This window comes from Tubulanus polymorphus, chromosome 1, assembly GCF_964204645.1.
Source record: "Tubulanus polymorphus chromosome 1, tnTubPoly1.2, whole genome shotgun sequence".
In the NCBI taxonomy this organism is placed as follows: Eukaryota; Metazoa; Nemertea; class Palaeonemertea; order Tubulaniformes; family Tubulanidae; genus Tubulanus; species Tubulanus polymorphus.
In genome coordinates, this window is record NC_134025.1 from 26,863,628 (window position 1) to 27,771,399 (window position 907,772).

A 907,772-nucleotide genomic window follows, 5' to 3' on the forward strand; every position below is an offset into this window, starting at 1 on the left:
ATAGTCATAATTCTGCTTTGAAAGACAAAAAACACGATATAGCGCGCGCACTTCCTTCGCGTATGGAAAGTTTAAGGTAGTGTTTGGTACATATACATCACTTTCAAGAGAATCTTTTGAATAATCGATGAAGTGATTCTGATAAATTTGGCGATAAGCTGTGGTCAATGGATTGGAAAAAAATATAATACACAAACAAGACGAACGATGGATCCCACTCATCGGCCCTTTTCAGCAGGACGGCACGGCCAATAAGGCACCGGCGGCCCGGATCCAACACATGTGTTGATTCTATCCTATATTCTATACTTTTTCTTCATCTGTCATCAGATGTATCAGTTGCGCTGGTCAAGCGCTAACTGAACTAAACCATATTCGCTTTTTCTCTTTTCTGCCCACTCTTACTCTCAATCATTCCTGGGGCCAAGTAATTCCGCACATATTTATAGCCAAGCTGAGTTTATTCACATGTACGCCCGACGGGGTATCACAGATCAGCCGTGTTTAGCTTGGACGAGTTATTTAAAAAGACATCTTCAATCCCTCTCTGGATTCGCGTCTAGCTATAAAATATGTTGTGGTGGCGATGGTGTGATTTACCTGTATCCTTTCTTTCTTGGCACAAATGGTAAAATTTAACCAAATTCTGAAATCATGAATCGTTCAGAGAAATACGAATTTCAGAGCTATTAACTTGAAATACACGAGTACTATATTCAGAGCGGTTTATCACTGCACATTCTACACATCAAATAACCACACAGCCTCCTTTGAGTTTAAGACATCGCTATCATCGATATATTGATTAAAAGCAAAGACGGCAATTATATTGTATTGAGAGCTAGTCTACGTCTGTGACATGAATTTCATCGAATGATAGAAATACATTTAATATGACGTTGTATGTTTAACTAGAGGCAACTATATATTTCATAATATAATGATAACAGTGCGATGTTATATTTAAATGGTCGTACGTGTGACGTATATTTACAAACGAACAGAAAGACGAAATAAATTGTTAAACCAAAACAGTCACAATACTTGTGTTGATAAACTCGAGATGATGACATGTTATCAGAGATTGGAGATTTGACACTGAAGAAAGCATGTTGTTAGTGTTTATTCAGCAACGATAAGTTAGTTAATCTCGTTAGAATATCTCGATCCTCTATGATACAACTGGGCTCTCAAATATGGCATGCGTGGCATGGAGGGGAACCGTGCTCATTCGCCGTGCAGACATCTCCTTTGATCTCGCCAGCCATTCCTTTTTCTTTTCAAGAAACTCCTAGAAAAGCAAACAAAAGCGCGCGTCATGGAAGGGAGTATAGTACAAAATGACAGGGTTTTAAGCAATTTCGTAAGACAGTGTGTTTAGTGTTGTTCGTGTGTCGTGCAGGGTTTGTATATATTTTTTGTCGAGTACGAAGCCTCCAAGTTTTGATGCAGCAAGCAATCTCACAATCAACCTCAGAGAGCTTTAAACAGGCAATAAATAGAACGAAACAGAGACAGAAGCCAGGCTAGCGAGAAGTCAAGGCAATAACTGGGTAACCCGCGCACATGCGCATTCCAGTTTACCTCGCTACGTCAATTTACTATGATTGTGTTTTTCTTGCTCGGCATTTTCCTTTTTTTCAGCCATTTGCTTCTTCTTCAGGCGCCGAAGCATATGCTGAAAAATGCAATCCATCACGACCTTGTTATGTCAGATCAAGTTATCACGCATTAGTTTAAATTGAGTAATTTAGATTAGGTTTTATAATCGTTACCATTCGAATTTAATAAATTTATCAGGTGGGGATGCGGGTGCAAAAAACGTAAGATCTTTTAAATCTATTGAGTCATTGTGTGCTTGTATTATCGGTGAACTTAATTCATAAAAATATTCGTTCGCACCAAGCTGTTATACTAGATAATTAATTATTTAGATGTGTTTAAAGACTTGATCATTTCACAGAAACTGGGTTGAAATAAAGTTTCTTTCATTTATAAACCATGCAGAATTGAATGAAGTAATACTGCACTATATTCATATATTATTGTTGAAGAAAACCACAGAAATAGATATTGTTTAAGATAGAAATGAAAGGACCATGCTGAGAGAAAAGTATTCATGCTGCAGAAATATATGTTGTAGAATGTTTACTGTGACGTTAGTGGTTCTGATAACTTTTAAACAGTGGATATGACAATGTATCATTTTCTTTCTGGTGATGGATCTAGATTTACTTTTTGTGTTTAAATCATCGGTTTCGTCTTTTGTTTCGCCGGCGAATTATAATTATTTTTTATTTTTGTGCTAGTGCTCAGGCAAAATCAGCAAAAAGTCACCTCATTCACACTTCAACTAATACCAACATAGCATGGAAATCACATTTAGACTACCGTATGCTGTACCGGTATATAGTTTTATTAGTTCGATCATTCCTAATTTTGTAAGTTGACACACACTCTCGTCTGAGTTTAGAAAATGTATCAAATTTCTTTATTAACATTCGGTTTACAATTGCAGCCATGCAATCCGGAAACCTCTCATGCAATCAATGAGCAGAATGTATCATTATTCTACAATAAATTTCCTTAAATGTATATAATTTCTAATGCCGATAAGTAGCAACTGTCTTATGTCATTGTCGCTTGTTATTGCATTTTTATTAGATGATCCACTAAGATACACTTCAAAATATATCATTATCTTATCGGGTAGTTTTGGACTCAATCGATTTTGCGACTGTCACGAAATTGCTCAAAATTCTGTTTTCATCTCTCGACGACCTTCCATGACGTCACGTATATATAAGTTCTTGATTAACCGTCATGCAGTTATTCTTAGATTATGAATTATCGGTAAAAGAAATAATAGAGCGAAGCAGCTTCACGATGAGTTAATGATGCGATGAACATGCGTTTGTTAATACGGGCATTTAAGGAAACGAAGTTTTCTTCGAGCACATGCTACATATAAACGTCGAGCTTCACGAGCATATTGAACTCGGACAAACAGAATTAAACGTGGCGATAACGCAGGCTTTCTACTGCCTTGCATCTACGTGAATGAGTAAAATACATTCACCAGTCAGGATGTCTTCAAATTACTAAGACTCTTTTTCTTTTTTCAATTTTATCAAATGAAGGTCGACAAGATCCTGACAAGCGATCGAAGCGGGATCTATTATGATATCTGGATGCGAAATATATCAATCTATTCAATCCTATATCCGGATAAACGCTGTTATTTTTAACGAATGGCAACTCATTCGTCAATAGCAAGTCTAACACTAATTATGATAAGCGGGATGTGAAAATCATATTTGTGAATCTATGCGTATCAGGAAAGCACTGTCTTACGAAATTACTTAAAAGAGAAACAATTGGATGCTATAAAGTGACGGAACAAAATAATCTTGTCGGTTTGTAGTGTCACTATTTTGACAAGTTTTCAAGATGAATGAAATTGCAATAATTCATATATAAACGATGAAGTAAATAGCAACTCAATGAAAGCAATATGATAAATAATATAAGGCTTATTCAATTAATGAAAGGAGATCAATAATAACAATATAATAATAATGATAATATATATATACATAACAGTTATTACCCTGAACATGGTGGACTCCGAGAAGTTGGCGATAAGTCTTAGATCAAAAAAGATATACGTATAGAGAGCACTAACATTTTTGGATTGCTTTCATTGAATTGAATACGTAATAATACAACACATAAACTACATACAGGCAATCGAGACATCGCTGTAACAAGACTGGATGGCTCCGAGAGGTACGAAGCCAAAACCACCACCGTGATAAATAGTGAGGCATCGCTTTTGCATATCCCTCCACATACTCCGAATATTTCGAATTACTTACCCTAAATTCTTTGTCCTTTTGCTTCATTTCTCTTCTTCTTTTGCATGCCTGAATTGCAGTAATTGAAATTCACTTGTAAACGATAAATGAATAAATAAAATGGTTACTTTCCGCGATTTCATGTGTTATACTCACATCGAAATACAGCCAAAATATGAATATGATGTGGCAAACTATGTACATGACAGCAAACGATATAAATACATTTCGTTCTAACTGCAGTAACGGCCCATCATCCCAGTGGAAAAACAACATGACAACAGCGTGCCAGATACAAACAATGCATAGGATGACCAGTGACAGCAAAACGTACTTGTCCTGAATCAAAAATCGTTTTCTAGTTATATACTAATCTCATGTTGTAAATACATTCTATTCTCTTTGTATTGATTTATTTACGTACCATGTATGTTAGGTATGATATTTTTGGAAGACTTTGGTTGATAACAAACTTAAAAGCAACCGACGTTAAAAGCAGTGTGAAGGACAATTGTAATCGATTCTGTGGTAATCTCGGCTCGACGGCAAACGTGGCAAAAGACAAACCACTGATGAAAAACTGAAAGAAAGATGATACGAATTAGAAAAGAAACAATTCTCAGAAGATTCGTATATTCATGAATAACACATAGAAGATCCGCCTTGCGCGTTTTGAAAGTGTATTTCACAGAAGACATGTCTTTTCGTCTATTCACGGGTGATAAGGAGAACACTTAAGGGAAGGTGGTGTATTCTGAGAATGGTAAAGGAGCACACTCAAGTCCATGCAAATATCACAAAATATCAGTCATTATATTTAATTATATTTGGGTAAAGTGGATAAAATAAGGTACACGTATGCTGTGGGTCTAGCGGTAACATTTATGTGGATTTATGTCTGTTATTCAATAGCGCTTGGCTTTCGACAAACGATAAGCTATTAACAACATTTTAAGCCATATGTAGGCCGTGTAGAAAATCTACCCATGAGTGCAACCAAAATCTGATTAAGGAAATGGTATAAAAACGTCAGCGCTGCTAATCGAATTTAGCAGTGTACACTTTCCTATGATTTGCTTCACCACAATCACTTCATTTGGTCATATTTTTGTCGATAATCAAATCGGCTCGACTCAACAGGGTAAAACTTCAAACGGCGGCCGCAAACGTATTCCAAACGAAATACCATTTGAAATACAAAATAAACAAACAGCAACTTTTCTATCGGAATGTGTATAGATATGTATCAATTATATTGCATGCTTTTTAATTCCGCCGTGCATATAGCATGACAATTATTTCATAACTGACTGGAACCGCGTGAATTTGAACTGTTGTTAGAATATTTGTGGTGTATCTAATGTGATGATTTTCGTTCAGTTCTTATATTCTGTTCAGAGAATGGCATCAACAAGAGGTTTGATCATCTGAACTTATCGACGAAGTATAGGCGAAAATTAACGAGAATGTATCTATAGCCAAGCGTTTTAACAGTCAATAAACATCAAAATAATAAATGCATAAAATATATACATATATAAAGATAAAGGCTATATCGACGAAGTCATGGCTCACATCCAGTAAGCGATTAATAGTAGTTTCAGCTTTTGACTTCGGTCCAGAATTTTAAGCAGAATAAAAACGTGGCATTCTATAAAACCGATGAACTAAACATATCGATCTCATCAAATCTGGACTTGCCATAACAAGAAAAACGTTCCAGTAGAAATAACCGGGTCTTCTAGCTGCACGGCACATCACGGCTAGAGCGGGGTGGTTTTTGGTGCTGCTACTAAACTCGTTAGACATGGTTCTGCGTGTAACTTCAATGTGCTCATGGAGTTTCCACTCCTGGAATCATGTATTGATACAAGACGTTACTAAAATAAGTTCTACTATATCTAGTCACAAACATTAATGAACGGGGATCGAATGAAACCGAAGAGCATAGATCTACCTGTTAGATCTGAATGCCAAAAAGAAGGACGGTAGGAAAACAGTCTCGTCCGGTTGGTAAAATCAATTCATCAATGCAACTCCTGATATAATCATTCAGGATAATATTAAATGGTATGACTTAAAATTTTTCATTTCTTATTGCCCTCAGTTTCACGCAACGCCGTTCATTTATAGTTATAATAAATACCATGATTAAAAAGACATTCCAGTAGAAATAGCCAGGTCTGCGCGCGGCTCTGCATGTCACCGATAAGGCAGGGTGATTACGACTGGATGTCGAAAACTCGTGTGTCATGACTCGCCGTGTGACTTCGATATGTTCATGAAGTCTCCATTCCTGAAATATTCACATCTCTTAACACAAAAACGGCCGACTCCGGGTGCATCGAACTACTTCGGTACACCGCTTTGACCTGGAATGCTTGGACCTATTGCAAAGAAAACTGGCTTCAGCCACGGATATGTGCGGCATGACTATTCAAATAAGCAATATTTTGAATAAAGTCTAAAATCCCTGTAAGAGAAGTTACATTTCGATATTCAGCACAATAAATTGCAATATATATTTCCCACGGTGCGTGGAGGATTTGGCAATGAAGTACTTGTGGCTTTAGCCGAATACGAGTCTAAAGTTATTGATATGCATGCATATCTCGTGTGGTTTTTTAGTAATATAGAATTGAAGACTATGTCCAACAGCTTATCATAAATGTATAACTCGCTACCAAGTTGCTTAAGCTGTCAAAACGAACGCGACTGAAGAGTTGTATTCTTTACATAAACATAAACGGCATTTTTTCGGACATCGAAGACTGAAGTTTTCTGATATTATTCTGATTATATCGTAATTCAAAGAAGTTTCAAGAATGCAAAACTTTAGAACATGAATGGTACGAAAGATCACGTATATCCGTCCATTTCGTACTGGGAATTCCGATGTTTAATGAACTGGTGAGTGTTAATGAATTTTCCCGCAGCTGCTTTGTATCAGTACATTTACACAAATTCACAATATGAACGCTAATACCGATATACCAACACTAACGATCCGTTATTTATAGAGTTCGTTAATGCCTTGGTGCATCTCACGTGTACTTTGAAATCAAGACACTAATAAAATAAATTCTCCCGACACTTTTAAAATAAACTGGTTCTATATGGTATATTTACCTGCTGGTCTACAAAGGTCTGTACGTTGATTCCGCTCATTTCGTTTTCATCTGGAATGATGTCGATTTCTGTATCCGGTCTCTCAGTAGTCATGGTTAAAGTGAGATCCTACGAAACATTCAGATAAATGCTTTAAGTTTGTCATTCGTAGGTTCCGTTACATTTATTAGAATTATCCAAATGTTTGACTGACAATAATAATTTGATTACATCCAGCAATGATACAAAGTGTTTGAACGCTTTTGTTCTCGAAATAGAGAATTGCCCCTCTTATATTATTTGATTGATTGATTTGATTTACTTTGATCTGAATGTTGTGTCCCTCACAAACCCACCACGTCTGCCGAAGCAGGGGTTTGGTTTTGAAATCCAAGTACAGATATATTCGGATTTATATCTCACGTTATAGGCTGATTCTCGAACAAACAAATACGAGTTCGTTGGACAAATGGGTTGGCAAACTCTCACAAAATTATGAACTATCGGTATAGTATACTTTTCTTATAGTATACTTACTTGCAAATTTTTCCTAGGATATATAGAATATGCATAAGCTGAGTAATTACGTCAATCAAGGGAAGTGCAATGCGACGCCATAATAGCCGTATATTTTCCCCATGGCATTGAATGGGAAATAATGTAAAATGATGCTGACAAAAGTCAGAAACATGTTTGAGACATCAAACTTAGGAACAACAATTTCATTTTCATCGTTTTTAGTTGTTTCGGTACGCCGACTTCTATCTACTAATATTTTCTCTTCGGGCACACTTCAAGTCAGTGTTTAGAATTTCAGAATGGTTTCATTTCTAGTTTCACCAGATGTGCAGATGAAATACCCTTGAAGCAATAGAGTTTGTTAATAAATATGGTTTTGAATTTCAGATCTTCAACCACAAAGCTTGACATTTTCGATTCTAACTTGTAGAACAGGTACGTAACTAGCGGTACTCATTGTCTAACCAGTCCGATGTTTCGATGAGAGAAGTTGTATCTATATATCAAACCTCAGAGTCGTTTGTTTATCTCCAGATCGCATATAGGATCCTAAGATCTGAAAACAGCCGTATTGGTTTTCTATGTTTTTGTAATTTCAGGAGAAGCGAATTGTAGCGTGTAATTCGGCTTGCTTCAGAGCGGTATTACCACCTAATTAACGTAATGATGTACTAAAGCGCGCTCTTTGTGGTTTCCTTCCAATTAGGATGCAACGAAGAATTATGACAACAAAGATTGTGGCTCAAGGGGAGGGCCGAATCTGATTCTTTCCTCGGTACGATGTACCGGTGAATGCGAGCGCAATTTTCTATATGGCATTTACGAGCAAAACAAGGGCTGAAATCAGCCAGTAGTATCTTCACAAAATTCAATCTGCCCATAGCTGTTGATCTAGTAACTATTTCCAATCAAACCTATTCAACTAACCTGGACGTCTAAGGGAAAATCGTTCAGTTCTAGATTCTCCAGGAATATTCCTTTTAACCGGCGCCTCTCCATTATATAGGCTTCATTCCTGTGATTCACAGTGGCAGTTAACCACGTGCTATCCTTTGTTTCGGTAATAACATTGTCTATATACAGCATTGGATTCCAATACTTGTCTAATTCTATATTTTTCAATTCCTGAAAAATAATGGGTTTTTTCAGTTTATTTAAATCAAAGAGAATATCTATTTTTCAAAATTTTCCCTCCCTGGGACGATATTTTCCTAAAAAATGATGGATTGAGTGGTATACGTACCTCTGGGTTTTTTCCGTCTAATTTCGGTTCTCGCCATTTCGCTTGAACGAATACGTCGGCGTTATACTGTTCTTTCAATGTGTCGATTTCTCCAATTTTCAAAAATACTACCCGTAGTTCAACTATAACCTGAGTGGAAAGAACGATACATATGTATATTTTTATTAGTTTTGTTCAAAGCGTCAAAGCAATGCATTCGATGACGTCATCCATGATTTCGATGCGAACTTTATTATTAATGCTGTTGGAATTGATGGTAGTTCACGGGGTACAAGGAAAATCTGCGAAGCTGAATGACTACAAAGCACATTAACATGCGTAATATCCGTAATAATACTGCGATCGTAATTATACAATTCCGAGCAAGAAATCATAAAAAATACCTTTGCGACGGAAGACATCGTCTCCATTCATTAAACTCTATGGGGAATGAAAGTTAAATGTGGATGATTAGACGGGAATATTATGAATAATCAAAGGGTAAACTTGTCCCAATTTCCGGCCGACATTAGGTGAACACACTTATTCTACGATAACAGGCTTTACTTGCCCATCCGATAAAGAGGATTTACTCGCTACATCGACAACGTGTTTCATCAACGAAACATCTCGATGTGGTCGATTGTCGAAATGAAGTTGATGGATAAACCCCCTCATTCGATGGGAGCAACAGAGCGACCGTATTTCTTTGAGTTGTCAGTTGTTTTATTCTGCTTGTCAGCGCATTCTTCTACAGTTCTAATCTACTTGTCAGAACCGAAGTGCAGATATAATAATGTTTGGATTAAGGTCGACGTCCAGTCATTCAACGGCTGATTTTTTTCTTATACGTGTCATCTAACGCACAATCCATAATATGAAAGATTTCTTGTGGTTCGGAAAAAATCGACTCGAGGAGCTGGCCATATACCTTCACTCTTATTAGTATTCAAGCGGTGGACGGCTCTAGCTAATGAAAGCGCATTTGACCATCACAGATGACAGCTAATAATCTATATTTCTTGAGTTGGCTTGTTCGACTTTGATCCGACGAGTAACAACCGTGAATTCCATAATCTGATTGAATATCGTTTTGTAGCCAAAATATACAGTAGCGGGTTGCCCGAAATGTATGTAATACTGATACATGAGATATATATGTCGCTGTGGAGGGGATCCATGCCGTGACACTTGTAGTAAGAACTGTAATTTAGGTAATGAAATGATTTACCAAGCTAATGACAGACGTTTTTTCCGATACTGTCACTAGAGCTGTTAGCACGCTAGGCTATCGTTCGCATTTACTTTTCATCGTATTACACCTAATAATGATTGATGAAAATGACTGCGAAATATTGCCTTTGATATTGCCACCCACCGTCGTATCTGTGTTTTCTTTATTCGATGACTTGATTAAGGTGTTTACCTTCAAGCTATAAATCGGAAAGCTTCACACATTAAGAATATCTTCTTCAAACGTGCGTGGAGCCTTTTCAACTATAGTTTCAGGCGTATCATTTATAGACAGATATCGACTCGTGCGTGAAGCTAAAGTAAATTAACTATACGAGAATGAAGTACTGAACAAACATTTACCATTAAGTTTTCTAGTTGATTATATAAGGTGTATCCACTAAAACGTAGTTACAACGAAGGCTTGATGGAGACCCTCAATCTTACTTATCGTAATCTTACTCCTCTCATTAATCTATTCCGTGGAACCTTTCCGAAATTACACATGCAGTTTGTCAACATCATTCCAGTCACGGTGTACGGTTTTGTTGAAATTGCTCATAAAGCGGCTTCTGAAATCTCGATTGAACGGTTTACGGAGCTGTTGCGCGGGGATTTCTCTGGTTCCTGTGGTGATCCGGTGTATTTACTTTCAGATAAGTAATCGCAGGCGATTTGGAGACGTTGCTAGTTGCGATAAATACCCGTAATGCCTTCGGAGGATATTTGTGTGTAACAACCGATGCAAACATTATATCTATCATTACTGAAAAAAATGCCTTTTCCACATTCATCACGCGCTTTCCGTATCTTATCTTGGGAATACGCGAGATCTGGGAAAATAAGATCTCTCCGAAATCATGCAAATAGAGTTGTGCGTTAGCGCTTGTAAAATCTGTTATCTCGTGAACTCCATGCATTTCATTTTTAAAGTTGTATCGCTACTTACGCACGAGGGAAACTTTGGCTTACACGAGAATTCAACCCCTTGTAGTTACGTCATACAAACTGAACATATCTTAAAGATAAATTGAATTTCTAGGGCATTCTACGCAAGATCATACCCTCCCCCACGAATACAACGTCATTGCTACGATAAACAACAATCGTGGAACATTAATGAAACATCGATGCGTATAACGGAAATCCGGGTTGGGAGTGAATTCTATTCTGAAAATCGACGACCGCTAAATAATTCCACGACAAAACCAAGTGAACGGTCGCAAAGTAAAGATCTATCATCTAACTATTTTCTGCAAGACGACCACATCTTTCTCCCCGAATGCTTCTGCTAATTGGAAACAAAAACATTGTAACACAGTTCCACAGTTGACATAAGATTATTCATTGCAATTATTTTTAATCAACTTGTGGAGCTGGCTCAATAGCCAGTGGTATATTCACGACATATATCTTAGCATTCCTTTTTTGTTAGCCTATCTAATGGATTAAGACTTCATGTTTAGGTCGATTTAGCGTTACCCTACATCTGTGGAACTGGAGCACCATGTGTAATGGAGACGTGGTCGTCTTGGTGGTTATCTACTAATGGCTTACTTGGTGACTAGGGGCTTGTTTGTTGCAATGGTCTGGATCAAGCATCCGAAATATCTATAAAAAAACAACGTCATTATAACGGATTCTTCTGAATCTAAAGCAATAGAAACGTGCACATTATTTCTATTCCAATGAACTTTTAGTAGCGTTTGCAATTATTTCCAGCTTTGTGACGAATCTAACCTTACAGTTAATCATTTGATACCATAGATGAAAACTATTACTATCTGCAGGTTCAATTATTGAAAAGAATGGTTAAATGTTATTGATGGTTGTAGGGTGTATCTATCTATATAGGGTTAATGGTGAATGGGGAGAAAATCAGATTCAAAATTCGGCTATCTTTGTATTATTAGTTACTATATAAACTAACTGACTAAATTAGGAGAAATTAAAAGGTCGAAATAAAATGATTGCCAAAAGTTTTATCCGACTTTTTAGCTTACAATCCAACCACGGCTTATGTTACGATACTTCGACGATATCCTCGTGGAGTCACTGTTTAGAAGATGATTGCCATTTGCCTTTGAAAGATATATGCTTTAGTAATGATATTGGCTATTTGAGTTGGCTCAAAGATGCCAGACCACAAGCATGATCGGTCAAAAGCAATACAGTGTCACGTATATTTAGATATGATAAATTCAGTTATTCGCCAAATCGTGATTTATCATATGAGACACGAGAAATGATCGCACCTGAAGGGAGTGTGTTAACGAGGAAGTACCCGGTGTCCTGCGTGGTTTGTGACGTCCACGCGATTGAGTTGATGTAATTGTCAATTCCCCCTAATTAATGTCTATTTGAGGAAAGTTTTGCGCGGCGCGATGGGATTCGGATAGCCTGAATAGTTTCTGATTGTTTTATCGATCACGTCGACGACAATTTGATTGGTAACCACATATCTGGACAAGCTGCCAATCGGAAACCAACGGTAGACAATAGATCGCGCAGGAACGGCCACGCCCGATAATGACTTGAGCTTCTCGATGAAACGAACATGAATCAGACACGAGATCAAGTATGATCACAACAATACGCCCTTCTCAGCTGCTGATGAATTTCATGTCTCATTTTTGAATATAGGTAAGGGTAAAATGTTTCGATTAAGCGTTTAATCGTTTTTGATGTATGGGCAAATCTATACAAACACTAAAGTGTATTTATTTTCTGTCTGGCAAAAATAAAGAATGTAAATGTCACAGATGAGATGAGTATTGTTCAATGTTTCTAATGTTTACTCGCATACGTCTGTCAACATAAAAACATCCCCACCCCCGAGGTAACCCAACTCCCTGAGTGGGAAATAAGACAAACGTTGTGTCTATCTTTACGTATATCACCGTAGGCAATGGAGACACGAAAAATGGAAAGTTATCAAAACCCAGGACTCGTAAAATACCCCGAATCATTAAACAGTTAGGTAGTGCATGGTGCCTGAATTTGTGGTTTTTATAACTCAACACCAGAGTGATCGTATTTTTCAGTCGAATTAGGTGATTGATTGCAACAAAAATAATTCGGTAGCAATAAGTCGCATGGGATCTGACCTTTTAGCAAAGAATCCACACGGAGAGCAGAATTGATTAATATACGATTTTTTATGCAACGAGAATCCATTTATTCGTGAACCAAAAAGCATGAATTCGGTTTTATTTAGTTTACTTGTCATTCATTTCAAAAGAGGTTCTTTATTATAGTATTGTTAAATGGATATATTACATCGAGCTGCCTGAAAAATAAAAAAAATATCGGCTATCGCTCGCTCCGGAAATATCGAACTGGGCTTTGTGTTCGGTAGAACAGAAAATTGAGTCAAAGGTTTTTCAGACTGAACACTTTTTTCCGGTCCATTTACGGCACCATAGCTAGATAGGTCGTTGATCACGCTGATCCCTGGACACTAATACGAAATGTAGATCGATTGTCGAAGACTTGATAAATTGTACCACAACCAGAAACTACTCTCTCGGGACAACTTTTCGCTGATTACGCATCTTTAGTATCACCCATGAGGGGAAGAATCCTAAAAACTGTCACCAACTTAATGCAAGTAATTGGATTTTGGCGAACAAAATTGAGTAAGGGCTTTTCTAATGTCGGGATAACCTCGGCCTGTGTTCACTCTGATTGCTCGAAGGATATTGTTCTCACTGTATTCAACTGACATTCTGTCAAGGAACAGTATTTACCGGTGACATTTACGGTGTACGGAGGTGTTTCTAGAACGACCAGTCACCAGACCCAGAGGGTAGCTCGATACTTTCGTCCTTGTAGCACCGTTTACAATGTCTGTATAAACTGAGATGCAACTCCAGCAACCCTCCCTATCTAGCATTTAGGCATTATCCTGCTTGAATCCGAGGGGATAAGAATTTAGAGAACTATGACGGATGTTTCGATATGATCTTGTACATAGTCCCTATGGTCATGATGTAAATCACGACATATTTCAACCACGGCTATATAGCAAACTGGGCGAAGTTATTACCATATTTTCAGTAAGAGAAAATATAATCACCGGTTGCTCAATGCGCCAGGGAAGTGAAATTGAGTGGTGCTTGACAATGATGACATTCTATAGTCTTTGCGGAGTCTTGATCAGCGTAGAAACGATGAAGATTGCAGAATTCAATTCAATCATGATCCGTGTGACATTTACCGCCTACAACTCAAAACGCGCTTAATCTTCTTGAATCTTTTGATCCGGTATATTCTATATTTTCCCATCCTATACATACAGTAATTAGACTTCACTTGATTCTATCAGGTTTTATGTGTACGCCTGATGACGGTGGCTGTGGGCGTATTAATTTGACAATCAGATTATCATCCCGCATGACTGTTTATTAGAAACAAAGCTTAAATCTGTTTTAGCTTTAAAAATACTGATACACATCAACTAATTTTGACTCCTGAGGCCATTCCCATAGTAACGAGTTGAAATTTCATTTACAATATATCATACAACCCTTATTTCAAATTCTAACCAACAACTGAGGATATGAATCTGGTTCAAACAGGTTCATAATAACGACTGAGCAACCGATATTTACTAGACATTCTTGACTTGCTGTATGACGATCCTATAGACCGCAAGACAAACTTATTCATAAATTCCCGAAACGTTCCATCGGCGGAATATTTTATCAAACGTGTCGATTATGTGATACGTCGGTGTGCGATCGTTCGTAATTTTCCGATAATATTAGAAATCGGTCACGTAGAACATATCCATCGTGATGTGTACAATAATTGACAATTTCCGACATGGAAAGTGTTCTCTTGTTACACAGCAAAATACGCCCAAATGAACAGTTGAATATTCACTCGTTGTGCCTTTTTGGTCAGTAGACTAGACGGTATAGCTGGCTAAACAGCAGAATATCGGGAAGAGATTTAGATAATCCGAGCAGAAACTATCTTAATTCGTGGTACAAGATAGCTGCTTAACATCTGCAGCGCTATACTGGAAATATCGCACAATCATAAAACCGTTAACTAGTGACCATTCAAGAGATCAAAATCTATCTTCATCAATCAAGGCTGTAGTACTAACGTTTAAAGTAAAACTAAGAACCGTATTACGTGAATATAAGTGAATAATGCATACATAAGTATGTGCGTAACGTATTTTTCTGGATGGTTTTACGTAAACCAACTCTCAGTAGCCATCGTCAATTGCATTACCAGTTCTATGGTCGTATCCCACGAGAGTGCGGAAAACCGCAAGTAAATTCGCGAAATTAAAAAGTTGATTACGGAAACGAAGCTTAGAAGAGAGCTATATGCGAGTGTGTGAAACATTGCAATGAATATGAAATCAACGCTCCGTATCTTATGAAAAATTCACACAAATAGCTTTTTATAACCACGGTGTATCAGGCATTTGCTTATTGTTCGCATTCATTTTGTTCGATTATATTTGACAGCTTAGCTGTCAGTGACGCAAAAATCGCATTCTACGTGCCCATGGAATCTATGGCATGCTTTGCCATCACTCCGGGATGTCCGGTCGCGCTCTATTATTGGTCACGTGATCTTCTGGAGACTCTAAAACGATTAGTTTGGATTTGTTCATCTCGATATTTCAACTTCAGAATCAAATTTTATCTAGATGAGCCCAGTTGGAGATTTCGGAGGCACCACGCCCTAGTCGAACAAAAATCACGCCCAATCAAGAAAAAATACAGAATAGAAAAAGCGTTAAATCCTTTTGATATGTCGACATTAGTTGCGACACGCCGAGCTAAAAGGCGCCTAGCAATTGATTGACCGACGCTTATTTCAGAAATCTTTGACATTTAGGTGAAAATTAAACCCGCGGTGTTTATCGATATGCAAATATGGCAATCGAACGATGAGAATGAGTAAAGATGTTTTGAATTGTTCCCGCATTCCGCGGCATGTACCTCGTTTACTATACGACGACATTACGCGATTCTGTGGCTCCGGTGACTTTATCGTGTTAACGTTGCACGGTTAAATGAATAAAGACGCTCGAATTCAGAACAATTCATCATCATCAGCTTAAATTTCAATAAAGCTAATAACATCGGTCGTTGCCGGATTGATTGAAAATTAATCATTACGTCGCATGTTTATTGCGGAAGCATGTGCGCTTGTGCGCTTTCCAAACGACGTCAAAGATAAAAAGTCGACGATATTCTCGTTACTGGGTCACTGGGCCGTAACTCAATAAGTCATGTACTATATTTCGTGCTTTCTGTTAATAGTTAATTGATAACTACTAGGGCTATGTGTGCACGGCAATTTTCTTACAAGGTCGGTGGCCAGCATCACCATTAACCCCCTCTAAGTAACAATAATATTTTATGCCCTCGTATCCGGTACGTACATGGACTAGGAAACCTTGTTCCGGCTGAGACCGTGTTACTTTTGTTTCAATGTTTTGCGTGACTTGGAATGACGATCAGAAAATCATGACAGTGATTACTGCGACTTAATGGGACAAAGATAGACATTAATTAGGCGATTTACTGCTCTGAAGACATGGAACAACCATTTCGCTATCAGTTCGAGGGTATTTTATCACTAGATCACACTAGTTAAAACACCAGGCTCCCTTAATGTTGACAATCTGATGCGATCGAACAGCGGATGATCGCCGAGTTTATTATTTGAACCCCTCAACGCAACGCTGTTATGTCTATAGTTTTCTGAGAGTAAATTGGACTAAATCGATGTAACAGGGTGCTCTGATCACAAAATGAAAAAGTGGCAAATTGAGAGAGAGCGTGCGTTAACCGATTGAATACAATATGAAATGAAATATCAGGTGTATATCAAGTTTAATAATGCACTATATTTCAAGGTCCATCAGGTGAGTGTAAGGATCGGCAGTCTAGAGAATATTGAACATCGTAGAAATTATAACCACTAAAAAGCTCGAAAATGCAAGTGTGAACTAAGTATACCAATCTACAAAGTGTCACAGGTTGTAGGCGAAAGCTATTCGTACTGTTTTGTTATTCAATCGGGGTCCTGCGATCTCACAGTAATTCACGGCGTTGATGGCTGTCTTATGTAAATCCTACAAGATATTTTACTGTTCTCACCTGAATCTGAAATGAGCTTTTTACGACTTCCCTCATTTCTCGCACCGTCTCCACTCGTTCTCACGCCGTTTCGTGTGATGTCACGATGTTCAATTCAGGATGACGTGCGATGAAAATACGGTGACATTTACTACCGGCGCTTGGAAACTAGAATGTTTCTCAAAGGTGCGAATGTAATTTTTAATCATCTACGTAGAGGGTATTTGTTTAAGCTTTATTGATAATGCTTTTTTTCAAATATCGTATTCATATCACGAAGTTCCGGATCGATGACGCGTCCTTGCAATAAAATAATCATTGATCTCAAGGTCTCAACCGCGTGACAATTTATTAAAGTGAAGTGACGCGTGTCACGCGTTTCGTGCGAAACTGCCTATGATTTTATCAATTCCGTGCAAATTCTGAAATTGGATACGAAACATGATCGATGCTGCTAGTAATTTTTCAGTTCGTCGTCAGAACTATAGGCGGAGCGGGGCTCATCGTGTCTGGTACGATATAGTTGATGAGTCTTTAGATTATTGAGCGCACCCCCGACAAGATCGAGTTCATCGAGTAACCAAATATTCAAGACGTAAAAAATGTAGAGATAATTTTTCAATTTGTAACCTGTCAACTGTGTTCTACAAGGAAACGCGATTGGATTTCCAGTTAGGATGTTCGTACGGATGGCCAATCGCGTACTATCATCAATCATTATTGTGAATTTTGTCTCCAGGTCAGTGAGACAATAATTCCACCAACAATGGTAACATTTTTCGGGATCAGGACATATTATTTTCGATTCTCAAGGTTTGATGAGTTCATGTTTCACGCACGTGCTATTATTAGAAATATCCGCCAGCGCGTGAAAACCTATACCCCAACCAATTCATCTTCTTAGATTTTTTAAAGGTCATGATCGCGAAGCAATTCCATTTTTACTTTTCATTATCCACTGCTGTCACGCCTGATGATCGATTCACAAGAAACAAGGCGGGATTAATGTGAACATTTGTTGTGGGTGTTTGTGGTCGACAAGCAAAGAAATTACATAATCCTGTTCCATTAACGATCAGCCGATGTAGATTCAGGAAACAGATTAGAAGAAATGCCCGAACGACTTAAAATAACCGTCATTTTCGCATTATTTTCTCACGGTTGATGGCCGTCGACCGTTTCGTGAATTAATTCGTTGTCGCTTTTACAATAAGTCTCATTTATTTGAATTAGGTTGAAGCCGTATTCAGCACGTTTCGAGCGCTCGCATTTTCTGATATAAGCAATGAACCATGGATGATCAAAACCTCATTTCATTAGTGAAATTTGAGATGCCGCGACTGCTACAACGGTATTCGGTCCAGTTGAATACGCTGATGTTATCCGAAAAAGTTGAGCGAAGACTTTAAGGGTCAACGTGTTTTTTTCTGATATGAGTGATAAACCACGTTGGCCTGAATGCTGTTATCACTAAAGGTCTTCACGTGAATGACTGGAGATGTTCGTGCTCCGACTGTCAAACTCCCATAGGGGTAATAGCTCGCCTTTTATCGAAGTTGCAGTCGGAGTGCGATTAGGCATTTGTCCAGTTGAGGTGTTTTACATAACGTGTCGGCCACGATTAACGCTAACGCGTTTCTGCATATCGTGCTGGGAATTCTTTAATTAAAGTTGAATAAATCAACATCTGTAATGTGAAAGATTATGTAGTAATCATCAAATGTACTGTTCCCTGTGCTCCTTTGCTCTTAAATTGACTCCCTATAGTTGAAAGCACATCATTTTTACAACACTTTTGGGAATCGGTTGCATTGCCTTTTGAAAGGCATTTCAATGCATTCACCATAAAATTTCGTTTTCAAAGGTGATTGAAAAATATCTCCTTTCCGTCGTGGCTTTCAGGTGAGCGAATCGTTATGGCGTTATTTAAAATGAATGGGAGCTCATTGAAAGTACTAGTAAATCTAAATTTGAAACAAATCTAATGTAGGTTTTGTTATGAACTTTAAGCCTATACGGACTACTTCAAAAACATTATGCGTTCACAAATGAAGTTCCGCTTAATTTCTAAAAGCCATTTTTCTTTGAGGCATTTTTCTTGATACGTGTCAAAAGACACATAAGTTTATCTTCACTATGGTTATCTATAACACCCCTAAATCAACTTCAAATCTTAATCCCATGGATCCTTGCGCACTGTACCGATAAATACGATTGCCACAACTGAGATGTTCAAGAGGAACGGAGTTGCTTTTTGAGCGGAATATCTTAACTGAGATAAAGTCCTGTATCATATACGGGACTCAGTAATATCCCTGATCTGTGAAAGTTCGCCTTTTTGATCCGAATAAGCCTTTATTTCAGCTCGCGTATGACCGTAAACCAGAGAAAACTTCATGAGTTTCTGTGATAACAACTCGGCTCACTTGTCAATCAGAGACAGCCTATCGATTGGCTCATGCTTCAAGTTTCTCATACAGCTGCTGAATGATTCATTAAATGTCATATATATTGGACATTACCTGCTTGCCTGATCCGTAACTGATACACATCGATCACCACCTGATGAATCTAGTTATTTTCAAGCTGAGCAATCACAATTTTATGATTCATATATATCGGAAAGAAATCTCACTGTCACTCATGACATACCATTTTGTAACTATTCTGGCATACTGAAAACTTGCCTCTGAACATTTGTTTCCAGTAAGTCTGCTAGGCCTATTTGTGTTCGTGAACTGTGATTTCGAAAATTAAAGGTACAACAAACCTTCAGCACCATCCAGATGACCCTTCAGTAATTGTTATTGGAGGTATCTAACGTAGGTGAGAGGCAACGTCATTTCTTTCATCATCTCTGTTACTAACGACCTCATCCCTGAACAATAGCCTTTATAATTACCTTTTCATTAGATGCAATCATTTTTGGCTTTCGAAGCGGAGACTCGGATCTTAGAGATAATGCTTCTACTTACTTAACGACGGAACCAAAAAGATCTTCACGTCCACAAAATTGGTATTGGTCATTTCTGAACGCACCATCAACTTCCTCATTCCCGAAGCGCGTTCGGGTGAAAATGATGAAGCCATTCGACGACTACTTGACGTTCAAGGGTCAAAGAAGGTTTATGGGCAAATAATGGTTCGTAACTCTGAGGCTTATAGCGTCACGAAAATGCATGTTGCCTTTAAAGAAAACAATGGCTGAAATTTAGCGATCATTCGAAAGCGGAAAATCATTGTGGTGAATTATTTCTTAAGGACGGTGTGTGAATTGAGAAAACCTGCTCAGTGGCAATAGATTAGAAAACACGTTAAGTAACACCGACTCGTATTCCTTCTAATCATGAAAAGTATCTTGCATAATTCTTACGTATCCGGGCTCCGTTTCTTGACGGTGGTTATAATAACCTTGGAGAATAGCTTAGTGATTGATTTAACAGTTTGGCTGTATCGGTTGGTTATAAATAATTCAGTCTCAACAAACCTCTTGCAAGTGGATGTTAGATCGAATTTCAGGTGTTGGCATAAGCAGAATCTATCAGATTTACTTGCATTCGTTCAGCGACCCTTTATCGGATAAAATGTACATATATGCATATCGAATGTAGAGTCAACTTGGCTAAATGGCTCGCTTAGTAGCTCAATAGTTTCTTCGATAAAATCGCCTCTAATTTCCGATGCATTTGTAAAAGTTCTACTGTATTGATGTTTATCTTCGTGAGAATTTCGTAGCTTTGACGCAGTTTATACGGTTTTCAAAGATTCTCGCTAAATCGATGGTGGATTTTTCAGTCACGCTTGAGGAATAAGTGGAATTCCGTATCTATATGTCAGGAATTCTGTCTGATTGATTGAGCGGTGGTTGGCTTACGGTGCCGTCATTTTTGATTATTGCAACATACGTGTTCGACTGTATTCAAGTTATTCTATTTGACTGAACTGCTATTTGTAGAACGCACAAGATATATAATGTATTACAAGTTTGCTCTAAATCATTCGCAAAAAGGTTAAAAGGCCTATTTATAAGGGTATCTATAAATTGTGTAAATTTGATACATTTTCCAAGTATCCATATTTCGAAGAATTGAATGCAATCCCAGAAACTAATACCAAAAGCGCGAAATGAAAAGAATATGAAGTATCCAAACAGATGCATTTTCTGATCCCACTTAATTGTAAAAAATGTAGACGCCAGATCGAGTTGTCGGACAGAATAATTTTCTGACGTTGACAGCAGTAGAGTAGAAGCAGTTAGACATATCTAGCTGCAGAGATCATCATTCATCAAATTAACATCTGTCAACATTAGAAAGAAAACATGAACGTTCAGGATTGATGTCGTCTTGATGAGCGTTTAGTTTGTAATATCATATATTTTGTCGTGTAAAACTTTTATTAGTTTTAGGGATTAGATTTCGACCTTGGCTAACTTTAGACCGAAGGCTCCGTTACTCCACGCTGTTTTGCGTAAGTTAAAGTAAGGGGTCAGTTTAGGATTAATTACTGCGCTCATGTTAGCTCAAGCTTTTCGGACATTCGCTTCCAACCAAAGGTCTAATCAGACTAACGTTTTGCCGCAACTGATGCCAAATTAACAGAATTGCGCCGTGGGTTTATTAACATGCCTGGAACACCTGGCTTTCCTTCTATATCCCCTAGTTTCAACAGCTTAAATCGTGTTTGTACGCGAGCTACGAGTAAATTAATTAAAACATTTTGCCAACGAAGCAGATAAGCATGCTCTCAAATAGAACTGCAATCCTGTTACTATATCCATGCTATATAACATACATGCACCTTATTTCGTATGATTTGGCAAAAATACGGAGATACAAATTGATAATGATTTCTGAGTTCGTCATGAAGACGCTGTGTGTAGTAAACACGAAGAGTCCACATAATTTGATATTGGCAAACAATCTTTTTATGAATAAAAGTATTCTTGCCATCAATTACGGCCCAGTGACATAAAAATGGGTAAACAACCAGGAAATTAATCGAAAAGTCATTGAATCGAGGCTATTTTCTGAACGAGGCAACGGCAATCGCCATCACGATACAATATTCATAATTAAACTTGAGCAACATTGTCGAGCTTTCTCCAAAGAGGATATAAATTGAATTTTCGTGTCGACTACTTCACTCGCATTTAGCAAGGCAATGCCATCAGAAAGCTTTAGTTGTAGTTTTCATCGGTGAACAGTTTCCTGGTACAGGATATATTCGGCACGTACTGAGGTGAAACACCGCCTTTCCAGATACCAGAAACAAATTCATTTTAATCCAATGTCGCAGATTCAGAATAATGCGCATCATCATATAGCTGTTCGTACATAAGTGTAATACGTACGGTAAGATGCGGAACATGTTCAATTTGTCAATGTAAGCATGTAGCTACAGTCTGACTTACTTCTGTAATTCAACATTTCTAGCCTGATTTAAAGATGCGTGTATAGTCAGGTACGTATAATCTACCCAACATTGCATAACAGATGATTTATATGCGATAACTATGGTATAAATATTGATAATGTATGCCATTGTTCTGGTGTACATCAGCATATACATATAAATGTTGTATGTTACTTCTTACAAACAGCGAAATAAGTTTTTTGCTTATCCGACAAGTTCTAGTAACAGCACTGTTCCAAGGTCGAAGACTAAAACCTACCGATGCTGCTTTATAATCATGTCTTTAGCCCGATGAAAAATCTTTGTGTCAAAAAGCTTTTCTCTTTTCTCCTTTCGTCTGTCTCTTTGATACGATTTTCATATACATATATAGACCACGCTATCAGATCGTTCATCCAATCAAACATTCTTATCACGAATCACGACATCTGAAGCATTTTCTTCAATTGGATTGCTGTTAATCTTGAAAAGAAACTTAATAACATACCGTCACTGGAAAGCTGAGTATTCGGTATTTAATCATCCTAACACGATAGAATAAAGACGAACGAACATGAAAGGCTTTCTCCGATCCTATCGGGTATAGTCGGGCGAACAAGTTAATTTCGTAATATAGCGTTTAGAGTCAAATGTCACATATTGCAATTATTCACGATAGTTAAAATGGAAATTTTATGTACGTGTCTCATCGACAGTTAAAGTGAATGATAGCGAATGCGCGTGTGTGGTGATGCGACGATTCATTGTGTGTTTAAACAGTCGCTGCTTTACTGCCGTTTTCAGTGATACGGCAAGAAATATCATATCGTAAACGTTATGTGTTGATTTATTGAAGAGCAAAACCGCAAAGGCGACGTTATTGCCGCCGAAACTAATCCATCAGAAAATCGCCAAGTCGGATGGACAGAAGGAAATCGACTATCATTCATCAGGTTTGGGTGCAGATCAGTTGGCCGCTAGCTGTAATAGTGTGGCAAAAATGAATGAGCTATGGTAATTATGTCAACGACGTTTATGCCGGGGCCATTAGCGGTGAATAAACGGCAAAAATGACTTTAAAAAAGGACGAGAGACTCTCATCATTGATAAATACTGGATATATGCCTTGTAACGAGAACCTATTTTGTCTGACACCACATATATCGTTGAGTTGGAATGAATTCTTGAGCCACTTTTATAAATTGAAACGTTTCTTCCTTCGCAATGGAGATGGTTCATTCTGTTTTATCATGCCATACTTCACCAAACGAAGAAATTCTTTATTCGAGTAGAGCATTGTTCCATTAGTTTGTAATCGGATACCCGAGATGTCTCACTATAACATTACACAACTGTAACTAATAGGATGATGTCCTTTTTGTACTGTTGTTTTCGTCGGGGGAAATCATTGTAATATGTAGAAATGAGTGAGGATTCTCGGCATTGCAACAGTATCGATAGATTATCAAGGAGCAATAGCGCCGTTACGAACACACAAATTGCCGATGTCGAGAACTTCGATGGTTTGAGAGCTAATTAGATGAGAACGAATGAAAACAAAAAGGCTTTTCATCTTAGTAGACATTTTACTTTCCTCTTCGTATCTTGTACGATTATTCATTTATGTGGATCTTAATTTCCGGTCGTGTTGAAAGCGACTCGACACAAATGTTGCAATTAGTTTTTCTGGGAATTATGCAGGGAGGGGGTAATGAAATGGTTTTTAGAACGAAGCACTGTAATCAGATAATTGAATAAATTCGAAAACAACGGGGGAACTGCTGTCCCGTTAGATGAATTATCAGCATACCCTTCAAAATCCTATTTACCTCATCGGGAATTAATTTGTAAATCGTCTAGTATTCTATCTTGCCATTTATAAAAGATTTTGGTGATAGGTATTGATTTTGTACAAAATGAATTATGAAATCAGCAAGATACAAATCTATCTTACTTTCTGTTTGTTCCCTGCAGTGGTCTTTAATAGTTTTCTCGGAAAATATTTTCAAAAACCCGTTTCTTGGGCATGTTGGTTCTTTCGTGCGATGTTATCGTCACTTTCATTGAAATGCCACAACAGTGTGGTAGAAAGCCATTACGGCGTTTTGAATTTGAGACACCGAGGTGGGCGAAATCTGTTAGTTAAATGCATCGACACAAGTTTGCATGTACTGTGACCATAGTTACAAGTTATTAGATTGAATGGATATTCATCAAAATTTCCGGTTCGAAATAGGTGTTAGCGCGTAAACCCAATGGAGTTTATCGAGTATGTGCACAATCCGCTTATGAATGCATTCACGGTATAATTATCTTTATATGCCCTAAAAATGCCATTAACTTTACTTAATCTCAATCCATCCTAATCGATACGTTGAATCGTGTTACAATTAGGATTTATTAGTCCGTAAATTTCTTGAAGCAAATACAAAAATGCATTATTCCCATGAAAGTCAAAATTTCTATAACACGTGCATTCTTGATATACCTACACTACCTATTACACCACCTACTCTTTTTAAAACCTGATCATCAGGCTGTAAACGAGTATACTATATCGAATAAGCGAGGTCGCATTCTCGTTATTATAAAAACATTTCGATGCGTATCTTTTTTGCTTGCATCATGTGTACGTGGGTATATCGACGCAACGAAGGAAGAATAGCATTATGAGGTAGCGTTACCGAGTCAGAAAATGTGCTGCTAAGGTGAAATAATGTTGAAATGAATCGCTACTATTTCAAGATACATAAATAAATTGACAATAAAACGTATTTTCCGAGCGAACGAAATGAGAATTACCACTACACAAGCCGTCGTATTGGAACAATATTTCAAAGAGGTATAAACAGCGTTGAAAATAAACTATTAATAGATTTTGGTTCTTCATTAATTCTAGATTATCTAACTAGTTCCAGATAAGACTTGGTATTTGCGCTATCATTAACCTTTGCTGTAGGCGGCAATTACTACTCAGACAGCACTTCAAAGACATCACGTATAAGTCGTAAAACCCGTGTATCACGTCGAAATGGCGACCGATACCCTAACGTCCGGTACTTAAACCTGTTTGCGTATTTATGTCCAAGGGTGAGAGGTGAACGCAGCCATTAGTATCGGGGACTAGACATATTAAGGCCAGAGTAATATAATAAATCCGTGGATGAAGAGATGTCAGTTTCGAAGATGAAATCAATAGAAATCTTATTCATTTATCATTCAAGAGTCTACGAACTGACTTCTACTGACTTCCATTTCTGGTAATAGATAGAGGACCAAGAATCATTATCTGGTTTCCTGTATAATATTAATTGAGGTTTCATCTGCCCTCGAATTTCTATTGATTGTTGTCTAATCATCTCAAATTTAAGTCACAGTGATGTCTCTTCATCGTGGTGTTTCATTACGAAGTGACGTCACACTGGCTAATATTGCACATAGAAAATAGTGGAGACGAATGAGTTAATTTTTTTCGTGGTGACGATTCCGTCTATTTTGCAGGGGCAGATACAAGGTGAGGGACCTGTTTTATACAAACTATTCCTTAGTTTCTACAGACCCCTCCAGGTCTAATTTACTGTATTTTGTATTACGCTTTGTACACTATGCTGTAAATCATCTTTGAAAAATAAAGTGTTCAAAGTTCAAAGGGGGTGTATACCCCCTAAAATGTCAAGTTGCCCTGAAATTTGACGGGAAAATGAAATATCAAACTGAGCCTAAAAAGCTTAAATTCATAAGCTTGTTTTTCTGTATTTCTAAAAAAAAATGAGTTCATGTTTTCCGATGACCTTTCTTTTAGAGTGTCCTTTTAATTAGTATGATATGCTCTATTTTGGAGGTGCATCCCTCCTTGAATCAGACCCTAGGTCCGCCCTTACTTTGTCGTATTGTCAGACAAACCGCCATTGCATCGTTGTCAATATTGCATGGCCATGAAACGGTGTAAAGCACTAAAAAGTGTACCGATTCCATTAACTAAAGCTCAAATGAATAACGAATTCCATATCGTCGTTTCAATTGAATGAATGCCTGCAACGCATAGTGTTATTAACGACCAAATGCCGTTGTGATAATTTTGGTAAACATAGAGCCGCTATGCGGGCAAATATTAGAGAACTTTATTGGATGAAATCTTCCTGCTCGAAGTTAATTTACGTTTTGTTTGCAGAAATCCAGAAAATCCACTGTTGCCTAGAGCGGAAGTAACGTTGTTTTCAATGGACATGGCCACCGGAAGGGGTACCGATTGCAGGAAATTGAAAAAAACACATGATACGATAATAACCAAAAACTCCAAACGTTAATTCGCGAATGTGTGTTTACTTTCTCCTCATCAGCAAGCTGACAACGACCATTATCGGATTATTCAGGAATTGATAAGCACAAAGAACACTCGCCATGATTCACTTTAACAACCTGTATCGCTGTTGTGATTCTGTGCGTAAAATGAATGAACGGCGAATGTTCTGATTAGAGCACATTTTCTATCATCGGGGAACCCATCGACGAAGAAACAGCTGTTATACTAACCATGTTAACCATGGACTCTAAAACGAATTCATTCTAGAGTCCATGTGTTAATGAATTTAAAATCGGCCACAATGTCTTGTAAACGGAAAACATATCCAAGTTGAATACCCGAGATTAAGTGTTCTTCATGGATGTATTTTTCAATATCCATTTTCAATATCCTTATAACGCTATCGAACGTCCATCAAGTAGTGCGTGATAATGAAGACGATTATCTGATGAAATGAATGTTTAACGCTTGGAATGTTCATAAAATCATAGCCGTAATTTCATTAACTAACGTCATCACCAATTTCCACCGAAAGGTATTCGTGTCGCAGACACCATGAATCCCTCGCAGATTATTGGATGGTATAAGTAAGATGCAACTCACTAAATACGTAGGTAATTATTTCAAAGAAAAACTCGTATCAACACCAATACTAGAGGTACAAGTTCCTGATGGATCTTTGATCGAATAAATAGCAAATTTGCAATCTATTTGATCGGTGGTAAATCAACCATCTTTATTGTGAAAGCACCTCGGGTGTCTGTTTTTCAGATGCTGCATCGAACGATGTTTGTTCTCAGTGATTGCGATGAAAATTGAATAACAAATCCACGTGAAAGTTATTCTCACGAGGTTAATATTCGACAGGGCATCCTACATTATCTGTAAAATTTCAGCTCGCCCAATCCGATGCGATAGGATTACCGCTACCGGTTAAGGAAGTGCAAGTCTATTGAGGTTTCGCGTGGGTAAGTATACGTTTTTAAATTTCAGTCGATTTACAGCTAGCGAGAAAACCCGCGAATGCAATCACTATCAATTATTCAGGCTAATAGAACTTGTATTGAATCTTCGAATAAGGAATTAACTGTGCAAACCACATCGGTGAATACAAATATACGCACAAAATAGGACTACGTTGTAAACCGATATAGATAGACTATGATGGATTACTGAAATTGCCGGCCATTTGGCATCAAGATAACTATTCACCTGTGCGTTACATGGCTGACCCGTAAAATGAGAGGATAAGCATTAATTAACGTTAGGAGAATAATTATCAGGGAGAAATGTATATAAATATATAGTATAAATATATATATATATATATATATATATATACTGACGAGCAATTTTCTCCCTGGTTGGCTGCACACCTTCCGTATCAAAACTATCAGAAGCCAACTTATTATTCCCAAGGTTTTAGGCAAATGGTCTCTCAAGTGCTCCGCTAAATGGCATCATTTGTATAAAATGCCTCAGCCGCATTTGTGCGCACACGTTTAACTGCATTGATCTTTACGTGAAGTATTTTACAACATTTTGAGCAATTTTGTTCATGCCCTTCGGAATCGGAAAAGTAGTGACTAGATATTTCAAGATTGATCAATTAGTCAAGTCCTTTCATGCAACCGAAAGGGAGCTGACGATAAATCAAAGGAAGTAGTCTGGAGTCTTTCGAAATATCGTCTAAGTCCATTATTGCCTGCGTGATCCATATGTCTACAAGAAGAAATAGATTTCTGCAAAGAATCTATATAGCAAAGCATTTAAGCTGTGGAAATAATGTCGCACCAGTACTGTGTATCGGGTACTTTCGTGGACGAAATCTGCCTCCACAAATATATTAATGGCAAAGTTTTAATGAAAAATGCCATGGCTTTTTTTTCGAGTCGGAGTGGCGCATCAATTTGACGGCAATATATTTGAGATACTTGAATCTCTCGTAAATCACATTCGTGTGAACGAATTTTTGAAGTGCCATAAGAACCGCTGTGGATATTGTGGAGCCAATCAAATAAACGGAATACTGATGGATTCGTGATTGCGTAAAAGAATATAAAACTTTGAAAACCGTATTATCAGAATTCGGTGCCTCGCGTAACATATCGGGAGAAAATCTACAATCTACAAGATTCGTTGTCGTTCTGAAAATTATGACTTCAGGCTTTTGATGAATCGCGCGTGATTCACATTCAAGCGCTCAGAAAATTGATGAATAGTCCAAGAGTCGTTAAAACGTAATTCTACTACGAAGAATAGGATAATTACGTCGTGCAAGTCGTAAACCTCACTCAAATATTTCGAAATCACGAGATAATTCGATGAAAATTAATTGTGCTTGGCGAGGCTGGCTTTCTTTATTCGTTTTGCTTGTTTGACTTTTTTTTATTTTCGCTCGAGCCATTTTTCAACGTCTTTGAAATCGAGTTTTATCAATGAATACTGTGGCAAACACTTAATATAATTGTACCCGTTCCCATAACGTCAACTCATAAATCTCTTGTGGATACTTTACAAATCATCTTTTAAAAAATCCCGACTTTGACATCACAGATTATGTAGTTTATTCGGTTACTTATCCTATCCTGGGTCTATATCCAATAACACTTTGGACCGTAGAACTCATATTTCCATAAAATTATACCAAATGAACTGCGATGAAATTATATATGCCGCAACACTCTCTCAGCCGCACATCATTAATCAAATTCAGAGAATACCCATTTCATCTATTTTATCCAGGGAATTGGAAATACACTTCTACAACATACATATTTCAGATAGAGCTTTAGCACAATGGCAATTAATAAGCTTCGATAATAAAAACATTTGATTGTTTGTTACATTATTTATAAATATGGAAAATACGAGCATTTCTGAAATGAAGATATGAACATCCTATGTTCATTCATCGAACGACTTTCACATGAACAATGGCAAACTAGTGATCATTTATCTAACCCGAAAGAGACGTGAGGTCTTCTTCAGAAAATCGAATTTATCGCAATCCTGTCAGCCAGATCTTGTTAGCAGCTTTGTGTCAAGTAAAGCAGCTAGTGCTGAGCATATTTGCAGTCTAGCAGGCAATGACATTTCATTCAATTTGCAAAATAATATTTGCCGTGGCTTTATTGGGAACTTCTTGGCGAGAAAGTCTACAGATATAGTTTTTTCGAGCAATAATCTTTGGCGTTATTTCGGTATGAAGTAATACGCATTGGTAACGAAACAATAGGTCACAACGACTATTAGTTTGTCTCTCCCAATACAATACTTTAAAGAACATTTATTATTAGATGCCTTCGTGTTTACTGGTTGAATACATCAAGGGTATCTATCAAATCGTCTGATACGTGACATTTCCGTCCATAGCCAGTGGTATTAATTTCCTCCCGTTCAGATCCCATTTATTTGTTTTCGTTGACATGTGAACATAATGCGAATACAGGTAGAAACACGCCCAAAACATGTCAGTTTCACTATTCTGTCAATTAAACCACCGTTCGGTTTCTTACCGCAAGGACTTCGATGGATAACCCAGGCTATTTTTTAAATTTTCTTCTTCAAAACGGTACACATTAGGCCCTATAGCATACCCAACGTTTCTTATTTTTTGTTTTTTTTGCCACTCGTGGCCGTCTAAGAAGAAAATAAGATTGTCATCATATTGAATATCATTCCTAGTAGTGTTCTTATCTTTTATCTGATATCGAATTTTCCTCAAAGGGCCATTCAGACTGGTAACCGAATTGTCAGGACTTTTGACGTGAACGAGGCAAACAGAATGATGTCGTTGTAGAGCAACTGTGTCTGTCATCATCTGTTTTCTTGGAGATTATTGATGATAATGTCGCAATATGGCCGAATCCGTCGGAAACACGACTAAAACATTCCAATTAATTGCATCAAATCATTGATTAAATTTCCTGACAAAAAAGACACCGAGCACAATCAATCATTTCTAAGAAACTATCAGACGTAGAAAATACCAAGATAAATGGGCACTGATGTTTCAAATTTGAAAAGGAATTGCAGCGTTGAATTCCACAAGTTAAAAAGTATACCGTTGAAATTTAGTTTTGTCGATAGGATGCCTAAGATAAATGCTAAATGCGAGTGACCTTGACCTCAGGTCATTATACGAGGACCTCGTGGCAAATAGGAAATCGTTCGATCGAGTGGAAGATCTGAAAAGAAAAGTTCCAAGCGTAAAGAGATATGAGAAATGCAAATCAATCATGAACTTCATCGAAGATATCTGCATTCTGGAATGACACGCAAATGAGAGTACATGCTTCTCTTGTTTGTCCGTCCCTTAAACCGCACAGAAATCTATCGTCAAGAAAAAAGAAATTGCACGCATAAATTATTCATGTCCCTCGTCATTTGCAACGCAAAGTCGTTACACAGCGGTTTCAGGGGAGACGGTACCTCCCAAAAGCAGTTGTCAATAAAGATAATTAAAGATTATAGTTCACAAGATTTGGAAAATTGTCTCGCATAAATAACAGAGCGTTTCAATTTGTCTTTGCCCATTGAGTATATATCTATTCGTGAATGAATTCAGTTACTTCAGTTTTGTTTTTTTCAGCGTGAACAACGCGTGGGAGTTTAGCCGTCCATTATACACGCATTTTTAAACTCTCCGATTGACTGGACTAAAAATAATGTCTGGAATTTTCACCTACAAACTGCTGAACGGAGTAGACGTATGAACGTGCTGTAATGAATCCACGTATAAGCGTGCATAAATTCTCAACTCAGCGAGAAAGCCAATCGAATGAATCAAGCAAAATTCACTTAATTCCTGGGTGAAATCACTTCAGGACACGCATAGAAACACATCCTAATTGACTTGCGTGGAGTTAAATGCCTTAAATTTGAGTCAAATAGACCAAAGGGTGTAATCAGTTTCAACTGAACAATGTACGCTATACCAATCAAACTAATGGACAAGAGCGATCCATTTCCAATATTGTCCTGACCTTTGAATGATGTTACTATGGCCACGTACACAACTGGATCGTAACCGATGCGAGTTTTTTCAGCTTTTCTAATTATCGAGATGCAGAGTGATGATGATGCATTTTCAACGGAAAAACCAAATAGATTGACCTTCTCTGTTCCTTCGATTAAGAGACGGATTTCCATTACATATGGATTTAGCGAAAGCGTCTGCCCGGATGATAATAGCGTATAGATTGAGTCTATGTCTGAGCTTTATATGAAAATGCCCACGGAAATGGATATTGGCTTCTAAATATATATCCGACAACTTGTAAATACCCAAAATCATATTAATGACAAGCGATAAAGAATGTTTTTCGACCGTCCTCTTATCTGGAATATGACAAAAACGTTTTTTACGTATGCAAGTAATTGGTAGACGTCGTAAGGAATTTATAGTTCCATTAGCGGTTTCACGACACAGCTCGTTAATTGATCGTCATACTTCTAGACGGTTGATGGAAATAACCGGGAAAAAGAGGGCAAGAATTCCCTTCGTGACTGTTGACAGAAATACAAATGATAGAAAGTAGTTGTTCTATTCATCGGCATTTGGTTAAATCAGAAGATTCAGTGTCAGACTAGTGGCTTTAACCTCATTTCCGGTGTATAGCGTGTTGCATACCAATACTCGATACAAATGTCACCCCTATAAAGTAAGTGACTTAAATCCTAGCTGCGTCATGCATAAAATGATTAAGATTGCCTGACACTTTATCGAGGAATCGTTGCATTGCGTGTTGGATTTCTGTAAATTCGTTCCCATGACACAGTCTTCGATTTGAATGTTTCCACAATACTATCAAGTCGAATGTTATCATCGGCATTCATAAATTCTAAATTTAGGTAAGACAAAGGTGATATTAGATGGAAAAATGAACATGTTATTTCTTTCGAAATTACTCTGCACATTTGCCATGTACCCGGGAGGTGAAGGAAAACGTTTTGATCCTTTCGAATTTCATTCACGGGTAAATAACCTGAGACAATTAGTTTTTCTTTGTTCGCTGATTTGCCACAAATCGTTTTATCTTCGCCATATCGATTTCCTTTCTTTATACCCTAATAAAAAGATTGATGCCAACAATTGGTTTCGGGTAACCAATAAAATGAAGCTCGCGTTTTCCTGTTGATTCGGTGCATTTGCATTGATCATACGTTTTAGGCTCCGATAATCCGAAAAGTAACCGGCAACACGAATATTGACTAGCATATACACGAGATATTCTATCTATTTTCCAATTCTTGTCTATCGGCATAAGTGTACCAGCACCGTGCAGTTCTACATGCAATCTGCCCGATTCTCACAACCAAACCGAAAGTTATGATTATTCGGTCGCTGTCATCATCAGATGTAGTCCCAGATAATCGGTTCACCTATTTCGCTTTGCTACGATATTATAGAAACAACCGATTGCTGAACACTAGTTGTGCGAAAACCACATATCCAAAAATATTCTAAGATACTTATGATTCTTTGAAATAGTCAGTTTAGTAACATGATTCTTCAGAAACCTTGCGCACATTTATAAAGGATATTTTACTTCTACATTTCAAAGGCGTTACGGAAATTACGAAAATAAAATATCTGAATAAAAGTTTTTAGGGTTTCGAGTACTAGATAATGATGCGGTTACTAAGTGCTCGGTTAGAGGAGGGAGGCGTCCATTTTTAATCGAGTGTGAGTAGTTGATTCCTGAAATCTTATCTTCCCAAGAATCCGATAAACTACGAAAATGATGCTTTCGACATTAAGATAGAGCTACGATGCTGTGATAAAAAAATAGCCGAAAAAACATAAACCGTTTGTTGGCTGATCAAGACGAAAATGGCGGATATAGATAAACTCCCTTAAGAAATATCCAAAATTGATGACGATTCAAATTAAAATCTAATCATAAACTCTATACAATCAATGAAGCTTTTAACTTTTCTTCTCTCAAAAACAGGTGGTATACCTATATACCACTGACGTGTTACGAATTATTTTTAATTTCATATTCAAATCCACTCCGGTAAATAACCTCAAGTGTGAATGGTAGGAGTTTGAGTATCAGAGAACATTTACTAAACTAACAGGTGCAGAAAGTATATTTTTAGTAGTATGAAGCTTCTTAATGAATATCTGTATGTAAATGTGCCGGGTAAATGCATACGAAGATACAATCGCTGAGGCAACGCATAAAACCTGGACGTTATATATTAGAAAATGACCACAACGGAAATGAACTTGTTTTTTATTCCTAACATATATGTGTGAGTCAACATTGATATGCATAGCTATTCGATCTTGAGCGATAAACATGGAATTACTGGTTCTTATCAAAATACGACGAATAAGTTACATTTTGATGGTGTTTGTTGAAGATAGCATTCACGTACTGATTATGGATTGTTTCGAAGGTCCATTACTGCTCTCCCCTTTTTCCCCGAAAGAAATAATTCAGTCCGTAGAAAGCTAGGTTATCAAATGCCTTTAGGTTAGAAGGATCCGATGTTGTTATGTGATAATAAAGTCTGGGAGAACAGAATCTGCTCCTTAACTAATTAATAGACAGAACCTTGGGAATTCTACTACGATTGAAGCACCTCTGGCTGGACGAAGCTTAGCATATTCAGTCCACGTTCAATTATTACAGATGATAACAGGATTTATCATCACACGATCGTCTTGAATAAGTTTCGATATTCATTTCATGCGATGTGTTGATCGAATGAAAATCTCCATCAATCACCCCGGAATAAAAACAAACAAGATCTTGCTCTTTGATGATGTAATCGTACTGGTGCGCGTTAGTTCACCCGTCACAAAATTAAAAACAAACAGAAATAGACAAGAACAAAACGTGTACATGTTCGGGGGAAATGGGAGAGCAGTTCAATTTCCTATTAATGATTCCCCGGACGGTTGGCCGGTTGTGAATACGCATTTCGATGTAAACTAACCATCAAGGTCGTCAGTAGTTCAAAACAACACGATTCGTTACGTACCCGATGATGATTGCACGTACTTTCTGGCCGTACTCATATATATCTCATTGAAAATTAGTACGAATGGAAGCAGAAAAGTACAGGGGTTATTCTTTTACACGTTCCTTTCCCAAACGAGTGACCTTTATACCCCACGATATACACGCGGCTTCCCGTGTCTATCAATTTACTAAATTTCAAACCCAGGGAAATCTCTGTTGCGTGACCTCATCTCTCAATTCGCTTCGAAATAGAAATGATTGCGATCCCCAGAGGAATCATAATGCATCAATTATTGATAAAGCCAGTTTAATATGGAGTGATATCGCGTGTAGTTTCGGTTACCTCTCCTTACGGGTTTAGTATATAAGGATGTTTAATGCATGTGATATGTTACACATGAGAGTTTTATAATGCGCAGAACAGTAACTTTACTATTTTACATACTGATAGGCCGCTACTCTTGTTTCTTCGACAATTCAACTCAGCTAATGAGTGATTGCGTGTCACTTATCCCTGTTTTCCCATTATGAAAGTATAGATAAGGCGACAGACGAATATAGAGTTGATACAATAGAAACAACATATCGCATCGCAAACGTGCCCACAATCTGCGTGTCCTCGGAGCATGCTGATGGTAATGTTTCGTCTCATGGAAATATACGGTTGTTTTTTTTACTGATCTATTATTATGACGCTGATCAATCTCTCACTCCGCATCTGGCAATAACGTGTTGCTGTAATGGAACTACTTTTCCTGGGCAAAGCTAGCTATTATTATTGACCGATGACCGATTACCCGTTAATCGCTTCCGGTAATGGGTCCTGCAATCGATTTATAGACTACAAAAAACCGCATTGAAGTTATTACGACTTATCATACACACCCATCCGAAACGAAAAAGATACCTCAAGGAACACTTAATGCCGAATAAACGTGTTGAGGATTTTGAGCACAATAAAGATGCTTTATTGGCAAAATAACGATATTTTCTCATGAATAAATTATCGAGGTGATTGTTCGTACTACAAGCAAAAGCGTTAGAAATAGGAAGACCTTTCAGATGGGGGTTGTTGTTGGTATATAAGCCTCGTCTTTGGTTTCGTCAACAGGAAACTGTGCAAGTAAATTATGTCTTGGTGTATACCCTGTTTTTACATGTTCATAATTACCGAACTAAACGAAATTGATACCACAGTAATGCAATCATGTACATAGCGTAAATATACACATTCTAGATTATTTGGGATCTACCATGCTAAGCATTATAAATATTTCACATAGCAAAAAAAGCTTTAAGGCAAATTAATGAAGAAAACTGCAAACATACTAAGTGGGGGAGATAATAAGACTAGCAGCTATAGGATGCAACGAAGGAAATGTTTCTGCTATGCATAAAATGGTACACTAGATGTGTATATAGTACTGTACGGTAAGTAGGTAGCATGCTATCTGTTTAAAGCTTGCTAAGAAAACACATCGTCCTACCTTTTCTTTACGAATTTTAAGTCTTTCATCGGAACGTATTAAGCCTCCGGTACCCAATTTAGTCTGGACAGCATTTGGTCTATGTCTTCGGACGCGGTTTTGTGCATTCGTATTTTCCACAATAACTTCCCGAAGATTGTCGATTGCGTCTATCAACCGTTCTGTTGGATCGAGATTCACTTTCACCTCGGGACAAATGTTGAGCTGTGCACTATCCCGATTTTGGCTATTGGACTCACGGGTAGATTCCGCGTCGAAAAAGTTATCGTACGGCAAATCCACAGATCCGCAGTCCTCTTCCTCATCGTGTCCAGCATAGTTGGGAGGATTCGTGGCATCGTGTAAAACAGCATTCATGAACTCGCCAGTCAGCTGGAATCGACTGAGCAACATTTATATCCAGGAACAGACTACATTTGAAACAGAATTCTCCGTAAGTATTGCGGTCGAGTTTCGCGTATTGCTCCCCTCGGGATTGCCGAAATGTTCCGACAAACGACGAAACCTAGTCACGTGACGAACAAACCGCCAGTTATTAGAGGTTTTAAGTTCCTGTCTGAATTCGTTGGGCTGTTGGCCTCAGTAGCCAGGTGAGTTGTTATCAATGCACCAAGTAATTTGCTGTAATAAAATTACGTTAGATGAATCGACCATAGCAACCTAGCCAACTGTTTGCTCTGGCAGTTGAGTGAAATCTCCAGCTCGAATACGAACGAATCAAGCAGCGAAACGTTCCATGCAACATCAGCTAAAATTTTTGTATCGGCGCTAGTTTCGCTCGATGGCTGTGGCTGGCTGGCTGGCTGGTGGTACGGAGAACGCAGAGCAGCGATCACTGCAAATGTTGGAAATACCAAATAGCTACCTGACTCAGACTGACATTTGTATACTTCGCGTAGTAGAACTGCGTATCTTTGATCGATTCGATTGCTTCTCAACGCCTCATCACCTTTAGTAATAGTAAGAAAAATATGTATGAAAAAATATATTTGTGTTGGTTGAAAGCAGTTGTGCCATCTGGCTTTCGAGATAGCTATGCACACTAATTTCTTAATAAAAATCGTTGACCATGACCTTGAAGCACGTGTTTAGGCACCCAAATACCTTCAAGAATTAGTTTGCCAGCTAATTAAAAGCCATTTAAGTCCTCAAGTATGTTATGAGTGATGAAATATTCGTCTCATTTGCCAATAAATTCGATCGGTAACTGAAGTGAAAATATAATGATGTAAGTATAAGTTACGTGAAGATAGCGTGCAACTGAGTTCATATCGTAAAGTGCAATTTTTATTTGATCGACAAAGCATTCGGTATTCAACACCCAGAGGGGTTTATGTCATTCCACGAGCTTACCGAACGGCACGGGTCTTCGCCATAAGACGGTTTTTTTTCGTCTAGAACACCTTTATACAGAAAATAGCTACGGATTTAGAAGCTCTATACGTTATGGTGCTAGATCCATCATCGATGACAATTTTGCCTGTAAGCCTATCTCAAATGTAATGAATAATATTTGACAAGTTGTTTTGCTTGGATCCCCTTATCAAGATAAATGTGTAACCATAATTTCAACTTTACTCGTGTGAATAAATAGCCTCACTAACTCACAAAAAGCCGTGGCACTGAAAATAAATTATTTAGCCGCGGTTTTTTTTCCCAGTATTTTGTCACACGCCAATTTACGGTTGAGTTACGTGATACAATCTTATGTATGGATTTATCGGACAAATCAAGAAGTGATCAATACTTAATTATGCGGATTAACGTTCTACAAAGCCAGCTCAATATATATTAATCATAACTTGACGTCAGTAGGTATAAATATATTATATGTATGTATATGCGCACATGCAGTTATGTTGTTGTCTATACACAGCCCATGTGATGAATGCATCGTCTTTTTATCTTCCACGTAATGAGCCACATTTAATAATAGAACGTATGTATATATATAGATGAACTACCGTGGGGGGACTTTCTAAATAATGTGTCCTGTTTTAGAATATTTCTAAGAATATAAATAGAAACAAAAATCTCAATCATGAATGAATTAAACACGACAGTTCGATTATCGCCGACCCATCCCCCGAAGGCTTAAATAGCCTTGTTATATGTAATGCCTAATTCGAGATGAAGCGGTTATTTTCGTCAATATATGAAACGGATAGAACCCGAATATTGACGCAGCCCGTGAGACCAATAAAGGTGCAACTGCTCGAAGAATTCACATTGATTGAGAAGGCTAGACCACAAACAAGCTAAATTTACTGATATATGAATAATTCAGAAGTCGTGGACTCGATATACAGGTCCTGCAAATTTGACACAAAAGCATGATCCACGACGTACATTATATTCATTAGGATGATAATCCCGTCCTCTGATTACACACATTCAATATGTACATCATCGTTTTGAACGGCTATTTTCATCAGTACACAGTTTTCATTTCATTATCTGCATGAAAACCTATAATACAATTTCATTACGAAATTACTTACGTATTCATGATATTAGTTTTCTCGGCCTGACATTAAACTAGATACTAATATTCACCCATTAAATTATTAATTAATTCATCTTCATTATCTATTTTATACTTCGAATTGGTATTCGACAAATTTTATGCCGATTCCCTAGGTATATCTATGTAGTAGGTATCAAAATCGAGATTTTCGACTTGAGAATCAAGACCTGATGATGAACTCAATGGAATTCTAAGGCATTTTTAAGAGATGAAACAACGCATACATAACGCATATATTGGGTACGTTGGAAAGTGATTAGACTAAGAAGCCTTCATTTGATACGAAGTTGTCATTTCCATTCATAAACCGTCTATTAGTTGATTAAAGAACAAGACAAATTTAGACATGAATACCTGCTGTTGCGGGTTTCTCTTATACGTCGATCTCTCATCACGTTTTTTCACGCGTGGAAATACGATAGCGAAACGTGACGGTTTCGTGGCAGAAAGTGAAACCAGTCTTTTCTAGGTTTTCAAATTAGCGTCAGAGACGAGAGTTAAATTTGTCGTCTCTCTACGTACAATGAACCGAAACACCTAATCAAATTCAGATCGTGGAGAATTGAATTTTTACGTCCTTCCTGTTCAACTATTATCAAGATTCTTGTAGCACCTGTGCCAACTTATACGTCGTGGAATTATTTCCCATCGACTGTGGTCGATATTGTCATTGGATAAAAGCTCCTAACTGCTTTAGAATTGATCAAGTTATTTATTAAAAGGTATAATGCTTGAAATACGATACATATGAATGTCAAGTGTCCAGGTAGTGCAGCAGGGATATTGATAGGAAGGCTGCAGCGAGGGGCAGAACTTATCTTACAGTCGTTGTTCCTGTCTCTCCATCTATTCGAAATATCTTTCATTTCGGTACGTCTCTCCAATGTCTAAACCTTCAACGAAATAGCGATCATTTGCTTGAAAAATCAATTCACAAAATTCATTTGGTCATTTCACTTTTACGGGCCCTAATAATGTTTATGGCACTTATTCCTTATATTGGTGGCAAAGAAATGTTTTACGATTACACAGTTATCAAGTATAGAAAACAATTTGGCTTGTTTCATGTTAACTTCAAGTTTCGTAATATATCTTCCATGATCTTCAGCATTTTTTTCGTTTTGGGGGAGTTGAAACGGTTGTATTTTTAATACAACGAGTGGATTAGGCAAAACCGCGGTTCTCGGCGCAACGTTACGTTTAGTTTACTTGGTAGCATTTAACAGAGGATCGTTTGTCATGTAACGTAACGTGAGAATGCAAGGAAAGCTGCGTTGAAACGCTAACGCTGCTACTAGCACTGAAATAGCCGATCTCGCTGCATTTCATGCTGGATTGACTGTAAGTTGTTAATACGCGTATGGATCCGTCAGCTGTGGAGGAGATGGTATCCCTCGGCGTACAGTGAATATATTAAAATAATGCATGTGTTCAGCAAGTAGCGCCAGAAAGCAGAACGCCGGCAACGATTGGTTGCTACCAAGCGTTGGTTCCGCATAAAATTAGCCATATATGATGGTTGCCTATGTGTAACTGTCTGTCGAAAGATTCGTATAATGATGCCATAATTTGGCCATATTTTGGCCCGGTTTGGAGGAAGTGCCGTTTGGAAAACCTTGAAATTACACACGGATTGTTTATTGGAAGGATTTGTGTTGTGTGGTAGCGGTACGTCATGCGAAATGTGCTCGACAGTTCTGCTTTCCTGCGGACAACATTGATACAACTCGCAACTCAGACGCTCGATTCCCTCGATGGGATCGTGATATGGACCAACATGACCCTCGATCAACAAACGGATTATCGCTATTGCGAACTGGTTAATTTCAGAGTAGGAGTAAAAAAGGATTACTTGTTTGGTAGGAAAATCGTTCAGTGGTAGTGGATTGTAAACTGGAATATATTCATCATGGAGCCGTATGATTTAAGTTTGATGTTAAGTGTATTGGTTGCGCTGAGTGCACAGCTTCTGGCGGCTGTAGATGAAGGTCTCACGACAGGACACTTGGCCAGAAGTATTCGTTACTCTGTTGATTCGGGGAGGTCAATCCAACCTCTGACATCTTTGAGTAGGAGAGACCTGCCGAAAAATGAGCTTCCGTCTCGTGAAGATATACAAAATCTTATCAAAAAGGATGCGGTTTTCGCAGCTCTGGAACTGATTGAAGAGACGAAAGATTTAAACAATGAGAAGAATTGTACTCGCACAAGTTTAAATCATTTCATTAATGATCATCATTATAAATTCCCTAGTAGTTCGCAAGTCAAGCAATTCACCCGTCAAATGGAAAATGCTGTAAAAACTGCCAATCTGTTAGGTAGTGTATTTCAATCCGTGAAATCTGTAAAAAGTAATAATAACGTATATAATAATGGATTTTATTATTCTATCGTGCGCAGTAACTGTGAAAGTGATAGTACACTTTTTGGGTGTAGCATAGCATTTGCCCTTCATAAATACAATGGCATGAAGTCATTTTGCCCGTACGCCTACAGAGACAAGGGTTCTGGGCAAATCATTGTCAAAGACCTATCTAGGAATCTATACTACGCCCACAATAGAACCACAGGATGTGACTGGTTCACCAAGCAGCGAGAAAAAGATTTCTCATACTTGTACAAAAAACATAACGTATCATTCCCGGTTCTGGAAGATGATGCTAGGAAAAGAATAAATAACGTGTCATTGATCATGGCAAGCAAGGATGAGGGTTATTGGTCACTACCCTACTTCGACTGTCGCCATGGAAGCACGTGGCTGATAACGTATTCTGTACCATTCTTTGGGACGAACAAGGAATTCATGTAAGCAATATTTATTTTCTGATTTGCATATCACTTTTTTATGGTATATATCGTATTTATACACTACGGTAATAGTCAGGAGCAGTAACTTTATAGAAGTCTCGAAAGCAGCTGTCGCAACTAATATAACACATTTCTATGATAACATCGAATGTCGTTATTAAATTGACATTTCAATCGAGAATCGATTTCAGCACAGCCCTTAAATATTATGAAAAAAACTTTGACCTAGCTAATTGAATTTCAATGCGTTTTCACGACATCGAATTTCAATATGTGCAAATAACATTTGGAGTGCAGCATTTCTGCTGAATTAATTCGGTTATGTCCGATTAAGAGTTCATAGAAAGTGGAAGGCAAAGCTTTGCCAAATGTATATTTACAGCATTCGTGGACATTATATCAACGTGGCCCATCCATTAACAGTCCTAATGCCTGTTGGCTAATAGACTCGATCAGGGTCGAACCATTGACTAACATCATACATAATCAAGACATGGCCGATATCAAGTACTTTAATCCGAGATATGCCTTCCTAGTGTTATTTTCCTGTTTTCTCCAAAAGCTACTTTGTCTGTAAGGTTAATTCTACTACTCGATCTAACCAGCTCCTGGACTACTCCTCGTGGTCGTACTATTTCCTTGCCTTCAGATTCTTTCATTACGATGTTTATTTTGTTTGGTAGTTTCTGTTTGCGAGTTTCTATCTTAAACAGTGTGAAAATGAACAGAAACAGTGTGAAAATGTGTACTGTGTAAATTGTAAGTGCGGTCGTTCGCTTTCAGGTGTTTTATGAATATCAATACGTGCATGTAGTTGTGGATAGTATGAAATGAAATGACTGTACCTTGTTTTGCTGTACAGATGGTTCTTTGTATATATTCATATATGATTTGTGTTGTAAGCTGAGAGAGCGATTATGTGAGTGTGTGTGTGTGTGTGTGTGAATGTTATCCACTGTTTGCAGATGAGCAAGAAGTCGTAGAAGAACTGAATGAACGAAACGAAATGAATTCGACGGGTTGTTCCTCGGGTATATCACGGATGTTATGCATTCTGATATCGATTCTGATCGAGCCAAGAATAAATCAATTTAACCATAACTGTTACAAATATAATGAGAAGGGCGTTCTCCCTAGTTGTCAGAATTGGAACCTCACATCGATAGCCAATTATACAAACACGAACGGATCAAGTTTCGAAGATTGCGCTTGAACTATTAGAAGATATGGTAAACCTGAAAAAACAAAAATAAACAGGCGGGGCAGACAACCAGCCAGACTGGTGGAAAACAGGAATGTGGATGGATGATAACTCGCTGCCAGCTACAATCACATCACCCGTGTGACGCTGTGTTGCTTATAGGGATACCTCAGTTGAACCCAACATTTTCATACGTGTCGTAACTTAATGTTATATATCATCATAATTATCATCAGTACGAAACAGCAACAGATTATAATCGTCATCTTGTACAACTGGCACGTGCATCACGTGGCATAATTTATGAAATTATACTTATACTGAACTCTTGCTCGTAGATAAGTGAATTCGCACTAATCTCGACGCAGAGCGGCATTAACATTAATTGCAATTGTGTCCTTTTTGTTATGAATAAGAGATCTTTCGTTTTTCGAAGGAATAATCTGCCAAATCCGATTCGTGGCATAGAATAAGATAGTGCACGCCTACGTCACTATTATCTTATAAAAGAATAATCTGACCAAATCAGATCGTCATTGAATTACGTGAATCACCGTGATGCATTTGATCCAGCGTCCCAAGACATCTCGCGCAGTATCTGACCAAGAGTGCAATTCCATACATGAGATATTAAGGTAATCAACCAAATTCTCGTGGACAGACCTACGGACACATACTATAATTTGTTCGCAAGGTGAACCACTGGTTGATGCGGTGGCAATCCATAATTAGGAAACACGGCCGCTTGTCCCGACGATGCATCAGCTGCCTTCGCTCGATGTTCCGTATGCAAATTAATATTTGCTCCTGTATGAACGTGACTGTCTACGAACAGAGGCAGAGTTTAAGGGAATTATACCGTCCGATCGCTTGAAGCGTACGCCGTAAATCATAGCGATGCGTCAGTTCGACGAGATGCCGTTACATAGACGGTCTTGTATCAGTGTCCACTAATTGACTATGCCTCATTACCTCTTTCAGCAACTCGTCGTCCTCGCTGAAGAATCCTATCGCTTACTTAATTTCCGTGAACACATTTGCCGTGTTATATAGCAGCTTTTATTGACGTATTATTTTCCAATAATCCAAATCTGATCGACGCGAAAATATTTGAACTACAAAAAGGCAATTTGTCATCATAGACAACCTTGCTTGCCACAGGATAAATTGCTTTGCCAAATTTCTAACATACTCGTCATACCCGTTTGTGTAATGGCTATTTTAAGCTGAATTATTATATATTTGGATACCGGAAGTAATTGGTCAGTCCTTTTTGGCGTGAATCGTGACTTGATCATGTAACGTGACCGCAGTTTTCTTTCTTTCAGTGCAAAACTTCACTTTATGTCCGAATGTTTGAAGGGTATTCGCTGATTCTTTCAAGGTCGTCGTAAAACAGTGGTTATGGGTATTAAATTGAATGTAGCCTGTATACGCCTAATAGGAACGACTAGCACTATCTGAAGTTAATAGCGTTCAAATTCGATTAATTGTGCTAAACATGATTCAACTTTGGAAATTGAAAAATATTACTGAACAATAAGAACAGCTGTTTCACCGCTCGTTATGCATCGTCTAACCCTAGTTTCAGGCAGAAATCTATTTGCTTTGACAACGACGTAAAAGGCATATGTTGCGCGACACATGTGCGTATATTATCAGCACGTCTCAAAAATACAAAGAATCAGTTGAAATAACTTAAAAAATCTGATTGACTTTTCTTCTCAGCATAGAGAATGATTATTATCATTTCACGGCTGGAATTATTATCAGTTGTGCTAAGCGACCTCTCTGGATGGTTCGGTGTTATCTGCCACCACAATCATCTACGGTTTTAGTACGATGACGTTGTAAGCGTAATCTCTTACTTATTGTCACTTTCACAAATCTTAAGTACAAGGCACGTGCAACTGTACTTAAATATTGACGGACAAACCGTAGATTTTATTAATAGATTTTAGACGATTATTGTCGTAGGGATATGATATGACGGCAGCGCTTCTTATATAAGAAACGTCTTATGCGCATTAGCTGAATCAGTAGTAGCGGTAACTATATATAGTTTGTTCTTCGTTAAAGCATGTGGTCATTACACAACGACTTATTCTCAAACATGCCGCATGAAATCAATTTCCAAAATCAGAGACCTCTCTCAATTAACTACTATGGACCGTTCATAAAGGACGTAGGCAAAATATGCTGATTCTCCCCATCCACCACCACATGGGGGCGTTCGCACAAATTTTCTATGCATGATGAACACGAAAGTTATAAGTTGGTTTCGGTATTTCCTACAAAACTCTACAATTTTGTAATTTTCGCTAGACACTTTGATGTATATGTATTTATGTGTAGAAGGCCAAATTGCTGTTAGAACGAAAATCTGTTTAAATCTGTCTACAAACTCGTTAACTGTTGTTACTTCTAAAACCACACCGCGTTAGGCACTGATTAATAATGATATAATAATAATGCCTCGGTGGCATCAAATGCAATTCGTGATATTGAAAATGTGGTAATTTCAACGGTTCAGTTGGTGAAAACTACTGAAATATTTATCGTTGCCATTCATTTACGTCTCCCTTGGTACAAATCCATTTTTGCCATGTTTGCGCGGATTAATTATCGATTATTGGTTATCGGTTGATTGACAATAAATCGCCTATTAGTTACTGATTGACATCAATTCGTCAAGTTGATTCATAATGAAAAATTGCTACATTAAACAGAGTCGGTGTAATTACTGAAATAGTCAGAATCATCGTTCCCACTGGATATTGCAGTCAATGACGAGAGACCGTTGCTTTTCCATTCATTAGCGAAGTTATGGATTTGATTATTCGAATATTAAACGTATGTATAGACGAGATTTCATCATTATTTTTTTCTAATTACTCAGCCCCGTACGCAGCCTCTCTGTTGGGGAACATACGTGTTTAAGTTTAGGGGGAACTCATTTGCTTTCGTCGGGGAATTGGACGTCCTCCCTCCTTTCAAAATTTTGAAAATGTGAAGCGTTTTTAGATCGGTGGAAAAACAAACGAGAATCAAACGCCGTGCAGGAAAATCAGTGATGGGAAAACAGTTTCTAGAAATTTTCTTTGACACAAAGTAACGGAACTCAGGATTTCGTGGGGGTTCGTTCGCACCCAACGCGACTCGTAGGTCATCCTCTATTCATACCGTCAAAATGGTTGACTAATTCGTTGGTCATTCGTAATCCTATGATATCAAAGAAAAGAAAAGAAAGAAAAATGATTTTTTCGGCACTTATTTGATGAACGCTCATTTTCGGATGAGAATATTCGTAACGGATAAGTGCAGTTTTGTACATTTGAAGATGTTTCGTTTATCTCGTTACCGTGGTAGTATAGCCCATCGTTATGGCATCTTTCGCGATCTTGATGGTTGTATCACTTTCCTATACATCCGTGCAGACGATGTCTGCAGTACTCCTCCACCGAGATTATAGGTTTTCGTTTCCATGGCAACTATTAAGCTTGGGTAGAAATGGGTCGAAAAAATTCAGGTTGTGGCGCATGTTTGCACGGCCATACAAGGAATATTCAAACCAAGGTCAATTTAGAAGCAAGATCAACTTGAAAATAGAATCCCGCGGTAAATCTTGTTTTTCTCTTTCGATCAGAATGATGGTTCAATTCGATATCGACATTTTTCTTAGGTTTTCATTGTACCCCTAGAATTAAAATTAAGAATTTATTTCCAGTTAGTTTCGTGCTGACTTCGCTCGAATATCGACAACGCATTGCTAATTCTGACGTATTGATGAATGTACACTGTCATCATTTATACCTTCGGGTGAAACTTATGATTTTATCACTTTAGTAGAATAGTTTGCGGTTAATTTTGCCTTAGAGATTTTCTGCTAATATAATGAAGTGCCAAAGAGCATAAAATCATCGCGTGGATTATAAGTGCATGGTAGTACGTCGCGTATATACTGATTCCATATGCATGAGTCCTTTTGCTACGTGCTCGTATTACGAGTCATATACGATGACAGCCAGTGATATTTTTACAACGACAATTTCAGTTAAACAGATGTCCAAATACTCCTTCTCCCGCCTCAAATAGTAAAGCTACAATGCCACATGGCAAATTCGAATTCTGTCAGGTATTTTCGTCATAGTCCTAACTTGCGCACACGAAGATTCAAGATTGTTCCACAGACGAACTATGTTTCTATTATTACATCTATACAATTATATTTTATATCTACACAATATCAATATCTTCTCTGAAATTAATAACAGTTTTTGTTTGATATAAGTAGAAGGCTAATAATATATAGTAAAATTCATTCATTTTTCATGCTTGTACACCCGGCAACGTGACACTTCACTTTCCTCAGCGATAACTTCGAAATAATCGACTTTAACATCTGCAAATGCGTTATATTGAAGAGTCAATCCATACAGACTTATATTTGCATTGCAGCAAATTCAGAATACTACAAGTTTTCCCATGTACAAGAACACTTATACAACGCAGTGTTTCGTCACCTGAAACAGCATTTTGCGTCAATAATTGATGTACTGATGTAGTATGATATTGGAATATCTAGAGGCAGTAGTTGGAAATGTACGCTTAAGAATGTACATAACATCTACAAATTTCATTACATTTAACCGTATATCAAAATCATTATTTTATACATGATCACGTACGGTACGTCGTCAAAGGTCTGACAACTGTTCCCGCATGTACGTCACCGTTCAGATTCAGCCTCATGTTCCGACATCGATTCCACGTTCATCATAATCAGTTCTCTACCATATACCACATACGAATTAGATGGTAATAATGCGGCAACCAGTAGTGAGCAAGAGTGACAACATCAATTTGTATCTCTCATTGTATTTATCAGCATATCCTTCACGTTAATCATAGAATTGCAATTAACTTTAGAACGTGTCAAATATATTGTTTATTGCGGAAGGGTTTTCGGCTTATTGACACCGTTTGAATGGGCATGGTACGGTATATGTGAACCTAAAGACGATGCGTATTACAGAATCGATAGGAACTGAGTCATTAACAGATGAAGAATACGATATGGAATAACATCAGTATCAGCAATATTACAAATGAAGTTCTTGTATTTCACATTTAATGTTCACCAGCCATTCGTCTTTAAACCTACGCTAATTGACAGTGCGCTAGCTAGTGACAAACCCGAGTGTAGTTTTCTTCACTAATGCAACTTATCCAGAATATATCTTCATTCTTCTTACTGGCGATATTTCGTCGCGATTGAACTCCACCCAGGTTATCAGTTCCGTCGTAAATTTGTCTAGTCGGAGAAAGATGCGAGACGAAACAATCTGTATATTTTTCTTACCATCGTGTCTCTTTCTGCTGTTCGCATGCGCAAAATAAGCGCCATCGCCATCTTATTGTTCCTGGGAACTGGCGCTATCGTTACCATGCCAACATGAGCATCGATCTTACTGCAAGGAATTAATTAGGCTTAAGCAGTGCATTTAGTTGCGTATTTGATTGCCGTGAATCGCCGTTGTCGGCTGGTATACTTGATGGTTATACATGGTGCTATAATCTTCACCCCCGTCTATATGATCGCCGTATTTACGATTATTGGTTAATATAACTGAAAGTTCGCGCATCGACAAAAAAACATCGTACGTCGGCATCGCTAAAGAAAACACTAGTCCCTTATCTTACGTCTTTTCCACACACAAAAGAGAAACTCATCGCGAGTCCGTATCGGCGTACGCTTTGTTATTGTTGCAACTCCACTGGTATTTTTCCCAGTTCGAAGCGAATCCTAGTGGGTTACCTAATTTTTCAAACGCTGGGTTCAATACCCGGGATAGTGCTACTCGACGTGGTTTTTAGATTTTGATATCGGAATAAAACTTTAATGCAAATGCACCGCGGAACTAGGAGCCACGAAATGCGCGTCCAGGCTGAGAGCAAAATGTAAAACATGATCCAGTCTCATCTTCACCTTCAGTTTATTATTGTACGCCACATAATGTATTAATCTTTAGATGTAAAATCGTTGCAAAACCAGGAGAAATTCAGCATCAAATACTTCTTAAGATGAATTAATACGCAACATATAAATGTATGTTTAGGTTATTTAGACTTCGAAAATAGGACCAATAACTTCTTACAGGCAGACAAAAGCCACCTCTAAATCCTGGGTTGATTAGTCAGAGAAGAAATGCGACAAATATAGCATCAAGTCGTCTATTTATTACCAAGATTCCGGTTTCTTCCTATTTAGACAGGGATTGCTGACGTCAGCAAACCCACGCATTTGGCTAAACGTCAACGTTGATCAAAGCACTAAAATAACCAATTGATAAAAAGCCATGTTCACCAGCCGCTGAAAGGATCCTGCCTCATGTGCAAGTCTTTCGATCGATGTCATTAGATGCAATAGAAATAACCTTACTTTTTAGTAAAGTTGATTTCAGTATTTGCAATCAAAACCAAATTTTTACAAAATCCCCATTGTCCCAATGCCTTGGGCTTAACTCAAAATGATTATGGTAGTGTTACTTTGTAAGTTAGATCGATTAGAGGTATTTTGATCGAAATGGGCTTATCAGATATATATTGCCATATTAATTCAAGCTGTGGAACCGGCGGTGAGTTCCATGCATACGTTCTCATGGGAATATGGAAATATTTTGGTTAGTTGGTTATGACCACTATCTAGGGTTATTTATGAGTTAGGAAAGCCATCTTGTCTTTGATGTCTGATAAAGCATCAGGAAGTTGCATCTTGTTCGTTGTTAACGCGTTACGGCAATGCTGTAATGTTAGTAAGAATCTCGTCAGCTAAACTAACGATCAATATATATCGCGTCAGCTATAGCAACCATTCTTCAAGTACAAACCAAATACAGGAAATCGGTTTCATTCCCGCGATAAATGCTTCTGTGGTCCTGAAATGGCATTCTCTACTGAGCGACGCCAATTTCAGTGTTATACTAACGGTTCCGAATCATATGTCGAATATACGGTTGCCGAGAAACGATCGTCACTTAGCCAATCATTTTCACCAAATGCTTATCACATGATACCTTATCGCACTATTTTTGTCAAGTTTGACAAGTTGTTTTTTGCAATTTCTGATAATCGAAAGTGTTCTGGTTTACTTCATGGATATATAAGAAATTTCTCGACAAAATTCGTCGTTGCATTGAACAATGTATAACGGTACAACCAATTTTATGTCACAATTTTATAAACCATAAACTAGGGAATACGTTTCTTGTTTCAAACGATATAGCTATCATATCAAAATGGATTTACTGAAGTATTAATTCCTGCTTGCACGCCATATTGTATCATTTGTGAGTAGCTGTTAATTCCGAGACTGTCGTCAAAATCGCAAATTAATTCTGGTAACTTCGTACGAAGCATGCAATGTGATTTGAAAACCCACACATGCATGAAATGGTGTTTTCTAAATTAAATCATTTCACAAGATGATAATCAATGGCACCTCGCGTTGCCGTTCGGAATATTCAAAAATCCGTGAAGTTTTGGGGGATTGTCGCGTCGATTCAACGCTTAAAGACTAATATGACCGTGACGGACAGACACTAATTTAATTTTCTCAACGGATTTTCAATAAGTTTACATTTCAATCGGCTAGGATTAAATCAAAACCATCCTCATTTTTCAGACGGGAGGTTAAATAACTATTTTGCGCGTAATTGATTGATCGTATAGCTAATTACGATGTCTAATTATCATGTCTGGGTGGCGGAGAAAATCGAATTATCATTCAAGTTCGATGTAGTGCATTAATTACAAAACGATGTTGAGCACTGCAGAGTCATAAACAATCGTTCCTGGAATGAATCTGTAAACACAGAATCTCGTCACGGAAACTATGAAACCGGTTTAATCGGGTGTAGATACTGTGCACTGACTTCCGCCGCATCACGAGCGAAAATTGCGTACGCAAAATAGCGCTGCGCGTTTTGCGCGGAATCGAGTCCACACACCGCACAGCTGGCAAAAATGCACAGAAGAAGCTGCGGCAAGTGTGTATGCACATCATAACATGTAAAATAATTCTAAAACAAATTTTGACTCAACCGAAACAGGGTGGTTTCCGAGGGTTCGAACCAACCCTTGTTTCAGCTCGTGCCCTTCCGAAAATCTCACGAAACAAACGGGTTCAATGCTGCCATTTTTAGAGAACCCACCGACTTAGATCCTAGATTTGCCCCTGGAAAATTGCAGCATTCACTATATACATTTTGTAAACTTCCCATTATTCACCCCAGCCGACATGACGTCATGAGTAACTGGTCATATCGTTATGCTTGGTCGTAAGTCAGCTTGGGGTTTGGCCAAGCGGTTAGGGTCTTTTTTCCTTTAATCTTTTTTCCTTTGATTTTATTTTTCTCAGTTATTAAAGAGGTTACTTCGAAGAATGAAGTAATCATTTGATAAACTGAATTGGATTCATGTATTTGGCCTAGGTTACACCGATAACAAAAACCTTTTTGAATAAAAGCATTCAACATTCACTTTATTTGGAAGGTCCCCGATCAATGGCGAAAAAGACGCGTCGATTGAAAGCATACTTATACAACTACAAAAAATATAATAATTACTGAAAACCATGTATGTTTATCAGGGGATGAAAATTCAAATCAGAATCACATGCCTCTTCTCATCACGTAGGCAATCGGCTGTGGTAATCCAATTTACGATTCAGTAATTTGATCAACAGCGCCGGGTCCAAAAAGATCCGTTGCTTTCCAATCATTGAGTCTATATAACACCGCTAAAAAGAACCAATACCGAATAAGAAATGTAAAAGACTTGAATGGAGAGCTGTAGTTTTTTAATATCTCATCCTCGACATTATTTATTATGTACTTACACATTGTATAGTAAATATAGCATATCATACGCAGGCGCGATGCACCTGTCAAGCTGAAATCTAGTAAAATAGTGCAGGAATCCACACTTTCATCCAACATGTATACATGATATCCCATATTGTCCTTATGCTACTGTTATATACATGCAAGATTTATATTTTACAACAGCAGTAGCAGGAAATATGTCACCAGAAAGAAAGGGTGAATGTGTAGTATGAATGCTTCTAGTTGATGGCAAGATCTGAAAATTGATTGCTATTTGCTAAACAATATTGTCGTTTTTAGAATTCTATCGATCGCGATCAATATCGACGACATGTTCTTGAACGGGATTTCATTTATCTCCGAGAAGCAGAAAATGTAGCGACATTAAGTGAATACAATTCATTTTCGATATTAGAATAATACTGTCTCGGTCGACCGCGTGTTTTAACTGATAATTCAATAAACTGAATTACTTTTATGATCAGCGACTGCTATTTCTACATCTAATCCGCCATCTTTCTAAACAGATATAAAAGAACGAAAACAACGATCCGATTCTTATATCTAAGGCGTTATGCAAACAGTAACGCAACGAGTACCGTAAATCGGGTAAACCAGACGGGTGTGGCTTGAGACAATATGGCTGACGAATAATTGGTGCGTTGTTGATTCGAAGAAGCTCATATCCAAAGATTCACAAGTGAAATTGGTTTTGTTGTCAAGATAAGGTATTGAAACAACCAATACCAATGAACGTATCGAGATATATGTGTATGATTTTTCGTTCAAATCGGGCTAGTATCAATTGCATCAATCACGCTCAGTTTTGTATCTTGTTTTAAGTTTCAAATACATACAAAGACTCGTATCTTGTATCACAGTAAATATTCAGATAATACTTCGTCGTTTGTAGCATATCGTAACACGTTCAGTAACGAGTATCGCGAACACGTTCATCTTGAGATGGAGCGAAACTTACCATCCAAGTTGCATGCAATATCAATCATCATAATTATGCAGATTCTCGGCGTTTTGTCAGCAGCTTTTAATGTTACACCAGATAACCTTCAGACGTATGTTCTGGAATTTACAATTGCATACCTGTATATCTGTATCGATACAACATGCCTGACTAACTCGATATATGTAAACTATGGGAAACGGAAGATGGTTATTCGAATAGTGAGGTACACTCGAACGAGTATGAAGTTGCAGAATAAAAAGCAGACAACCGTTGCCGTACCATTCATATTACTGGAAATGTGCGAAGCATATTTCAACGCAGCCGATATACTAAATTATTCACGAGCGTTACGAAATGTGTTGGACAATTGATGCGAAGCGCGCACCAAAGGTTAATTTGATTTAAGCCGCAAGCCGGGGACGAAACGGACAAAAGTGTTCTCACATACCGGTGCTGATGCAGCACTGTGAATTCAATGAAATAAAGCAATAATGTTTAGATATGGACATATCAAGCCTAGACTGCCTGTCAATAAATATCTACAGTTCCAGATCTCCACACATTTCACATTTTGGTCGACAAACCATCAAGAAGCAAAAGATACGCCGAGCTATCTCGCTCGATGGTCAGTTCGAATAAGACATGCCACAACAACGTTCGTAATATACGAGCTGTTATACTGTCACATCAACCGCCATAACCGACTTGATAGCGAGAGGAAATGAATTATCCTTGAATATTGTAGCAGGTTATGCGTTCAGGAATATTGGCCTGTCTTGCGCTACTCTCGTTTTATTAATAAGATAAGTGCATGCAAGTATAGAATCACTGGGGTCTGCAGGTTTAACCATACTTACCACGACAGCAAATAACTGTTTGCACAATGATACAAATACAGTTCCATTAGGCTCACGATGTTTGGCAACGTGATGCTCTTGGGAGTCCTGACAGATCTTAGGACAACTCTTCTTTTGAAGAATTATTAGTTTTAAGAATTCCATTGAGAGACGAAAACGACGATATAACTGTGTGCGCGTGTTCGCGTCTTTTCCTGGTTCTATACCCAATGTTTTTCGTTTGATTTCGCTTCTGTTTTTCATGCTCTGTTTTGTTTGGTCGTTACAGGGGCGTTGTCGGTGTGGATATAGACCTGAAAAAACTCGACATCAACCAATGCGCCAATGACGGTGGTCTGTTTGCTAACACACACCGCTGCCGCGAGGAAACAACTCAGGTAATATCATCTCCATACGAAATTATCCAAAACACGACATAATGAAACATTTACTGAGGCCGATTTTTGCTTTTTGAAGATGCTAATTGCAAATCTATTTTTTCAGTGTGTTCCAATTCCTGGCCAGGGCTTTCATCGAGGCTCATATCGTTGTGAATGTAAAAAGGGCTTCTACTTCCCTCCTGCAGCTCCCGTCAACAAATACTTCAACGGTTCACAAGTGGAAGCGGCATATATCTTGACAATTCTAACTAACAAAAAACACGACGAACTTGAATATAATACGGAATTTCAGTGTCTTCCATGTAATGGCTGTGAAAGTTGTACGGATGGTACCCCATGTTATGTACAATATGACGTTATGTTGCGAGGTATTCCGCTCGGAATTCAAAGCTTCTGTATGACCATCACGTTAGTTTTGGGAATAATCATCGTCCGTTTACGGAAAACTCGGGTAAGTAGTGCAGACAGAAGGCTTTGTAATGATGGGAGAGAAAACCTAACAAAAGATTGGTTCAATAGATCCTATAAACAATTTTCACTTGCGCCATATTTTTTTTTAAATTCAACTATCCAAGTAAACTCCAAAAACACATTCACTGAGAACCACAAGACATTTTTTTTGCTGATATTTAAGAATCTATTATCAAAATCATCATTTTGCTAGATTTCAGTTAAGTCGTTTTTCTCACGGCAACACCTTAATAGTATTATTGCATATATATCTTAATACAAAGCACGGTAATAATGAAATGGTTTTTGGGAAAACAAAACAAACAAAAAACATTATTAAAGTACAATATCGATTTCTAATGCTAATGATTATTGACTAAAGACAAATAACCTCTCATTTGAAAATGCAAAATGAACAACGCACTGAACAAGGTCGTCGGTTTTGCGTCCCTGGTAATTTCATAAATTGAATGAAAGAGAGAGTATAGGGGCTGCTTTTGAGCACGTTTTCTCATCAAAAGATACGTACAACCGAATTTATCAGCCATTAGCTCCGTGAAATAAGATGCATATTTACTTAATTGAAGATATGTAGCTGGGTGTATATTTGAAGAAGCCGAATGAGAAAGCGTTGTTATGTTAGACGGTACGGCTGAATATACGTCGAACATTCTTGATAGCGGTTTATCTATCGGCCACGTATTATATGAATCGCTTTCGTAAACCAGCGAACAGGAGCGGCATGTTGGCAGATATCTGTCGATATTACGACACCTATACTACATCTTAGATTCATTCTCGTCTGCTTGACGAACGACGGTGAAACGGTTGCCATGGGAAACCGTATCACTGAACTCCGAAACGCTTGAGGGTTTAGTTTCTGAGGTAGCGAGACTCACTCTCCAATGGATGCTGACAGAAAGGCGATGGATAATATATCTCTCTTCGATGCTGTTATACAAACTAGTTTTGATGTTGACCTAGATTATTAGGATCAAAATGACACTCGGATTCGTTTGACATCGAATATATCGTCTATATACTTCTTATATTCTGTGGTTGGCAATTAATCAGTACACGTCGTTGACAAGATAATACCACAATGACTTTCCATATTAGTTATACACCGTTAGTTAATATGCAAAGCGTGAAACGGTCAGCGACTCGTGGGATTGCGGTCGTCTCTAATAGCTATGATGATGAGCATTTTCGATGATCTATAACGTCGAGTCTACAATGAAAATTGCCAACCCTTAGAAAATAAATCTAATCGTTCAACAAGCCGTAAACGAACACCATAAATTTGGTTCATTTCATTTTATCCCAATAATTGATTCCTTAAATTTCTTTGATGGGTCTTCTATACTCCACTATATCAGTTTTGTTACTTCGTATCTCGAAATTATTTGCAAATCCACACATTCAAAGCTGATTTACGTATGAAATGATTCGAATATGAAGAAATATATAATTCTAAGAAACTTTTCTTTCACAATAGGTGATGAAGTCCAGTATGTGGATCCTACTAGAAATCATCCTTATTGGGGCATTACTGCTGTACTCAACGGTAAGTTAGATATAGTCCCCAAAATACAATCCGGATCTTTGAAATGAAAGGCTTTCATTGGAATCAGATTTATAGAATACGAACTTTTCGTTTAATCGCCTCTCGATTGCTCGGCTATTTCAAGAAACGAATTCTCCGTTTGGAAAAACGATACCGTGAATCTGTACTCAATGAAATTGGCTCGATCTTGCAGTCCGAGTGTCTTTCATTCAATGAGAATTAACTATTTTTTCAACAAGAAAGTATTTGTTTACATAAGATTGCGTTTCCCTCAGCACTATTTATTCAACCCAGTAGCGAAGTGTGAGAAGAAGCGCTGTCGGTAAAAATTCGAGAAAATAACGACTAACATGGAATGAAACAAATGCTCTCTAACCTAATAGAACAACGATCTGCATTATAGATTGTTATCTGAAACGGCAGAAAGATATCTGTAATTCGTCGTTTGCCTAACGATTCTTCTTAACGTCTTCTTCAGGTGGTTATCCAGTATTTTGAGCCAAATACCCAGACCTGCCTCCTAATACCCTGGTTCCGAGAATGTGGCTTTGCCGTGGTTTATGGTGCTCTTATTCTTAAAGTGTACAGGTAAAAATGCTTCGTATTTCAATCGATCTATGCATTAGACGCAACCTTATATTAACCCACCCCCGTTTTCCAGGAAGAGATTTTCACGATTCTCAGAGAGAGAATTAAGACGCTGTTGACGACAAGCAGTCTGTCTAAAGGGCATAAGCGTCGTATTGACTAAGTTCTGTATTTTCCCTCTATCATTGTTTCGTGTTGCATTCTTTGAAAATCTAAAAATACGGCTCTATTCTCGATGCAGCTTCTTATCGATAGAAAACAACATAACCGGATATTTTTAGAATTATTTTGCGAACTATTTCGACCTCATCTTAAAATGGAAATTACGTCGATGACGTGGATTATAAGTATTTTTGTTTCCCGATACCCAATGTCGAATTTCTTTAGTAAATAGGAAAATGTGCTATTCAAGTAAAATGAATTATCGTTAACATTATTGCAGAAATATTCGCACAAAAGGTTGTGTATTTTGTGTGTTCATACAATGACAATAATATAAAAAAAGTTTCTTCTGAATCTCTGTGGATTCGAGTAAAAGGTAAATATTTTTGCTTTTCAGAGTTTTAGCTGAATTTCAGTCTCGAAAAGCACATCGAGTCCATGTGCGAGACCGCGATCTCCTAAAATACCTTCTTGGCATAGTTTTGATAGTGATTGGATACATGTCAGCATGGACGGCGGTGAACATGGACCATGTGAGAGAAGGAGTGAACCTGCTTACTACCGGTGAAACTTCAGATAAGATCAAATTTCGAATATGTAAATCCCATTGGTGGGATTATGTTATTGAATTTGGTATGTATCCGAATATCCTACCTGTTTTAGATGCTAAAGACAATTTTCATTAGCTATTTTCTAAAATTATCTCGATTTCCATTTATATCTAAATGTAAAATGTCAACAAAATCTAATCTATTTTATCATCATTTTAGGGGAGTTTTTGTTCCTGGTTCTTGGTATATATCTTTGCTATTGTGTCCGGTCCGCCCCTTCAGAATACTTGGAGACTAAATTCATCTCTTGGGCTATATATAACGAAACCGTAATATCAGGACTCTTACACATTATAAGGTAGAATTTACGAAGATTTTGTACTCAAATCTCGCCTATAGATCGTTGACTTTTGATAATAATTTGGAATAATTTTCAGACATTTTGTATGGCTACACGTGAATCCAGATTTTACTTTCCTCATGTATTTCATCCGCTGTCAACTTACCGTGTCCACAACTTTAATTCTTGTTCTGGGACCCAAGGTAAAACAAAAACGAAAAATACATTCAATAATACGAAGACGAAAACCCTCAATCATGGAAAAACTGTAAGAGGATTTCGATGCTTCAACTCAAATGCATTGAGTGATTTACGAAAACAGAAACATCAAAATCCTTTTACAGTTTTTCTCTGATTGTGGGTTTTATTCTTCAACTGAATAAGACATTTCACTTGAAAACAAACTCCGTATCAATGTTTAAAATTTGCATAGATATGCATATTTTTTTAAGTGAATGGTTTTCTATTCTAGTTATGGTTCGCTCACCGACCACCAAGCGAGGACCAAATAAGAAATAGAGCATATTCGACATCAGATGTTCATGATACTATACTACCGGAATCTATGAAACTTCACGTTGGCGTGTCTTCCAACGGGGACGTTGATGTGGGAGAAATAAACCTATCCGAAATGGATCCTGAAGATATACGAGTATGTCCATATAATCGTAAGCAACACGCTGATTGATTAAAGGGTATTCATTCATCGTGATGTTTTATTTTGTTTTGCAGGCCGAATTGAAGAGGTTATACACCCAGCTTCAAATTTATAAAACTAAAACTATGCGAAAGGACAATCCGCATATATCGAAGCGGAGAGGAGGACGGAAACAAACGCACCGTCGTTTCTCATTACAACCATTCCACAAACATCGTCATCATCATCACGAGGAACATGAGCACGAACTGTCAAAAACTCCCGAGGAGTCGACGAACAGTGCCGAAGGAGTAGCGATAACGTTAGATAGTGCAAATAAGGCAGACGAAGTACATAATTTACCCAGTGTGACTTTCAAATCAGGTCATAAATAAACTAGTTATAGGTTATTACATTATACGCATTATATATATAAAAATAGTTATAAACCGTCGAATATGTTGAATCTTTTTTGTTACGTGGAAAAAAAACAAACTTTCGGTGTGTGACAGGTGATGATAATCTGTCATTTGTGCTCATAGGATACCGCAAGCTGATTATCTGTCTGGATTTATATTCACAGAAATTGGTGCTAGGGAGTTCTTCTGTCGAAACTTGCGTTTGGTCGTGTTTTACAGAATCGATGCTGTAAACTGTTAATGCAGCATTTGTCGACTCGCTCGTGACCAGACGCATTCATTATTATTCTTCGTTGTGTATTTTATATAAAATTGATACGTCTTTGTCAGTGAATGATGATCGTTTTGGCTTGTGCATTATGAATTTAAAGATTCATGAAGTTGTATGTCGCGGAATTCGTAGCAATTTAATGTTTATCATATATGCCACGAAGAAGCCATGTGTTGCTACTATTTTTACAACATATCATCGGTGATATTCTGATGCGCTGTGGTGTCAGTCTAACTTCGGAGTAGTCTGTTGGTCAGCGTGTATGATTGCAAACGGCTCAAGAGGTGTTTTAGCGACGGCGGCTATAATTGGTGACTACTACGGTCCTTTGGTGGTGTTTATGAAGGCTTTGGTACATTCTCCTCTATTTTGGACGAGATTATATATTTACCAATTCGTGATTAGGATAGGTGTTCATACTGATATACGTGGTGGTGCATGAACGTACATATACGTCATCAGAATTTGCGGACTACGTGTACAAGCATTCATTCGGCCACGTGGCGCGGTTGATTGGTGGATTTGAAAATCAGATTCAGGTTATAATAATACGTATACATACACTTTTCACAGTTATTGTCATCATGCATCTTTGGTGGACTTATCATGTGAATTTAGCTGCTTTGACATTAAGTGCTTTGTACATTATGCTTTGTACATAAAGATATTTCTCAAATTCGTATCTTAGAAAATAATACGTCGAATCCCTTAACGCATTGGGATTATACATATACATAGATAAACTTACATACAGAAAGGCAAAATATCTATATATCATTTAAACTAATTGTACATATTATCTCCTTCATTCATGTTATGCATATTTTCTCATTCATCAAGTCATTTTAGGTATTTTGCCGGACATATTATTTGTTGGTTATTAGATGTCAAACATCTTTCTATGTTGTAGTTTAAGAAACGTTGATAATGTGACGATCAAATAATACATGAAACCTAAGGAAATGATGACGATATTTTAGATACTCATGTTGACGACTTGAAAATCGGGAGTAATGCCTTTTCCTCTGTCATGTAGTCGAGAATTATCATTTTGTCAATTACAGCCGTGAAGTATCATGCTGAGCTATATCCTGAAAAAGCATCGGACATTGGACTTCCATGAATTCAATAACTCTACTACCAATCAATATCTTTTTCAAATTAATTTCAAAATCGAAACCAAACTTGCTGATAATCTTCACAATTCTAGACAACTTATCGTCCGTGTGTCTACCTCTTTATTAGGCAAGCACGATGAATATTTTCGGTGGGTCAATCTATAGTTTGAGATACACTATAAAAGAAAGCATGCTTTTTATTGTACATACTGCTATTTCTCATCACGTTAAATATCTTCCGTTTATTATGACTGCTAACATATGTTGGTGGTTGATTGTGATATGAATATATTCCAATCTAGGTTTTTATTTCCTTAGTAAATGTGTCATTCCAGTGAGTTGCCAATAATGATTCATTTATTAAACTTACTGTTTTCTGAATACGTGTAGTTGATTCTTTTTTGAAAAAGTGCATCCTTTTAAAGATGAAATTACGCGTACCAGCATACCCGTGCATGTTATATATATAGATATACATATAGATGTATGGTTCGGGCTAGTAGATCACATTTTCTTGGAATTTGATTAAAAGTTGATATAAATTCTTCCATTTTAGTGTCACGTTGGTATGTATCAGTTGTTGATAAATTTCGTCACTGCGGCTTATGTAGGTGATTTTTATTTACGTGTTAAGTGATTTTTTTTAATCTCGGGTAGGGGTCTTTCGTCGATTCGATTCGATTCGACAAGAGACCATCACTATATCTTTCTCACTCTTTACGGTGATAACTACATCAATCTTTCTGCGCACAAAATAAGCTTCTGTGGGATTTATTGTTCTTTTATAACGTAACTATAACGAAAGATTTTGTCGGTTTTTTAGATTTCTTCCGATTTGTGTTCTCTAGCTAGCTAGCTGAAAGTAGATCCGTGACGATCATCTCGGGTTGACCAGTTGCACAATTCTTGAATCAGCGGGAAATATTCGCATTGAAATCTCAAATTCTTCTAATTCCCGGTGTGCAGATGTAAAGCTAATGGGTTTGTTTGGTGGTGGACGTACTGGTGCTGTAAACTGAATCGAGATGTTATATACAGAATCCGTGCCATGGCCACCTATTTATCAGACCCTGTTCATAATAAGTATTTTGGGGGAACATATGAGCTGCTTGATTGTGATAATGTGCCATTACACTATTTCAACAAATCACATGGCAGGTATAATGATATAATACAAAATTATTTTGTTACTTTTTTATTTACATTTTAATTTAATCAACCGGTTTGATACTGGTAATCTGTCTTGTTTTTATCGTTTATCGTAGCGTAAAATATATTGCTATTGGTTACATATCTTCCAATCTTGGGGAGACCGATGCTATTTCAAAAGTTTGCTATTTCAAACAATTTTTCATACTTTCAATACATTATTAATACGATATGATATGGAGTATTCCTATTTTCATTTATGAATTCAAATATAGTATATATTTACAATTTAAAAATTCTACATTGTTTTCCTTTTAGGAATATCGGTAAGATTATATTTAAAAAATCGTATTTCTTTTTTGAAAAAGTATAAAAAATAATATAAACGTTTTCACAACCATCAAAGTACTATTTATCCATGAAATGAGGAAATCGAGGTCACTAATCGAAAACTTGTTCAATCATCGCTATCAATAACGGCGAAATCAAATATATTATTGCATGGTCCTAAATTTCAGAGGAACGCTGCTTTAGCGTCAGAATCAGATTTCCATCGTCATAGAATAAATATGACCAATTTAAATGTATATTTTTTACGAATACGGGTATATGTGTATATAGATACTAATGCATCATTAAGGTTACATTTGTGCGAATATAAGATGGTTTAACAATATATTGATAGTAAAACAGATGGATTTTGGAAGCATCGTGTGCTAATTTAATGTAGAAATCAAGTTGTACATATACAGTGCTTCGATACCATTTTGTCATGTAAACTTCAATCTCTGCTTATAATAAAGACCTTCCTAGAAGTGTTACGATACTTCATTTAAAAAGCTGATTACTTTTATGAGTTTTCTTTCTGTGGTTTTCCTGAAGAACTTCTCCTTGTGTATGGTGTATATTAGGAACTCGCGAATTTAAAAGTTTTAGGCTAGTTGAAATCGAACCAAAAGACACCAAAGAACGATCGCGCATACTGAGATCATCATACAATGACTATTGTCCAACAGACTGACGCCCGAACTTGGAGTTGGTCTTGGAGGAGCACTGAAATTATTGGGCGCCATGACAATTGTTGTTTTCACGCATCCAGCTGCTGTGGTATTTGTTACTGGATCCAACTTACATCCACTATAGTCATCAACAACCCACCAATTGCGAGGTGTAGGGATCGATTGTACAAAGTCCAGCCCTATATAATATAGATAACAAATATTAGAAGTGATAGGCTGATGGAACCCCGCATGGAAAAGTATTTTCTCGATAAAATTGTTAGGGGAAGATTCGAAAAACAGTACGAAGATTCCTACCTAATTTCCAATACACAAGTCCAGCTATAAGTCCAGCAAGTAATAGGCCCAATATCAAAGATGTGATACAACAGCAACAGCATCGACGTCTTCCGTCATATTCCAAATAACGACTATTTCGTGTACTGTACAGTTGTCCTCGTACTGGCCGATTTTTTACTAGAACATTTCTCTGAGAATGAGTAGAAGACGAACACCTATGTATGTGGCGTGTATTTGAGACAAATAAAACGAAAATAATGCTTACCCTTGAAACTCACCTTTGATGATGAAACAGTACGTACTGTGTTGGTTCTGGTGACGGATTGAGAGTTATCCGCCCTAATCGTAGTTGGAGTCATAGGCCTTGCACTGCGTGGCCGTTCCACGATCAACACTTCTGGTTTCTGTGGTTTGGGCTTTGACTTCATTTTCCTAGTCGGTGCAGATCTAGGGCGCTCCCTCGGAACTTCAACGACGAGAACATCGGGAGATTTTTGTGGTATCGGTGATGCTGGTGGCGGCGATGGTTTGCGTACTTCTTTTTCCACGATGATAACCTGTGGTTGAGGTTGTACCGGTGTTGGAGGCGGTGGTGGTGTTGGCGTCTTCTGAACAACTACTGTCGGTGGAGGTGGATTTGGTGGTGGTTCTGATTTTGAAGGAGACGGCTGTCCAATCTGTATATAAATCGGTGAAGCCGCCTGAGCATTAGGCGATGAAGCTCGTCTATCTGTTCCTTCGTAGTCTGGTTCAATGAATTGGCTTTCCGTTCGTAAATTAGAAATACTGCTACTCCGACTCGGCATTGCGGGTCTTTCCGGTTGCTTTGATGGCTTTTTTCTTCTACGATCCATTTCGTTCGCAGCTTCTAGAGTATGAAAGTAGGTTTTCCAGTCTTTCGTCCCAGCCTTTGACGGTGGAAGAGGTTTGCCTAATTTCCTGGCATGTTCAGCCTCATAGCCTCTGATTTTCCGCTTATCACACTGATGACACCGTCCAGTGACGGGATCGCGGTCATGAAAATGATTACTACCTTCCATTTCTTGGATGAATGCGAATATTATCGAGGTAAATATTTGTACTCTGTAGTTTATTTACACTTACCACGTACATGTACGTCGTTGACTAGAGTTCCTAACCGATAAATCCAATAAACAATCACCTCACCGACAAAATTCCTTCACAACAACATTGGTACCGTTACTAACTGCGTTATGGATATTTCTTGACATGACTGGTTCCACGATTATGTGAGGGCCTTTTCGAGCCATGAGATAGAACGTTATTCTGACTATTTGTTTGTGAACTGATCACAACTGTCAGATTCGAGTCCATAAACAGCGTTTACGTGTTAATATTTGTTTAAAGCTAGGGATTTCTTGTTATGCTTAAAGGTTGCATCGATTGGTGGATTACGAGGTTTTCTTATACCTTTTACCTTTTTTACTGCAAATAAAACATCAGCGCATTGCTTTCCGACAGTTTTTGCGTGGCACCGAAAAAAGCACAGGCAAACTGTCAATTATCAAAATAATCGAGTTACGCTCAAATGAATAATATTCAATGAGTAGGGAAGAAACATGATTCCAAAAATTAAGGATTGACGGCTCGACAATATAATACAGGCGACCGCTTTTGAAGTTTAACAAATATTTGCAAATATCATTTACCATGTATGTGTGTCAAACTGCTATAGGAACCGAACGTAAACATAACGGTAGTACGAATAAATTTTGTTAATAAGCAAATCAACAGCCAAGCGCTACTGAACATAAAACACCCACACTCTCGAACTTCTTGTAGGCAGATTGGGGTGTAAGTAAATTTGACCAGCTCATTGTCATTTTGTTGCACTGTCGGGTTAAACAAGTGTATTAAAACTGGACGAAGAAACAAACAGTTGACTCCAACAAGTTTACAAACGTGACGGAATTTGATTGAATTGAGTTTAACATAAGAGAAAATCGACGAGATCTTTTGGAAAACATTTCATTCCTTACAGTGAAAATGCCAATATCAAGTGGAGCCGGAGCCTGGCCAGCTAGCTACTGGCGGGAACCAACGAAGGTTGAACCGATGAATGGAGCTTTTGACCACAGCTCCTCTTACAGTCAGAGACCTCCAATGCAGATATTACAGCAGCAAAAACAACCAGTTACAACATATCGGGTAGTAGAGCCACGTTCTAGAGGCTGCTGCGGTCGAATGCTAAACAATAACGTTTGGCACGCAGGGCACAAGGTAGGTCGCTTACATTCTATAATTCAGATTGCAAATGATTGATGTTTTTACTTCATAAAGACTAATTTACAATTTTAGGGTTTGACTTCTGGGGTAATGACATCAGGGCAATTGTCCATGCATGGCTGTTGTACATTTCTATTGGGATTGTTCATGCTAGCTTTACTGGCCGGAATTGCTGCAGCACTGTATTACGGAATAACAGGTATGGTACATTTTACTTCGATAGTTTAACTCCGATAAATGGTAAATAAATGAAATAAGAACTGTTTTACGATATATTTAAGCCGCCATTGCTGCTGAGAACGCACGACGTTTAGCGATGCTGAGTCCTGGAGGAATGCCAAATGATCGATTCTTTAGAGTCCATGGACTCGGTGTACCTTGCGTGTCGCGTCCCCCGGGTGGGGGTAATGTGCCCCCGGTTTCAGCCAGGCTTAAAATAGCAACTACGTTATCTGCAACAACTAAAGGGATCACAACTACTCTGAAAACAACGACTCCTCTTCGTACTACAACTACCACTCCTATCACGACCACTCCACCTACCACGAAACCAGCAATTCCCGTTAAGACAACGTTACCAACAACTATTTATACGGGGAAATATTGTGACGAATTATCAACAGCGATTAATGAAATCATCACAACCCCTGCATCAAAATCATCGCGTTCAATAAATGCTTCACTTGGACTTATTTCGCTGATGTCCATTGTCGTATCAGTTCTTCGTTACGGACTGCAGTGAGATGGAGTAGTTGACCTGGATGGTGGACTTAACTGGTAGAACATCTAATGAATCGAGACCATAACATAGTTATTACCATTTCAGGATAATATGACAAGTCGTTTTCAAATATTTGTATTGAACCATGTTTTAGAAAATAAAATTGCATATTTTCATACTGATGTATTGGTATTTTACTATTAGATTATCTGTTCAATGATTTTGTCCAACGATATTCCTGTATTGATAATGTTGTGATTACGGTAAACCAAATTATGGATTGGCAAGCAATCAATGGTAATGTATAACTAATTTTTCTATTGATTGGAAATATTTTCTACTGATTTTATTGATAAAGCCTGCCAACAATTTGAAAGTAGTTAGGTGTACGAATCGAAGGGAATGAAAATCGACCAATTGTATTGATGACTTTCAAAAACTCGTTTCATGATGATTCAATAGATGAATGGATTTTCAATGTTAAAATTCATCTAGAGAATTGATTAAGTAAACAGATATAGAATTTACTGAATCTTCAAAAGCATGCGTGACTTATTGACGACAAATGAACGCACTTCCTTCCCCAATAGCAAATAAATGTAAAAATTCAAAGCGTAATTACAACTTTCAAGAAATGACAGGTACGTCGAGAATATCATTGCGTGTTGTTTCACCGGAATGTAAACGTTGATTGTTGCCGGTAACGTAGTTGCCATGAAAAACCCCGAAACGGTTACCAGCATGATCGTAGTGTGTCTGGCATTGGTCGCCTTGACATCGCTGTAACCAAAATCTACATATTTATAGAGATTATATATTACCAGCAAATTTGAAATAATGATAATCATTTGTGGTATGACAAAGAGGTAAGCAACGATAAACTGATAAGCTATCCGTTGGTCAGCCGGGTCGTAATAGCACCCGTTTTCGTCAGAATATCTCATTATAACTATCCCATAACTGGCAGCAAGCGTGTTCGGCATTAGTGTCGAAACTATCACTACTCGAGCTACATTAGCCGTACATATTTGACGAGCTTTCAAAGGGAATAAAACTAAAACCAATCGTTCGACGGCTATTATTACAATCAGCCACGAACTTGTACATGAACACGTGTAAACTACGAATTCGTATAAGCTGCATAGGAACTTCGTTCTGATGCTTATTTGGAAAAAGTATCCGACGACTGGGAGAAAAGATAAGTGAAGACTAGTTCCGAGATCTGAAACAGCCAATGCTGCCAGATAATTTGCGTACGAAAAACATTTGAAATTTGCATGTGTCATGACAATAAAACTGGCCACATTTCCGACGAAGCCGATGCCGAATACTACTGATAAGATTATCAACAAAATGAAACGCAAAGTCCCTGGTATGCTGTTCATTCCATTTAGAACTACGAATGAATAATATGGTCGACCTATGTTGTAAGTTAGTGACGCGTTCATATTCCTCAACTAAAACGTAAAAATGTTAACGACGCAGCCCACTTAAAAACAACACAATGATATTTCAGCAAAAAGTGAGCCAATCAATGCTCCGCAATGATGTATATATCAGTACGCATGATATCCGCGGACTGAGATCGATTCACTAAGCTTGGACATTTCTTGGATTTTTTTTTATATTCCACATCGGCACACATCGATATCATATACAAGATTTCGTTTAAATCAACCGGCTTAAAAGATACGGATAGTGATACGTATCACTGAATAAGAGGGGAGTAAGATATACGAAGGGTTTGAAACGGTGAAACAACTCCGAATGTGTTAACTGTTCGATATGTGCTGCCGCGAAATATATTCTGGCATGTGAGTATGATTCGTTATACTACTTTATTACTGTCGCCATCTACAAAAGGAACGGGAATCCCTCGGAAATGCCCGTAGTAATAGTGTTGTTATGGAAACGTATATCACCCAACGTAATAATGGGTTTGTAGAATAAAAATGAGATTTTATTATTCTCTATGCATAACGATCATATGTTATCTCATGACAAGAGTTCATGTTTGTGACAAAAAGCCAACGTGTCTAGACAGTGCTGTGGTAATAGTCAAGTCAAGTGCCAAATTGGGTTCGAACCCCATTGTATTTAATGCAAAGCAGGCTCAAATGAAGAATACTAAATGATATGCGTAATCGGTAGTTTTTGTACAATCTATTATCAAGGAATTCTGGATTCCGCGAGATCCTTCCCTGCCTCTGTCGAATGCAGGTGAAGGAATGTACGACTAACGAATGTGACGGTTTAGCGTTAGGCATCCAGTATTCTGCCGTACCGGGGCCCGACATACGTGTCAGGTACTACATTGTCACAGATGTCAAACAGGTAGACAACATTCGAACACGACGCTGAACCTGTATTTCCATACCAATAGTTATATATACTACGTTATAATGGATATCTGGACTGGTGTCTTTACTGATAATTGTCAAACTGTGGAATTTCTAAAAGAAACGAAATGTATGTTCATTATGAGAGGTCTACCTGGATCGGGGAAATCGACTCTTGCACATCAATTAATGGAGACGTATACTGATTCCATAATTTGCTCGGCTGATGACCATTTCAAACAAGCTGATGGATCATATAATTTTTACGAAGCTGAGCTCAAAAATGCTCATGAATCCTGTCAATGGCGTGCGAAATCTGCCTGCTGTAAGAATAGAAATGTCGTTATAATTGATAACACTAACGTGAAAGCCTGGGAAATGAAAGCGTATCTAGAAATCGCAAACTCTCATGGTTATTTAGTTTACACAGTTCAACCAAATACCCCTTGGAGACGAAATGTGAATGAGCTGGCAAAGCGCAACAAGCATCACGTCGCCGTATCAATATTGCAGCGAAAGTTGTCGGCATTTGAAAATGTTTTGCCTATATACTACGCTTGGATTCTGACTGGGAAGGAATCTGAAAATTTGATCACCACGGCTCAACAGTTTCTTAAAATGTGCCTCGAAGTACGTCGAGTAGTAGACGAACTTCGTGACCACATCCCACAAACTGCCTTAAAAGAGATGAGTAAGTTTGTTTGAATCATGGATAAAATATAGATAATTGCAATTAAGAATAATTAAGAATAATTAAGAATAATTGCAATGTATGATTATGAATAATTAAATTGCAGAAGATCATCTATACTTTACAAGACAACATTTTTCTAGTTCAATACACAATATGCATTGCACCGCTATGTTTGACCATGATACGTCCCGTTACCAGCCGTCCGGAAGAGCATTGAGCTACTCGACACTCGTCAAAGATGTCATGGGAACTGTAGATAAATTGAACGTCACCGGGTTCGTTATAACGACGAATTCATTTTGCGCGAAAGTGAAACTGAATGAGCAACAGTTGAAAATTTTCTATCGAGATTCCGATGACGGCGGTGGAAATTCGGCATCGGCGTCGGGTGCTACGAATTGCGGCGGACGCGCGGTTAATTCTTGGAGAACAAGACATGATTCTTATCCAGCCGGCTTTAGACAAACTAGGCATGCAAGTGATATTTCGGATTTGAATTCTCGATTTACGTCGCTTAATTTATCGTCATTGGAGGCGCCATTACCCAAAGGTACCCGAGCTCATATAACTCTAGGCTGCCGTGTCGGTGTCCCGCCCGTTACGGCCGGAAATGAACTTCTCATGATCAGTAAGCTGTGGGCTGCCTCGTCCTATAAGTGGAAACAGAAATGCGATTGTTTTGAGGTTACGTACTACGGAAATGGGATGTTTTTCGTAGATCTTAACAAGCCAATACAGGTGACCACAATTTTTGCCGGTCAGTTTGCTCGAAAGTAGAAAACTCTGATTCTAACAGTTACAAGAAAGGCATTAAGAAGTGTCTATTTGCAAAGTTGCGTTACAATTCTTCTTTGTTGTTTATGCCTTGCAGAATATACGCACGCGGTTGATTAGAATTTAAATACATTGGAATTAATTTGACGTTTTCAGCAATTTTTTTTCTTCTGATATTTTTTTTCAATCACAGGAACCGAGGTTAAAATACCATACATGATTAGTTACAATGTACGTAAACAGAATTGATGTATTTCGGATGTACGATTTGACATATAAGATCAAGATGACTGCAATGATCTGTCTCCTACTTTGTACTTGTTGGTTTAAAAACCGTTATTTTTAATTCTATCATAGTGCATCTTGTTCACTGGCAGAGCAATGAATTGTAATTCCATTGGATGTTTTAACCCAAGGCGATCATTCAATAAATTCTAAAGTGAATTTTTTTAGGAAAAAACTTTATTTTATCATCCTGTTCACTGGCACAGCAATAAATAATCTAACATCTCACAGCTTTTGATGTTTGTGATTATAGTTTTAATATTTAACTAAAAGTTAACAACGGTCTATATTAATTGTACATGTAATTTTATATTTTTATAGATTAACGTATGTATTTTACATTTATCAATTTAGTTCCCGGTCACACAGCAATAAATTGTAATTTTAGAGAATTAAGATTTGAAGAATCTTTTGTGGTAATGCTTATATGCTTTTTGTGTGCTTGGTAAAGAAAACTTTTGAGTTTGTAATTTTCTTCGAAATGGAAACTATCGATTCGAAACGCCATCGATTCGATATGGAGAAGTGAGCTCGTCTCGGTCGGTTTCCAGCAGATAAATTTGAGAAAATATAGGATTCGAACCGTAATTTGTGACCAATCTAATCTCTATCTAATAATCTAAAATACAGCTTTTGCGTTTTTAATTATGTTTTTAAAGATGTTTAACCAATGGTTAATTGTAAGTGTAATTTTACGTTTTGAAGAATAGCATTGATCTGAAGCAGTAGCACTCATTGAATTATTGTTCACGGTACCGCAATAAAATAAGAGAATAAGATTTTAAATCCTTTGTGATAATGCTTTTTGTGAACGAAATAAAAAAAAGATCAAATAGCTTGTGTGTTTGTAATTTGCTTCGAAATGATAACTTTGACATCGCCATCGAAACGGGTGTGGTGCTCGTCTACGGTCTCAGTCGGTCTCGCAAATGATTTATGAAAGTAAGGAGCCGCGAAAAGCCACTGCACGAATTTGCTGATGCTGCGGACTGAATACATGTGCAGACATCGCCAAATCGTCAATCGCTTTTCGTTAATCACGGTGCTATTGCACTTTCGTACCTTCCTGAAAATGTATTTCTCCATATAAGGCCTTTTCTTTATTAGTCTACTAAAGTTCAGATTTTTCAAGAAAATAGTCGGAGGGCGAAAAAGATAAAAATTATAATAGGCATTTTGAAATGGAAGGGAACAGGAAAAAACATCATAACAAAAAATTATTTTTATTGTTTGAGTATTTTCTACATAAAACCTCGGAAGGACTGCAGAAAAAGATAAAAGTGGAGTGAAAATTGTGAGGAATTTTATTCAAACGATGGATGAAATGGAAAAAAATTCTAAACTTGCAAATCATGAGATTGAAAATTGAGATGAACATAACTTTTACATGGTACTAAAATTAGAAATTAATCAGAAATCAACACTAGATTGAAAATCAAGACGAACTATCCAAAAAAACGAAAAGTTTTTTTGAAAAATTGTGATGAAATTACGAAGGAAGACTAAAGAAATTTTCTTTTTATTTGATGATTTTTGCATTCTGGGAGGCGGTCCCGTACTCTAAAAATACTCGTCCAGCTCTTTGGCCGGCTTGTGAGGACAACATTGGCCGAACATCGGTTAGGGTACCGTACGGGTTACTAGTGGACTCTGGACGGCAAACCGAGCGCTATGGTTGTGGCTGATCAGCACATGCTAGTATAAACAACAACTCAAATGCTTCAAGGATACCAGGTACTTGATGTTATTTCACACTCGTACAAAATAATGTATTAATATAATTCAATTCAATTCAATTAATTCTTTATTGTTCCGTAACGTAGTTAAACATTATAAGATTAAGTACAATAAAGACAGGGGGATAAAATATAACATTTTAAAGATAGAGATAACAAAAACAATAACAGTTTAATATACATATATACACGATGTAGACAGGTTTTCAGTAAGTGAATCAGTGATAGTTTAATTAATGGATACTGCGACGTAACACTCAGATTTCAGATTGTTTTTTTTTCATGAGTTAGACCCTTTCTCGATGTATTTCCCTAAATATTTGGCCATTTCTATAGAGGACATTATAGTTACAAATTTGACTTTATCATTTACATTCGACATGCTAGGATATTGATTATAAAATTCAACAGATCTGTTCTTAAATTATCAAATTTTGCACACTCCATTACAAAGTGGAACTCATCTTCTACTACTTCGCATCTGCTACATAAGCGTTCTTCCCTAGGGATACCTAGGTAGCGCCCTTTCTCAATCATAAGTTTGTGTGCACTGAGTCTTAATTTGGTTAGAGCTGTCTTAGAGGAAATTGGAATGTTCAGTAGTAAATAGGGTTCCAAACTGAATTCTGTTTTGAAGATCTTATATGAGTCAAGTTTGTTAAAGCTTTGAATTTTTGTTTTCCAGAATATTTTATATCGCTCTTGGAGTATGTGTTTGAACCTTTTAATATGCTGATAGGTCTGGCCAACTTCTAACAGGTTGAGACTATTTGTAGCAGACAGAATGGCTTTTAGGAAAATAGTCCAGTCATTTGTCTGGTTTTTCATAGAACTCAAATCTTTCACCGTTATATTTACAATACTATTTACATTTGTACACATGTGGTTATAAAAGTTAATTATACGGGAAAATGCATCTATATAAATCGGTAGTCTTCCTAATTCACCGAGTACTGCTAAATTGGTAGTTTTTTTTTGTTTACATGCAATATGAATTTGCAGAATTTGACAGTTAATTTATTGAGTAGGTCATCCTTTTCCACTACTTCCTCAATTGGGAATGTACCCTTGTTTTTGAATATTTTCTTAGCAGTGCTCGTTTTTGGTAACCAAATCTCACAACCATATAATAGGATGGGTGTTACCAAAGTGTCAAACAGCTTTAACGATACATTGGGTGGACAATCTTGAATACCAATCATTTTTTGAATACTGAACATGGCTCGGTTAGCCGATTTGAATAGATCTTCTCTAGCTTTGTTAAAACACCCTGATGCTGTAAATATAAGTCCTAGATATTTGTACTCTTTTACTAATTCAACATTAATTCCATTTATATAAAAATGTGTGTTAATTGGTATATGGCCATTCTTATTAAAAATTATTGCCTTACTCTTTTCAATGTTTATTTCTAAATTCCATTTTTGACAGTATTCTGCAATTTTGTCAAGGCAGTTTTGAAGACTATGTTTAGAATTCGACACTAATACAAGATCGTCGGCATATAATAGATAATTTATCAGCATGTCGCCCAGTGGAACTGGGTCACAAGACTCATCGAATATAGACATAATATCGTTAATAAAAATGTTGAAAAGCATCGGACTCAGAGTGTTTCCTTGTTGTAACCCAATATTTGAGCTGAATTTGCTGGATGTTTGGTACGTGTTAAGTTTCACTCTACAGGTGATATTCCGATACATACTTTCAATGATGCGAATGAAGTGATCTCCTAATTCTAATTGTTTCAATTTGTATATTAGACCCTGGTGCCAGACTGAGTCAAATGCTTTTCGGAAATCAATGAAACAGGTATAGATTTTATTGGATGAGGATAATTTCTTATCGACAAGTCTCTTTAGTGTGAACATATGATCTGTGGTCCTACATTTAGGCATGAAACCAATCTGCTGAGGTACAATCAAATTGTTTGATTTCAGTTGTTTTTCTGACATTCAGGATATGACAAAACACTTTACCGAGACAACTGCTTAAGGTAATTCCCCTATAGTTATCGGGCAATGATTTATCGCCCTTTTTATAGAGAGGAGCAATCAGACCTTCAGCCCATGAATCTGGATAGATAAGCCGCTAGAATAAACGTAGTTAAATAATTTTGAAAGGGGCTTGACAAGATAGTCTTTCCCGTACTTTAAAATTTCGTTGGTTAATCCATCAGGCCCTGGTGACTTGTTGTTCTTCAGGGCTGATAGAGCTTCCGAGATTTCTCTTTCCGTGATAAGAATGTCCAATTCAGTAAAAGTAGGTAAATCATTTGGTAAATATATTAAACTTATGTAGTCTAGCTGTCGTTGTAGGGAACCCGTAACAACGACTGGTATTCAGAACTATTGATGATGATACCAGTTTCAATGGTGTCTGGACTCTGTTTGTAACAAAAAATAAATGAAGCTTGTTCTTTGTTGTTTGTTTTCAATCAGTGCTAGGGGTTCCGTATTTAGCAGGGAATACCGGGCACTTGGTAGAGACGGTCGCTCAGCACTGGGAGACAACAACAATATTTCTAACCTGTGGGTTCAAACAACTCTCGACACCCCTGGGTAAAAAATTACACCCGGAACCGCCAAGATCGTCGACCGTCAGTAACTTTTGCCGATCTTTTAATAGCACACTGGACAACTTGTGCGAAGTAGAACTGTTGTGGCTAAATTTTCAATGTGGCAAGTCGTAACGTACGAGTTATGCAAATAAATGCGACTTTTATTGTTTTATTGACTTCAGTCATTCGCTACTTTTTTCTTATTTCAATTCAATTTTATCAACCGAGTGCTTAGTTGCACCATCGGTTCTCGATCATTTTACAAAAGTAGCGTTTGTATATATAAATATATGCGCATTTAACGTTAGCGATTGACGAAAAGCAATTGACGATTGACGATTAGCGAATGACGATTGACGACGGTACCGGTATTCCGTAACTGCGCATGCGTGAATTACGGCGATATTATCGGCCAAGGTCGTGAGGCGCGGAAATGAGAAATAGCCATTTCGGGGTTTCTCACAATTTTAATATTCAAACATTCCTTTAGGTGAAGAAACGCCTCGTCGACTATCGGAGTAAGTATTTAGTTAATTAGTATAGATCATGGAGCAACTGCAGTAGGCCTCTAATGGTTATGTACCTTATGAAATGCGGCTCTGACTGGGAAAAGGTGACTTCCTGAAACGAAAGAGGAGTCCTTTTTTTACTTTTTTACGTTTACAAAAAATTGACCAGGTCACCATCTTGATAATCCATGATGCAACTGTTTTACCAACATGATCCAACGCGCGCCCCTCGTCTATCTCAATCATACAAAAAGGCAGGAAACGATCATATCTCCGTAAATGCTTAGTCAATCCGCAAAACTTGGTTGGGACAGCTGACATCTTAAGCCTAGCGCACATCGACACTGCGATTGGAGACAACTAGTTGCAAGGCAGTTTTCGGCGCATGAGAGGAACTGGCTGGATACGATCAGTTGCTTGAATGTGTCGATGTGAGCGAGCTTACGATTGGTAAGCGTCGATCTATCTCCAGTTCCAGCCAGTTGCCCATGTTCTACTTTTGAGCAACTGGTTGTACTCAATTGCAGTCATATCCGTCGATGTGCGCGCTCTGGATCTCGACGATCGACACGCGCCATGCAGTTGCTGCAACTGACCGGTTTTAACTAGATTTCGATGTGCGCGGATTAACCGTTCGGTAGCAACTAGTTGTCTCCAATCGCAGTGTCGATGTGCACTAGGCTTTAGTTACCATATCATTGATGGTAAGCTTTTATAATCGGATTTGGCTTGTGAAAATATCCGATCGTGAAACTAAACCGCAGACAGGTTTCTGACTTCTGACATCTCAGCAATCCCAACGAGGTATTCGGTTATTTCCGATAAAGCATTCATGCTACGCCATCTGGTGGCTGCACTTTTCACTGTTAAGTCTTGTGGTGTTGTCTCAGTCTGACCTGCTGAGTCAGAGTGTCGCATTTATTGTCACCGATATTCCAAGAACAATGATTAACTTAAAATACAATTGTTTTACTTCATAGTCTGTGAATTAAAGGGTCATCTTCCTCATCATGACTCACTACAAAGGAGCAGCCAAAGAGGCTGGAAGGGCCATGATTCTGATGAAAAAACGACAAAAAGAACAAGAAGAGTTGGAATTGAGGAAGAAGAAAATCGAAGAGGAAATGAAAATTGGCAGCATCACCAATAAATTTGCTGCACATTACGATGCTATAGAACAACAATTAAAATCTGATACTATTGGTCAGTGTCGTTTACACCCCATTAACCTTATTCATGCTTCAATCGATCGTGTTTGAATCACTGTAAATTTTTCATATAGGTCTAGTAACACTCGATGAAATGAAGGCCAAACAAGAGGTAGCTATCAAAGAGAGGGAAAAACAACTCGCTCAGAAAGATTACGAAGCTAAACTGATCATACAAAAACAAGAGTATGAGAGACAACAAAGAGAAAGGAAACAGGTAAAATGGCTACGCATTATGGTGGGCTCGTCCCTGCCTGGTAGGATTATTCATTACTGTAAGTGAATTTCAGAAATCTGCATTGTCTTTTGATATGGAAGAGGAAGATGATGATGATGATGATGACAGTAATGAAGAGGAGAAATACGACTTTAAGGAACCTAAACAACCTGTTTTCAAGAAAAGACGACTCGGTAAGTCATATTCAAATTATACTTCTTTGACAAATTGATTTTAACTCTTCGTGGAAATACAATTGTCTTTCTTTTTCTATATAACCATTTACGAAGGAAAAAACCCGGATGTTGACACAAGTTTTTTGCCGGATGTCGATCGCGAAGAAGAGGAAAACCAACTTCGGTAGGATCAATAATACGAACAACTACAGGTGGTGCAATGTTTGGCATTTTTACGGTATAAATCGTTATTCTTTCATTTCAGGGCTAAGTTACAAATGGATTGGGCAGAAAAACAAGAAACGCTGAAAAATGAGGAGATAGAGATCGTGTATAGTTACTGGGACGGTTCGGGACATAGGCGTCAGTTGAAGATGAAGAAAGGAAATAGCATGCAACAGTTTCTACAGCGGTGTTTAGAGCAATTACGTAAAGAATTTCACGAACTGAAAACAATCAGCGTTGATCAGTTAATGTACGTGAAAGAGGACTTAATCATACCGCAACATTATACGTTTTACGACTTTATCGTGACGAAAGCTCGAGGAAAATCAGGACCTTTATTTAGTTTCGACGTACATGAGGATGTACGTATTATGAACGATGCTCGATTCGAAAAGAACGAATCTCACGCCGGGAAGGTCGTGCTGCGTAGTTGGTACGAAAGAAATAAGCATATATTTCCAGCTTGTCGATGGGAACCTTACGACCCTGAAAAAAGCTGGGATAAATACACAGTTCTGGACAAAGAACAGGCTAAAATTATTGTGAAGTAATTTATTTGTAATATTGTAGCATTTTAATCAATTGAACTTGTACACATAAGATATACAACATTCAAGTTGATAAAAAATTAAATGATGTATATGTTCAACTGATTCTTTGAGCTTTTTCTTCTTCAAAATTAAAAAATTTGTTTGATGAACTGTCATGGAGAAAGATGAACCTTAGCAACAAAAATTTACTGGAGATTGGACTTTGCTTTTAAGTTTGGGGGTGAATAAAAATGTAGTAGCTTGGATGATCTAAGCAAAACTTCTATTCCCCCAAACTTCAAATATGAGCCTGTGTGCTTTTATGAAAGGTTTTGAACATGGTGGTGTATGGGTTCCTGGTTTTTAGCAAAGTCTTCTAAAAACTTTGTTAGAATCTTTGGCGGTAAGCTTCGATTATCACCTAGGTTTGTTCTTGATGAATAGGTGTTTCTGTAGCTTATTGACATTGAGAGGACAACCTAACACTTTGAATCCCAATTGTTGTCGGACCTGGTACATCCCTTTATTTCATCCTGTATACAGACTCGGGTTCTACCAAAGCCAAATTTTGTTGATAGAAGTGATAAAACAATTATTATCTTCACAAATATTTGGCATGGCTACATTCTTTATTGACTGCCAGGGCTCACTACTTTTAACAGCAGCATTACGATAGTTAACTAAAATTCCAATTCAGTCTCACTTTATTCAGTGCCAGGGACGGATCTAAGAAAAAAGCATATTACATTACTGGCAGTTCCCTGAAATTCCACTAGGGGACCGCATAGTGCTGCCACCTGAGCTGGCGGGACATCAGTAACAAACTAAATACTTTAGAACCTTGAATTTAGAATGCCAAGAAATAGAAAACCCCAAATAAAACAATTATTGGCAGTTTTATTTCTAAGAGAAGATACATGTACTTGAATCAATTTAGATAATAAATTCATTACATGAAATAGCAAAACAATGGTCCACACTAGTTGTATTCAATGGAAAGTAACTTGTATCTAGACATAAATTTGCCATCAAAATTTTACAGCTAGTTATTCTATAGCAGACAACATTTTCTATGGTAGCCACCACTGATTGGGACAAAATAAACTCAACACCTCTTATTTTACAGTAGCTCCAATTGCACAAAATTAACATCTTTAATGAGTTAAGCAGTTGATGAAGCGAACTACCAATACTCACTTTTATCACAAATGACACATTGTTATTCATGGCATTAAAAAGGGTTCAATCGGAAATTTGACAGAGAATTTTGTACTATAGTTGACGACTACAATTAGAGACTTAAGATAGCAACTGATTCTAAGCACAGGATGGTAGCGTTAAGCACTTAACACACAAATGCGGTAGCAAAATGCATCGTATATAAATCTATTTGTGAGACTATATAACCAGTTCAGGGAAAAGATATGAAACACGATGTAGACATTGTTCATAAACTTCATATCTTCAAACAAAAATGCTGTTTGGCATAATAAGGCACAAAATATCGGCATTTAGCTTTATAAATAACTGAGTAAACTGATATACCAATACTTTTACTAATAGTTAATACAAATGCAACGAAAAGGTTGCTAACGCTTTCCAAGTTTCGTTCATATGATGTTAGTTTTCTTAATATTTTAAATTCCCAATACAGCTTAATTTCTCTATTAATGTAGCTAAGACCTGGAGAAATATATATATATATATATATATATATTGCACATAAATGCAAGTATACAAATAGATCCGACATATTGATAGAACAATGAAGTACTGTAACTTACTATTTAATCATTCAGTTCTCCTTAATCGAAGTTTGATATTTACCAATTTTTTCATGAATGCCTAATATCTGAAGCCACAACCAGCATGGCTTTACAACTCAAGGATACAATCTAATACTAAAACAGAAATAATAATACATCAGTTCACAGTATAAATACTGATCATTTCATTGACTCTCACTTCTCAAGCGAATAGAAACGCAAAGTTTGGATCCAGTCCAAATCATAATACTACATACATTTAGATAAAACTTATATAGAGTAAGCATAACGTAGAAATATTCACAATGGCACGAGCTAAAAACTTCTATATCAGCCAAATAAATTCATGTTGTCATGTGTCCTTCACGTACGGTAGGTGCGAATATTAACACAAATCAAAGGAGTCATAGAAAAGTTGAAAAAAGTCAGAATAACAATATCGTTTGATCATGTAAGAGAAAGATTACATCATTTGAGCTTAAAAAAACTTTACGTAAATTAGTTTAAACTCATGGAAATAGCTACAGTATATTGATTTGCTAGGATCAAAACAAAGGGAATGAAACAGATATGAACATGTTATGTGTATATACTACAATTCCTTGATAATCTACAATAAGAGCCATGATACTAGTATAATTTAATACATAGAGAATGATGATTAACCCTTTTTTTGTTGTCAATTCACAAAAAAAATTTTCCTATATACATATTAACAATTGACTAGTATACAACAATATTTGAGCATTACATGCACAGTTATTACACCCACTATATTATGTACTACATGAATTTTTCACAACTTTAACCATTATCATTTAATCCATCGTGTCTATATTCACATATTACTCAATCCAGCATCATTGTCTCACATTAAGCCACTATTCCAATTCATTTCAAAATAATACTTCGAACATAAATGCACAACATAGGATAATATACGTGTCTCTCTCTCGTGAGTAATTACAATTGAAACGAAGTGAAATTCATTGATAATTATTTCGCTCCCAATGTTCTACCTTCGCTTTGAATCTACGAAAGATTCTTCTTGCATTGCACAATAAAATAACAAACGTGTTGGTAATTTACCTTAATCAAAACTTAAAATTAATGAACAGAAATAGTGTCTTTGATCACGTCTTCAATCACGTGTTATAGTGATAAAATATCCACCATCCAATGTATTTTGAGATCAAAGCGTTTTTTTTTCCGGAGCAATCTTTACATGACGCTTATTTTTTACATTGGGAGTGGAATAAATTCTAGAAAATGTCTGACCAATCTAAAAAGGTCATTATAATTACAAATGATGTAGCATAGTCAGATATTATGGCACATAATAATCAATCAGAGAATGGGATACATTCACTAAATCTCTGAATGACTGAATATTGCTACTGGGAAATGTTTGATGTGAGTTTGCCATTGAGATGATAGCTGAAAAAACTTGACACCTGCCCAGTCAATACCATCTATTTTCACTGCAAAAGAAGAGGAAAAAATATCCATGAATGTTTGCGCACAGAACTATTACAACATTCAAAGGACAAAATTCCTAATAGAATTGATGAAATATCTGTTACCTTTCAGTGGGTTACTTTGAGACTTTGAAGTACATATAAGTCGGTTAATACCATCAATCACCTGACTCTTAGATTCACTTTCTTTTGATTTTTTGCCAATGCGCATAACTGAAAATACGAACATCGAAGCATACAATAAATACACATTTATCGATTTATCTGGTTGAATCCTGAAATTCGATATCCTGGAATATGTTATGTGAAAAAGATTGTAAACGAAATGTAATGTGAGCTGAGAAATAAGTCTCAGGCATTATGCGATATCCGTTGAAATATGGATCAAATGGCCATTGACTGCCACCAAATTGTTTACATTCTAATCTGCCTCCTGAAAATATCCCAGGCTTTTATGTGTTTTTGCATAACTTCATTAACTTTCAAAGTTATGCTGGTTCAGCAAGCAAACAAAACTACCCATTTGACAACCATGCATATTTCACTGAAATCAATTAAAACCCCTGAAGACTTTTCATTCAAATGAGACAAAATTTCCCATTACCAATACACAGCAGTCTCCTATTATTGTGTCTGAATAACCTCATCAAAATTGGGATGCTGATAAAAGTAGCTTCATTCTGCCCCTCCTAACTGAATCAAGCAAGACTATCTCAATCGAGTTTACCTTCTGGAGAAATATCTATGTAGGGTTTACACATATTCCCAATCAAACAGGTTGCTGAAGTTATCACAGAAAATAAAACTTTTCACGATTAGGAAAATCTTTCATACAAATAGCTTTTGCAAAAACGAATATTCTGTACAAATAACTGGATTTTTCCTGAAATAAATAGGGCATATCAATGACACCATAACCAATTCCTAATGCACGGTTCCCCTGGTTAAAATTCAACTTTAATAACCTCACTACTTAATGAACACTGAAATAATTTGGATGACCTTAACCATGAAAATAGGGAAGGTTCCAGGCACAAGTAGTAAGGGTTTTTTAATGGATTAAGTGAGAATAACGTCCAACATGACACACATACCACTGAATGGTATAATGTAGGTAAATATGTTAGCAAGCTATAAGTGCATTGAGCATATATGTGCCTTAAATGGACGGTTATGAGGAAGAATAATGTACCATTAATATAATATACAAATATGTACCTGCTGGAAGTGGTCCTTTTCCAAATTGCACTGTGGGGAAAATGTATAATATGTTTAAGCCTAAATGTATCGTATTCATTGATGCATTTTTGTTAATGATTATAAGCAGGCTAGCAGTTTTGAGTGAGCTCTGTAAACATATCGTCAACTGCTTTGGGGATCGAATGACATATCCATAGTTAATCAAATCATACTACGCTAAAAACAATACGAGAAAAGGTCATCGTTTCTAACACAGGCTGATATACTTACTTTTCTGCTTTTTCTCTTTTGCGATGACCATCATGACCATGCTTGAGCTAGATAAATCTGATCCAGCTTGAGGTAAACGGAACACTTGCACACACTTGAACGCGGTTTTCAACGATGATTTTGAGCTGTCTTTCTTACTCTTATCTTTGTCTTTTTCTTTTTCGCTTTGGTCATATTTCGGTGTGACAGACCAATAGTCTAGCTGTAGATCCATATACTCATGACTTCCGGTAGGAGTACTGGGTGAACCTTGACTGAAATTTGAGATATCCAGTTCAATTGATGCCAACCAAACATGCACCGTAAACATTTCAATGAACATATAAATAATAAACTCTTATTTATTGATACCTTGTAGATGCAACCACATTATTGATACTCGGGGAATTTGGAGGTGTATGCTCCTTTGTATCCTTTGCTTTTTCCATATAACTTGTATTCGGTGGTGATCCAGATGGCCCCGGTGAAGTGACTGTTGCCTCATCAAAATCCACTAAAAATAGATAAAATTATCTTAGCCGAAGTTGTAATTTTACCAAACAAAACTTTATTGAAAATAGATAAAACCTACCAGAAGTTGACTGGCTAAGATCAGTAGGTCCTATTCTTACTTCCTGGAATGTAAGATTATTTCAAATTCAAGCCTATAATTGATATTGTACTGTCATATCATAGATTACTTTGATCCAACTTACATTAAGGAATGGTATGAATATCTGGGAAGACTCATCATCCGTGCTGAAATTAACAATACACATTCAATACTCAATTCTACATCATAATGTATAAGTATTGCACCGATGAGAGAAACGTACCTCTTTTCTTTATATGTTACCATTGCTTCGGCAATAGGGAGCTGTAGAAGGGTACCAGCACTCGATAGGTAGCGTTTTATTCTGTTCACTATCTCAAACATTTCTATACATGAGCATAACATATAATTACTGGAATGATGTCTTGAGTACATTGTAGTAAGAACTAAAAGATCTTTGGTTATTTCACCTGTTTTCTGATTGTCCGACTTGTCAAACGCATCTTTCCATAAAGCATCGCCGAATAGTGTGTGATATTGGTTGTCAAAGGCCGAGATAAACTTTCCTATTAAACTAGCACCTATATATCAGACGGATATACAAAACCACACGATCATAAATTCTGTACGTGTAAGACATAAAAATCAATGAACAGCAGTAAAATATATGCCAAACTCACCAACAGGGACAATATAGAATCGAATGTAACTTTGCCAATCTGGTGATTTGGATGAAAACTGCTCCACATAGGGTCGTAATACTGAATTGATGAATCCATCTCCACCTATTATACAGATCTTTACAGGAGCTGGAGTTTTGGAATTAGTATTACAACTGAAATGTACACGAACAGTGAACAGTATAAAATCAAGACTTTTACTGAACGTTGAATTCACCAATGAGTCGAGGGGTCGCTTACTATTTTTGTAACTTGGTAACGAAATGCGAGACAGTAGCTTTTACATCGGCTTTTGAGCAAGCGCAAATAACTTTGAACTGTGCCTCTTGTAATTTCTGGGCAAGCAGCTGAAATTATGAGAAAAGGCGTTGCATATACCGAATGCATTTATTCTAAACTCGTCTGATTATCAGTCCGAGTCTGAGCGTGTTAATAGAACCATAGAAAGAGAGTCTTCATCTTCAATAGTTGATGAAATAGGTGATTTAAATGACCGAGACGATTCATACATATTAATACATGCAATATTTCACTGCATACGAGACCTCGCTGACACATCTGATGAAATCTATTCGATGCATCTAACACCTATTCTTCAGGACTTGATGCGCGAATAGAACTTTCTAAATAACTAATACGGTACCCTGGAGAAGTATCAAGCAGATCATAAATCATTAACCGTTTACTGTCTGCACTTTACGAACCTGTCCTACACCGTCTGCTGTGCTGACTAGAATGAAACTATCTGGAAGCTCATCGTCGTTCCCTAATACTGACTGTAACTGTTCCAGTAACACTTTCCGTGGCTGAAATATACAAACATACTCGCCACATTTACAAAAAAAAAAACTCTGATGAATTATTGAAATTTAATTAGTCTATCGTACAGCGCAATATTTTTGTAACTGATGCAAGCAGAATTGTTTGAAATTATCCACGGTGAATTCGTAAGGATCCTTTTAAAAACGTATCTTCAATATTCAAGGCTTCAAAGTATAGACAAGATATACATCGTAGACTGCATACGCACAACTGTTCCCTCACCAAGCATCCATCACCCAATCCAATCAATCCAAATCAAATCAAAATCAATAGTGAAGTGATGGATATTCTCAAATAAAATTACGGACAGTTGTTATCAAGTCACCCTAAGGGTAATCAGATAAACATATTGCACCTTCTACATTCTAAAATTGCAGATCCATTTCATCGACGTTCGGTAAGCATTTATAAGCAATAGTTTAAGCAATAGTTTACAAGATACCAACCCATATAATCCCGACTAATAAATATATGTACTATTTCATTATTTAGCAATATAGGCCTAACTATTAACTATTTTTCTCTTCTAGGAAATTATAGACTCGATTCAATGTTACTGGAAGAGAGAAATAGGATAATGATCACATTAGGCAACGTTATTGCGTTTGGGTAGGTTTACTAAGAGAAAGGTTATCAGCTCGCTTGGTCGTTATTCGTCTATACGCATTGATGATGCCGCCCGATTCCCATCAAATTAATATTCATTGATTTCGCAATCTGGAAACTGAGTATCATGCATGAACAAAGATCATGCCTGTGATAAAATATCTACAGACGACAATTCCGATAAATCGATACCGTATTCTAATCAGTGGTCAATTGGAGAAAACCACACGTCCCTCCCAGATCGTTCGCTTTCTATTAATTCAGCAACAAAAATCAATTTCATTACAGGTCCATCTTAGTCGGGAAAATTCAGTGTAAAACTTATATTCAAAATCACATAGAAAGCTAGGACTGGAATGGATATTCAATCAACTTAGCTCGTACGCCTTGTGGCTGATCATTTTTTTTTCGAATAATTCGGTTACATTAGGCTAGTGTAGGGCAGTAATGAAATTAGATGGGTAGGTAGTAGAAGCCCACTAAAGCCGGAAGCTAATCAAAAGGATTTCTCGCTTTAAATAAGGATATCAATATTTTTTACCTGCAGCAGATCATGCAGTACCGGGTTTAAGCTTAATTTGCGACGTTGCTCCGGCATATGCCACAATTTACGAGATCTCTACACAGACAACATAGATAGCAGATTTTAAAATCAAGCCGATCAATGAAATTAATGAATTAGGAAAAATGCTTCAAAATCATCATCAGCGACGATATGGAAAAATCATCCTTGTCAAAAAGTAATTCGTATAAACTCCCGAAAAAAGTAAATCTGAAGCAAAATTGAATGCGAAACACTATATTTCTTGTTTCCAGACTTTTGATGTACTTCCATAACAATTCACACTGGACATACGACTGTGTTGTCGACAGAAGAAGAATATGCATATTTTTCAAATTTGTATACTAGGAAACAAAAAGATATGTCTCAATTTAGATATATGTAGCTTATTCTTCAAAAAGTACCTCCTGACTGACAGTTCTTTGAACAGTTGCTTTCTTTGCGTTCTTATATCCTATCTCCATAAGCAAGGCTTTGCATATGGATTTCGGAAAGGCCTGCATGCAAAATCCTTAGAGTAAGTTATTCATAAAACTAAAATTTACATATACAATAAACTGGAGGTGGTAATCAACTGAAGACACTAATCATAAGATTTCTGTGGACCATTCGCTAGAGAAAGGTGCAACCTTTTATTAGCCATAGTAGGACATGTCTAAAAGAGCAACCAGTTCCCAACAGCAGTTTATTACTTACTTCAATACCTATAGATGTCTGAAGATTAGTCAAACATTGTATCATCATAACAGCTCAATAAATAATGTTTTATGCATACTAGAGTTGATTTACCACGTAAAATTATTTAGACTAACATAAAATACCATCATGAATACACAGTATATGATAGAATCAACAATATCAATTTATGGCCAAATGGAAACATTTCAACTGATAAAATGCTACTATGCACATATATTGATATGTATAATGTTACAGTTTAAAGAGGGAAGGCTCTGCTTTGTACCAGTTAGCTTCACTATTTTAGCAAACATTATCATATGCCACACAATAACCCCAAGGCACGAGTGCTTAAAAAAACCAAAAATCTCTTTGTTCCTTTGTGTGTTAGGCTCAGAACCCGGTGAAAACCTGAAGGAAATAAAACAATGAAATGCGCTTCCAGAAATCAATAACTCGCAACTCTCTTGCGCACATCGCCTAAATCCAATATTGCGGAAACATCCATGATGGTTAATATGAAAAGAAAGAGACCATTGCGCCATCCAAAACAATGCCAGTTACTGGAAAGTATGAATATAAAGTGCAATCATGACTAGTTTGTTGAAGCCATATCTTTTTAGTGTCAGCAAAATACTGCCATTTTTCACTATAGAAAGTCAGCTATGCAAACATCATTAGAGACCACAATTAATTTGTATTTGCTTAATGACCGTTTTTCTACGTAAGTGAAAAATGACTATAAAGTAGCATGAAAAAAGAGTAATGAATTAATGAATTCGGAGGTTAGGTGTGTTATTTTGTTTTGCTAATTATTTCAAAAGGGTTCTCACTCGTTCATTTTCAGTATTGTTGGTAGTCACTTGAGCTGGACCCCGCAGACATGCAATCTAAACATATACGTAGAACACACTTAAAAATAAACAGCAACGAAACATCAAAGCAAACATAAAACGTATAATACAAAGACATAGGCCTACCAGGTTTTTGACAGATTTGGTGAATGGAAACAAGTGAGCAATTCATAGCATAAAGTGTATTATTCAAGATGACACAGTCATTTCAAAAACTCATTTCTCAGAACTGCTGTCACAACATAAAATGTCTAGATATTTTTATTTTCTCGTGAACTTTCAGGTGATGTGATTATTGAGTAATCGACCAGTGATCATGAAATGAATTTCTCCTACGTAGTGGAATAGAGAAATCATTAAGACAAACTGAACTAGCGAGGTATTAAGGAAGTTCTCTCCTTTTTGGTTCAAAAACATCCATCAGCTTTCTGAAGATAGGCACAATCAATTAATTAAAGAACGGACAAAATCAAAATGAAGAATAGAAGTAAGATGAGTAATAAATCTCTTTAGGGAAACCCTAACAAATGCAAAATGCTTCCAAAGAAATTTTCAATTGGTAAAATAGAATTTGATGAATGATCAGTAAGACATCAGACACATTAAAGTTATTGTTTAGTCTATATTTAGCTCTATCTAACTTTGAGTTATAAATACTTGTTCAAATGTTGATTCAATGTGAGTAATGAGTGAGCTAATTCTCCAGATCAGAATGTGGTCTTACAAACAGGACATATAAAAAGCATTATTAGGAAATAAAGATTTCAAGCCGCCGCTTTCGAGAATTCTAGGATATTAATAGAGCCTGACAAAAATCGAAACGACACTAGATCAAACTACAGCTTAAAAAGCAGAATAGAGAAAGCTTTCTAGCCGAGGCTCTTCAAAGACAACAACGATAGTAATGTAATAATACTAACCATTCCTTCCACATTACCAAAACTGTTTCTTCTTTCTTTCGTTTCCTTTTTCACTTTTTTCTCCTTCAGAGAAATACTGCGATCCCTCGTGAATAACGGCACCGCCGTGGTTTTATTGTTATCGGGTTTTTTCGATTCGTCTTGCGGGGGACTCCCCGGCATCGCTTGTTGTTGCGGGTCCGAATGCTCGTGATCGGTCAGATTTTCCGGATGACTGTCAGAGTCATTGCGTTTTGAGCTTTCGTCGCTATACCGCGATGATTCCTGAAAAAACGCACACGTATGATAAATATCAATAAACACATTCATCTATTAAATGAAAAAGAAAGAACTGGGTACTGTAAGAATAAATTTCGTACATTACTCACTCTTGATGGTATGTCATGGACATCTAAACCACTCGTTTGTGTGGTGAAAAAAGGTCTGAAAAGTAATTTTATTCGATACGTGACCAGAAATCTTTTTCAGTTAATGACATGTAAATTATTAATGTATATTCAAACCTGAGACTAGGTTTAGGTGTGGATAGAACACTCATTGTGTCCATTTCAGTTGTACTTCCTCCACTATCGCTGAGACCTTCGAGTTCGGCAAACAAAAGATCTTCGATTGCTTGCTGATTTTGCACCGAATCGGCCAGGTCCTGATCTTGTTCCGAGTCCAATACCTAAAATAGCAAGCGACGCAATTCGAAAATCAAAACTCAGACATTATCGACATTATTGCACTTTAATTTCTCCATGAAATCAATAGACCTAGTTCGCAATCTAATTTGCTTCGAATGAACAGCAATCAAGTTTATTGATGGAGAATTTAGAAGTTTTAATCATATCGAGTTGCGATGCACTCGACTTGCTCGAGAGTAGGAAGAGATATACTAGAAACACGTAGGCCTACCTCTTCAGAAAACTTCAATTTCCGCAATAAAGCCACGAATCTCTCCTTGATATTTCGTTGCTGGAAGAAAATATTGAAAAGTTAGGTGAAAAATTGATTACCGGATATAAAAAACATCGTTGTTTTTAGAATCCAATATTTATCAAACCGCCAACTGTTCAAATATTTCTCTTTTCTACAACACGCGCAAACACGGTATTCGAAACGTTCCAAATATCGATTGATTTCGCGCAACTCTTGCGGGAGAAGTGATCGTAATCAACAACTTTACACATGACAAATTCTTAAATGAATGGTATGATTAAAAGTTGTTTACAAATGGGGGAAGCATTAATAGTTCAGCAGACATAGATTAGACAAGAGGCGATCAATAGCATACCTTCCGTATCAAAACCCATACAATATCATACATGATGATTGAATCAAATATCACTCATCAATACTGTTAAGTAGTTCAATTAACCGATTCAAAAGCAATTGAGTTAAACTCAAAATGCTGTACATTACATGTGCCCTTCATTAACTAGTATTCAAGGAAATACTTTTGATTAGAGCAGCGCTTGACAATCGGAAATTTGTGCATCATAGACAGGGTGAATGTCGAAAAAATTCCAATTAAATATATCTGATTAATGCTCGCTTCATTGATTATTGCTTATTGCTAATTTGGTGTATGTTATTTAAAGAAGATGACAGAGCTTATTATCTTCTCACTACGGTTAAATAAACTCTCTCCGTCTCTCTCTCTCTCTCTCTCTCTCTCTCTCTCTTGAGCCGAGCGGACAGAAAATGATTCACGATTGGTCACACTGAGATTTTTTCAAATGGAAACGGGATAGAATCGATGAATCACAGCAATCTGTCGCGGTTAGAAAAAAGACTGACTGACGAGATTGACGAAGACGAGACATCCCTCACAAAACGTCGTCGTCGCGTTCGTTTAATACAATCACAACGCTTCTGAATAATGATTTTTTTTTCCTCGAGAGCAGGAACAGAATTAGAGTGCGCAAAGATCGATAACATCACGAAGGAGAAGGGACTGAAATACGCGTGTAAATGTAAAAACTTCACCAACGTTAAATGATCGAAACAAGATTCTTTGAAAAGCTATGAATAATGACAAAGGATATAAATATATATATATATATATATATATATATATATATATATATATATATATATATATATATATATATATATATATATATATATATATATATATATATATATATATATATATATATATATATATATATATATATATATATATATATATATATATATATATATATATATATATATATATATATATATATATATATATATATATATATATATATATATATATATATATATATATATATATATATATATATATATATATATATATATATATATATATATATATATATATATATATATATATATATATATATATACATCGGTATCTAACATTAGAAAGTCTGTAAAGTTAATGCCATTGTTGAATCGGTAAGATCACGATATCCGTGATGAAACAAATGTAAAATCCCACAATTGTTTAAAGACTGAAAAGTTTAACTAGACTATAGAAATATTTTGGATGGTTGCTACCCCCATTCTTCAGTCATTATAGACTACAGAAGCATGGTAGCAACCACCCAAAATATTTCTTGTATTCTAAATAAACTTTTTTGTCCTTCAACAATTGTGGGATTTTACATTTAAAGCCATTAGTGTTTCATTCGTCAATCGAAGGGTGCTGGGTTGAAACCTTATGACGATCTTTCTCCCCAACCTGCGAAAAATTCCTCCAGTAGGCGCGGGGACCGAATTACATTATACCATATTAGACTAATAAGGATTAAAGATATTACCCCACGTGATATGACGGCACGGGGTGGCCCACGCGACGGCTTGCGAGGTCGAGCCCTCGTGTCGTCGTCCTCCAGGTCGCTGTCGTCGTTCGATGAATTATCATCGTCGTTATAGTCGTGAGCGTCATCGTCGTCGCTGTACTGATCAGGAGACCGATCTGAAACAGAGAGAGAGAGAGAGACAATTACAGGGGTTACTTGTATTACTTCCTGCGTTCAGGTCGTAAGGATTAACAACGGGATTAACGTTAGCTGTAGAGCAGCTCGCGACCTGATAAACATCGCCCGGCGTCGCCGACAGACATTTCTTTTGTTCACGGAAAAAGAGCAAGATCCCGAAGACGTCGTCGGTAGCTAGGTAATATCATCACCGATACTGATTTGCATGATTTGCGTTCACTACCCGCGGGTGAGTTGAGGACACGCAAAAATAAATTGTCGCTGTGTCACGAGAGCATGAAATATTCAAGAAATACACGGCGAACCCACGTAGAACCGAATTACTGATCAAAGAAACAGTCGCAAAAAAATATGCCCCCAGCTGACAGCGATAATTGGGCTCATGCACTATTAGCAGCTTGTATGTATCTTTAACAAATGATAGACAAGATGACAAACTAATGAGAGGGGACTTTTTAAATGAGTTTTTCTTGTAGTTTTTACGCCGCTACGACATACGTTAAGAATATGTCACTCGAATTCATGGGACAATGCACATACTCCCTATGAGCGGAAAAATATGAGAATTTATCGAAGGAAATGGTGCAATTTGCCAATATTCTTGGTAACACGGTGATTCTCGCCGAGCATGATTAACAAGCTCGTTATATCGTTAATTACTATATTGTTGTGAGAATATGTTGATGCGAAATAGTCAGCCTCGTAGATTCTGAACTCATCGTCGCTTTGCACCATGACATTTTCTACTGAATCTGCGAGCGCTTACAGACTATCCTTGGACTACTTTCAGAACATCTCTACAGCTATTTTCACCGATTGATGTTCGTCGATCAATCAACGTCACCAAAAATCAGAACCGAATCCTAGAAAACCTGTCGGCGTCAGTGGATGCAGGTGCATTCCGAAAATAACGCGCACCGCAGTAGAAAACATACGCGCGAACAGGCACAACTATCGGCCAGAGAAATTTTACATTCTATATCATCAATTCATATCTAATCAGGAAATAAAAATCTTGTCAAATGATAATGACTATTTAGTACGTATTGTACTTTAGACCCGGACCTTGGAATAGCAATACGGGTGAATACATGTATTATATACGCCAACAGCGAGGAAACTGGTTTGTTAACTACACAGATACATTTGGGAATCAGCGAAGCTTGAGCCGAACAGCTGTACAACAATTTAAACAGCTTTTCGCCGTAACATCACTGTTGTTACCGCTATTATTGACGTAACTAACTACAGCCCCGAAATTAAATTTGTCCCGAGGTGAAAACAATCAGTAGAATCGACTGCCTGAACGAAAAATGAACTGCAGTCTCTTGCGGGAGCGTGATTTATCGCGTAGCGGCCTCGTGCGCGAATAGATATCAACACTTTCCGACGGGAAATAATTCACGTAAATCGAGGCAATTTAAATGATCATCCTCCTAACACGACGAGCATTACAATTTACAGCAAATAGGGATCGACTGAATAATCTGTTACCACCTAGAGGAAGAGCACGAGCCCATTATCGGCGTAATGACAGTAATTCACCCCATAAACTTGTTCAAGACTCTTCAAGATTTCTGCTGCCTGATATTCGTTTTTTTTTTCGTTCGATACACGCTTCCTAGTTCGTCGCTTATTTAAGGCTACGTTACGAAATAACGAATCTATTAAAAGGTTTCGACGAATACCTGCGTCAGTATTTCGCAATCTTTTGCGCCCATTATCGACGGGATCTACCGGTTGACTCGTGACGGACAGCATTTTCAATTGTGCCACTAGCGCTGACCGTTCTTTTAAGTCGCTATACAGATTCAGCTCGGGGTCGACCGATTGTTGTAGCACCTGAAAAAAATAGAATTCCCTGACAATAAACGCTGTGTAAATAGTGCATGCGGTTATGGCATGTATTATGTATTGGTTAATCTATGATTTGCACAGTTAATAACACAAGTTCCAATTATCATTTTCCCGGTATATACAACTAAATACGGTATATAAACAGCACAGCAGGGATAATGAAGAATCGTGCTTTTTTAGGCAATGAACAAGAAAACTTTACTGATGCCTTGAAAAATGACACATACATTGCGTAATATTATCAATAATGAATAATATAATATAATCTTTATACCGGTAATATTAACGATCAATGAAGTTATTTTGGATTTTAATATATCGATAATTGAATTGATCAGCAACCAGTCTAGCCTCTATATATTGATGACGTAGGGCACATCCTCGTAAAAAATTATTATAAAAATTCATCAAAAATTAAATAAGAGTTATGAAATATATCGAATAACTTAATAAACGCAGAAATTCACAATTGTAATTGTTATTTGAAACACCGATATTGATGATGTAATGCACATCAATTCACACAGAACCCCTCAAATAACGTATCAATGCATTAACATTATTGATACGGTTTTCACCGCATCAAAAAACATACTGTCTAACGCGGTGCCTGAAGGAATGTCAATACACGAGACGCGATCATGCAAAACCAAGGTGCAGGAATATGAACCGCTATCTGGAAGAAAACATTTCTAAAAACAGTTTCAATATTCAACACGCAACGATCATAAACGAATTCGAATATCGATGATTTATACGACAAATGAATTCCTGAAGCGATCGATCGAAGCAGAATGTAAATATTGAACTTTCCGAAATGGATTCAGCTAACAGCTCGTTTAAAACGATTCCGGGTAAACTGGCAACCTATAAATATCGCTATGGTGACTAACCAAAGTTCACGCTTAATACCCATAAATTAGGTTTGAATTTTTGATCTCGTCGCTAACTATGACGAGCAGGATATAAGCTCGTGTCATGGTTATTTCTTTTATGACACATGGTTATTTCTTTTAAATATATTTCATAACTATTATTTTATTTTTGATAAATATCAAATAAACATGTTTGAGAGGATGTGCCCTACATTATCAATCGGGGCTAGTCTGGTTGTTGGTCAATTCGATTCAATTCAATTATCAATACATTCTAATTCAAAATAAAACTTAATCCTTCATTATGTAATCTTTTATTATGTTATTCATTGTCGAAAATATTAAGCAATATTAGACGAGAAGATACACAATATCCGTGTATGATGATGAGCGACGTTTCGGCTAACAACTGTTAACCACCATCAGGCGTGGGTATTAATCCTGATGATGGCTAACCGTTGTTAGCCGAAACGTCGCTCCTCAAATACAATCATTCTGATATAGAATTTTTCAATCTTGGCTTCGTTATTGTGGGATTTCTCTCGTTATTAAGCAATATATATATATTTTTTTTCAAGGCATCAATAAACTTTCAAGTTGGTTTTCTTGTTTTCGTACAGTGACGACTTCCACATTCAAACGTCGTCGGATTACGACTAAATGGTGTTTATACAATAACAGAAAGCAGAATTTCCGATTCCGTGCAATCAGTATAAATCAAGACGATTTCCATCGAATGAACGGAAAGAGCACCGCGAGACGATGCACAGAAATGCTCATCAAACCGATCAATCTTCAGCGTTGACTGCAAAGCTCTATAAAGGTCTGCGATGGCATTTTATGCCCCGACAAAGGCAAATATTCCGAACAAGAATTCATAAAAACCTCACAATCGTAATGCATTTGGCCTTTCTCTCTGATGTTGTTATATATTCAACTCGTTATATTTTTCACTGTACCTATTTGAAGGCGAGAACTGTGTCTCAACAGGAGATTTCACAAGAAACCAAACCTTTTAAAATACTAATAACTAATGTAAATAGGAATAGAGCCGAACAACGCTAAGTATTTTTGCTCGCAAAATAGTGAAGCTTTTCAACTGATACCATGTAAATTCTGTGTTTTAACCCTTTCTCTGCTGACTAATTAATACCCTATGGTGTTGAAGATTATTTGAAAATTTTTGAAAAAATTCACTCCAGTGCATTAAATAACAGGCATACTACTATAATGCGTCTACACCACTGTGCGGTGTATTGTTAGTTAGGCCAACTTATATTCAACTGTGTTTGACAGGTGCTGCCATCTTTCAGATGATAAAAACTAACAAGATAAAAACTAATTACCAATTATATCAATACACCGCAATGCGGTGTACTAGCAAAGTCCATCACCGATTTATACACAACATGTTAACCCTTTCAGTGCATCTACACCGAGTGCGGTGTAGATGCACTGAAAGGGTTAACATGCCAATATTCATCTCTGTTTATGTATACAACTACGTATTATAGGGTTTACATGTATTCATGTTTTGTACTGTATCCATATTGTCTTTCGTAAGACTAAGTTTGTCAATAAAGTAAAAGCAAACTCGGTTAAGTCAAAAACAGTTGGTCGCTATTTATAAGAAAATGCTAACGATCAATAATGAGGCCATGATTTACCGGTAGCCTCGCCTCGCTGCCTCGTCAAGGAGATATAAAATGGCTGCTTTAGCCTTAACTGTTTATTCAATCGAGCGATGAAGCGTATAATGCGAAAAAACACCAGCAATGTAATTCTGATTATATTATATCTTCACGTAAGGAATATCAGTGAACCTACATTCATCGCTATCAAATCTCACGAGGAATAGATTCCGACATATGAAAGAATACTCATTACTAAACTATTCAGGAAAAATTCCTCGTCGTCGTCGTCGTTGCGTTCTACTGACCAAAACCAGAATATAGCGCCGCGTGATCTATATTCATCGAGCTCGTAGTCATTTCATTGACTGCGTTTATCCGGTCACTTGGGGGTCGGAAACATTTCATCATCGAGTATGTGAGCCATTAGTCGCACGCGAGTTAATACAGCCAAAAATGACCGACCACTTCTACTCCGTACTGGAGTGACAAAATGCATTAACGGCAAGCCGAATACCGTGATAATGATAATCATATGAAAATTAAATGCAACCAGAACAAGTTCGGCAATTAGCTGACCACAAATGTCAACACGAATTACAGTAGTTAGTATGTGGCACACGCTGTATCAAGAGATAGCTAAATATTTGAACATTATCCCGAGTGAACGTATATTATATACTTATGTAATGTCGAGCTCAAATGACGCAACGTGAATCAAAATGCAAGAAATAGAAAAAGTTCCAAGAGTGCGCATGATATTAAATACCTAATGACTACCCCTGATAGCTTTACGATGATAAACGCGATGGCCTATCATAAACCATCGCTAGAGGCTTCAAGAGACTTAGCCTACATGGAAATTGCATAAAATTCGTCTGGCATAAGATAAAATCTGCTTTCTGCCATACGCTCGATGATCAATAATTTTCAGACACCGAATAACCAGTGCAACAAGACAAGAATCATAATGAACTATTTGCGTTATTCCCACGTTGGCCTTGGAAGGAACCTATCAGCATATCGGAGCGACGAAAGTGGGTTAGCAAACAATTTTTTATGATAAACCCTGCGCTGTTCAATGAGTGAAGTGCAATTACATGTTTGCAAGATGAAATGACATACCTGAGACATGTTGATTTGTCCAACAGCTAGCGTTTTATAGCCTAATATTGTCCGATTTTTGTAACGCTTCCGTCTTTGTAACATGATGTGTAATTTGTTGCCATCGCGTTTCAGGAAATGCGGGTACTGTAAGAAGAGAACAGAAGCCATTACTTACAACACAATACCGGATATTACGTATCAAAAGAGTTAATTTGTGAACGCGGCGATTTCCTGCGAGGATATCGTCATCCGACTCGGGCTGGATTTGAAAACAGGACGCCCACCTATTGAAAATTTAATCATTCATAAACCATGCTTTTTAAACAAAATATTTCGCAATGAAACATGGAATTTCTGCAATAATAAACACCGTGCAGAGCGTTATGCGGAGATAATGAAGTGAGCCTTCTGGGGTTGATCATTCACCTGATTGTCATGGATAAAAATGCAATTACAGCATCGCGCTGTTCTGAATTACGACCACAGTTGTACAGCTCAGCACCGGATTATAAGCTCGCGCGAGCAATCCTAGTTCAGTCACCCATGACCCTTGTTTACCGGGCTGACCGGAATACAAGCAATACCAGTCGGGGCCTTAGGCTGTATAGAAATTCGGCAAATTCATCTCTATCCATTCGCAAATGACAAGCGGACAAATTTCTAGTTCTTTATGTCAAATCGATGTATCGGGCTATCAGACGTCAGCTAGTTACTGATAACCATCGAGCCGTTTTAACTCTGGTCTAATGAACGGCGATTTGAAGATCGCTGTATAGCTTTAACCAGACATTCCATCATCATGAGCAATAACACTGTGTCACAGGCATCTCTAGAGATCGTGTCCAGTTCATTCATATGTGAACAGCACATGTTAATGGACGCCTAGTTTATACACACCACTAGTCTCGCCGAATAATGATAAATGAACGGTAATCTTCTTAAGAATACGAAACGTCGAAAACACTCTACTCTCAATAACTAGGGGTAAATTTATCAACCCGTATCGAATAGACCTGAAAGACTGTATTGACACGCAATTACTAACCTGCAATGAAAATGAGAGATCCAGCTCTGTATCCAAGAAACCATTTGGTGGTATCACAATCTCGTTGGAGCGCAATGTTCTTTTCGAACTCTGAAAATATACGATATAAACAAAATGAAATGATGGAGCGAAAATGGTTCCTCATCGCCCATAATTCTAAAGGTAGAAGGCATTAGCTCGACGCTGTTATTTTCTTTTGAATGTATCTATTTTTGGAACAGCTTTTGTTTTTGTATATCAATGACTTATAAAACAAACTACGATATACACAACACGAAATAATGGAGTGAAAAATGGTTTCTTAAATTGCCGCCCATAATAAGACATTTCTATTCCTGTAACAAATCAGGAAGTTACACGACTGACAAATTGCGAACAGATTCTTTTGAAAACAAGACAGAATTAACTTAAATACTGTGCATATAAAAAGTGAAGCTAATATTCGAGCCGTGTATTAATAAACTCATACAGCAGCTACTGGTTTATTAGCATACCTATGCAAAAAGCATACCAGCACTTAATACGTTATAAGAGATCATAAACGGGAACATTTGGATGAAGAATTACTGGCTGAAATAAACTTCTCTTTATTGGAAATCGTTAGACGGGCAGGCTTTCTAACCGTTAATAGAAAAAGCAGATTATTATCGTCATCGTGAACCGCAGAGAATCTCCTGAGGCAATGTTTATCGTCAAATGTCCTTCATTTTATATGTACTAGCAAGAATCTTCTTTACGACTTCATGCCGGTGCCATTATCAAACGTTAATGTCATCAATTTTGAGCCGTTCTAATATAATATGGGAACATGCGCATCTCGTACTGTTTATATAAGACTAACACGGTAAAAGCCAAGCCATGTGGAAACAAATGCACGCATCTCATCTCGCGGCGAGGAATGCCTACTAACGGCAAGGACAAATTATCAAAATGAATCGACTAGCAGCCCGGAAATTCCGAGACATTTACAACTATAACTTCCCTCAAGTTCACTAGAGAATCGTAACAACACTTCATATTAGTTTATCTTTGTGGAAGGTGTGATGAATTAAATGAATGGTTCGTGCCGATTGATGTATATATGTTCGCTAAGTATCCGTACTTCAAGCAGTAGCAGCTGGATTCTTGTATTGTATATCATATGAATTATCACTCGGTAATAATCAACTTCGTTGTTGAACAACAAGATATAAAACAAAAGTATTTATCAGTCATAAGTATGCTCACTATGTGTACCGGAGTAGGTACTTTCTCGAGACAAGATATATCGGTATCTCCTATTTCGATATGAGAATTTCAGATAAAGTCTGATCTACCTACATATTTTCAAAATGCCTTGCTATTCTGTTTCTATATTAAGCCCCAAAGGGCCGATTTGTGGTGACACAGCTGATAAGATCATGTAAATGCATTTAAAATGCGGTTTAAAATCACGTTCACGTTCACAACAGACAACACGAATATTGTCATTCCACACACTCGCTCGAACTCAATTCTCAAAGATTTCCTCTTGGTTTAATCAGGAAATCAAATATTGTATTACACAACTTTCATTGCGAGCAACTAACAACGATCGAATCCCCAAAGCCAGAAACTTTCCTGCCGGGCTCCTCTGGAGAAAAACAGTATATCTGTGTGTAGAACGATGACTTCAGTTGATCAATCAATCAATTTGGAAGCGAGAAATCCGACATCAATTACATTTATAATCAAATTCCTTCGAAGACAACAACGTTTCAATGTGAACGACTTATTAGCAGCAGTACGCTTCAAACGATTGAAACTTCATCAATTAACTTCGACAAAGAATACTTCTATTCCAGCAACATACAAATACAATTAAAACTCTCAAATCCAGCTGACTACATTTTCAACCCATTCAACAATATATATGTCATACATTCACAATGACAAGTAGACCAACATTCTGAAACAGTCTGTACTGAATGATACTATTTGTATATGATACTTAACGAAGTTGTGACAAATAGTATTAAATCTACTGGTCATGGTTTACGTTCTAACCAAAACAGAGAATTTGTTGGGGAACAGCGTGTCAATTTCAAAAAGTCTATTGCACATTGCACGTTGGGTAGAATACTGTTTGGTTACCGGGGTCCGTTTCACGAACCGGGAATTGAACTAACAACCAGCATCAGAAATCTATCTGCTAGGTATAAAATACCACAGTGACAATAAGAAGCAATGGTAATCATTGATATTGAAAATTTTGAAATATATCTTCGGAATAAATTGTCATTTCAATAGTGAATTTCGGTCGAGCCTTTGTATCATAACCTCAATGATCAAGGCAGCAAATATCCAATAACTGTCGATATAAATAAAATCCAATGGGCTAGATAGAAAACTGAGGTATTCAGCAGCATTGTTTGTAAACATTTGAACGGTAACTGACGTCATAAACAAGAAAAAATATGATCGGCAGCACACACCTGTTACTAAACACCAATATACAACATTTCTAAACTAAATTCTCAATACACAGAACAAAGCAAATCGGTAATAGAAGCAGAACTTGACGTTTGATCATTATTTATGTGTATACGGTTATACTTGCCTGCATTTTAACTGCCAGTGTGACTGATGTTAAATCGCTATCCAAAGGCTTAAGGACGATCAAACGCGTTAAAGTCAAACTGCATAATCTGAAAATATATAAATCAGTGTTATCAAATAGGCTTGTCATTTAAGATATTGAATGGATTTGCGACCAAAGTTAGTATTGGGTGAGGGTTCAGTTTCATGAAAAAGTTTAAGCCTAAAACAGTTAAGTTCGAATCATTGTTATCGAAAATATGAAATAACCGATAGCGATTAACATCAATTTCAATTAAACTTGTTCGTGAAACCAGCGCAGGTATTCATTCCAATCTACCCCTCCAGGGTTCATAACACTGTAGGTCTAGGCGGCCTATATGGTAAGTTGAATGAATTCAAACATTTCCATCATTTTAATCTGGTCCGATTCAGTACCATACAAATTTGAAATATCGAACACTGCGACCGGGATCTTTCGAACTGTTAAAATAACAGTTGATTTCATTCTGGCATCCACATGCATTTCTGCTTGATCTACATTCTAGGTTTCTTGTGTCTGCACTGCAATCGCTAGTCCAAACAAGCGTGCATTAAGATAGGTTTCCATAGCAACGAAAACTACACGTGAATGGATGAAAAATCTGGTCAAATTATGTTTACATTTCTTTTTCAGATAAAATCAATATTTCCCAATGACCTTCTCGGCATGATGCCTGTTCCACATATTTGTGTAAGGGTTAGAAAATCATTTTGTTATTAGCCAAAGCTTAGATTCTATTACTTTAATATTATCATTAGTAAAATTAGAATAACTGACAAAAACTGACAAATCCTGGAATGATCAAAGCTTCAGTATACATTGATATTTCAAATGATCAACTCCCACATAACATACAACTGTGAATGTAATGTAGTAGGCGCCTTGAGACAAAAGGCCCCACCCAACCACCAGGCCCAACAAACAATGGAAGTATATCCACTTACTACAAGCACACAGGAAGCAATTTATTTATGAAGAATTTGCATGTAGCGACAAAAGTAAGGATCAATGACACTTCAACTTTGGATTCATAAAGTTTATTATCAGTCAACGTTTCATAGCTAGAATAATAGGGGGCGCGTGTGTACACCCACAATTTCTAACCAAAATACCCAGTTATATTCGCATTTAAAATCTATACCAAGTTAATGATTAATGGGATACGAGGATTAAGACGCGACATACCTCGGGATACAACTCGGGGATGACTTTTCGACTTCCCAAGTGGCGAATAATTTCATAGGGACGGGTTTTTGAGCCGTCCCCGCTGACGGCTGACGCACAGTCCTGTCCGCCATCTTTCCTTTCCTTCCTTCGTCATTGCGCATGTGCGACTTCATTGACATTTCGAGGTAAACAAACGCACGTGGTTATCTGTTATCTTCTTATCGCGCTGGGTGAGCCGGGTGTACACCTCTGTCCTATCTAAATATCCTTGTTTGCCCTGTGAAGTCACGGATATGATAATTTCACATCTGTAACAAAATCAACTACACCAATCTGTGAAAATATTATCCGTATTTTATTTTTCTATAAATACATTTCATTATTATCCACCGGCATTAAACATTAATCAAATTCCTAACTAATCCATTTTATTCGTATGGGCAGACAGTTTTAACATGCTGCCTACATTATTCGAATGTATATCCTCAAAACAGACGGCGATAATCTCACAAGTCGACCCACGCATCCTGACCAGCTCGCGTCTTACAGCCGAATGACGAACTGCTGTACTGTGACTGGGTTCGAGAGATGGCAGCACCGGGGTAAGGCAACATATGGCCAGATCAGCGTTATGGCAAAGTTTCCAGGTAGAAATACGATTCAGAATAGTAACAGATCTTCTTTCAGCATTTTCTGGTGAATTAAATAAATATTGCTCATCCCTGTTGATGATTTTACTAAAAATTACTTAAAAGTTAATGTTCTGGGGTTCGACCCTAAGGATAGATAAAGGCCACCCTGGCATGTGGGTTATTTCGTGGCATTGACTACGTTCGAGGCTGGCCAATTGAGATCCCTTCTTCCGTTTTCAAAAAGTTTTGATCGCCGTTTATTGAAAATTTTCAATTAAAATTAATCAATGGACGCTCCATCGGGCTTCAGACAGCGTAAGTGTACGTCATTTTTTATACTTTTGGGTGAGGTGGTGAGTTTACCAGTTATCAGAAGCAAAGAACTATGTTAAGATTCAAGATATTGAACTCGTAAAAAAGTCGCAAATTCCAATTCAATTAACAAATTGAAATAATCGATGTGTCAAATATTTGGAGAAATTGCAAGCTTGCCAGAAGTGTAACAGCAAGGCAGCTGCTGCTGGATGTCACTCAAGTTTTTGTAACAAATCTTTTGCCTTGAGTGTTAAAATTTCAAATTCAAAACTTTTGAATGGTTACTTATCGTACACTACAGCCAGAAAAATTAATAAGCAGACCAATCTCTGAGCCGCGAGGGATCCTCGATCTGAACCACCAGTCCAGAGTATTGGTTGCCCAAAGAAGATGGGAAATGCAGTATTACAAATCATGGAATTAGTGGAAAAAAATATTTGGTTGTTAGTTCTTTCTTAAGTCTCTTTCAATAACCTGAAGTTCAAATCAATGATTTCTTATATCATTGAAATTTTCAATTATTGAATTAAGTGGGATTTGAACCCAAATAAATGTGTGAATTTTTGTGGGATTCAAATACACTTGAGGCTTCCCTCGGACGAATTGAATCAATTGTTATTTACTTAATAAAATCATAACCAGTCATTCTGAATTCACTAGATACAGACGCAATGTATAGATCAAAATGGTTTTTCATTTATTTTTTTAAGATGTTGGTGTTAATTGTAAAGATATTTTTTCCTTAAAAACCTGCCAGGTACAAAGCAAGTAATATATGTCTGGTAGGCCTAAGTCTGGTACATATATACTAAAAATCTACCAATTTAATATCTGAAACTCGCCATTCATTCAAAAGTAAGGTGGTGGACAACTTGGTGAAGGGGTGATGGTAAATCTTATCTTATCTATCGAAGTAGAATCTATATCTTGACTAACAACCTTCTGCATTTATAATCATGGTATGGTAATACATTGCTTACTTACTTGCACTAATGGTCTTTCATACATGATCTTGTAAACTGTAGCAACACACTACTTAGATTGACTACTTCCTCTCACTGATACTTTCACAGCCTAACTCAGGTTTAAAATATATGAGTTTGCATTATATAAATCCTCGCATATACCAGCATGTATTCATATCAATAGTATATACTATTTTCGACTTGTCTGCCCAAATCACTTCTCAAGATTTGAGGTAAGTTTGTATTGGCTGGTATTTATCAGAATCCTCATTGTATTTATCTGCTGATTATGATAGTATGCTTGAATTATACAGTAATAAATCGGAAATAAACAACATACACCTTATTATTTTATCATATAGCTGGCCAAAGAAGAGCCAAAGCACCCAGACAGCCGAGAAACCAACCGCAGAATCCACAGTTATTTGATGACACCAGTAGTTATCCTCCACAATATGGCACCCCAGGACAGGGAGGTTAGTATCAATATTTACTGTTCATTATCGTTATCGTTGTGTCTTATTGTCTATTACATATTATCTTTACCTTTGTTATGTTCGAGATTAATTTCAGTGTTTATTTTTCCAATTCTTTAAAAGTGTTTACCATTTTATATCACATGTGCCTGGATGCATGTAGTACACGTGTATGAATTATTTTCAGATGCCATAGTCCGTTTTATGCCAGGTACCGTTTCCTCTATGGGTTGCTTTGATTCCCATACTTCATTAGGACAAAATGCAATAGCTTTGCAAATACACAAATTGATATTTGCTTAAATTTCATTGTCATTATCTATTCTATTATGAAAGTTGCAATTCTGCATGAAAATGTTATACACTATCACAGCCTGTATATTAGTAGTTTTCTTGATATTTGATTAATATTCTTTCAGACAATAGCTTTCCCGTTGCATCTGAAGGTAGCAGTATTTGAAATACATTTGCTAACTTTGCGAGGTTTTTATTGTGCTGCAAGTTTGTGTAGATTAATCAAATTAATCAAATCTATGTTCTATCACAGTGGAAGAACTGACAACAGAAAATATAGAATTTATACAACAGTTTTTTTGTGGCTAATTATATAGTGTTTGTTTTATCCAACCCTGCACGACGGAATATCGGGTAACTTTATCAACCCATGGCTGTTTTTAAACTTTTTGCTTCTTTTGAATTCAACACTGACACAGTGGTAATATTGTATAGTAATTAGCAAATATGCTGAAAAAGGTTTCATACGTGGGTTTTTCAGGTGTTCCTAAGTCTATGAATCCAGCTATGTTCAGATCGATCCGTAGGCTAAGTTCAATTGCATGCATTCCTGTTTATCAATTTTGTAGTTTATCAATTGTGCGGTTAATCTCTTACATTATTTAATTTCTATGTGAATTAAGTTTTCTTAACAATGATTTTGTTACAGGTTGTTCTTTTCTAACAAATTATTAAATTTCTAACAAATTACAAAATACTTTATGAAAATAAATTCATTGAATTATCAAAAAATCTTACGAAACTTTTCCTTAAACATTATATGAACATTTTTCACAGGATATGGCATGCCACCCGGGCAGCAGTATGGACAGCAACAGCCCTACCCTGGACAACAAATCTTTAATGATCCAATGGCAAATATGGCCATGCAGTATGGTACTTCTTTAGCCGACCAAGGAAAAGAATATGTACACAAAAATGTAAGATTTTGTGTTTGCTCACTAAATCACACTCAGATTTCTAATCATTTCATAATCCTATGATTTGAATTTGTTTTCTAGTTGGAGAAATATGTTGCTACGAGCAAATTAAAGTACTACTTTGCTGTAGATACCACATATGTTGCCAAAAAATTAGGATTGGTCCTCTTTCCTTACTCACACACGGTACGTACTATATTCAACAACTATATGCTTTGGTGGTTTGAAATAACATACACATGAAAATCTATGAAATTGTACATTACAGGATTGGTCTATGAGGTACAATCAAGATGAACCTGTGGCTCCACGCTATGAAGTGAATGCTCCAGATCTCTATATTCCTGGTAAGGGAGGCTGTAAATAGTAGAATTAGCCTTTATCCATCTCTGTTTTCTAATTTAAGCCTTTATCATTTCAAGTGATGGCATTTGTGACATATTTACTGGTTGCTGGTTTGGTGCTCGGAACGCAGTCAAGGTATAACGCCGATTCGACTGATGGTTATTGAATGTTTTGAGGGGTGCAAATAGAATACTATGTATGGTATGCAGTGCTGTTTAATATTATTTGCAGGTTCACACCGGAGCAATTAGGAATTCAAGCTAGTTCATCATTAGTGTGGGTTGTCATTGAAATAATTGCGTTTCTATTCACCTTGTACGTAATGAATATAAAAACGGACCTGAAATATCTGGATCTTATTGCATTTTCTGGATATAAGTTTGTCGGGTATGTTTAGACCATTTGAATAAGAAGATGTTTCTGATCAATGAATGCCGGTTATTCATTGATAAATGTTCTGATATATCTTTAGGATGATATTTAGTCTTCTGTGTGGTCTTATCTTCCAAGGAAGTGGATATTACATAGTTCTGCTATACACTAGCATTTCTGTTGCTTTCTTTTTGGTAAGTTTCTCTTTTCAGAAGTAACTTCTCATCATGTGATTGATAAATGATTGATTCTAACTAACTGAAAGAACAGGGGAGTTCTGATTTATCGTATTATTCTATTGCAACAGGTTAGGACACTGAAAGTTCAAGTTCTACCCCACGCAGACCCGGACAGCTTCAGTCACGGAAATAAACGACGAATGTACCTATTGCTGTTCATCGCTGGTGTTCAACCTATTCTCATGTGGTGGTTATCCAGTCATATCATGTTTTATACACCGAAACCTCAGTTATAAACTGGCTACATGTACAACGCGATAAGATTTCTATGACAATGACTAGGAAAATTTCTATGACAATGACTAGGAAAGTTGAATATTTTGCGCAGATAAAGCACAGTGTATTGTATATACACATGTATCATCTATATGTACTTTCCGTCAGAGTTTTTTGATGTTCATTTTGATTATTTATAGAACTAGTATTATACAGATATGAACATGTGTATTCGAGGGTATATCATTGTCAGGGAATACCATGAATTTTCAACTGATAATCTGACTAAACCGATGTTGATTTCCCTGATTACCTGTCTATTCAATGTGGCATAGTTTTTCTTTTCTCAATGTGGACCATATTTCGTGATTCTTGTAATCCATTAAATGCATTTGATAAAACGCATTCCGATCCGCTAGTTTCACCATGGTCACCTCTCTACCCAACTGGTTTAAGTTTTTTGTGTTACCAATGTTTTGTGCTTCATTTTGTTAGTCAATCATGTGTTATTGTAAAGTACCACTTGTTAAATTTTCTCTAGAAACGCTCTTACTATTGAATGTACAGTTATCTTTGCATGATGATACATACGATCTATATTTTGTACATGATTGTATAAAGCTACCCTGAATTAGTGCAATAAATGCTTCTAGAATTGGAAAAATTTTGAATATTAAAAGATGAAATCTTCCTCTATCATTTACCGTTAGGCGAAGGGGCAAATGTTCAAATGGATGATTCTGGTCTTTGGATACACAACTCCTTATAATCCATCAATTGATATTGTGCTTGAACTAAAATATGTAAATAGTAAATAAAAACAGTATTGTTTTTAATTTGTGGTTTTGTTTTTGTCTTAGGACGGTTAAGACAAATTATACTCAGTAAAGGCTGGTATGATTCGTCAGTTGGCTAGCCAAGATTTAAGAAATTCAGTAACATCGAGGATTATCAAGTTTTGTCGTTACAGAGCATGCTCCCTCTATTGGATTAGTGAATAGACTTCACCGCTGAAGTGTGTCAACTTCCTCACGAGGGGTATGACTTATTTGCATCCATGATTATGTCTCCATCAATCAGTTTCCACGCATCCTCAATACATTAAAGAAATCTTCTGTTTTGTTAAGGCACATCCAAACTCCAAAGAAAAAACTTAATACATAGTTGTAGTGTGTAATGTTCAATAACATTTATTTCTGATATTCACATTTTTTTACAGACATACATATATCTACTCCCTCAGTGTGCATGGTTACATAATATATTAATTAGCTGACACGTGACTAGCAGAACGAAGTACTTTTAGCACCGAGATATTTCTGTCAGCAACAATGGGCGAAGGAAAAAACAACTAGGAAATTAATAGTTTTCGAATTTTCATTATCCAATATCAAAGGCAATAAAGTGTAGCATAGACGATCTTTCCAATAAAATAGAACACATATCATTTCCCTTCATAAATTGACAGCATTTATATTTACAAAGGTGTTATACAGAAAAAAAGGTGTCCCATCTTGCCATGGCAAAAGAAAAGAAAAGAAGAAAGCGATTTGGTGGTAGATCCATTCATCGGTCATTTGTTGTATATATATACTATGTTCTTTCGTTGAGATTTCAAATTCTTTTTTTCATTTAAGAACATTGTTGTATGTTGATTACTACCTCAGTAATATATATTCATACACATATGTCACAAGATACAACATCACAATATGATAATCTGTACACAATCAAAACTATGAGACGGCAAAAACCTGTTTGATATTCACTAACTTATCTCTATAGAGAGGAGAAAACTGGTGAAGCAAATCCTTGAGCAATTCAATTGAAAAAATCCAATCGATTTTTTCGAGGCAGAGTTGCTACACTTGCAGTACCTCGGAGTAATTCTGGGTATATTCGCCCATATTTAGGGTTACCTATATAGGCAAAGTGTGTGTATGTATTGCTTTCGAAGTTATACCCAAATTAACCCTCAGGAATTGCATATATTCATTTATCAATCTATCTCCATAGTCCTATAGTAGTTGTTTTTCAAATGATACATAGTTCTTCGAAGTCCGTTAGAAATACATGCATTTCCTCATTCATTATTACATTGTCTGGTGTCAGGAAAACAAACATTTTATCACATGCTCTTGAAAATCCATTTTCATTAAATATACATAATTCAATAATATTTCATCACAACAAAATGACTAACACCAGTGAGTCGCTAGTGTATGTGGACAAACGTCATTCAGTGTGAGAGAATTATGATGAAAGTATTCAACATAGACAACATGTAATATGAGTCATACAAAAATCTCACATGAAATTATTCATTATTTTCGCAATATTTAACATTAACAATACATATAACTCGCAAATCTGTTTCAATAACAATCAATTACAGATTTTAAGCGTTCATGCATTTGGCAAGATGACATATTCAAAAAAAATACAGATCTCTCATTTCGCCAATACGCCCATTTAGAACAAAAGAGACTCACTTTTATTTTAGCCGGTTACCAGAATTTATAATTTAATAATTGCTTTAAAAATTGATTACATAAAAAATTACCATGAATAATAAGTAATTTATCATTTAGAATAAACAGCACTTCAATTAAAAGTGATGAAAACTGAACTATGTGAATGTATTCGGGACAGACAGTGGCGACAGCGTCATTAAATGACTTCTCGATCACTTTCGACACGCATCATCATGATACCTCCTTTTCAATGATTTACGATAAAAGATATGCAAAATATAAAGATTTCATTTTACACCGTTCATCTTGTATAATAAACTCTATAGTATAGCTGTTTTGACCGCCACAACGAATACGAATTGTCAAATTTAAGTAAATAAACACCCTGGCCGGGATACATATGACTCCCACAGTAAACTTCCTCATGGCAGTCTCGTCGATATATGGGAATGATTTCATCAGTCGGTGGGCGGTTGTCCTTTTTCTTTGATCCCTTCTCTACATCCCCCTTTCCAGCCTCGGCGTTAGCTCCTGAAACATATCAAATGACATTCCAAGTAGCAGTTCTTTAAGCCGGGCATACTCAAAAATTCCAATCGATGGTGACAGTTTGATGTTGTGACAGAGAACACTACAAACTAAAGTAATATGTAAGAATACACTTCACTCTAGAGTGAACACCTTAAAACTGAAACATTATTAATGAGCGAAACATAAGAATCCTCGAAGAGACATAATGACCCATGAATCAAAACATGAACGAAATGTCGAAATCTCATTTAGAAGCCGGTACACTTGCTGTCACACATGATCTATTAGCCTAATTCACAGTTATTGGCGAATGTGTAAGGTTCAAATGGTTGTGGCGTGACATTCTTGCCTCAGGCGAGTCTGATGGGGAAATCAAAGGATTACCGAGCAAATTGCCGAGGATGTATTTTTCACGTATGAGTTAGCTTTGAGGTCTGGCGGACTGGTAACAACATTTTCAAAGTGTGGTTTCTTGAAGAGAAATAACCAGACTTGGTTATTGCTTCCGGGTGGTTCAAAAAAGCATCTAGCATCATCAAAATACAACACCAGGGCAGCAAATTTTAGATATATGAAACATTAAGAATGGTGACTATCTAAAACTTCATAAATTTCAAACACTGCTGTAAAAGGAGACATCATTTTTATAGACCAGCTTTAATTCTACCTCTGCAACCATTTACTTAACCTAAAAAAAGTCAATTGAGTTTACTGAAGGGATTAAAGTCTAAACTTGTCTGAAATACCAGCCTCAAGGTGGTTGGAAGCATCTCAGATAATCCAGTGAGGTGTGGGAGAGGGGGCTTCAATAGAATACTCACCACCGCTTTCTTCCTCTTCATCTTCCTCATCACTGGACTCGCTAACGTGTACACTAACAGCATTACTGGGAGCTATTGTCCACTCGAAGTAGACACCGAAACCTATATCATAGTTATCAGTAGCGAATTCCCAAAATAAACACGTACCATCTTCATGTGTCGGAACTCTTACCTGCGAAAAATATGAAAAAAATGTCCTGAAACTTGAACCTATAATCAAATACTAATCATCTTGTGTATGCATAGATTTATTCTTAAAAATCATGATATCTGTAAGTCGTAGAAGCAATTGCAAGGAATTTGTTTTTCTTTTCAACATTTTTTAGAAGAGGTGTATTAAAAAACCCATAATAGGAATGAAAAAATAACTATCAATTCTGTTTTCTTGACGTCAGGAAGATTAATTCTTACCTTCAGAGTTTATTCAAAATGTTTATCTAAAATAAGGCTGAAGATAGAAGAAAGAAGTAATCTTCCAGAAATGTCAGGATAACAGAATTTATAGTTATTGTTTCATCACTATAGTGGGTTTCCTAAATATAACTGATCAGGGGACATGTACTAGGAATAAACACACTAAACACAAGATATTGACAACATAGACAGACCTGTGACATCAATAAAACGTTTTACACCCCATGGATAAACATAATATAGATGATAAATATGACAATAAAATAGCGTAATTTCATGCAAGCGAAATGGGTAAGATGTCGTGGGGCCAGGAGAACTATCTACCGTATTCTATCACAGGAATGATCTAAGCGTATAATTTACGACAACGTAAAAAGGGAAATGAACGGAACTGGTATGGTAATAAGGCAGAAGACTTTGATCACCAGGTTACACAGATTCAAAGCTCTATTCATGTTGAAGATTGCGGCTGCAGCCTGTTTAAGTAGGAGTATCACGTGTAGCTGGTTTTATTGAGTAAATTCAAAATGCACATTTCAAAAGCCATTACATTACTTAGGTTGTCAACGTACGGTATATTAGTCCATAACCATTTTCACGATGAAAATTCATATAATTTTTTATGTTTTCATAACGAATTCATTTGATTCGGGTATGATTGAAATGTAAATCAGAGCACTCGAGTTCAAACTAGTGACTTCAATGAGTGATCTGTTTTTGATAATAATGAACCTGAGGCTGTCACGTTTTATAGTGGAAATCAGAGCGGAAGACATGAACACATTTTAACACGTTATCGCTAATGAAGACACATCGAACGGGGAAATCTACTGGAGACACATTGCTTGATGGATCGAAAAAGGTGCCAAAGAAAAGATAGTAAGGAAACATTAAAAGATTATTGGGTCTGATATCTAAAATAATATACTATTTTCTGGGATTAAAGCATGCAAATGATATTGCATATGGAATGAAAGAAACGCCAAGCAAAGATAACTAAATCATTAAGAATAGATAAACAAATGAAAACTTTTAAATCTAAGATCAACATCTGACTCAACCAGATCATCACTTCATAACTGCTCAAATAACTGATGAAAATTAAAAGGATTTGAATTTGTAGATAGTTCATTAATGCCACATAGTATCAATATTTACATTTCAAATGCAATGATAGCAATTCAGATGTCTGTATATGAATATCAGATCAGGATAGATTAGTAATAAGATCTATAATGAACTGTCCATCAAAATCAGGTTCATTTTAACTTCCTGCCTGATTCTGGGACCATATAGAAAGGACCAGAGGGACATCATAATTATTAGTTAGAATCATTGATGTACATACTATCAAAAATACATGAAGAGGATGTATTTTTGATCCTATCCTAGTCATAGGGGTTTCACATACATCATCAATTTTTTTTCATCTGTTATGATGTTGGAAATCTAAGCGACTGCTGCTATGAATTTCATGTTTCAACTCGCTGATAATAGATAGCCCTGTATCTTCTGTTCAACGCAATTTCATCCAACTTCGCAGTAATTATTACTGAGAGCCGCATAGTAATGTCAAACGCAATGGGAATATGTGGTAGCATAGATAAGTGCCCACGTCTGATATATGACAAGGAATAGATGTTCAATATGAAATGAACTGATATCGCAGAAATCTGGGTCTGGTTGTTCATAGGTCATCACAAGTTATTACAAGTTAATCCTGCAGATGATTGGAATTTTGTCTCCCTTACTTAACAGACACGGTTTTAGATGAAAACTACTTCAATCTCGGCCCACTAAAAAGAGTTTAGACATAACAACTTCTAAAAGCAATCTCCCATACCGTATATCACATAAGGCTAAACTATAAGGCTAGGAATATAACACGTTAGGGTCAACCTAAATACCCATCTACAAAACCAGCAGCCTATATACACAATCTAGTGGTGTTGAAGAAAAGCGAAGTTAATCGGTAGTTAATGATCTGTAGGTTGAGAAGTTGTTAATCAGCATCGGTCACAGTTTATCCTGTTGCTGCGTGCGGACAGGCTTTACTTACAGTGACCGTTTCTCCGGACCCCACTTTTATCACAGCGTCCTTATCCTTTTTCAAGGACTCTTTGAATTCCTTTATGTCCTTCCTCGTCCACATGGAGGCTGCAGCTACAGGTGGAAGATCATCTACAACAACATGACAACATCAACAATCAGTGAATCGTTTTAGAAATCACCAGAGAGCTGCCAGCAAGCTGCCGCTCACGTCTACAAGCGTGGTGTGTAACCATCATATTGCAACTGGCAACTCGGCACCCTATTACAAGGTGGACCCGATTGATTAGTGAAAGCGTAAGAACAGTGAAAACTTTTACACAACAAATAAACACATATCGAAATATTACGAGATACAAGTGGATGACAGAGAAATTCGAAGTGACATTTTCAGAAGGTTGTAAAGATTTCGCTGAGCTTTATAAAATGAAATCAATTATAGATCGCTGATATATTGAAATAATTAGAATTCTGACGCCTGCGCAGGATTAGCATTTTAGCGCATGAGACAGCGCTTGTCATATCTCGCAGTTACACTCCCACCTTGGCTGTGAAACGATGGGATTTAATGATAAAATTCTATGAATAATTCATTTAATTTGATGCGTTACGGTTGGATTGATATTGAATGCATTTCAAAACCCGGTGTCTATTCAAGATAATGTTTCCAAGACTGAGGAATGTCGATTTATGATAAATAGTACTGCGGAGGGGGGATTCAACAAAAAAGACAATTGAGAAACCTGAATGATATTTGGTGAGATTAAAGCTTACACGATCGGACATATTTACAACACCAGAGAGAGACATGTGAAATGAGACGGGTCCACCTTGTTCATAGAACAGTCAACTAACTCACCGTCGCTGTAGATAGAGACCCAACTTTGATAACCGAATCACCTGTCTTTCGACATTTGGCTTTAAAATCGACTAATTCTTTATACTGCCAAGTCGAAGCAGGCATTAAAGATGGCCTGGGACTCCCATCAGCGAACAATCTCAATGTTTCTGGAAGTTTTTCACATCAATATTTAAACATGAAATTTGCATTTGCATCAAAAATCTTCTTTTTACTGAAAGTAGTGTTTATTGGATAAAATTTCGCCACTAATCAGCTTAACTGTTTTCTGAGGTATTCATTAAACAATTGAAAGATTAGGAGAATAATTAAGATGTATTTAATGTATATAGTACCAGCTGTTTAAATGTCGCTGTAATTACAGATTTCAAGTGACGTTTTGAGAGAGAGCAGATACGCTCCACAAGACATATGAGAGAGTGCTTAAAATACTATTTGGATCAGTCAAGTTGTACTTAATGCAACTGGAAACAATTTAGTGTCAACTTTTTTACGTTGACAGATTAAATACATTATGAGCTGAATAAATGAAAATGAACCAGCAGTAATTCAGCTATAGAAGAAGAATTGGCTCTATGAATGATTACTTACTATCAGATTCATTAGAACTTTCAGAATCAACGCCGTTGTTTTGAGGAGTATTTTCGGCATCACCGTTTGTCTGATCGAGGCTGTGTTTTTTGAGACTCGGACTTCCTTCTTCAGCTGTCACTGTCATCGTTGTTTCAGTGATAGTGTGGGGTTTTTCGTCAGTGACCGTGTTCTCCTGATCAGCAGGTGTTTGTGAAGCCATGTTGTTATGATTCAGATAGTGTTGTTGTTGCTGTTGTATCAATTGTTGTTGGTAGACTTGTTGCATATACTGCTGGAAGTGCTGTTCTTGAAGTTGCTTGATTAATGTTTGTTGCTGCAATAAACAAGAAAAGATATCACCTTATAGAATTTTTGATAATTACCTTACTGAACCTGCAATGTATTCACACATTTATTATTAGTACAAAACAATGGGACAATATTTAGAAGAGGGCAAATATGAGATCTGAAAGTTCAAATGCTATTCAGTACAAATTCTAAAACCTTTTCAGCCATTTCTGATCTAAGCCTATGAACAGCCTGCCTAATATTCCAAATATGAGAAATGCAGAGAAAAACCAGCGACATATATATCACAATTGCGTCCAACAAGCCATCTGCAGGTAAATGTATCAAGTTGCTTGTTTTCCAATTAGCTGTCTCTACTCTCTAAAGACGACCACCAAACACTTGTCTCCCTTGAGATTTAAGATGATCAAAAACACTTCCGAAAAAAGATTTTAAAACACAGTTCCCCGAGGAAAGCGGAAATTTTGTCTGGTATAATAAGTCAGCGACACGTAGAAACGCATCAACAAGGAAGTGACATTAACAGCGAGTTTTATTCGAGTTAATGCTACGTTCCCCATTAAGATCAAAATTGCTTTCTTATACACCGATACCGGACTTCAGATATAATGCAAGCGAGGAAAAAATCTTACCGAGTGACGGAGGTTAATTGGTTGCAGAACGAAATTACCTCAACGCGCAATGACTATCAATGCCAGCTACATGACAGCTTTAACCTTCCTGACTCGAGAATAAAATCACATGATGAACGTTTCCCATGACTGTATCAATAACAGGGAGGCTTATGAATTACATCAAACACCATCGAGTAAATTGATTGGTTATTTCCTTTTCAATATAGTGTTTATATCCCGGTACCGGGCAATACTAATACCTCGACTAATGCAAGTACAATCCATTCTATGATACAAAAAAAACCTCATATTTTCAGTGAAACGTGTACCCGGCCACAATGAGAACAGTATCGACTTCCACGACTGAGCTTAATCAGATTATGAAGCCGTATGATTGAATCTCTCGTTTTCACTAGCTTTACCGATTCATATGAGATCAACACGTATTTGTAGAATTACTCACTCGCCATTAATCATAGTCAAATTTTAATTAACAGTTATCAGTGTAGAAGCCACTCTGCAAAACAAACCACTTCGCGAAATCGAAATAAAAACCGCTGTTTTTTCTACGCGTTCTGCAACAACCACCTCATCAAGGCGAATAGAATTACCGGTTAAACAAGCGAGGCGTAATTTCTTTAATAATCTAAAGCAAGTTGACACAAACTTCTGTTGAAATTTTCCTGCTGAGAACTCAATTTACCGTCGGCATCAGAGCTATCGCTTTTCCATTGAATATTTGATTGATGAGCCAATTGGAAATTGATTGGTATTTCACAATCTCCGTTACATTGTGTGATGGAAAGCAACTGCGCGAGTTCGGTATTCGCCGTTTACGCCGAAAGAAAAATCCCAAAACGTAAGATGGTCGTAATCCAGCGATGCCTAGCGAGTGAAAATAGAACACAGACCGCAGAATTAGCCTCTGATGAGTTTCCGATGACAGCCAAGTTAATACAACTATCTGCGAAAGATATAAGTGAACAGCACTCCTGACGTTGCTGTTAAGGATAATCGTAAATGATGAATGTAGTCGCAGGAGGGTTATTTGCCGGCTGACAAAATCTCTTTGAATGATTTATCTCTGTTTTCGAGCAACGAACTGAAACCAGTAGGCCTATACCGAGCAATGGTTAAGATGCACGAATGGCTTCGCACATCATTAATGCCGTAATTATTGATACAAATCATATTAAGATACAGCGAACTGTGCTTCCCTGAATAAATAATGCGACATGATACAATCTTGAATAAGAAATTAACTACGCCGTAAGTTTCTCATTCAGAATCAACATTACTCAGCCCTACAGCTGTGGACTGCCGAGTATTTCAGCGAAAATAGTTAATTTTTTAAATTTCATCACTTAATTTGACTATTTCTGTTGACGCAAATGATACCTAAGCAATTGTGCACTAACTTCAATGCATCAAATGTATATCTTTAAAGCCTAGCACACATCGACGTTACGATTGGAGACAACTAGTTGCAAGGCAGTTTTCGGCGCATGAGAGGAACTGGCTGGATACGATCAGTTGCTTGAATGTGTCGATGTGAGCGAGCTTACGATTGGTAAGCGTCGATCTATCTCCAGTTCCAGCCAGTTGCCCATGTTCTACTTTTGAGCAACTGGTTGTACTCAATCGCAGTCATATCCGTCGATGTGAGCGCTCTGGATCTCGACGATCGACACGCGCCATGCAGTTGCTGCAACTGACCGGTTGTAACTAGATTTCGATGTGCGCGGGGTAATCGTTCGGTAGCAACTAGTTGTCTCCAATCGCAGTGTCGATGTGCGCTAGGCTTTAGATCGCCAAGGAGGTCCATCATTTAATTTTACTGTTACTGAATTCATTTTGTAAACAAATCAATGCGTATCTAGCGATCATTATCCGGTAACATATAAATCTCATAGTGATCATTCCGACGGATTGGTTACAGATAGGTAAAATGAACTTATCGTTGACCAGATAAATGGTGACAAGTATCGCCATTCGAGTGGTACGGATAATGGCTCCGAACTAATAAGCTAGAGTAGTTGACGGAGAAAGAGATGAGAATGGCGTGTGAAGAGACTAGATAGGAATCTCTTGTACAAATCAACTTCACAGAATGCACAATTACAGAATTCCATGTGGATTTCCATCAAAATGGATATAAGCTTATTGTGGTGACAGCGTGAATCTTTCAGCACGCTTTATTGTGGTGATAGCTTGAATCTTTCAGCACTCTTATAATAGTGATAGAATGAATCTTTCAGCATGTTTCTGCTAAATATTCTAATGAATTTTCTTAACAAATCTATACGTGATCATCATGAAATTTTAAAATATTTTTGGTCTTCACAACCCGCAGAACAATTATCCTTTGTACAATCTTACAAACCATGAAAAACATAACAGAAGATGGATTACCTGCAATAACCTGCTTGAGTTATAGGTAACTAAATAACAACTAGTCCTTGAAATCTCTTCAATCATAAACAGATCACAGACACGCCAATTCAAATAACAGCGTGATACGTAAAAGCGATTAGCTCAGCAAATCTATACCTATAACCTGATGATACCTGCTTCCTGGGAGACTATATGGACGTGTAACTCGCAATGTTAATGCGTACACAGATGAACTTCAGTTGGTGGTTAATGAGCGATGGTCTGATTCACCTTGTGCTATTAAATACACGTGTATCAGAGCATACCACCTAGCTACAGCTGATGACATTAGGGTTCTCCCTGACCAATAGGGGTTCTCCCCGAGCAAGGCAGCGCTATTAGCGCGCAACAACGCTATTCAACAAACATTCAACATTATCTACTTTCCTTCGAACCACACCCAAATTTGATGTCGTTGAATAAGACTGCACTATATTGATTCCGTGCTGCATTTGAAATATGAAAGCACAAAATCGATTTGTAAATTCATTCAATTCAGTACCTGAGCTTACAATACGACTAACTGACTATCTAGTTAATATGTGAAGACAAAATGTCCGTTTCAAAAAACCAAGACTTTTTGCAAATAAATATCGCTCTGTTTTGTAACTGTGAGATTATCAACATGATTACTAGTAACCTTAGTACTGGTCTCTAACTGACAAGACCTATCAGAAACTGATTGCAATTCACAGTCATGAGCCGTCATGACAATCAGAATTTGACCAGATATGAGCATATTATGATAAGCGTTTATAATGTAACTGATCCTCAAAAAACCAATAAGCAAAACGTCATATGATCCGTGACTGTCACATATTCTGACAACTCATCAAGAATTGGGTTCCTCAAAAATCTGTAACATACCTTTATAACTAATATAAATATATAACTGGTGGTACTCCTGATTAACTCTGTCAACATCAAGACAACCAGCGTTTATGAAGATCTATGGTTATGTATATTTTGTCTCATGCTGCAGTTATATATTGTTTGGTCACACCCCTTCCTTTGTCTGATGATGTGGTAATTATAATACAAACCCAAGTATTGGTTGATGATTAGCACCTATATATAAAGTGTCATAATCATGAATACAAAGATATGTTCAAACATTAAAACGGTCTGATTTATGTCGCACCCTGTATTTGTCTAAGTAAACGTTAATTTCATCTCCAATCAATTCTGAAATAGTTCAAAAACGTTCGCATTCTAAACACAACCGGAAGCAAAATATAGCGAAGCTACACTTAAAGAATTCATTTTAGAATAAACCGCACACAGTTAAAATTACATACTTCAAAATGACATCGAAACTTATTTCTACTTACCACGATATTCAAATTGATTGCTTTATGAATAACTAACTATTTCCCTGGATGCAAGAACAGATATAAAACTCCGGCGTTAATTAAGGACTGCGTTAACACAAATTCATCTGCCTACAGTAATTCCACGCGTGCTAATTCGTCAGCGCGATCATCATCGAATGGTTACTGTTACTTCGAGTGAAAAATGTGAAGCCTCAGGAGAAGCCGGCGAAGTGCAGTCACTTTACCGCGATATTTGATGATGTGGCAATTCAGTACCATGTGATAAGTAACGGCCAGCTCCTATAGGCTGTTACCGCATCGCGACTTTCAACGATTTCGAATGTCTATCTTACCTTAACAATCGATATCCTGCCTTTGATCGAATTACGACGGCATACCTATGAACAGTACCAGCGCCACGCCGCGTCTATATCCAGGAAGTTTAATAATGTTTGCGATAACATCAAATACTGGTGACACATTGTCGCATACATCATCTGACAACTCAAGGCAGGTTCCGCGTACTAATATTTATTTATTACCCGAAGTGATCCATCAACTTTAAGGATCTGAATATACAATTTGGACTCATTTGGAAATAACGGAACCTTAGTGATTAAACTATTTATGATCCAACTTCCAGCCAATGAAGTTACGGCACCGTCGTCGCCGCTGACCGCAGCAACAATCGTTGATTTATTTGCGAGGATATTTCAGTTGCTAAGCGACATATCACGATATGTCACGGAGACGGGAAAAAGCTGGAAACATTTCCTTCCACTTCTACGACACACATGACACTATTTCTACCTAATCTAATGACACTTTGATGACGGAGAGACAGGTCGATATAGAAATGTATGGCGGACCTTGTTGCTTTGATCTGTTCGCTGTGAATAACTCATGCTTTTCCATATATCATACAGACAAACCGTACACAATCAATACCGATGTCATATTCCAGAATTTTCCGCAATTTAAAATACATATCTGTAACCGCTGGTAACGAAAATCCCATAAAAAGTAGGATACCCTATACTGTTGGAATTCAATACGATAATGTATCCAATTACAGCACTTGTTCAATATTTGTTTAAGCAGTATCAAAAAAGAACACTCACGCTTGAGCAATAAATATATATTACTAGTATGGATGACTTTTATTTAAGAAATAATGGGCGCCACTCCCAGATACAAGCCATCAAATGACTGCAGTGTTTTGATTTATAATTAATGGAATTTCCAAGTCGATGTAATAACAACATTATAGCCTCTGCTAGTGATGACGGTTTTTATCACCCGCAATTATGTTTTATTTCTTTTGCGATCGACGCAGAGACTGTCTTAGAAAAATCATCAATCAAACTCAACTGGGAAATATGGAGCAACCCGGTGGTAATAGAAAAATCTACTACCATGTAGATTATTTTGACTACGGTGGTTCCCCTGACCGAGGAACAAGGAAGATTTGAAATCTTATCAATCAACGATCGCTTATCAACTGATCAATGATATCGTTGATCAAGAATTCAATACATGGGTTTTTGGACTGTTGGAATCAGGCGATGCATATTGGCAAATATAAACAGGTCCAAGCTGTTAACTATAAGACAATATGAACAGGGAGTACGACAAACATCTTAATCCAATAACGCTGACACTGAATTCAGAATAAGTGGAAATTCTTAAATTGAAATTCGATATACATGTAGATCATAACACAGATGCACTTCAATATTCCAGCAGCAATATTCAATACTTCACATTGCACCTTTCAAAGTTTCAAGGTTAAATCCCAGTGGAAGTGATTATATCTATCTATCAAATTCAAGCCCAGTCAGACGAGTTATTTACAGTAGAACAAGTCATTCGGAAATCCCCGTAAATCCTTCTTAGTCTGGATATACTTCAATAAAGTGTTCGTCAACACTTAAGCATCTCGTCGTAGCTACGGAAAAATTTGTCGCAATTGTCAGAAATCGATGAACTAGTAAACGGCAAGGTACCCGAGATTAGCGAGCGGCACAAGTCTCGTGACACGTGACTTAATAATCACAGCAATAATCTACGTATGAAGACAGTAACGCTTAATCCATGCAGGTCGCCGATCATCAATAATTCCAGAACTTTGGAACGGAGTCAGAGTCCACGCACCGATACCTCATACATAAATACTGTACTTCACGCGATGAGCCTATTTGTCCAATCATGATTTATTCAAAAACAATCAGTTTCCGCGTTAACCTCCTTTTATGATAAGCATATAAATCGTAGGATTAAATGTTGACCGAGAATTATGCGCCGACATGAAAAATGACGAGCACTTAAGGATTGAATGCGAGTAGCTGATGTTTGATCAAGTCAAATATTAGATAATGCTTATGCCTTCTCTTGGCTTTCGTGGGTTACCATCGCCGCATTCAATCTTGTATTATCAGTACGATTCACATGCCTGAAAGCTACCCGATGAATATACAAGTTCTGCATTTGTGTGCGAATAATCTCTGGTGGTTTTATCAGCTGAATAGATTTCAGTATCTCGCTTATCGATGATAAGAGGGTCATTAGACAAAGATTCAGAAATAGAATTTTTTTTTACTAACGCGCGCAAAGAATATGACGATCCGGAAAATGAATCCATCCGTGAAATCCCGCATTATGAACTACATGAGCGTAGGATATATCGAAATGGATCAGTGGGTAACCAATTTCCTTTACCAGTCGTCCAAACTAGATTATACGGTCAAACTCATCAATCTAATCACAACATGCAATTTTTGCGACGCAAACGCCGCACAATTGCCATATGTTGACTCGTATTCGGCCGAATACGTTCCCTCAAGCAACAGACTGAATGACATTAGAGCCACGCATGAAGGTGACGCTTAAAAAATTCATGACAGCCGAAATAAAATTCTTATCGCAATCGAGATCGGTTTCTACGCACTTGTCTGCAAGACGTATAAAGTTCGAAATAGTCGACTTGGGAAAACGCGAAGACTAAGGTGAGGATGAAAGGTGGTGCGCGTTATTGGCAATCGGTGATTTTACGAATCCCTAGTGATATATTATCCGGAGAAGATGGTTATATTGCTGGCGGCAGTGGAACCAGCTATGTAAAGTAACAGCATCGACGTATAAGACTGACAATACAATTTCCCCTTTTCAATTCTTCTTCCTCTTCTTATTCTTCTTTGAGCGAGAAGAGAGAGAGAGGAGACACTCGAGACCTAGCTAGCTATCATTATGCACGACCATACAAGAGACAATTAACTGCCTTCAACATACTTAAGTAGAAAACATTACAGATATTGAACTGTCTAAATAGTCAGGGGCGGAAAATTGGAAAGCGGGGTAGGAAAGGGCAATCCTCGGATGAAGCAGTTTCCAAAGGTTGTGAGTGAGGGACATCAAGGGAATATCAAAAAATGTTGAAAATAAGAAGGAAGGGATGATTGTTATTTTCCCACTTATTATGCAAAGGCATCTCCATCATAGAACGATAACCACACTCAAACGTGGTGAACGGATAATAAGATAAAACCCACTATCTACAAATTAAAAGAACTTCAAAACAAGAAATTTATTTATTCCAACAATCTAAAATATATAAAATACACGACGTTTCGATCTCACCCTAGAGATCATCGTCAGGTGTGACCTGATATGAAGACGAATAAATATCTAAAAATCTATGTCATCAGTGTTTACAAAAACAATGTTTCAATTCAAATGAATGGAAAATCTGATTTTAGTTTTTGACTATTAGATCAATGACACTGATACATTTTTTAGGAACTAGGTGACTCCCATGGCAACAGTGTGCTGTATCGCTGAACATGAGCCGCTGCAGTGAGCGATAATAAACCGCTTGTATGCAATGTGTGCATTCACACACACAAGCATTAAACCGCGTATAGCTGCAGTTTATATCTCCACTGTATAGACTGCGAGAGAATATCGCTTAGCCGGGGCCTGTATGCAATACAGCTATGCCTCGCCCACGGAGTAAGGGCAATGGTCAGGTATGGAATCGCGAGGCTCGTCAACTTCTCGCAGAATGTCTACGAAACTACACGTGTCTGTGGAATATGAAAGATTTCTATTCGGCCGAATTGAAGAGAGACGCATACAATAACCTGTTGAAACAGATAGCGCCGAGCGTTCCTAATTTAGACCTCAGAGACCTGAAACGTAAGTATGAGTTACAAACTCAGCTATTCAGATTTCGGACCTATGATCAAGTAGCTCTTAAAACCTAGTCAGTAGCCTAGTCAGTAGCGTATCACCATTGGTTATTTCCACAAACTACATAAGCCCATCTGAAAAGCGTACCACCAATGATTAGGGTATTAACCAGCCTACCTAACTACAAGTGCTTCTTTTTGTTTACAGGAATGAGACAAATATCTATAAAATTCTCTTAAAAGGAGAATCAGATAAATCTGCCTTTATCAATGACACTCTAAACAGATTCCAAATGTCTATTTCAGGACAAATCAAGAATGAGCGTGATTACTTCAGGGTACAGAAATGCATGGTCGAAAGGTCGAAGCAAATGGGTGATGAACCCGTCGAACCGGGATGGTTTCTATGGGAAACATATCAGTATCTCGCCGACGGAATGCAACACCGCGACCGAACATTCATTCCAGCCTTATCATCGCATCAACGCGTGACTGGTGAAAATGACGACGACGATGTCGATGAGGATGATTATACTGTCGAACATTCAGATAGTCAAGACGACACGTTATTCCTCAAACAAAAGGATCAGTATATGGTAAGTATATATAATCTCGACGAACGCTCCGCTGTTGAAACGACAATAGTAACAATCCCACAGTTAAAGAGGAAAAACGAGTCCAAGAGGCTCTTCTTGACCTAATAGCTTATTTCAACTATCGGTATCCTCATCTTCAGGATTTCGACTGAATTGTAATAAAATGATATCATTAAGCGAGTTTGCCTGTGCCATTTATGTATGAATTGATTCAGTATATAAATAAATAAATATCTTTGAAATAAGCTATAGCTATAGCTCAATAAACTATTGTTCTGTGGGATTTTACCATATATGGTGTGTACATGTACATCTATATTGGTTCAATCTGAAACCTCTTCAGTTTTATATAAATACCGGCATTCAACGCAAAGAGGTTATCAAAGTTTTTCTATTATCTGTACAGACTAATGACCAACCCAAAACTCTAGCATGCAAAAGATCAAAGATTGATGATGAGGGAATTCCAGAGGATGACACTTCTATAGGTAATTACCGACACAACATAAATTTCATTCTTCTATTCCTATTATTTCTGTTTGATGAATCTTGTACTTTACAGATATCAACCACCAAACTGAGTTCAGACCAGCTATGTATAAAGACGAGTGGGATATATTCGCGATGGACATCGCCAACGATATTCGTCGGTTACCCGAGCATTTCAGGTGGCAAGCGAAATGTTCGATACGACGTTTAGTCGAGGATCTCGTCGTAAAAACAATGCCGACAACGCAACATGTTCTCATTTACGATCATAATTATTCAAGCGAACAAGAACCGGTCGATACTAAACCGGTTATAGCTGATATGATATCCTACAGCGAGGCGGATGCTCAAGGATCCAAGGAAAAATAATCAACAAATAAAATCAACAGTAAACCTCACCTTACTCGGATAAGGCCAACTCAGACTTCTGACTACTAACTTCGATAAAAATCAAATCATTTTTCCAGCTTCCTAACGTATTTTCCTCAGGCTTAGCTTACCTCGACCTATTTCGCCGGTCTAAATAAGGCGAGGTTTACCTGGCTAGGTATAATGATACCGGTGTATAGAGTTACTCAGCGGTTTATCTTACCTTGTCAGTGTCACCGGGATGTTGTTGCTCTGCGTACTGTTTAAATTGTACAGCAGTTTGCTGGTTTAACGCGGCTCGGATCTGCATTCTGTAAAGTAAATGAAGTTAGCGACTTCGATCAATACTGATAACTTACGAATAAAGCAACTATGTAATAAGACCTGGCAGGTATAATAGTACTGCATTGGATGGTTAAAATCAAATATACAATGGACACAAGATCATATAATTCATTTCGCGCGCTATGTATATTTACTTGGCAATAAATTGTCGTTGCTTCTTGTTGATATATGACATTCATGATTTCTAATTCTGTAGACATCGCACACTACAGAAAAGTATCAGTCTATTTTGAAAGTAGCTGGTATCAGAGTCGCTGATCATATCTTCACAAAACGCAAATATTTGAAATAAAATCTTCGACAAAGTTTTTCAATCATTTACTTAAAGATTTGAATTAAACTTCCAGCGTTACCGAGGGTATTTATTCAATGTCATGGGCAAACATCAAAGTCATTTCGAATTGGAAGAACTGAATCATTTTACGGCGCCAAGGGGGATGAAATTCGAAATAAAATAGAGCAGCAACGTGGCAGTCATTCGTAACATTTCATTTACTATCGGATAATTCGAATTTTTCAAAGATTTATAATCACGCTCGGCACAAGATAGAAATCTAATTTCATGCAAGTTTCAAATCTCTGGACAACGAAGATTAATCTTCCTCATAACAGAACCAGAGAGTAAACCAATGTCGAGTCGGGTTTTAAGTTTCAAATAAGGTTTTACATAGAAATCGATGGCGTCTGCCGCGGGCTTTCGGAAAACTTGCCAATAAATTTCGCGTGCCACGTAGCGATATAAATGCAGCTTTCGTCGCTGGAGGCCATAACAACATAAGCCACCTCTGCTATAAATCATAAAAAAATTCATGGAAACGTGACATCAATTTTTTTGCCTCATCAACATATATACATATCCTGTATAAATCTTTCGATGGAATTATATTGAGCTTTCTTCCTCGTTCCATGTAAATCTAATTACATACACTCGACATACTAATTAATGCAGAACATCTTTTTGATTAAATGCCTTCAAGCATGTCACGTAAAATCAATACTTTGTTCACTCAAACTGAATAAACAATGAAACGCCTGCAGTACGCTCACTACATATCATGTGTATTCTACTGCCGTCTATCAATATTCGGTGCATTTGCGCGACGATCGCCGGATACTCCATCTTTCCGCATTCAACAGCAAAATCTGAATGAATAGTATCAGATTTAATCTGACGATGGCGCCACAGTGCAAGAATTTAGATTGTCTGAGGGCGAGGTGCCTCCAGAATTCATAATCATCGCGAAACTCTTCCATGGCAACATTGATCGAACAAGAATGTCTTTATACTAGAATCTATGCCCTGACTGGAAGCGTAAGAAGCTCAACCATCTTTTTACAGGATGCATAGGTTAATATGATAGCCTAATCGTTGCTTTTTTAACTTAAGTTACTATGCAAATTCGCTGTAAAACGGATCTGGGTTAAGCAGAGATGTCCGCTACATCGAATCCCTAATCCATTCATGCTCAGTCTTTTCTCAACTTGAATTTGAATACGAGGAAAGAGAAGGCTTCGTATAGGAAATAAGGGATTAAAGCCATGTTAAACTATTTCTAAGTTTAGTGCGTTCTAATTTGGCCCGTACCTGAAACAAACCAATTTAGAATGGAACAACACAGGCATATCCAAATCCACTGTTATCACTGGTCCCGTTGCAAGATGCTAAACTGTTTCACTGGCAATTAGAGCAAAGTTTCTAATAACACACTAGAGAAATGGTCCATTATAGTATTCAAAACGGACCTGGATCAGTCTTTTTGGTCAGTCTAAGTTGGTCCATTCTAACATGTAATGCCGAACGGAACATATTATTACCACAGACTTTTTGCTAGTGTGATGTGGCTTACGATTCATACGAATACTCACTCTTGTTGTAGTCGCCTTTGATGGTCCTCTAACTGTAACCTCTGTGCCTCTTCTTCTAACTGTATACGTTCTTTTTCCTCTTCTTCACGACGTTTCAATTCGTCTTCCTCGACTCTACAAAACCAACATTGACAAGTTAGTCTAAACAGCCGCGTCATCACGTAAATCTCCATTTCTATAATTGCAATGCGATGCGTCTGATTAATCCATGTCCGACCTTTGTAGGGGAACCACATGTGTGTATGAAATTACAGATAAAAATCATTTGATGTTGATGAAAACAACCGCACCTACTAAAACAGATGACAGCAAAATTAGGCGAACAGAAAAATTCTTATGAAAGCTGTTTCAAAATGGAAAGGAACAGGAAAAAAATTAAAATATATTTTTTATTCATTATTTGAGATTGAAAATTAAGATGGACATGACAAAATTTATCTTTCTTCCCATTTGATGATTTTTGGAGATAGGCGGATCTGTACTCCAGTAATCGTGAAATAAGGGCTAAGATTCAGATCTTAGATGAGTTAAAGCCTTGTTCACTCTGTATGATGAATATTTTGTTACGAGAGACTAACATCAATTCAACAACAAAAAGCGGTTCTATTTAAAAATAGAAAAATTGATTATCGCAAGCAATAAAATCCTAGCGTCGTCGGTCTCAAAAGAGCCATCATGTCACGTAAATATCAGTTTCAAATGACATGTCAGGTTTATTCACTTATTTGATAAGAGGGACCCAGCCGTAGATCATATCATATAAATCGAAATAAATGAGATATCCATATCTCTACTTCACAGCAATAAACCATCGATGAGGTTACTCAATCTTCAAAAGACGATAATGAAATTTAGATATGAGTAGGCTGGGAAGTAATTTCGCCAGACATATCATTTACCCGCATGACAATTCGGTCTATACAGCTAGAAACACTAGTCGGTTCGCTATATGATTTATAAGTGGATACTGATGTTTGCACTGATATATCATCCTGAGACTCGTAGACTTATAATACGTAACTTCGCGAAAAGAATGATTGCACTTATTTTTTAGGACTGGGCTCAATCCTACTCTTCTTCTTTAGACCTACTAGAAAATCTTTCAAACTCAATTTTGTTCAATCTTGTGTCTAATATTTTGTCAAAAGCAATTCGTATCGTGGATAGACATCTCTCATTTCATCAACTAACTGCATTACCGCTATAAAAGGCTACTACATAATCGTAAAAGCCTATTACACGATCAAGGGATATCTGCCATCGTCAGCTTTCAGTTTAACACAGAATTTATGTACTTGCCGTTGATTGGAAAACAGACATTTTATGGGGCGAGGAAATTGAAAATCGTTAAATTGCCTGAATTCGCCATGATATACACCAACAGTAGCAGCAAATAACAAAAAGGCCTGCTTCGCAATGATATTATCATTGCGAAGCAGGCCTTTTTGTCATTTGCTGCTAAATGCCAGACTGCAGCAGAATGGGAAACTGGAACTACATTTTCCATCAGATGGCACCACTGAGCTATCAGTACATAATTCAATCTCGTACTTGCTTTGTCTGTAAATAGTTTTACCGAAAATTAGATTTTAAATTTTGTTATGGAATGATTTCCCTATTTTGTTAAGTCTGTATGTATATATGTATATAATTCTGTTCATGTTTTGTAAATCTTTATATTTCATATTTTGTATTCAATCTTGCCTCCACGTACCATTCTTATGTTTGGAGTGAAATAAATATCTTATCTTATCTTATCTTATGTATTCTTAGATCAATCAGATGTACTCAATGATCAAAATAAGTTCATTTTTCAATTTTCAGTCATCCAATAAAAAAATCCTGCATCTAGAATTTGGATTAATCTTTAGTGTTCATACCGGTATCTGGCACAATTTGAGTACTCATACTTAGAATATGAGAAATTATCATTAGATTTTAATTGGGTTAAAGAAGAAATCTATTGTTGATCCATACTGTACACTAGTAAGCATATTCTGGTGAAATTTCGCTTGTCGCAATAGTGTTGTCAGAACCTTATCCTATGACTTGAACTTTGATAAATAGAATTTTGAATGAACATAAACTCGCTATTCTAAAACAAAGTTTTTAAATCTATGAAAACAAAGTTTTAAAATCTAATATCAAAAGGTTAAACTGTCTATTCTAATTTTGCTCATGATATTGCGGTATCCATTTGGAAATTACCAACAATTCCCGGCTGATGGCTGTAGATTGCCTGAACCTATTCCTCAGAATACAGAGAGTACTGATCTGTAAAACAATTATGTCCATACCGATGAGAATAAATTCCCATCCTTTTATCACATATTCCACAATTACCCTCAGTGTCTCTGAACTGCATAGATGTTTTCATGATAAAGATTAATGAAGTACAGAATATCGTAATATATAAAGCATGACCCTGCATAATATCATGCGATGATGATCATTAAGTTACAATGATAATGGTCAAGAGACTATCAGTAATACTTTTGACGTCAGAATTTCATAGCCGCTACAAAGCTAATACTATATCGAATCACTCTTCCAGATATAACTTCATATATCAGTAACATAGAATGGTCGTGACAGCTTTCCTTTTACGCTATCACACTTTCCACTGCTATTCCACAATACTGCATTTGTAAGAGGAATACCCTGACAGAAATGCAAAAAACTGGCTGTTTACAACATTTTAAAGTCAGATCAAACATTGATTAATCCAGCTTTTTGCCTGCGCGTCAGTAAACCGAATTCTAGAAATTGGAAAGTCAAGTCGATCAATTAATCACCTCGTATTGACATTCTATCAGAGAATAGTCTGTGATTTAATCTCAAAAGACAAATGTACGATGTCATCAACCAACAGCCCAATAGTTTCGGTTTAAAACTGCTCTATTTCACAGAATGTATGAGAGCAGAATTGCCGGCATTTATTTGTAGCTTAATCACAAAAGCAATACTTCATCAACGCGACTATCACCGATCCGTAGGTAAAAACAACAGTAAATTTTTAGAATGGCCCTTAATTAACCTCACTTCTCATTCATATCATTAAGACGCGAGTCTACGGAATCCAATTATCGAAGGGCTCAGTAACCCTGGTGGGGCGGCGGTGTTAACAAACTCATCAGTATACCTACTACGCTCGCCCGAGTCTCTCCTGTCCAGAACGTCATTAGTCGAGGGTCTGTGCTGATTACAAACAACTTGGCAAACAAATCAAAATCAGTGGCACTAGAAACATGTCATTGCATGGACCAAACTATTCACTAAGTGGTCAAGAAGGAGAGGCTTATGATGAATAGCTTCCAGCAATAATGGGTGGCACCATCACTGGTACTACATGTCTAAATGTTTTCAGAACATATATTCTGGGTTCATATCGCAGTACGGCTAAGGCAAAAATAAGCATTTTAAGCACTTTTTGATAGTAAACGGTGAGGCTTATAATTTAAGACTGTGTCATCGTTAAAAGTAATTACTCAGTAAGCACATTTCAAAATTTTAGGCCTTAGTGAATTTTTGCAACATTTAGGCATTTTGGAGACTCGATATGAACCCTGTATTACTCAGTCAAGACTCAACAAAACGCTGAAAATAAATGGAGAAAAACAAGAAAAGATCACGATGCACTGATGAGGAAACAGACATGTGACCGAGCATAGAAACAACAGATAAATGGCAATCAATGAAAAATAAATCGCTGTTTGGACAAGTAATGATCGTTATCCTGTTCACATTGATGGCGCACGTTGAAATAATTTCTGGTCCGTGTCCGGGAATCTTTTATACGCGACTCAAAAAGCGTCACTGAATCTGTGTTGAATTATACATCAAGTCGAGCTGAATTAGTTGATATTCCGGTTATGTTCACGCGGCGCCTGTAGTTGACAACTTCAAATGTGTTCATGACAAGATGGAAAATGTGATACATACATAAACTAGTCTCGACAGCGTGAATGAGGTGAATAAGCCGCGATTGCCAGAGACGATTCATTCCATGCCAAATTTGGCCAAGTCAAATCAGAGAGCACTTTCACAGGTAAACCACTCACTCAATACTAATCTATATTGTGACAAAACTAAGTGAGCAAGTTCCAGATCGACAATTCACGCGCAATGGTATGACCTGCACTAGGATTTGGCTCAGACCTGGTCCAATGTTTTTGGTCGGGTCAAACAGGCATGTAAATCGTTGGTCGGGACCAAAAATGCTCGTATTATCGCCGCTTATGAGAATCGGTGATATAATGAAAAATAGAAGAACAAAATGCCCTCACAATATCCTTATTTTCTGAAATATCAAATCACATTTAACAAAAAATCTAATCACATTTAATAACCAAAAACCAAAATTGATACAGGCGCTGATTGCCCCCAACTGAGACGAGAAAATTTGATTACTCGCGCAGCCCAACGCAGTCTCCGAAATGCAATTTGGAATACGCTGTCCCATTTCATATTATGACAATCAGTCTTACGCTGACATCTAATTCAGTAACCGATCACGATAAATCATGCACCATTACGGTCTATTAACGCCATGCATGGAATACTGATTCTCTACAGGTGTACTTCCGGCATTGTACGTATGAACCTATTCTCGTGACAATATTCGTCATCTCGAAGACATTGTTAGCTTCGATATACCGCGCGGAATCAATCTTAATACGCAGAAAATCGATGTACCCTTTCGGGATGAATTTGGGACGTTGCGAGCTTACTTATAGCATCTGCAAAAAAATCCAGAGGAAATGAAGCACCGGCTCGGGAGACCTCATCCTTCGTATCATAGAGTCCATCGGATTAAATTAATTATTCCGGATAATCAAAGAATGGCCAGTTTTTCACCCTGACAAAGAACTTGATGGTTACTCGAGAATAAAAAAGAATGTAAATCATGCAGTTCAATTCCAACAGCCACAGTCTGTGATAAACTTCAAATTGTAAGAGGTACCTTAACAAAATTTTTCCGTGCTACTCCTGAGGGAAATCATGATGCGAATTGACTTGACTATTTCTCAGAGCCTGATGAGCCTTTTTACTAGTAGATGCAGAGTTGAACAAGCTGAACGTGTATAGTACGCATAAATCGGATCACATGAGACCGTCATTTTTGGTCCCACTTACATGCGTATTCCGAGTCACACATTTCCAAAAAATTTGTTACTTTTCATTTGAGAAGTTATGTGTAAAGGAATGCATACCGGGTACTCATATTAATTTTTTCAGGATAGATATAACATTTTCTCCCATAATTGACATAAAATATCCATTCAAACGATGTCTGTGTGCCAAAATGGCAAGTCGGCTTCAATTCAAGCCAATAAGTGTATACTTGGAGTAACTCCAAGGCTCCAAGATGTAAGCAGCGTGTCAAACCATGTGAACGCTTGGTCTATTCTAAAATTTACACCCCTCAACGTAACATAATGTGAACGCGGCTTAAGATCTTTCTTAAGTATCCTCCGCTCCAGCACCGCTTCCAGGAAGTTGATACATTGGGAACATTGGTCACGGGAAAGACGGTTAATTGCCACGCTTAACCCAATCATAAACCCAATAGCGCAGCATACATAAAGTGCCAGCCGCAGATGGTAATTAGAAGATTGGTCCCCCGAGAAACTGTTGCTTGAAATTAGTCGGCTATGAGTTGGTCATGATTTTTTTCTGATTGCAGATCTGTGATGATCATTCTGAGAAACAGCACTTGAATATAAATGTAGAAATGACATACACGGATAGATTTCAATTAACCCACACAGCAAAACAGTGACTTCATCTTTGACTTCGTATTTGGGAAAAATTGTTTTGTTTATCTACAGTTATTCAAATTATGACTACTGGTATAAGTATAAAATACAAATAGGACAGGTGCGACTTGCACAAGACCAGTAAACCTTAAATATGTCATAAGACCTTCACGAGTCGGCCTTGGATCCACCCCTAAATGCTTATGGTTATTGATAAGTTGAATCCAAGTCGAAGTTTTTCAACTCACCTTCGTTTTTCTTGTTCTTCTTGTTCAGTTTTATGAGCTTCGATATACGGTTTAAACAGCGGACAAAGAGCGTCGATCAATTTCACAAATTCTGCCATCGCTACTTCTTTAGTCATATCACCGAGCGTCAACCAAGCTTGTCTGGAAAATATTCAAATGGAAACGGACATAAAAAACTGATCGAAATATGAACTCGAGCAGCGCGCAGATCGGCGCGCAATTATTCTTACTACGACGCACGAATCAGAAAAATGCCAGAGGCGGTTGTAAGTAAATAAATGATGATAACCATGCGATCATCCCCTAAAACAATGGCAGAAATGATGAATTATTCATACGAAATCCAGTAACAAATCTACGCAGGATAAAACTAAAAGCGAATTTTGACGCATATATGCGACAACTCTGTAAAAATGACCGGTGAAATATAACGCCATTCGCCGTCATCAAATATATCTTACGCAAGATTTATATCAATAGGAAATTGACAGGATTTCTACACATCTAATAACATCTACGCATCGCGATCTGCCATTAAATAGCATTCTATCAGTGTTGACTTGTTTATGCCAGAGATATTTCTGAGTTGGTCGAATAAATCTCAGTAAAATCCTTTTAACTTCACGAACAGATTCGCTAATTTTATAAATAGCGATGCTGTCTAATAGCGTGCTTCGTATCGGGTACATTTCGCCGAAAAACTTTTACGAGTTTAATGCAGCTTAATTAAATGAAGAGTTACAGAAGCACGAGGGAAATCATTAAGGGGTTGGAATCCTGCTTCGTGAACTGATTAACTGAGAACGTCGGGCTGATAACGTGGAAGTCAGAAAAACATCGTCCCTCAATGCTGCAGACAGAAACTAATCAAAGAAAGGCATCACAGCAAGTCTCCCTCAAACATTTCACTCAAAAACCTTGGTGAAAGAACTCTCTCTTTCATTAAAGCAATATCTCTACATCTTATTGAAAAAGAATTTCATTTTCTTCGTCAAGCAGGGGATAAGTCTTTCAGGAGTGCCGCTCGCTGAAAATCATATCAGAGATCGAAGAACATTCTGCCTCAGTTTCAGTAGGCATCTTGTGTAAATGGTAACTATGTTTGTCTCGGACAAATACCAGCGCAGACAGTCTACCTGATGAAATTCGCGTTGAAAATGTTACCAAGTCCCCGGGGGCAAAGATAAATGCAAATTTTGAAGTTTTCAAAACACGCCGCGTCCTGTCCCGCAATATGATCGGTGAACTGATCACCATAACTTACAGGGAAATCCAACCGAAAAGTCTCCATTTTGTACGACAGATTTCAAATTTGATCTCATCAACTTCAACAAGGTATTTAATGTAATCAGTAGCGTTTGTTGAATCCAGAGAACGCAAACCGATGAAAAAATATATCAGTCTCTCAGAAGTCGTATAGGAGGGTTACATTGATTAGAATATTTATCGACACCGACGTTTGATGGGAGGCAACGCGTTTGACGATTTAAACTATTTGAGAATTTCAGATTAGTTCCGACGCTTTGAAATGAAATCGATACTACTGAGTGATACGAACTCGACCTATGACTAAGAACTGTCTTTAGTGTGAGAACGGATTCTCTTGATAATCGGACCTTAGTAGAATCACGCATGAGATTATCGGTTAAGCTCGATATTATCTGAATAAATCATGAGTCGATTTTGTCTTCGCTGACACAGAATTTCACGGCATAATTTGCACGAGTTGATGAAAAGTTCACGATACTCTAGAAATATAAGTGTGGCTGTTATGAAATATGAAGTCGTTGACAAGCAGATCGAAAGAAGTATCATATTACACAGATTGCCTGCCCGAGTATTGGCAAAAACGGCATCGTCTACGCACTTCTTTCAAGCGCAATAAGAAATGAAATATGAAAATCTTGCAGGTCAGCACCTCTGAAATCTACGCAGGATTAGATTCCGTTAGAACTATGCTCTAAAATTGGTAAACCTTCAAAATGTCAAAACAGTGGATCTATGAGTGGTATATTGAAAAAACACAATACGCATGAATAATTACGCGATGTCTGATATTCAATCAGGCAAAAAACATTCCACAGACATCAATAAGATACGATGGTCATAGCTATGGGTGTTCATATCAACCTAATCATCCAGACATACATACTGAATACAGCAGACAGTATTATTACTGGACTGACCACATAATTATCTAAATGGAATTATAGGCAATAACCTCCCAATTGATTATAACCGAGATAACAAGAATCTATTATTTCATAGCGTTAGAATTGTTAGAATATGTTTCAATTAGATTATATACATCATGATGAACGATGAATGCTTACTTCATTTAGAATTACACGCGAATATTCGTGAATGCCATCAGAACTACTGAGAAATACAATAAACTACTGGCTAATCAAGATCTATATGAAAAGTTAAGGTTCAGCTCAGTATATTGTACAATTATCTCTTGAGAAAAATTTCGTAACCAATAGAAACGGAAGAATGAAACCTTTAATGCAGCTGAATCATCAAAAGCTGTGACGGAGTTAATCAGCGACAATGTTCTATTCAGGTAAATACGAAAAATGCCAATTTTCTAATAACTTTCAAGCAATTCTATAATGACAATCTTTTACCCGCATGATAGCTGCTTTCATTAAATGAAATCAAGTTTTAGTACGAAAATAACTGAAATTGTTCAAAATTTTACACAGTTTTTCTTATTTGCTATGTTTTCATTAAGTATATTCAAGATGACTTTAGCGACTAATCCCTTTAAATAAACACTCTTTCTCAAGTAGGCCTTGTGACAAATGACAAAAAGAGAAAAGTTTGAATTAAAATAAATATTTTACAACATTGAAAGTTCTGGAAATACAATTAGATTCTACCCCTACCTGAGTTTTGGTTAGATTATTATCCGTGGAGCGATAATGAGAAGGATTGTTGCTGACGAGAGCCACATCACAACTGATAGACCAGTGACTGCAGCGCGTGATGAAGAGTCACACACAGCATAGAGAAAGGGGGTAGTGGTGCTAGCCTTAAAACAACTAGTCGGGTAAACAGTAAAACTTTCTAAGCAGCCGCATTTATCAAACAGCCTTAAAATCGTAATTTTCAATAAACTCTTTATCTTCCTGCCAGCAATACTCGAATATTGTCTTCTTTCGTTTTGATCTTTATTTTTCAATAAGGATTTCGCCGACCAGCGTCGCAGTCATAGCAATCCTTTCACACACAAATCTATTCGTTTATTCCGAATGAGGACAACTCACAACGAAAACTTGATAATTTTCTCGAAATCCCGGATTGTTATTACAAAAGATTCGCGCCGATGCTATAGTTTTTAGCACGAGAATTTCTCATATTTCGTTCAATGAGCCGTGAAATGATATGAGTTCCCCGAGGGCAAGCAATCATAGCTAATCTCTTGTGGGACGAAAAACCGATAAAAACAAAAACACTCCGATTACTCTGTATCGGTAAAACCTTTTCATTGTATCATATAGCTATGTTACATGTTTATGCTGAAAACTCATTAATACTTCCACTTCCAGGTATAATTCCCCCCCCCCCCCCAAAAAAAACAGGGAAGAGATCAAGATCAAAAACAGACTTAATTAAAGAAGTGACAACCTGAAAATGAATAAAATGACTGGAGTCCTAACGTCACATGCACAGTTTTGCAGGCATTTCAAAATGCACCATTTAATAGATAAAAAGGCACTGTTTGGAACCTTTTAAACATTTGAACTTCATCATAATGATGTATCAGATAAAGCACAATTAAATTTTGTCCCAAATAGTGAAATTAGCTTTTTGATATTGCAAGTAACAAATAGATTTGGGGATTCCATCATGCAAATTGTAACGAGGTTCCAACGTATCTGACACCATTATTATTATCACATAAGTTGATGTCAATGTCCTTAACAGTGGACCAATGATTAACCGACATCATAGTTGACATGAAGTGCTCCGCGTCTTCTCGATTACAGACCAATAATCATAGGCCGCAAATCGAGAGAAAACATTTCCACCGTAAAGCATGATTTCCTCATTCATAAAAAGTACAAATCGTTTAAATTATCAACCGGTTAGGGAAATACTGCTTAGTGAAAGTGACTGACGCAGCTGTTGAAATAAACATATGTGACCAATACTATATATGTCAGACATGTAAGTCAGATATGAACAGGATCAGGCTTTGACAGTGAAGCCTTCCACAATACAAACCTAATCGCTCAGAATTGGGAAAAAATATAACCAAAAGCAGCTTATCAACTCCACCTGTGTATAATCAACACATCTGTGAGCTCTAATAGATACCCACCAGAATAAAATGACTATGACAGATATCACCCACTAATCACAGATCTCTATTGAAGTCTACAGATGACAATCAACGAAAACACAACGAAAATTGAAATTATTGGACAGAACATTATTTGACACTGTATCCAAACAACAATTACTAGCAGTGTATCGATCATATATTCCATCACCATTCAGTCAACAGGGAGCACAATATCTATATTGCGTAAGCCGTGTTCAAAATATCACAATTCAGTCCGTCCGCCCTAATATGGCCTGTACCTCGAATGGACAAATATAGAATGGACCAAACGAATGATGCGTAATCACCCATGTTTTTTAACATGCTGTTAACTCTGATCCAGCTTAACAGACAATCAGACAAAAGTTTCTCTTCTCAGGTGATAGCTGGTGTCTGGATCTTTATGTTCCATCTAAATTGGATTGGTCCAATCTAAAATAGGACCAATTCCAAACAGACTTTTTGCTGGTGTGAATGCTTGGCCCATTCTAAATTGTAACGGACTAGATTAAGAAGGTTCTAAATAATGAAGTGAGAACGCGGCTTTAAACTGCTCGTACTCACATAACACTAATTTTGCAACATCGGAAAAAACAAGGATAGAAAAATGAGAAATAAATTCGAAGACTTTTCACATATTCAACATCAATCTTGAGCAATCATATTCAATATTCATAAAATCTCGGCAAAACGCGAAGCAACCTGAACAGAACATCGATTGCGTAATGATCAACTTACCTTCTATCATTTCCTACAACATCGAGAAAGCCAACTTCCGGCAAAACATCTGCAGAATATTTGCCGTGCGTCACTTGTTTGGTTAAAGCGACGAGTCTTATCTTATCTTTGTATGACAAGTGAACAGCTTTGCCTTCTTTTTCTGAAGAGGATCAGTAAAATGCGGGGTATTAACGATTATCGAATAGGGGCTTTAGGATACTGAAAAAAAGGATGGCTACGAAAACTCCTTTTCATAATTCAAGTTGTTGGCTAATAGTCAGATTTTTTACTTCTTTAGCAGACGTTAATTAGGGCTACCTAATCATTGGTGAGAAGCTTTTATTTTCACATGAGTTTTCGCCAAGGGTTTTTGAAAATGTCCGATCATGAAACTAAACCACAGACAGGTTACTGACTATTTTAAGAGCTGCTTGATACAATAAGGAATGGAGTGTGATTTTAATTGTCTAATTCAAATTGATTGAATTTTAACATTCTTCATTCATAGCAATGAATTTTGCAAAATTAAAAAGTTGAAGGAAAAAAAGATTAGTTAGTAAATGCATTGCATCAATAATGGGCAAGTTATTGAATAGATGATATAACTCGAGAAGTCTAAACACTATGGGACAGGTTTTGACATGTTAGGAATTGTGCACAAATATAATTTGAATTGAATTGAAAATTGTTAGCGATACCTTTGTAGAAAATCAACGCTAATTTGTACAACTCATCGAGTGAGAACCCCCAATCTTCTTTAAAATCATGGTCTACGCCGTTGACATTAGTTTCTGGGCTATTTATTTCGTTTTCGACAGTAATTTCGGTCATTTTGACAGATTTCCTCTAGCAGAAATCTAAGAACCCGGAAGTAAGCCACGTAACAAGCACTTGCACCATCTAGCGGTCATTCTCAGGGTTCTCCTACAACATGGATATTTAATAACGTAGGCGTAAAACCATTATCCTCGGATCGCCGGATTGAATCCCGGCAGCCCGCCAGCATCAGCTGTCAGACGTCTCGTAACCGCACAGAGCGAGTTCTGCCGACCGTGTGGAGGCACCCGGTAAAAATAAACATTCAATCTGTGTGATTACTTTTGATGAAATCTTTAGCCATTTGAGGTGGAATCCATGGTTTTTTGAATTAAAGATGTTTGGTGAGAAAGGACTAGAGTTGATTCGTGATTTACAAAGAAGTCTTGAAGCTTCTTTACCGCCATACAATGTAAGTAGCAAGAGAAAAACAACCGAGTTGGCACTGGCAGTTGAGTAACTGACGTACTAAATATCAATAATAACATTTCTTATACATTGTTTCCTAATAATTAGGAGGATGGGGTACGTCAAGTTTTAGAAGAAATGAAAGCGCTGTTTGAACAAAACCAAAAAGATGTGTAAGTATCAAGTCGCTTTCATTTCTAACAGTTGTCCAATTATGTATATATATATATATGTATCTGCAGCCGACAGATGATGATGATGATGATGATATATGATAATTAAATTTTTGTCCAATTCATGGATGCCTGTATTTTTCGTTAACCCGCAGGTCGTCAACAGTTGCTGGTGAAAGTGGTTTGTTCGCAGGTATTCAGCTACGCCATGCAGCATTAGAAAGAAACAAAAGATGTTTGTTGGCTTACTTGTAAGTATGAACCGAGTCTAAAAGGGTATATCATCTATTTGAGAGATTTCTGTCGTATTAATTTGTGTTGTAAATCGGTTAATCATTTCAGTTACAATCGTCTGATACAGATTAGACAAATGAGATGGGAATTTGGAAGCGTTCTTCCAGCTGATATCAAATATAACCTCAACGATCAAGAGGTCATCTAGATTCTTTATTTTCTCCAGTCACCGAAACGTTCTAGAAGAAATTGCTAATTTTTCTCATATTTACAGATCCAATGGTTTAATAAGTATAATAAATCATTAGCCAACTACATGCGGTCAATTGGAACTGAAGGGTTGGACCTGACTCAGGATATAAAACCACCAAAAGCTCTGTATATAGAGGTAAATAGGGGATTGATTTCGGTTTGAATACCATGTATAAACACACTTATTTCAAATGTTTTCTTTATAATTAGGTTCGTTGTTTAGTCGACCACGGAGAGTTTGAAACTCAAGATGGAAATGTTGTTTTACTGAAGAAAAACAGTCAGGTATATTCAATATATTACACTCATGAGTGCGATTCATGTAATGTCGGTGGAATTTAACTCTTCTGTGTAATTTTCGTGTATTGTAGCATTTTCTGTTGAGATCTGAATGCGAACAGCTTGTAAGACAAGGAATACTGGAGCATATCGTTCATTAGACATATGGTGCTAAATCAATGCATAACCTCGCCGCCTGTAATGGATTTAACGTGTACATATAATATTTAATAAACTGTCATTTCGCTGAATATATAGAATTTTTCACCCCTTTTTCATAAATCATAAGGACAGGCAATAGATATGTCATACAAAGGTACATTTTTATTTCCGAAACAAAATATATTTACAAAAGAAGAATAAGTTATGCAGGGTTGATTTGATGGTTACATGATAAATACACTCGCTTCAATACACAATGTTGGTTAATATTGAAAGACTAGAGGCCAAAAGTAAACACGATTTTCATGATTCGATGATTCGCGTTTCGACTTCAGTTTCAACCCCTTATTCACACAGCCAATACCGATGTCACTAGGGTATACATGACGCTGTTATCGATACACAATAGTTAATTAGCCTCAAGCTTTCAGTTATTTTAGATTATTCACCGAGTAGACAAATAGCAAGGTTAAGCTGCATATTCATGTAATTAATATAAACGAGCTACACGGTAGCTACTAAGAGGCCAACTAAATATTTATCATTTCGACAAATGCAAACTTTGTTTTTACATTCACTAGGCTTGTTGATAATCTGAAGTAAGCTCTCATTAAGCACCAGAATGATCCGCAATTTTTTTACCGTCATAACGTAAACGTTAAGTCCCTAAATGCTATTATTCTCACTTCACAAAATTTGCCCTCAACAATGCTAGTACTACAGATTAGAAATAAAACTACAAAGGCGGTTCAAATCAAAACTTTGTTTTTATGGACACAAATTGATTAAGCTACCGATTATCACTGATTTTGCATAGCTAATTACATGGAAGAATAAATCAGAATTTTGTGCAGCAGTTTCTCAAACAAAAACGAGATTCTTTCACCACTCGAAGAACATCTTTACGAGATCACAGACTGCTTGGTAATAAATGCCAATGCCGAAGTCAGTTGTTAAACGATAAACATTCTAAAACTTATGATAAATGGGCTGACACTTACAACATACATATTGTCGTTACTAGATTTATTTCGGACCAGCAAACCTGCCCAATTTTTCAAGATTGCTAATGGGAAAGACCTCAGAAATTACACAATAGGTATGTGTACACGCAGAACTCAGAATGACTATTTCTATGCATGCATAGTTCATAACGAGAAGAATAAAACATCAGCAGTCTGTTTCTAAAGTTGGTCCGATTGATTCCGTACTCTCGCTCATAATCCTCTCTTGTACGATAGATATGACTTTGTCCGATATCTTATTAGAGTATTGTTCTAGTAAAGGAGTGAACAGCGCTAGCATACTGTCGCTTAGACCATCCGTTAATTCGGCTAGATCCTCGGTAGTTTGACACATACTATCTCTGCGATCAATTAGACGAGTGTCTTCAATTGAATTGTCATCGACCGAGGCAATCATCGTTCTCACTTCGCTGAATGCATTCCTCAATGTTTCCAATACATGAGTCGCTTTATCGCTGGGCATTTTTGTGTTGACAGTTTGTACCTTGAATATTAAAAATATTCACATATACTGCATGAACAATTACGAATTTCATTTATCAACACCTATGTAAGCATGATTTTCACACTACATATACACTGGTATTAGATTTCAATAGGTGTGAAAAGTGAGTTAAGAAATTGCTTCCTGGTATCGAACAGCGTAAGAGAAATCCGAACTTACCTTTTGATACATATTAGTAGCTTTAAGCACTGATCGCTTGAGATCTGTAACAGTTTGGGTGCAGGATTCCATGATAGCTGAAGAACAGAATATACCACATCAATGTATCAATTAAACCAAATCTAAATTCACAAAATCTGTAAAATAGCATGAGTTTTGACTTATGATACGCTATGAAATAGCCTATCAAAATACGATCAATTACTGCATAAATTTTGCCCTCTAGTTACCTCTTTCAGTAACAGAGATTGAAATATCCTGTGAATTACTGCAGGTACTGTTACCCACGTTGAAGAATGTCAACTGGTGGATTGAACACACTACACAGGTAACTACTGCTAAAACATGTATGTGTCTGACGATGGTTAATTGAGCATGAATTACTAATTCACTTACAGAGTGGGGACAGTAATTGGATTGAAAAGAATTATGTAATATATACTGTCCTGTGGTTCAATGAATAGGTCAAGTCTAGTGATATAGTATAACTTGGACTCTTTGCTTTAAGAGTCCAGGACTATATTCAAAATGTTGTGATACTAACTTTTTATGTGCCTACAACAACTATCGTGATAATTGAAGGCATTCCTATGACAGTGACTTATGTTAATCAAGCAGAACTGATTTACATTACCAGTACATATCAAACAATGCTTACCTGTATCCTCTGCACTCATTGACAATCGTCTGGTCGTTAATGGTAGGTTTAGACGCCCTCTGTCAGGAGAATTTCCACCGCCAATACTGTAATAAGAGGCAAGACCGGGATATGAACCAAACCATCTGTAATACATAACGGTGCAAACACGGTCTACACTCTAAAGACAGGAAAGCTAGCAACAAATGGGTTATAAGCCAGATCCAAAGCCAGAGTAATCTACTTTTCTAAGATTTTAGAGTTTTCCAAATACCTGAAATATGGCTCATTTACCCTGACTCTAGATTTGTAAGATTAAATCATGCTAGGCAAAGTTCCTCTCTGCATCGATATGCCAAGATAAAATCAGTAAATTGCATCTAAATCAACCAGTATTATAAAAGGACACCAGTCCTACTGATGCGATCTGTTAAGTGTGAAATGATGCTAAATGGTGAATTATAGTCATTAAACAAATATTCTCAAGAAATGCCAGCATCCACAAGCAGTTAATTATCTACATTAAGTAATCTATGACAGAGACGTCATGAAGCAAGCATTGATAGGATATGAAAGTTTTTTTTTATCTGGATAGTTATTATGGCATCATCATTATGGGATTCATTCATTAAATTTCAGCCGATCCAATCGTATCGTATGTACCTACATCACAAACATGCAACAACAGATTAACTAGACAGAATACATGACATACATTTTGATAGCTTCATACTAGAAGAAAATCATACATAATGTAACTTAGATTCACACCGATTACATGTAAAAAGCTTACACAAGCCTACAGCTTACATGAAACATAAGTCTTAAGCTTACATGAATTGACTACCGATTTATAGGCTATATGCTCGGGTATAAAACACAACAGAATTTTAAATAGAATATTTCGACCTTACCTGGGAAACTTTCTTGGAGAAGTCTGTTGTTCAGACGACACCGGACTGGCAGACATAACGGGCGTGGCCGTAACTGTCGTTATTGTTGTATTACTGGAACTGGTAGCGGTTGTCATGGTGACCAACGGTGCAGATTGAGAGGTAGATGATTTGGCTAAGTGGTTCAAGAATGCAGTCGACGTACAACAAACAGGACTCGTTTTCGGAGCGGTGACCATCGAAACTGTTATAGGTGTTGTCAATGTGACTTTAGCTGTAGTTCCTGATGTCGGTGGCTTCAGTTCGTCTGTCATTGTCGATGTCGTGGAATGTACTGTATTTTGCTGCACAGTCGAAGGTGACTTACTGGTGGTCCCATTAAATTCAAACTTATTTATCTTCGCGCTGACCGGTGAACTATCGAACCTGCGAATCATCCGCGGTGAATTCGTGCGTTTTGGCGAAACGTCACGCGGACTCGAATTGAATTTTCTCCTCTGAGAAGGCGAGCTCGGAGGGTTTCTCCGTGTCGGTGACGATTCTCGACGGGGTCGCGTCGGAGACGTATCGCGATTTCTATCCGACACCGTCTCTCCGGAGATCGCTGTGGTTGTCGTTACTTTATGAATCAAAAAAGACGACGACGATGTTGACTGATGACTAGTAGTGATGTTATTCGTACCAGTTTGTACACTATTATACGAAGAAGAATACGAACTATGCTGCGTTAGATTAGAATTAATATTACTGACGACTATAGTAGCAGAAGAGATCATTTTCTCTTCAGATTTCGAAGAGAGAATAATGTTACTGATTGCAGATGTGACGGGAACATTCTGTGATATGATGCCTATTCGTCGCGAGCGTTCTAGATATGGTTCTTTCACCGGTGACTGATCCTTTACGGGTAAGTCCATCGGACTAGCATCTCCGATATCGGCGACCGATACCGGAGTAGCCGGCGGCGAGGGTTCGTTATTACCCCTCGTGTGAGGAGTATCCGATACGGTCGATAACGCGTCGCTGATCGTATCTGAAAATGACACTCGACGCATTTCGGAATCGGAGTTTTTAGCGTCATCGTTGTCGGAATTTTGCGACGACTCCGATCGAAAGTCTTTCGAATACTGGTTCGACTTCATTGCACGTTTCATGAAAGCTTCTTTTCGACTGCGACTTAAAGCGGCGATCGGTAACATCGTGGGTGGTGGCATCGCTATACGATCTGCTTCCTCGTTACACGAACAATCGCATTTATTATCAGTATCAACCGATGATATCGAGTCGGCGCTTTTGCTCATTTCATTCGAAGTATCGGCTTTTGGTTTTTGGTACGCCCGGAAACTGTCCGATACGTTGCGACGAATGTTCCTCGGCGAAGGAGGTAAATCTTTAACCATCGATTGAACGTCGAGACTTCGCGGATCAGGGTGCGGAAGATTTCGCCTCGTTTTCGGAAGAGGACTTCCCGGTTTGCCACTTTCACAACTCACATCCGTTGAATTAGTCTCCTCGCTCTCTTCGTCGACTCCAGATGAAAGGTTAGGCGAAGATACAAAATTAGGAGGCATCGATAATCGTTCTTTTCTCCACTTTCTCGGTGATGATGACGGACCTGTTATTGAAGTTACTGAACTTGATTTAGTCGACAGGACAGTGGACTCTTCACGACTGACCAACGATGTCGAAGAGGCGGTCTTCGAAAAGATGCCTCTTGTTTTCGACTTTTTCTTCTCTTCGCCAACTTTGGTAAGATTCTTTTCTGACTTGCTGCGACTTGACGATATAGTTTCTCTAGCGTACGACCGAGATTTCAGTGAACTCGAATACGTATCACGAGCTGAAGAGAAAATCAATAGAGCACATGAAAATCAAAACATAAAATTTGTAAGTATTTTATGATTATTAGATTTCTTTCAAGCATTCTAAGATTATCTGGATCAATTTCCAAGTGTAATTAAGACACTTAAACGTTGATTAGGGAAAATACAAATGATTCTAGGAAATCAAGAGAGTGCCTTCATGCAGCTTTACGTGGAGTCAAATTCTAATGAACTGGAACATGTGCTGCATCACTATCAAAACAGATAATCAAGAATATGTATAAATCTGAGGATGTTATCAATTAAATTTCGCGATCAATCTCATCAAGATTGCTATTTCTGAAAGATACAGGTTTTAAGATGAGCTGATACTGTATTGCTATGATAAAATTACTGAATCTTAAAGACAAATAACTTAGAATAACATCTCAACACTTTGATATTTCTAGAACAATGGTTCTACCTATGCTAAGTTGTAAACTGAGTTCTGGGCAATTTCGAATGATTTGTGCTTTGCTTAAGCAAGTTGAGGATCACATGTGTTCTGGTACAGATCTTTCACACATCACACTACCAGATTAGAATTAAACATGATGTACATATAGGACATGCAGTTCATAATGATATATTCTTGCAACAGCAAACAGAATGCAATGTGATAGGAAGAGATACATTGCATCAAAATAGAGCAAATAAGAGTGATTTCACCATGTTTCATCATGTTGTTAAAATGTACTTAAAAACAAAGCCTTCTGTAGTAAAAACAATGCCTATGAACAGCCTCATTTAAGGACATTTGATAATTCTAACGTGGCTAAATAAACAAAAGGCTTTGCTACAGATTAAAGTATAGAATGTTAGCGTAATTTGATAACAGTAACTATTAATGTCAAAAGCCAATTTCATCAAAACTTAAAAAAATGGTGAGAAAGGAAATCATTGATGTAGAATATTGAACAGAGTGCTAATAATCACAGTCTAAGCAGCGCCCCTAGTAAGACTAGGCAGCATTACCATAACGTTGCATAGAGCCCCTTCTGCCTCCCGATTGGGCCTGAGATCGAGAGAGGTCAGAAATTGACCAACTCTTTCGCAGATTTTGCGGTTGTTGCCACATTAGCCCGAGTTTCAAGCCACCTAAAAATTAATATTTGCAATGAATGAAAAAAGCGATTAACTACGCCTAAATAAATCAAGCTCACTTCAGTTTTCGTTTCAGCAGAAACTTAAAATGGTCAACGAATGTTTATCTTTAGCTATTCAAAGCAAGTTTTATACAAGGTTAAGAATAAGTTACAAAACCGTATTCAAGCAAAAATTTGTGAATGAGTAAAAAATGAATAATGAAGCGAATATTGATTTCAGTGAAGTGTTCAATCCCTCTAATGTATTTCGGTGTATTTACAACTGTGACTTTTAACATCTCCCGGGCAAATGCCAGTCTTTTCATGCGCGGTTACTTCACAAACATGCGAAAGACAAAGATGATGAAGAGAATCTAAAACTAAATGGAAAAAACTTCGATCGATAGAATAGAAAATGAATCAGAATCTATCAACTATAACCTTAGAGAACTACTGGTATCTATCATAGAACTAATATCGACATTATCCACCGTATCAGGCTCCATAACCCCTGACACTATAGCAATTTCAAAAAACATAAATCACAAATAAATGATGATGACAACTTTAATAGGGTTGATGAGAAACTAAATGGGAAATCAATGCTAGGTTAAAACATCGCAGACACAGCACTCGAGTCAGGAATGAATGGATGAGTGTACGATGATGACATTATTGTTGGATTAAAGCTAGTAGCGATCGATGACATTTTGTAAATGACAACACCGTGGGTTTTTACGCTTACCAGATTCTTCAACATCTTCACCTGTTGTTGATGTACCGGTAATGAAAATATGTCATGCTTATACTGTTCTGATTAACATAACGTGTATTCAATTTGTGCATGCTAGAATCAAGCATATCATGCCTTCTGTTGTCTATTTGATGTTAATAGTTCATCTAGTTACTGTGAGACAGGCAGTATCTTTATTGATGTTTTTAGAAGAGGATGAAATTGTCCCGAATGCATATTTATCATAGGACTAAGCACATATTCATCTGGCATCAAAAACCTGACTCATCAATGTGTCCATTATCACTAATGAATTATTGAAGCAGCATCCAGATGTGAGTAACTACACTCTAGCCAAAATGCTTCAACTGCACGTGCTATCAAAACTCTCAAAATATCAAGCGTCTGTGTTGAATGTGTACGTACCAGTAGTCTTGGGTTCAATGCTGACTCGTTTTTGAGCTCTTGGAAGAGTTCGACTGCCTTCGGTAACAACGGGTTTCTTCGCTGGTTCTATTTCAACAGCAATGTCCTAAAATATTCAGCAAAACGGCATAATAAACTATAGGATACAAGATCGTGATCCTGAATACAGATACCGGTAAATATAATCTGCATAACTAACCTTATTGTTTAACTTAGTTGGTGGTGAATGGAGATCAGGGCTCGGTTGACTATTATCACTTGTTGATTCCTGAAATCGAGAGAAATCAAATCTCATCTAATATCCAGCATAATAGCTGTGCAGAAAGAGAATATCTACTGTACTTACAGCTGATGACTTGTCATTTTGGTTCGCCATTGCTTGAGCGGCAAGATTTCTAAGAAAACAAAAACAGATTATCTACATATGTCTACGTTCATCATTTCATAAGAATTATGGTAAGACCTGGAAAAAATTCATAGAAACCTGAAGTTAACAGCAAATACCGAGGCGAATTAGCAATAAATAAACCATCATCAAACATAAAGGAGAAGGATAATGATTGTATAAATACATGGTGTAATTATGTAACCTTTAATCTAGCCTTCAGTTAACTGCAGAAACTAAAATCATACATCTAACATGTGTGTGCAATATTTATGATAATCATCTCTGGACTTCTGTATGGTACACATATACCATCTACCAGTACAAAAAACCTTCCATGCGCCTATGCAGAAATTCAAATGCAATAATGGTATAAAGAGATAAAGATTTCCTCAGAAGGTTCAAATTCCTGCATAGGGTAATGAATGATTTCTGGCGAAGCCGTATAATAGTAACACCTACCGATACCTAGAGACAAACCATCTTCTAAAATGAACATAATTAATATTTGATTAAACCGCACAGCCAACTAAGTAGATAATTGATCGTTACAAATAATGATCTAATAAGTAATCGGTACTATAAGATTCATTTAGCTCTAAGAGAAAAGAACTATTAACTACTATTACTAAGTAATAGAAATCCAAACCAAAAGGATGCGTTTTCAAACACACAAGTAAAATAAAATACATAAGTTCAAACCCTAGTATATTAGAAGTCAAGGAAAGTGGTTATGTACAAACTGTGCTTACAATATTTTCAAATCGTCCAAGTAAAATGTACCTCATAAATCATTCACAAAAATCAATTCCAATTTATCAAACTGGTGTTTACATGTACTGTTATTGTATGTGTTATAGTTAGAATTTGTGTATTTGAATGACTGTAAAAATCATCAATTCAAAATCAAAGCAGGAAAAATTACAAATGAATGATTTGTTAGCGGTCGTATGGTTTTGATAAAATACCATGTGTTAATGATTGCTTACCTGGCTTCATTAAAACTAAAAGTTTGGACAAAAACAAGCAAAATTAGTCTTAATAAATAAACTCACAAAAAGGAAAATGAATTCATTGAAAAACAGTGAAATGAATATAACACATAAGGATGCCTTACATCTGTTTAAAATAGCACTCGTACTGAAAACTAAAATCAGAACCTTTTATGAAGTCTGAAAATTCCACTGAATCTTATTCATTTTTGGGAAAAGTGAAAATGAAAATATTCAAACAAAGACTAAAGCTATTGTGACATACACAGGCTGTCGTCACAGCAACATACCAGTATATGAGGGAAACTAAATGAGCTAAAGCTTAGAATAAATGGATGAATCATGCATTGATGGGTATCGCAGGTCTAAGCTCACTGAAAACATATTATGGGTCACTCTGCTCTGAGCAGGCGGTAGAGTGCTGTGTGGCTTATGCACTGATTGCACACACCATGCCAGAGGCTAGTGACATGCGCTGTATCACAATTTACCTGCAAACAACCAGCTTTTTGAACAAGTTCAGATATCTCGGGGTACACATAGCGATTCTTCTGTGATCATAAAATAATGCAGGGTTCGGATTCAATGGGGTTAGAATGAAACTCGATAACAGTCGGTTGTAAAAAGGGGGGATAAATGAATGGTGGTGATAAATTGGTCTCATATTGGTATTTGAACAATTTCGAAAAAACAAAATGAAGCAAAATGAGTTGAAAATTGAATGTATTATGTTCGGGCATATTCTATATTGTACTGAACTGTATTGTTTATTGAGATATAGCTGTCGAAATGAATTTTACAACATGCTCATTGCAGAAGTTTGAGAATTGATTCTACTCGACTAAGTTAGTTAACTTAGTTTAGTAGAGAACACCTCCCTAGTTTAGTTCAACATAAATCGATGAGGCTCTAATAGGCCTATTCTAAATCACGAAAAGCCTTTCATAATCTCTCCTTCTAAATTGTCTGTTCACCAAAAACTAATTGATTCCATACCTTAGATGATTTTGCTGAGCCCTTGACAGAAACTTTGATGAAATGCTAAGTCTGTGAGAAGGTCCCGTTGCGCTAGTCAATGCGCTTTCTTCCGGTTGAGATAAAAACATCGAGGAGGCTCCCAGATTATCGAAGGTTTGTTTCAGATACTCTTCCTACAAAAAATGAAAGAATGTGTTAGTATCAGTGAGTTTAGTAATTGACAATTAGTCAGTTTTTTACGCGAAATGATTCAAAGATTCACAAATAAATGGATTATGAGACTGAAGGAAAATCTATAAAGATATTGGCCATGAATTTTCATAAAGCTAGGATTATCAAATAAAGGTATGAGAAAAAGTTGCTATAAGGAGCTGAGGAATGAGGGCTGAAAAATCGAGCCATACACCAACAAGTGAAACAGCATATTTATTAGAAAGAATCTATCCTCCACAAATACAAACTCATTTACCCAAACTTTAATTCTTGAAGGATTGCTCTAGAATCATAACGATTACATGTTACTCAGTAAGTTCGTATTGCTATTTATACCATTTTCTAGTTACACATTATTTAACTCACCTTAGCAATTGGATCTGAGATAAACTCTTTATTGGGATCGAGAGGAGTTGTGGGACTGGATTCAATTTCTTCGTCGCTTGCATCGTCGATTGTATTCTCGGTCATCTCTGAATCGAGGTCCCTGCTCGATGCCGGATCTGAAGTTGTGCTGTCACTGTGTCGTAGGTTATTGCGACCACGTTTTAATTCCTCGGGCGACAAAGCGAAAACGTGAAACGAGCTGTAAAGAAATACAGACAAATATATCAGTATTCAAACAGCCGTAGATCAAAGATTGGGTTTACCGGTACTCAATATATCACATTCTAATCCCTCAACCTACTGACTAGCTGCTACTACGGAGCTCAAGGAAATATTTTCAATTCTTCATTCTGAGGCTGGGATTTAAAATCATTGTTAGAACATGAACCACGTGTTTTATCAATGGTTATCACTGACAAGCACTTAGGGTATCATAGCCAGTCAGGGTTTCTATAAAATAACTATTTATTTTCAATAGCACCTGGCAACTGTGTTTCACATTGGGTTGATTCAATGATAAATTTCACTTTACTTTTCAGTTTCTTCTTTCGTTTCTTCATCATCACTAGTCGGGTAATAAATCACTTGTTCATCGCTGTCGTCTGTGGCATTATCATCATCATCCTCATCATCGATTCCGGGGCTGTCGAGAAATCGTCTTCTACGAACTTCAGGATCACTGGCTCTATGAACCATCGACGGATTACCCTGAAATTCAACAATTTCGTTATACAAACATATGATGGATCGATACCTTGGATTTAGGTCCGAGTGTACTACAGCAGTTTCATATTAACCTCTTCATTTGTCGTTCGATCATCTTTTTTAGCTCCCAAAGAAAAGAATTCCTCGTCGTCGTCATCTTCGTCTTCTAGTTGAATAATGGGAACATTTTTCTGCAAAAGGAGAGTTCAGACATGTATTAACTTACTCCCTAGAAGAGATTTTCCACCAAGTGAGTCTATTATTTCATACTTACTGGAGGTTGCTTGTTGGACGATAGAACCATAGTTTCTCTACGCATGACGTCGAGTTGACGACACTGATCTTGAAGCACTTCTGGTTCGACTGTAAATCTTCTTCTATCTGCAATCACAATTGACATATTTGGTTACACCCTGTAAAGATTGAGATGGATTATTGTGACATACCCAGTACCAACCTTGTGCAGCAGAAAGCGTTAACGCGACTGAATTGTTTTCGTCGATAGCGGACTTGATAACGATGCCTTCATTATCGACTCTTTGAGCCCAACGACCTTTCGGGGCTTGAGGACAGCTCATCGGTCCGTTCAGATCGATCTCTTCATGAAGTACCTGTAAATGAAATTACAATGTTCATTACATATTCAGGAATATGAGAGACCACTGGATAAGACATGTATCGTGCGAACTGGAATGAGGGTCATGCAGATCGGGGCCACAAAACATATATCATTTCTTGGAAATTATAATATTATGACAATGTATTACTTTTAGTACATGTACATTAATGTCATCGCATGCGTTCCGACATGTTTAAGCCATACATGCAATGATTGTTGTTAAATTTATATTTTACACGTAACTTTGACTTGATTATCAACTTTAAAATGTATCGAATATAACCACTACATCCCTAATCCATAGCTATCGGAGACAAATTAAGACGTGTCCAATGAAATCATGATCGAAGCAATAGATTGAGTTGTTTTTCTAATCATATGAAATACCATCATTCTATCCCGTAAATTATCAGCGATATCATTGATTGAAAAGTGCAGTTATCAAATAAATAATCTGAGCCAAAGGTAAACAAAAGGTTGAGAACAAGCATTCAGTATTGTGTACTTCAGACTCAGATGATGAGTTAAATCAACAAATTAATACCCATAACACATCCCGTCTCTGAAAGCACAACAAACATATATTAGACAAACCATCAACCTGAGCAATAATCCCTGTTCCAGTAATTTATTAACATGCAAACTGTGTACGAATTTATGAACCATTCTATCATCAATAAGCTAAAGCTTGACAAAGTGTTTTTTGTTATAAGCAACGTTTCATAACTGACCCTCAATTATTCACTTGTTCAACCAAATCCTTTATAGTCATTAGGTACTTAGAGTGAGATATTTCGAATATGTAATAATTGAGAGTTGATTGGGCACAAACCTTATTCCACACAGATGTTGACTCGATACTAGATTGCGGTATTGATGCCTGGTGGGGTGAAGAAAGTAAACTTCAGTGTATAAACATGCTTAAAAAGCTAGCAATATTAATATGACATATCATAAACAGTTTTTTTAAGTGCTTCATCGTTTTGAGTGAATATTTCTCAAACCAAAGCAGAAATATATTCCAAGCTTTTAAGCAAGCACTTGTGTGACATTTTACTGTTTGTTATTTCTTTTTTTTTCCCAATTTACAAAATGACAAATATACATTTTTACATCTTACGAGTTGAACAAAGAATTTTAATGAATGAAACTACTCTAAAAGCGTACTTGAAGCTACATGAACAGAGGTGTAAATTATTTACAGGAGCAGATTCTGAAAACAGATGAAATGATAAAATTCATGCGGAATTTCATATTCACCGGAATATTCCTCTTACTCCTACTACTTAGTAATACAGATAAGTTGGATTTATTTGGAAATCTCTCTTCAAAAAGCTCAAACTTATCATATATTACTTTATTTCATTTACCAAAAGATATCCTAAGATGGGGACTTTGCGTGGAAAATACCAAAACCATTGTGTGAAAGGAAATAATGACGATTTCATTGCAAAAACCTGCATCTTAAATAATGAATGATGTAAAAATTTGAAATTTTCGTAAGATAAGTGAAAAAGATTTAAAATCCTGCACCATCGGAATGAACAAGCCCACCCATCATTTCTACGGTCACAGTTGAATGAACTACCTTAGTCAGACCTACGAGAACTTATTCTAAATGAAATAGCTGTAGGGGACTAATCCATCAGGAAAACCCACCTCAACTCACAGTTACAGACATGAGGCAACCATGATGGGAGAAAACATGTGCATCAATAATATTTGTAGAACGGTGGTTGGTGTTAAAGAACTAGTATGGTACAAATGGTAGGTTAGGGAAACTATTATCATTATGTTGTGTATTTCATGGTTGCCCCAGTCCTAATAGGATCAGGATATGAATACAATGATTGAACAGAAGCGACGTATCTGACGATGAATGTCAGAATAAGGGAATATTTGCAATATACATGAATGATATCTTACTCTGCGCTGGGCATAATCTGGTGATGAAATATGTCCTTTTAGTAACTGTAAATGAATATAAACATGCATTCAGGTTAGTTGCCTGCAGAACTTTCGAAGCATTTCATTTCAATTCTCTTCAACTGAAAACAGCGAGAATTATGAAATCTTTTTTTAGTGGCAGCAGTGTTCTGTTAGTTACAAAGCGTTCACCACTATTCCAATAGTTTTAGAAGTTCCGTATGTAAATAGGCAATATACAGAAATATACATAAAAAGCTGATAAGCCCCAGCAGTAGAGAACAACGCTATTCAAATTCTTTTTCAGTATTATGAAAATCTATATCACATGCTTCTAGTTCAGTTTTAAGACATACACCAAATGGCTTACACAAATTGGATTTATATTTAGTGGTTTAAATTGTGCTGCATGGCACCTTCCTAGTAGTCAAACCAGTAGTAAGCTATCAGAAGTAGAAAATAAAGAAATTTTATCCTGAAATCAAATCAGGGAAGGTTTTGCTGAAACTAAAAAATATAAAATAGCGCAACCAAAGATTTACTAAAAATATGTAACTTATATAATATAAAATATCATTAAGTCAGTCAGAATACTCAGTGTAGGATACAAAGTTATTGTTAATCAAGTCAACCCATTGAAATCTACAACTGAAAAATTATTTCAAATCCTAGATGATTTCAAATAGTTGTTCACGCACAGATCCTCGTTGAAATACAACCACAAAGGACAAACTTTCAATGGGTCAACGTAATGCTAAACACACAGACACACGCATGTGTGGGGAACTTACTGATCTAAAAGATGCCCTTCGCGGGGTACTATCAAGAGATTTTATCTGTAAGTCAAGGTTTTAAATGAGCGTAAACGGGAGAATAGAAAAACAGTGTGCGGCATCTCGAAAAACCGAACTCGGTGAAAAGGTCGTCACCATGCTATTATATATCAGAGAAATACATATAAAACATCATTACGTAATAAATTGATCATCAATCAATCAATGAAATAAACAATATTCTCATCGACGTAACAAACAATATCGCAGTTTTTGCAGATTGTTAGTGCATTATTGCTGCGATGCCGAGGCAAGTAAAGCAGGCTTCAGCAAGGCAAGTAATATTGTTCATTCTGTAGTTGATAAATGATGGCTCTGTTTAATCTACACCTAATACCTTGATGTGGCACTACAGAATACAACATCCAAATATCCCTAAACGTGTCAAATATATAATAAACTCAGTCTATCCTGAATACAGCACCTGTTTTTTAGCCCAAGCTGGAAGCTGAGTCACATTGAAACTGTATTCCACATCTTCACCTTCGAGGGGAGTACGAGTAGGTGTATTTGTGCTATTTGAAGGACGTTCGTAATGTTGAATCGGTATATCTACTTTCCTGAAAGAGATGAATTAGATTAACCATAATGCTGATAATTTTTTGTATGAATTTGTGATTATTATTTCAGTTTTCAGTTCATTTACTTTTCTTCCATTTTCTGTTGCAATTTCTGTCCATCAGTTATATCCTGTTGTTTCAGAGCTTCTCTGCGCATTTTCATCTGTTCAGTGAATTCCGGATGTAACTTCCATATATAAATACAACTATAAAGAGACAGAGACAGAGTTGTTAGAGAATAAAATCATACGCAAAACCTCATGAAATGTCTCGGTCGGGAAGATGTAAAGATCTTGAATGAACGTACCTATCACCCGCTACAGTAATCAGATGTTTCAGATCATTAGTAAACTGAAGACCGGGTGCGATCTCAGAATGGGCGTACATCGACGCCACGCAATCCCCGGACATGAAATCTATGATCGATAGATTCTTATCGGAGCTGCTCGTAGCTGCGTATCTACCAGTCGGATCTAACTGTACTTTTACCAATGTACCGTCATCTCCCAGTGTACCTTTATAACATTTACGCTGTTTACCAGTGCGTACGTTGTATATCCTTGAGAACGGGAAAAAATATGTCAAGACTTCCAATTATGGTGTCAAATACTACTCATTCTTTGAGAATTGAAAACTACTTGAATCCTAATATCAGTAAATAAATAATGCAATATTGTATGAAGAAATGTAGGAACAAGGAGCTAAGGGTTGATTGATTACCTGATGTTTCGATCTTGGCAAGCAGTGGCAACAAATCTATTTGTAGGATCTACACCCATGTCATACAGAGTTGTTTTTTCAGCTAGGTTGTGATTTAGTGAAAACTGTAATGTATCCGTCTCAGGATTCTGAAAAGAATACATTTAGATCATCAGTGCAACCAAAGAAGAAATCAAAACGCAAGCGAAGTAGTATTGATTTGCGAGTACGTGGACTTACAATCTGAGCTGTACGAAACAGAAGAGATTTGTCAGCTCCGCAGCTGAGCATCCTCAATTGGTTGTCATTACTAGCGAATCTCACAGCGGTAATACTGGCCGAATGATCATCTATAGTCTGCAGGAGCGTATAATCTTTCTTCACATCGAACACGTGAATCAAACGATCTCTACTGGCAGTAGCGAGCAATTGCATCGGATCTTCTAAAATTATCCGAGAAATGAACGAAACTATAACATTTTACATTACTTAAGAATTGACTAGTTCTAGGAATTGTGGGCTGCTTACTCTGCTTCGAAACATTGTATTCTAAACATAGTACTTCACTATCGTGAGCTTCGATCAGGCACATCTCATTCATAAAGTGTAAACTGTGAATTCTTCAAGTAAAAACAGAATTTTAAGATTAAAATCATTTTAAAATTAAGGCTGTAACGGTTTATAGCGTAAAACAAATGACATTTTTCAAACCTGATATTTCCGGTTCGGTCTCCTGATGCTAAATGACTTCCATCAGGACTGATTTTTATTGTGCGAATACCATTTTTACCGTCATACGAAGTGTCAGTTTTATCAGTTCCACCAGCTGAAAGAAATGAAGTTATCAATAGTTATTACCCGAACTAATTCATTCACTGACTGCGTATGTAATGATGAAATTAGAGGGACATACATACCTGGATTATAATCTACATCACAGATAAAGTTCAAATCTTCATCAGTATAAATCACTTTTAATAAATCCTAGAAATCATTGAAATGCAGGCAATTAAAACTATTCATTCTACTGCTTAAAGTAATCAAATAAAAAAAGGCGAGTGGATGTTTAACTTACATTGCTATATATATTTCGTTTGAGCCCGGACTCAGCGTTCATGTGAGGATCGAGGTTCCAGATTCTGATCGTATCATCACTAGAACAGGTCATGAATGTACCAGGAGGTAGCGCCGCCTTGCTCTCATCAGCCAGCTCAGGGTACGTCTAAAATTAGAACGAATCATTCTATGTATACGTCTTGCTATCGCTTGATCAGTTGTAATTGAGCAGAGAATAGTACAAACAATTACAGCGTAAGATTGAGAATAGAATTACTTCACGGAGAACCAGGAACTGGCTTATCTCGAACGGATTTCTATTTCTCGTTACACTAAACAAAAGATAGTGTATTTTCTTTGAAACTGTTTTCTTACCTCGACGTTCCAAACGCAATGACTATGATAAAGATAGGACTGAAATTTGCCGATCTTTTTCACATCTTTGATGTCCCATACGTATAAACTGTGGTCGGTATAAACGCAGGTCAATTTTTTATTCGTGTTGTCATAACAGCAGGCAATCACATCGGGAAACTTAGCTGAATTACCGTGGGTCGTCATATGGCTGAAAAATCAACAGAATAGACATTGATTTTTGTTCTATTTCTAATAATAGACTATAGACTAATATGTCTGTCTGTTGAGGCATGTATTTTACCTGGGATCAAGGCCTGCAGCAATGTCTACTCCTATATAGTGAGGACGTGGCAACGTAGCTAAGAAATGCAAAGTGTAAGGACTGAAAATGCGAACTATACCCTCAGCGCATCCGATGAATATGTGATTTTCACCGGTTGTAATACAATTGGCGCTTTTCGTCTGAAAATATAAGAACGAGAACCTATCAACCTTACTTAACAAACTAAACAAGAAATAGGTTAAATGTTACCAATAGATTTCCTATACATCCTCCTATTGACATTAACAGATGCACTTCATCATTTTTATCACCGATATAAAAATAGGATTCATAGTCAGGAGTTCAAATTACAGTGAAACAGTCATTAAACATGACGGTAGGGAGCTTTAATATTTAAACAATCATCTTCACTTTGGAAATAGAAATCATGCCAGCAGTTCTTGAAAATGAATTGATATGAAGTAACCACAAGATGAGCGGAGAGTTTTTCAATTAAACGAGAAAATGATACTTTATGACTCACCCGTAATTCAACCCATTTATCGAGTAGCCGTTTGTCATTGAATTCGCACAATAATCCCGACTGCGTTATACAGTATGTACTTTCACTATTTTCACCCTTTCCACAAGCCACATCCGTGAAGTAGTTGTTTCTCTGTTCGCCCAATATTCCCGAGCGTCCATTAAGCACCGCAGTTTCTTTTATCTAAAATATTACGATTAACATCAAAATTAACTTACGATAATCCTTTTTGATAAAAAAAATAAAAAAATATCTGCATAACATGCATACTTATATTGATTCCTGTTAGTGTTGAGCGATGTGAATTTGATAGCGAGTGAATGAATTTGATATTTTTAATTCAAACTTAATTAGTGTTAAATTACAAATTCCACGAACTAGAGCATCAAATATACAGTTGTAATTGATTTGAATGTCCGTGCTGTATTCGCTATTAGAGCTATGATGAGTTATGATAGCCGAATAATGTCTGTTTTTGATAAAATCGTTACTCACCCTAGACTTTGTTGCAACTAAGTACCAAAATTTAACATGCCGATTGCCTACTGTGACGAAATAACTACCATCTTGAGAAAATGCAACATTATTGACCTGTAAGATAATTCATAATTCTAGATCAGTCATTTTCTCATTGAGTTAAGAATTTTTTTCTTTTTTTGAAGGGTACAATTTTTTTCATATAGGAAAAAATGGGGTATCATATGTTTGGTAAAAAGAAAGCCTTTTTTCACTCGAATAAAGCTTGTGGGTAAATAAACCACACATCTAGATCGCGTTCACAAAATTTTCTAAAACTTTCGCTCCTCAATTAGCTCTTATATTTGCACAGCGCTCAGAGGCTAAGAACTCTATTTCCTCGAGTTGAATGAGAGCTTCTTATTCAATAAGACCTGGTTTTTTTCAGTGTTATTCGAACACTTGTTTCTACGAAGCAAACGTACAATCAGTAACACACAGACAGGAAGCTGTTGCACGGATGACATTATATTTCTGGTGGATGTGGTATAATAAAGGAGCGGTCAAATATGACATAGAAATTTGTCAAATTATGAATACCCAAAGCGACCAAACCCTACAACATAAAGATTTTAGCGGCATATGATTTTTTTGCTGTGTGTCGGTATTAATCGGTTCCCATGATCGTGACATTAATGTGTGGCGCTTCGGAAGGTTCTAAAATACATATCTGTCAAGTACTGACGACAACATTTTGTTCGTTTGTTACAAATTTCCTCATAAATCATTTCAAAAGAAAAGCGTACACACACAATACGAATACATAGTTTACAATACGTAGTATTGACTTCAACGGAGTTAAGCAGTACTTCTAACAGGTAGACGGGAAATATATCTCAACAACCTCATAAAACCTCGATGAACGCAAACATCAAATGAAAACTTCCGTCAATTGAACTGTTTCCGATGAGTAATCATGTCGAACGTGCAATAACAAAATCGTCAAAGTAGCGCGTGAAGGATATCAATTAATCTAAACCTAAAACTGTCTTTTCATAAGGATCGGCTCCCGGATTATCAAAACTGTCAACACATCCGATCAAAAATCTTTTGGCCGTAACACGTCGGATTTCATGCCTACTCTATAAACTTTCATGTATTTTAGGCAATAAGTTGATATTGGCAGCGAGATACCATCTGCCACCGCGTTAACTAAAATTGATTTTATTTTTACAGATACATACATAGGATATAGATATTCGTTGTAACGTTATAACGTCATTAATTCACGTCGTGGTATTAGCGATTAAATTGATCGCATCGAGAAGATTAACACACAAATTTTCAGGTCCATTAAGCTTTAGAATGAAAGGCGCAAACACTAAAACTGTTGATAGCGTTCTTAGTTAAAATTTATGGAAAACTTATGAAACGTATTTCGAAGCGCAGTTACTGAGGGCTTAAAGCGTTACAACAGGGTGGCCACTTTCTACCATTTTACAAATTCCCCCCAGTTTTCCCTGATTTTTCCATGTAACAACACAAAATTCCCCCTGAGTGAATGCAAGAAATTTCTAGGTTTAAAACGCCACAGTAGAATCTATTCATTTCTAATGAATTGCGTATTGATAAAGAAACCAGTGGATAATAACATCCAAATTCTCTGAGTTTTCCCTGATTTTTTTTTTTCTGATTCCCTGAGTTTTGCAGGTCAGTGGCCAACCCCTGCACTAGTCAGACGCCAAATGAGCCACAACTGGAGCTCATTTGTGTCTCAAAATGGTAACTAGCCTAATATTGCACCAATGTCATTACAAATCATTGAATTCTGAAATTCGGTACTCAAGACATAGTTCGGTTGTATTTTTTCAGTGAATGATTATAGTACATTAATGACGCAAGTCATAAAAGGAAGGAACATAGACGCGAGTCATAATAATACTGCGCGAAACATAACCTGAGGGTAAAATTGAAGTCGATAATATCAGTGAACTATTTATTATCTAGCCGCGTATTAGTCGACACTTTTTGAAAACTGTATTAGTTTCAAGCTGTGAAAATGGTCGCGTTTCACAATGAATATCGGCTTTGAAAACATGACTGAACTATAATGTCTGCAAATTTGATACAGAATACACTTTTTAAACGACTCACAAATACGGTAATTACCGGTCCCCAACGATTGTTAATCATTCTCCTATATAAACATTCGTCGACGAGACTTAAGAAACGTTTTTCAATCGCTAAAAAGGATAAGGCAATTTAGTTCAATAAGTACTTTGGCAATAAGCCAATATTACCAATACGTCGCTTGGTATTCTGCTTGGTATTCTTCTTATGGGTTGGGATGAATTTTTTCTACTTTCACTCAATGGTGTGTAACAAACCCTCCTAATTCTTTTAGGTTTGTTTCTAATCCGGCTGCCTCGGGAGAAAGTTTAAGATTTCTAGGAAATTAGTCGAAATAAGACGCGTTGACAGAACTATCGCGTTGAAAGGTTTAATAGACGTCCTGTGAATCCATGTTTGAGGACTCAAAGAATCACCATGCTGTTCGCGTGTACACTTGAGTTTTTTTTATATATTTAGAACAACTTCTACTACGTATACAACTCTGCTTGACAGAATTCCACGGCGAAAAAAATTTTCCTTCAAATCCTAAATCGAAGCCTGACATTACCATACCACATGTAAGACCAATAACATAATGAAATCACAACAAACAGCCACTCCAACTTATTATACCAGCTACAAAATGCTTTCAGAAGTTTAACAAATGGCTAATAAAAGGTTATCGAAATCACGAGGCATTTACTGCTAATGAGAAATAATAAACTATGCTTCAACTGAACAGGGTCACAATTAATTACTATAATAACATTAACCTTATAATAATCGTCTTACGGAACTGTACTTCTTCTGAATGACCACTGGCCAAAGTAAAACGAGCACCATAACAGCGGACACGAGCCCTGGGAAATTCAGTTATCTGAATTGCAATCTTTTTGAGTTCAGTTCCAATTTCTTTTTTGAAGTTACCCACATACTTTGATTCGCGTTGATTTACACGACAAGGTGACAATGTCGCTCATTAAGGATTAACGAGAATCAAAAGCACTGATTGAACAGATATAGGTCGAGGCTATAAAGAAAATCTATCAGCGAAACTATGTTAATTATAACGTTTACTAATCAAAAAAAAAATAATGCACCGGTCATTTATCAACATATGCCTGGATTCAACAGGAATTTCTTCTACAGTCTTTGATTAAAATCACAGAAATATAAATCTCGACTAAGCCTCAATGCCACTAAAATATGTGACAAAAAGTGTTTTTCAATTCACCATTGTCCAAGTATACAAACATACGCATTAAACACTGCCTATTAAAACGTAAAGTATGTGACAGAATAGCCCGGTATATCAGAGAGATTGTCTGATGTCTAGAGATAATTTTTGCTGAATAGCCGATAAATTACCGTTCGTACACTGTATTGATCGGGATAGGAGGTTACGTTTTGAGGACGATACTTACTTTCGCTGACACTTTATTCGAAGCGAATTTAGTATTGGCTCTCCAGTTCCATACATTCACCATCATATCATGTTGGGATCCGATGGAAACGATGTGTTTCATGTTGGGTGAAAATGCCTGAAATTCGGATTTAAACGATGTACAATCGATAGACAGTGGTGGGGAAAACAACCTGAAAGGGAATTCGTGTTAACGTCTGTAAACAAGGCAAATTGATTTGCATCAGTGTAGGCTAATACAGGAACGGATCCAGGCCGAAAAAAGGGGTTCACCTAACATGAAAAGAGCAATCTTAGTCATGGTGCAAGTGTCTTGCAGGAGGGTAATGTCTTGGAGTCCTCCCTCAGTAAAATTATAAAAATTTAGGTACAGTTTTATTTTATCTTAATGCATATTAGATCAAGATCAGCACAGGAGATTAGCCTGTATCAAGTGGATTTTCAAAAGGGCATCACATAGTGAACCAGCATCAACATGCAACGTGTTCCTTACCACGCAATTAATACCGAACTTATGTCCAGCAAATTCCGCGACAACATTCTTCTCTTCCATATCCCAAACACGGACATGTGGCTGGTGTCCACACTGAAATAAAACAAAATATATGATGTCATCTTCAAATTAACATTACATCACTAGGAAAAAAACCATTGTTTTGGTTACTTAATTCACGATAGTTTCCAATTAACCGGATTTTTATATTCGAAACAATTGTCATACACAATTTAGACATCCAGGTTAGGTTACAATTACACATCATTAGGTCAGAATTAATAGTCTCACATATTAACAAATGACGAAGAAGTGATAGAAATATATTCTATAATTTCGAAGTAAATATCGGTAGGTTTTTTGTTAGTAATTTGCCAAAAAAAATACAACAATTTTTTCATATAAGGAGATTACTCTGTGTACACGTACAGATCGTATTTTGTTTTACTGCAATGAAATGATAACCGACATATCTAGATGATAACAGGTCCAGGGTCGGATAGAATCAGACAACATAATAACGTTAACCATGCAAAAACATCAGCTTCAGTTACGCATTCTGAATACAGTATTTCATAGTTCATCGAAACTTAAAAAGTGATCAGTGAAAAAAGTGATGAAAACAATGTCTAGTTTTAAATCACGTGAAGCTTATCATTCGCGGAACGCTTTAATGCATTCAAAAGAAATGATTGAAAGATATGAATGTTTCTTCTTCGCAAAAACAAATCAGTCTCAGAAACACGGATCAAATGTTCAAGGTGAGATTATTTTGCACTGAGAACGAGCTGAGAATATGTACAATTTTATAACTGTTTGCAATACCAGTAGATGAAGCATGCTATTTATACAGAATGGACCGTCTGGGAAATCTATGCCTGACCTTTCAGTTCAAATGTTTCAGTACATATCGGTTTAATCTTAAAACGCTTTAAGCAAGAACATATTCAGAGCATGATTGAGACATGACTGGTGACAATAAAGAAAACTCTGTAGTAAAATTTACCTAAAATTTCTGCCGAGTTTGTTTTGTTAATAGTTACTGATATGCATTTCAATGTCTTGAACTTTCAAAAGCAAAGCCAAGAATTCAGTGAGTATTTGTGTTCATTTCGGGCGAGATCACGGAACAAAAGACAGCTCAATACAAGTATAAACAGTATTCGCGTGAGATGAAAGTGAAACAATGTTAGGTTATTTCAACAGTTGGTAGATTTCCCTGGTAAACAGCACCTATTTTAGAAGGTGATTTTGCCGAGAATACCCGTATACCGACACAATTAGCAATGTTGGCAAAACAGGGGACCTCGTAAACTGTATCATAAAACGATACAGTTTAGTAATAACATTTGTTTCGCTTCTTGAGATAAATGCGGAAGAAATAGATAATTTTGTTTCTTTCGAGCAGTGGAAAGATCGAATTCCCAGGGAAATCTAGCCAGTTGCGCTCAGTCAGTTGCGGCGTGTAATATATACAAACCTTTAAACTCCTGCAATTTTTCTACGAAAAACATATCGCGGATGAACATGTTAAATTTGAAACGTTTCTAACACTGAAATTCGTAAATTTAACCATGCTGCTGCGGATATCAACGGAACTCCTTACCTCTCCAGTGACAACATATTTGCCATCAGGTGATATACACACTGCCGATATTGACTTTTTAACTGTGTTTATGATATGACTTTGTCGATTTTTCCTCGCGTTCAGAAAAATGAGTACACATCTGAAAATAGAACGATAACGATAAATGAATAGATCACTTCGGAAATAATTCAAGAGATGATAAATTCAAGTACATGTAGTAGGAATGATAGCGATTACGGGATACTACTCCAATCTACGGACTGATTGACAGGGTACTGACCTAGCCTGGGTAATGGTTTTAATTCAAGTTTTGAATCTAACATGAAAACTATTTCAGGTTAAGAGGGTTTGATAAATGTGTCCTGCTTGAGAAATTCGCTGAAATATTCACAAGATAAAGTGAGCCGGTAAAAATGATATAACAAACATCTTTATTCTATTCTGATGGCGAGACTGAAATTCTGTCTGAGACGCATGAGACAAGAATTGCAGTAAATGGATTTTAAAAAGTTGCCAGACACAATATTTCTTGACGATCTTAAAAAGAGACTTTCGGCCTGCCAAGACAAATTCATGGATTGTTCCGTTTCAATGAAAAACCGCACGATTACAACGAAAAACTTTCTAAGAAATAACAAAGAAAATATTATTGAAAGAAACAGGATTTTAATGTTAAACGTTTCTTTTAAAAAGAGAAAATTCAAATAATTGCGTCACTGAAATCAGGCGGGGATTAGTGTGTACGGTAGGTAGTGTATTCACTGCTAGAATGCCGAAGAAATGTGAATTTCAGAGACAAGTTACAAAGAACCGATAACTTTATAAACACGCCTCAAATATAGAATACAATGTTCGTTTTAAATTCAAACCTCACGGAATAAAACGTCTCCATTATAACCATTAAACACCTTGCATTGTGCGCCAGGAAAAAAGTGTCGTCTTTCTAGGAAATTTCCACGCAAAAAAGTCCGCCATATCGCCGACTGTTGTATAGAATTTAGCGCTAGAAAAACATCGGAATAATAAACCGTGTCTGAGGCGTTTCGAAATTTATCAAATAAACCAAATCATCCGGAATAATACGCGAACTTAGAAGAACTTCATTAAACCAACAACTTTCTAAAGTCTACAGTCGATTCAGACGATTATACTTCACAGACCCATTATCGTATTTCTTCTACTTCTTTACTTTACAGCGAAAAATCAAAAATCTATTATTGATTCACCCAATAAGCGTTGTGAGGTAAGATTCATCAACAAGCCCGGTGAAGAACAGCGGTTTCCGATTAGCCTGCTAAGAAAACTAAACCCCAAGTTTTCAACCCAACTCAGCAAAAAAATACTGAGATATAAGAGTTGAAAGGGAACCAACCATAGAGCTTTTTCGTAAAAACAAAAGACTTGCACATTCTGGAAAACAGTTTTAGCCGACGAATATTCTTGGAGTCAAATGAGATAACATGTGAAATAAGTTGCTCAATTGTTGACATCGATTAAGCATTGAATTTCGTAATTATTCAGTAAATAAAACAGTGGGAAACAATACTGGAAATCATTAATCTAACACATACAACAATACCAGCTTCATAATATCCGAGGAGAGAACTGCACTGCCATATACTGCTGTAAACCCAGACATACAAGTATCGACCCAACCACTTGTCAGAGTGAAAACATCTGATATGTCGAATGATTTTACTGTGAAATTTGCGCCTACGTGAATCAAGATCAGATATAAACATGCTTATATAGGTAATACACAGGATTTATGAATGACATGAAAAATATCTGGGTGCCCCTATACTAATAGTGTAACTCACATCGGGTAACTTTCAGCGACAGGTGCTAACTGAGTCAGTATGAATCAGCTGTGCTCATCGTACACAGGAAGGTGGTAGATCTCTACTCTACCATCATGGGTGGAGTTTAGGCCGACTAGTCATTTGTGGATTAACTAGTCAGCCACATAGAAACGGAGGAACCCATAAGCTTGGCAAGGTTAATCTTGAAACTAAGCTATATAGGAACTAAACCCAATGTCAACCGCAAGAAGGGGGTCTGATTTTCTTAATTCGATATGACAGGAAAACCGAAACATCGAATACAATGTATAGAACTTAATTTGTCTGGTGGGAAAAGTTGATTTTTTGTACTTTTACAAATCAATCAACACATATTTTCAATGACTTAAATTCAAACACACTTGCACACACACAGACGCTACTGAATAACCTCGATTCCCTTATCTATCAAACGTATAGAATATCATTGACTCTTCGCGCAAGTCTATTTTTTTGTCGAATCTTACAAAAGATTTCGCCTACGACAATCGCGCCCGACCAAAAACTAATTATCGTCACGTAAAATCAACGACTGAATGATAAATTACAGCTATAGGAGACGTTATGACTAACTCACAGACAGTCGCGGTATGGCAAAAACTTCGTTGAATTCAAAATATTTGAAACGGTCTTAGTCACAGCATCAGATCTCCGCTAGGCAGCAGTTTATAGTTGTTGTTTTTATGGAAACCCGAGCAGAGAGAAACACCTGAATAATTATCATATAATCACTATCAGGTGGTGAAATGGGTTGATCGTTTCGGGGCGGCCTTTCAATAATTATATAGTCATACATCCTGGAATAACTTTCTGACTCCCAATTTGAGTTATCGAAGGAATTGTGCAGTAATTCATCGAAATAGATGAATTATTTCAGTGTGTTAATGATCACATATGCCAACCTCAATCAATTACCACATCGGGGACAAAAAAAGAAAATTTTTTAGGGGTATTCATAAGGATAACTGATTGTCAATAGCACAAAAAACACTATCAGGGACAGTGAGGTGTTTTCGGGGACTGTCCCTGACAATTGGGGACAAGTAGCTCTGAATATTGTGTACTGCAGGATGAATGAACATGAAAGGGTCAACAATAACTACTAATGCCTGACCGCTTGACCACGAACCAACCAATCACAACTCAGTTATAGGGTGTAGTTCTCCATGCAGAGAAGGGTCAGTAGGGAGTTAGCCACCGTCAGTGACAGGATGGAAAAATCAGAATACGACGACATTCTGTACGATTTGTTTCAAATCAAAACCGAAAACTTCGAAGAACGCGAGATTAAAATAGAGAACGTCGAAGAGGATGATCCGTACGCGGTGATGACGAGTACACCTGAAAATGTGGCTGAAAACGACGACGATTTCGTCATTCAAACGACTCCTCAAACTCAACCCGAAAACGACAGCGGATTTTGTTCCCCTTGCGAAACGACGCAGCCGAAAACGATCACGTCGGATATAATGTTCGGACTCGCGATGAAACCGGAATTCCGCGAACTACAAATGACGCTGCTATCGGAATGCATGACGACCGCCGCCGAAGAACCGGTGCATCTTATGCGGACGATCGGCGAACACGATCCCGACGTTCCCGTGCATCGGCGACAGAGCGCGCTCGAAATGAAATTCGAAGCGTTGAAATCGCGTCCGTCGCAACAACTAGCCGACTTGCATAATTTCTACAAGTACCAGTGCGCTACTATCGAGGCCGATCATTACGGCGATTTAATGATCGACGGTACGAATAAACCGGCCGTCGACTCGTACTACGATAGTCTCATGCATAAACTGATCAATCGAGTCAGTAAGAGTTTGGATCTACTCGAGAAATCGATCAATCTGTCTCGACTCGCGAGTACGAAGGGGGTAAAACGTAAAGCCGTCGATGTCGATAGTTACGACGCCGCCGACGCGAACTGCACGAAAACGCGGAGACTTTTTACGAAAATGTCGATTCAGATTCTCGAAACGTGGTATCAGCAACACGAACATTACCCGTATCCGACGAACGATGAGATACTGATACTCAGCGACGCCGCCGGGATAGCTACCGAACAGGTTCGCAAATGGTTTGCCAATAAGAGAAATAGAAACCAAAACAGCAGAATAGCCCGAGGACGTATCAGCAGAACCGCTTATCAGTTCCCGAACTTAGCTGATTTTCTATGAATTGAAATGACTTACTGCGAGAAACAGAATTGGTGCTTAAAAACCTGTGCTTTATAATAACTAGATATTTTACTATGCCGCTATTTCTATACATATTTTACTGTTTTATGAAGAAAAATATATTTGTTTTATTTCTTAAGTTAAGTCTTATCTCTACTCTTTAAAGGTCGATGTCGGTGTAAACGGGCGATCATCTCTGTCAGACATAGCAGTCAAAGAGTACTTCCCTTCTATTATATCTGTCTACATTAGGACTATACGTTGTTGTTTCCAACTGAAGAACATGTAATTCTAAAAAAACTAATAGATGAACAATAACAGACCTAGTTCAACACAAATTACCGTTTGATTATCGTCGCTTATTAGATGAATTTGTTTCGTAAAATCATTGACACCATAACTTATTCAGTTAATTGAGGCAAACCAGTTGTCTACATAGCAGTACATTCAAAAATCAGATTTGTCTGAACTCGTGCTCGCTAAACCTACTCATTTCACAGAGCCTGGAAGACTTCTACTCGAGACACAGTGGATCTGATTCATGTAAATCTTCATCTAACTAAACCAACAACCGATTCATCTTAAGTGCGAGTCAAGTAGGGGCGAAGTATTTTACGAGAAAAAGTTTTCATTCGCTCTTATTTCCTTCCAATTTTTATTAGTTACTTCGAAAGCTATAAGTGCTCTTGTTGAAGTGTTCAACAAAAAAAAAAAACAATTACAACCTTCTTTAATCCAGTGACAAGCGAACTTACGCTTCAAATTACCCGCATTACTCAGCCTTCGCTGAGTCAAAACGTTAACATCGGTAATCTAACTAATCCGAGCTAAAATCTTCAAGCGTAAGAATCTGGCATTCTCGTTTTGTTAGCGTGGATATTGAATGTGTTTTCTGAGCCAATAACACGTGTTGTGTGAAACCACAGCCCATCTGTAGCATTTTATAACAAATAAAAGAGAAATCGATGACGATACCCCCCTCCCTGTATGTCTACTCGAATAAAAATATCCCCAACAAACTCGATCACCCTATTGAAACAAAAACATCTTAATACCAATTCAACATACATATCGATCAATTTATCCCAGAACAGACAATTAGATAATTGTGTTTAATTGGATTATCATAGATTAGCATATGTTGCATAATCAGCTATATATATATGTCATATTACTAGATATATGACTCGCATATGCTGGCAACCAGACATGTTGTGGTCAGTGTAGCTACTACTCAACATCATCCATCAGCAGGGGAATTTCTCTGTTTACGCATAATCAACTGTTGCTACTTTTTACGACATTTCTGCAGACTATTGTTTTATCACTTCATGAATTGATTCACTTCATCTTATTCATTCATTTTTATTTCAGACCAGGTTTATATGCAATGACATGAACAGGATATATAGTTATGTTGATACACCAATCTCTTTCTATGAATTAGGAGGCATTAGTTTTGATCACATCCATTCACCAGAAAATGCTTGGTACAACTCACCGGATTAGAAATATATAATGCATTTAATGGGGTATAGTATAGAAATAAGCCTATCGATTTTATTATCACAAGAGATTAATAGTCTGCGGAATATATAGATTATTAATCTGTAGTCAAAATATGACGGCTAAATGACTTTAACTCTCAGGACAGGTCAGTTATCCAACATAAACCACAATCCTTATAGATCTACAGTAAAGTCTGCGTAATTTGTATCACTTTGGGTCCAGCAGTTTTTGTACGTATTAGGTGAAATATGGAATTGAATTAGTATGGGATGTGTAAAAACGGACTGAAATACTAACGAATTTAGTGAAGGAACGAAATAATTACTATGAATTAAGCAGAATTAACTGTACTAATCGTAAACTCAATGTATCAGCCGGAGACTTACCCTGCAGGATATATGATCGTTCCGGTATTTTGACATACTGTCAAACTCGAATTTCCAGAAACAGTTACCCCCAAAACACGCTCTAATGTCACCTGTAAAACAATGAATTACAATGTTTTATGCTCATTCAAAAAAAAAGGTTGAAAGTTGAGAATATTTCGTGGTGATGCATTGACGACTAATCATAAACAGTGTACACCTGAGGCGATTCTGAATTGCTTCGATTGGCTTAAATTATTCAATTATGAGTTCTCTTGGCTGAAAGGACAGCGCTAAATTATGATTTGAAAAGATCTTATCGAAAAGACTGAAAAAATTAAACTGCTGTCCACCAGACCGTGGACAAATAAACGGTTAACATATCACAGAGCGTAATCATATACATTACAAGGCTACAATGAGGGCAATTATCTCAAAGATTGTGTAGAGATTGTTCGGACTTTAAAAGCATGGAAGTGTCGGCTGTCAATAGCTTCAAAAACACGCACATATGATATACTTCTTTCATATTCAAACACATCATGAACTAGTTAATAACAGGTCAACTTGAAATGCTTTCAGACACTAGACCGGCATAAGTCACCTAAAGCCTAATACAGTCTACCATATAAATCCAATTCTAGATCAGATTGCAACTTACCCTTTCTGATAGAGGAACAGGCCTATTCTTTCTTTTCAGAGATGGTGAGCGCAATATTTTCCTCGGTCCCTGAGGCCTATCCATTAGGAGGCTGTTGAATTATGCCCTGAATAAAACCGTATCATTTAAATATGGGTGTCAATGTAGGATTCATTCATATGGTTATAGGGCAGGCGTAATAAGTAGACCCAGGCTAAAGGTACTTACTACATGAAGCATTTTGTCAAATAAGATAAACCATGTTTTACATTTGAATTTCATAGATATTGACATTGTGACTATCTAAGATGAAAGATGACAAATGATTGGAAGTTATTCATTGTAACTTGTTTTTATCTAAATAAAATTTGTTAATTATGCTGATTGATGGTGATAACAAACAGGTGTAGGCTACTAAAGGCTTTCCAACATTGACTTGCTGTTGTCTTAATAATCGCCAAATGCCCTAATCCTTCTCCTTTTTATGCTGGTGTTTACAATCTCCCATGTGTTAGTGTAGTTTAGACAAAATTCATCAAATAAGGAATAAATTCAATTGACATTTTCTGAATTTAATTTACTGGAAGGATGAGTGATAGCCAGTTTAAATGATTGTCAGTAGTAAAAAACGATACCTACATCTTATCAGATAAAGTCCGTAAACATATAAATCCACAGTTTACACCACGAAAATAATCAACTGTTCGGTTACTCATACAACAACATACTGAATTTCATTATGTAGAAGCCAGTGAACTGAGGTTCGTGTACAATGAATGGTTTGGCTCAAGGTCGCTAGATGTCACCATTTGCCGGTAACGCCGTTTCCGCGCTGGCAAGCGAGTAATCGGACATAGAGACGGACTCGGGTACAACGAAATATTGATTTACATATTTAGCTCATAGGATATATGCATTTTAATCATTAATAACTCATAATTATAGACTGGTATCTTAAATAAAAATTTAACCAGTATAGAAAAATTATAATTTTCAATAATTTTGGGGATTTTTGCCTTCCATATTGGTCGGGTCCCGTCAGTAGTCATTGGGGTCCGGACCAGTAGTTATTAGTTTATTTCATTTAGGTCTGTCTGCAGAGTTTCTAGAACCTGTCATGTCAGGGCCCAAGACCTGACATGACAGGTGGGACCTCAGGTGACAGGTCGATTCGCTAAAATGAAAATCGTTATGACTGAACCGATGATAGGCGATTAGAAGATATGATAGGCGCGGATTTAGAACAAATGATAGCCGATAAGAACACAAAGAACATATCGTAGTGCTTTCTGAATATATTATTCAAAAACAAAAAACAAACAATGATGTGTTATGAATTCATTTAAGAATTTATGTTTGTCCGTTTATAAAAAGTTGTTGAACTATATCGCCTTATAATAATAAAGATGGAATGATTGTGAATTATTGGAGAACATTGAACGAATTGTTTACAATTAATTTATTTTTTTGTAACACGAAACATAAAAATATCAAGATCAGGCAAAATGATACCAGTAGTGCCTTATGTAATCATAATCAGTATTAATAACAATCATTATACTCATTAAGATTAGGCCCTATATTATTATATATTATGGTAATTTTATTATATATAATTTTTATGGTCTCTTTATAGCAATGAATATAATATAAATTGCTAACCATGGATAGAATTAATCTTAAGTTACTATAAAACAATAATTTTGAAGCGAGACCTCACACGGCAGCTCGCGCCATATTGCAGAGCTTCTCGGGACCTGTGGTGACAGGTCTGCATTAAAACTGATGAAATGAAGGAAAACTTTAATTTTTATGGTCTCTTTATAGTAAAGAGTATAATATAGATTGCTAACCATAGATAGAGTTAATCTTAAGTTACTATAAAACAATAATTATGAAGCGAGACCTCACACGGCAACGCGCGCCATTTTGCAGAGCTTCTCGGGACCTGTGGTGACAGGTCTGCACTAAAACTGATGAAATGGAAAAAACTTTACTTTTTATAAGCTTTATATAGTAATAAGTATAATATAAATTGCTAACCATAGATAGAGTTAATCTAAAGTTACCATAAAACAATAATTTTGAAGCGAGACCTCACACGGCAGCTCGCGCCATTTTGCAGAGTCTTCGGGACCTGTGGTGACAGGTCTGCATTAAAACTGATGAAATGGAAAAAACTTCACTTTTTATGGTATCTTTATAGCAATGAATATAATATAAATTGCTAACCATGGATATAGGTAATAAGTTACTATAAAACAATGATTTTGAAGCGAGACCTCACACGGCAACGCGCGCCATTTTGCAGAGCTTCTCGGGACCTGTGGTGACAGGTCTGCACTAAAACTGATGAAATGGAAAAAACTTTACTTTTTATAACCTTTATACAGTAATAAGTATAATATAAATTGCTAACCATAGATAGAGTTAATCTTAAGTTACCATAAAACAATAATTTTGAAGCGAGACCTCACACGGCAGCTCGCGCCATTTTGCAGAGCTTCTCGGGACCTGTGGTGACAGGTCTGCATTAAAACTGATGAAATGAAGGAAAACTTTAATTTTTATGGTCTCTTTATAGTAAAGAGTATAATATAGATTGCTAACCATAGATAGAGTTAATCTTAAGTTACTATAAAACAATAATTTTGAAGCGAGACCTCACACGGCAGCTCGCGCCATTTTGCAGAGCTTCTCGAGACCTGTGGTGACAGGTCTGCATTTAAAATGATGAAATGAAGGAAAACTTTAATTTTTATGGTCTCTTTATAGCAATGAATATAATATAAATTGCTAACCATGGATATAGGTAATCTTAAGTTACTATAAAACAATAATTTTGAAGCGAGACCTCACACGGCAGCTCGCGCCATTTTGCAGAGCTTCTCGGGACCTGTGGTGACAGGTCTGCACTAAAACTGATGAAATGGAAAAAACTTTACTTTTTATGGTATCTTTATATAGTAATAAGTATAATATATATTGCTAACCATTGATAGAGTTAATCTTAAGTTGCTATAAAACAATAATTATGAAGTGAGACCTCACACGGCAGCTCGCGCCATTTTGCAGAGCTTCTCGGGACCTGAGGTGACAGGTCTGCATTAAAACTGGTATAAATTGAAAAAAAACTTCATGCTTTAAATTGATGAGTAGATTTAAAATCAGTCTCAATAAAATCAGTTTCTATATTGCATTCGGCTCTTTTACATGTACATCATAAAGACAATGAATATAAATAGTGATACTTCATGACTGATGACAGTGAGGAGTGTTGCCGAACTGTGATAGTGAGCAGATAATTTTCAGTGTCTTATTGCGGAAACGAAATATCAAGACCTCGATTCATCTAGCGAAAATTTTCTCTTAGACTTATAATGTGCTCTTACTTCTACATTAATAAATTCATCTACTAAATTAAAACTTATAAACTTATTTTTTTCCCTTTAATACAGAAATAAGTCATAGTTTACACATAAATATTTTCATCTTATAAATCAACCTTTCAAATGAATTATTTGTCAGAACAATTTCCTTATCGTTATTGTTGAATCATTTTCGATATTAACGACGGGTCAGAATATTCATTCAACTCAAAATGTTCTTCCATTCGTCTAGCACATGTCTAGATATTTCGCCGTTTCGTCAAATATTGTCATGAGTTTGGGTTTTTTCGGGACCTGACATGACAGGTCAGACCTGTCATGTCAGGTCTTAAGACCTGACATGACAGGTTCTGGAAACTCTGCAGACAGACATCAATCGTTTATTTCCGGGTTCGATTTTTACGCTGTGATTTTGTGAATTATCGTAAATAAAATGTCATCAAAAGACAGAATTAACGTTTTTCCATCACGGATGTAAGTAACTTCGATCAATATTCACCCGAATCACCAATCTATGATTTTGAACGCATGGAGTTGTGTTAAATCTGTTGATAAAAGGCTGAACAATTTTGTGGTTGGACACTTGTCAGTCAATCATGTGACCTTGTTTGACAGATCAACTACTAAAATTTACATTTGTATTTTTCATAATTTTTGCAGGGCTCTGACCATAATGAAAGCGCGTCTTAAAGGTGCTGAAAAAGGGCATAGTCTATTAAAGAAAAAAGCCGATGCGTTGACTCTCCGATTTAGACAAATCTTGAAGAAAATCATTGAGGTAGGCCTATTGTCAAAATTAGCCTTTTTCTTTTCTGATTTGTTGTGTAGTTTTTGATAATTGAAGCTCATTATTTCTGGGCTTTTATCATAAAATTTCTATCGTTTATAGACGAAACAATTAATGGGTGAAGTAATGAAGGAGGCTTCATTTTCACTTGCCGAAGCTAAATTTGCCACTGGTGATTTTAATCATATGGTACTGCAAAATGTTAATAAAGCTCAAATCAAAGTTAGAACAAAGAGAGACAATGTCGCAGGTTGGTTAATTTAGAAACATTCCTCGAGCAGGTTTTTTTATGAGAACAATTTCTTCGAATGACTGAAGTATTTTGGCTTGAATTTCAGGTGTTGTATTACCAGTATTTGAACATTATGCAGATGGAACTGATAGTAAGTTTTTGCTCTAATATAGCCATGCGTGTTCTGTAGTGATTGTAGCGCAATGAATTAATTTTGAATGTTTCATTTAGACTATGAGTTAGCAGGGTTGTCTAAAGGTGGTCAAGCTATCGACCGATTGAAGAAAAACTACGCGAAAGCTGTTGTGTTACTCGTTCAACTTGCTTCTCTACAGACATCTTTTATAACATTAGACGAAGTGATCAAGATCACTAATAGACGAGTTAATGCTATCGAATATGGTAAATGAGGTTTTAAAGCCGCAATCACAATACGTTAATTAGAAGGTTCTAAGTTTAGTCCACTTCAGAAATCTAGAATTTACAATTGACCATTTCTCTGAGTGTGAATAGAAACATTGCTTTAATTGTGTCTAGCTGGAACAGAGATAACATCTGATTTAAGAACATTTAACATTAAATTGGTCCATTCTAGGTATGGGCCAGATTAAAATATGGATTGATTAGCAATATTGTGAATGCGTGTTTATTTTGTTTGATAAACTGGAACGAGACAATGTATTTTACCCGTATCATTCTATGTCCTTCTTTTTCAGTAATTATTCCGAAAATAGAAAGAACATTGTCATATATTACAGCAGAATTAGACGAACGAGAACGTGAAGAATTTTACAGGTAAAAACTGAGAATTGGTGACTTGAATCGCATTAATTATGTATAATCTTGGGTATTGGTAGCTTGCTATCTTCCCGCGAAATCTATTTGTTAAATTATACGTTTTTGCTTTTGATAAATCATACAATGTATCTTGGTTTATGTTACGATTGACTACACTATATACAATCTTTGATTTGGTACTTAATGTTTGAAAAAAGTTCATAAGATGAAATAGTCAGTAACAGGTGAGTATTCCTTGTATTATCAAGTTTCTGCTCAAAAATTCAGACTAAAGAAAATCCAGGAAAAGAAAAAGATTATCAGAAAAAAAGCAGAGGCTCATAGGCTTGCTTATGAAGCAAAGATGGACTATCAAGATGGTCCTTCAAGTCTTTTAGATGACCGCGATGAGGATCTACTCTTCAATTAAAACAATAAGGTTTTTTAGGGGTGCAGAAAACTTAAAGTGGCTTTGTGTATATACGCTCTCAATGTAATTACCAATGTGTTCGTTTATCATTGCAGATTAAAGAAAATTCAGGAAAAAAAGAAAATATTAAGAGCAAAGGCAGAAAAACTACTAAAGATGTATGAAATAGAAGTGGAAATGCCAGTAAGCTTATTAGAAGAGAGAGATGAGGATTTGTTGTTTGGAGACTAAAACGACTCGCAAATAGTGATATTTATTTAAATTACTGGCATACTTTATAAGATGGTGAAATGTGCATAACTTTTGAAATATAACATAAGTATGGAATTGGTGCCATGCTACTGCCTTAGTTTGAAATTTTGCCTATAAAGTTATGAACCTAGACATTGGTGGATTATTAAGATGTACATTCCAGCAAAGATGCATTAAATGAACAGTGCAAGGCTCGCTTGTGTGTGATTATTGTTCAATTTAAGATATTTTCAGACTATGCATGGATTTATCAACTACATCTTTGTCTTGAAAAAGCCAGTCATAGGATCATCTATACCTAACCCTTGTTGATAAAAACAGGCTTGAAAATCAAAGCGTTTTTCAAATCTCTTTCTCGAAGAATATTCTATACATAGAAGGTAAAGTGGACCTTAGATTGTAGAATGTCTTCTTCCATTGTGCTGTGTGTTTACTGGGCTGAGAATAGAATTTAGTGTACACGTATTGATCATCTAGTCACATCAAAAACACTTCTACTAGTAGTTACCTTTGGTGTTTTTGGTTTTATCTGTAATAATGATACCATATTCATGTAAGTCCTGAATAAGGTGTCATTTTGCAGTATATCTAAGCCTCGTCTACACCAGGATATTTTAACTCCATTAGAATACCTCGTATAGACGATGCTTTATTTGAAGCAAGCATCCCGAAAAGCTGGCTTCGTTTAATATAAGAAGGTGCATCATGTATTCCAACATGTCATAAATAGATTGTAAAATATGTACATGTGTGTAATAGCTATTATTATGTATTTAGAGTTAAATATCACCAAATAAATAAACTATTAAAATATGATGAATGGCATGTAGTCTGATTTTCATTTGATATCACTGCATCACGCAACTAGTCTGAGTTCCAATTGGAGCGGAAGGAAAGGACCAAGGATTCTTGAAGCACTTCCACAAATTTTGACGATACGATGTATGCAATTGAAAGAGGAATAACACGAAAAATGAATATCTATTTAAATACTTATAAACAATAAAGAAATTCAGGAAAAACTGGCAAACGATTTCTACAGAAACAAAAACTGGAACAATTGTTTACGTCAGAATTTAAGACATACATGTATAATGATTTATCATGTATCGAAGATTTTCACAAGAGCCAACACGGCAAACTTTAAAAGTTCCTGTCGTTCGAAGATATTTTCCTGAAGCGCTTCCATCATTTGCAGGTAGTGAAACAGCGTATCTCTGGGCCAGGCAGTCTCCACCGGATTCTTAGCAATCAGTTCCAAATTATCCTGAAAAATAAATCGGATGACACCGAGTCTTGTTACTCTGAACGAGCAAGGCTTATATCTAACGGTAATTACCTGGACAGTTTTTTGCCAGTTATGTCCGCTGTATGTGGTTTGGATCACATGCGTACTCATTGCTGTATCCAGATCCTCTTGCAACATTTGTCGAGACTGACCAGAAAGTCGCGATTTTGAAAATGCATTCCCAGGAACTAACGTCGCTTTGCGTCCAGTGGTAGTTGTTGTAGGCGGTGCAGCTGGTGCAACATTTGGCGGCGATGCCTCTTTGTCCGACGAGTCACTTTCTACTTTCTTATCAGATTCATCAGCGTCCCAAACGTTGCCTGTTTCTATTTCGTCTTCGTCCTCATCTTGAACTTCGATGTCACTGGTTCTACGAACAGCTTTTAACATGTTCTCTTGCCGTTGGAGTTCTTCGTTGAGTTTTTCAATTTTGATAGTTTGCTGTCGGAAATCTTCCATTTCTTTGACTTCGTTGAAAAGATCGTTGCGGATGCTTTGGAAATTGTTCACCATGATGCCGACGAAAATGTTCCGAAAAATGAACGACGCAATACAAATCCATGACAAAATGTATATACTGGCGAAGTAAGGATTAACCACTTTTATCAGTTCCACTAACATGTCGTGCCAATGATCTAGTGTGAACAGCTGAAACAAAGTCATCAGTGTTTCAACGATACCGCTGAAACTGTTCTTGTAAACTAAATCTTTGCGCTGGGATTTAGAGAAGTTATCGAATATGATGACACCGACGATCGAAAATATGTACGCGAACGAAAATAGTAACATCGTAATTGAAACCATGGCCTGGAAAGCTTTTGCGACTGCTAAGGTAATCAAGCGAATTTGTCGAAATCGTGTCACCATCTTCAACGATCTGAGCACCCTAAAAACTCGCATATTATCAGCTAGAATACTGAGTTGCGACGTAGCTGATTTCGTAGATTTTCCGAAGTCACCTGTGGAGAAGTTTATTATCTCTGGAACGAACGAAAGAAAGGTAACGAGAAAGTCGAAGATGTTCCATCCATTTCGCCAAAAATTCTTGAAATCGTCCATCCATTTCAAAATTATTTCCAACACGAACATGAATAACGTACAGTAGTCAAATATGTCAAGAACAGTTCGGAAAAGCAACATATTGGGCGTTGTTTGCATTCCATATTCAGCTTGAAGTCCCAAAACAACGCAATTACTGAGAATCAAACTCAACATGATGTACTGGAACAGTGAACTTTCAACGACCCAGTGGGCCCATAGATCCAAAGGCGGGTTGTGGGTGTTCTTATTCTTTAATCTATTTCTTCTTCGGTCGGCACTAGTAACTGGTAGTTTACCTCTTTTAGAATTGTATATCTGGAACCGCACCAAGGAATTAGGAGCTTCGAGCATTATTTGCTGCATAGTGTTGCCTTCCATAACATCTTTCGAATTGTATTTAGGTGCTTCGATGTGTCCCTTTTCATCAATACTGTCGAGCAAATGGAAGTCTTGGATAAGCTTGTGACGAAACAATTCTGCCCGCCGTGATAGTAAACCTTCGGTTTGCTCATTTTCAGATTTTCTCTTCATGTCATTCATCGTGAGTGATGGCATTTGGAGACCGGAATGCATATGACTGAATTCACTTCGAAATTGTTGCTGTCCAATTAAAATGCAACAATGCAGCAACAATGAAGTGATTGCGATAACCGTTGCATCGTGCTTATGTGCAAAATCATTTAAATTCATTGATTAAGAGTGTGAGTTCAAGAAAGGTGTTTCAAAATTCTAGAACGTTGCTTTTCTCCTAGGAGAGAATTTACACAGCTGAGGGATAGAGATTTTTGTGGTTTTTGCCATCCATAAATCTGCCTATTAGACCGAATCTATTCTAAAAACGCCTTGAAATATTCACTTTTTTCTATCTTAATCTTCCGATATTGATTTCAAATCAATTTAGGGTGTAAAAATTGACCACAGTAACGACACTTTTATCGGGGTTCGAATCTAACGAAGAAAGTCACGCATTCTAATGATAAACCAATTAGCGACGTGTTAACGGATCTGGCGCGGGTAATTGACCAATCAGCGACTGGCTTCTAAAATCTTATCAGAAAGCACCAATTTTTGAAGTGAGGCTCATTACTCGAGTGAAGATCGTGGGACGCAGTCCATCAACGTATTATTTGTGAGTACAGTTTCGCGCGCTTTTTGCTTTAATATGTCGTGGTTTGTAAAATGTGCAATGCCTGATCATGCTGCAAGTGCTGCTGGGACTGGACCGAGTCATGAAAAGGCATTATTCTGTCTACTATACACACAGAAATTCATCGTAAAAGCTGTCCCACCCCGCCCGGGCGATTGACGCTATTAATTAAGAAAATGTACGAGAATGTAGCATCTAACCCAATCTGACACATGTCTGGATCACCTCACTTCATTTTTTTGCGGCTACTTCAACTTATTAATTCATAGAAATGACAAGAAGTGGCTGCAGGATTTGGCAATGATTGAATGCCTTATAATGATATCATTAAATATTTCAGAATTAGAAATAGTTCAACATTTGAAAAACCATAGATAAAAAGCTGTTAAAACATCATGCCTTCTACCGACAAGACAGAGAACAGGCTATCTGCCTACAAAAATAAAGGCAAAGATTTACAGGTAAAGACAAATGACGGGTATCAAAATTCTGCTATGTTAGGCCTACACGAATGAATCAAATGGTTTCGATTTTGAATGTTATGTTTTCGCAGGATTTAAGACGAAAGAGAGCCGATGTATCGGTTGATTTGAGGAAAGCGAGAAAAGATGAACAGATGCTTAAAAGACGTAATGTCGATGAAATGGTTACCAGCCCGCTGAAAGAAAATAAGGTGCGCTAACCTAAGGGTCAAACTTGTTTTCATTTCGCTCTTTAGGCCCATTGGGACTGTTGAGGTTATTTATTTCGACTGAAATTCTTATAGTTCTCGACGTAATAATTATTTTCGCAGACTTGCCTCAATCAAGCAACAAGTGGAATGGCGATGGTAGAAATCATTCAAGGTGTTCAGGCACCTGATGCTCATACTCAGTTCTTGGCGACTCAAGCGGCTCGTAAACTACTATCGAAAGAGGCCAGTCCGCCGATTAATGAGATTATCGATTCCGGTATTGTGCCTACACTGGTAGAATTTCTCAAAACAGATGACAAGTAAGTCATTCGAAGTGACGAATTGAAAGCATTTTCTAAAAAAAAATGTTTTTAATTTTTTCTGTAAAAGTGATTGAACAGTATCAAGCAAGGAGTCTATCGAATATGATGTTGGGTACTTAAATAATTTTTTCAGGCCTGAATTACAGTTTGAAGCAGCGTGGGCTTTGACAAATATAGCATCAGGTTCATCACATCAGACGCGCACCGTAGTAAAAGCTGGAGGTGTCGAGCCTTTCATTCGTCTGTTATCGTCTAATCATAATAACGTCTGTGAACAAGCCGTGTGGGCTCTCGGAAATATTGCAGGTAATTAATTGATATATGTTGCTTTAATCAGTCATATCACAGACCATTATACTTCTCGAAACATAGCCAAAATACCATATACTGTAAGAGGTTGTGAACTTAGTAAGGTTTTGATGTTTCTGGAACTTACCAAGACTGAGAAAACTGAAACAAAAAAGACCCATGATATTGAAGATCATGAAAGAAAGATCTGTTACACTGACATTTCAGGCAGAATGCTTCTACCCATCTTCGCAAGAAGCATTCTACCCAAAAAGTCATTACTTTGTCGTTAATTCTTTAATATTGTGAGACTTTCTTATACCCCTCTTAGACTGCAACTAATCTAAATTGATTTCATAAGGGTGAATACTGTCAACCCCTCGTTTAATGTTGTCACCTTTAAAGTTGAACTAGTTGTAGTAAAAAGATTGTATTTTCATCAACAGGTGATGGACCTGATCTTCGAGATCTCGTGATCAAGTGTGGCATAGTTCGTCCGTTACTCCATTTAGTCGAAAAGGGTCCACCTGAAAAAGGCGGACAGGTAAAATCTTATTAATCAATTGAGTTAAAATTCGTGATCTTACCGTTCCCGATGAAATTACTGGTAGTTCATTGTTGTCTCCGGTTTACTTGTAGCAAGCACAATTCTTGAGAAATGTCACATGGACTCTGTCAAACTTATGTCGAAACAAGAACCCGCCTCCGCCATTTGCAACGGTTAAAGAATGTTTGCCGACCATTGCTAGATTGATCCATCACACTGATAATGAAGTGTTAGCCGATGCGTGTTGGGCTCTGTCATATTTGACCGATGGAACTAATGAGAAAATACAAGAAGTTATCAATCACGGTTAGTGTTTTATAACAATAGTTCAATGAATGTGATAGAGTTCCGAGTTGCCTCGGGTAATCTCTGGAAATTTTAATAATTTGTTTTAATTATGCTAGTACATACTTCAATTGGTTATAAAAGAGTGTATTCAACTGTGGAAAAGAAATTCCAAATATGCCAATTACCATCTAAAGATCATTTTCAGCTATAATAGCAAAGACTATTTCAATGTGTTGATCTACCACGATATTGGGACTATGGAATTCCTCAGAGATCGAACTATTTGTCCCTGAGTTATGAACGATTGCTGTACTCTGAATTAATCTGAATGTAAATGAATTTATCGTTATTTTTCTTCCACGAATTATAGAAGTTGTGCCACAACTAGTCAAACTGTTGAACATTGCTGAAATACCCGTTTTGACTCCTGTACTACGATCCATTGGTAATATTGTTACTGGCGACGATACCCAAACACAAGTAAGTGACTCGTATATATCCGGTTGCATATTTTGTCAAACTCATCTGTTTCATCCAATGATTTTGACTTTATTTTCAGCATGTGATTGATCATAATGCATTACCCGCGTTCCACCGCTTGCTTTCACATCCGAAATCCAGTATTCAAAAAGAAGCAGCCTGGACGATATCTAACATAACTGCTGGCAACCAGTCACAAATACAAGCTGTTCTTGAGGCTGGCTTGATGCCACAGATCATCAAATTACTGGAGAAAGTGAGTGTTCCGAGTGATTTTGTCTTTATCAGATATGCCAAGTTTATTATCTTATCTACCCTCGGTGATGTGAAGGACAAGGTATTATTGGAAATGCTGATTTATTTCTGCATTTTCTTGTTTCAGGGAGATTTCCGAACTCAGAAGGAAGCAATTTGGGTGATAACTAATTTAACGTCCGGTGGTACGATCGAACATTTAGTCTACCTGGTGAAAATCGGCGTTCTCGGTCCGTTATGCGATCTGCTGGTCGCTAAAGAACCGAAGATCATTCTGGTGATAATCGACGCGTTGAACAACATCCTGCGTGCGGCGGACAGTCGCGGTGAAGTGGCAACGGTCACGCTGATGATCGAAGAATGCAACGGTCTCGATAAGATCGAAGCTCTTCAAAATCACGAGAACGAATTGGTTTACAAAGCCGCCCTCGATTTGATCTCGCAATATTTCGTCGATGAGGTAAATTTGCGAATTTTTAATTCATGACCAACCCGTCGTGTATACAGAAAACACGGTAAACTAATTTCTCTTGGGGCGAAACGCAGGAACTTTGATAAAATTTGCTGAAACTCTGGAATCGCATTTATGTTCTTGGTATATTTGTTACCTTGTTAACACTAAAAGTACTGGTAGTAATTAGGATGAGAATGAAATTAAATACAATGTATTGTCAAAGAATTGAATAAGGTTTTGAAGTGATACATACAGTAGACTCTTTAATGCTTTCAAATCGAATTATCTCTTAAATCGCATACAAATCTTGAATCCGCTGCATCAGAATGTGAAATTAAAATCCATTGTCTAACATGAATTATCGCCTAAATTTAACGATCCTGTTTGATTTGAGTTACAAAGAGTAAGTATACTGGATATAGTTTAAGAACAACTATAGAGATAATCATTAGAAAAAAAAAGAAGGAAAAATCAGCTGATAATTAAGAAGTTTTGACGTTTCATATTCGATGCCAATACAAGTCACCAGATTAAGATTACTCCTTCCATAAAAGTATTAACTGAAGCTAATGTCATGTGTTGATTATTTTCTAGGATGAGGAAGATTCTACGGTCGCTCCTGAGGCCAATGAAGAGGGATTTGCGTTTTCTGAACAGGAAGTTCCCTCAGCTGGATTTGCGATTCAATGAGTGGGATTTATTGCGAAGTTCATATCACGTGATTACAGATATAGATCTTTGATAATATTTATGCCTGCTCTATTATTGCCTGTTATTCCAACTCTTATTCCTCAAAATATTTTTCTTGTGATGTCTCTAAGATTGAAACTTCCATTTCTTACAAATCATGTATTGTTTACAATGGTGAAATAAGTGAATGAATGATGATAGTGGTTATGAGTTCTGGAACTATGAATGTGCTTTTCTTTCAAAAACAAAAACAAACTGTGATGCCTTTCTCATGTGGCATAATTTTCTATACTAGCATTTAACTTTTTCATTTTCGTATGATATATGTCTTAGGATTTTTTGTAAACCTCTATTTTCTAAATAAAAAATCCTATGACCTTAGCATGAAGTGTTAGTTTTGATTGAATGTTTCGACTGACATTTTATGATTATTGATTGATTTGTGGTTAAAGTGTATGTCAATAAAGGATCGATACTACCAATAATTGTTAGTAATATGATCGGCGATCAAACTGATTGATCGATTTACCCGAAGGCTATTTATTCAATACGGCACTGGCAGGTGCTGCCACCTGTCAAAAATCGGCCATTTTCAGTGTTTGACAGTTGGACGATGATGGAATCGCGGATTTACCTCGAAATAAAGTGATTTGCAGACGTTGACAAGCATGGGAGGCTTGTCGAAAGGCCACGACTCTAATGGCTACAGCCAAAGCTACAAGCTAGTGGTCGTTGGAGGCGGGGCTGTGGGAAAAAGTGCCTTAACTATTCAATTTATTCAGGTATGTGGATTGTTGTTGCCAATGTTGGTTGAAAAAGGAAAAAGAGTCTGACTGAGAGTAATTGGGTTTTTTACCTGTTTATTATCTTGTATGATACCTTCCGCTTACCAACACCATTTTCATTCCTTGTCTTGGTCGTACTCTCATAAAAAACATTGTTATATTTTTGAATATTGTAAACTAAAAATGTAACGCCATAGTTCTAATTGACTATAAGTACTTTAACTTCATGATTATCATTGACTATTATAAAACCAGGGGTTTTTGTCTGTTGATTATGATAACTTTCGTTTCGATTCTCTTTCGATTTTAATTCCTGGTTCAGTAAAATTAGTGTAAGGTTATTTGATGGTACTCCACTCTAGGGTTATTGAGGGTAATGTGAAGTGTCATGAGCCTGTGAGTGTGAGATGTCTGAATTTTGTCCAAATGTGTAAATTTTAACTTATGAATCCAACTTTGTAGTTAGTAAATTATGGGAACAGTGTTCTGTGTGATGTTGTGTGTGTTCCAACCCTAAATTGTTTTAAAAACAGATTAGACCTATAGCCTACTAGGTTATCGCCGAGGACATCTTTGTTAAATTTGTGTTCGTCGAGCCTGAGTTTTAAGGATGCATAATTCATTGTCTTACTATAATTTTCGTGACAATGACATTACGTGGTTCTGCAATAATGTATTTGAATTAGCCTATAAACTTGATCGACATTTACTAACATGATAGGCCTAATTTAATTTTGCTTAAGACCTGAGGATTACCTTGTAACATTTAGACGTACTTTTTTTGAACGCTTTTTTTTGCACTGATTTCAGTCTTATTTTGTAACTGATTACGACCCCACCATAGAGGACTCTTATACGAAGCAATGTGTGATAGATGATGTAGCCGCTAAACTGGACAGTAAGTTGTTTTATTTTCTATTCTTTGGCTGTTATCTCAATATTATTAATGAGTATTATGCAAATTTTTGTTTTTAGTTTTGGATACTGCCGGTCAGGAAGAGTTCAGTGCTATGAGAGAACAATACATGAGATCTGGCGAAGGCTTCTTGTTGGTATTTTCAATCATTGATAGGAGCAGGTTCGTATCCAGACCCCTGCAATTATTCCAGCACTTACAGATATTACACCTCAATAACGTAAATGTCTTGAAGTCCCTGGTATTCAAATTAATTCCTCATTGTCCTTGTATGTAAGGTGATCAACTGTTGCCTATTCTACCATTGCGTTGAGAACAACCAAATCTCAAACGTGTCGAGCCAATTGTTCAGTTTATTGGATACACTGTCAGTGTTATAGATTGAGCAAAATGAATGTGCACAAGAGTTGACATTTACTTGTGTTACAACTGACATTTCTTACCACGGGTGGAGCTTTTCTTCAATCACAGATCTTATGCAGCTCTATAACAGGGATGACCTTTCAAATGAATAGCCATTTAGTTAATGGTCCTATGTTTGGTTTACTGATATCATTGTATATGAAAATGGTGTGATCTCTTGTGGATATCACACAAATGCTCCTGGATTTGAACTTTGATGTAATCCATTAATTCAAGAAATAGCTGATGAAATTTAGCTGAATTTATAGCAACATTTTGAAAGCGATTCTAAATGATTTACCGGTATATAACTGGGGAATTGCTTTGAAAGATGTCTAAATCTTAGCGATCATAGTTCATCTGTTATATCTGTGATTTACCTGGTTTTTGGATGTATAAAAGGATCTAGATGGAAGTTAATTGAAAATAGCTAATTTTCATCATAAATCCTACTGTCTGGCGCAAGTCAAGTAACAGGATACGTAGTTTTATGGCATCCACATTTATAATGTTGTCAGTTATATTTGAAATATGAGTTGAAATATGAGTTATTAGTTGTCCTGATATTGAAGATAAGATTACTCTTTGAATTCTGACAACTTTTAGATATACTGTTGACAGTAAAACTGATGTTTAACTGCTGTATTTACTGAATATTTGAATATCATTGAATATTAGAATATCATTACTTAGATGATTTATGATGAAATAAACTGCACGTGTCAACCATTTCCCACTGTATCAAATGGAATCTTGTGATGTCTTAACTTTTGGCCCAAGGCAGAGGTGTTGTCTTTTTTCCCTCACCTATTTATGGAACATTAATTTGTCTTTTCATAAATTGCATATTCTGTATTCTGTTACAATGCCAACTATAGAAATAGTATCATATGTTAAGGATATTTCACTTTTTTGGAGTGTTGTATTTTATTTTCGTTTATTTTAGTTTTGACATTATATACAAGTTTCACAGACAGATCTTAAGAGTTAAAGATCGCGATGAGTTCCCTATGATTCTCGTCGCTAACAAATGCGACTTGGAACACCAACGCATGGTGAGTAAAGATTTAAATGGCTTTACGGGGTACAGCTGGTGACGAGCGAACATCTGCCGGGTTCTCCAGTTGTAGGATTCAGGAATCTAAAATTCCAAGCCACAGTTGATTGAAAATGAAATAAGTTCGACGACTACAAAAGCCTGACTGTTAGTTATGTCACTTGCATTTTCAGGGAGCTCATTATTATGTCTATGAACGAAATGAATCTAAACTCCTTTACAGTAATAGGTATTTATTGTTTACTATAGGTGGCGTCTGATGAGGGACAGGAATTAGCGAGGCAATTGAATATCAGATATATTGAAACCAGTGCAAAACTGAAAGTAAATGTAGACCTGGCATTTCATGATTTGGTGCGCTCTATCAGGTATGTCAAATGAACGTATTTCTTGTGTCCATTTTCACCATCGGTTTGAATGGTTTTGTCCTTTTCGAGAAGTAAATGTTTTCGCAGTATTTTGATAAAGACTAAAATACAATTTATCATTTTAGGAAATTCAAAGCTGAGGAACGTTCATTGATTAAGACGACAAAACCGACGTCTAAGAGAAAGTGCATCATATTATAAAACAAGCATTTCTTTGTTGTAGTTAACAAAAACAATTTGTAAGCCGTAAAAAACTGATCCGTTTGGTGAAAAAAATTAATTCAACGTCCTGCACCTATCATTGAAATTACATTATGTGGCTATTTATGAATTATGTAGGCATCCATGGAAATATAGGGATTTAAGATCAGCGGAATTTTGCGTATATAATTTATGAACAAAGGAAATAATAGATACTTTTCATTTTGAAGTAGAGTATGTCAATATACGCAACAAAACTGGCAAAAATCAGTGGACAATTTTTGGCCATGTGTATATTTCTAATACTGTTTATCATTCTATAAAACTGTCTCTATTGTATTTGGTTGTTGTTCGGAATGCACGCAAAATCAAATCAAAACGTTAATTATATTGTTGGTTGTGTTAATTATAACTTGACTAAGGATACTGTAGATACATTATCGCTTAATTAAAGTTCATTGTCGTAATTAAGTGAATCAGTACGTACCATAATTACTTCTAGGGGATTATCGACGAAATTTTCTCCACTATAGCCATATATGTTACAGTGTAAGATTTATTTTTAGCTAGTCAATGAAAACAGTCCGATTTCTTCTTTTGCGTATTATATCATGTATTGTATATAGTAGCTTATATATAAACAAATCTATGTATTCGATAAAGATATATATTTATTTGATACGCTATCTGGAGAATGGTAGTAGTTTATCGCATTGAGCAAATTAGTCGAGGATTTTCTTGCTACATGCTTCATATTCGATGATTTGATACAAATCGAGAAATGATTAGCTACCGTCATATATATTTACATACAAATAAATTTGTGCGATGAATATCTTTTTGATTGTTATCATAAGGATTGTGCCTAAAAATGTGTATTTTATTCTTGGAAATGTTCGAGACTCTTTCACTGTGTAATGAACTAAAAAGAACATTGATATAACGATGTTTCTATCGGGTTTATCATATATCAAATGTACTACTGTCTCCTCTGGGCCGTCCTCGATCATATGTACATTTCATTCACGCTGCTCTATATATATGTTCCGCCGAGGCCTTAAGAAATAGATCTCCTTCTGAAGGAAATATAAGTTTGCATTGAAAATTGTAATATTATGAATTGATTCAATTGGTGTTGGTGGGTGGGTTGTTAGATAGAAGCAAGTGTTGATATATTTTAGATACTACAGTATATCATGTAGAATTTCTTTGCATTTTTTGCGCTCTCATAAACTTTATAATTCCAATGGATTCAAGATGGTCAGATTTTCGTTTTTTTCTCAACAGGTGATATATAAATGAGCGCATTCTATTGATATCTAATCTGATAGGTTCTTTTGCATTTTGTGTTGTGTTCATTGTGCTTATAAAATTCAATTCAAGTCATTTGCTAACTATGGGTGACTATCATTACAATTAATGAATTGTGAATTTTATCACTATAAGTAGACATTTTACCATTTGCTTATTATAAAAACATCATATATGAATGACTTCAGGTATACAACTATATTGAAAATCCCAAATTTGAAATGTATCACTTATGTGAAATGCATTCTTGCTTCCTACAATGAGGCCTCGTTACAACTAAACTTTGATGACTTACTTGATTACAAAATCGTAACCAAATACTGGGGTTAGATTGATGTGAAAAGTTCATGAAATTTCTGTGAAAACATGTGAGAATTTCCAAAAATGTGCGGAATTATGCTGAAAAGTTTTGATATTCTTACCACTGCAAATATGAAAATTTGATAACTCTCAATTAGAAATCAGTTTTATGGTCCCTGAGGTTTGTAACGAGGCTCCACTTGATAAAGTAAGAAGAATATGGTTTATAGTAGTTAATTGTATGATGCTGATTTTTTTCGGTACTCGGTGTTCTTTTAAATGTACGTTTCAGCCTCTATTAATGTGTCAATGATGTATTTCGTCTTCCCGTGTTCGTATTGGTGCTCAATCAACATCAATTCAAAAAGGTGCAAACTCACGTTTTACAAGAAGGTGTAAAAAAGAAAACAAATTTCTTATGATATTATCGCGATGATGTATGTTATATGTATCATCGCTTTGTACAGTCAAGTGCAGTTTCAAAAATAGGAAGTAGGTAGGTGTTAAAAAGACTCCGTTCGTGCCTTTTGATAGTTATCTCCGAATGCTGCCATGTTTTCATTTGATAGTGTAAGAGAGAGAGAGAGAGAGATAGAAAGAGGATATGTCTGAGGGAAACATACACAACTATCACCAGTAATGGCGAAAAGAATTCATTGTTTATATCGTTCAGTATATAGATTTCTGGTATATTATTTGGCCAGGATAATGTTTTATAGCCACCTATATCACCGGGACTTCTCTGGTCAGTACATTGAGGCGTGAATTGAAAATGTTTAGATTTTCCTCTAGATGGCGAATCCGTCGATTGCAGTAATTCGAATAATCGCGCATATATTTTTTCGATCTATTCTGTATAAGTTGAAGATTCTTAGATTTCACTGTATAACATAGAACTCAATGCAAATCAAATGTAAAACCTTTTGAAATGGCACGAAAGAGCGTTGAAATTGTGTATTGTTTTGTAAAAGAAAAAAAAACACTTTTTATGAATCTATATTGTGGAATGTTCTTTGCTATGTAATGATAATAAAAGTTAAGTAAAGTGTTATGTACAATACGGTAGACATGTCTGTTTATTTGGATTCATGATTGGTGTGTTTAATAGCAACTAGCTTTTTCCCTTCCAAATGCCCTTTTTTATGCTGCCTTCATATCAGGAAGGTCGTGAAGCTTCTTCCTCGGAACCCGATTGTGAGTTGACGTCGAATTGGTTAGATGAATGAAATTTTACTCGCAGGTTTGGAACTGGGAGGATGTTCCCGTACCATCCAAAACTTATGTTTCGTCTAGAGTCTGTTAATACGTGTACAAACTGCTATTTGCTGTCGAGGATATTGTACTGATATCGAATTGGCTTCGTTCTAACATCGCTTCCTTGTTGTGGTCATCGAGATTTTATTCTTATAATCTTTTTCTGTTCATTTTGCACTTTTTCGTGTATCTCCCTGAGTTCTTGACCTTTCAATTTATGGTTTTGTACCAAACCGGACGAAATTACGCTTTAAACATTCGAAAACATCCAGGTCCCCGTGTATTGTCTTTCAAAATCATAAAATACCGACCTGTGGTAAATCCAATGAAATAAACGATATAACCTCGTCGGCAAACTTTGAAGTTGAGATTTTATTGCGGGTTTTATTAGGCTAATCCTGCACGCGACATTATTGGCTCGACGTTTGTCAAATGCGCTTGCGTATATTTAAGTTGTCTGCTAGTGTTCGCAATGGCAGTCATTTAGCAGAATGGATCGTTGTGCGGTGGCCGCGAGTTTGCTCGCTTGCCTACTCTACATGAATACATTGACAGCGGATTTCGCTTACGATGATAGGTAAGTGTTTTATCCTTCACGATGCGGTTGAAATAAACGTTTTCAGTTCAGAATTTTAGAGTTTTCAAAGGAATTGCATGCCAGTTCTTGCATACGTACGCTGGGTGGAAGGAGTGTGTCGAGTATAGTGTCAATGCATTACACACACATTGACTAGCTCTTTAGTTTTCTGTTGTAAGCTTTAGACCAAGCGGGGAGTCTTTTCGTTCCTAGAAATTTCTAATTCCTGAAATATACATTCACAGCCTTGAAATATTCAGAAATTCTCATAGATTGAATTCGTATACATAAAATTGCTTCACTCGGGTTTTCATAAAAGCAATGTGTAATCACAGAAACTTAGAATCACTTTATCTTAGAAACAACTCTCCGTTTTGGTCATCAGATTAATTTCAGATTTGTACCCGAATTTAGTCTAATGGGTAATGAATATTATTTCGCATAATCTACTTCACATATAAAGTCAACCCGATTGCAGATTTTCTGAAATAAGAACCGAACGGATTTGAGTCTTAAACGTAGTCTTAAGAAATTCCAATTATAGAAATGGTCAAATTCGTGTTTTATTTTCAACCTTTTGTTCCTCGGGGGCGCCCATATACAGGTGGACTACACTACAATATCTGCAGTCATATAGATCTAATGCTAGGGGGTTATTTACGTGGCTAATGGTCATTTGACCACTTCTTTTCTTACTTGATTGAACAGTTATAGATCCTCGAGGTCCCAATAGCTATTCTATTTATCACTTTGATAAAAGAATGACACTTCGACTCTAATGGATGTTAGAGAGAGAGAGAGATGGAGCATCTTTAGAGACTGAAGAGATGTAAATATTTGCTTGTGTGTGGGTACCCGCTATCGTAATTGCGATGCTTGTAATGAGTAATAAAAAGCGCGTTCCGTTCAAAAAGCAAAATGCAGAATATTACTTTGTGATGCAACTTAGATCAAAGAGAAATCCATTAACAACTAAACAAATGTTATGTCATGGATCAAATCCGTTTAAACAGTCGTCTTAACTAAAATACTATTTTGTTGGTTTTTCAATTTCATCCTCGCAATGAGTATGGTCCTTTTCATAATTTACACTAATACCTTAGTCAAATCTATTTCATACACAGCCAATATTGGACAAAAGCAAATATTCGTGTAAACAAAAATGGAAAGTACTCCATCGCGAGTCCATGTGATGTAGTGTTTAGAGAGTAATCACCCTTGTTAGCACACTGGTCTACATCTCCTAGGTCTGAGTGGTTCAAAACATGAAATTTTCGGCTGTAGTACGCACTTGACTGGCTTTCCGAAGGTATCGATCAATCTTTCTTCTATAGAATCAAAGACTAGGTAAATGTTTTCCTGTATATGGTCAATATAGACATATTAGAATGACAGATGGCGATTTCCAATCCTCTATGTCTCTGTACAAGTTTACTATGCACTGGACAACCTGACTTTTAGAGCCATTCCATTTTTTCACGTATGAAATGTCCGACCTTTCAAAACCGATTAAAACTATACCTTTTGTTCATAAGATATGATTGCCTTTTGCAGAATATGAAATGTTCAATATTTTTTCTTGCGAAAAAGAAATATTTGCGAATGTTATCAGACAGTCTGACAGCTTCTATTGTTTATTCATCAAAGCGACTTAAATCGTGGGGCGTGGAAATTGAATTTTTCTCCATTTGTTAAGAATTAGAAAAAAATACTATTGAACGATCTCTGGTAACTTGAGTAGGTCCTCAAAGTTCGGTATTATACAGCGCCTCATTCAGCTATTGTTCGACTATTGTTAATATTATATAATGCAACGAAATCCTGACTAATGTGTTTTTTATCGAGAGCAAAAATGAAGTTTTTACTCGTGATTATTGAAATAAGGGAATCCTTTGGGCGTCGATAATTCGAAGCTATTAAGTTACAGGTTATTGACAGAAACATTTTATTCATAACTCTGATAATTTTTGTAAACTTGGAATCAAACAATCTTATGACAGAGAAAGCTTTGTATTTGCACTTACTGTCGCATTGGTGTGGTATTCCATAAAACCGAAGGTACTATTTCAAAGATCTTGCTTGATTTGGTAAAGTATCGATGACCCGATATGAACGCTGCTGACGGTGACAGATTTATTTGAAAAATCTTATAAATAATTCTTAAACCGGTACAAAATGCTTAGCAACTGTAATCTTCTGGGCAAATTATATCGTCCAGTCTGGTCAATTCAGTGCAATTGTCTATTATAAATGCCAATAGGACAAAGCCTTGGTTGATATATGGTTGCATTAAATGGCCATGCGGCATGGTTTTGACTTTTGCAAGTAATAAACAAAAACCTTTGTCATTATCTCACCCTAAAGCTAATGATCCTTCATATATGGCTCAGTACAAGATAAAAACTTAGTATTAGCTTGAGTAATTCTGCGTGTCCACTTTAGTCAAAATTTATAGTTATGGTTTCTTTAATGGCATTTTAACCGTACATATATGCTAGGAACTTTGGAAACTTATAGCAATTCAAATAATTTCTGCCTTTGTTCGGACATACATACATACGTGTATAAGAAATATTTCAAGCAGCATATTGTGACCCTCTCCCATCCCGACCTTCCTATCTCATCCGTCACAATCACAATTGTCACTTTGACAGTTGATTAAAGTATGTGTGATGAACAATAAACAATCTTATTAATCATTTATAACCGAGTGTATTGTATCTAATATATAAATCATATATTGATATAATGATAAGGAGTTTGGAAAATGAGTAATATTTATAAATTGTGACGGCACGCCGTGTTAGTAGTCAATATCACAATCGTATACATACAATTCGTTTTTAACGAATTCGGATAAAACGATGTATTGATATTGATACAACAAAGACACAATTCTTTTCAAAATACGAATGTTTCATTTTTCTATTACTGCACTAAGAAATAGGTTGAAAGGGAAACAGATTTTCTTGTGCCTGAGGTTACTTCCTCTTCTATAGTCGGTGGTTGTATCCAGGTAACCCCATACACCGCTGAAAATGTTTAGGCATTTTTTCGACCGCTGTTTCAAAAGTAGAAATGTATAATTAATTTTCCTTTCCTTGGGGTATTCTTGTTATAAAAAGATGTTTGGATTATATCGGATATCGGCGAGACAGACACGGATAAGCATCGTTCTAATACATATAAACATGTTTCACCTATCTGCGCAGAAATACGCTTCGAAGACGGAAAAATATTTTTTATTCCCCCAGTGTTGATGATGTAAGTAGATTTCCATCCCTGTGGTATGCACCACGCGGCCCACTTTTAAAAAAGGAATGCTTTGCCATTTGCTCCGATATGCGAACCTTTCCGTGAATCTTTTTTTCACAAACAATCGAAAACTTCTAATTGTGCAACGCACTTCTCAGTCTGTATGGTACTTCATATACATTAGAGATGATAACAACAGGAAAACAACTGATGTAATCTATCATTTCTGTGAAATAGTAGTAGCCAAAGGTAACATAGGTCTCGCATAACATCGGGATCCCCTTTTAAAAACAGGTGGGACTGAAATATTGGAATGTTCATCATCGCCTGGAAAAGAGAGGATTAATATTACAATTTGCTTGAGTGAATGTTCGACAGGATTGTTTGTTTTACGTCATTCATAGATAGAAACAACGTAACACAATAGACTAAATATTCAGATTTTTTAAGCGGCGTTTCTTGATATTCTCTTTCAAGTAGCATCGGTAGTTGTTTCTCCTTTGTTACGATCATGGTTTTTCTTGAGTAGTGTGTCTACCACTTCATATTTGAATATGTTAGCTGCGTATCAAATTGCTCATGTTACAAGAACCGTCAAAAACTAACTACGACATCAAATAACCTCCACCAGCCGCTGATAAAATTCGGAGTTCAATATCGGGGTAGACGGGTGCAATTTCTGGTGATCAAGCCCTCACAAGAAATAAAGTTCATGACCGCTGTGTCAGGCGCAAAATGCTCATAAAATGGCTATAAAATCTATTTCAATATAATTGAAAAGTCTACGATTGCTCGGTCTCCAAGTTTAATAAATAACGTAAAAACAAAGTAATAAAATTTATGTGATCTGTCGCGTATTAGTGGTGTGTGAAAGCCGGTTAAAAGTCACTATTTTTGATTATATTATTGCTATACATGTCAGTATATGTAAATCAAATGGTGATTTATTTCATTTAATTTACGCATATCCTTTCGTATGCTTCCAGTACATATAAAGTGCATTACATCGATCTCTAAGGCATGGGCTATTTTACATTGATTGATTCCTCTGTCCAAAAATACGATGGTTCGTTATATTGTCCAGTTAAGTGGTCACATTTAATCTACCAAATTCTAATTAAACACAGGAAAATTCCCCATATGTGTAAACAAGTTTTACCGTTCATTTTGTAGCCCATACAATATAAAGCCTTGATGAATTGACAAATTTTACATATGAAAGCGCGGTTTCCTAGTGGGCCGTATAATGGCATAAACATGCTGGGTGAAAATGGTAGCGTTGTGATATCATTCCACGCGATTTGACCCTGGATTCTTATAGTAAACTATTGTTCCATGACATGTGTCCATAGGAGTTATACGTATAGAAATCGGTGTAGATTTTAGCTAAATGAACATTCACCTTAAACAAATTAAACCAGACTAGTCGTGTGGAGGAATAACATCGCGTTCGGTTAGGACTTCCTATCTACCAGTAAAAATTCACATTCATTGGAATCTCTTATTCATCATATTCTCTGATTCTGATTTTTCCGTATTTTGTCCCTGGTATCAGACAAGATATATAACTATATTGCATATTTCTGTCATGCGGCATTTTTCCGAAAGTTCCCGTATGGAGTAACTGTTCATTTTGATGTCGTGATTGTTGTTCGCTTTCGGCGCTTGATGACATTTCGCCATAACTAGTGATGAGTCTGATCTTCTAATAACAAGAGACTTGGGGTGTTTTAACACAATGGGCTTATTATGGGGAAAAACTTTCTAACGTTTTCTATGGCAACGGGTCGCCGAAGAGATAGCGACTTACCTTATAATGTTCTGAGCTGTTAGCCATTTTTACTGAGTATCACGAGAGTTGTCATAGCAACCTAATTTGAAGCAAATTGACGAAAACAAGAACTTTGTCCAAAATGTCTCTATAATTGCCCAAAGTTGAAGCATGCATTTTTTACTCGCCTTTCCGGAAGACTTAACTTTATTGGAACGATACTGGCGTTTTTGCTTAAGAACGAAAGTTTCTTTGAAGACGTTTTCGACTTAGGTTTTAGTAAATAGAGCACGTACTAGACAACGCTTGATCATTCTGTATTTTTGTCGCCAGAAAGCATTCTCGAAAGATCGTTGTTGTATCCTCTCTAGTTTGTTCGATGAGCAGCATTTTCTTCCTCATTAATTTTATGTACGTGTTCAGAATTAGATCTCTTAGAGTTTCATTACACATCACTGATATCTGCGACCATCACCGACTGCTCGCGCGCTTTCCTCCCTCGATTGACACCAAGATTAAAAATATTTCATGCCCATTTATGATTTTCTTCTACCCTAAATCTAATGAACTCTTACTTAATCCTATTTCACGTTTCCATCACCTGCCGTTTTCAATATATCATCGGTCCATTGGCTGACCCGTTGTCATGGAGATTTTATACGTTTCATCGACGATAGCGTTTCGATCATTGATACAAAAATCATTTTGTGAGATTGAATTTCTATTAAGATATAAAAAGCATTTTAAGCAATAAAACTTTATTGGGAAGATTATCGGGGCCTTGAAATAAAAACATTTATTGCTTGATATTATTGCCGATGAATATATATATATTATTTCATAGATGATGGGATCAATAAACTTAATTTGAACTTAAATATATTCATTTGAATTGACTCGCAACTAGTCTAACCCCAATATTGATGACGCAGTGCACATCCACTCACACAACATTCTAATTCATTATAAAAAATGCATACAACTTCATTAAATAGAAAGTTGAAGTTCAATCAATATCAAAATAATCGCCAATTCTCGTAATTAGTTATTTTGACACGCCAATATTGATGACGTGGTGCACATCTTTCACACTCCACCCCTTGAATAACGTACAGTAGTTTTCAACGTTTAAAAACATTTTTACGGCGTCAAAAAGATTACATAATAGCTCATGAGTTGACGTGAGAATTCCGCTGTCTTTGTTGATGTGGGCTAAATTTATCATTTTCGGCAGCTTTGCCTTGGGGAGATAATATTAATGGATCGATTATTATCTTAAGGTTCTGAAATGTCTTGACTAGCTCTCAAGTGAATTATAGATTAGATTTTCAGGAGCTGGCGTTTTACGGAAATTGGGAGTAATCAAATACTCGTTATTCAGGACGTAGAACCCTCGTGTTTTCGGGGATTTGATTCCAACGGGAATGAAATCTGCTTGAGACACTTTTTAGTCTTCATTCGTAGAACTAACACGATGAAACTCCGTTCTGCTTCTGAATAATTAGATAAGAACAAACGCGCTCGCGAAATCGGTGTTCTCGTGTTGTGTCTCTTAATTCGATGAACCAGTTTTTCCGATTTTGTAATTGTACGGGTGTAGGCTACGAACCTAGCGGCTCTTCATGCTAAATCAATAATGAAAAACAGCTAACAAACCGAATTCCTTTCTTAAAACTTCCAACTAACTGAAACTTCTAACTGCCTTAACTCTTTATAGCTCACTGGGTGCGTATTCAAAGTTCAATTATACTTTTAAGAATTGACCACCGAGTTCTCGGGATGATTTATACGTAAATATGGCGCCAGGCCCTGCAAAACTTTGTGCAAGGAATGGTAAAGTCATTATCTTCCCATTTCTAACTCTATGATACATGCCTAGCTGTTGTATCCTCATAATTACTACCAACCATTTAAAAATAACTCGTTCTAAGTGTGAGAAGGCTTCTTACATATGCTTATTCAAGTGAAGGAATTCTAATGAATTTTTTATCTGTTGTCTCTCGACCATTCACCCGATAAGTTATAGTTGCTGGGAAAAAATGATATTCGGTACGATTGGCTTTCCTTTTTCCTCCTTTTTCTTTTCGATATCGATAGTTTCATCTGTCTGGAGATGATTGAATATTTTTATCATCGCGACTACTGATCAATCTGTGATTCATGACTCTGATATACCAGCAAATAGCATGATAACAATTTACTTGATTGCTGCCGACAAATTTCTGCAAGTCAATTATCCATAAACAGCAACGTTTATTTGCCTAGATGCTGCTGGGTTCGATAATCATATAAAAATTATTCCAGCTGCTTGTGTGTGCTGGGGGTTGGGGTGGGGGTGGGTGTGCCTACCGAACGATGAAATTAGGGGGACAGCAAACCACCAACTGTCTATATCTTAATGACAGGCCATTATCTCATCATCTCATCATCATACTAGTGTTTCAATATGGAACACACGGTTTATCTGATAACACGCCATTTCTTCATGACATTGATATTTAGGGTGATATCTACGGTACATTTCAATTTATTATGTTCACAATCCAATCTGCGAAGTGTCATTTTCGATATGATATATTAGGTTTTTCATAAATTCTACACCATTTCTTGTCACGCGATTCTTACATTTAAGCAGATATCTCCAACAAACAGAATTGCAGAAACTTAAAAAAGAATGATTTGCTGAATAATTACAAGAGCTAGCAAATGGCTTTTATTACGAAATCCTGCTAGATATAAACCACCACAAATGTGCGAATGAAAACTTTTATACACAATGTTTTGATGGGAAATGCGAAGAGATTTCTTTTTGGATCTGATGTATGTGATCGTATAGTTTCTGCAAATCCAGAATACATACTGTGTGGAAATACTACTCGTGGCGGCGTTTCATTTCTGAAAATGATTGATGAAATATTATTTCGACCATCATCAAGAATGAATATGAACTGAACGAATTTCTAACAACGCTGACAGTATTTATAGAAAATGCGTTTGATATACATTTTAACCATAAATGGTGTGTACATAGTCTTTGACGTAGTCACGATTCAAATTCTAATTGTTTGCCGTGAGTGACATAATTATTAATAGATGGACGTATAATGTCTGTGACTAGAGCTATGAGTTGACGAGATCGGGTTTCGCCACTTATCTGATCTGCTATTATTTCTCAAACTGAAGCGAAGTTAATATTTCTCCGTACTTGGAAACCTGTTGACCCAGTCGGCTAGTATTTTGTATTTTAATCTTTCTTGTCTATTATATCGGGAGACATATTTTTAGTTTAGTTAAGCCACTTTATCTGAGTGCCACGCTTTAATGAAAAAGTGAATACCGCCCGTGTTGAATGCCGTATTCAATGAATTTTTGTTTTTTGGTCGTTCTGCGAAAATTGTGACCCAATTATTCAACACAGCTCACTCGCAAACATTTCAAAAGTCACGATTCTCATGAGAAGATATAAAGATAAAGTCAAAAATTTAAAGATCTAAGATTAATGAAGTCTTTTCTTGAAATTGTCTGCATATATTTTTAATACATGCCACCCAGAAGCCCGATTTATTATATACATGTATAGATAAATGCTCATATATTGTCTGCTAATTGCCGAATGCCAACATGAAATGGGACTTATTGGCATATTCTTGTCATTTGATCCATGGAAAATATTTGATCAAACAATCTTCACGTCATCTTTAATTTCCTCTTTTGTACTTTCGCTTTTGCAGATTATTGCGGTAAACAACTAATTGTTTTATTTAAAAATCGTCATATTTGGCTTGAAGATCTTATTACTGAATCGAACCAGAGCGATATCCTTAAGTTAGAAGCGATTGAGCGAACAAGCATTTTTTGCAGTCTAGTCTTTTTAATGATAATAAGAAGTCAAATGTTAGAAGTTAGATGGCTGATCACATGCAGATAGCTATCAAATATTATGATATCTTTTCTTTAATCACTAAATCGTAACAGCAGGCAAACTGGTGTCTGAACTGAATAAAACGTTGTCTATCCTTATGGCGTCTTACTCAAACGAAAACAATGATTCAATGGCGTCCTATACAGGTTTCGCAACAAAACGCGATTGTCTGTTTTTTGTGTGTATTGTTCAATAGTAAATTATACACATGTACCACCATTAAAAATAACCGGTAATGACATGTCGATCAAGAACGATTTTTCGTCATCGAGGTGACAAATTCGTCTAATGTAAAATAACTAGTTCTACAGCACAGTTCTCAGTTTCGATTTGACTCTAGAGCAGAAATTCTGAAAATGAACTAATTTCTACTCAATATCCACCAATCTATAACCAATATCTGGGTCCTGGAAGCAACCGTTATGAAAAATGTTTTGTATATATATGCCGCCTCTATTTAAATGTTTTGCCACCATATAATAATATCACTCTTCACTTGTACATGAAATCGTCAATTTATAATCAATATATAATTCTACACAAAGGATATATGTATGTATTTGGATTTATATTTAGTTTTACCGATGTAATGGTATATTCTGTTAACTATATTGTCAACGCGACTACATTGTCTGTCTGTACCATGATCAATGGTTTTCCCGTAGTGCAGTAACAGTGCTTACTGCCGTGCTGGTATAGAATGTGTATAAGGTTGAGACTGATCACTTTTGATCATCCTCGCAGTACCACCGTGGAGACTCAATTTACCTGACAATATCATCAATCATCAGCTAGAATTAAGCTTCGAGCACGGCATGTTCTCAAGTTTTATTATGAATTATGTATCTAGGTTGCGATCTTAGATGGGATTTCAAAGTGTGAAGGGACCCGTACGGACATTTATTACAGTGATTCGAATAGCCACTTTTTAATCTAGCTATTGTTTAATCAAAAGGAATTTACCGAGTTCCAATTCCAGCTAGAGACTGCACTATACGCCGTTAGTATGCAACTATAGAAATTGTCAAATTATCTTGCACACGATTTACTCCATTCACAGAAAAAAGACCGAGAATTTAATGTCTTTGATGTTTTCCTCAGACAATTTTCAACCTCTATTGTGGCTCATTAAGTGTCATTTTGAAGGAACAGAACACAATAAAATACGTTTATTACTGTAATTTCCTGACGATAAAATTGTGCTCTGTTGGGAACCTGCATGCAAGCGTCTTTACTTGTTCAGAATTCAGACCAATGCACAAAAATGTTTTTCTGCGAGGAAATTTTTCGAGCAGAAAATTCAATTCCCTTCGATAATAAGCGAATGTATTTATATGTAATTGGATGATGAATTACAAGCAGGTGTTACCAGTGATGCATTTTCTATTTCTATTTATCAAAATTCTTCGTCTTAAGATTAATAAACCTAAAGAACTTCAACTACAGAATGCCAGAAGGCGAGTGCCATATATGGAAAATGTACGTCCGAAATGGCACTATTCTTCAACCATATTCTGGCATTAGGCCCCAGAGGATTAAAGATTCTAATATGCCACCACTTTCAAACCTAATGATATTTAGAAATTTGATTGAACTCTTTATGATAAATTTCTGTATCTCATCACGTATTTTCTTTCTATTTTTATAGTCGAGCAATATTAAAGAACCAAGACTTGCTGCCAGAGACAGCCATCACCAGTATATTCTACAATGATTTTTGGGGTACACCATTGACCCACAGCGGATCTCACAAATCATATCGCCCACTATGTGTGCTGACATTTCGACTGAACTATTACCTACATGGACTCAATGCTATGGGATTCCATCTCGGTAATGTCATCCTACATAGCATCGTTACTGGTCTCTTCACTTACGTAGCCAAAATTTTAATGAGACGAACATTTGCTAGTTTCGTAGCCGGGTTACTATTTGCCGTGCATCCGATTCATACAGAAGCCGTAGCTGGAATCGTCGGTCGGGCAGATATTGGTGCTTGTTTATTTTTTCTGTTGACGCTGCTAAATTACATCAACTACTGCAACTACAGAGACAGATACATCCTCAACAAATCAACTGTTAAAACGACAGAAAAAGATAATTCGTATTTTCGCGAGAGACATAAGAAATGGTTGTACATGTTGCTTGTCGCTGTGTTCACCGGGGCTGGTATGGTAACTAAAGAACAAGGGGTGACTGTCATCGCTGTATGTGCTGTCTACGATGTCTTTATCCATAGAAAAATATCTCCAAAACAGTTTCATCATATTTTTACCAAGGTAAGATACGTTTATATATCGCCCTTCAGGGTGCAGTACCACAGTGGGGTGAATTCGACCGGAGAGCACATTTTCAAATATCGCACTCCGTGAAATTGGGTGGATGCGTACTGGTCAATTTTTCGTGACTTTTGCTAAATGGTTTCCCGGCAACGTTCTTCGAAAATCAGATACAAATCGATATAACGATACTGAAATAGCAGGGATGAGGTCTCGGCTTAAACCTGTAACTCATTTTCTATCAACCCCTCGTGTTTGCTTCGGAAAAAAGTGACATAAAACCGCAGGCTTGTGAAGGCTTAGATAGTGCCTGACGGCTTTGTTAGTCATCCATAACAGGAAATTGATATCAGTCAAGATGTTTTTCAAACTACTCTCGACCAAATAAGGCCAGCATCATTAGCTTCTTTGTTGTAGGTGGTGGCAATTTAATCCAATGAATTTCAGTCTTCAATGATATGAGTTAACGTATGATCCTTTTTTCAAGGTCGAAATGGTACAAAATTAGACATCAATAGGCTTCAAATGTTGAAATCTCCATGTTGGATAAATTATGAATATGCGACTGAGTGTATATATGGTTAGGGTGTAAACCCTGCAGGTGAAACGTGGCATTAATGCGCACTGCTTAATATACATACTATTAATCGTGTTTAGTTATAATATTAAGCAGATGGTTCTTCTATTGTGTACTTTGCATGAAGCGAATTTTGCTTCTAGCAAGAGAACTGTAACATTATATTGCTTAATTTTTTCAAGTACACATACTTGAAAGAAATGCTGCACACAGCTGGGTATTATTTCTACATAAAAGCATTTAGAATATTTTTGGAGCATGTAATTAGTCACACTTAAAATAACTTCTCGTGTTTAGTTTTAGTGAATCGTCCCAAAGAGATATCGTTAGTCCGCGCCTGGGGTAAGGGGGATATGCATTATCTCAGTACAAATAGTAAGTTGGTAAACATTTCATATACTGCGAAACGTACTTCAGGGGGTAAAATAGACACAACCGTCACAGTGAGAACCCTGTGGAAGAAACACGTTTTTTATGTGGTTTATCTCCCTCATTTTATTGGAAATTATGAAGCTTACCAAACCCCCTACTGAACGAATACACGCTCAAGGTTGTTTGTTTTCATATCTAATCATTTTTCCATCGTTCATTGTGTTTCGGTGATGCTTAGCGTGGTATAATTCTCGTACGAAATAACACTTTATTCAAAAAAATCTATCCACGCTATTGTCTAACAAAATTTAACGGGACCAAAACTTGCACAGAAGCGCACTTGAATATTGAATATTTCATTGTAATGAAATACACATCATGTATGGAAAACCTTTCAGGGCTATGTCTCTTGGCATAGAGTGAGAACCTAGCTAAATAAACCTACAAATACATACTCAACAACAGTTTTTTAAAACAGCTGTCACCGGCGCCAAAGATCTGCTCTTGTTTATAGATTCGATCTTAAAAAATTAATTCAATGCATAGGTAGACACATGCACGATTGAAATTCAAGTTTAACTACAGACCATCTTATGCTAGACATATCGCAGTTGAATACATCTGTTATATATACTAGCCCATTGAATTTCATTACCGTCAGTTAAATTATACTTCATCAATACCCCGCCCTCCACTCATTAAAGTGTGATTGAAAGCTGTTTTATTATTTCATAACTGATTTGTACTGTCACTCCCCGAGCTGCATTCATTATAGTATGATACATACAATGTAGAACATACAGTATATTATCGTTGATATGTCAGACTAATATCCTCATTACAATTATCGTCCTATAAGTTATGCGATAATACCGCTCAAAATTATTCGATATTGAATGATTTCATCTAAATGTATACTGCCTACATTTCTATAAAGGGCAAATAAGATATGATTTGCTCATTTTTCGAGCTGAGTGCTAAGACAATCTTCATGAGTTATTGGGGAAAATGTGTAAAAAGATGTTTTACGTATCGGATCATTCATACTCTGACACAGAACTGTATTTGTTGTATTAGTCACATTACTTATGAATCAAGGGTCATTAATTTCGTGCCTGTCTGGGCTAATATTTGCAGTGCTTTGTTGTGTAATTAACTGTTACTGGATTGTGAGGATAATTTCAGGATGGAATTCCTGATTTCCGATGATAAGCATATATTTGTTGGTGACACAGAAAATGTGTTCATATATCAGATAACGAATGCAAAATTTCGTTGAAGTGACGTGAAATATTCCAATCCGGTAAAGTTTAAACACCTCGCTATTAGTTTTGACGTGGGCTGTAATTTCTATCAGATTGTCGGTGACACGAAATTACTGCGCGAACTATTTCCTGTATAATAGAGACCCACAATTATTGGAGAATTGTTTTCCACGTATTACTAATGATTGTGCACCATATTTGTAATTATTTGTGTGCAAGTTATTCATATTAGCGTGTCTCGTTTTATTGCTTTTTCTTTCGCAGGAAAGTCTTACCCAGTTTCTGTATACATGAAGCCAGAGCTTCTTTGCTATGGATTTATTCAGATTATCATTAAAATGCGAACAGGTTTTTGTCATATTATATTCAGTGACATGAAAGACTTGGATTTTAGTCGAATATCTAGAACACCAATTCTCCAGGGAATTGTTGGGATCAAGAAACCTGCCAAAGCATTGATCTTCATCTTTACATCTTTTGCCAATTTGTATTTCGAGCGGTTCTTAGAAGATTTTTCTCGACATTTGGTTTCACCATTTCATTTATTACATCATTTTATGTGCACATGTGAGACGTCATCAATCTAGTCATCGGATATTTCGCGTTGAACGATCATGTACCGCGCACCCTTGGGCCGTTTTTCTTTCAAGTTGGATTACGGATTTGATGGACTTGCAATTTGCAATTATTGGGGGGGGGGATCTTTTTATTCAAATCATTTATTTCTTAAAACATTGAACTCTATACTAATGAAGTGATCAGGGAGGGGAATTTTTAAAAAATTGCTTTATTTTGGAGGTTGGATAATGATACCCGTATATTGTCTATTGGCTCCACACATAACTGACGCCGCCATTTTTGCAAGTCACGTTATTTACTGAACGAACCAGACAAATATATCCATTAGAACACCTGTCCACCGCGATTTTTCTGTATGTAATGTGATGTAAGATGATGTGGCAGTGGAAACAGCTATAAATGTTTATTTCCATATTTATGTATAAAAATAAAGGACGCCGGGAAAAAATGAAAAACGAAATTTTCTTATACCTAGAAATCGGAAAATTCGTCGGTGGACCCGTAATCCGAGTATTAAAAAAGACTGCCCGAGGCAGACATTTTTATTTGACCATTCAATCAACCTTAGCACTTGACATCTCGTTTCATTTCACCAGCGAAGTTTACCAAATCATAAATCATTAGGCTTAATTGCTTGAGTAAATTCTCGAGAGCAAATTCAACTGATAAATCTGTTTATTCAGTAGCAGATCAGTTATCGCTTTTTAATATCGCGTGAATGTTTATACCACGCGCGGAGAAGATGCCGCTTGTCAAATATTCTCTTCTATCATTCAAATCTAGAAATATCAACAGTGAAACTAGAATTTTTCGATGAATTCATAAGAATTTAATCATCAGCGAATACTCATACCACTAGGTCTTGAATTATACCCGTGAATTGTCAAACCTTTGAACGGCATCAATGTATATTTTCATCTACGATCTATTTGGTAGAAACCCTTTATTCAACACAGTTGTTTCTACACGCCTAACCTTTTTCGCTATTCAATACCACGCAGAATTCTTTTTGTCTCATGAGTTATTTTTGGAAAACATCGTGAAAGTCCGCTTTCGGTATGTGTTTTTTAGCCTGTTGGCCTTATAGATCTTTGAACCGAATTTTCTTTGAATATTGGCTGGTCACACATGTACTCTTGTGGTGAGACAGATGGGCTGGTCACTCGTGTGCATATCCGCACTTGTTACCGGTTATGTCAGCGTTAAGCTCCAGCGGCTCTCATTAACCAACATCAAAGACACCGCCGATTAATTTTGACAATAAATTTGAGATCAGCTGGTACAACTTTTATGGTCAATTCATTGTCTGAACTCATACAATATGTAATCTATAGCGACGGAAATTTCAGCAATCTACCACACGCACCTCTGCTGGTCAGAGAAAAGTTCAAGCGATATTATTGCCATTTTATGACTCCGTCGGACTTTATCTAGTAGCCGTTGGTCGTAATCGTATTCATTTATATTTGGAGACTAATGAAAAAATCAGGTTTATTGAGTTCATTTGCAGCAATAAACATATTAAAAACGCACCAAATAACCGATTAATTCAATTCAAGGTGGCTCTTTTTTCATAAATCTTAATGCGATGGCTATTTTTGGTTTTCTCACACATTCCTGTTGATTTCAGTTCAACGTCGAGAGTGCCGTCGTCTAGACAATGAGTAGCGATTGAAAAGTGTTTCTGGCAATTCTAACGAAAATCTGTCGCCGAAAATAAATTCAAACTTTTTTTAACTAGAACAAGCATAGCATTCATTGACCACACAAGTGGTAACTATTCGTCAGTTTTTGATAGTTGATTTTGCAAGAATTTAACATAGTTACGTGATTACCTGAATGGCGGCTTGTAACTGAGATAGATATTCATCTACAGACACTGACAGGTCTCTTTGCACGTGATGGATGATATATTATTATGATATTCCCATGTTAAAGAAAACCAGTTTTTCAAATATTTTCCATTCAAAGAGATCGCGTATATTGACTAACTGTGCTTTGATCTGATTAGATGTCAAATGTAATAGTCTACCAAAATGCACCATGACCGTAACCCGTAGCAACAATTTTTTTCATTTATTTGTCAAACACGACCATGACGGGATGTGATATAATATTGGATATATCATTGCTTGATGTTCTTGGCAGATAACTTCAAAGAATTCGTCCTTAATTGTAATCTGTTGTTATACCAGTTCCCATGTTAGAGATGTAAAAAGAATATCCGGATTTTCGTTCTCTGAATTTGCAATTGTTCTCACAGCATATTTTTGAAATATCCCTCTATTTCTGTCTGTGTAGACCACGCATATAATCATGCATATCCTAGATTCTACAACTTATTTGTTAAGATAAGTGGCTTCTGATGGATATATGGTCAACAATTCCGTAGGGCTTTACGGAGAACGGTGTAAGTCAATTTGCTTAGATTGGGTTTGAACTATCACGTAGGAAACCCAGGATCGCCTGTTGTCACGGTGATTGCTGCAATGGTACATTACGTGAGATTATGGGCTTCCGAACCGCAATTTCATAAATGCTTGGTTACTCAACTAGAAAAAAGACATTTTCCACGTGAATCTTCAGTTCTCTTTGAGGCCGTTTTTATCATGAATTGAAATGTCGTCGTCACTAGATGTTAGATTTTAGCTTTTTTTGTCTCGCGCTGCGGGAAATATGGAGAAAGATCTATCATTTTACATCTTCCATTCTCTCACGTGGATGTAGAAGCCATCCGCTTCTTCTATTCTACGAGATAAAAAGTCATCATATTGCATCTCATCCCAGAAGGCATAACTAATAATTGGCGCTTGTTTGTGTAGTTTCGGCCATCACGTCTCCCTAAGGGTCTCCCGAGTAGTTTGCATATGCGCTGCTTCGATGTGAACATTTTTAGGCCGATGCCGAAGAGAAAACACGATAACGGTCTTGATCGCGTCTGCTGTGTTATTGATTTCTTGTCAATGATGTTGCTCGTGATTGGATTCCTCTCATACTGTATCAGATCTTTAATTCACTAACACTTCTAATTAAATCGCCGATACGGACACATCTTGTGAAGATGTTGTCCGAATTAATCTACTACAGCCCGTATTGTAAACTGACCGGAATGTCTTTACGTGTCGGTGAAATGACTCTATGAAATTAATCAACTGTAACCTTCTCAGCCCGGGAATCTATCAGATTTCATATCAACACTTTGCTCGCACGAGGGACATGTCTCTTGATCAACTTTGAATTGATTTCATCTTAATTCGTGTTGTGGTTATCGACATTTGTTGTATCTTAGTCAATATAACACCACAATATTTACTGAATGATGAACCTGTTGCTCAGTAGTGTAGTATCATCTTTTTTCAGTTTGATGTTCTTATTTTAAAGCAAAGTATTATTAATTTTCGTATCATTTCAGAATGAAAACCGAGGAACAGTGGAAGGAATGTTATGTCTAACTGTAATCGGACTAGTCCTCATCGCTGTCAGGGTGATGTTCATGGGTCTGCATCCTCCCGAGTTCGCTCCAGCAGATAATCCCGCATCCGATTCAGCATCCGTATTAACGCGAACTTTGACTTACTGGTATCTTCCAGTCTTAAACTTCTGGTTATTATTGTGTCCTTACGTACTGAGTTTTGATTGGTCGATGGAGGCAGTGCCGCTGCTAGAAACATTAACAGATTTGCGCAATTTGTGGACGTTAGCTTTTTACAGTTTACTCGGATATTTCGCATTTTATGTAATTCAAACATTCCCAAATGCACATGACGCATGCGTTGCAACAAAAACTTTATACGTGAACGGAAACGGTTGTTCAAATGTCCACAGCAACAGCCAACCAACTAACAATTTGACCAGTCATAAAGAAAGACAGTATTCGTTGTTAAAACGCCGTAGAAGAGGATCATCAAGTAGCACGGAAAGTGTCGATGACTCGACGCCACAGACGTCAACGAACTTCCAACATCTACGTGTTTTGATTTTATCACTGTCTCTGATGGTCTTCCCGTTTATTCCTGCTACGAACTTATTTTTCTACGTCGGATTCGTGATAGCCGAACGTGTATTATATATTCCCAGTATGGGCTTCTGTTTACTAGTCGCTGAAGGTGCTCACATTTTGTATGTACGTCATAAATCTGATCCACGCCAAAAAAGGCTGATTGTAGCTGCTGTAACAATACTGCTGACGATGTTTAGCATTCGAACTGTTTGTAGAAATCGTGATTGGGCGAATGAAGAGAACCTATATCATTCCGGAATCGCAGTCAATCCTGCTAAAGGTATGTATAGACAGTGGTTCCAGTTTCACTAAGAAATTTAGCTTAGAATATCATGATCAACTTTTTAAAGAAGTCGATGAAGCTACTTAGAAGAATGCTTATAGACTCTAGTCCATGGCTTTAGGCTTTAACTTTTTTTTAAATATATCCAAACCCTAGTACGCAATCCTCTTGTAGGTTTCTGATGCGGGGGATTTAGGTCTTAAAAGTTACATGTACGATCCGACGCAGAAAAGAATAGATGGTATCTTAATATTCTTACCTTACTGCAGATAATATTTATCTGCAGCACACGTTCGTTCGAAAAAAAAAATGTCAGTTGTTTTGTTGTGGGTAAGCTAGCTGATGATCAGTCATTCAGCAGATGACGGGAGTTTCGGGCATTTACTTACCCCAGACTCGATTTGCATGATTGCCAGCTTCGTCGGGGAACATTTACGACTCCTGGATTCCATGAATACACAACGAGCACAATTACCTGATAATCGTATACCATTCTTTTGATGGCTAGTGGACTGATGTTGTTAGCAGTATAAAAACTATGTCCGCTGTCATTTCCATCGGTATCGTGATACTGATGTCTGGACATTACTGCGACGCACCACAGTACGTGACCTAAAGAGATTTCCTCCGTCATGTATGTCGAGAGACGTTAAACAACTTGTTGCTATTGATAAAAAGCCATCTATCCGTTTTCTAGTAGCATTGCCGATACAAGATCCAACACTTTTACAATCATCTGTATGAGACTGAAATGAAAAAGATATATTTCGTCTTTTTCAGCCTGGGGAAACCTCGCTAATATATACAATTCACAAGGCCGAGTAGAGGAGGCTGAATCCGCCTATAAAGCTGCACTCAGTTATAGGTCGAACATGGCTGATGTTCACTATAACCTGTAAGTACAGACAATCCAGTGACAGGAATCAGAAATCAGTGCAATGACAGTACTTGAGCTAAAAGAAGGAGGCACCGTGTTCTTCCCTTGTATAAGAAAGACAATACTCTCAATACCATTTTGGCGATCGTTATCGGAGAGGAATGTTGAGTCACTAATCCATAGCGTAGCTAGTGCAGCAGCAGCTCCATGGAAATGGGATGTGTCTCTTGACAATAATAAGACTTGCTATTACATTTATGGATATTAACCTTGAATGAGTTGAACTATGTATTTCGCAAATGATTAGTCAACTTGAGTGTCTAGTCACATAAAATTGTATTTCTATATTTTGTGCTAATAGAGGGATCCTGCTGCAGGAAAGAAAGCGTTATCAGGAGGCTGTGGAAAGTTACAAGCGTGCGATCCATTGTCGACCGAGATTAACCAGTAAGTGTTAAACCGAAAAGCTTATAAAACTCACTTATAACTTGGAAAATTCACATCAGTTTATGTATTTTTATTTCTAGTGGCTCATTTGAATCTTGGTATTGTGTACGGTATACTGGGTAAACTTGAAGAAGCCGAAGATGTTTACCGTCACTGCAGTACGATTGATACAACCGGATTGAAAGATCCCCGACTTCATGAAAGTACCAAGATCTCCGCTCTCTACAACCTAGCACGATTATTGACCGATAAGAATAGAAACGAGGTATACACTTCAAGTCTAGCTAAATGCCAAAACGATAAAATAATCCCTCGTTCTTTATTCAACTTTGCCCTTGCTAGTCACAGTTTTGAGTGGCAGCGTTGATTACCAACTTCGTCGCTGCTGTGTACAAGTATTATCAAACGAGATTTGTTATCACAAAATGAAAAACGCGAATGTGATTGATGGATCATTACTGTGGACATCTCCGTTCATGGCGCAGGAAAATAGAATTTCTACGTCTGAATGGGCGGCGACAAAACTCGAGGAAATTAACTGGAGACACGAAAGATTACATTCCTCATTGCTTGCAGTTTATTGGCTATTATGATAAAGAGTCCCATTCAATAAAAGCGGGCAGCGATTTCCAAAGATTTCATTGGATTTCTATTGGAAATCCTTCAAGTCACTATGAATTTATTAGGTTTCGTCTCCAATTTTCAGGATGCGATTGAGATCTACCAAGATGCCATTAAACGAAGACCTAGTCATTACCAGCCGCAGAGTCTTTACAACATGTTAGGTATGCTAATTTTCCGAATAAAAAAGTCAATGGATTTTATTGTAGGAAAAGAAAATCTTGATTTTGCTTGATACCAAGATTTGTTCTTGATTTTCTACTAAACTAATTGAACGTTTATCTGTATCAACAGGAGAAGCATATATGAAATTGAATAGGTTTGAAGAAGCGCGGCATTGGTATAAGGAAGCTCTAACCTCAAAACCCGATCACGTTCCAGCACATTTAACCATGGGAAAACTCATGCAGAAAATGGTAAATCTCGAATGATATATTCATTGAAATTGATACATTCTAGTCATTGCTACATGACTCATTTTTATCACATTTTAGGGAAAAACGGCTGAGGCGAAAGCTTGGTTTGATAAAGCCTTGATACTCTCCCCTAACGACAGTAGCGTCTTTCAGCATTATGGTACGTTTCAGTTCCGTTGAACTTGTCATCCTTGACTGCTTTATTTGGCACAGATATCTGCTGAACTCCGGTTATTAATAGCTAACCATTGATTTTTTGCTTGCATTTTAGCTCAGTATCTTGGAGAAACCGGTAAATTACAACAAGCTGCCATCTATTACCTCAAAGCTGCTAAACTCACTCCTGATGACTTTGAACTTGTTTGCAACACGGCAAACGCGTTAAGGTTCTTTTCGCATAATAGTGACTGATTTAATTACATATAAACAATGATCGATAGTAAAAGATATTTTTGTTTATCAACCATCAGGCAAATTGGTAGAAATAAAGAAGCAGAAGAACATTATAGGAGAGCAGTTAGATTAAAACCTGAGGTTTGTTTTTTTTCTAATCATATCATGTAGGCCTACTTACGCTATACCAAACTGTTTATTACAATAATAGAACGGTAAACATGATGAACAAAACGTTTTCATTTTCATTTGAAATTACAGGTTGCGACAGCTCACATGAATCTCGGAGCAATGCTTCACCTAAATCAAAAATATACCGAAGCTGAACAGAGCTACATCGCCGCTTTGAAATTAAAACCCGACGATACTATGACACAAACAAACCTTCGGAAACTTCGGAATCTCAGCAGATCTTTCGGGAAAAAATGAATCTCTCTCGAAGTATTATTGTTTTTTTATACATAACTGTCTCAAAATATCTCGCCAAAAGTCAACTGAAGTGGAAGAGGAACGTGGTGCGTGCAAAATGAATGCTCAACATTGGGGTGTCAATTATGAATCTGCGAAATGCTTTGTGATCATTAAGATTTAAACACTGTACAATTATTTGTACTTTTCATGATGGAATCTCAATAAAGCATTGACAACTTTAAATGGTTAAGATGTTTTTTCATCAGCTGTTAAAACAACGGAGTTCGATAAATTTATTCACTTGTTATTTTTTTCACGTCTGGAAAACATTCCATTGGTTTAAGTTGTATTGTTGTTTTGTTTGGTTTAGTGAAGGTAGAACATTTCAATTTGATAGAAATGTGAATTCTTTAAAATCATATAACAGCTAGAATTTTCAAGAATTTTGATTCATTGCAATACCTAAAATTCACGTTCGATAAATGCGCTTATTTGTAGATTAAATTTTTAGAAAATTACAAGGAAATATTTTTCCTTGCAGATTTTGTAGCAACGTTTTTAGGCTTAAATAGGCTGTGTTCATGTTATGAAAAAATGCGTATAGAATCAAAATGACATATTGTGATTAAAGCTGTAATGAAATACAATAAATGTTATATATTTATCTAGAAATAATGTCTTAGTCGTTTTTTTGTGTTTGATATAGACGATTTGACTACATGAGGACTCGTGGTAGGGTCTCGATGTCATCGATGTCGAATCCTTGGCGGGCGTTTGGCGAAGTATAGACTCGCATCGTTGTCATCAATCCATTTATGGACTTGCGTCTCAAAAGTGGCAACAGGTTTCAGGAGAAATAATTCAACCCAACTACAGAAACCCCGGGGACTTATTCAAGCGCGAGTCTGACCCTTCGAAAGAGCAATTTCAGACAGGAAATAGCATTCACAAGGGGTTCATAGGAATCTTAATCACAACCAGGAAATTGAGTGAATTAAAACGATGTAAATTTCTACACTTCTCACCAGCCCACCGGTTTGACGCCACGAGAAACTGTTACATGCTTGGCAAAAAACCCGAGCTGGACGTTTGGCCTAAAGTGAAGGTCTTCGGTTTATAAAGCTAGGTCTGATCCCATATCGCAGAGGATTTCGCCGAGGATTTTTCCTTTTCTTTTGCTTCTGTTTCCTCGATAAGAATTGATTTATACTTTTTTTAAAATAATAATCCCGGCCCTGAAAGGCCCGGCGAATTTGGAAGCAGGAGAAAAATGCATTCAACAAAGGAACTGAAGCAAGCGCGTATGCAGCTGTTCGTCATCATATTTAAGGAAATCTGCCGGTCCTTTATCCGTCGATGCCATTCCATGAGTCTGTTTGCGAGGCCTAGACTTTCCGTCCCGTTTGGTGTGAAAATCTTTGGGAGGAAAAATTTTTGGGAAGAAATATTGACCCTGCATAGCGGACCAATATTGTCCACCCAAGCACCCCTATACAGGATAAAACCAGAGGCCAATCTCCGCCGTGTGCAGATCCGTGAATTAAAACGTCAGTCCGGTCCATTAGCCGGCAATATAGTCCGATCCATTAGTCCAAGAATCGCCAGGTGGCACTTTGGTCGATTCCGGAGCACAAAAACTAAAAAAAATTGAAAATTTGACACTTTCCCCCTTTGAAAATAATTAATTCAGGATTATCCGACAACAAATATAACTGCAATGTTAATCAGACATATCTAGAATAGACAGATATTCTGTTTATAACGTGGTAAATATTGTAATGAAGGTTTGAGGTGGGTTTAAAGGCTTTTTAAATTAAAGGCTGTTGAAGAGTTGTAAGTTGTGGTGAAAATAAATGGTGTACAGCCGTTCCACTTCCAGTACAGTAGGGGAACCCGTAACCACGACTGGTATTCAAACTACTAGTAGGCTGAAAGAAGCTCAAAGCTTCATCCCTGATCGCGATCAGTGACAGTGATCGTATTTAGAGAATGAACCTGATATGTGCACTTTTTTGCCCTGTGAATTGGATGGTGGTTGGGAACGTCCACTTGACGAATTAGATAGGGTACAAGACTTAGAAGAGGTAGGGGTACTAAGCTGCCACTAGAACAGGCGGAACAAGTTGTTTCAGCAAGAACACCATAGGTTTACCTAGTATCAGACTGGGGTTGATATAGTAAGGGTTTTGATGTTGAAAGAAGGTTAGAGAGGGAGGTAGGCCTAGGATTAGGGTATGAACCCACCGGTAGGGATCGTACCAGTTCATGTTGAATTATGTTTTAAATTGTTTTTTAGAGCACTAGGGATATATTATGGCCCCGGTTGATAATCAACAGCAGCAGATAATGGCGGCATCAGCAGCTCCACATCCTCAAGCAGGTGGTGGCACTATTTCATTAGCGACACTCATAGATTTCATCGTTCAAAGAACATATCATGAAATTACAGTACTTTCAGAATTGTAAGTGCAAACTATTCACCAGCGGATAGATTAGAGTTTAGTGTAATAATGATAATAGAAATATAATTGACTGGGTTTTTTTTAAATTAATTTCTAGATTGCCCAGGAAAACTGATATGGAAAGGTATGTATTTATTATTTTTCTCATATTTTTTTGAATTCTTAGAACGTTCGTCAATTTCTTTGTTTTCCTGCTTTTCATCATCATTATGCATGGAATACCAATGAGCTTCAAAATGTTTTATAGGAAAATTGAGATTGTACAATTTGCGAGTAGAACACGCCAGTTATTTGTCAGACTGCTGGCACTGGTTAAATGGGCTAACAGCGCTGGAAAAGTGGATAGATGTGGGGTATGTATGGTACTTCGTTTTATGCCAATAATCATTTTCACATATTTGAATGATTTGAAAGAAAAACTTGTTTGTCGCTATTTTAGCTCATATCGAACTTTCTCGACCAACAAGCGATGTTGTTTGTTGACACAGCTGACATGCTCGCCAAATTATCACGGGAAACCCTTGTCCATGGCAGGTAATAATAAATATCATAAAGTAATATCTAAGAGTTTTCAAGATAATTTTCTGTATATGAGATTAGCTGATAAACTATGAATACAAATTCATTCATTTCTAGATTGCCAAACTTTTCCCTTCCATGCGCTATCGATGTATTAGTAACTGGATCATATCCTAGGCTACCAACGTGTATCAGGGTAAGTTTTGATTTGTTAATTACCCGAGGTTGAATAACTATAAAGGCTTTCATGTTTCAAGAATCATGCGGAATATATTGTATTTCGATGTTTCAATAATGAAATTGGTGATTCATGTTTCATTGTAAATGAAAATACATGTACTACTGCTTCATCGTATTAGAAATATTTTGAATTTATAGATAATTGGGATTATGAAATTTTGTAGGAAAAGATAGTGCCACCAGATCCTATAACAGCCGTACAGAAACATACTACATTGAAACGTCTGGGGCAGATCATTCAGCATCGACTGGTTACGTGCGATTTACCGCCGCAATTACATAAACTCAAAATCGGTAATGATTCGAGCATTATTTAAAATGAATACAATTCAGTCATTGCTGCATCTTTTAATCGGAATTGAATCTTATTGTGAATTTGTGCAGAAAATGGTCGCGTAAAGTTTCATGTTGATCATGAATTCGAAGTTACTCTGACTATAATGGGAGATGGTGTCATTATTCCGTGGCGATTGTTAGATATTGATATTTTGGTCGAAGACCATGAGACCGGTGGTAAGTATGACACAAATCTCTTCAATATACCCTAGCAAGCAATAAGAATTTGAACCCACTCTTGTGGTCATTATCCACTACAGATGTACTACACTGTCTAATTAATTTATTCAATCTGGTTAATGATTAAATCTTGTATCCGGTATGTTGATTCGTGGTGCTAATTTTTTCAGATGGAAAGGCGCTTGTTCATTCAATGCAGATTCACTACATACATCAGTTAATACAATCTCGTTTACTGGAGAATGATCGACCATTACACGATCTGTATAATCTACTACGTATCCTTTGAAAATTTCATTTACATCTCATAAAAACTACTACTTTATATTGTTCAATGATAGAATTCTATCATCAAAGATTCATATCCTTAATTATGAATCTTTACTGTATTGTTCAATTGAATATTTGTTTCTTTAACCAATAAACAGATAGTTTCTGTCAATCCTTACAGCTAGAGGTTTTACATTCTCAGGTGCGTGTTGATTTATCATTTAATCAACTTTTAAGTTTTATCACACATTTATCGGTATACCTGTATATAATTTGATTTGAACTGTGTTTTTAGACTCAGAGATTGCTCGGTGAAAGGCTCGGTGAATATGCACGGATTGATGAATACCTGGCTGGTAAATGTTTACTGCTTTCTTACTGGAGGGATGCGAATAAAAAACACTACGAAGCTTCTCAAAAAGGTGAACTATTTGAATTTTATGCTCATCGAGGTATCCTTAGTATCGATGCTTTACTAAATGATTGTCAACTTAAAATATTTATTGTTTTAGTGTTTAAGTTAAGCGTCCACATTGATGAACAAGATGTCAGTAAACCACTGCAGGTTACTCATGTGCCTAGTCTTCTTGAACAAGATAGCATTAAAGTTGGACAAGCTATCAGGGTATGTCTTTATGAAAGTGTTTGCATAATTGAATGAAATGAATAAGAAAATAGATGTTCATCGTTATATTTCATTTCAGAGTGATCATTTGTCCATAGAAAAATTGCTTGTTCAGAGCATCGGAGTCAGAAGCCAAGCAAAATTGAAGGTAATACGTACAGTTGTAATACATTGTTTTCAAGTTAAAGTTTTCTATTATACATTGGATTAAAAATGTACGTAAAGAGGAATTATGTGATTGAAATGTTGAAAAAGGGAATCAAATGAACTTCAAGGCTTTGATATTAAATGAGGTACAAGCTACGTGGTAACATATCGATCTTTGTTTCGAAATCACTAGGCAGTTTACTGTTGGTTGGTGTCTAGAATCTTTTGATTCAATGTTTTCTTAAAACATGTTTGTTTATTTCAGGAATTGCAAAAGGAACTGCAGGAATTCGTTAACGGACCGTGTAAGTATTACCATTCATTCCGAAGTGTTGGACGTAGATTTCATGATGAAACTCTTCACTCAATATTTCATGAATCGGATATTTTTGCAGGTGATATCGGTGAAATCCCGCCAGTTATGTATATACCATTACTTGAGCCACATATAACTTCGGAGATGTTAAGAATTAGTGTCGATATGCAACGGGGGACATTCCTTGCTTCTGTAGCGCAATATCCAGGTATAATTTCGCCATAAACAATCTGATCTCTGACTTTTCATGTATTTCTTTCTGCGTCTGACGATACTTTTTTTCATGTTGGCAGGCTGCGAAATGGCAACGGATATTGAAGATTGTTTGAACAATGAGAAAACGTCGGTGGTTCCATTATTGACAAGTCTCAAGTGAGTTGAAAGTTTTCTGTAATATGAGTATCTCTGCAGACAAAAACTGTGCAGTTTGATGATATTTTTACAGATTGTGGTTAGCGATGAAACGCTGTGAGAAATCAATACAGCATCTTTCAGCTTTGGCGTGTCATCACCTTCCGATAGTCAATTTGTCAGATCATCCTTTAGCGCAGCTCGGACCTCACAAACTATTCATCAGAGTTGCGAAACAAAGCAATAGTTATGTTGTAAGTTAAAAATCTGGGTCTGAGTCCTGGGTTTAAGTCTATGCTGGTTCTGTAGCCAAACTATGAACTCTAGAAGACCAATCATTATTTAAGACCACTTTTGGAAATTACATTAAGCAGGGTTCCCACCGGTTTTGAAAAGTCTTGGAAAGTTTTGGAAAATGGAAATTTTTTTTCCAGGCCCTGGAAAAGCTATGGAAATTTTGTTTTTCTCTATGGCTATGGAAAAAGTATGGAAAATCAGAAAATTACCTCTAGATAAAAATTTCCTTCAATTTTGAATTATAGGCTATAGGCCTAAGCAAATTGTCTCTATTAAGAATTTTGATATCAAAAGGGAGTTGTCATTTTCCAGATAACAGGTTATATACAGCCACTACACATTTTAGAACAATCTTTATGAAAACACTGTGTGGATGGTATTGCTAATTGACACTAATTTACTTTGAATGAATGGTTAGGCCTTATAGCATTGTAATTCAGTGCAAATGAAAAGTGTGCAAGTTAGGCCTAGACTTTATAGCCGCGATCACAGGGCGATGATATGACCGGGATAAGTCTCAAGCCAAATTTGAGCCGTGCCTAATTAGAGAACGCCTTCACAGGCAAACCACTCACCCGATACTCAAAACAGTGCTTAAACTAAGTGAAGTGGGTCATTTCTGGAACCAGTTGCAATTCAAACGCAATCATTTTTCACGTTCTAAAATTTGGCGCAATTTACTGCTATGTATGAAGAAATGAAATTTTCTACACAGGTGGTTGATACAGTAGAGAATCCAGATCATTCTGTGAAATACAGATACTATTTCTTGGAAGTTCTACCAGACACGTATAAACCAATGGATGGTGAAAACATGGATGGTGTGCCCCAGTTATACCTCACGGCTGGTCATTTGACTGAATTAGATACCTTTGTCATTACTCATGGGCCCTGTACTAACATTAAAGGTACCTTGTTTTCTGTGTTGATTAAGAAGTAAATATGTCCAATGTGATAGACATAGAATTAGAAGCACATGTGGCTTACCAAGTCATGTTGTTGATTAAGAAAATTTGAAACAAAAAAGTGTGTTCTTAGCAGGTGCATTATGATTGATAAAGCCGTTTGAATGTTTGGTATCTTACACTTTCAACATGTTCTTATTTCAGTTGAATCTGAATCTCCTGAGAAAAGTCTTGTTACCAAGAAAAGAAAGGTAAAGCTTACATAAACGTGCTTGAAAATATCTCTACATGAAATACAAAATAAAGAAGAGAAAGTAAAATCTTTTCTTCAATTTCATTTCAGTTATATATGGAAGAATCTACAGAACCAGTGCAGAAAAAATCAAAATTACCGCCTTATTTTGTGCCAGAGTTGACTCATATGTTAGCTCTTTGTGAAGAAGAAGTTCCATTCATCAGTCTGAGTCAAAGGGTGAGATGTATAAGATACCTAAAAGACTTGGTCAAATGACGCTTTGAAATTGGCTGTTTAATGATCTTATTATTTTATATATTCAGTTGATGAAGAGGGATTTGTCGCATCAAGGAATTCAAGTGGATGGAAATGGATCTTGTTTGTGTCTCACATTGCTCGAGTAAGTCTCTCCTAATGGTCATTCATATAATGTTGTTGTATGACGCTCACAGATGGAGCTTAAGTTCTCGCTTTGTATACTAGTGGACTACCACAAATATGAGAAAATTAAAGAGATAATTTCTATATGTTTGAGAACTCCCACCATTGCTTTGTGAAACTCAAGACAAAGAAAATTTTTTGTTTCAGTTTGCCGTTCAGCAGTGAAATATCACCGGCCGTTATAAAATCGCTGAAGTCAAATATCCTTTCGTGTAAATTTAGAATGCAGAAAAAGGTTGTCAGGATATGGCTCGTTGAGGTAATTTCTTCTCTAATTTCGTCATATAAAGCAATTGGATACCAAGGGAAAGAACAATTCAGATTTCATTGAATTACTTTTCCCTTAACAGAAAATGCGCCACTAATGGAGAGAGTTTAGGCAATTCTGTTGCGATAAGTTAGCCTATGGCTCTTTACGTCCTTCTACTTGTTTTCTAGTCAGTAAATTGATTGTGTTAATGTGATTATCTCCTGTATTTTTAGTTGATGTTCACATCCTCTCCGATACAGAGTACAAACCCCAAAGAATGCGGTAAGAGACTCTTTATTGAACAACTGTAGACTGCTCCTAACTCGAATCAATTCGGACAAGTTTTTGTTTGAGTTAGAAAATGGAAATTGAATTGACATTCTTTTGTAATGGTTCTATGGTTTGTGTTTGAGTTGACTGATAATTCAATTCATAAGGTTTTTAATGAAGAGCAGTCTACTGTTTATTTCTGTTTCGATATTGATTTTGTTTTATGATTTCTTAAAGTCATCTTATATCTTTAGATATAAGATTACTTTTATTCAACCGGTTTATCAAATTAAGTTATTCACACCACCCTTGGGTCTTAGACTTCTGTAAGGCCCTTAAGATTCAGAATGCTCCATCAATTTAAATTTATATGTGAAAAAGAGTAAAGTATTTGAAAAAAATCTGAAAAGGCCACTTTCTGTCAAACAAAGTAAAAACTTCAAAAAAGAAAGTCCATGGGTACCGTCGTGCTAATGAATGCCCTTTCCTAGTTGATTTGCCCTTAAAGAATATTTGCTAAGACCCTCAGATCTTTCCCCTAGATTCACCCCTGCCATTGTAAGATGAGCTGTCAAAGAAAAAGCTTTAAATTTGTTAGAAATACGTGTTGGTCGCGATTGTATTATTCTTTATATACCGTTTAAAACAGAATTTAATTATTCAGGTCCAGTACACAGGGTATACCTTCAATATGACTTGATGGGTCCGGACAATATGAGTAAACTAGTCACCGACCTGCAGGATGATCTGAACGCGATCGCTCGCTTGTACGGCGCTGTCGTAGACTTCGCTGAGACATTAAACGGTAAGATTGAATGATAGGAAAAGATGGAGGTTAAACAATAACAACAACGCAACTTTTAAAATTTTTATTTCGATTATATTCGAAGATGAAACTCATCAAATAAATACATAACTCTGTTCTCCTAAAAAAAGAATCATTTGCACGATAACCTAAGTTTATCTTGTTCTTTAACCCTTTCAGTGCGCCTACACTGCAGTGCGGTGTATAAATCAGTGATAGATTTTGCTAGTACACCGCAATGCGGTGTATTGATGTAATTAGTAATTATCTCTCTTGAAAAATGGCAGCACCTGTCAAACATAGTGAAATACTAGTAATTAACGATACACTGCACCGCGGTGTAGACGCACTATAGTGGTATTCCTGTTATTCAACACAATAGGGTGAAATTTTTAAAAATTTTCAAATTATCTCCAGCACTATAGGGTATTGATTAGTCAGCACTGAAAGGGTTAAGGAAAGAATTAATGGATTTAGCCAGTGTCTTTTGAATTTATTGATAATTGGCTATTGAAGTCACTAAACGTAGTAGCGCTTGACATATTCTTCCAATATAATGGAGTTACGTGTCTTAGGTCTTGTACTCTTTGTTCGGGGAAATGTAGCGACAGTTCCTCTGACTGACAATCTCAACCGACCGATCAAACCATCAGCCAGTAATTCGACCTTGCACTATATTGACACAAACCAGTTTTACGATGTAGCTTCCGCTTTCATGCGGATTAATGCCTCGTGCTGTGACTATCGCACACCTTTAAAACGGCTTCCGTACCGGCAAATAAATGAAAGATGACTAAGAGATACACATTACAAATTCGAATTTGCAATAAAACAGCCCTTCGCCATTTTTGGGATGGACTTGCTATTTCCAGCTGCTATTTTCATCTCACAAAAAAAATATACCCCTCAATTACCCTGAAAGTGTATTGAATTAAAGTTGCAGTTTGTGTCATAGAATATGAAATATATACAGAATGTAGTTGTATTGTATAGTGTATATGATATAGACAGTAATGTGAATTCTCCGAGGTGTTGTTTCTGTAACTTCACTGCCCACATTCATGGATACGATTCTGAAAACACGACACCAATTTTATGTAACTTCTTTTAGCCGGTATATATATTCCTGTACATGACATCGATGCTTCACAGCACACTAATGACTATCAGCCCACTCGGGAGTGGTTTTTTTTTGGAGAGTTGTTGATTGTCGACTGAGCAATCGAGTCGTCTGAGTTGTGTTGTTTGATTTCGTGTTTTATAGTACTCTTTATCAGAATGAAGTGTATTTGGTGAACCGTCAATGAAGTGCCACTCCAGCTCGGCGTAAAAAATGTTTGATAATCATAATGAAAAGTATGAACAAATCATTATATTTTTCTAATTGATCAGTTTTAGCTGCTTTCCATGGATTTGTTTCTACTCAGAGTTTCAGTTTTATGTTGTATTTCTTAAATGATTGATATCGAATCTATGATATGTCGTGGGTTCATTGTGTTTATCTTGGCCAATATGTTTGTTTGTCACTCAACGTCATATAATCCTGTCTCGTATAAGGCTTTAAATCTTCATGAAACGCTGATGTTTGTTATGACTGACTCCAAGAGCACATTTTCTACAAGGCTCAACTAGTTGATGTAGGCTATTGCAGACCTGCCCCTATTTGAGCGTAGTATCTACTCTTTTCAAGAGCTCAACAACTACCAAAAACATTAAGATACTCTCAAAATCAGAATGATTTCTATTTCATTTTCGATCAAAACTTCCATTTTTTATGTCAAATTACTTGAATTTTTTGGTAAAAAGTATTACAATTTGAGATGGGCAGGTAGTCTGGTCTGCTATTATAGCTTCCCTATGGAAACAGTAATTGTAGCAGTTGAAACAGTTTCTCTCAAATCAAGTCAATTAATCAATTTATGAATTTCATTTCTCAGGAAAACTAAGAATCGTAAAGCTGCATTGTTTGGCACAAGTACACTATCATGGACACAGTTTACTAAGTTTACATTTAGGACAAGAAAAGTGTCGACACCAGGTCCATATTACACTTGTCTTCATTATATCAAGGTTCTTTCATCTTCTGACATTAGTTTAACATATCAGAGGGTTTGACTAGAGCTAAGTTATGAGTGTCAGATAGATGGTCGGTTAGATGGATATCGAGACCTAACGAAAGTGAGTCAACTCGCAATCATTCATCGGATTTTGTTTCACGGCGCTTTTATTTCCTGTAACGGGTAGCGTTGGTGTGTGAAGTACCAACAGACTTTTTACAAATTCATGACACATTTTTTGTAAATGCTGATGGCGGAACCTTTTTATCTAAACCCGAGAAATCTGATATATCGCTTCATCGTTGTCCGTTCCGACAATGTGATTATTTCTCGATGTATTACTTTATTTTGAGGGTTATTTTGACAGCTAATCTGCGGTAATACTACACGTTTAATGGCTGGTTGACACTGGTGGATTCAATGTTTACTTGAAAATAGCGCATGAGCCTATTTCAGCCCTTTCAAAGTCAGCTGCAGAGTCCCTAAACCCATTAACCGATGATAATATGGTTTTATCATTATACTGACAAAAGCTTTTGCGTAGGTTAGTTTCTATAGAATTCTGTATTCGAAGGGTCGATTCAGTTTTTAGCGTGGATTCGCTATTCGTGGAGAGGAGTTATAACACAACAGTCGGAAACCATTTGGGAATGGATGACAAGCGGTAAGACACACAATGAGAAAAGCTTTATGACCGTGATCTGAAAATAGTATCTAAACCTTAACCGGAATTGCCTAGAAGGAGAATTGGATTGCTCGGCGCCGTAATAAAGATGCCATTGACATGTTTGTTTAATGCCAGTTTTTACCTCCTGCCCCCTGTACTGCCTTAATTTGATTACGGAACCAGTTCGACTAAAAGCAATTCTTTTGAGGTACATTTCAAGTTGTTACAATCGCGGCATCGATGCGTTTTCTTGGATGGCGGTCGGCCGGAGTCTGCTTTTATCTCACGAATAGTGATTACACACGTTCAATGACATCCTCCGCGGCCGCACCACCCCGAACCCATTAGATAAATACGGGCGGAAATAGAAATTGGCTTGAAATGTATCAGAAGAACCTATCTATCAATTTATTAATGAAAATTAACTTGACATTTTGACTATTGGATTTTGTACGGATTGATAGTCCGCTTCCATCTCCTTCCATTTCCTGCATGTGCCGTGTAAAACTGTTGCACTCACGTTTAATGGTTTTTTCTCATCGAATCCGCGGCGTAATCGCTTTTTTGTTTTTCCTGATATGGATTTTCCCCTGGTAACACTTCGTCTAATTCCATGGCGTCGACTGATCGATGACAATGGCCCGAGAAAACGGTGCGTTTTCGGTCGGAGACATTATTGGCTTAAGATAAAACGCTGCGAAATTTAAAGTTGTGATCTTTGTGATTCTATCCACACGGCCACTTTCCTTTCAATTATCTATTTCCTACTTCGATGCTTTTTCTTTGATAAAAATTGTTTTTGAAATTCAAGAACATGTTTGAATTAGGAAACATTGAGCTGTTCCGTGAAACGGACTAATGAATTGTCTTCGAATAGCTCACGTTGCAAAAGGTACGGAGAAGATTGTTAAAACTAGTTGAACGTACTTATTGGTTCGTTGATCGTTCGTATATTGGAATTACTTGTAACGATGAAATAATGCATTCCCTTGCAGAATGAATATATATGTGTGCAATAAATCCGTGACCGCGAATGTCATCTATTCATTACGATCCTCCGATGGATATAATGATGGATTTTAGTGCACTGACGGTTGTTGTTGGTCATTTATCCTTAGCATTATAGTTACTACCTCATCTTAGTCGAACAACTCTCATTAAATGTTACTCGCTCGTGTGGTTGCACTAATTGCATGACGCGATGACATTATATCACATTTCGGACGACGTTCCGAAACTAGAATGTATCAAACTATCGCTATAAAAACTCGTATCTCTATGATAGTATTCCCGATATGGATGGATGTTAAAAATAGCTTAACATTGTAGCCGCGATCACACACGCATTTTTGGCCTGTTCCAAATTAGGCCCGGAACAACTGTTCACACGGGTTCCAAATGGGCCCATGCCTTACTGGTTCCGGATCTGATTCACTGCACTTTGTTGAACCATTGTTTATTATTGGTTAATGTGTGAACGCACTCTCAAATTGGGCATGGGCTAAATTTGACACTGGTCTGATTCGGGCCAAATTGTCTCCTTGCGATAGCACACAGCTATATTCTGATGTCGAAATGCGGTAGGACGGTGGGATATCAATATGTAGATGATAAATTTGAAATTATCTTTGATAGTCAACATTTCCAAACTGCTCACTGCCGAACAAAGATTATTTGAACAACTCCCGAGCACACTTTTCTTTTTTGATAATGATAATTTTTGTTGTCCATTAGTAAGAGTTTCTATCCGGATATTTGGTATGGAATCCCAGGTCACGCCATCAGATTTCCCTCGTTCAAAATCTCCTTTAGGTTTTATGGTGAATTAGTTTTGGCTAGCCGGTTATTCAAGCTTGATTAAATGTTCTCGTGCATCTAACCGGTGAAAAAAGTGATGTACATACAAAGTGGCTGGAAATCTGCCTTTTGACGGATCATGCAGATCGCCTCTCAAATCTGTGGTTCTCTGCAAGAAAAGCAATATGTCGTGCAGGCAAGTAATCATGATGTAAGGATTCATCCGTTAGAAGGCTTCAGAGCTAAACGAAAATAATACCACAACTGCAACCACTTGTGAACAGCTAAGCCGGCCATTCACCATAGTAGGGTTAAATAAGGGAAGTCTGATATCTAATCTCAATCTAAGTCTAATGGATAGTGGTTTTGGGTAGAAGGACTACAATTTGCTTAAGTATCTTTGATAGCATGACTGAAGCTTCAATACGCTATTATCAAAATTCCAGAAGTAATTCTGGATTTTGTGTTATCTCATTTTTATGTATGTCCGTTTTTTGTTTTTCCAAAGTTATGAAGGCGGCGACTTCGTCTGCAGTGTCTGAAGTAAATCTCGGACTCCCGTCAAGGGCTTTGAAATCTGTCAGACAACGTTTGATGTTGAAATGTAGGATTAAAGACTTTATTTATTGGTCGTGATTAATGTCATCGACTTCTTTTTGCTCCATTCTCATCCATCATCCATCATAGGATTAATCAGGTTTATTAATGCTTTACTGATAGATCAAGGGGCTATTCTGGCTTCAATTCAAACCCGATGGCCAAGCTTATTAAAGTTACCTGCTAAATGGAATGAAGGCTTGCTGGTATTCTTAATCTGCTAAACTGTCTTTGACTTTCACTGTGACTTGTATCTTATTATCACTACCTGTATCGGTACATTTATTTGATTAATGCTGACATACATCACGTACTGATATTGACGAAAAGTTTCTCTAGTACTAGAGGATACAAGGACTATAAGATGTCTTTACCAGTGATTAAGTCATTAGATTGTTAACTACGTGGAGCCTTGATCAATCAGAAGACCTCATAATCGCTGTCTGTTCAACAATACCAGTACCAAGGTCGCACTTTACCGAATAAGTTAAAAACAAAGCGTAACCAAACCTAGGAAAAGTAATTTAAACTTTTTAATCAAAATAGGCCCTGATAGTCGATTGCAGATCGGATTCTAAAGCTGTGTTGACACTATCGCTGGTTCGGCCGTCCTACTAGCACAGACCAAAACTAGCGCTGTGCGTTCTAACAGCTGTTATCACAGGTCCAGCTAGACGCAACAATAGTTTCTATTCACACACTGAGAAATGGTCCATTCTAAATTTAGTGTAAATGAAGCTCTAGTGTATTGAGAGTCCATGATTGAATATTCAGACTCTTAGTAGATATTTTCAAAAGAACTACTTTAAGCTCGGAGATAACTGAAAACTTATTTTTTGCTAGTTTCGTGATTATTCCGAATTCATGTTGTTTCATATTATCATACATCATGTTCACTGTCAATCGAGCTCATCAGTATGAATGCGATCGTGCCGCGATGTATTGTATGTTTTGATGATGTTTTATGGACATGTGAGGTTTACCCTGAAACGCAAGTTCAACCGATGGACAATCCGATCCGTACCGGTGAATTGTTATGAATATTTAGCTATAGATGTTTTTTTATTGCTTGGCGATTTTCCGACGTGATGGGTTTCTGAGACGGAGATAAGAACGATGAAATGGTCGCGATCATGGCGTCCTTTATTACTTTAATGTTGTGCGAGCTTTAGATCGTTTGACACGGCGCAAATTTCCTCAAATAAACAACTGCTTTTATAGCGAGTTCTTCCAGATTCCTCTCATGCTTCTCGATACTCGCAGTGTTACTAGCCGTGTAGACCTACCCAGTATCGTGTTATGTCATAGACCTACCAAGAGAATTGCAGAACAAGAAAACTAATTTGAAAGTTTATCGACACCTCGAAAGATAACACATACATTGCTTATTATTGTTGACTATAGATTATACAATATTAACAATTAGTGAAGTTATTTTGGATTTTAATATTGATCATTAAATTGAATTGACCGGCAACCAGTCTAGCCCCGATATATTGATAATGTGCACATCCTCTCAAAAATAATCATTAGAATTCAATTTCATTAAGATGAAATTTTTGAGATTTTTGAAATGGGTCAGTGTTTAATCAGTCCAATCTTATTGGCACACATTTTACCATTTGCAAATTTATGCATGAATACCCCAGGTTGTGAATTATGCGAATTTTTTGAATACGGATAATGATTTTTCAGTCAATTAGTCCTAATGGTGTTGATATAGATTTCCTGAGAATTTTTACAAACAGACGTCATTTATTATGCCTGAACTTCCGAGAACGTCTTCTTCGCGCCGAAAATCCAATTTTCGTGCTGTCTGATTTAGAAAGATTTACTGCTATTTCTTTTGATTCGGATTGCGTGTCGCAAATTTACAGTATACAACAACATCTCGGTGGAATATGAAATTCCGATTTCCCTTACTCTGACCCTGCAGGGAGCTTCATTTCTGATCTAATCAGTCCAATCTCATCTCGGTGATCTCTCTCATTCTGATTTCATCGTTGCACAGTTCCAATAAAAATGTCAGCATTATTTGCCGCGTCATTTAACTGTAAGGGGTGCTGCTGCGTAAGTGCGAAATTCTTGAACCAATAAAAATCCAGATGATCAATATTGTAGTCAGGTAGGGGAATTACCTCGCTCAGGGATTTGCCGCTTTGATAATTTCGTTCGTGATCCAGCAACCAACCAATAATTCAGAACTATTTCTATTGTTTTTGTTAGTAAGGCTTCATATTTCTTAAATTTCCACGATGTGAAATGTAGAAAGTGATTGAGGTTCTTCAGCTGAAATATCAGACTTCTATGATGATGATAATTTTCATTTTCATTGTTATAGATTGTTAGCTTCGATCAATAAAGAGTTTGGTTTTTTATGTTCAGGATGACTAGATTTGCTGGTTTGAATTTTTTATTTTTCTCGTGACATCCTATATGGATAGCGTTGTTATCGAATACAAATTCAGCTTCCAGCAAAAATTACTGCGATTGTCTCCATCAGGTGGAAAGATGTGGATATCCCTTTGACTCTTGAGGTATTATTTCCATGTATTTGACGGCAAAATCGAATTCCTGGTGTTAAAAGGACTGCTTTTTTAAAAATCATATACATTCTGACTTGGAATTAAAGAAAGTACTTCGTTTGATTTGGTCCAAGAAGATTTTAACCTGGCCCTCTGATGTTGGAACTGTTTCCTTTACTGAACTCATTATGCTCCATGTACCAACCTTATTAAATGAGTTGTAAGATGTTTGGTCTCTAATAACCACGTTCTTGATGGATTTAAACAGTTAGGAGATTTCAACCTGGCTGTTCACATTGGAACAGTTTTCTTTGCTGAATTCCTTGTATAATTATCTTGTTAAATGATTGGTGGCATGTTGAGCGTCTGATAAGCATATTTCAGAACTGTTTCCTCCAGCCGACTGAATTTTATCGTCGAGACTGTTTTCATTTCTATTCAATCCGCGCTATTTCCAATGAATATTGATAATATGGCTTGTGACATTTTGTCGAAATGGAAAATCCTACGCAGAATTCAAATGTAGACGATGCTTTCTGTCGCTAGGCATCGTATTTCGAGCTGCAAAGAATTTCCATTTCATCGTGAAAATAAACTTGCTCGTGTTTCATCAGTGTTGGTGATGAAATTAAATCACGTTTCAGGTTCTCAGCACCATGTTTCAAAAAACATTTGTAGGTAGAAAAAGGTTTTTGAAATTAACATTTTTTGTCTGGATATCGTCAAAAAATCCTTCCCATTCATTATTCATATGCTATTGATTTTTGCTATTGATATCCATCATTTTATTTACCACCATTCATTTTACCATTGAAAACATCGATTTATGATATTTTACATATGACAATACTATTTTCCATTTAGTTGAACAAGGTTTGTTTTTACATAGAATATTTGACCAGTATATTACATGAAATAGTATTCATTAGTCGGTTATGACTTGAATTTGAATCTGAAATTTGAACGTTTAGTGTTCATACTGTCACTAGTTAGTTCGTTCCAATTCTCTTACCTGGAACAGACAAGATCAATGTTGCACATTCACACGTGTTCTTGAATCCACTATTATCACTGGTCCAGCTTAACGCAACACTACTGTCAAGTAAGTAAAGCAAAGTTTCTATTCACACACAGAGAAATGGTGCATTTTGAAATCAAGAGTGGATCTGGATCTGTAAAACTCCAAATGGGTCCGTTCTAAAAGCTAAAGAATTGACTTTTTGCTAATGTGAACGCTTGGTCCAAATGGACTAAGAAATAGAGAATATTCTAAAGAATGACATGTGAATATGGCTTATGCTTCCGTTCGTGCACAAAGAAATTGCCTCTTTTGAAATATAGACCAGGGCCTGGATTGGTCTAAACTGGTCCATATTACAATGGTACTGACCAGTGCTGAGTAAAGCGCAGACGTTTTGCAAGTGTGAGTACTTTGTTCATTCTTAAATAGAATTGACTAGATTCAAAGACATTCTAAATGACACAGTTTAAATGCAGCTTCAGATGGTTGTTTGTACAGTTTGCGAGTTGTAATTACATAGTTTTCTATTCCTTCGTTGATCGCTACAGCTCAGCATCGATTTCAAGAGTCTTCTGAACTTTTTGCCTTTTAGACAGTAAATAAAGAAGTTCACTGAACTGTTGCAGGCAAACAGTAATTCCGTAATCATTTTGTAAATGTTTAAACTTATATCGGCTTGTTTAGAGAGTTTCTTTCCGCTATAGACTATTTCCAGCATGGAGAATACGAAGGCCGGCATTTCGCAAAGGATGAAACACGTAATTATCAAGATAAGAATTTGGGTGATATTGTGAGTGTTGCTTTGAGAAGGTGTTGGAGCGTTGGAGGCCGTCGTAATGAGCATCGTAGCTCGCTCGCGATCCGATTTCCTGATATTCGAAATCAGTATCAAATTGCTTATCATTAACGCTAAGAGCGGAATTACGAAGTAGATGATGATGTAGAGCACGATCATGTAAGCGAGTCTGTACGTGCGGTTTTTGTAGGTCGTATATTCGGATTTGATGAACCGCGGCGAGTTGTAAACGACGCACACGATGACCATCGAGGTGAAGATGATCTTCGTGCGCCGAACGGTCACCCATACGGTGGCGTACAACGGCAAACAAACGGCGATGCACCGGTCGACCGCGATGATGATCATCGTGTAAATTGCCATGAATTTCGTAATCCAGAATAAGTTGTTCATGTATTTGAACGCGGGATTCTTGATGTTGTTGTAGCTGAGGAGGTATGATAGCGACTGGTAACAAAAGTAATTCAGTAGAAATAGACCATCCACCGCTGACAATGCTAATAAAAGAAAATTGGTCGACGTCTTGCCGCCTTCTCTCCACCAAACAGTAAATGATAACATATTCCCAATTAATCCGATGAGGCAAACAAGCGGAAGAACAATACACATAACGTAAAGTCTGATTATTTTATGGAGCTCGATGTCATCTTCGCGATTAGCCAGAGTTCCGTTGAGAACTTCCATTTGCGTGCTGCTGTTTTCACCATCCATGTCTCGAAAGTAGATTCGCTGGAAATAAAATGAAAAAAAAAGATATTTACCGCGCGTTGACCAGTTGCGATTGTGGTTGATTCAGTCGAAAAAAGCAATGATGAATGATTTTGGCTGAAAAGTCAGAATAAAAGAAAGCTCTAGGCTTTGCGCAATGTTAACTACCCTGGTAACTCTGTATGGCTGTATTTTTTAAAATTGTGACTGATTGACCCAAGTACGGATGGAAAACTATTCATTGAAATAAGAACCTGGACTGTTGAATGAATATTTTATAAGACTAGGGAGGCAGTTGCGAGATTAGAATTAGTAAAAGACTTTGGTTACCTCGGATAGATTCGACAATACACAAAGGTCTTAGGAGTAATAGTAGGCCTGAAACTTTTAATGCTAAACCAGAATCAATAGTTCAACCTCATCGTATACCATTCAAAGCTACATAAAGTCGCCTGTCTCCTCTCTACCCCTGATGGCACTAACTCTCCGGGGACGATTAATACCTCATCCCTGTAATAACTCTTCACGGCTTCAGTAATCTATACATTACCTCCGTTGAATACCAATGATGATTTAACTGATATGCGCATAACCTTCGATATTAACGTGATCACTCGAATGCTTTTACACTAGAGCTGACCGTAACTGATCCACTATGCTGATAATAATTAACTTTCACATCACGGAGTTAATAGCAGGTGATTTAAATCGTTTTAATCGAATAGAAGGGGGTCAGTCGGTTTCATCGACTATTGACTAGGTTGGAAATTTATTATATAATTCATATGAACTTGTTACGAATACGTATTTAGTTATTTAGTAATTGTCTGACGTGGCCATACAAATTGCATTACGTTGTCAGAATAGCAATTGTATTATGTTCGCGTGTTCTTGATCAAGAATTCTGGTTACAAAATGAATTATTCGCTTCGTTTTATAATTGAACGGAAATAGTCCAGACATTCGCGTAACAAATGGGCATCGTTATAGAAAAAAATCAACAGTTTGTATTCAAATGAATTTCTGCATAGGCCTATATATATATATATATATATATACACACACACAGTGTTGTGTATATATATATATATATATATATATATATACAACTAATTAAATGAGCGATTGAAACAGCTTTTAATTTCAGTCGTTCAGTGAAACAAGAAATTTTATTTGTATCTAATAAATAAGCGATTAAAAGAGCATTTGCTATCAGTCCTTCTGTGACTAGAATAGGATATGCTTCAAATGAGCTAGTAAACTGGGATAGATTATGTTATTACAGCCTAGGATTAGAAATCATCTTTCTAATTATACAACAACGTTGATGATGGTGTTGGTTGTGGTCATCAGTTTCCTTCATTACTGTCTAATCGAATCTAAAATTTTGCATATCAATTGCACAGCATCAGTTGAACAATTAATGATACAACATAATTTCCACTGTATATTACTATTGATAGTTGTCATTCCTGGACAAGATCATGGACTCAAGGGTTCTGGACTGGATAATGAATAGAATATACCATATTTCTGACAAGTTGTCAAGTTTAATGAAACAGAAAATTACTTCTAATTGATTAACACAGCAGGCAAAAAGCTCATGTATGTGTACCATTAAATTTGCAAAAATCTTATTTGAGCTCAGTAGTAATACCCAATTAAACATCATTTCACCTAACTGAATATGAGATGTTATTGCGTGTCACAATATTTTCAAAAACATGAACTAACTCATGGATTGTGAGTAGTAATTAATCGGGCCATTTTGATCAAGAATCTTAAGAAATACCGTTATCAGTGAAATCTATGTGTTGGAAGATGACATCAGTCACACTAGTCACATCATCAATAGCTATTTCCTCGAAGGTGTTTCATTTCCTTCACCATTGCCCATGCCGTAGATAACAGAATTTATGTCACTATCTCGGCTGTTTAACTTCTGTCAAACTTCCTTCGGTTAATCTTCGTCTCCGATTTTGATGAATAAGGTACAGGTAATTAGCTGGAACTGATCCAGTAGCTCAGGGTTCGCGAGTTTGAAACAACCACTTTCATACCTAAAGGGATGTGCTGTGTCACCTGGGGCCTTTTTGTTGAATTTCAGAAAAAATTATCAAAGGAAATTTTGGTTGCGATTTCGTCGACTTCAGTTGTCCTGGATCTGTCTTTTCAACGTCATTGAATCGACAAAAGATACAGACATATTACAGCTAGATAAATGTATCAATGGTAATGACCGAGGAGGTGGTATGCTATACGTGGCATATTAATCATTTTCACAGTGGACATATTACTGCAGGTGGCTAGTTCTTCTAAGGCGCTAATTCTGGTTTACCCAGTAGGACTGCAATCTGCTCGCAGTGAAAAGTATATCATTATTCGCATCACACGACAATACGTTGACTTTAACCCCAAAAGAGTTTGTTGATGCTATCGACTTTGTTATGAGTAAAAATACGGAGATGTCCATCATAAATAAAGGTTAGCGACTATGTTTGAATATAAATCCAATCTGACACTGTCTGAGGTGATAAAACAACCGACCATGTGACAGCACAAGTGGAACATGGAGGACGTCTCCCTAGTCTGTATTTGCTCATAAACAAACGGATCAAAATGAATGTCCTTGTTATAAACCGGTAAAGCATAATTGTAAAAATTGTTGCAGAGCTCATTGACAATTGGAACAATCTAGATTATGAACTTGTTGAAAAATATCTTTTTATCTATTCTTACATGATATAATATTATATGTTTACTGTTGATCCGCAATCATAATCTGTCATCATCTAAATAGTTATTACCCAATCTGATTGTCAATGATAAAAAGGCTTTCAGGCTAAACATAGATAGTTTGTGGTCTGAATTGTTAATAAAGTTTCGACCGATGCAGAAATGAAGAAAGCTGCTGACACTAGAGAACGGTTAGTCAACGGACAATGATACATTGATAAAACTGTCATGACAGTGCGCTACATCAAATATTGTTCTAGTGATGGGTTTCTCTGTAGACATAAACATACATTACACCCATTTCCACGAGAAAATAAAAACATTGATGTATGAACAAAAACATCCATGGCAAAAAGCGGAATAAGTACAGTAATTCGACACCTTAAAGGTGTGGTGAAGGGCATTGATGTCTCATTAGTGTCACCTCGACTTTTTGTTATTTAGAAAAAATCGACGTTGATATAATCATTGTAGGTGCGTAGGAGTTGGGAATATTTGAAGAAAGCAGTTTACAACCGGGGTTTAAGATTGAAATCTGATAAGCATATTTACCTTGTTGCCGTTAAGTTGTTTCGTTGACACAGAGTTGTTGTGACACGGGTTAGATATCCTTGTAATACGCACTGAAGTCAACAGTTACCATGGTGGTTGTTGATTAACATCGGTCCTACTGAACGACCATCAGTTCTCCTCCCTGACAAATTATCTATTCCGTAACTTAATCGTTGCTAATTTGAAAGAAATACTTACTGGTCGTGTCTAGGTTTTACTTGTACGGTCACCGCTGAAGTGTTCACGTAACGAACTGCAGTGTGTGCCGGCACAATATCCGTACGGAAACGCCTGCCCTGTTGCATATGAATAATTGTTATAGATGCAAAGCTAAATTTCATCAACATAATTCATCATGCTTCGTGGTTACGACGGAGAACTGGGTACCAAGATCATTACCGATACGTTCGCAAATATATTCTCGGAATAAGTTATAACACACAGAGGTATCTGTTGATTTTGGTATTGTTAAGCTTCAGGTATCTGTTCCGTTAAAAGGTCACGTAGAAGAATACTGATGCAATGTTTTTTGTATGAACATGTGGTAGATTAGGCTGAAGAGAAAACGCTTCTTTAGCAACTATCCACAGGTTGTAAATTATGTTAGATATTCTGGCTGAGTGTATATGGTGGATTACTGATCCATCAATATCGTAGTGAAATAAGTAAAAGTTTAGAAATATCTGTGAATAGCTGAAAAAATGGAAGAAAATACTGCTATCCTGAAAATTAGATTTCAATATTTCAACTACCTTATTTTGAAGGCAATTACATTAGAATTACACTGATGGATGCAATTCCACTCATTGTACTCAGTATAGGATAGAGGAATGAAACTTGAGGAATAGCTTAGAAAAGTAAGAACATTTTATGTCGTTTTACGGCCCATAAACAAGTCAAGAGAAAAATTTGAATGCCATTGTGATGAGCCATAGAATACAAATGTATAGCTAATGTATAACTGGGGATCTATTTAAGGCTTCACGTCAGCATCGTTTTTATATCAAACAACATAGTTATACTCGGTTTCAACTTAATTTTTCTCAGTATTTTTAAAGTGTCATATTTTGAAAAACCAACTACGACCTGAACGCAATGTTAAAGATAAGGATTGACGTCTGCAAAGATTGTAGCGATGGAAGTTTAAGTGACGGCTCTCTTGATCGAATCAATTAATATCAAATTTATGATGATTTAGTACATCTATTTAGCCGTCATACTGTCATTGGAGAAATGGGTAAATCTTATGTCATACGTTGAAATACGAAATGACTTCATTAACTTCTGGAGAAACTTTTTTCACTCCTGTAGCAGCTGTCATTGAGTCATTGAAAGTTTAAACACGATTCGAAAAACACATGATAGAATGCTCATTTGCGTTAGTTTAAACACAGATAGAATCGACCACCACCGAAACCCTTTCAGTCATCTATCGTGTAAATTATTTTTTCCGTCTAGTGATTCGTTACTTGCCGTTGCGTAAACGCTTTTTTGATGGGATGAATAACTTTTCATTTCCCGCGCTGTCGTCGAGATTTTCCTTGTCGAGCTTAATCCGAATTCCCCGATGTCTCGTTCTCCATTCATGAAGAAGTGTCTAAGAATGTTATCAGTAGTTCAACGCATCAAAAATCGCTTGAAGGATTTTTAAAAAATTCGAAGAGCAGAATTTCTACCTCATTTTTCCGTAGTGTCATTCGGTTTAATTACAAGCGAGATTTTCCACCTCTCAGACATGAATAAGATTCCTCCGTCTTGGAGTTGAAATAGCACAAAATCACGCTGAAGTTATTATAAAGTCGCCAGATCTGTACGGAATTATCGACTGTAATGTTAGGTAATTGCTGATGATTTATCATCTGCCGGCAACCAGTGTTACCCGATGTTTTATACATGAGAGTCATTCCCAGAGCTTGTTGACTTCAATTATTCGCTACGGAAGACATCTCAATTGTGTTCTCGTTAATGTTGATAAGGATTCTCAAAGGAAACATAATCAGCTTCAAGCCGGGTTCCATCCTTTCTGTTCTCTGAAGGCATATCATAATTCTTTTTGTCGCCTATATATCTAGAATCACGGAATCGATTAGTCACCTGCGATTCACGACAGATGAGGTAACCGGCAGATTTTTTGCAATGCGCTTCAAGTTGTTACAATTATTGACCACCATCTTCTTCCCTTCGATAATAAGCTTTTACAGCTTAGGTTTCGTTACTTGAGATCTGAAGGATTGAGCCACTTAAGAGATCCTAGCTGGATATATAGAAGTGTTATTGACTTGCATCTTGTCTTTTTCCGATCATATCTTCCTAAGACATAGCTCACACGTTTGTGGTGTATGCAAGATGGACAACCAAAATCACTGCTTAATTCACCAAAAACCGTGAAATACTGCTGCACTTGAATCTATGCTTGAACTTCTGATACAGAAAGCAACATCTTTCTGCTTAAAATGCTCATTTGAAATCTAATTATACAGTCGTTGGTATTAGTTAGACCCACAAGCAATTATAGACTTTTGACTTGAATTGTGACTCAAATATTTTTTTCGGAGATGTTAGATTTCGAACTAAAGGGTGCCGTTTATCAGGAACTTATATTACTTTATTAAGACATTATCCATTAAATCGTAGATAACAATTTCTTACCACAAAATTACACATTCAATAAACCCAGTGCATTATTAACTTTAGGTGACCTCTACCGCAAAACTAGTGTTTTATCACCAATTACCAGTAGGGTCATATAGAGTTGGGAGCAGTTTATGGTTTGAGACTTTTCCTCCGAAAATAGAATTTTAATGGAAAGCTTTTTTGCCAGGTTCGCCGACATTGCGACAACGGAGTTTCCGGTAGTTTCTAAAGCACGAAGCCGCCTTATCCAATTTGTCATGATTGATTTTGTGCTGTAAATCAAGTTGTAAGAATTTGAACAAAACTAAACAGAAAATCCTATTTGCTGAAATGGATCGTAGTGAATTGTGTTTCGGTTTGGGGCGAAAGTATCTATAACAAACTTTCCGGTTTTTTTTCGACGTACTTAAACATTGATGGAAATGTCGTTCGGTGTTGACAATATTATCATCCACAAGAAAAAATCATAAATAACATGTATTCCGTGCATGCGTAGATTGAACCCCAGATGAAATTGACAGACTATTGTGAACATCATTGCAGGATTTGTGATGACCATTACTCAGTTTAGCGAGTAAGGTATCTAATAAATCGCCAGGCACATTATTACCCTGTAGCGTTTATTTCACGATCGACTCTTCTTCAATATTTGTCAATTTTCTGGTTATAGCCATAGTTACTAACGAGTGAGTGGGAGCACTGTCTCATATCGTGTACTGTGACGCTTAATCCAAAAGAATAGTAAATCTATCTGCCAATATTTTCCATTATTGGTGAGATATAACGTAAAAAGTAACAGTACGACTTGTGCAATGGAAGTTATTAATTAGCTGAATACAGTTTGATGAGTATGTTTTCACGGTATGAACACAATCTCAATGATAGATCAATGCTCGGCTTGAATTTACACCGCGAAGCAACGATGGTCCAAATTAGTTGCGACATGTTGTCTCGCGTCTAAATTAAGCGACTGTGGCTTCGTTAATTATTATGCCTCTATTCATGGTCACATTTAAGCGTTCGGAAACCTTTTTCTGTTTCCTATTCTTTCGAGCTTTTAACTGACGCGAAATCATTATAACGTATGATGTTGATTATTGACACGTACATATCATGGGTATCGATGATGGAATGTAATGAATTCCCTGAACCTGGCCTATAGCGATGTCGATTTTTCGTCGCTCACCAGAAGGTTAGTTATTTCGCAGTTTTTATGCGAAATACTCGTCCGTTGTATGCGATTTTTCGTTTCCGTCGACAGACTAGACTTACGACTCGAGTTGAAACCTGAATTATAACTGGAGTCTTTTTTATAGACACGGCATTCAGTCGCGGCGTACGTGGAGTCCGTGTTGCCTAGTAATGAATCACTCGGACGCAACGGATGTGAATTACATTTAAGTACACGTCTAAGTAGTTTACGGAACTTCTTTCCTTTGAGACAATATATGAAGAAGTTGATGGAGCTGTTGCATGCGAACAATACTTCCGTGATGATTTTGAAAATTTTTATCGGCATTTCGGCTTCGTCTGATAGTTTCTTACCGCTGTAGACGATAATTAGTATCGAATAGACAAACGCGGGCAGTTCGCACAATATGAAACACGTGATTACGGCTATTAGAATTTGCGTGATGTTCTGCGTGTTGCTGTGAGTTTGACTGACTATATGAGTCGAAGCCGACGATATAGCCGCCCGTCTACGATCGGCTCGTTTAATATTCGAAATCAGGATGAGATTGCTGATCATCAACGCCAACAACGGCACGATGAAATAGACAACGATATAAAGTCCGACCATGTAGACCATGACGTAGGTAGAGTTGCGATAACTCGTGTAATCCGATTTGATGAATCGAGGTAGATTGTACAGCACGCTGGCGACGACCATCGCTGAAAAAACAATCTTAGTTCGCCGAATCGTGGCCCAGACATTGGCTTGTAACGGCAAACAGACGGCGATGCATCTGTCCACAGCAATAATGACGATTGTGTAGACTGCGGTGAATTTAGTAATCCAAAACAAATTGTTCACATAAGTCGATGTCGGGTCTCGAATACTGTTGTATTGCAGTAGGTACCCGAGGGATTGGTAACAGAAATAATTAATCAGAAATAAGCTGTCCACCGCTGAGAGCGCCAACAGTAGGAAATTTGTGGACGTTTTGCTGCCCTCTTTCCACCAGACAATGAACGATAATAAATTTCCGATAACCCCGATTAAACAAACTAACGGCAAAACTGAACACATTACGTAAAATCGAACAACTTTGTACGTTTTGATAGCAGTAGGTGGCGCTGTAGTAGTTATATTCCATTGTTCTATAGCTTCTATAGTTGTGTTTGTGTAATCCATTGTAAATCCTCAGGATGTGTGCGCGCGTATCTTCTGAAAAGACAGACAAATATATCACTTAAATGATTAGGAATTATTGTTAAATCTATGAAATCGATCTGAATGCTTTTACTTCCTACTCGCTTTATCAGCAATACTGAAATTGGTTCCTAATGTTTATATTGAAATGATTATTTGTCAGTTGTGATTTCTTGGTGCACAACGAATATGTAGAAATTCAATAAATTCTCATCATTTGAGTATGAACATACAGACATTATGATTCTTATATAATGAGAATTCATTTTGTAATGATAAATTTTCTTCTCGTTAAGGTACGCTCAAATGTGAGCATTGCGTCTTAGTTAACTTATGAAACTTGTAGCGTGTGATAGTGTGATAGTGTTTAACTCATCGGGGAGCCGTTTTCAATTTACTTTATTCAGGGTTTGAGACGATTATATGACACAGAAAAGACGTTAGAAAAATTGAGGTAGCTTCATTAATGAATCCTTAATAGATTTACTACATTACTTTTGATATAATTTTCTGGAAGCATTTACAACGTGTTTATAACTTCATCAATTTTATGAATTGTTCCATTATGGAAGTCTACGCGTAGGTTTCAACATAATTTTCTCATTAAGTTTATGCATCCGATCCCTCATAAAGCGATGTGTCACTTTAAAAAAAGATTTCATTGCAAACTATGGTTTATGTTGTAAATGATCATAAAAGATAACATTTGGCGGTTTTGAATTTGTAATTTAATTGATTTGCTCTGGTATTAAATTCCGTGATGCTATTAACAGGTATTTGCATATAAATGTTTTATTCAAAGGATGACATTTTTGTTGTTTTGTTTATTAGTTGATAACATATATTAAGTATTAGATATTCTGTTCTAGAATAGGTAACATAATAAAAAGTTAGAATATATTGAATATATTGTTAAGTACAGAATCTGCCATTTTTAGACAGGGCTTTGAAATGTGCTTTGTAATTCAAATAGATTGTGTTTAGTGCTGTATGCATATAGCGAAATAGCTTCATCTGAAAATGGCAGATTTCTTACCACGTTATGTATTCGATTCTGTCACTGCTGTCAACTAATGAAACTCTATGTTCACGGCATGTTCAGGATAAATTGAATATGAAACATGCTAACTGAAGTTAAAAGATGTCTTATTTCACTCATGAAACTAATCAGTATCGCTTACAATCCACTTATCCACACAAATACATTACAATGCTCTCTCTCTCTCTCTCTCTCTCCCGTGACTAGTTGGCTAAAGCTGCGATAGCTTGTCACAGTGTGTACCTTTTTCGAAAAGGTAACAGCCCAGTGGGGTAGGATGACATCAGCTGATACTGTGATTCACAAAGGATATGTATTCACCATGTTACATTGGCATATGGTATATAGAACTGATCATGAACTTCATGAACAGACCAAATGTTCACATCGGCAAAAAAAGTCTGCGTTATGCTGATCTGGTCCATTGGAGAAAGGACTAATTTAGACTGACTAAAAAGACTGATCAGGCTCCGTTGTCAATTTAAGAATGATATGATCTGATTTGAATTGGTTCGTTCCAGGTACACGCCAAATTGGAACAGAATAACTAACATCGGCGTGAAAGTGGCTTTCATATCAAACGTAACCACTTGATGATCATCCACATTATTGACAATGCTTTAATGTAGACTTTAGTTCTAACTGAAACTTCAGGGACTATATATTGCTGCATCCAGATATTTTGCATATGTCTAATACATCTCGAGTGAACCCAGATTTTGAAGGAAAGATTTTCTACTTATTCCAGAATGCAATCGATATTTTTTTTGTTTCTTGATAATGCAGCTCAAGTCGAGGAGCAGCTGGTGTAACACAAAACATTTCCACTGTTTTCTGGAATAAAACCCGCTTCAACATTTAATACTGAGTTGCAATTCTACTGTGAAGCCACATATGCGTGAGCTGTTGAGTGGCCAGTACTCATCCAGACTGGTCCCTGAAGTGAATATTGAATGTTTTGAATGTTTCGGTAAACATTGGACTCAATATTTGTTCAAATATCCGTTATGTAAACAGTTAGTGTCACTCGTTTGTTCTCCAATTTCTTCTATCGATTGCTACAAAAAACCAGACATTCTTAACGAATATCATACCTGTTTCATCAATTAACACGTGCATAACAAAACGAACGTCATATCTTTGTAGCGTGCTGTGCTAGTAATTTATGACTATGCGGTATTAGTTGTTAAATGGGAATTATGATTTACTCAATATTTCTCGCTGCGAAAATCCTTCGCTCAAATCAAGCAGTGGTTTTTATTGTGAAAGACTTTTTTCTTCTGTGTGGCATTTCGGTTTTGATTTCCCCGCGCAGGGCAAAAACGAGACACGTCAAAAAACCTTTTTCCTTGCCATGTGCATTTGGCTTTAGAGAATGATGGAATTATCTACCTTGCTCGTTCTCTCTAAATCTCTTTTCATCGTAATCTCCTCTTTCTATAAACGAGTGTCTGAATGAATGTAAAGTAATAGTTGCGCAACTGGACAGAATTACTCTAGTTGAATTTACTATGCATGCGTGTATGGTGTGGGAGAAGACAAATATATCGGCAAGTCCTTAAAAAGGATTCACCAAAAGGTTTTGGCTGCCAAATCATTTTCATCTTTGATCGCAGCTTTAGAGACCTTGTTATAGTATATGGAATTATGTAGAAAGGTTTAACAACTGGATGTAAAAGAGGCTTAAATCGTTTTGAATTTATTTAGAAATTTTGAGTTTGAACTGAATTTGAACTTTTTGAAAAAACGCTTCTCAATTGGGAGAATTCTATCGATTTAAATGCAAATCTATGTAGTAATAATGCCTTCATAGTATTTCAGTGCAGTTCATCGAGTATGATGGCTCTGTTATCCATTTTAACTCATGCTTCCATCTATTGCATATTACAACTACAACTGCTTAAAAAATATTTTCACATACCCTAGTACACTGTGCAGAGAAAAAGCGATTTTATTGGGCTAGTTGTTTCTTTTTGTATGGGACGATATGTATTTTGTATGGAGGTACTGTCTTCAATTCCTATGGCTTCAGGCGTCATTCTTTCAGTAGTTATAATCAAGCGACAGGTTTTATAATAAAGCCTTTGAAGTGGATACATATGTTTAAATATACATGCTGCTATTTCAAGTATTTGCGTTTCTTCAGCCCTTATTCAGTGCATTTCTAATAAAATCAAACACTTTACATCAAACCGGTACATCACACTCGATAAATTGTATAAAGGTATGAATGCCGAGCGCAATATTCATAGCCAGCAATCATTCTCAGCTAATTAAACGAACAACGTTGGTAATAAAACATCGGTAAAAATCTTTGCTTTCATTAAATTCAAAACATTGTACGGGTTTCATTTCAACTTCGAATCAATTTTCTATCCGTCAATGCTTCAATCGTAAATCACTTTGAAATCGCTACTTACCCCTGATTGAGTGAATTGCCAATTAAAAATTCCAATTATCTATATCCGCGAATGCGCCGATTAGTAAATCCTTCGATTATTCGATGGTTATTAATGTGCGGAATTAGTTCAATCTTTGCGTCGTCGGTTGCTGCACCAGTTTAAAGGTTTATTAATGACACACGCGGCAACTCGGGCTGCATGAAAAGTTGTCGGCAGTATTGACAACAAGTTGTCTGTGATTGGATTGTGATATAACTAACGTCATCACACTGTGTATGATTTCCCCCCTCAGTACTGGATCGTTTATCACCCGCTACTGAACATTATTGAGCTTTGGCTTGTAATCATACTAACTTATGCACCTGGTTAAGTAGGCTCTAGTCGAGACCACCTGTTTTTGCGCAAATCGTCGGCAAATAGCTTGTCATAAATTGCTAAATGCGGTTTTGAAATCCTCTGTCTGTATTGAACAATATCGAATTATTGATATCTACTTTTAATGTTTCACTGGTGTTAGTCGTCATGAAATACACCAGCGATAGATTGATTGAATTACCTATATTAGTGTATACAAATTGAGTTAACTGCATGGATTATTTATTTGTACTTGTATATTTACTAGTGGTATCTGCCATTCTGCCATTTTGATAGATGACTGTTAAATCTCTGGTTGTTTGTTGACTAATAATTTGCCCGTAAGTAATTTGCCACTAATTTCAATCAGGCTTCAGAAATCATTGCGCTTGACAAATACAATTATCAAATGTTCAAGCCTAATCATTAACATTAAGACCAGCTTGGAAAGCAGATGCATATGTATATAACTTAATAAGCATGCACTCACTAGATTGGTACCAGAGGCCATTATGGAAGTAATTCTATTCACACCTGATCACCATCTTCATCCACCTGCCCGAGAAATTAACATTCACCCACTCTTTGTGAAATAAGATTGTTAGCATCTCGTTGTTCTTTGCGAAGGAAACTTCCGATGACATCGATGTACAATGCTGCTATCTCTGATGAACTTGTGGCCGACTGCGAATTAGCAGATGGAATACCGTAAATTGGTTATTTCGGGTATAGACATGTGACTTGATTTGTATGCGCTGGACATGGTTTTCGTATAGGCTAATTTCATTAAGGGTAGAAATGCTAAGAGCGTCTCACCTGCACGTACATACTAAACAAGTTGATCACACTGAGACTATTTGATTGAATTGATTCACTCAACCATGTGTGTGTAATACGCACGAAGTTTTTACAGTACTGACCTCAGTACGATGCAAATCATTACGCTTACAGCTGGAAATAAACAAGATAAGATCCATTTTGGATCAAATATTCTTGACTCTAAACCCCAATTTCAAATGTTATGGGACTTACCGATGATTTACTTCGAGGGCAGAGGTGTTTCTAATGTATATCATAATCATCCGTCTCATTTGTTTGAATTTGCCAAGTGTTGAGTAAACATGCAATAATTTATTCAAGCATCACCTGTTTTTTTTAGATGATATGATTTGTTCAGAAAATAATGGCTCAATGAGGTATCATTGTATGGAGTTAATCCTAGTAGATCCATACACCTGCTCCTAGTCAACATAGCCAATCCAGGGACTATGCATACATATAACCCTCAACAGACCCGGGACTAATCCTTTATCACCTCGACTTTTTCCAAAGTGCTCACGACATCAGAATAATTTTGAATTCATTTTCAAGTAAACCACTATTTTTGATGTTGAATTACTCTCAATTTTGGTGTAAATTACTACGATCAAAAATGTCAGCTACCCAGGTCTGCCTGGAGTACTGAGTGATGGAATGCTGGACGAGCTATTTGAAAAAGGCTTTTAGTTTGGTCTCGAAAATTTTATATCTTATTGATTTATCGATAAGAAATGATTGAAGCTGGAAATAGCAATTGATTTTGATCGCATTATCAATGAATTTCCTGCTTGATCAATCGAGAACCTTCTACGATTCATCGTATTTTCAATCTAACAGGGTCAATAGTAATTTGCTAAGCTGAATCTATCTTTAAGTGAAATCAAACTAACCAGTAGAATTATTCAACGAGAAATAATACCTTGCGAAAAATAGATAATTTAATTAAAATTGAAATCTTAATGTCGTTATCATTATTGCCAGTACTTTCACTTCCAATTCTAATAACTTTTCCCTTGTCATTTTTTCCGGGCCACTTTTTCCTACATCATTGTACTACCTACAAAAAAGACGCAACATTGTCCTGAGAATTCCCGATATAGGGAAATTGCTGCAGTTGTTTGAGAAGTGAACTAACTGATTTCCTCGGGTTATAAGAGTTGTTTTTGGTGGTTATACGATTGATCTTTTCCAGTGACATGACACATCAATAACCTACAGAATCGACTTATTTTAGTTTCTATCTCAATTGTATGTTACATAAAACCAAACTATCTGATATTCACTGGGTTTTTTCTCTCTGAGACTGAAAATTGTGATGCCTGTTAATAGCCACAATCGCATAAGCGTTTTTACCCTGGCTAACTATTCGCACTGGTGCTTAATTGGTCCGAGCCTGTTTAACATGCGCCAAACTTGTCCTGACTGAAAACATCCGACCATCCAACCAGGCGCGGGTTCAATCAAATTATTTCGTGTGAATGATAATTGATGAGTCACCTCGCTTGTCACAGCATCTTTTTGATATCATTTTAGTATCTAATGAGTAATTTACAAGGGAACAAACTCTTTGATAACACCCTGGCCAAATTTGATTCAGGTCTGGGCCTGTTTGACTCGGGCTAAATGTCCTATGCGTGATCGCGGGATTGAATTGAAATACAGGCTAGCGGTGAAATAGTGAAGAGCAATTTCATGTATCTTACTGATTGATGTCTGATCAGCTGTAGATTTCATTCTGTGCATCAATCGTCACATGCAGGCAGCTGGTTCCATACAAAAAAATACTTTATTATTTAAGTCGGTTTAAAAAATGGAGTCTCTATTGTTCTTGCTGATTCAGATAACAGTGGATGTATAAACTGGTTTATACCTCCTTGAGATAACCAACTCTGTCATTTTCAGCATGCAGGACAGTGACAGATCTATCATGGTGTATGGTATTGACATTTTATCGTAAAAAAAAAGTCCCAGTTGTTTTCTTTTCATCTCATGCTATGCCAGCCCTTTTAAAAGAGTAATCACTCAAAATCTTTTTAAATCAGATGCCTTGCGACTGTTAACAACTCGATGCAACATGATTTTCTGGCGTTCTAATGATCTATGCACCTTGCAAAGTCGCAATGAGTTGCACATGATTTACTTCCTACTACACATGTCAATGTCACTGTCACCCGCCATACACTGCTCTTATGACTGGTCCTTGCTGATGATCATATCATAGATTTACAGTAACATCCAAAATCATCTAAAATTATGATTAGACACCCTGAATGTCAACCAGATCTCTGCGGTCAACTATCTCTGTATTATATTACTAGGACTGAATTTGAAACTGATTCTGAGAAACTTTGATGTATCTCTTTTTTCACTTTATCACTTACTATTCTTATTTCTATTCCGCTGTGGGCTGTACGCATAAATGATTATTGTGAAAACTGTCAGAAAAAATCTAATATTGTTTATAGATTTGTGGCAGCTGTGGATTAAATAGCATACAAACATGAAAAGCTTTACAGCGAATTTCAATAGGGTAAAATTATTAGGTTTACATTGGACTATTGTTTTAATTCAATGCAGTAAATTTATTCAATTGATTGATATTTCAAATATTCTTTCCATGTCGTTTCAGGTAAGTTGCGGTTAACGTCATCTGATGGTATAAGGCTTTTTTCAGGTAACATACGAGCCTTCTTAAAATCTCCGGTAATACACAATAGTTAAGTGCATGGCAATTATCAGTTTTTGCGTGTAAAAAACTAAAAAGTCTAAAAATATCCCGGTAAATGTCATGAACAGGAGTATTCAATTGGCATTGCAATGAGATATTTGAGTTCGTGTACTGGTTGATTAATGAGGCGTTCACTGGTTTAATGATACCTTTTTCCATCGTGATTTATTCCTCTTTTATGAGATTATCACACTTATCATCGGCGGTGACATTTGTATTGAATATTATTTATCGGTCATTTTGTCGTAAAAAGGATGTGATATCCTCCCGTAGTTGTGGTACATCCGCGATAGGGGTAAATTAACAAAACCTTGGAATTAAGATCACTGCAATCACCCATAACATTTTATTTCTCTTCATGGGTTTGTTGCGCGTCTACCCCTCGGGGCTTGATTGATTTTGGCACTATCCTAGTATCCCGATGGTGCTAGATGTTTTGTTGGGATACTAAAGAAACTATCACGACAGGATACAAGAAACTTTTTATATCACCATTGTAGATGTTCAATTTATTTCTTTCCCGTGTTTTCTTGATTAGAATCTTGAATCAAGGGCAAACCGGGTTACCACCAAACTTTGACACTGACAATTGAAGATGCTGTATCTCACACGCCCTTACTCCGCCATTTTGTACTACAATTCGGTATCACTGCCTTTGACATTTACTTACAAGGCCAAGATGTCTTCTGATCTTAAGTGTGAAGGACTGAATTGCCAGACACTTTTATTTGCATAAAGTGTGGTGGAATCTGATCAACAGTCGGTGGTTGTAATGGATCAGTATTGCTGACACAGTTAATGGACTTCGTCGATTGTGAAAACCCGAGCTGTTTTCAGTTGATTTAAAACATTAGTCGAAGGTATAGCAACATTGACTGTACAATCAATTAAAGTGACAGTATTCTCCTATATTGTGAAAGAATGAATTGGGTTTTTCATTCTCTAAATGTATCATATCACGACGAACATATGCACGTAATGTCACTTGACAATGGCAACAACTGTAGGTTTGACTTTCTACTCTTCTACTGATTTATCAGTGTTTGTCCTATTTCATTACATACGTGGCGTGGGCATTTTATCGGCAATTTTTTAATGGAAAAAGAACAGATGCTCCCAATTGGGTTCCATCAATGTTTTATGTCTTGTTACGATTTGTAGTGACTGTTTACCCAGTTCATGAGGGAATCTAGTTCTTCAGAGTAATACATCGTCTGAATTGACACTACTATCTTTCTCTGTTGGTGTTAGTTCTCGCTGAGTATCATGGACATTTTGAGTGATATGTAGCATTCAATCTGTATCTGTATCTGTATATTACATCTAAACCTACCTATTTGAGGAAATTGTGTAGAAACGACTGCTGGAGCACATTACCATGAAATCCGACCACAAGAATGAAATTGAAGTTGATAATGATTGTATAGATGGAGCATCGATCCGAACGCATCATAGGAACTGCCATTTCAAGCTATACATGATAGTGAAGCTGGTCATGTTCTACCATAGATGGAGTCTTCATACAACTTTGTTTTCTTTTTGATACCTTAAATGATTATGTGGCTTTCAAAAGTGCTTCTCCTAATCAATCAGTTTTCTTCTGAGTTTCCGAATCTTATGCGTTCTTCAGAAGAATGATATATCTATCATTCACAATTTTTCATGAATGCATGTGGATATAAATATGCCATTGATGTCAAAATCCGTTGACGATCTTTCTTTCTTTTATTCACGACCGATATTTAGGTAACGCGGGAGAATGTGTGTGTATTTTTAGCGTGTCTGATGGCAATTATTTATCACAGGATATTAATGCACGCAACTTATAAGGAAGCTGTGAGGATCCTGCCATTTACAGATTGATGTGAGTCTGATGTCTTCTGGCGGAAATGTTTTTAACGCTAATCAGCTTATTTTTGGCAATTCTTCTTAAAAGCGAACAACCTAACTGCGAAGACCTTGAACATCCTCTAAAACAATTAAGTTTGTAGATGAGTAGCTTTTACTCTCTTATATTCGTTGAGAGGACATATTCTGAAGTAGGACGATAGGATATTGATATGTAGATGATAATTCCGGATTTGAATCTGCATTAGCCGTCCATTGATCTAGAGATTATTATTGGTTTAAAAGAAAGCGTGCGCGTTCTGGCAAAATGCAGCGCTTATTTACATCATAAAACATCGATTGAAATTCTACGCTGAAATGTTCGCGAAACCCTAGGAAAATTCTTTTCTTTCATCGTTCGGTTTCTAAATTCAGAAGCCATGCTAGACAATCAAGCCAAAGGAATCTGTCTGGGGAAAACGCGAAGCTCAATCAATTTATCAGAGTGATTGGCTCAGCTGGCATATCTTCAGTTCTCGACATCAGTTTACCGACGTTTCTCTATGCTACGTATATGTATAGTGTGATCTTCAATGCATCTATAATTCATAAACAGCGATGAAAATACTTATCCATACTTCATGAACATATTGATACTAAATCTACTGTATTTGATGAATATTTTTGTCCAGTCAATGCCACGAGCCGAGACAGTCGGTATTCACTCTGGTAATGGAAGCGTGTTTTTAATGATGACAATCAGTTGAGTAAATGATGAACAGCGCAAAATGTGACGTTTAGATTTATCATCATCTGGTCATATCGAGGGGGGATATATGATCAGTAATGCTGCCGGTGTAAATGTCAAAACAGACAGATGAATGAAATATTACCACGATCACACAGAAACAGTTTGGCCCTGATCAAACTGGTCCTGATCAGAGCAGAGTCAAATTTGGCCTGCGTCTAATTAGAGAGCGTGTTCACATGTTAACTACTCACTTGATACTAAACAATGCTTAAGCTTAAACAAAGCGAAATCAAGTCACTTCTGGAATCAGTAAGCATTCACATGCAATGATTTGACCCATGCTAAAATTAAGCACAGGCCTGGTGGTCCGATGTTTTTGGCTGACCAAATTTTGCCCAGGCCATGTTTAAATGGTTGGCCTGGACCAAAAAAGTCTGTGTAATAGCGGCTTAAAAAATGCTTTTTTAGGGCGGATTCGATGATGCTTTAAAGACAACATTTAAGTCTTCCTTTTTTACCTAATTGAAAATATTGTCACAAAAACTGGAATGAAAATGTTTGGACAATGAATGAGGCGAATGAACGGCTGTGTTTCCCGTCGCGGACGGCTACTGCTTTTGTTTCGTCATCGTCTCCAAGACAACTTTGCCTGTGATCTTTCGCAATCAGCGCTGAATGCGTCTCCACTGAAGGATGAAATGAGGCAATATTATTCGTTACAATCTGCTGGAATAATTGGCTTTTCGTCGCAGGTCCCAAAATCCAAGCATCACGATAATGTGAAAAACATAATTCTACTCACGTCAAGTATTTTATAATGATTAAATCAGTAATTGGCACCGCGTTCATTAGAATGTTCAATTTTACTCTGGTTTGGAATTTCTCATATTTTGCCCAACCTAAGAACTGAGCATTGTTATCGCCTGTTCAACTGAACTGGGCTTCATAGAGATGTGGGGCAATATAATACCTGGGAATATTTTGAAAGCACTCTGTTACTTTGGTAGATGTCACTCAGGTTGAGGATTTAGCTCTAGGGATAACTTTCATACCCGGTCTATGAAACTCAGCCCAGAATTTTTCAATTTTGCTGTATTTCTAAATATGGACAAAAAACCCTAGAATATGTCAGGAAATAGAATGAAATCAATTTTGACGTAAAACCACTTTGTGCATGTTATAAGAAATTTGTGCATTTGGTTGCACAATTATGTGCACGCTTTACTCACTGTCTGTGGCATCGGTCTACTACTTGTCATTGCTTTCCTTATTGATTCGTTTTTGATAAGTATCAATTATATTAGCGGGGTGTATTTCAGGATTTCTATGTAGAATGCAGACCGCCATTAATCATCCATTGTTATTGACATTACATGTAGTATCTGTGACTTGATTTTATGTTGTTCAATGTTATCATTCAACGAAGTTCAATGTTATCATTTGTCATCAGCCTCGCCTGCATCTGCATTAACTTGATCCTTTTCCTTATAGTTTACTAATGAATTTTGATGGGAGATTAAGTTTTCAGTTGTATGTTGAGACTTCAATTTTGAAATTCATGTTAATCAGATCATTCCCGGGACCTTGTAGAACTAGCGATGAATTATTCCTTAACTGATCATACGTCCAGCCTTTCAATATTAATATTGTTTTTGTGTCTGATCCGGAACTTTCCGCGAAATCAGTTTCAAGTTTCTTCGTAGCGTGGGCACCGATCGATGCGGTGTTTGATACCGCGAAAACAAACATCAAACTTGGTCTTTAACATATTGTTACTGACGCTAGGTTTACTTTGCGTCGTCCGATTCATCTCTAGCCATCATACTAAAAAATGAAAAAATTGGTCGGATTCATGTCGTTAAATATCACGTAGAAGTGGCAATTCCCGAGAGTAACTTAATCATCGGCGATTACCACTTGTCAAGACAGACTTCTACACCTACAATCATCACTGCTTACTTCCAGCTAAAAAGCCAATCTCGGCCGCAGCACGTTGAGTATTCGATAGAATATTGATCAGCTCCAGATTCCAGATGAACAGTTTTAGCCACTAGTTCTCTTGATTGCTTGACCTTTGTCCGCGAATGATTAAATGAATCATATAAATGTGACCCGACTTTGTGATTGAATTGATTTTTCTTCATATCCTCAGAAATCGTTTTGTTATTTACGATTTAAAGGTTGACGATTGATCATTACCGGTCGTTCTTTCATGGTTGTCATTTGAGTTCACAATAACCTTTTTAGTCATTTTCCGTTTATTTTTCACTACAGAAAGTCTGTAGAGGAAATGGAAAGCAAACACATTGATAAAGCAGGCTTCATGGTACTTATGGATATCTAATATTTCGCTTTAAGGCTAGAAATGTAGTTCATTATCCAGACCTAACCCTAGTTTTGCAGCAGGTAATTTCTATTTTTCATCGGTATCTGATCATGTTATTAGAGATCCATGAAAGGTCATTTTATTGGCATCATTTTTTCGTTTATCCGATCGAACGTTGGTTAGAACTGGGCGAATATTTCAGCGCTGGTTCGTATATCATCCGGAGCTGCAGGGGTGATTGCCCATCGCAAAATGGATGTCTGCGCTTCCCACCTACTCGTTTGACAAGACATCCTTAATCAATAGTGCGAAATACCTTTTTGTCTTAATGTCAGAATGCCACTCACATTTCACATTATGAAACACCCGATGGTGAAAAAGTTGCTGCAAATATTTCATGACACACTGTCGGCTTGTTTTAATGCCATACGCAGAAACCCGAAACCCCTTTATTGAAACATATCTGTAACTAGTCATACAATCCGTTCACATCTATATCTGTCCTCGTATGAATCGCAAAGAAAAAATTTAATCATATGGTGTTAAATTTGTCCGCACTGAAATATATCATTTTTGAAATGGGATTTGATCAATTTTCCTATTCGCGCTCATGTGGGAAGCCATTGTTCTCGAGTTAAGTTACGATATCTCATCCGGAAAAAAGAATTTTGCCTTTTATAAACCATTATGGCTTAATGTCACCGGTAATCGCAGTACAGTGTATAAATCACTGTTGCGGTAAGCTGTTGCTTGACAGATATTAGCGCATTAAAACTGTATCCGCCGATCGAAATTCACAATCATCGGCAGTAAAACTTTTGATTTGCGACAGATTTCTCGTCGAAAACTTGATTTTCACGTTGAATAGTTTGTAGCTGAGTAGAAGTCAATTAATGCGATTCCCGCATAGCAGCAGCCTCGAGCCTTGGACTTTTAAAAGCTTCATCTCGCCAGATGCCTTATCTTGCCTTTCTCCAACTAGGAGAAACAAGAATGTGTGGAAGACCACTATCTCTATACCAGGTCACCAAGCACACCTAGAACATTCTTGATTGCTGTTTCAATATTTCAGTAGGCGGTCGGTGGAAGTACTGACCGGTGTCTTAGTCCCAGTATTACAGATGAATTAATGGTGACGCACTTTCTCTTCAGGCAATATTCATTGCTTTGGTCTTTACCCTTGCTTGACTTATCGTGTTTCCTTTAGCTATGAGCACATATACATGTGTGTTTGACAGCTATGTAGTGTAGGAGACACTGGATTTAAGCAGATTATTGGTGGCTCTAAAAACATGCCGCCAGCATAATTGATGACTGTATCTGCTTGAGATTAAGATCGGGAATGTTTTTCCTCGTGGAACTGCTTCGGATGAAAGCCGTATCTTCATTACACACGGCGTTTTCGATTTTGATCCGAAAATCAAAGTTGAGGTTGAAAAGATTATTGTGAAACACGGCGTAATGATTTATCACAGTCTGTTGCTAGTGAAGGATCGATACTGAAGACTGATGCTAATCTGACGTCTGAGGAGTCATCAGATATTGATGTGACAATTCAAGGACTATAGCCACATTCACACTATCGATAGATAGTCCGTTCTAGTTTGGTCTAAAACAGACTAGATCAATGCTGTGCATTCACAGACATTATTAAATCCATCATTATCACTGGTCCAGCTAAACACAACACTGTGATTGACAAGCAACTAAGGCAAAGTTTCTATTCACACTCAGAGAAGTGGTCTGTTCTAAAATTTGGAATGGACCTGGATCGCTCTTTACAGTCTTTCAAAATTGGTTTGCTCTAAATGGAATGGACCTATTCAGAACAGATTTTTTGCTGGTGTGAACGCTTAGTCGTTCTTAGCCTGTCCTAAATAATGAACTGTGAACTTGACTATATCTGGTTGATTTCATATCTTTACATAAAGCAACAGTCGCGACAAAAATGATTGATAATTGATGTTCATTTTTGGGGAACTGTTGGTTTCAGTTGGTTTGGTGGTGTTGGTAATATTGCCGAGATAAGCCTGATAGTTCATCGTTCAGTTTCATGTTCATCTTTCCCTTGTGATTTCTGTCTTATCTCTACTTGCTTCACTCATTATGTATTCTGTTGTTCGACCACCAGCAGCACTTGAGCTTTGGTCTCATGTATCAAGTGTCACAAACTCTAATCCACAGTTGCCGGTAAATCTGGCTTGCCGGCCTTTTTTCTTGTTCTGTCTCGGTCAAAACGATGAACTACTTAATCACTTCACTGCAGCGAGAAAGAAAGCATTTCGAAGAAAGTCTCATGTTTTTTTTTACTGATATGCCAATACGTAACTCCTCCATTACAACCACAATCCCTATGGTATAAGTAGAATTCTCTCTATGCCATGTATCCAGATCAGTCTTTCAGCACATTCATAATTTTAATTTTAAGATTGTTAGATAGATTATTTTCCTTCGGGACTGGGTGTTCTTTGCGCAATCTATGTTTAATCAATCCAGTTTGTCACGCCTCAACATCGGTATTTTTAGTTCATTTTTCTACAATGTCGGTCTGTTATAGTTTGTATGCTGTCATTGTGTGACTCTCTCGAGATACGAAGATTCACAATTTACATTTTTTATTATAGCCTTATTTAATTGATTCGGGATATTTATAGACTTTTATGTGGGAGTTCAATGTTTTATGCTTGGCAATAATGTCGGAATGTGTGGCAGTTCCCGAGGATCTGTCTGATGTCCTAAAGCGATAATCGTCGACAATCTCTCAAGTCAGTATTATCTTCCACTCAGCTCATAGTCGTTAGATCTTATCACGAGGATTTTCATGTGGACAGGAAGGAATGAAGTGTTAGGTCGTTCCGATGAATATTTCTCAAAATATCCTCTTCGTAGTTGTAAAAGAATAGCCACATTCAGACGTGAAGAATAGATTAAAACCCACTATATACACATTTAGAATCAAAACGAAATGATCGAAATAGAATTAGAATTAAAGTCATAAGACACAACGTTCCAACAACACTACATTTAGGTGTGAAAATTCCTCGAGTTTATCGAGTGAAAATTGAGTTTCTTGTGTATGTTTTAAACAGAAAATTCACGGTTGCAAAATTGTAAAAACTGTCATTTCATAGTTCGAACCTATAACCTACTTAGAAACATTAGAATCTTTCAATCCAGATCAAGCAAAACGAAAACATCAATTATCGATGTCGGGCTGTATTTAGATTTTTTGATGAATCAGAACTGGCGATGGTATTTACTGCGTACAGCGACCATTAGGGTAATCGACTATAAGGGTTGCCTGTGATTACTCGTAGTAACCCTAGTGGAAACTCATTCTTCATTCCGACGTGAAATATCTCTCTCATTGTTAGCCGTATTTACTGTGCATTTTGTCAGGAAATTACACCGGATTTTTTATCGATGTTGGTTCAGCACTCCGATGACTTCGCAGCCGCGGCGTCGGTCGGGAAAAATTTGCCCGCGCTCGTCGCGCACGGGGCTACGCCGCTGGTCTACCGTCGGGTATATATCGCGTTATTAGGTTACGTATGCATAAGGTCAGGAAAATGGCAAGAATACTAATATCATATCTAGTTCATATGAAGCAGAGCAGTCTTCTTCCGAGCCGTCGTATATTCGAATCAAAATACCGTTCATGGTGATTTTTATCTTCAGTTTATTCGACGTCTAATTTCGTACAATTTACATATTTTCAGGAGTTTTCACATCGATTAGACCAAAATGCGTATATAGAAATATAATAATATTATATACATTTTTAGTGCCAGTGAAAGGGACTTATGATACAGTGTGCTATCGTGGTCGTAGCCTGACGTATAGCTCACGTATAGCTCACGTTTTGAGAATATTCACCATGCAAAATACATATATACATACATATATAAGGTGAAAACACTGAAATTGTTTACGTTCATTTTGGCAAAAAATACATTTTTTCCCATTTTATATCAATTTATGAAGAGTATTTATGCGTCTATGAGAATTGATTAATAATCAATTTCGATGTTGTCGTCACAATACTCCAAACTGATCGATTCCATTTAGCTATTGATACTTGTAATTATCTATGAAATCAAGGCACTTGATGATTAAAGAAGTGATTCTACGATTGAAGATTTCGAGAAAAAATAATTGATTCCTGTTTGGATTATATAGATTGATTATTCATTTTTTGGAATTATTTGTCGGTAAGATTTATGGATTTGATTAAGAATAGAGAGATTAGTTTTCGTAAAACGCAGGTGTCGATATTGAATAGAGTAACATAAATATAGAATTATAGGATTAACACGATGTGCATTGATATATACGACAACAGTGAATTCTAAAAGCAGCTTCATGTGGAATATAGAAACAAACTCTCAAAGAGCGAACCCGTAGCGTGGAGCCACAAAGATCTAGTTCCGCTCATCTTTAATCCAAAAGGAAATTTTTAGTAGACATGTTACATTTACAACTAGTACAACGTGATACATACGTGTATTAAAAAGTGTAAAGTCCCACAATTGATGAATGCCTTTTTAAGTTTATAGTTTATTTAGAATAGAAATATTTCAGGTGGTTCCTACCACCCATCTTCAGTCTAAAAAGTACAAAATTGTGGGATTTTACATTTATTGTTTTGTTGTGGAAATCGTGAACTTACTGGTTCAACAATACATACGCGGAAATGGAAATTGCTGTATCTGAGCATCAAATTGTCAAAATTTTCTAGGGGACGACCCTTTTAGTTCAAACCAAGTTAATAAGACGAACCCGCCCGCATATTCCTCACGCTATGAGCCCGCAAAGAAATCTTCATTGATTTTGGCGTATTAGCATTTTTTGCTCGGTTACTCCGAACATAACCGATGAAAAATGTTTTGAAATTTCGAGCATCGTTTGAACGCATTATCGTCTTCCAGTTTGTTAAACCGTCCGCGATCGTCTTGAATCATGAGCTGCTTTTATAATTGGCCGTAATTTTTTTTTTTCGTCTACCGTTCGACACACAACATCGAGTATCACAGTTTTACAGATGAGCTCGTAAAGTCTCTCGCACCAACACGAATATGATATACATAGAAAAAAACATTTATGTTCAGAATTCTCGTCGGTTGTCGAAATCGCGTCTCCGGAGAAAAGTCTCCAATTTCAATCGAACGTCTTTGAATACTTTGAAATACATCGCTCGAGTTTAATCCAACGATTGTCTTCGAAGTCTGTACGATATCACCGGGTTTTCAGTTTCAATTTCGTATGAACCATCGCAGTATTTCAAGTATCTGAGTTTACCGCAGAAGGATTTCGACAACCTGGCGCGAATTCGAATTCACGTTAATGACCTTTACTGCAGATTTACTAGGCTAAATATTCTATCGTAATCAACAGAGTTAGAAATATGCTAATTATGTTGACTAAGATGAATATCGATGATCCAGGCCTTTTCATATTACATCGAGGGTCCTTATTGTATTCTACCCCTCAGTCATAATTATTCCTGAGATCTCTAACCGATCACATGTATCGATACGCTTTTTGTCGCCGTTTAACAGTCAGCGAATGATAGAATTGACGCGAGCCTCATTAATCCATTTAAGGTTTCGGTCGTTGATGCTGACTTCATCAATTCATGTGATCGCTCATTGCCTAATGAATCTACCGTAAAGGTCTTAATTCCTATACATCAGACGTCGTACCCTGCGTCGGCATCAAAGGACTTTCATCTCTTTTACAAGTGACGATGTTCATCAAGACACAACGAAATTTACGCACCATTAGACAGTAAACGAAGAAATTAATCGCCGAATTTGTGTTCAGCATTATATCGGATATCGGCTTGAAGATGTAGAGGTTTTCGCTAAAGTGAGTGTCGATCACGGACGTGATGTCGCTGCAAGGACCGCCGATAACCGTTATAAGATAGATGAGCCCGATGACGGCTCCGGGCGTTTCCAAAACGAGAAACAATACGACGATCATGATCAATGTCCTCGTAACGGTGACCGACGTACGGCTACAAATGGTCACTTTGGTCGAGACGAGATTCGCTCGGATTTGGTCGCCGATTTTGATGGCTTGACAAAGTTTCACGTTACAAATCAACAAAACGAACAACGGAATGACGAAATGGACCAACTCGAAACAAGTCTGCTGGATTATGACCTTCAAGCGATCGGTGTGGTTCTTGTCGGCGTCTTCGGTATCGTTGGCGCAGGTCGTGGCTATCGGTCGCGCCGATATCGACATAATCCAGAAGGCGGCGTTGTAAACGACAGAACAGGCGACTAAAACGATGACACCGATTTTACTATACCTGATGCGGCACCAGCGTGTAGCTCGCAGCGGATGACACACGCCTATATACCGGTCGATCGACACGAACACCACCATCCAGACGGTCATCGTTTTCGAAACCAACACCAGCCGGTATATTTGTATGATGACGTGTTTGTATTTTTCGGTTTGCGTTACGTCGAGACGAAAGTATTCCATTTGCATCGGAATGACCGTGTACGCTAAAAGCGTAATGAGGTAAACGGAGTCGACGACGGCCAGCGCCTGAAGCAGGAACGCAGTCGAACCGTGTCCGCTTTCCCGTTTCCAAACTAACAGCGACAAAGCGTTTCCGACTAACCCTACAATCGCGATGATTCCCAGTAAACATCCGTATATAGCGTATAGAGCCGTCGTGTACGGCGTCGTCGGAAACCAATCGTCCGGATCGGTTGGATCGGTCGAATTGTTTAAATCATCCATTTCGATCGGCGGTACGCAAGAACGGTCGCTCGACTACTATCCGATATAGTTCATCGTAACAAGACCAGAAAGAAATCTATAAACCTATTCAAATCATCATCCCTTATAAACACCTGTTTGTATGTTTGCCTTCCGCACTTTCTATTGCAATATCTAGTATACTTGTTTGACAATCAGCAGTTTTAATCCATATATGGATGTCCCAGTTAAACAGTTTCAGTAATCACGGGTAAACTTCCAGTGAATTTGCGAGTTAATCCGTTTCGTGAATATTATTGTTTATCTATCACTACTCACTATGAATACGATGTCGAAGCTGTGGACGAAAAAAATGCGATTGCTAATGAAGCTCTTTGTTTTTCGTCGACGAAATTTACTCGGTCATTTATTCTGTTTGATCGGGTCGATTTCTGTTATCATAACCGGGCTATTACTGAATGATTAATTAGCCGCAGTCGATGGTCTGTCTATTCAAGCGGCAACGATTCTCTAAGCTCCTATTTCACGATGTGCTCAATCTTTTCGTTCAATTACGCCAACCATTTCTGTAGATATCTGCAAAGAAAAACATACGGTCAGATCATCATTAGAAGACCTCTTATTGATATGTCAGACCTGGAGCAGAGGGAACCGCAAATTTTGATTTATTAGATATACGAACATCTACGACTTCCTTTACATCTCGATACCTGACCTTATATATTCCTCAGTCATATTTCCATTAGATTAATGACTTATTAGATAAGAATCAGTAACAGACGTGTTGTGTGAATCCTTAAAAAAACTATTATACCTTTATAACGAGTCGCTTGATCTTATGAAAATTAAAACATTAGCAACACAAATAGCAGTTAGAGGTCGTAAGTACATTCCTCTCGTATTGCACCATAATTTTGGTCTCATTTACTGAATTCATTGGATGCTTTAATTTGTTTGCCGATCGTTTTTATGAGTGAAGAAGTCAATATACGAGAACGGGCTCAATTTACAAGATTTGGCAAGACGCCACTCAAATTAGACTTTGAGATCAATTTTGTTACCGTCTCTTGATTCAATTTTCAACCTATGGAATGATTTTACCTGTAGAAAAAATGGACAATATCGCTATTGGAATTCAGTTTCATTTCAATCTGATTAGGTAAATGCGACATTCACTATGGCAATATCATCAGGTTCTCGATGACAGGAACATGATTAAATTGAAACGCCGTAGTGAAATTGTAGTCGTTCCCTCAATGATTTATGGATGCGAATGATTTCGATACAATAGAAATTGAGCAGCACGTGAAGCCTGTATTGAATATCCATCGATGTTTCATTTTCTGCTTCACCTTAGAAAGCATTGAACATATTGGAAAGATAATTGGATTCGATGGTCACAGTCGCTTCATTGCTAGTTAGTCCGTTCTAATTTGGCCCATACCTGCAACAATAGAATTGTAAGCGAAAGTTCCATGCTGGAATGCACCAATAAAAATGCACCAAATCAATGCTGTGCATTCAGACAGGTTTTCGAATTGGTATCTCTAGTCCAGCTATGGACTCTAAAATGAAGGAACGTGATTACTGTTCCATCTATGGACTCTAAAACATTGACTCTTCATTTTTAAGTCCATGGTCCAGCTAAACACTAAGCTGTGGTTGATAAGCAATTAAAGGAACGTTTCTATTCATACACGGAGAAATGGTCCATTCTAAAATCCAGAATATAGAAGCTGTTTGGTTGGTCTAATTTTATTTTGCCTGTTCTAAAATGGAACTGACCACGCTATTTACTAGTGTGCATGCTTGGTAAGTTCTAACTTGGAACCGACTAAGTTAAGAGCGTTCTAAATTATTAAGTGTGAAGGCGGCTTATGGTACATTATTATACTCGAAACCTGCAGAATTGCTCGTTATAAACCATCTTACTGTGTCGTAGAAAAACTGGAGTTGAGAATCAGAGAAACGAAGTCTTACCAAAGAAAGGTTTTCCAAGTTGACCATAAGTCGAGTCTATCGTATAACCGATTTATTACACACAGGCCTAATAGGAACGCATTGATATCCCTTCTTGTGCCAACTCCTCATCTATATACTACATGTAATTATACAATTGTTTAGTGGATATTTTTACACTTATCTGCAGCTGACTAGTATTCATCATTATACTCTTATTTGAACCGCGAACATTTTTGTATGCTGCTCTAGCGATGCGGAAACAATACCTTCAGGAATAGAAAACTGAGGAATTTTTGCATTCATTGATATTCTAATTAATCGTGTGCTCGAGCTATAAAATGAATTTTTTCTTCTCTACTTTCATAATTGCCGATGAATATCATTTCATTCGTTGTGAAATAAGGCGACGTTTGTTCAGTTATCGAGATGTTCCTTGGCACGAATTGCAACGACTGTAAATGCATCTCAATGCAATCATATTCCTTTAATGTATTCCATAAATTCCGCCGAGAGTCTCAATTCACTACGTCGTAATTGATCATCAATTCAAATTTGATTTCGTAGTGGCAAGGTGCAACTCAGAAAGCTCAAATAACTTCGAGATATTAGTCTTAGTTTGAAATGTAAGACATGAACTGCTTTGACTGTAGTATTGTGTGTCAGTAATGATAGTTCATTCATTAATTGGCAAAGTTTTAAATTTCACTTTTGAGGTTTGAACTGATTTGCTGTTCTACCTGATCCATCTTCGAAATTAAACCGATAATCATGAAGCGGCATGTGCAAGACTGACAATCATGAAGCTGGGTGGTGTCAGTACACCCCGGAAACTCTGTTAGCAACTATATTTATGGGGCAATTATCGATGTTCAGTGGCTTATCATTATCATCATAACTTTCTTAGAACTAGTGTTATACCATCCAAAGATCCAAAGATTGTCACGCTGAGTGGACTGGGCGTTGGTCGTTTATTTGGTATTATGATTTAATGCCTATGACCCCTGTTTTGCCGAGTACAAAATTGTATAGTAATACGATGATCAATGAAATAATGAAGCGATTTTGTGAGTAAGAAATGACCTGTCTTTAGATAGTTTAGCTGGTATTCAGAGATACTCTGTACAGATAGCTTTATATCTTACAGCAAATCCACAGCAATGAACTGAAGTAACCTTTATGCATGGATTACTGCTTTGCATTTTCTATGGAATCTCATTAAGTTCATTAGCTATGAAGAATGTGTCATTATAATGAGTTATTAGCTATATGCACTTGTGGAGAATGAGTCGAAATGACCACATATGGGAGCAATTATTGTGGCATGATGCTTTTACATTTTTGAGTGAAAATGTTTCATAGAATTTGTTTTTTCAAACAGACGACCTGGCTCATATTCCAAAAATTTTGTTGACGCTTTAGAATCGATCCATAAATTTAAGCGACGTTATGAATCGTTATCTACATTTTCATCATATTTTTGGTCTTTTAAACTATTCATCAAACTCTTGATAGAATATTCACTTTTTATCATTGTGCATATTAGTTATTTCATGATTTACAACTTCATTTTGAATTCCATCTACACTCGTAGTTACTACCACATTCATCGCAGCGCATTTCAATGATGGCGGAAAAAAAACGGTTTGAACCTAATAATGAAGCCATTAAATCCACCTGCGGATACTAAATAAGTAGGCTGATGGGAATTAGAAAATTTGTGAAGTGTCAAATTTATGTCTTCATAGTAAACACACCGTGACCAACACAGCGATAAAACCACATCTTTAATGAGTATTTTTGATAGCGTTAGGTTTAGAGCAATGATGATTACGTTCACATTGAAATTACAAACACGTTCCATATTTGTCTGAATGGACGACAACGACCGCGACTAGTCACCGTTTTATCAAACAACACGAGAACACGCAAGAAATTATTGAAGAAAATGCTCTCGAAGGGCGTTCCGAAAAGTGTAAAGGTTAGGTTCGCTTTTCCATGTTTCCGTAAAGAAAGACATTAATTCAGCAAAGACTGGTTTTACACTTCGTCATTTGATGCGTCATTAAGCTCATTGGCTCATTTATCTACGTTATTTGTTTCCGGCACACTATTCTCATTCTACATGACCCACCGTAAGCACGTATGATGATTTGCTGGCGACCGAAAAAACGCCGCCGTTGACAGGTTCGTGAAATATACGATCACCGGTCATACTATCACAAACGTGTTCATCTAATCTTCACATAATTCATCGATTCCAATTTTGATCACGCAATCGTTGCAATTGTTGCGGATTCCTTTTTTTAAACATGTTTAATGTAGGACATTTTGTGTGAGAAAACATATTCTTTCGATGATGAATGGATGGTGGAAACTCCTGTCATCTGTTACCACGAATAAATACATAATAAAACAGTTGAAATTGTAGACAATTACTGACGTTGTTGTTTACAGATGTTCGTGTTGTTGGGAGCTTGTTAACACATCACTGAAATGATTGTTGAGCATGAAGATGTAGAAGACACTGTTGGTGGTAGTATAACCTCAGAATTCCTCAGATGTGATTGAAGTGAAACATGATTTAATACATCTGCTATCAGAAAATCCATCGTTTCTCGAAACATGATTTGTGATTAATTTGAACAACGGCAGTGGTTGATTTCTCAAGGGTTCATCGTCTATAGTACCGATTAATTACTCGCTGCTTCATTGACTAGGCCAACATATCATCAGCAACACCACCAGCAGCAGCAGCAGTGCTGCATCTTTATCTACTATATGGAAAATCAAGTTATTTTTGTGAATGGGTGTTTTATGAAGGCTTGTGAATTTTTTTCACTGTACAGTTAAGCGCAGACACTATTGTTCGTGCGAATGCACTGGAGACTGAACTAGTCAAAGAGTCTGGTGAATCCATCATTACGATCTGATCGGATGAAGTCGCTCCTGATGAAGGGGCTCCAGTGCTTTCAGAAATACAAAACTTTATCGCAATTACTATCTGTTGACGGCCAAAGCATTCATTTGTTAGCACAACTTCGTATTTTACAATACTTTTATCGACACTTGCACTTATTCCTGATGAGGTCATTCAGAGTCTTCCCGCCGTTTGTGAAATGTGATGAAATTCCCTGAGAGCGTGTGTGCATTTCGCTCATTAATTAAATGCAGATTTTGTCGCTATTCATGAACGCGCACTTTCAATTTCGAGCTACTTTCGTGCAAGTTTTCATTAACTGATGATTTATTGAGTCTGGTGCCACCGACCCCTTATAAAACATATATAAAACAACATGCTATAAAATAATGGCACGTAGTGTTTATCAATCTTGTGCAATTCAATTTGTTATTCATCACTTATGAGTTTAGGTTTTAGGTGCTGTATATTTCCTAATAAAAGTAATATTTCAGGCAGAAAACCGGGTTACTTAGTATATTACAAGCACATGGCCCATCAATCCCACCCTCATTGCCTTTCTCTATGACTCCAGTACGATGAACCAAGTTTTATTTTGAAATACCGTCCTGAATTGCTGCTCAATCTCTGTTTTAGACGTGCGTCAGATCCAGGCAATTAAAACACATTTTAATTGTTCCCTAACGATCAAAAGTAATCGAACCGTTTCAATGATGGGAAATGTGAATTTAAAGATGTTTAAATACAGATCAATACGGCTTTGATTACTCAATGATAAATGCTATTTCGTACACTTCTGGAAGTACGTACAGCCTGATTTTGTCAATGACTTTATCTTACTATTATGCTGAACCTCATCTTGCGAGGCCCAATTCTCAATTTCTTAAGGATAGTGAAATTTTATCAGCAACTGGTTTTATTTCTTCATCAAATTGACCGTGTCGACTTTGAGTTGCCAGAAATTGCCAAGTTTATCAAACCGACATTGAATTGTAGAAAAAATCTCTAGTTTTACCTCTCAGTTCGGCCCGGTGATAACCTCCACTTTCCTTCATCTGTTCCAACTTCTCCTAAAATTAGTTTGAACTTGTTTCAGTTCCCGACATGTGAAGTCGAGATGTAAGATTTCTTGCACACGTGAGTGTGGTTACATTGAAGGGGATCATTAAATTCATTTGGGCGTTGAGGATGCGTGATTTCCCTCACTACTCGTCAGCGATGACATTCACTTTTAACAAAAGTAACTAATTAGTCAGTATCGCATATAGTCAGGGAAATCGTAGTGATAAATATCAAGAGGCAACACTGATTGGATAGATTACTATCAGCCCGAAGCAGTAGCTAGAAAACAAGATGGGAATAATGAAGTTTCCGCTGTGGATAATGCCTACAGTTAGGTGTTTAGGGTTTGCTTGTGAAGTGTACGCAGAAGAATGATAAAAAATGCTGTCATCAAATGACACGAAACATCTATTTTCACCATCAAAGATAAGCGGAATCTAATGTTTTCATTCTGCACTGCAAACTATGATATTTCGTTCTGGTATCTAGATCTCATTCAAAAATGAGAAACGAATGCCTCCGACATCGCGGCTGCTACAAGATCTTCGGTTGTAATAACATCAGTGACTCTTACTTCATCATATATTTCACAGGTTTTTTTTTTATTTTTTCGTAATTGATCATGTAATGTTATGATTAATATAATGCTGGGTATGGTATTTCTCGAAAACTAGCGCTGGAACAGATGTTTTTTCTTGTATTGCTAGTGTCATGTTAGATTGAGTACTCTTATAACATGATCTTCCTGTTTGAGCTGTGAATATACGCGGCGTGGTGGAAATTTTCTACCCAACAAAAAACACCTGGCTAGTGTTCGGTATGAAATAAGCTAGTTATCTCGATCCCCGCTAAGCCAGTGGTTGAAACCTTTTTGTTCCGAATCAGTTTGAAGACATGCGCGTAGGGTTTCTTTCCATTCCCCAGTTACAAACCTCTACACAAACTCGGCTTAGAGGTTTCAATGTTATAAAGTATTCCGATAGTTTTGTATGAAAGTAACGGATATCATTAATCAAGGCTGTTATCAAAGTAATAAAGCGTTCATTAACAATTAAACCTCAGCGATCAGTCATTTCAGTATGTTTTTTTATCACGCTCGTTTGACCATGATTTTCTAAGCCTGTGGAATACTCCAGTTGTTACAATTACGCCCGTATTAGAAGATTGATGTTACAAGAACTAGGTGATTTCCGCTGTTCTGGCTATTTTCTTGCTAGTCATCGCTTCTATTGCATAATTCATCAGCAAAATACATAAATTGTCCTTTTCTACTGCAAAATAATGAAAATAGATTCCGATTCAGATGTTTCATTGTCATACATTATTCAACCGTATGGGACTATATTTTTTTCCGCGTTCAGATTCGAGGTCCAACTCGACGCATCAGTAGTCTCAACTATTGCGATATGTATCCCATTAAAAGATGAATAATTTACGTGATAATTCTCGGGAGAAATATTATATACAGATAATTATGTTGTCCTTTCCCCGGGCATCGTGAATAGACACTCGTTAAATTTACTACACCTGCATCGATTCAACAAGCAATAATATGCTGAAAGGTGCTGTTAAACCCATCACAATTTATGACATCAATTATCAATTCAACTAATCATTTTGTGTCATTTACACCTTTTAATACATACAGTTGTTGTATAACCGTCCTTATTTGTCTATTTTCAGGTAAGTCGAAAGTTCTGGAAGTATATATCTGTTACGTCCTGAAGGTTTTCTTCACAGCCCTTCTTTTGAGAAAGGATATTATATAGGTATTGTTTTTACTGATACAGGCTAAATATTTACAGTGGTCACACAAAGATTTCAGTACATTACTAGGCATTTACATGGTTAGATTATTCATGGCTTATTCAGTACTGAAATACCGGGCTCGGAAAGTTATTCCGCACCAGAAAGCTGATTTAAGTACGGTACTGAGATGGCCGCATATTTTCTGTATCATGAATGCAGATTCGTTGCTTAGCAAGCTGCATATTGTAGTGCAACCAGACATGGGCCCATTTGGCACTCATGTGAACAGTTGTTTCGGGCCAAAAATGCAGCTGACATAATCTTAAAAAATCTGTTGTTTTGTTTGTCGCTTGTTTTTAAAGTACAAACCTGTCAGATACCTAATCAGTGATGCAGTGGATCGGCTTAGATATTTCAAGGACTACTGTAAATAGGTATATTTTGTACTCCCTGTTGACTCTATTATGACCTACGCAGATGATGAATTCAATCTAAATTGAATCGAAACATCTGCAGTTGTATTTGATTTAAACTCTTCTCTCCCTCTCTCTCTTCCCCGATAGCAGTAATTCACAACTCCGATGCTGCCGATGAAGTTAAACTGAATATCCTGTGTCAGCGATACCAGAGATCTGGTGAAATGAAATATCCTTAACAGATAGAGATATCAAATCCAGTGCTACCCTTAACAGTTAGTGATCGGCATTTCATCATCTTAAAATCAACTTTTGACATTCAAAATATCGATGTACGTCATGTTATCAGTAATTAGATTCAAAGTGACGTGTTTATTGAGTTTGATAAATTAGGTTTTGATCGGTGAAATGATGTTTACAAGAATCAATGCTGGCAGCGTTAATCTAAACATCGCCGGATGGGTCTATTTCCAAACGTTGCCAATCACGATGATCAAATGACGTCGCGCTATGTTTTGCGAATATCTATCGGGTTGATAAGATGTGATATTTATTTCTCCTTGATTCAGAATAATACAAAAGATAATTCTGATACAAATCTCGGAGGGCACCACAGAGCAGCCTTTAATCTATGGAGGGCACCACAGAGCAGCCTGTAATCTATGAGACCCTGTGGGCCGTGTGGTTTCTGTATTGGTTTCTATACCCTGATCACATAAATCTATAATTGTCAGCGCATTGTCGCGAGTATGTTGAGGAGCTAGGAAAAAGAACTGAGTTATTTGGTGAGTGAAATGTGAGGGTTATTATCTGCGTAAGAGTAGATGTTGCGACTAATAGGGTCTATGAATAAGATCGAACGCTCGAGGTTCTGATGGAATCTTCACATTATCTGTTTTACATATTCATATATGTATAAAAGGATAAAGAGGATAAATCTTCCCCTGTTACTGAGTCTAAATTTCAGCAAGCGATGATAATTTGAATGTTTATGTTAATGATTCGATCTTGATTACATTCGCGTCACTTGAAAAAAGTGAAATTCAATTTGAATATCATCCAAATTTCCCTCGTCAGTTATAAGTGCTATACCTGAGTCTGGCTTTTCCATTATTAAATATTCAATACCTGGTGTCATTTTCAATATTGGAATGAGAATTTTCCAATTTCAACGCGATACGCTTTCATCGACAGGCTCACAATACATATAGCACCTCAGCTTGTTCTGATGCACTTCGTTTTGTTGAATATGTTCATTCAATTGATTCATCTCTCAACCGTAAACTTAATAGTTCTGATCATCGACGTAACAATTTTTTTTGTAATTTGAATAATTTAGTACATCTGTTTACATCACACAACAGCTAGTTTTCCAATCAAGTCAATGATGCTGATGATGTGTGTGTCAGCCTTCATACATTAAGGTGACAGGTTCGTGATAAAAATGAAATTGGTCATAATAACGATGCCTGGATTGAAATGTTAAACTCTATATGAACCTGAGTGATTTTCCAGGAGCGAAAATTGATATCGATTACGATCAAAAACACAAATATGTTGATCGGTTGGGGCCTTTTTGCTTATTTTTAATGAACCGCTGCAGGGTTGCCACATTAGTTTAAAGGATGAATACAGTTACCCTTACGAGCTTGTTTTGTTACTGAGATCTAATATAATGGAAACACATGACACTTTTGGTGACAGCTTGTGTTTTCCATGTCATGCTGCAAGTTATGCGGATTTTTGGATATTTAACCAATTTGATGAAAGCGCATACATTAAGTAGAACAGAACAGCCTTGTTCTAATGTTTTTCTAAACCATAAAAACGCAATCAAGCTAACATTAACAAGAGCAACTTGATTTGATTATTGAAGTATGAAAAAGCGTCGATATCAGACTTAAAGAGGAGCAGCGGCCGGTGGTTAAGATTAGGCTCAGTGATGATTGCGTTTTATAATGAGCTGCTGTAATTTTGGATACAGTGAAAATGAAAATACCTCAATATCTCGAGTGATGCTTGAAAACGTCGCGACCGAAATTCTAGATGCTGTCAAAATTAGGTTGATTGCAATAGGGGATCGAAAAAATCCACTTGAATCACGAAAGTTCGCGATTGAAGGCGAAATATGATGAAAATGAACTTGAAAAACTGGTAGAATCAGTCTTACCTTAGTATACCTCATTTATCTATCCGCGCACAAGTTTTTACAGGTTGTTTACTTTTAATCTACAGCTGGTTTTTACGTCAAAACCTTCACGCGCTCGCGCGGATCAATTTATAATCAATCGATATATATGTATATATATATTCCATATACTATTTCTTTATTGCTTCGATGTCGTTAGAAGAAATCGCGGTTATAAAACTAATTCACATTATCGGAACGTAGTTGTTGTTGCCCGTGCACGCGCTGTGAGAACTACGATGTTGTAGAATGAGTGGCAGATTTTCGTTTTGTTGATGACGTAGCTCCTGTTGCACAGTCGCTACTAAAGCCGCTTCACTTGACACGTTAACTCACTGGAAATTGATCCGTTAGATCGCTATGAAACTTCAAGTTGATTTATGACTGTCCGATACAATTAATACGCGAGTTTTTGAGTGACGGTGACACTGTGACTACGACAACGACAACGTTTGAACTTGAAATGTAAGAAATAGAAACTGAAATGTCTATTTGGAAGGAAGACATGGTAGGATTCATCCTTTCCACAAAATCTACTATACAAATTTGTGCCCTATCCATTTAGCTGCTATTATTACTCTTCTAAGCTTGTCTTTATTCATTTCATCTGTCATTTTATTTTCTGGATCACCGTCATAAGAGTGAAGACAGTGTCATAAAATGACGTAGACTTTTCTATTCATAGTGTGTGGATGGGCCTGAAGCGGGGAAAGACTGAAAAGGGAAATCGTCGCTCGTCTGTTCAAGAATAGGGAGAGGAAATCATCCCTTGTCCTTTCAGGAATAAGCCTCTCTCTGACTTAATCTGAATTGTTAATCTGCGAATCCCTGCGGTTATGATTAAACATGTTTTTTCCTGAAATCGAATTTACATTGAAATGCCGGAAATGCATCGTTCCATAGAAAAACCGGAGGTATAATTTCGTTGTCGGTTTTCATTCCTGACAGAGGAAGCACGTTTCATACGGTGTCTCTGGGAGTTGATTTGTTAATCGATAGCTACTGGCTGTGACTCCATAAGCTTTCACCTGTAAACAGTAAAATGATCAATGATCTACGCGTAATTTTCAATTAACGATTTAGACTGGTAACCTCTACTGATAGGCAGTGATGCGTTTGAGATAATACTGCATTGCAGAGAGCATCAATAACACAATTTTGTTTTCAGGCACTCGGATCCTCAACTTCATTCGCCAGAAAACACCTATATTCAATTATCTTACTCTCCTTATATACCCGATTACCTTTATCAGATCATGGGAAGAGAGATTTACATTGAGAAATGGTTTCTCATCACAAGAAATCTACTTGCATCTCTTTGAAAGCGGCGACGTTCACCCAAATTACTGTTCATTTATCATCAAACGATTTCAAATTGTAATGTGGCGAGGTCCACGTTCGAAGGCGTTATAATTCTATTCCGATTTGTTACTGATGTTGCACTATTCCCGACATCTCTCGTATAGATTGTCGCATTATTTTGAACGAGAAAAAAACTGTATAATCTCTTTCAGAGAACGCATGCTATTCTATCATCTCGGCTGAATTATGATTCCGTATAAATCACTAACAAGGATTTGCATGCATATTGTAGTTCTTCAATTCCCTGCAGAAACAATTTCAGCTGCATAATTCTTTTTGGATTGAATAGTGAAATGTCCTACACTCGACCTTATTCGTGCCGTGTACAGACCCTGCTGGGGGTGATGATGGTTATTTACTGGCTGTAATTGTGATTGTAGGAAACAATTTGACGATGTTCTCCTCGACACAATTTTTCTAGCGAAGTCAACGCCTAAGATGTTGCTGCTGACCGAGTCAACACTCATTAGTTTCAACATGTCGCGATCACCATTTTTACGAAGACAACTAAATTACCCGATAATGTAGCTTCACAAATTCATCGCTCTTGTCTGATAGCTGACTGCCTTCGTCATTAAAAGCTGCGATTTAAGTGCATATGTATATGCAAGTAACATAAAGATGATGGTCGTCTTGCGTGGTTCGTTCTCATTTGTGTCATACATCCGAGAGGGAAAGTATCGTTGTTTCAAATACTATATCGTGTGAACAGTTTGTGGGATGATTGATTGATCGCTTCTAATCTCGTTAGCCTTCATTTCCATCGATTTAACGTCACAGCTGCCATTTTCAGCATTGTTCTATTCACCTTAGAAACAGTTTTCTTCAGTCGAGTTTCAATTGAACATTGCTATTCGGATTATGCTTATGTTTTGCGGATACTTGTTGACATCATTGCTGTCGCATGATTGAGCGACAATCTGATAGCTGATATTAGCCGCGATCACACGGAGACGATTTGGCCCAGGTCAAATTGGTACGGATCATGCCTGAGTCGAATTCGGTTCATGTCTAATGACAGAGTGTATTCAGGTATAAACCATTCACTTGATACTAAAAGATGCCGTGACAAAGCAAGGGAGTCACTTGTGGAACCAGTTACAATAATTTGACCCATGCTAAAATTTGGCTTGTGCCTGGTGCGTCATTTTTGGGGATACTCAATTTGGCCCATGTCAAACAAGCACCAAAAATGCTTGTATGATCTTGGCTATTGACTTTCACATTTTCCGAAACTAAGTTCATCCCAGTCGTAAACAGCATACATCAGTATCCTGTCCTGTGGATTAAACAATGTGGCGTTAGCAAATATCTCTTGGGTGCCATTTTCGTTGTTGATGGATGTCTCGACGATACCATTATGTTTTTGTCTCAGGGGTGACGTTGTTGATTGTTTATCATTATTCGCCACGACGGAATGACCGCACTAATCAGCCTGATTACTTCAATAATCTCTTTCTTAATCATGCAAATTTCCATTTGCTCGCGGTTATACGGAAACAGCGTCTGAAATTACATGAGAAAATGTCTTTACTTCAGATCCAACTACCCGGTACTTGTCTTTTATCGCACCTAAAGCAGTGTTTTTAATATCCTTCATACTTCTTTACATACTGTCTTCATTCAAATGTCAAACGTTGAACTTCTGTTCACAATTAGCGGAGAACAGAAAGAAAAGATATGAAGAATGTCTTCAAAGGAATTTTGCCTCACGACTCAGGGCAAGACATGCTTCTTATCATCGTATGGATTAAAACTTTTTGTGATTTATACGAACTAATAACAACTGCTGAGGGGCTGATCAGTACAACTTATTTCTGACGTTAGTTCTTTCTCTAAATATGATATGTTTAGAAACGGATGCCATGATAGAAAATCGAGTTGTGATCTCTTCCACGTATGCCAGTCCATTAAGTAACTGTCCAATTTTAGTAGCCAGATTTCACGAAGCAAATGTCAACAGCCACCCCAAGGTTAACAGTATTATCAAGCTCCTGATTGAATAGCTTGTAATTCGCATCAACTTTAAGCCTTCTTGCACCGCAATAGCAGTTCAGTCGTCCCAGTTGAGTCATTGCTATTAGATTGTTTACAGCTGTATAGATGAACACCCCGCAGTTGTGTCACCAACAGTTGTGTGGTATACATAGAAAAATGAAGACACTTCCATCGCCAACTTTGGTCCAGTGTCATGAAGAACCGTACCATTGTACCGTTTTGTTAAGCAAATCTCTGGATGACGCGTGAATTTCTCCCAGAGACTGTTTTGTTCTTGCCCATCGATATGTGACATAAAAATATCTTGTCTCTGATGAGTGAAATAACAAGATTATTTGTGCGTGAAATTCATCGGACGGTATTCGAGATGGTTAAGCTCTACGCAAAAGCTTTCATAAGCAGGAGATCTAAATAGCCTTAGCGGAAATAATCAATATCAGCTATAAGCTGATTGATTATTTTAGAAGCGAATGTGTGGTAGGACGCAGTGGTAGTCGCAGTGGTCAGTCGTGTTTTCAATTAGAACTAATACGACTGGATCCCGTGTTGAGCTCATTAGAACTAGGAAATTAGTTTGACGCTAATCATTGCTGATTTTGGTATCGCTTTGACATTGTAAACTACGACTGCTGATTATTGAACTTCGAAACTTCTTATGCTATTGAAAAAAGTTGTTACGTATTCTGTTGTTATCTGCAAAAACAATGAGCGCAAACGTGGAATACGTGACGGTTGTGGTGATGGTGTTGTTGTGTTTTGTAAACAATGAGAAATCCGAGAAAAAGGCTACGTTGTTTTGATCTATCTGTTGATGGCGTGTGCCGAGAATTTCTCTCATTATTGAACATCAAAAGACAATTATTAACGCAGTAACATGTAAGAAGCAGCGTATCTTGCATGCTATTTCTAGCTTCTGATTAACGTTATGATTGTCCAACTGCTCGACTTGATGATGAACTTCTAACTTTTCGAAGAAGACACTTGGCACTGTGATGAAAAAGTCATTAAGAAATAATTCTTGCTCCAGCTGGTGAAATCTCGTATAAAACCTGTTTATGGGTCTTTGATGTACGTCATCATCATCGTGACTTTTCTTAAAACCACATTGACGTAAGCCACTGCTGCCTTCAGTGTGCTGTTTATTTACCTATGAATTGATGGTAAAAGTTAATAGACACCTGTCATCGATATTCGCTCCATAATTTCGGCCATAATTTTTGCGGGCGAAAGGAAATTGTTTTCTTCCGTCTGAAAGATCTCTGAAACGCCAATCATGACTCTATTCAAATATGCTACCGTATACTATCGTGACATGTATGAAGTATTTCGTTAATGCGTCGTTCGCGGTTGTAGAAACAGATCCATCAGGCGTACATTAACGTAACTTCAATCGTTAAAGCAACGTTAAAGTGGAAATTACTTCTTAAAAAAAGAAGAATAATCACCGAATAAAAGAAGTCATTAGGGTCTAATTCTTGGCTAATTTCAGTTTCAGGGGAACTTCTATATAATTGTTCATCATGATGATCTAAACGAGAAACTCCGAATAGAACCAAACTGAATGAAAAAAAATAACTACCGTATTCTTAAATTTCCATGGTTTGAATAATTAGTATTTCAATAATTATGGAAATATCTGATGAGCCAGGACTATGTGAAATTTTGCTTGGCAATTTCTGAATATATATCGGATTAAAACCATTGGATTTGATTTGATAAATCAATATTACAATGCTGATTATTAATCAGCCATGACTATGGTTTAAAAATCATGTTGCATCAGCTGAATGGTCTGCTGGTCAGGACGTAATGTGCATGCGTTCCCTTTTACTTTGGATCAAAACCAGGGCCAGCTATGTATAAAAAGATATTGCTCTGAAGATTTCACAGTTTAAGATTTATCTGATGTAATCCAGCTGTTAGCTCGAAAGATTTTTCAGCATTCATTAAAACTTGCTCAATAAGATGAAAATCAGAGTTGTGATTTGAAAGCGTTTCAAATCACATTGAAGATGTGTTGAAAATGTAATTTGATTTGATTTCTAAGAAGTTTTGTCAGCTGCCTGTGGTTATTATTTCAAGGCGCTATTTCTTCAAGGTTATTTCGGTGAAAAACATTCAAAGGCCGATTGGATTTTACCATCCTGTCTTGTGTTGTCACGGCTTAAGGGGGTTTACAAATTGACGATATGTTTCGTCGTAATATTCGTCATTCGGCATATTCATCCGTTGTCTCTAGAAAATATTCAATTCATATCGACAAGGAAAGAATTCTGTTGATATGAGACATGCCTCAGTTATTTGCGATGGCACTTTTTGTCTGGCCTCCATCGCTTGGGCTGTAGAGCGTAATTGATACTCGAGAAGATTTTTACACCCCATACTTAGTACTTTATTTACAATGTTGTCTTTAGTTAGATTTATAGCTGCAATGAAACAGTCTCGTGAGCTCCTTGTTAATTCAATCTCCAATGGAAAATAAGCCTTAACTAAACTACTACCCAGGAGGCAAATGATTTCAACAAATTACAGTGGCTTACCGTATGGAGGGTACTTGTACCGAAGCCTTGACGAAATGTAACTTTTTCGAGTGCTCTAGAGAGACTGTGCATTAGATACATGAGACTGTTCAGTAACTGCGATACTGATACCGAAGTCTTGATCATCTACCAGAAAAATAGCTGTTCGGATGATGCTGCATTGGCTACTGATTGTCCAGGGGGTTAGTCCCAGTTTAGAGTAATCATTCTGTCAGGATGATTACCCTAAATTCCCGGTGGTATGTTTTCTTTATTCAGTGTGCGTTAAGTATTGTCAGAATGAATGACGGTTATGGACTCCTTCCTCGTTCGAGACTAGGTATAAAAAAAACATTTTTGTGACTTAGTATTTTCTGAGTGTACGAGGCGTTCGCGGTTGACATTGAAAGCTCTCCATCATTTTTTCCAACGTTTAAGAACAGAATTAAACAAAAACAATAATCATAACGATATCGCGGTACTTATTCCTTCACAATACCTGATATCAAACCCTCTTTATGTATTTTTGCCGATATATGAAATGATGACATTCGTATTATTATTATTATTATTATTATTGGTACGCTTTCATTCTGCGAAGTCCCGCGAGCAATCTTACAAATAACACTCATTACTATCTATTACTGTGGCTATCCGTGTTTTATTTCATCTAAAACAGTACCAGCAGACAGCGAACTATCCCCCTGGATATGAAACACATAAATTGCTCCACCACATATCTATGTGCATGATATTCTTAATCTTTATGGATCACGAAGTAATTTTGGAGTCTTTGAACGCTGTGGATTATGATTACTGAAATTATATTTTCTTAGAACTATCAATTTTTTATGCTGCGCTGAAGTTTCGTAGATGCATGCTTTTAGAATGCATGCACTTCATTCAGATTCTGAGAAATGGCAATATTTTCGGAAACAAATATCGCGCTTGCCGCTAACATTTTCCGTGAAGATTAATATGTAATATTGATTGGTCATGTACTGATGATAATATACATCTTTTTTCGCACGTAATTGGTAAATATCACCCGATGGGTACACATCTTATCATAAATCTTTGATCTCCGCGCATCTTGTTAAAAGGTCCCCAGAGCAAATATGTCGTACAAGAATCAGTGGCAGTTTCTCGAGCAGAATGACAATAGCCTTCAACTGCATAACATACACAGTAAATACGCGATCATATGATATCGGGCAACTTATTTTATCATAGGAACCTAATTGACATAAGTAACGTCAGATTCAAGTAGTTTTCAACGAATTGGCTTGAATCATGTTCCGCTAATTTCACCAAAGTTTTCTTGTGAAATTATACGCTGTGTTTCTAGGAAATTAAGGATTTTGGATGACTTTTCTCCCTGCTTCATTCCTCTCATCAATATATCAGAGGCAGAGGCAGAGATCAAATATTATGGACTCGACATTCAATGAAGCCCATCTCATTATTTCAAAAATTGGCTAATTTTTAAAACCTTGGCCAGTATCAGTGGAATCAATGACCTCTTATTTTTTAGTTTTGCCTCACTATAGTTTTTCTTATATATCGTGATGTCTGAGATGTGCCTTCATTTTGTCTGTGGTGTTTGCTGATATATGAGGGGTGCTGTTAGCCTGCCAAAAAGTCACTATCCGACATTCACTAATTACTTATTTAGTTGATAGAATTGCTGTGAAAGGCATTAGTAGTTTTTTCAGACGTATAATTGTGGAGTAATTACTGGTGCTGAGGTTCTGATGCCTGAAAGTGTCATGATTGGTTATTGTAGACACTTAGTACACGTTCTTACCAAGCCTGACTGATCTTGACATGTGCTAGACGTTAAGATTGCTGTGGTACATGTAGAAAATATACCACACAGGCTAGTTGAAGAGCTGGGTAACTTTGTGGTATGGTAGAGAAGAGGTTCATGCTTAAAATAACTAACCAGGACCCTGTGCAACAGTTGCAGTTGTGAGATCCACAGTAGGTGAGCCATATCTAACCCACAAACATCCGTCAAGTGATTTCCATACATTTGCAGCTATTGACTATCACAAAATTAGAAGATGATGTATCAAATTTGACAGATACAACAGTAAGATAAATTGTTTAAGAGCTCGTTGTGGACTGGCGATTTATTGGTCATCGTAACAACTTTTGCCACTTTCTATAACTGGCGTTGTGCATATTATCCGAGATCAATCATTTTGCAGATGGATGTCTTGTCGAAAAGGTCAAGGTCGTTAAGATATTGGCGACAACTATTCATAGCAGAAATTCCTATCTATTACCGGCCTAATATAGGATGAGACTAACCCGGTTATTTAATAAGGGATTGGTTCGTTGTTCCTTTAGCGGAATCAAAACGCTATTGATGAATTATACATATATATTGCTAAGGCAGGAAGGTTCTCCCACACTCGCGTATCAATATTACCCTTATCCACCGTTGTTCTTTTTCTGGCATTTAATAGTTTATTTATTTTTCAAACACAGGTAAAATCACTGTCCCCAGTATGAACTGGATATATTGTCTGCAATCATGTTTAATCAGTTTCAATCCGATTTGCTCTTGGTCCTGTCGCTTGATTGCAGAAATGGTTAATTACATGCAATTACGTGAGGGTCAGAATGATTAGATCTTGCATTTTCTGATCACCACAACATGTGGGTTGAATGATTTGTTGGACCATGCTTGGGCCGAAGAGGGATAGATATTTAGTGAAATGATGCGTTGTAATTGATGTGACATGACTGTCTGATGGATTAGCACTTTCTCAGCCGATCAACAGACAATTCCTCAAGTTGCGAAATGTCATCGACCGAGGTTCCAAATTGCTTCTACTGTCTTTTTCAACCATCTTAAATCAGTAATGATGCTCTGGACAGAGAACTGAGCTCCAGACTCGTGAAGCTCTACCAGTGCCCCTGGATGCTTCCGAATTTAAATCATTTCGAAGGATGCTTCGAATCTTCAGTGACAGAAGGTTCCACAATTTCATTCAGTGATTATACATGAAAGATGTAGATCAAAAATAGATTTGCGAAAAATTCAACAACGCATTATAGACAACTGATTTCAGGAAATCACGAACTTGTCCATGGGGAAATCAAAAGTCTGGAAGTCAAATAAAGCTTGTCACAAAAGTACTAGGTAAGCGAGCTGTGAAGTCATTAATTTTCACGCATTTCCCATGACAAGACAAGCGTATGAACTATCGCACACATTTACCACTCACCTAGTCGGGTTGCCATAGGCTACAGATGTCCACGTCTGAGGATAATTCTATCATTTAGTCAACGAAGATGGTAATTTGTTTGAGCACAGACGCATTAGAGCAATCACAATGTCTGGTATATAAACATTAATAATGCTTCAAAAGAGGACAGCAGTAATATGCACATATGGTACACTTCTGGTCAGCAAACTTGTGGACGGTAAATTGCTTGTAATCAACATAATTTCTAGATTGGGTGCCTAAAAAAGAAGCAACGTGTGAATCAAAACTTTTTTACCATGACTTAATAATAATGAATAATGAGGCTTATGCAGCGCTAAATCCAGAAAAACTGCTCAGAGCGCTTTACAGATGATGAAATGCTTCTTTTAAGACAGGAACATTTCAGATGACATAATTTTCTCGGTCTGATAATTCTCACCTGTTCGAATATAAAAGATAATCTAATGATAAGCCGTTTGATGGTATTTATTGCGTTTTGTTGTTTGGAATTAACTTACATCGCGGCATGCAATCAACAGGTTTCAGCATTTATTTTACTGTAAATGTGCGTGCTGTATCACGTTGTGTTGAGACAGTGGTCGCCGGCAGTCGCTTTGATTGCTTTAACCATTAACGAGAAATAACCTTAGTTACACGTTTCGTAGTTCAGTCTTATTGTTGACGAAGGGAACTTTGTTAATGGTATTTTCTGTGAATCTACTCAATTTGTCCCTAATATCGAAATGTACATTACTAGTTCTGAATGCGAAACTCTCAAGATCTCGGTTAAAGAGAGCGTGGTCAAGAATTCATTAACGAATAACGCAGGTTTTCTATCGGCTTTGAAGTTTCGTTCGATCAATTTCCTAATGTCACGAATGGTCTTCGTAAATATAAGCTGCGTTCACACTAGGATTTCAGTACGGTACTGAGCGTTCACACTAGGAAATTATTCGAGGCCTATTCGCGGCTTATTCAGTTCCGTACTGAAATACGTGGCTTATTAAGCACGGAATGCGATTCCGCGCCAAAAACCCGATCTCAGTACAGCACTGAGCTGGCCGCGTATTTTATGTAGTGTGAACGCAGATTCGGCGCTTAGCTAGCCGCGTATTAAGATCCTTGTAGTACAAAACACTAAACACTAATTACACTCCCCTCTATTGGCACACTGGGTGACTGCTTTACTAAGTGCTGAATTGCCGACTCGTAGTGTGAACGTAACTGGCTGTGTAAGCGCCGTATTTTGGTGAATTCGGTACCAGCGAAGTACGGTACTTCGTAAGCGCCGAATCTAGTGTGAACACGGCTATTCACGCGGTACAGCAAAGATTTCACCAGTTTATGACAACAAAAATCCCTCATCATTTTGCCACTGAAATGGCCACATTTTTGTTGCAGATTATCATCCGTTGTCAAATTGGGTCTTAGGGCGTTGTTGGCGGCAGGTGAAGATTATCGCGTCGCAACAAGCCCGACTAATGCCTGGCTTGATACCCAATTTTAACTGATGCTCAAAGCTACATAACAGACATAAACTGTATTCTTTGTTTTTTTATCTATTTTCAGTTCATAGATCCAATCCCGCACTGTGAGATTTTCGCTTATAGATGTTTCATGCTTTTTTCAGATTGCAAAACCAACCTACACAGTCTGATTGAGGTGAAAACCTACTCGTTCAAAAGACTTGTAATCGCATACGGACCAGGAAAAAACCATAATGTGAGATCACTTTCATATCTATATATAATCTTTATATCCAATTCTAGTTTTTATTATCCATGATGAATGAACGATTTTTTACTTATCTTAGAAGTAGAGTTTTTAAGCACATTGAAACGTTTTATTTCATCCATTATCTATGAATGTAGGATACGTTTTTTTTCAGAATCAGCTTTCTAAATTAACTCTCAATTTAGTTCGACTTGTATTTTGGTCTGTAATTGTCATTGCTGGTTGCGTTTTTGTTGACGAGTGTAATACACTAACTCCTCAGTCTTTCTCGAAAAAAAAGTCAGCCTAATGGAGTGCAAATTAATTCCTGCCTATTTGTCAGTAGTTGTTAATTTCTGGAGTCAGATTTAATTAACGCCGTCGGGAAAAGAACGAAGAGACTTTTACGGCGATTGCTTTAATCGTGTCCTCTCTCGACATCGAGAAATCGATATTCTAACGCAGATTTCGAACCGCCGCCCAAACGTTTGTTACTAAGCAATTAGTAAAATTTTCTCTTCGCCAAACCAAATCATGATCTTATCTTCTAATACCCCTTGATTTCGCGTGAAGAGATTAAATTGTATTGGATTCAAATTTTTTTCTGATCGATTTGAATCGTCATTCGCTTTCATCGACTGCGGTTTTATTTTGTTATTCGCAAATTCTACAAAATGTTTTCGTACTATGACCTTAAATCAAGCATACTCTAGCTACCTATAACTAGGTATACTTGATTTCACAATTTTGGTTAAGAAATTCAGGCAATAATCAATTTCTCAATTTGTCGCGCTCTACTGCTTTTATATCGATGCCTGCTGGCAATGGCGAAACAATCTTTTTATTCCATGTTTTCGTGTGGACAGGAATCTGCGTCACGCCGTTCATTAATATAGCCATGAAACGACAATATCCGCACCACATGCGACAAAAATAATCGCGTATATTACCAGAAATAGTCGACGCGAATTTCTTTTTCCCTTCGTGTAATAAATAGATGCTTCTGGTTACTGAAAATTGCAATTACGATGCCATATATACGCACCTTATAAAGCATCACTTGTATTTATGTGCGCGCAATTATCGTTTTAGTCGTAACATATCCTATGTTTTATGAAGTAATTGCTGACGATATTCACGACGATTAATTTTCTAATTAGTGCCAAAAATGCTGAAAAACATCACTCTCTACAATCAATTAGATTAGTGAGCTCGGCTCGGTGCTAATTGATATGCCACTAACTTTGTATCGAATTACACATATATAATAAACCACTGTCAGTATTTTTTGTAGTATTTACATTATCGTTTTTTTGTTTGCGGTTCAATATGTCAATGCTTTTTTTCTTGAGTTCAGGTATCGATTCAGTGGAAGTCTCCGCCTAATGAAGGATTTTCGCTATCATTCGGTACCCACGGCCCGACGTCGACGAGCTGTAATCCGCACGCCCTCGTCGCGGCTCAGCTACAGAAAGAATTCAACATACACAAGTCTGTGACGCAGCTCGTTCAGGTATTGAACGATACTGTCCTCCCATTGACCGCTATCTCGCGTCTCAACACGACTCCAATACTAGGACTACAAAGCGTAAGTACAGCCGGTGACTGGACATTAATCATCGAGTACTTATCAGTGCACTATCAAACATTTATCATCCACTCTTATATATTCACGACAAAAATTCCATGCTGGACAAATGCAGCATTTCTAAACGTCACTGGCGAATGAAATGATACAGTGCACAAAAAATCCCACAATAATAGAACGACACAAAGTTTATTAGAATATAGAAATATTTCGGGTGGTTCCTACCACCCATCTGCAGTCTAAAAACTGATTGAAGTATCTGACAAAATACTTCTAGTATTCTAAGTAAACTTTTTTGTCTTTCAACAATTGTGAGATTTTACATTTATTGTGCCATCATGGATATGGTGATCTACTGATTTACTGATTTATGATACAATGCACAGTTTTTCTCTACAGTTAGGTGGCAACAATTATGGACTTAATCTTTGATAACCGTAATAATGTTTATTAATAATAATGAATAATGGACATACTCTGGCATATAAGCAAAGACTATAAGTGGGTTAAGAACTGATAATTATTGAGAAGGCTTATGAAGCCTGCAACACTGATACATCTTCAACAACGCCTACTGCTGCTGCTGCTGCTGCTGCTGCTGCTGCTGCTACTGCTGTCCTACCGCTGCCATTACTGCTGCCCTACCGCTGCCACTACCACTACCACAAGTACTCTACCCTTGTTGTTGTCTACTATTCAATTTATTTCTAGTGGTCTTGGCTTATATGCCAGTATGCAGTGTTGCTAATGTTTATATCCCTTACCTGATATGGCTAAACTGAAGTCAGCGAAAACGATAGTGATTATTGTAAATAAACTTTATTAATCAAATATGAATTTTCTAATCATTGCCCTCTTACTGTGGTCCTAGGAATCGTTTGACTCTTTACTGAAAGTTTTCTCATGTATACTAGATATTTCATATATATTTTCAGAGAATGAATCAACCAGTGCCTAGTTTTATGGTAATTCCGCAGTCACCGGTTCACTACCGTATCGCATTTAGAAATGTGTATCCTTTACCAGCTACATATACCACCATCAGTCTGAAATGATTAGTCTCTGTCTTACCGTTGGCTCTGGGACATGTTACATCTTTGATTTCCTTTTGTAGTGGAAACCTGTGAAACAGTGTGATCCTAGCCTTTCAATTGTGTAGATGTCTTGACATTTCAAAGGCTTTTGTAAATGTGAGGATAAATATGGAGTAAATTCGTGTACCCCCGGCAGACCCCAGCAGAACTGTAGCTCTCTGACACATTATATCCTGTTATTACGGTTTTCAGAAGTCGAAGTTAAGCAAAGGTTATGATTGCTGCTTTCATTTCCTGACTCGGCGTTTGAGGCCAGAAATTACGAGTCCTTGATCATAAATATTTATGAAGTACTGGTATATGCGTTAGTAATTGTCTAAAACGTTTTTCCTTGAGTAGTGTGAATTTAGATACTGCATTGATGTTCACTGTCGAGATTGTAAGCTATTAGCAATAAGAGATGGTGCATATAGTTTGTTCGATACTAGTAAGGCCGTTGATGGATTCAATCCTATTCCGGGCTTGAAGGTATGGTTTAATTATTTCTGTCAAATCTGTCAGATTTTCTTCTTACAACGGAACCTAACGACGTGTTCTATTATTGTAATCTATTTCGCAGGCATTCTTGAATATATATGTAGATGAAACGGTGACAGCCGCATTATCAAGACGTCGTTCAGTCACTGAAGATGACAACCCACCGTCGCCAGTCGGTATGGATATGGACTCGTTCATGGTACAGCCGCAGTCACATACCGGTTCCCCTCGTCAGAAACAGGATGGGCTACGATTCCATAGTCCGATGACTCCTCCGTCAAATCCGCACACCCCTGCATCTCCTACTGCAAACCAGAGAATGCAGGTATTCTATGCAAAACCGATACAACAATTTTTTTTTCTTGAAAAGCAGACCCAGATTTATTATCATCTTTTAATCTTTATGCTCATACTTATGCTTATAACTAAGACGTACGACCTATTGAGTATATATCCCTTTAGCGATCGTATTGATTTTGTGACATCAATATACGATTCCAATCTGTATATTTCAACCAGAAGTCATATTTTCTGTTTATTGCTCATTTGCTGGCAGATCTAATGTCCTTCAGCAGCTAATGGCTGTTTCCTGAAATGTTTCATCGATGAATCAATCGATGTGTTTAATCAACTACCGGCGCACGTTACTAGTCTCAACTGTCAAATCGCGTGAATCGCCATGAAATATCACCTCACATCGACTTACTTCTTGCTAAATTTTCTATTAATAACAAAAGTGTTTGTCCATTTCTTGCAAACATAGCAGCAATGTAAATGCGGAAGATTTGTCACAAGAAGAGGGAGTTTTAATTCAGAAAATCAATGACATGCGCTTTCAATATTTATTTCTTGCTTATTCAATTTCAGATGAGTTATTCGCCAGCTGCTGCATTTCCACTGGCATCTCCACCATCGTTACACGCTCCAACTCCTTCTCCGATGATGGGTACTCCATCACCGGGGAATATCCTCACATCCGGATCTCCGGGTACTGCCAATCTGCATGTGCCATCACCGAGCTCATTTGTACCCACTCCCTCGCCGCAGATGGTTCCCAGTCATATGATGCCATCACCTGCAAATCCATTCTTGAATCCACAGTCACATGGTATGTATTATAAGATATTTAGGTTAAGAACTAAATATTCATGAGAAAATATTTTGATCTTTGGTGATGGTGTGTTTTCAGGTTCTGTTGGCTTACCAGAAGTTGGTTCTCCGTACCCAAATCCGAGCTCTCAGAATATAAGTATGCCTAGTCCAGGAGGAAGATGGCCAGCCTCTCCATCTATGCCTGGTCCATCTCCAGTTTCCAGACACAGTAACGTCATGTCGCCTGGAAATCCTGCATTGCATAGTCCACAAAATCAAAATAAACTACCAGGTAGGCCTATTACAAAAACCAGTCTATTCTTAATAACCTGAAAATGATAGATATTTCAACAACTGTAAGACATATCACAGAGTAACTGTATGCCTCTTTATTTCTCATCAGTGAGTTCTCATCCATCAAGAACGTTACCGCAGAGATCGTGGGCGGCATCTATACCTACAGTTCTGTCTCATGAAGCATTGAATAAGCTTCTCATGCCCGCTCCTACACCTCAGGGACAACAGGGAACTGGTTTCCTGAACTATTGTCCACTGGAGAAGTTCCTCGGATGTGTGTTCATGAGACGACACCTTCAGAGACTAGTTCAGGCCGAAGAAGGGGTAAGCTTCTCCTAAACCTCATGATTATTTTTGCCACCCTATTATCTTTTACTTTTGAAATCTTTCATATTTCATTTTTAGTTACATCCGCTACCATGCACTGAGCCTGGTGTTATACTTTTCAAAGGAGAAAGTCTCCAATTCCGTGCTAATCTCAACATGAACACATTCCAAATGTTACACCTAAAATCAAGTCCATTACCCGGTAAGCATAAGGTCAATCTGTAATGGGTAAGAATTTGATTCAGTAGAATTTATAATTGTTAATGCCGTTTTCCAGAATTTAAAGAGAAATGGACGAGTGAAGAGCTACAAATCATTGAGAAGTTTTTCGAAATAAGAGTAAGTGTAAGCCACAGACTTAATTCATAACTCACAGACATGTATCTTGTATAAATGAATGTGTATATATTTCAGGTTGCCGGTCCTCCATACAAACCGAATTCATTAACAGCATTTGGACGATTACTCGGTGCACCCTTCAGGATATTGAAAGATTGTGTCCAGTTACTGAGACTTGAATTGGTAAGCAATCTGCCACTTGTTCACTTGTTGCTACAAAATGATTGACAATTTAATGACAATCTGCTCCTCAATTATAGGTGTCTGATCACAGTTTGAAATGGTCTCTTCAGTGGTGTTTAACAATCTCACCGGCAACTCCGATTACAGCCATGGCCGGTACTTCAGCAATAATTATCAAATCAAACAAAATACTTATAATGGTATGTAGAATAAACATGTTTCATTGGAAGAAATTTCTAGGGCCAGAATATTTTAGTTCATCTTCCAATTTAAATCTCTCACTAATTTTATATGTCAGACAAGAATTTTATCCCAAAAAGTCTAAAAGAAAAGAAATTATGTTTGCTAGGGTTACCTGGTTTTCCCCCTGGAAGGTAATCTTCGGAAGCTAAGCATCCTTCAGTCAAAGTTAGTCCAATTTGGAGTCAAACATATTCAGTAAATTTCCTTAATAAATCCAACTTATTCTAATTTTCCAAGATAAAGGCAAGTTTTACGGTTCTTGTATATTAAAGGATGAAAATGTTTTAACAGGCGCATTTTATTCATTTCAGTTACAATTAACGCGAATGGGAGGTCCTCCAGTGACGCAATCAGGAGATGCTCAGACTGTTATAGTTCCCTTACTCTACGATACAAACACAAATATTACTTCACTGGCTGAACAGAGAAACCCACAAGCACCGGCACCACCTGCCAATATTGCTATTAGCAATATGCTGAAAAGATTTGCTGAATTCAATCCAAAAATGAACGAATGCTCTTTGTATCCGGCAGTCAGAGAATTGCTAGCTAATCTGGTTATACCGATGTAACTGTGTAGCTTTTGAAATGAAATTATGTGAAATTGAATGAATATCTATGTTTTCTTTGTGAATAATGTGAACAAAAGTTTGATGTAAATCAGTAGATTTCTAAGTAGTAATTCCTATTACTAAGTGTAACTTAGTTTCCTTTCTTTCATTGATTATTGTGACCAGCATTTTCCAGAGGGATCATTCAGGATCTGCCCATCTTTTAAATTAACGTGTAGACTGGTTCAAGTATTAATCTATGACAACCATTTTTTTCAAAATTTCATTGATAACAATAGTTTTGATACCAACTGCTATTTTACATATTTGACCATAAATGTATTAATTACTCAATCATAATTGAATTTAAGGATGAAAAGCAGGCATAATTGATGTATGTGACATTTTCTGAATTGCAGATTTTATGAATAAACAATGGATTTAACATTTTGCAATCCTTGCCTGCTACTAGGAATTTTGGATCAATCATTAAATTTAGTCTATATTCTTGATTTATTGAATGCTACTTGATGAATTTACTCATCATCATTGCAAATGTGTTGCCGTGGGAGGCATTCAACCCCTGTTAAGGGCAAGACTGTTCAAAATGCATAAATAAAGTTAGATCAATCAAAATTATTTATGTTGGAATATTTTCTTTGGTCAGGGTGAAGCTTGGAATTTAAAAACAGTGATTGTTTATTTTGACTGTGTATGCCGGTAGCCTAGAAATTATCAGAACTATTTTAAATTTCGCGGGCAACCGCTCGATTTGGTGCTAGCACCATACGGTACCCTTGTGGGATTTCTGTGAACTAAGCCAAGGAGCCTTATACTGACTGAGCCATTTCATTCGAAAAAGTCAAACGCGCCGTTGTCCCTAATAATCCGAATCCGGGTTTTAGCCGATTGTCCAAATCCATAATTTACCCGTGACGGACAGACACGACGATACCGCGCGCTCAAGGACGTTGAGAGCTACAGTGCTGTTCTCTACCGGAGATTTACAGGGTTACTAAAATTACCCCAGCTTTTACATCGTTAAAATGGCAGCGTCCACAACTTTACCCGTGTACCAGCGTTATAACGTACATGGAGTTCCAGTGAACACTTCCCGTAAAACGTTGAGGATTATGGAGAAATATGTGCTCATTTTAGTGTTATTGACGTTTGGCCTGTTTTGCTTCGGAGCGTTTTTCTTTCTGCCGGACCTTCGAAGTTCCGGGGTGAAAAAACAAATCGTCGACGCTGGCCAGCAAATGTTCATCCCGAAAGCGGATGGTAAATTAAGATTCAAACACGATCCTAACGAACAAATCGATCATCACGTTATCGAGGATAAAAATAAGTTACTAATCAAAATCGAAGAAGCCGAAAAGGATAAATCGGCGGCAGTAGAGGACCGAAAAAAAAGTGACACTGAAACTGAAAGTGACAAAACCAACACCGTTGATGTTAAGCAAAAAGGAAATGAGAATACTGCTGCAGATCAGCAGAAGGATGCAAAGTCTCATCTGCCTGATGAGAAAAAGCAAGTCGAACCGAGCGTTGTTAAACAACCGATCGGTAAATTAGTATATAAACGTATCGGGACGCAAGGTGGAGAACCGACTGATCCGGAAATGAAACAGCGCAGAGATACTGTCCGACAGGTGTGTATACACAATGTCCGTATGCTTTTGCGCGGTGTGGATTTTTCAGTATTTGAAGCCACAGGGGTTCGTTGTTGAAGAGGCGAATTGTAGTTTAGATTATCCATTTTAGTTGCTGGGATATTGCATATACCTGGATATTGGATCTAAGCTACTGTTCGCCTCCAACTACAACTACAATACAGGAAGCCCCTGTGATTGATTCAAACAAACAAAATGACAATAAAAACCAGTTCATTCATTTCATAGTGAAAGGAAATATCTTCATGAACAAATAAAAGTGGAAACATTGATATAATGGAGAGTGACTTGTTAATAAGTGACCTTGTCCTTATTATGATTTGCATTCATTAGTCAGAAAAGGCTTAAGCTTGTAGGCCTTAGCCTTTCATAGAAGCCACTGTCCGATTACTGACTAAAACCATAGTCGTTAGTGTTAGCTGACCTGGTCGTGTTACTGACTAACATTGTGGTCCAGTTATTGACGAAATCACGGTCCAGTTACTGGTTACACTGCAGTTGCTTTACTGGCTAAACCACAGTCGGGTTACTGGCTAAACCGCGGTCTGGTTATTGGCTATACCATCGTCCAGTTAATGACTAAATCACAGTCCAGTTACTGAAAACTGTAGTCCTTTTATTGCCTAAACCACAGTCCTGTCATACTTTTTGATTGGGTGATAGATAATCCATATTAAAATTGTTCGTTCTAACTTTCAGATGATGAAATTTGCCTGGGATGGTTATGCTAAATTTGCTTGGGGATCGAATGAGTTGCGTTCGGTTACGAAGCGTGGACATTCGGCCAGTGTTTTCGGTGCTACCGCATTCGGTGCGACTATCGTCGACGCCTTAGACACGTTGTATATAATGGGTTTAATGGATGAATATGAAAAAGGCAAAGAATGGGTTAAAACATCATTCCACTTTAAATCGGTATGTAAGTCAGTTCAGAGTCATTGACATTATTTACTCTCCTGCAGGTCCTGGCTCGCATAGTTTTGATTATGCAATTCTATGTAATGATGAAATCATTTCAGTTATTTTCACTAATAAATTATCTCAGTTATTCAGATGTTTTAAAACGGCTTTAGATGTATTTTGAGCATATACATTCGTATGTAGTCATAAAGTTGAGTCGTTTTTTCTGCAACTGGTGCATGAATATATTGCTCTATTTCATATCATCAATATTTCATATCGCGCGATCCATTTTTAATTGACGGAAAACCATCTATGATACTGGCTACATTAGCGTAGAATACATTCGTTTCAAATGCTGCGCAATTATATTGGAGTGATACAAAATCAACATATGAATTGAAAGCAAATGGGATTTTTTAGTCTGAATAGCCAATTACCTCCCTTCATCGGAGTGAAGTAATTGGCTATTCAGCCTGAAGCAACTATGATCTATTGATATCATTATAAGTTATTCAATAACATTTTCTTTTCAATTATACAAATATCGTCCAGTAGATCCTGGCCTTAGATCCTGTCATGATTTATTTTTTAATTACTGAAAACAGATATGTTTTTAGCTACAATAATGTAATTGATTTCATGATTTGTACTATTTCAGGGTTCTGAAGTATCTGTGTTTGAAGTAAACATTCGTTTCCTTGGTGGAATGTTGTCAATGTATGCCTTGACAGGAGATGAGGTATAGTTATTCTATATGCACCACGTATGCTTGTTGATAGTCACGTATATTTGAAGTCGCAACTCTTATGTTAATGGATTTATGTAAAGCTTTTTCCAATGTGCGATTTCCTGTTTCAATAAATGAAGCTATTCAGGACTGGTGTCTTGTGTGTTATGTTTTGAAATAAGAATAAAAATCGTTAATTCAGCAGCTGTACACTAGTGAGATTTATAGTGAGAGGTACCAGTAATTCCCATATATCATATGTACATGTACGCGCAAGCATTGAACTATCAAGTATTAACAGTACTTTTCCAGTTCTTATATACAATACATTGGCCTGCCCAACTACTAATCAAATGTGGCAAGTTCTGTGATGTTTAATTTTTAGGTTGCAGGGCTGTTAAAAAACTACAGTAATTGATCTCAATTCAGTTGGTACTGGCTTTTTAACCCTCTTCTGGCTGCATATTTAAAAATTGAAATATCTCTTTTTGCAGAGTTTTTTTTTCTATGGCCTTTTGTCCTTATCTTTAAATGTCTTTGATATAATTTCAGATTTATAAAGGAAAAGCAATAGAAGTTGCCGATAAACTGTTGCCTGCGTTCAATACGCCAACTGGAATTCCATACTCTACAATCAATTTACAAAGGTATAGGTTGAGTTATTATGATATGACTTTTGCACCTGTGAAATATGATTTATTACTTAATCTGGGTTATGAATGACTCTTTACTTCCAGTGGAAATGGCAGAAACTGGGGATGGGCATCAGGGGGTTGTTCAATATTGGCAGAATTTGGAACTTTACATCTAGAGTTTGCGTACTTGACAGAAATCACTGGAAATCCAATTTATCTGCAAAAGGTATGAATGTTTTCAGTAGATTACTAAAACTATAGGTGAAGGTATAATCAGTAGTAAGCAATTTCCAGATTATTGCCTTTCGACCAACGCGAATTTGACATCCAACCATGCAGGAAATGGATGTCTTGATTATCTGGTGTTAAGTGACAGTCAGAACTAATAACCTATGAAATACAAGCATATATACACGTAATAGGCTTTTATGCGGCACGTTCAAAACTCTTTATAACGCCAGCATCAGAACCTGAGAAAATATGGAGGTATAATGAATTGACGGGTATTCATAATTTGACCCTCGCACAAAAAGTTAAAAATGAATGTTTTTTCTATGTATTTGTATTAACTTGTACATGTAATGGTGCCAAAATGAGTGTTAATCACATACATATTTAGAAACAGGAGAGATCTGTTCTTGGGCGAATATCAGGCATTAAGACAAGTGGCCTTATAACGAGCTTCGACTGTATTTCTAGATGAATGAGGTTTCATAATCGGCTTAAAATGAGATCTATTATCATTTTGAACTGCAGATTACAAATCTATAAATTTAATTTCAGGTAATGCGTATAAGAGAAGTACTGAAACAACTGGATAAACCATATGGATTGTATCCTAATTATCTTAACCCCAAAACTGGTAGATGGGGACAACGTGAGTTCAATTGACCTATGATAGATGTTTTGTCACCTTTTCCTTCTAATAAATACCGCTGATTTTTCTTGTTTCAGACTTTTTCTCAATCGGTGCGCTAGGAGACAGCTTCTACGAATATTTACTGAAAACTTGGATTCAGTCGGGCAAACAGGACAAAGAAGCAAGGGAGATGTACGATGCAGCTGTACAGGTCTGTGTATATACGCAGTAAGTGTAATAATATATGTCTCTTCCTGTATGAATATTGCATTATTCTGATCGATTTTTCAGGGAATTGAGTCAAAACTATTACATACATCAAGGGGAGGGTTACGTTACTTGGCGGAACAGAAATCAGGACGCGTAGAACATAAGATGGATCATCTCGCCTGTTTCGCCGGTGGAATGTTCGCCCTCGGTGCACAAGGCTCGTCTAATCCAGAAAAATATATGAATATGGGCAGAGATATTACGAACACTTGCCATGAGAGCTATATAAAGACAGGTTAGAAAGATCGATGGCAGTTCCAGTAGTAATTTTCAGTTATTAGCACATCTGTTCATATTTACGTAGATGATGCACATATTAAGAGTCTGTTTGATAATTGAGCATGTGTTGTTTGTTTTGATTGCAGAAACCCACTTGGGTCCTGAAGCATTTAATTTCAACGCTAATTCAGAAGCGGTAGCAACGCGAGGAAATCAGAAATATTACATTCTGAGACCTGAAACTGTTGAGGCTTATTACTACATGTATCGCCTGACGAAAGATAAAAAATATCAAGATTGGGGTTGGGATGTCGTGCAGGTGCGTTTTACATATTTGTAACTTGAATTTAGGTGCAAGTCTTTTTATAACCGTTGAGATTATGTCTACATTATATTTGTTTCATATATTTCGCAGGCTCTGGAGAAACATTGTCGAACTGATGTAGGATACAGCGGAATCCGTGACGTCTACAATCCACATCCCCCGAAAGACGACGTTCAACAAAGTTTCTTTTTAGCTGAAACCCTAAAATATTTATATCTGTTATTTTCCGAGGACGATTTATTACCTTTAACTCACTGGGTGTTTAACACAGAAGCTCACCCACTACCCGTTAAAGTACCAGACTCGCTATGATGAGAATTGATGTTTGTATATAGATAGAAATTTGTAAAGCAAAAATTGTTTGATTATTAGACATATGATCATCATAATTTAAGTAAACTTATTCTGATTCTTTACTAGTCGTTAATCTCAGATCTGTACGCTGCGTTTACTCTTGTTGAGTTCTTTTCTGAAAAGGTAACGAAATGCGCTGGTTTTAGTGTGTCATATGACTCAAATGCGTTTACAATACAAGATCGGCATTTGTTTGGTTTTCTAAACAGCCAGCAGCTAGTACCAGTATTACATGCAATTGTAAAAATAGGTTACATGCATTTCATACAAATCACTGATTTTTGGTAAGCTATCTTTCATACATGTGTAATTGTTCACTTATCTGTCATAATGATACTATTATCGGGTAGTCTATCTTATATCTACTGAGGCATTTGGCAACGTGTAGTTTTCTGAAGATATGCAGAAGATCAATCGGTGGTTGTGCGAACATCTCCAGAAAATGGAACAAATTTTAACTGATGGTCTTTTTAGGAAATAACTTGTGTAATTTATTATTTCTGCTATTCACGTATTAGTGATGGTGCTATTATTATGTTTTATTTATTTATTTCCTATAAATGCTTTTATAAATCTATGTTGAGTTAATGATCTATGTTATGATATGTCTGTTATGAAGCGTTGCTCGCTTCATCTTAAATATGTAGTTAGCATTCACTAAACTAAGGTACATATGGTAACCAAAAGGTACAGCTATGTAACTAGATGTGGATATACTATAGGTTTGATTAACTTAGTTATTTTTTCTCCGTAAAGGCGTCTATACAGTGTCCTTTTTGATAAGGGGCAATCAATATGTATAGATTAAGCAGCCAGCATTATAGGGCGTTCCAATACAGGGGAATCCAATTACAGCAGATATTAAAGCATCAATTATTGTATCACGGAATTAATTACTTTTTCTCTTATTTGAATCCCCAACTTGATATTCAGTTTGTGACATCATTAGTTGACTATAAATGCTTTATCCAACTGTAGTTCCATTTCAATTCTTACATCACTCAAATTGAACCAAAAATATATAGTTAACTTCGAATGTTTTTGATTATGCCACATATCACCTGCTGTACGTACATACATAACTGTGGTATCATACTGGTCGAAGATTTGTATTCTATGTGACCATTTTATGGTCTGTCCGTATTTATGTTAGCATGAGGGTTTAATTAAGCTGTCAGTTGTACAACATCGTACGTGAATGCATTCCTTTTATGTTGTAAAATGATGAATTGATGATTTTTGTTCGCTGATTTTTCATATCATTTTGTATTTTTAATGCATTGTGAGTGAAAGCAAAAATTCATATGAATTTTTGGTGAAAGGCATTGATATCGTTTCTCGCAAATACGGATAAAGAAACCTTTGCGTTGGCTTACTACTCGATGTATAATGTATGTATGTTTCATTGGATTGGGATCAAGGGGTCGGTTGAAACATGATGGTTAAGCATATTGACTTCCTATGCATTTGCATACTTTTTTTGCGTATTGATTGTGAGTTCAAAAAATGCCTGCGTTAATATACCGTAACACTACTGGAATTTAAATCCATCTGCTAACTATTTTTACATGCCTTGTGTATATTGTTCGCGTTTGAAAGAGAAAAGTCTGCCCCAATATTTTCCTAACGAAAGAGAAACTTCAATTTTAAACTGTTTGATAAACGTGTAGATCGGTGAATGTTTTTAGATTTTATAACCAGTTGTCGAATTTTACATCTATATGAGCATCACCTTGGACAGCAACACCATTTTATATTCATGTTGTTGTAAAATTGATGTTGTGTAGAAAATACTATTCATAAGACTTAAATTTGTCGGAAGTAATGACACCAAAATGAATAGACTGTTACAAGCATACATTATATACTTCTTATGACGTACAATGTCAGCTATAACTTGTAAGATAAACTATTCTTTAAATTGACGTGAACAATGATAGTTTTAATCTTGATATTTTCGTGCTTGATAATCTCATATTTTTATTTAGGTTGAATTCTACTTCTTTATATCTATACATCGAGCGCATTAGGACAAAACATTGAGTCTACATAGGTTCATTCAGAATAATCTGATTTCTTAATCATTTCAACGACGGTTTCCCGATTATTACCATACAACATAAACGTTAACTAAAACCAAGAATTGCTGGTTTGAATATTTCAAAAACATATCTGATGTAAAAATTTGCTGATTAGTGATTATTCCCGAGTGATTGTGTTTTGTCTTCTCGCTCTGTTTGTTCAATTGCCTGATTATATTTTTTTTCTATTTAACTTGTGTTTTGGGATTATGTGATATTGTCTTGAATAAATAAGATTATTTCTTTATATGCCCCGAGTTTTAATTCGTCATTTCTACGCCTGCCTCAGAAACGACTGTGAGACAAGTTAGTGTTACGCATCTTAATTGACGCGAACCCGCATACATCACCCGGAAAAATGATTTCAAAGTAAATTCTGATCCTCGTAAACGATGACTCACCACTTAATTACTGCGATTTTCGCTTTGAACTGGTTATCAATCGGTACTAAATGAATCGTTGCCAATTAAATATGGATTTTTCATGCTGAATTTGGCACTTCAACATATCGTGCACATTTAATGAACCAATATTTTCGGTCTTTGATGTCAAAGTGATAAGACGATCATATACACTGATAAGCCGACATCTATTCGATATAGATATATAGATATAATACGGAAATTCAAGACGTTGGATTCTCGGTTCTATCGATCGGGTGGTTCGTCTGCATTTCCTAGATTGTCAGATAAGGTTATTAGTGAAAATGGATCATTGTTGAAAGATGAAATCTGAGATCTAATAACGGGTAGGTAGGATTTAGATTCTATTTTATGTTCGAGGAAAAAGATCATTTCAAATTATTTTGAAAACCTCGAATGGTTTGGTTGTCTCCTAAACCCCCACGATACCATGTAGCAATTGCCTAGTACTGGTCGGATCCATAGGCTCTTCCAGAAAATATGACTTCCAAAAAATATAGCTTTTAGAAGGTCCAATCGCAGTAAGCCATTTCAGAGTGGGTTTTGGGTGCAGACATCTTTTGTGGAATACGTACCATGTAATGCAGTTGATTTATGAATGATAAAGCATGCATCTGATGACGTACTTTCTCAAAGGAATATGAAGCGAGGTCTTAGGAGATCATGTTATTTGTTGAATTGATGTAATCTATCATTATCAGGGTTAATATCAGTATGCCACAATACATACGTAGATATCTGCTGGTGTACACTACCAGACTGTCCTGTCGGGCAAAAAACAATTTAATTTAGCTTAATTGATTGAATTAATGGACGAGTAATGCCTGCGGAGAATTTACAGTATAGAGTTGAGAATATCCATGGGGTAAACTGAAAAAAATGTGTATTTGTGAAATTGCTGAAACCCTTCTTAAATGCTACAGTCATCCCGAATTCATCATTAGTGCGTATGCGCCGTTGGTACTGTAGGAATTAATTAAAGACGTGAATGAAATTGCCCTGACGGGGAATAAACATAGCTAACCCATCATTAACATTTGCACGAAGATAACGAGAAGGAATTGTAGCAAATAATAATATCGCACGCTCGGTTTAGCGACAATGTATGATTGCATGCACGCGGCCGAGAAAACGCTGCCTCCAGATAAGCTAAAAATTCCACTCGACTCAGTTTGGTTTACGCGTATGTACCATATTTGCAAAATGCCTAAGTATATTGACAGTGTCACTGGACGATGTGTATTTTCTGGACCTAGGATAAATACGATATGTTGTAAAAGTCAACGCGAAGTGAATAATTGACATATAGGATACAGAACCGTTTCCGATGAAAAACTTGGGAGTATATCGAGACATTTAACTATGCTTAGCTATATCAAGTGGGTAAAAACGGAGATTTCAGATAACGTAAATCTGCAGAGTTTCAAGATGCCGCGACAGAATTTCTAATGTTTGTTTAACGGTAAGACAATATTGAGTTTAATCTCGACTAAGAAAACCTTGCGTATTTTCAAGTGGATCTTGGGAATCTGATACGTTGTTTACTCGGGAAGCGAGGCTAATTTACTGACGCTTTTGAAAGTCATCATGTTTTATGACTTTTATCAAAATTATCTCTGTTGACATTTTTTTTAAATCAGAACGTTACTGTAGTTGTATCACGGTTTGCGTAGTTTATTTTCCTTGTGCAAAAAAGACAAATTTCCATGTATTTCAACGTCAAAACATATACTATAGCGACAGCAACATATTTCATATCAACGAAAAGAGAATATTCATTAATCAGTTTGATGAATGGTGACATTCTTGGCATCGCGGAATTCTCTAGTAGTATGATTTATCGCTCTCTTTAAGTCAAGATCCGTATGTTTGATTGTAAAACGAGTTTATATCTCAATTCTAATAAATTGCTTCTCATACCGATGGATGCTGGTGCCATCTTCATTTCGTTTCGTTTATGTTTTAGTGAAGTAAGATTACACGTCAATATGGATATCCTCACAGCCACTTATACCGGTAACATTGAAAACCTGGTCATATTACTCTCAAGTGACCGTGGGGTCAGTCAAATAGATACTCGGGATCCAGTAAGGAAGTTTCCATCGAATCATCCGGCTAAATATTTCATATATATTTCGAACAATTTCAGAAGTAATGTTTTGTTGTTGTTATCTTATTATTCAAGGCCGGGCGCACAGCATTACACCTCGCGTGTAGAAAAGGACATAGGGACATCGGAGCGCTTCTTTTGCACAATGGGGCCAATACAGATGCGAGGGATTTGGTAGGCTTCTGCGTTACACGGAATAAGATATATGGCAGCAATGCATTTCTTAAGCCATAAATAATACGAGTTATGTTGTCTTCGCAAACAGTTTGGATTACAAATAAGCACACACAAATATAATTGAAGATTTAGTCGCAGTTACATCTCGTTTCATCTGCAGTCTCGTTTGTGCCCCAGTCTTTTTAATTATACCCAGAATAATGACACTCACGTATGTCTATTTTTCCTTCTGCGTATAGTTTGGTATCACACCACTACAAGAGGCAGTTAAAGCAAGCAATAAAACCATGGTAAAAATGTTAATACGAGCTGGAGCAACTGTTCTCGAAAATAAAAAGGTTAGTTTATCGTAGAATGCGAGATGAACGTACGGGGAAAATCTCTGAAAAGATGATTCTTTCGGAAAAATCATTACTAGAACGTTGAAGATATTTGGCGTTACGATATGATGTTAAGAAATGAACACGTAGCGATGAAATACCACGCTTTTGGGTGGAGGCGTTAATCTAAAGCTTTATTTTATCATAGCCAGCCATGAATAAATGTAATATTCATTTCAAATTTATTCAATAATATGCGCTTCACTTTTGAAAAACCGACTCGTCTGATCATTTTTCTTTTTGATGTTCTAAGATTGCGTAACAATTCAAACGAAAGCAATGTCGTGTGCGATCTTATTTCTGCTTTCAGAACGTCAGAACTGTATTACACGACGCGTCTGAGAAAGGCGATACATCTATTTTAAGATATATTCTATCCGCCGGAATAAGCACGGATGTCCAAGATGAGGTAGTTTCCCAATCTATAACTGGCTGAATTAACTAGCTATGCGCTATTCACATGAACATAATGGTACTGAAGATACAGGAAACGTAAAGATAATGATTATAGTTTCATTAATCATATATACATAGTGCCCTCTTTCTAGCCATATACATGCTATATCGAGCTAGGAGCTAAGGTTCAGACATTTCGGCCAACAAGTCCGTAGACGTGGGCTTTGCATATCGGAGTGATACAGTATTTCCCACAATCTTATTTCCGATGTACTTCCTCTGACGTGAATCTAATTTCATAAAGCGTTAATAGGATGCAATTAGGATTTCCTCCGAGAATTTCACTGAATTTTCGTTATTTCAGAATAACAGAGGTCCTATTCACGAAGCGACTTTGCAGTCACATGGGCGTGTTATTAAAGTTTTATTGCAAAACAACGCGGACGTAAACCTAAAAGATACGGTATTTAATCTAGACACTTAAAGATAACCAAAACAACCTGATCTGCTATGACAGAGAACATTTAAAGATTACTTCTTACATATTCAGTATAGAACCAATTACTTGAACTAAACACTTACGGGGTATGATATCTTATATGCAGTGAAATGAATATTGTTTTTCAGGAAGGAAACACGGCCATGCATTTAGCTGCGATGGAAGATTCTGATGCGATCGTTAAACTGTTGCTGCTGTTCAAAGCCGATATTAATTCACAGAACAAAGTATAAATTCTATATCAAGCAATCACTTTGCTAAATATCAGAATTGCTCAGACATTATTCTGCTTTCACACATGAAACATATATAGTTCTGTGTTGTATTTACACCGGCCTGAGGGTAATATGAATATTTGCCACGCCTTGTTATCCTGGAAATATCAGGAAGCGAGGCTTAATTAGTATTGTTTGTTTCCAAGATTCTCGTGAATAATCAACTGCTTGGATCATCTTTCTTAGGATGGAGACTGTCCGCTTCATTTATCGACTGCAAAAAGCCACTTTCTCACTACGGAGGTTCTACTTACTAATCACGGAGCAGTCGATATTAAAAATAAGGTATGCGATCCCTTCCTCTCCGCATTGCTTTGATGCAACCGACACCAAAGCAATTATTCTCAATAGCCACAGAAGATGGTTCCAAGTGGTACAAGCACGCTAGCAGAAAACGAATACGGGGCGAAATTAACATCTCTCTTAAAAACATCGCATTCAAGCCATCAGGCGTTCGTCATTGCCGTTTATTGAGAATTTTAAGTGCCATCTCTGCTGATCATTTATGTCTCAGATTTCATGTCTCATATGACCTAAAATGCGCTAAAAAATTCATGTCCGCAGGTTGGCGAAAGTGCATTCGACATCGCTGTTGGAACTGGGAAATTGAATATGGTTAAACTATATTTGAATATTCGTGCAGATATCAGACTACAAAACCAGGTAGAATTTCAATAAAAATTGCCGAAATCAACTCTGCTCATTTGGCCCATGTTCCAGACATGAACCCATTAATAATTCATGTACTATTTCGTGATAGGAATATGAGTCAGTTTTGTGTCGAGCTGCTATCAACGGACATCTTGATCTTCTTTCCCAGTTGCTGAAACATGGGGCGAATATTGATGGTCGAGACTCGGTAAGGACTTACATGATTCCAACTTCTTAAATCTTGATTTCATTTTCGACGGACAATGAGCAAATTTTTCGGGAATACCTGTTGATAAAAATGCTGGCGTGGTTCGAAAATAATCATTATTTTCATCCGTGCGACACGAAAAACACATTTTCTATTCCCGTCGACAGTTTTGCGGAGTATTCCATCGCTTTCGTAAGTCAATTATATTTCTTCAATAACAGACTGGAGAGACTATTCTACACAAAGTAACTCGCAACGGAAACATCGATCAGTTGAAAATGCTGCTCAATCACGGAATTAATGTCGACATGGCGAATTACGTAAGCTAATTTCAAATTTCGGAGAGTAGAGGTATCCCTTCATCCTATCTGGCTCTCCGATCGCCGGAAACGGCTGCTTACTAAAACGTAATCTATCAATTTATCCAATTCTATTCGTCTGGATCAAGTCGTGCTAAACCACGTAGGTGGGAAGTGAAGAAATACAAGGACGTATAGTTATTAGCCATATTATAACCCTTCAACACACATCATGTTTGAAATTTATTTTTACAGGATGGTAAAACTGCTTTAATGGTTGCGGCGCGACAAAACAGCATCGATTCGGCTGAGATTTTACTGAGTCATGGGGCGAATTCTTCCGTTCAAGATACAGTAAGCAGAATTTGATATCGGAATATTTAGATTCGAAGCATCATGCACTTTCTTTAAAACTAAACCCACGTGTAATATTTGAAAACCGTTCGCTTTGTAGACTGGCGAGACGGTTTGGCACATTGCCGTAAAATGGAGACATTTCAAATTTGTTGACTTGTTGGTGGATAAAATGCAAGATGTAACTGTAACAGATAAGGTGAGTCGGTGTAGAAGGTAATCTAGTTTTCATGCTTGGTATAACTTTTTGTATTACGCTGGAAATGAAATGCATTTTAGGAAGGCCGAACTGCTCTACATATGATGGCATACCTCGGATACGAGAAATGTTTGAATTCGGTGCTGCATGGACGAATCGACATAGAACTGAAGGATCATGTGAGAATTCAGATTTCGAATATTTCATTAATCAAGAACATGTACCATATGAACTTGAATACCTCATTGCATTAGTTAAATCGTTTCAGGCCGGTTTGTCAGTTCTTGCGACGGCCGCGACAAAAGGCCACGTAGATACTTGTAAACTACTAATTAGATACGGCGCGAATATCAACTCTCAAGACAAGGTATTTACTGAAGTTAAATATATGAGCCTATTCTATCTAATTTCGAATTTAAAATTTGGTTTGAATATTCTAGGATGGCAGCACTCCTCTCAAAATTGCTGGCTGTGGCGGCTACACGGATGTTGTCGATTTGTTGCTTCAATGCGGAGCCGATGCTAATATCGTTGATGAGGTGGATTTCTTTTGAATTGTTATATGTAAGAATCAATCATTGATGTCTAGCTATTCTTCTCTATGTTTCAGGAATCCTACGCGCCGCTGCATTACGCAACACTTAAAGGTTACTCTGATATAGTGAAATTGTTGGTAGAATATGGAGCTGACATCCACGTCACTGATAAAGTTGGTATTCCCAACTAAAATTTCTCTTTCAGGCGCTAAGTTCATGATAGGTTTTTATTACCATCATTATAATTGTTTATCTAAAAGGAAGGTAAAACGGCTCTCCGATTTGCCACAATTGAAGGGAGAACTTCACAAGCGGCTCTTCTGCTAGACCATAATGCCGATGTTAATGCGGTAGACAAGGTAGCGCATGATAATCAATGTCACTTCAAAAAGAAATGAATTACTGATAAAAATAGTCTCCACGATGTCTTTGATGAACCTCCAATGATCAGTTAGTTGTTTGATCGTCGTTACAGGATGGAAGAACAGCCTTGCACGAAGCAGCCAAGGACAATTTGCACGATCTACTCCGTTTTCTGTTAAAGAAAGGATCTGAAATCAACGCCTCTGATAATGTAAGTGTAATAGCTTACTAATCTATATCAAAATATTTTAACCTTATTTTATATATCCTCCGCATATGTTTGCAGGAAGGAAGAACGAGTTTACACGAGGCGACTCTAAATAGCTCCTACGAGTGTTTGCAAATACTGTTGAATAATGGAGCTACTGTAAATGCCTTGGATCTTGTAAGTTATATAACATCTGAAATGCTTTAGATTTAGAAATGGCTTCTCAATTAATAATTTCTGTTTGAAGTGTGGCCGAAGTGCATTACACGAAGCAAGTCGACGTAATAGAGAAATTGCCGTACAAATGCTTATTAACCACGATGCGACTGTAAATGTAAAAGACAAGGTATTTACATAGATACAGATCTTCCAACTCCAACAACATGTTTTTAATGCAAATATTTCATCTTGATATTTTTCACCTTTTAAGAACGGCTTGACGCCGCTCCACGAGGCGTCGATATCCTGTAAGGGCAGTTTAGACGTGATTGATGCTCTTCTATCAGCCGGGGCAAAACCAAATACCAAAGACAACGTAAATTAGAAAAAAATAATATCCAAAATACGAGATAACTGTAGTGTGGATTGAATTCATATCAATTACTAATTATTTGTATTTCAGGTAGGACGAACGGCACTGATGGACGCTGCTTCGAGTAATAGTAAAAATAATGTGGTAATTCAAATGATGATCAAAGCCGGAGCGGATGTAAATCTGACAGATCAGGTAATGTATTCCAATGTCTAAGTTAGCTTCTAAGTTACACTATAACCTCTTACCAGTTTGGTTAGTATGACGCGTGTGTTTTTAGAACGGAAGGACGGCCTTGATGGACGCCTGCTCTAAAAGATTTTATGAGATTGCTCAAATTCTGCTAACCTTCGATTGCAAAATCAATATGACTGATTTGGTGAGTCCTGAGTGAACATCGATATCATTTTCTCAACGAATAAATTTCCAATTTCATGGCAATCTAATCCACTTTCAGAATGGCAGAACGACGTTGCACGAGGCCGCGCGTAATGGTGATTTACACCTTGTAGAATTATTGATACAACAAGGCGCTGATATGAATATACAAGATAAGGTTAATTTAAGAACTTTGCTTACGATTCTTTTTTTAGAGGTCACACGTAGATTATTCGGATATGTATCATTCCTCTGTATTATCTCTTAGTCAAATCAGACGGTTTTACACAAAGTCATCAAATCCCAGGACCTCGAAGCGATAGTATGCGTGCTTAAAGCATGTCCCGATATCAACGTACAAGATGAGGTAGACTTTAATACGTACGGTAGCATCAGAATGATTTTGACAATTTAGTATTGTTGTTGGTTTCTATTTGATGTTAATAGGATGGACGGACAGCATTAAGTTTAGCTATATTTCAAGGAGATCGAGAAGCAGTGGAACTACTGTTAGGAATTCCCGAAATTGATGTCAATATCCAGAATAAGAGTGGACACACGGCCTTACACGAGGCAGCGAGACGTGAACAAGGCGTGATAAATCTGATAGATTTATTACTGAGAACAAACATTGATGTTAATGCATACGATAAGGTATATGATAGAAATATTACGATAAAGAATATTGAGAAATAATATTCGCATCAAACATTTTACTTCGTTTTAGTTTGGCAAAACCGCACTCAACTTTGCCACAGCGAGGGGCCATAAGAATGCCGTTTTACTTTTGGTACAAGGAGGGGCTCAAATTGTACCAGAAGACCTCAAATTTATCAAGGTATGAATACCTGTTCATGCTACCGAATAGTGTTTCTGAGGTTTATATTATGTTTTACATTGAAGGATGGTTTGGACGATGTGTGTGCAGTTGCTAGATTCTGTGACGTTGAAGATGAAATATGGACAATAAATACAGCGTCTTGTGAAGAACTCTACCGTGAATTACGAAGCTCGAAATGCGTTGAAATTGACCGTCTAACCATACAATCAGACGAATCTGAAGATTTAACTTTATTAATGGAAAATCTAGCTGCGAATGGAATTCACGCACATCAAATATGCCTGGTAAACATACAAGGCTTTGTAAATGGTAGTCAACTCGCAAGATGTCAACCGCTTGTTGAAAGGTTAACATTAGTGAACTCAAGTATACGGCATCCGGAAGCTTTGCGACACTTGGAATCTTTGTCAACTCTACGAATCATCGATTGTGGACTCCTAAAAATGATTGAAACAATTGAAATGCGCAGTCTTGAAGTTCTTGATATTAGCCATAACCGCGTACAAGTGTTGCCGAGGTCACTGTCCCAATCGAAGATGTTGAAAGTGCTAAGATGTAACCACAACTCTTTATTACACCTCCCCATGGATATTGGTCACTTGGCAGAGAGTTTGATCGAACTTCGGGTGCATACAAACAAGCTATCATCTCTTCCAGCTTCAATAGCAATGCTTTCAAAATTGGAATCATTTACATATCACAACAACAGGCTGCATAACATTCCCAGCGATTTACAAAATGCACCGTTTTCTGAAATCAAGAAGTACCTGAAAGCGTTATTAACCGATCCGGTTCCGAACACTACTGTTAAAATGCTGTTAGTTGGACAAGAAGGCGTCGGAAAAACAACCATGGTAAAAGCTTTAAAACGGCAGTCGTGGTTTTATGATGATCCAATGGAAGTTGGTAAAACAGATGGCATCGATATAAGCAGTTTCAAAATTGGAGATGTTACTTTACGATGTTTCGATTGTGGCGGCGATGCCGATTTCAATGAAACTCATAATTTCTTCATGACTTCCCAAACTATTTACCTAGCGTGTTTTAATCTGAGTGAATACTCGCTGACAACATTCGAAAGAAATAATCACATGCTCGGAAGACTTCAGTTATGGTTGCAGTATATATTCAGTAAAGCTCCCGAGAGTCGGGTGATAGTGGTTGGAACCCACGCCGATCATCCATCGTTGAATCCAATTCTTCTTAACAAAATCTGGGAGCAAGTGCAGCATTTGTTAAATAGTTCACGTTCCGAGCACAACCGTATCTTCCGACGAAACGCTTGCCTTTCGGAATGTTTGATTTGCCAACCACCAAAACTCCTCAGTAGACAAGCAAAGAATTCTAGAACTGCTGGATTTGTTACACTGACAAACCCACCTCCGATCGATACAGATGATGATGATGACGAGGAAGAGGTAGTTGATGATGACGTATTTCTGCAGTCGGAAAGTGAAGATTCTGAATATGAAGCAGAGACTATGTCCCGGCACGGTATATCAACATTTCCTCATGTTGTCGGTTACGTCGAAGTGAGCAGTATGAGAAAAGTTGGCAACCGTTTTTATAATTTCACCACCAATGAAAGCATGGAAAACCTGAAACAGATTATAGAGCGACATGCTAGTGCGATCATCGAAGAAAATCCCACCATTCCAAAGCTATGGTTTACTATTAAGAATATCTTACACCGTGAAATAGGACAAGTGAACAGGGAACAATGTTACGTCAGTGTTGACAGGGTACGAGATGTTTATAGACAGTTCAACGGTCTGGATGATGAGGATTTCAAGAATATGCTTCTTTTCTTCAAAAGCCAAGGAGATATCCTTTACTTTCCCAAAATTGAAGAAATAGCCAATTTGATAATTCTTGATCCGATGTGGCTGGCAAAGAGGTTCTGTTCATTGGTTTCGTTCAAAGATACCGGATTAGAAGATGGATTTCTGGATCGTGAAAAACTCAATGAAACTTGGCCTGATATGATTCCTAAAGACCGAGATAAACTGCTTATATTGTTTCGTCAATTCGGTGTTTGTATTCCAATTGAAGGCTCAAATACTGAGATGTTTCCTTGTAAGTTACCACTTGGTGAACCGGACGATAGTCTGTGGCCACAAATTCCTAGTCCGGTAAGACTTCAGCTAACCTACGTGTTTCGTTTGGCGTTTGTACCGCCATCATTTTTCAGCACTTTGATTTACATGAACTTTAAAACCCGACACGCTTTTCCCGACTCTAATCCTCACACTTTTTCGCGATATCTATCGAATCACATCGTTGATATACTGTCCCTTACCGATGTTGGGTGTCAAGACTGCGAACATATGACCAAAGAAAATTGTGAAGAGGGACAAATTCATCGTGTCCACTACGAAATCCTGCCTCATCGCCGAGAATTTCACATAAGCGTAAGAGGACCACGACCATGTTGTATGATGAGAAACGTGAATGAAACTATAAACAAAGCCATATCTTGGTTTGAAGGGATGCAACCAGTTACGCTTGACGACTTAGCTTGCCCCATGTGTATATTTCAACATCGAGACGATATGCACATATTCTCAGCGCGTCAGCTGCGAGAGAATTCACCACACGTGGCTATTTGCTGTAACGGGCACGAGCTGTCTTCCGCCGCGGGTCTATTAACCGGAAAAATCCTCGACAGTTACCTTCCCCGGTTAGATCTTACTAAACATATGGAAGCGATGGATGATCGAGAATGTCCAAAACTATTCGTCGTTCTTCCCGTAAATCGCGATGGACTCTCGCTTGGAGAGAAAATCAAACTTTGGGCGTCTTCGTTACTGTTCGATGGATTTGCCGTCCATCTACTCTGTGAATTTCCCGGTGGCTTTCACTTCACGAAATCTCCGGGATATCGTCTGAATAGAGCGGGCGAATTCATGCAGTTCTACGGTAACCACGTGGTTTCTATACTGTACATGATTGGTTTATTCGCGAGAGCTTCGGGAAACTACACGACAATTGTCGAAGACGCTACTGAAATGTCGGATACTATTGATGAACTTATCGAAGATTATCGTATACGATTCCCAACTGATGTGAATACTACAGATATAACCGATCCTGATATTGCTATGCGTATCGTTAATGAAAACGCACGTAGTTTCAGCAGGTCGAGACTGCGCCATTTTCTGAATGTTATTGATAAACCTGGTTCGTTCGGCTCCCTATGGAGACTTCCTTACAAAAACCAAATCCTTTGGCTGTGTCCTGAACATTACAAAAGACTTAAGAAAGTGGTGATTAAAAGGTAGAAATGGTCACAACACGTGATGAGACATATATGAGAATGTGATAAGTTAATGAATATAATACCTATATATTTTAATTTTTTCTGCCGACTTTAGTTTAGTCTTTAGAATGAGCCTTTAACTCAAGTGTTTCTTAGAGGAACAACGTTTGTACACACAGAAGTAATATAAATAACTTATTCAAATATATAAAAAACCTATCGAAGTTTATTCTTCATAAGATACAACATAAAGATAAAGATTCGCAATCAGGTCGCAAATGCAGATTTTGGACGGATAGTGGCGGATACTTTACGAGATCTTTGACCGGCAGGTAAAGACCGCGTCGATTTAGCGCTACGAGCACGTTCTCTTTCTTCTGCTATTGCCGAAATCGCGTTCTTTGGTAGCATGAAATGTCGAACATGTTTGTGACTGTCTTCACTGAGAACAGATCCTCTTGGATATCGACATTGTTTTTGTCTGACGAACACTGTCCCACCAGCAATTGGCACATCCATAGCAGACTAAAAAATAATTTCAAATTCATCTGATCAATCTAGAATATTTAATCCTTTTGTCATCGAATTTTATTTCTTACCTTCAACTCAAAACGGCGCATTTCCTGCACTGGAACATTATCGCTTTTATTACCGATCGGAGTAACTGATTTTGCCAGAAACCGTTTAACCTTTCCTTCGAGCTGGCGAAGAGCTATGTCACTCGTTTCCCTATCGAAATAGTCATCAATGTCTACTTCATCGCTAGCATAACTGCTTACACTACCGAGTCGGCCACGAAGTCCCACAGGAGCCGACCGTGGCCGAGTCAACTTCCACATCTCTTCGTGTTGAGAAAGCTTATCTTTATCCAATAACCCCGATACTATCTTCATCCTAGAGTCCATTTGGTCTTGCTGGTGATTGCCCATCTCGTTCAAAACATTGATCAGAGATTCCCGTGTAATGAGTCCATCAGGATTTTGGATTCCGAGTTTTTTGAGTTGATAATCGTCCTCTTGTTGCTTAGCAACTGCATTCAACTCTTCTAGCATTTCGTCGATGAGGTGATCATCAGCCGGAAGTGAACAAGCTATACTCGGACGTCGTTCGTGAAGGAAGTTTGATTTGCTTGTCGACAGATTTTGACCGAAACTGTACGGAGACTTTGTAGCTAGATTTTCTAATTCTCGTCGACTACGTGGCCGTCGCTCCTTCGTCGTTTGATAGAAAAATCGCCATCCCTTCGAGCGTCCAGTTGCCATTTTCTCCATGGCGTTAATGCGCGCTTGTTCTTTTTTAAAGGACATTGTTTTGTAATACAGAGACCCGGGAACGCACGAATCGACTAATGCGGTTATTTTATCGTTTAAGTAAAGTTTAACTAAATCCTGTATCTCGTTGTCCTTAGTCTTGTAATTTTTCGTTTTCGCTGCTGGCGGTATTTCTGTTGGTTTGGCAATTTCATTAAGCATTCTCAGTAAATTGTTTAAAAGCGGTATTTTCCTTCCGTAAACTGTTTGACTTCGGCATCGTAGTTTCTCCTTGGCCTTTTCATTCAGTTGTTCTACAGTCGTGTGATAACGCTTAACGAGCCGATCGTAGTTCTTCAGATCAAGGATGTACACTTCTGTATTGGCAGTGCAAATTATTGTTTGTATGTAAGTATCCAATCTAAGAATTGTCTCGATGTCACCTTGAACAGAACGAAACAAAATATGAACCGTTAAGAGCTCCTTTTTAAATTGCTAAGCAACTATTGTCCCTATCTAAAGGCACTTACCAAAGATTTCATTTTCTCCGATTGAACAAATATCTAAAGCATTACGTTGATAGTTTTGTTCGGCTGCTACATATCCTTCTTTACGACGTATTCTTATATTCTCTTGCGTCAGACCTCTCTTTTTATGTTCCATCTCCCTTACAATGTTTGGCCTGTAGTATAAAAACGTTTTCTTGCAATTGTACCTGGCGATGATTTTTTTAAACACGTAAATGATCTGGAAAGAACGGAAATAAATCCTTACTTAACTCGTCGTATTTTGTCGGCCTCCGACTGGCTGTCCTGAATATTCATCAAATTCTGAAACTGTTTTTTGTGATTCGCCGGTTCGATGGTAACTTTAGCCTGACCTCTGTAACAGATTGATTAACAGATTGATGTCGAAACCGTCCACACGTAACTGAATGAATTACCTCGATAAAATTATCTTACTTGATGATGAAATGAAGACCAATAACAGGAGTTCCTTGTTTAACGATTGTGGACTCGAACGAATAACATTCTTTTCGTAGACTCATTTCAAGAAGTCTTTGGAATTTCGGATGCCACTGACCAAACAGCGGTGATTCTTTGATAAACCGCTTTCTTTCTTCGTATTCCTGAATCTGTTTGGCCTGGAATATATTTTCAAAGCACACATTATAGTACTTAGCTCATTTAGATGTAACGTGATTTTAATCTCTATGGCAAAAATGAATGAAATTTGGTTTAACATCAACACAACTTTATTCACCGAAAAACCGATTAAAGGATAAATAATTAGTAATATTACATGAACTACTTACCTTTAAAGAACGGTTGAATAACTCCCTGCTGACTGACATCAAATCAGTTTCTTCATCAGCAATAATTGACGCATTTCGCACATTATCGGGACTCATCAACGCTATCTCGCCAAAACTTTTACCAGGTTCTAAAAATATCAACGACATGTATTCTAAGGCAATTTGTGATATACATATATACTATCGCTGAGTTAAATTGCTCGTTATGACAACCCCAGTGAAATTTCACCCATAACAAAACACCAATTTCGAGGTTCGCATCTTATTTTCATATCCAATAACTGACCATCTAATTTTCTAGCAACGGCTTTCCATAATAATCCAGCATATGCGACGTCGTCCGGGTCCATATCGAATTCGTTCTTCGCAACGATTCTATTAAACATTTTGTTTATTGTTGTTCCTGATTCGTTCAACTATCGATTCCCACGGGCGTCATCAACGATAAATAATTCAGAATTTTTCGGGGTCGTACACTTTATATATATATATATATGTATGGTATTGTCGACAGGCGACATTCAGGCGTGATAGTAACAAATATAGTAGATTCATGTATGATAATTCCCAACAAATCACATTGAAATCCTAGCAAATTCCTTTATCAAATATCCTTTTTATCAGATTTAGTTTTATCCAATCCAAAAAACACAAAATTAGTAACTTCCATAGTATCGAAAATTATCACAGATTGAAGCTAGTGATTTTCATAAGCCCGACTACAGTGTCAACACAACACGAACCCGAAATGTGTTTGTGCTCACAGCGCGCCGTCGTTACTTATTAATTCGAGGGCAGAACCAATTTCTTTACCGACGACTTTCTATAGAAAGTTATTTTCGACTATAAGTCGTAGAAATGACAAGTGAATTAAGCGATTGTATACGTATGATATCGATTGCTTCGTTTCGAAATGCGCATGAAAGAATATGCTATTAAACACTAGTGAAATGAATAATTACATTTCATCGTGAACTCTTTTGTGCTATTTAACTGCCAAACACTCGTGAAAATTCTCCATTTATTTTAATCTGTTTATTTAACAAACCTTCGTGCGTCGAGTAAAATGTAATTCTCTTGTTATGTGTACGTTGGCCATAAGGGGATTAGAGAAATGTGAAACGAGTCGAAATTTATGACTATTATCATTTCCATCTTGAAAAATACGTTATTATTCGATTATGAATGGCACGAAATTAAAAGAAATGAAAAAATACCCGCGGCTTTAGACCGCATAATCAATAGGGTTAATGGATAGACTTTCCATTGACGCGAGAATTCTAAATTACTGCCGTAAGAATGTTACAATTGAACTGAATTAGTTTATTTCCATACGAATGTACTGATTGAATTCAACGGAACGGTTTTAACGGTGACATTTTCAATCCAATTAAAGATTTTACGCGTGAGTTAGGTAATTGTACTTCTTTATAGGCATTCTTTCAAAATCTATAAGGTCGAATGCGAAAACGTTCGAAAAAATGGATTCCAAATCAGCGGACTACTTTATTTCATATATAAGTAATGAGGTATTCGAATGTAATGACTACTACACTTGTTGCACGGAATTCAAATGTTAGCGACAGAATAGACCACTAAAAGCCGAATGAAAACTTGCGTGAATAAATGCCGTTAAGAATAAAGTCTTGTTGTTAATAAGTAATAATATGAAAAGCGTTTTGAAAAGATTGCAGATATAAAAAAAACTGGACGACCTGAATTTTCACTTGTCACACTGGCATAATCAAACCAAACTACTTCGAGTGAACTAATCGTGCTTGAATTCAATACGAAAATTAAGAACCTTTTATTTAATCCATAGCCGTCAGGGGCCTAATAATGACCGCCATTACCCAAAATCCAAGTCATTAAGCATCGCAGATGAAAGATATATATCATTTGGGTTATCTGGATAAGTTTGACCTTACCGTAGCACAAAATGAATTTTCCAAATTTATCCCGGTCCAGTTGGTTAGTTTTGTCGATTTCTTTGATTAATTCCGAAGCATCAGGTGTCAAACTGCTCGACCGCGACCAGCCAGTTATCAAGCGGTCGAGGACAACTGTTTCTGTCGCTAAAACCGGTTCGTCTGTCGCTGATGCATCCGATATTTCCCCATTTGCCGGTGCCGAATCGCCATCCGATTTTACGGTGTCGATATATACCGAGGTCCGCCCGCTCAACATAATGTAGAACCTGAAACGTCAAATGAATCAGTAACCGAGTTGAGAATGTGTTCGTGAGAATGACGCAGTCGGCAGAGTGTGATAAACACTGATTTCAGAAAGCTTCATTTCCACGGTAACCGCACCAGACGAAAACAACAAGTAAAAAACCCCGTCATACGATGCCTATTCATAATCACGATGTCTTTTCATCTATGACATCGTTTTTACATTTTACCGATGGTAAAACGATGAGAACCGGGTATTACAAACAAAGCGGTTCGTACAATCATGCATTAGATCCGACACTGCGTGTTTCGATGATAAGTGATTAATGTTGGTGGAAACGCACGGCGTTACGAACCTACATCATCGTGTAACCGGTAAATCAACCGCGAATATACGAATATTTTATTGTCTCATAAATTTCGCATCGTACGATAATGAAGAATACAGAACATGTTACACTACAATACGTGGGATAGCTGGGATACATTTACGTTAAAGGTGTAATAAAGCGTTTGTAGATTATAACGTTACACTAAACACTAATACGTCGGACCTTCACACCGTATACATAACCGAATAACTAAACATTTTCGGAGACTCAAGTTTCATGGTAATTGAAGTTTTTCTGGATATACAAGTATCAAATGATCCATAAACAAAGATTTTGGACAAGACAATTGGGATTTGTTTTTCATGAGTGTTGTGAGAAATTTATGATTTTATTTGGTCAGAGATTGACGAAGTTTCGCTTCCCATACCGGTATACATTTCATTTGCTCACGGAAAACCTAGGGATAATGACCGATTTTACCCTGGTCCAAGTCGTATAATATCATGCTTATCACAACTACGGAGCGATCACAAATTGGATTTTAGTCCGAGAAATCACCTTTATACAGCGCCCAGTTACAATAGTTATAATATTAGTGATATTTACCTGTCCCCTTGTTCGCCTTGTTTAATGATAACATCATCTTTCCTACAGCGAACCAACTCGCAATATCGAACTATATCAATAAGCACATCTGAAATAATGAAGATTCCGAGTTCTTAGAAACGACTGTACACGTAACACAAAGTAAAATGCCTTTATCTCTGCTTTATTCAATCCCGCTGAGCAGTAAATTACTCTTTTTTGTAGAAAAAAACTATTATATGTACAGAATTCAGTAATTGTCACGCAATTTAAAGTATTTCTAATTGATCTCGATGTTAATGATAACTTACAGTTTTCGAGATTTTTGAGGACGTCGCTGGTTTTCTGAAGCCAAATCAGAACTCGTTCAATAGTGCGAGTATCACGATCTTCCGGTTTCCGCGATATCAGATCAATTAGAATCTTCTTAGCCGAAGTCTCAGCCATTGTGACGCATACTTTGAAAAAAGAAATGGAAAATTGTTTGATTGAGCTTTGCAAGCAAACCTTTTTACCTGATTTCACTTGTTTTAAATGAATTTTCGTCATGCTATAGTTTATTATCGGAAGGCTGTATTTAAATGCCGCTTACCGCTACGTGATAATCCGAATAAAGCCTAACGCATTGTTTGTATCTTTAGTAGCTGTTTATTTTCCAGCGAATGCCAAGATTACAAAAATCACCAGTGGTAAAACAAGCGAGATATCTATATCTCTAAGTCTGTGTTTCCATTTGAGATGTAGCTGTGATACCGAACAGTACCACCGACAACGCAAAGTAAATATGAACAATATTTGCCAATATTTTCAAACATTTCCGACTGAAGTACCGTTATAGGAATAATAAAAGGCTTGTTGACACAGGCTTCTGTCATTTACCGGGGCTGCTAATGGTTTACCGTGTATTACAAAACTATTATTTGTCTTCATATTCATTCGAATCTCAGATATTTTTATATACGCAAGCGTAATTACAACGAAGACATTCTGTCATTGGAACGTGCTTTGAAGTTCGTTACGAATCCATCTTAGTATATCAGTCGTATTTCGAAATGATTGATCGGCGCAATAAAAAGCACTAGATTCATTCGAAAATACTGAGAAAGTATCGCAGCTGGAAATATCTTTCTCCGGGCGGTAGTGGGTTGAATATCTTGGAAATAGATCATCCAAAAATAAGTTGTATGTTATTGGCAGTAACTTACCACGTAATAAACCTTTAAAAATTCCTCTTTTGAATAATAAATGTCTATTAATCCTAGTTATAGTATATAACGACTATCGGGCACAGTCTTCGTGAAACAAAATGGACGAGTTTTGACAGGATATAATAAAATATTGTCGACGAGTTGCGTGATGATTCGTTCTGTCGATCAGAGACTGAATTGAATCGATAAATTGAAAGGAAATTGATTAGTTGATTCCGATAAGCGAGCTGATTGCTTCCGTCACGTGATCGCGATTTAAAACTATCAATTGGCAGAAACAGCGGGAGTTTCACAGTGGAATTAGTGAATGGGAAAAGGGGTTAATTAGGAGGAAGAAGAATCTTTTTTGTAAATTTTGTAAAACTGTTCTCATTTCTTATCATTTGTTGATTTGTTTTTCTACAAATTAGTTAGGTTATGTTACCTAGCCTACCTAGCGCAGCATAATCGCTATCGTGCATTTTTTAACGTTTTTTTTCGAAGGCAAGCTTTGCATAAAATGGCAGTTTTTGTTTGTCGTGCAATTTTCTACTGTCATCTATGTGCACCTGGTGCAAAAATTGGCTTTAAAGAGCACTCGTCTGACGCGAGTAACCTTATCTTCGGTAATCCGTTTCGTGTGGCGCGTATACTGAAAACTGATACTACATACTGCATGCTTTTGATGATGCATCGCATGAATTTTTTCGAAAGTTTTCTTAAAATCGACGCACAAAAACGACACGAGATCTTCCCCCAGTTATCCTTTAAAATAGTTTTGAATTTCACGTGCATCACGTCAATGACTTTACTATTTCTTATAGACTGTACCGCGCCACATGCGGATGTCGTATAGATCAAGGAGAACAAAAAGAGATATCTTAATGATTTTACGTCGTCTTGTGAATAACACGTATAAGCCGTGAACTGGCAAGTCATTATCACTGACCGACTTCGCTTGTCTCCCGAGTTTAGACTGAGTCACAACCTCGGTATTAATTACCCGTCATTTAGTGAGTCTCAATAAACACAACGTACTCAGAAAACAAGAAGTGCTCGATCATCAACGTCTTCACGTCATTGAATCACCATCCAGGCAGGAGCGTCCGTAAAAACATGTACACATCAGCCGAACCAATATCACACACAACGTGAGAAAATAAGAACCAATGCACACACGGCGCGCGTGACCAAGTCACAGAAAGGGATTTAATTCGAATGGAAAAATGAATATCCAGAAATCATATTTTGGAAGTTTCGATAAGATTATCTACGACGAGATCTGTACGTAAAAGTAGATATTCATGACGATTGAAGGTTTCGCTCTTAACAAAAATGTCGTTTTCTGTCGCCATTTTATCGTCATGAAAATCCATTCATTTCCAGAGGATTAATCAAGTGGATTATCTGAAAACTTTGATGTGAGGAAATTAGTCGCGGGTTCAAGTATCTGTCCGTACATGATTTAAACGAGTTGTACATCGTATGTGCGTATAAATAGTGTGTGATTCGGGAGATATTAAAGACGACACGCCATGAAGTCCCGCTGGTTCAATTCATCATCATCCGTAGATCCAGAGTTTTACTTCAGACGAACGTCGCTTGCTAGTCTTATAGAGATCATTCATTTGCAACCGGATAAGTTCTTGAAATGCAACGCTTGATTTTTAGAAGATTTGGCACGAGTAAGACTTTTCTTTTCGCTTAAGGATTTGGCTAGATATAAAAATCGACGATGCGCGTGATTGCAGCTGTTTTCTAAGGTATGTAGTAACATTTGAACAGTTTATTGATACTATATAACAATGATACACGAACAGTGATTTATCAAAGGACTTTGTCCAAATGAAGTGCTCAATCCTTTTCGTTAACAGACTGACGACGATGATTACTTTTTAGAGTTAGTTCCGTCAGGTGTAATTTCCATTGATGTAAATTGATGTTATGCCTATAAAAATGGTATTGCACAACGGTTCTATTCGGAAACTGAAAAACAGACTTTTCGTCTACTGTTGGATCTGTGTAAAATACCGACGTGCCTATCTTAACGAGACAGACCACTTCGTAATAAATTTCATGCATTTATTCCTCTGTATTTTGGTTGATCCACTCAGCTACGCGGTGTATTTGCCTTCGACAAATGTCATTCAATCCTTTTTACCCCAAGTAAGCTTGCATCTTAGTTAAGCCTCTTCAAAGCAATGCATGTTCATCGGATTTCAAATTTGACAGGACTAATATTGCATCGGCAGCAGCATCGATCGATCAAGTGAAAAAGAGGGCGATGGACAAAGAGCTGCATTCACCACGTCGCTATCTATAAAAAATACCAAGTTAGTTTGAAAACTGCAGATTTATATCAGACTTCATTCACTCTATTGATTGATCGATATAGCATTTACCGGATTCTTTTCATTGTCAGCCGTGACGTCATACCGATAAGCCCACCTATCGCAAATTAACGTAACTACTATTTCTCAAGCGCACCATAGCTCGTCTCAAGCGCACCCTAGCTCCAAGCATTACTGCGTTTGCTAGTTTCGATGAACGAGGTCACATTTATATCACATCGTATGCATCGGATAGCTGGGAGACATCAAATTCACGTCATTTCCTGTTAGCATTATTTTCCAGCTCCGCAGCGCATGCGCATTTGTTCTTGTCGTTAGAATCAAAAATTGGTGTGATATGCATTAGCAACATAAAGCTTATCGGGGACTTAGTGAACGAGCTTTCAGACATGCATTAATCAGTTAACAAACATTTTAGAAACTTTTGATAGATGTGCTTTACGTCGGTTCTCCATTTTCTGTTTTGATAGAAATATTTGGAATTTTCTTGATCTCCGCAAATAGATCACATCGAAAAAGTGCAGCAAGCGATAGGTTTGATCAAGAAACAAATACCCGTAACGATCTTTTCGAAACAACGTTTACACGCCTCATTTTCAACGTTTCTTTATAAACACCTGTTAGAGAAAGCATCACTGGCAGTACATGTTGGCCACCCCAGATACCCCATAGATTCCTGTTCGACTCCATCCACAATTTACTGTTTGTAGAATTATTCGTGTGTTTGTACCGCTGGGGGATAGAGAGTGCGGTATGTAAGAGATTCTGAGTGCGGGACTTGTATTCTATATCTGCCGAGCACGTTACAGGTGAGTTTCCGATTTTTCTATGGGTCCTAAATCTATTCCAGCCATATATCACTAAACTGTTGTATAGCTAGAGTTTAGCTGTATCGCTCTAAATCGTGTACATCTAATTGATGGCCTTGTCGTTATTGTAAAAGAACAACTTGATTGAGGTTATTTACTATTTGATAAGCGCATGTCAAAATACAAGTATTCGAATCGGAATACGAGCTTCTACCGTTCGTGATAATTCCAGTTTTGAATTCACATTCTGGCGACAGGTCTTCGCGCGCTGCTATATTCCACGGGTAATGATAGGTTAATTACTTTCCTGCCAACAGCTGAGACCTGTGAAATTAGTGTGTTGACTTTCCAAAACCTGACATTAATCAAATCTGATGTCGCAAATAAACATAATCGACGAATTGATGACACGGTAGGTATACATGTATATCACGGCGGTGATTCAGTAGCGCGACTATGGCGGTAGACGATTAACTAGTGTTTAATTGATATACTCCGCAATCGCTCGATTTCTTTGCGCAAATGCGTCAAGATGGCGCAACTGTGATTTTGGAGAAGTCGGAGGAAGAGAAAGCGAGGAATATTTGTTCAAAATCATCATGCGTTTACAGAAAAAATAGAGGAACTTAAACGCCCACGCTCATGAGGTGAAAAATGCGTACTCAAAGTGCGCCGCATCAAATTCGCCCTCGTGTGCGGGTGATTTTTGCTGTTCGTCAGGTGTGCATAGGTGTGCGATAGACTCAATTTCGGGTTAAATGCGTACGGACTTACCCTTAGGGCCAAAGGGTTGGCATAAATAAAAAGGATTAATCAATTCTTATCGAGGAAACATCCTGATTTAATGAGAGAAAAAAATTAAAAACTCCAAAGTAAAATCGGCGAAATCCTCTGCCACCTGACCTAACTTTATAAACCGAAGACTCTAACCTGCAGATTTCTTATCTGTAGATTTACGATCAAACATAACGACATAATGTGACCAGTTACTCGTGAAGTCACACCGGATCGAGTGAATGGTGGGAAGCAAGGAAATGTACATTGACCAGAGACACACAACTTTCTTGATGTATCTTAGATTCTACATATTTTTGAGACGGACAAATTGTGTTTATAATCATTTTACATAATGATGTACACACACGCTTCCAATTTTCGGTCCTTCGGTGGACGTACCAGTAACTATTTCTTTACAAGTTTCAGTTCATCCTCGTCGGGGTGTAGTTGTTTTGCGAAAATCGAGTATTTTCGTGTAGTCATTTTTAATATTAATATACACGACCGAATGATACGTGTTATTCCGTCGGTTAAGCAGGTTTTTAGCCGCGGAACGTTGGCGCTGTACCTGTTCACCCCGAGCGTTTTAATTCACTACAGGTGGAATAAAAATTCTTTTGAAGATGATCGTATTACTAGATTTACTTCTGATGGTAAAAAGATAACAATGATTATTGTCTAAATACAGCTGCGAAACATCATTGTGGAGTACGCTTCTGCACTAGACAACATCAACAGCATTTATCCGTCTAGATTTATCGTAAAACGAGTTGGGTATTAATTCATTCAGTTAGGAATTTTGTTTAGCAAATGAGTTTTTCCGCTTCGAATGTAGTGAAAGTAGTCTAGTAGGTTTACACGAATAGTTTGAATAATATATCTTCATTCTTTAGGTATATGATCCACTTTATCTAAGGAGCCATCCACATGACATTTCCTCGTATTATTTCCACTTTATCTTTCGAAAATAATTCTTCATCATTCTATATACATTCATTTTTTTCTTTTCCATTTGAATGAATATCATTTCTTTCATCATTGATATATTGATCATCAATATCTAAAGAATAGTTTTCAAAATTACTTGCCGACCAATGATATTCGTCCATTGATATCGTATGCATTTTTATTTTCTATATCATTATTTGAGTTGTGTGATTTGCAGCAAATGAAGCCATTAACACGTAATTGAGACTTGCATTAATCTCAATTTCTATTCTAATAACGCGACAAATATTAAGTGTTAATCAGTTCGTTCATTAAGTACTTGGTATACATTCGTCGCTTTTGTTCTTGTATTTAAACACGAAGCTACTTTTTATTGACTCGGACTCAAGTCAAATATAACTCATCGTCTTATTTCATATGAATTCCATCGATTTTTCGAGTATTTCGGCTGTATTCTAATTGAAATGAAATTGAACGTTCCGGATGCTTTGCGACATATTTTCTTGGTCGTTTCTTCGTGAATTTGCCCAATAGCGTCTAGATTGTTTCGGTCGACATCCCTGTGTATCGCCGAAGAACGTTCTAGGACTGACAATTAAAGAAACTCGGAAACTTTGCTCACTACAACAGATACATTGCCAAAAATGATTTATGAAAATACGCTTAAAATCTCATAATTCAGATGCTGCTACTAAAATGCATTCGATCAAAAGCTTGCGTATATGAAGTTTCATCATCGCGCTGGCTGAAAGAACAAAGTAAACATTTTGGCATTGTGAAATGTACTTGATAAAAAGCGGAGCAGAGCGCGTCAAATAATCCAACTACGGTTGAATTCAGAGCAGTCGATAATATCATAATTATTACAAAAGCTCGATTTTTATCGGAGAAAGAAGTCGGCTGATAGAAAATGCTATGATTCAGTAGCGTCTCGTGTGTCGACTCGAGGGGATCTGTATTAAATGTGGTCGATGTATATTAGCCTTTATTCGTTAATTCGGTTACAGTAAAATCGGAGCTGTCAGATGCACACGAGAGACTCGTATCGTATAGTAGTAGATTGCAGACCACGCGAATCATTTATTCATTCGCATCTACTACTGTCAACTTTTAAAAAGTAATCCGTTGTTCCTCTCGTCTGAAAATATTTCCGGTTTTTGTCGTCACTTTTGGATATTTATGTACTTTAAAGCGAATTCTGAGAAGTAAAACGATCTTTGCAACAGACTGCAAAACCCCATTCTAGACCAAACAGCGTTTTGTACGTGTTAGACTTAAGCGCCTTTGTTCGTTTCGGCGTTTCATTGTGAAAAGGAGAATGTGTCCTTCTTTAAGGATAAACGTGAAACGTAACGGACGAAAAGAAAGCGGAATAACGTATTTGCATTAATTCATAAATAACAGCGCAATCGGAATCTACTTGCAGGTTGGTTTGGTTCATGGACTGTAGGATGTTACTCGAGATGTGAGTATCGTGACGTCACGGGAGACGATGGACGAATGAATCAAGCAACCACGCGTGTAATCATACTCTTCCGCCACGCTCATATAGTTCCAAACAGCAAGCATCTGGTTTTCTATATACTCCTACTGCGACCCCTGAGTCATTGTGACTATTTTTAATTGTTTAAATGTTTTTCTGCTTCTCCGCGTAATCAACATGTGGGGAACTCGCATCTAGCGTCAAGTAGCGGTCGGAGATTTTTATGATACGCGATCCGGGAATTATTTCGAATCTGAAACAAAAACTAGCAGTTGGAATAGATGATGTACGAATAACTAAACCAAACAGAACCGTAAGTATTTGAATAGGCTGAAATTCAAACTGCGTGAAATGCTTACAATTCTCAAGAATAAGATAGTACATCGATATTTATTGCTGTTACAACTAAATTTCTAGATTCTACTGAATGAACAGTTTTAAATTCTTAATGCATGTTTCAAAGAATGCGCGACTAATATAAGCATTTGAACGAACGAAAATGCAATATCAAAGATACTTCGTTTCATAGACACTTCAAACATTTTTGGACTAATTCTAAAAACATTATCTTAATCGATTAGGATATATTTCAGTATTAATCTGTGGAAACTTTTCTCTGTTGAATTCGACTACAAAGCTGAACAAAATATTCAGGTGTTCATATGGTTTTTAGTAACAGGCCTGTTTTTTTTTATGTCGAGCTTGCAGGGAGCGAACAAAAGGAATTACTACCTATATTTTGTAATAATAACAGCTGTCTTTCCGTCGTTCGTCAATTCCGTGAAATAGATTTACAACCAATTAGCCGAATAAACACACAAATAAATATGGGTGAAGAATTTCATTAGCTCTATATAGTAAATAGGTTGGTAACTTGAGCTAATCAAATGAAAGTCATTATAACTGACGTATAATACAAAGATTGGTTCATTATGGCAGCGCAATATGTAATTTAGTAAGGTTATTTAATGAGTGTAATTTTGTTCCGGGTTCTACGAAGAATTGGCCAATTATGCACGATATTTGGCACCGTGTAGGGTAACATTGAAAGTGGCACAAGGCGTCTTAAAAATAATTACTGTATTTTATCATATATATATAAAGGATACCTAATACGGTGAAATTGGAGTCTGACATAAGATGCCCTACAGCAACAGGGTTCTGAAGCATTTCATCTCCAGTCTAAAAACCATAAGCTCTATTTTACGATACCCGTTTCGTAAGTTTTTTTTTAATGAATTATTTCATAATATTCAGGTAAAAGTTCTATTTTGAAACGCAAATTTCTGAGCTTTGTACTTTGCTGATATTTCATGCCTCGGTTGATCTACTCTTAGGCAGCGAGAAACCTCAAAAGATCTCAACAACTCGTGCGCTTCATTTCCCTCCCGTTTTCTGAAAATGTACTCTTTTTCTCAAATCCCAATTTAGTTCCGATTGAAACTCGTCGTCAGCCGTTTTTGCCTCGAACAAACACTCCATTTATATCCAATTTGAAATATAATGCACTTGAAACAAAATGGTACTTAAAATGTGAGACAGTTAATGCGTTGCGGAAGATATGCCGCTATTACGTATGTGAACGCGGCAATTAAAATTTGGCCAATAAGTTGCTAAAAAGCCCTTTCATTATTGCCATTCATGCATCAGAGGAATATTGCACCAGTATCTCACCAACTCCTTGATTTGATGCTGTGTGAATATGGTCCATTTTAAAGCGAAAATGCATCAAACGTCCCTGTTTGGTGGTGTTACATTTTTTTCGGTACTCGGATCGCCTTAAATTGCACACTTTCTATAAACACGGAATGATGTAAAAGTGTTGCACGATCTAAATGAAGCCAGAGAAGTAACTTCAATCTTCACTTTCGGTTAGGTCGAAAAATATGCACACACATTCTTGCTGGTGTTGGGATTGGATACTTGATCTGTTAAATGGAATTAAACCTTTCGTTTTGTGCGAAATAATCAGATACTATCTCAGTACAACAAAACTGTGATTCATCGCTTTAATTTGAATCTGAATTGCTTTTCTAGCCAGTTACCGTTTGTCTTAACTTATCGACGCAAGATTGCTTTCGTTGCATTGATTTCAATTCGAGTACGAGTGTCGAGTGAAGCTCGGTTTGATACTGGCACAGATCTGGCTGCATTCGTCGAGCGATTTTCGGCTTGTTCGACTAAAGAAAGTCTTTGGCACAAAATTAGTCCGCGTATCTAAACGATTCATCTACTTCGTGATAGGAAAAGACTTCCTTTGGCGTTGCCTTTCTTTGGCATCATCGATCAGCTAATCAAACTCAAATTGTCTTTCTTATTTCTTTCTGTTTCTCGTCACGGTGGAGGTTCTTTGGAAAAAAAAAGTTGGAGATCTTTCTTAGGTTTCCTTGCAGTGATATATATTTATTGTACAATCTCGACATGAGAAGCCATGTGTACCTCGGTAATAATTCTCACAGAAATAGACTCAGAAGCCTAGATGTTTCAGAGATAATGAAGATGAACACGGATATTGGGAGATGTGGGATGTTCCTTCGTTTCATTTTTATCTCTAACATCCAGCTCAGCTTGTTTATGGACACTTGCTCTAGAAGCTGATAAATCTCGATTCTGCCGGAGAACTCAACCTCGTCTTCTTGCCGCAAATATCTTCATTCGGAAACAGACATACATACATAAATATATAGTGTTTCTGTTATTTATTTTCAAGTAGGCTTCAAGTAGGACTATACGTTAGTCCGATGTTTATACATTAAGTGATTGATTGTATAAACCAACAATTGATTAACGTATCATTCATATTTGTAGTATTGAGGTACCTTGATGCGGTAGTTTCTTTGAGAGTTTATTTGCCGAAAATTGTAAGCATATTATTTTGCTGAGTTGAAAAAAGTTTCGTTTCCTAAGAGTTTCAAAAATCTTCGAGAAGAGGTAACGTGTGTTTGACTCATTTCTAGTAGATAGGAATCCTCTGATTCTGCAATATAGTGGTGGTTAAAACGTGAAGGAATGATCGGTCAACGGCTTGACCAGTGGAGTGAACGTTGCAGTTGGTCAGCTGACAGGAGCTGCTAATTACTGATGTAATTAATCGGTATCACCTGTGTTTGTACTTCTTACTCACAACATTAAAACAAACATTTTCTTCAAGTCTTGACTCATCAATAACCCCCACCCGGTCATTAAAGGATGTACCATTTCTAGAGGCTACTCACAGATTGGCCATTGGAATATATATGTTTACAGAGAATACAGAGAATATAAGAAGGTTACTAAAATCTTGATAGAAAATATAAATTCCCAATTAAAAAAAAAGTTCCTAGCGTGCAACATTCAGGGAAACGGCCGAACGTTGCTTTCAGAGAGCGAGCAGATGTGCAACCACGAAACACAATCCCATACAATCGTCTAATAGGTGCACCTTGTGTATTTTACACGATTTCTGCCCGATACACCTGCGAAACATTTTACGATCCAACTTACGAATGTTTGCTTAGCGTTAATTTGAGGGTGATATCGGCGGAATTCTGCGAGAAACCACTGCGAAAATCTCTGGTGCATTCTGGCGAATTCGTTCCAGGTGAACACTGCATACGAATTCCATACCAATCTGTCCTCGCTATGTAAATCGTATAGAGACCACGGGGACTCTTGAATCACGTAGCAGACATGCAAAAATGAAAAAGCCGTGTACATAATTATGAAAGGCGATAAAGAACGAAGCAATTTGGGAATCACCTTCAACAGATGCATCTGAAAAACGACTGGGTAATTTCTAATTTCCGGTCAGAAGATGATCCGAGCTGAGCCCGAATTAAAGGTTTCGTGCGTCGACGTGTTAGAGACAATTTTTTGCTTGCCAATCAAACGATTAGCAACCTGTACGATACATGTTTATTTCGGTGAACTCTCGTATAATGAAAGAGCGCTCGACCGTGCAGTGAGTCAGCGTTTTCCTGCGCGTATACGGCAACTTTGGAAAGCAGCACGGCGTCTGATGCGCGAGTTTTGGATAGAAAAAATGATCGATTACTCATAATAAATCTAAATCAATTGCCCTAATCAAACCTGGAGGGACTTATAGAAAACCCACCACAGCGTACACACATTTTGTTTGAATCAGCATCATTCTGCGCTTACAAGTCGTATCTGATGGGTCTTTAGCTCCTATTTGATACGAGAAGTGGATACGTCTCAACAGCAGGACCATCCCTCGGGATATGATGCATGTTTTACACAGTAATGGATGAAACGCTACGACACGTAGGCCTATTAGTTTCGCGGATAATTCCGTTGCAATTTTGGTCATTGAAATGAATCGAAAATCATATCACGAACATCCGAAGTGACTGTATGCTCGCCAGATCAAAGCATCGGTCTTGATAGATAGATTCTCAGTCAGGGCCTCAAGTTTAACTATTTATTTCTCGTTTCCTTCTTACCCGAGGTTTACACCATATTAGGAAGCTATAATCGTATACACATGTAATTAATGTCTTCGGCAAATTTTTAGGTGCATTAATTACAATCATAAATCATGTTTCTGGTTTCCATCGAACGCAGATATAGATTTGGGTGACTAATGGTTGGATTTACGTTTAAGGTTTGCTTGTCGAAGGTAGCGGACTGCGGTGACTTGTTCATCTCACCAGGGATTAGTTCGGCAAAAGATGGATGAACTTGGAGATGGAAGCAACAGTCTGAGCGGTTTCTGAGGATGGTGATTTGTCACGCTTTTCTGACATATTGATACCAGGTCGACTTCTCCGAATAGAAATTCAGGGTCTCGCAATTCTAAAAACTTCAAATGATAATCTCGTAGAAAACGATACTGTTCTGACAGAATTATTTCTTAGCTATGAACAGCCTTGTATTCGGTAGTACCAGAATATTCCAAAACTGGAGATGCTACGAATAGTCGATAGTTGTAATCAATTTCCAGGAAGTGAGTTTTCGATCTCAAATGGCGCAAATCGGCAGAATTAATCGAAATTGATTAGCTGTGTTAAAACTCATGTAACCCGTGTTGGTTCGTCGCATTTAGCCCAACAGTCAACGATCTTTACTTTACAAAGCTGACTCAAAGCTCTGAAAACATGCACGTGAATCCGTCCAATCCATCATACTCACAGCTTATTCCCACTGCCAACTACGGCTGCTACACAAGTATTCTTACAACTGTGTGAGAAAGCGGAATAATTTGGATCAGGTTGTTGTTCAGAAAACATTTATCTCAAGTATTTCTACATGTATTTCACTCGCTTATTTTTAGAATGTATACGCAATATCCAAATATTCGTAGAAGACTTTAGCAGTCTGAACTAAGAACAGTACTAAAAGTTGTCACATTTTCGAAAATTTCCAAGATATTTGATTCAATTATGAGATAGTAAACTGCCTCGTTCTTCAATGGATATCTCATTTATTGAATCCCCAATATAGACCGAATCGATTAGAATGCACAAGAATCGGTGCCAATATTGTCCGCTTGGTGTGAATTCATGCATTTGTTGTTTAAACTCACGCGATTTCATTCGTCGCGATGATTTATATGTTCGTGTTGCACGTTTTTGATAAATAACCAGTTTGTGAATATTTTAGCTGAATGCAAATTGGTAAAAAGAGAAATTAGTTTTTTGTGGTTTTTGTTCAGCAAATTCCATATAGTCCTTTTTACGCATGACCCGTCTTAAGGATGTGGTGTGAGCTTTAAAAGCGCATGTCACGCAGACTTTCAGACTTCTCGACTTCCCCCATCCATTATACAAAAATGGTATGGCCGTCACAAACAGGCTGACACGACAATACTACAGATCCCCGAGGCCAGAAATTTCACCGATCCTTTGGCAAAAAGACAGCTCAGATCAACTACATCTTGGTCGTCGCGAGATCTTTACGGGAGATGGTTCCTTTGTTAGTGCTCTTACCAAACACAAGTAATCAACATAATCACCATTAATGACAATTTGTCCGTTTTCTGCTACATGGCCATCTCATTTTCAACATCTAACGTCAAAAGTGATGAATCCTTTTGGTGCTCCTCGATGGTAAACCTCGGCTTACAGCAATGACGTGCGGAGAAGACGCGTTTTGTCTTTTTCTGTCGATCAGCAGTCATAGGGGGAAAATAGCAAATTACTAGTATACGGTATAAAGACCTTCACTGGAACTACGAATAGCCTATATGTGTTGAAATTCTTGATTTACAGTCCCTTTAAGAAGCCTGAGTCTGACTCAGGTAAGGTTTTGACGTGAATGCCAGCTGGATTTCTTGATGGGTTGCGTTTATAGAATACCCACCTTTGCTCCGCTTTCTTCACTATCCGGTATACAATTGTTTTGTAAACAGTAGATTATTTTACTGAGATTCTTGTAGCACGTCTTTATCTCAGTCGGGAGGCCGTTCCAGACGATCCGAGAATACCGAATCTCACTGGGATACCGACTACTACAGGTCCGTTTATCCGTGATCAGACGATCAGTTGCAAAAAAATTTCACGCTCCAGTAAAGTTTTGATATTTTCATGCCTTTCATGTATAGTAGCTGTTGCGCCCCATTTGTTCTGTGGCGTTATTGGTTTACCGTTTACCTTTTACCTTGGTCATCTCGCGTATGTCCGATGTTGCTTACATCAAATAAACTAATACCCACAGCTTATAAGCATACGATGCAGTAGCCCGGGGCAGAAATCTGTCTTATTTCTCTCGCTGCCCCGTTATTTTCAGCCCCAATAGCCTGTTATACTTCGCCATTAACGACGCTGATACCGCCAAATGACCAAAACGAGATTTTCGAATTGGATTTCGGTGCGTTGAATCCGCTAATGTAGGAAATGTTTACACTGTAACTAAAATAGATATAATTCATGCCATGTCGCACTGCAGTAACATAACAGATATCACATCAATCAATCAATATTTGTTGAACTGCTTCCATTAAAGATGAGAGCAGAAAATTATCCTGAATATTGACTGACTAATACCTTCGATTTTAGCAGCGAGAGAAATGTAGTGTTCTTTAGTAGCGTTTTTTTTAACGTAATGTTATCTCAGATTAATCTTCACCGGTTTGTGATTTTGAGAAGGCTTGTGTGCATTTTTAAAAACAATGCCACTGAGAGTCATCCATCTTTGATGAGGAGAAACTGTCATAATGTTAATTGGTACCCAAGACGTCTAGGATTTACACGTACAACTCTGCACAATTCACTCGTGACAATTGTTGCATTTCCACTCATTTCAGACACTTCATATTCTCGATGTTCTATGCGCTTATCTGTTGGATCTTTTCATCCGAGTGAGGTCCCAGTCGAGGACTCGGAGGTCACGTATACGGCGCCATCTCTCTGCTTTAATTACTCCCAGGAGTGTCATGCGAGATTTATAATTTCTCAATCCTTCTAATAAAGTAATTTCTCTAGTGTCACCATTAAAAGTATTGGATGAAGAATTCACGATTGCGGTCGATCTTATTTGCAATTAATCTGGGATATAATTCCTATCCTGAGAGTTGAGTGATATATATCTACCATCCCTTCCCATAATGATTGTCTGAAATCCTATACTGCATAGAGAAGTAATATCAACACCCCGGTAGCGATTGAAAACATCGTTTTTTTTAGTTTCAATAGGTGGACAGCGTATACTCATCAGTTACTCGAGGTACTAAGTTCATTACGTGAACTTAAGTAAATTCGAGTTTACCAGCTGGTTGATGCCCGTGGGTAAACGTTGAAACCTTACTATCGGTCGGATTATTTTTATTTATTTTCACTTGTTAAACGTTGTTTCTGACGTTTCCCGACAGTTTACACGTGTTAACACCTGAAGCGTAACTTCGGTACGGTGCCCATGATTCAGTCAAATACAACACGTTGGTGTTTTTATGGAGAACTTGTATAGTTCGAACATAATTCGACCGTAACGTATATTTTTACCTTTGAAAACGCCTAGACAAAAACATGAAGCGCCAGAACTCGATGAAATCATTGCGAGAAAAATTGTCGATCGACTTTTTAACCTCAGCATTCATGTGGCGCGATTTATGTTAACGACATTCGGTTAGTTCAGTGATTCCTGGAATAAAAATGCAATTAGTCAGATCCCCAACTACCGGCTAACTATAAACGAGCTAATGGCGCGAATAATAAGTAATGGCACATGTCCATATTAGAAATTCATCTTAGTTACACCAGTTTCTACACGATATTGAGTGGAGAAAAAAAATCAGGGGCCGTTACCATCAAATTTACAACTGTTTCTATGACATTGAACAAATTAAAGAGGAGTCCTCACAAGGCCATACATCTGGTTCCCTACATATCCAGCAAATCTGAATTTCCATATTCTCTGTGGACCTGAAGATTTGATGGCGGGATTGTATATTTTTTATCTGATGCGGCCATCTCTCGTCGTATCGGTACATCTCCACTCAAGCCCTGTGACTCAATCGGGCGACTATCGGAATTTCTATCTCGTCCAATATGCTGCTATACCATAGCGGCGTCAGCAAAATTCCGCCTTTCGTTTCAAACTCAAGCATTCGAAATTGTACCCGGTACACGCATATTAGATTTAAAGGATTCGACAATGCACTTCTAACTGAATAAAAGTGCAGAGATAACCTAGCTTCAGAAGAATATCAATCAGACATTTCTAAAAAAAATTAACAACACCATCATATTGAAAGGAAGTAGAGCAGTATTGGAGCTAAGTTTTGCGGTTACAACACCGTGCGGTAGCTTTTAAACTCTCAAAATGTCAGGTTTTATCGATTCATTCTGATATCTTCGATTCTGAGAATCTCCGCGAGAGATGAATAGTGAACTAAACGCGTGAATGAGAAATGCTCGACTACATGTCGAGTAGTGTAACATCATTATTACTGCATTTTATGCGTTCAACATCTGGAAAAGATGAAATTCGTGTAACTCTGGCCAGTGGTCAGAGAATCTGTTTGATTGATTATTGCCGATCGCTGATAACTACATATATATCGAAGTCTTTGCACGCGCTTGGCTTTAGTTTAGAGCACAGCGTTCCACCAGACGTAGGTTACTACTTTTACCCGATTGTCTGCGCGATATCGTGCGATGAAACATTCTGAAAATCTCACAAACTTCTAAGTGAACTTGTAGCCAGCTTGTAATTCAAACCTTGTTTTTTTCTAACCGCGGCACTAAAAATTTCATCGGCGAAATATAATCTTTTCGATAAAGTGTAAAAGGTTCGTGGTATAAGATTTTTATCGGACGCCACAAGTGGTGATAAAAAACCTATCAATCAAAATACATTTCATCCACTTACGTCGAACTTATTTTGCCTTTCCGAAAACTATTCAACCATCAATGATTTATCAGTGTTGATAAACGTGGATTCCAGGGTTACTCAAAAATGTATTATATAAAGTCTTGTAAACGATTTGGCATTGCCTATCGGGACTAGGATAATTCAAAATTGCAAATTGGAAGCAGGCGTTACCTTCTGATCAGAACTAAGACCCACCCCGAGTAGAATTTATTTAGCATTTTCATTCCACGTTTGCTTGTAGTTCAAGGGGAGGCTGTGGGCGAGGAATGGATAACAAGAGAAACAATCCCACTTGAGAGAAACACTCGAGGGTCGGGAACCGCCTTTATCAATACAACCGTATGTAGTTTCAAGGTTCGATGAGATAAAATACCTTCCTCATCCACTTCAAGTTACCAGATGAACGTTTGGCCCAAAATAAATGTGAAGCTCTTTTTGTCGGGGCCGTTTTCATAATGATTTAACAATGATCGTTCTCACAGCGCAATTTGCCAAGCTCTTTATACCTTATATTATATATTAAAGGATATACATTTTCCAATCCTCTAAAGCATCAATTAACAAATAGCTGAAAGAAGAAAGTACAAAACCAGCCGTGCCGAACTGGAACCAATCAACAAGCGAGTAGGCCTAAAACCAAAATTAAGAATTGAAATATAATGATGTATATTCATATCGCTTTAAATTCGAAGTAACCATAGTTGTTTTGATCGGGCAAAAACGCTTCCTGTGATCTTCCTGGCCTGGTCCGCGTCCCGGTCCGAGACCCCATCCATCACTGGCATGCGAGGGATGCGGCTGCGGCATGCAAGAGATGCTTATAGCGACTGTAGCGCCATTGACGTTCAAATCTCGACTCAAAAAAGATTCGACTTTTTTAAATCTTTAGAAAATCAGGTTGGCCTTTGTTTAGAAAGGAAACCTTGCTACTTTTAGCGTGGTGCTCATGGATATGCATGGTATCGTGTTGATTGACACCGTATCGAGTTTTTTCGTCGACTGTGACATCAGTTTCGACTACATCCACTTTTTTGCGGTTGTCCCCCTGGCCCTGCTGGCCTGCGCTGTCCGCTTCACTTTCAGTTCTCCCTCCTGCTTGCATTAAATCTATCTCGAGTATGAAATATTAATATCCAATCCTTTTCAGGAACATTATCGGTATTGAACATTATCCAATTAATAAAAAGAATCTACTTTACAGGGCAATACCATGGGTTTGGTCATTGATACCAGTTTTATCTCATTTTCAAAATGTGACCCACCAATGTGAACAGGTGAAATGGAAACTAAAAAGAGCACTTTAAAGTAAAACCCCCATAACCTGATAACATTAGAATGAACAATAAATGATAATTGTATAAGTGCATATCAGATTCTCATAATCATCAACATTTGTATTAATTAGCTGTTTGCATTAGAATGGGTCATTCATTAGCTGATGAAAATTAAGAGATTTTAATTAGGTACCAGCTCCATTAACATAGGCTTTGCTATTATAGTTTGCCGAGTTGAGATAGAATATTCAGTTTATTATTGAAGCTGGTTGAATGGTAGCCTAACCGACCTAATACACACATGCCATCTATACTAAGAAGTTGACATTATCATTTCAGCATGTCTGGCACAGCGGAGATTCGTAGCCTGCTGCTCTCCATCGGCCAAACAAGGGTTCTCAAATCCCGAAATAAAGTTCGGAAGAGGAAATCAAGACTTTAATTCATCGACAACGTATTTTAGCTTGAACTTTTTATTTGGATTTATTTTGCTGAATTTTAAGGAAAAATCTGAAAAACAACTGCTGGTAAGAATTTATGTTTTTTTATGGATGGAATAAGACATAGTTCTACATAAAAAGTCTAACAATGAAAGGTCACGATAAGAATCTTTTTTTGATTATTTTTTATTCCATAATTTAGCCTACTTGCAAACTTACTTGAATATTTTTGATTTGATCATTTTAATCAATATCGTATTGAAAGAAATGTTTGATGATTGAAAATATAATGGAAATGAAAATATCAATGATTGTATTAATGAGTTATTTATTCATGGTACAATATTATATCTCAGTTTAATATGTATTATATAATTCATTCCCTATCGATTGATTTCACTTGAAGATAGAAAAATAAAATACTTCAAGGGCTAACAATAAAAAATGTTGTTTCAGAAATGGAATCTCGACAAATTCACGGAACGATCATCACTCATATGGCATCCGGGGTTACTTTCAAAGAGCGTGTACCGGGCGTCCCTCTTGGTCCTAGAGGGCCAATTGAAGGCAGGCGATATATGGTAAATCATCAAATTTTGATATTTGATTTTAGAAATTGTTTCATTTAGGTTTATCTATTTATAATCTATAGTTATTTATAGATTTATTTATGAATTATAAATCGATATATATGTAGTGATTGGTATTGAATTTCTATGACTTCAATCTTTCATTAGTGCTGCCACATAGACGTTTGTTGTGGAAACTAACTCCGATGTTAGAATGAATCCTGACTCAGTCACTAGATGGTGCATGAATAGAACATAATATTCCATCATCCAAGAGATATTCCTCCATCCTAGAAATATTTCTTTATCCTAGATATATTTCTTTAAATCAAACCCAAATACACCTATGTCCGTGCTGGAAGGCTATAGCTTGTTTCCAGATTTTCTTTTTTTAAGAAACATTGAAGAAAAAAGGAAGCTGTCAATTTATTTTGTTAATATTGCTGCAATGTATGAAAATATTTGAGTAGAAATTGTTTGAAAGTTTGAATAGTTGAAACCTGGGCTGAGTAATAATAATCCTTGTACACTATACCTTTAATGAGTTTTAAGTATGATTTCGCATTAATGGGTCGAAAGGCCAAAACTGGTTTTCAATAGGCATAAGTGTTGCTTGGTAATTGGCCTGTTTTAGCGGTGCTGTAGTAGTGCACTTCAAAATGTAAAATATGTCATTGTTTTACATCAAAGGGAATATTCAAGCTAAAAGTTAAAATACATTAGTTGATTACCATTGAGGCTACATGTAGCTTGCCAGTTAGTCATTGTTTGTGCTCAGTAGCTGGGATAGTATTATTTGCGAATGAATTATTTTGCCCGGAGTGTAAGTTTTTGAAGTTTTACTGATTTTTCTCGTATCAAATTTCATCGACACGTATTTGATTACCGATAGCTTTGAACTATACATTTTCTATTTCAATTATAATTAGTAATTATAGATTTCTATTGAAATTGATTTATCTTTGAGCTATGTGAAGCTTTTTATCATTTCATTTGATTATTTTATCTATTTCTAGATGGAAAGAGGTGCATTCAGTATGACGCACTTTGACAGTTTAGGTCGCCTGAAACCAGTGCCTTATCCGGGAATACCTACCGGGGCAGGACCGACTTACGCGACTTTGGGCTATGAATTTAATCGTCCTCAAATGTATGCGGCGCGCAATCGAGGTTCTGGAATCATGTGTGAAATGTGCAACACGAGACTTGTCGACTTGAAACGACAAGCGTTGAAACATCTAGTACCAAATCCTAAAAACAAAGCTATATTACTCGGGGTGAGTTACGCTAAAACTTTGAACATAGAATGATACCTTGTTTCTCCTAATTGGCCGAGTCACTTCTTGAACTGCAATGAAATTTGTGATCAGTTCATTTCTTTTACTGCCGTGTCTGTTATGGTTAGCTTGATCATGATTTAGAAAAAAGTAATGTACAGGGTAACTTTTATCAGCTTTGTTGAAATGAGAAACAAGGTATTGATTTTTTTAGCTTTAGTAGAATCTAGAAATAGAAGATGAGGAAACTGGGGCCAAATTTTGACGGTTGAAATCTTGCTTATCATAGTGGGATGCTAGTGTTGAGCATTATGAAGCAGTTTATCAATCAACTGATCATTACAGTGAAGAACAAAAAAAATTCATTTCTGATAGATGAATAATGAATAAGTTTTCTTTCCGCATGAACAAAAAATTATTTATTTACCTGATCTCACCTCTGTTTTGCTATCATTATATTTTGCCGCCGATGTTCTGAGTAAAATCGACATCATAAATGCAGTTCATGACCACGCTCTCTCTTGACAATAAGTGATTTTGCCGGTGTTGGTACGAGTTCATCGCGATCGCTGGTTTCTCCCGGGGACACAGCGGCGACAGTGTTATTTATGGGGTGTAGTATACTTCCGTTTAAGAACCATCGCAGGACTTCGAGAGTCTTCCGTGCGAATCTCGCCGCGATCGTAAGTCAGAACGCGGTACGCCGGTTCTCTCGATCTCGTACGATAGTTTATGTTTTTCCGTTATTTTTTGGCACGTTATAAACAAACATATGGCCGAGGGTGTAGCATTAACTGGTGAATGTATGTAAATGGCCATTCCCGGTCCCTAGAGTTCTTTGCTTTATGATCTATGAAATTGTGCGGCACATATTCCCCTCATTCTTATACCATGTATAGTAATATTAACAGTCATTTCTAAGGTCAAATCTCAGACCAAAAACATCTCGCGAAAATCACCGAACCTCTTAAGGAATTCGAATGGAAGTGGTAAGTAATGAATAGGTTGCATGGACGGTATTTTTTTCATGTAACGCACACTATCCAATTCTTTCTTTTTTCTCGCTGAATGTAACTAATGCAGATTTCACTCACTTTTCTTCAATTATTCGTAGTATTTCATGTTACGTCGTCGGAAAGAAATAGTTACAGGAAATGATATAACGATTCGATGGACTGAGTGCCTTGTCACATCCGTCTGTTCGTCAAATTTCTCTGACAGCCGATGAATGGATTTTTTTCTCTAGATTTTCGCAGGTGAATCGGCGTCATCGATATTGCTTTATTGTTGTATTAAATAGTTTCATGCTTGCGTCTCATTTTTCGAGACATTTCGCGATTGTTATGATAATTGTGTCATGCCGGAGCACATTAATTGGAAATTGTTTCCGAAAAAAAAATGTTAATGGTTGATATACGGCTATCATATTCTTATTTCATATCAGGCGATTATGATGTAGAGAACTCTAGACGTATAGAATATTTAACCCTATGCAAATAATTCAGAACCTAGTTCAATGATTGTTAGGTAGATTTGACCAAATGAGAAGCAGTAAGAAATCTTCATTCTTCAGAACCTAGGTTGTGTCACTATTACATAAGTAATAGAGTTAGTGAGAGAAATATTTTGGTAAAACGAATTAAAAATTCTATACAAGTTAAACAAGGAATTAGGATTTAGCTGCTGAGGAACAACTTCAATTTAAATATGCAAAATCATACAAACTAAATTGTTTGAAGCTGAAACATTAAAAAATGGACTTGGTTTGTAAAAAGTACTGGAACTGTTGGTTTCTGTTGATAGAGTAATAGTTGAAAAATAACTGTCCAATTCAATTGAAGACATGCCCACAATATGAAGAAAAAATAGTATTTGACGTTACACTCAATTCAAAGCCATTTTCAAAACTGATGTTATTATGCAAGATATTTATTAATCTACATCAACTACTTTAAAGGTGGTTTAAGTTTTGCACACATATTTCCACGTGGTAATTATGTTTGAGTTGATTATCGGATGAATACTTGAAATCAATGAATCGATTGATTACGGCTCGTCATCCACCGGCGGCCATTTTTTGTACGTAGTTACCCGACGTCGTCGCGTTGTCAGCTACCCGATGATGACGATGACTTTTCGAAAAAGCATTTTTCCGCACGTTCACGTCAATGTCAGGTGTTCGGGTGGGATAGCATCGACCGCGTCTAAACCTTCAAACAGTCTGTCACTGACTGCCGGGCATGGATGACTAACGTATACGCTGTGTACAGGTACAAAAACATCACGTTTAATTGGTGAAGACTTCGGTCGGCGCAGCTTCGCGGTGGTGACATTTATCGGAGGAGAGTCATGTCGATCGGGGAAATCTGGAATCTGTTCCCTGAGAAAAATATGCTAATAATCGCCGTGGTCGTCGGTCTGCAGTTCATAGACCTGAGTTATTCTACTAATTCAGCCATGTGAAATTAGCAAAAATTACATTTTCCCACCGGGGTCCCAATTCCATCGATCAAAGATACTAGGACTAAGACTGAAAAATGTCTTGTTTGGGTTTTGCTAGCTATAAATGAATTGTAGAATCGTTTATTCAGACTTCGCCGGGTTTTGCTCCGTTTTCTGACTAAAGTCTTGCCGGGGCAGTTTTAATTTAAGAAGCGAGATGAGTAATAGAACTCTTTTCTATACGTTTCATGACTGTTTCGGTTTTTAATTAATAAAAACTTTCTTTTGTCGAACTCGAATCAACTCCCGACGGTATCGAAATGATTCGTTTCTCCCGTTTTTGACGTTCACTCGACGAAAATTAAAAAACGTTGTTTGCACGAGATTTGCTATAAATTACATTAGGAATCCGTCTATTGTTGTGTAGGAAATAGTTTTCGACGAGATCATTATTCAATTATGCACCTTATTGTCTGCGTAAAGTTGCGTCGGAACGGTAGGTGAATTCGTTCGGCAGATTGGATTGCCGTCGACTTAAACGAGTGTTAGTTTTATCGGAAAACCGGTCGGAACTGGTATTTTTCTTTCCTAACAAGAAAATATAGTATTCCGATACGGAATGATATCGTATAAATGATTGCTGACGATTTCGTTGCTGGGTTATTGTCGTCTTTCGCAAACATATTATTATGGATTTATGAAATATGGGTGTAGCCCATGGGAGCGGCCGAATTGGTCTCCGGTGAAGTATAAGTATCTCTTGATAATAAACCATTTTACAGTTGCTAGCCGCCATTTTGTTAGGGTACTTTTGTCCCGTATTGTTGGGTCATTTTTTTCTCTTTTTTAAAAACTATCCGTGACGTGTATTGTATCATATTTCATCTGTCCATGGATGGATTTTGACAACTTCAACAACATTCAAACCGCATAAATCTCTAGTTTTCAGTTATGTAAAAATCATTTCTCAAATTTACAACAATGCGACATGAGAGCGATATAAAAATCGGTGGTCAGTTTTTGCCGTGCGCATAGAAATCCAGGGTACTGAACTTTGAAGTTCGTTATTTTCAGAAATAATTTTCTAAAAAATCCAAACATATCAAGCACTGTGCGCATAAACACCCCCTTTTAGGTGAACTTTGAAATTTTAAGATATCTTGCCTAGTTTTTTTCCTATGGCTCTTTAACTGCAGCGCGTGTATTGTCATTCCGAGATTTGGCGCTGTTTTCTTTGCGTGTATTTCAGTATATGGGTGTTATTCCTTCATTTTCACTACACTTGTCTCTACGGAAAATGGTTTTAATTGTTGGTACGAGTATCAGGTTTAAATATTACGGCATTAACACTGTATTCCGTTCTCCGGCGCTAGTTCGTAATGGCTGTAATGGTAGCCGCTTTTACGGCAGGCAGAGGCTTACGTCCATGCACCCAAGAAAACCCAAAATATCACTCTTTTGTTGTAAATGCAATCCACACACTTCTTGCGTTTTTTGTGATGGTAGATGTCACTTTTTACTTTTTATCATCTGCGTCTGACATTCGAACTTGATACTTGATATTTCACCACCATAACAAGAAAACGTTTTCCTATATTTTCTTCCCAATCTAATCAATCTTGAGTGTACTTAATAGAAAGTATTCATAGAAAGTAGCTTAATATTTGCCCCACCCCATTTGTCCTGCTTTTTGACCACTTCTCCATCCATCTAATTTCAGTAGATTATGTAAATTTATTGATAGACTACTGATTTAAATGGTCATCATACTCGATTTTGAGTGTTATATTTCTTTTCTTCTTCCATCTCAATATAGGCCCATATATTCTCTTCCCGCGCGCAACTTCGAATGCGTGATCAAAATGCCGCTCAGTCTCGCTGCTAAAACTGGTCAGAAAAATCCCTTAAACCCCAACATCTCTAATGTCTTCGATCTATTATATTGCATAAACGACGTGATATTTAAACCTGATACTCGTACCAACAATTAAAACCATTTTCCGTAGAGACAAGTGTAGTGAAAATGAAGGAATAACACCCATATACTGAAATACACGCAAAGAAAACAGCGCCAAATCTCGGAATGACAATACACGCGCTGCAGTTAAAGAGCCATAGGAAAAAAACTAGGCAAGATATCTTAAAATTTCAAAGTTCACCTAAAAGGGGGTGTTTATGCGCACAGTGCTTGATATGTTTGGATTTTTTAGAAAATTATTCCTGAAAATAACGAACTTCAAAGTTCAGTACCCTGGATTTCTATGCGCACGGCAAAATCTGACCACCGATTTTTATATCGCTCTCATGTCGCATTGTTGTAAATTTGAGAAATGATTTTTACATAACTGAAAACTAGAGATTTATGCGGTTTGAATGTTGCTGAAGTTGTCAAAATCCATCCATGGACAGATGAAATATGATACAATACACATCACGGATAGTTTTTAAAAAAGAGAAAAAAATGACCCAACAATACGGGACAAAAGTACCCTAACAAAATGGCGGCTAGCAACTGTAAAATGGTTTATTGTTGAAACTGAAGCTCGGAACCGTTGGAAATTCCTCTTGCTTTGAGCCGATGGGAACTATGGACAATGTGACGCGTGTTCGAATCTATCGGATCAATTCCACTATGTGTCTTATTATTGTGTCGGCACGTGACTAACACTTCGGTCCGTTTGACCACTAGAATCGGTCAGTGTCAGTCAGTTGCCGTCGGCCCGAGGCTCGAGCCAGGGGATGGTTAATGACAAGATAGACTAAGTAGGGGGTTAATTATTGTGCCCTGAAGGTATCATTATACTAGACTTCCCAGTACCCACCCTTCTTCCTTTTGGCTGATATGGTTACTTTGTGTTGACCATACTGACCAGTCACATAGATTATGAAGAATTGTCTTTTCTCTCATTCGAGTTGATCATTTATATTTAATTTCGCGTGACCTGGTTAATCAAGACCCTATTGTCAAAACAACGTAAACCCAAGTCTCGCCCGGAGCAGGTACTTTGTTGCATCTGTTCCTCTGTTGAGTCTAGAAGCGGATATTGAACTGTTAAATCCTATGATATCTCGGAGTTTGATGAATCTTACGTGATTGATGTCTCTCGATCGATACGATATAAAACTTGTTTGAATTGTGGCAGATGATGTTTTTCCATTAGTTGAATCAATGCCTACAAGAGATGCCTTATTAACTGGATGAATTGTGCTTTGACTCCGGTAGAAATGGTCTATTTTTCCAACAAGATAATTCGCTACAAATGGATGTTCGGTACTCGATAATGAAGTCCACTGCGGGGGACTGTGTGCCACGTTAGCTTCAGATTGTTTGCCACCTGGGTATAAATGAATGAAAAGTCCACCACGCCGTCGATGAAATGGTCCGGCACAGAACGATGGCGTTGATGTGACTTACGCCGCGAGCGAGTTTGTGAGGACACGCGACCTGCTGACTTAATGACGAGTGTCCTACTGAGAAAATACATCTACGAGTCCTTATGGCTTCAGCTTTCCACAAAACTCATTCTAGAATCATCCTTTTTCCGGTCGCTCCCTTGGTTCTCTTATTTTCTATAAAAAGAAAGAGTTGTTGCTGTTCAGGGTTCCGTCAAATGGAACCAATTTCCCGATTATCGCGATACGTTACTTAATTTTGTACGGAAAACTTACCGAGCCTTGAACTTTTTCATTTATGGGGGATCGATGAAGCTAATATGTTGGGCATTACTGAAGTACTAACAGGCATTCTAAATGAGATGATTTTCTATATATTCAAGTTGATGTTATCGTTTGAGAACATACATGAAACATTGAGATTAATTTGTTAGTTTATCTGATTTGCTGACTCACTGTATTTCCTATTAAGGTTCAAATCCTGGCCGCAAATTTAACGGCTATGGTTCGGTAGATATTACGCAGTAAGATTGATGATCAACTGTTTGGACCGAATGTAGCTTAGATATTTAGTAGCCCCTCTGGAGTAATTAATAGACAATCGCTTAGTCAGTTATTCATAATGTTAGCATTTCACTTATAGAGAGCGCCGTGTTTGTTTTACTATCCCGTCATATGACCACGTTACCCAAAACCTGCGACGTACTTAACATTTATAAAGATTAACGACAAATTTATTGAGTTGTTAAAGCCACGGTTTCCTGCTTTATGAAGTGCTGCACTTCTTGCGTAAGCGTCAATTTCTAAGTCATTGCGCATCGATCCTGATGTCAGACGATGATTTAAGGCATTTTAAGCACTACTTTGCTTTTGTTGTGGTCGAGTAACATTGTTATGTTGCCGCGAAGTCAGACCACTCTGATGGATGCCCGCGAAGTCAAGTGTTAAAATTCATTTCAATGAGTCACAGTTTTTGCTTCGCCTTTTGAAACAGTCTTCATCGTGTCTATAAAACGTGTTGTGCTTCAATTTTTCCTAGATATTGAAGTAGTTTGGACTAAATCAATTTTTGCGCTCATTTATGCGCGTTTTACCGTAAAGTTTTACGCGATGGCAAAGATTGCGGGTTTTTTTTCGTATCAGTCAGGCTTATTGTCCCCCGAGGACCTATCGCGACTGTTTTTGCCAGCGTAATGCGCGTTGAATAAAACATCAATACTCGCTAGAAAGTAAGAAAATGTGTTTCTCGTTTGCGTCGTTGTGACAGCACCACCTCGCCGACGATGCCGCCTCATATGCAGCATGTTTCTGTTCATCCAGAAAATTAGTAAATGTCTCATGTTGTATTTTCTCTGATAATTTTCCCTTTGAACATGAATAACAGTGAGTTAGAGCGACTCGATAATTATAATCGCTTCACCGCGTTCTTCCTCCTGGTCACTTTTTTCACTTCGCACTTTTCATATATTCAATATTTTCTCCTCGAGGTGAATGATTTTTTATCTGTTCGGTTCTTCAGTATTTTACATTGATGTGAATATTTCACGTACGTTCTTTGTAACTTGTAATGAGTTCCTGAAACAGCTATTCAGTGAAATTGATGAACTTTTTGTGATTAAAGCGACGCTGAGATGTGGCGTTGGCAGATATTAGTTGAAACTGAATGATTTTGATTATTCAACGCAATAGTTCCACTATAATGTACTACTTGTAAAACTGGTTTCGGTTCAATGGTCTGAACTGTCCAGTTGTCTTCTCATCACTTGCCATGTATGCTTAGCGGTTGGGAATTTACAGAAGCGATTTACAGTGAATCAGTGTTGAGAGGTTTGGAGTAAGCCGATCAAGGATAGGATTTATGGGAGGCAAAATAGTTTCACATTACTACTTAAGCGTCGACTTTGGGAAGGATTTAGTAATTGCGTGCCTGTTGGCCACATCATCAAGTCTACAACAAAAATTCGCTCGCAGCTTCCAAAAGATTTTAGTCTGATATATCAGGTGATTTTTTATGGAAACTTTTGCTTATTACGGTGGGCAGATTCGATGTTTTTGAAAATTTCTAGTCACGCCTTAATTGAGTTGTATTTTACCCCGTAGCGTTTTAGCTCTGGCAGGAATCGCGCTTTTCGAGGCCACGTTTTTTGGCCGAACGTCTCAGTAATTATGTTATTAGCGAAAAAGCTGAAGATGCTGACGATTGACCAGAGCTGCACGGGACAATGATTCAGCGTTGCCCCGCGTCGTTTCCCCAGGTTACGATACAACAAAGGAAACGCGAGTAATTCGATTGTAAAAACAATTATTGCTGGTAATTGTTGTCCAGAAGTAAATTACCGAAGCACAGGTCCTGAATACGCGACTGAGTCAAACGGGGGCGTTTTCATATTGAAACCGCGTACGTACGCACGCGCGCGCGCGCTTTCTTGACAGCGAGTATTTTCTAAGGCGGGGGTCGAAACTTAAGTGAAGATAAGGCAAAACGACAAATCACTATTTCATTAGCTAAAACTAGCCCTCGTCTTCAAGATAATCTAATTATTAATGCAGATGACGCATTACTAATTAGTTCATTAGGTGTCTTTTGTTTTATCATCAATGGCGACGGTTTCATTGTTCTAACCATCTGTCAATATGTAAAAAACTGTATTATTCATGAAAGCGTACGATCGTCCAGTTTTGATATTCTGGATCATCTAAACATTTTTGTCGATATCGATGATTACGTTGTAATATGATATGACCAACTGGTTACTGATCGAAGTGGTAAAAAATAGAGAATCTCTGCAAGTTACAATGATAGTGTATGACTAAGCTCTGTGTACGATCTTCCAATTAAAAGCATTTCTAAATTATTTACAATTGTGTCCTAAAACAGCGCGACTATCGTCACATTTCACATGATTTATCGCGCTATTATTACGATTTTCGACGATGTCGAATAAATTTCGTCGTGCGTAAGTTTAATTCAGATTTACGATAATTTAATCGCGCGATGATAATCGAGTGCGTAAATCATCGTCGGCGTGTCGACAAAGTTGAGTAATCGCAAAAAATGTAATTTCGTTCCCGAATTCAACCCACCGGACGCAATTTCATCCATTTACAGGTGTGTTGATAAAGTTAGCTACCCTTAGGGAGGTTGAAAACCGGGAACGTGTTGATTTCCGAAGTTAGATGAACTCGGAAATGATTCATCATCGTTGCTTGTTCAGTTACAGGTGTTTTTTTCGTGCTCCGCGATTGTCAAAATATTTGTTCAAGATGCGGATGCACGTAACGCCGCGTACCTGCCGGGGTGTTATGTAAGCCGAGACGTGTTTTAGTCATGTCTCCCCGATGTCCCCAGGCGGTGATCGGTAATGCGTACTGTAACCTTACCCACAGGTTTTGTCACGCGAACCGTGTCCGAAATTATCAGTTATGTCTCTCTCTAACTCTCTCTCTCTCTTGACTAGATCTGCGTTGATAACGAGAAGAAGAGAAAAATGATTCACTGAAACGATAGATAGTTGGTTTGCCTCTATCTCTTACACTAATTACTAAATCTCCTCTTTACCTCGTTGATCAATAGTTTTCTCTCTTTCTACGGTTCTTTTAGAAACAGATTTTTCTCCCGCGTCGTCTTCGTCGTCGTCGTTCTTCTTCGTCGATGATGATGACTAATATATGACGAAAACATCGCGGTAATACTGCAGCAATTTTTACGGTTTCGTCGCTCAATACTTGATCGCCTTTTGGATGTTAATTTCGCCGTCGGGATTTCATCCGAAATCGGCCTAAAACCTTTTTTTTAGACGCGTTACGCGTTCGGTAACACGAAGAATAGCCACGCGTTTCGTAATCATTTCGTCGGTCGATGATTCGCACGAATCGTTTTCTTTTCGTCTGAAATCCGATGAAAATTTGCAGCTTGAAAACTGCGTGCATGCAGCGGTGATTTGTCTGAGATGAGACACAGGTAGATGATCGGGCTTTTAAAGGATAAATGGTGATTTTGTGAAGACTGACAGGTGGCTTGTGATGTAAATGGAATGTTGTCATTAGGGGCTCGACTCGTCCATAGAAAGAACAGTTTAAATGTCAATCAGTTTTATGGTTCCTTAGTGGCCATTTATTATGTATTAATCATCGATAGATTTTTTCGCGTAAGAAAAAATTGTTTCTTTGAACTGAGCGAGGTTTTGCTGGATAAAAACATTCGCATTTTGCTAATATAAGAAATTGATCTGAAAGTAATCAGTCATGTTATTTGTTTCATCTTTGTAATCGTTCTAATTTTTCAGAATTGGTGATTAATAATTCGAGATTGAGATAAGCTTCGAAGCGTCCAATTTCTGTTTTCATTCAGCAAAATTAATTAACCATTGATAAAAAATACATCTACGCAGCCTGTCTTATTGATGTTTGAAATATATTCCGGGTGAATTCGATCTGGATAAGATTTGTTTACCTGCTGCAGAAATGATTTGTTAAGGTATAGTCTGATTGAGTGACAAGTATTGGATATCAACTTCATAATGAGTATTCAGTGTATGATGAATCATTGGTAATTATGTCCTACGAAAAGAATGATAATCAAACCGAGATGAAATCCAAACGAACGTTCGGCGAACGCGACTTTTGTGCGGTTTCCTGTTCAAAAACGAAGCCCGTCGTTGGCGCGGCGATGTAATGTGGTCGTTCTGTTGCGCCGAAATGCGTTGATAGCCACCTGAAAAATATCGGAAATTAATTGTTTCGAGTGAAGGTGCTGGTTAAGTATGAATCATGATGCTGAAAGAACAAGTTATTGAACTCCGATGTTCTTTCATTACGTGCTGACACCTGATATGACAAGTTAGTGGTGTATTGCATGAGGTATATCCACTTTTTACATCATCGCCGTCTCCTCACTTACCAGGGTTTTGTTGCTGTTATTATACGAAGCCTTGTAACTGTGACTATGACTACTACAAAATGGTGGCTGGCCACTTACCTGGAAATCATGCAATAGTCAGGGAAATTCGATTGCGTGTAAAATCAAACAGTTTTTTCTATGTTTTATGTATTTGACTGTGTTAATTGAATTTGAATTTTTATCGAATTCTTAGCAGATCGAGTCAGGGAAAATTATCGAAGTCAAATTATTCTCATTGTTGGTGAAAACAAGGTGGTTAGGTCGACTAGTGACTGTGTGACGTAGAAAATAGGCGAGTAGGTTGAATATGAATATGAGAGCTGCAACCATGAGAGACAGTCGCGTCTCTTCACAGTAAAAAGAATATGTGTGACTTATTGCAACTGGGTTCACTGGCAGTCACAAAGTGTCGCTTAGCAAGGGTTGACGGGCCATTGCGAAACAGTCGTCACTGGAGCTGGTCGCAGAGAATCATGTTTCAATGAGTTGCATGCAGTCGCAAGGCCGACGTACACCTGGCTTTAGAGATACCAGATAGTCTGATCTGCTGATGTTGGTGAACGAGTTATCTTCAAGAATCTTAAAAAGTTTCTGTAAGAAATCAGTCTAGCCAATCTCTGGACCGTTTAAGATAAACTCTACCAGGAATTACCCGACAAGATTTCAACCATCTGGTCAAAATCATCTCGTGCCGTGCATCAGTGATTTTTCCACTGTTCCTTTGCTTATTACCACCGAAATTCTGCCGAGTGGAAAGATTACGGTGTATGATTAGATTTCGACAGAAAAGAAATCAGTGTGTAGTGCGAAGTCTGTTGTAAGGCATTGTGACATCTGATTGACAAGGTATCCTCCCGGATTAGCAGTCCGGTAAGAATTGAACAGCGAACAATACCGGGCGAGGATTTTTGTAATGATCGCTCGAATGATTGGATCATCCCGCTGGTCAAAGCGAACACAATAGTTCGGCCGATGGAAATTGGCTGCAATATGACGGCGTAATTTCTTCATAAGTTTCGACGACTATTTTGACAGGTCTTTGTGATTTGTTTGACTGTTAACGGACGATTCTGTTTGTCGGGCCGAAACTGAACAAATACGACACAATACGCGGAGATGAGCTGCCATCAAAGTCAGACTGCAGTACATTTATTTGACCATTGTCTGCCAGATTTAGCCCATAAAAACTAATCAATTTCCTTATTTCCTGCGACATGTACCAGGATTTCGGGATATTTCTGACTTTTCTTACTGAAATGACTCTCGTATTGTGCTCGAAGGCTTATGACTATTTCCGAACAATTCCCGATAATCTGAAACCGAATGTTTTTCTTCTAATGAATCGGACCGTTTTACCTAATCAGCTTTACATAAATCGAGCAGTCGTTTCTGGTCCGTCTTTTGAAACACCCACTGGCCGATTTATCGAAGTCAATCGCCAAATAAAGTGTAATTATCTTTATAGAAAGTTTGCCGGGTTACGCAGAAAAAACAGTAACATACGCCGTGCGTCCATTCTTGAAGAACCCGAGGTGATGAAAAATGAGTAACTCAAGCTACAACAATATCTAGATGTAATTCCATCTATACGTGCTGAGCTGTACGCCTGACACCAGTAATAACAGATTATACCTTTACAGATATATAATAATAACATCTCTAGATTGGCATTTATTTTTTAGTGGTTTCATTTTTTCGGCGTTATCGCGATATCGGATATACAGTTTGTGAAAGTATACGTCGATAAACGCGAATTTGAAACGGGGGTTGACTCACCCGAGTCACCGGTTGTAAATTATTTAAGATGATGGACACAAGTTCGATTGTTCGCCGGGATTAAACCAGGCGCGTTGTCTAATCAATCTACCCGAATCTCCTTTTGTCGTCGTTTTTCTAGTCGAAAGTATTCGGCGTCGTCTACGTTTCGATGTAATTTCGCGTCGTCCTCAACGGAATTTGAAACCGACGGAGATTCGGTCAGCATATGCGCGTCGAAGCGAATGTTTTTGCCAGTAGACACGGACGGACGGCGTGCGATGCTGATTATAGAATGACTGGATGAACTCGTCGTCGGGTACTGCACGCACACACGCGAAGCCCTGTTCTTCCGTCTCTTCGTCTCGTTACGTTGTTGACAATCGCCGCAATGCATCACGGGTAACGGTAGTCAGTACTCGGGGTTACACACACGCGCACAGTAACAATGACTGTGATTAATGGAGACAACGTTCGTCGTCAAATGTGATCTTATTCTTCATCTTATACGAGAGAGACACGACAATCTTCTGAATACACCATGTAATAGCGAGAATTTATATATCACGGGACATTGTTACTCAATATTGTTGTATATATCTGATTTGATCGTAGGTAAGCTTGTGCTTTTTATTCTCAAATAACTTTTTGCACTTATATCTCGAGTAGCCGGTAACATTTGTCTGTAACGCACGCAAATCGACGTTTTCTCCGTGCTGTCGGGTCAGATATTTTTCTCTCTGGTTAGAAATGAATGTTCAGTCGAAAAAATGATTCCATTCATAAAGAAATGAAGGTATTCCAGCCACGTGGTGCCACATTTTTTGATTCAGAAGTTCTTTTGAATCGCGCATTTTTGTAAAAGACGGTCCATTCAAATGTAAGTGCGATGCTGGTATATACATGGTTTCTCATGTAATGCTACAAGGATAAGTAGCAAGTTTGAGAATGAAAATATTGCCACTCTATTTACTTATCAACTCGGTTCATTGTTATAAAATCACTGAATTAGCTTGAATAGCCCACAGCGAGGGGTCTAAACAAATAGGAGCCTACAGCCGCCCGGGCTTAGTTTCTGGTGAATCAGAGCACAAAAAAGAAGATTTTTACCTGGGGGTGGATTTAATCTACCCACACGTAACGTACCTAGTGAGAGATTATTTCGGATTAAATTTCATGAAAGCTTTTAGAAAATTCAACGCCGCAATAGCCCCCTGTGAAGAAGACCTTTTAATACTTCATTAGTTCCTGCGATGACGACCATATCCAAAAACGGCATTTGTGAAATACCCTTAGCAGGTTCATAAGAATTAACCTTCAAATAACCCCTAATATAATAGATATCTTACTGCAGTCAGTGTTTTACATTGTAAGTCTTTTTCAAGTGTTTTCTTGATGAAAGTTTCTTTTGGATGAAACCGTAGATATTCAAACTATTGTTTGTTCCTGTGAACTTTAACTAATGTTTCGTCGAGGTTGATGTTAATGGTTTCAAACCGATGTCATATGTTTCTTACGTAAATGATGTTGTCAAATTTGTTTTAGGTCTAACAGCGACCTGAGAGCCCTTGTCAAATCCCATAAGGAAAGGTAAATGCAGAATCTGTTTAGCTCTGAGGTACGGTTTAGTCTGAAAATCAAATAATTGAGTTTGATGTGAGTGCTGTACCCGACCGAGTTCAATCTCGCTGACGGCCATTTTAAGTTGTCACATGTCATCAGCAGAGCGGTTTGAATTTCCCCGCTAGTTTAAACATGTCTTGGCCAGTTGAAAGAAAAGATATCGCTGCGGGCAATTTTGAAATGTTACCTGAAGTGGATTGGGGAACTTAAGACGAAAATAATGGTTGAAATATCATAGCTGTTCATTTTAATTTCCTGTATTTTATGGCTCCATTATCAATTTTGGTTTGAAGTATGTCTTTGTTCTTCATTCAGCTTGTGATGAGATGATGCATCTATGTTTTAATGACTTGATCAGGTCGTTTCTGTGTTTTTTTCGAGGTGTCCAGGAGTTTGCCACACTTTTCGTGTAAGATCTGGCTCTGGTCAAACTGGCCCAGACCAGATCTAAATTTGGCGCGTGTCTAATTAAAGAGCGCATTCGCACAGAAATCACTCACTCATCCCTAAAATACCGTATGATTTAACATGTGCTAGAATTTGGCATAGGCTTGATCCAACGTTTCTAGTTCGGTAAGTTTGGCCCTGTTTGGCCTGTGTCGAACAGCCACTGACTCATTTGGTAACAGCAGGAGCAGTTGGTCTGCACCTAATCCGGCATAAGTGAAATTTTGCGCAGGTCAAAATCACTGCTTAAAAACATGTGTGATTATTTGGCATTTTTGTTACTTGTTATTTTACACGTGAGTTGATATCATCATTGGAACCCGTGAATCACTTCGTTACGTGTAGACGCTGGCGCTCGGAGGTCTAGTTGAAATTTAAATTGTCTTTAATACAATTGATGCCAATAATCAATAAATGCGTACCGTCACGTCATCGGTGGTGGAGGAGGAGGAGGAAAAGGAGGAATATCACGTGTATTCGTATACGCGTATTGTCAATGTAACGACACATTGTCAGCATCAATCAATTCATAGAGTCGTGGCTACCTGCGGTAACTCAGTGCACCCGATGATGATGATGATGAAAATATAATTGCTGGTTCACATCGATTTTGTAGTCGTCAATATTTTTATACTCGTGTCTATACAGAAGAAAGTGGTTGAGATCATCTTTTTTGAAATACTGTCACTGCTTCGGTGTAACGAGCACGCAGGTCGGCATCTCCCTGATGGAACCATGTTTAGGTTCATAAACTTCAGTCGCTTGCCGGTTCAGACTCAATGAGAGGCTGTTTACCTGAAACCGGAACCAAAATTTCCAATCATGTGCTTCAATTTGAATATTATGCACTCTGATATCTGATAAGTCTAAGCCCCTGCTCTGTTCCCACAGAGAAGTATGGTGGGGTTAGTAAGGAACAGATGACAGACTGAGTAAATACTATAAAAGCTTGGGTGCTAGAAAATCTGTTCATTGATGTGGTGAATCCAGGAATTTAGAAAAGGTGCTGCCCTAAAGTTTATAGGCCTAGTTAGTCGTATATTCGATGAAAACCTGAATCATTTTCTGAGCATCGAGACTGTCACTGTCTGTGTTACTTTCTTAAGTAGTTTATACAACTGATTTTATCTTGGCAAAAAATCTAAAATCCATCCGTGCGTTGAAACCATCAAGAAATTGATCACATTTTCCAATTTGCTTCGAAATATTCAATAAATCGTTGTATTCTCCGCGTTATAACGAGGTTCTTGTATACGAATAATCTTATCTCTTTTCTGTGGTTTTTCACATCAGTGCGATTAAAAGTTTTCTAAAAAAAAAAGAACTGCTCACGCCGATAATGGTTATTCATATTTCGTCGGAAATAATCTTAAAAGGCAGAAAGTCTCGGCTGATATCTTGCATCGGCGCCTTTTCCGGTTTTATTCTGTCGAGCTTCGGCGCAATATGATAAGAATTATTTTTCATTTCATTTGAAACTTTTCAACTGGAAAATGCCAAATGGCGCCAGTGTTAGCGCCTTAACCAGTGCTGTCAATGTAAAACGTGATGATACGAGGTCGGATATTACCTGTATATGGTAGCTGATTCTAGTCCTGTCATATTATCATTGCCTGCGGGTATCATCTTCTGCCATTGTTATGTTAATTCTTGTGATTTCCTACTTTTTCTTGGCGTCTTTGTCTTTCAGGGTCACGCGGGTTATTTGCATGAAATAGAGTTGGCAATTCCTGCTGCAATCATAAGTAACTAAGTTATGGTATAAGTTGGTGATTGCGAGCCGTAATCGCTAGTACGGTAAACGCAATCAGCTTTTTACGATTCATTATCTGAAATAATTTCTTGCAGGTTTTGAGCTGAAAATTATCAGCCTTAGCCGCGATCACGCGGATAGGATTGGCCTGAATCGAACTGGTCGGACCAGACCCCGAGTCAAATTTGTCCCATGCTTCATTAGTTATAAATTACTCGCTCATTACTAAAGATGTTGTCAAAATGATGCTCTGGCAAGTGAGTGAGTCATTTACAGAACCAGGTAGCATTTACATGATGTAATTCGACCCCTGCTTAAATTTGGCTGGGTCAGATTTGGCCTGTGCCAATCAGGCTCGCATTAGCATCAGTGTGAAAGTTTGGCCTGGACCTCATCTTGAACACGCCCCATTTCAGGCCCAGGTGAAAAATGCTAGTGCGATCTGGACATTTGAGTTACCCTATTTCGTTTAAGTAGTTGTTTCTCAAGGTGGTGACACTAGACGTCCCTGGTTCAACCCATTAAGACTCGTCAAACTTTTCTTCATTTTCCTCAAACTTTCCTCAATATCGACCGATGAATCGTTCGTGAACTCTTAAGAGATTCCGATAATGGTCAATAAAACGAAATTTCACGGGACGTGATCAAAAGTATGCGTTTGTTTAGCCACATCTGGCGGGAGTATCGGAGCTTACCGTCACGTCATAATTGGTGGTAACTGAGTGGTGGTAGGAAGTACACCCAACAATGGTAACACGTATCCATTAGCGATGCTTCTTTAATCATTATAAGCTTTTTGCGTCCGTGACTCATAAAAAGCTACGCTTACGACAAAAAAAAGTAGTTGGCCCTATACGAACGATTGTTTTCGTTCTGATAATTATTTTGAAATTAACCAATAGGCGAGCTTTTTAAAAGTGGAATTAGCAAAGTCAACACTTTGCGTCTGTGAGCTGTTTTTATATCGTGTTGTTCGGGTTGAGGTCTCTGCGCGACAACATCAGTCCGCAATTCCGTTGGGCTTTTCCATAAAGGAAAACTTACCATGAAATTAAAGCCACGATTGACAGGAGATGTTTAGGTTGTCATTTTGCACGAGTTTAATGAACTTCTGTCATGTAGATGTTGAGGTCCTTTGTTCTTCTGACAACTGATTTCCATCTCGGCAATATCTACTAATTAAAAAACGTGAAATGAAATTTCCGACAAACCCTTCTCTAAGTCGGACTTTTTAAATATCAATTTTGTACGTGGTTTGTTAGGACGAGCAAAAAAAGAATTTCTTTATACGCTCCTGTCGTTAGCACAGTTATACAATTGCGTTTGATGGTCTTCGACACTTCGCCGGATTCTCTCTTAAAGTTCTGAGAAAATTCAGATTTCTCCAGTTAAACGTAATGTTCTTGAGTCCAGGCGCATTGTGTCCCTTCAGCTTGAATAGTAATTGATAACAATTCATGTACAAACAATTGAATAAAACCATCCCGGGAGATGTGGAAACCTTTGAAGATTTCCTATTCGAATTTACAAATTTATGAATATCGTTTTTGTGATAATCTTTTCGGGAATAATTTTGTCACAATACACAACAATTGAATTAATGATTCATATTTCAAGTGTCGTCGAGTTACAATTTTGCTAGCCATCCGCATTCGCTGCCTGAAGCTTTAATTTCTGTAAAGACTCATTCATCGAGCTTATATCGCCTTTGTTTTACCGATAGTTATAATAGTATGCCTAATTTAACTTGAATTTTCAATAATTTTTGAAGTTTCGTTGCTCACAGTTGTCATATGATGCACTTTCAGTCCTTCAGGGTTCGCTGTGTAATTTACGATTACATGCCTGACCTGGACCTTTGTAGTCACGGCATTTTCCAAATTGCCAATTTTCCTTTGTTCTTGTTTAAATGAAACGGTCCCCCTTTTGATTCTTCTTTTTGGACCCTTTGATGTCCACGAATTGCTGAAAATTCATTTTGCCTTAAAAGTTTTTTTTTGAGCGGGGGTTCACGTGTCTCATTTCTAAAACAAAGACTTCAAAGTGAGATGTCTCGTGTATTTGAACTCGTTCTATCAGCGCGATTCCGTACCACTTACTGTTTTCCAGTTTTTCGACTACAATGGATAGTGAAATTAATCTTTTGTCGGATTTCGCCGCGGATTAAAACTCTCGGGATTAAAGCGAAACCCGCGCGTATCGATCGTTCGCTATTTGTGACAAAAATTTGATCTAAAAATGGATAACTAGTAATCAGTATTTAATTCCCGGCGTCGAAGAATTATTTCCCAATGGTGTTCAAGAGTCGCTGCTATTTTTACTTCGGGCAAAAACCGGCGCTACTTTATTGCTTTCATTCAAATATTTGCATCCTCAGCATTTTGACGTTAGTGCACCTTCTTCATCTCGGCGGATGAATTTTTATCGTAGAACCATCGAGTATTTTGCGTAAGACATAAGATAGATATATTTAGCCAGTGAATACTTCCATCGAGTGTGGAATTGATTTCGTATGATAAACTCGCGAGACAGTTAATGTACTCGTGTCTGCGCGCAGGAAATAGTCTTCTTTTATTGTGTCTATATTTAATGGCGCGAATCGAAATTTCATCGATATTCCGGCGTTTCTGGGATGATATTTCGAATACGGTACGTACGATATCAACGGACTGACACGTGACCCCAGATGCGGGTTCAAACTCGGAGGGGAAAATACGAGCGCGACGACGTAAAGTCTTTGTAGATTTATTACTTCTAGGCAAATATTTCGGATTAGAGATGATCAAATAGAAAGGATGAAATGAGGCATAAATGCCGTGCACGCCGCGTAGTACGTGCCGGAGACTGGATGCCCGCGGGGACATGTAACGTACAGGGGACTGGGTTAGCACGTTGTTGTGTGCGCGCGTGTAATAAACGAATTTTCTCTGATAATTCTAGTTATTTCTTGCGTTTTTCACTTGCGCATGCATTATTCTTGTATTATACTCTCTCGTGCGCGCGTGCGTCGTCTCCATTTCTTATTCATAAAAACGCTGGAAACCTCAGAAAATTGCGGATCAAAAAGATGGTGTTCGATATCGTTTTAATTTCAGTCGACACGCAAATATTTCTCTATCTTTTAACTGAAGAAACTGAACTGAATCTATGCATTGACATTCGGATTATTTAGTTTTTAGTCTTGACAGCTTAATTGATAGAAATCTGAGGCGCGACTTAAAGTTTCATTCGACATGATACCGCTGAAACTTTAATGAAATGTTTAATCATTCTGTGAACTGGCCAGGCCCCCCTCTTGTTCTTTGAACCCATGAATGAACTACTTATTAAAGATATCTTGATACAACTGGACGCTGTCGCTGAAAGAATAGGGATCTCATGTTTGTGGTGATTTACCGTCCTCTCCGGATGAGGGACATGGATTACCACTTGCATTCAGCATTATTTTCCTGTCCCCGATAACAATAGCATAATTAACTCAGCTGTTTTGAATTGTCTGTGACCTGCTGGTGACCATGATCCCCTGTGATAAACCATAACTGCATCGGAAGCGCGTTATAATGAGACAATTACGTTTTATGAATCTGAAAAAATCTTTGAATATCCTATTGACCTCGAGTCGTAATGCGGAACAACTTCCACCGTGGATTACCAACAATTCCTTTAGCCTTTTTCTTAAAAATCATTGTTTTCATAAGATAACCTACCGGGTACCTTTGTTTTTGAACATCTGGCTTTTTTTAATACGAAGACATGACCGAGAAGATCGTCGAAAAATGACGTGTACACAATATTTTCATAGTTAGCTCGATTTAAAGAGTTATTAGGAGTTTATTATTAAGTGATTATCATTAGAGGTGGTTTGATGGTGAGCTTTAAATGGTCAAAACAGTGATTGATGACGACCGATGGGACTTGTAGATCCATTGACAAGATTGATGACCATCGCGGACACCGAGTAAATTGATTTACAGATAATCCCTTGTCACATAGAAACAGAAAGTTAAGAGTTGTCCATTCATCTGTCAAGAGGTTCTGACTTTAAAGGATAGATGATTGAAACACTAATTAGGTGAAGTATTTTGTGGCTGATTATATCTTCTTTGTAGACTAGAAATGTAACTAGCTCGTGTGAAAGTTTGAATTCCAATATTGGACAACCTATGTCATCCTAGTCGGATGTGTTAGTCCGATGTCTTCAGATAGATATCATTTTGTCGTTCAGATTTTCAAGCTTCAACTGTTTTGTGTGTATTGAAGCGAAATTCTGAAAGATTGTCGTCAGTTGCTGAGAAACGGTCAGTCCTTTGTGTCCCCGAAAGGACGGACGGGTTGACGGCAGTTTTACGGGAGTTGACAGCAAGTCTAACCCGTCAACATAAACGACATACACGCCGCGACCCCAATTAGAATCCAATCGCGTGGAAGTTGATCGGAAGTACGTGAAAAGAACACCTTTGGGCAAAAAACATGGCGAAACAATGGCGTATCGGTTCGGACACGATTACGTTGTTAATCGGCCACATTTCGAGCGTCGACCGTCGTCGGCGAGTAGACACAGATCTGATTATGAGTCTATTGTCTCAGATTCGCGATCGTAACATCTGCTCACAAATCCAATTATACACGTTTTTTGAACAAGTAGATCTTCAAAGCAGGTGATGCTACGTTACCAGGCAACTGAATCAGTTACAGACCCCGGTCATTACTGGTCTATTTAGTTAATGACAAATGACTGCCCAGTAATAAGACTCTCGCCGATCTTCAGTCGAAAGGCTTTTGAACTCGGCCATTGAACCTTCATCTGTTCGCTTAGTGGGAGGATAAAAATACCAGTCTTTATATTCGCGATGTACAGCGGTCATTCTATTCTAGACCATAATACACACGTTGTACATTAACTTTTTTATTGAGTTATGTCACTAGATGATTAGATATGATATGATCAGATTATGATCCATAAATCACGAGGTCTAGTGTGTCAAAAATCGCTATCTTTCGACGAAGATAAATACTACAGATTGTTTAAGAACTCTAGTAGCGGTTCTTCAAATGTGGATCAGTTTTCACCGATCATCGACGTATTTATACTTGATGCTTTCATCAGAGATCGAATTATATCGAAACCGAGTCGTTTTTTAAGTGGCAATTTCCTAAATAGTTTTTCAAGCAAACATATTTCTCACATCGACGTGGTTTTTAGGAAGCTTTTATCAGCGCTTTCTGTCAGAACGGCATGTTTGATGCTTTGTCGCGGAACGCGGTAGACAATGGAAATTAAGATGTACAGTTGTATGCCGAGTCATGCTCTGATGTTTTGCCATCTCGGAACCGGCTCTGTTCCTGCGCGCGACGGGACAAATCAGATGATGTCAATCATTATTACTGCTGAAAACGGCTGATAACATTTTCAGACGAGATACTGAGAAATTCCTTATTCAACGGTTCGCGTGATCGTTCAACAGAATCATTATTCAATCATTTTAATGGATATACATGAATTCACTGAAATTTTAGAATCTCACCCAATCTTCAATTATTCGACAAAGTCATGGAAATATGGCGCGAGGCAGGGTTATTTATTCACGGTACCTCGCATGATTTAGACGAGCAATCACGACTGCGGAGATAATGGTTCGAGGCGGGTCACGTGATGTGAAACTTCCGTGCTGGTTTTACGTGTAATGACGACGAGGCCGAGATTAGTATCATTATTTCGTACGTCTTTTTCTAACCATAATCGTAAACAGGCCCCTAAAGACGGCTATTTCTACGGTAATACGAATTTCGTTCTTGACATCGGTGTCAAAAAAAGAAACCCGATAAGCGGCGTGCTCGACAAACGGCTGGAGAAATTGATTCGTTTGAATTGTCGCCGGAACAATGTGTTTCGTTAATTGTCGATTCCTATTTAAACGCGATTTTCTGAAATTATTTCGCTGTTTAAACTGGTTACCGTGGAAACTTATGAGTCATAATGATGCTCAGGTGAAGACTGGCATCAAGGCGTCACTGGCGACTCGGTGGCACCACCCAAGGCTAGCAGCGATGATGCAACTTCAACTCTTCTCTCTCTCTCTCTCTCTTTCTCTGAGTGATGGGATTAAAAAAGTGATGCTGCATTTGATGCGTTAGTTGACAAGATGGTGCATCTAGCACGATGCTCGGATAAATGTATCATTACCAAGGAAACGAAAGTGAAAAATGAGAATCTCTGATGTCTGTCACAGAGAGAGCGGGATTAGATTGGAACACTCTGTTTGATCTTTCAGCAATTATGATAAATGTTTCTGGTCTAATCAATGTTTATTCATCTGCCGCGCACGAATAAGAAAATCACTTCGTCGAAAAATAAATTTCGAAAGTATTTTCGGGGTTTGAAATGCATCTTGACTTTTTGTTTTTTCAAAGCGCGCCGAATGTTTGATGAATTTTTTCGTTCATTAAAGCAGCGCTCGTGGTTGAATCATTCGCGGTTGAATTATTATCATTTAATTCCACCTGCTGGAACAAAGTGTGACTGGTTAAGTTTGGAAAGCTCACGGGATTCACTTGTCAGCGGTAACAATGCCCGATCGAAAGTAGGCAATTAACATGTAAATTTGACCTCGCGAAGCTGTTCCTTTTCCTCCGCTTCTTTTCTGCACTTTTCACGACCTTCCCGAGAAGTTTTAACGATTATCTTTAAAATGACAATGCCTGTTATTTTTTAATCCACGCAACTATTCGCTGTTGAAACACGCGCATTTCTGGATGGATTTTCGTGCTTTCAGTTTCAAGGACAACCGCGGCGCCTGAGAACATATTGCGGGCATACTCATTTAACGGTTCAGTAAAAAGTTCAACGAGGTCTCGTTCTGTCATCACGAATTGAGAATGCATGGACTCTTTCGTTTTAGAGTCCATGTTTAAACAATCGATGAAATTCCAACTCGGCCACTCTGTAAAATCTTGTAACTTCCATTATGAGTTTCATTTCAAGAATGAAATCGTTTTCTATAGCGGCTGAATTGAATTCATTCTGTATCCCGTCTCATCTTCTTTGCATCGTGGCTTATAGATGATCTGTCAACATTGCGCTGTTTTGAATTATCAGTCTTTCGAGGGCAATTATCTGAAAGTTGAATCTATAAATCTAACGTTTCTTTTCAATAAAATATTCTCATGTTACGTGCGGCACCGAAAATTTCATCGGATAATCTGTGAATTAATGGCCCCGGGGTGGTCGGGCCGGTCATAAATGACAATTTTCTCATGTAATTTACTATTATCAGTCGACTAATGATATTTGTATGTGCTGAAAGGTTGCCCAGTGCTTTTAAATACTTCACTGAATTTTGTCGTCCAATGATTGATAAAGTTCATCCCTGTACGGCCATTGATGAAATAAAAGTGTAGTTAGGGTACTCCACGTGGCTGTAGCCTTAATTACCACTCCCTAAATATGTTTAGTTCAATGTTTATGATAGTGTATGAGAGTGTTCCAGTTTTCTGTATGGCGGTGCTCTTTGTTGTTTAAACGCTATATCAGTTGTGTGTCGGTTGTCTTCATATCGAAACACCGCCGGAGAGGGACTCTCTCATGTTTTTTGGGATTAAGCCTAGATAAGCGACAAATCTCTTCCAAGGTTAGTCTTTTTGCCGATTTCAAACTATTTAAATTAAGTTTACTACATAGAATTGTTAAAATCAAAAAGAAAAAACTTATGAAGTGAAATGAAGTATGATGAACATCTTGTTTATGGGTATTATTATTTTGTTCAATGGTCATGTATATTTATAGTTGTAATGAGAGACTAAATGCTTAAATAAGTTCGTCAAATCAAAGAAACCGATGCGACTATAATGAAGTCTTATCAACGCGCAGAATTTCCTTTAGGAAATGAATCATATATTAATGAATCATGGACGAAATAGATTTATTAAATCGTATCATAAATATCATAGAAATGTCCGGCAAATGGGTGTATAATGAGCTTTACCATATCAGTGTTGATCATGTTTTTCCCTGGAGTGTGGGTCTGGTCTATTGTAGTTCATGATTATCAGACAATCATAAATGAACATCAGCGCTGCAGTGTCCTTCAGGTTTTTTGGACAATGTTTTTTCGAGCTTATTCGACTCAGTAATTAGAGCGTCGACTATCGTCAATAATTCAACAAGATAAATCAGCTTTAAATTCACATCTGTGGCGTTGTCGAAGGTAACGTTATTTACAGTCCACAGATAGCTCAGTTCTGAAGAGCCCTTGTTTGGTGGAAACTGACAGATGGCTATGTCTTGCTCATATATTATTTATGACGGATAATTAGTACTGAAAGATAAACTGTTCCAGTAATCCCCGGGTTAATTAGTTGTCACTCGATGTTTCTGCGACATGTTTTGTGCTGCAGCAATTTATTTTTCAAAGCCTGTCACTGTCATTCCTGATGTGGAAAAAGGACTTGTTGACTAGACAGACTCTTTAGATCTCCCTTACTTTGACCAAAGTTTGAACTCATCAGTTCTCATCAAACACCGTTGAAATGATACATATATATCACCTAGCATCAGACTACACCAAGCGACGACGATGACGTGTGCATTGACAGCATTCAATGAGAAAAAGTGAAAGTGGAATATTAAAACTGCTGAAGAACTGAGTGAATCTCATCTCACATCAAAGCCGCTCTAAAACCATTGATGTTCAACAGAGTTTACTTTATTACTGCTTGAAGTTTAGTTAATATTTGCATAATGATGGCGCAACAGTGAACCATTTGACGTTTTAAAAATTATTCAACTTCATAAAATCTCTGCACTTCAAAGGTTTTGCCAAATGGGAGGGTGGAGGTTTATGGCTTAGACTTTTTTAGAGAATAGATTACGGTTGAGTCTTTCTCTAAAAACGCTTTATAACTCGCTGCTTACCCACGTGAGACGCCGTTACATTTATCAATGTTTATTAATATCACCTGTTAATAAGAGCTGTAATTAAAATAATTAAAACTAATGGAAGTAATGACGTTATATCAAGCAGTGTCTTTCTAACGGTCAATAATACAACATGCATTATATAGTATTCTATTTCATATTTAGCGCAATTTGGTCGGGCTTTTGTGGGAGGTTATTTCATAGTGCTGCAGGTGACTCAGTCCTCACAGCGGGTAGCCCGTGAACTCACCTGTACTCCTAATTGATGCCTTTATCGATTCCATCCAGAGTCATCGCTCCTCGCTGAGTGACCATTCAGCCCCGATTCAGACGGTGTCGCCATCTGTCATAAACCTTTTTATCATCGAGGAGTTGTTGAGCTGAAAAACTTGTAGCAAAGACTATACATTACTTTATTGATAAGATACGATATCCGCGTTGTGACGATGACATAAGGAGAATCCCGCAATAATAACAAAAAATGAAGTCTGTAAATGTTTCCCGGACCTACTAGTTTGTTCAATATATCCTAACAGTCATCTTGAATATATCCTTATAGTCATCAGCTTCAAGAATACTGAATAAACTCAAGGAAAAATTTTTGGGACATGATTTTGTTTTTCGTTATTTTGACACATTACCGGAACATAATGGAAGTTGCTGTTGATGCTAAATTATTAATTAGTTAAGCCGATGTTATCATTCATGATTTTCGTAATAGCTGACATTACCTAATCTTGAAAAATCAAATTTGTCTCATTACGTATTGAAAATGCTTGATAGTATTTGATATATGACTCAGTAGTATTTGGGTAGTATCCTTATTAAGAGACTCTACCTAATAACAACAGTTTGCTACCGGCATCATCGCTGTTAAATGATTGATTGATTTTCTGTATACCAGGTAACTTATCCGCCGTACGCGATTGAGTAAGTTCAGTTTACTCGGTCTCTTAGATTACGGCAGGTTGGTGAAATCTATATTTGCGAATAACTTCAAATGAAACCAGTCTGTCTGCTGTTCAGCTGCGGAGCTAGGATTTACTATTTAGTCGGCGTTATCGGCATTATTTAGACTCAATCGCTCGATTGAGGATTGTATCCTCTTTTCTCGCGATGAATTGTATGTTTACAGTTGATTTTATGGAAAATACCGACAAATTCTTGAATATTGATGACACTTCATAGGGATCGTATTATTCTAAGACATTGAAATATGGTCGGAAAATTCGAATTCAGTATTGGATTTGTGGTAAGATTGATTGTTGTACATTGGTTAATCTTAAAAAATTACATGCCTGTTATGGTAAAACATTTTGTTAGTTCAATACTGGGCAATTTCATTTATTGTTTTGAAGGACAATATCTTTAAATAGATTATCCCACTACATCTACATAACCTTTAAGAATGAATTAATAGCGTATTGTACTCATCAGTATAATTAATAGATACTCTATCATCTATAATCTGGATAGAAATACAGCTATTAATTATTTCTGATCAAGACGTCTTTTATTTCAAACCCACAGCTGTAGAAAAGTTAATTTTAAGAACGGCTGAGTATTAGCATATACGACATTGCTATATTGAACAATGAAAGAAATACAGCGTCATTAATCATTTCCAATTCATGCAGTCATCGAAATTATAAATGTTTTTTGTATAGTTTTTGATTAAAGTCTTTGTGTCTGTTCTGTGTATAGTTTAAATCATATTTGTCACTCGGGGCTGCACAGTTGAGTTCAAGGGTTGGTCGCTTTTTGTAAAGCGAACAAAACCGGCCAGAGTTTTTGTTTTGGATGAAAAATGTAAAATGACAGTATATGCCACGAATACATTTATATCGGGAGTTTGTTTAAGACATTAAGTCCGTACGCCCATTTATTTCAATGAAACATATCTGTATGTACTTTTTAAGCTTCTTTGTGTTGGTAGTATTTATCTTATGAGGCAAAATCCATCATACGTATCTGCAGAATAGAAGCTCGAAAAATTTTTAGGTCAAATTTAAGAGATTCGAAAATGATGATGGCTTTTTGTCGCTGGGTTCCCCGTTGTGAAGAAAACAGATAAAAAATGTTCTGAAAAATAAATCACGAAGGCTTTTATGAAGGATTTTGACAGTTTAATGCTTCATTTAGATAATAATGATAGGTGGAATCTTAGGTAAGTGTTGAAAGTCAGATGCAGTGGAGATATGATGTGCAATATGTTATGATTTCATATCCTGATGTCTCGATAAGACGATCGTAAATCTTCATAGCTCACCCTGTAAGCTCATTATGCTGTAGTTTTCATTAAAGTTTCACTTAAAAATCTGTGAACAAATATTCACTTTTAAGTCTAGTTATTAGTTGACCTCAACTGTATAACCATGGTGATAATATAATCTGCATTCTACCCTTGGGGCCTGTTCTTGCTTTACCCTCGGGTAATTTGGCCTCCGGGGTTGATCTCATATATGGGTAATGTTTTTGGTTTAATTTTGTCGCTTTTTTAGCTCGAGGCCTGGCTCGCCCGCTGGATATTGGCCCGAAGGCGTACCTAAACATAGCCCTAGGTCAGAGGAATTTGACTGGGACATCTGCTCTAGGAAGATCTTATTGCGATGTCACCGAATTTTGACCTTGTGGAAAAATGCGTGACGAAAATGGGAATCTGACTGGAAGTCAATGCTTCGTGGTTATCTGTAGTTTGTAGATAACTGATCTGAGAACGATAATTAACCTCACAAATGAAGTTGCTGCATGATTTAAAGTTACAGCTGAAACTGCCATTGATAAGAACATGTTTTCATCAGGTAGTAATTGTTCCACCTGTTTGTTTGTCTATAACAGTAATAAGGTTTGTTCTCATAATTACTGAACTGTATTTTAGGTTATGGAACTAATGAACTAAAGGCCTTATTGTATCTGAACGGTGGACTTCAAACATTTAGGTACAGATTATTTTGCCTAAACAATTACATAATTAAGACTAAGAGACTTTTCTTAGACTTTCTAGGGGCTGATATTACGAAATATCTCACTCCAATATCATAATCCGATAGCAGGTTCGATATATCTGATACTCAGGCGATTTCTGTGTGTTCCGCGTTACATCTCAAAATGGAGCCACTTCGCATCAGCAGCGATCACTCGAGGAAGCTGCACGTTGAGCGAGCTTCACACAGCGATTGAAACTAGTCAAAAGTGGCTGTTCAAATTCCCAGTTAATGAATTACGTACATCGAGCATCAGTTTCTGATTTTAGTGGCAGGGCGCGTTTTAACCGGTGAAGTCAGGTTTTCGCGTTTTTAAAGCTTTTAACCTACGATTGCGGAAGAGCCCGCAGCAGGAAACATTGAATTTTGTATTTATCGGATCACGTAACTGAAAGTTCATTAGCGTTTGAAAATGTACCGATACCCCCTAGACTGCAGAGTTCAACTGCGCTAAATCCGTCTTTCAAAAATGGATGAATGGCGCTGTTCTATTTTTAGAAACGACAAAATCGTCATCATCGGTTTTGTTTTTCATCTGTTTTGTCGTCAAAAGATACGGTATTCTTTTCATGGCCGGAATCTTCCAATTCACTGTCTGTTTTCGTGTAACGCTTCTAAGATATTTCGTGATACGACGAAGAAACCGCACATCAGCGACGTTTGAAGTACGTTTGCCTCGAAAAGAGTAACGAAGACAGTTCAAGAGTCGCGTAATAGAATCGTACTTTGAAGTCGTTGACATTTGTGTAATTAGTAAGTGAATCTTGCGGGTGGAATTAGTGATCCTGTACGGGCCACCTGTGTTCTCGAAGCATCAATGAGGAATACCACACGTCATTAAAAACCGAAGACGCTAATTTCTATGAACGTCGATTCTGGTCGGCGTAAATTCCGCCGCGAGGTGACGCAAAAAGTTAAAAAGTCTCATCCTACCACACGACGAGGATTAAAACTTCTAAACGGGCCATTAGGGGTTTATAATTATTCACTCAAGCTTACAAGGGATAAACTAGCCTTAGGGACAAGGCCGATATTGTTCTTTAAGCTTAAGGCAACGGTTGCTGGAAGCTATACGCCCCTAGTCATATGGGGAAGGTTACCCAACTTCCCCGCTCAGAATCCTTCCACAATACATTACAATACAATAAACTTTATTCGCATAGACAATATTATGTCCAATACAATATTCAAGTATAAACATCATACAGGCCTGTAGCTGAAGCTGAAGCCTGAAGGCTGCATAACACTGGCACCTTACACAAACGAAATAACCAAACAAAAAAATATTACAGACTGGAGCACTTGAAAATTACAGTTTGATGAGTTCATGAATTTAACAAAATGTGGGAATTGAGGTAAAGCACCATTAAGACAACATTAATCAACGTTGAATCACTCTTAGGATACATCATCTTCTACTGTCTTATTGCTTATTATTGAAAATCCATCAACGCTTTCACAAAAAGCCTTTCTCTCGCTGAAAGGTATGTTATATCATTTGTTGTGACACAAAAACATACCGCAATGTCGGCTTAGTGGCTGCGATGACTCTTGGAGTAATCATTTACTCCAAGGATGGCTGTAGATAAAAAAATCTGAAGAGAGTCTCTAATCAATTTTATGATTCTTTCCTCGGGCGGATCATCATAATTGATGATATCATCATCAAAGACTTTGATAGTAGTGGACATTAGTACCACATGTCACTAGCAGTGAACCATTTTTTTGATGTTGATTAACAAGATTAATGCATTTTCATTTCCACTGTTACGCAATGAATAACTTATCTTTCCGTAATATCTCACTTTCGTGTTCTTTCCAAAATTCGATCTGTCACTGTTTATTTGACGAGACGTTGGCCATTTTGAGGGGTTCGGTCCGAGCACACAGCTGGCCTGGCATCAATGAAATCCTACCTAGCCTCCTAGCATTCTTTCAGTCAAATAGTTCTTTTGCTGCCGGATTTCGTACTTTCTACATGGAGTGATAAAATCTGAATTATTCGACTTTTAACAAATATGAACTCGGTAGGATTTGTCATACCAATTATTTCATGCGCCGAAAAACACCCAGCATGAACAAGAGATAATACAACTTCTAGTCTTTGACAAATTGCAACTTAGCGTTTTCATTGACTTGATGACTGCGAGGCATTTTCTACATCCGGCTACTTATCGTTATAATGTTTAATCCTATCTTCAATGCTTTACTGACTATCTAAACATCTACCTAGTGGTTGTCCTTATTGAAATATGGAACTTTCGCTGTGAATCTGTGTTTGTATCGGTGTTAATCCGGTTAAGTATGGCACTCTTTAGCGTTTTTCTTCAGACGCTTTTGTCTCGCTAAACCCCTCGAAAGTTTTGTTCTTGTAGACGAGCTGTCTGTGAAAGGGCTCCTAAACTTAGGGTAGAGTTTCTGTTTGGAACAATAATATTAACGCACGGATCGTGAGGTTTAGATAAATTTGGATCCAGTGCGCCTCCCTCGGAGAGGACTCTTGAGGTACAATATGGCTCCCTGTCATTCTATTTGATGTATCTCATGGGACCTTTACTTTTCAAATCAGCTGTTCTGTTATGTATATTTGGTAATCAAGTCTGGCACACTAAATGTACTGAAAAACGTCTCTCTGAAGTCAGCTCTTCATAACTGTCATAATACTGTCAAAATGGACCAGTTTATTGTTTGACATCTGTTATAGCCGCTTTAGTTTACCGAACATGAGAAATCTAAAGTTTGTGTCATGTCTCTGAATTCGAGCGTCTATATTTGTTCTATGCACACGCATAGGTTCAATGCAGTGCATCAGAGTCTGCGCTTCTGTCAAAAAAATAATCATTCTAAGTTGCTTTAGTATTCAGTCTCTTTCCTAGTATAAGTTTGAAATGCAAATTGAAACCTTGGTGCCTAGATGTCCTTGAAATTGATTCTTTTGAAAATAACTGATAAATCCACTTTATTTGTGATATCTGTACCTGGAAAACACCTCAGAAAGAGTTGGGATAGAAGGATGTTTTAGAAAAATGCATCACTTTGAGACAGCTGCTTTTAATGTGTTAAATGTGTCAGATATTGATGTGTTTCGTTGTGAACGCTAGAATTTTGGCCTGATTTCGGTTGATCGTTATGAATAGTCTCTTCTCTATAATTGATGGGGTTGTAATTTCGATGGCCATTAAGATTATGCGTTTCAATTGTTTCCAGTTTATCAGCTGCCCGGATTCAACATTTTATAAATCGCTTGTTATCGAAATGGATGCGTTTGAAAGAGCGAACGGATTGTCACTACGTAGAGATATCTGGTCCATGTTGATAGGTTTTCACACGAACTGCCAAACTTATTTTGTCTCCCATAGCCGAGCAGTGAGTCAGCGGTAAAAAACGTTGCATCGATTTATCTTGAAATTTTTAAACATGCGACCGACTTTGCGTCTGATTTTTTTGTACAGTTACATTAATCTTCTTTTTCATTTTCGGATCTAAAAAAAAATCAAAGCTTAAAAATCCAAATCTAACGAGTAAGAAGGCAGTCTTTGACTCACAATCATCATAAACAATGAGACCTTGCCAATTCTGTTTTGCTCTCGGGCATTATTTACTTCAGAAAACTTGAAAGAAGCATTGTTTTCTTGCTTCGCCGTCGACTTTTCTTTTAATCATTACGCTTTGCATTGTTCTTCAAATATGGAGAAGAAAAAAGTTGGTGAAAGATTAGTGAGCTTCCGACTGAAAAGTGACTCAGGTTTTATGATATTACAACAGTGACCGCATTGCTTTCTCAGTCTCTTCCGGAGTTTACTAGTTAATAACTTCTTCATTGTTAACAGAAATTTAAATCTGATGGCTGTTCATGATAAATCGAATATAAATTGATGCATATATATTCGATCGAGCTATGATTATTCTCTTAAGCCCTTTCTTGAGTTCGATTTTGTTTTGTGCCTCCGATTCTAATGACACTCATCAATCACACGGAAGAAGTGAACCCTGCTGATTTTATGCTGATTTTGGTCACTTTGCTGAAAGGTGAACGATTAAGATCGCGGATTAGTCAATAATATGGTGAAACTCGTAAAACTTATTATGGATAATTTTGGCAAGAATTAGATGAACTTAATGACAATGATAAACTGATTAAGAAGTGTAAAGCCTGTGCACACAGTAAGACATGAACCCAAAGTACAAAATGAGAGCTTAAAAATACTGGCTTGTTTCATCATAACTTGTGTGCCTTCTTCCTGGTTTCTGGTTCATTTCTCGCTCCATATTTTGATAATGTTGTGCGAGTGTTGAGACCGAATTTTTACTTTTTCTTGGTTGCCCGTGACTAGAATGAGATCTATTTCATTTCTGATTTACTTTTTTTGTTGATAGCTTGTCAAGACTTCAATCACGAGCGCGAGAAGCTATTTGTTTTACCACAATGTGCTCTTTAATGAACTAGATGAGAGGTAGTTAGTCGGGTGACAAGTCTTTGATCGCGTGGCAGTGATTAATGATTGTGAAAACTATTTCTTAAGATCATTTATCATCGGTGAGTGAATATTGATATTCAAGCGATTTCGAGTATCAAGGAAATTTGCAAAAATTCTGAATATTCCTATACCTTTCATCAGCGAAAAGTCATCAAAATATGAGGACTAATCTTTTTCTTATTTGTTGAATTTTTCTTAATTTTGTTAAAAAAATATGTTTGCCCAATTCCTAGAAATTTCTCAGTTGCCGGGAGTCGAGTCATTGACCTTGAACTTATTAACGATGGTGTTGATTCGGTAGGTATCATTTATCTCGGGGTGTCATTCATTTCCTCCCTCTCAGACTCTCAACGGACTCTGCTCGAGTCCTCAGCATATTTGGGTAAACAATGGAAGACATTGCTGTAATTCATCATTTTTCCAAAACACAGGTGCTGGGCAACAATCATTACTAAGTAAACTACGCCCGTAATCCACGAGGCTGTCACAGAAACCGGGGCCATCATTGTTGTACGCGGTGATGGATCACCGCCGGTGACAAAATCCTGGTCGGATTGCACTCGCCGATAAGACGGTCCTGAACGCGGGATCCTGATGTTTCTACATCGGACAGATGGATTTTGTTTATGTTTAATAAGTTGGTCATCTTTATCGGCCCGTTCGAGTGACAGGTTTGAGAATTTCAATTTCGACGAATTGATTTGTCGTAAGATAGACAGATTCGATTGTTCCTCAGAGACGAGGATCTACGTCCATCTCCGGGTCTTCCTCATTTGTAGATTCATTGACCACAGGAATTATCATTTTCTATTAGTAACAAGTCAAACTGCTGTGCATCAATTTCTTTTTTTTTCATTGTGTTGTTCAGGAAACCACATCTAACATCTCGTTGGACCTAGTTTTTGTTGCATGAGTTAATGACCTGAATATGGTTAAAATCTGTTATTTCTAGCGAAACAGGAACGTTCTTGAGGTTAATTTACTTTGAGAACTTTGGGTTATATGACGTTATTTTTCAAAGAATCCTCGTTTGATAATAGTTTAAAAGCCACTTTAATGTTTAAAGCTTTTGATCTCGGGGAAACTCGCGGAATATACACTTCAAATTGTAGGAAATTACAATTTTTTTCTGAATATATACTTATAAAGATATACTTTTTATGCCTTGCTATTGATCTAAAGTTCTGAAGGCTTTTCAGTTTAGTTAAGCAGATGATGATATTTTGTGCTTATTACTTCGGGGTGACTGAAATGTACTTATTTCAGTTTTGAAATGCTTTGTCATCACTTACGTGTGAATGGAAATGTCAGGTCAACATATGGCTGATTTTAACGAATCAAATATCTTTTGTAATTACAATCAATGTATGACAGAATGAATGTATATAATTACAGAAGATATCCGATTTGATGAAATTTGACAAGTTACTCGGAGTTCTTCATTATTTCCTTACAACCATGTAAGCATGTGTAAACCTCATATTCCACAATTGACTAAATAATTGGTTCAATTAGTCTCACACCTCGCTGGACTGTTATAATTTTACCCTTGGATACAAGTTGACCAGCATCGTAATTTCTGGACAGCTTATGATGATGGATGTTCAGCAGTGACAAAGGAACCAGTGCCCCATCAGTCATAATTGATCACCTAATTTGTCAATGGATCAAATTCCTTATTGTTGAACCGGTGAATTGGGTGAAGTTCCGGATTTTAGGTTTTGACGCTTTCGCACATATTGAAATGAATCATGAATCGGACCCTGGAAGCAATAAAAAACGTGAAAAGAATATGAAAAACAAAAGTTCTACTTTTTGACATAATTGGATTGAGGAATAGAACTAAAAGAATCTGACCCTATAAGGGTCCCTAAAAATAATCTGCTTGTTCCGAGGCTATTCTTATCAACGATACTTCATTACGTCATCCTCATCATTAAGCAAACTTGTCATTGTCTTTAGGATTATCCTTCACAGTACACTTCAATCTTGTAACTTAATAAGTGAGATTTACAACAATTGACCATCTCTGCAGTAATCAATAGCCATTTCATTGACAAATGATTCATTCTATTCACTAGTCAGCCTCTCAATCCGATCAATGCAAACCACTCAGAAGAACAAGTAGATTTTCGTAAAAATTTCAAAATGTAAAGATTGAAGCGCCTATTAAGAAATAATCAGTCTACGATGACGACGACGACGGGTTTTTGATTTGAAATCCGGATGGAACTCGGGAGGAAAATTTCGCTGCTAGCTAGAGTGCGTTATATAACGTTAAATTGGCTTCATTTCGGTATGATTGATGCTCGGAGAAATACTCGAGTTCGCACACGGTTCATACATTCACAGTACGCGGCGATGTTGCTGATATTGTCAATGATAAAATGGTGCCAGTTTTATGGTGAATCGATCCCGTTATTTAAGTCCGATTTTATTAGCTTCCTGGGTTTCATTGCTGGCATTTTGCGAGCGGCGAATTCGATACGAGAGATGTTTATTTCGAGTAACCGCGTGTAGATTTCGTCTGGAGATTTTTCATAAAAATGTCACGCAGACCAAGCATGGCGGGTGATAGCTAGTCGAGAGAGAGAGAGAGTCCTGCTGATGATAGCTGACAATACGGAGGCGTCTGCAAGTCGGAGACTGTGTCACACATGTCATATCAATATTAACATTGATCAACGAACATTGTTCCATCTTCGGCATCTACAGGGGGTGAAAATCACATCGGCAATTTGGTTGAGTCACTTTCTCGGCGAGATTCCGCTACTTAACCGCGATATCAAGCTGGTTACCTGTATAACAGTCAATCCGGGTGTAATCAGTGTCAATTCTGTCATATCGTCTAAAAAACGCTATTTCATATAAATGATAACACGCGGGGAAGAATCTTGGGTAATTATCGATAGAGCCTTTAAAAACAGCTAAGACCGAAAGTAATATGATTTTGGCAGGAAACAATTTTCGTTACTTAGTGAGCTTCATTCGACGAAGATGAAATCTATCAATATTGGTGCAAATTGTTTTCACAATTTTTTGCCGCTTTTTGAGTTTGACTCGTCCTGAGTACAATTTCAAAACCGGGTGCTCGCTCAACTGTGAAGAGGCTTCGCATGATTCCGTTCACCGGCTGGGTGGTAAATACCTAATTAACGGTGTAATTGCTAGAGGTAACGTCTCCCGTACTTGAAAGGTGTTCAAGAACGTCGTTCAGGAAAATCAATTCAGGATTGAAAAAGTTTTCGAATGAATCATAGGATTACGAGCTGAAAAAGGAGTGACGTCGATGTTGGATGTTGATGAGGCCGGATAAGTTACGGTAATCACTTAAGCAGGATTACACAGCAGAAACATGTTAGAGTTGCTTAATTAGCAGGAAAAAAGTTTGATTACTAAGGATGTCGATAGCGGAATTCGGGCTCGTTCCGCCGCAAATGAATCATACTGTTGCATTGTGTTTGTGAAGGTATTACAACTTGTGGACCAGGTTTTAGTGATTCCACGTCTTCTCGATGACTAATACGGGATCCGCGGATTTCCGTCGCGTGCTTTTGAAAAAGTTCATGCATCGCTCGGCAGTTGCTGATCATGAGATTGTCACCGATGTTTTTATCAGTGCTGCGTTGAATAGGTGCATCTGCTTCTCGAGGATGTCGTCCCCCTTCTCCGATTTCCCGTTGCTTAAGATGCCAATGATTCTCGATATTAGTCATATTTTCCTTTTGTGCCGCATACGGAAGACGATGATACAAACTTTCGTTTTCGCCATTAGTTTCGTAATGATCGTCTCGCGCGCGACAATGCAACTGCTTGATGTTTAGAGAGAGTAAAAAACGATGAACTTTTACCTCGATGGATTCCTGTACAGCAGTCATCAGTTGAATCGTAGTCTTTCTTATATTGTTCGTTTATATGAGATCGTCGGATGGATCGGCTCCCCGCTCGAGACAACCCCCGAAGCGTTGTAACTTCTCCTTTGAAAATAGTGCTGATTCATGGTTTGTTGGTGATAATGGAGTTTCTCGGATTCATTTTCCGATACAATGACAACTGCAAAGATCAATCTAGTTTTATCGGGCTAACTTCATCGGTAAAAGTGGGTAATTCTTCGATTAGCGCTCTCCTTTGAAGATTTATACCGAGGATCTTTCACAGAAAATAAATGATTTTCCTTCGGGCTGGAATTTGCCCTTCTTGCATGAAATGATACTTGTTTTCTCGTTCATGCTCTCGTACTTGTTCGTTCTTTACTATTTCAATTCTGTGAGGAGTTCATTTATTAAAAGTCTTAATCCATTATAATCTCTTTTGGAGTTTGAATTACTTTCTAGCTTTTGAATCTCAGATTTTACTGATGTTCGTTTTGAAATCTGCGGCTGAGAGGAATAGTGTGGTGAATAATTAAACAGCGGTAGATCAAGCAGGAATATGAGATCTCTGCAACATGTATCACTACCTTCTAAATAATGCATTTTCTCCGAGTTCTTTATTCGAAAATGTGAGCTATAATTAGATGGATTGGCGATTCATATTTCACCAAGATCCTTTTGTGTCCAATGTAGCTTTTTCATCAGTAACGTAAAAGTTATTTCAGTTTCGACTAAATCATTTGGTTATTGTTTCTATTTTGAATTCGTATCATCAATAATAAATGAACGCTGTTTTGATGAGAGCTTTATCGTGTCTGCCCCCCCCCCCCTTTCACGCGATCAATGATTTACTGTGAACTTGTTGACAATTTACCCAATATCCAGTTGACTATGTCTTCTTCATTCACGAGAGAAATCTATTGGCGATTCGTGAATTCGTCAGAAAGGAATCCGATTAAACCTGATAATTGGCTTATTAATAAGTGTTCATCGTATGAGGCAGTGGTGATTTCACTTGCAAAGCTGATTATGTATGTGACAATCGAGGTAAAGCTATAGAGGATGGTGAAGTGTGCGCAGTTTGATGGACAGATGGAGGTGTCCGGTGCACAACAATGAGACACATAGTCGGTCATACTAGTGCAACAATTGTAGTCATGTGTGTAAGTTCGTGTTTCTCCGAGGGGTAGTTGTTTATGGGCAAGATTTTATGCCGTATTAGTAACACAACACCTCCAAAGATGAATTGTATCCATTGTCACGGGCAGGTGGTTGAAAGATCCGTACTTCATGAGCCTTGTCTACCACTAATAACCCTTGATTAGCAGCAGGCTGCAGCCAGGTTTGGTCAGTGACTCTGACTGCAGTGTCATCAGTACTTCACTCCTACACTCGAAGAAAATGCACTTATTTATAAAACATTCATCAAAACAAAAATTCCTTCATTCGCTCATTAATCTCGCAGCTTCAAATCTCACGGATTTGGTCACGTACAGATTCCCAACCTGGCCGGTTCCCAAAGTCAGTTTCATTGTAAGCACGACTCCGACTCCGTATCATCCTAATTATCAATATCCACATCGATCTGGTGAACAATAAACACAATGGCTGATATCAGAAACAGTAGGATCTAGTAGTCCCAATTGTATCTTTACACATGTGATGTTCTTATGGCACATGCTGGCGTACTCTTATTAGCCCAAATAGTGAATAAAATGGAGCCTAATGTGTCCGGTCATTCACTGGGTTTAACTAAATTTCCAGGGGTTTAAGTGATTTTATATTGTTGAAAATGAATGGCCCCTTTGTGGTTTGTCTAGACGCCTCTGATTACGTAGCGTTAGAGCATCTGCAAATGCAATCATTTCTGCGAAATCTATTTCAACAAGAGAATTAATTAAAGTGAAGTTCTGTTGGCTGCTTCTGTCAGGCAGTTTCTGGAGTTAATTCATAAGAAACTTCATTTCAGACGTTATGGAATATCATTGATATAGCAATTTTGCATCCATATTCCAGAATACAGTTGCGTACTCGCCTTTTCCACATAAGTATCCTGGCTCAGTCTGAACCGGCATGGGCACACGCCAAAGATGCTTTAGTGTGATCATGGCTATTGTCCAAAAATGCATCTGGCAGCACATAAACTCTGATTTGCCTTTGTTACAATCGCCATAGACCTGTGCCTCAATTTCTTGTCCAATGCCTTATGACCGTGTGTATCACTGCTATATCCCTAAAAGATGGTGATAATGAAGAATTCATTTATAGCTGTCTATTAAAAGTTGATGAAATTATGCTCGAGTTATTAATGTTGCACTAGCTACTACAAATGTGAACCTGACAGGATAGATCCCACAGGGTTATCCCACGGGGCTATCCCATTGTTATCAGTCCATTATTCAGTACTTAAGAGAACCGGGTGATGAAATTTAATTGTTCCGCCAAGAAGTGCTCTCTCTGTGGGGGTAAGTTTGCGAAAACTGAACAGGTTTTTGCCAAACACAACAGCTTTTGTGGAACGGGGTAGAATTGAATATAATAGTGTTGCATGTGCGGCTGGTAAGAACCAGAGAACTGACGCACTGGTATTTCAGCAGAAGGGTTTCGTTAAACCGATAATCGATGAAATTTTTACAAACAGATGTATTGATAGTGGATGCAGATCTATTGTTAGACATTAATTGTTCTGACTAACAACGCAAACGTTTAATACATCCACCTGGAGTTTAAGCTATAATTTACTCCACGTCAAATATTTGAGCCCATTTTGTTCTTTTGCTAGGTGTACGGTCTTAGGTTACTGACGCAGTTATTGATAATGCTCCTGACATGGCTCATTATAGTGTTAGCCTACCAGATTTACAATTCTCAACGACTTGCGCGTTCGGGCTTCAGAATTTGATAATTATCAATTATTTATGATATTCCTGTTAGCTTTGCTGATGACTTTCGAAAAAGTTTTGAAATCGTGGCCAACTGTAGAATTACGCGCGTTTATAACTAGTTGGATATCGAGTGATTCAGCTATGACCTCACTGCTGCTGAAGACAATGTGAAATGAAACAAGTGTTTCAGATTACCAGCGATGAGCGAATACCATCGATGATGACAATTTCTGTATCATTAATTTGACAAGATCGACACTGACTTAGACAGGGGCGTCTTAGTTCCAGCAGGTGTACTTCGGTATATTGTGACTCAACTCGGTCTCATCTTCCCTGCGTTTCCCTGTGCTCTATTTCTCAAAGCATCAGTTCGAATTTCCATAACATTTTACATCGACGATGCTACACGAGAATTGCATGTTCGAATTTATTGCCGTATCAAGTTTTGAAGATGAATTATTCAAATCAAAGCGATAACGCTCCTCGGCTCATGACGTGTGTGCGTGTAAAACAATGGACCACTAAATAGAGAACACTTCTTTAATCATCATTTTTTCTTAAACACTTTTCGACAAATAACAAATTTTTTGGTTGCATATCTGGATTTAGAATTTAGCTGACATCATAGTCAGGAGCTCAATTATTTTGCAAGTTGCACCTTCGGATAGGTAAAGTTCTAGACATAACATCTAATGATTTTGGTCAAAATCAATGGCGACTTCTTTTTTATTTGGCTGAAAATTAGGAAACATTAAGTGAGTCATTGATATAAGTAGCAGTTCAGGTTCACTGGTTCATCAAGATACTCAAAACTCCATAACTTTCACAGTTTATAGCTTTCTGACAGTAACTGACTCATCTTCCATCCATATAAGACCGCATGACCAGCGTAATTACTCTCATAATTACTGAAATTTGACAGCTCCGTTACGTAAAATGTGTTATGCACGTGAACAAGAATAGAAAAATTTAAAAGTTATTGCTATTTATAAGAAAAAATTAATCTAAAATTGAAATAGGTGCAGTTTGGTTCTAGAATGATCATAACACCTTCAAATTATACGAGCTTTGATCTAGTTATGTCGGTATCGTTCTTGAAGCTCGTCGGATTGCCTTCATGTTTTTTGGCGATTCCTTGATCCAAGCCGCGCGGAGACCCATTCAGTAACAGTCTTGTGTCGTTTCTCTATTTTCGGATACCGGTTTCGACCGCATTCATCGTCCCTTGTCATCTACGCATTACTTCCAGTCGACGAGTTTCATTCATGTGTCTGCTAGACGAATTGATTGGTCTCGGTATCAACCAATAAGACGCGACGCGATAACGCGTGTAGTACACACACCGGGGTAGATATACAGCATCATAATTTTGTGTACAGACTTAAGTCGAAAAAGATGGACTCGAAACTGTCGTCCATGGTTTAATGGAATCTTGTGTAAATAGTGATAAACCGTTGATCATTTCTGAGATTTCGACTGCCGCTAATTTGACTAATTCGGGAGTTTAACTCTGATGATAAGTTTCTCGCGGAATTCTTATAAATAATGGATGGATAGATCTTCAATTATCTTCGCGTATGTGTTTGAATAATGGAATATTCTCCCGTTGCGCTTTATCTGTGGATTGATAATTAATTAAATCAGACTTCGATTACACGATTAATTTTCGACGCGACTGTTTTCATGAACGTGTGTTATCGATGTAATCGCCGATTAATGGATTTATGTAAACCAGGATTTCAGCGTTAGAATCATGCTCACTCACGTACTGTGCATCCGATGATAACATACTTACAACAGACTGTTTCTAATCGTTTGAAACGTGCGGATAGTTTTAATTCGAATACAGATTACTTATCGATAAAGTTTTCAATCAATCGAGGTAAGTTTGGTAATTGACTTTCTACGGGGTCACTCGGTGCTGATGTAAAGCATGAAGCTCGGTTTGATGTAGTAAATGCTATTACTGATGCATTCTCCGAGGACAATGTTTTCTGCGTGGCCTCATCACGCCAGTGAATGGCTCGTCAATTGGAAACTTGATATGATTTGATGTTTGTCCACACTGGCAGCGACATTACAAAAAAGCATCTTCTTCCATTCGACGAAGTCCCGATCACTTTTTTGCCCATCTCTGCATCGTTTATTGGTGTTGATTTTTTCGAGTCGAATCGGTGAGATCCAGCACGCGCGCTGCTGCGACACAAAACGTGCTCCTCTCATTCGTGTCCTGTTAAAATCATTTGTAAATTGAATTAATTATCTCACTGTCACCAGGCAACACATTTCGACAATAATCTCTCGTTATCGATCGGCGAGATGCTATTTTTAGGTATCCCGGAATAGTTGTTTTCATTTCACATATGTAGCACGTTCAGAGTTTGTGACACTATTAATCGATTATCATACGCGCAACGCGTGCAGCGTCTGTCTCTGTCTTCTCGGATATTTGATTGACACATGTATTCACATGCTGCTGCAGCTATTCTAGTTTATTGAATCAGATGGATTGGGAGCCACATATAGCTGCGTGTATTTGCATTGTTACCCATATTGTATAGGCAGCTTAAGTAATGAAGTTTGAAAAAAAAATTACGTTCCATTCGAAGGGACACTCGTTCGTAGCTGCTGGATGTAAGTCTCGGTGACTGACGCCAACATCTCCGAGCATCATGTGATTTCCTTCGTTCGAGTGAGATTGTCTCGAGAATGAGATTGTCTCAGGAGTGAGATTGTCTCGGACCTTTTCAATTTAAAAGCGGTAAATCGATTGTAGATTTACTGAATGAAGTGGTGAAATCCTGTAGAGTACATCTCTCGGTCCTACCGTTCATTCATAGAAGCCGCACACTTCATTTTACACAAAAAAAACTACACGGTCATTTTGCTCCGCGCGTATTTTGTTGTTACTCTTTTTTCATTCGACAACAACAGACTGGACAACAATAGTAATAGCATTCTGTACACGCGGTCACTACTGTAACAGCGTTTATTGGTGAGGTGTGGCCGCTGCACAATCATCGCGAAATAAAACTGTCCACCGTCTTTTATACAGCCACAATGGCTCCATCATTCATTGTCGATATGGCACTTGCAGAAAGGCAAGCGTATGCCCGTCTTGAGTCAGAAAAAAAGCTTCTCTTTCGAAGGTCATCGGTTATTGTTCTGTCAAAGAATAGGTTGGGAAGCATTATTAAATGAAGCTGATGAGTGCATTGTCGAAAAAAGCTGAAGCCCCTGAAGTAATGTCCAGTAGGAGATTGTCTTATCTCATTTTACTGATTCGGAAATAGATTTTTAAAGAATTTTGGCAGACATCTGAATAAACACTCAAAGGCTCCATAGATGTCATGTATCTAGAGCTTTAGTTTATAAACAAACTTTAAGTGGCCCAGTTGTCACAAGAAGATGTTCAGATAAAAACAACTTATAGATATTTAGCTTCGGGTTGACACAATTGAATTGTGTGTATTTAACAAAACTTGTCAGGAGATATCTGACAGATTATGTTTTAGCCGTGACAAGCTTTCAAATATTTAAACTGGTTGACGGCGATTAAATAGTGAGCAACGTTTTGGGCGGGGGATATCGCCGACCGATCTGAAAAGATCAGTTTTATCACGCGAGCGCAAACCTGTCATTCTAGAAATGAGTGCGTTCAGACATTATTGTCTGCGGTACATATTTATCAATGGGGAAAAAACTGAACAATGCCTCCGCGGGATGAAAACAGGCTTATTTACGAAGAAGACTTTCCGAAAATATGAAAAAACATCGCGCAGATCGACGTCCAAAACGGCAATGAGAATTGGGAATTTCGGCGTCGCAGGTGCGCGGAGAGAAAACCATTGAAAATGCTCGTAAGAATAAAAACAATACAGTAATTATGAATAAGTAAATAGGTATTGATGAATCCATACATCGTAGACTAATCCATCTATTTGAATGTTATATCACGGAGACACATTTCCACATTCCGCGTTATATAGTTCATGAATAAATGAAGAAACAGCCGACTGTCGTCATTATCATCTCTCATATTTCATTAACTATGCCGTAATTTGCCAATCAATTTGTTATTTTGTTCCCAGAAGAAAACAGCGTATTTGTTCTCTAGGCAATAATGGGTCCATAGCCCTATATCGCTACAATGACGATGTCAGTCAAGTTGTAGTTCATAGAGTACAATCTCGCACTCAACCCTCTCAGAGTCCGTTCATTTAGTCCCAGATTCTGCTATAGGAGTTTGCAATGACAATAGACTAGACTAGTGTAGAGTTTAGGATTAATGATCATTAAAGTTGATGCTATATTTAAACATAAGACGCAGCCATTCACAATTCAATCTTAATTCTGAGTTGAACGACATATCCGCAATAATTCATACAAGAATATTCCAGGTGTTTTAGTTAGTTATGACTGTCGATGGTATAACTTGATTAGCCGTTTCACCTGAGGTGATCCAATTGAAACAACGGTAAGATGAAAGTCTCATCTATCGACGACGAGTCGCGTGACTCGATTTCATTCGGTTTCATAATTCAATCAACTTTCATTAGTATATAATATTTCGAGCTGAACAACGTTTGATTCGTCGCGTTATAGCTAATAAATGGTGGAATACCTCGGATTCAAAGGTTTTTCTAACCCTCGGTTAAACAGCGACGATGACTGAACGAAACGCATTCGGATTATTGATCGTTGAGCGATGATAAAAGAGATGGATTTACGAAACATATTGAAATGACTTGTTTCGAAGCCTCTCGTCGGTCGATCTGTATTGTTTCAGTCTAACTACTCGTATCGTTATTTCAAAAGTCTGAGTCATCATTTTGTCCAATCGGGCGTGAAAATGTTTTTTCCACTTGATTTTCATGTAATGGAAATAAGGAGAAAAACGTGTGTCGTTTCGCTTTCTAGTGAAGTTTTGTATGAAGCAGGTGACGGCTACGTAGTCGACCTCGTCTACCTGCATTCGATATCTCGTTCGACGGAATGGTTTCGTATGAAGTATCCGCACGAATGATGGTAGTTCGCTTGTGTCAATCTCGTGGCATCAAAATGATCCGATTCTTCTGGTAGTTCGGTCATGCTTTGCCGTAGGTGGTCACTAAGTTGTTTACACTTCGATGGCGTCTGCCGATTCAGTGCTCAGTTAGTCGCCCATATGTCCATATAATTCATGCAGCTACATCGCCTTCCAGTCGAAAGATTAAATAAATCGACCATCTCGCGATGCCTTGTGCCCTCGGACCAGGATGCCTATAACATTGTCCTATATGGTTCAATCTGGTCGCGGACTCCTCGTTGTTTTATGTGAACTCGCGAGACCCCCATCGTGACAATCGTATAAGTTTTCTCGCTTGTTTTCGTAGAAATAAATCTGTGGTTTTGTGAGATATATCACACCGGGAATAGTATTATACAATCTCGATGGGGTTTAGTTTTTCGTATTGATAGCACTTTCACCTCGCCGCGGGCGTCCGACGCCGATTCCTCGTACAATTCTCACATTTTCCGTACATATTTATCGATTTATGGAAAATGTGTATTAGATAAAAAATATAATTCCAAAACGAGAACAAAAGTGATTTATCATCTGTTTATCACGAATATGATATTCAGCGGCTACAAACTATTACGAGACTTATTTCGCTATTTGTTTTACTGATTTCGGCGTATTCGAGTGTATAAGCCTTTTTGGTAACATTTTTGTCATCTCGGCTAAGTGAAAATTGTCGTATTCTGTCTAGGCCATTAGAGATTTTAGCTCGGGAGAACTTGCGTCATTGCCAAAAGGGTAAACATAACAGGCTGCAAGAGAGGTACTTGTTCAGATTAAGTCCAGTGATGTCAGATTCTTCATTATTCTTCTTTTAAAGAGTATTACCCCCAAAGGCAGAGAATTTCATCCATTGTGTTCCGCCTTTCACTACTTTAATCCCCTATAATGCTCTACCCGGAGGCTTTTCTCTGCCTTTACTCCATCACAAACAAAGTTCCTGATATTTTTCCAACCCATGTCCAGCTTTTCAGATCCGTGTTTTCTTAAAATTCACCGATTTGCCTATTTGTAAAGAGATTCCTTGTTATTTTAATCGCAAAATATTCATTCAAAATTTAGCCCACAGGAAAACGATTGTATCCTCTTAAGAAATGTATTGGCTTTTTGTTCTGTTGTATATTTTTAATGCCACTTTCTAGATATACTACACTTCCACTTGAGCACACTCAGAAATATGAAAATCTCCACATGAATAAAGCTTTGAATTTCTGGTATCCCTTCATGAAATACATGGGTTTTAATAGATATTTCTATAGGGGACACGATGTCAGGTTTTCGAATATAAAAATTCCTTTTATTTCCGATTTTATCGATTGAATGGTTGTGTGTTGAACCAGGCTAGATCGACGCGGGTTTTCGAAGTTTTCATATCGCGTGTAATTTCCAGCCACCAACGTTTCATATTTCGTGATATCATCAGATGTCGTAACATCTGTGTTATATGCGTTCATTGTTCCTGCGTGGTACACGTGTCTGGACGAATAACTGAAATACTATAGTAAAAATACCACCGAGCCTCTTACTTATATCAAAACACTTGTATAACGTGCAGAGTATTGAATGAAATATCATAATGACTGGATTAAACAATATGATATACAACTTGTGCCTTACAGCTGTAGCCAGCGTTTTGTTGTAGATGACTCTCGAAGTTTCTGCAAGTTGTTTTTCCGTTGTTTGTAGCTTGTACTTCACGTAAAACATCATATTTGTCTCTCGGGTTTTTTTTTTTATTCGTTCAACGCAGATGTGATTACTGTATAAGGAGGTTATATGTAAAACTTGTGATATTCAGAAAAAGAAACTGTCACATCGATACGTTGGCTTAAACATATCCAAAAAAAGGAAAGAGTTTGAATTTGATCTGATTTATTGATCGGAATGATGTATTTTAGTTCAACATTTTATAGCCAGGTGTCAGTATCATCTAGCAGTTGCAGCATCCCGCGTTAATGACGCGCTGACTGCTAATGGAAGCGTCGATAATTCAATGTCATAGAAGGTTGAAAATTCAGCTTATGATATAATATATCATTAGAAATATCCCTTCTGGCGTTTAAGTCGTAATGAAAATCTTCCGCCTAAGAACTTTTAAAAAAGGAAATGAAAATTTGTCGATAATTAGGAATTGTTTCATCGTTGTGCCGGAATTTATTCAACTGGAAGAAAAGCATTTATTTTATTTTACAGCATTTTCCGGTAGCTCTCTCTAACAACGGTGACTAACATCGTCGTCGTGAAATTGTTTCACATTTGTTTTATTGCCGATTGAAACTAGTGTCGTTTGGTGTATGTCGTTCCATGCGGACGGCCATTAATTCCGTTTGATCCGCGTGTATCTCCGTAATTTATCTGCGTCGGACACTTTTCAACAATGCTCGCTGCGTAATTCTGCGGTAATTCTACTGAACAGACAACGAACATACATCACTATTCTCTACGGCGTCGCAATCTTTTGATGTTCCCTCCATCGATTTGGAAATGAATTATAGTTTCAGATGCGATGATGTCACCTTTTTATCCAGGGCTGGTATGCTTACAATGACAGAGATATTAAAATACCCTGTATCAAAGTAAGCTAATATTGTGGTTAAGAACATTTAGTATAAGGAGACTTCTTGTTTTTCAAATTTAATACAATAGCCATGTCATTGAGACCTATTTGTTAAAATGATATTTTGGAAGAATCTTTTTTAAGAAATGATTAAATGAAAGCTTTTCATTGCATTCATTGGCAATTCATGTTTAAAACTTTTGAATTTTTCAGTTTTGGAGAAAATCTTATTCAATCAACGAAAATTTGTTATTCAAATCAAAATCAAGAATCCAAAAAAGCAATGGCTTCTTAACAAAACCAACAATACTGCATATTGTGAAAAAAAAAATATCGCGGTATTTGTAATTGGAGACGAGAGCGTATTATTTTAGATCCATTAGGACATTCGAATTGTATGGCTTGAGAAACTTGAATTACAATGATTCATGGGATTTTATTGATTGGATACATTTGATGAAAAGAAGATCTCTCGAATATGGAAAGTTTCTGATTTCTTTTTGCAGCCGATAGTAAATCATTGTCGTTTCAATTGGATGTAAAGTTTATGACAAAAACAAACGCGTGGGAATCTTGTTTCTGGAGTGGATTTATAATCCGTGTATAAAGGATTTATTGAGATGATAAACAGATTTGTGGTATTTGATCAGTATCGAATCTTCCACGTGATGAGCAGTTTGAATTTGCCTCTTCTGCAACTTTGAGTCATATGGTCGACTGTTGGAACGTGCTGCCATCTACGAATAAGTTGTTGAACTAGTGCATTGATTTTTACTCGCATCCCTGCTATTCATATACAGTAACCTCACCATTGTTCCTCACATCCACTGTCTATCTGATTTTACCTGAACAGTTTCTATTATATTTTAGAATATCAGTCAGTGCGAACGGTTGATCTGAATTTTGAAATTGAGTGATTCAGTTAGTAACAAAAGGACTCGATTGATCAAATATTACCGGGATAAGGTTTGCTTTGACAGGGTAGTCGGTGACCTGGAAAATCTGGAAAAACTCAGAAAAGCTAGGAACAAATCAGGGAAAACTCATGGAATTTGACAGATTTTGGAAAGGACCTGGAAAATATAAGGAATGGGGGAAAGTGGCCATCCTGTTTGAATCATGTTTATAGAAGTTTCTCATCTTCTGGTTCTAGCTCATAGGTTTTTTTAATAAACTACAGCGCCGATCGTGAGGGTGCGGTCGCTAGGCAACGGGTAAACAGTTAATTCAGGACAGCGAACAAAAACAATATCGTGCTGATTAGCTTCATTCTATCACTGATCAAAGATTTAATTTCTTATGAAAAGAAAGAGTGAGAAATGATGTCGATAAATTTCTGTGCACGCAGATTACGGTGGAAAATCGCGCCTTCAGGAATGTAATAATCTTCGAGATGTTGAAAGATGCCGTTAAAAGAGAAAAAAAAACAACATCAGTCAGTTCAGAATAAGCTTTCATAAAGCGAGTAAAAGTTTCACTTGATGTTTTGATGAGTTTGAATTTGCTGTACATACCGCGATAACTACAGAAATTGTCTGCCATTTCACGCAAGCTGTAAAGACGTTCCGGGTTTTTCGATTACGCGATAGTTATCTCTGAAGTTGACGATGACTTTTGAAAGAGGCAAATGTGAAAATAAAGACATAGTTTCGACGCGTAGATGTCTTAGTTATCAGTAAAGTTTACGAAGCATGTTTCGTTATTTCATTGACGACACGTCTATCGACGTTTCGCTCATTGAAATTCATGAAATGAAAATCCTACCAATTTGAATTGAATTTCGCCGATTTGATTAAATTTAATCGTATAGCGAATTCGCTGCCGTATTTGCGAGGGGTATCTTAACGCGGTCATAAGTCGAAATATTCTAACCGGTTCCGTGACCTGGCATCGGCGCCGCGTATGGCTGTAACTCGATTATGACAGGATGACTAAATACTTAAAATTCTAAATGCGACGCTGTTGCAGAATTCGAGATGTAGATTATTCTCCTTGAGCCGCATGTTTGAATGTTTGATTGGCTATAATGAAATTAGACTGTTGCATAGGTGAGGAATGCGACTAATGACGAGGGTTGTTTGATGTTGCCCCTCACTGCCTCCTATACCCCACTGCTGGGAGATGAGAATCATGCAAGTCATGTCATGGTTTACTTTGAAGTCTAAGATTTTAAAGTGATCGATTTGAATATATCTAAATAACATGAAGAAGGTGATGCGTTAACGGTATTTTGAATTACCGCGGTGAATTTACTGGGAAATTTTCATGAATTTTTAGCTAATGAAACGTTGTTTGTCGTATATTTCAGGAATCGCCGGATCTCGCCGCTCAGATCGCCGATAAACTCGTTATACCGGAGAATTTTCGTAAGTCTATGAACAATGACCGCTGTGATGTATGCGATACAACAGTAACCCAGCTAAAACAGGAAGCAGTCGCGATGGTGCAGTCTTTAGAACGCGCGCAGGGAGATTCTTCCACTACGACTAATATCCCTGCCCTTGTTGGCTCGCGTAACCTGCCCAAATCTACAGCCCCCCACCGGTAAGTTCTATACATTGCGCTCTTTTATATCATTGTTACACTGCTTCCTACGTACCTGGGTAATGATGGTGCTTCCTACAGGTACCCCGGTAATGATGATGCTTGCGGAGGTTTTCTTATCGACGATTTCAGGAATGGTTTTCGTTCCTGAATCAATTCGATATGAACTGAATCGATGAAAGATCTAAATCAATTTAAATTTAAAAGTTTTTGAAACTTTTCCGAGAAAGTGCTTACTATGATTTAGATCGACGCGAACCTTTGACCTGTTCACTTTTCTCTGCCTTGTTTCTCCTGGTGATGAAACCAGAATGGAAGATAATAATTCATGATTGTGACGGTCTTTTACCTAAATGCACTCATTCTGCTATCATTAATGATTCAATTCAATGGTTCATTAATGTTAAAATGCTTCTGGCTTCTGGGTCCTCCTTACTCTATACAAGTCTAAGAGAGCTGTTGACAAAGTTGATCACCTGAAGGTACAAATAAACAAATGACAGTATATTTCATTTCCATACTTCAATTAGATTTCATACTTCAGTGACTGGTAATGTTTTAGCTTCTAGCGCTAAGTGTTCATTGTTTTCTCGGAGGCAGAAAACGAACTCAAAATCCGAAGTTTATATTACATTACTGCGTAGATATAGATACATGAATCATTATTGACAACGGAATAAGTTAGCCGGAGGGCTGTTAGAGAGGGAGGCATTAGTGATATATGTATATAAAACGTGAAAATAACTTATTGATATAAAACGCAGTGTTACGCAGACGGACGCGTGTGTGCATCTCTGTGTGCATGTGTCTGTTACGTGTGTCCCAAATCACAGCTGACAATTCAATGAATCGCAGTTTTTCGATTGCTGCGTCATTTTGATTATCGAAATTCGTGAAGTTGAGAATAGTCTTTCGACTGACGGATTTACGCAGCGAATCATCCAGACAATTTCAACTGAGACCCGGTGTGAACTACATCAAGAATTCAGTGCAACTTGTCAACTTCATAGTTTCAAACTTTCTACTATCGTGCATTCATTAACATTATATACTTAGTCAGCTGTGTGCTATACACTCATTTAAAAAGTCTCATCGCAAATCACATGGATTATTCAACTTTTTTTTCAAGACAGGTGAGATAGACTTATTGTCAATTTTTGTTTCTTGGTATCTTTTTAATATATGTTAATAATCTTCAGATTCTTGAAATTCTGATATTTAACATTTTCCGATTGGTCAACACTTCTAGTCTTGAGAACTGTTTCTGAACAAGATGTGATAGTAAGATTATCAGGGGTCAATGGTATCATGCATTCGAAGTCAACTTTTCACATTCTTGAAAATTCTGAAATTGATTATATCGATCACTACTAAAGTCTAGAGATATTCCTTTCATAGACTGCTCAAATTGCATAGTATTGTCGGCGTCGGTGCACGGTGAAAATGTAGAAATGTAATATACCTGGGTGGTTCTCGGTTGAAGTAAAATGTAGCGTAAAAATGTCGGATTGATTTCTGTCTATGAGAGTAAGGTCTGTAACATCACCGGCTCATCGATTATACATGCTACGTCAACTCAAGTCGATGCTAGGTTAATTTACGTTGCTTTGATCTTTTCTATTTTTGTGTTTCAAGAAATGAGTAGCCAATACTCGGATGCCTCTGAAATATGTTTTTTATGTAACAGATAGGAAAACGCTAAAAATGCCAGTTTCAATTTTCTCGCTTAACCACTTCTGGTCATAATCATGATTCAGATGAATTTTGAGTATTTAATGGGTGGAACGGAATTCACTTGCCTCCTAATTTCTTTCATGTCTAGATATGACTAGCTGCGAGCCACCTTCCTTCAGGTATGGGAGAAAAAAAAATTTTGTTAGAACAATGCCATTGATAAATAAACCTACACAGCTATTTAATGAATACACTTTTCTGAAACAAAGGTCGTTACGTGATTCATGTTCTTTTATTTTATCGATGTCATCATCTTAACAAAAGACATCAATAGAGTCACGTATTGATTTCAAGCTTTGCCCTTTGATCAAACTGAAGCAGCCTATTATGATGTTCTCTTTTCCTGCACAAAAAATCTGAACAAAATATTTCCCATTACCGCCAGGTTTCGTTAACCACCGCAACTGCTTTTGAAAATATCAGAGTTTCTGTTCGTGAAACGATATTTCAATTTCACATTGGAATTTATTCTAGGTGTCGTTGTCGTTGTTGCGCTAGAGTTAAGGATACCGTATAAAAATAGCTGTTCAGTTCGCTGTTCTTGGTCTGACTGCCCGAGAGTTAATTGACTTTAGAGGACGAATCTTTTGTTTCATTATTTACTCTTGCCTGTCCAGACTGCATGTCCAATTCAGCTGACTCAATTTCCTGTTGTAACCTGGCGTTTCCGCTGAGATGTCTCCATGGTTTTGATTGTGGTACTGAAGGAACACTGAGATCGTTCCATCGTTCAACAGGTGCTTTTACCAGTTAAATGCAGCATCTCTGTAATTTCATGCTTCAATATGTTCCATCTTCAGTCGCCCTAAGTGATAAAAAGAACATTCTTTTGTAGTTTCGATCATTTTTTTGCGGGGACATTATTTTCTAAATTTAGCCACACGGATAATGGGTATAGCTAACTCTTTCTAGCAAGAAATAGAAAAGGTAAACGCTGCCATTGTTAACGAAGAAGCTCCAATGAGAGAGACAATCCAGTCATTGAGCCGATCATAGTCTTGACTTTTCCGTGACCTTGGTTGCTGCACGAAATAATGGACGAATGATGATGAAAAATCGTCACGTCTGTCGAAGGGTTAAACATAGATTTATGCAAAGACTGACCATGAACTATATGTATACATATATGTATATATGATAGATATTGATAAAACATATGATAGGTAATTCTTCAGTGTTCTGTAAGAGGCTTATTACTGAATAGTAGCACCCTGCGTTAGACTAATACCGGCATCATTTAATTAACGACTCGGGTTCTCCTTTCCTTTGTATCGTTATTATCTGATCAATACGTTCTGATTATCCGCCGAACCTATGCAACTCATGCGAGACAAAAAAAAAACCGTCGAATCGATCGATCGATTGATGAATTCTTTGTTTTTTGTTTTTTTTTAGTTATAGATACCTGATTCTTTACGAATACACTGTCATTATTGTTACACAAATAAAGTTTAAAGATTTCAGCTCTGATTTCAAACACAGTTATAAAGTATCAGTTTTTCAGTATAGAAATATTTAACTCAAAATGATGAATGTCTTCTATTCTTTAAAACCCTTTGAGTGCTGACTAATTATTACCCTGAGTGCTGACTAATTAATACCCTGAGCGCTGACTAATTAATGCCCTGAGTGCTGGAGATTATTAAAAAATTTTCGAAAAAATTCAACCTGATAACAGGCATATTGCTATAGTGCGTCTAACTGAGGCGTAGTACATTGTTAGTTACTAATATTAAACTGTTTGACAGGTGCTGCCATCTTTCATTAGAGATAAAAACTAATTTCATCAATACACCGCAGTGCAGTGTGAAAATCCAACACGGATTTATACACCGCACTGAAAGGGTTGAATTCATGATACATAAAGCCTACTGTAGCCCGTGGAAAAAGTTTAGAAAACTTTTTTCTATCAATACGCGTATCAAAGATTATCACGTTGTGGATTTCACCGATATGGAACGTATTATCATCGATCAATCTGTAAAACATTTTGTTCGCATTTCTCACCGGAGGAAGAATAATTGATCGAAAATTCATGCCCGTTAATCTACGGCGGTAAGATCAAAGAACTGAATACAGAGTCCCTTAATGAGCCGTATCTATAATTAACACACATATATATATATATATATATATATATATATATATATATATATATATATATATATATATATATATATATATATATATATATGATGCGAGGTATCTTTGAATATCCCTTGTGTCACGATTGCACGGATGGAAAGAAGATCAGTTCAGTTTTCTTTATATACATCTATCTGAAGAATATATTTCGTCTCGAGTTTCTGTCTGGTATTTTCTGCTAAATTAATTCATTGATTTGTTTTCTTCCAAGACGAAATTCCGAGAATACGTATACGTACGACTGTCTCGAATATAAGTTTCTTGTAAGTTTGTCTCTAAGTTCATGCTATCGCGTTGTAATATCAGTTAAGAGATTCCCGCCTTGTCGTTGTACTTGATCCGTAGTCGTGTTCACACTGTCAGTAGTTCGTTCGTTCTAATTTGGGCCGTACCTGAAATGGACCAATTTAGAACTGACCAGACCGACGCTGTACGTTGATGTATTAGTTTTGAATCACATGTTTATGACTGCTCCAGCTTGACGCAAGTTTCTATTCACACACATAGAGAAATGGTCTGTTATAAAATTCAGAACGCATTTGTCTTTTTGGTCAAAATGGTTCCAGACTTTTCGCTAGTGCGGATGCTTTAGAATGTTCTAGATAATGTAGTGCGAACGAACGGGCGGCTTGTGGAAATTGAACATTAATGACGCAATAATGAGTATAGAAGTTGTCAACTAGGTCCGCTACAGACTGCTATTAGATACGAGATTGTGTCGTATAATTTGATTGGTCATTATTTATGGCTGTAGATTGAGATGTTCGGCCACGATAGCGGCTGAAAGATTAATTGTTAAATGATCGGTCTCATCCCGACAGGGTGAGTAAATTACATCGTACTCTTCACGAACTACTGATTAACTATGATGAAGTTATCAACTGCACACCCCTTGCAGTCATTATTATTATTTGCCATCTTTTTTAAACTTGTTCAACAGGTTGCATCTTTAAGATGATAATGTGGCATCTAAAGTTCATAAATAAGCATGTACAGACTCGGGGGCGGATCCAGGCTGGAAGAAAGGGGGTTCACCTCATATGAAAAGGACACTTTTTAGTTGTGGCCGTTATCCGAGCGAGCGCTGCAGGCATAAAGTGCTTGCAGGCGGTCTTGGTGCCCTCCCCCAGAAAAATTTTGAAAATTGGGTATAAATTTAGTGCATATTACATGTAGATCAAGATCAGTAAAGGAGATAAGAACCCTGTATGAAGTGGATTTTCAAAAGGGCAATTGGTAAGCAAGGGGGGTTCGAACTCAGTAAAATCCAGTGAATCCAGTAAAGAAAAACAAATAGCTAGATATTAATCAATATTTTTCAAATACCGATGCAACCATGTTTTAAAACAAAGATCAGTCTGCCTTTTCAGTGCCTGGATTCTGGAAAATGAATTCCCGCACATTATAGGAAACATTGCAATGTTCCAATACGCTGTCATAAAAGCAGTCATCAGGGTTTGATATCTATCTCTATGAGACCGAGTGAATCACAAACCAGGCCCTGAAATATAGCGTGACTCAAGACTAGTGACTGTATGATGAAATCTATCCAAATCCAAGGATGAAATGGATGACCATATAGGTTTGTTTTATGCATCTGGCTTGTGTTGAAACTGAACTGTAATCAATATCGGAGGATTTCTTCTGCATTTACGATAGACACCGAGGCTTAGTCGACTGACAATGATAAATCCGCCCGTAATACACAGTGTTTTCTGCACTTCCATCACCAAATCCCTGATTATATACATTGTCTCTCTGCATTACCACCAAACATTCCATTTCAAAAATAGAATTTCATTACTTCACTCAGGGTGCTAGGATTTTTTTCAAAAATCTGCGATCAATCGAGAATGTTGTATTTGAAACATTGAAATCTTCAAAGTCATAACAGCTACGCACACACAATCAATAGCTTTGTTATACAGGGGGAAACAAATGATAATGAAAATGGCCTATCTATCACTGCAGAAATCAATGATTGATATTTATGTTTCACGACTGATTCTAATGTTAATCTATCGCAGCTAGGTGAAATGTAAACAATTAATGTTGAATTTACGTTTGCAAAAATGCATTTATGATCTGACTGCGGTGATTAGTAACAGAGAATCGTCATCGCCGTTAACAACTGTATTTCATTAATTGATAATGTAATATTAATGAGATCCGAGCAAAAAATGATTGATGATCATTCATTGAGTCTGAATCACATTTTGTTCTAATGCAATCGGTAAAAATTGTAATGCGTCATTAAAACAGATTCACCGTATCGTTTGTTGTTTGCGGAAGTTAGCTTTCTATTTTTTTCCCAGTTTTTGTCGAATGATCGAAAAGCTTTAAAGATTAGGTAAACCGGTAGGTCTACGGATTAGGGTATAACCCTGGTTAGCGAGGGTATTCGTGGTAATCAGTCATTATGATTTCCGTTGTGTAGTCGAAGAGGGATCAGCCGCGAGACGTTTATTGATGTCACCGATTTAAAGCCCTAATCCGAGTCTCGATTTGTCACTTGTTGATTGACCCGATACAGCAGTAGACGATGAGCAATCTCTAGTGACTTTATCAGAAGAACTCGATACATCGCTAACTGAATTTATCTACATAGCTAATTGAGAAATGGGGGCTAAAAAATTCCCGACGATGAAGCTGCCCTATGCCGCGTTTTGTACACTCGATATCAATGCTGATGAAACAAATATATCGTAGCGACGAAAGCTTCTATTTCTCTATGAAAGTTTGAAATGCCTTTAGTCTTGCTGCGACTAGAACGCTTTGAATGAAATACGTTGTTGCATGATAAATCAGCAGTAACGTGTTGATGTGAGCATTTTCCGCCGACGGCGAAATAAAAGCCACATTGAATAATGTACATACAAGAGTTAGGGTGTGTCTATGAGCATTCGTGATTTTTAGCTAGTATACCGTGCTATACTAGGGCTTCTGTTTGTCTTGTTTTGCTGCCCGTAATTTCGTTAAGACGTTTGCACCGCGCTGCTGCGTACGAGAACCGATGTCCCCTTCGCGTGCCATCGGGAAATTCTTCTCGAAAATTCATCGAATTATTTCGGCCAAAGGATCCATAACTATGTTTGCCGATGACTTCTTGTCCCGCTATCGGCGTACAACTATTTTGCCGTGGACGCGGGCGCGCGCGGGGATGAGATCAACGATATTGATCGGTGAATGGGGGAAAATAGATTAATTTTCTTGCCCGTATCAACGTAAAATTGTCACGTAGAGCAGTACCTATCCGGGGCTCGTGGTTAAATTAATATCACCGTATCTCCGGTGCGGCGGCTGTTGAAGCAAGGGTCGCCGACAATCAATGCCCGATTGTATTTTTTACCAGAACGTTGTCAGCCTCCGGGGATTTCTCACTTCTGACTTCTGATGAGATGAGAATCAACAAGCTTCTACGAAGATGTCACTTTTCAGTTTCGCGATCGCGCAGGGCCGAGAATAGCTATTCACGATATAATCCGCAAACACACGAGGGACTCGGCGTTACCGCGTCGCGCATTCCGCAACCGGTTTTTACAGAGATCTGTAACATGATTTTCACTTACTGAAAAATGTGCGCGTACCATTTCTAAATCTCTGCATGATAAACTAACCGTGGACTATTCGAGTTCATCTAGAATAGAAATAGACTTTAAATCGTTATATCATTTTCGCGTTGCCATTAGAAAGATTGATGCATCTGCATCTGATATTCAGTTGATATAGCGAATGTTATTCCTCAAGGCCATAAACGGGTATCGCGCAGTTATTACTGTTGAATCGGGTGAAATAATGCTGAATTCCGAGATTAATGCGAACGTAATCTAATTCGATCATCGGCGCAAATGTTATTTTTATGAACACCGATATTATCTGACAGAATTTCTCGCGTAAAACACTTCGCTTTTCGAATTCGAATTCTCGAAAAACGAAATTGATATTGAACTGAAAATTAATGCCAAAGAAATCGATCGACACGTAAGAGAGAGACAGAGAGGGAGAGAGAGAGAGGGAGAGAGGGAGAGAGGGAGAGAGGGAGAGAGGGAGAGAGGGAGAGGGAGTAATGCAGCACTATCTCAGAGTTAAGAAGAGACCGGATGATCTGAAAAGTCAAGTTTCACCTTACTGAAAAGGAAACGGTTTAATTGTAGGAAATGCTATCGATTCTTATGAAATCTAAATCTACTTCAAATATATTTTGATTAACCGTAATTTCTTGCTGCGAATGTTGTTTACCGCTTCGATTACTATTGATGTTTTTCAGTTCCATGACCCCGGGAAAGACTGTGATGAATAAAATGTTATACCTGCATAGTTCACAACTTAAGTCTCGTCGTAATCAATCCCTTTATGGAACATTAGTGGTTAAAAGCCTTTTTTTAAATTTCCATGTTCTATTTTTTTGATAATGTAAAGAGCTTCTAGTCGTTGCATTTATAGAAGTTGATCCTACATTCAATGCGTTCACCGGGGAATAGTCCTGGAAAAAACTATTTCAATTTCAGTAGATATTCGGGATTTGTCACTATTACTGCGACAATGTTCAACAGTTTAACTGCAGTTTCTATGATAGAGAGCGGGCGGGAAGAGAGAATTGTGGATTCAACGATGGTTTACTCGGATGGTAATTCAATGATCGCCTGGCAGATAGTATTGCCAAAGTCGAGGCAATGCTTTTGATTAGGCGCATATAGAATGGGGGAAAATCAAATCAAAGCAATTGTGAGATGACTTCGAAATGAGTTCGTATTTTCACTTACGGTCACATAGGAGCAGAATCCTAGTACGGCAGCTTTACTGCCTAAAAGCGACGATCTACTGACCACTTATATAATCATATAGATTGAATATAAACGTTTCATTAATAAGATTTTGTTAAATTTGGTAAGTGCTTATTGAAGTTATTGAAGCTAGTATGCGAGAACTTTGTGAAGATTATAGAATACCCATTTGATGTGGAAAGTGAATGTTTTGTTTTTCACTGCGTAGTTCTGATAAGTTTAGTATTCATGGGATTTTAGTCACGTCTCTCGGTCGCCAACTGTTGCTGGCACCGCGTTAGAAGCCTGTTGCAGGTTCGGTGCGTCATCCATCCAGACAGGGAACCACTGTGTGTGCATAAGAAATTTGTCCCTTCAATTACCATAGCTTTAGAGCAACAGATAAAATAATGCATACTGATGATTCGTGGTATTCCCACGTGAGTATTGAGATGAAAGATTCTCGTTGATGGATGTAGAGATGAAGAGAAAAGGTTACGTCGACAGTTGACATCTGTATCTAGCGAACTATTCTTTCTCGTATTCATACAAGAATCTGTGCATTTTCGACCAGTGGCGGGCACTGGAAAACCCTGTTAGCCCAACCGTGGTTAGTGGTTTATCTGGCGTCAGCTAACAGCGTTTTCCTGCGTCCATTTACGCCTAACCACACTTTGCTAACCATGGTAAGCTCTATCTGGGTTTCCCTGCGCCTGGCCCAGTTGTTTAGTGTAGCAGAAAAAATTGCTGCTACATCAATACAATCCATTGCAAGCTCATAAATATCCAATTATTATTGATATTAGCTGCCTTCATACAACCTTGTCATTGTTATTAGTGCCTTAGATTGGACGATGATGAATTTAAAATCGTGCTTTGATTATTCCCTTCTTAAATGAAGTGGCATCTTATGAAAGTCGTGTCACAATTGATTTATCAGCCATATTATGAACAGCGCCTCACGTCATCAGGTGGTTGCTGTTACTGCTCGAAACAATAAAAACAGCTTAGGAATCTATTTTGGCATCTCGCAGTTCCCTGCAGCGACTAGCGCTCAGAAATTATTCCTTTCCTCCTCCGCTCTATATTATATAGATATAGATAAGTTGATAAAAAAAATTCAGATGATTTCAGAATTGACATAATTTTTGCGTGGAATCCTAAAATACAGAATCGATAACAACAATGCTTTACTTCTTCGCTATATTTAAAGATTGATTTCAATATTTGCTCCATTGGTCTGATTCATCTAAATGTTGTCTGGATGAAACATCAGACATCATCACATTGCTTCGAATTCAAAAATATTTTACCAACATTTTTATTATTGGTATTATTATTTTATTGGTAAATATATCAATGGCAAACGTTTATAGACCTCACCGCTTATGAAGGCCCGACATCAAAGTGGTATAATTAGATTGTTTAAATACTAGCCTTCATAACCCGTCATGTTATATGTAGTAAGTGAAATTATATTTGCTTCATTAAAAATTTCCCGGCTTTATTCGCACATCAAAGTATCTAAATTTGGACAGCATTTCTTTCATCTTCAGTTTTATGTATCAATTGCCCTCGTAGCAGTTTTCTGCGCCGTTATGAAGAGTTTTTCTCGTACTCACTGGGAATATCGTCGTATCAGTGGCTCTCGCGGCTGTTACCTGTTGCAGGAGCACTGTATCATGATTTTCAGCCTCCACCGGTGTCGAGGCAATTTAATCAAAGACCCGGCTATATTGACCATGAGAGTTTACATGTCCGTACACGGCCATATTACCTGGTAGCTTCTGTCATAATTACATAATAACTCAATTTGGCCCAAGACGCTTATACGCGGTCTTATAACTAATACTTGTTGCATCATTTGCTGCCATATCGATTATCATCCAGTCATATTACTGCAATGTGATACCATCAATTTCACTTGACTAATTCCCATCTCTATAAGGACCTGTATCAAACCTTCCATCGGTCTTGTTACTGATGTGCCGTCTCTTCTTATGCCCAGAAATGTTCGAAATCTTTACGATTAATGAGATATTTGAATTATAGTGACATACTGAAGACAAAGGTTTCATGTAGGTATTTAAATAGTATTGTAAGGGAAGTCATGATGTAAAACTTCAAACATTTCTCGTCTAAATTGGAATTATACATAGTTTTCATTATAAACCTGAGGTCATTGAATTTCAAGCTTTATGGTTTCATGACATTAAACATAAAACGTTTCTCGTCTTTATGGATGAAACATTTGGATTGAAAACATAGTTTTCATTGTATTGAAGTCATCGAGTTTGAAGCTGAACCTCTATCAGTGCAGGTCGTTGAGGCATTTGCCTGTGCGTGAATACAAAATAGATGCTTCTGTCACTCGATGAACGTTGAGTACACTATTTTGCCTCATCGACATGCCGCATCCCTACCGGCCTTTTCAAGCTACGATTCTAATCAAGACTTTTCGCGCAAGTACTTCACAAATCTCGTCAATCTTGCTGTATTGCTCTCGAAGTCAATGTGGCCAAAACAGTCGTCGGTAGACTCATCATTGATTAATTCCGTTTCACGTAATGTCGATGAACTCAAACATGATGGGAAATGTGTACAGAAACATGAAATGAATAAAAGAAAAAACGAGCTGTTCTATTTACCGTTTATATAAATAGGTTGTTTCTACAAACAACATTTTTTACCTTTTGATAAACGGTTTGCTTTTAGATTTTGAAATGAACTACGATGAACATAGATTGATTTGATGCTGTATTACGTTGCTGCTGAACAAAGAAAGACAAATAATGTCTTTGTGCGTAATATCCGATATTTCTGTTTGAGTCATTTAAAAATATATAGACAAGCATGTACACGTATCCCGGAGGTTGATGTCGTATAAATCTATGCGATATATTGTTATGGCTCGCGTATCGATTACAGTTATATCTGTTTTGTTCGGATGGTTTTTCAGAATTCGAGAGCTGATAGTGGGTGTGTCCCTGTCAGATCGATTCTCGTAGACAGAATCTCCGTGCAGCTGATACAATGGCATTTACCACTTCGACGGTTGCTTCGCTAAGCATGACTCTTTTCAGAATAAATGCTATTTGACCAATTTCCCTTTTTAATCGCGTAATCAAAATTCGCCAATCAAAGTTCATGCCAACAAATTTTCACCGTAGGTATTGAATTAGGAAAAGTATCATAAGGCGGGCAGTGGGTAGCATTCCGACTGTTGAAATGTATATTGCGAGATCGGCATTTCAAAAATGAGTGCAGTTGAATAGTTCATTGAAATTGATGAAGATGTCAGCACTGTAGCCTATGTCGCGTTGTAATGTCACCCAACACGTTTCATTCATGGATACAGCGTTTACTATCACTCGCTGTGATGTGATATTGCGGGATTTTTGTAAATCCAACACTGACATTAGTTCGATCTCTTGAAGCAGCAGGAATAATCTCTTACTAAATCAGGTATTATTACGTTTTACTTTAAAAAAATTACTTTAGAACAGTTAATTTTTCAACTCGATCGTTTATTGATTTATGAACCCCGGTGTTAATTGATTTAAACTAACACTAGTCGCTGTTGAATAGTAAATTTGCTGTGAAGTTCGTGTGTGGAATATTCAGATATTGTCATCGTATGACCGCCACATGACAAGATGAAAATTGAACATTTTGTTTTGAATAATTTATCATTGAACATACAGCAGATAAATTGAAATTTATGAAATAGTTTTGGTTTTCGATATCGTATAGAGCAGGTATCTAGTGGTATATAGTAATCATTTTAATAGTCCATTGGGAGTCAGCTATTCCCTATGTCAGTGTGATATATCAATTTGATGGATATTCAGGTTTACTTATTGTTCCTGTTAGGGAGCTACATTATCTTCATTAAAGACAAATAAAAATGCGGCATATAGAAAATGATGAATCCATTTACTGATTGTCAATGTTTAGAAGTGTGTATTATGTAGTGGTATATAAGAGAATGGTTGATACGGCAGTTTTTTGTCCCTTTGTCATTTATCATCTTTTATTAGTCGCTATTTTCCCTTTTGGGGTTTCGGCAATTGGACACCTTTTAAATTCCCGACGAAAGTGCAATGTACTTACATCAATTCATAATATAAACTTACGTCAGCTGCCGGAAGGATGGGTGCATCTTTTTCAAAAAACTGTTTCGTAATAAGATTATGAGGCAGGTTAAAAATAAATGTGCCTTCGGTGCAAAGGCAGAAATCTATATTATATTCAATACGTGTATGTTTTGTTTATTTGATATATCATGAAATACCGCGACTGTGTTTGTATACATTAGATAACTTTTGATCTTATCCTATTGTTTTATATGATCTGTCGTATCGCCATATTTTCTTTCATGATATAAAAACATCGCGAAGATTATGACGATATCGATCAGTAGAGACCGTAAGCAGAACGTTTCAAGAATGCCTTGATCTTCAGGTTTTTTGCCGAACATGATTCGATATGGAAATCCTAGTATAACTGATTTAGTATGTTGTGGTATGTTATTTCGAAAATTGTTTTAATGACATATTGTATAGATGTATAGATTGTTAGTGCATCAGTGGTTGTTACAGATGTTCTGTCGCTGACAACATGTGGTCCTCACCTTCATAAAGATCTTGTATATTGGTGATTTGTTTCACCATATGTAGTGAAACTGATACTGTTGTGTACGTGACATGCTCAGACGATCCTCCTCCATAACTAGTTTATGTCACATGGTCTCCGCATTCCTGAACATTTCTTCAAGTGGTTGCTGATTGAATTTATTCTTGTCTTGTACGCCGAGTATTGAAGGATTTCTCATCGCTCTCTCTCCTCTCACTCACCCCTCTCACTCTCTCTCTCACCCCTCTCGCTCTCTCTCCTCTCATTCACCCCTCTTTGTCGCTGTCCATCTCCGTTATCGTCGTACGCAAACACGGGCAAAAACGCCGATCAACACGTAAGCAGAGATGATGTTTTAGGCTCGCTGTTCAAACAAGCCTTCAGGTGATATTACACGCGCTGTCCCACTGTTGCTGATTCGTTATAACTGCTCCGCGCCAGTAATACTCGTAATACTCGTTAGCGCCGAGATATAAATTGATACCTAACATAACCGGGGACCTGTTAGAGAGCCCCGGGAATTGTCCAGCTTAGTGGATGGATTAGTTGTCGCTTAACGGTCATTGACACAATCAGACAGACATTACCGGACGATAGTAAACTGTTATACAGCTGTACAACTAATCCCGAATAAAATACCGAGTGACAATCAGTGTGGTGTTTGGTAGAGTAAATGATACAGATTGGTATCAGGTTTCATCTATATGAAGTAATCAGTAGCCAGTTGTACTGCTGTGTTGTTAGGTTACTTTTTTATTCATTCCCTATCGATTGAAACATAATCGGCAAACTATGTAGTTACATGTTGCCAATAACAGTTCTCGACATGAAGATTGACGGGCAGCTGCAAAAATGAAGTTGGTCACTTCAATTCGCATGGTTGTAATTGTCATCGATTTTAGGTCAATACGCCAGATGTAACCGATATATTATAGATTTAATAACTATTGATATATAACTCTGTATAAAAAATACAATCAATATATGCTTAAGAGAAATGTTACTCTTTAACTGAAAAAGGAAACCGTGATAGTTGATACGTCGAAATATGAATAACGTTAGACTCAGTAGTGGTGGTTAGAGTGCTGAGGGACCACCCTAGCATTGTTTTTGCAACGCGCTGTAAGTCATATTGACTCGTTCCTTTCGAAACATTTCCCCTGCCGTGAAGATGTTATAAAAAACATGACTTATCTAACATCACAGCAGCAAGGGGGATTCGGATCGGACTAGCCACTGTTTTCAGGGATCAATGCTCGCGAGTTGGTTTACGCGTCTTCATGCATTGACTCTATGCACTGCCTACATCAAAAAAAAAGATCATAGGCTTTTTATAATTTACCAAAAATATCCAGAATATAAATTTCTTTCCAACATCAAACGTTTTCTATTAATCAGGTAAAAGTTTCTTTTGCAATTTAGAAGTTCAACCTTATCCGGATTGTTACATATTGTTTTGAATTGGGCATATCTCGAAAAGGGCAGATCTAGAAAACGATATCGATAGTTGAACTTCACTAACATTCCGACGACAATTAAACAATGTTCGGTTAAATCTCGAAACAAATAATTCAATCAAGTGATTTTATCTGAAGTACGTTGAACAGTAGACATTCGTTTAATTATCCCGTACTAGTTGTTAGTGAGACTCGAGTCGCTTGGTTTATGTGTACTGGAAATGCCGACAGACCGACCGCTGTAAAAATCTGGAAAAAAAACCTGATAAAACCAAACCCTGTCTGTTGTCGAGGAGCGATATTTCGTTTACGGCCACCCGTAAACTCGGATATTTCAGTTATTTGAATAGAATTTTCACGATACGATCTCGGAATAGCTATTTTTTTTTGTTTCGTAATGTGGAAAAAAGTCAGTCAGTGACTCAGTTTTGCCGCGAACAATGGATTCGAATATATTTCTAGAATGGTTTGTAGGGTCATCAAATTTCGTAACATCTTTTTTTCCTATGTCGTAAATGTGAAAATATCGAGATCACTCGTTCGGCTTGATCTTCGTTTAAATGGGATTTTTTTCGGGGGGGGGGGGGGGGGAATATGACCGGAGGCAGCGCTGAAATTAATCTCTGACAGCGATGAAGCCGTATATATGATCGGGTATAAGTGAAGTGAAGTGTATTGCGTTGATGCGAATGAGCATTTTTTTTATGAAGAAGCAATTGTTTGAAACAACACGTATCGCATTACACGCTCGAATCGGCCGAAATCTCACAAATGCTAAATAGGTGGAAGGATCAATTCTTTACGGAATAACGGTTCACGTACGTTTAGTTCATATTTTCATGTCGTTTTTCTTTCGTTTTATTTTTATAGGTTGACGACGAGGCAAGGTAAAGGAGGAGGAGGAGGATACACGACGACCGGTTCGACCACCTCTCCTATTGCCGGCCAAACTCAAGCTTATCTCGATCAGAACGTGCTCGCATGGATCAATCCAAAGAAGTATAACCAGGTAATTTTCGTTTTTGTATTTCAGCTTCTGCGAGCTAATCATATTTCCATATTGAATAAATAGATCTTGGAGCCAGTTACACGGGAAGCATTTTAAGATTTTGATTTGAGCTAACGATGAAAATGAACAAATTTTGAGTTTGTAGAACCAGCTTCAAGATTGGATTATCCGATGGTCTTTGTTGTAATCTTAAGATCCATATTCAACAGATCTTGGAGCCAGTTCCGCAGAAACATTTTTAAATTTTGATTTGAGCTAACGATTGAAAATAAACACATGCACTGTCATGTCTCTTAGATTTTAAACCAGTCTTAGACCATATTGGTTCCTATATAGCTAATCTAACAAATAAGACTTAAGACCACTTTTGTACTTCACAAACTGTGCAACTGACCCCCTGGCTTTAAGATTGGATTATTTGCTCGTTCCTTGTATTAACTTAGAAGTAGAGTTCTTGATGATAGAATTGGAATTTTCATCTGGTTATTACCATAGATGTAGTATATATGCGGGCTGTTTGATTTTGAAGCACTCATTTTACTGAAGCACTCTTCGCGAAGCTCGTTGAAAACTATATATTGATCATTGACTTCTGATTCTCACTTATGACGCAAAAAGGTTTCAATAGCGTCTCAAAGAAATGACGGTTTTGGTCTTTCAGAAAAACATGTATGAAAACGTATAGTCGTCACTCGATATAGAAGGAGTAGTGTTACTGTAACTATTACTAATCTTTACCTGCGTATGGTACCGTGTTTTATCAATAAAAGTTTTGCTCATACAAGAGCAATATTTCTCACACGCTGGGCATAACTCATTATTAATAAAGTACAAACCTTCCGTTGAATTATTGCTTTTTCGCGCTTTGTCGTTGCACAGTTTGCCCCGTGCGCGGATTAGCAATTAATGGGCAAAATAGCGAATTTCAATAATTTCCTGCGACAACTTCAAAAGCTACGCGCGCAGGACAAGTTGCGAAGGGTTTATATTGATGAGGTGTGAATATGGTGCAGATTTTTGCATGACTATCGAGTATTGATTGATCGATCGATTTATAAATAAGTCGTCGTTCGCCGTTCGTCGTGCTTCTCTCACGCCCTACACGCCGCGCAGCGCTGCGTTTTCAAACGTTTCATGCGCGAATTCGCGTTATTACGAATGATCTTTTCTCGACGGAATTTGTGTTATTACGAACCGATCTTTTCTTGACGGATCTTATTTCGTATCATGAAAAAAAGTCCATCCATTCAACCACCTCCGCCGCGCGAGGCTCACGTTTCTCGATTCTCGTATTTCTGAATAACTTTCAAGAGTTCAAGCGCTTTATAACTATTTAGAGTAGCTCGGCAGGGGATGTAAGTGCTAAATGCCAACTAGATATGATTCCTCTCTACATTGACGACGATGATGATGATGATGACGATGATGACTAACTTGTCAATATCCATAAATAAAAGCTACGTTTTACCTCATTCATCGACGGCCGAGTTTATATTGGTGTAACACCAAACTTGATTGGATAAGAGAATTAAACATTATTCAGGGAATAATGGCGAGGATGTTGCAGCAATAACCGCAGCGCGCGAGTCTCACCCGCGTCTCGTACATCAGTTGATTTATCTAATAAATTTCATGCGATTCCGTGCGAATGAATGGGAAGAGATTTTGTGAACGGATTTCCAGAAACATGATTTGCGCGACGAACGCTAACGCCGCGTGAGCGAGAGGTTACCTGTAAGTGGGCTGCGACAACTTCGACGCTTCCAGTTTCATTGACTTTTTTTATTGACTCGCCGAACTGTTTATCGATTACTGAAAATCGAAAACGGAACTTTATTTCAGAACTTTCTCGATTGAAATAAACTCCGCACAAACTTCGAAATGTCACAATCGAAGCGGTATTTGCCGCGATTGTGTAGTCTTGTGATAAATGATGACAAATCTGACAGGTTTTTCCGATTTGTTGCGAAGGGCGTCTTATGATAATATTTGCTTACAAACTAAAGCGGTTTTGATTATGTTTGCTAATTACTTAATCAATAAAAGCAGAAAAAAAGCGATGTCTGCGTAGAAATCGAAGGAAAAAGTCGCTTCAGAAAATGCTGGAATGATTATTTCCTTCTTAAAACCGAACCTGGCTGTAGGTCCCCCAATTGAATATCGCGTTTCTAGTAGTATACTTAGTATACATACCTGGAATACCTGTGTATAGCGACGCTGTACATTTCATGCGGATATTCGAAACAAAAATTAATTTCCTGGACATTTCCGTGATAGCAGCCAATCAGTTGGATTGTCGGACAGGGTGACTCAAGCAGCTGTCGAATTTTGATGGATTTCATTTTCCGCTATATTAAACACAGTAGTGCAGAAATACGCCTGCATCGGAATCTTTCCGTCTCTGGAATTCTTTGACATGAATTTATTTCAGAAGTCAATTGGTTAAATGGGTTGAGCATGTACGGAGCGCTGTACCAGATATATCATATAGGAAATGACTGCTGATTTCATATTAGGCTTCATTTATCAATGACAAAGTTTATATCCCTACATCTCGGCTGGTTTCTTCGTTACAATTTAAAATACATATATTCAGAATTAGATTATATTTCATGAGAGATCGTTAAACATTCCCCGTATCCTATAAAAGCTTTCAACTGGGACCCGGGTTAATGATGTAAAGGGCGAAGCCGAGCAACTTATGGCGCATCCGTGAAATAACTCGGACAATCCATTCACAGAAGCGCGCATAATCAGTTATGTCAGTAATCCACGCTTCCTAGCTCCGACCATGGTTACTTGAAGAGACACAAGACTTCAGAGTCTCTGGGTAACAATGAGATGCTAGTGGTCACAGATTGGTTTAACCAATTGTAGTTATGAAAACGATTATTTATTTTTGGTCACTTGTCCGACATAAAAGGAGGGGGCTCGTGTTTGCTTAATTTTCATTCATTTCTCGTAGGCAATTATCATTAGATTTGCTCACGTTTGAATGGATTTCAAATGAGAGTGATAAACGTAAGATAATTCAAAGGCGAGATGGATTAAAACGAAGTGACATCAGGCCCTTGGAGACTGCCCACAATAATAGTCCCTGTATGCAAAACATTGTTAGGAAGATTATTAACAAAACATGTGTGACCATTGAGTAAAGCATTGGCGTATACTGTAGAAATTATTAAAATGATAATTCATATTTCGCTGGCTGTAGCAGAGTTTCGACACCAGATGTGTCGACAATTTATTCAATTATGATACAATAACGACAAAATTGAAAAAAGTATCTTCGCTATAGTGTGTCTAAACACGTTCAGACGACCGAACATGAAAAAAGAAACTTAAGATTCCGAAACCGAAGATGTAAATACTGAAGTTTCCGAAGGTCCAACAATGGAAAACGTAACCATGAACTTTCACCATGAAGTAACTTCGTATGTCAAGAAATGAACAGTATTTCCGCAGTAATGAACTGTCCATAGAACGAAGTACTTGGATAATGCATTAAGTAAGTCTTTGATGTGTGTCAGCAACTCTTCGACAGATAAAGAATTATTTCCTCTCATAAACATCCGTTCCTCCGGGGGTTATATTCAAGATTAATGTAAAGCCGTTGAACGACTCGTCGTCAGAATTTCACCTCAGATAAGTAGAGAAATAAATGAGAGAAAAAAATGAACGCGTAAATCATTTAAAAACCGTGTTAAGATTGACTCATCGGTTCGATCCGATGTTGAATCATTTGACGATTGATTTCATAATTGTTTCGTTCGGTTAAAACGCGGCGATACTGGATTTAAACAATAAATCGACTGGCATTTTTTTCCTCTACGCCGCCGCGAACATTGTCGCGTCTGAATATTCAATCACGACATGCAATCGCACGAAACCTGGCTTTACACATCATCATACACACAGTAGAATATATTCATTAGTCGATCGCTACTGCAGCGGCGGCAGCGACGAATAAAAACCTATGTGAAGTGTTTCACTCGATTCATTGCGTGATTTTTCCGTCGATCACTCAGCCAACAATGAATGACCCCCCCGCCGAGACAATGTCATAAAATAATGAACGCCAAGCGACGTCGATGATGACAATATTTGCATTGGTTTCATAAAACGGTGATTTTCAGCTGAACGTCGCTGCTGAGTTAATAACGAATTCGACGCTTATCCAAAAAGTGTCGACGTTTCATTTACGGTAACTAAGGCGGTATTTCCCTAAAAGACGAATTTTTGACAGCTTTCCTGTAAAACTAGTAGATGAAACTTTTCTGTTTGATTAGACAAATGACACCCCCTCCTCCCTATGACATTTGTCCGTGAAGACTCTATAAAACTCTCACTAAGCTCAATAGTTTTGATGAGTAATGGCTTCAGTTTTTCCATCTCCTCAATTCACTGAATTGTTTAAACTGTTGTTTTATTTGCGCCTGGAGAATCATCTTTGGTTTCACGCCCACAACTTGAAAACCATCTAATTCAGACGAATATGATAACTGTTTATCGTTGACAATCTGATTGACTCCAGTGGTTGCGAGGTGAATTACGCAATGTTAACTGTGTCCTTAGTTTGCTTCGGCCTCCGGGCAGTTCTTCTCCTAGAATAACGTATTTACCCCTGAGCATTGGCACGGGTGGATCTTCATGCGATACTACTCCCCCATAAATGCAAGGTTAAAATTTCAAACAGCTCTGTCATTCATTTGATATTTGGAAATAGAAAAATGGGCCCAAATTCTATAGTGTTGATGATGAATCAGCATCGAAATCTATCTTCAATAGAAATATGGCAAAACTTTCAAGGATTTATCAACTTATATACTTTTTATATGGGAAAGAGTTTAGATAGGGGTTTGTCCATAGAAGCCATTTTGAATCGAGTTCAAATCCCCACAAGGAATGTATGTATTGACAAAGTATGAAGTGACTTTCTTATTCATTATTGTAAGTAAAATGATTTTGTCTACTGAAAATAAGATACAGGAATGATATATTGTACTTGGGAACATGGATGTAGATGAAGATATATTTAGTGACAGGCATTAAGGTGGCAATGTGATAGCTGATTAATGGAATCAATGACTCAAGTTAATCAGCCAGAAGAATACATTCACATGTGTGGAATAAATGATGGCTAGTTGCTCAGGTCACAGTCTTACCATAGATGAAACCATATAATTAAAAAAGGCTAGTTTAAGTATAGTATTATAATTCATCAGCTCAACGTTTTAGTTATTCAAAAATTGGAAGATTACCTCGATCATTCAGTTAGGTTCTGTATTTCACAGCCAGTATGAAAGAACCGGATGAAATTAGACCCTGATAGTCATTAATTTCAAAAGTTTGAGTTTTAAAAGCTTCGGCCCCTGGATGAAATTACATCTAGTATTGTTCCATGGTCAACAACAGATTAACAATATAGCATGTAATTATTGCTCACTTCACAAGTAGTTTTGACCATTACCGGTTTGTATTTGACCAATGATGCCCTCATCTTCACAATGATACCCCCATATTGGCTTTATTTAACTTTACTCAGGGTGTATGTATGATTAAGTGACAAACACCCAAAAGTGGGTCAATGTGCAAGTATGACCTAGTTAACAGGTGTAATTACACAGTTGAAAACTGAAATCCCCAGAACTAACAATTCTAGGCTTTCAATTTGTTGGTGTCCCTCCTTTATCATGAATTAGTCAGAATTACACATTTTACCAAAGTCGGAAATATGAGCCATCATGTAAATATTTGCTGGATGTGGTACTCTTTCATTTCACAGTTTGGACCATCCAGCATCATTTATTCCTATCATCGTCAGAAATCCATCAATTTTCATTATTAGTTTCATTTGTTACCGACAATAAATGTTGTACACACAAATTTTTTCGAAAGTTTCATCTGAAAAAACTATTATCTCGACAGCTTGATGTATTTAACTGGCGGTTAAAAAGTTCCATTTATTTAATGACATCACACGCGATCTCTGTATAGAGAAACAATAGAATCTACACTCACTGCAGGGTCTTTATCCATTCTATTGTTTTCACTCTTACTAGTAACAAAAGGTGTAATTTATCAATTTAAACAGTTGAGTGTCTCATCTATTCAAAAATACCCCTAGATTTATTACACTTAAACTGAAACCATTTATCTGTCCACTGTGATTTATCTATACATAAATCTTTCTTTCGGGATCGCTGTTCTAAAGCATTGAGAGCATTCGATTGGAAATCATTTCATTAAAAATATATTAGTTTTCGACAGTCAAAAATGGGAGAAGTGCGTTTTCATTCCTACATTTCAGAAAAGCTTGTTGAATAGCTCAGTTTTTATGAATGGCTGACGTAACTTCAATCAAATCAATCCAATGCGATAAAGAAAAAAGTGGCATTTCATTTGATATTCAGATTCTGTTACTAGAATAACTTCTAATTAGAAGAAATGAAATTGATTTCACCCTCCTTCGCTACTCGCCATCTGCTTAGGGCAGCACGAGTCTCCAAAACACAGCTCTCAGGCAATTCTAACCATGAACAAATACTGAGGGTAATTTGATACTTTAATCATTGAAGCGTTTGATTAATGTTTGGTTGAATGGATTATTTTTTAGCCTGAGAATGTTGCATTTTTCAATAAAATCTGTTGATATGAAATAATTTTCCCAGCTTCAATGACCGACGAATATTTCGTAGGAATAAATTTTATCGTCGCTAATTGAATAGAGACGATCAAACTATCAAAATTTACTGCAAGTTTAAGAGTAAAAGATTAATCTGAAAAGTTGTTTATTTATGGACCAGCTGAACTTTTATATACGAACTTTGTATGAGAAAGTTCCATTCTACATACATGTCTCCTTATCTCTAATGATATTAACAATTGTAAAAGGTTGCTGGGGAATTTCAATGCTAACAAGTCTCTCACTTAATTATCATTCATCCAACTGATAAACAATCAGTGTTAATAGTTAATAATCAGGTGACAGCAGTCTGAGAACTACAGCAGTATTTACTGTACTCGACAACCTGTAATGTGATAATCAGTGATGATACTATATGGATCCAGGGACTTCCTAGATGAGTCCAAGCAATCAGAATCAAATTACAAGTTCGAATTCTTTTGTCAAAGGATAGAAAAATCTCGGTCAACGAAAGCTTTCACTTTTGAAACCAATTTAAAATTGTGTTTTCTGAAACGCTTTTTGACTTTGTGTCATAAAGCACACCCGAAAATCATGTCAACAAAGTTTTCGACAAAGTAAATAAGATTTTCAGGGGAAGGTGCTCACTGGGTCTCCGGAATAAATTACTCCCTTGGGCAATAAAACAAATAACTTTCACAAACACAATGCCCAACCTCAGTGAAGAATGGAAAGTAAATATTAACTGAAGGCTTAGCCCTGTCAGTCAGATTATCACCCATGTGGAAGGCCTGTAATGCTACCATTGGCAATAATATTTTGTCAATTAGTAGGTGAACAATAGAGGAGGCTGGGTCTATTCTATAGTCATAGAATGGTAACCTGTTGATGTAGGAACATGGCTACTTCTGACAGCTGTCCCTTCACAGTCTCCTCCGCTCCAGTCTATGAACCACCAGGACGTTATACTAGTTAACTATATGGATTATCATTAGAGATTGTTGAATACTGTGTTACTGTCATTGAACTCAAGTTCTACTTCTCACATGTTCTTTATGGATTTAAGTGTTTGACGCTGAGACGACTGACTCCAATTCGAAGAATTGTTTTCTCGTTGAATATTCAAATGAACAGGAATTTTCTTACATTTTTGTGGCTGTACTATTTGTGAGTTGACACTTCAATCCATTTTGTATTTCAATGGTATGTCTCAAAACAAGCGTGCTTGGCAGACAATATAACAGTTATGAAAGTGCTTAAACGAGGATATGAACTAAAAAAAAGGAAAGGAAACCTCAAACATGGAAAGGAATATGCTATGCCCGGTAATGTAGACAATTGTAGATAAAAAGGTGAAGTTAATTTTTAAGAAAACATGGAAGATCAGGACGACACGGAGCATTCGTTAGCTTTGTTCTACAGGAATGTCTTAATGTCGAAATCAGCCATTTTTGGAAAGAAATACATTTATGCGAAATATCGCAAGCAACAAGCAACAAAACCATACGTGGTAAGTTACGTCGTCTTCATAGTAATAGCTCAAAGATTCCAATGAATTCGAGATTTAGCGGCGAATTTTGAATCCGAAATTTAGAGCGTTCCCAAGAAATTTTATAAGAAAAAAGGGTTGACCTTCTTGAAAGATGTGGTCTCTTCGTTCTGTTGTTCTGCTATATTTTTATATCATTGTTAGCAGTTTTCATTGTGTCGTTTGAAAGGATATTGTAAATTTCCGGTGAACTATATAACAATCCTTTGGGCCTCTAGCTATCGGGGGCCCCAATCATTATTCTCCCGACTTAAGTCGCCAGACTGCTCTAAGGCAGCCTTCCGAGATTCTCTGTTGTTTTTTGCCTGACTGAGCTGCGAGAGTTTGTGAAATTCAGTCCGTTTAACGGGCCGCGGGCGCTGAGCATGTGCGTGGACATCGGACAGTGGAGGAAAATGTACCCGATTCGAAGTGTGTCATCATTAATGAATCGTTCACCGAATGATGTTGTAGCCAGGAGGAAATGAGCATTGAAAAAAACCTATGACTTTTAAAGAAACTGATTAGGGAAACCAGTGAAGGGTGCTTTAATAACTATGTAACAGAATACTGTTCACTCAGCCAAACGTACATCAGATTTTCATGGTCAAATTGAAACAGTGATAGAATTCCTGTGATTATTTTTACTTCCGCCTGTGAAGCGAACAATGTGTTGCTTTGTTACGATTTTGACATGCCTGCAAAACTTGAACATCGACTAACAGCCCGTGAAACAATTAGCGACTCCGGTGTAGAAACGCATGTTTCACTGGAGGTTTAATTGCGTTTGCTTCGGATTAAAAACGACATCGCCCGAACAATAAAAGCTACATCGCTATTTCTCGGGGGTCAGAAAATGTAATGGTCTCAATGAGTTTCCCGCCCAGCATCTGCCCAGCTGTAAAGCCCGATGTTCGGAATCTTATCCACGTCGCCATTGATGGAGGAAAACAACTTTTGTTATCGACAATGCCCGATACTACAATATGTTATAATTGAGTTCGTGGATGACTCCTCCTTCATACTCACGAGATGAGTGCATGCCTTTCGATAAATTTCGCAGCTTCCTGACCGGTCCAATCAACACGTGATGTATCAGTTCAACGATGTTTGACTAATCTCCAGAATCATGAACAACAATGAACGCGCTATAAAAGTGGCATTTTCAGTCTGTTAACTGTCTCTCTTTTGGTTATTTTTTCATCGTCAAATTCTAATCCATCAAACTAGCCATTGGTCACTACACTCATTCTATAGAAGGGATTGCTAGATAAACTCACCTGCAATTCACAAAAAAATTGGGTAAACATCACCTAAAATGAACAGTTGTTTGCGAAAAGGCACCGGGGTTGTTTTCGATTGTGACATTTTGATTGTTGGCGTGGTGGACATGTTTTCAAGTTGAAGTCGGGATTGTTGTCATCGAGTGACACGTCTATTGTTGACCGGTGGTCATCTTTTCAGCCATCGTGATTCTTGATACAAGATATTCCCAGGTAAGAAAAGATCAACAGATAATGCTAATAGCAATTGAATATCAGGTTTCAGTATCTAGGGTCCATTATTCCGGGTTATTTACTTGACCAAAATCAAGCCTTTATGGATATAAGCAGTTATCTAGCCTGAATCTGTTCCACTGGTGCTTTATTTGGAATACATCTTACATTGGACCATAAATCATTCTGTTGTTTGAAATGGATTTTAGTTTGATCATAGAACTTTTGATAAAAGTCTGGGAAAACAAATACATAAATTCCATTGTACAATCTTATCTAAATCCTATGTTTATGCCTTTTGATTGTTTTCTGGTCAAGTCAAGTTGATAAACGTGATCTCGTGCTATCGGCAATCTGGTAAAAACAAAGAATTCAGGGTACGAAAACTTTGGTTAAACCTAGCTGGAATAGCAACAATTCTTTGATGATGTTTAAGAGTGAGAAGCAGATTGCTGTTGCCAAATTTCAGCTGTTTGGAACTATAGTAAGTAATGTCTACTGCAGACATCCTTCTATAGACAATGTCAATTGGAGGTCATCTGTTACTAGGCGATGTCACTGGGCTTTGAATTTTTTGACTGATTAGTTAAAACGTCTTGATGAGTTTTGACATTATCTTTCATTAGCATCAGTAGTTTGTCTGGATGCACACTGATCAGTAGCCTACTGGATGCTGAGTGGTAGTTGATAAAATTATTGTAAAAAATATCCCACGATACTGTTATATTTGATAAGGCAAATTATCTCTGTTGGATTTTATCTCCAAGCTTCCTCTCGTGGTTCACTATTTTCACGATGAGACAGATCTTTTGTTTTTGTTATTTACCGGTCATACATCGTGGCTCTACGACCTAAAACTTTCCAATCAGGATAATTGTGTAAGTGTATTTTAAGTTACAAAATCTCATAAAATAACTCTCCTCCTAGTTAATGTACATTGCTTCTATGAAAGTATTCCATTATTGCCATCCTCAAACAATGGAAGTTATTTACGAACCTTAGGAAATGATGAACTGGCTGCGAAAGTAAGTGCCATTGGTAATATACTAAAAGACCTTGAATTGTGTTTTCTTTATATAGACCTGATTGAGTGTCTACCCTTGTATATATGGAAAGGATGCTAATATGATAGTCTGTATAGAAAGCAATAACCAATGATAAAATTGGATATTGATGGGGATATCGTAGGGAGATTTTCTCGAACAAAGTAATTCAGTATCACTAGTTCTCGATAGTATGATAGGGACTGCGATTGATTGTCGCGGCCAGATGTAGCCCTATTGTCAACAGCGGGCTGTATTGACAGTGTTGCTGATGGTTACTGCACGGAGTAATCCATCGCGAAAGAACTGTCGAAGCAATCAATTAAAAACCTTATTAAATTTGATTAAATCGAAAATGTGGGCTACAATATCAATTTTATAGTTGCTGGTGTAATATAATACTGCGCTGGCAGGCGGATATATCCCAGTCTGTGGAACGTCATCCTCAGTTGATCTCGTTCAGCCTTGGCAAATTTTTTTCCAATTCATTGAAATAGCTACGCTATATCATAACCATATGACATGAGGTATCTTCCTTCAAGATCTCAAATATAATCAAGTATTATCATGGAAATAATGAAAATTTGAGAAGTATACCAATCAATTGGCTGGAATTAGTTTGATGAGTCATTTGGATCATATTTTAGTTCTGTTCTTCACTACACTAAATCTCTTGGCCCTGTTCTGGTAATGTGGCACATTGGTCCTTGAATCTGTCGTGTACAGATGTTGTCTTCCCCGAGAGTCGCAGCTCCAGTAACACTGAAAGTCAATCACAGTCTCACATTGATTCCGTTAAATATTCATACTGTTTTACATTCTGTCATCTAAACGTCGTGTCACTGCAATTCCTTATGTCTACACTATTCCTAGTCGCTACAATATCTGCATAACCCTCTATCGAACTAACTGACCTTACGAAGCATCTCTATCTACGATGAATTTATACCTCTGAGCGTAAACAGTAATGGGGCAATGGGCTTCTAGGTTTGTTTTGTAGCTTCGGGTGGTTCCAGGTCATATTTGGAAGCTCGTATTCGCCATAGGCTACTAAATCTACATGGTTGCCCGTGGGCCTCGAATTCCATCAGGCTTCTACCAGGCGAATGGGGTTAGTTAGGTGCTTTTGCTGAATGCCTCGGAGCGAAGTGTATCAGTGGGAAGCTTCACCGCCAGCGGCATTCCCGGGGTGAATCTTTCACTATTGTCTGACCTGGGAATTGGGCATCAGGATTCATGGGTAATTTGACACTTTCATTGGTAAGAACTATTGAACTTATGTATGACAAAATAACTGTTGGTCCTGTGACAATAGAATTCCTCGCACCATTATTAGTTATATAGCAACATACTCGAGTACCTGGAATTTCCAATAGAAAATATGACTTGACCCACAGGGTTTTGGCCTTTTACTTGTTAGAAAACCCTCGGGCAGTAATGCAGGAATGTACTGGTAACATAGCACTTTGTTATACTATGTTGCTTAAGTCGTTGGACCATGACTGATTTTATACTGCAAAGCCTTAGGCGAATAAACAGTAAAACTAGTCATAGACTTAAGTGAAGTACTTAATAGACAATTGAGAATCTATTGTCATATTTTGTCATCGTTTAACAAATAAAGTAGCGTCGAAGATGTCCGGTCATTTATGGAATTCCAGTTTTATGGTATGAGCCTAGAATTTTAGTTTCCATCACGAGATATGTGACAAGAGGACTTATCTTAAATATCCGCAGATGTTCTAACCCTAATTCCTCGAGGCTATCTCGATAGATTCATTCTGATCTATTTTATTGCCAGCCTACGGGTAAAAGGAAACCTTCAGATATTTGGAGTACCTTAAGCTTATTGTCTGGGTGAGTGAAGCCTACGGCCATCCTCAAAGTTACCTTCCCCCCACGCTACCATTCTAAGTTATTGTCCAGTTCAAAGCCACGAGCAAAAATGCGTAAAAATATCTTCGTTGACATAGCCTTTGGGGTACGTGTGCATTAAATCTCAGGCTCAACTATGAATGGACGCTCTGATAGTAGCCCTGAGTAATGTGTGGCAAAAATTTCTTTTCTATGTGAAAAACCACCCAGAGGTGCTGTTATCTCGGAGCATATTTAAGGGGATTTGTGTTTGATATCATTGCCCCATGGAGACATAGTCACAAAAAAATGCTGATATTGGCGATTTCTGGTCTGTTTGTGAGTAGGCGAAAATGCTCAACGATGGGAACGTGTAGATTCATTATGGATAAAGTTGCTAAGAAAAGCCTGAGTATTATTTTCGACGTATTCCGTTTCATTGTATAACACATGTTGAGTTATCATTTTCCGCTTTTGCTTTCTATTTTACTTCATTTCCTAAAAAACTTCCAGCTAATTTCCTTTCTAACGATACACGCGTCATCTATCAGGTGGATTTTAGTTAATTATGGTTTCAAATTCGTTTTGGTACGCCAGTATAAACCATAGTCGCCTTCCCCTCTGTATTGTTTTACTAATTGGCTCTTCAGCTAGGCTGCATTTCTAAATGGCTACAACTTCGTAACTTTGATGATAAATTTTTCAAGTGAGGGCTGGTAGAAACATCACAGCTGTGCTCGATGTGATGCCAATCGAATACAGCTATCCAGTAAATTACAGGCAAAATATTCGAATAATATCTAAAAAAATTGAAACAAAGAACCTTTGAATCTTGGCCCACGTTTGATTCATTGAATGTACTGATTATGAGGCAGTCAGTTGTCAGTCGAAATTATTTCTGCCTCTGGTTTTAATGAACTAGTTCTCGATGGCCAAAACAATGAACCTGTTGTCATGACAATAGAAAACATGGACAAAAGATGCATCCATCATATCACATCATGTGCCAGCCATCAAGTGGGACCACATTCTGGTTTCCAGCCTCCGGGATGGGGGGAACTCTTTCTTCTTAAATCTATAATTAATTGTTTTTGCAGACATCTATTTTTCCGCTGTATCAGGGCGATGGTCTCAATCAAATGACAAAGAAAAACTTGCACTCAAAGTCTGATGGCCTTTTTGTGTAAAATAATCTTCATGGTTTTAATCCGTAATAGAGAAGAATAACGTTTTCAATAAAAATAGGTTTATAACGTTAGCAAAAAGTTTCAGGTCACGAGAGTAAAGAAATGCTTAGATATTTGAGATGTAAGTTATGTACAGTGAACTATATCAAAATGTCAGTGAATTCCACTTAAACATGTTTTGCTGTGTTTATTTCGTATTGACTTGTATTAACTCAGGTACAATCATAGTCCAATCAGGGCAGTGCAGGGCAGTGCTGGTCTTTTCACGGAAAAGTATTTCAATTTGTGAAATCAATTGATCCTTTAACGTAAAGTAAACATGAACTTAGTTTTCTGATTAATAGAAATCTATTTATACTTGTAATATGTGCTCAATGTAAAGCCTTTAAGCGCTAAATCCGTGAAGGATGGCCCTCTTCACCTATTCAAGTAGGGAATAATATGTTTATTTGTTTCGCAAACGTGATTAACTTTTTCATTACAAGATCTTTTCATTACAATACAGCTTCAGAAAGCGTTATCATTGAAAGCAATGATTAGAATGGTTTTAGTTCGTTCAAGCTCGGAATAATCATTAATCATTCTAGCATCATTTTCCTAACAGTGTATTTTCTGCAGATATATTCTTTTAGAATTCACTTTTGAGCAACCCTTCGATTAAGCAGTAAAGATCATTTTTCATTATTAGCATTTACACTTTTTGGAAGCATATCTGTCAATGAATGAGATGAAGGTTACTTTTCATAAGAAAATTAGTGCTATGTCATGTTGCTTTTTAGTTTGAACTTCAACCGGACTAATTGTGTTGTGAATATAAGTCAATTTTCTTTGACATATTGGGTCATCGATCACTTTTAGGAAACCCAGGATCCAGTGTAGGCGGAGCAATGTATGTGTCAATCACCGAGACCCGGCGTTGGCCAGTGCGTAGTATTGTCAGCAGGTGGCTGTGTGTGTGTACTACTACACATTGACATCCCGACTCTTGAAGAAGTAATCGCGAGACATCGCCATATCGGATTTTACTTTCAAAGTTCTAGAAAAAAGTTTTTTCTTTCGTTTCAATCGGCTGTTTTTTGACTAGGATATCATCGTGAGAGTAATAAACATATCCGTTTTCAAAAATCGAAACATGAAATTCATGTTCGTCCGACTATCAACAGATTATCACTATTCGAGAAGATATAGCGTTTATGGATTAAGGATTTTAAAACTTTTTCTCTGTACGCGTGAAGGATTAATGCGTTATTAGCAGATTAAGAAATTGTTGTATTCAAGTTTGGATAGGTTTAAAGAAGAGTAAGTTTGGATAGGTTCAGAGGATTGTAATGCAATATGGACAGATTATATGTCATGAAAGGTGGTGGAGAATGCGCATATCAGGTAAAAAAAAAAAACTTGAAATGTGTTTATTATTTTGCTCTCTTAATTTTTTCTTTTTTTTATTGCTATCTATTTATGGACCGAAATATTTGTGATTTTCTTTCATCTGAAAATGATGAAAAATAATAGAATGAGTAATAATAGAATGAGTATTTGGAATAGCTCATATCAGGACCAAGCTCTACACTTTTATAAGTTTTAACAATAGGGATAGAATATTGGAAAATGAACTAATTCTAACTCTAGAACTGTGGAACTGGACCCCGTATATTATATTATCACTTGATCTATGAAGGGGATAAAATGAGGAACATAACCCATTATTTTGCTGATCGTTTTCCCGCTGTCTTGTTTACGAAAAGTATTAATTTCAGTAATCATTTAATTCAGTTGCTATGAGCGTAGATAAAAACATTTTATCAATTTCTCGACTAGGATGTCAGGTAAAACAAACTACACGGGTGATTCTGTTTATTCAATTCGATCTGATATCAGTTTGTATTAACTGGAGACCTGTCACTGGGGCATAGCCGAACATTATATGGCTGAAATGCATACTCCTTCAAGTCAGCAACGAAAAACCTGTGCATAAAACATGTTCGGTTCCTTTGTGAAGTACTACATATGTTTCAGCCCTTGTACTGGTCTTCGGTTTCCATGTGATGCTGCTGGTAATTGTGTTATCCAAAAACCAAGTCTTCATTGTGAGGCCCTTAGTGATAAGGCAGCTTTTGTTTGACCTTGAGATATCATGGAGTGGTGTAATATTTGTTAATGAATAATATCAGTTTGGTGACTGAATTTCAGTAAATAACCCAGATGTCGATTATGTAATATTGAAATTAGTCAGTTGAGTTGATTGGCTTTTTCAGCTAACTATGCTGAGGTGCTGTGGAATTTTCAATCAACTCCAACCACCGCACAATTATCACAAAAGTGAGAAATGATATCGCATAAATTGTTAAAATCAAACAGGATGTGAGACTAGTTTATCACCTGTGCATGTTGTAATAGACTGGTTACCTGTCCAATAAAATAAACATTAAAACACCATAAAATGAGAGTAACGTTAGGGGAATTTAGAGTCTGTTAGTTCTAGTCATGATTCTCAATTATTCCCAGTTCTGCCATGAAATCTGTTTTATTGCTTTCATTATGTTAACAGTGGGTGGTTAAATCATCTGACTTTAAAAACACTTCAAATGAAGACGATTTCAGTTTTGAAAATTTTATCTAAATTCACTTTTGCAGTTTACTTTGAATTGATGATTCGACTTGAAATCCCCGGGGATGACAGATTCATGTTGGGAATTGTAAATTTCTTATCAACGAAGCATTAATGTCTCTTGAGAAAAGTATTTAAAAAATGTCCAGTTCATTGATAAAAGACATCAAAAGAGTTCAAACGCCATAAAAGCGTCGTAGGATGAGCGTTTATGACGGTATACTCCGTGGTCCTAGTCAATGAACAACCTCTGATCTCTTTTTATACATCAAAAGATATATAGATGTTGCTATATTTTGATATCTTGTTTATCTTCGAGCAAATATGTAAAAAACAAAAAAGCTATGGAACAAAAGCATGTTATAAATAACTCGTCAAAAGAACTTGTATTTTTGACCTTTTTGAATATTTTTTGGTGATTCCTCAAATAAGTGACTGTCATATTGTTGTCACCCTGATATGTCTAGAATTCTATTTCGCCAATTTACTTCATCTCAACTAGTTTAAACATGTCTCGGAGATAAAATCGAGACCTTTAAAGATAGGTTACAGTTTTATGACTTCCTTCTGCATAATTGAGTACGTTTTAAGATTTTATGGTGCCAGTAGATTTGTAAAGCTCTTATTATGTAGGTGGGATAGACTTCTCAGAATTAAGGTGGATATGCTCGAATAGATTCGAAGTTCGGCATTAGCCTAATTAGTAACACTTTTCCCCATAAAAACCCTGCACTTAAGTATTTTTCAGATTGTGATTACCAAACTTCTAGCCATCGGGACCCAGTTCCACAGTTGTGAGTTTGTGAGTTAGAGTTAACTCTGAGTTAAAATTAGTTCATTTTCGATGAGTTAACTCAGGGTCAAATTTTAACTCGGAACTGTGGAACTGAACCCGGAAGTTTTTGTCTGCCACTTGCATGAGCGATGATTTGAATAATGTATGAAACTTTTCGGCAGGTATCAATAATTTAACGAAAGGTAACATATGGTCTGAAAGTTAATGACACCTATGTGTGATGCGCATTTTGGAGTCATATAATGACTAAGTTGGTGATGTTTTGCGAACAATGGGCCAGCATGTGACCACCCCCTTAGGTATCATTAAGTATTTCATGTTTCATGTTGAAGGCAGCTTCCTATTTGGTCACTAGTCGTGTTAATAGAAAACCCTGTAAGTGATTCGTTAGTTTTAAGATATTTCGGGGGGGGGGGGGCAATTTCTTTTATTTTTTCCACGTGAGAGGGTGCAGTGGTCAGAATCTCAGCCGTTGCGAGCAGTGTTTAGTGATAAGTGCGGCGGAATCTTCTTTTAATTTCCGGAGCTATCCATTTCGCTAATGTGTTAGGCAGGACGAATGCCTAAACCGCTTTAATCCCCGACCATTCAAACACAGGTAAAAAGCCGGTAGCCGACCAGAATGTTGAAAAGCGTCGTGAATCATCGGCGCTTTCGTTCGCCGCTCGTAGAAAAAACATCTCGAAGACGAAACCCGTAGAATTCTTATGCATAATGCATCAGATTGTTGTCGGCGCGATCCACTCGGGCGACATGGTCCCCGAGATTGCTCGGGTATTCAATAATGAAAAACGAGTCTCAGCGAATTCAGTTTGATATGCATCGGCATCGGTACATCCTTGTTAGAATCGGGGCTTCGTCTCACGTATATTGCAGCACTGAATATTAATTACGTTTTCATCAGCGCCAATTTCTAACCAACTGGTGCTAGCCCTAAATTCCGATAATTCAATTAATACCGATGTGACCTCCCGTGAATTGAGGTGGCTTAGGCGTGTTACGTTGTCGGACTAACAATTAATCGTGGACGAAAACTGCCACGATCTGTACATCAAAAACAATGCTTTTCGCTCTACATGAATTCGTATTGATTGTCCATATCGCAGTCGAAGTTATTTATACAGTTGCATTGAATTTTAACACTTCAAATGTCTGTACGTATGGTATAACTAGTTGTAATCAATAGCATGAGCAACTGTTTGGTATTGGTGATATACCGTGTGATAAATGCAATCGCATGAGCATTTTTGGCTCCGGCCGAATTCATCCCATGCTAGATTAGGGCTGGAACAACTTTCACAAGTTTGTCTGTTCAGCCCTGGTTAGTCTCCATGTGATAGTGACTATAGTTAAATCGCTATGGCTTCATCTGTCATTGTAAAGATATTAATGATTTGTATTGTATTTTTGTTTTATAGATGCTTGCTGGTCCACCAGAGAACCAGATGAACAGAACAGCAGATGTGACATCACAACACTCGCCGGTGAGAGGTCCGCCTCACCATGGCCAGCATCACAATCCAGTCGTACAGCTGCAACATCAGCTCAATCATCATCACCATCATCCTCATCGCTCGCATTCGCCCGGTCCTAACCGGCCGCTGTCACCCCCGCAAATGATGTATTCACCCCAGTACCAACAACCAGGATTACCTCTGCAATATCATCACCAAGGGCAACAACAGCAGCAGCAGCAACAACAATTCCATCACGGTAACCAAGGATACCACCCTGGTTACTACGCGGGAGGAGTACAGCAGTTCGGATATCATCAGCAGTTCGGTAGTCCGATACACGGAAGTCCGATTCATGGTAGTCCGGTCCATAGTCCACACAGTCCACATTCACCGTCTGCTGCGGCATCTTTCTTCGCAAGGTAAGAGATACAAATATATATCATCTATTGTAGAATGGCCACATTTAGACGTGGACAATAGATTATACCACTACATTCATAAGAGTTAGAAAATAGATAAATGAATTTTACTTTTAAACTTTAAAGTTTGTAAATAATGGGTTTTAATCTTAGAAAGTAATCTATACCGGTACTAGTTTGGACATCTTCCAATACGCGCAATTATGAAGTTATATCCTATGGATTTCCCTAGGTAACGACCCGTCTACAACACAGTCATCATAAAATGGCACGCAATATTTTTTGTCATTTTATTACCGTTTTATTGCTACTAAACTGGATGACACTAAAACACTCCCTCAGTCTGATTACTGGGTTAGTGTTTTATGGAAGACTAAATCTATTGACACACTTATAAGCAAAAAACATCAATGCATGATTTTAGTTGCATTCTCACCATAAAATAGCTACAAAAACTAGAGTTTTATATTCAGTGAAAATCAGTCAGTTTTTAAGTTAGTCTTTCACGATTGAAGGGGTTTAGATGAGGATTTACTGCGTTCTTTTCAACCAACCACAGAGTTCAACGTGCAATCATTTATCACCGAATCACATCATGTTCGATAATCTTTTTGAAAAATTGTCGAATCTAATCCCTTCGCCGCTATTAATCTAGCTTAATTTGACTTCTAATTAAAGCATTGTCAGACAACTGTCATCAGGGCTGTAAAAATTCTTCACTTTTTAAAAAATATCCGATTTCACTTCAAGTTATTGAGAAACTTATTTCCTGTAATGAAATATCATTGTGAATTCTTGCAATAGCCAGAAAAGCTATAAGCATGCATGTATACACGAGACATTTGGGGGCTTTATCAGTTTTTTGTCTGCAATGAGTATTTACAATTCTCTAGAATAGTTGATTCAGGCCAGAATGTCTGAATGCTGTTGAGGTCCGCGAACGGTCAGTAGGATAGTGTTTCAAGGACCCTCTTTTGTCTCTGTGGTTTTATCTCTTGTGACAGCTTTTGGAGAGTTGTAGAATTTCTCAATATATGTCATACAAGAATCAACAAATCAATTTAACGAGCAAATATTAGCTTATGCGACACTCGTTCCTGGTACTACATCCCTAGATAGGGAAACTGTAGATAAAAGACTGTGCTGTATATCTATTAACTTCTGTACTGTTCAAATATGAATAAATAGGTAATTGAAGAAAATTAGGTAACTGAAGTGTTCGACAAAAATGTTTTCGTCCACGAGTATTTGCATCCTCGTACAAACGAATTGTTTCCATATCCGGTATCTTCGGAAAAATGCTCGTATTAAAATTCTTTCGAAGAGCATCGCATAATAGAGACTTAAATGTTGATGCACTGAAAGAAAAGGTGTGACTGTTTTGTACCGGTTGACCTGAAGGGTAATTAGTCACGATCTTCTGTAAACCTGACAAATCAACATTGCTGTATTAGCCATTAGTTTGCCAGCAGGGGGCAGCTCGAGTCTTAGCCTATTAGCTAGGGGTAATAAATATACCCAGCATCAGTACCGATTGGATTCAGCCAGCTGACCATCTGGATGTATTGAAGCGAAAGGTAATCGATGTTTTCCCCTCATCGGAGGTGAAAACTGGTGTTATGTTTACGTGGACAATCTCGTTGAACCTCCTCTGGAAGGACAATGTTTTATGTAAGAAACCGTTATTGTCTCAAACTTGATAAATCTGTTAAGCAGCGTGTGGAACTGTTATGTAAATCCAGATGGACATTATTGGAAAATCAGTTACTCACCTGTGATCATATCCAATCGAGCTAATCGGATTCTAAAGAGATTGTGATATCGTCAGCCTCGGGGCAATGCTCACGGAATGTATATAAATATCAAATCTCGTACAAAGGATACATAATACGGGCACTGATGTTGCCTCCATCTGCCCGGAGTTTGTTCCAACTGGACTGGTAAATGCTAATGACCCGTTAATAACGGACTTCTCATTATGTTTACGTTTATGGATTCTAAATGTTCTAGAATTCTCTATAACGATGGATGAAAATCGTGGCTGCAATATGTCCCAGGAATTGCGTTGACTGAGGGTTTGAAGCTGTATACCTGTTCACGAAGGCCAATTAGTAAAGGTTATAGGTTCACAGTATTCATTATTAATATGCAGTATATAAGATTTTGGGTGACTCCAGTCAGCCATGTTTTATGACAGTCTGAATTAATAGACTCAGTCTGGACACTTATGTCTAGAAATGCACTGCATGCACCAGGCCGCTAGTGTTTCTTGAGGAATTGAGACAGATTTCGTGTTGGTTTTGCCTTTTTTCTGGGTTATCTCGGTTTACCTAACTCACTCTCGAGATCTCGCTGTTCTTCGTTATTGAGTGCAGCATCCTTCGTATACCCCAGTTGTAGTGGCTCAGAGAGGCAGCGATCTCTTAAGAATGGATAATGCTCATCAAAGGTATGTTGAGACAGTTACACTTTTTTCTTCAAGATCTCGTTGACTAATAGGAGTTTAGAGTGAACATGAAATAGAGCTTTGAAAAATCTTCAGGTGAATATTTGCAGAAAATCAATTTCAAGGCCGCGTCATATTATGTCCTTTCGGAACTCAGTAGGACGGAATGGTATTCAAAAGGAGATTTTGTTAAGATAAATTTGAATAATTTCTGAATTTATTTCTCATTTAATTCAGTAAGGTATCAGCCTAGCAGTATATTACAGGGATAATAAGAATTAAATAGTTAATTATTTTAGTAACCCGATTTTTTAAAGACGTGATAATTATCAAGGTGTAATTACTTAGTGCAGTTCCACATGGGAGGTGGTAGTTAGTTTATTCAATAGTAATTAGCACCAAAACACCCCAGATAGTATTTTAATGTTTGATTGACAAGTATTTGTGGTATGGAACTGTAAGAATGTTGATGCAGATATTCTTCAGGTAAACAGGCTACCAATACTACTCAACTGATCCGGCAGTATCTCTCTGGCTAACTACAAACTTCTCTTCATTTCTACAATAAAAACCTCAAAATGATCAACCGATTTTATCTGCCTCTTGTAATCTGGAAATATTAAACAGGTGTACGAGCATCAATACTCGCGTTTTGAAATTATGTTGAAAGAACGAATATAGGGGCACATTTTAGTTCTTTGATTCGTCGAGTTTATAAAGCGAATAAAGGAATGCCCAGATTCTGTAAGTCATCGCAGAAGACATTTCTATGATAATGTTGACATTATCGTCTATTCAGGCGTTTCCTCGATGTTTTACTTTTCTCGTCACGTTTCGATTAAAAGTCGAAAAATTCAATGACGCATTATTTAACGAATTTTTGACGTATGCGGGCGCCGTGGCAACATACTCTTCTAAGTTCTTCAAAGATAGCGCTACGATTTGAGGCCAGATCGGGCAGTGAAGTGTCATTGATATCGGGCGAGAATTGACGAACAATTCGAAATCATTATTCAATTAAATCTCAACTTAAGCCGTTATGTGAAAGCTTTATGGATCTAGCGCACTTAATTCCTTGCACGGTCCTGATTTATTTCTATGATTTTTGAAAATGGCTTGGTCATTTCCCAGGGTGAACGTCAAGAAAATGGCTTGATCATTTCCCAGGGTGAACGTCAATTAACATAGCAGGAATTTTTAAATAGATAATTGCGCACAGCTATAATTTCCGCGAGGAAGTTTTAGACCTCGGGATCGAGAGACAGGGGTCATCGTTCTTGAATAAGGAATTTTTATAACTCATAGTTATTAAAGGAATTCTCTGAAACTTGATTCAAACTGTGAGTATTTTCTATCAAAGTGTATTACGTACTTAAAGGTATAAGTTATTCTCATTAAGAGGTATATACTGTGATTATGTAACTGATTCCCTGATATAACGGACAGGTGTTGGGGATTAAGCAGATCTGGGCCAGTAAAACTTAACACCATATGGTCAGTTGGCTTGGTTTACTGAACACAATGAAGAAGAAACAAGCAAACACTAATTTCAAATCCTATCTAATCTGTCAGTAGGATAATCCTTATTGAGTAATCCAGCTGTAAGCTGTAAAACAACTAGGACCCCATATCACTACAACAAACGGTCATCATTTTCACCTGTGACCACACAATTGCATCTAGAATGTTTAAGCTTGACAGTCAAGTTATTAATGGGTATTTCATTTGATATTCATATGAGGACTTTGAATATAAGTGTGACTGAAAATTAGTTTGCAAACAAAGTTAAGCTCCCGCACAACAGCATGGCTTCATTTTCCAAGTAGGGGGCTCTTATTAAACGCAAATGGTCATTAAGTCCATATAGTTACTTTATGGGCTATGATTTTGAACCCTGCTGCTTAATCTGCAATTATAACTAATTGTCAATCGAGTAATGTTGTCAAAGTTGTCGGTTTCATTCATGGTCATGTAACATTTTAGAATATTTCTAAACCGTGCAACCTTCCATTATCATTACCAACATTCGAGCTATTTCTGAAATTAATACAAAACTCTTAAACTCGAACTTATTGAAATATTAGCTTTTGCGATGCTCTGTTTAAGTAGGTGTCGTGGAAAATTAAATTTCAACGTTGTCACCTACTAATGTACACAGTATGATATGGCTGCAAATCTAATAAGCTTTAACCTTGTCAAAAGTTGTGTACATGAAATTTAGAATTTGACCAAAACGTGACGTTTTCGCGATATTGCAGTTTATTTGGTGGCACGTGTTATTGTCAGATGTCACGATATCGCACATGGGTTCTCTGTAAAAAAACAATACATCATCTTTCATATTTCTTTATCTCATTACGATTGACAGGTGTCAATGCCCGTGTTCGTAGTTTCCTCGATTTTGCAATAGTTGCAAAATCTCGTACTGAATCGACGTCTCTCCGGTTAACTGAATTAACGTGCTGAAGTGCTGCCACCTGCAATATTAATGTTCAACTATCGATGATGTTAGTTTTGTTTTTTTCAAAGGGAATTGATCGACAGTACTTCGTTCAATCATTCGCACTTACTGCACGATCGCAACGATAATTATATTGCCCTTTGATATTTTATTGGAAAATGAATTCGAAATTTGATGGAATCGTCCATTTCTGCTCACTATTTAGTGTCGAATTTGAGAACGATGATTTTGAGTAAATGATGCCATTGATTCATCCGGATGAAGAATGTCGGTTTGTGAATTCGGTGTAGGTTACATTATTTTAGGTATCAAGATAGTTAGTCCATTAGCGATCAGAAATCTATAAATCAATTAATTCGGATCGATATCGAGTGAAACTACGCCGCTGTAGCAGTTGCAGCCTATCGATACTCCGGCGCGATACTTCTCATGGCAACTAGTCAATCAGAGGATGCTTCGTGTTCCTCACTGTTTCCTAATCCTCCCCAACAAACAAGACTTCTCTTAATGAGTCGACTAATAAGATGTTTATTGAAGCAGGATTTACATTGTGGCTGCTTCAGATACGTGAGAAATGACTAGCGCCTTTTTTGATGATCTGTCTATGATTAGATGTAATACAGTTACTTTTCATATGAATCTGCGTCTTAACTGCTAAAAATCAAACCGCGCCAGCCGACTCGTTACCTAATTTGGCACCTTTGGTCGTAGTAGGCAATTATTTTCCGTTAGTTCGACATTAACTTCATAGATCAAGCTTCGATACTGCGATTCATTTCCTGAACTGACTGATAAAGTGGCTTTATCGAATGATGTTTTTCTGTTGTACGGAAAACATGAATGGATTTTCACGTTCTTAGAATTTTACCTGACGTTCGTGACGACTATGATGATGATGATGATGATCAAAGCGCGTATGATATTCAGGGTTTATAGCGTTCGATGCATCGGTGTTGATTTTGTGGAATAACAGGATTATCTGTTCCCGCCTCAGCAGCCAGCAAGCCGAGCTCCATAGCTCGCGCGCTGTGTATGTTCAATCACAGTACGCGCCGTCATTGAAAGACGTGGTCACATGATCAGCACAACAAGTCGTCTGCGGTGTTGTCGTTGTCAGCGATCAGCTGCAATACTGTATGAATATAATATATGCACATGGTCTCGCGTACGTACATCGCTGTTGACATTGAATTTCATCGTGTGTTGCCGGGAATATTTCGAGCGATGTTATAATGATTGTAAATTGGTAGGATTTAATTGATATGGCTAGTAAACAACCCAGGTATGTATTCGTTATACATCCGTCTTGTTGCTGCACGTTGTAAGATGCATCCATCCGTCCTCTTCACCGGCTTACGGTGTAGAGTCTCGAACAGCCTTTTCCGAGAAAGGTAATTTTCAATGTGTTGAATCGGGTTTAGGTGAAGTTTAATTAGGTTCGGAAAATTGATACGCGCGTTTAATGACACAGCAGATGCTTCCATCCCAGCAATGCGTTGATTCGAGCTAACAAGACCAATTCTCTAGGTTCGAAATATTTGAAAAGATGCGCTACTGTTACATCGGCAGCGACCACAGTTCCTCTCGAACCTAACCAGCTGTATAATGTATTAGATGCGTGTAATCCTAGGAAACTGACTGATTGATGTCAGCGGTTGTCCAGACTCCAATCTTACTTGACAGTATAGGCTTTCAGTGCTCGCGCAGTTTCACAGTATCCAGTTTATCGATTGACTATGATTATGTACGATTATATTGTTAATTACGGTTAATTGAAGACTAATAGATTTCGTGAATATTGAATGTCAATAACTATGGGAGTTCGCGTATCATACTGACAGGATACCGGTTATAATATTGTCACCTTTCCCTCGCTGACAGACTGCCCTTGAACCTACAATCATTATCGGATTCATCAAATCATAGCCTGCTGATTATTATTATACATATATATATATATATATATATATATATATATATATGCGCCTAAAGTTTCTCATTTCTGATTAGAAATAAGGAATGCGTTAATTATTAATAATGTTCCGACTACGAACTGTATTTTTTCGTGCAGAGATTACGCGGATGTTTCGTGGCAACTATCTACTTTAATCCAGACTGGATTATCTAAGCAACCTGTAGGCACTGTAAGCTGTTTACATGTTAAACAACAGACCCCTCTGTTTGTACTTCAGGTGCTATCAGTATCTCTTTATATAGAGCTGACTCGAAATGCACTTTTTCAGATGCGGCTTGATCTGTCAATCAATTTGTGAAATTACCTCATGTCCTCATGATCTATTTGGGAGTTGTCTTTGATTCTAAAAATATATCAGCGAAGGTTGAAGAAATTTTTTTATAAACTCGAACGCCGTACACATGCCATTTTGTTATTGGTTGATGATGAATCTAGAACTGAATGGAAAATTCTGAATGGATGATTAGATATGTTTACGAGAAACGTCAGATGACTGAGGTAGAAACAACCTTAAGATTATTGAAAAAGGAGTCTATAATTGGAGTGATGCCAAGCTTACTATCATCCGATCTTTAGTATCCCCAGCAGCATTTACATGGTAAAAGTAGAATTCTCTTTGATTGGCATTAATTTCAGCCGCTGGAGCCAATTAAACATTCTAACTAATCAATAATTCCTGTAAGTTAAAACAAGGATACGAAATCTTTCATGTCACATTGTCAAAAGTGCTATCTCGCTTTGAATACCATTGAAAGTTAGGTTTAGATTTTTTTCTTCAGCTACAGTTAAAAAATAGTCCATGATTCCATTTTTCCTCAAGCTTTTTTGCTAGCATTGCAATGTTCCCAAGTTGGGGGCTGTTAATGAGAGAACGGCTGACATCTTGAACTCTCTCCTCTCTCTTTCTCTCTCTCTCTCTCTCTCTCTCTCTCTCCTCTCTCTCATTCGGTGTGTGTTGTGTTGCACCAAACATCAATAACAACCAATGATTAACTTTCAATGATGTTGACGTAGAATGTAATTGGTAAACAACGAACACAAGCAAACAATCAACATTAGTTCATATAAAACCGGTAATCGTAGTTCGATACGAGACTTCGACATCAAATCGACACATACTATTTTCGCATTTCAAAAAACTGAAACAAGTTTTGGATCGATATCTTCGCTTAATCAACTGATCGAACTTGCAAATAGAATTCTGGAAATTTCCGCCCAAAGAATATTCTCATTTTTAAACTTCAAATATGTATTACTGTTCATTTTTCCAAAATCCATACATGTATGTATTTATAAGTATATACGTGTATATAAGTATTCTCATGCATTATTTTTCCTCTGCTTCAGTATGAATAATTTTTTGCTTAAAAAAAACATTTATGCGCAATTGAGGTGAAGTGGCTGATATATTAAAGTACCTGAAAAACTCAAGAATGAAAATTCTATTTCATTTTATTGTGTTATGTATATACGCGAAATGGTAATTTTTTTCCATCGCGTCTATATTTTGATTGGATATTGGTAATAAGGCCGATGATCCTGTGTAAATGTCGTCCATCGCCGCGATTGGCTTTCATCTCTTTACACTGGGTCTTGTCTCTATCCGTCGTATAAGTCAATATTGAACTACACCCGGCGAGAAGTGGCTCCTCCGACGACGACGTCGTCCCTGCTTTAGACGTATAGTGTCTGGTAACTCATCGATATCCTAGAAAAGTTCAATTCAACAGTCGTCAAAGGTGGATTCATCATCCGTATTTATCCGCTCAATTTAGTTACTACCGACGTAAGACGTTTCGATTTTTTCGTTAATGAATTCCTCATCTATAATGACCGTACGATGATATACTGAAACTCATTCTCAGCGATACGCCGTCATACGATTTCAGATTTAGATATTATCCAGAAAGGCAAGTTGGCTTATTTTATTGCCATCGCTACGCGGCGGCGGTTTTTTGCGCATCTCATGCGGAGCGTTTTGAAATGACTCGGCGAATATCGCCTGACAATTATTGGCTGCCATAGAGGCTTGTTAGGAGATTGTTACAGATTCAATAAAGTAGACTCGATGTGCACACGATTCCAGCCTGTTGCTCAGTTTAATATGCCATTCTGAGAGAATGATTTTTAATATCACGCACGCAGATTCCTGCCGTTCATCTTCCGAAAACCTTTAATCGCGAGATGTTCTCAATCGGTTTTGCCGAGACCGGATATCTCGAAGTTGTCTCTCTCTCTGGAATCTGATTCTTCTAACTACATGTAGAATGTTTTTAGGAGGACTCTGACCATAACTGCTATAGAATAAGTTTGTCCCCGATAATAAGAGCAACTCGTCTTAATTTTTGTCGTAAACAATACGTGAAGTGCCTGAAAAGCCGTATCTTCAGTCAGTAGAAAACAAGTACGTGGGCAAAGGATCCCGTTTCTATAGAAACCTATTTCATCATCTATCATAATCGTATAGAATACTATTATTTCAGAACTGATACCTGTGAGTGCCCTGTATCCAGTAGAACTGGTAGATTACGCGATTTCCTCTAAGTGGGGGATTCTTGAGATTTATGAACAGTATTACAATGTAAAAAGACTGACTATGTGGGAGGCGTTAGTAAATACTTTTTGTCTGTTAAATGGTTCTTGTGATAAATTGATATCGTGGAAAGAAATATATCATCTGATGTGCATGTCTTAAATGGAATCATCTTGTGAAAGCGCCCAACTGTTCGTTCCCTAAAAACCAACTCCGCCTAATAAGAGCAATTTGCCCGCGAAGGGATAATACTAAAAGCACATTAAATCCTATGTCAGAACGGCATAACGGAGTTTATGGTCATTAAAGCTAGCGCTGTTTAATTTATAGGCATTATTTTGATATATCGCAGCAACAAGTAGCGTATAATGGGCTCTTGAGTTCCACCCCATCAATACATTATTAATCGATTCTATCAAGGGCTAAGATTTATATCCTTCCGAAAATTCTCTCGCTGAATGGCACTTTTGACGGGGTTTAATTGGGTTATGAGGTTGAAGTGTGAATGAATGAAGTCCGATCTTTCATGGTGGTTTTTTTTGTGGCGATTCTCGTAATTTTTCATTCTCGAGTTTGACTTCACTTCGCTCGATGTAGATTTACGATACGCCGATAGAACGATGAGGTATGTACGAAATTAACCATCTATATGAAATACTAAAAACACCTCCGTAGAGGTCAGACCCTAGGGATAGAATCGATCTATTATTTGCTAGGTTCGCGTGGGTATAGAGGTGTTGATTTGGGTGGTAATAAGTACAAGCTGGCTAAAGGTTTAGTGAAATGTTTACAAATGAGAGGCAAGGTGGGCTTTACCTGTGAGGAATGACTTGATTGTTGACAGTTGCGAATATTAGAATGGGGATCAAGTAAAACCCAAACTCAGGTGCGTAAACAGCGGAACAGTAATCCAACCTGACAGTTCTTAACATCTCGGCTGAAAATAGCTCCCACATTTCTACTCAACTCATTCGGATAAGTTGAACATTTCGTTTGGACCTGCGAGTTGGATCGCTCTGGTTTTCGTGTCTGATCACGTTTCTAATGACGATTTCGTTGCCCTCCCCTTCTCTGCGTTTTGCTGATGGAATATTTGCCTGACAATTATCGAAATGATTGTCATATTTCAAAACTTTTCTCATGTTCGAGAATGAATATTCTCAATGGAGTTATTCGAATTTGAGAAACCAGATATACTGAACTATTAAGGATACGGATAATTCTCATTTCTCGGTGAATTCCTCACTATTTCAAACATGAACTTTCATGATTTCGAAAGGATTATCGGCGCTCTAACCTGATTAGAATCGTTTAAAAATCGAAATTAAGTATCGAAATGGTTTTGATACAGATATGTCCGTTAGTGTTTTCTGAACAAGATTTCAAGTGAGTTTCACCCTACGTTTGAAATGCATAAATGTTTGGCGTTATTATATCAAAGAAGAATACTTTTAATTACCGTTCGTCTTCTTCGTTCGAATGCTTGATATCCATTTTTATCGCGCCGATCAATAAGCAGATTGGTGCCGAGAATTAGAGTCTGCAATTAAAACCAATTAAATGCAGCCATTAGCTACCGTTACTGCCTTACCGCCTATTATCACCATAGCAAGAAATGATTAACTAATTGCCGGGAATTTAATGATATGATTTACATTTGAAAACGGTGATGAAAAAAGTATCCATTATCGCTTTAAATGAAAATAAGAATTCACTAAGCGATGAATTCGGATACTGTTCATCAAATTCAGCTATCATTATCTAACCACTAGAATAGTTTGCGAGGTGAATATGGCTGGAATTTTTTGTAATAAGAGTTTTTAGTGAATGCTGGTTTTTTTCCTATTTTGCATATTTGTAATCGACACACATTCATTATGCTACGTATATACTTCATATTAAAACTATTATTACTTTTTTCTCATTGCAGGGCTGCCCAAAAATTAAACATTTCTTCTAAGAAGAAAAAGCGTCATCAACCAGAGCCTGAACCACCTCCGTTTCCAACGCAGTTTAGCGATGTGATACGTTTGACACCTCCCCCTGCACCGCCGGGACTGGTCAGGGGAGCTGGACGCGTGCAAGCAGCAGCAGTTGGCAAGGTATGTCTTATTTTTTTTCATTCTCTTTCAAGCCACAATCACACAGACATTTTGGCCTGTGTCAAAATGGGACGGACAAGACCTCGGTCAAATTTGGCCCATGCTTATTGTAGAGTCCCGTTTACGCGCATATCACTTTTTAGTTACAATAATGCTATCAAAACCACAATGTGCCGAGCAGAACCAATTAACATTCACCTGTGCTAGAATTACGCAAGGCAATGGTCCAAATATTGCACCAGTGTGAAAGGTATATGGAATTGCCGGAAGTTTAACGGCGACGTTTAAAACACTTCAGCGACCATTTATCCACTGAGGATGTTACCAGTAGAAACTCACGAGGCGTGTTTAATAATAAATATTCAAAAATGCAATTCATGACAATTTTCCGGTGAGCGTCGTTCCTCGAGGGAGACGAAACGCGGAAAATGAACAGGATGCAGAAATCAGTCGCTTCCAAAATATCCTGTCGATTCTCTCTCGCTCTCCCCTCTCTCTCTCCGTCTCTCTCTCTCTCTCTCTCCGTCTCTCTCTCTCTCTCTCTCCTCTCTCTCTCTCTCTCTCTCTCTCTCTCTCTCACTCTCTCTCTCTCTCTCTCTCTCTCTCTCTCTCTCTCTCTCTCTCTCTCTCTCTCCCTCTCTCTCTCTCTCTCTCTCTCTTTCTCTCTCGTCGGCGCCGCCAAATCATTGGTATAACACCAGTAATAGTATTTGCGCATCCTCTTCGTCGGGAAATTGTCAACGCCTGAAGGGATTTGTCACAGTCCTATACGGATGCACTGGCAATCAGCTGCACTGGCGAGGACCTATTCTTATGGCGGCGTAATTGTATAAAATTCTGATGAAGCAAGCAGTGGTTGTTCGACGACGACGATGACGGAAAGAAGAACGCTCGGCCGGCGCCGCTGACTAGCAATAAAATTGCTGCCAATTGAAATCGCGGGTGAATAAAATGTCCGCGGAAATCGGTAACGTAATCATAATTCGATATAGACTTTGAGAAATGTGTCTATTCTCCGTTCATCTCGACGATCCGAGTTCGTCGTAGCTCCGTAATGAATCTTAATACGCAAAAATCATTTCCTTTCCTGATTCGGCTGAGGAAAAAAAAAACCAGTTGTTGCTAGAATACGATGACGTATCAGCGATGAATTATTTAATACGCCGAGGCTAAAAGATTAGCGTTTCATTTCGTCTCATCTGGGTATTAAATATTAATGCTGTACAGTTATGCCTCTAATGTGGCCTTTTCATTTATGTCATGAATTATTCAATATGATATTTACTGATTCTTACTCCTGTTATCGCTTTTTAGTTCATCTCTAGACAGTTCAGTCAGGTCACTTTTTCACTATGTTATAGGCACAGATTCTTGGGCCTGCTGTCGCATAGTTCGGTTAGGTCATAGGGTATTTGATGGGATAATTTTTTGAATTGAAAATAAGACCTATTTCTCAGGTCGATCATGTATACGTTTCGAAGATCAGTTTTCGAAGACAGTTTTCGTATGAAGTATCGCCTTGTTCATCCATGCTAGTACGCGCTGCTAGTAAACTCGAGCTCGGCTCGTCGAGGACGAGGGTTAAAGTAAATTCAATCTGAGAATGTTATGAAGATGAATTGCACTTCTTCGTGTAATGTAAAGGTCTGAGATTATCTATACTAATCTTATTACGGCTACGATCTTTCCATCAACCTGGTTTACCATCATCTGATTCATACGTAGTACGTTCTATCAAAATCATTCGCCTCATCATCTACCTTCACTCCAATTACCGTAGAGATGATGCCGGTGGTTTTGTATTCTGAATCGAAGATGTTTACGAAATTTTCATTAAAAAACTCACGCTTTAACAATAAACAATCTGACAACATTTTCACTCCACTCTAAATCCACCATTGTTATTTCTGGCATCTCAGAAAATACATTTACAGCTTTGGCATAATGACTTGTTGCTTCGCCGTGTGTAAGTTAAGCTTCCCCTGTGCCTTCAGTAAACATGAGCAGACCCATGATTAAACCGGCTTACCGTGGCTCTAAGTTCCCTTAGTAATCTGATAAGCACTATGAACGATGTTGAACGAGAATATTAAAAAATCTAACAGCCACGGATCGTATTCGTCATAGTTTGCTCGACAAAACAGCCCGGTATCAAATTTTTTTAATCCGAAAAATTCTGAATGAAATCGGATACGATATTGTTCGGGAAGAATTCAAAATGAAATGCATCATAACGAGGAAACTGTGAGAGTGAACTGTTAAACTCGTGAATGCTGTAATTGTTGCGTCGTTCGTTGAAACGCGGATGCTTGTTTTATGTGTAAGTCGATGGTGGATAAATGGAGTCGGTTCCCTATGGAATCATTAATGAATCGCTAGCTGTTAAATCCTGCTACCATTCTTTTCCTGCGTCTTCTCGTTAAACTTTGATTGCTCCGAGTAATAGCTTCGTTAAAACACTTCATCGTGTCCCTAACGAACTTCCCAAACATACCCTGCACGCGTACCCTGACCAATCAGATTCCGCTATGTTTCGACTTAGATCTTAGCATTAATTAATCTACTGGTATTCACCGACTCTACTAAGTGGTTCTACTATTTCCATCATTGAAAGCCTACTCTTTCGTTCATCCGAAATAATTGCACTAATTAATGGCGAAATATTCCGGTTTACGCCATGTATTGCCCGAGACATCAGTCTATGGTTACTGTAACTGGTGAAGATTCTCTGCTGGTTCAGTTGTCATTCCTGGCTCTTATTTCATCCATTACGGTAGAATTTCTGCAGTAGTTTTTTTTCATTCACACGTTATATTTTTAAATGCTACGCCGATGTCTTCGAAGCATTCGCATCACTTCGAAGCTGTCAATTCTAGTTGGCTGTCTTTGAAATCTTCCGGTCAATAAAATGACCTATTATTCTATCGAATTAATCAAATATTCAAATATTGTTTAAAAAACCTATGATTTTTCATACACCGTGTACTTAGATTATTGTAAGGGACACGTTGATTCCTTGTAAACATTTCCATAGGATGAATGTGAGTGTATTCACTGTTCTGATACTGTAACTGGCGTAGGAGACGCTGATTTTTCTACCCGGCTGGAGATGTATTCCATTAGCTACCTGGGATATGATTGTAATATAATACACAACAGCAGGAAAACACACGGCTATTGTTAAATCGATCTGCTGAATGACCATGACATTATTATGTATCCAGTCGTGCTATGCATACTGAAAGATGTCACTATCTTTTTTGACGTCGTAAAAACCGTTACAATAATTTTTATATACATTGATGCCTAGTATGCGTTATATGTGAGTCGATGTGCACTGCGTTATCAAAATTGGCTTTTCAAAATAACTTATTATTGTGAATTTTTTGCCATTTATTTTATAATTGAATATATTTCATGACTCGTTCATATTACTTGCGAAAGAAAGTCCCTGGATTCGATACTCCCGGCTATAATCAGGATTTTTAATTCATCACCTGTTTTTAGTTATCGATCAATGTTGGCTTCATTGATATTCATTCTGACCGGCAGCCTCTAACCACATCATTCTTAACCTAATATCCATTAACCTTTGCTCCGTCTAGAGATGGCTTTCATTTTGGTTACAGGCTCCGGGGAGGCGGGATTGAGCCTGGTTGATGGAACGATCGGCTAGATTCGCCTGACAAGTTGCTGGTGAAGCAGTAAGGTGTTAAGATCAGGGCTAATCTGCAGCACGGTTCCGCCCTACTGCAGGTTATCAACGAGCTAACCAAACCAGCGAACAGTAAGGGTTATACATAGGATGGTCTTCGGTGAAAATCTGATCTATTCAATAATCACATCATGGCTGAATAGGTTGCTTATTTACATATCCTAGAAACACGTGTATCTAACATTTTTTGAGCAGTTGATTACAAAAACAGTTGAAACTGGAGTCTGATCCGATGCGCGAACAGATGTAAGAATCAGTTTGTTGACAACAGTTAGTAAGTAGTGGTCGGGTCGGAGAATTCCTTTCTTATGATGTTTTCACTGATGGATATTTTACTGTGAATTTACTGAATATCGAGTTCCGACGTAGATGACCCCGGAAGATAGATTCCACGTATACACATGCAATATCTGATATAGTTACGTCATTAAATACGTTAGTTGTATAATGAAATGATGATGACCGTAGTCCAACCGACCGATGGGGAAGTTACTGTATATCATACACATAGTGATGTCAGAGTTTGGAGATCTGAATTAAGATAAGACGGTATTGACAGTCATTAATGACATTAACTCCTCTGTCGGAATGACTACGGTTCACTGATCCATATTCAAGCCCGGTGCCTCATTATAGCTAGATTGCAAACATGAAAAGGGCGGCAGTTTGCTCGCTGGAGATGGATGTTTTATGCACAGAATCAGACTTCTGGTATTTCTTGTCAGCATTTTACTGCTTTGTAATCTACTTAATGTTGCCGAATTAAATGTCGGATTCATTCTACGAGCATCATTCCCCTAATCCTTACATAATAAAAAAAAACTGCGTCTAGATTGAATAGGTTTTATGAGTACTCCGGCTTCAATTGTGTCTCACGAATGAAACGCGTCGATGTACGGATGACTTGAGTTGGTGTTTTCAGTAGCGCCCGCAGCATTTGAAGATTTCAAATCTGGAATATTAATAAAACTAAAATGTGGCCCCTATGGTGGTTGGTTTTGATTGTTGCTCACGCCTGTGAAGCGTGCAACAAGGTTTATATTAAACATGCATCAGAAGTTCAGATGAAGTACGTGCCTAAGAGATGTAACAACTTCCATGTAATATTTATATATAATCAGAATTAATGAAGTAGTTGTAAATATCTCTGGTTGATCGGCTGTGTGAGATTGATGCGTGGAGGAGTTCAACTGATCTAGCTCTCCGTTCTCTCCCTCGCTGCTCTCTCTCTCTCTCCTCTCTGTCTCCCCCACGTACAAAATTTTCATTCGATATATATTGATTTGTACATGTTGCCGGCACTGGAAGAATCTACGTGCTGTGACTGTTGTGTAGCTGGAAAGTCACGTCGATTGATAATCAAGATGACAAATATTTAAAGCATTTAATTGCGAGCGACATAGGGTTGGCCTGAAAGCAATTACAGAACTGCAATTGGATGATACTACGTACAAATGTCGCCTGATAAGATTCTAGTTGATGGAAAAGGCAGTTATTGGCAGCAATACTGCTCTATCTATGTACTGCTAAATAGTTATTAACTGCCTCCGTTCTTGTGGCCATTAAAATTTCTGGTTTCCGCAAGAATCTTCATTTTCACTAATTGTGTTTTGTAATGGCATCGATCGCGCGGTACAAATTCACCTAAACATTTTAATAAATTGCCATCATCGGCAGACGCTGTTCTGGCGATGCCATTTGATATTATTTGTTTTCGTTGGAATACGGTTATTCCGCAGTTCGTGTTGATATGCGGAAGATTTACATTGCGTTGTGGAGAGGAGTCCCCGGAGGTTTCTAGTCACTGCAGTTTGATTTGTACTCCGGTTTCTCATAAAATCACTACAGCGATGGAAGCCGCGTCGAAAAATTTCAACCGAAATTTCGTAGTTAACGCGCGTTTAGGCGAGGAATTAGATTTTTGAATGAAATGGATCCCGTTTCGAACTTGACGTGTTTCAGCGGAATATTGGTAAAAAGATCGGGACGAATTTGTTAGCTCTTTCCATGTTCGCTAGTTAGTAATCAATATGCTCGCGAATGTGACTTTTTTCACGGCAGAAATCGAACTTCAGTTTATACCGAACGGCTTTATAGCGCGGCGAGAGGAGAGAATATTTGCTCACCTTCGCCAGATAAGCTCATAACGGCGCACGCAGTCAGATCGACTAGCCTAACCATTCCCTAACCTCAGCGGAGGGAGGATATTGGTCGCCCGTGACTAGTAACTAAGTTGTAACCGGTCACTACAATGACCAATAGGATAATTAGATCAGTATAAATAGTATAACGTAATTAGAGAATTGTGACTGATTGATGAAAGCATCGTCCCGGGCTTGTGGACATAACTGATCATGGCGGTGAATTGTACGGATGTAATGGCACGCGTTCCCTCACCCCGATTCATCGACAAACAACGCATAATCCGGTTATATACGATATGTCATCACTGATTCCACGACTGGTGCCTGGGTACATTCTAGATCAACATCATCAACTCTAGGCCCCGGCAATATCACGAATTGCCTACAGACCGTGTATAACCATCTGATGAATTCAGAGAATCGGTCGTCATCGATTCTTACATTTCCTAAGGAAACGTCGCCGCGTTTAAAGGGAGGAGTACGCGTAACGACGAAATGAGCTCATGTTTATAAATGGTTAATTATAATCTCTAAAAATGAAAACCATCAAAGATTTCGTTGTAATAGTAGCCGAATGCGATCAATACTTACGAAGATGAATATTCTTCTGGCGTTAGAAACAGATGAAAAAGCGATATTTCTGGCGTGTATCGACTATACTTCGTTCATCTTCATTTTAGCGTCATTGTCTACTTTTACTAAAATCATAGTCATAAACGGTCTCACCGTCCCTATGATCGTCTTACGCTCAATATATTATGGAAGCTCCACATTACAGAAAAGGTTAACTGTCACTGGAATAGAAAGTGTTCAATCTGGCTTATCTATAAGATTAATAGGCATTAGAACATTAGTATGCTAAGAGTGCGTGCTGGCCGATCAGATTACACTATGCATTCCCGCATGTACACGACAGCTGAATCAAGCCTGTCGTTCGCGAAAAAAAGTGTAGGGATTTCGGTCGTTGGATGTTGATGTGACATGATTGTATTAACTGGACCTTATGCAACAAAAATGACCAGAGGTTGAGTCAGAGGTTCATTGTGGGCGTATTGGGTGTTTTGATGAAAGATTTTCATGTCTGTATTCGTTAATGGTTAGCCGCATGGTACGACGTGTCTCGGAATTTGTAAAATCATTTGTCGGGCGAAAAAGCGTTCATTTTTCAAGCTCGGAATACTAAACAGTCACCATCCGACCATCGAGAATAAGACTCCTTTATACGCCTCTTCTCCGACAGAACCATACTTCTGATTGGATTTTGGAAAATAATCAGTACTTTTACAATTAGCAAGATTAGTTTGTTAGAGACATTAAATATTTTTAAGGCTTTTATGCCGATATTTAGTGACTCAGACAAGGAATGTGTCTCGAATTGTCTTTTATCGCTTTGCACTTGATTTCTGTAATTAACATTATCAATCACTTCTCCCTGGTAAAATATTCAGCGGTCTGATAGGCTGATACCTCATCACAGACCTGACTATGACTAGTACAACTGACAATAGTTTTTACTCTCTTTTACTGCTCAACTCCTACTACCAAATAACTAAGTACTCTCAATATCAGAACTCATTTCTAGTTCATTTTCAATTAAACTTCTATTTTCGATGTCTGACGACTCTCATCGTTTCTGAAAACTATAGCGATATCAAGAAGTCTGTGATCTGGACACGATGTAGAACCATGGAATGAAAACGAAGAGAGTCCTAGGTAGTTTGTTCTAGAGTCCATGGTAGAACTCAGGCCCTACTGGCTCGCGGTCGGTAATACCGAGCTTCCTGATACATCTCTGTATTCAGTATTGATCATCCCTCCGATGTGTGTCTTAAATCGAAGCCGTATATCAGTTCAAGTTTTTTGCAATAATCGACATCAGATTCGACTGAAATCCTGCTTGAAACACGTGAAATCTTTATGACTTTTGAAAGTTTTTCAAAAAAGTATCGATCTCTGTGAACGATATAAGTGTGTGAATCAGTATAGCGTACGTACAGATGTAGAGGAAGTGCATGTCGTATTTGAAGATGAAGATGAAGGCATCGGAACTAACCAAGTTATCGCGACTTTCGTTCGTATTGAGAGCTCTTGTTATATTGACGCAGGAGGAAATATAATTTCTCTATGTATACAATGACAGCCTGTGACAAACACTTAGCCGCGGATTCCCACATCTTTATATCAATAACACTTGCTCATCATTCAATCAGAAATTCGGCTCCACTTTCTTCGGGATGGAAGAAAATTTTTTCGCGTCCCGATCCATCGTCGGAAAGAGCATCGAGATGACCGGCGGGAAATCTACAACTGAAATTTGATACTAGATATATTATTAACAACACTAGAGGGATGGTATTGTGATATAAACAAGAAATATCAATATTTTTGCATATATCACGGAAAGACAAATTATTATAGATATTGCTTATATGGCTACATAAAACACGATACAACAAGAGCTGGAGATATAAAGTGAATGAACAATAACCATGTATTACCCACTCTACTGACACTCAATGTGTGCTAAGTATTCTTACAGTTAGCAATGATAAGTTGACACTGTTAGATGAAACATATCCCATAAATCATTCCAGCCTCATCCATCATTGATGTGGTCGAATTTGCTGCCAAACAAGCGGCAAAGAGTTGTCTAATATATTAGTTCGGTAATTCGGCATTATTCACCGAGTCCTGCGAAGGGGTCTGGATGAAGTTCTGATGAAGATTCGTTAATATTAGAAGGAATCACTATCGTGGTCGTGTTAGTTAGATGATCTCGGTGATCAATTTACTCTATTTTCTTTATTCGACGTTCATCTAGCTGGGAAAATATCCTCATTAGTAACGCGGGCATTAAATCACTATCCTCAGTATGTAATTAGTCAGTTGTGGTGTGTTTGAGGTCCTTGACAGTGTTTTATGACAAGGTTTAATTAATACATTCTCAAGGTCTATGTGTTTAAGTGACGAGAGAACCGTGGTTTCTCTAGTGTCGCAGTTTATGGAGCTGTTTGTGAGATTTACGACGAGAACCTTCTTTTATCATACGTACGCATAAAATCAGTTCTTACTCACCGTCTACCAGCAGTAAATTCACGAATTAAGTAGAAAATCTGCGAGCACAATTTTGGTTATCAGAAAGGAAAGTCATTATGCGGAAAGCATGTAAATCTCAATTATTTGACTGGTTTATGACCTGTGCCATTGCTATGAACTCTGGTCTGCCTCAGGAGCTGGTGTGATAATGGCTTTCCATAAAATATATAAGATAATATTTGAATGCCATTTATGACATGAATATACATATAGACCAAGCGAGATATTTTTATTGGTATAGATCTCAAAGAATATGTGACTATGGAGCGGAAGGGAGTTATGAAAAATACAAGAAGAAGACATCGGGGACTGTTCGGTGTCAGTACCAATTACCAGCATTTCATATTCTCGACAATATACGACAAATGAACTGAAAAATGGAAAACTTGAAAAAGATGTACAAAAAGCAATCGAACGCTCTGTTACTGCTCAATTCTGCCGTGAGCAACGAGGTCGTATTGTTGTTTAGTGGAAAACTGTGTAACAACGATCCTCTGATTGATCGCGATTGTTTGAAATGGGTTTCGCAAAGACATCGTACATCGCTCTTTAATCATCAACTCACTTTTGACCCGCAATCGATGCTGGAGTTCGTCTACACGTTTCCTATAACCGGTGGTGGTCATCGTCGATATCTTAAGAGACGAATCTTTAATGAAAGTATTTTCCTTCGTTATATATTTTCAGGTAAAAGTGCTGCTGCGTATTTGCCAGGACCCGAACGTTCCATCCGAAGGTCACTCGTTTATGAACATCGACCCACGAAAGAAACAAGTTACGCTTCATGATCCGTCTACATTCGATGCTTATACAGCACCCTCGCAGAGAAGGGGAGGGGTTTCAGCGCCGAAGATGTTTGCGTTCGACGCCGTTTTCTCACCGGATGATTCTCTTGTAAGTATTAACGTCAACAATACCGTGTATATTTACTCTCTATGTTGCCATCGTTACCCGGATTCCCCTGAATGTTTGTGAAAAATATTTCCTCCGGGTCCGGTCGGGGAAAACGTATCCACCTGGTGAATTCATTCCATTTTTTACATCCCTATCCGAGTATTGTGGAACTGAAAATGTTATACAGTCAACGACTTATGTACCACCCACATCTGATGACTTAGGATCTAGTGGTATAAAGAGAATATGGCAGTATGTCGGAAGCGATTTTCAAAAGGCAAAATAAAGATGTTCCGTCTTAGAAAAAACCTGGCAATAGGTGGGGCGGTGATTTATCAGGTGGTGGTATATCACGGGTTGACTTAAATAGAGTCTGGATAGAATCTTGAAATGGCAAAACCAGTGCAGAAAGACCACTGGTTTTTAACGCTCCCTTTTCATTTCAAATAATCCCACGTCCGATATCATTATATTCGGCGTTGTTAATCCGTGATGAAACTGGCCACCGATTCATTTATTACTGATTCGTTTTCATATCTACCTCTCGTACAATACGAACGAGCTCTTGTAATCCTAAAGAAACATCAAAAGAGACGTAATCATTCTTAGGTAGCTTCCCTTATGAGTCTGACCTTTAGAAGTTCGCCGTACAATGATGGAAATGAAAGTATATGCTCTAAAAAAAGACGATACCATACGTGGGTTGACACGGTTAGAGACAGTTGATGTGAAGCCGGAGTAAAATGCACTAGTGATGTAAATAATCTGCCTCCTTCCATGAATTTCCTGTTACCTCGAATACCACTCACTTAGGCATTCAATCGACGTGAAGAAAATCACCGATTTGCGGCTTTCATCAGCTTTCTATTTTACAGCGTTCGTAATCTACGCGATGGACAGGAGGACGTCTATTTTCTGGCACATCGCGAGCTGATGAAAAAATCGCGTTAATTTCACCGAAATTTGAATCCATCTTTACATAAACAACATCATGATATCGGTATATATTTCCCGAATCAGTTATCGCCGGATGAAAGGGAAAAAAAACCTGGTTGGGAATGATTTTCATCGCGGACAATCCTCTCTATTTATCACTCATTCATCTCTAAACCTCCAGCAGCCATTGATGATTTTATCGGACTATGGTCATATTAAAGACAGCCAGGCAATCATCTTCCAGCTTTCTCCAAATCAGATAAAAGTCTCACGGCGCACTTGAATTATTCATCTGTGACCTATGAATAGTATTCGAATGCCTGGCATACTTTTTATGGCCATCATTACCGTTTACCCTTAGTATCTTTCCCCGCACCCATCAGTGCCATGTGCCGTCTATAAAACATCGGCATCGGGTGAGATTTTATTCTTCACGGAATGAATAATAAACATTATTTATTATAGAATCGGACATAGCTCTCTAACAAAGTAAGCCATCAAACATTAAGATTACGGCGTCACCATATTGCCGCGTCACCTCGAAACACTCATAAAGCCCCGGTCATATATCATGACCAATCTGGCTGCGGACATTTAGATGCGATGAGGGATTATATTTATGGCTGCATTGGTGTGTAAATATATTGCCATCTTAGCTGGTTAGCTGGTGATTGAACTGATTGAACACCGGGCGCATATCGTTTATTGCTTCACGTTCAATTACGATATGAAACTTTCACGGCAAAACATGACTGAATATGAACGTACATATTTGCGAATATGAATTATAAAATAAATTTTCTGATTTTCCAGACTGAATTATGTGCCAGTGGTGTGACTGATATTATTCAAGCTGTTGTGAATGGTTCTGATGGCTGTCTATTCTGTTATGGCCATGCCAAACTTGGTAAGTCTTCAAAATCATCACCCGCTATGCATATTTGAAGCATTTTACAATGTCTCGCCATTAATTCTGTTGATTTATTGACTTCATTCGTATTTGCTAAACCACACATTTCGGATGTCTACCGTTTAACCTTTTAATGAAGTCGTAATTGGAAATGAACTTATCAGTGTTAAGCTTCATCCGAAGCTTACCACTTAAAAGCTAAAAGCATAATTATACATTCTTTCATCTTCTATAGTAATCAGTGATTATTGCGTTTATCTAGCCGTGCAGATGCTAGATTATCCTGCCCTCTATTGACGAATGTGACAATGCATCAATTAACCTACCGATGTCTGGTATTAGCGATAGATGCGAAATTTGTGATTAATTCTTTCTAAATGGTTTATCACAAACCCCATAGGCAGTAGTTTCATTACTGGCAGCTATAAAAAGACGGTTCGTCGAGATAGAACTATAATAACTTGAAATAGTTAATTTTGATAAGTGATATTTTGTACACAAAAAGTTAGGTACATTCTAATATTCATGAAATGAAAATGTTCACTTCAGTAACTAAGCAACGTCGATGTTAAGATCGTTGATTGAAAGGTTTTTTGCACCTATGGATGCGCAAAACACGAAAGACCGATCTATCATTCAGAATATTCTTGAACGACGACGTTAAAAACCTGATTATGAAAGTAATATATAGCTTATCACACGTACGGCGAAGTCTTTACATAAAAACACCATCTATCCATCGACGAGCGAGCTGTTAGTGTAAATTTCCCTACGGTACCGAAGCCAAGAATGCCGGCATGAACGCTACTAATTTTCTCAAGTGACGATCTAGATGTAAAATGTACCCGAGGGCTGGCAAATTATACACAACGGATGCCCGGTCGCCGTCTATATGTTTTTATATAACACCTGAATATGTGGCTGATTGGGGACATTGCTACTTCAGTTTACCTTGCAATGATCGTAGCACAACATGCCTGGAATAAATAACCTTGACGAGCGGCTTAGAATAAAACGCTGTAGATTGTGACAATCTTCGAAAGAAGAAGTATTTCTTAATTGCTAATAGATAAGACTCATAAGATTTTCTTTTTCTGTCTCGCTTCTTGTCATCGTTGACTGACGACAGTTTGACAAGTAATATTTTGTCGTGTTTTTTCCCTTTTTCATTATTCAACCGAGAATGAGAAAAAATTTCCTGACAAAACGTAATGTGTTGAAAATGATAGATCGCTTTGAGAAAGAATCATACATCATAAATTGGAAACATTGAAGAATTACTTTACTTAAAAATCCTTAATTTCCGACGATTCCATTCGAAATACCTCCCGAGAAGTTCAACAATCACGAAACTTAGGCATTTTGTAATAAATGTCGACATTTGTTCATGTATTTCTTCAAAATAGACCTGTTACAATTTCCATGCATCATTAGCCAAACAAATAAAAAAACATGTGCTGTGCCTTTCTGAATTAATGGCTGTAATTTTTCATTTCCTCATTTTGATGCCTACGTTCAATAGTAGAAACTAGACTCCACAGCAACCATAAACTATCAATTGTATTGGCGAGACGTAACCATGCGAGTCTAATTACCAAATGTATGGACGCTTTATGCTATATTTCAAAGAAATGGAGAAATTCCATTATCGACGACTTTTTTCCTAAGATTGCGAATTCAAAAACTGGGAAATAAAGGTGAAAGAAGATTTTCAATTTGTTGATGAAAAAGAAAATAAAAAAATTGCGATGATGATTATGGTTGCCATAGGAAGTGACGGCCGAACCATGTAAAAAAATTATAAAAAACCTATCTATATATATACGAAATTCGCATGGAATTAATAAGTTCTTATTGGCAGCAGAGCCTTGTGATAATATTTGATATGTTTTAGTGCAATGTTTGCGGTAGGAAAGTGTTTGCCAGACATGCTCCGAGATTAATCCATCTCTGTAATGAAATTACCTGTGATGAAGCGATGGAGATATCGTATTTGTTACTGACGATGTGATGATCCAAAAGTTGCTGATACCGAATCGTGTCACAACCGCTTTGATGGATTTGAGGTCGTGTGATTTCATTATAACTTCCACGACATAATAACGAAATGGCAGTATTCAATTTTCTTTGAAATTACGTCTAAGGAAGTACAGTACGATATGATGATGGATGTATATAAATGAGGCGAACCGTCAGACTGTCTGTGCGCGTTTATCATCTTTAATGAATTCATGTGAATGATACAGTCAAGACATTTATCTAAAGTCTGCTTTCCATTGAAGTTGTATGATTGCTTCTTTGATCTTTAAATCACGTTTGACTCTTCAAATCACTCTGAAAATAGTTCTTCGAAGATACAGACGATGTATGTTTCCCGTACCGATTGTCTTGAGTTGAATATTAGGTATTACTGAAATTCCTCAATGTCTTGCGAACTCCTTGTTGCTTCGATGCTTGAACTACTAGATGAGTCAAACAACGATTTCCAAATAGTTCTTGAGAATTTCAATCAATCCGTCCAAACAAATGAAACGGAATTATTTTCCCAGTTTCTGCGGCATTCCTTACTTCCACTGACTCATGAACCTCTTCAGCAGTAAGATTATCTGTTAGTGCTTCAGCGAAATGTATAACTTTTCCTCAAAAGCTTCCTCATCATCCATGTCAAATTCACATACTCGAAAAACAGTTCAGATCGCGTAGCGGCAGAATGTGATGAACTCTTGAAGATTCTGAACCTCAGGTTATTAAAAAAACTCATCTACCTAGAAACTCGTATGGTACTAAAAAAGAATAAGTTTCTTACATCGATATTTATGTGTCATTGTGAAGTTACGCAAGAACAAGATCTGTCAAAAGACAAAGACCTGAATGTGGGGTATATTGATAAATCATAGACATATTCTTAAAACTGAAACTTGATATGTTTTTAGTAGAAAGTTACCACAAAAGTGATGTAATGAAGTCCTGGATGCTGACATGATTCACCCGAAAAACTAAGTCCAGTCAACAATGAGGGGGTATTGTTGGGCTGAATGATTCATACTACTTGTCTGATACTGGGAATTATCCAGATGGGACTAAAGGGTACTCCAAAAAATCCAGGTCAACTATCTATACGACATTTCCGACTTCTTCACACTAAATTCAATTATGGATCTGCCTTCGTACGACAGTCATCAACAAATTGGAATAGTTCACTGACATTTTCGTGTTTTCAACGTTGGTTTTAATGCTTCGATGATGGTTATCACGTGGTTCGATTGTCATTTCTCACTCAGCTGACGGACCATGAATGCGCTAACACGTGGGCATATCATCGGTCAGATTTTGGCTGACGGTGTGATTTATCGATGGAGCTGGTGAACCGCTGCACTTGCCTTAGATAACCCAGAGTTTACACGCGTGTCAGGGTATCCATTGTTGGATGACGGATGGTGCAGTACGTGAAGGTTTCACTGATGGTTATTTAATATCTTTACTTGGTCATTTATACGCCGGGTTATTTGTCACTATGTGTCTAGTTCGACTACCGTGACTAACCACACGACCCTCCCAACGAATTCAATACTGATCGGTTTGAAAATAAAAACTGGTTAAAATCTTTTTTCCTCTGAAAACCTAACTGAATCAGGCTGGTGTTCGATGTTTGCATAATACACCTCCTATTGATTGTATACCGGATTACCTATGAACTCTGCCTGGTCGGCAGAAGACGTCATGTCATTTGGTTGTTACAAATGTTTTCTCTATTCAATCAAGGGTGCTCAACCTTACTGCAATGATGCAAATGAAATTAAAAGTCGGGATGTGACTCAAACATTTATGTGTTGGAATTGTCACAATCTGATAAGTTGCCATGGATTTCCTTACCTTGCATATTTGCTTTTCAGTCATTGCATTCGACGAAGCAAGGGAAAAATGTTGCCGTGTAATATGCTAATGAAGTATTTTCTGTATTTTTAGGCAAGACTTATACAATGATTGGGCACGATGACGGTCCACAGTCACTCGGCATCATCCCATGTGCGATTGTTTGGCTTTTCCGTCTAATCAACGAACAGAAAGAGAAGACCGGTGCTCGATTTTCAGTTCGAGTTTCAGCTGTAGAAGTCGCTGGGAAACAAGAAACCCTGAAAGATTTATTGGCCGATGTAGCCACAGGTAATGGAACGAATTATACCAAAATATTTAATGTCTTTGAAGCATTAGTTTACTTAATAACCTAGTTAATCTCTGAATGGGGTTCCTATTTCAATATCAAAGTAGGAAAGTTATTTTATTTTATAAAAGGATTTGAAAGAAATTAATTTTCTCGGCTGCTGTGGATCAATTTATTCATTACATATACAATTTCGCAATTGTCTCCCATTATGATAACTTTCTGATGAAAAATATCCGTCTATCGCTAACTTTGCGTGAACGATCAGAAGATAAATGTGCCTGCCAGATACACGCTAATGTCATATTTATTTTCAACTTCACGAGCCGCAGTTTCGATGACAGAGCATAGCACCTCCTGTAATCTAACGAGGGCCCGGCATTATAAAGACATTAATTTCAGTGTGAACTGGACAAGGTTATGTTGTCCGTAGATTTGTATCTTGAGTTTCCCATGAATGTCAAGTTATTCCCTGGATTTAGATAACTAGGCAGCCGTCTGGTGTAAATCCCATGGTGTGGTCTTATCGCACGTTTTCTGATAAGCATGGCCTGGTCCTGGTACGTCTAGGCAGACACAATCTACCTGTTTAAGTCATTGCCGAATGGAATTCCATTATGATTCCATCTGATAATTCTTTAGGCCCTGTCCTTTTTGTTTGCATAAGTTATTTTCAGAAATAATGGGCTATGTTTGTCTGAATCAGTTTTTGAATAAGTTTGTTAGCTCACCCTGTGCTTAGTGCTGTTCTCAAGAACCAATGTATCAGATATCTTCCATTATTTGATGTATCGATATTTTCCCAATTCATTTGTTCGTTGATACCTGCTATTTGAGGTGTGGTACATAATGTGGCTCACAATTAAATAACGCTAGTCACGCTGATATTGATGAGCTTTTAGAAAAATGAGGGAAGTATGGATTATTTTAACATTTGTCAAAATAATGTAGTATTATTCATGTTTTGACATGTTAAGACTATCTATTGTATGCTTAGTCACGTTGAAGAAAGCCCATTTACATCTGATTACCCCTTTAACATCTACCTGATAAACAAAAAATAAGGATGGATAGGTTGCAATAAATAATCATTCCTGACCGGCTTAGAGACACGACTTTTTCTAAAACGGTCTTCCGCGAACAGACCTGAAAACTAATAACGCTTCTCACTCGCGTGCTGAAATAAATAACATTCGGAAATATTAGCAAATAATTAATGATGAATGAATAATGTTACCGCGGGGAACTTGGGTTCGTCAGTAGGACTCGGCCGTATACTGAGTCAGCTAACATTCTTACACCCATACTAATCACTACGGACAACTCCCAATGCGACAAACACACATCTTAATTAAACGGTCGCTTGTTCGTGATGATCACTGGCAATGAATCAAAATAAGATCGATGGTTATTTAAACCGGCATCTCAATAAAATGACTAGCAACGGCTAGAATTTGAATAAATTGCAATGAAATTGATAAGTTACGTCGGAAACTCGGAGGTGATTTATCACTTAAATAGCTATGAATTTTGAAGTCTTGTATCTGCTACTGATGCTTCTCATAAGAAAGTGAACATGCAACAGTGAAAAGTTCTGATTGAGGCGTAAGACTATATTTGAAATTATTCAATTTCAGGTCAAGAAGCCGGGATTGGTACATCGCCGGGGGTGTATCTTCGCGAGGACCCTATATCCGGAACTCAACTAGAAAACCAAAGCGAACTTCGTGCCCCTACGGCTGATAAAGCTGCATTCTATCTGGATGCCGCAATCGCTGCGAGGACAGTTACTGGTAATAATATTACCGAAATCTCTAACGCAATTAGATTTTCAATAGAGATCATATTGAGATCAATGTCCACTAATGAATTGAGAATATTAATAGTTGTAACGTATTTCATTTCAGATACGGATGAAGATGTGAAATACTCTCATTTATTGTTTACGCTGCATGTTTACCAATACAGAGTGGAAAAAAGTGGAAAAGGTGCCGACCAAGGTAGCATTGTTAGACATCATTGAGAATGGCATTTTTCTTGTGTCTGTGTGTTTTTGTTTTTCATGACAACAGCATGTTTTTATTCTGTCATCATTTTCATCTCACAAAAGATCTTTTAAGTTTTTCACTCGTTACAACTTTTTTCAACTCGTCTAAACCTAACAGCAGTGTGTTACTGTTATGTGTATTTCGTTACACTCAAACTCCATTACATTTTTGTTTCATTTTGTATCGAAGTGTATTTGTTGTTTTGAATTACGTACGGTTGGCTTCGATGAACATCACTAAAACTACCGTGTGTTTATTTATGTAACGATTTTTTCGAATTTTACTCCGAACAGAGATAGATTGATATGACAGAAAAAAAATCAATGGCGCAATGAAATATCTGCCGGTTTCTCGGATGTGAAACCCAGATTCCACGATGTTCATTAGTTCAATAATTCAGCTCCAGATGGCATCACTTTCTTGCTAGCACGTCGTGGAATTTGGAGTTATTACGATGCTACGTCTTTTTTTTTTGTATGTTTACATAGCACCCTTATTTTGATTTTTATTACAAAATAGAAAAAAACTTCGATATTCAATATTCATACGGGCGAATTTTTCATCTCCTTGCTCTGACATATTTTTTCAGTTTCTGGAGGTCGAAGCCGGTTGCATCTTATTGATCTCGGAAGCTGTGGTAAAACTCGTGAGACAGGAACGATGGCATTAACCCTGTCCGCTCTGGGAAATGTGATACTATCTCTATTGAATGGACAAAGACATATACCTCATAGGTATGTATTAGATTACTCTAGCCACTACCCCGCGGTTCAACCTGTGCTGTATGGGGCCCCCAACTGACATTCGCCTCAGAATAATCAAAATATTTTGCAATATTTTCTTAGTCAGCCAGACAGAAGTTATTACCATGGCAGACTTCATTATTATCCATTCTGTAATCGAGTGTAGTTTGTGTTCATAAGTGATAGAGTTTGACCAATTAAGTCATTATTATTGATTTTGATGATGGATCTGTTTGAGATTTTACGTATATAATTAGCAAACACTTCACTGGCAGCTAATTTTGTTCAGTTACATAGAAGTACATTCTTTTCCAAACTTTGCCATAACTAATTTATTATAAATGAATCTTAAGTACCAATTATTGAAACTACTGGCAAACAGTTCATGGATAATTATGAGCATGATTATTCTGTTTTAGAGTCACTAAGTTACATTTTCCTTTTTCCAAAGACATCATGAGTATATTTTTTTATCAATCCCTATTCAGAGGTTTTTAAACTTTATAACTAAGCTCTCCCTTATCCTCTCATCAGTCAGTAATTCAGGAAGCCTCGATAGTTTATACACAAGCAAATACCACTTTCTTGGTTTATTTCTGAAGTGATTTATTTTTCTGAATACATTCTTAATTTCTCATGAAAGGCCAATGTTATGTTTTTGTGTGAATTCCATGAGGCATAAACAGTTTAAGGATTAATAAATACTACTGTCTGGTCTCGCAAGGTTAGGCAATTCTAACTCCATTAATCAGGTGGACTGTCACTATTCACACCAATCAATGTGTAAATTATCACAGGGCTGATTAAAATTAACTGTATTTGAAGGTCTTGATTAACTGATTAAGTGTGGTAAATTGTGCAATTAATCCAGTCATTGTTCACATAATGACCAGTGGAAAATAAATATATCTGCCAGTCTGCCACCCCCAGCAGTTTGTCCTAGCTAATTACCTCAAGACAATAGCTTACTTAAGAACATCAAACATCCATGTCAAGTCCCATCACTTGGCCAGATATAACCCACCACTGAGCAGCTGTAGACGTCAGTGTTCACCAGTTAGTTATTAGGTGCTGAAATAACAAATTTTCAGTCGAATCTCAGAAAGCTATTCACCAAGTCATGCACTGATCTCATCTCGTCTTGAGAAGAAATCAAATCAGTTATGTCTCTGTTAGCTAGTCGGAAATCTTTGAGCCGATTTAACGGTTATTCAAATCTATTGTAGGTATTTTATTTGGTGGTAACACAAATAATGTTTTTGATCATATTGTTTTAATATTCTATATCATAACTTGTCTATTTTCAGGGATAGCAAAGTTAGTCAGTTGCTGCGAGACAGTTTGGGTAATCTATCATGTCGGACGTGTATGATAGCCCAAGTATCACCACTTATACCGCACTACAACGAGACTTTACAAGTCATCCAACTCGCTGCTCGAATTCATAGAATGCGACGAAGAAGGGCCAAGGTAAGGCTGAAATTTTAAAACTTCAGATTTGTTAAAACAATTTATGTGTTTACCATAAGTTAAAATGAGGGATGTTTGTATTTTTCAGTGGTCAGGAAGTGCCAGTTCTGATGACAGCTCATCATGTGCTAGTGATGAAAGTCATCGTATGCGTCGACCGATGAGACCGAGAATGGGAATATTGCGCGAAGGTGTCGCGTATTCGAGCGCGATTTCGTCGCATTCTGATCCGGAATATACTTCTAGTAGTGAACAATCTTGTGACACCGTCATATATATCGGTAGAAATGGTCAGTCGTTAAGTGACCGCGAGTTAACTGACAATGAAGGACCGCCGGTCTCTATACCGATTATGCCCCGTACTCAGTTAAGATATTCGCCGAAACCATCAAGTCGAGCTTCTAGTCGTGGATCTAATCGTTCATCCGAGGACGAGGGTAGTATGTCTGATCGAAGTGAAGGTCGTACACCTAAGATGGGCACAACTTCGATACGTAGAAAAGCATCTGTTCCACAGGTGGTTACTGGTACTCCTAGCCGTGCATTATCACCACCACCAAATAGCAGTAATGTTGTACATCTACCGCGTAAACAAAAAGCAAAAGATGCTTCGTCTAGTCTGAAATTTGGTCCTCGAAGCAGAAGTCGTGATCTAAGTAAGGAATTGTGGATCGATGGTCCAGCTGCAGCTACAACTAGCGATTCAGCGCCACCTGCTGGAGAACAATGGGTTGATGGACCACAAGAGTTTATTGCAGCAGATGAGAAAGATGTTGGTTCCGGTGAATGTTGGATTGATGGACCGCCAGAAATGCTTTCAAAAACTCGCCATCATCACGCATCTCACAAGATGCATAAACATATGATCGCAGCTGAAGTTTATACCGATGAAAGTCAAGAAATATCCCTAGTCGATAAGTATCACCAAAACATTGCGCGTGCCCATGCTATGAAAGAGAAGCAGGCTAAAGAGCAAGTTCTAGTTGAAGCAAGGGAAAAACTGTTGGCCGAACAAAAAGAACGTGAACGCATAGAACGTGAAGAACAGATTGGTAGAATGGAGGTTGAAGTTGAAGCAACGACTTCAGTCGTTGAAGAACCACAGATGGCTGCACTAAACGCTGAAAATAACAATCAAACACAAGCCGTGTACGAAGAATTATCTAATTGTGGTACTTTGAAACGTCAAAAAACCGAAGGTCAGTCAGTTCATGAAGGTCGAGAGGGTCGTGCCGAACGACCAACTAGTCTTGTGAGTGTGGATAGTGTAAAGGCGCATAAAGCAGATTCTCGTCCGGTTAGCACTCTTGGTCTGGAGACTTGTGATACTCATCAGGCCACTGATAAACAGACCGCTACTGATGATAATCCAGATAACTACATGCAGGTTAAACCGTTCGTTCGGGACTGGGTAGAAAAACATAGCGTTATGTCTTCTGTGAAGTCGGCTAAATGTGCTGAAGCTGATCAACATATGGACAGTAAAATTACTTACGAAACTGTTGTACATCATAAGCAGCGAAGTAGTCGCGAAAGTTCACCAATGCATCGTGATGAGAAGGCGACTTCTCCGCATCAGTCACCGGCCATCACATCGAAATTTAAACACGAGATTAAAAAGCGTTTGAAGAAACAGGCATTACCGCCACCCGTCAATACGAATTCGCGAGTTGCCGAATGGGTGCAGTCCGTTGCATCAACATCGCAGGATGTGGTGTTAGTAGATGATTCCTGTTATCATCATTCATTACCACATCGGTCGAAACATGAGAATACTGCTGATTATCATACCTGTCGTCGTACGGAATCGCCACAGCGAACGAAAGTTCGAACGTCGAGTCGAACTGAAAAACGATACCATTATTCCGAGAGTAATAAAGTGCCTTCAAATCAGCCGGAAGTTGTTGGCGATGACAATCAAATGACAATCGATAAACAATCAGAAATTGGTGACTCTGTTAAATCGAATCATCAGTCAGTTTATGAACAAACAGCCGATGAGGAATTAGAAACAGGTGAAGCTGTGAATAATTCAATCGATGCGTTGAAAGATGATGAGACTGTCGAATCCGTTTACTCTTCAAGGCGATCGCAAGAGTTAGATTATACGAGCGAATTTATAAACAGTCATCTAAAACTTACCGAGGAAATTCATATCGACGTGGAACCCACTGGTGCTAATAATGAACAGTTATCTCCATTGCTATCGGACGATTCTCAACAAAATAGCGATCGTAAGATTGTGCGACCATCTTGTCTCAGGCGCCCAGATGGCGCTTCGAATCCTAATCTGAATAAATTGTACGAGGAAGGTGCGGATGAAAGTGAAACACACCCTCTGTTAATGTCGCCATCTAAATCAAGTCATATTACTGCATCTACCGCACAAACTGTAACTGTGGCACGCACAGTTGTTGAGGATGTTGCTGAATCGAAGGTAAATAAAGTAAAATCACGTCCGCCATTACCAACTGCGAGCAAACCTTCCAAATCAATAAGCGCTAAGACTGAATCAGTGAAAAGCAAAAAGCCGAGTCCAAGTAGTAAATCAGGATTGCCTATTTTTGGAATTGGTAAAGGAAGGTCAATATCGTCTAGTCCTGGGCCGAGTGCAAGTAAGGATAAAGTAACCAGTAAGCTTCCTCAACGATCGGCTAGTGCATCACCAGTTAGTAGTCATTCTAGCGGTAGTAATGCCAAGGCTGCTTCCAAAACATCCAAAGGACAACAGTCAGTGAAATCGAAAGTACCTGTGTTGCCAGCATCAGTCACAAAATTGGAGAAATCTAAAGATGTGCGATTAAAAGAAAGTAAAAAAGATGTGAAAGACAAAAAGGATTCGAAAGATAAGTCGAAAGATCCAAAATTAAAAGAAACCAAGGCTAAGGATTCGAGTAAAAGTTCAAAAAAGGATGCAAAAGAAGTTAAAGCTAAAGATTCAAAATCCTCCCCTTTAAGAGCATCGCTTCGTGGTAGTCCATTGTTTCGTCGTAACAAGGATAAAGATAAAGACAAGGAGAAGGAAAAAGAGAAAAAAGAGCAAAAGGAAAAGGCCAAAGATAAAGGGAAAGATAAAGATAAGAAAAACAAAGATAGTAAATTACCTGTTTCTAAATTAAGCAATAATCGTGTGAGTGAATTGACTGGGCATACAATGTTAAAACTTGAATCTGATCGCGATAGTGGAAATGACAGTGCTGCTCCTGAGGGTGCTAGTAAACTTTTATCACCGTACTCGGCATTGACCATGCCTCGTAATTCAATGCATTCAAGTAGCGGCCATGGCAGTGATAACAGTAGTATATTCAGTGGACAAGTTTTTTCAAAACATTTGTCAAAAATGGACCAGCGTCAAGGAGGAATGAGCAGTGGTTATGAAAGCATGTTACGCGATAGTGAAGCAACCGGCTCCTCACATGATTCAACTAGCGAAGGTTCAACGTCTGAGAAGGTCCAGGGCACAAAACTACTAAGGAAAAAATCTTGTAAGTAACTTTTTGGAATTGAATTTTATATCAAATATCTGAATGGAGAAAAATGTACCTGCTTACTTAGACAAGATATATATAAATGATTGTTTGTTTCAGCTACAAGAAGGAGTAGATCAGCTCCTGCCCGAACACCAGATAGTCCATCCATTAGCTGTATAAATAGTCCATTGAGTTGTCGTAAGGCGTATAGTCCATCACCTAGAGCCTGGGTAGATACGAGACAGGTTGCTTACTTTTCTGATGAACCGCTTGAATTAAAGCATTACAACACAGATGATGTAGAACGAATGCATCGCAGACGCTTAGAAGAAATTCAAGTAAGTTTTGATTTAAACTTAGCAGATGCCAATGAGCCATCCCTATAATTGCTCGATTAGAACTTTTAGTATGTTTAGTATTTACATGTATTTCTATTTTTACAGCAACAACAAATTCGTGAGCTGCGATATCAAAAGATCCGTGCTTTAATGAGAAAGCAAGATGAACTTAAAGAGGAGTTGTGTCGTGCTAAAGATAGACTGATGATTGACAGAACTAATTGGAGTTATGACTGTAAGTAGCTCTGTCTACAGTATGTTGGTTCACTAAATCAAATAACTGAAAGTGACTTAAAAATCCTTAGGGAAAAGCATTAATTTATTTTCTATTTATTTTTCTTATAGTGCACGTTGCTGATCAACTTGACTGGGATGATCCAAACTATTTGGAAGCACTTGAAAATGAAACGGCAATTCTGGAGAAACGTGTTGACGCTTGTAAATCTCACATCATGATGGTCACCTGCTTCGATGTGGGAATGAGCTTTTAAAGTTAACCAGGCTCAAACCCCGCAATGTACTTTCTTTTCTTATCAATGAAGAACAGTTTAGGTACTTTCGAAATTTGGAACTTTCCCTGAGCATTTAGGATTTCCATAACTTTCTAAACATATATCCGCTATTTTCTCCTATAAGGAGAAGGTTTTTCAACCAGGGTTTGTGGGTGATTCTATGAAATTAAGATTAACTTCTGAACTGTTAACCTATATAGTATTAACATACCTCTAATCATATATATGGCTTAACTACTGCTATGAACCATCATCATGTGTGCCTTTCAGTCAGCGTTAACTAAAACATCAAATGCAGTATTGCTCACTGAATTGTCACCATGAAATGTAACATTTTTATACATTTTATAAAAATGTTTAATATACATCTAATCTGAGTATTTTCTGTCACAAAGACGATAAAGGAAAGAAAAATCATAAAGATGTGGTTGCAGAAATGAAATTTCCATGACAGTATTTTTGTTTCATACTTTTTCCCGATAATTGGTTGGTTTCTTTGGAAAAAAAAACTAAATTCAGCTATAACATTTCTGCAGTCAAACATTCGTTTTGACCACCAGGTGCTACGTGTAAAAAAAAACAACCAATCGCTGCTCGTGTTTTACGTTATGTGCTCAAACGATAAGCAATGATATTTTGTAGAAAGTTTAACGGTGTATGAGATGAGGATCTAATTTTGTACATGTAAATGTTTTCCACGCTGCATCAACCACCATATATTGTAACATCACCCAAAACTGTTTTATACAACGCAACGATATTTCACGCGTACCATTATGTACAAAATACATACTTGGAAAATGTCCGTTTTATGCTTAGAATTTTACAGAATGTTTTAGTAGGTAAAAGAATGGCGGTTTTGAACAACTCGGAAGAAGCAATAAGAACTGCATATTAATCAGATTATTCTTAAATTTGATATGAGAACATTTTATACGCTATGAGTAGGCACTCGCTAGGTAACTAGCTTTAGAGATAAAATGTTTCACCCAACAAGAATTTAATTAAAATCATTTGCAAAATAGAGAATATTAGATTTTAATATTGGCTGATAACTATTAGTCCAAATTCTATTCAAATTTGTTTTTAATCTGTGATTTAAGTAACTGATATGAAGAGAATGAATTCACTGAATGTTTTTTCAGTACTTACCACTAATCAGGTAATGAAAGGGTACTGAAGATATGCTAAGTAATCATGACAATCATTTCTGTAAATGTCGTAAGTTTTTTTAGAAATTCGTGAATTTGATGATGACTATGGGTTTACCAGTATGAGGTAATGTAATATAGAATTGATACATAGTGTATTTATATCGTATGAAGTATAGGGTGTTATGGGATTGAAGTTTTCTACTTGTAACTGACATTAGTCTTACCCCAAGGCATTTCTGGCCTTCAGCTTCATCCTAATGATATTGTTCTAGAATATATGGACAAAGTACCTGAAAGTTTCTATGTTGCTGAAAATACTTTCGCAAAATTGTCAATAACAACAAATGGTAAATGATAATACATTATTATCAATGGTGTCTATGAAAATGCGCACGCATCTGTGCTAATTTATTGTGTATAGTCTTAACTGATTTTTTGCTGTAATTTCAAATCTTCCTTAAAAAAAGAGATTTCAAATCACAGTGAAACAAAATTTAAATAAGAATTTAGTGTATAGCATGTTCAATAATAATAATGTTGATAAATGTTTAGAGATTGTGTATTCACTGTATCTATTACAATTAAATAGTGGCAATCAATTTCGTTCATGCCATAGATAAAACAAGGTTGATTGTATCTCTCTTTCTTGGATAGTAGTGACGAATTTATGTAATTTTTGATGAAGAATTTTCTTAAATTATTAGTTAATCATGAATGATATATAATTTTGTAAAAATCGCCGAGTAGCCCGTCTACTTGTGCAATGGTGCTGTCAATTTACTTTTAATCATTATGACTGGTGGTTGTTTGGTTCAATCATTGACAGAGCACCAGTCTTAATGTGACCCTGAAGCATTACAGTTCATCAGTGTGAAATGGTATACCACTCACTTCCAGAAACTAAATGACAAATCATACAATTTATGGCTTATTTGTTCCTTTGAACCGAAGTATTTTTTCGACATGTAGCGAATGCATATATGTTCAGAAAATATCTAATAACATCTATTTAATCATGCTTAATCAGAGGTCATGAGTAAAAATTATAAAGTTGCAATATTTAATTACGATATGTTAATTTGTACAGTTGTAAAAAAAGTCTGGTAGTATAGTATATAAATAAATATATTATACATATTAATTAATGAAAGCAACAATCTGTATTGATGAATACAAAATAAACAACACAAGAAAAATAATAAAGAAATGTTTTATCTTTAGTTAATTGCCGATTTGTGCAGCTTTGTCTGAAATTCTGTACCCCGTGATGATATCCCAGCCTGTTTTCTGAAAATGGCCAAGGCAGAACTCGCTTAATACAGATCACCTGGGACTGGAAAATTTTGTCGGAATTAAACGAAATTCGAATTAGGTGCTCTCATTTGAATAAAAATAACCTAGAGGGGACTGGAATTTGTCTGAAATAAGGGAATGTCCAAAAATTACGTACCTCTAATTGGGGGAGGAGGGTTACTGAATTTTGGTACAAAGTGGTACATAGGGGGAGGGGGTCAGCAAAAAAGGAATGTACTTTGAGGGAGGGGTGTATTAATCAATTTTGGTACGTACTTAATGCACCAAACTCAAATGAAAATAGCCGATTGATTCATTGAAAGAAGTCAATCTTCCTTGATAAAGCTATCAAAACAGTAGAAAAAACAAAATGGATGCTTAGATTATAATATAAAATAATTTTCTTATTCACAAATTTTCAAGGTACATGTATGATGCAATATTTGCTACATTATTTTGCTGTCTTTAGCATTCCCACTGTAGTAAACCGGAAAAAATGATCAAATGGTGAATTCATGTAGTAGGAATATTTCAACAATATTCATTTCTTAGTGCCTTTTAGCCTGCAACAAATGAAATCATCAATGTTTGGAAAATGCCTACAATCTCTGCCACATAATGTATAACTACCTAGTCCACTTATTAATCAATTTCTAACACATTACTAATCTAAAGAACATTAAGTCAAGATTTCAGCAGTTTCTAGTTGAGGTAGACAAATATTTTGTCCTCATCACAAAATATGTTAAATATAATAGCCCCGATAGTCGGCATGAATGTATACAACTAACCTACGGACAGGGCAGTTCAAATATTACAACTTTACACACCTAGTTGATTATATCATTGATTATTAGTAGTAGTTTAGATCGAACTAATTCATTCATAACTCACTAAAAGATAGGAAAACCACATATACAAACATATCTTTCTTTCACTCATCTATTTCTATTCTTTGATAGACATCAAACTCGAAGCTAACACATGTAACAGTCTACAGCAATCATTTCTATTCGATATGCATCAAAAATTCTTAAAGCCGTATATCAAATACACAAATATTCATTGTTCTCTTTCTTCTATCTTCTGCACATCATCTAGAGGATGAATAGAATTTTAAAAATTGCCCTAATGCATACAACATAGGTAATAAATGGAAGATAACAGAATAGTAGATCAGTCACAATGAGTTACAGTTCATCGAACATATAGAAAGCAGTTAATAATAGTCTAATAGCGAATTTTACACAGTCTTTTTTTAGAAACTTCACGCGTGTGTCATGAATCGTAATCGTCGTCTTTGTCCGCAGGTTTTACAACCATTGGTGGCATGCCGGGATATATTCCCGGTAGAGGGGGAGGTGGGGGATACGGATATGGCATCTGTAGAGGTGACGACGATGGCGGCATCATCGGATGTGTCGGTATCATCGGCATCGCGGGGAAAGGAAGACGCATACCATAACCAGGCACACTGCTGAAATAAACGACAACTTTATTAGAAGCCTAACAACAAATTAACCAATGATTAATGCAGTAGAGCAGTAAAGTCAGTAGAACCCGCTCAATTCAGATCATTTGGGGCCAACGAAATTAATCCGTTTTTTTTGTGTAGTTTAGGTATGATATAAGTATGATCCAAATTAAGTAGGTTTGACAGAGCGACCAATTCATCCGTACTCGGTACCGATAATCAATGCACTGCTCAATCAAGTCTTTAATGAATATTTTCCAGAAGACTTGCAATTTTCAACAAGTAAAACAATTCAATGTAAACTGAGTAAGGCTCATTACAATCTATAGTGAATACAACAATAAATGCTTACCTGGTTATCGAATCAGGAGACATAAAGTGATGATACATAGAAGGGGTAAAAGGAAGAGAAGGATGAACAACGGGAGGAAATAAACGATGATGTAAATCGTTTTTATCGTCGTGCAGATTTTGATGATGAGACAAGTTTGAAATTGGATTTCGATTTTCGGTATCGTTCGTCGAATCACAGTCAGTAGTTTTTGGCAGCGAATCCGGTGTATGTGAAACGTGAGATTCATTATTTTCGCTGGAATCTGCGTTTATAGCAGCAGCAGCGGTAGTGGCAGCAGCGGCAGCGTGATGCTCTATCGTCTCATCAGCATCATCCGTTTCATTGTCATCTTCATCGTCTTCTGTATCTTTTTCCTATCAAACGTAGAAAGAGAACGTACTGATAACCGAGTAAGCCCAATCACAATTTGAAATAACACGCATGATATCGATTAAGTGAACACAAACAGTTATAGAAACCTCCAAAGTAGTAAACAATACTGTAAGTTAACCTAAGTATTGAAAATATGTTCTAATTAACAATAAGAAACCCATTTGTTTGGCAAATGTTATTGTGCTTAGATTCTTTTTAGACTATTGTTTTTCTTACATGATTCAGTTTATCATAGAATTTAACACAAACCTGCGCATGACAATCATCCATGCCATCAGTCTGTTTGTCCTTTTTACTATTTTTTGATTTTCGCGGTTTATCCTTCGCAGCGAGGTCACCTCTGCTTTTTCTTGGTCTGGAAATAATCAAAATCTTTGAGTAAAAAAAAATGATTCAAACAGTGTTAAACCGGGGAAGTTGAAGTCTACACCGACCGTCCTCGAGGTCTGTGAACTGCTGTCTCCACGACAAGTGGATCTTCATCTTCTTCGTTTTGAGTATCGGGAACGGCCGCCACTAAATCTTTTAAGAAGTCAAATTTACTTTCCGCCATAATCACTTGTTTCCTGTTACAATAGAAATCAAATCATTTAAACTATAAGAATTTCGATATTTTCATTGACAGACGCTGACACTAGTAGGAATAATGGGGTACCAGCACATCAGCTATCTCGTCAGATGGCGCCACTAAATTATCAGACGTACTCAATCAAAATAAGGAACTCTGTGAATTAACTTGAATCTCAATTTTTTATCTTCCAATCCAAAAATAAGGCAAATCACTCATCTAGATAAACATAAACTCAAGATAAATCTCTAGAGTTCATATGTGGCACAATTATTATACATCAAAGAATACAAACACATGTGAAGGAGTAAGAGTCTTCGCACTTCGTCCTTGAGTGATAGTATACGCTCTAGTAACCAATGTCTCGATGAATAATTCCAGAGTTTTCGCTAACCAGTTCTCAAGGAAAAACATGCAAAAATGATTTCCATCTTCTTAGCAGAACAATACATTCGCCTTTAATGATTTTAACTTTCACGTTATTAAATATAGAAACAATTTGCGGTATTTTTAAAAGGATACAGATAATGACAGGAACGGCTGCAGCAACTTTTCCAACATCTTCATCTGTTTGCATAATCTTCTTAATACGAGCCTGTTATGAAAATGGGAATAGTCTGATGAGAAAGAAGAAACCGAGTGGTTTATTTCTGGGTGAGGGGTGCGTCAGTCAAGAGAGTTGGTCCTCCTTACTACCGAGATGACGTTATTTACCGAGATGACATGAAATATACCATAATTATTTATCCCTTATTGCTTTTAACACTTGAAATCATGTTATAAATGCCTTCTAGAGTCATATTTTACATATTTTTCCAGATATTTTGTAAAAAAAGTCTTAACTTCAAATACTTCTTCTCGGTTAGCAATAAAATTTTATTGAATTTGATTGATCGACGATCTCATCTCGGTAAAGTCAAAAGTTATTTTTCTACAAAAATATCCTTTATATATAAAGGTATTTATTACTGATATAATATGATTTCAAGTGTTAAAATCGATAAGGAATAGATAAATATGTTATATTTCATGTCATCTCGGTTGATGTTGGTTGATCTCGGTAAATTACAACATCTCGGTAATAAGAAAAGTACCGAAAAGAGAGTAGTCAGTAGAGACAGCAATGACACCTACATTTAATGACACACCTACATCTAAAGACACCTACATGAGGCGTATTACAGCAACTGTCTTATAACAGTCAAAATTCGGACTAGGGCCTATTTCCATTTTACACTAGCCTACCGAGTTGGGCACGGTACGGGTGTAAGGCCTACTTATTTTTATTATGAGGTTGTAGACGGTAGTTCCTCTCCGGGGGAGGAGTGTCAGTCCACAACGATAAATAGAAAATATCTCGCCGAGTTTAATTAACAATTAACCATCAATCAAAGGTTTTATCGCACTTACTGGCGGGAACCTAGCGTTAAATTTCTTCTTTTTACTGGGCATCGCGTCAAAATATTTTCGTATCTTTTTACTACACCGGAAATATGTATTGAGTACAGCTAGTGCGCGTGCGCAATATGAATTTCCTCGCTTGCCACAGTTTATCTCTAAATGCCAAATAAAGTGTTGAATTTAATTTGCGTGATTTTTTCCGTCACACTGGCCGAACAAGCCTAGCCAAAAACCTCGACTGCACTCGCTTTCCAAAGTTGGAATTCATCAAGGCAGGGGCGGATCCTAGTCTGAATACCAGTTGTTGTTACGGGTTCCCTATACAATATTGTTTGCGGGGAAATAGTAATTCCTGGGGGGTTTGTAGGCTGTGCCCAGCCCACCTGGGTGCAATGACGTTACTTAAAATTCTGCCGATCACAAAGGCTGAAACAAAGCATAACGAACGAACCATGATTTTTTCGCTCGGTTGAACAGCGCTTAATAGTCCAATACACACAACGATGGATTAACTGGATCCATGCGTCTAAGGCACTTTTCTATCGCCATCTTAAATCTAGAATTGCCTTACGAACTGTTGGTTTATCCGAAACAGATAAGATCCACTAATTGCTCGATTGAGATGCTCTAGTCATGACCTGCGTGTGGGAGATGACCGGAGATGGGAGATGACCGCACCCCCTATACCCCGCCATCAACGCATATGTGAATTTTGTATAACCTCAATGAGATAGAGAACGAAGTCCATGTTATTTTATATTGCCCTCAGTACAGTAATGCGCTTGCCGTACACATCCCAAGAAATGTTATTATTCGTCTAAACACATATAAAGTTGCCAAATTTATGAGAAACCCCCTCGATAGTATCTATTCATCAAAATTTCTGAACAAAGTAAAAGATATTAAATCACTTCATTAATCTAGTTTATCAAATAAGATCATAATATGTAAATCACTTTTACTGATTTTGCAGTTGTCTGTATGTGTAAATGTCCTTACTAACTGTATCCGTTTATATTTGTAGAATCTGGGTCATAATACCTCCGCCCAAGATACCTCCACCCAAATATGTCATACGAGAATATTTTCTGACAATAAGCATATTATCATTATTAGATATTTATGACACTGCCCGTTTACGTGGGCGATATAATGTTATAAATGGATGAATTAGAACAAAGAACAAAAAAACTAGTGTGCCACATCAAATTATTATTTCAAATGACGATTTTTCTTACACGGATTTCGAAGTTTCTCATAGCAGGTGCGCGTTTCACCTTTGAAGTGTACATTAACAAAAAAATCTAGTTACACATCAAATTGGTTTTACTGCCGGAAATATATGCGGTTTTGTTCGTATCCACATAATGTCGTAAGGCCATTTCTTGTGATCTCCCGCAAGCGCATGTCCATCGGCATGCGCGGAATATCCCCGGCTTTCTAGAAAGTCTTTCACTCGTAGCCCACCGGCGCTATCTTTTATATACTCCCATTCCATGAATACGTATGGGATGTCAATTTGAGAGAAGAATTTCGATGAATGCGATAATGCTTGCGGTTCTGATGATTCCACGTCGATTTTCATAACTGCCCGGTTAAAATTTATAACTTCGAGTAAATCGTCCATGTACACCGATTTCACGGCCAAATCGTCCGTTTTTACTGCTTTATAAACATGAGCACCGCCTACGTTGTTATCAGCTGGCAATTTAACTTTCATGTAATCGTAATTATCCGATATAGCATTCACGACGATTGTCGCCATATTTTCATATTCGCCCATTTTAACGGAACGTCTGATGTGTTTTGCATTTTCGGGATTTGCGTCAACGGCTAACATTCGACGATTGTACCTCAGAGCTATGATACTGTAAACGCCTAAATTAGCGCCAACGTCGATAAAATTCAAATTGCGGTCGTTTTCTAAAACCTGTTCTAACTTCGATGTGAGATGGGGTTCCCACGAGCCAGTATTCTTCAACGATGCGGATATGAATCGATCTTTCTGTGTCGGATAGATACATATATGGGCGTAGCCCTTTTTCGTTCTCAAGTGAACGCACTCGTATTTCGCTTCTTCTGGGCTCGTCTCAAACACATCTAGAACCGACACGGTCAAATTCGAACTGCGAACGCGCGGATTCAAAACGTTTACGACATTTGATGAATTGTTTGATAGCTGCGGCAGTGGGTGTCGGCCGAGTGACACGATCTTTCTACTGGACGGATGCATCAACGTTACCAATATCACGACAGCAAAAAATATCAGACAAATAATGACGAACAATTTCTTTCCTGATGATAATTGATACATGTTTCCTTTAGTTAGAACCTGGAAGATGAATGAATATAGGAAATATATGAATAATTTATACGTACGAGATAAATCCCACAATAAATCAGCCGAAGATGAAAGTTCAGTAGGTAGACGAGCAGGGCACCTCCCTGATTTGAGCAACGTTTCGGCTAAATACTATTATTAGAACATCATCATGGTACTGATGTGAATACCATTGAAAAACTAAAGAAAATTAATTACCGTTGGTTAGAAAAGATCCCGCTTCGATGTTTTTTTACCGACATTCAGCAATAATTTTATTCTACGGAAGTTTAGTTAACATTACGGGGAACATTGGAGTGAGCCTACCTGATACGATATGCGAGCGAGAAAATGTGCTATGTCAATATATCGGATTGTGAAAACTGAAGGGCCGTACTCACACGTATGCTGTGCAAACTAAACTATTGTTTCGCCGTTGGTGTCCAATGAGAGCCGCAGACGATAGCGATGTAATTTTCGATCACATACATCGATTTACGTATGATATACGCGCAGATGGGATGTGCTGTAACGAAGAGATCAGGCAATAAGCAGAAAAAAATGTTGAAAAAAGCGTTAAAGGTCGACATATATTCGACTATATATAGTCGATTTTATTCGGCAGGAACATATCATCGTCTGCTAAATATTCATATCGTCTATTTCAATATGTTGTTCATATTCAAATCACCTGCTGTGGCGAATTCTTTAAAAAATCACATTTGACTGTGACGTGTGTTTAGCAACAAGGGTGGTTAAAGACAATACGATTAGTTAACTATAAAGTCAATAGATACCAACTTGTAACGTAGAGTTTACATATTTGGTTATACAAAATGATATATTCTTACAATAGCGCAGCGTTTCGTGAAACTAGACCCTCGCGTTACTACCGTCGACAACATTTGAAACCACCTGGCAAATCGCTCGTTAATGGCGGCGAAACAGGCAATTACTGTAACCATTGGCAACATTGGCATCATCGTGCGCTTACTAGTTCCAAAGGTTGGGGATTCAGGGTTCTGTAAATTAATGTTACTTAAGTTAATATGTATTACATATCTAAATACTCTATATCTGAGATTTCGTTTTTAGCTGAATTCCCGGTTCCCGCTTCAATGAGAAGCTGTTACCAGAGAAAGTTGAGTGACCCGCGTTAACCAATCTACAATCTACTGGCACACCTTGAAAAAAGGATTAGGAACAAGTGTATTTTGGGTATGCTGGGAGCGAAACAGGGATCTAAATATTTGAATAGAATATTGGGATACAAATCCTATGAAGACCTCACAGAAAAACTCGCAGAATTTTTTGCTCTACTGAAAAATTAACCGAAAAATTATCTTCAACCTTGTAATTCCAAATTCTCGATGTACTGAATTAGGCAGGGAACAGAATTGAACCCGATAAGCCGCTTGAGGGTTCAGACTGTTTGGACGATTGATTGAATGAACCGGAACCGACTTTCCAATTAATTCAATTAATTCTGTAAATTCGGGATCCCCGATCACGAAAAGTAAATGTACCCTCGATTTCCGGATCAAACCTCCTTTTTCGCTCCCGGCAAGTATGGCGGGTTTTGTAAGGGACACTAAATCAAAACAAATCAAATTAAATCTACCAAAAATTTTACCAAAACTGTCCTAACAACAATCACTAATCCCTATTTTAAGATCCCCGAGAATCTCCATAATATTAAGCGTTTCTATGACAACGGCTGCATGGGTGTGAATTTCACTCAGCCTCTTCTTCACTGGAAGCTATGTGAGTTACTTTTATTATTGTTAACGTAAAATTAACGTGAAATTATTTTTAATTGTCTTTTTTTCAACCCGGACATGTTCGTTACAAATAGAGCAATAAAGATCTAGCAATTTGAATTGCTTTGAATCAGTAGTGACGTCATGTAAGAGCTTCTGAGCTATGTAAAATATCCACTGTGTGTATATCCGGTTTACTTCCGGGTTTGTATTAATTTTGGAATCTAGTAATTGTAATTAACGATGTGTAATTGATTAATTAATGGAAGCTACCTATAGTATTTCAAAAATTGTGTAGTGAATAGACTGTGACCCACTCACCATACAAGAAAAAGTAACACGATTCCCATGCCTGGATGTAACTATTCTATTGGCCTCTCCTATTCTATCAGAATTTTTAGTCTATCCTAAAGCTGTCAGTTTAGTGAAAGTTGTCTGTCATTTAGTTTATTTGATTATCATTATAGAGTTATGAACTGAAGTAAGGTGTATGTTGTTATGTATGAACATACAATTCTATGAAGAAAAGTATTTGCAAGTATTTGCGTGTATGTATTACGTAGCTAGGCAGTAGAGTAGTAAAGTATAGTTTAAAACATCTGTTATACAGTTACTGGAAACACCATTTGATGACAAGAGGAAAGTTAGTAAAAATTGCATTCATTATACAGTTCATTTCGGGTGTAATGGCCTGGCGATCGAGTGGTAAAAGTAACCTGGAGCTGGTTGAAAATCTGAAAAGTAAGTTTCTTCCACACTTAAGTCCAGAAAATCTCACAGCTAATTTCACTACATTTCTTTGTATCACATTCTATATTCATGCGATAGCAATCGGAAACACTAGTTGTTTTGCTCATCTCAGTTAGAACCAGTAGGCCTACCTATTTAAACTTATTCATATTTTGGATATGAAAGATAATACTGTATGGTTGGTTATTAGGAAATGGTATAGTGACCAAAAAGAAAGTCGAAGAGTCGATGAAGAGGATTGATCGAGGTAATTTCTGTCGCCATAATCCATATATGGACTCTCCTCAGAGTATTGGCTATGCTGTAACTATAAGTGCTCCTCATATGGTAAGGTATTCAGCCTTCTCAATAAGTGTGATGCTTATAATGTTTTTGAACAACAAATCTTAGTTGATCGTATCTTTCAGCATGCTCATGCCCTGGAACTGTTAAATGACCACCTGAAAGAAGGTAGTATGGCGTTAGATGTTGGCTCAGGAAGTGGATATCTAACATCATGTATGGCTTTGATGGTATGCTGAATGCTTTTCCATCAAAATACTTTTCATTTTGGTAGTTAATATTTGAAAATAAAATCACTTGATTTTGTACATTTTTGCAGGTTGGTCAGTCTGGAAAAGTGGTCGGCATTGATCACCTCGATGAAATTGTACGTGACTCATTAAAAAACATCAACAATGACCCTGAAGCTAAGCTTCTGCTAGAAACTGGTAATTTAAAGATGGTAGTAGGGGATGGGCGTGAAGGATATCCGTCAGATGGTCCGTACGATGCTATCCACGTAGGAGCAGCTGCAACTGATTTACCGAAAGCTGTGAGTTAACGATTGCATCTTTCTATTCTGCCAATTCTGTAACTTTGATATGACTTTCCTTACTATTCCTTTCAGCTTATTAAACAATTGAAACCTGGAGGACGACTCATTTGCCCTGTCGGGCCTCAAGGACACAACCAAGAGTTGCAACAGATTGATAAAGATTTAGACGGCTCAATAACGAAGAAGAAATTGATGGGTGTCATATATGTTCCATTGACGAGCAAGGATAAACAGTGGCCAAGGTGGAGATGAGTTTGTGATTGCATGTACATATTTTTAAGTTCATATTTGTACATATATTAAGCACTACATACATTGTCAACCCTCTCCTTTAACAAATGCATCACTTAACCAATCATTGTCCAATGATAGCTGCAATGATTAATTACATTGATTATGTCTCATTAAGATTTGCATGTTTTCATTAACACATTTTTTTCTATATTTTGCACAATTGAATCAGCGTTGATGTAATGAATCATTTGGGGATGTATATTTCTTTATGAGTTAGTTATTTTACATTTATTTTTAAGTTTGATTGAAATCTTACTCTCTGCGTCTCTTTCTTACAGTTGGCATCGGAACTGTGATATGTTCTGATAGGTGAGTTGAAGTTCATGTAGCTGTTGAAAGCAAAATTCTTGAAAAAGTGATACATCGTTAGAATTATTAAAGTCATGCAAACGTTCAGTCAATAATCGATCAATTTTCAGAATGAATAAGGGTATATGTAACCTACAAGAATGTGAAGGGTTTCAGATTTTGCTTCGTAGCTACATGTATTTGAACGAACCAACTCATTTTTAGTTGTCGAATAAACACTATAATCCGTGTAAACTGTAGATAAATGAAGAAATCCAACACTTCGAATTTAAAATTATACGATCAAATTTATTATTACGAAACCACCTTCATTTATCAACTCATTTTTGTTGATACCACTGTTTAACTGCATTTAATAAATTTCATTTATCGTCAATATGTTCAATTATCTTGGGCTTATTAAAAAAACATGATTATGTGATTTTGTACTTTTAGGGCAAACAGGCATGATGAACTCTGATCAAGGAGGGAGTGTGTAAACTGTAGTGAGTGACACTTCCAGGAAATGAGTCTACTCAACTAGCTCATAATGCTTCTGTCCACTGAAGGCTTACAAGCGATGCCATTATATAGTGCTGCAGTTTGAAGTGTGTTTGGATTGTACTATTTGTCAGTTGTATCACTGCAAAAGTTCCCCGCTTGTGGCAGCTTCCTACCAGTACCTATTGTAACATATTTGTCGATACACATTTTGTTTTATAGATCTTGGTAATGTCTGTTGATACACTTGCAGATATCCATGAAATGGAAAATCTGCCATATTTCAATTTTTATGGACAGGGGCATTACTCACTAAATACCAGGAATATGTTAATTATCTGCTAGTTAAGCATTTATCCATTGAGAACCAATTTCTCAGTGAATTGAAAATTTGAAAAGTCATGATTTGAAAAGTCATTCAATGTGATTTTGATCATCAACATAAACATATTTGCCCTGTATGATAAATCTGTTTCAGAATTTATTATCCATGTCGATTATCCAATTGTTGTATTGATCAGATGACTCCTTTCAATTTGTCAGGTCTTGATAGGTGTACTTGCCAAGTGTTTGTATCGTGAAGAAATAACTACTTGATATTATGAGTTCATCTATTAGATATGCAAGTGGAATCGATATGTATATGGTAGGGGAGATTATATTCCTAGCATTATTGTATTATTAGTAACCAGAAATACTTAGACAAATTCTTATCTTCTGTGATTATCATTTATTGTTAATTTAACATTTTTTACTGTGAACTGTAGATGTAGTACATGAAAACAACATAATGTATACTAGGGCCGGAACAAGGTTTATGAATACATAATAATGCTATGTATTGTTTTGGGCTCAAAATTTCAATCTGAACTCTAGAACTCATACCTGGCCATCTTTCCACAAATGCTAGCATACTTAGTTGATAAATGTATAAATGCCTCTTGTGTCTTAGCAAAACCATAATAATATATTAGCTAAATTTAGAAAATAGTGAAAAAACAAATATGAAGATAATATCTATGAAATGTATATAAAAAATTGTCTCGAAAAATGTAGCATTTTAATACTAAGGCAGTTGGAAGATTTTAATACGACTTATTCGTTTCATAGTTATGTTAGTTATCATTCTCGTTGTCCAGTGATGAAAGTGAACATAAAATTATTGCATAAAGCTAGTGCTGATTATGAAGAGATGAATAGCAGATTAATAACTTAAAATGCATACTGTTGTAAATAGCCAGATGACTATTGAACTGTTTGTTTCTTCTTTTATGTTACTGGTAATAACATTTGATGTAAAACATCACCAGCGCAAACAGGAAAGTTGATGAAATAAAACGTGAAGTTAAACCCTGAAAATAAATTTTATGTTAATAAAGATAAAGGAGTACCTCTTTTAATTAAAGTTGTTCTATGGCGACCTGATATCACCACAAGACTAAATCAGATGCCAAATGTCCCCGATTATCAGCAATAGGCTAATATAAGTTTATTATCCCTTTAATCTTTGTTTTTTGGCGAAGATAAAGTAGTCTATAATTTGAAAATCTTGACTACTTGTCCTTGAGTCCTTTGAATAGTCAAGGAAGGACATCCTGATCAGTATCATTTGAAAATGCTGCAGAAGAATGAAAAGGACAAGAATATACATCATATAATTACCAGGAAGAATTATCCTAGGTTATTTATTATCAATATCAATAATGATAGAATCTGTACAAGCAGTTGTGAACTAAAAATTGATTTTATTCATTCAAGCATTTGATGAAATAAAAATGAGAGATTTCTACGATAAATCTAAACGATTGCATTAAAGATCTACATAGCACAGCCCTTAATTTTTAACCCAAGTCTGACATTTCTTCGCTTTAAATGATCACAAGTACTGAAGTCGACAAAACTTTATTACAAAATAGATAAAACATTTTAGGAAACCCTATTGTCCTTAACTGTAATAAGTATCTTTGATTATCGATATACCCATTCATTCTTTTGATTGTTTATAACGAACTGATTTAAAAACATAGAATATAACAGATTTACATACCGATAACTGGGTTGTTGAAGTTGACAAGAACTTTTTCAAGCAGTAAAAAATATAACAACAAATGTAGAAATCTGACTAGCTTTTCAAGCAAAGCTACATATGTCATTACACATGTATATGTATATTATGCACTAACTGAAGAGACTTCATTTATTCCAAAAACGTGCTGTATTAATCGTCAATTTATTACCTCCAGAATCTACATAACGGTATTCAACATAATTTTAACTTGTATATGACCAAAAAGCAATTAAACTGAGAATTCAATTTTGTATTTGTACATTTCATGTTTTCTTTTTATTATACAGATGGGCACATATACATTTCAATGCAATATAAAATTCAGGTAGAAACATTGATCATGTCATCAGATATTTCAATCTTCTCTTTGAAACCGTATGAAATATGCACAATATTTTCTAAATTTCTTATACTTAAAATCACAATACAATCATCTACAATTGATTATATGCATACGTATATATATATGTGTATATATATATATATATATATATATATATATATATATATATATATATATATATATATATATATATATATATATATATGTATCTATATCTATATCTATATTACAATATTAGGTGTATAAAGGGTGATTCTTTCACTGAGAGCTCAATTATTGCTGAAGGATATTTTTATTCACTCAAAAGATGATTACGCTGAAACCTTCACTTCTTCATGATCATAAAACACTTAAAAACTATCTGATTTGAAGGTCAAATTATATACTGGTATCTGGAGTAGGTTAACAAGTGCACAAATTCTTAATTTTTAGAGGGAGATATGACAATACCTCCATCCTACAAGCAATTATCTCGACCTCAATCTAACAAGACATTTTCGTTAACTTATACATTATTTATTCCCTTGACAGAATATCCACGAGACCAGCTTCATCGACACGAATAAACATGATATCACAACTTGTAATTCACTTGAACATGCTTCTAGAAACTCACTGTGAAGCACAAACACAGTTTGTTAGACGCACATTTCGGTAGACTTTGATAATAGACACTTACTCCATTTGCCTAGACACTTTTAATACTGTTTCCATCTGACTATATCTATGTACATTAAGTAACTGCGGTATTTACAGATTAATGCCTTTGATCAATGATGTTTCCAAAACAATTTCGAACTCTTTCAACGAGTCGAGGATATGCACAACAAATGTGAGAAGCTTCTTGTCCCTCATGAACGCGGTTTCCTCGTACATAGTTTGTGTTACTGGTGTGTCCGTCATTGCTAAGAGCCAGTGACTCAAGATATGATCCCTAGAAATTAAAGAATAGACAAATAACATGTCAATCGATTAATATTGAATTTCGCTTAAAACTATAGAGGTATACCCGGTAGTCATTACCTGATTGCTATGCATACAAGAATCTGATATTTTCCATCTTTGCCATCACTTTCGGCTTGCTCATTAATTTTAGTCACAACACGAATGAAAGTAGCATAAGCTTCTCTATGCGAGGCGTCAATTTCTTTACTCATTAATTCATCGGCCAAAATGTTTTCATAATACTGCACAAGTTTCTCTAGAAATAGGAGAAATACCATAAAAATTCAGATGTCTTAAGAGAATTCAGCCACGTTTCTATTTGCTAAAATTCTCACTAACATACCGAAGTAATCCCAGATATAAAATTTATGTCTAAAGAGACGAGATGATCGGAAACCGTAGTTAAACATTTTCTCAAGACTTGGAACGAGTCCATTTTCACCACACAGCAATATCGTCAAGCTACTTCGCTAAAAATAAACATAGCATACTCCATTTATGGATTTTTTCACGGAAATGAAATTATGAAGAAAAATAAGTGATTCAAAATTAGCATCGTACCTCCTTTTCAGGCTTATAGAAATGTTTCACTATACTATTGACAGCATCTCCAAGTACCTCTTGTATCTGAGGAACTGTTAACCCTAGAATTACAGAATTACAGAATGAAAAATAAGCAATTAAAGCCTACAAAAATTGGTTGAAAAATTATTCTTTCATCAATACTGATAATGAGCATCTTGAGAACTGTGTATATGAAATCTAGTCCAAGATAAAATGAAGTAAATATCAATCACTTGGAATATAACCTCAGATTAGTCATAGAAGAATACCCAAAATACCAAAACCAATGAATATCAAAACATGCAAACTATTGACTAAATAGTCTAAGTAAAAAGATCAGTAAAACTGGCTAATTAGTAGAACTTTGTTACGAAAATAACAAAAGTTGTTTCAACGATCCAAATACCTGAACAAAAGAATTTCAATTCACCACTAAATACTGGCACTACAAGATACTACAACTCTATACATACAGATCCACAGCTCTGGTTCTTAATTACTTAGAACTAAGTATGTGCTTAACTCTCACAAAAAATGGATGAAGACATTACTACATTAATTATCAAACATGTAAACACCATTGATAGATCATAAATCTATTTCCAGAACAGTGTTTAATTCGTGTTTTGATTTGATTGGTGGATCCTAACAACAACTAAACCTGAAACAACATTAAAACTTTCTTTTCAGCAATCTAAATAATGTGTAGATTCCATTACTGAGTAAAAAGATGAGTTGATAAAGCAGATGAATTGGAGTTAGTAACGCCATCTCCATACTGTGAGGAGGCAGAAACAGGGTTACAAAGAAAACTGATGTAATAGACAAAGTGAAGATATATGGTGGTAAGTACATATCTATATGACACATAATCATCATTACTCAAAGCTTTGACAAAGTCATTGATATAACACGTTCTTGGGGGGATATCAATTGCTGTAGTTATATAAGAAAAGTCTTATTTCAAAGGAGATTACAATCACTTTGTCATGCTTCTAATCAAGACATAATGCATGATATTCCTAGCATAGAAGTAAGCGGTTGATACGAAATAAGAGAGGGTAAAATCAACGGCTCATGAATGGATGACTCTCATATTCTCGATATTTACATATTAATGACAAGGAAATGATATGAGATATACTGCTATGCTAGGATCATCAAATGTGGGTTATGATTATGATAACAAACAAATGTTTCTACGATGTTTCTGTACTAACTATTGGGTGATGAAGCTTGCGTTGAACCGAGTCGAGGCAGAGATCCATATCGGTAAGCTGAAAGTTGATTTATGTAAGGTTACATATGATTAACATCTAAAAATCAAAAATTAATCGAAGCAGTTGATTGTTACATGTATCTGAGCAATAACGTGTATCACAGCATTATGTAATATTTGATCAGTTTGGTCAGGTCATGATTTTGCGATCGTAAATTATTCCCCAATCCAATCAAGAATACATCAACAACCAAACGTGATGGATTACGCTTCATGATACAATACGATTAGGTAGATGATGCCATGCCTATATTCATCTACATCTATCAATCAAGCATGTTATTACTGATGTGTATGGAATGTAATATAAGAACAAAAAATCTTTTTCAAATCAAGAATATTTATGACATTCATTACACACAGATCGACATTACTACATATACTTGTTATATGAATAAGTGAGGCAGTTTTTGAGGTGAATAGATGAAGGGAGATCCCATAACCGATAGGCTAGACGACTGCTATCTACAGGTTGTTTGTTAGACAGTATTCGAAAGTTCGCTCTCTCACCTTGAACTGAGGCTTTTCTACTGGATGGACTTATGAAGGAAGTGGGTCCCGTTTCATTATTATTACCTCCTCCAGATAAATATTCTACTAGCTGCTGTGCTAGAGCAGCGACTGCTATCAAAAAGATACAACACACCATAGTGACAACAGTAAATAAGAGAAAAAAACATCTATGAGCAGCATAGATTTCAGAGTAAAGGCAATCGGGTTGATGTACTGTCAGATAGTCCTAAAACTGAAATCTAGACTACCCGTAGACCAACCATGCAAAAGTAAAACTAAACAATTCAAGATAAGCAAATAAAATAAAACTAACATACACTTTACCGAAGTTTGCGTATAATGTATTCTTTGTGAATTTAAAATTGTAAACTTCCTTTCATAAAGAAAATCATGTTATCTAATGCAAAAGAGCTAAAAATTTGAATAGATTCCTAATCTTTACCAGCCACTACTACAGCAGGATTTTTATTGGTGAAATTCCATTATTTTCAATGAATGATAAAATGAATGCAGATATGAGACTAAATAAACACCTTAATATCTAGGTAAACATCTTAAAGCAAGGCTGTGCAACACCGAATGTTGTAGGATATGAACCACTAGGATAAGCAAAATGTGAAAATTTAACATATCTATATACAAATATATCTTTAAAAATTGAAAGTTTTTTAAGCATCAGCTAACAACAAAAAGTACCTTGTTCACTTCCTCTACGAGAAGTACTCGGAGATCGACGTTTTGGAGACCGAGGCGTACGCAACGATCCGGTCCACGTTGCAGACTCTTCGTAGTCAACATTAGGCAGTTGTTCGGCGACCAGCAACCTTTCAATACTTCCATCATCGACACTTTTACCGAGCCAACGTCCACATGGAAATCTGAAATATTCATTATTCATAGATATATGGAGAAATATTGGATTTGCACACACATGCAATCATCGGTAAAGTATAGAAACGGATACCTATACGTGTGGCCTGTTAACTCATTTCTGACTAGAATATATTCAATCATCCACCGAGGTGACATTCCTGTATTGTCATGACCGATTCTCAACGTTGTAAGCACTCCTATGTTCTTGTGCTAAACGTAATGAAATAATCGAATTAGAAGATTCCCAGTCGATACCAGACATTAACATCTCATGAATTGGTCTTAATTATACTTACATCGAATGTAAACTCTAAAACACCTTTGGGAATATGAATGTTGCAAGTTTGACCGAGTTGTCCCGACAAACTGATCCAACAATTTGCGGTCGTTGTGGAAACGCTGAACTTCTTGCCGGGGTAGATAATTACACGGAACATACTCACTGAAACAGTACAAGATATTAATGGGCTGGACTTTAACAAAAGCACGCGCAATCTCGGTGATTGCGAAGTATTATGTACCGGTTTTGATAAATGTGTTCGTAAATGCGTAGTAATCAACAGCGTTCAGTGCGAGCAGGTGATATAGAAATTGTTCGCGTTCGTCTTCGCAGCGTAAAAATGCATAACGTTTGTATAACGTTCGAAGTAATTCATGGTCGGATAGTAATTCCTTGAGATGTTTCGATAACTGTTTCTTTTCCAAAGCTAGTCTAATAAATGCACGTGCGTAGCCGACATCTGTCTTCACTTCGGTCATTTTTTGGACGTGTCTGAAACATCAAAATAGCTTCCTAATTGAACAATTCAAAATCTAAGTACCCAATCTTGCATGACCAATGATAATAGAAAGCTTACTTCATGTCAACTAGCAACCCTTTAGACAATGGTTGTAACATGGGAGGCTCAGGACTTCGACTGTGTGTTCTTCTATGATGTTTTAAATGTTTCACTCGATCTTGTTGCGGAAAATCAACTTCTAAAGCCATTGCTGATATATCTGAAATAACCGGAAATGGAAAGAATTCATACATGTGTATTGTTCCTTATCAACACAATTCTGATCACATTTCACCAAATTTTAGGCGAGAAAGAACAGCAAAAATATATTGTTACAGGGTATTTCCATATTTTATTGGTAAGACCGACAAGGGATGGGCTGATTTGTTGTTATTATAGATATCATTCAATATTTGCAACAAATTCCAGTCATGCGCTGAAGAAGTTGTAACCATACAAAGCAAATTAATAAGGGACCTGTAAAAATAGCAGTTGTTATCTGGTCCAGTTTTTCATTATCAGATACTCTATAACTCAGCTTTATTGCAACATTGAACAGGACAAAATTATGAATGGGATAAATACATAGCTTTGAACTGAAACGTACAATGTATTTTCCAAGCAGGAACTGATTGGGTTATCAGAGGCTGAGATATCAAGATTTTCAACATTTATGCAAAGAATTACCAATTGATACAGAATGTAATTGAGAACATATAATAATCAGAAAATTCCTGACAAGAAAATTTACTAAAGCCTGAAAAAGCAATCAACAGCATACATGATAATCCGAAGGCGACAGTTGTATATCTTAACAATCAACTAAAATTTGGTGAAATGCAAAGAATTTCATTGATGATAGATGTGCAGGAAATTCAGTATAATATCCACAGTGATAATTAAGAGGGAGTTAATCGATAAATTATCAACTAAAACATTAGAAACAAATCATATTGTACATATACATATCTTCCAAAATTGGTAAAAAATCATAAGTTTAATCGAATTATTTGATATTGTTTACGAGGACTGACAAGATAGGCAGTGAACATGCACATGTTGTTGATTAATATTTGATCAAATTAAGCACATGCAATGTGACAACAGTGTGTGGCACAACCTACATTGGAACCGTTTTCTCAAAACACACCAAACTAGTGCTGCATAATGTAGAAATAGAACAAGGAGAAAACGTACACTTGTGTGTGTGTGTGAAAATTCACTCGTAAAAAACATTTGATATTTCTTCTTTCATCGATATCAATTAGATAAATAGAAATTCAAAAAAATATTGTGACCCTAAATTGAAAAGCGCTTACGAATAATTCACTTGCAAAAACCCACACCATTCACGTAGCGAAGTTAGATATAATTTGAATATAAATATAATGAGAAAACATCATTCACCACATGTTAATATTTCTGTAAATAAGTTATAAATACGATCACACACAAATCGGATATCGGTAAATATCATAATTAATGGCATCGCACTGACTTTTCATTGCTTCTTCAAGCATGGAATGAATCATGTATCACACCTTTTCATCAGGGGAGTGTCACAGTGTGTCGACGAGGTATGACCTCAGTCACCCTGAACAATGATATTGCAACACTTGCCAATATTTCATTGCCTTGAGTGACACCTTGAAATGGTTTGTTTGCGGATGAAGAAAACAGCAGCCATTGAACAGACATTGGTTAGATATTACTTCGAGACACTTCACAGGAAGCAGGTTAGTATTAGCATAGGCTACTGTTTACTCTTAGGTTTCATTCGACGTTAAAATTTGAATCATTCACAATCATCCTGTATATCACAGCCACGAAGCTTACCACAAAGGAACTTCGGAAATCAAAATTTAAGGAAAATCAAACGCCATTTCAAACTCGCCGTTGAATGCTACAGGATGCTGATGAACAATGAATTGATTAGAAAATCAAATGCAATGATATGAGAAATTTACCCCCTCCAACACTAGCACGTCTCCGCCGTGTTGTCTGAGAGCGAATCAGCGTTAGCAAATTTCGCTCCCAAGGTTCAGCATCTGTAAATTTCAGACATTGAGATTATAAGCACAGAACAAAAAATGTACAGAAAACTGCACTAGATGCTGTAGCGAAGCTGTGTTACCTGAAATAGTCAATTATTAATTAGTAAAACAGATAAATTTCGAAGCAATGTGACGAAGTTTTAAAGCTACTGAATATATTTTCGTACCAAAAGTGTATATCATTGAAAAAGCTGTAATTCCGACTGAATAGCTATGTATACTAAAGTATTTGCTAGTACAAAGTAGAACGAGGAGTACAAGATATTTCGCAGATTCATGAAACACCAATTAACTGTAAGCAAGCACAATGTTGTGGAGGTAAGCGATATTTTAACACAAGTCGACATTGAAACATCAACAAAAAACATCGTATTCGTAAATAATAATCAGTTTTTTTTGTTGAAAAACAGTTGTTGTTGTTGATGAGACAATCGACTGACCGATTAGAGCTGTTGGAAGGAGTGCTACAATCATCAGTGCATACAACAATTACATTGAGTGAATTGTGACTCACTGTAAAGATTGTAGAACAGCGAACTAAGTTGACGTATACGTGATTCGTGTGTGAAACATGTAGTTGCTAGTTCAGTATTTCTCAATTCTTTGTTGCTTGTTGTGCCAGGATTTTGAAGGTTCATCAAATCTGCGAAATATCAGTGTTTTTTTCTCACTCAAGTCGCCTCGATTGCCCTCTCACCCGATCTACTACACCGACAGTTTAAATCATCTGACTAGTCAGGGTTTTTGACTAGGATACGAAAGGAAGGGCTCATGTGAAATAGGACGAAAGGTGAAACAATTACACGGTAAGAACTCTGGTCTGGAATACCATTATTACAGGTCATAAAAGCAAAGCATTATGAAGAAATTCAAAACCCATTTCCGCCAAATCAACCCTTTATCACCATGTTAGTAAGAAACGTTTAAAAGTTCATACCATCTTCGTCAGAAGAACAGCTAGTTGGTTCTGAATATGAAACAAACTATTACAACTGAAAATCTTTTATCAATTAGAAAAGAAAAAATAGAATACTTCATTTTATCAATGATTTAACTAATCTATTGTACGTGAGTGAATATCATGAATATCATGGGCATTGAATGAATTGAAGATGAGAAGTCTTTTACTATAGATTATAAATTCATGTGTCACTAGAAAGGTTTAATCAAGAACCATATAAGTTGAACTACAGTACGTGAAGTGAAAATTGGCTCAAGAGCGGACTGTGAAAAACATCGAATGTAAACGTGATTGCAAAAATGTGTCCGGTTACAGAAGTATGACATACCTGGAGTAAGAAAGTTTGGATCTATTGGTTTGCTGGTATCCTTGCATTCATCAACTGTTTGATAGCTAAGCATATGAGACCAAAGAGCAGATTTTCCCTGAAAAAATCAACAAATGAACTTCATAATAATTCAAAGCATATTTTTAGGATTTTCACCAAAAACCCAGACAGATAACCATATCTATGAAATACAACCACTTATTTCATTTGTACCTGTTTTGTTTGTAAACCATGACTCCAAATTCTTTCAAGGAGATCGCAAAGACTAGCTATAAGCGTGTTCTCTTCAACGCCAGTAACCGTGACTTCCTCATGACCCAATTCAACTGCTTCTTGGCCCATCTTTTCAACAACCATTCGTTTCGTCTGTAAAAACATCATGGTGTAATTAAGCATGAAATACCAGTATCTTTCGGTCTTTGAGCTTCTCTCTTACCTTTGCCTTGCATTCCTTTAATAAAGTCTCTACAAATTTCCAGTTTGTTTGAGACATGGCCGAAGGCGCCATATCGGACAGCTTTGGCTGACGCACAGTTTTGTTACGAGCTTCTTGTATATATTTCTGAAACATAGATTTTTACAATCTCTTTTACTACGATATTGATGTGAATAGACAATAAGGGTGAATAGTCTTATGCACAGTACAAACAAAAACTACGTTAAGTTTACACTGTCTAGAATATACTTCATTAGTTTCAATCATTCATCAACATTTGCTAACTCTACAAATATTTTCTTTACATGCAAGAATTAATTTCTCTGTGCATATCAAACTACCAGGATATCCTAAATGTTACAATCATTGTTCCTACTTACTAGACCCTAGGGGATTTTATACACTTTTTAACCGAGTATGAAAACTTTCTGTCAGCATCAGTTAGCAAGAATACAAATTTGAACGAGCTGGAGCAAACCTAAACCAAATTTGTGTTGGTACAGAGTCAGATTAGGATTCATAAGAATATCATATCCTTTCTCAAATCTAAACATAATGAAAGCGTAGCCAACTAAAGTTCTTACTGAAGCTTGCTAATGCTGAAGTGTTGCCTTGAAACAAAAATTGCACAACGAAAAATTCCGACACACTCACACACACTTCAGGATTAATCGCGGATAATGCCATGTATCTTGAAGGCACTGCGTGGTAGATTTTCATAATTTCGAGGCAAGAAAACTCACTTCAAGATACATTCGAACGAAAAATGAGAGATGGTTTAAATGACTGTCACAGTTCTTGTAGTATAAAATCTGAGAAAGACTCGGTGACCGAGAGCTAAAATAATATACACTTTTAAAAGAGTGCAAAATAGAGGTCCACGACTACGTTAATTTAATGAATTACTGGCTGTACTCACTAGCCATAATCGTAAATGTTTCCCAGCTAATTCGAACTATAAAACAATACATGTATAACATTCATAATATAATATGATCATAACATGCAACAATCCTTACACATCTTACGGATAAGCAAAAACATTTCTAAGGTACGCATAATCCTAAACTCTTATGCCGAATAAACATGATAGGATGAAAACTATACTAACAGGATAAATTGTAAAATTTCTGAATGATTTGAATAGAGATATCAAGAATCATGATTATGAAACCATGCCTACGGATAAAAGGTAATAAGTAGTTAATCTATAAAGCGGAGAAGTTAGTAAATTTGATCATACCTCTCTCTGATCAGAATTCAGTTGTAAATGCTGTGTGTGTTGATACATTCGATCTTTCCTCCGCCAGCTAGCACTATCTCGCCGTTTTGTTCTAGGTAAATAAGATGATGATTTCATATTAACTGAAGAGCCAGATCAATGAACGTGTATTTTACGAGCTGAAGCTGACTCATAAAGATGAGTTTTTAATGGACTTCAAAATCTATCAAGCGGGCAAAATGACAAGAAGTGTCAATGTCAAAGCCGAGTGAACAATTTCGATAAAAGCCAACCTCTTTCAAGGTCCCACTTGATCAATACTTACTGATGTCATAATACAACACAACATAGAACATAGGGTAGTCTGAAAAAGCTGCCATTAGGACACTTCATCATTACCCTTTATCTCGAACAGGGTAATAAAAAACAACTAAAACAACTACTACCAACGAAAACATACCTTGAATTTGTTGGCTCCTTTTTTAGCACCTGGTAATTGAGCAAAGGGAAAATATTACGTTGATAAGCCGGACGTGGCTTGTCATCTAATACATGTGGTTCTATGGCTAAATGGTCTATCACAGCTGCTCGTCGTTCTAACAACATTTCTGAAACAAATATCAAATTGTTAACTTAACCGATGACTTACAATGATAAAATATTTCACAGTAAATCCTGCTGAATCTAATCAGTTAATTCTAATCCGATTAATTTCATCGGTCTCGAATTGCCTGGACTAAGCGGGCGGGGTATACTCGCAAACTTGAATGAAAATCTAGTATACCCGAGTCTTTGACTGTAGTACAGCGACTGTACGTAGGAGCTCTGAGGTCACCGTAACGATCTTTGATCGCTTTGCAACGTATCGTAAACAATCGCAGTGCGGTTTCCGGCTCCTCCCACTGCGACATCACTTTATTGTCGATGAAAGTTACGAACATCTGCGTTTCCAAAAATGGACACAAAAACGGTAAATATGCATCCGGCTGATCACTGAGAAATGCTGCCTTATCAAAGTTCAGCACCGATTCGCGATTAGAGAGCCACGACTCCATATCTTGACTAGGCGGTTGAATCACAAAGTTTTCGTACGACGATAGCAAGTACACGAAATGATTCAAGAATATCTCGCGTAGAGCATTGTTGAATTTCATTTCCGCTAAATAATTGCGTTCCATGTTGTTATTGTTACGATTTTTCTCGCGTTTCAGCGAATGAGAATGATGCGAATTTGCTGCGTGTTGTAAATTGTCGACGTCTCGCGAGCCGACGTTGTTCGCTACGTCCGCGTCCATTTCCCTGAATGACGTATAAACTCCCGTTTTGCGAGCGATCGCCGCGACACGGGCGTACGCCTCGCTCTGTTGTAATATTTCCTGCCGGGTCGGAGCGCTCGGTCGTCTACGCGACACTCTGTCGAGGCTACTCGACGGACTGTAAGTTCGACTATAACGACCGGTCGCGCTACTGATGCTGCTGCTACGTCGATACCTAGTCTCCGGTTCATTGCCGTTCAAGTTTATATCGTCCCCGAGTGGTACGGTATATCGCACAAAGATTTCTTTGATTTCGGTACGTAATTCCTGCATATTTGGGAGCATAGGCAAATCTTCGGGCACTTCTACATATTTCGAACCGATGTCAACGAAGCACATATTCGCCTGAAAAAACGAGAAATTTTGTTCAAGTTTATGTTTAAAAATGATAATTCAACGATCAATTTTATTTCTCAATAGCACTATCTTCTGAAATGTTAGATTGACTGTGGTTTGGGATAAAAGAACTTCCGAATAAAAAAGATTTTAACCAGTGAAAGTATTTCGAAAGGTCAAAGTTTTGAGATGAGATTTTATGTTTGGCTATTACCTCGCTAGGAAGCTGCAACTTCGATCGGTCTTTTCCATTGTGTTGTAAACCCATCACAAATGGCACAGGAGCATCGAGAAAGTGGATTAGAGATGCTGGAAGGATGGGTACATAGACATGCTGCCATTGGAATGGGAACATCAGACAACAAATTCCTTCAGCAACCAACATCAACTGATAATAATCTGAAATTACATTAAAGTGTTCACTATAATTGGATCTGATATTAGAAGACACTCGTAGTTAATTGTATAGAAATACAGTGAGTGTTCATATCGCAGTTATCAATCGCGCCCGCTCTCACAATTCATCTCTCCAGACACTATCTGAACACATCCTGTCCGATCACACATTCCACCAATACTAATAATCAATAACAGATGCATCACGATTGACAAATGGTACACGATCATCGACATATCAGTAACAACAGTCTGAATAACATCCGAATCGGCCTTTTTCTCTTCGGTCAGGGCATCAAATATTCTTCCGATCATCTCAAATTATGATAAATGTTCCGAATTCAATTTACGGATCAATATCATTTTTATACCCTATGGACGAGTCAGTCAGATTAATCCAGGGAGATTCTCTCTAGATTATTGGAATTGACAACATTCTTCATCAGATCAAGTTTTCATACATGCATTTATCTAGATCAGGAAGGGGAAGAATGCAGGAAGTGCTTTCAATCGATACACCAAATGTCACGTAATTCACCTCTTTAAAAACGCCTCTCCAGGCAAAAAAAGTATCATTTGATTCGACGCTAATGTAATTAACTGACAGACAGATTGGAAACTAGATTCAAGCCATAGGTGAGAGATTCGATTTAAAGGATCTCATTCCTGCTGGAGGCAAAACTCACTAAATAATTCGTCCAAAAAAATGTCGATGCGCAGTAGAAAATATCTGAGCAACTGTTTCTATGCTTTTCTGGTTACGAAATGAAGTATATTTTTATGGATCAGACGAGAGTGATGTTATATGATTGAGGTACCACTAACAGCATGTGTTTCCATTACTTCAAATGCAAAGATTTGCCGCTCATGAATGTGGTCGAGTGGGATGAGTGGTTGCGATGTGTAAGCCGACCGATATCAGACACCACGCATTCACTGTTGACAGTCATGAACGTACTACCAGACTCGCTAAATACTTACTTATCGGCTCAACCAGTACATTTACCAACGAGAAGTAATACGATTATAACAGCAGAAGGTAAACGCACGTTCATCGAACACGGCTAAACGATGTCGTAAGATTAGACATGTAAGATTTAACAGAGAAAAGCTTTTAGTTATCCGGCATCTGCTCAGTCAGACGTCTTGCAAAATGACATCATAAGTATGGTATCATTACCATATATAAAACTACCTCGATATCAATAGTATTTTTCTCGATATGTGGCGTATATACAGATTTCTATCGAGTCGCCGAATCAGAACTGAACATCACGAAACTAATGTTATCGACAACATCAAAGTCGTCGTTTGATTTATCAATGATTTCAGTTACTGTTGTATAATTGGATAAGCCTATCATGTCTTCAGGCTTTATGATTGATTTACTAATGCCAGTACAGGGCTCGAGTCGTCGTACAACATTTGCCACTACCGTTTCTAAATTGGCTGCAGTCATCATAACCATTAGTGAAAAGAGATGTGTCTGCAATGATTGTTACTTCACAGTGGTCACTATATCATCATCATTCAGTATTACAGGATATGAAACTACACGCTGCGTGTACACACACACATAGCCGAGATCTCGTGGATCGCTGCAACTCTTACCTGATGAGTAAAGCAGGATTTGATGCTCTAACAGCATACTAGTGAAAATCATTAATATGTTTTCGATTCCCAGCAACATGAAGAGTTCTCGCAGCGAGAAATCAAACAGTGGCAGTTCTGTCAGTCCTAAAAAAAAACATAATACAACAAGTTGTGAGGATATCAAGCAAGAAGTTGTAAAAACAGTCGAACTGATCATAATGTTGATGACTTATACTAATGATGATCATGACTTAGTAATTTTAATTGAAATATTCAAATTGGGATATATACTAGAGAAATCCCGCAATAATTCAACCAAAGATGTTCTTGAATGGGAGTGTGTATATATTTGAGGTTGCTCAGATATATATATATACACTTCTCTTCAAGAGCTTATACATCTTTCACAGAATTATTGTAGGATTTCTATATATTCTGTATATTCATCTTAAACGGAAATTGAATATCTTCTCCACTTATTCAAATTGGGACTCAAGAATTGCAATAGTTTTATCCGATGACGGCTCGAGTTTGACTGTATGTAAGTAATTAAACACGAAGACCAGTCTTACCAGGTCGCTGGCAGAATATAGGTCGGTCATATCCGGAGAATCTCATACTACGACCGGGTGGCGGCAATGGAACTTCGTATAAAACATTAAAAACATAGCTTTCCAACGGTAAAGTCGGCGGATCGCGTCGCGTTATCGCGCTGTGGAGCTGCGATAAAAATTCTCTACACGCGTTCACGAAAGGTAGCTGCGTTATAACGCAAATACACTTCGTTACGTACAACGTGTCTTTGTTTATATCGTACATTTTATCGACGCTCATTTCTCGACGAGCGCGCATCGGACTGCGATTATAAACCGGTCCGAGGTGAGAATACAGCGTTTGTGACTGGTCGTTGCTCAGTTCGGCCATGTGCATAGCGTGCAGCGTCTGCATGGCCATGCATATTTGACGATTGGTCACCTCTTCGCAGAAGATATAGGAGGCGCCGTACGTCCTCGATCCGTCCTCGCGTGTGATGATAAACGGGTGAAATTTCGCGATTCGTTTATCTTTCTGCGTTCGAAATGAAACGCCTTTCGGTAAACATAACTGGAAAAAAAATGATAGCAAATTTACACGGTGTCGACACTGCAGATCAGTCATTCCCGGATATAAGGAGTCTGCATCACTCTCATGTCCCAATTACAGTAGATTCCTCCTAAATTGGTATCGTTTATCTCGGTAAACCATTGATTCAGTGGTTTTGGAAGCATATTTCTCACCTTCACACTATTTAACTTGGTGTCTGATTTGGTTAGTACCTAATTGGGTAAAAAGAATCCAGGTTCCAACTGTACCAATTTGGCGTTGTCTACTGTAAATTTCAAATTGCCCATTTCTCAAAATTGAAGGAGTTTTGTTCAAAATAAAGGAGTTTCAAGCATGTTTAAAAGCGTTTTTTGTTCAGAAAGAGTTTTTAAGGAATCAAAGAGTCGTAAGGACCCTGAACTACATTTTATATAAAATCTCGTAAATTCTTCGATCGTTGTTACTAGAATAGGTTGAGTCGGAGTTTGTTTTTTTTTTAAACAATAAAAAAACGCAGAGGAGTTTCTATAACCGCATTTCAAAAAGATTCCGGATTAACATTAAAACAGATGGCAAACAAATTCTCTTCGAATATTCGACTGCTATGCGCTAAGAACACAAAACAGGTCTAAAAATATTGCACGGGATGCGAACTTTTCTTTCCGTTGTGGGATGATCCAATTTCAATTTTTTTCAGCTGTAATTTGATTAAAATCGATCGCACTGTCTGCTGCATTTCTAGTCATTAATCACCGATGGCATTTCAAGTTTCAGTCTTTGACATTCGCAATGAAATCACGACTTTAGAAATTTCAGCGTATCAATCTGTTGAAATTTGATGAAAAATCCTTCCCAATCGGGTGATCAATTAAACTGAATTTTTTATCAACAGGACAAGGGTCTAACTACGATGACACTCAGAACGAATACCATCTAATTTTAACTTTAATACCGTAATCCTCTGATGAAGTGATTAATTTTCGTAGACCACGTATATAATTTTACATGAAAGAACTGATTCTACAGGAGTCTCAGAGCCTGCAGCTAATGAAGGCAGTAACACTGAACAGATAAAACGATGTGATCTCAACAAGATGTTCAATGCATTAACCATTAAGTCCAGTGCACACGATATAGGGAAACAGGGTTTGATCTCGGAAACATTGTTTCCCAAAACCATTTCTCTTGTTTTTTTTTCAAGGTCGGAATCACAGATACATGAGCCGGAAAAATGTTTTTGAGTATTGCCCAGTGTCGTGTGTGTCTGGCTTAAGCGCACACGGCACGGAACCGCTTGGAAACATGTTTCTGTCTCCTGTTTCCGCATTTCCATGAATCATGTGGGTTGGGCTAGCAACAGAAAACTCAGGAAATGATATTCATCTCACCATTCCAACTGCATCTTTATCGAATGGATTCCAAGGTACATTCTCAGGGAAATGTGAAAGCACTTTACATTTATACGGCCTTTCCAGCGGAGGACAATGTAAATTGTCACCTGCAACGACAATAAAATATTAACATTAAAAATACTTCTATCGACGAATTCGGAATAATGAATAATATCTCTGTTTACAAATATCATACATCGTCTGGGGTCTGATAAAAAATCTGTTAGCTGCAGTCAAAGCAGTTGATTGTGTAATCACGATTACACGAAAGGATATCCGTATCTGTGATAAAACAATCGATGAGACCCTAGAGCTGAAATATTAATACTATACCACACCGCGATTATTTTCATAACACATATAAAATATGCAAAAAAATCGAATGCATTTTTATTCGAACATATGATACGATCTAATCGCGCGAGAAGAGATAGGGTACTTTCCGGTTGAGTTCGTGATTCATCGCTGTCACTGTATTACGGATGGCCCTGAATTACCGGCAACTGAATCCCGATACCGCCGGGGAATACACATCTAAATGAACCGGACAGAGCTCAGGCGCGAGATCATATTACATCTAATAAATGTCTGAATGGACTCGTATTATATGATAACCAGCTGAGAATGGGGCTCGGCGATACAGGCAAATACAAACTTAAATCCTGCAGGACCAAGTTTAAAATTATAATGAGAGTAGATGACAATAAAAAATTCATCTGATTAAGCTTTCGCGAGGAAACTTGGGACCCCCGGTACATTTCAAGTTAAACAGTTATTCATATCATTCCTACAGTGGAACCTCATTAAAAATGGAAAATGCGTTCGTTATAACCAATAGTTTTTGTTTTATCAAGTATAAATTATTAAAGGTTCCACTATGATAGGTTGATTTAGACTGATTTTGGAGGCAAAGCCTCAGAACTCCATCATCAGGTGATAACGAACTCAGTTATTGATATTATCATAATTTTGACCCCGCCACCACCGCAGAAAATCGGAATATTGAAAGCAGAATGTTTTCATTTGATGAATCCGAATGTCATCGATGTCAATGTCGAATGAATAAATCAAATGATTATTGCGATGACAGTTCCGTACAATAAATTTGAAGACGACATTGACCCGATGCATTAGTTTGGCTTCATCAGCTGTGAGAATAATACGCACTGGCGGCGACTGCATAAATCCTACCGAGCTATTTCCAAGAAAAATAATGTAAGCTGCTATTTTCGTTGGTTAGGGTGGACCAAGGACAAGAGACTTCAATGATTATTTCACGATAAGTAACTCGGACCGAGATGAAATGAGAACGCATATAAATCCATCGATGTTGTAGGATGTCAGCGACCCAATCAGTTACTTCAGTACATAAACCAACAAGGTCACCATCACATCAATCGTAAACAAGCAAATGAATTATATTAGGCCTACAGTGTGCTGCTAATGTTCAGGACCGGATATTGACGATAAAGAAAACATGATGATCACATTTCATCGGCACATGAAAAAGAATCGTTTTCAAGCCACATCATTTTTCTGATGAGAATTTCAACACATGCGCAGGGGGCTGACGGAACCAGAAGCAACTGGCGGCCATCGTCAGTGACCGATTGAGATAAGTTATCTAATATAGCGCAACAACCAAGGATTGGAATGGACCAATCTTAAAATGAAGAAAACAGCCTTCAGAAATGTGTGGAATATCGGTCCATCTTATTCTTAAATACACCGTATCAGAATGAACAACAAGTATTGATTAAAACATCAATACAAGACACAGAGATTATCATTGAGATCAGGTTTTTTCACTTCTAATATTAGCATCATCTCAAAAATCTGCATGTTTTTTCTTACACGCAACGCACTCTGTTCATCCATTAATAACAATCGTTGAAAATCGAGACATGAAATAACGCTCTGGGGCCTGAAGATAAGTGAATACTCAAGTTTCTATGGTAATGAAGAGAATGTCTCGGCGTCGCCAGATGACATATAAACGGTAATAATTTGAGACGAAGCAAACTGTTGCTAGTTGCAGTATGAATAAACCGAGGAGACAATGAGACTACGTTGAAGAGGAAAACGGCTCCAACCCTTTTAAGAACGTCTTGTCTCGTAAATATCCTCCATTATTTCGTGCAAATATCGTTTTACTCGCTGCCAGTGAGGAGATACAGTAGTTCTATCTTTTAAATTCATTTTGACTCCATTAGAAAAAAGCATAGAAGTGTTCGATTACACTTCTATAAGAAAAGGTAAGCGCAACAATTGCTGCCAAAAGTAATAGTACGCAATAGCCTACACACTCGCATCTCCAACTGTGATTAAGTTTAAGGTACTACGAAAAGTAACATTTCAGAAAATTCGGAATACCAGCATGAAGTAATTAGTAACAGTCGAGATAATTGAATCACGAAGATCTTTAAATGAATACTTCTACAACAAGGATTTACAATAAGTAGATTTTACATTCCTGATTGCCATGGGCTAAAGGGACATAGACACGACGTTAAGTGAGAAATTGGTGACGTGCTAATGAATTCAGTTAAGTGAAACCTTAACCCAGGGCATATACAATAAAGCTACGCGTTTTACATGAAAATTGCCCTTCTTTTCCAGGACACTGTAGTGCAAGCCATCAGTTAGATATCACACTGGTAACCATGGAAACAAGATTGCTAAGATGATGTATGAACTATATCCAACTGGTGAACGACTTTAATCTTCCTATTTCCTACTGACGTAAAAGTTAGGTCAGGATCCGTTCCAACAAAAGACTGAATCAGAATCCGATGACGTTGTATTTCCACAGAATTCAGTAAAGAATTTTCAATTGGCTGATGGCTCTTATCGTTATCATTTCAGGTTATTTATTAAGATAGAAAATATTACGGTAAGCCTATCTGATATCTGAGGGATCATCATTTTAGCTTCCATTAACAAGTTATAAGCCAAATAAACTTATTGTTGAAACTTCCAAATATTGACATTGGAAAAAATTTTCTTTTTAATCTAAAAAATTGATATATTTTTGCAGCAAGTTTCTAGTTTGTCTGGGTCTAATAAAAAAACAAAGAATTCTTTCGGGTAAAACTATAATTGATTTTACAAAACACTGGTTTCTAGACAGGTTAAAATGATATGTCATTTCATTCTTAGAAATGAAAATGCATTCTTTTTTTAAAATGCAGGCCTTCTGTGAACTAGCATTATTCATTACTACTAATTATATCAGATCACGTGTATTACATATGAGGAATTGAATAATGATTTAATCCCCATTACTTGTGCCTCATCCATGTGATGAAGCTAATTTATAATGATAATTAGGGTTGTTTAAAAAAAGAATATACCTCAAAAAACTAAAGTACATTTTAACTTAACAATTAAGTCAAACAAAGAGGGTAGGGCAAAGAGTAGATAGGGAATGTTTGTGAGGGTATGCGTGGTGAAGAGCCAGGATCCATATAGTAGCCTAGAGTTGTTGTTGACAGTAAGTGATAAATAGGGTAGGGAATGTCAGTGGATGGATGGATTAGAAAAAGGAACCTACCAGAAAGTGTGTCCGGTTCTAAGCCAGATTCCACGTCTAATCCGACTGTGACGAAATAATCGGCAAAACGGGTGGCTCCAGAGCTACTCGAACTCATTGTTAGACTCGTATCTCGATCTATGAGTTAATGTCACATCACAAATATTCCTATCCGAGTTATCCGGGATGCTGCGGTATCATCATCATCGGCCATTTCCCCTCAGCTGTTCCAACAAATTCAAAAACCCCTCCACGAAACGTCGTACGCCATAATCAACATATATTCGAAATAAGTCGCTGAATCATAGCGATTTTAAAGAACTTATACTATTGTCAGATAGATTGTATATCATATAGCTGTGTTGTTAAAAATTTATTGAAATGGCGTGTTTGAAGAAAGTTCATGATTCAGTAAATGAGTTTTAATTTTGACAAGTGGGTTCGATGCGCATTACCAATTACGCATACCCGGAAGAAAATTAATTCAATGTCAACAGAAAATACGAAATGTCAAAATTAATTGTTTCTACTGGATCCAGATTGTTGAAATATGTTTCAGCAAATGCACTGTCATCAAAATGTGGAATATACTCACACACGGTGTGTAGATGTGATGCATAATCTTGACAATATCTTCATATTTTTGAATATTGTAGTTCGCTGGCTAAATCTGAACGGCTAAGGGGGTTCGAATCCGATTAATGTCAGATTTTCCTTAGCCACAGATCTCGAATTTCGGTCAATATTTTCAGTTTTGCTCCAAACGATGGATGAGCGATGAAGTTGAAAAAGCGAGACAAGCAACATTCACGACGGGAGAGCCAACTATTTTCGATAAGATAATTGATGGAAGCATCAAAGCAGATATCATCTATAGGGATGATGAGGTGTGAATAACGTACTCAACTATTTCAGATTTATGTGGCATATACCGGTTATTTATATCAACTATAGGGCCCTACACAATTTTCCAGTGTTTAGCGTTCAGAGATGTGAATCCCCAGGCACCCGTTCATTTCTTGGTAATCCCATTGAAAAGGATTCCTATGTTGAGTGAAGCTAAAGACATAGAAGACAAATCTGTAAGTACATGTACAACAAATGCTTCAAAATCATCCTTCAAAGTTGGATATTATGGAAACTCAATTAACTTTTGACGCAACTCTTATCTACAGCTACTCGGTCATCTATTACTTGTTGCCAAGAAAGTGGCAGCTCAAGAAAATTTGTCAAATGGATTTAGAATTAGTAAGTTGAAGAAAACTATTCAGCTTATAAATTGAAAATAGAATTTATAGTGTTATTCATCGTGTATTTTACAGACATCAATAATGGAAAGGATGGAGCTCAATCTGTCAATCATCTACATGTTCATGTACTAGGAGGACGTCAGATGGGTTGGCCACCGGGATAAAAATTATGTTAACAGATACTTCAATTTGAAAGGATGGAAAATAAAGATTGATTTGATAGATTTCAGTAAAATTGATGTTTCTCCAGTATCTCATCAAATTTTGTCATATTCCCTTCAGTCAAAATAGGACAAGATAAACTACTCTTTATGAAGTCATAAAATCATATATATTTCACAATTACGCATCAACGATGTACAGATGAAGACGATTTCTAAATCAGCATTGACTCGATTCCGAAAAGCTGATATAAAGTCTTTAAAATGCATTTCATACAACATTCATAGTCATTGTTATCGGGAAAACTGTCGATTTTTCTTAGCGGTTCCAACTTGTTTATAGATTTTGGTCTTTTGCGCGGTCTTCTGCTTGTTGTAACCATATCCTCCCGGTTTTCCTCCTCTTTTTGAAACCTTCTTTCCATCTTTACTAGAATGCACATCTTTTTTATTGGTCAAGGATTATAAACTAATACCGACACCGGTACTTAGCAGGGTTACAAGTTAGCCGTCACCGAGTTTCTATCCGGTCAATACTATGAGTTATCTCGTAAACAATACAGCTATTGCATGGTCAGATATTGTTCATAAGAAAATGAAACAATTTGACGACATTGCCAGCCAATCAGGAGCTGTATCATTCCATATCAGTGAATAAGTAGGATCAGCTCTGAGATAACTCATAGCGGCAATGATGATGGTGGAACCGGAACTAAAGGTATCATCTCGTGGTTGGCAGTGAACAATATCATTAGTTTTTGTATTATTTCTATTTTTAAAAGGATACTCAAATCTACAAATGGCGCGATCTTGAATCCGAATGATAACGCCACTTTAGTTAGATCCAGATTATTTGCATCGTAGATTGATTTGAGAGCGTGTGATGCGTAAGCGCGAACGTAACCTTTATATGCCTCCTGCGCTGATTTATGAAGGAAATAATTTCTTTCAATTAACTTCTCTAACTGTAAACAGAAAGTAATCATGAGTTAGGGTTAAAATCTAGCTCAGTAAATGGAGACTGTATCTCTTAAGTTACGTACCTGAGGTTGTATATTAGATATCTTATTCCACGAGAACTGGAATTCACTGAGTGGTACTTTAGCATGTTTAAGATAGCGCAAGAATCCTAATTCCTCTGGACGCAGTATAAGAAGGGCGTGTCCGATACCCCCTTCACCTCGAGCGGTACGACCAACTCTGTGGATATATTCCTGGAAATAAACCACATCTTCAGAATGGAGAATTTCTCAATTTTTTTTTTTGGAGGTGCAAAATATGATTTACAGAATCAAATACCTTTGGATCATCAGGAGGATCATACTGAACAATCCAATCAACTCTCGGGATATCCAAACCTCTCGCTGCCACATCAGTACACAATAGGATTGATTCTTTTGCATTACAGAACTGGAAGAAAGTCTGCGTACGTTTGGTTTGTTTTTGTTTGCCCTGAAATGAATCAAATTCATCCGATGATTTAGAGCAAAACTAAAGATAATTTTCAACTGATCATTTTTTACTGATACGTAAAGATTTAAAGTAATAAAAGTAGTTAGAAGTGGTTAAGATTTTTTTCTACTTACATGAATACAATGCACTGGCAGATCAATATAGTTGAGTAGTTCATTGTGATATTTGACGGACATACACGAACTGAAGAAAACCATCACTTTCTTCTTGCGATTCTTTTTCAAAAATGTGAATAACAACATAAATCGCTTTTCAATCGGACACACAACATAGCCCTGCAATCAAAACAAACAACATAAGAGCCATGTGCAATATAGCTTTGTAAGCATTTTATAATAAAAACTATGATAGTACCTGTTCTAAGCCATCAACGGTAGCTTGATCACGTTTATCGTCGACTCCGATGTATAAAGGCTCTTTTTTTAGAGAAATTCGCGCCAGATCTTCAGTTTTTCGAGTTTGAGTCGCAGAAAACAACATGGTCTGCCGCCGTTCTGAAATATTTGAATAGTTAATCAAATAGTAGTCAACTTCTAGCACTAAAATATAATAAACATATGATAACTTACTCGGCAGCAGTTTCATAATCTGTTTCATCTCCTCTTCAAATCCGATGTCGAGAATCCGGTCCGCTTCATCAATGATAAGACATTGTAGATTTTTGTACATAAACTCTGAAGTGTTCTACGGATATAAACCAAACAGCATTCTTATTTCTAAAGCTCTTTTAAGCGTATTGTTGAATTACTTAATTCGAGTCTCAATTACAAACCTGAAGATGATCTAAAAGTCGACCAGGTGTAGCAACTATAATGTTAATTCCTTTCGCTAGTTTTTTTGCCTCTTCTTGTCTGTTCGTTCCTCCCATTATAAGTCCGTACGTGTGGCAATGATGCTTCAATACTTCCTTTAAAACGCCGAATGTCTGCATAGATAACTCACGTGTAGGAGATATGATAATGCACCCCGTTCCGTTGCGAGGCATGAAGCGTAATTTAAACATCAATTCAACAGCGGGAATGAGAAAAGCCAAGGTTTTACCACTACCAGTTCGGGCAGCAGCTAACAAATCCCTGAAATAAAAGTCGGAGACAAAATAATATAAAACCCTCGCTCTTGATGACCTTTTCACAAAATAATTGTCTTTCGATTCAACCCGTGTATTTTCTTTTGAATCCCATTGTTTATGGTGAATTACTATCGTTCGTACCTTCCTTCTAATAGATGTGGTATCGTTTTCGACTGGATTTCTGTCATATGAGTGAAACCCATATCATTAATTCCTTTCAGAGTTGCATCACAAACAACACCTTCCAATGATTTAAACGATGTATCGCTAATGATAGTGCTACTACCCGGTACTGTAAATAAAACAATAAATTCAATAACAGAAACCGATAAATAAACAGCACTATTACTGCATTGAATTACAACTAAAGAAAGCTTACATTGACTATCTGAATCTTTAGTTCCATTTTCCACTTTCTCCTCTTCACCATCCTCACATTCATCATCGTCATCTTCTTCATCCTCCCCATCACTCTCATCTACATCATCATCCTCCTGGATATCATTTTCTACATTCTCTGCTTCAGCCTCTTCATCACTCCCTTCTTCATCTTCCTCACCACTATCCTCTTCATCTTCATCAGACAAATCGCCCTCATTTTCTTCTTCATCATCACTAACATCATCAACCTCTTCCATAAGTATATCTTCATAACCTGAACTATCATCGCTATCAAACTCTTCATCATCATCATCATCATCATCTTCACTTTCATCTTCTACAACTTTTGGAATTTTGGCAGCAGCCGGAACTAATGGAAAAACAAAACCATCAAATTTAAGTTCAAATATAAATTCATTTGATTTTTAAGAATGGATGTTTAATACCTTCAATAGTCTCTTCTTCTCTTTTTCTTTTCTTCTTTGTGAGAACAACTGCATTTTTCCCATTTGCTTTGCCTTTGACTTTGTTGTTATTGATTGGTTTTTCAGATGTCATTTTCTTTTGTTGATGGTTCGAATTTTTTGATGACGTAGTTTTCGCCATGATCTGTTGCTTCTTCTTAGAAAGCTGAATATCAGGCTGAACAACGGCTATACCTAAATATAATCACTTCTATTTTAAGCCAATTTATTACTAAAATTAAATTTAATTGAATTTACCGAAAAATCTGGGTCTACTTCTGCCTCTGATGATTACTTCAAGGGAATACAAATCAAAACTAATCAGATACTATGACAATTGCGGTAATCTATAACTGACATCAACTTACCATCATCACCATCCGTGGTATTTTTCTTTTTCTGTGCTTTTTTCGAATGTTTACCCATGCTTTTACTCTTATACTTCCGGGTTCTAGTGCGCCATGCGTAGTATTCTGTAGAATATGCAGCGCCGCTTGTGTCTGATGCGGACATTTTTCCCATCCGGCTGATGTTTACCAGCTCGAGAAGCGGCAAACCCGGAAGTAAATATAGATTTTATTACTCATCGCTTCAGTTTTTATTTTGTAAGTGGAAAATAGTGGAATTTTGTTTTAGACTCATGCGTACACTTTCTGATTACAATCGTCTATCGTTATCCCGGTCTGTGATAAGTTCAAGTGGTTTCATTTCAAAACGAACCCTTAATTGCGTCTTTATCGATTTACTTTTTAATTCAATCCAATTCAATTCGTTTATTGATACGTCACACCCCATCCGTATACTATACCAGTTAACGATGCTAACGTAAAAACTTCTTGAACGCAAACCTTACAAAGGTTATCTTACAAGTTTATCCTGGGCCTACATAAGTTCAAATTTTATTGTCAAATGATATTGTTAATTTATTAATTGCTTACCAAATGTTAGTTTTAAAAAGTGGGTAAATACAGTTATTGCATACTACATTTTAAAGTTGCGGTATTTATTTCAGAATCCCACCAATACTTGAAAAAGAAAAATAAAGGAAATGTGGAAGTCACAAGCTGCAGCAAATATAAACAGATCAGTTGCTGATGATGATGATGATTGGGAAACTGACCCTGACTTTGTAGTGAGTAATGATACTTAAATTATGTTCAGACACATCTTATGTATGGAATCCAACACCCCAGCTCAGAAAGCCATCGAATTTTCCCATTGTTGGAAGCTCCAAAAGTACCAGGCTCACTCTGGACGCCACTCCTCCGACCTACCCAGGTCAATTAAAGATGATGCATCACCTGTCTTCAGGTGTATGGTGCAGTATGCTCAGAGACTGATTGCTTGCTCAGGATGCCTAGCTAATGTAGAAGCAGAACCAATGGTGATGATGGTGACTCAGAGATGCCCAGATCGACTGCTTAGGTTTTTTTCCCTTATTTCATCCCAAATATGATAAGATTATTTTCATCCCTGACAGAATGATGTATCTGAAGAAGAACAAAGATGGGGAGCTAAAACGGTGGAAGGATCAGGAAAGGTTGAATCTTTCAAGTAAGTACTGTCAATTATATCCTTTTACTTTCTTGGCCCACTGCGGTTCGCTTGAATGACCTGAACTTGAATTTATTGTCTACAAAATGTTGAACTTATTAACGGTCTTATATTCGTTTCAGTATTTCTGAGTTGAGGCAGAATGTTGTTAAGGATCATGCAAATATGAAGCAGAAAGAACTTGAATCTGGGCCGAAAGCATCGTATGGATACGGTGGCCAGTTTGGTGTGCAACAGGATCGAATGGATAAGGTAATAAAGAGATCATTTATTGTAATATGTATATCACGGATAACATATTTTGTATAGCAAAGCATGATTTACTGTAGTTATTGAGATACGTATGTTTGTTTCTGTATAGAGTGCTGTTGGTCATGATCACGTAGAAAAGCTTTCCAAACATGCGAGTCAAACTGATGCAGCCAAAGGGTTTGGTGGTAAATACGGTGTGCAACAAGACCGCAAAGATAAGGTAAAACAATTTTCTAAATTCAATTTTTTAAGCATGTTTTTTTAACACTCTTCTTAAACGTGATAAAACTTGTGATATGTTATTATACAAATTCAAAAACCTCAAAATGAAGAAACAGCCTCGATCTTTTCATTTTAATGGTGTTTTCCCTTTGTGAGTTTTTGAAGGTGAACCGATGAACACTTTGTGGAATTCTACTAAAAATTTTAGTATATGTTTGATGCAGCACTATGCATGGATTTTGAGTTGGTGTATTTGACAGTAAGCTTTCTTGTGTTTAACTGTGTTTTTGTGTTGTCCAATGTTAGGTGGCAGTTGGATATGAATATACTGGAAAAACAGAAAAGCATGCTTCCCAGAAAGGTAATAGAAAACCTCTGATTCCTTGTCAGTTATCAGGGAGTACAAAAACCGGCCAACAAAAACATTGGAATCATTTTTGGTTGATGTAGGTCCAGCTTGATTGTAATACTTCCACACATTTCTACCCCGCATGATATTGGATTACCAAAGTTGTTCACTACTACTTCAATCTTAGTTGAATATTTTATGTAGTTTGTCGTGAATGTTCATTGGCTTTTAACTTCAGATTATTCGACTGGGTTTGGTGGAAAATACGGTGTTAGTAAAGACCGGGTCGATAAGGTATAATTATATTCATAAATAAGTTAAAAATTACTTAACTTACATTCCCCAAACTATATCTAGATGTTGAAAGTCTGTTTTACCCAGTTCTAAAATTCTGGAATATCATTTCAGTCTGCAGTCGGTTGGGATTATGAAGGGAAAACTGACAAACATGAGTCACAAAAAGGTAATTATTTTCCCTCCAGTAAAAATTACCCATAGAACCTCAATGAGAGAGTGAGGATAAGTGTTTTGTACTTTGGTATCATATATTCTCACTCGGTGGTTGGAAGAACATATGGCATGCAGAGTTTGCAGTTCATGGCCATTTGTAATGATTTGAAATAATATATAATATTTCAGACTATTCAAAGGGTTTTGGTGGTAAATACGGTGTCCAGACAGACAGACAAGACAAATCAGCTGTCGGCTGGGGAAATGTTGATCAACTTCAAAAGCATGAATCACAGACAGGTCTTTTATCGTTTTAACTGTTGTGCTTATATTAGTTCAATAGTATCAACGTATAAACATATACATACTGTAGCTATAGCATACTGGTATAACAGTCTAAGTCTGATGACTTTTTACAAAACTCTTGGTACAACAACAGTATTTGATTATTGGAACTGTTAGTTCAATTCTCATTAATAATGATGGAAATATTGGTCTGATGGTATTGATTGCAGGTTGACTGTATAGCTCCCTGTAGTATGTACCAGTATGTCTATGTTTCCAGTATTTCATTTTCGTTCATTAATTTGAACCATTATTATTGACCGTGGAAATGGGTTTAATTTTGGTTTGATTTATTTTCTTGGTCATTTTTCCAAGTTCGATGTTGCGTTTATACTCCTATATCTATCACTAACATGATTTTTTGCAGCTCGTTATGCTTTTGAATTTGAAACCTTTTTTTATTTCAGCTTTTAGAATAGCTTAGAATATTTGCTTTTTACACATTCCCAGTATTCAACACTCAATTTTGTTGAATATTATATACATAATGTACCTAGGCTTTTACAATGATTTGCTTTATGTCAATCAATAAATCTGGAATGAAACATGTATGTTTTTCTGTAACAATCTTTTCTTGGTTGTAGATTATGCCAAAGGTTTTGGAGGAAAGTATGGAGTACAGACTAATGCACAGGACAAATCAGCAGTTGGATGGGATCATGTTGAAAAGACTGAAATGCATGCATCGCAAATGGGTAGTTATTTATCTAAATCTTTTTTTATGAGTGTTATTTCTGATTTGGCAGGATTAAGAAACAGAGAAAATCTTCTGTTTGAATCGGAATGTGATAGTACAAATTCTCCCTACATGATTACTGCATGTACTATATGGTAGATATTCTATGGAATATTTTTCAGATCATTCAAAAGGATTTGGTGGTAAATTTGGAGTGCAGAAAGACAGACAAGATGCCTCGGCACTTGGGTATGAGCACCAAGAAAAGCTCGAGCAACATGCCTCACAAAAAGGTAATCAATTCGTTGACTGGATGAATGATAATTAAAGATGTTAAGGGTATTTTCTTAGAAGGACCTTTTGAATGAGAAAATGGATCGTTTTATTTTACAGATCATTCAAAAGGATTTGGTGGTAAATATGGTGTACAGAAAGACAGACAGGACGCATCGGCACTTGGGTATGAACACCAGGAAAAACTTGAGCAACATGGCTCACAAAAAGGTATTTGATGTAATGCAAATATAGTTCTAATCCAGTTTACTTCTCATTATGTCAGAAATAAAAGTTTTAATTAATTCTGTAGATTACTCCGCTGGTTTCGGAGGTAAATATGGTGTACAAACTGACAGACAGGATGCGTCTGCTAAAGACTTTACAGAAAGTAGCAAAACAGAACTTCATCCATCACAAACTGATATGAGTAAGGGATTTGGTGGAAAGTTCGGAGTAGAATCTGACAAAGTTGATAAGGTAGGACGATAGTTTGATTTATTATGTAAGATATTTCATGGTACTGAAATCCGTTCTATGGATATTTCGATCAGAAAGAGACTATGAAAGTGATAAAATAATTTGTTATTATAGGCTGCACATTCGTATGATGAAATGAAGGGACCTCAGTCTCAGTCTTCCTATGAAAAACCCGCTGTAGCGCGAGGTGATATATAAAATCTACAGTATTCATACTTTTTTATTTCTGGATGAGCATTACCTTAATTCAAATTCAATTCATCCTGAATTTCCAGGTTCAGGTGCCAGCAACTTACGTGCTCGGTTTGAAAACCTTGCTAAAAATACAGAAGAAGAGTCAAAGAAACGAGCAGAAGAAGAAAGACGCCGCCGTAAAGAGAAAGAGGAACAAGAAAAAGAGGAATGGAAGAAAGTAGAAGAAGTAAGAATATCTTAAAATTTAATGAAATTAAGTATGAGATTCATGATTTCACTTCAATATTCCATGCATTCAGGCTAGACAAGCGAAACTCGCTGAACTCGATGCCATGCGACCTCCAACACCTGAAGAAGAGGAACAAGTTGAAAACATTGAAGAGGAGGAAGAGGAGAAACAAGAAGAAAAAAGACGATCATTACCCGGGTTCCGTCTTCCAGGCATGCAACCTCCAGAGCCTGAACCAGTTTACACACAACAGCAGCAACAGGACGACGTAGATATCGATCAAGCATCAAATCTGGTCGAAACAACTGATCATCCTTTAGATGATAACCCACTTACACAAACCGGACTGACTGCTGTTGCCTTGTATGATTATCAAGCTGGTAAGTACTTGTCAAGTTGATTGAAACTGACTTACAATAGTATGTAAATCGATATTTTATTAGTTTCAATGTTTTCATATTCTATAGCTGATGATGATGAGTTGAGTTTTGACCCCGGTGATGTCATTACTGATATCGAACAGGTATATACATAAGTAGATGATTCAATATTTCAAATCATTTTGGGCCTCAGTTCTTGCATTTTGCAATTTGAATTGTCATAAAAGCCAGTCCACTATTAGACGAAAAATTCAAACATGTTACAATCTTCCACAAAAAATGTCACCTTACTTGGTGTCTAAGTGAATATTATCATTATCAACTTTATTATTTCAGATTGATGAAGGATGGTGGCGAGGACAGTTTAATGGAGCTTTTGGTTTATTTCCGGCCAACTATGTCGAGTTAAATTAAGACTTTCAACGACTCCCCCTCTTTGTTACCATTCCAAATATTTATTAACACTGATGAGGGATTTTTTGTTCTTTGATTATTCCCCTATTAATTTGAAAAATTTTAAGCCATTTTTCGTAATCACTATTCCAATTTGTGTGGTATATGTAATAATTTCTAGTTATAGTCAAATGTGACGTGTAAAACTTGCAGATCAGATATTTGTTTACTTTACATAACATGTGCATTATTTGCACATATAACTAGCATTGCAATGGTGCATTGCTTAACCAAGGGCTAATTCTAGTGAAGGATCATGTTCTGTGTAAATAGTGCAGAGAATTTGCTATATGTTGCAAATAATGACTAGAATGTCCATCCCACAATCAAGGGAGAAAAGTTTAGAACTGGTAAGAACTTTTTTTAAATCTCTGAATTTCGTTCATCTAAATATTCCATTCCTTGAAAATAGTTATTAGAAGGACCGCAAATTAGGACATTTTGAAAGCATTCTCTTCAGTTATAAACTTTTCTCCCTTTATCGTTGGTTGGATATTCATGTTTGTGAATAATTTTATTTCATTCATATTATGATCATGAACTTAAAAGCATATTATGAAACCAGACCCTTAGTCGGTATTTGTTTGAATCACAGTTTATACTGATGTCTGGCTAGGTTTTACATTATTTCAAGGAATCTTTATTAAACATATTAAGGTCAACATATTTGAGAGATAACATGTTAAATATTTATTTATTCTTCAAGGTGTTTCATTTTTTGTCTAAATTTGGTGCTAATGATTATTATTATTTGTTTATATATTACAATAGTGAGTATTACGTATGGTATATACCGCTGTATTAAAGAAGCATAGCAAGGTCTTTAAAAACGAAGTTGAATGTATGTAGATGTAAGTACAATGCTATAAATATAATTCATCAACATATGGCTTCATAGGTAATAATTTCATGACATACTGGTATATTAATCTACTTTTTGTTCCATTGAACCGGAGTGGCACTACAATGTTCAATCAGCTAAGTAGGGTCTCAAAAACTCATAAACACTACCATAGTTCTTAAGAGTACTCAAAGCATTGTCGTAATGAGTTTTTAGTGTAATCGTGTATTATATATTACACATGTAGTTGATGCGTGCAGACAACACATCTAATCATATGGATATTTTTGTATCTTTAAAAAATTGTAGATTCATTGTATGAAAAATGGAATAAAGCTCACCATTTATCAACATTATGTCTGGCTTAAAATGAATTTTACCTTAATGCTTTCTGGAATCGGCTTACCGGAAAGGAGTTCACCGAGGATTTTAGGTCACTGCCATTTCTCACAATGCCTGGTATTTTTGATGTGACACATATTGTTCTATATACCGGCATATATTGTTCATAATGATTAACAAGCCATATTAATGAAATAGGCTACACTCGAATGCTTATAACTATCCGACTATTAGACCAAACAAGACTTGGGATCCGACTATTAGACCAAACAGGACTTGGGTTGGGTTCCAAGGTGAATACGAATTCCTTTAAAATAATGCCGCTAGTCACTGAAACTGCACAGCTTTGTTATCCACCAGACAGTGACCTAAAGTACAGGTTAAGACGAAAATAGAATATTGAGACAAACGAAAATTTAACAATATGGACACTTTTATTAATCTATCAAGTACTTATGTTTGCACATGTAATATACATATATCTTAGTATAATCTAACATAAGCACACTTATCTGTTTTTTATGAATGTAGCACATAAATAAGATCACTGCTAAATATCTAGACGGGTTTTCGTGACATCTAAAATAACTATCAATTTACTTTTTCGAACTATTACTACGAGGTGGGAAGTTATCTGTGGCTTCCTCGTATCAAACATGTCTCCGATTATTCTCACCGGTCAGAAAACTTGCTCGAAAACCTACGATTAACGCTAATTTTTAAGTTTAATGTAACAAATCATTTAACAACAAAGAGAAATACTTATTCACAATCGCAATCTAGTCAATTTTTCGATGTCTATAAGAAGTACACATTTAACGTTATCACTTCCAATTGCAAACTACATGTATATTCGAAACTGAAGCAAGATTCGAACGCAGGAAGAATGTATCGGCTTCATTATCTATTTTCAAACTGATAAAAAAAATGTCAGTTCAAAATGTACACGAAGGATGCGACAACACCGATAAACGAAGAGTTTGGACTGTAATTCGTAAATTTGTATTCGAGTTAAAATAATCGCGTTCACAGGGTTTTAGCCGCGAATGCTTCTCCCTTTTCGATGCTTTTCTTCAACTCGGGCATCGCCGCATCGACCAGGTCGACTTCGTACTTGAGAATTTTACCGATGCCGAGATTTTTCTCGACGCCGTTTCGCCCTAAAACGAGCGGCGTCGAGAAATATTTCGCTTCGGTAATTTCAGATCGGACGAACGCGCATTCGACGACGTCGCTCTTACCGCTCAATGCCTCGAGCAACGAGTTGGTAAATCGAGCCGCCGCGTACGCCATCGAGAGAGTCGCCGACCCGGCGCCGTCTTTAGCCTCTACGACTTCGGTACCTGCGTTTTGTATGCGTACGATCAGCTTCTCTCGTTCTTCGGGCGGGAAAGAAACAGGGGGCGTCGCCTGGGACAGCAATGGAATAATCGTAGCACCGGCGTGTCCACCGATCACCGGTACATTGACTTTCGAAGCGTCAAGACCTTTTACTTCGGCTACGAATCTGTTAGCTCTGACAATGTCAAGCGTTGTTACGCCGAAGATTCTATTTTGATCGTAAACGCCGTGTTTTTTGTACACTTCGCTGGCAATCGGTACGGTTGAGTTGACCGGGTTGGCGATGATCGCTAGTAAAGCTTTAGGACAGTATCTAGCAGCAGCGTCGCATAGGTCGCGTACGATGCTGGCATTGGTGTCGAAAAGGTCATCTCTGGACATACCTAAAAATAGAAGACAACTGATAATGAACAGCATTCACCATGTAAGAAGGTAGAGAACGTATCGATAAAATTGGCCTTAAATTTTCTCTAAATTTATCCCCAAGAACATAAGAATACATGAGACAAGCCATTCAAACCAATCAAATAATTTTCCAGACAATCTCGACTTACCAGGTTTTCGAGGAACGCCAGCTGGTAATACAACCACGTCGCAGCCGGTCAAACATTCTTCAAGCGATTCTGGTCCCAAGTGTCCGGTCACTTCACCGGGGGATTCGATGTGACTGAGGTCTTTAGCGACACCGGGCGTATGCGCTATGTCGTAGAGTGCCAGGTGAGTGATCAATGGCTGGTGGTTTTTCAGCAGGAGAGAAAGCGGTTGACCGATTCCTCCACTCGCGCCCAGTACTGCGACCTTCGAGTCAACTCTCTGCGTCGTTGAGAAGTTGCGGCATAAGCCAACTGTCGCCAAGCGGACATTACTGGGGTTGCAGATCCTTGAAAACATTGTGTAATTTGCAGCGTCTGAATGGTATGACGGATGACCTTCTTCGACAAGAGAGAGAGTGGAGCTAACGAACACGTCAACCTAGCGACCGCTGTTCGCATTTGAGACCACTATACGAAACGACGTGATCGCATATATATGTGATTATCTGCTTTATTTTAGCCTTATTGCATCGACACATTTGGATTTTTCATGTTTTAGCTACGTTAATTTTTTATCTTTCATTCCAGCTTCATCAGCGTTTCTCATTGAGATGAAAATAAAGTATATATTCGCCAATATTGTTTTTCTAATCATTTCATTGAGATACATCTTTTTTAATCTATCTTGATTGAAACAAAATCATCTATTTTTTCCAATTCAGTTTCGGTTTAAGAATGATATTGCTCGTCGGACCGGTTTCAAGTTTTTTAATGTCGCTAACTTTCTCCACCGCACCTACCGGCAAAGTGCCTTTTTACTCCTATCTATCAATTTCATAAAAGTCACATTAATCAAACATCTCATTTAGTAAAATATCAAAAAATAGCAAATCTATCTAAAACGTTTATTCATTTAAAATTATTTTTTCCGATTCCCAGTGAAAATAATCTTTTTTTTATAGCAAATTGGCACCATTATGAAACGTCGGATTTCATTGGCTGTTGAATGGACGATGAGGGTTTAGCCAGTTATTTCAGCCAATGAAAACGTAGGATACAAATAAACAGTATCGCGACCGGCCAGAAAGACGTATCATTACGCGAGTTCTCCACACATGGTCCACCGGCTGAAGGCAGGATCGACGACGGTGAAAAAGAAGAAACAAGGCGGCTACAGTTCACTGAATATACGAGCAAGATGGATGTCCCTCTAGTGACAGTACTCGAGAAGACAGTATCACCGGGTATGGCATGAAAACTATGTCTTTTTGCATGCACTCGTCCATAAAAGTCGATGAAAATTGGCCTAACCCAAACCGTTCATTTTAACCAGTTTCTCATTCTCATACTCATTCTGTTCTGAATCAACCTTTTTTCGATTGCCATGATAAAAAATGCTTGGCCTGTCCTCGACCTGGTCACTTCTCTCACACGTGCTGTTACTGATCAGAGGGATCCAAGAAACCTGTGATGATCGCAGAAAAAGATTTTGAAGTTTGATTAATTTCCCTTCAAAATTGCCCAGACCAGTCGCGCTTGACTTGAGATATATCTCTAGGTCTTGGATTCTGTGCAGTGCAGGCTTCATTTAGGCCTACTATTTTCTCTTCAGTGAGGTGGTAGTTACCCTACTTAATTTATGCAATAGATTCCGCCATATAGTCATTTTTCAGATTAGAAATTTTGCTTACACCTCTAGCAGTAAAGGTTACAATGACCTTACCTATATTTAAAAATATTACTTAGAAGTATTAAACGAGCATAAGATTTCATTAAATTTTCAATTTCAGATAACAATGAGTTGGAAGGTGCCCAGAAATACCTGGAACATGCTGCTACTACTGATTTGGTAAGTTCTTCATTTGATAGAGCGCATATTCTTTTGCCATCGATGTTGTATTCTGCGGTTCTTTTTATCAGCGAGAAATCTTCTTTTTTAGCCCGGTTTCCTCAAAGACCTGTCGGAAATACTAAAAAATAGAACATGCAGTCTTGTCGCTCGAATGCAAGCTGGTTTACAGCTGAAGAATTTGATCTATTCCAAAGATGTATCAGTTCGAGAGCAGTACCATCAACGCTGGTTACAAATACCGGAAAATATTCGGGCTTTCGTGAAAGCCAATGTACGTATTACTATCAGTCTCACGCATGCTCTCTGAATGACAATCCGTTATTCCATCAATAAGCAGTTGTTGGTCTGCCTTTATTATGCTTCAGTTTGTTCAGTAAGGATTTTGCATTCAGAAATGAACTATGAAATTGTTTTCATTTTCATCTATCAGTTCTCTGAGCATCCCTATAGAGCGTGTTTTTCAATAATAGGGGAGCATATGCTGAGTACCGTAAACAAATCACAGATAGGTGACGAAAACAAAAAAAAACAAGTCTGTCTGAACAAATTGATTATAACTAAGTTAAATCAACTGATCACTAATGAAATTACAGATCAAAATGTCTTGACTGGGGGAGGGGTGAAGGTAGACCGTATTGTATTCGCTATTTTGAATGCTAATGAAAATATGTCTTATTTGAACAGTGTTTAGAGACCCTCGGAACTGAGTTGGGAATGAGACCGAGTCAAGCGGCTCAGTGCGTCGCATACATCGCGTGCGTCGAATTACCTCATAACATGTGGCCAGATGTAATCCAGAGTCTGACAAAAAACGTTACGAAAGTAGCCAGCACTGATATGATGAAGGAATCTACCCTTGAGGCCATAGGCTATATATGTCAGGACATCGTAAGTCATCACGTTAATAATAAGCGCTTTGTATCGTATCCACTATATAATATATGTTTATGAATGAGGTTTTATCTGTTTCAGGAGCCAAGGAACATCCTACAAACTCAAGCTAATGAAATTCTTACGGCAATTGTTCACGGAATGAAGAAAGAGGAACAAAAGTAATGAATCATCGACTTATTCTGCTGATTATTCCGAAGATTGTGATTAGTTTCTATAATTGATATGTGTTTTGTTATTTCAGCGATCACGTTCGACTAGCGGCCACTAACGCGTTACTCAATTCTCTAGAATTCACGCGAGCTAACTTCGATAAAGATGTAAGAATTCAATATGAGCTTACTAAATCATTGAGAATAACATAGTGGAATGAATATATATTATTATTATATATATACACATATTCTAGGAATGAATTTATTGTACTTCTCGTATGTTTTCAGACCGAAAGGAATTTTATTATGCAAGTTGTCTGCGAAGCGACTCAATCTGCTCATACCCCGGTCAAGGTCGCCGCTCTACAATGTTTAGTTAAGATTATGTCCATCTATTACCATTATATGGAAGCCTACATGGGACCTGCGCTATTTGCTGTAAGTTGTCTTCATGACAGTGGTTTCGAGAAGGTTCATCTTGAATCGCAAATAATTGACACTGCGTTGCATTTTACAGATCTCGCTCGAAGCAATGAAAAGTGAAATCGATGACGTGGCACTTCAGGGTATAGAATTCTGGTCTAATGTATGCGATGAAGAAGTCGATTTGGCTATTGAGGCATCAGAGGTATTTCATTGAGATCCGAATAGGATTACGCAAAAAATCAATCGAACCTTTTATGTTTTAAACGTAAGTTTACCATAAGATCCGTCTACTTAAATGCTCTCAATGATTTTAGGCAACTGAACAAGGGCGAGTGCCAGAAAAAAACAGTAGATTCTACGCTAAAGGCGCACTTCAATTCCTTATACCAGTTCTCACATCTTGTCTAACAAAACAGGTAAACATGTTTTGCCCACTAGGGACTTAAATCCCAGCTGGCTAATGTGATCACTTTTCATTCATCTGTCCGTTGATGGAATATTTGGTTAATTTTGAAGATGCTTCATGGATTGTCTTGATATCGAGGTTATACAAGTACATGATAGATAGGACAAAACGTCCGATTGTCGAGCATTTTACTAAGTAGGCATGATGATCCGTGAGCCCTGTTTGCAACTTTCCATTGAACATTTGTTTTGAACAATTGATTATTTAATAACTCATTAATTACGACAGGAAGAGTTTGATGACGACGATGAATGGAATCCGTGTAAAGCTGCTGGTGTTTGTTTGATGTTGTTAGCCTCGTGTTGTGAGGACACGATCATAGAACACATTATCCCATTCATAACTCAGAATATTATAAACCCAGATTGGAGATTCAGGGATGCCGCGGTTATGTCATTAGGTAATGAACAATGATTCGTTCGTTTTATCTAACAGTTATGTAAGGTTTTACTCAGTAGTGTGATGGTTGTATTTCATAATTTCTATCGATAGGTTCAATACTAGAAGGCCCGGATCCGAGTACATTAGCTCCTACGATCGAAGAAGCCATGCCTCAGTTGATCCATCTCCTGAATGATCAGTCAATTATCGTTCGTGATACGTCTGCCTGGACGATCGGTCGAGTCTGTGAGATTATGCCAGAAGTCGGAATAAACCAGTCCTATTTAATCCCGCTTTTGGAGAATTTAGTCATCGGTTTGGAAGCTGTCCCGCGAGTGGCTGCTAACGTATGCTGGGTATGTCTTACTTACTTATCTTGATTGCATTTGGTCATTCGGATCATGGTTCCCTGAGACTCATTCGATTGGATTGTTCATTTAACCTCACAAGGAGATAATACTCTTTGAAGTGTTGCCCTCGCTCTAAGCAGCAGGACGCGAACCTGCTTATCACTCGGAATAGATCATATACACCTATACAATGGTATTATAAACCCTGACCTGTATGTGCAAGTGTGGAAGATGTAACATCTGAGGTTACTAGCACTCATAGACCCATTTACTCGGAGAAGCAATGAGGATAAGTATCTCAGCCAGTGATACCAGTAATGTATGGGGTTCAAAGCCAGACTCTGATCACTCCTCCACACTACTTCACTGCGTTTACATGAAGCCAACCATATATGATTGAAATATGTGAACTGTCACAGCATTTTCATTGGAGTCTACCCCGACCTGTATGATTAACATTCCCTTCTAAAACGCTATCGATTTAATTGCAGGCATTTTCAAGTTTGGCAGAAGCGGCGTACGAAGCCGCCGAAGTACACGATGATGAAGTTGAACCGAGGACGTATTGTTTAAGTCCATATTTCGATCAAATTGTTTTGAAACTACTGGTAACCACAGATCGGTGCGTATTTCATCGAACGTGAATTACATATATTGATATGAATGCGCGTTGACTGATGAAATGTTTTTCAGAACTGATGGCAACACTCACAATCTACGAAATGCTGCTTACGAAGCTCTTATGGAAATGATTAAAAATAGTCCAACGGTACGAGATATTAGTTAAGATGCTTCGTGGTATTAATTCAACACCACTAACTTAGTAAATATTTGTGTTATTATTCATTTGCAGGATTGTTATAACACAGTACAAGCCACTACCATGACAATCCTGCTACGCTTAGAAAAAGTGTTACATATGGAGGTATTTTTCGATTTCTTTATTCTCTAAAACCGTTTTGAAAATTATTCACGCATAAATCATCATGAAAGGCTTTGTATCTTGTGTCTTTTTAGTCGGCAATTCAATCAAATTCTGATCGTGTCCAGTTCTTTGATCTGCAGTCATTATTGTGCGCTACACTACAGGTAATGGGGAGAATTTTACAAAATTTTGAATTGCGATGCCGTTTGTACTGTTTCGTTAACTTGTTTTTGTTTTCATCATCGCAGAGTGTCCTTCGTAAAGTGAAACCAGAACATGCCCCCGAACTATCTGACCAAATCATGAACGCCTTATTACAAATGTTGAATAACTGCATTGGAAAATGTGGTGGTGTTCAAGAAGACATTCTACTCGCTGTATCAACATTAGTTGAAGGTGAACTTTCATCAGAGACCATTTATCTAGTTTCGACGGAACATTTTGAAAAATCATCATGTAATACATAATTTAACCCCTACTTACAGTGTTAGGCGGTAATTTCCTGAAATATATGGAAACCTTCAAGAACTTCTTAATGATGGGCCTAAAGAACTTTTCAGAATATGCGGTTTGTATCAACACTTTGATTGTGATCGGGGAATTCTTTTTACGAAGATACCTGGTTTAAAAAGTGTGCTTTTGTCTACGTAGGTCTGTGTAGCAGCTGTAGGACTCATTGGTGATCTATGTAGAGCCCTTGGTAAACTGATACACCCTTACTGTGATGAAATAGTTCTTATCCTTCTACAAATACTTAGCGTAAGTTTTCTGTGTAGAGCCACATCTGTCGCCGGTAACTTGTTACGTTGCATTGTTTTATTCATGAATGTTTTATTTTATTATTTTGTGTTTAGAATGCTGGCGTTCATAGATCGGTAAAACCTCAAGTTCTGTCCGTATTTGGTGACATCGCCTTAGCCATCGGAAATGAATTCCAGAAGTATTTAGTAGTCGTATTGCAAACCCTCCAGCAAGCATCTCAGGCCGAAGTTGAAAATCTAGTAAGATTCTCTTTTATTAAACTCTCTTAAGTTTATATTGAATCGACGCTTATTGGTATCATTGATTGTGTTTATAGGAAGATCCCGATATGGTTGATTATTTGAATGAGTTGAGAGAAGGCTGTTTAGAAGCGTACACCGGTATCGTTCAAGGTCTAAAGGGAGATGGAGAACAAGTTAATCGTAAGTCGATGTCGATTAAACTGTTGATCATTATTATTTGTTTGTTCAGTTTAGGTTGTATTATTATGAATATTGTCTGTACTTGTAGCTGAAGTTGCTATGATTCAAGGAAATGTGCCTCATATTATTAGCTTTTTGGAGGTGATTGCTCACGATCCATACAAAAGCGATGCCATTTTAGCGGCAAGCTGTGGACTTATTGGGTAAGAAAAGTTATCTTACTTTTCCATCCATGACTCGGGGGATGTTAGTTATATAGACCGGTACCAGCTTAAACCCGATTGAAAATGAATTGAGTTAGCCGCCATGATTAAGTTATTACCAGTCTATAAAACTGGGTCCAGGGTATTCATGTGGTCTCATGCAACTGTAACTGCTTTCTGTCTATTAGTATAATTTCACTTGCATTTACAGCGATCTTTGTTCAGCATTTGGAGTCAGTTTGCTTCCCTTATTAGACAAACAGCCCATCCATGATCTCTTGACTCAGGCTCGGCGTTCCAAAACAACAAAAACGAAAACAATCGGAACGTGGGCTACAAAGTCGCTTAGAAATATGAATAAAACGCAGTCGTCATGGTAGGTATTTCTGAATTCTTGCTGCAGGTTGTATCTGGTAATAAGAGAGATTGACTGCTCTGCTCGAGATTGTTGTCGATACCGCGTGATTGTGTGTCGTCTTATTTTTTCAGAGACGAACGCCCTCTAAAACGGGACGGGAGTGAACTTTGTGTGACCGCGAGTGTGTATGATATCATCTCTCCTTGTCATCATGTGGAAGTACAGGTCTCCCACCTGCCCTGATAATGCTCCATCTCAATAGATGGCACTACTTTAGTCTGCTGACATAAATTGTTCTTCCGTAAAATTCATCGCATCTCGGCGTTTAAACGTAACACGTTGATCCTCATTCGGTGGATTAGTGCCTCTTGTCGTCAATGTGGTGCGGGTAACCCGCGAATTGTCGCACGTAATCGTACCAGTGGAATAGCGGTTGATCCCCTGACTCGACCCTCAGAAAACAGTTTGATAAACGTACTTGTAGATGGACATTGTTTTTTTGGTGATATCTCTTTATGTTTGAGCGACTAATTATTTGTGATAATGTTGATGATACGGAACAAATATGAAAATCGAAATGCGAACTCGTCTTTTCGTGTGTGTAGATGCATTTAGTAGTGAAGACAGCGATGAAAGTCTGCAAATTATTTGAACACAAATTAGATTATTACAGTTTTTAGTGTCGAACGCGAGTTTTTGGAATATTTTCTTATGTTTTTGAATTTACATTCGCAGCGACTCGAAAACGTCAAAACAACAGATTAGGGATGATTTGTGGTCTCATTTTCTTTTCCCTGATATCAGACCTGAAGGTTGCAAATGGTCGTTATATGAGCTTATGTTATGTGCTATTATTTGAATTATTAGAAATGGTGCTTTAATCGCTCGATGTATTACTATTATTATTATTATTATTATACGAGATTGATGAAACATCGAGATATCTCAAGTCGAGCCCCGAATTCCAAAATCGAACAGATTTTCTCTACTATACTTCATGATTATGCTCATTCTTCTTATGAACAACGAAAACCATTTTGTGCGTCATAATATGTCTCGGACCCGCTTCATCCCGTTAAAACCTTCCACCCCTGCCTTCTGCATATTTTGACCGTTTGTTTGATGGTTCTGAGATATGTACTTGTTAAGAGGAGTGGGTTTTACTGTATATTTTCTCATTCATTCGGTGTGATTGATTATATGAGTGTTTTCCAACTCTGTTGCTGTCATACATTACTGACTAGAATAGTAGACTTTTATCATCAATACCTATTCATATTGTTATTGTCGAGTAGATCTTTATGTTGACAATGGTCAGTCGTGATGTTTTGTATGATTGATGATAGATGGCGCTCAGAGATTGTGATTGTTAGCGTGTCTGTGATTACTGAGTTCTGCCTTTAACCGAAAATCGTCTCAATTTCCAGGCGGTAATAAGTTCATTGTTTTCTAGACTAATTAACTCGGTTTATTTCAGTAAATGAATCGGAAACGAAGTGAATTTTGATGATGGCCGTATATCTATATATTTACTTATTATACTAAGCGTATCCCCCAGCTAGGGGTTAGGGTTAGGTAATTGTTTTTTGGTCACTCGTAGATATTTCTATCGAAAGTTTAATCAATACTAACATAGATAGCTGGGTGAATTATTATTGCAATTTGGCTGATTTGTATGGAATTCAGTCAACTTTTGTTGTCTTTCACTTTTGGTATCATCAATAACAGTTCTCTCGAACAACTGCTAAACACTGATTATTCGCACGAAGACGACGCATGATTCAAGTCTTGTCTTCGATGAAAAATAAATTTGTTGCTTACTTAGAATTAATGAAGCAAATGAAGATTGTTTTATATGACAAAATATGTGTGCATAATTTATTTGCCTATAAAACTGTAGCTTATTTTCATGTGTAGCCACCTTCTTTTTTTTTCTTTTATCGTTGTTATTAGCAACATGCCTGCCTGCCCATGAATTATTTGCGTAAAACACTTGTGGGATCGGCACTAGAGCTTCATCAGGCTGGATTAAAAACAGGCTGGATAAAAAAATCTATTAAAGTAAAAGGAATTAAAAAGTAAGTGAAACTAACAGATTTAGTTAATGATGATGGTAAGACCCATCATGCCAAAAATGATAATGTGCTCTCAATATATCGTTATAATGTTGACTGTTTCTATGAATTTTCTGAGCCTGTGATTCGCCCTAATACATTGAAAGCGCTTCGGAAAGGATCGAGAAAATGAAATCTGTTTTCTTGCATGGCAAATTAATTGGGTGGGATAAAAACGTTGTAGCAGATAAGTATCACAAAGTTCAATTTAACGGTACCAAATAAAAACTATTCTTTTCATACAATATTCACCGTGTTTAGTTTTCTCTTGCTGGACGATGTTTCGATGACATCAGGTTCGAATCCCGGAGGCTGTGTGATCTCTCAATAATCACGAGGAGCCGTTGGATCAAAATGACAAATGGCCCTATGGAGTGGAATTATGATTATATATGTAACAAACTGATGAAATTATAGATATTTGTATATTATTGAGACAAAGGAGAAGTACGAACCATTTACACTAAAAGCCTGGTCCCTCCTACGTTTTACATGTACTTAAATTCTGTCTACATATCCACTATTTACAGTTACCTGACTTTTCCAATTGAGAAGGCTTGCTGGCAGTTAAACAGCTCAATCGGACATGGCAGTATCTTTGAACCCATGGAGCAGTCGAGTGATCCAACGGTTGAAACTGGAATTTTCTCTGTTGACCGATTCGGCATAACCAGCTACAGAAAGTGCCGCACGAAACTCCTAGGGCGGATTGGACGCCCCACAAGGAAATTTTCCTTGTGGGACATCCAATATGCAAATTTTCAGACCCGTACGAAGGCGTTTGGTGCGAGCACACCTCCCCACAAGACCCCCGAGTTCCGCCATTTATTTGTCAAAGAAAATGTATTCGATTACATCACAGTGGCTGTTATATGAAGTGTTTACTAGACATTAGCCAGAAACGCTTCAAATTTTCAAAATTTGCAGATTGGATGTCCCACAAGGAAAATTTCCTTGTGGGGCGTCCAATCCGCCCTAGGAGTTTCGTGCGGCACTTTCTGTTGCTGGTTATGCCGTCGAAAAAGTTCCGCCTTGTCTAGATTCGCACCAACCCAAAATAGAGGCTGCGTACGGGCCTGACAAACGTATTAACCCATGCATAAAATACAACCGGTGAATGGTAATTTCATTTCTGCAGTCGGATCTAGCAGCGAGGGAATTTTCAATAATTCCTTACTGTATATAGGTGGATCTGTTTATACCTTATAGAAATGATCAAAACTAGTATATCGTATTAATGCGTTAAAATGTCTCGACGTTCGTTTCTTAGAATCGTCCCCGCCACACGACCACGAATGGTACGCATTTCACGTAATATTTTTGGAAATAATGTAGAATATCATTTCCCTTCAATCAATTTCTACTCGATTGAAACCAATAAATTGTTTCGATAAAATGATAACAAAAATTGAGTCGAGAAAAGAAAATGATGATTTATCCGATGTAATAAAATTCGTGCGCATATTGTTCCTAGCCGCGTTATGAATACTCGCCGAAAATTTACCACATTAAATATTGAGCATGTTAGCTGCGCGCACACAAATATACAGCGCTTGTTTTATGATAAAACCATTTTTAATGTTTCCCACCATATACCGGTCCAAACTGCCTGTTTTTACTATACGGCATCTGTGAGCGATAAAAATTTTTACGAGTCACTGTCATTCGCTTTGATCTCGCCGCGGAGAATCCATTTTACTCGGGTGCTCCTCCCCCTGGCTTCGAGGCCAGGCGGCAACCGAACAAAACCGATAAATTTCTCTACTGGCTTGTCAGTTGTAATGGCCCTTGCTGCTATTTCGACCGAGCTCCACTCGTAAATTATATCGGCGCGGTGTATATGGGGGTTGTAAACGTTGTGAACCGGATCATTTTGCCCAGTTGAGCTCAAATCGAAGCAAGGGCCGGTAGTTTTTGGTGTCTTCTATCAATACGCAGACGATGCTTCTTGAATAAAATAGACGATCATATTTTGTTCTGTATATATATTCGTAATTATTCAAGAACTGTCATTCGGATTAACGAGTTATCTCTTCTTGAAGAAAGGATGCATTTTCTACTGATAATCTCTGTTTTGGTAAGTTTTCGATAGCTTCACAATTCTTTATTTGTGTGATTTTACTGTAAATGGTTTACTTAGAGACGTGCGTAACGTAATATTTGCAGCATCAGTAGAGCTACATTGATGTGATGAATTGCCACGATAATTACAAACTAACGTATACATACACACAAATACTAACCAATTTAAGTCTATTGGTACATTTTCTCGCAATGTTTACCCACTTTGTTTATATGGAGTTTTTAGATGAGCCATATGCAAAACTTGCGTCTTGTTTCTTGTTTCACTCGCTAAATGGTCTGCTACTCTACAGTCGGCATACGCTGTATTGTAATATACGAAATTTTGATATATTAGTTTTTCATTCTGAACATTACGCTCGGATCCTAGATTCTTTATTGTTGTGTATACACTTCGTCACCGTACGAGTTCTTTTATACAGATTTGACAGAAGACATTTTTTTTCTCGATAATTTTTCAAGGTGCATGTATACGTATGTACATATGTGCATATTTTTTACACCGTGCACGTCTATGTGAAGATTTGATAAGCTAATTTTTAAGATATCGCAGTTGAACTGTTGATTTATTTTTAGGCTCTAATGAAATTGATGAGATTGATCGTACACTGTTTAGAATCGAATCGCGATTCAGATAAAATCTCATTAGTTGAATCCATTTCAATTTACATATTTTCTCCACTTATCGTGAATCAGTTTTCGAATATAGGTTTTCTCTGATGGGTTGGATTTGCAAACATTTGTTACCAGAACACGTTTTTGTTCCGATAACGGAACATCGGCTAATGACTATAGCCAGAGTGAATCACACACACTAATGACTTCGTATGAAACAGATAGTCGATTTATGACTTAGATTTCGGTCTTTGTGCTTGCCGCCAACACCGCCACGTTTAAACCTGGGCCATAAAATTGTAATGTATATACAAATACCAGCACGGTTTCGCCACAAAGGATGATACATTTTACGAAATGATATCTTGTTACCAACTGACGAATGTGTCCACCGTACTCTCTCCTCTATTTTCTGGGCATTAATTAGGGTCGGTTTGCCAAGAGATGGTCCTTCCATCATAGAATAGTTGTATACTATAGGTGTGAATAGAGATGATATGTTATTGATACACCCACGGGTTTGTTCCAACTATTCACAGGTAAAACACGGCAACATGTGCGTACTAATTAATATTTTAGCGCAGGTGTCACTGATACATTATTTGTGTAATTAACTTCATTTACATATACGCGTCGTTTTTTAACGTGTCAGGCATACGTACAGATACGTTCATTTAACTTGAGGTTAAATCGTGTGAGATTCGAATTCGTACTCAGAAAGTAACTGCACCTATCATGGCTAATTAAGGCTAATTGTTAGTTTCGTGGTTTCTTTGTACCTCGATCATGTCGCTGTAATTACTTTTGACTTAAAATTCACTCAAAAGCCTGCAATTCACTTGATCCCAGTAGCCCGAGGCGTAGGAGTTCGCGTTATACCAGACAGACTAATTTGTCATTTGAAACAAATTCGATCAGATGGGAATAATGGAAATTCCAGTCAAATACAGTCATTAAAAAGTCAAATTTTATCAACCAGGTCTGATATAGTCGTTCAAAACCACAAGACTTGCCTTCATTATCCATTTTCGGCATCATTATGATTGTAGTCAACTTCTGGAACACATTTTTTCGACGTGAAGCAGCACAGAGAAATGTTCGCAGTTTACCGAAAAAATACCCGCGGTCCTAAACCAGGGGATATGTTTTTAGAAATGAAAATGTATTGCGTTATCGTGGAAGAAAATAAACGGCATAGACACATAAATGTAAACAATGATATGCTGTCAAAACTGTTATCAGTGCCGTCCTCTGTGCTTGATGGAAAACCTATATATATACATTCGAAAACTGAAACGATTCTCTGTAATTTACCTTACTAACATATTATGAATATGTAGCTTCTAGACATTGTTTAGGGATATATTATTATTCGAAAAGTCGTGATTGATGAGGGAACGAAATCGGACACCTGAAATCCCTGTTATATATGCGACTGCACATAACAGGCGCCGCCCGTCTCAATACCGAAACAGTTCGCTAAAATGCTATTAGTTTTATTGTCCATATGGCCAGAGAAAAAAAAGAAAATGTTGTCGAAGAATAACTCTGATATGTTGAAATATATACCTGGATATATGTGCGGATTGTCGAAATGAACAAAAACATTTATTTGCTTTACTATTCAGAACCCGAGCGAAGTGATAAACGATGACTAAATATACTGCATGAACTGAAGGCGGTAGAAATTGACAATTCATTAATTATTTTGCAAGAACTCAAACAGTCGTATCTGCTTAACTGACAAGTCTTAACTAATAGTGCATTATGACGAGTTGTGAGCTAAATCATCGCGGTATCGCGAATGTAACTGACTGGCTGAATCCGAATTTTTTTAGGTCACCTTTTAAAGAAATCAACAGATACATATCATCATGAACTCTTGATGATGTTTGCAAATAACCAGTCCATCGGAGAGGTGGCCCGGGCATTTATATGTCTATCTGTAATTCTGAACCAGATACTAAAATCACAATAAACTTGTATAAACCGTTTATGAAACGTCTTTATCGTTTATGACGGTCATAAAAGTGACCATATACTAGGTCCAATATGACTAATTACAGTCCGAATAATATCGAAGGAATGTTGAATATATGAGTTGAGTAATACAATCTAACGTTCTATCTTAAATCTTGATGTATAGCTCAAATTCAATTAATTTGAAAAATAGTTTCATTTCCAACTGTTCCCCGGGGAGCTTTTTATTTCCTCTGTATTCAACAACAGATGGTATTTTCATTTTTCGTATCAGCAACATGCCAGTATTTTGAAGTACGGATCTCCGATGAAATGTCATGAAAAATTAAGCATTAAGGGCAATATACCCATAAAACTATACATTAAGTTGATGATGATGGCCAGAATGACCATTGCGCAGAAAATCTGATAAATAGAATGTATATTTCGCGTGATTTATTTGTCCTCGAAGAAATGTTATGGGATATGTGAACCTGTGAACTTTGATGGGCACAGACTACACACAATTATTATCCATAACTAACGACAAAGCAGCATTTCGAATTATTGAAACGGGGTAAATTTCATCCCGTCCAAAAATGGGGGATTTTCAGCGTTGTCTCATTTATTCATTATTTGGGTTGAGTTTCAAATTATCATTGCCGCGTAACCCTCTTTGATTCAGTTGATAAATGACGAAATGTCAGAAAAATCTGGTCAACATCTCATTTCATGCATTATAGACACCTGCTTCCATACTGGTACAATACTATACCCTAAAAACAGCGGGGACGTTTGTACTCATCAGTGGAATCAAAATTCATTCATCGGAAAAATCAAATTTTCTTACATAGTTCGTCACGGACGTATCACATTGCAACCGCTTCAAAACACTTAGGTAATCTAATAAAGGGATTTACAAATTTGAAAAACATATTTCTGGGTACTGTCTCGAATCAGAACCTGGGCAGATTTTAGGTCAGTAGGCAATTGACAGACTGCTAAGAGTATGAGAAAAATAAAAATGTTTGATTTCGACCGCCATCGTTTGAAAATTTCATCGGTGTGCTTGCTTTTTAAGGCCATCAGCTATACAGCTTAATAACTAAAGGTTAATGTTGTATTCTCGAGTAGAAATTTGACGTGAATAAATGGTTATGTTTTCCTTGTTCTATAAAGTGACAGGTCCCGTAAATAAGCAGGCTCTCCGTGTATAAAACTCTTGTATTTTTAACATCAGATTGATCTGTTCTGTTAAGTTTGTCTTTGTTGCCTTTTTAGAGCAAAATACAATCCCGACAATCGGCGTATATTACAGCGTGCATTCCTTACCGGGGTGTACGGAAACCCCGAGTTAACCAATTTGCAAATGAATGATTCGCTTGTATTCTTCGCAAATATACACATTTTATCGTGATGCAAAAGTGATTTGTAATTTTGGAAATGGGTTTTGGTCAGATTACTTTGTACAATGGATTTTAGCGGAAAAATCGACAAAATATTGCGCATAAAATAATAGTGCCGGGAAACAAAGATGTTCCATTCTGGGGCTATACATAGACGAAGATAGCGCTATTACCCTTGAAATGGTTATGCTAATTTCGGAAATTAATATGCCGCCAGAAAATAGGGTCGAGTAAAAAAGTTTCTTTGATCTTGCGCGAGCTGACGTTTTTATATTCATGATATTCATGGTTAATGTGCACATAAAAGGCAATTATTAGTAAATTAAAATGTAAGTCGATCCTGTATGGACTATTTGTCACAGGCGATGGAACCTGTTTGGTTTGAAAGTTGCATGTATAAATTCGACTCATGATATGATCACAATATCTAAACTGATCGAAACTTATATTTTGCTGAATGGTTCTGACATCTGAAATTAATCATTTTGTCTATACTTTCCTCTAATATAGCACGCCAACAATAAAAAGACTTCAGTTTAGCCGAATTATTATAGTTAATGGATTTTTAAATACGAAATTAGTTTTGTTCAACCTCACTCAGTTTTCCGACACTGTCAGAGTAATCTGTGACTCACATAACCAACCCTTTACCAAAAAAACACATTAATTTGTCTATACCGATTCCCATTTTGTTGGAAAATCATTTATATTTGCCAGATACAGAGCCACGAGGAAACGGCCTGCAATCTCGGGAGCTGGCAAAAATACATTTATATCTTGTCATAATTAAGCCTCTGGCACTGGTGTGGTTGATTGCAGAGTCAGTCAACGCGATTCCAGAGCTCGATTTAATTATCAACCAGTACATTTAAACATGATATCGCCAATGATTTAAGGTTTTGCTCTGTCAGAAAAATTTATCTCCATTCAATTAGCAAACAATTGAAAAAGGGGTGAAGCCGTCGGTGACGTGGAATGCGCAGTATCATTTTTTTTCTTGACAGTTTCGGCCTCATCAAAAAGTTTTCAAAGCTCCCTAAGACGTGGAAGGAATTTATAGATTGCCTTGTCCCGTGACAATTTTAAAAACATAATTCAAATATTTACCGAACGGCTTGTTTTTAAATCCAACGCTGAGCCGAGGTTTTACATCATTCAAACAGCTGTCAGAGAATAGCAGAGACAAAGCCCCATAAATTACCTGATGCCTGAGCAAAAATTCGCAGACTAATTATTTGTTCCAGATATTATCTGTTGTTTCCGCGCGAGCATCAATTGTTTGGTTTTTGTCAAAACCAATCGTTCGTAGAACAGACTGGGGTGTTTTGAAGAGTCTTTTTTGTGTTTATGTGACGGTGTCTGGCGTTGTAGAAATATATGGGACCATCAAATTGACGGGGTGAAAATCTTTCTATAAGTTATGAGCGTTAAATGGGCTTTTTGACCGGACTTAGAAGAGTTCAACAATTGTCGTTGAACATTCAGTCAATGCCTCCATAAAACAATAAAATAAAATTCCGAAGCCCAAAAACTTTATTGCTTTACTTATCGTTAATAACGTGGTTGTAAAAATGTCTCCGAATTGCTGGGAATTCTTACAAAAGTTGTGGGCATCCCATGGAAAAATTAAATATGATCGAAACTTATGGTCAATGTACATGAGATTTCTTTGTCTAATGGAATCTATATCATTTGAAAAGCCATAGAGTCGACGAGTAAAATAATTCTGCTTCATTAAAAAGACAATTGTGCAAAAGTTATGTGTGACCTGGGCGACTCAAGAGTTATGACATTGAAAATGAACCAATGTAAACTGAGAGTTAACTCTAGCTCACAACTGTAGAACTCGACCTCGTATGCAAAAGAAGATACAATTTTTCAACAAGTGAAATTTTGTGAAGTAAAATCATTTGAAATTGTTTGTCTTATTCCAGGTGCCGGCGTACGGAATGATCTGCGAGGATACAGAATATCCACTGGATAACAAAGTCTGCTGTAAGACATGTCAACCTGGATACGGAGTGGTAGCTGAATGCACATACGCAGACGGCGCAAGTGAATGCGATTTGTGTGTTCCTGGTCGTACATTCTCTGACCGAATCAGTCACACTAAATGTAAACCTTGTACTGTTTGCGGGGCTAATTCTCACGCTAGACACGCGTGTAATGCAACACATGACGCTGTCTGCGAATGCAACACCGATTTCTTTTACGACAAAGATCAAAATCGCTGTCGATTATGCGAGATGTGCAAAGAAGGACAAGGAGCGTCTCGACCGTGTAAAAGTTCCCACAACACTAAATGTGCTGAGTGTCCGAACGGCACATTCTCAGACGTAATGAGCGGAACGCTCGGTTGCGTACCGTGTAGCAAATGTAGATCCCATGAAGTTATGCTGAAAGCTTGTACCCCATCACAGGACACCATTTGTATGGGAAAATTAGGTAAAAACACACTTTCATATTTCATTTATTCGCTATCGCTTTCATGTTGAATGTAAGAGTAATGTAATATAGTTATTATACGTATTATCCTCTGGATAAACGGTAGTTCCTGTCGGATTCTTATCAATGTACAGCTAATATGAAGTGGCACTTCATCCGTCAGATTTCTGGTGACTTTTCATCGGGAATCTTATCATCGAGTTTTTGTGGGGGGCCACTTACTGGGCTCTCGTACCAGTAAGAGGCTTCCCTTTGTAAAAATGCCGTGCCCCCGGGACCAACTTCAGCGAAACCCTTTGAAATTGTTTCATTTTGATGAACGAATGATTATAAAAACCGGTTGCATTCTGTTGCTATATATTATGAGTCATGAATTATTATTAAAGATAATTTGCAGAATATTCCAACGGATAAACTCGAATTGTATCAGTATATCCAAATATACCATTCACCTGTCTGATTGTCGAAAACACGGCGGCCATTTCCGACAAACCGTCTGACGGAAAAATTGAAAACTCCCGGTTTTATGGTTTCTATGCGGGTTCCGGTCTCTTTGATGCTGGTGAAATTTATGCCCCGATAAATCTGTGGTACAATAATATTGATGTGGTTTCCCCAATCGACTGGCTGAGAACTTGTATCCAGATGAAATCGGTACCTGAGATTTATGGCCGTATGAGCATCTCGTAGAAATCTGCTGCTCTTTAGATGTATGCCGCTATCAAACCCGCTACTGCAAAAACAGCCGACTTTATCTCAGTCTAGTCAAGTACAAACTTTGTCCGTTCTCATATAATAAACGACTTATGCCGCATAAGAATGCAATCAAATTTCTATTATAAATGAGGAGTAGACGTTTGTTTATGTCAGTCATTATTCACTCGCTAAACTCGCGATAATTCGATGATATTCGCGATGAAGCTGAATTTTCAGTCTTCGAATAAAAATTCTAACCACATCTGGACCACTGATAGTCTATGTATTGAATGATGAGCGATGACTGACGCACAGAAATACTCGCGGTGACTGATGGGCACTGTAGGCCCCACCAGGTCATTTTCAATGCGACTCATCGCTATCACCTATATCGACAAGTAGACTGTCGATGTTGAAGACAGTCACTTACTTACCTTGGCTGACTCATGTATTACGGATGTGCTCAAAATTCTAAACATCATCCATAAAAGCCGAGTGTATGACAATAAACTGAGTAAGTCGTGATTCTTTACGACTTCGATTGGAACCTTCTCGTGCATCGCGCTTATGATGGCTTCTGAATGTTCGTAGAACTGATCATCGACGGCGGGACCGTTTCGACTGGAATCTGTATTCTAGTTTGATTTTGCGCTGTCGACGTAGAAAATATTTACTCAAACGACGTACTCTAGATCCGAACACCTCGGAATAGAATACCCCAACTTGGAATTAATGAATCTGTCCTCTTCTTAAATACCTCGTCCTTCACTTGATAGAAAACCACTGTCAATTGATCAGCTTTACGGCTGAACAGGGAATTAAGATTGATATTTTCACAGGCTCGTTACTGAACTGCTATTCTCTTGTTGTCAGGTTCTGGGTGTAAAGTAATGATAATGAGAATTCAGTGAATTTCTGCCGCAATTCTTAAACGTATCGGGTGATTTGTTACGTCGCCGCTGAGATTCAAAAGCTCGTATTCTGAATTGTCGACAATCTTGCGCTAAAACCCGTCATTAGAGACACGATCACGCTAACACGATTTCTATAGATCTACGATGGAAATATTTGAAAATGATTTTTTGCTGCAAGTTCGCATCTTGTAGAATGATTATCGAAACAACGGACCAATTCGTCGCTCCCGCCGAAAATACCTGACTTTATGAATCAGTTTTTTTAAACTTCCGTGATTTTTGCTCCGCAGTATTTTACGTGTAGTATATTTATACACAAACAAATGGATGATTTTTGTTTGACTGACATTGCTAATGACTCAAGTGAAAACAGTTTAGTCTTCATTTATTAGGCGCATCTACAAATAGAATGTGTACTTTTTAAAGACGCGTGACTATAAAAAGATTTACCATTTACATTTTTGCGCCTCTAAAGAACCTCTTCCGCAAAGTTGACTTTCGCTAAGATTATGCAAATCCACATCTGATCCGCGTAAAACCAAACTCACAATTCCGTGACCAATAATGTCATTACGTAACATCCCAGATGTCGAAAAACGTTTGAATATCAACCGCCTTACGTAAAAACTGAAGGCTTTGGGCTGAAATCGGGACGCGCAATTATTCACGGATCGTGATGGACATTCAACGTTGCCTCATTACTGCGTTACCGAGGCATTTCTGGAAAAAATCAACTCTCGCATGTAAAATTTATGCATTTGTGACTTGCTTAATCTAAAACTCTGTAGCGTCATTAATTTTATGAGCGGGATATTGCCTTTGTATGGCATGATCAAAGAATGCCGCCCGATACGGCTTCGCGAGTCTCGTCTGACTCAGGCTACAAATTATAGGTTTTCTATTGGCCAGAGAGTCCTGTATCTATTAAAACAGCTACCGATAACCAACGATAATGTTCATTAATGAAACTCGTTCAGTCACGCAATAAAACAACGTCACATTTGCAGCACCCCGAATTTATTACGTCATCTCGCTGTCAAATTCAAAGTCTCTATTTACAATTGATAATTTTTCTCGGCAGCCCGCATATAAATGATTATATAATGAATGACGAAAAACGCTTCAAGAAAATCTCAAATCTTAATGGTCATTACTGTGCGAGAGATACATTTCCATATAACCCGATTAAAGATTATAGAAGTCATTACGGTTACTTCAAAAGATTTTCCAAAAAATCTTAATTTCTTTTAGATTTGGAATTAAAGATTAGAACTTGTCAATGTCCGAAGCCCTTAGTTTTACTTGCGCAGTCATAGTATATTCGATTTCTGAAATTTCCTCAGGTGAAATGTAGTTTTCTCTGAGATGCTTCGGTATGTTGGATATTAAGGGTTGGATGAAGGACAGCATTGTATATATCGCTTGTAGAGCTTATGCGATGCATGAACTGTCAGAAATTGACTTATGATGGACAGCATGTTGCTGGTAAACAGTGACTAAGCAGTGAAACTACCAGGTAGAAAATAAACTACTTATGTTCCGGACTTTGACATCTTTATCATTTACGTGAGCATCAGAGGTATTGAGTATTAGACACTTGAGTTCGTTCGTAATATGAAAATGTGGTTGTCCATTTTCCACTTAAAACCACTCCTCATCCAGATATGCAGTTCGGATGAAATCCCCTTCGGTCTCTAAAAGAACTTCGTGTGTATTCCACGTCAGACCAGTTTTCTTAATAATTCATAAGACAGGTGACTAACTCGACCTCGCGCGTGTCTCCGCCGAGTATGAGAACTGCCCACACGACGCCTCTCGGAAGAGCCGCATCACCTACCTGTCCTATAAAATGACCTTTTGATTCTTCGATTCGAATAACCTAGAGAGAACTTCGCACACCGAGAAAGGTTAAATATGATACATTGGACCGATTGGTCATTTCCAAAACTAAGGTTTCATAGGCGATGCGGGCCTCTCATCTACACCTAGTACATCAAAAGGCACCCTGGTAGAAAAATAGGTGTTTGTATGTAAATCCCTGAAAGATGGAAGTACACCGACACTTTATAAATATGAAAGCAGCTGGGAATTTCAAGCAGCTGAAGTTGATGATGCATCCATCTTCCCTGGTCATCTTCGCTATTCATTATATGTGGCTAGTTGCAGCACTAATTACCGACTGGTGCCTGCTTACCGCGGGTAAAATGTCAAGAATTACTAATGAATTTAACATTTCTAATCAATGCTTGAATGATTGGCGCTATACCATCAAACATTTTCATGATAGAGAGGCTTGTTTTCCTCGTAATTTTTCATCCATTATAGTCTGATACTTACAATGTTTTTATCAGAACAGCTGCTCGATTTGTTCAAAGGTGAAGAAAATATAAACATTCCGTGACTGTTTTGACCGCCTGTTGACCGGACTCAAAGACTATGGCCACTACTCGAGGCCGATGACCTCGTAGCCTGTGTACACACTTATGCTTATTACTGAGACGACTGCGGAAAAATAATTCATCACTCGCATGGAATAAGAGAACATTGCCTTCTCTGATTAAAACATGGCACGTTAGTCTCAATTTATCACAGGGCTTTATTTGTGTAGCCTTCATACGTTAGATATGCGCAGGGAATACCATCGTAAAATCTTTCCCTCGCTATATCCCTTTTTCATGATCATTGTCCTTGGGTAGACCATTAAATATCGTTACTGAAGGCTCTCATTCAAGAGATGAATATTGTAAGAAATTTATTGATGTCTAATTTCAGATGTTCCGGCTCCGAAAACGACAAACGGAGTATTCGCGGAGGATACGCAGAGAAGTAATAAAGGGGCAGAGTTGATTCCGTTGTATTGTGTCATCATGGGATTGATCGTCGTGGCCCTTTTAGCCTATGCCATTTATAAACACTGGCAGCTGAGAGGTAAAAAGAGAAGAGCTCAATACGAAAAGGAACAACAGCATAACAAGAGTACCGACAGTGGCGTTTACATAGATATGGACAGTAAAAGTGAGTAGAATTCTAGGTGTTACCTGGGACTCAGTTGTCAGCTGAGGATTAGATTCTGAACATCGAAGTCAGATTTTTAACCAGGATTCTTTTCTTGTTCATTTTAAGATCTTAATTCGACTAAAGTAAGAGATCTGTCTCAAATAAAGAAAAAGGAGTTAGAAGTTTATCTTACTAAAGATCATGATGGTCAAAATTGGACTCACTTAGCATCTGAACTAGGTACGTAGTAAAATGAATCATGAAATGTTTCATTGGTCGTTAAAATGATTGAAAGGGTTTGATTATATGTATAGCTTTGTATTCTATTACAGGTTATAACTCGCAAATTGAAGCATTTAAAAAACGTGGTTACGAAGAAAATCACATGCCAGTGCGATATTTGTTGCTGGAGTGGGGTGAAAATGACGATGCAACAGTTGGCATTCTAGTGAAAGCATTACGGACTATAGGACGACAAGATGTTGTTAAAATCATTCATGGTGAAAAAGACAAATCTGACAGAGTAGATGTGCATACAGTGTAGTTTTATTTTTTGCTAATCAAATCTGCGAACTCGAATTTTGTTGTAAAAATTTTTAATTTATGGAATGAAATGTAAATATGTTGTTTATACTGCCATGAAATAGTAACGCAATGTAAATAAGAAGCAGTCCATAGCGATCAAAATGTACGTCGTAGTTCCTCGTATCAGGGAGGTTTTTCATGCTGAAGGTGTATTTTTCGAGCCACCACGAAGTGGCTTGAATAATTCTGTATAAGCCAACGATCATATTCAGATATATAAACTAATAAAAGGGCCTGCAGCGTAAAAAAAAAAACACCGTGGATACTAATGAAAATGTATCCGCACAAGGTATGAAGTATCAAGTGGTTATTCCACAGGGTAATAAACTGGTCACTCAAATGGATATCAAATATCCTTTGATTATCGATATATTATTGTACTTGTATAAAGCTGAGTCATCCATAGGATGCTAATGATATTGGATTGTGCTGTATATAAAGAACACATAGTGTACATTAGGGGACCTTTCATATCTTCGTCAAATGCTCTTGTATGCTGTCCCATTTTAGGTGTCAGTGAAACTCATCATCACATTTCAACCAAATTCACATCGATTGCGGTATTTCTGATGTTGCATTTCAGACACATGTATGTTTAAGGTTGCTTTATAAGTCTTCCAGTTTCTCTAGGAAAACAAATGATCTTGCCTGTTATCAAGGCACAATATAAAATGTATATATAAACATTGGTTATCTAATGTTGTATGATGGATATTATGACTGTTGAGTGATGAATTGAAAGGACACCAGTAAGTAGTATCAGATCTGTCAAACTGCTTGGAATGTCACCATTGCCAAACTACTAAATATGTTTTAACTTGGCAATGTTATAGTATGTACATATTGTATTATTTTGTACAGTTTGCCATCATCAGTTGGTGCAAATATTCATTGGTTCTTAATAAAAATCATGCCTCTAAAGATTCTAGTGCCATTTTTAGATTGAATTGCGACAGTTGTTTGTATTCAACATCGATTATTGCTCGCGAAAATATATCATGGAAGAAAAGAAGTGGAAGATCATTCAATGTTTTATCGTTTTGGGCACCAAAGAATACATAATGTGAAAATATGTATTTCGACGGTACGCGTTACTATTTTAGTTCACAGAAATTCCGCTATCGTCATCTCTAGTGGCAGCACTATACGGTTGAAATCTAACAGCGCCTCGCTATATTCAATTATATCGTTTGTTCATGGTTTATCAGATATCAACGTTATAGCTATATCTTTATCTAATCTACTATCACTATCACTTAACGAAATGCAGTGGCAAAAATTGTCCAGATAAACTTGTCAAAAAGTTGCACTTTTTGTGAAAAGTAAGCAAAAATCAGGGGTTTAACCCATGTTTCCAAATGCAGCACAGTAGACTTACTACTAACTATGAAGACTATCAATGAACTATGTGTTCCTCCAAAACTTCTAAACAAATACTTCAGAACATAAGTAACGGTTCATATTTGAATGAAAATACACATTTATTCATGGAATATTATTTACATATATCTCCAGTATGAAAATGCTGATCGTTTGTTTAAAACAAGATTCCAAAAACATCTACACAAATTATCTTTGAAAGAGGAAACAAACATCAGCAAAATGGCAGTCAAATAACGCTCGTTTTGAAAAATTAAACATTCCAGCGAATGAGCAAAATTAAAGAATTATGTCACGAACTTATCAAAAACGTGATCTCACAATGTGAACACAGATCGCAAATGTTTTATAATGTAGTACGGAAAATGCCGAAAATCGAGTTTTTCTTCATCATTTAAGTCATAATTCATTCGATAACTAATAAAATGTAAAATAACAAGAGCAAAAAACTTTCTAATAAAAACTCGTCAATATCCGAACTAAAACAGATGAATAGGTAATACGAAATGAAATCTGTACATATCAAAACTAATTCTCTGTCTCACATCATACATTTTTACACTATTTACAAAACCAGTCATCGACATTTACAATAAATATACAAAGTAATCAAATGTTTTCATACATTTACACATTAGTTCATTATATCTTATATAAACTGCTACTAACCGTGCTTCAATTGTTTTACATCGGATGATCAATCAATAACTAAATTATTTACATTCAACAGAAGGGTTACTGGCTATACTACTAAACGCATTCAATACTACTCAACTATTACTACTTCTGAATTCAAAAAGTGGAATCCGAGCGAACTACGATTTCAGGAGTTGAACAACAACAGCCTTGGGGCAATTTGCGATAAGTTCCTAGCACGATCAATTTCCATTCGAAAATGCCTAAATGACCATAACGCATTCGTTGTAGCATAAAATAATAAATACATGTACCGGGGTAGCAGAATGGCTTAAACCGATAGAATTCAAGAAAATGCATATTCAAACTCAATCCTCCTCGATATACATGCAATACAGTTTGTTCCCAGTGATGAAGAAAAAATGTGGAACATTTTCAAACATTTCACTCAATATTTGGCAAGGTTATTTTACCAAAACGGAGTCTACTGTACAATACATGTAGTTCATTATTCATTCATCTAAAACTATGAAATAGTATATACAAACATTTTCAATCATTAACCGGTATACATCATTCAGTACTCTGTCCCAATTTACACAAGATTGATTTAAATACATGTAAACATGAAGCCATTCTTGTACTCATACAACTAACACAGCCCAATTTGGTTAGTATGATTCATTACTTCGCCATTTCCGCTTCATTCGTCAATAAAGTTACCGGTAGTTACGTCGTAACAATGCGCAATCACATGTCATCGGATGGAGATTTCACTTTGGTGTAAGTTGGACCGAATCGCTGCATATATTTACGCACAAATTCCTTCGCTTTGGATTTCACATTTTCGTTGACTTCCAGGTCTTCGGCGTGACGTACGTGTTTAATCTCCTTCGACATAACTGCGTGCGTTAACTACAACAGATCAGATCAGCGTATCACATTTAATTTTAACCGATGATAATATGTTTAGAATAAGCTTCGAGAATCTGTGACAAAAACTACCTTTCGTGCCAAATGTTTGAAGTCTTCTGTACTGCTAATATGTCCTAATTTACAATCAGGCTTACGGAATGGGTTCAGGCAGTGGACGATATATTGTGATATCTGAAAATGAAATATATCTATCATAAAATAAACAACCAGGTGCGGAGACTTAAGTGGTTCAAGCAAATGGTCGTTCATGCAGTTATCCACCCAGGATTTTCATGGATTCGAATCCTGGTGTTTGCAGGATTTTCTAAGATCATCTACCAGTACTGCATTGGGAAAAATAAACCTTGGACTGATAATACCTTGATGAGTGGCATTCAAGTGGAAATAAGTAACTAAAAATATCTTTACAGCATATTTTACCAAAAGATATGAAATACCTTAGAACGGAAGTTTTCTTTGCATCGTTTGATGTATTCACTCGATGTATCTGCAGCTGCGGTCGTTGTTTTTCGTTTCTTCTGAAAACCAAATATTCTGTTAATACGCATCGTACGTGACGGGGACAATCGATTTGACAGTATCTACGTGACGGTACTTACCCTAGCAGGTTCCTCAGGAGGGGGTGGAATCTCATCACGGTCACTATGGTCCCATTGAGGCGGATCCCATCTAGTTTGTCTGAAATGAGCACAGTTCGATCTTGCAGAATTATCAAACATTACTTAACAACAACAGACGAACCATGAAAAAATTCCTTACTTTGTGATTCGATGGTAGTAGTAGATTTTGCCATTTCCATCGCGAGCAGTCTTCCAGTTGGGAGGTAGTCTTATTTTTGGAGGTTTAGGAGGCGATGGAGGGGGCGGGACATCCTCTTCCAGGTGTTCGATCGGAACTTGCATTGGTTGTGGCATCAGCTAAATAAAACAGACACACAAAATTTTAGAAATTTGAATAAGATTAACAATATAAAGTTAAATTCTGATTTGACGACGTACCATCTGTGGTTGTTGATAAGGAGGCATCATTAAACCAGGCTGTGGTTGCGGCTGTTGTTGTGGATAGTACATATTTGTCGGTTGAGCCTGCGTCGCTTGTGGAGGCATGAACTGAGGTGGGACGAATTGGGGTTGTTGAGGAGGTAAGAATTGCGGAGGTCCTGAAGGTGGCATGAAACCGCCCTGTTGTTGAAACATCATTTGCTGTTGCTGAGGATCTTGATATTGTAAAGCCATTTGATTAGGATCCATCTGAAATGCACATGTAATCTATAAGATTTCTTTTTTTAGAGATACGATTGATTTAGAAAACAAAATAGCAGCAGACTTGCATTCCTTTTCTTCTTTACAATTCATATGTAAATATACCGGGAAGTCTGTTACTTCATAAAATATTGATTAGGCATAACCAACAGTCGAATCATTGCTTACCATGGGCTGCATAGGCGCTTGCATATGATTATTAGCCATTGGATCGTATTCAAGTGCTGGTGATTCGTGTTGTGAAGTCGGAGGAATGGTCGGTAAATCGAGCAGTGAAGGAATACTGGCACGCGGAGGTTCAATCTGAGCTGGATCAATCGGTAATCCAGTTGTCGGATCTAATGGAATACCTGTATTAGGATCTGTAATTCAAATATCAAACATATTTTTAACATGTTTTGTTCATCGTAAATCATAGAATAGAACAGCAGTATGTCAACTCACCGATGACTGGCATCAGCTGCTGTCCATTTTGATCGATCATCGGAGGAACCTCAGGCATTGGAGGGGGCATGAAAGGTGGCGGAGCATTAGGATCCATAGCGAAATTAGGAGGGAAAGGATTATTGGGATCTTGAGGAAATGGTGGAAATCCCGGCGGGAATCCCATCGCGTTCATCATTTCCTGAGCATGTTGCATTAATTCTTCCTGCTGTTTCTTCACCTCTTCTTCAGCTTTCACTTGCTCTTCAAATAGTTTTCTCCTCTCTTCTTTACTCATTTTCGGAGTAGACGATTCTTGCTTTCTATTCATTTGAAACAGAAATTTATTGAAAATCTATTTATTCAACTAGCCCAAAACGAACTGAGAGCGAAATCCAGGGGTCCGATCGATTAGTTCATTTTTGCACAACACAATATCAGGATTTTTCAAATTTTTTCCAGATTTTCCACAGTTGGTCTTATCAAAACTCAATAACGTAAGCATTTACTGATCCCAACAAAACTTGTGAACAAATTCCAAGCTCAACAGTTCATGGCATGAAAAGGGGATTAAAATATCTAGACAGACCAATTTTTTTAACCCATTTTCATGATTTTTCACAGAGTTTTAAAATTTTTTAGATTTTCTTAACGCAGTCATCTCTCTACTACAATTTTTTACATCAATCTGACCCCTGGAAGCAAAAACAAATGGATACTGACCCCGATTCTTCTGTTTGAGATTCCTCTCGGCTTCTGCGACGTTTTTCCCGCCGATCAAAGTTTCGATCATCACTGCGAGACTCTTTAGAATCGTTATGGTGACTCCTTCTACGATCCCGACGATCTCGATGATCTATCAACAAACATATCAAATTTAGGGTCGAATTCTTTTCTAGATCTTAGCAATTTAGAACGATATACGTACCTCTTTGATAACCCCTATCGCGTCGATTTCGATCGTAATCTCGGTCGTAATAACGTTCCCTTTCATAATATCGTTCTCTTTCACGATCTCTGTAACCCTCGCGTTCATAATTATCGTGTTTATCATGCTTCTCTTGCCGATCTATGAATACAATAAACAAATACTCGATTTACCAGGAGTAGGAAGGGGACTTAGTCAAATATATTTCAGTCAGATTCATACGTACGTAGTTAACCCTTTCAGCACATTCTAATCAATACCAGAAAGTGCTAGAGATTGATTAAATTTTTTGAAAATTCCACCCCAGTGTGTTGTTGTACAACGGGCATACTGCTTTAATGCATCTATACCGGGGCATGGTGTATCGTTAGTTAATAATGTTTCATTATGTTTGATAGGTGCTGCCATCTTTCAATAGAGATAGAAACTAATTACAGTACTAATCACATTAATCCTTTGCGATGCGGTGTACTAGCTAAGTCTATCACTGATTTATACACCGGAGTAGATGCAATGAAGGGTAAAGGCAGAATTTGTTTTTTTTTCAGAATTTTGGAATGCACTTAAAGGAAATCCAGATTATGAATGTTCTAACTGGTTTGTATCACCCATGGTTTAACAAGATTATGCCGCAAATAATTCAATGTCCCAAGTAATTTCACTAAATGCTACACACCATGTGCATTCCTCATATAACTTGGCACTACCATAAGTTTTTCTGTGTTTAGAAAATAACTCATTTGAGATAATTGCAAAGGATTCAAACAATCATTGAAATTGAGTAAGTCCTATGCATTTAATTTCCTTAAAAAAGAGCCAAAAACTGAATCAATATCTCGATCATGTTGCACAAAGTGGTTCCAATAGTGATGTATATACTCTTCTAAAATTTCTCTAAACAGGGTTTCGGGGTTCCAGTATTTTGACCTGGGTTTACTAAATGCAACCATGTCAAATTACCATTTGACAAAATGGTTACATGTTTGTAAGTGTTTAAAAGGGCGAGATCTATCATTTCAACATTTGAGTGTCATTTGATTCTTGCGCTTATCATCAAACCAATGCATCATCAGACTAATGATATATCATCGTAGATCTGATTGATCGTTGATCACAAAAGGTTTACACACTTTCCTGTCCCTCTCCTTATAGAAAGGATTATTCGACACATGACTCATAATGTGGAAAAGATAGATCTGGATCGATGGAAAATGAATTACCATACATAACTAATTTACACGTAATACATACTTCGTTCGTTGTATCTATACTTGAGAGTTATGTATGGCAAATTGGGGCCAGACGCAAACCCAGAGAGAAAACATTCACTTCTCTATGAGTTTGCTCAAATTCGGACAGTTGGCCATGGGTTGGAGGAACTAGAGCAGCTAAATCGATTTCTCATAACAACTTCATTTCTCAGATCCTCCTTCGAATATTGATGGTGTTGAATATAAATCAGAGTAGCTGCTCTAGAGGGACGTTGGCTTTTTATTTGAATGAAACGGTATATTACCTGACAGTACCACCAGATAGGGTGACTGACAACTAAATAGTGAACTTTATCATTCCGTAGACTCATTTTCGTCAATAAGAAGCCAGCCAAGTTAGGATTTATCCTAGAAGAGTACATATAAACTATTGGAACCTAGATCTCATTTTTCATTCACGTAGCAATCATAAAATAACCTCATCAATTCACTGATTGAAAAGCGGAAATTCTGGATTTCCTCACGTTATAATTTTAGCAAAATCCAGTTTCACTTCAGATATTCATTAACTCCAGCGTCAGTGTAAACAAAACGACCACGACAACATTTACAAATAGACATATCCTCATTTCACAACATATCAAATGACGTTTGAACATAAAAAATTACCATTAAATCAACTGAAATTTCATATCATTGAGTTGAAAAAACCAAAATATGATCTAGTTAAAAACAGGGTTTGAATGAAATATGCTCGAATTTCTATACCGTCTGAAGATAATGAGATCAATATTTTGAATGTATGATGAATAGATGATTGGTAACTTACCGAGTTCCCTTTCAGTTCGTTTACGATCCTCGACCAGCTGCCGTTTCGGAATCTTGAAAGCTTCCTGTAAAAACGAAACATACATAGATTTCAGTAACTAGCAAAACCTACCGATAGTATGATAGCGGAGTCTGAATCTGTAATAAGGCAGTGGTTGGATTTTTACACACTTTGTTTAAAACTGCAATTAATATTATAAATACTCATGAATCCATACAAAATGTCAAAGCAAACGTATATAACCGAAAATGTCTCTTGCCCACGAGGTAAATATTGATCTTAGTTTGGGCTTGCTGTTATACGTTTCTATGGAAACAATTATTAATGATTGACGGGTAAGATATCTAAAAATTGCCTCGCGTTAAAATCACTAGTAATTTTTTAAGTTTATCGCTACGAGACTAGAAGAGCTTCAGCTAATTAAAGAATTTGAGCTTCTTCCAACGACAAAGCTTATGCTATTGAACTTAAAAGAGCTGTTCGAAGCTTTAATTCATTTCGGGAACCTCGCAGCTCGCGGCTGAAATCTGAGTTGCTTTCTATTAAAGACATCAACACATTCAGAGCAGAAAGTAATCATTAAACTATTTTCAATTGAAATGATATAACAAACATAAAATGTAAGAGGGGTGAAATAGTATCATGTCATTGAAATAACAGAAACCATGGATTCCTAAGTTTATTTTGCATATTTAGATTTTGATAGAAGCTGATTATGAACCTCCATCAGTAATATAAATCAAACACGCACATTACACCAAATACAATACAAATCCTATAATTCATGGCCTACCTTGAGGTTAGTCCATTTTCCAAGTAACTGACTGGCTAAATAAGTGACTCCAATCTCCAATTTCTTTTTCTCAACATCAGCCGAGATTTCACCCTCTTCTACTTCATTATCGGAGATTTCTCCCGATTCGAGGTCGCTGGTTTTAGATTTCTTGCCGCGAGGACTGCTCGGATCGGCGTCGGGTGACTCATCGACGACCGTGGTAAGTTCCGAAATACTTTCTAAACCGGGTGGAGGAGGTTGTGAACAGTCTCTCGACGGCGGTGCTGAATGCGAATCGCTATCCGAACTAGTATCATCGCCTTTAACTTTTGAAATTTTATGAGGTAAATCAGAAACATCAGAATCACTGGTATCGGTTCGTTTTCCTGTCATCATTTCTTCCGCCCATCGTTGCACTACCGACATTATTTTGCTTTCTCGTAACATGGTTTTGTTGGAAATCGGCATTAGCTGTAGAGTGGCCAATATCTGAATAAGAAATTCCCCACAATGATTTTAAAAAAGCGAGAAAATTTTCAAGGGTTCAGATCGTAAGATGTCGATCTTTTGGATGTTTATGGTTGAAGATTTATGGTCAATAGAAGCAAAATAAGTGGATAGATAACACTATGTTTGAGGGGTGAAATAGATGTCTTGCCATGAAGAGGCAGAAACCTTGGAATCCTCAATTAATCTAGCATTTTCAAGTTTAAAATAGATTAAATGATAAGTCAATATATTTTATACAAAGCTCAAAATGCAATTTCAATATGTAAGATACAGTGGACTCTGTTTGTCAAGGAGTCAATTGCCTCAAATTATTGCAATTTCCTATACCAATTCAGGCGATGAATACCTATCATCACTAAAATCGCTCCAACTGCCCCAGAATTTGCTTTCCTCAATGTTAGATCCAAGGCAAGAGGAGTTTGCTGAACATGAATAAAATGAACTTACCTGAATTTTCAAATCCTTTGCCGAATCATCCAAATCAGCCATCCAACTCCATAACAGTGATAATCCATGATATTCCAAGAACAGTCTCAAGCACGCTGGTTCCTTAGTATTTTGTATAATTTTCAGTAAAGCCATTCGGTAATCAATGCCTTCTGAACGCACCATTAATCGACACAAATTCAATACATGATTCTTAGTCCTCATTCCATCGAGTTCCGTGATTTTATTGATTTCTTCATCCAACTACAATTAAATATTGTATTCAAGATTGTAAAACGATATCTGCGTGATTGATAACTAATATAGGAATACATAATATTCAGTAACTTACAAGAAGATCGTCAAATATTTCCTTTCGTTTCTTCTTCTTTTCTTTAGCAGTAGAAGTAGGAGTTGTTGTAGTCGGGGAAGACTTCAGCGGTTTCATCGGAGTCGACTTCAATTCACCGCCGATGTATCCTCGACAGTTAGCCGAGCCGCAATAACATTTCTGAGCTTCCTTGCTGAAATTGTCATCGCACAGAGGCAATTTTAAATCCAAGCTCAAAACCCATTTGTTCATCAAAGCTTTCATATGGATTTTACACTGAATTATTAATATCGGTGTGAATAATCATCAATCGTCAATTCATCAAAGGCATGAGACAATAAAACACTAACCCGTATCTTTCAAATTGATAATCAAAAGTGATTTCTTCTCCCTTGTTCACTTCGTGTTTCGTGAAGAATCCTATACGCAGCTGACCTCCGACACTCCACTAAAAATACAAAACAAAATCATTTTTTGATTTCCAGGTAAGTAGCCACCCTTCAATATCACAAATAATGGTTGAACATCACGAAAACTACCTTTTGAGTTTCGCTATTCGGGTCGCAGCTGTGGTTTATAAATCGCGATACGCTGCCTTTACGGGTTGCGTCGATCACTTCATCCGCGTTCAAAGCCATGAAATAGTGATGTTCCTGGTTTTCCTGATCGTATTCATCGGTACGACGCTTGAACTCACGATAATCGCAAACTTCGCCCACGTACTCCATTATAAACGTGCCACTTATGAAAAAGATAAATGCGCATAATGATATGGGATTCTGGCAACGTTACAGTGGCAAGTGAAATTTGACTAGGTTCACTAGCGTACAGTAGGACGTTAACACTGGATTTCTTCTTATTCTCGATTTCTATGAATGCTGTACGAAAATCGTGCCACATATGTACTTATTAATCCGAGTTAACCTAGATGCACGACCTGCCTAATTCTATGTTTGAGGGGTGAAATAGATGTCTCGCCACGTTGAGGCAGAAACCTTGGAATCCTCAATTATTCTAGCATTTTCAAGTTTAAAGTAGATTAAAAGGTAAGTCAAATCTATTTTATGCTAAGCTGAAAATGCAATTTCAATATGTATAGTAAGACACAGTGTACTCTCTGCTTGCCAAGGAGTCAATTGTTTTAGCCCAGGATTTTCAATGATTTACACTATTAGTGTAAATCATTGAAAATCCTATTAGTGACTAATAGCAGTTCATATATACAAAGTTAACACATACGGTAATAAATCATCCATTGCCATTAATCCCCATCCTTTGAAACGAGTTTTAAACGGCTTCACGAATGCATATTCTTTCTGTAAAATAAAAGATGTAAACAATGTAAATCAATTTCTCTGTCATAAGTGTAGCGCAGGTCTGGCTGAATAAACTTACCTTCTGAAATCTTTTATTGGTACAGTGGTCTCCACAAGGGCAACGTTTACCGCTGAAAATGAAATTGCGGGCCAAATTGAAGGTGATACATCGTATTAAAAACTGAGAAAACTTCCTCGTTTATATCACCTACCACTCAATCATTAACATTCTGTTTAAGCAATCATCTCCACAAGCTGCAAAACCCATATCACGATCTTCACGACAAGTCGTACAATCACAGATCATACGTCGTGCTTCCTTCTTAGCTTTACTCAAATTTTTCCTAAAATGCAAAAAATTTGAAGATTGAGATAGGAAGTTGGATTTGAAGTCAATATACTGACAGTAAGTAAACACAGAAAAAAGTCGCATTTTCAAGTGAGTAAATGAATTTATTGCTGCAAGTGTTTTCATTAATGTTGTTTCTGAAAAATTTTGAGGCAATAAATTTATTCACTCAGATTCTACAGATCTGAACTCACCAGATCTGAAGACTCACCTTTCAGCTAAGTATATGTTATCAGACATTTCTAAATAAGTGGGTGGAGTATCATCAATATGTTCGATAGCGTTTTCCTCCCCGACTTCTCCTTCTTCCTCAGCTGGTGGAGGTGGTGGGGGCGGAGGCTCATCCTCATTATCTGCCTCTGGTGGAGGTGATGGTGGCGGAGGTGGCAAATCATAATCATCGTCATCATTGCCATCATCGGTACCAAGCATAGCGATCATGTCTTCATCGGGGAGTGGCTCCTGTTTTTCGAACGTAATAACCGTCGGTTCGTCGAACTGTACAGTTTTTTTCGTGTCGGTCTCTCCGAATAAGCTGCCAGGATTCTTCAAGATGGAGCCGTTAGACAACGTGTCTAGCGATGGTGGATCTCTTTTCAAAGCCAAACTTTCCGTAATGAGTCGTTCATGTCTTTCATTCTCTTCATCGTTATCTGTATGGAGTAATGGCGGTGTCGGTGGTTTAGCTATACCGACAGCCCCCATTGTTTCCTGTGAAGTGGTTTCCGCTTTTTCGGCCTCTAATTCACTAAATCGACGCCATCGAGATTTCACCTTCTCTGGCCGCGACGGGGACGCTGTAACTTGTGGCGGGTTTTGAGTATTCGAAACATTTGCAGATTCGATTTTCTGGGCTAAAATATTTTGACGTTCACGCATTTTTTCTTCATGTTTCTCTTTTTCCTTTTGCTCTTCCAATACCTTTATACGTCCACTACGTCTGCGGGTAGGTGTATCTGGTTCATTGGAACCAATTTCATCCGTATTGGTCTCACTAGCTTCAGCGGTGGTTGCACCGATAACAGTACTGTCGATTATTGGCTGTTGGATGTCTGGAGACTGAGGTAACTCTGGACCCCAACGTGAACGCTTCCTACGAATTGGAGGTGGCTTTTCGGGGTCAGGTTCAACGAGTATCTCTGTGATTGCTTTCATCCAGTGACGTTCAGCTCCTCCAGGTGAAGGCATTATGATTGTTGGATTTAGTTCCGATATTGATTCCTGTTGAGGAAATAAATTACCGGCAACTGATAATTCAGTTATTCTTTGCTTAATGAGAGCAGAAGAAACATCTGGTTGGATGTTGATAGAGTCGGGTAACTTCTTTATCTCATCTTTGAAAGGTGTAGGCCGAGGTAGTGTAGGCACATTATCAATGTTAGCAGACACAAAAATCTCGTTTGGAGTCACCACTCCTGATACTGATAATGGCTGAGGCGTCTGAACATCAGGGTCTTGTGTTACCACTGCAGTACCAGTAGATATAGTTGATTTATTCCTGAAAGGCTCTGGAAATTTATCCGCCACGTCGGGTAATGGAATACTTGGTGGAAGAACCAAATTCTGACTGGATAATACTCTTGATTCTGGCAACGCAACCATTTCCAATGCTGAATGAGGTGCTGACAATGGCTGTTGAACAACACTGGATGCTGGCGCAATGATGGATGTTGGTAGAACAATCTCTGCTGTCAGCAATTGAGGCTGGGCTTGCGGAATTGTTGACACTGCAGGTAATGCTGCACCAGATGGAGTTGAGGTATCTGATGGCCCTGGTGGCGGTGGTGGAGGTGGAACACAAACTAGGTTTGGTAACTGAATTTCGGCAGTTGTAGATGTTTGTTTGGATATATCACCGCTATCTTTACTGTCAGCTCCATCAACAGCAGGATTTGGTAGTTGGATATTGTATGTCCCAGGTGGAGGAGGCTCAATATCTTTGGAGATTACCTCCGGTACAAGTGTTACTTCATCCTCATCATCAGATACCTCCATATCTTTGACTTCAGTATCATCTTGATTTAAGGCTTCGGTTTGAACCTCTAAGGCATCGGTTTGAACATCCAAAGGCATTGCAGACGGTAATGGAATATTAGGCAGACCAGTGTCCATAGGAGAGTCAATGCTATCATCATCAGGACCAACCTCAACAATATCATCATTGCCACAAGTCTGTTTATCAAACCAACTAGCTTTTGGACTATCAGCGCTGAGGAAAACATTGCGAATATTAACTGACTGGCGTTTTGATTCATTGTGCATTTTCGGATATTGTTCCATTTCAGTTGCAATGCCTAATGGCTCAACATTCAGTACATTACTTTTCAATTCTATTGAGTGTAGATTTTTTTCACTACTGTTGTTATCATCTTTTTGTACCTGATCATATTTCTCCTCTGGTATACTGGTCTCTGTGATTATCTCAGCTGGGAGTTTATCAACGATAGTTTTCTGTCCTTCTGTTTCCTCGACATGACCTCTATTCATGTCAGACAGCTCAGTATGAGCTTTTCCAATTTGAGGTTCATCCATTGAAGTAATCTCAGATTTTCTTTCATCCACAACCAATTCACGCCGTCTTCTACTATGTTCCCCATATCGAGAGTATCTTCTCCTTTCCCATTCCTCAGGAGAATCACGCCTTCGATACCTTCTCCTATCCCATTCTTCAGGGGAATCACGCCAACGATGTCTTCTCATTTCATGTTCTTCTAGTGACTCATACTTTGAATGCCTTTTTTCTTTATCTTCTGGTGTATATCTTGAGTGACGTCGGTCTCTCTCTTCAGGTGAGTCATGTCTCGATTGCCGCTTCTTTTCTCGTTCTTCAGAAGAATCATACCTAGAATGCCTTTTTTCCTTATTTTCAGGTGTACTAAACCTTGAATGCCTTCTTTCTCTGTCTTCAGGTGATTCGTGTCTTGATTGCCTTTTCTTTTCTCGTTCTTCAGGAGATTCATACCTTGAATGCCTTTTTTCCTTATCTTCAGGTGTACTAAACTCTGAATGCCTTTTATCTCTTTCTTCAGGTGAGTCAAACCTTGCTAACCTCTTCTTTTCTCGTTCTTCAGGTGTATTATACCTTGAATGCCTTTTATCTTTTCCTTCAGGTGAGTCATACCTTGTTTGCCTTTTCTTTTCTTGTTCTTCTTCAGGTGAATCAAACTTTGAATGCTTTTTTTCCTTATCTTCAGGTGTATTAAGCCTAGGAGGCCTTTTTTCTCTTTCTTCAGGTGAGCCGAATCTATAGTGTCTTTTCTTATCTCTTTCTTCAGATGAATCATATTTAGAATGTCTTTTTCTGTCTTGTTCATCAGTATCATATCTTGAATATCGTTTCTTATCTCTTTCCTCAGATGATTCTTGATGAGATCTTTTCTTTACATCATAACCATCCATTAGTTTTTTAGGATGTGTAGACTGTTCATCAGACTCCTCATATTTATGATGTCTGTGGTGTTTAGTCCTTTCACGTTCATCTGAGGAGGCATGCTTGGTCGAATGATTTTTCTTCTCGGGCGAATGCATTTTCAAATCTTTCTCTTCAGATGAGTCATAATGAGAATGCTTCTTTTTTGGCTTCTCTGGTGGTGATGGATCAAGTCTATCGGTATCCTGATCATCAGAGATTTCGTGTCTTTTCTTTTTCTCATGATGTGGAAAGTCATAGTGATTAAAACTTTTTGGTTTATCTGAATCTTTCGCCAACTCGATATCATCATATGAATTGCGTTGAGAATGTTTTTTCTCTTTTTGTTCTTCAGAGGAATCATAGTGGGAATGTTTGTTTTTCTCCTTTTGTTTTAAACCTGTCTCATGTTGTCTGTTATATCTCCTTGATTTTGGATCCTCGTCATCTGAGCATTTTTCTGAATCTTTTTCATTCAGTGTCTCTTTTTTAATCAATGATTCCACTGAATCTTCCCTTCCTTTAAAATCCTTTTCTTTAGAGATAGAACTATTATTCACTTCAAGTTGACTATGTTTTTTAACTGGATCTCCAAACTCGATGTACTTTGGCAAATTGACAATTATCTCATCGTCTTCCTCATCCTCATCATCTGCTAGATTTTCTTTTTGAGGCGATTCAGACTTTTCAGGACTAGACGGAGATTTCACACTTTTCTTTCCGAAACATTCAACCTGATGATGATGATCAGGATTGGACTCTTTATTCGAATGTTTCGAATAACGCTCTGGTGACTCGTAGTGCCGAGTACGTCTCCTCTCAAAACAATGAGTTTCTTCTTCATCTAATTCTACAGATTCATGATGACCTTTTCTAACTTCCTCTCTTTCGAGATTTCTTCGCTTGTGACTAGATTTTTCTGAATGTTCATGTCTTTTACGATCTGTAAGTGTTATTTCAGGAGAGTCTGCAACCCTGTGGCTTGAAGACGTTTTCTGAGCCGTTGATTGATGTCTATCATGGTACCACTTGTCAGATGTGTCACATCTATGTAATTTTATTTCTGGATTTATATATGTTGTCTTAAATTTCTCAAAGTTGACATCGATGAGTTCATGATGTTTCCTCGTCTGGTTTCGAGTTTTTGGTGGTGTTGCTTCATCATAATCGGCTTCATCTTCATCAGTGTCTTTAACTTTACCGGTTCTTTCAATTTCTATTTTTTGTTCCCAACTTGATTGACCAGTGCCATCTGTAGAATTTGATCGCCTTTTCCGTCGAGTATGGATGATATCTTTAGGTTTATCATTAGAACTAGACCTGCGAGTGATTCTTCGAGCTGGAGTGTGATGTTGATCAGTTTCATTCTTATCAATTGGCTCTTGTTCCGCATCTTGACTAATTTTTTCATCATCATCCTTCCCGGATTTCTCGTTTCTTGATGTCGACTTACTGGCACTTCTACTTTCACTTAAAGACAATTGTTTTTCATTTTCAAAACCATGACTGGATCTCGTAGTTCTCCGAGGTGGGGTCTTTGAATCATCGCCAAATACAGAACTTACACTTGCACCCATTTCTTCATCATCAAATGGCAATGGACGTCTATAGATTTTCTTCCCTTTCGGAACTATGGTAAATCCAATTTTTGATGGAGGTTTTACAGTTTCTTCATTAGTGGTTGTTAATTCTTCCGTAACAGATTCCTGAGTTGAATGTGTCCTTGTCTTATCCGGTATCTGAGATATCTTAGTGTCCTCATGATGCACAACTGGCTTTGATTCATCAGACGAATCAATATCCATTGGAACAGGGTCTGTAATTATATCCTCAGGGTCCACATGTTTCTCTTCTCGCGGTATTTTTGAAGAATCGGGTTGTTTCGCGTTAGCATCTCGGGATGGAGGTATTGGGATGGAGCTAATATCTATTTCCATTTTAATATCATCCGACTTCCTTTTTACGGAGTCCTTGCTATATTTTTCGGGTGAATCAGCTCTTTTTCGATATGGACTAACAGTGCGTCGACGCAATTTTCGATCTCGAGTATCATCAATTTCATCTCGATGATCTCTGTATCTGTATCGTCCGTATCGATCTCTTTCATCGTAACTGTATCTATCACGATGGTAATCAGTTCGTCTATCAGATCGAGACCGATATCCTCCACTCCTGTAATCGCGACCAGGCTTTTTCTCATAATCTTCTTCATTTCTACCCCGATGACGGGCTTCTCTAAATGAAGCTTCCTTTTTCTCGTCAGATTCAGTTTTTTCATCAGCTGCCTCTTGAATACGAGTTTCGGAGCGATTTTCATCTTTTTGACGATCATGAGAACGGGTCCTGCGTTTAGATGAACTATCTTCATATTTGCTAGAGGTTTCTTTAGTATCTTCATTTTCATCAGGTCTATTTTTTTGAGAACGATCGGTCGATCTTGTTCGTCTCGGCGAAGTCTCTGTCATTTCTGATTGAACATCTTTAGACTTGTAAATGGTTTTTGCCTCTTCCCCATCTTCTCTTAATTGCGTCATACTCTGATCAGAAGATGATTTCTCTTCTGTATCTAGACTATTCCGCCTATGTCGACTTGATCTACGCAGCTGCAGCTTTGAATCCTCTTCACTCTTATCATCTTCATTATCATCTCCTTTTTTGTCCAAAAACTCAGTCACATTTTTCTCTTCTTTCAGTTTTTCAAGAGAATGATCTATCGATTTTGGTTCTTTAGGAAGAAGAGATTCTTTTGTTTCCTGTCGTTCCTCCTCATCATCATCATCGTCTGCATTTTTCATCATTCTCGTGCGAATACGTGGCTTAATCTGAAATGATATCTTACTAGAATGATCTTCACTTTCATCTGCCTTATCTTTTTTCTTGCGCGTTTTTGCCATGTCAAAAACTGATGCCAACGAGATCACTGGTGCTTTGTCTGTAGTATTCAAATCAACTTCCCTGTGAAAAGGAAAACAATAACAAAGCATAAATGGTAGAAACAAGGAACTGTCATTGCTTATCTTAAGCATAATAATATTCTATTAAAAACAGTAGAATTCTGAATTCAGTAGAATGTGGTTATTTGTAGAGATTGAAGACCTATCTATGTGCAACTCAGATGCGATATAGATAAAAGATAAGTAAATCAATTTATTTGCCATCCAATGCTTGTATACAGATTGATGCGTGATTGAGGAAATCAATAAAAAGAACTAGGTAGATAGTTAGTTTCCTTTCATGGAATACTTGATTATTCTCTTTTCTTGCATTTATTCATGTTTCCACTGATTATATCAATATCTGAATTTCTTCAATAGATTGTGCTTCAACAACTCATCATAGATATCCTACTGATAATAGCATTAATCCAGACAATCCACTATTTCTACCTTATTATGTTATGACGCTGATCGTGCATACAGCTCTCAGTGAAGCCATTCTGCACTGAATGAGTCAAACCCGCCATATTGGATTTGAATACACATGGAGAAGAAACAAATAATGGCTTCTACAAGCATAAAACATCACGGGGATTTGGCCACTGTATTATTTACCAATGAAAGTAGCTGGGCTTTAAACACATATACATGGATATATCAAAGCTTAGATGATGAGTGATCTATAGAGAATACATGAACATATACTTCGTGTAACAGTATATCTGCAATACATTAGCTAGTATAACAACAACACTGAATTCAGGTCGCTGCCTTTCATATTGGAAAGAATACCTTTCGAATTAAGAGTAATATTGTTATACATTGAATCTGTTGACCTTGATAAATAATTTCAACTAAAAAAGCTGAATTCATCGAAATCTGATATGCATACAACGCAATTACGGTATGCCTAGACCTTGATATGAATCAGTTTGTTCTACCATAACTCAAACACATACAGCGAGATGAAAATTGTGTTTTTGAACATGCAACATTGGTGAATCAACCCTATACACAATAACCAGATTTACAATTCTAAGATCTAATATCTAAATTAACTAATAATAATGACAAACAAAAGATTAGGTCTGGCAATTCTTATTTCGTAAAGACAATGATAAACAACGATAAAAAAGCTTATCATATACCATACATAGCAATCTCAGTAGAATCAATCTATGCTGCATACTTACTCTGTTGGTTCAGCTGGATCATACTCCATCATTCGCGAGGTTTCTGATACTACAATAAAGCCTACGCAATCTTCATCAGTTTCCAATTCCTTTGATACGAGTCAGTCAAACAATACCATACTCTTATCTATTACGTATTAAACCGACGATGAATTTCCGTCTGCTTCGCTGAAGTGGAAAAAAGATATACTCGATTTAAAACCGATCATTGAAAACCTCTAATCTAAGGATGGGAAACATATGTTTAAAATTGATGGGTGGATAAAACCTCAAGTAAAGGCAAATGCTAGTTTATTGTGAAAAATTTGAAATCTTTTAATTACTTATTGGTATCCAAAATCATAGGCCTATATGCATGTACGATAATATTTGATCATGTGGATAACATAAGCAAAGTAAAAGGCATTAAATCCTGCCAGAAATTAATTCAGTTATTCTCAAACATTGAATAGCTTATTTTCCTAAGATAACGTTAAGATTAATACGAAAAATTCAAAGGCTTCAGTACTTCAGCTCCATCCTAGCTAAAACCAACATTTCTGTTTTAAATTCAAAGCCTGTAACCTATCAGCCTATCTGTAGATTCCTCTCGGATTTCCTTCTAGTAAAACTCGAAAGGTCTTCAGTTCAATACATATGAAGAAACTAATGGCACTAATAGGCCTAATTGTTTTAACAGGAAATTTGGGGAGATAGGCTACTCGGTAATTCTGGACAAGAATTATATTGCTTAAGTGGAAGATTACTTCTGATCAAAGGACAACATCAGGCATGTTGGAAGCAATTTTTCATTACCACAGCCAAATGCTGATTTTTGAAAAGTTCTATTATGTTGCTGCAGCGAATTTACTTCAATTTCTTTAAAAACATGGTATTCAAAAAAAAAACGTCATTCAGTAAATTATTGCTGGTGCTTTCGTCGCTGCACTTCCAATGCCACTGGAACATTCCTACCCACCCCTCTAATAAAAAAAACCTAAAAACTAATTATCCGATGATGACGATTGGATTGATGATGAAACTTGCCTTTTTTTGGCACTATCCATTATTGTCAGAGTCAGGGTTATGGTTAGGTTACTAAGAGACACATGCTGTGCAATCGCTCAGTATAGTAAAAGATACACATATCCGTTTATATCTACGGTATTACTGATGAGCTGAGTTAACTAACTGAATACGCGGGACTACAACTAAACGAAGGGAGCCCTGGCAAGTGAGTATTTTGTGCTCGTGCAGTCGATGGAGCTTCATTTCGAACTTAAAGGCACCTAAAACGATCATTTAAACCATGCTAACAAATATAATTTTAAGCGAGTGAACATACCGAAAACATCGACGAGTGAAACGGTTACTTTAACTAGAATACTGCAATTTAGAGCGTTTCTTTTCCGTGGATTGGGTCGCCTCCGCCATTATTGACAGCATCCGGGAACTCGAGATTATTTTACTAATTTGTTTTCTAAATTTCATTTTATCAATTTTAACGCCATGGTCATGAAGTTTCGTGTAAATTAGAAATGAGATATCGATATTTCTGTCAAAATGAATGTATAAATACGAGAGGGAGTTCAGGAATGATTCATATGCAAATTAGTATTAACCGCCGCCATATTGTGTGGAAAAGTTGACGCTTCTGAAACTAAAACTGCGCAATTCTTCAATCCAGATTCATCTGCTTTCAAATAATTACCGAGTGCGTTTAGTATTCTTCAAGCAACTTTATGTCAGGCCGTCATATACAAAACCTTAAGGAGTTTGGTAAGGTTATATTTTTCTCGGTACATTTATTTTAATTCATTGGATTATGAAAATAACAACAACGACCCTACTACGGGATCGCCTTTATCGGAACGCGGAAGTGATATGAAAGTGTTGTTGTGGAATAGAGTATATGAAAAAACTTAAATGTGAGCAAAAATATCTATGTGTGGATTCACATATAAAGGCTCAGACCAGTCATCAAGTCATTACACTTGAGAACCTGCCCTTTCATTTTCTCCTGCTCTCGGACGAGTCTCAGACCAGTGTCAACTACAACAGCCTGTGCCCGTCGCGTGCGGTGTACCATCTGACCATGTCCATGTTGAGTTGATATTGATAAGAAAAATGGTAGAGATAGCTGTAATGTTAGGTTGAATTGGTCTCTTACCATGTCCGAATTCTCTAGACTGTGGGTTGTTGGGTCAATCAGGGCAGATACACTACCCATTCCGGAGGCTGGTTTTTAATTGGGAGCAACTGCACTTGCCTTTGATAGACAGACATGATAGACTGACCGTACCCGTAATTACACTATCACTTAAAAGTGGAAAGGTAACCTAAACTGCAGTTAACAGTTAGACCACCCTGCTGATTCTCTGAAAGATTGAATTTTGATAGACTGATATTAATTTACAATATTCTTACCCAAAATATTGATGATTCAGAGAGAGTGTACATGATAAGAATTTCATTAGGAAAATGAGTTCTTACAGACGCGTTATGAGTTAGTGAGGATGTTTTAATCCCCATGATACATTAATAGGTTTGTTAAATTTCAGACCCTTTTGCTGATGTCCAAGGTGGGTCTACACTTACTGATGAGGGTATCGTGCACGTAAGAATCCAACAGAGGAACGGTCGTAAGACTCTTACAACTGTTCAAGGTTTGCATGAAAAATTTGATAAGAAGCTTATTGCAAAATATTGCAAAAAGGTAAGAAAAGTGCCAAATCATTGAATGCAGGGTCTGATCTAAGCACTTGTCCGATTGCCCGGAACAAGTTTACTCTCATCAGGGCAAGTAGGTTATCATTATCACTTGTCCCCCGGGCTAGTGCAATTTTATGTCTCAAAGCTTTTTTCCCACTCGATACTATACATGATAGTGCCACCAATCGGACTGCCTGTGTAGGGCGAAATTTCAGATGCTTGCCCTCCGGGCAAGTGGCTTTCATCCCTTAGATTGGACCCTGTGAATGGTATGAAATTCAACTTGGTTCTAAACTGATTCCTAATTTGAAATTTATTTATTTCTATTAGCACTTCGCTTGTAACGGTACTGTGGTAGAACATCCGGAGTATGGTGAGGTAATTCAACTTCAAGGAGATCAGCGCGATGCTTTTGTCGAATTTTTGAAATCTACAGGAATGGCCAAGCCTGAAGCGATTAAGGTATTGATCAGTGCAGATGATATGTTCAATGAAATGAGTTTGGATGTCGTACTATTCAATACTGACGGTAGATCATTGGAAGTTGGAACTTTGGGTGTGATAATGTGTCCCAACTCGTGACATTCGAGTTGGGCATTATATTATTGATATGGTCTGAAATAAGTTTAGAACAAAATCTGATATTATGCGTGTTAGTTCGTTTGGACCAGGCTTGTACGGAGTCTATTCGGCGTGAATTGTTGTCCCTAGAAATAATTAGTGCAAAGAGAAGATTTGATCTGATTTTGGTGCTTCAATGTTGCAAAAATGCCTTTAATTGTGATCTAATCATGATCTCTATATTTGTATAGGTACATGGTTTTTAAGGAGTTATTGACTCTGCTGCTGAGGAATCAATCAACATGGGAATGCTGCGAAAACTCCACACACACACACACAAAATGCAAATATTGGCTAGTTGACCCACGTGATCCTCTAAACGACAAAATGTATTTATTATCAATCGATGTATTCGTACGCGTCATCAACCTTGGACTAAAAACTGTTTTTATTATAGCATGAACGGTTGTCGTGTTTTCTAAATTTGTATATATGATAAAAGAAGTTGAATTCATGACAAGTAAACAAACTAATGTATTCTCGATATTGTTATGTATTAATTTCCAAGTTGCTGGTTACTAGGGCATTTATTACATTACACCGCTACTTGTGTTTATAGCTGGTGAAAATTTGGATAAGGCGCCTATAGATTTTGACAACATCTTTTAGTGTGGAAGGACGTTTAGTTGAATTGTGTTTGTATCAATGTGTTGTGGTGTCAGTGACTTGCGGTTTTTTCGGTCAAATTATCATAAAATTTCGGAAAGGGTTGACTGAATGTAAGGAAGTGCCTGTCTCTACTAAAGTCATCTAGCTTATCAAGATTAATTAATTTACACAATTGCTAAATAAGAGCTTATTAGATATAGCACCATTCAATCAATTAATTGGCAGTCTGAACCCACACCTCACCAACTTCATATTTCAATTTTTGAGCATCCAGGCTTCGTAGAATAAATGCTGAATAGCCTAATGGGTGTGGCTCCAAACTTGATTGATACTCATTACATCTTAAACTTTTAATATCAACTGTTCTAATTCCAGTACAGAGAAACCTAGGAAAATATTTCGTTCATTAATACAGTGATGGCTGATTATGTAATTAAGTCGCCTGTAAGTCATGCCGGAGTCCGTCTTAAAAATAAATATCAAATCATCATGCATCTTCATTTTGTAAGCATCAGAAAAAAAGACTGAAATGTGTCCTGTCTCTCTATTTTGTTATGTAATGGCACCATAGTTGTTTTTATTTTGAGTGAGACAGGAATACTGTTTCTAATGGTGAGTAACTTTGATATTTGGACAATAAAAAAGCGTTAAAAAAACATTGAATCGTGAGTACCTTTGAATTATTGTTAACATTTGACCCGCAAAGTGATCGACGGAAAGTGCCTCCCTCTATGTTGGTAACGCCACAATTTTGGTTAGGCGTATCACAGGGTTACATCTCTGGAAGTGGATAGGATAATGAAGGATTCGTTCGAGTTAGGCAGATATTGACTACAACTACAGTCTGAATGGCTGATGTCAAAAGTGAATAAAGGACTTTCCCGATGCTAAAAACCCGATGTAAACAAATGCACGTGTTTACCCAGGGTTACATCATGTATCGGGGTTCTCACTTCCAGTACACGGAGTCGACGTTACTACGCGTTCCTCTTCCTGAACCGCTTCACTCCCGCGGAAAACACTAAGCTCATCTTACATCGCAAAAAGCATGTCTCTTACCCTGAAACTAACGAATTGACAATAATAAATGCAAAAAAGAAGCTAATGTTTTTAAAGATACTCTGCCGAACGATTATATCGAATGTAGATTAAATCTATATTTCGTGGCGCAATGTCATACCCTCCATATATGGAGTGATACGCCCATGTGTTGAGAGGCCGGATCACGGATTGTAGGAAGTGTTTGTGAAAACCCGATTATTCGATTGCTTTCCCTCTTTTCCAACATTTCGTCACTCTCGATACCTTCAACCCGGAGTCAGGTTAAAGGCCTATGCTAAGAATCAACCGCGACTCATACACATTTTAATCGTAACCAGCTACAAAAAGCCAGAAGAAAAACGGTAGGAATTCGTTCTCCCCCGCCGAGGCCCGACACCACAACACGACGACAACATTTTACACTCACATTCATAACACATGCTTCCTCTATGTTACCATTACCCCTTCATACTTAAGGCCTATCACAATATAGCAATATCATTTTATAGATTTAGTTTAATGAATGCTCAGCTTGATACAAAGGCTGCTGTTGTTATCACTTTCTCACTACCACGTCCACCGTACGTGACTGTGCAATTTCTTCAGCACAGGCTGAATGTTTGTAGTAATTAATGTTTTGGGTATGACTGGTGTATTGAGCAAGTAAGCAGATAAGCTAGTGCTATTCATTCCATCACAGATCCTAGTTAAGCCTCTATAAGTGAATAATGCATCAAAAATGCCTTGGATTTGCAAGGTTAGCCATTAGGAACCTTCTTGTCTTAAGGTGTATCGTGGATAGGGGTCTGTGTGTATGTTACATTAAAACACGGGATGCCTCGAATCCATGGATCGGGCTTACAAAACTCGGTTGTATCCAAGGCGGCCAAAGTGCCCTGGCCCTCCTATTTTTTGCCAAGATAACATATTCACAACCTGGCTGAAGACAGTTATGTATACATTAGCTAATGCTTGCCAGTCATCTTGTTCTAGTAGAATTACTAGTTGTTCAGAAAATGATCACAATTTTTTCTAAATTTTCTTGGGGAGGACCTTCAAACCCCCCCATACAGTTTCTTGGGGGACTGCCGAATGCCCCATAAGAGGCTTTACACCTGTGGTGCTGTAGTCATGTACCAAGTACATATAACTAGGCGTTGGATGTTTTGGGATCCCCTGTTCAAAATGTCTGGATTCCCCGCAATACAAAGTCATGTAGTTCGCAAATTGCAAAATGCAAAATGAACGGTAGTGCCATCTTTTGTTATGTTGATCAAATATGATCTACTGCCAGCCGGCCTGTAGTGTGCGGAATATGCAGGTGGACTTGTTCTTGAATTGGCTGGAACTGAAAGGGGGGTTTAGGGCTGTCCCTCAAGGAAATTTAACGCTCAGATATGGCCTCAAAGGTCTTAGTAAATGAACAAATTTGATATATCGAGCCTATGTTGTAATAATGTAAGTGTAACGTTACGAAAATTTCCTTGAAAATGAGAGGAATAGGCCTATGCCAGATGTAGATGAAATTTCGGAATCAAGAACCTGATCCTATAGCATAGTGAGTGGTCAGTCTATGATGACTGTTGTCTTAGGATAGAGATAGACAAATTAATACGCATCTGGCCTAAAATGTGTAATTTTATTGACAAACCCTAACTATCCGTAAGCCCTATCCATGGATATGGGGAGCAGAACATTTTCACTAGAAGCTCTGTACGCCATATATGGCCGGGGGATCTGTTGATAGTGATAAAAAACTGTTAGGCCTTTCTTTGGCCACTGAAGGGAGGTTCTGATGTCCTGAACACCCTCTCTAACCACCCCTGGAACATCATCCCTCCTGTTCTGGCATTGACCCTCTCAGACACTCATCTTTTCAAGTATTACCGCCCCTGTGATAGCAACCACGGTCTCGTCGTCATTTGGTTGTGTTACTGTTAGAAATAGGGCTAGCTTATAGTTCTTGGTTGTTTTGTTAAACGATATGATCCACTGAATTTAAACCACATCCTACTACTGGCCTTATCGCAGTATAGGCTTAGAATCTTTTGAGTGACATTTGCAGCAACCGCCTTTTATCCGACCTTCACTGTAAATTGAGTTGCTGTTCAATTGACTCTCAACAATGAGCATTCAACGCTGTTGATTCATCATAAATGTTAATGCTTTTAAGTTGATCTACCTTCAAGTACCTACTAATAAGAAGCAGTTGACGTGATGTTTGCGAAGGAACTCGTACATCAAATTGATTGAAATTACTTTGGTATAACGCTAACAGATCTTTTCACAATGGTGGTCCAAAAAAATTAATCGGTGTAAACTGTAGATGAATTATGTTTATGTTTAGTTATACCTCCGCATGATCAGTCCAGAAATTCGGTGATTGAAGTAGAAGGATTCATCAGGTTTCCTTTTACTTCACCATTGCATTGATCAATAGGCCTATCATGTATTTGATATAACAATCAATATTTTAGTGAATAGATTTTCTAGACCCCTGAAGTCGGTTGTAATGAGGTTTAGAATATGACATGGAATGACAACAAGTGGGCTAACAAAGCTCGTGTGTCAGTAATGTGACTAGAATTTTCATCTTTTATATTGCAGGATCAAAGACTTGGACGTGACGTACTCAGTGACCCTAATGACTTCTGACTACGGAAACACAGGGGGCGCTGAGCTACATTTAGTACAACCTGGCAGCTTACAGCCTGGTGGCTCTGATATCCATCTAATCCATCAACTAAATGTAAGTTTGAATCTTTAGATACGTTGAAGAAAAATTGTCGATATGAAAAAAAAAACTACTTGAGTATTTGACGTTCCGACTCAATTCTGTGAGCTATTTTCGAAACTTTAGGTTGCATCAGGCGAATCATATAAATTATACTATCCATCAAACTGAATTTTTGGTTTTAGAACGTTTAAAACCAATTAATTTGGTGTGATGGATAAGTCTTGAAAGAGGTTGAATTAATTATATTGTCATACACAGGTATTAATTGTGAACCCCTCCCTACAAAAATTAATTCAGTTAAACAAGGAAGAGTGACTGACTGCATTGTATGTCATTGATGGCGGAAGTGCTGGCTTTCATTTTATTGATCTTATCATTAAAAAGCTGAATCAGTGTTTTGCGTCGTGTCGCTGTTTTCTATATCGATGTTTACCTATGGTGTAAAAAGGCACATGCGTATCTCGACGCGAGTTACAAGTCTGGTTCCTGAACGTGTTAATGAAACTTGCGTTTCCTTGAGTTATAGTACCTGTGCATTAATTTCTGCTTGGTTTCCATAGTAACCAGATTTCAAATAAGAGACGACACATGGCTTTCAGTTGAGCGAACGTGATATGAGGAGCTAGCTTTATACGCTGTTGTGTGTGTGTGTGTGTTCGCGGCGCGCGTTGTCGGCTGTATTTATGCTTTGCCTAGCGTCGGGTTCAGGAAATTCGAGCGTAGCGTTTAGAATTTATTTTCGTTTTTCGAAAAGCGTTTCTCACTTTGCGCGTCGACGTCGTTTATTTTCGACGACGAGAATTGAATCGATATCGCCGCAAATGACTCGAAACTTCATAAGCTATTCTAGAGGGCGTACTTATTGTGCTAATAATTTATGTGATGGATAAATTACATTCGCGAGTTAGATACTAGAAAGACGTCACTTGTGTGCATTGGCATTGATTCAAAATGTCTTCGGCTTCGCGGCTGTTCTGAGGCTACTTGGACCAGAATGATTGACTTACTGGTTTATGCGGCTGATCACCGGAATACAGTCTTAATGAATTCTATATTTTGATGTAAGCTTCTCCTCTGGTCAAATCTCCGCAATTTTGGTTTGTCGACTCTGAAACCATATTGCCACTGATGAATCCGGGGGATGTGTATGTTTTTTCCTCTAATTCGTATGTTGTCTGTGTGAGAAGAAGCAACAATGGAAAGCAGGTATGCACATTATCGTGTGTAAAGTTGTTTCTCTATCCTGTGAAACCCTATTCACCTATTCTAATTAATTGAAAACCTCGGTTTCATCTATACATCTCCCCGATACGAAACCCGCAACTTTTTTCAACCATTTTTTCATACCATATGGTAGCGTCGTACCATCGACGTGACGCATGTTTTCGGTTATTGTGTCACTATATCGTGTAATTCGAATGTAAATTGTGATGAGATTATCTCCTGATGAGATTTCGAGTTCAAAATCATCCCATTCATGAACGTTAAAAGTCGTTATAAGGTATATAATTCAGTTCGGTCTCGCGGGTCTGGTCTTAATTGATGAAAAATCGATTTAATCCGTGCGACATCACGGTTGGCCGGACCTTTTTCAGTCGGGGGTATTTGATCGGGCAGTAAAACTTACTGTGGATTCATATTATACCCGAATAATGACGTGTACTCATGCGTGCTTAGTTACAAATACACAGCTGTTATCTGCAGACATTGACACAGACAGGACAGTACAGTCACATGTGTATATTAAGCCAGTATACAGCAGTGCTGGTTCTTGCCGTAAATTACTTGTAGATCATTCGGGCTCACGTGGCACTGGAGGATTTATACTGGAAATATGGTCTTTACCAATCACATGTTCAGTTATTCACATTTTCACCATAATTGGAATCAGGTATATTGAAAAATTTTCTTACAGTTTAAGTTTAGATATAGTGCATTACTGGTAATTTTCGTGTTGAATATGGACCTTAGATGATATTTGCAATATGCTGATGACTATCAATCTAACGTATGGTATTGTTAGACTAATAGGATGCACTATTTATTATGATGTAATATTCGAATACCCATCGAATAGTCATTATCCTTCACTAGTCTGAGGTGGGGTTATGGCAATAAATGTACCAATTGTCACATTTGATCTGAATATTGTCGTGTCATTGCAATCTGTCCTTTCATCAGTCACGTTATATTTCAATTTAGAAAATCTGATACAACCTAGTTCGAATCAAATTCAAACTTCTACTTTATAACGTACCTTGTAGATTATAGAATTTAGTTCTAAATTTAGCGCAATTTCTCGGGATAAGGGTTGTCAAGCTGTGGGTTGATTTTTCTGCCGATTGATGTTCATACACTTATTATCATATATTATGACGTCTCTTTTTGAACTTTGACCTTATCATTCAAATTTTAACTCGTCTTGCTGTGGAATTGGACGCCTAGAGATGTGTACATAAGAGTCTAGTTGAAATTGAATATGATTTCATTTTGTAGAAAGGTCAAATTTATTTCCTGCATAAATCGTTGTAATAAGTCATTGAAATCTATTCACGGATGATTATGTTATCATGTTCGTCGATAAAGTAGGGTAGATTTTTTCCTGAAATGTCAATTCGACATTCAGACTATTGAGAGTCTATAGAATTAGTAAATGCTCTGGCCTAGTTGCGTTGTATGTATGGCTATGTATTATAATCCCTCTAGTGTAGAATATTTAAACTACAGTGCAGGTCTGTCTGCCTGCATGCCGTACGGGAGAATGTGTAAGAGGTGTGAAGGTCAGGGATAGTTTATCTGTAATGTTACGGTATGAAATATAGATAATGAACTGAGGTCAGTTCGGCTATAATGGCGAAATGGTGGCGCAAGAAACTACCTTTTGGATTATATTACATGGGGCCAGTTTTTGTCGTAAGTATAAAAAGTATTGGTGATCAAACGAGAGGAGACATTTTGTAGGTTGTTGTTGGATCTATTTTCTGCACACTGTTCGGTAATATGATACTCCCCCTTCATTTATCGTGAAGAGAAAGCTTTTAGCCACTGGTGATACTCTGTCAATGCTTGTGACAGCCGAGATGAGCATAGAATCGCTAAAGATTGAAATTCCTGAAGTTATCTTTTCATTACATGTGTTACATGTTTGCTTAGGAGGCGTTTATCGTGAGAACTTGTTTTCAGTATAGTGAAGATATGAACACGCGTGCGCCCGCGCATATACTAGTAATATCTCTCCTCAGCATTTATCCTGTATAAAAAATTTAAATAAAACGTTTAAAGAATGTTTGCCCCTGTCAGGAGCCAGAATTGGGTCGATGAATTTTCAGACTTGTAGCATTATCACAGTTCTACTTTCTAAATATTTTGTCGATGAACTATAAAAAATCATGCACAACTTATGTCAAGTATTTTTTAATGTTTCGATTTTTTCTTTGTCATTATTACAGGTTACTCCTAAAAGCCATGGTCTTAACCCGAATGCCAACATTTTCCAGAGTAAGTCCCCACCTGGCCAGTGGATGGAAGCAGAAGCACCTCTGGTATCACCAACACATTCAGAAGGTACTATATTTCAATATTTTGTATTCGTAAAGAAAACTCCTAATCCAAACAGTTTGAAGGTAACCGGAATGATTATCTGACTTCAGGTTACAATCACATGAACGGGGATATTTCTACATCAGCAGCAGAAACGATGCCCCCTACTGCCAAGACCGATTACCAGTCTATTAACGGTGCCAATGTAAATGATCTCAAAATTGAAACACTCCCTGCATCAACGTCTATTCAAAACACGGGTAATTAAGAGTGAACTTAACATATTTCATAGATGATATTCGGCTGTACGAACAAAAATTGTTGACACTTTTTATAATGTATTAGTATGAACCTGTGTGAATGCAATCTCCAAGTTATCAATGTAGTTACTTACACCTTACTCAATATACACCCTTACCATAATATAATAATGTACATGAGCTTATATCATGACTATAAGCGAATATTTGCTTGTCAATAGCTAATCATATTATTATGATTTATTAATTGTGTCTACTTATTTCTGTACTAATTAGCTTTAAGTTATATTTGTTTTACTAATACAATAAACAGTCGGTCATTGTATGTAGTAGTAGTAGTGATAGTGATCCTGTGTATTGTATGATCGTGTTCATTAATCTCTTAGGTAGTCGTGTTCCAGCATGATATTTATTTGTTTCGTGTGTTTCTCTTTTTTTGCATGATGTTCTCAATAGTTCTCATGACGACTAGCTTTACCCACGTCAATGTCCACAGTCCATCCTTTATAGATGATGGTGGTAACCATAGTAACAGCAGTAACTACGAAGGCAGCAACAATGTACCTGAAGATCAACTCAAACAAATGCTGAAAGAACAGTTAGAATATTATTTTTCAAGGTGAGAAGATACTTGGTCTTGGGTTCTGAAATATAGCATATATGTTTTAAGTTCTGAGACAGTGATGATTTGATTAGGGTAAGAAATTGGAAATACCTTCATCAGACAAGCTAAAAGTTGAATAGTTTCCCATTATAGGGGGGTCACACCAGGAACCTCTCTCCTGTCAAGGTTAACAGTATATGAACCGAACAGTATATTTCAAATTGTAAAAATGCTCTTACTATTAGTCCTGTCCTCTTTAAGTTTTGATTTTCTCCAATCCTCTGTTAATATATTTATGGTGTTTTCAATGTTTTTCAGGGATAACTTAGCTAGTGATTCTTATCTAGTCTCTCAGATGGATGCTGATCAGTATGTACCAATTGTCACCATAGCAAGTTTTAATATGGTCAAAAAACTTACATCTGATTTGGATCTTATAATCAACGTACTCAGAGGTATGTCCATTATTTCTAAAAGAAGATCAAACGGTCGCTTATAGAATCATGTGTGCGTCATCGTTTCAAAAATAGAATGAAAATGTCGAGTTGACTGAGAACTATTACTAAGAATAATTTATCGTGTGACTGTATTATATGATGACATGTTTGTCTGGTGTTTTGGACGTCGCCATTCTCAGCTGCGAACTGTTTCCTTGGTAACACAATAAGGGGAATGCGGAGAAACGATGTTATCTCCCTGGAAATTAGCGGCAGTGTTTATTCATGTAATCTTTCATCCAAACGAAGATACCCACTTACTTATTTATATTAAAAAAAACGATGGACTCAGACGAGAATGATCGAAATTCTGTGAAGATTACGTTTAAAAAAACAAAACAAAAAACGTAATTTTGATGATTAGATTAATTTACTCTTTCAGAATCTTCCAACGTACAAGTAGATGAACGTGGGGAGAAGGTTCGTCCCCTACATAAAAGGTGTATTGTGATACTAAGGGAAATTCCAGAATCAACTCCAATCGAGGTATAGTAATAAATAGCCAATGAGGCTAGTAATTCTAGCACTTTAAAGGTCCACATATTTCTCTATTCTGTGCTTCATTAGATTTTTGAATGGTCTTGGAAGGGGTACATTTTTGGAGAAAAACTCCTCAAGCGAGATCAAACAAACAAACAGGTTCTCATTTATGTATCATTCATTGACATAAGAATTGGATATTCCCATTGCCTAGGCGGCTCTGATCAGCCATTATAGGCATACTGCGTATTTTCTTCCACTTTGTGGTGTTTTATTTAATTTTTGAAAATGATGATAGTTTTCAAGGTTTCCGACATGTGAGAGACAACTAACCTTTGATCAGTTGTCTAGTAATGACCTTGGCATTATGCTCAGACTGCAGTGACACCTGTTGTGCACTACTTTGTTCCAATTGCCATTCATAATGTCTGACTGTGAACGCCTCTGAAAGCCTACTTAGTGTGCCATCTATCAGACACATTAAGTATTAATCTTTGTACTAAGTCACAAACCTTTTTTAGCTTCTATTAAAAAATTGACGTTTTTTTCTTTTAATTCAGAGTGTAAAAGCTTTGTTTTCTGGAGTGAACTGTCCACCATTTGTCAGCTGCGAATTTGCCCACAATAACAGCTGGTACGTGACTTTCGACTCTGATGAAGATGCGCAAAGGGCTTATCGATATCTTCGTGAAGATATTCAAAATTTCTTGGGTAAACCTATAATGGTGAGTTGTTTTTCGCTGAAGACTCGATTCTTAATGCGCTTCATCAAACATAATTCCATCATCGATTTATGGTTTATTTCAGGCTCGTATCAAAGCTAAACCTTTGTTGACCCGTTCGTTTGCTCCGAAGAATGGGGTGACACCGCGAATGCAACCAATCAATGCCGTGGCGGCTCAACAGCCACCGACGCCTACACAGTATGAGATGACATCGCAGGCTCAACCTACACCTCCGCAGCCACCCCAACCACAACCAGCCCAATTTAGTCAACAGCCACGGTTCACTCAACCCGTACCAAATGTTCAATATGTTAGCCAACACCAACAGGTATGAATTCATGTACTGACCTGGAAAACTCAAGAGAATTCGAAAAAAAAACAGGGAAAACTCGGGGAATTTGACAAATTTTGGAAAACTTTGGGAATTTGGATATATTATTAACCATGATTCATAAGAAATGAATGAATTGTAACATTTTTGAATTCCTCTGATTCACTCAGGGAATTTTGTGTTGTACAGTAACACGTGGAAAAATCAAGGACAATTTGGGCCATTTGTAACTTATTGGATAGTGGTCACCCTGTACTAGGAAATGTAAGAACCTATTCGCTTTAAGTATTTCAATAATCATGGATTATTTCTTTTCAGTCTTTCTCATTTTTTCCACCGGCTACGAGTGCAGTCATAGCAGCATCCTGGCCAACGAGCCCGCCTGCGTATTATGATCCCGGTATGGTGTTTGCCGTTAATGGCTACCAACCGCAAGGGACATTCAAACCCCTGACAACGTCTCGTCACGGTTATCAAAATATCAGAAACAGGTGATTACATTTCGATTCATATTCTCTATTTTTTCGCATTATTTCATCGTTCATGTTGTTAATGTTTGGCTGAACTATTTCCAGGAATCCCAGTAAACCACAGCATCGAAACCACATGTCTGAACGTTCGAACCACATCGAACGCCATCATTCGTCATCTTCAACATCATCAACTCACGAACGACACAATCTGCCGAACGGCACCCATAGATCGAGTCCGCGAGCTCACGACTCAACTCAAAACCATAATAATACCACTTCGAACGCGTATGGACGTCACAAAGAATCGAGTTATAATAATAATTATTCCCAGTCGCCGAATCATACGCCCTCAGATTCTCAATCAACGACTCAGTCCAATTCATCATCGTCTTCGTATAATCGTAATAACGACCGCGACTCGCGTCACAACGATTCGTACAGCAAAGATCAAATGTTACAAAAGTAAGTCGAATTTTCTAGCGGTCGAAATCATCGTCGTCTGTTTATCGGCTACTTGTGTGTAACGCTTCGTTTTCTATTCAGACGCAACACATCATATAAAGTTCCCCGTCGACGAAAAGAAGATGAAGTTCCTTCGAGAAATGTTGTAAGTTTTTAGGTTCATGTATTATCCAATAGCAGTGAGCTTTTATTTGATTTCGTGGCTATGATAATTTGCTCGTTATCTTTGTGTATTTTTCAGCGACAGTCAAGTGGTAACAGCTCATCGAATAACTCCATGAATAACCAGAATACTAAAGAAGTGAAACAAATGCCAGCTGTTGACACCCCCAAATTTGAACTGGAATCAAATTCCTTTCCGCCATTGCCTGGATCTACGGTAGGTCTTTCGTGCCAAAATTGCTTAAGATTGAATATCTCAATTGTCGATGCTCATTATTCACGGGTTCTATACTTTGAATATTTCAGAATAGCGCCACCACTGGTGATATTTGGGAAAGCAAAATGTCCGACGTTGTCAAAGGAACGGCAAAACCATCGACACCAGCAACCCCGACAACGCGAGAGACTAAAACACCGTCATCATCCACTCAGACTACTGCGCCATCTACAACCACGCCGCCTAGTAGTAATGATCTTAATATAACTACTACTTGTTCGGTAAATACCGCTACACAGTCTACGCTAACATCGTCTACATCGACTGTTAATACTACTGTACCAGCTGTAACTACTACAATACAGACATCACCTTCTGTTACTACTCCGCCTTCATCGCCAAAAAAGTAAGTTCACCTTCACTTCATCGCTCAAATAATGCCGATCAGCATAATTTTCTACAATATATGAAATATAGTAATTTTATTTGTGATTTTAGGGTGACGCCTGCTTCTAAAGTGAGTAGCAGCAGTGGTAGTAGTAATATTAGTAATAGCCCTAAAGATAGTGTTAGTCATAGTAGCAATAGTAAATCAGAATCAGTTCGTTCGTTGACTCCACCACCTGCTGTGTCATCTACCACGACATCCAGTGGAACTGATGGCTCCTCCAATTCATTAAAGGTAGATAAATAATGATTTATCCTTAATGAGACAAAAGCAACAATTATGTTCTCGATATGAGCTAGTATTCCTTGGCCCATTGATTGGTATATATTATGTATTTATTGAATTTGTTTTCAGTTGGAAGAGAAAGTTAAAGCTGCAAATGCTGCTCAGTCAGGTCCTTCAAAGATGTCATATGCCAGTGTGTTACGTGGAGCTGGAAACGGTTTCGAAAATAAGAAGGATGGCCCTTCTTTGGAAGCAATCGAGGATAACAGTGACAATGAAAAATCAAAGACTGTGAAAGAGTCTAGTGGAGAAGTGACTCAGGCTCTAATGGAACAATCGCAGGTTCCGAAATCACAAACTGCCAAACCGGTTTCAAACAACAAAGACAATAACAGACGCGACGAGCCAAAAGATCAGAGACAATCGGCTAGTCGACGCGCCAAAGAGAACCGCGAGAGACGTGACCGCGTTGATCGAGAACAGCGGGTTCGTAAAGAACCGCCGCGATCGCCTAACAAATAAAACACGCACTTGTCAACTGACCTCATTTATAGACCGGAACTTCTAAAATACTGCTGTATTTGCTGGCGTTTCACATGACACATCTAAGAGCTTTATGCCATCTCCAACAATCGGTTCGTGTGGCGTTCGAATTCGTAGCCGCGGACTACGTACGTCGTCAAATATTTAAAAAAAAGGCTAATCATCATAATGCGAAGAGACCACCGTTTCTAAACCTTTCAGAATGGATCAGATATTTGCGCGTAGCTATACAATAGTCGTCAATTATTTGTTACAGTGACCTCTGCGTGTTCGAAACTTAATTACTGCGAATGATTTAGACTACATAAGTGAGAGAAACAGAAGAAAGATATATATATATATCTTGATTGGAAATTTGTCATAAACGACGGACGTGTTTTGCGATTGTGCGCTCAAGAGGCAAACGGGAAACCGTTATGGTGGCTCTTCTTCATCATCATTTCAAATCATATCGTCGCCATTTCTCATCATCACCGATTCATTTAATCGTGCATAAGATGCAGACTATTTGCCCCATGTGTCTTCTTGTTTCATTGTTACGAAATTTTATTTCATATATATTGATATTAATAAGGTATATATATATATATATATATATATATATATATATATATATATATATATATATATATATATATATATATATATATATACTGTCATTGCGCGTATATATCGGTGAAGGTCATGTGATATGTGTAAGCTTCCCGTCGTCGTCGTCGGAACAAAAACGAGTGTAAACTGATTAATATCGTGTGTTACTACTAGCTGTAGTCTCTCTGCACTCAACGCGTTCACCACATTTGAGGTGATGAGACTACACTGTTAATGATCTCCATTTAAATGTAACCATCTCGGCCGTGCGAACTGTGCAAATTTATGTTGTGTCGCATTAATCCCTCCTATAATTAAGAAGCGGTTCAGACTGTTCGCTGCCAATTACGCACAGATTGGTAGCTACAGTCGATACCTGTTATCGGCGTATTTCGATGAAATAACCCAAAATCAGGAGCAAGGTATGAAATAATCTTTTTCGACTTAGATACAAATTCGAAGTTTTATTTTAACAGAAATCATCTTGCTAAATTCCCTTTGGTTTTACAAAAACTGGCCATATGCTCGAGGCGTCCCCGGTAATATGATGGCATTTGGTCGACTACAGTTCCAAGATCATCCCTTCATTATATCAACCATCCATTACTTGAGAAATGTCTTCCTAAACTAGGAAGTACTTGACTGCATTTTGTGAAGTCCTAGTCTAATTGCTCAAACCCACTAGGATCTTGTTTATCTTGATATAGCTGTCTTAAATTTCAGAGAATGCTTGAATTAAGGTTCAAAGGAGATGTGACAAATCAGTTGGCTTCTCATCCTGAGCGGTTGATAGAATATTTAAAGATTTCTTTTAGATCTTAAGTCTTGTTTTCTTGATTATTTACAGTGCAAGATATTTCTATGAAAATGGAGGTTATCTTTCTTTTCTGTGTATTTGACTAGGTTTGGCATTGTTGTAATGAAAGATGCCATTTAACTTCTAGTCATACGTATCTTGGTTAAGCCTGTTTGATAGCGGAGATACACTCGTGCTAGGCTGAGCGTAACTCGTGAACTATGAAATTATTTAAAGTAATTGTTTGGACTAAGTCTCGTCATGGTGTGACATTTGTTTACACAAAGCTGAACGACTCGTTATGTCTTGCTACAAAAACTTCTTCGTAAGTGTGGGTCGGGTTGTAAATGTGGGGCTTATCTGTATTTAGTATTATCAAAAAGAAAAAAATATGTGGAAAAATTTATATACGATACATGCAAAAAAGAAGATAATCACGACAAATTGTATATAAAGCAAGTAGTAATGTTTTTGATTTAGTAGAAGAGTGTGTATGTGTGATATAAAATGGGCTGGCCACTCGAAGCTCAAGAGTTGTGTTATAATTATTATCTCAATTAACATTATGAGTGCATGATTGAAAGAGACTGGTAGAACGATGAATGTTTGATGATTGTTATTGTGACGATTTATTGTAATTGGTATCAAATGCTTGACTGTTTAACTACTGTGTTATTTGTGATAGAAAACGAGATGAATAATTATTGATGCAGGTAATCTTTCTTAAAACGATGATTTCATTTCAACTCTTGTGAAGTTTCTGGTTAACTTTTCGTCGTATTGTTTTTGTTTTTCGACGTTCTATTCGATGGAATAGTACTCTTTTTGAATTATTAAAGCCGCTCCGTTTGTTGGATGGATAAAACTCTAAAAACTAATGGATGATGACTCATTATGCATGTTCGATGATATTGATGCTCCTAAGATTTGCTAAAATGATTTTGGACCTTTCACAATTCAGCATCTATAGACGCGGAATTACACCTGGATATATCATGACTTAAGAATTGCTAGGAAAGTTATTCAGAAACTTGTGTTGGTAGTATATTGTAATGGTTTCGAAGTTGTATCCATCATGATCACCTTACAGAATTTGGTATCGATGGCATGAATGAACTTAGATAACTATGATATATTCTAGTACAGTTTCATTTGTATAGTTTATCATTTGCTGTATGATATTTTTTGTTTGCCTTGTTGAATATTAATCTGGAAGATGAACTTGATGGCGTTGTAATTTCAGGGATACTTATATGTATTGGTGTATGTAGTATTATGTGAAGGGACATGTACACATTTTAAGCTGTAGTTTCAAGTCATCAGGTTTATGTTTTGGAGTTAGCTACAGTTGCTGATATTCTTATTATACGCTGGTTTTTTTTACCTTGGCTATGTGTTTAGGGTTGAGATTGTTGTCGCTTGTAGATCAAATGATAATTTTTCAGTTGAGAATAAGTTGAAGCGTATCATAATGGATGATTTTGCTCAGTGTCGCCCTAAAACGTTTTTGTTAGTAATGCTAATAGATATGGTGGTTATCTGGTTGAGACCTGACTGCTCGTGGTAATTTTACTCACAGCTTGTGACTCGAGGTTTAGTTCCAGTTCTGAGATGAGTTTGACTCATAAGATTTGAAATTAGTTCATTTCCAATTACGGTAGTCAAATTGTGTCTCCGAACTGTGGAACTGGCTCAAGGATTGTATGAACTTCATTGATGTGTGCGAAACTTTTTTCATTCATATCTGATTGTTTCAACTGCTATACTTACTAACATTCTTGCCATGATAATATTTTGTGTCATTAAGTGTATGATTGATCGCGATACATCCAGCGTGCATTACTAATCACTAATGATATTGTATCCATCCATAAAACGTTAAAGCAAAGGATTGCTGGATCCTCCCACTACCTTACAAGAAATTTATTACAACGCATTTATTCAGTTAACGATCCGAGGACTGGATTTCACCTATATTCTTGCGTTTTTAGGAGACACTAATAATAAACTTGCCTAACTCTTTGAGAAATTGGTACCACACTTCTGTCTAAATGTAAGGGATTTTAGTTATCAGTCCATGTTAAACAAAGTTTGAGTTGCTGGGAGACGGGCAGTGTTTACTGTATTATACAACGCGACTACTTTGATCTTTCTTTTCAAATTGTGCTTCATTTTTCGTTTCTGTGACCTGTTGGAATAATGAATCGCTTTATGTTTGTCATGTAAGTCATGTGTTGTCATCATGGGATCTTACATATATAATTCTGCGATATTAAATGATACAAAAAAAAACATAATCCGAAGCCTACCATGAATAAAAACAGAAAACATAGTGTATATTTTCGTACGTATTTGATGGTAGGAATCTATGTCAATAACTACTATATATATATATCTATTATATATATATATATATACATACATATATAATAATAATATGATATAAATATGTATATTACATACATACATACATATATGCCATAAAAGTCAGTGTTAAATTATTTGATATGCTAGATAGAAATTGTAAGCTCGCGTGGCTTTGTCTATATTTCTTTTGCTTGAAAATGCAAAGGTTTCATTCTACTGATAAATGTCTGCTATTCTCGATGTTTAATCTGTATCTATTTTAAACTACACTTAACACAACATCAAAGATAGCATAGATCAAATTTTTACGTGGTATTACAGTTGCATTAGATTTTACGTTAGTATTGATGGTATTATGGTTGTTCGGCTACTGTGAACACTCAATTCTGAAGAGTTTGATTTATGCTATCCTTGATACACGTAGGTCTGGTTCATTATGTACCATTATTTTACCATCTCTATCATTACATGCATAATGAGGCCAGTTAGTATTATCCACTAGTTAAAGATAAAATCATCCTCAATGCCTGAATAAAATTTGTGTGGGCAAGCAAAATTAAAATAAGGAGGAACTGATAATCAATAGATTTCACAAGGTGTAGGGTCTACATAATTTCCATTTGAGTGCTTTGATTGTTTTAGTATGAAAACCTCATTTACTGATATGACAGTATATATGTGTAATGATGGAGACCTTCGGTAAAATCTACATCAGAATTGGACACAAAAGTGCCTTTTTATTTTCAATTATGAATAACTTCTTTTTGCACCTTTTTATGGAAGCAAACTTCACCAGACTGGTTTCCTTACTCGATAGCACATGTACAATGGAAAAGTATTATGTAAAAGAATGATGTAAATGGGCATTATCATCAAAATAAGCTATTCTAATCATAGGTCCATGTAGAATTGATGGTTGTTCAATGGCTAATGCTTACCTGGTATTCGGCTTTGTGAAATGTCCTGCCTTGTGCGTTAACTTTGACAACAAAAGAGCAAAATCATATCAATAGTTTCTGATGTTAGGGAAACCAGACTGTTGGCTAGTTTTCTTCCACATAACCTTCCAAGGTTGGCAAATCAATGTTAGTAAGTTAGAGAACAATATTTATATAACATCATTATATGGCCTTGATGTTATAAGAATTTTCCAACTGACTGAAGTATTGTTATTTTTTTTGTTTAAATGGTTAAAAATTTGGTTTGGTTCTTCGAAAACACTACTAAACCATGAAATTGTAATATGTATGTATTAAAATTGATATATGACTGACTACAGAACATGTATTATTAGACTCTGTAGCAGTATGTTTGATGCGGAAATTGATGGCAGAAGTGTTTTTCAAGGTGATAAATGATCATTTATGGTCACAATTGGAAAAACCAAGAATATAACTTTAGTCAGTCATACGTCGATAGATGATAAGTTTTTCAAGGAAAATTGCAAATGCTCCTCTGCCCCCATATCTGAATTAAGAGAAATTGACAGTGGAGATTTGTGAGAACCTTCCGTTAAACTGTAATGAATGAAGCTTATTTACAAGTTTCTGAAGCCTGTTTGTATTAAAATGAAACCGCTTTCTTTACTTGTGAATAAACATGTTAACTGCATATTTCAGTGTTTGCTTTTTATTAGCTATCTTCGGTTGAAGCCAGAGGACTATAGCGTAGTTGGCTTTTCATCCCCTCCGTCTGGCCATTTATCTATTGTCAGAATGAAGTTATTTGGGGTAGTTTTAAAGACGCTGTGATGGATTGTCTTGCTTGTCTGGGGGGGGGAAACGTGTGACCTAACATAATACTCGCTTGCCAGAGTCTGAATAGCTCGAATGGACAAACTACCAATTTGCGGGCTGGGTTTCGAAGAAAATCTCTAGACCCTTAAAACTACTCAACTGGTAATTTTTCAATCAAAGAATTAGAATGATGGAAGGTAAAAAGTGGACATTTTTTCAATATTTTTGTTGAATGATCATTGAAACACATTAGTGAACAACAATTCATCTCTGTATATAAATACTAATCAATCGATAAGAAACAAAGTATGATGAACACGAATATTTCAATAAGAATCTTTGATTTTATTTTTTCCATGATTAGATAGAAACACAGGAACAATATTTATGATACAAACGGTAACCATACAATAATCATGATTAAGTACATATACAACAAATAAGTTAAAAAAATCGATATAATCTCAGTGTATGCATAACTCGGATAAGAATTTGACCAGATTTCGTAGTCAATGACTTGAGGAGAATAAACTGCATTCGGGAAGTCTAAACTAAGGTGTCGGGTATCAATCTTTCTGATTATGTTACCAGTAACTTGGTCATAGTCAGCAATACTGGATAGTGTAAGTCTGGATCGTAGAGATCTGGATGACTAATTTCAAACTGAAAATCACAATAGCAGTGATATTAAGAGAAATGAAGTAAATTATAGTCTGTGACTGAGATTTGAAGGCGGTTAAGAAATACCATAATTAGCAAACTTCCTTTGAGCAACTGGTTTATATGCCTTACCCCTTTATGTAGATTCAATATATAATTATCATAACTTTCATCTCTGACTATATTGAATTTAGACGAAGCTATGTTTATAAATTTTTGCATCGTTTCCCCTCTGGTCGGTGCAAATATGATAGCTTCACCCTGAAATATAGATACAACTGATTCATCGGATCTTGCTCTGGTTATAATTATATCTGGGTTTTGAAAGCAAAACGAGGATATACTGAACTTACATCTGGCTTAAGTAACTTGTTGATAGCTGAAGCTAAGTGTTCTCGGGAGTCATCGAAAAATAGACTGAAAAAGTCAACATGAGTTTTATTTTTCTATGGTTATTCTGTAAGAAACTTTGTATAGTGACGTAAAGAAATTATCAAAAACTCACCAATCGGCACAAATGATTACATCAAATTTATTCTCATCAATGACATCCACGCAATCCCATCTTAGCAATTTAACATTAACATCTGAATGTTTGAATGCATCTTTATTGGCAGTGATTATTTCTTCTAAGTCTGAAAGAAAAGCCAAATAAGTGATCTACAAGTTTTAGCAACATTGAGCCAACTCTTTGAATAAACTTACTTCTGATTGATTTTTCATTGCCATCCGTCAAAACCATCTGCTTCATCTCAGTTTCCATAGCAACCTGATGATATATTTATACAAGTATTCATAATTAATGATTGTAAATCATAGAATACATTTCGTTTGAAATGTGCTTTGATAAACTCATAGCTTACAGCAATTCCTGCTAAACATGTCATACCACCACCCAATTCACACACCGATTTATTCCTTCAAATAGATATAGAAAAAACTCAAAACCGACAAAAGAAAATAACAGTACAAGATATACCCGGTAGATGCTTTAAGGCTTGGGTGTGTTCATAAAGGTGATAAATCAATCTTACTTAAACTTATCTTTATGAGACATGCTATAGAAAGCCAAAATTTCCTCAGCAGGCCAGATACCTACAAAAAAGAAAATAATGACACATAGGTCTACTTGAAGATAAATATGAAAATTTACCAAAACATTAATTCAACTCACAAACATTTCCTGTATTGTCAAATTCAAGTAAGTCTGAAATGTCTAAAGATTTCGATAGTTGCCTGCAATTAAAGAAATATGTTTACCATTAGGTGTCATTATATTAAAGTTTAAAACCAGTAATTCCATGATGTGTTAAATACCTGATTTTAGCTTTGAAATTTGGGAAATTGTAACAAGAATATTGATGCCAACTAATGTCACCTTCTTCAGTATAAACAACAGAATCACATGGATTTTCATCAATTTTAGTAGCTTTCAATAAACCAAATGATGAAAATCGCCTAACTGAAGCACTGTTATCATTGGTTTCTACTCCTGTTTTCTTCAAGACCTGTACACATAAAATGAATAAATAAATACACAAAGCCACCATGGCATAAATGAAGAATCAGCGTTTAAAGTAAGAGAAATGGGTCAGGGGTAAGTGGTAATAGGGGTTGAGCTACATTACAGCCAGTAAGTTATTGATTATTTGCTGAAGTCTAGAGGGGCTAGTCTAGCGAGTGAAATATGCGCCATACTATAACTAAATTCAAAATATAGCAACGCCTATTATAGCCTAATTCAATCATTATGTCCCCTGGCCTAATAAATCAAAGTATATAATATTAAATTAGATAAACTTTAAACTTAAATTAGAAAAACCAAAAAGTAATTTTAAAAAGAGCAATCTGAATCATTTCAAAATGTGTTCTTTTTTATATAAGGAGTGAATGTGAAGAGTGGTTGAGTTACCGTACATTTGCTAGAATATGCCAGCGCTGATGCGCTTTTCTAGAAGATGTCAATTTATCCTTCGGCATACTTGATTAATTACCGCTTCTTGATTGAATTAATTAGATAAACAAACGACAAACGTCAAAAATGTCAAAACACAGCTCAACGACCTTGAGGCTGCTACCTCGTACTCTTAAAGTGACGGTTTTTGACTTTTTCGAATCCGCGTTGTAGGCTTTACTACTGTATATCGGATACCATATCGGAGTAAGACCCAAGGTCGTCACCCGAATTGGACGTCCCATCATTGTTGCATTTCGTAATTTACTGTGGCAAGTGTGTTCAAAACCCATTAATGGCACAGTCCTATGGCGGACCCCTATGGCAACGTGTATCCTGTTACCTGATTAATCAATGACAGATTCAATTCAAGTTCATAAATCCAATATGTGCTTTCCCTTGAACTTTTCATCGACATCAGATCCCCCCAAAAGTCAAAGAAGCAAATCCTGCCAAAAACTGAAATAGTGTTGAGATATGTCCCATATATCTTAAATTCTTGGTGGTAAGCTCGTATAATCCAATGGGCTTATACCACGGTGTTTTGTAGAAATAGATTATTAAATTAAATCAAAGGCAGGTTACTGACCAGTTCCTATACTTATAGCCTTGTGCAACCCACACAAAACCTAGGAGGCGCCTGGCATCCCTTCTGATGAAGAAAATAGGTGTCGTCAGTGAACTAAGTTGGGGATTAGAGTGTCGTAGAGTGTGTGTGGCTACAACCACTTCCAGTAGGACTTAGGTGAAGATGTCCCTAGTTAGTAATTTTAGGATTGCTCCAGTCAGTGGGACTGAATTGTGAAGTAGATAGCAATTAATTTAGTCCATCTCACGATGTTCACATTTTCAACGTTTTAATATATTTTATTCTACTTTTTTGCAGTCGCTAGATAGTAAATATCTTCAATGAGGTGGACTAGATATCTGAATAGATCGATCTGCCAGAACATACCGGTACTCAACAGCGTATTATCTTCCAAACAATTTTCCACTTTGAGATATAATACTGTTAAAAGACTTGGGAAATTAGTGACGATGAAAATTGAAAAAGATGCCTTCCAGAAGGTCTCCACGCCGGAGTTAAACGTTCTCAGCGATCTGTTCAAAAAGTACAACTATGAGATTCGTATTGCCGGTGGAGCAGTGAGAGATCTGCTGTCCGGTAAAACGCCGGGTGATATCGACTTCGCTACGACCGCTACTCCCGATCAAATGAAAGAAATGTTTGAAAGTGAGAAAATACGTATGATAAACAAAAAAGGCGAAAAACACGGTACAATCACGGCAAGAATTAATGATAAGGTAGATTTTATTTGTGCTTTATGAAATTGACTTATCAATATTTTTTGCTTCACTTTAGAAATATTAACAAATATTTACAGGAAAACTTCGAGGTGACAACACTTAGAATCGATATCAGAACAGATGGAAGGCATGCAGAGGTTGAATTCACTACGGACTGGCAGTTAGACGCTAATAGACGAGACCTTACAGTCAATGCTATGTTCTTAGGTAAATTTCTATCAAATGACAATTATTTTACATTTTCAACTCAATCGTAAGATAAAAGTCTTCATTGTAGGGCTTGATGGTACACTGTATGATTATTTCAATGGTAGAGAAGATTTGTCAAATCGAAAAGTTTGTTTCGTTGGTGATGCAGCTTCTCGGATTCAAGAGGACTATTTACGAATTCTACGATATTTCAGGTAAGATTTCTCCATTATTTATAATTAGAATCAAAGATTAATTGGTTATTATATGCAGTATTTAATTCTTACGATATTTCAGGTAAGATTTCTTCCATTATTTATCATTAAAATCAAAGATTAATTGGTTATTATATGCAGTATTTAATTCTTATTTCAAATCAATAACAAGTGCTTATAAGACCTAGAAGGTAACAAAATTTAAAGATGATACTAAATGTAAATTTAAATTCAAACAGATTTTATGGAAGAATAGCTGAATTTCCAGATTCTCATGATCTAAAGATTTTAAGTGATATCAAGGAAAATGCAAACGGTTTAAAAGGTAAATTTTTAGTCCATGTGATCTGGAAGGAAGAAAAACTTGAAAAATATTGAAAAGCTTACAGATTTTAACTATCGAATATGATATGTTTGTAGATATTTCTGGTGAAAGACTGTGGATGGAAATGAAGAAGATTGTGGTTGGAAATTTTGCCGCCGATCTTCTTACAACAATGCAACAGCTCGATATTTTGAAATATCTTGGTAATTTCATGCAAAGACAGATTTTAATGTATAATGACATTCAAAATTTCATACTTGAAGACCATTAATGTTGGGTATTTTTAGGTTTTCCCGAAAACGTTAATACAAATGAGGTACATAAGATTTGGAATCGATGTAAGCATCTGACTCCGCAACCAATGACCTGTGCTGTATCACTACTCAAAACAGAAGAAGAGGTATTTATGATATATCTCTCTCAAATCCACAATTCTGCACCCAAATCTTCATAAAGCATCATTAACAATGAATTATATATTTTACAGCTTACAAAGTTACATATTCGTCTGAAACTGTCAAATGATGAGGTGCGCTTGGGTTATTATATCATAGCCAACAGGGACACATTACCCACGGAGGATTCTATGAAATTCATCAAAGACTTGTTCTTAGACTCTTTAGCACACAAAGAGCCAAAAGCTAAAGATAAAATATGCGAATTATTAAAATATGAAGGACAAGATGATCTTCTGGACCAGTTCAAAGCTTGGGAACCTCCGAAGTTTCCTGTAAATGGGCGTTCATTATTAGATATAGGCTTCAAAGGTGGGCCAAAAATACAGAAGACATTAGACCGATTGAGAGAATTGTGGAAAGAGAGTAATTACACTATGACAACCGAGGAGTTGGTGAAAATTGCTGAAGAAATGAAATCCACGTAGTATTTGTTGTTCAAAAGATTTGTTAAATCGTAAGATAGAATCAATCGAATTTGAATGATATGAATAGTTTCGTTGTCATTGGATCTTTGAGTCTGGATGAAGAAGGTGTTGTCTTTCTTCTTCTATGTTTTCCGCTGATTGTTTACTGCTACAGAAACACCTGTTGTTGGTATTTTTCCAGGCCAACATTTCGTCCAAAGTCTGAGGAAAGGGTTTGTCATGTGTTTCTGGTAAACATAATATCAGTATTCCAGCTACCACGCAGATAGCACCGATTATTACTCCTGGTAACCACGGTATAATTTGTATCTAAAATAAAGGAACAATGTCAGCACCGGTTAAAGGAAAGAAAAACTTGCGGCATTTTAAGCGGAATTATTAGAAATCTACCACATATGTTGAGAATGGCGCTATCATAGCACCAATTCGGCTAGTCACATTACAAACTCCAAGTCCTGTATTTCTATAATATTATCATTAAAAAGTGGTTACACATGTGAAAATCTATATATGAATATGAAGAGCAGTATCTAAGAGTTTAATATCTTACCTGAGGTTTGTCGGGAACAGTTCAGGAGTGTAGAGATACATCGAATCGTAAGCAGCCGATACGAAAGATTTTCCGATTAAATTCAGAACCAGAATGACTATTCCCAAATCTGTACCACCAGCTTAAAGAATATATAGATACATCGTTGAAAGTAGGAAATAATCTAGTTAGATAGTTCAATAAGAAGAAATCATGATTTATACATGTCTTGTTTGGTACAAATATCGTCACGAGAAGAGCGATCCCAGCTAATAGATGGAAGGCAGATGTAGGTAAACGACGTCCGTATCTAAAACAAATTGCAAATTGTTTCGTTGATTAAAAGTTACAAAATTACCCGCTAAAACCCGGTGAATGAGATCATTTTGGCCTTACCTTTCAAGAAGGAAAAGTGCAATGAATATTGCAGGTATCTCCACCAATGCAGTCAAACAGAAATTGATGTATGGATCACCGCTTAATGAAGTTGCCGTAAAGGAAAGACCAAAATATGCAATCGCATCCACGAACCTAAACACATCAAATAATTGATTATTTGAGCTACATTTCAGAACTACGACCAAAAATTTGCTGTGTATATTTTAGAGTACCATGTCCATGCTAAAATGATCGTGTATTTTCTTGTTACTGGATGTCGTATCACTGTACAGAATGTATCTTTGTGGTGGTGTTTATATTTTTCTGGAAGATTCTCCTCATCTTCTTCATCGTTTATAGCTAGTTCGTCCTCTTTGAAATTTTCGAGGCTCGTGACGTGTAAAGATATTCTATTACAGCGAGCTGCCTTTTTCAGTATGGCTATGGCTTCGTCCGGTTTGCCGTTTGCTACTAACCACGGAATCGATTCGGGAATTAGCCTTCAAAAGGAAAAACTTCCTGGAACATAAGCAGTTCATCATTGACGAATCGACTGTAAAGAATCTATTTACCAGTATCCTGGTAATATAATGATTGGTAACAAACCCATCACTAAATTCAAGTGTCTCCAATTTCTGATGAAATAAGCCAAACACAATAATAACAGCAACGATAACGCCCAGAAAACCTGCACTAAAATACCGGCATATGTCCTCCTTGATGCGGGGAATAATTCACATGCTAGTACATAGGTAGCGAAACCAACCGCCTAGATAATAAAATTCATTCATAAATTTCTGTTTGTGTTTATTGACTATTGAGAAATTTGCATAAATCTTTCGTTTTTTATACTTACAATAGTAATTAACCCATGTATAACGCGAAATGCTGCAAACATGATGTAATTCACAGAAAATGCTGATATGACCCATGTAACGACGAGAACTAGAGTACCGTAAATGACAGTTGGTTTACGACCGTATTTGTCAGCTAAAGGCATCAGAAGAACAGTACCTAGAGCCATTCCTATTATATAGAGCGTCTGGGAAAAATCCACCATCCATAAATCATCACAGACGAGGTTCCACTGGAAGAGGAATAGTTAGCGTTCATATTATTTACATAAGAACTGATGCAATTATATATACATACATTTAAATGTATAAGCCGAAATTAATCTAGAACATCGCTTTATAATGATGTCGCTAGTGTGTATGGAATTACCGGTACCTCTGTGACAATTGTTGACCGGTAATATGTGTGATCGTATGTCCAACCATGTTGGCACGGTACCGTTTTATTACCACTCGCATTCACGTAGATTTCCTGACATTGGTCCGCAAATATGTGAGAAGAGTTTTCTGTGATTTTACACCTATGTACCGGTATAGCACCTAATGGAAGATAATTCAAGTATGAAGAGTTCTAACATCAAACTTGAAATATGCCTTAGAAGTTTGGTGTATTACGTACCCACGAAAATAACGCTCATAGCTCCAAAGCAAGTTGTCAGTGCCATCACTAACCCCAAAACAACATACAATAAGATTTGCCATGGGCCGTATCTACCCAGGCTTTCAATAGCTTCATCCACTAACATTTCTGTGCCGCATTGAAATCGACAGATCAGTCCTGTGACCGCTTGTGACACAATTTGTGACACAATTTGTCCAAGATTTACCCTTATCGACTTATAACATACAGTGTTCCATGTGTTATACACGTCGGCCTATATGCGTTTTGATTAGAATAAAAAGATACGATTGTACCGATTTTACTATAAAGCTCATAATGATATGATGCGACAAACGTTTACTGCGCCATATTGTCATACAATCATATAAGAACGTGTTTGAAATAATATCATCACAGAGCGGCGCCTCGTGTTTTCTTAATAACAGAACACATGCTCCCTTGAGCTGTCTAGTATACATGTACGTATAAGATATTTTAGGATGTATTCGAAACGTTGAAAAGTAACTAGTAGCTCAATGATACATTTCGAAATTTTTCTTCTTTCTAAGTGTGGGATTCATTTTCTATATTGAGGAGAAACATAACAATTGGAAGTTTTTAGGGTAAACCGTCTCTTCAGAGGGCGTCCATTTCTGACTTTGTAAATGTAATTTGCTTGTATGTATGTCGGTGTTGTAAGATTACTTGTTTCAAATACCCAAAACATTTTCTATAAATATCCATTTTATGAAAGATTGGTAAAATAAGTTGTTGTATAACTATGTACTAGTTATATACAAACTACACGTTAAATCAATTCATATAAATAATGTATAATAATATTTGAATAATGTAATTTATGTCTTCGTCATTAGATGTTGGAGTTTGAATGAAGAAGGCGTTGTCTTTCATCGTCCGTCGATTCCGATCGTTTGCTGTTACAGAAACACCTGTTGTTGGTATTTTTCCAGGCCAACATTTCGTCCAAAGTTTGAGGGAAGGGTTTGTCATGTGTTTCTGGTAAACATAATATCAGTATTCCAGCTACCACGCACATAGCACCAAATATTACTCCTGGTAACCACGGTATAATTCGTATCTTAAATAAAGAAACAATCCAACTCAAGTCAAACAAGTAATACTCGTTGGCATGATATTTTGATTGACATATGCGTGGAAAATGGAATCAAACGGTTATGATACTGGGTTACCTCAATCCGAATACATACCACGTACGTTGAGAATGGTGCTATCATAGCACCAATTCGACTCGATACATTACAAACTGCGGATCCGGTATTTCTGTAAGAACCAATTTGATATAAATACGTGATAAGTACTCTAAATAGAAATTGATTAAGGCTTTTTTCATTTTACCTGAGATTTGTCGGGAACAGTTCGGCAGTGAAAAGATAAATTGAATCGTAACCAGCCGTAACGAAAGTTTTCCCGATTAAATTCAGAACCAGAATGACTATTCCTAAATCTGTTCCATCAGCTTGAAAATTTAAGAAAAGTCATTAGACTATGCGATATACGCTTTCAAATAAGATTTTATCAAAAATGTAACTTACACGTCTTGTTTGGTACAAACATCGTTACAAGAAGAGCGATTCCAGCTAATAGATGGAAGGCGAAGATCGGTAAACGACGTCCGTATCTGAAAATTAGTCCAATCGGCATAAATGACGTATATGCAGCTGGATAACAAGGTTCATCGAATGAACAGGGAATCTTACTTTTCAAGAAAGAAAAGTGCAGTGAATATTGCAGGTAGTTCTACCATGGCAGTCAAACAGAAATTGATGTATGGATCACCACTTAATGCAGTTGCCGTAAAGGAAAGACCATAATATGCAAACGCATCAACAAACCTAAACAAACGTTAAAATCATTTAATCCTATACAGCAGTTAAACTTAAGCTACAATCAGGATAGGCTATTCTAGTGTACCATGTCCATGCTAAAATGATCGTGTATTTCCTTGTCACTGGATGTCGTATCACTGTACAGAATGTATCTTTGTGATGGTGTTTGTATTTTTCTGGACGATTTTTCTCATCTTCTTCATCGTTTATAGCTAGTTCATCCTGCTTAGTATTTTCGAGACTTGTGACGTGTAAAGATATTCTATTAAAGCGAGCTGCCTTTTTCAGTATTGCTATGGCTTCGTCCGGTTTGCCGTTAGCTACTAACCACGGAATCGATTCGGGAATCAACCTTCAAAAACAGAAAATTCCTCTAACATAAACAGTTCATCATTTACGAATCGACTGTAAAGAATCTATTTACCAGTATCCTGGTAATATTATGATTGCTAAAAAACTAATCGCTAAATGTAGGTGTCTCCAATCTCTCATGAAATAAGCAAAACACAATAACAACATCAACGACGAAACCCAGAAAACCAGCGCTAACAAACCGGCATATGTCCTCCTTGATGTAGGGAATAATTCACATCCAAGTACGTAGGTAGCGAAACTAACCGCCTAGATAATAGAATTCATTCCGGTATCTATTCAGCAATTAATAACGAGAGAAATATCACTCTTTTGGTTTTTATACTTACTACGGTTATTATACCATGTACCACACGAAATGCAGCGAACATGATGTAATTCACAGAAAATGCTGATATCACCCATGTAACGACGAGAACTAGAGTACCGTAAATGACAGTTGGTCGACGACCGTATTTGTCAGCTAAAGGCATCAGAAGAACAGTACCTAGAGCCATTCCTATTATATAGAGCGTCTGGGAAAAATCTACCAACCATAAATCATCACAGACGAGGTTCCACTGAGAAAAAGGGGTTTACGAGGAGATAAACTTTTGCACTTATTTCAAAAAGCACACATTTAACGATACAGTTGAATCCAAAATATGTGAACATTCAACGTGATTAATCAATTAGATCACCGGATTGATTACCTGTGTGACAATTGTTGACCCGTAATATGTGTGATCGTATGTCGAACCATGTTGGCACGGTACCGATATATTACCACTCGCATTCACGTAGATTTCCTGACATTGGTCCGCAACTATGTGAGAGGAGTTTTCTCTGATTTTACACCTATGTACCGGTATAGCACCTAACAGAAGATAATACATGTACTTTCCTCGTATGAAGAGTTCTAACATCAAATTTGAAATAGGCCTATAGTTGTATATATACGTACCCACGAAAATAACGCTCATAGCTCCAAAACTGGTTGTCACTCCCATCACTAACCCCAAAACTATGAATAATGATATTTGCCATGGGCCGTATCTACCCAGACTTTCAATAGCTTCATCCACTAACATTGTGCCGCATGGAACCTGACAGATCAGTCCTGCGACTGCTTGTGACACAGTTTGTCCTCAACTTACTGTTTTTATCTTCTTTTACCGTACAGTGTTAGATGTATATATAATGCATGTACGTATGTGCTTTTTCATTGAGAAACATAACTATTGAGCTTTTTAGGGTTAAACCATCTCTTCAGAGCGCGTCCATTTCTGACTATGTAAATGTAATTTGCTTGCATGTCGGTGTTGTAAGATTACTTGTTTCGAATACTCAGAACATTTTCCACAAATAAATATCATTTTTATAAAAGATAAGTAAAATACGTTGGTTACTTTATTCATTAGTTATACATAACCACGCGTTAAATCGCTTTATGAAAATAATTTGAATAATGTAATTTATGTCGTCGTTATAGGATCTGTGAATTTGAATGTAGAAGGCGTTGTCTTTCATCGTCCGTGGATTCTGATTGTTCACTGTTACAGAAACACCTGTTGTTGGTATTTTTCCAGGCCAACATTTCGTCCAAAGTCTGAGGGAAGGGTTTGTCATGTGTTTCTGGTAAACATAATGCCAGTATTCCAGCTACCACGCACATAGCACCGATTATTACTCCTGGTAACCACGGTATAATTCGTATCTAAAATAAAGAAACAATCCAACTCAAGTCAAACAAGTAATACTCGTGGCATGATATTTTGATAGACATATGCACGAAAAATGGTATAAAACTGTTATGACACTGGGTTACCTCAATCTGAATACATACCACGTACGTTGAGAATGGTGCTATCATAGCGCCAATTCGACTCGATACATTACAAACTGCGAGTCCAGTATTTCTGTAAGAACCAATTTGACATAAAAACGTGCAAAGTACTCTGGAGAGATTGATTATTGGATTTTTGATTTTACCTGAGATTTGTTGGGAACAGTTCGGGTGTGTAAAGATTAATTGAATCGTAACCAGCCGTAACGAAAGTTTTCCCGATTAAATTCAGAACCAGAATTACTATTCCTAAATCTGTCCCACCAGCTTAAAAATGTAAGAAAAGTCATTAGAATATACGATATACGCTTTCAAATAAGATTTTATCGATAATTTAACTTACACGTCTTGCTTGGCACAAATATCGTTACAAGAAGAGCGATCCCAGCTAATAGATGGAAGGCGAAGATCGGTAAACGACGTCCGTATCTGAAAATTAGTCCAATCGGCACAATTGACATACAATTTTATTACAAGGTTACTCAGATGAACAGGTAATCTTACTTTTCAAGAAAGAAAACAGCAATGAATATTGCAGGTAGTTCTACCATGGCAGTCAAACAGAAATTGATGTATGGATCGCCACTTAATGAAGTTGCCGTAAAAGAAAGACCAAAATATGCAATCGCATCCACAAACCTAAACAAATGTAAGAATTATTTTCATCTTCAAGCAGTTCAAGAATAAGCTTTTTATATATATTATAGTGTACCATGTCCATGCTAAAATGATCGTGTATTTTCTCGTTACTGGATGTCGTATCACTGTACAGATTGTATCATTGTGATGGTGTTTGTATTTTTCGGGGAGATTCTCCTCATCTTCTCCATCGTTTATATCTAGTTCGTCCTGTTTAGTATTTTCGAGACTCGTGACGTGTAAAGATATTCTATTAAAGCGAGCTGCCTTTTTCAGTATGGCTATGGCTTCGTCCGGTTTGCCGTTTGCTACTAACCACGGAATCGATTCGGGAATTAGCCTTCAAAAGGAAAAACTTCCTGTAACATAAGCAGTTCATCATTGACGAATCGAATGTAAAGAATCTATTTACCAGTATCCTGGTAGTATAATGATTGGTAAAAAACTAATCGCTAAATGCAGGTGTCTCCAATCTCTCATGAAATAAGCCAAACACAATAATAACATCAACGATGTAACCCAGAAAACCTGCACTAACAAACCAGCATATGTCCTCCTTGATGCAGGGAATAATTCACATGCCAGTACATAGGAAGCAAAACCAATCGCCTATATAATAGAATTCATTCCGACATCTATTTTGCTTTTATGTCAAGAGAAATAAGAAAATAAATCTTTGGGTTTTATACTTACAATGGTTATCAAACCTTGTATGACACGAAATGCAGCGAACATGATGTAATTCACAGAAAATGCTGATATGACCCATGTAACGACGAGAACTAGAGTACCGTAAATGACAGTTGGTTTACGACCGTATTTGTCAGCTAAAGGCATCAGAAGAACAGTACCTAGAGCCATTCCTATTATATAGAGCGTCTGGGAAAAATCCACCATCCATAAATCATCACAGACGAGGTTCCACTGAGAAAAACAATTTAAGTGGGCTTCATTTAACTATTGTGATTATTTAATAAAGCATTCATTTAAAGATACAGATTAATCCAGAATATTTGAAAATTAAACGTGAATATTCAATTATAATACCACACTATTTATCATACGTAATACCGGATTGATTACCTGTGTGACAATTGTAGACCCATAATATGTGTGATCGTATGTCCAACCATGTTGGCACGGTACCGTTACATTGCCACTCGCATTCACGTAGATTTCCTGACATTGGTCCGCAACTATGTGAGAGGAGTTTTCTGATGTTTTACACATATGAGCTGGTATGGCACCTTATGAAAAACAATACAATACAATACATCTAGATATAGGCTATACAGACTCTACCCATTAGATTCCAAATGCTACGTACCTACGAATATAACGCTCATAGCTCCATAACTAGTTGTCACCCCCATCACTAACCCCAAAACTATGAATAGTGATATTTGCCATGGGCCGTATCTACCCAGACGTTCAATGGCTTCATCCACTAACATTTCTGTGCCGCATGAACTTGACGGATCAGTCCTGTGACTGTTAGCCGCAATGTTAAATGACACAGTACACAGCATAACCTAAATACCAGTACATTTACTTCGTTTCCGAGTCCATATATCTTATACAAAACACTTCACGACAATATGCCGTGCCTTTATATAAAGATTTTGATCAAGGTTTGATAGTTTTAATCAACTCACGCATATCTAAGATTCTTTTCGAAACGTGGTTATTGTAATAACATAATGATCGTTGTCTTGGGGATTAATTGTCTTTCGTACGAATATGTCTTCGATCAATCATTGGTTTTTCGTCACAGTATGTGAAACTTGATATTGATGAATGCAAGCGCGTAAGTGGATTTGCTCTTCGCGAGCAGAAACAATTCATTATCCCGAGATAATCATCCTGTTCACTGTGTACAAATACCCTCACCGGTGACATTTATTTTGTATGCGGGAGAGTTGTATCTAATGCAGAAATCTAATTAATCCACAGCACGGCATTTCTACGGATTCTACAGGAACTCTACTAGAATTGCTTTCCGCTTGGTATCGTAGTATGATCTTTGGTCATGTACGTATAACAAAATCACGCATCCATTGCTCGCACGTTGCCGCAGGCGTATATTTGCACCCAGTCACTTACGTCTCTCGTGGATGTTATAAAGGATATGAAGGTATCGCATCACAGTTTTGCTAGGCTAAACTAAGTCAGGCGTGTTCTAAACATGGCATGCGTCAAGGATATGCCGCTCAGCATCAGCGACGAATTCTGATGATTATACGTATGTCCTTCTTATAAATCATTGGATGAATATAAACTGTAACGTGACTATAGTTATAAATGTATTGCTTGCGTCATAGCGTGTAATGATGGAGAAAATGAGTACTAATTTCGCCATCAAGTACAGATTCATGCTGTTTTTATATCAGCTTCCATATTTTGATTAGATGTCACATTAGACGGGACATTATAATGTCTGAAAAGCCGTCATCGGAGGCACTATCAGTTCAAGATATCGAGGAAAATTGTTTTAATCTACCGGCTGTCGGAAGACCATCACCCGTTGATTCAGAAATTATGTACGTAATTAAAAAAAGACCTGTTTGGGAAAGTCAAAGTGATATAGAAATGATTGATGATTCGGTGATTGGTGAGGAAGAGGAACATAATCCGAGGTTTAAGGAAACGGATAGATGGGCTGAAAGACACTCAAATTTGGTGAGAATTCGCGGCGGTGTTCAGCCAGGTACGTTCGATAGCCGAGGAGTGGATATTTCATCAAAAACTCGACGCAGCAAGGCAGATTTGAACTTTTTCATTACATGTACGTGTCATAACAAAAACGAACAGGTCAAAACGTGTAATGCGTGCGAGGGAAGAACTGAAAATACAGTGATCAATGATGATACTGTCAATTGTACTAGAATTCTTCAGAGGCGTAACGCACTATGTAATCCGTTCAAGTTGTTGATGCCGCAAGAACACAAGGAAAAAATTCTCAAAGAGGCAAAAAACACTCGCCACAAGCGTGTTGGTAAGCTGATAAATTCGGTAAAAGGTTCGCTAGGATGTGAAGTGGAAACTGACTTGAATTGAACTTTAAGTTTCAAAGCACATTAATAGACCGTCGCCTGGGACTGGTTGCACAATCGTGACTTAAGTGGTCTTAAATCTTAAGACTGGCCTTAAGTTGTTAGATTGGCTGTATATCTGAACTAAGCCGTAATGCAACTAGTCCCCTGGGCCCGGTTTTACGGAAGCGATAAAGGGCCTCGAGTTGTCGCGTTCCAACTCGACAAATCGCCATATTTATGTCGATATATCGTGATATATCGCGTCAAGTCGACATGAATATATCGACATATCGTGACGTTATCACGACAAATTTCGCTTTTTGCCCATTTTCCACGGGACAAGCCGTCATTTGAAGACACGTCTAAATGTAAGATGAGGACGCCAGTGATATGACGACTGAGTTTCAAGTCGTCATGAATATGTCGACTTGTCGCGAGGAAAGTGGTCGAGAGAACGAAATATGTCGTCAAAACGTCACGATATATCGACATATTCATGTCGACTTGACGCGATATATCGCGGTATGTCGACATAAAAATGGCGACTTGTCGAGTTGGAACGCGACATCTCGAGGCCCTTTATCGCTTCCGTACGGTTTCATAGACTGGTATCAAAGTTATCCCTAGGGGACTCCTAAATCTGGCTAACAACCACCACACTAACAATGAGAAACCATGGCTATAACTGACAAATTTCAAAATGTTCGCAGGGACTATTTTGCTTGCACATATATGAAACCCCAGCCTTAGTGCAACTGGCCCCTGATTATAACTACCAAAATGTAACAGTTGCTGGACTGGTGTAATCCGTGTTTCAGGTACATATTCATATTTTACTGCATTTGGCATGGAAGTTGTTGGAAATTAAAGTGAATGTATATATATAACGTTGGTACGTGTACATATATAACTTGTCTAAGTCTGTCACTAATTTGTTGTTGTATAAGAGGTCTCAGAAATGCAGAAGATAACTCGAGATCGATTGCATTGATTTTGCCTGATAGGAAATTAACTGTAACCGTATAATGAACCAATCGTTATCACATTGGTTTGAATGGTCGGGACACGACCCGACTGTTCCTTCCGGTAGTAGTCGGGTTTTATTTCTATCATGTTTCTGGATACAACTATTCTACAGTAGTCGTGCGGTAGCTATAAAGCATTATCTTTTCATTTCGGCCAGAGGGACGACGTCGGACACCTCGCAACGAAGAAAAATTTGCACTGGGCTATTGCATAACCACGGATTGTTCATAAAAGTATAATTAATCAGTAAGAAGCCCGAGGTCAAAAGTGTTACCAAAATGAACATAATCAGACGATATAAATACGCTATGCCATGGGATTCGAACCTGATTTCATGTAATTCCAGCTCTGGTAAGTGAGGAATGAAGTATGGATCCCAAGGTCGTAGGCCGTTCCAAAATACAAATTTACAGAATTTTGCATGAAAATATGGGAAATGTCGATGAATATGTTTGTATTGTGAAAGTTGGTGACATTTATGGAGTTATATCATTCGAAGGGACATTTTTGCATCTTTGGATCGAGTCCGAGAATGGAACAGATTGGCAAAAAATGGTATGAAGTTGAAAAACTTGACTAAAAGTTTAAAAGGCTATCAAGAAAGTTAAATCTCATTAGATATATAGTTTGTACAAGAACAGAAGCAATTTCCTTCTGCTCTGCCACCAGCTTCTTTCTTCTTTTTCTAAGGGAAGGCCTATGCTGGCACAGTAGAGCTCCTGTTTGTTCCGTTCCAGATACTTATGATAATGTATTTTACAAATACATATCTTTCAGGTTGCTTTGAAATTTACAGATCCTGTTTTATCAATAACTAACGATGCCCGTATCATTTATACGCTATGCGCTAATATGAGAATATACATGTCTAAATTAGAAGAGTTATTTTCCACAAAAATGTAAGTCATATCGGGTTTTAATTTGTTCAATGTGAAGAGAATGACGCAAACGAAGAAAGTTTGGATTGTTGGCCTCATTAAAACCAAGCAATTAAGCCAGAATTTTTAATTCATCTATTTCAATCATAATTAATTTCTGGTAAATGGTGTTTATGGTTTCATTTGTATTTTCAGTGATAATCACCATTCAGAAACGGGCGATGTGTTTACATCTTTATTAGGACAAAGTGATTCTGAATTGAAGGATGTTTCCCTTCCTGTTTTACCTGTAGATGAAAGAGGCTCGGTGAATATTGGCAGTTTTTGTAGAAATGGTCATCTCATATTAGCGACTGGACATCATTTTGTTATCTACGCTGAAGACAGAAGTTGTGCTGCTGTTCACCTTTTAAATCGATCTGATGTTGTTAAGATATCAAGTGATATCGTTCCCGTATATACCGTAATTTTAAAGACCCATGATTTAGATGTGGTTAGTTCTGCCGTTGACAACAGTTCATCAACTCTCTCCTCTTCAAAAGCCATCCGGCCATTTTTATGTACTTTACACTGCGGATTGATTGAAAGTGCTGCAGAATCATTGCGAGAATGTTTTGTTGATAAATATCTCTTTAATTTCTGGTTTGGTTTAGATGCCAATTTAACGGATACCACTGTTTTAGTCGTTGGATATCGGACTGGAGAAGTTCATTCAATACCACTGTATCCGAAAACACCAACTGGTAGTTCGGATGTTTCTTCAAAGATTATTTATGATGCCAATGATTCGATTGTTGGAATGCACAGTTTGATTATTGATAAGAAAATTGATGACCAAGAGAATCCATTTCAACAATATCTGATAGAAAATAATCCTGAGAAATGTCAAGTGTTTGTTATTTTATCTACTGGTGGTGCCATTACATTCTTTTCCGTTCTGAGCAAGCAGCAAGAAATTCGAATTTCTAGTCATCAGTATTGCCCGATTTTATCATCTTGTGTTTGGCAAAATAGACTTTATCTGGCAACAAAATCAGGAGTTGCTGCTGTAAATGCAATAGTTGTGAAAGATGTCCAAATTATTGAATATGAGATGCACAGCTACCATCGAATTCATCATCTGTTCGTCAACGGTATGTGAGAGTGTCATTATTTCATTTTCGTTGAATTATTGTGATCAATTTCAAATCCTCGTGCATCTAATTTCCAGATAGATTGCTCGGCCTATCGCGTGGCAGAGAAATTATGCGAGTTAGAAAGAGTTCGTTGGAAGTGAAGCCGCGCAGATCTGGCGTCAATGCGATGAAAGATCTGTTGAACGATATACATTTAGTATCCCAAAAACTTCAGTTGACATCGCGTAACTGTGAGAAATTGGACTCTGTGATCGCTGCGCTTCATTCACTGATTAATCTACATCTAAACGAAGATAGTCTGGAATTTTGCCAAACTTGTCGAACTGAAAATGGAATACTTTGTACGCAGTTCGTGAGACGCTCGAATTGTGGATCGAAAAATCGCTATTCTTTAGTAGTAGAAATTCACAATAACGGACTTATATCATTACCAACTGGGTTAATCTTCTCTGTTAATTTGGAGGCTAGTCGACGTGGACGAGAAGAAAGATATATTTTTTCGAAATGTGTTGCATTGCCGGAATTGTTAGCTGGAAAATCACACGCAGTTGAATTCTATCTGACCGATCAGATCGTGGATAACATTCCATTAGTTGTCAAACCTGCTCTTATTCTTCCGGTATCAAATTTGCTGGAGGGGTTCTGCGGTATGTTCAGTATAAGCGGTCTGCCCAAAAGTATATCAGTTCAAATGGTAAAAATAAGAATAACTGTATTAGACTTTCTTAGTGAGATTTGTTCACATGTCGAACCAGTCATTACCGCTAAATCAGCTCTGTCTCGTATAAGATCTTGTGAAAATTCTTCAACTGATAAGATTATTTTATCTGAAACTGTAAAGATAGATACAGCCGATTTATTCTGTAAGTGTTGGTCAAATGAAATCCTTGGAACAGGTAGGTTACAATGAAGGTTTCATTCAGTATTGTGACGATAGAATTTCATTTGAATTTTGCCCAGAATCGTGCTTCAATGTCAGTTCGGAATTTTGCAATACATTTAAAAATAAGCTTTGGAAGGCTCGATGTTCCTGATACTTAAATTTAATCCTTTCAATTAGGTGAAATATTTCCAGTCACCTATACTGTATTTGCATGTATGTTCATTTTCTGGTTGAAATTATCTTATTACAGAAGTCGGAATACTGAAATATTTGCTGACGGGGAGTGTCACTGGTATCAATCAACCAACTGTTCATCTACAGAATCCTGCAGGAGAAACAATAACGCTTTTCATTTCTAGCGATTCCGACTCCATCTACCAGTTATTACTGCAGACGTCGTCTCAGTCACTGTTGCACGAACTCAAGTTGTCCATCAACGGAAAATTAAAGGTACCGTACTTGAACGTATCGATACGATTATCATTAAACCCGAACGCAAACGATTACATTGATGAATACGTCAAGTGTTTGTTCTTTCTTTACAGCAAAAAGAACTTTTTAGCGCGAGGCACAAATTTTCGCAAGAATCAGTTCATGGTTTAGTTAAGAATCTCGAGGTAAATTTCGTATAATTCATCCGCGAGTTGATTAATCTATTAGTTACACGTATATAGTTAAATGAATTGTTCGCATTTTATTGCAGAAAATCGAAAAGTTGTGCGGTTATAGCCATGAACTTCACGAGCACGAAGGAGATTTAGCTCAAATCCAGAAAGTTGTCCTCGAGTATAAGAAACTACGCGTTCTCGGGGACACGTGGCGATAATTAAAGATACAAATCGAAAAACTGAAAATCACGATGCAATAATGTATCTATTCTTATTTGCATGTTTTTTATTACGACTTGAACGAATAAATTGGTTTTTGTTTATCATTTTATGAATTCGTTACATTTGAAATGTTTGGTTATTCTATGAACACGAATGCTGTGGAGAACGGAGAAATCGTCGTAGCAACAGGGACGGATGTAGAGCTTGGTTTCGGGGTCCGTATCACAGTTTTCCATCGAGATGAACCTTTTTGTCTCACTGAAACCCATAAATTTAACGTTCATGCTCTCGGAAATTGAATCTTTGCGAAAGTTTTTGCAAAAAGTTGTAACACCTAAGTTTGTGCACTTCGGTGGGGCTGTTCCATTCTCTTTCAGACCCCCGCCTTCCTATTGTCCTAGATCTGCCCCTGAACAAACGTATGATTCTACTACCCCATAAATAAAAGTAGTTGAAATATAAGTTCACTCTAGTGTTGGAGAATTTATTGTACGCTGTCTACATAGAATAGTGTCGACTTGTAAATGCTTAGAAGAAGCTGATTCTGTCTCGTCGTCGAGCAGTACCTGTACTTAGACTTCGTCTAGTTTTTTTTCCATTAGGAAACATTCAGAGAGTAAGGCTTACCACTGTTTGGGGAGGGGGTTAATTCTTGTTAGAAACACGACATGCAGTCTATTCAGTGTAATGTTTGCGGTACTAAGAATTCATTCCTCGATTGTGGTAATAGCACGATACGTATCTGTGAGGGGGGGGGGTCAGGAAACTTGGTGCAAAGGTTGTATAGCGGGAGATTTTGGGCTAGACTTTTCGAACACTTCCGCACAGACAGTCAGCGATTCTCGACTATCCGCCATACCTGACTGAGACCAGTGGAACGACTGAATTTGCGTGAATCGGGGAATTCATGGCAGGAAACAAGGGTATAATCGCAGGTCGACCAACTTCGTATCGGCTTTTAAAACACTTCACGTAGGTTAGAAAAATCAATGAATAATAAATGAGCCTCGAAACGCTACGAAAAACGATAATACTTCAATACGAGTATATGTACTTTTATTTCCGAACGAATATTCACGCTGCCAACACATCCAAACATAAAACAAAAAGAGAAAAATCCGCTCTACAAAGGGCTGATATAACAGAGGATCTAAAAATAGGTTAAGGTAGAACAAAAATGGTTTCTTCTTATACAATAAACACTCATTGGAGTTATTTTTATGATGATATTTCCGATAGAATGCTTCTTCTTAACGTTAAAACATACTTCCTTATTGATTAAAACTATTCCATATTAAAACGACGTTTCATTTGGTATCTTGGCCCTTTGAGAAAGACGACTAGAATATGACTTAATTCACACGACATGCACACGATAATCATCGAATCACGGAAACTTAAATTTAGAATACATATGATGTAAATTATATCATGGATTAAATAGCATTCAAAGAAATTCCGAAAAAATACCGCGGAATCTTTTTTTTATTACACTTAGTCAAAATTTTGAGATTCCGTAATTGTGGAATATTGATATCAATTGATATTTTCCATATTACCATACAGAATAATGATGTACAGAATAATGATGTATATATTATATGTGTAGCCGTAATCCATCTTTAGTCGATGGACGAATATAAATATATATGGCTGTTGAGTTTTCGTTGCATTTACCCCTTACATAATTAAACGACTCGCCAATAGAACATATAAAATGACTGCAAAACAGCTCGGTCGATTGAGAGGACCTGAAAAAAAAGAGTTATATTTGATACAAAAAATTGTATGGGTCAAATGCCTATTGATCAGAATAATGATTTGGTCATTCTATATTTTTCATTGATCGATTCAAACTGACACAATGATGAATTACTCGTGAATACGATATAAATGTAGTGACAGCCTTTTGAATGAAAAACAGAGAAAATATGCAGGAAATATATATTTCAAAAGTGTACTAGTGCTCTCTATACAAAAATGGCAGGCTTTGCAAAAATGCGGAGCGAAAATATGTGTCATACCGGTATCAAAGTTGTAAATAGAAATAGCCCCGTTATGGTCGTTTTATATAGTAATTATAATAAGTTTGTTCCAAAAGCGCAAGCCAAACAAATTTGGCCTATCTAGAAAAGCTGGGATACGCTACAAAATATATACGTAGTCGCCGCATGTATGTATATATGCTTATAAAACAAACAAAGAAGCGAGATGGGTATTCATCCTAATTGGCGATATCGAAAATACTATTTGAGTGAATCGGACTTGCCCGATCTAACCTTTATTTTTGTCTGGGTTTCCTTCATTATGTCCTCCTGAAATATAGGGCTTACATATGGTACCGAGCCGGAAAATTCTTTCTATATAAAAGAACTACAGCCCATGTATTATCAGTGTACCCAACTTGTGAACGCGAAGTTAAATGATCGACTGACTCGTCAGTTACATCTACGAGCAATTATCTAACTAGATTGATAATTGCTCGTCAGTTACATCAAAACCGAAAACTAACGAAATGTGAATTATGTATGAAGTGCGATGTGTTATCTACTTTTTTTCATTGGGTTATTAGATCGGATACTCACTCGCTAGACCGGTTCCTGAAAAAAATAAGAAGCTTCGTAATTGACGGAAAAAAGCGAGTTCATTAATAAATGCTTTTGCAATTATGTTACGGTACCTGTATCTTGATCATTGTTTATTGGGTCTGGTTTAATATTGGGTCTGATAGTGATGACTGTGTGAGGACGCGTGGTGCGTGGATCCGGATGTCCATTACAAGTGGACGGATCCCCTCTCCTGCGAAAAAAAATCAGTTGCATTAGTTTTTTTTTATTTTTTGGAGAGGGAGAGGTATGGAGTAATATTATTTTACCTAGCAGGGTCTATCAATTTATACACCTTGCCGCTTGGATGAGTTGCACTTGCGAAATCCGTCGTCAACATGTACAATTCCCCTGAAATAGTAAACAGAAATCACGTTTCACCGATCTACAAAAGGATTCGAGAAGGATCGATTTTATTTGTTTGGTTTTTTTTATACCAGATTCATCCTCTCCAAATGAAATAATGTTTCTTTCATAATTGATCATAAGTGGAGCAGGACACCGTTGGCGGTTGCACATACGAATATCTTTCCGGGACCATTTTCCTTCTTTTTCTTCTAACGAAAATAACTTTCTGCCAAATGAAATGACAGTATGTATAAAGATATTAAGCCGCTTTTGTATTTGAAACGCATAGTTTTTTTTTGTAAAAATGTGTTCACAAACAAAAATATTTTATGGCCGATGGCGAAATCTAATGCTTAAAAAACCATTTAGCCCCTTGCGGTACACACATAAAAGTCTCACCTAGATAAATGAATATAACCAGAATACATTTAACCCCATTAATTTGGGTTCCAATGTTATTAGATCGCATGACGTCATTTGCTATACACTGTATTGAATACTTTTGCAGCCCCCGTAGAAGTCTTTTAATCATTCTGCATATCTAATCTCATGATACATACCGGTATGAATAGAAATATATTTGCTTGATTATGTACATACCCTGTCATGAAGTCACCGAAAATGTAAAGTCCTTCTAGATTGGGATTTAGACAGCCTCTGTAAACATAACCGCCGGTAACCGATTGACCAACTTTGTGGTCATATGCGTATATCGGTCGAATATCCCCTTCTAGAAAATAGAGATTATACATCCCGAATCTACCAATATTCAAACAGTTGCTGAATTTTTTCTTTTGGATTTTTTTTTCTATACGGCACTAACCGATTGTGTTGCATAGGTTTTTATTATAACACTCGAAACCTTCTCGTGCACTCCAACCGTAGTTACCGCCCTTAACTATAAGATCAATTTCTTCGTATCGCGCTTGACCAACATCACCACAGAATATACGCCCTTTACCAACACCTTAAAACATATTGCAGATGGTATCGAATTGACGCCAAAAATATCAAAAATTCTAATCCGTCGGTCCACAAATGTTAGTGAATTAGATAACCTTTCATACGAATAACATATTGCCGTTGGCATGTTCCTTAATAACCAGAATTTGTTTTATTTTTTATTTTTTGTGATAGATATTCTAAGGCCATCGCCAAATATTATCAATAATTTACCAGTTTTCCTATTTCCCCGATCAATGCTACAACGCCAGGCATTTCTAATACCGTAAGCGTAAATCTCTGGTCGAGCTGAAGAATTGCCAACGAACGGATTATCGGGTGGGATACTGTACGATTTGTTGACATCCTGCTTATCTATGTCTATCCGTAGGATCTTTCCAAGTAAGACACCCCTGTAGTAGAAAGAGAACAGAATCTAATTCATGGTTATACTTATAACCAAGTAAGGCTCCTAAAACATTCAATACAGGAATAACAATGCGCAAAACGAAAAAACTTTTATGTCGTTAAATACTTCTAATGGCGGATGTTATCTCGTAATATCGAAAATACATGTATGTATTTTGATAAGATTTGATTCACATGATTATATGTTTCCACACGTGTCATTATATATGATAGTGTTTTTAATAGCAGAGTTAATTCACGACTGAACAACACCTGGACCCAGTTCCACTGTTCCATAGCCGTATCTTGAATATGTACAAATGGGCTCGGACGTTTTGCCGTGCTATCAGCGAGACTTACTTGTTTTGTGCATGGCCGTATGGATCTCCCCCGTGCCCACCATCACCGGTCGAAAGATATAGATATCCATCTGAGCCAAATAATAACTAAAATGTTACATGTTAAGATAAGCAGCGTTAGATAGTGAATTTTTACTGCAAAGTGTCCGTAGACCACCATCAAAACTTGCGTGTTAATAACATCGTTGAATCTAGCGTTGATATTAAAAGTGTTAGAAATAACTTCGAAGTATTTTCGAAATATTTATGCGTAAAACATTGAGAAAAACTCATACTTGTTTTGTGCAAAATGTTTCGGATCTCCCGAAGAGCCGCCATCGCCGATGAAAAGTAATAGGTAGCCTTTATCATCGAACAGCATCTGTGTAAAGGTTTATTCGAGTTAAAACGAGTTTCAAATTTTATTCAATAAATTGTTTAACTTTAATGTTTGGTAAAAATAAAATTCTATCCATCATTTAGAGATGTAGTGCTTTCAGATTTACTTGGTAATTTCATTCAATGTTGTTCAATTCATATGTGCTGTACGGCTAATATTGGTTCAACACGAAACACAGCATTAAGATTGTATTGAGAGAATAAATTTAAGGATATCTTGGATCGTACTACATTGAAGTGCCACAATAAAAACTAGGGATCCAGGGACGACACCACGCCCACTTGGGAAATGGTTTGAAATGCTCAACAATCTGAAGATTTCAATATTCAACGTCTCCTGGTGAACAGATACTGAAACAATATGATCTTGAAACTCACCACATGTCATGAGCAACAATTATGTAATCGATTGTGGTAAAAAATATGCTTATCAACATTATTTGGAAATACTAAGTTATTCCACTATTCAACGCCCCCTGGTGACCATATACAAAAACCTATGGCTTTGAAACTCACCTCAAAAGAATTTTGTAATTGATTGCGCTTACGAAATATGGATAGTTACCGTACCAGTGTAAATAGACAAATTGTATATGATTTTATATTTAACTCCCCGGGTGGAAAGAACAAAAATAGGTGATTCCAACTCCACGTGAGGAGATCTATCATATGACAGTGCTAATAATAGTCATATATCAAGACTAGGTATATCTTGTTGATATTTTCTGCAACAAAAAAAACGTATGCAAACTGATGACACTAAGATGGCCGTTGATTGCGTGATAATTAACTGATTGCAAAACCCGTCCGATATGCTAAAGATCCCTTCCCAAAACATACTTATCACGAATTTCAATGAAAAATGGCATACCATCAGGAAACTACAGGTCTCGGAATTCAGCCCAAAACTGACCTTTTTACGCACAAAAAGGTCACAAGGCAATGGCCGGCAGACGGCCATCTTGATCCTGATGGGGCCAGTTTTTGGGCTGAAGATGTATCAGGGGTAAATAGATTTAACCAAATATCAAGACAATCATAGAAGCACCTTCAAAACTTTCCAAAATAACTGGATTCCGTCTACGAACGGACGGACGAAAAGTGAATGCAACAGCTCGCTGGGACTATTAGTCCTAAGTGGGCTAGAAATTTCTACTTTTGAATGAAATTTGTTTCTATTGTCCTTGCGGTTAATCTTGGAAAATTTACTTATCTCGGCAATGAGGATGACTGTTCTGATAATGGTATCTCATATGCCCCTTGAAACTCATTCTCGCAGGCCCACATTGAAAATTCGTATGTGAATAATTCAAACTTATTTTGGTTGTTCATTTTTTTCGCTGATACACAATAGATAAGGCACGAACCATTTGATATATGAATATTCCATTAATGCAGTTCATGCATGTTCACGAAATGATTGAAACAATTTGACATAAAATTTCAACTCAATAAGAAATTACCATGGCAACTTTCATACCTCTTGTAATAGAATCTGACTCATTTACAAGATGTCCATAATGAATTCAGTTGAGGACGTGTAAGGCATGTAAGGAGTGATGATTCATCTTAAACGTGGGTTCACTGTTCGGTTACATCGTGGACTCTTAGAGTCCATGGTTATATTCAGATTGGTTGTCTAAGATGTGGCTGATTCGGGCCATCGAGTAAAATACCTGGTATGCAAATAAGGGCGCCAAAACGGATATTTTTAAAGGTTATCCGACGTTTTTTCGTTTGGCGTTCTGGCATTCTGGCGCCCTCCTGATTTGCATATCGGGAGTTTTACGTTATGGCCCGAATCAGCCACCACTGTGATTTACATAATCGTTACGTTTCTAAACTCCAAAACCGATCAGTATTTTTCTGGATTTCAGATTTTATATTTTCGATAATCAGAATTACCTCTCTGTAATTTATGTAACAGTATTTTTTCACAAATTTGACAGAAGAAGAAATATTGCAGATAATGGTGAATTTTTCCGGCTGTGTGGACTAGAAGGCTAACTCTTACCTCACCACCATTGTGGTTCCAAAACGGTTGATCAATATCGAGTATAGTACGTTCCGAGTTGTGATCAACTCGGTTTTTGTCGTGTTTCGAAACTCGAAACTCGCTAACACGTGTTTTATCATGATTTCCTCCAGTATCAACCGAGTAATACACATATAATAACCCGTTATGGCGGTAGTTCGGATGAAAGATTAATCCTAAAAATCCACGTTCGTCGCCTTGACTAGATGATGTTAATACCTTGTCCCTGATGTCCAGGAATGGGTGGAGAAGTTTCTGTTTATTCAAATAGATATGTACCAAACCTATCTGTTCGCCTATGAATAATCTACCACTGTCATCACCGGCCGTTTTCAACATTACAGGGTTTCTAAGCCCGGTGTCGAATTGTTCTAAACACAAACATTCCGACTTGTGGGTAGTTGTCCAGCTTATTTCGTTGATGAATCTGTCGTTATTGAGTAAGTCTGGATAACAATATGTTTTGTCAGGTAGTTCCATCGTTTTACAAAATTCTGCTTCGCTTTTCAAGGCTTTTAATACTGCGGGCTCCGACGTCACGGTCGGAATAACGTCTTTGCAATTTTGATATAATTCTGAGCAATAGTCCCTACATAATCCCGGGAGATTCCGCTTATTCCCGGTTTCGGATGAAAACAAATGCGCGGCATAGGGAGAACATTCCTGACACATAATACGTTTTACGTAAGGCAAACAAGCCATTTTATTCATATGCGTAACTTGGTTAGTATAGTTTTTAAATGTAGCCATTAACCTAGTATCATCACGCACAGTACAACATCCAAATGATCTATATTCCGGGCACAATTGCAAAGTTTCTGCACCGTTAAACGGTGGCCGAAAGTCCAAACACATCGGATGAGAAGTTACGCCCGAAACAACCGTCAAGAATACCCAGAAATAATCCTTGAATCTACTGATGGATCGCAACGAAACCATTGTCTTCATAGTTTCATCAGGAAGTGCACTGGTTCAACAACTAAACAGTATCTGTGGAGTCTACTACTAAACACTACTGCGATAAAACCACACAGGCACTGAGTCTTAATCATAGAATGTCACTTATGGTGGCTTCCCACGGCATTCGGTTAAAACGTGTTTCAGTATAAATCGTCAAAAGCATTCGTTCGCGACATAAATACACTTACATAAATGCCATTTATTATTATAAACAAGTTCAAAATCAGGTCTGCGGGGCTAATTTTAGAAATGTCTTGAATGTCATCACCAAATGAGATATAGTGCTAAATTATATAGGAAAAGCAATGAATTTGAAATACTGCGCTTCGTTGAAATGAGAATTTCATAATTGGGACGCTTTATTCATTAGAATTTTGAATTATTCGCGTACAAGTTTCTTTATGAAAAGGAAAGGGTTCGTAGTCGGCTTATGAATGATAATGTTGACACCTTTTGAACCGGTCTTTCAAACTCTCCACCAGGGCACACATTCTTTTCATCTGAGGTTGGCATTGACAAGATACCATTTTGAAATATTCGATAAATTAATAATGATGATGATGATGGTGGTGGTGGTGGTGGTGGTGGTGGTGGTGGTGGTGGTGGTGGTGGTGGTGGTGGTGGTGGTGGTGGTGGTGGTGGTGGTGGTGGTGGTGGTGGTGGTGGTGGTGGTGGTGGTGGTGGTGGTGGTGGTGGTGGTGGTGGTGGTGGTGGTGGTGGTGGTGGTGGTGGTGGTGGTGGTGGTGGTGGTGGTGGTGGTGGTGGTGGTGGTGGTGGTGGTGGTGGTGGTGGTGGTGGTGGTGGTGATGGTGATGGTGATGGTGATGGTGATGGTGATGATGATGATGATGATGATGATGATGATGATGATGATGATGATGCATTCGTGATGCAGCGAAAGGGTGCATTCGTGATGCGAGATGTTTATTCAAACACTCTTGAAAGACGACTGCTATTATGTAAGCAATCCTAAAGTATCCACAAGGGCTGTACTCTTCATAACGGGTTGTTTTTAGAATGTGTTCTGTCTGTTGTTGAAATATGTAGACATTTCGGCATCGGTTAACTGTCAAAATATATAGAATCAATGGCAACAAAAAAGTTTTGCTTTATGTTTACAAAAAGGTAAAATGACCTACGTTTGTCATGAGATCAAACTAGTCATTAGCATCTTTCAGAAAGTATTCGCTTAAAATGAGGTAAGGTTTACCGTATTTTCTTTTTACGTATAGATTTTACATATTCGAAGAAAGTCAGAAGTGATCTGGCTAAAACCCAAAGTTTTATAACTTCTTCACCATTCCGCTGCGCTAATGAATGTACCATGAACTTCAGAACTTGCTACGCAGTTTCATTCAATCAAGCATCAAAATTAAGCATTTTGTTTCAAAAATCAAAAGAACCAAATCAAAATACGAATGGAGTCTTTGTTCGCCAAATTGACAATATTCCTTACCCGTGGGTCGTAAACTCAACGATTTATGACGGGGTTCACTATTTCGCTGTACCATCAATTATAGAACTTGCTGCGTATTTTCAATCAAGCATCAAGATTATGGAGTAAATAAAAGAAACCAAACCAAACCAGTAGGCGAATGGAATCTATGGTCAGCCGTGAGAGGACATCATCAAAGTCCTCATATAAGTTTCATTCTTTATCTTGAATATTCCTTCGGTTTTTCTATTCATAATGCTATTTGTATATTTTGTCTTGAGAAAACTTTACCTGTACATGAAAATCAAATCAAATCCAACGAATCGTAAGTTTTCATTTGTATACATATGTTGTTTTTATCAGCCGTAAAAGGTAGCTTAGTAGCAGATCGGCCTTATCCATCGAATTGTCAGAGTAAATAATTCATTTATCGAAGTTGGAAATTGCGCGATGCTTTGCATTACCTACACATATACAGAGCGAGTCGTCAGGATAGATTAAGTTCGCAATGATGTGTCGGATATTAAGTGTAACATTTACACTATTCTACGTTAGATCAGGTCAGAATTTATCTTAAAATCTTAAGAAATGTACATGATGTTTGTTTAAAAAACGTTTCCTTCAATTCATTAAATTCCATTTTTAATTTTAATGAGATATAAATTTTATTGTCTCAATATTTCGTCACTTGCCAATGAAGTCACCGAAAGCGCACAATTTATCACTTTGACTGGTAAGCCGTCATCAATGAACAAAGTCTACGCACCAAACAGCTTTTTGGGGGCTGCCAAATGGGCATTTGATAACAATCCAAGTACATGTTCCTGCACTGATTATACGACAGAACCCTGGTGGCAAATAGATTTAGGAACTACATACAGGGTTACATCAGTGTCCATAACGAGCAGGGCCGATTGTTGTGGTAAGAAAAGAAATTGTATTTTGGGAATATTTCTAAACTATAAGGAAGGCAGGTGTATATTTGAAAATATGACTTACAGGCTACCGATTGAGGGAATTAAGCGTAATACTGACGAACTCCCCAGCGCCACCAATTCCAAACGGCGACCTCTGCTATTACGAACCAAATCCGTTTGCAGAGGCCGAAACAAGGAAATTGGATTGTTCTTTGGCTATGGGGCGTTACTTGATTATCACGAAGTCGAATCGTACTGAACATTTAACGTTATGTGAGATCAAAATAAAAGCTGCAATCGATTCACAGAGAGGTAAATGAAACGTGAAAATAATGAATATTTACACCTTAGAAATCATGTTAATGACTCAAAAATATTATTAGATGAGTGTAAAGCCTTCTTTGTCTAAAGAGGATTTAGTAGGAATCAAGTATGGAAATTACCTTGATGACACGTTCATTCGCAAAATGTTATTCTAAAATTATTCATTTGAAAAGGTCACTTGTCCACACTTTCTGCAGATAGTAGTCAACCATATTCTATCTTCATTCTCTTAGATTTTACCTTTTCGAAGAATGTCAGTGATGTGGTGAAAACTCGAAGTTTTATCACTGGTTCACTATTTCACTGCACAGATGCATGCAACAGAAACTACAGAACTTGTCACGCGTTTTCATTCAATCAAGCATCGAGGTTATGTAGTTTCTTTGAAAAATCGAAGGAAGCAAATCCGAATACAAAAGGAGTTTTTGTGAGTCAAATTGACTATATTGGTTATCCGTGAAGACGATGAATCCGTGATATCTTATCAAAGTGAGCACTATATATTGTTTGTATACTATAAACTAATAAGTAAAACTTCTATCAGTCAAGAAGGATTGTGCGTATATACCAGATATATCTAACTTCAAAGGGTTTAGAAAATTTCTTCATCCGACGCCACGATCTAAGGCTCCCCATAAGTCGTACGAGCGTCGAAGAAAATGGTAATTATTCAATGATATTAAAGTTTTCCTACAATGATACATTCGCTCTCCTCTCAAGGCTCGTAGAACTTCGAAAAACGGACATAGAGATGTCTAAATGAAAGCTAAATGGATCTGTAGGACAACCTTTCAATCAGATAACTGATCGACGTGATTTAGTAATTGTTTTATTCAAACGATAGAAATGTGCCGAAAAAACTTTTTATGTTTATTATTTTTATGATTATGTTAAGATACTGTATATGTGTAAATTGTATAACTGTACATGTATATTTCCATGTATTCACTTCTGTTTTTGTGCTCGAAAAATTGTGCATTATTTTGAGCAATAAAGAATAATCTAATCTAGTAAAAAGAAGACATTATTTGTATCTATTTGTTCGTACCTATTGTAGGTATCTGGCCACATATTTTTTATGATTATCTCATCAACGCTTTTAGTCAGCGAATTCGAAATAATTGATGCGCCGAGGATTTGAAAACGAGAAAATTTCAATTTCACAGGTGGACCCTATTCTAGATTCTAGTTATGAACCAGTTCCACGGAGTTGATTTCGACTAAAATGACGTGCTATCAATGCGCATATTAATGGGAGTAAGATATATATTAAAGCGATGCGAACCGTGTTTGTAGAACGGCAGTGCCAGGTTGAACACACATCTATGATTCGCAACAGATCCAGACTGAAAACACAGAAAAACGAGAACGTCTATTCCAGTTCAAGTTCACCGCGTAACTAAGAAAAACAACCTGGATGGAATAACATTGTCGTTACAAATAACTTTATAACAATTACAAGGTGATTGAATCGAATATTTAGTTTTGTTCGATTCAGACATTATTGTCGCCTATGTTTTGAATTAAGATAGTAAAAGAATGAAGTCAGGTTTCTGCAGGACTACTCATCTCGACGAGTTGTCGCATATGAAAAACCAACTGATTGTGACGGAGAGATATTGTTATGGACATAATTTCGCACGGGATGGTTGGATGTTCATGATCGCATTGTGTATTTGTTATTTACATTGACGCAGCTCTCAGCATCCAGTATAAGATGACACTTGGAGATGTCAGACTGTTGTCCCGGTTACTGGGTATCATTTTACAGCTGATGGTTATTATTCACAAAGAAGGTAAATTTTCAATATTTTGTTTTGAAATTCAATTATCTGCCTTTGGTACAGGAAAGTCGAGTAGCAATTCGTTGACATGCTATGAACTGTCAGCTATCCGTTCAAGACCGAATTGGCCAGATTCTCTGACAAGCGGTGATGTGCATGTTATCATTTTATTTCATTCAACAAAATCCAATATCGGAACAATGATCATTCAATGCTTGACTTCTTCGTTGTAGTATATTTGTTATGAAAGGGGTTTTTTACAGTTTAATAAGTAGTCAAAATGTAAATGTAAAATCCCCTTTTCATAACATTATTCTAAATTAATTTTCTTTGTAATATCTTATACCTGACGCATGATTAAATGTGAAATTATTACTGACAGTTATCTATTGTATTTCCAGACAGATATATCATTCTCCGATGTTATCAATTTTCACAAATTTAATTGAACGTGTTAGAGTTTACGCAGCATGAAGTACTGCCCGTATAAAATGACTTCATAAATAATTCACTTTGAAACTGGCTTAAAGGCATTGTTTCAGTTTAGAAAAATCTCCTATCATCGCTGTTCTGTATCATCAATTACAGTCTCACTATAACTCGAAGTAACCGTTTTTGAACTTTTGAATGTAGGAAAAATAACCGCAGCTTTTCTTATAGTAATTCATCAACCATTTTCGTCGTTAATGTCCGTAGTTTATAGATACAACGAAAAGTTTTATGTAAGCCTGTGAATTTCATCAGCAAACCGTTTTTGCCAAATTTTGCGTTGTGTGCCGAGGAGGGACGCGGTACGAATTTTCTAGTCGGCGAATAAAACAAGCTAGTGATATTATCAGCGAATTTTAATTGGCGAATGCCAAATTCGCTCAGTCTGTCTGTCACTTCTACTGAATAAATTCGGCGAACATACTGAATCATGGGATCATTATTTTCATTGCCATTCGGTGAATCAGAGTCTTATTCGTCTAAATGTGTCGACCTTAGTCTCCCGAATTCAATAGCAGGCGGGATATAGCGAATGTTTTGCCGATGAAATTCGCCTTATCTATGACAGGCCGAAGCGACGAGCTGGTGAAATGTTTCTATTCATTCATTAACAGTTATCTCCGGGGAGGAGCTTTAAATGAATTCTACCGATTCATGTCGTTAGAGAATTCGTGTATCTAGTTGAAGCCATGTAGTTTTCCTCCTTAGTTTAACGAGTTTTTGTTTCTTACTTATAAACACGAAGCTATTGATATCGAAATATCATAAACACCAGTAAATTCTAGTTGCATTACATATAAACAATAATGAAGGTGTATATACGTGATAATGTGATGTTTTATCAGATCAAATTTTAGATATTCATGCTGTGAATGATTATCTATATGTCCGTATAGAATAGTTACTCTTTCCTGTCTCAGTCCCCCAGATTCTAAATACTTCCTCGGAACATCAATGGAAAGAGGTAAGTCTTGCGGGTAATCTAAGCGGTCACCGGTGGAAAAGTATTTGATAATTCTTAAGGCAGTTCTGGTGTCATCGAGTGGGCAGACGAAGAGAGAACGGTTTTACAATAAGCAACTTCCTATTATTCAATATAGATTCCGAATAACGAGGTATAGTAAAAATAGTTCAGCCTGATTTTGGCTCCAGAGATTTGCTTCGCTATCATCCATTTCTACGAACCACAGTGGAAATATCTTTTACCTTGTAGAAGAACACTTGCATTCAATACTTTTGGTATCTCTGATGGGCTAGTATACGACTTAATTGACGACTGTCCAAGGCTTTTAGATTAATAATCTTCCCTTTTCAAGGATCTGCCAACCAGAATCTAACAGCAAATGCGCGAAGTGCGTGCAAAGAAGGAACGTTCCCATGCGCTACAGTTACCGGATGTATTCCGCAACGAAAAATGTGTGATGGTGTGCATGATTGTTCGGATGGTACTGATGAACACGACTGCAGTAAGTGTTATTAGAATTGACTCGAAAGTTGAATCGAACGGAGACCAGATTGTGTGTAACCAAATTGAACAAACCATTTGTAAATCACATCAGTTTTACTGCAGCATTCAAAGTAGCGTCAGTCTATCTTTAGTTCACGCCTCCACGGTATATCCAAGTGATACGGTTCGTATGAGACTAACAATCTATGGGTTATTGAATAGCCACGAACCAAATTAGGAAAATAATTACACATTTCAAATCCCCGTTAATTCATTAAGGCATATATTCACCACCACCTGGACCGATAAATGATAGATCATGACAGAATCGAATGGCAAGAATCTACTGTTTCTTTCAGGTGACATATATGATCGTGAGTACTGGAACCGATTGTTTGAAAAACGACCAGATTCGGATAGAAACCGAGAAAGTGGCAATTGTTGTAAGTTGTTTATTAGTAAAACCTTATTTAAGATAGTTCATGCGATCAAGTCAATTTATAATGATATATATGTTACTCCGGTTTGTGTCGGGTATCTGACAATTACGGCGCTTATCAGCGATGCTAACAAATTAGTCAGGAAACGAACAAACGGAAGCGTCCCGAGGACATGATATATTTTTCACATTTTTCCAATAGAAAAAAAAACGAATAATCTATTGGTAAAAATAAATCATTATTTCCTAAACGGCAGTATTTTTTCATTTCAAAATAGCTATTGAGGAAAAAATTTTCAATGAAAAAAGAAATATCACGGTAAAGCACATACGAACCACACGCATCAGCTATAAAATGCGTGACATAAACCGTTGATTGCTGTGTATTTTTTATATTCTTCACGTATCATTGCGATTCCATCTATATTTCATCAGTTCACAGCATACGCTATGAAACAGCAATTACGTCCTGCATCTCGTTTATCACAATTAATCCGCACTGGATCCGAAATCGCTTTCGTTATGAGTTGTGATGATTCCTCAAAATGGCGATTCGTGTGGCGTGACCAATGGCGAAAAGGGGCGAGATTTGATTTACTTTCAGCTGCAATTCTAATTCAGCCGCTACTCATTTTCATTGACGTGTTTACTGGTTGTCATAAACGAACTGTAATTAACGCCATCGAAAATCTTTTTGTCATTCTCGATTATCTTCAATTAAATCACAATCTCATTCGAGCAGGAGCTGAGGTTGTTCGATATGAATTAAACATGAGACGGCGATATCAAATATACCCCCCACACTGTGAGCCTCGCACGAACGCTTGAGAGATAGAGAAAACAGTAAATTACCCTACTAATAACCTCGGATACCATGAATACCTGGTTCCTATTACCACCGTATCATCGTCGGCGACTTTTAAAGGTGGAGTTTTGAAACCTACATGAAATAAACGTGCTCTGTATTTCTAATCGCAGACTTTGAACACGTACCTGCCGGGTGTAAATGCACTAACAATAAAGTTTACTGTATAAAATTGAAGTTGACAGAAATACCGCATGATCTACCATCTAGTTTAACCTACCTGTAAGTATCTTCGTATTTGAAAGTTTGAAAAAAGATTATGCTACCACGGAAGCGTACGGAAGAGCATTGCGGCCCGATGATGTTTTTTGTCTAAAATGTATAAACTTTAGAAACTTTATGAACTCGAAACTTTGACTTAGTCGAAACTTCGATTCATAGATTCGCAATTTCAGCTTAGCTACTCGAAATTTCGAGTTTGTTAAGTTCAAATATAAACTTGGTGGTTAATAATATGTAAATCTAAACTGTACATTAATAATATACTATAAGCTTTGAAAGACTGTCCTGATATTTCCTGATGCATGCTCATTGTCACGTTTTGGCATTGTCGTAGTTTTGAAGTTATGGGCAACGTGTTACACCAAGCTATTTCTTTGCTTTTTTCTCAATAATAGAAATTTATCAAAATTTGTCGAGGCAGACTGTTTTGTTTTCCTTCTTTTTGCTGTAATGTTAGCACTTGATCGTGTTTATGAGACTACAAATCGTAATTCAACGAACAATACACTTCCTGTTCATAATTTATGATTTCACAACTTCATTATTTTCATCCCTTTTCTTCGAATTGATTATCGTTGCGGAAGATGAATGACGAGTTTAATTTCGAGTTTATTCAAATTTCGAATTTAAAAGTCAAAATTTCGAAAAGTCGACAAGTTGAAAAAAATCATATGGTCGCAATGCTCTTCCGTAGAAGCGCCCCGGGGCATAAAGTAGGAGCTAAATCGTCACCGGTCGACAAAAAAAAATCTGCTGGATATTTCTTTTATTCACACTTCAGTGATATGTCGAGTAATGAAATTACGTCACTTCGTCAGCAACAATTTCGTCGATTTCATGAACTGGAAACACTGTGAGTAGAATTACCGTCAGAGATTTGAGCCGAATTAACCGTGTGTAAAAAATTCAATAAACAAAAAAAATGAAAACATATATCGTTGACATTTCTGACCAATTTACAATCTGCAAAAACTATTCCATCTAATTACGCGTAAGTGGAGAATAATTATATTGAAAATCGATTTATCGACTGTTAGAAAACAAAATTGGTTCATGGTGAACAGAATGAATTTTGATCTGATATACACAGCTTACAATAAAGAAGTTTCCAGTTTCTAGGCGCCATTTTGTGGCGGTCCCTCGAGGTCCCTATTGTTGCGATAATTTGCGTTCATTTTTAAAACATAAGTTTAGATTGAATATCATATAGTGCTGCAGTCCCTTGCTCGACGAAATCGATTTATACACCATTTTAAAGGAAATTAAATGCAGATATTTGCTGGCGATTCTTGGAATTTTTGAACTCAACAATTGAGAACAGTGAAGATGTGAAACCAAGGACCGCATATCTTAACCGTGCGTAAAAGAAATCGCAATATTTATTAATTTTGAAATATCTAAGTATCTCTTAAAGCTATATTTCAAATTTTCAGAGAGGTTAAAGAGGGTTATTTGCAGTTTAAGCCTGCGTTGAATTTTTTTGAATATCTTACCTGACGACTGATCTGTACCCGCTTGAGTTTGAGATTATGCGCAAAAGGGGTCTCCCTCTGCGCACCGCCATTTCACTGAACATTGAGATTTGTGAAAAGAAATCGCAAAAATAGGATTTTATACTGGTTTGTAATTATCAATATTGCTTCTGATGGTTATATATTACCTTTATTTTCGTATGGTTGAAAATGGACTTTGAGTGCTTTGATGAATTCGAGTTTTGTAGCGTTGGGAAATTAAAGGATTTCTTGTAAGAGTGGGGACTTTCTGTGTTGGTTGCAAATATGGCCTAGTTGAGAACCTAATTTGCGTTTCAACCGAATGTACCACTCATGGTTGGACACTAGAAAAAAAATCTAAGTTTCTATATATATTTTTGAATATGCGGCGCAGCTGAAAGTTGCCAAACTGGACGTTGACCCCCTAAAACAGAATATCGAATGGGGGACAGATATGAACCCCTTTAAATATTATATTGGAATTTTATATCAGTAAGGTTTTCTGGTCGATGTTTTCCAGCAAGAAGGTTGAGATTCATTAAATAAATTCATCGTATGATCCCAGAATGAGGGATTACCAGAGAGAGACATGTGTTAAATATGTCCTAAGCGTTTAAATTGACTGGCACATTTCACCATCGACTCTAAAACGTTTGATTTCACCGAACACAAAATCGGCGCTAGGCTGGACGGGCTGTATACGACAATTCCTCAACTGGGCCGTTCACACTTCAATAGCGGGACAAACCGGATCCCGAAACCAGATTAACGAATTGCCCCCGCCAAAATACGGTACAAACAAGATATGGATTATCTTCTCAAAATATCCCCATGGAAAATGTGAAGAAATCAAATTGCATTTTAAAATTTCTTGTCGCAAATCTCAATGTTCAGAAAAATTACAATGCGCAGTGGGAGACCCCTTTTGCGCGTAATCTCAAACTCAAGCGGGTACAGATCAGTCGTCAGGTAAGATATTCAAAAGATTTTAACACAGGCTTAAACTGCAAATAACCCTCTTTAACTTCAGTGAAAATAGGAAATATAGCTTGAAGAGATACTTAGATATTTTGAAATTAATAAATATTGCGATTTCTTTTACGCACGGTTTAGATATGCGGTCCTTGGTTTCACATCGTCAGTGTTCTCAATAGTTGAGTTCAAAAATTCCAAGAATCGCCAGCAAATATCTGCATTTAATTTCCTTTAAAATGGTGTATAAATCGATTTCGTCGAGCAAGGGACTGCAGAACTATATGATATTCAATCTAAACTTATGTTTTAAAAATGAGCGCAAATTATCGCAACAATGGGGACCTCGCGGGACCGCCACAAAATGGCGCCTAGAAACTGGAAACTTCTTTATTGATAACACTGGCCAGATTGGGATTTATCATAATCAGAAATAGAGATCACCACTATGAGTTTTATGTTCTATCGTATCCGATGTGTTTTGGTGGTTTTCATTAGGCATTATTGGTTTATTTCCCATGTGCGCTATGATTTGTTGCAATCTATTTCTGAAATAAATAGATGAAAAGATTTAGGCGTGGGCAATAGCGAGGCTTTCCCGTACTACAGGGATCTGTTATCACGAGTCTACAGTACTCAAACGTCTTTTAATTCTTCTGAACTTAGAGTTATTGAAGGGTAGTTTCGCACCACAACGACGGTGCAATTTTGATGATGGCTTTGATGGTTAGCTTTGAGAATCGTAGGTTCATGCACGCGAGAGTGCATCTTTATGGCAATGTCTCATAGAGATAGCTTGTTATCCCACTCGGTATCGAGAATACACGTGTTTTAACGATCTAAAAGAACTCTCCCATGGTGATATTCGTTTTCTATCCTCTCCTCCGTGACGATTAACATATAAAATTCTTAATTTTACACGCAACAGGTTGATCATTGGAAGTCACGTTCAGCGTATAGAACCTCTAACGTTTAAACACAACTTGAACCTTAGACAGTTGTAAGTATAACGTTTGATTTCCGATTAGAATCCCCAATCTTCAGTGATTGTTAATGTACCATCTAAAGTGTATCATCGGATCATCTTAAAACTATAAAGACTACCGCACACAATATTTTTCGGCTTAGATAGAATTACCGATTATTTTCGGCTCAGACAAAGCCTGCACTCGCAAATAATGTTTTACAGTGACTGTTAAAAAAATATAAATCCGGCTTAATATACGATAGATGTCTAAATATCATCTTCCAACGCTTGTTGATTCTAGCAGCATACGAGAAGAAAACATTCGTTGTATCGTTTCGCCAGCTAATGTATCCTAGTCTTCCTCGTAAAAACAGTAATAAGTTCATTGTGGTGTGAGAATAGCCAAAGATCAAAGATATCGTGCTGGAAAAAGTCCATGTACGACTAGAGCGGGAAACAGAATTTGTTTCCTTCGTTAGATGAAAACTGATTAAATGTCAAAGCGGAAATTTGTTTTCGGCGAAAGGAGTAATCAATGCACATGCCTCAAAGCGAATCGCTAGCTTATATCTTGGACCGATTGTTTGTTTCTTATTCAAATGACTGTTTTTTAAGTTCAAATCGTGACATCTATCGAATAAGATAAACAAATTATTTTACAGGATTCTGGCAGCTAATGAACTCAGCAATTTCGAAAACTGTACGTTTTGTTCACCGAACAATCTACGGGAATTGTAAGTCCTTCACAGACTTATGTTATCCGATATACAATGAAAATTATAGTACTCAAAACTGACTTTAAAAGCTTGATCTGTGTTTAAGAGATTTGACTGGAAATGGATTCAGTTCGCTAGAAACTGGCGTGTTTGATGGTTTAAGCAGCGTCAAAGTTCTGTAAGTCGAATAAAAGGTGTGATTTGTAAAGAAACAAGTTTTGAAGGCTGCCTGGTTTTTGAAAATAATACGCGTGAATCTAATTTTCAGAAAACTGGAACGAAACGCTATGAAAGAAATCAAGGGTTCCGCATTTCGCCATCTGCACTCTCTGGAGAATCTGTAAGAATCTCAGATCAATTCATTTATATCATTTATTGAATGTTTTGGGGGTTTGGGTATGAAAGTAGCCTACGATCGTGCACCATTACGAAAATTGTTACACCAAATGAATTATACATTCTTTCGTTAGGTACCTCGGATGTAATGAATTAGACAGTATAAACGTAAATGTATTTAGATATTTACCCAGTCTGCGATCGTTGTAAGTAAAAACCATATCTACATTCTAAGAATTGTAAAGATTATAGAATATGGTTGCATGCAAGGTTGATAATAAGGAAATAGATTTCTAATAAAGAATAATATGATCCCACCATAGATTCCTAGAGGAGAATAGAATTGGTCACATATCGGATGGAGCTTTCACTTACCAACAGCAGCTCCGTACTTTGTAAGTTGAAATTACGTTTGAAAATCACAGCAAAAGTCTAATCTCGTATAATAATTAGTTATAAGGTTATTCATTTATTTTCTTTGTTCAGAGGACTTGCGAATAATCAATTGAAAACTGTGAGGCTTCGTACGTTTGGAAATCTCCGCAATCTCAAAAACTTGTACGTAGCTTCTGCGGAGTTAACAATGATTTTTCTGAATTCTCCATCGACAGATGGATCATTTATATCGCATATTATCATCATTCGTTGCAGGAACCTCTGGCGAAATCGAATCAGTACGATAGAAGCCGGTGCTTTCAATGATACCATATCACTTACATCGCTGTGAGTAACCTTTCGATGAAACGTGAAATACGACAGAGTTGAATCAGATTACACCTTTTGTTGACTGTACGTCAGAACATGGACGTATAAACTAGTTTATGCGTCCATGGTCAGAAAAACTAAGGATTTCACAGCAGAAGTTGCTCTTTGTCACAATGACGGTGGTTATACAACCTGTGAAACGTCACTGAGAAATTGATTTCTGTTTTTAGCTCTTTAGAAAGTAATCACATCAACTCCTTACCGAACGGTTTATTCAATGCTTGCCAAAATCTAACCCACATGTAAGTTGTTAAAGCAATATACCGGATTTAGAGATTTCGATGTCTTCACAGTCGCCGCAGTTGTTATACATGTATATGAATATAAGATTTATGATATTTTTGCTTTGTAGATATTTCGACAAATTTCAGCTGTGTTTGTATGCCCGTCACGTACGTGTATGCATGCCAAAAGGAGATGGAATATCAAGCCACAAACATTTACTGGCTAATGTATTTCTCCGCGTGACTGTCTGGATAGTAGCCATCTTGTCCTGTCTGGGCAACTCGGTCGTGCTACTGGGTCGATTTTTACTACACGAAAACAACAAGACCCACTCGTTGTTCATAAAGAATCTTGCGTTCGCGGATTTCCTCATGGGACTATATCTTTTCATTATAGCTAGTTATGATGTCAAATATAGACAAAATTATCTGTATCACGAACGTGAATGGCGACTAAGCTGGCAATGCGACGTCAGTGGAGTAATAAGTACACTTAGCTGCGAAGTGAGCGTGTTGATACTAACAGTCATCACCCTTGATCGTTATGTCTGTGTCACGCACCCATTTATATCAAATAAGAGGAGTCTTGGTCTTGCATACGTAATAGCGGCTATAATCTGGCTCTTGAGTATTCTTCTGGCAGTGATCCCTGTCGTAAAAATACCTTATTTCGGCGAAAGTTATTACAACACAAATGGAGCTTGTTTGCCGCTCCACATACATGAACCATTTGGTCGAGGATGGGAATATTCCGCGTTCGTTTTCATCGGTATAAACTCACTAGCCTTCGTGTTCATTGTCTACGCTTATGCGATGATGTTTTACTTGATAAAGAAGTCAAACATATCAATACGTTCAACAAGTGTGAATCACGAGGCATCCATTGCTCGTAGATTCTCATTCATAATATTCTCAGACGCTACATGTTGGACTCCGATAATCATTATCAAGATTTTAGCTTTATCAGGTAAGGCTAGACTTATACAGTCCAAACACCCGTTTGTGGCGGAAAAAATGCGCATGCAGTTTTACAACCAGAGTCTATATTTTAATAACCAAACAATTCTGTAAAACACCGACATTTCTGCGGGTGAAATATGATGGAAATACCATAAAAATCATCATGTAGATTTTATGGGTGATCTTTTGAAGTTTGTTCTGGGTTTCTCGCTTTAAATATCAAGCCCTAATTGAATTCATCCGGCATATGCTCGAGTTGTAAAAGAGGCACGCATTCCCGTTATATGCGTACATGATGATGTATGACCCAATGATAAACCATTTATCTATAATACCACCCTATTTCGAGTCAAAATATTGTATCAGAACACCCACATAAATCGAATGAAATAAACTACGTTCAAAGAATTTGTCTTGACAGATACTATTTTTCAGGTTTACACATAGATAAGAATTTGCATGCTTGGGTAGCTGTGTTTATTCTGCCTGTGAACAGTGCTTTAAATCCGATCATATATACGCTAACAACGAAACTTTTTAAAGAGCATTTGATACGCCGAATCTATTACATCTGTCGGAGACTTTTGTACTCGGAATCTTCGAGTTCTTGGACCGGAAGCGCAGTGCAGACGCGTCAAGCAATGGAACAAATACACTTCGTGCCAGGCCGAAACAACCAGAATCTAAGACAAATAGATGAAATTCCTATGGGGAGTCTTTTTCTTACATTAAAGCAGTCTTCTTAGTAATCATTAGACTCACGTTACAAACGATTCTTACATAAAAAGATTCTCGATCACATTGCGCATGATTTTTCCATTTTCAGGGTAACAAACAAGAGAAAGTTCCCTGGTGGAAGAAAGCGCCAAAAGAACCCATACAGAAATGGTCTTTTACAAGCGATTCAAACGGATACATACAGTGTAGATACAGTAGCAAACATGACGTTGATACACGTCGGCAAACGCGTTCGACTGGTAGCCTTTCGTTTACTAATAAAAAACAACCCAAGTGCAATAGATACGCGGTATCCGTGACACAATGACAAACTGAATAGGATTTTAATGTGGAAACAATTCCTCTAATCGAACAGTGATTAAAACGATTTGAGAATCTATTTGTATATCATATATTTATATTCAACGTAATTGGGATTAAATGTTATGAATGTCTCTTCTGTGAATCCTTGAAAAAGATGTGATTTATTTTGCTCATGTTGTAGTGCTTGTATTTGTAATAAAAGGGTTCTTGAATAACTTCAATCAGTCTTCGCGTATTTCAGCTAGAATTTGATGCACTATCTATAAATTCCGACGTTAATTTAATTATAGTGCTGTCCTAGATTTATAAGAAACAATGCACGGAAATTGACTTATTAGGCATTCAAAGATTCGTCTGTGTAGCTGATTTGTTCGGTGGTAGAGAGCACAGGTCAGAGGAAAACGGACCTCGATTTATTCGACTTTAACATCAATACAACAAACTAGAGATGCTGTCGATACTGATGCGGCAAATTTGGACAGTAGTCCTGATAATTACTGCATCAGCGGCTAAAGATACAGGTAAAACGTTATATTAACAAAATCTACACGATAGTTACGCTTGACTGTTGCATTTCAAGATTAATGAAATATTGATACATTTTGGCTATCCAAATAATACATATATCCAATCTGATATTCCATTAATATGAAATATCAATTATGATATTGTGAATATATGTCGTGAGTGAATATAAAAAGTTCATTTGTACAATTGAATTTTTAGTGTACTATAACGAGCAACATAGATTGATTGATAACATCTTGAAAGATTACAAGTCTTCTATAGCGCCGACCAAAGACCCAGCGGGCGTAATTGATATTTGGATCAACCACGAACCAACCAGAATACTATGGACCGTTAGTTATTAACAAAACCACTGAATATGAATATATACATGGATGTGCTTGGTATCATATCTCTTTTTCGCCTTCTCGTAATATCTAGGCTGTAGGTGAAGGGTATACATACATGAAGTTCTGGATTGATTTGGTAAGAATGGAATTATATTGAATTGAATAATAAAAAAACGGTAGACAAGTAAAAGATACATTGAAACTTGATACGGTAGGAATGGAAGGACGAGAGATTGAAATGGGATGAAAAAAACTTCACTGGTGTGGAAAAGGTTTTGATAGATCCTGGCAAACTTTGGAAACCCGATATTGTATCCTACAGTGTGTAAGTGGTATTAGCATCAGGAATACACAATAGCATGGATTGACGGAGGTCGTCGTTCTTCGGAAATTTTGATGACTGCATCTCTATAATAGTCCTTTAATCATTGTGTATTTCGTTTAGTGATGATGGTATTCAGAACGTACGCTTCCGTTCTGCTTTGGCAGTAAGTAGCGATGGAACACTTAGATACAGCGATTCTTACAACATGTGGTTCATGTGTGATAAAGAAATTAACCATTTTCCCTACGACAGTCAAGTATGTCCAATCAAACTTATATCAAGAGAGCAACAGGTGAAACTTGATTTTTACTCAGTGATCGTTTTTTAAGAAAAAAAAGATACACGGTGTCTGAATATTCCGATCAGAAAGTAAACCCGAACACTAATATGGATGTATAGCCCTTCTTTCCTGTAGCTTTCTTACAGACTGACACGACGATCTCGAAAGAAACGCCTAGAAAACCAGGATTTTCCAGAATGGAGCCTTGAGAGCTCGAAACCAAAAGTTGGATACTTTCTAAGACAACGACCGGACGATGTTGCTTATACTGATATCAGTTACGATATTACGCTAAAAAGAAATCCGACATTCTACGTGGCAACTTTAGTCGTTCCGGGAACTCTTCTTTCTATCGTTATACCATTTATATTTCTGATTTCGGGTGAAACCAACGAGAAATCGTACATCGGTTAGTGGTACATTCTCAAACAGTATTCAAAATGATAGTCACGAAAAGCCATCATAAACGTATCGGTAATCCATTTTCAGGTAGCGCTGTAACTATCGGTTATCTATTACTATTGGTGATCACAGATGCGATATTTCCTCTCTCTAGTGGCAACCCACCGAATCTGAGTACGTAGCTATTCGATACGTGTATATTATTCATGTGAGTTAGATGAAGGTGAAAATAGAACATGAAAATATTTCAATATTTCACATCGGACAAGGTCATCCAGTCCGTTTCCAAGAAGGGATTGATGCCATCAGTTTATTGAAAACAATCTGGCCTTGTACGGTAATAAGACCATTCAGGAAAAAAATATCTTTGTGCCTTTTCAGTTGTAATGTTCTCGGCGAATATCGTGATTACACTAGTGGTGCTAATCATCTCGGTATTTCTCGATTATATATGTATTTTGGAAGGTACCAGAACTGCTCCGCAATTTTTCGATAAGGTAAAACTCCCAACTTGCTTTAAATCGGAAAAGTCTTTTCTTTCAAATTCCATTAGCTACCTATGTATTCAACATAGACGACTTCTTTTGTAGTTCGTTGTCGGCGTTTTTGGAAAACCATTGCGCATAGAGCGCCCACTGCCAGCGATTCCTACCAATGATCAAACGACTTCTAATGCTGACCAAACCGCTACCCATGCAGCTGACTGGAGTTTGGTTGTAAAAACTTTAAACAGGCTGTTGTTTGCTGTGTTCTTCACACTCGAAATAATCATTATAGTGATCACGCGTGCATTACCATAAAAGTGCCGCTTACTTATTCTCCACCATTTGTACGGTACATGTATTTCCGAATAAAAATGTGCATACTGTGAAAAAAATTGCAAATCACTGGATTACTGGAGCAATTTCCTTCTTGAATGAATTTACGAAATCAGAAAATATGTAGCACTGAGATCATGCGAAGTTGTCGCCGTCGTCGGCGCGGCGAAGAAACGACCGGCTCGGCTTACTGTACCGTAGTCCGTGATTCGAGTCCGGGTCAACGTCCGTTACGGTCTTCACTTCTCAAGGTCGCGGACTTCAATTTTATTTTCAATCATCTGTAAATTTAGACCCAGTTTTTATTGACCCTTACTGATTTGACATGGATCTGCGGGGTCGTACTTGCCCTGTAAAATGTTCATCAATATCTGAGGCGTGTGAATTTGGAAAAGCTGAAGATTTAAGATGTCTATTGGCTCAAGGTAAAAACCAAAACTAAAAGTTTTTTTGGCTTGCTCGACCTCCCCTTGGCTGTCCCGCTGTAGTGTAAGTGTAATAATTCAGTTGTTTGCAAGTTGGATTGAGTAGCCCTACTAAGAGTAGGCCTGTCATCCACCCATGGGTTGAATGAATGGCCCTTTCGTTAGATGAACTACAAACTTTGAGAACCTTGTCCTTGGCAATTTAAACTTTTTGTGGGACAAAGCTGCAATGAATAATGACCTTGTCATTTTTAGTGGCCTAATCCTTGGTAGCTTTAATAATGGGGTTGGTTCTAATGTGTTTGTGAGATCTAAAGCAAAACTAAACCATATATGGTAACTGATCATGACTTGTATTTACCCAACTACATTAGCTGAAACTACATAGATTTCTGATACTATAGTGAATGATGTACCTACAAGTTCTGGGAATTATGGCAAGAAATACAAGACCACAAATACATGTCGGTCTATCAGAGAGTACTATTTTTTCTTTTGCTGTTATCAATTCAGGCATGCCTGTCGATGTCCAAGATAATTGCGGCTGGCGCCCCATTCATAAAGCTGCTCTTAAGAATCATACTGATTGCTTAAAGATTCTAATTGACCAAGGTAAGGTAGCTTATGATCTTATATATAACCTTTAGCCAGGCCTACCTAAAAATTTAGCTGTGAGCCTGAAAGTCTTGCTTAGCCTGAAAGTCTCAAATTGAATGTGATTGATGAATTTTCTGTTTCAGGGGAATCTGAGATTAACTGGCGTGGTTATGAATACGATACTCCACTGTTCTTAGCTGTTAAAGCTGGTGCCGTTGAATCCACGCATATATTGCTTAAATATGAAGCCGACTGCAATCTAACTGATCATATGCAATCATCTCCGCTCCATATAGGTGCCGCAAAAATAAATGCAGTTGTCTTCCGTAACTCAAGCAATTGCTTAAGTAACAGTTCTGTTTTCTCTTCGTAGCTTGTGAAAACCGCGATTTCAAAATGATTCAACTTCTATTAACCCATGGAGCGTCGGTGAATGCAGTTGATTTCAATGGAGAGACGCCTTTATTTCATACAATCAGACACCAACCTTATCATTCAGCGGTTACATCAATAGTTTCGCTGTTATTAGAATATGGCACAAAAATCGACCTTCAAGTTGATGATAATAACGCTACTGCCATATTTGAAGCGGCCATGTACGGATATGATGATGTTCTAAAACAATTGTTAGAATATGCAAGAAAAAATGGTAATTTTGTGATTACAAATGTTTCTTTTTTTCTCTAATAAGTTGCTCATTTATTATTTCAATGAATAAACAGAACAGTCACTTATACATGTATGCCCTTCTGTGCATAGTTTATTTAATACATCATACCTGATGAGGCTGCAGTGACTCTGTGAAATCTATCATGCTTTGCTATTATCAAGGATGAATTTTGTTATAGTTATGATTCTTTTGTGGTTTAATCGATCATTCGACTCTTTCCCTAAAAAAGTCAAAACAGTATTGTTGCCCTTAGTTAAAAATCCTTCATTAAACTCTAGACATTATTTTCAGGATTAGATGGATTAGTAGATGTGACAGCGTGTGATAATGCGTCTCCTCTTTATCTAGCAGCGCAGAATGGACACTTGGAATGCGTACGTTTATTGCTAAACTACGGAGCAGATGTGAATATTGTGTCGAACGAACCTCGCGCAGTTGCTCTATACAGCGCTTTACAATTTCATAACATCGAAATAGCAAAACTAATCGTCGATAAAACCTCTATAGACGTGTTCAGTAAATGTGACTTGGGACCATTCGAATATTCAACACTCAGCTGTGACACGACGATTCTAGAATCTCTCATCGAGAAAGGTTTAGACGTCAATCAACATTTCAATTTTGAAGTGGAAGCCTTCATTCCGAGGATATTCAACATGTATCCATTTCCGTGGATGTATGATATTAAAGCTTCACCTTTAGTAGCCGTTATTCTAAGTGGTGGCGACTGGTCCCACAAACACGTTAAAATTTTGTTGCAAGCTGGTTCTCTTGCAAATTCTCAGTCGGCTTATGATTTGCCTCCATTGCTGGCTGCTTTATCTTATGGAAAATATGAAGATGCCAAACTACTGTTAGAATACGGTGCTCATGTTAATATCTATCATCCAGGTATAGTGTTTAATGCTAGTATCTTAGTTTCGATACCATTTCCTCGAGTATTGAAGTTAATTCTATCACAAGGAGCTGAATTATCAACATTACTGTCGGCAATCATTGTCAAACATTGCACAACGACGAATTCTTCACAGATACATCAGCTTGAAATCGACAAGGAATACTCGTGTTTTCACAGTCAAAGGATTAGTTTTTCGGTAGCGCTGGATATTGCCCGTTCGCGTAATGTATTACCTCCCGGATATGACATCGTGGATGTTATCAAAACAGTACTGGATTATTTACCGTCGAGAGGTATTGAACCAAGTTTTCTCGGACCTTTAACTGACAAACACGATGTGAACGAATTGGAGAATCTGATGGGTAAGTTCATTAAACAAACAATATGGTATGATATGCGTATTTGAAAAATAACTGATTTTTTTTCAACCGTTTTTTTTTAGCTTCGCCGAGTTCATTGTTGCATTTAAGTCGTCTAAAAATTCGCAGTTGTATTTTACTCAAGGATCTTCAGACAGGGGCTGGGGTGAAAGTGCTTCAATTACCAGACCTACTTAAACAATATCTTCTGTATGATTTTACATAGACCTCGATGTATATTCTAAATTGTGGATGTTATTTAGTTAAGTTGTATTCTGTATATTACGTTTCTCTTTGTGTACTTAAAAATGCATTTTTAGCATTTTCTTTTTATTCAAAATAAAGCACTTCTTCAGAACGTAAATGCTTAAAAGTGTTGTTTTATAAATTTTCTCTGAAGAATGTAGGTGCCATTCTATAACCCGGATCTAAAATTCCGAGATCATGCTTACACTTGTGGCCCGTATGTGCCAAATATCACGGCCAAATTATCGCGAGTGACTGCTTAGTGGTTCTTGAAATGACTTACTTCGCTTTGTCACAGTATTGTTTAGTATCGAGTGAGTGATTTAGTGTGTATTAACTAATTAAGCGCGGACCAAATGTGACTGGTCTGGGTCAAATCGTCTCCGTGTAATCGCAGCTTATTCAAACTTAATCGTCATTCATCCAACTTTTGATTGTCCACAGGCATCATGTGTGTTCAAGACAATTTTTCTAAAATGAACGAACAAATAAATTACAAACACCAGATTGGTGGACGTTCGAGGCTTTATATTGATGTGACATGGTATAAACTGGGGTTGATTGTGGAATACTTCATTTTGGAGTCCATGGAGTAACAAATCAAATTGAATCGTGGACAATACGTCCATGTTTGATTAATGGAAAACTTAACACAATAGATTTTCGCCCTGCACACTATCTATTTATTACACGACACTCGCACCTCACCAGCTGTCTGAGTCTAAATATAGAACCTAAACTCTCTTTCGTTCTAGAGCCTATGTTCTAATGACAACAAAATCTAGCGTTCAGAAAATATGAATAACTTGCAAATCTAGAATATACAAACAATATAGCGGTATATTTGGTATATATCCGATCAAACCCTGATTTCTATAAATTAAGTTTAAAATTAAATCCAAATGGATGAATACATTAAAAACATAAATCAACACATTATCAATAGATTATAAATAGACTATTAATAGATTAAAAACCATACATTTTCTATAAATAATTAATTCCAAGTTTCTTATAGTCCAAATATCTTTTTCATACCTAGACACGTCCGGTACCATAAATTAACCTCGGTTGGCTTCTGCTGAGAAAGCTCAACATATTGTTTTGAATAAATAGAATAAACCAAAAACTAATTTTTCATAGAAATATCACGAAGAGTGGGTGTTGTTCCACCCATTGAAATATCAACAAACTAGATAAGATATCTAAATCAGAAGTAAACAAATGTTGCGTAAACGCAGCGTTGTACGGCAAAAACACCCTGAAATACGTGCATCGTATGATGTGATAAGATTTGTAGATTATTGATTTGCACGTTATTCCGTAATCTAGAAGTTCTCATAAAACAAATTGTTATTAAAATGATCGAAAAGAATAATCAAAATCTAAAAAATAGTTCAGTAAAGTAATTCGAGATACTGCTGTAATAGTTTCGGCAGTTGTAAATGTTGGATAGAATCACTTTTATATTTATGTCCGATTCGGTGTCTTATACTGCAACGCGTTAGTTGTAAAAGTGACAGAGGACTGTTCGAATTGTTCGGGAATATACGTATGATATTTTCTATTTCTTCGTCGTGGATTTCAGTGCGTATCTCTTCTATAACCATGCGCGCCGTATCCAACAGTTTTAGAGTTTTATCTGATGAAATCTTCGTTTCGCATTTCATGAGATCAATAATACACTGCACTATTCCCTGAGTTTTGCTACGAGGTGTATTTGACGAGCTCCTGGGTCCGTACTGCAGAATGCGAATGAGTGCTCCTAACGCTCTATCTAAAGGCGTATTACCTTCGCTGTCAAAGGCGTGAAAATCTGCATTGTAATTTAATAAGAGTCTGCAATATTCGGGTTTGCCCATCTCAGCTGCCATGTGAAGCGCCGTTTTACCCTCTTCTAATGCTACACACCCTCTGGCGTCCACGTACGGTTGATCATTGCTTCTCAAATTATGTTTCATACTATAATGACAGAGGTAGTGTAGTATTCCGTATTCATTGTTTTGGACGGCTATTAAAATTAAAGGACAGCAGACGGTATCACTCAGACACTGTCGTGGATACTTATCGAGAAGGTGCTGCGCGTACTGAGGATGATGATACATTATCGAGAATCTCAGGGCATCGGAAGGAGAATACTGTATAGAAAAGTTATTACTAGTAGCAGATTTCGCGCGTTTGTTCCGATAGTGTTCTATAGTTCTCGGCGGCTTCGACTGGCGTATAGCCCTAATGAATGATACCGTCGTCATGCTTATCACAACACCTTTTCTCTTCTTCTCTTCCCTTTTTCTTGAAAATAATGAACCCACGTTGGCTGATAGGTGCGAAGAAATAATAAATACGTCTGAAAATAAAAGGGAAATTTTATTTGGCAAGGTCTAACGAAAATGATGACTGCCAAATTCGAACCGATAGTGAACATGATCAATTTTAAACAAGTTTTGCCTATTCAATTTTGTCGCGTACTATTATGGCACAGTTTATTCATGAGCCATGTCACACGAATCTATAGATCTATTAATTTTGAATGTTAATTGTATATGTCCCTGTATATCACGGGTGGTGATGGCAGAATTCATTTGATTCACCATGCTATACGGGCTATGCGACTAGTTTGCAGACTTAATCAATTTAGCCTTTTGTAAATAAAAATGGAAACTATTGATAAAAACATCCTGAATACGTTGGAATAACGATATGTATTTGCAAATATAGTTATTATACGCTATATAAATCGAAGGAAGCTCGAGAGCCCTTACAGTGTAGTACTACATACAGCTGTTCCAAACCAAACGATCAATACCGAATGAGTTCAGCATAATTAAAACTACCCAATATAGTATAAATCTAATATCAAATTAATATTAAATCATCGTGTTTACAACTAGACTAACTCACCTTTTTATGTAGATTTCGCTGATTCGTACTCTATTCCTGTGTGTATCGATATTTCTATTAGTCATGGATTTCTATGTATTTTGAAGTACGTAGCGCATAGCAGTACTGTAGAGTGGCTTATGTTTACGTACGTTCAAGCGCTGAACATGCCCGTGCGTAAACTTCTGAAACAGAAACGCGCATAAATATTCTTTTCTGAAGAAGCCTCGACGCTCTTTTGATGAAAGCCGAGGATTGAAAGACCTTTAGGTACAGATCTAATGTTGTCGGCTTGAAGCAGTAACCTTGTCAACCACGACCATAAATGGATACGATCCCAGAATGCACTAATTAAACGCAGCAGGGACAGATGGGATAAAGCGAGCCAGGCTTTTGTCACACACTTTCGCGCGTGCGCTCCTTTTGTGTAGATTTTCGGTGTTAATAACGGAACCGAAGGCGGTTTACCGTTATATCATCACTATACATCACTATACCAGTGATGATATATTATTAGATTCTTTTGTTAAGTCGCGTTCTCCTGGCAATTAAACTCGAAAGTTAAACTTCGTGAAATTATCATTGAAACAGGAGCCGCAAACTTAAAGTCACAAAAGTCAGTTTGTATGAGCATATAAGTTATGAAATAAATACATCTAACTACTCCGATTTAGTTGTTATGGATAAGCAAATTATAACGGGACTCGAACCTCGTGATATATTGTGGCGCGAATCTGTGTTACGCTTCAGTTGTCCATCATTGATTGGCTTACCGTCCACCAATCACATTAGTAGACTGACGCGTCAGATGAACTTCCTGAATTCATTAGCCAATCAAAACAAAGAGAATTCGCGCTCGCGCGAAACTTTAAGATGGGGACGCAGGTCCTCGAGCCGCAAATTCATATCTACTTTACCATGAGTACGTCAAATAGACAAAATGAAGTGATAGATTTAAAGATGGAAAACCTGGCAAGTTTAGAATCCCGGATTTATATCGCAAATTAATGAAATTACCCTAAACGCCCGAATTTTCGAAATATTTCATATATTGAAAATACAATCATTTCATACTGAATACAACAGCGTTATATATTATAATACTCGGAATTTAAAATGCAAATCACTAGACATTTATCAGATTAAATCATGCATCGGACAACATTCATTTCATTGATAATCAACAGGTTTCTACATATATTATAACATCATGATACGTAAGTAATTATTCAAATACTGCAATTTACTATCAATAAAAATCTTGAACACATCGACGAGTATTATCCATTTAACAATAAAGCTCACTACATATACTCAAAATGGCTAGGGTAGTCCCTGTTTATAAATCCGGTGTTATAAATAATGTGTCCAATTACCGCCCCATTTCACTTTTACCAGCATTTTCAAAACTTTTTGAAAAAGCTGTTAGCAACAGGTTATCTTCTTTTATTGATAAACACAATATTCTCTCATGTAACCAATTCGGTTTTCGAAAAGGTCTCTCCACGTCACATGCTTTAATCGCATTTACTAATTACATCACTGAGAATCTAGATAATGGAAAATTTACTGTTAGTATCATGCTTGATTTAAAAAAAGCATTTGACACTATTGATCATTCTATATTATTAGACAAGTTGTATAGTTACGGAATTCGAGGGGTTGCTCATTCATGGTTCAAATCCTACCTCACTAACCGCTTACAGCAAGTGTCGTTCAAGAACTATTTATCTGATGTCAGTCCCATTCCTATAGGGGTACCTCAGGGTTCCATCTTAGGGCCCTTGCTATTCATTTTGTTTGTTAATGACATCGTTTATTCTTGTAATTTAAACTTTTTACTATTTGCTGACGATACGACTGCCATTAACTCTCATTCCGATCTGAATATACTGCAATCAAATACTAATGTTGAGCTCACTAAACTGTTTAACTGGCTAAACTCCAATAGGCTATCTGCTAATCTGTTGAAAACGAATTATATGCTTTTCCATAAAAAGATCAATATTCTTGATGATATCGACCTTGTAATGGGTAATGTTTCAATAACTAGAAACAGAGAAACAAAATTCCTTGGTGTAATAATTGACGACAGCCTAACATGGAACTCCCACATAAACAAGCTGTGCTCTATTGTTAGCAGAAATATTGGTGTATTAAGAAAAGCACGACGTATTTTTCCTAGATCCGCGCTCATCAAGTTATTCAACGGTTTCATCCTTCCGTATCTACAGTACTGTAATATCGTCTGGGCATCTAATTATGTAACTAGGTTACGACCCCTTATTTTGCTTCAAAAACGCGCTATTCGCATTGCTAGTGGGGTAAATTTTCTAGAACACACTACTCCACTGTTCAAAAAGTCGTATCAACTCAAACTTCAAGACATCAATGTGTTCCAAAATTCTGTACTGATGTATAAATCTGTCCATGTGTTGCTGCCTGTCAAATTGTCCAATAGTTTAATTCGTATTTCTGATCTTCATTCCCACAACACCCGTAACTCTAATCAATTTCGTTTACCTTATTACAGAACCAATATCAGGATGTTTTCTCCTAACATTAATTGTATTAGAGTCTGGAATTCTCTACCAACTGAACTTCAGCAAGCATCCAACATCGATATATTCAAGCGGAATTTGAAAAGACATATAATAGGATTGTATTAATACTTATCATACTTGTGTTTAACATCATGTCCATCCATTCCGCCAGGGCATTAGGCTTTTTTTCATTAAAAGTATACCCCCCTTTGGGGTCCCTTTTTGTCCTTTTTCTTTACTACGCTTTACAGTGTAGAAGTACTTTCTGTAACTTTTCTTTTATGTAATAGTGATGACTGTATTTCTGTATTGTATCTCTTTAGTGAAGAAATAAACTTATTATATTATTATATATACCATTGCACCAGATGAATAAAGATATTGAGTTTTCATAGAGCTAGTTGTGAAAAGCACCAAAAAGACTAGACACTCTAAAATCACTTTGACTTGACTGTATTTAAAAGTCCCATGTTTCTAACCATCGAAGGTGTCCCATTGTTCCATTTTTGTAACTCATATTGCCAGTCATTCCATATGTCAGTGGGTGAAACAAAAAGAAACTGAAAATAAAGTTTAAACAGTGATAAAAACTGACAGATTCCGCATTCCTGAATTTACCTTCAAACTCAAGGTATGAATGTAACCCACCTGTATATAAGTGCTGCTAATATTGAAGCTGTAATGATGTGCATCAAAGACCACTGAAGTCTACGTGATATTCTCAACATTATTCTTGTTAGGAAAAAATCTATGGTAATTCCTGAAATTGACATAGAATATGGCAGTGCTATACTGGTAAGTTATCTACCCGTTGGAATTTGTCCTTTTCGTCTAGACTCACCAGCAATCATACAACTAAATAGAAATGCTGGGAAATAGTGGTGGTAGTATAAAACTCTCGTCATAGTCCAGAATGGTAAGTAATGTATCGCCCATCCAAGAGTCAACCATCCACAAGCGCCATAACTACGTTGTTTGTATTCTGAAATTTCAAATAAGGATAGAATGACATGAAACACAATATCTTCTTCTCATTATTATTATTATTCTTTATTCACAAATTGAATTACATTAGAAAATTACAATTCAATGAAATAAATGAAAATATTTTTCCTATGAAATTCAATAAAGTTGTGGCTTACCATGAAAGGGATAGGTATCCTTTCGTCCTCTTTGAGTTTTTACTGCATGATAAGAATAGTCCAACCCTAGGCATGTCATAAGTATCAAAACACACCACCAAATAACTGGATTTCCCAGTAAATAGATACGATATTCTTCACCAGAAAATGGTTGCCCCTGCATAGACAAATTCTACATTTACACAGACAAACATATAAAAGTTGTAATACTTTGACAATTAAGTTTATTATTATCATTATTATTATAAAGAGACAAACAGCGGTACATTAGAACTTAAATAATTAGCCATACTAACTCGATAATTCAAAGGCCACTGCCATGGTCTCGAGGTAACTTCACCATCTTTAGGTTTTAGACCTTGATTTCCCTATGAGTACAAAATTCAAAAATCTTAATGCGCCATACATTGTATATTCATGTAAAGTGTATCCTTTATATACTCTATTACCTGACGCATCACAGCGTGTGATTCCACAAACTTGTCCCAAAAAGATGGAGCATGTACTTCAAAACTGACATCAGGTACTGATAGAAAATTAAGAATTCAGTCTAAATATTCAGTCATTGATATATAAGTACCAGAGATTGTCTGTTAGGGTTGAATGCTTACAGCGATAGTCAGTTATTTCCTCAATGTGCCACAGATTATTTGCTTGCCATACCAATGGATTACAGGTAACTTCTAACTGTTCCCAACCCCTAAAAACGAGAGCAACGCAAGGTGGCATAATGAATAAATCAACAGTGAACTTATCATCACCATTACTGAAAGTAAGTCTGCGTACCATTTTGGAAGTTGTTTATTGTGTGAATGTAATGCACATCCGACATTCATGTGCAATAGTTTGAATTGTGAAGTAACCGATTTCAACACATCACCATGTCGCCCTCCACTGATCTCGATCCGGAATATGTCATTCACATCTCCAGTGCCGTTCTATCAATATCAATATTTTGAGTTCTTGTGCAGGCAAGAAAGGTCTGAAGTAAATCAGTTATATGTAGGGACAAGTTACCTCTCCATATCCAGATATTTGATAATGGGTACGCGTCAGTGGTGCCATTTCATAATGACTGTGAAGATTTCTTTGAGTACTATAATTGTGGATAAAAATAATAGAGATTATAATGCACTGCATGATGTAAAGATGGAATATGTGGAAATCTATCTAATACACTTACACAACATGTTCTAAGCGAACTAAATCACCATTTCTCACTAGTTTTACATCATCCTCTTCCTGTGGGTTCGTATCATAATGTTTCACTATCCAAACGTTGTTATCATCTTTATGGCTGTAAGTTGTAATTTGCTGCTGACGTGGTCCCAATTCTTTCGGGTATAAATGCCAGTGTGAGTGTAGATATCCGCCACCGATTCGTGACTGTTTCATTGTTACATGTGATCCATATGCCACGACTACACAATTATAAACGATTAATCACAATACAATATTAAATGTTTATTTTCTGTGAAGTTAATGTTGGTATGTATTTTACACATTCTAAATTATAACTTACTATTAGGCATTTTAGCATTATGTAATTTATTGCCAATGAGTTGAGACTGAAAAGCTGAACTGAAGAAGCCATCACCACTGCCACTAAAATGAAAATAAGACTATTTTAAAAGTGATCGGACTAATATAATTATCAAGCCATAAGTCTTGCTTTTAGATTTATCGGTACCTTTTATTTAGTATTTTGAAATGAATTGCAAAGAAACCCGCATATAGAATGGACGGAAGTAAAATCAAACAAACAGCCCTAGCAGCAAAATGTTTCAGTATGCAACTCTGAAATAACAAAATATAAAACTGAGCAACTGCACGAATAATGATTTGAAACCATGATCTGTATCGGTAGTACTTACAATAGGGAGTGATAAATTGCCCCACATCTGCCACAAATCTTTAACAGTTGTAAATCCAGCCAATAATATCATAAACAAACCGACAAACTTAATGCTGAAATAATCACATCAAGCTCATACTGTCAATATGCAAAACAAAATTTTTCATCTAATTCAGCGGTACTCACCCAATAGCAAATGCAAGATTGATCCCAGTCAGCAGTAGCCAGCACCACCAACATACATGAAATGGTCTGAAATCATTATCATTCATAACAAATCAATGTGCATGAAGCAAAGCGAATGCTAACATTTCGAGTTATTAAGCTTTTTCGATGTACCTATGTTTTTCATTGATGAATTTAACAATACAAAATGAAGCAGCCATTATATAAAACAGAAGAAACGGATCGAGTAGAATATAACGAGTTAATGTCAAAGTCCCGGTGTCTGAAAAAAGAAATATAGAAGAAAGAAGATTCGATATAGCCGAGATCTATTTTCAGACATAAGTTGAATATAGATACGATAGTGAGCTTACCGGAGAGTATTAGAACGGCAGTAAACAAACAAGAAGGAACAGATTTGGTTAATTCCCAAACAATACTGTAAGCTAGAGGTACAAGTGCGCTACCAAACAAAGCACAAACCTGAAAAACACAGTAGGAAAATAATACTATTTAAATGAATAGATAAAATACGGTATCAGGACAATTGCCCCCCCCCCGGACAGTTGCCCCCCAAATTAATTTTTTTTATATTAAAGTAACACAGATATTTACTTCTAATGAATTAGACAAAGCGAACTTATTCTAGCTAATTAGTGCAGCTAATTACTCATTGCTGATTTAAAGTTTTTGATTGGCTAAAGTAACAATAAAAACTAATTCCAATAAATTAGCCAACGTTAACTAATGCACTAGTAAGTGGACTATTTAAGTTTCCTTTGATTTGGTAAGTGAATTATTATAACTCAAGGACTGATTTAAAGTTTTTGATCTGCACACAACATCAGTAATTCCATACCTTATAAATCTATATTCAATAATATACAAATGAATTTCTAAGTTAAGTATTTAGGTGGTGTTAAACCCAATCAATGGATTTTATTCGGGGGAGGGCAATTGTCCAGGGAGCAGCTGTCCGGGGGGGGGGGGGGCAATTGTGCTAGAATCATAAAATACACACTTAAATAGATATGAATTATTTACTTACAATCCTCATACCCACATACTGAGTCTCATCACCGTAATGATCACCAGGCTGTGTGAAAGGAAACGTTCCATTATAACCAGATAACAGTCCAGCAGCCATTATCAGCATCTGATAAACACAATATAGTTAGCTATTCACGGTTTGAAATTAGAGGATGATAACGGATTACTTGATGATCTAGTGGTTTTCACATACCTTACCCACAGGAGGATGAACATCGAAGAAAAATGTCCGATTGATATACCAGCTTGCCATTTTACCGAAGTGTGTTTCATCCCAACTGAAAAGAAAATAAGATTTACTCAAGAACCAACAATCTACCAAAAGACAATGAATAACTTTGGAATTCTTACCAAACATGATTTGGTTTATGAATGTTGTATAAATGCATAATGAGACTACAGATAGTTGTGATGGTCAGGAAAATCCAGCGTGTCCAAGGTTTCCAAAATGTGACAACAATATCCAAGTTCTGTAGCCTCGGTTTGCCATTAGCTACTGGAGTGCGATCTTTGACTTTAACATGAGTTGAATTCTCTGATGAATGAGAATTACAAGCCTCAATGCTGTCACAACTTCCATTGCCTGCCATGGTTTCCACTGTCTTCTTCAATTTCTCTTCGAGGTTGGCCATTTATTCATTCACACAGCCTTAAAGTCTTTGGTGTTGTTGGGGTTGGTTGGAATTAGCAATAGCATTAAACACAGTCTTCACTTATTGAAGAACCTAAAAGAAAAAGATTGATTAGTAATCATTAGGACATTCATATTTTAGCAATCGTCATAATTTTTATACGTTTCTTAATCTTGTTGGTAGACGGTACGTGTTCAGGACCTCAGGTAGGGACTTTTTTGTGGACGTGGCGGCGGCCGTAGTAGCGCGTAAGTAGTAAGTAAGAGGCAGTCACGACGTCGTACATATTATTAGAGCTGAGGTTCAATCAATTTTCTAACACGAATTCGCAGTATATTCCCCCGAGGATTAAACTTTACCGTAGTATCAGCTGTTTGTCTCATGTTACTTAGGTTAGTATGGGTTAGTGTCATTAATTGAGTGCATTAATTTTGTTCAAAAATAAAGAAAATTGAACTTCATCATGATGCCTGCTCCACATCTCTAATCCGTCAGTGTCTTCTCAACCGAGTTTATATAGTACCGTTTACTGGCATCTATTTTCGACGAATAAAGCTTTTTTTCTACAGCTATTTATTATATTTAAGATAAATGATAAATTATTTAGTTGATTTGGGCCAAAATTATCTTTAAAAGAATCCAATAAATTGCATGCCGGACTGTAGGGTAGAGGGTAGACCGACATTACTCTGGTTCTATTTCCTCTTCTGGGGCGTTGCGTAAAAAACTGAATTTTTATTTTGACAGTTACCCGAACATCAAACTAATAGCATCATGGCTATGAGGATGCCAGCGTGTGTTATAGACAATGGAACCGGGTAATTATAATTTCTGTGCTCGTGAGAACGACCAGGAGCAAGCCAAATCAAGTAGCAAGCAAGCCAAATGTCATTTTTCATTTCAAAAATTACTTCCTGGTTTTATGGTCCTTGCTTGGATTGGATTTAGTATTGGATTTTTGCATTATATACTTACCTTCTACACCTTGCTTCTGCATTCACATTCATCAGGGGATCTGTCATCACGTTCTCTACCACCTAGCGGTTAAGGGCCGGTCGCCATTGCCAACGCTAATATTTGACATTATACAATTTATACGCTGCCAGCACTATTTGTACATTGATAAATCAATACACTGATCTATGTTAGTATAAAAACCAATGATGAGATAACTCGTCACTGGCTATGGTGAAGAGATCTCTATTTTTTCGTGTCCCCATTGCCAGTGAAAAATCAAATAAATACCTAAAAGAATAAAAGTTTCATTGTAAAAATTATGTATAATGATTTTAATCATTTTATTCTCTATAAATATTGGCCGGAAAAGATGCTAAAATTCTTTGCTTTCTGTAGATTTCTTTAAAAATGTGTGCACCAGACCATAAATAGTATCTTAGTCTCTCCATACTGCCAGTCAATTTCTTAGCCGGTTTCCTCGACCCCGGCCAGGTCGTTCATAACGCTATGAAATGACGTTGAATCGATGACGATATAACTCGTCATGGCAAAACTGCAGTACACCTACCATGACAATTTATCTCGTCAAAAGCAGCAAATGTGTTAATGATCTTACAGTTTGGTCTACCCCGAGAACAATAATGGCTAGGTCAGACTAGACCGCCATGTACTACAGCCTCAACTACTGCTGACTCACTATCACTGCTTTTATGGCCTGAGCCTTACCAAATATCCTCACTTATATATGACCCATTACATGCTTTTTGAAAGAAAACCCAAAAGTGCCATTGATACTTCACAATATATATTCTTTACTGTTTGCAACGTGTTTCAGTTATACAAAAATGGGTTTTGCTGGTAATACAGAACCTCAGTATATCATCCCATCAGCCGTCGCTGTCAGAGAAAGTGCTAAAGTTGGCGATAAAACATCAAACAGAGTAGGAAAAGGTGTCGATGATTTAGACTTTTTCATCGGAGATGAAGCTAAAGAAGTTCCTCAATATGCAGTTAAGGTAAAAGAATAATGCTCAATGAATATATTGACAAGATAATTAGATTATAACCTACATACAAATTGAAAAAAAGATTACTTGAGGTTGGTCTCTAGAGAGGGTCGGAAATGTTGTCTTGATTTTGATTTTTGATGGATAAATTTTGACTTCAATTTTGACTTCAATTTTGACTTTCGGATACCGCTAAGTAGTGGGTTTTAACGTTATTTTCTATTCTCCACATTATTTATTGTGGCTTTTCTACTACATTGACAATATTTTATCGTATGGAATGAATCATGCTAAGACCTTTATAATTCGTATAGTATCCAGTGCGACATGGAATCGTTGAAGATTGGGATCTGATGGAGCGTTTTATGGAACAAGCAATTTTCAAATATCTGAGAGCTGAACCTGAAGATCACTACTTTCTATTGGTATGAAAATATTCAAGGATAACTGCAGTAGAGATGATATTTCAATTTTGTCTAATTATTTTTCATAATTTTCTATTTCAGACGGAACCTCCTTTAAATACCCCTGAAAATCGTGAATATCTAGCGGAAATCATGTTCGAGTCATTTAACATACCTGGTCTTTACATCGCTGTGCAGGTTAGTCACCCTTCGAAAATTTATAGAAATTTCATCGATTCCTCTTGTATACAATTGTTTGTGTGTTTTTAGGCGGTTCTTGCTTTGACCGCGTCGTGGACTTCGAGACAAGTTGGTGAGAGAACTCTAACGGGCACAGTCATAGATTCTGGTGATGGCGTTACTCATGTTATTCCAGTTGTAAGTAGTATTATTTTACCGAATCTTTTCGTAAACATCTCTGCACGATTTTAAAGAATTGAACAAGTTGATTTTGTTTTAAAGGCTGAAGGATATGTAATAGGTAGCTGTATTAAACATATACCAATTGCTGGTCGTGATATTACTTATTTCATTCAACAACTGCTGAGAGAACGAGAAGTAGGAATTCCTCCAGAACAATCGCTAGAAACCGCTAAAGCAATAAAGGTACTGTAGCTTTGAGGGCACCGTACATTGTTAAGCGACAATTTTAACACGGCTAAAATGAAAATGGTTTTACTTCAGGAACGATATTGCTATATTTGCCCCGATATAGTGAAAGAATTTAACAAGTACGACACAGATCCGACTAAATGGATCAAACGATTTGATGGAATCAATACAATCACAAAAAGACCATTCGGTGTGGATGTTGGATATGAACGTTTCTTAGGACCCGAAATATTCTTCCATCCAGAAGTGAGTCGATCGTTTCATATGATAATATTGTGGTTCACATGTTAGTGCCTAATCTAAATAAATAGATAATGAACTTTTTGTTTTAGTTCTCAAATCCAGATTTCACTACACCTATATCTGAAGTTGTAGATAACGTGATCCAGAATTGTCCCATAGATGTCAGAAGAGGCTTGTATAAAGTGAGTATTCATATTTTCCTCTCCAAACTCTTATTGAAGAAAAGAAACCATCATTGACCATTTGTATTGTAGAACATTGTGTTGTCTGGTGGATCAACGATGTTCCGTGATTTCGGACGAAAATTACAGAGAAATGTAAAACGACAAGTCGATGCTAGGCTGAAAATCAGTGAAGAACTCAGTGGGGGTAATATCAAGGTAAATAGTACAATCAAGTGGGAAAACGCAAAAAATATCTTCATATCAAAATTTCAGTGTATGTTTATAATTTGATTACCACATTAGCTGGTTTATGAGAAAACTATTCAAAATCGAACAAAGCTGATTAAAAATGATGAATATTAATTAAGTTTTTCTGTCCATTTTTGTAGCCGAAACCAGTAGATGTTCAGGTAATCAGTCATCATATGCAGCGATACGCAGTCTGGTTCGGTGGCAGTATGTTAGCTTCAACAGTAAGTATTTATCCATTTTACACTGGACTTGAATTATCCACTTGTTTCTCACTCGTGATGATTGTTTCCGTTTTCATTTCAGCCCGAGTTTTATCAAGTTTGTCACACAAAAGCAAATTATGAAGAACACGGCCCGAGTATCTGTCGCCATAATCCAGTTTTCGGTGTCATGCATTAACCGCGAGCGTGTTGATTATAATGAGAATGGGGGTGATGTTTCCCCTGGTGGGACAATGACTTTCCATGTTTAACCATAACTGAATATGAATATTACACTTATTATACACACGGTGCTCAAAATGGTTATCGCGGAGGTGACCATGAATTGCCAAATATTTGATATTGTGTACGAATTAAATCATTCACAGCCCACTTAGTGCTAGATAAGGATTTTTTCTCGAGACATGATTTTAATAAAAACTAATTAGCGGAACATATTTAGCCAATTTTGCGTTTCAGATCTTCGTACCTACCTAGATTATTTCAAGGATTCAAATATGAACGATTGGCCATAGTAATCAAGCATGTACATGTGTATGTAACTGATGTATCATTTAAATAATTCGTTAGTTGACAGTATCCACACATACTGTCACCTTCTATTCTTTACTGATACACTGCCTTACTGCGAGACATTTCTTCTGTAATCGGTTTCTTCAACAAAATTGAAACCTTTATTTCAAAATTGGCACAGCATCTGAAATTCTCTAATGACTTTTCTCTGATTGAAAATCTACGTTCATCTCCGCCGTTCCCTCGCTCTTCGTCTTCTTCGCGCTAGAGCCTAGACATGTGCGCATTTCATCAGTATTGTAATAAAAGAACCGTAAGACGAGGGAAGGATGTATTAAACCTGGGAAAATGAAATTGTTTATGTACGATATGTGTGTTATTGATTGGTAATGATAGATACCAGTAGATAAAATTTGAACGAAATTCGATGTCCTCTAGCCGTGCCACCGTGTACTAGATTTCTCATTATTTTTCACTGATGATTTAGGAGTGGCTGGCTACAGTAGACAGAACACTCCGCTTAGTACGAGTCGAGGTTAATTCAGAAAACCAATAAGAATATAATTTCTTGGAAAGACTCTGAGTCGGATGTATTGATTGAATTATTCCGTTGTGATCATCTGGTGATATTTTTCGAATTCATTTTTATTTAGTTTAACGTCCATCTTGTGTATGGAGTGATGATATTCAGTGTAATACGATTTGATTGTAAGTTTGATTATTTCTATATCAGTTTTTCCTTTTTCGTCGATTAATATTTTTCTTAATCAGATCTCTACGAATTCCATCTATTCGATGAAAACCTTTCGACGAATCAACTTCGTATTGGTTCATATCTGCATATTCGTTTGGTAAACTTACGATATCATGAACCAAAACGTTAGATTTTCTTCTTTTTTTTTGGTTTTTACTCTTGGGTTTGCAGAGACATTATGATTATGAAAAAAAAACGTTTTATTTAGTATTTGGCTTATTAAAGATTCTGTTACAACATTATAACGTAACTTTTATTCGAGAAATATTTCATTGATTAGAATGCTTGATTATATTATGAACAATTTTTATTACATTTAGTCGGGGAAACATTAAGAAATATTTACAATGCAAAGGTGAAACTTTTGATTTTTTTCTTATATTGCCTGATCTTGTGTAAAAAGTTCAAATATTGTATATGCAGATAATTAATATACTAACTTTTCATAAGTAAACTGGAAGTTGTTTGTCGATTATTCTTTTTGTTCGCTTTTGGGTTGGAATTCGATCATGTTAACATCAAGTTGCGATAGGAGGAACTTTTCTATCACTATTTTTGAAAAAAGCGTTATCTGATTTTGAGGAAGCCACTGTTTTCATGATCGCTCTTTTATTTCATATCTTACAGAAACCGGTATCGACAATAAACCTTCAGTAGATGAGACTGATGTGCAACGAAGTAGGTACCCGGTACATGAACAGAACATATCTTACAATCTGGTTTTCTAGAGCTAGATACATAGGAGACATATCCATGAAATCGGCTACTTGACCATTTGATCACCAATCACAGAAAGTTTTAATATAAAAATTGCCGCTACTGGAAGAAGCTTTAACTATAACAAATTATCTTACTAGGATTATGTATTAGGGTGGGTCTCCGTTCTAAAATACAGTAGAATACAAATGTACAAATGATCTGTACAGTTTTGAAGGTCCATCTCCTGAAAACGAGCACCAATGGGAATAGGGTTACATGTATAAAATGCATCAATACTAAGAAGGCTTAGCAACACCTGAAGAAACAAGAATCAAGTATTCAGAGTTTAGAATTCATCCTTCGTCTCCACAATTCACATTTCACCATTCATTTGCCACAGTCGTTCGTTCCAGCAGGTGAAAAGAGATTAAGTTTATCACGCACACAAGCCAACGATATTTGATATATTCAAAATCTGCATCAAGAGAGACGAGTTATTCAGTCAATTCTACGAAGTGATCCAACCGGGAATCTAAACTGCTCCGGTATCACGACGACGTAATCGACGATGACTTGTATTTTCAACGCATAAAACTATTAGTGGTATATTACAGCTTATCTCCTCTTCATCGAGAAGTCTATGTTTCATTAATGAACTTCCCATACCGGTTTTTCTAGTACTTTGCGATCTCCACTCATGGCAATACATTTTTGTGTGGCGTATACCACGTTTATCAGATCCATGCCAAATCATTTTCATCGGCCTAAAAGAGAAAAGCAAAAAATCAAAGAATCTATTACCAGTGAGAGGGCACAAAACAGTCTTGCTACCCCGAAAAATACGTACCATGAAGCGCTTTTCAATACATCTTGGCCATCAAATGAATATATCGTGGCCTGTGTGTTCATATTTCCCCTGTTACCGTCGAATATTTCTGTCCAATTTGTGAATAAAAGCTCATCCTGAAAATATGAGATAGTTCACACGTAATCGTACATGTTTATACGTGTAATTGTACATGCTATATAAAATCAATTGTGACATCAGCTTACTTGTGAATTTACAATTGGTACTGCTTTATCGTCCTTCAAATAAATAATTTTCTCCAAATCTTGCACCTTCGATGACAGGAATGCCCTGAACGTTGTTTTCATGCCAGCTCGTCGAGCTTGTTGATGACAAAGATAATCTGCTCTGTGAACGCCACGCATGTTACCGTTTAGAGGCTCATTCAGAGCAACCAGATGAATCTATGATATATGATAGTGATTAATCTTTCGATTTAGACGTTTTTGACGTCAAAACGTGATCAGATAGTATTTGAAAACCTACCCTCGGCCCTTGGACCTTTTTACCAACTGCAATGTCTCGTAATGGTTGATACGTCGGTGGTGTTTGAGATGTCAACGGCTGAAAATATTCAGATTGGAATGAAAAGCCGTAATTCAAATGAACTGTCGTTTGTTTATCGTCAATACTTTCAAAAAGTGATTTATCTGAATATTCGATGTAACAACACGACAGAAGATGTCAACACACATGAATAGCTAAAATATACATGCAGACAGGGGTTAAGTGACATTAGCCTACAGTCACACCGTGAAATCTAACATGGTTTTGAAGCATCTAAAAGCAAATTACAAAAAAACCTTGATTTCAACAGCAGAACACACGACAAATTTGATGTTTTTCTTATGACAACACATTTTCATGCAAGTTTCAACCTAGTAAGAACAGGCGTTATCGCAGAATCATAATGCAGTACAGCAACAAAACGAAGAGTTCAGTCGTTAGTTTATGTTAGTAATTGAATCCTCTCAGAGAAAAGAAATGTGTAGTGTGGCCACGGGGATTTAAATAAATATATATTTCTAGAAAATCCGATATGAGATTGGTGTGAAAAAACAAACTAAAACGAAAAAGGTGCGTGTATGGTAAAAGTGGTATTTTTGAGAATGGTGATCATTACCGTGAGGCGCAATGCTTCGCTATCAGCCTACAAGTCAATATATACATGTATAGATGATAAACATGAAAATGCGTTGATGATGAGTGATATATTTTGGGAGGCCGTTGTGATGTTAAGTTTGAAAATATCAGTCACACGATTCAAGTGTGAATATAAATAAACGAACATTTCATTATATAATACACGCTGTCTCCAGTTACGGGGTAATGAGGAAGGGCTTGGTCAGGTAATATTACTAGAATCCCGTAACTGTAGATATACACTATTCATTTTCTATATATGGTAATACTATGTATAATATTAATAACGGTATATAATTGACATGGAACATACCATAATTCATATCAAAATTTAAAAAAAACTACTAGTAACATACCTGTGGTCTAGGTGGTAAAGGTACCGTCTCACCCAACTTAAAATATACAAGGTATGAATATATGTCTATAACTACGAATAAAACTTATTTTTCAGCATTTTTCAAAGTTTTGAACTTACCAGTATTTTTTGCCATCCTTTCTCTGATCGGATCCACAACATTCGATAGTCGAGAACATAAACAATTGTGCCAACTGGTAAAGTGTGTGAAATATCTCGTAGTTCATTCTGATCCCTTACAACTACAGCCTATAAAATGAATTTTGTATGGATTTACAATATTTGATTGGATTATCATAAACAGATCATGTCTGATTACTTCTGCCTCGGTGATAATGAAATGTAAAAACATTTAGCGTAAATATGATTAAATAAGCCCAAAGTGTACTAACAATGTAGTGTAGATTTGCTCGAAAATATTGTAAATTTGACAGAATTTGCTGCAAGTGCAGTCCCGTATGCATGGACGAAAGCTCAAACTATAAGCAACCTAGACAAATCAAAAGCATAACATGCATCCTTTCCAATATCTTAAGATTGGTCACTGCTCTAGAATTGTTAAGAGCAAGATGGCAAAATTGGAATTAACTCGTAAGTCCTAATCGTGTGATACCACCGAACAGTTTCGCTGCCTGCAAAATCTGATACAATATGCTAAAGCTATTATGGCAAGCTCTTTCTAGGAAATAAATTCAATACCTGTGCGTTTGGGAATTTCTGTAAAGCAAGTTTTGAATTTCATCAAATCAATGATATAAAGTTTAACGCTATTTGAAAACTTCACTCGTATGACATGCATATTGAATGGATATATACGATACTTTCAACGAAACACCATAAGGCTATATTTGTTACACGAATTCAAACTTAAGGACAAAACAATATGTGTTAATCATAAAAAATGTAGCACCCCTATAAATACTCACCCCTGGAGCAACATCTTTCACAATCTTGATAGTTTTACCCGCCGGTCCTGGGGGCCCAGGAGGTCCTGGTGGACCTCGTATAGGCCTACTGATAACGTCATTGATATCATTTCCACTAACAGAAACGCTCTTTCCTGGTGGTCCAGGTGGACCAGGAGGACCTTGAATACCAGAACCAGGCGGGCCTCTCGGGCCCATTGGTCCAGGTGGTCCTTGAATCGATAATCCTGGCGAACCCTAAGATTTAGAAATGTAAACTTGAAATAAAACTTGATTATCGAAATGACTGAAGTAACTGTTAATTGGTATTTTATTCTTACATTCTCTCCTTTCGGTCCTGGAGGTCCACGAATAACTGACCGACCACTGACATCATTTCCATTATTTGGTAGATAAATGACTTCACCTGGTTCTCCTTTTAATCCAGGTTCCCCTAAGTCACCCTTCGGTCCTTGAATTCCAGGCAAACCAGGAATACCCTGGGAGCCAGGTTTCCCTGGAATACCAGGCTGTCCTTGGGGACCAGCTATTCCTATGAAGAAAGTTAACTTCTATTGACTTATCCAAAATAAAGAAATTCAGCTAACTACGATCTATTGTAGCAAACATTAGAATTTTGGAAAAACGGTTGTAATTTAATTAATAAGTTGATAAAATAGTTTTACCTCTTATTCTGTTCCCATCATTTCCTTCAAAAACCTATATTTTCATAAACAAACGTTGTGTTAGTGTTAACATCAATTCTAAGTGATGGAGTGAATAGATCAAAATAATCATTTTATCGACAATTAAGTAAAGACTGCTTACAACTTGTCCTGGGGGACCTGGTTCACCTCGATCACCTTTCAAACCTCTGGGTCCCATAATAGCAAGTCCTCTGCTTCCTTTGTTTCCGGGAATACCCGGTACACCCTGGAATTGATACGACATCGAAAAATCATTTTGCAAAAATGTTTTGCAAATATCATGCTCAGTAAGTATTAACGAATTCACGGAAAGAATATAACATACAGGTAATCCGGGCATTCCAATTTCTCCACGTCTTCCTCGATTACCATCTCGTCCCGGTATACCAGGAACACCGGTGTCTCCATGATCACCTTTTATTCCAATGCTAATTTTATTGCAATCCTGGTTACAATCTTTACCGGGTTCACCTTTCATGCCTCTAGGTCCCTAAACAAAAATATCAGGAAATTGGAAGATACGGTAATACAAGAAAAAACGAAATAATTGATAACTTCTTGTGCTACCTCTATTCCTCGTGGTCCCTGTACGCCGGGGGCACCAGGATAACCGTCTTCTCCGCGGATACCTCTATCTCCTTTCATCCCATCCACACCTGGCACACCGGGAGTACCCTATTCGATATAACATATGTATTATCATAAGCAAGCAGCAGGCTCATGTAATGAAAGTTTCAAATGATGTGCTGTAGACTTACAGGGTCACCAGGTATTCCCTTTAGTCCTGGGATTCCATCGAGTCCAATCGTACCGTTCGTTCCCGGAATTCCATCTGCACCACTATCTCCTTTTTCACCTTTCAGCCCTGGCGGAAGCTTCATAGATTCTAGTTTAACTTCGCTTTCGCCTTCACCTGATCCAGATCCTATTTCTAATCCTAAGCTGGACCAGGGCGATTTCGGACAAGATGGTCCTGGTGGGCCTGGTAATCCTCGTCCTGGTGGACCAGTGTCTCCCTAATTGAATATCAAAACTATATTTCATAACGATTGACTAAGGTGTTGAATATTATATTGATTCTGAGCGCTCCTTACCTTTAAACCAGGGACACCCGCGGGTCCTGGTAATCCATCACTTCCAGGAATTCCTGGCATACCAGCTTTTCCTGGATCACCTCTTGGACCAGCAGGTCCAGTAATGCCATCGAGTCCCTGATAAACAAAGGAGTATGATAAGACATACGACATAAAAGAATCATTTTCTCTATGTTTTTATTCAATTACTAACCACTTCTCCTTTTTCACCCTTTGATCCATGTGCACCTTTTGATCCTTTAACGCCATCAGGCCCCATCCTTCCCATCATACCAGGAAATCCAGGTTCTCCTTTCTGGCCAACCATTGTAAACTCTGCATCACCTGATCCTTCGGTATCCATGATTCGAGACTAGAATATATCGACCAAACATATAGAATTTCTTACAAAAATAGAATACATATTTAGATATTACCGGAAAGCAAAGTTGAACATACTGCACTCATTGGTGATCCCGGTGGTCCTGGGGGACCAGGAGGACCGGGATTTCCGCGATCTCCTTTATATCCTTCGGGTCCAATTGGTCCTTCGTCACCTTTCTGCCCAACAGCTCCTTTCATTCCATTCACTCCAGGTTTCCCCGCCACACCAGGAACCCCCTGTTGAAAAAGATACGTGAAAACTGAATAATGGGAAACAATTTGTCGAAATTTATGGCTTCTACCAAGATTAGCATGACATGCTGAAGATGTAAGAATGAATCTGAAAATGTAACTGGTGCTTACCTGTTCACCGGGATCCCCTGCAGGTCCTTGGCTACCAGGATCACCTGGGAATCCACGCATACCCTGAAATATAGATAATTCATTTAATATGACGAAGCTTTACTTTGAAATCTAAATTATCAGTTTTCAGGATATACATGTATAATGTAACAGTTATGTTATTCGTTATCAAAATTCATATCATACCGGTATGCCAGGAATTCCGGGTGGACCCATAAAATCTGTAAGATTCTTGATTAGATCTGACATATCACCTGAATATAAAGATGAAAACGAATAGTTTCTAACGCGTCCTGTAATTAATCATTTCCCTCCAGTACATTTACAAACTATACATAACTGTACATACCTGGACGTCCTGGCGGTCCCATTGGTCCCCGTTTTCCGGGAGTTCCAGGAAGACCTATCGGACCAGGTGGACCACGGATTCCAAAGCCAGACCCTTCAACTTCGGTGAATCCATCGATGCCAGTCTGACTCATGAAAGATGGACCAGGGGGACCTGGTAACCCTGGAGGCCCTATTGGTCCTATCACAGTTGAACAATTACCCTTTTGAAAGAAAATTTCAATGATGCTTAGAACTTAATTATTTCAAATATCTTACACAACAGCAACATTTCCTTTTGTTCAAAATATTCGAAATTACCTGTAGTCCTGCAGGTCCGGGCAAGCCGGGGGGTCCCATCAATCCTCTATCTCCCTTCTCCCCTTTAGCTCCATAGCCATCACTGATGATATCAGGTGCCTTACCAGGTAGCCCCGGTGGCCCCTGTATACTCAAACCAGGAGGTCCACTTTCACCCTTTGAATAAAAAGAGTAGACTTACTTTTCAATGGCTCTGATTACATAAATTGAAAACATCAATTTGAAATTTGAGATCTGTATTGAGGAAATGCACTCTACTGCACTCCATCGGCAGGTGCACTGGCAATGTAAAAAGTGTTCTGCCTGATTTTGCTCTGAAGCAAGGATGATGTTAACCTGATCATTGATCATTAAACTTGCAGTGAGATACAGGTGTAAGTTGCGGGCGGGATGGTGAAAAATAGTTTCTGATATATTTTAAGAACAATAACAGAGTTTTCCCAGGTAAAATATTTACCAACATAATACTACTTTATTGACAAATATCTAAGAAATAATAAGTGGGTATAATGCCACAGAACCTTGAATTCAATCATGATGTTCTTATACTTCTTCCCCAAGTAAAGGTCAATTTGTTTGTCATTTTGAGTAATTTTTCTATCGTTTCATTCCGCACTAACTTACCCTTTCACCCTTGTCTCCCTTTTCACCTTTGATACCAGAAATATTGGCTAGTTTTTGAATATCATCTGAAAGAAACACAAAATCCCCACTAAATCGATGAGGATGAAAATCAACTTTTGTTCCACATGATGAATTATTACAAAAAATTGGTGCCACGAATACGTGGTTCATATGTGTTAATTAATGCTAGGTTGTTTTTAAGACTACTGCGTTTACTGGAATTTTAGTTTATGTAAATGGGAGGTTGTTATTTGACACTTATCCTAATATGACATTCTACGTTTTGTTTCACGTTGTTCATTGATATAATGCATATGGAACAATCTGTCATAGCACATTACAACTTGCTACGATATGTACACCCATCATAGCAATTTGTTCTATTAATTGATACATTCCTCAAGTATATTTATGTGAGGTTTTTATAGACCATTTATGTGAAAAAAGACAGCAATTTGCATAAGAGTTAATGGATATGTTACGAACATGTTACACTCCGACTATAAGTGTATAGGCTAATCACTCTTTACTTTATCGTAAAAATTATTGATTCCGTATATCGTCTTATCTCGGTTGTACAAACTTTTGGGGGTATTATTAAAATCGTAGGATGTGCGCTATTTACAATGCGAAATGAAAGGGAATACTGACGTTTATAGAATACTGATGGTGGGATTGGCGGCGGCGGTGTCGTCATCGTCAAACCCATTAATTCATTCATACCAATATCAGTATCTTCATCCCGAGTATCACCTGTCAAATTCTGATTAGAAAGACGTAGATCATAAGATTTAAGTTTTTAAGCCGCAACATGAAATTAGAGTTTCATACTTACTGCATTTTCGGTAAAATTCTGATTGTCAATAATCTCCGAGGGTTTTAAATCAATATCAAGTTCTAAATCATCGTCACCCCCTTCCTGATCCCTGTCTCCACTACCTTCCACAACGACCACCGGTTTCTACAATAAGAAACAAAATCGAAAATAAAACACACAAAACCAGGTTGATTTGAAATCCTTAGAATCTTTATTTGATATACGAATCATTCATATCATTGATTTGGTATATAATCATTTGTCAAATGATTACTCCGAGGTTAAAGGGAGAAGAATAAATCAGCAAACATAATTCATGCTTTAGCCACCATATTAATTCATGAGTATAAATAGGGGGTGGTTTGGTCGAGAAATAAAATGATCGATAGAATTTAATTGGTAGGGCGATGTTTGGAATTGATTGAAAATGACAGTTGTATAACATCAGACAGAGAAATCATGGGGTTTGTATCGGATTTCCAGCGAAAAGAAGAATGAAATTATCCAGGAGTCCTCGATAGAATCGTCCCAGTTACTCACGCCAAGACCCTCAATTTCTATAGGACTAGGGGAGGTTGGGTCAACAATGTCAACTTCAACCCACCCATCCTCTCCCACATCCTCATCTCCATCAACACCGTTCTCTGTGAACGGTGGCTTTGCTAATTTTTCCTGTTTGAAAAAGAATAACAATGAGAGGGATAAAACTTTCGAAATTTGAGAGCGTTGCAGATTTTAAAAATTTAGATAAATGAGACGAAACCCCGCGATGTTACAAATTAGGTCACCCTCTCCAAGAGTCACAATAAACATTCAGCAGACCTAACTGACGAAACAATTATATAAAAAGACAGACAAAACATAAGCAATACTCAGACTCCAGATGTACAGTAGCCAGAGGAGACTTTTTCATCTCAGACAACTATTAGGTTTAAACACACCATCGTATAATACAAGTGAAGAACTATGTAAATACATATAGTGACACTCTAAGTAAACTAATCACACATGAAATTAACTAACACTTCAGAAGTCCTGATGATATTTTTCATATTACCACCGAATTAAGTAAACATTATGTTAGATATGAAGCCTGTATATTCGGTTTACTTTTCTTGAAATTGTGTATATAACGCTGAAAAAATGTCCTTTTGATATGGTTACTGAGTTGGGTTTCCGGTGTATTTTGCGCAGCATTTAGCAACAGACAGTGCCAACATAAAAGCTAAAGCAAATCTGTATGATTATAGTGAGGAGATGAATAACTTTTTCAAACCTGAAAAAATTATAGAACAAATGAAATACGACTATACACTACTGACCTTCTTTTTTTCGTCTATTTGACATTGTCTTTTGGCAGCCGTATGATCGGAGTATAGTTTTAGTTGTTGAAAAGCCCCCTGTAAAAGTAATAGTACGTATTAAATTATAAATCCCATGCAGATCTATTTATTACATTGTCGGTTTCATTTTTGCGCACTTAACGGATCCATTCTACTACGCAGCGTATGCGAATTTTTCCCACCTTATATAAAACACGTAAACCGGAAAATTTATAGGATGCGGCTGTAGTTAACATTTCCTTAGTGTAAAGAGGTTTTCCACCGCAAAAATGTTCAAGTTGCAGGTTTTCTTTACTACGAACGAACTCTCACACGTTTACCATCAGTTTTTATATTCTTAAAAACTCTATGAATAACAGTAGGCAGGTCCTGAATGAACGATGTTCATTGAACTTCGTTTTCAAAAGTATTTTCCCAGTAGATTAGGTTAAAAGTGCCAACGACTGTATACAAACCTGATACTCAAAATTTAGAAGAAAAAATGGATAGAACAAAAGTAGGCACTTATGCTTTTCATAAATATAGATGAACCGCAGAGAAAACTTGTTATCATGATTTTATCATCTTCACTTAGTTCGTGGTTAATATCTGAAGGTTAGGCCAAGAATGTCTGGTATGGCTGATAGAATTAAGTAGAAATAATTGCCATGAGTATAACAAGTCGTAGTGTCAATGTAATGTAGTAACAGTTGATTTTCAATCAGGTAGTCGGCAATATATCAATATAGTCGTATTGATAATGATGGTATTTATCTCAGTAAATTACCACAGAACCGGATTAAGCCAATATTTGTGTACGTCGGAACAGTGTACTTGTCTACGGTTTATCAGACACATTCTCTGGAAAGTAATTCACATCGCCAGATTTTGAACGGAACTGTGAGCTGTTGCTAACTATATAAAAACTTCGACAGTACTTACATTGTACGTACTTATTTCTGTGAACAAAAAACCACTACAACCACTTGAAAAACGCATTAAAAGTTCGGTCAAATAGCTAATATATCATATTTGAGGTGAAAAGGTTACTTGGTCAAGAGGTAAATCAAACTAATCAATGTTAATTGAACGTATTAAAAGCCCTATAGTAATGCACTGTAAGATGATATAGTTATTACATAGATTACAAATGAAAGTTCTATTTGCTTTTGTGGAATTACAATCACTAAAGTATTCATGAAATCGATATTTTGTGAAACGAAACCTGAAATCCAGAGGCGGATCTAGGGTCTGATTCAACCAAAATATAGGGCATATCATACAAATAAAAGGGAACCCAAAAAGAAAGCTCATCGGAAAACATTAACTCACTTTTGGAAATACAGAGAAACAAAGTTATGAATTTAGGACTTTTTATGTATCAATTTATGTTTTTCCCGTTAAATTCAGGGCAACTTGACATTCATAGGAGATGCGTACCCCTGCGCCCTGCACGTGTATCCACCCCTGAAATCTAAGATCACTTAAAGCTTAATTTAAATACTCACCAGAAATCTCCCTTTAATCCCCTTTCCACTTTGTCCAAGGAATAATGTTGAATCGGGAAATGTGAGTGGAATAGGGGTCCGAGTCACGGTTTCTTGTGCATATAGTTCGCAATTTAAATACAACGTAATCACATCACCAAAACAACTAATCGCAAAACGGTTCCATCTGTCCACTAAATTTGGAACTCGAAAACGCGCTAACGGTTTTTGTTCTTCTCCCGAATAATGTAAATTAATCGCGTGTAGTCCATTGCCGCCTTCGTTGATACTGATCCCGAATTTTAAGTTTCCTAAAGGATCCACTATCGAGAATAGGAAACCGCCTTGATGTTCATCGAGATTTACCGTCATTAAAATCGCGAAATCGGTAAATAATGTGAAGTTATTCGAGATTATTGCTGCTGAATGTTGAATTCTGGTATTTTGAGTAAATTTGAACGCGGGCAATCCTTCTTTGCCCTTCACGTATTGTATTGTCTGGTCGGGAATACCGATGACCCGCAGAAGATCAATCTCTTTTTCTGAAATGATAAATTGCACGTTCGTTTTTCAAAGCAGTTTTTCAAAGCAGGTTTTGATGTAGAACAGGAGTTTACATGTAGAACTGTTTGCATGTTTTTTTACATCCCAAAGAAAACGAATTTCAACCTGTTTGCAATGTGTATATATAACAACTATGAATTAAAATAATTACTCCGATAAGTGAAACATATTGCTGAATTAGATAATTTAGTAATTAGTGGTTTCCACATTATCGACGACCTTAATTGACGGATTACCTACATTCGGTATTCCGCATTATGGATTTGTGTGTGAAAAGAAAGACAGTATATCGAGCTGCTGGGTGGGCGGGTATCTTTTAGCCAAGATGTTGCTTTTTAAGAATACACGTGCAACAGATTTACACGTCTGTAGCTATAACTTTTATCACGTCTGTTTCCAGACAAGTTAATTTCCACACACGTTTAGCCATTGCTGCCCGACAACAATTCTCGTATGTTTTATCTTAACTCGTGTAGTATCGAATATTATATTATATCATATTCATATATTCTAAGTTCAGATATGTTATATGATATAATGCCACTGTATCAAGTGCCACAATGTACAAACATTTCCTCAAATGGTGAGAAACTGGTCAGGGCTCTTGACCCGAGGAAAGTCCACATAACGATCATTGAGATAAAATAAATATTTCACCCTGAACATGTTCCTCAACAGCTACTTGTCTTTGAATGAATTCAGAAAGTGCCTTTATTTACTTTTTAATCCGATTCAGCAGGTTTTTTGGTTCACACGCAGGCGTGGTAGGAAATAAGTGTGGTTTTTGTGGTTTCTGTGGACGAAGTAGTAGAGATTTCGGAAATACATTGATGTGATCCCAATGTGATTCATGGAAAGAATAAACCGTGAATCTTTTTCAACCAAAATGCAAAAACCCAGAACTTCCATAATGTGTAACGATGAACTCGTAACAAGGATCAAGCAGAGTTTAGGATCAAACTGTTGACGTAGTCCTTCTACATCATCGATATTATAAATATTGATAAATACTGAATGTTACAGAAGAAGCTAAACCAGATTTGTTGATTTTCACTCAAGGAATACATATACTTTAGCTTTAGGCGCAGTAAATGCGGGCAATTTAATAAACGATGTAAGAAGAGCTTCGGAAATCAGTCTTTATTGGCAACTGAGAAATAAGTACCGAGAATCGTGTTTACGGTGAAAGCTATATTCGAAATTTACTCGAATGTGGAGAAGTTTATCGTGATTGTAACCCCACTCAAAACATACATGGCGGCTGCTTTCCAGCAGGTTCCTTTCACACGACTGAAGCTAAGAATAAAAATCAGAGCTATACTGTTCGTAGAGACCTAGCGTATCGATGTTATGACTCTTTTTTATCAATCTGAATGCTCAAAATTCAATTAACCGTATAACATTCTCTAATAGGGCTAATCTTATGAAAAATGCCTCGATTCATTAATATACACCGTTCATAAAAAGTTGCTTACACCAGAAAAGTTCCAGATGTTCGCACCGTAAAATATTTCCAGATGAAACTATAACGGAGATTCGTGCCTCATTTACAATCAAAGGGGTTACTGTATAAACTCCCTAAGTCAATCTATTCTCTGAGGAGTTGTTGGGCCGAAATTGGTGATTTTATCAAAATACTTGATATGTATTGCGTTTTAGCAGTTATTCATTTTGAAGAAGCTGAGAAATAGACACACCTGACCCGCAATCTGGATGCAATGGATGCATGATACGAGTATAAGGCATCTCCATTCCGTTAAAATCTACACACCAACACTGTTCGTGATTGCACTGCATTGGTTCAAAAGCACCATTTTTGGTACATGTTATCACAAATGAACTGATGATGTCACGGTTTACTACTTGTTGCCTCAACGCTTGACAGCGAGTCAGCTTCCCAAAGTTGATGGGAGAAACCGTGGCTGTAAGAAGAAACGGCTCCTTTAATATATAAGGGTTATGTTTTGAAGTAAAAAGTAAAACCAATGTTGAGATTATGTGACAGGTTTTGTAAAAGATAACACTTAAGGTTTTATCGACCTATCTAGGGAATTCGTCATTTTGTCTGTAAGCTTAATTCTAAAGGTGTGAATGATATATCACAACGATCTTATCTGGACTTTTATCACATATCAATCGATACTTATGAATGGTCATTTGAACTTAATCAAGGAGGATTTGCTCAATTCCATGATATTCTTTACACGTGTATATACCCCGAAACAGATTTTCAAGTTTGATGTATCAGGTGAAATGACTAGACTACAACATTCTAGACTGATGGGGGTTACGTCTGTGTCATTTAACCAGATCATGAAGCATTTAATGATTTAAGACTTAGTTCCGATGCACCGGATTTTTCCATCCACCAAGCCCTGGTGGCACAAAAACAATAAGACCTTAAAACATCCTGAAAATAATATGTAACTGCCATTATGAGGCAAGTAAGTGATAGAGAAACATCTATTTCCTTCTGTTTGAAGTGTTCGCTTCAATCAGTTAAAACTAGATATGATTCTTTTGGCAGAAGGCCCTCTAAACTATTTCCGTTTTGTTCACTTTTAGCAGAGTTTCAGAGGCAAATTTCCGCTTAGTTTTGTGATAAGATACCGCCGTACAGTGTAGCGTTTGGCAAAATACGCTCGGCATAAAAGAGTTCGATTCATCATCGCCAGTGAATGTAACACCATTCAAATCAATTCCAGCGGCAAGATATATCTTATTTTCTATTTTTCTCTCAGGTCTAGCCTTCGTCTGGGAAATTCTTTCAGTCAATGAAGATGATTGGACGTCATGTCAGACACATACAACGGCTTTCTCTCTTTATAAAAATACATTTAAACAGAATACGAATGATAAACATTATATCCATCAATAGTTCGAATGATGATGGGCAGAATAACTTGTTTGCATGTTACAAGGCGACCAGCAAAATAAGATTAGAACGCAACGATTGGAAGTCGCACCGGTTTATGATGGATCATGACAGGAAATAATAGCCACGGTCAAACCATGGACTATAATGATAGTCCATATTCAAACAAAGAGTCGGGTCTATTTCTAACAGGCTTTCGAGAGAAGTTTGGATTGAGTTTGATTATAAACGAAATAAAGAAAACTTTACAAAGATTAGACGCATACAATAGATATCCCGGCTTCTTGGCTAATAGAAGGCAAACACCAATAAAGTACACATCAATTGCTATAGTCCTCATTATTAAGGGTACATTTGCCATTAGCGGCCAGAATAACACGAATTCTTTATTTGATGGTCAGTGGTAAATCATTTTTAGGTGCGCGGCAAAATGCTAGTGTATTTAGAGGTCATTCATTGCTATGTTCGATCAGGGAAGTGTGATCACACTTCCCTGGTTCGATGTAGTTTGAAACATTTTGTGTATTTCAAACTATTCAAATTTCGACCTAATATTAAACCTAGATCTTTATGATATCAATTAGACGAATCCGGTCATTGGAAATAGAACAGTGACCATTACTATACATAACATATTACGTTTAAGATTAGAGTCACTCAATGGATCAACAATAATCTTTATCGATATTTTCTTCGTAGAAATCTAATCTTCACTTAATAAACAGATAAAACCAACCTCAAATACGAAACACTTTTCGGAAGATAACACAGCCAATACTCAAGACTTTCATTAATTAACCTCATTCCATAAATAATACATATATACTGCATTTTTACAAAGCACTTATTTAAGAAAAATACATCTATAGCCTAGTACGAGAGATTATTTTACTAAATCTAGATGGATGAAAATAATATGATCCATCTGCAATTTTGATGGTTAGAAATACCGGAACTTATTTCGATGATTCTCATTTTATCTTCTATGATATTTAATAAGTGACTAACCTGCTAAACATCGAATATTTAATCCGAACATTAGACAGCAAATGACCGCCGTCAGTGAAATCCATTCTGAGTTCTTCATTGTAAAATGCACTGAAAATCATTCAAAATAACCACGCTTAAAAAACAATTGATTGGCATTATTTGTTGTTAATTTCTTGAAACTAAATTTTACCATTTGTGCATTCGAGCGCTCCAGACTTCAGATCTTCATTCAGCTCAAACACGCCGCGCGCACCCGCTCTCGTCGACTAGCTAGTCGGAACTAAATAACACTCGAACGCGCGCAACACACGGAGACATCTCACGGACCTTTTAATTATCAGAGATTATCAAAGTTATAAAATGGGAAAACTAAAAGGTTTATGTTCTTTAAGGGATTAGTTAGTTATTCCACGCTGCCCCAAATAGGATGAAAAAGCTGTTTGAATTTAGTGTTATTCACATTCAATCTAAACCTTTAATCAATGGGCTCCAACTTTTTCAAATTGGTCCATCCGAGAAACAGAATTACTAACAGCATAATGAATGTAGGACTAAATCCATAATAAAAAAGAAGTTCCCACACCGGGAATCGAACCCGGGCCGCCTGGGTGAAAGCCAGGAATCCTAACCACTAGACCATATGGGAAGTTAGAATATCAAGTTGGTATTATAAGATTTAAACATGCTTACAAGAATTATCTGTCGTAATATACCGGTTGCCGTAAACAGGTCGAACCAGGAAGTTAGGTTTTCAATTCGACATTTCGTGTATTTTCCATTTAAAAGAGCGTTTTCTAGCCTTTAAAACTCCAACTAGCTCACCAGAAGGAAAACTTTTATAGTTCCGGTACGTTACATTTTCTGAGGGTGCTATACATTTGATGTTTAGTCTGTACATCATCCAGGAGTGCCATCCCACCGGTCCCTGTGCCCTTCCTCGATTCTGATCATCATTGAGACGACATCTACTCCTGATTAGGACACGAACCATCATCATTCTCCATCCATCATTTTGGCCCATATCTATTTTTTACCACCAACATCGCATAAGAAAGTGTTTTAATGGATTGATTGGTTTAGTTTCATGATAGGATATTTCACAAAAAGCCCATCCCGATGTTACTATAAAAGCTTACCACTGTCACACTGTCACTGAAACTAAACTACAAACGTCAACAGGTTTACTGACTGAACCCCACCAGCGAGGAGAGGCGAGCGGCCGCCATTATTCTAGACTTTCAGTACTACTTTTATGCTTAACTGTTAGATGTAATTGTTTGATATTTTTTTACTATTTTAAGAGTCATGAATCAGATTGGATGTCTCATTCGCCAGGTTTCTCAGCTTGCCATCCAGTCAACCCTGAAATGCCAATCCATTGTTCATCCTCAAACTACAGGTAATTTGTTTTGTTAAACTTCACAAATATGCATATTGCTCCATTGACTACTAAGATTAATACTTTTTTTTTCTAGGGATACTTTCAAGGCTGGGCTCTTCACCATTGGTACAGTCTCAGGCTTCGTGTCATTTTCTTGAATACTTGCACAAACGAGGACCACCAATCCCGAAGAAAAAGAAGCAGCATCCCTTGGAGGGAAATCCATTTAAAAAAGGAGTAATACTTAAAACTCTCATCAAAAAACCTAAAAAACCAAATTCAGCAAATCGTAAATGTGTTAGAGTTCGATTAACAACTGGAAAGGAAGTTATAGCGTATGTTCCCGGAGAAGGACATAATTTACAAGAACATAATATAGTTTTAGTGAGAGGAGGCAGAACTAAAGATTTACCAGGCGTTAAACTGAAAGTAGTTCGTGGGAAATATGATTGTGCTCATGTGCAGAAAAAGAAACTATGAGGATGCTTTGTTTTTTGTAGAAATAAACATATTCTAATTGAAAATTACGTCGCTTTTCTTATTTCAAAAGTTATTTTTTCTCAGAAGTAGGCTAAATATAGCAAATAAAAACCAGTTTTCTTTGGAGGCTGTTGACGTTAGTGCATAGAACGCACATTAGGCGGCGTTTGTGTTGTATAGTAACGGTGTCAACCTATTCTCTTCGGACATACGTTCTAGATCAGTCGGTTGTCGACCATGGCTGGCAGTAGTCTTGCAGCTGGTGATATTGTCGCTATATGTCTATACTTTGCGGCTGTGATTGCTGCCGGAATCTATGTAAGTACTACGGTCAAGTTTTTTATTATTTAATTCATAAGCCTGGGCCATGTCATTTATTTTTCGCTAGCGGCTGATTTCAAGGATGGGTTTTTTCCATTCGATACCGGTAACGCTAACTAACATCGTCCCTATATGAAGTACATATCTTTATTCGGATTAAGAAGAGAACTAGTCTTCAAGAAATTGAATGCTATTTTGTTCTTCATTTTGTTTAGTTATATCGACATGAGCGTATATTGTAGTCTAATGATATGTTTTTCAGATTCTAATGATAGTGCTAAAAATCAGAAAATTATTGTTTTGTAAATTTCAGTCACTATGTCGCAGTAATCGAGGAACGGTTAGCGGTTACTTTTTGGCTGGTCGATTTATGACATGGCTCCCAGTAAGTATCTTCAATTGCATTTCCGATTGAATGAATCTTCAACATGACTAACCACCACAGGGACTTGACACAAAAGGATTTTGACCCCAGTATCCTAGGTACTATATATAAAAAAAGTATCAACTTCCTCTGATGTGACTCCTTTTTCTGTTTTGGTTATCATATCACTTCTAACACAATTTATTATTATAGTTTACTAATAGTCCTTATATTTTTACTAAGGGAGGCCTATTTAATAATTTTCAGAATATGTATAGATAGGTTTCCATGATAATCCTGAAAGATGAGCATTTTGAAGTTTAGGTATCATGCTGACATATGACACAAAACTAGTAACAGCTTTATCGAGTTTACTTTTGTTCTAATACTTTGTACAGATTTCATAAACTAAATAAATCAATTTATTTATACATTGAGAATCTATGACTATGTTAGACAGAGCAAATATTGTATATTTGTCTTAAAGATCACCCGGTACTTAAAACAAACTGATAGAAGCTTAGGGCACCATATGTTTAAATCTTGAGCAAAGTTTCAAATGAAACTATTTATCTAATGAAGTATCAGCTGGTGGAAGAATGAAATTGTGAAGTTTTCATATAACTCGGTATAATTTGACGGATTTTAACATTGACCATTTCTTCTTTATCATTAAAGATGAATATGTATTTTACAGGTTGGTGCATCTTTATTTGCAAGTAACATTGGTAGTGAACATTTCATTGGTTTGGCCGGGTCTGGAGCTGCCTCTGGTATTGGTGTTGGTGCATTTGAATTCAATGTGAGAATTTAGACAAAATTGCTAATGAATTGATAACTTTGTTTTCTGTTAATCACTATGCATTTATGTCATTGTAATTGAAATATTGCAGGCATGTATCTTGGTTCAGATGATGGGATGGCTCTTCCTCCCTGTATTCATAGCCAGCGGGGTAAGACACATAAAAACTACCCTGTCACTTCTTATGCCTTGAATTCTGATTATCTTATTTCACAAAATGGAAATTTCAGGTTCATACATTACCAGAGTATATGAAAAAAAGATTTCATGGTAACAGAATTCGTATATACTTGGCATGTCTTTCGATTCTTCTTTATGTGTTTACAAAGATTTCGGTAAGCCCAACTTAATAGAGTCATCGCATAAACTAATTCAATATTGAATCAAAAATTTTCAATAATATTTTAAATTCTCTTTATTAAAGGTAAATTTATATTCTGGTGCACTATTCATTCAACAGTCATTGGGCTGGAACTTGTATTTGTCTATTTTGCTGTTACTGGTTTTGACCGCTTTGTGCACTGTAACAGGTATGAACCTATCTACTATTCCAAGAAATCTTACATTTTTTTGTTATCACATTTGAAACTTTATTATTATAAGGTGGACTAGCGGCAGTAATCTATACAGATACACTACAGGCTTTTGTTATGGTCGCTGGAGCTTCTGTACTAGCTGTCATGAGTAAGTCTTCAGTCTTCAAATTTTTCAAAAGTTTAGTGATAAATATCATTCATGAGAAATGCTGGCTGGCTTAATTGATTGATATATCATTCTAGGCTTTTTGAAAGTTGGTGGATACCAGGGTCTACGTGAACAATACCCACTTGCAATAGCCAATGAAACTTTGTACAGTAACTCTACATGTGGACTGCCCAGTGAGAAAGCATTTACGATGTTACGTGGACTCACAGATCCTGATATGCCATGGCTTGGATTCTTACTCGGTCAAACACCGGCATCTATTTGGTATTGGTCCACTGATCAGATGATGGTACAGAGAGCTCTTGCTGCTAAAAGTCTATCACACGCTCAAGGTGGTTGTTTGTTATGTGGTTATCTGAAGATGTTACCTTTGTTCATTATAATCATGCCCGGAATGATCAGTAGAGTTCTATATCCCAGTAAGTTATTATGCAAACCTTAAACATCTAATAGTATCGAAGTGAAGGACTGGAATGTACATGAATCATTTTTGTTATTTTATTTATGAGTTCATTCTTTCCTCCGAATAAATCGGCCGAATCTAATGACCGCTTCAACGTGTAAATGTAATTTATTGAATTTAAGATGAAGTGGCCTGTTCTGATCCACAGACATGTTATGAGGTATGTCAGAGTACTAGTGGATGTTCTAATATCGCTTATCCTAAATTGGTTTTGGGTATAATGCCACAAGGTATGTTCATTTAGTTAACAAAATCATGCTTGTTACATTGTATAAGCTTACACTGAAATATAATTACCGATATTACATGTTGCACATATATGATATAACAGGATTGAGAGGAATAATGATGGCTGTTATGCTAGCTGCTCTTATGAGTGATTTGACATCAATATTCAACAGTGCATCAACTCTGATAACCATGGACATCTATAGACATATCCGGAAAAAGGCAAAAAATCGTGAACTGATGATAGTTGGCAGGTAAGTAAACGTATCCACAATGAAAAACATCATGAGTATGAGAATTGTGTCGATGATTTTGATATGGATATCCTGACAATTGTCATCGATAGTATACTGTTTTCTATATATAGGTTGTTTGTTTTGGTGATGGTTGGAATATCCATAGTGTGGATTCCAGTTATTCAAGAATTCCAGGGAGGACAACTGTTTATCTACATTCAAGTGATCAGCGCCCATTTGGCACCACCCATTGCCGCTGTATATTTGCTCGCTATTCTTTGGAAACGTGCAACAGAAAAGGTTGATATTTTGAATATCGATTGACATGAAATTTAGAATTGAAATGCAAATAATAAATTATTTCATTGCATCTTTCCTTCGTGGATTTCAGGGGGTTTTTTGGGGATTGATGATTGGTTTAGTTATCGGTTTAACTCGGATGGTTTTGGAATTTGTGTACAAAGAACCTCTATGCGGTGAACCAGACACACGACCTCTCATCCTTTCCCAGGTGCACTACATGTATTTTGCGTTGGGATTATTCTGGGTTGTCGGAGCCACGATGGTCGTCATCAGCTTACTAACTGCCCCAACTCCTAATGACCGGGTAAGAAATACAAAATACCAAAAAGTACCAAATTTATAATAATTATTATTATTTAGATAGAGTTTGAATTTTTAGTTCTGATTTTATATATTTATTTGTAGCTAATTCGAACAACGTTTTGGACGCGATATGATAAAGGCGTCCACCCGGATGACCGACTGCTGGCTGACTATACAGGAGTCAATGCCGATAAAGTGGGAGATACAAGTGAAAACGAGCCTCCTCAATCGAGTCAACATCATTTAATTGAAAAGATAGAAATGGATAAGATCAACCTTGAAGATAAGGAAACGATAGCTAATGAAATTGGTCAGTATACCTTTTCTGATTTATCATATCAAATGATGATTCAGTAAATTTGTGATTTATCTGAGATGTGATGTCATTTTGTAGAAACGGAAGATGTGGAAATTAGAGAAAGAAGCTTAAGAGGGTATTGCGTTCGTGGATTTAATTGGTTTTGCGGATTTGAATCTGACCCAGAAAAAGCTGCCGAATTTGAAGCTCATTTAAAAGGATTGACGGCTTTGAAACAGGATCCAAGAGCCAAGAAGGCTCTGGTCACGATGCTCGTATTCATTAGTATTTTGACAGCATTTTTGTATGGGTTCTTCTCAGCTGGTTCCTAGCTGATCATCGCTGAGATATATCATCAGCATTTGTCCGTACATACATTATGTCCACTGATCATTGATGTTCATGGTCAGTGTCGCATTATGTATAGCTTCCAAGTATTATAGTTTTATAACTGGAGAGTATTTTAATAGAACGTATTGCAAATAATTTTCTGGTGTTACAAAGCTGAATATTTTCTTTGGTTTCTATTGACCTAAAGGCTCTGTAAACTTTAATTCTAATATTGCCATTAATAAGATAAAATCCCACTATTTACAGATTAAAAGAATTTAAAAACCAGAATTTATCTATTAAATCTAAAATATTTAAAAGACACGACGTTTCGATCTCACCCTAGAGATCATCGTCAGGTGAGATCAAAACGTCGTGTCTTTTAGATATTTTAGATTTAATAAATAAATTCTGGTTTTTAAATTCTTTTAATCTGTAAATAGTGGGATTTTATCTTATTATCCGTTCACCACGTTTGAGTGTGGTCATCATTCTAATATTGCCATTGTTTTTGTCTTCCTATTCAATGTTTAAGCATGCGTTTTGATTTCACTTTTCAACCTTTGGTGACCATGAATAGAACAAGAATTTTTCATGCCTCAAGGAGTCATGCGATTGAAATGCTTTACTTTTTGTCTATAAGGTATCAAGATATCTATAGAATACAAATACAATATCAGGAACAATGTATTGATTGTAGTCATATATATGAAATTAACTTGATTTAGGGATGAATCTACTATTGTATCACTTGCCAGCTTTCCGACGAAGAAATAAATGATTCATTCTGTTCTGGTGTGTACTTGTTATGCCAATGATATCACAGAGATCTCTACAATGTACGTAGAATGCGTTGCGAAAAACTTCACTGCATTTATTTCCTTCATAGACTTACACAAAATTCAACAAGTATGAAGCTCAAGCCATTCCAATTTTATCTGATGCGTCCATCTTCAGTTTTTTCGTAAGTGTTTTTCTGTTGTTTTGCAGACAATTTTTGGAGCAACAATCATTTAATTTATGTTAAACACTTAGTGGATTCCAAAATGTTATTATCAAATTGATTTACACTTTTTTTTTGTTTTACGTATTTACATTGATATTTGTAGAAAATGTTTGTAAATAAGATAAGTCTGGTTTTTTAGTGGTATTGCAATTAAGTAACAGTTTATGTTTCATAGATATTGTTGGATTGATTATTAAAATCATGTGAGGTGTGAGGATTGAAGTCCTTCAAATTTTCGAGGCATATTTTTAGTCTGGGTCATGATTTTGATATAAGTGCATAAAAAGACGTGTATAAACATGTTATTAGTAATTTTGGATTGTTTCTATTATATTATTTTCTTCTGTCTCAATAATGTTTAGTTTATTTATTTTCATCCGATATTTTGTACATTATCTTAAGTTAATGAATCTCATTTAGAATGAATCTGGAAAGTTTATGTTTGGTGCATTATAAAGAACTCAAATGCATTTGTTTACAATCTGTGGTTCTACGTAGAGTTATTCAAAGCACGCGAACACCACTGAAGTCCATGGTAAAAACCAAATAGTTACCAGTCAAATCCGTGTCACAAACCTATTATGCATGTATATATGTAAATTCAAGAAATTTCGTTAGCAATAGTTAATTTGTTGCATACAATACATGTACTAGTGACCACAATCCTAAAATAAATGTTTGGGAAACCTCATTTCAATTCAACTCAAAATTAGATGAGCCTCTGCGTGTATTTGTTACAATTTATCTAATCACGAATTGTGTGTTGTTTGTAGATTACGATATATATTCTAAACAGAGTTTTACCAAATAAATACCGTAGTGATAACGGATTCTATAAAACTTCAATTGTGACGTCGTTTTGGTTTGTTTGCTGTGTTGTTGTCTTTGGCTGCTGCATCTTTAGTTACTCAGCATCCCGTCAGATGGAGTGATCTTAAAGTAGGTCAAGGTTCTTGCGGCTTCCTCCTCTCTGAGAACAAAGCATCTTCGTTGTTCCCTGGATTTATCACGAAAAATCAGGTAAATGATTTGAAATTAATGTAAGAAAATATATGATTGGGTTGCGGACTTTTTACTGAATATATTGGTATATAATTTTCCTGGATATATCGTTAAAAGATGAGATAAATCTAGATACATTACAAGGAAAACTCGGTAAACTCTTATGTACATTGCCTGGAATGAATCTGACGTTTTTCATGTTTATGGATTCTTGTTTAAACCCCATATTATCAACATTTTTTCGTTCGATTGATTCCTATTTATCTTATACATAAGTTATGATCTTTGGTACCGGTATCTAATTTGAAGTTCTGTGGACTTCGTAATTACATACATAGTTAGTTGAATTACGTAGAATAATGAAATGGAAAGTTACGTAGTTATTTTTATAAACGTTAAGAAACAATGAGAGTTGGATATAAGCAATGAGAAATGTATTGATATTCAAATAAACGGAATAGAAAATTTATCTATGGTAATTAATAGCGTGAATTTGTACAGCTTTTTGCCACCATAGTGCTGCCATCTGATAGCTGATTCTTGAACTATTATTCAGTAAAAAAGTTATTTCGCGCTATATTTTCTCAGCGCCGCCAACTTAATCTTTTTACGGCGCTTGGGCCGGAGAAATTTTTCAGAAAACTGCTTTGAAGAAATTATTTGAAGATATTCCACTACAGTTCGATCTTTTCCTGTTCTTTGAAAGATATTTATATTCATCAAAAACAAACGTTCAAGTGTCGAAACTACGTATCTGAAAATTTTAAAAGATCCTTCAGCAGAAGAGATTTTTATTCGATAAAATGAACGAAGAAGCCCAAAGATTCATCGATTAGAAGGATATAACTGAAAGACAGTACTGCCGAGACCACTCCATAGTGGATGTTTTCACCATTGATCTAGCCCAACTGATTTGAATAGATCGGTACATTTGATCGGTTAGATAATATTTTTGATACAATGTATGAAACTATTTACAAGTTTCATAAACTGATAAAAAATCAATCCAGAGTCAATTCTTGGAATACATTCTGTGTGAATCGCGGTTTTAAAACAATTCTTATATTTCACCACCCACTATCTGCAGCTAGAGGCTTTCATCGTGAGGTATAATATTTCTACCCTGGAATAAACCCTGACGGAAACTGTCAGCTTTCACTAATGGTTAATCTTCGTTTGGAGTTTTTAAGCCTTTTCAACTCATTTTCAGATAGAAAGAAAATGAGTCGTTACATTTACTTTTGTGGAAGCATTCGCGGTGGTCGAACCGATGCAGAGTTGTACGGTCGTCTCATCGAGAAACTGAAGACATACGGTACAGTTCTGACTGAGCATGTCGCTGGAAAGGATGGCAATGAAGATGGCTCCTTGAAAAGTAATATATTCATATGATACAAATCTGTACCTTGGAGTATGATTACCCCACGGTGAAATGTAGAATGGTATTTTTACACCCAGGTTTAGACTTAGGCGTTTCATTGCTCACGCGTACTTTCAGGTGAAGATGACGATAGAGCTGTCCATGACCGAGACCTGAAATGGTTGGATCAGGCAGATGGTAAAGCCAGTCGCTCAAAATTAACGTAAAAATTTAAGAAATATCTAGTAAATACACTGTGTTATATGTTAAATTACAGTTGTCGTAGCTGAAGTGACCCAACCCTCACTAGGCGTAGGTTATGAAATCGGACGCGCGATTGCAATGGGAGACAAGAGGATTTTGTGTTTATACCGACCACAAGGAGAACGAAGTAAGTTTCATATTTCCGAGAAAAGTATTGTTTTGAATTTTAAGCAAGGTATGTATATATGTTTGACATTTATTTGTGTTGGTGTCTAGAACTGTCAGCGATGATCCGAGGAGCTGACAATGGAGATAACGTCACAGTGAAAGACTACAAGGAGGCCGAAGCCGACGAAATTTTTAAGGATTTTTTCCTCATCGATGACGACGTCGACGACGAAGAAGAAGAGGAAAACGAAGAGGAAAATGGTACCGAGTAAAATCATTCCATTGTAAATATACCGCCGGTGAAAAAAATATCATCAATCGAAGAATAACATCAGTGTACATAGCGATACGTTAATATAGAAAACCATGGAAAACATCGTGTGACAGTCCGTCTCTTAAAAACAGAAAACATGAATTAAAATCTTTTTGTGAATTGATTGAAACATTTAATTGATAATCATGGGATAAACTTCTAGTGGTGGCACATGAGGTATGTTGAATTATCAGGTAAATAACTATAGATTTGAATGCAAACTACGTATTTCTTGATAGGCAGATTTTTTCATTTTCTGATTTTATGAAAAACTCATTTCTCGAATAACAAAAATTTCACTTTTATATCTCATCATTTGTGAAGGAAAGCATGTTTCTCATCCCGAGATCACATATATATATATATATATAAATATATACGTATTTTTTCGCTTTGTAATTTTGTTATTTGAAGTTATGATGAACATAGACTATGAAGTATATAATTCCGCGTGTATATAAAGTAGCCTTTGTAATAAGAACCTGAAGTGGAAAGAGTATATATTGTAACTATAAGTACGAAAGATCATTAGTACAAACAACAAGACCGAAATATTTCATTGGACAGAGATTTAGATTGGTTGTGGCATTGATGTCTTGCGTTAATTTGTAAACTCTCAGGAATATAATAATAGTAATAATGATGATTATAAATATATATATACTTAAAGGTTACTGTATATGGAATGAATTTTGGTGAAAAACCAATTTATTTAAGCGGGTTTTATACATAACAACTTCTAATTAATAGGCCTTGTGTATACGTTATCGTAAATCTGTCTCGTAGATTTAGCGCTTAGGATGCTCTAGCTGTTGTAAGCGAAGCGTCATTTTATCTTTTTTTGTTTTATAGTATTATTTCTTTACTTGACAAGAAGTTCAGTATGGATGTATGTATATATATGTTTGAACGTGATGTGTTTGTGTAGTGACCTTATAGAACAACGGACACATACTGGAATTGATTCTTGGAAACAGCGCTTCATTTCTGATCTCAGACGAACCCCCGCGTGCTCTGACAATTCATTTTATCCGCGCGTATTGTTATTGTGAAGACCTTTGAGTGCTCTATCACAAAACCAGCTTGCATTTACTCTGATTTCGGATCCAGCATTCTCGGTTATGTTCCGCGCTTGTTGTAACAGTGTGAGATTGATTTTGTCGTTGATCCACAATGGAAATCTTGGCAGTTCATGTATTGTACATTATTCATTCAAAACCCTTATCATAGATCTCATTTTGTTCATTAACCATATATTATCGAGGAATTTTCTTACTGAATGATACCTGCATAGAAACGGCTTGTTTTTGTTTGAAAAAAGTGATAGACTTTCTATTGTGACAGAAGAGGCAGCACTTATCCTGGCAATATTTATATATAGTTTTAAAATTGGTCATCCGTATTGTAACGATTAAGTCTTCTAACATGACTTCTGGAAATATTTTCCAATCTAACTGGCTGGACACACATTCTCTAAATTCTGCTGAAATAGACATGGAGTGTTTTGGCTTGCTTGTGTACACTACGTTAAATGCAACAGCTACGAGCTTTCTCATTGAAATCCCACCGTCAATTGAGAGCAGTTGTTGCGGAAAAGCCAACATTTTTATACGAATGAAATTATAGTATAATGAAGCTAGGCTAAGTTAAAAGGTATGTTGAAGTAAACTTCAAGTGACTTTGTTGTAGTAAATTGGGACAACTGTTCACCCTTTCAACCACCGATTCGTAATGAAATACCGGTATAATATCTGAAGATATTGCAATCAATGGAAGATGCATATTTTACCATAATGAATTGATAAACCATATGGAATTAATTTTTACTAACGCACAGTATCCATATCATCTATATTCATATTTCAAATTCGCATGAAATGCCGCATCAACGAATGAAAAAAATGCTAATTTATTTATTGTATATATACATATACGTACGACTGAACTATTATATATTGTCTAGCAGAACAGTCCCTATACTTATATATAAACTGGTTTGAATGTATTGTGTAGATATTTAGACGTTCAATAAAATGATAAATATTTGTGGATTGAAAACAAACAAAAAATGTTGTTTCTTTTACTCTCCTCGAGATGAATCAAAGCAGCTAAGAGTACAGGAGCGGATCCAGACGCGAGTACAAGGAGCCCGTAATGATCGCTCGTAGATTGAAGAGAGTGCATATTATCGCAATATGGGGACCGCGAGGGACCGCCACCATATGGCGCCTAAAAGCTGGAAACTTCTTTATAATGTCGTACCGGTAGGGTAACGAAATGACATTAAACCTCAACACATGCAGCATTGTCCTTTCCAGCAACCGAGTTAGATTAAAATGGTTTTTGATCGCATTCAAAAAAACGATAATTGAAATAGAAAAATCCTTTAAACATCTGAATTTCGATTTGAATCTTATTCATCTCAAATGAAGACAATAATATTCCATGAATCCACGTTTCCTTCACTATATGAATAAATGTCAGGAGATATGTAGCCCGGTAACCAGGTGGATATATGAATATAGAGCCAATGAATTCAGTCGACCTGCAGTTGCAATAAACACCAACTGACGAAGATATAAACCAAAATTAAATCTTAAAACGACCACACAGAAACTTTTTAACTAATCATTAAAATATATTACAAAATATCAACATCGACCATCACATTCGGTTAATACATATCACAGTCTACGAGACATTCACAATATACAGGCTTCGATATAACGAAGCTACGTCAGAAATGTTTCTATCACAATACACAAGCTTTCATTGTTTTTGATTTTATATCCTGCGTTTTCACACACATTCACTGACAACTCAGAGCAGAACGCCGTGGCACACTATTGCCAGTTAATGTAACAATCTTCCACGATTTATCAGTCAACCAGATATCAAAATCTTGCACCATTCCGCCTGTCAATAGAAGGTAGTTGATAATGTCCGTAGATTGTTTTGTTTGGCTGACTGTTTGCCTGAAAGAAACATCAATTTCAATACTTAGTGATACATGTACTGATAATATAGATCAGAGATAATAATTTTTCCTTGATTCGTCGTACCTTCGCTTTGCTTCTGACTAATCCGTTAATGCTAGGGAGCATCGGGTGAGTTTGTATTTTAGGAAATGTAGTCGTGACGCCGCTGTAAGTACTACTAGAATACGCATCGCTTACAGTAGCGGGTTGAGCGGGTTTATTGTGATTCGGGAATAACGAATGTCGAAATGAGTTGTCTGATATTCGTTTGTACCTTCGCTGAAATTGCAAGCAATTCGATAATGCAATTAGCAAATGACAGTCAAAGTCACTTAATTCATCAATGATTCGTTTTATGAATATCTTACTCGTTTTCTACGTTCAGGTAGAAGAACTGGATTCCTACTGAATGTCGTCGTTGATTCAGTTGGGGGATTATTTTTGTCGTTATTCGTGTCGAGATTCAGTTTATTTAGATCGATGATCTTAGCACCGCTTTGTTTTTCCTGATTGTTTTGAGGAGCAGGTCGAGTATCAGCAGCGTCGGGTTGTACCACGGCAGTATTTTCATTATCCGTTTCGGTTTGTAATTCTGATGCTTTTTGTAAAGCGTTTTGACGTTTTTCAACATCCCTAAAAGCAAAAGATTTTTTCAATTACTTTCTTCTTCACATAAAATCTATAAGTCATTACTACTGCTGACAATGACTGAATCGGTATACAACACAAACCTACCTTAACTCTTTGAAATAAGTATGACGTAATGCTTGTTTGGCACTGATTCTTTCATCCGGATCGTAACTGCATAATTGATAAATCAGTTCTAAACATTCTGCAGAAGCGTGAGGTAAGTGCTTCTCGATACCACTTCCTTTCTTCGGTGGGAAGTTAAAATTCATACCTCTTGCTTTACTGTAAGAGAAAGATTGATACGTGTTTCGCATTACATATTTACTTATGAGAATGATGTAGTTAACTCTAACCCGAATAACAGTACTTACTTCCGTAGTTTGTTCAGAATATTGGCTTCAGGAGTTCCCATAACATCGTGAATTTTGGCAATTTGATCGACTTCATTAGATCCAGGGAACAATGGATGTAAACTGCAGAAGAGAGATTGAAGATTTAAGTTTTTGATACTCAGAGTAAAATGAAATGGAATGTAAAATCTGACGCAACATACTGGTACCTCATTATTTCGAAGAAAACACAACCTACACTCCACATATCCATCTTATATGTGTAATAGCCATCAGTAAGAAGACATTCAGGCGCTCGATACCTTAAAAATAAGTTCACTGATGGTAAATCGAATCTTATAGCCACACGTAACATACTCATAATTTGGTTTCATCCAATGCCTGAAACAGTTAAGACTAGGTCATACTCACCAACGGGTTGATATATATTCCGTGTACGGCTGCTTTGAGTAAACACTTCTACAGGACCCAAAATCAGCCAGTTTTAATAACTCATCCTATAACATGGAATACAATTTCATACAATATTTGTTGTGATCAAAAATGTTAAATAAACACACATGATTTGTAACATACTTTTATAAGAATATTTTCTGGCTTGACGTCTCTGTGAAAGATACCATTCCTGAAATGGAAATTGATCGAAGAATGTTGAATTCACTGTATAAGCTTTGAATGTAAATGGAATTTGGATGACACGGACAGTGAAACTTACCGATGCATATGATCAAGTGATTTACATAGTTGATACATGTATGATTTGATTTTTGGTTCCGGAAGAAATTGCCTTCTCCCTTGAATGAACAATATTAATTAACAATGAAAAGCACAATTCAATACTGGTAATGTGATATTAAGGCAGTTTGTAATCCATTTACCAACCTCTTATCAACTCATATATATTCATATCCATTAATTCACACACTAGGACAAGAACACCGGATTTCTTTTCACTAGAATATACAAGTTTCCAAATGAGTAACAGATTCTTAATGACAAGGCCTATGTTGATGAGCATTTTCAAGTCAACTTACAAAATAACTTCATGAAGTTCGAGTATATTGACATGTGGATTAAGACGCCTTAGTGCTTGAATTTCACGTAAATTGTTCACTTGCTCCACACTGCAATAAAAGTTCAACGATAAAACCACAGATTCTAAGATTATCAAATCTTTCGATTTAAATTGATAAACACAAAAGTCAGACTTACCCGTCATAATGCTGCTTCATCTTTTTACATGCCCAATACGTCCCATCTTTTATATTTTGACATTTCAACACCTCTGAAAATGTACCTTCTCCTTTTTTCCCCAAGATTTTATATTCTGAAAAAAGATCAGATTCAACAAAATCAATTGATTATTGCTTTTGAAACTGCCACTTAAAAAGCTATATGCCCCTATCCAAATTTCGACAACTTACTTTGCATCAACACGTTCATTATTACGTGGGTAGTTAATCTTATGCGCCAGCAGTTTGAAAACTATTTTACCCTGGAGAAATTTTACATATCTGTCGCTGTGATGTTCTTTTCGGCTTCATCGTTACGCATTTTCCATGCGGAAGTAAACGAATCAGCCATTTTGACAGTTTGATTGACAGATGTAACTAATGCCACAAATTACTACACTAATTGATTATATATTTGTAGACTACCGATTCATTGAATCCTTATACTTGAATAATCTAAATACGTATGACTTGATAACTATCATGTTAAATATCTATATATGTTTTTGATCTAGAATTCAAATGGCAAACAATCGTGAACTATTTTATATCGCAGTAACACGATAGCGGGAACACGTCGTTCAATTAGTAACTATAAACAAACATCAAAATCACGGGTTTTCTGCTTCTCATACCCAATGTTCGAATCCCAAATATGTTGCCTGTGACGGTGGGATTATTGGAGATCGTGAACTTAAACCCCAGTTACGTTACAGACTCCACAAAATTAAAAAAAAAATACAAATTGATAGTCATATTATTTTATAATGGGATTTACCGCTGGCGCGGTGGGTACAGAACAAGTGCACGCGGCATATTGGACAAATGGAGCGTGACGGCGGGAGTTTTCGCGCGGGAAAGCGAGGCAGAACGACTATTTCGCCACGGAAACCTTTAACAACGAAGTATCAAAGTCCCCAAAACAATGTTTTTATAACAAAAATAAAAAAACCTTTTTTTGGCGCTATATCGTCTCCGATTTTTATGATTCGAGGAGACATTCGAGGAGACAAGTCTAACTTAAGTTCGCGCTGTAATCTGTACCGGTTACGGAGTACCTACCTTTCAAAATATTTTCTAAGTCGAAATAAACTTTCTGTCGGTATTTTTCCCGTCGTTGTTTTAGATTTGCCTGGAGCGTCGCAAACTCTTCTGTTATAGAATTAGTTATTTCGCCTTCTTTTATCAACGATTTCTCGGTTGGTTCCACTATCAAAGCATTTTCCACAGCCTCCATCGTATCACCTGCCGTTTCGCTACACCATAATCATTTGTTCGAAACTAAATTTCACGTTCAATTAACGCTAAAAATTGTGTGACTTACATAGTGCTTTATGTTCTCAAATATACGTGCATTAAATAGCATTGAGTGAATCCCAGTATCGGCGCGGCATATAAAAATTAAGCAAATATTGTTCTCGATTCAGTGCTACCTACACAAATAATAATCCTTATAAATATAGTACATTTGGAACGAATATTTGTAGATTCACGAAATTCACCCATACATATATATGTCAATATTTACCCGTGAAACAGTTTTAGTAGACGAGGAACTGCTACCATAAGGTATGCGCGCATTTCGATTCTACCGGCGTACCTGAATTAAAAATTCCCCTACTTTCAAACTAGCATAATTCAAATTGAGACGTTGAAGGAATTACACATCTGTAAATAAAATGTTTCCTTTTCTTTTCATTGTCGTTCTAAAAATAGCTTATGAATAGGGGTTGTTATAGGCTACGCGTAAGGGGTGGGAAACATTCCCACAATTAATTAACTGCGATTTTGCTCATCAGAAACCAGTCTCCATTTGATGAAATTAACGTGACTGGACCATTGACATCACACGAGCTGTATTTCATATAGATAATCTGCTAATCCAGCATACACTTAAGTGTATGGGCGGCCATTCCCGCCAAAAATCAGCGTTTCGTCTATTTGTCTGTACTTTGACAAAATGTCATAGTACACCGCCAAAATGTGTAAGCGTAACGTCAAATTGTGTAATGCGGCTAAATAACACAGGGGGGCGACACTGTACGGACAGTATTTTGCGGTATTTTTCTCGCTTCGCGATCATCTCAAGGTCGTCTCAGTGAAATAATTTTGCGAGTATCAAATCGACAAATCGTATCATATTCCCTAAACCCAATAAAACGAATTTATTATTACTTTATTAGTTAACTCGGAACTCATAAACTCAAGATGTCGTCTCAGGTATGGAGGCCATATATGGAAGCCCTGAGACGACACCTTGGGTTCATGAGTTCCCAAGTTCATAACTTCCAGAGTTTATGATATTTCTTCACCCAGCACTGGCAGTGGTTGTCTCCACCAGTGATGTCCGTCGCTCTACGATCCTAGTGTAACCAACTGTGGTACAACTGTGGTACATCAGACACTAAGATTCTTGGTGAAGATATTTCGAGTTTATTTGGGCATGTACAACACTATGAAATTATGCGACATAAAGAATCCTATTATAAGGATGTTAAATCCGATTACGTCATGAATTAACTAAAAAAATGATGTCCAGCATCAACCAAGACTGGTTGACTGTGCCCAATTCTGCACTGGCAGTCATATGAAGTCGACCGGCAACCAGTCTATCATCAGACATCAGCTTTCTTAATGGTTTATAGAAAATAAATAGATGTTTAAAAATTTCTCATAACGAGCGTTTGTTATCTTTTTCATCATTAAAACCTGAGCAGATTCATCGAGAGTCACAAGTTAATCGGAGTCACCCTTCTCTCTAGCCCGCGCACAGAAAATCCGAGCTACCTACCAGAGGAGGAACGGAGGCGCCCTTCAACATACCATTAATCGCTGGTTATTCAGTGTCGTCTGAGCCTGAGACCCGGGTCTTTGATAGAGCATCGTGTTTACATTCGACGTTTCGGTATCGCAGGCTTTTTTCATTAGACGAACTCATGAACTTGAGAACTCAGGAAGTTATGAACTCGGAACTCATGAACTCAAGATGTCGTCTCAGGGCTTCCATAGGTTTACGGCAAAGTATTTACTTCCGCTATTTTACCGTACATTATTACTATATATTATAGTATTAACAAACTAAAGTAACAATAAAATCATTTTATTGGGTTTGGGGAATATGATACGATTTGTCGATTTGATACTCGCAAAATTATTTCAATAAAACGACCTTGAGATGATCGCAATGCGAGAAGATATACCGCAAAATACTGTCCGTACAGTGTCGCCCTCCTGTGTTATTTAGCCGCATTACACAATTTGACGTTACGCTAACACATTTTGGCGGTGTACAATGACATTTTGTCGAAGTACAGAAAAATAGACGAAACGCTGATTTTTGGCGGGAATGGCCGCCCATATAAGTGCGGGACGATGCGATGATTTATCTGCTGCCGAGGCCGCGGAGCCGGTGCGCGCGCCGGATTGGGACTGGCTGGAGCGCGTTGGATTCAATGCTTTACTACACCAACCATAGCAAATCAAAGAGTTCTTACACCTAACTTAGTGGAATGATCGTGTAGTGCAAATCAACTCTGTTAGGTCACCGTAGCATTTATAGCAATACTTTAGCACAATTAGTAAAATAAACGCCAATCTTCATGAAATTATTGAAATGTCAAGGATTCGAACCCACTACAGAACGAACACTTCCTCATAAATAAAGTTTACAAAATGGCGACTTCCTGTCTGGTGACAGTTCATCGGTTTTGAGCATAAATTTAGCATTATTTCCCTGTTAGAATGAAAGATGTGAATTTTACTATGGATACAGTAAAGCGAGTGAAGAATGATTTAAGAATACAGCAGCAACATTGTCGGTTATCATCGTCTAATCGCGTGATTGCTGTTGTAAGTTGAAAATCCGATGCGATTTTTGTTTCTCATTCGTCCACTAGGTGGCGCTTGTAGTTCAATGTCACTTGTCAAGAGTTGTTTATTCATTTATAGCTTAGCCTGTCAGTATATTTTGTAAATTAATCTCCTCCGGGCATGCCTTCTATCAAGATCTTAATGAGTTTTTCCAAACCGATCAATAAAGAGACGAACCATATGATGACAAAAAATCCCTGGCTATGAATTACTGCATTTTGTCCTGTCAAAACAGACAGTTCCCGGAAGTTATCATTGATGAGATCTACCTTGCTTTCTTCTTTAAGGATGAGACATAAGGTGTATAAATTGTAAATGATATCATCATAATTGTTAAAATATTTAGGTTCATGAAGATTGGATTAAATGGTTGAGAAAATCAGAAAGAATTGATCATCGAAGTCATCCTAAAAGTGCTTCATTAGATTCTGATCATTGTCAGCTGTATTTGGCTCAGTCACAAGCCACTATTCCAGCACCATGGAAACGAGTATCGATCAAAGTCATTCAGAAACGAGATATCCGAATTAAAAAGTAAGTATTCAATGAGAAAATGACGATCATTGAATTTATGAAACATCGATTAATACCTATGAGTTTTGTTTCGCTTTAATCCTAGTGCCAGTCCTCTAATGCAGTGGATTGATAATGATACAAGTTACTGTGAAACAATGTCTACTGTCGCTCTAACCTCTTACTGTCAGTCGTGGAGGTATAGTCATATCAAATATAACCATCAACTTCCTAACGATGATGACTTCCAGATTGATACTCAGGTTTGTGCACTTAGTAAATCTGATACAATTGAACTGATAACTGATTAATATACAATACCTATAGATGCATCATTACCTGGCTCCCACTGTTCAATAAGCATTTCTGGATCATTCCACACTTAAGATTAAAGTTTTTTCGGATCCTTGACCAAGAGGTTTCTTAATTGGAAGGTTTTTTCATCAATTTCAATACCTTATCTTTATTGCAGCCATTCAATGATGCTATTCGCGGTGTAGTTTCTTCATTTTACGGAGCATCATTTAAACCAATAGGTCATGACATCGCTGTTGATGAATACAGTGAACAACAAACAGTGAAACCAATCAGTTTTAAGAGTTCGATCGTACCAGCAATAAGTTTACTCGAATCAACAGATACATTTTACATCGTACAACCGTACCTGCCATTTACTCTTCACGACATTGTTACGTTTAGTCCGGCTATTCTAGAAAAATCAAACGCAAAGTCGCTGTTTCTTCTGTATCAGATTCTACAAATTATGAAAGGTTGTCACTCATTCGGGGTCTCGGTTGGCAACCTGACGCTGCACGATGTACTCGTGGATGACAAACTTTGGCTGTATTTTCCTTTTCCAAGTTTAAGCGCTATCATTCAAGAATTTCCGTCTGAAATAAGCAGCACGAGTGATGAAATGCAAGACGATAAACAGTTAAACAAACCACAGAGCGATTTGTTTACAAATTCAGATATACCTGAATGTATCAACTCACTTCCTCTGAATAATCTACCAGCTATCATACAGATGTGGGTATTGAAAGAAATTTCAAACTTTCAGTATCTGATGGTGCTAAATTATCTATCAGGACGCAGGATGGGTGATCCAAATCATCACCCGGTTTTACCGTGGGTGATGAATTTCACCGTTCCCGACGGCGGGTATCGAGATCTTTCGAAATCGAAATATCGACTGAACAAAGGCGATCGTCAGTTAGACATAACGTACGAACATATGGCATTACCGAGTAGCCCACCTAGTCATACATCACCGGATAGTATTACGCAAGCGCCTCATCATATCTCGGATGTGCTGTCGGATATAACGTATTACGGATATAAAGCTAGGAGGACTCCGAAATCGATATTGTGTACATTCGTACGAAGGAAATGGGTGCCTCACGAATATCCGCAGAGTATGCAACGTTTATACGAATGGACTCCCGATGAATGTATCCCCGAGTTTTTTACCGACCCGTCTATTTTCAAGTCGATACACGAGGATTTACCTGATTTGGAATTACCCTATTGGGCGCTAGACGCAGAAGACTTCATACGAAAACATATGGATGTATTAGAGAGTGATTATGTATCAGAGAGGCTTTCTGATTGGATTGATTTGACATTCGGTTTTAAGGTAATCGATGATATTCAAAACAAAGTGAGCATCATATTTGCCATTTTGACATGCCAAGTTAACTTCATTATTTTTCACAGTTAAGCGGCCAGTCTGCAGTGAAAGCTAAGAATGTTTGTCTACAACTCATTGATCAGCATACACACATGACTAACCACGGAGCTGTGCAGTTATTTAATCATCCTCATCCTCGTAAGAACTGCGAGCGTCGTTTCAATACACCCTGCGCTCCAAACATTCCACGTAGTCTCAGCATTATTCAGGTATTTCACGCTATTTGTGTGTTTGTGTAATTGTATTATGTAACGTAGAGCTTATACGCACATTTTACTCTGGATAAAAAATCAATGATTGAATTAATCTTTAATTTGACCTTTTTTTCTTCATTTTTTGTCTATGTGTGCATGTGATGCATGTTGTTTTTAAGTTGCTTTCGTTGTTGATTTTTATCAGAGTCAAATTCGGTGGAAGTCATCATCTATTGTATTAGATACAAACCAACATGCTTTACAGGTTTGTCTTGTTGTAGTTGTTTACAATTGCTATTCATAATCTGAATATTCAATGGTGAAAAAATTCAAAAATATTTCAGGCTTCAAGCGATTTGAATGAAAACAACAGAAATGGTTCTGATAAGTAAGTAGTATATGACATTTTAGTAAAGATTGATAATTGATTAAATTAGAGTATTAATATCTCATTTTATGATTGCAGACAGGAAGGTTTACCCGACAAAGAATTGATTGTTCTACCCCAGGGTTATAATCCAGTTGCGCTTTTGGAGGAGTTGGAACATACGTTTGATTTTACCAGTCGGACTATGCACCAGTTACCTCCCAAGAGACCGCCGAAGGTATGGTTGTGCTTTGTAAAGAGTGTCATTGTCTAATACGACACGTTTACGGCAGAGGCTGCCTATACCTGGTAGTCATATATGCTTGTTATGTATGCTATGCTAAGGTGTTTTAGGTTACTGCTTTTCTAACCCTTTCAGTGTGTTTAAACCGTAGTGTGGTGCATAAATCATACTTCGCTAGTAGGCCTACATGGCATCGCAGTACTGATGTTATTAGTAATTAGTTTTTATCTGTTTTGAAAAATGGCAGCACCTGTCAAACATAGTGAAATATTAGTAACTAATGTTACACAGCACTGCGGTAAAGACGCACCAAAGCGGTATGCCCATATTCAACTCACTGGGGTGGAATCTTTAAAAATTCTCAAATTATCTCCAGCACTTTCGGGTATTGATAAGTCAGCACTGAAAGGTTTAGAAATTGATTAACGGTTTTTTACTGTTTTCTATATTCTCTATAGGCAATACCAGCCCCAGCTCTGATGAAACGTATCATGACACATGATGTACAAGTGTTTGCGTGTTTGATGATTGAGTTACACGTAGCGTGGAAATTAAGAATGCTTCGACCTCGCGCATTGTTTATTGACCGATTTGAATTCCTTCGTAGAATGTCTGAAGAAGAATGGCGTGATATACCAAGGTACAACTTATCAATTGTTCAGTGCATCATTATTATACCAAAACCTGGGAGTGTGCTTAATCGAGTGATCAATATTGCATTTCAGGCCAATCCGACAGGCAGCTCTAATCCTTCTACAACTAGACAGAGCTTGGAAGAGGGGTGATGTGAAGATTCATTCATTACCGATGATGTTTGATTATGAAGACTATAACATGATGATTCCTTCTCCTGGCTTTTTGCTGGACCCACTTTCTCAAATACTTCCCTTCCCGAAAAACTTCAATCACATTTATGAATTGCTGTGCAAGCTAAAGGAATTAGATCAGAATATAGAAACAGAAATTCAAGGTATATCGTCATTCTTATTCGACAAACCTCAGAAAATTCGAGCAATGCAAAAGAATAAAGTTTACGAAGTCGGGGCATTGCTTGTACCATTATTAGATGAAATTAAACGTGAAAATTTAGAAATAGTGCTGCCATATGTGAATGAATTATTCGAATGTCCAGATACGATAGTTGCGACGTCTTGGACTCTGTTTGAACCTGTTGCACGAGCATTCGGTGTTGTAGAAACATCACGCAATCTACTAGTTCCACTGATGAAACTTTACGATGGCGAAAATTCAACTTCGAAACACCTGAAATTATACTATCGCATGTTTTTAAAACAGTTGATTATTAGACTCGGACTTCAAACCTTTTTGGCCCATTTCGCGACGCTGTTGATAGAAGCAGTGGCTGGATATAAAGACTTTGTGTCCGAGGATGATCAGTCTTATACGGAGAGTCGTGAAATTGACACAGCGAGTCCGGATCTCTTTAAGAGTTATGTGACCAGTTGTCCTCCAACGACAAAATTATCTACAGCGTCAATTGAAAGGGAGTTACAACGGCAGTTGATCGAAGCTCATTCAAAAGATGAAGAACTAGAAAAGTTGGATATACTGGAGGAACTGAATGAAAAATCTATGGCCGATAAAATTAGTCCTGAAGTGTCCGGTTCTGAAGACAACATTGTTACTGAAGGTGTTTTGTTGGATGACGATGTAGATAATGTTGATGTATTGAGTGTGTCTAGTCAAGACAATATATCTGACGATAATGATGATGATGAACTAAGCGACAGTGCAACTGATATTTCCGAAAATGAATTAGGCCGTAGTTTAGGCAATCTTTCTGTACATAGCGTATCGAGATTGATGGATACGAGTCGTGAAAGATATGTCTCCGGTAATAGTGAAAATCAGGTTGGATCATTCAATGGATCTTTTAATGACGAGGATGATGATCTAGAGGAGGAGATATACTCGCCACAAATATCAGATACACATCAAGGTGAATTTCTCATATTCAAGGTAGTGGTTAAATTTGACTCCAAGGTTGCAATTCGGTACAGTAATTTTGCATTGTTCAACTCGGGAGTCACATATAAGCCACAACTTTAGAACTGAATGCAGTATTCTCATTCAATCTTACACAGAGTTCAACAATGTACTTAGTATGTGATCATATTTTGTAGATGACGATAATGAGAATAACATGAAAGAAGATGAAGTTGATAATAGTAATAATGATATAGAAGTATGTATCAGTGAGCCGGTAACACCGATAGTCCGTTCTGAAACAGAAGAATTCACAGCTCGTATTATGCAATCATCAAACAAGTTTGATTATAATATCTGCGATATGGCGACTGAAAGTGTTTTATGGCTGGCGCACAAACTCGGACCGGTTCTAACGGCAAAATTTTTATCTAGAAATCTATTACGCATGTTGACGCTGTGTTATTTAGGAGAAGAACAACTCGATATTCTACATGCATCTAGTAAGTGTTCGTGTATTTACCTAGTTAAAAAGTGATTACAACCATTGAAAAGAATATTTTTCTCTTGGCCACTCTTTTTGCTATGAAATCTTCATGTTGCATTTCTGGAATGACTTGTCATCATTTTCTAGATGAAGATGTATTATCAGTGTGCGAGAAACAATTAGCCGGAGATAGTAACGCGTCGCGGGTTTTAGATTCTTTGTCGAGCATCGCGACGATCTATGGAGAACAAGTCATTTTACTGCAGTATTTTCCTCATATCATCGATCTCATATCCGTAGCGAATAAGAAACTGACTCTTCGAACTGAAGCTGGACTCGTCGCTTGTTTAGTGCTGTTGAAGCATATCCTACCGTATCTTTCAGATACAACTTTCATGGATAAACTACAGGTTCGCTCATTAAGCTTCTACTGGAAAATTTGTCCTTTAAGTTTGTATTCTATTTCATTATTCTGTTTTACAGGACACGCTGTTTCAGGATATTTTGCTACCGATAATCAAGCTGGCCTCATCTTGTAGTATAAGTTTTCCGAGTGGCGGACACGGTCGTTACATCATCTGTCTGAAGTATATCGACGTGTTATACATGGTCAGTCTACGGATCGGATTTGAGATGACACGCGAACATATGACTCCAATCATACAGCGATTCTTCTCTTCATTCGACAGAGTTTATAACCCTAAAATCAACCTGAATGAGGAATCATCTCCAGGAGCGATCCCGACTAATAAAGGTTCGCTTATTTTGTTGGCACTTGAGAACTACTTCGGCATTACTGATTCTAATGGCTATTCGCATCGTATTTTGTACAGATTTAAAGTTGAAAATCCCTGAGGTCGTTGATGACAGCATGTTTTGCGAAATCAAGATGGATGATACGACTCAGGAGTATAAAATCGGCACACCAGTTCGCGTTGATCAACTATCGTGGAGATACAGTCTATCTCCACCTACAAATGAAGATAGAGTCACAGGTTCGCGCTTTTATACACTGAATTATTTCGGATACATATGAATAAAACCTGAAAGTAAACATATTTGCTTTTTCAGATCTGGATGAAGAATCAAACGAAGTTCAGTCGACGGCGGAGAAAATTCAGGAAGAATTGAAGGAAGCATTCACACCAGAACTAGCTCATATGGCTTATATTCCATTTTGTCGTGTAGCGGGAGGGTAGGCCTATGTCGTTGTTTATTCAGTGATTCACACAATGCGATTATTATCATGTCTGAATAACGCATATCTGACAATGATTTCAGGATTCATATGGAACAGAGTTTACATAATGATGACCTCATTCGTAAACTTTGTGCTAATTATGACGATGCCCTGGCGAAACAACAACCTTGGACTTCTGGTACACAAACAAGTCAGTATCTCGAATATGAGAGGACCCTTTGTTGTTTAAGGCTTCTGAATTTTTGCTGATTAAATTGAAGAATGTTAAATTATGTATTTCATTCTATGTTTATAGACCTAGACATACCATTGTCCCCTGATGATGAATTAACAGTAAGTGGCAGTTTTGGACGCAATGTTTCAATGGAAGGAAATAAAATAGTTTTACAAGAATCCGATGAGGAATATGAAACAGATGCCAAAACGCGGGGAAAAGTCTTTGATTTCCCTACCATCAACCCTGAAAAATTGAAGAGGTATGGATTGAAAAATTATTTGGATTAAATATGTTGATTCTACAGTATTTTACGGTTTGATTCAAAATTTTTTCCAGCCCCGAAATGGAAAACAATAAGCAACGCCATTTGAAAGGAAACTGGCTTGCTTACTGGGAACATGAATTAGGTATTCTTTTCTAAATATCCCCATTATTCTACTTATTCTACTGCACATGAATACAGTAAGCATTTACTTGCAGGTTTAAGTGAAAAAGGTAGCACTTTCAACTTCAAACAAATAAAGCTACAGACATACGTAGGTTAGTTCAAGAATATTGCATTGTGTAGATTATCTGGTTACATTGATGAAACATTTTGATAAAATTGGTAATTTTCTGATGCATTTTTAGGTCATACCAATAGCGTACGATCGTTATATGTGATGGATAATGAAAACTCATTCATATCTGCGAGTAAAGATAAAACTGTAAAACTCTGGTCGATCCGGAATCAGGGTGATGGGTCATGTCGGTAGGTCAATTATTCCTCTGATATTGAAACGATGGGAATATGAACGTATATTCGCACAGTGATTTCAATATTTATTGCCGTGTTTTAGGGCTGCTCCACAGTGGACTTACAGGAAACACCGAAAATCAGTTTTTGCTGTGACATTTTTAGAATCGAAGAGGCTTGTCGTGTCCTGCGACAGTGTTGTTCATGTAAATATTCTCGTATGGGATCGTACTGAAATTTCTCCGAATTCTTGTTTAAAGCGATAGCTGTTTGTTGTTTTCAGATTTGGGATCCTTTTGTGTGTAGCACTATCAAAGAATTTGAAGGTAACCGAGAACCGCCGGTGACAGTTTTGACTCCAATGCCTTCACCATCTACCAGTCTAATAACTGCTACTACCGACTCTACTCTGCGGTAGGTTAAATCCATCTATTTCAATATGTGTTTGCCTATTTTGATAATTTCTAAGCCCCCTCAATAGTTTTGCATAAAGTTTGAGAAACGATTCAATTTCGATTAATTTTACAGATTTCTGGATGTAAGACTAGCTAAGTATGCGCATGAGTATAAATGTACTACAGGACCAGCTGGTCTGATACGTTGTGTAACGGTTAGTCCTAATTGTAACTGGGTTGCTATCGGTTACTCATCTGGTATCATCTCAATTCTGGATGTACGAACTGGTTTATTACTCGGAACCTGGAAAGGACACGAGGGGGAAATTTTGCAGGTAATTCTTGGTTTCTTGTTTTGATGTTTAAGATTTTATATTTCTGAAAAATCACCAGATTGATGGTAAATGCATTGTGTTATTCAGATTAAAGCCAGCACTAATAACAGTTTTGTGAGTTCTTCCTTTGATCAGACAATGAATTTGTGGAGCACCGATGATGGAAAATTAACTGGATCTTTAAAAGGTTTGTTTTGAAAATATTTCCAACATACAAGTGTTAATTGCTACAACTTCGAGCTCTACGATATTTTTCTATTATTTTAAGGTCACACGGAACCTGTGCACTGTTTTAGTTTCTATAAGAGTGAAATTATATCTGCCACGACTGCTAATCGAGTTGGAGTGCATACTAGTCTGGATCATTTGGTGAGTCTATTTACTAAAGTCAGTAGAATCTTGTATGAAAGACCTGGTTTAATGTTACATTTATTTATTTTCAGGCATCGTTCTCCAGTACAAAACTACGGTCAGATACATTCCGTGGTGTGCTAACGACTATGGCAGTTCTTCCGTTGAATCGTTTGCTGTTATTGGGTGCTGACAATGGATCAATACGGTTACTCTGCTAGATAAAGCACACACTGTTTAGAGATTGAATGGCAGCAATGATTAGTAGTTTAGGTTCATTTGTGACAGTTTTCTAGTCAAACTTAAATGATGAAATTGAAAATACGCGTTGAAATGAAGATGCTATCTCTTATTTGTAGTAGATTTATCTATTTATACTGTATCTATGTTTTATGTGATCATTACCTACTGTACATGTTTTAAGGTACAATAATATTTATTGATTAATGATAAGAAAATGAAGCTGTGTGTACTAGGCTTTGCATTTTGCATGTCCCTAATTCTAGTCTTGTATTCTATTCAATGTACTTCAGAAATTCTGTAAGAAATCACAAGATACATAGAACATGAATCTTCAATTAGAAACCCAAAAAATTCTTTCTGTTTCGTTGAAGATATTGTCTCCGATATTAGTATATTTTGAAATTATTTGAATGAAAATACTGTATAATATAGCCATTTTCTCCCCTCAAAATCAAAAGTGATCAAAGTATTTATGTAGAGATATATATTTTATGTAAATGAAGATAGTTGAATAGGTCTGCTATGAGACAGACTGTATGTTCTAGAATTGTAACCATGGCGAGATTTATGTTGTAATTCAACAGGAAACACTATGTAAACATAAGAAATACTTTATGAACTTAATTTACTGAAACTATGAGATTATAGGTCAAAGTACTGGTATGGTCATTGTCCTTTGAGGTCAAACATGTTATTTATATGGGGTAAACTTGTGAATAAATTACTTGTGTATTAAAAATCTTCGTTCATATTATGGTTATGATGAGAGAATTATAAGCAGATATTTCTGAATAATCGAAAAGAAGAAATCCATGTGATAAAGGCACCATATATTTAACGCAAGTAGTAATTCGGATTGATTTGAAAATATTTATTAATACACAATATAAGGTAGAAATAACAACAGAATCAGTCAAAAATCATCTGACTAATGGAGGGAATTCACTAACACTTAAAAGAGAGTTACAACATCAGGAAGACACGATGATAAAGATTATATACATGTACATTTACTATAGTTAGAAACAGTTATTCTAACTAGTTGATTTGCACTCTGATGGTTTACTTCTTAAAAACATTTCCGACATCAAGAGAAATATCACAGTCATTGTAATATGGTGTAAAAGCCATCTATACATATTACTTTAACTTCCTAAAATTGAAATGATTAATTTCCAGGACCCAGTTATGCAGCTGTACTAATTCATTAGTCAAGCGTTAGAACTGCGTTCAATGAGTAAATTTCAAGATTTGGCACATGATAGAAACATATATCATTTACTCTATAATAATCAAAATCAATTTGCCCTATCATATTCAATATTGAGTAGTATTGTAAAAGACATAATGTAAAAGACATAATTTAAGCTTAAATATGAAGGCACTAATAACTTAAACCATAAACTATAAATTCACAACATTTTGCACTGTGGGGCCGACTGACTGCATGACTATTCTTTAGACAAAACACTGTCCACTTTCATATACATGTACACTGTACACTAATAGTATATACCCTGCAGAACTGATTTGTACACTACTTGTAAGACAAACAATTCTATGTACAATATTGTTTCACTCTTCTTCAGCTCCACCCATTATTTCCACTTTCTTCAAAACATTGTTATTAAAAGGCATTTGAAAGTCTGGAAAGTCGACTTCAAAAGTGAAACGTTCGCGTCTGATTTGTTTTTTCTGTATCAGCTCTTCAGTAGTTGGTTGTTGTGTCCACGCTCGACGGGGATAATATGTGATATCTTCTTTATCTTCCAGTCCGCCTGCCAAAGCTGACGCAGCTCGTAATATCGAACCTTTTCGTGGACGTCCCAAATCATCCTGACTGTCTGATCGCTTAGATATGGGCGCTAGCTGTAAACAGATGATATAAAGTGAGTGAAAACCATCAAATTAGGAAAGATTTGTAGTAAAAGACAATGCAGTATCTGTATAGACCCGATTCCTCCTGAAAGCATGATAATATGTTATAGGCGAGCATAGGATAAACTTATTCCTTCACCTTTAGCCTCATTATAATGCAAAATCTTCCAATCACCAACTATCCATAGAAATTTATTGTATATCAGTTTTCTTAACCAAATATAATGTATCTAAAGCATGAATTCAAGCAATTTCCCACATTCTAATTATGACAGCATTTTGCAGTAAGATTTAGTTTCATTTTTTACTCACTCGCACGTTGCACACGGGACACTAGAGAAATGTATTCCACACGAGTTTAGTTTCTTTGAAGTACTGAAATTTGTATCATTTAAAATCAAATGAATATATGATAATTACTTTGACTCACCAGTCCAGCATCTCCCTTCTCTGATTGACGTGTCTGAGGTCTTGCAGCTCCCTTCTTGCCTCCTTTTTTACCTCCTTTCTTTTTATCATTAGGAGGTGGTAGAGTGTCCCATTTAGCCTGGACTACATCGATCACACGGGGGTCTGCATAGGCATACGCTATATCTAATGGTGTATGACCTGAAATGGGATTGATTATTTGATACACGCATTGTTCATTTGACAGAAATATCCATGTTTAGGCTAAAGAAAATTGCTTCTGGTATTGATTTCTGTTGACCGGCATGGCTGTCTATATACCCTGTATATAATTTTTTTTTAAATCATGATCAAGCTAATAATAAAAGACCTGGCAGTTATAGAAATGAACTGATTATGGATTTTGTTGCAGTTTACATAAGTGACCCGCCCATTATCAGAAACACTTTTTTAGCCTTACAGATTAAATGAAATTTTCACCTTTTCTATTTTCAATCTGTACTTTAGCTCCACGTTGTATTAACATTTGGACGAGATCAATTCTCGAGCTCTCGATCGCACGTGTTAAAGGTGTTCCCCCGTTCAAACATGAAGCGTCTAATTCTGCCCCATGATCTAGTAACAATTCAACGACATCTTTCAGTCCTGCGTGACAAGCATGGTGTAATGGCGTCCATTTGAAATTATCTCGTGTATTCACAACCGCTCTGAATAGAAAAAGTATTGAAAATCATAAATTGATGATTGGTATGAAACTAATAATTGCAAACTGAATATCTGTAAATCCAAATCACAATAAAAAATTTCTATTCTACAAAAAAAAGGATTAAATTCCGCATTGAACAAATATTGATGATGAGTATATATCAATATAAAACAGTAAATTGATTGGTTGTCATCAATATCTTTTGTCAGAAAAAATTGATCTATTGAATCAATGATTAAACCATGGAATAGCATCTGTTGAATCAATGAACCAATATCCTAGGACAATGTTAAATTATTGACCAATTACAAATCTTACTGAGTCAATCCTTTTAGAACAATATGTTATATAAAAGCAAATGATTAGTATCTGAAATGTTAATTACTGAGTAAAAACACAACAGCAAACAGACGTGATGGTCGTATCAGTAGATGATGGACTGTCTTACAGGAATGCTTTCTCTCTAACAAATGTAACCAATGTGTATTGGCCACTGTATATCTCTGTGCTTCCATTGACTGTCTACAAGACACCAATTATCTGGGTACATATCGTATGTTTGACAGTCATATTAATACTTGGATTTCCCGGGAATTCATTAGCTTTCTTACTGATGGTCAGCCGAACGTTGTCAAAATTCTCTTATTCGCGATATTTAACTGTTCTTGCGATTGCTGATAATTTCCTTCTCGTACCGCGACTTCTATTCTACATCAATCTTATCTCTGTTCTGACCAACGAACGCATCTTGATTTTATTCACATCGTCATTTTCGTGTTTCACCACTAATATTCTCTTCATAATATTTGAGAAAACAAGTCATTGGTTGATTGTATGTGTAACTATAGAACGATCAGTTGTTGTCTGTTTTCCGTTCGCCAGTCGTAGGATATGCACGACTTCCATAGCGAGTAAGATTTCCATGTCTGTAGTTATTATGAGCATAGCTATGACCATTTATCAGATCCCATTCATAAATTATAGGTCGAACATCAGATGTTCCTTTACCCCGCAAGGTCTAATCATAGCGATGTACACGGAGAAAATTTCTTTGCACATTTTACCCATATTCATAGTTACCATTGCAAACTTTATAACTATATCAACCCTCCAAAGTAGTAAGAGTTTTGGCGATGGTGAAAAGGCAAAAGCAGTAGATAAAGGCACTCGTTATCTGATTGTAGTTTCGTTAATGTTTTTGTTGTTGTTGACACCTGATGTTATTAATAGTTTCATAACAACATATCTAGTCTCCCAAAAAAATTACCCGTTCACATTGAGTCATATATTCTATATATTCTATGCCTCAAACAATGCGATCAACTTTTATGTATACGCCGCCCTGGGAACTGAAGTTCAACTCGTTCTCAGGAGTTATATACAAAACATTTGTAAAAGTGATCCATAGAGAAACCAGAATACATACCCTTGATTAAGAAGATATCTGACGACTTCAATATTACTATTTGAACAAGCAGCCATTAACGGCGTTTTGTAATATTTATCCCTGGTATCGACTGGCGTTCCTCGTTGGAATGCAATTTTCAGGGATTCTAAATCACTGTTTTTAGCTGCATCATTGATGTTGATGTAAGATTTCTCAGGCTGATGCAGGTACCACGATGAATCGTCTTTCAATGGATGGTGGGGTGGAGCATCATTATCAAACCTAAATACAATACACAAATTTATCATTGAAATTTCAATGGATTGAATATGTTCTATGTAATGAGTAAATCTCGGAATTCCATACCTGCCAGTATCAGTAAAGGGTAGATGCTTCTCTACATAAATTTCTGGTGGTCCACCTCCCTCTGTTCTAGGGCCTTCATCTTGCATACAAATTGGCATTGGTATTTTTGTTTTGCCTTTCTTCTTTTTACCCTTTCCTCCTTTTTTCTTTTTTCCCTTTTTGCCCTCAAATGCGCTCATTAGATAAAGTTTATTTATATACTTTTTACCGCTTAGAAAGTCATTATACTCGATGTTCCCATCTTTGTTTTTATCGTGAACATTACATATTTTTTTAAACTCCTCGTCTCCCTCAAGAGGAGCATTCATATTTTTAAGAGCGTCTTCAAATTCGTCTTTCGGTATCAAATTTGAGCCTTCGGGATCGAATTTAGCGAACAATTCACGCAGAGCTTTTTCACGCTCCACAGACCAATCATACAGTTTTAATGCCCACGGTTCATTATTTTTTCCAACTTTTCCAAAAGACTTTTCAACTTTACGCAATTCTTTCAAAACATCCTTGTGTCCATTATCTTTAGCGATCACTCGAGCAGTGAATCCGTCATCATTCTTGGGTTTCGGATTACAGCCTACATAGAAAAATGAATTTTTTTTAAAACAATTCAAGAACACATTTTTTTTTTCAATCAAAAGTACCCATGCATACTCTATTAACAAACAAACCTCTTTGTCCAAGAAATTTCAGGCACATAGCGTGACCATTAGCAGCTAGATGAACTGGAGTGTTGCCTTTATCATCAGTAACATCAAAGTTTGCACCAAATGCGCTTAAACAAACAATCACTTCAAAGAATCCTCCTTTAGCTGCATAATGAGCACTATGTAAACCCTTCTTATCCACAGCATCGGCATCACCACTACGCTCTAATATTGCACGCACAACCTTCACACTACCACTAGCAGCAGCCATCATCAGAGCTGTTCTACCAGTAGCCTTAAATCAAAGCAAAGAAAACCATTAAACATGTCTTCAGATTTCGGTTCACTACTAAAGAAAAACTTGTATTTCACCTCATGTTTACAATTAGGATCAGCTCCTCTTATTAACAATTGGACACAAACATCTTCATTCTCCACAGCAGTTTCACATGCCGTAAAAAATACTGGTTTCCCATTCTTGCCTCTATTGTTGACATCTGCACCATTTTCTAATGCAATTTCTAAACACTTGGCGTGACGGGCAGTCGGTGAAATGCAATAAAATATTATACCTACAAAACATTATTGAAATATCAGTAGTTAAATAGAAGCTTTTACAATGGGAAGAGCCTGTTTAATGAAATATTAATTCCTTCGCGTGACTTGCTTGTGATACTTAAACCAACAACCAATTCATTACAATCATATATAATTCAAAAGCAGTATTTCAGGTTTGACAATGTTAGAGACATCAAATACTAATCAATGAATCCATAATTCATCAAATCATTTTCACACTTGTTAAATTCCAAAACTGACCATATCTTATAATCTTTTGGCAAATTATGAGCCTACCTTTTCCTTCTAGATCTTCAATTGTCATATCAGCATTAGCCTTTGCTAATTGTTCCAAACATTGTACATGTCCATATTCAGCAGCATGCATACAAGCTGATCTTCCTTTAAAATCCACAACATCTGGATGAGCACCTAACTCTACGAGGAACTCAATCATTGACTCATTATTAGAGACTGCAGCACAGATCAGAGCGGTAGTTCCTTCAGATGGGTCATTATAATTCATCAACTGTGGAACTCCATTCAAAGTTAATTTTTCAATTTGCTGGCGATCCTCTTCTCGAACACATTGCAGCAATTTGCAAATTTGCAGATTTTCCAAACGGGACTGAGCAATCGGCATTTTGTCTGACTTTGTATCCCTACAAAAATATTGTATACTAATGGTAGTGATGGTAATAAAATTGATTGCCATTTAATAAATGATTTAGCAAAACATAAATACGTTTGGCATTGTTTGGAGGCCAAGGTTTTTATCTTATAATTCCCCTGTCTCAAAATATGGAAATATTTCTAAAACTTTCAAAAAATCTTCTCTCTCACCTTGCATTCAATCAAACATATTCAATTCGAGGTTGATCACCGTTTATATTGCAAAAGGTACACTACTACTGGTGTTAGCGCACTTGTCCTCCATATTGTTTACATTTGTCATGACAACCAATTAAGATCGAATCCAATTAAAACATAATTAAGAGATTTCACATTTATCTATTTCTACACAATTTCTTAAAGAAACTCCTTTATGAATTATATCTCTCATACTCATACAACATCTATTTGTTCCTCTTAGAATTTTAGCTAATTACCTTTTAACTGATAATCCTATAGAGGGCAGCACTAAACGAGTAAACTGTCAAACAACAAACCCTTCATTTTTTATGAATGATTACTTTTATTATGAAAACATTTCATATACATTTACAACATACACTATTTACAAAGTCATTATATTTAACAGAATATATGCAATTATATTGCAGATTTCCACTGATTTCTATCTAATACACAGATTTCTAACTAAAGATAGAGAGGTACAGGTAGACTGCACTACTGAGAATCACATAGCTTTAACTTTTTCTGCAAATTGTTCAATGTGTTTTGCAACTTCTTTCTGAATGTCAGCTGGTGAAGCCTTCGGATGAGCTTTGAGATATTCAACGATACCCATTATACATTGAGTCTGAAATAATGACAAAAAAAACAAAATATAATTTAAATCGGTAGTGTATGCATGCCACTAATTTAGATATAATTCAGGCTAAAAAATGAAATTACCCGATAAGTCTCTAAAGTCCGTTCTCCAGATAAACGTTGCCAAATTTCTGTGCCGACCTTCAACGAAGTTAATCCTTCTAGAATTGGTTTTCCAGCATCTCCACCTTTCAGCCATGCTAGCAGAGCAATCTACAAATAAAAGAACCAAACAAATGATACAGCCAAGTTTCTCATCGAAAGGAATACCTCTCTGTGCCCAACAACAAGACGAGGAGAGGGGCCAGTTAAAAAAAAGTTTTTGACAGAAGAAAGAACATGAAGAAAGAAAAAATTATTTTTGATTCGAGCCAATTAAGATTTCAAGATATGAAATGTCAAACTAACAGATTCAATGTTGACTCAAAATATCTACCTGTTGCAATAAGTCATTATTACTCAATTTTGAACTGGAATCGAAGAGAAAATCCATTTTATTAAGATTCTTGGGATTTTTGACAGGTCAATCTCGATACACAATGTTTGGATGTGTTTTGGCTCCAAATACGCAATGTTAGTGTAGCGTGTTGAATTGAATTGAGTTTGTTGAAAAATTGCACGAAGTGTCTCGCCATCTGTATCCTGGATCGAATAAAACGTGTCGATCATCGGCTTTGGATATACATTTCATATATTTTAAGGTATCAATGATGAGATAAGCTGATTGATCGCTTGGATTTATTTAATTTTAACCTGACAACGATTCAAAGAAGAGAGTTCAAAAAATAAAAGCTATTCAATTTCAATTCAATCATCATTTTATCTTTTTCACATATCAGAAAATGAAAATAAAAGCATGATGCCAGTATGAAGACAGCGCAAATTCTGTGAATGAGCCAAATTTTTGCTTTTTTTGGATTGAATAGTTGTGTTCACGTTGTCGGCCTCCGTCTTGGCTTCAGTCCTGACTCCTCTAGTACTCCTGGCCAGATTTATAAGACACCGCAATGTGACTGGATTAACAGATTATCATTTTTACAGTACCAACCACTATGATCCAAGTCCCTGTGAGCCGGTCCAACTTTGTTAGTTTGATATGATGTGTCAGTCCATGGATTATCTCTCTTTAATTCTTGTGTCATCATTGGTCGCTATTTTATTCATTAAGGTTAAAAAATGACTGATGAAGACTATGATTGGCAACCTCCGACCACAGCTGAATTAAAAGTGATACAAGCTCGAAGGGAACGATCTGATAAAATCAGTCAACTGATGGGTGATTATCTTCTTAAAGGCTATAAAATGCTGGGCACGTCTTGTGCAGAATGTTCGGTATGTAAATATTAATTGACCTTTTCAAGGTTATCTTTGGAACTAACAGGATAAAGAATGACCTGAGTGACTACTAATTAGTTATATTTCAAACTTACAAAGCTTTGGAAAGTATTACGTGTATTATTATTTTAATTTTAGACTATTTTAATGAGAGATCGACAAGGTGTAGATTACTGTATAGCTTGCAATGAATTGGATTCTGATGTAAATAAGGACAATCCTGGTAAGTGTAAGGCCTACATCAGTTATTGATTTCTCAGCCGAAAATTTCTATTCAAATAGATAGGATTTGTAATCAGTATTCTTTGTGTAATTTATAGCAGTCAATCCTGCAGCTGCTTTATCACAAACCAGAGAACAACAACAACGCTCATCATCGAACCCTGTATTCAACGATGATGTTCTTCCTTCAACATCTACAGTTGTTAATCATCCTCCGGTCACCACTAATGTTCAATTACCGAGACAACCTCTGAGTCGCCGTGAACCTGTTCGATCTAATGAATCGTCATCCCAGGTTCAGTCCTCTTTACAAGCGGTGGAAGAGAAACTTCACTGGGCGACTGAAGAGTTAAAACATTCGACCTCGATAGAATCGAGTATACAACTTTGTAATTTGATAAGAACATCTGCCGAGACGATAACATCACTGAAACAGATGCAACGATCAACATCATTCAATGCTGCAGAACAAGAATAAAGGTAGCAATTACTGTTTAAAAACTTATCTTCAAGCTTCCTCCTATCGACATATCAATATCTGACTTCAAGCCATGAATGCACACATCTTTATTTATTACCGGTATTCATACTGTTCTGTAATCATCAAATTAAGTTACATTCATATTTTGTGCAAAATGTTAAATTTTCATATTCGTGAATTGAATTAGATTTCTGAAGATCAATATTTATTTGTTGTCAACAAACGTTTCTATTATCATCTCTTTACAGATGAAAAGATAATGGATTAGATTATCTCTATATGGATATTTCTTTCAAGTTAGATTTGTTTTTCAATACATGACGATTCACTTAATTCGATTAACTCTCCGACAATAACAGTATAGTTGGTAGACTCCAATTTGATTATCAGAAATCATGAATTTTACTCAGATGCAAATTGGTCGAACTTATAACAGTTATATCGTCATCATGTCGGTGGCCAACAAGTCTGGTAGCTACCGTACGCTGTCAGTGGTCATTCAACTTATCTTGTTTCTGTTAGGAGCCTTCGGAAATTCAGCTACATCCATAGTGATGATAAGCCGCAGATTTCGGAGTTTATCTTATGCTAACTATCTCATCGTTTTGTCTGTCACTGATGCCATGTACTGCATCAACATTGCTTTGATGCCCGTGGTACAGTTTGTTCTCTTGCACATAAACATCAACCCTATCTTTTTGATGAAATCACTGATCAGTTGTCAAATCTACGAGTTTATAATGGAGCTTGCAGCCTGTAATAGTTCCTGGTTGATAGTAGCAGTATCTCTAGAACGTGCAGCAGTCGTGCTCTTCCCGTTTACATCTCGTTTGATATGTACACCTACATTTTCAAGATGTGCTATATTTATAATAAGTGGTGTGAATACACTAACCTTATATCTTCTGCCTACTTTAGAGATACATTTTCCCAACCAGTCTTTCGGATGTTACTACAAATTATTCGATCAAATAACATTTTTCACAACATTTGTCATCTATGTTTATTTTCTACCTTTGTCTTTGATTCTTGCTTCGAATGCTGGTATAATATATCGGTTATTCAGGGGCTCGAAAATGATTTCGTCAGATAAGAAAACTACGAAATCAAAACGCACAACGATAATGCTCGTAACCGTTTCACTTGTATTTGCTACATGCACGCTACCATCGTCTATTACTGCATTCTTACCTATCTCCATGAAACTGAAAGATTCCCTTTATGATGTATTCACTCAGTTTCAATTGTGTAACTACGTCATTAACTTCTACATATATCTTTTACTGGGGCGAGAAATTCGTGAATATTTCTGTACAAAAATCTGCAGAAATTCACGTCAGAAAGTTTCATTCACTCATTAAGTTTATTATACCGTGAGTTATGGTAGTGGTCATCGTCAGAACATTCTTTATTTTACATAAACTTCTGTGCATCTCAAATACTTGTGGACAATGTTAACCTTTCAAACTTGACAATATAAGCTACGTAGTTAGAACTAGTCGTCTCCTGTTGTTCCTGTAAGTTATAGCAGAATGATACATTTTCATTATCGGTTGTCACAGTACTGTGAATTATATCACCTGTGTTAGCGCCAATCTTTAAAGGGGAAAAGAGGTTCAGAAATGATTGGTTACAGTATTTGGTACTAGCTGTTGAAAAACATTGTTTATATGGTTTCTGGTATGATTGTGATCAGGTAATGATGTTGAAAAAATTGTAGTTGTGAGAGATGATCGAATAAATTGATACTAAAGTTTGGCATATTCCGAGCATATATTAGTTCTCTGTTCTATTTGTAGATGGTAGCACCATCAGTTGCATAGCAGATTTTAGATATATATTTGAAATGATAATGCAGCTATCAATGTGAACCCTGACCCCCCCTAGTTCAGACATTCGACCCTAATTCGACACATACCATAAATCTTTCCGCTCAGGTTTCGACAGATTATCACTATTACCATAGATGACATTAGTCAGGTTTTCGTCACTTTTATAGAATAACCTCGTCAGGGCTTCGACAGCTTTCCACTAGACAGATTTCCTTAAGAAATACAATACGCCAGGTATTCGACACAATGTAGCATGTTTATTAATTTCATTTCTTTTATTAAAACTATAAAATCTTAACAAAACTTAACTCATTTTATAAGCCTTTTGAAACAGCAGTGACATGCTGCAGACATGATAGATGAAGCAACGTCATGTTTCTTCCAAGATCAAACTTCATTGTAAAAGAAATACCAGTCAAGTGGCTGGTTTGGGCTTTAGGGGAACCATGTAATATTGTTTATCCAAAGTAAACATTCATTTTGACTAATAAGCTCCACATCCAAAAGATGTGTTTTATGAGGATTAAAATATGTATTAATTAATTATTACACAATTACGGTTCTTGCGTTTTTTTTGTATAACCCTGTTTATAATATGAATCTCAATGTTTAAAAAGACGAGGAAAGAGCGCGAATATAGGCTTGAATTGAATTGCATTTATAATCTCCACGTACCGGACCTGATGGCTGGTGGCTGGAACCGGACCGTTTTGCGGCCCGCGAAGATCTCACCGTTGTTCCGATATTAAAAAATCAACAATGCACCTTTAAAAACAATAATAATTAGACTTTATTAAGAATATTTTCTCGTTTCCATTGGGACGAAAACCTTCCTGAATCATGGAAAATAGTTGCCGACGGTGAGACCACCATGAACATGGCCTATTCTTCAATCGGGGATTTTCACATTCGTTTAAATTTTATCGTAATAACAAGCTCCAAAGAGTTGAAATAGAACTTATGCTGTTTATTTTAATGAAGATTGAAGTGATAAATAATGCTAAGCTAACAATTAAATGTGACAACTTCTGTGAGAATTTCCCACGATATAGAGGCTCTGGCGACCTGACGTTTTAGTGAAGCGACATATCCGATCGGGAACGTAACAACGGAAGGTAAACTGACTATATGTCCTGTATGTTCAAACCGCATATCAAACCGCTTTTCGTCAGACTTTCAAAGTAGGTTTAGATTGGAATCCGCCAGACATTCGATGCTCAATGAATACATAATCGTCACGCATTCGATAGAGATACGACACCAATTTCTTTTGGGTTCGCCAGAGATTCGTTAATTACTAAAAAAGTCTTCGTTCAGGATCCACCAATTTTCACGTCGAAATCCTGGCGATGGATGAACTAGGGGGGGTCAGGGTTCACATTGATAGCTGCATAAGAAGATTGAGTCCCTTAGTTTTTTAAAAATAGGCCTATTGAGAAGTTTTTCATGGAGTTTGTGAGGATTGCCAGTCTGATGTTAGTAAATCAGACTCATCGCTCAGAATCTTCTTCGCCACATAATTACTGTTTAAAAACTTATTTTCAAGCTTCCTCCTATTGACATATCAATATCTGACTTCAAGCCATGAATGCACAAATTTTTATTTATTACCGGTATTCATACTGTTCTGGAATCATCAAATTAAGTTACATTCATATTTTGTGCAATATGTTAAATTTTCATATTCGTGAATTGAATTAGATTTCTGAAGATCAACATTTATTTGTTGTCAATATACGATTCTATTATCATCTCTTTACAAATGAAAAGTAAGTGTGATAATGGATTAGATTATCTCTATATAGATATTTCTTTTTCACGTTAGATTTGTTTTTCAATACATGACGATTCACTTAGTAAACTCTCCGACAATAACAGTATAGTCGGTAGACTCCAATTTGATTATCAGAAATCATGAATTTTACTAAGAAGAAAATTGGTCGAACTTATAGCAGTTATATCGTCATCATGTCGGTGGCCAACAAGTCTGGCAGCTATCGTACGCTGTCAGTCGTCATTAGGCTTATCTTGTTTCTGTTAGGAGCTTTCGGAAATTCAGCTACATCCATAGTGATGATAAGCCGCAGATTTCGGAGTTTATCTTACGCTAACTATCTCATCGTTTTGTCTGTCAGTGATGCCATGTACTGCATCAATATTGCTTTGATGCCTGTCGTGCAGTTTGTTCTCTTGCACGTTAACATCAGCCCTATATTTTTGATGAAATCACTGATCAGTTGTCAAATCTACGAGTTTATAATGGAGCTTGCAGCCTGTAATAGTTCCTGGTTGATAGTAGCAATATCTCTAGAACGTGCAGCAGTCGTGCTCTTCCCATTTACATCTCGTTTGATATGTACACCTACATTTTCAAGATGTGCTATATTTATAATAAGTGGCGTGAATACACTGACCTTATATCTTCTGCCTACTTTAGAGATACATTTTCCCAACCAGTCTTTCGGATGTTACTACAAATTATTCGATCAAATAGCATTATTCACAACATTTGTCATCTATGTTTATTTTCTACCTTTGTCTTTGATTCTTGCTTCGAATGCTGGTATAATATATCGGTTATTCAGGGGCTCGAAAATGATTTCGTCAGATAAGAAAACTACGAAATCAAAACGCACAACGATAATGCTCGTAACTGTTTCACTTGTATTTGCTACATGCACGCTACCATCGTCTATTACTGCATTCTTACCTATCTCCGTGAAACTGAAAGATTCCCTTTATGATGTATTCACTCAGTTTCAATTGTGTAACTACGTCATTAACTTCTACATATATCTTTTACTGGGGCGAGAAATTCGTGAATATTTCTGTACAAAAATCTGCAGAAATTCACGTCAGAAAGTTTCATTCACTCATTAAGTTTATTATACCGTGAGTTATGGTAGTGGTCATCGTCAGAACATTCTTTATTTTACATAAACTTCTGTGCATCTCAAATACTTGTGGACAATGTTAACCTTTCAAACTTGACAATATAAGCTACGTAGTTAGAACTAGTCGTCTCCTGTTGTTCCTGTAAGTTATAGCAGAATGATACATTTTCATTATCGGTTGTCACAGTACTGTGAATTATATCACCTGTGTTAGCGCCAATCTTTAAAGGGGAAAAGAGGTTCAGAAATGATTGGTTACAGTATTTGGTACTAGCTGTTGAAAAACATTGTTTATATGGTTTCTGGTATGATTGTGATCAGGTAATGATGTTGAAAAAATTGTAGTTGTGAGAGATGATCGAATAAATTAATACTTAAGTTTGGCATATTCCGAGCATATATTAGTTCTCTGTTCTATTTGTAGATGGTAGCACCATCAGTTGCATAGCAGATTTTAGATATATATTTGAAATGATAAGAAGATTGAGTCATCCCTTTAGATTTTTACATAGGCTTATTGAGAAGTTTTTCATCGAGTTTGTGAGGATTGCCAGTCTGATGTTAGTAAATCAGACTCATCGCTCAGAATCTTCTTCGCCACATAATTGTAATAACAGTTGCCTAGGTGATGCGTGTTGCATTAGGATTACTAGTGTCTCAGTGTGAATAGCTAATGCGACAGTCGGGCTCTATTCACTGCGCTGAGTACTGCCAGATGCATTATGAAGATTTTATGTGGACTCTGACATTTGACAAAGAAAAACATTGAAAAATAAACTTTAGACGTATAGAACTTAAGGATTTACATGAGTGGAAGTGTTTGTTTAAAAGATCACGACTAGTAATCATCTACTCGAGAAACTCCATATTTCTACCGGTTTAGTTCGTCAAGAATTTCAATCTATAGTAATGGCGTCGTTATTAGAGTTACACGAATTGCCGCCGTTGCCGCAGTTTCTTCAGGAGCACGTCTCGAGAAAGGGCAGCGCGTCGGGAATAATGACTAGCAGTACGAACGGTGAATTGCGCAATGGCTACGTCCTCGAAAACGGGAGTAGCTTCGAGGATTCTCCGCGGAATAGCTGGGGTTCGCGTTACCTGTCTAAATCTCCGCCTAGTTTGGATTTGAAATTAATGGATTCGTTTAAACAGGATCAACGACTTAAGTTTCTATTTGATAAATCACCGTCGAGTCCTCAGAGTCCGAGGTATGACTCGAGACTTCTGACGGCATTTTCTAAATTAAAAGAGGAAATGGTAAGATTGGATTAGGGGTTACCTCGTATGAAGCATTATTTTCTCATGGTTTCTATTTATTTGGGATAATCATATTATTGTTTGTTAAACAGCTAATGATATTTGCTAAACAGTGATGAGGAGATATTTTTTGTGTGATGATAGTTATTTAGTATGAAGATTCTGTTCTAGATTTCATAATCAAGGTTAATAATAATAATAATACATATATATATATATTATATATATATATTATATATATATATATATATATATATATATATATATATATATATATATATATATATATATATATATATATATATATATATATATATATATATATATCTGTATTATTTCATTTATGTATACAGAAAGCAGGTTGTAGTTCTATATGTTAATAATGCTTTGGATAAATCAATTAGTTCTTGTAACACTGATTATCAGGCGTGGTGGTTTGACAGCTGTGAAATTGTCTCCCGACAACAAAATCATCCTCACATGTTCAATATCTGCAGCTGCTGCCTCCCATTTCGTTGCTTGGCAACTGGTTCCCATAAAGCTTGACTCTGTAGCTAGATTGGCAAGGTACCAAATGTAGTTCACGATCTCTACGACTCCTCAATTCATTAGAAAAACTCCTACGACTAAGAAAATTATACCTTGTTTCTCCGAACAAAATCTTTGACAAAAATCAAAACCTTCTTTCTTTTAACAAAATGCCTGAAAATCATTTAAAACTCCTAATATTCTGAGAAATAGGCAATTAAAATGTTTTGTCTAGTTTGTAGTTGTGTTGTAGACTACCAAATCAATACAGCTGAACCTGGATTAAGGTGGTTACCGAACAGTTCAGGTAGTGTACACTACGGATCAGATGTACATAAGGAAGTATGGCAACGCCCCCTGCCTCCTTGCAATTACTTTCAAGAGGATGAAAATTTTTCTTACAAACCACCGAATTAGGGTTTTACTAAGATTAACAGTACTGATTTAGAAGGAGTCTACAGTAATAGGGACATGAAAGTGATGCAGATGCTTCCTCCAAATTTTCCCCTTTAAAACTTCTAATATCCAGGAATGACTGATCTATATGGACCTTGTTGTTAGAACCCATTAGAAAATCCGTTTATTGATGATAAGGTATATTAACGATTTTAAGTATTCTTACGATCCACAGATATCGTTTTTTCGACGAAACATCTCGAAAAATGCCGATCTAAATCTCGCGCCGCTGACTACGTACAGTAGAAAATTGATGGCGTTGTTTAAGTACGCTAAAATCGTCAAGTATCCGTGCAACATATTCCATTGCTCTCTCGATATTCCTAAAGTCCGTTTGTCGATCAATAAGAAGATACTCAAAGGTGTCGTTGTAAATAATAAAGCGATATTGACGACTATTAACATCACGGTCAAACTGATCATACTTTCTTCGGAAGTAATCGATGATTTGCGTAATTTAGTGACCGAAGGTGTCACGCTAACTTTGTTTTTCATTTGTCGCAAGCGAATAATTATCGCGATGTTAGTTATCGTCAATACTATCCATGGAATTAGCGAATAAACCGTAAAATCGATCCATCCCCAGGCGAGAAATATAAAATCGCTGTATCGATCTACGATATCGCAATAATCTTCAAACCCGTTAATGTCGTAAGTCCAGAGAAAGTGCGAATTCAGTAGTAATAACGCTATGAAAATGGCGAATATTTTTATGTAGGTTTTCTTTAAAGTAAACCATTGTTTGGCGTTAGTCGGATAATAGACCGAGACGAAACGTTCGATCGATATTAATATTATCATCCACGATGAGAACTGAAGGAAAAAATATTGCGCGACGTTCTTCAGTTTACACGAAATGTAATTCAAATCCTGTAATTCTATATTGAACGATATGTTAATCCAGTCCATCAGGGGACCCGTTACTAGCGCCCCGTTGTCTGATATCGCTAACACCACCAACATTAATCCGGTTGAACATCGTTTTAACGAACGATTCCGAGTTATAACTATTACGGTTAACGTGTTTCCTATTATCCCCATGAGAAATATAACGAAGCCGACATACTTGAACAAAATTATTTCGTAAACCGGTTCTGTATCGCCGATACCGACATCGCTTCCATTGATTTTCGCCGGTGCCTTTGAAATAGCGGTAGTTTTATTTAATGATGGCGAAAAAGCAAAGGAAAACATTTTCGATCTTACGTTGCTTTCCTTATTTCCATTCTTACCGGTTTACTGGTGGATGGCAATATGTTTACTACTGGTAATTCTGATTCAGTGATAAAGGGGTGAGGCAAACTATAAATCATGATATTTACCGGGTATTGATAAGATTGTTTACTCCATCGCCCGAAAATTTAATTACGTGACGCACGACTATTTTTCCTACACCTGCCATTTCTCTTCGATACATTAACGGAGTTGTTTTTGCTTGTATTTTCAGAATGGCCTTCGTCAAATGGATGTGTCATTATTGGATCAGTTACTGAATATATACGACGTGATGCATGAATGTAAGACAATGGATCATACTTGCGATCACTTGTGTGGGATGACCGATAGCATGTGCAGCATGGAATCCAGTATTCATAGTTTGAATCCGATTGACGACCTCGAACTCGGACCAGCATCTCTCGAATTAGCACCGGAGTCGCTCGGTCGCGTTCAAGATTGCGTCGAATATACAATGGGGATGTCTCGTAGTAATACGATGGAATGGACAACCATATAATTCAGCGTTTTGACTTAATTTGCAAGCATTAGATATTTTATTACATGTAATACGTAATTCTCATTTCTTTCCACTCCAACTCCTTGCAAGCAAAACTGGCTCATTTTATTAAGAAATTTGTAAAATTTGACACATGCTGTATCAGTGTAATCTGTTTTTGTTTACTGAAAAATAAAAAAGTATAAATATTTTTTGCATTAAACCTTGAAAATCAGTTGTTTAAGTCATTTTTGGAAAATATTAGCAATAGCAATGCTTCTTTCAATCTGGACGTTGGTATACGAGGTGGTCGCAATGGATAAGATATAATATAAGTCACCGTTTTCAAAGTTCGAGGAAAACAAAATTAATCTCGAATATTGGTACGGAATTATATCGGGATTCGAACCCACTTGACTAGTGATGCATTTACCGCCAAATCTAATGACAACAATCTCCCATCATGGCCGGTTTTGACGAAGCTGGTGTTTTTTTCAGCGATAATTTCGGCTCCGAAGATCGAGCTGACGAGCAAACTGCGAGTAGAAATCAAACTAAGAAACGTTTCAAAGATTTCATTCGGCAATTTCACGAAGGAAACTTCAGTTACAAATACCGGTAAAGCGTCGAAAATGTTAAATCTAATTTGTCAAAATTTTACTTCCGGGTTGAAAATGGAGGGCTTAGGCCAGGGGTTACAATGAGATCCAGCTGTACAGTAATTTAAGGAAACTTTATGCGCGATTGTTACGCCTTAATAGATTATTTTGAATAAGAATCGACACGCTCAATTACAAAATACATTTAATTAATTTTCAATATCCAAGACTTAAACTCGAAAATTCTAAAAGTTCACCCGACAAGGTCCCCAGCTCCTTCCTTCCTGTCCCTGGCTGTTACTACCCACTATTTCAGAACCTCATTCACTCATTCAGTAACACAAAATGATAAGATATTGGTAACACAAGCTGCCAAGCTACAGTCTAACCTAGTATTGTGGGAAATAACTATTTTTGATTCTGTGAAAAGGGTCTACTTCTGCAGCATTCTTATTTTAAATGTTCATTATTTCTTCCATTACCGGTATTTAGAGATCAGCTGAAACGTCATTATAACATTGGACACTATTGGTTAGAGATTGATATCGGTGATTTGACAAGTTTTGACGAAGAATTAGCTCAAAAATTGATAAAAACTCCAGCTGATAATATCCCACTGGTGAGGACTGAATATATGGAATATGATACAAAAGAGATATCTGTCTCTATCTTAAACTGGTATTTTCATGGCTTTAGTTTGAAGATGCTGCGAAGGAGGTTGCAGATGAGGTTACTCATCCTCGACCTATCGGAGAGGAAGATGTTCAAGATATACAAGTAACATTACAATGGGATGCTAACCCTTCAACTATCAGAGGTTTAAAGGTAAGTGCGAAATATGAGAAAATCAAGTTTACATGGATGTAAATCGTGAATATGCTTTCTTTTCAATTTTTCATAGTCTGAGGAAGTGTCAAAACTGGTGAAGATACCTGGTATTGTAATAGCAGCTTCAGCAATACGAGCCAAGGCTACAAAAATCAGCATCCAATGTCGCAGTTGCCGCACATTCCAGAACAATATACCTGTAAAACCAGGTCTAGAGGGTTATGCTCTCCCCAGGAAATGTCAGACGTAAGAGACATATTATTGAATTATGGTAGCTTTAAATGGATGTATTTGTATGAACTATTTATCTAAATTTTTCACAGTGAGCAGGCTGGTATGCCTAGATGTCCGGTTGATCCATTCTTCATTGTTCCTGACAAATGCAAATGCGTCGATTTCCAAGTATTGAAGTTACAAGAAGCCCCAGAAGCTGTTCCTAATGGTGAAATGCCGCGACACATGCAGCTCTATTGTGATAGGTTTGTTTCTGATATTTTATATAATTCACGAAGGCTCTTCATGCTGATCTTTGACATCGCGGTATTGGTTACTATTCAAGGTATCTGACCGAGAAAGTGGTTCCTGGAAATCGGGTTACTATAATCGGTATATATTCCATTAAAAAGATGAATGCAGGAACTTCAAAGGTAAAACCATATACACTGTATGTTATAGAATGTTTGATTTGATTTAGAGTGATAAAAAACGATCATGTTGTCTATTTAGCGAGGTGCAAGAGATAAAGTCAATGTTGGTATTCGTAGTCCGTATCTGCGTGTAATCGGTATAATGGTTGATTCTGATCGTGCTGGTAGTTCTAATAACGTCCGCGTGACTCCCGAGGAGGAGGAAGAATTCAGACGTCTTTCCTCATCTCCGAATATCTACGAAACTATCGCCAAGAGTATCGCTCCATCCATATACGGCAGTGTTGACGTTAAGAAAGCGATAGCCTGCTTACTTTTCGGTGGATCACGAAAAAGGTTAGATAAAAATTTTCAAAAGATATTTCATATGAGTGCGTAGTGATATGTGTACATATTTATTGATATTTCAGACTACCGGATGGTCTTACTCGTCGAGGTGATATTAATGTTTTGATGTTAGGTGATCCGGGTACGGCTAAAAGTCAACTGCTGAAATTTGTGGAAAGATGTTCTCCTATCGCAGTTTATACTTCTGGTAAAGGTAGCAGTGCTGCTGGCCTAACTGCATCAGTGTCTAGAGATCCCGCGACTGTAAGTGGTTACGCGTTTATTGTTAACTGTATTGTCATCACATAGAAAACCTTTCCAGAGATTTTGTCTTATCTTCTAGCTTTGAGCCCCCAACTGGTTATTTTACTTGACTGAGAACTCATGTTGATTATTTTATTTGTTTGCAGCGTAATTTTGTCATGGAAGGCGGTGCTATGGTTCTAGCCGATGGTGGTTGTGTTTGCATTGACGAATTCGATAAAATGAGAGAAGATGATCGCGTTGCAATTCATGAAGCCATGGAACAACAAACTATATCCATCGCTAAGGTAAACATAGATCAACTTCCTGCGAGAAGTAAATTTTCTTAAAAGATCTATTGAGTAAAGATGTCAATGTGATTTTCTAGGCTGGAATCACAACGACCTTGAATTCGCGTTGTTCCGTACTAGCTGCTGCTAACAGTGTATTCGGTAGATGGGACGACACGAAGGGCGCTGAAAATATCGACTTTATGCCGACTATTTTATCCCGATTTGATACAATTTTCATCATTAAAGATGAACACAATGAAGCTCGTGATATGGTGAGTCTAATAATATGCTGACTGTAGATATCATCAGTGATTAGGGCATTAGATTCATCCTGTTTCTATTTTAGACTTTAGCCAAGCACGTTATGGGAATTCATATGAACGCTCATCAAATGGCTGAAGAAGAACGAGAAGGTGAAATTGACTTGTCAACTTTGAAAAAATACATCTCATACGTTCGAAGGTTTGTAAAAAAATTCATAACATTTATTTTGTGTATCTTTAAATCAGATAATTGAATGTTTCCATTTTTTGTGCAGTCGTTGTGGTCCCAGATTATCAGAAGCAGCAGCTGGTAAATTGAAGAATCGCTACGTGCTGATGAGGAACGGGGCTGGAGAACATGAGAAAGAGACTGGAAAGAGGACGGCTATTCCGATTACTGTCAGGTGAGTCTAGCAGTTTGATGTGAATTCAATACAAAGCAACAAATCTTTGCGATGTTTTTATATCTTAACAAATTATTTTGATACTCAGGCAACTCGAAGCTATTATACGAATGTCGGAATCTCTTGCTAAAATGCGTATGGCACCATTTGCTCTTGAATCTGATGTGGAAGAAGCGCTGCGATTGTTTCAAGTTTCGACTTTGGATGCTGCAATGTCAGGAAGTCTTGCAGGTAGTGATTACGCGAGTTGTGAACTGAAATTTTCCGAAGGCTTCATCGGTTTGTTAATCTTAAACGGAAATATCTGCGATATTTGTTTCTAGGAGCAGAAGGTTTTACGACTGAAGAAGATCAAGAGATGATATCACGAATTGAAAAACAGATGAAACGTCGATTTGTGATTGGCTCACAAGTATCAGAGCACGCGATCGTTCAAGACTTTCTCAAACAGGTATTGATTGATTTGTTGTACAGCTAGAGCACCAGCGGTTGTATAATTTATATCATATGCATATTATTCGTCTTTTCCAGAAATACCCGGAAAGATCAATTTACAAAGTTTTGCATTTCATGATTCGAAGAGGAGAAATCCAACATCGAATGCAGAGGAAAATGTTATACAGGGTGAAATAATTATTTATCGATACTGCAGGATTCGGTTAGGATTTTTTGAGATCTTTTCTACTTAAAACTGTTACCAATTATTGTGTTCAGAAGTTTTTGTACTTGAAGTGCTAAATTTGAATAATCAGGTAAATAAAATTTAATAAGGTCAGAAGAAATTGATTCTATTCATCTACTTAATACCGATGAACGTGATAGAGGATTTGTTTGTGTTACGGTGGAACCTTTTGTTATAACGTCCTCAGATGTTACCATTTATCTGTTAATTACAAACCTAGAATTTTGTCCCAAATAGGAGTCAAATATTTCATACTGGTTATAACGAACATATATTCTGGTCCCCTGAAGTTTGTCGTAGTGAAATTCCACTGTATCCCTAAGCAACAAATAGTTAATAGAATAAGTTCTTATATTTTAAAAATTAATGGATTTATTTCGTAAAACATGAGATAAAAATAATCAAATAACAATTATTTAATCGTATAATGCAAGCATTGATACAAACGTTATATCAGAAAATTGAAAGATACCTTCTTTAATACTGATATCAATCTCCCCTCCCCCTATAAACTACTAATCAGTTCACACGATTTTCAAATTGATGTAATAAATTTTACTGGTTTATCACATTTATACAAATGATTGATTGTTCAGCAAACCTGCTGAAATCGGCTCAGTTTAATCGGACTTGATATCTGGATGTTATTCATAGTCCACCTATACATAAATAGATGTAAATTACAATGTTTAGTACGGATTCCTCATGAAGCGGATAAGTTCCAATTGATCTGAATTAAGCGATTCTACAGCATGATTAAAAGTTAACATCTGTGAGCTCTACTTCCGATACTACCGGTAGATAAAAACACTGCTAGCTGAAAACTATTATTTGAGACAGTATTTCAATCTATATGTTCTGAGTTTCGGCTGATGACATTTCAGTCTCTGTTCTACTTAAAATTGATGATGTATGAACAGAATAAGAAAATGAAGCTTGATTTGCATTCGCTACTGGTTCCTCTGAAATTAAAATGATTTAATGATTGGAATGGAATTTCACTGGTTATAGAACTCTTTATCACTGTAGAAACCAACCATAAAGTATGTTATATGTAAACAGCAAAGGCTGAAGTGAGGAAATGTGTTAGTAGTAAAAGGGACATGTTTTCATTAATATGACTAAATATGCATATGTACAAAAATTCATAAAGACTAGTCTAATTTTTTATATGTATTATTCTAGATATCTGAATATTCATAATTACTTTATGGATGGCACCTTCCTTCATCAGGAAGGTTCAGCCTGTAAATCACCTGTGTTCTCAAATAATGAATATCTGTCTTCTTGCTTGATAAACTTGTGCACAAAACTGAAGAATAAGAAGAAAACAATAACTCACTGGAACAAGTCTTTCATTCATATACTCGAGCAACTCGGTTAAATTACCCAATGATTATAATCGGAATGATCATCATGGCAGCTGCCAAAATGAAACAAAATCCCGGGTAAAAACTGATCGTGGCCGGGTAGAGGTTGTTGAATATGACTGACGCTAATAGAGTAATTAAACTCTCTCCAGAAGCAACGAACGCAAACATCTTGCCTAAAAACAGATAAATGTAGTAATGATCGGAACTGAATAAGAATTTGATAGGAATTAAAATTATATTGGTTCGCCGAATTGTTATGTTACCCGTTTCATCCTTGTCAACAAATTTTGATAATAGAGCTCGGCATCCAGCAGCACCAAATCCTTGAAACATCCCGATAACAGGAACTGAATATAGACAAACAAATCGTAATTTTCTCGAAGTGCTCTAAAGTATTCAATTATACGTTACATTGACCACTAAATACAAACCCAGGAAGACTAGCCACTTTACCATGCTAACAGCAAGTACAATCAGGGCAATACCTCTTGCCGAGAAACCAATGATGATCAGTATTGTATCCCACAATAACAAATAGTGTTTAAACAATGGGAGAATCACAATCAAACCAATACCAGACATCGCGTTAGTAAAACCCAGATAATAACCATACTCTGTCTGAGTAAAATTCCTCGGTGCATGACGTAGGTATAGATATGCTAAGTCATTGTGCGCTGAAATTTAAAATTGACGGAGTAAATAATTAATTTTCATAGTGTAGGTTAACTTAGTTTAACTTTTGCATCGAAAACCTCACCAGAAAATGCAAAGAATCCACCGAGAAATGCTCCAAATGTCAGTAACAGGTTTCGTCTTAAGTGACCGTCTCGAGGTCGAAATAAACATATTGCCGATTCTTTAAAATGGGTAAGATTAAAAAGATGGCGACATAGATTGGTATTCTGCTCGACAATTTGATCGGCCGGATGGACGTCATCTATCCACAATAGCGTGTATACTATCAGAATAAAATGACACACGATCATAATGACGAATACGTATTGAAAGCCCAGATGATCGAGAAGCACCCCACTCAGCGAAAGACCGATCGTTCCACCGAGAAATGACATGGATTCGAGAACAGCGACGCGAATCGTACGATTCGATTCGCTAGTAATGTTTGACATGTAACTAAACACGCTCAGTATACACGTAACGAAACCACCGGCGATTCCGTTCAGGAATGGACTCAGCAGAATCAGCGGTAATGGAAGTTTAGGAAACATCGAATTCAGCACGTAGTTTACCAGTCCGAATACGGCTCCGATCGACGGTAAAATGATCGGAATTTTGCGGCCGATTTTATCACTCCAGGAACCGATGAAAGCAGCAGATATAATTGATGGAAGCGTCAGACAGATATTCGTGTACAGAATCCAATGCGATGTTTCCGATTGTACATATTTTTCCTCTGATTCGTATTCATTCAGATTGTCGCATATTTCTGAACTGTCATATTTCAAGAGACAGGTTTTCTTGTAGAGTAACGCCTGTAACGCCGGATATTGCATCCATACCGCGATCATATACAGAAACAGAACCGGTTCTACTGTAACCTTGCGTAAATAACCGACACATGATGTGAATCTTGCAGATGAAACTGAAGGCATATCTATACTTGACCTGAAATATGAAAACTTTTTCTGTCAAAAACTCAGACTGAAGTCCAACCCTGATATAATGTTGCAACAACAGACATAATATTTTCACTCTGCTAGTTTTTTTTTCAATTAACGAACGACCCAAATTTAGATAAAATATGATATCTTACCTAAATTTAGTAATATTTCGAGATAAAAAAATGAAAATTCTGAAAATAAAATCCAACTAAAATTGTTTCCTGGTTTCTCCACATAACCTTCATGACCAATTCAAACCAATTCAAGGATTTATTGCTTCGAATTAATTACAAGTAATAGCAAAAAATATACCGAGAACGGACCGCCGACAAAAGTAACATTATGAGAGATATACAAATGGAAATGTAGTTGTTTTTGACTTACAGTAATTAATTAATTAATCTATCAACATGGGGTTCGATGATTGGCTGAACAAGCTGCCACGCCCCGCTAAATTTAAAATCGGTTTTGACAACGCAATGTGCTCTGTTGATTCGAGCTATGGCATTTTCATCACTTAAAAAACATTATTGTTAGAATTTAAAAGTGTTAGAAAATATAAAGATCTCCCAACTCATGGAAATAAATCCCATGATTAGCTATTATAAGATACATTTGACACTGGTAGAAATAAAGGTAATATTCTGCTGAACATGAACTTATTAAACCAACGATTCGTTATAATCCTGGAATTAATGAACGGGTAGTAAAGTTCTTCAATCCGATTTGAACCTGCCGTCACTATAGCTCGTGATACATCAACGGGATTCTCAAGAGGAAACCACTTCATCGCTCTTGTCGTGTTGAATTTATCCATTGCCGTATTTAACATATCTGTTTCTGAACAACAACAAAAAGGAAACCCATTTTACCTCGAAGTTTACAAGAATATATTTGGGCTTTATAGATAAAATGTATACCCACCAACTCCACCGATGATACATAGGGTAACTGACGTACGAACTCTGGTGAACTGGAATTGTATTCGAAGACTGGTAAAAAATCCATCCAGAGCAAACTTGGCTGCGGCGTAACTGTGTTGGAAAGGCGTGCCGATTTTCCCTGCAAGAGATACAATGTATTAATTCTACCCAGAAAGATACATTCGATAAAAAGAAATAAAAAAGATAGAATGTAGAAATGTACTCGGCGTTAAGGCGTTAAAATTATACAAAGTAATGAGAATATAACATCACCCAGCCCGCACCATGCCAAAAAAACTCACCAGCCACAGATGAAACCACAATGATGCGGCCTTCGTTTTTCGTAAGAAGCTTCAAAGCGTGAGAAGTAAGGTGTACGTAGCTTTTAAAATTCACGTCGATATATTCATCGAGCGTGGTTAGATTGGTCCTACTACCAGACCAGAATCCGAACTCTATCGGCGCTACATGATTTATTACTAAAACATCAATGGCACCCAAAATTATTTCCGTTTGCTGAAATAAAATGATTTCACATTGTTAGCGTAGTTCATTCGATAAGCAATAAGCACGTATACCGAGTATATACTTCGTCTTTAGATAATTACCTCAATCAAAAGTAAAGTATTTTCCATTTTGGACAAGTCAGTCGCTAAATAGGATACTGTTGCATTGTTGGGAGACAATTCTTTACAATGTTTAGCGACCTGGTAGATATAACTATATAATCTGAATATAACCGTTTGTTTCGACCAAACTGCAGAAGAAATTTCTACAATTAACTTACCTTCTGTAACAGGTGCCCTCTCCTTGCCGCTAACATAATAGATGATCCTAATTTTGCATATCTATAGGCTAACTGTTCACCAATACCAGAAGATGATCCGGTTATCAATACTCGTTTGCCAAACATTTCATCATCTATTAAAATCGCCATGCATTCTTCTGTACATTATGTCATCATTTCAGATGAATCAATAATAATAATAATAATAATAATAATATAATATATTTAATAATATATTCATTTACAGTCCGTTACATAAAAATATCTCAACAGACAATCAAGTTAAACAATGGACTATTCGATCTTTTAAGAAAGAGTTTTTGAAATTAGAAATGAGCTTCCCACCTGAAGGCGCAAAAATGCAAAAACCCACCTGTTTCATTTTCGGAACATATGTAACTTATCATGAAAGCAACGAAACCAATTCCAACTGTCACCCATAATACAGAAAATGGTCTGTTGGCAAACATCTTAGAATATTCTCTTACCCCCGAGGATTTCAGATATTTATACAAAAACCGACCCACTTCATTAGAAAGTTAAAAGTCTGAAAGGGAAATTTAGGTCTATCACTTTCCGAGAAAAGTGTTTAAAGCATGCAATGACAGTTTCTTGGAATCTTTTTTTCTTCTTTTTTCATCAGGTTTCTCTCGTTTGCATTCAACGAAGGCGTACGTATTTCGGCGGACTCGTTAATACGAGCATTTATTTCAGATCTAAATGTCATTTGCCAGAATACTGGTTATAAATATAATGGCCTCGAGCGTCTTTGTTATCAAACATTATAATTTGGGACATTGTATGATTTGCGTATAATAAAACACCATCAGTGACAAAATCCCGCAGTTGGATGGCTATGCCCCTGGTTACCTACATGAAAATATCGACAAATCACAACCAAATAACCAAAGCATCATGTGCCAACTTCGCTTTGAGTTTGCCAGAGAAAATTAATCCATTAATTTCTAAGTCAAATTTCAAAACTCAGAACAATATGGACGTGTCCTTGTCAAATCCTTCACTTGGGCTTCATCATTTCATCTCTCTATATACCGCACCTACATTTACTCCCACACCATTAAGCAAATGAAACCTCCATCAGAAGAACATGAAATAAAACATAAATTTACTATAGAGAATTTATTTAACCTTTGACTCTACTAGAACAATAACATCGTCTATATAACACATGACAATATCAAAAATCTAACGCCTATCTGGGGACACTGAATGCATTATTATATAAAGTGACTAAAATCACAGTCAAACTTTTACCTGATGTACAATGTACAAATATAATGTATTTTGACTCTAATCATTTATTTGATATCTAATTAACGATCAACAGAGGAAAAATTGAGGCAGGATCTTATTTAAGAGGGAGATCAAGAGACGCACTACAGTGATGAATAGACAGCTGTAAAATTGGTAGAATTCCGATTAACAAATGAATTCGATGTAAAGTTTTTGATATCTGATACCTGACAAACACGTTATCCTTAAAAGGAAACACATAATAAACAAAGTACTATTTATAATAGAATAAAGAAATGTTTATACAGCAGACTCCTTTTTACTTGGTACCATGAATCACTTTGGTAAACCAACTTTCTCATGAATTCCCTACGATGAAATTCTTATCTTGTCCAACTTTAAGATTTTAATGATAAAAATTTCTTTTTCGGGAGGAGTCTACTGTACATGCAACAACACAAATATGGCACATTGAATAAAGCAGATAAGAAATCCTGTGGAAGCTATTATTACTTTTTACACATAGGGTGGGATCACAATCTAATTCTTTTTTATACACATTACTCAGTCTTCTTAAAGCTGTTCAACCGTGTTTATAGAACGCCAACATAGTAAGCGTTACAGAGGTAGAGTTTTACAAACAAACGAAATGAAATGCAATGAAACATGGTCAGAGAATCTCTCGTCAATACAAAAGGTATGCAAGGTTTAATTTGATTAACTTTAAGTAACCGTGGTCATATGAAGCAAAGGGAAGAAGACTAGGTTTTGACTCTTGTCACGTGTAGATATGATTTACTAGCAACGTTAAACATATAAATGAATAGGAAATTGTATTAAATAAGGCATAAATAAAGAAGTAAGAGACATTTTGAACTGTTCTAATAACTTCACAAATTGTTCATCCTTTAATGGGCTTGAACATTTTTGCCAACATTAAAGTAATACCAACAATAAATCTAAATCTCATAATCAAATTTTAAAGCTCTTAATAAGATAACAATATCATCTTCAAAAACGAAGATTACTTCCACAAACTATGGATATGATTGTAAAATAATACAGTAAATGTAATTAGGTTTAGTAGCCGGGAGTTTTGGTAAGGGCATTAGCGTAACTATCAACAAGCTCATTCCTACTCTGAATTATTCATCATTACAGACCAATTTCGTTATGTAATCACCAAAGAACATATCCGATACAATAACAATAATAATTCAAGTCATATTTCTATAAAGCCGCGGAGCATCTATAACTATGTGCTTCTAGTTTAAGTACTGGTATATTCAGCCATCTACTAGCGGGATTAATACATAGTATCAGGCTTTACTATTCTGGGATAGCATTTACCTAGAAATAGAAACATTATCATTAACCATTGCAAGGACAATTTGTTAAAGATTTATGAATTTCATTTCTTTTTGAATATGTCTCCGCAATTAAGATGTATTAATACTGCTATTCTTATCTTGCGTACCATTTGATACTTTTAGTAACTTCTTGCAGAGTTTTAGCACTTTGCCTCAACTTCTCAATTTCGGATTCATCCAGTTTCTGATAGAGGATATGAGTAATTCCAGTTTCTCCGAGGACACATGGTAAACTCAGAAACACCTCCTCATCAATTCCATGAAATCCCTGAAAATATCAAGCACATATTTGAATGACTTATAAGTCCAAGTGGCCAAGTGGATTTTCCATAAAAATATTGGCAATTTCTTGAGAAATTCTATGACAGATGATTTCTACTAAATACATTTTGGATAATCGGTTCTTTTTGGTAAAATCAAAATTGGTAATCTCCTAGTCAAATAAAGTCCAATAAAATTCATAATCAGTTACAATTAAACACAAACAATTGATACCAGCACTATCTTCAAACAACAAATAGGTATAGGAGAAAAATCGTTGACAATATCTAATAGATCTCATTATACAGTAAACTTAACCTCTTCAGGTTAAATTTACTAAGAAGCTAATATAAGGGAAATATACAGCAGGAAGATGCATCATGCAGATAAACTTCTCTGTCCAATAAATCCAACTATATATTGTATCAAAACCCATCCACTTCTATGAATCTTTCAAAGTGAAAATGATTGTTTTAAGTTAGCATGGTTTGATGAATACACCTGATATTCTTGAATAAAATAAATCACTTTTTTTAGCAAGGTTTACTAGACAGCAAGCTCACATAAACAGCAATCTTCCCACCTACCTTATTCTGTTAAATACAGGTGAATATTTTAGCCAAACTTTCATTAGTTTGTAAGCTCATGAGTAAAATAAATGAAATATCTTTAACATTTTATAGTAAATGTCTTAGAGAGGAACAAAAACTTTTTTAAATCACTCATTAAGTGGAACCAAAAATTCAATCGACGAAGTGATGTTAACAAAATTCACTCAAAGGTCAGCTCCACGAACTAGGTAATCCCTAGAATTCAAAAATTGATAAATAGTTATTAAGAATTTTAATTTATCTCCATAGTTTGACTCATGAAGCTGACCTCTGCAGAAAAAAATCTCATAATCTCAGTGATTAAGTTCACTGTTCTAGATAATAAATAGTGAAGACTCACCCGCATTAACTCAAGTTCTTTCAAAATCATAATTGTTTACCTCAAATATACACTTTGATTGTAGTAATTTTGAAGTAAGGATAATAATTCTCAATATCCAAGATGCAATAGATGTAGAAGCCAATATCTTAAAGTGATAATTATTACTTCTATGTTTCGTAGTGGTAATATATTACTACTCGTGGTGATGCAGATGAGATGATTAGCTATTAAATCTGGGCACATACCTTCTGTGAAATAATCAAACGTAAAGACAAAATGCAAGGTATTTCAAACACAGTACAGGCATAAACTAGGCAAAGCAATTATTCAATGAGCAATCAGTTAATGCATTATTGATGATGGGGCATTCTTCGCCGTGAATATTGCTAAACCTATGAAGGGATCAATTCGGAATAAGTAGTTAAATTACTACCGGTTCCTACTACATAAACATTTTCCTCTTATGGAGTAGAATTCTATGATAAATATATCTTATTATAAAGCACCGAACCAAGCGTTTACCTGAATCAGTGTTGAAAGGGCGTACACATTTCTCGTATTCTTGAAAATGGAGTGACAGATTGTGGACACCATAAGACCTATTGCCCATGAAGTGTAACCTTTCAGTTTGATTATCTCATAAGCACTGAAAGAATGAACAGTCACTTCAAAGCATAGTACACGTGTACAAGGAAGGAGCACATCAGCAAGCTTACCTACTAACGACTTCCTTATGAATATCTTTCCAGTTCTCGGAGTCTCCTTCCATTCCAAGACTTGGATTAATGCTTTTAAGAGTTGTTCCCGCTACATTCACACCACTCCACACAGGAACTAGATATTCAAAACAGAATAAAAACATCAATTTCGGCATCAAGAAATAAAATCAGCACAAGAGAGTCAGATGAATTAACAAACATACCACTAGTATCACCGTGTTCCCCGATAATCCAACCATGACAACTCGCAGGAGCTATGTTGAGTTTCTGACTCATTAGGAATCTGAATCGCGACGAATCCAACATAGTTCCGCTGCCTATAACTCGATTCTTTGGAAGACCGCTTATTTTCCACGCGACATAAGTAAGAATATCAACTGAAATCAGTGGAAAAATTCTTAAATTTTTCATTCAGTTCAATAAAACAAGATTTGCAATAATGTGGAAATTCTTTGGTGAGAACTTACCAGGGTTTGATATGATGAGAAGAATTGTATCAGGACTATACTTGATTAGGTTTGGGATAATAACTGAAATACAGTAATAAATAAAGTTCATTAATCTGAAAGTACAATTTACACGTTACTGGATATTTGTTTCTGATGAATCCTACATTTGAAAATCTCGACATTTTTCTGTACAAGATCTAATCTGGATTCTCCATCTCGCTGACGAGCTCCAGCTGTTACGACACAGATTTTTGAACCTGCTGTGACTTTATAATCTGAAACATTTAATCAAATTACTCCATCAAGCTTTATACAAATGCTTTTTCGAAAATCTTCCACTTTATTCCTATGTCTATATACCTGTCGATGCCTTGATAGTGACTTTTTTCAGGAATGCTTGACCGTGTTGCAAATCCATCATTTCTCCCTTTAACTTTTCTGGAATTACATCTACCAATGCTATTTCACTCGCAACATTCTGCAAAATCAAAACATCACAATTCAAAATCTATGTAACAATTTGAAGTCTTCTTTCATATGTTTTTCAGCGTTGACAGACCTGTAACATGACTGTGAAGGCACAGGCCATTCCTACTTGTCCCACACCGACCACAGACACTTTTGAATGTGGTGTTTCATGACAAGGCGCGACTTCCATCATCAGTTTGGACATCGTTTCACACAATATCGGCTGATCTTCTTCCGCCATTTTCACTCTATGTGTACTTGAACCTGAAAATCAATGTTTAACAATAATGTGGTAAAACAATCATCGACTTAAAGTTGTATAGCAGACTAGTCTTAATTCAAGACGTTGTTACGGCCCCCTCCAACAGTTTGGGAACAACAAACGGCTAGTTTGAGATCTATTTATTATGCCAAGTGCTGTCAGTCAGTGCTTCTCGATGACGATGATTATATTCGTCATCACAATGTCTTGATTAAAAGACAGAGCCTGGCAGAAGAGACAGATTCAAGCACAGCAGTAATAATACACAGCATCCCAGACGTGCGTGGTGAAACTAGGTCAGGTGGGTACGGTTGTTGCAGTCGATGACTCGATATCGCGAATTCACACTTCTCAGCGGTATTTCAGAAAAAAACCAAACCAATTATGAAACGAATAGATTTCAAAAACATTTCCTCAGTGTATTCTAGATGTACTTTACCTCGACTAAGCAGAAATTCTCTATTTGAACAAGAAAATGACCTTAGGATGCCTTTCAAATGAACTAATCTGACAGTTCATGTATAACGTGGAGCCGCTTCTTTGCCACCGTAAATACTCGATAGTAGGTTCGAATCCCAGAATTAACAAACTCTCAGTAAATACGCATTATTATCGGAAAATCATTTATTCATATTCACACTAAAAGTTATAACATTGTGAAATCATAATCAAATCATTGAAAACATGATTCAGTCAGTATCTTTCCATTCCATAAATACATATCCCAGCAGCTGTAGCACACCTCAGCTGGACGAGACCTCAGTAACCATACTTCTCATTGAGTTTCGTTTTCCCATCTCCCGTTTGATCTAAATGACATATCGAGTAATATAGTTTTTATATTATATCATTGACGAACAGTATAAATAATCCCAATTGGTTTTACAGTGAATACTTACCGGCTGGTGGCATCCATACTGCGTAGTTAGGATCATCTGTTTCGGTATACTCTTTCATCTTTTTCACCTGAAAAAACGAACAAGCACAAAATATAATTACATCCGGACACATTTTCACATTTAGAAATTACGGGTCGTATTTTCTTTACCTTTGAAACAAGTTTATCCGATTTTCGTTTAATTGGAAATGATTTCACTTCAGCAGATTTATCCAATTTCGATGGATTTTCAGTTCTTTGACATTTATCCGATTTAACTTCCTTACTATTGACTTTAGAATCCGTTTCAGTTTGTGATAATTGAGAGCTATTTTCATTTTTAGTTTGCATTTTATCAATTTTGACCACTTTTTCCAGTTTATCCTCATTTGGTTTTATAAGACCGTAAGATTTCTCATTCACTGGCGAATTGTCTGTAGTCTTAATGTGATCCTTTGAATCCTCAACTGTGCTCTTTTTTTCTACAACTGCTGTTTCATTTTCATCGTCATCTTCTTCAACTTCTACTTCAGAATGTTGAAATCCCTGTAAATGAGACATTTCGTATAAAAAGACCAATCAGGAATAAACTGTATAATATGCCACGAGTAGAATTTGGAATACACTTACTGGATCTGATGTTTGTTGGACAGCAGGTTTTAAGACAGGACCTTTGATTTTACCAGTTAAGGGTAGAGTTCCTTTCTGTGCATCATTGGTTATGGCTGCCTTCTGTTCAAGTCTTTAAAACAAACATTTTAAATTAGTTTTTAACAAATATTACAGTCAAACTGGCTTTAGTTGTCATAAGAAAAGTCGTCACTATTTTTTTTTCCCAATTTGTATTTCCATTCAATTAACTAAGCAGAAGTTATCAACATAATGATCATCTCAACTACACATATGCAAGTTTGACTTTAGTAGCAAAATCCTCATGAGAAGCTTACTTCATAATAGCCGGTAATGAAGCTGGCTTCGCAATATTCGCCAATCTTCGTAGTTTTTGTTCTTGGTGTTTCAATTCGAAAAGTTGACTTTTTAATTTCATACGAGTTCTTTTATCCATAGCACCAGATTTCAGCGAGGACATGTAAGCGTCTAAGTCATCGACGTCGTCCGATTCCAGCGTAGCCTGCTTCGCGTTTTCAAGTTGCTTCGTGATTTCGACAATTTCAGTTTCAATCACTTTTAACTTTTCAACCTGTTAGAAAGAATTCAAGGTTAATCTAATATCTAATCCAATTTTCAATCCAATTTTCATACTAAATGAAATTTACCAATGAATCGTATGTTTCAACTGTATCGCTATCTTTTCCAGCTTTTTTCATGCGTTCAAGTCGTTTCTGTTCAATGACACCGGTTCGATCTAAAAACGTATCATCGTCGCTGTCATAGAAATCATCGTCCTCCCAATTCTTCTTCTTTCTCTTCTTACTCTCTAAAACCAATCACCATAAGAGAGTCGATTAGCAATCAACGAAATGCAAACTCAAAAATAAACTACAAGATCATTAACATACCATGACTAGATTTTCGAAGTTCTCCGAGTCGGTCTAGAATTCGCAATGCTTCCATCGCGCATGCAACAACAGCGTCTTTCTTTTTTCCGGATACGAGAGCTTCAGCTACCATCGGATGACCAGTTGACGTATCAACAGGCAACCTGAACAACAACAGATCACATCGAAATTTAGAAACATTTCTCAAAACTCGCTCATCAAATATGTAGATACTTACTCGATTCGACAATGATGCTTCCCATATCCAGCAGCAAGAAACTCATATTCAGGAATGTCATGACCTAAAAACATAGCATTACGGTGACTGATTTATTGTAGCAGTATTCTTAGTAATATGAATCAAACATATAGTTTAAGTATTGTACTTACCTTCACGTTCAAAGTATTTTTTCAATTCTTTCTTGGGATCGTCAAAAGTCAGTTCACTTTCTTCAGCCAAGGCAAAAGGGTTTACTTCATCTGGCTCCTCACTATCTTCAATAGCATCATCTCCTTTAAGACAAACATCACTGTCATTAGTACGAATGTATCAATTTGTACACTGAGGAATACATAAAAAGAGAAATCTCACCCATTCCCCATGAACAACTCGTGTCCTGTTGTACTTTCTGTTTTGCGGCTTCAATCTCGTCTAGATTAGCTTGTTTCAGCAGTTCCGCTTGGGCCTTCTGTTTCTCTCTCTGTAACTTCATTTCAGTAATCGTAAGTTCTGATTCGGCATCTTGGTCATCAGGTGGGCCCTGGAAAATAAAAAGATTTTGTTTATTAAAATCAGTTCCATCATCTTTAGTTTTGAGTATACCAAATTTTCAGTTGAATCTTACTTGCAGGATGTAAAGTCTTGAACTGCCTCCAAATTTGATAACATGACCGACTCGAATGCGATAATACGTACGAGGGTGAACTTTATTCTTATTAATCCAAGTTCCATGCGTACTATCTAGATCATATAGATACCATCCAACCTCGTTATTATCAGTTTTCTGAACACAATATTGAACTATAGCGTGATGACGAGACAATGATAAATGCTCCATGCTAACGTCACAGCTCGGAAGACGACCAAATACATAGAACGGCTTATCGGTGAGTTTAATTGTGTCGATTATAGTTCCATTTTTTAAGATTTCAAATTGATATTCCGTTTCACATAAACCGCTCCACGCTGGTTCCTTGTAAGGTATTGACGTCTGAGCATGTTTTAGTTTTTCAGCTGGAGATAGAGATTTCATTTTAGAATCACTTTTCGGCGGCTTAGGAACATTTTTGGCTAATGTCTGCGTTTGCTGTGAATTATTTTCACCTGATGGTGATAGTTTAGCTGTATTCACTTTTGGCAAGCTTGCAGGTAAGATGAAAGTAGGCTTCTTGAATGCGGTGCTTTCCGATTCTGTTTTATCCTCATTAGTTTCCATTGGTTTCTCTTCAGACTTTGACAATGTCTCATCCACATTTTGTTCCATTTTCACAGATGAAGAAAGATCTTTGGATGATTTATCGTCACTTTCTAGTTCACACGCTTTTTTCTCTTCCTCCTGATGATGGGGTAAATCATAAGTATTTTCAGTAGCCATTTCAAGCCTAAAATGAAATTAAAATCGCATATTAAGAAAAAAACAAAAGCATCCATGGATAGTAGGGTATGTCTGTAAAAAGCATAGGTATAAAAATAGCTGTTGTTCCAACCAGAGATTGTCGGATATTGAGACTAGCATTTTTGGAATAAACAAAATCTAAACCACAGGGGGCCAGTTGCATAGTCATGACTTAGATTTAAGACCAGTTAAAGACCAACTTAGTTCTATAGCCAATCTAACAACTTAAGACCAGTCTTAAGATTTAAGACAACTTTTGGACTTAAGTCACGACTGTGCAAACAACCATATTATGAATATCATTTAGCAAGTTTCAATAAGCTTCATCTTCTTCATGAAATAAATATAGATTTATTGAATTGATAGAATTTCTTCTCACTATCAACTAGAAAACTAAATCTAGCCGGCTGGTTCGGTTGGTAAAAAGCTCATTTAGCTGCTATCTTATCTATTCTCATAATACAACAACGCCATAGGGCCATCAATAGTTGTTGTCTAAATATTCGTACTTTTTCCGGTTCTTTCTAAAATAATTTCGGCATTGATCCAATTAGGCCGCCCAGTTGTCCCAATATAAAGTTCCGTTGTGAAGTCCGGCATCCATCGAGACCGAGCCGTCATCCGGCGCTACTGTGGAGCCAATTCAATTCAATTGATTTCATACATACATGCTGGCTTCAAAAAACAAATCGACACTGTTAAAATGGAAAAATCTAAACGAAAACAGAATGACATGAAGCCAAAACAACAGCAATATATAGCAGACCAAAGATTAGTCGGCAGAGTTCGACAGGTACGAATTTATTCTCTTTGATCCGTAAAAATTGCCACTTTTGAAAATACATACCTTGCGGAAATAATGTAATATACAAATTTAAATTAACGTTTATTCCATTGTCCGTTATTATATTATATTTCTATTCTTGTTCGTATTCAGTATTTGACACAAATGAAAAATCAAAAAGTCATAAATGTCAATACAATGGCACAAGATTTACGTTTACAGTATACGTAAGTATAACTCTTTCCTTGCCACGAGCCTTGCAATACGTGTCATTACAGTTCTGCAATAATGCGCATTTCGAAGTGTTTGAAAAATGATCTGTCTCAATTTCAGTGAATACAACAGAAGAAAAGAAAATGCTTTCCGAAAACTAGTAGATAAAGGTACAAGATCATCATAATTGAGATACATTTAACCAATATGATTTGTAATTGATATGATTTGTAATTTTCCCTACATCTTTTTATTCTATTAGCGTATTCAATTGTTTGTGAGGATGCTAAACTCCCTACTGTTGATGAAACATGTAAATACGAAGAGCAATACTTAGCAAAGAAAAGAAAAACTGAGAATGAGTAAGATAGTCATAATTTATTGAGATACCTCTAAAAAGCAGAGTTAATGATATGATGATTTGCGATGTGTTTTTCTCTATTTGAAGCGATAACAGTAATGACAGTTTTTCATCAGACAATGAAGAATATACAATCTATGAGGTAGAGCACCGATGAATAATTTTCATTAAACTATATCTATCATATCAAGAAGATATATTCAGAAAATTTTCATAATACGTATAATGATTTTCAGAACAAGAATTCTATGAATAATATGATGAGTAACATGTATAAGAAGGCGTCATCAACACCATCAAACTCACGGCCCTCGTCTAGGCCTCCTTCCGGACAAAATACACCGAAACGTGAATCCGATGAACAACCTTTATATTTTATCGATAAAACTGGATCGGAAAAACCTTCAACTCCACAAAGTTCGAACAATGCTATAAATAAGACAATCAAAGATCAACCAGAAAAAACAACTGATGAAAGAATACCGGTAGGTCCTTATTCGTTATAGCAGTTCAGTGAGTTGTAGTTATGAATGGTAGATATTGCAATACTACCCAGTACATCGTTTATTTCAGACCAGTTCAAAGGTGAAAGGAAAAATGGTTAGAAAAACCAAAGATGATAAGACGGAATCTACGAAAAAGAAAGGTACTATATTTGATCTGAATGGGTTGAACATTTTTCACATATGACTGTGTCATTCTAACGATCTTTTAGTCACTGAAGTTCAGATGTCCAAAGTAACATTTGATGATGTTGGTGGAAGTGAATCAACATTGAAGGTCTGTTATAGTTATTTTGCATATAATGCCGAATATTGTTGTTTAGTATTACGGGTCTTAGTATTTACTTACGCTATGTAGGAAATTGTAAAACTGCTCGTCCACATGAAACATCCAGAAGTTTATGAGAAGCTCGGTGTAACACCTCCGCGAGGTTTCTTACTGCATGGACCTCCTGGATGTGGAAAGACATTATTGGCTCATGCTATAGCTGGGGTAGGTGTTAAACATACACGACAGTGAGTCTTTTAGTTTGTATTGGTACATTTTGTTTATTCTATATTCATATTAGGAGTTGGAGATACCATTTATTAAGATAGCAGCTACTGAAGTGGTATCAGGGGTATCTGGAGATTCAGAAGAGAAAGTGCGAGATTTATTTAAAATGGCTATTTCTACTGCACCATGTATTCTATTCTTCGATGAGATCGATGCTATTACACCGAAAAGAGAAACTGCATCGAAAGACATGGAACGCCGGATAGTCGCCCAACTTTTATCATGCATGGATGGTGAGTTAATTCAGCTTATTTGTATCATATCGTATCGTTCTCGCAATCGAAAAGGAAGTCTTTTTAAAGCCTATTACTAGGTCGCTGTAGTGTTTCGCTTTTTGTTTTGTTAGACTTTGCCAGCCACATTGTTTATAATCATGATACACAACATCCAAGGGATAATAGATTATATCTATATTAGTATTCATCTCGTTATTAATGCTATCTTGTAGATTTATCGACGACTGCCAAGGCTCATGTTCTAGTTATTGGTGCCACAAATAGACCGGATTCACTTGATCCTGCCCTACGAAGAGCTGGACGATTTGATAGGGAAATTTCTCTTGGAATTCCAGATGAACCAGCAAGGATGAGGTCCTAAATTCAAAAATGAAAATATAATGTTCTAGTAAGCTTAATTGTAGATAGTAAGCTTAACTTGATGTAGGATATCTTTTTAGAATTATGCAAGTTTTATGTCGAAAACTGCGCCTTGCACAAGACTTTGACTATCATTATTTGGCCCGGAATACACCAGGATTTGTTGGAGCTGATCTAATGGCTTTAGCAAGGGAGGCTGCCATGACTGCTGTTAACAGGTAAGTTATATGAAAGCAAACTATCGTATGAATGTTTGTCTACCAAATTCCAATGACACTGAAAATCTTATTTATTAAGAGTTTTCCATGATATAGAAGCAATGAGGTTACAGAAATTACCAGCAATATCAAATGCTGAATGTAAAGAAATGACAAATGCTGCTGAGATTATGGATGTAACAAATGCTGAATGTACAGATGCAGTAAATGGTGAAAGTATGGATGTAACAAATGCTGAAACAGATGTCAAACAACTTCTTCCTGTTCCCACTATTAAAGATGACATAAAATCTGGTAGATTTATTTTTTGAGGTATCTCTGCATTAATTATTTTAGTTCTATAGTATTCGTTAACTATGATTTATTTCGTTCAGTCCTTGTTTGGCTTAAGGAGCAGCCTCCACTGAATGATGAACAATTAGCAGAGCTTTGCATTACAATTGATGATTTTCAGGTTAGTAACAAGATAGAAGTGCATAATTTACAATTTAAAAGTTGCATTGTTGACAGGATAATACATTCATGATTTCAGCATGCCCTCAAGGTTGTTCAACCATCAGCGAAACGGGAAGGATTTGCCACTATACCCGATGTAACATGGGATGATATTGGAGCCTTACAGGAAGTTAGAGCAGAACTTCAAATTTCAGTTCTTGTAAGTAATTTGTACATCACCGACCCAAATTTCAATCCTACCTGTATTTCATAAGTCCATGAATGAATTGGTTTTTATATTTCAGGCTCCAGTTCGTCATCAAGAACATTTCAAATCATTAGGATTAACAACACCTCCGGGCATTCTTTTAGCCGGTCCCCCAGGATGTGGGAAAACATTATTGGCTAAGGTATGAATCTTTCATTATTCATACAGAGTTCATTATTCTACATATTCAATTAATCTATGTTAATCATTGTTTATTTCAGGCAGTTGCGAATGAATCTGGTATCAACTTCATATCAGTAAAAGGACCAGAATTACTCAATATGGTAAACTTTCTACACAAAGATTTGATAAGAGGTTTTTGCACGTATTTACAACAATGTTTTATTCATTTGTACAGTATGTCGGTGAGAGTGAAAGAGCTGTAAGACAAGTATTCCAAAGAGCTAGAAGTTCTGCTCCATGCGTCATCTTCTTTGATGAATTAGATGCTCTTTGTCCAAAACGTTCACATTCTGGGGAGGTAAATATTCATTTCATTTGTCGAGCGCTTGATTGTTCAATTTACAAAATTAATCCCTGATTGGGTTATATTTCAGGGAGGTGCAAGTGTTCGCGTTGTGAATCAACTGCTCACTGAAATGGACGGCTTAGAAGAAAGAAAACAAGTATTTATCATGGGTGCCACAAATAGACCAGGTATCAATAACAGCACAATATATTATTATCAATATTAGTTAATCTATAACTGACTTTCGTCGATCAAATTTGTTTCTGCAGATATAATAGATCCAGCTATTCTCAGACCTGGACGACTAGATAAGATTTTGTATGTTGGATTACCCGGGCCAGTAGACCGTCTTGATATCCTGAAAACGCTTACAAAGGTAAGTTGAATCATCATTTTATTTGCCTCGGCTGTTTATATAACTTAATGTTTATATGTACTGTATGGGAGATTATTTATTTATTATTTCAGAATGGTACTAAGCCTAAATTGAACGAAGATGTGGATCTGGAAAAAATAGCAAATCACGAATTATGTAAAGGCTTCACGTAAGTCAAATCCTTCCTATTCACTCTCATGCATTCTCCTGATAGTATTGGAATCAAACCCTGTTTCATTGTTTCAGTGGAGCAGATTTAGCTGCTTTAGTCAGAGAAGCGTCCGTCTCAGTTTTAAGAGAATGTTTGTCTGATACAGTTTTTCCATCAACAATCGAAGTTCGACACAAGCATTTTGAAACTGCATTTATCAAAGTCAAACCTTCTGTCTCATCCAAGGTAACGAATATTTATATGGTTGTTATACTTTTCGATCCATGTCTTAGAAATGTGAACGACTACAGAAAAATGATATTTTATTTTCAGGATAAAAAGCTGTATGAAAGTATTCAAAACAGAATAAGTGTGGGTGCAGATAGCTAACATTAATATCTCATTAATATGGTAGTGATTTATCTGTGATTTACTGCATTTTAAATAAATGATTATGAAATAATGAAGTGCCTGTTTAATGATATTGGAAGTCGAGTAAAATCTTCAGTTACAGAATTCAATAAGAAAAGAAACTTGGAATCTCAATTATATACAAAGTTCTTTATTTTTCATTTTATATAACAAACAATATATGGCAGTATTCTTGTATGTTGCATGTATCACAGACACAACAAGTTTGTTCAAGTTTCATAGATTCATAGTATCTTATGTCACCATCGTTTCGCCATCTGATCCAATAATCGAACCGGGGCTAAAATCTTGTTTTGATTCGTTTCAATAATTCTTCCATTCACAACAATTTCATCGAGGATGAAGTAAACTTTCTCTAGATTGAAAATAATCTGTTTATCGCATGAAGGAACAGAATCACAAATATTTCAATATGGTACGAATAGAAATCTTGCAAACTTTTTTGGTTTGAGTTTAAAAGGATACATCTTCTTCACACTGGAATTAAAAACAGAAATAACATATTCAGTATCATAAAAGCGCGGCGAAGAGAAATCTGTGAATATGTTCGATATGTCATACTTACTGCTTGCTCAAAATATGTGTCCATGGTTTCAACAAATAGATGAATCAACTCTAAAACAGCAAGCTCATTCTGAAGAAAAAATATTTGTGCAGTATTATTAAGATAGTGTAAATAGTGCATTGATAATGATAGCGTGTTAATGGAGACTGGCATTATTTACCTCAAACTCTTCCACTCCTATGATGAAATACAGTGCTGCATACCTTCTATACACCAACTTGAAATCTCTATATTCGAGGAATGAACACTGGAAATTAATGAATTACAAATTTAATATGTTAGATTTTCATACATAATTTTTTAAAATATAGACTCATTTTTTAGATCAAGTTTCCCAAAAAATAATTGGCTAATTCTACCTGACTATCAGTTCTCTTTAAACATCGTTGGACTGCTTCAGTCACTATCAAATCCTTTTCTTCCGTTGAAACTGAGTCGTAAAATTGAGATACCCTAACTTGTCCCTGTTTATTTACAACCAAAATAAATTTGATCATCTTTCACACTGATGAAACCAACTCTGAACGGAACTAGATGGTGCTGACCTCTGGCAGTAGAGCCTCGTATTACTTCCGTAAACAACTAATTTCAAAGATCGATTTCAAGTTCGCTTTTCGATGACAACTCTCGATGCAAGCATATACGGAACCTTAACATCATTATGATAAGGTGTGCCAAGGTTAAACCGGTGAGACAATGCGAATAAACGTAAAATAAGACGAAAAATGCAGTTTTTGTATGATAATTAGGGACGCAATTGATGACGTCATCATTAACATAACAACAGCGCCATCTATAAAAAAAATTGTAAATGGCGGCCGAGAGATGAAATGATGGACGAAACTTCTCAAAATCACGCCCAACTTGGGCCCCCTTCTGGGGGTATTACGATCGCGGGAAAGACACACGAAGATTCGGGACTACGCACGCATTATTCGATGCCAGGAATATTGCATTTTTTACAGACGGAATGGGCTAGATTCGAAATGGAACGCTCTCAATGGGAAGTCGAGCGAGCCGAATTACAGGTAGGTAGACTTTTTTCTCTGTTTATAATCATAATAATTGTGTTCGTGTATGATCTTAGAGTTCGTTTAGAATTATAAATCCGATCAGGTTTCATTTAGTGTTGCATCAAACTGACGAAATTGTAATCGATTTGGCAATAAAATTGACCCAGTCACTGACAGCTGAAAGTTCAGTTCAGTACTGACTGGTTGTAGCGAATTCAAAATGGCTTCCTATTTTTTTCTGTCAAGTCAGTACTTGTTTGTTCAGTTTTATGTGGAAAGATCTTTCTGAATTTTGAAGATGAAGGGAATTATATTATGATTCATAATGTATTTTTGGATTTTGTCTGATGTATTGGTTTTAAGGTGCAGACACCTTTTTTAAAGAATTTTAAGAATTGTGTCCTAATGATTAATCTCTCTTAATCCAATTGATTACAGTCCTTTAATCTAGGCTATAAGAAAACTTGGCACCCAAGGTGCATTGTTTTTGTCAGTTAATAAAGATAAAATGCATCAATAACTGATGAAGACATAATGTTCAATACTGTTTTGATATTGATATGTTGCCAATGAATGGGGCTGATGTAAATCCTAGTGTTTTGGCATAAAGCCTATAATTAGATTTCATGTTTCCAATTGCATATTCATAAATGAATATATCCTGAAACGAAGCCAGGTTATTTTCCGATTCGCCTGACAAAAGGCCTTCATTACCCGATACTTACAGAATTAAGAATTAACCCTGGATCCATTTCAATTGTTTTCAGTCAAAATTGGTTCACTGGGGCAAAACATGCCTCTGGCCAGTTGTATCATCGGAAATTTGCTAATTTTCGCCATCTTTTCGTATATTTTTAGGCACGAATCGCATTTTTGCAAGGTGAAAGAAAAGGACAAGAGAATCTGAAACAGGATCTCGTAAGAAGAATCAAAATGTTAGAATTTGCCTTAAAGCAAGAGCGGTAAGTTTCCACAGCGAATCAATAAACATTTACAGGGCCTTTACTCTTATATCGGCTGGAGTTAAATATTGAATTTTGTGTCATGTTTTCAGCGCAAAATATCACAAATTGAAATACGGTTCAGACATACAAGACACCAATAGTAAAGCTCCATCATTCGATAAAAAAGATGACGGTGGTAGGTTTTATTTTGAAATTGTTTCTTTCGACACAAAAAAGTTATAGCTGAAATGTTTTGACTGAGTTAAACGAAGCGTCTACTGTGAATTCATTTTCAGAGCGTTAGAATGTTAGTTTGTTTTAGCTTACTTGATGAGTCACTCATTGCCACTGGCATCAACTTACATTTACTTCGTACTGTTACATGATTTAGAATTGAAGGCTGCATTTGTTTAACTGCAGGAAAAAAATCGAATAATTTTGCACTAGATCCTTCATACGCTGTGTACATTTTCCTGCCCTTTTGATATAGATTTTGATAGATAATTAAGACAATTTAGAAAAAATATAATTTTGAATTTTGTAGATGAATCATCGGTAGATGGGGAATCTGTCACTACTCCTAATAGTAATGTTACATGGCGTCAAGGAAGACAACTACTCAGACAGTAAGAAAAAATCATAAAAAATATGCTCTACTAAATCTAGTTTTGAAATGCTGTTAATGAGCCTATGATAATTTCAGATACCTACAAGAGATCGGGTATACAGATACAATATTAGACGTTCGATCAGCGCGAGTGAGAGCTTTACTCGGCTTACAACCAAATAATGTAGAAAACGAAGAGGGTAGATTAGTGAACGGTGAACAAGGGCGAGTTCGAAATGGAGAGGGCCAGAACAAGCGGTAAGTTACTATTTGTCATCAAACTGCCTGCTTCACTTGAAGGTCCCCAAAGCTTTGCTGGGAAGAAGTCCCCATAGCTTGGTAACAGGTGCATAGATTTTGTATCGAAATTTTTAACCTAATGGCAGCATGGATTTTAGACGTTATGTTTATAATCTAGAAGCTCATAAATTGCATATATTGGAGAAATGAAAGATGTTTTGGCTTAATTTGATGTATAAAGAATGCAATTGCAATCCGGAATTTCAGGGTTCTTGTCTAGAAACTAGAGAGCTTAGCTTTACACTCTTCATGTAATCTAGCCTGTACCTGCATGGAATCCAGAAGAAACTATTATTTTTTCGTGAATAGGGCTATTGGGAAGAAAATAATTCCAACATCGCTTGCTGAAGGTGCTTTAATGGACAGCGAGGCGTCAGTGTTAGCAACATTTGACTTTTTAGCTGGCGATAATGTAGTTGATGACGAAGATGAGAATTTAAGGTACAGCATATGAAATCGATCGGCATTTGAGAGAGTTTTACCGTGCAGTTAGTAGAGAAGCGATTGTGAGAAGGCCGATGCATGCTCTATCACGCGTACTCTCATTATTGAATGTCGGTCTAATTGATGTGATTCATTTTCAGTGACGGCGAAAACGAAGAGGACGGAGAAACTGCTGATGACGAATCCGACGAAAGAATCTTAAGAACTCAAAAAGTGAGTAAGATCCTACCAATTGTTTCTTCGTTACAATTGATCTCGAAACAAGATATTTCTCTTAATATTGTATATCTAATCATTGTTTGAACGTGTAGTGGATCCATAGAAAACAGATTTTCCTCGTTCACTACTGTCTATACATTTTGATTAGATTAATTAATATCGGTCGACGGATGAGATACAAAATGCCAATTTTCCCGTCTCGCAAATATTTATATGTGAAATGTACTTCATGTTCTTCGTGATAGGCGATGATTGGTAATGAAAGTATGGCCGGTATAGACGATGTATTAGGAGATCCCGAAGAAGAAGAAGCGTTAGCGGAATTCGATTTCTTGGTCTCCGAAACGGGAGAAGGTGCCGGTGAAGCTCGTAGTCAAGGCGATGGAACCGAGTGGGGTAAGTGATCGCTATTCATGTTTTTATGTTTTAGTGACCTTGAAATAACGACACGTGTCTCACACGCTGCTGCTGTCTATATTTGTGAAAAGTGAAAGCACTCGTTGAAGAATTTAGTTTTCGAAATATTTTTCCCTCCCACCTTGTTTATTTCTTATGTATATATGTTAGCACACCACTGCATGTAACTTGTCCTCTCTGCCATTGTCAATAAGTACACCTTCAAAACTAAACAATAGGTTTCAACTAGGATTCAACTTTTCGATCAGAGACTAGTATGTTCGAGAAATAGTTCGTACGACTTTTCTAAGGATTTAAAAAGAAATCTAAATGAACATTTTCAGACACATATTTACCAAAGAGTAGTAGTAAGTCTGAAGAAGAAAATAATATTTAGGTGGTGTTTTTGTTTTATGATGAATATACCAGATATATCTCGGAGTTTGGGTCAATTTGGCAAATTTTTCTACAAGTTCTGATATGTTTCGTCATCTATTCTATTACACGTAATTTGTGCGTCCGGTTTTTCTGTCGAGATTGTCATTATTGTGCAGTGGTTACGGTTGTTACTCTACGGGAGGCTGGCAAACACGATATCTAGAGACTCATTTTCTCTTTGGTATTAAATTTGGCTGGTTGAATTTCTTGTCTACAGAAAAGAAAGACTCGTCGTCCCCAAACGAAGATTGGGGCGACCAACAACTGATCTCCAAGCTTAAGGAGCAGTATAAAAGAGAACGAGGCAAACAGAGTGAGTAGTGCTTTCTTCCCATGCCCGACCGCTCTCTCTCTCTCTCTCTCTCTCTTTTCGCCTGTTCATATACATGACACGATGTATATAGATAATTCATGCTTGATTTGATGATTGAATTTATACCTAACTGATATGAAATATTGATATTTCAGCCCACACACTTCTCATGTCGAGGTTTCATTGTGGTCGGTTTTCGAACCGATAGATTCTGTTTCATTCGTATGAAAATAGTTTTTCGTCGATGTAAAACGATTATTTTGTTCACATTGTGAAAGTGATTTAATATTACAATGAAGCTTTGACTATATAAAGCATGCACGAATTTCAGTTCTTCTTTCGCATGTTTCGATATGATAATGAATTAACCATTGCACACATTATCTGCTAATTGGCGATGTTGTTTAAACAATTAGCCCGCGCACAAACGCATATACGCATACCTTCACTATTCGCTTAAAAGATGATTTTTTTATAAGAGCTTTATAAATCTAAAAGGGTTATTCGTTCAGCAGAAAAAGAAATAATTCTTAAACGTTTATCAACCGAATCAATAATCATCATAAGCTGTTAAATGAAGTTAATCCACTATTGGTGAATGGCTATTTGAATTCAAAACCTGACTCCTCGCTTGCAAATCGGTTATTGGCTGCTTAAGATGATGCGTCATTTTGTTCTACATATCGTTGGTTTAATGGTACCGTTATAAGTAAGCTATCAATGTATTCAGAAGTAATTTTTTTCAGTTTTGATTATTCGGGAAGGGTAGCAGAGATGATTCATGTTGTTTAAAGTATTAATTTTTTCAATCAGAATTCAATTCAATTTTTCAATTCATCATTTTACCTCGAAATGATTAGATTATTTTCTTCCATTTCTTAATGATGGAAAGCAGCTTAATTTCGAAATGACCCCCTAAGCGAATCTCTTACATCCAGTAGTATGATCTATATTCAATGCATGGGCTTATAACGCACAAAGTCGCTAAAGTTGCTTATTTTCATGACACGAAGCTACGTTTCACTTTGTTAGGACCGAAGCGTGCCACTTTACAGGCCATGTTAGCTAATTTGGGTACTGACGACGAAATGCCGGCACAGCTCCCCTCGCCACCACCACTGCCAAGTAACAACAACAACAATATGAACAACCAATCACGGTCCGTCTCCTCGGAACTAGAGGACGGTAAGAATATGTCGATTTATCGTCAAAAAGGGCCAGTGCGAAAAGCATGTTTATCTGTGTCAGTCAGTCAGTGTCGTTCGATCTCTTATGAAGGCATTCATTTTGCAAGCTTGAGCGCGTAGAAAACAAACAACAAACAAACTTTATTGTTAGAAATTAGATAGATCTATGAATCAGATGGATAGATTGTTCGGGGAATGAGTTTTTAGAGACGTTTGGTTCTTTAAAAAAAACACTGTAGTTATTTTAATGTTAGTATTTAAATCCTGCTTGATGTCGTGTGCAAGTTTTATGTTGTTTTTTATTTTTATATGATTGATGATGAATATGCTTTTGTGCTGACCCTTTTCGGTGTGTCTTCAATTTTCAGCCTTCACTATTTGAATGTTGTTTTCAATTATTTTCTAAATGTTTTTTGTTTTTCGGTCTGCACCATTTATCAAATAGATATCTCTTCAGTGAACTCTTATTTCCGGGAAGAAAGCACATATTTTCTCCATATAGATGTAAATTGACTATTAAATGTGATGTAATATATATGAATATTTTTGGCATTATTTGTTTTGAATTTTTGAAGTACTTATGTATTGAATGTCAATACGTATTGAATTTTGTTACGACATAAAAAGCAACTACAACATACTTAAAGTAAGTGCAATAGTTATTTCTTACATAGAAATATACGGTTTCGATAGCGATTCATCGCAAAAGTATGAATCAATGATTATTTGGTGTGTCCAGTTTCCCCTAGTCGTGTGAAATGTTATTTTGTCCTCGTTTTAACCGACTAATTTTGTATAAAGGAATTCTCTATGTATCAGTCCTGTTTCATTGTTCTGCACTAAACGTATACGTAAACGTTATCTTCAGTTTGTTGATTAGATGAAAGAACTTTTTTTATTTGTTACTGCGATGATTGGGCAAAATTGTAAAATTTAAAGATTGTCAATCGTGGGATTTTCATTTCAAAAACTCAATATCCTTATATTTCAGAACTGCTTATGTATGTGAATTCCGTAAACGAATAATGATGTTATTAGATGTTTGTTCTTCAGCGCATAAACCAATAATTGGTGTACCAGGTGAAGAGGATGCTCTTGAAGTTGCACTAGGATTAGGAGATTTAGCCGGACTCACGGTCAATAATGAAGCTGATAGTTTATCGTACGATGTAAGTTTTAAGAGCATTTTTTACCATGGTTGTTTATACGGTAAACCTGGCTCAACTCGGACAAACAGCTGGGAAAATTTATTTCGTTTTTGTCAGATTTAGTCAAAGGTCTGAGTTGGCCATGTCCGATTTAAGGTCAGGTTTATTGTGTATATATGATTTTAAATGTATTGCTATGCTCACCTGGTTTTCTGGATTTCATTATTAAAGCAGATCTCTTCAGCCAAGGAAGCATTTAGGAAAACTTGGAATGCCAAATATACTCTACGAAGGTACGAAGAAGGAATTTATTGCATGTACCGTCTATAAATATAACATCAAATAGAATAACTAATGCATCATTTATTTCTTCTTCGCAGTCATTTTGATGGTGTTCGCGCATTAGCTTTTCATCCCGAAGAGCCCGTTTTACTCACAGCCTCTGAAGATCATACGCTCAAATTGTGGAACTTACAAAAAACTGTTCCCGCTAAAAAGTGAATATTCCGTAGCAAACTGTACTCGTTAAATGTGTGAAATTTTCATCAAATTGTGTATTGTGAACGTTTCATTTTATAGGACGGCTTCGTTAGACGTGGAACCAGTTTATACGTTCCGTGGTCATATTGGCGCCGTACTTTGTTTAGCGATGAGTTCAACTGGGGATCAATGTTTTAGCGGTGGTGTAGATGGAACAATTAAATGCTGGAATATTCCCAGTTCTTATATAGATCCGTATGACTCTTTCGGTAGGTCGTGGAATTTATCCACGCTTCTCGATCTCCTGACTTCAACATTTCACACTATGTAAAACATAACTGATTTCTATTTTTAGATTCGAGTGTTTTGAACGATACGTATACAGGTCACACAGATGCCGTTTGGGGGCTAGCTCTGCACGCTTCTCGGAAACAGCTCGTATCTTGTTCAGCGGATGGAACTGTTAAACTGTGGAGCCCTACGTATAATTCTCCGCTTCTTACTACATTTACAGCTGCAGACAGTAAGTAGATCTCTAAACCATCTGTTGAGTATACAGGGTTCCTATGACTCTCTGATTCTTTAAAAACTCTTTCTAAATGAAAAATGCTTTTAAAGGTGCTTGAAACTCCTTTAATTTGAACAAAATGCCCAAAATCCCTTCAATTTCAAATTTAACAAAACCAACAAAATAAATGGTTTACCGAGATAAAATGTACCCGGTACTGATTTAGGAGGAGTCTACAGTAATTGGGACATGAAAGTGATGCAGACACTTCTCGAAAATTTGAAATTTTCTCTTTTAGAACTGCTTATGTTAAAGGTAGTCACTGCGTTGATTGTATTCTATTCTATTCGTAGATGATGGAGTACCGACATCGGCTGATTTTATTCGATGTGAACCGAATCAAATGGTTGCGTCATATACCTCGTCCAATACGTATCTCTATGATCTGGAAACAGGCAAACAGATTCTGATGTTAGAAACTAAGCAATCTTCGGGTAAATCTCCACTTCCGCTAATCTGTTGAAACGGTGCAGTTATTTTGATTGTCGCGCTACTTCAGAGTGACACTGTTGTTTCTACTTATGTATTTCAGAGTCCAATATTAGTCATAACCAAATAAATCAGGTAGTAAGTCACCCTACACTTCCTGTTACTATAGCAGCTCATGAAGATAGACATATACGTTTCTTCGATAATAATACAGGTAAACCCTAACCCTGCATTCACAGTTATGGATATCTGATGGGTCTCTAAAATTACTGACTTTTTACATTGAAATTTGTAGGTAAAATGATCCATTCGATGGTGGCCCATCTAGATGCTGTTACCAGTTTAGCAGTTGATCCAAATGGATTATATTTATTATCAGGAAGTGAGTATGCATTCCTAGATCTCATAACTTGAATTCAACTACTGTCGTACACTCGCCCTAAATTGATTCATTTATTTTGCATTTTTTCAGGTCACGATTGCTCTATTCGGCTATGGAACTTGGACAGTAAAACATGCGTTCAAGAAATAACATCTCATCGAAAGAAATTTGACGAGTCAATATACTCAGTGGCCTTCCACCCATCGAAACCGTATATAGCAAGTGCAGGGGCTGACGCACTCGCTAAAGTGTTCGTATGATGAAATTAGGTTGAACTGCTAGGATATTTTAACGAAATAACAACTCTCAGAGCTCTGAACCAAACTGGCCTCGAGTACCGTCATGTGGAACATTACCGAATACGGAATTGAGGAATCGTGCGAATCCATGTTCCTCACATGAAAAACTTAAAAGACTAAACTCAGTGCTTAGAACTACTAGTCTGCCAGTCGGGTTCAGAGCTCGAAAACACATTATAGTCAACTAACAAGAATTTGTATGCAAACTGTTGTAACCTGAAATTTAGAAAAAGCGGTTTTGAAAAATTGTTCAAAACCTGAATGGAACAGATCTGAATTCATGATAATTAACAGTGAACGATCAATAGACTATTTATGAGTGTCACTGTTTGTCGATATCACTGTATGATTCAACAACAGCTTATCTTCAAATATAAACTCATCCGATCAGAACTTCTTGCAATTAGATATATTCTCTGTGAATGAAGTTGAGCTGATTGTTGAAAGGTTCGAAACGTGTTTGAATTGTACATAGTGTGTATAATTTTGTAGCAGAAGATTTTGGTACGTTAGAAATTTAGAAACGTTGGATCATGTTTATGAAGAATAGTTATTGAATGTAACTGCTATTGAGTATGTGAATGAGTTTACTATATAATGAATGAACTCGGAGTATTCTGAGAAGTCAAGTCAAATAACCTGTAATAAGGAAACTCATTCAAGTTGTGATTGTGTATAGTAGTAGGTATGATGATGACGTTTTTCAAAATTGGAAATCAAAATGTAATTTTGGGGCCTTTTTGTGCTTTTTCAATTCATGAAACCTTTTTGATAAGATTATTGTGCTATTCGTGTTTTCCCGGGCTAAAGAATTGTACCAAGGGTTTGAGGGATACGACGACAATGTTCTATTGATCATTCATTCAAAAGTTGTATAGAAATCGAAATATCTTATTAAGTACAATCATTTAAGGCGAATTTGTGATTGTGGCATGTAATGTATATACATATACATATATATGATATTGATGTGCCATTATATAAACGATTATTTATTCTATATAGAATGTTGTGTTTCGTGTAAAAAAGGTCTCAAAGAACCAGTATATAATTCTAATCTTGTCATGATAATAATATTCATTTAATCGATCCATACACAATGGACACCGTCTATTTAAGAATTACTACGATTGAACTTTGGAATATGCGTCTTGAAAATGGTAACAAAATTTCTGAGCAATGAATGGATGTTAATAAGGATTATATGTTGGGTTTTGTATGCTTGCTTTTAGCAGACAAACTGCAATTAAACAGAACATAATACATGTATATTATATATATGTATGTATATTTATATGATAGTCTTAGAGAAAATGAGATATATCCCACCCCCCTTGTAAATAGAATCTAATGTATTATAGCATGTCTTTGGTATGAACGAAAAATGCATTAGTTTGTGACAAATGCATCGAGAAGTGGCTTTTGTCCCATAAGTCTGAAAAAAAGTGCATAACTTTGGATGATGATATCCGAGGCCATATTGCAGCCATTTATGTATGTGCACACACTGGTTAACCTTCGGTCACAATCTTCTTTACTTCTAAAACATCTCGATTTAGTTTGCTGTGTATATTTGCTACTGTATTACTCGTCATTCAGATTATGTACACGGATATAAATCACATCGTCAAACGTTTAACAGCCCTCGTTTAGTTTGTAGCAAACTGAACACGAAATATTATTTATCAGGGCAATGACAACACTCGGAACACAGACATGTAGAGTCATGAATATTTTTGTGGAAATGTATTTTTATTTTCATATTGGTGCTATGTGAGTAGTCAGTAATGTATTAGCACTATGCACATCGCAGTTAGCAGGGGCCATTAGCGGATGACTTCGAAAGCTTCCTAAAATGTCAAAAAAGTATCCTGTTATACAACAAATGGAATTTTATGTCGTTCTACGATGCAAACCCCTGGTTATCACTCATCACTATTACGGTACACGACCGCCATTGCTTTTCATGCAGCGTTATTGTCTGATATTGCATTGTGCAATACACAGATTTAATCAGTCACAGTGTCGTTATTGTTTCATAACTTGTGATTCCACCAATCATCAACATTTGATGAAAGCCATTTTATGGCTCCGCCTGTAATAGTTGGACTGGTGACAAGTTATTTTGGGGCTCAATACATGTAGATTCTGTAAATATAATAAGTATGATATACCGGTACTCCATTCAGAGTTCAATGTTTCATGGAATATTTACTGTACACTATTGTAATATAATTAAGACATTGTGTGCCTATGGTTAACTAGTAACATGAAGTCACACTGTCCCCGAGTTAGTGATGATGGTTGATAATATGGTTTGCTGTTCTGTCCACTGTAAATAACTTGCACTTTCAGGCTGTATAGAACAAATGTTGTATGATATAAATATCATTGTACGGGGCAGATATTTCCCTTGCAATGGCACCAGAAATACAAACCCTTCAAACGCCACAAGATAATCAAAAGAGTCTAGAAACATGGCTACATTTTCTGGTAATTGAAACAAAACTAGTGAAAACTTATAAATAGAATTTGTATAATGCTGACCTAATTTATGATGATGTATGTTTATTTCACTTGTATTACGCAATTTGGCTTTATTCGATATTAAAAAAGTATCATTTTGTTTCGCAAAATACATAATTGTCAATAAACATTACCACATAAGAATTTCAAAATATGTTTTGTCTTACATGATGATGATGTTTATTTCACCTGTCGCAAAGAATATCCATCACAAATTTCAATGAAAAAAGGTGAACCATTAGGAAGCAACAGGTCTCGGAAAGCGGGCCAAAATTGACCTTTTTGGGCACACATTGGGATTTTCACAGAACGGCCATCTTCAGTGCGATCAGCCAAATATTTCTTGCGCTGAAGGGCCCTTGTGGTGGGGATACAAATATGTGGCAAGATCAAAATGATTTATTGATAGAAGAGTCTTTAAATTTCCCTTGAAACCTTCAAAAATATGTAAACAAGAAACGAAATTCTTAAGATGGACTTTCCTAAATTTACACGATGTATTAACTGTTTAATCCAGTACGAAGCCCTAAGGTAACATAATTTTTGTTAAGATAATTTTTCACAATTTTGACTTACCAACTCGAATTTCGACATGATTTAAGTCGAAATTGTGAAAGAATTATCTCGTATGTCACCGAGGGGCTTCTAAGAAAAAGTGTTTTTTTCAAATTATGAGTGGCAACAAAAATACACCTTTATGTATTTTTGGTAACAGTGCATGTATTCTTCTGAAACAAAGTAGTTTAACGACAAATCAATAACTAAATTAATAAATAAGCAATGCATTCCGATAAAATTCAATAGGGTTAGAGATTTCATTACTGCATTGAATGTTTTTCAAGTACCGAAGAGAAACTAAGCTTCATTCGGAAGTTATTTTGTACCTAAGTAAGAAAATTTCATATGCGATAGCAAAATGGACTTCGCTAAAGCGAGAGGTCACAAAAAGTAAAGAATTATACCACCATGAACCATCAATCCACAAAATAACATAATTTTACAATGATTTCCATGATTGATTATGGTCTGTTTATTTACAATAATAATATACAGCTCTGTAGAGTTCAACAAATTTAACTTTGGAAAAGCAACTACATGACAACAGCTTTTAAATCAAGCACAAAACTCTCCTTTAGATTCCTAAAATATTACATAAACCTATAAAAAGAAAACAATTTAAGTATTGAAGCACACTTTACGACCGAACAGTCATTAATGATTAATGATTTCTTTTAACTGAAAAAACTACCGGTACCTCAAATGTAGAATCCCTCCGAAATATTCAAATAACAAATGTGTCTTGGTTTACACACATGAATAACAAAACAGACTGAAATAATACCTCTGTATATTTATGAATAAGTTATTATAAAAGTTCAGAGGAAAACATCAGTCAAAAAGTCTCACATCCCGGTGACCGATTTATACCCAAGATCTGCATGGAGTGGTTTTCGTACATGTAATTCTTATATGACACAACACTATAATAGACATCACTTGAATTTAGTCACAGCATTCCTCATAGACCCACTATTAGAGGAGTCATATATACAAATATCATGCTTAAAATAAGTTAAAGGCTCAAAAACCACACGAACATTTACAGCAATAAATATTTCCATGCTTTTTATGTACATGTGTTTCCATTTCGTTACATATTGTATTTCTGAAGAAATTTAACGCAAAAACAACGGAAATTCCTAAAACGAAGATCTAAGACGCACTTACGACCTTCAGTCTTCCTTTTAGGGGTTTTTGTGTTACACTCACTCACATAAACTTAGTTTTCTGGCGTTTAACTACCATAACAGGGAGTGAAAATTGCATCATATTTACTGGTTAATAATAGTACATATTCTACAACATATTTCTGCGAATCAAGTCACAGCAATGGTTTTGCTCAGATGATCAACATTTTACTGAAATATTTTAGTGGATTTAAAAGTTGATGATCATGTAATATAATCAGTAGTTCGAGTACTAGGTAATATATTCATCAATGCTTCCTCAAATTGAAACATGCCTTCAAAATATAAAACACCAAGACTTATTTTCTAAATGGACTCATTCTTATAAAGATGAGCTACAATATCGCAGAAGCAAATGTATTTTCAAAAGTGAACATATTTGGCACCGACATTCTAATTGTAACATGTAGTTATTTGCCAAGTAGACAAATACCGGTTAGACAAATGACAATTCAAAAACATCAAATAATGGCTGCATCAAAGTGATTTGTTAAGTGTTAAAATCTTCTAAAACCCTAGTTGCTATAAATGTAACCAGTCGATAGTAGTAAGGTTTGTGTTCGACTCGAGATGATGTGCAATCTCTTCTGGTATTCCATGAGATAACCATAGTTTGTGCAGTTTTTTATATCTCTCTTTACACAGCCGTAGGGGGTTACCACGTCTGTAATATAAAACAATTAAAAACATAAATAGACAAGTCCTTCTCCAACTGAATTCATGTTCGATTTATATATGGAAATATATCCTACCTTAATCCTTGGTCTGTTTCACCGTAGTCATCGAGATATGGTGGTGGAAAGAAACAACCTTTTGTTCTTCCAGACAATAACAGAATCTGACATTCCCTGACTCTGTGAAAACATAAAATATAGGTAACATCATTGAATTGATGAACAACGCACTGCTAAAATTCATATCAATCAATTGAAATAATTTACACACCTCAAAAATAGGCCGACACCAGCACCACAAGTATGAGCATGTGCAGTAGCAGCACCAACCATTATATTATCCAGTTCAGTTTGACAGCAGTAACTTTGAGAACAGAGTAACTGACCACATACTAAACACAACGTTGGTGCTCGACTATCATCTCCATCCGACTTCGGGCAGCTGAAACATCAAAATAAATCATTTATTAGCACAAATTTCGACAGATGAAACAGTTTCTGAATCGTGTTTTTCTTTGTTGTGTCACTTACGGAAATGTTGATGCATCGTTGATGATATCACTGTAGTCATTAGGTAAATCTATCAGCTGATTAATGATGGTGGGATAACTCGCAACATTCTCAGATGAAGCGGAAAATGAATCTTTCACACGTTCATCACTACACCAACTACAAGCAACAATAACCAATACTCATCCAGAATTCATCAACTGCTTATGCATGAGGAATATAAGATACTAACAGTCTTTCTTCGGTCAACTTACCTTTTAACGAGATCTTGAATGACTGTACCTTGATTATCAAAAAGTGTCGATAAATTGACAGGAAGGTCAAGATATTTACACAAAACTGAATGCTGATCAATACAAGAATCTGTAACAAGCCAAATATACATTATCACCACAAATACTCAGTAATGATTCTGTGTTTTCAGCTGCAGGAAATAATTTAGAAGTATTACAGACCTAACAGTTCTTTAGGACTTGGCACACCAGTCAGAAAGTGGAAGAATATGGCTACACTTCGCAAAAATGGTAAACATGCCTTCAAAACGTACTGTTTCATCTGCCACGGAGAAGGTACAACAAGTGTTGTTAGCCTGGAAACAAAACGAAAGTTTATTGAAAATCTATATTTCTTATGGACTCAATATATGATAAATTGAAGATGTTTATGACTATCATCGTACCCAGCTAAATCTCGAACATGTTTGAAAATTCTCAGAAGAGCCTGACTTTCGGCATCCGATTCAATCTCCATACATTCTAAAAAATATTTTATGATCCATTTAATTCCTTAGTGACAGGTAAGGTCAATTGAATGAGAAATCAGATTAAAACAGGTTGTACCTTCATGTTGAAAATCAGCTGTAAGCATAATCTGCACGATGTGTGCAACTAGAACCAGTTCTAACACGTGTTTATCACTTAGATCACCGGTGGGCATTATAGTAAATGATGACTTCTGATCTTCGGTATACAGAGTCGGTAAAGTCAAACACAAGTAGATGAAATAATGAAACATATCGAAATCAATGATGCAAGGAGCTGGAGACTTCGGTTTAAAGTCTGTTTTGTGAAACAACGCTGCAAAATAAATCGAAGAACTGGTGAATGGGAGATATTTTCAACAACTCCTTTGTTTAATACATTAATTCAAAAGTTCCTAGATACCTGTAAGTAGTCTGATACAGTGTTTTTTGACTAGTTCTCTCGTTTGCACCTGATTACAAACAGCGGCAAATTTCGTCAATGCATTCAAACAATCTAACTGCCGTGATGTCATAGCACCAAATAAAGGTTTGCCTTCATTTCTCAAACATTGTTCTGCAAATAAATACAAAGCCACAATTATCGATTGATACAAGAAATAATGAGCTTGGAAGTATGAATTAGCATAGATTGAGTCTCACCAATAGTTTGAATGGTATAGGCACATGTAGACCAGGCTAGGATTGGCACTCTACAGTTTGTATCATCGGGGTTCAAACCAAGCCCAACCTGCAAATATGAGAAATACAGGCATAAATACTACTGGTATATGTTGACGTACGGGCATAATTTATTACTTTTTCAGTATTCTAATTTTCAAATACTTACCGAGTACACATCACAAGAAAATTTGCGGACCATATTTATGATACTTTCTGAGAAGTTTTCCCTAGAAACAGAGAAATAGAATGATAAAGTTAAAGGTCAATCAAGGGATTATTAACTACATTGTTTTATTCTTACCCTTCAGTTTCGTACACATATTCATACAGCATTTGAAAGTTTTTAGCGACACTGTCCGCCATCATCTTAGTTATAAGAGGCAAAGGACAGGGTTGTAGGAGAAATGATTCCTCTGTAACATGAACAAACGATTTATCAATTAATGGTATAAAATCTATTATTAGGTTGAATATCGTTCTGATAATTTCGAACACATACCTTGAACTTCTTTTTCCTCGGCCTCTTGAACGCTTGCTTCAACAGTTTTCAGTAATCCATCCAACCAGTCATTCAAACTGAGATCAATTTCTTTTTTCTCATCACTAAAAGCACAAAGGAGGAATAAGGATCAGTCAAACAAATGTAAAGGTCTCCAGCGCCGAAAGCCACCGGCAGGTAAGTCATACACTTACCATTCTTTCAGTAATGATTGCACCGATGGGACTATAGGTATCACAGTATTGCTTATCGTTTCACACAAAGGACATAAAAATTCCATCTTCTCGATATCGAAACTCGGATGATGACGCAATCTGAACATTCTTCTCCTCTCTTGCATCAACACCGAATCGAAGAATCTACAATAAAACAAATCTACAACGTGCAGACAAATTTGAAATGAGCTAAAAAGAGAAGAGACGATACTGGATGAAACGAATTACGTTTGCCAGCAGTCAGCATGCATAACATGTCCGCATGTGCTCGAATGAGTTCCGCAGAAGAGATCGGCCGGCATGAATAATGGATCATACTCGTCGACATTCTTTATCTTTCGCTCGCGGTTCGATGACAAAACAGTCGATCGTTGAACGAATGTGGCGAGTACCATGGCTCGCCCATCATGATTAAGATCTTCTTGTTCCTGACACAGAATGCACGTCATTCTCTGAACACCCGTGTAATTACTACCCGACTGTTTAGAACCGATACAAACTGGACTCGTATCCGACGCTTGACTGAAATACAACATCGGTCGTTCATTTAAAACACGTATAATTTTTAAACAGCCAGGATCTTAAAAACTCCGTAGAATTATACCTGATATCCATATCAGAACTGGCAGGTTGTAATTCAGAACTTGTGCTTTCAAACAGTTCCGCATTTTCCATGATGAAATTCCTTTGCATCATTGACATCTGGGCCATAATTCGGTTGCGTCGCTTCGCGGCCATTTCCGCCTTTTTCTTCTTCTCTTTCTCTAGTTTTTCATCTTTCACAACTCCCGTTGTGTGTAGATGGTCCATAGCGACCGTGCTGTCTTTCAATTTACACACTTCGGCGAAAGTCTGAAATTATGACAAAATAGACTACATGTAGAAATGTATATAGATATATTGATACAAGCATATCCTGTGGATTAATTACCTTTAGGACCCAACTGAGAAGATCTTTTTGCGCATCATGGGCGAGATTGTGATTTCCAACTAACTGTTCCAGCTGACTAATGATACTCTCATTCGCGCCTAAACAATAACAAACAAATATAGGATGAAGAATAAACGCAACTGTGTAAACGTAATTTCATCGAACAATCAAACCTACCAACAGTTGCTTTTTCCACGAAACAAAAAGCACGTTCACCATTATCATATTGTCGCTTATCTTCGTATAATGCTAGTCCAATCAAATGTAAGGTCTGTATATAAAACACAAGCATTAAATATTGAACTGATTCAGTTAATATTTCACATGTTAAAGACAACTCTATTTACCTTTTCAAACTGAGTTTCCGACCATGACCTTGATCTAGTAGCAGCCGTACGTTTCAGGATGATTTTGATGAGATAAATCATCACATCACAGTGTAATAGATTAACGATCGTTGAAAATGCTTGCGAAAACGGTGGAGGGTACGGTGGAGGAAGGGCCTGATCTTCATTCGCCTGTTTCTTCCTTTTCCTTTGAGCTTCTTCAGACTGTAATAATCAATTATAACAAATACCCGTAGACTTTTCTTAATCAATAAGCTTATCAAAAATTGTTCCTGTCATAAGAGAACAAATCCGCCTTACTTTGGTCTGTTCAGCTCTTGTGTAGTGATAGAAATACGGGTTATAATGTTCGTATTGTTCCTCTTTCAGTTCAAACAAACCCTTCCCGGTTCCAACAGGTTTCTTGAAGTCAGCCACATGATGCAGAACTTGGTCGAGTCCAGTTTCATCATTATGCTGCAAGGTAAAATGATTAGTGGTTACAAGTCATTCTTTAAGATTTCTGTGTATAAGGAAACACGAAGCACGTACATCTTCGGGTAAAGATTTACTAATTTCACTGTGAGCCATCGGATGAATACATAACTGATGTACAACTTCCCTTTTCAAACTATCAGCCTGTGAAACATAGCCAATGTTAGGCACGTATCGTTCCCCTGAAATGAACAATACAATATCAGTATATCAGTTATTAGGAAATGAAATGAAGGAAAAACTATGCTTCTGAATCTTGTTTGAAATATTCACCCAATAATATAATCAAAAGATTTAAGAATTCTTCGGCTATAATCACAGTTTGTCGGACTAGATCATCTTGTGGGCTGCCACCGGGCTGGTCATATTCCTCCCTGAAAATGACAATTCAAAGCAATTCATGTAAAGTACTCATATCATTTGAACAGTGAATGTATAAGTAGTAAGTATGTACCTAATCCACGCGAGTAAATTAAACTTGTTCAGTAAATGAATCATGAACTCATTACTTTCAATAAGAGAAGCACCAGCCTGAAATACATAAATGACACAATAATATGTAATACAAACATCATTGATCAAACACCGGTAGTAAAGAACAATAATAACCTGAATTATTTGAATGTCTCTGTCGTACATTTCAGTTCTACAGCGGACATTACTGTAGAAGAAAATCTGAAAACAGATTAAAGAAATAGTAGGTGAATTCTATAGTGTTTCTGATTGAATTAATGCACAACATGACACGTATATTTACTGACCTGATTTAGTAATGAATATCCATTTCTTCTCCACATACCGGCTTGAGTTTGAGCTATCATCACCTGCGCTCTCAAACCTGGTTCTATCAATTCTATCGGTCGTAACTTTGTCTGAAATAAGAGAAAATCATTTTAATATCGCGTCATAGATACAGAAGTTGAACTTTCAAAGTTTGTGCGTAGTCATTTGTACCTGTAAGGAGATCTCTTCAGAGAAGAACGACAGTCCATGCTGCTCTAGATACAGATGTAAACCAGCCAGAATTCGGTTCAGTGACAAATGAATTGATATCGGTTGACTAGCTACATCGTACTTAATACAATTAGCTTCTTTTCCTGCAACTAAAAAAGAGAAGCGATACCGAGTCAACGTAAAACTCAAATAACATTTCAAAGCTAGTTATCGTAGACGTACGCGACGCATTTACCTGTGCACATTTGACGATTGTAACTATCGAACTGATCTCGACACTGATACAAAACATCAATCACTGCTTTATACGCTTCAATCAACACGTATTTCTACAAGTAAACAGCAAATATTAGATTCCATTAAAATGTAAAGCAATCGTTCGGGTGATTTATATATACTTACGTCAGAACCACACCACTGCAATAATAAGGCTATGTTTCCAGATAATTTCAACTGTAAATTAAACGCCACTTCCCATTCGGGTTCGAACTCGAGATGTTGTCCTGTTTGTCGAGTTACTGAATCCATACCCTAGAATCACACATAGATTCATTATAAGAACATACAATTACGAATGTTTCAAATTTGATTAGATGCATTTAATGAAATGCTTACCTGCATACATTTCAGTAGTTCCAAAAACACATTGAATCCATTGATGAAATTTTCTCTTAGATTATCATTCCACTCTTCAGGGCTCGGTTTACAGGACAGTGCATATCTAGTTTTAATTGAATTTTACCGAAATTAATTATTCACATAAATCGTTTGAACTACATTCTATATTTCTATGAGACTTACTTCAGATCATAAAGCATATATTGAGCTCGACGGAAAGCTTGGCTTCGTTCATTCCTTTCAAATGCAAATTTGCCATCTCCTTCAATGTCAATATTTTCAGTTATAATAAGGAAACAACAGACTTTCACCAAAGACTTGTTTCAATGAATAGTTAATTTTCTGAGTTACTTACTGCGTTTTTTTGATTGACACTCATTTAAAAATGCCCTCAGTATTACGCTAATCAGGTCATGTTCCATTATCAACATCCGTGCCTGTTAAATGTAAATCATCATATGTATGATTAGGAATTAACAAATGTAGGCTGAAAGATTCTGAATCTTGGGGGAAATGAAATGTTTTATAATCGCGATATCCCTGGGGACCATTAAATTATATATCTGACTACATTATCACATCTATCGAGAACGGGTGGCCAATAAAGCATGAAAATTATTGCACACCAATGGGACTTATATGTATAGTCTAAAGGTTACTGGATCACACTACTGGCAGTAAAACCTACCAATGTTGGCACTGTATAAATTTGGACACAACATTTTGTAGCAGACACAAGGCGACTGTGATCATCCTCACAAAACTTTCTCATGATCTGGGGATACAGCTATAACGAGAGGGAGAACAGGTATCAAGATATTTATCTTTACTCGGACCTACCAGTGTGGGTACTGTGAATATCTGAACTGCCTCTGATACGACAGATATTGAGTGTTCATGATCATCTTTGATAAAATCTTTGATGATAAAGGGATACAGCTGTCAAAGACAATAAAACATCGCAGAAAATGTTAATCTCCTTATAACGCAAAACAAAAGCTTATTATATTGTGAGATCATGATTTGAAAGTTATTTCAATAACACTTATATTACCTTGGTGAACAGGATGGCAAAGCGCTTTTTATATTCAGCATCCATGAGAACTCTAAAATAAAATTTTAGAAATATTAACTAACATTCATTCAAACCAACAATGCTTCAATCATGCATATAGATATTTACAACAACGATAGACTCACCCACTCATGATAAGCTGATGAACTTGTATCCTCGCTACTTTCCAATACTGTGTATCTTGTAACAACGCGCGTTCAATAAATGAGAAATTGCCTTCCGTTGTTGAAATAGACGACGTTGCAAAAGCCACGTCACAAAATAGATTACGCAGACCATCTGAAAAATAAATAAACAATGTGGAGCTGATATACCGTACATGTTCAAATGTACCACATATAAGTTTGAAAAATTTCATGGTTTGTTTACCTGATTTTGACACAATTTCCTGAAGCCATCCAAGAATTTTGATAGCGAATAACTGATGAGCAACGACAGAAGTATGCATTACAAGGCACTTTAACGGTCGATTACCGTGTCGAGAAGTTTGTCTCTAAAAAGAGTGAACGGAAACATTCGTTCATTCAGTTTTAATGAGTGAATAATATTGGGAGAAGTAAAATTAAGAGCCTTACTTCAATAGTGCTTCTAGCTCGTTCACAGTCACTGTGTTTCCCAACACGAACAATACTCCTTCCCTACAAAATATATTCAAATCATTAGAATTCACAATTTCAATTCGATCCTATCACACCGCAGATTCCGATCAAGTTAAATAGAATAAATCATCTAAAGACTATTGTAACAATCAACCAAATCCGACTTGAGAGCGGAGTGTTCTGAACATCGAAATACGATAAACCATGAACTACTCACCTCTCTGTCAACAGTAGTTGCAAAATCCATGGCCTCTTTTTTCGTACAGTCGACTGCTCTTTGTAAAGTGGTTATCACTTGTTCATAGGTGTGCACTTCATCATTGAATAACATGGTTACGTAAGTATCATCCATACCATTAATAGGGTTCAGATTAGGGGGTAGAGAATCTGGATGGTCCCAGGTTAATATATGCAATGAATACTCTACAAGGCACCTATAAAGCTTTTCAGTCCTTTGTTTCAGTTCAAGTGGGAGCAACTCAACAGGGTCCTAAAATACAAAATTTAGTATATACAGTTTTGTATGGTTGTGAATTATGAATGGATAAAAGTAGTTTTTGAAATATTTAAAAGTAGTTTTTCAAATCTTACCGATGCTTGTTTGGTTTGTTGACCTGGTTGATGAATATTGCAATAAGGATCAGATTTCCACGCTTCTGCATCACCACAATCGCAATAACCTCCTCCACCAGATGTGCTCATCTGAAATATCAACCAAAATTTACTGAGTGGATAGACATTAAGACCTAAGGAATGAATTATTAGAAATGTTGTCCGATCATAAAAGCGGTGAATAGGTTTCAATACTAACCCTGTATTTATGATCTTTGTGAACACTTTTCTGAAAACACTGAATGCATAAAACACAGGTCGGGTCAGTTCCACAATCCCTAAAATAATAAAGATATAAAATAGCATAAAAAACCTTGTGGGCGAAATAATTACAAATCACAGATAGCTGATTATTCTTTTCAGCAGCTAAAATGAGAATTGAAATAGCTTAAATTTTCTAACATACCGACAAGAATACGTAGGTTCACCCATTTTGAAAACATGACCACATAACGCTGGGGGGTGATCCATTCCTTTCAGTTCTTGGAATACGGTATTTGGGTCTCCTGCACATATAAACGTCTCTAACAGACTGAACAGGATTTTCTTGGCTTTACGATCCTCCTTCTCGGTGTCAGGGCTGACAGCAGCGGTGTAGATATCTGGCACATAATGACGAAAATGCGATTTCAGGGCATCGTCGAGAGTGTCAGTTTCAAATGCTTTATTGAAATCCTACATCAAAAATTGAAAAAATCAGTTAAAGACTTTCACGCACCACATTACTACTGCTGGGCATGGACTGCCAAGCAACAAGCAGAGCAGGAAGAAAAGTGGGTTGAAATGTTGAGTAATTTGAAAAATTTATCATGCAAAATTAGCGAAATCACCATTATCGAGTAATGGAAGCCGAGTTACTCCTTGAATTGATAAGCTCAGAAATAGACATATACCTGTAATATTTGGTTTCGATTGAACTCTATACTGGCCGCTGGTGGTGAATTTTCAGCCATTTTTTCTCATCATCAGGTAAAGGGAGGAATGATATGAAGGACTTTATACAAAGTCCTCTTCCGCGTTTTAATGATGTACACGGGACGGTGTTTTATGAATAAATGTCTCTTTTTTCGTATGTATCGTTGATCGAGTTCAAGATGACATACTCAACAAGATATTTTGTTCTTATTTGTCTGAATCTTTGTACGTAGTTTCTGTAAAGAAGATGAAAAAATAATGAATAAAATTGAATTTTATTGAATCTTTAAGTTCGCGATTTACAACAATTGTGGAGCCTGGATATTTGTTTATTGTTTGTATTTCCGGGTTTATTTTATTTTAAACTAGTTTATTTAACATGGAAAACGTAACCGACTTTGTCATCGAACCGATGAAAGAACAATCAAAGTATATCGTTCAATGTAGGATTAATTACAAACAGGTGATCAATCGTTTTAACTGGCAATCTTAATTACAAGTAAAACCATGACAAATTCAATTTATTTTTATTCATTATATTTTAAGAATACTCGTTAAAATGTAGTTTTCTTACAGGATGGTAAAAGCAAAATTTGGGATGCCATTCAAGAGCATGAAAGGTTTGTAGTTAAAAGTTTGCAATAATTAACTCAAGAAAATACATGGGGTCTCATTTAGGCCTTTCATGATAGGCCTATGTCATATTTTATTCATCTCCCTGACCTATTTCCCTTGTTGGCAGGTGGAACAGTTGTTACTTTGTTCTTTCACTGATTCAGCTTTCGAATAAGATTCACCAATTTTGCTACAAATTGTTTATCATTTTCAGTGTTTGTATCCTCATCTACAATATGACTAAGGATTGCTTTGTGTTTGTGTCGCAGTTTCGACCAGGTATTTTCTTTCATGTACCGGTATTAGATTACTATATCTATCTATTAGAGATTGTATTTATCTGAACTTGATGTGTTTGATATTTCAGGCGTTTATCTGAACTCTGCCAGAAGACAGCTCGGTAGAAAAGAGATGCAAATGTTTGGAGCAGTGGACCCTACATGTGTACCGCCTAAATTAGGAATATCTTATGAAATGTGTGCTGGACTTGTAGATAAGGATATGAGTCTCGAAAAGACTGCTCAAATGGAGTGCTTAGAGGAATGTGGATATGATGTTCCACTCGCCAACATAGAAAAAATTACCTCTTATCGGTAAATATTTTTTTTAAATAATTTTCAAATGCAATAATTTATACAGAGTGATTCATATGATATCAATTCCAATCATATACACACAGGTATGATTTTATTATTTTTTCCCTCGCAGAACTGGGCTTGGGCTATCAGGTGCTCAACAGACATTGTATTATGCTGAAGTTACCGATGATATGAAAGTGTCACTTGGAGGTGGACTTGATGAAGAGGGCGAAATGATTGAAGTATTACATATACCACTAAAAGACAGTAGAAAGTTATTAACTGATGACACTATACCTAAGTCAATTGGATTACTTTATGGCATTATGTGGTTTTATGAAAATAAAAAACGTCCTGAATAGGTGAATAAGCTGAAAGTCTAAAGATTTTTATTTTGGATAATGTTAAAAGTCGTATGAACAATTCATTCAAAGAACTGATACCCCCAGGTATATAATCTATTTTTTGGAAATAAATTATTTCGTTCTACTATAAGTTGTTTATATGCGAATTATCTAATTATGCGATCATTGTCTTGTGCTGCCACCATCTTCAGTAGCTAACACATGGTGGGTGATGCAGAATTTGAATTATTCAAAACTATCTTTTCGAATCCTGATCGTTTGACATTCCAATACTCGAAATATGTTTTGAAGATATTCGTCGTGTTCATCGTAAATGTTGCATTTCTTGATTCGATAAATACAAAGGTCAGTTAAGAACCACAAATTGAAGATGTCGATGGATTATAAACGGACCTGTTGGAATGCGGTTCTGACGCGATCGTTACTTTTTAGGTACTGTTAATGAAGAAAGTTGCTGCGATGGCGTCATCAGCTGCCACAAATATCGGTAATCTTTTTCAGTCTGAGAAGGCACATAACAAGCAGGATGATCTTGATTCAGAAATTACTGATCATTCCTCGGTCACTATTCATAATCATGATCCACCCTCGTCTCATGAGCCGATTGATAAACTTGTAAGTTTTAAGTGCTGCCTGGTCAGTTCGATACAGAATTATTTGTTATGTGAGTTGTTTGAATCAATGTAAATTATTACAAAAGTTGTATGAATGTATTATTTTCCTGACAGATCGATGAAAGAACGAATGTCAAACTCCAAGAGTCGGTTGGTCCATATGAAAATTGTTATGAAAACACTACTAACAAACGTAGAGTTTCCAGTAGAGAATTACAGGAGTTGATAGATGACAATGATAGATGGATTAATAAGGTAGGCGAGTAACTGTAGTATTAGATTGGAAATTTAGGTCACTGAAAAAATGTCAATGAGTAAAAGTTGCTTGAAATTTATGTTTTGTAAAACTGTATATTCTTTCATGCAAGCTATGTATTTTTTCATTCAGCATTCTGTAATAACAAACGCAAAGAGAAAACGTCTTTCTGAAATCACTGCTGTTTCTCAGCCTATGGCTGATGAACAAAAGTCAAGAAACTGTGTAAAAACAGTCCCTATATTGTCTCCATCCATGGATTCGGTGACTGAAAAGCAGTTGGTTGACATTGCATCTACTTCATCTACGCCTACTAGCATTGGTAGGGAATCAAATGATATATCGCCAGTTTTAAATCATCAAACTGAAATAATTAAGAAGTCATATTCCAGAAGAGAGAAAAGGAGGTTATTAAAGGTCAAAATAGAAAATAAGAGAAAGAAGAGAGCTGGAAAATCTATCGCTGAGCTATCTGTGAGTGAGTTACATTGTTCAATAAACGAAGTAAATAATGTAAAACTATCAGAAATAACTCCAAAAGTGGCAGACAGCATTGAAAAATATACAGAAGCATCTGCAATTGAATTAGATTCAGATGAATTAACTGTTAACAATAAGCCGAAATTAGTTGCAGTTGACTTAAACTCGTCTGGTAAGATTCCAGTGACTACAGAAAAGTTGGATAAATTTTCACCCGATGACAGCGTTCAAGAATTTAAATTGGATGAATTGTTGTCTAATGACAATCCATCAGAAATCAAGTTGACAATAAATTGTTCTTCATCTAATAAAAGTTCAACGTCTGAGACTAATTTAGTCACACGTCCTCAAGTTGAGAAATCTTCATTGAATCTTGAGGGAAAGAAACTAGAAAATGATTGGCCTAAAAAAGCGATTACCAGTGTGATGAACCCAGCTAAATCGGCTCCTGTGAAGGAGAAAGATAACTACTTCTCTGAGATAATCGTTGAGGATAACAATGAATTAAAAGATATCCTGAAATGGGAAGATATAAGCGAATTGAAAAAGCGAAAAATGTTCTTCGTTTCATTCGAGAATTATGTGCCGACCAATTCTGACCGGTCTATGAAAATAATGCGATTTATGTCGGATACAGATGCCAGAAAGATTCTTAATGCATCCAGTAGCAGTATCAAACCACAACTTGATGAAAAGAAAGATTCAGTTGAGCAAATGGAAGTTGAAGATTGTAATGATAATGATATAAAATGTAGAGGAATTTCCGGCACTAGACTGCTTCCTGAACCGAACACGGCTAAAGATAATTCCAACGACATTGCCTCAACTCAAATTACCACTGTTGTTGAGATTCATGAACGTGTACCTGCAAATCTGTTACATGCAGCTGATGGTCATGATGATACAGGGCTCGCGGATTCTATCTCTAATGAGCAAGATATTGAAATAGATAGTGAGAGTGACCGTGCATCGCTAGTTCCAATGTCTGAGATAAGAAGAGATCTGAAACGTAATTCTTCTCAAGATTTAACTGATAAAAGCATAGATCCAAGTCTTCACGCGCCTGTTTTACGACCACACAAGTCGATTACTGTTTCTGCTGGTAGTACTGTTGCAAATGACAATGTAAAGTATTTATTTTCCATATCTTCATTTTCAAAAAATGTTTCAGCGTTCTTTTCTTATCAGTCAATGTAATTTGTAACAATGACTTGCAATTAATTTTCAGTCTGCAGATCTAAAAATGTTGTCTGCATTTCAAGATAAACCATACAGCCTTCGTCTTGCCCCAAAGACAGTTGAAAAGTTTCAGGTATCGAATCGACCAGATAGTAAAACATCTACACCTACAAAATCATCATCATCTACAAAGTCAGCCAAAGACCCGAATGAACCTGACGTACGTCTAAGTTTCTACAAATGTGAGGGTAAAGCTTCAAATACATCTAAGAATGATGAAGTCAATGATCTCCCTAGAATTACATCTGATGAAACATTTAAGAAAACACCAACAAAGAAAGTGAAATCGTCAGTTGAACTGTGTGCCATAACTCCACCTGATTTAAATCAGTTAGTTCAGTCTTCAAATAAGAAGGTATATATGTGATCTAAATGACTTCTAATGAGATGAATGACGTGATGATTAAATTGCATGAATGTTAATCTTTATTTTAGGGTTTGGGCCTCGGATGTATAGTGTGGGCCAAGTGGAGCGCTTTACATTGGTGGCCTGGTGTCATTGTTTTAGGTACTATGTGTGGTCTTCCTGTGTCTCAATGGGGAAAGTATTGGATCTTTTGGTTCGGTGATCACAAGGTTTCTGAGGTAACCATTTAAATACATCCATTTACTGTCAAATATCTGAGAATTTTATTGACTGCAAAGTTTTCATTCATGATTTCAGATGAATAGGGAGAAGATCGTTCTTTTCGGGGAGAATTTTATGAAGTGTTATTCAAAGAATGCGGGCAAAACATTGCGAAGAGCTGTAGTGGAAGCTATCCAGGTAAGAACATATTAAAACCCTGACAGTTGATAAGAGTTGAACTACTTTGTACAGTTTATCATAGGAATGCGCTGCCAGAACCAGACATTATCTACGAGATGACAATGAAGCTCTTCTATGGGCACTAGAATCTTTCACAGGTGTAACGGATATAAATTTTTCACCACAATGTGGTAAGCGTACTATTGAGCATTATGAGTTCCTGTTTATCTAACAGTGGCTTGAAGTTTTTTACTGTCTTTGGATTGTTTTTAGGTGAAGAACTTTCAGTCTCAATTATGAAACGTCTACTTGATATCAAACAGATAATACGTAAGAAAGAAAACAATTTAGACGTTGATAATAAACTATTCAGAATAGAAACGGCTTGTGAAACAACAAAAGGTAAGAACACAGAAAGTGTAAACCTATATGATCAGGATCATATTTAGATATAGAACTGAATAATTGGGATTTGAAATTTTTCAGCTAACTTATTTCAAGAAGTGCGAGATAGACAAAGGAAAATTGAAGATATTTGTATTGCATGTGATAATACCGATGTAACGGTTGCAGCTCAACATCCATTCTTTTACGGTGGAATATGTGGACAATGCAAGGTACAATTTAGATATATTGGAATATTTCAGATTTGTTGTAAGTTTGAATATAATGCACTAATGGTTCCATGTTTCAGAGTGATATCATGGAAACGATGTTCGCTACAGGGTCAGATGGATTATTGGTTTGTATAGAATTCAGTTTTGTAGTGTAACCATGTGTCTGAACTCGAACCCTCTGATATATAAGTCCATGTCTGAAATTTCTGACTGGATTTCATGTATTTTGTTCCAATTAGATGTACTGTGTTGTGTGTGGAAATGGTGGTGAACTTTTCGTCTGCGATGATCCTCTTTGTAACCGGTATGAATATTAGCCTGTATTATATTTCGAGGTATGGGGTTAGCAACAAACTGTATATCAATTTGAATATTTATTCCAGAGTTTACTGTTCTGGATGTATTCTATCATTGGCTGGTAAAGATGTATTAGAAGTCGTCCATACAGCGACACCTTGGTTATGTTTCATGTGCGCAGAGTACAATTCTTTTACGCAAGGTCTGCTGAAACCAAAGGCTAACTGGAAAAATAATATCATAGACTTGTTTCAACCTGATGGTTATCAGGTATGATTATACATGTTTTATCAGTATGAACCATTTTCTTGCTTAATGGATTTTAGATGATGTGCTTTATTTTACAGCCCATCTCACCAGATGACTTCCCTCGTCAACCTGTTCGAGTTTTGTCTCTGTTTGATGGAATAGGAACTGGTCTGTACATATGAACACCTTTAGCGGCTCGATTTAGATTTAGATAAGAGATCGTTTTTGAATGTTACATTACAGGAAAATTTGTTCTGAATGAATTGGGTATAAAGGTGGAAGTATACTATGCAAGCGAGATAGATCAAGATGCGATTAATGTGACTAAGACGCAGCATGGAGATGCGGTAATTCACATCGCTGATGTTCGACAACTTGATGACGAAAAGGTACAGAGTGATCATGATTATAACGACTCATAAACTTGCTGTATCTTTTTAGAAGTTTGATAAATTCAAGGTTTTGTATATACGGTTTGTGATATTTCAGTTGAAACAGATTGGTCCTATTGATCTACTGATAGGTGGTTCTCCGTGCAATGATCTTTCACTTGTGAATCCTGCTAGAAAAGGCCTTGGAGGTAGAGAGTGTGAAAATAAAACCAAAAACGAAACTCAAGTTAAATATTACCTCTTGATGATGTGTTATTTTTCATTTCAGAGGGATCTGGCTTACTATTTTTTGAGTATTTCCGAATACTGACCACCATCCAGTCATTGCAACATAGACATTTGTTCTGGTTGTTTGAAAATGTTGTGTCAATGCCGAAAGATATAAAATCGACCATTACACGATTTTTAAGGGTGTGTATATTTTTGATTCATCTGAATGAAAAATTGCTGTATTTCCTTCCTAACAATAATCATCATATGTTTTAAAGTGCGAACCCGTTCTTCTGGATGCTATTTATTTCTCTGCCCAGAAAAGAGCAAGATATTTCTGGGGAAATATTCCTGGCATGTACTGGTATGTGTGTATCGCATCCGCATTCATTACACAAATGTCTCTCTTCTTTTCTTCCTGTACTCAATAACTAATGTATTTCTTTTCCAGTCCTCCACAGTTAGAAGAAAATCCTGATCCAAATCTTGATGAAATGCTCACTCCAAACTGCAATCGGCGTGCTACTGTAAAAAAGTTTTGTTTCTAATTCGCGCTATATTTGTGTATGATATTGTAAAGAATGCTGATATATAACCTTCTTATCATAGGTTTCTAAGATTCGAACAGTTACTGGAAGAAGTAACAGCATCAAACAAGGGAAAACTGTCAATGGAATTATGCCTGTTGTCATGGATGGAAAGGAAGATGGATTGTGGATTCCTGAACTTGAAAGGTGAGCGAGAATTATCGAATTTCTCTATGGTGATCCCTGACCTTTGATAATCTTCAGATATTAATTTCTAGAGTTTTCTTGTAGGATATTTGGATTTCCTGCTCACTATACCGATGTTGGAAATCTTCCACCTCACAAACGCCAAGTGTTACTGGGAAAGTCTTGGAGTGTTCCTGTTATACGCAAATTGCTCTTTCCTCTGAAAAAATTCTATGAAACTTTGTAGTGCTTTATTTTGAAGATAACTGAATAAATTGTAAGAATGTCTTCAATACTGAAAATCTCAAAACGGATCAAACCAATGTTCCGGGGGTCGACTTGGCAATGACCCTTACCAGTCTGTAAAATTAATCTTATTGTGACAATTCCACAATATAAAATTTGGATAATATTTTAGTACCCGGTATATAAAAAGTACCAAATGTAATTTTCGGATTTGTGTGTATACATTCAATAGATCTAATCATGCAAAAAGTCATGCAAAATCTTATTAAAATATGTTAAGTTTTAGAAGCAATTTTATTGTTTAATTCTTAATACTACTTTGTTAGATATACATATTTAATGTTTTTAAGGAATGTTCATTTATTTAAATTCTGGAATGGTTTTTCAGAATTCTGTGATCAATTGATATCCGGTATAGTCAGCTCAAAAAGTTTATTATGTTATGATTGGGATGCAATCTGAGATGGATCATTTGCAATATCTTCTGATCCCACAATTTGATGTCTAATTTTGATATTGGTTAGATTCTGTAATTTCAAAAGATGCAATTACACTGTGGTCTTCTCATGACTATGAACAAATAAATCTTTTGTGAATTACTTTGACAATTGTTAGCTTTCCATCTGATTACTGATTATCTATCTAAGTTCTCTGCTATCGGAATTTCACCTTGGTATGTAATGACATGTGGCTGCAACGTAACTTTCCTTTCCCATCCACGTTGCCATGGCAACCTGCTATTATGTGCTAAGTAGTATCTGACGCTGAGCTGTCAAAAGGCTGAATAATTTATCCATAATGGCGCTGTATCTGATGTAGCAATCGTATTTGTAATATATATTTCTCTTAACTCTGGTGATGGTTTAAACACTATCGTTCTGTTATTTTCGCGCTGAGATTGAAGAGGACTGGAACACCATGGATAACTGGAGTCAATCATTTTATACACCGACTTGGACATTAAAACTGAGATCGTTTTTCGCCACTTTCTCAGATCTGTTTAGTGAATTTGGTAGATACGTAACGCCCAGTTATCAACATGATCGTTGTGAAAGGTAAACTAATAACAAGTTTGTGCTGATGTTTTAGCGTGCAACCGGCGCCCGCCCGCCGCACGGGCCGTGCAGTCAGCAGTGCTAGAAACACTAGAATAGGCCATAATAATATTGGGAATCAGGGCCACGGTATGGGCTAATATCATTATATTGAATGGTCATTATATCGACGTCTCATTAGGCTGAATACGGCTCAGCAGTTCGGGGGCCTAGCCATGGCATGTGTCACGGCCAGTGTTTTTATCATATACGGTACTACTGATTCTAGAGAATACTAGAGATTCATTGGAGATACATTAGACCAAAAGTTTTATTTGTATGATTTTTTATTGGCTAAAGTTCCAAAATGATTTTACAACTGACAAGCCCAAGACGCCGCCCGCCAGCCGCCACATTACTCGATTTGACACATAAAGTTCAGGCAAGCGAGGATTTTTCTTATTGATAGATGGCGCAAGAATCGTTTGATTTTACTTCCGTGTTCCGTGGCTCATAAAATAATGGAATATACGTTTTTAAATTAGGTTCTAACAATTGTCGCCGCAGCTAAAATGGTTATACATGAAATTGAAGCGTAAGTCTATCATCTAAGAATAAATTTACCTTTATTTTGCAATAGGTGAGGCGAGTGAGGACGTGGTGGGATAAAATCAACCCAAATTCAATTTAATATATTCCATATCAAACTGAGTAAATTAGATGGAAGTCTGCTAATGACCATGACGACAAAGATAAATTTAAATTTGATGCGTTTTTGGTATACGCGTAATCAGTTGGGGCTGGCAGGTTAGACAGCTGAGCAGGATCTGGCCTTTTAGTCTAGCTGTTGTTCCTCGCTCGGAACCGTAACAATGTCTGGTATCCAGACTAGATCTGACAAAACAACTAACTGAGTAGTGGGCAAAAAGTTATCGGTAGCTTTATAGACACTTAAATCAGTTTTTATGAAAGTAGCTAACTCAATTTCAATTTTAAACTGACATTAGATGATAAATTGAAGTGCCGGTATCCCATTCAATCATATTCAGTGCTGGTAAAACTAAGTGGCAGCTTTTTCAATGTTTATTCAACACCATGAAATTAGGGATTAGTGTCTTAGAGAAGAAGCCCCGGCGGCTTAGGGTTAAAGGTCTAGAGGGTGAGAAAAGGTCCAGAAAGTTTTAAGTTTGAGTTCCATCATTTGCCCCAGAGGATAGAGTACTGCGCTAGTACACACGTGCTTGAAGCATGTCCGAATTTTCGTGGTTTTGTAACTTAGAATTTCGTAATTATATAGTTCCGACGCATTGAAGAAATCACGATTGTAGTATCAGTACCGGTACTCTTGGCACTTTGTTAGAAAATAGTTAAGATAGTTAATAGATTGTGAAAATCAGAAGGTATTCAACTCATGTTGCATTGGTGAGCTTTATTTACCAGGTGCATTACGGTTAGGCCTATAGCGATTTTTCTGAAAAAAAAAATAAATTCGTGGAAATGATATTCATACATGTTTTCAGCATGCATAAAGATAAAACTCATCAATTGATTTTTCTACAAGATAGAACTGCTCAGTATGGGTTTCTTCGTAGAGCCATATGGTTTCCAGTTTATAGACAGTCGTATATTGAAAAGACACTGCTTGAAAGCATAATACAACTTACTACAGCTGTGATTGATCACCACAAAGGTTACAATTATGAAAATTAGGATTTATGTATATAACAGAATAGCATATTCTTCTTAGATTAGATTTAGATATAAAAACTGCAACCATTAATTACAAAGAAACTCATTAGAGAAGCAGTTTTTGAAATAAATTTTTATCTATGGTTATCAACAGAAATACATAAGAAAAAGAGTATTTTTGTAATTGAGAATCAATTTATCATGTATGTGAAAGATAATTGAAAAATTGTTCGAAAATCGATATCTCATTACATTGAAGATGATTAGAAAAATCTATAAATTCATTCCTCGAGCACCAGATGGCAAGTCTATTACTGTTTACTTATAGAAAAATAGAAAGTTTGAATAATGATAACAATATGTTGACATTAGCTGTCCGGTGATGATAAGAAATTTACATGTTTCTCTATGGGTCATCGGTATATTCATTGCTCAATACAGACACTATATGTAGACACTGTGATCTATTTTTTGTGAACGTTCCATTCTCAGGAGGCTCTCGTATATAGGACAGTTTAGATAGGATGCGTAATGCTACTATCAGATTATAATGTTCGTGCTGACGTCTAGGGAGATATTATTAGGAGTAATGAATTACTTTTCTTATGAGTTTCGATAGTCTACGGCAGATGAATACAATATGACTAGCATTTTCAAATTAGCAGCTTCATATATTAAAATGGACGAGAAAAAGGATTATGAAATCATGTTACGGTAAATTTAATGAGGAGGAATATAGGTATATAAGAGAGTATGATATTAGATAGGGACAGTATTGTGGTATGCCAGTTATGCTCTATGCAAATGTCAATTTATTATGATTCTTTAAATTTGAAAATTCATTGTCACATTTCAGATCGGTGCAGATGCGGCTTTATGCCATGAGTAAAAGACAGTTCGTTCTGGTCTTTTTCGTGTTCTTCTTATGTTTTGGTATTACTGTTCTGATCGGTGTTGCAGGTATGTTTATAGCTCAATAGATTAGTAGTTACATGCCAATTCAATTGTTTATTTTGACTGTTCTGTTTATAGGTCCTCCAATTACTGTAGCCACACAGCAAAATGCGTCTTCCCTCATACCAAAGCCAGCGAATATGAAGGTAAAAATTGGTTGCGCTTGTACTTACTATAAATTGAGCGGGATCAGATATTTTATGTTATCTTATTTTTTCGTCTCTTCTATAGACTGGCCCTTTCATTCTTAAATCAACCCCTTTGAGTACTTTTAACCAACAGCTATGGATTACTTCTGTTGTTGTTACTGATAATAATGGAGGTGGGTAAAGAAGGAATATTCCTTGAAAACCATCCTTTCGATAATAGACTGTATGAATTAACTGATCTATGCGATTGTTATTAGGAGGAGCATTTAGTCAACCTTTTGAAGTAGGAATACGAATACGTGGTATGTTGGAAGAGAATAAGAGTCAGTTAGTTTATACGCATGAGGTTCATAATCGAACTCGAACGTTACATTGTGTAAAGGTTTGTAACTTCTTCTATTCATCTACCATGGTACATAGCGAGTCTCCGAAGCGCTTACTATTCGCACAAATCTTAGAAACGCTTACTAAGTGCTCACTTTTTGATTTTTGGTATCCTAAATTTCCATGTACATATAGACTAATAATCATATATCAACAATTTATGTTTATGGCCGTGGTCTTGAATGATAAGTGTCATTATGCCTCATAAAGGTGCTTTAGAATGCATATTTCGACTCAGCCTTTCTACTATGAACCTTGTCCACAGTTTCATACGCAACTATCTTATACAATATGCCGCGTATGCCTACAACAACATATGTTCTTTTATAGAAGATATTTGCTAGTGTAGTTCTTGCTAATAATGTCTGTCTGTATATTTCATTTAGGGGTATGACACAAATGCTAATATTACATACATGATACCTATTCAAATTTAGGAATGTAAAGAGCAGATATTCCTGCATCTGGGTTACTTGGATTTCTCGTCCTATATCGTCACCATACAGTTTTATGGTCTTGAAAACATGAAAATCAACATCAAAGATATTAAATTCTATGTGAGTATGGAAATATTTCATCCTCGAGTTTTCAGTTGATTGAGGTGTTGAAATAAATAATCCCATTCATATATGATGCATATAATTACACACACACCTGGCTTGTGTGAGGTATTATGTTATTATTTCCATGTGTGCTAAAATTATTTTTATGTGACACCTGTTGGATCGATTACTGCATCACTTTCTAGTACTGTGCATGTATAATGCATCTATTATAACATCTTTATTCAACTGTGTCCTTAAATCATTTCTTAAAACAGTTCAAAAGTTTCAACCCGACGTTCACGCAATTAGAAATCTGGTTTCGTTTTGTATTTTTGGTACTCACATTCCTAGCGACAGTAAGTTCTACAAAAAATTGGTGTGAAATAAATTATGATTCTATCTTTCGTTCAAGTGTTCCGATAGTAATTTGACTGTTTGTTTTCTGCATAGTGCCTTTTTGCTCATTCATTGAGGAAGTTCTCTATGAGAGATTGGTCAATAGAACAGAAATGGATGTCTGTGTTGCTGCCACTGTTACTGCTTTATAATGGTAAATAAATGCGTTCTTTACGATAAATATGAATCTGTTAATCCTCAGATAACGTTTAGTAATTAGATGTAATGCACAATGTATTTTAGATCCGATATTTCCAATGACATTCCTCGTGGATAGTTGGGTACCCGGCATGTTCGATGCATTATTTCAAGCATCATTCCTTTGTGCGTTACTGCTGTTCTGGTTGTGTATTTATCATGGTGTACGACAGGTAACATGTAGTTCATTTAGTTTTAGGTGTCAAGAAAATATTCCTCTTAACAAAACTTTTGAAAATAAGAAAATCTGTAATCATGACAATCACGAGTTTTTCTTTTGTTGATTATTATTACAGAATGATCGTCATTTCACGTCATTCTATCTGCCGAAGTTGATCATTGTCGGTATATTATGGATTACGTCGGTAACTCTTGCTTCCTGGGAGGAGTATAACGAGCTTCAAGATCCTACTTACAATTACAGACTCGATACGGGAAACTTTATAGTATGTTTACTTCATGATGCAATCATTGAGAATTCTGGAAAATTGTACTTACATTATACCATGTTTTCAGGGTTTCAAGGTATTTTTCTTTGTCATTGGTGGTTTATATCTTCTGTATTTGATATACCTGTTAGTAAGGGCATATGCTGAGCTGAGGTCTATGCCATACTTCGGTAAGTGAGCGTTTCTGTTACCTTATAATGTTGATTTTGTAGAACCATTATGTATTAGTCTATCTGTATATATTTTGATTACCAGATTTACGACTGAAGTTCACTACAGCGCTTATGGTGATTGTCCTAGCTATCAGTATTGCAATAATGGTTCTTCGTTTTGGTGAAGGCATGTTGGAGGATAATTTTGTTGCCGATCTCTCTACGAGATATGCCAATTCTGCCGAGTTTTTATCATTCTACGGTTTGCTCAACTTCTATCTGTATACAATGGCATTTGTATACTCTCCTTCAAAGAATGCAGTCTATGGTGAGTGAACATCATGCAATAATCGAAGAACATAGGTTTAACAATGTATTTAAATGCGTTATATTTGATGAATGGATTTTTCAGAATCTCATTTCAAAGATAATCCAGCTTTGTCCATGTTAAATGACTCGGATGATGACATTGTGTATGGGTAAGTTTTCTTTTTGTTGTTTTGAGGTGTCGGCCATGCAACTGCTGCCAAGTGTTGTGAAATTGATTTTGAGAATTGGATGATTGCTTATTTTAGGTCTGATCATGAAGAAACATCAGCTCTTACAAGGATTACATCAAAATATGATAGCGATGAAGAACTAAGATAGACTATAAGTGAATCACATGCTGTCTAATTGCATTTCATCATTGTATATATCTGGGTTTCAATTTTCACAGTTGGGGCTTCTTCAGTAAGCGCTCAACTCAAAAATATTTTGCATCATGGCAAAATGTAAAGATTTTTAAATTAAGATCTGTTTGAATATGTAACGTTCTCTTAGGATGCATGGTATGTATGCGTATGCATGTATGTTTTAGAGGCAACAACGAATAAGTCAATGAACAAAAATGTTTAAGAAATGTTGCTGTACATATACATGAAAAATGAATATTGAACATAGTTTTATCTAATGTTAACATGACAATTAATTGCGTAGTGTACTAATATTGTAAACATATTCTTTGCGATGGTTGATTTATTTATTTATTTGTACAGTGCTAGTCATTCTTCATCATTTGAAATGAATAATGGTTGATCTACTTTCAACCCTAACAGAGTCATCAAATATATTGGTAATTTATGTACATATTTCATTGTTAGACATCAAAGTTATTTTTAGTTCGTTGTAAAGTAGATATTTTTGACCAGTATGTCGTATTGTAATGGAAATCTACTTAGGACAGTAGTGATTGCCAGCGATAAATGATATCATCACACTGATGACTGTGTTATGTGCTTTTATCTTATGCTAACAGGAATACGTTTATTTGTGTGTATGGTTGCATGAGTAGTGGTTTGGGTGTTGGGCTTCTGATAATAAGATTTTACCTTGTTATTTCATATACAGATTTATAGCAAACTATATACTTCTAGAAATGGTATGGCTGGCCCCAGGTCAAACATTGCTCAGTTTTGGTTAAAGGTTAATGGCAGTACTAAATCTAGATATGTAAATTAGAATTGTATTCTGACTGGTTCTTGATATAGCGATCAGTTGTTTTATGCTTTCTGGGTCGTTCACTCCAGATCAGTGGTATATTACCATGTGAGGAATATAACAGATGTATTTTATGGAAGTCCAGATGTTGTACAACTGTTACTCCAATCTACATCGTTCTATTGTTAATAGCTCGTTACTGAGGAATTGTAAAACCTTGTAAGAATCTTTCTGATTTCAGTGCACCGATAAGTTCCATTTCAAAGTGTCAATCGTTAAAATCCACTTGTTGAAAAAGATTGAATTTGTTACAAATATCTGAAAGCCAAAGTTTCACAAAGCAAAATGATGATTGTTGGCTACTTATGGCAACCTCATTCGTGATGACTTCAACGATATAATTTAGTTGTAATTAGTTTTGTGAAATGGCCCGCGTTATGAACAAATGTTGGAAAATATTTGTTGAGTGAAGAAGGAATCGTTTAAGATAGATATTGTAAGTGAAAGTCTGTTTATTATTTAGATAATTATTACATATGTATAATAAACATCATTCCAGTCAAGTGACTCTATCTTAGTTGTAGTTGGATTGTTTTTCATTTTCGACTTTGTTATAAGGATTATATGGTGCAGTCAAAGTGACCGTTTTTGAAAGCGGTCCTTGGTGAGCAAACTCTTGGATCGCGTATGGTTTGTCGATGAATGGTCTATAACACGCTCTCATTTCGCTGACCATACCCGGTTTTTCGGGTTGTTTTTCCATCGGACCCTCGATCGGACTTCGGGGCACGAATCCGGCATATCTTGGCCTCTGGCGGACGTAATTATACTCTAACTGGTCCATGAGCACGAGACGCCGAATTTTTTCGTCACTTGTCGGAAGTTTTCGTCGGCGGAGATTTAGACGAGGAGTCTTAACTGCCGGGTTCATGTCTCGCACATGATCGACTGGCGGCCGATTCTGTACCCTATCCCAAAACGAACCTAATCGTTGCCAATCGGCATTTTCGCGTTCATACCTTCTTGGTCTATATTTCACCGGATCAGCGTGTTGATCTACTGTTGAGTCGGGTACTGGTTTGACCTGTAATGGCAGAGCACTATCATCTGTTGCCTTTTTCGTGCTGGTCATGTATCTAATTGCTATCTCTTTCTGTTTCTCTGGTGAAATGACCTTTTTCTTGCGTTGTATATACGGTAACATCGTACCGACCTTCTTATAGCAATCATTTTTCATACATTCCTCAGCAAGTTTTAACAGTTCCGCTTTCATTTCTCTCGGTGGTTTGGTCCCGACGATCGGTTTTGGATCTAGGTATCTTTCTGAATCGATGTCGTTCGTCCCAAGCCCTAAACCTAACGGGCGGCTACGATACACGGTCGTTCGGTTAGGGCCGATTGGTTCAATCGGGAAGAATCTCGGTGGTCCCATCGGTTTTTGCTTCATGTTGTATTCGATACTTGGGAGTTGACAGAATTTCTCAGTATTCGGGGAATACATCGATGCACCTTTATTAAAGGTTTCATCGTAGGTGCTGAGGTAATGGAAGCCCGTCATTTCTCGTTTCCTACCTGTCCTTAACCAGCGTAGTGAAGTCCGAGTTGGATACCAGCCAGTCTCCGTTGTTACGTTTTGTTGTTTCCCAGTGATGCGCTAAGTAACCGTTGTATGGTAAATGCCTAGAGTAATTTGCTGTTTGCTTCGTTAATTTTTTGCCCCTGAAAAAAAGCGGCGATGAGAATTCTGTTCGATTGCACTGGAGATGATAAGAGAGGAGACGAGGCGATTGAACGAACACATGCAGGTAAGAAAACTTTTACGTTTTCCACGAGGTAGGATCCACCGGGGTTGTTGACAATTCTGTAATTAGACCCTAAGAGTTTTTATGGGGAATATCTGAAAAGGGCAATATCTGCAAAATATTAAAGGCATTAATTTGTCACAAAATCTGGAAATTGCATTTTCCAGTCAAAAAGCTCATCACTGCCAGCAGATACTTTTTCAAGTTACCTAAAACAAATTCAATAATGATAAAACCGTCAGATCTTGCCTTGGATTATATTATACTCCAAGTAATATATATACTCTTCTATTCAAGTTTCTCGTTTTGGCTGAATTTATTGTGGGATTTCTCTCGTTATCATCATACACGGATATTGTTTATCTTCTCGCCTCATAGTCGTGATGTGAGTTGAGTATGTAGATTCATACAAAGCACACGTCGTAATAGGCCTATATACGAAAATTATGAATTTATAATTCACCATTTCCGTGTGATTTTCTGTGTCAATTGTCGATTGAATTTCGCGGGGTTGGGTAAAGTACAACTCTAACGGTAGAGTTTAGAACTACACAGTGCTAGCACGACCACACTCGCTTATTCGAGACTTTTGTAAAAAAATTTTCGTCATTGAACGGTAAAAATCATTGCATCATAACATTTTAATATATGCAAATAATGTGGAAATAAGAAATTTAACATATTATATCATTATGAGTGATATAAATCGATATAGATGAAATCATGTCACACCGATCATAAATAGTTATAAAATTTGTATATAACAGGTTCTGCATCGTTATATAATTTAAGATCATACTTTTAGGGATCATTTCTATAGTATGTATCGCTAGGACGTCACGCAAATGTGATTCCGACCTCAACACCACGGTGACGAGCTGTAGTCCCTGCTTCTGAGCGCGAAGCGGGTAGGAGCTGCTTCCCTCGGTAAGCTCGGCTCCTGCCATTGATGACCGTTCCTCTCCTCTTCGTAGGAGGTGGAGGAAGCAGGGGCATTCTGAGTGGCTGTTTCAATCAATTAAATAAAAGCGAACTTCACTTCCTATCACTAGTCCGAACAATAGTACGTAACCTGGACTAGATTATCCAAGCAATGCATATCATTTCTTTTCCAAACACAAAGCACCGCATTGACCCTCTTACCACTTATATCTGCTCTATTCGAATAACAGTTCACCAAACAGTGGTCAAATCCCCCAATTATTTCTCCTGTCTCTTCACCGCAGGAACTGGATCCAGATAATTATTCTTGAAAGTCATGACTGTGCTATGAGTATTTGTGTATTCTGTAGGCCTCGTGATTGAAGAATGATAGACGAATTTGTGAATGTCTAATAAGTAAATATGAGGATCTGGTACTGATAACTGTATATAATGTAATACTTCAGAATTTAGAAAACAACAAAAACATTCACAAAAACAAAAAAAATGACTTTTTTTCTTATATTTAATTTGTAATGAATTAATGCGTGCACGAATAAAATGAGAAACAGTGATTCGAAGGACATTAGACCTATAGAGAATATAAAAGATCTGGAAATGCCTCGTGCGTTAATTAATACATCAACTAAGGGAAGGTGCGCTTAATAAGTTGCTGACCGGGGCGGTTGCAGGTTTGGACTGTATATTAAGGCCTCATCCTGCGTTTAGCGTTTTACCTCAGTGCTGACACCTTTTGACAGTAGCTCTCACTTCCATATATCGGAATGTTGTCGTCACGTGATCGATGTTGTTGTGGAGCCGAGGGTCGCCATTTTCAGTGTCCTTGTCATCAGCGAGCAAGTGCAGGCAATTAAAATGGATATTTTAAGCAATTAAGAGTAACATCTTTCATCCGTTAGTATGGTAACAAAAAGCGGACACTGCATGGACTTTGGCCGGGTTAGAAACTGGCCAGATATAGGAGTATACTGTTAATGGCGGGGACTCGAATGCAAGTGTGCCGACCACTGGCTCAACAACCAACCACCACGACGAGAAGATATCTACCTAGCGTTAAAGATGACGCTTTGCTCGTAAACTCCATTGTGAACGGTATTAATTACAGAGACATGGAAGAGAATATGTTGATCCACCAGTTATCCGACGTAAACTACAGTAACAAAGCCGAACTTCTCGACAATCTGAGAACGAGCGTCCGTCGAAATGGCGGACGTCTACCGATCTCCGATCAGATGTCCGCGTTTAAAGCGTTCTCGATGGCGCTCATGGACAGCGGTTGGGAAATTCGTCACAAGTGCGTACAACTGATTCACGAATTGATACCTCAGTTAGGCGAGGATTTAGATAACCTGATGGCCGTACTGCTGCCGAAACTCGTACCGAATCTCGGCGATAAAACGACGGCGGTTCGACGAGCCGTGATTCAAACGCTACACGTTTATATGAAACATACATACAGTATATACAGCGTGTTTCACGCGATCGTTCAACACGGACTGGAGAGCGACGTTACTCGTATTAAGAAACAATCGGTCGAAGCGCTTCCTATGTTGTTCACCCCTGAATTTTGCCACGAAGACTTTTTCGAAATTGCTCAGTCATTAACGCGACGTTTGGTCGACAATTCGACGGGCGATAACACGCTGCAGGACATCGCGTTGTTGTCGTTGGAGAAAATCCGCGAATTAGTCGGCAACGACGTGTTTAATTCGTACATTAATAAACTTTCGCCGCCGTTAAAAAGTTATTACACGAAATTAACGAATCAGGAAAACGGAATCGGCAGCGATGAATCGCACCATCACGCGGTCGTGCCACCGCAGAAAGCGAACAGCACAAATTACTACGAAGATGATTTCTTCGATCAGCCGTCCTATAGAGATTATTATTCCGATAATCCCGATCATTCGCAGCATAATCACGATCATATGTATTCGTCTATCGACGACCGAAGCAGCGGCGGCAACGCGGGAATCTATTATTCGTTACAGTCGTACGAATTCGGTATCGTGCCTAGTCACATCATGAATCAACTTGAGGACCAAGAGAACTTTCGTAAACGCGCTCAAGCGGTTGAAGAACTGCGCAACATCGTTCAAGACCTCCGAGGAACGAGCGCTCTTCAGCCGCATATTCTATCGTTCATTAGCTTTCTAAATAACTTATTGGATGATTCGAATTTCAAAATAACGACCGTTACGTTAGATATAATCGCGTTGCTCGTGAATAAGTTGAGTTTGGCCGTGAAGCCGCACTTGAAACACGTCGTAACCGTTTTAACGAAACGTATGGGTGATAATAAAATAGTAGTCAGATCGGCGATTATGCGAGTTGTGATGCAACTCATGCATATTTTATCTCCGAAGCCAGTACTAACTGTGATATGTGAAAATTTGTTACATCGAAATTCTCGGGTGCGCCAGGAAACGTTGAATATCGTGATCTCGTCTTTGTTGACGTTTCCGAGCGTCGATTTCGATTTGCCGGCTCTTTGCGAGACGATCGCGCCGACTCTGGTCGACGCGAAACGTCAAGTTCGACAAGCCGCTTTAGAATCTTTTGCCGTTTTAGCTCAAGCGATGGGAGCCGGTAAACTGGGACCGTTGGTTCAAGCGGTGGATAACGTCGAGTTGGGATACGACGGAGAAGGCGTCATGGCCGCAGTTCAAGCTCGATTGGCGCGCAGACAACTACCGCGCCTGAATACGGACGGACTGGTCGATTACGCGACTCCTGCTCCTACCTCGGCGACTACTCGTGGTGCTACCGTCGCTCCTCAAGGAGCCGATATTGATTGGATAATGGCCGCGTCGGGAGGTATGGGATCGGCCCGTTCGTCCGTACGGTCCAGTGAAAGTATCGAATTGGAATCTGTGTCAGGATCGGCGAGGTCGACCCCGGTGAACGTCGGCCCGACTCCTCGTCGGTTTTACAGCGCTGGTCGCGGTAAAACTAAGTTACCGTGGGAGGAAGAGGACGAACGCGTATCGACGTCGGTTGATCATCCAACCACTGCCCCGGCTCATCAGGTACAGGATCGTTTTACCGCTGTGTTGTGTTCTCCACATGCTGGGATTTTAGAGGGGCTGCGTTCATTCTACTGTGTAGGCTAGGCCTATAGCCTAACATTGTGGCTAGAGTAATTTAGCTTTCAGTTCCCCCTAAGAAATGTTAAAAGCGAGCTTAATTTTTTAGCAATATGCCCCTCTCAATCACATAAACTCACTACTTTACAAAGCAATAATCATTGCACGCATTGAAAGAATTGATATCGACATGTGTAGAAAATTAGTTGAAATTGCAAAAGGGGTAGCTGATTTTCAGAGAGGTGGATGTGAAAGGGGTTGCCGCCCCTTTAAAACTGCAAGTGGAGAACACTGCCCTGCGAACATCCTCTTAAGTTATAACTAATATTTTTGTTCTAAATAATGATTTAAAAATTTTGTTTCCTTGAATTAGTCTCGTGATGAACCTACTCAAGGCCCACCTCTGGTTCCGAAAAACACTTGGGGAAACTCTGATAGTCCTAAGTCGACAAGACGTAGTTCTCGTAAACAGGAGAAAGTTGATTCCAGTATCGACCATCCAATACCGAATACATCGTCTGGAACACCTAGTGAGTCACTGTAATCTTGTATAAGTCTGTAAAAAATTTTGCGTGCTGTGAAAATCTGTCTGAAAAAATTACGTTGTCTTTTCAATGGACGTGTTTATTACGTGACAATCATGAAATTCTATTTCGATTAAAACGTTGAAGTACACGGCAAATTTGTCTAGCTATAGTTTCTAATTCAAACAATGAGCCAAGCAATTGGAGGACAATTGAAAAATTGAAGTTCTGTTGACACGCGACAGAAAAACCTGTCCTGAATAGAGAGAGAACTCAATCAGACTGGATTCACAATAATAGTTTGTGTACTTATCTATTTTAAGATTCTTATAAGCAAATATATTTGAGTAAAATAAGAAGAGGCTCAGATGGTGGAAAAGTGAAGAAAACTGATCGCAGTGATAATCCATTAACTGATAGAGGTATTTACTTTTGAATACAACCTGTGCACAAAATTGAAATTTCTTTTGTGTCATAAGCGGTAGTTATCGTAATTTACTGTGTTACAGGTCTACCTCTCGGAGTTCCATCAACGCCTAACAAGAAAATACTTTCAATCGACGATCTCGGGGATAATGTAAATAGTTTCTCTAATTCGTATTGGCCGGAAGACAATGCTAAACCGTACAGAAAAATCCTCGATCCAATCCAGAGTAAGTGTTTATCTTATTGCATTTATTAACACAACGAAGTCCATGGCAAAAAAGCTGTTTAACTCTTGTTATTTTTGTAGCGCCTGACAGTGGATTAAACAGTGACTGGTCAGAACAAGGAACTGATAATAAAGGTCTGTAATAATATTCAACGATTACCAGAATTGTGGTTTAAGAACCCTGAATTATTTGTGGCAATCTCAATTTGATATATTTACACCTTAGGTGAAAATGACGTGTCGCCAGTGCCTTTGAAACCAACACTCGTGAGAAGTTCATCTTCTCGTCGGGCTAAAGTGCCGCCAATTCGTGGCAGTCCTACTGCTAAAGGCGAAGATGATAGTGCCTATTCACCTAGTATCAGAAGTTCAAGGAATTTCAACTCGACTGAAAAACCGCATGAAGAGGTCAGAATTGGAATAAAAATTTGTTGTAAATCGGACAACGACGTTGTAGAAAACTTCATATTCTTTTCAATTGTTTTTCGTTGATTTCAGATCGATACTGCTTTAAAACAGATTCGCAATAGCGCGTCGAAGAAACGAGCTGAAAAACTATTCGAAAAATTGGAGAAACAGAATTCAAAGACCAGTGACTTGGGAAGTCCGTCTTCTTCCCCTCCGCCCTTGCCATCACCGCAGAAGAACACTGCTCGCAAATCAGAATCTGTGTGAGTACCATATCTAAACCAGAGTGGCCACTAAACTTGGAAATGGAAAAGTCGGGGAATTTATTTTTCTTTAGAAAATTCAGGGAATTTTGTTAAAAGCTTAAAATTGGGTAAAAGTCAGGGAAACACAGCTACATTTTTAGCCAATGCGCATGTTAAGGGAATAGTCGGGGGAAAGCTATAGTCAAGCAAAAATGCCACTATGTAAAGCTATGTTTATGACTGGATGATTATTGAGAAAGTAAAAATGAATATTTAAAATTTTTAGTAAAAAGAATGAACCATCCACAGAACGTAAGCCTCAGCCACGTGTTTCAAATCCCCAGGAGCGGGATACTAGTTCACTGAAGACGGACTACAGCGCGTTAAGTGGTGCGACATTTCGCGAAAACCCCAATTCGGATGTTAAAATAGTCGGGCGTGGATTTAACGATGAGTTGTCGTCACCTGACAATAAATCATCTACAGATATCAATCGATCTGTTCCGGTTAAAGAGTCATCGAACAACAGTAAAGCCAGAGAAAAGAGACGTGTTCAAAAAGGTATTTTATCAGTGTGTTATTCGTTAGTTATTCAGTCTTATCAGTTCTATTTCACCGGAGTTAATTTTAAGTTCAGTTCGGCACACTTTATATTTATCATTATGAGCACACCACTATTGATATGCGGTCAATTTTCTGCATGAGAACTTGTGAAGTATCTGTAGTGGTTCCCCTCGATTATTTTCGTTTCGATATTCTTAACTGCAAAATTTTTAATCAACTCCTTTTTGGCTGAAACTAAAAATCGTTACGTCTAAACTGAATTGCTGAATAAAGTAAATTTAGAATCAAATGATAGAATTCAAAAGAAATGTATTAGTGTGATAGAGCTGCATTTTAAGGTGTATAGTCAAACACTGATTATCACAAGTTTATTTTGACATCCATATTTTTGTGAGATTTCGGAGTGATGGTCATTATTGGAGAAAATTAATCAATTACATTTCTTTGTTCTGGAAAACTTGATTATCATATCACGCTCGGTAATACTGTAGTTATAATCAGCTATCGATTAGTCCTCTGAAAAAATGCAGCTTTTCTGTTTTTGCATGTTTTTGTTTCTGTTTGCGCACATTGTTAATTTGCACACACTTTCAGGCACAATACTGTCTCCTTTAGGAGTGGTATCTACACAAAGTCGTAATAGCAGTTCTATAGCGGCTGAAGTACACGATGATGACCGGCTAAACGTGAAACAATCACAGTCTAAAGACCAGTTCAACATTGTTGGACGAGGTATGGTAGAATTATGAGCTTAGTGTCATATTTTTCAATCATCGTCATCGTGTCTGATTTTGAGTGAACGCATCGTAGAAATTTCATTACGAATATTTTCTATCGGTAACGATGAAACGGTTGCTATTCTATCCGATGGTCGATGTACAGTTGAATGTCTACGAAGCACTCCCTTCCTAATTCTGAAACTATTCTCGAAGTTGTTCGTCTGTCTATCATCGATAAAGCATGGGTGGAGCACTATTGTTAATAGCACCTGAAGATAGAACCTGTCAATTTCACATCGAAGTAATCAATTTGCTGAACTTTCTGCCTTTGCATTATCACTATGTATCTATCGACTGATAATGATTATTTCGCGCGAAATCTATTGACCTTTCATTGAACGATGGTGCATGATATCTGTGGAAGTTCTCAATTAATAGTTTGGTCTGTGTTACATTAGTAACATTCTTGTAGAATAAAACGTTCGACGTGAAATCAGAAATTTGGCATTCTATTCAGGGTCTTACGGAGTGGTGCAACTCGTGACTTTTCATATTTCGAGATTCTTATTTATGATGAATATTTGTATGTAATACTGTAGGTATGTTCGATACTCAGAGTAATGCTTCGGCTTCGATGGCGAATTTAAACGGCGATCGCGGTGAACGACGATCGAAATCGGATAACACGGCGCCACTCAGCGGCGTCGTCGGAATTAAAGTAAAACAGGATTCGTTCGAAGACCAGGACCCTGATTCAGACGAGGTAGGAAAATATTTTCAAAACGAATTGGAATATCACATTTTTTATGCCGCAGAAACTGTTACAATAATGTTTTCATACATTGATAACTATGCGTTATTTAAGGGGTTCTGTATGAGTCGATGTGCACTACATCATCAATATCAGGGCTAGACTCGTCGCCGGCCAATTCAATTGTCGATATATTATTGCTATTTCTCGAGGCATCAATAAATTTTCAATGTAGTTTCTTGTTAGAAAGTTCTTGGAACAGCGGATAGATTAATTCATTCTCAATTATACAATTGAATGCCCCTGGAATGTGTCTGTCCAGATTTTAGCCTATGGTTTGGAAGTGTCGTTATAGATTTGAGTTCTTCATACAGTATTGTGAGAAAATCAAACAAGTTTAATTGCGTTGTAGTAAATTTTCTAATTCATTGTAGACTACTATATGTCTATGACAGTACGTGTGGCATTAACTGTACATATACGTGTGACTGTGATAGCGGGTATCGGCCTAGAATCAGTCTTCAATGAGATTTTTCCACATGACATGTTTGTCTTTGAGCTATACGCGCGTCTATTCAATGAATGATTCTTTCACTTAAACTATATATAAGACTTGTATAGCGATCGGCTTTCAAATGATTTCAGGCGACCTTTCTTAATATTGTATTTCTCGCTATAAGCGAAGATTAACGGAGACAAAACGGTTTATTAATGATTGAAGTGATTGACACAATTCTAAAACCGCTATGTTTTGTACTTTGTTCATTTTGATATACTTGTTAAGGAGACCAATAAAATTATAATTTCCCCAGACTTTCTCTACAATTGGTACATTGATTAATTTCATGTTAAAAGACACACAATGTTGAAGGATGATAATGAAAAATCGGCAAATCTAAGTCTAAACTGATTTCAATTTTTATTTATTTTTGCATGTCCAGTTGTCATGTGGAAAAGCCTTCATGAATATTGTAAAAACTTTGGTCAAAATTATAAACATTTTGTTGAACTTAGTATTTAATAAGGAATCTGTATCGGATTAATTAGGCATTTTGTGTTCATTACTTTAATGTTCGAAAACTTCTACTTCAACGATGTTAATTAATAAACTGATTTGTTGTACAGGATGTTCTCGACATGGCGATGTCGAGAACGCTTCGCGAAAGTTTAGCGAAGAAAAAACAGCAGAAAGAAGAGGCTGAATTATTGCAACAACAGAAATGGGAATTAGAACAGGAAGAACGACGTCAGAAATTGGAGGAACAACGTAAATTAGTGGAAGAAGAGCGTAAAAAAGCTAAAGAGCGTCAACAGAGTAGATTACGTCGGTTGAGTGGAAGCAGTTCTAGAGAATTAGGTTTAGAACCGAGTAAGTTGTCTATATATGAGAGAGAGAGAGACGGAGCACAGAGCATATTCTCTTCATTAGTGACTCTATTCTGTTGTTACCGTCAGAATTTGATTAGTATCATTTCATTAATTGAGCATACTATGTATACCATTACCGGGTACATATATTGCACGGTATAATTTTCTCTCGTCTTGGTTATGCTCACACATGTATAAATTATACATGTGGGACTAAATGAAATGTTACAATGTGGACATGAAATGGCGGGGTATATTGACAGAACGTAGATTTATAGTTAGTAAGAAAGTGGTTTAAAGTTCAAGTGCGACATTTATCTGATAAATAAAGTGTTGAGCTTGTATTTGACAAATATGGTTTCATCTTCAAATTTGAATTTCATGTAAAGTCCTACGCCTAAATTTGTTTAATATCAATCATTACCACAAATATGATTTACGACCAGGTAAACTATAGTCATTTTATCGTTTTGCGATGTCAAACTATCCAGTCATATGTCTGAAAGATAATTGCTTAAAATAGAAAGTGCTAACACAGACAGTGCCGTCGTGTTTGCTTAGACTAAGACAAAATGTGACCTGTATTTGATCTTCAATATACATGAGATATCAATTATATTACCTTAACAGAATAACCCAAATCATTGCTATCAATGACATTGAATGCTATACAGGTTTTAAAAATTTCTTCAGAACTATTTTTCTACAGTATTCCTTTGAACCATTGACAAATACTTTCAAATATGGATTAAGTGCTTTTAATGGCACCATAGATAAAGAAATTCCCTTGTTAGTTACGTGTCATTTACGTAAAGAATGTTTCTATTCTTTCTTTAAGCGTTGTGTCCTGTTGAATAATAGCTGGTTGTTTTCTTTTCGAATTTCATTTTCCGTTTCGTGTGTATTCATCAGGATGGCAATATTAGTTGTATATTGACCCATGTCATCGCTGTTGCGTGTGTGTGGATTAATATTGATCTACCGGGGTAGTAGTATGTGTTAAGCAGGTTTTAGGCGTGGTATCTTAAATCAAAAATTTCTCAGTGGGTATTCCTCTGGTATCTCGCAACTAGCCCAAGTAGTAGTTTTCATTTTGCTGCGAAATCACTTTGTGATTTGATATCTTTACCTCCTGATCTTATTCACAGATCCATTAGATTTGTCCATCTCCGGAAATTCATCTCAACAACAGACGACACCCTCACCTTCTAGTCGTGGTAGTGATGGAAAACCACCAGCTCCTACCCCTCGTAAAAGACAGTAAGTTGAAGATTGAATTTGTTATTAAATAAAAACCTTAGGGGGCATTATGATTAATTCTCATTTCTCTATCAGGTCTAGTGTCCAACCTGGTCATAGTACAGTTAGTCCGCAATCTACGTCCAGACAGCTATCGATGGAGTCCGACTCTCAGGAAGAATTGAAGCCGTTCAAGAAACCGGAGGAAGCTCTTCGCGATGCGCAGAGATTTATTCAACAGGAAGACTGGTAAGTTTTTGGTCTCGGAGATGAAATTTTGAGATACATGAAATATGATCCCAGCTTTTAACTGATGCGTATCTTTCAGGGAAACGAAATGTTCAGCGATGAATAATATCCGTAGATTGGCAGTTTATCATCCAAATGTCTTAACGCAATCCTTACATGCAGTTGTTGTTGCTCTTACTGCTGAGGTATTGGAGAGAGTTAATTTTCGCGAGATATAACTGAGAATAGCTGAGAAAATAATATGCTTTATGATTTTTGTCTTGTTGTTTAGGTTAAAAATCTCCGATCTCAAGTATCGAGATTAGCGATAACTACATTCGCCGAATTGTTCTCTTGTCTGAAGAAAGCTATGGATTCGGATTTGGATAACGTGACGAAAATATTACTAGCTAAAAGCGGCGACAGTAATAGTTTCATACGTGAGGATGTCGAGAAAGCTTTGAAGGCGATGGTTGATAACGTGACTCCACAAAGGGCTTTATCAGCTCTGATCAATGGTGGAGCCAGGTATGAAAAATTCTTATTAAGAAAACTCGAAATATATCATACACGGCGTGCATTAAATTGATATCGTTTTTTCGTACGATTTTAGTCATAAAAATGTTGCAGTTCGAAGAACGACGGCTCAGGTTCTGTGCGAAATTATCGAGAAAATGGGACCCGGGCGAATATTGAGCGGGATAAAGGACGTTACTGATCGCGTGCTGCCGACTACAGGACAGTTTATAACTGATGGCTCACCAGAAACCAGGTTACTATTATAACTTTTTTGTTAAACAGTGTGGGCACTTACCTTGAAATCAGGGAAAGCCAAGGAATTTTCTTATCTGGAAAAAAGTAAGGGAATTGTTGAGATAGCTAGATCGCACATAGTCATGTAAGCAAACAGTTTCTGTCTATGTTACACGTATTTAATTGATTAGATGCAAAATCAGGCAAACAATGGTAAATGTCAAGGAAAAGTCAGGGAAAAAGCAAATCAAATAAAAGTTGCCTCAATGATTAATTTTCTAGTGGTTTGTGTAAAATTCTATTTGATTTTATGTATTATATGTGGTTTTGTTAATTAGGTATTACGGTCGTAGGATATTCTACATGCTCATGTCTCATCAAGATTTTAACAAGATGTTAAACAAACACGTACAAGGACCTACGCTGCGAAATGTACAAGACGTGATTGAGAATCTTCGAACGAAAGTAAGTCTCACTAGATACTATCATCGATGATGAGATTTATTGAAAACTCGTCATGATGGATGTAATCATGCGTATCTGTAATTTCCCTAAACAGTGTTGCTTCAGTTGTGTAATCTGATCGGGTTGTTTGAGGAATTGTTATACAAAATTTTAATTTCTGTTTGTAGGGTTTAGGAGATAAACCGGTGGACAGTACATCTGCCCGATCACGCAGATCAGGACAAGGTACTAGATCTGGTTCTCTAAGTCGTGGTAGTTCAGCTAGTAGGTATGTACGCTAGACCAATAAGACCACTGAAATTTCCAATTCTGTGATTCAATTGAAACAAAAGAATCCCATCAACCAGCCAACTTTATCCATACTTTGATATTAAAATCCCAGCCAACTATATCCATACTTTGATATCAAAATCAAACCCCCTGTTTCGTTCCTTTCAGGTGTGGACAGCAAATCAAATCAATCAATCAAATAAATATAAAGGGATATAGAAAAGAACATTTTATCTGCACTGATTCACCTCATTGTTGTTTTTGTTTTAGTGGTATTGATGGTTTAGCCAGTGCTGGTCACCGGCCGAAGAGAACCGATGATGCTACATTAGAGGAGATTAAAGAAATGAATGGTCAACTATCAGCTAATGATTGGAAGGATCGGTATAAAGGCATTCAGAGAATGTTAGACATGGTCGAGAATAACACTGACGTCGTAGGGAATAATATTGTCAAGGTAAAAATGATACCCCAAAAGGATTTTCGCAATTTGTCTACAGACAATTAGTCATTTTAGCTCATCCTTTATTTTCATTATTTCAGATTTATGATCGATTCATGCCTAGATTACAAGATTCCAACAGTAAAGTGAATTTATTCGCCTTACAAACTCAGTTGCAACTGATTCCACTGCTGAAAGATTACCTGCCACAGGTGATCAATATGCTCATACCAAACGTGGCCAACAACTTATCATCGAAGAATAAAGATATTTATACTACTGCTGTTGAAATATTAGATGGACTAGTCGAATATATGGGTAAGTGAAGGAATCAATCGATAGATATCTCTGTGAAATAGTAACACGCGTATATCTTATTACATTTGATTATAATTAATCTATCAGTTCATTATCAAAATAGATCAATCTGTTAATGTTTAGTCTGGGGAAAAAGAACTTTGTTATTATTCCACTTATAATAGACAATTAATGCGAATGTTCTTTTGCAGATGGATCCGTTCTGTTGTCTCCATTTGTGAACCTTGCAACCCAAGGAAACCCTCGTATTAAACCCGATATGGTTGAGAAAGTATCTTGTAAGTCTTTGCATTCCTAAATTTAAGAAGTAGCCTCTGGATTTTTGTCGACGTCTTATTTTTGATAACGCGTTAAATTGTCTACTTTCAGACTTAGTTCCGAGAGTGTATTCACGGAAACAGAAACACGTCGTAAACCACGTGTTTCCTCTCGTCTGGTCGTTACTAGGTTCAGCGACGGGGAGCGGTGCCGTACACGGAGCTACCGGTAATATTCACAAAGCTACCGCGAAACTCGTCAACAGTCTTTATGCTCAAATGGGACAGTCGTTTTTAGACCACGCCAGCTCAAACCCCAATATAACTGGACGCAATCTGAAACAGTTACAAGATATGATCGATAATCCGCCATGACTTTGTAAATAGTGTAAAATATCGAATGCGTGATAATCTATCTATGAATGTGGTGACGTTAGGTTCGGGGAAAGCTGTATCGCAAATACCATAGCACAACAACAACGACGCGCGGTAGATTCATATCCAGTGATGTCTCGCGTGCGGATTCCAGCCAGACAGTCCGTCCAATGAAAGGTGCTCAATGTGTCCGTGTGTGCGCAGGAAAGTGTAGCTATTAATAATATGAACGTACAGAGATTGTAAAACTGCTCACATAAAAAAAGGCAGATGTGTCAATATGATTTAGTTACAAATGATTAATCACTTGTTATAGCATCCTGCCCTAGTTGTTATTATTATCATTATTATTATTATTATTTATAGATATATATACGTACTAAATTGACTGTTTCATCTTGATCATCCCTTCTGTTGTGTAAGATATAATTGTAAGCTTTCGACTTATAAATGTGTATGATTTGTTTGTTAATACCAGAAGTAAGAGTATATTTTAGTTTATGCAACGAATGCATAGTCGATGTATGTGTCCTGTTTATCTTTTAACCAGACAGTTTTTAGTCTTACGAGATAACTGTAGTATGTAATAATGAGAATTACTTTGCGCATCGCGTAGTTGCCAGTTTTTTTTAGATGATTAGAAAAATCCACAGATATTAGAAAATTGGCCGCCCAACATTTTACCACACTACATGTGTTATATCATCTATGGTTTTCCGTCCAGCCAGTTGATAATGATGTATTTAACCGAAAATCAGTGTACAAGTTGTTTATTTATTTTTGTAACAGATAAAAAATGTACACAGTATATATCAGTGATGTGCACGTTGTTAGTACAGAGAAAGAAATAAATGGCAATATGTTGTCATAAACACCAAAATGTTTTTCCGTCAATTTGATATTCATGAGGATTTGATATTCTTTGAGGATTACGTTATATGAGGAGTTCTCAAAAGCTGATAGAACTTTGTTCCAAAGAGGTTTCCATCCCACCTTCATGATAACTCAGTTCATTCAAGATAAGGATATTTATTTACTCTCCAACTAATTCTATGGCACTTAAGTGATACGTTACTCCATCTATTAGAATTTCTGTGAACTAAAACTGCTTCGCACGGCTGTTTAGTTCAAAGGAATGCTAATAGATGGAGTGATGATCTCTTGTCCACAACAGATGCTAATCCAATATTATATACATTAATTATAGGCAATACAAAAATGATTTGAATTAGAGAAGTATATCAGTGAACTTGATGACGATTTAGTAATTAGTTTATTCGAATTTAGTATTGGGTCTTATATTTAACCTGTAAATAAATGATCAAACCTACAGTTAAATGATGGATTATGCTTTGCTTGTAATGTTTTATTTAGGCGATGAACTACATTTCATCTTAAATTGCACTCTACTGAATGAAATCCATGAAAAAATCTGAATTTGAACTCTTTGTTGTTTTGTAAATACATGTAGAATAACGAAAGTTATCATCTTTCCCAGGGATGAGGGCACGATGTTGATAGTAGGGCTAGGCTGCTAATTCATCAGAGAATTATCATTTTCCTGGTTCCCGGGAAAAATCCTTTACCCTCAATCCCTGCTCTCGATAAAGCAGAATTGCTTCCTTAGGGCAAAATTAGCGACATTTCTTGAGATCTACTTTTGGTCATGTAACGTTGCTTCATTGTATGTGCAATTCCTTGATTAATAATTCATCTAGTTTAAAACACTTCACCCATGAGAGTTCGATGGCGATGTCTCTTCCACATTTTAAGAGTATTGAAAATAAATTCTCATGTGGTTTGCTCTTACTCACACTGTTATATCATCTGCGAAACAACTTAACCAACTTTCTGTGAGAATCTAAAACTTCTTTTTATTATTCACAATAAAAACAATCATATTCAACACACACAACGGAAAAGGTAGAAAGATAAAAGTTACAACTATACATTATAAATGAACCATGGAAAAAACACTGTATAGCAAAAATATAGCCGAAAAAACACACACGACAAATCATGAGATGTTTCAGACTCATAACGATTTGATTGAGAGATTTTAAGATAATAAACACCATTCTATTTTCAAGTTTTCATTTAAATGCATTGATTATCATGCATAAACAGACAATGTTTTTTCCTTGGTTATCACTGGGTTGTTTTGTTATTTGGCAGAGTAAATGACCAGCACATTGATTAATGATCAGTCGTCCTTCATCCACAAAATCTTGACACGATACGATGAAATGACCCTTTATCAATTGGAAGAACTCAAACAGGATATACAAATCTACAAGCCTGCTTGTAGAAATTTACATAATATATGACTGCGTATATATATAAAATTCTACTTTCATTATATTTTTGAGAATAATATGCGAATATAAGTAAACAATAAGAATGATGAAGATAGAGAAATATGTAGTAATTCATTAGTCTTACGAAACAGTTATACATAATATGTGCTGTATAAAGAATTTACAGATACATGTACAATACATCAACGCATTCAGTTTACCCATTGTGGTATATCATAGACATAATATATAACTGTTAACCACATTCATTATCAATACCGCACAGGTTCTTTTTTCGAATCGAAATACATGTACATCATATGAAAGCTCAAAATATCTCCTCACTCAGCGGAAAAAAATATCCACTTATTAACCGACAATTTCATTAAGAATTGCCCACACCCATAAATCTTCCAAATCTCCAACACTAGGTGAAATGCAAATTGGCAGATCCATTTTCTTGATTGTCTAAGTAGAGAATTAAAAGCTGAATGGTTAATTATTGACCAAATGATTGTAATTACTGCACATACAGATTAGATACATACGCAACATAATTATGGTCTCCAACTATCCGAAATCATTCAATTATCTTGACCATTAAATCACCCATCACAAACATCTATCTATCATACGTAATAGTTAGAATGAGAAAATTTATAATCTAGAAGGTTTCTTCTGGCTCTTTTTCCCCTAACATAAATTTTTTCGCAATGAATTAAATCTAGAAAAAGTGATATTCACCCTGAGATGAACTGTGTGCACTGTATTACCCATTCAAAATTACTTGAATAAACAAAAATATCAACAAGTACAAATATATTTCAGTTTCAGTCACTTCAACTTAACCAACGTTACATCATTCATAGGTCAATAATACAGATAATTGAAAGAAATCAATTCCATGAATACATTTAGTTTTTTAAACATTTTTCATACACGCCAAATTTATTGACTGGAAGATTCAGATAAAATACTTTTGATATAAATATGAACAAAATACGAAATAAAGAAACATACAGATACTGATGGATTTTTTTAGATGATAACATCAACATTGACTGGTATATCAGTACGTCTGACCCAGATTTCATCGCTGTTATCATTATTGTCGTTCTGAGGTTTCACGGATGTCGAGGGAATTTCCTCTTTAACAGGGTTATCGACCGGTGGATTATACGACACGTATTGTATCGGACGAGTCATTTTCGGAGGCTCTTGAATGTTTGAATCTCTCCGGTTTGAGCCTAAAGACGCGCTACTCAGTCGGCGCTGTAATTCTCGGCTAAATCTACGCGGAAATTTGTTTTTCTGATCAAGACGCGAACCTTTGATGTTCGTAAGAGGTTCCAGTTCGTGAGTTTCGCTACTGTTTGTAGCGTGATTAGTGCTCGATGTTGACATCGTCGACTCAGACAATGCGTATACAGTCTTATCGACGTGTTCACGGTTAGACGAACAACAATCAGACGACGGCCAGTGAAATTGACCGAAAGATCCCTGCGGTCCTATTACACGCAACAACGACTGAAAGAAGAATGTTGAGCAAAACCAACTACTGGTCATCACAATCATAATAAATGTGCCTATATGTCTATAGGCTAGAATTGTTGAAGGCATCATTAAAGCACCGGCTAGGAATGTAGTTACTGCCGCCATTGCTATCGCGCTACCCATGCGTTCTATGGAACACACGACACGGGTTTCTCGGTCCAAGTCCGGTGACAAACGATATGCTACACCATAGTGTAGAGTAAAATCTATGGATAAACCAACGGCTATGGAAATTGTAGTTGATTCGAGTACCCCGAGCTGCCAACCTAGAAGGACTAATGATCCCACCGTTATAGAGATTGTCACAACAATTGTCAGTAAGGCATAAAGACTAATGAGCAGATTAAGTGTAGTAAAAAATATCATTACAAGTGATACTGTTATTGCGACTCCAATCGCTACCGGAGTTCCACTCGCAATTGTATTTTGAAGGTCATAGAATTTAAGTTCGCTTATAAACCAGCCATTTTTAAATTCTGGTGGCGCGGACAACATTTCTTTCTCAGTCCACGAGTTCATTGTTTGGTAGAATTCCTCCATAGTTAAGTACGAATTAGTGAAAGGAATTTGACTGTTAAACTCAACTATGAGAGCTACGATTTTTCCGCTGTCTTTCGAATATCGAGGTCCGGCCATTTTGTTATAAACGAACGGTAATCGGCTTACTTCTGGAGTGTACTGGCGGACACATTCTCGGAATACTTCTTCGGGATATGGAAATTTATACTTATCACAACACGGTTCATATACGTGACCATTACTATCTTTACACGGGCGTTCCATAAACATCTGTTTGAACTGTTCTATGAAACAATTCGTTAATTCTAAACCCGGGGAATTTTTGTAGTATTTATGACGTCGTAATTTTCTGCAAAATTTCAATAGCCATATTTGAGACTCTTTCGCCGAGATGTCGAATGTGTTGTCGAGTACCAAAGTTCCGCTACTCGTCGGATCGAGCATGTTCCCATTATCGATGGCTTTTACTCCCCAGATCGCTGTCAATGGCATCATCGGGACATTTGTTCCGGCAGCTTTTTCGAACCAGAACTTGTCGCGAATGTCGTAGTCGTAAACTTCGAACGGGTGATCTCTGGAAAATACTTGAAATTCCCTGCTCGTAGGAAGTTTCATACCCGGATATCGAAGTATGAATACGATACCACAAATACCCATACAGCCGAACAGGGCGAGCCACAGATAACGCGCCTTAATCACGATACACGGTAGCAATTTCTCAAAGAATATTCGAGACCAATCCGCAACCCTATCATACAGTTCATACGGCCAATGACATACGGTATACCAACAGCTGTGGTTTTGCCTATTTGGGCTGTAACAACACGAACACCATTTCTCCTGTATCACTATTGATGCAGGGATCCACGTGACCATCAAAAGGAAGTTCGCTAAAACTGTCGTACCTGCATAAATAGCAAAACAGCGAATCGCCGTTATGTTACTGATGTAATTTACATAAAATGCCGCAGCAGTGGTAAACGTTGTCACAAACATTGACAGTGTTGCATGTTTCAATGTATCGGAAATAATCTTATCCAGCGTTCCATTGTTTTTTTCGGATTTCGCAAGGCACCATATTTTGCAATATATAAATACGTCATCGGCACCGATGCCGATAGCTATCACTATAGTTAAGAGATTCATAAAGGGGAAGAACTTGATCTCAAATACCATCGTGTATAAAAAGTAAGCGATTTTCAGAGATAATACGACAACGCTGACTGTCATTATCGTTATGAATAAAGATGTCGTATACAACCATATACAAATAAGTATGATCGTCAACGCAACTCCGATCCATAACGTATCGTCTTTTAGAAAATCGTCGAATAACGCGTATTTTATGTCGAACTGAATGGCTATGACTTTTATGTTACCGTTTTGTAGATCGGAGTTTGAAATTTCTTTGTACAAGGGTATAGTAGCAGTACCCACGGCTATGGGCAGGAATGTGATCGCATAGGAAAGATGAGGAAAGAACGACTCCGTTCCTTTTTGCATAAAATCGACGTCGGTCAAATAGTGAAGGATTTCGTAGACGGCGTTGTACTGCCAACACTCTAACGGTATTTTCTGACACTTTTTGCGCCGTTGTTGTTTCGAGCGCAAAATGTTCTGCAAATAACTGTCCTCCCACGACCAACAGTCCGACTCCAGCGTGAAGTTGAAATAGAACGCGCTGCATTTTTGTACGCGCTGTAAAGTATGTCCGACATCGAGTGCGGTGATGTCATCGCAAGTTGACTTATTACTCAGCATGGCGACGTAGTTTCCTAATGACCAGCTCGCGCAGCATTTCGCTTTGAGACCCCTTGTACAAATGTTGGTGAATTCTCGTCGACCAAGTATCTCATCCTTCTCGATTGCACACATCGTCTTGATGTTTTCATAGGTGAACAAATTACCACCATCAATTGCTTGGTAAACAATGCGGGCGTACTCCTTCCCTGTAAATAGCCAGAAGGACAACACATTAGAGACCGAGACATATAAACACTTATCAATCGACATCCATTAACACTTTCCACAATCAATAATTAGACATCAATAACGTCACAAAAAAAACGTATCACGCCTAATGAACTACAGAACCACTTTAAAACATACAACGCTTAGTTTTTATGGATACACTTATGTGCGAAAAGCATATTAGAAATCGTCTGAGTTTTGATCTGTGAAACGCGGATGAAGTACTGATTCGATGTCTGTTCTTAATGAACTCCATTACCTAAATGAACTAATTCAAGGAGAACCACTCAGAACCAGTGGATCAGACATCATTAAACACTTCATGATTAAGAACCATTCTAAAATAGGTCATTAATCCCTATTACCCTAGAAATTTCGAATAGCCATACATCAATAATGTCTACTTGACAGTCTTCATAATCGGCATTTTTATTTTCTTATGACTACGGGATTTCGTAATCAATCATTCTCAAATGCAATTAATCTGTAGGAATAAGGTATTGTTATCATTGCGAAGGGGTTTAAAGTTTAGCTGAGAAATGATTTTTGCATGACATCATCGCGTAGGAGTTTAAAGTGTGGAGTATTTTCACGTTGATGACACACCTGATCTAATGTTGAAGAGACAAATATTGTATAACTATGCGGCAGATATAACATTTGACTGGTTTGATGATTAATTATCTCCAGATGTCAGTTCCTCATATACTAGTGCTTGTACTTGCTTATCAGTAGATAGAGGTAGATAGGCATTTGTGACTTATGAATTTATGGAATCGACTCACACTATCACTAGTTGGACCGTTCCAAATGTACCTGCAAGGGACCAAATATAGAATGGGCCATATCAGTGTGCGTTCACACATGCATTGCTGAATTGGCTATAATGCAGAATATAATATTGAACAGTCCTGGAACCAATTTCTGTCCACATTCACACAGATTAAGTCCATTCCAAAATTTAGAATGGACCTGGATCGATCTTTTAGGTCAGTCCAAATTGGAATGGCCCAATTCGGGACCGGACTTCTTGCAAGTGTGAACGCTTGGAACGTTTTAAATTGGAACGGGCCAAATTCAGACCGTTCTAAATAACGTAGCACGAACTATGAATATATCGTAATCAAACAATATACAAATCATAAAATTGCTTCCAAATGCAATAAAAACAACGTTTAGAAACATAATCATGAAAGCTCGATAACCGATCGACGAAATGAAGAAATAAGCACATACGACCACACGCAAGTATATCGTGTATATTCATCAAATTTCCTATTCTGAAAAGCAATCTCAATTTCCTGATATCGAATGATGTTATGCGCAAATAGTCCGCAGATTGGAATTTTTGTTCAAATATTGAATGATGAGAGCGCGAGATACAGAATACGATTCTACAATAATCCGTTTCAAATAATCGAGCTTATTTCTTCACGGGCGGCACTTCTGGTCGGAAAACTGACGCCGACCGCTGTCGAGAAAAAAAACGATTATCCGAATGCGTCGCATCACACCGCCCCTGACCGAGGTAACGAGGACCAGAAACAATTACTATTTCCAAAACGAGCCACAATTCCCGAAGCAAATGACCGAAAGATCAGCCATATTTACCGAGCGACGCCGAACCGAAATAAGAGGCTATTCTGTGACGAAACAGTGAACATTTGTGACATATGGAGTTAATGTTTTCTCATTACGTAGGAGATCGGATGAAAGAAGGAAGGACAGAGACATATACTGAATTCAGAACAGTCTATCTACATGAGATTAATCCGTATAATATATATATATATATATATATATATATATATATATATATATATATATATATATATATATATATATATATTTATTTATCGTAGGAAGCAATAAACAACGCCACTATTGGTATTACTTCTGTCGCTTCTGTCTTTCAGCCCACCTGATAATTTGAGAATTGCCCGAAGACTGATTTACTGAAACTGAGAAGCTTAAGATATATCATTATTGCGATCACGTACTGGTAATTTTACTAGAGGAATGATACCGACGACACGGCAGCAGCGGCGGCGTCCCGAGGACATTGTGTCTTTTAATTCGCTACATGTGTAAACTTAATCATATACGGAATGCTAACAAGCAGAATTGGACCACCAGGAGATGTGGCTCATTGTCTTGAAATATCATAAAATAAATCATAACATTCATAACACGCCGGTGTTCTTATGGATTCCATGTTGCCTGTGCATAACAAATTCTGTTCTGGTGTTGACAGGTACTTTGTCAAGGCAAGGAGCTATACAACAGCTGAACGTTACCATTTATAATACCTGTCACTACTTACCTGGTACCAGCCGCAGGGAATGCGTGATTTATCGACATACCAAAATGGCCACCTATCAACTACCACACCACAGACAAGATAGCAACCATTGGTTTGGGATTTTGGTAATGAACCAAAACAACCAACAGTTATCCTAACGAGGCACAGAGGAAAATACGGATGAGCTTACACAACCTTTCGACACATAATGCGCACAGCCCAAAGACTAAAAGACAAAGAAGCCTGGAAGCTTCTTCTCATAGTCAGACAGCTTATGTTAGACTTCAAAGATGATGATCTATAAGATCACGAGCTGCTCTGACAATCGAAGAGTCAAAGAACCAAAATGGCCGTCATTAAGCTTTCTTCGGACATTGCAGAAACAAACGGCCATTAGTACAGATGAACACAGTGGTATGGTGCGTACAGAGAATGGGACTGAACGCGTACTGCTGCGGTGAAGAGAGGTTTTTAATGTCCTAGTAGAGTATAACATAACGCGAAAACGATGGGAAAAAACTGTGCGCATAAGTAAGAAAGCAAAACATCTGAAGTAGTTTACTAAGTAAGCTGTCACCGGATCGTGCTGATTTTTGAAACGAATATAATACCGTGGATAAACAGTCTTAAATGAACGATATATGTATGGATATAGCATACCAGACACAGGTGCTATGTATACTTGGTTACTATTTAGACTGAAGCTTTTTTGAGCGATTAAAAAAGGAACACATTTTCAGAGGTGTATAAGGTGTCTGAGGGAATTAGGACAGAAATTGGTAGCGCATTGATTTTGGGGTAGAGAACTGACCGCTGATGGAAACACGACTACCCTCGAGGGATTAGTGGAAAGGATGATGCTCTAAATGGCTCAGTATGTTTGTCGGTGATGGTCATCGCTACCAGGGGTTCTTCAATGAAGCGAAATCAAAGTGAAATGCGAGAATGCGACCGAGAATCTGGCGTAATGCGATACGATTGTCGTATACCGGACATTCTTCGTACGAGACATTTCACCGATAGGTGACCGTTCACTCATAATCATCAGATCAATAGAGAACATCGCGGCAAACATTCCGATACCTAAACTGAATAGCGTTCGATTACAGTTCAAATGAATCGTACAAGTTCATTCCGTATTGAAGTACTGAGCCGTGAGCCAAACAAATATCTAAAATTAGACCTAAATCATTAAACATTGTCAGTCAAGTTCTCTCACATTCTGTGTCATACGTTGCTATTGACGTCATCAGAAAAATTAATTTTAAGATAAGCAGTATACGGCGCCGGCGCAGAATAGGAAAAAATGTTTTGACAGGTTTTTTGTCGCGGCGAACAAATCTGCATCAGGAAACCGCGATGGTTTCATGAAGATATATGAGTTTTTAGTTGAAACCGAGCGACTCTCGAGAACAATAAGAGAAAATTGCATTATGTGGAAACTCTAATAAAATCTCGGTCTTATGAAGTAGACCATCTATAAATCATTAACGCAATAACCAACAAATAATTAACAATCCTAAATTACTTCTCAATAGGGACCCAATGGCAGAAAACAATAATGTATTTCATTCGATAACGTATAATCACTATACTTTTTAATTACGAGCCTCATAAAAACATCTCCTCTCTCGGGACTTCGAATAAACCTCGGCAAACAAAACACTTTTTTCTATCGATTTTCATCCGTGTCAAGGGAAAAGGGAATGACGTCAATCACCGACTACTGAAATTGGCGACGCTGCAGTCGACTGTGGCGAGCGAGGATCCACCAGGTGACAACAGTTTGCATTAGAACTGGGATGACTTATTTCATCTCAGATTCAATTAAAATCTCACCTTCATTTCTCATGTGAACCCTTAACATTGATCCGAGTTTATCCAGACATTTGCTTAAATTTCTATGTGGGAAGATGGAAAATCTGGTTATACCATCTGCCGGGATAGCCGGTGCTACAGGGTCTTCTTAAACTACAATCCTAATCCTAACCCCTTTTATATCACATTATAAAGGACCGGAATATGTTTGATCGTAAATCAGGGCAAATATCTGTTGAACCCATACGGTCGCAAAATTTCAACTCTGAATTTCGATGGTGCTGTTTCATCATCACAATGACCGAACCTTTCAGAGAAGTTTCATTTCATAACTGAATGCATTCATATCGTTAATGGATATATTGAATTTGAAATGACTGGTAACAAGCTTATCATTAGTAGCAGAACTTACTGGTGCACTTGATAATATGACATATAATCGATAAAATGGACACTAAGAACTAAAATCTGCGATTGTGCCTGACATGTTTCACAATATGAACATTGGAAGCAAAAATAGAATATTCGATGCGGTTTCCCCGTTAACAAGTGCAAGTCCATGAATATTCATCAAATGTCAGTGGTCGACTATGAACTGGGTCACGCGGGCAAGAATGACGTCAGAAACTTCCGAGTCCTGATGTATCATGTCGATAGCTTCCTCCTTTGACTCATTCCGATACAATCACTGTTTCTATCAATCTATGAGTTCTAAAAGTACCCACACATGGGGAGTATTAAACCTGAATACGTTATATTCTGACGTCAATTCAACGGCAAACTAAAGAAAATAGCTCAGACATGCCAAATTATTTAGATTTCCATTTAATCAAACCATCAAAGCAGCCAGAGACTGATTGTTATTTTTAGATTCGAAGCACTAAAAGATGTGCAGTCCTATTCATTGTTTGGGTATTGCTATTTTTGGTCGCGATTGTCAAGAATTGATTATCCGAATAGAAAAAAAAACCCGTCTCGACCATAATCGACGAAAGACTTTTAGACGTCGGAAAGCAAATAAAGATGTGATTTCTGCGTAGGGTTCAGAAAGTGATTCCAAAGGAGTGGAATAACACCCTACATTTGAACAATACGGAGGAGAGGCGGCGAGCAAAAACTGACAAAAATAATTGAGTCACTTATGACACAAACGCGATGAAACGCGAGACAAATCATGATTCATATGATTAAATATAACCGACGTAGCAGATGATAACTGCAGCGTCTTTGACCCTGTCACGATTTTGAAACTTTGACATGAAATCAAAAACTCAATGAAACAGCAGAAAGATAGCAATATATATATTCAATATCATATAAATTCAGATGTTTCAGTCGTCACCTGATGAATACGCATTGCCGGAAGCAGACATCAACCTGTCAACAAGGTCGCGTGGCTCGAAAACACACCTTTTAATAGATAGAAACCACGGAGAAACTGATGGATTTATTCCTGAACACTTCACGTAAACATGAAGATAATGATGACATAAAACTATCTACGCATCAACGATAAACGAAACTCTTTTAAGATGCGCCGATTATAGAAATACATGATCGCGCAAACATACTGATTTAACAGTGATTAGTAAACCAACGGGAAGCATTAGATATTTATAGATACATGTTCTATAAATAGAACGGAGCCGTTTTATCTGTGGAGACAGCAGTTCTATTATTAGCTTGATAAAATGCGGTGCGCGAGTCGTCTTACGAGTCATCTTACGTTTAACCCTTTACCTCCAGAGAGAGAGAGAGAGAGATTTGTGATGAGGCGATGATGATGATGAGTGAACCCATTGTTAGACAGCGAGTATGAAACATAAGCGGTACGAAACTGAAGAATCAACTTGGCCTCGGAGAAAACAGCGACAGCTAATATTCTACTGTGTGGGAGAAATCAGACAGATATGGGCAAAAAATAGATTGTAGACATACATGATTCATCAACTGAAATAACGAATTTGCGCAGATTCAGCGCAGATTCTCCACAGATGACACAATGTAGTTGTAGTGAAAGTTGAATAATACTATCCTAGTGCGGATTTTTGATACATATTTCTTTTGTAAAATGATGTGATCAGCAGTTTAAATTTTGTATCATAATCATGATTTTCACCATTTTGATATGCCGTTAACTTACTAAAACTGATACTAATGGTACGGTCAGAATTAAATTTCACACTAGATTTTAATAGGTTTATGAATACACGGTGGTCGAAGTATGATACTTACTCGGTTCATCGCAGAAATATCTTTTTCGCGCGTTCCAATTCATCTTGCCGGTTCGATTTTCTTGATGTCGATTTATGTTAATGTGATGTTTAGTAGCTAATGGTTGACGGAATTCTTCTTGATTCATCTGTTTGGATCCTTGATACAGATATGGATATGACGGCAATGTGTCGACGGTAACCGTACTGTCTAATAGATTATTCCAGCTCTTTATTCGACGTCCGATCTCAGTCCCACGCGGTTCGAAACCCTGAAAAGATACATCATTCGGAAGGCGATGAAAAATCTGTTTCGACATACCCGGTAACTTACTAGAGCAATATAGAAGATAGCATCAGACTTAGTTCGCTATTTTCACCTTTGAAAATCCTTCATTTGAAGTGCTTAATTTTTTGCATGGGAATGACATTTTATGTGTGCTCACACATAAATCCCCGCGGCAATCTTCTTTAAAAAGATCCATTAGAGACCGCACTGAACGCAGTTATTACCATTGCTTTAATGGCTTAAATTGACGATATTCGTTGGAAGTGTTCGCAGCAATATAAAATGACTGAAGAACATGGAATATGTGAAGTATATCGTAACTGGGTGCCGAGCGCGTTATGATACATACAGATATAATCGTATATCGTCTAGGGACGTTCGAGTGAATTTTATTTCGTCCATAAATTCATTAGATTCGATTCTGCGACATTTGATGGCATGAATAATGAACGGGTAATGCCTCAAACGTGTAATTAAGTCGCTGAAACTATCAACACCGACATGAAAATGACACATGAACACTCGGCGGTTCAGCCGGTTAAAATACCTCGCAATTTTTTCATTATAAAACCAGCGCGTTCTCGTCTGAACGAACTGAATAATGAATCGCTATTCAATTTACATTCAGATTTGGCAATTTCGCGCCGTTTAATTATGAATGAAAAGGAAAGGAAATGAGACGTCTGAAATAATGAAAAATTTCTTCGTCATAAAACACTTTCGTTGACAATCGCACACGGTTTTCGTTTTATCGTACCGTGATTAACCGGGCCGATATGATTGCCCGATTTCTATGAAATCGAGATGACCTTTCGAGTTGATAGCGGTCAATTTTTCTCAGTAGTCGACAGACGGTGAAACGTGTTTGATGGATTTTTGCACGGTTTAGCCAATCAACCTCCCTCTACTCGTCTCACTCTGCGTCTGCCCTAGAATGCTGACGATGAATACAACTTGCGTTTTATCATTGTCCATTGATCGCTAGCGATAATGTATCATTCATATAACGAAGTAGATTCCATCACAAATCACATGTCCTTGACTATTTTATAAATTCGCATTACCCATCGGAATAGTCGGATAGAAATCATACATGTCTTCCTGACGCAAATGTCTGTAAACTTTCGATATATGAGACAGCTAGTGAAGCTTATGAAAATTTCGCGTGCCAGAGCAATGGGCGCATAATAAACTCATAATGATCTCCACCTAATTGGCTCAAATGGCACGTTGTCCTAAACACTAATCACATCGACATTTTTACGAAGAAAAGACAATTTCTGCCCTGGAGTCGAGTTCTAAGAAACAACGAGATGACACAATTAGTAATTCAGTCGTACTTGTCACCCAAAGCCATAGTTATCAGGGCACTTTCATCGATGTGTGTCAATTGTTATCGGTGGGCTGTCAACGTGCATTTTTTCATTCAAGCTAAACCGATTCAAACCAAAATATCGACAGAAAACTTCTTAAATGCGAATAAAAAGATAGTTTATAAACTAGAAGTACACAACACCCGGAAACAAAACAAACAGTTACCCGTGAAGGCTGCAAAAACTGAAGTAAGGTGTTTATGTACCTTTGACATCTTCATTTATCAGAAAACTGAGAACCTCCGTACGTTATATCGGATGTTGCTTTGATTAACAGTTGTTGTTGTTCAGCAAGGAGCTGCATGACAAAATGGAAATTTCCAACCGCAGGGCGCACTTTATTCTTCTGTGCGCGAAAATAAGGTTTATTTACTAACCCAACATCAACACACGAGTTTGCCGAGAATTTGGTTACAGTTTATAAATCAAAGGTGAGTCTTATTGTCGACGCAACTGCAGGTAAATCGATGAAAATTGATTACGGATGAATAGATTGGGTGTTTTTTTCGACAATAAATATCAAGACAGACACTTGGTAAATGCGCGCAGAATTATCAAAAGTTCTCGACTTCTGGGTACTATAACACCGCGCTAGTGAGATTCCCAATTTAATTTACTGATGATCTAAGATGTTTACCACTTTCCTGAGAGATGTCTCGGTAATGCTGGTAACTTGTTCCCGCGCAGTTTGCATTAATGGCATAGTATTGTAATTCAGATAATATTTGCAGTAGAAGTGAATTCTGACATCAACAACACGATACACGTAAACGTTGGGTAGGAAATCTAGCCAGCAACGAGGAGAGATATCTGATGATAATAGCAAATTAGATTTCAAATAGCTCAATATAGAATAAGAATATATATATATATATATATATATATATATATATATATATATATATATATATATATATATAAGGCATAGCTTAAGAATGATTCATGATTCAGTGAAACTGCCCAAATAGGGAAACGTGAAAAGCGATATTAACCCAAAAGGTCGTGACATTGAAACATGAAACGTCACGTATATATTTCGAAGGGATCTTTAAGCTTATATCGTTTGAAGAGAAATAAATCCTCGCGGCTTATCAGAAATAGTTCTTGTAAAAGAATCAGATTATGTTGTCATGGATACTAGTGTAATTACCATTTTTAAGTCACAAACATTTATTCTAGACTGAAAGAGTCAATAGATCACCGGTTTGCGATCATTACAAGTGGAATCAGATGACACGATCGAGTATAAGCATTCATCAACATTTTTTTTCAAGATTTTATGGAATCGATGAGTCTTTCGAATGGTGAATAGCCAATGAGTAATAGCACTGAATTCCTTCTCTGGAATTTCATGGATCTGCTTTAAGATGGGTGTACGTCGGCCTCGCGACCGCCAGCCACTCATTGCAACACGCGACTCCGCGACCACTGGCGATGATCGCATCTCAAATGCCCATAGACCTGTTAACCAGGTGATGAAACACTATTTCGTGTTGTGACGATATATAGAAAATCCCACACCAATAAAAGGAAAGATTAAGTCCGAAAAGTTTTTCTTTCAGCTATAAATTTATTCACCTGATGCTTTGTTTTATTAGTGTTGGATTCTCTATAGCCCATAGATGAATGCGCCCTCGCGACTGCCAGCAATGCCAGTCATGACGAGTTCTACTTTCAGCGAAGTGCTGCTGTCGCTACAGACAGATATTAGCTGCACACCATTGCCGATGATCGTCACATAGCAGTCTTGAACTACTCTACCAGTTGCGACCGGATCACATCGCAAGTCGACCTACGCCCGCCTTTAGAAAGCTTTCTCATAGTTGAATTAGTGTTAATCGAGTACAAAGCGTATCAACTTACCGCTTTAGGGTCTTGGAATTTTGGCATTTCACCCGCAGTCAGTATAACGACGAGGCATGCTATCGACAGTACACATATTGCAGCTATGACTACCGCTGGATAATGAGCCAAGATCCGTGAATAACTGTAAATTATACAAAACAAACAAAATTAGATCGAACGCATCGAAAACAGTTGGCGCAACTATATACTCAGTTATTTACAGTGAATTTCAATGAAATTTGAACTTGATGGGACGAAAAAATGCTTTCAACGATACAAAACCCCTTAGAAAACATCTCGCTCAAATCAAGAAGCGCTTGTTTCGTGTTTTGTGCGACATTTTCCTATTGATTTCCCCACAAAACAGCATGTGTTGAATAACATTTTTCACGAGGAAAAAACGCTTTCCTTTGCCACTCACATGCATTGGGCTTGAGACTGGAACATAATTCAACAAATTTTATTCTGTCTGCTGAATTGCGATTTTAGAATACATACAAATACGAAATACATTTAATAAAGATAGAATATAAAGACAGAATAAGCAACGTTATAACATGTAGATCATACTGGCAGTTGTTGCATTAGAGTATTAGATTACCCACTGTGTTTCATATCTACCGGTAATAATTTTGATGCCGTTTGCACCGAGTTGATTCGGGGTTTACTGAAAGATCTTGGTGACCAGTTTCTCTCATATTCACCACTCATGTGTTCAACGAACAATCATTCACAACTCGAGTTGTGAGAACTCGCAGTCTGCAACAAGCCAACTTTTACATAATTTATCGTCATTTTGCCATAAGTTTCACTGTCGAGCTGATAAACAGATATCGGCATGTGGCATAAAGAGATTTCACTGTCATTGTGCCAGATGAATGAACGCGTTCAATAATAAATTTTCACATTCTGTTGTTTTAAGTATTTTTAGTTCTAAATATGTAATAAAACAAAATACGTGGAACAGAAGATGAGTAACGAATTCTACGAAATCATTTCTGCCTAGACACCTAGACAGAAGTTTTTTGTAATGATGATCTCTACATGTGAGAAGATCTCCGAAAAACAGGCAGCAGCGGGCTAATTGGTGGGTGAAAAACAAGAGTAATTGCATCTTATGCCACCTTGAAACGAGTCGACGCTGACAAGACAAATTAACATCTCGCTACGAACCGCCAAGTTCGTAATTTCAGCGAATGCGCCGAAGACATTTCTTCCCTGTATGTGACAGGAGTTTTTGAAGTAATTAAAACTGCCGCCAGACATAGCGCGGAGAACTAATGTACCAGAAAGAGCCCTACCCAAAGTAATAAGGTTGCAAGATCAATAGATAATGTGTCCTATTAATACATTACAGAGAGACAGATATCCAATTCGAGATTATATTTAGAGCTGGAGATATATATATATATATATATATATATATATATATATATATATATATATATATTGATGGGGACTGTGAGAAAGATCGATGATCATCATATGAGTACTGGATGAACTCAATTAGCTGATAAACACGTGCTTCTCTCATATCGGGTAGCGAAAAACCTATTGACTTAATTCAAACTCGTTGCATACATAAAATAAAAGACATCTGATGATTAATTTAATAACCGAGTAAAAGCACTAATAGTTTCAATCATATTTTCTCAAAACCCGTAAAAGATGCGTTGAGTACTTGTACCCGACTTGAAGTCAGTTTGATCACGGGTGATTTGAAACTCAAAGCCAGAGATTAAAGCCATGGAATTAAAGCCGATAAGGCAACCTGATTATCATTCAATCTAACTGCAAGCGATTCGAATCGACCGAATGAAAGTGTTAATATCAGCGGTAATCAGATCTACATAAATTTTACCCCCGCACGACGTGGTCACAGTTTCCGCCAAGAAATTTCAAATGATTTTCACTGGTAGTTAGAATCTACGAACAGACACGAAGTGCTAAGAATTTACACCTGAAGACGTCATTAATTAAACAATGATTTCCCCGAAGACGTCATATTCATGTTGTAATCATTACCCGCAGGAAGAAATAACAATTTCAAGTATATGATTTATGACGAAACCAAACCTTAGTAACATCCATCATCGAACTAAAGGTCAGCGCGATGCCATTTTTCCTGTTGACGTTATGGTTATCATGTCTTACGTCTTTTTTTTCGCATTATCAATATCTATGTCTGAGGTCACCTTCAACCAGCAGACAGGTAACGGCGGTAAAAAAGATTACACAAATTATAAGTCATCTCCACTTCCGTTTTCAACGCAATTACATGATTGCCAACACATTGTACGAATAATAAAGTAAAAATTCAAGATCTCATACGTCACTCACAATACTACATTTAATAAGACAGATCAGGTATAGCCGCGATCAAAACGTCGCACCAGGCCCGAGCCAAATTTTAGCACAAGTAAAATTATAACATGTGGTTCTAGAAGTGACACTTCGCTTTGTTTCAGCATTTATGTTCAGTATTGAATGAATGGTTTGTGTGTGAATGAAAGGGCCAAATTTGACTGGGGCCTGAACTGGGCATATTTGGACCAGGCCAAATTATCTCAAATCGTGTGATCACGGCTTATGAAAAGTTAAGTTAAGATCATAAAAATGTTGCATTGTTTGGTATATAGCGGAACACCAAAGTGTCAGAGACAAACTTGCCCGTAGCACACTTCTTGTGGCGAATTATTGACTATTGTTTCAAGAACGCTCCTGAGTGAAATAAAATGGACATAATCCTTTCTGTCCTGAAGACAAACTCATAAATTGCCAACCTGCCAGCTGAGAAAGAAACCACCACACCACTTGGTCGGACAATATGATATCCATTACATTAGGTTTTATGACATTTCTACCAGAAGCTCTAGATGATAAAATAGGCACACAAACAGATAGATAAAACCCATCATTATGCGCATTTTTCCTTTCACTACTACTGTCACTTACCTTTTAGCCTTTGGCAAGTTAATTCAGCGGAAATGTTTACCCTAATTGAATGCAAGTAATGAGCTCTGACTGGTGATTTCAATCCTTTCTTTAACAGTTTGCTACTGGGCATTGTCATTCATGGAATAAATACAACATGTTGTATTTTTGTCAAGAGTAGGATCGAAGAAGCAAGACGCAAAACACTCGCGGAAGAGAAATTTCAGCTCTAGTTAAAATTTAAATCATTAAAACTATTTCTGTATAGAATTACACTTCAGTTGCATTAAGATAATCAAACAGCTGGATGATAAATTTTTGATTCTATTGTTTTTGTGAAAAAATAAGCTATTCCATATTCACTAATCAATTCAATACAAGATTACCAATATAATATAATATAACTTCATTTATTGAAAAAAATTTCACAATAAAATTTCTGAGCGTAAGTACAGACAGATGTACACATGGTTACAGTAAAATTCAAGAAATACAAAGAAAAAAGAAAATAACGTATGCTAATCATCGCAAGGTGGGCACTAGCCGACCTCAGAGCCTTGGAGTGATAATGAGTGTCTCAGTTGACCAGCCATAAAACCATATATCAACGATGGATCCCTAATGACGAATTGTCATCAGTACATGACAGACTGTAGCCATGCTTACCATACTAATGTTTTCTCAATTTTCATAGCTTAAGGTAATTCCGAGCTTTCTAGAGAAGAAAAACGAATACGGAGTGTAACGCTTGTGGAAATGGTTGAGCCATGAGTGGTTGTCCCGTTCATGTAATGGAAACATCAATTTTTCTCAATACGTTGCTATTAAAAGCAATCGCGGGCAACATTCATGCAACAAGCTAGCAATTAACATCAGCCAGTTCGGAAATCTGAAACTAGACTTGATGAATGGGTAAGCATCATTGACTGAAACTGCAATCCGATATCGATACAGCTTCGCTCGTGAATTTTCTATGACCATAAGACCATTTTGTGAAGTACGCAGAAGACGACATATATCGACAACGTCGGAATATATTCTAATCGTATTAACCGTTAAGACAAAATTCCAAAATTATACACCGATAATTCGATTAAAAAAAATGATTTTCAACAATCGCTTGAAAGCGTTACATAGAATTTATATTCTATTCATGTTGAGGTTTATCGCGCCAAGGAATTCACGAACATGAGAAGAGAATCGATGCTGCTTGGTACGGTAACCTGTGGTTATACTGTCCATCCGTCCCAATGCTGCAGTTAATTCAGCCTAATTATAAGTAATCTGTCCCCAAATGACCGACGACACTTAATAGCGCCATTAGGATCAGTTCCTGTCATATTAGCGTTATTGGAGTATTAGTATTATGAAGACAGTCTCATCTGATGATTCAATCTTCACCTCACCATTCACATATATAAATTCATGATCTCAAGTGTCATCCTACGGACATCCACACGGATCTCAAAATGAACCAATTTGTTGATTCAGGGCATCTTAGCACAATTCAAGTCTTTATTGTTTGCTGTTTCGGCGTCTGCCAGAAATTACTAAAAGTAATGCACAAACTTTTAAAAGTTTGATCATCAAATTTCAGGAGAATACATTTTTCATGGAAATATAAAAAGATTATATCTTGGAAAACATTGTGCATCCACCCCCCTGATACCTGAAGGAAAACACATGGCTTCCAGTTAGTTCCACATTTCTGAGTTGACTGAGAATTAACTCATTGAAAATGAACTGATTTTAACTCAGAATTAACTCAAACTCACAACTGTGGAACTGGGTCACGTTATCCAGAAATATCTTCGAAAATTGTTTCGGAAAAATGTTATGAAGCTATTGAGAATTTGTACGTATTCAAGTCAGCGAGTTTGTTCCGTCGTGAACTCATTTATTATAACTACATTACCAGTCATAAAACGTAGAAATTATAACTTCATGCAATAAACCGATGACATTCATCCGTTAAAACTAGCAATAATTGCACTGGATATAAAACCGTTGCTCGGTCTACTGGAAAATTGTCATAAACAAACCTTCCCACGCAATAACCAGATGATGCCGAGTGATAACTAGTTCTTGTTTCGGTGAAAGAAAAGCCGCTAAAATTAAAATTATGCCCGACTTATCGCGACCGTCGTCGCAATAACAATAATCAGGCTTTTATGTACAATGATGATAATTTGGTGTAATTTTTTGTCTTATTTTCGTGTCTTCGGCGAGACTACGGTCCAATTTAGAAAGTGGTGACATGATGTTGCTTAGCAACAATGTCACAGAAATGTTATTACTACCTAAGAATGATGCAAATACCATGCAGACATCATCAAAGGGGTGTTCTAAACACATCTCGCAAAAACAACCAGATCACAAGATTACTGTCATGCTACCGATCAGAATCCGTCACGAAATGACAAAAATAAACGCTGAAAACAGTTTCTAAAGTGCTCACTTTCTTCAACTATAAAATGGATGGTAATTGTATGATATTATTACGTGACGCGATGAATCAAACAGCACGATTCGAACGAACGAAGCCCCAAATCAGAGAACGCGTCATAGAAAAAAATGTGTATAAAAAAAAAAGATAAAGAACGAAGCGAAGTGGAAATGAAATATGTAAATTTGCAGACTTAATGTAGCTTAAGAAATTCTAAGTTCCATCCAAAGTGTATGCAGTAATATATATATATATATGTATATATATATATATATATATATATATATATATATATATATATATATATATATATATATATATATATATATATATATATATATATATATATATATATATATATATATATATATATATATATATATATATATATATATATATATATATATATATATATATATATATATATATATATATATATATATATATATATATATATATATATATATATATATATATATATATATATATATATACATGATTTTTTCAGGACAGAAATCGCTGAGAATGTGAATGAGGTGACCTTTTATGGGCTGTCTCAGTAATTGTGTTAATGGAATTCTTTTGCCCAGGGAAATGCCATTAGTTTTATGTGACACCTCTTCTGTGTAATAGTAGTCCGGTTAATGGTCATTGATAAAAGTTTACTTATTATTTCATATGCTCGCTTTTTTTTTTAATTGCAATAGCGTCAATTATGGTGATTGTTTCTCCTATGTAGAGAACCGCGCAAGATCTGCCGTTGGTTGCTCTTGGTTTTCCAAAGCGAAAAAATCCTATTTCCATTATTCAACATTTTCCTATGGCCTATTTTGACCGAATTTCTTATGTCGACATCAAGAATGATATATCTCATTAATTTGTGCTTCATTAGCAGAAAAGACCCCATAAATGCAGATTATTTTATCTTTTTGTGTTAATCTAATAGACGTGAGAGAATATGGGCCAATTTACAGCCGTATCAAAGATGACATGTCTCCCGAGAGGGTACATTAACGCTAATGAGAAATATACTAAGTGTATTATTTACATAGAACCTACCATACTTTTTTTTAGAAGCAGAAGCCGTTAGCTTGTAGGACGAACCTCAGCTTTCATAGTTGGTTAGCTACAGGTCGGAGCTAATAGCCGACCGCATCATGCATTACATAGTGTCAGCCATTTTGGAACTAGGTCTCATGTACAGCGACCGTTACACGGATGCCTGTTTCCGGGCTACAGTTCCGACTAAATGACCTTCAGTTTCACTAGTTTACAAATAGTCGACCAACTCCAGACGACTGAAGTTCACCTAAAATTAGGATGTTGATGAAAATTCCGCCGCAGCCAAAAAGGCCAAAATCTCTAGCAATAAGTGAATACGACTAGTCACCTAAATACTGCAAAGTGCAAAGAAACCCACATTATTTCCTGTTTGCTGTTATTGTTACCAAAGAATACAGGAAAAAACATATTCATCATGTCTCTTGTGGCCGGAAATTCCAGCATAAAAGAGCTATGAAAAATTATGATTAACAGTCAATCGAGATTTATGATAGTGACGATATCAACTCATCCAATTGGTTCTTCAACAATAATGAATGCGTTTCCATTCGATCTGGCGAATAAAATTCATTCAATCAGTAGAAATAAGCTGGCAACTAGTCACAAACACGACTGTAAGAATTTTGTTATTTTATATTTTTCACTTACTATTCAGTAAATTTATCCTATAAAATGTCACAAAAATCTGAAAATTCCATGAGATTTCGATAGAAATTGTTGTCAAGACGCCGAATATAAACTCATGTGCATGAAATGTTTTTGTAGCTATTTTAGGATTCGACATCAAATTCGCGTTATTCAAAAGAGATGCAAGGTTCGTCTCGGTGCTTTAAACATATTTTTCCATACAGCTCTCGCGCTTTTCTAATCGAGTGTAAGTCGTACCCGTATCACGCGGTGAGTAGACAAGGGAAATAATGATAAGAAAGTATACGTAACAAAAAAAACTTGCACACAGTAGACACACGTGTATTATTATTGTCATTCACAGTCCTCTGTATGCATCACAGGTTTTTGTTGGCCGGTGCAATATGCTTTGGGACCGGATTCATAATTGGATTCGTATCCCTAGATAGATAATTTTAAGGATGAGAGTAGCAAGAACACACATGTCACACCTGTAGATCAATTCACATCGCACATACACCCCAGACTTTACTACGGGATGTTCTATTTTTATCATAGAAAAAACTCATTGTTTCCAGCATTTCTGTATCGCAAATAACGAACAATTCACTATCTACAACTGAAACGTACTGTTTCAACGTACTGTTTCAACGCAGCATGTCGCAAATTCAAATACACTGCCAGCACAATATTGTCTATCCTATTAGTCAATTCTATTTGCGAATGGATTGAAGTCAGGAGCGAGTGATATTGAAAATTCCTCGTAAGCTGAATACAAGCTTAAACTATATACAAAACCAACCGTCGAAAATAAAGTGAAGAAAAACAAAAAACACACATTCGGGCCTGTGGTGAGACTGTATGCGGTTAATTAACAGACACAGCAGATAATTACAATATTCACAAGAGAATATCTTATCTAATTAGCGGCGAGCAATTTAAAAGAATCAGCGCGTTTAATATCTAATTATCAATACCACGGCTAATGCAATTCTGATGCAATTTTTCGCCCGAAAAATGAAAATGCCAAACTATCTAAAAATACAATGAGCCATTGTTTCGAAATGGATCAACACGCGAATCAAAACTCATGAGCACTGAAAGCAGCGTTAGATTAAATTCTGGAATGATCGTAGGAGGTAGAAACTGTAACAATTAATTTCGTTTCGTTGAAAAGGTCAGACGACATTTCAAGATTAAGAAAAACTGGCTATTTCAGTCGATATGAAAGGGCAAGGTACGATAACAATTAAGTAGAATTATGCAGATACTTCGAACTGCGAAGTGATGATCAATTTAAATTTAATTGCTATCCACCATTGCACCTCATCAATCCAAATCACCTGCTTTGATGACCCATAAGATGAATCGGCCTTCGTTTCACGCATTAACATCGGCAAAAAGTCACGGTTAGCATGAAACAAATATCAAGGGTGAAACTGAAACGAAGCCGCGAGAAACGCCATGTCATAAGCTCACCTCATAGCTGATATATTTGTAGAGCGCCCTTTGTCACAGAGTTGTCACCATCTCACCTCTTCCCTATCAAATAGAAAAAAAAATACTCGATCTTAAACACTATACAAATAAAATTCCAAGAAACATGATACCACAATATGCGACTGGAGACAAATGTATGTATGTTTTGTTTGAAAGGCTTCTCTCACATTTTTAATGATCAACAACATCAAGAATACATCGCTTTTTGTATAAGATATGACTGAGTATTATTCAAGATGTTATTGGAATTCATCCAAGCTAGTGTTTACAAATCAAGTTAAAGTACTTGAGGTACTGACTGACTGACTGACTGACTGTCAGATAAACAAGATCCATTTAAATAACAAATTACAAAGTATTCTTCCAAGCAAGAATCTTTTTTCGATAAATCAAATTTCGTTCATTTTCAGGTTTGGAAAATTCAGAGACAAGAGATTTGCTTTAGATAACGCATCGTTAACTTAAAGCGGTCTCACTCGTAGCTAAGACATGAAATGATTTCTTCTTACATTTCAAGGAATAATGATATGTTCATATATCATTATCAAAATGAGCAAAGCTTGTCTGGGTGGTGAGAAGACAACAATTAGAGCTGGACGGTTAGACAAAAAAATGAGTTGTGGCAGATAGGTAAAATAAAAAGGCTACTCTATTCACTGGCATAGAGAGTAGTAACAAACTCAAAACAAAACAGTTTTAAATTCACATTATAATAAAATGTTTTCTCCAAAACCTAACTTTTTGGAGTCTAATTTAAGACCAGATACCTCTCCGACTTGAGCAAAAGTCCTGTTTTGATTAATTCTTTCCAATCCTTATATACATTACACGTACAAACAAAAAGCGGACATATTATGAGAGAAATAACAAAGCATTAACAAAACATACAGCAAACACTACTTTCAACTCCTCTTGAAGTATTCTAGTAACCGAATCAATAAATCCTCTATAATAACAGCGTGTCTAATTAAATCATATAATTAGGCTTGTACTACATCAGCAGGTTCGAAAATTTGTGAATAATTTACCATTCGAAATATACCAGATAACGTAGAGTCCTGGTGACCACCTGACTAATCACATATATATGTGTGTGGATTCATACGTAAATAATTAATCAAAGTATGTGTGGACGCTTTCAACTTCGGGACATCAGGTCAAGGATCGGTTAAGATATACTATAAACCATTCATATTTTATTTCACTCATTAATTTGGTAATTCACCATGCGGAATTCATTTGCTGCAAATATGAGCCGTGTTTTTGAATAACCATTCCCGGGGATGAAATTTTTGAACGCAATTGCGGCCGAACGCTATGAAACGCTAAATTAGACCCGTGTAATCAAACTAATAGGTCGAGTAAAGAAATAAATCACCATAAACGAGGATCAAACTGTTTTCTGAACGTGATAATTACAGAGCAAACACATTTATCGACACCGGTCCTTTTGCTGGGTCAACATAGAAAAATATTCAGCAAAAGATGAAAAAATTATTTACAACATAAAATTCCAAGCATATTTTGTTATGATGGAAAAAATGACATTTGAAATGATACGAATAAAATAATGTATTTATAAACATAGCCGATTTGTTATGTCATTTTGACTTGTTCAAACCTAAAATACCTAAAAGCAAAATGATAGTTCGAAATTTGTAAAAAGACTTTCCGAAAAAAAACTCCGCAAAGAACTTGGCAGAAAATCGAGAAGTTATCTTTGGGCGACGACACACGATCATACAGAAATTGCTTACCTCAGAGAACATGATCTGTACACACCAGCAAAGCACTGAGGATTTACTTTCAAGGGTTTTCAATAATCTGTCAAAGATTCTCACTTAATAATGCCAGAAACAGAAGACTTTATTTCTACACGTTGGTATTATCCGTACGTCTGGAGATGATGTGTGAGAGAGAGCACATGAAGGCAAGAATGTATATTGATCAGTATAGTTAGTTGCCTTCGCATCAACCAATGGTTGGTTATTGTACAGTGCATTCATCAGTGTCTCCACTATCAAATGGTACCATCCAATTAGCGTTCAACTTATCAAAGCATAATCAAATTCAAAATCCGTTTGATGGATCCACGCACGAAATCCGCATTTCATACGTATGTCTGGCTTGATTTTACAGTTGTCTTCTTATTTCTTTAAGGAGATTATTCTTAATATCGAACGAAAAATAACTGAAACTAGAACTACTGAACTTTCCAACTCGAATAAATAGAACTCCCGCGGAGAATGAAAGTTTGAAAGTGTAGCTAATTCGGTGGGGGAAGATTGTGCAACTACGCTTCAGATAAAATGAGTAACTGATTCTCACAATTCAACACTTCTGATGATATCCCTTTACTTCATGTATCTACTCGACTACTACAAGGATGTATAAAAGTAGATAAAATTGAGGCAATCGTACTTCTACTATAGTGAGAAGTGCATGCATCTGTGTCCAATTTCAGCATGTGTTTTCAAATATCAATTAATGATTTTTTAAGTTAACAGGTTCGACTCTTTTGATGATTATGAAATATATTACTTCGTATGATACAGCTCCTTACGTAAGTTGAATATAAGCAGATATTGATAACAAATAACAGAGTACTGCGATATTTCGAGGTAATCTGAGGTAGGCCTATAATATTCACATTTATATCCGATTCAACTTACATCAATCAGAAATCAGAATTCGATATATTTCGTCCATGTTTCATCTATTGACATTATTCGAAGTATGAATTCAAATTATCAGTTACGTAAATCGCTTCTACATCAATTCACTTCGACATAAGTTGCACGAGGAATTCGGATTCTGCCTGATCAATTGTAAAGTGTACAAGTTCATACGGATCCGCGATATTGATTTCGTAATCCATAAATTGACCGCACGTAACATCCTATACCTACACATTGAACCATGATCATATTTGAACAAATGGCTAAAGCAAAGCTCTTATAATCGTAAACATGGTTCAGATAGCAGACGCAAACACCGCAGCAAATATTTTTTCAATATCTCCTCGACAATACCGATATACGATAATACCGATATATAAATATATAAATAGAAAGTTTTTTCCTCACTTCTTTCATACTTTATCGATTATGGAATATGAAATAAATCATATATATAATATATATATATATATATATATATATATATATATATATATATATATATATATATATAATCATAAGCTCTTGATTTATTTCATATTCCATAATCGATAAAGTATGAAAGTAGTGAGGAAAAAACTTTCCATTTTCTCTGACAGAAACTAAAATAAAAATCAAAGCTTTATCTCATATGTAGACAGTAAAAATAGATGTCCATGGTTATCAACACCACAATGCAATCAGGGCAACTTTAATTAAAAGTGTGAAAAAATCAATACATAGAGCGCTGATATTTTCCAACAACAACAAAAGAAAACCTTATTTCATAGAAACGTTTAGACAAATCCATGAGACATAAAGTATGACTAATTTTATAGCGGCACCCTAATAAAGAAAAACAATTTAAGAGAGATACTTAACCCACATCACAAAAGACACTAAATATTTAAACTAAAAGGCTGCCTGTACATATAGACTGTATGGCCTTCTTTGATGATAAATAATGACACGATACGATGAATATTATCAATATCATTAAAATTACCTTGATTAAAGGAGGTTTTCAGCGATAAATCAAATAATGATGGACATTTTTTATAAATGAATTTTATAATTGTATTCGTTTCATCTGTGCACGAGCCGGGGAGAAAAAATATGTAATTGTACTTGAAGACTTATCAATTGGGTTGACAGTCATCACGTTGTATGCCGGATATTGATAGAAAAGCAATCAGGCAACTACAGCTAATAGCAATATGAATGGTGAATTCTTCAATATGCTCAACATCTGGTACTTAAAATTCATAGCCATAGAAACACACAGCGTCTATTAGGACTATGAATCTATAAATATCAACATTACTATTACTTGTTAACAGAGGGACATGTGTTGTTTGTTATGAAATATTCTTTTTTGAAATATTAACTTGTCTGTCGCCACAATTATTGCAGACATTCTAAAAGTAGTGCACATGGTTTTTAGATTAGCCTGTATGATCATTCACTGGTACAGAGAAATACTTGAAATATATATTCTGTTCTTTCTCAATTGGACCTAGGGATCATGTTATCAATAGAATGAATTTTTTGAAAATGAAATTGATGTTTCAGATAAGTTCCTAAAAAACAAAAGTAAGATAGGGCCTACTAGAAAGATATCATTGAAAAGACTAGAGGCTTTTCTAATCTCAAAATTACATACCAATAAGGTTTATTTCATAACACAAAATCAACTTGGAAAATTGAGCTTACTTCAGGATTTGTATTTTGAATCAGACAGTAGAATAAATTACACTCTAACGGTTAGTTAGGACATCCGAATATACTAAATTGAATTGAATTGGACGGACGCCTTGTCCGTGTGCAATTGTAAATTAGTGCTACGTTAAATGAGACGAAATTTCATCTTGTAATACTTACACCTAACCTCTTGGCGAGTAATTAGTTGTTGTCACATGGAAATTCTATGCTTCTACGGACGGTTTATTCTTTAAAACGTATACAATTTACTTCCTGGTTTTGCTTCCGGGTTGACAAATCGAGTCCAGCGAGTTTGGCTCACTTGCCAGCGATGGGAATGTACTGTCGGACTCGTAATGTAAACGACGCGTTTCAATTAATTTCAAGTCTTGTTTACGCAGACGCCATGTAGACGATACCTAGTTTAGAAAGTGCAGAAAAGTCTAAACCATTTCAATCTGGTGATGACTGACACGCATATTTACACTATTTCATGTGCGCTTTGTAGACCCGTCAGTCATAGGCTCCCAATTTTGAAATAGACACTTCTGGCTACTTTGAGAGTCAGGCTTTCCCAGCAAGGATTTGATTTCAACTTGGAGCTGTCTATAGATGGATCGAAATGCGATTTGACAATCTATATTAAACTCATTGACCGATTGAGTAGGACAAAACAGACATATTCGGTAAAATCACGATTGATAGAACACTATATCCGTGTTGACGCGATGTAGAGAGAATCCCATAATGATAACTAAAAAGTCCGATAATGAAACTTCGAGATAGTAGTTTATTTCAACGTTTCGACTATATCCTAATAGTCATCTTCAGGAATAATGAGAAACTACAAAAATTATGAGATATATATACAATCCAGAGACAAAGAGACTAATTCAAGTAATCAGAGATGATACAAACTAAAGGAAAATTAACGTAGAAACAGTCACACGCTAAAATAGATTCAGTAGTAAAATCAGTAGTTGAAATCAGTAGTAAAAAGACAAACTAGGGGGCACTTAAATTAAAACAATGGTGAATACAAGTTGAGAGACTAAAATAGATGAGAGAACAGATAACAAATAATCAAGGGGAATCAAGTGTTGAGTTTAACCAGTTTACAGAGGAATTTAGATATAAGTTTATTATGGGGTGAAAAACCATTGTTTAGGTTTACAACGTTGTTAGAATTTTCAATTATTAATGCAGATTCCGAAATATGTCTTTTAGTTTTATCGCTGCAAGGGTAAATTAATTCAGCATTAGCGAAATCAAAATTGTGTGAAGTCTGAAACGTTGAAATAAACTACTATCTCGAAGTTTCATTTTCGGATTTTTTCGTTATAATTGTGGGATTCTCTCTACATATTCGGTAAAACCTTTTCTACATCTTGACGATAGAAAACGAAATGAAACATCGAAATTATTTTGAGTGTTTCCGGATAGATTTGTTATCAGTAAAGTAGGTATACGTTTTTTGGAAACCATCATATTTGGTAAATGAACAAGTGGTTGTGTGCGCAATTAGTATCATGTCTGACATCAGTGGTACAACTCTGAAACAACAAGCGAAACTTCTCCAGTTACAATCTTGGAAAAATCCTGCATTGAAAACATTTTCAACGGGACCAGTCATAAACCCCCGCCCATAAACCTTACTCAAGAGCTGTTGAGGTTGAAAAAATTGAGAAAATCTTGAAATATCCAAGGTAGGTAAGGTATATATATATATTCGTGATATTGCCTTGCAATTTTTCTACCCTATCATCAACTTGTACCTCGGGGTAAAATATACCAGCGCGAAGTCTACAAATTACTACCTGCTACTGAAAGTTTAGGAGGAATATTTTAAGCTGTAAGTTCAGTGGGCGTAAGGAGCCGCTAGACGAACGATGAGCGATTCAAACACTACCATTCTGTCAACGTTTACCACAAAACCAGTCTATTATGGAATTTGCGAGCATGTTCAGGCCACCAAGCCAATTCGTTTGAAACACAAAATCAGCGTTTATATGTACATTTTCTTTTTCGGACCCGTCACACTATTGGCCATCACTTTGAATATCATAACGATTTTAGTCTTGAAAAAGATGAACAAAGAAGTTTACTATTTACTCAAAGCTCTCGCTATTTTCGATATATGTTATTCATCGAGTGTGTTTGTCATGTACCCTCTACGCGCAGTTCACCTCTATATTCATTTAGGGGATGTCATTTTGCGTGTGGATGACTGGAACTTTGGCTGGGAGTTCATACAAGTTGCGTTAGGACCGTATTATATGTTTCAACAGACCAGAAACTGGTGCGTTGTTCTTATCAGTTTAGAACGACTCGTAATTTCAATTTTCCCGTTGAAATCTAGATTGTTCTGGACACGAAAAGTAGTGAACTGTATATTATTTTTCATGAATGTTTTCAGTTTCTGTTTTTTCCTACCGTTGTTTATTCCAAATCGAGCTCTTAAACCGACAATATGCCTTCACAACCCGCCTACTCTAAGGCGAGGCAGGCATTTCGCTTACTATCGCCCTATTTTGCATGATTGGGCAAGCAGTTCATCAAGCTGGAGGGGCACAGTAACTAATATCATCGCTCCTTTGATCGCGCTGTTAGGTGTAAACATCATTCTGATTGTGGCTTTGACTGTGATCAAATTTTCAACAATTGGTAAAAGTCGTGCAGCAATAAAGAACCAAACTTCCAACACGTTAGAGTTACGTGCATTGAGAATGTCGTTTGCTCTTGTTGTTGTGTTTTTCGGGTGTGAATCAATGATATTTATCGAAAAATTTCAGTATTCGAAACACCATTTAAAACTCATTCTTATAGGTAATTTAAGTCGTTTCGAGACGCTGATGCTTCAGCGAAAACTCGCCATCGGTCTAACTGCCGTAGATTCATGTATGAACTTTTTAGTCTATTGTTTGTCTAATAGCAAATTCAGACTGGCTGTTGCTGAGTTGACGAAGCAGAAATGTAAGCACTAAGGCTGGCTTATGTCGACATGCAACGCGACGCCTACCGACTCCTACCGACGCAACTGACAGCGACCGCGATCGCAGCCCAGCTTATGTCGACTGCGCTCCGATTCGCAGCAACTGAGGCCGACAGCGGGATACGAGATCCTCCCAGTTGCTTCTTCTGCTTATGTCGGTTACGATTACTGGCAACTGCAACGGCTCAGATAAAGGATTTATGGGATTAGAGTTTAGGGGGTAAGGGTTTAAGGGGTTAGGGTTTAGATTTATAGGGTTTATAAGATTGGGGTTGATAGGGTTAGGGTTTGGAGGGTTAGATAAAGGGTTAGGTGCAGTGTCTTGAGCAAATAAACGTTCCTTACTTTTGAAATATGAAGCAACCAATGATACAACGAAACAAAGCCGTGAACCTTTGCCTTGCATTGCTGTGACATTGTTCTGTTTTCTGTTATTATTAGATGGAATTAGTATTTCGCAACATCGTTTCATAGGAACCACCCCTGGCTGCAGAAGTGTTCGTTGCGTTGTTTTTCAATTTCAAAAAGAAAAATAGAATGTTTCTACAACGCCAAATTCCTTTTCTAAGGCTAGAAATTACCTTAAGTTTTCCGTTCTGGTGGTGTTCCTAAGTTGAGTTATTTCACTAAGATATCCAACCCTTATCGGTCATTACGCCCGATCCAAAGCCGCAGTTTCACGATCCTCCACTATGATTTAGCATTTGATCCCTGACAAACAAGCCATGTAGGATCGATACAGAACGGTTGTTATAAGGTTCAATTTCTTAATGATTTTTTGCCAAAAAAATCCCAACTCGATTGCACTAAAGTTTTCCGCCCAATCGATAGCAGAACAGCGGAGGAGTCAAAGATTTATTAGTACACGGTTGGAATCCTTATTTTCACAAAAAAGTGTCATGTCACTGTTCCGTCGCCCTTTGACAACCGCGTGTACCGGTTCTAAGAGGGGTTTATTGCTGCTACTTTTTCTGATAAACCACTGGATCCGCGCGCCAGCGGGACCAGTCTAGCCGAGCGAATTTTGATATAGAAGATGGCAGCACCAGTCGGTGCATCAGTTCAGTATGGAGTTGCGAGTGTGTACTCAGATTTTAGTTAACTCAAAATGTTCAATGATCTGAACGCTTGCACTATTTTACATTAAAAAATCTTCATCCTTTTCTATGAAACTGCATTTTGAATGAAAGATTTAAAAGACGAACCTCAGCACACGTTTTATGTTAATTTTAGCAAAAGCTTATAAAAGATGTCTTCGATCGATAAACGTAAAAAACACTTGAGTAAACTTATTCGCCGGAAGCGATGACTGGCGCATGTCTACATTGTATACGCGGTATGTTGTTCGGTTCGTCGATGTAGGGAATTCTGAAAATATTTTACAGAGATTTAAAACAAGTTTATTTTGTAAGTTGATGCAGCGTTCAAGTAGCGTGGAAGGTATTTTGTGTAATCAGAGGATTAAGCACAATTTCAAGTGATTCACGAGGTTGGCCTTGCATTGTTAGTGGAATTAAGCGGCTGTTAAAAATAAAAAATCATATTTCATTCAATTTGCGCGGATTTTACGTTCACAGTCACTCGGCAAACTTCTTTAACAGGTGGTCATGCTACTACTGATGTGGTTATGAATTGCTCGAAGCTTTTGGATGGAGGAAGCAGAAGAGAATCGGTGTGAAACAATGTTGTAATTGACCCAAATTGGCTGAGAAATTGATAAGGTCTATAAATTAGATTAGATTGATAAAAAAGCCAAGATGTCAAAGAATATCCTTCAGATCATAGAGTCACCTCTCGTGACATGGGTAAGCCGATATAATCTAAAAATACTGAAGATTGGTTAGAATGTTTTAAATAGAAATCTTTGTTGTAGTATAACTTGTTGAATGTGATAGATTGAACTGTGTTTTATTATGATTGCTGATCTTTATTTCAGATGCAGACCTTCGATAAGCATTACAAATTGGATTATGAAGGTTTGGTCGATGGTGTTTATGTTCAAGAGGTTATGTGTCACATGTGAGTATATAACATATTTTCGATGTTAATAAATAAGTCATTCTACGCTGTAATCAAATGGCATTTCCTGAATGAATGAAAGCCTTATTTCACCTCATATCCTGCCATGCATGACAATGAAATTAGATTCCGAATGTCAAAATAACAATTTCTTAATTGGGTTATCATCAGAAATTTCACCCAAACCACCCACCCAGATCCTAAGCACCTATTGACGATGAAATTGATTTTAGTGCGATTAGATTTAAGATACAAAAATGATGCGCTGTTTATTGACGAGACACGCATTGCTCGCATTACCTTGTTGCTAGCAAACTGCAGTGTAACAATCCATTGTGAAAAATGGAGTCATTTTTGCCAATTCTACAATCGGAATGAACATAATAATGAGAAAACTTGATATCTTAGGTTTGTAATGATAGTTTATTTTTCACAGTCGGTTTGAAGTCACAGTGTTTTAAAAGTATCAAGAAAATGTTGTTCTATCTGTGGTAACATCAGACACTCAGGTTCTCGGTGATCAGAAAATTAGTGTTGATAAACTACTAAGCAATTCCCGTGCTTTTAACGCAGATGTTTCCTTATACTCCAATCAATGATGTAGTGCATAGTCAAATGAATATATTCTTTGCTTCCTATTTTCCAGCGACCCTCGTGCTAAAGCCGATGCTATTCATCAAGTTGTCGAAGAAAGTTCCGAACGTCTTTTGAACTGGGAAATAATCTTGAAAAACATCAAGAGCTATTACGAGGTAATCTTCGACCAATCTTTCACGTTGCCCATGATTTGTGAAAATATTCTATAGCTAGCACTATTTCTATTTGTGTCAAGTAATCTTTTATTTCTGGGTTAAGTGACCACAATAAAAAATATAGATTTGCCCCCTAATTATAACTAAATAGGTGCCACTTCGAATGGTTATTCATTCATTGCTTTTGATATCGGTCGTTAATGATATAGAAATTGCCCGTAATAGTGAGGTCAGCGTTTAATAAAAATCATTAGTCACGGAAATCTATGAAATTAGTTATCCAATTAAATCCAGTTCACTTTCGCAAACAAAGCTATTAACAAACTGAATGAAAGCATTTACCACCAGGCAAAGTTGAGCTGACTGAGAAACCTTTGTACTTTGAGTTTTGGACTTATTTTTGAATGAATGAAAAGGTGTTTTACTTGTGTGTACCACAGTAATGCATAAATCTATGTTTGTTTCGGTTTTCTTTATTTAGTTAATTGTAATCAGCTGTCAGAATGTGTATTGTCAATGTCAATGTACTCATTTTATTTGAAATCTTAGTCACAAATTTGGTTCTGATACCTTAGATTGTGTCGGGGAAAGTGTCAAGAAATTTGTGTTACTTTTCCATTTGTCCTATATTTTCTCGAGTCCTGTTCTTTTTTCATAGTTTACTTATCAATAGGGATCTGTTGGGATCTTCAATTATGGACCACCTATGAATTGATTGCTTGTTCAATGTTCGGCATTTCTGCGAAAAACATTCTGAAACTTCGCTGCTGGTGTATAGACAAACAACTCAATTTACCGAACTGATAGTTTGCGGACTGTGAGAAATTAAGTGTCATCGCAATCGTTACACCTGCAGCGACCGGAGTGTACAATTACTGGGACCATTAGGATCCGTAGGAAATGTCGATAATTTGACACTAAATAATAGTTATGAGTAATGACTACGGTCCCCATGTGGTAAAAGAATTCAACCACAATAAGTGTGAACAAGTTGTACCTAAGCACACATTCATTCAGATCATTCAAACTATGATTTATAGAATTTTTTTACACTCTATTATCCATTTGATTTCGACTGCTATTGAATTGCACTCTCACTTTTCTTTATTTGACTCGGATAAGGAATACGCAATTTAGCCTCATTTTGTATTATAACTAGAATAGAATTAAATCCATTCTGCTGAACTCTAGATATTTTCTATTACGTATGCCACAAAGATGCAACATATTTTACAAGTTTGCATCTAGACTGAATTTTGTTATTCCTTTATGTGAACATGTTGTAGGCCTTCTAGAGTTTTGCTTTGTAAAGCATTTACGCATATTCAGCAGGGGTCCCATCTTGTTGGGCTTTGATCACATAATTTTTTAATTTCCATTATGCAAGCTCTAGTGAATAACAATAGTTTCTGAACAGTCATGAGCCTCCCGCCGCATGCGTTGTTGTGCCAAGTGCTAGGAAGAGTTATTCATTATCATGGAAATGATATTTCAAAGAAAGAAAAAAAAACAAGAAATGGAAATTACTTTTCTTTGTTGTTTTCTCCCTATAGCAATATAAACCTTTCATTACTAGCGAGATTGATTATCAGCACTACTGTTTAACTAGAGTCACTGCAATTCTATTGATAACGATGGAAATATATATATATATAGATTATTGATCTGAACATGGTATTGAATATGATTTCATTGATCGATTGGTGATTGATTATAAGTCCGATCAAATGCAGTTTCCCTTCCCTTTTTATCATACGTTTACGAACATACCTGTAATTTCTTAATAACTACTTTAATCAACTCTGAATTCAATATTCCTCCTATCCGTGTTTATCTATAAGAAGTAATGATTTGTTGATTTACCTGTTTAGTGTAAATAATTGCAGAATTCGTTCTCTGTTTCGATTTCAGGATGTTCTACAGCAACTGATTATTATGCCGCTACCTAATGTTATGACAATCAGTAGATCACCGGATTCTGGTAAGCTTCTTATCTTTGCGAAGTTGAGAACGTTTATTTTCATTAACGTGGTTCGTGTTGTTATTGCTCTTGATTAAATTTCGAGTTAGATCATGATATTTTCAATTATATGCCTCATGTAAGTGTTTGTTCATGATCCCCAATTACTCTAAAAACAGATATACTTCATGCAGAAAACATTAATTGGGAAGAGTACTTTTTAAATAGTTGATTGTAGTAATTCTGAGTCTGAAGTATCCGATCACCGAGTATAGTACTTGTATTTACTAGGCCTAGAAACGTTTAAATTTACACATTTACTGTTTCGTTTTTCAGATTCCGCTCATGATGAAATAAAGAAATTTCTACTGCTGGTTCTGGGATGCGCCGTCCAGTGCGAGAGAAAAGGAGAATTTATCGACAACATCAAACAGTTAGATATAGAAACTCAGGCGGCTATCGTCGAATGCATCAAAGAGGTAGGGCACCGTAGTGCAAGCATACTTCAACGATAAAACATCACTAGTTGCCATAGAGATTCAATAATACTATGAAAAGTATATATCGACAAACTTATTAAACGGCTCTGAAGCTTTTTCCGACTGTAGACGAGCTTCCTGAAAAGATTGCCCTATAAAAAACGCGGTAGCGTTATAATTAAGTTACCGGGTAGTTTGTCACCCGTATATCCGTATTGGAGTTTATTCTTCGCGAATCCTGGGGGAAATTATTCCAAACCGAACCAATTTCACTGAAAATAATGTTCGGATTATTATTTCTCATTGTGAAAAATTCTTCGTGTCATTCAATTTCCGGCAGCCATTCATCGCGCGAAGAAAAGATCGTATAGCTGTTTTTTTTTTCTCTCGTGACGTTTTTCGACGTAACGATACATGTTTAGAACAAAGATATTGTTAGAATGTTCAGGGCGTTTTGTTTATAACGCTAGAAAGAAGTGTGTTAATACTTTCAAAGGAAGATTTATGCGCGGAATTTATCTTCGTGGCCTTCGCAATGTGGGGAAATCGGTTCAACAGAACAATAATTATTGTGTGAGAATAAAGCTTTATTAAGGCTATGATTAATGATTGTTACAAAAGCAGTGCCGGTCTGTTTGCTTTCTGATCGGGGTAAAGTGAATTCCACCGGGTAGAGCTATGTACTATTCATTCCTAATATACACAAAGACCAATAATACAAGAATTAGTCATTAAACAGAGTAAAGTAAATCCAGAAACACAGCGCGTCTATACTACTAAGTCCCTTCGTAATAGCCTTATCGCACGATCAGACAATATTTTTGAAGTAAACGAAATTTTCCTCGTTCTAGATATAGCAGATATCGGGAAGTTCAATGAACAATACGAACATGATAACAAGAGTAGGCTACCTAATAAAATTTCATACCTATTCTAGAAATTGAATGCATTGAATACTGATAAATGATTCGATTCTCTATTGAAATGAATTTTTTGTATCATAAATCAAGGGGGTCTAGCCTAAAGACTCGCTTCAGTGGTGGCATATAACTGTTTATGTAACGATGCTGGGACATGTACACAGGGCGGGACAGGTTTACAGTATTAGTCACCTTATTGTTCATTTGTGAATATTAAATATAACAATCAGATGGCAATAGAGTAGAGTAGATATCCCGCGATTTATCCAGTCCTGAGCTGGCACACGCCTGTACAATTCCCACTCAACCAGTTAACAATACCACGTGAAATAGCAGATGTGAAACACAGAACGTTTTCAATACATTTTAATGACCTTTCATGTCTGTCAGATGGATTCACTTGATCCATACGCGACCATAATAATGTTTACCTTTATAGTGAATCTATGATCCCCTGAGGAGTTTCGATTGTCTGAAACAACGTATTGTTCGCAGATCAATGAAATCTTTGTGTTTATTTCAACTTCAGATAACGGATGATAAAAAGAATGTTTGCACCATCGACATAGCATCTCAAGGTGTTACAGATGATACGAAAAATGTCTACAATCAACTGAAATCCGTCCTTAGGGAAAGAGATATTTACCTAGATGTACGTCAATAATTAGTTGTTTTTGTTGTAAAAACTTCAAACTTTAGCTAATTCATTCTCCATTATTTCATCGATTATTAGGAAATCAAAGATTTAACTCAAAGTTTAGATCAGTGTCAAGATCAATTGGATGCCGCTCAGAAAGCCACGGGTAACATCAATCTCAATGTTCCGTTAACAACGTCCCCTAAAACTCAGGAAAAACATCATCTCGGAGTTGAATTAGCTGATTCGAAAGCCAAACTCAGACGCTTACGACAGGAGATGTAAGAATTTTGAAATATTCATATATATATAACTTAACACTTGGACATGATATTCCAGAATTGGATTTCATGTTCGATTGTTACGAGTTGCTAACATCTGTTGTGATAAAGGTTTATCAGGTTTCTACTGATAAAGGGTACGAGATAAAATATAAAACTGTCTAAAATATAAAACTGTCGTCCATGATCTTGTACTTGTAAAAATGTTTGGAGAGTTTCCAGATGGTCAGATCATCATATTCTTATTTTGGATGTATTTTATTTGTTATCAGAGAAGACAAAAATGAAGTTACGCAAGAATTGAGAGATGAAGTTGAAGATCTGAATGCTACATTAACAAGACTTCGTAATGAGGTATCTATCGTTTAGAATTTTCCATTTCAACGAGTGAAAAGAATAGACCTGTTGTAACCTTTTTTGATGTCGTTTAGAATTTAGCACTGTCACAAGATGCTAGGGCAGCACGAGCTTACCGTGATGAGATCGATGCATTAAAAGAGAAGGCTAACAGAGCTGAGAAACATGAATCTGAAATCAACAAATACAAGGAGAAATTGAACGAATTGGAATTTTATAAGTCCAGAGTCGAGGTCAGTAATCAAACCCGGTTCTGGCGTTCTTTATCTTCGTAGAATGAATGAAATGATTAAAGAGGTGAATGTTGTTTATTTCGGTAGGAATTGCGAGCTGACAATCTGATAGTCTGCGAAACTAAAACGATGCTTGAAGATCAACTAGAAGCGTGTCACAAACGCATAGAATCTGTGATAGAACTGGAAAATGAGCTGATGAAATGTAAAAAACAATTGGAAGAATTATCAGTGGTAAGTTTTTCCTTAATTTTGATGTTTGTCAGGCTTTATTATCCAATATCTTTCATATTTCAATTTGTATATCTATAGGGTCGGGACCATGACAGAGAGCAAATCCAAACCTTGATGAGTGAGAATGCTCGTTTGCATTTAGAAGTTAAAGGGCATCTCAATGAGAGTTCTAATCTGGAACAAGAGTTACAATCTTCTATCAAAGATAATGAAGCTGGTAAGCCTTTTCTAGAATATTCTTGCTAGTACAAAATGTAGTGTTTTAAAGTTCTTGAGTCTTGAGGATGTTACGATCTTGTTTCAGGTGCAAGTGGATCGTTGTCAGAACAGCTCAGCGAAACGGTCAACACAAAACTGTTTCGTTTAGAATTAGAAAATCAGAGATTACAGAAAAAACTACTCGAGAAGCACGACCTGGAAAATACTCACAACACCGAACTGGAGAAAGAGAATCGAAGGCTCGGGAAAAAGATCGAAAAATACCAGGAAACGCAAGCGAAAGAATCGGAAGAGATTCTACGATTAGAAACGGAACAACAGGAATTATTGCAAGAACAGGAACAGTTAACGCATACAATCGAAACGGTTAAAGAATCGACGACTCGTCAAATACGAGAGCTCGAGATGGAGAACGAATACTTGAATCAATCGTTACATACGCTTCGTGAACGCAATGAAAAAACAAACGATATACGACTGCAGGAGTTGGAACGCGATAATAAACGAATGGATAAAACGGTGAAGGATCTAACGAATAATCTGTCGACGTTGGACTTCGATCATCGGAAATTGCAGAAATCGTACGAAAAACTGCGAGAGAACGTGTCGAAAATCAGCGAACTAGAACAGAACAGGGACGCGTTGGAGAAACAAAACGCTGAATTAACTAGAACTGTTCAAACGTTGAAGCTTACCTGTGATAAATACGAAACTTTAGAACAAAATATGTCTGACTTAGAAGTCGAAAATCAAAAGTTAGTCAATAACGTGCAGAATCTTAAATCGGTTATATCGAAATTGGAGAAATTCGAACAGGATTGCGTCACTTTATCGTTGGAAAATCAAAAGATGCAACGTACTTGCGACAATATGAAGAAGTCTGCGACGCGGGTTGTTGAGCTCGAACACGAGAAAGATCAGTTAAGCAACGAAATTCAACAGCTTAAAAAGACAATTCAGGTTCAAATAACGGAGAAATCAAAATACGAACAAATTGAAATCGACACTCTCGATGTTGATAATGAAAATCAGAAGTTATTGAAAAATTTACAACTAGTGACAAAACGGGTCGAACAGTTACAAGCTGATAACGATGATCTAGAAACTGAAAACGAAAAACTATTGAAATCATTGGAAACTGTGAAACTGTCCGTCAGAAAGTTGGATGATCTGGAAAAAATGAATCGCGAATTCGAAATCGACGTTAGCAATTTGCAAAAACAGAAAATGGCTTTAGAACGAGAAACGAAGAAGTTGAAACAGTCGAATGAAGTAAGAGAATCTAGTCTAGACGAGATGAATGCTAAACTAGCGTTACTCGAAAGAGAGAACACTGATATGAAGAAACAGGTTGATTACCAGACTGATGTCGGCAGTAGAGTGAAAGAATTAGAAACGGAAAATCGTGAATTGATCCATAATCTTACAGTTGACAAGAAAACGTTGACTAAACTGAGAGAGGTACGTACTGAGTTTTATTTATCATTTTCATTTATCAATAATATCAAAAATACATACATACTCTTTATGTATTTTTGATGATATGCACTGTACATTTCGAGATTTTGACACAATGAAGGAGCAAGCCAATGGCTGTGCAAACATTAAAAGAAACAAGAATTGAGATTTGGAAACTGATCAATTTGGTAATTCGATTTTAGGACCTTGTGAATGAAAAGGTGAAGTGTCAACAATTGGATAATCAGTTAGAGAAATTAACGTGGAAATTGGATAAGATTGGTTTGAAGAAAGAATCGATTTTAGCGACAGAGGTTGAAGCCGAAGGAGAAAGGTATGTTGATATCTATTGAGCCATTTTTGGTATTGAAAGGTAGCAGGTAATGATTTTGAATATTTGTTTTTTTAGTCGAATGAAAGCTTTAGAAACGATGATGGAAGACGTGCTGAAGAAAAGCCTCGAAACGCGAGATGAGAAAATAGATGTGCTCGAGTTACGTCTGGAAGAATCGAAACTGAGGAACACAAAACTACAGGACGAGCTGAAACAGAATCGTGTACAGATGGAACTGTTCAGAGAGGAATTCGGCGAGATGCACGATTCAGAGATGATCGATCAACAAAATAATCACAGCAATCGTAGTAATAGCGTCGGTAGTTTACAAACTAGTCCAGAACATACGTGTAAACAGGGGTGTGTATTCTTCTTAACGCTGCTGTAAAGATCAGTGAAATTTGGTCTTTAATTGATGTATTTTTCCTTTATAGTCGAGTCAAAACATCGGTCAATTTCACTCCAACACGAAATACACCATCGGAATTCCTAATGATTCGTGAACATCTAGTTGATGTTGAACGTACGGTAGGTTTGAATGTTTTGTAGTTTTATGATTGGTTTGAATCTGTTTGTAGGATTGTAATGATGAACTAAGTTTAGATTGACCTGATATCACTTATATTATTGATGTGTTGATCAGGACATGATCACATAATCTTCTCTCTGAACAAGCCCTCAATAAAGATCTAATCTTCATTTCCCATCAATTCTGCCTTTTATGAGACTTGAGATTGATTTTTACTCCTCAGAATGCTGCGCTTGCAACTGAAAATAAGATAATGAAAACGACTGTTCAGAATTTGGAAAATCGATGTCAGAACTTGGAAACTAAAGCTAATGCGTTACAGAATCATAACTCTGAGTTACAGGTGAGTTTATCAAGCCCATAATAAATGCTCATCGCATCTACCAGAGGTCATGATTATGTGGAATTTGATGTACTTATCGTAATGTCGTTTCGATTGCAGATGTCTAGCAGCAACCTTCAGTCACAGATCGCGAAACTACAAGTAGAAAACTCGACATTAGAGTCGCAGAACTATACCCTACAAGGTCAGACGGAAACGTTGAGAGCTCTGCAGATTGATCACGAATCATTAGTCGGTCGACATGAAGAGTTACAGAACGCTCACGAATCTCTGGTCGGTGATCACGAAATACTTCAGCAACTTCACGAACAACTGTCGGTCGATTACGAAACGTTGATCTCCGAACACGGCAATCTGAAATCCGCCCATAAATCCGTCCGACACGAGTTCAAAGAACTGAATGAGAAATACCAACGTTTGCTTCGCGACAAGGAGTACGTCGAACGTATGAAGGTCACAGTCGAGCAAGATCAACAAAAACTTCGCTCGGATTCGAAGTCTTTAGGCACGCTACAAGTGGATTACGTGAACACGCGCGAAGAGTTGAATCGCGTCAATAATAATTACGATAAATTGAACGGCGAATACGGAGATTTACTGAGGGAATACAAGAACGTGAAATCATCGTATAACTCATTACAGTTGAAACATACAGAATTACAAGGAGATATGGCTGATTGTAGAGATCAACTGAACACGATGGATGTCGAAGTTTCAAAAATGGCCAACAAGGTGGAAGTAAGTATATTGAAGTGTATTTAAAATTGGATAAAGCGTTGAAGGTTTGGCTAGTTAATCGTGTTAATTCTCTTATTTGACAGGCTTTAGAGTCACTAAACGCTCAACTGGCGGAAGAAAACAAAAGTCTGATTCATCAGTTGCAGACATTACTCGCTCAGAACCACGAACTGATAACGCAGACGTTAGAATCAAAAGATCAGTTCTATGAAGAAGAGAGAAGTTACATGGAAAAACTGTCCGATCTACGGCGACAGAAAGAGAAACTCGAAGAGAAAATAATGGAGCAATATAAACGCAATGATCCTCCTAAGAAGTAAGTGTTTATACCTAATATTAGAAAAAGTGATGAATATAAAGTAAACTTGTGTTTGGTTTCTAATAAGCAAGTCTTGTATTTCAGAAATCGAAGTTTCGGGGCACATCTCGTAAGGAAAGCCAGAGGTTTTATTACAAAGGTATGAAAAACTGAAGACTATCAGATATAATTGAAAAAGCTATGAATTTTGAGCTTAATATGTAAATGTTGTGTTTGTTTTTCAGCGAAATCGTGGCAGTAAATTCGATGTGAATTCATCATCTCCTGATCAATCTATCTGTGATCCTGCAAATGAATCATTCAGTAGTTCAGAGACTGCAAGCCGTAAATACAGTGAGTCAACGTATTTCGAAATCTAGAATATCTGTTTCAGAACAAGTATATACTAAAGACAATACTTTGATATTAATTACAGGTGATCCGAATTATCGCAGTACACAAGACTTAACTTCATCTAGTCCAAAACTTTCTAAACAAGGAAAACATTTGTCATCATCGACAACTGCTGTGAATCTGCTCGGCAAAAAGGAATCAAATGAAGGTGGATTTTCATTTAGCTTGAAAGGTAAAGGTTGCACAGCTTGATAGTATTGTAGTTTGTGAGATACACTGTAGGTGGGAGGCTCGTAGATTGATCTATAAATGCTGATGAATAATGCTTTCGTCTACTGTAATAATCTTCTAAACTGTAGTTGTTTTTGCGCTTGAAAATTGAACACTCTTAATTTTACTGATATGAGCAGCACTTAGAGTAGTTATGGTTTTGGTGCGCATTGATGATTAACTGTCCGTAGATATAGCTTTTTTCGCTAACGTTTTCTGCCAACAACTTTTAGGCTCTAAATCGAATGATGATCTCTTGGATGAAGGTACAGCACGTTCAAAAAAGAAATCTCGTACACCCCGTAAAGGTATAACAGGTTAAAGGAGACACTTTAATTAGTTTTTTGCTTATCTAATTATCATCTTTTATAATAAGCATCACAAAAAATATTATTTATCACACCGACACAACAAACTGAAAATGTATGTTATTCACTCAGTTTACTAATTCATTAAGATTTGTGTGTAATTTTAAGATTTCATTTGTTTATTCTTGTAAAATGTTCACTTGTTATTGATCAATGATATGAAACATTACTCAGTATATATGCGATTCATTGTAGTATCATTGTTCATTTAGCCGATGTGGTTGAATTGAATGAGAAAATTAATGCTCATTTCTGTTAATTCTAGATGATAAAATCAGCCAGAAATCTGAATCATCGGCATCATCCGGCACTCCGGCTGTTCCGAAGAAGAAACTCATTCCGGGTTCTATGAGTATTTATGATCGATCTCCTAATACATCGCCGCGTAGTTCCACTGCTAGTTTATTGTCGATGATGGAATTTCTGGATGATATCAGTACTCGGTCTCCTGCCTCGAGGGTAATTACTTCAATCTCACCGACAATTTCTATTTCCTTTTCATCGACATTGAAGTCCTCATTGTGCGATTATTTGTTTTATTTTGTACGTTTATTTTCCAGCGTAAAATGGTTCGAAAAGAATTGGATAAAAAGGTCGAAGCAGAACCGGCGAAACCAGTATCGGTGACTCCATCTAAACCCGATATCGTAGCTTCGCCGAGGTCGGATACTATCAGCGAATTGTCCGATAATAGTCCGAGTCGTCGACAGTTACCGCAGGTTCCTCGTTCTCCGGTCGGTAGCGTGCGTTCGCAACAATCGCAGGAGAGTCCGCCGCGACCTAAACCCGACCTAGTTCCCGATCGCCGTCATTCGACCTTCGTTCCGCCGAAAGATGTAGCGAGTTCAGACGAGAGACTGGTCAGCGCGCGGCGATATTCGGCGCAAACCGGTCCGTATAAACCGCCGTTAGATACGAGCTTCGTTAGTTTACCGGGTACATCCACTCTACCGGGTACTTCTACCCCGATGTTCCGTCAGAGTAACCAGCAACCTCCCGTCAGAGCTCGCCCTCGCCAGCGTCCAGCCAGCGCTCGACTCGTTAGAGAACCTAACTCACCCGCTCTAGATAAACAAATGATGCACGAGGGTCCGGATGCGTCGTTTATCTCAGGCGGCGCTGGCGCTGGTGGTGGTGGTGGTGGTGACAATCGTTATAATCGTAGAGCTTTATCTCCACCTCCTCTACCTCAGAAACCGAATAACAGATCGGTGAGCGTGTCCGGGGATAGTTACTCTACTTTAGAGCGTCGACAACTACCTCGACACCCGCCACCCCTCATTCCAAATAGACCACCCATTCCGAGTAGTAAACCGCCGCTGCCGATGTCGCAGGAAAATCGTACGCATTATACTACGAACAATCTAGCGCCTTCGCACGGACCGCCGGTACCGCCACCTAGGAAACGAGTTGGCAGCAATCCGAATCTGTTGGATGACGAGCCGGCGACGCCCGTATTCCGTAATCTCGTGCGTCCGGCTAGCGCGCACGTCTCCACACGACCTTCGATGAATTATTCCTCATCGAGAACGTCGTTAGCGACGTTACAACAGCCGTCGGCGTCTGATACTGAAACTAAAGACAACCTACCTGATTCTGCATCGGCGCCATCTAATGGGGAACAAACGAACAATAATACAACTGATGAATCTGGTAAACCGAAGAAGAATTCAATCTGGTATGAATATGGCTGTGTGTGAATGACTGATTGTATAGTTGTATGATGTGAATAAGTAGATTATAATATTATGTTATATATAAATCGTCCATGGTTTTTCAAGTAAATGTTCAGCGTAGTTGTCCATTTTGAGTGGTGTTCACTAGAGAAACATTCATTAACTAAAACTATTGAAATTCTGTATGATAAAGGCCACACAAGTCTTAATCTTAAGAAATTTATTTATTTAGAAATCGATCCTCATATGAAATATGAGATTTGCCATTACTGATAGTGTCGGTTTTAAAACGGGATTCGCTGCTCTGTTTCTCTTGTAGTGTTAGAAATGCTGATTTTGAAGAAGAGTTTTTCTTGTAAATATTACGTGTTAAAGAGTAAAACGTTTGTTACTATCCCCGCCCGGTTTCCCTAATGTTTTATAATGATTTATAGTGTAATAATTGTCAGTTATCCGTCCAGTGAAATTGTTGCTTAGTTACATCCAGTCGTATTGAAGTGTTTAATTTACATTAATTTAGAATCGTTGTATTGTCTAATAATAGTTGAATATGTCGGACTAGAAAAATTCAAACGTACATATCAAATATATCGTATGACACTGTATCTAAATGCACAGAGTATGTATCTTATAGGAGATTTACAGATCATGTAGCTTTGAAATTATGCCTAGCGTTCACGAGCCGTACAATTAGATGAATGATATCGAAATGATTGAATATCTTACTTCCCCTGATAATCATTGCAAAATAATAATCCGTAATATATGATTCAGTATACTGTATATCGATCGTGGCATTTTCGTGTAGCTACCTCTTCAATTTAATATATATATATAATAGGCTTCTAGAAAATGGCAATTTTCTCGTAAAAGTTTGCACATATACATGTATATAAACAGGGGCAAACGTATTTATATTTTGAGTAGAACAAAGTTTTTTACAAACTAAAAAAAGTATTAGATCGTATATGAGCTTAGGAATCGAATAACTGATTTTATAGTACATGTATTGTCAAATTCTCCCGTTGCAGGGGTTTCACAGTAAACTATTAATAGTATTTTTCGGCCTGTGATGTTTATCAATGCTTGAACATTCCACAGTTGAACATTCCTATCAATTAATGAACGTTCGGTCTAAAATGGTGTCTTCCTTTCTCTTGTGAGCAGAATTCTCAATCAGAAGAAGAAAAAAAAAACAGGAATATCCACTCTGAACTAATTAATAAATAATGTTTGTGTAAAAAGCAGTCGATATGTTTTTTGATTGCCAAACCCTATTGATAATATTGTGCTCTAATGTTTAGACTTACAGTGAGAGGTGCTTCATCTTGTATCGTCAGATATTTCACAGTTGAGATAATGTGCTACATTTTCAGAACATTTTAATAGAAGTTCGATATCGTGTCATTATGGTCATTACAACTCTTCAACGGGCGTTTCATAAAAACGATTGCAATTTCATATTGTAAGGTTGAGTTAATAAATGACAATGTCAATTATGAAACGTCCCCTCTTTAGATCTATTTTGTATAGAATGTTGTACATTTATATAAATACAAGAATTCTTTGATTTTAGACCATTTTTATACTGGTGCTTATTGATGTATAGAAAATACAACTCATCCAATATGAAATCCATCTTTGTGTCTTGTGTTCCCTGCTTTCAAAATCTCCAGAGGCTCAGATAACAGATTAAAGGATGCTGCTTGCTGTGATTGTTTTCCTGGTCGAGAATAATTGAGGAGATTGATTTAAAAGATCATTATCAGACATTCTGTCTGTACGGCGTTGTGAGCAAATTTAATTTTCGATAATCTCTTGCGTGCCATTATTTTCACAAAAGCCTCAAGTAACTCGTAATGTCTCGCGCATGAGCTGCAAGATAAATCATAAACCTCGTAAAAATGATCGATTCCACCGTTTTTATTACTTATCTCCCTAGAGGGGAAACGTTTTCAAATTATGTCACTGATCGTGGATGAAAGCAAGCGATCTCGTTACCCAACAAACATCGCGCTCTGGAAAGAAATTACCTCGTCAGAGAGTATCGTACAAGTTGATTGATCGACTTTCGAATTTATTGCATTTCCAAATTGCTTAGAAATCAATGAGGCAGGTGATTACGTCTTTAGGAATGAAAGCAATACTCGTATTCCACGTCAAATTGGCCCCATAAATTGCCATCAGTTTCATCACCTTCATCCGTGTCGTGGATGGAAAATCACGGAGGTTCCTGACATAACAAACCAATAAAATGTTAACCCCAACCACAGGCCTGCTGCTGTCAGGATTTCAGATATGAGATAATTCATGCGTGTGGGAAATATTTTGCACCGAAGTGGTGATACAGATTAACGTCGATTCTGAAATAATCATTTACGTCAAGCGTCGATGTATGTACGTCTAAACATGTGATCCTCCCCATTAGCCCAGATTCGATTGGAAACCGCAGCGAAATGAAATCAATCAATCCATCAATAAAGTGTCTCCCGATAGGTAACAATATGGACTCGTCGAATCCTATTTTCTATTGAACCAGAAGGTAACGCGATACTTGTTCATCATTGCCATTAAGAGCTTCATCTTGTCGGTGACAGGAAACCATCGCCATCTCCCAATATATATGTATACATGTTTGATAAGTAGCTACTGAAAGCTTCGCAAGATCGCGGTTCATCACGGCTATCGGGAAAATACAAATCTAATCTCCGAAACTGGGAGTCTTCTTGAACCTTAAATCAGCTTAATGTCCATTAATGTAGTATAGTCCTATATTATACTTAGGTTAAATCGCTTTCTAATACCGCATGTCTTCGCGTGCATCGCAGTTGTTAAAATCTTCGATACCTCGAGGGTTCGATTGTCTCAACTGTCTAATTCAGTTCGTCGTAAATATACACGCAATTGTCGAATTGCGTTTAATGACGACTCGACGGAAGATACTAATTGTCTTTTCTCGGAATTTCTCTTTTGGATTAGATTGTTTACTTAACCATCTTATCAAAGAAAAGACGTCAATACCAGATAATTCTTCGTGATAAAAATCCCTTTGTATTTTTCACCGTTTGGGTAATTGCACTTAGATTGAAAAGAATACAAGTGAAACCCGTGTAATGAATGTAACTGGAATCCAAAGAAAGTGATTCTATATTGAACTGCATTTCCTCCATTGCTTCTTCACCGTTCGGAATGATAAGGGCAATTTCTCGTATAGCATTGATTGCTATTGTACCGGTTTTCTATTTTCTCTCCCCAAGCTTAGTTACCCCCGTGGGGATACCATTTTCTTATCACAGCACGTTCGTTACCGCCGTGTGGTTGCAGGGGATATTTTATAATACGCCTCTCTTTTCTATCAGTAACGACGTAAGATTAAATAAGCATAAGTCAACTCTGGCATGAACGCCATATATGACATTACCTAATTTGGTGTAAAAATTTCGAAGCCGAACCGTTCAAATGCTCGGTTTTCGAATTTTCACGCGACACGCTTACGAAAACATAAAGGTATCCCGGCGGTGTATTAAGAGTTTTATATCTTTTCTAGTTCATCCGATTAATCTGTTTCTTCAGACACTTCATTTCCTCACCCTCACGTGAGCATCGCCGATGGGGCAGTGTTAGCGGATAAGGTGAAACGGTTCATTGCCATAAATGTGCCAGTGACAGCTTCTTTCTCAGACCAATAAGTCTATTCACACAGCATACAAGCATTTGTCAACCATTTCTTCATCAATCTACGTGGTCTACGTTCCAATTAAAAGCTAAACATTCGTTCAATATTGGAAATAGGTCGATCCAACGTGATAATGACTTAAATATCAATCAAAGGGTGATTTATATTGACTGCAAGATTGGTCAATAATAATGACATTTTCATCAACAACAAATCTCAGGACATATATAGAATATCAATGGTTGAGAACGAGTGAGCTCTTGAGCTACTTCCGCGTCGCGGTCGCCAGTGATCCGAGCGAAGTCGATGCATCGTGCGCGACGCTGGAGTTGACTCGTTGGTTTATTTTCTTCTGCGATCATTTCTGAAGAGTTGTTTCAGATAAAAACATTCCTAATTTTTGTACAGACAGTAAAAGATAAAAATAATGAAGTTGTGTCGTGTTATGGAACTGAATGAGTTCGGATTTATTTGAATTGACAGATGGATTAATGGAATGTTTGGTGATACTCGTGCGGGAAATATGGAATTTTGGGCATAAACTATTATCGATCTATGTGTTGCTTTTATAAAAAAGAAACATTCAAACAGCTTGTCTACCTCTTCTGCTCATCTGACCACATACAGGTATGTCCGTTAAAAAACTTCACAGTTTTGAAAATCCGACGATATTTCTCAAATGTGCGTTATATGTCCGCAAAAATAGTTAATGTTGTGGTATAGAGTTGAACCAACCTTGGCAGGAGCGGGTGTTTGCAAATAATTCAAAAGGATCTTAATAATCAATATGAGATGATACGTATGAGAATAATTTATAGTGGTTTATTACGCTATTATTAGATTTCCATTAAAACTGGATAAAACAAATTAATTCGTACATGATGATTTAGCACGGCGTATTGATAGCACTTAGCATTCACATTGACTACAGAAACGTCTGTAAGTTTTTTGATTTGGTGATAACTAACTAACTAACTGGCAAACGAATTCGTGTAAAACGGACACGACGAGAAAATAAATAGCACCACCTGGGAATATCGAGATAAGACTTGGCTATGAATATTTTACTAGTCTCGACCGAGTTAATGACATGGGGAATTTATCTATAAATTGCAGATTGAGATCAGTCTGGGCTCGAATAATGATTATGATACTTAGTCAAAAACGAGAAAACTTGGTCCATCTGTACTCCCGCTATTCTTTTAAACTAGCGTACGCCGTAATTTCAGTTGTAAAATTCTGACAGCATTCTTCTCAAATGTTCAATATATGTACAGAATATAAATGGTAACATTTTTACGAATCTGAATAAATAATTTAGTTCAATTGCGTTAGTTTAGCCCATAGCAAATATAGCTTACGTGACGTGTAGTTAGATGAAACTCGTGGGATCCAGACAGCGTGATGGTCTCGTAGATTACCCCGGGTTAAAACATCACCATTCATCTGGAAATTTATTTTTTCCGTCTCGAGTTCTTAACCGTCGACACAGCACGGGGACGAAACTCAATTTAACGAGGCCTTCTTCAACCGCAAAGACAAGAACATTTTTCCCTTAAGGGTGTAAACCACAAATCAATACATCCAATTTTTATGGTTTGGTAGAAATGGATGGCTTACGTTTAGAAATTGTTCACGACGATATATCTTAAGTGGGGCTTAAGTGAATATGTAGAAACCTATAAAGCTATGAAATTTGTTTATCATTTCAGAATGAACGCACACGAAATTTCAATTTTTATCATTTCTGTGCTGTGTTTGCTCGTGTCATATATACCAGCAGTCTTGTCGTCAATTAAGAAGGACCATCTTTCTCGCAGTTCACTCATCGAGCACTGTTTATTAAAATGTTTCTATTGCGATGAAATGACTAAACGCTACGATATAGCGACATGTAAAGATGATTGTTGGAGTAGCGCCGGGGTTCAAATTGACGACGGCTGTATCTTATATGAAGAGAAGTTACTCGTTATCAAATCAAAAGAGGTTACGAAGGCACCGCCGGTATCGAAAAAACATCAGCATCCACGCCGAGTGCGTAATGGACGCGGACGACATGGGAAACATCACAAAAAACACCTCGAAGAGAACGCTACGATTAAAGTGTTAAAAAATTGAATTCATGTTGTAGTTCAAATTACTGATACAATTGCGCATGTGTGTATGGCTCAAAATGTAATTTCTGTTGTAAATTGATTATAAATTCGTGTCAAGTTTAATTAGTTCCTTTTGTTGTTGATCGTTCGACGATTTTTCACATTCCTTTCCATTCTGTGTAGCCTGAGAGGTCTGATTAGTCAAAAGAAGCGAACATTCCATTCGGTAAATATGACGTAATCATTTTGCCACGAAAGTCTGAAGTCGAAGCCGCTATGTGTCACTCGAACTATTTCCAAAATAGTTCGATAAAACCATATTGGAACTGGTCTATTAGATTTCCCCAGTCATGAACGAGATGTCATTGTATTGAGAGATGTGTCGTGCGACATCTGTAGGAGGATACCTCAACCTGTGACAAATTGAAGCATTGACCGTGCGACAAACTAGCACATCCCAGTCGATTATTAATTATTGACAGCATGATTCCGTCTGACGTCGATATCATTCGCCAGGAATTCCAGTCACAGATAAGAACGATAAAAGTATTTTACTTCCTTGGCAAACGACCAGTTTGTAAGTGGTTACCTATACCACTCTACAGTACTATACAGGTATGACTAGAATATCGTGGTGAATTATGTCGGATTGTGTCAGAGTAGCGGTTAGAGTTCGTCCTTTCAATCAGGTAAAATAATCTTAATCATCACTGAAACAATATCCAATTAGGTTTATAAAACATGTTTTTAGAGTCACGTTTTAACGAAAATTTACCATACGTATATCTAATACTATCAGAATTATCCAAACGTGTTTTCGGAATGTTTCTTGTAGTAATATATATGATATATATCTAATACCTTTAGAGGGAAAAGAACGCGAATTCAAAATGTATCCTTTCGATGCATGGGAATTCAACAGACATTATCCACCCGAAAACTAAGCAAAGCAGGACTTTCGCGTTCGACTATTCGTATTGGTCACACGATGGATGTAGAGTCGATGATGCGGGAATTAGTGTGCCGGAATCCTCGTCTTCTCTGTATGCCGATCAGGTCAGCATTTTTCTCTTACATTATATTTTCCTCTCAGAAATTACACGAATTAGCTGCCGTATATGTGTTTGAATCTGAATGAAAAATTTAAATCAGTTTCTATCCGCCGCGGTATAGCCAGTGTATAACGTCCTGCAATTTTATACATAATTCATACGGTACTGTGACTACCTGAAGCACACGCAATAACAATATAATTTTATGTCCATGCTCCCAATAACATCGAGTTCGTAGTCTGGCCATCGGATGCTCAAATCATGCCTATCTATATAACTCATATTTTTCAGATGAAGGTTTTCAATGATCTTGGTCAAGGCGTTTTGGATAACGCTTGGAAAGGTTATAACGCGGCGCTATTCGCGTACGGGCAAACGGGATCTGGTAAAAGCTATTCGATGATCGGGTATGGGGCCAATAAAGGTATCGTCCCTATTGCCTGTGAAAAACTCTTCCAAAAAATTGAAGAGAACAGAGATAACACAAAACAACTGCAGGTATATATGAATTAGGAAGGAATTAGCCTTGTACTTATGACACCGGTCACTCAATCTATTAGATTAAGCTATCTCAGTATGTCTTATGTGTAATGACTTTATTGTATTTACTTTCGTTTATTGACAATGTCCTTCAGCTTAAATTGAAAGTAAGCTCTAATTGTGAGCAAATAATAACTACTAATCTTGTGAATGTATCAGTGATGTATATCATGATTATTACGTATATGCGATGCATTATGTTGAATCGATTTCTACAATTTTTTTTTAATCATTTGCATAAGATATCTCTACGCGCAAGGCGATATAGATCTCAGTATATCAAATCAAAGTAGTTTTTAAATGAAATTCAGAACATGGCCTACGGCACGAGAAAGTTTATTACTGGCATTATCCCTTTGATGAAATTACATATAGGTTCTCATGTTCTTTGATTCAGGTTTCGTTCAGCATGCTAGAAATTTATAACGAACAAGTAAAAGACCTACTGGTTAAATCAAAACCGGAACGTGGGGGATTAAAGATTCGACAAAACCCCAAAACTGGATTTTATGTTGAGGGATTAAAGGTATAATAAAGCAAGTGAATTGATGATCGTACTCAGAAGTACGTTTTGCGTCTGCTATAACATGTAATCCAGTATCAATTTCATATTCCCATTTTACCATTTGATTAACAGCAATTCCCAGTGCGAAGTTACAAAAACATAGAAGAATTGATGGACCAAGGCACAATTAATAGGACAACAGCTTCGACGAATATGAACGCAACCAGCAGCCGCTCACACATGGTCATAACTATCAGATTTAAACAGGTAGAAATGATCACGCGAAACTATTTACCACGTTCTCTCTGGCGTCCAATTCATTCACGCACGGGCTCTTCGTCTCATCTTCTTTAGGTTTTTCTAAACGAACACGGTGAAAGTACGACGAAAACTAGTGAGATAAATCTCGTAGATTTGGCAGGAAGCGAACGTGCTGATTCAACGGGGGCGACGGGGGACAGACTGAAGGAAGGTTCAGCAATTAATCTAAGTCTTACAACACTAGGAAATGTTATTAGGTATTCATTTTAGCTCTTCCCTAATCATTAAATAATGATGGGGATTTCTTAATACCTGGAAATAAATGTATAAAATCCACCTTATTCTTATTTTCGCGTTCAAAATCAGTTTTCAAATCGTTATTGTTTCTATCAATTTTCTGTAAAGCGCGCTCGTCGAAGAGTCGAAAGGAAAAAAGAAAGGGTTAGTGGTACCGTACAGAGATTCGGTTCTGACTAAATTATTGCAGTCAGCATTAGGAGGGAACAGTAAAACTATAATGGTACGTAAAATTTATTTGATGTTGATTTTTGAGAAATCTTGAAATGAACGATAACAGATAAAAATCTAAACCCCAGTAAGGACAAATTCAGGTTTGAAATCTGGTATCATCAAAGTCAACTAAGGTCGTGTATTTTTTATCTTTATTTCTTATACTTTCTCGTCTTTGTGATACAATTTGTACATAATATTCTTTTCATTGCGTTCGATTATGGATATTCTTGATATAACAACTGAATTCATGTTTTACAGATCGCTGCTCTCAGTCCAGCAGATATCAATTATGACGAAACTATGTCTACTCTCAAATTTGCGGACAGGTTCGTTTTATCGCTTCTTGAGAATTTTCTTATTTCGTTGGAAATAGTGAACATTTTAACAACTATTAATTCATTCTATACATGATAAAATCCAGGGCGAAAGCCATCCAGAATAAAGCAGTAATAAACGAAAGTCCGACCGATCGATTGATTCGGGAACTGAGAGAAGAGAATGCAAGATTGATGAGCCAGTTGAGTACCCAAGGAGGAACAGGTCGAGATGTCAGACAAGAGGGTAATTGCCATCTTAACCTACACGGTCGCGTCCTCTTCAGCGCTGATAAATCAATGTATTTTTGCCACGTGTTTCATCCGTTTCATATATGAGAATATGATTAATTTTCTGTCCGGGGATAGATATCTATCTGGCAACTGGACACAATTACCATTTTCGTGCAATAATTTAGATTTATGAAAAAAAGATTCGTTTATTCATTACGTATTTTTATAGAATTAGAATATTTGATCGAAGAAAACAAGCGTCAGATGGATGACCAAGTCAAGTCATGGGAAGAAAGACTAGAAGAGGCGAGGTATGGTTGAAATATTATTAGATTTTTAATACAACTTGAATCCGATTCTTTGGAAGTTCCCGTTATTTAAATCATTAAATGTAAGATTTATAGTTAATGTAGAAATCTTACATTTATCGTTTCATTTGGGATATTGTGATCTACTGATTCATACTTAAATCATTAAATCGTCAATTAAGGAGAGAATGGGAGAAAAGTGTCGATAAAACGAGCAAAGAGCGAAAAGTATCGACGACCGAAGATATGTGTCCTTATCTGCAGAACGTGAACGAGGATCCACAACTAAGCGGAGTAATCCGTTACTGTCTCAAAGGTAAGATGCTCGTGTCATCTACAGATGATTGATAATCTTGTCGGAAATGTGAATTATTAAATTTCATCGACAGGAAAGAAAGTCGTAGGAAGACCGGGTGTCAAAACCGTAGATATCGAAATGAGAGGGCTAGGGTAAGGACCAAACTGTATTTGCTACGTTGTATTGGCGTTTATCTTGAATGCACAAAATCATTCCAAATAGTAATGTGGTGCTAATTTCCTAGGATTCAAGCGAGGCACGCGGTATTCTCAGTATCCGATAAAACAATTACTGTAGAACCGGCATCAGCGCAGGCTGTTGTAGTTATCAATGGAAAACAAGTCTCAAAACTATCTCAAATCAAGCACAAGGTGCGTTCAAAGATTGTATCTTAAAATAATGGTCATTTCAATGCGACTAAAAGATATTAGCAACTAAATTAATCGACATATTATGGAAATGGAAGGAAAATATGATTTTCTCTTCGATGATATTTTGATAGGATCGAATAAAACTTGGATCAAATTGTCTATATTTGGTCATCGGTTTCCCGGAAGAACGGAAAATCGAAGATGGCGATTATGGAGATTTCGATTACGATTTCTTCCAAACAGAACTCGCCGAAAAGTCGTCAATACCAACAAACGTAAAAGACTCCGATTCAGCTGCGTCTTTACAAGATCTCGGAAATACGGCTATTTTTCACGATTTCATCGCAATTCTCCCGAAAGTCTACGAAGCTAATGCGATGAGCGATGACATGAAAAAGGGAATTCGATTTGAACCGACAGTGAAGAATATGGCATCTCACGATAGTCTGGGACGGAGTAAAGCGAAAGAGATACTTGTGAAAGTCACAAACACTTCAACCAATCAGGTGCGATGGTGTAAACGTCATCGACTGAATTTCTAAAAATTGTCTGCCCTTATATTTACCCAGTTTTCCTCTTATATTTACGCTTGTTGAAGGTGTGGATGTGGCCGAAGGGTAAATTTATCAACAGAAAATATCTGATTGAAGATATGTATCTGAAATGGCAGGATGGCGAGGATGTTGAATGTAGCAGGAAAGACGATCCATTCTGGGATCCGATCGATGATATATTTCTTGGAAGGTATAACGCTTATCAAAATTGATCAATTCGAACCAAGGTTACACAAATATCTAAATAGTGACGTCAATATTATTGTGTTTTCTTGTTTTTGTTTCAGCTGCCACATTTGGTTACAGTGTTTGTCATATTGTATAGAGTTGGATGACTTTTTTGAAGTACAGAATTACCGAGGCGAGGAAGAAGCGTCTCTTAAAGTCGCTGTCAAACCGTGTGACGAACACGGCAAGTAAGTCCTCTCGATCGCGATTCATTCTACCGTCGAGAATCGATATTTTCATGATCGAATTTGTTTTTACGAAGGCCCGTTGGTGACGAAGCGATGGTTCTGAATCCAGATGAACTTATCGGTAAACGCGTTGATCTGATAGTATCCGTAAGAGATTGTATGGGCTTAAAATGGATAAGAGAAGATAATTCAAGAGGGGTTTACTGCAGGTACACCAGAGAAAACAGTTTTACTAAACTATACCTATCGTAGCGATGGTTCTTACTTATGTTCCTTTGATTCTACGAAAACTTCTAAATTCCAGATTTTATTTCTACGACAGCAAGAAGATGTTCCGAACTAAGATAACGAAAGGTCAAACGAACTTTTCGTTTGATTTCAAAAAACAATTCACTATTCATTCAGTAACTGACGAAATTATGAATTACATTCAAACCAACGCGTTAGTCGTTGAACTGATGGGGACCCAAGGTAAATCCAACCCTCGACTTAACCTAAATATCGAACTGTTTTTCGTCGTTAAAACACTGTTTTCTATGCGGTATTACAGTGAGTTATGATAATGCAGAAACTGCAGCTCTCACAGAAGAAGATGACGCAACTGATAGTTGTTTTTCGTCCGAAGGAGATGGAGCAGAAATGGTATTTACAACTGGCCAAATTTACTGCTTTTAGTAGATCAATTTTATTGCTAAATCCGACAAAACTAACCAAAGCAAAAATAACTTGACAGCCTATGACGATTCATGCTCAGCTTCTTTTAATAAATTCAATCCGATAAAATATTCATCTTCGTTATAGGTTGGTTATTCGGGAGATCAGTTGGCGTTGAAATTGAAGCTCAAGGTATACTATTGAATGATTTTAATAGATTTTAGAAATTATCAAGATTCCACTATTCGTTGAGTCGAATTAATTTTCTATTGACAGATTGATGAAGTAGAAAGGTTGAATAAGAAATGCGAAATTCTTAAATCTGAAAATATGAAACTGAAAGATGAAATGGGTAAACTGAAAGAGACCGCGCACCACATGACCAATGTAGGTCGGCGCCGAACTCCCTGTAAGTAAAATACCAGCCAGGAATCCATTTGGTCTAAATCTAGTGACCTCAAAATCATGTTAGTTTGAAAATGATTTGGCTTTAAACCGGCAATGATTCGATTAGTAAAAAGATATCAAACTGTATATTTTGTACTCTCGACATCAGGATTGTGTATAGATGGCATCATAAGCGAGTCTGTTCATAATTCGAATGATAACGAATGTTCGGCTTTCAACTTTCAGCTAACGCCAGTAGTATGACTATACAAGAATACATATACACGGAAGATCATCGTGATAAAGGAGGAATTATTTTACCAAAAATAGACAACTATCCTCATAATATCCGTCATAATCAAGGACGAACGTCGCTGACCGATCACATGAACGCATTCAGTCCCTCTGTTTACTTCACGAATAGGTCTCCTGACCGACAGTTTTCGATCAGTCCGCCTCATGTTTTTAGTCCCGATGTCAATATTCCCGTCACTGATAGACGCCCGTCTCTTGAAATAAAGAGTATGCCGTTAGTCAGTCCCGAAAGGCGATTTTCTCGCCGATTGTCCAAAGATATTACACTCGTAAAAGAGGCGAATGAACAAATTCATAAACCGCCTGCTCAGAAATCTACAATCGATCCGGTTTTGGTAAAAGCGTTGAAAGTATTCTTCAAGGAGATCAAGGACATTGAAAATATAATCATCATTTCAGAACAGACGTGTAAGTAAAATGACTGCGTTCTACAATGAATATTTTGATGATGTATTAATTCCTAATGGAGTGAAAAAGTATACATGTTATTTTTCATGTTTTGATATCGTCCCTACATATTTTTTCAGGCACAAGTCGTAACGAGCCGAATGTCACATTGGGGAAGTTACATGATGATATTTCACGCCTGCGTAAAGAATTAAGTTCGTCCGTCGGTTCCCTAAAGTCTGCTCTCATGGAAACGATTAAAAAAATCCAACACCAGACATCTTCCTCTAATAAATAGCCAAATATAAATAATTGTAAATAAAAGCATGTACAAATATTAATATATTGAAATACTCGGTTTCTTTCTGTATCAATTAATCTGTGATAGATATAATGCTTGTGCTCGAAAGCGAATGCTATAATTGGAAAAACAAAATAAATCTATTTTGATATTTTATATACTTAATATTCATGCTTCATGATGTCGAATATTTTATCATTGATTGTAACACGAGTTGAGTTAGTGGTGATCGTGTTTTTCTCCAGGAATTTCCGAGGCGATTGATTATTCGTTAATTATCGAGCGTTGGTGTATCTTTCGCCCACACACTCTTTATAGCTATCGATTCACTGACAATGGATTTATTGCTTGATTTCCAAAGACGTAAATGAATTCTCTTTAAACAGAAGGCGATCAATCAGGAAAAAAAATCATATTCCACGACGGTCACTTGGCAACGATGATCATTCTTAATAATAACGTGAATGTACCTCAATTACTATGATTGATTGAAGTTAATCGTATAAAATCTTTTATCATCAACGATGGAAAATAACAAATCATAAATGGCAAGAACGGTTCGAAACCTGTTTGTCCGTATGATATCATTTCGACAGTATTGTATAAAACCCCGAACACTGTAGATAGCAGCTACTCCTACGTGATAGATCCGTTGCAGTTAGCGACTGACCTATACATACTCAAAATAGACCGTTTCGGAGTTCGCATCCAGTATTTCCAGTATCCAGTATTCGCATCCAACATTTTTCCTTACACTAAAACAACATTTATATGTGAGCCAACGAGTGTGAATGATGCCGCGATTTAACTAGATTTGAGGAAGCTAATAAGCCATAAGGCATGAACGTTATATGCAGTATAAAATTCAAACTGAAAATCTGCATGAAGGGTAACCATGTCGACAAATGCGAAACAAACAAAACTGAAATCTATTTATGAATCGCGAACATTTCGTGTTCATAAATGACAAGTGATGGACAGGCATTATGAATCTTTTAAATAACTCTGTTCGACTAATCTGCATATATTTTCCTGATCCATCATTCTTGTCGTGTAGTGAATTGTGACGACGGGTTTTTAATGGCGTGCATTTACGGGGCGTAGAAAGTTGTATATTTGGAACTTATTACAGCAAAGAGAAAGAACGAGGGTAATAGAAGATATTCTCTTTTTTATTGTGTTATTTATTGTATTCGGATTTACTATATGAAAACAAGAAAATTGAGAAAAATATGCTAAAAAGCTGTTTTTCAATTTTTCAGACATGATTTTCAAGGTAAACGTTTCGACATATATAAGAATGATATCATAGACTGATATACATATCCCTGAACAACAGTTTTCTGCGACAAACGCTTTGCAGAAAAAAATACATTAACAAGTATAAGCAACATTCTGAAAACAACGAGAGACAATTCTTTTTCAATAACATTATTAACATGAGAAAATACTATTTTGAAATTTATGTACAAATTGATACGATATGTAAGGAATACCATTCTGAAATGTTGATATACATAAACATTCACGGTTTCCATTGAGTTCCATCTATATTTCATGGCCGCGTATTGGTTTTTGAATTATTTTCGTATTTGTGAAAAGAACAATTTTTCAAAACAGATCTATCGTCATGAGTTCGTGAATGAGAATAATTAGGAACGGTATCACACGGAATGCAACAATATAGAATAATCACACTTGTACATCTAAGGAAATAGCAGGAGACAGTTTGATATTAGACATATTCATGTTTACATATTCCCTTTCTTAATTCAGTTGAACAGGTACGAGTAAATGGGAACCCGGTATAGATCCCCTAGAGTATACCTTATGTAGTATTTCTGTTTAAAAAATATGTCGACTGGATATTTTATATGGCATCATTTCATAGATCAACATTATTATATGCCCGATATGGGGGTCCTATTCACGCGTTGTTGCAGTAATTGGCCACACATAAAAGGATTAGACAACACCGTTGGCGTCCAATTGCTGGTGAATAACAGCCTAACAAAAATAGTTGCTTTACGAGTAGTTATGCACACAGTCAATCTGATTGTATTTTTATCATTTTTGGTGATGTGGATCAAATCAACGGTGGGGAACCAAATCCTCAAAATTTCGAGATTCAAGATTACAACATCCGAATGAATTTAACAGCTTAAATACACGCGCGGATTACACGCTTGATTATCCGCCATCTGAGAAAGATTCGTTTCATCTTAAAAAATCAAATTAATTTTCATAGCCAGGAGAATTATCATTATCTGTTCCACAAAACGTTGCGGATTTAAACAAGAAAAATTTAATACTAAAATAACCCATTATTGAATGTAGAATTAAAGGCAATCTAAAAATAATCTGAATCGTCAGTCTTATTCGAATCCAGATAAGCCTCCTCTCAGCAAATTCATAAACCTTATCTTTGCAACTGAATTTATCGCAGTTGCCTAAAACTTACAGATTATATGAATATATCCAATATTCAAAATAAACACACTGTTCATTCAAGATCCATATAGTCTATCGGTTCCTCCCTAATGTCATCATCAAAACAATCGTCGAGAGAGTCTGGATGAGGGGGAGTTCTATTCGGTTGAGGACATGATGGTCGGTCTGGGAGATGTTGTTCCTCTTCGTGTATCAATGGAGGTAGATGGTGTCCAGCCGTCATTCGGCGGGTTAAAGGCACTAACTTATTTCCCGTATTCACCATTCTCGTATTTCTCGTGTTTAGATTCATTCGATGTCGATTTGAATTTGATCCGTATTTTCGCGACATGGACGGTGACTGATCCGCGTCATTCGAATTGTTCGTACCGAATTTTCGAGAAGTTGGCGGTGATTCGGCTGGGTCCATTGGGAACTTTCGTGAGAGACTCGGAGAATCAGTATTTTCGCCGAACCGTTTTCGAGAAAGAGACGGAGAGTCACAGTTTTCTAAATATCCAAGTTTGCGAGGGAATTTCGGCGATTCCTTTGCCTCAAATTTATGAGACATTTTTGGCGAGCTGCGAATACTAGCGGGAGGACTCGGAGTCCTCCGTTTCAAATCTTTGTTGTTTATCCGTGAAAGTTCAATGTCTTCATCAGATTCCGGAGAAGGTGCGGATAGATCGGCGTATCGTTTACCGTCGCCGAAATTCTTCTCTTCAGAATTAACACACGTAAACGGAACATCCAAACCTTTATCGCGAGGAGACTCGCCAATACCGGGTAAAGGCTGCTTCCGACGCAATCTAAGATCTGTAGTCTCTCTTTGAAGACCTTGTCGATCTCTCAAAATCTGCATGAATTGTTCCACATCGCGACCGGGCTGCTTTTTAGCGCGTTTCCTCTCGTGTCTATTAGTTTGCTGCATATTGAAACGACTATTTTCCCGCATTATTCCCATGTTTAATAAACTTTCTTCGCGTTTTAGAGGCAAATGTATTCGACTACCCTCACGATTTAACGGACCCAAATTCAATTTACTATTTTCTCGATTGAGATACAAGCGGCTGTTCTCGCGATGTAAATATAATTTGCTTTTTTCTCGATTTAGCCATAGTCGACTATTTTCTCTGCCTATTCCACGCGGTGCATCCCCTGGATCCATACTCTGTGATTGGTAATGGCTATTGTCCCCGTACCCATTACTATAATCCGATCCTATTTGATTATCGCTCCTCCCAGGCATGGATACCTACAGTTCCTGGTCACACCCTCTCTGTCGTGACAACTGCACTGCTTTCATAGGTCGATTCTCTTTTTTCAATTTCCGCTCGTTGCTTCCCTGGAGACGGTCGTTGTGCAAACAACCAAGCTAGAATTCACCTAAAAATAAAATAGAACACTGCATCATAAATAAAACTAACAACCGACGCCACATTGGGAAATCAATTTTACCACATCTAAAAAAAGTATCAAAATCGTCAACACGCACGTATACATACATATACATATACTTCAAAAATATCAAACAGGAATAACTTTACGAATAATCTGTTCACAACTTGACGTAAAATAAGCTTTAAATGAAAATCTAGAATCAGATACAAAATAAGAAGTGATCTCAAATCGAAAATAGATCAAGGTTTTTAGAAAATTACCGCGACCAAAAATTACACACCAAACTATGTCATGTATTGTACGTTCGTGACGTTTTCTCATTAAGCGATGAAGTAAATGCTTTGACATTTGAGACGAATATTGAGCAAGTCACTTTGAGTTCTAATGTTTGTGTACGCACTTCCCAATATTTGCGCTGTTTAGGTAAATTAGCTGAGTAAACAAGTTGGCAGAGCTGGCTAAATGATAAACAGTTCCCAGATTACGCGACTTCACTGCTTCTGACATTTTCGCGCTGTATTGTTCGACTGAAGGCGAAAATATCGGATAGTTAGCACCACCACCGAAGTGCGATGACACATGCCACAATTTAGACCACTATCACCTCTATCTCTTTAATTAGCAGTGTAATTTTCACTTCCAACCTGACCATTCACGATGTTATACGAACAAAATATAAGAATGACTTGTATATCCATTACACTAATAGAAAACTGAAATATTGAAGCCGTAGGCGAAAGAACGTCGTCGACCGATCTTGCTATGGTTACATTTCAAAACCCCCGAGATATTTTACAGCTTTCACATTGACAATCCAAATAAAAATAATTCAAACGTATACGCATTCAGAAACTGAATCCTTGAAATATGAATATTGCGTCCAACGAATATATCGATCCTTTCAAAAACACATGAAAATGCCCTATTTGCGACCTGTGAAATGTGTATTTAACAGAATGTCAACAAAGGGACGATTTGCCCTTTTTTCAATGCAAACTATCAAATTACCAGTTTTTTTCTATACATCTTAAAAAATGACATTTTGAACTTGGTGAACAAAGTTCACAGGCAGAGTTTCTCAAGGGCGATAAATATCGAAAGGTTTTCCGAGAATTGTTTGCGTGAATAAATGTACTATGATAAACTACAAATTAGTTATGCTTATTCAATACGGCTGTGGAGTTTAGTTTATTACGTTATAACTGGAAATGAAATTATTCGCAGTAAGAATGATGACTTTCTACTTTCGGTTCCCATAGACTAGAAAAGAAGAATGGAAAGAAGACCCAGATATGAATGAACACGGGAATGTATATCAGATGGGTAATTTGGCAGTTTTAATAGCCGCCCATTGCTCGAACATTATCCTTTCTTGAACTCTTTTTTCTTTGAAAGAATTTTCACTGACAAGCTTCAAAAACCTTTTTACGTCGATTCAGTTGACATAATAAACTACGTTTTAATACACGGCTGCGTGCATGCGCAGTGGTTTCCACAAAAGAGTTATTCGGATAATTATTCAGGAGCCACAATACTTGCTTTTACTATCATGACGACTCGAATTGTGTGTTCGAATGAATGTTTTGACTTTGAATTTATAAGCAACAACCTTTAGTCCGTGCGAAGCAGACCGGTCTTAAATCATCAAATACCTTTTATACGTGTCAAGCTGATTTTTTTCGCACCGTTTTGCACATTTCCAACACGCAAATTCGTGACAAATATTATTGTACAGACAGTAATGTTCAGGACCAGGCCCGTGCCGAGTGGGGGTTTGGGAACCCCCTAACATTTTCAAAGTGCCCTTCAAAGTCAATTTTTCGAAATTTGAATACAATTTTCATCTTTTTTATCATTTTGGGAAATGAAAAGCAATCCATTCTCAAATTATCTATCCAGGTACCCGGGCACTTCATATTTAAGGTCTGTCCTTTTTCTATAGGGAAATGCCCGTTTTCACGTCGAAAAAGTGCCATATTTCTTGAAATAGAACTGCCCCTCGGCAAAGCTCGGCACGGGCCCGAGGACAGCGAAATAACCTGAGAAATCACATAACGCGTATCGACTCAGAAAAGTATATTAAATCATTGACCAAATCGAATATCAACTGGTTCAGCTGAAAAACATTCGGCCCATATCAATTCACGACTTTGTTTATAAATTGATTGTAAAAACCAACATCTCTGATCGATATCAATAACTCTGTAGCTACTGCATAGATAAATAGTAGAACATACCTGTATATATTTACCAAAATCAAACGAACACGTCCACGTATACCATAAATATGAGTGAATCCATTTCTTTTTATCCGTATTTGAATCCAATTTATTGAACAATACGTTGAATTCGCCATATTTTTGTATCATAACGGTATTTTTAGACGGAATTTTCTGACTCTTTGGAAGTAAACACTAAAATATACTCCTGCGCTATTGATAATATTTGGAGTTCAACTGTCTATCATTTTACCGAGAAGTGACGGCCAGGAATATTTGTTGATTAATACGAAACCTGTTCATTAGATTAGAGACTCACTGGAAATCTATTTCAGTATTTACTCATACTTATTTACACCAGTAGCGTGTTGTCCATTTACCTAATACGATCTCAATTACCACTACAATACATCAAAGTGATAGAACATCACAAGTCAATAATCAAACGGAAATCTTATTTACAGAAATGATAGCAAATTTGACTTTTGATCTAATAGAAAGATGAGCTCTAGGTTGTTCTTTTGAAATAAGATACGATAAAAGTTTTAATCGAAATGGTGTTGTTCAATATGTGATAGCCCAGCCTACGCGGCCACCATGAATAAGTTTAGGCCACTTTCAGTTACTTAACAGTGATGGAGCGTAGTTTGAAGAGGTTGATCAATTTTATTTCTATGGTTCCAGACGGTATTTGTTATAAACAATGATTAGTTATATCATTTTCATAGCTGTGACGTCATACGCAGACGTTTTATAGCGTTTTATTGACAGGTTGATGAGTTATGGGTAATTCATATTCCAAGGAGCACTCTCGCGTATTTTCAACACGTCTGGGTGAAGTTTATTGCCTTGTATTTCATATAATATTTTTCTCATGGGATTTGTCTCCAGGCTTGAAGCCATAAAGTATGCATTTACCTTATCGTACCAAAACTAAAACCTGTATTTTTTCGACTCAACTCATTCCATATCCCCCTCAAAAAAAAACAATTGTGTCGATCAATTTGAATACTTTGCAGCCCATGTTCAGGCCCTGCTTTGATCGACATCATTTCGAAAGCTATATACTTGACTAGTTTACATTTTTCATACGTTTCACGTCGATACTGAAATATTCATGTTCACCCTCTCACCACTGAACAAATACTAATTACCTCATAAAATACGTGAATTGATGGTATTGAAGCTTCGATGAAATTGAAACCGAATCAGAGAAGCAGTTTTTAGGTAAGGCTTGTGACTCACATTATTGCAAATGATCATAATGACATGATTTTAGTTCACTTATTTTCAATCATATTTTCAAAGAATATTTCATTGGCTGTTCCTCCGATGGATAATATATATCATTAGTTTCCTAATTGGTTATACCTAATAATTGGATCTGGTTCTAGTATATAGCACAGGTCGAAACAACCCGTATTTTTGACACGTCTGTAAATAACGTCAACAACATTAATCTAGCAACCAAAAATTCGTTACAAAAATTCTAATTTATTTTCTATTCTGTGGTGATTGTTATTCATTGATTATCCACCTACGCCAATTTGCTGCAGGTCGATATTGAATCTAATCCTTCTTTTCTATCGATACGTTCTAACCTTATTTATAGCAACCGTAGTTGGTTTGGAAAAAGCTGTCAAGAGATTAAGCCACATATCGACTGAAGGTCGCTCTGGGTGCAGATTTATTGATGGATTAATCGTGTTTTTTTAAAGCAAAGCAACAGAACTAGAACACCATGATTCCCATGATTTTGCCACAAAGAAACGTGTACACATATGTATGATATATTTTGAAGCATAGCCTGCAATGCGCATGATCCGTTTGTAATTATGAATTATTAATGTTCTTTCGAAAAATATCGACCGTAAAAAACAAGAAATATTACAACATCAGATTCAAAAGTTTCACATTTCCCACACGGGTTGTCAGTATTTTTCATGTTTATATTGGAAACGACGAATATTATATCGAAAGATACGGAATCACATCAACATTCTATGCAGACGATGTTAGTCTGGTGTAACGCATTAAGCAGATGCGGACTGGGACCTAGGCAATATCGGTTGACAACGTCAGGCTTGATGATGAACAAACCTACTAAAACCCTAGCATTGTGTTTTAATCATACAAAATTACAATATCTCGTTATGAAATTAGTGATATATCATAGGGGCCATATCATATACTAATGCCATAAAATGCTTTATTTTTACGAGTACTACTTACTTTCCGTTACCAATGACGAGCTGTTGTGTTGGAAATAGCGGCGGCGTCCATAAAGCAGCAACGCAAACACGAATCTCGTACTCGAGCAAGTCTCGCTGCCTACACGTCTCCGATCTATATCAACGATTTTCAGTACCGGCGCTCGTCGCTACAATGGAATCCATTAAAGACCCTCTGGGTCTGATTTCTTTATTTAATTTTTGGCTTTAAGAAGACGACCCACTTTCATTTAAACTCGCTAGCTGTCACTGATATATTGAATTCTTCGGGCCGTTTGTGACAGCTATTCATATACACCAGGTTTAAAAAACAGCCTAGCGCTACTTTCCTTACAAACAACCATGTACATAGAGCCAAACGCTTTCATTCTCACACTTTCTCCAATTTCTATTTATTTCTTGTGCCTATAATCAGGTGTCTGCATTTTACATAGTTGAGAAGTTTAGAAATATACGCATGTACACTTTCTCCAAGAGCTCTAACAGGAAAAACATAGGGATGTAACGTATGCATCTCTTTTTTCATGAACTTTTGAATCAATGTATAAGAATGCGTAATGTACGTAAATATGTTTGATAGATTTTGTTCTCGGTTTCATGAGGAATTCGGAATAAATAAACAAGATAAATATAAACGTTTCTCACAATCAATAACATAGAAGAAACAGGCTTCACGACAAAAGAGTCGCTTTTAAGTAAACATATCCAGAGTAGTCGATGACACGTTTTTTCAGCTCGGTAATTTATGCGTTAATTAAATTTCCATTAAACCTCGAGACGAACTCGAATTAACGGGCGCTCTCCTGAGAATCGAGAATTTTCTCATGAGTGTTATACAAATGCATATTTCTTTTAAATCGCTATTTTGAATAAAACAAAAATATGCGGGATCATTCCGAAGTGTTCTTGTCACGAAATATTGGAATTTCGAAATATGAGAAAAACTTTACCCGAGTTGCCACCAAATATGGCAATCATTAGCAAGAAATCAAGAGTTACGTACAGGAAATCTTTTAGCGATTTCTAGAGCCTAATTTAAGAATCGTCATAATTTCTTTCTAACCAGACGAATTATTCTTTATTTTATGAAATGATTATAATTGACCCACACAAAAATGCACTTCATATTTATCGGTCTAGCAGAGTACTTGATTCGAGAAAGCCTATCTATGTCTGACTACTTCTGGACGGCGATAGTGATTGAAAGGTCATTTCAAGGTGATATATTTATCATTTAAAGGAAATAACAGTTATTGAAAGATAAAATGAAATATCTATTCGTTCTTCACCTAATTCAAAGTGCTTTTCGATAAACTTTATACAACGACTCATATTGGAAATAATACACAAGAACATCCTTGCGAGAAGTTACTTAAATCTAACTATTAAGAGCCGTCTTCAAATTAGGTACAACCTGTATTGGTAGAAACACGGATTTATGACAATATCTTAAAATCACTTTGCACCTTCTATCAAAAGGGCTTCTATCCAGAAAATGTGCGAAAATATAATAAGTCGGTTTGTAGAATATAGGGTCACAATAAGTCAGAGAACTGTTGTTACAAACAATTATACAAGATAATTTTTTAGATCAAAGTTCAATGATTATGCTTATTTGTACCGGATATTTTTCCAGAATTTTTACTGCGCCAGACTATATTCTAAATTGGCAGACGACCACATAATCTTTCATTTCATTAGCATCTGTCGGATAAGGTAGGATATCCGTGAACGGGAAACTAAACTTCTCCAGTTTAGTTCAATTACTGGTAATAGTAATCAAAGCGATAAGGTTTGATGAGTTTTGATGATATTTCAGTGCGAAATGAAGTTTTTGCTCGGTTTTCTTATGCTGGTCGGTGTGCAAGGATGGATGTTTCAGACGAATGATGAACAACAAGCCGTCAAACGTAAGATATCTAGTATACACCTTTTTTGAAATATTCAAAATTCACGGGAAAATGATTTTCTAAAATTACGATTCCCTACTATTAATTTTCAGCTGTTGATGATTCTTGTCTAGCGAAAGCTGACGCTCTAAACTGCGATTTTTGGGATTGTTTTGAAGAGCGACACCCATGCAGTGGATTTATCATCAATAGGGCCAAGTCGAATTGTCTTACAGTCGATCGAAACCGACCACGATTCGACGACAGGGTAAAGGACATCTCGATGCAATAAATCACATGCTGTGCTCCTATTATTACACAGTTTTTCTTAATATTATAGGGGAAGGAATTCTTGGTGTCAAGTCGTCGGTGTCTAATGCAGTCATTCAAAGGATTATATCTAGCAGATCATTTGAGCTGTAGTAATTTATCTAGTTACGGTTACAAACGAATCGGCGATTGCTCGTTAGAAGCGACTCCCAGTATCTGTGACGTGTACTGGCCAAATAAAGACCATTTCACACAAGGATTCGATTTTAATCTGACGTAAGTTGATTTCAAATTGTTCATTAGCAAATCTGGGATCTGGGATCTACATCATGTTCAAAATTGAGTTTATCTTTTCCTTCATTGTAATATCTATATATCGTTTGTCATATTCCAGTGTACTGAGACATATTGCTAAGATGTTTATGAAGTGTGGCCGATCCGCCGCAGCACGAGCGATTCAACATTTCACATCAAAAGTTGGTTTGTCGTAATAAATCAAACAAATTTTTTTTCTGCGTCTGTAAAATTTTTAATATTGTCTCACTACTCGTGATAAAGAAATATATTCTAGTAATAACAAATACGGTAATTCGTTCAGCGTTAGATGTAAGGCAAACAACTTCCTTTTCCAAGAACTGCGGAGTGATAAGTATCACATCTTTATCTGTGCCAAAAACAGAACGAGAGCGCGGTCAAAAGGTTTCGTAAACAACTGAAAAACCAATACGAAGTGCGCAATAAATGACCTTTATCGCAGGCTATTGTTATCGGAAGGAACTTCATTTCAGTTCGTGATTTTGATATACGAACTGATATAATCTCGATCGAGCATCGATATGTCGCATTTTGGAGTTTTATTTTTGTGTTTTATTTCGGTGGTTTTTGTCACAACCGTGAATGGGACGCCACGGTTGATGCCACATACCCGTAAGTATAATCACCTATACTTTGCTTACGATGTCATTAATATGAATTCTAGTATAAGTATCGAGATCCAGGTTCATAATTTTCTTTCAGCCCTCAACCAAACATGCGTGCAATTAGGTGCAAACTACAAATGCGAGTTTTGGGACTGCTTAGAAAGACGATTTCCATGTCATCAATTCGTTTTCAAACGTGCAATGGGCGATTGTAAGATGTTCGATCTTAAACGATTCATGTTTAATGAAGGGGTACGTGTGTTGTTTAAATCGACGTTAATCTCGAGATAAATGATGGAAGCCATGGCGCAAAATAAATGGGGCGCTGATTTTTTTCATTTTCAGGGAAAGCAATTTCTGGATGCGAGTCGTAAATGTTTAATGGATCAGTTTCATGAGATCTACCGGCGAAGTGACGTCAGTTGTGATGAAGTTTCTGAATTTGGGTACAACACAATCAGTCACTGTTCGTTGGTATCGAGGCCGAACATCTGTCAGGTTTTCTGGCCGAACAGACATCATTTCACCCAAGGATTTCAAGTAGATTTCCAGTGAGTTGATCAATATTGACCGTGCTTCTGTTAACTGAATAAATATTGAAACAAACATGATAGTCAGCACGTATTTTGAAATTGCAGGGAAATGCAAAGGATTATGAGAGTTTTTATGAAATGTGGAAGTGTGACCTCTTTACAGGCTATCGGCCATCTGATGTCAACACTTGGTTCCAGCGTCAGATCTTAGTTATGAAATAAATAAAGAGTACTTCAATAAATTTGCACTTTTTTCAAAAACCTCGACCTTGAAAGACTTCTTTTCTCCAGGCTTGCCACGTCGTCATTTTAAATAATACAGATAAGATTTCTTAGATAGACTGGATCTAAGATTTCGATCAGTCAGTCGGCATCATCGATTTGTGAATCATGGAATTACGATTACCTCTGCTGCTGTTACTTTCCTTTGGAAGAAGTACGAAATTATTCTTATCGATACAATATCATAGAGCAATTCTCAGCGGATATATGTCATATGTCACACAGTTTACCCACTAGGCGAATAAGGATCGGCGTAATACATGGCAGACTGTGTTCAGGTGTTCAAAAGTTGGTTAGAGTTAACCAGTGCGGAGCCCGGGTCTATCTGCTAATCCGACCAAAGGTTTTGCAACGTTAATCAGTGCGGGTTCGATTCAATATAATATGATCAAATCTAAGTCAGCAGTCTCTGTGAAAGTTTGGAGCACGTGGTAAGGCCAGATTTTAATATATTGTGGAGAATTTTGTTGCTGTGATCGATAGATTCATCTAAAGAGAAGATCTGTACTGTAAATCTGTAATTATATCGTTGCTTAGACTCATTATAATCAGACGATTCGACTTTCCAGATGAAATCACGCACGAGCGAGTCAATTAAATAATGACAAATTGTCACCAATCTCTTCATTTCTACTGGGAGGACTATCAGCTGTAGCCGTTTTCTTCGGCCTTGAAGGTTACTTGAAACAAAACTGCCAACGGGCCCAGTGTAAGTGCTGTCAGTCAGTCGTATTGGTTTTGCCGTTGATATAATCGAAGTAAAAGCTTGTCCTCGGCAGACCAGTTGGTGGGATTATTTTTTGGGTTGAAAAAGAGAAGTAGATTGCAAGAATAAAACACAGGGCTTGGTTTCATAATAGTGGAAGAGAAGTAATACCTGGGAATATTTTGAAATTTGTCATTTATAACCATGGTTTCTCATTGTTACTATGGTGGTTTTCACCCAGATTGAGGATTTGGGATAACTTTGATACTCAGTCTGTGAAACTGGGCTCAGGAGTTTCATAAAAAGGTTTAACTCTTAAATCGATTTAATTTCTTCATTAATTCAGTTTATCTTAAAACAATTTAGGCCTCGAGCAATCCAGGGTGCAGTTTCACGAAAAAGTTTAAGGCTTAAACGGTTAAGTCTGAATTGTTGTCCTCATTGAAGAAATGAAGTAACCAATGGTAATTACACCAAGAATTTGAGTGTAACTTTTTTGTGAAACTGGGCCCAGGATTTGCTAAAAATATTAAACTTAACTAAGGCTAAACAAAATTGATACCTTGTTTCTCCGCTCTGCTGAGAAAAGTTGACCCGGCCGGTCGCCTATCTACCCTGTACATTACTATTTTTAAAATCGAGATCAATTTTACCATAACAGACCCGGCCGCTATTAAATGAACTGTTTACAAATTTTATCATATTTTACAAAAAATGACCCGGACGCTGCGGAGAAACAAGGTATCATTTTTGTTTAGTCTAAACGAATGACACATTTTAAAATCAATCATATTTATTCTCATACAACAATTATACAAAATGCCAGGAGTGCTCGAAGAATCAAGCTTAATTTTTGCTCCTCAAAAACATGGACTTTCAAAAACAACTAGTCCAACCACCATAGGCGTATAAACTATAAACGAGAGTTTAGACACCTATTATTAGGTTATTTGTTTTGTTCATTACAATAACTGAGTTGATAGAATGCTTTGTATAACAACAGAAAAGATCTCGGGTTTTCGCTATACTTAGGGAAGGTTGTTTGATGAATGAAGAACCTTGTTGATAAATATTCGAAAAAATGCCTTTTCATGTAAATAGCGTATTAATTTGTTGTTTGTTTGTATCTATTTTTTACATTATCTATTTATTTGTGTGCTTGCATTTTGTATAATTTACTATTTATTATTATTTATTGGTTTTTTAAATTAATCTAATTTTTATTAATTCATGTACTTGTAGTTTGTATTATGTATTATCAAAAATTCATAAAGACTAGTCTTTATGAATTTTTGCTCGGAGTTATCCTACATATTGGCGTAAAGCGTAGAATGATTAATTTTTGGGTTGAAACGATTTCGTGCAAACGAGCTAAACTCAGGTCAATTCTCTATAAAATCTTTTAATTTGTATTTCAATTATGAGCCCTGGTTGTTATTTATTAAGAAGATTTTAGATGACTGCGGTCCTACGTCTTGTCATCGTTCGGAAGGTTGACCAAATTTCATCTGGTTTTGTATGCAGACTTTGAATTTGTCTGCCCAGGCTTTCTTCGCGTTTTGAATACTTAATTGGTGGTCCTCAGCAAAGTCCTGGAGATCGGTTAGTTCGTGGGTGGAAGCTTTTATAATCGGATGGATTTGTGATATGCGAGATTTTGAAACTTAAGCAGACTCCAATGAAAATGAGTTTCAGTTTCTCTTTCAGTTTTGACTATTTTATATCAGCTTTTCGATAGAAATTTTAGAGTCCACAATCTTCAAATCCGCATCAAATCACCTCTCGAGGTGATTTGATGATTTGATAAATCGCTTTGAATTTAATATTGTGTTCAAGATGGATTTGTTAATCTTAAGCTATTTAGAGTGATTTCATAGGTTTTATCACTTATGCATTTATGTTGAACTGTTTTTTAAACTAAATTCACGGACACAAGTTCGTCCAAGTTTTTGGAACTTGAGAGGCACCAATACGTATCTGATTTGAATGTGCATGACGATTGGTTTTTAAGTGAGCGACTTTTGAATTGATGTTGATGATGTGGGTTTGTTTCAATAATATTCATCAAGACTGGAAATAGTCTCAACTCATACAAGCAGATTCACCGTCTAGATTCACTGGCCGGAGTTCAACGACGTATTCGCAATGAAAATAAAATTTTTCATAGTTAAAATAAATTCAATTTCATACGTCTGAAAATCTGCAATACATGACAAATCTATTTAATCACAGTTTTGCCAGGCCACATCTAGCCGATTCCCGCGACATGGTTCGCGCGCGTCTCACCGGCCGCCACACTCCCGGCGCTCGCGGGCCGACAGCAAGTACAAAGAAAATCAGTTTCTGTTGATACTTAGGAATCTATAAGTGGCGTATTCTCAAGGTCGTTGCGCGTGCACACGAAATTTTTCAAAATTATGTACAAGTAAGGAAGAATTGTGCCAGGAAGTGAGCATTAGAGTCTAAGAAAGAGTGATAGGTGTTGTTCCATCCATTTTTAAGGATTCAGGTATTTTGATAGAATGTCTGACAGTAATTTTACGGTAATAAACACTTGTGAAACAATGAGACAACCTGAATTGAGAATGGCGAGGTTGATTCTATCTAATAAAGTATTATCTAGCCATATAGACATTCCCAAACGATATTGCAGGGAACCGTAACAACGACTGGTATTCAGACTACCTCCTATCTCCTTGACAAGATCCACATCATGTGAGGGGTGGGTTTTACCATGGACCTTATTAGTCAGTGTCTGATATGTACCATTGACTACAGGGTGACAGACCATAGACACAAGGCATGAACAACATTTTTTTGATACTTCTGTGGCTTAAAACCACCAGAAAAAACAAACCATCAATACGTACCTCACATATTCAGTTTTCTTGTTATTATGATGTTGATTCAAGGGAGCGTTGATCATAGTCAGTGCATGATGTGAAACAAATGCAAAATTAGCAAAAATGACTCTCTTATGTCTAATCCAACTACAATGTACACATGTACATATCTACTGGTGTTTTCAGTACAGACTAGGCCCCATCCTTTTATACACACAGTACCAGTATATCTCTTTAAACAAACAAGTGGCTTCATTCTTCATTAATAAAGATAATGATATACATTTCAGGTGTTAAAATGCTAGAGTCCATTGTTAGTTGCAATAAGCTTCTTATGAAACAGAGTTCACTGTTTCGTTCGATGTCGAATCCTTGCTGGATGAGAAAAGTGAAAATTCATTCGTTTAATCAAACTGATAGCGATGATATCAAACGAATTCGAAATATCGGAATCATGGCGCATATTGATGGCGGTAAAACTACAACTACAGAACGTATGCTTTATTACTCTGGATTGACACAACAATTAGGTAAAACCGCTACTAATAGTATAGTATAGTATGAATGGATCATCAAGACTTTAAGTCATGAACATTGTAAATTTCTTTTTGAGGTTGCTGGTAATGTACTTACACTAACTTTATATGAAAACTAATTCTGAAGTTATACTATTTGGATTCTATTGTTTACATCTTTCTCTTAATTGCAGCGATTCCTCTTTAGGGAGACAGTTTGCCAATACCATACGATGTATCAAAATTCTTTTCTTTTGTCATCTTATATTCCTTTACACAATTATTCTCAGCTTGTAGTAATGGTCCAACGATGACTTAGTATTCACTCCTTTGCCTTAAACTTATATACCGATTCTTCTAGCTTTCCTCATATATAAATAAGACTTCATAGATAAAGACTAGATTTCGATCAATTAGTCGGCATCCTCGATTTCTGAATCATAAAGTTTTATGATTTTGTTTTTTCAGGTGATGTGGATGATGGAGACACTGTCACGGATTATATGGAACAGGAAAGAAATCGTGGAATTACGATTACCTCTGCCGCTGTTACTTTCCTCTGGAACAAGTACAAAATTAATCTCATTGATACACCTGGTGAGTGAACTACTACTGTTTCATATGGCTGAAGATTGGGCCAAGAATTGCTTACCATTTGATAAACATAGAATTGTTTAGTGTAAATCTATATTTTGCGATGAAAATATGAAATCTGATTTGTCCACCTGATCAAGAAAATCTGGTACTCTTTACTCTTAAGTTATCCTAGAATTACGTTTCATGTTGATGTAAAAATTAGGCGAAAAGCATTTCTTAGTCTCCCAATATCCATCTTCAGCGCCTCACGTTTTCTGTCTATTATCCTCAAACGCATCAAAGTGATGGATAAAAAACTCATTCTTATTCTAATCAAATACTTTATTAACAACTCTACAACAATATGATTAAATGCATTATCATGCAAACTTTAAAGCACCATTTGATAATTTTAACATCGAAAATTGGATTCTTATTTAAGTGTTTCTGCTAAGAACCTTCTTAATTTCCTCGGCCACGTAAACGTTATCCAGCTTTCGTCGTTTTCCATCGTTCATCAATTTCTGACAAAGTTTCACGAGACGTTCTTCCAATTTTCGTTTTTGAGTGAACGGACTTGTATTGCTCGATCGACATCGCTTGTTTGAGAACCACACTTTGACTTGATGCACCGAAATTCCCGCCGTTTTCGCTAGATATTGTTTTTCGATTTCGGTCGGATACGGATTTTCGATATGTTCGTGATACCACCGAGACATCGTTTCAACCGCTTCTTCCGATAGCGGAGACGATCGCTTTTTCTTCTTCGCAACTTTCGATTTCTTGAGTTCGCCGAGTACCGTACTGGGTGCGCAGCTAGTGAAATCCGCGGGGATTTCAACACAATCTTGAAGCGCGGAATATTGCGAGAATATTTCACCGGGAGGCACTTGAAGCGAGACGGATTTTGAATCGACGATTGCTTCGTTGTAATCGCTGGTATCCAGAAAATCGAGATCAAACTTCGGGACATCGCACAATGCATTCAGTCGAGTACTGGCGTAATCTGCGGTGAAGTCGAATTGTGGCTGTCGATCTATGAATTCATAACCGCATTGAGGTTGATCAAGATTTAAAGACGGTGTCCGATTATCTGATGTCAGCTGAGTAGATGCTTCCAATAATTCATCGTTGAATTTGATGAGATCTTCAATACTTGTAGCAACTTCTGGTAGTTGATTACAGTCGATTATTTCTTCCCTCTGTGGTGATTGAAGCTGTAGGCTGGTTTCATCGCTGTAGTATGCAGAATCTGAAGCAGTGTAGTCGATGCAGTTGACGAATTCTTCCATCTCTTTGAAAAACATATCATATTCTGAAGACTGTTGATCGTACATTTTGTGGAACTTGCTGTTTTATTCAGTGTACTGAGAAAATACTGATGTCTTCAACATTTTTCCAGGTTTATTTATATGAAATATGAAATTTGGCAGAGATTCTCAAATGTCATTTGTCATAAAACACTTACCACAATTCAACTGCAGTGAGTTAAGTGAATAATGTTTAGCTACTTAGTGTGAATTAAGTTCACTAATTAATCAACTTGGGTTGATTAGATTTTGCTAATTATCCAGAGGAATTGTAATAAAAGCTAATTAGTTCAATCAATTTGTTCAATCCGTTTGTCGGCTAATTAGCTGTTCTGGCAATTTTTTTCTAATTTTATCAAAGGATGTACCTCCCTGTCTCATCTTGTGTCTGGATGGAATGCCTATTTTTGTACACTGAATTAAACATGACAAGGGCTGAACAACAGTTCCGGTATCTTTTTGTCCGAGACAAGATTGACTGAGATTGCTAGGCAAACACACGAAATGGTAAGAGCTTTTTGTCAACCAGCAGCGAGACATTCCTAGAATCATTAGAAACATCATTGGTTACACAGTGGAACCTCGGATGAATCGTTGTATCCGAGTTGGTTATAATGAGGTTCCACTGTATCATTGTTTTAGTTGTCAATTCTACGTGCTAGTTCTGATTTCACTTATTTAATCAAACCTACTAATTATCATGGATAATCAGAACCCTTAAATTACCTTTGGTTAATACCATTCACTAATTATCTTAATTTAATGATCACTCAATTACATACTTAATTAGCCAAAACTGAATGAAATGTGATAAGTTCTGGTGAGTGAGAATGATATTAAACTCGATGTCCCAGTTTTAAGACATCGTTATGTTCAGAGGTGAACTTGCTTGACAAGTCATGTGTTTGAACGGAGGTGTATTTTTCAATGATGGAAAACTAAAGTAAAGTCTACGTGCTTCACCTTATGACTGTTTTGACACTGCATCAATCACTGGTAGGGTCATAATCTGGTTATAAACTGCTAGTTACTGAATGTCGTGTTCAACATATTGTAGCAGCTACTCATCTGAGACATGGCAGAGGAAATCGCTGAGATCACATCTCATGTTTTCCCTGATCATGATTTTATAGATCAAGAGCCATTACACAAATTCCCAACTTTCTTGCCTTCTCTTAAATAACCAAGAATTATTCACCGTACTGAATATTCCGAATATTCAATTCTATTGAAATCCCCGCTGAGATTCTACAAGAATTCATCCACAGATAAACAATTTTTCTCTCAACTATCAGGAGAAGCTGTTGAAGCGATGTCTCTGCGGGTATCATGATCATGTTAATAAATTATACCCTTCAGATGATGAAAAACACTGTCTAGTCAGTAAAGCAGGAATTTTGTGCATCAAGTCAGCATCCTGCTTTAGTTAAAGATCTTTGCTGGGGATAAAGAATGATTAATTTCAGATTCTGTTTGGAAGTTCGATTCACAAAATTCATATCAGGACAGGAGACAAAGTTAAGAATAGATTCTGATGGTGAATGAAAGGGAAATCATCTCCCTGTATTCAGAGATTCTGATGCTGAGTAAAGTCTTATTTCGTCTGCTGCTCCGTGATGATGCTTTTGTTGCCTCTAATTGGCAATATGTTAAATATGATATTTCCTACAACATGAGATGATTGAAAAATCATGTTTTATTTAATGTTTGAGATAGAACGACATTCACATCAAACATAATATGCATCTACTCAGTATTCCAGTAGTCGGGTTATGTCCCCATCAGGTTTACACATCAATGAGTTTTTAAACAGTTTATTTTTCTCCTGACAAAATGTTGTCTCTTCATGACTAATATGATTCTATTCATTTCTCAAACTCGGCTAAAATAAGAACAGACAACATTTATTTTAATTATGCGGTTCCTTCATTTTTAAGTTATCAGGGTTTTTTTCCAAATTCACCAGTTTTCCACACGTGGAAAATTCTCTAATCTCATCGATGAATATTGAATTACATGTACGTATCACAGATACCACTATTATCAACACCTTCCACTGAACCGCTTTTAATTGAACCGTAATTATTATCTACGAGATTCATGTTCGATTGATGGTGCTGTTTGTTGCTGCTATTTCTCTTCGTACTCATATCGGTCAAAGAAGGGTTTGTCGATTTACTGTCCTCGCGGCAAGTAAACAGTGAGATCAACTCTCCTCGAAATCTCGGGCCACTTATCGAGTAGATATAAAAGTTTGCCGCGTTGTTCGTATACATTAATAGATTCAGAATGGCCCAAATCAACCAATCGATAGCGTTTTGATGATCTGTATTGGGTTTAAATATGTCTAGATTGTAAACCGTCAGCGGTAGGTTACAGATCAGAAATACGAAATTCACGCTGATCAACATCGCGGTCATCGAATTCAAGCGAGATTTCGTAGTCACACCCGACGATGATTTCGTAACTTTCTTCGCGCTCTCGTGCACTTTCCAGATGATGACGGCATTGCATAGCATCAGCACGACGAACGGAATCAACGCGTTTATACACAAGTCGATCTTCGGCCAGACGTGATCCCACCAGAAGGATTTTTGCGGCATGCACCGACGGTCGTGCCATTCGACTGTCCACAACATATGCAAATTCAACGTTAATGAGAAGATGAGAAGCGCGAGCATCGTGATGAACAATGATTTCATTGTAAGCATTGTTTTTGCCTTTAATGGAACGACTACAACTATCAAACGATGAATCGTCACCGTCACTAATATCCAAACAGAAATCGTCACAAATACATACAATAAGTATGTGTGTACAAGACACGTAGTTAATGAGTAAGAGCGTATGTCGTATTTCCAAGTCGCCAAAATCCAATAACGTAACAGTCCCGTGTATAGTACGAGCGTGTCGAATATCGCGAGCAATCTCATCAGTATCGAAGTCGGTTTCGAGCTGACCGGTCTCGCGCTGAACACGATGATAGCGAGGATGTTTCCGATTGTTCCCAGTATTATGATAATCGCCGACCCGTAGATGAGAAGGGAATCGGCGATCTCGGTTTCCACGTACGACACCGACGACGATGTTGTCTGATTTCCGCTGATGTTCGCCATGTTTTCTGTTACTGTTGTTGCATCGTGAATGCTGCAATTTTCTGTAAATAGAATTGATATAGAATTAATTAATCAGAATAAACACTCTTATCCACAAGAACCCTAGATAACATTCTATTGTAAGTCTTTTTTGTATATTGGTATAGAATTCTTACTGGTGTCATCGAATGAACTTACAAATGATCTCAGGATTAAGGGTTAGGTTCAGGATCAGCAGCCCTATTATGATTCTGTCGACCGCTGTTTATTGCAGCTTTACCTTTGCTCATTGTTTGGTGTTTAGATATTGAATATTATCATCCAAAAGCAGATGTTTGAATATTCATCATGAAACATGTATCACTTGAAATGTTTGTAGTATCTATACTGATTGTGGTTGGAAAACTTTTGAATCATTCATCAACTTTAATGATGATGATGGTGAGAAGTTCAATCCCATCAGTTTCACGAGATCGGGGTTAATCATCATTTTAAAAAGTCTGCTACAATGAATCCCGGCATAAATCATGATATCCACTTATTCAGTGATTGCATGATTCCGTAATGGAAAAGTATGTTCTTCGTTAATGTTAAAAGATGACAGATATTTCGGTGCGTGACAAGATCATTATGTGAAATACACATGGAATGATTTCATCAGGATCAATAATTAATCAGAATCAAACCTCACACTATCATTGACTATCGGTCAATCGTCTTACTTTTAAGATTTGAAAAATTCGTGCTCATTTTTAAACTGTTCAACTGAAAGAACTTCGATGAAAAATGTTGCCTTGTAACATAAAGTAATATTTACCTCGATAAACAGTTCAATTCTCTGCAGTAAATCAAGTGTAGTTATCCTGGAAGATGGGAAGTTTGTTTGCGAATGAACTTTATACACAATAGCAGTTACTATTAAAAGGGGGCTGGGTTCGAGGGTATAGTAGAGAGTTATAAACAGACTCAGCTGTTGGAAGAATAGTTTCTCCATATCTAATCACTGAATGAAAAGCATTTATATTGTACTACATAGGATAGTAACAGATTTATTGGATGTTTATGAATATTCCCTAATAAATAGAGAAGAGATATCGAAAATAATAAATATGATGAATCATGAACGCCACTTAGGTGAACATTCATTGTCTATATATATATATATATATATATATCGTTGAGTATTATGTATAATTGCAATTGATAATCATGGTGCAGACATTGATGATGATGATGCCATCAAGTTCGTACATGTGTACCCATTAATTTTGCTGTCCACTTTCCTAATAAGTGTTCCTTTGTTAATCTGTTGGTCCATAGAATTGGCCTCATCATTACCTATACCAAACATGAATTTAGTTGTTATTGTAGCTGGTTGTTTTTGTCTTCTTTTTGCTATTCCATTATCTAAGCATTACCTGTTAATATTGACCAAACTGATTTCTATCAAAAACAAACAACTTCTTGTCAACTTCTCAGTCAGTGCAAATTTGTTTTGTCATAATGTGAGAGCCCTAGATTATTGTTAACCCTTTCCTTTCGATCCAGACGTTTTAGTCTATATTAGTTACCATTTTACTCGAAATGTATGAAAAATACTTCCGCGTTCTTTACCTGTTATGACACGAGAGTTGTGTTGTGATGTCTTGTTTGCTAACCTATGAGCTATTATGTCTTAAATAGTTCATGGTAATTAATTACTATTCACTGAACCATTTAAAAGTACTCAATTATCTGATGTTATGCTACATTTGATAGGATTTAGTTAGTGTTTTGCATGTAAGTGTAGTGTTAATCTTACATAAAATCTATGATATATTCAAATATGTAGGATATTTGTTTAGCAAATCCGTATTCATAACATCATGAACAGTTAAACAGACATCTATTTGTTGAGCGTTTTTATTTGCCTTATTTTGAATCAACTTGAGTTTTTTCCGCAGTATACATGACGTATTTGGCTTCTATTTGCTTTGTCATGTCATTTATGCAGATTTCAATTAAGTTCTAAATGAACTGAACATTAAGCGACACCTCGCAGACAATATCAGAATGTTTTTGAACTATTAGACTTTCAACAAAAGCCCGGAACATAAATAATGATTATCATTATCCATAACTTCGTAGATGATTTCCTTTTATCATTTTCTGTGGCCATTTCTAAACCGTAAAAACATTATTACCCGCTTGGCTAGGCGATGATTTAGTTTTCCCGATGTGCAAAATCAATTATGTTAAATGATGCAGAAATAGTGCGTTCGCTAATGGTTTGTATTCATTTAGAATTTTTCTCACATGAGACCAAGACTGATACTGAACTGAGCATGCTATTTAAAACAAATACATATCCTGGGGTCAGTTGCACAGTTGTGACTTAAGTCCAAAAGTGGTCTTAAATCATAAGACTGGTCTTAGGTTGTTCCACTGGCTATAGAACTAAGTTGGTCTTAGACTGGTCTTAAGTCTAAGCCATGACTATGCATCCGACTCGTGCATTTTTTTGTCATTAATATCTAAAATGAAATTGAAATTGTAGAATTGGAGTAGCATTTCAATATTTTTGGGTAGATGTAATATCTTTCTGAAAACAGTTTTTTATCTCATGTATAAACAGAAATTCTGTTTAAAATGTAGTGAAGGACTCGAACAACCAAATTATTAGATTAAACATCAATCAAATGCCTGCATTGTTATGCGTTTGACAGTAATATCTCGGTGAATGAACCCTGTGGATCCCTGGAGAGAATGCTGCTATGATACTGTCACTAGTGTCAGTAGTGCATTTACACCAGAATGGTCAAGTTGTGATCAGAATGAATGTGGCATTTTCATCCACATAAAATGTGCATCATCCGCATTAAATGGCAATATTTCCTCGTTCATTTGACATTTTCCTGTATGGTAACTTTTTGTTGTTCCATATGCGAGTATCGTAGCAAATCAACGAAGTATCCGAATGATGCTTCCAAGGTTCTTGGCTGAGGAATGAAGTACCCTTTCATTTAATGAAACCTACGTATGATCGTAATTGTTTCATGGTTTTGTGTTTCCTTACATTTGCATCAACTAGCAGGATTTGCTCTGAAATTACCACTCGTCTGAAATATGCTCGGTTAATCCTATTTTGCAGGTCATGTCGATTTTACAGTAGAAGTTGAGCGAGCGTTGCGAGTTCTTGATGGCGCTGTAACTATCTTAGACGCATCTGCTGGTAAGACAAGAGAAATTCGTATGAAATGAATAAGTAATCTTATTTGTTTGCCGGTATTTATTTCTGCATCAATTTCGATCGTCAGTACGGATCGCGTTCTAATGCCTAAGTAATGAATGTGTGTCTACGATCGGCAAACTGATCGAAGAAGAAAGGAAGATTTTCGTATGCTAACAGCAAAATATCCCGATATCAATGATCATCATCCAATTGTAGCATATTCTCCTCGACATCATACATCACTACTAATCATTCTTTAGCCCGCAATGTCGCGATATCGCATGCGGCTCTGAAGGTAAACAGGCATATATAATGCGGATAAATAGTCCCGCCGCACAATCCGTTTACAGGGTGACTAAAACTGTTATGTCATCGGACGGTGAATATCAGACTGCATTCGCACTAACCCAGCATCTTATTTCAATGAAACGGTTCCCTGTTATTATTTTAGAAATATAGATAGATAGATAGTTTATTCTTAATCAAAGTGTGTACTACACTTGTATGACAGATAATCAAAATTACAAATCTTAACAAAATAATTTAGTCAAAATTACATCTTGAAAAAACAGAAATATTTAGTTGATGGGGTAGCTATATTTACTCGGTTTCCGATATGATCATCCGATAGGGCATGGAATTCACGAGATTTCTGATGTCCTTTTAGTGAAAGTTCATTCATTTGTCTTCAAATTATACGAATGCTTACTATTGTCTTTATAGGGATTTTAAGGTAGAAAGAATATATACACGGATTTATTTGAAGTCCCGAAAGCACCTAGAATTATTACATATAGGTACCTTCCTTTTAAAGGAAAATTGTGAAACTCACGAAGGTGTATATTTTGACATGATCTTGCCCTGATCTTTCTTATTAGATACTGGCGTATCAATCGGCTAACCAATGATATACCGCCTACTGACTTGCAGATGAAGGACTATCAAATTAGGGAAGCAAAATTAGACCGTTCCGATCGGGCATGACCGTCCATATTGATTCATAGAATCCCGAGCAAACACAATGTAGATATCGCAAATTAATGTTTCCAAACATTGATTCACGTGATGAAATGTAGAACAGGTTTTACATAAGATACAAAATAAATTATATTCTGACATTCTCATAGAGGAAGCGAGGATACGAGTGATATTTGAAAGTGTCCTGGTTGCGAAGTGTTTGAGATCCACTTGTACTAAGCAGCAAACATGATTAAGAATTCATTAGATTTTATTGTAGTTTTGTTTCAGTGCTATTCGCATGTCATTCAGTAATTCATACGTTGTCGTAATTAGTTCAAAAAACATCTTAGACTAATGGATTGTTTGGTAAAAAAGTCATGATTTAATGATTGGCATCTAGTGATTAATTAGAAAACATAATTGATAACTCAGATAATGATATGTTAGAATCATGTCACAGGTTTTTCCATGGAATAAAATCTGTAACTAAGAATATTACTTGACCTCTTCTACGTGGACGTATGAAACACTCGACGTGTTCATAAACGTCCTATTATTAGATTGTTTCCTATTTTTGGATGTACGTACGAGTACTGAAATATTGATAGACCTCTCGTGGCTTATGAACCCTCGTCAGAGCTGTGTTTGATTCGGACATCGAAATGCTCCATATTTTGTGTAATTTATGTATTTCTTATGCCTTGTAGGTGTTGAAGCTCAAACGCTAACCGTATGGAGGCAAGCCGATCGATACAATATTCCTCGTATCGTGTATCTCAATAAGATGGACAAATTTCGAGCAAATTTCAACTTATGTTTAGACAGTATCGAGGATAAACTGAAAGTCGAAACGTTACCGCTACAGATTCCTATCGGCGTCGAGAAGTCGTTTGTCGGTTTGGTCGATCTCGTAACGATGCAGAAATTCCAATGGAAACGAGATTCCGTTAAAGACGACGGTTCCGTTTACTTAAAAAAAGAACTATCGCAAAGCGACGGCGATATCTGGGAGGAAGCGCACGAAGCGCGTAACGCTCTAATCGAGAAACTCGCCGATTTAGATGAAAACATCGCCGACCTGGTTTTAAAAGACGTGAAATACGAAGACATCGCGAAGTTAGATATATACCAAGCGTTACGTCGTGTAACAGCGTCTCGAAGCGCTGTTCCCGTTCTTTGCGGTAGTTCGCTAAAAAACATAGGAGTTCAACCGCTACTGAATGCTATCACGTGGTTCCTGCCAAACCCCAACGAAGTCAAACACAACTTTCTGAAGTATTATCGAGACAATTTTTGCGCGATGGCGTTCAAGATTATACACGATAAACAAAGAGGACCGTTGACTTTTCTGCGTGTCTATTCCGGTCGTATTAAATCTGGTGCTAATATCTATAATATCAATCGAGACTGTTCGGAGAAGACTACGCGATTGTGTCAAGCTCAAGCCGATGACTTCAAAGATATCAGTCAAGCATCCGCTGGAAACATAATTGTAGTGACTGGTTTAAAACAGGTCGGTATAAGAAATCAGTCGTGTCACGCTCGGTGATAGATGGTGTTGTAGTTTTAAATTCCGCTTTCAAAATCGAATTTTAGCGAATCAATTACAGAAATCGATTTGAAATGCTCTTTCTTATCATTCTGAAGTGACTGTTTTCCGCGAACTTCAGGGATTGACATTTGATGTTCATCTTTACAGACTTTTGTCTTAAGAGATAGCATCCCGAGAATAGCCATTAAATGCTTCCTGTTTTGGATTACATTTGAATTTTTATGATATAAATGGTAACTTTCCATTTGCCATTTATGGTAACGCATAATCAGTTATTGTCTGATCTTGTCTTCCTGCTCTATTTTGATGTAAATTTTCACAGAAATCCCGTAATCTGAGCGAAGATGATTTTAATCACTAAATCGCAGTTTTAGTAACTGTACTTCAGTGACATCGTCTCAGTACTGTATTGTATGGTTCTAAGAAAAGGAATATTTCAGTGGTACAAACAACATAACGCAAAGGTCACAGCTTTCTATTACTTGTTGATCTTACTTTCATTCAATATTTGACACAAATTTGCAAATATAATATACACAATGTAGTTATTACATATATAACATATTCAAATATCATCAATATCATTGTTTAACATGGACTCAAACATTGTTTTTTGGAGTTTATGACCAATTACGTTATTTGGAAGCTTTTATATTGTGTATTTGTCTGTTAGACATTAGTGTGCACTAGATTTAGTTATTTTTATTGAACTAGATGAAATGAGTTATCGTGTTTATTAGTATAACATATCTATTGGATTTCAGAAAATATCTGATAAGCGAGTTTTAATGTTCATGTATTCCGGAATTTTAGTTTCGGTGACTCATATCTACTAAACGGATCTTATTCCCTCGCTGTTTTGTTGAAAAACAACTCTTTTACCAAATATGACAGTTTTTGACTATCATCGCAGTCGCAGAAAGTCTGTATGTCTTTCGATGGATTTGGTTGAACCGCGCTGCGGGACAGATTGAATCTCTGAGGAGAATCAATAATGATTTGTGATCATGCGGAATCTATATGACATCTTTTATGCAGTCTGTTCAACGGGGATCAATTTCGGGGGGTTGGTTCTGAAAACGGCTCTGTCGGGATATTATTGTGACCGTAAATCATCAATCATTCGACTGATATCAGGTCTCACTCAGGAAATCTAATCAACTGCGTAAAAAAACCAATAATCGAACATCAGCACCAAGAACCGCGCGGATGAAACTCTTTCAAAACTTGTATATTTTACGGAAGTGTTTCCTTCGTTTGAAGAATTCAATCTAGATTAGTTTGTCATCGGTTTCTGAGTAGGTCGCATTCATCGTGAGAAAAAATAAGCGTAGAGTTCCCCGATCTATATTTAGATTGCTTTATTGGATTTTTCGTTGATTGTTTTATGTCAGGATTAGGAGGCTATTGTAGAGGATAATTGCCTGTTGAGATTTTACGCTTGTTGACTGTCAATTTTCTGATTCATATCAGCTCTATTTTTTCGTCGTTCGTTGTTTATTCAGATTGTGGACCGGGTATCCCGTAATTCATATGACATCATATCCAATCTTGTCGGGATTTTTTTCCATCCTTTTTTACGTTTTATGCTTTTCTCACAATATATGACTTTCAGCGGAGTCTCTGAGTTACAGTTTTTCACATAAGCCTGTGATATATGGCTGGGTAATTTATATTAATGCTATTAAGGCCACGATTTATTCTTATTTTACACCACTCCAGCAACTTAAGTCAATATATTGAGTGTGGCAAAATTAAATTGGGACTGGTGACTTATGACTGATTATTCAAAGCAGGATGTAAGTGAAGCCAACAAATATTTTATGTTGAACTTCAAACAATTGTTCAGCCTGTTTTTTCCTCTTCAAAACAGTAACAAGAACAAAAAATACATGCAGGTAAATTTTGTGGCATTCAGATTTAGCATCAAGCTTTAAAAACACCACAATACCTTATTATCATATTCTATGAATGATTTATGTTTGTAAATCTATATAGATTTCATAATTGGTATATAAAACCTGGTGCTTTTCAAATTCATATGAAATGTGCATAGAATATCAGAGATAATAGTTGTTTTTTTTATTTAAAAAAGATGATAAATAGGCAAAACTGTTCTAACAACAGATAAAGGATAGGGGATGTGTGTATTAGAATATAGGGTATAAGAATGCTATTCAGAAATATTCTTTTAGTAAATAAATAATTACTTGGGCTAGATTTATTAGATTTGTTGCCTAACTCACCGTTGACAAAACATCATATGAAAATGATGAATTTTTCTATGCAAAAAGTGAAAAACTTACTGTTATGTTTGGTGTTAATCCTGTCTACGAACAATTTTGGCAATTATATGTATGTTTCACTTACCGGTATTTCACCCGTCACTATTTTCTGTGTTTATCCTCGTTTGTTTTCTGTCACGCTCTGTTTTTCGTTCACATTCAGTGTTTACTTTCTGTCACTGAGATATCGTACGTATGTCTCTACATTCTTTCGGTGTAGAGAATACGTCCCGTTGTTCATATGCCGGATGAATTCAGTCGAGAAATGACTTTTCCCCTCATTCAGTCATTAGTTATTCGCATAATACCAGACGATTGTCCAATTTTCTTTTAGAATTTAATCTGTTAAATCTTTCGCGCTTCTCAGTTTGCACTTCCCTGATTTTTTATAAGTAACGTTATTAGTTTCTCTGTATGCAGTAAGATTTTTTTCGTTGTGTCACTCCATGTGAATTGTAACATTCTGGTTAACTACAGCTGCGTGAGCGTGAGTGTGTGTGTGACAGTTTGCCTTGTAGTTAGTGCGCATGTCTCCCTTAGTCTTAATTAACCAAGCATTCACTGTCCATGCGTCAGTTCAGGCCAAACAGGATTCTGATACACGGGTTCTATCTTAAATGACGTTCACTATGTATTTGTTTGTCAAGCCAGTTTTAATTAATGCAATCGTATTAATATCCATGAACACTATGAATATTTCATGCGGTACGCTAACTTGCCAATTTCTAAGTCTAAGTGTTCTTTTTTCATCTTATGAAATGAAGATTTTCAATTCAAGTCACTAAGACTCGTACGTTAAATTATATGAAAAATTCGAATTTTGGCTTAAAGGCGCAGGTATATAGTAGTTCACACAAATAACTTGTAGAACGAAGTCGTAAATACCAGAGTAATTGAAGCAAATCAGTCGACAATTTCGTTAAGCTATCCGTGTCAGCAGATTTATTAATTACGTAATTGTACAGTTTATAGTAACTGCTCGGTAAATAACACGCAAATTACGAGAAAAAAAAGTTTAACAGAGAATTATCTAATCGTATGAAATAAGTGAGATATATATATGTGTTTGTATCACGTACATAGTAAAAAATACTGGACTCAAAATTCAAAATTTCTGATGATTACTGACATAATATCACCACATATAATTAACCATACAGATATATAAGTATTATTTCATTTAGTCACAATAGAAAATATGGCAAAACTAATTGAATGTATTATTGCTATTTTACAGACTGTCACTGGCGATACTATCGTATCATCTCAGAATGTTGCATCAATGGCGAAGAAAGAAGCTCTGAAAGATAATCTAAGTGACACGAGTAGCGATAGTAGTGATAGTAGTCATAGTGAGGAGGATTCCGATTCCGAAGATAGCGATCATGATTTTCTACCTATTTTGGCTACTATGGATATACCGGCTCCGGTTTTCTTCCGCGCAATTGAACCTCCATCGTTGAGTCAACAAAAACAGTTAGAACACGCGTTACAGTGCCTTCAACGAGAGGACCCGAGTTTTACCGTCACTAACGACACCGAATCCGGACAAACGATTATCGGCGGTATGGGAGAACTTCATTTGGAGATAATTCAGGATCGAATTCGCAGCGAGTACCGAGTCGAGGCCGATCTCGGGCCGTTAATGATCTCGTATCGTGAAGCCCTCGTCGATGAAGTTAGTCAAAGTCTCACGATCGATAAAACAATCGGCGAAAAACATCACCGAGTGTCTTTGAAGATGTCCGTTCATCCTAGCGAAGGTGTCGGCGTTACAAAATCGATAAGACTCATTCATACTAAAGACAATCAACTCGATGATATTAAACGGCATCATTTGAAAGCTATTGAAGCGGGGATGAGATCAGGTTTATCGCAAGGTAGATACCATCATCAACAATGCTCACACACGCAACTGTCCTTTGAATTGATCGTTACAGTAATAGCATCTTATTAAAAATTTATCAATGCTATTATTTCAGGGCCAAAACTATCCGCTCAAGTCATTGATGCTGAAGTTCGTCTGCATGAATTTTCTTATTCTTACGGAACGTCCCTTGCTATTATCTCGGCATGTGCCGCTGAATGCATTCAGAGAGCTCTCGGACAATCGGACAGCGTTCTATTACAACCTATGATGAAAATTGAGGTAAGAATTAAAAACCTCGAAATTAGAGGGTGAAACTTAATCTATGTCACGGCCAAACGTGTTTGAAATGATGATCATTTTATTGATTTTCACTCGTAGCTGTAATTAGTTTTAACTATTTATGAATGGTTGTTCCAGGTGAACACCGATGAGGATAGACTGCACACAGTACTCGGTGACCTGGCACAAAGACGTGGTCAAATACTCAATATACAGGCAAGACACGATGTTAGATCCATTAATGCGATAGTACGTTTAGAGGAAATGATGGGTTATTCTACTGTGCTTCGAACTATAACCTCCGGCACTGCTACGTTTTCTATGCATTTGGACAGTTATGCTCCGATGTCGGCTTTGGAACAGAAAACCGTCATTCAAAAATTAACCGGCTACATCGAATGAACCAGCGTATGAAATTGATTGGTGATAATCAATCGTGACTTGAATATATCAGAAACCATAAATCTTCAAAGTACATTGCTGGTGAAGTAGATATAAATTATTACTGTGTAATAAATTGTTTCTAGATTATTCTTATTTATGACAGTAATGATCCTTTGATTGCCGAGTGATAATATAGTCAATACTCCATCTATTGGGTTTTGCTGAAGTGATTCCTGCCTGATATTCGCACATAAAAAACAAACGAGTAAACTTCATCAATAAATATTTTATTTTCAAATATACAGCTATGTATGTAAATACCATAAATAATAACTATACTGAAATTGCACAGATTTTAATTAAGGCTGAAAATAAAACAAATGGAATCGAATGCATATTTTATCCATTGTTCATTAGACGGAGAGCCGTTTGGACCCATTTCGATGTAAAAACACAGCAAATGAAGTTTCGCAACATGTAAAATGATGCGTAAAAAGATTCGGCACTTTCTATGAAGCACAATAAGTTACGTCATACATGTATTTAAGAATCTAACTATATACCTAAACCAATACTAATCTTCTCTGAGTATGAATTGATATCATTGATATTTGAGATATTGTATCAATCTAGGAGGTAGTGGCAATACGTTTAGTGAAGCCCTCGTGTCTACTGCTTGTACGATACGACTGCGACACAATTTCTGTAAATCGAGTCGTCTCGGTAAATTTTCAGAACAGATTATATCATTCCACTTACAGAAATTAGTGTGTTTACGTTTTCCGAGAATAACAACAGCCGTATCGCAATCAGTGAAAACTGGAGCTTGTAGAGGCGACTGACATACACCGGTAACATCGGTCATTAAATGAAAATAATGTCGAATCAAATTGAAATTCTCAGAATTGAACATAAACAGTTGAATTTCTTGATGTAGATTATGATTATTAGCTACCCAACAAGACACAACTATTATATCCCCAGTTTTCGAGTACCTAACATCGCATTGTTTTATATGGCAGTTTATTCGAGTATTATCGACTACATCTTCAGACGAAAATAACTTAACGAGACTGTGATCACGTTCTCGGACTACGATCTTTCCTCGTATATCGATCAACGCTAAACGACATTTCGAAGAATCATCTTTGATTAATGTAATCAATGTGCAGTCGTAATTATGCGGATCCATACATAAAGCCTGACGATCGAACTCTCTCATATCTCCCTGGTATAAATCGGGAATTTCGTATTGTTTACTGAAAGCTGCTTCCGGACTGTCGAGCTCGAAGTCGCTCGTAAGGAAAACCGTCGACCATTTATGCCGACTGAGTACAAGTCCGGGTAATCTCAATAACACCGTCTCTTCGCTAGGAGACACGTGACATTCGACCGGTCCGATTAAATTGATAAATTTCTGCAAATCTCTTTTGAAATAATGGTGTAGATTTTGTAAACATATGACCGTTTTGTATTTCAAGTTAACAAGAAAGAATTTAAGGTATTGCGATCCATTGGTGATATGCTGAATCATCAAAACTTCTCCAAATACGCCGATAACAACAGGACACATTATCAGTCTCTCCTCGTAATATTCGGCCGGAAGCGCTATTCTTATTATATTCTTATACGATGCCAAAGAGATGATTTCATTTTCACTTCTTTCCATACGTAGAGCATTTTTATGGCTATTTGTCGACAGCTCCGAGGACCATCGGAAATAACGTTTTCTCTGTAAGATCTGAAGGTACGGCCTCCCATCGCTGGTCAGTACTCCGGCTGTGTATACAGGCTCGTGCCATAGTTTTCCGATGCTCCGTTGATGCTCCATCTTTCAAGGACCTAAAAATACAACCAAAGACAATTGATTAAAGTTTCGAGTTAATTCATCAAGCTTAAAATGTTGATTTAAAAAAAAATGTGAAGGCTTACGCCTTACTTCCATCTCAAATGCATAAAACCTTTTATTCAACAAATAATGCCCGGACAAAGTGTTAGTAAATCACACATGACGCGTGTCATATTACCTTAACCCATACTGGTATATGTAAAACAAGAACGTAATGTAATACACTAGCCTATTGCTAATCAAACCTTTCTGTGACAGCTGTGTATAAAAGAGTACATCAACAGTTTGTAAATGAGTAATATATCAAGAGATTTTCTTTTTCCTGATTGATGATACATATGTACAATATATTGCAAAAAATCGATAGGATCTGATATGGAAGATATGCATCGTTTATGTCATCACTAATCACTAGGTTTATGTAAGAGAAATTTCAAAACCCAAAAATTCTTATTGAAACAACAGTATTATTTCAAATTCACAAACGATTTGAAGCTATGTACAAAATATGTTACCATAAGTTATGTAGATGTGTCACAGTTATAACAACTGTTGAAAACATGACCTTAACTGCTGTTACCTTCATCAAATACTAATAACTCGTAATTAATTCTAAACAGTGTTAAAGCCATAAATGACTGGATATTAAAACAATTGAAAGGATTTGCATACTTACAACAAGTTACGATTCAGAGATGCTTCGCCATGCCATGTATTCTAACAATGTGGTAATCTACCTTATATTGAGGACATCATAAATGCATTCAACTAGAAATAACAAAGAGAAAAGAGTCTGACTCACGAATATGTAATTTTCAAAAGAGTCATATTTTTGCGATGAATGACCGAGGAATGGGAATATATCAACAGATTTTTATATGCTGGAACTCTGGAAAACAGAGAAATAAAGGTGCGGTGATATTTAGTTTTAGATAACAGGTAGGCTTGATAATTTAACAACTTGGATTCTAACTTAAAAGCTATAGATATCATGTCTCCCAATTGAATATACTATAATACAATAAGGTGTATATGACATCTGCGACCAGACAATAACCCGCACCCTAAACCAGGTGTCTCCCAAATACAATGGATGCATCCTTTGTTTAGAAGTGGGGTAATCGCCTCAGTGGGAAACCGTATTAGATTTTTTTCAAGACAAAAAGCGAACATAGTAGATTAGATAATTTCTGCAGCCTATATGCTCGAACTCAACTTTCTCTAGGTATTCCATAGGACCAGGCTTAATTCAGATTTTGAGTGGATGCAGCTTAAAGTTAGTTCAACAAGTCACTGCATGTTACCGAAACAACAAGAAGTAGGCCTTGGTGACCGCCACGCAGTCAAGCAAGACTTGTTGATTCTCGCAGCAACAAAAATGAAAGGACTGCAATGATGACTGCAGAGACATGGAACTACAAACATTATCTCGCTATTTCTATCGTAGATGAATTAGCAGACAGAATTTGGCAGCAACTCGCCCACTGTGGGGATTCGATATATAGTCGGTCCACAGCAGGCTCCATCCACACCATCAGTCAGTCCCCTGGAATGGATGGATACTCTTAGTCTGAATACCAGTCGTTGTTCCGGTTGTTTGTGGAACGACGGCTAGGTACTAGACTAGTAAGTTACCTCTAAAAAATCGTTGGTGGTAAGCTTTTTATAATCGGATGGGCTTGTTTGTGAAAATATCCGATCGTGAAAGTAAACCACAGACAGGTTACTGACTCAGTGCCAGGCCCTGTGGTGTGTGGCCGTGGCCCAGGGCCCACAAATAATACCCCCAGCCTTCACCAAGAATCTTAGTGTCTGATGTACCACAGACACTAAGATGCGAACGACATTTTCTCGATACTTTTAGATCACTGCAGCTTTAAACCACCAGAAATCCAGTTTCACTAAACCGATTGTGAAAAATAAACTATCGTTACAAACCTCATACATTCAGTTTTCTTATTATTATATTCATTTGGAGGTTCATTCATCATAGTCCGTGCTTGATGCGATATAAATACAGAAATAGCAAAAATGACACCATTTTTTCACTTTGAAACTAGGCATTGTAACACTGTAGTTCGTTAGCAACAAGACAACTTGAGCGATGCGTGTCTCATCGCTAAACAGCGCATCATTTTTGTATCTTAAATTTAATCGTACTAAAATCAGATTTATCGTCAAAAAGTTATAATGAACAAACGTAAGACATCATAAGGTTAGTGTAGATAGTTTATTCATCAAAATCGGTTGTTTATTTGCTGAGATATCGCAGTTTGAACACGGACAAAAAAGCCGACCAAATTCTGGTCGGCAACTGTACAGCGAATTTGAATGCACGCGTCTGGGTGGTTGGTTACACTAGGATCGTAGAGCGACGGAGATCACTGGTGGAGACAACCGCTGCCAGTGCTGGGTGAACCCCAGCCAGGCCCAGATTAATAATATATCTTGCATAGTGTTTCAATGAAAATAGCGAAAGTTTCATGCATACCAATCTTGTTGAATAGGCTATGGCTCTGATTGGATTCTGACCAAAAACTGCTGTTAACAAAAAAATTCTGAACACTCAGTAAACAAAATGGAATTGAATTGATTATTAATGGTTTAGTTCGACACCAGGTGGTGCTTCAGTCGATTATTAGCTGGCCGCTATCTAAAACATTACGATAAGAACATTAAGTTTTCACCAGGTTTGTACATAAAACATTACGGCCATTGCTTAAATGGTATACGGGTATTGTGAAGTCTTAACTGGGCATAGAACTTAAACTTTATTGAACTCTAAAATTTTACAATAATGCATATAATACCGCGGCGCAGGCTTACAATTTGGCTAGGCCTATTTATTTCCCTCTCTTGCCATGGCTGCCAACAAGAAAAAAACAGGCAATCATTTCATTTCATTCGATTCATTCATTCAGTTCATTCAACTTTCAGATTTTGAGGCCGAGAATGAATCGGCTGTTTCAAAACCGAAGAAGTGGCGTCAGCCTCTTTTCACAAGTCTTTAAAAATTTCAGGTACCGTACCAAACTTAAAAAGTTTAATTCTTCCTTTTTGTTTTATAATTTTCTTTAGCGTTCTTCATGATTATTGTATTTCATTTCTTGCAGCACGACTAGTGTCAATCAGCACCTGATCAAATTAACAAGAGTTCGTGTAGTGGACAACAGCGCGATCGGCAAAGCAGCCGCTATTTCTGGCAAACCTGCCTACGTGATTCACGTTTATAATAAAACCGGCGTCGGAACGATCGGTGATAAGGTTTTAGTCGCTATTCAAGGACAAAAGAAACGCGGATACATCGTCGGATGTAAACAGAAACAACGAGCGATGGTTCCGCGATTTGATTCGAACAATATCGTACTAATCGAGGACAATGGAACCCCGACTGGTACACGTGTAACAGTTCCTCTACCTTCGATGCTTCGTTCGATGAAGGGCGATTTCACTAAAATACTCTCGTTAGCTACGACATTTGTTTGAGATTTATTTGTGTGATTAAGATTGTATACGAATTAAATACGAAGGATTATGATATCATATTATTCGCTTCGTTTCATGGTTTATAGCAAGTCTATACTTAAGTGCCACTTTTTGGAAAAACAAGGCCCTGATTTGTGTTTGTGTTTGTTACTTATTACAAAAATTGTTTCAAGTGTATCCTGATATCAGGAATACTGGAGGTTTCCTGATGATAACTATTTGGATATAGTTGAAATGTCAAATCAATTACTATCTCAAAGAAACGTTTTTGCACTTTATTTTATCGTTATTATTGTGGGATTCTCTTCACATTATCATTACAACATGTATAGTATCGTATCAATGGTGATAAAGCAGTTAAGTTTATCATGGAGGCAATTCATTAAAAAAGTGCTACCTTTTTCCGCGCTAAAAGTTCTTACCAATACTATGCCTTACTATTAGAAACCATGTTTTTGTTTTTGCATTAAATTCGTTTACATCTTGATTTATGGATTGTTCATTAACCTCAAGGACGTTGCCCACACACTGCAGCCAGCCTGACTGGAACTTACATGTCGCTCAGCACCGATAGTGAATACAATCAGCATCACGCCTTCATCCCACTGAGACACCGAGGCAACTGTTACGTTTAGTTCGATCTTGGAGCTCCAAGGTCGGATGTTGCTTCGATGAAGCCGATTCCTTCGCTATTGAATCCTCGAATATCCATAATCAAAACAAATCAAATGGAATAAGATAACTTTTTTGAATATCCATTTATATTATTATTGCACAGCATTATTAGAAAGAGACTACAAAGCGCTTGTGTAGCCAAGACATTTATTATAGATGGCAAGTCAGGTGAATATTATTTCATGCTGTTATGACACGCGTAAACAAATAAATTTCTTATGCCTCTTTACAAGTACATATTAGTATCACAGACAACTATTTGAGCTCTACAAAAGACGGATCAAGAGGCGGACAGAAGTAGACATGCCATTCATTACATATTTTACAAGAAAAGATGAATTCGAAGGTGGTAAAATGTGTCTCGATGAAGACATGATTACACATGAAGATTGTATGTTCTATTAGCCCTCCACTTTACCATGACGCATCCACGTTCCAGAATTTTGAATATAGTGGGTTTTAAACCTCTTAGGTAATTTGACAATCCATGAATGGGGTGTGTGGTTTATCTGTCAGAGATACGAAAAAAGGAGCATAATGATGACACGATTGCTAGATGGTAAATTTTGTGAATCTGGGAACGAGTATGTCCTAACTTCTTACTCAAGAAGTGAAGGGCCTGGCTATGTTCAACGTCTATGTACATAACTTGATTTCTGTGAAAAGAACTCATCATACCGGTATCTCGTTTTTAAAAACATGATCATTTTTTATAAAACATTGACATATCTCTAACACTATTTGATACTCAATAAGCAAATGCATTTGATATATTCCTAAATGTTCTACCACAATATCAATTTATAAAATATCAGTGAATTAAAATATGAATCGCTTAAACATAATCCATAAAAGTGAGTCATCGAATGACAATAGAACGAGGTAATGGAGACAAAACAATTAAACTTCTCAAGATTCTTCAATAAACAACATTAGCAGCTTTTAAAATGTGCTTCATTCAAAGGATAACAACCATAAAATCAATATCATGGAATGTTGTTAAAATTCTCACTTCTCAGGAAAATATCTTACAGCCACCTCATATTAAAATGCAATTGCAACACACTCAAACAATGTAATGTTTTTAGGCTGGCTCACACTCCCAGAAGATAAAATCTGGCAGAATCAACGATGGCGTCGCGGATCTCTATCCAGTTGTATGCTTGGAAGACTCAAACACACCTTTTTTAAAGAACTGCGAAAACTCGACGAGAACATGTTTTGTGATGGCTTTGTTTTTGTTTGGATGGAGAGGACAACATGGATGCCGTGCACAGATTTCGATTATATTCCGTAAGTAGCTCTACAAAGGATTTAGATTAAAAAAACAGCAATAAATAAAACATCTTTTCTTCAAAAGGTATAAGTGATTGATCAGTTCCATACCTCGAGCTGTCCTCGCCTTTCTGCTACAATTTTTTCTGAACGGTTTCCAAAGAAACGTTTTGGAGGGAATGCTAAAGCAGTAACCTGAAATTGCCAACATCAATACTTGCATATCATTTACTCTCAACATGGAACATTTGTAAAGAAACATCATCAAAATATCAATGATGGACTTACATCGGGATAAAGGTGTTTTAATCTGGCATGTAGTTCTCTAAATTTGCTGTACCTTCGGAATATGGACCAAGTATCTTCATTAACTGTGATCTGTAAAGGGAGAACACAACATATCTATTGTCTATTATATAGAATCAATGATCTTCACCACTCTCTAACATTGATAAGTGCATACCTTCACTTCAAACTCATAATGTGCATCTATGCCATAACCTCTCAATGTAAAGGTAGGGATGATCATCTGAATAGCTTCAGAGGCTGTCAACCTAGTAGGTGAGGGATGGAAGTGAGGTCGGTCATTATCCTAAAAAGAGAAAATGAAGATGAAGGCCTAGAAATCAAATTTATTTTCTTGACAATATTTGAATGATAGTTCACAAACTTCATATTTCTGACGAATTTTTTCTCTGTTCGTATTTGCTTCTGGACTCTAGAAAAAATATAAAGAAATTTACGTGCATGACAAGAATGAAACTGAAGAATCACAGGATTCTATCATTATAAACTTACCATGTGACTTGCATAAGGATTAGCAATTGTCTGTGGACCGTTATGGTTAAAAATATTAGGCGACAGTCTAAAATATACAATCAAACTCAATTCATATTCAAAACGACAAATGACAAATGTATGCACATCATATTGAAGGAAGATTATACAATGAATACCTGGCTGGAGATGATTGCTCAACATTCAATCTAGACTCATATTGCTGTCTCAACTGTTGCATTTCTCTATCATGCTGTCGTTTCATTTTTGTCATTTCGTCTTCTCTTTCTTTTCGTTCTTTTTCGCGTTCCATTCGTCGCTGTTTTTCGCGCTGGACTTTCTCCTCGAATAAACGCTGCTTTACTTCTTGTTCAACGAGGGCATTTATTCTAAAGTACAAATACTAGGGCACTACATATCACAGTAAAATATTACTCAATCCAAAATTCGTACAACTAGTCAATTATCTTTAGTACCTTTCTTCGTTTTCCATTTCCTGCAGTTTATATTTCTCTAATTCAATGCGCTCTTGTTCTCTTTGTCTTTCATCCTCGAATGCTCTCCTCTTCTCCTCCAGTTCTTCCTCGCCTTGCACAAATTGTTGCTTGCATTCTTCCATTTCCTGGGATTCAATCACAAATAAAAGCATACAGTAAAACCTGAGTATCGCTAAAAGTAACTACCATTTCACAGAAAGCGAAAAATACAGACCTTGATTTTAGCTTGAAGTTTCTCTAGATCAGTCTCCTTTCTCTCTAATTTCTGCGAATCTAAAAAGCGATTTCGAAACTCATGTTATCGGCCCATGTCCAAACATGACTTGTACAAAAATTCAATGAAATTTTCATAATACCACATCGTACCTTCTTCGATTTCTATTTCCTGTTTCTTTTCTTCTGCCAACCTAAAATCGCATTCCACAAAAGCAAAATTCATAAATTGACTGGTAAGGCATATTTCTCATGTTATAGGCGAATGCTTACTTGATCATTTCCTCAGCTATTTCGTCAATCTCTTTTTCTGCATCACCACTTTCATCAGCCAAATAATCTTCATCCGATTCAGAGATACCAATTGATTCATCGGTTTCACTTTCTTTGTATTCAATGTCAATATCAATTCTATCAATCAAATAACTGTGCATGTTGAATATGGTATTTTATGGTTTTGTAACTTATGCACGATCATTTATAAGACAATTGAAAACCTCATTCAAATGAAATTTATCTTACTTTTGAATATATTCAGATTCTGCAGCTACTGCAGCCAATATACTATTATTCAACTCTTCAATTGTACGTTCCATTTTCTCGACATTGCGATATCGATTTTCTATATCCTGACGTATCACAGTAATATTTTCATTTTCTCGATTAGCTACCAGTTTCTTATTTTCATCGAGAAGTGCTGCTTCATTTTGTGAGTACTCTTTTAATTCTTGTGATTCTCTTCCTATCTCAGCTTCTTCTTCGCTTTGTTTCGAGTCAAGGGTTAATTCAAATTCCTTCAATTCCTCTTCAATTTGATCCAATTCAGCCCATTCTTGTTCCAATATTTTACGTTGCTCATCGGTCTCGACCAACTCGAGCTTGTTTTTTACTTCCTTTTGTCTTTTTGCTAATTCTTCTCCAGCTTCAGTTAGTTTTTGTCTTTCTTCTTCGATATTCTTTTTACATTTGTCTTTACGTTCTGTAAGTTGTTTCTCTCTATCAGTCACATACTGATGAAGTTTTTTCTCCCGTTCCAATAACTTATGTTTTTCAACATAAAGTTCAGTATTTGGTGATGAAAAGTCATCAGTAATTTCTATATTTTCACCGTTTGCGAGTCTTTGAGCTATACACAACTCTTCTTTCAATTTTTCGATGACATTTTGCTCGTTTTCAATATGTTTCAATTCTTTTTCTTTGTTGATTTCTAGTTTTTCCTCTCGTAATCTTTCTTTCTCAATTTGGTGCTCTTGTATCTGTTTTTCCATGTCAATGCTCTTACGCCTCAAATTTTCTTGAAGCTGAAATGTAAAAACCCAGAATTATCGAAAATCTTTTTGAGGTAATGTACCAAACTGTTCGATGTAGACCAACCCGTTGAACTTCATTTTTGGTTCGTTCTGCATCTAGTTTTAACTTGTCTAAGAACAGACGTTTGGCTTCTAATTCATCTTCTTTTTCTTTCTGTTCCAACAAACGAGCCTCTTCAGCTTGTCGGAATTTATCTTCCAATTCTTCTATTTGTCTCCTGAATTAGGAAAAAGGCAATAAATATTTTGGTCTTACCAGTATAATAGAGTTGTTCGGGCAGGTGTGCATTAGATTACTCCGTTGAATTACAGACAGATTAAGAAAACCACCATAAAACATTGGAAAAAGACAATGAAAGAGCGAATTCCAAAAAATTTTCCCTCACAAAAATATATGAAAAATTAAATAGCGATAAAGGCGACATATATCTGAGCTTCACCGACATAGTCATGGTATAGTAAACTTCTACATAATGAGATGAGTCCCTGTCAAAAGAATAATGTAAAATTATCATGATATTATGATATATATCACACCATACATACCGGTACATACAATATCAAATCAAGTTTCTCGTACCTTTTCTCTTCAAGTTCTTCAAGTTGTTTTGTATTACGGTCTTCCATTTCCCAACTGAAATGTAATCAAATAGACAAAAATGTCGGTAGTTTAAACGCAAGTAGTTAGTAAAATAAACGAAGAGTCTCTTGAAATAACAAGTATCAAAACTAACCATGCTGACAGATTATCAGTGGATCTAGCTATATCAGAAATTGATTGACTTAGAAACGATGTTCGACTCAAATTAGCATTTGACTGAAATTACAAACAATGAAGATGTATTATAGCAGAGTCAAAATTCTGTAAATATGTTAATACGTACAGAATCGAACAGTCATAACGAAAAAACATTATAAGTCCAAAAATATAGTCGAAACTATACTAGCTCAAGGAACCATTTTCAGACTTAATATTCTTTTTTCGTTATTATTGCGAGATTCTCTGATTATAGATCATCACAACTCAGATATAGTGTTTTATCAATGGTTATCTGTAAATACGTATTATTTTCTTACTCCAGTCTCACGATCTTTTCGTAATTGTTGGGCCTCGGCAGGATTGTTGAATCGAAACATGTTTGTTTTCCCGAGAAGTATAACGGCTCCTTGCTTCAATTGAACTTGATCTCGTACATAAGCTCCGTTTACCATACACATCGGACTTAACGGATACAGTGTAACTACACCATTGTCATTTTCTATCACGCAATGTTCACTTTTCAATTCCAAACCGGCCAAAACTAAAAATATACAGGACTTTTCAATGGCAGCTTTATTTACACAGTACTTATGTTCACCAATCGAAAGGCTCACCAATATTCTGCTCTAATTCGGCTTCACCAGTTCCAATAGTTGTCTTGCCTTCCTTCAAATGGTATAACATGATTCCAGTGCTTAGTATGTCATCATCAATTCCGATCAAATGAGGTAACTCCGAATCGAGGATGACTCCGAGTCCTTCTTTGCGTAACTCCATTCTTTGCTCCTGAAAACCACAATAATTGAACATGGAATACAGAGACTGAAAAACAGTTTTTAAGTTAATCTTACCCTTAAAATATGATGTGCTTCCTTCCATTTCCCGGTCCATTCATCGGTCAAAACTTTGATCTAAATAGAAAATTTGTGGTTTCATTTGAAACTGGCTCAACATGATAACTCAATAAGTGGTTTAAGTTTGTACATAAGGTATACACACCCTGGCTTCATTCTCGTGAAGTCTTTCCTGGACTTTTGGTGAAGTCATTTTATCCTGCAAGAAATCAGAATTTTTACTTCTTCTTATGGCAGGTACAATATCTATTCAATACTATCTCCCGAAATTCCGTACTCACGATATTTCCACCCAGCAAAGCTTTCAATCTATCTATTTCAGCTCTTAGCTCACGTATAAGTTTCACATTAGGATCCTGGAATCAAATAATAGGTACTATTTCAAATTTGCTAGTTACATATTACATGTTTGTTTAGCAGTACTAGTCTTAATACCTCATTAACTGTAGGTTTGTTGATTATGTCCTTAGCTCTATTTGCATAACGTAACGTACTCAAAGATTCGGCATAATTCACATCAGCAGGAGATATAGCTACAAAATAATAATAGAATTCATCTTTTTCAGTTTTTAGTAGACTATACTAAATCATTTATTGGCCAGACATTGAAATTAACTTACTTGCTACCATGATTGTTTTCGCATTTCCTCCAAGACTATCTTTTAACAGCCACGTAAGTACAGAGTCTCTGTATGGTATATATGCTTGCCTTCCTTTCTTTTCACTCATATCAGCTTCAATTAAACATCATCACAAAATGTAATGCATACGACTATCATTAGCATTGAAGCTGGGTTCTGGTTTATTCTTACCTAACAGTGATATAACATTTCCTAATGTTACTAACGATTTGTTAATGCTAGCACCTTCTTTTAATCTCTGTCCAGTAGCACCAGTTGCATCTGCTCGCTCACTGAAGCAAACAGTTTTAGATATATATCGCAGTATCTTATATACCTACATCTTATCCCAGTAATAGTATCAAACCTTAACTTACCTTCCTGCTAAATCGACCAAGTTGATCTTACTGGTCATTTCACTCGGCATATTTTTATTAAACTTGGCCTGAAATGACATTCAAAGTTTCAGGTGGACAAATGTGAATAAAAATTCATATTAACAAATCTGTTTTTATTCTTAATTTACCTGAGTGAATTTGATTGTAAATATCGCATGGGAACGACTGCTTGTATCATTCATGTTTGTACTCGCTGTAGTCCTATATTAAATACAATAACATAATTCATAGAAAATTCAAGTTCCATTGTTTATCAAAAGCGTAGTTCATGTTCTATATAGCTCATATTCTACCTCTGCACATTCCCTTTATCCATGAGTTCCTTTACATCGCTATAATTTGCAACAATGTGGTTTGACAATTCTGAAAGTTACCAAAAATAAAAGATCTAATTAATTCACAATCATGATTGTAGAAAGCTATTGATTTTTCAAGACATACCTTGGACGTACGGTCCATACTTAGGATGTTCGCGCACTCTGAGTGTATGAAGTTCAGCGTTATCTTTCGCTGGACAAAGCAAATCTCGAACTTTTTCATTGTAAATCTCTAGATAACTACGTAATGATGAAATATTTATAATATATCGTAATACATTCATTATTCATACAACCGGTATTTCTAGAATCGGAATTCTATTGTATACCTAACTTCCACTCTGTACGTGACTTCATCCATATCACGAGAAACCATTTTTGAAAATAAACCCTTAAATGAAAAAGAATCAATAAGAAAACCACACATTGGATTAAGAAATACGTTATCCGATAAATCTAAGGACACTATAAAATCTTACATGGCAAATTCTTGGAATCAGTCCTTCATCAGCCTATATAAGAGAGAGAGAGTATCATATTAAGTACTGGTTAAATGTGGCTGATAATCTACAGTAATGAAATTGGTAGCGTTACCTCTGTTCCCATCATTGTATAAGTTTTTCCAGATCCAGTCTGTCCATAAGCGAATATACACGCATTGTAACCATCATACGCAAAATTTATCACATCTTTACCAATATCATTGAAGACCTATGATTGAATTACAGAGCATTATTGATGTATCATGACGCTTGGATCAGATAGTTTGAAAACCAGTTGGATTAACCAACAATACCTGTTCTTGTGACGCATAATTCTTATCTGTTCGGTCCATCGTGCAGTATGAAAAATCGAATGTAAATTTTTTCTCTCTTTCCCTGCCGACATCTCCCACTGTTTGTCCTAGCGAAACCGGCAGCTAAAATTACAAAAATCTCATGTCGTTAGAATCTGTTAATCCTTACATACAGAAATACAATTCCAACAGACATTCATTAGATTTACCTTTGTATTTGTAATAGTTGTTGTTTTCGCATTCATACTGATAATAATGTCACTCTCCATCCTTTTCTCCCTAAAAGAAAAATCACAATGACATTTCAATTAAGTTGTTCGAATAGAATCCAAAATAATGAAGAAGGTAACGAAAAGAAACTTTTTAAGGATATTGATCCAACGAATATTTTGAAGGCAAATGGCTCATATATTACCAGTCCCATCAAATCGAAGCTAAAAGGATGTTTTATTAGGTTTTTCAATGGATGCCGAGTGTTTCTGAACCCCCGACGTTAGTTTGACAGCTATATGTTATGCTACAGGCACCTATGGCAAGTGAGTATATTTCTCCACAACAGTGAATTACGCATTAATACCTCTCATTAATCGGTCTAACCCGCACAGCAACTTTTACTGATGCCATTTTTATACTTTCAAACGTTCTTTCTAACTGTATTTATCCCATAACGTGCTGATCGTTGCTTTAGATATGATAAAAATTGTATTTTATGCGGAATTTCCAGCTTTCGATATCTGTCAAAACTGCGCGACAAACATAATGCTCGTAGCTACCGAATCGTGGACCCGGAAGAGAAAATTACTGATGACAATTCCTGAAGAGAATCCGTAATAAAAAGCGTCTATCGTGGGATAAAACATCAATAATGCCTTTATTTGAGGGTATTGGATTCACTTCTGAAAAAACAGCCGTCATTTTGGATATCGGTGCCGCTTATACCAAGTAAATATATCGATATTTAAATCGTAGTTGTACTAAGTACCAAAAGAAACCGACATACCTATTAAAACATTTTTGTTCTATTGGCCTTGAATATCACGATTTTATTTGTAGGTGTGGATTTGCAGGAGAAATTGCGCCCAGATGTATAATCCAAACCAAAATAAAAAACAGATCAGGCCAGGTAAGAAAATAATACACAATATATGCCTTATGCCATATATAGCCTACATTGTTGTTTGTTGTTGATTTGTTGGTTTAGGCCTATCATCTAATCTTGTCAATACTTCATGTTCAAGAATATCATCGGTGCTTCTTTTGATAATTATGAAAAAAATGATATTATTCCAGGAGGTGAATTTCTGTAAATCAACAAATCCAGATGAATTGTTTGAACTGTTAAAAAACTTTCTACACAAACTGTACTTCAGGTAGTTACTCACTAATACATAGGCCTATAGGCTAGCTTAGAACATTTGAGAAATTTATTTTACATTGGTTTTTATTTAGGCATTTACTTGTGAATCCAAAGGACAGAAGGGTAGTGATTTGTGAATCATTGCTTGCACCTGCTTATTTCCGTGACACATTAGCCAGGGTTCTTTTCAAGCACTACGAGGTAAGTTTACAGATTCAGTAATTGGAAATAGATGGGACTATTTCTTTTAGTATAATATAAATATATATTTCAGGTTCCTTCGGTTTTGTTTGCTCCCCATCATCAGCTGTCATTATTTACGCTTGGTAATTCATCAGGATTAGTTATGGATCTTGGTTACTCTGAAACACTAGTCATACCTGTATCCTTTTACAATATATGCAATTTCGAACGTTGAACGAATCATCACATCATATATCATATCAACTAGTTTTCTATTGTCTTTAACTGAGATTTCATAGATATATGAAGGAATCCCTGTTCTGAAAGCCTGGGAATCTGTGCCACTAGGCGGAGAGGCATTACACAGGTGATTTTAACATATTTTCACTTTTAAAGAGATATTTTAAAAGTACAGAAAGAGACTTTTAGATTTGAAATGGTCCAATGATTTTTCAGTCGATTGGAGAAGATATTACTAGAAACAGCTACAGTGACAACGGATCAGGATTCAGAGAAACCTTTGTCATCCGCTGTTAGTAAGTATCACAGCAAAAACATTGGCCATAATATTTGATACAAGTAAAACTTTTCATAGATATTTGAATTCACAATTCTCTCATTCCAGGTTCTCTTAGTGAAAAGGTGTTAGAAGATATCAAAGGTGTGTACAACGTATAATGATTGAGAGCATTTCAGTGTAGATTTCAGAAATGTCCATTTTGTGAATGTTTTATTTGATTTGTTTCTAGTTCGTTGTTGTTTTGTCACTAAGTTAGAACGTGCCAAATTAATACAAGATAATGCATTGAAAGCGCACGGATTTAAAGAAGGTGACAAATCCGAGGTCAGTATTATGGCGGATTGCTTCAATGGATAACAGTTTGTATCATGTGTCTGATTTTAAAGTACATCTTACATTTATAGTTACCGCCTCCACCACCAGGTGTAAAATATCCATTAGACGGAGGCAAGATGCTATTTATAGAAGGCAGAATAAGGTAAATATGAAATCTTTTTATGTGGAACATCTTACTCTCTAACCTGTCTATAACGAATTGTTATAAAATTCGTGATTGATTTCATAATGGATATGATGTGATCTGATATGATTTAATTGCAAAATTTTTTTACAATAAATACACTATTCTAGCAAATCAATGTTCCATTAGATTATGAGGAATTATGATGAAATCAAATTTTATGGTCCTTTGAAGTTTGACGTAACCACAAGCTTGTTCTATTGTGATAATGAGATGTTTTTGATTATTTTATGGTTTTTCAGAGAGAATTTGTGCGAGTTGTTGTTTGAACAGGATAATGAAGAGAAGTCAGTTGCAACTCTTATCCTCGATTCTATCTTAAAGGTAAGTGTTAAACAGTTGAATGAACAGTTGAACGTTAATAATCGTTTGTCTTCAAATCGATTTATTTTCGATGATAATTTCAGTGTCCTATCGACATGCGGCGGTATATGGCTGAAAATCTGGTTATAACCGGTGGCACTTCTATGTTACCCGGTTTTAAAGCGAGGTTAAAGGACGAGTTGATCAGTCTTTCTGAGCAGCCGAAATACAAGAATAAATTGACTCTCGGAGAGTTTAAATTCCATGAACTTCCAGCAAAGGAGAACTACGCCGCTTGGCTCGGAGGTAAATGCTGAATGTTTAAAACCAATAAAAAGTCCACTTTCTTCCTATAACAGTCTTTTTTATGGTGTGCGTATTTATACTCTTAGGAGCTCTATTTGGTGCGCTGGAAATCCTTGCAGGACGTTCTCTGACTAAAGAGAAGTACAAGGAAACTGGATTAATACCAGACTGGGCTTCGATAGCTAAGGAACCCGAAGCTGAAGAAGAAAAGACCGCTCCGTTGAGGCAACGATAAAGAGGCTTTCATCATTTCTATTTGTGCTATAGACTCCAGAATATTCAATAAGCATCGGTGGTGACCGTGAAAACCCTTTAAATCCCTGTGAGGAAGATCAGATAACTAGACTGAAAACATTATTGTTCTGCTTAATTAGCTGTGGATCTGGGATCTTTTATGTGCTGTCGTTCAGTGAAGATCATGTATAAAAATCTTAACGTCATTTTCATTTAGGAATAAAACTATAATGATATTATTATTATTCAAACGCATTTTATCGTTATTACTTCGTTATAAGCTTGTTTACCAGAGGATTCTGAAGGACAGAATATGGGCTTTAAAAAAACGAAGATGCACAAATTATTCTAATCCCTAGCATGAAGTCGGTTGAACGTGATTGCACTACTATGTGTACTTATTATATCCTTAGTTCGTTCGGTGAGGTACCGAAATGGTGCTGGGTAAAAAACACCGCGAACGAAATCCGGTCTCTAGTTACATAAATGCATTTTTGAAGGCATTCGATATTTATTTAACTAGCAAATCTTGCATGGCGTGGATTCCTAGACGAGTTAACTATAACAAAATAACCAACGACGTTCTCTTATCATGGTTACCAGTGTTGACTCAACAATTCTCCATTTCCGTCAAAACCCGCTAGAAATGCGGTGGCTGTTTGCATAATATTCCCCTAGTTATTTGCAGAAATCATAACTATCCATGATTCGCTTCACCCTTTCGTTTTTCTAATAGTTGCCGTATCGTATTTTGTTATGTAAACTGGTACATTTGTTGTGGGAATAACTGGTCCGTGTACTGTATGATACGGTTCCCATAGATTTGTACGAGTTCTCTTAAACGGCTTGGCCCCCGATCCATCATTGTAGATAACCTGACAATGATATTTATACACGATATTTCTCTTGAGAAATACACAATGTTATCAGCTTTTTCGACGGATTCTCATTGATAGAAATTACATATATACCTTTATCCAGACATTGGAAGTATAAAACCAACCGAGATCAAGTATGATTACGGCGCAGTTAAGTGAAAAAAACCCGCATAAGCATTTCTATCAAATTAAAAAAACGCCAAAACTATTTGTAAAACCACAAATCCTGTTACGCGGTATTTGGGCTCTCGTCAAATCTCCTCAGGGGACATTTGCATTCTTCATTGTTCAATGAATGTTCACAAATATTCTTCAGAAATGACATCCAACGTCCCAGACTTCGGGTTCAGACAGTCGAACATAGAAGGTACGAAGATAAAAAAGAAAATCTGACTAGTAAATGGACAGCTTTATGGTAAACATACGTATGAAAATATTTATTACATGATCATATAACCATCCGAATTTATATACAGGATATAAAGTCTACCTAACACTAAAACAAAAATATCTATTTGGATTCTTAACATCAATTCTCCAATCTAAAAGAAACCACTACAAATAAAGAGTAGAATATACAAAACAAATAGTTACATTAAAAACCAATCAAAAATTATTATTCACAAATCAATTTTGTCCTACAAACTTACCAATAGTATGAACAATACGTATTTATGTTTGAAATTCGTTAGAACATCTCTACACAAATTGAATTGACACGCGATTCTAAATTGCATCACAAGCAATTTTGTACAATCATATAGAAATATATACAAAAGCGTTTATATCTCTTATGTTCATCACCATTGAATTATTAAGGTTTTTGGAATATGAAAAATAATAAAGTCACTCAATTATATTTTGCAAAAACAAACTTGATTGGAAATCGACACTCGAGTTAGTGAAAACTGGTACTAGCCATATGCATGCAGTTTAATTTGAAAATATATATGATATTTTACATGCCATTTTTTATGCCACTGGAAACATACTGGAAATAATAGTAATTACAATCTCAAATCGAAAACAGTATCGCGAGCAGTATCTGAAAAGTTGGTCATGATTCGCCCTACCGGACATCTGCGAAAGGATGATAGCGCGATGAAAACGTTTTTGTCGGGATCGGTCTCCAGATATTTGGTCGTTCGTTGACGGACGAAAGTTCCCATAATGACTGACTGGATGGCGCGCGTCTGGGCACTGCCCCTGGAAAACCTTTTACATGTTCGATCGGTAATAAGTTCGCATAATTCCACAAATATCCATACGGTAATGTCGGTTCTAGCTGTAGTTTTTGATTCGAGGGTAATCCTGTCGTAACTATTTGTTCCATCGGCGCTGTTTGAGGCCGGGGTGGCTGGACAGCGCTACTGTGATGATGCCCGCTATAGTTTTGACGCAACGGATCGAATAGTTCTTTCCCGTAAAATGTACATTGATTACAGCACGGTAATCCGCACGAAGCTCTAGTCATTGTCTGGCTGTATTTTGGAACGTTTGGTTCCTGCCAAAACGAAGCGGGAAGGTTTCTTAATCTGAGAGGAACGCTTCTCGAATTATCCGAATTTCTGATTTCGGGGCCGACATCTGTTTTTCGCGATGGAGAAGGCGATGAATCGCTATGAATTTTTGTCGCTTCTCGTTCATTTTTCTGTTCATCTGCAGTTATACTTGGCGGCGTCGCCATCGCGGAATGAAACACTAAAAAGTCAACAGGTAAAACGTACAACCACTTTGAGATAAGGTAGTTGTAAACTGGCGAGACTGGCGGGCTTGTATTCCTCCAGGAACACGAATTACCCTGTAACGTTCTCACGGATCGACAGAAAACTAACTTCTTCTACATAAAGAGTTATCTTCAAACTGTTGAAGAACATAAGTAAACCCCGGTGATATACGCTTGGTAGTTACAGTTATATTACCTTTTCTAACCGATTTCTACAATCACTCGTTAAAAAATTGGGACAGTTCAGTCCACCTGTACAAAAGAAAACATTCACTAGAATCTCAGTAAATTGCAGATTTTCTGAACCGAAATATATTCCTCTTGACAAAGAATTTGAAAAGTTCCCAGTAATTTAATTTTCGTAACGAAAAGTCAGATTTTGTAGACAATGTTTTTTTCATTGCAAACTTTTTTTCCAAAAATAAAATCCGTATGATTATTGTAATCCGAATAAGCGAAGATCTTTAAAATAGTTGAATCGTGTTTTCTCCTGACAACCGATGTAGTGATCCCGTGAGCAATAACTAACCACACTGAACTCACAAGAAGATTTTCACTTCCTGCCGTGTGACGTCACATGATGATGACTTTATTATTTGCCTTCGTGAGTTTCCGGAATTTCTCGGGCTTTACGAGGTCAGCTTCTTGGCGTGTTCTTAGTTGCTTTGGAATGTTAGTCTCTTATTAATGTTTATTCTAATGCAGACGTGGAGCTTGGCGGGAATACAAAACGAAGAACGCGAGCGAATGCAAACAAAATCGCTTACCTTTCGCATATCTGACATTTCACGCGTTCATGGAATAAAGTTGTACCTGTTTCGCCCTGTTATTTAAAACAAAGGGCACGCCTTTTACGTGAGAAAAATCGGCGATATAGGAAACTAATAAATCAAGTCCACGATCTTTTATCCAGTAAAACAGCTTGCCGACAGGTCTAAGCCCTAACTGTCAGCATCAGCAATGATTCACGAAGCGCAAATGGTTCGAGCTATTCTCAGGTGGTTCTAAAAACTTGGGGGGCCCGGCCAACTGTGCGTGAACGTTCAAAATCGCTAAACTTGAAAGAAATAATCGATGTTTCAGTAAATATCTGTGAATTCCGACGTTTAGAGAAAAATGCACCGGAATTCTAACATGACCTATAGGTTGCATATTTGTTCACACGTGAACTCCTATCGAAACATTTTCATGAGTTTTATTTCAAATTCTCGAACACTTTTATTTTATCGTCTAATTCAAGAATTTTATGATCCGTTACTATGCGGTCATCAAAATGGTTCAAAAGCCAAAGTAAATCAACAATGCAAGTACGCACAACCTTTATCATATCGTACCTGAAAAACATGAAATCCAAAACATGAAATCATTTGTTGCATAGTTTTGGAGTTTATAGACAACTTTATCGTAAATTTTGCGAATATTTCCGATGGTCGCAAAATAATAATGAATGAAAATTATGTCTCCAGGGCACTACTCAGCTATACGTGTATATGAAACAAAGAGAAAGGTCGTGTTTTTAGTTATTTCTATATTTACTCATAAGTTATTTATTAATAGGTAAGGCGTGTTTACATGAAATGGTACCGGGCTAAAGAACCTAACGGCCGTAAAGTTTTCTTTGGGTAAACAAAGCTTAACACTAACGAATAATCCAGCGGTTAAAAAACGTTGAATTGTATTTGTTTATGAGGAGCATTTGCCAAACGCGTTATATTATGACAGAGCACGAACGTAAAACTGATTTCTGTTGAACATTTCTGAAACTTTGCCGCAAAAGTCTTCGCATATTTTCTTGTGTTCTCTTGCTGCGATTTTCTTAAGAAACAATAGCGAAAAGTGCATCGGGGTTAATGCAATAAGTAGAGCCTTCTTGGTTTTTATTCACTGAACGCGTTATCCCCCAACTTCACTCTCTCTCTCTCCATAATGTTCTTTATTTTGCAGATACGAAGTTCTTATTCTCATCTGAAGTTTCTAGAATTTAAGAAAAACTATTCAATGTGTAAAAAGGCAGCTACGCTTATGTATTAGATAAAAATATGTACAAATTATGCATTTCTGATACTATACATAGATTTCCTTAAAGAAGCCTGGACCGCTGATCGAGCAGCGTATCGATGTCTCCTCGTTGATATTATTTGGCTTATTAATGATGCACTGCCGGAGAATAAACGCCGATTTTTGGTATGCGGAAAATCTCATTGGTTTGGGAGAATATCAGGTATTATTGAATTAAAACACGACAAGAATTCTATGGTAGATACGTTACGGTGTTGTTAATTAACGAGGACACTTCTGCAGAAATGTTAGACATGTCGATGGAATTTAGACGGCGTTCAGACGAGAGAGATGTCAGTAAAACCCTGTATTCCGATTAAAGAGCTCTGCAGGATCGGTTTGTCAGATTTCATAATGCTTCTATACGACTTATGAATATCAGGATTGGTCGATGCCCGATTTGTTATTGGCGTGAGTCATCGTTTTAATGGTAAATGATATGATATGAATATGTTTTGAGATTTTCACGGCATCTGTTTCAACCATACTTTATATTTTATCGACGTTATTATCTTCTGTAATTATAGAAAGACGTAGGTTATTACGTTACCGGCTCATATCTCCGGCATACCGAGGGCATATTTGTTATGTTGATATAGGCCCAAAAATCCGCGCGAAATGTCAAGCTGTAGCATACCGCGAAATTTTCTGATAAACCGACAAAATAAAATAAGATAAAACATTACGATAGTGATGATAAATGATTACTACTATATCAATGACGTCTATGAGATATTGCCGAAAACATTTGATCTATCTGTATACGAGACTGTCCTACTACAATCCAGATTTTGTGAGCGTTCAACTTCAGAAGTTCAACCCGAGATTCTTCGATTGGCATTGTGAAAATAAATGAAATAGTGCCGACATATATACTCATTAACCTTTGATAAATAAACTAGTTGAAACCTGACCTTTCTGGAATCTACATTACTACGTATTTAACAACGTAGGCCTACTTAATTACAATTATAAGAATTATCATTGTTGGAATATCTAGCATTTCATTGAAAAGACAAAATCTAAGGGTATGAAATCTATTAAAATACTACATTCGCTTTGAAAGTATGAAATCATTTCTGTTGATTTAACTTATTTTTCAGCGGGATGGTTTATTGAGTCACGCCGGGAAGATGGCCGCAGTAGTGTCGAAAACGTGAATTTCAACGTAATTTTGAAACGTGCCCTTCACGCCAGTTACCGTGTTTGCAAACGCCGATTTGATGCCAGGTTGATCTGCTGGCAAATTTTTCCTCATTTTACACGACTGAAGTTAGTTGCATCGGATTGTAAAGCACTTGTTTACTTGTGTATCACGCCGGGTTTCAACTAATCGCCCGGCTTGCTCTAGAACCCAATCCAATCGCGGTTTTGCCTGAAATTAGGTACGATCGTTAAAATACGGTTTCAATTGGTTATTAACGAAACTTCAAAGCCAAGTTGTTGAGGTGAATCTTTGAAATGCCAAGGTAAAACCCGCGAGTTAATCTTTGTACTCGTTAAATCATATATAACTAATATAAATTGACGTCTGAAACAGACAAATATTTAACTGCAAACAATCTGTGCGGTTTCGGTATAAAACATTATACGTCTGAATTTTTGTCTATGACGTAGTTCGGCGGTAATTTCTTGTGGCAAGTAATTGCTACGTTATTCCGCATCCACGTAAATACCGCTTTTTGTATACACCGGTACATATATACTAATTTACAACAGGACATACCTCCTCCTCAACAAAGAGATTCAGATGGATAGATTTGAAAGAAGAAACGAAACGTAAAACAGTAAATATTATTCGATCCGTGAATCGAATTCTTCCTGTTATCGGTGTGTGTATAACTATAAATTGGGTATTGGAATCAAGGTGTTCAAATAGAAAACCTTCCACTGGGAGGGTCCGATATTCATTTCAGTTATAGCTCTCGCACCTGAGCGAGCATTTAAAAATCGCAATATTGCGCGGTTAAGCAAACATTGGCGTTATATATTTTGCAGCGATCGCGTTTCCGAGAGTTATAAAATTTCACAGAATAAAGTAACCAGGTATCTTAAACACGCGAAACTTGTATCGGCACCTGTGCGACAAATGGTGTTACTTAAATATAGTTCACGTTAAGATAACAAACCCACGGTCGCGAATCTACAGGGATACCCCATCGGCAAAATAAAGATTTTGTTTTAAGTGCTAAGAGGCATGCGCCGAGCATATGCATTATGAAAATGATACGCAACTTCGAAGAAAAGCGGATCCAAAAGTCTTAAAAATCATCCAGTAAAGTGTTGCATAAAGATCAATTTCCATCAACAACGTATGAATTCAGTAATCAAAATATCATTTCCAAAACAACAACAAAAAATCGATCGAAAATGTGTTTTTTGCGTAAACTGAAAATAAGACTATGAAGGAAACGACGGGAAATTATGATCCACATCGCGGTCGTCACAATCTTTTCTGATAGATGGCGTCTGAGTCGATGAAGTGTTTTTTTTAGGCGGCCATAAAAAAGAATTTGCTGAAATACTTCGGTGCGGTATATGATACAAAATACTTAAATTTGAAAGCATATCCGTTTTTATTTGTGGCACTGATTACTGAAAATTGCGCGAAAAAAATCAATTCATGGGGGCAGTAGAAAATGCTCCCCCCGCATAGAGCATTGTGTATCCCCTGTATCACCGGATACAACACTGTGTATCCCCTGTATCCCCGGATATAGCACTGTGCATCCCCGGATACAGCACTGTGCATCCCACTGGTCAGTTAATCATCGTCTTGAAATCGACGGAGAGATGACGCATAGATGATGGGTCGAATAACTTTAATTTTACTATCACACGAGCGATTAACAATTCGAGATTGAGATTCATCGTATTTCTGTACAAAGAGGACTGGGATGTTGGTAACAGTGGCAGTGTTTTTTTTGTAGCCCGTGTTCTCGATTCCGAAGCACAATACTCCTCGTTTCGCTAATCACTTTTTGTCAGATGATATTTTCCAAGTCATTTTGCACATGTTGACAAACCGAACGTTCAGTATTTACTGACAAGCTGTGTTCTGTGAAGAAACTCCGATCCACTGACCCTTAATGGCCTTACCTGGGGGACCGTTGGCATGGTTACCCAATGAAAATTGGATTAGGTTTTGTGTGAAGGTTCTGTTTGTTATCAGGATTACTCATTCCAATTTCTAATTTTCATCGCCGATAAGTTCCTTTAATTCTTTAATTCAGTTAATTCTGACTATTTAGATATTTGCCTTTCTTGGTACATCTATCAGTCTCTGAGTAATTTTAACAGCTGTTAATTTACATGTAAAATGCCAAGTTTCTCATTTATGCGATATTCGAAATACCCGAAACCACTTTCGGGAATTCGGGAATCGTCTTTTGTCCCTTTTTGATTTTGATGGAAGCTCGATAATCCTGTCAAGAGAATAAAACTGGTGTGGCCCTAAATAACAGAAATCCTGTGTCTATTCATTCATCGTAGGTTCTTGTGATGGATCAAAATCAATTATGACTCTTAATCATTTGTACCTTGCTAAGATAATAGAATCAGAATTACACCAATCTGGCTAGGCAGGTGTACAGATTAGCTCGTAATTGTTTTACCAGCAAAAAATCAAATTGGAGAGTTTGGAATTGAATTAGTTTGTTATCCTGCCAGATACGGTTAGAGCTAGAATTAATCTCTGTGTCGATGGAAGAGACTCACGCTGATGTTACAGTGCAATAGACCTGTTGTCAGGAGGCAATTGCTCCGATGCAGGACTGAAAATGGACAGATATCCATACATGGACTGTAAGCTCTTCCTCCATAAATGTTGTGTCCGATAACGAAGTGCAGCTGGCTGTGTCTAAACTTTCAAACATCAGTGGTAAGCACTTTTGATAGCATTTCTATCTGTTGTGTAATAATGTCTTCGAAACTTTTAAAAGATGATATTCAAAATAACGCATTGATTTCACTCGTTCATTTTGCTTCTTTTGTAATTGCGAAAAGGTTTGAACTGATGACTGAAGAATCTATAGCAAAATTGCAAATGAACGAGGGTGATGCCTATTCTGAATTTGTTTTCTTATGTAAGATGCAAAAATCTAGACAAACCAAGCTTCTTTGAGCAACGTGGAAATGCGATATTTTATGTGCTCGGTAAGGAAACAAATATGGTGTTATATTGAAGTTGACAGTTAATCCATACTTAGCAATATAAACATAGTGAAGATAAGACAATAATCAATGCATAAGTATTGTCATATTCTGCTCTTAACTGGACATTAGTAAAACTTATATACCCCTGCAACTGAACTGTCATTCTGCAATCAGCTACACTTTATAAGATATGTTTGCATAAGGCAATTTATTGATAGAGTAAACCTCTTCTGACAAGAAGCTGTTTTATTTTCCTGTATTACTGTGGCTAGTTTCCCAGTGTCAGTTCGTGGCTTGTTGCATATAGTAATCCACCGATTCTATAACACATTCAAGAATCTCATAATCACTGTCGCTTTTAGTTTTCAACCTTTTGACAACTAAGTCTATGACTTCCTCTTATAAAATGATTCATTTACAAGTTATATTTGAAGATTTGCCGATGAAACATCCCAGCATATTTGCTGAAATCACAGCATTGTTTGTTTCATAATTGATCTATAGACTTGAGTCTGTCGGAAAAAAACTATTCTATGAGCTATGCCAATCATACGGATAAGCTGTAAGGAGATGACACTATCTTCTTTAGTGGTTTTACATCTGTAATTTATTGCGGTAATCATTTCATTTGGTTTCACAATAAACCATTGCCGTATCTTCCTCGATCTCGCTCGTCTTTATCTTGTATAAGTAAAGTGGACAAGCTTCGGTACTGGTTATGTACAGATTCTTTTATCCGAGCAACTTTGTTAATATAATCTTTTCTAAGCAATTGTTGAAGAGCCCAGAGTAATAGCCGTGTGCTTTCTGTAGTGGTCAGTGCTCTCTGAGGAATTTAGTCATTAATATTATCCATCCGAAATAGCTGTAGGGAGCCCTGTAGGCATGGCCGCTTATCACGCTCTTGTCCATTATTCCCGTTATCATGAACTATCAGTAATCTCATTTTGGACAGTAGAAGATGGTATATCTCTTGTATCAACGACCTGAATCTGTATTAAAGCATCATTAGGCTAATGTCCTGCTTCATCACTTGCTTGAGATAATCTGAAAATGTTTCCTTTCATTTCCTCAATCACTTTTGTTTTAAGCTTATCCGCTGATAATTTCAAGGTAACGTCATCGTTTATGTCTTTTCGAACTATCAACATGTCCGATGTGACAGGCTTTAATTAACATCGATACAACGACGCTGCGCTCTCGTGATGGATGTCACTCGGTCCAAGTTAGTCGCAAATTGAAGCAGGTTATCATTTTGCAACTGTGATCGTACCCTAAACTTCATTTTGGTGGTCATTTAAAGTTAAAGATTTGATAATAACAATTTGTCCCACGGCATTCGGCATTCATGGTAACTTTTTCCTACCGCATTGGGCCCGTGTGTATTTAACCTGCTCTTCAGTTTATAATACCCTCGGCTCTGATGTATTATCTTCTCATGTATATTCTATTTGTCTAATAGAAATTGCATATTGTTACGGAGCTGTGGGGAAGTTGTGGCCATTCTGCGTAAATTGGTGATTATCAGGAGACCGCTCATATGCATATTCACACTTACTCATGTTCAACAGTTGTTAACCGTTTTTTGAAATGTGCTTAATTTGCTTCGATTCAGGTAAGAACAGATTCAGTTTAATGCAGGTTTAATTGATGGCGTGAGTCAGGAATTCATCGTTCGTTTAGTCACCAGCAGCAGAACTGTGTGCTGCGACACGGGGAAATGCGGACTTCAGCCTTTTCACGATGTGCTCGTGAATAAACCATCTAGTATCAAGACTTTTTGTGAGTTTGGACAAACTAAAGCCAGTTCTGATACTCACTCACATTTTTATATACTATTAAATTGTAAATTGACTCGGGAAATCTCTTTATAGTTGTCCTGGATTTATTCCGATCACAACCTGTGAGAAAATAACCGAAAGATAAATGCAACATCAAAACCAATTAACGAAATTCCTTTAAAGGCAGTTTCAGAACATTTCCCTTAATTCAATTTCCATCACTGATTGTCATTAGACCATCGGACAATTTAGAGTACAGTCGGAAAGATCTTCGTATCATTAAGTGAAAATGAACTGATCATTGGTCAGTGTATTTGAATGGTAATAATGGGATTTTTGTGCTTTTTATGACCAATACAGACATTTTAATTCGATTCTGTCATTGGGATTTTATGCGATTCTATTTTCTAGCTGGCATCCAGCTGATTGTCTACCTCACATTAGTGACAGGTTTATGCGCAGTCCAATTCACTATCTGACTGTGATGAACATAAAATGATTTGGATTTAATTACGACCAGACCTGATGGACCTGTCCCAAATACACTAAATCAAAGCCCATCAAATACAAATTTGTTGCCGAGCAAAATCATTAAACATCCTTATAACTCGAATCAGGGCAAATAAATAAAACGACAGTAGGTCTAACGGGGATGTCTTATTGGAAGACGATTTGAATGACTGAATGCTGTTTGGCTGAGGACACAAAATACAGGATCATCTACAATTTATCTTTCATATATTTCAGATGGAAGTAAGATGACCAGTCTGCTTCTTAAGGATTCGATATGTCAAGCATGTTATCAATTTGTCGACATTTCACTTATTTTTTGTTTCATACATGAATTGGTCAGTTTGGGTCAAGCGTTAGATGTGACATATGATGTTGATCGATGACTGCACTATTTGACAGAGGATAACACTGTATGACCGTTGCTTTATCTTTCTGTAACACCAAACATTCGACCTGGATTAATATCTAGTATCATAAAGATAAATGTAGATTGCTCCGGTAATGTTACTTCTATTAGTATACAATCCATCTTTACGCATATTAGCTAGGATTATTTTTTTTCGTATCAAACGCTTTGCTTTAAGTTGGCTACTTGGAGTTGGCCGCTAATTTTGCTGCGCTTGCTACGAAAAGGGTTCTTTACTATGTATCATATACTAAGATGTAGCCTGAAACCTAAAGAAACTTCGAAAGCAGTAGAAAGCAATCTTCACCGGCAATAGAAACTGTTAATCAGTTATTCGGGTTGTAGACAGAAAAATCTCTCAAAGTGTCTATTTACTCTGTAGCCGACTAGGAGTAAATTCTGTGTGTTTTGTCTCACTCCAGTCTATTAACTAGATTTGCGTACAGCCAACAAATTTGTTAATTAGTTACACCTTTAATTAATTTTTACAGGGGATTATCGTATTTTGCCGAGCGTGGCACCTGCTGATTTAATCAGTGACCTGCATAGAGAATCTTGAAATTGATCCTGTCCACTTTGACAATCGGAGAAATTGAGTGACCAGCATAGAAAATGAAGTGACCGTTAGCATGAAGGTGGTCAAGCGTCAAATTTGATCAGGAATGAATGTTTATGATGGGTGGATGACAGCAAGGCCGGTTTCCTCCCATCTCAGTTGATAGTATTCTGATGATTCATTCACTCGATAGGATCACATCAAATTTGATGTCTTGATATTGCATCCCAGCCATGGGCTCTCAGAGTCGAATTTAAGAAATAACACTGGAAAACACAACATTCAGAGGATGAATAGATATGGCCTGATTTAGGAAAATCTTATGTTTGAGATGTTTGATAGGTAGATCTACCAATATTTCCAAAGACATACTATCCACGTTTAATGCATAAACCTCTTTCATCTTTTATCCAGTCCCAGGACAGAGTTGAATTCCATCATGTATAATTATACTGCACCTTAGTGTACTGAATCTCAAAATACCAACTGGAGTCACCTTTAATTGAGTAATATATCATATCTGCTCTCATTGCATTAAGTTTCTCTTTAAAGTTTAATTGAATTGAACCGAAAACTTTCAACATAAATTCAATTTGTAAACAGTAAGTTCATTCAGTGGTCATCTCCTCTCTGAAGAATTTGAAAATTGAATTAAACGAAAGCAATTAAGGCCGGGAATCAAGGGGATAAGACGTGCCTCATTAAGATCTTCGTCATCTTCGTCATCATTTGATATTTCTCCCAAAATAATCTGAATGAAATTTGCGATTGCCCAGGATATTGTGAAGGCTGACCTTAAAATGATTTTGTTATACAGTGATCGACTTACTTCACTGAGCTCTTAGACAGGGAAGAGTCTGTAATAGAATTATGTAAATTAGCTACGACTTCGCCAAACAACTCATGTGATTAACCCTTACCAAACTAAAATATTCTTTGGACTTCGCTTCGAGAAATGGCATGACTCCTTAAAAGCAATCGCAGGCGGTACCTTACAGTATTGGAATATAGTTTTCTGACCTGTAAATTAATCTATAAAATATTTCTAGATAGCTGAAAAATAATTTCCATCAATTTTAGAGCCAATGTTGCTAATATAGACTTAGAAAAATTTGATAGAATGAAGACAAAATTATGCTTATTTCAAGTAATCGTTCTATCAGTAAACTTGGTGGGTTTGTAAGGGACACCAAATCAAAACAAATCATAAGAAATCTGCCGATCAAACAAATAACAAGTCGATCCCTATTTTAAGATCAAGATGAAAAAAAAGCGCTCAACAAAGGAACGCAAGTGTATATGCATTATATGTAAAATGACTCTAAAACACATTTTGACCGTGTCAGAAATTATTTCACCCCACCCGGTATTACGTCAAGAGAAGCTGGTCAGATGATGTCATTTTATGCATTTGGTATCGCAAGTTAGGTCAAATCAGGTTTCATTTTTTTTCATTTCATTTCACTCAGTTCCCAATTTAGATTTTTCCAGACCGATCATAGCTGGAATCGTATCTGTATCCTTATTATCGATTCAATCATCGCCAATCTGTTTGATTACACGTTCCCCCTATGATGTATAGATGATGCTTATTGAATTGCTTTACACATTAAATATTGGCCTCATGTGATCATTTGACCCATCTTGATTATTCGAGACACTTGTAAGCGCTGAAAGATTACATGATTTTCACAGCCAGGCTTTGATGGCTAGTTACCAATGCATCCGGATAAGTACCATGTATATGTGCCGCTGATTTCCAACTGGATTTTGGTGTTAAAGCGTGATTTATTTGCAATGTTGTCATACGTAGAATGCTGGCAATCATACTGAAGATGGTAAAGTGGGTTTTCTATGAGTGCTGAAAAGGCTAGGTCTTTATACTGCAGGATGAGTCTGCCAGTTGTGTGGATAATAGCTTGACAGCTTTTTGTCTCTCTCTCTTCAATTGATATAACTGGCCGACGATGGGTACACCACCAGTGTTACTGTACTAAGGTTAGAATATTTTTTCTGTTTTTCTGTCTACATCATTTACCTTCTGTATGTATGCCTTCTGTTTGAGGTTTCATGTAATATTCCTCGGGAGCAATGACCAGTTTTTACCCAAATCAAGTTATGATATATGATCCCCTCACATTGTGAATGATTTTCATTTTGATACCTACCTTAGGTTTTCTGAATGGCCTCTGAATGTGTGACAGCGTGTATAAACAGAATTTTTGTGTTTAATCAAGAAATAATTTCGTCTCTCAAGTGCAATTCATATCAGATTCAAATATCAAATGAACAATCGCATTTTACTAAGTTGCCATACACTTCAACACCTGCAAAGTCTTAACCTATATTGCTCTTTTTCTAAAAGTCGCGAACAATATCAACGTTGGGCAAAAAATGAAATACCGATACTATCTTGTACGAGAGGGTAGTCACTTTTTGGTCTGACGGTGATTAGACATTTTATTCGGACAACAGGTTTTACTTGGCTCGCGATGGAATGATAAAAGAACGTGCTTATCATAACTAGTTCAATTTTGTAGTAAGTTTGAATAATTCCTTTCTCCGTTTTCACGTCAAGCAGTCAGTTTAGTTTTCTGTGCTGCAGAAGTATATTGTTGCAGTACCAGTCACAGATGAGCTTGCTGCAGAATTGTCTTGTCTGTTTAAGTGCCTTGAGTACAAGCCATGAGTAAAGTCATCAAGTTGTGTGTTCGAAAACACAATCAAGGTCCATTAGGACGCAATCTTGATTGTATTAGCCTGTAGTTTCGTCGTACAGGCCATGTTTTAAAAGCAATAGCCGTCCGGGGAATCTTCAGTCAACTGTTTCAGGTATCAGTGTACAGTTCGGTTCCAAATGACTTTAATCACCAGTTTAAAGATAAATTCATTCCATCCCGTCGTCGGTCCAATAACAAGAAGATATTCATTTCTCAAGGGATTTCGAATTTTCTCTAGACTGGCTGGTTTTAGTTGATTTTGAGTTTTATCGCAGTTTCATTTCGTATAAATCTTTATGTCTTTTTTCTTCCTAAGATTTTTTGAAATGTTATAAATTTTAGTATAGCAACATACGGTATCTTTGGACCTTCGTATGAGTGAAAATGTATTGAGACTCAAATCTCGTATATGTTCAGCATTGGTTTCGGACAAGCGATGTAACTTGGGTACTGCCATCTGTGGTATGTTCACAAAACTAATCTATTGAGTCTGCGGGTTATTACAATATTATTGGTCCCATGATGCTGCTAGCTGTTGTCACGTTAATGCAATACTTCACACCTCAGACGGACAGCTGAAAAACTCAATTACGACTCGGTACTTTCATTGTTATATAAATCACACAAAATCGGTTAAGTCTGTGGACAGCCTTAACTTCAGCGCTTCATTTCTATTGTATGTCGTCTTCGCCTGTCTTAGACCTGGGATTGCAGGTTTGTCGAGACAAACAACTAAATGACTAATTTCAAAACATTCCTGAAATATCTAATTCGAAAGGAATTAAATAATTACCACAAATCAATTTCTTTTTCAAAGGGAATAAATGGAAACGCTGAAAAATTATGGATTTGTCTGAAAAAGTAGTTTATTTTGAAGAAAATATACGTGATTCGGAATAATTACAAAGATTCAAGTGGTTTTATTTTTAACGGGTCTCTGGTAACTGTGGTCATCAACGGTTCTGATTTATTGAAAAAGCCACAAAATGAACGGCTGTTTTCACAAAATATTCCTCCCTCCGCAGTTTCTCTACCCTATAATTGATTTGACTGACGACCCTTTAATTAGGAGTTATCAGTCGGTTTCTTACGACGCTGACCAACGATATTCAAATGAATCATGTAACTACACCACCACTGGACATTAGTGGACAAAAATCCACCTTATAATCTGATCTACGACCTGTTATTATCGTGTTCGACCATTTTTCATTAGAAATATTGCTGTAGAATTGTTTGAAATTGTAGTCGCGATGTACGTTATAGCGATTAAGTCTGATTGATGGCGTATAAGGGCTGGTTATTGGCTACCTTGATTAACACGGACGGACGGAACAGGTACGTACATATCAATATGCTACCAGTGTCCATCACCGGATGTTCACAAAGCGCTAAAATACCTCGACAAAGTTACTCTCCGGCCCGATTTTGTCAGTCTAAATGGCAGTGTGTGTATTTAGGGATAAGAGTCGGAAGTTGAGGCCATTCCCTGATGCGCTATTCATGTTGGCCACTGCTGATAAAATGGTTATTACCTACTGTGACTGGTTTTTATTTAATTTGAGACTGGCTATCATCGTGTTAATCTCCGTGTGAAATTTGTTCAGCCTTCATTAAATGTATTTACCGTCTCTTTCAATATTAATGGTCAACTCTTCGCTAACATAGATTCTGCATTTCATGTGTTTATCTGTCCATTTCTTTTTTTTATCCAAATCTCATCTACATTGGAAATCCGATCAGTAGAAGCCGCTCTATCGATTTTGATATACTGAAAATGAAAATCTTGAACTTCCACGATTGTGGATCGACATAAGATTTTTTCAAGATTGTTTCATTTGAAACGTTCGCTTTTATCTGGGTGATTTAATGATATAAACTTTAGAATGATTACGGCATTAGTGGCTATTGTTTGCTGGATTCTGAGTCAATGATGGGTTTAGCTTATTACAGAGTATCTTTATCTAAAATTGATTAGCTATACAGTCACAGTGAAGCTAATGGCAAAAGAATGTTACTTTTCTGATGAGCGAGTTACGATTTCCTGTCTAAAAATCTCAATTTCGAGCGGTACTACGCCCTGCCCTCCAAAAACATAGAAAACACTTTCTTGGGATAGGTACTTGAGTTTTCGTGAGTTTAAATGCCTTCCTTATTGTCTTTCATCCTTTAGGATGGTCTTTCATGCTTTCATGATGAAAATGAGAGAGGGAGATTTTCTCGTCAAGAAATCAGCATTGGAATGGAATTTAGTGTGAAATAACACAATTACTAAACAGAAAACCTTTAACATTTATAACCATTTATGTGATTGACGAAATTATGTAACTTTCAACAGTTTGCTGTATAGCACCAGAAAGTGGTAAAATAATATAACTTTGGGAATGTTAGTACACCATAAAAACCTTGTTATAAGAACCTCTCTCACCGGTCTTGTTGCATTTTCTGTCAGTCTTATTTCCGTCATTTCGATGTACATAAAACGCTCGTTTTTCCTATTCGTACTAACCAAAATCTGCCACGCGGGGGTTGTAAGACCTTATTTGGCCCATTAAACCTGTCATAATACCACGGGTATTAATGCCACTACTTGACCCTACCCGCTGCCAGGAGATCTGCGGCAGATTTTCTCATAAATTTGGTGAATCATTGTATAGACTAGGTAGGTATCCTTGGGGGTGTTCGCTATCTACATAAAGCACTAACTGTAACACAAGTTTATAAAATATACATGGAATGGTAACATGATGGAGAAGTTATGGCCATTCAATGAGACATTGAGGTTTAAGAACTGTTACTCGTCTCAGTGAATAATTACAAATCTACCTATCGTTTTTACATTTGAGAACGTTTCCAGGGTCTCCCGGTTAGATCCACTTATGGAATTAAGATGGGAGACACTTCTGATAGAAATTTCTTTTTACAGCTCTTCTCTTTTCAAACATCGTCTTTTGTTCGTTAAACATAATCTAACAAAAGATATCTGAGGTAATTTTACTTAAAAGAATGATTTTTTTTCTAAAATTTTTTAAGATCAACTTTTTAATGACTCCCAAAGGTATGGAGCAAGTTCAATGCGGCAAGCCAGGTGGATAATGAGCTCTCATTACGACACCTACATATTTAACCTTTGGGGTAAAATTGTCATCTTTCAAGCTGAAATAACCAATGATTTATCTGATAATTATACGGCATTCGCCTTGAAGAAAAGTTTACATTCAGCAAATTTTCATTAGAATTCAGTACAATACGTTATGATAGATAAATCTATTACTGGGAAGCAAATAAAACTAATAATTATTGTATCTTTTTTATGAAACGAGTATTCTGTAATGTATAACTGCCTCTGTCTGGGGTGTATTAAACTTCTTTAGTTGACCTTTGCGTTTTGGGACAGCTCAATCATTCTGTATTCCACAGGCAGCTTCATTTTCACACATTTCACAATTTATCAGTCATAAATGGTCGGACGAGTTTAAAATTTATGGAATAAAGCAATTTATTCAGTTTCGTTTTTGCATGTATTCCATTATTTGCATTAAGCTGCGAGGAATGCATCGTTCCCCTGATGTAGAGACCTGTCATTACGTATTCTGTAACTAGCTCGGATTATTAGCTGATTCGTGCATCTTCACCTTAGTACATTACCACCTTGCAGTTATATTGGTAACTGTGCATGTAGTAAAACATAACATTTATGAAGTGAGAGAAGGCATATTAGAAATGATCTAATGGAGATGTGGTCGGATTGTGGGTTATAGGTGTCGACCCTGCCGATCTGTTCAGTCGTTACGGGTGACCATAAGTGCAGATTTATGACGACAAATGAGGGTTGTAATTTACTGCAATGACCCCTGTGATTTGAAGATTAATTATCACTGGGTCCTGTGAGATTGGGTCAATATTAAATTTTGTTGTAATAAATCTACTTTGCGAGGCAGTATTAGTGTGTCTCGCGTTCCTTGGGGGAGGGGGATTTCTTTATATTGACGAAAACAAATCAACGCGAGAAATTGTGTATAGGGCCTACCCCAATAAATTCTCTTCGCAGATGAAAAAAATTCGGATGGTAATATAGAACACTGAACTCGGTTAGGGTCAGTTTTAAAACTTTTCAATCAAAGAGTGATTCATATTTGAGAATATTCATTTGAACTATTCGCGCTTTTGGCAATTGTAATGGAAATTCTGATAAGAGCAGAATCAATGAAGTTTGTGTATAGTAAATGAAACTGATGTATTTGTCACTGTGGTTTAGTGCGTATTTGACATCTGTAAGCGACAGACTCATTTTAGCTGCATACCATAACTGTCATAATCACTATGACCAGCACAGCGAGAGAATGACTGGTCAACGGAATACCTGTCCTTACCAGTCTACATTATATCATTCCTGCAAACCTATGAAACCCATTGTCAACATTTTATCGTCAACATCGAGGCGTATTCAAAAAGTCATCAGTGTCTTCATAATAATAACCGTGATTATGATTTTACTATAATTTTGCACGTTCAAATCAAACACGTAACGTGTAGGCCAATGTCAATCCAACATAAAAAGTCTTCATAATTAATTTCATAAGGGTTATTTGAATAAAGAAGGCAGACATTACATGTCTGGTTATTGAATGCGGTCTGGTTAAATGGTCTTTTTCCCATTATGAAAAAATAACGAATGATTGATGTACTAAACATGAGCAAGTTTTATTGTGAAATCTACAAAATGAACAATTGTCATAGACTCATAGACAATTGTCATAGAATTTAATAGTGTGTATCTTTTAATGGATTGTAACCATGAGAGGTTTTTTGCGTTCAGTTATTTGCAAGTGGCGATAATATATCACATGACTGCGTTCAACGACAACTTTAAGGAAATACAGAGGGCAAATTCTAGGTAGGATCTTCATTAAGTAAGTAAAATTTGGATTTGGGGCCATAAACAAGACTTCGCTTGGTGGTATGTGTATTCAAGAAAACTTGGATATTTTGCATAGTCATATCTTTCGGTTAGAAAGAATGTCCCAAGGTATTCTCTATTAAGGTAACCCTTTATTCAGTTGAGATGGGAGGACACTCATATATCCCATGTCCAGACAGTGTAAGATGATGCTGAGTGTAAACTGTCGTTTACCCTGACGGAGATTGATATGAAGTACAATGTCTTTGTCTCTTTTCTCATATTGTGTTCCTGAGGAGAGAAACAATATCTCCACTTTACTATGACAAGTGCCACTGGTTTAGACAACATTGTATTGATTGCTATGAATAGCCTATAAACGGATACCCAGAACATTGTAACATCATCTTGGTCAGTTCGGAATTGGAACTGCACTTTCACTCACAAAGACTCCCTTCGACTAAACAGTACGACGTTCCAACCGTTAAGTCTGCATTTTAAATAAAAGCTACCTGACTTGATTCGCCAATGATCATAAAAAGCGTTCAATGAAAGACATTTGCCGGCGAAGTCTTTACTTCAGTTGACCCTCATATAAGTCTTTCCTGAAGTTTTCTCTTTTGTTGTTGAGCTCATCGCTAATTTTCCGCAGTCAATCAGAAAACTTCACAAGGAGTTCTATGAATTTTCATGCATATATTTACGTGTACAATCAGTCACGTTATTGGTCTATCTGCCTTAATCTGATAGAAGGCAGGAAATTGTTAGTGGTCTGAAGCTTCATCGAGCTCGCGTGCAATCTTCTTGCGTTGCAAAATTACCTTTAATCCCGGAATTTCTGTCGAAGATATGTTTCCAGCTTATCACAGTGACCTGTGCAATTTTGAATTGTGACTTCTGTGACGGACATTCTTAATACAAAAAAGATTATTTGAAAATTTCCCGTCATATCAATACCATTGCTGCTGTCAATCTTACTTTTTATAGAATGATTTTGAGATGATATGAAAAAAAACAAACGTACGTGAAAAATTTGAAACAAAATCGTCTGACATAGAAACATAGAAATTTGAATTTTGGATAAATTTTGAGTAAAGAAAAAACTTAGAATTCGAAAAATATGTAAAATGATTGATGTATAATGTTGTGTATTGAGATTGAGAACAGATAAGTAAGTGATAAGTCAGTGAGTTGTGACAGTATGACATCACAGATTCGCCCCTCCCCTCTCGTTGACCCGATAATACACTGAGTTGTACTGGCACGCATGCAGCCAATAACTGGTACCATTGTCTCCAGCCTGGCACAGTACAAACATCAGCTTACGAAATGTATCTGATTTGAACTTCGTGTAAAGACCGACGACTTCCATTATCTATTGGAATTAAAAGATAAATCACCGAGCTCGCGAGACTGTCCGACTACATGCGCTCTGGTGCTTTAATTGTTTCACGTGTCTTCGTATTTTCAGTCTGAAAGGATATCGGACAATTGCTCGCACATCGACGCTGGCGGCTCTTTCATTACTTACGTCATTCACATACAGGTAAGTGTCAGTCTTAAACAGTTTTAATTCTTCATTTATCATCGTTTCGTCGTATTCTTAAACACTATGAAACTTTTTCTAATTCAAAAATTGTTCTGTCACTCTGCAGTTTCAGAAAAAAAAAAACATTTGTGTTTTTATTTTGTGTGAAAAGTTTTCTCCTTTTCTAATGAACGCGTTGGCATTTTTGTATCACATATTGATGAAATTAACTTCATTTGAAACTGAAACAGAACTCACAAATCCGAGAAAAATATCGGAATCGAGCGTTCAGCAATTCTTAGATTTATATTTTGGCTCAGTTCCCTTCAATATTGAACCTTCAAGATATTCCTAATTACTTGAACTTCGAATTCCGATTTCATATGTATAAATCAGATAAAGGTCAATGTATGTGATCTGTTGCTAATAGCTTTGATTGTATCACTTAATTAATCAGTTCATATTAATCGATGTGCTCCAGTTTTCATTGCGGTTGCATTGTGTAATTAATCAACTAATGTCATTAAGTGACAGAAATTACAACCTATCTAGAACATACTTCTTGTTGTGAGAGAAAATCTCAGAAATATTTGTCTGTAGTTATAGTGTGGTTTTTCTCTCTCCAAAGCTATACTTCAAATCAAGATTCGATAAAACGATTTCTGTGATACTGATACATTGATGTTATTTGATACATGAAATTTGAAATGTTTCTGATTTTAAGGCTGTTGTTGAGGTAAGTATTGCATAGTTCTTATACAGGTAAGGTCGAGAGATCATAGAGTAAAAGTGATCCTTTGAAAATAAAATAACTTAACTACCCCTTATGCATATTTGCAGATGAACATTTCTTGATTAAAAATCCACGGAAATTTTGAGTAGTTGTAATGTTTTTATTTCATAAAAAGATTGGCGTTTCAACGAGTTCCTTTCATTTTGCCCCTTTAACCCCAAATGGACAGGATTTTATATATAGTTATAAACAACCTGTATCTGAAGAGGTATTCTGATTACATTGGTATTGTCTTATCAGACTCTGTACGGTCGTCCAATTTATCTGCAAAGGATTCTACTGATTCCGGTTTATTTGGGCACTGCTCATCATCATTTTTATTAGATTTTGCCTTTTATCTGTCCGCTTTCATGCATTGCTCAAGCGCACATGGGTAATGATTTAAGGACACGAGATTACGCCAGGTTTGAGGACAAAGTTATTCAGAGCATTTGACCGGAAGAGACCAGCTTTTCTGGGATAATGTCACTGCTAGCTACACTGATTGCTGGTATTATTGCCCAAAGGGCATCAAAATAAGGAGATGAATTCTTACCTTTTAACTTACCTGTTTACAATAACGCCGAAATCTTTCTTGGAAAATTATAGATTAGTTCGTAGTTGAAGTGATGATTTATGTATTTGGCTTAAAGAAAATATTGTATTTTTTGCGTAGATTTCATAAAATCTTTATTGGTTCGAGTATAGATCGAATTAAACTGAAGTAATTAGTAAACAAAGCTTGCTCCCATTAGCCTAATAGTTGCAGTCAGCCTGTGCAAAATGGAAATTCTTTATGATATGTGGTCACTCGCAATACTAGCTATTTTCTTTTCTATCAGAAGGTCCATATTTCATGAAACTTTTTTCACCATCATGTCGAGGTCAATAACTCACAGGAGCTGTCAGCAGGCAGCTCTGTGAGACAGAGGCCTTCGTCATTGCATGAAATACAGCCTGCAATCACGCCTATGATTTCCTTGGTCTCGGAGATAAAGAAAATTGCCCATTTCATGACATCGCAATAGAATTATGATGATTCGGAGAATTTATAGTAGAAGTACGCGATTAAGCATCCAGTTTCATTACACCACAATCTGTGCCACTGTCCGAGCTATTGGAAATCAGTTAACTTGGTCCACTGACTGGTCGGTGCTCATTGTCTTATTCTTCGATGTATCATTCCTCAGTACCGGTTTCTTCAGTGGTTGTATTTTACCAATGCTTGGCGAGTGTTGGCTGAAAAGAGATAAGCTCGTAAACTCAACATCTTAGCGGTGATATAAGTTGAAGTATATACATAAATATATCCATATCTCAGTAATAGTTTTAGATAGAATATGTACTGAGAGTGCTTTATGAAAACCAGAAACCAGAAATATATAACAACCGCTTTCAAATAAGTACAGTAAACATGAATATACACAATTTAGATCATAGCGCTTCTTGGATCCTTTTTACAGTGCCCGACAATGACAGTCCACCTACAATTTGACCATTATGAACCAGTACCAATAACAAATGTAATATATCTATCCATCCATTGTTTAGCAAACTGAAACAATCCCCGCTTCCCAAATCAGCCGTATATTGATTTATATGGCAAAAACAAATTATTTCATTTGTACATCGCATGCAGTTGGGTAAGGCAAGTGTTGAAGGACCGAGGTATGGTTAATCACAAGTTATTTGTTCCTCGACATATTGCGACATTAATGCCCATGGAATGTGCCTGACAACAATAAAGCCGTGAATTTTACGCTATAATGTGCTAAATCTGGTAGTTTGCTACTATCATGGCAACTTAGCAACCGTGATTTATTCTTAAGCCAGCGGGGCACCTGATTGGATTTTATTGGCAAATTTGGAAGTGGTCAAGCAAATATTACCATAGAGATGGCATCATTAGCTCACCTTATACTAAAACAATGATATCCTGTTGCAAACATAATATTATGTTAATTACTTCCAAATGTCAACATCAACGCCTTCAATAAAAATCATTGTGGACAAACGATCCCTTATTGCATTTGATGTTTCTGGTTACAGTCACTGGATTCATCGTACGGCAGTTTATTCATTGAGGCAAGTTTAGTGAAATTTCTCGAAAAATTGTGTCGTTCAGTCGATAGAATCAACCAACATCGGTTCATCTAACAGAAAAAAAACACATTTACAAGAAAGAAAAGTTATATCCAAACAATTAAGATGAGTTATTCAGATGACAGTTTACATTAGGTGCCTGAATCTGAACAATCCATATATATCTGAAATGAGGAGGGTTTTGTATGTACCGAGAGGCTTGTTGACATGGAAATATTTGTCGAGACTAATGTGTTTCACTCGTAAGGTCCATCTAAGACAACATCCTTTATGATATCTTGACCATTACGAGTCCTCTTGATGGTCTTTTAGATGTTTCCATATTTAGCCTAAAAACTGAAGCATTGTCATCAGCGGAAATGTCCGCGTTGTTTTCATGCTATTGCATTCTGATTGGTTATTGTGTGACTGGAGAAAGAGTCCTATCCATGCGGCCAGTAGTTAACCTCTGCGTAATGGCGTATAAATCTTACCATGGCATGTGATTACATTCCAAAGTTTGCCATCTCTGTGATTCCTAACCTGGCCTACTGTCAGATACTGGGGCTGTAATTATTAATTTATTGCCCCATAAAGAAAGCATGTCAGCTCACACTGTAATGACTGGCTGCTGACTATGCTGTTACCTGTATGGTCATCCATAGACACAGTAACAATGTGCAAAACAATATTTTCCGCCTGAATGTAACTATCTAGCTGTAATCTAGTGGTATGTATTTGAATTGAATAAAGAATGCTGGATTTCCTGACATTTTACTTTGTGTAAACGAATTTCGCATTTCCTTCACCAGTTCTGATCTTTCTACTCTAAAGCCTAGGTGAAGATTTGTAGAGCTATCATGTCAAATCACCCATCATTCGTGTCTCCGGAACCAGTCCAGAACTAGCCTCGCGTCATCAGTCCACTGGCCTCAGATTTATGACTTCGTGTGTGATAAACAAAATCTCACTAATTTCAGAAGATCGAAAATTATAAGAGTCGAGGATTCTTTCAGTTGGAAATTGTGATTTAGCGATTAATTTCCATGTAGATGACTTTTTCTACCTGAACCTGTCAGCGTAGTGATCTCTGACCACTTAAGTCAGCTCAGATCAACATAAAACACCGTAATTCTGGTGTATAACACATCCATCACAGTCTAACTGCTCTACAGGGATTTGACCATGGATTAATATCATGTCACTACAATCTCCCCTCCATTGATTAACTGCTTGTGATGGCATGTAATTGGTTTATTATAATAGACAGATATCATTTCGTCAAGTCATTTTTCACCGTTTGTGTTTACATCTGCGACCGATATTGGCACTTTGGACAACATTGATCGGCGTGAAGACAAAGCATTGATAAATATTTCTATCCGGTTTTAAGCTGTTTCTGATGTAAATTTTTTAATATTCGTCGAAGCGGAAGATGAAATAAACAAAAAAATGTTATCGCTTATTACTTAATATCACTTTAATTTGATCGGAAGATTTCTCGATGATGAGAGATGTTAACATCAATGAAAAATATCATGAATGGGATGCCGCGTACGGTTCGGTGAAAATGAGATTCTCTGAAATAGAATAGGCTTCCGTGAAAATGATTTCATTCTCAGATTTATATATTCATGCAATACGTAGAGTTCATCGAACCTACTTGTTTTAAATTAGCATCAATGTCTTTGTTTTCTTTGTTCGAATGCAAAGTTGTGGGTGTCTTCTGGCGATTGTAACCAATGAAACGGCAGAATTCTGTCGACGCCGTGGGTTAACGTGAAATTGAATCACTTGTTAACGGAATCTACAAAAACTTTATATAGGTATATATCAGGGAAGAGTAGCGAGAGGTCGCGCTAATAGGAACTTTTAAGCTGGTGTGAAGTATGGCAAGTGGCCACAATTATACAATAACAGTCACCGTGCAAACATCGTTTTAGGTCAACAGCGACACTGTTTCATCAGCGACTAGTTTAGACAGTGGACACTGAGTGGACATCCAATGACATCTACAATGCTACTTGATGATGAGCCGTGGTGGTCAAGATGTCCTGTCAACGACTATGGGTAAATTAGTTTCACTTTTCAATCTGATTTTCACCAGTATTTGAGTATACCTGACACATGCATATTTGATGATACTGCAAGCTTTCATATCATCATTGCATGCTTGTTATTGATGTGTCGCAGTGATTTGATAACGGACTTGGTCTTCCAATAGAAAACAGTAAGTTCATGCTTATAACAGATAATTTTCTCTGATATTCGTTTATCTGAATGTCTTCCAGAGCACCTTGAATCTTTTTTCCAATATTTTCACGTATGAATTACGAATATATGAATCGATTATATCGGATTTGTCGATTAGTTTAGTTCATTCTCAATCAAGTCTCTCCTCAGAGACCAAAATAGATTAAGTTAAAGATTTTTTTCATATTCGTGTCTGGTTCTTATTCTCAGTTATAGAATGTCTTATGGCCGTTTCTCTATTTTGTCATTCATCAGTTACTTCGTTTTAACATTAAGAACATCATTTACAGACAGACTTTGTCGGTAGAGTAATTAAAATGAGTATCTAACTAAATATATGCATTGTGTTTGTTAAATCAGTTAAGCTCAGTCAGTTCAGTTCAAATATGATTACGAAAAAAAAATCTAGTTATCGTTATTGTTTAAAGTATTGAGATACTTGCATTGCATAGATTCTTTGTATACAAAATGGCAAGAAAAAGTCGATTTTCCAAAAGTTCAAACTTCTTTTATCTTCAATTAAGTGTCTTGGGAATCCTTGGATGGGTTATGTTTTGAAGTTGATACGATGTATGAATACGTATATTTGATTTTGATAAGAAACCAATAATTATCGCCCTGAAGTATGATGATCATACCAAAAATAAGGACAAATGAGATTTTTATGTCATGTGTCATGACACTAACACACTGCGTGATGTCAGAGTTCAACTGGTGATGTTGTCTGAATAACAACTTTCTGAGTGGTTTTTTCACGTCCATGTTCAGAATTTTATTACAGTGACCCATCGTTGTCAAAGCACTGACCCAAGTGTGGTTATTTTTCCCTAATCTGATTACGTTTGTGCAGCGCATACTGATGACTGATCTTGTAGAGTAATTACGTATTCAACTAGTGTCCCCTACAACAGGACAGAACACGTGTAGAACTCAAACTCTCCATCATTGCTGCTATTATTGGTTTTGTTGTAACACTGGTCTAATCAATGTCGTTCATTAATAAATCACTTCAACCGATTTACTTTCCGTAGTCAGATAAATTAATTTCATCATTGTACAGATTTGTTTAAATAATGCACACACTCTGTAATCAGTTTTTATCAAACGGTGGTTCGGTGCACTCAGCCAAGTAAAAAACAAACTTTCGATTAATCCAGACCCTCCAAGTCTAGTCTTGTAATATGTCTGATTTCATACTGAAGTGCCTTTAACAGTTTAACTCTATCTACGTTGCCATAACATATCATTCTTGAATTTGTAAACTTTATCAGCTCAAGAGAGATTGTACAAGGCTTGTCACATACATATATTGAAATGAATTCTATGTGGGTGCAGTTCTGTATTTTCCCTTGTGTCTCAAATCTGCTTCAGACATGTTGAAAAACTGTCGCGACTTCTGTCTCCAAGTTATAGTAATGAAGTTTTAGTGCCGTTTTTTATTGATAATTTGATGGCACCAGTAATAGACTCTTACCGCGTGGAGGGTACTTGATAGACCTTTGAGGGCGACATACATTGTATTACGCCCCTCGACCGTACCCCTTGAAACACGCTCAAGAAAAACGAGAGCGCCTGGCGACTGTTGACACATATTCATAGTCAACGCGCTATGAACAAAAAAAGTTTCAGATAAATCTAAAAAATCAATCAGAGCATTGTAGTTGAAAAGCGTTCGTAAATGTTTACAATAGAAGGGCACGTTTCGCTAAGCGAAAGATTAATATGAAAATGTGCAGCCTCCTCCGAGCCTTGCTTTCTATTTGTATTCCAGACCAGAAATGTGTCCACGATTTCTGCTCATTAAAATTCATAGCAGCATTCCGAATCCGTGCTTTGTTTTATCCTAAAATCTCCTATCAGATGGCTACGCTGTACTTGAGAGAGTAGTGGCTCTCTTGGCAACAGCTCATAAGGTATCAAATGTATTGTTTCGACTGGTATTTCGGTTGTGGTCATCAATTTACAAACTATCCACGTACACGACACGCGTGTGCGTGTATGTCATATTTCCATATCCTTATTGAGAAAATTGCTAATCTAAAGTAATGAACTGAATTCATTTGGTATGTTTTGCAAAAAAAATAATTTCCACTTTTTATTTTGTTCGATCCTTTCCACGAAATATTTCGTAAATCCGCGTAATAAACAGAATCAATGGCATCATTCAATAAAAAGCTTTCAATGATCAAATTTAATAGCCATTCTTCAGTCAAATAAATCTTCATTTGATATCCTTATTTCAAAGTTGTTATCAGTACAGGTCAGACAGTATCAAACATCATTTTTACCGAGCCATCAATACGTTAGATACATATAAATTTATTCATGATATACCAGATATGATGCATCTCTGAAAGCTATAAAAATGTTGTGGTGGCAATATATTTTCATCAAAATACTCGTCGAGGACATTATAAAAGCCTGAGAATCGCAGTATTGGGGACAGTAAGTTATTAGCAACAGAAAGTTGACAGGGCACGGGAAACTTTTACCTCTACTATACCAACTGATCTAACCATATGCCATTTACACGGGAAGTATTGATAGCTCAGTAAAAGCAGACAATTCTCCTGAAATGTTCTACCGTCTTTTATTTGTCGACACAATCATCCTATCGTCTACATATCATTGGAAAAACTTTGTTGCATCCAAACATGAAAATTCATTCGAAAATATATACAGTTTCACCAGGTAATTGATAGTTCTGTAACATACGAAATATCTACCTTGAAAATTCTTTCTTTATGTAAATATATATGGCATCTTGTATGTCCGATGGCCTGTTGTCATGCGATACGACTATAATTGTCAAATGGGCAGTTTCCTGAAATGAAAAGTCAATTAGCCCTCGCTTTCCCGCTATGTCCATGAATCAGAACTGACAAAATCTGTCCTGTTTAATAGCTCTATCTCGTGTCAGACTAGAATCAAGTTGGTGTATTTGTTTAATTTGACTGAAATTTGTTGCGAC

At 36.9% G+C, this 907,772-nt stretch overlaps 83 protein-coding genes, 1 long non-coding RNA gene and 3 other non-coding genes across 156 annotated transcripts; 49 read left to right on the forward strand and 38 right to left on the reverse strand.

Moving 5' to 3' along the window:
* Nucleotides 1-1,007: 1,007 nt before the first annotated feature.
* Nucleotides 1,008-36,613, reverse strand: LOC141912149 (gamma-aminobutyric acid receptor subunit gamma-3-like). Its single transcript, XM_074803369.1, has 9 exons — nucleotides 36,221-36,613; nucleotides 8,728-8,856; nucleotides 8,412-8,609; nucleotides 6,987-7,094; nucleotides 6,004-6,153; nucleotides 4,282-4,437; nucleotides 4,014-4,196; nucleotides 3,879-3,926; nucleotides 1,008-1,291 (listed from the first exon to the last, which is right to left on the reverse strand). Exons 1-9 carry the CDS (start codon nucleotides 36,611-36,613, stop codon nucleotides 1,172-1,174), a joined length of 1,485 nt encoding a protein of 494 aa, XP_074659470.1. The 3' UTR covers nucleotides 1,008-1,171.
* Nucleotides 36,614-40,656: 4,043 nt separating this feature from the next.
* Nucleotides 40,657-58,532, forward strand: LOC141915019 (metabotropic glycine receptor-like). The gene is made up of 10 exons (XM_074806387.1): nucleotides 40,657-41,552; nucleotides 53,731-53,839; nucleotides 53,946-54,293; nucleotides 55,791-55,859; nucleotides 56,338-56,447; nucleotides 57,007-57,242; nucleotides 57,380-57,518; nucleotides 57,598-57,703; nucleotides 57,973-58,152; nucleotides 58,233-58,532. The coding sequence occupies exons 1-10, from the start codon at nucleotides 40,657-40,659 to the stop codon at nucleotides 58,530-58,532; spliced, it is 2,493 nt and encodes an 830-aa protein (XP_074662488.1).
* A 2,860-nt stretch (nucleotides 58,533-61,392) lies between these two features.
* Nucleotides 61,393-63,617, reverse strand: LOC141914893 (uncharacterized). The gene is made up of 3 exons (XM_074806232.1): nucleotides 62,671-63,617; nucleotides 62,411-62,582; nucleotides 61,393-62,292 (listed from the first exon to the last, which is right to left on the reverse strand). The coding sequence occupies exons 1-3, from the start codon at nucleotides 63,430-63,432 to the stop codon at nucleotides 62,027-62,029; spliced, it is 1,200 nt and encodes a 399-aa protein (XP_074662333.1). The 5' UTR covers nucleotides 63,433-63,617; the 3' UTR covers nucleotides 61,393-62,026.
* A 3,822-nt stretch (nucleotides 63,618-67,439) lies between these two features.
* LOC141908576 (2',3'-cyclic-nucleotide 3'-phosphodiesterase-like) lies at nucleotides 67,440-70,248 on the forward strand. Its single transcript, XM_074798675.1, has 3 exons — nucleotides 67,440-68,390; nucleotides 68,497-69,150; nucleotides 69,361-70,248. The coding sequence occupies exons 1-3, from the start codon at nucleotides 67,763-67,765 to the stop codon at nucleotides 69,414-69,416; spliced, it is 1,338 nt and encodes a 445-aa protein (XP_074654776.1). The 5' UTR covers nucleotides 67,440-67,762; the 3' UTR covers nucleotides 69,417-70,248.
* A 797-nt stretch (nucleotides 70,249-71,045) lies between these two features.
* Nucleotides 71,046-76,696, forward strand: LOC141911707 (protein FAM50A-A-like). 3 transcript variants are annotated; one of them, XM_074802728.1, is made up of 6 exons: nucleotides 71,046-71,186; nucleotides 75,238-75,460; nucleotides 75,540-75,682; nucleotides 75,756-75,876; nucleotides 75,973-76,042; nucleotides 76,124-76,696. In XM_074802728.1, the coding sequence occupies exons 2-6, from the start codon at nucleotides 75,268-75,270 to the stop codon at nucleotides 76,632-76,634; spliced, it is 1,038 nt and encodes a 345-aa protein (XP_074658829.1). In that variant the 5' UTR covers nucleotides 71,046-71,186; nucleotides 75,238-75,267; the 3' UTR covers nucleotides 76,635-76,696. The 3 variants fall into 3 exon arrangements, with proteins under 3 accessions (XP_074658829.1, XP_074658837.1, XP_074658820.1); XM_074802736.1 differs by lacking the exon at nucleotides 71,046-71,186 and adding an exon at nucleotides 73,084-73,184; XM_074802719.1 differs by lacking the exon at nucleotides 71,046-71,186 and adding an exon at nucleotides 74,163-74,266 and having other exon boundaries at nucleotides 76,124-76,695.
* Nucleotides 76,697-77,124: 428 nt separating this feature from the next.
* On the reverse strand, nucleotides 77,125-100,736 carry LOC141898160 (phosphofurin acidic cluster sorting protein 2-like). 8 transcript variants are annotated; one of them, XM_074784005.1, is made up of 23 exons: nucleotides 100,217-100,736; nucleotides 99,011-99,098; nucleotides 96,433-96,522; nucleotides 95,406-95,531; nucleotides 91,606-91,759; nucleotides 89,738-89,895; nucleotides 87,879-87,938; nucleotides 87,485-87,648; nucleotides 87,350-87,404; nucleotides 86,982-87,245; nucleotides 84,934-85,026; nucleotides 83,244-83,345; nucleotides 82,780-82,886; nucleotides 82,540-82,694; nucleotides 82,330-82,440; nucleotides 82,143-82,245; nucleotides 82,023-82,065; nucleotides 81,899-81,941; nucleotides 81,679-81,820; nucleotides 81,328-81,581; nucleotides 81,076-81,105; nucleotides 79,963-80,070; nucleotides 77,125-79,860 (listed from the first exon to the last, which is right to left on the reverse strand). In XM_074784005.1, exons 1-23 carry the CDS (start codon nucleotides 100,375-100,377, stop codon nucleotides 79,748-79,750), a joined length of 2,724 nt encoding a protein of 907 aa, XP_074640106.1. In that variant the 5' UTR covers nucleotides 100,378-100,736; the 3' UTR covers nucleotides 77,125-79,747. The 8 variants fall into 8 exon arrangements, with proteins under 8 accessions (XP_074640106.1, XP_074640105.1, XP_074640108.1 ...); XM_074784004.1 differs by having other exon boundaries at nucleotides 87,341-87,404; XM_074784007.1 differs by lacking the exon at nucleotides 84,934-85,026 and adding an exon at nucleotides 86,041-86,097 and having other exon boundaries at nucleotides 87,341-87,404.
* Nucleotides 100,737-101,038: 302 nt separating this feature from the next.
* LOC141914829 (protein YIF1B-like) lies at nucleotides 101,039-105,790 on the forward strand. 8 transcript variants are annotated; one of them, XM_074806141.1, is made up of 11 exons: nucleotides 101,039-101,145; nucleotides 102,473-102,586; nucleotides 102,774-102,797; nucleotides 103,006-103,032; nucleotides 103,658-103,800; nucleotides 103,882-103,986; nucleotides 104,069-104,147; nucleotides 104,223-104,280; nucleotides 104,377-104,532; nucleotides 104,618-104,711; nucleotides 104,825-105,790. In XM_074806141.1, exons 1-11 carry the CDS (start codon nucleotides 101,118-101,120, stop codon nucleotides 104,990-104,992), a joined length of 996 nt encoding a protein of 331 aa, XP_074662242.1. In that variant the 5' UTR covers nucleotides 101,039-101,117; the 3' UTR covers nucleotides 104,993-105,790. The 8 variants fall into 8 exon arrangements, with proteins under 8 accessions (XP_074662242.1, XP_074662246.1, XP_074662249.1 ...); XM_074806140.1 differs by having other exon boundaries at nucleotides 101,068-101,151; XM_074806145.1 differs by lacking the exon at nucleotides 102,774-102,797.
* Nucleotides 105,791-106,136: 346 nt separating this feature from the next.
* On the reverse strand, nucleotides 106,137-137,145 carry LOC141899396 (Golgi resident protein GCP60-like). The gene is made up of 9 exons (XM_074785666.1): nucleotides 136,973-137,145; nucleotides 136,293-136,434; nucleotides 131,222-131,362; nucleotides 125,215-125,328; nucleotides 123,227-123,314; nucleotides 112,712-113,027; nucleotides 111,272-111,393; nucleotides 108,799-108,970; nucleotides 106,137-107,977 (listed from the first exon to the last, which is right to left on the reverse strand). The coding sequence occupies exons 1-9, from the start codon at nucleotides 137,103-137,105 to the stop codon at nucleotides 107,748-107,750; spliced, it is 1,458 nt and encodes a 485-aa protein (XP_074641767.1). The 5' UTR covers nucleotides 137,106-137,145; the 3' UTR covers nucleotides 106,137-107,747.
* LOC141899403 (uncharacterized) lies at nucleotides 121,276-123,497 on the forward strand. Its single transcript, XM_074785679.1, has 4 exons — nucleotides 121,276-121,556; nucleotides 121,856-122,145; nucleotides 122,552-122,633; nucleotides 122,708-123,497. Exons 1-4 carry the CDS (start codon nucleotides 121,355-121,357, stop codon nucleotides 123,001-123,003), a joined length of 870 nt encoding a protein of 289 aa, XP_074641780.1. The 5' UTR covers nucleotides 121,276-121,354; the 3' UTR covers nucleotides 123,004-123,497.
* A 104-nt stretch (nucleotides 137,146-137,249) lies between the features above and the next one.
* Nucleotides 137,250-138,678, forward strand: LOC141914754 (DNA replication complex GINS protein PSF1-like). Its single transcript, XM_074806044.1, has 7 exons — nucleotides 137,250-137,502; nucleotides 137,607-137,671; nucleotides 137,827-137,922; nucleotides 138,014-138,104; nucleotides 138,180-138,293; nucleotides 138,368-138,442; nucleotides 138,529-138,678. Exons 1-7 carry the CDS (start codon nucleotides 137,428-137,430, stop codon nucleotides 138,595-138,597), a joined length of 585 nt encoding a protein of 194 aa, XP_074662145.1. The 5' UTR covers nucleotides 137,250-137,427; the 3' UTR covers nucleotides 138,598-138,678.
* An 845-nt stretch (nucleotides 138,679-139,523) lies between these two features.
* Nucleotides 139,524-169,824, reverse strand: LOC141915135 (uncharacterized). Its single transcript, XM_074806551.1, has 38 exons — nucleotides 169,683-169,824; nucleotides 169,065-169,170; nucleotides 168,425-168,516; nucleotides 162,530-162,650; nucleotides 160,924-161,016; nucleotides 160,432-160,548; nucleotides 156,935-157,030; nucleotides 156,440-156,622; nucleotides 155,935-156,095; nucleotides 155,652-155,841; nucleotides 155,296-155,442; nucleotides 155,138-155,204; nucleotides 154,932-155,046; nucleotides 154,749-154,840; nucleotides 154,461-154,663; nucleotides 154,242-154,369; nucleotides 153,829-154,080; nucleotides 153,608-153,727; nucleotides 153,386-153,521; nucleotides 152,129-152,173; nucleotides 151,035-151,082; nucleotides 150,747-150,764; nucleotides 150,041-150,194; nucleotides 149,858-149,964; nucleotides 149,676-149,774; nucleotides 149,411-149,586; nucleotides 148,858-149,077; nucleotides 148,297-148,451; nucleotides 147,298-147,312; nucleotides 146,270-146,318; nucleotides 146,123-146,191; nucleotides 145,924-146,029; nucleotides 145,510-145,530; nucleotides 144,655-144,777; nucleotides 141,839-143,657; nucleotides 140,946-141,070; nucleotides 140,288-140,364; nucleotides 139,524-140,107 (listed from the first exon to the last, which is right to left on the reverse strand). Exons 2-38 carry the CDS (start codon nucleotides 169,146-169,148, stop codon nucleotides 139,769-139,771), a joined length of 6,162 nt encoding a protein of 2,053 aa, XP_074662652.1. The 5' UTR covers nucleotides 169,149-169,170; nucleotides 169,683-169,824; the 3' UTR covers nucleotides 139,524-139,768.
* A 2,972-nt stretch (nucleotides 169,825-172,796) lies between these two features.
* Nucleotides 172,797-174,887, forward strand: LOC141902449 (V-type proton ATPase subunit D-like). Its single transcript, XM_074790183.1, has 8 exons — nucleotides 172,797-172,906; nucleotides 173,093-173,210; nucleotides 173,322-173,469; nucleotides 173,558-173,602; nucleotides 173,683-173,853; nucleotides 174,168-174,246; nucleotides 174,517-174,667; nucleotides 174,754-174,887. The coding sequence occupies exons 1-7, from the start codon at nucleotides 172,866-172,868 to the stop codon at nucleotides 174,656-174,658; spliced, it is 744 nt and encodes a 247-aa protein (XP_074646284.1). The 5' UTR covers nucleotides 172,797-172,865; the 3' UTR covers nucleotides 174,659-174,667; nucleotides 174,754-174,887.
* Nucleotides 174,888-176,012: 1,125 nt separating this feature from the next.
* LOC141915025 (cation channel sperm-associated protein 2-like) lies at nucleotides 176,013-177,779 on the reverse strand. Its single transcript, XM_074806402.1, has 2 exons — nucleotides 176,250-177,779; nucleotides 176,013-176,177 (listed from the first exon to the last, which is right to left on the reverse strand). The coding sequence occupies exons 1-2, from the start codon at nucleotides 177,777-177,779 to the stop codon at nucleotides 176,013-176,015; spliced, it is 1,695 nt and encodes a 564-aa protein (XP_074662503.1).
* A 524-nt stretch (nucleotides 177,780-178,303) lies between these two features.
* Nucleotides 178,304-182,725, forward strand: LOC141915387 (importin subunit alpha-1-like). The gene is made up of 11 exons (XM_074806897.1): nucleotides 178,304-178,368; nucleotides 178,727-178,847; nucleotides 178,940-179,059; nucleotides 179,180-179,379; nucleotides 179,516-179,688; nucleotides 180,117-180,214; nucleotides 180,310-180,523; nucleotides 180,876-180,985; nucleotides 181,065-181,241; nucleotides 181,368-181,700; nucleotides 182,289-182,725. The coding sequence occupies exons 2-11, from the start codon at nucleotides 178,782-178,784 to the stop codon at nucleotides 182,382-182,384; spliced, it is 1,587 nt and encodes a 528-aa protein (XP_074662998.1). The 5' UTR covers nucleotides 178,304-178,368; nucleotides 178,727-178,781; the 3' UTR covers nucleotides 182,385-182,725.
* Nucleotides 182,726-182,980: 255 nt separating this feature from the next.
* On the forward strand, nucleotides 182,981-188,782 carry LOC141915389 (ras-like protein 2). The gene is made up of 6 exons (XM_074806898.1): nucleotides 182,981-183,166; nucleotides 183,980-184,067; nucleotides 184,145-184,247; nucleotides 185,434-185,542; nucleotides 185,794-185,912; nucleotides 186,038-188,782. The coding sequence occupies exons 1-6, from the start codon at nucleotides 183,053-183,055 to the stop codon at nucleotides 186,111-186,113; spliced, it is 609 nt and encodes a 202-aa protein (XP_074662999.1). The 5' UTR covers nucleotides 182,981-183,052; the 3' UTR covers nucleotides 186,114-188,782.
* Nucleotides 188,783-189,453: 671 nt separating this feature from the next.
* On the forward strand, nucleotides 189,454-211,654 carry LOC141906127 (protein O-mannosyl-transferase TMTC2-like). The gene is made up of 12 exons (XM_074795339.1): nucleotides 189,454-189,555; nucleotides 200,152-200,782; nucleotides 206,988-207,855; nucleotides 208,639-208,753; nucleotides 209,097-209,182; nucleotides 209,263-209,447; nucleotides 209,889-209,967; nucleotides 210,098-210,219; nucleotides 210,298-210,379; nucleotides 210,491-210,605; nucleotides 210,690-210,753; nucleotides 210,874-211,654. Exons 1-12 carry the CDS (start codon nucleotides 189,470-189,472, stop codon nucleotides 211,039-211,041), a joined length of 2,601 nt encoding a protein of 866 aa, XP_074651440.1. The 5' UTR covers nucleotides 189,454-189,469; the 3' UTR covers nucleotides 211,042-211,654.
* A 993-nt stretch (nucleotides 211,655-212,647) lies between these two features.
* On the forward strand, nucleotides 212,648-285,046 carry LOC141901919 (mediator of RNA polymerase II transcription subunit 14-like). 2 transcript variants are annotated; one of them, XM_074789495.1, is made up of 37 exons: nucleotides 212,648-212,789; nucleotides 213,320-213,485; nucleotides 213,583-213,609; nucleotides 213,733-213,838; nucleotides 213,925-214,019; nucleotides 214,122-214,200; nucleotides 214,409-214,538; nucleotides 214,629-214,757; nucleotides 214,931-215,038; nucleotides 215,189-215,232; nucleotides 215,326-215,452; nucleotides 215,543-215,655; nucleotides 215,735-215,803; nucleotides 216,068-216,107; nucleotides 216,198-216,326; nucleotides 216,412-216,490; nucleotides 216,564-216,723; nucleotides 217,482-217,674; nucleotides 217,876-217,922; nucleotides 218,015-218,143; nucleotides 218,230-218,306; nucleotides 218,495-218,606; nucleotides 218,831-218,879; nucleotides 219,532-219,672; nucleotides 278,148-278,239; nucleotides 279,588-279,818; nucleotides 280,754-280,830; nucleotides 281,263-281,380; nucleotides 281,472-281,714; nucleotides 282,257-282,497; nucleotides 282,579-282,773; nucleotides 282,885-283,102; nucleotides 283,184-283,307; nucleotides 283,383-283,444; nucleotides 283,520-283,627; nucleotides 283,705-283,827; nucleotides 284,182-285,046. In XM_074789495.1, the coding sequence occupies exons 2-37, from the start codon at nucleotides 213,337-213,339 to the stop codon at nucleotides 284,440-284,442; spliced, it is 4,425 nt and encodes a 1,474-aa protein (XP_074645596.1). In that variant the 5' UTR covers nucleotides 212,648-212,789; nucleotides 213,320-213,336; the 3' UTR covers nucleotides 284,443-285,046. The 2 variants fall into 2 exon arrangements, with proteins under 2 accessions (XP_074645596.1, XP_074645605.1); XM_074789504.1 differs by having other exon boundaries at nucleotides 282,597-282,773.
* On the reverse strand, nucleotides 228,302-229,828 carry LOC141901930 (FMRFamide receptor-like). The gene has a single exon (XM_074789517.1). It carries the CDS (start codon nucleotides 229,814-229,816, stop codon nucleotides 228,815-228,817), a length of 1,002 nt encoding a protein of 333 aa, XP_074645618.1. The 5' UTR covers nucleotides 229,817-229,828; the 3' UTR covers nucleotides 228,302-228,814.
* Nucleotides 236,919-238,118, reverse strand: LOC141915240 (FMRFamide receptor-like). The gene has a single exon (XM_074806706.1). It carries the CDS (start codon nucleotides 238,116-238,118, stop codon nucleotides 236,919-236,921), a length of 1,200 nt encoding a protein of 399 aa, XP_074662807.1.
* Nucleotides 285,047-285,444: 398 nt separating the features above from the next.
* LOC141912828 (mannosyl-oligosaccharide 1,2-alpha-mannosidase IA-like) lies at nucleotides 285,445-292,669 on the forward strand. The gene is made up of 10 exons (XM_074804247.1): nucleotides 285,445-286,073; nucleotides 286,794-287,009; nucleotides 287,656-287,736; nucleotides 288,277-288,371; nucleotides 288,462-288,585; nucleotides 289,143-289,236; nucleotides 289,314-289,429; nucleotides 289,510-289,723; nucleotides 289,854-290,026; nucleotides 290,123-292,669. Exons 1-10 carry the CDS (start codon nucleotides 285,468-285,470, stop codon nucleotides 290,342-290,344), a joined length of 1,941 nt encoding a protein of 646 aa, XP_074660348.1. The 5' UTR covers nucleotides 285,445-285,467; the 3' UTR covers nucleotides 290,345-292,669.
* Nucleotides 292,670-294,909: 2,240 nt separating this feature from the next.
* On the forward strand, nucleotides 294,910-304,675 carry LOC141915032 (uncharacterized). The gene is made up of 27 exons (XM_074806414.1): nucleotides 294,910-294,976; nucleotides 295,075-295,173; nucleotides 295,416-295,514; nucleotides 295,867-295,965; nucleotides 296,317-296,415; nucleotides 296,580-296,678; nucleotides 296,913-297,011; nucleotides 297,291-297,389; nucleotides 297,487-297,585; nucleotides 297,807-297,905; nucleotides 298,140-298,238; nucleotides 298,339-298,437; nucleotides 298,518-298,616; nucleotides 298,706-298,804; nucleotides 298,878-298,976; nucleotides 299,048-299,150; nucleotides 299,438-299,547; nucleotides 299,623-299,721; nucleotides 299,792-299,890; nucleotides 299,975-300,079; nucleotides 300,167-300,271; nucleotides 300,357-300,455; nucleotides 300,534-300,632; nucleotides 300,723-300,821; nucleotides 300,902-301,108; nucleotides 301,182-301,292; nucleotides 301,358-304,675. Exons 3-27 carry the CDS (start codon nucleotides 295,464-295,466, stop codon nucleotides 304,574-304,576), a joined length of 5,694 nt encoding a protein of 1,897 aa, XP_074662515.1. The 5' UTR covers nucleotides 294,910-294,976; nucleotides 295,075-295,173; nucleotides 295,416-295,463; the 3' UTR covers nucleotides 304,577-304,675.
* A 146-nt stretch (nucleotides 304,676-304,821) lies between these two features.
* LOC141915039 (uncharacterized) lies at nucleotides 304,822-309,537 on the reverse strand. The gene is made up of 7 exons (XM_074806427.1): nucleotides 309,048-309,537; nucleotides 307,120-307,247; nucleotides 306,767-306,948; nucleotides 306,579-306,686; nucleotides 306,335-306,486; nucleotides 305,154-306,247; nucleotides 304,822-305,079 (listed from the first exon to the last, which is right to left on the reverse strand). Exons 1-7 carry the CDS (start codon nucleotides 309,304-309,306, stop codon nucleotides 304,822-304,824), a joined length of 2,181 nt encoding a protein of 726 aa, XP_074662528.1. The 5' UTR covers nucleotides 309,307-309,537.
* Nucleotides 309,538-329,246: 19,709 nt separating this feature from the next.
* Nucleotides 329,247-451,248, forward strand: LOC141915043 (uncharacterized). Its single transcript, XM_074806440.1, has 17 exons — nucleotides 329,247-329,369; nucleotides 330,374-330,634; nucleotides 380,008-380,243; nucleotides 395,848-395,986; nucleotides 414,563-415,020; nucleotides 426,366-426,537; nucleotides 436,180-436,386; nucleotides 438,136-438,229; nucleotides 442,199-442,396; nucleotides 444,032-444,187; nucleotides 444,302-444,397; nucleotides 445,032-445,176; nucleotides 446,493-446,655; nucleotides 446,744-450,140; nucleotides 450,243-450,463; nucleotides 450,569-450,698; nucleotides 450,809-451,248. The coding sequence occupies exons 1-17, from the start codon at nucleotides 329,247-329,249 to the stop codon at nucleotides 450,952-450,954; spliced, it is 6,342 nt and encodes a 2,113-aa protein (XP_074662541.1). The 3' UTR covers nucleotides 450,955-451,248.
* A 2,591-nt stretch (nucleotides 451,249-453,839) lies between these two features.
* LOC141910984 (uncharacterized) lies at nucleotides 453,840-457,681 on the reverse strand. 2 transcript variants are annotated; one of them, XM_074801918.1, is made up of 7 exons: nucleotides 457,602-457,681; nucleotides 456,714-456,786; nucleotides 456,487-456,580; nucleotides 456,058-456,189; nucleotides 455,873-455,978; nucleotides 455,249-455,604; nucleotides 453,840-454,896 (listed from the first exon to the last, which is right to left on the reverse strand). In XM_074801918.1, exons 1-7 carry the CDS (start codon nucleotides 457,641-457,643, stop codon nucleotides 454,701-454,703), a joined length of 999 nt encoding a protein of 332 aa, XP_074658019.1. In that variant the 5' UTR covers nucleotides 457,644-457,681; the 3' UTR covers nucleotides 453,840-454,700. The 2 variants fall into 2 exon arrangements, with proteins under 2 accessions (XP_074658019.1, XP_074658012.1); XM_074801911.1 differs by having other exon boundaries at nucleotides 453,840-454,899.
* Nucleotides 457,682-458,907: 1,226 nt separating this feature from the next.
* Nucleotides 458,908-459,906, reverse strand: LOC141915051 (uncharacterized). Its single transcript, XM_074806453.1, has one exon. It carries the CDS (start codon nucleotides 459,904-459,906, stop codon nucleotides 458,908-458,910), a length of 999 nt encoding a protein of 332 aa, XP_074662554.1.
* A 1,952-nt stretch (nucleotides 459,907-461,858) lies between these two features.
* Nucleotides 461,859-465,674, forward strand: LOC141914927 (protein-L-isoaspartate(D-aspartate) O-methyltransferase-like). 7 transcript variants are annotated; one of them, XM_074806270.1, is made up of 8 exons: nucleotides 461,859-461,876; nucleotides 462,140-462,220; nucleotides 462,344-462,413; nucleotides 462,613-462,749; nucleotides 462,830-462,934; nucleotides 463,024-463,236; nucleotides 463,312-463,481; nucleotides 464,278-465,674. In XM_074806270.1, the coding sequence occupies exons 2-8, from the start codon at nucleotides 462,191-462,193 to the stop codon at nucleotides 464,300-464,302; spliced, it is 750 nt and encodes a 249-aa protein (XP_074662371.1). In that variant the 5' UTR covers nucleotides 461,859-461,876; nucleotides 462,140-462,190; the 3' UTR covers nucleotides 464,303-465,674. The 7 variants fall into 7 exon arrangements, with proteins under 7 accessions (XP_074662371.1, XP_074662370.1, XP_074662375.1 ...); XM_074806271.1 differs by lacking the exon at nucleotides 461,859-461,876 and adding an exon at nucleotides 461,988-462,006; XM_074806272.1 differs by lacking the exon at nucleotides 461,859-461,876 and adding an exon at nucleotides 462,013-462,030.
* Nucleotides 465,675-466,953: 1,279 nt separating this feature from the next.
* Nucleotides 466,954-486,555, reverse strand: LOC141899729 (DENN domain-containing protein 5B-like). Of its 10 annotated transcripts, none has more exons than XM_074786242.1 (24): nucleotides 486,356-486,555; nucleotides 482,800-482,909; nucleotides 480,901-481,432; nucleotides 480,347-480,472; nucleotides 478,554-478,738; nucleotides 477,472-478,348; nucleotides 477,148-477,295; nucleotides 476,709-476,799; nucleotides 476,385-476,420; nucleotides 475,466-475,591; nucleotides 475,243-475,395; nucleotides 475,030-475,126; nucleotides 474,678-474,707; nucleotides 473,654-473,734; nucleotides 471,765-471,906; nucleotides 471,429-471,679; nucleotides 471,204-471,349; nucleotides 470,999-471,117; nucleotides 470,731-470,912; nucleotides 469,463-469,519; nucleotides 468,240-468,322; nucleotides 468,022-468,148; nucleotides 467,757-467,934; nucleotides 466,954-467,667 (listed from the first exon to the last, which is right to left on the reverse strand). In XM_074786242.1, the coding sequence occupies exons 1-24, from the start codon at nucleotides 486,450-486,452 to the stop codon at nucleotides 467,484-467,486; spliced, it is 4,158 nt and encodes a 1,385-aa protein (XP_074642343.1). In that variant the 5' UTR covers nucleotides 486,453-486,555; the 3' UTR covers nucleotides 466,954-467,483. The 10 variants fall into 10 exon arrangements, with proteins under 10 accessions (XP_074642343.1, XP_074642315.1, XP_074642306.1 ...); XM_074786214.1 differs by lacking the exon at nucleotides 469,463-469,519 and adding an exon at nucleotides 470,032-470,142; XM_074786205.1 differs by lacking the exon at nucleotides 469,463-469,519 and adding an exon at nucleotides 470,032-470,145.
* A 246-nt stretch (nucleotides 486,556-486,801) lies between these two features.
* Nucleotides 486,802-487,787, forward strand: LOC141914465 (putative HIT-like protein Synpcc7942_1390). Its single transcript, XM_074805691.1, has 5 exons — nucleotides 486,802-486,934; nucleotides 487,087-487,221; nucleotides 487,309-487,416; nucleotides 487,510-487,582; nucleotides 487,657-487,787. The coding sequence occupies exons 1-5, from the start codon at nucleotides 486,842-486,844 to the stop codon at nucleotides 487,746-487,748; spliced, it is 501 nt and encodes a 166-aa protein (XP_074661792.1). The 5' UTR covers nucleotides 486,802-486,841; the 3' UTR covers nucleotides 487,749-487,787.
* Nucleotides 487,788-487,903: 116 nt separating this feature from the next.
* Nucleotides 487,904-491,633, reverse strand: LOC141898135 (uncharacterized). The gene is made up of 12 exons (XM_074783967.1): nucleotides 491,501-491,633; nucleotides 491,115-491,327; nucleotides 490,667-491,038; nucleotides 490,429-490,579; nucleotides 489,991-490,291; nucleotides 489,788-489,902; nucleotides 489,573-489,712; nucleotides 489,332-489,493; nucleotides 489,045-489,197; nucleotides 488,789-488,959; nucleotides 488,533-488,710; nucleotides 487,904-488,188 (listed from the first exon to the last, which is right to left on the reverse strand). Exons 1-12 carry the CDS (start codon nucleotides 491,556-491,558, stop codon nucleotides 488,040-488,042), a joined length of 2,163 nt encoding a protein of 720 aa, XP_074640068.1. The 5' UTR covers nucleotides 491,559-491,633; the 3' UTR covers nucleotides 487,904-488,039.
* LOC141898136 (uncharacterized) lies at nucleotides 491,631-498,174 on the forward strand. 5 transcript variants are annotated; one of them, XR_012618515.1, is made up of 19 exons: nucleotides 491,681-491,737; nucleotides 492,145-492,264; nucleotides 492,613-492,686; nucleotides 492,809-492,938; nucleotides 493,048-493,158; nucleotides 493,467-493,521; nucleotides 493,748-493,803; nucleotides 493,918-493,972; nucleotides 494,149-494,259; nucleotides 494,889-494,999; nucleotides 495,163-495,273; nucleotides 495,374-495,484; nucleotides 495,567-495,733; nucleotides 495,848-495,920; nucleotides 496,009-496,154; nucleotides 496,228-496,537; nucleotides 496,625-496,680; nucleotides 496,874-497,340; nucleotides 497,762-498,174. XR_012618515.1 is itself a non-coding variant. In XM_074783969.1 (18 exons), exons 2-18 carry the CDS (start codon nucleotides 492,181-492,183, stop codon nucleotides 496,949-496,951), a joined length of 1,839 nt encoding a protein of 612 aa, XP_074640070.1. In that variant the 5' UTR covers nucleotides 491,631-491,695; nucleotides 492,145-492,180; the 3' UTR covers nucleotides 496,952-498,174. The 5 variants fall into 5 exon arrangements, 4 of the variants coding, with proteins under 4 accessions (XP_074640070.1, XP_074640069.1, XP_074640073.1 ...); XM_074783969.1 differs by having other exon boundaries at nucleotides 491,631-491,695; nucleotides 496,874-498,174; XM_074783968.1 differs by having other exon boundaries at nucleotides 496,874-498,174.
* A 430-nt stretch (nucleotides 498,175-498,604) lies between these two features.
* Nucleotides 498,605-500,472, reverse strand: LOC141914777 (malate dehydrogenase, mitochondrial-like). The gene is made up of 2 exons (XM_074806070.1): nucleotides 500,069-500,472; nucleotides 498,605-499,897 (listed from the first exon to the last, which is right to left on the reverse strand). The coding sequence occupies exons 1-2, from the start codon at nucleotides 500,403-500,405 to the stop codon at nucleotides 499,200-499,202; spliced, it is 1,035 nt and encodes a 344-aa protein (XP_074662171.1). The 5' UTR covers nucleotides 500,406-500,472; the 3' UTR covers nucleotides 498,605-499,199.
* A 631-nt stretch (nucleotides 500,473-501,103) lies between these two features.
* Nucleotides 501,104-508,346, forward strand: LOC141899776 (importin subunit beta-1-like). Its single transcript, XM_074786297.1, has 23 exons — nucleotides 501,104-501,291; nucleotides 501,838-501,896; nucleotides 501,988-502,170; nucleotides 502,584-502,787; nucleotides 502,872-502,951; nucleotides 503,035-503,110; nucleotides 503,234-503,383; nucleotides 503,463-503,573; nucleotides 503,686-503,787; nucleotides 504,066-504,237; nucleotides 504,330-504,574; nucleotides 505,060-505,190; nucleotides 505,262-505,337; nucleotides 505,422-505,493; nucleotides 505,586-505,657; nucleotides 505,742-505,889; nucleotides 505,979-506,061; nucleotides 506,145-506,252; nucleotides 506,348-506,494; nucleotides 506,572-506,677; nucleotides 506,766-506,880; nucleotides 507,092-507,256; nucleotides 507,370-508,346. Coding segments are annotated over exons 1-23 (2,652 nt in total). The 5' UTR covers nucleotides 501,104-501,245; the 3' UTR covers nucleotides 507,371-508,346.
* A 2,892-nt stretch (nucleotides 508,347-511,238) lies between these two features.
* Nucleotides 511,239-523,912, forward strand: LOC141913236 (tumor necrosis factor receptor superfamily member 16-like). Its single transcript, XM_074804708.1, has 5 exons — nucleotides 511,239-511,429; nucleotides 517,349-517,859; nucleotides 522,242-522,484; nucleotides 522,593-522,706; nucleotides 522,799-523,912. The coding sequence occupies exons 1-5, from the start codon at nucleotides 511,400-511,402 to the stop codon at nucleotides 523,008-523,010; spliced, it is 1,110 nt and encodes a 369-aa protein (XP_074660809.1). The 5' UTR covers nucleotides 511,239-511,399; the 3' UTR covers nucleotides 523,011-523,912.
* A 621-nt stretch (nucleotides 523,913-524,533) lies between these two features.
* On the reverse strand, nucleotides 524,534-543,349 carry LOC141907322 (uncharacterized). 2 transcript variants are annotated; one of them, XM_074797284.1, is made up of 22 exons: nucleotides 543,226-543,349; nucleotides 541,902-542,069; nucleotides 534,575-540,727; nucleotides 534,227-534,358; nucleotides 534,094-534,145; nucleotides 533,938-534,014; nucleotides 533,238-533,439; nucleotides 533,049-533,146; nucleotides 532,720-532,891; nucleotides 532,389-532,631; nucleotides 531,450-531,920; nucleotides 530,657-530,720; nucleotides 528,617-528,757; nucleotides 528,412-528,544; nucleotides 527,710-528,011; nucleotides 527,434-527,627; nucleotides 527,002-527,253; nucleotides 526,763-526,920; nucleotides 526,603-526,681; nucleotides 526,441-526,521; nucleotides 526,073-526,174; nucleotides 524,534-525,982 (listed from the first exon to the last, which is right to left on the reverse strand). In XM_074797284.1, exons 2-22 carry the CDS (start codon nucleotides 541,931-541,933, stop codon nucleotides 525,818-525,820), a joined length of 9,303 nt encoding a protein of 3,100 aa, XP_074653385.1. In that variant the 5' UTR covers nucleotides 541,934-542,069; nucleotides 543,226-543,349; the 3' UTR covers nucleotides 524,534-525,817. The 2 variants fall into 2 exon arrangements, 1 of the variants encoding a protein (XP_074653385.1); XR_012619575.1 differs by lacking the exons at nucleotides 524,534-525,982; nucleotides 526,073-526,174; nucleotides 526,441-526,521; ... (4 more) ...; nucleotides 527,710-528,011; nucleotides 528,412-528,544 and adding an exon at nucleotides 530,133-530,235 and having other exon boundaries at nucleotides 528,726-528,757.
* A 154-nt stretch (nucleotides 543,350-543,503) lies between these two features.
* LOC141915125 (eukaryotic translation initiation factor eIF1-like) lies at nucleotides 543,504-546,472 on the forward strand. Its single transcript, XM_074806538.1, has 4 exons — nucleotides 543,504-543,659; nucleotides 544,442-544,596; nucleotides 544,923-545,054; nucleotides 545,405-546,472. The coding sequence occupies exons 1-4, from the start codon at nucleotides 543,623-543,625 to the stop codon at nucleotides 545,417-545,419; spliced, it is 339 nt and encodes a 112-aa protein (XP_074662639.1). The 5' UTR covers nucleotides 543,504-543,622; the 3' UTR covers nucleotides 545,420-546,472.
* A 575-nt stretch (nucleotides 546,473-547,047) lies between these two features.
* Nucleotides 547,048-559,102, forward strand: LOC141901838 (uncharacterized). Of its 4 annotated transcripts, none has more exons than XM_074789359.1 (16): nucleotides 547,048-547,225; nucleotides 549,471-549,612; nucleotides 553,050-553,164; nucleotides 553,251-553,400; nucleotides 553,911-554,019; nucleotides 554,323-554,459; nucleotides 554,884-554,987; nucleotides 555,542-555,706; nucleotides 555,789-556,034; nucleotides 556,356-556,528; nucleotides 556,613-556,972; nucleotides 557,054-557,117; nucleotides 557,214-557,351; nucleotides 557,441-557,757; nucleotides 557,850-558,033; nucleotides 558,154-559,102. In XM_074789359.1, the coding sequence occupies exons 2-16, from the start codon at nucleotides 549,508-549,510 to the stop codon at nucleotides 558,544-558,546; spliced, it is 2,760 nt and encodes a 919-aa protein (XP_074645460.1). In that variant the 5' UTR covers nucleotides 547,048-547,225; nucleotides 549,471-549,507; the 3' UTR covers nucleotides 558,547-559,102. The 4 variants fall into 4 exon arrangements, with proteins under 4 accessions (XP_074645460.1, XP_074645470.1, XP_074645452.1 ...); XM_074789369.1 differs by having other exon boundaries at nucleotides 547,069-547,225; nucleotides 553,857-554,019; XM_074789351.1 differs by lacking the exons at nucleotides 547,048-547,225; nucleotides 549,471-549,612 and adding an exon at nucleotides 551,359-551,491 and having other exon boundaries at nucleotides 553,857-554,019; nucleotides 558,154-559,101.
* A 5,332-nt stretch (nucleotides 559,103-564,434) lies between these two features.
* On the reverse strand, nucleotides 564,435-566,792 carry LOC141914889 (calmodulin-lysine N-methyltransferase-like). Of its 2 annotated transcripts, XM_074806227.1 has the most exons (10): nucleotides 566,635-566,792; nucleotides 566,035-566,225; nucleotides 565,892-565,953; nucleotides 565,752-565,812; nucleotides 565,581-565,635; nucleotides 565,423-565,486; nucleotides 565,223-565,352; nucleotides 565,071-565,134; nucleotides 564,850-564,978; nucleotides 564,435-564,720 (listed from the first exon to the last, which is right to left on the reverse strand). In XM_074806227.1, the coding sequence occupies exons 1-10, from the start codon at nucleotides 566,695-566,697 to the stop codon at nucleotides 564,637-564,639; spliced, it is 903 nt and encodes a 300-aa protein (XP_074662328.1). In that variant the 5' UTR covers nucleotides 566,698-566,792; the 3' UTR covers nucleotides 564,435-564,636. The 2 variants fall into 2 exon arrangements, with proteins under 2 accessions (XP_074662328.1, XP_074662329.1); XM_074806228.1 differs by lacking the exon at nucleotides 564,850-564,978.
* A 67-nt stretch (nucleotides 566,793-566,859) lies between these two features.
* Nucleotides 566,860-569,591, forward strand: LOC141900188 (CCA tRNA nucleotidyltransferase 1, mitochondrial-like). 2 transcript variants are annotated; one of them, XM_074786966.1, is made up of 8 exons: nucleotides 566,860-566,943; nucleotides 567,558-567,976; nucleotides 568,057-568,186; nucleotides 568,257-568,383; nucleotides 568,623-568,708; nucleotides 568,804-568,911; nucleotides 568,996-569,108; nucleotides 569,196-569,591. In XM_074786966.1, exons 2-8 carry the CDS (start codon nucleotides 567,581-567,583, stop codon nucleotides 569,589-569,591), a joined length of 1,356 nt encoding a protein of 451 aa, XP_074643067.1. In that variant the 5' UTR covers nucleotides 566,860-566,943; nucleotides 567,558-567,580. The 2 variants fall into 2 exon arrangements, with proteins under 2 accessions (XP_074643067.1, XP_074643076.1); XM_074786975.1 differs by having other exon boundaries at nucleotides 566,862-566,947.
* Nucleotides 569,592-569,611: 20 nt separating this feature from the next.
* On the reverse strand, nucleotides 569,612-578,254 carry LOC141915059 (uncharacterized). Its single transcript, XM_074806466.1, has 26 exons — nucleotides 577,985-578,254; nucleotides 577,741-577,904; nucleotides 577,351-577,581; nucleotides 577,070-577,266; nucleotides 576,731-576,997; nucleotides 576,523-576,657; nucleotides 576,362-576,447; nucleotides 576,165-576,285; nucleotides 576,019-576,091; nucleotides 575,662-575,889; nucleotides 573,907-574,043; nucleotides 573,693-573,827; nucleotides 573,528-573,613; nucleotides 573,331-573,451; nucleotides 573,183-573,255; nucleotides 573,002-573,052; nucleotides 571,972-572,227; nucleotides 571,729-571,892; nucleotides 571,355-571,585; nucleotides 571,071-571,267; nucleotides 570,732-570,998; nucleotides 570,517-570,651; nucleotides 570,345-570,430; nucleotides 570,142-570,262; nucleotides 569,982-570,054; nucleotides 569,612-569,900 (listed from the first exon to the last, which is right to left on the reverse strand). The coding sequence occupies exons 1-26, from the start codon at nucleotides 578,184-578,186 to the stop codon at nucleotides 569,667-569,669; spliced, it is 4,071 nt and encodes a 1,356-aa protein (XP_074662567.1). The 5' UTR covers nucleotides 578,187-578,254; the 3' UTR covers nucleotides 569,612-569,666.
* LOC141900202 (putative transporter B0252.3) lies at nucleotides 574,096-574,947 on the reverse strand. The gene is made up of 3 exons (XM_074786986.1): nucleotides 574,886-574,947; nucleotides 574,523-574,753; nucleotides 574,096-574,173 (listed from the first exon to the last, which is right to left on the reverse strand). The coding sequence occupies exons 2-3, from the start codon at nucleotides 574,688-574,690 to the stop codon at nucleotides 574,138-574,140; spliced, it is 204 nt and encodes a 67-aa protein (XP_074643087.1). The 5' UTR covers nucleotides 574,691-574,753; nucleotides 574,886-574,947; the 3' UTR covers nucleotides 574,096-574,137.
* Nucleotides 578,255-583,299: 5,045 nt separating the features above from the next.
* On the forward strand, nucleotides 583,300-584,466 carry LOC141915008 (uncharacterized). Its single transcript, XM_074806368.1, has 4 exons — nucleotides 583,300-583,628; nucleotides 583,866-584,065; nucleotides 584,161-584,232; nucleotides 584,319-584,466. The coding sequence occupies exons 1-4, from the start codon at nucleotides 583,382-583,384 to the stop codon at nucleotides 584,439-584,441; spliced, it is 642 nt and encodes a 213-aa protein (XP_074662469.1). The 5' UTR covers nucleotides 583,300-583,381; the 3' UTR covers nucleotides 584,442-584,466.
* Nucleotides 584,467-585,490: 1,024 nt separating this feature from the next.
* LOC141906208 (HHIP-like protein 2) lies at nucleotides 585,491-592,523 on the reverse strand. Of its 3 annotated transcripts, none has more exons than XM_074795459.1 (11): nucleotides 591,501-592,523; nucleotides 589,110-589,195; nucleotides 588,576-588,754; nucleotides 588,223-588,366; nucleotides 588,000-588,129; nucleotides 587,489-587,625; nucleotides 587,321-587,402; nucleotides 587,126-587,244; nucleotides 587,031-587,045; nucleotides 586,725-586,760; nucleotides 585,491-586,196 (listed from the first exon to the last, which is right to left on the reverse strand). In XM_074795459.1, exons 1-11 carry the CDS (start codon nucleotides 592,467-592,469, stop codon nucleotides 586,126-586,128), a joined length of 1,968 nt encoding a protein of 655 aa, XP_074651560.1. In that variant the 5' UTR covers nucleotides 592,470-592,523; the 3' UTR covers nucleotides 585,491-586,125. The 3 variants fall into 3 exon arrangements, with proteins under 3 accessions (XP_074651560.1, XP_074651553.1, XP_074651568.1); XM_074795452.1 differs by lacking the exon at nucleotides 589,110-589,195 and adding an exon at nucleotides 589,384-589,469; XM_074795467.1 differs by lacking the exons at nucleotides 586,725-586,760; nucleotides 589,110-589,195 and adding an exon at nucleotides 589,384-589,469.
* A 7,831-nt stretch (nucleotides 592,524-600,354) lies between these two features.
* On the forward strand, nucleotides 600,355-603,825 carry LOC141903457 (uncharacterized). The gene is made up of 3 exons (XR_012619076.1): nucleotides 600,355-600,403; nucleotides 601,185-601,256; nucleotides 603,797-603,825. It is a non-coding gene; the product is annotated as an uncharacterized LOC141903457 (long non-coding RNA).
* A 551-nt stretch (nucleotides 603,826-604,376) lies between these two features.
* On the forward strand, nucleotides 604,377-607,594 carry LOC141915077 (relaxin receptor 2-like). The gene is made up of 11 exons (XM_074806487.1): nucleotides 604,377-604,417; nucleotides 604,498-604,569; nucleotides 604,658-604,729; nucleotides 604,820-604,891; nucleotides 605,022-605,093; nucleotides 605,211-605,282; nucleotides 605,374-605,445; nucleotides 605,539-605,610; nucleotides 605,823-605,894; nucleotides 606,005-606,843; nucleotides 607,272-607,594. The coding sequence occupies exons 1-11, from the start codon at nucleotides 604,377-604,379 to the stop codon at nucleotides 607,580-607,582; spliced, it is 1,767 nt and encodes a 588-aa protein (XP_074662588.1). The 3' UTR covers nucleotides 607,583-607,594.
* Nucleotides 607,595-608,237: 643 nt separating this feature from the next.
* Nucleotides 608,238-610,623, forward strand: LOC141914834 (neuronal acetylcholine receptor subunit beta-2-like). 3 transcript variants are annotated; one of them, XM_074806151.1, is made up of 9 exons: nucleotides 608,238-608,398; nucleotides 608,604-608,737; nucleotides 608,826-608,870; nucleotides 608,950-609,059; nucleotides 609,180-609,351; nucleotides 609,475-609,748; nucleotides 609,829-609,915; nucleotides 610,123-610,238; nucleotides 610,332-610,623. In XM_074806151.1, the coding sequence occupies exons 1-9, from the start codon at nucleotides 608,326-608,328 to the stop codon at nucleotides 610,539-610,541; spliced, it is 1,221 nt and encodes a 406-aa protein (XP_074662252.1). In that variant the 5' UTR covers nucleotides 608,238-608,325; the 3' UTR covers nucleotides 610,542-610,623. The 3 variants fall into 3 exon arrangements, with proteins under 3 accessions (XP_074662252.1, XP_074662253.1, XP_074662254.1); XM_074806152.1 differs by having other exon boundaries at nucleotides 610,316-610,534; XM_074806153.1 differs by lacking the exon at nucleotides 610,332-610,623 and having other exon boundaries at nucleotides 609,829-609,949; nucleotides 610,123-610,226.
* Nucleotides 610,624-610,824: 201 nt separating this feature from the next.
* Nucleotides 610,825-613,861, forward strand: LOC141914779 (dynein axonemal heavy chain 12-like). Its single transcript, XM_074806071.1, has 6 exons — nucleotides 610,825-610,984; nucleotides 611,498-611,596; nucleotides 611,725-611,877; nucleotides 611,955-612,230; nucleotides 612,543-613,511; nucleotides 613,592-613,861. The coding sequence occupies exons 1-6, from the start codon at nucleotides 610,885-610,887 to the stop codon at nucleotides 613,732-613,734; spliced, it is 1,740 nt and encodes a 579-aa protein (XP_074662172.1). The 5' UTR covers nucleotides 610,825-610,884; the 3' UTR covers nucleotides 613,735-613,861.
* A 454-nt stretch (nucleotides 613,862-614,315) lies between these two features.
* Nucleotides 614,316-616,795, reverse strand: LOC141914843 (ankyrin repeat domain-containing protein 9-like). The gene is made up of 2 exons (XM_074806164.1): nucleotides 616,656-616,795; nucleotides 614,316-616,101 (listed from the first exon to the last, which is right to left on the reverse strand). Exon 2 carries the CDS (start codon nucleotides 616,004-616,006, stop codon nucleotides 615,152-615,154), a length of 855 nt encoding a protein of 284 aa, XP_074662265.1. The 5' UTR covers nucleotides 616,007-616,101; nucleotides 616,656-616,795; the 3' UTR covers nucleotides 614,316-615,151.
* A 929-nt stretch (nucleotides 616,796-617,724) lies between these two features.
* Nucleotides 617,725-624,513, reverse strand: LOC141914905 (protein O-mannosyl-transferase 2-like). 2 transcript variants are annotated; one of them, XR_012620898.1, is made up of 21 exons: nucleotides 624,381-624,513; nucleotides 623,741-624,114; nucleotides 623,583-623,667; nucleotides 623,388-623,495; nucleotides 622,714-622,822; nucleotides 622,514-622,622; nucleotides 622,361-622,426; nucleotides 622,194-622,287; nucleotides 622,010-622,116; nucleotides 621,842-621,924; nucleotides 621,503-621,740; nucleotides 621,337-621,415; nucleotides 621,106-621,257; nucleotides 620,931-621,019; nucleotides 620,769-620,845; nucleotides 620,616-620,687; nucleotides 620,320-620,476; nucleotides 620,019-620,159; nucleotides 619,826-619,937; nucleotides 619,529-619,737; nucleotides 617,725-617,942 (listed from the first exon to the last, which is right to left on the reverse strand). XR_012620898.1 is itself a non-coding variant. In XM_074806245.1 (20 exons), exons 2-20 carry the CDS (start codon nucleotides 624,019-624,021, stop codon nucleotides 619,635-619,637), a joined length of 2,262 nt encoding a protein of 753 aa, XP_074662346.1. In that variant the 5' UTR covers nucleotides 624,022-624,114; nucleotides 624,381-624,513; the 3' UTR covers nucleotides 617,725-619,634. The 2 variants fall into 2 exon arrangements, 1 of the variants encoding a protein (XP_074662346.1); XM_074806245.1 differs by having other exon boundaries at nucleotides 617,725-619,737.
* Nucleotides 624,514-624,698: 185 nt separating this feature from the next.
* On the forward strand, nucleotides 624,699-629,491 carry LOC141915323 (actin-related protein 3). The gene is made up of 11 exons (XM_074806812.1): nucleotides 624,699-624,839; nucleotides 625,814-625,994; nucleotides 626,300-626,410; nucleotides 626,492-626,587; nucleotides 626,660-626,767; nucleotides 626,852-626,995; nucleotides 627,074-627,247; nucleotides 627,334-627,426; nucleotides 627,499-627,624; nucleotides 627,798-627,881; nucleotides 627,964-629,491. The coding sequence occupies exons 1-11, from the start codon at nucleotides 624,796-624,798 to the stop codon at nucleotides 628,057-628,059; spliced, it is 1,257 nt and encodes a 418-aa protein (XP_074662913.1). The 5' UTR covers nucleotides 624,699-624,795; the 3' UTR covers nucleotides 628,060-629,491.
* Nucleotides 629,492-629,627: 136 nt separating this feature from the next.
* Nucleotides 629,628-645,213, reverse strand: LOC141915322 (uncharacterized). 4 transcript variants are annotated; one of them, XM_074806809.1, is made up of 29 exons: nucleotides 645,142-645,213; nucleotides 644,970-645,059; nucleotides 640,544-641,064; nucleotides 639,036-639,113; nucleotides 637,732-637,857; nucleotides 637,548-637,659; nucleotides 636,897-636,961; nucleotides 636,273-636,428; nucleotides 635,974-636,175; nucleotides 635,811-635,878; nucleotides 635,625-635,687; nucleotides 635,337-635,498; nucleotides 635,092-635,250; nucleotides 634,899-635,015; nucleotides 634,563-634,820; nucleotides 634,372-634,479; nucleotides 634,130-634,294; nucleotides 633,926-634,030; nucleotides 633,784-633,817; nucleotides 633,439-633,650; nucleotides 633,119-633,355; nucleotides 632,892-632,909; nucleotides 632,313-632,441; nucleotides 632,194-632,229; nucleotides 631,818-631,844; nucleotides 631,181-631,258; nucleotides 630,901-631,098; nucleotides 630,695-630,810; nucleotides 629,628-630,611 (listed from the first exon to the last, which is right to left on the reverse strand). In XM_074806809.1, exons 2-29 carry the CDS (start codon nucleotides 645,046-645,048, stop codon nucleotides 630,380-630,382), a joined length of 3,861 nt encoding a protein of 1,286 aa, XP_074662910.1. In that variant the 5' UTR covers nucleotides 645,049-645,059; nucleotides 645,142-645,213; the 3' UTR covers nucleotides 629,628-630,379. The 4 variants fall into 4 exon arrangements, with proteins under 4 accessions (XP_074662910.1, XP_074662908.1, XP_074662909.1 ...); XM_074806807.1 differs by lacking the exons at nucleotides 644,970-645,059; nucleotides 645,142-645,213 and adding an exon at nucleotides 642,784-642,885; XM_074806808.1 differs by lacking the exons at nucleotides 632,892-632,909; nucleotides 644,970-645,059; nucleotides 645,142-645,213 and adding an exon at nucleotides 642,784-642,886.
* A 312-nt stretch (nucleotides 645,214-645,525) lies between these two features.
* Trnae-uuc (transfer RNA glutamic acid (anticodon UUC)) lies at nucleotides 645,526-645,597 on the reverse strand. Its single transcript has one exon. It is a non-coding gene; the product is annotated as a tRNA-Glu (tRNA).
* A 79-nt stretch (nucleotides 645,598-645,676) lies between these two features.
* LOC141914896 (small ribosomal subunit protein uS12m-like) lies at nucleotides 645,677-646,812 on the forward strand. The gene is made up of 3 exons (XM_074806236.1): nucleotides 645,677-645,798; nucleotides 646,253-646,350; nucleotides 646,427-646,812. The coding sequence occupies exons 2-3, from the start codon at nucleotides 646,257-646,259 to the stop codon at nucleotides 646,810-646,812; spliced, it is 480 nt and encodes a 159-aa protein (XP_074662337.1). The 5' UTR covers nucleotides 645,677-645,798; nucleotides 646,253-646,256.
* A 190-nt stretch (nucleotides 646,813-647,002) lies between these two features.
* Nucleotides 647,003-651,417, forward strand: LOC141898871 (sodium/mannose cotransporter SLC5A10-like). The gene is made up of 14 exons (XM_074785015.1): nucleotides 647,003-647,130; nucleotides 647,447-647,518; nucleotides 648,195-648,299; nucleotides 648,391-648,450; nucleotides 648,530-648,634; nucleotides 648,724-648,829; nucleotides 648,903-648,983; nucleotides 649,079-649,423; nucleotides 649,590-649,697; nucleotides 649,799-649,949; nucleotides 650,063-650,231; nucleotides 650,323-650,538; nucleotides 650,640-650,847; nucleotides 650,932-651,417. The coding sequence occupies exons 1-14, from the start codon at nucleotides 647,050-647,052 to the stop codon at nucleotides 651,165-651,167; spliced, it is 2,043 nt and encodes a 680-aa protein (XP_074641116.1). The 5' UTR covers nucleotides 647,003-647,049; the 3' UTR covers nucleotides 651,168-651,417.
* A 1,586-nt stretch (nucleotides 651,418-653,003) lies between these two features.
* On the forward strand, nucleotides 653,004-657,261 carry LOC141898879 (5-hydroxymethyl-dUMP N-hydrolase-like). The gene is made up of 5 exons (XM_074785027.1): nucleotides 653,004-653,191; nucleotides 654,384-654,548; nucleotides 654,672-654,731; nucleotides 654,811-654,924; nucleotides 655,014-657,261. Exons 2-5 carry the CDS (start codon nucleotides 654,395-654,397, stop codon nucleotides 655,175-655,177), a joined length of 492 nt encoding a protein of 163 aa, XP_074641128.1. The 5' UTR covers nucleotides 653,004-653,191; nucleotides 654,384-654,394; the 3' UTR covers nucleotides 655,178-657,261.
* A 597-nt stretch (nucleotides 657,262-657,858) lies between these two features.
* LOC141906010 (MAPK/MAK/MRK overlapping kinase-like) lies at nucleotides 657,859-661,989 on the reverse strand. 4 transcript variants are annotated; one of them, XM_074795168.1, is made up of 14 exons: nucleotides 661,733-661,989; nucleotides 661,471-661,653; nucleotides 660,389-660,503; nucleotides 660,211-660,300; nucleotides 660,059-660,129; nucleotides 659,892-659,970; nucleotides 659,753-659,801; nucleotides 659,588-659,673; nucleotides 659,386-659,478; nucleotides 659,198-659,299; nucleotides 658,932-659,108; nucleotides 658,565-658,829; nucleotides 658,281-658,475; nucleotides 657,859-658,193 (listed from the first exon to the last, which is right to left on the reverse strand). In XM_074795168.1, exons 2-14 carry the CDS (start codon nucleotides 661,643-661,645, stop codon nucleotides 658,113-658,115), a joined length of 1,578 nt encoding a protein of 525 aa, XP_074651269.1. In that variant the 5' UTR covers nucleotides 661,646-661,653; nucleotides 661,733-661,989; the 3' UTR covers nucleotides 657,859-658,112. The 4 variants fall into 4 exon arrangements, with proteins under 4 accessions (XP_074651269.1, XP_074651256.1, XP_074651264.1 ...); XM_074795155.1 differs by having other exon boundaries at nucleotides 661,471-661,841; nucleotides 661,937-661,986; XM_074795163.1 differs by having other exon boundaries at nucleotides 661,471-661,837; nucleotides 661,937-661,952.
* A 2,095-nt stretch (nucleotides 661,990-664,084) lies between these two features.
* On the forward strand, nucleotides 664,085-673,898 carry LOC141910530 (WD repeat-containing protein 81-like). The gene is made up of 26 exons (XM_074801225.1): nucleotides 664,085-664,257; nucleotides 664,625-664,812; nucleotides 664,898-665,054; nucleotides 665,264-666,427; nucleotides 666,508-666,690; nucleotides 666,881-666,940; nucleotides 667,020-667,063; nucleotides 667,142-667,280; nucleotides 667,745-667,926; nucleotides 668,012-669,246; nucleotides 669,431-669,736; nucleotides 669,868-670,130; nucleotides 670,204-670,474; nucleotides 670,554-670,715; nucleotides 670,792-670,915; nucleotides 671,002-671,111; nucleotides 671,217-671,397; nucleotides 671,475-671,545; nucleotides 671,619-671,678; nucleotides 671,769-671,889; nucleotides 671,978-672,080; nucleotides 672,158-672,288; nucleotides 672,403-672,604; nucleotides 672,692-672,791; nucleotides 672,873-672,973; nucleotides 673,048-673,898. The coding sequence occupies exons 1-26, from the start codon at nucleotides 664,150-664,152 to the stop codon at nucleotides 673,174-673,176; spliced, it is 5,895 nt and encodes a 1,964-aa protein (XP_074657326.1). The 5' UTR covers nucleotides 664,085-664,149; the 3' UTR covers nucleotides 673,177-673,898.
* Nucleotides 673,899-674,127: 229 nt separating this feature from the next.
* On the reverse strand, nucleotides 674,128-680,086 carry LOC141903942 (ankyrin repeat and EF-hand domain-containing protein 1-like). 4 transcript variants are annotated; one of them, XM_074792349.1, is made up of 10 exons: nucleotides 679,986-680,086; nucleotides 679,440-679,804; nucleotides 678,957-679,156; nucleotides 678,609-678,879; nucleotides 677,944-678,514; nucleotides 677,617-677,859; nucleotides 675,965-676,191; nucleotides 675,507-675,685; nucleotides 675,389-675,409; nucleotides 674,128-675,067 (listed from the first exon to the last, which is right to left on the reverse strand). In XM_074792349.1, exons 2-10 carry the CDS (start codon nucleotides 679,783-679,785, stop codon nucleotides 674,774-674,776), a joined length of 2,352 nt encoding a protein of 783 aa, XP_074648450.1. In that variant the 5' UTR covers nucleotides 679,786-679,804; nucleotides 679,986-680,086; the 3' UTR covers nucleotides 674,128-674,773. The 4 variants fall into 4 exon arrangements, with proteins under 4 accessions (XP_074648450.1, XP_074648459.1, XP_074648467.1 ...); XM_074792366.1 differs by having other exon boundaries at nucleotides 674,900-675,067; nucleotides 675,497-675,685; XM_074792358.1 differs by lacking the exon at nucleotides 675,389-675,409.
* A 258-nt stretch (nucleotides 680,087-680,344) lies between these two features.
* LOC141903367 (uncharacterized) lies at nucleotides 680,345-681,210 on the reverse strand. The gene is made up of 3 exons (XM_074791481.1): nucleotides 681,073-681,210; nucleotides 680,721-680,849; nucleotides 680,345-680,625 (listed from the first exon to the last, which is right to left on the reverse strand). The coding sequence occupies exons 1-3, from the start codon at nucleotides 681,127-681,129 to the stop codon at nucleotides 680,503-680,505; spliced, it is 309 nt and encodes a 102-aa protein (XP_074647582.1). The 5' UTR covers nucleotides 681,130-681,210; the 3' UTR covers nucleotides 680,345-680,502.
* A 34-nt stretch (nucleotides 681,211-681,244) lies between these two features.
* On the forward strand, nucleotides 681,245-691,526 carry LOC141903345 (protein ZNRD2-like). Of its 3 annotated transcripts, none has more exons than XM_074791459.1 (5): nucleotides 681,245-681,337; nucleotides 681,805-681,968; nucleotides 682,110-682,194; nucleotides 682,292-682,673; nucleotides 691,089-691,227. In XM_074791459.1, the coding sequence occupies exons 2-4, from the start codon at nucleotides 681,813-681,815 to the stop codon at nucleotides 682,669-682,671; spliced, it is 621 nt and encodes a 206-aa protein (XP_074647560.1). In that variant the 5' UTR covers nucleotides 681,245-681,337; nucleotides 681,805-681,812; the 3' UTR covers nucleotides 682,672-682,673; nucleotides 691,089-691,227. The 3 variants fall into 3 exon arrangements, with proteins under 3 accessions (XP_074647560.1, XP_074647568.1, XP_074647553.1); XM_074791467.1 differs by having other exon boundaries at nucleotides 682,295-682,673; XM_074791452.1 differs by lacking the exons at nucleotides 681,245-681,337; nucleotides 681,805-681,968; nucleotides 682,110-682,194; nucleotides 682,292-682,673 and adding an exon at nucleotides 687,936-688,657 and having other exon boundaries at nucleotides 691,089-691,526.
* On the reverse strand, nucleotides 689,804-690,888 carry LOC141903334 (thyrotropin-releasing hormone receptor-like). The gene has a single exon (XM_074791441.1). It carries the CDS (start codon nucleotides 690,833-690,835, stop codon nucleotides 689,804-689,806), a length of 1,032 nt encoding a protein of 343 aa, XP_074647542.1. The 5' UTR covers nucleotides 690,836-690,888.
* A 291-nt stretch (nucleotides 691,527-691,817) lies between the features above and the next one.
* On the forward strand, nucleotides 691,818-695,730 carry LOC141905345 (DNA replication licensing factor mcm5-like). Its single transcript, XM_074794190.1, has 15 exons — nucleotides 691,818-691,973; nucleotides 692,447-692,573; nucleotides 692,651-692,779; nucleotides 692,856-693,028; nucleotides 693,106-693,261; nucleotides 693,342-693,429; nucleotides 693,509-693,765; nucleotides 693,840-694,020; nucleotides 694,167-694,307; nucleotides 694,388-694,564; nucleotides 694,639-694,754; nucleotides 694,831-694,959; nucleotides 695,048-695,190; nucleotides 695,283-695,410; nucleotides 695,491-695,730. Exons 1-15 carry the CDS (start codon nucleotides 691,819-691,821, stop codon nucleotides 695,590-695,592), a joined length of 2,202 nt encoding a protein of 733 aa, XP_074650291.1. The 5' UTR covers nucleotide 691,818; the 3' UTR covers nucleotides 695,593-695,730.
* Nucleotides 695,731-695,991: 261 nt separating this feature from the next.
* Nucleotides 695,992-698,866, reverse strand: LOC141906351 (lysosomal proton-coupled steroid conjugate and bile acid symporter SLC46A3-like). 2 transcript variants are annotated; one of them, XM_074795602.1, is made up of 7 exons: nucleotides 698,786-698,866; nucleotides 697,772-698,637; nucleotides 697,446-697,688; nucleotides 697,278-697,361; nucleotides 697,031-697,187; nucleotides 696,898-696,953; nucleotides 695,992-696,603 (listed from the first exon to the last, which is right to left on the reverse strand). In XM_074795602.1, exons 2-7 carry the CDS (start codon nucleotides 698,622-698,624, stop codon nucleotides 696,491-696,493), a joined length of 1,506 nt encoding a protein of 501 aa, XP_074651703.1. In that variant the 5' UTR covers nucleotides 698,625-698,637; nucleotides 698,786-698,866; the 3' UTR covers nucleotides 695,992-696,490. The 2 variants fall into 2 exon arrangements, with proteins under 2 accessions (XP_074651703.1, XP_074651711.1); XM_074795610.1 differs by having other exon boundaries at nucleotides 696,477-696,603; nucleotides 696,849-696,953.
* Nucleotides 698,867-699,311: 445 nt separating this feature from the next.
* Nucleotides 699,312-700,493, reverse strand: LOC141915087 (hydroxysteroid 11-beta-dehydrogenase 1-like protein B). The gene is made up of 6 exons (XM_074806498.1): nucleotides 700,344-700,493; nucleotides 700,165-700,263; nucleotides 699,859-700,072; nucleotides 699,558-699,695; nucleotides 699,366-699,473; nucleotides 699,312-699,319 (listed from the first exon to the last, which is right to left on the reverse strand). The coding sequence occupies exons 1-6, from the start codon at nucleotides 700,491-700,493 to the stop codon at nucleotides 699,312-699,314; spliced, it is 717 nt and encodes a 238-aa protein (XP_074662599.1).
* Nucleotides 700,494-701,494: 1,001 nt separating this feature from the next.
* On the reverse strand, nucleotides 701,495-706,592 carry LOC141915507 (L-lactate dehydrogenase-like). Its single transcript, XM_074807073.1, has 10 exons — nucleotides 706,499-706,592; nucleotides 705,889-706,061; nucleotides 705,690-705,807; nucleotides 705,494-705,604; nucleotides 705,348-705,410; nucleotides 705,084-705,257; nucleotides 704,878-704,995; nucleotides 704,684-704,807; nucleotides 703,075-703,235; nucleotides 701,495-702,947 (listed from the first exon to the last, which is right to left on the reverse strand). The coding sequence occupies exons 2-10, from the start codon at nucleotides 706,036-706,038 to the stop codon at nucleotides 702,944-702,946; spliced, it is 1,023 nt and encodes a 340-aa protein (XP_074663174.1). The 5' UTR covers nucleotides 706,039-706,061; nucleotides 706,499-706,592; the 3' UTR covers nucleotides 701,495-702,943.
* Nucleotides 706,593-706,675: 83 nt separating this feature from the next.
* LOC141915506 (kanadaptin-like) lies at nucleotides 706,676-710,625 on the reverse strand. 2 transcript variants are annotated; one of them, XM_074807071.1, is made up of 12 exons: nucleotides 710,561-710,625; nucleotides 709,281-710,037; nucleotides 709,028-709,196; nucleotides 708,826-708,948; nucleotides 708,674-708,737; nucleotides 708,457-708,599; nucleotides 708,214-708,374; nucleotides 707,884-708,137; nucleotides 707,567-707,678; nucleotides 707,108-707,482; nucleotides 706,959-707,025; nucleotides 706,676-706,868 (listed from the first exon to the last, which is right to left on the reverse strand). In XM_074807071.1, exons 2-12 carry the CDS (start codon nucleotides 710,028-710,030, stop codon nucleotides 706,819-706,821), a joined length of 2,268 nt encoding a protein of 755 aa, XP_074663172.1. In that variant the 5' UTR covers nucleotides 710,031-710,037; nucleotides 710,561-710,625; the 3' UTR covers nucleotides 706,676-706,818. The 2 variants fall into 2 exon arrangements, with proteins under 2 accessions (XP_074663172.1, XP_074663173.1); XM_074807072.1 differs by lacking the exon at nucleotides 710,561-710,625 and adding an exon at nucleotides 710,431-710,459.
* A 47-nt stretch (nucleotides 710,626-710,672) lies between these two features.
* On the forward strand, nucleotides 710,673-715,436 carry LOC141915505 (nuclear valosin-containing protein-like). Its single transcript, XM_074807070.1, has 23 exons — nucleotides 710,673-710,844; nucleotides 710,989-711,062; nucleotides 711,169-711,218; nucleotides 711,311-711,410; nucleotides 711,497-711,551; nucleotides 711,646-711,894; nucleotides 711,983-712,055; nucleotides 712,125-712,189; nucleotides 712,271-712,405; nucleotides 712,482-712,701; nucleotides 712,917-713,058; nucleotides 713,145-713,282; nucleotides 713,362-713,576; nucleotides 713,657-713,736; nucleotides 713,815-713,937; nucleotides 714,023-714,127; nucleotides 714,207-714,269; nucleotides 714,344-714,466; nucleotides 714,543-714,642; nucleotides 714,724-714,830; nucleotides 714,923-714,999; nucleotides 715,077-715,227; nucleotides 715,315-715,436. The coding sequence occupies exons 1-23, from the start codon at nucleotides 710,755-710,757 to the stop codon at nucleotides 715,369-715,371; spliced, it is 2,592 nt and encodes an 863-aa protein (XP_074663171.1). The 5' UTR covers nucleotides 710,673-710,754; the 3' UTR covers nucleotides 715,372-715,436.
* Nucleotides 715,437-715,546: 110 nt separating this feature from the next.
* Nucleotides 715,547-716,654, reverse strand: LOC141899367 (AP-4 complex subunit sigma-1-like). Its single transcript, XM_074785625.1, has 5 exons — nucleotides 716,338-716,654; nucleotides 716,139-716,225; nucleotides 715,979-716,047; nucleotides 715,879-715,890; nucleotides 715,547-715,784 (listed from the first exon to the last, which is right to left on the reverse strand). The coding sequence occupies exons 1-5, from the start codon at nucleotides 716,473-716,475 to the stop codon at nucleotides 715,653-715,655; spliced, it is 438 nt and encodes a 145-aa protein (XP_074641726.1). The 5' UTR covers nucleotides 716,476-716,654; the 3' UTR covers nucleotides 715,547-715,652.
* An 8-nt stretch (nucleotides 716,655-716,662) lies between these two features.
* LOC141899351 (striatin-3-like) lies at nucleotides 716,663-727,790 on the forward strand. 2 transcript variants are annotated; one of them, XM_074785605.1, is made up of 19 exons: nucleotides 716,663-717,006; nucleotides 717,850-717,953; nucleotides 718,046-718,131; nucleotides 718,480-718,561; nucleotides 718,639-718,800; nucleotides 719,152-719,283; nucleotides 719,427-719,499; nucleotides 719,751-719,901; nucleotides 720,557-720,652; nucleotides 721,685-721,837; nucleotides 722,893-723,008; nucleotides 723,219-723,280; nucleotides 723,368-723,484; nucleotides 723,567-723,736; nucleotides 723,823-723,990; nucleotides 724,329-724,469; nucleotides 724,568-724,678; nucleotides 724,760-724,846; nucleotides 724,937-727,790. In XM_074785605.1, the coding sequence occupies exons 1-19, from the start codon at nucleotides 716,809-716,811 to the stop codon at nucleotides 725,104-725,106; spliced, it is 2,379 nt and encodes a 792-aa protein (XP_074641706.1). In that variant the 5' UTR covers nucleotides 716,663-716,808; the 3' UTR covers nucleotides 725,107-727,790. The 2 variants fall into 2 exon arrangements, with proteins under 2 accessions (XP_074641706.1, XP_074641715.1); XM_074785614.1 differs by having other exon boundaries at nucleotides 723,222-723,280.
* An 847-nt stretch (nucleotides 727,791-728,637) lies between these two features.
* LOC141915423 (E3 ubiquitin-protein ligase UBR2-like) lies at nucleotides 728,638-739,319 on the reverse strand. Its single transcript, XM_074806946.1, has 41 exons — nucleotides 739,244-739,319; nucleotides 738,757-739,025; nucleotides 738,550-738,628; nucleotides 738,330-738,440; nucleotides 737,956-738,228; nucleotides 737,715-737,777; nucleotides 737,509-737,632; nucleotides 737,265-737,418; nucleotides 737,119-737,170; nucleotides 736,905-737,003; nucleotides 736,420-736,501; nucleotides 736,248-736,326; nucleotides 736,062-736,167; nucleotides 735,849-735,977; nucleotides 735,682-735,775; nucleotides 735,447-735,595; nucleotides 735,254-735,364; nucleotides 735,102-735,167; nucleotides 734,947-735,023; nucleotides 734,766-734,866; nucleotides 734,550-734,674; nucleotides 734,319-734,474; nucleotides 734,019-734,222; nucleotides 733,849-733,942; nucleotides 733,672-733,769; nucleotides 733,345-733,592; nucleotides 732,969-733,262; nucleotides 732,720-732,884; nucleotides 732,526-732,629; nucleotides 732,328-732,439; nucleotides 732,193-732,253; nucleotides 732,006-732,093; nucleotides 731,767-731,919; nucleotides 731,443-731,679; nucleotides 731,283-731,358; nucleotides 731,059-731,192; nucleotides 730,858-730,966; nucleotides 730,625-730,762; nucleotides 730,365-730,535; nucleotides 730,172-730,273; nucleotides 728,638-730,083 (listed from the first exon to the last, which is right to left on the reverse strand). Exons 1-41 carry the CDS (start codon nucleotides 739,301-739,303, stop codon nucleotides 729,942-729,944), a joined length of 5,289 nt encoding a protein of 1,762 aa, XP_074663047.1. The 5' UTR covers nucleotides 739,304-739,319; the 3' UTR covers nucleotides 728,638-729,941.
* Nucleotides 739,320-739,585: 266 nt separating this feature from the next.
* On the forward strand, nucleotides 739,586-740,899 carry LOC141914873 (uridine diphosphate glucose pyrophosphatase NUDT14-like). The gene is made up of 5 exons (XM_074806206.1): nucleotides 739,586-739,728; nucleotides 739,842-739,885; nucleotides 740,095-740,159; nucleotides 740,248-740,473; nucleotides 740,589-740,899. Exons 1-5 carry the CDS (start codon nucleotides 739,645-739,647, stop codon nucleotides 740,818-740,820), a joined length of 651 nt encoding a protein of 216 aa, XP_074662307.1. The 5' UTR covers nucleotides 739,586-739,644; the 3' UTR covers nucleotides 740,821-740,899.
* A 2,918-nt stretch (nucleotides 740,900-743,817) lies between these two features.
* On the forward strand, nucleotides 743,818-747,089 carry LOC141913059 (DNA (cytosine-5)-methyltransferase 3B-like). Its single transcript, XM_074804506.1, has 16 exons — nucleotides 743,818-743,997; nucleotides 744,077-744,178; nucleotides 744,243-744,351; nucleotides 744,434-744,562; nucleotides 744,647-744,777; nucleotides 744,855-744,902; nucleotides 745,017-745,081; nucleotides 745,161-745,344; nucleotides 745,422-745,491; nucleotides 745,567-745,712; nucleotides 745,813-745,903; nucleotides 745,984-746,126; nucleotides 746,204-746,289; nucleotides 746,377-746,452; nucleotides 746,535-746,659; nucleotides 746,744-747,089. Exons 1-16 carry the CDS (start codon nucleotides 743,926-743,928, stop codon nucleotides 746,883-746,885), a joined length of 1,719 nt encoding a protein of 572 aa, XP_074660607.1. The 5' UTR covers nucleotides 743,818-743,925; the 3' UTR covers nucleotides 746,886-747,089.
* A 1,301-nt stretch (nucleotides 747,090-748,390) lies between these two features.
* On the forward strand, nucleotides 748,391-754,867 carry LOC141915424 (transmembrane protein 181-like). Of its 2 annotated transcripts, none has more exons than XM_074806949.1 (14): nucleotides 748,391-748,513; nucleotides 750,464-750,567; nucleotides 750,640-750,707; nucleotides 750,793-750,883; nucleotides 750,968-751,092; nucleotides 751,532-751,651; nucleotides 751,915-751,995; nucleotides 752,090-752,189; nucleotides 752,279-752,406; nucleotides 752,530-752,679; nucleotides 752,750-752,852; nucleotides 752,938-753,162; nucleotides 753,247-753,313; nucleotides 753,410-754,867. In XM_074806949.1, the coding sequence occupies exons 1-14, from the start codon at nucleotides 748,491-748,493 to the stop codon at nucleotides 753,480-753,482; spliced, it is 1,458 nt and encodes a 485-aa protein (XP_074663050.1). In that variant the 5' UTR covers nucleotides 748,391-748,490; the 3' UTR covers nucleotides 753,483-754,867. The 2 variants fall into 2 exon arrangements, with proteins under 2 accessions (XP_074663050.1, XP_074663048.1); XM_074806947.1 differs by lacking the exon at nucleotides 748,391-748,513 and adding an exon at nucleotides 750,199-750,321.
* A 2,037-nt stretch (nucleotides 754,868-756,904) lies between these two features.
* Nucleotides 756,905-757,121, forward strand: LOC141898182 (small nucleolar RNA U3). The gene has a single exon (XR_012618533.1). It is a non-coding gene; the product is annotated as a small nucleolar RNA U3 (small nucleolar RNA).
* Nucleotides 757,122-757,860: 739 nt separating this feature from the next.
* Nucleotides 757,861-770,671, forward strand: LOC141901760 (TOG array regulator of axonemal microtubules protein 1-like). 3 transcript variants are annotated; one of them, XM_074789229.1, is made up of 23 exons: nucleotides 757,861-758,149; nucleotides 759,629-760,086; nucleotides 760,517-760,673; nucleotides 760,991-761,089; nucleotides 761,177-761,320; nucleotides 761,401-761,454; nucleotides 761,546-761,727; nucleotides 761,818-761,990; nucleotides 762,259-762,533; nucleotides 763,131-763,268; nucleotides 763,855-764,018; nucleotides 765,132-765,375; nucleotides 766,523-766,634; nucleotides 766,710-766,862; nucleotides 766,942-767,047; nucleotides 767,134-767,369; nucleotides 767,455-767,613; nucleotides 767,933-768,059; nucleotides 768,227-768,327; nucleotides 768,600-768,786; nucleotides 768,873-769,089; nucleotides 769,281-769,367; nucleotides 769,459-770,617. In XM_074789229.1, exons 1-23 carry the CDS (start codon nucleotides 758,032-758,034, stop codon nucleotides 769,719-769,721), a joined length of 3,954 nt encoding a protein of 1,317 aa, XP_074645330.1. In that variant the 5' UTR covers nucleotides 757,861-758,031; the 3' UTR covers nucleotides 769,722-770,617. The 3 variants fall into 3 exon arrangements, with proteins under 3 accessions (XP_074645330.1, XP_074645312.1, XP_074645320.1); XM_074789211.1 differs by having other exon boundaries at nucleotides 757,861-760,086; nucleotides 769,459-770,671; XM_074789219.1 differs by having other exon boundaries at nucleotides 757,861-760,086; nucleotides 763,152-763,268; nucleotides 769,459-770,671.
* Nucleotides 770,672-771,581: 910 nt separating this feature from the next.
* LOC141909469 (protein dispatched homolog 1-like) lies at nucleotides 771,582-799,131 on the reverse strand. Of its 3 annotated transcripts, none has more exons than XM_074799864.1 (5): nucleotides 799,010-799,131; nucleotides 794,451-794,513; nucleotides 785,921-786,044; nucleotides 782,418-782,667; nucleotides 771,582-776,040 (listed from the first exon to the last, which is right to left on the reverse strand). In XM_074799864.1, the coding sequence occupies exons 2-5, from the start codon at nucleotides 794,453-794,455 to the stop codon at nucleotides 773,057-773,059; spliced, it is 3,363 nt and encodes a 1,120-aa protein (XP_074655965.1). In that variant the 5' UTR covers nucleotides 794,456-794,513; nucleotides 799,010-799,131; the 3' UTR covers nucleotides 771,582-773,056. The 3 variants fall into 3 exon arrangements, with proteins under 3 accessions (XP_074655965.1, XP_074655972.1, XP_074655960.1); XM_074799871.1 differs by lacking the exon at nucleotides 799,010-799,131 and adding an exon at nucleotides 797,144-797,370; XM_074799859.1 differs by lacking the exons at nucleotides 794,451-794,513; nucleotides 799,010-799,131 and adding an exon at nucleotides 787,979-788,175.
* Nucleotides 799,132-803,181: 4,050 nt separating this feature from the next.
* On the forward strand, nucleotides 803,182-817,868 carry LOC141912525 (girdin-like). The gene is made up of 24 exons (XM_074803780.1): nucleotides 803,182-803,626; nucleotides 803,758-803,840; nucleotides 804,487-804,592; nucleotides 806,504-806,573; nucleotides 806,889-807,031; nucleotides 808,481-808,603; nucleotides 808,685-808,869; nucleotides 809,142-809,223; nucleotides 809,301-809,459; nucleotides 809,547-809,693; nucleotides 809,772-809,910; nucleotides 809,998-811,373; nucleotides 811,574-811,704; nucleotides 811,780-812,064; nucleotides 812,139-812,232; nucleotides 812,457-812,576; nucleotides 812,676-813,314; nucleotides 813,398-813,630; nucleotides 813,718-813,772; nucleotides 813,858-813,966; nucleotides 814,049-814,198; nucleotides 814,470-814,553; nucleotides 814,870-815,063; nucleotides 815,165-817,868. The coding sequence occupies exons 1-24, from the start codon at nucleotides 803,579-803,581 to the stop codon at nucleotides 816,302-816,304; spliced, it is 5,895 nt and encodes a 1,964-aa protein (XP_074659881.1). The 5' UTR covers nucleotides 803,182-803,578; the 3' UTR covers nucleotides 816,305-817,868.
* On the forward strand, nucleotides 812,285-812,378 carry LOC141898178 (Z30 small nucleolar RNA). Its single transcript, XR_012618530.1, has one exon. It is a non-coding gene; the product is annotated as a Z30 small nucleolar RNA (small nucleolar RNA).
* A 4,515-nt stretch (nucleotides 817,869-822,383) lies between the features above and the next one.
* On the forward strand, nucleotides 822,384-829,583 carry LOC141908405 (kinesin-like protein KIF28). Its single transcript, XM_074798450.1, has 23 exons — nucleotides 822,384-822,741; nucleotides 822,920-823,108; nucleotides 823,396-823,602; nucleotides 824,042-824,170; nucleotides 824,282-824,416; nucleotides 824,504-824,667; nucleotides 824,816-824,930; nucleotides 825,182-825,249; nucleotides 825,345-825,484; nucleotides 825,701-825,782; nucleotides 825,962-826,095; nucleotides 826,169-826,229; nucleotides 826,322-826,448; nucleotides 826,580-826,954; nucleotides 827,047-827,192; nucleotides 827,290-827,418; nucleotides 827,493-827,627; nucleotides 827,723-827,889; nucleotides 827,969-828,060; nucleotides 828,220-828,264; nucleotides 828,349-828,481; nucleotides 828,706-829,182; nucleotides 829,302-829,583. The coding sequence occupies exons 1-23, from the start codon at nucleotides 822,694-822,696 to the stop codon at nucleotides 829,457-829,459; spliced, it is 3,456 nt and encodes a 1,151-aa protein (XP_074654551.1). The 5' UTR covers nucleotides 822,384-822,693; the 3' UTR covers nucleotides 829,460-829,583.
* A 1,160-nt stretch (nucleotides 829,584-830,743) lies between these two features.
* On the reverse strand, nucleotides 830,744-837,835 carry LOC141914586 (uncharacterized). Of its 2 annotated transcripts, none has more exons than XM_074805824.1 (2): nucleotides 837,745-837,835; nucleotides 830,744-833,278 (listed from the first exon to the last, which is right to left on the reverse strand). In XM_074805824.1, exon 2 carries the CDS (start codon nucleotides 833,139-833,141, stop codon nucleotides 831,966-831,968), a length of 1,176 nt encoding a protein of 391 aa, XP_074661925.1. In that variant the 5' UTR covers nucleotides 833,142-833,278; nucleotides 837,745-837,835; the 3' UTR covers nucleotides 830,744-831,965. The 2 variants fall into 2 exon arrangements, with proteins under 2 accessions (XP_074661925.1, XP_074661917.1); XM_074805816.1 differs by lacking the exon at nucleotides 837,745-837,835 and adding an exon at nucleotides 835,531-835,707.
* Nucleotides 837,836-839,379: 1,544 nt separating this feature from the next.
* On the forward strand, nucleotides 839,380-840,483 carry LOC141912517 (uncharacterized). The gene is made up of 5 exons (XM_074803768.1): nucleotides 839,380-839,459; nucleotides 839,563-839,653; nucleotides 839,746-839,900; nucleotides 839,973-840,178; nucleotides 840,297-840,483. The coding sequence occupies exons 2-5, from the start codon at nucleotides 839,569-839,571 to the stop codon at nucleotides 840,391-840,393; spliced, it is 543 nt and encodes a 180-aa protein (XP_074659869.1). The 5' UTR covers nucleotides 839,380-839,459; nucleotides 839,563-839,568; the 3' UTR covers nucleotides 840,394-840,483.
* A 100-nt stretch (nucleotides 840,484-840,583) lies between these two features.
* Nucleotides 840,584-841,616, forward strand: LOC141912509 (uncharacterized). Its single transcript, XM_074803755.1, has 4 exons — nucleotides 840,584-840,829; nucleotides 840,920-841,074; nucleotides 841,168-841,373; nucleotides 841,461-841,616. The coding sequence occupies exons 1-4, from the start codon at nucleotides 840,739-840,741 to the stop codon at nucleotides 841,564-841,566; spliced, it is 558 nt and encodes a 185-aa protein (XP_074659856.1). The 5' UTR covers nucleotides 840,584-840,738; the 3' UTR covers nucleotides 841,567-841,616.
* A 115-nt stretch (nucleotides 841,617-841,731) lies between these two features.
* LOC141912480 (ribosome-releasing factor 2, mitochondrial-like) lies at nucleotides 841,732-861,631 on the forward strand. 2 transcript variants are annotated; one of them, XM_074803717.1, is made up of 8 exons: nucleotides 841,732-842,068; nucleotides 845,477-845,716; nucleotides 846,170-846,298; nucleotides 853,813-853,893; nucleotides 855,561-856,366; nucleotides 859,928-860,570; nucleotides 860,673-860,839; nucleotides 860,978-861,631. In XM_074803717.1, exons 2-8 carry the CDS (start codon nucleotides 845,485-845,487, stop codon nucleotides 861,239-861,241), a joined length of 2,322 nt encoding a protein of 773 aa, XP_074659818.1. In that variant the 5' UTR covers nucleotides 841,732-842,068; nucleotides 845,477-845,484; the 3' UTR covers nucleotides 861,242-861,631. The 2 variants fall into 2 exon arrangements, with proteins under 2 accessions (XP_074659818.1, XP_074659810.1); XM_074803709.1 differs by lacking the exon at nucleotides 841,732-842,068 and adding an exon at nucleotides 844,674-844,852.
* LOC141912502 (FMRFamide receptor-like) lies at nucleotides 849,304-859,183 on the reverse strand. The gene is made up of 2 exons (XM_074803742.1): nucleotides 858,776-859,183; nucleotides 849,304-850,744 (listed from the first exon to the last, which is right to left on the reverse strand). Exon 2 carries the CDS (start codon nucleotides 850,701-850,703, stop codon nucleotides 849,600-849,602), a length of 1,104 nt encoding a protein of 367 aa, XP_074659843.1. The 5' UTR covers nucleotides 850,704-850,744; nucleotides 858,776-859,183; the 3' UTR covers nucleotides 849,304-849,599.
* Nucleotides 861,577-865,487, reverse strand: LOC141912493 (uncharacterized). The gene is made up of 3 exons (XM_074803730.1): nucleotides 865,358-865,487; nucleotides 863,749-863,840; nucleotides 861,577-863,065 (listed from the first exon to the last, which is right to left on the reverse strand). Exon 3 carries the CDS (start codon nucleotides 863,052-863,054, stop codon nucleotides 861,825-861,827), a length of 1,230 nt encoding a protein of 409 aa, XP_074659831.1. The 5' UTR covers nucleotides 863,055-863,065; nucleotides 863,749-863,840; nucleotides 865,358-865,487; the 3' UTR covers nucleotides 861,577-861,824.
* A 135-nt stretch (nucleotides 865,488-865,622) lies between these two features.
* LOC141914803 (large ribosomal subunit protein uL14m-like) lies at nucleotides 865,623-866,972 on the forward strand. The gene is made up of 3 exons (XM_074806110.1): nucleotides 865,623-865,762; nucleotides 866,010-866,092; nucleotides 866,186-866,972. The coding sequence occupies exons 2-3, from the start codon at nucleotides 866,025-866,027 to the stop codon at nucleotides 866,556-866,558; spliced, it is 441 nt and encodes a 146-aa protein (XP_074662211.1). The 5' UTR covers nucleotides 865,623-865,762; nucleotides 866,010-866,024; the 3' UTR covers nucleotides 866,559-866,972.
* Nucleotides 866,973-867,317: 345 nt separating this feature from the next.
* LOC141898147 (kinesin-like protein KIF16B) lies at nucleotides 867,318-875,865 on the reverse strand. Its single transcript, XM_074783987.1, has 33 exons — nucleotides 875,628-875,865; nucleotides 875,260-875,329; nucleotides 875,051-875,173; nucleotides 874,849-874,965; nucleotides 874,734-874,766; nucleotides 874,584-874,645; nucleotides 874,379-874,494; nucleotides 874,231-874,300; nucleotides 874,066-874,138; nucleotides 873,917-873,984; nucleotides 873,732-873,832; nucleotides 873,540-873,653; nucleotides 873,355-873,452; nucleotides 873,201-873,275; nucleotides 873,065-873,118; nucleotides 872,917-872,976; nucleotides 872,680-872,851; nucleotides 872,383-872,606; nucleotides 872,040-872,122; nucleotides 871,886-871,939; nucleotides 871,370-871,523; nucleotides 870,518-871,296; nucleotides 870,269-870,406; nucleotides 870,149-870,189; nucleotides 869,997-870,055; nucleotides 869,762-869,907; nucleotides 869,465-869,674; nucleotides 869,307-869,373; nucleotides 869,179-869,226; nucleotides 868,972-869,100; nucleotides 868,797-868,886; nucleotides 868,620-868,703; nucleotides 867,318-868,536 (listed from the first exon to the last, which is right to left on the reverse strand). The coding sequence occupies exons 1-33, from the start codon at nucleotides 875,672-875,674 to the stop codon at nucleotides 868,381-868,383; spliced, it is 3,915 nt and encodes a 1,304-aa protein (XP_074640088.1). The 5' UTR covers nucleotides 875,675-875,865; the 3' UTR covers nucleotides 867,318-868,380.
* On the forward strand, nucleotides 875,800-878,703 carry LOC141898148 (actin-related protein 10-like). Its single transcript, XM_074783988.1, has 13 exons — nucleotides 875,800-875,992; nucleotides 876,104-876,173; nucleotides 876,341-876,420; nucleotides 876,500-876,608; nucleotides 876,682-876,789; nucleotides 876,890-876,957; nucleotides 877,047-877,126; nucleotides 877,216-877,251; nucleotides 877,340-877,434; nucleotides 877,515-877,588; nucleotides 877,873-877,954; nucleotides 878,038-878,239; nucleotides 878,326-878,703. The coding sequence occupies exons 1-13, from the start codon at nucleotides 875,916-875,918 to the stop codon at nucleotides 878,472-878,474; spliced, it is 1,230 nt and encodes a 409-aa protein (XP_074640089.1). The 5' UTR covers nucleotides 875,800-875,915; the 3' UTR covers nucleotides 878,475-878,703.
* Nucleotides 878,704-907,772: the final 29,069 nt, after the last annotated feature.

Excerpts from the sequence above, each read along its gene's own strand:
- LOC141912149 (XM_074803369.1), bottom strand. The coding sequence starts at position 36,613 with ATGTTGCTCAGTCGATTCCAGCTGACTGGCGAGTTCATGAATGCTGTT. Across the intron at positions 4,438-6,003 it reads GGAATGTCTTTTTAATCATG|TTTTTCATCAGTGGTTTGTC; the intron begins GTATTTATTATA and ends TCTTTCTTTCAG. Across the intron at positions 3,927-4,013 it reads TATTTTGGCTGTATTTCGAT|GCATGCAAAAGAAGAAGAGA; the intron begins GTGAGTATAACA and ends ACTGCAATTCAG.
- LOC141915019 (XM_074806387.1), top strand. The coding sequence starts at position 40,657 with ATGGAGCCGTATGATTTAAGTTTGATGTTAAGTGTATTGGTTGCGCTG. Across the intron at positions 53,840-53,945 it reads GCCGCGAGGAAACAACTCAG|TGTGTTCCAATTCCTGGCCA; the intron begins GTAATATCATCT and ends CTATTTTTTCAG. Across the intron at positions 58,153-58,232 it reads TGGATCCTGAAGATATACGA|GCCGAATTGAAGAGGTTATA; the intron begins GTATGTCCATAT and ends TTTGTTTTGCAG.
- LOC141914893 (XM_074806232.1), bottom strand. The coding sequence starts at position 63,432 with ATGGAAGGTAGTAATCATTTTCATGACCGCGATCCCGTCACTGGACGG. Across the intron at positions 62,583-62,670 it reads GTACTGTTTCATCATCAAAG|AGAAATGTTCTAGTAAAAAA; the intron begins GTGAGTTTCAAG and ends ACTCATTCTCAG. Across the intron at positions 62,293-62,410 it reads ACTTGTGTATTGGAAATTAG|GGCTGGACTTTGTACAATCG; the intron begins GTAGGAATCTTC and ends TATATTATATAG.
- LOC141908576 (XM_074798675.1), top strand. The coding sequence starts at position 67,763 with ATGGATATCTGGACTGGTGTCTTTACTGATAATTGTCAAACTGTGGAA. Across the intron at positions 68,391-68,496 it reads AACTGCCTTAAAAGAGATGA|AAGATCATCTATACTTTACA; the intron begins GTAAGTTTGTTT and ends ATTAAATTGCAG. Across the intron at positions 69,151-69,360 it reads GGTGACCACAATTTTTGCCG|GAACCGAGGTTAAAATACCA; the intron begins GTCAGTTTGCTC and ends TTTCAATCACAG.
- LOC141911707 (XM_074802728.1), top strand. The coding sequence starts at position 75,268 with ATGACTCACTACAAAGGAGCAGCCAAAGAGGCTGGAAGGGCCATGATT. Across the intron at positions 75,461-75,539 it reads ATTAAAATCTGATACTATTG|GTCTAGTAACACTCGATGAA; the intron begins GTCAGTGTCGTT and ends TTTTTCATATAG. Across the intron at positions 76,043-76,123 it reads GAAGAGGAAAACCAACTTCG|GGCTAAGTTACAAATGGATT; the intron begins GTAGGATCAATA and ends CTTTCATTTCAG.
- LOC141898160 (XM_074784004.1), bottom strand. The coding sequence starts at position 100,377 with ATGTCAATGAAGTCGCACATGCGCAATGACGAAGGAAGGAAAGGAAAG. Across the intron at positions 81,582-81,678 it reads AATGTGGTTGCATCTACAAG|TCAAGGTTCACCCAGTACTC; the intron begins GTATCAATAAAT and ends CTCAAATTTCAG. Across the intron at positions 79,861-79,962 it reads TCAAAGTAACCCACTGAAAG|TGAAAATAGATGGTATTGAC; the intron begins GTAACAGATATT and ends CTTCTTTTGCAG.
- LOC141914829 (XM_074806140.1), top strand. The coding sequence starts at position 101,118 with ATGGACGCTCCATCGGGCTTCAGACAGCGTAAGT. Across the intron at positions 103,033-103,657 it reads CTTTCCCGTTGCATCTGAAG|GATATGGCATGCCACCCGGG; the intron begins GTAGCAGTATTT and ends CATTTTTCACAG. Across the intron at positions 103,987-104,068 it reads TCTTTCCTTACTCACACACG|GATTGGTCTATGAGGTACAA; the intron begins GTACGTACTATA and ends TGTACATTACAG.
- LOC141899403 (XM_074785679.1), top strand. The coding sequence starts at position 121,355 with ATGCCTCGCCCACGGAGTAAGGGCAATGGTCAGGTATGGAATCGCGAG. Across the intron at positions 121,557-121,855 it reads AGACCTCAGAGACCTGAAAC|GACAAATCAAGAATGAGCGT; the intron begins GTAAGTATGAGT and ends TGTCTATTTCAG. Across the intron at positions 122,146-122,551 it reads AACAAAAGGATCAGTATATG|ACTAATGACCAACCCAAAAC; the intron begins GTAAGTATATAT and ends TTATCTGTACAG.
- LOC141899396 (XM_074785666.1), bottom strand. The coding sequence starts at position 137,105 with ATGACCGAAATTACTGTCGAAAACGAAATAAATAGCCCAGAAACTAAT. Across the intron at positions 123,315-125,214 it reads CAAAGGCGACTACAACAAGA|AATGCAGATCCGAGCCGCGT; the intron begins GTGAGTATTCGT and ends TTTACTTTACAG. Across the intron at positions 107,978-108,798 it reads TGAAGAGGAAGAAAGCGGTG|GAGCTAACGCCGAGGCTGGA; the intron begins GTGAGTATTCTA and ends GATATGTTTCAG.
- LOC141914754 (XM_074806044.1), top strand. The coding sequence starts at position 137,428 with ATGTTTGGTGAGAAAGGACTAGAGTTGATTCGTGATTTACAAAGAAGT. Across the intron at positions 137,503-137,606 it reads CTTCTTTACCGCCATACAAT|GAGGATGGGGTACGTCAAGT; the intron begins GTAAGTAGCAAG and ends CCTAATAATTAG. Across the intron at positions 138,294-138,367 it reads CAAAAGCTCTGTATATAGAG|GTTCGTTGTTTAGTCGACCA; the intron begins GTAAATAGGGGA and ends CTTTATAATTAG.
- LOC141915135 (XM_074806551.1), bottom strand. The coding sequence starts at position 169,148 with ATGGATAGGCCTCAGGGACCGAGGAAAATATTGCGCTCACCATCTCTG. Across the intron at positions 152,174-153,385 it reads CAGCTTGGGCTAAAAAACAG|TTACTAAAAGGACATATTTC; the intron begins GTGCTGTATTCA and ends ATTCATTTACAG. Across the intron at positions 151,083-152,128 it reads CAGATTATGCCCAGCGCAGA|GCATCAATACCGCAATCTAG; the intron begins GTAAGATATCAT and ends TCACCCCACCAG.
- LOC141902449 (XM_074790183.1), top strand. The coding sequence starts at position 172,866 with ATGTCATCAAAAGACAGAATTAACGTTTTTCCATCACGGAT. Across the intron at positions 173,211-173,321 it reads TCTTGAAGAAAATCATTGAG|ACGAAACAATTAATGGGTGA; the intron begins GTAGGCCTATTG and ends TATCGTTTATAG. Across the intron at positions 174,247-174,516 it reads GAACGTGAAGAATTTTACAG|ACTAAAGAAAATCCAGGAAA; the intron begins GTAAAAACTGAG and ends TCAAAAATTCAG.
- LOC141915025 (XM_074806402.1), bottom strand. The coding sequence starts at position 177,779 with ATGAATGACATGAAGAGAAAATCTGAAAATGAGCAAACCGAAGGTTTA. Across the intron at positions 176,178-176,249 it reads ACTGGCAAAAAACTGTCCAG|GATAATTTGGAACTGATTGC; the intron begins GTAATTACCGTT and ends TTTATTTTTCAG.
- LOC141915387 (XM_074806897.1), top strand. The coding sequence starts at position 178,782 with ATGCCTTCTACCGACAAGACAGAGAACAGGCTATCTGCCTACAAAAAT. Across the intron at positions 178,848-178,939 it reads ATAAAGGCAAAGATTTACAG|GATTTAAGACGAAAGAGAGC; the intron begins GTAAAGACAAAT and ends ATGTTTTCGCAG. Across the intron at positions 181,701-182,288 it reads CGCAATATTTCGTCGATGAG|GATGAGGAAGATTCTACGGT; the intron begins GTAAATTTGCGA and ends ATTATTTTCTAG.
- LOC141915389 (XM_074806898.1), top strand. The coding sequence starts at position 183,053 with ATGGGAGGCTTGTCGAAAGGCCACGACTCTAATGGCTACAGCCAAAGC. Across the intron at positions 184,068-184,144 it reads TGTAGCCGCTAAACTGGACA|TTTTGGATACTGCCGGTCAG; the intron begins GTAAGTTGTTTT and ends TTTTGTTTTTAG. Across the intron at positions 185,913-186,037 it reads GATTTGGTGCGCTCTATCAG|GAAATTCAAAGCTGAGGAAC; the intron begins GTATGTCAAATG and ends TTATCATTTTAG.
- LOC141906127 (XM_074795339.1), top strand. The coding sequence starts at position 189,470 with ATGGATCGTTGTGCGGTGGCCGCGAGTTTGCTCGCTTGCCTACTCTAC. Across the intron at positions 209,448-209,888 it reads CCGATAAGAATAGAAACGAG|GATGCGATTGAGATCTACCA; the intron begins GTATACACTTCA and ends TCCAATTTTCAG. Across the intron at positions 209,968-210,097 it reads GAGTCTTTACAACATGTTAG|GAGAAGCATATATGAAATTG; the intron begins GTATGCTAATTT and ends CTGTATCAACAG.
- LOC141901919 (XM_074789495.1), top strand. The coding sequence starts at position 213,337 with ATGGCCCCGGTTGATAATCAACAGCAGCAGATAATGGCGGCATCAGCA. Across the intron at positions 215,039-215,188 it reads CGATCTGTATAATCTACTAC|ATAGTTTCTGTCAATCCTTA; the intron begins GTATCCTTTGAA and ends ACCAATAAACAG. Across the intron at positions 216,491-216,563 it reads CCATTATTGACAAGTCTCAA|ATTGTGGTTAGCGATGAAAC; the intron begins GTGAGTTGAAAG and ends ATATTTTTACAG.
- LOC141901930 (XM_074789517.1), bottom strand. The coding sequence starts at position 229,816 with ATGGAAGTTCTCAACGGAACTCTGGCTAATCGCGAAGATGACATCGAG.
- LOC141915240 (XM_074806706.1), bottom strand. The coding sequence starts at position 238,118 with ATGGATTACACAAACACAACTATAGAAGCTATAGAACAATGGAATATA.
- LOC141912828 (XM_074804247.1), top strand. The coding sequence starts at position 285,468 with ATGGCAGCGTCCACAACTTTACCCGTGTACCAGCGTTATAACGTACAT. Across the intron at positions 287,737-288,276 it reads ATGCCTTGACAGGAGATGAG|ATTTATAAAGGAAAAGCAAT; the intron begins GTATAGTTATTC and ends ATATAATTTCAG. Across the intron at positions 288,586-289,142 it reads ATCCAATTTATCTGCAAAAG|GTAATGCGTATAAGAGAAGT; the intron begins GTATGAATGTTT and ends ATTTAATTTCAG.
- LOC141915032 (XM_074806414.1), top strand. The coding sequence starts at position 295,464 with ATGGTAAAAATGTTAATACGAGCTGGAGCAACTGTTCTCGAAAATAAA. Across the intron at positions 295,966-296,316 it reads GCACGGATGTCCAAGATGAG|AATAACAGAGGTCCTATTCA; the intron begins GTAGTTTCCCAA and ends TCGTTATTTCAG. Across the intron at positions 298,438-298,517 it reads ATGTAACTGTAACAGATAAG|GAAGGCCGAACTGCTCTACA; the intron begins GTGAGTCGGTGT and ends AATGCATTTTAG.
- LOC141915039 (XM_074806427.1), bottom strand. The coding sequence starts at position 309,306 with ATGTTGAGCGGGCGGACCTCGGTATATATCGACACCGTAAAATCGGAT. Across the intron at positions 306,949-307,119 it reads TATTCAACCGTTCTTTAAAG|GCCAAACAGATTCAGGAATA; the intron begins GTAAGTAGTTCA and ends AATATATTCCAG. Across the intron at positions 306,248-306,334 it reads CGGAGAAAATGAAATCTTTG|GTGACATCGAGACAATTCTT; the intron begins GTAAGTGCCTTT and ends GTTCTGTTCAAG.
- LOC141915043 (XM_074806440.1), top strand. The coding sequence starts at position 329,247 with ATGGAATCTCGACAAATTCACGGAACGATCATCACTCATATGGCATCC. Across the intron at positions 436,387-438,135 it reads TCTCACCGGATGATTCTCTT|ACTGAATTATGTGCCAGTGG; the intron begins GTAAGTATTAAC and ends CTGATTTTCCAG. Across the intron at positions 450,699-450,808 it reads AACTAATTGGAGTTATGACT|TGCACGTTGCTGATCAACTT; the intron begins GTAAGTAGCTCT and ends TTTTTCTTATAG.
- LOC141910984 (XM_074801911.1), bottom strand. The coding sequence starts at position 457,643 with ATGCCCAGTAAAAAGAAGAAATTTAACGCTAGGTTCCCGCCA. Across the intron at positions 455,979-456,057 it reads GTTCACAGACCTCGAGGACG|ACCAAGAAAAAGCAGAGGTG; the intron begins GTCGGTGTAGAC and ends GATTATTTCCAG. Across the intron at positions 455,605-455,872 it reads TGGATGATTGTCATGCGCAG|GAAAAAGATACAGAAGACGA; the intron begins GTTTGTGTTAAA and ends TACGTTTGATAG.
- LOC141915051 (XM_074806453.1), bottom strand. The coding sequence starts at position 459,906 with ATGTATCAATTATCATCAGGAAAGAAATTGTTCGTCATTATTTGTCTG.
- LOC141914927 (XM_074806269.1), top strand. The coding sequence starts at position 462,302 with ATGACAAGAGGAAAGTTAGTAAAAATTGCATTCATTATACAGTTCATT. Across the intron at positions 462,414-462,612 it reads GCTGGTTGAAAATCTGAAAA|GAAATGGTATAGTGACCAAA; the intron begins GTAAGTTTCTTC and ends GTTGGTTATTAG. Across the intron at positions 463,237-463,311 it reads CAACTGATTTACCGAAAGCT|CTTATTAAACAATTGAAACC; the intron begins GTGAGTTAACGA and ends TATTCCTTTCAG.
- LOC141899729 (XM_074786205.1), bottom strand. The coding sequence starts at position 486,452 with ATGAGTTCGAGTAGCTCTGGAGCCACCCGTTTTGCCGATTATTTCGTC. Across the intron at positions 476,800-477,147 it reads AAGGAGCCAACAAATTCAAG|AACAAAACGGCGAGATAGTG; the intron begins GTATGTTTTCGT and ends TTATTTACCTAG. Across the intron at positions 475,127-475,242 it reads ATGGTTTACAAACAAAACAG|GGAAAATCTGCTCTTTGGTC; the intron begins GTACAAATGAAA and ends TGATTTTTTCAG.
- LOC141914465 (XM_074805691.1), top strand. The coding sequence starts at position 486,842 with ATGTCAAAATTAATTGTTTCTACTGGATCCAGATTGTTGAAATATGTT. Across the intron at positions 486,935-487,086 it reads GTGGAATATACTCACACACG|TTTTGCTCCAAACGATGGAT; the intron begins GTGTGTAGATGT and ends CAATATTTTCAG. Across the intron at positions 487,417-487,509 it reads AAGACATAGAAGACAAATCT|CTACTCGGTCATCTATTACT; the intron begins GTAAGTACATGT and ends TCTTATCTACAG.
- LOC141898135 (XM_074783967.1), bottom strand. The coding sequence starts at position 491,558 with ATGGGTAAACATTCGAAAAAAGCACAGAAAAAGAAAAATACCACGGAT. Across the intron at positions 491,039-491,114 it reads AGAAGAAGAGACTATTGAAG|TTCCGGCTGCTGCCAAAATT; the intron begins GTATTAAACATC and ends TTTTTCCATTAG. Across the intron at positions 490,292-490,428 it reads CCACATCTATTAGAAGGAAG|GGATTTGTTAGCTGCTGCCC; the intron begins GTACGAACGATA and ends CTTTTATTTCAG.
- LOC141898136 (XM_074783969.1), top strand. The coding sequence starts at position 492,181 with ATGTGGAAGTCACAAGCTGCAGCAAATATAAACAGATCAGTTGCTGAT. Across the intron at positions 495,000-495,162 it reads AATGCATGCATCGCAAATGG|ATCATTCAAAAGGATTTGGT; the intron begins GTAGTTATTTAT and ends AATATTTTTCAG. Across the intron at positions 495,274-495,373 it reads GCAACATGCCTCACAAAAAG|ATCATTCAAAAGGATTTGGT; the intron begins GTAATCAATTCG and ends TTTATTTTACAG.
- LOC141914777 (XM_074806070.1), bottom strand. The coding sequence starts at position 500,405 with ATGTTTTCAAGGATCTGCAACCCCAGTAATGTCCGCTTGGCGACAGTT. Across the intron at positions 499,898-500,068 it reads TGGCGTTCCTCGAAAACCTG|GTATGTCCAGAGATGACCTT; the intron begins GTAAGTCGAGAT and ends TTCTATTTTTAG.
- LOC141899776 (XM_074786297.1), top strand. The coding sequence starts at position 501,246 with ATGGATGTCCCTCTAGTGACAGTACTCGAGAAGACAGTATCACCGG. Across the intron at positions 502,788-502,871 it reads GCTATATATGTCAGGACATC|GAGCCAAGGAACATCCTACA; the intron begins GTAAGTCATCAC and ends TATCTGTTTCAG. Across the intron at positions 506,495-506,571 it reads AGGCCGAAGTTGAAAATCTA|GAAGATCCCGATATGGTTGA; the intron begins GTAAGATTCTCT and ends TTGTGTTTATAG.
- LOC141913236 (XM_074804708.1), top strand. The coding sequence starts at position 511,400 with ATGCATTTTCTACTGATAATCTCTGTTTTG. Across the intron at positions 522,485-522,592 it reads CATAGATATGGACAGTAAAA|ATCTTAATTCGACTAAAGTA; the intron begins GTGAGTAGAATT and ends GTTCATTTTAAG. Across the intron at positions 522,707-522,798 it reads TCACTTAGCATCTGAACTAG|GTTATAACTCGCAAATTGAA; the intron begins GTACGTAGTAAA and ends ATTCTATTACAG.
- LOC141907322 (XM_074797284.1), bottom strand. The coding sequence starts at position 541,933 with ATGATGGAGTATGATCCAGCTGAACCAACAGA. Across the intron at positions 533,440-533,937 it reads GCAATGGATGATTTATTACC|TGGCACGTTTATAATGGAGT; the intron begins GTATGTGTTAAC and ends CTTTTTCATAAG. Across the intron at positions 532,632-532,719 it reads AAATATTTGACGATCTTCTT|TTGGATGAAGAAATCAATAA; the intron begins GTAAGTTACTGA and ends ATTTAATTGTAG.
- LOC141915125 (XM_074806538.1), top strand. The coding sequence starts at position 543,623 with ATGTCAGGCCGTCATATACAAAACCTTAAGGAGTTTG. Across the intron at positions 543,660-544,441 it reads ACAAAACCTTAAGGAGTTTG|ACCCTTTTGCTGATGTCCAA; the intron begins GTAAGGTTATAT and ends GTTAAATTTCAG. Across the intron at positions 544,597-544,922 it reads TTGCAAAATATTGCAAAAAG|CACTTCGCTTGTAACGGTAC; the intron begins GTAAGAAAAGTG and ends TATTTCTATTAG.
- LOC141901838 (XM_074789369.1), top strand. The coding sequence starts at position 549,508 with ATGACTTCTGACTACGGAAACACAGGGGGCGCTGAGCTACATTTAGTA. Across the intron at positions 556,529-556,612 it reads TATCAAAATATCAGAAACAG|GAATCCCAGTAAACCACAGC; the intron begins GTGATTACATTT and ends AACTATTTCCAG. Across the intron at positions 557,118-557,213 it reads AAGTTCCTTCGAGAAATGTT|CGACAGTCAAGTGGTAACAG; the intron begins GTAAGTTTTTAG and ends TGTATTTTTCAG.
- LOC141914889 (XM_074806227.1), bottom strand. The coding sequence starts at position 566,697 with ATGCCGAAGGATAAATTGACATCTTCTAGAAAAGCGCATCAGCGCTGG. Across the intron at positions 565,954-566,034 it reads AATTTCAAAGCTAAAATCAG|GCAACTATCGAAATCTTTAG; the intron begins GTATTTAACACA and ends CTTTAATTGCAG. Across the intron at positions 564,979-565,070 it reads ACAAGTTACTTAAGCCAGAT|GGTGAAGCTATCATATTTGC; the intron begins GTAAGTTCAGTA and ends TCTATATTTCAG.
- LOC141900188 (XM_074786966.1), top strand. The coding sequence starts at position 567,581 with ATGAGGTGGACTAGATATCTGAATAGATCGATCTGCCAGAACATACCG. Across the intron at positions 568,912-568,995 it reads CGATATTTTGAAATATCTTG|GTTTTCCCGAAAACGTTAAT; the intron begins GTAATTTCATGC and ends GGGTATTTTTAG. Across the intron at positions 569,109-569,195 it reads TACTCAAAACAGAAGAAGAG|CTTACAAAGTTACATATTCG; the intron begins GTATTTATGATA and ends TATATTTTACAG.
- LOC141900202 (XM_074786986.1), bottom strand. The coding sequence starts at position 574,690 with ATGGCTCTAGGTACTGTTCTTCTGATGCCTTTAGCTGACAAATACGGT. Across the intron at positions 574,174-574,522 it reads TACATGGTATAATAACCGTA|GTTGATTCCCGAATCGATTC; the intron begins GTAAGTATAAAA and ends CTGTTTTTGAAG.
- LOC141915059 (XM_074806466.1), bottom strand. The coding sequence starts at position 578,186 with ATGCTGTGTACTGTGTCATTTAACATTGCGGCTAACAGTCACAGGACT. Across the intron at positions 576,998-577,069 it reads ATTATACTACCAGGATACTG|GCTAATTCCCGAATCGATTC; the intron begins GTAAATAGATTC and ends TTCCTTTTGAAG. Across the intron at positions 572,228-573,001 it reads TATTTGGTGCTATGTGCGTG|GCCGACGTGTATAACACATG; the intron begins GTAGCTGGAATA and ends AAACGCATATAG.
- LOC141915008 (XM_074806368.1), top strand. The coding sequence starts at position 583,382 with ATGTTCAGTATAAGCGGTCTGCCCAAAAGTATATCAGTTCAAATGGTA. Across the intron at positions 583,629-583,865 it reads AAATGAAATCCTTGGAACAG|AAGTCGGAATACTGAAATAT; the intron begins GTAGGTTACAAT and ends ATCTTATTACAG. Across the intron at positions 584,066-584,160 it reads CCATCAACGGAAAATTAAAG|CAAAAAGAACTTTTTAGCGC; the intron begins GTACCGTACTTG and ends CTTTCTTTACAG.
- LOC141906208 (XM_074795459.1), bottom strand. The coding sequence starts at position 592,469 with ATGAAGACAATGGTTTCGTTGCGATCCATCAGTAGATTCAAGGATTAT. Across the intron at positions 589,196-591,500 it reads GGAACCACAATGGTGGTGAG|TTATTATTTGGCTCAGATGG; the intron begins GTAAGAGTTAGC and ends GTAACATTTTAG. Across the intron at positions 586,197-586,724 it reads AAACCCAGACAAAAATAAAG|GTCCTCTCAATCGACCGAGC; the intron begins GTTAGATCGGGC and ends CTTTTTTTTCAG.
- LOC141915077 (XM_074806487.1), top strand. The coding sequence starts at position 604,377 with ATGCCTCAAAGCGAATCGCTAGCTTATATCTTGGACCGATT. Across the intron at positions 605,611-605,822 it reads ACCATATCACTTACATCGCT|CTCTTTAGAAAGTAATCACA; the intron begins GTGAGTAACCTT and ends TTCTGTTTTTAG. Across the intron at positions 605,895-606,004 it reads TGCCAAAATCTAACCCACAT|ATATTTCGACAAATTTCAGC; the intron begins GTAAGTTGTTAA and ends TTTGCTTTGTAG.
- LOC141914834 (XM_074806151.1), top strand. The coding sequence starts at position 608,326 with ATGCTGTCGATACTGATGCGGCAAATTTGGACAGTAGTCCTGATAATT. Across the intron at positions 608,871-608,949 it reads TGAAGTTCTGGATTGATTTG|GAATGGAAGGACGAGAGATT; the intron begins GTAAGAATGGAA and ends TTGATACGGTAG. Across the intron at positions 610,239-610,331 it reads CTCCGCAATTTTTCGATAAG|TTCGTTGTCGGCGTTTTTGG; the intron begins GTAAAACTCCCA and ends CTTCTTTTGTAG.
- LOC141914779 (XM_074806071.1), top strand. The coding sequence starts at position 610,885 with ATGGATCTGCGGGGTCGTACTTGCCCTGTAAAATGTTCATCAATATCT. Across the intron at positions 610,985-611,497 it reads AAGATGTCTATTGGCTCAAG|GCATGCCTGTCGATGTCCAA; the intron begins GTAAAAACCAAA and ends TTATCAATTCAG. Across the intron at positions 611,597-611,724 it reads AAAGATTCTAATTGACCAAG|GGGAATCTGAGATTAACTGG; the intron begins GTAAGGTAGCTT and ends TTTCTGTTTCAG.
- LOC141914843 (XM_074806164.1), bottom strand. The coding sequence starts at position 616,006 with ATGACGACGGTATCATTCATTAGGGCTATACGCCAGTCGAAGCCGCCG.
- LOC141914905 (XM_074806245.1), bottom strand. The coding sequence starts at position 624,021 with ATGGCCAACCTCGAAGAGAAATTGAAGAAGACAGTGGAAACCATGGCA. Across the intron at positions 622,427-622,513 it reads TTCATCAATGAAAAACATAG|ACCATTTCATGTATGTTGGT; the intron begins GTACATCGAAAA and ends TAATGATTTCAG. Across the intron at positions 620,477-620,615 it reads AGTGGCCTTTGAATTATCGA|GGGCAACCATTTTCTGGTGA; the intron begins GTTAGTATGGCT and ends TTGTCTATGCAG.
- LOC141915323 (XM_074806812.1), top strand. The coding sequence starts at position 624,796 with ATGGCTATGAGGATGCCAGCGTGTGTTATAGACAATGGAACCGG. Across the intron at positions 627,427-627,498 it reads TCAGAAGAGGCTTGTATAAA|AACATTGTGTTGTCTGGTGG; the intron begins GTGAGTATTCAT and ends TTTGTATTGTAG. Across the intron at positions 627,882-627,963 it reads GCAGTATGTTAGCTTCAACA|CCCGAGTTTTATCAAGTTTG; the intron begins GTAAGTATTTAT and ends TTTTCATTTCAG.
- LOC141915322 (XM_074806807.1), bottom strand. The coding sequence starts at position 642,883 with ATGCAGTGCAATCACGAACAGTGTTGGTGTGTAGATTTTAACGGAATG. Across the intron at positions 634,295-634,371 it reads AGGGACCACGAGGAATAGAG|GGACCTAGAGGCATGAAAGG; the intron begins GTAGCACAAGAA and ends ATTTTTGTTTAG. Across the intron at positions 632,230-632,312 it reads AAGGATGGCAAAAAATACTG|TTGGGTGAGACGGTACCTTT; the intron begins GTAAGTTCAAAA and ends GTATATTTTAAG.
- LOC141914896 (XM_074806236.1), top strand. The coding sequence starts at position 646,257 with ATGAATCAGATTGGATGTCTCATTCGCCAGGTTTCTCAGCTTGCCATC. Across the intron at positions 646,351-646,426 it reads TGTTCATCCTCAAACTACAG|GGATACTTTCAAGGCTGGGC; the intron begins GTAATTTGTTTT and ends TTTTTTTTCTAG.
- LOC141898871 (XM_074785015.1), top strand. The coding sequence starts at position 647,050 with ATGGCTGGCAGTAGTCTTGCAGCTGGTGATATTGTCGCTATATGTCTA. Across the intron at positions 648,830-648,902 it reads CGCTTTGTGCACTGTAACAG|GTGGACTAGCGGCAGTAATC; the intron begins GTATGAACCTAT and ends TATTATTATAAG. Across the intron at positions 650,232-650,322 it reads GGAAACGTGCAACAGAAAAG|GGGGTTTTTTGGGGATTGAT; the intron begins GTTGATATTTTG and ends CGTGGATTTCAG.
- LOC141898879 (XM_074785027.1), top strand. The coding sequence starts at position 654,395 with ATGAGTCGTTACATTTACTTTTGTGGAAGCATTCGCGGTGGTCGAACC. Across the intron at positions 654,549-654,671 it reads TGAAGATGGCTCCTTGAAAA|GTGAAGATGACGATAGAGCT; the intron begins GTAATATATTCA and ends GCGTACTTTCAG. Across the intron at positions 654,732-654,810 it reads ATGGTTGGATCAGGCAGATG|TTGTCGTAGCTGAAGTGACC; the intron begins GTAAAGCCAGTC and ends GTTAAATTACAG.
- LOC141906010 (XM_074795168.1), bottom strand. The coding sequence starts at position 661,645 with ATGGAGGCTGTGGAAAATGCTTTGATAGTGGAACCAACCGAGAAATCG. Across the intron at positions 659,971-660,058 it reads TATATATGAGTTGATAAGAG|GGAGAAGGCAATTTCTTCCG; the intron begins GTTGGTAAATGG and ends TGTTCATTCAAG. Across the intron at positions 659,674-659,752 it reads CAGAAAATATTCTTATAAAA|GATGAGTTATTAAAACTGGC; the intron begins GTATGTTACAAA and ends TCCATGTTATAG.
- LOC141910530 (XM_074801225.1), top strand. The coding sequence starts at position 664,150 with ATGAAAGATGTGAATTTTACTATGGATACAGTAAAGCGAGTGAAGAAT. Across the intron at positions 667,064-667,141 it reads AACAGAAATGGTTCTGATAA|ACAGGAAGGTTTACCCGACA; the intron begins GTAAGTAGTATA and ends TTATGATTGCAG. Across the intron at positions 672,081-672,157 it reads CCTGCGACAGTGTTGTTCAT|ATTTGGGATCCTTTTGTGTG; the intron begins GTAAATATTCTC and ends TGTTGTTTTCAG.
- LOC141903942 (XM_074792349.1), bottom strand. The coding sequence starts at position 679,785 with ATGCCGATTGCTCAGTCCCGTTTGGAAAATCTGCAAATTTGCAAATTG. Across the intron at positions 678,880-678,956 it reads ATCCTAATTGTAAACATGAG|GCTACTGGTAGAACAGCTCT; the intron begins GTGAAATACAAG and ends CTTTGATTTAAG. Across the intron at positions 678,515-678,608 it reads GAAATTTCTTGGACAAAGAG|GCTGTAATCCGAAACCCAAG; the intron begins GTTTGTTTGTTA and ends TTTTCTATGTAG.
- LOC141903367 (XM_074791481.1), bottom strand. The coding sequence starts at position 681,129 with ATGGATTTTCTCTTCGATTCCAGTTCAAAATTGAGTAATAATGACTTA. Across the intron at positions 680,850-681,072 it reads ATAATGACTTATTGCAACAG|ATTGCTCTGCTAGCATGGCT; the intron begins GTAGATATTTTG and ends TTTTATTTGTAG. Across the intron at positions 680,626-680,720 it reads GGACTTTAGAGACTTATCGG|ACTCAATGTATAATGGGTAT; the intron begins GTAATTTCATTT and ends TCATTATTTCAG.
- LOC141903345 (XM_074791452.1), top strand. The coding sequence starts at position 688,310 with ATGGCGTCGTTATTAGAGTTACACGAATTGCCGCCGTTGCCGCAGTTT. Across the intron at positions 688,658-691,088 it reads CTAAATTAAAAGAGGAAATG|AATGGCCTTCGTCAAATGGA; the intron begins GTAAGATTGGAT and ends TTGTATTTTCAG.
- LOC141903334 (XM_074791441.1), bottom strand. The coding sequence starts at position 690,835 with ATGTTTTCCTTTGCTTTTTCGCCATCATTAAATAAAACTACCGCTATT.
- LOC141905345 (XM_074794190.1), top strand. The coding sequence starts at position 691,819 with ATGGCCGGTTTTGACGAAGCTGGTGTTTTTTTCAGCGATAATTTCGGC. Across the intron at positions 694,021-694,166 it reads TGTCTAGAGATCCCGCGACT|CGTAATTTTGTCATGGAAGG; the intron begins GTAAGTGGTTAC and ends ATTTGTTTGCAG. Across the intron at positions 695,191-695,282 it reads AATGTCAGGAAGTCTTGCAG|GAGCAGAAGGTTTTACGACT; the intron begins GTAGTGATTACG and ends ATTTGTTTCTAG.
- LOC141906351 (XM_074795602.1), bottom strand. The coding sequence starts at position 698,624 with ATGCCTTCAGTTTCATCTGCAAGATTCACATCATGTGTCGGTTATTTA. Across the intron at positions 697,689-697,771 it reads TGGATTCTTTGCATTTTCTG|CGCACAATGACTTAGCATAT; the intron begins GTGAGGTTTTCG and ends TTTAAATTTCAG. Across the intron at positions 697,362-697,445 it reads AAAGTGGCTAGTCTTCCTGG|TTCCTGTTATCGGGATGTTT; the intron begins GTTTGTATTTAG and ends GTCTATATTCAG.
- LOC141915087 (XM_074806498.1), bottom strand. The coding sequence starts at position 700,493 with ATGGCGATTTTAATAGATGATGAAATGTTTGGCAAACGAGTATTGATA. Across the intron at positions 700,073-700,164 it reads ATACTTTACTTTTGATTGAG|CAAACGGAAATAATTTTGGG; the intron begins GTAATTATCTAA and ends ATTTTATTTCAG. Across the intron at positions 699,696-699,858 it reads TGTGGTTTCATCTGTGGCTG|GGAAAATCGGCACGCCTTTC; the intron begins GTGAGTTTTTTT and ends TATCTCTTGCAG.
- LOC141915507 (XM_074807073.1), bottom strand. The coding sequence starts at position 706,038 with ATGGCGGAAGAAGATCAGCCGATATTGTGTGAAACGATGTCCAAACTG. Across the intron at positions 705,605-705,689 it reads CACTATCAAGGCATCGACAG|ATTATAAAGTCACAGCAGGT; the intron begins GTATATAGACAT and ends TAAATGTTTCAG. Across the intron at positions 704,996-705,083 it reads GGAACACGGTGATACTAGTG|TTCCTGTGTGGAGTGGTGTG; the intron begins GTATGTTTGTTA and ends TTGAATATCTAG.
- LOC141915506 (XM_074807071.1), bottom strand. The coding sequence starts at position 710,030 with ATGGCTACTGAAAATACTTATGATTTACCCCATCATCAGGAGGAAGAG. Across the intron at positions 707,679-707,883 it reads TCATTACCGGCTATTATGAA|ACTTGAACAGAAGGCAGCCA; the intron begins GTAAGCTTCTCA and ends TTTGTTTTAAAG. Across the intron at positions 707,483-707,566 it reads TCCAACAAACATCAGATCCA|GGATTTCAACATTCTGAAGT; the intron begins GTAAGTGTATTC and ends TCTCATTTACAG.
- LOC141915505 (XM_074807070.1), top strand. The coding sequence starts at position 710,755 with ATGGAAAAATCTAAACGAAAACAGAATGACATGAAGCCAAAACAACAG. Across the intron at positions 712,056-712,124 it reads GGAATCTACGAAAAAGAAAG|TCACTGAAGTTCAGATGTCC; the intron begins GTACTATATTTG and ends ACGATCTTTTAG. Across the intron at positions 712,702-712,916 it reads ACTTTTATCATGCATGGATG|ATTTATCGACGACTGCCAAG; the intron begins GTGAGTTAATTC and ends GCTATCTTGTAG.
- LOC141899367 (XM_074785625.1), bottom strand. The coding sequence starts at position 716,475 with ATGATCAAATTTATTTTGGTTGTAAATAAACAGGGACAAGTTAGGGTA. Across the intron at positions 716,226-716,337 it reads TAAAGAGAACTGATAGTCAG|TGTTCATTCCTCGAATATAG; the intron begins GTAGAATTAGCC and ends ATTAATTTCCAG. Across the intron at positions 716,048-716,138 it reads TAGGAGTGGAAGAGTTTGAG|AATGAGCTTGCTGTTTTAGA; the intron begins GTAAATAATGCC and ends TTTTTTCTTCAG.
- LOC141899351 (XM_074785605.1), top strand. The coding sequence starts at position 716,809 with ATGATGGACGAAACTTCTCAAAATCACGCCCAACTTGGGCCCCCTTCT. Across the intron at positions 717,007-717,849 it reads TCGAGCGAGCCGAATTACAG|GCACGAATCGCATTTTTGCA; the intron begins GTAGGTAGACTT and ends GTATATTTTTAG. Across the intron at positions 720,653-721,684 it reads AAGAGAACGAGGCAAACAGA|GACCGAAGCGTGCCACTTTA; the intron begins GTGAGTAGTGCT and ends TCACTTTGTTAG.
- LOC141915423 (XM_074806946.1), bottom strand. The coding sequence starts at position 739,303 with ATGGCTGAAAATTCACCACCAGCGGCCAGTATAGAGTTCAATCGAAAC. Across the intron at positions 734,867-734,946 it reads AATTTACTCGCGTGGATTAG|GGAGGAATATGACCAGCCCG; the intron begins GTACATACTTAC and ends TGTCATTTTCAG. Across the intron at positions 731,680-731,766 it reads CTGTATCAGACTACTTACAG|CGTTGTTTCACAAAACAGAC; the intron begins GTATCTAGGAAC and ends TTTATTTTGCAG.
- LOC141914873 (XM_074806206.1), top strand. The coding sequence starts at position 739,645 with ATGGAAAACGTAACCGACTTTGTCATCGAACCGATGAAAGAACAATCA. Across the intron at positions 739,729-739,841 it reads GTAGGATTAATTACAAACAG|GATGGTAAAAGCAAAATTTG; the intron begins GTGATCAATCGT and ends GTTTTCTTACAG. Across the intron at positions 740,474-740,588 it reads GAAAAAATTACCTCTTATCG|AACTGGGCTTGGGCTATCAG; the intron begins GTAAATATTTTT and ends TTTCCCTCGCAG.
- LOC141913059 (XM_074804506.1), top strand. The coding sequence starts at position 743,926 with ATGTGTGGTCTTCCTGTGTCTCAATGGGGAAAGTATTGGATCTTTTGG. Across the intron at positions 744,352-744,433 it reads AAATTTTTCACCACAATGTG|GTGAAGAACTTTCAGTCTCA; the intron begins GTAAGCGTACTA and ends GATTGTTTTTAG. Across the intron at positions 745,345-745,421 it reads TTCAACCTGATGGTTATCAG|CCCATCTCACCAGATGACTT; the intron begins GTATGATTATAC and ends TTTATTTTACAG.
- LOC141915424 (XM_074806947.1), top strand. The coding sequence starts at position 750,248 with ATGACTAGCATTTTCAAATTAGCAGCTTCATATATTAAAATGGACGAG. Across the intron at positions 750,884-750,967 it reads TGTTACTGATAATAATGGAG|GAGGAGCATTTAGTCAACCT; the intron begins GTGGGTAAAGAA and ends GATTGTTATTAG. Across the intron at positions 752,407-752,529 it reads TTTATCATGGTGTACGACAG|AATGATCGTCATTTCACGTC; the intron begins GTAACATGTAGT and ends TTATTATTACAG.
- LOC141901760 (XM_074789211.1), top strand. The coding sequence starts at position 758,032 with ATGGCGGGGACTCGAATGCAAGTGTGCCGACCACTGGCTCAACAACCA. Across the intron at positions 766,635-766,709 it reads CCTACCCCTCGTAAAAGACA|GTCTAGTGTCCAACCTGGTC; the intron begins GTAAGTTGAAGA and ends TTTCTCTATCAG. Across the intron at positions 769,368-769,458 it reads TATGGTTGAGAAAGTATCTT|ACTTAGTTCCGAGAGTGTAT; the intron begins GTAAGTCTTTGC and ends GTCTACTTTCAG.
- LOC141909469 (XM_074799859.1), bottom strand. Across the intron at positions 782,668-785,920 it reads AATTCCAAGACCCTAAAGCG|GGTTTCGAACCGCGTGGGAC; the intron begins GTAAGTTGATAC and ends GTATCTTTTCAG. Across the intron at positions 776,041-782,417 it reads ATATTTCTGCGATGAACCGA|GGAAGGAGTACGCCCGCATT; the intron begins GTAAGTATCATA and ends GGCTATTTACAG.
- LOC141912525 (XM_074803780.1), top strand. The coding sequence starts at position 803,579 with ATGTCAAAGAATATCCTTCAGATCATAGAGTCACCTCTCGTGACATGG. Across the intron at positions 808,604-808,684 it reads AAAGAGATATTTACCTAGAT|GAAATCAAAGATTTAACTCA; the intron begins GTACGTCAATAA and ends ATCGATTATTAG. Across the intron at positions 809,911-809,997 it reads TATCAAAGATAATGAAGCTG|GTGCAAGTGGATCGTTGTCA; the intron begins GTAAGCCTTTTC and ends ATCTTGTTTCAG.
- LOC141908405 (XM_074798450.1), top strand. The coding sequence starts at position 822,694 with ATGTCGGATTGTGTCAGAGTAGCGGTTAGAGTTCGTCCTTTCAATCAG. Across the intron at positions 826,955-827,046 it reads CAAACACTTCAACCAATCAG|GTGTGGATGTGGCCGAAGGG; the intron begins GTGCGATGGTGT and ends CGCTTGTTGAAG. Across the intron at positions 828,061-828,219 it reads AAGGAGATGGAGCAGAAATG|GTTGGTTATTCGGGAGATCA; the intron begins GTATTTACAACT and ends TCTTCGTTATAG.
- LOC141914586 (XM_074805824.1), bottom strand. The coding sequence starts at position 833,141 with ATGCCTGGGAGGAGCGATAATCAAATAGGATCGGATTATAGTAATGGG.
- LOC141912517 (XM_074803768.1), top strand. The coding sequence starts at position 839,569 with ATGAAGTTTTTGCTCGGTTTTCTTATGCTGGTCGGTGTGCAAGGATGG. Across the intron at positions 839,654-839,745 it reads TGAACAACAAGCCGTCAAAC|CTGTTGATGATTCTTGTCTA; the intron begins GTAAGATATCTA and ends ATTAATTTTCAG. Across the intron at positions 840,179-840,296 it reads GGATTCGATTTTAATCTGAC|TGTACTGAGACATATTGCTA; the intron begins GTAAGTTGATTT and ends GTCATATTCCAG.
- LOC141912509 (XM_074803755.1), top strand. The coding sequence starts at position 840,739 with ATGTCGCATTTTGGAGTTTTATTTTTGTGTTTTATTTCGGTGGTTTTT. Across the intron at positions 840,830-840,919 it reads ACGGTTGATGCCACATACCC|CCCTCAACCAAACATGCGTG; the intron begins GTAAGTATAATC and ends ATTTTCTTTCAG. Across the intron at positions 841,075-841,167 it reads GATTCATGTTTAATGAAGGG|GGAAAGCAATTTCTGGATGC; the intron begins GTACGTGTGTTG and ends TTTCATTTTCAG.
- LOC141912480 (XM_074803717.1), top strand. The coding sequence starts at position 845,485 with ATGCTAGAGTCCATTGTTAGTTGCAATAAGCTTCTTATGAAACAGAGT. Across the intron at positions 845,717-846,169 it reads TGGATTGACACAACAATTAG|GTGATGTGGATGATGGAGAC; the intron begins GTAAAACCGCTA and ends TTGTTTTTTCAG. Across the intron at positions 856,367-859,927 it reads TAGTGACTGGTTTAAAACAG|ACTGTCACTGGCGATACTAT; the intron begins GTCGGTATAAGA and ends GCTATTTTACAG.
- LOC141912502 (XM_074803742.1), bottom strand. The coding sequence starts at position 850,703 with ATGGCGAACATCAGCGGAAATCAGACAACATCGTCGTCGGTGTCGTAC.
- LOC141912493 (XM_074803730.1), bottom strand. The coding sequence starts at position 863,054 with ATGGAGCATCAACGGAGCATCGGAAAACTATGGCACGAGCCTGTATAC.
- LOC141914803 (XM_074806110.1), top strand. The coding sequence starts at position 866,025 with ATGAATCGGCTGTTTCAAAACCGAAGAAGTGGCGTCAGCCTCTTTTCA. Across the intron at positions 866,093-866,185 it reads CAAGTCTTTAAAAATTTCAG|CACGACTAGTGTCAATCAGC; the intron begins GTACCGTACCAA and ends CATTTCTTGCAG.
- LOC141898147 (XM_074783987.1), bottom strand. The coding sequence starts at position 875,674 with ATGGCATCAGTAAAAGTTGCTGTGCGGGTTAGACCGATTAATGAGAG. Across the intron at positions 872,852-872,916 it reads AAGCACATCATATTTTAAGG|GAGCAAAGAATGGAGTTACG; the intron begins GTAAGATTAACT and ends TGTGGTTTTCAG. Across the intron at positions 869,374-869,464 it reads GAGCAATCATCTCCAGCCAG|ACTGTCGCCTAATATTTTTA; the intron begins GTATTCATTGTA and ends TGTATATTTTAG.
- LOC141898148 (XM_074783988.1), top strand. The coding sequence starts at position 875,916 with ATGCCTTTATTTGAGGGTATTGGATTCACTTCTGAAAAAACAGCCGTC. Across the intron at positions 876,609-876,681 it reads TTCTTTTCAAGCACTACGAG|GTTCCTTCGGTTTTGTTTGC; the intron begins GTAAGTTTACAG and ends TATATATTTCAG. Across the intron at positions 878,240-878,325 it reads CTACGCCGCTTGGCTCGGAG|GAGCTCTATTTGGTGCGCTG; the intron begins GTAAATGCTGAA and ends TTATACTCTTAG.